Genomic DNA, 1,153,433 nt, shown 5'->3' on the forward strand with positions numbered 1-1,153,433 from the left:
CAACCAATTCAGCCTGACGCAGATTGACACGAATCCGAGTACAAAGCAGTTTGTTACTGTTTTACTTCCTACATCCTACCTTGTTTCTACTCCCAGGAGGAATAGTACTCTCTCTCAGCTTTTATGTCAAGAGAAAGTTACAAGTACTGTAGTTTCCGATGTTTAGCACTTCTGCAGGGTTACCCTTGGGTTCAGGATGGTCTGCAATCCATGAATCTTTCACTTGGTTCCCCAAAGAGTAATCCTCCTCCTGTGTCTCGTTTTGAGAAGTAGTCATTCATTCAAATCATGTTTTTTCAAGAAACTCAGTTTTTCAGAAAAGTGCTGAGACAAGCATGCAAAACTAGGGCAGTATTAGGTGATAAGGCCACCAGAGAGCTGTGTAAAATGCTCTAAGGAAGCACGGGCGGGGAGTGTCTAAATTTTGGAGACATACCATGTTCATAATTAGGAGGCTTGATGTTGTAAAAACATAAATTCTTCTAGTGTCACAATCAAAATCATAAAAGTTATTTGGGGAGCACTAACAAGCTGATTTTAAAATTTACATGAAAGTTTAAAGGGCCCTAAATAATGAAGATACTCATAAAGGGGAATAAGGTGCTATTTGAATGGAATAGCAGAGAGATCCCATAAACACACCCATACATACATGGTATACACACTTGGAATGCAACCGGGGTAGCATTGCAAATAGTGGGAAAAACATGGTCTTTTCAATAATGTGGAGCCAGTGAGGTATCCATATGGGAAAAATAGATCTTCTCCTTATACTATATGCAGAAATAAATTCCATTACTTCAAGACCTATATGTGAAAGGTAATACTAAAATGCTTTTAAAGGGACTTCCCTAGCGGTCCAGTGGTTAAGGCTCCACACTTCCACTGCAGGGAGTGTGGGCTCGATCCCTGGTCGGAGAGCTAACATCCTACATGTCCCGCGGCGCGGCCAAAATAAAATAAAATAAAAATACTTCCAGAATAGATTATAGCAGAATATCTTCATGAGCTCAAACTAGGGAAAGATTTCTTTTTTGGGGTGGGGGGAGAAGATTTCTTCAACAAGACACAAAGTACAGTAACCATAAAGTAAAGTACGGAAATTTTGACTACATTAAAATTAAGAACTTCTGTTCATGGCTTCCCTGGTGGCGCAGTGGTTGAGAATCTGCCTGCCAGTGCAGGGGACACGGGTTCGAGCCCTGGTCTGGGAAGATCCCACATGCCGCGGAGCAACTAGGCCCGTGAGCCACAATTACTGAGCCTGCGCGTCTGGAGCCTGTGCTCCGCAACGGGAGAGGCCGCGATAGTGAGAGGCCCGCGCACCGCGATGAAGAGTGGCCCCCGCTCGCCACAACTGGGGAAAGCCCTCGCCCAGAGGCGAAGGCCCAACACAGCCAAAAATAAACATAATAAATAAATAATAAATAAAAATTAAAAAAAAAAAAAAGAACTTCTGTTCATAAAAAGACACCATTAAATGCGTGTGACAGGCACAGACGTGCCACTCAGAGCCCCCGTCAAGAAATGACTGGCTGCCCAGCTGCAAGGAGTGTGGTTTGACGACCGCCTCCAGCTATTAGCTTCGTCAAGTTTGCCTAGCTGTTGAGCCAAGGTCCTGCTATTCTTGAGGTGGTCCCCAGGCAAAAACTGACCACTGATAGTCAAGGTCACTCTCCTCTTGGGGAGGTCCCTGGCCAGCGACTAACTGAACGCGGCAGTGGTACAAGGGGCTCGTCGTTTCTGCCCAATGGAGGCCTCGTATAATGGAATATTTTTGTCCCGGTGCTCCCCGTGGGCTGGCAGAGACTCTTTCAGGTTGGAATTTTTGTCTGATGGCAATCCCTGCCCAACCTTACCCCCCATCCCTCGTCCTTCACAGGTGTTACTCCTCAATGAAATCTTTTTCAATTTCAATTCCAACTCAGTGTCTGCTTTTCAGAGAACCAATTTGCCAAAGTTAACAGGCAAGTCACAGAGTGGGAGAAGATATTTGCTGCCTATATAGATAATATTGGGGTCATGCATAGAATATATAAATAACTTCTAGATGCCAATAAATGACAGACAGCCCTATAAAAAATAATTTTAAAACTCAATTTTCCACTTTCACACACACACACAGGATATCCAAATGGCCAATAAGCAAACAAAAAAGTGCTTAACCTCAACAGCAATAGGGAACTGCCAATTAAGATCACAGCGGAATACTCTGTACACCCACTGGAATTGCAAAAATGTTGTAAATCTGAAAATTCCAAGTGTTGGTGTGGATAAAGAGCAGTGAGGATTCTCATAAACTGCTGGTGGGAATATAATTTGCTAAACCACTTTGAAACACCAGCATTATCCAGTAATGTTGATAACACTCTTATCCCATAACCTAGCAAATCCACTCCTAGTATCTCTCACAAGTATATACCAGGGCACAGGTACAGGAATATTTACAGCAGTATTACTCACCAAAATCTGAAAACAATCTAAATGCCCATAAGTAGTTGAAGAGATAAATAAATTGTGTTATAGTCATATGAAGGAATACCACATAGCAATAGAATAAATGAATTACTACTACGCATAGCAGTGTAGATGAATCTCGAAAGCACGATGTTGAACAAAAGAAGTAAAATACACGCAGAAAAATAGAATGATTCTATTTAAGGCAGGCAACACTAAAATATATTGTTTATGGAGAGAATTTTATTATAGGTAATAAAGCCACAAAGATTAACAAGGAAATCACCCCACAAAAGTCAGGGTAGTACTTGTGTCTATAGTGAGGAGGGTCTATAATTGATAGGGGGCACATGAATGCTGGAAATATTCTATTTCTATTTCATTTGGTTGATATGTGGATGTTTGATTTATGAAATAGTAAGAAAACTAATGAAATTTTTCTTAAAATTACCGAAGATACACAGGAGCTGAGACCTGGCGGATGAGAATGAACATGTCATACAAGAGCCTGTGGAAGAGCATTCCGCAGAGAGGGTGTTGCCGGTGCAAAAGGCTAGGGAAAGGGAAGAACTGGAAGCTCTGTTCAAAAAACTAAACGGAGGTTGTGACTCAAGCACATTAATCAAAGCAGAAAGTGGTAGTGTACAAGGATTACATAGCAGGGTAATGCCAGACCATGCAGGTCACAGTGAGGAGGTTGAATTTTATTCCAAGGGCAATATAAAGCCATTGATTTTTTTTAAATTAATTAATTAATTAAATTTTATTTTTGGCTGTGTTGGGTCTTCATTGCTCTGTGCGGGCTTTCTCTAGTTGCAGCAAGCGGGGGGCTACTCTTCGTTGTGGTGTGCGGGCTTCTCATTGCGGTGTCTTCTCTTGTTGTGGAGCACGGGCTCTAGGTGTGCGGGCTTCAGTAGTTGTGGCTCACAGGCTCTAGAGCGCAGGCTCAGTAGTTGTGGCGCCCGGGCTTAGTTGCCCTGAGGCATGGGGGATCTTCCTGGACCAGGGCTCGAATCCGTGTCCCCTGCATTGGCAGGTGGATTCTTAACCACTGCGCCACCAGGGAAGCCCCCATTGATGGGTTTTAAACAGGAAATTGACATGGTCTGCTTTCCTTTTTTTCAGAAGGTCAATCTGGTTGATGTATGGAAAACGAATTGGAGGATGGATCCACTTCTAGAAATGGTAAAATAGCTCCTGTTGGGATAGGAAGAGATCAAGGAAGACTCTTAAATTTGGGGCTTAAGCAAACGTAAAAATGGGATCTCATTTATCAAGATGCAGATAGTGGGAGAGGAACATTTGGGGCAAAAAAATCAAGAATTATATTTTAGACCTACTTAAGTTTGAGATGTTTGTTAATCTTCCAAAAATTGATATAAGTAAGGCAGCTGGATGCAGAAGTCTGCAGTTCAGGGGCTGCTTTTTGGGTAGGAGATAAAAATTTCAGGGTCATCTACATATAGATGACATAAGATCACCTTTGAAGGTCAGTGGTTTGGACCCTTTATTCTTTTCTAATGTAATCATAAAGGCTGTACATTTTGGGAACTCCCTAGTGGTCTAGTGGTTAGGACTTGGTGCTTTCACAAAAAAAAAAGAAAAAAAAAGGCTGTACATTTCCCTCTAGACATTGCTTTTGCTGTATCCTACAAATTTTGATATGCTGTATTTTTATTGTCGTTCACTTCAAAATACGTTTAAATTTCTCTGATGATGCTTTCTTCTTTGATACCTGGCTTTCTTATAAGTGTGTTGTATAATTTCCAAATAGTTGAGAGTCATCTACACATGGATGTAAGGTTAAATTACCTGAAAGTGTACCTGAAAGAAAAGGAGAGCCCACTCATTCATTCATTCAACATCATATCTTGAATGTCTTTTTTTGTGCAAAGCTTTATTCTAAGCACTGGAGAAATACCAGATAAACAAGATAGTAGGATAAATGAATAAATAATCAAGGTATTATACCATCAAATGGTTATAAATGCCATGAAGAAAATTAAAGTGATAGAGACTGATAGTTGTGGGTAAGAGAGTGTTTTGTTAGATTGTATGCTCATGGAAGGTCTCCCTTACAGGTAAACATTTGATCTATTACCTGAATGAAAAGAAGCAGCCAGCCCATTGTAGAGTGGGTGGCAGAGCATTCTAGGCAGTGGGAATAGCTGGTACAAAAGTCCTAAAGTATATATAAATATAACATGTTAAAGTTACAGAAAGAAGGAAGATGATGAAGGTATTAGAATTGAGATTGGAGAGGTATGTAGGGGCCAGATCTTGAAGGGCCTCATAGGCATAGTAAGGAGTTTGATCTATTCCAAGTAAAATATAAAACCATCAGAGCATTTTCCTCAAGGGAGTGACAAGGTCTGATTTGGTTTTTTAAAAAATCGTATCAATAGTTCTACAGAGAAAAGATTGTAGGGTGCAGCAGTGGAAGTCAGAGGTGAATGTAAAAGCAGCTGGTGCTTGGTTTACCATAAGTAAACCCAGGGAGTGGAAGCTTTGAAGGCAACAAATATAAGAGTGCTCTTGGTTGAAGGACATTCTTATGAGTATATTTTTGTAAAAACTAAGCAGAGTGAAATAAAAGGCCTTGGGAAATGACTGCTTGCCTGAGGTTTCTATTACTTCTTTGGCACAAAGAAACCAATTTGGAATAACATTTTTATAGGCTATGATTAAAGATGCTCAGAACCAAACTTCTAATACTTCTATTTCCTCACCACTGGCCACCTCTGATCATAGTTAAATATGGAAAAACTACAGGCTCATTTTTTTCTCTTTCCCACTATGGAGAATCTGGTAGTGTTTGGGAAGATGTACACGTATGGGGCCTATTTACTTTTTTTTAAAAATAAATAAATTTATTTATTTTTGGCTGCGTTGGGTCTTCGTTGCTGCGTGGGGTCTTTCTCTAGTTGTGGCGAGCGGGGGCTACTCTTCATTGTGGTGCATGGGCTTCTCACTGCGGTGGCTTCTCTGTTGCGGAGCATGGGCTCTAGGCGTGCGGGCTTCAGGAGCTGTGGCACGTGGGCTCGGTAGTTGTGGCTCTAGAGCACAGGCTCAGTAGTTGTAGTGCACGGGCTTAGTTGCTCTTCAACATGTGGGATCTTCCCGGACCAGGGCTCGAACCTGTGTCCCATGCATTGGCAGGTGGATTCTCAACCACTGCACTGCCAGGTAAGTTCTGGCCTATTTACTATTTATTGAATATTTAAGTATTAAGCAGGAAGAAGTTAAGACACCTGGCCTGTCATCAATTTCTCTCCTATTACTGGGAGTGGAGAGATCAACGTACTCTCAGACAAAGAAAGAAAGTAGATGACCCAGTATTGTAAACATGACAATAACTGAACCTCTTGGAAGATACATGCTTATTTGCTAAGAGGAGCATCCTTGTTCATGGAATGCTCTTTACACGATATCCCTACTACTTTAGGATTGCTTATGTTGAATCTATGAATTTAAGGAACATGGCTTCCTGAAAAATGTTACAAAACCATTCAGCTATACGCCTGTAAAATAGAAATGTTTCATTACAGAGAGCTTATGTCTTACATGGGAAGAAAGGACCTGGGAGCTCCCCTCAGTTTCTCAGACCTCCCCCTGCTTTGCCTGTTCCTGTTGATTGATTATATTCCTGAAATTATTCATAATGCTTGATACTGGATGAGATCTTAGATTTGCATGAGTCTGATTTGACAATATGATCCTTCGTGTTACACACACACACACACACACACACACACACACATATTCAGCTACTGGATGCAGTTATCTTTGAAACATACCATTTGAGTTCCCACCTGTAGGTGACATCAAACACTGATATTTTGAGACAGAAGAGCAGAAAAGTTAAAACAACAAGCAAAGATTCTGGGGGCAGCAAGGAGCCCTAGAAGAGGAGTCAGGATTACTGAGCTCTCATCTTTAATGTTATCTAGCTGTGTGACTTGGGCTTTGTTTTCCTATTTATAAATTGAAAAGGTTGTGTAATATGATTTCAGAAACCACCTCTGGTTCTAAAAATTTGGGAATCTAAAACAGAAAGTAAGAAAAACAATTTCATTGTATGAGAAAAACCAAGAAATGAGGGACTTCCCTGGTGGCTCAGTGGTTAAGAATCCGCCTGCCAATGCAGGGGACTCGGGTTTGAGCCCTGGTCCAGGAAGATCCCACATGCCGCGGAGCAACTAAGCCCCTGTGCCACAACTACTGAGTCTGCGAGCCACAACGACTGAGCCCGCGAGCCAGAACTACTGAAGCCCGCGTGCCTAGGGCCTGTGCTCCACAGCAAGAGAAGCCACTGCAATGAGAAGCCCGCGCACCGCCACGAAGAGTAACCCCCGCTCGCCGCAACTAGAGAAAGCCCATGCGCAGCAACGAAGACCCAACGCAGCCAAAAATAAATACATAAATAAATTAATTAATGAAAACAACCAAGAAATAAGAAATAACACTGGAATCAAGCGTCCCTCTGGTGGTCACCGTGTTCAAAAGCCTTCCCTCATTCAGCCATATCCTCAGGGCCTTTGTATTCCCAGGTTCTTCTTGCCTCTCAGATCCAATATGTACCCCTCCCATCCACTTTATTCTCCTGTCATTTTGTACTTCTATTATGACAGAGGCAGCCTTGTTTTAGAGTTATTTTTATCTCTCCATTAGATTCTAGTTTCTAGAGGACAAGGAATGTGTTTCAGTTATCTTTGTTTCTCCTGTTGTGTTTATGTGTTTTACCCGTAGCAAGTTCTTGGTGACTATTTCTTGAACTGAATTTATGCCCAGGAGAGCGAAAAAACTGAAGAATTTTATGCAGTGGCACTTTGCTTACTATAGGAAGAACTCAAGTTCTCAGTAGAGCTATGTTATTTGTTTGTTTGTTTGTTTGTTTTTATTACATTCTGGCTAGGTAGAGAGGAGGAGAAAGAATCTCAGTGAGCAATCGTAGCAAATGAGATGCTGTTAGGTGGGGGGGACTTGAAAAGGACAACAGTTAAAGTTTTGAATCCGATGTTAGCTATAAGAATACATTAATGAATAATTTTAAAAATCTGGGCAACCCCAATGTGTTGAGTAGGAAAGGATTAAAGGATTTTAAAGTTCTAAAAAGAGCTTTTCTGCTGAGGCAGCAGTGGTTTGAATGTGAGCTACCTCTTCTTCATGTTAAGCACGACCTCTTTGTCCCCTGCAGCACAGTTGTAGAAATAGGTGGAAGCCTCTTCAGGAAGCCCATGAAGGGGGCTGCTGCTTTTAAGGAACACACTTTTCCTAAGAACACTTTCTCCCAAATCTCTTCTTTTCCACTTCAAAGGTGGTGGAGGGAGTGGAGGGTTGGGGGGTTGGTGAAGGAAAGGAAGGAAGATAAATTGGGCATCTTGGTGGATGGAGAAGAGAGACAAAGGAGATCACTGAGGTCCAAGGGGCATAATAGTCTAGAGAAATTTGATAGAGAGAGACCAGGGTTTTCTGTGATGCTGAATGCAGGGGGTGGTGGTATGGGGGAAATCACTCTTTATAGGGGAAGAATATGAATGGCCAACAAACACATGTAAAATTGTTTAACCTCACCAGGGATCAAGGAAATGCAAATCAAACCACTTTTTGTTCAGCACACTGGCAAAATTTTAAAAGATGCATGATATTAAATGTGTGGGGAAATGACTATTCTTTTACACTATTAGTGGGTATATAAATTAATAATGCTCTTTTTAGACATTGCAATCTGGTGCTATCTATTACATTTAAAAATGTACGTACTCTTTAACCCAGCATTCCCATTTCTCAGTAGTCAGCCTAGAGTAATTCTCACACATGTTCACAAAGATGTAGGTATAATGAATTTTTACCCTAGGTTTGTTTTTTTTTTTTGGAGCTCTTTTATCATGGAAAATTTCAAACATGCAAGTAAACAGTGTAGTATAATGAGCCCCCATGCACTTGTCACCCATCTAAGGTTGTTAATAGCTTTACATGTCAAGTCATGGGAGAAAATTAAATAAAAAGTAGTACATCCATACTTTGAATTTTGGAATGCTTTGCAGCAGTATGAAAAAGGTGGAAAGAGCTTTATATAACTTTCTAAGTGGGTTCCAACATATAGCTAAGTAAAAAAACTGAGTTGGCAAATAATGCATGTAGTATGATACTGGTAGGTTGAAGAGATTCAGAAGGAGCCAGCCCTACCGCTTAGGAAGTGTGTGACTTGGGCAAGTTACCTGTTCTCTTTCTGCTTCAGTTTCCTCATCTGTAAAGTAAGGATGCATGATAATAACAGTATCTACCTCATAGGGTAATTGGGAGAATGTTTGGCATGCATTAAGTACTAGATATTCTTATTTGTGCAAAAAATTGATCAAAAGAAGGTAAAACTCTATATTTTATATATACAAATATTTATGTAAAAGCATAGGAAAAATTTGGAAATTATTCACACTTAACTGGTATTAGTGATTTTATCTTGGGGTTATGGGAATTGAGAAGACAGTCAAGGAGGCCATTTGTTTTATGTATATCATTTGAACCTTTTACTATGAGAAGACATTCCTATTACTTGTATAATGCTTAGACAAATTAAACAATTCCCAGGCTCTACCTTTGGAGATAAATAGTGATTTAAATATTTCCTACTTGGAAGTATATTGCAGTATATAGACGGGCAAAAGCAAAGAGCAGAGATAAATGGAAGCTATAAGATTCACTGCAGCAAAATTGCAGAAGCAGTTGAGATGGAAGTTGGTCCATCTAGTCTCGTTATAAACTAGACTGAAGTGGACGGTGAAAGGGATCTGAGGACCAGATCTGAAGAGCAGATAAGCACACATTTGGAGATATTATTAATGTAAATGTAGTAGTGGGACTTAATACTAATATTTTGCATTTATTCATCATCTGTGGCTGGAATAGTTCTTATCCCTCACAAGGAAAGATTGGAGATTAAATAAGAATATGCCTGTGTAAAATATGGTAATTGTCCATACATACCCAACACCCATAGAAGAATATGCTTATTCGGTAAACTTGTACATAATTCTTATGATTCTTTTTAATTAATTCTTTTGTTTTCCACATTCTGAGTTCAAAAATACATTAATCTTAAAATATTTTAAATAGAAACACATTAACTTGGGCAAACTAAATCAACCTGGCAACAGGTAGTGTCCTTTCTGGATCTACCAGATGAGAAGTTAAGTTACAAATTTAGGAATTAGAACTAGCTGTTCTTGACTTATTATTATCATCTAGAAGGACTTCAATTAATTTGTACTTGAAACTTCCTGAAGGCAGGCACCTTGTTTTTAAGTTTTCGTTTCCCATTTTCTAAAACAGCACCAGGCACCTAACAGCTGCTTTTAATAGGTGTTTATTGAATGAAGAAAGGAGTGAATGAATGGTGAGTGAAGGAAGGTTTCATCACTTCTCTTGAAATTCTCTGGAGATTCCTGCCTTGGTGACTGTACCTCTTTCTGGTTCAAGAAATAGTGGACTACTTATTTAGGATATATGATATTGCGTGTGTGTGTTCAGAAAGGTCACTTGATTATTTTCCCACTACTAATTTTACAAAGAGCTTTAAGAAGTTGGATAATCATCATGCATCCCTTTCTAAATCATATTATAGTTCTTCATGTCTTATCTCAGACTGTGGACACCTTGAGGGCAGGGATTATTATTCTTTGAATCACTCTGCACAATTGACCATGACATGCCATGACAGTGGATACTTGATAAATATTGTTGAATTAATGAATGAATAAATGCTGATAATTTTCATAATTTTGAAAATTTTGATTTAGAGAATTTCTCTCTAAAGAGTTTCCTGTTCTCAAATTGTGTCTTCCTCTTCCAGCTGTACCTTCTATTGCAATTGGTCTCACAGCTGTATCGTAGAAAATTCCTGATTCTCTTTGCACAGAGGCCATCACGGCAGGTGAGGATGGTGTAGTCCCACTGCTGTTGCTTCTCTCACAATGTTTGCTCTCTCACTAAGACCTAGTTAAACTGTGATGCCCTTACATTCCTCTGGGGACCAAGCCTAGGGTGATTTTTCCAGGCTTCTAATCTCTTAAATTGCCTATGCGTCAAAATTCTCCCCGTGGCCATTATTGGTAACACATTGAAATAAGTGAAAGTTATGCCAGAGAGGGAGTACACTTGCATGGAAAAGCCCTTGCCTTTGGACTTGTAGCAAAATAGCTCTTAATACTGAAGAAACAAAATCTTTTCTGCTTTGCTAACCAGTGAAAATCTAATAAAAGCCTGTCTCCCCAGAGTACTTTACATTATTAGCATCCTGGCTTCACACTTCACTTTAACAAATAACTTATTTTAAAAGTTTCTCCAGGGAGAAGACAAGGAGCCAAAAATATCTTGGAAGAAAACTTTACCTAGCAACCTGATAAGGCTGTTTTATACAGTTTCTGAAATTTAACCTCATGCAGCAAAGTGTTTGTGGCTTTTTTAGTTTCTGATTTTGGTATGTACAGAAACTTCTCCATGGTTAAGCAAGCAGGAAAAAAGAGTAGTGCCTTACATGTGAGTAGCACTTTACGGCTTTCATTCTATAAAGCATTCATTATAATTGCTACTACCATAATTGATCACCTACTACAGGACGTTATGCTAACCATTCTACATATGTACAGAGAACTTAATCTTTGCCACAGTCCTATGCGGTAGCAAGTATTACAAATCCGATTTTACTAATGAAGAAACTGAGGTTTAGAGGAGTTACGTAATTTGCCCAAAGTCATATAGTTAGTAAGTGGCTGAACCTGGATTTGCTTGACCTTAAAACCTACAAACTTATTTCACTTGGAGAGAACCTTAAAAAGTTTTACGTGAACAGCTCTTTTCCTTTTATATGTACCACTGTCCCAATGTCTATGTCTGTCTCCATCTTTTTCCTCCCTTCTTTTCCTTCTCAAGAAAAGCCAACCTCACAACCTATCCTTCTTTCCCTCCTGCTACGTGTGCTCCAAATTCCTGGTACCACCTTACTCCACAACTCCAGGGCTGTCCACAAGGTGCTTTCTTTGGGTGGCACCTCCTGAAGCAAGACTTCAGCATGCCATGTGAATGCTGCCCCCTGGGGTGGTGTGACTGCCAGCTCTGTGGATTTCCTCCCTCTCACCTTATCAAGAACTTCAGTCTTGCATCTCCCCTCCATCATCAGTCTCTCTCACATGCTCCTAGATTATTCGAATCAGCATACAACATAGCCACTATCCTCTACCTTAAAGACAAACAAAACCCAAGAAACAACACCAACAATCACCCTTGACCCTATATTCCTCTTTCACCTGCTTTATCAACAGCAATCAATATTTTTTTTTAAAAAATATTTACTTATCTATTTATTTGGCTGCGCCGGGTCTTTAGTTGCAGCATGTGAGCTCTTAGTTGCGGCATGCGGGATCTAGTTCCCTGACCAGGGATCGAACCTGGGACCCTTGCATTGGGAGTGCAGAGTCTTAACCACTGGACCACCAGGAAAGTCCTAGCAGCAGTCAATATTTACCACCCCGAAACATTCTTCTTTCTCGAGTTCTATGCCATCACTCTTTCCTTGTTTTCCTATTTCTCTACCCACTCCTTTCCTCTCTCACTATATACTTTCCTTTATCCATTCTCTAAATACAAAATTTCTTCAAGCTTTTTATGAGGCTCCTCTTCTTCTTTCTATATTCTCTTCTTAAGTCTTCTCATCCGTTCTTGTGATTTAAAATACTCCCAAGTGCATATCTTTACCCCAGATCTTGCCTCTGAGTTCTATTCTTATACCCAATGTTCTCCTTTACAGCTCCCCTTGAATATCTTACAAGCATGTCAAACTTAACGCTTCCCAAACCAAACTCTAGCTTTCTTGCTCCTTCCCATCTTCATCTCAGAAGATGGCATCATCCTCACACAGTTGCTTAGGCCAGAATCTTGCAAAATATCTTTGATTCCTACCTTTCCCTTATCCCTGCATTTAATCCATCATCAAGTCCTGTCTATTGTATCTCCGAAATACATATCAAATCAGTTTACCTTGTCTGCTGACACCCCCTAGTCAAAGCCTCCACACCATCTCTCTTTGGATGCTTTAATAGCTGTTCCTATTTCTTCTTTTGCCCCCCCCCCCACCAATCCATTCCTATAGCATACAGATTTTTGCAAAATGTAAGTTGGATCACAATACTCTCTTGCTTAAAACATTTTAATGAGGTCCATTGTGCTTCACATAAGGGCCATACAGAAGGCCCTATATGGTCTGGCCCATGCCTACCTCTCCAACTTCATTGCAACCAATGTGCTCTAAGTGTCCTCTTTCATTTCACTAGACAGATCAGACTTTCCTACCTTTAAGCCTCTGGATATGCTATTCTCTGCCCTTAAAAGCCTTCCCTGACCCCAACCTGGCTGCCTCCACCTTATCCTTCAGCTGGCCCCCAAGATTCTTCTTGTCAAGGTCACCAGTGACTTCCACGTTGCTAACAGTGACACTGACACATGTAGCATCTCCTCTTTCTGTTTGTGCAGTAATTTCCAGTTTCCCTACTTGATCTTGAGTTCCTTGAAATCAGGGATTGTATCTGCCGTATGTCTTCATTTCCCTGTTGTCTACCATAATGGTTGGCTTATAGTAGGTATTTAATAAATGCTTAGAAATGAATGAAGGTTCAAGTTCAGACCTCTTGGGAAAGATTGCTGCAGTACTAACCCCCAACTCCCACTAGTGTAGTGAACAGAAACTAGAAGGAATATTAAGAGACAGGGATTCAAGTCTTGGCACTGGCAATAATTGTCAAATTCTTCTGACCTAAGTTTACTCATCTGCACCGTCTATATCACCAAATTTTTGATATCTCTTGCTCTTAAGATTAAAATTTTTAATTGCTAAAGCTGTATTTCTGAGTCCTCTACCCACGAATCCCTTCTTGTGAGTTGCAGAAAATCAGTAAATGAGATTTAATTTTTAAAAGACTTAAAAAATTTTTTTATTTACTTAATTAATTTATTTTTTGCTGCATTGGGTCTTCGTTGCCGTGCACGGGCTTTCTCTAGTTGTGGTGAGCGGGGGATACTGTTCGTTGAGGTGCATGGGCTTCTCATTGGGGTGGCTTCTCTTCTTGCAGTGCATGGGCTCTAGGACTGCGGGTTTCAGTAGTTGTGGCACACGGGCTCAGTAGTTGTGGCTTGTGGGCTCTAGAGTGCAGGCTCAGTAGTTGTGGCGCACGGGCTTAGTTGCTCCACGGCAGGTGGGATCTTCCCGGACCAGGGATCAAACCCGTGTCGCCTGCATTGGCAGGTGGATTCTTAACCACTGCGCCACCAGGGAAGCACTTTAAAAAACTTTAAAAAAGCTTATAATTACGAAAAATTTCAGACCTAACAGAAGTAGAGAATAGTATAAATACCCAGGTAACCATCAGTGGCTTAAACAATAATCCACTCATGGCTAATCTTGTTTTATTTCTAGCTCTATCCACTCCTCCCTCCCCTTATTTTGAAACAAATCCTGGACATGGTATGATTTCCTCTGTAAATATTTCAGAATGTATGAGATATAATTACTAACTGCTAGCTGGCACTCCTTCTGTTCCTCAGTGACTTAAAAAGTGTTGTGTTCATTGCACAGCATGTTGCTCTTCTCAGAAACCAGATAAATAGCATAATGATTTTATTTGATGACTTACCCAAACCGTAAATTCTCTTAAGGGTAGGGGTAAGGGAGGGTGGATATTATGGCATCTAGCTCAGTGCCTTGCAATCAATCAACAGAGGTGGAAAGAAAAACAGAAACACAAGCAATGTGTTTTAGGTTTTTTAATACACTCGTAATCACATGACTCTAGGGCCTTGCCTTACTTCCTTGCTTCTGTTCCCTTCCTGAATTCATTGCTCTACAGGAAAATTTTAAATTGTATTAAATCAGCCAAAGAACAGGGACTTGAGGGCAGAGTAAATTCTTCCTTCTCAGGAACAAAAAGCATTAAAAAAGAAAAATCAAATGATTTCAGCCTGAGAAGATTTTTCCTAGCGGGACTCCGGGGGCGGGGCTGCGCGGAGGGCCCGCCTCCGCCCCGCCTCCGCCTGCTCTCGGCTCTCCTTTCCCCACCCCCATCCCCCCGCCCTCCTGCTCTTCTTCCCGGCAGCCCTAGCGCCCGCCTCGGCGCTCCTCAAGATGGCGGCCGACAGTGAGGTGAGGGGTTTGGTCCCTCCCTATCCCTACCGCTGTTTAAGTTTGCTCCTCCGCGTCAGCGCCCTGGAGCTCAATCTCTTTCTTTCCTTTCACTTCCCGCAGCCCGAGTCTGAGGTATTTGAGATCACGGACTTCACCACTGCCTCGGAATGGGAAAGGTGAGTGAGTCGTTATCATTGGTTACCAGCACTTTGGGCCCCGGCGTCTCCCGCCGCCACTCCCCCAGCATAGACTCCCCCAACCCAGACGCCACTTGTGCGGGGAAAGTAAGACCCGTGGGCCTCCGGGTCTCCGCCTGCTCCCTGCTGTGGTCGGCCGCAAGCCTCTTCTGCGTCTCGCGTCAGACCAGCCCCGGCCCGCCCACATCAGCCGAACCCCGGAGGAGTTTCGTTTTCTCCGCTCTCCGACCACGCTCCTTAGACCTTTGGTTCTCGCGTTGCTGCCCACCCGCAGAAACAGTTCCCCAGGCTACCCCTTCCGTTCCTGCGTTCCTTTTCGTGTACGTCATTTTGTCATAGTGAGCAATAAACTTCGCAGGTGCTTTTTTCTTCTTTCTTTTCTTTCCGTGTACATCCTTTTCAGGAGGAGGCCTTTCTTCAGAGTCCTGGTGGTTGTCCGTCTGCCACACTCCCACCAGCTCCATCGTGTCTTTTAGCATAACCTTTTGAAATAGTCCGCGTCTGGCTTGGGAACGCTTTGATTCAAGTTGTTCCGTTTCAGTGGGTAATGTGCCCAGGCTTCCGGCGCCATCAAACTCCTAGTTGAAACAGCTAATTGAAACTGTAGGATCGCTGGAATTAGTTGAAAGCCAAGTTTGGGTAGGAGTGATAGCTTGGATCCAGGTGTTACCAGTTTGATGTCGCAGAGGCCCTTCAGGTTTTCTTGAGTGTTGAGGTCAGTAGTTAGCTTGTTGGAACATTTTATAATCTTTCTGGTTGGGGGAGGAAATCCATCTGGATGTGAATGTCATGTCATCAAACGGCATAGAAAAGATCCTTGCTGGGATACTTGTTTGACCTGTGGTCCCTTCCCCCACCCCCCCAAAAACGTTCGTAAGACACAAGCACAGTGGCAAGGCTTTATTGAGCAGGTACTGTGTGTTCAGAACTATACTAACAGAAGAACAAAGCCAAAACAAAACCCTTAATCCGTGTGTTAAAAAAACAAAACAGCACATAGTTAAATTAGTTTAAGGAGGCTGTTGTTGTGGATTATTATTGTTGGAGGTATTTTCATAGAAAAGATAGGAAATGTGCTGGGCCTGGAAAGTGGAGAGTAATTGGTTAAATACGAGAAGGCCCTGACGTGAACAGAGACAGGTGAAAACCTTTGAGATTTAATGAAATGTCTTTACTGGAGTGAAGGCTGTTTGTTGAAGGGAAGTAAACAAGATTATTAAGGAAGATAGGACCAGGTTATAGACAGCTTCCAAAGCTAAGTAAAGGAATCTAAATTCGGTGCTTTAAGACCAGTGATTCTCAAACTTCAGTGTGCGTCGGAATCATAGTTTATGATTCTGTATGCCCGAGATTCAAAAATTTACATTTCTAACAAGCTCCCAGGTGATGCTGCTGGTCAGGAGACCACACTTCAGAACATTAAAGAGCAGTAGTGAGGGACCCTTGATTTTAAAGTGGCAAAGTGATACGGGAGTTGTTTGAGGAGATGAGGTAAAATGAAGTTACTTCGATTAGGTTGGTGATTTGGAGACTGGAGAGAAAGGCTAGGAGGGAAGATTGTTAGACATTTCAAAGAAGTCGATGATACGCTAGATGAAATGTAAAAGTAGGAAAAAAAATCAAACATGGAACTGCAGTTTCTTGCCTGAGAGAATGAAGATACATACGAAAGTGGCAAAGTGAGAAGAATACAGTTTTAGACCTGTTGAATTTGAAATAATAACTTAATGTCTTAAAGGTAGTTAGAAAATGTAATTTGAATCTTGGAGAGTGGGATGAGGAAACAAGAAACAAGAGGAAACAAGAGTATTTAATGGAAAAATGATCACTTTCCACTAGCAAAATGTTTAAAGTATCCTGAAGTGGAATATTAAATCCTTTAGCTCCTTATTTGGAAATAATTGTTAACACAGTTATGAAAACTACCACAAAGTAGGAACTTTGATTTTTGACTTTTAAGCTCTTGTTTCTAGAGTAAAACTAGTGTTTTACAGTTTGTGGGAAAATGTTAAGACTTTGGAGTCTTTTGAACCTTGAGCTTAATGTTTGAATGAAATTTCTTGTCAGTATGTTATGAGCCATATGGACAGTTTATTGAGAGAAGCCAATAACTCTTTTTATCCCTTGTCCACTGAAAAAATATTGAGTACGTATGTGTCAAGCACAGTGCAGGGCATTAGGGATGCGCGGTGGTCAGTGAAAGCATATGGTTCCTGCTCTTGCTGAACGTACAGACTAATGGAATAGACAGACACGAATCAAATAATAGTACAAGCGTCTGTAATTACAATTGAAATACTGAGAAGAGAAAGAAACCTGGTCTTTTAAGAGCATATAACAGAAAAACCTAATACAGAATGAGAAGAGGAAGTGACTCTTCAGGTGAGGTCTGGAGAGCTTTCAGGGATAAAGTTATTACATTTTTCTAATCAAGTATCAATACTTACAGGATAGAGTCCAATTTTGGTTTGTTTTAGTACTGATAGGATTCATACAATGAATATTTTAAGATGTTCCTTCTTTTACCGTGAAAGCTGTATTATTTTAAATTATTTTTATTATGATACATCATTATAAAATAAAAAAGAAAAATCACCTGTAACCCTACCAGCAGGAGGTAGCTACTGTTAATATTTTGAGAAAATTCCTTGTAATCTGTGTGTTGTAAACTTTTTGTGTTAAACTGTATTAATATTTATTTCTAAAATCTTTTTTTTAATTAATTAATTTTTATTTATTTATTTTTGGCTGCTTTGGGTCTTCGTTGCTACGCGTGGGCTTTCTCTAGTTGTGGCGAGCAGGGGCTACTCTTCGTCGTGGTGAGCAGGCTTCTCTGTGTGGTGGCTTCTCTTGTTGTGGGCAACGGGTTCCAGGCATGCGGGCTTCAGTAGTTGTGGCACGTGGGCTCAGTAGTTGTGGCTCATGGGCTCTAGATTGCAGGCTCAGTAGTTGTGGTGCACGGGCTTAGTTGCTCTGCAGCATGTGGGATCTTCCCAGACCAGGGCTCAAACCCATGTCTCCTGCATTGGCAGGCAGATTCTTAACCACTGCACCACCGGGGAAGTCCCAATATTTATTTCTATAGCTTCCATTTTTTCATCTAACATGTGGACATTTTCTTATTTCCTCAAATGGGCGTCAAAACATGATTTTTAATGGGTGCATATTAGTCCTTTGAATGGATGTACCATTAATTTACAGCTGTTTGCTGCAGTTGGACTTTAAGGCAGTTTCCAGTTTTTTACCTTTATAAATGTAATGTGTATTTCACATACAGATTTTTGCTCACATGTGCCTACATTTAAATTTTTTATTTCTTTTTTTGCAAACGTGTTTACTTATTTGTAGAGCACTCTTCATAAAAACTGATAATTGCCATTTGAACCCCCTCAAAATATTGTATTAATTAATATCTTTTTTTAATTTTAAAGAGGAAGTAATTAGAAGGTTCAGTTGAATCATAAAAACTCCCATTACTACCTTTACACCAAGAATGTAAATAAATAATTTATAATGTCACTGACAGGAAAAACCTGATACTTTTGAATATATTTTGACTAGAATTAACTCTAGTACTCTAGCAATACTATGTAAGTGTTTTAGGAGAGCACTGTTGCTGTTAGATTGCATCATATACAGTGTAAGAAGGCAGCTTCTTAGAGTAATAACAAGTCTTCTGAAAGTGTCCTTTAATATGTATTGAACACTGCTACTGAGATGTGATAGTGTTCATTTGCTGAAATTGAGCATGTTGCTAGTCAGAGTTCATTCTCTTTAATAGGTCTGCTTGATCATTAGATTTAAAGATCAGACAGTGAATAGTTTAAAACTCTGTTGATTATTCCTTAAAGCTGACAAATCTACTTTCAGTTTCTTGCCAGCTGTCCCTTAAAGCTTGTTTTGTTTTAATGGGCAAAGTTCCCAAATAATGTTTTTTGGGGGAAGGGGAGGCAAATCAGGGAATTCATAAATATCTTTAAAGGAAAAGTTAATTTAAATAGATCAGTTATTTGGAGGGTAGTGAAGAAATCATTGGCTTCATAATTATCTTTACTAGTATCATTTTAGTCTGTCAGTTTTTCTGTCTCAAATTTATTATATTCATTTCAATATGGAGAGATTTACTCTTATATTCTATAGAAGGCAGAACAGGCTTTGTTGGGTTGGCAGTAGACTTAAAAAAAATCAATCTAAGAAATCTAAGAATTCTTTTTTTAAAAATTTTGCATTGTTTTTTTTTTTTAACAGAAACTTTAAATCCACATATTATCAAGGGAATTTATTATTTTTTAAAACTTATTTATTTTTGGCGGCGTTGGGTCTTTGTTTCTGCACACGGGCTTTCTCTAGTTGCGGAGAGCGGGGGCTACTCTTCGTTGCAGTGCGCAGGCTTCTCATTGCAGTGGCTTCTCTTGTTGTGGAGCACGGGCTCTAGGTGCGCGGGCTTCAGTAGTTGCGGCACGCAGGCTCAGTAGTTGTGGCTCGCGGGCTGTAGGGTGCAGGCTCAGTAGTTGTGGCACATGGGCTTAGTTACTCCACGGCATGTGGGATCTTCCCGGACCAGGGATCGAACCCGTGACCCTGCATTGGCAGGCAGATTCTTAACCACTGGGCCACCAGGGAAGTCCCTCAATCTAAGAATTCTTGGGCTAAAGATGATTTTCATTTTTATTTCACATCCATAAATTAGGCTAACAGTACTAAACTTACTGAGCCTTCTTTGTTGAAAGTGTTAAAATATTAAAAAAAAAAACTTTTAAAGAAATTATATAACAATAGGAAAAAATGTGGTTACATATTTAGAAAGTTTTTTCCTCTTTCCTAGATTTATTTCCAAAATTGAAGAAGTCTTGAATGACTGGAAACTGATTGGAAACTCTTTGGGAAAGCCACTTGAAAAGGTCAGATCTATTTGCTGGTATCTCTAAATGAGTATTTGCTTTGAAACTTCTATTTTTAAGTCTTTTGCTGCATTTGGTAAATGCATTTAAAGTAAATGCTTTTAAAGTTATGTATAATCTATGAACATAAAATGGCATCTGGAAGAACTTGGATTGGAATCTATGGTGAACAACATTTGTAAGATACTTGTGACCTGTTTTTTAAATAAGAAAATTTTGTATATATAATGTCATACTTTGTGAGTGATTTTATTTCTGTTTCTTCTGGTGTTTACTTCTCTCTTGCTTTCTCCCTTAGAATGTTTGAAAATAGTTTTTCAAATTTTTTTGGTCAGAGAAAAATAGCAACTACCAACTTCTTGGGTAGAGTATTTTGCGTAACTAATGAGGAAAAATCTTGGTTTCAACAACTAACTTGATGTCATTAGTAGTTATTTTACTCAGTTTTTGTATTTTATGATACCACTAATAATGTTTGTCTTTCCCCTCTTCTTTTTTTAACTTTATGGATGTTTTGAGGATATTTAAGAATGAAAAAAAATATTCAAAATTGAGGTGAAACTAATCCTAATCTAAGTATTGATAGTTTTGCTCATAAACCATGCTGCAAATGTTTACTGAAGCACATACTCTGAGAACAAACCTAGATTTCCTGTATTTCACTGAAGGGAACTAACAGTTTGATTTTAGGCTTATATAGATGCTCTCTTTGTTAGGTAAATTCCTTTCAAGTAAATTTGATCATTGTTTTTGTTAAAAATCTATTAACTGCAGTTTACCCCTGTGTAAGGAACTCTCAATTCTCAATATTTGCTAGGGTTTTTCAGCTTTATTGTGATGTTAACAGAATTTGAGACTCTCAAAGTATTATGAGTTTTTTCTTTATCCATATGAATAAGAGCAGAAAAATCACATCATTTAATGTAGTGAAATATATACATTAAATCAACTGTTTAAATATTTTATGATTGTATTTTTGAGTAGAGGAAATGTGAAGTTCTGAGACACAGATATTCTATTCCACTTGAAACAAAGACATAGCAGTTGATATAAATGCCAATAAAATTAAAGGCAAAACAAGCTGGATATAACTGGAGTGGGAAGTGATTTGTACTGTCAAAAAGAGAGCTAAACTGTGTATTTGTGAGCTCTGATATTATATTCCTTAATTCTTTGATTTACACATATTCACTGGGTATCCTTTATGTGCCATGTCTGAAGAAGTAGTGAACAGGGTAAGATCCTTGTTTGCCATTGCACATGAATTTTCATGAGAGAGAGGTAATTAATAAGTAAATAAGATTAAAATTCTAGATGCTAAATTCAACTTCGGGATTTAAGTTGGGTAATGTATTCAAAGTAGGTAGCGTATTGCTATCAGGTAGTAGGGGCAAAAGGAGTGTTTTCTCCTTACAGGTAGTAGTAAATAAATCAAATACGGAAAATATGAACACATTTCAAGGTGAGCTGTAACTATGATGAATAAGATTAAAGTGTAAAGGAGTATATATATGCTGTATATATTCAGCATAAAAAAGAAAATTTAGAGCATACCTTAGTAAGAGATTGTAATTTATGTCAAGGACAGTGATTACCAATTCTCTTCCTCCACTGAGGGAGAATTAAGAGAAATTATTTTTTAAATACCTTTAATTGTGGAAAATTTCAAAAATAGTATAGGGAACCCCCGTGTGTGTGTCACTCAGGTTCAACAGTTCTTCCATTTCTTATTTCAATATTACCTCTATCTACTCGCCACCCCTACTATATCTTTTTTAAATAGTTTTTTTTAATAAACTATACATAATGCACAAAACTGCTTATTTTGATAAATGTTTATATCATGTAAGATTCCTCACTCAAGATATTGGACATTTCTGTCATCCCAGAAATGTCCATAGTGAACCTTTCCACTTGATTCCCATGTTCCTCACTCATGCCTTCTCCCTGCAACACCCCCTGCCCCCTGCCCTTCCAAGGCATCTGCTGTTCTTTTCCTTTTTTCTTTTAAACCATAGCTTACTTTTGCCTGCTCTGCGATTGGATATACATGCTATGATACAGTACATAGTCTTTATGCTGGCTTGTTTTACATAATATTTGAGATTATTCTAGGTTGTTGCAGGTATCAGTATTTTTATTAATGAGTAGTAGTCTGTCGTATGAATATACCACAGTGTGTCACTTGTTGACAGACATATTCGCTATTGTGAATAAAGCAGAACATTCTTACATGAGGCCTTTTGTAGAGGTATGTTTTTATTTCTCTTGGGTAAATATCTAGGAGTAGAATTACTGGGTCATAGGCTAAGTGTATGCTTAACTTTATGAGAAATTGCTAGATCTTTTGTAACATTTTACCTACCCACCGGCAATATGTGAGAGTTAGGGTCATTTCATATTTTCACCAGCAGTTGTTTGTTTTCAGTCTTATAAATTTTAGTCCTCCTAATGGGTATGTAGTTTGTGGAATTAATTTGTATTTCTCTTTCTGGTTTTACTTTTGTATTTCTGTGACGAATATTGGTATTGATCACTTTTTTCGTGTGCTTGTTAGCCATTTGTGTGTCATCTTTTGTGAAATGTCTGTTCAAGTTTTTTGTCCATATTTTAAATTGGGTTGAGTTTTTATTGAGTTGTAGGGATCTTTTAGTTCTTTTATATATTCTGCTTTTAAGTCTTTTCACAGATAGTACTTTTGCTAGGTTGTGAAGATATGTTTTCTTCTAGAATTTATCATTTTAGCTTTTATTTAGGTATATGACCCATCATGAACTAATGACATGTATGGTGTGAGGTGGGAATCACAGTTCAGTTTTTTACATATGGCTATCTTGTTCTAGAACCTTTTGTTGAAAACACTTTTTTCTCCATTGAATTGCTTTGTTGCCTTTGTCAGACAGTTGACCTAGGGGGGTCATCTTCTGGAATCTGTATTCTGTTTCATTAATCTATTTGAAAATCCTGATGTCAATACCACATTGTCTTGACTACTGTAGTTTAGGGTTTCCCAGTTTTGGCACTATTGAAATTTTGGGCCAGGTTGTTGTGGGGCTGTCTCGCGTATTATAGAATTTTAGTGGTATCCCTGTCCTCTGCCTGTTAGATCCCAGTAGCATCCTCCCCGTGGTGAAAACCAAAAATGTATCTAGACATTGCCAAATGTCCCCTGAGGTGCAAAATTGCCTCCAACTGAGAACCACTGAATAGCTTTAGAGTAAGTCCCAAATTTAGTTAATGTAAATTCTCTAGCTTTTGTTGTTTTCCCAAATTGTTTTGTCTATTCTAGGACCTTTGTTTTCATTATGAATTTCAGAATGAGCTTGTCAGTTTATATAAAAAGGATTATGATTATGCTGGGACTATGATTGGGATTGTGTTGAATTTATAGATTACTTTGAGGAGAAGTAACATTTTGACAATCTTGAAGCTTGACATCTCTTCACTTATTAAGTCATCTTTATCGCAGCAATGTTTTATAGCTTTTGATGAGGTCTTGTATTTTTTTGTTAAATTTATTACTAAATATGTTATATGATGCAGTTGTAAATGGAATTGTTTTTAAATTTTCTTTTTCATTTGTTTGTTGCTAGTGCATAGACATACAATAAAATTTTGTATATTGATTTGGTATCTTGAGACCTGGTTAAATGTAAAGATTCATAATCTTTTTGTTAATTCTTCTGCATCTTCTACATGCATAGTCATGTTGTTTGCAAATAGGGACAGTTTTACTTCTTTTTCAATTTTTGTACCTTGCATTTCTTATTTTTTTTTTTTTTTTAATTAATTTATTTATTTATTTTTGGCTGTGTGTTGGGTCTTCGTTTCTGTGCGAGGGCTCCCTCCAGTTGCTGCAAGCGGGGGCCACTCCTCATCGCGGTGCGCGGGCCTCTCACTATCGCGGCCCCTCCCGCTGCGGAGCACAGGCTCCAGACGCGCACGCTCAGCAGCCGTGGCTCACGGGCCCAGCCGCTCCGCGGAATGTGGGATCCTCCCAGACCAGGGCCCGAACCCGTGTCCCCTGCATTAGCAGGCAGACTCTCAACCACTGCGCCACCAGGGAAGCCCGCATTTCTTATTTTTAATTGCACTAACTGGGACCTTTAATAAAATTTTGAATAGAATTGTTGAGAGTAGACATCCTTGCCTCCTTCCCAATTTTAAGGGGGAAATGTCCAGCTCTTCAATACTCAGAATTGTAGGTTTTTCATAGGTGTCCTTTATAACACAGGGGAAATTCTGTTCTTAATTAGCTGAAAGGTTTCTTTGAAATCATGGGTATAATTTATTCAAATCTTATTCTGTATCTATTGAAACAGTCAGATGGTTTTTCTTTTTTATTCTCTGAATATGGTTAAGTATGTTGATTAATTTTTTTTTATTGTGGTAAAATATATACAGATGGTCTCCAACTTACGGTGGTCTGACTTAGGATTTTTTGATGGGTATGATACAAAAGTGATACACACTCAGTGGAAATTGTACTTTGAATTTTGATCTTTTCCCAGGCTAGCCTGTGTGGTACAGTACTCTCTTGTGATGCTGGGCAGCAAGCTGCAGCTCCCAGTAAACCATTCGATCACGAGGGTAAGCCACTGATACACTTAAAACTGTTCTGTACCCGTGTAACCATTCTGTTTTTCACTTGAAGTACTCAAAAAATTACATGAGGTAGTCAGCATTTCATTACAAAATAGGCTTTGTGTTAGATGATTTTGTCTAACTAGGCTAATGTTAAGTGTTCTGAGCATGTTTAAGGTAGGCTAGGCTAAGCTATAATATATGATAGATTAGGTGTATTATGTTGACTTAACGATATTTCCAACCTATTATGAGTTTATTGGGCCATTATAACACCATCATAAGTCAAGGACGATTTGTACTAACGGTTTACCACTTTAACCATTTTTTTTTTTTAAGTTTTTAATTAATTAATTATTTATTTATTTTTGGCTGTGTTGGGTCTTTGTTTCTGTGTGAGGGCTTTCTCTAGTTGCGGCGAGCGGGGGCCACTCTTCATCGCAGTGTGCGGGCCTCTCACTGTTGCGGCCTCTCTTGTTGCAGAGCACAGGCTCCAGACGTGGAGGCTCAGTAGTTGTGGCTTGCGGGCTCTAGAGCACAGGCTCAGTAGTTGTGGCTCACAGGCCTAGTTGCTCCACGGCATGTGGGATCCTCCCAGACCAGGGCCTGAACCCGTGTCCCCTGCATTGGCAGGCAGATTCTCAACCACTGCGCCACCAAGGAAGCCCCGATTAATGAGTTCTAGTAGTCTTCTAGTGATAGATTTCTAAATTAAAATCATTTTTTTATTGAAGTATAGTTGATGTACAATGTTGTGGCAATCTCTGCTGTACAGCAGAGTGACTCACTTATACACATACAGACATTCCTTTTTTCATATTCTTTTCCATTATGGTTTATCACAGGATATCGAATGTAGTTCCCTGTGCTATACAGTAGGACCTTGTTGTTTATCCTTTCTATGTATAATAGTTTACATCTGCTAATCCCACACTCCCAGTCCTTCCCTCTCAAGAATTCTAGTTTTAGTGCTTACTCCCTTTGTGGCATTGGGCCATCTCAGTTAGTTTTTGCTGCTGATGGCGTTGCCTCTCAAAAGTATTCACCAGAAGCTTTAAAATGATATTTGCTTAAGTAGAATAGAATATAAACTAATAGAATTACTTAACACTTATTTACTGTAAAAAGTATCAATGGCTTCCTTAGAGCTCCTAGAAGTTAAAAACTTAGCACCTAGCTGGGAAAAAATAAAACTCTGTGTAATTTTGGCTGAATTTGCTAGTGTAATTTTGGCTGAAAAGGTTCAGGTTTCATCAGAGATAGATGAGACGTCTCTTCAGACATTTTTAGTTCTATTATTTCATAGTTTTTATTTTTCTTTTGTATATTTTAAAAGATTTTTTGGGGCTTGCCAGGTGGCACAGTGGTTAAGAATCCGCTTCTCTTTGCAGTGGCTTAGCACGGGCTCTGTGCATGTGGCCTTCAGTAGTTGTGGCACGTGGGCTCAGTAGTTGTGGTTCGAGAGCTCTAGAGTGCAGGCTCAGTAGTTGCTCCATGGCATGTAGGATCTTCCTGGACCAGGGCTCGAACCTATGTCCCCTGCATTGGCAGGCGGATTCTTAATCACTGCGCCACCAGGGAAGTCCCTGGTGTATTTTAAAGTAAGTTAGTATTTAGTTTACTATATCTGCATTTAATTTTGTAAGTAGCTCTTTTCTTTATATTTTGATTTTAGTTTTTACTTTTTTCCTCCTTTGACTTAGTAATTTTTCTCCTTTTTTCTTTGATTCTGATTTAGTAATTTGATTTTTTCTTCTTAATGAATTTTATATATCCTGCAATTGGCAAGTCTAATGGGTGAGTCATTTTCTAAAAATTTGGTTGTAAATATGGCTGATGAGAATTTTGACTGTATTTTTCTATAGTGAGGAGGAAATGTTTAAATTATGTTTTCAGGTTAGTGCCCAAAATATTAAAATTCTCTCCCTATTACTGGAGCCATGTAGTCAGTCTCTTCAGCTACTTCCTTTTGTTCATTTATTGTTTTATTCACTTTTCATTCATTCATTTATAGAGTTCCTACTATGGATCAGGAATTGTTATTCTGCTTCCTGTTGATTAAAGCAACCTCTCTACCCTCCCTCACCTCCAGATTGTTATATACTTTACCTCTTTACTCCATAGTCATTTTATCTATTCCTCAGCTATCAGTATAGTCAACCCTCCATATCTGTGGGTTCCACATCTGCAGATTCAACTGAGGATCAAAAATATTGTAAAAAAAAAATTCCAGAAAGTTCCAAAAAGCAAAACTTAAATTTGTGGCACTGGCAACTATTTACATAGTATTTACAACTATTTATATAGCGTCTACATTGTATTATGTATTATAAGTAATCTAGAGATGATTTAAAGTACACAAGAGGATGTGCATAGTTTCTATGCAAATATTACACTATTTTATGTAAGGGAGTTGACTATCTGATGATTTTGGTATCCTAGGGGGTGTGGGAGAGACGTCCTTAAACCAGTTCTCTACAGACACCAATAGAGGACTGTATTCTTTCTGTTCCTCCCTCCATGAAGTGTACAACCAATGACTTGTAGGTGTTCAAGCGGTTAATCCCAAATTAGATCTCTGAACTCAGTTGCTTAAGCAAATTATGGTTGGGACTTCCCTGGCAGTCCAGTGGTTAGGATTCCACGCTTGCAATGCGGGGGGCATGGGTTTGATCCCTGGTCAGGGAATGAGGATCCCACATGCCATGTGGTACAGCCAAAAATAAATAAATAAATAAAAATAAAAAATTTAGGGAAAAAAAGAGAAAATTACGGTGGAAGTTAGGTTTTATCATGTTAGTAGAATTAGAGTTAAGCCAGTTTAAAGGATGAAGTTCTTTGTGGACAGAGGGACCTCACCACCATTTTTAATGGGAGTTCTTAACCCAGAGTCTTAGGTCTCTTTAAATTGTGTACATGCTTAATTTTTTTTATACATGCTTAATTTTTAATGTGAATATGCATGATTTTCCCGGCAGATGGTCCAGAGCTTTCATCGGATACTTAAAGGAACGTGTGACTCAAAAAAGATTAAATAAAAGCTACTATTTTCAATTTTGTTTCGTATGCATTTACTATTTAAAAAATTAATGTATTTTGTTTTGGTTGAGTACATATCCAAAGGTTTACTTGATCATGAAGTTTGTTTTTTTTTTTTTTAATTAATTAATTAATTAAATTTTGGCTGCGTTGGTTCTTTGTTGCTGCGCACAGGCTGTCTCTAGTTGCAGTGAGCGAGGGCTACTCCTTGTTGCAGTGCATGGGCTTCTCATTGCAGTGGCTTCTCTTGTTGTGGAGCGTGGGCTCTAGGTGTGTGGGCTTCAGTAGTTGTGGCACGTGGACTCAGTAGTTGTGGCTCGCAGGCTCTAGAGCGCAGGCTCAGTAGTTGTGATGCACGGGCTTAGTTGCTCCGCAGCATGTGGAATCTTCCCGGACCAGGGATTGAACCCGTGTCCCCTGCATTGGCAGGCGGATTCTTAACCACTGCACCACCAGGGAAGTCCGATCATGAAGTTTTGTACCCCACACACAGTAATAATTTTTAAGTCAGTGAAATTTGTCCTTAATATACCTCTACCTCCCTAGTCTTTTACTCAGTCTCTGGTATCCTGGCCTCAAGTTTTGACTCAAGTCAGCCCTTAAATGTTGAATGCTCCAAAATTACCTGCTTCTTTCCTTTGTTTCCTGTTTCTATCCCCATCTCCAAAATATAATTCTAATCTTACTTGGGTTAGCAGAGTGTAGTTTTTTATTAATTTATTTAAAAAGATTTGAATGGGTGATAATCACTTGATCTTACAAAAAGTATTTTGGTTTTCTATGCTACTAAAATGCTAAAGGAAAATAAAAATGAAATTGAAATTGTTACTCTTCCAGGGAGAGTTCCTTATCCTATCAATGACTAAAGTAATTCACAGAAACTGCTTTTGGGCTCCTAGCCTGAATTCCTTTCCACCATACAATGCTCAAGTTTTTAATGTTTTTAAAAGGACACCAGTGGAATTTCAGAAAAATGTAAGAAAAGTAAATAAACAGCTTTAGATTGTATGGAGAAATATTTGGGGGCAAGATATCTGTCTTATGGCCTAGAAAGTTGTCTTCTGAAGTCAGTTTCCTGAAATTGTCTTTCCTGTCCTTTCCATTTTCTAGTTTTGAGGTCAGAATATTTTTATTAAAATTTAAAAAACCCTGTAACTACAAAAATAATATAACCAAATCAAATAATGTTTGTATTTCAAAAGTGACAGTTTCCTCCTCATCACTTCCCTTCTGCCCATCTCCTTTTCAGAGCTAACAGTGTTTAACTGTTTGATATTCTATTCCGTGTGTCTGTGTCATACCTTTAAAAAAAAAGATGTTTTGTGCTACAACTGCCTTTTTAAAAAAACTTTATATTTTGTTGGCTTTTTTTCCAAGATAAGACACAGACATCTATCTCATTATTTTAACGCTTGCATTGTAGTGCACTGTATAACTGTACCATAATGTCTTGTTTATATTCCTATTGAAAGGATATTTAATTTTCAGTTTTTGCAGTTGTAGCACTGGGGTAGTAAGCATTATTGTACATACATTTGCAGACTTGTATGAATATTTCTATAACAGTTCTAAAAGTAGGATTACTAAGTCAAAGGGAATGTGTTTTTTATTTTTGATAAATACAGCTTTGTTTTCCACCAAGATGATTGAATGTACTTCTGCTCTCCTCATGCATGGCACATGAATGCACCCATTTCCTCAGTCCTCCAACACAATTTTCATTATATTTTTGTCAATGTAAAACTATCTAATTTTTATGTATATTTTCCTGAGCACTGTTGAAAATGAGTGTTCCTTCTTGTTTATTAAACATTAGAATTTCCCTTTCGATTGCTCATTATATACATTCACCAATTTTCTACTGTCTTATTGAGTTATAGAAGGGCTTTGTTAATAACTGTGTTGCAGATCTTTTGCCTAGCCTGTCATTTTTCTTTTAATTTGAATGTGTCTTTTGCGTTACAAAAATTATAAATTTTTCATTTTAGCAAAGAACATAAGAAAACTTGTAAAAAAAAAATTACCAATTTAACCATTGTTAAGTGTACAGTTCAGGCATTAATTAAGTGCATTCACACTGTTGTGCAATGATTACCACCATCCATATCGAGAACTTTTTCATCATCCTAAACTGAAACTATACTCATTAAACACTAACAACATCATATGAAAGGAATCATACAATATTTATGTCTGGCTTGTTTCTCTTAGCATAATGTCTTCAAAGTTTACCAATATTGTAGTGTGTGTCCATTTCATTCCTTTTTAAGGCTGAAATAAAATTCTGTTATAGGTATATGCTACACTTTGTTAATCCATTCATTCATTTGTCATTAGACACGGGTTGCTTCTACCTTTGGCTATTGCAAATAATGCTGCTATGAATATGGTTGTACAAATACCAGTTTGAGTCCCTGCTTTTAAGTCTTCTGGGTGTATACCCAAAAATGGGATTGTTAAATCATTGGTGGTTCTATTTTTAAGTTTTTGAAGAACCACCATATTGTTTTCCACAGCAGCTGCATCATTTTGCAGCATCGTAGTGTCTGGCACATCATAGTGTCTGGCCTTACATTTAGGTCTTTAATCCATTTTGAGTTTATTTTTGTGTATGGTGTTAGGGAGTGTTCTAATTTCATTCTTTTACATGTAGCTGTCCAGTTTTCCCAGCACCACTTATTGAAGAGGCTGTCTTCTCTCCATTGTATATTCTTGCCTCCTTTATCAAAGATAAGGTGACGATATATGCATGGGTTTATCTCTGGGCTTTCTATCCTGTTCCATTGATCTGTATTTCTGTTTTTGTGCCAGTACCATACTGTCTTGATTGCTGTAGCTTTGTAGCATAGTCTGAAGTCAGGGAGCCTGATTCCTCCAGCTCCGTTTTTCTTTCTCAAGATTGCTTTGGCTATTTGGGGTCTTTTGTGTTTCCATACAAATTGTGTAATTTTTTTTTTTAAACAGTTTTTTGTTCTTTTTTAAAAATTAATCAATTTATTTATTTTTGGCTGTGTTGGGTCTTCGTTTCTGTGCGAGGGCTTTCTCTAGTTGCGGCAAGCGGGGGCCACTCTTCATCACGGTGCGCGGGCCTCTCACTATCGCGGCCTCTCTTGTTGCGGAGCACAGGCTGCAGATGTGCAGGCTCAGTAGTTGTGGCTCACGGCACATGTTGCTCCGCGGCATGTGGGATCTTCCCAGACAAGGGCTCGAACCCGTGTCCCCTGCATTAGCAGGCAGATTCTCAACCACTGTGCCATCAGGGAAGCCCAATTGTGTAATTTTTTGTTCTAGATCTGTGAAAAATGCCATTGTTAGTTTGATAGGGATTGCAATGAATCTGTAGACTGCTTTGGATAGTATAGTCACTTTCACAGTGTTGATTCTTCCAATCCAAGAACATGGTATATCTCTCCATCTATTTGTATCATCTTTAATTTCCTTCATCAGTGTCTTATAGTTTTTTTGCATACAGGTCTTTTGTCTCCTTAGGTAGGTTTATTCCTAGGTATTTTATTCTTTTTGTTGCAGTGGTAAATAGGAATGTTTCCTTAATTTCTCTTTCAGATATTTCATCATTAGTGTGTAGGAATGCAAGAGATTTCTGTGCATTAATTTTGTATCCTGCTACTTTACCAATTTCATTGATTAGCTCTAGTAGTTTTCTGGTAGCATCTTTAGGATTCTCTATAGTATCATGTCATCTGCAAACAGTGACAGCTTTACTTCTTCTTTTCCAATTTGTATTCCTTTTATTTCTTTTTCTTCTCTGATTACTGTGGCTAAAACTTCCAAAACTATGTTGAATAATAGTGGTGAGAGTGGGCAACCTTGTCTTGTTCCTGATCTTAGTGGAAATGCTTTCAGTTTTTCACCATTGAGAATGATGTTGGCTGTGGGTTCATCATATATGGCCTTTATTATGTTGAGGTTAAGTTCCCTCTGTGCCTGCTTTCTGGATGATTTTTATCATAAATGGGTGTTGAATTTTGTCAAAAGCTTTTTCTGCATCAATTGACAGGATCATATGGTTTTTGTCCTTCAATTTGTTAATGTGGTTTATCACACTGATTGATCTGCATATATTGAAGAATCGTTGCATTCCTGGGATAAGCCCCACTTGATCATGGTGTATGATTCTTTTAATGTGCTGTTGGATTCTGTTTGCTAGTATTTTGTTGAGGATTTTTGCATCTATGTTCATCAGTGATATTGGCCTGTAGTTTTCTTTCTTTGTGACATCTTTGTCTGGTTTTGGTATCAGGGTGATGGTGGCCTCGTAGAATGAGTTTGGGAGTGTTCCTCCCTCTGCTATATTTTGGAAGAGTTTGAGAAGGATAGGTGTTAGCTCTTCTGTAACTGTTTGGTAGAATTCACCTGTGAAGCCATCTGGTCCTGGGCTTTTGTTTGTTGGAAGATTTTTAATCACAGTCTCAATTTCAGTGCTTGTGATTGGTCTGTTTATGTTTTCTATTTCTTCCTTGTTCAGTCTCGGAAGGTTGTGCTTTTCTAAGCATGTGTCCATTTCTTCCAGGTTGTCCATTTTATTGGCATAGAGTTGCTTGTAGTAATCTCTCATGATCCTTTGTATTTCTGCAGTGTCAGTTGTTACTTCTCCTTTTTCATTTCTAATTGTGTTGATTTGAGTCTTCTCCCTTTTTTTCTTGATGTGTCTGGCTAATGGTTTATCAATTTTGTTTATCTTCTCAAAGAACCAGCTTTTAGTTTTATTGATCTTTGCTATTGTTTCCTTCATTTCTTTTTCATTTATTTCTCATCTGATCTTTATGATTTCCTTCCTTCTGCTAACTTTAGGGGTTTTTTGTTCTTCCTTCTCTAATTGCTTTAGGTGTAAGGTTAGGTTGTTTGAGGTGTTTCTTGTTGTTGAGGTAGGATTGTATTGCTATAAACTTCTTTCTTAGAACTGCTTTTGCTGCATCCCATAGGTTTTGGGTCATCGTGTTTTCATTGTCATTTGTTTCTAGGTATTTTTTGATTTCCTCTTTGATTTCTTTAGTGATCTCTTGGTTATTTAATAGTGTATTGTTTAGCCTCCATGTGTTTGTATTTTTTTACAGTTTTTTTTCCTGTAATTGATATCTAGTCTCATAGCGTTGTGGTCAGGAAAAATACTTGATATGATTTCAATTTTCTTAAATTTACCCAAGGCTTGATTTGTGACCCAAGATATGATCTGTCCTGGAGAATGTTCCATTAGCACTTGAGAAGAAAGTGTATTCTGTTGTTTTTGGATGGAATGTCCTATAAATATCAATTAAGTCCATCTTGTTTAATGTATCATTTAAAGCTTGTGTTTCCTTATTTATTTTCATTTTGGATGATCTGTCCATTGGTGAAAGTGGGGTGTTGAAGTCCCCTACTATGATTGTGTTACTGTCAATTTCCCCTTTTATGGCTGTTAGCGTTTGCCTTATGTATTGGGGTGCTCGTATGTTAGGTGCATAAATATTTACAATTGTTATATCTTCTTCTTGTATTGATCCCTTGATCATTATGTAGTGTCCTTCTTTGTCTTTTGTAATAATCTTTATTTTAAAGTCTATTTTGTCTGATATGAGAATTGCTACTCTAGCTTTCTTTTTTTTTTTTTTTTTAATTTTATTTATTTATTTATTTATGGCTGAGTTGGGTCTTCGTTTCTGTGCGAGGGCTTTCTCCAGTTGCGGCAAGTGGGGGCCACTCTTCATTGCGGTGCGCGGGCCTCTCACTATCGCGGCCTCTCTTGTTGCGGAGCACAGGCTCCAGACGCGCAGGCTCAGTAGTTGTGGCTCACGGGCCCAGTTGCTCCGCGGCATGTGGGACCTTCCCAGACCAGGGCTCGAACCCGTGTGCCCTGCATTGGCAGACAGATTGTCAACCACTGCGCCACCAGGGAAGCCCCTCTAGCTTTCTTTTGATTTCCATTTGCATGGAATATCTTTTTCCACCCCTCACTTTCAGTCTGTATGTGTCCCTAGGTCTGAAGTGAGTCTCTTGTAGAGAGCATATATACGGGTTCTGTTTTTGTATCCATTCAGCCAGTCTGTGTCTTTTGGATGGAGCATTTAATCCATTTACATTTAAGGTAGTTATCGATATGTATGTTCCTATTACCATTTTCATAATGTTTTGGGTTTGTTATTATAGGTCTTTTCCTTCTCTTGTGTTTCCTGCCTAGAGAAGTTCCTTCAACATTTGTTGTAAAGCTGGTTTGGTGGTGCTGAATTCTCTTAGTCTTTGCTTATCTCTAAAGGTTTTAATTTCTCCCTTGAATCTGAAAGAGATGGTTGCTGGGTAGAGTAATCTTGGTTGTAGGTTTTTCTCTTTCATCACTTTAAATATGTCCTGCCACTCCCTTCTGGCTTGCAGAGTTTCTGCTGAAAGATCAGCTGTTTACCTTATGGGGATTCCCTTGTGTGTTATTTGTTGTTTTTCCTTTGCTGCTTTTAATATTTTTTCTTTGTATTTAATTTTTGATAGTTTGCTTAATATGTGTCTTGGCGTGTTTTTCCTAGGATTTATCCTGTATGGGACTCTCTGCACTTCCTGGTATTGATTGACTATTTCTTTTCCCATATTAGGCAAGTTTTCAACTATAATCTCTCCAAATATTTTCTCAGTCCTTGTCTTTTTTTCTTCTTCTTCTGAGACCCCTATAGTTCGAATGTTGGTATGTTTAATGTTGTCCCAGAGGTCTCTGAGACTCTCCTCAATTCTTTTCATTCTTTTTTTTTTTAATATGCTCTGTGGTAGTTATTTCCACTATTTTATCTTCCAGGTCCCTTATCCGTTCTTTTGCCTCATTTATTCTGCTATTGATTCCTTCTAGAGATTTTTCAATTTCATTTATTCTGTTGTTCATCATTGTTTGTTTGCTCTTTAGTTCTTTTAGGTCCTTGTTCAGCATTTCTTATATTTTCTCCATTCTATTTCCAAGATTTTGGATCATCTTTACTATCATTACTCTGAATTGTTTTTCAGGTAGACTGCCTATTTCCTCTTCCTTTGTTTGGCTGGTGGGTTTTTACCTTGCTCCTTCATCCGCTGTGTATTTCTCTGTCTTCTCAATTTGCTTACCTTACTGTGTTTGGGGTCTGCTTTTCACAGGCTGCAGGTTTGTAGTTCCCATTGTTTTTGGTGTCTGCCCCCAGTGGCTAAGGTTGCTGCAGTGGGTTGTGTAGGCTTCCTGGTGGAGGGGACTGGATCCTGTGTTCTGGTGGATGAGTCTGGATCTTGTCTTTCTGGTGGGCAGGACAGCATCTGGTGGTGTGTTTTGGGGTGTCTGTGACCTTATTATGATTTTAGGCAGCCTCTCTGCTAATGGGTGTGGTTGTGTTCCTGTCTTAGTAGCTGTTTAGCATTGGGTTTCCAGCACTGTAGCTTGCTGGTCGTTGAGTGGAGCTGGGTCTTAGTGTTGAGATGGAGATCTCTGGGAGAGCTTTCGCCATTTGTTATTACTTGGAGCTGGGAGGTCTCTGGTGGACCAATGTCCTGAACTCGTCTCTCCCACCTCAGAGCCACAGGCCTGACACCTGGCGAGAGCACCAAGACTCTGTCAGCCACACGGCTCAGAAGAAAAGGGAGAAAAAAATTAAAAAATAAAGTAAATGGAGTTATTAAAATAAGAAATAAAAAAATTATTAAAAATAAAAAATTAAAAAGTAATTAAAAAAGGAAAGAAAATGAAAGAAAGAAGGAAGAGAGCACCCAAACCAAAACACAAATCCAACAATGATAAGTGCTAAAAACTATACTAAAAAAACAAAAACAAAAACGGACAGAGAGAACCGTAGGACAGGTGGTAAAAGCAAAGTTATACAGGCAAAATCACACAAAGAAGCATACACCTATACCCATAAAAAGAGAAAAAGGAAAAAAATATATATCTACATTAAAAAAAAGAGAGAGCAAGCAAATCAATAAACAAATCTACCAATGATGATAAACTCTAAATACTAAACTAAGATAAACATAAAACCAGAAATAAATTAGATGCAGAAAGCAAACCCCAAGTCTACAGTTGCCCCCAGAGTCTACTGCCTCAATTTGGGTTGATTCATTGTCTATTCAGGTATTTCAGAGATGCAGGGTACATCACGTTGATTGTGGAGATTTAATCCGCTGCTCCTGAGGCTGCTGGGAGAGATTTCCCTTTCTCTAATTTGTTCATACAGCTCCTGGGGTTCAGCTTTGGATTTGGCCCCGGCTCTGCATGTAGGTCTCCTGAGGGCGTCTGTTCCTGCCCAGACAGGATGGGTTTAAAGTAGCAGCTGATTAGGGGGCTCTGGCTCACTCAGGCCAGGGGGAGGGGGGTACGGAATGCAGGGCGAGCCTGAGGCAGCAGAGGCCGGTGTGACATTGCAACAGCCTGAGGCCCTGTGTGTTCTCCCGGGGAAGTTGTCCCTGGATCACGGGACCCTGGTAGTGGTGGACTGCACAGGCTCCCGGGAGGGGTGGTGTGGAGAGTGACCTGTGCTCGCACACAGGCTTCTTGGTGGCTGCAGCAGCAGCCTTAGCGTCTCATGCTCGTCTCTAGTGTCTGTGCTGATAGCCACGGCTCATGCCCGTCTCTGGAGCTTGTTTAGGCGGTGCTCTGAATCCCCTCTCCTCGTGCACCCCGAAACAATGGCCTCTTGCCTCTTAGGCAGGTCCAGAGTTTCTCCCGGACTCCCTCCCGGCTAGCTGTGGCTTACTAGCCCCCTTCAGGCTGTGTTCACGCAGCCAACCCCAGTCCTCTCCCTGGGGTCTGACCTCTGAAGCCCGAGCCTCAGCTCCCAGCCCTCGCCCGCCCCGGCAGGTGATCAGACAAGCCTCTCGGGCTGGTGAGTGCTGGTCGGCACCCTTCCTGTGTGCGGGAATCTCTCCGCTTTGCCCTCTGCACCCCTGTTGCTGCGCTCTCCTCTGTGGCTCCGAAGCTTCCCCCCTGCCCACCCCCCTGTCCCATCTCTGCTAGTGAAGGGGCTTCCTAGTGTGTGGAAACTTTTCCTCCTTCACAGCTCCCTCCCAGAGGTGCAGGTCCTGTCCTTATTCTTTCGTCTCTGTTTTTTCTTTTTTCTTTTGCCCTACCCAGGTACGTGGGGAGTTTCTTGCCTTTTGGGAAGTCTCAGTCTTCTGCCAGCGTTCAGTAGGTGTTCTGTAGGAGTTGTTCTACATGTAGATGTATTTCTGATGTATTTGTGGGGAGGAAGGTGATCTCCATGTCTTACTCCTCCACCATCTTGAAGGTCTCTTTGCTCATTTTTTAATGCAGTTGTTAAGTTGTAAGAGTTCTTTATTACATTCTAGATATTAATCTCTTATTGAGTTGGCCAAAACGTTCGTTCGGGTTTTTCCGTAAGATGTTACAGAAAAACCCGAACGAACGTTTGGCCAACCCAGTATATGATATATAACCTGCAAATATTTTCTCCTATCCTCTTCCCTACCTTAGCTCTATCCTATTTCTTGTTTCCATCCAGGGTGTTCAGAGGAATTCTCCTCAACTAATACCGTTATCATGTTACAAGCCTACACAGAAGCCTTCAAAGGCTCTTCATTGCCCACAGGGTGAAGTTGAAACTCCTAGAAGTGACATTCGTAGACATCCACTGTCAGATCTCTACCTTTTTTTTTCTCTATTCCCTGCAGGAAACTTCAGGTGAATTGGACTATTTGTTCCCTAAATTTGACATCCAGTTTCCTGCCCCAGATCATTATCTGTTCTTTCTTATTAGCCTTACCTTACCTGCAGACTAACGGGGATCCAGTTTTCTGAATGAATCCATTTCTGACTCCTTTGGTATTTATCCACCATCTCCTTAAGTTCTGACCCATATATTGTTCTCCTTGTTTATCTTGTTCGCATATGTACTATTGAATTTATATATGTATATGTGCATGTTTATGTCTATCTGCCTTAGCTTCTAGTGGAAAGAACCAGGCTGTGGTGGATCGAATTCTAGCTTTAGTACTTAATGGTATTGTAGCCTTGGACAGGTTTTTAAATCTTTGAACCTTTTCTCATCTATAAAATAGGGTTGAAACTTATATGACAGTGTTAGGAGATTTTATGTATGCACACACACAAACATGCACATACACACATAATTACACATTAATTACTTGGCTTAGTAGACACTCAGTGGGTGTAGTTCTTATCCTGAAGGGCAGGGAAGTAATCTGTATAGACATTTTAAAAATGTTTGGGGCTTCCCTGGTGGTGCAGTAGTTAAGAATCCGCCTGCCAATGCAGGGGACAGGGGTTCAAGCCCTGGTTTGGGAAGATCCCACATGCCGCGGAGCAGCTAAGCCTGTGCACCACAACTATTGAGCCAGCGCTCTGGAGCCCGCGAGCCAAAACTGCTGAGCCCGTGTGCTACAACTACTGAAGCTCGCGCCTAGAGCCTGTGCTCCGCAACAAGAAAAGCCACTGCAGTGAGAAGCCCGTGCACCGTAACAAAGAGTAGCTCCCACTCGCCACAACTATAGAAAGCCCTCATGCAGTAACGAAGACCCAGTGCAGCCAAAGATAAATAAATAAAATAAATAAATAAATAGCTAGAGGTGCTGGAGAGGTGCTTGGTGTGGACCAGGGTGCCCACGCTTTGTGTGTGGTTTTGGGAAACCAGCCAGAGCCCAAGGAAGTTTCACTCTTCTTCCTAGGCCTTATTCCTGGGACTAAGCAAGCATGTGTGTGCATTCTTCAGGAGTAGAATCTCGGTTTCTTATAGCCCTCCTATAAGTGCCACTAGTGTTCAAACCAGCTACGGAGACACATCTTCCTGGTGTTGAACCCCAGGTAGGGGGTGCTCAATATGTGGCTTGGACCACTCACTCCCCACGGAGGATCTCTGAGCCTGTGATATCCATCTGCTCTTCTGTGTCCCCTCCTAGTGCTGCAGGTCCTGATTGCTTCTCCTCACCTTCTACCTGACTTTGTGTGGATCTTTCCTCATAGCCTTGGTTGAAGAAGAGTCTTTCTATCATTCTCCAATTTGTTTTCAATAAGAATTCCTCCTCATGTAGCTGTATTGTGATGTGTTCCTGTGGGGAGGTGAGCTCAGCATTCTCCTACTCCACCAATTGATCTCCTCCCTTGATATTATCTTTTTAATTATAGCCATCCTAGTGGATATGAATTGATGTCTCATTGTGGCTTTGATTTGCATTTTCCTAATGGCTGTTCATGTTGAACATTTTCTCATGTTATTTTAATTTATTAATTTATTTATATTTTTTGGCTGCATTGGGTCTTTGTTGCTGTGCACGGGCTTTCTCTAGTTGTGTCGAGTGGGGGCTACTCTTCGTTGCGGTGTGCAGGCTTCTCATTGCAGTGGCTTCTCTTGTTGCAGAGCACGAGCTCTAGGTGCGCGGGCTTCAGTAGTTGCAGTACGTAGGCTCAGTAGTTGTGGCTTGCGGGCTCCAGAGCACAGGCTCAGTAGCTGTGGTGCCTGGACTTCGTTGCTCTGCAGCATGTGGGATCTTCCCAGACCAGGGCTTGAACCTGTGTCCCCTGCATTGGCAGGCGGATTCTTAACTGCTGCGCTACCAGGGAAGTCCCTTTCTCATGTTCTTATTGGCCATTTGTATATCTTCTTTAGAGAAATGTCTATTCAGATTCTTTGCCCATTTTTTTTCTAAAGTAGATTTATTTATTTATTTTTACTTTTTTGGCTGCACTGGGCAGCATGTGGGATCTTAGTTCCTGACCAGGGATCGAACCCACGGCCCCTGCAGTGGAAGCTTGGAGTCTTAAGCGCTGACCACCAGGAAAGTCCCTGCCCATTTTTAAATTGGATTGTCTTTTTATTATTCATTTGTAAGTGTTTTTTATATATTCTGGATACAAGTCCCTTATGAGATACATAATTCACACATTTTTTCCCATTCGCCATGTTGCAGCATGTATTGTGGGTTGTCTTTTCACTTTTCTTGATGGTGTCTATAGTTCTTGCTCTTCCATTTAGGTCTGTGATCCATTTTGAGTTAATTTTCATGCCTAGTGTAAGCATAAAGGTTCCAACTTCTTTTTTTTGCATGCGGATATTTAGTTGTCCCAACATAGATGGCTTTTTTTTTTTTTTAAATATTGCTTTTTTTTAAAAAATTTAATTTAATTTATTTAGTTAGTTAGTTAGTTATGGCTGTGTTGGATCTTCGTTTCTGTGCGAGGGCTTCCTCTAGTTGTGGCAGGCGGGGGCCACTCTTCATCGCAGTGCGCGGGCCTCTCACTATCGCGACCTCTCTTGTTGTGGAGCACAGGCTCCAGACGCGCAGGCTCAGTAATTGTGGCTCATGGGCCCAGTTGCTCCGCGGCATGTGGGATCTTCCCGGACCAGGGCTCGAACCCATGTCCCCTGCATTGGCAGGCAGATTCTCAACCACTGCACCACCAGGGAAGCACTAGATGGCTTTTTAACATTTGTATTTCAGTACTGCAAACGTTCAAAAGGATTTCCTCCATCAGTGCATGAAAACTTTCATTTTTAGCTTTATACCAAGGTTTTGTTTACCCTGGTTGCACATTAGAATCACTTGGGGAGCTTTTGAAAAATTCTAGGGTTTAGACACAACCTCAGAGATTCTGATTTAATTAGTCTGTTGTGGAGCCTAGTTATCAGTATGTTTTTTAAAGCCTTGTAGTTGATTATAAAGTTTAATTAGGGTGAGAACCACAGCTCTGTGCTCCTCAAAAAAAGAAATGGAAAAAGCCACTAGGTTTTATGCTTCACTATTATTTTTTTCCTTTTCAATAATGTGTTGCTTTTGTCAGTAGAAGAAAAAAATTTTTAATAATTTGTTAAACAGTAATTTAAACAGTTTTAGTTTTAAAATGGAAGATTATATTTTTAATGGTAGGTTGTTTATGATGTGAAATTTGATTCTGGTAACCAATAAATCTTAAAGATGGCTTATGTTTAGGTGTTACAGAAAATCTCTTAATCCAGGAAGACAGTGAGTTTATCCACCTGTGTTTGATTTATACCATTTGGAAATTAACTTCAGGAGGAGCTCAGCATGAGGACTGTGATGTACATATGTCAGTTCAAGTCAGAGAGAATACCTTTAGGACTGGGTTGTGTGGTATTTCAGGTTGTTAGACTAGACCTCAGTCTATATATTCTGTGTACTTACTGAAATATTTCCAGTATATTTGGAAAATACGAGTTTCTTTGTGAATACTGAAAAAGGTAATTCCTAAGATACTTATTAAGCATGTAGGCACTGTTAAGTTCTGGGCTGCAAAGAATAGACTGTAGTCTTTGCTCTTTACAGTCTAATGGAGAAATAGATATATAAGTAAGTGACTTGAATAAGAAGCCATTCTAATGATTTGAACAAGACACTGAGAATCATTACCTTTCATGGAGATAAAGCAGAGTTTCTACGGGAAATAACATTTAGGATGAGTTTTGAAGAATGAATATGTGAAAGATATGCTAAGAGAAAGTAGAGAAGAGCAGGATAAATAGTCTGTGCCTGGATGTCAAAGATAAAGCACACCTCTGAGGAAATACAAGTTGTTAGGATCGTAACACAGGGTAGGTGGAAGGTAACCGTGGGAGATAAAACAGTAAGGGGTGGGGCCAAGTCTGGGGGTTTTGTGTTTCTACCAGTCCAAGAAGTGCCTTCAGGTTTTAAGTAAAAATAAAAGACACATTCTTCATTTTCACCAAGAACTTAATTGAACAACGTATTCACCCTTTTGTTCCACTACCTTCTGCCATTTTTCAGGCAACTTCATAATTCCATCTTCCCGAAACTTTTTACCTTTTTAAGCAAAGAACCCTTCCAGGTGCCTTTTACAGTCTTCCAGAGAATTGAAATTTTTTCCATTAAGAGAATTTTATAAAGACCGAAATAAATGGAAATCCAAAGGTGCAGTGTCTGGTGAATACAGCGGATGAATCAGAACTTCCCAGCCAAGCTGTAACAGTTTTCGCCTGGTCATCAGAGAAACATGCGGTCTTGCGTCATCCTGATGGAAGATTATGCATTTTCTCTTGACTCATTCTGGACACTCTTTGTTGAGTGCTGCTTTCAGTTGGTCTAACGGGGAGCAATACTTGTTGGAATTAATCGCTTGGTTTTCTAGAAGGAGGTCATAATAAAGGACTCCCTTCCAATCCCACCGTATACACAACATCACCTTCTTTGAATGAGGACCGGCCTTTGGTGTGGTGGGTGGTGGTTCATTTCACTTTCCCCACGATCTCTACTGTTCCACATTGTTGTACAGTATCCACTTTTCATTGCCTGTCACAATTTATTTTAAAAACGGAACATTTTCGTTACATTTAAGTAGAGAATTGAATACGGAAATACAGTCAAGGAGTTTTTTTTTTGCTTAACTCATGTGGAACCCAAACATCAAAGCAATTCACATAACCAAGCTGGTGCAAATGATTATCAGTGCTTGATTTGGATATTTTGAGTATGTTGGCTGTCTCCCGCACTGTATAACGTTGATTGTTCTCAGTTAATGTCTTGATTTGATCGCTGTCAACTTCAACTGGTCTACCTGAACATGGAGCATCATCCAGCAAGAAATCTCCAGCACAAAATTTCGTAAACCACTTTTGACACATTTGATCAGTCACAGCACCTTCTCCAAACACTGCACAAATCTTTTTTTTTGCATTTCAGTTGCGTTTTACCTTTCTTCAAGTAATAAAGCATAATATGCCAAAAATGTTGCTTTTTTTCTTCCATCTTCAATATTAAAATGGCTACACAAAAATTCACCAATTTTGATAAGTCTTTTCTTAAATGCATGCTGATATGACAGCTGTCACATACAGTCTAACAAAATTGTTTCAAATGAAGTTAAAGACAACTAAGTGCTACTAGAGCCATCTTACAGAAAAAAACCGAATGAACCTTTTGGCCAACCCACTAATGCCACATTTAGAGGTGCTTATGATGAGCCATTTTTGTGTTATGACTTCTAATTATATTACATGTTTATATCCCTTTTTAATGTTTTTGTTTTATGTATCATATGCATAATATATTGCTACAGTAATGCTTAATTTGTTAATAAAAATATACACATGGAGATGGATACTCAAAATCTTTTACTGATAGAATACATGATTAAACATCTCTGGAAGCCACTTATAGGTTATGGAAATCCACTGAAGTATTTTAAACAGAAGAACAATATCAGATTTATATTTTAGGAAGGTAACCATGTGGAAGAAGGATTGTAGGGTAGGGATACGGAGACCAGTAGAAAGCTATTAAAATAGTCTGGGCCTGACATTGTGAAGGGCTCAACTAAGAGAGTGACCTTTATCTTGCTGAGGTCTTTGGCCCTCCAAAGTTCTGGCTGAGAATATTTCTTAATTACCTAAAATTTATTAAGTTGAAAGATGAGTGGAAAGGATTGTTGGGTCCACATGATGATGTTTTTAGTGCATGTTGTTCTTACATAATTGCCATTATCTTTTCTTTTGGAAAAAGAGCATCTTCATCTCTCCCTACCCACCGCATTTTCCTCAGAAGTTTAATATTCCCCCATATCTCCTTATCTCTTTTTAAAGAGGTGTTCTATTGATGTTTTTTCTTTGTTGGGTTATAGTTTACACACAGTAAAATGGACAAAATTCAGATTTACAGTTTATTTTGACAAACGTATGTACCCATGTTACTACCATCTAAAGTAAAAAACAATTTTCATCATCCCAGAAAGATTCCTTGTTTTTCTCTCTATCCCGTAAGTAACCATAGTTCTTATTTCTTTCACTATATATTAATTCTACCCGTTTTTGAGTTTCATATAAGTGGAATCATACGCTATGCATTCTTTGTGTCTGACATTTTGCTCAACATAATATTTTAAGAATTCATCCATGTTACACATATCATTTTTTGTATCATATGACTGTACCACAGTGTGTTTATCCTTTCTCCTATTGGTAACTATTTAAATTGTTCCCATTTTTTTTCTTACTATTAATAATAAAGCTGCTATGAACAATTTGGTGAACATATGCTTCGATTTTTCTTGAGTATATTCTTAGGAGCAGAATTGCTAGGTCTTGTGTTCAGTTTTATTAGAAACTGCCAAACTTTTCTAAAGTACAAGGTTGTACCATTTTATACTCTTAACAGTATGTGAGATTTCAAGTTGCTCTACATTTTGACAGTTGGCATTGTCAGATTTTTATTTTTAGTTATCTTACTGGGTGTGAAGTGGTATCTCATTGTGGTTTTAATTTGCATTTCGCTGTTGACTACTGATATTCAGTAGTATCTGGTAATTCATCACAGTTAACTATTTATTAGTCATTCATACCTTCTTTTGCTAAGTGTTCAAGTATTTGCTCATTAAAAAAATATTGGATTGTTTCGTTTTTAAAATTATTCTCGTACATCTTGGTTGTGAGTCTTTTGTCAGATATATGTATTTTGAGTTTTTCCATTAGTCCATGGCTTTCCTAATCATTTTCTTAATTGTGTCTTTTGGAAAGCATGTTTATTTTAGTGAAGTTCATTTTCTCAGTTTTTGATTTTATTGTTAGTGACTTTTGTGTCTTGTCAAAGGAATTTTTGCCTATTTTAAGGTTGTGAGGATATTCTGTGTTCTCTTCCATATGAATATCTACTTATTTCAGAACCATTTGTTGAAAAGACTATCCTTTCCCTACTGAATTGTAGTGGCTCCTCTGTTGTAAAATGAAGTATTAGTGTGAATATATTTCTGGACTATCTGTTATGTTTCATTGATCTATTTTTCCTTATGCCAATACTGTACTGTCTTAATTTCTGTAGCAAAGTAAATCTTAAAATCAGGTAGTATACTTTTCATCAAAAATTATTTTAGCTATTCTAGGGTCTTTGGATTTTCATGTTAGTTTTAGAATCAGCTTGGCAGTTTTTACAAAATGCCTGCTGGGATTCTGATTAGGATTGTGTTGAAGTTATACATCAATTTGGGAGAATCGACATCTTAATGGTGTTGTGTTTTCCAATCCATGTACATGAAATATCTCTGTTTAGGTCTTTAATGTCTTTTAGTAATGCTTTGAGGTATTTTTAGGTAGAGTTCTTGCTCATCTTTCATTAAGTCTTTTCACTAGATATTTGATTTTTTTTGATGTTATAAGAGTGGTATTTTTAAAAAAATTAATTTCCCAAGCGTTTGCTTGGTATATGTATATAAAAATGCACATGATTTTTGTATACTGACCTTGAATTCCACAGCTTCATAAACTCAAGTTAGTTTTAGTACTTTGTAGATTCCTTTGGATATATTATGTACATAATCATGCCATCTGTGAATGCAGACAGCTTTCTTTCTTTCTAGTCTGTGTGCTTAATTCTTTTTATTGTCTAATTAGGGCCATCAGAAGTTATTTTTGATGAATTACTAGATTAATTCTGAACTAGAGTTATCCTTTCTGGTTCTAATAGTAAATATACACCATACTGGAATTTGGTGTCAAGTGACTGTATCATAATGGAATTGAAGGAGGGAGGTTGGAGTGTTGTTTTTCAGTTAAGCTAAATTATCTTAAAAAGTTGTTTTGGATACAGAACCTGGATGCCCTCTCTATTGAATACAACCAAATCCACCTTGAGATAGCTGTTCAGTAAGGTTGACAGTAGTACCTAGAATGCAGGATTAGGGTCAGATAATGTTTCTTTGTATCATTTTAAGGGAATATTTCATAATGCCATTTGCAGCAACATGGATGGACCTAGAGATTATCATACTAAGTGAAGTAAGTCAGAAAGAAAAAGACAGATACCATATGGTATCACTTATATGTGGAATCTAAAATATGACACAAATGAACTTACCTATGAAACAGAAACATACTCATAGACATATAGAGAACAGACTTGTGGTTGCCAAGGGGGAGGGGAGGTGTGGGAGGGTTGGACTGGGAGTTTGGGACTAGCAGATGTAAACTATTATATACAGAATGGATAAACAGCAAGGTCCTGTTGTATAGCACAGGGAACTATATTCAATATTCTGTAATAAACCATAATGGAAAAGAATATGAAAAAGAATATGTATTGTATAACTGAATCACTTTGCTGTACATCAGAAACTAGCACAACATTATAAATTGACTATATTTCAATTAAAAATATGGCAAAAAAAAATTTCAGCTTTTCTGCAAGCTTGAAAGGGGGACTTATCTCTCATTTTCTGGACTTCTCCCCCCCCCCGCCTTAGTTTTAGCTTTCACTGCTTTATTGTGGGCATTCTTCCTAGCAAACCAAGCTCTTATGTATATCATTTATTACTTATTGCAGTTTGAGACTTTTGGTACAGGCCATATATATATCTTAATTTAACACAGGTTAACCTCACTTTAAAGAAACCCAATGTATAAAAATCATAGTTTTTGATATGTATCATACATGGTGATTATTCTCCTAATAAAAAGATTCAGGGGCTTCCCTGGTGGCGCAGTGGTTGAGAGTCTGCCTGCTAATGCAGGGGACACGGGTTCGAGCCCTGGTCTGGGAGGATCCCACATGCCGCGGAGCAGCTGGGCCCGTGAGCCACAATTGCTGAGCCTGCGCGTCTGGAGCCTGTGCCCCTGGAGCCTGTGCCCCGCGACGGGAGGGGCCGCGATAGAGAGAGGCCCGCGCACCGCGATGAAGGGCGGTCCCCGCACCGCGATGAAGAGTGGCCCCCGCTTGCCGCAACTGGAGAAAGCCCTCGCACGAACCGAAGACCCAACACAGCCAAAAATAAATAAATAAATAAATAAATAAATAAATAAGAAAATCCTTTAAAAAAATAAAAATAAAAACGCTGTGTTCTTACAGACATATAAAAAAAAAAAAAAGATTCAGAATTATAAATACCTTGCCAGGAACACATATAAAACTTAGGTACAGTCTGAAAAACACTTTTAAAAAATTCTGTAACGCAGAGAATCATTCCTTACATTTTTCCTATCTAGTTTGTGGCTATCTGTATTTGGAAGTTGCTGAGTTGGTATTTCTACCTTGTAGTGGTGGTGCTACACTGTAATGACTATCTGTAATCTCTCTCTAGTGGAAAGAATAGCTATGGGAGACTAGAGACCTGTGGCAAAAATCCTTTTTTATGGTTATGTTGTGTAAGTAAGAGGGCTGTTTGGAACTTTTAATTAAAATATTTTCCAATGAAGAAGTTGCTGTTTAAATGAAAATATTTGAATGCCAAAGCTTGATAAAGAAGCTTGCAGAACCTGTTAAGCAAATAAGTACTACAGATGCCATGTGACCTAAATTTATTTTACAAATTTGCTTTTTTTTTTTCTGAAGCAATTTATGATATCCAGTAATTCTGTGTACCTCATAGTGATGTTATTAGATTTGAGATTTTTATAATAAAAATATATTTTATTGTCATGTATTTTTTTCTAATTTTTAAAATTTATGAAATTTAACTATTTTCAGTTAAAAGCTACTCAGAGATTCTGCTGTTGGTAGAGAAGGTGCTGGGGTTTTTTTGGTGTGTGAAGAGGCATGGGATTTACTGTATATTCATGATTTTATATAGAGACTCATCTTACAAAAATTACTTGAAAATTACAATTTTGTAAGTCACTTGATAGTTAATATTCTAGGGGAATTTTCTTCTAAAGAAATACTGTGATAAATAGTTTATAAAATAATTTCCTCTTTGTTTATTCACTTACATATTTTTCCTTTTCCTTTTATTATGGGGAGGATAAATTTAGGATCAAACTTTTAGATTAATGGAAAGAAAAAGGGAAAAAAGATCTGTGGTTAATAAACCTAAAGGTAACTATTGAATACCATAAGGTAGATGTTTTTCCCTTTTTTTTTTTTTTTTTTTTTTTGTTAAATACAGGGTATATTTACTTCTGGCACATGGGAAGAGAAATCAGATGAGATTTCCTTTGCTGATTTCAAGTTCTCAATCACTCATCATTATCTTGTACAAGAATCCCCTGATAAAGAAGGAAAGGATGAGGTATTAGAAGGTAAGTTTGTACTACATATTTTTAAACTCTTGTAAGTGATTATAATTTTGAATTATGAATTTAGTTCTCTCAATTAAGTAGTATCCTCTGGAGATGTTTTACGTATGCAGAGTCGTTTCACCACATCTGAAATAGAGTATGATCTTTGCATTTATTTTAAAATTAATTAAATCACATATTTATTGAGTGCCTGAGATGTGCTCGGTACTCTGCTAAGCCCAACTGAAAAAAATTTACATTCCAGTAGGGGAGATAAGGTCTGTAAGTAAGTAACAATAATAAGAGGTAAAAAGTGGTAAGTGCCATCCCAAAGCACAGAGTCTTACAGGAGTTCAGAATAGGAAAGATCACTCTTAGTCCAGAGAGATCAGAGAAGATGTTATAGAGAATTAAGTAACTAAGCTGGGCTTTGAAGAATTAAAAAAAAGTTATTTATTGATTAGTCAGCGTCATGTTTTGGATATACCCCAGACTTCGGAGTCAGATCAAGTGGATTAAAATTCTGGTTTTTCTACTTACTAGTTACTTGACCTTTCTAAATTTGACTGATCTCATTTGTAAAATGGAGTGATACTACCTGGAGGGTTAATGGGGGGATTTAATAAGATACTGTACATAAGTACCTATCTCATGATTACTAATGTTACCAGGCTCTTGTATAAGCATTGCAATTAGTATTCAAGTTAGCAAACATCATTTGCAGCTTAATAAAGGATTTTAAGAGTTTGTTTCTTCCCCAAAAAGGCATATATTTTATTTGCTGGGCGTAATTTACGAACTTGCAAAGGCAACTTGATTTTATATTATCAATCATTTTAAGAGAAAGATCCATTTTAAGAGAGTTGATTTTAATATAATAATCTCATAATGTATTGCTGACTTGAAATGCTGTAACTTCTAATTCTGAATTAATATTTCAATTTTATTAAATTTTGTATTGCCTATTTTTTGTTTCTTCTAAAAAGTACCTTTCTCAGTACTTGGCCTGTGTTAGGTACTCAGTAAATAGTGCTTACAGTTGTTAATAGGTCACATCATCCGAAGTCTTTGTTTTGTAATATGCTAGCGTAAAACAGTGAGTGAGCAAGGTATTAAAATATGAATTTTGAATCTGTTGGTCAAATACTCTTCTTCATTCACTCATAAAATAAATATGCAGAATGTGTGTTAAAGTTTTTCTGGTCAAAACAGATTATCATTTCTAAGTGTAGGCCTGAAATATTTGTGCGTTTTCTTGTATAGGAATAAAATTATATTACCTTTTCTGTTGTATATATTATTTTCACAAACAAAACAGTTAGATAGCATCTGCATTTAGATTCATAAACTAGGACAGATAATTTGACCGTGTATATACATGTTTAAGATAGTTATACAGCAAAATAAAATAATTAAACCAGAATATGAATAGATATACTTTAGGAATAAGGGGAAGAGGGAAATATATGCAACTGGTGGAAAGTCTGATTATAGCCCAGAGATTTCCGGGTACGACATTCTGCTGATTAATGAAGGAACCTGTTCAAGGTAGAGAAATCTTAAGTGCTGTTAATTTGAAGAAAGATCATATATCAAGGAAAAGCTGTTGCAAGTAAGGAGGCTTAGAATCAGTGTTTCTGAGATGAATAGACGAAGGAGACTGTGGTATGATGAGAGAAGGTGAATGGATTTAAGGTAGTTAAGGCATTATTGCTGCGTGTGTGTATGTATTGGGCAGTTTTAATTTGGTTGTGATTGAAGCTGTAACTAATGGTAGAAGTTACAAGCAAACCATCAACTCAGTTAATTTGGAGATACATGTTTAAAACTGTTATCAGAGGTCAGAAGATCTGAACACTGGTCTTTTATTTATTGGAGTTGCTTATTGCTTTAATTAGAGCATCAAGTCATTAGTGTTCTCCTATTTATTCTTTTTTCAAATTAACAAAATACAAATTTGCTCAGCAAGTATAGCTATACAGCAAAAGGAAATTGTTGGTTTTTTTTTTTGGCTGCACAGTGTGGCATGCGGGATCTTCCCTGACCAGGGATCGAACCTACGCCCCCCTACAGTGGAAGTGCGGAGTCCTAACCACTGGACCTCCAGGGAGGTTCCAGGAAATATTTTTATAAACATTACTCTTTATGCTTTGAATTTATTATGCATTTACAAGTGTAAGTAATGATCATTGATGTTAGTATCTTATTATGGATAGTAATGCAAGTACTTACAGATATATGGGTTATAAAGGAGAAGCTGTGTAGTGGTTTTACAAGAATATTTAAGATGGCCAGGGGTGAGCAAAGGCTAGCCATGGGAGGTGGTATAGAGTTGACAGACTTCTAAGTATAATTTTGAAGAAAAGTAAAGACAAGGGCAGGCCAAGAAGAACAAATAAAACAAGGTTTTCTAGTAAGGAATGAGAAATTGTTTGAATCATGATTTAGAAGAATGGAAAATATAAACATGGGAATGATATATATCAATATATATTTTTTTATGGACTGGCTTTTTTTTTTTTTTTTTTTTTTTTTTTTAAGAAAAGGGAGAGAGCAAGAGAGACACTGGTCTTCCTCCAAAGCTTACAGTTAGCCTTAGATATAAACGTTAAGCAGTCACAAAACTACATGGACTAGCAAGACATGTCATAGAATGATTTGTTTAAATCATATGATAAAATTCTGCCTTAGAATGAACATACTCACTTTTTAATTATCAAATATTTCTGTAGATGTTATTCCACAATCTGTGCAAGATTTGCTGTGTATGAATAATGACTTTCCTCCCAGAGCACATTGCCTCGTAAGATGGTAAGTATACATTTTACTCAGATAACTTTTAGTATGTATGTCGGGAAGGCCCCATGACTGACTCCAGGTTTGATGATTTGCTAGGAGTTCACACTGGGCTCAGCATGTAGTTGCTCTTATTGCTAGGATTTCTTACAGTGACAGCATGCAAAGCAAAATCAGCAAAGGGAAAAGGTGCCTTAGGCGAAGTTTGGAGGAAGTGCAAGTGTTTAAGAGTCCTTTCCTAATGGAGTCACAGAGGACATATTCAGTTCCTTTTGCAACAAGTTGTGACAACACATGAAACATTTTCTACCAGAGAAGCTTGTTAAAGCCTCAGCTCTCAGGTTTTTAATTAGGGGCTGGTTACACAGGCACCCTCTGACTGTTACATAACAAAATTTCAGACTCCTAAAAGGAAAGCAGGTGTTCAGCATAAACCACTTTGTTTGTACGAACAGTTTAGGCACAGTAATTCTTATCATTTAGGGAAAATGGTGAGACCCCTCCACAAATCCAGGTTCCCAGGTTCCAGCCAGCGGGCAGCCTTACAAGTAGGCCTTTCTGAGGATAGCAGTCATAGTCCTGCTCTTAAATCCTTTCTGAACAGTATGTGTCGTAATCTAGGTTGTACCTAACTGTAATTCTGATGACTAGCATAGAACGCTTAAATATCATAGGAAACGTAATACGTATTGCTGAAAATTGAATTGACATAAAATGTTGATCTCAAATAGTTATGTGATAACATCAGAACTCTCTTACATCTTTTAATCTTTCTAAAGGTCTTTTAATTTTTTTCAATTATTCTCAGCATCTCTTTATTTTGGAGAGGTTGGTATTAAAACATACTACCATCAAAATGGCCCAAGTATGAGTATATGGTCAAGGAAGGAGACCTAGTTGAAGGAAATTTATATACTGGTTTTAATTTATTCTGTTGGTGTGAGTTGGTCTTCTGACTTTTTTTATTAAAGAATTTCTAAGGAAGGGGAAAATGATAATATCTGTTTGTTTCTTCTTCGTTCCATTGTGATTACTATATCAAGTAGATTATGTAGCACTAAAAAGAAGAAAACTGTTTGCAAGTGCAATAAACTGGTTAAGGTTTCATAAATAGTCTTGTTATTTTAATGTGATCTTTTAAAAACTGTGAACTTAACTACAAAAGGAATTTAATGAATAAATTACCCACTTAATTTAATCCATCTAGATTCTTTTATCTTTTAAAATGTGAATACATACATTTAACATGACAAAATATGTCAGAAGGCAGCTTGTATCATAGAGCATGCATTTATGTGCATTCATTCATTCAGCATTAATTGACCATCTACTGTTTGGCCAGACACTGAATTAGACAAACTAATGTTTAATTTCTAGCTCAAATACTTATTATCTCAGCAACTTTGGGCAAGTTATTTAATTTCTCTGATTTGGTTTCTGCATTGGTAAAGTAAGAATAATAAATAATATGTACCTTTGAGAGTAATTGTGAGGATTTCACAAGATAATGACACATAGTACATATATCAAAATCTCACTGCTGTTATATAATTTCTGTTCAGCTTTTTAATATATATTTCAAAAAAGTATATTTGACACATAGTCCATAGTTAAATATTCATTGAATAAATACATGAAACCTTTCTATGTATGAAATTAATAAATCACTTGTTAGTGATTTCTTTATTAACGAAAGTCATTTGTTAGTAGTTTTTTTAAAAATAAATTTATTTTATTTATTTATTTTTGGCTGCGTTGGGTCTTTGTTGCGCGCGGCCTTTCTCTAGTTGCGGCGAGTGGGGGCTGCTCTTCATTGCAGTGCACAGGCTTCTAATTGTGCTGGCCTCTCTTGTTGCGGAGCACGGGCTCTAGGCGCGTGGGCTCAGTAGTTGTGGCTTGCGGGCTCTAGAGCGCAGGCTCGGTAGTTGTGGTGCACGGGCTTAGTTGCTCTGCAGCATGTGGGATCTTCCTAGACCAGGGCTTGAACCCGTGTCTGCTGCATTGGTAGGCGGATTCTTAACCACAGTGCCACCAGGGAGCTCCCAGTAGTTTTTTTTTTTAATGTTCCCATTTACTTTTTAAAAATTTTACTTTTAAAATTAGTATACGGTAAATTGACTTTTTTTTTTTTGATGAACAGTTCACTGAACTTTAACACATGTATAGGTTTTTTTAAAATTGCTCCCACAGTCAGAATATAGAGCAGTTCTGTAACCTCCCCCAAACTCCTCTTCTCTGTTATGATGCTGCCAGTCACTGATATGTTCTCAGTCACTATAGTTTTGTCGTTTCAGGAGTGTCGTAGAGATGGACTCAAATAGTAACCATGTGAGACTGGCTTCTTTCACTCAGCATAATGCTTTTGAGATCCTTTGAAGTAATTTTTTATCAATAGTTTTTTCCTTTTTATTGCTGAGTAGTATTCTGTTTTAAGGATATACCACAGTTTAATCATTCACCTGTTGAGGGGTAGTAGGATTGTTTCTAAGATTGGACATTTATGAATAGAGCTGATGTAAATATTTTTGTGTAGATCTTTTATATGAAAATATATTTTCAGTTTACTTGGGTAGATATCTTGGGTGGGATTAAGTAGTAGTAGTAGTCATATGGTGAGTGTATATTTAACTTTATAAGAAACAGCCAAACTGAGTTCCAGAGTGACTGTACCATTTTGCATTCCCACCAACAATGTATGAGAGTTTCAGTTGCTCTATATCCGCAGTAGTACTTGGTGTCAGTTTTTTTAGTTTTAGCCATTCTAATAGGTATGTTGTGATATCTCATCCTAGTTTTAATTTGAATTTTGAATATCTTTCATGTGTTTATTTGCCATCATATATACTCTATTGTGAAGTGTCTATTCAAGTCTTTTGTCCACTTTTTAATTGGGTTGTTTTCTTACTGCTGTGTTTTGAGAGTTCTTTATATATTCTGAATACAAATATTTTCTCTGGACAGTAGTTTATCTTTTCATTCTCTTACTAGTGTCTTTTCCAGAATAAAATTTTTAAGTTTGATGAAGTTTAGTTTATTAGTTTTTTACTTTATGGATCATGCTTTAGTGCCATGTCCGAGAATGCTTGCACGAGGTCACAAAGCCTTTCTTCTATTTGATAAAAATATATAAACTTTAAAAAAATTTTGGCTTATTTTAGATTTATGAAAAGTTATAAAGATAGTACAGACTGTCCTGGGATACACTTCACCCAGTTTTCCCTACTGTTAACAGTTTATGTTACCATGGTATGTGTGTCAAAACTGAGAAACCAACAGTGGTACATTATTATTAGTTAAACTTCATTTAACTAGTTTTTTCACTACATCCATTTTCTGTTCCAAGATCTAATCTGGGATACCGCATTGCATGTAGTTATATCTCCTTAGTTTCTTTAGTCTCCGTTCTGTGAAAATTTCTGTCTTTCCTCATTTTTCATCACTTTGAGCTTTTGAGGGGTACTAGTCAGGTATTTTGTAGAATCTCCTTCAATTTGGGTTTGTGTCTTTTTAAAAACTTTTTAAAGTAAGAAAAATTTTTCTATGGTTACACTTGGATTATGGCTTTTGGAGAGAATACCATAGAGGTGAAATGCCTTTTTATCATATCATATCAGAAGGTCATGTTATCATCGTGACTTAGTCACTGGTGATATTAACTTTGATCACATGGTCAATTCTGTGCTTTATTCTAAAAGTTTTACATTTTATATTTAGAGCTATTATCCATTTCAAGTTAATTTTTGGGTAAGATTCTTTTTTTTGCATGTGGATGTTTAGTTGTGCCAACCTCATTTGTTGAAGAGTTTCCTTTCATCATTGACTTACTTTTGCACCTTTGTCAAAGATCGTTTGGCCATATTTGTGTGGGTTTGTGTCTTGGTTGCTATAGTTTTGTAATAAGTCTTTAAATTAGGTAGTGTGATTCCTCCAATTTTTTTTTTTTTTCAATTTTCAAAGTTGTTTTGGCTATTCTAGCCCCTTTGCTTTTCTATTTAAATTTTAGAATTGGTTTATCTATGTCTACAAAAAGTCCTGTTGGAATTTTGATTGGAATTGCTTTGAGTCTGTAGATCAGTTTGGTGGAGAATTGGTATGTTTACTATGCTGAGTCTTCCATTTTATGATCATGGTTGGTCTCTCCAATTTAGGTCTTCTTTGATTTCAGCAGGCAGATCCTGTATATGTTTTCTTAGATTTATATCTAATTACTGCTTTTTTAAAAGGAGCTATTGTAATGGTATTATTTAAACATTTTTCATATCCAGCTCTTTGTTACTAGTATGTAGGAATATGACTAATTTTTGTGCATTGACCTTATATCCCATGACCTTACTAAATTCAGTTATTAGTTCTCGGAGGAGTTTTGTGATGTCTTTTGGATTTTCTTTGTAAACAGTCATGTTGTCTGTGAATAGGGGTAGTTTTATTTCTTCCTTTCCAATCTCTGGGTCTGTTTTATTCCTTGCCTTTTTAAACTGGCTAAGGCTCCAGTAAAATACTGAATAGGAATGATGAGAGTGGACGTCTTTGTCTTGCTCCTAATCTCAGAGGGAAAGCATTTAGTCTTTTACTATTAAATATGATGTTAGGTGTAGTTTTTTCATAGATGCTCTTTATTAGGTTGAGAATGTTCTATTCCTAGTTTGCTGAGAGGTTTTATATGAATGGATGTTGAATTTTGTCAAATGCATTTTCTGCTTGAATTGATATGATCATTTGTTTCTTCTTTCTTTATTTTTTTAAATTATTTTTTGGCTGTGTTGGGTCTTTGTTGCTGCGCGTGGGCTTTCTCTAGCTGTGGTGAGCGGGGGCTACTCTTCATTGCAGTGCATGGGCTTCTCATTGTGGTGGCTTCTCTTGTTGCAGAGCATGGGCTCTAGGCCCACGGGCTTCAGTAGTTGTGGCTAGTGGGCTCTGGAGCGCAGGCTCAGTAGTTGTGGTGCACGGGCTTAGTTGCTCTGCGGCATGTGGGATCTTCCCGGACCAGGGCTCGAACCCGTGTCTGCTGCATTGGCAGGCAGATTCTTAACCACTGTGCCACCAGGGAAGTCCCCATTTGTTTCTTCTTTAGATTTTTAATATAGTGATTACATTGGATGATTTTGGTAGATAGCTAATTAGCTTTGCATCCGCAAGATGAACTCTACTTCTACTTCTTTGTGGTGTAATTTGTATTTGTGCTTATATGTATTGCTGAATTTGATATGCTGATATTTTGTTGAGGACTTTAGTGTCTGTGCTAATGAGAAATATTGGTCTGTAGTTTTCCTATATTTTGGTTTTGATGTCAGAGAAATGCTGGCCTCATAATATAAATTGGGAAGTATTTTGTTCACATCTGTTTTCTGGAAGAGACTGTGTAAAATTGATGTTATCTTCTTTAATATTTGGTAGAATTTGCCATTGAAACCATCTGGGCCTGGAGTTTTTTTATTGAGGTGGCAGTCTCTTCTAAGATCCAGGCTTTAAGCAGAAGTCGTAGTTCCAGTTCCTTGCCTCATGTACACCCATATCCCTGAGGGGCCATTCAAAACGTTACAACCTGTGTACTGATTTGGATTGATGGAAAGTCCATGCACAGACAATGCTTGATTAAGTATAAAGGATACAGAAGGAACTGATGTGTTTAGGGTACCTTGTAGGGAGATTGGTAACATCATCAGAAAAATATGCAGCTTCTTACTCTCAGTCCCTCATAAGCAAGGGGTGCTAATATCTGAGTCATATAATACTTTTGGAAGCATAGTTTCCAGACCTAGCCTTATTTATATTTATTATGAGGCTCGGGCATTTTGGACATAACCTAGCCTGGATACATGCCAAAGACCACTTCCCATGGGCTGGTTATACCTTATCAGTCTCAGTGATATAATTCACATTATCTGTGCTAAGCTAAATATGTTGTGTTCTCAGACATAAACAGACTTTTCTTCCATCACTTTCAGTCTGTCTGGTCTATGAAAGCACCTTCAGTTTTGCAGACAGCTTTGTGAGTCATGCTGATAGGCTTTTAGCATCTGAAAGGCTTATCCTGTAAAATCCCGATCCCTAGTCCCTAGCTGTGAGGGCCTGTATCCAGAGTTGATAATCCCCTGTTTTTCTTCAGAGTCACCTTACATGCTTACTTCTGCCATTCAGTTCCCTCTTTGTTTCTGTGACTCAGGAATCTCCTTTCTATTCTTTCAAGTTCAGCTGTGTATTTCAAGAACATTATCATGTCTTATTAGGTATTTTGGTGTGTTTAGGGGGAAGGGGGACCTGTGTCATGTCAATCTGCTGTATCACTTCCATTTTTTTTTTTTTTTTTTTTTTAAATTTATTTATTTATTTATTTATGGCTGTGTTGGGTCTTCGTTTCTGTGCGAGGGCTTTCTCTAGTTGTGGCGAGCGGGGGCCACTCTTCATCGCGGTGCGCGGGCCTCTCACTATCGCGGCCTCTCCTGTTGCAGAGCACAGGCTCCATACGCGCAGGCTCAGTAATTGTGGCTCACGGGCTTAGTTGCTCCGCGGCATGTGGGATCTTCCCAGACCAGGGCTCGAACCCGTGTCCCCTGCATTGGCAGGCAGATTCTCAACCACTGCGCCACCAGGGAAGCCCCACTTCCATTTTTTTAATTTGATTTTTCTTAAAGGTTAGAAGGCCAACAACCAAACTTTTGAGGACTATTTGAAAATTCAACATGTTAAAAGTATGTGTGTTTTCTTTTATTCAGCAAACATTCTTTTTAAACATTTACTATGAGCCAGGTACTGGGATATCAAAGATAAAATGTGGTCCCTGCCTCAGTGAGCTTTGGGACTAGAAGAGGGTTAGAGACAAGGGAACAAATGGCAACACTGTTGATAAGTGCCCTCAGGGCTTGATGCAAACTCATAGGAGATACTGCCTTTCTAGACAGATCAAGTCAGGAAAATGTTTCCAGAAGAGGTGATGCTTCACCTGAGTCCTGCAAGGCAAGTGAGAATAAGCCAGGTGAAGTTAGATGAAAAGATAGTCAAGGCAGAAGAAGAGCATCAGTAGACGTGATGATACCTAAATGAACTTGAAAACTGCGAGTAGTTTGGTAAGCCTGGAGTATGGCAGCTGAGTGTGGAGAATGGCAAAAGATGAGATGGTGTCTGTGTATTTGGAGCCTAATGCGAACTGGGCATCTTAAGAAGATTTCATAATGTTCTCATACTTATGTTTTTTTTATAGAATTTTAAAATTGTAATTGTTAAAAATAAAAATTCTTAAAATTTTCAAGGATACAAATTAATCACCATGGTTCTTAGCAACTGAAGAATAAGATACACAGAAGTTTTCACCTATAGATATTTCATTTTTTAAATTGAACTAAAGTTAATGAAGCAGACACTGAAAATTTGAGGTATTATGCAAAATATTTATACCATACATAATACAGTTAGTAAAGATTGACCCTGTCAGAATGAGAAAAACTTAGCATATGCTTAATCAAAATTCTATTAATCTATTAAAGATTCTATTAATCTTTAGAAAATAGAACATTTATGTCAAATGCCAAATTTTGATGGTTTAAGTTTATCAATCTACACCTATTTTGATATCTCCTAGTTTCAGTTTTTATATCAAGCACCTGCCAGATTAGCTTTAAGCCTGTTTAACTTTTTAAAGGGTATTTTATAAAACTGGTCTCAAAAAGATATGTGGACATGATTGCTACTGAGCCTGTTCTTGGGTCTGCACAGCACAGCCAATTTACTAAAACCGTATTGTGGTGAAGTAAAGTGCAGCGTTTATTGCAATGTACCAAGCAAGGAGAATGGGCAGCTCATGCTCAAAAGACCCAACTCCACGATGGCTTTCAGGGAAGGGTTTTCAAAGGCACTGCATGGTCCATGATCAGCTTGTGCTCAGTTCTTGGACTGGTTGGCATCAAGGTGAAGTTTCGCACATCATCATTCTTCTGGCTCCAACCAGTTTGGGGTCTTTGTGCTTGGGGTTGGCAGTTTTCATCTGGTGGGGGTCTGGTTTCTGTAAAAACAACTTAGGAATGTGTGTCAGACCTTTATATCTTTCAGGGAACTGGGAGTTCAGTGACTCTGCTATGTGGCTGATTTATAGTCTAAATTGTTACCATTTTTCTGGCCCAGCATCTTTGCTTTGTTTCTACATGCTTACATTTCCTAATAATTAACTCTTGAGCCAGCCTTTTGAGATTCAGGGGAGGTCTGGGAGACTAAAGCAAAAGCCTCTTACTTCAAAAAACAGGGACACAGGGGCTTGTTTACAGTTTCATGATTAAGTTTTATAGTCTAGGCAGGGTAACTGATCTTAATGATGTGATCTGTTGGCTGATTCTGTCTGCCTCCTTATATACCTATCCTTTAAATACCTTCTAATGGCTGATCCTGAAATCATCATTAGAGATTTATTCCCTTCATTATTTGTTATTTATTTTAAAAAAATTAGCCCTAGAAATGACACAGACATTAGCCTTAGCAGACATTTATGTCCAAAGGTAAATTTATGAGATATTTTTTGAGCAGAGGGTGTGGTGGCCAGGATAATGAACCTCTGTACCTCCTAAAGATGTCCACATCCTAGAACATGTGAGTATAGGTTATGTGGCAAGAAGGAATCAAGAGAGCAGATGGAATTAGGGTTGCTAATCAGCTGACTTTAAGATAGGGAGATTTTTCCTGGGTTATCTGGGTGGGCCGAGTATAATCACAAGAGTTCTTAAAAGTAGATAAGAGGCAGAAGATAGTCAGTGTCAGAGTGTTGTGATGTGAGAATAACTTGGCCTGCTGTTCCTGGATTTGAAGATGGAAGAAGGTCATGAGCCAAGGAATGAGGGTAGCCCCTAGAAACTGGGAAAGGCAAGGAATGGATTCTCCCTTAGAGTCTCCAGAAGGAACATAGCCTTGCTGACACCTTGATTTAGCCTGGTGAGACTTGCGTCAGACTTCTAACTTATAGAACTGAAAGATAATAAATTTGTGTTGTTTTAAGCTGCCAAGTTGGTGGTAATTTGTTACAGCAGCAATATGAAAATAATACAAAAAGTGAGAGCATAAATGTTATATGCCTGGGGAGACTTTACTGAGATTAGAAAAATACACTGAAAGTACAGCTGGGTTTAACTGAGGACAGATTTTGTCTCTGATTTTGCCTTTGTCTAGCCTGGTCTTTGGGCTTTCACCTTCAATCACACTTTATTGGTCACCACAAAGAAACAGCAACAGTCCATAAGAAATCTTGGCAGCTGTGTAGTTGAATAATTATGATAGCTTTTTAAAAAAAGATTCATATTTGTGATTTTAATGTATTTTTTTTCTAGTCCTAGAAAGAGATACGTGTAAAAGAACCTGATAGTTTTGAAAGAATGGTATTTAGCCCTAAGGACCTGTAAAGTGTTCGTATTCTTTCAAAAGCAAACGTTTAGAGGACTTCCGGTAACTGTGACATGAAGAATTTTCAATTCCTCTCTGGAAAAAAAAGTGTGAAAAAAAAAAGTATGAAACTGGAAAAAAAAATAATCAAAACAACCATTTCAAGGCACTAGAGGCAAATAAATTTAGGAGCATTTATTCTTGAACAACTGCTAGAGCTTAGGTAAGAATAGAGGGAACCTCTGGTCCTTTTGCCCATTGCTGTTTCTGTCACCTCCCCCTCTTCTCCCCAGTCTGTGTTGATGAGAACTGTAGCTTTCCAGTCTAGGTTGGCGGTGAAAACCATCAGCTCTATTGCCAGATGGGCAGGTTTGATTCTGGGTGGAGGGCAAAAGCCGGTGGCTTTGCCTACTAAAAGTAGCAGACTCAATTGAGAATGGATGGGGAAACCCTGTACCTTTGCTAGCTAAGTCAAGGTTCCACACCTAGTCCAAAGCCAGTGGTGGATTATTCAGAAATTTAACAGGGAGATCCTGTATGAAAGCCATACTAGAGCTGGATACACTCTGTACACATCCCTGTATGATAGGGAAACTACATGTGTGCATGGGAGACCCAAGAGAGCCCTAACTTGAGAACTGGTTGCAACTTTGTATGCATTCCCCAACCCCGACACCCAGATCAGTCAGCAGAAGGGAAGCCTTATGGGTTCAGCCATTTGAGCACAATCTGTGCCCCAATTACTGATTTACCACTAAGCTATACAGACAAGGAGTAGCCCCTAGGGAGCCAGGCTGAAAAATAAGAATAAAATTACTGAATAGAGACATAAGTAACAGAACACTTTGGGGAATACAGATTGCACAGTTGTAGTCTGCAATTTACTAAATACAAACAAACAAAAAAGAAACTAACAACCAGCAGAAAGTTAAAAGGGACCTGATTTTACTACAGTATGTTACCTAAATGTAATTTTCAACCACAAATTAATAGATTTGCAAGGTCACACAGGGAAGTGTGACATGTGTAAGTGGAAAAAAACAGTCAGTAGAAATGGACTCTTATTGGGTCCAGAGGTTGGATTCAGCAATAACTTCAAAGCAGTTATAAGTGTGTTCAAAGAATTAAAGGAACTGTATCGAAAGAATTAAAAATAGACTAACAATGAGTCAAATAGGAAACCTCAGTAAATAGAAATTATAATAGAGAACCAAATGGAAATTCCTAGAGTTGAAAAGGATAGCTGAAGTAAACTTTGACCAGATATGCTCAAAAGCAGATCTGAGATAGCAGAATAAAGAGTTGGTGGATTTGAAAGATTAATAGAAATTATCCAATCCAAAGAATAAAAGAAAAAATTAGAGAAAAATGAACAGAACTTTAGAGATGCATGGGTCAGTATCATTGTTCCAAAGCATACTGTAATGGGAATCCCAGATGAAGAGAAAGATTAGGGCAGAAAATATTATTTCAGAAATAATGGCTGAAAACTTCCCAGGTTTGATGGAGAAAAAAAAAATTCCTTAGGGACCCTGGAATCTCAATGAACTCCAAGTAGGATAAACACAGAAGAGAACCACACCTAGATACATTCTAGTCAACTTGCTGAAACCCAAAGACAAAGAGAATCTAAAACAGCAAGGGAAAAATGACTCATCATGTACAAGAGGACAATACTGCTCGCTGGCTTCTCATTAAAAGCAGTGGGAGTCAGAGGGCAGTACAGTGACATATTCAGAGTGCTGAAACAGAAGAAAACTATCAACCAGGAATTCTATAGCCGCCAAAACTATTTTCAAAAATAAAGGTGAAATAACAACATTGTCATATAAACAAAGCCTGAGAGAATTCATTGTAGGCTGACCTGCCTTACTGGCAGTATTAAAGAAAACAGTAACTCGGATCCACAGGAAGAAATGAAGAGCATTGGAAATTCCCTAATAAATACAAAAGATATATTCTCTTATTTTTTTAAAACATAAGTTTGCTTAAGCAATAATTATAGCACTGTATTGTTGGGTTTGTAACGTGTATCCATAATATATATGACAATATTGCACAAAGAAAGAGGGGAAGAAATGGAGCTATATTGTATAAAATTGCTAGATTTTACCAAAATTAACCTAGCAGTGTTACTGAACCAGACTTGGGTCCGTTTGCCTGTGTGCAGGCAAGCCAGTCTACTGGCACTGGGTTGTGGTGAAGGAAAGTGCAGCATTTATTGCAGGGAGCCAAGCAAGGAGTCCAGGGCAGCCAGTGCTTAAAAGACCCGAAGGCTTTCAAGGAAAGGTTTATAAAGACAGGGTGAGGGAGGGGGTGGTTTGTGGGGCATGTGATCAGCTCGTGGGCATTCTTCTGATTGGTTGGTAGTGAGGTAATTGGGAGTCAGCATCATCAACCTTCTGCTTCCAACTGGTCTGGGCCCTACATGCTTGTGGGCCGCAGACAGTTAACTTCTCCCACCTGGTGGGTGTTTCAGTATCTGCAAAACAGCTCAAAGAATATGGCTCAGAATATTTAATTCCTCCTCCCTTGAGGAATTAAAGGTCCTTGACTTTGTTGATGGCTAAACTATTATTATTTTGTCTTGCTTGACTGTTTTCCTTTCTTCATTTTCTCACTTCTCTGATTAAATTTATTCTTTGACTAAAGTTTTTCTACAGACAGAAGGTAGGCAGAGGACATGGGTGGGAGTCCTGTTCCAGGAAGGGCCCATAGGGTCCTGCTTGGTTATAGTAGATTATAAATTAAAGATACAGAATGCAATATCGAAGGATCATTGGGGGAAAACATTGAAAAAAAAGCAGTTGTTTATTGAACACTTCCATTTTCTCAGTTATTTTTGTAGATGCTAGGGATTTAAATAAGTCTAAGAAATGGTTTTTTCATTGTTTATCACCACCATTTTTGGTGATCCATTATTTTATGCATATATTCTTTATACTGTTTGAAGAGGCTCTGAATATATTTCTTTCTAAAGTAATACATGTAAGGATTTTAAAATTGTAGCAAGCAAGAAAGAAAAAGACATCTTAAAACAAAAGAGAAAAGTGAGTGGTAGATTGTCCTACCTTTCTCAATTGGAGGATGTGATGCTAAGGCTCATTTATATTTAAACTTAGTATTTAGTATACATATGCAATTTGTTAGATAAAACAACTCTATTATTAAGTATTGCCATAGTGGGATTTTTATTTTTTATGTTGATGCATTTGAGCTTCAAATAAATTTAAATTGCTAAACTAGAAGTTGTAGGATATATAAAGATTTATTAATGAAACTCATTATCTTACATCACATTCCCCTTTCACTTTTCCCACTCTCTCCTCCACATCCTTCCCTTTTCCACATATGCAAAAATGTGGGCTAAAACATCTCATGCTTTCTTAATTTTGGATAACCAAGAACAAAACCATGGGAAATGTGGGTTATGTCCATCATATACTTTTTATGAATATGTGAGTTATATGTGTATGTATTTTTGCGCATTGGGGGATTTTTTTATATGGATTTTACTATACGTATTATTGTGATATATATTTCTTTTTTCTCAGCATTTCATATAGCCTTTATATCATTAAGTTCAGATTTACCTTATTTTTTTTAATGACTATTAAATTTTTCCTAGTATAGGGAGGTACTGTAATTATTTACCCATTTCTCTGTTGAAGAAGCTTAAAGTTGTTTCTAGTTTTTCACAATTAAACTATTATAATGAAGTTCATAGTACATATATCTTTGTGCATTTGTATGAATGTTTTTGTAGCACAGATATAGAGAGATATAATTAGTTCAAATTTTGTGAATTTTAAATATTGATATATTTTGCCTTTTTGCCCTCTGGAAATGTTTTAAGAGTTTATACCACCACCTGTGGCATATCCCAAACTCTTGCCAACACTGGATCTTATCAGTGTTTTATATTTTTTGCAGATTTAATAGGTTGTGATATCTTGTTTCATTTACCTAGTCACTGTTAAGGTTGAAAATCTTTTAACAGAATTATTAGCCATTTATATTTCTTATTATTGGAAATATATATTAGTTTCGCTTATTTATTATGCTTAATTTTTTATTGTGGTGACACACAACAAAATTTACCATTTTAACCATTTGTTTTTTCAAAGCCTACTTTTTTTTGTTGTTGTTATATTTATTTATTTATTTTTATTTATTTTTTAAAGAGCTCCTGACATTTATTTATTTATTTACTTTGATTTTTTTGGCTGTGTTGGGTCTTCGTTTCTGTGCGAGGGCTTTCTCTAGTTGTGGTAAGTGGGGGCCACTTTTCATCGCGGTGCACGGGCCTTTCACTGTTGCGGCCTCTCTTATTGCGGGGCACAGGCTCCAGACGTGCAGGCTCAGTAGTTGTGGCTCACGGGCCTAGTTGCTCCGTGGCATGTGGAATCTTCCCAGACAAGGGCTTGAACCCGTGTCCCCTGCATTGGCAGGCAGATTCTCAACTACTGCGCCACCAGGGAAGCCCCTTTAACCATTTTTAAGTGTACCGTTCAGTGGTGTTAAGTACTTTCAAATTTGTGTGCAGCCGTCACCACTGTCCATCTTCGGAACTTTTTCATTTTCCCATATTGAAACTCTGTATTCATTAAACAATAACTCCCCATTCCTTCCTGCCATAGCCCCTGCTAAGTACCATTCTACTTTCTGCCTCTATGAGTTTGACCACTCTATGTACCTCATATAAGTAGAATCATAAAATATTTATCCTTTTGTGACTGGCTTATTTCACTTAACATAATGTCTTCAAATTTCATCTGTGTTGTAGTATGTAGTATGTAGAATGTCTTTCCTTTTTAAGGCTGAATAATATTTCATTGTATGTGTGTCCCACATTTTGTTTATCCATTCATCTGTTAATTGACAGTTGGTTTGTTTCCACCTTTTGACTATTGTGGGTAATGCTGCTGTGAACATGGGTGTTCAAATATCTGTTTTGAGTCCATGCTTTTAATTCTTTTGGGTATTGGCCCAGATGTGGAATTGCTGGTCATCCTGTGTTTTAAATTTTTGAAGAACCACTGTGTTCTTTTCCATAGCAGCTGTACCATTTAGCGTTTCCGCCAGTCATGCTCAAGCATTCTGATTTTTCCATATCCGTGTCAATACTTGTTTTCTGTTTTGTTTTGCTTTTTTAATATTAACCATTCTAATAGATGTGAAGTAGTATCTTGTGGTTTTGATTTACATTTCCCTAATAATTAGTAATGTCGGCTACATCTTTTCATGTGCTTATTTGCAATTTGTATATCTTCTTCAGAATAATGTCTATTGAAATCCTTTGTCTATTTTTTAATGTTTTGTTGTTGTTGATTTTGCTCATTTTTTAAAGCTCCCACCTAATGTTTGTTTACTTGATGAAGGCATGGTCTCAGGCTCAAGTAGTTCTAGTAGGGAAAGTAAATCAATGATTTATACTGATCTTTTTTAAAAAATTAATTCCTCGTTATTGCCACTAGGAGGCTTAGCAAGTGTAATCAGGTTTCTTGACAAAGCCAGTGTGCATAAGAACAACCTTTTTTTTTTGGTAAGGTATAATTGATATATAATGTTATATTAGTTTCAGGTGTACAACATAATGATTTGATATTTGTATATATTGTGAAATGATCACCATAGTAAGTCCTGTTATTACCTGTTAGCATACGCAGTTACAAATTTTTTTTCTTGTGATGAGAACTTTTAAGATTTATTCTCTTAGCAACTTGCAAATATGCAGTACAGTATTATTAACTATAGTCACCATGCTGTACATTACATCACCATGACTTACTTTATAACTGGAAATTTGTACCTTTTGATCCTTTCACCCATTTCGAACACCTCCCACACGCCACCTCTGGTAGCCACCAATCTGTTGTCTGTATCTATGACCTAGATGTTTTTTTGGGTTTTTTTGTTTGTTTTCTGGTTTTTTTTTTTTTGATTCCATATGTAAGTGAGATCATATGTTACTTTGTCTTTCTCTGTCTGACTTGTTTCAATTAGCATAATGTCCTCAAGTCCATCCATGTTGTTGCAAATGGTAAGATTTCATCCTTTTCTATGACAGAATAATATTCCATTGTATATGTATACCACGTTTTCTTTGTCCATTCATCCATCAATGGATACTTAAGTTGTTTCCGTTATCTTGGCTATTGTAAATAATGCTGCATTGAACATGGGGGTGCATATATCTTTTTGAATTAGTTTTTGTTTTCTTTGGATAAACACCCAGAAATAGAATTGCTAGATCATATGGTAGCTCTATTTAAAAACTTTTTGGAGGCACCTCCATACTGTTTTTCCTGCTGGCTGCACCAATTTACATTCCCACCAGGGTTCCTTTTTTTCTATATCCTTGCCAGTACTTGTTTTTCTTTTTTTTAAATTTTATTTATTTATTTTTGGCTGCACTGGGTCTTCGTTGCTCCTTGCGGGCTTTCTCTAGTTGCGGCGAGTGAGGGCTACTCTTCGTTGTGGTGCGCAGGCTTCTCATTGCAGTGGTTTCTCTTGTAGCAGAGCATGGGCTCTAGGCGTGCGGGCTTCAATAGTTGTGGCACGCGGGCTCAGTAATCATGGCTCGTGGGCCCTAGAGCGCAGGCTGAGTAGTTGTGGCGCACGGGCTTAGTTGCTCCGCGGCATGTGGGATCTTCCCGGACCAGCGCTCGAACCCATGTCCCCTGCATTGGCAGGCGGATTCTTAACCACTGCGCCACCAGGAAAGCGCTTGTTTTTCTTTTCTTTTTGATGATAGCTGCTCTAAAAGGTGTAAGGTGATTTGTCATTGTGGTTTTGATTTACATTTCCCTGATGATTAGTGATGTTGAGCATCTTTTCATGTACCTGTCAACCACTTGTATATATTGATCTCTTAAAGATAATGATAGTAGAAAAAATACATTCGAAATCAAAGAAGAGAGCATATTTAACAGGGGTAATGGGGTGGTATTTGAGATAAATCTTCAAAAAAAGAATCCATTGCTATTCTGTGATGGCAATTGAGTGTAGGGGAAACATTCCAGGTAATGGAAACAAAGTACTGATCAGTAGGGGAGATGAACCTTTGAAAAGAAGGTACAAAAAGTATATATAATGTAATCTTTTTTGAGGATAGGATGAGTAAATGGATGGATGGAATAGTTCTGGAAGAATGACCAAGAAACTGTTGGCAGTGGTTTCACTCTAGTGCCTGGGGATACCAAGGCAAAATATTGTTTTGTTTCCTTTCTTCCAAGGACATTAAGAAAAGAAAGAAGAAAACTGTATTTAAAGACCTTTAGAGCATAAAAGTCACAGCTCTGGGTTCTTTCCAGTATTTGATGCTGCTTCTACATAGCTAATTTTGATTTCAGGGGTAGGAGGGTGGAGGTGAGGTGAGAAGATGAAATAAATTTTTGTCATCTAAACAGTAAACAGATTATGGGTTGGACTTTAAAATGTTTTAAATCTTTTTTTTTATTGCTGTTTTGGGGGTTTTCTTGAGAATGTTCGTAAAAATAAGCATTCATAACTGTTTACATAGAGTTAAAATAAATTAGGCAAATGAGTAATGCCTTTTATAAATTTATTTTAAAAATATTATTGGGGCTTCCCTGGTGGCGCAGTGGTTGAGAATCTGCCTGCCAATGCAGGGGACATGGGTTCGAGCCCTGGTCTGGGAAGATCCCACATGCCGCGGAGCAAATAGGCCCGTGAGCCACAATTGCTGAGCCTGCGCGTCTGGAGCCTGTGCTCTGCAACAAGAGAGGCCGCGATAATAAGAGGCCCACGCACCGCGATGAAGAGCGGCCCCCACTTGCCGCAACTAGAGAAAGCCCTCGCACAGAAACGAAGACCCAACACAGCCACAAATAAATAAATAAATAATTTAAAAAATATATTATTAAATAAAAATACGTTGGGGAGTGAATAGGGTAGGAATTTTCAGGAGGCAAGATCACCAGTTTGACCTTAACATTTTTGTAAATTTTGGCTACAAATTTGTGGTTTTTAAAGGACTTGTCAACTAAATGAGAAGTTTTCATTACTGTAGGATACCGTAGCAAGAGTAAGCCATTTTCTGATAATTTTGTGATTCCTATCTAATATGTTATTGAGTAAAAGAACATAAAAATTCCTTAATTAGGATACTAGAGTAAACCATGTTCTCAGTACATGTACATCATGGCTGATAATTCTTTTCCTGACATTTAGGGAATCTATTAAAATTTTATCTTTCCACATTAGTGGACTTAATGTTATCAGTTAATTAATGCAAGATGTCAGTGCTGGCTTTCATCTTTTATTTTTGAAAGCTAACTTTTAAGACAAACCTGTTATTTAATGTTTTTTCTTTGTGATTTCAGTAAACTGCTCCTAATTTGTAAAGAATAGAGAGAAAATAGTAGATGAATGATGGAAATTTTTCACCAAATGAAGGAAATCCAGGTTGTTATAGATTCAATTGCCATTTGAGAAAGAAAGAAGGACCTGTAGTTCAAGCCTAAGTTTCCTTCAGGGAAATTTTTTCATGTTTCTCAAATAATAAATTTTAGTATTCTGACATTTTCCCTTGTTTAATGGCAGTGATTCTTTTTTTTTTTTTAAGGTATGGACTCCGAGAGTTTGTGGTGATCGCCCCTGCTGCAAATAATGATGCTGTTCTCAGTGAATCTAAGTGCAATCTTCTTCTGAGTTCTGTGTCTGTTGCTTTGGGAAACACTGGCTGGTAGGTGGACATTTCGAAAAACCTTGACATGAGTTTAAGAACTATTCTAAATTATAACTTATGAGGGAAAATGATTACTGTTAGGTTTTTGATTATGATTAAGATTAGTACTTGTACATTATTATATTGGAATAAGGTATGTAAGGACAAACTCAACAAAACCTTTAGGGAAAGCATTTCTAAAGGGAAACTTACTGAAATATTACATGACTATTTAAAATGGAGAATAAATTGTACTATTTTTGTATTTTGCTTCCAAATGTTTAGTTTATTTAAATTTTGGTGCCAAATCTAATTTTAAAACTTGATGACAGAGCATCCCCTTGTTCAGCCTCAGCTAGGAACATGCATTCAGGTAACTCAAATTTTTTGTTTCTCTGCACACGTCTTCAAATGCTTTGAAAGTGCTACGAGTATTGATTTTGAGATTACAAATAGATTTTAGTGAGTAGGCTAATTTGCGGTTATGGCAATCTTTGAATAAGGAGGATAACTATGTCCTCAAATGATAAAGTAAAAAATAATTCACCACTAGTGTGGGTTTAATTTGTATTGCTTAATGCCTGTGAATCAAGTTTTATTATGACCTTGGAAAGCCTCATATGATAGGATCACTTTTATTCAAGAAAATTTTTATTCTGCTTTTTTATGACTTTCAGCCATTTTAAAATAGTTTTCTGACCACAAAGTGCCACTAAATGATAATTTCTTCAGTTTATTAGTGTAAGGAGAAAAGGAACTAAGAGTGTCTTTGTTTTAAATGTGAGTCTGGGGAGTATTCCTTGTTTAGTGCTTTTAAATAGTTGAGATGAAAATAACGTAATAGTGGAAAAACTTGAGATTTAGGAGTTATTCAGTATTTAGTGAACTTACAGTCTATTCCTTTTTAATTATGCCCTATAGCCAGGTGCCACTCTTCGTGCAAATTCATCACAAATGGCGAAGAATGTATGTGGGAGAATGTCAGGGTCCTGGTGTCCGAACTGATTTTGAAATGGTTCATCTTCGAAAAGTGCCAAATCAGTACACTCATTTATCAGGTCTGCTGGATATCTTCAAATCAAAGATTGTGAGTTGGCATTGATATTTTCAGTCTTATAAAAGCAGTAATTGGTAATTTATTGATTACATAGAAATATTTCTAATGTTGAAATGTAATTACTTAGAAGAAAGATGTAATTGACCATGTAAATTACTGTGTATGTTTAAACAAAGTGTCCAGTTAGATTTTTAGTGTACTGTTGCTCTAACTGATTTTGTTTGTTCAGTTTGTTAACATTTATCTCCTCCCTTAACTCTTTATACTCCTTTTCCTCTGATAGTAATGTTGCCAACCTCACCACATGAGTGGGCTTCAGCATAGTTGCTTGTTCAGGGCTCTGGCTGAGTAACTGAGATGTGAACTCTTTGGGTTCTGAATTGCTTTTTTTCCCCCAAGGGTCTATTTAATTTGATGTTTAAGATTAATCAGGCTTATATTCTATGACTGAGAGCAGCAGGGCTGAATTGGATGTGCTCAGTATATCTTTGGTGTTCTTTAAAAACACTATCACAGAGATATGGAGGATTTGCCTGTGCTACTCTGAGGGAAGAATTAGGGTCTAGATTGAGGAGCTATTCGTGAATACCTCTAGAAAAGAGAGCAAAGCCAGGTAAGTAAGTGGTGGAAGGGATTCTCCACTTAGAGAAATAGTCCCTTAAGTGATTAAGTTGGCACCCATTTCACTAAAAGTGATCAAACTTGATTAACAAACTGATCTCCTGGTATGGTACATTGAATAGGACATATCATCTGTGTTGCATTCCTGCTAAAAATGTTTAACATAAATCAAAACATGAGGAAACAATCACATATTTCCAAAATGAGCCATATTTTACAAAGTAAAAGCCCAGACTCTTTAAAAATGTCAGTATCATGATAGGCAAAACAAAGGCTGGGAGCTGTTTAGCCTAAAGGAGACTAAAGTGACATAACATGCATGATCCTTGATCAAAACAAAATAGCCATAGAGGACACAAATGGGACAGTTGGGGCAATTTTTTTTTTTTTTATAATTTTTTTTTTTTCCCTACTTTATTTATTTATTTATTTATTTTTGGCTGTGTTGGGTCTTCGGTTCGTGCGAGGGCTTTCTCCAGTTGCGGCAAGCGGGGGCCACTCTTCATTGCGGTGCGGGGACCGCTCTTCATCGCGGTGCGCGGGCCTTTCACTATCGCGGCCCCTCCCGTTGCGGGGCACAGGCTCCAGACGCGCAGGCTCAGCAGCTGTGGCTCACGGGCCCAGCCGCTCCGCGGCATGTGGGATCTTCCCAGACCAGGGCTCGAACCCGTGTCCCCTGCATTAGCAGGCAGACTCTCAACCACTGCGCCACCAGGGAAGCCCGGGGGCAATTTTAATATGGACTGTATGTTAGAAAATAGTATCAATATTAAACTTCTTGAGTGTGATAATCCTTGTTCATAGGAATTACATGCTGAAGTATTTAGGGGTGAATTGCCATGATGCCTATAACTAACTTTCAGAGGTTCAGCCAAAAAAATTGTTTATGTAAATATATGATAGTATGTGCGTGTATCAAAATGTTAATTGGTGAACTTGGTGAAAGTCATACCAGTATTCATTACGCTAGCTTTGCAACCTTTCTGAAGGTTTGCAAATTTTGAAAAGGAAAAAAATGTAAGAAAAAACGCTGAAACGTCTTTTTTAACATACATTGTTTGTAGAAAGATATTTAGGATTAGAATTTAATTTCATAAAAAATATGTTTTCAGTTTTGAGGCCATAAATAGCAGGGTGGTAGGATTATCACCACCCAGATACATCCGTTTGACATTTAAAAAAAAGTCTGCATATCCTGGGTTAAGAAATTTAAGTAAAAACTTCTTTATACCCTTAGTCCCTTTTCTCAAAATAACTATTGTTAGCTGTTTCTTGTGATTATCTCTATTAAAAAAAGCATAGAAGCATATCTTTTAGAAAGTTCCATGTCTGTATGTAACTTTTTTTCAAAACCTTTCTGGACTTTGAAATGCTTTAAGTACTGCTTAATTCTACACGTGTTGCTTTGAAGAATTTTTGAAAAAGGCAAGTGTGCGTTATTTCTACCCCATTAGTTTTACGTTGTTCTTACCAGAAGTCTTCAATTATATTTAATTATTTTAGATCAAATTCTAGTCAGATGCAAATATTAATGCTTTATTCCTCTTCTTAAAAAACATTAGTGAACGTTATTTTCATGGATCTTGTATGTCACTCTTCTACGTTACTCAACTTCTCTTTAGTGAAACTGGGGACCGCCTTGATCTGTGGAGCCTGACTTTCATTATGACTATTTACTAATTGTACTTTAAAAACAAAAGTGTTCCTAATCAGTTTATCACATCATCTGTCAGAACTTTCACAAACCTCACCTGTCTAAATATGAAACATTTCTCAAAGTTGATTTGATAGAGTTGAACTTAAGATAATTGAGACTTGGTTTGGGTACTTTAGTGGTTTTACATAGTTAAAGCTACCCAATATGTGGCTCTCTTATACTTTCTTTATAAAGCTATCTTTATAAATATTACTCTTTAAATCTACTGGAAGTACTCCAAGGCACTCACCCTCCACTGGTAGTTTATTTCATTTTCACATGGATCTAATTATTAGAAAAGGCTTCATTGGCAGGGTGGCAGCAGAGGGTGGTTGCCCTTGGAATCACATCCTCTTTTGCCATATAATCCTCTAAATATTTGAAAACTCTCTCATACCCTAGTCTTTCCTTTTTCAGTTTAGACATTCTTCATTCTATCAGATGTTCCTTATATTTCATAGTTTTATATTCTGATTGTTGTTTTGGATATTTGTCTTTTTTAGAACTACATTTCTTCATGTTCTGGGGAAATTTTGTTTGCAGGCTCATTTTGAATGAAGGCTTTATTTACAGTTTTTAACTTTCTCTCCCATCCTCTCTAGTGGTTTTGTAATTTTGCAGTTGCTCCTTACCTGCAGAATATTTCAGACACTGGTCTTAAAATGATGTTTGGAGCCTTTTGCTCCGTGTTGATATTGGGGTATTGCACATTGAGTCTTGGACTCATTGGATTGCTTGCTTGGATCATGAGAGTGGGTTTGTCCCCCACTCACACAACCTTCCCTAGCCCCATACCTTCCAACAAAGCCTCTGCACGAAGCAGGAGTGCCCTGCCTCAGGGTCTGCCTTAAGCAGAGAGTCTTCCAGTACCCTCATTCTGGGTGAGTACTTTTGGTTCCATTTAATGCAGCCTGTAATCCTGGCTCTCCCTGCCTTCGTCTGCATGTGGAACTCAGCAAGCGTATGCCTTTAGCCCCATTTAACACTTTGGATTTTCTGTACCTTTTCTAGGGCCCACAAAGATATTTATGTCATGTTTGGTCCTAGGTATTTCTTTTTGGTCACCTCTTTCTGTATTTGTCTACATTGCTATGTGACTGGAGCAGAGGTTATATGTCAAAGTGACCTTGTTATGGTTTCTAGATCATTTACACCCAATTACAGGTGAACACTCATTTGATATCTAGACCTGAGTAAAAAATAATTATTCCTGACCAGCCAGAATCTTACCTTGCTTGTCTAGGAGACAGCAGCCCAAAACTGAATTAGCTTTTTTTTTTTTGGCAGCTACCTTATTTTGTGACTTGAGATTGAGTTTGTGTTCAGTTAAAGTTACTGATGACATTTATAGATGCTGCTCCTGAGCTAAATGTCTCTTTATTCCTCCTGACCAGCAGTATCAGCAACACCTGGAAACTGGGTAGATATGCAGAATACTACTGAATCTACATTTTCACAAGCTTACTAGGTCATTCCTATGCATATTTAGGTCCTATGCCACATTAATACAGGTTAACCATTATTAAGGGAAGCTGAGATTGTGAGATGTTTGGATGATATTATTAATTTTTATGATTTTTAATGAATGTAAAGATAGATCTAAATTTTCTGATTCATTAATAGAAACTACATGAGTGGCCGTTTGTCACAGTCTAAAATTCTGGTTAAATATTCAAGACTGGCTTTAATTTGAGTTTATTTTCATTTAAAAGAAAGAAAAGACATCATCTTCTCAAACCTAGTGTTACACTTTATATAATAGTTTTACCTTATTTAAAAAATGAGTCACATTTTTTTCCACATTCAACATGGCTGAAGAGAATAGTAAGAAATTATGTTTGTATAATTAAAATTGTATAAGATATTTTGAAAGAGCACTTTATATAATAAAATTTAATATCTCTTTTCCTGGTAGTAGTTTAAACAGCTTTATTTTAATGTAATTTGCTCTCTGGCATTAATTCATCTCTTGAGCTTTTAAGCTGTGAGAATTTCTCCCATGAAAATGTTTTCCTAAATTCTGCACCTTTGGCTGTAATAACTTAGTGACTTTGTTTTCCTTTTCAATGGCTAGAATATCATACATTTTTCATGGCTAGAATGTGCGTGCCGTATCTAACACTGTAATCTGAAAATCGACATTTCATGAAGGTAGTAATTGATCCATTCCAATAGTTCGAAATTTGGTTCTGGTATTTACAAGGGTACTAACATTTACATGGTATTGTCTTTGCATTTATTTCCTAGGGATGTACTTTAACTCCATTGCCTCCAGTTAGTATTGCTATACGGTTTACCTATGTACTTCAGGATTGGCAGCAGTATTTTTGGCCTCAGCAGCCTCCAGGTGAGATAATTTAGAACTATATTTAACTTACTGAATATAAATGGAGAGAAAATATATTCAGAAATTAAAACTATTTAACAATGTGTTTCAAGTGTTTGAAATATTTGTAACTCATTTTAAATGTAATATTGCTGATTTCATTGCCTTTATCATTTTTTTCTCTTAAAAAAAGCTGTGTAGGTTGTTCTAGAGACAGAATTATTCTATACCTGACAATCTGTTTTTGAAAGCTAATATTATTTATAAAGCATTCCCTTGCTGTGGAACATCGTGTGCTGCAAATTAGTGTGTAATGAGTAAAATGTCTGCTTTCAGAATATAATAAGAGAAGCCGCCCTCATAGGCTGAGAACAGACACGCACAGAACCTTACAGAGAGTGGAGTTTGAAGGAGAGGGCTAAATAAGGAAAGCAGAAAAGAGAAAAAGATGTGTATATACATATACACTTATGCTTGGAAGAGCTGTAGAATATTTTAACTTGCATTTTTATAAAAATGTGATTAAAATTATTTTACCTACTTAACCATTGATATACTGATTCATTAACAGTCATTAATTATTAGCCTATAATAGGCCGGCTCTGCCAGGACACAGATATGAACAGACATTATCTAAGTTGTAGAAAAGCTCAGCCTGGTGGACATTTAGCTTAATTAAGTGAGGTTTAGGTTCCTGGATGTTTCTCTCACAAAAAGTACAATTATATCCAAGTCTATCTAATAAGAAATGTAATATAAACCTATAAAATAATAACAAGGATTTTACGAGCCTGAAAGCATTTTCCATTCTACCTTCCTCAAAGAGAAATAAATTATAATAAAATAATATTCTTTACTGTTTATTTTTGTTCCAAAATGGTTGGTTTGTTTATGAGATTGAAAATAGTAAATTGATTATCTTGGGATGATACTAAAATTAATGTAGTACATTTAGCTTTTGGTGGTTATATATACTACTACTGTTTTATATACCACTGAATAATTTGAAACTAATGTGCAGTAAAAGAACTCCATCTAAAACTACAACAGAGGGAAATAAAACCTAAGCTGAGATTTATTTTAGAAGACTCAAATGTTTGTTTTGGTAATTTTAGTTTCCAGACAACAGTACGCCTTTGTTAATGTTCTATTGCTAGTTTTTTAAAATGGGCATCAAAATATTAACCTTCTTTCTCAGTGGATTGAAAGCCATATAAATTTTTAATATTTTCTCTTTCAAAGGGAAGGGACTGAACATGTAATATTGGCCAGACACTGTGCCTGGCATTTTATATACTGTTTCAGGTAATTCCCATTTACCTGTGAGACAAGTATTATTATCTTTCTTAGAGAACAAAAGTAACTGGCCCAAGGGCACATGGTCAGCAAGTGATAAAGTTCACATTTAAATCCTGGTCAAACTCCAAGTCCCATCATCCTTTCATTCTACAGTGTAGCTTTTCAACTTTTAATTTGACTAAAAGTTTTGTACAGTTATAGTCTATTAATAATTTTTAGCTTACTGGTTTAAAAAATGTGCTTAGGACTTCCCTGGCGGTCCAGTGGTTAAGACTCCGTGCTTCCACTGCAGTGGGGGCATGGGTTCGATCCCTGGTCAGGGAACTAAGATCCTGCGTGCAGTGCGGCGTGGCCAAAAAAAAAAAAAAAAAAGGTGCTTATTATAAATTTTGAGGGCTTCCCTGGTGGCGCAGTGGTTGAGAATCTGCCTGCTAATGCAGGGGACACGGGTTCGAGCCCTGGTCTGGGAGGATCCCACATGCCGCGGAGCGGCTGGGCCCGTGAGCCACGGCTGCTGAGCCTGCGCGTCTGGAGCCTGTGCCCCGCAGCGGGAGGGGCCGCGATAGTGAGAGGCCCGCGCACCGCGATGAAGAGCGGTCCCCGCACCGCAATGAAGAGTGGCCCCCGCTTGCCGCAACTGGAGAAAGCCCTCGCACGAACCGAAGACCCAACACAGCCAAAAATAAATAAATAAATAAATAAAGTAGGGGAAAAAAAAAATTATTAAAAAAAAAATTTTGAAGCTCTTAATTCACATCTTATAGTAAAGCTAGTCATTGTGATCTTTATTGTAAGCATTCTTTAGTTGGAAAAATGGAATGAATTGACTTTAGAAAATTTACTGACTCAAGTAATTTTAATAATTACTTGTTTAATAACTAATTTTAATAATTTAGTTAGATGTAGATAATTGTCAAACATAATTTTAGCAAATCTGGGAGTGTTCATAACTCAACAGTAGACTTTAATTTTAGAAATTCTTAGTGTAGTGTGAATAATTAAAAACAACCATCTATTATTTCAAAGAGAAATCTTTTCGAAGTCTTTTAGAAGTATTTATTACTTCTTCAAGAGGGATGGAGCTAATGGGTGATATACCCTCTAAATTTTTCTCTAATCTCAGATACCATTCATAATGGAATGGAAATTCTTTTCTGAACTTCAGATATTTCTCTGTACTGTCAGCTGATACAAGGTTTTATTAATGATGACTAATTTGGGCTATTCAGAAATTATTGACAGCAAAACTGATGAATGTAGGTTGATGATTAAATTTTTTAATACTCAGATAATCTTTCTTTTAGATGCTATTAATCACATTCTGAGAAAATGAAATTTACAGGAATAATATTCTCTTGAGTAATATTTAAGGGCTATTTCAGAAGAGTAAAATTTAGAGTGCATAGCTTGAATACAGCACTTTACAAATAGGAATTAAATGTGTCCTTTTACTATAACATTCTTGGGGGAAGTCTTTAATATCTGACTGTTCTCTAACTTGCTATATATATCTTAATGTAGACACTTTTAAAACTTTAATTTCTCAAAGGGCTGACCTACCTAGATTTAAATTCTTATTTCTCCATTTTTGGCTAACTGATGGAAAACTTTTTTTTCTTGTTTAGATATAGATGCCCTTGTAGGAGGAGAAGTGGGAGGCCTGGAATTTGGCAAGTTACCATTTGGTGCCTGTGAAGATCCTATTAGGTGCGAATTTCATTATATCATTTGAATTATGGGACTTTACTTTTTAAATTATATTGATGTTGATTTTACTGTGTTTTATAATACTGCAGCCTCCTGGAATGAATGTAGTACTGGAAATAGAGACCTACATGTAACAATCTGTCCATCTTTTTTTTTTTTCTCTGTAACTTAAGAAGTAAAAGAGGGTTTAAAGTAATACATAAAATGTACATAATGTAATTTATTGATTATTCCTTATAGAAGTGATTCTTGGTATACTTTGGGGGAAGTATTTTAAATATTGAAAAGCACAGACAATATTTTATGTAACAAACTTTCATATGTCCATGACCCAGATTTAACAGTTGTTTTCATTTTTCCTGGCCACTTTTTCAAAATATACAAATTAAGACATAAGTAAGAGACACAAGGGTGACCTTATAGGTTACCCAGTTGCTATTCTAGAAGAACTACTGAACTTAAAAAAAAAAGCTGTTTCACAAGAAAATGCAGGGGTTGAAAAATTTAATCACTGATAGCAAAATATTTGGAAAATATAAACAGTGCAGACAGATATAGATACTGTCTCATTTGTTAAACTATTTGGTTATTTAAAAAATATATTCACATGTATACATAGATCTTTAATACTCTCACATAAAGGTAGAAATAATATTACTTTTAACTTAAAAATCACTTAAGGGAGACAATAAAGTGAGTATCTTTTAAAATTGATATTTATTATATGTGCCAGGCACTATACTAAGTAAGGAAGATACCGAAGTAAATAAAACAGTTTCTGCCTTCTTGGCATTTACAGTCTACTTAAAGGAAATAGATGAACTAATCACCTAAATAAACATACAATTACAAATTGTGGGATAATTTGAAGGAAAAGTACAGGATGTAATGACAGTAAAGTGAGGAACTAGTTTAGATTGATACGCTATCAGTAAAGTCTTCTCAAAGGAAGTGAAATTTATTCCGAGTCTCAATTAGGGGAGGATTTAGCCAGGCAAAGAGTGAGAGAATGACCATTCCAGGTGGAAGGAAGAGCCTGTGCAAAGTGCCTTGATGCAGGAAAGAGCTTGGCGAGTTTACTGAAGAAAATAGAAGGTGGCTATCATGGCTAGAATGTAGTGAGCAAGGGAGAAAGGGTGTAGGGTGGATTACAGATATATTTGTGGCCCTCCAACTGGTTCATTTATTTGAATTTCACTAAGGGAAAATTTTAGGGGGAGAGAAATAAATTAACCTGGTAGAAATCTGAAGGTTTAATGATTAAATATTTCTTACAAATTTATATCATCATGTGGAGTCAGTCAGCAAAGGAACAAGTGATTGAAGAAGAATACAGAAATAAGTTGAGGGTAAGACGGTGCACATTGGCAGACCATTTAAGTCAAACAGTGATTAGCAAATGTTGTGGGCACTGTGCTTTTGAAAAGGCAACTTTGGTAGTGGAAGAGGAAATGAAGAGGCTTTTTTCAGTGTCTTCTCTCCTTGTCAAAGAAATTGTTCTATAGTTAGAGGGAGAGGAGAGGCCATAGTCATAAAAGCTTAGGAACTGAATCTGTGGTTCATACCTAAAAATATTCGGGAGTATATAGTTTTAAACCTCTAACCATTCATGTCCTCTGATATCACATACTGTTTTTGGTCATTTTTTTAACATTAAAAATTAGTTTTATCTAAAATAATAAATTCACGTTCAGTGGAAAAAATTTAGATAACGTTAAAAAAAGGGCAGAAATCATATGTTTAGTAGCAAATGGTAGTCGTCAACTCTAATTCAAGCAAAAAAATCAGTTTATTGGAAAAGTATATGATAACTCAAACTCAAAAGTTTAATTGGGACCATTGTAGAACTGGGCTCAGAAAATAGGCTTGAGCCAAGGGTGCCTAGTTGTCCGGTTCATAACCAAGGTTACACTGCATTGTTGTGTAGTGCTGGCCCTGCTCTCACAGTGAATTCCTAACTGTACTTGTAGATTCAGTGTCTCAGACAGGAGTTGCTAGTTAGTCGAGCATCACCAAATATCAGAGAAGTGAAATAATTGGCCCTTTTGGCTTCTGTACTCTCCAAACATAAGAAGTGGGTTCAGAATCTAGACAGGAAGAAAAAAAATCAGTAAATTCATAATCCCCCTACTCATAGGTGATCACTGACAACAGCTTGCTTTATGTGCTTCCAGTATTTTTCATATGCATGAAGTAGGTATATATATGTACATGTTTATGTATATATATGCAACAAGGGCCCCCAACACCACCCTTAGGTTGATTTGCTAGGAAGACTCACAGGACGCAGCCATAGTTGTGCTCATGCCTATGATTTATTGCAGCAAAAGGATACAATGCAAAAAATGGCAAAGGGAAAAGGCACATAGGGTGAGGTCCAGAGCAAACCAAGGACAAGCTTCCTCTCCCAGTGTAGTCACACAGGACACGCTTAATCCTCCCAGCAATGAACTGTGACAACATGTATGAAAGGCTGTCTACCAGGGAAGCTCATTAGAGGCTCAGCACTTGGGGTTTTTAATCAGAGACTGGTCACGTAGGCACCCTCTGCCTAGCGTGTACCAGAAGGAAACCAGATGTTTGCATAAACCGTATTGTTTGCACAGGTAATTTAGGCAGAGTGAGCTATTCTTACCAGGGAATGGTAGGAATCCTCCTGAAATTCAAGTTTCCAGATGTCAAGCCAGGGGCCAACCTTGCAAGTAGGCCTTTCTAAGTATCAGGCCTGTTATGATAACTCTTTTCTGCATAGTATTTTTGTACATTTTATAAATGTATGTCATCTTGTACATTTTTTGTGGCTTGTTTTTGATTTTATAATTTCACATGAAAACTTTCTGAAATTTAATATTCATCTATAATAAGAGGTCAGCAAACTATGACCGGTGGACCAAATCTGGCCAATAGCCTGTTTTTGTATAGGTAATGAGCTAAAAATGGTTTTTACATTTTTAAAGGTTTTAAAAGAAAAAAAACAAGAATATAACAGAAACTACATGGCCCATAAAAAGCCCCAAATACTTACTCTCTGGTCCTTTGTAGAAAAAGTATGCCAATTCCTGATCTGTATCATGGTGTTTTCAAAATTGAGATATAATTTATGTACCATGAAATTCACAATTTTAAAGTATACAGTTCAGTGTTTTTAGTGTTTACAGAGCTGTGCAGCCATCATCAGTATCTAATTCTGGAACACTTTCATTACCCCCAAAAGAAACCCCTCACCTCTTAACTGTTATCCCCTCCTAGGCTCCCTAGGCCCTCTAGCTCTAGACAAATATTAATCTGCTTTTTGCCTCTATGGATTTGACTATTCTGGACATTTCATATAGATTGGGTTATACCGTATATGACCTTTTGTGTCTGGCTTCTTTCACTTAGCATGTTTTAGAGGTTCATCCACATTTAGCATGAATCAGTACATCATTGCTTTTTGTGACTGTATAATATGCCATTGTATGTAATACTACCACATTTTATTTATCCATTCATCAGCTGATAGGCATTTGGTTTACTTTTTGGCTATTATGTATAGCATAGTTTTTTCTTGCAGACATTAACTTTATATAAATGTGCTACTGTTTGCTAAACCAGGTGTTTACAGTTTTATTGTATTATAAATAATGACCACTTTTAACATATTTATGTGTACATCTCTGGTTATTTACTGAAGATACAATTCTAGAAGTAGAATCGTTGAGTCAGGATGTATATATACAGTATTAAAGCTTATGGATATATTTTACATTTTGTTTATTTTAGTGAACTCCACTTAGCAACTACATGGCCTCACCTGACTGAAGGTATCATTGTGGATAATGATGTTTATTCGTAAGTATGTTAAGAGTAGTACATTGAGGTTCACAAACTTCAGTAGAATAAATTAACTGCCAGGTGGTTAGCAATTTTTCTTTGTATCAGTTTCTGATACAGTTGGTTGTTGTTTTTCTATTTTTAAAGATCACTTTTTAGACTGATTGATACGTATTATAGATGTGTTTTAAGCTGTGGGCTTTGGAGATAGGGTCCTTAGTTCTGGGAAAATGAGCAATCTGAATCTTACTTGGTTTTAGCAAAGATGTTTTTAAGCAGTTTGGGATTCAGTGCATAATTCTGTTGAACTTTTCTTAGCTGGTAAGAAGCATTTGATAAAGGGCTTTGAAGAGATGATGGTTATCAAAATATGTGGGAATAATATTTGATCATTAAATGTCAAATAACAGGACATCCATGTCATATACTCCTGTGCAATAGAAAATTGCACAGGAAAAAATTGAAAATTACAGCGAGCACGATCCTGGAAGAACATGGGGAAGGAGGAACATAATTTTAGTACATTCTCATGCTTGATGCAGAACAGTGAGAAATAGAAGACTTTTTTTTTAATAATTAAAATAAATGTGTTGTATTTTCTGATGGTAAAAGTAACATGAACTTTTAAAATCAGATGATTTAGATGAATAAATTAAAAGAAAAAAGTAAAGACTACCTACAATTTCATTACTTAAAAAATAACCAGTTAGCATTTTGGGGGTATATCTTTTTAAGGTATATTTTTATATATTAATTTGCTTCATTCATTTAATATATTTATTCATTTAATAAATGTAGATCAGTGTTGTCAGTTTTTAAATTGCTGCATAGTATTCCATTAAGTGAATGCACCATAATCTGTTTAACTGAGAAAATGGGGCACTTTTGATCTTGTGGAAATTTTTATAGCTTCTTTTTTTATTAATAAATAGTGTAACAAAAAGCAGATTAAAATTATTATGGATTCTTGCTTGTTTCTCGTTTCGTTTTCTTTATTCCTAAAATGTAATTCTCATTAGATTATCATTGTATGTTGCCTGTCAGGATCATTTTTATGTTTTTTGATTAGTTTGTTTTGATTTTGGTTTTTCCTTTTGTGCTTTTTTTTGTCTAAGAACTTTGAAGTCTTAAGGTTTTATTTTTTTTAAACTTATCTAAATGGTCTGCATATGAATAACAGTAAGTTTAAGGGAGGCAAAATGGATTGCTTGTCCTTCTGTATAATGTTTTCATTAGACTGCATTTTGGTAAATATATGAGTCTTGCAGATTGCCATAAATAGGATCTTGTGTTTATTGTTTTGCATTTTAGTGATTTGGATCCTGTTCAGGCTCCCCATTGGTCTGTTAGAGTTCGAAAAGCTGATAATCCTCAGTGTTTGCTAGGTAAGATGTTTATGTTCCTTTCCTGAAATAACACGAATCTGTCTATCCTCCAGATCAGGAACACTGAATGTATTCTTTATACTTTATTTCACCTATCCGAAAAGTATTTTTTATTTTTATTTTTTTACATCGTGACCTCCTCGGTTAACTCCATTAACAATAAACCTTTGTCAACAGCAGTGAGTCCTTCTGGTTACTCTTTTTTTTAATATTTTTAAAATTTATTTATTTATTTATGGCTGTGTTGGGTCTTCGTTTCTGCGCAAGGGCTTTCTCTAGTTGCGGCAAGTGGGGGCCACTCTTCATCGCGGTGCGCAGGCCTCTCACTATCGCAGCCTCTCTTGTTGCGGAGCACAGGCTCCAGACGCGCAGGCTCAGTAGTTGTGGCTCACGGGCCTAGTTGCTCCGCGGCATGTGGGATCTTCCCAGACCAGGGCTCGAACCCGTGTCCCCTGCATTGGCAGGCAGATTCTCAACCACTGCGCCACCAGGGAAGCCCCCTTCTGGTTACTCTTGAATAGTACTAGCAGACATGCTTTCTTGTCATTTGGTTTTAACCAGTCTGTACCTCAAAATTCTCTGTATTTTCCCATGACCTGAGTTTTATCCTCCTGATGCTTTTATGTCACTCCTTTTTTCCTTCCTGTGGCATACTGTGCATCTTCCATTGTAGTGAGTGGAACCCCTTTTTGTCTTCTGCAGTCCACACTGAATTTGACAGTCTTCTTAGAGCCCTTCTATAGGGCTCTGTATTGTACCTGCAAATCTTTTTTCTGATAGAGGAAAAGAGGTGTTAATAATCTTGTACACATCATAGGGATATCTGAAGAAGTCAGTGGAATAACATAAATAGAAATACTTTAAAAGCTATCCATTGGTATTCAGATCCTATTATTATATCCCATGTCTAGAATTATCTTTCCCTTCCCATTTTTGTAGATAATATCTCTTTCATGAAATCTTCTGAACCCACCTCCTCTTTCCAGTCTTTTTCTCTCTTATATTTAATACACATGAAAATTATTTTCTTCATTTCTGTGTTCATCCATGCCACCTTTATGTCATTTAACCTGATAAATTACCGTTCAACCGAGGAGTTATTGATGACAATATTAGGGCATTTCTCTAAAGCATTTTTTTCTTGGGCTCTTTATCATTTATTATGTGCTGTTCATTAAATGCTTATTAGCACTGCCATCTGTGCTAACTATATAATAGTGAATACAAAGATAAGGTAAAATTCTTGCCATCAGTGAATTTGTCTTGGGGTATAGGGAGATAGTAGAGGGTTTATATCAAGAGTTTGAGTTGGATAGACCTTGTTTGAAATCCTAGATCCACCAGTTTGAGCAAGTTGCACAATCTCTTCCAGTGTCAGTAAGATAGAGGTAACAATAGTACATACTTCAGAGTGTTAGTGAGAGGATCAAATAAGATCATGCACATGTGTGTTTGTGTATCACATTTAACGCAGTGCCTGTCTATAATGAGTATTCAATAAATGGTTTCTCTTGTTTAATCATTGATTTACTAAATTATTAAATTTAGTCACTAAATTTTTTCCTAGTTCCTTATTATTCCTCAGCCGCTGACTTTTGTGATAATTACAGAGGACCTTAGAATTAAAAGTATTCTCATTTTAAGTTTCTGTCCCATAATCTCACCCTGTCTCTTTAACTTTGTGTTTATATGACTAGATTATAGGATTATGTAGTCATATACTACAATAAGCTATAGTCGTATAGTTTATATGACTAGATTATAGGATTTTCCTACTTGTCTGAAGAACTCCAGAAAATGTTCCAGGTTTATTCAGAACTAGTTGGTGAATTCTGAAACTTGGATGTAATTAGTATATTGTATTGTCTAATAATTTTAGTACTGATGGTTCTTCTTAAGCTTTAATTTCTTTGTGCAAACATATCTCATAGAAGCTCTTTAGAATATATCAAACCTTTTCCCCCTTTCTTATAATGACACAAAGCATATCATTAACATGCAGTTGAAGCTGAAATAACTTCATCCTACATGATTTTTAATCCTGTAGAAACATATCTTTAGAATTTATTTTTATTTTTATTTTTCTAATGGATTCAGAATTCTAGTAGGGTGGCAGCTAGGGAAAGAAGACCACTACATATATATAGTAATATTCTTGTAACTTGTACAACTTAATGAGAATAGATACTATTTGGCTTATTCAGGCAAATAGTAACTGCTTAATATATTAGGTTCAATTATTTTTTCCTTTCATTCTAGAAGTAATTCTAAGGAAAAACTGTTTTAATATCCTGGGCTATGGAGAGAAAGCAAGGCTACCTTTGAAGTAGGATTACTTTTTGGATAGGGTAGAAAAACTGAATGGTTCTTTTTCTATCATATCTTAGCTAATAGCTTTTGTGAACAGACATGTACTTTTATTTATAGGACTGATTTCTTTCAGTTAATGTTTTAAAAATGAGTAACATTTTTTTCTATGTAGGTGATTTTGTCACTGAGTTTTTTAAAATTTGCCGTCGAAAGGAGTCAACTGATGAGATTCTCGGACGATCCACATTTGAGGAAGAAGGAAGAGGTGACACCTTTCTCCTTTTTTAAAAGTTATTTTCAAATGTTCCAGCAACTTTTCATCTATTTTTCTAATTTGAGTTACGTTGGGGAAGCAAGTTTTGATGAACTAGGCAGCTACCGTTTTCTCCAGGCTATACCCTGAGCTTAAAACATTGTGTGATTAATAAGTTCTTTCCACCAAAAATGTAAGATATTTTGAAAAGCAGGGTTTTAGAGGTTTATTTTTGAAGTTCCCTGGGCAGAAATTATGCTACACCTTTGTCAATCATGCATCCATATAAAGCTGAACATGTGTATTAGTAAAAAGTCACTAATGAAAAGAGTGACTAAAATATTCTGTACAGTCATCAGTTTATTCATCACTTTAACCTGCCAAGGTTGGTGATATAATATGTATTCATTTCTGTTCTTTTTATAGAAGTTGCTGATATAACTCATGCTTTGTCAAAGTTGACAGAACCTGCACCGGTTCCAATTCATAAATTATCAGTTTCAAATATGGTACACACTGCAAAGAAGAAAATACGAAAACAGAGAGGTGCAGAAGAATCACCACTGAATAATGATGTCCTCAATACTATTCTCTTGGTAAACTAAATGTAATGTTTTTATATGTCTTTATGCATACTCATTTATTCATTATCTATTCAATCCCATCTATGTGGCAGGCACTGGATTGGGAATATAAAATGAGTAAAACATCGTCTCCACATTGAGTCCCCACTAGTGTAGTGGGAAGAAGGAAAGTAAATAGTAGTTACAGTACCATGTTACATGGAGAATTCTGGCAAAGGGGCTGTGAGAACACAGCAGAGGGTGCATCTATCTCTGTCTGAGCAGTGTGGGGATCCGGGAAAGCTTCGTAAAGAGGGACATTTGTGCTAAGTGTTAAAGGGAAGAAGGTTTAGAAGCAGAGAAATAGCAGAAGCTGAGAGAGCATGTTGGACAGTTTGGTATATGGCAGGGTACTTCCCAGAGGGTGGCCAGGGATGAGGAGAGTAGCAGGTAACCTGCCATGTTGAAGCACTGGACTTCATCTTAACAGTTTAATGCCATTTTAAGCAGAAGGTTGACATGATCAGAATGGTATTCTGGAAAACTTTCTTTCACAACAGTCCAGAGAAAACTTTATAGCGAGTACTAGAAGGGGCTAGGGTGTCTCCTAGGTATAGGGTGGTGGAACAGGCCTGGCCTAGGAGCCATACACAGGGTTTAATCCTAACTTATGGTATGACTTTGAACAAGCCATTTAACTTCAGGTTCTTCATCTGAAATGAGTCTAATAAAAACCTGTGAGATTGTTGTGAGTACTAAAGGACCTTCTGTTACACTGGCATAAAATAGGCCTTTGCTAAATGATAGCTACTCTTACTCTAATTGTAGTTGTAATCGTACTTCTGGCAATTTGTGCACTAAGACTTTCTTGGGAAAAACCTTCAAGAGTAGTGCAATGAAAAGAATATAGGACTTGAAAACTTGATGTTAATCTTATCCCTGCTCTTTACCTGAGCAAGACTTTTAGCCACATTTTTAGTTTGTATATTTGTAAGATGTGGGCACTGATAACGTAGTTCACATAGTGGTAGGAGAATAGGCTACTGTTTGTAAATGTGCTTAGTAGTGGAGGTTGGCACTTGGTAGTTCCTCTCATTTAAAAAAGTCTGTTCAGCATGTTCTGTAATACGTGGCAAAGTATGCATAGTAAAAGGAATTACAAGTCAGCAGTACCACAAAACACTTGGGAAGAATAGTGATAAAAGAATTGAAAGTAAATTTCTGTAGAGAAGGCCCCTTCTTAAGAATGTATCCGTAGAGATTTTATTCCAGTTATATAGCTTTTTACCACTTCTCCACACCCTGTCTCACACACAGACACAGACACACAGACACAGACACACACACACACTCCCTCACACATGTTAACAGAAATCATGTGGAAAAGATATACTGGTCATTACAGGTTTAGTCTGCTTCCCGCTTTCTATGGGTATCTCGTAAGATAAAATTACGGGTCTTTAATATCATACTTTTAGCATTTCATATATAAAAACCCATGGATGATTCTTCTCTACAGAGCCTCATGAATGTTTGGGTGTTTTAAAATTTTCTTTTATAGTTTTGTCTTTTTAATAATAACATTAAAAAAAATTTAATGACATTGGATGAGCCTGAAATCATAGTGAAGAGATTCTGGTTTTGCCTTTTGTAAACTAAACAATTCACAGAACCAGGTGGTTACATTCAAGAAAAATCTGATTTTAAAATTGACTAGTCACTGAAACAATGTATTTTTGAAGAAAAATAGAAAATGTTTGGATATTGTAGAACTAACTGGGCAGTACAGTAAGAGCATTCTCATCATTTTAAAAACAAAACCATTAAAAAGTCAGTGTTTATATGAGTTACAAAAGTCAAAATGAGAAATTTCGTTGAAGATGTGATTATTATTTTCTTTCTTCCTCCCTCCTAAGTTCTTATTCCCTGATGCTGCTTCTGAGAAACCGTTAGATGGGACTTCTTCAACAGACAACAGTAATCCTCCATTAGAGAGTGAAGAATATGTAAGTTAATTAATTAACTTACATATTAATGTATATATATGTAAGAATATGTAAGAATTATGTAATATGTAAGAATATGTAATATGTAAATATGTAATATGTAAGAATATGTAAGTTAATTACTTACATATTTAATTAATATTTTTTTTTATTAAAAATTTTTAAAAATTTATTTGTTTTATTTATTTATTTTTGGCTGCATTGGGTCTTCGTTGCTGTGTGTGGCCTTTCTCTAGTTGTGGCGAGCGGGGACTGCTTTTCGTTGCAGTGCGCGGGCTTCTCATTGCGATGGCTTGTCTTGTTGCAGAGCCGCGGGCTCTAGGTGTGTGGGCTTCAGTAGTTGTGGCACGTGGGCTCAGTAGCTGTGGCTCACGGGCTTAGTTGCTCTGCAGCACATGGGATCTTCCCGGACCAGGGCTTGAACCTGTGTCCCCTGTATTGGCAGGCGGATTCTTAACCACTGCACCACCAGGGGAGCCCTAAAATATTTTAAATGCATTGAATTTCTAGGGGTTTTGCTATATTTCTAGCAACAGTCATGAAATCTAGTTCACAACAATGACTACTGTAAACAGTTTTATAGCTCTACACCTGTCATTTAAGCTTTCTTTTCTCAATTTATCAAAGACTTGGATAAGGAATACGTGAAAATTTTCTAGCACTCACTATAAAGCTTTCTCTGTTTTGAAATAAGGATCTTTTTATTTTAAAAATCACCTTAGTAAAACTTGAGTGAAGATGATATCATGGCCTTCATTCAGACAATGCCCTACTATAGAATATTGGCATAGATACATATTTTGTGTAGAACTTTTCTGGAAACAGTGAAAAAAATAACAAATATATTGTGCATGGTTATAGGATTGCCTTCATTTTACACTTTTCATAAATCATCAAATTTACGTTTTGCAGCAGATTCTACTTTGTATTTCAAAACTGGACAGAGAGTGGAAAATTCTTTAATGAAGTAACATGTAAAATGAAGTAAAATTTTCATGTTTTCCTCTTTCAAGTCTTTGATAAATTGAGAAATGAGAGTTTAAATGACAGGTGTGTAGATATATCAAATTGTTAACAGTTATTTTGGGGAAGTGATTTCGTGAACTGAGGAGGAAAAGCAGGCTTTACATTTTCAGTTTATACAGTTCTGATTTTATGTTTTTGATTTTGACAAGTGTGTACTCATTTGTAATTAAAAGATTTTTATAACAACACATGAAATTCGGAATATATCTTAAAGATTCCACAGAAGAAATTGAAAGCTATAACTTTAGGCTCACTAAACTATAGCTTCACTTTTTGATACTTACAGACATCTTGAAAACATGGAGCTGCCTAAGAACAATTTAGGCAATACTGTATTAGACATTTGATAAAAGCCGGTTTGGTAGGATAGATTAATTTCAGTATTAAAATCTCTACCTACACAGTTTTTGATTATACAGGTAAATATGTTGTTAACAAGTTTTGCTTTGTTTCTGTTTCGTTAAATTTAGAACCTCTACAATCAGTTCAAATCTGCACCATCTGATAGTTTAACATACAAATTGGCTCTGTGTCTTTGTATGGTCAATTTCTACCACGGAGGACTGAAAGGAGTCGCACATCTCTGGCAGGAGTTTGTTCTTGAAATGCGCTTCAGATGGGAGAACAACTTTCTGATTCCAGGGTAATAATTTCAGTTTCCAGCTTTAGAGATAGGATTTTTGTTTGTTCGCAAAATTTGACTTTTGACCCATTAATTCTCCTCTTCTAGGAAATCTGCCCTAAGAAAGTGGTAAGAAACTTAGGACACGATTTCTTTTCAGAGGTATTCACTGCAGCAAATTTATAATAGGAAAAAAAAAGTTAAACAACCTAAATATCAAACATTAAGGAGTGGTTAAATAAATCATGATATGTCTCTATAATGGAAAGTTTTTTTTCCAAGAATCTCTAATAATATAGAAAGTGATCACAATATTTGTAGTAAAGTAGAATATAGTGTTATGTATACAGAGTGCTTTCAACTATGCTTTCAATTATGCTGATAGAGAATATTGAAAAATATATAGAATATATATAGAAATATGTATAGAAAAATAATTGGAAAGAAATACAACCAGATGTTAACAGTAGTTTTCCCAGGTGTGAATTATGTTTTTATTTTGCTCTTTATACATTTGTGTATACATTTGTGTTCTAAATCTTCTGTCATGAACATACATTTTTATAGTTGGAAAAAAAATCTTTAAAGTTCATAAGTTCAGGTATTAGACATTACCTATAATTTTTTGGTATAATTTATATTGACATTTCATTTAAAGAGTTTAGTTAGCATATATGTTGGTACTGCATAGGTTACTGCCCATTTACCTGTGCTACTCAAACTAAGGGAGGAGAGTCATGATATAAGTAATATAAAGTGGTATTTGATCCAAAAATGTTTACTCTTCGGTCTGCCAGCCTCTGCTTAGCTGGATTCTCTCTTGGCTGATTACTGGGAACCTAGTGATTTAGCCTAGGGGCAGTCCAGGCTCCTTTTAGCAAAAGAGAGGTGGAGATCAATGGATTTTATATTGAGAATCCACCATAATGATTGAGAAATGAATATATAGTATAATCTCTTTTGTAAGGCATGAAATACTACATGCTAGCTACTTCCTAGGGTGAATTTCTAGGCTTTAAAATTTTTTTCAAGTTTCTGTTAGCTTGAGAGCTATCACTAGTTTGCTGTTACTGTTGGTGAATTATGGACTAGGGGGATAAAATAAATTTTGATCTTTTAATTTTATTTGGTCCATCTCAGTTGCCTTATCTATAGAAACCTAGTTCTGATTTCTTATCAATGTGACTAAAATATATGGTAGTATAAAAATATGAATATCTGAAGCAGTTTTACTAAGCTGTTTTTCCCACTACTTTATTTGATAGATTAGCAAGTGGACCCCCAGATCTAAGATGTTGTTTACTGCATCAGAAACTACAGGTAAAGATTTCCCAGTGACAGCATATAAATGTGGTCTTGGTTCAATCGGAGCTTATTCTGATATTAAATGTGATAATGGATTATAGGCTATTCTCATTGTCGTGCTGTAGGTTACTTAAGTCGTTGTCATTCACAACAAGGTCCCGGGAAAGGGTGGAGAATGAAAATAAAATATTCAAGTAGTGGATAGATTTTTATTTTACTGTAACTGTCACCAGCGGAACAGCAATTTCCTCAGTCCTTGTCCTCCCCAAGGAAAAACTTCAGTCGAGAGACATAGAGCAGTTTTAAGCAGTGGAAGTTTTATTAAGCAAAGCGGAAGTACACTCCTGAGAAAGGATGAGAGCAGGCTTTCTGGAAACCAGAAGCCATCCTGCAGTGGGGATACGGTTGGCTTTTCAGGCGGAAAGTCCCTTCATGTGTCATTTGACTGACAAGTTGATTGACAGCTTTAGGTTACATAACTTTTCTCCTCGTGCGCAGGCACTTAACGCATAAGCACCCAAGTGAAACCCATGGGCGTGGGGGGAAAACCGTAGTGCTCATTTATTACAAATACGGCAAAATGAGCCCTGGGTTACTTTGAATCACCTTTTAGGTCTTGGTGCTCCTGCGCCAACCTATGCTGGTGGGTTTTATCTAGCTTGGTGGTAATAAGGCTGGAAACTTAGCGGTCCTTGACCACAAAAGGGAGGATCTCTGGGCGTGTTCTGATCACCGGCGTCCAGATGGGGGAGAGAAGGATGACCCTGTCCAGAATGGGGCGGGGACCTGCTCATGTCTGACTAACTGCCTAACAATTCAAATATGAATGTTTTTTCAGATGTTAAATTGTTGTATTGAAAGAAAGAAGGCACGTGATGAGGGGAGAAAGACAAATCCTTCAGATAATGTAACTAATACGTATTCAGGGGATGCTGGAAAATCTGGAGACCAGCTGGGGCCAGACAATCTAAAAGATATGGATAAGGAAAAGGGAGAGGTGGGAAAATCATGGGATTCTTGGAGTGACAGCGAGGAAGAATTTTTTGAATGCCTAAGTGATACTGAAGAACTTAAGGGAAATGGACAAGAGAGTGGCAAGAAAGGAGGACCTAAGGAGATGGCAAGTTTAAAGCCAGAAGGACGACTCCATCAGCATGGGAAACTTACACTGCTACATAATGGAGAACCTCTCTATATTCCAGTGACCCAGGTAGGACATGGACTGGTTCTTTAAGTTTTATTTTTTGTTGTTTATATAACTTTATCCTAGTAAGAGATGATTGCTTTGGGTAGAGGCAATTCTTTAAACAGTTCTATGTTCAGAGATCTATAAATTTGACTATTGGGGCTTTTAGGTCTACTATTTGTACAACTGAGAAATGTTTTGAAGTTTCAGTAGACAGTAGCTCATCATGTATAAGGTGATCTATTAGTTCATGTTTAACTTAGTGGTGGGTACTCAGGTGTTTAAAAACACAAAATCCAAAAATATTGGAAGAACAAAAGTAAAAATTCTTTAATTATATAATTAGTTTTTATCTGTTCTAATATGCAGTTTGAATCCATTTTATACCATTAGGAAGTAGAATAGCAACAACTCAAAACCTAAGGAAGAGCAATAGTTTTTGTTGGGCTTTTTTGCATAGGTAATAAGTGAATACATTTTATTGTGAAAAACTCAATCTAGAAAAAGTAAAAGCCACCACCGACTAATTCCAATTCTCATCTGTAGAAGTAACCACTATTATTGGTTTGGGTTATAATTTCTTACACCTGTTTCTATGCTTTGATGTATGTATGTGTATGCATATGATACATAGTTTTGTGGATTTTTAAAAATGTGTGCATTGGTGTGTAGTTTTTTAACCTAATGTGTCTTGAAGATCTCTTTATGTCATTACATGTAGATCTACTTCATCTCTTTAATTGCTGGGTAATATTCCACGGCATGGAAGAGCGATAAGCTTATTGAGCCATTCCCCTCTTAATGCACAATATATGTTATTTGCAGCTTATTGCTATTACAGTGCTACAGTAATGTAGCAGATTCTTGTAGTTTTTCATATATTATCTGTTCACATATAAGTGTTTCTCTAAGGAAGAAATGAGAAATGGAATTTCTAGAAAAACAGATATATAAGCTATAAAATTCCTCTTCAAAAGGGCTGCACCTATTTTATACCCTGTCATTGATGAATATAGGAGTAAGGGAATTACATTCTCTCCCCAACTTTCCTTTCATACTTTCTTCCTCCATAAATATGTATTGAGTGTCTAATATATGCCAACCACTGTCCTAGACCTTAGGATTTTAGTAGCAAACTATATAGTAAGGTTCTTGCACTCACGTTACTTGTATTCATATTTTATTTAATTTTTTTTTTAGTTGACATTACCAGTCAAAAAAATTTTTGCCAATATGACGGGCAAAAGTGGTATCTCAGTGTTCTAGATTGTTGTTCCCTGATTTTTGATGAACCTAAATATCTTCTAATATGTTTATGCCATCCTTTCCTGTGAATTGCATTCCATTTTTCTTTTAGGTTGCTGTCCTATTCTTATTGATTTATATGAGTCCTTCATATATTAGATATAATCCTCTGTTATATACATTGTGTATGTTTTCTCCTAGTTATTTTAAAAACATTTGTTTACTTATCTATTGAGTTAATAAATTATAACTAAATAAAGTGCACAAATCTTAAGTGTACAGCTTGGTGAGTTTTTTCATATTTAAAAACCTATGTAAGGGCTTCCCTGGTGGCGCAGTGGTTGAGAGTCTGCCTGCCAATGCGGGGGACACGGGTTCGAGCCCTGGTCTGGGAGGATCCCACATGCCGTGGAGCAACTGGGCCCATGAGCCATAATTGCTGAGCCTGCGCGTCTGGAGCCTGTGCTCTGCGGCAGGAGAGGCCGCGATGGTGAGAGGCCCGCGCACGGCGATGAAGAGTGGCCCCCACTTGCCACAACTGGAGAGGGCCCTCGCACAGAAACAAAGACCCAACACAGCCATAAATAAATAAATTAAAAAAAAAAAAAAACCTATGTAAAACTAATAGAATGTTACATGTCAATTATATCCCAATAAAAAAATTAACTCAGAAAAATAAAAAATAAAAAATTAAAAAAAAATAAATAAAAACTAATATAACTATCACCCATATCAAGATATAGAAAATTCTCATCATCCTAGAACAGCAATAATCAGTAGAACTTTCTGTGAAGATGGACACATATATTTTCTACCTGTGTTCTCTAGTACTATAGCCATTATCTATATGTAGCTATTGAGTGCTTGAAATGTGGCTAGTGCAACTAAGGAACTGAATTTTTAATTTAATTTTTTAAAATTTAAATAGGCAGATGTATTGAGTACTCCCCTCCAGGTGACTCTTTTTTCTAACTTATATCAGCATAGGTTAGTTTTGTCAATTTTTGAATATCATAAATGTAATCATACTTTGCTTGCTCTTTTGTGTATGAATGGAATTATGTACTCTTGTGTTGTGCTTTTTTATTTAACAACCATCTGTGAGATTCATCTGTGTCATTATATGAATCAGTATTTGTGCAAATTTTATTACTTTATAGTATTCTGTTATATGAATATGCCACTCGATTCTTATATTGCTTATCCATTCACCTGTTGATGCAATTTAAGTTGTTTACAGTTTGAGCTATTATAAACAAATGAAAATTCTTATGTGTCTTTTGGTGAACATACTCATTTTCTTTTGGATATATTCTTAAGAGTAGAATTGTTGGGCCATGTGGTAGCAATATGTTTGAGCTTTAGTAGATATTGCTAAACAGTCTTCCAAAGTGGTTGAACTAATTTACATTCCCTCCAACAATGCATAATAATTGTGGTTTATTCCACATAATCTCTTACATTTGGTGTGTCAGGGGTCCCAACACTACTCCCAGGTTTGATGATTTGCTTGGAGGACTCACAGGACTCAGTATATAGTCATGCTCACAGCTGTAACTTAATAGAGCAAAGGGACACAAAGCAAAATCAGTGAAAGGAAATGGCACATGGGACAAAGTTCAGAGGATATCAAGCACAAGCTTCCAAGAGTCTCCTCGCAGTACAGTCACACAAGATGCACTTAACTCCACAACTGATTGTGACCACATGTGAAATGTTATCTATCTACTAGGGAAACTTGTCAGAGGCTCAGTGCTCAGGGTTTTTTTTTACTGGGGCCTGGTCACAAAGCACCCTCTGCCTAACATGTGCCAAAATTCCAGACTCCCAGAAGGAAAGCAGGTATTCAGCATAAACCATAGTGTTTGCACAAAGAGTTTACGCATAGTGAACCATTTTTATCAGTTCTGAGTATGGTGGGACTCTGCCGGAATCCAGGTTCCCAGAAGCCAGCCGAGGGCCAACTTTGCAAACAGGCCTTTCTGAGGATAATAGTCTAAGGCCTGCTATGTTAACTCTTCTCTGCACACTTGATAATTTCAGTCATTTTAATTTTTGCCTTTCTGAGGGGTATGTAGTAGTATCTCATGTTTTTACATTTCCCTGATGAATAATGACAACACATTTTCATATATTTATTGCCCATTTGGATATTTTCTTGGTCAAGTGCCTGTTCAAGACCTTTACCTATTTTTTCAAAGTTAGTTATCTTTTTCCCTATTGCTTTGTAGGAATTCTTCATATATTCTGGATATGAGTTCTGAGGTGTATATATCTGTATCTGTCTGTCTACCTATAACAAATAGTTTCTACTAGTTGGTGGCTTGCCTATTCACTTTCTTAATGATGCCTTTTGTTGAATAGGCATTTTAAATTTTAATAAGGTCTGATCTACCAATATTTTTCTTATGTGGATACTGCTTTTGTCTCCTGTTAAGAAATTAACTACCCCAGGGTCCTGGAGATATTCTCTTGTGTTTCCTTCTGGAAGCTTTATGGTTTTACCTATCACATTTATGTTTGTGATCCACCTCAGATTGACTGTGTTTGGTGTGTGGAAGAGATTAAGATTCTCTTTTTTCTGTAAGGGTGTACAGTTGTGTTCCAACACCATTATTCAGAACACCTGCCTTTTCCCACGGAGTGGCAGTGACATCTTTGTTGTAAATCAAGTGATTGTATGTGTGTTGGTCTCTTTCTGGACTATTTATTTTGTTAGTCTCTTTGTTTATCCTTGTGCCAGTAATGTACTGTCCTTATTACTGTAGTTTTATAAAAATCTTTCTATCTTGTAGTTTAAATCTTCTAACTTTGTTCTTCAAGATTATCTTGACTCTTCTTTTCCTTTTTATGTAAATTTGAGAAACTGTCAGTTTCCACACATAAAATAATCCTGCTGGGATTTTAATTCATATTGTATCAAATTAGATTTAGAATTAGCATTGCATTGCATTGGAGAGAATTGATATCTTAACAATATTGAGTCTCGTGACCATGAAATGTCTTGCATTTTATTGAATGTTCCTTTTACTTTCCCTCATCAGTGTTTTTTAGTTTTTAATGTAGAGGTTTTGCATATCTTTTATTAGATTTATGTCAAAGTATACTGTTTGTAATTTTTCAAATATTGTAAATGGTATTTTAAAATTTCGTTTAAAAACATTTTCCCTGATATGTAGAAATAAGTTTATTATTGTATATTGACCTTGAATCTAACAATCTTATTACATTCACTTATTGTTTCTAGTATATTTGGAGTTTTCTATACACACAGTCATGTTATCTGTTAATAGACAGTTTGAATTATGATTTTCTGGCCTGTACACTTTTTAATTCTTTTTCATTTCTTATTGTACTGGCTAGGATCTCAGGTACAGTGTTGAACAGTGGACATCCTCCTCTTGTTCCCAGTCTCAGAAGGAAAGCATGTGATAATCTTTGAGTGTATCTGGTGTAGGTATCATTTACCATATGAAGGAAATTTTCTCCTATCCCTAGTTTCTGAGAGTTTTTATCATGATCAGGTATTGTATTTTATCAAATGTTTGTCCTGCATATTGAGGTAATCATAAGATAGTTGTGAGTTTTAAATGAAGTAGTGAGTTTTAAATATGATAAGTGAATGATACCATGTCTAGTCCAAAATAAGTACTCAAATTTTGGCTATTCTTTTTTTTTTTTTTTTAAATTGGAGTAAAATTGCTTTACGATGTTGTGTTAGTTTTTGCTGTACAATGAAGTGAATCAGCTATATGTATACCTATATCCCCTACCTCTTGGACCTCCCTCCACCCCCCCCCCACCCACCCACCCATCCCACCCATCTAGGCCATCACAGAGCACCAAGCTGAGCTCCCTGTGCTATACACCAGGTTCCCACTAGCTATCTATTTTACACATGGTGGTGTATTTATGTCAAACTTAATCTCCCAATTTTGTCCCACCCTCCCCTTCCCCCCCGCCATGTCCACATGTCTGTTTTCTACATCTACGTCTCTGTTCCTGCCCTACGAATAGGTTCTTCTGTACTGTTTTTCTAGATTCCACATATATGCGTTAATATACGGTATTTCTGGCTTACTTCACTCTGTATGACAGACTCTAGGCTATTATTCTTTTGAGGACTTTTTCTTATATAAGACCTAAGAGGCTAGTATCGCTTCTCAGGCTGCAAGGATTGACTTAAAAGGTTTTTTAACCAGTTTTCATATTTTGAGATGGGTTGATCAGTTGTAATAATTGTGCAGTGGGATGTTGGGATGATTGCTTGATAATTTTAAACATGGATTCTGTTAACTTTTTTTTTCCATGCTTATATTGTTTCTTTGCCAGGTGGCTGTCATTTATGACATTAGTTTTGTTTGTTTGTTTGACAGGCCTTATCTTTTTGCTTCTTTATATTATTTTAAAAGTAATTATATTTTAGATACTTCATCACTGACTGTTAGTACTAGGACAGACTATTCTAATGCTAGGAACCAAGTGTATATTTTCTCACATTTTGTTGGAGTGCATGCAGTTCGTATTGAGGTCTTGTGGCGTAGACTGGGATGTAGGAATCTAGCAGAGCTAGATTTGTAGCCTGGCACCACCCTTATTTTTAACTAGTATTGCTAGCAGAGGCTATGTTTCCTTTCTGAGCCTTGTTTGTCTCTCTTAAAAAAAGTTTGCATTTTCTAGAATTTTATATAAATTTTATGTAATTACAGTATGGTTCTTGTGTGTGTGTGTGAATTCTTTTAGCATAATTATTTTGAGATTCATATATGTTGTTGTGTGTATCAGTAGTTCATTCATTTTTATTGCTTAGTAGTGTTCCTCAGCATGGATATAGCACAGTTCATTTATCCACTTTTTGATAGACTTTCCGAAAATGGGCATAAGGAAGCTTTTAATCTTGATTGTAGTGACTGCTTCATGGGTATGTACTTAACAAATGTACCCTTTAAATTATTGTATGTTGATTATACTTCAAAAAAAACTTTAAAAATTTGTCATATGATCAGTGATTGACAAGAAAAAAATGAAAGTATTTCTGTCTTGTTCTAATGTATCTTCAGTTTGAAAACCCTACCTATTTATTTATTTAATAAACAAATATTAAATACTTTAAAAGCCAATAATAGTTTGTATTACTCTGGGTTGTTCAGGGTTAAATTACGTATCATATTTAAAGATATTTGGCATGTAAGTGTTCAGTGAAGTTTAATTTTTTATGTGCTTTTTCCAACTTTTTTTTTTTTTTTTTTTTTGTCTTCGTTTCTGTGCGAGGGCTCTCTCCAGTCGCGGCAAGCGGGGGCCACTCTTCATCGCGGTGCGCGGGCCTCTCACTGTCGCGGCCTCTCTTGTTGCGGAGCACAGGCTCCAGACGCGCAGGCTCAGCAGTTGTGGCTCACGGGCCTAGTTGCTCCGCGGCACGCGGGATCTTCCCAGACCAGGGCTCGAACCCGTGTCCCCTGCATTGGCAGGCAGACTCTCAACCACTGCGCCACCAGGGAAGCCCTTTTTCCAACTTTTAATTAACAGTACTCCCTATTTTTAATGAACTTGTTGCATATATGTTGGTTTGATTGGGTTAATGAAGCGTCAGAGGAAGTTGTTCTGGAAGCTCAAGCTTTATTTTTCTTCAAAATGCTATGTCTTCCTCATTTATTTTAGATGCTCTAGTTTCCACATTCAAATTTGTAATCCAAATCTGGAATAATTTAAACTTATTTTTCTCTCAACATGCACCTTATGTATTCAGAAATTAACTTTTGTCTTACCTTTAGGTAAATCGGGGCAAATTTTTAATCTGTTTTACTTTCTTACTTTAAAGTTAATCTTATTTGAATTATAACCACTGTATATGTACTTATAGAAAATGTTTGGAATTCAAAATGATCCCAGTTGAAACCATTAAAATTTCAAACTTTAGAAATTAGCTTAAAATGTGCTGTTAATCCATTGCCACTTCACCAAAAAAAAAAAAAAAAAGTAAATAATAAGACTTTATATAGGTCCCACTTCTAAGAACTTAAATACACTCCCTTATTCCTTTCATGTAGACTTAGGCCAACCTAAAATTTATGGCTAGGAAAGGGTTAAGAATTTTACTCAGCATTTTAGAGCCAGGGCTAGAAGAGAAATTTGTAGAGAATCTGTTAAAGCAGGAGTTCTTAGGTTAGTGGATTAGATCCAAACTAATAGTTCTCAAAGCCAGCATTAGATGGATGTCCTAGATTCTCCCTTCATTTTGCCACTTGAGAGTTTGCCACTTCGATGATGTTGGGCAAGATGCTATCTCTGCATTCAGTTTCACCACATGTAAAATGCCCTGATCACTTCTCAGTGATCAGTGATGAGATCATGTGTATGAGAAAGCTTTGGGCATGTTCAGAAATGGTACATGTAAGAATGTGTGGCCCTCATGCTCTTTGCTGCTTGTATTCCTCTTGATCATGTTGTTCACTTACAGTTGGCCAGAGTTCCCAGGTGGGAGGGGTGGTCAGTATCCTTTCAGTATCTCCTCCCTTCCCTCAGGAGGCTGAAGGACAATGAACAGGAGTTCCTTTTTAATGGAAATAATGAGGGCCTCTGCTTCTGAGTATACTGCTTCATTGGAGATTCATGTTATTTTTGAATCTGAGGAATTTTGATATCATAGGGAAAGTAGAGTAAAAAACTTAAAATACAACCTAAGTATTTTGTCTCTAATTGCAAGTGTTTTTTGAGCTTATGCCAGGATCTATTCTTCACAACAGTGAGTCACATAAAGCTGGAGTAATTGCCCAAGGTTATACAGCTGGGATTCAAACACAGGCATGTTGTTTCTAGAGCCCAAACTCTTAACCAGTCTGTCATACTGTCTTAACAATTATTATTCAACCCCAAGTATCAGTGTGAGACTTAGAAAGTGATGCATTTTCATTGTAGAGAAAGCAAAACAAAAGCTCGTAATTCCATAATCCAGAGATAATCACTGTTAAAGTAGTTCCTTCCCATTTTTTCCTATATCAAACCATTTCTCTGTTATTGTACATTCAGATTCTTTCCAATTTTCACACTGTTATAAATAATACTACAGTGATATTTCTAGAAGTGGAATTCTTGGGTCAGAGGGCATCATCATAAATGCTTGCCATGTATTGATTTCAGATTGTTGTCTGGGAAGATTTATATTCTCTCCAGCACTGTTTGTAAGTGCCCTTGTAAGTTTGTTTCAAAAATGAGAATGATATAAGAAAAAAGTTACTTTCTTTTGTTTGTTGCTGTGTTTTGAATGCCATACCTTTGCCATGCTTCTACTTTATTTCTGACAGATATCTGCAAAAATTTATCTCTGTGGAAGTGGTTCTCAACTGGGGAGTGTGTTTTGCCTCCCAGGGGTATTTGGCAAGGTCTGGAAGCATTTTTGATTGCCATGAGGTGGAGTGGTACTACAGGCAGTAGTGGTACCACTACAGCACGCAGAGGCCAGAGATATGCTGCTAAACATCCTGCAATGCATAGAACAGGCACCACGACAGAATTATCCAGTCTAAACTGTCAGTAGTACTGAGGCTAAGAAAACTTGATTTATAGTAAGCTCCTGAAATCTAGAAGGAATCTATTTATTGACAAGACACTTACTTCTGCTAGGTCTTATCCTATTTAGGAATAAAGGAGTTCATGTTTTTCTGGCTTTAACAACAAAGCAGGCAAGATTTGTTTGGTTAGTCTCTGGTTGTTGAGTTCTTCATATTTCAAATATAAAATCTAATGGAATCAATTCTCAGAGAACTTTCCTAAGCCCCTCTGAACAGTTTTGAAATGTTTTCTCTCTCTCTCTTAATGATTCTACAGTTGTATTTTCCTTTAGATTTGCCTTAGCTGCTGTTTTATTTGAGGTTACCATTAAAATATATAATGTCTCTGATTCCCCAAAGTAAAAAACAACTTCTTATGAGAATTGGTAGTTTGAATGTGTTTGGAACATAAACTCAAAGCTACTCCTCCAACATAAAATGTAATTATTTGGGGTTCAATTCTTTTCAATTTTCTTCTCTTACTAGGTATAATAAAAACCTTGTTGCAACTAGTAGTGGCATTCATAAAAATATCTTAGGACTTCATTTCTTTATCATTAATAGGCAGGAAAATGTTCAGTGCATCCAGTTCCTCTCTTAGCTATGGTCAAGGAAACATGATAATCTTATCTGTTGGCTGGCGGGCAGGTGGTGGGGGGCGGTGCGCTGACAGTCATATTTATTCTTCTTGTTACTTTTTCACGTAGGTTCCAAAAAACTGGCAAATTTCTCTGAATTCTTTTAAATACATATCTTGTGACTGCTATAGCTGAAATAATTGTTGTCTTTGGTCTATTTTTATAGTTCTGCTTTCTCTAAAAAAAGCTATTCACGAGCTTTGTCCTTTTGTGCTTCGCAGGAACCAGCACCTATGACAGAAGATCTGCTAGAAGAGCAGTCGGAGGTTCTAGCTAAATTGGGTACATCGGCAGAAGGGGCTCACCTCCGAGCACGCATGCAGAGCGCCTGTCTGCTCTCAGATATGGAGTCTTTTAAGGTGGGTCACGTTATCAGAGTCTATTTTGAGCTATTCTGGGATGAAGCTGTGAAAGTCACTCTGTAAAGTGGTGTGAAGGCCTGCATGTCTTTTTTTTTTTATTAAATGTTTAGATTTTATTCGTAGTTACAACACCCTACCTCCATCCCCTAAAGGTCATAGACAAACTTGCTTCTTGAGTTTAAAAAAGAAAAGAACAATCTTTTTTTTTTTTAATGATTCTATTTTTTTAAAATAAATTTATTTTATTTTATTTATTTTTGGCTGCGTTGGGTCTTCGTTGCAACGCGTGGGCTTTCTCTGGTTGCGGCGAGCGGGGGCTACTCTTTGATACGGTGCATGGGCTTCTCATTGCGGTGGCTTCTCTTGTTGCGGAGCACGGGTTCTAGGTGCGTGGGCTTCAGTAGTTGTGGTGCACGGGCTCTAGAGTGCAGGCTCAGTAGTTGTGGTGCACGGACTTAGTTGCTCTGCGGCATGTGGGATCTTCCCAGACCAGGGCTCAAACCCGTGTCCCCTGCATTGGCAGGCGGATTCTTAACCACTGCACCACCAGGGAAGTCTGAAAAGAATAATCTTTGAATAATGGTTGGAAGTTGAGAACTGAATCATTGCTATATGTGGATTGGGATGTTTTCTTCCTTTAGGTGTGTTCAGTCAATTTAATGCAAGGTTTTTAGAAATCCTTAGGATTTAACATAGGCTGATTCATTCAGCAAACCTTTGATTGCCTACTTTGTGACAGGCACTGTGATTAGGTAATTAAGAAGTACAATGTTTATCCTCAGTTACAGTCTATTGAGGTTGTGGGAGGAGATATGTAAATAATTACTATGTGATGAGTTCTCTTAGAGCAAGGTCAAAAAGGTGACTGACTGTACTGAGTGGAGGTCATGGAAAATTTTTCATAAGAGTCACAGTTTAGGATGAATAGGCATTTGCTACCTGGAGAAGAATATTTTAGGCTTAGATACAGGCCTGTATCTAGAACACAAAGGATTCAGAGAATGGTGACACTTAGCTTATTAATTTAAAAACCAAGGGATGAAGAAAGTCTTTTTGGATTATTTATTTTTGAAAGCAGAGGCAAATCCATGTACATTAAAAAAAAAAAAAAAAAAGGGTAGCTCAGTGGGCCACAGGGCTTCCTTTTCCTATTATTGATACTGTGAACTGTCTCCCATGCCCAGACTTTCTTCCTTAACCTACTGCTACCTGTGATGGCCTCCATTTCTTCATTCCACAGCTCCTACTCAGTCCTGCTTTTGTGCTAGGTAGGCCAGCCTGAGTTTGATATTTCAACATAAACACCCTGTGAAAACCTATGCTGCTAGCAGAGAGTGACAATAAAAGGGAGTCTTTTTATTCTCTGCTTGTTTCCCCCATCTTTCCTAAAAGAAGAAATCTTCAGTAAACCTCTCAAGAGCTGCATGTTTTCAGTAGAGATTAGAAAGATACAGAAAATCTTTGAGTTCTATTCTGCTGTGAGGCAAGAAAAAGAGATGTGTTTTAAAACAGATAGTTGGTACAGTGGATAAAGAGAAGCCAGTTGGCTCTCAGGGTATGTGTTAAATCAGAAAGTTAGAGAAGGGAATTGGCTTAGGGTGTGTGTGCACAGTGGGAAGTACTAGCCTCCATAGCAGCTATTTTGTTACCTGACCTTTAACTGCCTTCATATTCATCTGTCCCTGTTCTGCTACAGTGTCCTTGTAGAAGCATGTACAGGAGGAAATTCCAAATTGGAGCTGTAAAAGCTTTTTCCCATAGAAACCTTTGCCCCTCATGGTAAGGTGCTATATAATTCCTTTAACACGGTGCTTCAGCAAAACTGTGGTTTGTTAGACTCTTTTGGACTAACCTGGGTAATGTAAAAATCTCTTCAATAACATTGTTTTAACCAGAAAATAGATTATATGTCAAATAACCAACTTACACATCTGCCACTATGTGGGAATCAGATAATATATTTAAGGAAATACGTAGTCACTCTAAAATAGGTACGGTTGCCTTTCCCTTTCTGTATAGGGATGACTTGGTATTAGAGGCCATGGGAGAGTCCCCAGAGCTTTGCATAAATGCTGATAGGTACTTGAGGCACCTACACTGCACAATTCCAGAAGGACAGGGCCTGTTCTCGAGCATGCCCTTGGAGTATATACCTGTAAGAGTAGAAAGAAGATAAGCCATAGCTGAAGTGAGTCTTGAGCCTCTCCTAGTAGCGCTATGTTCTATCTGGTATAGTAAGGACAACCAGAAGGAAGAATTCTGGTGTGAAATGTCTTTCTTTAACACATTCTGTAGTACAAGAGTTCAGTGTTGTTTTCTTTTTCAGGTTCGTTCTCTTCACTCAAGGCCTGTCTCTCTAGTTCCCTGAGATGTTTTCATGTGGGTGTGACGTTGCCTGGTTCATATCCAGTCTTAGTTCATGAATCCTGAATTGTGCAGTGATCTTGACCCACTGCAGTTCACAGCAGTTTCTTGTTGCTGTGATGCCATAGCCCTTAGAGGTTTATGCTGTTGGCTGTCAGTTAAGAGCCCTCCTCTGATTTCTCACCCCTTTGGGGATTTCCTAAATTGGTGGGGATGATTATACTGGCAGCCAGTAAGCTCAATAAGGAGAAGTTGGCAGTTTTGCTCTTCAAATTTAAGACTAACCATTCTCATCATGTTGGTTTTCATTTTGGTGTGAGGTTAATTTAATTTAAAAAGAAAGAAAATGACCATATGCTTAACACTTTTTAGTAATGCTTACATCACTTACTGTTTCAGGCAAGTAAATATAGTACTCATAGCAGGATGAATATGTTGTGGTAGAGAATTATAACCAAAAAGGTATGTGTTTAATGTGTGTACACATATCCTTTGAATATTAAGGGGATGATATATATATGCCCATCCTTAATACTCTACTAATATATTACTGGGCACTTGCAAAAAGACCTCCATGCCTTACCACTAACACTGTAAAGCCTCTCCCTTTTTTTTCAGGCTTGAATGTAGAAGTACGTAAAGGATTTTGACATGCATCATTGTTAATTCTATAGAATTATCCACTAAATAAAACTGAAAAACAATGATTTTAATTCCAATTCCTTAATGGCACAAAAGCAGTTTATGTAATGGTAACTTGTTATATAAAGCATGATAATTTGATGGCTGAATAGAACATTTTTGAGGTTAGCTGATATTTATTGCAGTATCAGTATTGACTTATCGAGGAAAAAAAGAGCAGAACTTTTCCATCATTGGGTTATTATTCTGATCATGTTGTGTATTATTTAATTTACTTGACTTGAGCTTATTGATACTTTTCTAAGTATTGAGTAGTTATGCTATAATTTTAAATTAACTTATATAACTTATAGTCTGAGATTTATTTTCACTTTACGTCAAATTTTTATTTCCAAATTCATCAAGTGAAAATGTTTTTTCTATAAAATGGGGACAGCAAAAATAAAGTACTTTTGGTGCTTTAACATTTGACCTGATTTAAAGGTGACACTGTAACTCAAGTCACATACTAGATTTTGTAAAGATTAGTCTTCTTTTTTTTTTTTAATAAATTTATTTATTTATTTATTTTTGGCTGCATTGGGTCTTCGTTGCTGTGCGCAGGCTCTCTCCAGTTGCGGCGAGCGGGGGCCCCTCTCCTTTGCAGTGCGCAGGCCTCTCACTGCCATGGCCTCTCTTGTTGCAGAGCATGGGCTCTAGGGCACTTGGGCTTCAGTCACTGTGACTCACAGGCTCTAGAGCGCAGGCTCAGTAGTTGTGGCACATGGGCTTAGTTGCTCCGCCGCATGTGGCATCTTCCCGGGCCAGGGCTCGAACCCGTGTCCCCTGCATTGGCAGGCAGACTCTCAACCACTGCGCCACCAGGGAAGCCTAAGATTAGTCTTTTTATAGAGATTAGTCTCTATCCTTTTTTTGAAAGTATGATTTTTGAAAACAGGTTTATCAGTAACTGTTGATTTTTATTTGATCCTGCTGAATTTTTTGTCTGTTTAGGCAGCTAATCCAGGTTGTTTTCTGGAAGATTTTGTGAGGTGGTACTCACCCCGGGATTATATTGAAGAGGAAGTGATTGATGAAAAGGGCAACATGGTTCTGAAAGGAGAACTGAGCGCCCGAATGAAGATTCCAAGCAATATGTGGGTAGAAGCCTGGGAAACAGCTAAGCCAATTCCCGCTAGAAGGCAAAGGAGACTCTTTGATGATACACGGGAAGCAGAAAAGGTAACTGACATTTGGGTATACTGCTAATTGTTGTTTCTAGTATTTTAAAAACTATGGTAGATATGAAAGCTTTGGACATACTTGAGAAGCAAAGCATTGAAATGTAATGAACCTTTTACATATTGAATATTCACATTTAAGGTTTTAGAACTGGTTACAGGTAGTCCAAAGAATAAGACATACATATTTTACATAGAATGTTTACCATTGGACCATCTCACAGCATATGTCAAAAGCCTTAAGAATGATCATGTCTTTTGACCTAGCAGTTCTACTGCCAAAAAAATGTATTAAAGGAATACTGAGAAATACATAAAGATCAGTGTTCAAGAATGATGTTCAAAAAGTTTCGTAGTGAAAAAGTAGATACAACCAACATTTCCAAAAATAAGGCTTTGTTTAATAAATTATGATATAATCATTTAGTAACTACTTTGCAATTATTAAAAATAAAATTTGGAGTTCTGGAGAATATTGGCAGCCACCTGATATCAAGTTGTCCCACATACCCTTCCACCCACCCAACTCCCAAAAAACCCCATGAAATTAAGTAGAGTACAGAAATCCATGCTGTCAGCATTACTACAGTTAGAGATTACCGTGATCTTTGAATTAACTAAGTAAGTAGAGAAATAAGCCAGATTCCAGTGGACTTCCCACTGTTGTAAACCTGTGGGTGTAGAGAGTATGGATAGGGAGTCTTAAGAAGAAATGCTGAGGGATACAGAAGGCTTGAATGCAGCATAGTCACTCCAGAAAGATTGCTCCTAACACTAAGTGCCAAAATACTCAACACAGGTAGGACTTGAGAGTTAACAGCACTGGCTACAGGGAAGTGGCTTGACAGTAAGCAGGACCAGAAGTGGACACTCAGAGAGACTCTGCCTTAGGAAGAACCAGGTAGGTAAGTAGGAATGATATACCCCTTAGAGATAAAGCATTGATGGGAAAGAAGGAAACAAGGGGAAAATTAAGGATTCTGTAGGAATGAAAGAGAAATAAGACATATCAACCTCCCTCATCTCCCGCCATCCATTAAAGAAATTATGCAGAAGAGGGCACTTTCGAACTGTGACATGACCAATAATAGTAAAGAGCAGACCACATCTATATAAAACTACTATAAAAAATGGAAAGCACAAATTGGATCATTTCAGCTAATAAAAACATTTCCCAGAAAACTGACCACAAAGCAGAAGAAAATTGTAACATACCAGTCCAAACTGAATCAAATATTCTCAAACAAGCATGGGGGATATGAAAAATCATGTTTAATTAAAAATACTAAAAACAAAAGCACAAATGAATCCAAACCCCACAAAGAAATGACACTACTGTTGATTTAACTCAGGATAGAAGTAGAAGAAAAAGACAACCATATCAAAACCAAAGACTAAATTACATGGCACCCACAGAAGAATAGGTTCATATTTAAATTTAATAAAAGGCACTGAGGAAAAGCAGCAAAATAGCCAAGAGAAAGAAAATGAGGTAAAGGAGTAAAGGGACTGGGGAGAAAACAGTAAAAATGAAAGACAGGAAAAGTAGGAATAATACTCATTTTATCAGAGTCCTTGAAGCAGAAAAATCAAAGCACTAGAACAGAACTAATACTTAAAACTGCAATTTAAGAAAACTTTCTGGTAATGAAAGAAAACCCAAATTTACACATTGAAAGGGCTCACTGGGTGCAGGGTAAAATTGACTAGGAGTAGTGAACTCCAAATTATATCACTGTAATACTACTAGACCTTAAATATTTAAAAAACAAAAACAAAAAACTCAGACCCTGCAGGCAAAAACATGAAAATAATTTACAAGGGAAAGAGAATGAGAGAGTTGTCAGATTTCTCAACAGCAGAGCAGTGTGGAGCAGAGTTTTCAAGAAATATAAGCAAAAAATACACACTAAAGATTTTACATTCCACCAAGATGTCCAGGCAGTCAAGGCTATAAAAAATGTTTTCTCTGAGTTTTTGCCCATATAACTGTATACATGTGCTCTTCCTGAGGAGTCCACTACAGCTGCCCCTGTCCAGTAGAACTTCCTGCAGTGTTCAGAATGGTTATAGCTATGCTGTCCAAAATGGTAGCCCCTGGCCATATGTGGCTTTAATGAGCACTTGAAATGTGGCTCATATAACACAGGAACTGGATTTCTAAATGGCTGCATTTGGCTAGTGGCTGCCTTACTGAACAGTATAGTATAGGAGGATGAACTTACCCAACCACGAGATGACTAGGGAAACTTTGGCAAAGGGCTTATGGGTGAGAATTTCATTTACTTAATGTTAGAGCTAAGACTAAAACTAGATAGGGACATGGGTAGAAGAAGAATATGTAAAAACTGTATATTAGGGCAAAGTAGAGAGAATGCAGCTAAAAAAGTTGGGATGGAAAAAGAGAGGAGGAGGAAAGTAGAATCAAGTCATTGACTGTTACATAGATATAAGTGGTAAGCAAAGGATACCATTTAAAATTATCAGACCAGTTCATAAAATAGTTAAAGATATAAGGGAATTAAGGGCAGCATAAAAGGTTATTAATGCAAGGATATCTACTAGAATAAAAATATAAACCTTCCTAAGTACAATGGAAAAATTATTCAAAAGCAAAGAACACACACCAAATAGAGTAACACACATAATAAAAATCATATCACATGCAGAGTAATTACAGTATAAGATAGTCATATAAAACCCAACTCTCTGCTGTAAACAAGGTATTCTGTGATTCAGAAAGGCTACAAAGTAAACAATGGACAGAGATTTACCAGGTAAATGAAAACATTAAGAAAGCAGGAATTTTAATCCTGATGCCAAAGAAAATAGAATTAAAGCAGAAAAGCATTAAATGAGATACACAAGGATGCTTTATAGTCTAAAAGTGATATTTCACAGTGAGGATATACACTTGTTAATGTTTATGTACTAGATAACACGGTAACCATTTGTATAAAACAGAAACCATGGGAGATGCAAAAAGAAATAGATCAAAACACACTAATAACAGAGGACTTTTAACACACTCTTAATACAAGACAGGTAAACAAAACTAAGAAAATATCTGAACAAGATAATAAGGTTGATCTTTTAGATGTATCTCAAACACTATACCTTGATAATAGAAACTGTACTTTCTTTTCAAGCACACATGGAACATTCACAAAAACTGATAGTAGGGACTTCCCTGGTGGCGCAGTGGTTAAGAATCCACCTGCCAATGCAGCGGACATGGGTTCAAGCCCTGGTCCGGGAAGATACCACATGCCACAGAGCAACTAAGCCCGTGCACCACAACTACTGAGCCTGAGCTCTAGAGCCCACGAGCCACAACTACTGAGCCCGCGTGCCACAACTACTGAAGCCCGCGCACCTAGAGCCCATGCTCCGCAACAAGAGAAGCCACCTCAGTGAGACGCCTATGCACCATAACAAAGAGTAGCCCCAGCTCACCGCAACTAGAGAAAGCCCGCGCGCAGCAACGAAGACCCAATGCAGCCAAAAAAAAAATTTATATTAAAAAAAAAACCCAAAAAACTGATAGTATATTAGGGCACAAAGAAAACATCAGTGGGTTTCATAGTGGCAATAAGACCAATACTCTGATCTCTGCAATAAAAGTAGTAATTAAAAATTAAAAACCCTAGGCCTTCCAGCACTTAGGTGAAAGGGGAAATACAAAGAGGAACTATAGAATTCCTGAAAAATAATGATGATGAAAATACTGCATATCAGAGCCTATAGGATATATTTAAGAAGACATCAAAGGAAAATCCATAGCCCTAAATACCTACATCAAGAAAAAGCGAAAGAGGTGGCGCAGTGGTTAAGAATCCGCCTGCCAATGCAGGGGACAAGGGTTCAATCTCTGGTCCAGGAAGATCCCACATGCTGCGGAGCATGCCCATGTGCCACACCTACTGAGCCTGCACTCTAGAGCCCACGAGCCACAACTACTGAAGCCCATGCACCTAGAGCCTGTGCTCCGCAGCAAGAGAAGCCACCGCAATGAGAAGCCTGTACACTGCAACTAGAGAAAGCCCACGCACAGCAACGAAGACCCAATGTAGCCAAAAATAAATAAACAAATAATAAATTTATTTAAAAAATTACTAAAAAAAGCAAAAGAATGAAAATTATTGGATTAATAAATTCCTAACTCAAAAACATAGGAAAAGAACAACAGAGTAAAACCAGAAGAAAATTAAGGAAAGGCAGTCATAAAGATAAAAAGCAGATAACAGTGAGGTAGAGAACAGAAAAATCAAATTAATAAATCTGATTAAAAAAAAAAAGTAGATAAGCCGTTAGCTACCTTAATCACAAAAGAAAGGGAAGAGCATGCATATGCAAAATAAGAAATGATGGAAAGGGCAAATAACTATTGATTCAGAGGAAATACTTTTTAAACATACTGAAAATTTGAAAACTGAGATGAAATGGATGAATTCTTAGGAAAATGCAGTGTACTAAAACTGACCCCAGTAAAGACAGAAAGTATATATAAACAGATCAGTTTCCAAAGAAGAAATAGAAACAGTTACCAAGGAATAGCCCTGTAAAAAAGCACCAGGCCTAGATGATTTCACAGGGGAATACAGCTAAATGCTGAGAGACCATGTAGTTCCAATGCTGCACAAATTGTTTCAATGCATAGTAATTGAAGGAAAATTTCCAGTCTTTTTATGAAGTAACTATAACAATGTACCTAAACCTGATGGAGACAGCATATTAAAAAAAAGTTACAGACCAGTAATAAGAAATTGAAAGCAAAAATGCTACCTGAGTGTGATTCCTGCACTTACTATTGCTGGTTATGAGGAAAGAGGTGAACGAATATGACACTTGTGAATAACTGCAAGTCGTTTATGATGATTGAAATGTCCCCTCCTTGCAGGGAGAGGGCAGAGGAAGCAGTGAACTACTAGTTAGGAAAATAACCTGGAGTAACCAGATGACTTACTTTTTTGTTTATTTGTTTAAAGCTAAAACAAGGATTCTGGATTTATTTTATCTCCTGTCTGGAGGAGTCACTGAAGAATTCTTAAGCGTTGAAGTGATGAAATTAGATTTTCAGTATTCAAGACCAATTTATGTAATTATTCAACAAATAATTTATGGTATCTGTCATGTATGAAGTACTGGGGGAGGCACTGGGCATCTAATGGTAAACAATGTAGAAGTTCCTTGACCTCACAAAGCTTAGAATTATAGGGGTGGGGGAGGTGAGGGAATGAGGGGAGAAAAAAAAGACAAAATAATTACAAATAAAAAAAAATGCTAAGTGAACAGACTCTATTACCACTTTAAGAAAATAACACATGTTGATTGAATGCAAGGATGATTATTTGGAACTCTATTTATACAGTATAACTGACTGGATTAACAAGTCTAAGTAGAAAATTGTATCATTATAAAGCAGAGGCATAGGAGCTAAAAAGAAAAAAACTTTGCAGATTATGTGGCAGTATACTGGAAAAAAATCTAAAGAATCATTGTTAAAACTAATTTAAGCGAAAGAATTCAGCAAGGTAGCAGGATATAAAGTTAATATACAACTAGTAGCACTCATGTACACAAATAATAGCCATTCTGAAGATGTAAATGTCATTATCTTTTCACTATAAGAAGAAAAAAAGCCATTAAAATACTTGGGAATAAACTTTAACAAGAAATCTTTGAAATCTGAATAAAGAAAACAAAACGCTCCTGAAAAACACAGTTGAACAAATAGAAAGATACCCCTTGTTCCTGTTTAGGAAGTCTCAATATCATTAAGGTCAGTTCTACCTAAATCAATTTATAAATTTAGTGCAATCCCAATAAAAACACTAAAAGGCTTTATTATGGAGCCAGACAAGGTGGTACTAAAGTTCATATGGAGAAATAAAAATGCAAGTTAGGACTCAGGGGTTTGGAGAGTAGAGGTTAATGGATTTCTTTTTGGGGTGATGGAAATGTTATAAAATTGATTGTGGTTTTTGGTTGTACAACTCTGTAAATATACCTAAAACCATTGAATTGTACACTTTAAGTGGGTGAATTGTTTAAAAAGCACATGCAGGAATAGCTAAGAACAGGTTGAAAAGAAAGAGCTATGGGGGAAGGGAGGGAAAGGGCGGCAACTAACCCAACCAGATTTTAAAGCACAGTACAAAGCCTCACTATTTAGATAATGTGATACTGGCGCATAAATAGACAGCTCAGTGAAACAGAATGGAAAGTCCGTAACTACATGTGGAAATCTAGTATATGATGAAGATGGCATCTCAGTCACTGGGGTATAGATGGCCTTTTTAATAAATGGTCTTGAGGTAACAGAATAACCTTTTGGAAAAAGATAAATTAGATCTCTCTCATATACCATAGACAAGAATGGACTGAAGATGAAGCTGTAGGAGCATTAGAAGAAAACATGGGTGAATTCCTCCATAACCTGAATTTAGAGAAAGGAGTCAAAACCCAGATGCAGTTAAAAATATGATTGATAGAATTTGTTAAAAAAAAAAACTCTTGCATGACAAAAAGAAAAGTAAATTCAAAAGACAAATGATAAACTGAGAGAAATATTTGTAAACTGGGAGAATATGTATTGCAGATAAAGGGCCAAAATACTATAGAAAAATGGTCAGGAGATATGAGTAGAGAACTCACCATGAAAAGGATAATTACCCATAAACCTATCAAAAGATGTTCAACTTCATTCATAATAAGAGAAATGCAAATTAAAACTGTACTGAGATAACCATTTCTCACAATCAGATTGGCAAAAATTCAAAAGCTTGATAAATACTCAGTGAGGCCATGAGGCACCAGGCCCTCTCATACAGTACTGGTAAGAGGCTAGATGGAACAAGCCCCTGTGGAGGGGAATTTGGCAGTATTTAACAAAATTTACATATGCATTTACCCTTTCACCTATAAGCAATCCCATTTCTAGGAATTTACCCTAATACTTTCAACAGAACAAAAATACAGATGCATTAAGTTATTCATTGCTGCATTACTTGCAATTACAAAATACTGGAAACTATCTACATGCCCAAACTTAGGAGCTTTGTGGAATAAACTGGTTCATCTACATAACTGAGTACTATGTAGCGGTTTAAAAGAAAAAAAAAATGAGAAAAACCTTTATTAACTGATAGAAACCAGTTTCTAGGATATGTTTTTAAGAGAGAAGTATAAAAGTGTATAAAAGTAAAGTATAAGAGTATAAAGGAGTATAGTAAAGAAAAGTATAAAAGAGTATAAAAGTATAAAAGAGTATAGCTTCATTTTGTGTTTAAAAAAACGGGGGGGGGCAATTAAGAAAACATATATCTATTTATGTTTACAAAAAGAAACTCAGTAAGGATAAACCAGAAAACACTGAAATTAGTTGCCCAGAATGGTTGGGAGGGGGAGGGAAAGATGGAGTGTAAGGAATATGGGAGGGGGGGTGACACTTAGAAAAGAGTGTGCTTTCTGTATATATTTGACTCTGGAAAAATGTAATGGTCTACATTCAAAACTTAAGAAGAATAGAAAGAGGGGAAATAACCTGAGACTGAAAGCAAGCTGAGGTAAACTAGCTGTATTTCAAACGAATAACATCTACACTGAAAAGGGGGATGGAGTGGGAGGAAAAATCTAATTCGGGTAATTTATGGACAAAAGATATGTTTGACTGTATACCCTCAGGTGTGGTGGGTGGCGGGAGACCACAGGAAACAAATCTTAAACTCGTACTTTCTAGGTTTGTTTTTTATAGTGATATGGGTAAGCAGTTCTGAAACTTGTAGATGGATTATTGTTTGAGCAAATGAGTAATTTGGTATCGTTGGGAGCCAGAATTCTCATTCTGGAAGTGAGATGCAAACATGGAATTAAGGAAGGCAAAGAAGACCCAGTGGCAGTGATTGGAATTGGAGGTATTGGTGTGGATGCATAGGTTTCTAAAATACGGATAGGTATGTGGGTATGTACATATGTATATATATAAGCATACATTTCCTAGCTCGATTCTGTAGGGATCTAGAAGCAGTGACATCCTGGTAGCAGTGAGCACATATATTTTGATTTCTAGGACATTCCTTATGAAAAGGAACCATGCTTTCTTCAGAGAAATGGCTGATTTCAGGATTGGGGCAGGGAAGGTGTAAGATGTATGGAAGATCATGTGTTGCCAGAAAATAAGGAAGTGTTTTTTAAAAAGATGGGGGCATTTCGTAAGTAGCTAGGTTGAAGGGGCTCTTACTGGCCAAATCTGGACAATTTGAGTGCCAGATAAGGACAGTAATGAATTATAAACCATTGGATAGAAATCATAACCCATGGGTCCACATTGATAATATGTAGATAAATAAAGAAATGGGAGAGAAGGGAGGGCATTTCAGCACAAAGATGAATGATAAATATAGAGGATACGTTGGAGTTGGAAACTTCATTTTACAACCATATTTATAGTAACTGGTTCAGGTAAGAATCATCAATGGATATTAAGTCTAGGTGGAAATTTGGGTGAAGAGTGTCATACTTGCATGGTTTTAAAGTGGCTCTTTACAGATTATACTTCTGAATTGCAAGGGAATAAATAATAAGTATGCACTGGAGAAATGGGACAATACCTTGACTGAATGATCAAAATGAATATCACCAATAAGGGGCAGATTGTCTGCATTGAGATGTGATAATCTGAAGGGTCCAACATCACTTATGTACTGTTTGGTCCAAGAGTGCATAATCTGCATCTAATAATGAGGAAACATTAGAGAAACCCCAAATGAGAAACACTCTGTTTTAAAAAGAGCTAAAAAAAAAATTACAACTGTGGGAGAAGATTAAAGGAACATAGGAACCAACTGAAAGATTACCCAATGGCCAACACTGGAACAATTTGAGCAATAATAAAATAGTATTGGATTATAATCAAAATATAAATATCCTTGAGTCTCGAGCGATATAAAGAAATCATGGAATAAATTGGAGAGGAGAGACCAATCTCCCGTGCAGAAGAACTCTAAGTCTACTCTGCCATCAAGGAAGTGGAGCACACCTCTGCACTCCGTAAGTGTGGGCTGTGCACCGTGACTTCCCTCTGTAGCACAGTGTGCAGTGGAGGGGAAACGAGTGGCTGTACAGTGCAGACACCTGACAGACGCCACCGTAGCCAGCTGAGCAAGGGTGACGACAGGGATAGGAAGTCACAGCTTGATATGATATGATGAAAATGGCACTCTGCCTCTTTGGTCTTCCTCCCCAAAACATATAACCGCAGTTTAATTATCAGAAAAATGGCAAGTAAGTCATAATTGAGGGACTTTTTACAAAATACCAGACTAGAATTCCTCAAAGCTGTCTAAGGCCAGTAAAAACAAGAAAGTCTGAGAAACTGTCACATCCAAGGGGAGCCTAGAAACATTACTACTAAATATAATGTGATATCCTGGATGGGATCCTGGAATAGGAAAGGGACATTAGATAAAAACTAGGGAAACTTTGTATACAAATATTGAGAGCCTCATTATTCATAATAGCCCCAAAGTGAAACTAATCCAAATGTCTATTAACTGATGAATAGATAAGCAAAATGTTGTATATCCATACAATGGAATATTACTCAGCCATAAAAATGAATGGAGTTCTGATATATGTTGTAACACGGATGAACCTTGAAAGCATTATGCTAAGTGAAAGAAGCCAGAAACAGAAGGCCACATATTACATGGTTCCATTTACATGGATTATCCAGAATAGGCAAGTCCACGGTGAAGGAAAGTTAGTTTAGTAGTTGCTGGGGGATTGGGGGTAGTGACTGCTTTTGGCCACTGGGTTTCTTTTTGGGGTAATGAAAATGTTCTGGACTTAGATAGTGGTGATTGTTGCATAACCTTGCAAATAGGCTAAAAACCACAGAAATGTACATTTTGAAGCAGTGAATTTTATGGTATGTAAATTATAGCTCAATTTCTTAAAACTAAGGGAACAGGAATAAAGTATGGAATTTAGTTCACCAAAAAAGGGAGAATGACTATACTCAAAACGTCAGTGTTACAAAAGAGAGACTGGGAAACTTCCAGATGCATTGAGATTAAAGAGGTGTGATGACTAAAGCCAATGCATGACCCTTAACTGGCTCCCGTGTGGTGGTGGGAAAAGGTTATAAAAGACATTTTTCAGTCAATTGACAAAGTTGTACTAAGGATACTAGCTTAGATTAAAAGTATTTAATCAGTGTTAATTTAGTTTAATTACGTTCTTAATTTTAGGAAATACAGATATTTGGAGATAAAGGGACATCGTATATGGAACTTGATCTCAGATTATTCAGAAAAAAATGTATGTGTGTATATATTGTATGCACCTACACAGGAGGAGAGATACATGTAATAAAAGAGATGAGGTAAAAGGTTAGCAAATCAATGTAGGCAAAGGGTGTACAAATATTTTGTATTCTTGGAAATTTGTTTTTCTGTAAGTTAAGGAAAACAGCATTTGGAATAGTGTTAACAAGGATGTTCAACAGTGGGAACTCGTTACTCTATGTAAGAATGTAAATCTGTTCAAATACTTGGTAAAATAATTTGGAATATGACTTCAGTATTTGAAAAATAATAATTTGGCATTGTCTATTTTTAGATAGCCTGAAGAAATTCCTCTACATGTGCACCACAAACATATGAAATAATGTGACAGGAACATTATTTTAATAGCAAAAAATGGGGGGGGCATTTTAATACAGCAGTGAAAATGAATAGACTATAGCATGTATCAGTATTAACATCTATGCATCTCAGAAACAATGCTGAATGAAAAACATGTCACTGAGGAGCATAACCAGAAACAATCCATTTATACGAAGAATTAAAACCAGACAAAACTAAGCAACACATTGTTTAGGGCTATGTACATATGTGAGACAGCTATGAAGAAAAACGAAAGAATGATTAGTAGTTTCGTGAGGGAGGGAGTCTTGATCAGGGAGGGCACAAGGGGGACTTGGAAAGTACTGGTGATCTGTTTCTTAAGCTCGTTGGTGTATAAACGAGTGTTTGTGTTTTCTGTATTTATAAAATACTCTGGTATGTGTATTTTTAAAAAGTTTTTTAATTTTAAAAACGTTTCAAAATGCAAAACCCTCCAAGGCAAATAATTTTAAATCATCAATCATTAAATGAGCAAAGCAAGTTACGAAATTGTGTATGAGTTTTTGTTAAGAAATTGCATATGCATCTGTATCTTTGTGTTTATAGAAGTAAGTCTGAGAAGAAAAACACAAAACTGTGTTGTTCCTTAGGAAGTAGGATTTCTAGAGAACTTTTGCATTATACTTCTTTGCATTTACTTATGTACTTTTGAGATCTGTGAGCATTTATCAGCCAGGCTCACATTTTGAGATTATATTTCTTTTGTCTTTACTGCTGTTGAATAAAGAGCTTAAAGGTAGGGTCCAAGTGTTATATATACTTTTCTGTGTGTTTTTTAAATTAGAAAAATAATAAAACAATTTCCATTTTGGAAAAAATAATAAAACCAAAAAATTTAGAGGAAGGTCACTAGCGATGTTTAGAAATCTTAACTGAGGAATGCAGGTTACAAAACAGTATTTTACATACTTAATATTAGTTCACTTAATATATTATGTATATTCAAAATCTTAAAAAATCCTGGAATGAAAATGCTCCACCACTAACAATTATTATTCTAGGTGGTATAATTTGCAGGTGGTTTTAATTTTCTTTGTATTTTCCTAATTTGCATGTATTACATATGGAAGTAGGAAAAAAAATTATGAGAGTATTCACCATTATTAAGGACTGAAGTTCTTAGATGTTTTCAGTAACATTATTCTTACCTTTGGGAGTAGTAGCTACTTACCTGAATGAGCAGCGGTAGGTACTAAGAGAAGAGAGCTCATCTCTGCCCTTGTTACAGATGTCAGTTCAGTGGTACTCTTTTATCGGGTTGGCCAAAAAGTGCCTTCGGTTTATCTTTTTGAGCAAAGAACTGTTCCAGGTGCCTTTTACAGTCTTCCAGGGAATTGAAATTTTTTCCATTAAGAGAATTTTGTAAAGACCGAAATAAATGGAAATCCGAAGGTGCAATGCCTGGTGAATACAACGGATGAATCAGAACTTCCCAGCCAAGCTGTAACTGTTTTTGCCTCGTCATCAAAGAAACATGTGGTCTTGCATTATCCTCATGGAAGATTATGCATTTACTGTTGACTAATTCTGGATGCTTTTCATTGAGTGCTGCTTTCAGTTGGTCTGATTGGGAGCAGTACTTGTTGGAATTAATCATATGGTTTTCTGGAAGGAGCTCATAATAGAGGACTCCCTTCCAGTCCCACCATATACACAACATCACCTTCTTTGCATGAAGACCAGCCTTTATTGTGGCTGGTGGTGGTTCATTTCACTTGCCCCACGATCTCTTCCATTCCACATTGTTGTATTGTTTCATTGCCTATCACAGTCTGTTTTAAAAATGGAACATTTGGGACTTCCCTGGTGGTGCAGTGGTTAAGAATCCGCCTGCCAATGCAGGGGACACGGGTTTGAGCCCTGGTCTGGGAAGATCCCACATGCCACAGAGCAACCAAGCCCTTGCGCCATGACTACTGAGCCTGCGCTTGAGCCCACAAGCCACAACTACTGAGCCCATGTGCCACAACTACTGAAGCCCACACACCTAGAGCCCGTGCACTGCAACAAAGAGTAGCTCCCGCTTGCCGCAACTAGAGAAAGCCCGCGTGCAGCAACGAAGACCCAATGCAGCCATAAATAAATAAAAACAAATAATAAATAAAAAATAAAATAAAGAAAATAAACAAAAAAAACCCGGAATGTTTTCATTACGTTTAAGTAGAGAATTGCATGCAGAAATATGGTCAAGGTTTTGTTTGCTTAACTTACGTGGAACCCAAGCATCACGTAACCAAGCTGGTGCAAATTTTCAATGCTCGATTTGGATGTTTTGAGTATGTCATCTATCTCCCGCGTGGTATAACGTTGATTGTTCTCAATGTCTCAGTTTGATCCCTATCAACTTCAACTGGTCTTCCCGACCGTGGAGCATCATCCAGCAAGAAATCTCCAGCACGAAACTTCTCAAACCACTTTTGACGTGTTTGATCAGTCACAGCACCTTCTCCATACACTGCACAAATCGTTTTTTTGCATTTCAGTTGCGTTTTTACCTTTCTTGAAATAATAAAGCATAATATGCCGAAAATGTTGCTTTTTTTCTTCCATCTTCAATATTAAAATGGCTACACAAAAATTCACCAATTTTGCTAAGTCTTTTTTTAAATGCATACTGATATGACAGCTGTCACATACAGTCTAACAAAATTGTTTCGAATGAAGTTAAAGGCAACTAAGTGCTGCTAGAGCCATCTCACGGAAAAAAGTGAACAAACCTTTTGGCCAACCCAATAAATGGCTGCTTTATTCTTTGACAACTGCATTGATCACTTATCTAACTTTGTGTCTCCTTCAGGTGCTGCACTATCTGGCAGTACAGAAACCTGCAGACCTTGCTAGGCACCTGTTACCTTGTGTAATTCATGCAGCCATACTCAAGGTAAAGGAAGAAGGTAAATGTCTTATTTGATTAGTCATTAGTTCATTTCCAAAATAAAAGTAGATTTTGCCTAACTTATCTAATGATGGCTTTGATCTTTTTAAAAATAGAAAGTCTGGAAAACATTTCTTCAGTTAAGAAGATTATAAAGCAAATAATATCTCATTCCAGTAAAGTTTTGCACTTCCCCAATCCAGAAGACAAGAAATTGGAAGTAAGTCTGATCTTTCCAAGTGTTCTCCCCAGTTGGCAATAATTATTTTAAAGATACATTTTTATAAGGCTTTGCTTTTTTTTTTTTTTTTTTTTTTTTTTTTTTTGCTGTCTTCCAATGTATGTCTCTCCCCTTTTGCACTGTTAGGAAATCATCCATCAAATTACGAATGTAGAAGCTATAATTGCTAGAGCCCGCTCACTGAAAGCCAAGTTTGGAACTGAGAAATGTGAACAAGAGGAGGAAAAGGAAGATCTTGAAAGGTAATTGCTATCTGATTAACTTATTTTTATCTGCAATAGGAAAAGCCACCACTCTCTTCAGAAAATTTTTGTAAAATACTGAGATTCTTTTCTAGTGTTCCTCTATTTTTTGTAACAAGCATTGGCTAGAGACAGAGAAATATTTGTTTATCATAGGATTTGACCTCTCCTGTATCTCTGAGTATTTGCCACGTGTTTCCATTCCTCCCACTTTTAGAACGAAGGCTTCCAGGTCTCTCTTTCTAGGAGTGTCGTTGTTTGCTCTTGGCGTAGTTGCCTGTGGAGGAACTGGCTGTTCACTCTTTGTTACTTGCAGGGCCCCAGAGCTTTGCTTTCCACTCTCACTGTCCCTTAACTACGGGCAGAGGTGTTCTGAAACTATTTCTGCTGAATATTCCTAGTTTTTACACAAGATTTACTAAAGAGTTACTAAATCTTCTAAACAAGATTTGTGATAGCAAATGTGCATGTCCTCTGTGCTTTGTGAATATGTTTTGAAAGAGTGACCAGATGGCCTCTCCATGATGAGGCAAATGATTGGGTCAGTCTTTTCCTCCTTCCAAGATTTGGACCATTTCGAAGGGAGCCTGTCAGTGTGGGTCCCTGTCCTTTTTTGCCTGTGGTACTTGAAAGGACGATGTTGTTTCAACAGGTGATAAAGTGTTCCCAAATTAGCTACTTGAGCAGCTTGAATTTGTTATAACTAAAATTTTCATCAGTCTTTCCATGAGAAATGGCATTATTGATGCTAAATAATTAATATTATATGACAAGGCATTTGCTATAGCTTTTAACAAGTTCTTGTTTGAATATCGTATCTTTTGTTGAAATTTTCGCCCAGCCTTCTTTGCCCTTGAAAATTCCTTCCTCTTAAATGAGAAGAATATGCTCTAATCACAGGAATTGTTTCTAGAGTAGCAGTATGAGTTAGTGAGCAGGTGGTGCAGAGTTGGTGGCTCTGTGCCTTCGACTCTCTTAGCCCCACCGTACGCGCCTGTGATACACTTGGAAGTAGAGTGCTTCCAGCACGTAATGGCACAGTTTACAACTGAGACTTTGCCCAGCAAAACATATATTTTAAGCGCATGCACACATACACACACTCACACTCACACTCATACACCTTAAAAGAACAAAGATGAGAAATAAGGACCATTGCTTTGCTGTATAAATTAAACGTGGTTTTTGTTGTTAAAAACATGAAGAAAAATCTTTTATTTAGTGTAGCATCTTCTATAGTCTGAAAGAAATAGACTGAATATTTTTTCTTACACTTTGACAGAGATGGGCTTTTAAAAAAATTTACAAAAACAGTTGAAAGTCAGTAAGATTGTCATTTGAGTCGATTTTAATTCCAAATGTCGATCTGTCCTGTTAAAAAATTTCCACTCCAGCCTTGGTGTAGGGTTCGCCAGTATCATTTTGACGGTTTGTCCCCGAAATGAATCAGGGAGGATTGACCCAGTGTGAACTGAGCAGCTCGTTATCTATCCTTTCATTACCTCTCTCTTCCAGGTTTGTGAGTTGCCTTTTGGAGCAACCTGAGGTGTTAGTTGTCGGTGCAGGAAGAGGACACGCTGGCAGGATCATTCACAAGCTGTTTGTGAATGCTCAGAGGGTATGTGAGATTCTTTATTGACTGTGTCATGATCTCTCCAGGCCTCTGCTCAGTAAGGTACTGTTTTGATTCCCACACATGGCCGATTCTACAGCTGCTAATAACAGCATTGGATTCCAACACTGAAGAAATAATGACTCTCAACAGTAACTTTTTAGTCTTTGAAATCCATCTGCTTTCTTACATGTTTAAATAAAATGATAAGTTTATTTTAGTACCTAAATTTCAGAAGTTAAAATGGCCTGAAATTCCTTGTTAACGAACCTGATAGGGACTTGTTTAGCAATGGCCAGTGCTGTGCTGTGGAAAAAATGTTTACTACTTTCCAATTAGAGTTTAGTTTTACCAGTTTTAAACTCCATGTACTGCAATGGATTCACAACTTAGCTTGGAGTTAGTAAATCTAACTATTCTTATAATGGTGAAGAGATCTAACTTCAGAGGGTTCCTAAGAAGGAAGAGCAAGATTCAGATTTTTAGGACTATGGAAAACAGTCTTCAGCACAGAAAGAAAGCTCAGTTTCAGAGCTTTCCTTTGTTATTACCTCTACTGATAAAAGTTTTAAAAATCGTATAGTACCTCTGACATTCTAAAACTGTTAAGATTTGGATTTTTATGAGGATGGTATTAGTTATACTCTGGGTTGATTCTCTCTGTACTGATCTTGTTTACTGGTTAAGAGGCGCTGGTATTCCGTAGGTGATTCTCACATCAGGACTCATTAATATTAAAGATTCTGATAAAAGTATTTTGAAGTGTACTAAATACAGGGGGCCCCTTATGTAGCACTGTGATGACACTAGAATGGCCCAGTTTTGAAGGTATAATTCTCACAGTCAAATGAGAAAAAGAATTTTCATGGGTTTACACATGGAATAAAAACTTCATAATCTCCTTTGAGTCGGTCTGGAGTGCATCGAATATATGAATTTGAATTTGAATATATTGAATTTGAATATATTCAAAATCATAGCCAAATATACTGATAGGAATTTTAGCAAGAACTAAAACCTGAGATTATTTATGGGTGGCCCCCTAAATTTAAGGATTTCAAGTTAAAAACCAAGTATTTCCTTATAAATTAAAGTTCTAGAAAACAATAGATGCTTACTTTTGTTTTTCTCTCTGGCATGAAACCAGAACCAAGTCTGTTTTCACATCCTATGATATATTTGCCTGTTTACTAGCCAGCGCTTATAAGCACATTTCCTTGTTAACACCAATATGAATTTTCCTCATACTGCAAAAATTCTTTCCTCATTTTTTAAAACCTGTGTGTTAAGAGGATTTAAAATCTGAAGTATTTATAAAATATTTTTAATGCTGAGAGTAGAACACTATCATTGTTCTAAATACGTAAGCAAAATTATTTTCCCCAATATGGAAATAACCTTTTCCCCTGAGACTGTAAGAAAAGTCTTACTGTAAAAATTTGGATAATACAGATAATTATAATGAAAAATTAATGACACTGAAAAATGAATCACATTAATCTCACTACCCACTGGTGATCACTGTCAACATTTAACATCTAGTGTATACAAATATATGTAAATTTTACAAAATAGGATTATATTACATAGTTTACTTTGTTCTTATTTTCCACTTAATGTAATTATCTTTCTAGATTAGTAAATATAAGGGTGTATCATCTTTTCACTGGGCTCATTGTATAGCTAATCGTCTTTAATGGATACTGAAATTGTACATTCATCCCACATTATATAATTTTAAAATATTTTAAACTTTCAAACCTTGAAGTGAATGTTTTTAGGGAATTGGCAGACTGTAATCCATATAACAAGCACCTGGTTGGTACATTTTTAAACTCACCTCTTAAATATCTGGCTAATTAATAGAAACCATTCAAATTTATTCATGTAATTTTTCATAATTAACTGATACTTTATATCAATTCTACTATTAAATCAAGATTTTAACTTTTTTAAAGTTATAAAATTTCACTGAAAATATTTTATAGCCTACAGTAATTTTACATATTTAGAACTTTTCCTTAAAATCATACATTTTAATAAACTTCCATCATGATTGTATGTGTCAGTGGTATATCCATATTTAAATGGAATTCAGCAAACAGACCACTGATTGGATTTTGCCTTAGTCTTTCTAAATTGAATAAGTCAGACATCTAGTCTTAAATTCATTGGGTTATCTGTTTTTCAAGACATGAGTACTTTTTTTAGTATCTTAATCTTCGGTAAAAGAGCTAGATTTTTGCTGAATCATTTCCCCATTAAGTGACACTCTGTACGTTGCCTCTTGAACCATCAGATGCATGAGTAGTGAGATTTGTCTGCTCAGTTGGACGGCTAGGTGTGTCGTATGTGGTGTATTTTTGTCTTGATATTCTTTTGATAGGATCATGTTCCTTAATGTAGTGCATGCTGTCTCTGAAATAATCTTGAAATCTCTTGTCTAGCTCTTTTTAAACCATCTTGCTTGTTTCCCTTTCATCACTGTTTTCTTTTCTCACCCTTTCTCAAGCTGACTGAATCTTCTGATGAGGTAACAAAATAGCCTTTGTCCCTCATAGTTCCTTGTTCCTTCCCATCCCTCTAACTTCATAAGGTCATTAAGACTAACCAACCACCTCTTTAACAGTCTGGGTTTGGCATACCTTTCTTGCTGGTGTTTAGCATAACATGATTTCATATTTCCATTGCCAAAACAATTATTTTTTTCCAAATTGATGGTATTGTGAAAGAAACATAGTGATCAGAGTTAAAATGAAAGCTCTAGTTGAATATGTATTTTATGCAATTTTAATGAAAAAATAGATGCCTTTAATATTGAGAACTTCTCTTTTGTGGCCACTGCTACATTTCAAGGACCTCTGTCACTTCCGCATTACATTAGTCACCCACCCAGCAAACAAAACCAGTGTCCTCAGTTTTAATTTGACAAATGAACCTTAAAAAGAATTGAAAGAATCGATAAAAAATCATCTTTCCAGACTCTGGAGAGCAGTTCCTTACTGGACTGAGGACATCAGACTTGGACTTGGGTCATTGCTAGAAGAAGTGTATAGAAACCAGAGCAGCTCCATTGTCCCTCTTCATCAGATGCCTGAATATGGCCCTCACTTTCCAAAGCAGATTGCCTGGCAGTCATTATCTTCTGTCTGTGTCACCAGTTTATTTGTAATCTCTGGCTGCTCATGCAGTGTTTCAAGCTTCTTGCATTTTCTGTGTTGTGATTTTTGAGCAATCATAACATAACTGACTGCATTACTGAGTAATGTAGAACATTTTTATGTATTTATCATGCTTATTCATCTGTCCTTCAAAATGATCTGAGTTTAGCGTTCGGCCTGCTCTTGAACTAGCATGTGATTCTCTTCAAGGCTGCAGCCATGGCTCCGCCGGAGGAGGATCTGAAGAGGATGGTCCCCCCAGAAGAGAGGAGGCAGAACCTGGCGGCAGACTTCCCTCCCACTGCGGGCCGGGAGCTCATTTTGCGCACGACCGTGCCCCGCCCCGCTCCCTACTCCCGGGCTCTGCCTCAGCGCATGTACAGTGTCCTCACCAAAGAGGATTTCAGACTTGCAGGTGCCTTTTCGTCAGATACCTCCTTTTTCTAACCCTTCTAGAGTTCCCTCATTTGTGGCTTCACAGACAGTGCTCACCTCTTCTGTGGGAAGGAGGTTGTGCTAGTCAGAACCTGAGAGGCCATGAAGAGGACCTGTCCAGTTTGGTGATCAAGAATCAATCATACCAGCATCTGAGAGACTCTCCACTGGGCTCTCTGGGGTCTTGTGGGGGCAGAGGAATGGGCTTCAGCTATTGAAAGATTTCTTCCCCAAAGAGACGGCCCTTGTTGTTTGGGGGATGGGGGGAGACCAAAACAACAGCAGGAGTTCTGTGTACTCCCTCCAGCAGGATTGTGTTCATTTCTTCTTTTCCGTGACTATCCCTTAGGCTATTGCCCTGCATTCATAGTCTCTGTAAACACTTATTATATTTATTAGTATCAAGTATGCAAAGTAGAGTACCAGTTAACTCAGATTTCTGGATATTTTGGTGGTAGCTTCTACTCCCAGAATCTATTTTTAAAATACTAAATAACATTCTGTTCATTCAATCACCTGGTGGCCATCTTTACTGTACTAATTGACTTTTGATGAGCATTTTGAATATTCTAGGAGAAAGCCTGGAATTTCACATAGTCTGTCTTTCCATGTAACTGTGACTTAAGTGTATTCCTTCCGATTAAAAAACTATATATTAAATGTCCCTGCAAATTAGTTTTATATCTCTTGTAAGGTTTGTTTCTCTGACTTGTTTTGTCTTTGGTTGCTCTGGAAGATATCACCCAGCAGATCGTTGTTCTCTCTCTTGCTGTACAACATGCATTCCTTTTTTTGTGGTTGCTTGCAGTATTTAATGAAGCAGAGAGGAGCACACGCTAAAAATATAGCCTCTGAACATAGAGATTATCGTGCAGTTAGTATAATTTGGCATATGTGCTAATGTAATGAATAGAAGATTACTTCAGTGAACTGTTTTGCTTTTGTATTATAGTTAAAATGAAAATAATCGATGGGGAATGTGTAGCACCCAGCATAAGGATAAAAACAACATATTTCTAGTTATGTGACGATCAAGATTTATCAAGTCTGTGTTGCTATATGGCCTCTGTTCGGTAATCTTAAATCTATCTTTAGGCCTAAAATTCCCATTTTAATCCAAAGTGAAAAATGATTATACTGAAGCATAGACCTTGCCTATGTAACTTTAAAGAATTAATAGAGCTCTGTAAACCCTGTTATATTATTTTCATTAAAAAAATGTAAATGTGTGTGTACATATATGTATATATGCATATATATATATATACATATATATATATATATATATATATGTATGTATGTATGAAGTGTAGGAGGCTCTTGCTGATTACCTCCTGGCCTTCACGGCGCTCTTCTCTGAGATGCTGGGTTTGACCGCTGCTGGCAAACCACGCAGTGTGGCCCGAGGACTGAGCGCAGAACCAAGGAGAAACGTACCTTTCAAGGACAGCGTTTGTCTGCTTTCTAATGAGGAAGTTAATAACAAAAAAACATTTTTCAAAGAGAGGTTGGACTTTAAAAAGGCGTTGTGAATCTAATAAAAGGGAAGGTGTTGCTTTCTCTGGCTAATTTTCTCTTCTTTTCTCCCCTCCAGTGGGCATTTTGTTCTTATTTCAGTTAGTTGTATGCTGTCTCAGATTTTCCTAAATATTTGCAGCCTTTTGAGTCTTGCAGGGATCTCAAGAACACTTTGTGCCTTTTTTAATGACATTATCCCATTTTACTTTTATTATAGTTGGCGTGTTTGTTGATTTTAAGATATTTTTAAGTACCTACTTCTTATCAGGTACTGTACTAGGCAATGAAGGTGAAACAGAAACTGAACAGACTCCCTCCTTTCAGTGACCTTCCCATCAGGTAGGGAAGACTGAGGTGACATGGTTATAAAATGGAGAGTGCAGTCAGCTCGACGGTATGAACTGGAGGTCCAGTGTTTATTTAGTAATTCATTCATTCATTCGTTGGTAGTGGAGACTAATACATGCACTAATAGTGAATATAGGACTTCCCTGGTGGCGCAGTGGTTAAGAAGCCGCCTGCCAACGCAGGGGACACGGGTTCGAGCCCTGGTCCGGGAAGATCCCACATGCCGCGGAGCAACTAAGCCTGTGCACCACATCTACTGAGCCCTCATGCCACAACTACTGAGCCCGCGTGCCTAGAGCCTGTGCTCTGCAGCAAAGAGAAGCCACCGCAATGAGAAGCCCGTGCACCACAACAAAGTAGCCCCCGCTCGCTGCAGCTAGAGAAAGCCCGCGGGCAGCAATGAAGACCCAACGCAGCCAAAAATAAACAAATTTATGTTTTTAAAAATAGTGAATATGAGGGGTTATGGGAGAGGTTTTTCAGTCAGGCTTTAGGGATCAGGGAAATCTTTCTAGAGGAGATGATTTCTAGATTGAGAGCAGGAGGTAAGTAGGAGCTGAGGTGGGAAGTATGGAAAATTGCTTGCGAAGAAGAACTACAGTTATTTCCCCATCCCTGTACACTTGCCCTAATTTATTGTGATTGTGCCACTGCTCCCATGAAGTGGAGTTTATTTTTCCAGCCCTTCAATCTGGACTTAGCTGTGTCTTTCTTAGGTCAATGGGGGTGTTAGCAAGCGTGACACAGGCAGAGACTTGAAAAGTATTTGCACGTTGAGGCTTGCCTTCTCTTCCTCCTGGGAACCGTGAGACATGCAAAGAAGCCTGCAGAAGGAAGAGAGAGTTGGGGTGGTTTGTTATGCTGCAAAAACGAACTGATACAGGAGGGCGTAGGAAGATTGTTATGGCTAGAGAACATAGAACGTGCAAAAAACTCAGGAGCAAAGGAAAATGTATCTTTGGAGAATAGCCAGCATTTCAGTTTGGCTAGGTGAGGTACCCAGACTAGAAAGAGTCAAGATGTGGCGATGGTGAGGTCACTGAGGTGAGATGAGGAAGTTGTGGGTAAACCACGGCAAGAAGTTTGGGCTGTGTCTTCGGGGCACTGGTGAGTTTGAAGCAAGGGAGTGACGTGGTGGGTTTTAGACCACACTAAATGGATTGGAGAGGCTAAGAAAGTATTTACACGTCCTAGATCTGGTACTAAATTGGAAAGTAGCAATTATATCGTCAGTGGTTTTTTTCCCCCTCCTTTGTGCTTTGTAACATGTTGCAGAGAGCCTGACAGGTGCTTGTGGAACCAACAGGAAGTGTCCTCACATGGGCCCTCCCACTTTATGTGGCCCTATACCACCATAGTAATCCAGATTTTTCTTCAGGATGGGATTTTTAAAACTCTCTAAGCATTTATTTTTATATTCCATTCATTAGTTCAGCAGACGTTTATTGAATGCCAGCTATATGCCAGGTACTGTCCTAGGCGATGGGGATACAGCAGTGAACAGGACAGATAAAAGGCCCTCATGGCATTTACATCAAGGGATAAGTATGATCAAATTACCTGAGTAGGGGGAGAGTGGTGGTTTATGGAAAGGTGATAAAGGAAGACCTATGAGGCAGTGACATTGAGCAGAGACCTGAATGAAGTGAGGGAGCTGGCCTTGTGGGCGCCTGGGAGATGACCCCAGACGGGATAGAAAAAGGCAGAGGTAGGAGTAAACGTGGTATGTCAGAGGCACCGAGAAAAGGCCAGAGTGGCCAGGGAGTAGAGTAGGGGAGGGAAAAGGGTGAAGAAAAGAAAGTTGGGCAAACGTGCAAAGACCAGATCACACTAAACATTAGGAGTTGGGATTTGTTTTCTTGATTGAAAGGGAAAGCCAGTGGAGAATTTTGAAGGGGGGGTGGGGCATGGTGTCATGATCTGACATTTGGAAACTCTTCACTCTGGCTGCTGTGTGGAGAATACACTGCAGAAGCAGGGGTGCAAGTAGTGAAACTAGTAGCAGTGTTGATGGTTTGCACTGGAGTGGTAGCAGCGGAGGGGGTAAAAGGTGACGAGATTTGGTACACGTTTTGAAAGCAGAATGCACAGGATATGCTGACGGAATTACTGAGGGTATGAGAAAGAGTCAAGGGTGAGTTGGAAGTTTGGGGCCTGAGTGAGTGAGTGAGTGATGCTGTCACATACTGAGACGGGGAAGGCTGAGGGAAGAGCAGGTTTGCGGGGAGGACGTGAATAGAGATTTGGAGTTAGGATATGCTAACTTTGAGCTAACAATTAGATCCACCTGGGGTAGCCAGTGTCTGAGATGGCCGCAGTGGCTCCCCACCTCCTCCCTCCTGGTATTCACACCCTCGTGTAGTTTCCACCCCAAAAAAATTGTACCAGAGCTGGGCTTTGTGATGAACAGAACACGGAAAAAGTGTTGGTATGTCTCTCCCAAGATTAGGTTAGGAAAGACATTAGTCTCAGAGTGGCTTTCTCTCTCGGATCACTCACTCTGGGGGAAGTCGACTGCCAGGTCACAAACAACCATAGGGAGAGGCCCACATCCTGAGGAAGGGGGGGCTCCTGCCGGAAGCCATGTGAGTTTGGAAGTGGATTCTCCCCAGTCTCAGAAGACTGCAGCCTCCTGAGGGACCTTGCACCAGAACTGCCAGGCTAAGCTGCTCGTGGTTTGCCGACCCTCAGAAACCGTGAGAATGTTTGTTATTTTAAGCTTCTGAATTTGGGGGCCATTTGTTATACAGCAGTAGATAACTAATACAGTTAGAAGTGATTGTGTAAGTTTCAAGTTTAAGGAAAAGGTTAGCACTTGTGCTATAAATTGGGAAATTTAGATACAGACAGTACTTAAGCCATAGCCATAGGACAGTATGAGACCACTCAGAAGTGAACACAATGCAGAGAGATGGTCTGGGGATTGAACCAGATAACAGGAGGAGGAGGACGGCCAGAGGACACGGAGAAGGAGTAACCACTGATGTAGAAGGAAAACCAGAAGTGTGATGTTCTAGAAGCCAAGAAAAAAAAAAAAATTGAAGGAGGGAGTTGATCAGCTGGGTCAAATGCCATTTAGACACTGAGTAAGATGCAGCCTAAGCACTGACTGGTGTGTATCTGTGCTTGCAGAGTAACAAATGCAGTCAGAGAGGTAATACAGTTCTTACTGGGAAAGAACAGAGGTGACCACCGGGAGGGGAAGATTCGTGTCCCCTCCAACCGGTGGGTGCACTTAACACTTCCTCCCTAAACCAGATGGGGTTTTGGTTGCTGTGTACTCTTCCTTGCCAGGAACTGGAGGACGGGGTAGGGGCAGGAGGGTGGGATGAGGAAGAGGGCGAGAGCACGAAGCCAGTTTAGTCTGTTTCAGGCCATCTGTAACCCGCTCTTGCTGCCTGCGCCTTTCTTCTGGGCATGCAGGGTAATGGATAGGACTTGGCATTCAGCAAACAGTGAATGAATGAATGCATCTCAGTGGCAAAACTGTTGTGTTTGAATCTTCTCAACTCGATTTCTTTGTCACTGGGCACCATAATAAAACCAGAGTGTCGCAGGATATTAGCTCCTGAAAGCCAAAGGCTGCTGCCAGCATTTCTCTAGCTCTGAGAAGTGGAGCTTGGCATCAGCCTGTGAAAGTGGGCTGGCCTAATTCTTGAAATACAAAATAAAGCTAGTTCATATTAACACAACTTCTTTGCCAGCAGTTTTTCCCCTGGGAGCTTGCGATGTCTGACTGGTGGTCGTGGATAAATTCCCCAATGAAGGCTCGCCTACTGCAGGGATCACCCTGGGCTGAGCTTACCTGCCAAGGAAGGCAGCCGGACCGAAGGCCCCTACTTGGCCTCTACCTGGAGAGGACAGGAATGTGGCTCAGTCTCGGATTGGGTCTCTGGGGACGTGCCCCTCTCGTCCCCTCCCCGAGGCTGACCTCGGCAGTTCCTGGCGGAGATCTTAATGTCGACTCAGAGGCACGTTTCCCTCTGCGGCTTTCCGGCTGAGTGAGCCTCTCAAAGGAAGGTACATATCTGCCCTATCAGATTGGGAAAAAAAAGCTCGATTTTTTTTTTCATGCAAAACCATGATAGAATGTTTATTTTTTGTTTAAGTTTGCAGGTTTGTCTCCATCTTTGTCCCAGAATAAGGTAGACGAATGGCCTGTGAGGGAGCCTCGTGCAGACTGGGCCGGCTGGTGCTACAGATGCTGTTAGTTGGGTTCAAAGCTGGTGAGTTGACCGTCTGTAGTACTGAGCAGGCCTGTGATAAAAAGTATTTCCCAGGAGAGAAAAAGAGAATTCGCCACTGTATTAGTTTCCTAAGGCTGCGGTAACAAAGTGTCACAACCTGGGTGGCATAAAAATGGCAGAAATTTATTGTCTCACAGTTCTGGAGGCTCCAAGTTGGCAATCAAGGTGTTGGCAGGACGGTGCTCCCCCTGAAGCGTGTAGGGAAGGAGCCTGCCTTGCCCGTTTCTAGCTGCCGGTGGTTGCTGGCGTCCTTGTTCCTTGGCTCCCAGCTGCAGCGCTTCTGTCTCTGCCTCTGTCATCACATGGCAGTGTCCCTCCACCCCACTGTGAGTCTGGTTTTTTTTGACACCAGCCATCCTGCTCCAGTATGACCTCATCTGAACCAGTTATGTCTGCAGTGACCTTATTTCCAAACAAGGTCACGGTCTGAAGTCCTGGGGTTAGGACTTCAACATATCTTACTTTTTTGGACGGGCTCTGGGGTCACAGTTCAACCCCTAAAAGTGTCGTTCAAAAGCCATCCAGATGGATGCGTGCCCCTCTAGTTGCTGGTAGGCCCTGGGCCTGATGGCAGAAGCACAGGCCTGGCCCAGAAGAGATCAAATCCCAGGTTTTATCAGCCCCAAGACGCCGAACCTCTTCCTCTGCAAGATGGGGTGTTACAAAAACTAAACAAGATAATATCTGAAAAGTGCCCAGCACGCTCCAGGCACTTAGCTGTACTAAGTGGCCCAGCTGTGGACGAATGACCACTTAGCTGTTGGCTACAAGCTCTGGTTTTCGCGTGAGGACACATCTAGCAGCCGGTGTTCATAGAGATGACGCAACAAGAGAGGGACTTCAAAATCTCCTACCCTCTCATCAAACGAGTGGTTTTCTTTTGATTCCTTTCCCCCTCCTTGGCTCCCGGCTCCGTGGAGGAAGTTACAGTTAAAGGCTGAGTAGACTTGATCGAGGCGGAGGGCTGGGGCAGGAACCTGGGAAGAGTCCTGGCTCGTTCCAGGCTGCAGGCTTATCTGCAGAGGCCCCCAGCCCCGATGCCGGTGTGGCTGGAGCAGAGAGGGAAGCGGCGGCCGGTTCAGCACCTCACCTGCCCCTCTGGGGAGTCTGGAGCTTGTTGAGTGAGAACAGAGAAGCTCTGGAAGGTTTTCAGTGGAGGAACAGAGGTGCGAGATGAGACTCGCCCGTCAGGAACTAGAGTGGTCGCCATGGTGATGCCCGCACGAGATAGCAGTGGCCTTGACCACGACAGTGGTGAGGGGGTGAGAGATTCAGCAAGCGATGCTGGCAGGACCTGGAGAAGCCCGGGCGGTGGGCAGTGAAAGCCGGGGTGAGTCTGGACGCCCTGCTCTGACCCCTGAGGGGCAGCGGCTCGTAACCAGCCACCTGCCGGCACGACAGCCTCCAGCGAGCGTACCCGGCTGGGCGCTCCAGTGCGACCTGCACCCTGTCTGTCACCTGACACAGGATGGGCTGCAGTCTCTCGAGGGAGCCGCAGTCTTACCGCTGGCTGACGACGGGGGAGGGAGTGTGCACTGCGCGACTTACCTTTCCTTGCGCGGCCTCCGCTACAAACGCTTGTCAGGACGCTGACCTGGGCTCCCTCCGTAGTCACATGACTGATCAGTGACGTGTCATGTGGATCAGAACTTTCCTTAAGTTCTTCAGCCATTTGACAGTTTGAGTAAATAATGACTTGTCAGTGCTATTTATTCACATTCCTCTTTCTCAGCCCTGTTTTTGGCCCAGAACACTCTTTATTTTTGTCCGTGTTACATAATGAGGGAACGGCATTCTTAGTAACCCACTGTCACTCCTGTGTTATCTTGCCTACATGAAAAAAGGAAATATTTTTAGAGTGTGAATTTCCCAAACGTCCTCTACTATTCTGGGGCTGAAGGCGTAACGTCATGGCGGGAGGGTGGCGTGGGGAGAGGGCCCGCTCGTCTCCTCTTTGGCCGGGGCTGACCCCTGGGCCTCAGGAGCTGGCTGGACATCCTGCCTGCCTCATCCTGCCCCAGCCAAGTGGCGGAGGCTCCTCTCTGCCCAGGGTTTTACGTGTTTAGCAGCAGATTCAGGAGCCTAGGAATAATCTTAATTGATATTCTTCATCCCTATTGTTTCAGGATATTCAAAAGAGTGGTCGGGGGGGGGAGTGACCACAAGCAGTGAACCCCTCTTCTTAAGCACACAAGCGACAGGCTCATCCCGTGTGGGGGTGCCTGTCAAACCGGGGAGGCGCAAGTGCCTTGCGTAAGTTTGAAAGGCTCCTTCCTGGCTGGCCATCGGGAGGCTTCCCTGAAATGGGTGTGATGGGGCCAGTGAAGTCCCAACAGAATGGGCTCGGCTGAGCCAAAGAACGTCTATAAAAGCAAATCTGGGGGCTGCCCTGGGGGCGCAGTGGTTAAGAATCCGCCTGACAATGCAGGGGACACAGGTTCCAGCCCTGGTCCGGGAAGATCCCACATGCCGCGGAGCAACTAAGCCCGTGTGCCACGACTACTGAAGCCTGCGCTCTAGAGCCCGCGAGCCACAACTACTGAGCCTGTGTGCCACAGTTACTGAAGCCTGCGCACCTAGAGCCCGTGCTCCGCAACAAGAGAAGCCACTGCAATGAGAAGCCTGCGCACTGCAACGAAGAGTAGCCCCTGCTCGCCGCAACTAGAGAAGAGCCCACGTGTAGCAATGAAGACCCAACACAGCCAAAAAAAAAAAAAAAAAAAAAATTGTCCAAAGAGCCTGGACGTTTCAGGTCTTGCCAATCTGGCTGGAGAGCCAGACATGTTTCCTTCCTGTGTTTATGGGACTCCCCAACTGTGTCCTGGTTGAAAACCACTTCTGGAATATGGTGCACAACCACCTGTGGGGAAAGTTGACCCACCTCTAGGCTGGCAAGAGTCGAGATGGACCTCCCTGGGCTGTAATGGGAACAGTTCACCCAGCAAGTCCTGTGGGAGAGTCAGGGGACAGGGGACCCTCACCACTGAGGAGTCATCTGAAACCTTTGCAAATGGCCACATTGTACATGGTCTTAGGGCAGATCATCTCCCACAGTTAAATAAGCTACTCCAGAGTTTCTCAAACATGAACAATGTACGGTGCCTCTTAAAGGACCAGCTTCTTGCAGACCCTGGCATTTGCCTTTGGCTCACTTAGCTGCACTGTGATAGTAATCTCAGCTGGGGACGTAGGCACCCCAATCTTCAGAGGAGCCAGAATAGCTGGTAGTCATCGCTCAGATCATCACTGAAATGAAAAAACACCTTTAAAAGGATCAGAGAGCTCAAAGACCCCAGAGACTACATTCTCGGACCCTGTGGTGGGAGAAAGGCCTGTGCAACCTGTGGGATGTGGCAGAGAGCTGCTTCCAGGTGGAAACAGCACATTAGCTTAATTCTCACAGTCCTATGAAAAATGAGCAACACCTAGCTGAAACTACACGTCCTCTCCAAGGGTTTACTGCACACAAGATGTTCCTGGCCTGAAGAAGTATACTTGGGCCCATGGGTGCAGGTGTTCTCCTAGCCCTCCTCCCACCTCTGTGGAGAGGACAGTTCTAGGTTTGTCTATGACCATCATACATACTCTCAGGGTTAGTGATGGGAGGAGCTGTGCAGGGTGGAAGCAGCTAGTCTGTGAGAGCTGAAGGGCCTGGCCAGATGCACGGGAAGGTCAAAGGTTCAGTCCACATGCGTGTCTCGGGTGCAGCATGAGGTAGCCATGACGTGTGGTCACTAGGCTGACGCACAGATTTGAATCATTCCTGGAAAGAAGAAGGCTAGTGGATGACTCTAGCTGACCACCCAGCATCTGCCTCTCCCTCTGTGTTCACGTAGGTTCCATGAGAAGAACTGGCTCTGTAAAGAAAGCAAGCTAGAGAGGGAAGAGATTTAGTAAAAGGGTGACTGGATGTTTGTGTCCCCCTGGAATTCAGATGTTGAAATCCTAATCCCCAGTGTGATGGTATTAGGAGGTGGGGTCCTTTGGAAGGTGATTAGGTCATGAGGGTGGAACCCTAACAAATGGGATTAGTGTTCTTATAAAAGAGACCCCAGAGAGCTCTCTCCCTCTTCCTGCCAAGAAGGACACAGTTGAAAAGTCAGCAGATGGTGTCCCAAAAGAGGGCCTTCACTGGAACTTGGCCATGGTGGCACCATGATCTCAGATTTCCAGCCTCCAGAACCGTGAGAGATAGATTGCTCTTGTTGATAAGCCACCCAGTTTAGGTATTTTGTTATAGCAACTTGAGCTAAGACAGGCTGGCTTTAAATTTATTTTATTTATTTATCTATTTAGTTTTGGCTGTGTTGGTCTTCGTTGCTGCACGCAGGCTTTCTCTAATTGCGGCGAGCCGGGGCTACTCTTTGTTGCGGTGCGTGGGCTTCTCATCGCAGTGGCTTCTCTTGTTGCGGAGCACGGGCTCTAGGCGCATGGGCTTCAGTAGCTGTGGCACGCGGGCTCTAGAGCACAGGCTCAGTAGTTGGGGCGCACAGGCTTAGTTGCTCCGTGGCATGTGGGATCTTCCCGGAGCAGGGCTCAAACCCATGTCCCCTGCATTGGCAGGCGATTCTTAACCACTGCACCACCAGGGAAGCCCCCAGGCTGGCTTTAAATTAAAGAGTGGTTTTCAAATTTTTGGTTGGTTAGGATGTAGTTAAATACAATGAATATAAATCATTAAATAAATTAAATAAATACAATGAATACAAAATCATTAAAGGTCACGTATTTTTCAATTTCATGGGGAAAAGTATTGGTTAGAGGGATGCAGTTGGGTTCTTTTGGTTGTAAGCAATAAAGACCAGAAGTAAGGATTTATGGGGAGCATTGAGGGCCATGAAACGAAACTGAGCCATCATAGGCCTGACCACATGGAGTCTAGAGTCTGGGGTTTTGGATTTGGGTCAGCTCTAGAGAATCTTTGCAGCAGGAATTCCTGGCTTCTCACCCTAGTGTATGACCGTGAATGTGACTTGGCTCTGAGTAAGTCTTTCTGTTCCTGTACCAGCTGGCTTCCTCCTCTTGTCCAATTTGATTCCTCTGGACTTTCCGCTTGCTCAGGGTCCATGGCAGTTTCTCCACCCTCTACATCACCATTTTTCAATACCACCTTCTGTTGGTAACTAGCTCAGTCTTTCACTTTTCCAGTTCCATAGAGAAGCATCCCATCAGCCCACTTCACCTTTTCATCCAGCCTGTTAGGCATAATTTGTGGGCCAGCCTTGGGTTGTCCCTTTAGCTGTGGTGAGAAATGTTCATGGATATCACATGCTCACTGCCCCCTTAGGAGGGTCATGAACCAGAAAGAATCCTTTAGAAGATGGTGTGGCTGTAACTCCAGCATGGTCGGCTTTATGATTTTAGTTATTCCTGGAGGTTTCTATTTAACTTTTTTTTTTTTTTTTTGGAAACTTAGAAAGTTGCAAGAATAGTACAAAGAAATCCTGTAAATCCTTTACCCAGATTCACCCATTGTCAATATTTTGCCATTTTGGTTTTCTAGGCCAAGTTATCTGTGTTAGATAGAAATTATGAATCCCCCATCCCCCTTCTGCCCACCTTAACGTTTCCTCCCCACCACGTTCTGATGGAGAGAAATGACAAAAGCTATGTGTGGTCGATTCTCAGGAAAGAACTTGTCAGAACAGTCACAGAGCTGATTTAGGAAATATATTTTCAAACTTGAATCCTCCTTATTAGATGCTGCAGTGATCTAGTGATATTTTTATTATGTATGACAAAATCAGTGCAATTAAAGTTTAAGGAAAGATAAAGAAAATGGCATCCTAGATGCTCTGAAAAACCATACCCATAGCAACTGAAATTCTGGATAAATATTAAATGTCTTTTAAAATGTATACTATGCAGATTTTAATTTTTAAAAAAGATACAATTTACAATAGCAGAAAACATTATTTACCTAGTGATAAATTTGGCAAAAGATATGCAAGCTTTTTAAAGGAGAAAATAAATTAGGAGGTCTTGCTTTATGAGATAATAAGACGTCATAATGTTAAAATAATTAAAAGAGTATGCTATTGACTCAAAGTAATTCAACAGAACAGACAGAAACCCAGAAGTAGACCCAGACATATAAGGAAACTTAAGTTCTGATAGAGACAGTAAGGCAGATCAGTGGGGAAATGATGGGATATTCAATAAATAGTGCTTGGACAAGAGGTCATCCTTGTATCTCAAGAGGGAAAAATAAACGAAATTGGACCCATATATTACTCCATACTCAAAAATCAATTCCTGGCAGATTAAAGACTGTTATGTAAAAGGAAAACACATAAAATGTTTAGAATACTATGTGGGAAAGTAGCTTTAAATTTTTAGAGTAGGGGGGTCTTCTTAAATAAGACACAAAGAATATGACCCATAAAGGAAAAGACTGATAAATTTGGCTGCATTAATATTAATAAGGGAACTTCTGTTCAACAAACACCATAAAGAATGAGAGACAAACTACAGACTGGAAAAAGAGATTTGTCACAGTGAGATACCATTTCACACATACCAGATGGGCACAAATTTTAAAGTTAGATGATATTCAGGTGTTGACAAGGATTTACAGCAACAGACACTCTTACCCATTGCTGGCAAGAGTGTAAGTTGGTACAACTTTGGAAGATAGTTTTGCATTCCCTAATAAAATCTGAACAAGTACATACCCTACAGCCCAGTAATCTGTTCCTGGGTGTGTGCTGTAGGGAGTGGTTCTCAAGGTGTGGTCCCCAGACCAGCAGCATCAGTATCTCCTGGGAACTTGTTAGAGATGCACGTTCTCCAGCCACCCAGACCTGCTGAGCCAGAAACTGTGGTTGGGGACAGTGGTTCTGTTTGTGGGGAAGGGAAGGAGGTAACGGGAAGAGTGTACAGGAGTTAAACGTACTGGGGATAGCCTATTTTTAAGCTAGGTGGTGAGTTTACTGCAGTTCACTTTACTGTTTTAAAAAATAGTATACTCAGTGGGAACTGAAAGTTTCAGTCACGTTAAGATGTAAGACTGCGTGATTGAGAGGTAAACGAAATGACGAGCAAGCCTGCCCAACTTGCCGGCCAGTTCTGGGGGTCTGGCTGTCAGATCCAAACTTGTCTGGTCCATGAGGCAGTTTGATGCCAATTTTTGGAGGCTTAGATATCTACCCTGGCTTAAATGTGGATGGGGACAATTCTGGATGTTAGGACAGGGTGGAACTTCAAAAGGGATTAGTAGGGAGGATTAGGAAATTCGGACACCTGCCTTTAGCCTCTCCACTCCAGGAGTCAGGGCTGTCTGCCATTTTGCCACCTGACCTCACCCTCCCCTCTGTGTCTCCTCTTCTGTCACACAGGATGAGACCTATGGCTAAAGGCCATATGGCGATGTCTATTTTTTTTTTTTTTTTGGAATTTAACATCTTTATTGGAGTATAATTGCTTTACAATGGTGTGTTAGTTTCTGCTTTATAACAAAGTGAATCAGTTATACATGTACATATGTTCCCATATCTCTTCCCTCTTGCGTCTCTCTCCCTCTCACCCTCCCTATCCCACCCCTCTAGGTGGTCACAAAGCACCGAGCTGATCTCCCTGTGCTATGCGGCTGCTTCCCTCTAGCTATCTATTTTACATTTGGTAGTGTATATATGTCCATGCCACTCTCTCACCCTGTCACATCTTACCCCTCCCCCTCCCCATATCCTCAAGTCCATTCTCTAGTAGGTCTGTGTCTTTATTCCTGTCTTGCCCCTAGGTTCTTCATGACCCCTTTTTTTTTTCTTACATTCTATATATATGTGTTAGCATACGGTATTTATTTTTCTCTTTCTGACTTACTTCACTCTGTATGACAGTCTCTAGATCCATCCACCTCACTACAAATAACTCAGTTTCATTCCTTTTTATGGCTGAGTAATATTCCATTGTATATATGTGCCACATCTTCTTTATCCATTCATCTGCTGATGGACACTTAGGTTGCTTCCATGTCCTGGCTAATGTAAATAGAGCTGCAATGAACATTTTGGTACATGACTCTTTTTGAATTATGGTTTTCTCAGGGTATATGCCCAGTAGTGGGATTGCCAGGTCATATGGTAGTTCTATTTTTAGTTTTTGAAGGAACCTCCATACTGTTCTCCATAGTGGCTGTATCAATTTACATTCCCACCAACAGTGCAAGAGTGTTCCCTTTTCTCCACACCCTCTCCAGCATTTATTTTTTTTTTTTTATTATTATTTTTTTTTCAATTGTTAATTTATTTATTTATGGCTGTGTTGGGTCTTCGTTTCTGTGTGAGGGCTTTCTCTAGTTGTGGCAAGCGGGGTCCACTCTTCATCGCGGTGCGCGGGCCTCTCACTATCACGGCCTCTCCTGTTACGGAGCACAGGCTCCAGACGCGCAGGCTCAGTAATTGTGGCTCACGGGCCCAGTTGCTCCACGGCATGTGGGATCTTCCCAGACCAGGGCTCGAACCCGTGTCTCCTGCATTGGCAGGCAGATTCTCAACCACTGCGCCACCAGGGAAGCCCTCCAGCATTTATTGTTTGTAGATTTTTTGATGGCCATTCTGACCAGTGTGAGATGATATGTCATTGTAGTTTTGATTTGCATTTCTCTAATGATTAATGATGTTGAGCATTCATTCTTTCATGTGTCTGTTGGCAATCTGTATATCTTCTTTGGAGAAATGTCTATTTAGGTCTTCTGCCCATTTTTGGATCGGGTTGTTTGTTTTTTTGATATTGAGCTGCATGAGCTGCTTGTAAATTTTGGAGATTAATCCTTTGTCAGTTGCTTCATTTGCAAATATTTTCTCCGATTCTGAGGGTTGTCTTTTGGTCTTGTTTATGGTTTCCTTTGCTGTGCGAAAGCTTTTAAGTTTCATTAGGTCCCATTTGTTTATTTTTGTTTTTATTTCTATAGGAGGTGGGTCAAAAAGGATCTTGCTGTGATTTATGTCATAGAGTGTTCTGCCTATGTTTTCCTCTAAGAGTTTGATAGTGTCTGGCCTTACATTTAGGTCTTTAATCCATTTTGAGTTTATTTTTATGTGTGGTGTTAGGGAGTGTTCTAATTTCATACTTTTACATGTACCTGTCCAGTTTTCCCAGCACCACTTATTGAAGAGGCTGTCTTTTCTCCACTCTATATTCTTGTATGGCGATGTCTTATATGCACCTTTTTATACATATCATACAATAAAAAAAAGGTTTTGGTTCTGAACAGTAATTTTTTAAGCCTCTTAGTTCATTTACATGGACATGTCTCATTTTTTAAAATTAATTTTTATTGGAGTATAGTTGCTTTACAATGTTGTGTTTCTTGCTGTACAGCAAAGTGAATCAGTCATACGTATACATATATCCACTCTTTTTTAGATTTACTTCCCATTTAGGTCACCACAGCATTGAGTAGGTTTCCCTGTGCTACACAGTAGGTTCTCATTAGTTATCTGTTTTATACATAGCAGTGTATATATGTCAATCCCAATCTCCCAATTCATCCCAACCCCCCTTGGTAATCATACATTTATTCTCTACAGCTGTGACTCTATTTCTGCTTTGCAAATAAGTTCAACTCTACCATTTTTCTAGATTCCACATATAAGCGATATTATATATTTATTTTTCTCTCTTTCTGACTTACTTCACTCTGTATGACATTCTCTAGGTCCATCCACGTCTCTGCAAATGGCACTATTTCGTTCCTTTTTGTGGCTGAGTAATATTCAGTAAATGCTGGAGAGGGTGTGGAGAAAAGGGAACCCTCCTGCACTGTTGGTGGGAATGTAAATTGGTACAGCTACTATGGAAAACAGTCTGGAGGTTCCTTAAAAAACTAAAAGCAGGACTTCCCTGGTGGCTCAATGGTTAAGAATCCACCTGCCAATGCAGGGGACATGGGTTCGATCCCTGGCCCGGGAAGATCCCACATGTTGTGGAGCAGCTAAGCCCGTGCGCCACAACTACTGAGCCTGCGCTCTAGAGCCTGCAAGCCACAACTACTGAAGCCTGCCCACCTAGAGCCTGTGCTCTGCAACAAGAGAAGCCACTGCTATGAGAAGCCCGCACACCGCAATGAAGAGTAGCCCCTGCTCACCGCAACTAAAGAAGGCCCGTGCGCAAGGAAGACCCAACACAGCCTTTGGGTCTTTTTATAAATTAAAATAAATTTATTAAAAAAAAAAACCTAAAAGCAGAATTACCATATGACCCAGCAATCCCACTCCTAGGCATATATCCAGAGAAAACCATAATTTGAAAGGGTGCATGCACCCCGATGTTCATTGCAGCACTATTTACAATAGCCAGGACATGGAAGCAACCTAAATGTCCAGCGACAGAGGAATGGATAAAAGGATGCGGTACATATGGACATGTCTCATTTACATGAGACATTTAGAAAGGTCATCTATCTTTACCCAAAAAAACTCTTGTAACAAATATTTCCCTGAAATAATGACAGATGGTCAGTAGGTCATTCAGCCACATGACAGAGCAATAAGACTCACCTACAGGAATGTCTTCCAGGCAGAACCTGAAAATGTAATGCTGCCACCTCACTGGTGAATTCAGAGTCTCTCTCAATAATTATCTTGGAATAGATCATTGAGCAGAGAGACAACTTGCTATTCGTAACCACATACTTACTTGAGTCTGTCCTCTCCTTGATCACATGCCCCTTCCTCCAGCCCCCAAATGTAATCACTCTCTGTGAGTTTTCTGTTAGCCACGCCTTGCTTTTCTTTATACGTTCACCACACAGGAATGTGTTCTTAAACGCATTCTTAGTGTTCCCCGACACGTTATCAAGTTTTGTGTGTTTTTGACCTTCATATAAATGAAATCAAAGTGTGTGTAGTCTTCCTGACTTGCTTGGATTGTAGTTTCTATTTGTGATACCACTCATATGTTGAGGTACATCACCTAAGTTCATTAATTTTCACAGCTGTATAGTGTTTTGTTGTGGAATATATCCAGTTTATCCAGTCTTCTGTAAGAACACTCGGGTGGTCCAGACATTTCGCTATTATGAACAGTGCTCTGTGAGCATTCTGGGGGCACTCCTCATCCACACGCGGTTTCTCTAGTGTATGTACCTGGTGAGGGATCTGCACCATCAACTTTATTGGATGATTCACACTGTTTTCCAAAGTGGTTGAACTAATTTATACTCCCACTAGTTCTGGATGAGATTTTTTTTTTACTCCATATTCTTGCTAGCTCTTGATATTGACAAAGATAAATTTTTTAAAATTAATTTATGTTTTGGCTGCTTTGGGTCTTTGTTGTTGTGGCGAGTGGGGGCTACTCTTCGTTGCAGTGCGTGGGCTTCTCATTGCGATGGCTTCTCTTGTTGAGGTGCACGGGCTCTAGGCGCGCGGGCTTCAGTAGTTGTGGCACGCGGGCTCAGGAGTTGTGGCTTGTGCGCTCTAGGGCGCAGGCTCAGTAGCTGTGGTGCGTGGGTTTAGTTGCTTCGTGGCATGTGGGATCTTCCTGGAAAAGGGCTCGAACCCGTGTCCCCTGCACTGGCAGGCAGGTTCTTAACCACTGCACCACCAGGGAGGTCCCGAAAAAGATAATTTTTTTTTACCAATTCGATGCATGTGAAATGTTATCTTATTATGGTTTTAACCTGCATTTGCTGAGGTTTACCATATTGGGTTAGTTATCTTAAAAAGAAAAAAAAATGCAGAAGTTCTCTTTGTCTCGCCCATTCGGCAGTATTATAAACAACTTTCCTGGAAGCAGCTGGGATTCCACATGGATGTTCACAGCATGATCCCCCCAAACAGAGCAAAACATCTTCAGGGTTGTAAAATGAAGCTGAGCTGCTACCAGCACTGTTATTCAGAAGTGACAGGCTCCTTGCTAGATTGAGTGTGAAAGCCTTGCTGCTTCTAGAATGGAAGACAAGTACCAATGACTTGTGTGGACTCCAGTCCCTTCTGGAACCTTATGCCTGGAAGATACAACTCACTCACCTGCTGCATGGCAGCCTCTAGGATGGCTACAGGGTTTCCCTGTGGAGGCTTCTGCTTCAACAGTGGCTTCCCAGGTGTCTACAGATTTCATGCTTGCCTTGCAAGGGAAGGATCCATCCTAATCCAGTGGGCATTTTGAAAAAAGAAGGAACTGAAAGCCCTTCAGTAAAGAACAGAAAGTAAAGCCAAACCAAACTTAACTTCACAAATCTCCTTTTTTGATAAGGTGAGAGTCTAGAGCTGGGTTGTTCAATATAGTGGCCATTGCCACCTATGGCTGCTGAGCACTTGAAACATGGCTACTCCAACTGAGGAGCTGAGTTTTAAATTGTGTTAAATTTAATTAATTTAAATTTAAATTGAGAAACTGAAGCAATATAAAATATTTTTCTGTTAAACACATTTTTGTTTTGGTAGTACAACATTTCAAACTGTTGAAAATTTACCATCTGAAGTATGAAATAATACACACTTTTGAAGATGGTATAAAATTTTTTATGTTGATTACATACTGACTAATCATATCTTTGATACACTAGGTTAAATATATTGTTAAAGTACTTATCTGTTTCTTTTTGCTTTATTAAGTGGTTACTGGGAAATTTTAAGTTACACATGTGGAGTGACATCAGGGAAGATGGTAGAGTAGGAAGTGCCAGGAGTCCATCTCCCTACCTAGACAACTATACTGGCAGAATCTTTTAGAGCTCTGCAGTCTATTCAAAAGTTGCAACTTCCAGGGGAAGCCCCGGGCAGTAAACTGTGGTTAATCTTGGTGAATTCCGCCTCTTGGCTCATCAGCGGCTCCCTGTCACCGACCACCCCCCCCACTGCAGCAGCCACGCACGTGTACCTGCAGCAGCCTGTGCACAGCTTGCGGGAGCCAGGGTGAGCAGCAAGGGCCTTGTCCTCCACATGTCAGGGACCTGTGTTCTGGCTGCTGCTTCTGATTGCAGAGACACAGACACTGCGGTGGGCAGCCACTGTTCCAGTCCCACCATCTGAAGAGACTTACAGGGGATTTAAAGACCCAGAGCTTGTCTCTTCCCTCATTCCTTATTCCCTTTCTCCCCTTTTGGGCACTAGACGTTTAAGGACTAGGACATTCAAAACCAATTGAATATCCATAGAAAGTCACTGTGTATACCCAGGGAAAGGTGCAGGCTCAGAAAAGACAGGAGAAGACCCTGACTTTATACCTCAGGCTAATCCTTGGCACAAAGGCACCAAACAACAACAACATCAGTAAACCCTGGAGCAGGCAGAGAATCTGATTTCCAGGGTTACCAATATAATTCAAATGTCTGATTTTCAACAAAATATCACACAAGGCGCACACACACACAAAAGGAAAGTATGGCCAATTCAAAGGAAAAATTAAATCAATAGAAACCATCCCTGAGAAAGACCAGATGGTGGACTTATTAGAAAAATACTTTAGAACAACTGTCTTAAAGATGCTCAAAGAGCTATCGGAAGATGAAAACAAAGTCAAGAAAACAATATATGAATAATTTGTAAATATCAGTAAAGAGATAGAAGACATAAAAAGGAACTAAAAAAAAATTCTGGAACCAAAAAGTACAATAACTGAAATGAAAAATTCACTAGAGGGAGTCAAAAGCAGATTTAAGCAAGAAAAAGAAAGAAACTTATAGAAAAGATGATTGAAATTATTGAGTTGAGTAACAGAAAGAAAAAAAACTGAAGAAAAGTGAATAGAGCCTGCAGAACCTGTGAGATACTGCAAAGAAGACAGACATATGCCTCGTGGGAGTCTCACAGGAGAACAGAGAGACAAAGGGGCAGGGAGATTATCTGAAGAAGTAATGGCCAAAACCTTCTCACATGTGATGAAATACATGAATATTAATATCCAAGAAGCTCAATGAACACCAAGTAGAATGTGCACAAAAAGGTGCACATTGAGACACATTCTAATCAAACTGTCAAAGACAAAGACAGAGAGTCTTGAAAGCATTAAGAGAGAAGTGACTCATCACATAAGAGATCTTAAATAAGATCATGTGGAGATTTCTCATCAGAAACCTGAGAGGCCAGTATACAGTGGGTTGATATATTTAAAATGCTGCAAGAAGAAGAAGAAAAAAAATACAAAAACCTTGTCAACCAAGAATACTTCATCTGCCAAAACTGTCCTTCAAAAATGAGAGAGAAATTAAGACACCCTCAGATAAACAAAAGCTGAAGGAATTCATTACCAGTAGACCTGCCCTGCAGGAAATGCTACAGGGAGTCCTTCAGGTTGAAATGAAAGGACACTAGGCATTAACTCAAATCCATATGAAGAAATAAATATTTATAGTAAAGATAAATACATGGGAAATTATAAAAGCTAGTAAATTGTAACTGTGGTTTGCAATACCACTTTTTTTCCCTACATGATTTAGAAGACTAATGCATAGAAAATTAGCCTATGTTTTTGAACACACAGTGCATAAAGATGTAATTTTGTGACATCAGTAACTGAAAGGGGTTGGGGAATGGAGTTGTATGGAAACAGTTTTGTATGTTATTGAAGTTAAGATGGTGTTACAACCTTAGGATGTTAAATGTAATCCCTATGGTAACCACAAAGAAATTAAAATGTCGCACTACAAAAAAATCCACTAAGCACAAAAGAAGACAATAATGCAAGTACTGAGGGACAAAAAGGTATAAGGTATATAGAAAACAAATAGCAAATGATACTTTATTTTTACTTTTATTTTTTATTGAATAAATTTGACAATACAACATTGTGTAAGTTTAAGTTATATAGCATGTTACTTTGAAACATTTATATATTGTAGTATGATTGCTAATGAGGCTATTATTTCTCACATTACGTAATTATAGTACAAAATTATTGTCTATTCATTTCATTATACTGTGCATTAGATCACTATGGCTTCTTTACTACTTGTTTACAAGTTTGTACCCTTAAACACCATCACTCTTATCCCTATTCCCATCCCCTGGTAACGACCATTTCACTCTGTTTTTTTACACGTTTAACTTCTTTAGATTTCACATATAAATGATATCATTCAGTACTTTCTGTCTGACTTATCTTGCTTAGCATAATGTACTTAAGGTTTATCCATGTTGTCACAAATAGGAGGATATCCTCCTTTCTCATGGCTGAATGATATTCTATTGTATATACATACCACTGTTTTTTGTCCATTTATCCGTTGATGGGCATTTGGGTTCCATATCTTGGTTATTGTGAATAATGCTGCAATAAACATGGGAGTTCAAGTATCTCCTGGAAATCCTGTTTTCATTTCCTTTGGGTATATACCCAAAAGTGTAATTGCTGGATCATACTTCTATTTTTAATTTTTTTCCTTTTTTACAAATTGAGGTATAGTTGATTTACAATATTTTATAAGTTTCTGGTGTACAACACAGTGACTCACAACTTTTAAAGGTTATATAACATTTATAGTTATTGTAATATATTCCCTGTGCTGTGCAATATATCCTTGTAGCTAATTTATTTTATGCATAGTAGTTTGTACCTCTTAATCCCCTAACCTTCCTCGCTTCCCTCTCCCCACTGGTAACCACAAGTTTGTTCTCTAGATCTGTGAGTCTGTTTCTTCTTTGTTATATTCACTAGTTTATTTTTTAGATTCCACATGTTAAGTGATATCATACAGCATTTATCTTTCTCTGACTTATTTCACTAAGCAAGATACCCTCCAAGTCCATCCATGTTGTTGCAAGTGGCAAAATTGCATTCTTTTTTATGGCTGAGTAGTATTCCATTGTGTGTGTGTGTGTGTGTGTGTGTGTGTGTGTGTGTGTATGTATTCATTCCACATCTTTATCCATTCATGTGTTGGTGGACACAGGTTGCTTCCATATCTTGGCTATTGAAAATAATGCTGCTAGAAACTTTGGGTTGCATATATCTTTTGAATTGATTGTTTCATTTTCTTCAGATATAAACCAGGAGTGGAATTGCTGGATCATATGGTAGTACCATTTTTAGTTTTCTGAGGAATCTTCATACTGTTTTTACAGTGGCTGCACCAATTTACATTTCCACCAACAGTATATGAGGGTTCCCTTTTCTCCACATCCTCACCAGCATTTGTTTTCTCTTCTCTTTTTGATAATAGTCATCCTAAGAGGTGTGAGGTGATATCTCATGTGGTTTTGATTTGGATTTCTCTGACAATTAATGCTGTTGGGCACCTTTTCATGTGCTTGTTGGCCACCTGTATGTCTTCTTTGGAGAAATGTCTATTCAGGTCTTCTGTCCATTTTTAGTTTCTTTTTTCTTTCTTTCTTTTTTTTTTTGATACTGAATTGTATGAGCTGTATATATATTTTGGATATTAACCCCTTATCAGTCATATCATTTGCAAATATTTTCTCCCATTCAGTAGGTTGTCTTTTCGTTTTTGCTGTGCAAAAGCTTTTAAGTTTAATTACGTTTTAGTTATTTGTTTTTGTTTCCTTTGCCTTAGGAGGTAGATCTAAAAAAATATTGCTACACTTTATGTCAAAGAGTGTTCTTCCCATGTTTTCTTTTAGGAGTTTTATGGTCTCCAGTCTTACATTTAGGTCTTTAATCCATTTTGAGTTTATTTTTGTATATGGTATTAGAAAATGTTCTAATTTCATTCTTTTACATATAGCTGCCCGGTTTCCCCAGCACCATGTATTGAAGAAACTGTCTTTTCTCCATTGTATATTCTTGCCTCCTTTGTTGTAGATTAACTGAATTTAAGTGTGTGGGTTTTTTTCTGTGCTCTCTATTCTGTTCAACTGATATATGTGTCTGTTTTTGTGCCAGTACCATACTGTTTGATTACTGTAGTTTTGTAGTACAGTCTTAAGTCAGGGAGCATACCTCCAGCTCTATTCTTTTAATATTTGAAGAACCTCCATATTGTTTTCCATAATGGTTGGACCAAGTTACATTCTCACCAACAGTGTATATATGTTCCCTTTTCACCACATACTCACCAGCACCTGCTGTCTCTTCTTGATAATAGCCATTCTAACAGGTGTGAGGTGATCTCTCATTGTGGTATTGATTTTCATTTCTCTGACGATTAGTAAGGTTGAGCATCTTTTCATGTGTCTGTTGGTCATTTTGATATCCTCTTTGGAAAAATGTCTAGTTAGTTCTTCGCCCATTTAAAAAATTGGATTTTTGTTGTTGTTGTTATTGAGTTCTTTATATATTTTGGATATTAACCACTTATCGGATATATGGTTTGCAAATTTTTCCTCCCATTCTGTAGGTTTTTTCATTTTGTTAACTGTTTCTTTTGCTATGCAGAGGCTTTTGCATTTGATGTAGTTACATTATTGATGAGCTTCTTCCCTATGTTTTCTTCTAGGAGTTTTATGTTATCAGGTCTTATGTTTAAGTCTTTGATCCGTTTTGAGTTAATTTTTGTGAATAGTGTGAGACAGGGGTGCAATTTCATTGTTCTGCATGTATTTCTCCACTTTTCCCAGCAAGATTATTTGAAGAGACTATCCTTTATCCATTGGGTATTCTTGGTTCCCATGTTGAATAATGGTTGATAGTATATAGCAGGATTTGATTTGGGGGCTCTCTATTTTGTTTCACTGGTTAGTGTGTCTGTCTTTGTGCCAGTACATGGTACTGTTTCATTACTGTGGCTTTGTAGTATAATTTGAAATCTGGAACTGTGATACCTCTGACTCTGTTCTTTTTTTCTCAGGATTGCTTTGGCTATTTGGGGTCTTTTGTGGTTCCATACACATTTTAGGATTGTTTCTTCTATCTTGGCGAAGAATGGCTTTGGTATTTTGGTGGGGGTTACACTGAATGTGTAGATGGCTTTGAGTACTGTGGCCATTTTAACAATATTAATTTTTCCAATCCATGAACAAGGGATGTCTTTCCATTTATTTGTGTCTTCTTTAAATTCTTTCAGCAAAGTCTTGTGGTTTTCATTGAACAGATCTTTCACTTCCTTGGTTAAATTTATTCTAAAGTGTTTTATTATTTTTGATGCTATTGTGAATGGGATAGTTTTATTTCTTTTTCAGATGCTTCATCATTAGTGTAAAGGAATACAGTTGCTTTCGGTATGTTGCTTCAACCACTTTACTAAAATTATTGATTAATTCCAACAGTTTTATGACTGACTCTTTGGGATTTTTCTATATATAAGGTCATATAATCATCAAATAGTGAAAATTTTACTTCTTCCTTTCTGATTCAGATACGTTTTATTTCTTTGCCTATTTGCTCTAGCTAGGATTTCCAGTACTATTTTGAATAGGAGTGGTGAGAGTGGCATCCTTGTCTTGTTCTTGATTTTAGAGGAAACACTTTCAGTTTTTCTCCACTGAGTACAATGTTGGCTGTGGGTTTGTGATATATGGCCCTTATGATGTTGAAGTATGTTCCTTTTGCACCTAATCTGTTAAGGGTTTTTATCATGAAAGGCATTGTATTTTGTCAAATACCTTTTCTGTTTCTAGTGAGTTGATTACTTGATTTTCATCTTTCGTTTCATTGATGTGATGTACTTATTGATTTGCATATGTTGAATCATCCTTGCATCCCAGGGATAAATACCACTTGGTCATGGTGCATAATCCTTTTAAAGTGTTCTTGAATTTGGTTTGCTAATTTTTTTTTTGAGAATTTATGCATCAATATACATCAGGGATATTCGTCTACAGTTTTCTCTTCTTGTGGTATCCTTATCCGGTTTTGGTATCATAATGTTGGCTTTGTAGGATGAGTTTGGAAGTGTTTCCTTCTCAATAATTTAGAAGAATTTGAGGAGGATTGGTGTTAATTCTTCTCTAAATGTTTGTTAAGATTCTCTAGTGAAGCTGTTTGGTTCTGGAATTTTCTGTGTTAGGGAACTTTTGATTACTGATTCAATCTCTTTACTCATTATTGGTATGTTCAGATTTTCTCTTTCTTCCTGATTCAGTCTTGGTAGGTTATATGTTCTAGAAATATATATATTTCTTCTAGGTTATGTAATTTGTTAGCATATAATTGTTCATAGTAGTCTCTTATGATTCTATGTATTTCTGCAGTATCAGTTGTAATGTTTCCTGTTTTGTGTCTAATTTTATTTTAGTCTTCTCTATTTCATAATCAATTAGTCCAACTAAAGGTTGGTCAGTTTTATTTATCTTTTCAAAGAACCAATCTTACTTTCGTTGCTCCTTTCTATTTTTTTTTTCTGGTGTCTATCTCATTTATATCTTTTCTGACTTTTATTATTTTCCTCCTTCTGCTAATTTTGGGCTTAACTTGTTCTTTTTCTAGTCCCTTGAGGTGTAAGTTTAGGTTGTTTATCTGAGATATTGCTAATCTCTTATTGTATGAATTTTTGCTGCAGGTTTGCCTCTGAGAACTGCTTTTGCTACATCCTGTAATATTTCATATGTTATATTTCCATTTTCATTTGTATTAAAATAATTTTTCATTTCCAGTTTCATTTCTTTTTTGACCCAAGGGTTATTTAGAAGTGTGTTTTTAGTTTCCACATATTTGTAGATATTCTCACTTTTCTCATTTCTAGTTTTATACTATTGTGGTCAGGAAAGATAGCTGGATGATTTCAATTTTCTTAAATTTGTGAAGATGGTTTTTTTTTGTGGCCTATCATATGATTTATCCTAGAGGATGTTCCATGTGCACTTGAGAAGAATATGTATTCTGGTGCTGTTGGACAGAATGTTCTGTATATCTGTTAAGTCCATTTGTTCTAAAGTGTGGTTCAATTCAACTATTTCCTTGTTGATTTTCTGTCTAGATGATCTATCCATTGGTGATAGAGAGGTATTGAAGTCCCCTACAATTACTGTATTGTTGTCTATTTCTCCCTTTATATCTGTTATTATTTGTGTAATATATTTTGGTGCTTGGGAGTTGGGAGCCTATATATTTACAGTAATATATCTTCTTTTTAAATTATTATTTTATTGAAGTATAGTTAGCAATCCCACTACTGGGCATATACCCTGAGAAAACCATAATTCAAAAAGAGTCATGTACCAAAATGTTCATTGCAGCTCTATTTACAATAGCCAGGACATGGAAGCAACCTAAGTGTCCATCATCAGATGAATGGATAAAGAAGATGTGGCACATATATACAATGGAATATTACTCAGCCATAAAAAGAAATGAAATGGAGGTATTTGTAATGAGGTGGATGGAGTTAGAGTTTGTCATACAGAGTGAAGTAAGTCAGAAACAGAAAAACAAATACAGTATGCTAACACATATGTATGGAATCTAAGGAAAAAAAAAAAAAGGTCATGAAGAACCTAGTGGCAAGATGGGAATAAAGACACAAACCTACTAGAGAATGGACTTGAGGATATGGGGAGGGGGAGGGGTGAGATGTGACAGGGTAAGAGAGTGTCATGGACATATATACACTACCAAATGTAAAATAGATAACTAGTGGGAAGCAGCCGCATAGCACAGGGAGATCAGCTCAGTGCCTTGTGACCACCTAGAGGGGTGGGAAAGGGAGGGTGGGAGGGAGGCAGATGCAAGAGGGAAGAGATATGGGAACATATGTATATGTATAACTGATTCACTTTGTTATAAAGCAGAAACTAACACAACATTGTAAAGCAATTATACTCCAATAAAGATGTTTATTAAAAAAAAAAGTACAGTTAATTTCCAATGTTGTGTTAGTTTCAAATGTACAGCAGAGTGACTCAGTTATACATATACATATATTAATAAGTTTTATATATATATATATATATATATACATATATTCTTTTCCAGATTCTTTTCCATTATAGGTTATTATAAGATATTGAGTATAGTTCCCTGTGCTATACAGTAGGTCCTTGTTGTTTATCCATTTTATATATAGTAGTGTGTATTTGTTAATCCTGATCTCCTAATTTACCTCCCCCCACTCCCCACTATACCCTTTGGTAACCATAAGTATGTTTTCTATGTTTGTGAGTCTACTTCTGTTTCAGAAATAAGTTCATTTATACCATTTTTTAAAGATTTCACAAATAAGCGATATCATATGATGTTTGTCTTTGTCTGACTTCACTTAACATGATAATCTCTATGTCCATCCATGTTGCTGCAGATGGCATTATTTTTTATGGCTGAGTAATATTCCATTGAATACACACACACACACACAAACACACACATATGCACATATACACACACCGAGTCTTCTTTCTCCATTCATCTGTTGATGGACATTTAGGTTGCTTCCATGTCTTGGACATCGGAAATAGTGTTGCTGTGAACACTGGGGTATATGTATGTTTTCAAATTACAGTTTTTGTTTTCTCCAGATATATGCCCAGGAGTGGAATTACTGGATCTTATGGTAGCTCTATTTTTAGTTTTTTCAGGAAACTTCATATGGTTTTTTAAAGTGGTTGTACCAATTTACATTACCACTAACAGTATAGGAGGGTCCCTTTTCTCCCCACCCTCTCCACATTTATTATTTGTAAACTTTTTTTTTAATCAGTCATCAATTTTATACACATCACTGTATACATGTCAATCCCAATTGCCCAATTCAGCACACCACCATCCCCACCCCACCGCAGTTTTCCCCCCTTGGTGTCCATACGTTTGTTCTCTACATCTGTGTCTCAACTTCTGCCCTGCAAACCGGTTCATCTGTACCATTTTGCTAGGTTCCACATACATGCGTTAATATACGATATTGGTTTTTCTCTTTCTGACTTACTTCACTCTGTATGACAGTCTCTAGATCCATCTACGTCTCAACAAATGACTCAATTTCGTTCCTTTTTATGGCTGAGTAATATTCCATTGTATATATGTACCACAACTTCTTTATCCATTCGTCTGTTGATGGGCATTTAGGTTGCTTCCATGACCTGGCTATTGTAAATAGTGCTGCAATGAACATTGGGGTGCATGTGTCTTTTTTTTTTTTTTTTTTAATTTTTATTATTTATTTATTATGTTTATTTTTGGCTGTGTTGGGTCTTCGTTTTTTGTGTGTGTGTGTGTGTGAGGGCTTTCTCCAGTTGCGGCGAGTGGGGGCCACTCTTCATCGCGGTGCGCGGGCCTGTCACTATCGCGGCCTCTCTTGTTGCGGAGCAGAGGCTCCAGACGCTCAGGCTCAGTAGTTGTGGCTCACGGGCCCAGTTGCTCCGCGGCATGTGGGATCTTCCCAGACCAGGGCTCGAACCCGTGTCCCCTGCATTGGCAGGCAGATTCTCAACCACTGCGCCACCAGGGAAGCCCCGCATGTATCTTTTTGAATTATGGTTTTCTCTGGGTATATGCCCAGTAGTGGGATTGCTGGGTCATATGGTAATTCTATTTTTAGTATTCTAAAGAACCTCCATACTGTTCTCCGTAATGGCTGTATCAATTTATATTCCCACCAACAGTGCAAGAGGGTCCCCTTTTCTCCACACCCTCTCCAGCATTAGTTGTTTGTAGATTTTCTGATGATGCCCATTCTAACTGGTGTGAGGTGATAACCTCATTGTAGTTTTGATTTGCATTTCTCTAATAATTAGTGATGTTGAGCAGCTTTTCATGTGCTTCTTGGCCATCTGTATGTCTTCCTTGGAGAAATGTCTATTTAGGTCTTCTGCCCACTTTTGGATTGGGTTGTTTGTTTCTTTAATATTGAGCAGCATGAGCTGTTTATATATTTTGGAGATTAATCCTTTGTCCATTGATTCGTTTGCAAATATTTTCTCCCATTCTGAGGGTTGTCTTTTCGTCTTGTTTATGGTTTCCTTTGCTGTGCTAAAGCTTTGAAGTTTCATTAGGTCCCATTTGTTTATTTTTGTTTTTATTTCCATTACTCTAGGAGGTGGATCAAAAAAGATCTTGCTGTGATTTATGTCAAAGAGTGTTCTTCCTATGTTTTCCTCTAAGAGTTTTATAGTGTACAGTCTTACATTTAGGTCTCAAATCCATTTTGAGTTTATTTTTGTGTATGGTGTTAGGGAGTGTTCTAATTTCATTCTTTTACATGTAGCTGTCCAGTTTTCCCAGCACCACTTATTGAAGAGACTGTCTTTTCTCCATTGTATATCTTTGCCTCCTTTGTCATAGATTAGTTGACCATAGGTGCGTGGGTTTATCTCTGGGCTATCTTGTTTCATTGATCTATGTTTCTGTTTTTGTGCCAGTACCATACTGTCTTGATTACTGTAGCTTTATAGTATAGTCTGAAGTCAGAGAGTCTGATTCCTCCAGCTCCGTTTTCTTCCGTTAAGACTGCTTTGGCTATTCGGGGTCTTTTGTGTCTCCATACAAATTTTAAGATGATTTGTTCTAGCTCCGTAAAAAATGCCATTGGTAATTTGATAGGGATTGCATTGAATCTGTAGATTGCTTTGGGTAGTATAGTCATTTTCACAATATTGATTCTTCCAATCCAAGAACATGGTATATCTCTCCATCTGTTGGTATCATCTTTAATTTCTTTCATCAGTGTCTTATAGTTTTCTGCATACAGATCTTTTGTCTCCCTAGGTAGGTTTATCCCTAGGTATTTTATTCTTTTTGTTGCAATGGTAAATGGGAGTGTTACCATAATTTCTCTTTCAGATTTTTCATCATTAGTGTATAGGAATGCAAGAGATTTCTGTGCATTAATTTTGTATCCTGCAACTTTACCAAATTCATTGATTAGCTCTAGTAGTTTTCTGGTGGCAGTTTTAGGATTCTCTATGTATAGTATCATGTCATCTGCAAACAGTGACAGTTTTACTTATTCTTTTCCAATTCGTATTCCTTTTATTTCTTTTTCTTCTCTGATTGCCGTGGCTAGGACTTCCAAAACTATGTTGAATAACAGTGGTGAGAGTGGACATCCTTGTCTCGTTCCTGATCTTAGAGGAAATGCTTTCAGTTTTTCACCGTTGAGAATGATGTTTGCTGTGGGTTTGTCGTAAATGGCCTTTATTATGTTGAGGTAGGTTCCCCCTATGCCGACTTTCTGGAGAGTTTTTATCATAAATGGGTGTTGAATTTTGTCAAAAGCTTTTTCTGCATCTATTGAGATGATCATACGGTTTTTATTCTTCAATTTGTTAATACGGTGTATCACATTGATTGATTTGCGTATATTGAAGAATCCTTGCATCCCTGGGATAAATCCCACTTGATCGTGGTGTATGATCCTTTTAATGTGTTGTTGGATTCTGTTTGCTAGTATTTTGTTGAGGATTTTTGCATCTATATTCATCAGTGATGTTGTTCTGTAATTTTCTTTTTTTGTAGTATCTTTGTCTGGTTTTGGTATCAGGGTGATGGTGGCCTCATAGAATGAGTTTGGGAGTGGTCCTTCCTCTGCAATTTTTTGGAAGAGTTTGAGAAGGATGGGTGTTAGCTCTTCTCTAAATGTTTGATAGAATTCACCTGTGAAGCCATCTTGTCCTGGACTTTTGTTTGTTGGAAGATTTTTAATCACAGTTTCAATTTCATTACTTGTGATTGGTCTGTTCATATTTTCTGTTTCTTCCTGGTTCAGTCTTGGAAGGTTATACCTTTCTAAGAACTTGTCCATTTCTTTCAGGTTGTCCATATTATTGGCATAGAGTTGCTTGTAGTAGTGTCTTAGGAGGCTTTGTAGTTTTGCGGTGTCTGTTGTAAGTTCTCCTTTTTCATTTCTAATTTTATTGATTTGAGTCCTCTCCCTCTTTTCCTTGATGAGTCTGGCTAATGGCTTATCAATTTTGTTTATCTTCTCAAAGAGCCAGCTTTTAGTTTTATTGATCTTTGCTATTGTTTTCTTTGTTTCTATTTCATTTATCTCTGCTCTGATCTTTATGATTTCTTTCCTTCTGCTAACTTTGGGTTTTGTTTGTTCTTTTTTCTCTAGTTCCTTTAGGTGTAAGGTTAGATTGTTTATTTGAGATTTTTCTTGTTTCTTGAGGTAGGCTTGTATAGCTATAAACTTCCCTCTTAGAACTGCTTTTGCTGCATCCCATAGGTTTTGCGTCGTCGTGTTTTCATTGTTATTTGTTTCTAGGTATTTTTTGATTTCCTCTTTGATTTCTTCAGTGATCTCTTGGTTATTTAGTAACGTATTGTTTAGCCTCCATGTGTTTGTGTTTTTTATGTTTTTTTCCCTGTAATTCATTTCTAATCTCATAGCGTTGTGGTCAGAAAAGATGCTTGATATGATTTCAATTTTCTTAAATTTACTGAGTCTTGATTTGTGACCCAAGGTGTGATCTATGCTGAAGAATGTTCCATGCGCACTTCAGAAGAACGTGTAATCTGCTGTTTTTGGATGGAATGTCCTATATATATCAATTAAATCTATCTGGTCTATTGTGTCATTTAAAGCTTCTGTTTCCTTATTTATTTTCATTTTGGATGATCTGTCCATTGGTGTAAGTGAGGTGTTAAAGTCCCCCACTATTATTATGTTACTGTCGATTTCCTATTTTATAGCTGTTAGCAGTTGCCTTATGTATTGAGGTGCTCCTATGTTGGGTGCATATATATTTATAATTGTTATATCTTCTTCTTGGATTGATCCCTTGATGATTATGTAGTGTCCTTCCTTGTCTCTTGTAACATTCTTTATTTTAAAGTCTATTTTATCTGATATGAGTATAGCTACTCCAGCTTTCTTTTGATTTCCATTTGCATGGAATATCTTTTTCCATCCCCTCACTTTCAGTCTGTATGTGTCCCTAGGTCTTAAGTGGGTCTCTTGTAGACAGCATATATACGGGTCTTGTTTTTGTATCCATTCAGCAAGCCTGTGTCTCTTGGTTGGAGCATTTAATCCATTCACGTTTAAGGTAATTATCGATATGTATGTTTCTATGACCATTTTCTTAATTGTTTTGGGTTTGTTTTTGTAGGTCCTTTTCTTCTCTTGTGCTTCCCACTTAGAGAAGTTCCTTTAGCATTTGTTGTAGAGCTGGTTTGGTGGTGCTGAATTCTCTTAGCTTTTGCTTGTCTGTAAAGCTTTTGATTTCTCTGTCAAATCTGAATGAGATCCTTGCCAGGTAGAGTACTCTTGGTTGTAGCTTCTTCCCTTTCATCACTTTAAGTATATCATGCCACTCCCTTCTGGCTTGTAGAGTTTCTGCTGAGAAATCAGCTGTTAACCTTATGGGAATTCCCTTGTATGTTATTTGTCATTTTTCCCTTGCTGCTTTCAATAATTTTTCTTTGTCTTTAATTTTTGCCAATTTTATTACTGTGTCTTAGCATGTTTCTACTTGGGTTTATCCTGTATGGGACTCTCTGAGCTTCCTGGACTTGGGTGGCTATTTCCTTTCCCATGTTAGGGAAGTTTTCGACTATAATCTCTTCAAATATTTTCTCTCGTCCTTTCGCTCTCTCTTCTCCTTCTGGGACCCCTATAATGCGAATGTTGTTGCGTTTAATGTTGTCCCAGAGGTCTCTTAGGCTGTCTTCATTTCTTTTCATTTTTTTTCTTTAGTCTGTTCCGTTCCACAGCAGTGAATTCCACCATTGTGTCTTCCAGGTCACTTATCCGTTCTTCTGCCTCAGTTATTCTGCTATTGATTCCTTCTAGTGTAGTTTTCATTTCAGTTATTGTATTGTTCATCTCTGTTTGTTTGTTCTTTAATTCTTCTAGGTCTTTGTTAAACATTTCTTGCATCTTCTCGATCTTTGCCTCCATTCTTATTCCGAGGTCCTGGATCATCTTCACTACCATTATTCTGAATTCTTTTTCTGGAAGGTTGCCTATCTCCACTTCATTTAGTTGTTTTTCTATGGTTTTATCTTGTTCCTTCATCTGGTGTCTAGCCCTCTGCCTTTTCATCTTGTCTGTCTTTCTGTGAATGTGGTTTTTCTTCCACAGGCTGCAGGATTGTAGTTCTTCTTGCTTCTGCTGTCTGCCCTCTGGTGGATGAGGCTATCTAAGAGGCTTGATGGGTGGCTCTGGTGGTCGGTAGAGCTGACTGTTGCTGTGGTGGTCAGAGCTCAGTAAAAGTTTAATCCACTTGACTGTTGATCGGTGGGCATAGGTTCCCTCCCTGTTGGTTGTTTTGCCTGAGGCAACCCAACACTGGAGCCTACCTGGGCTCTTTGGTGGGGCTAATGACAGACTCTGGGAGGGCTCACGCCAAGGAGTACTTCCCAGAACTTCTGCTGCCAGTGTCCTTTTCCCACGGTGAAACAGAGCCACCCCTCGCCTCTGCAGGAGACGTTCCAACACTAGCAGGTAGGTCTGGTTCAGTCTCCCCCAGGGTCACTGCTCCTTCCGCTGGGTCCCGATGCACACACTATTTTGTGTGCGCCCTCCAAGAGTGGGGTCTCTGTTTCCCCCAGTCCTGTCAAAGTGTGATTCTCTATGAATTCCTCCTCCTGTTGCTGGACCCCCAGGTTGGGAAGCCTGACGTGGGGCTCAGAACCTTCACTCCAGTGGGTGGACTTCTGTGGTATAAGTGTTCGCCAGTCTGTGAGTCACCCACCCACCAGTTATGGGATTTGATTTTACTCTGATTGCATCCCTCCTACCGTCTCATTGTGGCTTCTCCTTTGTCTTTGGATGTGGGGTATCTTTTTTGGTGAGTTCCAGTGTCTTCCCGTCGATGATTGTTCAGCAGCTAGTTGTGATTCTGGTGTTCTCACAAGAGGGAGTGAGAGCACGTCCTTCTACTCTGCCATCTTGGTTCCTCCTCCTGTAAACTTTTTGATGATGGCCATTCTGACCAGTATGAGGTTGGTAAAAGGCAATATAATGATCTCAAGAATAAAATTAATAAACAGGAGTACTTTACCAAATAAATCAAAAATTTTAAAAGAAGAACTAAGCAGAAATTCTGGAATTAAAGAACTTGGTAAGTGAGAAGAAGAATGCATTAGAAATAGAGCAGATCAGATGGAAGACAGAATCAGTGAGCTGGAAAATAGAAAACTAGAAATGAATCAGGAGAGAGAAATCACTTTTTTAAATGTGAAAAAATCCTACGAGAGCTATCAGACTCCATTAGAAAAGCCAACAAAAGAATAAGGATATTCCAGAAAGATAAGAGAAGGGGAAGAGGGTGACAGTTTATTTAAGGAAATAAGAGCTGAGAACTTCCCAAACCTGGGAAAAGGAACTGGATATAGAAGTCTAGAAAACTAGTAGCTACCTGCACCTAAGGCTGGAAGCACACACACACACACACACACACACACACACACACACACACACACATGCTGGTGGTAAAAAAAACGGGGTGGTGGAAGAGTGGCAGGAGGTGTGTGCTTTGCACTTGCAGCTTTGGGTGTGCCCACGGCCCAGTAGGGGGATCCTCAAGTGGGAGGGTTGTAGAGGATTGTGGGTGGTTCTCTTGCCAGAATCCTGGGGCAGACAGCAATAGACACTTTTCTTCAGTTCTCTTTGTCTACTAACTACCTCCTTTTCCTTTCTCTCCTCCCAGTCACTGAGGTCTCTCCTCAGAGAGCAGCAGATCCCTCTAGCTGCAGGTGTGCAACAGGACAGATACCATTCACTGCTTCCATTCTTCACTCACTCTGCCAAAGAGGTTGTGCCACCCACCCCTGGACCTGCTGCTGCCTTCTGTGCTGCTGCTGGCTACACTGCAACTCCTCTTGCTCCACGGCTTCCTGCATGGTACAGTCCACCCACTTTTGGGTTCACAGATGGATGATCTCTTGGGTTTCCTGGTATGATGTGCAGAGGTACTCTTTTTTGGTTAGTTATAGATGTCTGATTAATTATAAATCAAAGGGGAGAGAATGCTGACATCACTCTCAGTAATAACTTTAAATGTAAGTGGATCAAACTCTTCAATCAAAAGATAGTGTCAGAAACAAACAAACAAACAAAATAATCCAACTAGATACTGTACTTTAGATCCAAAGACAGAAACAGGTTAAAAGTGAAAGGACCAAAAAAAAAAAAAAAGTGAAAGGACAGAAAAGGATACTCTGTGCAAACAGTAACCAAAGACAGCAGGGGCAGCTATAATAATATCAGACAAAATAGAATTATTTAAATCAAAAAAGGTTACAAAAGACAATGAAGGATATTATATATTAATAAAAGATTCAATAGAACAAGAAAATAAAACAATTATAAACATCATTAATGTATCTAATAACAGGACATCAAAATACGTAAAGCAAAAAAATGACAGAAGAAACAGACAGTTTTAAAATAATAGTTGGAAAATTCAATATCTCATTCTCCAGAATGGATAGAAAAGATAGGTAGAAGATAAGTACAAAAATAGAGGACTTATGATGGACTTCCCTCGTGGTGCAGTGGTTAAGAATCTGCCTGCCAATGCAGGGGACACAGGTTCAATCCCTGGTCTGGGAAGATCCCACATGCTGCGGAACAACTAAGCCTGCATGCCACAACTACCGAGCCTGCACTCTAGAGCCCACGCACCACAACTACTGAGCCCATGCACCACAACTACTGAAGCCTGCGTGCCCTAGAGCCTGTGTGCTGCAACTACTGAGCCCATATGCCTCAACTACTGAAGCCCACGCGCCCTAGAGCTTGTGTGCCACAACTACTGAGCCCACATGCCTCAACTACTGAAGCCTGTGCGCTCTAGGGCCTGCATGCTGCAACTACTGAAGCCCATGCAGCTAGAGCCTGTGCTTCACAATAAGAGAAGCCACTGCAGTGAGAAGCCTGTGCACGACAATGAAGAGTAGCCCCTGCTTGCCGCAACTAGAGAAAGCCCGCGTGCAGCAACAAAGACCCAATGCAGCCAAAAAAAAAAAAAAGACAAAGACTTGTTTTTTTTGTCAGGAGAAAGAAAACAATACAATAAACCAACTAGATCTAACGTAAATATACAGAACATTTTACCTAAAAATAACAGAATATACATACTTCTCAGGTGCACATGGGACATTCTCCAGGATAGATCATATATATACTAGGCTATAAATCAAGTCTTAATAGATTTTTTTAAAATTTATTTATTTTATTTATTTTCAATATCTGCAAATCAATCAGTGTGATACACCACATTAACAAACTGAACAATAAAAACCATATGATCATCTCAATAGATGCAGAAAAAGCTTTTGACAAAAATTCAGTGGAACTGGATAGGAAGCTCAGAAATAAACCCAGACACCTATGGTCAATGAGTCTGTGACAAAGGAGGTAGGAATATACAATGGAGAAAAGACAGTCTCTTCAATAAGTGGTGCTGGGAAAACTGGGCAGCTACATGTAAAAGAATGAAGTTAGGACACTCCCTAACACCATACACAAAAATAAACTCCAAATGGATTAAAGACTTAAATGTAAGACCAGACACTATAAAACTTTTAGAGGAAAACATAGGAAAAACACACTCTGACATAAACCACAACAAGGTCTTTTTTGACCCACCTCCTAGAGTAACAGAAATTAAAACAAAAATAAACAAATGGGACTTAATTAAACTTAAAAGCTTTTGCACAGCAAAGCAAACCATAAACAAAACAAAAAGACAACCCACAGAATGGGAGAAAATATTTGCAAACAAAGCAAACTACAAAGGGATTAATCTCCAAAATACACAAACAGCTCAAATAGCTCAATATTGAAAACGAAAACCAAAAAAAAAAAACCCAATCCAAAAATGGGCAGAAGACCTAAATACACATTTCTCCAAAGAAGATATACAGATTGCCAACAAACACATGAAAGGATGCTCAACATCACTAATCATTAGAGAAATGCAAATCAAAACTACAGTGAGGTATCACCTCACACCAGTCAGAATGGCCATCATCAAAAGGTCTACAAACAATAAATGCTGGAGAGTATGTGGAGAAAAGGAAACCCTCTTGCACTGTTGGTGGGAATGTAAATTGGTGCAGCCACTATGGAGAACAGTATGGAGGTTCCTTAAGAAACTAAAAATAGAATTACCATATGACCCAGCAATCCCACTACTGGCATATACCTGGAGAGAACCATAATTAGAAAAGATACATGCACCCCAATGTTTATTGCAGCACTATTTCCAATAGCCAAGACATGGAAACAAACTAAATGTCCACTGACAGAGAAATGGATAAAGAAGATGTGGTACATATATACAATGGAATATTACTGAGCCACAAAAAGGAACAAAATAATGCCATTTGCAACAACATGGATGGACCTAGAGATTATCATACTAAAGTAAGTCAGACAAAGACAAATATCATATGATATCACTCATATGTGGAATCTAATTTAAAAAATGATACAAATGAACTTATTTACAAAACAGACTTACAGATATTGAAAACAAATTTATGGTTACCAAAGGGGAAATGTGGTGGGGAGGGATAAATCAGGAGCTTGGGATTAACATACACACACTACTTACTCTACATAAGATAGATAAACAACAAGGACCTAGTGTACGGCACAGGGAATTCTACTCAATATTCTGTGAGCAACCTGTATAAGCAAAGAATCTGAAAAAGAATGAATATACGTATATGTATAACTGAATCCCTTTGCTGTACATCTGAAACTAACACAAAATTGTAAATCAACTATAATTCAATAAAATTTAAAAAAAATAAACCCATGAACCTATGGTCAATTAATCCATGACAAACAAGACAAGAATATACAGTGGAGAAAAGACAGTCTTTTCAATAAGTGGTGCTGGGAAAACTGGACAGCAACATGTAAAAGAAGAATGAAATTAGAACATTCTCTAACACCACACACAAAAATAAACTCAAAATGGATCAAAGACCTACATGTAAGGCCAGACACTATAAAACTCTTAGAGGAAAACATAGGCAGACCACTTTTTTACATAAATTGCAGCAATATCTTTTTTGATCCACTTCCTAGAGTAATAAAAATAAAAATAAACAAATAGGACCTAATTAAACTTAAAATCTTTTGCAAAGCAAAGGAAACCATAAATAAAAAGACAAGACAACCCTCAGAATGGGAGAAAATATTTGCAAATGAAACAACCAACACGGGATTAATCTCCAAAATATACAAACAGCTTATGCAGCTCAATATCTAAAAAACAAACAAACCAATCAAAAAAATGGGCAGAAGAATGATACCTCCACATTTGTTCTTTCTCAAGATTGATTTGGCTATTTGGGGTCATTTATGGTTCCATACAAATTTTACGATTTTTTTCTACTTGAAAATGTCATTGGAACTTTGATAGGGATTGCACTGAATCTGTAGATTACTTCGGGTGGTATGGATATTTTAACAATATTTATTTGTCTGATCCATGAATATGGAATTTTTTCCATTTGTTTGTGTTTTCTTCTTCAGTTGTTTCTTTCTCCAAAGACTTGTAGTTTCAGTGTACAAATCTTTCACCTTCTTGGTTAAATACATTCCTAACTACTTTAATTTTTTTGATGCTCTTACAGCATTTTTAACTGATTGGAATTTTGAAATCTGGCAAAGAGAGAAACCATCTTCATGGGTCATTCCATCTCAAACCATCATACAGTTCCTACATCTAAGAATTTTCTCCCTAGAATTACCACTTTAGTTTGATCTAAAGAGCAAGCTCCACTCAAATCTGACCTACTTAGACCAAAGCCTCACTTGCAGACACCTCATGCTGGAGGAAAAGCAGTGTGCTGGCTTCTCAGCTCTCAGCTGTGAGGAATCCTAGGTTACCCTGGCAATGAGGCAGAAAACTGCAAAAAGCCTGACCAGCAAAGCAGAAAGGAGGCCAAGGAAAGACCAACTAATTTATAAAATGAACGATACTATTTGATCTCATACAATGAAATACTGTAAACTTAATAAAAACTCCTTAAGGTTCATGATTGTATAATATTTATAAAAATAAGTCCTCTGTTGTAAAATACTAGCTACTAATTAAAACTAAAGAGTGCTCAAACTAATGTGGTTTACATCCAAACAGTATTTACAAACAGGCCTTTTGTGAATGTAGTTCTTCCTTGGCCCTGTATTTTGTGGAGTTCTGACTCTGCTCTCATGGTTCTGATGTACTGCAGGATTATGCCTTGGTTTTCTTTTACCATCACTCTTTTATTTTTACCCTTGCACTTTTTTTTAACATATATCTCCATCTGATCATGTTTCAGTATAAAGTGTTTTATCATCATCATTCCTTTTAAAAGAGGTTCCAGGAATACACTTTTAATAAAACAGGATTTTAAGAACAAAAAATGGTAACCAGGAGACAAAGGGTGCTTTGACAGTATGCCTACAGTATGCCTAGATTTATGCATTAAAACAAACTAATTAAAAAATGAAGTTTAAGTGGCATTTTATGTTTTCAGTTTTTAAACATTTTTAACAATTACTTTAGCCAGAACCCCTGAATTGTCCACAAACACCATGGGTCCAATTAGCTTATTTTCAAAAGCATCTTTTCAATAGACAATTGGCTAAGAAATAAAACAAAGAAGACAACATTCAAAATGTGTACCCCAATCCCATTTTGGCGGCATTTAGTGAACAAGAGTCTCTCTTGCATACTAAGCAGGCAGGTCACAATTGGCCCAGAAGTCCTAAATAATGATGATTTGCCTCCAAAATTTCCCTTATGGTTTTACAATGTTCCATTTAGACACACAGCAGCCCAGAACCAATACTAATCCAGCAGCATTTTTCAAGTAATTGAGAGTATATTTTTCAAAAACAATCTATGCATAATACTGTGATTAAGGTACAGTCAAAGGAATTGAAAGCTTAACAAAACCTTACCGAAACATAATTGAGAGTCTGCACAAAATCAAGAAGATCATAGAAATATTTAGTATTGTATCTCATTTTCTGTTAAGAACTTTCAAAAGCTATTGAACACAAAAAGCTTTAAACATGAAAAGGGAAGTTGAAGTCTTGATTTCTGTTCTGAAAATTTGCATTCCTAAAATATTACACTAGGGCTTCCCTGGTGGCGCAGTGGTTAAGAATCTGCCTGCCAACGCAGGGGACACGGGTTCGAGCCCTGGTCTGGGAAGATCCCACATGCCGCGGAGCAACTAAACCCATATGCCACAACTACTGAGCCTGTGCTCTAGAGCCTGTGAGCCACAACTACTGAGCCTGCGAGCCACAACTACTGAGCCTGTGAGCCACAACTACGAAAGCCCGTGTGCCTAGAGCCCGTGCTCCGCAACAAGAGAAGCCACCGCAATGAGAAGCCTGCGCACCGCAACAAAGAGCAGCCCCCACTCGCCACAACTAGAGAAAGCCTGCTTGCATTAACAAAGACCCAACGCAGTCAAAAAAATAAGATAAAATTTATAAAAAAAAAAAATTACACTAACATGAAAAATAATTTATGTTGAATTTTCCGCATACAAACCATACATCTTCTATTCATTTCTTTACTAAATATCGTGTGATGTCTGATCCATGCTTTGATGCTAGAGATTGTCTTCTCACCTGACTTCTTTCTTTGGCTTGTCTTGCAGTTCTCTAAAAGTTAAAAAAAAAAAAAATGCATGTGTACACATGTTAGAAAAAAAGTACTGGCTATAGAAACTCAAAAACTCTGTATTCTGTTAGTGTTAAAAAAATCTACATTATCACCACACTCATTTACCACTGCTTTGCCATTAGGGGGTTACTAAGCCACAAGCAGAGGACTCCAGTGGCTCTGAGGTCGTAGGTTCACTTAGGACCAGATGCTGAGGAGAAAACGCACAGCTTTGGGGGCTGTCTGTCTTGCTACCCAGTGAGATGGTAAATACCTCATTTGGGGACTAGGGGAGGCAGTGATTCCCCTCACCCACATGGCAATTTCCCAGAATGCAGTGTGTGCAGGGCCCACTCCTGTTCTCTGGGCTCTGAAGCCTTTCCCAACCCAATAGCCAAGCCAATGCAAAAACACAAAACGAGATAGAACAGAACTGGATTCTTCTGCTGCTCCCACAAATGAAGTTTTTCATAAGACTCTGAAAAAGTGATTACAGAAGGTGCAGCATTCTCCTTTGCTATATCTTCATTTTCTTATAGGTCTTGAATGTGCTAATAATTTGCACAGCTGAGAAATCAGATGACTTTTTTTCCCAGCTGAAGTCCATGTACGTGTGAAGTGATCCAGGTGGAAGGGGTAAGGAGAGAAAAAAAGTTAAAACTAAAAATAAATAAAAAGCCCTGCTTATGAGATGATCCCGTTTATGTAAATATTATGTTTGTGAACAAATTGAGGAATCTGAAATATTAAAAGGAGGCTAAGAAAGTGCTCATATGATATGAACACTGGCAAAGGATCTGAACAGTTCTCAAAAGTGTAGGACTTCCCTGGTGGTCCAGTGGTTAAGACTCCAGGCTTCCAACGCAGGGTACATGGGTTCGCTCCCTGGTCGGGGAACTAAGATCCCATATAGCGCATGGCACAGCCAAAAAATGAAAGAAAAAAAAGGGTGTAAATACAATTGATTAGCAGTTTTACAAACATCAGGGTCTTTTGTAAACACAATAATTCTTCTCTCACCACATTGGCAACAACAAGTGCAGTTAAACGGGCACTCCTGTTCACTGCTGGGGTGGAAGGAGCGTATATGAGCGTAGTCCTTTGGAAAACAGCTTGAAGAAAATTTATCTCCTACAGTCTCAAAAATATCTAAACACTTGACTCAGTGATTTTTACATCTGAGAATCTATCTTAAGGAACAACCTCAAAATGTAAAAAATTGTATACAAAAAAATGCGGTTGGCAGCATTGCGTATATGAACCAAAAAATGTAAACAACTTCAGTGTTCATTAGTATGGGGATGGCTGAATAAACCACAGCAGAAACGTATTCAATAGGACAATATGCAGCCATTTCAGATGATAAACACTGAATGCTTATCATGGGAATGGGAAAATGCTTAAGTGTTGCCATAATTAAAAAAAAAAAGTTGGATACAAAGTTGCATATTGAATGTGTGCTTCTTTCTAAGATTATATCTCAAGAGGCAGATCCTATGACCTTTTGCTGAACTGCCTGTTAAAAATTCATCCTAGTTGACAGACAATATTATGTCCTTCTTTTCCTCTCCTCTTAAGCAATAGGTAATTGTTCCAAGATGTACCAAGGTTAACAGGTTTCACATTTAGGTCAGAAGTGTAATGTTTGCATGTTGAACTGAGTTGGTCCTAGAGATAATTTATTAATGTTCTCAGATATTTCAGGACATATTTAGCTGCAGATGCAAACATATGTCACTGTCCCCATTTACTAAACTTCTAGTTTGAGGATCTGGATCTTTTCAAGACTATGCAATATGTAAGTTGTATTCATTTTCTTCTAGGTGGTGGTGAAAATTTCCTGGTCCTAGAATGAATAGAAAGGGAAGCAGTTTCTTTTTCATCTGTGACTGAGAACTTGCATAGGCCCCAAGAGAAAACTCAAGTGTTAAGTGATGAAAAGAAAATACATCTCGGATCCCAGACCAGGGATATAGATGCACGCACGTAACCTTCCACACCTGTATGCACAATTTTCAACTTGATATCTCAAGATGGAGTCAAATGTGTCTGCACTGACCTCTCTGTGACACACTGTGCAGAGGGTCTGCAGGTTGCCCAGGGAGCACTGTCCTCCTCCGCCAGACACTGGCTTGATGTGGTCCACCTGCCAGAAGTGCCCTTCCACTGGGTTTCTTATCATTTCATTAAGCTGCAATAAGAACACAGGATCAGCAATTTTCAACATACACTGTGGGAACTGTTGGGTCTGCATTGTGCAATCATGTTCACACAGCAGAATCACAGGGAAAAATACATTAGGATGGTTTTTTATAGCTTTTATTGTGAGTAGGAAAAACCCTCTAGGTTAGCAATTTGAAAGCAATAAAAAAATGTTTCTGAAAAAGGTTGTTTCCCCCCCCCCTTACCTAACCCATTTTGAAAAAATTACAAGCAAGTATAAAATACCAAGCCTTCTGACAGACTGGGAAAAATCAATTGCTTCTGCACCTTTGAGCTAGTTTACATAGTCACTAAAACAAAACTGAGAAAAAAATAAGAACAGATTAGAAATGAAAAACTTCTGAATATTACTGACTCAGACAGTCTTTTAATTGTTGACCTAAATGCATTTGTTACTATACCAATGACAGTTTAATATTAATAGTGATCACCCAGAACTTTTATGCTATTACCTGGGAACCTCCTAAGTTACACGGACTGGAATCAAATTTCTAGAACAAATCTCTGTAGCTTGCATATTTGGAATAAACAAAGATGTTCATTTAAAGCAGCCACTATTTAGGCCAGTCCGTATATGCATACTTCATATTTAACGAATGATAACCTATACATTCAAACGGGATGTATTTTAGCATTTTATCTGAGGTAGTAAAACCAGCTCACAACATAGCAGCGTAGAGTTGTTTAAATATCACAAAGACGAGTGTGAAGAAGATATTATAATATCTTCCTTGTTCCTTGGTCTTGAACAAGGAAGATGCTATAATCAGCTTCAAGGCTGCTGGCCATGGGAATGTGACATAGCTCTAAAGTGCTTTAGGAAAGTTGTCAGGCCCATGGATGGCTCAGGGACCTTAACAACAGTGTCTGGCCCAAGAGCAGCCCCAGGAAGCAGCAAACTGGAGCAGTAACCTTTGTCCACCTTAACTCTGTTACAGATGGACTGACTTTCTCTTCTATACTGAACTTCCCAACTTCTGTTAGAAGACATATAATGATTTTTATTTTTGAGGTTGACATTGTCAGAGGAGACTTCATATGGCAGTCTTGTGCATCAAGCAAATGGCATATTCTTAGGAAAAAAAATCCATTTTGGTTCTGTCTTTTGTAACCAATTCTTCTGTGCCAAGCAGTCTCCATCTGACAGATTCTGTAATCCAGAAGGTGCGTCTTTATTCTTCCCAGTAATTCGGAATCACTTGGGGCCAGTCTTCAACATCCTAAACTCACCTCCAGAAAGAATCACTCCCTCTCCCACTGGTCATTCCATCTGGGCCCTGTGGTGCTCCTTATTCTCTGAACGCTTCTCTTTTAGATGTATACTGTGTTACTTCTGCATTCTTGGACAGACTGCTTTCAAGATGTTCTTGAGTCATTCCATTGTGTGTCTTCCGGAAGCCTCCACATGGAGGCAGCAGCCAGTAACTGGAGTCTGGCTGACATCTCTGGGATGGGTGTGACATGTCCCTCACCAGCAACTGGAGTGAGTCTGGCTGACATCTCCGGGATGGGTGTGACATGACCCTCACCAGTTAGACCAAAGGATCTTTCAGGAACTCTGGATAACATTAGGGGAAGAGTGTATTTCCCTAACAAAGTCATGCTAATTAATCTTTGCAGAAATGCTTATTAATTCTGTCATGATTCAGCGATACAAGGTAAATAAAAATATAAGATTTTACTACCTGGCTGGAACTTATCCAATATTTTAGCAGACGGAGAGTGATTTTTTTCAAAACTAAGCTTACTACAAAATTACACATTTTGTTCTAGTTTGAAATTTAGTACTTATTAGATCACAACACTGGAAATCCAACTGAGTTTTGGGAGTCAAAGTAAATACTGAGAATAGTGTGCTAAGAATATTATTTTTGTCATGAATTACATTTTACAATGGGATAAACATAAGAAGTTTTCTTCTCATTGTAATGACTACATTTCGGGGGTTATCTGTTTACCCCTTGTCATTCAATATTAACACCATGAAAAGCGGAACAACCATACCATAAGTGCCTCTCAATGCAATGTACCATCTGTAGAGGTCTCTTCCCAAAATAATCTAGTCAGAATCTAATTAAACCTCTAGATCTTATAACCATTATTCAGGAAATCAGGGGGATAGAGAAACATGTCAGACAACATCATTAGGATACAGGGAGACAAATCCAGCATGTGGGAAATCCTAAAGGCAAATGTAACAATTTATGGTGTAAAAAAGGGAAGGGGTGATCTTAGAGATTAAATGGAACGTAAAAGGCATAATGACCAAATGCAATGTGTGGGTCATATTTTGATCCTAATTTGAAGAAAGCAATGGTAAAAAGACATTTCTGAGACAATATGGGAAACCAAACATGGACTTATTATAATTGTGGAATTATAATTGTGTTGGGTGTGATAATGGATATTGGGATATTTAAAAGAGAGACAGACCTATGATAAACCATAATGGAAAAGAATATTAAAAAAAGAATGTATATATATGTATAACTGAGTCACTTTGCTGTACAGTAGTAATTAACACATTGTAAATCAACTATACTTCAATTAAAAGAATAAATACATAAAAAATAAAAGAGAGAAAGAAAAAGGGGGGGAGGGAGAAAGAAAGTCTTTACCTGTGAGACATACATAATGAAAGTATTTAAGGGTGAAATGAAATGCTGTCTGGAATTTGGTTTAAAATAATTCCAGGAGAGAGAAAGAACTGAGGTGAGGGACAGATGAAGACGAATGGCAAAATGTTGACAACTGTTAAAGTTGGGTGATGGGTATGTGGGTTCATCATTCCCTCTACTTTTGTATATGTATTTGAAAATTCCCATATTAAAAAGTTTAAAAAAAAGAAAGTTAGTGAGTCAGTATTCATCACTCAGTGCAATGCTGCCTTCTATCAGTCACATGATTATAATTTACCTGTTCTAATGGGAGCTTTGAGGTCCAGGTAATATCCAGAAGATTCTTCCTCTGACTTTTAGGGGCATCTCTCAGATGTAAAAAGAGTTCTTGTGCATTCAGATTACATAGCTGACACACGCCATGTTCAATTTCAAATACTTTGGCTCGCAGGTAACTGTTATTAGATCGAATACAAAACTCCTCCTGACATTTCAGAGAGCAAAACCGTGAATCCCAAGAATTTGCTTTATGCTCTTGCTTACTTTGGCAAGTGGGTTGCTGACAGCGAAGGCAAAGTGGATTTCCTTCATTATCCACAGCTTGCAAATAGCCTTTGGATGTAGAAGGTTTCACAGCGAGATCAGCTTGGGCTGTGCCGGGATTTAGAAATGGGACACAAGCTCCATCTTCAAAAAATTCTCTAGAATGAGAAAAATATTGATTAGGTAACTGATGAAGGCTTACTCTATTCTATGTAATTTTTACTTCATTTAAAGGTCTTCAAAGTTTCTATACTGATAAACAGTAAACATGGGGCCCACAGATTTTGTGATTCAGTGTGGAAATGAAATAGCTATAGCCGGCACTCTCTAATCCACGGCAAGTAAAAGAAAGAATGTTGTGTACAAAAAAATAAATTTGCAAACAAATATGCTGCCTCTCTTGGGAACTTAGATGTCTTCAAGTTACACACTCAGACTCTCGAGAAGGAAAATGAGAAGTGAGAAAATGCTTCTTTAGGCTGGGAAAGGACAGGGTGATGGAAAACCTCAGCTAAAGTTAGCGGCTACCCTGCTCTCTAGATGTGTCAGGTCACACACCTCCTTAGGACCGAGAGGCCGTTACCAAGGCTTCCAGGAACACTCTCTTCCGGCCTCTGCTGGCCTTCAGGAAAAAGATCGTTCATATCCATTAAGTGACAGAGCCAGGGAGCTAACAGTGCTGATAGGAATTAGAACAGGAGACTTGCTAAATACGCACCTATGGGTAAACTCTGAGTCGACAGAATGAAAATTAGAGATGAAACATGGTAGGACATAAACTCCATTTGTTAGAATAAAAGGAAAAGGTACATTACTCAATTTTGTTGAAAAGTCCTACATGGGAATTACAATAGCTGCTTTGCTCATTTTCCATGGCTGTTTGTTAGAGTGTTAAAAGAAAAACTATTTATGATAGAACTCAAGATTGGGGGGCAGAGCCCAGATTTGACCTCAGCTCTCCTAGCATCTAGTGGCCTAGGGCAGGTCACTTGACCCACCTGGTCTCAGGATCCTTCTTTACCTCTAATTTCTAAGATGAGGGCATCAGGAGCCTCACAGGGTTGCTAGGAGGATAGAAGAGCTATTACATTGTGAAAGCTTTTTGTAACCTGTAAAGTGGCCACACAAAGGTAAAGTATTATTACAAAAATGAAAGCATAAATTTAAAGGAATAGTCTTAGTACTACTATGCCTGACAAGTAAAAAAAAAAAACCCTTACTTTGTAGAAGGGCCCCCTGGCCTGGACCCCTTTGTGATCAGACGGACATGGCCCCCATCATTCTTCACCTTGTCCATTGAGGCTACAGCAACATCTTCTTTGGTTATGTATCTAAAACAAATACATGTGAAGTAGATTTCCTCTCTCCTATAAGAGTTTCTCTATTTCATGTTTACATTTCTCCGTGTGAAAGCAATAGGAGAAAAAGCAAAATATGAGTCTATTCATTGTGCTAATACTTAAATTAGGGAGTGGAATTTTCTCCCTCTACATTGGTCTCCACATGTAGGAAACACATCTCTTTGTTCCAAATTAGTCTTCTCAAGATTTATTTTCCTAAGAAATTCAAGAGTCATTCAATATCCTTTGGACAAATTTTCACTTAGGGGAAAAAAGGCGTGGGTGTAGGAGTAAGAAATGATCAAATACATGCACCACTGACAGCTGTAAGTAAACTGCTTGCCAAGCTGTGCAGAAAATCTCTAACTGCATTTTTACCTCCCTATTGGTCTTCTCTTCAAGGCTCCTCACATCACCTTAATCAGTTATAATAGTGTATCAGTGTATTCGGATAAAGTGATTCTCTTTTTAGTTAACTAGGTTCAATCACATTGTCTGTAATCTTAAGGTTGTTTCCATTATTATCAGCTCATATAGAGTTTCTGGAATCTTCCACTGAAATAAAGCCACTCTTGATGTGGGATTCAGAACCTTATTACACAACACGATCAATACCACATAATGGTTTAGGGACTGGCAGGAAAGAGGAAAGTTACTCCAATTAAAGGTGACGGGGGAATTTAAGTAGGTGAAACGCAGTTACCCAATTAATTCCTTCTAATTAGCATGGCCTAGTTTCTCTAGTAGTTTACACCTATTGCAATTTTCTTTAAAAATTACTTTAAACATGCATTTTTTCATATTCTCAAATACTTCTTCATTTGGTAGCTTGACAATAAAATTAAAGTTAAATCACAATGGAATTGTGCAGTTACAGGTAAAATTTTAGAAATTTGCTTTTATGTTGTTGAAGTAGATTTAGTAATTAATAGATTTCCTCCTTTTTATAAAGTAGTTTATTAATTTTTTGATGAGGTGATACATGCACATATTTCACAATTTTAAAGGCATGCACTGCTTTATATGGTGAACAATGTTTCCCTTCCATTCCCATCCTTTTCTCCCCCCTTCCCCAAACTACCTCTGTTGCCAGTTTTCAATACATCCTTTTAGAAATAGTTCATTTTTTATGTGTATAGGTGTATAACTTTTATTTCTTTGTATTTTTATGGACATACAATTCACATACTATAAAATTTACCATTTTCAAGTTTACAATTCAGTGCATTTTAGTATATTCATAAGGCTGTACAACCTTCACCACTATCTAATTCCAGAACATTTTTATCACCCCAAAAAGAAACCCATAGTCATTAGCAGTCACTCCCCATTATACTTTTTATTTTTAAAAACAAATGGTAGCATAATATACACACTAATCTTCACCTTGCTCTTTTTACCTAAACATACATCTTGGAGATCTTTCCATATTAGCACACATAGAATTGCCCTATTTTTTTAAATGGTTGCATGTTATTTCATCATTTCGACAAACCATATGATGTATCTTACCAGTCTCTGATTAATGTCCATTTAGATTGTTCCAGTCTCTGCTATCACAAACAATGCTGTAATAAATATCCCCATCCCAAATATCCCTGTTTTTTCTACACAAGAAGTATCTGTAGAATAAATTCCCAGAAGTAGAATTGCTGGGTCAAAGATCTTGGGTACTTTAAATTTGGAAAGATTTTGACAAATTGTTCTCCTCTGGTTTTGTACAAATTTATACATCCACCAGCAATGGAGAGTCCCTGTTTCCTCACACTTTCACTAGCACAGGGCATATCAGTTAAAAACATCTTTGCTAATGGTGATAGGTATCTTGTTATAGCTTTACATTTGCATTTCTCCTGTTAAGAGGAAGGATGACTATCTTTTCACATGTTGGCATTTCTACTTGTGTGTCTTTCTTAAAGCAAAAAAAAGAATCACAGTGAATTCTTTAAGTATTTTTTAACTTGCCCTTTTAGCTCCTAAATTCCCTCCCCCCTCCTATCTTCAACCATTTCATTCCCTGGACAAAAGCACTTTGCTAAAGTATTCCAGCATATTCTAAAAGAACTCAAAAGCTTCTAGCTTTGATGGACAATGGGATATTAAGCCTTGCCTCAGGTATTATTCCATGTTTAAAAGCTTAGAAACTTAATTTAGTAACTTTAAAAGATGCTGAGAAATCTGGGACTTCCCTGGTGGTGCAGTGGTTGGGAGTCCGCCTGCCAATGCAGGGGACATGGGTTCGAGCCCTGGTCCAGGAAGATCCCACATGCTGCGGAGCAACTAAGCCTGTGCGCCACAACTACTGAGTCTGCGCTCTAGAGCCCATGAGCCACAACTACTGAAGCCCGTGCGCCTAGAGCCCATGCTCCGCAACAAGAGAAGTCACCGCAGTGAGAAGCCCGCGCACCACAATGAAGAGTAGCCCCCGCTCACCACAACTAGAGAAAGCCCGTGTGCAGCAACAAAGACCCAACGCAGCCACAAATAAATTAATTAATTTAAAAAAAAAAAGATGCTGAGAAACCTATTCAGAGATTTAAGAACTAAAAATAACCAGAGGTTACTTCCTATGAGAGGTTTAAGTACAAATTTTTGGAAACCACAAGAAATGGATCAATCAACCCCGAAGTGGGTTGCTAGCAACTTTTCAAACGTAGCTGCGTTACCAATATTTAATTTTCCATTAAGTTTTGCTAAGAAGTTCATGTAAGCATACCAACTTTCAAAAGGATTATGGTAAATCCGAATTTTGACAAATAGGGAAGGAAGAATGTTGTCTACTCAAGTAATTCCTGGATGGGGGTGGCTGGAGGAGATGGCAAGTTTTGCAATAAAAGAGGAGTGAGTTGGAAGGTGGCCTGAACCAATGAGAAGAGTGCTGGGCTCGGGATTTCCCTGGTGGTGCAGTGGTTAAGACTGCGCTCCCAATGCAGGGGGCCCGGGTTCGATCCCTGGTCAGGGAACTAGATCCCACATGCATGCCACAACTAAGGAGCCCACATGCTGCAACTAAGGAGTCCGTCTGCTGCAACTAAGACCCAGTAAAACCAAAAAAAAAAAAGAAAGAACAGTGCTGGGCTCTAGGCTGCTGACCTGCTTTAGAGATCAGCTGTGGCTAGAGGATAAATTTGGCATTCTAAACCCACAGGTTTCCAAGTGAATCAGACCTGCGCTTTGACAAGTGGAAACACACTTAGGAACCTAAACAATGGCTGGTGATCTTGGCTTCTATTTATATTTAAGAGTGAGATGCTGCTCCAAAGCTGACTACAAACTCTGAGCTTGGACGCAGCCTGCAAATGAGTGGATGCCACTGGAGGATGATCATGTTGGGAGATCTAGCCATTGCTTTTGGGAGAATTCCTGAAAATTAGTATGCATGTGTCTTTATCCTGAAGCCATTCCATCTTTTCAGAGATGAATCCTCTAATCTCATGCCTAGAAAGTAAAATGTGGCTGTTGGTATGGCAGCTGAGCCAAGAAAGGGACCTGGGGAGTGTAGTTTCCAGTATAACGCCTCTCCCTTTATCTCCACTGAGGCTGGTGTTTCCAAGACTGGTGCCTCTCTGGTTCAGTTTCTCTACAGAGGACAGTGGGAAGGCAAGGCATCCAATGTCTAACTGCTCCTCATATAGACTTCCAATCGATGCTGTTGTGTAGCCCCGTGTTTCATACCTGCTTTCAGAGAGACACAGTTACTCCAGTTTACTGGGGTTCTACAGCCAGAAGCAGCATGCTTCCTCAAAGCAGCCCCCTCTGCAGGTGCACATGTTTCATTTTCATGGCTCTGCTAAGTCCATGTCCCTGAAGCCCCCTCTCTCCACCTCTCTTTCATCAGTGACCAAGGTCTCTAGATCTACCTCTATAACACCTCTCTTTACTCTCTTTCCTCCATTCCCATTTCTAATGCCTCAATAAAAGCCCTCATCTTTTTTTTTCCAGGTCTACTGTAATAGTCTCTTAACTTCTGTGGTAAGCAGAATTTTAAAGATAGCTCCCTAGGAGTCCTGTCTCCTGGTATTCAATTGAACACTTATCTAGGCAATGTTGTAAAGGGATGCTGCAGATGTAATTAAGGTTACTAATCAGCTGACCTTAAGAGAGGGAGCAATTCAAAGCATGAGAAGGATTTGGCACACCACTTCTGATCCTGAGATGTAGGGGCCCATGTGCTAGAACTAAAAAGAAGCCTCTAGAAGCTGAGAGTGGCTCCCAGTCTACAGTCAGCAAGGAAACCTAAGTCCTACAACCACAATGAACTGAATTCTGTTAACAACATGAATGCGTGTGGAAATGGATTCTTCCCAGACTATCAGTAAGAGCCCAGCCATCTTTTTTTCAGCCTTATAAAATCCAGAGCAGAGAAACAAGTAGACCCAACTCAGACTTCTGACTTAAAAACTGTGAGATAATAAATTTCTGTTGTTTTGAGCTGCTAAGTTTGTGGTACTTTGTCACGGCAGCCATAGGAAGCTAATGCCACTTGTCTCCCTTCGAGTCTTGCCCTTTCAATCTCATCTTCCAACAGCTGCCAGAGTGAGCTCTTAAAAATACAAATCTGATTATTTACTCCGCTGCTTGTTAACATAGTTTTACCTTTAATATATCACCTACATATATTTTTATAAATAACACTGTGTGTCTGACTTGGTTTTGTATTGATTTTATGACTTTTGCTTTTACACCTGACCAGCCGTCTTTCTTAGGTGGTGCTTCCATGTCTGCTGGAGAAGAAACAATGGGACATGCTGTAAATTCAGTTAGGAAGGGAATTATGATCATGTACATAGAAGACCAATACTTCAACTAAGACTGTGGTTATAAAAATGAAAAAAGGAGAGGACTGGAAGAAGTACTGAGAAAAATAAAATAGGCATCGTGTTTTTTGTTAAGTGTGTGTGTATATGTATGTGTAGGTTTGTGTGTGTATGTATAAATACACACATATATTTTTAATGTATTTTTTACATAAAGTAATACACACTCATGGGAAAATTCAACCAGTATAAAGAGTTGAGGCGATAGTCCAAAACTGGCAGCTCATGGATATATCCAACTAGTCAAAAGGCTTTATTTGACTCTTACAGTGTTTTATTTTTTAATCTGAATTTGAGTGATGTTAGATGGGTTATGTACTTTCTAATTTGCTATAGTTCCGCTCCCTACCCCATCCTTTTCTACTTTTACACCTGATCTCATTCATTCATTTACAGTTCCTTGCTTTGTTTTTACTTGCATGAGTTTGTAATCCCAGCAAAAGGTATAAAGTCCCTACCATCTCCACAAATCCTCTAATCGTATGGTGTAGAGTAAAACTTCTCAACAGTGCACTAGTGACATTTTGAAATCAGTAACTGTTTGGTCCTGTTCACTGCAGAATTTTTAGCAATATCCCAGCCTCTACCCACTAGATGTTCCCAGTTGTATCCCCTAATCGTCACAGTCTAAAAATGTCTCACAAGATTGCTACCCAGAGAAGAAATTGCCCCGTTTGAGAACAATGTCCTAGAGAAACCTCTGATACGTGTTTCTAAGGTATCCTCCCCGACACTTACTATGTCAATGATAGCAATTATATGTTTGTGTCTCCATCCTTTTTTATACTTATTTTTACCCTTAACAATTTATCACAAACATCGTTCCTTGTTCTCACGTGTGAATATACCACAGCCTTATTTTGAAACAGCTGAAGAGATTTTTCACAGTATTGCAATATAATGTATTTAACCAGCTGCACCCCTTCACATAGCATTGATGGATTTTTTTCACCTGTGTGCATGGAAAAAGCTAGAGATCATAAAATGATAGAATGTGAGGATGAAGAGAGATTACAGGTATATGGAGACAGCAAGAGCTAAAGGGACGGGCTTTTTCTGCCAATGCTGCTGTTTGGTTTGGTGCTTTGTGATCTCTTCCAAAGCAAGAGTTGGGGTGTAGAATGGCTGACTGCTTTTCCTGTGAATCTTTGCTTCATGCTGAAAAAGAGTCTACAGAGAATGGGGATTTTAGATCACACACGGGGATGTCTGAGTGAGGCAAAGATGATTATGATGCCAAGAAAGGAAAGGTAGTGTATGCACAGAGATTAGAAAGGGACCTATAATGATAAAGGCAAAACAGTTACAAATGGGAGACATTTAACCTTCCCTATTACTTTGTGTCCAACCATGGGCATGATAATTGTTACCTTCTGCTACTTGCGTGGCAGTACATCAAACAGAACCAGCTCCCATGCTGCGTGGCACCCAGGATTCACACTCCAAGAATGAAGGGCACATGGGGCCCAGAGGCAGGCTCCACTCTTGTATCAGGGAAATGTTTTCCTCTTGTTAACCAGGAGCCCAGGCTGGGCAGGTCACAGCTCAGACCGACCTGGGACTCTGGCCTCTCCCTTGATAAGTAGGACCCATAGTGAGCAAGATCCAGACCACTTGATCTTTTCCAGCAGATATGATCAAATTCACAAAATATCTTAAGCTGTCATTTTATGTATAATTTTCTCTTAACTCATCAGGATTTCATTAGTGGTTAATAAAATGCCTTAGACCCTCCTGTAGAAATAACTATGACAAGTAATAAAGTACAAAATAAAGAAAGACAACTCATACCTTTTGGTACTGTTTTGTTTGGTTTGCTGCTTTGTGATCTCTTCCAGAGCAAGAATTGGGCTGTAGAACAGCTGCCCGCTTTTCCTGATTATCCTTTGCTTCATAGCAGTTAGACTACTCCATTCTCGAACAAACCTCAAAATCTGGCAGAAAATGAGATAATGAAAAGAGTGTACAGCTCGCCAGGCATCTTCCTTTGAAAGTGAGGCTACTTATAACATCTGAAAACGGATGTTTTATTATATCCCCAAAATAGGCTTTGAGTTTCACAGTTTAAGGCTTTCTTCAACTTGAGGCAGTTTTCCTATCTTTATTGTGAACTATCTATGGCCAGTTCTGCATAGGTCTCGTTTAAGCCATAGACTCTCTAAAGGCACCCTTCAGGACACTCAGCCTATGTCCTTAACGCACATAGAGACCAAAAGTAGTCTGGCTGTCGGAAGGACACACCCCACCAGTGGCCGAGGCAAAACTGGTCCTGGGGACAGTGGGTCTTGTGTGGTGACACTCACAGTGCAACATCTGAGCATCGCTTGTACCTGACTGCCTAAATTCTCACAGGAAAGAAGCCATCGATAATAAGTCTGGCACATTTTATTAGGCTTACCATTACTCTTACTTATTGGTCAGTTATAGGTAATTGGCTATTTTCTGGCAATCTGAGAATCAAGATTACATGATACCAAAGAAAATAGCTCATGGCTACCTTTTCCTTTGAGACAGGTGCAGCCAACCAAGGGCAATGCTTCATTTCCGCTCAAAGGGCAAAAACATAATCACTATTTTCTTGTAAAAAGTGGTACGCTGCATGCTGGCTCAGCCCCTGCAATGCTGACCCGTCTGAGCAGTGACGATAAATCGGCCACAGATGAGAACTGAGGCCTCCCCAGCGGGCATGTGGCCTGCGGCTGCACACAGACGCTTGCAGCAACGCATGGCATCACCCCACGTGGTATTATCCCTGCTCTCAGAGCCTGTCAGTGTTAGAACTTAACCTACAAAGATAAAAGGCGATTCTGTCAGACGCACACATCACGGTTGCTAATCCTGTGAATGAGAAATTAAATGATGTGAGGATGACTCTATACACAGAAACAGCAACCCTAGGTGTGATCATTTGCCAAGGAAACAGATATCATGTTTATTCTTAGCACCGGGGTAATTCATAGGCAATGCCTGGACTGATTAAAACGCAACCAGTGATCTGACTCTGCAACGGGCCACAAAGTGCTCTGCTCTTATTAAACTCAAAAAAGGTCATTAAAATTACTCAACAAATTTTCATTTAGAACAAACGCGCAGGACTATTCTTACCAGGGAGCGATTTTGTTTCAGCTGAAAGCTTGCTGGTAAATCTTCCCAAAGGTCTAATTTTATATCCAAAGGGATGAAATTACAGTTCATCTGGTTTCCATCCTGGTTATAGATTAGGAAGGCATTATTAATCCATTTTCTCTGTAGGCACTAATAATTATTTTAAAAGTAAAGAATTCTATTATGGCATCGCATGCCCAGTCTCCTAATAGATAAACTGAGGCGGCTCATTCTAGACAAGATTCCACCCACACTCAGCGAAAGAACACTGAGTGGAGAAGGAGGGCCAGGCTCTCACGCCCTCTGAGTGTCCCCACTGCATTCAGTCTTAAGGGTAAATGATCCCATGCAGAGGGGTGTGGTCAGTCAAATACGAGGTTTAAACATGAAGTATTTCTTTTACAAAGGGAAAGAAGAATCTCTGTATGTGGAAATCTACTGTATAAACAATAGTTGAACCCACATTCTGTAGAATTCTCTCAGCCAAAAGGTAATGTTACAGTTCCCACAATCACTTTGGGAAAAAAAACATACAAAAAGTACTTACATAGTGATTAAAGTTTAGATATGTAATCGTTACTCTAAACTCTGCATTAGACATGGGATTCTGGCTGAAATGAACAGTTCTCTGGAGGTACACTGTTAACATAAGATGCTAAACATCTGTTACTGCTCTTCCTTTTAAAGCATGCTCTTTTAGGCACTGATCTAGGGTTTTTATCCAAATTTCTGTTTCTAGATTTTATTTCAGATCTCCTAAGGTAAAAAGGAAAGCTTTCATCCAAACTCTCCTGTAGCTATGAAAATCCCTGTTGACATTTCATCTGCTTAGTGTCTCAGGTTTAGAAAATTGATTGAACAACATTTCATGGCAAGGGGACATGTAAGTATTTAGAAGAGTCGTAAAAATGCACTTGAGACTAGTGCACAGGCGGGGCGTTCGAGCCAGAATGTGGGTCAGGGAGGCCACGGTATTTGCCTGGCGGTGGGCACACCCCACTCTCTACCAGGAGTTTGCAGTTTCTCTCCGGTCTCCACCCAAGGGGGAAACACCCTGATCAGATGATCCAGGATGCAGAGGCTTCACTGAGAGTAAAAAGTTTAAGGGCTTCTGAATTCCTGTATGCGCTCTGCCTGGGGTCCGCCTTCCGGCTTCTGGACTTTCCAGCCCCTGGGGTATCCGTTCTCTGTTATTCTCAGACCATGTAGACACGATGGTCTGAGAAGCACAGCCTGGAACTCCCCATATGAGGGGCACAAGGCACTTAGACCTGCCTCTAGGTGAGCAGAGGGGTCCTCGGTGCTCCCCGAGTCTAGAGGTTCCACGTGGTGGACCAAGGTCCAAGCCTTTAAGGGGAACGTGTCCTGTCTTCATTCTCAGTATCGCTCTTGGTGGTGGTCCCACAGTGGAGGTTGCCTGGGGCTTCTGATATTCACGATCCTAGCCATCTCTAATCTTCTAGCAGTATCTTCTAATATTCAGTTAGAACTGAAGATTATTACGGGGTACACCATCTATCTGTATCTAATATTTGGGTTAGCAGAAAACCCATAACTGAGTCTGGGCAGCTCCAACCTAAGTTATCTTTAAAAAGGCATTCTGAGAATTCCCTGGTGGTCCAGTGGTTAGGGGTCCACATTTCCACTGTGGAGGACAGGACAGGTGAGGGTTCTAGCCCTGGTCGGGGAACTAAGATTCCTCATGCCGTGTGGTACGGCCAAAAAACAAAACAAAACAAAAAAAGAACAAAAAGGCATTCTTTCAATAGGGCGACCCATGAGTTTAAAAACGCACAAATACTATTTTATGATACTTATGAAGATTAGAGGTTTGAAACTGTAGACCAAACAAAAGCGTTCATAATCTTAGCAATTTTTTCTCTCCAACACTCACACTAGTTAATCTCGACCAAAGAGTCTCCCATGGTCTGCAAGACCCTTTCAGAAGATCCAGACAGTCACAAGAGTTTTATAATAATAGTACAACATCATTGGCCTTTTTCACTCTCATTCTCTTATGAATGTACAGTGAAGTCTTCCATGCACAGGTAGACTTTAGAGGAAATTGCTAAAACTGTAAAACAATGCTACTTTCCTCACTAAACACTGTTTTTGTTTTGGCAGATATAATTAGTTTTCATAAAAATATGCTTCTTCTATAAATATGTAATGGACTTATTATTGCTACTCTTAAATGAACATTTTAAAGTGTTTCCATTTTAATTTCAAACAGTAAATATCAATAGATATAACCCACATAAACAAAAGCTCTTTGGGTCCTCAACAAACTTGAGGAGTGCAAAGAGGTCCTGAAAAGTTTGAGTGCTGCTAACCCGGGCTATGGCGGGCATCGGAGCAATCATATTATTAAAGCTTCCTAGGGTTTACTCAACACGGATGGGCAGGCTTAGGCTTCTGTAAAGACGCTACTGCTGCTGTTGCTGCAGGATCAGTGCAGGAGCCAACTCTGATTGAGAGCGCGTGACGGCCAGGCACTGCGCTAAGTGCCTTCCGGGAGTTAGCTTATTTTGTCCTGGCAACAACTCTTCCGTATTTTACAGTTGAGGAAACTGAGGCACAGCGCAGTTAAGTACTGTGTCCAAGATTCCACAGTGACAGATTTGAACTGAGGCACCCTGGCCCTGAAGTCTACACTCTTAACTGCTATGCCGTTTACCTCTAATTGCCTTTAGATTTAACAGAGGAATTTGAAAATTAGCTTTAAGGAGGAAAAGAACTCGATGCCTATCTCATTGCTAATAAAATTAATTATCTCCACTGACACATGAAAAAAGGAAGCTTTTTGTATGTTTCCAGAATCCACATGATGCTTACCTTAGTATAGACGTGAATCCGGTCAGTGTTCTTACTCGCACAAAACATTAAGGTATCACACACTGCCAAAGTGTCCGAACTCTTCAACTGTTCTAATAAACAAGATAAAAAAGAACCTGAAGGCGAATCTGCCCTCTGTCCAAAGCAGCTTATTCTTATCTTCTGTGGGTCAGGGTGATAAAATGGCTATAACAAATATATCAACATATTTGACAAAGTACATGTGTCTGGGTGTGAAATAAAACATGGTAGGCCATCTAACAGCATATTGGCTTATACGGTAACCAGTTGCTTTGAACTGTTGCTAATGATCCAACAAGAAAAAAAGAAATTCAGCATTCGCTAAAAAGGTAAGAGTCAGCCATAAGGGAGACCTTCCTGCCCCCCAAGAGTCCTTATCGATCTTGAAGCCTTCTAGAATCTATTCCTGTTGCTACAGAGGGTTTAAGTTAAGACTGAATGAGCACCATTTTGATTATCAGCAGCAACACAGCTATGTCGAGGGCCACTTAAAGGACTGATGGCCTATGGCCTGGTGCCTCACATTCACGAAAGGAGAGGAGTGGAGAAGCCTCCTTTCTGATAATCCCTCTTTATTTTTCCTTACTCAGTCCTACTGACCAATATATTCTGCAAGAGAAATAGGGTTATTCAAGCAGATCTAAATAATAATTACAGTTAGCACTTATCAAGCACTTAAAATGTGCCAGGTACTGTTCCAAGTACATATATTAACACCTCTCAGAAATTAAGTAGTGCATTTTACAGAGGAGGAAACTGAGGCACAGTAATCTGCCCAAGGCCACTAGCAACAGAGACCAGTAATCTGGCTCCAGAGCCTGTGCTCTTAACCTCTGCCGTAGTTCCTCAGTGACCTTTTAAGGTATTTTTCCAGATCTAGAAGTCTATGATTTGTTTCAGAGTCTATTTAGCAATGTCATCTATTTTAATTTTTCTAATCAAGGCATCAGTCACTTTACAGACTGGGATTGTGGATTATTCCCATATTTCATAAATTCAAAATGTACATTTTTTCCACACTTTAACATCTCTGAAATTGGCGTGTCTTACAGTCAATAATCGTGGCATTTTACAACCATGGTTGGCCAGGTGGCAGTTGTGAGGTAGTTGTCACTGCCTGAGCATAAGCTTAGTCATAACTACAATATCGTTGTCACTTCGACACTACACTTGAGATACAAGCATTGTTGTTACTGAGTATTGAGTTTAATTACCTTTAAAATGTCTTCAAAATGTTTCACTATGGTTTGGGATTGAAATGAAAAGTTATCATGTATACCAAAAACATGGACACAGAGCAGAAGAGCATAAATTTGTTATTAAAGAAGCAAATATGCATCACCAGAGAAATAACCAGAATTTCTCATTGAGAAATTTCTTATTCTTGCCAAGGAATAACCAAGTGCTTCATGGGACCTAAGAAAGGGAGATCACTGCAAACAGAGAAAGATATTTTATATTTGAATACTGAAATGTGCAAAAGGGTTGCCTATTACATGCCAAGCAAGGCAAGCGAAGGCAGGAGAAACTGCCAGATCCCTCAGAACAAATGAAAGTGATGTCAAAGCAACAGAGGGTTTTATGATCTGGTCTGGGCTATCATTAGTTTATTGTGTCATAGTTTAATTGACAGAGTTTTTTTGTTTTTTAATGTACATAAAGTAAGTTCATCTCATAATCATTGTGTCTCCAGATTTGAAGAACTACGGTTAATGCATTAATGCTTAAAGATCAGAAGTTATTCTTTGATTAAAAGCATTACGAGAACAACTCCAAGTCAGTTGATATTCTTGGTGGCTAGTAGCTACATTAGGGAACATATTTTTCTTTTCATTGTTTTCATGAAGTATAATTTAATGGTTTGAAACTACAGATAATGCATCTTTTGAAGATACAGCCATCCTTCCAGACCCCTATAATTCCAGTTAGAACGAAACTACCGTTCCAGCGTGGTATATACCACTCTGGTTCTAAAAGAGCATATGTGGGTAGAAGAAGCATTTTACTATAATGTGCCTTCTCTGTCTTCCTTCTGTTTTTCAAGGAAATTCATGTTAGTGAGTAGACGTGAAGCATATCGCTTTTGTGGAGGTCTCAGCCCAGTGATTTGAGAAGTAAAAAAAAAAAAAGAGAAGAGGGAATAGGTATGGGGGAAATAATGCTGGCATTGTCTACTGGATGAAGTCAATGCAAGTTTCACTAGCAGAATAGTATTTTGAAAAGTTTAGTGATTTTTGGATACCAAGGGGGAAAAGGTGGGTAGGGTGGATTGGGAGATTGGGATTGACATACATACACTACTATGTATAAAATAGATAACTAATGAAAACAGACTGTGTATCACAGGGAACTGTACCCAATGCTCTGTGGTGACCTGAATGGGAAGGAAATCCAAGGAAGAGGGGATATATGTATACGTGTGGCTGATTCACTTTGCTGTACAGCAGAAACTAACACAGTATTGTAAAGCAACTATACTCCGATAAATAAATAAATAAAAGTCTAGTGATTTTTGAAAAGTTTGTGTAAGTAAAGCTAACATACGTCTTCATCAAGGGATCAATTTGTAACTAATAAGCCAGTAGTATTTCCCTGCCATAGATGGAGAGACTCATGGCCCAGCTGCTGACAATTGCCAGTTGCTAATTCTGGGTCTGATGTTTAGTTAACTGAGCAGCACGCTATCCTAGAGCAACAGCTTCTGGAGGGACTGTCACAGCAAGTACAAGGAAACTGGAGACAAAGAGTCTGAGTCTACATTGTCTACTTAAAGGCCGTTAAAATCAACAGATCTAAACAGGATCCACTGTAAGCTAGTTTTGGGAAGACCTTGAGGAATTAGAGGAAAGGAAAGCTGAGTAAAGAAGAAAGGAGGATGCCTTGAGCTCAGAAATACTTAAACGGACATTTCGTTTTAGAGCTATGAATCCAACTCTAAATTATCTATGTTTAACAGCAACTACCTTAAAAGAAAAACTGACAGTCCATTCCAACCATTTCGGGGTTGTTATAATCAGAACATCAACCTGTGGGTTACTATGGTCAGCAACTGAGTAACAAAGAAAATAACCCAAAAGTACTCACAATCTTTGGCCAGTTGGCCCATAAAGAGTGATGTATGACATATAGGCTGGTATTTGCCAACCATCACAGCTATAAATGATGAATGGAAACAACAAAAAAGTAAATAAATCTGAGACACTACATGGCTGGTTCCAAACACAGTCATGATTCACACAGTCTTGAGATTATTAAAAACAAACAAACCCTCAAAACCCTAAATATAAAATATGCCAATTAATTGTAGCCATTTAAAAGAAATTCATGTGTGAAGGGTTAATGATCTCCTAAGTGGCTGTTAATAATCTGTCAATCTTACAACAATCCACATGGTCCAAAGGAACCCCCAAACATTAAAACCACCCTCTCACCGGGAGAACGGGCCAGGCTCGGTGGAGGCCGGGCAACAGGCCTGAGGTAGTACACGTGGCCACACGTGGGTTGAGCTCTCTGTGTAACATCTGAATGTCAGCAGCTCTGCTCTTCCAGCCATCTGGTGTTTATGTATGTAGTTACAAGTAGCTGGTATTTTTAATACAAAAGGGAATACAAGGAACCTGGAACAAGGTAGTAATCGCAAGTCTACTAACGGTATGATGCGTCTACGTATACGGGTTATTATTTGGATCCTGGAAATGGAAGCGAGACTTACCATCACCTGGCTGGGGTGTGAGTCCGTCCTCACTCTCAGTTTTTGAAACTTCTTCCTGGCTCTCAGCTAACGGTTCAGGTGCTGAATGTGCAAGGACTTGTTTTTCCCCGTCAGAACTAGTCCATATTTTTTCAGAGGTGTCTTTCTGAGAATCATCTTTCTCGTTTCTGTTTTTATACTGAGTGTGGTGGAGGCTATCTATTTGTAGAAAAAATTTGTACAACAAATAAACAAATTAATTTGTTTATTAAAATCAAACAAATAATTTACACTTACATTTAGGTAAAGTCATTATGTACTCTAAGCCCAATATAGAAAGTAGAGTTAAAAAAAAGTCACAACTAGGTTTTATAAAAAGACACAAAGTCAACAATGTTTGTTCTTTCTTTCAAAACATGCATCGGGAGTCACTAAATACCAAGTAGTACTCTAGGTGCTGGAGAGGCAGAGTAGAAGACAAGACAAGACAGAAATTTCCCTGCTTCCTGGGATTCCATTCCAAGGGGCAGAAATAAACAGGTAAACAAATAGGATCTTTTCAGATAAAGAGAGTAAGTGAGTAAGAGGATGGGGTAGGAGGAGAAAAGTCAGCAGGCCCATTTGAGCTGAGAGCTGCCCAGGAATCTAGGAAGCCTGGCCCCAGGGGGCCTGTATTCTTAGATTAGATTCTTAGTGTAACTGGAAGCCATTAAAGGGTTTTAAGCAAAGGAATGTAATGATCTGAGTTTTTAAAGGATCACTCTGCTGTGTAGAGAAGGACCAGCCTCAGGGAGGCTTCTGAGGTCCTGAGCGAGAGATGATGGTGGCTTCCAGTGGGATGGTAGCAGTGAAGATGAAGTGGCTGCAATCAAGATATATTGTAGAGGTTATACTAGCAGAACTTCATGAAGTGGGAGGAGAGGGAAGAATCAAAGATGCTGCCTCTAGGTTTTTAACACGATGTGGGGAAGATGGGGGGAGAGAAGATTTAGTGTTAGATCTGGGGGTGGTGAATCGAGAATTCCATTTTGGACAAGTTAAGCTTGAGGCACCCATTTGGACATCCAGGTGGAGATGTTACACAGGCCACTAGATACATCCAATCTGGAATTCAAGATACATCCAATCTGGGCGTATGAGCTATAAGATGCCGAGCATAAGCACTAGCTGTTAAGAACAAAGCACAATACTAGTGTCCAATGTATATTATACCAAATTTTATCTAACATACTAGAGACTGCGTCAGCAACCTTTATAGGACTTTCCAGTCCTATATCCTAATATTGCTCCTTTAATTTTTTGAATTCCACTGTTTCCTCAAACTGTCATATGGCAGGTATTGATTTTAAAATTTGGATGAATTATGGGGGGGGGGGGGAAGGATAGTTAGGGAGTTTGGGATAGACATCTACATACTGCTATGTTTAAAATGGATAACCAACAAGGACCTACTGTACAGCACAGGGAACTCTGCTCAATATTATGTAACAACCCAATTGGGAAAAGAATTTGAAAAAGAATGGATACATGTATACTATAACTGAGTCACTCTGTTGTACACCTGAAACTGACACAACATTGTTAACCAATTATACTCCAATATAAAATAAAAAGTTTAAAATAATAAACTAAACTAAAATTTAGATGGATTAGAATTAATTCTGCTTTTTAATGCTTTTGGAATGCATCCACATCAAGGTTGTAAATCATTATGTCAAACTGTAGTAGTATTAATCTAATAATTATAATTATCATACACAGTAATATCACCGTTACTTAGAGTATGTATTGCTCTTGGGGACTTCCCTGGTGGCACAGTGGTTAAGAATCCGCCTGCCAACGCAGGGGACACAGGTTTGAGCCCTGGTCCGGAAAGATCCCACATGCTGCGGAGGAACTAAGCCTGTGCGCCACAATTACTGAGCCTGTGCTCTTAGCCCGCGAGCCACAACTACTGAGCCTGTGGGCCACAACTACTGAAGCCCACGCACCTAGAGCCCATGCTCTGCAACAAGAGAAGCCACCGCAATGAGAAGCCCACGCACCATAACAAAGAGTAGCCCCTGTGCACCGCAACTAGAGAAAGCCCGCGTACAGCAACGAAGACTCAACGCAGCCATAAATAAAATAAATAAATAAATTTATTTAAAAAATAAAGAATATGTATTGCTCTTAATCAGACTGTTTCATATTCACAAAAGGTGTTTTGTTTTTCTTAGACTGCTTGACAGTTTGCTTATTAAATCTTGGTTCTAGAAATCTTCATTGCTGCTCTTGGTATCAGAGAAAAATCAGAACTATAAAACCCTATTAGGGCTTCCCTGGTGGCGCAGTGGTTAAGAGTCCGCCTGCCAATGCAGGGGACACAGGTTTGAGCCCTGGTCCGGGAAGATCCCACATGCCGCGGAGCAACTAAGCCCATGTGCCACAACTACTGAGCCTGCGCTCTAGAGCCCGTGAGCCTCAACTACTGAAGTCCGCATGCCTAGAGCCTGTGCTCCACAACAAGAGAAGCCACCGCAATGAGAAGCCCACGCACCACAAGGAAGAGTAGCCCCCACTCGCTGCAACTAGAGAACGCCCGCGCGTTCAGCAACAAAGACCCAACTCAGCCAAAAATTAAAAAAATAAAAATAAAAACCCTATTAAACTATGATTTTTATTGCTCAGTCACTCAATTTATAGACTTCATGTGAACTGATTATTTTGTAGTCACGAGATATTTTATTTTTATTTCCTGTAGCAGTTGGAAATTGAATGAGATAATGCAAATTGTGGGAGATATTATATGGAATAAGCTTGTGGCTCCAATTTAGTTCACAGACAACAGGTGTCCACATTACAAATATAACCACCCAGATGGCAGACTTGTCAGTTTTGGTAGGAACACCCAGAATTGAAGGAGGAAAGACTCAGCTACTGATTACATTTTCTTTCACATCAAAACTAAGGCAGAGGAGAGCAAGGCAAGCAGGAAGGAACTGGAGCATCAGAGCTTCTCTCTTTGCTGAGTCTTCGTTAATGTCAATACTCTGAAGAAGTCACATAAGACGGAAAAGTAGACGTGTATAATTATTACAGTTGATAAAATTTTATTTTATTTATGATTTTTTCCAGTTTCCAAAACGGTCAACTTGGCATTTTCAGTTGCCATAAAATTGGAAACAAAAGGAATACTAATGATATTTTCTTAAGACAACCACAGTTGTTAATAATCATTTCAAAAATAAAACATCAGAAAATGGCATATCATGCTAGAAAAATATACTCTGAGGTATGTTTATGATTTCTAGTTTTAAATAGCATGTTTTAGAAAAGAATAAATTCATAAAATAGACATGAAATCGGTTTTTAAAAGAAGCTCTATAGAGGAATTTTTATGATTTGTCATGGAAGAAACATGGCACAATGAATATTTTACTAGGCAAAGAAGCTATGCTGGATTCATTTTGTTATTAAAAATAATAATCTGTAATTTCTTTAAAAACAAGTACTATCTACAAAGGAAAGAAAACAGCAGGTCTATGACTATAAGGCATATTTGCTGCCATAGCAACAGAGCTTCTATTCCTGCCCACTGAATTCACATCCTGTTGGCATTAATCAGAAATGTCCATTTGTGCCAAATTAATGCCATGTCACAGACGCTGGGGGATATACATTCTTGACAGAACTGGGAGATTTTCACATTCCACAAGGGGATAAATTCACAGTCTTCACTATGTGAAGTTCTTCCTCCAGCTTAAAAGCTAAAGTTGGTACCCAGTCACACAGATCTCTGATGATAGCAGTTGTCTCTGAAAGCACAGGTTATCTGAGGACACCACTGCCAGCCCCCCTCATGGTTGCCCTCTGTGTACTCACCAGCACTGCCCTGAGGATTCTCACACATTTCACAGTAAGGTAGCACTGAGTTATTAATATAGGTGCAGAGAGCACACTGCCAGCCCTCACCAGGAAGGGGTGGGGTGGTGGCCTGGGCCTTGGCCTCACAGACCCTGTCCACGAGAGGAGCTTTGGTCTGGCCGGGCTGGGATGGTTTCTCCTCCAGGGGACTGCAGCGGTCATCGGTGGTGACCGATTTCATTTTTTTAGCTTCAGGTTCAAGATCACTTTCATAATCTCTTGTAGCTGTTTTTCCAGGGTCTGCTGGTGTTACAGTACTTTTGTCCTGGAATACCCTTGATTCATCACAGGAGGTCACCAACTGTCTCTTCTTAGGGTTTGGTAAAAAGAATGATCGAATATCACGCTGTTTTTCTTTTTCAAACTAGGAAAAATAAAGGTATTAAATTAAGAGGCTATTGAGTATATTCTTCCTAAATGAAACAGGTTAACAAACTTTTCATTAGCCATATTCCTTTATCTTTTGAATACCTTGTTGGAAATGAATTCAATCATGCAATGACTGTTCATATATCCATACATGTAGAATACCATATACTTTCTGTGTCTAACTTTTTTAAGCACTTACAATGTGCCAAGCACTTTACATATATCAACTCATTTAATCCTCATGCCAGCTCTGTGAGGCAGGTACTCTTACTCTTCCCATATTTCAGATGAAGGCACTAAAGCTTTAGAGAAGTTAGGTAACTTGGCTATGTGAGTTATATAATAAAAATATACTTTATAAACTATCTGCTCTAGATGTATGTGAGAGAAAGGAGGCAACTGTGTGTTTAAACATTTCAAGTCAATCAAGACTTAGAAAAATGTTTTCATGACCAAACTATAAACACAAACAATGTTCATAAACAATATGTTTTTCATATTAAAATACTTTCCTGACCAGGGAGTATTTTTCAAATAGCATTAAAGATATCAATTAGAACAGCTTCTTTAATAGACACAGTTTAATAATTATCTTTTTGAGAAATGTATCTCTCTTTTCTAAGAACAGCAACTTCACTGTCTCATGTTTTTCATCTTCTTTTCAATGTGTAAATCTCAACCTCCTAGAGAAAGGAGGATACCCATCTCCACAAATGATTAGCCAGCAGTTAAGGTACATTAAAGGAGTTAATTTTAGAGCAGTCCTGCCAAGGCCTGAACTGGGTACCATGCTGGACACACACTGTGCCAGACTGCATTTCCAAAAATGGTCACACCAATTCTTATCCCATTTCGTGTACTTGTGACATTGACACACCTACATTTAGAGGCGGGGTCTGCATCCCTCTCCCTTGAACCTGAGTGGACCTTTGTCTCAGTCTCAACCAGCAGAATGCAGTGAAAGGATCACTGTGTGACTTCTGAGGCTAGGTTCTAGAAGCTAACGTGGCTGCTGGCACTCTGTCTCTCTCTTCTTCTCTATATCTTTTGGGAGGGACACTAGCCTTTGAAACATAGCCCGCATGTTGTGGGGAAGCCCAGGCCACATGGAGAAACCAGGTATGGGTATTCAACCTGACAGCCCTACGTAGGCCCCTAGGTGACAGCCAGCATCCATTATCAGACATGGGGGTGAAGAGGCTTTCAGATGTTTCCAGCTCCCAGTCTTGGGATCTTCCAGCAAAGGTCCCAGTCCTCATGGAGCAGATACGTCACCTCCATTGTACCCTGGTTGAATTCCGTATCCACAGAAACCATGAGAAATAATACATAACTATTGTCGTTTTAAGGCACTAAGTTTTGGGGTAATTTGTTATGCCACAATACATTACGGAGACAGACACTATAGATAATGACATCCAAATATTGCAAAGAGATAGCTTACATAATAAATCTTATCTTCGTTTCTTAGTAGTGCTGCATAAGAAAGATTTAGCCAATTAATGGAGACAGAAGGATTAGTGGTTACTGGGAGCTGTGAGAAAGGGAAACAGGGAGTTATTGCTAAATGGTTACAGAGTCTCTGTTTGGGGTAATAAAAAAGTTTTGAAAATAGTGGTGATGGTTGCACAACATTGTGAATGTAATTAATGTCACTGAATTATACACTAAAAATGGTTAAGATGGCAAATTTTACGATTATATATAATCACAAATTTTTTAATTTCAAAAAAGGTTAAAAAAGGTAAGAAAAGAAGAAGGAATATTTATGTTGTTCCCATATTGGTAAAATTAAAACATATACTATAGGAAAAAAAGTACCCCCCCAATAATGTACAACTTTGATTTTGTATGACTGTTATTTATATATTCTCATATACTATTAAAAAGTTATCTAATAAGTTGTGGAAGTTACAGAACTTAGATTAAAATATAAAGAATGAAATCAATAAGACAAGATTCTTAAAACAATGCACAAGGGAAATTCTAAGAAAAGGGTGGAGGAAAGCAGAGAGATTATCAGACAAATGGAGTTTGGTGTTAAAAAAGTAACAAGGATACAAAGAGAGTTCTGTATCTAAAGAGAATGTTCTATTCCATATAATAGGACTGCAAAGAGAGCTTATAGAATTTTGAAAATATTGGCAAATGTTCAGCAAATGTGAACAAATTCTACCAGCTATTTCTAGTTAAACCATAATGATTTTACAAGACAGGTTAACTTTCTGAGTCCCTGTACATGTCTGGAAATGACCTGATTTTGCCCTAACTCTTAGTAGTTTTGTTGGGCATACAATTCTTCAAAATCTTTAAAGACATTGCTCTATTTCTTCCAACATCTGATGATACTGACAATGTTCCTTTGTAGGCTGCAAACTCTTTCTTCATTTTAGAGGTTTCTGGGACCTTTTTATCCCTGGTATTCTAAAATTTCACAATGATCAATGTCTATATATCTCTACCTGTGTCATATATATCTATATGCTTTCTGCCCAGCACCCAGAATACCTTATTAATTTTGTATAGTATTGATCATCTTTAGTTCTTAGAAATTTCTATTCTTCTTTGATAGTTTCTTCCTCCTCATTTTCTCTTTTCTCTTTTTCTGGAATTCCTGTTGGCAGAATGTTGAACCAAGATATTTATGTCATCTTTTGTTCTCATATTTTCCTTCTTTTGGTCTTTTTACCCTCTAAACTCTTAGTGTTTAGCTCTATTTTATCTTTCAACCCTTCCATAAAATTATTTTAGTTTGGCAGTCATTTTTTTTTTTTTTTTGAGGATTTTTGCATCTATATTCATCAGTGATATTGGTCTGCAGTGTCTTTGTCTGGTTTTGGTATCAGGGTGATGGTGGCCTCATAGAATGAGTTTGGGAGAGCTCCTTCCTCTGCAATTTTTTGGAAGAGTTTGAGAAGGATGGGTGTTAGCTCTTCTCTAAATGTTTGATAGAATTCACCTGTGAAGCCATCTGGTCCTGGACTTTTGTTTGTTGGAAGATTTTTAATCACAGTTTCAATTTCATTACTTGTGATTGGTCTGTTCATATTTTCTGTTTCTTCCTGATTCAGTCTTGGAAGGTTATACCTTTCTAAGAATTTGTCCATTTCTTCCAGGTTGTCCATTTTATTGGCATAAAGTTGCTTGTAGTAGTCTCTTAGGATGTTTTGTATTTCTGCGGTGTCTGTTGTAACTTCTCCTTTTTCATTTCTGATTTTATTGATTTGAGTCCTCTCCCTCTTTTTCTTGATGAGTCTGGCTAATGGCTTATCAATTTTGTTTATCTTCTCAAAGAACCAACTTTTAGTTTTATTGATCTTTGCTATTGTTTTCTTTGTTTCTATTTCATTTATTTCTGCTCTGATCTTTAGGATTTCTTTCCTTCTGCTAACTTTGGGTTTTGTTTGTTCTTCTTTCTCTAGTTTCTTTAGGTGTAAGGTTAGATTGTTTACTTGAGATTTTTCTTGTTTCTTTAGGTAGGCCTGTATAGCTATAAACTTCCCTCTTAGAACCGCTTTTGCTGCATCCCATAGGTTTTGGGTCGTCGTGTTTTCATTGTCATTTGTCTCTAGGTATTTTTTTATTTCCTGTTTGATTTCTTCAGTGATCTCTTGGTTATTTAGTAACGTATTGTTTAGCCTCCATGTGTTTGTCTTTTTTACGTTTTTTTCCCTGTAATTCATTTCTAATCTCATAGCGTTGTGGTCAGAAAAGATGCTTGATATGATTTCAATTTTCTTAAATTTACTGAGGCTTGATTTGTGACCCAAGATGTGATCTGTCCTGGAGAATGTTCCGTGCGCACTTGAGAAGAACGTGTAATGTGCCGTTTTTGGATGGAATGTCCTATATATATCAATTAAATCTCTCTGGTCTATTGTGTCATTTAAAGCTTCTGTTTCCTTATTTATTTTCATTTTGGATGATCTGTCCATTGGTGTAAGTGAGGTGTTAAAGTCCCCCACTATTATTGTGTTACTGTTGATTTCCTCTTTTATAGCTGTTAGCAGTTGCCTTATGTATTGAGGTGCTCCGATGTTGGGTGCATATATATTTATAATTGTTATATCTTCTTCTTGGATTGATCCCTGGATCATTATGTAGTGTCCTTCCTTGTCTCTTGTAACATTCTTTATTTTAAAGTCTATTTTATCTGATATGAGTATAGCTACTCCAGCTTTCTTTTGATTTCCATTTGCATGGAATATCTTTTTCCATCCCCTCACTTTCAGTCTGTATGTGTCCCTAGGTCTGAAGTGGGTCTCTTGTAGACAGCATACATATGGGTCTTGTTTTTGTATCCATTCAGCCAGTCTATGTCTTTTGGTTGGGGCATTTAATCCATTCACGTTTAAGGTAATTATCGATATGTATGTTCCTATGACCATTTTCTTAATTGTTTTGGGTTTGTTTTTGTAGGTCCTTTTCTTCTCTTGTGTTTCCCACTTAGAGAAGTTCCTTTAGCATTTGTTGTAGAGCTGGTTTGGTGGTGCTGAATTCTCTTAGCTTTTGCTTGTCTGTAAAGCTTTTGATTTCTCCATCAAATCTAAATGAGATCCTTGCTGGGTAGAGTAATCTTGGTTGTAGGTTCTTCCCTTTCATCACTTTAAGTATATCATGCCACTCCCTTCTGGCTTGCAGAGTTTCTGCTGAGAAATCAGCTGTTAACCTTATGGGAGTTCCCTTGTATGTTATTTGTCGTTTTTCCCTTGCTGCTTTCAATAATTTTTCTTTGTCTTTAATTTTTGCCACTTTGATAACTATGTGTCTCGGCGTGTTTCTCCTTGGGTTTATTCTGTATGGGACTCTCTGCGCTTCCTGTACTTGGGTGGCTATTTCCTTTCCCATGTTAGAGAAGTTTTTGACTATAATCTCTTCAAATATTTTCTCTGGTCCTTTCTCTCTCTCTTCTCCTTCTGGGACCCCTATAATGCGAATGTTGTTGCGTTTAATGTTGTCCCAGAGGTCTCTTAGGCTGTCTTCATTTCTTTTCATTCTTTTTTCTTTAGTCTGTTCTGCAGCAGTGAATTCCACCATTCTGTCTTCCAGGTCACTTATCCGTTCTTCTGCCTCAGTTATTCTGCTATTGATTCCTTCTAGTGTAGTTTTCATTTCAGTTATTGTATTGGTCATCTCTGTTTGTTTGTTCTTTAATTCTTCTAGGTCTTTGTTAATCATTTCTTGCATCTTCTCAATCTTTGCCTCCATTCTTATTCCGAGGTCCTGGATCATCTTCACTATCATTATTCTGAATTCTTTTTCTGGAAGGTTGCCTATCTCCACTTCATTTAGTTGTTTTTCTGGGGTTTTTTCTTGTTCCTTCATCTGGTACATAGCCCTCTGCCTTTTCATCTTCTCTGTCTTTCTGTAACTGTGGTTTTTGGTCCACAGGCTGCAGGATTGTAGTTTTTCTTGCTTCTGTTGTCTGCCCTCTGGTGGTTGAGGCTATCTAAGAGGCTTGATGGGAGGCTCTGGTGGTGGGTAGAGCTGACTGTCGGCAGTCATATTTTTAACATCTGTGTTCTTTTTTTGTTTCATTTTTTGTTTGTTTTGGCTGCAGTGCACGGCTTGAGGGATTCTTAGTTCCCCGACCAGGGATTGAACCCCGGGCCCCGGCAGTGAAAGCGCTGAGTCCTAACCACTGGACCACCAGGGAATTCCCTCTAATATCTAGAAGTTCCTTTTCTTTTTATAGTATTTTGATTTTATTTATATTTGCAATATCATCTCAAATCTAAAGCTACGAATTAGTTTTTAAAAAGTTATCTCTATGATCAATTTTTGTATTAGTTTATTTTTGCTCACATTTTTCATGCCACAGATTTCCTCCTCAAATTTCCAATGACCTCATACATAAGAATGAAAGAATAGGAGGGTTGCCTAGGAACTTAGGACACACGGGGCTTATCACCAAGTAGATCGAGTAGGACATACTGATTGAACGCAAGGGGTGAGGAAGATGGAGGGGACCACAGTGATACTCGGATTCCATTGTAGGGATGACATTTTCAGTTACTGTAATAGGGAATATAGGAAGATAAATGGGCTCATTAGAAGGCAAAAAGAGAAGAGGTAAGGAAATAAAAGTTCACTTTTAGACATGTGTGAGGACTGGTGTGTGCCAGGGTGGCGAGTTCCAGGAAGCAGGTCCAGAGTTCAAGGGAAAGAGACACCTGGATTTGCACATGTGGGAATCACTGACATACAGAGGCGGTTACAGTCAGAGGCCTGGATGTCATGAACAAAGGGAGGAGGAAGTAAGAAAAGGTAAAAGTCATGGACGCGAGCAGAGGGACATTAAGGGTGGAATGAGGAGGAAGAGATACCGAGGAAGGGAACAGTAGGAACAGTAAGAAGGGTAGAAAAGCCAGGAGAGTAGTGGCTTTAGTGGGCCTGTGTTTTGGTTTCCATTCATTATCCTAGGCACTCAGGGAGCATTTCAATCAGAAAAACCCAGGTCCTTCAGATCTGGGGGATTTTCTTATATTATTTTTTCTTCCTCTGTTGTCTCTGTCTTTTCTTTCTGGAATTCCTATTAGGCAAAATCTTCTGAACTGATCATTTGATCTTCTTCACTTTTTTGCACACTTTTCCATTTCTATTTGTTCTACTTTTTGTGTGATTTCCTCATTATTGTCCTTTCCATCCTTGTCAGATTATTATTTTCTGATATTACAGGTTCAATTTCTAAGAGCTTTTCCTCATTCTCTGATTTTTCCCTTTCCTTGTTCTTGTTTCTTGGGTGCAGTACTTTCTTTTACTTCTCTGTGAATATCAATGAAAGGCTTTTTGTTTGTTTACTTCAGCTCATTACACTGTCTCTGCTTCTTTTGTATCCTTTCTTTTTTTTTTTTTTCTTATATTTAGGTCTCTAATCCATTTTGAGTTTATTTTTGTGTATGGTGTTAGGGAGTATTCTAATTTCATTCTTTTACATGTAGCTGTCCAGTTTTCCCAGCACCACTTATTGAAGAGACTGTCTTTTCTCCATTGTATATCTTTGCCTCCTTTGTCATAGATTAGTTGACCATAGGTGCGTGGGTTAATCTCTGGGCTTTCTATCTTGTTCCATTGATCTATGTTTCTGTTTTTGTGCCAGTACCATATTGTCTTGATTACTGTAGCTTTGTAGTATAGTCTGAAGTCAGGGAGTCTGATTCCTCCAGCTCCATTTTTTTTTCCCTCAAGACTGCTTTGGCTATTCGGGGTCTTTTGTGTCTCCATACAAATTTTAAGATGATTTGTTCTAGCTCCGTAAAAAATGCCATTGGTAATTTGATAGGGATTGCATTGAATCTGTAGATTGCTTTGGGTAGTATACTCATTTTCACAATGTTGATTCTTCCAATCCAAGAACATGGTATATCTCTCCATCTGTTGGTATCATCTTTAATTTCTTTCATCAGTGTCTTATAGTTTTCTGCATACAGGTCTTTTGTCACCCTAGGTAGGTTTATTCCTAGGTATTTTATTCTTTTTGTTGCAATGGTAAATGGGAGTGTTTCCATAATTTCTCTTTCAGAGTTTTCATCATTAGTGTATAGGAATGCAAGAGATTTCTGTGCATTAATTTTGTAACCTGCAACTTTACCATATTCATTAATTAGCTCTAGCAGTTTTCTGGTGGCAGTTTTAGGATTCTCTATGTATAGTATCATGTCATCCGCAAACAGTGACAGTTTTACTTCTTCTTTTCCAATTTGTATTCCTTTTATTTCTTTTTCTTCTCTGATTGCCGTGGCTAGGACTTCCAGAACTATGTTGAATAATAGTGGTGAGAGTGGACATCCTTGTCTCGTTCCTGATCTTAGAGGAAATGCTTTCAGTTTTTCACCATTGAGAATGATGTTTGCTGTGGGTTTGTCATATATGGCCTTTATTATGTTGAGGTAGGTTCCCTCTATGCCCACTTTCTGGAGAGTTTTTATCATAAATGGGTGTTGAATTTTGTCGAAAGCTTTTTCTGCATCTATTGAGATGATCATATGGTTTTTCTCCTTCAATTTGTTAATGTTGTGTATCACATTGATTTGCGTATACTGAAGAATCCTTGCATCCCTGGGAAAAATCCCACTTGATCGTGGTGTATGATCCTTTTAATGTGTTGTTGGATTCTGTTTGCTAGTATTTTGTTGAGGATTTTTGCATCTATATTCATCAGTGATATTGGTCTGTAATTTTCTTTTTTTGTAGTGTCTTTGTCTGGTTTTGGTATCAGGGTGATGGTGGCCTCATAGAATGAGTTTGGGAGTGTTCCGTCCTCTGCAATTTTTTGGAAGAGTTTGAGAAGGATGGGTGTTAGCTCTTCTCTAAATGCTTGATTGAGTTCACCTGTGAAGCCATCTGGTCCTGGACTTTTGTTTGTTGGAAGATTTTTAATCACAGTTTCAATTTCATTACTTGTGATTGGTCTGTTCATATTTTCTGTTTCTTCCTGGTTCAGTCTTGGAAGGTTATACCTTTCTAAGAATTTGTCCATTTCTTCCAGGTTGTCCATTTTATTGGCATAAAGTTGCTTGTAGTAGTCTCTTAGGATGTTTTGTATTTCTGTGGTGTCTGTTGTAACTTCTCCTTTTTCATTTCTGATTTTATTGATTTGAGTCCTCTCCCTCTTTTTCTTCATGAGTCTGGCTAAAGGCTTATCAATTTTGTTTATCTTCTCAAAGAACCAACTTTTAGTTTTATTGATCTTTGCTATTGTTTTCTTTGTTTCTATTTCATTTATTTCTGCTCTGATCTTTATGATTTCTTTCCTTCTGCTAACTTTGGGTTTTGTTTGTTCTTCTTTCTCTAGTTTCTTTAGGTGTAAGGTTAGATTGTTTACTTGAGATTTTTCCTGTTTCTTTAGGTAGGCTTGTATAGCTATAAACTTCCCCCTTAGAACCGCTTTTGCTGCATCCCATAGGTTTTGGGTCGTCGTGTTTTCATTGTCATTTGTCTCTAGGTATTTTTTTATTTCCTGTTTGATTTCTTCAGTGATCTCTTGGTTATTTAGTAACGTATTGTTTAGCCTCCATGTGTTTGTCTTTTTTACGTTTTTTTCCCTGTAATTCATTTCTAATCTCATAGCGTTGTGGTCAGAAAAGATGCTTGATATGATTTCAATTTTCTTAAATTTACTGAGGCTTGATTTGTGACCCAAGATGTGATCTATCCTGGAGAATGTTCCGTGCGCACTTGAGAAGAACGTGTAATCTGCCGTTTTTGGATGGAATGTCCTATATATATCAATTAATTCTATCTGGTCTATTGTGTCATTTAAAGCTTCTGTTTCCTTATTTATTTTCATTTTGGATGATCTGTCCATTGGTGTAAGTGAGGTGTTAAAGTCCCCCACTATTATTGTGTTACTGTTGATTTCCTCTTTTATAGCTGTTAGCAGTTGCCTTATGTATTGAGGTGCTCCTATGTTGGGTGCATATATATTTATAATTGTTATATCTTCTTCTTGGATTGATCCCTGGATCATTATGTAGTGTCCTTCCTTGTCTCTTGTAACATTCTTTATTTTAAAGTCTATTTTATCTGATATGAGTATAGCTACTCCAGCTTTCTTTTGATTTCCATTTGCATGGAATATCTTTTTCCATCCCCTCACTTTCAGTCTGTATGTGTCCCTAGGTCTGAAGTGGGTCTCTTGTAGACAGCATGTATATGGGTCTTGTTTTTGTATCCATTCAGCCAGTCTATGTCTTTTGGTTGGGGCATTTAATCCATTCAGGTTTAAGGTAATTATCGATATGTATGTTCCTATGACCATTTTCTTAATTGTTTTGGGTTTGTTTTTGTAGGTCCTTTTCTTCTCTTGTGTTTCCCACTTAGAGAAGTTCCTTTAGCATTTGTTGTAGAGCTGGTTTGGTGGTGCTGAATTCTCTTAGCTTTTGCTTGTCTGTAAAGCTTTTGATTTCTCCATCAAATCTAAATGAGATCCTTGCCGGGTAGAGTAATCTTGGTTGTAGGTTCTTCCCTTTCATCACTTTAAGTATATCATGCCACTCCCTTCTGGCTTGCAGAGTTTCTGCTGAGAAATCAGCTGTTAACCTTATGGGAGTTCCCTTGTATGTTATTTGTCGTTTTTCCCTTGCTGCTTTCAGTAATTTTTCTTTGTCTTTAATTTTTGCCACTTTGATTACTATGTGTCTCGGCGTGTTTCTCCTTGGGTTTATTCTGTATGGGACTCTCTGCGCTTCCTGGACTTGGGTGGCTATTTCCTTTCCCATGTTAGGGAAGTTTTCGACTATAATCTCTTCAAATATTTTCTCTGGTCCTTTCTCTCTCTCTTCTCCTTCTGGGACCCCTATAATGCGAATGTTGTTGCGTTTAATGTTGTCCCAGAGGTCTCTTAGGCTGTCTTCATTTCTTTTCATTCTTTTTTCTTTAGTCTGTTCTGCAGCAGTGAATTCCACCATTCTGTCTTCCAGGTCACTTATCCGTTCTTCTGCCTCAGTTAGTCTGCTATTGATTCCTTCTAGTGTAGCTTTCATTTCAGTTATTGTATTGGTCATCTCTGTTTGTTTGTTCTTTAATTCTTCTAGGTCTTTGTTAATCATTTCTTGCATCTTCTCAATCTTTGCCTCCATTCTTATTCCGAGGTCCTGGATCATCTTCACTATCATTATTCTGAATTCTTTTTCTGGAAGGTTGCTTATCTCCACTTCATTTAGTTGTTTTTCTGGGGTTTTTTCTTGTTCCTTCATCTGGTACATAGCCCTCTGCCTTTTCATCTTCTCTGTCTTTCTGTAACTGTGGTTTTTGGTCCACAGGCTGCAGGATTGTAGTTTTTCTTGCTTCTGTTGTCTGCCCTCTGGTGGTTGAGGCTATCTAAGAGGCTTGATGGGAGGCTCTGGTGGTGGGTAGAGCTGACTGTTGCTGTCTGTATCCTTTCTTGTCTTGCATGCTTATTTTTGTCTCTGCATCGCCCATGAGAGGATTTCCTCCAAACCTGGTGGCCTTCACTGTCAATTCACATTTAAGAATAAGACAGTAAAATGCCATTGGAAATTCCAAGTGGGGGACCTCACTAAAGGTCATCAGTGACTGTTTGTCAGGAGATCCCTTTCAGGCTCCACAGTCTTTTTTTGGTCCAGTCAATTTCTCCAGAAAGGAGTCCTTCAATCTCCTGCCCGAAGGATACAATGCTGGCTGCCAGTGACCTGGGGGCTGATCAGGAGAAGGGTGCTAAGGATTTCACCATTGATAAAGGAGTCTTCCAGTTAATATGTTTATTTTCAATTTACTGCCTTACCCCACTCCCTCAACTGGCCCTTCTCCTAGATATGCTTCTAAAGAGGAACAAGTAAAACAGCTAAATAAATGAATAAAATGTCAGAAACAAAGACTACAAAAAGTAAAATAAATAAAATATATAAAGCAGGCCACTGTCACCTATGCTGAATAATGTTTAAATGACATCAGCATCTTTTGTCCCATTCTACATTTTAAAGGATTTGTTTCCAGCTGTCCGAAACGTTTTAATCTCTCCATCTCCCCGCCACCAAAAAATAAAAATTAAAAAGATTATTTCAGATTTGTTTATAAAAAAACAACCCTCCCCAAAACCTAAGAAATCTTAAAAAAAAAAAAATTCTCAGGGCCTTAAAATATCAGCTTTTACAGTTGACCTCTTTAATCAAGCTATTTAATTAAGCTATTTTAAAAATAACTTCATTTACTATGTAAGCAGTGACTAATTTTAGAAATTAGCATTTGAGAAATTCCCATTACGTATCAGAGGCAGGTTGAGAGTAAAGGTTAGCAGTGAGTGACAGCAATCAGAAATTGATGTATACCTCCACCACAACAAGGGTTAACTTACAGTGCCTGGGAGTAGTCAGTATGGGGGCAATTTTGAAATCATGGCTGCTTGGGTAAAAATAAAGTGAGACTGGAGAATATGAAATACAGAAAAGGAGCCGTGGGTGGAAAGGGAATCATTTTATATAATTTTGGGAACCAAAGGATACACTTGAGGTATAATTTTAGAAAAAGGAGAGGACAAGATTAATTAGTAGACTTTAATGTCGTGATGGCTAAACCGGACAATGATGAATGTGGTTACAGGTAGTGGACCTTACGAGTTAGTGCCCTGGCCACAGGGCTGGCAGAAGCATAGGGCCTAACAGGAATAATAAAGACTTCCTTTGAGATAATCAATTAGAAACCTGGTCTATATTATCAGTTGTATGTTTTTAGATTGAAGTCTCTGAGCAGTCAGGCAGGAAGTTGGTTCGTGAGGTTTCTCTGACATTCAATGGCTATGACTGACAGAGAAATAGGTGAGAAAATCTCTGGGACACATCCTGACGATAATTACATGCATTAGGTGGGAACAGAGAAGGGTTAAAAGGTTTACTGAATAGGAGTTCTTAACTTAGGATCCATGGGCCTCTCACAAGAGGCCTTCAGTGAGCCTGAGAAACCCCTGAAATTGTCCATCCAGCTCGCACCCGCCAAGCTGTCATCACCAAGGAGCTGACTGAAATCATCTCCAGTGCCGCAGCGCTGGACTAATGAAAATCGAGTTTCATCCTCAGACAAGAGGCAAAGAATATTCAGCCAGCTGATTTTGTTTTTAGCATACTGCTGTCCTTGTCAGAAGAAATTGTTGGTCCATTGTTTAAATTACTAAAGATAGCAAGATATTTGTAAATTATCTTACAATAAATGACTCACCATAAGAAAAAAAAAATGGCCTTCAGTGAGCCTGAGAAACCCCTGAAATTGTCCATAAAATGTTGTCTGTATTGTATGTGCATTTTTGGAGAGCAGTTCTTTACTCTCTCTATATTCTCAAAGGGATTCAGGACCCGGCAAAAGTTAAGAGCCACTGGATTAGAAGATGCATGTGTGGTTTGAGTAGCTCCATTTCTTTCCTTAATTTTCTGTAGTAAAGACAGATTGAGGGTTCACTTGCGAATGTACACATGGGCGGTGAACAAACTCTTTTTAAGGGAAAACAAATACACAAAGTCTCTTAAATACATAATGAGACTCTCTCTAGCATCTCTCAATACTTTTTAAAAACTGAATAATACCCAGAGTAACTTCTGTGCAGGCATGAAACATCACTTAGCTCATTTATCTGTCACTGTAACTGGATGCTGAACAGCTTCTCTTAAGAGAAGAAATGACACGGGAGCCTCACACAGTCAAAAAAAGGGAAACCACTAGTGAGGTGAGAAGAAAGCGCATGGATCGTAATGGCAAGGGAGTTATAGGAGACGTTACTGTGCTGGCAGGACTCAAAGGGGTAATGTCACGTAGGTCAGTTTAAAACAAAACACACCATCCTTGATGTTCTGAGACAAGGACCTATCCCCACCAGCAACTCATGGAGATTCCAGCAGTTATTTGGGACATGTCTGGTTAATAAAAGAAAGAAGCGACCTTTAACAAGATTTGTGACACAGATACTAAACATGAATGCAATATTCCTGTATTTTAGTAAGATGATTCTATAATTACTTTTCTTTTGTCCTTTTTCTATTAAATTAATTTTTCATAAAGTGAATGTGGATCCACTGATTAAAGTATCTGAGTAAAAGGTGGTAAGAAATAATTGTAAACAAAATGTTCCCTACATAAGCATGTTTTCTAAAAATATTACATTTATCAAAAACATGACTCCTTAGAGGGACAAACTTTATCAGTCTCACCAAAACAGACCAGAATCCCCAAATTACAGCAGCCATACTGATAGTTAAATACTCAGGACCCATACTCTTCTGGCAGATGTCCTGAAAAACTGCCGACTTTATTAATGTTATCAGCATTTCTCAGTGGTAAAGATAACAGGAACATAGAAAGACAAAAATATTTTTATGGCCTAGGAAAACTTCATTACTTAATAGCAAGATTAAGCTAAAAAGTCTTTTGTCTTTAATAAGCATATTCTTGCATTCAGAAGAGACATTATAGTAACAAATTACTGACAAATGTCTTAACTCATCATGACTGTTTGTCTTTGTAAAGAAACTATATTAAGTGACCCTTTTAATGTGTGATAAATAAGGAACTTAAAAGTAGGTGTTTCAAAATAGGAGGAGCAATCTAAGCTTATAGTGATTTTTATCACAAGGCTTTGGGGAAAATACAGTAAAGTCAACATGCCTGTGTAATAAGAAATGTAGAAAATGGAAGAACATATTCCTGCCCTCAGTTATACAGCTGACACTCAGTTACTGTGTTCCTGTCTTTTGTTCAATATTGTTTTTGAAAAGCAATAGAAGAAATATTGCTTTTGGTGAGAAGTGCTGGGAATAAAAACTGCAAAATGCTTAAGGTGGCAAAATGCGTGTGTTTATTTGAAAGGTTCAGGGACCTAACATATTTGCTCTGTTTTGCACCATGGTAAACAACTGCTCTTTAGAGAAAAATCCCCTGGCCATGATGACAGGATTAAAAGTCTGTTATTAGAACTGAAGCAGAGGAAAAGGAAATCTGGTAGAACTCATAAAAAACAATAAAACACTTCCAAGCCTGGTGCTATTCCAGTGCAGCACACACCACCAACAAGAGCACTGGTGTCGGGTTTAATAGACTTTGATCAAAGGGCAGCTCTGGGAGAAACCAGTACTGCCTCATGTCTTTCCTCTCCTGTTCCCCAAAGGATTAACAAAACCACCATTTGCAAATGGGTGATTGGGACATCTTGCTGGTCTCTTGAATGGCAGGCGACTGATGACTGGAACTGGAACTAAAAAGGCTTCGCTAACATTTAAACAAGCCAGGGGATATACAGTGACAAAAGGAGGGTTTCAATCATCTAACTGAAAAATGAATTTAAATTCTCCTAAAAAAGAAATGACTTTTTCAGATTTCACACAATGTCCATCTCCATGTACTAATTAAATAAAATTTTGGCAGTGATCCACTCTTAGGCACAACAAGTTTTTCTCTGTGGGCACAGAGAAAACAAAGCAAACAAAATAAAACAACACTCTGGTTAAAAAACCAAAGTGGTAAAAAAGAAAATGTTATTACTTATTTTTAAAGATGACATCAAAAGCAGTGCAGGCTGGGCTTCCCTGGCGGTGCAGTGGTTAAAAATCTGCCTGCCAATGCAGGGGACACTGGTTCGAGCCCTGATCCGGGAAGATCCCACGTGCCACGGAGCAAATAAGCCCGTGTGCCACAACCACTGAGCCTGCGCTCTACAGCCCACGAGCCACAACTACTGAGCCCGCATGCCACAACCACTGAAGCCCGTGCGCCTAGAGCCTGTGCTCGGCAACAAGAGAAGCCACTGCAATGAGAAGCAAATGTCTTTGGGAACAGCCATCTCAATAAGGGCAATCAGAATTCACAGCAAAATATTACATGTAACACAGTGCACGGATCACTAGAACGTGACGGGCAGGGTAAGTTCATCAGGGCCCATGTGCCATAATCTCTCTCCGAAGCTCTAGGCCCGACCTCCAAATGCCTCACAGACATCAGCTGAGTGGTTCAGAGGCTCCTCAAACTCTAGAGGGCCTGAGCGGGGTCTTCACTCTGTCCGTAAGCCTGCTCACCTTCTACCACCACAATCTCTCCGCTCTTCACTGTTTACCAAATTAACATGAAGTCCTCTGCTATGGATTCTCCAGTTTTAGACTAAACTGGGTCACTTCCTATGGCTTCCGTTTGTCCTGCCCTTTGTCCTTGCATGCCTCTGGTTATGGCATCTCCCTTAAATGCCTGCTTCAATCCTTTCTACTCCTCCTGTACCTGCTGCTGTTAGACAGGTTCCTCCCAGGCCTCACTATGATGATTCTACCTCTGAAATGTCTGGAATTTTTCTTTCTCTATTACCACTACCACTGTTAGGAGTTCAGGGTGGAGTTTAGTGCCCCATACCCCGTTTGGGAATCCCTGACAAAGGAGACTTTTATACAGTAATAGCCTTATGAATAAAAAGAAACTGGCTTTATTAAAAAACCTGTAAGTGCCTAAAAGCACCCAAGTAAAATCTGATAAAAGGTATATTAAAGAAACCAACCAGAACCCAAGGCCATAATGGGACTTCCTACTTCTCACCCCAAATCGAACAGAGAAGACCACAGGGCCTGCTTCCGGTGGAGACATAGTACAGGAGAAGCATGCCTCTGTGAAGCACGAGCCCTGAACTGTGGCCCAAGTTCTCAGGCTGAAAAAAATTAGATTAATAACTCCTCCTCTGGGGCTGGGGAGAAACCCCTGAGGAGTGGAGACAGGAAATCCCTTTACCACAGGTTCAAACTGGATGGGAGGGAGGGCAGAAGAAATCCATTCCCCAGATCCCACTGCCTCCAAGAACCTCTGCCCCATTCATTTCCCACACTGCCACGAGGAGCACCTTTAGAAAACAGAAATCTGACCATGCTGTTTACCTGCTTAAAAGCCTCTGATGACACTACACTACTTCCCTAGGAGAAAGTGCAACTTCTTGGCATGGCATGTGTGGGCTCCACTCCATCTGATTGGTGCCAAAGTTTCAGGCTTCCTCTCCTTTGACTCACTTCTCAGTGTGCCCTGCACTCACACATTTGCATGGAATTCCCACTCCCAGGACGTCTGTTCCTATCACTGGGCTTTGGGGCATCCTTCTGGTGGTTCCTCTGCCTGAACCAGGACCCACTTCTTTTGAACTCATTCTTCATAATCCAGCTCTGATGTTTCTCAAGGGAAACTTTCCCACATGCCCCAAGTATTTATTTATTCTATCCTATGCTTCCAGAGCCTGGTTATATATCTCTATTTTCACATTTATTATATTGCATTAAAATGATTCGCTTACGATCATCTCTCCCAGTTAAACCAGTAAGCTCCAAAAGAAAGTTAGCTGTTTTCCTTATCTTTGCACCTAGCATAGTCTTTTTAAAATAACAGCTTTAGGGACTTCCCTGGCGGTCCAGTGGTTAAGACTTGGCGCTTCCACTGCAAGGGGCACGGGTCTGATCCCTGGTCAGGGAACTAAGATCCTGCTTGCAGTGTGGTACAGCCAAAAAAAAAAGAAAAAAGAAAAACAGAAAAAAAGAAAATAACAGCTCTAGTGAGATGTAATCTATTTATATACTATAAAATTCACTCTTTTAAAGTGTCCAATTCAGTGCCTTTTAGTATAATTATGTAACCATCACCACTGTTTAATTGTAAAACACTTCCATCACCCTCAAAAAGAAACTCCATACCAAGTAAGCAGCCTCTTCCCATCCCTCCCTCCCTCAAGCCCCTGGCAACCACTAATCTACTTTATATCTCTATGTACTTGCCCATTCTGGCCACTAAATATAAATGGAACCAAACAATATGTGGCCTTTTGTCTGTCTTCTTTCACTTAGCATAACGTTTTCAGGATTCATCTATGTTGTAGCATGCATCAGAACTTCACTCCTTTTTATGGCTGAATAATATTCCATTGTATGGATATATATATATATATATACACCATATTTTGTTTATCCGTTCATCAACTGATGGACATTTGGACTGTTCTCAATTTTTTGTCTATTATGAGTCATGCTGCTATGACATTTATGTACAAGGTTTTATGTGGATATATGTTTTCAACTCCCTTAGGAGTACAGAATTGCTGGGTCATACATTAAATCTGTGTTTTTACATTTTAAGAAACTGTCAGGCTGTTTTTCAAAATGGCTGCACCATTTTCCATTCCTGCCAGCAGTGTATAAATGTTCTAATTTCTCTGCATCTGTGCCAATACATGTTGTCTGTCTTTTTAATTTTAGTCATTCTAGTGGGTGTGAAGTGGTATCTCATTGTGGTTTTGATTTGCATTTCATATAATCTTTTTTAAAATTAATTTTTATTGGAGTATAGTTGACTTACAATGTTGTGTTAGTTTCTTTCCTTTCTTTCTTTTTTTTTTTTGGAAAGATGATTCTTTCTTTCTCTTGGCTGTGCCGGGTCTTAGTTGTGGCACACGGGATCTTTGTTGCGGCATGTGGGATCTTTAGTTGAGGCATGCACGTGGGAACTAGTTCCCCGACCAGGGATCGAACCCGGGCCCCCTGCACTGGGAGCTCGGAGTCTTACCCACTGGACCACCAGGGAAGTCCCTACAATGTTGTGTTAGTTTCTGCTGTACAGCAACGTGAAACAGTTATACATAATAATCTTAATAAATGTTTATATAATGAATAATCTTTGAATACCCTGTACGTAGTAAGACAGGCTGGAACCTGGGACCTGGGACCCTTTGCTACAATGCTTGCACCTGAGCAAACGTTTCCTCCAGCAACAAAATACAAAGAAACTATAAGAAACTAAAAATAACTGTGTGCATGGCAGTTGGGGCAAATTATGGACACTAAGATGCAGAAAGACCAAAAAGCCCAACTGCCACTTCTGAAGAGCCATGAGCAAAAGCAGGGGGTCAGGAACAAAAGCAGGGTACTGCGCATGCCCCCTGCACACAGCGCCACCAAAGGGGTGGGCAGACCACCTAAGCGCCCCCTCCGGCCCGACCCCTGGACATACCCCTACCCTCACCCCATATAAGGGACCAGCTCACTCCCCCTGAGCAAGCAAGCAAGCAAGGGAAGCTGTTGCTTGTTCTCGCTCCCCCCTGCTGCAGCAGGGGCCCCAGTAAAGCCTTGCCTGAATTTCTTGTCTGGCCTCTGATCAATTTCTATTGATTAAGGAGGGCCAAGAACCCTGGTCCATAACAGTAGTAAACATCCCATAAACACTAGCTAACCAAACTGAAGTGTTTCAATGTTCTTTTCATTCCACAAATAACTGTTGATCCACAATGGGCTAACTCTAATGCATCTAGTATAGTTTGGCAAGGTTATGAAGGTAGACTTTGCAGCAGAAAGGCCTGAATTCAAATCCCAACTCTGCTACTTACTGGCTGTATGAACTTGGGCAGGCAATTTAATCTTTCTGAGCTTCAGTGGGGCATGGTAACAGTATCTGCCTTATGGTGTAGCTGTGAAGGTTAAATAAGGTCATGAGTGTTAAGGGCTTGGCACAGTGGCTATGGGGAATACTCAGTACATGTTAATTATTTTCACTGAGTGAACTTAAGTCAAAGGTAAACAAGAAAAATGCCTAATAATAGTACTATATGATGTAAGCTGTGACAGAGATATTTATGTCTCTATCCATAACAATGAGGCTACCCTCTTGTCCTTATTATTAGGCAATTATGCAAACAAATTACATCATGTTTACATAATGGTTTGAATTCTAAAATACATATTAAATAAATATTCTAATTTAAGATGTGTTACCTTCAAGAAAGTAGTGCCTTAGCATACTGAGAAACAAGAGATTTTGGATAAGAATGATTTATACTTCATGAATATAGAGCTCCTGTGGTCCACTTTCTTTTTGCTGTCACCGTTTTTTAAAGTAGACAATATGTGGGAAACAAGGTTATTTTTTATTTGTATGAGACAATTTCTTATTTGCGCTTCCTAGCCCACAAAGAAACAAACATTTTGTACAATGTTGGCATTTAATAAAAAATGTACAGTTTCTTTTTGAATTTTTGGGGCATATTTTTAAATTTCACAGTGTGCTTAAAAGTTCTCATTTTCAGGGACTTCCCTGGTGGCGCAGTGGTTAAGAATCCACCTGCCAGTGCAGGGGACATGGGTTCAAGCCCTGCTCTGGGAAGATGCCACATGCCGTGGAGAAACTAAGCCCGTGCACCACAACTACTGAGCCTGCGCTCTAGAGACCGCGAGCCACAACTACTGAGCCCGCGTGCCTAGAGCCTGTGCTCTGCAACAAGAGAAGCCACCACAATGAGAAGCCCGTGCACTGCAATGAAGAGTAGCCCCTGCTCGCCACAACTAGAGAAAGCCCACGCACAGCAACAAAGACCCAACGCAGCCAAATAAGTAAATAAAACAAATAAATTAAAAAAAAAAAGAGTTCTCATTTTCAACTACATAGAATTTTTTTTCAGCAGACCAGTAATCATCCTGTATATTTTAAATGCAAATATGGGTGTTTCAAATGTAAATCTGCTTTGGGTGAAGAATGTTCTAGGTGGCCTTGAAGACAGCAGACCAGGGGACTTAAGGATGATTATGACAGAGAATAGGCAGGGTGTGAGCCAGGTCAAAGATGTAAGTACTACCACAAGGAAAGGAAGATTAGACAACCAGGGAGAGGCTAGTGAGAAGAAAGGAAAATCGGGAGATAATTGAACTAAAAGCCTACAAAATGAAAACAACTGCTGAGGGAAAGCAGAGACCACAGTGTGGCTAAATTTGGGAACTATCTAGAGATCTGTTCCAAAATGGAAAGAGAACTACTGTCTGAAGTAACCAAATGGAAGCAGCTCTGGCTCAGCGAGATCTGGAGAAGAGAAACCAAGCAGGAAGAAGACTTATCCTACGCAGGAGCTGGACTTGTTACCCATATTAAGTTAGAGTCCTTTCTTTTGCTTCTCTATGAATCTCTTACACACCAAGTTTCTCTTCAGATACATTATTTTATATACATATAAAATAAATGAAAGGGACCTCAGAAGCCATCTAGTGATCTAGGGACTTAAATGGCTGCATAAATGCTGCTGCTGGCTCTTATTCATTATGGGCCAAAAGAGGACCGGAAAAGGTCCTAAAGAGGTTAACGGAAGGGCCCAATTTCCCACAGCTATGGCTAAAAGAAGGGATACCCCTGAGATGATGGCAGGAAAAAAATGAAAATTAGAGAGGCAGGCTTCCTATTTGAATACTCCACTCATTCTATTTTATTCAGAAACAGCCTTTAATTACTTGGAAATGACAATATAGACTAATATAGCTCAGACCTTTCTCTCCTTCCATCTGGAGATGCCCTACTTTATCACTCCATGGAAGCCAATGTAGGAAAATCAAAACACTGCAAAACCAAGAGTACTTAGAAGCCATGCACATTCAAACGTAGAATAAAGGAAGAAGCTCGAGAAAGTGGATCTCATCTGAGACAGTCACCCTGGTGATGGACTCCCAGGCGGGATTGGTTACTGAAGGGATAGCCACCTAGGCTTTCCTTGTGGTGGTGGAATTATTTCTTTTCATTTGAGTTGGACTTCAATTTGAGCTTCATTTGGGTTAATAAATAACTGCTTTAAAAATGTAAATATATCTAGGATGGGTAAAGAATTGTGACTCATACATTTGTGTGGATTAATTCCATGCAGGGTGTTATTTAAATACTTAACAACAGCTACAGCAGGGGTATTAACCAGACTCCTAGAGGCCCATGCTGTGCAGGATCGCAAGGAGGTCCAGGAGGCCCCAGCGGTGGGGTGAAGGAGTACAGTAAAGGGATTGAAGAAGTGGCTATTTACCGTTACCAAAATACTTAATATTTAACAGCCAGTACACTTATATCCATATATACTGGTAGAGTACTAGACCCAGTTCCATACATTTTTAAAATCCCAATAAATTAGCCGAGTTATGTGACAGAAAAAGAATTCTGATTAAGAGAGGAGGGAGACAGAAATAATGCCGTTCTGAATGAACACCAGGGGAGAAAGAAGGCAGGAAAGGGCAAAACTAATATAAAAATTTTTTTCAGGAAAATATTCTCTCATCCTCCTCCTCTTCTTCCTAACCAGAGGTCTCTCTGTCCCCAGGACCCACAATCATACTAATATTAGCTCTAGGTTAATTCACAGAAAACCAATTTGCCAAAAGCCCGTATGCTGAAAGTCAATCCACCTGAAACCTAATTCGCTGAAGACCAACTTGCCAAATTTACCACATTTATTGGCCTTCTAAAAAATCATTTATAGAGTCCACAGCATTTTGAATGTGATGAACAGGGAGGGTTAAGAAGACTATGGGGAACTAGGGACCCAGGGACCTGAGTCTCCTGACCCTTTCTGCCTCAGTTCATCCTCTCTCTGCCCTGCAAGCTCACTCTCCGCGCCCCGGTCTCCTCCTGTTTGAGCCTCCTGGTCTCTCCTTCTCTAGAGCTGATGGTCTGGGCTGAGCCATGCACTCACTAACACACAGTCTGTTCCTCTGGCCTTGGAAGGTCCCTCTTCTTTGCCCCAGCTCTAACCTCCAGCTGCAGCAGCCAGATGCTGGGACAGAGATAAAATGAACATTCCTTAAAATGCTGACACTACAGAAATATTCATAAGCTGTTAAAAACCATCCAATTAGAACTGTTATCAACATTTTAGTTAAACAAGTTTTTGATGACAATGGGCAAAATTAGTTAATTTGGCAAAGTTTAATCAGCAAAATTAGAAGTATCCTAAAAATGCTAAATGTAGGCAATTTTTTAAAAAGGCTTTAAAAAAGGATCTGAAAGACATCATTATAGATAGAAAAATTCCCATAGGAAATACTGAAATTCTGGCAACATTCAGAAGAAAAACGTGTTGGTTAAATTTCCTTAGGACCTCTCAACAAATTGAACATTTCTTAAGATGCATGAAGCCGGAGGGTATAAAGACAAAGCGATGGGCAGAAACCTCACCTAAGGCCCTTTAAAACACACTTCACATCCTGGCCAACAAACAAAGAAACAAAAACAAATACAAAGCAAAACAAAGCAAACTGAACAAATGGTCTCCACATTACAAGATTCCAGTTTATATAAAACCATCTGTGTAAAAGACATGCATTGAGAAATCTGTGCGAGGTAGCACTGAACTATGAAAGATAAACACCTAATTCAGGAAAGCAAGATTTGGTAAGGGTGACTAGGCGATTTCTTTTTAAACTTTGTACACAGATATACATTTTTCTTCAGAGACACTTAAAAACAATAAACATGTATAAATGTGGGAAGATGTGTTTCAAGTTCTTAATATTTATCTTAGAAACGAACTCAGACATAGTTCAACAGGGAATTTTAGAGAAAGAACAGCTACAAATCATGGTTTTAGTTATATATTTTTTAAATACCTAGGATATCTATTGATTTTTATAGACCAAAATATAATATAATAAACACTACTAAAAGAAAAGTTTTTAAAATAAAAGAAAAATGTCTTAGAAATAATTCTTCTATTTTTTTTAGCAAATTTGACAGAATGGTATTCTAGTATTCTAGAAAAGAAAAATGTACTAGCCCTCCAAATAGGATACATAAAAAACTTAATAAGATTCCACATAAAAAACATTATGTTTTTATGGAACTAAACCTGACATTAAAATTTTAATTTTGCATTATGAGAAAATGTGTACAGACTTCAATTTCATTCCTATAATATCTGATCAATTCTTTCAAAAATTAAAATTAAACTCCCCATAACTCTCACACTATATTTCTCCAGAAGGGCTAGGAAAAAAGCAGACAGTTTGAATGACTATAAGCTTCTCTATTATTTCTTATTCAGTTTATATATGGCCTCCAAAAAGAATTTGTTACTGTACAGAGAATATAACAAATATCCATATACCCACCATTCAAAATTTATAAGTACTAATATTGTAATATTTACTTCTGATACTTTTTTAAAATAAAAGAAATAAAATATTTCTGATAAAGCTGCTACCACATTTTTAGTCTTCCCCAGACCCATTCTCCTCCTCTTCCAGGGGCAATAAATTTATTATGTATTCTTCCAATCTTTGTTTATATATCTTATTACATATATATGTATTCATAAATACATAATATTTGTGTGTATGCTCTGCATTTAAAAAACTAACATTATGTTTTCAAAATCTGATCATGTTAATGCATATAAACCTAATTCATTCATGTTAACTTCTAAGTAGTATCTTATGACAATTTATGTAGCCATTCTCCTACTGATAGGCATTTTGGTTGTTTCCAATTTTTTGCATTCTAAAAAATGACTTGGTACACATCCTTATACATGTATCCTTATATACATGCAGGAGAATATATCCCTAGCAATGGAATTGTTCGGTTGTAGGAATGAGGTACCACCTCACACCAGTCAGAATGACCATCATTAAAAAGTCTACAAATAAGAAATCCTGCAATCCCACTCCCAGGCATATATCTGGAAAAGACGAAAACTCTAATTGGAAAAGATAATGTACTCCAATGTTCATAGAAGCACTATTTATAAGAGCCAAGACACGGAAGCAATCCAAATGCCCATGTTTAAGAAGATGTGGTATATATATACAATGGAATACCACTCAGCCATATTAAAAATGAAAAAAAGAATGAAATAATGCCATTTTTAGCAACATGGATGGACCTAGAGATTATCATAGTAAGTGAAGTAAGTCAGATAAAGACAAATATCATATGATATCACTTATATGTGGTATATATAAATGTCACACAAATAATACATATATATATATACACACATACAAATAATGCTGGAGTGGGTGTGGAGAAAAGGGTACCCTCCTATACTGTTGGAAGGAGTGTAAATTGGTGCAGCCACTATGGAAAACAGTATGAAGGTACCCCAAAAAACTAAAAATAGAGTTGCCATATGATCCAGCAATCCCACCACTCCTGGGCATATATCTGGAGAAAACTCTAATTCAAAAAGATACATGCACCCTAATGTTCATCGCAGCACTACTTACAATAGCCAAGACATGGAAGCAACCTAAATATCCACTGACAGATGAATGGATTAAAGAAACTGTGGCATACACACACACACACACACACACACACACACACACACACACACACACACAGTGGAATACTATTCAGCCATAAAAAAGAATGAAATAATGCCATTTGCAGCAACATGGATAAACCTAGAGATTATCATACTAAGTGAAGTCAGACAGAGAGACAAGTATCATATGATTATCACTTATATGTAGAACTTAAAATATAATACAATTGAACTTATTTATAAAACAGAAACAGACTCACAGATAGAAAACAAACTTATGATTACCAAAGGGGAAAGGGAGGGAGGGGAGGGATAAATTAGGAGTATGGGATTAACAGACACAAACTACTATACATAAAATAGATAAACAACAAGATCCTACTGTATAACACAGGGAACTGTATTCAGTATCTTGTAAGATCCTATAATGGAAAATAATCTGAATATATATATATATAACTGAATCACTTTGCTTTAGACCTGAAACTAACACAATATTGTAAATCAGCTATACTTCAATAGAAAAACCCCAAAAACAACAATAAAAAAACCAAACCAAAACATAAAATAAAATAAAGGAGCTTCCACTAACCAGATCTTAAAAAAAAAAAAAAAAAGGCAAAGATTATAACATACTAAATAATAAAAATAGAATCCCCAAGTTCATAATGATATTTTTTTTAAATGAGAAGCTTTTCTTCACAGAACAGCTAATAAATAAAGAAGCAATGATGGAACTGGAAAAAACACTATTTCAAAACTGGTTCAGGCAAAGATCAATGAATGCTAAAACCACTGTGTGAAAGATTTGGGGAACAGGATAGTCATGTGATCTCAAAGTATCACACCATAGATTACATACTAATTGTAAAGAGAGAAGGGTACCTTTCTAAATTTGTCTTATTTTGGTGAAGCTAGTTTCTTTTCATGTTTTTTTCTTTTCTGGTCTCCTCTGATGCTCACATTGTTTGCCTATTTTTCTGTTGGCTTGTCTGTTTTACTAATTGAATTGTATAAATTCTTTATATACTTTGGACACTGTAATGCAAATATCTTTACTGAGTATGTGACTTGTGTATGCTATTTTTTGTGGCAAATTTAATACATCTTTCCCTACCCTCAGTGTCACAGAGACAGTCTCCCATATTTTCTTCTTAAGGTTGGATTCTACTTAGCTTGTTTTTCTAAGGACATGAACAGTAAGCACTAATCTATAACTGTTGGAAGATACAAGCCACTGTTGCAGCCTCTTTATATCAAAGTCATCTTTTAGTTCTTAGAGTTTTTCCACCTTTATGTGGAGGCTCCTTTCAATAGCATGAACAATTGAAAACTGCTATTTAAAACAATATATGATAAAGTTATATATTAAAAAGAATTGAAAAGAATGTCATATAATCTTACATGAGAGAACAACATTTCATTCCTGAACTCTTCAGACTTTTCATTTGGAGTCCAAGCTTCAGCAAACTGCAGGAAATCCCATTTTTCCTTATCATCCTCCTCAGCCTGAAGTTTTTCCTTCCTACCATTCAGTGTGCTCCCTGTAACTTGAGCCTGTAAGATGATAAAATATACGAATTTTACAACAGGTCACCTCACAGCTGACATTTACTAAGTAGTAACTTGATTTTGCATTTAAATCACAAGCAATCCAATAGAGAAAATCTTACTGTTTCAACATATCAAGGGCTTTAGCAATACAATTATTTAAAATTACAACCAAATCGCCAAGTCAATGACTCCTGTGCTTAATGAGGAAAAGGTTAACTAGAGAAGCTATACTATTTGCTTTTCTCATAAAAACTTTTATTCTAATATTTATAAACTTTGAAATTGAACATACATATGATTGGCCATTTTGAATATCTATACTCAGTGCTTGAAAGCCATCCTCTAGACCTTAGTCAAGTCCTTTCTATAAACATCCCTCAAGGTTGGGGAGAAGAGACAGCTGAGTGGACAGAGCAAGCAACATCCCTAATACCTTTTCTAGAATCTGGGTACAGGCTGTCCTCCGTCCAAAATTTAGCCCGGAACTCAAGAATCCTGTTGAAAAAGGGTTTATTCTTAGCTTACAAAAAGCTAAGGGGTTTGAAAGCATTTTAGTTCCTTACTAGCTCATCCTCCCCTAGCTGCTAAAATGGTAGAAGAAGGGCTTGGAAGACAATAGGAACACACATAAATTCATGTCTCTCTCTCATTACCGAGGATAGCAGGTAGAGTACTACCAATTGAAGCCTTTTCTGGACTTGGTCCCTATCAACATCAATATCCTAGTGTACTTTGATATCCTTTGCCTGAAAGCACTAAAACTCAGCCTCTTAACTCATGCAGGCTATGGGTAATAATGAGTAAGTGGTAACCTGGTTTAAATTCAAGCTTTACCTTGCGATTCAACATTCCCCACATAAGGGTGTCTAGAGTCCCATTTGCAATAAGGTAGTGAATATTCACAGAACTGCACTGTCCAATCCGGTGAGCACGGTCTTCTGCTTGTTTTATGTGTCCAGGGTCCCAATACAACTCAGCAAATACAACATGAGTTGCAGCAGTAAATGTCAAACCCTAAGCAAAATAAAGTGAAGAAACTGAGATGCAAATAAACTGAGAATTTAGCATAGAGCCATGTATAATAAAGTCTTCTGCATATGTTCAATGGACAAGAGAACACTGAAGGACTTAAAAACAAATGAGTCTTTCATTTTAAGCCAAATTAAGAAAGTTTAATTCATCAAAGGCAAATGAAGACTGCTTATTGCAAGATGAACTACAAACACATTTAAAAGGTACTTCAATATTTCAAAAGTCAGTTTAATGGACACATATATAAACAAAATCACTTTATCCTCTGATGAAGACTGGATTCACATGACCACTGGAAAATCTAATAAAATACATTATAAATGAGAATATAATTTCTAACACATGGTATCCATAGCAACTGTCACAGCAATGACATCCTCTATTCATTTAATTCATACTGCTGTTCTATAAAGCAAGAAAATCATGTCTACAGTCATACTCTTTTCTTTCTATGGAATTTCTCATGTGGCATCCCAAAGACTCTGACGTTTACTGACTTGTATCTTGATGTATACAACACAATTGCATTTTTGTGCAGTTGCATTTTGTATCAGTTTGATATAGTGTAACATTAAAAATATTAACTAAGTCTTGTTTTACGATTAATATATGAGATAATGCAAATCTCCTCAAGCTAAAAATGTGGCAAAAAATGCATGACTTTAAAGTGGATAGGCCGAGCGAAATGTGGACCATAATTATGCTATTGCCACATAGTAGTTAAGTGATATTAGGTGGTCAGCAGAAATACCTACTATACTTTGGAAGTGTCATCTAATCCAATCCATGCTATTGTTCACGAGCACTGGAACTTCTGTAAGTGACTTTCGTGACTGCTGTGCTGTTATTTTGATATGTTACTTTAACTTGAAATACTTTTCTATCACGTACCATCCTACTAGCATTCATTAAATGGTGGCACCGGTTCTCAAGCTGAAGATCAACTACTTTGGAACAGAACTGAGAGGTAATAAAAACATGGAGAGGGTCAAATAAACACCATGCTAAACTGTGCTGCTATTCAGGATATAAAATGCCACACATATTGAGAGATAATGCAGAAAAATTAAGTAGTATTGATATTTAAAGATGGACGCCTTTAAGTGTGTAAAAAGTATCATATGACCATACAAGAATCCATGTTGACGTTGGCAGGATCAACGTCACACAAAGATGCGACTAAATTGGACTTCCCTGGCAGTCAGTGATTAAAATTCCGTGCTTCCACTGCAGGGGCACGGGTTCGATCCCGGGTCGGGGAACTAAGATCCCACCTGTGGCGCAGCATGGCCAAAAAAAAAAAAAAAAAAGATGCTACTAAATTACAATGGAAGAGTCACAAACCTCCAAAACAAAGCCCTTTCTACAATACTTTCCTTTATTGCTATGAAGATATTAGTATTCAAGTATATGAGTTTTGAACTATACAAGGTCTTCAGGAATACAGCCTTGAATAAAATGTGAGTGCCTTGCAAAATCTTAATTTCAGAAAGTCTTTTATCAGGTCACTCCAAGACTCTCCTGCCCAGCTTCCTCCTACTTATCTTCTCCTGAGCTATCAGTATTCCATTTCTACTTTTAAGCTCTTTTTGATGATATTCTCTATGGCTGAAATATTCTAACAGATATAAAACTAGATTACTGGAAATTTAATCCAACATGAGGAAAGTGTTGAGACAATGCTCCTTTTGGCTAGAACTCCTAGTGAGTTAGTTCTAGAACTTCTTCATCCTCATGGATTCTCTCTATATATACAATTTTATATACATCAATTAGCTCGGTAAAAGGAGAACTTTGGCCCTGGTCCAGATTCCAGAATCCACAGAAGCTGCCAGATATGCCATATAGCAGGTTGGATATTTAACAGCAATATGCTCAATTACTTTTCCCTATGTTAAATATCCTGGCTTAGACATTTACATCAAAATATTTTAGAATGTTAGTAGGAAAGACATCCAGAAGGATCCCCTCTTGCATAGGGTGGCAGAGACTAATATCTATTCTTTTCTTATTCCTTTGTAATGTGACACCTGATGTTTAATATGACTAACTGGAATAACGGTTACTTTCTCCAACTACCCTTGAAGTTAGTTGTGGCCCTGGGACTAACTGCAGGCCAGTGAGATATAGCACGCCTTTCTCCAGTCAACTGCCTAGATCGCAGATATGATGGAGAAGCTCTAGCAGCCCTCTTAGATGGAAGCAACCTAAATGCCCATCGACAGACGAATGGATAAAGAAGGTGTGGTACATATATACAATGGAATATTACTCAGCCATAAAAAGGAACGAAATTGGGTCATTTGTAGAGACGTGGATGGACCTAGAGACTGTCATACAGAGTTAAGTAAGTCAGAAAGAGGAAAACAAATATCGTATATTAACACATATATGTGAAGTCTAGAAAAATGGTACAGATGAACTGGTTTGCAAGGCAGAAATACAGACACAGGTGTAGAGAACAAATGTATGGACACCACGGGGGGAAAGCGGTCGGGGGTGGTGGTGGTGTGATGAACTGGGAGATTGGGATTGACATGTATACACTAATATGTATAAAATAGATAACTAATAAGAACCTGCTGTATAAAAAAAAATAAATAAAATAAAATGAAATTCAAAAAAAAAAAAAAGAGATATCTGCTAGGAGTGGTAAAGCAGAAAACCAGAAGGGGCCTAAGTGCTAAGAAACTACCATGCTAGCCTTAGACTGCCTATATCAGAGAATAAAACTTTGTGATATAAGTCATTCTTAATTTGGGTTTTCATTTACTTGCAGCCAAACCTAACTCTAAAGGACAAACCAAAGGCACTCCATTAAAAGTTCAGAAAGACAGAAGAGTTCTTTTCCCTCAGGCCACCTTGCCTCACAGACTCTGATGAAAACAACCAAGTCAGATAAGTGCTATAAAGAAAGGGATGAGAAAAGTCTACGCAAATTCAAAGGAAGGAAAAGATCATGCAAAAGTATTATAATCACATTAACTATATTCTTTTAGGAAATTCTCTCCTTGAAAATTTAGGAAGCTTAGTCAGAGGTGTTGAGGGCTCCTTCTGTTACACTTTCTAGCACTCTCCAAAGTAGAACGAATATTTATCACACTAGATATAAAGTTATAGTTATGGTTAATCATCTCGACATTTTTATCATCTCAACAATTCATTATCAAATTTAGACCTGAAACTTCTTACCTGACCAGCAGCCTGAATGCTTAGGATAGCCACACGAGTCTCAGGATCCTTTTGAAACTGATTAACCAGATGTATTCTTTCTGAAGATGGAACACTTCCATCAATCCTAATGTAACGAGTCTACCATAACAACAAGGGAAATGGCAAAATTAGGACAAGCGCCTATGCATCCATCTTATTATACATATTTTACAGCTTATTTTTATGTTCACATAATAAAACAGAAACTGGTGAAGATGACAGGTTAGTAAATGTTAAACAAGAAGAATTTTTTTTTTTTTTTACACATATCATAGTACTTTATTTGTTGTTTGATAGACAGTTGTTTCCCGTTCTGGGGTATTGCCAACTGTGCTGCAGGGAATACCTTCACAGATATCTCTGTCTCTTTGTGTTCCTGTGTCAGTTTATCTGAAGTATGTATTCAGGAGTAGAAGTCCTGGATCGATTTTAAATGTTATCCCTTCCAAGGCAGTCTCCCAACCAGATGATAGTACCCAAAAAGTTGTTGCCAAGAAACGGCACAGAAGGCGTCCCCAGTGGTGTTGACAATGAGCGGGAGTTGGTCTAGCTGGTGTCAGGACCTAATGAAGCTCAGGTTCTTGATGTCTCATCGCAGAAAGAATTCAGCGAGAGACAAAGTGATGGGCAAGAAGCGGATTTATTCAGAGAGAAACACACACTCCACAGACAGAGTGTGGGCCGTCTCAGAAGGTGAGAAAGGCCAATACAAGAAGAATCTTAACCAGATTTCTTAATAGCTTCTTATAACAATGTTGTATTTTTAAATCTTTTAAGCTACTTGAGAGTGGGATCTATGTCTAGTTCATCTTCATACCATCAACGCCAAGTGTGATGCCACAGATATAATAGGAGCTCTATAATCATTACTGGATTAAGCTAATGTCGTTATCAGTAACATTCTATGTAAATTGATAAGCAAACTTTAAATCATGGATCAGACTAATTCTAAAGTAACAGGATCACTAATTCCAAAGTAAAAATAAAGTCAGACATGTGAGAAAAGAAAAAGAAGATTCTGCCCAGGTATTAGGGGTTCATGAAGAGTACTCCTGAAATGTCACAACATTAACTGGGAAAACATTTTTTTTAATGTACCATTTGAGTTCTCTTTTCTCACATTATTAAACTTAAAAGAAATAGGTGACATGATCATCTCCACTGAGGTAGGGAACCAAGACACCCAAATACATTTTTACAAAGTGAGGAAACATTAAATGCTAAACTGAACAGTGCTATCTTTTAAGAACGATGTGAGTTGAGAAAAAGGAGCAATCAGTGTGTGTTAGAATAGCTAAAAAGAACTTATTACTCAACTTTGTAAAAACAAATATAAGCCCTGAATTTCAAATTGCCTCATTTTTATATGCACTTTTATGGAAAACGTTGCCTTAAATAGTTGAGACATACAAATACTCAGTTTTATAAGGGAATCATCAAGTTAATCATTAAATAGAATGCCCCTTATCAACTTTCTATGCCTTCACAAAACAGATATAAACTGACCAGTGATCCACTTAATATCCATCAAGGGAGATTACAGAATCTTCTGAGGGTCTTTCTAAAGAAAACACATTGTCAGGCTAGGGAGAGTTTTATCTACGTTTTTAACTCTTAGTGATACTAAATGGGATTCTAAACATACCAGTAAAGTGGGAGTGGGAAGAGACACACTTGGAAAAGATTCCGGTAGTTTTAAGGTGTAATGAATCAGAATAAAAAATCTAACATTACTGTTCAATCATTTAAAATTTATTTCTAAGGCTAATTAACTCTTCCTCAGAGGGTGTTTCACAGATACTATGTGATAATGATAAAGCATCTTTTAATATACAGCACTTTACTATATCATATTATCATAAATCTTTCTATGAAGAAGACACTAGAATTACCTTTGGTAATGTTAATGAACATATTAGCAAATGCCTGAATATGTATACAAAGTTTTAAAAAAATATGGCTTTATTCCTCCCTTTAAAATATCTACCTGCACAGGCAAGTGGTTCTGCTGCTACATGTATATTAAGCTCATATAATTTGTCAGGAACTTTCTCTGGCCGATTCAGAGCATCTCTGGAAGCCCTTAGCACATATGGCAGGTTTACACTGGATGTAACCAGGTTTACACTCTGAAAGAAAAAGTGGCAGATGCTGTGGCCGATAGGGCTGTTGGAAAACAAGGTGGACAGAAGAGAATGCAGTGAGGCCAGCAGGTTTGGTGGCGCTTACGGGGGCATATGTTTCAAACCCACCTACACTAAATCTTAATAATCATATTCTATAGATTAGGCTGCCTGGAAGTTTAAAAGGTATGACTGCGGCTGGGCACTAAAATTGGCTGAAATCATTCTTTTTTTCCTTTCAAAATCACTCACATTCTAAGGCCACCATGTTGGTAAACAAAAAATTTTAACTGCCTATAGCAATCTCAAATGGTCCAGTAACAAAACCAGAATTCACATTATAGCCTATCACGGCAGCATATTTTAATCCAGATAATTTGATCAGTGGAAAATTATGACTGGTATAAAAGGGAAAACTTAATAGTATATTACCAATACAACAGAAATATAATACTAGTATAATCTGCAATAAAAATACATAATAATAATTTATAGATATTATACCATCCCATCATCTAAAGAAGGCAAAAAAGCTCAGTTATAAAACTAAAATTGATGTTTAGTATATTAAAAACTGCATTCTAAGAAGTATTTTATAGATAAATGGTAACATACCTTGTTTTCTATGACGGCTTCTGTGCAAGCTTGGAGCATGCTTAAATGATGTGCAAAAACCAGAAATTTAAGTGAATCATTCTGAAGCATCATCTTAATATAATCCTTTACAGCACCTGCCTAAATATTAAAAGTTAAACCTTATTAATGTCATAAAAATGTTTATTAAAAAATCATGTCACTTTCTTTAATAAAGCAAGAAAAACTTGGAAAATCAGTAAGTTTCTATGAACTTTTAATTGTTTTGTTCTCTAGGTAGCCTAAAGTAGAAGCCCACAAGTAAAGGAGCACACGGAAGAAGAGGAACAAGAGAGGGAAAAAAACTGAGAAGTAAAACAAGAGCAAGATAAGAATTAGATTTTAAAAAACAAGACAGGGAAAGAGTCTCTAAAGGAAAGTAGGTAGTCAAGTTGGTTGTCGCCAGGAAGAGGTTGGTGGTTTTGTTTAGAAAGTAATTTTCATAAAAAGCTCATATAGGGACTTTCCTGGTGTTCCAGTGGGTAGGGGTCTGCCCTCCCAATGCAGGGGGCCTGGGTTCAATCCCTGTCAGGGAACTAGATCCCACATGCATACTGCAACTAAGAAGTCTGCATGCCGCAACTAAGAGCCTGCATGCTGCAACTAAAGATCCCGCATGCTGCAAGGAAGATCCCGCATGTTGCAGTGAAAACCTAGTGCAGTCAAAATAAATAAATAAATATATTTTTAAAAAAAGGCTCATATAGAGGACTAAGTGGAATAGAGTGAAGGAGAAAATGGAAGATAAAAAGTCAAATGACATTTTTTTGTGTGTGGGAAAGACTGAAAAAGAGTAAGAAAGCTGGGCTGAAGTTTAAAGATTATGAAAAGTTGGGCTATTCATTTTTTTAAACTAAGAAACTTAGGTAGATTTACAAATAGGCTGTTGAAAGTGCAGAAAGGCTAAGAGAAATGGAAAATGAGGGGATTTAGCTTGCCTCTAGGATGGAGACGGTCTCAGAAGAGGCTGGAGTAATGCGATTAAGAGCACAAGAGGGAGGTCTGAGAGAACAGGGAGGGATACAAAAAAATTGTGAAGTAGAAGGGAGAAAATCAAACAAGTTCATACTGAATAGGGTTTTCTTAGTTAACTTGAGGCCAGGTTACCAATTAAGAGTAAGAAATCAATATGAGATGAATTAAATAGGAGTTAAATTTAAAGTGGATAGCATGAATTAAATTTAAAACATGAATACAGTGTCTCTTAACTGTGAAAAACTAGTTAGACATTTTGGGAAAAGATAGCAGGCTGAATATATTTAACCTCCACTCCTTCTCAGTGCTATATTTAAATGATAGAAAAATGTATAGAGAAAAAGAAAATTGGAGACAGATCAATAGCAACAAAACTTTGGAAGCTAAAAAGTAGACAGATGCCTGGTAACTGATTAGCCAACCTGACAGTTCCTAAGCTGCCAGTATGGAGTGTTGAGAAGTACCTGATTTAAAATGGAGTGATCTGAAAGTGATCAGGAAATGTCACCTCTGGAAGTGAGGATGGGGGTGTGGCTAAAACAGGAGGATTGTCTGAAAGAATGTTTAAGTAGTTGAATATGCACAACACTGAACCATATCCTTTCTCTACATAGTCCACATAATAGATGACTTCCCAATCCATCCTGGCAGAAAACTATAGATTTATTTTCTGGAAAGGGCAAAATAGAGGGTATCTAGATGGAGGAATCCTACATTGATGGTAGGTCATCCTGCAAAAATCATGGGAATTAAATGAAAGTTACATAATAAAGGCTGAGATCTATCCCTCCCCCTCCCCCTTCTTATCCCCAAGGGTTCCAAAACAGACAAACAGGCTTATGTCCTCTAGGCAGGGGAGCAGAATCATATAAAATGTTCCTTTTCTAGAATATCTGACCAAAGACAAAAGACTAAAGATACTGATATTGGGGTTCCTCAACAAGACATCCCAATCAGATCACTTTTTATTGAAGGCCATAGTTTACAAGACATATCCACGAAGAGCTTCTAGTCAGCATTTAATGTCTTACTTGTAAATATAAGCAAACAACCAAGGATCACCAGACATTTATGGAAAGCAACCTATATGAACAGATAAACTATGCAGAGAGAGGAAAAAAACTAGAAGAGATCACATTTATAAAACAAGAACAGGATACTTCAAAAAAGGGAAGAGTTGGGGGGGGGGGTGGGGGGAGTACTCTTGAAGAGTAAAAATATAGTAGCAGAAATTAAAAATGCACTGGTTACTAAGCTAAGAAAATCTTTCAGGAAGTAGATGGAAAATAATAGAGAAAATATAAAATATATGAAAATTATAGGACCAGGCCATGAGGGCAATATATGAAAAATAAAAGTTCTAGAAAACAATACAGAAAAAAAGGAAATAATAAAAAGAATTAAGAATATTTTATAGAACTTAAATCTGTAAGTTTCCAAAATGGAAACTGTAAAATGCCCACTGAAGATCCTTCACAATGGATGAAAATGGACCCAGAGCGAGGCCCATCATCATGAAATTTTAGAACACTGGGAACAAACAAACAATTCTATAAGCTTCCAGAGAGGGGAAGAATAGATTTCACGAACAAAACAAAATAAAAAATTTGAATTGCATTGGGTATCTCAACATCAATACTTAAAATTTTGAGAGAAAGTGATTTCTAACTAACAATTTATGTCCAGCCAAATTAAAAATCAGAAATAAAAGTAGAACAAAGGCATTTTCAAAAACGCAGGGGTTTCAAACAATTTACCTCCAATATACGCTTTCTTGGGAGGCTACTAGAGAATGTGGTCCAGCCAAACAACGGAGTAAACAAATAAAGAAAGTAATATATATATAAAAAAAGAGGTAATTCAGCACACAGGAGAAATAAAGAAAAACTCCTGGATGAGAGGAGCTCTGCAACAGATCCAAAGAGCAATGGTCCAGACCGCAGCTGATCAAATGCTGCAGGGAAAATTTTTTTAAGAAGATAAAATTAATGCAATTCTAATGTTTAAAGGTACTGAGAGAAGACTGAACGACTAAGGTAAAGTTTGAGGATGAATTAGTGAAAATGAGTTGTGAAAGAAAAAAGAAAATATCCATAGTATATCAATAGTATATTACATGGTTCATCTGTAAATATTATAAACATGGTTCTAATAATATACATGGTGAATAGTGATCAAGCCAAAATTAGTATACATTTCTATAAAATTAGTAAAACTGTATCTCTTCATCTCTTTCTATTGATAGATTGATCTATCAATCTATCAATCTATCTACCTCCCTACCTATCACTTTGTTAGAAGAATGGGAATAGGGGAAAGGTCTGGGTGTGAGGGTGGGGCTGAAGGGTGAAAGAGCTAAAATTTTATCTTCTATATTGGGAAGCCAATAGATGACAGCTAAAATTACAAAGCAAGCAGTAATACACACCAAGAAGCAAGATAAACACATTGCTGAGGGATTTGAAGTAAATCCCCAAAAAATCAGCTAAAAGAAAAGAAAGTGGTTGCCTCTGGGGAATAAGTTTAGGGGACCATTACTTTTTGAAATGTCTATTTCTTCTCGTTAAATTATGATCATATGTAGCTTTGATAATAATTATAAAAATTTTAAAACGAGGGTATTTTAAAATTGAAAAATACCGATTTAAAATTCATGCATATGACTATGAAGTCACAGGATTGATTCTGCAAGCTAAATTTTGTATGTCTAAGTTTTCTAAACAATAAAGATTCACACAATGAGACTGGAGGTTGTTAAGAACTTTAGCCTTGGACTTCAGTGCCTCAGAAAGTGGAAATGAAGCCCTCTCAAAATAAGGAGCTATAAATTCCAGATATGTTGCCATGGTAACTGAACCACTTTAATAAACTGCATGTTTGCCTAAAGAGCTATATTTACTGTGATAAGCCTTTCAGAAAGTACGTATCAAGTTGGAGTATTTTTAAGGTACATTCATTTACCAGCCACTGCAGACCTACAAACTATATAATCACTGTACCCCTAGTCTCAGATGCATTCCCCACCCCTTCACAAGCAAGCTGTTTCTGTCAGTCTCCTCCACTAACATCAACCCCTCCTCAGTACAACCAGAAACTGCTCATGCCAAAGCTCAAGCCCCCGCTCCCTATTCCTTCCTATCACAGGTTCAGAAAGGCTTATGGTTACTATTAATATAAAGTTCAATGGCCTAAACAGTCTCTCGGGACTAACCTGTTAACTTAACCTTATCATTGTGACATTGCTTCCTAGGAGAGAATGTGTCTGGAGAGCCAAAACATCTACGTAAAAAAGGAACTTCGGAATTCTCTTAGGTTCTTAGGTTGGGGACTGCACAGGTTTGCATTTTAAAATTAACTGTACATGCATTTCCCCTGTTCTGATTCTATTCTAAATAAAACAGTCACTGCATTGTCATATTTTAAGTTATCTGAGCAGAAATTTGCTTTTAAAGTATCTTAAGTGCATATTATATAGGAATGGCAGGTTCTGTTAATGGTCAGCATTTTGATTATACTGGTTCAGGTTTTGTAGAAGTTGCCATGTTCACAATTCCATCTTATTTTACTGAAATTGGTCTGTTAGTACTGTGTCTGTGAGTCAAAGTTCTAATTTAAATAATTAATGAAGACTACACACTACATCTCATTTAAAGAAATGCAGAAATAAACAGAATATGTTGTACAATTTATTTCTAAATTTTTTTTCCAGTGAATAGGTGTACATCATATTTTGAAGTAAAAGTAGTTAAAGAAAAACCTACATTGCATTAAAGACCTGATGAAAGGTACTTTAAGTTGTCAGCCTTTAATCATAAAATAAGAGGGAGAAAGAGTGAAGGAAAAAAACAACACCAAACTGGAGCTATGACAAAGATTTTCTCCTTGACCGAACTTCAGTTACGCTTCTCTGAGCCCTGTTTTTGACGAGGCCTCAACTTTGGCCTTCTAAGTCTGCCTTGCCCTTGCCAGGCCCAGTCTTCGCAAGAATCCTGTTAAGTCAGTTTATCAAGAATGCTCCCACCCTTGACACCTGATCGACTCTTGGTATCTGATCAAGTTCCTCATCCCCACTTTTGATAGCTAATTCCTTCGCCTTCTTTTAGCCAAGAAACCTATTTTGGCCTTGGTTTCAATCTGACAAGTGCATAAAACCCCGTTGCAAGGAGCTCTAGAATCACCAGTTATCCAAGTAGGAGAGGAGTGAGTGACCAAAGAAACCATAACTGATTTAATGAGCCATTCATAGTTTCACTGTACCATCCTGCGTACTTAGACATGCATAGTTTAATCTTCCAGACAAGCATATGTTGCTGACAGGAGCAACCAGTTTAGCAAGAATCCCCCTACCCTTGATGTCTCCTCTTAGTAATTTTCCATCCACCAACCTCTTCATCCTGCTTGTGGCTATAAATCCCCACCTCTCCCTGTTGTGTTCAGCGATGAGTGATCCCTCTCCTCAACTGCAATAGAGTTGACTCCAAGTCTTCCTTTCTGTTTTAACAAGGATCAGAAAAGAAGCTTCTCCTTAAGTTTTGAAGTCCTTAGGCCCCAGACTAAACGGCAGTTCTGTTTAGATATCTGGTGGGCACATACTTTAAGGACAACTCTTTAAGCCCTTATTAGTCAACAAGAGGTGAATTGTGATAGGTCTAAGCCAGCCTAGCACTTTCATTCCCCCTGCAAGTGATTCTGACTAATAAGAAACATGGGAAGTTTGCTGGAGGCTTCAAAAAAATCCTAACTGACAAAAGGGACATTATGGAAAGCTCTTCCTTGCTTTGGACATTATGGCCTGCACTTGATACCAGGAATTGCAGCGGTCACTCTGAGGCTACTATGGAGGCTGTTGATGAAAGCAGTGAATAGCCTTTAGTATATTCAGAGTTGTACATCCTTCACCACAATTTCAGAATGTTTTCATTACCCTGAACAAAATCTTTCATCTCTTAGCAATCACCCCACCCCCACTGCAGGTCCCTGGATCACCCCTAGCTCTAGGCAAACACTAATCTATTTTCTGTCTCTATGGACTGGACTATTTTTTTTTTAAATGAATTTATTTATTTATTTTTGGCTGCATTGGGTCTTTGTTGCTGCCCGCGGGCTTTTCTCTAGTTGTGGCGAGCGGGGGCTACTCTTCGTTGCGGTGCGCGGGCTTCTCATTGTGGTGGCTTCTCCTGTTGCGGAGCACGGGCTCTAGGTGTGCGGGTTTCAGTAGTTGTGGAACATGGGCTCAGCAGTTGTGGCTTGCAGGCTCTAGAGCACAGGCTCAGCAGTTGTGGCGCATGGGCTTAGCTGCTCCACGGCATGTGGGATCTTCCCGGACCAGGGCTCGAACCCATGTCCCCTGCACTGGCAGGCGGACTCTCAACCACTGCGCCACCAGGGAAGCCCGACTGGACTATTTTGACATTTAATATAAGTGGAATCACATAATATGTGGTCTTGTGTGACTGGCTTCTTTATTAGCATAATGTTTTAATCCACGTTGTAGCATTTTCCAGTGTTTAATTTCTTTTTTTTATTGCCAAATAACATTCCATTGTGTGGACATACCACATTTTATTTGTCCATTCATCAGTTGATATCCTCTCTGCCTCTTTTATTTTATAATTTATTTATTTTATTTTATTTATTTTTGGCTGCATTGGGTCTTTGTTGCTGCACGCGGGCTTTCTCTAGCTGCGGCAAGCGGGGGTTACTCTTCGTTGCGGTGCGTGTGCTTCTTATTGTGGTGGCTTCTCTTGTTGTGGAGCACGGGCTCTAGGTACGTGGGCTTCAGTAGTTGTGGCACGCGGGCTCAGTAGTTGTGGCTCATGGGCTCTAGAGCTCAGGCTCAGTAGTTGTGGCACACAGGCTTAGTTGCTCTGCAGCATGTGGGATCTTCCCAGACCAGGGATCGAACCTGTGTCCCCTGCATTGGCAGGTGGATTCCTAACCACTGCGCCACAAGGAATTCCCACCTCTTTTGTTTTTATTCACTTATCTATTTCACCTTATAGTGTTTCTTACTAATTTATTTGTGAAAACTTACCTTTTATCCTTTAAAATGATCTTAAATGAGGAAAGGAAAGTAACAAGTAAAAGAGAACATGCACTGCTTATTCACCTCCCTACTTGCCCTGCAGACCATCACAAAGAAAGGCTAGCAATTTGTCTTCTGCTATCCCTTTCCCCCTGCCAATGGTTCTTAATTTAGAAACCATTCCATCAACCTGAAAAAATATTTTCAAATCTGGTAGAAGACAGCCTTCAGGGGAAAATGGTCATTCCATACTCTATCAGTGTTCTGGACATTTTTACAGAGCCCCATGCCAAAATTTCCCCATAGAAAACTTCCAAAGAGAGTTTGGGTGAACTATTAGAAGCGTGATTTTCTTATCTCTAGGCATGCTTATGAATCCATCTGTAAATAGAAATCTAACACTTCTAATACATCTAATCTTTTGACACTGGCCAAGTTTTGCAAGCAGCCCATTTTACACTGAGAAACAGAAGAGCTACAATACTGTATGTAAGAAGAGAGCAACCCCAATTTAATACCTCAACCAACACAATTTTACAAAAGAACCTGAGATCCTAAACCTTTCCATAAAACTTTTTGGAACAAGATATAATGAAGCAATCGTTCTATCTAATCATTCTACCTAAGCTAGCTATCTATCTGGCAAGGATGGATGAGAGACAACATTCCCATGAATAAGCTACTACATTGGGTTAACCAAATTTAGATGAAGTTAGAAAGTAAAGGCAATAGTATTAGGAACTTAACTTTCTTCATAAAGGTTGATTTCATGTGAATTTGATCATAAAAGTCATCGATCAAAAGAGCTAATCTAATTCTTTAAAAACTGAATCAATTTTGAAAAACATTCTCAATTTCTTTCTAAACTCCATCCATTGATCATGTCAATAAGGTTATCAACTTTGTACAACTAAAGTTAAGCATGAATAAATCTTCTTTGGGTGTTTAAAATGATAACATACAGAATGTATAGACTTCTAAATTCTATATCTTCTTTCTCCATGCCTGTTCAGGGATGCTAAAAAATCACTAATAGGGAAACAGGAGTCACCATAAACCCATGGTCACCAACAAATATTAAATATTCTGCTATCCTAGCGGAATGATGGGTAAGTGCACGTACTCTGTAGCCAAACTGTCTATGTTCAAATCCTGCCTCCGTCATTTACAATCTAAGAGTCACTGAGCAAGTCACTTAAACTCTGTGCCTTGTTTCCCCAACGTATAAAAGGGGATAAAAAGTACTTACTACCCTTAGAGTGGTAAGAATTAAATGAGTTAGTACATAAAATATGCTTGGAACAGTTGGCACGTGGTAACACTGTAAAAGTGTTAGCTCTTATTATTACTATATTCCTCCAGTAAACTGCAAAACCAATTTCAACCTTTGCCACTTCCTTCAAAATCAGAACCTATGCCTCTTAGCTCTCAAACTTCCCACTGCCCAGAGAAAATAGAACTCATCATTTGAGAATTCTGTTACCTTTCCTTACTTTTACTCATCATCACTTCCTTTCCTTTTGTACAAGAGAGGTATTTCTTCTCTTCTCTAAGGCAAATCCCTCCACCTGTGATCCAAACTTAACCATTCCTGCCATCTCAAAAACCTAAACCACTCTTCCTTCTCAACTGGATATTTCCGCATCCTTACTAAAGCCTTCCTCCATTCCACATAGCCACGTAGCTAACATACCATCTCCTTCCTGCTCTAAAATGATAATATCATTGTTTTATTTGCCCTTTATTATTACTGACCATCTCCTTACTAATAAACAGGGGCCTACAGTGCCCGGTTCAGAGCCAGACACCCTTTCCTAAACAAAAGAACTGGCTCAGGAAGAGGCACCCTAGTCTCACGATATCCCAGTCCCTGTGCGGCAGGGAACATTGCAGTGACCTCATTATACCTCACTGCATATTATAAGTAGGATTCTACCTGTTTAAGCGGCTGAGGCAACACAGCAAACAGAAAATGTGCTTTGTATTTAAAGCAATTTGCCTGTGCAAAGTTTTTAAGGCACTAAGAAATGCTGCCATCCCCACAGTGACAGGAAATTTAAAATTATGAGTTGACTTAATCATTATCACAGAAAAATAACTGGCATTTCTCTTAAAATGGTTTTCTCTAAAAATGAGACATTGTTACAAAGTACCAGAAAATAACCAAGAGTTCGCATACAACTTACATCCGTTTTTTTCTAGGAGAGTATTAGGCTGATCCTAAATCTAAAGAATCTGTTCAAGACTTGTGGTTGCCAAGGGGAAGGGAGGGGATGGGGGAAGGATGGATTGGGAGTTTCGGACTAGCAGATGTAAACTATTATATATAGAATGGATAAACAACAAGTTCCTACTGTGTAGCAAAGGAAACTATATTCAATATTCTGTGACAAACCATAATGGAAAAGAATATAAAAAAGAATGTATACATATATAACTGAATCATTGTGCTGTACAGCAGAAACTAAAACATTGTCAATCAACTATACTTCAATTAAAAAAAAAGAATCTGTTCATTTTCATCGACTATATTCTCAACAAATATTACAGAGAAATAAAAGTAATGTTATAGAGGAAGAAAAGTAATTATAATTATCTGAGATCCTTCAGTAATTGACTTTGTACTAGTAACATTTATTATTATATGGTCTTTTCCTTTGTTTAGTGTTTATCATTACCATTTACTGCTTATCATTATCATTATTAAATTTCTTATTAAGAAATATCTGAAAAAGAGATCTCAATAATGTAAAAACAAACATACTTAAAACTTATACAGCCTCTATCCCCCAGAGAAGTACAAGTACTTAATCTCAAAAGGCAGAACAGCATAAATGTTTATACAGCACATGGATGACATGTCAACACCATTATATAGTATCACACTGTATATATGAAAAATTATCATATGAATATGACCTAATTTGCTGACATGACCTAATTTGAAACACTGGTACTGTATTCCCATCTGCCTAAGACATCGCAGGATATAAGAAAAAGAGAAAAGATGAGAGCAGACAAAGAAACCTATCCTGGAGATCTATAAAACTAGGATAGATGGAGACCCATTTGTCTGGAAGACTTTATGCATAACTCTGCCTGGAGCAAAGTAAGAGGCTGGATGACCCACAGAGGTCCTTTCTAGCCCACTGCGTCCTAACCACAATGAATGGACAGCGTTAAAACAGTGATATAGATGGATGTGGGAAGTACTTGCTTCCTCAGAAGATCTGACAAGAACAAGATTTTACACTTTACATGTTATTTATTATGAAGTTATAGCCTTAAAAAAATTAAATATCACAAATCATGAAGAGTTTGTTTTACTTTAGGTAGTAATTAAGTATATGCCTCTAAAATTGCATATCCTGGGGAATTCCCTGGCTGTCCAGTGGTTAGGACTCCCTGCTTTCACTGCTGAGGGCCCGGGTTTGATCCCTGCTCAGGCAACTAAGATCCCACAAGTCTCGTGGCGCAGCCAAATAAATAAATAAAATAATAAAATAAAATAAAATAGCACATCCTATAAGTATACTCACACAAATGCATTTACTTGAAAACTCATTATTTTCTTTAAATGTTCCTTCTTACTTTCATCAAGATTTTCAAATTTATATAAACTATCATTAGGTAGTTCTAATTATCCTTAAATTTCTCGACTTAATTGTTCAAGTGATTCAATAAAAAGAAAAGCATTTCCGATATGATGCTGCAGAGTACAAAACAAATCTTCTATTACCACATAGCTCGAGCCTTGCTGAATTTGGCACAGATCATACTGAATGGGGAACTACGCACAAAAGGTATCTCCTGTTTTTCCCAGTCTCCGTGAATGGCAGAAACATCAACCCAGTTGGCCAAGCAAAAAAATCTAGATTCTACTTTTACCCTCTCCTCCATATTCAGTCGAACATCAATGTCTTAATATATTTTGAATTATTCTTTCTTTCCAGTTAAGATGTGGTACAGCCACTACCCTTGGTTCAGATCACCTAGATGACCAGTGCGGCATCCCAACTGGATTCCCTGCCTACAGGCTTATTCCTCCCAATGCATTCTCCACACACAGGCATACCTTGGAGATACTGCAGATTCAGTTCCAGACCACAGAAATAAAGCAAATATTACAAGAAAGTGAGTCACATGAATTTTTTGGTTTCCCAGTGCATTTGAAAGTTATGTTTAAACTATGCTGCAGTCTATGAAGTGTGCAATAGCATTATGTCTAAAAGAATGATGTACATACCTTAATTTAAAAATACTTTATTGCTAAAAGATGCTAACCATCGGGGCCTTCAGCGTGTCATAATCGTTTTGCTGGTGGAGCATCTTGCGTAGATGTTGATGGCTGCTGACTGATCAGGGTGATGGTTGCTGAAGGTTGGGGTGGCTGTAGCAGTACCTTAAAATAACACTGAAGTTTGCTGCATTAATCGACTCTTCCTTTCACAGACAATTTCCTTGTAGCATGCAATGCTGTTTGATAGCATTCTACCACAGTAGAAGTTCTTTCAAAACTGGAATCAATCCTCTCAAACTCTGCCGTTACTTTATCAACTAAATTTATGTCATATTCTAAATCCTTTGTCATTTCAACAAACTTCACCAGGAATAGATTCCATCTCAAGAAACCACTTTCTTTGCTCATCCATGGAAGCAACCCTTTTCCACTAAAGTTTTACCATGAGATTGCAGCAATTCAGTCACATCTTGAGGCTCCACTTTTAATTCTAGTTCTCTTGCTATTTTCCACCGCATCTGCAGTTACTTTCTCCACTGAAGTCCTGAACCCCTCAAAGTCATCCAGGAGGGTTGGACTCCAACTTCCTTCGAACTCCTGTTAATGTTGATATTTTGACCTCTTCCCATGAATCACAAATGTTCTTAATGGCATCTAGAATGGTGAATCCTTTCCAGAAGGTTTTCAATTTACTTTGCCCAGATCTAAATTAGGAATCACTATTTATGGCAGCTACAGACTTATGAAATATATTTCTTAAAGAATAAGTGTTGAAATTTGAAATTGTTCCATGATCCATGGGGCTACAGAATAGATATCGTGTTAGCAGGCATGAAAACAACATGAATCTCAATTTACGTCTCCATCAGACCAGGTACATTGTCAATGAGCAGTAGTATTTTGAAAGAAATCTTTTCTGAGCACAGTTCTCAACAGTGGGCTTAAAAAATTCAGTAAACCATGTTGTAAACAGATGTGCTGTCAACCAGGTTTTCTCGTTCCATCTATAAAGCACAGGCAAAGTAGATTTAGCAAAATTCTTAAGGGCCCTAGGATTTTCAGAATGGTAAATGAGCACTTGCTTCAACTTAGAGTCACCAACTGCACTAGCTCCTATCAGGAGAATCAGCCTGTCTTTTGAAGCTCTGAACCCAGACACTGACTTCTCCTCTCTAGCTACAGAAGTCCTAGATGGCATCTTTTTCCAGTAGAAGGCTTTCATCTACATTGAAAATCTGTTGTTTAAGGTAGCCACCTTCATTAATTATCTTAGCTAGAGCTTCTGGATAACTTGCTACAGCTTCTACATCAGCACTTACTGCTTCACCTTGTACTTTTGTGTTACAGAGATGACTTCTTTCCTTAAACCTCATGAACCAACCTCTGCTACCTTCAAACTACATAAGTCCCCTACATATGAACAAGTTCCATTCTGAGAGCATGTCTGTAAGTCCAGCAAAGTTAGCCTAGGTACCCAACTAACACAACTGGCTATATACTGCTGCTTTTACGCTTGCTTCCGGACATCCTGGGCTGGAAATAAAGATACTGTACTGCTGTACTCTATAGAGGACTGTACAGTAAAGTACAGAAAAGCACAACCACCTGTAGAGGATGCATGCACGTGATAATGTATGCCAGACTGTGAACTAACTTACGTGATTGGACACACGAACACATGATCGCATCTTTGAAAGTTTGCAACTTGAAGGTTCGTATGTAGGGGACTTACTGTATTCTTCTGTAGCTTCCTCACCTCTCTCAGCCTTCAAAGAATTGATGAGAGTTAGGGCCTTGCTCTAGATTAGGCTTTGGCTTGAGGGAATGTTGTGGCTGGTTTGATTTCCTATCCAGACCACTAAAACTTTCTCCATATCACTGGTAAGACAGTTTTCCTTTCTTATCATTTGTGTGTTCACTGGAGTTATATATATATATATATATATATATATATAAAATTAATATATATTTATGTATGTATATACACACATAATAATATATAATATATAATAATTAATGTCTATTATATATATATATATATATGTGCATTTATTTATTTATTTGGCTACACTGGGTCTTAGTTGCGGCACGCAGGATCTTCATTGCAGCACGCAGGATATTTAGTTGTGGCATGCAGGACGTAGTTTCCTGACCAGGGATGGAATCCAGGCCACCTGCATTAGGAGCGAGGAGTCTTAACCACTGGACCACCAGGGAAGTCCCTGGGGTAACACTTTTAAGTTCCTTCAAGAACTTTTCCTTTTCAGTCACAACCTGGCTAACTGTTTGGTGCAAGAGGCCTAGCTTTCAGCCTATCTCAGTTTTCAACATGCCTTCTTCACTAAGCTTAATCATTCTTATCTTTTAATTTAAAGTGAGAGACATGCAACTCTTCTTTCACTTGAACACTTAGAGGCCATTGTATGGTTATTAACTGACCTAATTTCAATATTGCTGTGTCTCAGCAAATAGTGAGGCCCAAGGAGAAGGAGAGAGATGGGAGAATGGCTGGTTGGCGAGCAGTCAGAACAGACACATTTATTGGTTAACTTCACCGTCTTCTATGGGCACTGTTCAAGGCACCCCAAAACAATTATAATATCAACATCAAAGATGACTGATCACAGATCACCATAACAAATATAATAATGATGACAAAGTTTGAAATATTGCGAGAATTGCCAAAATGTGACCCAGGGACACAAGTTAGCGAATGCTGTTGGAAAAATAATGCCAGTAAGACTTGCTGGATGCAGGGCTGCCACAAACCCTCAGTTTGTAAAAAATATGCGATCTGCAAAGTGCAATAAAGTGAGGCTCAACAAAATGAGGCATGCCTGTAGCTACACTTCTTTTTCTAAAGCGCAAATCTGATCATTTTACTCTACTCCACAATATCTGATTGCTCAGAACCCTTAGGATAAATTACACACTGTGAACTGTGACCTTCATGGTGTGGTACTGCTCTCTGTGGTCTCCAACCTAGTCTCTGTCAGAATTCCTCTCTGACATACTAGGCTTTTGCCATGATGACTTACTTTTGGTTCCCTAAATATATCATTCCTGGTTAATCTTTGTGAGTTTGCACATATGATTCATGTGCTGAAATACATTCCATCAGCTCCATCCCATTCCCATTTCACTCCCCTCCACTTTGGTTTGCTAAATCTTAGCTTGTTCATTCCTTGTAACATTTTTCCTGAATCCCCAAGACTTGGCCAAGTATCTTCTCCCATGCCCTTCCACAATATTCTGTTTTTTAAGCCCTAAATATGCTCTATTGTAGTTGAACATTTACTTTTACTGTCTTCCCCAACAGACTCCAAGTTCCTTGAGAGGTAGGAACTACATAGTTCCTCCTACATAGTTCCATAGTGTAGAGGTAATCCACACTATGTCTTGTTCACCATGCCTCTCTAGCACCAAGCATAATCCTTGCCACATAGTCAGCACTCAATAAATATCTGTTGAATTAGGAAAACATTTAGCCAAAGAAAGGAAGCTTCAACTGTTAGTATGCACACAACATAGTAACCAATTTATAATCTGTGGTATTTCAGAAGTTCATTTACAAATAGGTTTGGGAGAACTCTGAAACACATTTTCACATGGAAATAATATTAAATGTAATAACCAGATACCTCCCTTCAAAGTTACCTACATCTATAATGTAGGAAGTCAGGGTAGCCTTCTGCTACCAATAATCTTTGGGAATATATTCCAATCTGGGACAACTGACTTTTCATCTCCTTTCTTTTTCTGCAAGGATCCTAGGAATTAGGTGCAACTTCCTATTGACTATCAACACTTCTGACTTCCAACTAGGGTTTCTTACACACGCAGGAAATTATCTAAAAGGTTCTCATATATATTCTTTTCCTTTAAGCAGCATTCTATACTCAGTACTAAGTACAAAGAAAGCTAAGTGAGCAAGCAAACAAACAAAAAACAAGATAGTTATTAACTCTAAGAAAAACAATAGTTGTCAAAGAAATGTAATTATAGCTCAACTGTGAAATGTTTAACAGTCATTATACTGTAAACAATGAACACTGATAAAACCAAAAATTATGATAAGGGAAAATGGAACAGGGGGAATGTATTGCAAATATTTTCTTCCAATCTATATTTTGCATTAGCATTTTCACAGCAGTGTCTTTCATACACAATAATTTTAAACACCATAAATTTTAAAGTTTTGAGTCCCATTTGTTTTTCCGTTAAATTATGTGCTTTTTGTATCCTATCTAAAAAAATGTTCCTACCCAAAGGATGGGATATTTTAAAATATGTATGCTACTAAAGGATGGGATATTTTACCCAAAGGATGGGATATTTTAAAATATGTATGCTACTAAAAGTTTTATAAATTACCTTTTATATTTAAGTCTATGATTCACTTCAAGTTAATTTTTATGTATGGTGTGAAATAATGATCAAGGTTCTTTTTTTTTTTTTTCTTATGGGTATCTAATTGTCCTAGTACCATTTGTTGAAAAGACTATCATTTCCCTATTGGGTTATCTTGTCCCCTTTCCTAAGATCAGTTGACAATCAATATGAATGGCTATTTCTGATCTCTCTTTTCTGGTTCATTAAATGTCTATTCTTATGCCAATATCACTAAGTTTTATCACTGTAACTTTATAGTAAGTATTTATATTATGTGGTGTGAGTCTCCCAACTTCATTCAGAATTATTTTGGCTACAGTAAGTCCTTTGTGTTGTTTCATAAATTTTACATTCAGTTTGCCAATTTCAATAAAAAAGACTACAGGGATTTTGATTAACATTGTATTGAGTATATAAATTAATTTACAAAGAACAGGCATCTTAACAATATCAAATCTTCTGATTCATGAACACGATCTATCTTGTCATTTAAGTTTGCTTTACATTCTCTAAACAATGTTTCATAGTTTTCACTGAATATATTTTTTGCTGAATTTATTCCAAAATTAGCTCATGTTTATTGATGCTATTGTAAATCGTATTTTACAAATTTCAATTTCCAATTTTTCATTGCTAGTATATGGAACTACAAATGATTTTTGTATCTTGAACATGAATCCTGTGACCTTGATAAATTCAATCATTAGTTCTAGTAGCTTGAAGTGTTCTTTGATTTTCTATGTAGACAATCACGCTGTCGTTTTCAATCTGCAAACCTCGTATTCCTTTTTCTAGGCTATTGCACAGTTATGAAAACAATGTTGAAGCAAACAGTGATGAACTGAAGTGGTGAGAGCAGACTTTCTTATTTTGTTCCTGATCTTAGGGAATAGCATTCAGTCTTTGAGCATTAACTATGATGTTAGTTGTAAGTTTTTCAAAAATGCCTTTTACTGGGATGAGGAAGTTCCTCTCTACTCCTAGTCTGCTGAGATGTTTTATCATGAATGGATGTGGAATTCTATCAAGTGTTTTCATTGGGATAATCGAATGGTTTTCCATTTTGACTTTGTTAATGTGGTGAAATACCGTGATTAATTAATCCAATGTTATACAAACCTTGCATTGCTGGTATAAATACTTTTTAACATACTGGTGGATTTAATTTGCTAATATTTTGTTAAGGATTTTTATATTCATAAAGGATATTGGTCTGTAGCTCTATTCTGATGTGTCTGTGTGGTTTTGGTATCAGAGTAATTCCAGCTTCATAAAATTATTTGAGAGATATTTATTCCTCTTCTGTTTTCTAAAAAAGTTTTAGTTAATAGATATGCACATATTTCTGACTATTATGAGTCAGAAAGAATTGACTCCTTTATCTTTATGTAAGTTTCCTCTCTAATCCTGGTAATATTCTTTGTTCTGAAGCCTACATCATTTCATATTAATATATATACTTCATCTTTCTTTTGATTATTGTTTTCATCCATTTATTTTTAACCTTTAGCCTTTGTACTTAAAGAGAACTTGTTATAGATATCATATAATTTATGCAATCTGACAATTCCTGTCTTTTAATTGCTGGGTTAAGAGCATTTACACTTACTACAATTATTGACAAAACTGGATTTAAATCTACCATTCTGTAAGTTGCTTTCTATTTCATGTAGTCGTTCTTTGTTCCTTTATCTTCCTTTCCTTCTTTTGGATTAACTTGAATTTTTTCTGTCATTAGATTACTTTATTGTGTCCACTATATATACATCTTAAAACTTTTTATTTTGAAATAAGTTTAGACACATGAGAGGCTGCAAAAATAATACAGAGTTCCCATGTACCCTTAACCTAGCTTCCCCTAATGATCACTTTTTATATAATTATAGTACAATATCAACACCAGAAAATTACATTGGAATAATGATATTTTCTATCACTATAATCTTACTATTTTGAAAATGTTATAAAAACGGTGCCATGATGTATGTAAACTTTTGATATTGGCTCCTTTCACTAAGTATAATGCTTTTGCATTTATCAGTAGTTCATTCCTTTTTTTTAAAAATTTTATTGGAAATACATTTCTTTTTTTTTTTTTTAATTTATTTATTTTTGGCTGCATTGGGTCTTCGTTGCTGTGAGTGGGCTTTCTTTTTAGTTGTGGTGAGCAGGGGCTACTCTTCATTGCCGTGCGCAGGCCTCTCATTGTGGTGGCCTCTCTCATCTTGGAGCACCGGCTCTAGGTGCGCAGGCTCTGGATCGCAGGCTCAGTAGTTGTGGCACACGGTCCCAGCTGTTCTGCAGCATGTGGGATCTTCCTGAACCAGGGCTTGAACCCGTGTCCCCTGCATTAGCAGGCGGAATCCTAACCACTGTGCCACCAGGGAAGCCCCAATAGTTCATTCCTTTTAATGGAGTATACCATTATATGGATGTACTACAATTTGTTTGAAGGACATTTGGGTTGTTTCCAAGTTTGGGGTTATTATAAATAAACTCTTGTAAAGATGTTTGTGTAAACCCAAGTTTTCATTTCTCTAAGATAAATATCCTGGTCCGGGAAGATCCCACATGCCAAGGAGCAACTAAGCCCAGGTGCCACAACTACTGAGCCTGCGCTCTGGAGCCTGCGTGCCACAGCTACTGAAGCCCGCACACCTAGAGCCCGTGCTCCGCAACAAGAGAAGCTACCACAATGAGAAGTCCGCGCACCGCAACAAAGAGTAACCCCCGCTCACTGCAACTGGAGAAAGCCTGCATGCAGCAACAAAGACCCAATGCAGCCAAAAATAAATAAATAAATAAATAGATGTATTTAAAAAAAGAAAGAAATGGGGGCTAGATACCCTGCAAGAAATTTGGATTAAAAAAAAAAAAGTTTACATTTTTTTATGATTTACATTTTTTATGATTACTTTTTATCGCAACTATTGGCTTCTAAGCTGATTGAAAGAATTATTTTTTTCTCAGATACTATGTTTTTATTTCTAGCATTTTCATTTTACTGTCTTTACAGTTTCTATATTTCTTCTGAAATTTTCCATCTTTTTCATTTATGTTGTTTAACTTTTCTACTAGCTCCTTTAACATATTATTCATAGCTTTCTTAAAGTCCTTGTCTAATAGTTCTACAATCTGAGTTATTTCTCCATCTGACTTTATAGATTACATTATCTTTGACAATGGATGACGTTTTTTTAAATTGTTTTTTTGTTTATTTCATAATTTCTATTAAATACTAGAAATTATGTGTGGAAGAACGGGACAGACTGAGATAAATTATATTTACACCCAAAAAAGGGCATGCTTCTTTTTCTATCAAGGTGATAGTATGTGAGGGACTGCGACAATCTAGTCAATATTGAGTTCTGTTTAGGTTCTCTTGCTTTACCTTCAGTGCACCACAAATTTGAAATGCCCACAACAGTGGGATGCTTCTACCTTGTGAAAGTGTGTGCCAAGAATTCTTCTAAGTGTCCCAACTGCACTCTAAGCTTTCAGCAGTCCCTACATGCCTGCACTATAGAGGGATGTCTCTCTCCCCCAGTACTCAATTAATCTTGATGGTTTCTCATTGTTCAGTTCATGATAATGGACGGAAGATTTCTTGGATCTACAGGTAGCACATCAGTATAAGGTAGGCCCTTTGCTCCAGCTGAGTCTTGGAGGTGTGGCTTTCCTGGTGTTTCTGTCCCTCTCCCCTAAGACAACCAAACTATGTCATATAAATGTGGGTGGTCCTGGGCAGGACAGAAGTTCCTGCCTCTCCTCCAGCAGTAACAGATTTCTGTCTTAATAAAGGTCCTGATTTCAATAGGGTTTCCTGCCCAACTCCCAGGTGTAGATGGCTTTTGTTTCTATTCAGCCCCCAGAAGCAGTTGATCCTGAACTGGACTTTGGAGGCTCAGGGAGGGGGACTTTACCTCTCTCACAGTGGCTTAAGGCTTTTGATTAGTGTGAGTTGAGAAAAGGGTCCAGGAAATAGGCAGGGTATTGTGCTTGTACGCTACTGGTAGGGGTGCTCTCTCACCTCCTAGTCAGCATGTGGTAGAGGCCAATGGAAATAAAGCTTGTGAGTGAGTATGGACTCCCTGTGTCAGGAACTCCTATTATTTTGGACTGTCATGGCAGCCTATGCTCAGCTTTTATAATTTTGTTACATTTTAGCTGTTTTCTTCTTACCCACTTTTATGGTAGCTACGTTCTTACTGCTGCTCTGCCAAAGGAAAACATTTTATATGTCTCATCTCTCCTCTCAACAAACTAGAAAAAGAAGGAAATTTTCTCAACGTAGGAAAGGGCATCAATAAAAATCTTAAAGATAACATCATAATCAATGGTGAAAGACTGAATGCTTTCTTTCTAAGACGGGCAGCAGGGAAGGCTATTCAACCCTACCACTTCTGTTCAAAATTGTACTTTTGTTCCTTCAATGTGATAGGCAACAAAAATAAATAAAAGGCATACAGATTACAGGGAAGAAATAAAAGTACCTTTACATGCAGACAAAATGATGTCTATGTAAAAAATCCCAAAGAATTTACCAAAAAGCCATAAGAACTAATAAGTGAGTGCAGCAAGGTTACAAAATAAAAGATCAATATACAAAAATCAATAAAAATCCTGTATTTAGCAATGAAAAAGTAGAAATTTAAATTTAAAAGTACTATTTACAAGAGCATAAAAAGACATGAAATACCTAGAAATAAATCTAACAAAATGTATTCAAGAAAACTAGAAAACGTTGCTGGGAGAAATTAAAGTCCTAAATCAAAAGAGAGAGATACTCTTTTCATGGATCAGGAGATTGAATAATATTAAGAAGTCAATACTCAATACCGCCTCACACCTGTTAGAACAGCTATTATCAAAAAGAGAGGAAGTAACAAGTGCTGATGAGAATGTATAGAAAGTGATCCCTCGTGCACTATTGGTGGAAATGAAAATTGGTGCAGTTGATATGGAAAATTGTGTGGAGGTTCCTCAAAAATTTAGATGGAACTACCATATGATCCAGCAATTCCACTTTCAGGTATTTATCCAAGAAAATGAGAACACTAACTCAAAAAGATATATGCACCCCCATGTTCATTGCAGCATTATTTACAATAGCCAAGACAACGTAAGTGTCCACTTATGTATAAATGGATAAAGAAAATGTGGTATGTAGGGGACTTCCCTGGTGGCGCAGTGGTTAAGAATCTACCTGCCAATGCAGGGGACACGGGTTCAATCTCGGGTCCGGGAAGATCCCACATGCCGCGGAGCAACTAAGCCCGTGCGCCACATCTACTGAGCCTGCACTCTAGAGCCCGCCAGCCATAACTACTGAAGCCCATGTGCCTAGACCCGTGCTCTGCAACAAGAGAAGCCACTGCAATGAGAAGCCCGCGCACTGCAATGAAGCATAGCCCCCATTCACCGCAACTAGAGAAAGCCGCGCGCAGCAACACAGACCCAACGCAGCCAAAAAAAAATGTGGTATGTATATATAAACACACAATGGAATATAATTGAGTCATAATAAAGAAAGAAATCTTGCCATTTGCAACAACATGTATTGTTGAGGGTATTATGCTAATAAGCAAAATAAATCAGACAGAGAAACTCAAATACCTTATGATCTCACTTATATGTGAAATCTTAAAAAACAAACAAACAAACAAACAACTCCTACCCCCACTCCACCAAGCTCACAGATACAGAGGACAGATTGGTGGTTGACAGAGGCAAGGGGTTGGGGGCAGTGAGTGAAATGGGTAAAGGAGGTTAAAAGGTACAAACTTCCAGTTATAAAATAAATGGGTCATGGGACATAATATACAGCATGGCGACAGTAGTTAATGACACTGCGTTGCATGTTTGAAAGCTGCTAAACGAGTGGATCTTAAGGGTTCTCATCACAAGAAAAAAATTTTTGTGAGTATACATGGTGATGGATGTTAACTGAACTTATTGTGGTGATCATTTTGCAATATATACAAGCATGAAATCATTACGTTGTACACCTGAAACTAACATAACATTGTATGTCAACTGTATCTCAATTTAAAAAAAGAAGTCAATTCTTACAAATTAATCCATAGATTCAAAACAATTCCAATCAAAATTGTACATACTTAAGCTAATTCTAAAAACTCATAAGGAAAAGCAAAGGACTTATAAGGGACAAAACAATTTTGAATAAGAATAAAGTAGGGGGTGAACACCGTGTGATTTCAAGACTTATTATAAAGGTAGAGTAATCAAGCCAATGTAGTATTCTGTAAGGTCAGATGTATAGATCAATGAAACAGAATAGAAAGTTCAGAAACAGACCTATACATACATAACTAAGTGATTTTTTATGAAGGTGCCACAACAACTCAATGAGGGAAAAACTGTCTTTCCAACAAAGAGTGCTGGAACAATTGAAAATCCATATGCAAACAAACAAAAAAACCCAAAAATCAGAAAACAAACTGAACCTCCACCCTGAATAAGCCACCTCGATGAGAAGCCAGAGCACCGCAACAAAGAGTAGCCCCCCACTGTCTGCAACTAGAGAAAGCCCATGCGCAGCAACAAAGACCCAGCACAGCCAAAAATAGATAAAATAAATAAATTTATATATATATAAAAAAATAAAACAGAAATGGGATCTACAGACTTGGAAGAGTTATTTGGAAATGACATATATGTTAGAGAATTTGTTTCCAAAATATATCAAGGGCTCTTATAACCCCATATAAATATGGGCTTGATATGAACACTTTTCAAAAAAAAAGAAATGAATGGCTAAAAGGCACATGAAAATATGCTCAAGATCATTAGTCATTAAGAAAAGGCAAGTTAAAATAATCATGAGATACTACTACATACCAAGAAAAATAACTAAAATTAAACAGACTGACAATACTAAGTACTGACAAAGATATAGGACAGCTGGAACCCTGATACATTGCCAGTAGGGATGCAAAATGATATAGCACTTGGAAAAACAATTTCACAGCTTTTTATGAAGTTAAATATATGCTTTCCATATGACCCAGCAATCCCAGTTCCAGCTATTTACTCAAGGGAAGTGAAAATATATCCATACAAAGACTTGTACATGAATGATTAAAACAGGCTTATTCACAATAGCCCAAACTGAGACTATGCCAAATGGCCATTATGCAGTAAATTTAAAAAGATTGTTATATTAATATAGATATATAAATATTTATGTATCCATACACTGGAATATCAGTCAGCAATATAAATGAAAAAACTAATGGATCAATATTCAAAAGCTTTATGCTAAGTGAAATAAGCCAGACAAAAGGCTACATACTATAGGATTCTATTTTCGTGACATTCTGGAAAATTCAAAACTATAGTGATAGAAAGCAGATCTGTGACCACCAAAGTCTAGAGGAAGGTGTGACGGAAATGACTACAAAGGTGCATGAGGAACCTTTTGGGGTAATGAAAATATTCTCTACCTTGATTGCAGTGGTAACTGACTATATGTATTTGTCAAGCCTCATCAAACAATATGTTTTAAAAAGAGAAATTTCACTGTATGTGAATTATACCTCAATAAACCTCTCTTTAAAAAATTGTTACAGAGAAAAAAAAAATTATGTTATAGGGACTTCCCTGGTGGTGCAGTGGTTAAGAATCCACCTGCTAATGCAGGGGACACGAGTTTGAGCCCTGGTCCAGGAAGATCCCACATGCCGCGGAGCAACTAAGCCCGTGTGCCACAACTACTGAGCCTGTGCTCTAGAGCCCGCAAACCACAACTACTGAAGCCCTATGCCTAGAGCCATGCTCCGCAACAAGAGAAGCCACCGCAATGAGAAGCCTGTGCACCACAATGAAGAGTAGCCCCCGCTCGCCACAACTAGAGAAAGCCCGCACGCAGCAACGAAGACCCAACGCAGCCAAAAATAAATTAAAAATAAAATTTAAAAAAATTATGTTATAAAAGATCTCAGAATTGGAGAAAGATGACACTCATTAGTATGTATAAGTTCAACCATGTCGGTAAAAACAGCTGACAATGTGTGATGCGTCTACTTGAGAGTCATACTGATATTTAAAAACTCTTAACACCCTCTAATTTGCACTTTTGGACAAACAGAATGTGAACACATCTATCTGCAGGGATCTAAAAACATAATACCAATTAAAAATGATTGACTTACATAAAAAAAGATTATTTGTAGCAATTATGTAGGAACACCATGGAAAAAGCTGGCAACAAAGATGAATATATATAAGTCCTTTAAATGAGAAAGTGTAATATATATCATACTCCCTCATCAAAGTATACCCATATATAGAAAAGGATCGATATATGAACAGGTATAATAGTGTTCATTATACTACTGTTTACTTTGAATATGTCTGAATTTTTCCATAATAGAGATTAAAAATTAAATGGCAAAGACATGTTGCAGTATGCAAATAAACTGCTTGATTAAAAAAAATTAAATACATTAAATAATTTGTATCAAGACAAACACATGATGGCCCAGCAATGAGTACCTTGGCAATAGCAGTTTGCTTAAACATGCGAGTAATCAACCCCATGACAGTCTTGGTGGCACCTGAATTTGGAGCTCTCATTAATTTTTCCCACTCTTCAAAGCTGGAATTCAATTCCTATGTAGGAGAAAATAATGTTTAGAAATACAGCATAAAGAACATAGCAATTAATTCAATAATGAATCATGTCCTACTTATTTTTATATATATATATATGAAGAAAAATTCCCAAAGGTGTCAGTATGCTGATTTAAAAAACATCAATCAGTGTGGAGGTAGGTCAGACACATGTTTACGCTAATGACAGAAAGCAATGACAAGGTGTGGGAGGAAACCAAGCCCTTTGCTAACATCATATATCAAACAACTGCAGCCTTCTCTTACAGAGGAGCATGTAGTAAAGTAAAAATAAAAATTTAAGAAAAATTTTAAATAAAATTTTTATGTAAAAACAAAAACTTAAAGAACTCACAGTAGCAAAAATATATATGGTAGCAAAGCATTTTTTACTAAAAGCATTGAATTTATTTAAATAAGCATAAAGACTTGGCGAATATTAGTTAAATAAAATGTAACATAGTCATATATTAACACTTATTTTTCTTTTGTTAAAATAATGGATACAGAAAATCAGATCGTTTTTATTTTACCAATAATATATTGCTCAATGTTTACAAAATTCTTAGTCTCAGCTTTCAAGACAAAACAAGGCAATAAACAGTCTTTGTTGACAAAGTTATATCCAGATTTGAAGAAATTTCAGAGACTATAAAAGCACTGTACTCCCCAAAAGTAAATGTAGACAAGGATTACCTAATCTTGTATTACCAATTCTGGTTTCTAATATGTTGAACTTTACATCTTACAACACGATCACAGAGTTTTAGGATTTCAAGAACAGGGGGCTGGATCCAAATTATCCTAGAAGGCAGCTACTCATACTTAAAAAAAAAAAAAATCCTACAGCAAGAAAAAGAACTTCCCTTGCTAATTATTGGGCTTCACACCCTACATATACTTAGAATTCTTTTTTTTTTTTTTAACATCTTTATTGGAGTATAATTGCGTTACAATGGTGTGTTAGTTTCTGCTTTATAACAAAGTGAATCAGTTATACATATACATATGTCCTCATACCTCTTCCTTCTTGCATCTCGCTTAGAATTCTTAATACTATGTTGCAATTGAAGTGCTTTTTTTCTCTATTTAGCAGAAATATATTTTTTAATGACTAAGATACTAAATCTTTTCACATTATTTGATGACTAAATTTAAATTCTTCCTGCTCTCTTCTTGAAATGATACAAAGCCAATTCATATGGCTCTATTAATTAAACCTATTTTAAGAAAGTGGACTTTTCCTTCTGTGAAATATGAAATATGTGCTATCTTTCACAGTATAATTTAAAATGATTTCAAATAAGACTCTCAATCAAACACGCGTTCTCACCTTGGCTGCTGCTGATGGAAGATCAAATGGAATACGCTGTCTGATTTTAGGGGGCAGCTGGGTTAAAACTTCAGCCTTTAATCTTCTAATCATTATGTCACTTAATAGCTGATGAAGTTCATTAAGATTTGATGCCCCTCTGCAATCCCACTGAGGTCTTTTACCAAAATATCTGTTAATATAAAGAAAACACATGTAGCAAAGCTGAACTTTAGAGTAAGAAAGCAATTTATCCAGTGTGTTCTTCCTTTTAATGATAAGGAGCCATGACACTGTTTATTTCTTTTTTTCTTTTAAGATTTTTTTTTTTTTGATGTGGACCATTTTTAAAGTCTTTATTGAATTTGTTACAATATTGCTTCTGTTTTCACGTTTTGGTGTTTTTGGCCGCGAGGCATGTGGGATCTTAGCTCCCTGACCAGGGATCGAACCCACTCCCTCTGCATTGGAAGGCGAAGTCTTAACCACTGGACTGCCAGGGAAGTCCCTTTACTTTTATTTTTGAATGCAAATTAGTTTCAAAACGCTCAGCTTTAGAAATAGTAATGAATAAGATTACACATTACTCTCAGCTGTAGTAAATGTTAGTGTTTAAACATAGTGTTTATACTGAGTTAATAAAAGGGTGGGATGAACTGATAACTCTGAATACCACTGGCATTTTGGATGACCTCACACGTGGCAGTGTGTTTAGCAGATCTAGCCCTAAATAAGCACTAACTGCAAGTACACCAGCCAGTATACGTAACAACCAAAACCAGCTAAAATGATTTCCACAAATTCTAGGAGGCAATATTATCTCCCATTTAACTGTTAAGGAGAGCAGATAGATCACTTGGTGATCTCTTCTTCCTTTGAACCGCTGGACTGACAGCAAAGGAAAAAAAAAAAGGTACAAATGCACTATGAAAGAGAGATGGGAGAGAAAACATCAGAGGATAAGTGATTTCAACAAATGTTTGTAAGTCAGACAGACAAGCGGTAGCTGACCTGACAAAAGAAAGTAAGCTACAACTTAAAATGTTTGCAGTAGGGAACTTATCCTCTAGATCTCTGAGAAGATCAAGAGTTGGAAGCACCAAGCACTGGGGTAGGTATTAAATCTAGTGGACCTATTGAACTTAGGCTTCAGGACAGCTGGCCTAATAGCATCCCTGAATCACTGTGACAATCCCACACAAATCCACAAAATTCCCAATCATCTTCCAGGGGCCAATACTAAAAATAGCTAGTAGAGAATAATTAACAAAGGAAAAATTCCTGTTAGGTTGTATTATAATTACTAATATTAAAAATTAAATAACTATTCATTTTAGTGGGATTTGGTGGTATATAATGCAAACAGTGTCATTTTGAGAAACCTGGAACTTGGCTGACATTGATTTTTTTTTTAGTTTAATGTATTTTGATAGCAAACATACAGGAATAGTACCAAAAACATTAAAATCATGTATTTGCATGTAGAATTGATTAGAAAAGTATAGTGAATGGATGGAACTACTGTGATAAAATGACAGACACCACTTAGTTGTCATCAATAACAAATGTATTTGCTTTAAAAAACTAAGGGCTGGCACTGTAAAAAATTTAATAGGTTTAGTTATAATTGTTATAAATTGAATTACTGAAACTTGTTTATTGAAATTTTGACTTCTTTTAATGCTTTAGGTCTCCATATTTATATTAAAACTTTATACACTAATGAAAATGGAAAAATACTTGCCAATAACCGATTCCGTCACCTATTTTTCCATTCACAATCAAGATACTTAAGTACATTTTGACCTCACGGTAGAAAAAAAAAAAGAAAAAAAAATCTAATTTTTGTCAATTATATCTTAATAAAACTGGAGAAAAAAACTGAACAGGAAAAAAATCTAATGTTTAGGACTACAAAAAATGAGGAAAAGACGTTGGGTCTTTTTTTGCTGCCATTAAAATGAATTCTTAAGCACATTCTCCACCTTTGCAGCACATTGGGCAAGTGTACAACATGCTAAGTGGAGGTCTTTTGGCACAATTATTCCACTTTGGTACAGAGAGCACACAGGTGTTGTCACACAGGCTAACCACATAGGCCTCACCTGCCTCCTGCAGAGCACAAAATAATTGAACACCACATGCACAGGTCTGCTTTGAAGTCGGAGCAATCTAATTTCAGATGCCACACACTACCAGTACCAGGCCTGTAACAATGAGGTTTCTTCACCCCTCCAGGAGAAGGCACTCTATTGAGAGAAGCTTTTGTAGCCAGTTGCCTCCTGGGTGCTTTGCCACTGGTTGATTGCAAGCCCTATACTTGGTGTAAATGATGGTTTAGAGAAATCCTTTCATCCACCCTCCCTAATCCTCACTCCTTCTCTTTTAGCTGGAGTCAGACCCCTTGAGGTGGTATTGACTTTAAAGAGTGTTGGCAACACCACATGCCTCTGAGCCCCAGACTCAAGTTTGGGGTGCAAAAGGCAAATGAGAAGGGGAGGGAGGGCTAGAGATGCCACCTGTAAACACCTAGTCTCTTCCCCTTAAATTTGATGTAAATTATACATACTTTTTAGAATATCCTATTCTTTCTTAAAAACAGCTTTACGAAGATATAATTCATAATTCCATACAATTCACCCACTTAAAGTGTACAATTCAATAACGGTTTCTAGTATATTCACAGATATGTGCAACTACCACCATCACAGTAAATTTTAGAACATTTTCATCATCTCAAGAAGGAACCTTGGGCTTCCCCGGTGGCACAGTGGTTAAGAATCCACCTGCCAATGCAGGGGACACAGGTTCGAGCCCTGGTCAGGGAAGATCCCACATGCCACGGAGCAACTAAGCCCATGCGCCACAACTACTGAGCCTGCGCTCTAGAGCCTGTAAGCCACAACTACTGAGCCTGTGCTCTAGAGCCCGCGAGCCACAACTACTGAAGCCCGTGTGCCTAGAGCCCGTGCTCCGCAACGAGAAGCCACTGCAATAAGAAGCCTGTGCACCACAATGAAGAGTAGCCCCTGCTTGCCGCAACTTGAGAAAGCCTGCACGTAGCAACGAAGACCCAACGCAGCCAAAAATAAATAAATAAAACAAATAAATTTATTAAGAAAAAAAAAGAAAAAGAAAGACTCTCGTATCCTTTAGCTATCACTCCCTTAACCTCTGTCCTGTCTACCCAGCCCTAAGCAACCACTAATCTATTTTCCGTCTCTAAAGATTTTCCCATTCTGAATTTCCATATATATGAAATCATACAGCACTGTACAGTCTTTTGTGACTAGCTTCTATTACTTAGCATAATATTTTCAAGATTCATCCATGTTGTAGCAAATAATATTCCATTGTAGGGATATACCACATTTTGTTTATTCATTTATCTGTTGATAGACATTTGGGTTGTTTCCAACTTCAGGCTTTTATAAACAATGCTGCTATCAAAATTCATGTACAAGTTTTTTTGGGGACATATACTTTCATTTCTCTTGGGTATATACCTAGGAGTTGAATGGCTGGCTTGCACGGTAATTCTATGTTTAATCATTTGAGGAAGTGCTAGACTGTTTTCCAGAGTAGCTAGACCAGTTTACATTCCAACCAGCAGTGTTCAAGGATTCCAATTTCTCCACATCTTCATCAACACTTGTTATGTGACTTTTTGAGTTTAGCCATGCTAGTGGGTATGAAGTGGTATCTCACTGAGGTTAGCCATACTAGTGGGTATGAAGTGGTATCTCACTGAGGTTTCGATTTCTATTTCTCTGATGACTAATGATGTCATGTGCTCATTGGCCATTTGTATGTCTTTGTTGGAGAAATGTCTATTCAAATACTTTACCCATTTTTGAATTTGGTTGTCATACTGAGTTGTACGAATTCTTAATATATCTAGATACAAGTCCCTTATAAAATGTATGATTTACAAACAATTTCTCCTATTCTGTGGGCTGTCTTTTCATTTGTTTCTATTTACAATTTTGTTTGCTTAAGTTACCATTTATTTCAGATGTTAAGTCCTAATGTTATTTAACTTGTTGTGTTAAATAGCATTAGAAGTGGGACCTTATAGCATGTTGGGAAGAATGGTGCACACTGTGAATAAAGAAAGGTGACCAGTCTTTCCCTAATAGGAGCTATTCACCATCTACTTTTATTGTAGCCACTCAAACTTACTTTTGTATAAATGGCTGCCTATAGCATTTAGCTGCTGGTTTTTATTTTAGAACTATATTCTTAATGAATTTTTAAAAAATCAAAGTGACACATGCAATAGTTTTTAAACTTCAAATAAAAAGACTTCCAAGCAAATAGGGTCAGTAAGTTCAGGCTTTGATTTATCCTCTTTGCTTCAAACTCAGGATAGGTAAAATATAAAGAGAAAACAAAAATCCACATTTGGGGATAAAGACAAGGTAAGTGCCCCTGTAGTCCAGAAACAGAACAAAAATGTAAAGACAAGAGCAGGGTTAAAGCCATGAAGCTGCTGTTTTATGTTTAAGAGAAGGCAGTAAGAATCAAGAATCAGGGTTGTAAGGACAAAGTATTTTTGGTACAGTGTTAATATAAAATGGATTTTCTAGGAACCATAAATGTTGTTAATGCAAAAGAATATTGTACTTTGCTTTATTAGAAAATTAACCCAAAGTGCTTGCCACTTTGGAAAATCGTGTCACTGGCAACAGTGACACTGAAGTAGCTGCCTTGCAAACACACACAGCTATATTAGCTTGTATTTGTAGAGCAAGTGTTTATAATGATTCCATACAGACATCAACTTTCATCAATTTTATGATTCAGATTCCCCCCTTTAATATATCTGAAATTCCCAGAGATCTATTAGTTTAATTGTAGCAGTTCTTCCCTTAGTGGTATGTAAAATAATACTGCATATTATAATCAAGGTTGTCTTAGATTCAATAAAATCCAGTATATAAATATACTTATTTCACTCTTTTTAAAACTAACTTCCAGTGTAGCCATTCCTATCTAATGATTATACAGACAAGATGGTGGAGTAGAAGGATGTGAGCTCACCTCTTCTTAAAAAAACACCAAAATCACAACTAACTGCTGAACACCATTGACAAAAAAACGTTGGAACCTACCCAAAAAGATACCCCACATCCAAAGACAAAGAAGAAGCCACAACGAGACGTAGGAGGGGCACAACTGTGATAAAATCAAATCCCATACATGCCAGATGGGCAACCCACAAGCTGGAACATTATACCACAGAGATTCTCCCACAGGAGTGAAAGTTCTGAGCCCCATATCAGGCTCCCCAGCCAGAGAATCTGGCTTTGAAGGTCAGTGGGGTTTGACTGCAGGAATTCCACAGGACTAGGGGAGACAGAAACTTCAGTCTTGGAGAGCACACACAGGGTCTCGTGCGCACCAGGACCCAGGGGAAAAAATCAGTGACCTCATAAGAGACTGGGCCAGACTTATTTGCTAGTATTGGAAGGTCTCCTGCGAAGGCGGGGAGCAGCTGTGGCTCACTGCGGGGACAAGGACATGGGTGGCGGCAGTTCTGAGAAGTACTCATTGGTGTGAACCCTCCTGGAGGCCACCATTTTCTCACCAAGACCTGGCCCCAGCCAACAGTCTGCAGGCTCCAGTGCCGGGACGCCTCAGGCCAAACAACCAACAGGGTGGGAACACAGCCCCACCCATCAGCAGACAGGCTGCTTAAAGTCTTCTAAGCACACAGCTTCCCAATAAACACACCCCCTGACATGGCTCTGCCCACCAGAGGGACAAGAACCAGCTCCACCCACCAGTGGGCAGGTACCAGTCCCTCCCCGCAGGAAGCCTGCAAAGCCTCTTAGACAGCCTCATCCATGAGGGGGCAGACAGCAGAAGCAAGAAGAACTATAACCCTGCAGCCTGTGGAACGGAAACCACAATCACAAAAAGTTAGACAAAATGAGACAGCAGAGGAACATGTCCCAGATGAAGGAACAAGACAAAACCCCAGAAGAACAACTAAGTGAAGTGGAGAGAGTCAATCTACCTGAAAAAGAATTGAGTAATGATAGTACAGATGATACAACATCTCAGAAAAAGAATAGAGGCACAAATCAAGAAAATACAAAATCAAAAGATTTATAGACAAGCAAAAGCTAAGAGAATTTAGCACCACCAGACCAGCTTTGCAACAAATGCTAAAGGAACTTCTCTAGGTGGAAAAGACCACAACTAGAAATAAGAAAATTACAAATGGAAAAGCTCCTATCTATTTACATTCAAAAGTACATATTATTTTATTTTAGTTTGCATAATTTTAATTTTTCCCCTGTGTTATGCTGGGTTGTATTAGTTTTTAAAAAAAATTACCAGTAGACATAGATTATTATATCTATGTATTTTGTTTCAGTATTAGGGGAGCATTATACAATATTTATTACAAGACATGGGCATTAGGTCAATAGGGTTGAGAAACACTGCTCTACAATACTACTACTTCCCTGCTCTTATTATGGTCATTTACACCTATTATGTACTATATATGTAAGACTAAGTTCTGAGAAAAAAAGTTATTTAATATTTTTGCATGTCAATCTTTAACACAAAGTAAATAAATAAAAGCCCATAAGGAGCAATAAAGATCAAATAAAGTAAACGAACAAACAAAACCCCCACAACATTTGAGGAAGATGACTGCACAAGATCTTAAATGCCTTAAATTAGAAAACTGTAAGTATTATGAAGGTAAATGTAACATGACATGCAGTACAACATAGCTACAAACATGGCAGAATAGTGACTTTTACCACAAATAAAATGTGAAGAAATAGCTCATAAGCTAAAAAAAGGTATTAAATGGAACTCCTCATACAGTCAAATTCTCTTTACTGGATAGGTGTACACCAAGGCACGTTGGTAGTTATGAATTACTCCATCTCCTACCTTCTAATTGTTCCCACACAACACTAAGTTGAGTTTCTAAAATGCAAATTACATTATTCCCTTCCTTAAAAACTTTCAAGAAAAATATGAGCAATGATGTTTCCCTCTTCCAATACCATAAACTCTTACTTTATTTTTAAGGTTTATTTATTTGTTTGTTTATTTATTTATTTATTTTGGCTGCACTAGGTCTTCATTGCAGTATGCAGGATCTTTTTTTTTTTTTAAGATTTATTATTTATTTATTTATTTTATTTATTTTTGTCTGTGTCAGATCTTAGCTGTGGCATACAGGCTCTTTGTTGCAGTGCGTGGGCTTCTCTCTGGTTGTGGCGTGTGGGTTTTCTCTTCTCTAGCTGTGGCAGGCAGGCTCCAGGGCACGTGGCCTCTGTAGTTGTGGTGCACAGGTTCCAGAGCACATGGGCTCTGTAGTTTGCAGCACGTGGGCTCCAGTTGCGGCATGTGGGCATACTTGCCACATGGCATGTGGGATCGTAGTTCCCTGACCAGGGATCAAACCTGTGTCCCCTGCATTGTAAGGTGGACTCTTTGCCACTGGACCACCAGGGAAGTCCCCAGGATCTTTTTTAGTAGCAGCATGTGGACTTCTTAGTTGCACCATGCAGACTTCTTAGTTGCAGCATGCAGAGTTCTTAGTTGTGGCATGCAGACTCTTAGTTGCTGCATGCAAACTCTTAGTTGCGGTATGCATGTGGGATCTAGTTCCCTGACCAGGGATCGAACCCAGGACCCCTGCATTGGGAGCATGGAGTCTTACCCACTGGACCACCAGGGAAGTCCCTCTTATGGTTTTTAAGTGTTCTTAAAAATTCAGCTTGGAAATACGATCCTAAACCAGGAGTCTCTCATGCTTTATCAGTTTTATGAGATTAGGTGATAGTCATAAAACATCACTAAATATGGGAAATTAGTTATCAGTTTCTCTTCCTACTATCTCATACTCTCTCAACTGTCAGCCCCAGACTCATAATCATGAAAGTTACGAGTGAAATAATAATGACTGAAAATTTCCCCTAGTTAATGTCAGATACCAAACCACAGATCCAGAAAGCTTAGAGAATATCAAACAGGATAAACACCCAAAAAACCACACCCAGGCATACCACATTCAAACTTCAGAAAATCAAAAATAAGGGAAAAAACATTGAAAGAAGTCAGGAAATAAAATAAAACACCTTACACATATGGGAGCAAAAATAGGAATTATATATAACTTCTCTGAAACGAAAGCAAGAAGAGAGTAGAGTAAAATATTTAAAGTGTTCAGAGAAAACCCCACCACCCTAGAATTCTGTACCCTGCAAAATTATCCATCAAAATTCAAGGTGAAACAAAGACTTTCTCAGACAAACAAAAATCGAGGGGATTTGTTCATAAGACCTGCTTTGCAAGAAATATTAAATGAAGATCTTCACTGGGATGACGTGAGACAGTGGCATGGACATATATACACTACCAAATGTAAAATAGATAGCTAGTGGGAAGCAGCCACATAGCACAGGGAGATCAGCTTGGTGTTTTGTGACCACCTGGAGGGGTGGGATAGGGAGGGTGGGAGGGAGACACAAGAGGGAGGACAAATGGGGATATATGTATACTTATAGCTGATTCACTTTGTTATATAGCAGAAACTAACACACCATTGTAAAGCAATTATACTCCAATAAAGATGTTAAAAAAAAAAAAAGAACCACGTGAGGAAAATAAAAGTCTCTGTGAAGAGAAAATGAATAAATAAATGAAGATCTTCAGAAAGAGAAAAATGATATAGGTCAGAATATCAGATCTACATAAAGAAGGCAAGAGAATTGGAGAATTAATGAGTGAAAGTAAAATAAAAACTTTTATTTTTCTTATTTTTAATTGTTCTAACAGATCACAGTTTGCTCAAAATAATAATAGCAATGGTGTATTCCATTATCTCTCTCTCTATATGCTTATGTATAACTGAAATGAGTGACAGCAATGATACAAGGTACCAGAGGGAAGAATGAGGATTATTTTGTTAATATAAGACACTTGCACTACTCATGAAGCAGTAGAGTATTGCTAGACCATGGTATGGTGATGACTTTTTAGATACAATACCAAAGGCATGATGTATAAAAGAAATAATTGATAGGCTGGATGGACTTCATTAAAATTAAAACTTCTGCTCTTCAAAAGACAATGTGAAGAGAATGGAAAGATAAACCCCAGACTGAGAAAAATATTTGCAAAAGACACACTAATGAAGGACTATCCAAAATATGCAAAGAACTCTTAAAACCCAAGAATAAGAAAACAAGTAACTCAATTTTAAAATGGCAGGACTTCCCTGGTGGCGCAGTGGTTGAGAATCTGCCTGCCAATGCAGGGGACACGGGTTCAAACCCTGGTCCGGGAAGATCCCACATGCCACGGAGCAACTAAGCCCATGCGCCACAACTACTGAGCCTGTGCTGTGCAGCCTGTGCACTGCAACTACTGAGCCCACGTGCTGCCACTACCGAAGTCCATGCACCTAGAGCCCATGCTCTGCAACGAGAAGCCCGCAAACCACAACGAAGAGTAGTCCCCCCTTCCCGCAACTAGAGAAAGCCCGCGTAGAGCAACGAAGACCCAACGCAGCCAAAAATAAATAAATAAATTAATTAATTAATTTTTTTTTAAAAATGGCAAAAGACCTGAACAGACATCTCACCAAGAAAGATATACAGATTTCAAGTAAGCCTATGAAATGATTTACATCATAAGTCATTAGGGAATTGCAAATTAAAACAATGAGATACCACTACACATCTATTAGAATGGTTAAAATCCAAAACACTGACGACACCAAATGCTGACAAGGATGTGGAGCAATGGGAAATCTCATTCATTGCTGGCGGGAATGCAAAATGGTAGAACTATCAAGTCATGAAAAAATGTGGAGGAAACTTAAATGCATATAACTAAGTGAAAGAAGTTAATATGAAAAGGCAACACTACAAGATTCCAACCAAATAACATTCTTGAAAAGGCACTATGGAGACACTAAAAAGATAAATGGTTGCTAGGGCTTACAGGGGAGGGAGAGATGATTAGGTGGAACACAGAGAATCTTTAGGGCAGTGAAACTATTCTAACAAAGGTGGATACATGCCACTGCACCTTTGTCAAAACCCATAGAATGTGTAATACCAAGAGTCACCCCTAATGTAAACTGTGGACATAGGGTGATAATGATGTGTCAATGGACTTCAATGATAGTACAAATGTGCATTGTGTTGCAGAATTTCAGTAGTGTGGGAGGTTGTGCATTTGTGAGGACAGGGGGTATATGGGAACTCCCTGTACTTTCTAGTCAATTTTGCTGAGAACCTACAACTGCTCTTAAAAAATAAAGTTTATTAATTTAAAAAAGGGGGTGTTGCATATTTCAGTCTCTACCCTGCACATTTCCAGGATTCCCTCCCCAAAGTCCGCTAGGGCAACTGATCTTCTGAGCTAAGGGTGCCTGCGCTGATGTAAGACTGCTTGAGATCTTGGGCTGGGGAGCTTTTAAGTGCCTAAGGCCAAGAAATTTTCAGAGGCCTATGAGGCTTTTTTTTAATGAAGTAAAAAGAACAAATTTGTGTGTGTGTGTGTGTGTGTGTGTTGGGGAGTATGGTGTACAAAAGCAGGAGATTCTGGGACTAGGAAACATTCCTGACTTTAGGTCTTAGCCATTTCTTTCCTGATCTTTAGTTTCTAAAATGCGTAAAATGTGAAAGTCCACTATTTTGGGGGAATGGTTGAATAAAATGTAGGTCATGCCAAACATGGACTATTAAGCAACTATTCATTAAGAAGCAGTTAGATTATATGTATGGAGTAAGAAAAATGTCAAAGGTATACAATAAATGAAAAACAGAAGTTGTAGAGTAATATGTTTGATATGAAAGATTATGTATATGTGTGTGTACATGTGTATACATGTGTATAATAATGGAAACAGCGCTGGAAGAATATGCAGCAAAATATAACATTGCTAATCTTGGGGGTAATGGTGGTGGGGATTAAAAGGGTTGACGTAAAAACTTTTTTTTTAACCCCCATTTTGTTTTTAGAGGCATACTTCAGAGATACTGTGGGTTCAGTTCCAGACCACCACAATAAAGTGAATATCACAATAAAGCGAGTCACACAAATTTTTTGGTTTTCCAGTGTATATAAAAGTTATGTTTACACTATACTGTAGTCTCTTAAGTGTGCAACAGCATTATGTCTAAGAGAAAAGTACATACCCTAATAAAAATATTTTATTGCTAAAAAATACTAACCATCATCGTCTCAGCTTCAGTGAGTCATAATATTTTCGCAATAATAACATCAAAGATCACTGATCACAGATACCATAACAGCTATAATAATAATGAAAACATTTGAAATATTATGAGAATTACCCAAGTGTGACACAGAGACATGAAGTGAGCAAATACCACTGGAAAAATGGTGCTGATACACTTGCTTAGATGCAGGGTTGCCAGAACCTTCGATTTATGAAAAAATACAGTATCTGAGAAGCACAATAAAGTGAAGCACAATAAAATGAAGTATGCCTGTACTTTGTCTGTTTATAATAAGCAAATAATGCTTTTGTAATTAAAAAAATTCAATTCAGAAAAAAATCACAACAAATTTCACAATTTAAAAAGTTTATAGGGGCTTCCCTGGTGGTGCAGTGGTTAAGAATCCGCCTGCCAGTGCAGGGGACATGGGTTCGAGCCCTGGTCCGGGAAGATCCCACATGCCGCGAAGCAGCTAAGCCCACGCGCCACAACTACTGGGCCTACGCTCTGGAGCCCGCGAGCCACAACTACTGAGCCCGCGAGCCACAACTACTGAGCCCACGTGCCACAACTACTGAAGCCTGCGCGCCTAGAGCCTGTGCTCCACGACAAGAGAAGCCACTGCAATGAGAAGCCTGCACACCACAACGAAGAGTAGCTCCCACTCGCCGCAACCAGAGAAAGCCTGTGCACAGCAACAAAGACCCAATGCAGCCAAAAATAAAAGTAAATAAATTTATATTAAAAAAAAGTTTATAAATACCTACACTTGTTTCCAAATCCAGGAAAAGAACACATTTTTATTAATTAACTGGACACACATTTATAATGCTTTTCCCACATTTTCCACTGCTTACCCTTTGATTGCCTCTGTAATATTTTCTTTAAAGAAATAGGATAATTCAGAATTTACTCAAGCATGGATGACCAAATTTTATTTTCTATTAATAATAATTTTTAAAAGTTTCTTTCAGGTTCATAACTTATCACTACCATGTTGTGTAAAATTTTTTGGAATTGTCAAATTTGAAAAAACTTCCATCAAGTTTCTGCTATATATGAGCTGTAAGAATTGGAATTATTTACAGATTAATCCTCTGGCTCTGTACCTTTCAACCTTGCTTGTCTTCCATTACTTATATCCTTTCAGCGTGAGTGCCAGAGGACAAGCTCACACTGCAGTACAACTGCCATCCTTGCACTGTGCGTAACTGTGCGTATTCCTGGAAGCCATTCCTACATTGGGGTGGCTAGCTATCACCTAAAAATACCTAAAAATGGAAATTACGGAGAACCACATAAACTCAAACTAAATGTACCCCCAATACAGTTTCCTCTTAGCCTGATCCAAAAAATGTTCGCTGACATCCAACACCACCACACAAATATATATATACGTGTGTGTGTATATATACATACATATATATAAAAATACATATATATATATAAATGATGGACTGAAAAAAGATCTTTCAACCTACTGAGATTAAAGTAGCCTACATCTATAAATTTGACAGGACACAAAATTGTGAAAATTGCTGAAGTCCTTCCCAGAGCCTTGAAATGGGCCTATGTAAGTGAGTGATTCTGAAGTTTAAGGTTCATTAGTTCTATGGGAAGGAAAGAAAATTATAGAACAAGTCTGTAAGTACAATGGCAAAGAAGTAAGGTGTGTACATGAAAGAGGAAAGGTATAAATGAATAAGAAAAAAATATTTTTTAAAGACCAAGTAGCAGCAGTATGCCTTAGGGTATAATTAAACATTTAAACATAAAGGAAATGTAATTCCTAACAACCTAAAATTAACAACAACAACAACAAAATTTCAAATGTCTCTGAAGAAGTTACGAAACATGAACCTTTAAAACATTTTTGGAATTAATATAGCCATTTTCTCAGATTTACAAAATAAGTAAAAACTCGTTTCTCCTTTTCTAAACAATAAACAAACTTTTTTGTATCTGTCTTTTTGACCATGTATAATTAAAAAGAGGCATTTCTAAATAGGCACTTGATATTAGCTTATGATGATGAAGTTGGAAATTTATGGCAAAGAACATGCATGCTTATCTGTGTTCATGAACACACACATGCGCACACATACAAGTGCACACACAGAGTTAACTTTGGACTTTGGAAATTACCCTCTGACTTTTTTTTTAAAGTTAAGTTCCCTTGTGTACTTCTGTAGCGATCCCTTTCTTCTACTCCCAGCTCCTGGGAAACACTGATCTGTTTTCTGCTCCTACAGTTTTGCACGTTTCAGAATGGTATATAAATAGAATCATACAGTATGCAGCCTTTTAAATCTGATTTCTTTCACTTTGCATACTGCATGTGAAATTCACCTATGTTATTGAGTGTATTAGTAGTTCATTCCATTTTATTGTGAGTAATATATTCCACTGCATGGATATTTTATCATTTGTTTGTACATTTACCAGTTGAAGGACATCTGGATTGTTTCAAGTTTTAAGTGACTATAAATAAAACTGCTGTAAACATTTGCATACATATTTTTGCATGAACATATGTTTTCATTTATCTTGACTAAATATCCAAAATGGGATCACTGGGTTGTATGTTAAGTGTATGTTTAACTTTATAAGAAATTGGCATACTTTTTCCCAAAGTTCCTATGCCATTTTGCATTCCCATCAGCAATGTATGTGAATTTCAGTTGTTCAGCATCATATATTACCATCATTTGGTATTGTCAGTCTGTAAAAATTTTACCTGTGCTAATGCATGTGTACTGGTATTTATTGTGGTTTTAACTAGCACTTCTCTAATGACTAATGATGTTGAGCATCTTTTCAAGTGCTATTTGACCTCACCTTATCTTTTTGGTGAGGCCTCTCTTTCAACCATTAAAAATTTTTTTCTCTTTCATTTATAGTTGAGTTTTGAGAGATTTGATATATTATTTGATATATTCTTTTATAAATTCCTTATGTATATTTTAAAATTTATATTTTATAGACATATGTGAATATATATATTCCTTTATCAAATATGTGCTTTACAAATATGTGTGTGTGTGTGTGTGTGTGTGTGTGTGTGTGTGTGTGTGTTTGTGTGTACCTTTTTTTTTTTGCCACGCTGAGGGGCATGTGAGATCTCAGTTCCCCAACCAGGGATGGAACCCAGGCCCCCTGCAGTGGAAGCACAGAGTCCTAACCACTGGACCACCAGGGAATTCCCACAAATATTTTCTACTCATCTGTGGCTTGTCCATTCATTCTCTTACCAGTATCTTTGGAAGAGACCTTTTCAATTTTTATGAAGTAAAATTCATCACTTTTATCTTTCACAGTTCATGTTTTTTGTGTCCTATATAAAAAAATGTTTGCCTAACCCAAGATCACAATGTTTTTTTCCTTTATTTTCTTTGAGTTTTATAGTTTTAGGTTTTATATTTTAGTTTACAATCCATTTTTAATTTATTTTTTCAATTTTTAAATTATGGTAAATATACATAACATAAAATTTACCATCTTGACCATTACTAAGTATACAGTTCAATGGTATTAAATAAATACATAATGCTATATAACCATCACCACAGGTCATCTCCACAACTCTTTTCATCTTGTAAAACCAAAACTCTATGCCCATTAAATAGTAACTCCTCATTCCCTCTGACCTGCAACCCAGGGCAACCACCATTCTACTTTCTGTCTCTATGACTTTGACTACTCTAAGTACTTCACATAAGTGGAATCATACAGTATTTGTCTGTTGGAGACTGGTTTATTGCACTTAACATAATGTCCACGGTTCATTCATGTTGTGGCATATGTAGGAATTTCCTTCTTTTTTAAGACTGAAAATTCCATTGGATGTATCAACCACATTTTGCTCATCTATTCGTCCGTTGATGGACACTTGGTTTGCTTCCATGTTTAACTTATTGTGAGTTACACTGCTATGAACAAGGGTACAAATATCTCTTCAAGACCTTGCTTTTAATTCTTTTGGGTATATACCCAGAAGTGAAATTGCTGAATCATATGGTAATATTAGCTCACTGCCTTCTGGCCTCCAAAGTTTCTGATAAGACATCAGCTGATAATCATTTTAAGGATCGCTTCTATGTGGCAAGTTGCTTTGCTCTTGCTATCAAGATTCTCTTTTTCTTTGTCTTTAGAAAGCTGGATTATAATGTATCTGGATATGGGCCACCTTCAATTTATCTTACTCTGGAGTTTGTTGTGCTTCTTGGATGTTTATAATCATATCTTTCATCCAATTTGGGAAGTTTTTAGTCCTTATTTCTTCAAATATTCTCAGCCCCTTTCTTCTCTCTTCTCTTGGGACTCCACAATCCATCTGCTGCTCTGTTCCATGGTTCACACAGATCCCTTAGGTTCTGTTCACTTTTCTTCATTCTTTTTTCTTTCTATTCCTCAGACTTGAAAATTTCCATTGTCCTATCTTCAAGTTCTCTGATTCTTAATTCTGCTTGCTCAAATGTGCCTTTGAATCCCTCTAGGAAAATTTTCCTTTCAGTTATTTTACTTTTCAGATCCAGAATTTCTTTTTAGGATTCTTTTTTAGGTTTTCTGTCTCTTTATTAATATTTCCATTTTGTTCATTCATCATTTTCTGGACTTTCTCCACATCTTCCTTTAGTTCCTTTGAGACAGTTGTTTAAGTCTTTGTCTAGGAGATCTGCCATCAGGTCTTTTCCGGGGCAGTTTCTATTTTATTTTTTTCCTATGAATGGGCCATACTTTCCTCTTTCTTTGTATGCCTTGTCATATTTTTGTTGAAAACTGGACATTTGAATCTAATAATATGGTAACTCTATAAACCAGATTCTCCCCTTCCCCATGTTCTACTTTTTTTTTTTTTTTTTTTTGGTTATTGTTTTTGTTTATTGTGGTTTTGTTTTTCTGTTTTTTGTTTTTTTTTTTTTTTTTTTAGTTTTTGTAGACTGTCTCTGTGCTAAGGATCCACCTGAGGTATAAACTTAAGGTCTTTTCAGTTCTTTTCTGAGCCTGTGCCTTTTCCTGGGCATATGTGGTCCCTTTCAAATGTAACCCATGTATACAGTTAGTTTTGAATGTCCTAATGTCTGGCCCCCAAAAGAGGAAAAACAGAAAAGCGAAGGGAGGAGGTAAATGGCACTAGCCTCTTAAATTACCTGGAAGTGACATAATCTGGAGGGGAAAGGGCTTGCAACAATAGGGAAAGGTGAAACAACAATGGATGCTCCCACTTCACCTGCACTTCCGTGATCAGAAGCAGCAATCAGTGGTCAGAGTACAGATCTTTGAGAATTTGGAGAACAGGGGCCTATTTGCCCAGCCTGGCTCCCACAAGCTGTGTGCAAGTTGCTCCAGGAACACATATATAGCTGTCTGCCACGAGGCTGGAGGTGGGCAATGGGTAGCTGTTACTGTGGAGAGTTGGAATTGACTGAAATTAACCACAGTTTATTATCTAAGTCTTCCCCTGGAAGTTGCAAGTCTTCAATATACTCCAGACTTTCAAAATATTGACATCAGACAGACTCTGCCAGTGCAATTATTGTCTAGGTGGGGAGACAGATTCCTGATATTTCCTACGGCACCACTTCCCAGAATCCTCTAAAACCCATTTTTATTTAAATTTTACATAAGGTGTGAGAAATGGACTGAGCTGCTGCTGCTGCTTTTCCTTCTTTCTTTTTTTTTTTTTTTTTGGCATTTGTATATCTAATTGTTCCAGAAACGTTTGTTGAAAGACAACTTTCTCCATAGGACTGCCTTGCATCTTTGTCAAAAATCAATTGACTACCAGGCTTCCAGGTTGGTGAACACATGGAGACTTCGGGGAGAGTGGAGCACCTAGAGAGGGCATGGTAGCTCCACACCCTTTCACCATACCTCGTCCTGTGCATCTCTTCCATCTGGCTGTTCCTGAACACTTAGGACAAAACTGGAATTTCTGGCAAGACTAAGGAGGACCCGGGGAGAAAATTAACCTCAAAGAGTCTAGAGGCCCAGAGCTTAGTTTGAGCCCTTGAGAATCCATGCTTCCCTACCTGACCCTGGAATCTGGCCCTGAAGGTGTTAAGCCAACCTCACAATATCAACCTTGACTTGGATGACTCATCCTAAAAAGAATTAACAAAGGCCTAGAAAAAAACAGCAGAAAGAAACAAATTCAACAGAATCTGGCAGTAAGCTATACCTCAGGACAAGCAGAAAGTAAGATTTAACATACAATCTTCAGTTCACCATATCTCTTTTTTTCCGCAGGATCCAAGAAGGTGCTGCACAAACAAAACACTCTGTATCTCCCAAGAAATAACTCATGAGACGTTAATGAGAAAATCCCTTCTTCCCAGAGCTCACCCTCATGACACCTTAATTCTGAATAAACTGGACCATAAAAGCAAAATCAAGACCTATGTCTTGACTAAGGACATTCTGAGGCAAGCTGGATTCCTCTCAGTCAATTCCTCTCATTCAGTATCTAGAAAACAATGCTCTAGTCTTGTAAAATGGGCTCAGCAGACACAGTACAGGAGAATTCCAACTATTAGTTAATTAAGGGAAGGACTAAGGTTGTAAAAGGGAGTGACAGAGGCACAAAGGGAGAAAACAGAATAAGAGAAACAAAAGGAGATGAAGGAGAGGCAGTTGGGCTGGCATCATAGCCCTGGCTGGAGGCAGAATGCATATATAGTAAAAATTCTACTGATGATTTGATTATTATTGCACTGAATCTATACAACAATTTGAGAAAAACGGTCATTTCAAAAACATTGAGTCTTGCAGTCCATCAACACAGTATTCCAATTCACTTATTTAAATCGTTCATTTTTTCCTTAATGTTTTAGAGTTTATATATATCTAACTTTTTAAGAAACAGCCAAACTTCTTTTCCAAAGGTGGCTGTAGCATTTTGTTTTCCCACTACAATATATGAGTGTTTAACAACTAAACAATTTGACAAATGATAGAAATTGGAGAAATTTAGAATATTCCATTCTCATATTAAATAATGATAAACCATATATGTAATCCAGTGTGTAGTTCTGGTTCTATCACCCAAGAAGAATACTACAGACTAGAAAATGTTTAGAAATGGGAATAATTTAATGTAAATATGCCAGAGGGAGAAAATGAAGTAGGGAAGTTCTATTATAGGAAGATAGACTGAAAAATTGGAATTATTCAGAGTAAAAACACTAAGAGAGCTTACAAATAGAACTGATAAAGAGCAACAGTCTAGATAAAGAGAACATAAACTTGTTCCCCAAATCCTGAAATATTGGGATGCTCTGAAACTCAAGAAAGGTATCACCATGAAAAGAGCAGACTGTACATTACAACGTAATCAAGCTGCGGAAAAGAGGAATCATCAAATTGGGATTTTTTTTCACCCTAACCATAGCCAGTTGATGGAATGAAAGATATGGAAAATGCTGGAAGGAACATGAAGAATTTATTTCTTCAATGCAGTCAGACAGTTGGTGTTGGAAATGTTTAACATTTAGGGAACTAACTGTAGAGATCAAGAATTTTGGAAAGTCCAGTGTTCTGAGATAAAATATGCTGCTCAGAAGACCTTACATGTTTACCAGTATAACTGGACAATCGAGTGCTCTAAACTTGAAACTGCAGGAAAAAAGAAGAGGCTGCTGTATTGGTTTAAGAGAGTATAGGAATTCAGATGCAGCTGAGCCATGTGCATGGGACAGATGGCTTCTCAAGAGTGTGTTCATCTCCTGTTAGTAAAGCTCTTTGAGCTCTGTAAAAGAGCAGATTCTGAAGCACTAGGAATCAATTCAGTGAAAAGGAGTTCAAATGTGTAGAAGAAATTCACATAGATGGAAGTAATGTTTCATGTTTCTTAAGCAAACCAAATCTTAAGATGTATTTGAGGGACTTCCTCGGTGGTCCAGTGGATAAGACTCCGCACTCCCAATGCAGGGGGCTCGGGTTCAATCGCTAGTCGGGGAACTAGATTATGCATGCATGCCGCAACTAAGAGTTTGCATGCCACAACTAAGAAGCCCGCATGCCGCAACTATGAAGCCCGTGTGCCGCAACTAAGAAGCCTACATGCCTCAACTAAAAAAGATCCCACATGCCGCAACTAAGACCTGGCGCAGCCAAAATACATAAATAAATTTTTAAAATTAATTAACTAATTAATTAATTAATTTTATTTTTGGCTGCGTTGGGTCCTTGTTGCTGTGCTCAGGCTTTCTTTTATTTGTGGCGAGCAGGGGCTACTCTTCGTTGCGGTGCGTGGGCTTCTCATTGTGGTGGCTTCTCTTGTTGTGGAGCACAGCCTCTAGGTGCGTGGGCTTCAGTAGCTGTGGCATGCGGCCTCAGTAGTTGTGGCACACAGGCTCTAGAGCACAGGCTTAGTAGTTGTGGTGCACGGGCTTAGTTGCTCCACGGCACACGAGATCTTCCCAGACCGGGGCTTGAACCCGTATCCTTTGCATTGGCAGGCAGATTCTTAACACTGCACCACCAGGGAAGCCCCAGTAAATAAATATTTTTTTAAAATCACAATGAGATACTACTTTTCACCCATTTAAAAAAAAAAAAGGTGTATTTGAATCATCAAAGTAATTGTGGTCAGGACCAAAAACAGGTGAATAAACTGAGGCAAACTACTCACCTAAATAAAGTACTTCTAGAATTACAGAGATAAACAAACATATGAATCCAAGAACTATTTTTCTGGCTACTTAGATAAATTTGGGAGCAAGTTAAAAATCTCCCTGGATCTATGAAAATATATTATGTCACAAAATAACTCAAAATTTTAATGTACCTTAGAAACACCATGAAAATCTGAGATTAGAATCATGAATACCCAGAGTGTAAGCTCCTTAATGGCAAGGACCATGTCTTATTCATCTTTGCATTCCTAGCACCTAGCATTGTGCCTAACATATAATAAGTAGCTTATGAATTAATGAATAAATGGATGAACTGACTAATGAATACACCCCACAGTTCTTGAGAAGAGCAATTCTTTAGCAAGCAAAAGCTGAAGCAACAACCAGAGTTTGGAAAGGTACATGTGGTTAAATGTGGCAAATTAATTATATTTATTACTTGGTTCTATGAAAACCCTTCTAACATGAAAGGAAAGGAACTTAAAAGGTATTACAGGGGCTTTCCTGGTGGCACAGTGGTTAAGAATCCGCCTGCCAATGCAGGAGACACAGGTTTGAGCCCTGGTCCGGGAAGATCCCACATGCCGCGGAGCAACTAAGCCCGTGTGCCACAACTACAGAGCCTGTGCTCTAGAGCCCGCGAGCCACAACTACTGAGCCTGCATGCCACAACTACTGAGCCTGCGTGCCTAGATCCTGTGCTCTGTAACAAGAGAAGCCACAGCAATGAAAAGCCCGTGCACCGCAACAAAGAGCAGCCCCCGCTCGCTGCAACTAGAGAAAGCTTGTGCACAGCAATGAAGACCCAATGCAGCCAAAAATAAATTAATTAATAAATAAATACATTTAAAAAAAATAAAAAATAAAAGGTATTACATAGTAAGAACAAAGAGAATAAGAGAGAGAGAAACAGAAGATGAGGATTTCAAGCAATTTTTGGAAAAGGGAGAGTAAGTAGAGGAGATGTCCTGGTTAAAACATGGTGAACTGAACACAAATAGTTATACTCAATCAAAATGAGTACAAAGACATAAAGATACATTAACCCACCAGGACAAACAGAATGAAAAGGAAACAACAGCAAACAATGTGAACATACTTCCAGAAGCAGGAAATAAAGTGAAGAAGCTAACGAAAAAGAGAAAGCTGAATACCAAGGACCTAAAGAGGGGTGTCCACAAAATCCCAGAATGTCTCAGGAATTAAAAAGATCAGGTACCTTAGAAGGTGGGGATAAGTGTGACACGATAGCTAAAAATGGGGACATTGGTTGAAAGACTACAAGGCATGGTGACATGCCCTGATTCTCTCCCCATCCCATGCCACCCTGTTACTATCCCCCACCATGAGATTATAGTTTTATTCTACAAGAGAAATCGAACCAAGGTTTAACTTAGGGAAACCAAGAACAGTAGAAGGTGGGGGCAAGGTGCCATATGGAAACCAGAGAGATTGAGATAAAGTCTACATACTAAGCATTGAGAACATTATTCTCCTTCCCTGGCTCATGCCAAAAACATGGTAGCCAGGTTTAAACCTCCATAACACTCACAGCAGAAGAATGGACAATTCTTTTTTTTCTTTTAAAAATTTAAAAGGTCAGAAAGATGACCTCCACATAATGACATTTGGGGATTCCCCAATGAAAAGCTCATCCTTTTCTAGTCAAAAAGCTCTTCTAATGAGCTTTTAAACATTTTCAGTTTTTAATATGAATGGCCATTAAGATATTGAGGAAAGCCTCCAATATGAACAATGAAGACCAAAACAATACCAAAAAAAAAATTCAGAGTAAACATAAAATGCAGCAAACAGAAGAAAACTTTAAAATAAAAAATAAAACAAAGTAATACCGAAAACCCATCCAGCAACAACAAGCATCCAAAAAGAGGAGGTTATGAGACTACAGGGAATAAGGGTAGAAAGAGTAAGAAAGGATGGTTAACAATTCATAATCGTTTAGCTATTTTCTTTAGCTAAAACAAAAATTCAACAGAAGAACCATGTGATAAAGGAGGAAATCTCTCAAAAAGTAAAACAAAAAATAAAAATAAGAAAGTTAAAGGACAAATATTACATCAATAATAGGAGTTCCAGAAAGAAACATTGAAGGAAAGGGAAAGAAAAAGTTAAAATGAATAATTCCCAGACATAAGCACTCAAGTTTTGAGATTAAAGGGACCAATTAGTGTCCATTATTTGAAAAAAAGGACACAAACCTAGGCACATATTTATGAAATTAAACAGTAACAGGGTAAAGGATAATCTTACAAGCTTCCAGAATAGGGGGAAAGACAAATATATGAAACATGGAAAGGATCAAAAGTCAGAATGGCACTATGATTCTTAATGGCAACCATGGTTATTAGAGACAATGGAGAAATGCTTCAAATTCCTGAGGAAAAATGATTTCTAAAACAAAAATCTATACCCAACCAATGTAAAAATCAAGAGATTATCTATAAGCAAACATATAAAGATTCAAAAAATGTACTTTCTATGCACGTTTCTTAGGAAACAATTCAGGGTTATGTGTTCAGAAAAAAACAGGAAATATGCTAAGAGGAACAAAGGAAAAAAAAAATGTACAATATGACCCTGTAACATCTGGTCATATCAGATGGCAAGGAAGCAATTCAAGACTAGTAGGGTTCTGTCAAAAGTACCATACTGAAGACAGTCCCTTTTGTCAAAGGTGGGACAATCTGACCATCAATAAAGATAATAAATAAAATGGATTGAAAAAATATGAGTTAAAAATAAAACCTCTCAAGCACTCAAGAGACTAGGATTAGAAGGGAATTTCTTCAACCTGCTAGTGTATGAAAAAAACAAAATAAAATAAATGTTATGAATCATACACTGAAAAGTACATAACACCATAGAAATCAATTTAAAAATTAAATAAATGGAAACAAATCTCTGTTCACAGGTTGGAAGGCTTTAATATTATTAAAGTGGCAAAACTCCCCAAAATGATCTATAGATTCTATGCAATCTCTATCAAAATTCCAGACGATGTCTTTGCAGAAATCAACACGTTGATCCTAAAATTTCGATGAAAATGCAAGGGACACAGAACAGCCAAAACAAACTTGAAAAAGAACAAAGTTAAAGGACTTAAATTTACTAATTTCAAAAATAAAAGCCCTCACTGGACACCATTAGAGAATGCTAGCAAAACAACTTTTTATTTTGAAAACTCATAAATAAAAAGGAAAAACTAAGCATTTATCCTGCCTTTTGTAAACAGACAGAACCACTGAGTGTCCAAATAGTGGATGAGGCACGGTTGGTTCCTTTATAGAGGCATGTCAGGTAATAAATGAAGAAAGAGTATTAGAATATTACCATTTTGCAATGTCTAATGATTTAATAAATCATGTACTGAATGTTGACAGCTACTAACATGACAAAAAGAGAGTCCTTAGATATCACAGGCCTTCTAATGGAAGAACACAACATCCTTAGAAAAGTAGAATTGCTAAAAAAATTGAAATCTCTATATCAAATATAGAGGACAGAGGAACATGTTAAACAACACCATGGAGATGCAAGCAGCAAAATCCAGATTACAGTAACAATTTAGTTTCTTCAACAAATTAAAATTAACCAAATAAACAAGGAAATAGAGGAGAAACTTGGAGACTAAGAGAGACTTAGATTAAGAGAGAGATCTATCATTTGTAATGTGTGAACCTTATTTTAGTACTGACTCAAACGATGGGGAAAAAAGTTAAAAAACTGTAAAATTATGATATTCACAAGATAACTGGGAATTGAAACACTGAGTTTTTAATGTTATTAAGGGATCATTATTAATTTTAATCTTTTTATGCATGATAATGGTATAATAATTTTTTTAAAAAAAAGAGTTCTTACTCTCTAGATATATTTACTGAAACATTTTATGGATAAAATGTGATGTCTAGGCTTTGCTTCAAAATAATACAGCGTGGTGGAGGTAAATGAGATTATAGCTAAAACAAGATTGGCCATAAATTGACAAATGTTGATGCTCATGAAGAGTACGTGGGGGGCTCATTATTTTGTTCTGTCTACTTTTACATATATTGAATTTTTTCCATGATAAAATATTAAAAAGAAGACCAGAAAATAAACTAAGAAACAAAAGTCATCGAATCCAGGAATGGAATGGCAAAAGAAAATTCAGAAAGACAGCTTTGCACCATGCCTAAAGAAAAACCAGTCCAGATTGGAGCAGAACAGGAGGCTGTGGGAGGGAGGCCTCCAGGAAATAAGAAAAAAAAGAAGATAATTTTATGAGCTTGTATGACCTTTTGGAAGTTGACAGATCTGTTGAAGTCTTTGAGTAAAAAAAGAAATAAATAGTGATAGCTATATAGAAAACCAAAAGATGGAATAAAAGGGAATAATTAAAGATAAAAAGTTGACCAAGAAAGGAAGAGTCAGCTACTTGATTTATTAGAGAACAATATTAATTTATTTAGTCTATTTATTCTATTTATTTAGCCAATCATATAAACACAGATACTGAATTACCAAATAATTCAAATATTGAAAAAGGAATAACAGAAAAGTGATGACATGGGGTGTTTAAATTACTACTCTTTCACTTTTTAGTTTTGTGATTTGGACAAGTTACTTAATCTTTTCAAGTCTCTATAAAATGGACATATTATCATCAATCTTGTAGGATTGTTTAAAGAATTAAAGATAATACATCTAAAATACATAGCATAGCATCTTATATATAAAATGTCATACCATGTAGCCAATAAAAAAGATGTACTTTAGTTATTGATATAGAAAGACATCTTAAAAATTGTGTTCAATGAAAAAGCATATTACAGAAGAGTATGCATAATATGGCCCAATTTATATAAAACTGCCTCTCTCTCTATCTTTCTACCAATCTACCTATCCTTATTTATCTAAGCAGAGAAGCTATCTAGAGGGAAAGTTACTATAATAAATTAGTCCTGGTTACTTCTGGACAGTGAGAGCTCAGTTAATTTGTACTTATTTTAAAATTCTTTTCTCTTTGTTTGATTTGATAAAATAAGTATGAATCCTTTTCACAAAAGCAATAAACTATCTTTACATTAGTAATATTTAAAAAAATAAAACAGATTTAAAAAAAATAAAATAGGGAGATTGGGATTGACATGTATACACTGATGTGTATAAAATGGATGACTAATAAGAACCTGCTGTATAAAAAAAATAAATTAAATAAAATTCAAAAAAAATAAAAAAATATTAAAAAAAGAAACAAACCAATAAAAACCTAACTTGAGGGTTTCAAATTTTGTATTTTGCATTAAAATGTTCTCATCTTTCACTTTGTTACCTAAAAAAACTAATATAGCTCCATGAAACAACCCTTCATGAATTATTTACTCTCTGGGGAAAGAGAATATTCCTAGTCCATCAAAAAGTCTACAGATAATAAATGCTGGAGGGTAAAGGGTGGGGAGAAAAGGGAATCCTCCTAAACTGTTGGTGGGAATGTAAATTGATGCTGCCACTATGTAAAACAGTATTGAGATTGCTTAAAAAACTAAAAATAGAGTTACCATATGATCCAGCAATCCCACTCCTGGGCATTTATCGGGAAAAGACAAAAACTCTAATTTTAAAAGATAAATGCACCCAGTGTTCATAGCTGAATCACATAAGTTTTGATATGTTATCTTTTCATTTTCATTCATGTCAAAGTATTTTCTAATTTCCCCTGTGATTTCTTCTTTGACTCATTTATTACTTAAGAACATGTTGAATTTCTATATATTTGTGAATTCCCCAAATTTATTTCTGTAATTGGTTTCTGATTTTATTCCACTGTGGTTGGAGAACACACTTGTTGTGATTTTAATCCTTGTAAATTTATTGAGACTTGTTTTATGGCCTAACATATGGTGTATCCTGGAAAACTTTACGTGTGCACTTGAGAAGAATGTGTATTCTACTCTTGTTGTGTGGCGCGTTCAACAGATGTCTGCCAGGTTTATTTGCCGCTAGGTTTATAATGTTTTTCAAGTTTTTAAAAAAAATTTTTTATTGAGTTATAGTTGATGTAAAGATTAATACAAATTTCATTTTAACAGTATATAAAAACTCTGTCCCTGTATAGCTCCAAAAATAAATAAATAAATAAAATAACTTATAAAGACAATGTTAAAGCATGAGACAAGATGATACTAAGTGAAAACAGTAGATGATAGCATCACATGTAGGCTATGTTAAACTTTAAAACTATGTAAAAATTATTAGATATATGGACAAGTGTAGAAATAAAGAAAAAAATGAAAACAATTTACTTGTTAGTATAGTTGGATTATGGTATTTTTCCATTCCATTTTTATTGTATGGTGTTATATATTTTATTGTCTTCTTGTCATATATACATATGAATATTTTACAATTTCTCATATTAAGCCAAAATCTACCTCCCCATTAAGTTTCATTCCTTGATAATAATGTTACTCTCTGAGACCACAAAGATAAAAGTCTAATTCCTTTAAAACATGACAGATCTTTAAATATTTAAAGACTTGTTCCTTCTAGGTCTTCTCTTTTTCAAATTCCTATAGGCTTCCTAAGATCAAGCACTACATCTTACTCATCTTTGTATTGCCGGCAGCTCTGAAATAATGTCTTAAATATAGCAGGCAATCAATAATATTAGGCATTTGTAGAGCTGAATATGAAATCCCCCCATTATTCCGGTAACCCTTTCCCAGATATGTTTTCATTTGTTAACATGCTTCTTAAAATGCGACTTTTAGTTCCCTTTCAGATCCTTGTACTCCTTGTCTCCAGTGACATTCTAAAATCCACTCCAATCGTTCTACTCCCACAGCAATAACCGATCCTGAAAAAGAGCTCTACCTGGTAAATTCAGACCTTCCACTCTTTAGTACCTCCGTCCTCCTAGCCCTCCTGTTCACTCACACCCACTGTAGCTTTACTATCTCATCAGGACCTTTCAGTCAACTTTTACCATATCCACAATATCCTTCCTGTCTTCACATCCTTCCTCACCTTACTTTGATTTCCGAGTCCATACACTACCTTTGTTTTTATCAGTATAGTATAATTTCCCTTGTCCCACAGTCCATGCATTGCAAGCTAGTGAAAAAAAAAAAAATCTTGGATCGATCCAACTGTAAGCCTTTTCCAAGCCTCTACCCACGCTGCTGGGAAATATACCTTAGAGAAGACTGTGTACAAACCTCGAATTGTACAAATCTAGAATTGCTGATCTCAATTGGTTAGTCAGTGCTGCACCAATTCTACCACACAAATCTCATTATCTCATTCCCCCATTCATCAAAATCTCACACCATGTCAATATTCATCAAAATCTCACACCATGTCAACGTTCATCAAACTTTTAACCCTCAACTTTTCCATTTCTCTGAAACTCTTCCAGTTTCCTAGAGAAAATAAAAGTATGCAAACTCCCTCAACTTCTTGCCAGCCCAGAAACTATGGATATTGTAAATAATATCATAAAGCCATAAAAAGGCTGAAGGTATTTAGGTATACAAAGAAAGGACAAATAAGTAAAGTACAAAACAACGTGTATGTTTATAACAACTAGTAAAAAGTAGGAATTTGCTTGAAAAGGCACACAATTTACGTGGAAAGATTAAAAACTACACACAGTTGCCTAAAGGGAGGGAAACTGGGGTGAAAGGAAGATTTTTTCAAAGTATATACGTTTCTATCGCTTTAGAACTTTGAACCATGTGAAAATGTTGTCTTAAAAAATAACAAATAAAACTTGTGAATATAATCATGCGTGTCTTTTCATGCATGCAGTGGGGGGATGGGAAATTATTATTTAATGGGCACAGAGTTTCAGTGCCCATTAAAGTTCTAGAGATGGATGGTGGTGATGGCTGCACAACAATGTGAATGTACTTAATATCACTGAACTATAAACTTAAAAATGGTTAAAATGATAAACTTCCTCAAGTATATTTTAGTGTAATAAAAAAACCCCCACAATAGCGATAACTAAAATAACAACACAAAACACCCTCAAGTGCCTTCCTAGTGCTATTATGATGAAGAACAAGACCCTGTATAATATGACCCCCGCCTAACTCCATCTTGTCTTGAGACCCTCTCTTCAATTCACTCAAGAATATTCAAGCTGAACTGAACTTCTAGTTCCTCAAAGGCATAGCAGTCTCTCTTGCTCTGAGCCTTACCACAGAAAATTCTTCTTCCTGGAATGCAAATAAATATCACTTACTCACAGGATGCCTCTTCTGTCCTCTCTGACTCACTTTTAGTTCACTCTATTAAACTCTGCCATAACATCCTCTGCTTCCCTTTTATGACACTCATCACAACTATAATTATCTGGTTAGTGTTTAACTAGAAAATTCAATGAAGGCTAGGACCACTTGAATCTTGTTCTCTAATGCATACCTGATGCCTAGCACATGGCATGGCATATACCAGGTACCCTATAAATATTTTTTGAATGAATGGATTAATTCAAAATTAAACCATACTCCTGATAGTCTAATCAATGAGCAGAGTAGAACCATCCCTTACTCTAGATGCTACTTTGATCAGTGTGCCCTAATATTCCTTTATTTTTATCAGTTATGACAGACACTTGACTTTAATTTAGCCTAGCATTATTTAAAATCAGAAGTCTTTTTGAACTGAACTACTGATAAAAGGTGAGGATTTCTCAAATCCCTTCCACACAAAGCAGACTTTCTAAGCATAAGTGCAGAATTTATCCTATTAATTTTTATCTAGTTAGTTTTCAAACTCATCTCTGCCATCCAGTATATTAACTATTTCTCTCAGATTTGAGCCATTTGCAAATGGAGTAGACCTGACCTCTATTTAGCCATGGATGAGAACATTAAATGCAACAGTGCTAACGACAAGGTACAGTGCACTTCCATAAAAGACATTTCTTGAAGTGACATGACCTACTAATTAACACTTTTGGAGAATGACTATAAATACCTTTATATGTACTATCACCCAGGATTTTCCCTCTAATAAAAATTTAGACTACTATTTCTCCTAAGAGGTAGAATGGGCACAAAATATCAGCTGTAAAGAAAGTTCAGAAAATTTGATAAATTACTATAAAGATATTCTTAACCTTTAGAAGCATGACATCAGGGAGGCGGCTGCTAATAACGGGATGCATTGTTGGACTATCTATGTGTCCTGTTTTTCTCTGTAAAAGAACATTTTTTAAAGTTGCCATTGCCTAAGTCTTTCTTATTGCCAGGAAAAGTGAAAAAAATGTAACAGGAAGTCACATACAGGACAAGCCATTTAACCTTGCCAGGTTCCTATAAAATGACAGAGGGGGACTGCGTGACTGTAAAGTCTTTCTAGCTCTAACGTGCTAATGGTTGAAACTGAGTGTGCTGTCTTCTCCAAGTCATATTTGTATTTATAGCTTCTTCTAAATATAACCTAGTAGAGTGAATGATGTAAGGAATCTTGGATATGAGCTGCTCTGATTGAGTAATACTTTCTCTTGTTCCTCTCAAAGCAAACCAGGTAGGTGGTAACCTACACCTAGACTTCTCATCTCAAAATCACATTCACGTAAGTATACTTCTGTTTACCATCACTTATGTATTTAATAAACTTTACAAAGGTAAAGTTACATTTTTGCTCAAACTTCATTTAATTTTATTTTTAATATAGTCATGACATTTCAAGTATAAAATAAGGTTCTAGAACTGAATAACTAACCATAATTTGGCTTCTGCAAAATTATAGTGTGAAAATGACAACTTCATAGAATCCAAACATTATGGAAAAAAATTTAACATTCCACAGACTAACTTAAAATGCCAGGAAGTGCCTTGATCTGAATCAGAGTCTATGGAACCATAGGGCTTTCAAGGTAAAGAAGTAAAGGAATAACATAAAACTTTTGAAATGGAATCTGAAAGAAAATGCCTTGAGAAGCATGATAATAATCTTGAAATGGCTTTCTCTCGTAAACAGGAAATAGAACACAATCTCTCTAATCATAAAGCATTTCATACAGATAAACTTTTCTTTGAAACAGTGTCCACATTAATAAGCAAGAAAAGGACAGGTATACACTTCTAACATTTCTAATGTCATGTGACAAGTCCTAATCAGAAAAAAAAAAAAAAAAGAAATGTATTCTGACCAGTTAGGTTTTCCTAGTCCCCAAAATGTAAATATATTAATATAATAATATATGTTTCATGTAGGCAAACTTTTGACATTTATAATCTGCAAGAATTATAACTAAGGGCTCCCCAACAATATTTAGCATTGTACCTATTTGGTATTATATCCTAAAACTATTTATTATTATTTGTGTAGAGGAAGACAACTGACTTTTTAATAATAACTTTGTGCTAGGACACCTTAATGAAATCTCTTTGGTTTTGAACATTTTTGAGCTCATTGTCTTGGGTCTTCTAAATAAATAACATTGGCTGCACATAATAATAATTTTGCCTTTTTCTTTCCAATTTTTACCTCTTATTTTTCTTTTGAGTAGTTGAACTAGTTGAACTAATGCCCGCAGAATAAAGGTAAAGTGCATGACAATTAACACCCTTGCCTTGGTTTTAGTGTTTCATGTGATGGTGGCTTTGGGATTAAAACACATACACAGATACATTAACGTATATATTAGATGTGTTGATATGTATATAAATATCACACATGAATAACTTAAAATTATTAAAAACTGTAATCAAAGATGAATGCTGGGGACTTCCCTGGTGGCACAGTGGTTAAGAATCCACCTGCCAATGCAGGGACGCGGGTTCTGAGCCCTGATCCAGGAAGATCCCATATGCCACGGAGCAACTAAACCCGTGCGCCACAACTACTGAGCCTACGCTCTAGAGCCCACGAGCCATAACTACTGAGCCCACCCACCGCAACTACTGAGCCCACCCACTGCAACTACTGAAGCCCGTGTACCTAGAGCCTGTGCTCTGCAACAAGAGAAGGCACCACAATGAGAAGCCCACGCACCGCAACAAAGAGTAGCCCCTGCTTGCTGCAACTAGAGAAAGCCCACATGAAGCAATGAAGACCCAACACAGCCAAAAATAAATAAATAAATAAATTTATTAAAAAAAAAAGATGTATGCTGAACTTTATAAAATTCTATCTCAGCATAAATGGGGAAAATGAAATGAAGCTTTTCCTTTTCATTATTAACATGGCTAAATATATTAATAGATTTCCTAATATTAAACTATGGCTGCATTCCTGATATAGATTCCATTTGCATATGGTTAATATATTAGGCCCTTTAATGAGTATCTGGTTTATACTAATACTGACTATTTCTGCATTTATAGTCTTAAGTAGAAAAAGATCCTTGGTTCTTTTTGTGTGTGTGCTATCTTGTCTGATTTTTGGTATCAGTGTTAAACTGCCTTCACACAAACAATTTGGAAGGATTCTTTGTATCTCTGTGCTTTAGAGCCCTTTAAAAGGCATCAGAACATCACAACCACATAGGGATATTTGAGGGAACTGTAGAAAGAAAAAAATCAAATACACACACACACACACATACTGAGAAAAAAGATGAGGGACTCATATCACAGATAAAGACCTGATGCTCACAATATATAAAGATTTCCAGTACATCAACAAGAAAAAAACCCAATAAGCTTAGTAGAATGAAGGGCAAAGAACACAGATAACTGACAGATAAAAAGTACAAATGACTCTTACATGTATGAAAAAAATGTTCAGCTGCATTTAGTAATGTGCAAGAAGACTAATGTGCATTAAAACTACTATCAAATCACACTGGCAATGGGGAGGGGGTGGGGTGAGATGTGACAAAGTGAGAGAGTGTCATGGACATATATACACTACCAAATGTAAAATAGATAGCTAGTGGGAAGCAGCCGCATAGCACAGGGAGATCAGCTCGATGCTTTGTGACCACCTAGAGGGGTGGGATGGGGAGGGTGGGAGGGAGGGGGATGCAAGAGGGAAGAGAAATGGGAACATATTGTATATGTATAACAGATTCACTTTGTTATAAAGCAGATGCTAACACACTATTGTAAGGCAATTATACTTCAATAAAGATGTTTGAAAAAAAAAAAAAAATCACACTGGCAAGACAAAATAATTTCTATTTGAATATGTTGGCAAGGTGTGGGGAAAGAGACAATCTTACTGCTGACAGGAATATAAATCGGTATAAGTTTTGTGGAGCATAATTTGCAAATGTCTAAAAAATATAAAAATGCAAATGCCCTTTCTACCAGCAATTCCATTTCTAATAAATTTATCTTACAGATTTATTCCCATGTATATAACATGAACTATTAAAATACCTAAAAATTATTGAGAGCTCACTATGTGCCAGTCACTGTTCAAGCCTTTATAAGTATAAGCTAATTTAAGTCTCATAATAACTCTGAGGAAGGAATAATTATTCTGTTTTTAGAGCTGAAGAAATTAAGGGATAGAGAGGTAAACTTATTTTCCTAAAATGAAACATCTGGTAGGCATTGAATATGAAAATAAAACACAGGTGGTCTAGCTCTAGTTTTACATGCTCTTTGACACTATAATATACTACCTCTCAACACGTGCAAGGATATTCACTGCTGCACTGTATGCAACAGCTATATACCACAAAGAAATGTCTATTAATAGTACACTGCATAAATCAATTATAGGGCATCTGAACAGAATACATGCAGCATTTAAAAAGAAGGTCAAAGCTCTTCTAGTAACTGATATGCAAGGATCTCCAATACAAAGTAGGTGAAGACAGCAAACTGTAGAACAGTGTGTACATTACAATACTATATATGTAGAAATAAAATGAAATAACATTATACACACATAACCACATGTGCTTTTTCATGCATAAAGTATCTCCAGAAGGATACTCCTTCTCCAGAAGAGAATGTTTAACTGGGAGACACAGGTGGAATGGGCACTTACTTTTCATTTTTGTGCAATGGGCACATCCATCTAGTCAATAAAAATAAATAATTTTAAAAATGAAATACTTGAAAGGTAAAAAATAAAGAAAGACAAACTGCCATTATCTACTCCTTTTACTTATTTTATATATGGGTCATCCACCCAAGATTTTACTTCAAATTATTCCATAACTACCACAAGCTTGAAAAACACTGGAACAAAGAATAACTAACAGAGCTTAATGTTCATGGTAAATATGTGAGGATTAAAACTTATAGAAAATAGTTTGTCTTACCTGACATGTGCATTACAGTATCTTTTGGCATAGTCAGTCCATGTTCCAAATTTTTGTGGAAAGAGAGCTTCAATCTGCATAAAAAGCTGTAACAATACAAGTGTTCTCAATATGTTGTAATATTTTCATGTAAATTAGTTACTACGATAAATCCAGTTAATGAAATAGTAAAAAGTAGAAAAGAAAATCTATCTCTTTTTCATCAAGGCTCCTCCCTCCCCTCCATCCACCCATCCATGCTATCCTATTTTCAGGAATAACTCCTATCCTTTTCTTCAATATACATTTCTATATTTTGTATGCCTATATATGCGTATTTGTATATTCTCTTCTATTCACATGAAGAGGATCATGTAACATACACAACTCAAATTCTGTCCCCCAAAACATGTCTTAGACATCATTAAAGTACATATATACCTAATTTTACTTAGTTTTAAAAATTATATAAGCAATGTATAACAATAATAATAATAATAAATACTGCTTAAAGGCTGCATAGCAACTCTTTATTATGTAGACGTACTGGAAAATATTTTAAAGGTCTCCTGATAATGGACATATAGGCTGTTTCTAGCTTTTATGCAGTTATAAAAATTAATAACTTGGTGTAAGTCTGTGTGTATGAGTGCAAATATGTAAATATATGTAGGTGTAGCTATATGTATCTACATCTACATCTATCAGTCATCTCTCTATCCATCCATCCATCCATCCATCCTCCCATCCCCCATCTGCATGTATATTAGATGGGTTTATAGGGTACATTTTTAGAAATGAAACAGGTGGGTTTAAGATATATGTTTTTTAAAATGATAGATGTTACTATGCTGCACTGTAAAAAGATGGTCCCAATTTATACTCCCATCAATAGTATCATAAAATCTTTTCATTTTTATAACTTTAATAGAATGCACATAGTAGTGTCTCACTGTTAATATGTTTTTTAAAAACAACAGCTTTATTGAGATATAAATTCATACACCACTTTTACTGTTCACACTTTTAAAGTGTAAATTCAGTGGCTTTTAGTATGTTCAATATGTGCCCCAGAGACTTCCCTGCTGGCGCAGTGGTTAGGAGTCTGCCTGCCAATGCAGGGGACACGGGTTCAAGCCGTGGTCCGGGAGGATCCTACATGCCGCGGAGCAACTAGGTCCGTGCACCACAGCTACTGAGTCTGCACTCTAGAGCCTGCGAGTCACAACTACTGAGCCCGCGTGCCACAACTACTGAAGCCCACGTGCCTAGAGCCCGTGCTCCGCAACAAGAGAAGCTACCACAATGAGAAGTCCGTGCACCGCAACGAAGAGTAGCCCCCACTCGCCGCAACTAGAGAAAGTCTGTGCACAGCAATGAAGACCCAACGCAGATATAAACAAACAAACAAACAAATACATATTAAAAAAAAATAAGTACCTCGATCACCACTATCCAATTCTGGAACATTTTTATCACTCCAAAAATAAAATCTATACCCATTACTAGCCATTTCCCATTCCCCCTCTCTTCCAGTCTTGGCAACCACTAATATATTTCCATCTCCAAGAATTTGCCTATTTTGGAGATTTCATAGGAATAGAACCAAAAAATATGTAGCCTTTGTGTCTGGCTTTCACTTAGCATAATGTCTTCAAAGTTCACCCATGTTGTAGAGTATATTAGTATTTTACTCCTTTTATGGCTGCATTTTGTTTATCCATTCAGCAGTTATGGACAATGGCTTTTTTCCACTTTTGGGATATCATGAATAATGCTACTATGAACAGCTGTATATTCAATTCTCTTGGGTATATACCTAGGAATGGAATTGCTAGGTACTATAGTAATTTGGTTTTTAATTTATTAAGGAACTGTCAAAGTGTTTTCCAAAGTGGCTTTGTTGCTTTACATCCTTTTTATATGACAACATACTCCTAAATAACAAATTGTTCAAAAAAGAAATCACAAGGGAAATTATTTAGAAATTAGATAAGACTTTGCAATAAATGAATCTGAGGAGATAACATACCAAAAATAAGATGCGATGAAAGCAGTGCTTAGAGGAAAATTTATATCTGTATATGTCTGTATTAAAAAAGAAGAATGCTCTCAAATTAATAATCTAATTTTTAACCTTAAGACACTGGAAAGAAGAGCAAACTATACCCAAAACAAACAGAAGGAATAATATAACAAAGATTAGAATGGAAATGAACAAAATAGAGAATGGAAAACAACAGAGAAATAAATCAATGAGACCACAAGTTGGTTCTTGGAGAGATCAACAAAATTGACAAAGCTTTAGCTCCAACGACCGAGAAAAAAAGAGAGATGGCTCAAATTACTAAAATCAGGAATGAAAGAGGGGACATCACTATCAACCTCACAGAAATACAAAAAATTATAAGGGAATTCTAAGAACAACAGTATGCCAATATATTAGATAACTTAGATGAAATGAACAAATTCCTAAAAAGACACAAAGTACCAAAACTGACTCAAAAAGAAACAATCTGAATGGACATTATTCAATGAAGAGAATGAGTTGTTAACCTAAATCGACTCACAAAGAAAAGTTCAGGCCCATATAGCTTCACCATCGAATTCACCAAATATTTAAAAAAGAAGTAATACCAATGTTTTGCAAACTCTTCTAAAAAATAGAAGATGAAGGAACACTTTCCATCTCATTCTTTGAGGCCAGTATTACCTTAATAACAAAACTGGACCAAGATATAATTTAAAAAAAACTACAAATCAATTATCTCTTATGAATATACACAATAATCATCAACAAAATATTAGCAGACTGAATCTAGCAACATATGAAAGGATTATATATCATGACCAAGTGAGATTTATCTTAGAATGCAAGGTTGGTTTAACATCTGAAAATCAATGATTATAATACACCCTATCAAAAGAATAAAGGACAAAAAAAATATGAGTACCTCAATAAATGCAGAAAAAGCATTTGACAAACTCAATATCCTTTCACGGTTAAACACTCAATAAACAAGAGGTAGAAAGGAACTTAACTGATAAAGGAAATTTACAAAAAACCACAGGTAATACTTAAAGGTGAAAGACTGAGGGCTTTCCTCCTAAGATTAGGAACAAAATAAAGATGCCCATACTTGCCATTTCCATTCAAAATTGCACTGGAAGTTCTAGCCAGGGCAATTAAGCAACGTATGTATGATCCTGTCTACAGAAAATCCTAAGGAGTCCACTAAAAACTATTAGAAATAAATGAGTTCAGCAAGGTTTCAGGATACATGATCAATACATAAAAATCAATTGTATTTCTACACTTGCAATGAACATTCTACAAATGAAATTAAGAAAACAATTCTATTGACAACAGTATCAAAAAGAATAAAATATTTAACAAAAGAAGCATAGGACTTATCCTGTTAAAACTACAAAGCACTGTTGGAAAACAATTAAATCCTAAATAAATTGAAAGATATCTCATGTTCATGGATTTGAAGACTTAATACTGTTATGTTAACATGGCAATACACTCCAAAGTGATCTGCAGGTTCAACACAATACCTATGAAAATCTAAGCTGGATTCTCTGCAAAAAATGCCAAGTTCTACAAAAAAAAATCATACGGAAATTCAAGGGACCCAGAATATCCAAAATCATCTTGAAAAAGAAAAACAAAGTTGGGGGACTCATACCAGTTTCAGAACTCCTAATTTAGAACTTGTAATTTTATAGTTTTTTCTTAAAGAGTCCCAAACATCCCCAATTTGTATAACCATCGTGATCCACAAAACCAGGAATTACCCTTGCTTTGAACAGTGGCTGTCCTGGGTGAGGAGTGAAGGTACTGGCATGTCATCACATGGGGCACAAGGGCCACTACTGTATTGTCAGGGCTCTCTTTCTTACGGTAGGTAATCAGTAAGTGAGTATTCATCTTACTACTATCATTTAAAAAATATATATCTTTTATATATTCTCCTTCTTAAATGATACATTTTATGTATTTTTTATTAAGACATAATAAACCCCATTATTCAGTGACATAATTTTGGAATGTAAGTATATTACTTGGGGTCCACTCTCCCACTTCCAGTGAGTATCCAGAGCAAAAATATAAAAGGTAAAATTGAGAATTTTACCATCACAGTCTATGTACTGTTATGTGTATTTCAGAAGACTCCCAGGGTGGAGAACAAAAGCAGAGCCTTGGTAATACTAGTAGAGATGCGATGCAATAGCTGTTTCTCAGGGTTGGCTTAAGAATCAAAAATAACAATGGACACCCTTAGTTGAGTGCTTACTATGGCACAGGACAAGGTACTTTCGAAGCAGTATTTTCTTTATTTCTTACAACAACCCTACCAGACAATAGGCTCATATTTTTTTTCTATGACTAAGTGTACCTTAATAGACAGTGCTTCCCTAGGCTACACTGACCCTTAGAGTGTTTCACCCTTCATTTCTTCCTCTCAGCCTTCCATACCCCATCTGCCTCTTAGAGTTGTAAAAGCTAAATAGGGAATCAAACAAATGCCTTATCCCTCCATTCAAAGTGGATACCCTATCTGGTCTTCATATAAGTTCTATTTTCGTCTACCTTCCGAAATGTGGATTTTGAAGCAAAAGAGGAACAGAGAGAAATTATGTAACACAGTATAAAAGATACAAAGTAGATTCAACACCAGTCATAAGGAGCTTATAATGTAAAATAGACTAGATAAATGAAAATTGAGACCATAGAAGAACCATAAGAACACAAGTGTGAAGAATATTATAAATGTGTACTAAATATGAAAATCTTATAATAAAGGTAAAAACTATTTTTTATATATACCTACAAGCACAGCTATGGTTCACATGTAAACAGATAAAAACAGTCATGGTAAAAGATATATTTAACTATAAATAGATATCTAGAATTTCCCAACGTGCTCTTATGGCATTTGAGGCATCTAATTTAAAATCAAAAACTGTAAAAAACAGTGATTGATTCAATTCTTTTTTGAAAGCCCAAAGTATAAGGATTTTAATACCTCTTCAGGTCTTCCCAGTGCTGGAGTTCCTGTAAGAAGAATGGCTCGTTTGGCTTTCTGTACTACTGGCAATAAAATCCTGCTGCGAGTTGCATTTCTGGACTTCATGTAGTGTGATTCATCTACAATAACTACTTTGAAGTTCTGATTATCCAGTGCATCTATCAAAGTCTCCGCATCTGTGGTTAAAAGACCATAACCCAGAACTGTCACTTTGCTGGTCGATATTCTCCTAGAAAAGAAAATCCATGTACTTTAAAAATATTTTAGTAACCAATTTATCATAAAAAAATACATTTCTTTGGGAAGAAATACAGGGGAGAAATAAGAGGAAACATCAGAAGAGATGGTACTACCGCTGAAACCCAGTATCTCTTAAGATTTTACCATCTTCAAATATGACAAATCAGAATCCAAATTTAAAATTTGGTTAACAAAACCAAATTTTTGGTTAAATGGTCTTTGGAATATTTTGACATCCAGGTAGCCACATTTTACTAGGATATGTACATTACTTTCTGAGAATATTTGCTTCCATGCATCTAGAATCATGCATTAAAAAAAGTAGATACTCAAAGATCAGTTAACTATTCAATGAAGCCTTCCCACAAACAGGATAGCAGTGTTTTTCAGCTGAGGTGCTATTGTGATTTCGAGCAAGATGATACTTAGTATTACAGGTCTGTCCAGAACACTTCAGGGCATTTCACATTCTTGAACCCTGCCATTAAAGGCCAATAGAGTCCTTATCACTTTGATAACAAGTGAGGCCCTGGCCCTGGGGTGATAGAGTGTGGGGAAAAGAGGAGGAGGGTACCACCTCACACAGAGACACATTGGGCTAAAGTTATCTCTGATCTTTTGGACTATCTCTATAATTCACGTATCTATAATATTCTTTATCAAACTGTAATGAAATTATTCATTTATGTATTTATTTCCCTTATTATATCATAAGATGGGCTGAGGACAGGAAATGTGTCTTCTTCATCTTTGTATGTACAGTGCTACGCTCCCAATGAGTTTGTAGAATGAAATAATTAGACAAATAAATGCATTAACAATAAAACATATCACTTTTGTGTTTTCTGTATCACCAGTGGAAAACACATGACAGTGTCAGTCTTCTGCAGTTCTCTACTCTCTAACAGAAAAGTCAGATCTCCTGAAGAGCCAGTACTAACATGCATTTTTTTTCTTAAGGACAACTGCATTTAATTCCTGGATAAATCTACTTAATATAGAGTCTTAAGAATTTACTACTGTACTCAAATACCAGAAAAAGCTGCAGAAGAAAAGTTTAGGGTTAATATCACTAACTTAGATATACTAAGAGCAATATACAGAAGACAAGGGCTTCAAAGGTCACTGTAGCTGCTACCCTGCCACGTCTTGACTAGTGGACAGTCCAGGCATAACTGGCATGACAAAAGGAGGTATATGTATTTGCAGTAAATACATGTTGCCACATGTTGCTATATACCTAAAGCTGTTTTCTTTAAGCACCTGGAAGACATTGGGTAAGTTTTCCTGCCCTTAGCTAACGTCCTGCAGAAAAGTTACACTGTGGGGTTGTAGTACTATCAAACATATCTCAACTATTATTCAAATAAAAATACTAGCCACTCTTTAATCACAGGAGTATATTTCCAAAATAACAATAAAAATTAGAAGACCTAAATGCTATTAAAAATGATAGAGGAGGGCTTCCCTGGTGGCGCAGTGGTTGAGAATCTGCCTGCTAATGCAGGAGACACGGGTTCGAGCCCTGGTCTGGGAAGATCCCACATGCCACGGAGCAGCTGGGCCCGTGAGCCACAGCTGCTGAGCCTGCGCGTCTGGAGCCTGTGCCCCGCAACGGGAGGGGCCGCGATGGAGAAAGGCCCGTGCACCGCGATGAAGAGCGGTCCCCGCACCGCGATGAAGAGTGGCCCCCACTTGCCACAACTAGAGAAAGCCCTCGCACGAACCGAAGACCCAGCACAGCCAAAAATAAATAAATAAATAAATAAATAAATAAATAAAATTAAAAAAAAAAAATGATAGAGGAGAAATATTTTAAAAATACTTAAATTTAACTTTTAAAAAGGGATAGCCTACAGAAAATGACTATAAAGGCCTTAATAAATTCTACATTCTCTAAATTCTTGTTTTAAATTTTATGCAGTTTTATTGTAAGAGAGAAAATTTATAATTATTGCATACATTTTATTTTGACCATGCAAATAGTGTCTAAATTTTCTTCGGCCCAGGAAGACATATTCATTGAATTAGAGTTCCAAGGTTGAAAGAGAAAAAGGCTTCCATCTATTTTATCTGGGTCCTCCTTCCACATTCACAAAGGCCACCTTTATTTCTACAAACACTCTTTATGTTAACAATCTTAGAGAATACAATATAGTAGAATACTACCACACACGTGCAAAAAAATCTAAGTATTAACATTTATTTCTAGTAGATACATCGCTGTTTATTTGTGGATGAGAAATTGGTAATTTTGAACTTCTGAGAGCATGATAATTTGCATGATTCACCCAGAAACTCAGTGTAATAAATTATTAATATTCAAATTGATTGGTTTATTCAAATTGATTGGTTTTTTCCAATGGCTAGAAAACAAAAGGAGAAAAATATAGTAGCTATACTATGATTGATTTTTAGAGTAAGGACTTCAAATAATCACAAAACAAATATTTTCAATACAGAAAATATTAAAATTATAAATTAAAATAATAAAAAAGAAAAATTGCCTAACATTACTTTTCAGTTATACATAAAACTTGCATACTAACAACTTAGAAAGCAAAACCAGCCATAGTTGCTGATAATAAAAGCTCAAAATCTTCAAGTTAATCCTTGAAAAGTTGTAAAATTTGTTTTTCAACCCTAAAATAGTTTGCTTAAAGTAAATTTAAGGTATATACAGCATAGGTATATTCATATATTTTTAAAGCATGTATACTTTACACTTACTTTAAAAATATACCATAAAGGAGCTTATGACATCAAATACACAGTTGGGTTTTAGATAAATAATTCATATTTTAAAGTGTAAAATAAAATTCGCCATATTACTCTCTTCATTCTAAATACTGTGACAATCTCAGTCCAAACATGGCTATATGCTAAATATACACAGGAGTGCTTTTCTTTTCTTAAAGATTAAAAAGTTGTTCTTACCCAACATCAGTTTTATTCTGGATAACATTGATTTCTTCTGGACCCAGCTCTGGGATCCATTTCTCTATTTCTTCTGTCCAAGGGTACCTCAGAGATGAAGGGACCACTATTAAAAGAGGCCATTCCTCCTTATAGAAGTAAGCGATGCCAATTGCCTGAATTGTCTTTCCTAGACCCATCTAAATTAAAAATAAATAAATGATAAAATATTTTGAAAGAAAATGTTTATCAAATATTTTATTTAAAAGTATTATCAAAATAATTTTCCAATGTAAAATCATCTGGATTACATAGTTAATAAAGAGCTCAAGATTATCATGACATTTAAAATTTATTAAGAAAATTATATTATTTTCAAGTCATTTGTGATTGAACTTAGAGACAAAAGGACCACTAATTTAAAATATTAGTTACACTGGTTTCAAACAACATGGTTCTACTGTATAGCACAGGGAACTATATTCAATATCCTATAATAAAACTGTAATGGAAGAAAATATAAAAAGAATATATATATATGTAACTGAATCACTTTCCTATATAGCAGAAATTAACACAACATTGTAAGTCAACTATACTTCAATTTCAAATATCAAAAAAATTAGTTATACTGATTTCATACAACTTAATTTTACAAAGATGTATGTGACCATGTATAATTCTCCTCTTGGAGAACACAAGAGTAAATACTTTACCTATAAAGCACAATATCATGTAACTTTAAAGTTAGAATAAGTCCTAAATCATGCACATTTTACAACAGAAGTAAGTACAGAGAGGTTAAATTATTTGTTGAAGTTCACAGTTAACTGGATGAAAAAGTAGTATGAAAGCCCACGTCACTGCTGTCTCGATTGTTTTCAGTTATATCACACTGCCCGATCTCTAAGCTGTCCCCATTTAAAAACTGGTTACTAAATGAATGTCTATAGTGGTTTTGTTCATAATAGCCAGAAACTGGAGACAACCCAGACGTGCTTCAACTGGTGCATGAATAAAAATTGTGGTAAATCTATACAGTGCAATACCATTTAGCAATAAAAAAGGAATAAAACTGATATAGACAATCTTATTTACAAAGCAGAAATAGAGACACAGATGTAGAGAACAAACGTATGGATACCAAGAGGGAAGGCGGGGGGGTGGGATGAATTGGGAGATTGGGATTAACATACATGCACTACTGATACTATGTATAAAATAGAGAACTTCCCTGGTGGCACAGTGGTTAAGAATCTGCCTGCCAGTGCAGGGGACACGGGTTCGATACTTGGTCCGGAAAGATCCCACATGCCATGGTGCAACTAAGCCCGTGTGCCGCTACTGAGCCTGCGCTCTAGAGCTCGTAAGCCACAACTACTGAGCCCACATGCCACAACTACTGAAGCCAGCACGCCTAGAGCCCGTGCTCTGCAACAAAGAGAAGCCACTGCAATGAGAAGCCCACGCTCCACCACAAAGAGTAACCCCCGCTTGCTGCAACTAGAGAAAGCCTGCGTGCAGCAATGAAGACCCAACACAGCCAAAAATAAATAAAATAAAATAATTTTATTAAATAAATAAATAAATAGTGTTTGTTCCTTTTAAAAAATAAAATACAATAGATAACTAATGAGAACCTACTGTATAACACAGGGAACTCTACTCAATGCTCTGTGGTGACCTAAATGAGAAGGAAATCCAAAAAAGAGGGGATAGATGTATACGTATAGCTGATTCACTTGGCTGTACAGTATAAACTAACACAATATTGTAAAGCAACTATACTCTAATAAAAAAAAAATCTCAAATGCATTTTGCTAAGTGAAAGAAGTCAGACCCCAAAACTAGGTACTACATGATTCCATTTTTATGTCATTCTGGAAAAGACGAAACAACAGGTACAGAAAGCACACCAGGGGCCGTGGGGTGGGAGGAGGACAGCAGCATGCAAGAAGATTTTGGGACTGACTGAACCGTTCTGTATCTTGTGGTGGCAGTTACATGCCTGCATTGGGCAGAACTCATGGAATTGTACACTAAGAAAGGTGAATTTAGGAGGGAGGGATAAATTAGGAGTTTGGGAGTAGCAGATACACACTACTAAATATAAAACAGATAAACAACAAGGACCTATTGTATAGCACAGGGAACTATATTCAATATTTTATAATAACCTATAATGGAAAAGAATCTGAAAAAGAATGGATATATACATATACATAAGTATATGTACAACTGAATCACTTTGCTGTGTGCATGAAACTAACACATTGTAAATCAACCATACTTAAATTTAAAAAAAAGTGAATTTACCTAAAAGGGTGAATTATACCTCAATAATCCTGACTTTCAAAAAAAGTAGTTACTATTATGAACCATGAGAAAGACTAAAAGACATAGACCTTGCTTACCAGACTATTCAAGGAGAAAAAAGACAGAAACATAAAACAATTTAAAATAAGTTTTAAATGCTGAGTGAAATGAAAGAAGAAAAGAGAAAAATAAAGTTGTGGACTTTTAGCAAGCTTCCATTATGGAAACATGGTAAATGGAATGCAGGAAGTGATTCTGTTTCTGACCTGGCATATAGTAAGTGCTCAGACATTATTTGAAGGTATGAGTGAATGGATGACTAAATAAAAATCAAGGACTTTAAATTCTCTGGGACAGGCAAGACCAAAGCACAGGAAAGTTGTTTACGATTTTTCACAAAAGGGAGGAAGGTAACTGAAAAGTTTTTAGTCCAAGAGCAATTATATTTTTAGTTACCATTTCAAAGTTTTGAGGCATAACATTCAAGTACAGAGTCAAAACAAAGTCTAAAAGCTTTCAGCGTTGAAACAAGATGCAGGTGAAGATAAAACATTTTTTTCTACCTAGTATTTTAAGAATAAAATTGAGGATAAGTTAGGCAGGGCTTGGTAACGGGTTAAGGTAACTTAGGAACTGACACACACATGCACACACACATACACAAAGCACCCTACATATTTTATTATAAAATTAAATAATTTAACACCTTAATATTCTATATCTTTTTCCAAGAAGTAGCACACAACCCAACCTTTAGGCCTACAGAGTCAAATTTAAGATTCACCTAGTGGTAAATCTTAGCCCTAAGAGAAAAGAACAAGCTTTCATATAACTTAGTTTTGTAAATCCAAACCAAAGAGTAATTATGCACCAATGTAAAGTATAATGACTGATATGTTTCCTTGTCCTCAAAACCTGCCAATCCTCAGAGCTGAAACCACTTAAACAAAATTCTGGGACCAAGTTAGTTCCAAGGCAGTAGAAATTTAAGAATTACAGATCATCACCTGGCTTGAGATCATTAGTGCTGCTTCTTTCCTGCAACAACTCTGACCATGAGCACAGTTCCAGGAACTGAGCCACGGCCTTATTCTGTGTGTGTGGACCATACCACGAACCTGCGCACTAGTTGTGAGTCCCTGGTTTTGCTTCCTTCCATGGTTTCATCACTCATTTTCCTAATTTCAATTTCTCTAGACATAGGGGTCTGTTTTGCTTCCCTAATATCCTGGGAAATAGGATTCTTTCTCTGGGACTCAGATTCTATCACCAGGTCCTTACCTTTTGCTTGTTGCTAAATTTACTTAGTGCCAATCACCTGCCTACCTGGACTTTGGTGCACTTCACTTAGTGTGACTAACAGTGTTCTGTGTTGGCCTGCCAGGCACCCACTGATGAACCAGTTTCCAAAATTTCCTAATATTGTCTGCTACTGAGATCAAGGATGTCGGTCTTTCCAGATACTATAAAACTCTTATCAGAGGAAAACAGGCAGGACACTCTTTGACATAAACTGCAGCAGTATTTTTTTGGATCTGTCTCCTAGAGTAATGGAAACAAAAGCAAAAATAAATAAACGTGACCTGATTAAACTTAAAAGTTTTTGCACAGCAAAGGAAACCATAAACGAAACGAAAAGACAACCCACAGAATGGGAGAAAATATTTGCAAATGATGTGACCGACAAGGGATTAATTTCCAAAATATACAAACAGCTCATACAGCTCAATATCAAAAAAACAAACAACCAAATCAAAAAATGGGTGGAAGATCTAATTAGACATTTCTCCAAAGAAGACAAACAGATGGCCAACAGACACATGAAAAGATGCTCAACATCACTAATTATTGGAAAAACACAAATCAAAATTACAATGAGATATCACCTCACACTAGTCAGAAAGGCCATCACCAAAAAGCCTACAAATAGTAAATGCTAGAGAGGGTGTGGAGAAAAAAGAACCCTCCTACACTGCTGGTGGGAATATAAATTAGTGCAGCCACTATGGAAAACAGTATGGAGTCTCCTTTAAAAACTAAAAATAGCCTGCTAGTGCCCCTCTTCAGGAAAGTAGCAACTTGGAATAAAATCTGGCACGCCTCAGGTTTCTGGGGAGAGGGGATGTTTGTTTCCTTGCCTTCCTTTGGCTGCCTACATGTATGCTTAAGTCTCTTCTGGATAGACTTACGGTGTCCTCTCATTCATACACTGAAGCTGCCTTCTTTCTGGACGTAGGCCAGAGGCATCGATGTGCAGCAGGTTTCCTTAGTCATCAACTATGACCTCCCCACCAACAGGGAAAACTACATCCACAGAATCGGTCGAGGTGGATGTTTTGGCCGTAAGGGTGTGGCTATTAACATGGTGACAGAAGAAGACAAGAGGACTCTTCGAGACATTGAGACCTTCTACAACACCTCCATTGAGGAGATGCCCCTCAGTGTTGCTGACCTCATCTGAGAGGGGCTGTCCTGCTACCTAGCCCCAGCCAGGGCTCAATCCTTGGGGGGCGCTGAGGAGCAGCAGGAGGGGGGAGGGAAGGGAGTCAAGGGATGGACATCTTGTCTTTTTTTTTTTTCTTTGAATAAATGTCACTTTTTGAGGCAAAAAAAAAACTAAAAATAGAGTTACCATGTGACGCAGCAATCTCACTCCACGGCATATAACTGGAGAAAACTCTAATTCAAAACTATACATGCATGGCGATGTCCACAGCAGCACTAAACCCAGTAAAAAAAACCAAGCCAGTCTCCTTTCCTTGTTTTCTCAAGCCATTTTCATACCTGCTTAGGAGCCTACCCTGCTCTCCCTGGAAAGCAGTATGTGAGTAAATAAACTTTTTCACATCCTATTGACATCTCTGTGGCATCATCATGCTGGACATCTGAACAAAATTTTGGGTGAAAGAGTCCATTCTGCCTCTTTAGGGTGACAACAGCCAAGGAAAGCCATTCCTCAGTATACATCAATAAGCAGGCATTATGAGCTAAATGAAAAGTTTTCCTTGAGTTTTGTTAGCCTGAATGAAAAATCTCAGAATCTGATTAACTTGGAATCACTGAAAAGAATGAATTTCTGAATCTGCATACCTGATTCAGGTATCTGAATTATCTGAAGATAATACCCTACCCTGGTTGGAGAATTCACCTAAAAAATGAAATTCCAGTCAGTTTTTATCTAGTTATTTTTCATGGTAACAACCCCAAATCTTTTATTCATCACCTCTTTGTTAAAAGATCATGTAGTTAAATGACTAATGGTGATTTCTACAAATTAGAAAGATAATCAGTTGCTAATGTTCTTAGGTATTTATTTTTTAAATATTTGCTGTTGATTGTTCCTTTTTTGGGCACCATCAGTAGAAGATAAAGTTTGATAGGACAAACTCAAACAAAACATGATTCCAAATTAAAAAATAAAAGTATATTAGTGTAATCTCATGTTCCCATTAAGGAAAGAAATTATACATAGCATAGAATAGCTGAGTTCCAGATAAAATTTATCAATAGGAAAATAATTGGCTGAAACTACTTTTACCCTAGAAATAAACTTTTTAATTATGTACGTATAGGTGGTTCAAAGCTCTGAGCTCTAACTACCACATAATTTGTTAAAGTGGAACCATCCAGTGTTTCATAATGATTAAGCCTAAATCACCTATTTGGAACAAAAGCCTTGACTCAGTAATAATACAACTGTTTAGGTAACTACATAGGAAGAATTAAAAAGAATACATTAATTTCAAGAGAACATTTTTTCAATATTTTCAAAATAATGAATCACTATTTTACTGAGGAGAACAATTTTTGGTTTTCTAAATGTCTTTTTCCATAAAATTATTAAGAGCAACTAAATAACAATGATCCTAACTGACACCCTGAATTTCAGTTTCAATTTTTTGTATGGTGATGGCTTTTATACAGCAATTGTATACAAAAGATGCCTGCTGATTGAAAATTTTTTGAAACTAGAAAATTTCGCCAATTTTACAGTTATAAGCAGCTTGTGGACTGTCTTTAGAATAGGTGGCCTATTTGTTCTAGAAGATACCCCTTTGGAGGACTTTTAAGGTATGTAGGTTTTAAATCTTAATGAGGAACTAAATTAAGTAAAGAAACCCACATAGAAAAATGTTAGACTGAAATCCTATGTTCTATTATTTATTATTGTTAAGGAAGTGTATGTTTTAGCAGAAATATTTAAATGTTCTTAATTTTCTTTCCTATATAGAGGTTTAGATGGTATATCTGAAAATTATTGTTTATTCTTAAAGGGGAGAGTGAGGGAGTGTGTGTGTGTGTGTGTGTGTGTGTGTGTGTGTGTGTGTGTGCGCTCATTCATGTGCTCTTGTCTCACAGGGGACAGGAGCAGGAAATAGACCACAGGAATATGGACATACAGGCCTGATCTTCTCTTTACACAAGAATGAAGAGGCTACGCTTTGCTGTCACACTTCCCTGATGGTCTGGCTCTTCCTCATGGATTGAAGCAAGATTTCCCCCGAAGGAAATACGCTAGGATCATGTGAGGCTGGAAAGGAAGTGGGCCTTAGAGGGCAGCAGGACAGGGCAAAAATCTTCTCTCTCTAAAGACAAAGACACTGAGTTGAGGCTGAACCACTTGAGTGAACTCGAGTAGGCCTGTACTCCAAAGCACGGCTCATGAGGCCCATGAGAGGGATAGCAAAAAGTGAAGCAGTGAGAAGCCTCTGCAATGGACAGAGAGGCTGGATCTGAGCAAATGTGCTTTAAGAATACTATTTCTAGTATTAGCAGTTAACTGCTACACCCTTAACGTTGTAGTTTTATTCTAACCAAGCCTCTAGGAAAGTTTTATTAAAAGTCACAGCTTTACAAATGGGGTAAAGTATTATCAACAGATAAATCTGAGTGAAGGGTATAGGGATGTTCTTTGTACTATTCATATTCCCGCAACTCTTCTGTAAAGATGAAATAACTTTCAAATCAAAAACTGGAAAAAGAAAAGTTACTGCTCTACAACCTATTATCAGTTGTGCTGAGAGGAAGGACAAGAGGGCTGTCCTATATTTTAAAAGGAGTGGCCAAGAAGAAATGCTTCTAAACTATTCCAGACAGTACTAAAAGGAGAAAAACTTCTAAATTCTCTTTAAATTATTTTAAAAAGTCAGCAAAACATGGGTACTAAAACATGAAAGGCAGCACAAACGATAATCAAAGATCAATTTCACATGTGATTATTGAGAAAACACTTTAAGGAGACTAAGAATATAGAATTCAGTAGACCTTTAATAGAATAAATAAATAAATATAGAATTCAGTAGACCTTTAATAAATAAATAAATAAATAGAATAGAATAGAATAAATAAATAAATGACCAAGAGGAGTTCAAGTACAGGAATAAAAAAACTTTTCAGTGTAAGAAAGTCTGTCACTATAATTCACAACGTTAATAGATCAAAGGGAAAATGTCATATGATAATCCTTAGATGCTGAAAAGGCAACTAAAAAATTTGACTTTAATTCTTGATAAAACTCTTTATTATTAACTATTACTAAAAGGAAAATCTCTTCACATTAGAATAAAGTATATATCTCAACCAAAAAGGCTGTACCATGTTTAATGGAGAAAAAACATTCCCACTAATATCAGAAACAGGAGAAAGAAATGACAAATAATAAACATTAGAACAGATGGGCAAAAAGTATATTAGTTGCAAATAATGTGACCACATACATAGAAACCAAAAGAATTAATAGAAGAATGATTACTACTATTGGTAGTAATACCTAAGTATCACCTAAAGAATTTGGTAAGTGGCTACTTCCAAATTATCATGAAAAAAGTCTGGTCCTTCGAAGGAATATTCAAAACAGAGCAATGAAACGGAGGAGAATGTAGAAGCAAGACAAAAATGGGAATTGAGCATGTGATAAAGGTGGCATTTTGGGGAAAAAAATGGTTTATTCAACTAATGATGTTAGGAAAATTAATTAATAAAGGAAACCAGAATATGTTGCCCCAAAATATGCCTCTCTGACATAAAAATTATTTTGAGCTGAAGGCAATTAAGAAGTAGTAAATGCAGAAAACAACTCCCTCCTTTCCACCTAAAGGCAGGAAATAAATTCTCCTTTTCCTGGAGACAGACTCTTATCAGTCCAGGAAGGCACCAGAGGAATCTACAAACAAACCTTGTTAAACTAACCCTTATCTTCCTAGTTACATTTTCATCATTTACTACTCCTAGCCCAAACCCCTTTGCCTTGTCAATTCTTCACAGATTTATTGTTTGATTGTCTAAAAGGTATAAAAACTTCCTGCTCTGGTTACTTCTTTGAGTCTTCATTCTCTGTGATGGCTCGCATGTACATGAAAAAATTCAATATAATTTGTATGCTTTACTCCTGTTTATCTGTCTTTGTCAGTTTAATTTTCACACCCAGCCAGGGACCCTAAGAGGGTCAGGGAAAACTTTTTACTCCTCTACACTAACCACTTGGAAAAATAATAAAAGTAGGTCTTTGCCTCACCCCTCACTAGAAGACAATTTCCAGAAAGATCAAATATATATATACTGGGTCTTCCCTGGTGGTCCAGTGGTTAAGACTACATCCTTCCAATGCAGGGAGCGCGGGTTTGATGCCTGGTGGAGGAACTAGGATCCCACATGCCGCATGGCATGCCCCACCCCACCCCCCAAAAAATATATATATATACACACACTAAGAAGTAACACATAAAAGTGACAGAAAAAAGATGTGTAGAAATAAAAATAAAAACAAAGTAGACATTTAAATTCATTATATCAAATCCAAAAAGCATAAAGGAAAATACAAAGAGAACTAAGTGGAAACCAAAAAAAAACCAGAATTGTAATACAAATGACAAAAGGCCAAGTTCCTCAATTTATGAAAAGTTTCTACCAAGAAGGGAAAAAAAAAAGGACAAACAATCCAATAGAAAAATGGAGAAAAGAACTGAACAACCCACTCACATATGTAAAGTATGTTCAACAACCATCAAAAGATGCCCAAGGTCACTCATACTTAGGGATGAAGAAATCAGAACTTTGAGAACCCATTTTTTCACCTACAGAATAAGATGAATAAAAACTAAAGATTTGATAACAGTGTTGGAGAAAGTTTGGAGAAATTTGCACTTCTACACTATTGTAGATATAAATAGTGATTTTACCATCCAGCAAGTCCAATACTTCGACTTTATTCAGGGATATACTTGCAGAGTATGCTGAATCATTAAAGAAGAGACCAGTTAGAGAAATTATGGTATCTCCATACAATGAGATATTATCTAATCATTTAAAAAAATGAAATAGATCTATATGCTGATATGGAAAGACTGGTAAGTCATAGGCTGCAAAATAGTATATGGAAAAGAAAAATAGTATCGTAAATATGATCCAGTTAGTATTGAGAGAGAGAAAGGAAGAGGGGAGAAAGAGAGAAGGGGGGGCAGGAAGAAAGGAAGAAGGGAAGGAGGGAGGATGGAAGGAACTACTGATAGTGTTACCATTGGAGGGAGGGCCTGCAGGGGTAGGACCGGAAGGAAAATGCTAACTTTGAGCTCGTATTAAGTCTTCCGTGCAGTGTACATATCCCATCTGAAAAAATATTACCTGGAGGGGGGCAGTAAAGGACAGAGAGAAAAGTTCTTTTAAAAACATGCAAGAGGCTATTCGAGAAGTAGCAAATTTCTGAGCATTAAATTTAAGTGTTTATGCCAAAATCTGGTCATCAACTGTGACCTTATAACAAAGTCAGTCTACTAAAGTACTCTGACATTTGGGGGAGGGGGTGGAGGAGGGAGAGGAATGAGGAGAGGAAGCAATATGAATTAAACGCACATATTTAAGTGTAGAATGAAAGAAGAACTTTTCCAAAAGAAATATTGGTCAAACCCACACTTGAGGAAAAATGAAGAAGCAAAAAATGTAGAAGCCTAGGGCTGCAGGATGTCTTATCCTATTTTTGCTGATGATAAGGTCAAGACTCAGAGTAAGTCACTTTTCCTAATATGTTTGGATTTTCAATCTGTAACAGTGTGGAGGCTATGTATTATATTACTCATTTCAAGGGAATAAGTGGGAAAATGTATAAGGAATAATTTATGTTTCCTGGGGAAAAACAATTTCACTCAATAAAAGAAAGAATAATCGCAATGTTTTGAACTGCAAAACACAGAAAGAAAAACAATGAACACAGACTATAATATTTTAGAAGAATTTTGAGTTATACCTGTAATGTGGGCAGCAATCTGTTCATACCATATTCAAAATCCTCTGTGATGTTCATTGAAGGGTAGCAGAATATGCCACCCCAAAATATGCCTCTTTGGCATAAGGATTACTCTGTGCTATATTTTTGAGAAATAGCACACATAGGAAAAGCTTTGAAGATGAAGTAGAAGTTACCCTTTTGAAAGGAAAATTTATAAAAGAAATCTCTATTTTAAGGGCATCTCCCTCTCCCATACCTGGAATAGAGGGATGACTCTTAAATTACAAGAAACTCTAACCAATGAAGAAGGCACTGACTGACTTAAATCCACATAACAAATCTTACACTTGTTAACCATGCTTTTCCTGGAAACTTCCTATAAAACCCCTCCTCCACCCCTGGCCCCTGCCTTATTTCCTTTGTGTTTAACTGAACATGGTATTTAAGGTAGTGGCTTGGGTCATTTAAGGAATTTTACTCATGTTTCCTAGGTATCTCCCCTGTATACATGTTAATAAACTCCTGTTCGTTTTCCTATTGCTAATCTGTATTTTATTACAGGGATTCTCAACCAAGAATTGAGAAGGGTAGAGGGAAAATTATTTTTCCTCCTCTACATTCATATTTAATCTTAAAATGGTCACAAGATAGTAAAAATGAGGTAACTATGATGTAACATGTTCAGATGTATATGTATTATCATTCAAACAGTACTACTCCTAAGGTACAAGTTGAATTAATAAAAGATCACGGGGCTTCCCTGCTGGCGCAGTGCTTAAGAATCCGCCTGCCAGTGCAGGGGACACGGGTTCAAGCCTGGTCCGGGAGGATCCCACATGCCACAGAGCAACTAAGCCCGTGTGTCACAACTACTGAGCCTGCGCCCTAGAGCCCGTGTGCCACAACTACTGAAACCCACGCACCTAGAGGCCATGCTCCGCAATGAGAAGCCACTGCAATGAGAAGCCCGCGCACCACAACGAAGAGCAGCCCCCGCTCGCTGCAACTAGAGAAAGTCTGCACGCAGCAACAAAGACCCAACGCAGCCAAAAGTAAATAAATATATTTTTTTAAAAGTTCATGATAGAACAATACAGATTGATAATGCTCGATAGTTCAGAAGTAGATTTTCCATATACTTTTCATATCTTACAAAATCTGTTTTGTAATATTAAAATCACATGAGCGAACTCTAATAAGATTCTTTACATTTTCTCCATATGTATTATAGGATTAGTGCAATTTCTTGAAAATGAGAGCCCAACATAACACAAAGAGCACAATTATAGATGCTTAGGGGAATAAAAAGAAAGAAAAAAGGAAAAAAAGAAAACATGATCCAATCTTTTGGTAATGTTCTAGGTTCTTAAAATCTATTATACTTAGGAATATATTTGGATATTAGTTAAAAATTCAGACTGTAAGGCACCAAGTCCCCAAATCCTGACTTGAAAGAACTGGACTTTTAAAATAAGGACCCTGGGGGCTTCCCTGGTGGCGCAGTGGTTGAGAATCTGCCTGCTAATGCAGGGGACACAGGTTCGAGCCCTGGTCTGGGAAGATCCCACATGCCACGGAGCAACTGGGCCCGTGAGCCACAATTACTGAGCCTGCGCGTCTGGAGCCTGTGCTCCGCAACAAGAGAGGCTGCAATAGTGAGAGGCCCGCGCACCGCGATGAAGAGTGGCCCCCACTTGCCACAACTAGAGAAAGCCCTCGCACAGAAATGAAGACCCAAAACAGCCATAAATAAATAAATTAATTTAAAAAAATAATAATAATAAAATAAAATAAGGACCCCCTAAAGCAATTCTCATGGGGATGGCTCTCAGGCTGTATTTTGAGAATAACTACTCTAAAGATTAAACCTTGGAGAAAAATATCTCAGAGTGCTTTTGCCTAATTTTTGGCCATTTTCTCCTCAGGAGAAAAAAAAAGAGAAAAACCAAACAACACTTTCAGGATTTTATTCTTGAACTTCTTATTAATTGCTGGAGAACCTTGTTCCTTAACTGATTTTCAACTCCAATTCTAAGGCAGTATAAACACAGTGCTTTCTATTTTGCTATATAGTATATAGAATAACTTAAAAATATATATATCTTTATTGGAGTATAATTGCTTTTAGAATAACAAAACCAGAATTTGGCTTCTAACTTCATAATCTATTTAGATAAACTAACAATTTAATAGAAAAAGATTAATTTCAGAAGTTTAATAAAGGCTCTGGAAAGGAATCTAATTTGTGTATTAATCTGATTATCTGTTATTTCAGGTAAGCAAAGCACTATATTTAAGCCATTATAAACAAAACTGTTTAACAACTGGAGGAATAATTAACTTACATCACTAAAATTTCTAGCTGTAACGAACAGAGAAATCAAAAAGAGTGCATTTAGGAAAGAAAAATGTATGAAAAATACAAAATATCCATGTTGTATAATAACGCTATGAATATGCTGATCACAAATGTAAATAAAGGAGTCTTTCAAAAGTATATGAAAACAAGGACTAGGAAACAAAAGAAAGACAGTGAACGTTTGCACTTTGCAAATTGATTATTGCCAATAATGATCAGAGATCAACTCAGCTAGAGATTTTATAAAAGAGAAAACGAATTCTTTACTTGGATAGTGTAAATAATTATAGCATGGTGCTTTATATCCTTTTTTATGTGGCAACACTATAATTAATTTGAAGACAACATCAGAATAAAGAATAAAGAACCTCATGTTGAAATTCAGACAGTATGTTAAAATAATATTTTCTTCAGTTATATCATCATGGTGGAAGTGAAGTAAATAAATAAGGTCACCACTTATTTCTGACAAGAAGAAAATTACTTTTGCTTTCAAAATAAGAAATCAAACAAAAGATTCAGAGAAAAAAATTTTACAAGGTTATTAGAATGCTTTCAGTTGAACAAGTACTTGTATTAATATCTCAATTCTTGTGTTGACACATAGCAATCACTTTAGAACCATTAGAAAGAAACTGAAATTTCAATCCAGTAATTTTTGAAAATGTAAATTAAGCAATGTCAGAGATTCACTACTCAAATTCAGAGCTGAGACCCATTTAAAATGGGTCATATAATACAAAGGAAGTAAAAAGGAAGCCTTCGTAAGATAATTTTTTTTTTAAAGAAAAGTAAGAATAATAAATGGTTACGTAAAATGAAAAGAAAACATGCAAGAAGAAAACAAAATGCTAACCACATCTTCTACCACTTGCCAAAATGTCATTATTGACTAAAAATAGAGCCCTACTGAGTTGGGTAGATAGCTGTCAAAGGTTAAAAAGTAAAGGATGATCATCAAAGCCTGAGATTAGGCATTATTTGCTGAATAGGAAACAAGAATGTGAATCAAATAAGGCTGCAAAATCAATTTGTCATTCTAAGAAAAAGACATGGAATGCTACCAAAAATAAAAATTGCTGTTTAAATTGGCTTAGGCAATAAAGAAACACTAGGACTATTAAGAAATATGAAAGAGAAAACCAGGAATGTTTGTAAACATTAAATACCTAAAAATTAATTTTTGAATGTTTAGAGAATATTTAAAGAGATGATTTTGGAGGCTAAAAATCAATCAACCCACATCAAGATAAAATTTCCTGGGTCCAAACTATAAAGTTTTTCCCTCTAGAGTGGAATTTGTATAGATTGTTTCTGTATTAGACAGAGTTACAGATAATTTCTCCTACAATGCAATGTCACATGAACCCCAGGGAAGTATTACATAGCAAAGTGAAATATATTTGGTTTCTGACATTTTTATTGGATAGGGATGTGCCTTGTTTTCCCAATATAACTAAATATATTGTAGAATAACTTCTGTTCTTTCTCTTCCTTTGTCTTCTACTAGAACTAATAATGGCTCCAAATTTCTTAAATGAATCTACGTACAGAATATGCTCAAAAGTGCACAGCCCGTCAATTATTACTTAAGGAATTCAATTTTACTCCATAAAAAGAAATGAGATATGTCAAAATTATAATAATGGAATCATATGCTAGTCACAGTCCTCATTTATTAAATATTATCCACGTCAAAATAAAAAATTGACTCTGGTTTTATGGAACCAGTTGACTAGAGAAAATGTATATATCTGAACTTCAGAAATTTTAATGAAAATGTTATCTAAGAAAATCATCTTATGACACAAATTCAAATTGGCTTTAGAATCAAAATAAATGTCACTTGCAAAGTATTAATAAGTATAACAACAAACAATAAATAATAAAAGTTAATTTATACAGAGAAGTTGCATATGTTAAGATCTAACCCAGGCTTGACTTGACTGTACGGAAACGCTACTGATGTTAAAAGTAGAGAAAACAGTTCATTAGATTCGTTTGAACACTCTGTCATAGACTAATAAGGTAAAGAAAATTAAAAATACTATAAAAATGTTGGAATAAGAAAGTAATGAATGTTAGGAATTAATGGTAAAATTTTAAAAGAAACTCAATTGAAAAATTGATATATTATGAAATAACCTAAAATAGGGATTTTAAATAAAAGTGTACTGAAAAGTGAAGGAATAACTGATAATATGACTTCATTTATTTTTTCTAATGTTATTTATCATTAATAGCCTCAGTACTAATATTAATAAAAATATATAAAGAGTCATTTCATTTTATGTGTAAACTCTCTTAAGACAGGGAATCAAAAGGCCTTGGAGTAGCAAAAATGAAGACTAAGAAGCAGACACAGGCCAGAGGTTAAGACTCTGTGCTGTCACTGCAGGGGGTGCAAGTTCGATCCCAGCTCAGGGAACTAAGATCCCGCATGGCGCACGGCACAGCCAAAAAAGAAGCAGACACATAATTTAAAACAGTCTAAGAGATTTAAGTAAAGGGCCTAACTTGTCTCAGTAGTTGATAACCTTGAGTAACTAAAAAAACGTTAAACTATGCTTTCAAATGTCATGGCAAAAAAAACTGAATGCCTCGCCGTTCTATAAACTTTTACTCTCTGGAAATATGTCATTTGCTATAAAACAACAGGAAAATATTATCATTGTTAAAAAATATATTGTAGGGAATTCCCTGGTGGTCCAGTGGTTAGGACTCGGCGCTTTCACTGCCATGGCCCGGGTTCGATCCCTGGTCGGGGAACTAAGATCCTGCAGGCCACGTGGCGTGGCCAAAAAAATAAATAAAAAAAAAATTAAAAATAGTATATATATGTATGTATACAAATGTGTATATACATATAGTAGTTTAATTTTCTTTCTTTTGTTAATGCCTTAAGTTTATTTACAAACATATCTAGTATGTTGAATTTGTTGAATTAAGAAAAATATATGCATAACGTGAGAGTTGCGAGCTAAGTTTTACTTGGAGCAAAATGAAGACTGCAGCCCGGGAGACAGCGTTTCACGTAACTCTGAGAAACTGCTCCTGAAGAGGTGGGGGGAGGAGCCAGGATATATAGGAGTTTTGCAACAAAGAGCAAGTAACTGGGACGTAAAAAGACTATCCTTAAATAAAGAAAACCAGATATCTCAAGTTAAGGAATTTAGCGCTTCTCTATGTATGGGAAGATGCAGAAGTCTGGGCTCACTGAAATCATTCCTTTGATATGCACCTTAGCTATCTGGGGTCTGTATTTTCACACCCTGAGTTTCCTCAGGGCTCACCGCAGGGAGTGGCTGCAGTCTGATGGCTGCTAGATGGCAGGTATTCTTTTCAGCCCCGAGTTTCCTCAGGGCTCACCAGCTCACATTGGAGGGTTGCAATCATTGGTGACTGTGACATCCTTTGTTTATTGATATGGCAGGAAATATTCCATTTATAAATATTCCATTCCATTTATAAATATTCCATTTATCAAGTTCAAGAGTCAGATCTTTTTTCAAAGAGAGTGCACCTCTTAAAATACTCCTTTTCATATGTGTTTCATGGATTATTTTTTAAGCAGTTGGTGTCTTCCTACAAAGAAAGGTGCAGCAAATCCAGATCCAAAGTACAAAGCGATCATAAGTAGTAACTGCTACTTGTTTTCCACTAGAATAGTAAATACTTCCCTGGACCCTCCTCATAGTGGCTCCTACGCACCACAGGGGCTGTGAACCTCCAGACAGGGTCCCAACACAGCTCTGTCGGAAACTGTGAAAGGCACAAAGACTGAAGGTGGAAGAAATGGAGGCAGCACACCAAGCCTTCCTTTCCTCACGACCTTGTTCCCCTGTGTCTAGTTTAACTTTCTGAATTAACTTTATAGCTTGAGAGAAAGAAAATGTGATTAAAACTTGCAGAAAATGCCAAAGATTGAATCATTCTATTGAAAACTTTTGGATCACTTATGAATAAAGTTAGATAAAGGTTAAGAAAGATACATACTTCACATCACTGTAATATAGAAAAAGAAGACACTAAAGAATCGAGAAAAGCAGTTTTTAAACTTTTAAAAAGCAATGTAAGCCATTTTCAAATAAAACATTACATAGAAACTCAACATTTATCAAGCAGAAAAAGTGAGGCAGCTGTAGCTGAAGTAAAGCAGAAACTTCATAGCCTCATACCCTCAAGTCTCAACCTCAGTTCTGTGAAAATACAGCTCACAAACGCTGGAAAGTCAATAAATTTGTCAATTTTCCTTTTTTCAGTGCTGGTTTTATACTTACCTCTTCTGTAAGACTCACCTTAAATCCACCTCCTTTACAAAGCATTCTGACTTAATCAAGCTGGAATTAATGTTACCTTCCACAAAAGTACCATGGAAGTTACATTGTAAACTTCATTTCCAATATTTCTAGTATTCTACATTTTACATATATCACACAGACACACACCCCACAACCTTCATTTCCTGACTGAAAGCTTCTCAGATAGTGGACATGTTTCTTAATCTATATTCATAATAACTTTTCAAATAGAAGACCCTCAATAATACACAGGAGTAAAAGGTAGGTTAATCAATGGCTAAAGGAAAAAATGGTCTAAAATGTTCTAATGTAAAGAAATAAGACTTGGATTGATAACAATCCCTAGCTGCTATCTATGAAAAATCTGGAGCAGAACTGTTGTCCAATTCTCAGTGCAGATGTGGCCCCTTAGAGCTGTTCAAGTTCTGTGGAAACTTAAGTCCATTACTTTAAAAAAAAAAAAAAAAAGCAGATTATGGGGTGATAATTAATTTTAACCTCCCCTCCAGATTTTAAATAATTTCTATCCCATTAAGAACATTTCAGTTAATAAAAATTGGTGAGGCAGGAATGTGTGCAACATCCTCCTTACAATGTACTTGGGAGTATTACTGTATAATAACAGTGCCTTAGGGTGACACAATGGCATTAGTGCTTTGTGCCTTTCCATGCTTACGTGAGTTATAAACATTATATTCCAGGAAGATGCTTTGTGTCTGGCTCTCTCTGGGTACGGTTTAATTCACCATTGCTGTCACCTCTGCGTTTCATTTTGAATCTTGTCCAAGACTATGGAGAGAACATTGCAATAGCCCAGCTGTGCAAAACAGCAGGAGCCCTGAACAAAATTACATCACCCCCCACCCCAAAGAAATCAGGGTAAACTTCTTCTTTAAAAATGAAAATGAAATCAGTTGCATTCGTTTTATACATTTCAAGTGTTAAGATAAAAACATTTCAAACTGAGGATGACCTGAAGGAAAGCAAGACAACTCTATGTTAGACATTTTTTTTTTAAAGTTGATTTTCTTTTTCTTCTTCTTTTTGGCCATACCGTGCGCAGCATGTGGGATTAGTTCCCCGACCAGGGATTGAACAGGTGACCCCAGAATTGGAAGCATAGAGTCTTAACCACTAAACTGCCAGGGAAGCCCTATGCTAGACACTTTTTTTTTTTTTCATCAGTCATCAATTTTATACACATCACTGTATACATGTCAATCCCAATCACTATGCTAGACATTTTAATAGTATTTTTAAAAAGACCCCAACCTCCAAAACCCACTTAGAAGAATCTTTTCTCCATTACCTCCATGCCACAAGAATAACTGGAGGTGGGTGGTAGTGGACATAATTTAAAGTACTCGTGACTATAGACAAGATGTTCCTTTTGTTCAGATAAAGAGATGCTTATCTGAGATGAGCCCAAAGGTCTCAAATCAACAACAACAATTAATGAGACAAAAGAAGTTCTCTCTCTTTTTCTCTTATTCATTCATTCAGAAGGCATTAACTGGAAATCTACTATTCCCTAGACACTGTTAGGTAGATATGGTTTGAGTCCTAGGAGTTCCAATCTTTGGGAAAGAACCAGTTAAGTACACTAGAACATGATTCAAACTAAAGTAGAAGTGAGAGCACATAGGAACCAAGAGGCTCAAAGGCTGGTGATACAGAGGTGATACAGATGGTGACACAGAGGAAGTGATATTTGAAGAGGGTTTTGAATGATACTTTTGTTAGGTGAACTTGGGGAAAGATGGGGACACAAAAGGAAAGGAATTAATCAGAAAAAGAACAGCATGTATAGAGATAGCAAAGCTTAAAAAGTCATGGTGTTTGGGAATAGAATAGGGGAAAGGAATATCTGAGATATATTCCTCCTGTTCCTTACTTAAGTAATCTCATGAGAAAAGTATTATTCGCAAATTTATGTAAAGAAACGGAGGCTCAGAGAGATTAACCTGTCTAATATAACATTTATAATAAGTGGTAGATATTATAATAGGTAGGGAGATGGAAGTGTCACTAGAATTGATGCCAGAGAAGGGGAGAAGAGAATAGAAGACACCGGTAGCGGCTACGATGTAAAGTGCTTTACTTTATAGGCAACAGGGGGAAATGGAGAATTTGAGGAATACAACTCTAGCAGCCGTAAAGGGTAGCTATTTTCATTTGATTCAGCTTTGGCCTTTGTAAAACAAAGGGAACACTTCCTAACTCATTCTACAAGGCCAGCTTTACCCTAACACCAAAAACAAAGATATTATATAAAAAACCCAAAAAACCCAAAAAACCTACAGATCAATACCTCTCAGGAACACAGATGTGAAAATCCTCAACAAAATATTAGCAAACCAAATCTAGGAATGTATAAAAAAGAATTATATACCATGGCCAAGTAGAATTTATCCTAGGTATGCAAGACTCGTTCATCAACACTTGAATGTGAATAAATGTAATCCATTACAATAGACTAAAGAATAAAAAAATCATATGACTTTATCAACTGATGCAGAAAAAGCAGCTGACAAAAACCAAATCCCAATCATGACAAAAGCTCTCAGAAAACTAGGAACCCAGGAGAATTTCCTCAATTTGATAAAGAGTTATCTACAAAATACCTACAGCTAACATCACACTTCATGGTGAGAAACTGAACATCTTCCTCCTAAGACTGAGAACAAGACAAGGACGTCTTGGGCTTCCCTGGTGGCGCAGTGGTTCAGAATCTGCCTGCCAATGCAGGGGACACGGGTTCGAGCCCTGGTCTGGGAAGATCCCACATGCCGCGGAGCAACTGGGCCCATGAGCCACAGCTACTGAGCCTGCGCGTCTGGAGCCTGTGCTCCGCAACAAGAGAGGCCACGATAGTGAGAGGCCCACGCACCGCAATGAAGAGTGGCTCCCGCTTGCCGCAACTAGAGAAAGCCCTTGCACAGAAACGAAGACCCAACACAGCCAAAAATAAATTACTAAATTAATAAATTTAAAAAAAAAAATCTGCTTAAAAAAAAAAAAAAAAAGACAAGGACATCTTGTCTCACCATTCTTATTCAACACTGTTTTAGAAGACCTAGCTAGTACAAAGACAAGAAGAGGATACAAAAGGTATATAGATTGTAGATATGATATTATATATAGAAAACCCAAAAAACTCACCAAAACCTGTGAGGGCTAATCAACATACCCAGTAAAGTTGCAGAATACAAAATCAATATATAAAAATCTGTTGCATTTCTAGCATTTCTAGTCACTAACAACAAACTATCAGAAAGAGCAATAAAGGAAAAAAACCCTGTAATTGCATCAAAAAGAATAAAATACCTTGGAATAAATTTAACCAAGGACGTGAAAGACCTGTACACTGAAAATTATCAAGACACTGATGAAAAAATAGAAGACATCAAAAAGAGGAAAGATATTTCATGCTCATGGAGTGGAAGAATTAATATTGTTAAACTGTCCATATTACCCAAAGCAATCTAAGATTCTATGCAATCCCTATCAAAATTAAAATGGCATTTTTCACAAAAATAGAACAATCACAAAATTTGTATGAAACCAGAAAAGACCCCAATAACTGAAGCAATCATGAGAAAAAAGAACAAAGCTATGGCATCACTCTCCCTGATTCTGAACTATATTACAGAGTGATAGTAATCAAAACAGTATGGAATTTGCATAAAAACAGACATATTGATCCATGGAACAGAACAGAGCCAAAAATAAACTCATGACTATATGGTCAATTAATTTATAACAAAGGAACCAAGAATACATAGAGGGGAAAGGACAGGCCCTTCAATAAATAGTGTTGGGAAAACTGGATGGTCACATGCAAAAGAAAGAATGAGTTTTGATCACTATTTTACACTACACACAAAAGTTAACCTAAAATGGATTAAAGACTTGAATGTAAGATCTGAAACCATAAAACTCCTAGAAGAAAACGTAGGGGGTAAACTCCTTGACATCAGTCTTGGCTATGATTTGGAAATTGACACCAAAAGCAAAGGCAAAAAAAGCAAAAATAAACAAGTGGGATTACCTCAAACTAATAAAAAGCTCTACACAGCAAATGAAATCATCAACAAAATGAGAAAACAACCTCTAGAATGGAAGAAAATATTTGCAAACCACATATCTAATAAGAAGTTAATATCCAAAATATATAAGGAACTCCTACAACTCAACAGCAAAAAAAAGCCCCACAAACAAAAACAAAAACCCAATTAAAAAGTGGGCAAAAGACCAAATAGACATTTGTCCAAAGAAGACATACAGATGACCAACAGGTACATGAAAAGATGCTCAACATCACTAATCATCAGAGAAATGCAAATCAAAACCACAATGAGATACCACCTTACACCTATTAGAATAGGTATTATCAAAATAAGAAATAACAAGTGTTGATGAGGATGTGGAGAAATAGGAACCCTCCTGCACTGTTGGTGGGAAAAAAAATTGGTACAGCCACTGTGGCTGGAGGTTTCTCAAAAAATTAGAGATAGAACTACCACATGATAAAGCAATTCCACTTCTGGGTATTTATCCAAAGAAAATGAAAACACTAACTAAAAAAGATACATGCACTCCCACGTTCACTGCAGCATTATTTACAATAGGCAAGACATGGAAGCAACCTGTGTCCATCTATGGATGAATGGATAAAGAATTTGTGAGAGATATATATATTATATATATATATATATAAAAACACATACTCACACAGAATATTATTCAGCCATTTGTGACAACATGGATGGACCTTACAGGCATCATACTAAGTGAAATAAGTCATACAAAGAAAGACAAGTACTGTATGATCTAATTTATTTGTGGAAACAAAACAAAACTGAGCTCATAGATACAGAAAACAGATTGGTGGTTGCCAGGGACTTCCCTGGTGGTCCACCGGTAGAAGAATCTGCTTTCCAATACAAGGGACGCAGGTTCGATCCCTGGTCGGGGAACTAAGATCCCACATGCCGTGGGGCAACTAAGCCTGCGTGCCACAACTATTGAGCTTGTGCACCTCCACGAGACAGCCCACGTGCCGCAAACTACAGAGCCCACGTGCCCTGGAGCCTGTGCGCCACAACTAAAGAGAAGCCCACGCACTGCAATGAAAGATCTTGCTTGCTGCAACTAAGACCTGACGCAGCCAAGAAAATAAAAAAAAAGATTGGTGGTTGTCAGAGGCAGAGGATTGAGGGCGGATGAAATAGGTGAAGAGGGTCTAAAGGTACAAACTTCAAGTCATAAAATAAATGAGTCATGGGGATGTAATGTACAGCTTGGTGGCTGTAATTAATAATACCACACTGTATATTTGAAAGTTGCTAAAAGAGTAGATCTTAAAAGTTCTCATCACAAGAAAAATAATTTAGTAACTGTACGGTAACAGATGTTAACTAGACTTATTGTGGTGATCATTTTGCAACATATACAAATACCAAATCATTATGTTGTATACCTGAAACTACATATAATGTTGTATGTCAATCATACCTCAGTACAAAATAAAAGGAAAGAAAATTACTGATGAGAAAAAAAATCAAAGAATTTCTAAATAAACGGAGAGATAGTCTGTGTTCATGGACTAAAGACTCACATTGTTAAACTTTCTTCCTAACTTGGTCTATAGATCTATTGATTCTTCCCATCTTTATCTATAAATGCAATGCAATCCCAGTCAAAATCCCAGAAAGCTGTTTGTAGAGACTGAGAAACTAATTCTAAAATTTATATGGAAAGACTAAGGACCTAGAATAGCCAACACAGTACTAAAGAAGATGAACAAATTTGGATGAATCACACCACCCAATTTCAAGTATCATTATAAGGCTACAGTAATCAAGACAGTGTGGTACTGGTGAAAGAATAGATACAGATCATTGGGACATAAGAGAGAGCCTAGAAATAGACCCATACAAATAAAGTCAACTGATCTTTGACAAAGAAGAAAGCTAATTCAGTGGTGAAAGGATACTCTTTTCAACAAATGTTGCTGGAACAACTGCACATCCACATGTAAGAAAAAGAATCTAGAAACTAACTTTATACCCAAAATGGATCATAGACCGAAGTGTAATGTGACATTATAAAACTTCTAGAAGACAACATAAGAGAAAATCTAGGTGGCCTTGGGTGTGGCAATGAGATATAAGACCAAAAGGATAATCAATGAAAGAACAAATTGATAGGCTGGACTTCATTAAAGGTAAAAACTTCTGCTCTGTGAAAGAAACTTTTAGAAGAATAAAAAGACAAGTCACAGCACTGGAGAAAATATCTGTAAATCACATATTTGATAAAGGACTTGTACCTAAAATATACAAAGAACTCTTAAACCTCAACAACAAAAAGAAATAATCCAATTAAAAAATGGGCAAAAGAACTGAACAAAGACCTTGCCAAAGAAGGCTTAGAGATGGAAAATAAACAAATGAAAGGATGCTCGATATCATATGTTATTAGAGAACTGCAAATTAAAAGAATAATGAAATATAACTATGCCCAGTACAAAGGCTAAAATATTTAAAAAAATTTTTTTAACTGACAATACCAACTGCTGGTGAGGATGCAGGGCAAGGGGAATTCTCATTGATTACTGGTGGGAATGCAAAATGATACACTTCTGAAGACAGTTTGACAGTTTCTGACAAAAGTGAACATAGTCTCACCATGTATTATGGGTTGAATTGTGTCTCCCCCCACCCCCTACCAAAAGATATGTTGAAGCCCTATTCCCTCAGTATTTCAGGATGTGACCTTATTTGGATATAGGGTTGTTGCAGATGTAATTGGTTAAGATGATGTCATACTACAATAGGGTGAGCCCTTAATCCAATGTGACTGATGTTTTTACAAAAGGAGAAGAGACACAGACAAAAGGAGAATGCCCCATGAAGATAGAGGCAGAGATTGAAGTGATGCATCTACAAACCCAGGAATGCCAAAGACTGCCGGCCATCACCTGAAACCAGGAGAAAGGCATTAAACAGATTCTCCCTCAGAGCCCTCAGAAGGAACCAAACCTCCTGACACCTTGATTTCAGACTTCTAGCCTCTAGAACTGAGAGAGGATAAATTTCTGTTGTTTTAAGACACCAAGTTTGTGGTACTTTTTATGGCAGCCCTAGGAAACTAACATACCATACAATCCAGCAACTGCACTCCTAGATAATTACTCAACTGAGTATACCCACACAAAAACCTACATAATTGTCAAAACTGGAAGCAACAAATATGTCCCTTCATCTTGGTGAATGGAAAAACAAACTGTGGTACATCCATATAATGGGATTTTATTCAGTGATTAAAAAGAAGAGCTATCAAGCCACAAAAAGACATGGCTGAAACTTAAATGCATAGGCTAGGTGAAAAAAGCCAGTCTGAAAAAGCTACAAACTGTATGCTGCCAATCATATGACATTCTGGAAAAGGCAAAATGACAGAGTCATTAAACACATCTTTGGTTATTGGGGGTTTTGGTCTGAAGGGAATTAAATAAGTGAAGCACGGGATTGTTTGGGCAGTAAAACTATTCTACATGATACTGTAATGGTGATTACAAGACATTAAGCATTTGTGAAAATCCACAGAAATTTACATTACAAAAAGTACATTTTGATGTATACAAATAATTAAAAAATAATTTAGGAGGTCAGAGGATCCCATGATGGAATGTGAAGTGTGATACAATAATTTAAATGTATTATGGGTATATGAAACAACCTCACTGAACAGAGTAAAGGAATAAGGTCTGACTTAAAGTAATTCTGAAAATGAATGGAATCTGTAAAAATAAAGGTAAAAGGAACTGTACCTAAGCACTGCACTCTAGTTGATAATTTTCCTTCCTGTCGGGGTACAGGTTAATAATACTGAAACCACCACGCATGTATACTAGAAGTGCATAATTAATTAAATGGATGGCAGATGGTGGGAACTATCAGGATACTCACTGATGGAGTGGCAAGATACAGTTAAGCGAGGGGAGAAGTTAGAATGATCCATGTGGTGATGGATTAGAGCTGGAGACATCAACAGGAACTCATGTTTAGCTTAAATACAGATACAGATGGCTACATAGATAAATATTCATAAATATGTATATACACACACATATGTAAGTACACATGCATTTATCTCCTTGCTTGGTCAGCTGAGAGGATCTAGAAGAAATGACACCCCAGTAAAAAGGAGTACACCTAGCACCTAGATCTGGTTCTAATATCTTTCTCCAATAGAAAGAACCAGGGTATCCTGGAGAAATGCGTGATTCAAGTACTTGGGTAGGAAATATACAGGATGAGCCTGGAGCATCTTGTAGTGCCAGAAAGTAAGAAAATGTAGAAAAACCAAAGAAAACAAAACACAAAACCCCAAACAGAACAGCCTACAATGAAGGGGGCATGTCAAAGGGACAAAGGAGTGAATTCAAAGAGCTCCCAATGGCCAAAGGCGGAACCATTTTAGCAACAAAATAAAGTGAATATCCATGAGTCCTACTGATATGAATACATGATAAAGTAAGTGAGTGAACAAATGAATTCTGAATAATTTATGTATTTATTTATTCTGCCTTTAAGGAAGTAGAGCATAAATCCCCATTTCTTAAGTATGGGCTGCATATAGTTACTTTCCTTCAAAAAATACAGTATGGGAAGGGACCAATAAAAAAAAAACAATCCAGTAACTTTACAGGGGAAAAACCTGACAAACATTACATCAAACCAGGTGATCAAGGTTAACATTAACAGTGATAAGTCATATTGATATTATGTACCCTTGGTATGACAGGATGACAATGGCACTTTACATCTGTGGTCTTCTTGCCCAAAACACAGTACCCCAGTCTGATCATGAGAAAAACATCAGACAACATATCCCAATTAAGGGACATTTTACAAAATACTGAACCATTAATTCTCAAAACTGTAAAGGTCTTCAAAAACAAGGAAAGTCTGAGAAACTGTCACAACCAAGAGATTGGCTATCTGTCATGTCTATTTAAGACAGGACTACTAAATGTAATGTGTATTCTGGATGGAATCCTGGAAAAGAAAAAGGACATCAGTGAAAATCTGAGGAAATCTAAATGAAGTATGGTTTTTAGTTAACAATACTAGTATATGAATATTGGTTCATTAATTGAGACATTACTAATCTAAGTAACCAGTAACGGGGGACTGGCTTTGAGGCATATGAGAACTCTCTGTACTACGTTCACAATAATTCTATAAAACAAAACCTGTTCTAAAATTAAAAACGGACATTCAAAAAATAGTAAAGCTGGCCTTAAAAATGAGGAAAGGAAGGAAGCAGGCAAATGATACTGATTTAGAGGAAGAGAGGCCATCTCAGCAGCACAAATGCCATCACCTATATCATTCAGCTTCATTCATTTGAGCACTATGTCTTGCAGATTCTTCTGTACTTAAGAATCCTGTTTCAAAACACAGAAAGTCTAGTACCTGGAGACTTTGTATAGAATAGCAATAATGGACTTGGGTGTTGGATTATTTCAGGTTAGATATCAGCTCCTAGCATGTTCTAGCTGTATTTACTTAACATATCCGTGCCTCAGCTTTCTCATCTGGAAAATGATGATGGTAATAATAATCATAATACTCTGTTGGGTTGTCCTGGGATGAAATAAATTAATACATGTAAATCACTAGAACAGAACCCGGCACATACGTGTTAATTAAGTATTAACTCTTTAATCAGTCCATTCATTCAACAGAAATGGACCACCAACAAAGAGCGGTTATGAATCAAAAAGAGTGAAAGCTCAGAGGGGAAAGTATTCAATTCAACTTGGGTCTGGTAAAGGGAAACAAGGATTTGTAGAAGCAAATGGAATAAAAATTATCACCTCAGCTCACTTTGTCAAACCAGGGTAGGCTTATATAAAAGGAAAACTAAAATTCTTCATGTCTAGTTTAATTTCTTTGTCCTCAAACCTATAAAGTTAATGTTGGCAGAGACTACATCAATTTTAAAGTCTTCTGATAGAAATAATCTTCCCGAGGGGGCTCTTCAGTGTTTCCAGACACCTACAGATTTCTGCCTGCGGAGAAAATGACAAGGCTTTTCAAACTTCAGCCTACAGAAAAAGTTCTGCGAGCACTCAACAGGTTCCACAGCCTCTCCCCTCCAAACTTCTCTTCCAGAGAAGCACCTTGACCAAAAGAAAAGCAGCCATAATGATAACTCTATGGTCTCTGTTCCAAATATATATCTATTAATCCCAAAATAGCCACAAAGTAAGCCAAGCCAAGTAGCTTAGCCTTGACAAATGGTTTCCTTTTCTTTTGAAAAAGGAAGGAAAGCAATACTTTATTTGGTATACCATCCCCCTGACTCCAAATGTTTTCTCAAGTAACAGGAAGGAAACTTAGGGAACAGCTGGAGGGGGGGCAGGGGCACGGGACTTAAGTAGAGTACTAACAAAAAATGTCACATAAGAATCTTCTGACTTTGATAATAGATTCAATAGCCAAGACAGAATCCATGTACTGACAGCATTTTGTCTATAGGGACACAATCATTAGGCTATTCATATAAATCTAGGATGTTAATCCCATCTTCTTAAGTAAAAATGAACATGACAAAAATTTTCTAAACGCTAGATTTCTACAAAGAATAATAGCCTTTAGATACTTGACAAATAAGGTAGTAAGTGTATAGGTTTAATATTTTCCTCATGTATATCGAATTAAATTACCTGGTGTGTGTTAATATGAAATTATTTTTCACATTTAAAATCTTTTTATGAATAAAAATTTTCAATAATTTTCAATAGAACAAGGACACAGTGGTTAAAAAAGTATTAAAAAACAGTAAAGATAATAGTGCAACAGCCTGACTACAGACTGTGGCCTGAATTCCATTATTAAAGGAATACAAATTCACAAGAGTTTCTGTATATTTACTACACGGTTCTTGAAACAACAGTTGACTACATTAAACCAAGAAGGGGGAAAAGGATTTAAAACAGTTTAAGCTAAGTTTGCAAAGTTAATTTTATTAAAAGTTGCAGCTTTGTTGGTTATCTGAAATATAGTTTTATAATTGAAATAATGATCACACAATTAGACAATTAAACAGAACTTAAGTCATCATTCCAATTTTAGGTTAATGACTATCTTATATACAGTAGATAGATTACATAATTCCACAAAGATTGAATACATTAGAAAAAGAAAATAGTGGGGCTTCCCTGGTGGCGCAGTGGTTGAGAGTCTGCCTGCTACTGCAGGGGACATGGGTTCGAGCCCTGGTCTGGGAAGATCCCACATGCCGGGGAGTAACTAGGCCCGTGAGCCACAAATTGCTGAGCCTGCGCGTCTGGAGCCTGTGCTCTGCAACAAAGAGAGGCCGCGACGGTGAGAGGCCAGCGCACCGTGATGAAGAGTGGCCCCCGCTTGCCGCAACTAGAGATAGCCCTAGCACAGAAACGAAGACCCAACACAGCCAAAAATAAATAAATAAATAAATTTAAATTGTTTAAAAAAAAAGAAAAAAAAGAAAAAAAAGAAAAAGAAAATAGTGGAAAAATACTAGAAGAGAGGGGAGTTATTCCAGTGAAGGAAGTCATTGCTTCTAAAGCTACGGAGGAAAGATCACAGCAGACAACTAAATTACACAATACTCTAAGTGGGTATTCAAGCATCTTAAAAAAAAAAAAAGTAGGTTCAATAACAGAGATGTAATATTGCTCTCCTAAAGCTTTTAGCTATTTGATGAGTCAAATATTCATCATATCAAAAAATATATATTTTTAAAAATAAATTTATTTATTTATTTTTTATTTTTGGCTGAGTTGGGTCTTCATTGCTGTGCATGGGCTTTCTCTAGTTGCAGCAAGCAGGGGCTACTCTTCATTGTGGCGCGTGGGCTTCTCACTGGGTGGCTTCTCTTGTTGCGGAGCACAGGCTCTAGGCACGTGGGCTTCAGTAGTTGTGGCACATGGGTTCAGTAGTTGTGGCTCATGGGCTCTAGAGCACAGGCTCAGTAGTTGTGGCGCACGGGCTGTGTTGCTCCGTGGCATGTGGGATCTTCCCGGACCAGGGCTTGAACCTGTGTCCCCTGCATTGGCAGGTGGATTCTTAACCACTGTACCACCAGGGAAGCCCTCAAAATATATTTTTTAATTTAAAAATCAAAACTTGGTTGACCTCCAAATTATAAACTGCATTTCCTCCTCTGACTTCACTACCATTTTGTGATAAGAGCAAGAGAAGGAGAACAGTATTAGAAAATAAAATGAAGGTCAAACCAGAGTTCATGTAATTTACATATATACAAGTTTCCTTCTACTTCAAGACTTTTAATTTACTCACTTTCATCCACACTAACTCAGTAAGATTCCACAGAAATGGCATTTCAACTCAACCAAAAACAGAGGATATTAGTGGTTTTGAGCTGTGATCTTAGAATTGTACATCACTACATTATTTCTGTGGCCTGTTTTTTGTACTTATGTGTAAAATTGAGGATTTTTCCTTAATTAACCTTATTGATAGGATTCGAAATAATAAACCTTGGAAAGTCAAATAGTTGTAAAAGAATGAGAGTCTTTAAAATGCTGGTGAAAAAAAGGAGATATGAGGGACACAAAAGTGGAATCTTCTTTTAAGTATTGAGAAAATATTAAATGGTTCTTTTAAATTTATTAAATAAAAAAATAAGAATGGTTTTGAAAGACAAGCACAAATCACTCAACATTTAACAAGTGTAACTATAAATAATAGGAGATGAAAAGTGATTGGTATAAAGAAAAACTTGTTGGCTAAAAGGTTCATCATGAACTCATCATGCATAATCCTTAGTCTAATGTCAACTGAGGAGAAGACAGGAGTTTGTTGGAGAATATAAAAGTTAAGAAGAGTTAAGGTGCTGCTCAAGTTCAATCCATGAATGATTCTGCACATTTAAGGCCTATTCAAATCTCTACAACATCAAATTGAAGAACAAGGTAGCAATGCAATGTCATAGCCACTGAGATGTTCCCCATGAATTGCTTGGGGAGATTATCAAGATAATGTTACACATTATGGTATATTTACCGTGGACATAAAATTGGTCTGTTTAAAAAAAATTATTGATACACACATCCATACATATATCACACACACATTTTATACATATTATATAAAATGGTTATGCCTAGTTTGGAGGTTGAAGGATGAATTTATATTCCTATTTGGTGAAAACATATTCAGGGATTAAAAACATAAGCTTCTTTTAGTCATTTTGGACTCTCAAATCTATAAATTTATGAAGATTCTTTTAGAATGCATCCTGTTCCAAAAGAGAAATTTCTACTGTTTTCCAAATGTCTATGTCCTGTCTCTTTAATTACACTGTTGAATTTTTTCACAGGCAATGACTGTTTCTAACTATAACATCTAGTCTAAACAAATGCCTATAGAATGAAGAGTTCAAACTAAAAACTTCAGTAATTATAAATCAGCATGAACCAAGAAACCTTATATGAACTTTCTGCTTGGCATTCATGTGCATATTATACTCTTATTCATTTTTTTTCCTGAAGAAGAGATAGTGGAGATAAGCCATTGGTGAGTCTACATGTAACTAAAACTAAAAGACAGTTTATTGGGAGAATCTTTTATGGTTTCACTTATATTTTTAAAAAATTCAGGGCTTCCCTGGTGGCGCAGTGGTTGAGAATCTGCCTGCTAATGCAGGGGACACGGGTTCGAGCCCTGGTCTGGGAAGATCCCACATGCCGCGGAGCAGCTGGGCCCGTGAGCCACAATTGCTGAGCCTGCGCGTCTGGAGCCTGTGCCCCGTGACGGGAGGGGCCGCGATAGAGAAAGGCCCGCGCACCGCGATGAAGAGTGGTCCCCGCACCGCGATGAAGAGTGGCCCCCGCTTGCCGCAACTGGAGAAAGCCCTCGCACGAACCGAAGACCCAACACAGCCAAAAATAAATAAATAAATAAATAAATAAATAAGAAAATCCTTTAAAAAAAAAAAAAAATTCAGTATCCATTTTCCTCATCTCTATTATATATATATATATTTAAATATTTATTTATTTATTTATTTATTTATTTATTTATTTATGGCTGTGTTGGGTCTTCGTTTCTGTGCGAGGGCTTTCTCTAGTTGTGGCAAGCGGGGGCCACTCTTCATCGCGGTGCACGGGCCTCTCACTATCGTGGCCTCTCTTGTTGCGGAGCACAGGCTCCAGATGCGCAGGCTCAGTAATTGTGGCTCACGGGCCTAGTTGCTCCGTGGCATGTGGGATCCTCCCAGACCAGGGCTCGAACCCATGTCCCCTGCATTGGCAGGCGGATTCTCAACCACTGCGCCACCAGGGAAGCCCTCTATTATATTTTTAAATGTATACGTTTTGCTGTTATCCTTAAAGACATCATGAAAACAGCAACACATTTTCCAAAACGATATTAAAAATTAGAACTTTATTGATCTACATCATTCTGAGAATGTATGTAAAGAGTATTGTAGTTTATGTAGCAAGAACTTCCATTTCAGTGAAAAAACCTGACTATGAATGTATACGAGTACATGCCCCTTAAAGGTATCAAATTGTTTAGTAATAATAAAATACCATTTTAACATTACGCTTCACACTCATACAAAACAATTAACAATAACCTTTAGAGCAAAATCTTAAAAGTTCAGCTTCTAAGCAAGCAGCATTATGACAAGTAGAAAAGAGTTCAGTTTCATTTGGGGCTGCATTCATGCTTCTGAGGCCAAAAATATAGAATTTTGGATCACTAATGTTAACACTAACATGTTTCAAATGCATGCCTTGCGCACGGGCACGCGCACACGCACACTCTCTCTTTCTCATTCTTATTCTCTCTGCTGCCCCCATGCCCCGCCCTGCCTCGCTCTCCCCCCCTCCTCTCCATATACAGATATATAGTCATATGAAAGACAGAGAGCACAGGGTAAATAACAGACAATAAAAACTGGTTGGGGAATTTTATAAAAGACATAAAAACCATGAAAACACTTACTTCATCAGCCACCATACACCTGGAAAAAATAAAAATAAAACCAAATTAATCTCTTAATTACCAAAGTCAGCCATTTAAAAAGTTCTGATCGAGTAGCTTGCCACAAAATAGTTTACAAATGTTAAAGTACTAAGCCAGAGAGAGCTGTTTATAAGTGTGCATGAGAATATGGGCCATTGCTGATTTATAAGACTCTCCAGCTGCCAACAGCATATGAATGTGGGAGTGTTAAGAGTTTCAGGTGTGCTGTTTCCTACATCCCACCCATGGTGACAGCTACAATGACCCTTCAAAATGTGAGCAAAATGGCAAGTGACTGTACCAATGACTTCCCTCTGTACCAATAAACCTTAAAATTGGTCTTCCCTAGAGATTAGAAGAATGCTGTATTAAAGTGCATTAGCATGTTATACGTAAAAGTATATACACTATATTATACTAAGCTAAGCCTATTTTCAAGCTGAATTTTGGTTTTTACTATTATTTTACTGAGTTCTCTCTTCTCTGTTCTTTCTTGTTAACCTATAGAAGTAAATTCTATCCACTGAAAATTGAGGATGGGGGCATAAACTGAGGTCCTAAGTAGAAGACAAAACCAAAGAGCAAAAAGAAAGAATAGCAGATATGGTCAAGATCATGAGGGGTCCCTTAGAGACAGTGAGTACTTTGTAAGGAGAAAAACCAATCTCTTAACTGAGGGGATTTCCAGGCAATGTAAAAAAAAATACTGGAATATTATAAAAATCAGAGAGGAAAAAAGTCCCTATTTGTATTTTTTCCTTCCTTTATTCCCAATGGCCTTGACATTATACAATACTACATGGTTTCTTTTAACATAAGACACAAATTAATAATTTGGTAATAAATATATCATTAAAGAATAAGTTACAAGTAAAATGGAATTCCGTTCTTAAAATGAAAAAAGATGTCAGGTTACATATTAAGTACTTTTATGGAAAAATAAAATACAAATACTTTAACTGAAATTTAAAACATATGCAAGAGTAAAAAGTTTATTACATTTTTTGCAAACAAGCCTAAAAAAGTAGAAAACTAAAAAGCAATACTTTGAAAAATATGACTTATTTCCAGGAAGATTCATACATATACCTACTTTTTCATTGTAAAATCCAACTCAAATTAGGCAAAGATGTCACTTGAAGTATATGTTACATATTGAGTGCCTACTATGTATCTGGCTCTGTCCTATGTGCTAGGGATATAGCAGTGAATTTAAAACTCTTTCCCTCATAGAGGGTGACTGGAAGAATTTCTGACAATGAACAAATAAATGATTCAACTGGTGATACATGCTGTTGAAAAAACTAAAACAGGGTAAGTGGAATAGGGAAATAAGGGAGGAGCTATTTTATAGGGTGGTCAGGAATAAACTTTATGATAAGGCAATTCCAACAGATCTGAACAAATCACAAATTTAACGAGGAAGGGCATCATGAGAAAATCTGGAGGAAGGGTACTCTCAACAAAGTGATGAGCAAGTGCCAGAGTCCTGAGATAAGATGGTTATGATGTAGTTAAGCAAGAGGAAGGACGCTAACGTGATTAAAGTGGACTGAGTCATGGAAAATGGTAGAAAATAAGGTTGGAAGCACCTGGGGTCCTGACCACGGTCAGCCTTATAAGCAATGGCACGAAGTCTAGATTTTCTTAGAATCCTTTGGAGGTAAGCAACATTTTACCTTTTAAAAATTTTACTCTGCCTTCTAAAGAATAAACTGTAGAGGGCAAGAGCAGAGCACAGAAAGCAGTCAGGAGGCACCTGAAGTAGACCAGGAAAGGAAAAAGGATAGATGGATGCATGGTAGAGATGAAGGAGGTGAGAAGTGGTCAGTTTAGGTACATTTTGAAAGTACAGCCAACAGGATTTGCTGATCGATTGGGATGTGGATATAAAATGAGAGAGAGGGAAGAATGAATCTTAAGATACTGTCTTAAGCAATTAACTGAAAAATGAGGGTAACGCACTCACTGAGACAGGAAAGGCTGGGAGAGGAGTAGGTTTGGAGACGATAATCCAAAATTCGGTTTGGACGTGTAACCTCTGTGATATCCATTAGATATCCGAGTTGAACTGTTGAGTGGGCCACTGGATATGTGAGTTGGGGGAATGGTAGGGAACTGGAGATATAATAAATCTGAGAGTCATTAGAATGTAACGGCACTGGAATGAGAAAGGATCCAGGGTATTCTGTAATACGACAACTTGACTGTGGCTTGTTTTCCTCTATGCCCAACTCCAAGTTCCTTAACTTTCTAAAGAGAAGCAGAGGCTGTGACCTTCAGGCTGCTAGATAAGGTTTATGACTCTAGTGAAGAACTGGTATGCAACTAAATTGCCCTGTGGGTGGCTAACTGACTGAAAAGCAGCATCAGAGCCCCGGCAACAACTAAGGGCTGTGGATTGCTGGATTGGCTTGGCTTTCAAGTATCTGAAGACCCCAGTTGTAATCTCTAGTGGGGCTGTCCTTCAACTTTAGGCACTATATCTATCCCAACCTCTGGCATTCCTGCTATTAAGGGCAGTTCAGCAACCAGACCTGATTTCCAATGAGCTATCATAGAAAAATAACAGATCATGTGAGAGGCCCCAACATTTGAAAAAGCAGAATACAAGTGAATAATCAGAACACATATCTAGTGAAAGAGAAGTGCTAGAAAAGATAAAAACCTACACAAAAATTGTTTCAGCACTTAAGTAAATTCTAATGCAACACACACACACACACTCATACACACACACTCTCTTCCATGATTTCCAGACTAAAATGAGTAGATGAATTTTGAAAAAAAATGTGATCATTACTGACACCTGAGCAGACTCAAAGATGAAGTGCAAAGATTATCTCAAAGCACAGAGCAGAAAGTTAAATAAATGGAAGTAGTGAAGGAAAAGAAAAAAAAAAAACAAAAAACAAAAAAACATTTGAAGGATAGATCCAGAAAACTAATGTGAAAAATAGGTGTTCAAAAGGAGAAGAGATACACCATATGAAGGAGAGACAACAATTAAGTAAATAATAAAAGAAAATTTATCTGGGCTAAAGAAACACCTCTGGTGGATAATTGAAAAGGGTAACCATGTTTCAGGGTGAATTGAAGAGAAAAGACAAATATCTACTCACATCCTTATAAAATTCATTAATCTTATGAATAAAGAAAAAAACCTTGTAAGAATTCAGGCAGAAAGAACAATTATCATTAAGGGAAAAAACAAGTGTATTGGAATTTTATCATCAACACCAGAGACTAAAAAACAATGGAAGCTAACCTAGACTACTTGAAAGGAAAGCAGAAGAACTCATGGATCTTATATCCAGCTGAGATACCCATTAATTAAAAGGGATGACAAAAAAATATTTGAGGCTAACCAAGATAATCTCCAAGATTATATCACTGAAGCAAACCATCTGAGGAAACATACTTAAGAAAAATAGCCAAACAATAAAAACACCTTAACACAGATTCAAGATAGGAGAAGATGAAAAGGAAATCTGGTGAGCAATATGTATGAATTTAATGGATGATGTGTATTCTAAATAAGGACTCTAGAAGAAGAAGGGACACATTCTGAAGATCTGAATGTGCAAAATTGAAGGGAGGTAACAAAGGAGAGGGGATACTAAAATTATTCTAAAGCAGAATACCAAACAGATGATATTTAAAGCCAAGAAACTAAATGAGACCACCTAGGAAGAAGAGAAGAGAGCTACTGACTGAGCCCTGGAGCACTCCAACAATGAGAGGTCAGGAAAGGGAGAAGGATCCAGCAAGGGAAACTGAGAAGTGTCCAGAAATGTAAAAAGACACAAGAAGAATGTAGTGACCTAGAAGCCAAGTTAAGAAATTGTTTTGAGAAGGAGAGAATGAACAACTATAACAAATGCTGCTGAGAAGTCTAGTGAAATGAGGTCTAAGAACTGATCATTTGATTCATAGCTCTGACAAGAGCAACTTTGATAGAACAGTAGGGAACAAAAGCCCTACCTGAATGGGTTCAAGAGAGAATGGGAAGAGAGGAAGGGGAGAGAGTGAGTAGAGATTATTGTCTTATGAAATTATCCTGTAAAGGGAGCAAAGAAATATGGTAGTAGCCAGCAGGAAAACTAGGGTACAGAGAAGATTTTTTAAAGATAGAATAGTATACATAACCCCATAAATATCTTATTGACTCTATGAGTGCAACATCTGTGGATCAGGAACTTGGGAATCAAGTCAAGACAATAAATAAAAATGAGAAAGTAGCTATGCATGAAGATGACAACAGAAGCAGAAACGAATGAGGTTCTCCTGTGTAAACTGTAAAAAGGAGGGAATTTTTTTCATGGCTAGATCCTTGGGAAACATTCTTACTTCAAAAGCAAAGGGAAGGAACTAAAAGTATTCAAGGAGGTGGAGAACAAGGATTAGGGACTAAGAGGTCCAGGGGAAACACATCCACAACAAGGTAAATGGGTTAACAGTGTCTTAACGCCACGAAGATGTTGCAAAGGATGAGGGCTAAAAGGCCACCATACTAAGTTACCAGGAGCTCACTTGTAAGCTCACTTGCAATCCTCACTTGTTAAGAGGACTGTGGATAGTAAAAAAGGGAGGCAACAGATACAGAGTAATCAGAAAGGAATTTTGGTAGCAAAAAGAAAAGAAAAATTAAAAATAGGGCAGTAGCTATATAACATGTTGGAAACCTGAACAGTGGGCATGGAGTCAACAGCGAGAAGGAAAACAAGAAAGATGACTGATGGAGACCATAATATAATAAGGGAAAATATAGCTAATCCAATTTCTCACTTCATAAAAATTTTACACCACATTTGAATGAAACTAAAGTCTACTTTGTAAATGAAGAACTGCCCATAATTACTTTATATCCAAGGAAATAAAAACAGCTTTTTCTCCCATTGGGAAATGGCAAATACAATTCGAATTATAGGGACTTTAACGTACAGCTAAACAGAAAACTACTTTCATTAAAGAATATTCATTGTATTTGCCAAACCTGGTTTGGTATGCCAACAGCTATGAAATTTTATCTGAATTTTACAAGCAGTTCAGTTTTCCATTTTTACAAAAAATAAATTATTCTTTGTTCCAAACTCATTGTTAATTGCTTAAATCATAATTTATCCAGCTTGGCTGCAGACATCAAAAAGCAACTTTTCATTTCACTGAGCTGTTTCCAAAACCTTAAGGCCCCTTACATTAATCATCCACTTACAGTATCAAGGCATCCACACCTCTGGTGTTTGCAGCAGCTGTATCTATGATGCACATGCTCAGTGTTTGCTATTTTTAACCCAAATTCTTATACAGATAGAAAAGAGAAAACTGAACAGCATTATACTTTCCTGACAATCACTTTACATACCAGCTAAATTTCTAATCTAAGACTCATAGAATTGAATAATTTATGTTTAACCTGGTGCTTTTCTCCAATTTCTTTATATTAAAACACCACCTTTTCTATAATTAACACCCATATCCTTTTGAATAAATCATGTCTGTAAAAAGAAAACAGAAAAACTCTCCAAGAGAATATTTTGATTACACTGAGAATTCAATGCTCTAATTCTGTTTTGAATCATAAGTACAGAATTCAGGACTCAGTACAAGAAAACAGGATCTGCTTAATCAATTACCATGCATCCTTTGGCCTCAGAAGTGGGCTATTACCCCAGGGAGAATACTGACCTTTTGGCTATTGGATTTTGCTAACTGTCCATTAGCAGGAATCAACAATTTATATATATATATATATATATATATATATATATATATATATATATATATATATAGTTGATAACATACTACCATACCACTCTTTACTATGGTATATTTGACCACTGCTACCTTAACATTACTTCAATAAATCCACCCACTCTCCCCTACAGACCAAGCTACAGGGACCATGAGTTCAGAGGACCAAGTCATAACATTTCTTCCAGCCACAGCAGTGTCTTAAAATACTTTTCCCTGTAATTATCAAAGTTCAATGTGATAAAATGGCCTTTGTTTTATTTGTTTAGCTTTAATATTATTTACTTTTGGAATTGGAGATACATTATATGCACATGATTTAAGAGGTACAAAAGTAGAAAATCTTTCTTCAATCCCTATTCCTCAAGGGTGTTCCAGATGTCGGCTGCTCTGAAGGCCATAAAGTAACCAATTTCTTGGGTAGCCTTCTGGAAATAGTCTTTGCAAGTACAAGTTAATTTATGTGTGGGTGTGTGTGCAGGTGTATATAAATATCCATGTATATTTATATGTCACAAATAATAACGTAAGATTTACACCTTTACTGATTTTGTGTAAAATCCCAAAAGTGCACAATATAATATTGTAACATGATACTAGCATGAACATGATAAAGAAAAGGAAAAAACTGAGGTTGAAAATTAGAAAAACATTCCTTGCTTTGGCAAATGGCAAGTATATGTGGTCAGGACACCTTCAGCTTCAGCTCTCATCTAGCCTGACCTCTTCATAGTGTCTGGGATAGAACAACAACTTCCTGGAAAAGCTCTCCTCGGCCTCCCAGCCACCCCTGACTCTCTTCCTAGCTTTCATCTTCTGCCCCATTCCTTGGTGCCTCCTCTTCCTGACACCCTCTTTAGTGTTCAATCTTTAGTCATTTTCTCCTTGTGCTCTACCTAAATCCCTAAAGCTATCATCCATTCTCATAGTTTTAAGTATCACACATATACAATTCCTAAATCTGTACCTAAGGCTTTTACAATATACTCCAGATAGATCCACATTTAAAACCTCTTTTTGGACTCTTTTCCCGGAATATCCTGAAGTTCTTATGACATACAATGCATGTTTATATTTGAAACTAAAGCTAATTAAGCCCCAGATTAAAACAACAACAACAACAATCAAACCTCTGGAGGGTTTATTTAAACAACTGATTTGAGTCTGTGATTCTTACCCTTGAGTCGGAAATTTCTGTTAAAAATAAAAACTACAAAACAACAGTATTTATTTTGGTTGCATATCAAATCGGTCTGCTGCATTTCTGTAAAAGCTTAGAGCACTGCTCTTATTTGCAAGCATATAATTAAATATATCCTAGACCTCTATATCCAGCTTCTTAGTCTCATCTCTTTTATGAAATGACTAAACCAAGTAAGCTGAGCTGAGATAAAATGAGGTAAGATAGTACTTTGTAAAGGGAATACCATAAAAACTTTCCTGCTGTTATGATGGTGATGATAAGTTCTATTCAATAGGGACTTCCCTGGTGACTCAGTGAGTTAAGACTCTGAGGCCCCAATGCAGGGGGCCCGGGTTTGATCCCAGGGAACTATATCACACATGCATGTTGCAACTAAGAGTTCACATGCTACAACTAAGGAGACGGCAAGACACAACTAAGGAGCTCACAAGCCACAACTAAGGAGCCTGCCTGCTGCAACTAAGACCTGGCGGAACCAAATAAATTTTTAAAAAAAGAAAAAGTTCTGTTCAATAAAATCCAAATAGGGCTTCCCTGGTGGCGCAGTGGTTGAGGGCCCACCTGCCAATGCAGGGGTCGCGGGTTCAAGCCCTGGTCCGGGAGGATCCCACATGCCGCGGAGCAGCTGGGCCCATGCGCCACGGCTGCTGAGCCTGCGCTCTGGAGCCCATGAGCCACAGCTGCTGAGCCTGTGTGCTACAACTGCTGAAGCCTGCACGCCTGGAGCCCGTGCTCCGCAACAGGGGAGGTTACCATGGTGAGAGGCCCATGCACCATGGCGAGGAGTGGCCCCCGCTCACCACAGCTGGAGAGGGCCCATGAGCAGCAACGAAGACCCAACACAGCCAAAAATAAATAAATAAAATAAATAAACTTATTAAAAAAAATCCAAATAACTATCTTCACTGTCAGTAAGTAAATACTGGCAATGAATAAAGGGAAGATGCAGAGGACAGCAGCTTCCAATTTAGCCGTTATTAATGGAAGGAAATTTGATTGACTTTAAAAACTGGTTTTATAAACACTGTTTCCATAAGGATGCAGTTCAAGAAAAGAAACAACTCAAAATGGCTTAATCGCTAAAGAGAATTAATATATCATATAATATATAGCAAGAAATCCAGGGTGGGATGATTCCAGGTGATTAATTCAGTAGGTAACTCATGTCATCTTTCTACTGTGTCATCCTAAGTAGCTCTAGACAACATATCCTTACCCACCAATGTTCAGAGGCACATGGAAGGTATACCCAAAGAATTCTAGAGTCTGTTGACAGGGAAGGAAAAGGAGAAAGACTTTACGTGAAGCAACCCACATCTGCTGCATATTTGAAAAACAAGTTAAAATAACATTTAGTGTTTTCTTTTGTGTTAGTTCTTTACCTATTATGAAACACTGGTCACATACAGGAAGGATATAAAAGCCTGGTAATAATTTCAAGGTACATAAGAGATGTGGGGTATTATAAACAAATCCTTGTGTATACCAAAAAACCAATGAAGTTTTAAAAAGAATTGCTTTTCCTGGGCTTCCCTGGTGGCGCAGTGGTTGAGAATCCGCCTGCCAATGCAGGGGACACGGGTTCGAGCCCTGGTCTGGGAAGATCCCACATGCCACGGAGCAACTAAGTCCGTGAGCCACAATTACTGAGCCTGCGCGTCTGGAGCCTGTGCTCCGCAACAGGAGAGGCCGCGATGGTGAGAGGCCCGCGCACGGCGATGAAGAGTGGCCCCCACTTGCCGCAATTAGAGAAAGCCCTCGCACAGAAACGAAGACCCAACACAGCCATAAATAAATAAAATAAAAAAAAAAAAAAAAAAAGAATTGCTTTTCCTGTTCATGAGTTTTTAAAAATTAAACTAGTCCCTAATGCATGATAATATTTTGAAAATATTATGCTTCGTTAGTCTGACTTCATTAGCACAAAATTACCCTATAACTTTTACAAGTAAAGAGCAAAACAGGAAATAGTCTCTGCATCCTCCTAAACTGTTTTTAAAAAAGGTGTATCTCAGCTGTTTTGAGAGAATTATTATTGTTTTCAGGATGTATAATAATTCCCACTGGGCCATTATACCACATATTAGCTTCGACGCAATTATTTATTCTTGTTTATAAAACTGCAGGTCAAAACAGCTGATTATTCCTGCAGTAATTAGTGGAGAATTTTTAGGGCTTAATTAGACAATAACATTCATTACAATATTTTGGAGTTAAAAACAAAACCATAGTTCATATAAAAAAGCAACTAAGAAGTCAGTCAGTTCTGCGTGATCTAGTCTAAAGAGACTTTATAAGTAGTAAAAATGATTTACAGTATTAGAATTCCTTAATAAAGACATGTGCACCACTGATACTTAAATGTTCCTAGGTAGAGATGCAGGAATAAGTTAAATAGTTTTATTACAAACTGAGAGCTCTCTCAGAACATGGTAGGACAATAACCTTTTGTTTACAAATTCCTTTTAGCCTGGTTTTTGGATTTATTGAATTATACGTTAATAAAACATGAGCACTTCTATTATAGTCTCTATCTTGTGGAGATGTGAGGGTGAATTAAGGCAAGTATATATCAAAAATTATTTTCAGTTTCAATAACCACCAAGCACACAATATTCATTTGGTCATTCACCAAGTATTCCTTTGAGCACCAGGCATAGTGCTAGGCCCTTAGTCTGAGCAGGACACAAACATATAAGCCATAAGTGTACTAAGTGTTACTAATGTTATGCACCCTTTCGGGGTAAAGACTGTAAGGCAAAAAGAGGGGATTAGTCACTTCTATCCAAATGTGCAATAAAGGTTACATTGAGAGGGACTTCCCTGGCAGTCCAGTGGTTAAGACTCTGAGCTTCCACTGCAGGAGACACGGGTTGGATCCCTGGTTGGGGAACTAAGATCCCGCGTGCCGCGCAGCACAGCTGAAGAAATAAAAGGTTTAAAACATTGGCTGGGGTCAGACTTCTCTGGTGGCGCAGTGGTTAAGAATCCGCCTGCCAATGCAGGAGACACAGGTTCAATCCTGGTTTGGGAAGATCCCACATGCCGCGGAGCAAGTACGCTTGTGCACCGCAACTACTAAGCCTGCGTTCTAGAATCCACGTGCCACAACAACTGAGTACACACACCACAACTACTGAAGCCTTCACGCTCTAGGGCCCGCATGCCGCAACTACTGAAGCAAGCGTGCCTAGAGCCCGTGCTCTGCAACAAGAGAAGCCAGCGAAATGAGAAGCCCATGCACTGCAATGAAGAGTAGCCCCCGCTCGCAACAACTACAGTAAGCCTGAGTGCAGCACTGAAGACCCAATGCAGCCATACATAAATACATAAATAAATAAATTAAACTAAATTAAATTCAAGTCATGTTTAAAAAAAAATACTGGTTGGGTTCAAAATGAATGCCTCAAGCAGGTCTTCATATCTGAGTAATCATCAAACTCATTTCAAAAGAAAATATTCTCCAAAAAACTTATTGTTAATTAAAAATTTTTTATGTCAAATAAGAACAAACTCAAAACTAGGTACAAATTCCTTATACTTACAGAGTTTAGAAAGTATTTTTAAAATGAGAACACTTTCACAAAATGAAGAATAAACCACAAAACAAAAATAATTCTATTTAGCAATATTAATTTAATATGATAGATGGTATCATTTTGCAGAAACTAAATTGATGCTTTGGGGTTTTACGGTGAAAAGAAATAGCTTTCTATCTACTTAATATATAAACTGTATCCATATCCTGTATTTACTTTTCTAATGAGAGAGAATTTACAGCTGCACAAAATATAAACCCAAATAGTAATGACCAAAATAGACAGGCCTACTTTCCCCCTCACTCCGTGCCTCCTGCCACTGAACAGGAAGCTTGGAGTTAGCAGTCCATGCTGGAGCAGCAACCAAGATGTCAGAGCCACACCTCTACAATTTTCTTGTTCTTTCTTCCTGGCAGGTCAAAAGATAGCTGTGACAGTTCCAGGTTTGGCATCATTGTTTGATGCAGGAAGAAAGGAAGAGGACAAAGGGGTACGTGCCAACTGGGTTGACCCTATTTTAACAGGTTTTCCCAGAATCCCTATTCAGCAACTTCTACTAATGTCTCATTGGCTACACTGTGTCACATAACCCCTCTTAGTTGAAATGGAGCTTAGAAAAGAGGGGTTTTAGCTGGTCATTTAGACCCCACCCACCCAGGGTTGGGTTGTATCAGTGAGGGAAAAAGGAAATAAGGGTTTTGGGGAAAGTAACATCAGGCTCTGCCACAAATTCCAAGGCCAAGTTTAAGAAGTGATTTGGAAACACTGTAGACACCTCAGTCACATAAAGATCAAGTCAACTCTGAGGTGTTATGGAAATCTGTATCAAACAGGTATATAACTATGGCTATAATTAAGAGGAGAAAAATTCTTCATTTTATATGGACTATCATAGTTACTGAAATGTTAAAGTTCAGAAGCTAAAAAAATCAATCAGTTCCATCATAAGTATGATGTTCTGCATGCACGTACCCCTCTGTGCCAGCTGATATCTCAATTATTCTCTTTTCTCTATTCCAACTTTTGTAAAAACCTTTATTCATTCAGCATTCCATAATAAGCAGTATTTGGTGTGGGTGTGTGTGGGAGGAGAAATGCCTCATACAACCCTAAATGCAAAACAGAGTACCAAATATATAAATGCCTGATTTTAAGCTAGTTATTCAGATAATCCAGAATATTCTTATAGTACTGTTCTTTGGATTATACTCTAAAGGAAAACTCAGCACTTAACAATTAAAGAGAATTCTCACTACCTTAAAACAAGAGTTTGCATATTACCGTCCATATGTCAAATCTGGCCTATCAATTTTTTTTTTGAAAATAAAATTTTATTGGAACACAGTCCTGCTCATTCATCTAATATTGTCAATGGTTGCTCTTGTGCAACAAAAACAAAAATGAGTACTAGTGACAGAGACTATATGACATGCAAGGTCTAAAGTATTTATTATCTGGCCCTTTAGAGAAAAAGTTTGCGAATATCTATCTTAGAATACATCCATGGTGACCTGAAGGAAGTTTCTGGTACAGTGCCAATGGGTTATGAATTTAGCTTGATACATAAGACCCTTCTATTAAGACTGGATGAAGAAACAAAATGTGGATTTATCAGAAGAGTGAACACACAGAGCACATACCAATAGATGTAAATTTTATAAGGAATAAATTCAAAGCACTATGCTTGAGTATAAAAACAGAATTGTTATAAATTCAGAATTGAGGAAATACAAAATAATAGTAAAAAAAGAAATCAGGGACTTCCCTGGTGGCACAGTGGTTAAGAATCCACCTACCAATGCAGGGGACACGGGTTCAAGTCCCGGTCCAGGAAGATCCCACATGCCGTGGAGCACCTAAGCCCGTGTGCCACAACTACTAAGCCTGCGCTCTAGAGCCCCCGAGCCACAACTGCTGAGCCCGCAAGCCACAACTACTGAAGCCCACATGCCTAGAGCCTGTGCTCTGCAACAAGAGGAGCCACTGCAATGAGAAGCCCGCGCACCGCAACAAATAGTAGCCCCCACTTGCTGCAACTAGTGAAAGCTGGTGCGTAGCAATGAAGACCGAAAGCAGCCCAAAAAAAATAAATAGAAAAAAGAAGAAAAAGAAAAGAAATCAGACCCCGTATATAGAAACGGCTACAATGTTACAGAGATAACCGATTAGAGAAAAGTTGTCGCAAACTGAAGAGAATCTTCCACTTCACTCCCTCTGACCAAATACTGAGATCTTTCTCTTTTCAAAAGCATATTATCAGCATTCTTTATAAATAACACTCAAACAACTCAATTATAAGTGAACATCACAGAATATTAAGCAAAATAACATTTTTATAACATTTTGACATCATCTTGTGACAAAGTGCCTAAAAAAAATCTGCTAACCTTGTATGCTTTTAAGAATATAAATTGAGGGCTTCCCTGGTGGCGCAGTGGTTGAGAATCTGCCTGCTAATGCAGGGGACACGGGTTCGAGCCCTGGTCTGGGAAGATCCCACATGCCACGGAGCAGCTGGGCCCGTGAGCCACAATTGCTGAGCCTGCGCGTCTGGAGCCTGTGCCCCGCAATGGGAGGGGCCGCGATGGAGAAAGGCCCGCGCACCGCGATGAAGAGCGGTCCCCGCACCGCGATGAAGAGTGGCCCCCGCTTGCCGCAACTGGAGAAAGCCCTCGCACGAACCGAAGACCCAATACAGACAAAAATAAATAAATTAATTAATTAAAAAGAAAATCCTTAAAAAAAAAAAAAAATTATTAAAAAAAAAATAAAAAAAGAATATAAATTGAAAGACTATAAAAAGTCAATCTAGGAATTGAGGTGTGATAGTCAAACAACTACAGTTTATATGTCTTCACTCTCATTCCTTCCTACTCTAAACCCTAAGTCTGTGGTCTTCTTTCCCATAACATGGTACGTGTTTTTAAAATTTGTGAATTTTAGTTGATGGCATACTTAATATGTCATCTGTTGAATGCACCCGTAAAGATCTAATGCTGTCTGAGGTTGTTGTTTAAAAATACCATATTACTAACAAACAATCCAATCCAAAAAATGGGCAGAAGACCTAAATAGACATTTCTCCAAAGAATACATACAGATGGTCAACAAACACATGAAACGACGCTCAACATCACTAATTACTAGAGAAATGCAAATCAAAACTACAATGAGGTATCACCTCGTACCAGAGAGAATGGCCATCATCAAAAAATCTATAAACAGTAAATGCTGGAGAGGGTGTGAAGAAAAGGGAACCCTCTTACATTGTTGGTGGGAATATAAATGGACACAGCCACTATGGAGAACAGTATGGAGGTTCCTTAAAAAGCTAAAAATAGAACTACCATATAACCCAGCAATCCTACTCCTGGACATATACCCAGAGAAAACCATAATTCAAAAAGATACATGCACCCCAATGTTCATTGCAGCACTACTTACAAGAGCCAGGACGTGGAAGCAACCTAAATGTCCACCAACAGAGGAATGGATAAAGATGTGGTACATATATAAAATGGAACATTACTCAGCCATAAAAAGGAATGAAATTGCACCATTTGCAGAGATGTGGATGGACCTAGAGACTGTCATACGGAGTGAAGTAAGTCAGAAAGAGAAAAACAAATATCGTATAATATCGCTTTTATGTGGAATCTAGATAAATGATACAGATGAACTTATTTGCAAAGCAAAGATAGAGACAGATGTAGAGAACAAATGTATGGATACCAGGGGCTTCCCTGGTGGCGCAGTGGTTGAGAGTCTGCCTGCTAGTGCAGGAGACGCGGGTTCGAGCCCTGGTCTGGGAGGATCCCACATGCCGCGGAGCGGCTGGGCCCGTGAGCCACGGCTGCTGAGCCTGCGCTTCTGGAGCCTGTGCCCCGCGACGGGAGGAGCCGCGATAGTGAAAGGCCCGCGCACCGCGATGAAGAGTGGCCCCCACTTGCCGCAACTGGAGAAAGCCCTCGCACGAACCAAAGACCCAGCACAGCCAAAAATAAATAAATAAATAAATAAATAAATAAATAAATAAAAATTTAAAAAAAAAATGTATGGATACCAAAGGGGGATGGGTGGGTGAGATGAATTGGGAGATTGGGATTGACATACATACACTGCTATGTATAAAACAGATAACTAGGGCTTCCCTGGTGGCGCAGTGGTTGAGAATCTGCCTGCCAATGCAGGGGACACGGGTTCGAACCCTGGTCCGGGAAGATCCCACATGCCGTGGAGCAGCTGGGCCCGTGAGCCACAATTACTGAGCCTGTGCGTCTGGAGCCTGTGCTCCGCAACAAGAGAGGCTGCGATAGTGAGAGGCCCGTGCACCGCGATGAAGAGTGGACCCTGCTTGCCACAACTAGAGAAAGCCCTAGCACAGAAATGAAGACCCAACACAGCCATAAATAAATAAATATTTAAAAAAATAAAAAACAAACAAACAAACAAACAAAACAGATAACTAATGAGAACCTACTGTATAGCACAGGGAACTCTACTCAGCTCTCTGTGGTGACCTAAATGGGAAGGAATTCCAAAAAGGAGGGGATACATGTATATGTATAGCTGATTCACTTTGCTGTACAGCAGAAACTAACACAACATTGCAAAGCAAATATACTCCAATAAAAATTAATTTAAAAAAATACTTAGGACAGTAGTAGTCACATGGAAAACTGAATAAAATGTAGATTCCCATGTTGGACCCCACTCCCTCCCCCCAAAGAGTCTTATTCAGTATATCTGGAACAGGAATATGTATTCTTAGTAAGCTTCCAGGCAATTTTGATGCACTGGTAAGAGGCAACTCTTAGAAAAACGCTGTGCTGGGTTAAACATAACTGTTGTCAGAAACAGTTACAGATGTAGAAAATAAACTTACGGTTATCAGCAGGTAAAGGGGGGAGGGATAAATTGGAAGATTGGGATTGACATATACACACTGCTATATATACAATAGATAACTAATAAAAACCTAGTGTACAGCACAGGGAACTCTATTCAATACTCTGTAATGGCCTATATGGGAAAAGGATCTAAAAAAGAGTGGATATACCTTTATGTATAGCTGATTCCCCTTGCTGTACACCTGAAACAAACACAACATTGTAAATCAACTATACTTCAATAAAAATTTTTTTTAAAAAGAAAGAAAATTGTCAGCTGAATCCTCAGAGAAGTAGTGGTGATCATGTGTGTAGATCGATTCTCTGCTGAGTTCAGCTCTGGGGCAAGAGACAGACCAGGCTCAAAGCAAAGGTGAAGTGAATGGAAAGCATATATACAATATAATCTAGAAGGGTAGGAAAGGTACCATAAAGAATATGTCTTGACCACAGATGCCACAATTTCAATTTCTTGAACTTTACCAGAAAGCAACAACTCCTTGAAACCAAAATGTTCGATATATAAATCAACAAGAGAAAGAGAAATTCACCTTCTCAAGTATAGTAAGCCAACACGTATTAAAGGATTTGGCAAGAGATCTCACCCAGTGGAGTGTAAGGTTAGAGACCAAGGATGTAGGAATTCCTCCACTGACTGAATGGACTTAAGCAAGACCAAATGCAGAGGGTTTTCTCCACCTTCCCCTTCCCCTTAAGTATTATAGTCTTTTGTGTGCGGTGTGGTGATAACGAGCAAAAGTTCTACTCTAGGGACTGGTGATTAGTTGTTTTTCTAAACTTATTGGAGGGACATTTAGGACTACAATAATCTGTGAGACTGCTGAATCAGTTGTTTCCAAACCAAACAAAAATCGACTACAGAATATTGCCTTTGAATTAGTAAATGGAAACACAATAATTGCCCTGGGAGCCCAGCTGTACTGAAGACTGGAATCCAGTTACACTCAATAATGGAGAACCTCTCCATCTAAGGATGAGCAGCATGAACACTGAAGGGCAGGGAGGGCAGGGGATAGTCCAAGAGATGCACAGTGTCAGGGGATTTGCTCTAATGGGGGTCACTGTGAAATAACAAGTTATTATTGCAAAAAAAAAAGAAAAAAAGAAAGAAAATTGTCAATATATTAAAAAAAAAACCACATTACTTTTCTTTTTTCCAGCTTTTTGAGGTATGGTTTATAAGTAAAAATTACACATTTAAGATATACAATATGATATTTTGATGTACCTATAACATTATCACAATCAAGTTAATTAACATATCCATCACTTCCCACAGTTGCCATTTTTTGTGTGTATGTGGTGAGAACACTTGAGATCTACTCTCTTAGCAAATTTCAAGTATATATTAACTACAGTCACCATGGTGTATATTAGGTATCCAGAACCTATTCATCTTTTAACTGAAAGTTTGTACCCTTTGACCAATATCTCCCCTCTCCCCCCACTCCCTAGCCCTTGGTAACCACCATTCTATTCTCTTTTACTATGAGTTTGACTTTTGCATTTTTTAGATTCCACATATGAAACATGCAGTATTTGTCTTTTTGTGTCTAGCTTATTTTACTTAGCATAATGTCCTTCATGTCTGTCTATGTTGTCATAAGTGGCAAGACTAATTGCCTTTTTAAAGCTGAATTATATTCCATTATATACAGAAATAATATTTTCTTTACCCATTCATCCATCAATGGATGGCTATCTTATCTTGGTTAGTGTGAATAATGCAGCAATAAAGATGGGAGTGCAAATATCTATTCCAGATAGTGATTTCACTTCCTTTGGATATATACCCAGAAGTGGATAGCTGGATCATATGGTAGTTCTACTTTTAATTTTTTGAGAAACCTCCATACTATTTCCCATAATGGGTGTATCAATTTACACTGCCACTAATAGCGCACAAGTGTCCCCTTTTCTCCACATCCTTACCAACACTTGTTATCTTTTGACATTTTGATAATAGCAGTCCTAAAAGGTGTGAGATGTTATCTCATTGTGATTTTTATTTGTATTTCCCTGAAGATTAGTGAAGTTGAGCACCTTTTCATATACCTGTTGGCTACGTGTATGTCTTCTTTGGAAAAATGTCTGTTAAAGTCCTTTGCCCATTGTTTGATCATGTTATTTCTTTTTTGCTATTGAGTTGTTTGTGTTCCTTATATATTTTGGATATTAACCCCTTAGTGGATATATGGTTTGCAAATATTTTCTTCCATTTCATAGTTTGCCTTTTCATTTTGATGATGGTTTCCTTTGCTGTGCAAAACTTTTTCGTTTGATGTAGTTCCACTTATTTATTTTTGCTTTTGTTATTAAATCCAAAAAAAATCATTGCCTTGACCAATGTCCAGCAGCTTATCCCCTATGTTTTCTTCTAGGAGTGTTAGTTTCAGATCTCTCTTATGATTAAGTCTTTAATTCATTTTCAGTTGATTTTTGTATATGGTGTAAGTTAAGGATCCAATTTCATTCTTTTGCATGTGGACATCCAGTTTTCCCAACATCACTTACTGAAGAGACTATCTTCCCCACTGTATATTCCTGGCACCTCTGTTGAAGATTAGTTGATTAGTTGAATGCATATGCATGGCTTTATTTCTGGACTCTCTATTCTGTTCCATTGGTCTATATGTATGTTTTTATGCCAGCATCATACTTTAATTATTATAGCTTTGTAATACATAACTGACCCTTAAACAACACGGGTTCGAAATGCACAGGTCCACTTACACATGGGTTTTTTTCAATAGTAAATACTCCAGTACTACACAATTCCAGGTTAACCTGAATCCGCAGATGTGGAGGAACAGTGGATGTGGAGGGCAAACTATGAGTTACAAGCATTTTCGACCATGTGCCCTAACCCCTGCATTGTTCAAGGGTCAACTGTAATTTGAAATCAGTAAGTGTGATTCCTCCAGCTTTGTTCTTCTTTCTCAAGATTATTTTGGCTATTCAAGTTCTTTTGTGGTTCCATATGAATTTTAGGATTGTTTTTTCTATTCCTGTGAAAAATGCCATTGGAATATTGATACAGATTTCATTTAATCAGTAGATTGCTTTCAGTAGTATGGGCATTTTAACAATTTTTCCAATCCATGAACACAGGATATATTTCCACTTATTTGTGTCTTCTTTAGTTTCTTTCAACACTATTTTATAGTTTTCAGTGTATAGATCTTTCACCTCCTTGTTTAAATTTATTCCTAAATATTTTATACTTTTTGATGCTATTGTAAATGGGATTTTATCTTTCTGAAAGTTTGTTGGCAGTGTATAGAAACACAATGGCATTTTGTACACTGATTTTGTATCCTACAACTTTACCAACTTTGTTTCCTTGTTTTAACAATTTTACGGTGTAGTCCCTAGGGTTTTTTATACATAAGATCATGTCATCTACATTTCATGTCACCTACATGTCAGAGCATTTTACTTCTTCCTTTTGGATTTGGGTGCCCCTTCCTTCCTTCCTTTTTTTTTTTTTTTTTTTCTGTCTAACTGCTCTGGCTAGGACTTCCAGTACTATGTTGAGTAGAAGCGGCAAGAGTAAAAACACGACATTTCCGATCTATATGCATATATGCATAAATATTTATAGCTCTCTAGAGGGTGTAGAAAAAAATGATTCCAGTGATTACTTCTGAGAAGAAGAAATGGGGGCTTGGGAGGCTCAGAGAGCAGGTAAAAGAGAGAGGAAAAACTTTACACTGTATATTATTTTGTGCCTTTTTAGTGTTGTTCCATGTCCATGTATTACCATATTACCATTAAAGTCATAAATAAAAATTTTTTAAACCCTTATCTTTTCCAGAATCATCTTCAAAACTAGGCATAGGCCCTTCTCAAGTCAAAGAGGTTTCCTCTGGAAATGAAACAACCAACCAATGCAATTGTAACAAGCAGAAGACTCAGTAAGTACACCCAATACCTTAGCTCGTTTTCACCACTTTAGAGGAAATACTGTAATTGGTAGGTTAGGTCCAAGAAAGTCAGTCATTTTAGGTAAAAGAAAAAAAAAATCAAAGAAGAAATGATCAGTAAAAGATATGACAAGTTAAGAGATTATTTTCTTTTTAAAAAGAAGAGAAGGGGTTTCCCTGGTGGCGTAGTGGTTAAGCATCTGCCTGCCAACGCAGGGGACAAGGGTCCGAGCCCTGGTCCGGGAGGATCCCACTGACGCGGAGCAACTAAGCCCATGTGCCACAACTACCAAGCCTGCACTCTAGAGCCCGGGGGCCACAACTATTGGGCCCACGTGCCACAACTACTGAAGCCCACACGCCTAGAGCCCATGCTCTGCAAAAAGAGAAGCCACCGCAATAAGAAGCCCATGCACCGCAGCGAAGAGTAGCCCCCGCTCACCGCAACTAGAGAAAGCCGGCTTGCAGCAACGAAGACCCAATGCAGCCAAAAATAAATAAATAAATAAGAATTAATTAATTTTAAAAAAAGAAGAAGAATACAGGTAAAAGGATGCAATGAAATATATAGCACAGAATTTGATACCCTTAACAGCAGAAAACAAGAATCAGAAACCAAGAGATGAAATTAAGAATAAGCATATAAAATGTGGAGGGCAAAAGACCGTGATGCTTAATGGTGCAGCTCTCAAAAGATACCAAGAGTATTTATGTGCAAGATATGAAAAAATAGCTACTTCTGCTACATGGGAAAACAATGACCCTAAGTATAAATGTCTTCTCTCTCTCTCTCGTTTTTTTTTTGTGGGAGGGCAGATACCGTTAAATGGTAACTTCAGTATCACTTCTCATCTAGGGCTGTAAAGCTACAGAATATCATACTGAAAGTATAGCAACCAGCACATTGCAAGAGTGGAGAACAAACGTATGGACACCAAAAGGGTAAAGCCGTGGGGGCGGGGGTGGTGGTGTGATGAATTGGGAGATTGGGATTGACATGTATACACTGATGTGTATAAAACTGATGACTAATAAGAACCTACTGTATAAAAAAAAATAGAGAAAACCTATTTATTAGGTTTATAGACATGTGTGCAATTAAAAAGAAAAACAACACTACTGTTACCTTGAGAAAAAAAAAAAGACTACATATACATTTTCCTGTAAGCACAGCTTTAGTCACATCCAAGTTTTGGTATGTAATATTTTTATTATCATTCAGTTCAAATTATTTTCTAACTCCAATTGTGATTTGTTTTTTGGGGGGTTACTTAGAAGTAGTGTTTTTCATAACTTCTAGTTACTTTTTTGTTACTGATTTGTAGCTTAACTACAAGTCAAGAAACACACTTTGTATAATTTTAATACTTTGAAATTTATTAAAATTTGCTGGAGCTTCCCTGGTGGTGCAGTGGTTGAGAATCTGCCTGCCAATGCAGGGAACACGGGTTCGAGCCCTGGTCTGGGAAGATCCCACATGCCGCGGAGTAACTAGGCCTGTGAGCCACAACTACTGAGCCTGCACGTCTGAAGCCTGTGCTCCGCAACAAGAGAGGCCGTGATGGTGAGAGGCCCGCGCACTGCGATGAAGAGTGGCCCCCGCTTGCCACAACTAGCGAAAGCCCTCACACAGAAACGAAGACCCAACACAGCCAAAAATAAATAAATAAAAATTAATTAATAAAAAAAAATTTGCCTTATAGCACAATGTGGTCAGTTTTAAAAATGTTCCAGGTGTGCTTGAAAATAATTTGTAATTTAAAGTTTTGGACTATAGTGACTATATATCTGCTTGTTGAATCAAATTTGCTGCTCACGTTATTTAAGTTTTTTATATCCTTACTAATTTTTTTTTTGGGGGGGTCTACTGGTTCTGAAAGAGGTATCCTCTGTCAGTGAATGACAGCAGTATGTTAAATCTCCTATTATGATAGTGAATTTGTCTATTTTTTCCTTGTAGCTCTGTTGCTCTATATAATTTGAAGTTAAGTGCAAACATATTAAAACTTCCTGGTAAACTGTACTTGTTGGGGAAAAAGAAAAAAGTTGCAACATAAGCACATTATTTACAGATATGGTGTAAACAACCAAAGACTGAAAGAATTGAAACTGACAGCACTGGGGAATTGCAAACTGTGGAGAGGAAGGCTGGGGGATACCAGGATATGGCTATTTTTCATAAGGAGCCTTGTAGAGCTACTGATTCTTTAAACTATGCACACAGAAAACTTTGATAGAACTCACAATTAAATCAAGATCTTTCCAGTGGGTAAAAACAAACAAGTTACAATGCAATTATCCAGAAAGATTCATTTCTTGATCAAAAGAACCATGGTTCCTTAATGACATGAATAGCACCAGAACTATGCTTTTTCACTATGTTGAATTCAAGTAACCTGCTTTAAGGACACTAATGAACAATTATTCCAGAGCTCAATTTAATTCAGTTCAACAAATATTTATTGAGCTCCAAAAAGTGATAAGCTCTGAATATAAAAAGACAAAGATGTCCCAAGATGGAAAGGTCTAGAGCTTATAGTCCAAATTAAAATGTGTGAACATTTATTCAAATAAATGAGGGGCTGTCATATAAAATAGGAAGTGATCTTATTCTAGAGGGCATACACAGAACCAGGGGGAAGAAGCTACAGATAGAAAATTTTCAGCTCAATACTATTTTTCCCATTATAAGAATAAACCAATTTCACGACTTACTATAGAGCTATAATGATCAAAACAATGTGGTATTTGCATAGCAATATATATGAATATATATACGAATCAACAGAACACAACGGAGTCGAGAAATAAACCCACACATACACAGTCAATTGATTTTCAACAAAGGTATCGTGGGGAAAGAACATTTGTCTTTTCAACAAATGGTGCTAGAATAATTGTACATGCATATGCAAAAGCAAAACAAAACCCTCAACCTATATCTCACACTATATAAAAAATGAAGTTGAAATGGATTACAGAACTATATGTAAGAGCTAAAAGTATTAAATTTGTGGAAGAAAACATAGGAAAAAATATTTTTGTAACCTTGGATTGGGCTTTTTCTTAGATTAGACAAAAAAAGCACAAAGTACTGAAAAATTGATAGATTGGACTTCATCAAAATTAATATCTGTTCTTCAAAAGACAAAGCTAAGACAAGCCACAGGCTAGGAGAATATGTAATAGCTAACAAAAGACTTGTATCCAGAATATATAAGTAACACTTACAATTCAATAAGAAGAAGATAATCCAATTTTTAAATGGGCAAACGATTTGAAAAGACACTTCATCAACAAAAATATACAGATGGCCGGTAAGCACACAAAAATGTGCTCAACATCATTAGTCATCTGAAAACTGCAAACTAAAACCACAATAAGATATCATTACACACCTACTAAAATGGCTAAAATTAAAAAGATGTATAATGCCAAATGTTGGCAAGGATGCAGAGTGACTGGAACTGTCATGTATTTGCTGCTGGCAATGGAAAATATACATCCACTTTAAAAACAGTGCATTAGTCTCTTATAAAGTCAAACCCATATTTACCATATGTCCCAGCAATCCCACTCCTAAGTATTTATACAAAAAATAAAAACATATCCCACTCAAACACCAGCATGTGAATGTTTAGGGTAGCTTTAGCCATAATCATGAAAAACTGTAAACAATCCAAAATGTCCATCAACAGGTAAATGGCTAAACAAATTTTGGTATACCCAATCAATGGAACATTACTCATCAAAAAAAATAAAATAAAAACAAAACAGGAAAGAAACATTCAACAAATGAATCAATCTCAAAAGTATTATGTTAGTGAAAGAAGCCAGACATAAAATGCTACATACTGGATGATTCCATTTATATGGAAATCTAGAAAACACAAAACTATAGGGACAGAAATCAGGTCAGTTGTTGCCAGGAGTTAGAGGTTGAGGGAGGGGATTGATGACAAAGCAGCGCAAGGGAACTTCCTACAGTGATGGAAGTCTTCTCCATCTTAATTTTGGTGGTGATTACACAATTGCATAAATTTGTCTTAACACATGTAACTGTACACTTTAAAAGGGTGAATTTTATTATATGTAAATTATATTTCAATTAACCTATCTTTTAAAAGTATTGCAATAGATAAACCAATACTGTACTAGAGATAAAGATGTCAGTGTGATTCAGATTATTGAGATTATTTATAAAGCTAAAAAAAGTCCCCAATGTTCACTGCAGCACTATTTACAATGGCCAGGACATGGAAACAACATAAATGTCTATCGATAGATGAACGGATAAAGAAGATGTGGTACATATATATATAATGGAATATTACTCAGCCATAAAAAGAAATGAAATTAGGTCATTTGTAGAGATGTGGATGGACCTACAGTCTGTCATACAGAGTGAAGTAAGTCAGAAAGAGAAAAACAAATATCGTATATTAATGCATATATGTGGAGTCTAGAAAAATGGTACAGATGCACCTATTTGCAGGGCAGGAATAGAAAGGCAGATGTAGAGAATGGACGTGTGGACACAGGGTGGGATGAACTGAGAGATTAGGTTTAACATAAATACACTACCATGTGTAAAATATATAGCTAGAGGAACCTGCTATATAGTACAGGGAGCTCAGCTCAGTGCTCTGTGATGACCTAGATGGGTGTAATGTATGGACACCAAGGGGGGAAAGTGGCGGGGGTGGTGGTGGGATGAATTGGGAGATTAGGATTGACATATATAGACTAATATGTATAAAATAGATAACTAATAAAAATAAATAAACATTCACTCAAATATATGAAACATTATATGAAAATGGGGATTTTTAGTGCTCTCGACAAGTTGTAAAATTGATACTGCTTTTTTTCTTCTAAAATTTTAAGTCAAGATAAGCCATCAACTTAAAACCTAAATCTAAAAACTACAGTAAAAGGAGATTGTATCAGAAAGATTTTTCTGACAATACTAACATAGACCTAAAGTTTGGTACACTTTGTAGTTTTAAGGGGTAAAGGTAGCTGACAAGCTGGACTGATAACATTTATGGATGCCAGGCATTTTCACAGGTGGTAGCACTGGGCACTGAGTAGATCTTAACCTTTAAACCAACTTATCCCTCCATCCCTTCCCTTCTTCCAGGCTCCAGTTAGCCCAAAGAGGAACGTCTGAAAAGTAGGAAAGTCTTACCAGAAATGCCTTACCCAACCCAGAAAGGAGCAAATAGAAAACTGGAAAGTTGGAATTGAAGGGCTATACCTTCAATAATAGGGCAATTTCCTATTCTAGAGGCTGGCAAGAATGTTCTACGTCACTGTTTCAAGTGTACCGGGGGAGACACTCTCTGATTCCAAACAGCCCATAGCTATTTGGCATTAGGAGTTTGTGCCTCTGGAAAATAAGTCCACACTAGATTGACGTGCTAATTTCACCCGTTTCACGGAGAAATTCTTGGATGAAACGAGATTTTGCATATTTTACAATTGGGGAGATCTTATCAAGTGCCAGGGTTGGTGGGCCAACCTGTATACCCTGGGCTGGAATTCTGGCAGGTCTAGGTAAACTGAGGCAGATCACAGGGTAGTCTATGTGGATAAAGAGGAATGAATCCCCTAAGATAGAAATCAGAGTTAAATGAGCTGTTGATCAAAGATGGGACACCCTGACTTTCTCCTTTCAGAAAGCACCCAAGATAGGCTCACCCTGTGGTGGAAGTTTAAAATTCTCAGACTCCAGTTAAAAACTCTAGATGGGGAATTCCCTGGTGGTCCAGTGTTTAGGACTCTGCGCTTCCACTGGAGGGGGCCCGGGTTCGATCCCTGGTTGGGGAACTAAGATCCCTCAATCCCTGCAGCAACCCACGCCCCCCCCCAAAAAAACTCTAGATGAATCTGGCAAGTAAAGACATTTTTGGGTGGAAAATTGACACAAGGCAACCTCAGTCATGGTTGACCATAAGGAAGCATCTGTTAGTGCCCCAAACATTGACAAATGGATATGAGTCCTCTGGCAAGGGGAACAAAGTCCAAGAGCTGCCCCCAAAAATGAAATAAGAAGGTAATGAGTAACAAAGAGAAGAGGTAAATTAGAATAGAAGTAGAATTAGAGAGCAAAGCCAGAATTGGATGGCATGTCCTAAAATACTGGCTTGTGGGCAAGTGGAGAGGTACCTTAGGAGCTAACTAGGTGCAATGGTACATCTTAAACATAGGGCCAGAAGTGAGTATTTCAGGGGATGGAGTTTGCTTTACAGCTCAGGTAACAGAATCAAAGCCTGTTATTCTTTACCTTCTGATTATCATCCCCCAGGCTACTGGGAAACCTGAAGAGACATAGGTTAATTTATACATACCCAGAGTTTTACTATCACCAATCCTGTTTTGCCGTTTAATAAACTTCACAAACATAATGTTCATAAGGAAGCCAAAGGTAAATGAGTATATAATGTAGGAATCTACTTATATAATGTCCAGAAACAAAACGAAACAAAAACTATAGAATGGTGTTCAAAGTTAAGACTGTGGTTGGAGGAGGAGGGGCCCGTGACTGGAGACAGCACACCCTGGGCTTCCTGGAGTCAGGCAACATAGAATCCTTGACCTGGATGCTGGTTACACAGGAGTGTTCTCCTTGTGAAAACTTAAGATGAGGGCAGTTTCTATATGTATGATATACTTTAGTAAAATGTTTACTTTAAAAAAATCAGTAAGAAACTTCTTATAAGGATCTTTTTTTAAACTTTAGAATTATTTTTTTAATACAAAACAAAAACATCCTAATATGTCTATTTTATAAATTGTGAGTCTCATAAAGAACATTTTATTATTTCAAAATGTAAGGGAGGACTTCCCTGGTGGCGCAGTGGTTAAGAATCCACCTGCCAATGCAGGGGACACGGGTTCCATCCCTGGTCTGGGAAGATCCCACATGCCGCGGAGCAACTAAGCCCGTGCGCCACAACTACTGAGCCTGTGCTCTAGAGCCCGCGAGCCACAACTACTGAAGCCTGTGTGCTCTAGGGCCCGCCTGCTGCAACTACTGAAACCCGTGCCCCTAGAGCCCGCGCTCCAAAACAAGAGAAGCCACCGCAATGAGAAGCCCACACAACGCAACGAAGAGTAGCCCCCGCTCGCTGCAACTAGAGAAAAGCCTACACGCAGCAACGAAGACCCAACGCAGCCAAAAGAGAAAAAAAAGAAAAGAAAAGAAAAAGATGTAAGGGAACAATACTTTTACAACCATTAATTTATTTAATCAAAGTGCTCATGAGCATAGTTTTTATGTTTAAAAAGCACACAGTACAGAAGAACTTATGATGAAGAACAACTGTCCCCACCTTCATCCCTCCTCACCCCCCACTTCCAATACCATTCCCAAAAGGCAACCTTGATAATTTTAAGTACTAATATACTTATCTTGCAATCTCATTATTCATCAACTCCAGATACTATCTGTTAACTTCTGTGGAAACAGAAAATCATAAATTCATACTTTTTAACTCTAGCTTGACTAGAAAAGTATCTCTGAGGTCTAAGTACCAGGCTCTAGTTAATAATTCTTAATGAAGAACTTTAAAAAACAGGATACTGACTTTTGAAAGCTCCCCAAGGGATTCCAATGCATTGTCAAGGTTGATAAAGGCTAAGGCCATTAGAGAAGAAAAGGTTGGAATATATTTACATTCCTATTACTATTAAATTTACAAAAAACATAATTATTTTATACCTTGCACTAAAAAAGTTGAGTTTCTGCCCAAGTTGTTTGCTAAGAAAGACAAATGACTTCACTGACATATTGAAAGTTTTGTTTGTAAGGACTATTAACACCATTTACACATAACCTTCTGTCTAAAGTGTTTGTCAGAGGAAATGGCATTTGTTAAAATGTCTTTTATAGAAAACTGTATCTATTCATATAAAAAAATGTACTCTATATTTGCCATAGGAAGTTGATTTTAACATCCAGATAATAATGTATTCATAATGACCTCACTGATCTAGCTCTAATTAATTCAAACTATTTATAAAAAGACAGTACAGATTCTTAAAAAATTAGGAACGTGACTAAAGGGACATTTCCTCTTTGCAAGTGAAATAAAATGACTAACAGACTAACTTGGAAACAGAATGCAGAACCGTGATTCATCACCACAGATCTGGCTTTCCACTAAGGAAAATCTGGCTCACTTCCACCACCCTCCAACCTCACTTTCTCCTTCTTTGTCCAATGATAATAGTTATAAGAAGGATTCGACTACTTGTCACATTTGTAGCTTCAGAAAATAAACTGTGGCTTCTAGTTCTAGTTCCATGAACTTTAGACCACTGGTTCTCAAATTTGATTACACTCTGGAATCACCTGGCAAACTTAAGACAACAAACAAACAAACTGATGCCTAGTGATTTGGGTTTAATTGGTATGATGCAGTTTGATGCAGCTTGGGAATCAAGATTTTGAAAGCTTCTGTGGTGATTTTAATATGCAACAAAGTTTGAGAACTACTGTATAAAATGAAGGTTTTAGAAGTAACAGTCGTGCCTGTCCTTCCCAACTTGTGTCACATCTAATTTTTCTTTTTTTAAACATTTCTTAGGTTGATAAAATTTAGGTTATATTCTATGACTATAACTATGACTTTCATGCTTTGGCTATAAAGCCAATTCTTTCTTTAAAAAATGAAAAACAATACACAACATGTCCGATATCAGGGTTTATATGAACACTGCTTAGGGCAGAAACAAGCAGTATGTCCAGTACATTTCCTTCTCTTCCATGCTACCTCAAGGTCAGAAGAAATCTCTTTTCTTCTATTAATTTCTCAGAATCATATTACTTTGAGTCTACCTACTATCTGGACACTAACTTTCTTATCTAGTTATTTTTGTTTTTTCTGAACTTTCCGACCATCTTTCTTGTCTTTATTGAGATAAGAAACATACTATTTTACCACAGTCCCAATATTATCCTGCCTCTTATTGATTCTAATTTATCATTTTTTCCCCCCAGTCTTCTTGGACACAACTGAATTCCTACTTTAATATAACCTAATTGTTTTTCTTGACTGCTGAACAAATGTCATCTGGAGATTGTAATTATTGGATTTTGGGGTCAGTTTCACTGGTTGTTGTATCCTCTCTTGGTTTTCATCCTTGTTTTGATAAACAAAATCCTCAGCTATTTCAGAGATAAACGTCATTTATCTCTTCATTTATCTTCACACGTTTGCACGTGTGAAAATGACTTTATTTTGATCTCACATTTTAGATAGTTTGCTTGGGTATAGAATTCTAGGTTAAAATTCATTTTTCTTCAAAACTTTGATAAAATTGTCTCACTGTCTTGCCTTCTAGCATCCATATGTTCTAATTTGTAGACTTCCGTTTCTTTTCTCTAGAAGCTTTTTGGGATCTTTTTTATAACCCTGATATTTTGAAATTTCCCAAGAATGTGTTTCCTTCATTCTCCTTGGTACGCAGGGAGACTTGTTACTCTGGAAATGCATGCCTTTCTTCACCTTTCACTATAAACATTCTATATATTGCAAGCTTAAGTGCTAGGCACTGTTTTAGGTTCTAGGATGGTAGTAATAAAAAAAAAAAAAGTCTGCCCTCATGGGGCTAAAATTTTAGTGAGGGAAACAGACAGTAAACAAAATTAATTAAGTGTATAGTACATTAAATAGTGATAAGTGCTAAGGTTAAAAAATAAAGCAAGAAAGTAGAATAAGAAATAATGTGGAAGAAGGCATGGAAATTTGGACAGGGTGGCCAAGGAAGGCCTTGCGCAAAAGTGAATTCTGGATAAAGACTTAAAGCAAGTAAGGAAGCTAGGGCATGAGGACAAGTGTGGTAAGGAAAGGCCATTCCAGGCACAGGGAAAATGAATAAGAAGGATCTGAGACAGATGCATGTCTGCAGCTCTAGGGAAGCCAAGTGAGCTGAGGGAGGGAGGTTAGGAGGTTACGAGGTTAGAAAGGTAAGGAGGAGGAAGATTCTGTAGGATGTAGTGAGTCTTGGTAAGGACTTTGGTTTTTCACTCTGAGTGCGATGATAAACGAACGCTTCACTAGGAGAATCTGAGAACAGAAGTGAGAGGATCCCACTAATGTTAAACAGGATCATTCTGATGCTCTATTGAGAACATATTATAGGAGGAAAAGACCATTAGAAGAAAACAGTTGGAAGCCTACTTAATAATCTCAGGTAGAGATGATGGTGGCCTGAAAGTGGTGGTAGCAGTAAAGATGATGAGAAGAGGATCACATTCTGTGACTATTGTGAAGGTAAAATTGACAGGATATTCTGACGAGGTGGACCTACAGTATGAAAGAAAGGAGTCAAGAATCGACCCCAAGTTATTGGCCTGAGGAGAGAGAAGAATAAAGACATCAATAACTGACATAGGGTAGACTGAGAGAGAAGCCAGTTTCTGGCAACACATATCAGGAGTTTGGTTTCAGCCTTATTAAGTTTGGGATGCCTATTAAACATCTAAGTAGGATGTCATACAGACAGGTAGATACACAGGTCTGGAGAGCAGGGAAGAAGTCTGGTCGGGAGTTACAAATTTGGGAGCCACCAGCATATAGGTTAATATTTAAAATGTGGAGACTTGATGAAATCTCCTAGGGAAGGCATTAAAAAAGAGAGAGAGAAAGAGTCCAAGAACTATGTTCCAGGACACTATCATTCAGAAGAAGGAATAATGAGTAAGAACCCTCAGGAGACACGAAGAAGGAGCAGCCAAGGAAGTAATATCCAATTATGGTGACGTGAAAAGGTCAGTGATTCCGCTCCACAAAAATCAATAATTAAACTGGACAGAATTTAAAAAAACAACCACTTCAGGGCTGTAGTTTGATGCGGAAAACAAACTGAGAACATTAATGCTTAAAATCATACTAAAGCTTCAGGTAAGAACAGCAGAGGACTGTGGCCTTTTTGCCTGAGGCTGGTCCCATCTGCACTACCCTCCACTCTCCCAAATTCTGTTGGCAAGAACAGAAGTTTCTTTGTTTTAAATTTTTAACTTGGTAAAATATATAGAGCATCAAATTTATCAACCTAAGTGTGCCAGTTTAAGTGTACAATGTTAAGTATATTCTTATTGCTGTGCAACCAATCTCTAGAACTCTTCATCTTGCAAAACTGACACGCTATACCCATTAAACAAAAACTCTTCATTCCCCCTGTCCCTCCAGTCTCTGGCAACCACCATTTTATGTTCTGTCTCTATGAGTCTGACTACTCTAAGGACAGCAGTTTTACCATGAGAGGCTGGCAGTGAAAACCAGAGGGGCTGAACTCACAGAGGTGGAGGACAAAAAACCCCATGCCCTTTAAAAGTGGTGGACTTACCTAGTGATTAAACTTTGAAAAGCAACGGAGGGGGATATAAAATAACATATCAGAAAAGCATTTTAAGTGTTCATTGTATAACAAATATATCGCGGGCTTCCCTGGTGGCGCAGAGGTTGAGAATCTGCCTGCTAATGCAGGGGACACGGGTTCGAGCCCTGGTCTGGGAAGATCCCACATGCCGTGGAGCAACTAGGTCCGTGAGCCACAACTGCTGAGCCTGCGCGTCTGGAGCCTGTGCTCGGCAACAAGAGAGGCCACGATAGTGAGAGGCCCGCGCACCGCGATGAAGAGTGGCCCCCAGTTGCCGCAGCTAGAGGAAGCCCTCGCACAGAAACGAAGACCCAACACAGCCCAAAAAATAAATAAATAAATAAATAAATAAATAATTAAAGGTGCTAATAATTAAAAAAAAAAAAGAAACCAGGGATCCCTGGCTGGTTTACCTTTAAAAAAACAAACAAACAAACCAAAAAACTTTAGATGATCTTTAAAAAAAACCCAAAAACCAAAAATATCGGAATTAGTGTTACATGCCAGCCTTGTTAATACTTAAGTAAGAACATACTGGTATTCTGCCTTGAAAGTATATTACCCTATTAATAAAAAATACAAATGGAAAAAAAAAAAAAGTAGTAGACTTAGTTGGAAATGGACAGAGAAAATCTGCTCTACTCATCCAAGGTTGTGGTCCCAGCTGGGACAAGCAGCAGACAAACCAAAAATTTAATGGGGAATCCTAGAAATGAGAGAGTCATAAAAGGACTGAGGTGAGCTCTCCACTCAGTCCCTGGCTGACGAGGAAACTACAGACACATGCACAGGAGAGACGTGAGAAAGCCTGGTGGAAAGTGAAAACTAAAGAAGGCTTGAGAACTGACTGCAGTTTAGAATGAGTACCTCAACCCATATACAAATTGATAGGCAGAAGGTGCAAGCCTTAAGGTTCAAGGTGTTTAAGCATAATCTCCACCCAAATCATTGGCTGATGACTAGACTATACACACATAGAGACAACACCTAGGAATCTAGGTTAAAAAAATAAAAATAGGGTTTCCCTGGTGGCACAGTGGTTGAGAATCTGCCTGCCAATGCAGGGGACACAGGTTCAAGCCCTGGTTTGGGAAGATCCCACATGCCGTGGAGCAACTAGGCCCGTGAGTCACAATTACTGAGTCTGCACGTCTGGAGCCTGTGCTCCGCAACAAGAGAGGTTGCAATAGCGAGGCCCGCGCACCGCGATGAAGAGTGGCCCCCACTTGCCACACCTAGAGAAAGCCCTCGCACAGAAACGAAGACTCAACGCAACCAAAAAAAATAAAAATAAATAAATAAATAAAACTATTCCCTAAAAAATAAATAAATAAATAAATAAATAAAGTATAGGGAGGATGCACACAGATTATATACAAATACTATGCCATTTAAAAAAAATAAAATAAAAAAATAAAATCATTGAGCAGAAACATTGGGCTGTACACTATGGGGAACAAATATAAAACAGAATCCAAATCAGCTATATTATCTAAAAGGTACAGTTTTCAACCAAAAATTACTAGGCATCCAAATAAACAGGGGGAAAGAACTAGTTAATAAAAATTGAGCAGGCCCAAATTTAGCAGACAAAGTAAGTGAAGCTATTATAAATATGTTCAAAGAATTAAAGGAAAATATGATGGCTATTGTTCAAGTAAGAAATCTTAATAAAAATTATAAACAATAACCAAACGGAAAATCTGGAATGGAAAAGTGCAATAACTAAAGTAAAAAATTCCTCAAGGGGCTCGCGGCAGGCAGAATTCTAAGATGGTTCCCAAGACGTACCCCTCACCCTCATGTACATATCCTGCATAAACACAGAGGAGCGATCAAAGGGTTCATAAATGATAGCAATGAGAAGGGATTATGGCATTAGCCTCAAAAGATGGAGTTGGTGCACTGATGAAGGACTAATGAGTTGTAAGTCTCAACTGGTAGCTAGAAGAATGCTAATACAACCTGCTGGCCATGAGGTACTTCGGATGTGGACAAGAGAGCTTACAAAAAAAGAGCCTAGATGGAAAACTTCATAAAGTGTGTGTGCTGGGGGTGAGGAGCACCAACACTTTATGTAAAATGTTTGCATATATGTAAACATGCACACGAAAAATAGCTAACTGTGGCGGACTGTACTGCCTAAAAATGACTGCATCAGTACTTCCCGTTACACACATGTTCTTCTTTTTTTTTTAGATTTTCAATCCTTTTTAAAAAATATTTATTTATTTATTTTTAGCTGTGTTGGGTCTTCGTTTCTGTGCGAGGGCTTTCTCTAGTTGCGGCGAGCGGGGGCCACCCTTCATTGCGGTGCACGGGCCTCTCACTATCGCGGCCTCTCTTGTTGCGGAGCACAGGTTCCAGATGCGCAGGCTCAGCAGTTGTGGCTCACGGGCCCAGTTGCTCCACGGCATGTGGGATCTTCCTAGACCAGGACTCGTACCCGTGTCCCCTGCATTGGCAGGCACATTCTCAACCACTGCGCCACCAGGGAAGCCCCCACACATGTTCTTCTTGCAAGGTGATGTTCACTCTCCTCTCGAAATTAGGTTGGTCTATGACTGTAGACAAGGGAACACTAGGTGACTTCTGAGGCTGTCACAAAAGGTGATACAGCTTCCACCTCATCCTCTCGGGATGCTTGTTCTTGCAATTCAGCTACCATGCCGTGAGGAAGTGGAGAGATCTCAGCCAAGAGCCTGAATCAACTGCCTGACATGTGACTATGAAAGCCTTCAAGAAGACTGCAGCCCTGCCACTGTCTGACTGCAACTGCCTGAGAGCCCCTGAGTGAGAACTACCTAGCTGGGCCCAGCCAAACCTTTGAATCATGAGAGATGATAAAACACTAACTGCTGTTTTAAGCCACTATGCTTTGTGGCAATTTATTATGTAGCAATAGATAATCGGAATAACAATCAGAACACTTACTCTGTGCCAGGCACTGTGCCAAGTGCTTCACAATTATCATTTTATTTCATCCACACAAATATTTAATGAGTAGATGTTATTATTATTCACTTTTGTAATGAGCAGAATGAAATCAATAGAGGCTAAATAAGGCCGCAGTAAGTGGGAGAGCTGATACTGAAACAAAGATCCCTCTCACTCCAAAGTTGGAGTTTTTCGGCATTAGAAATTTTCTATGATGATAACAATAATAACTCATTTATTCAGAGCTTATATACAAGTCACTTTCTGAAGCATTTCACATGTACTAACTCTTTTAATTCTCACAAACACAATGTAGGGGAGCAAAATTTGCCACCCCAAAAATGTGTCTCTTTGGCATGAGGGTTAATTCAGGCTAATTATTTTTAAGCAACATAAGACTCAGGAAGACTTTCATTTAACCTCCCCCTTGGTTGCCTATAGAATTTAGATAAAAGGCCCATATCTGCAGAGATATCTGCAAAGAACATGTGCTAGATATGGTGGGAGAAACTCTGGCAGGGTCTAGAGTTGGGAGTCCACTCTGTGTCCATTGTCTCTGCTCAGCCCAGCAAACATTTGTTTATCAAACATTTGCTTTTTCTTCTCCACATGAAATGCCTTCCTCCCCTCTGAAGTCCCAAACCACTACCCCAACATCCTCTTTTCTCTTTAGCTGAAGATGGTGTTTAAGGTGAGGGTTTCAGCCATTTTCACAAGTTACTCAGTTTTCCTGGGTCTCTCCCATGTATATATGTAATTAAACTTTTGTTTGATTTTCTCCTGTTAATTTGTCTCATGTCAATTTAATTCTTAGACCAGCCAGAAGAAACTAGAAGGGTAGAGAAAAATTTCTTCCTACCCAAAAGCCTTATGATGTAAACAATTTTATTTTCCTTTTATCGATTCGGAAGTTGACGCACAAAGAGCTTAAGTAACTTGCTCAACAAATAGCCATTAAAGGGAAGAGCCACCATATAAACTGAAACAATAAATCTTCAGAGGCTTCTCATACTGTTTTTATGTTATTCTTAAAAGTATAGGGACTGGGCTTCCCTGGTGGTGCAGTGGTTAATAATCCACCTGCCAATGCAGGGGACACAGGTTCGAGCCCTGGTTCGGGAAGATCCCACGTGCTGCAGAGCAACTAAGCCCGTGCGCCACAACTAGTGAACCTGTGCTCTAGAGTCCACAAGCCACAACTACTGAAGCCCACGTGCCACAACTACTGAAGCTCGTGTGGCTAAAGCCCGTGCTCTGCAACAAAAGAAGCCACCGCAATGAGAAGCCCGTGCACTGCAACAAAGATTAGCCCCCGCTCACCACAACTAGAGAAAGCCCGTGTGCAGCAATGAAGACCCAACGCAGCCAAAAATAAATTAAAATAATAATAATAATAAATAAATAAAAAGAAAAAAAGTATAGGGACTTCCTTGGCGGTCCAGTGGTTAAGATTCTGCTCTTCCAATGCAGGGAACGCGGGTTCAATCCCTGGTCGGGGAACAAAGATCCCACATGCGGCACGGCCAAATTAAAAAAAAAAGTACAGAAAGAGGTCTAGTCAAGATGGAATAACAGAGACTAGATTTATCCTCCTACCTAAATCAAACCAAAAAACACGCAAAATAAATTAAACAATGGTTTTTAAGACATAGGACACGAGGCAACAAAGAGCAGTGATCCCTGAAAGAAATCAAAGAATTTAAGCCCTACAAGTGCCAAAGCTTACTGCTGGAGAGAGCTTCCAATAGGGACGCTTGGTAGTCGCCACAGTGTCCCTGAGTTGCGAAGGTGCTGGGAGTCTAGGGAGACAAAGAAGATTAAGCTTCACAAGGCAGAGTACCAAAGAGGAAAGAGCTGCCCAGAGAGAACTCAAGCCATCTACAGAAGATACTCTCTTTAGCCAAGTACCGATCAAGGCATGCCTGGAAGCACACTACCTGAGTCCAGGGAATCATTCGAGATTTTGGGGCAGAACAATGTCCAAACCAGGAATACTTTCTGCTCATAATTAACAAAGATATTGGTATCCAGAAGGATTTTGCTTCAGAGTAAGGCAAAATTTGCCCTAGAATAAAACACTGCTTTGGTCCTTCCTACCTGACAAAACTTTAAAAACAGACCTAAAAGAATCAAATCATTTCCAAGTAAATCAGCTGTGTCCTAGAACAAAGCTCAACAATATGCATAGAAATATAAAAATTTCCAGCACCAACATGCCTCTGTCACAATACTTACTTTGGTGGTTTTTCTTTGTTTTGTCATTATTTTTTGTTAGAATTGCAGTCAGCCCATGTGTTAGTTAGGGTAGGTCTGGCTATAGTAGCAAATAGACTCCACAGTGTGTAAGAATTAAACCAAAATGGGAACTTATTTCCTAACCAGACAGGAGTAGGAGAGGGGTGTTCCTGGTTGGCAAGCGGCTGTCCTCCGTGTGGTAACTCAGGGACCCAGGCTCCTGGAGGATCTGCCATTACCTAGGCTTTCCATCTAGCTGGCAGAAGTGGACAGTAAAGGAATACAGCTGGGAAGTGTCTTCTGCTGATATTTCATTGCCTAGACTTCAGTCACATGGCCTTACTTTCACCTATAAGGAAGGTGAAGTGTAGTCTAACCGTATACCCAAGAAGAAGAAGTCGTAGCCATTCTGTTAAAGCACTATTTATGACAGTCTATTTTCAGAGGAGAGATAGGAGGTACTCTGGGGCAGATTGTGTCAAAAGTTAATCTTGTGGGTAAGGAAGTTCTCATTCATTCCAGGGACTGCCAGCTATCTAAAGCTTTGGCGATTTTTCCAAGAAAGCTACACTCACTGATTCACCTGAAGTTAAACCACTGCATTATTCGATGCCTGGTCAAAGTTTTTTGGATGGGTGGAAAGTATAGGAGTGAGGTATACAGTCTATTCCTAGAGAACCTCAAACTATCACTCTATTGACTGCAGCTGGGTCTCCTTCTGATTCAATAATCCCCACCTCTAGCATCAGAACACCCTTCAAATTGTCCTTAACTTTTGAAACGGGGACCAGAAGGGGCAGGTTTGAGAAGGAGATCAGTAAATTCAATATTTTTAAATTGAGATGTAATTCATATACCATAAAATTTCCTCGCTTAAACTGTACAATTCAGTGGGTTTTAGCATATTCACAAGGTTGTGCAACTATCACCACTATCTCATTCCAGGACATTTTCTATAAGTGCAATCATAATATGTGGCCTTTGGTTTGGCTTCTTTATTTTTTTTTTTTTTTTTTTTTTTTTTTTTTTTGGCGGATTCTTTTTTTTTTTTTTTTTAAAGGATTTTCTTATTTATTTATTTATTTATTTGTTTATTTTTGGCTGTGTTGGGTCTTCGGTTCGTGCGAGGGCTTTTTCTCTAGTTGCGGCAAGCGGGGGCCACTCTTCATCGCGGTGCGGGGACCGCTCTTCATCGCGGTGCGCGGGCCTTTCTCTATCGCGGCCCCTCCCGTCGCGGGGCACAGGCTCCAGACGCGCAGGCTCAGCAATTGTGGCTCACGGGCCCAGCTGCTCCGTGGCATGTGGGATCTTCCCAGACCAGGGCTCGAACCCGTGTCCCCTGCATTAGCAGGCAGATTCTCAACCACTGCGCCACCAGGGAAGCCCGGTTTGGCTTCTTTAAATCAGCATGTTTTCAAGGTTCATCCATGCTGTAGAGTGTATCATTTTGAAGATGAGTAATACTCCATTGTATGGATACATTACTATTTTTATGAATTTATCAGCTGATGGACATTTGGCTTGTTTCTACTTTTTGGATCTCTTAAATAATGCTGCTATGAACATTTGTACCCAAGTATTTGTATACATATTTTGAATTCTCTTGGGCACCTCCCTAGAAATGTAAAAGCTAGATCATATGGTAACTCTATGTATAGCATTTTGATGAACTGCCAAACAGTTTTTGCAAAGTGGATGCACCATTTTACATTCCAATGAGCAATGCACAAGGGTTTTAATTCATCCACATCCTTGTCAGCACTTATTACTGTCTCTTTTTTTTATTATAGACATCCTAGTGGGTGGGACTTGCAATGCTGAGCATATTATCATGAGCTTATAGCCAATATGTATATCTTTGTTAGAGAAATTTATATTCCAATCTTTCACCCATTTTAAAATTGGGCAATTTACCTTTTCATTGTTGAGTTATAAGAGTTTTTTAGGGACTTCCCTGGTGTCCAGTGGTTATGACTCTGCACTTCCAATACAGGGGGCACTGGTTCGATCCCTGGTTAGGGAACTAAGATCCCACATGCCGCGCAGCACAGCCAAAAAAAAAGAGAGAGTTTTTTAAAATACATTCCTGACATAAGTCCTTTATCAGACACATGATATATAAATATTTTCTCCCATTCTGTAGGTTATCTTTACATTTTGTTGTAAGTATCTTTTTAAGAACAAAAGTTTTAAATTTTGATTAAATCCAGTCTATTTTTTATTTGGTTGCATATTTTAGTCGTCATATCTAAGAAACTTCCTACTTCCCAGTCACAAAGATTTACACCTCTTTTAAAAGGTTTATAGTTTTAACTCTTATGTTTAAATCTTTTATCCATTTTGAGAAATTAAGTTTTATAACAGTGTAAAGTAGGGATCCAACTTCATTCTTTTGCATGTAGATTAACAGTTGCTGCAGGACTTTTTGTTGAAAAGACTATTCTTTTTTCCACTGAATAGTCTCAGCACTCTTGTCAAAAATCATCTGGCCATAGATGTATGCATTTGTTTCTGGACTCTCAACTGTATTCTATTGATCTATATCTCTCTCCTTATGCCAGATCACATAGTCTTTGTTACTGCAGCCTTGTAGTAGTTTTTTGGGTTTTTTTACTGAGATATAATTGACATATAACATTACATTAGTTTCAAGTGTACAACATAATAATTTGATATTTGTAAATGTATATCACAAAATGATCACCACAATAAGTTTAGTTAACATCTGTCATCATACATAGTTACAAAATTTTTGTTTCTTGTGATGAGAAATTTCAAGATCTAATCTCTGAGCAACTTTCAAATACACAATACAGTATTATTAAGTATAGTCACCATGTTGGACATTACATCCCCATGACTTACTTATTTTATCACTGGAAGTTTACACCTTTTGACCCCTTCACCCATTTTTCCCATCCTCCCTAATCCCCTGCCTCTGTCAACCACCAATCTATTCTCTGTATTTATGAACCTGAGTTTTTTGGTTGCTGTTACTGTTTAGGTTTTGCTTTTCTGTTTCTGTTTGCTTTTGTTTAGATCCGCATATGTGAGATCATATACTATATGTCTTTCCAAATCTGACTTATTCCACTTAGCATAATGCCCTCAAGGTGCATCCATGTTGTCACAAGTGGCAAAATTTCCTTCATTTTTATGGCCGAATAATATTCCATTGTGTGTGTGTATAAATATAAAGATTTATATATGACATTTTCATTATCCATTCACCCATTAATGAACACTTAGGTTGTCTCTATGTCTTGGCTATTGCGAATAATGCTGCAATGAACACAGGAGAATATATATGTTTTTGAGTTAGTGTTTTCATTTTCTTCAGATGAATACCCAGAAGTGAAACTGCTGGATGATATGGTAATTCTATTTTTAATAATTTGAGGAAGCTCCATACGTTTTCCATAATGGCTGCACCAATTTTCATTCCCACCAACAGTGTACAAGGGTTCCCTTTTTTCTACATCCTCACCAACACTTGTGATTTCTTGTCTTTTTGAAAGAAGCCACTCTAATACGTGTAAGATGATATCTCATTGTGGTTTTGATTTGCATTTCCCTGATGATTAGTGATGTTAAGCATCTTTCTGCGTACCTGTTGGCCATCTGTATGTCCTCTTTGGAAAAATGTCTATTCAGATCTTCTTCCCACTTTTAAATCAGATTGTTTGTTTTTTTGTTATTGAGTTGTATGAGTTCCTTATATATTTTGGATATTAACCTCTTATCAGATATACAATTTGCAAATATTTTCTCCCATTTGGTATGTTGCCTTTTCATTTTGTTGATGATTTCCTTTGCTGTGCAGAAACTTTTTAGTTTGATATAGTCCAATTTGTTTATTTTTGGTTTTGTTGCCTGTGCTTTTGCTGTCAGATACAAAAAATCATCACCAAGACCAATGTCGAGGACCTTATCACCTAATGTTTTCTTCTAGGAGTGCTATGGTTTCAGGTCTTACATTCAAGTCTTTAATCCATTTTGAGTTAATTTTTGTGTATGGTGTAAGACAGTGGTCCAGATTTTCCCAACGCCATTTATTAAAGAGACTCTTCTTTCCCATTGTATATTCTTGATTTTTTTGTCATAAATTAATTGACCATATATATTCGTGTGTTTATTTCTGGGCTCTATTACATTCCATTGATCTATGTGTCTCTTTTTATGCCAGTACCATACTGCTTTGATTACTATAGCTTTGAAATCCAGTTTGAAATCAGGGAGCATGATGCCTCCAGCTTTGTTCTTTCTCAAGATTGCTTTGGCTATTCGGGGTCTTTTGTGGCTCCAATCAAATTTTAGAAATGTTTGTTCTATTTCTATGAAAAATGCCATGAGAATTTTGATAGAAACTGCGCTGAATCAGTAGATTGCTTTGGGTAGTATGGACATTTTAACAGTATTAATTCTTCCAGTCCATTAGCATGGGATGTCTTTCCATTTATTTGTATCTTCTTCAATTTCTTTCATCAATATCTTATAGTTTTCAGTGTACAGATCTTTTACTTCCATGGCTAAATTTATCTTAAGGTATTGTATTCTTTCTGATGCAACTGTAAATAAAATTATTTTCTTAATTTCTCTTTCCTGATAGTTCATTATTAGTGTATAGAAATGCAACAGATTCTTGTACATTGATTTTGTACCCTGAAATTTTACAAATTTGTTGATTAGTTCTAACAGTTTTTTGGTATTGTTTTTAGGGTTTTCTATACATAATATCATACCTTCTGCAAATAGTGACAGTTTTACTTCTTCTTTTCTAATTTCGGTGCCTTTTATTTCTTTTTCTTTTCTAATGGCTCTGGCTAGGATTTCCAATAATATGTTAAATAAAAGTGGCCTTCCTTGTCTTGTTCCTGATGTTAGAGGAAAAGATTTCAGCTTTTCACTGTTGAGTATGATGTTAGCTGTGGGCTTGTCATATATAGCCTTTATTATACTGAGGTACGTTCCCTCTATACTCTCTTTGTTGAGTTTTTATAATAAATGGCTGTTGAATTTTGTCAAATGCTTTTTCTGCATTTACTGAAATGACTATGGTTTTTATCCTTCATTCTATTACTGTGGTGTATCACACTGATTGATTTGCAGATGTTGAACTACTGCTGCATCCCTGGAATAAATCCTATTTGATCATGGTGTATGTATTGTTGAATTTGGCTTTCTAATATTATGTTGAGATTTTTATATCTATGTTCATCAGAGATACTGACCTGTAATTTTCTTTTCTTGCAGTGTCTTTGTCTGGTTTTGGTATGGGTAATGGCCAGGGTAATGCTGGCCTCATAGAATGAGTTTGGAAGTGTTCCCTCCTCTTCTGTTTTTTGGAAGAATTTGAGAAGAACTGGTATTCATTCTTCTTTGAATGTTTGGTAGAATTCATTAGTGAGGCCATCTGGTCCTGGACTTTTGTTTGTTGGGATTCAATCTCCTTACTAGTGACTGGTCTGTTCCGATTTTCTATTTCCTCATGATTTAATCTCGGTAGGTTGTATGTTTCTAGGAATTTATCCATTTCTCCTAGATTGTCAAATTTGTTGGCATTTAATTGTTTATTGTAGTCTCTTATGACCCTTTGTATTTCTGTGGTATCTTTTGTTTCTGATGTTATTTTTAGTGGTTTTGAAATAGGGAAATGTGAATCCTTTCCTTTCAAAATTGTTCTTCCTATTCTGGGTCCCCTTACATTTCAATATGAATTTTAGGATCAGCTTGTCAATTTTATACAAAGAGGCAGCTGGAATCTTGACAGGGATTGCATTGAATCTGTAACATAGATCTGTTTTAGATATATTGTGTTTTGACATGTCTATTAGACATGCAAATAGAAAGATGTTAATAAGTCTAGAGTTCAGAGAAAAATCACCATTTTTACTACTACCATGTTAATTGCGCAATCACTTATTAGATTGGTATTTCAGGGACACTGGACTCTATTGAGGACAAAAGAAAGTGATGCAAAGAACAATAAAAATTATTTGCAATCAAAAAATTTTATAATGAGGAAATAGAGATTGATTCTAATCCCTTCATATGAAAGCAAAGCAAAATAAAACCACCCTGTACTAAACATAATACTATCACTAATATTCTATTTTTTTAAGTTGAGTTGTAGGCTGACAATGCTAATTTTATTATTTTGCTTTATTAGAAACAATACATTACATATATTATTTTGAATGTAATAAAACGTTTCATCTTAAAATGGGAGAAAAAAGGAATAGTAGGATGGTTAACTTTATATGTCAGCTTGACTGGGCCATGGGGTGCCCAGACATTTGGTTGAGTATTATCCTGGGTATGTCTGTAAGGATGTTTCGGGATAAAATTAGCAGTTTGAATCAGTAGACTAAGTAAAGCATATTGCCCTCCCTAATCTGGGTGGGTTCTATCCAATCAGTTGAAGGCCTGAATAAAACAAAAAGGCTGACCCTCCTGCAAGTAAGAGGGAACTCCTACTGCCTTGACTGCCTTCAAACTGAGACAATGGTTTTTTTCCTGCCTTTGTGCTTGAACTGAAACATTGGTTCTTCTTGGGCCTCAAACCTATGACTTTTGGACTAGAACTTACACCTTCGATTCTTCTGGTTCTTAGGCCTCCAGACCTGGACTAGCACTAGGCCACTGGCTCTCCCAGCGATCCAACTTGCCAACTGCAGATCTTTGGACTTCTCAGTCTCCATAATCACAGGAGCCAATCCCTCATAATAATCTCGAGAGAGAAAGAGAAACGGGGGGTAGGGGGGAACTAATGGGGTATCTATAGATCATCCTACTAGTTCTGTTTCTCTGGAGAACCCTAATACATATTTGAAGGGAAAAATAAAACACTGATTAAGAGAGGTTAAGTCACCTACTCAAGGTCAATACAACCTAATTAACATTAGAACTGAAACTAGAATCCACATCTCTTAATAGCTAGTCTAACAGACACTGTGGTTGGGGAATTCTAATCTAGATTTATTGAATCCTCTCCCCCCCACCCCGACCATGTTACTCTTTATAATCTCCCCTTGAGTAACAACAACAACAACAAAACCAAATGAAAGTTATCACGACTATTTCTTATATACATGACAGACAGATTCCCAGATTCTCACATTTCAGAGGACCACAGCACAGTAATGATGGAACTGGTAGTTACAGAAGAAACATCATCATTCTACTTTGTTAACTCTTTCTGCCTCATTCGTCTCTCAATTAAAACATATACACGAGATATTTTGGGCTGCAATACCATCAATATGCTAATAAAACTTATCTCTTCACCTCATTTTAATACATTTTCAGCTTATTCTAACTAACTGTGTTAGTGCCTCAATCTGTCCAGAGCAAAGTTTGAAGCTCAAATCAAAGAAAAAGAAAGAAGCATGCCCAGAGAAGAATGAATATTACTATAAATTCCTATTAAAAATGTCTTATTATTATTCTGTTGAAGAGAGACCCTGAGAGAAGAAAGCAGGATCCTTTGCTTCACCAAGGAATTATGTTTATCTCTTTGATTTTTTTAAAAAACATACATTATTTTACATTTCTACTTGTCTTTCAAAATCTGAAAAAAATAAAGACCTTAAAAATAGGAACTGAATAAAGAAAAAATTTTCATCCAGTTTCAGAAGCATAACATATCTGGAAATTCTCCTAATGAAAAACAACCTTTTTTTTGGACTTCCCTTGTGGCGCAGTGGTTAAGAATACACCTGCAAATGCAGGGGACACAGGTTCAAGCCCTGGTCTGGGAAGATCCCACACACCGTGGAGCAACTAAGCCCGTGTGCCACAACTACTGAGCCTGCGCTCTAGAGCCTGTGAGCCACAACTACTGAGCCTGCATGCAGCAACTACTGAAGCCTGTGCGCCTAGAGCCCGTGCTCCACAACAAGAGAAGCCAGCGCATCACAATGAAGAGTAGCCCCCACTCGCCGTAACTAGAGAAAGCCGACGCGCAGCAACGAAGACCCAATGCAGCCAAAAATTAATTAATTAATTAAATTTTTTTTTTTTAAACTTTTTACAACATAGTCGCCGTTAGCAGGATCTATTTGCAATGACAACATAATCTTCTGGAGTACCAACTCTGGAAAACAACTTAGAAAAAAGAAGCTGCAGCCTGACTTATTTACACTAATCTGACAGTGCCCATGAAAAAAAATTAAGTTAAAAATAGAAAGAATTTCAAACAACAAATCTTTGGTTGATTCATCCCAAATATTAAAGTTTAAAACTCTGGCTATCAAGACTTACTTCCCCTTTGTCTTCATCATCCTAATAGGCACACCACCAATATCAGTAACATTTCTCATTATACAAAGTCACTTGAAACAGAAAGGGAACACATCAGAATATTCAGAGGGTGGGAAAGTGATCAGTGAGGGGTGGGAGAGTCTAGATATTTGAGATTTTAAAAATTCTCTTCCTGACCTGTCTAAGATTATCTATTTCAAAATGTTTTATAAATGTAGCCATAAGAAGTCCCTACTGGGCTTCCCTGGTGGCGCAGTGGTTGAGAATCTGCCTGCCAATGCAGGGGACACGGGTTCAAGCCCTGGTCTGGGAAGATCCCACATGCCGTGGAGCAACTAGGCCCGTGAGCCACAACTACTGAGCCTGAGCATCTGGAGCCTGTGCTCGGCAACAAGAGAGGCCGCGATAGTGAGAGGCCCGCGCACCGCGATGAAGAGTGGCCCCCGCTTGCCGCAACTAGAGAAAGCCCTTGCACAGAAATGAAGACCCAACACAGCCAAAAATTAAAAAAAAAAAAAAAAAGAAGTCCCTACTTCAATGATAATTTTATTTTCCTGTCTACTGCTTAAATAGTAAATTGACTGAATGGCTAACAACTTGTGAACTTAAAATTTTCCACCCATCCAGAAGCATTATTATCAGTTAGATAATATTTCTAACTTCCTGCTTAATGATTTTTTAAAATATTTATTTATTTATTTGGCTGCGCTGGGTCTTATTTGTGGCAGGTGGGCTCCTTAGTTGTGGCATGCATGTGGGATCTAGATCCCCAACCAGGGATTGAACCCGGGCCCCCTGCACTGGGAGCACGGAGTCCCAACCACTGTGCCACCGAGGAAGTCCCCCTGCTTAGTGATTTTTTAAGTAAAATAAATGGAAGAAAATTTAATTCCAAAGGTCTCTGGTATCTGAGTAAGGGAAATTTCTCATTTTCTTCAAAGGTATTAGGTGCTGAATTTAATAAATTATGCTCCTTGCTCCAATAAGGTTTTTCAAGACCAAATTCCTTTAAGCACTCTATTTTTGTCTTAAACACATTTTATAACACATATAAATCATATCAAATACAAACTATAATCTCTTAGAGCTATGCTGTCCATTATGGTAGCCACTAGCCAAATTAAATCTGAGTTAATTAAAATTAAATAAAATCTTAAAATTCAGCCCTTCTGTCACACTAGCCACATTTTAAGATCTTAAGCCATAGTAGCTAGCAGGTACTATATTGGACAGCCATAGATATAGAACATTTCCTTCATCACAGAAAGTTGTATTAGATAGTGACAGAGTATACTTGAAAATGATCACTGAGGCTGATATTCTCATTAAGGATGAGTGTGAAAAACCTGTAATGATTACCATCATCACTCCTAGATGGTTGATGTATAAGTGACTCACATATTACACTATGTATAACAATGGCAGGTTTGACCTTTGCAACCAATTAAGTGGTAAGCAAAATGCCTGTAAATTAGATTTGGTGACAAGTTCATATAGCAGGTTTTTTGTTATAGGTAAGTATAATCAGTATTTATATTATAGTAAATTATGATATTAGAGTACAGTACTTTAAGTATGGGTCTAAAGCTGTGAGCTTATAAACTGAAAATACTGTATTTATACTGACAATACAACTCTGAACAGGCTCTTTGGCATTGGGGTATGATTAAAAAGATGTACTGATGTCAAACTATTCAAATAGGGGTGCTGCCATTTTCTGGCTGAGAAACATCGAATTCATTGAGCCCAATTTATTCATTAGCAAAACCTGGACAATAGTTTATGTCTCAAAAAGATTGTTAGAAGGATTAAATAACTTAAAACCTGTAAATAATTTAGCAGAGTCTCCAGGCAAAGTAAGAATCCAATAAACATTCTTAGCCTGGAAAAGACTGAATTAGATGTGAATTCAAATTAGAAGGCGAATGTAATTTAAAGTAGAATAAAAACATAAAATTACCTTATTTATTCAATCTTCAGATAGATACACTTACACATACATGTGAATAAACCGCCACTAATAAACACTTCAGCTCCTGGGTAAAAACAGAAAGGCACCAATAGACACTCTCCCCAACAAATCTCGCAAAGGCGTTTTCATTACTTCCATTGACCACAAATACTACAAAGCTCCTACCTGCCTGTAAATGAGACCCCAAGGGTAACTTTAAAAACATGTTCCCAAAGGGTGCATCCGGTTATACAAATAACCTATGACTATGATTCCATATAACTAAGACGAGCACACACATACAACCACACATAGCATTTAAAAGCCTGTGATTTGCTTTAAAAAAAAAAATCCGGTAGCAGAGTTGGGCTTGGGGGATCTACTTGTTACACACACATATACATATTTGAAAAGATCTACATTAAACATTTAAACCAATTTCATGAGACAATGACATAGGTAACTAGAAATTTTCATTGGGTCATTTGTAATGTTCTTATCTTTCCAGAAACTGCATTAGCTCTTGCTTACAAATGCCAATTATCCCTACTTTTCCTTCTGTTTTCCCACAAAAATGTATCAGAAAGTTTCTCTTGATTGACATAGGAAATGGCCACCAATACTGACTTTAGAGTCATAAGTTTGGGAACCAGGTTTAATTCAGAGAAAATAAGTACTTTTACCTTGGAAGGAAAAGTTTCAAATCCATTCATTTATAAAATCATGAGCTTCTACACATTAAACTTTGCTGCATCTGTGGAAGATGCCAATATCCACAATTCTCAAAATTTTAGGAAGCAAAAGAGACAAGAAAAAAGGGCTGAATTATTTTTATCTCAAAGAAAATCTCAAAGATGTGCTACAGTCAATTTCAACAAAGAAGTAAGGTCAGTTTTTGAAACCAAATTAAGCTATTATCATTTTGACCTAATCTTACCCAAAAAAGTGTTTCTCAGAGGAAAATGGGCGTTTGCTTAACACTTTTCCTCTTCAAAAAGCAAGACATCTACGGTAATACAACTTAACCAAGTAAGTTCTCACCTCCTTTTGTTCTTCTTCCTCCTATACAGCCCTAGAGCCCTCCAGTGTCTTCAGAGCCAGGGTAAAATGGCAGTGGTGACACTGGGGGCAATGTGGAGGTCCAAGATCCATGTCACACTGTGCTCCTTAGAAGACAGGTTGCAAACTGGCAGTCAGGCTTACAGGAGGATTTGCTTCAGCCCCAGAGTGCCTTTTGGAAATTCATATTAGTTGCTAATATGTAAAAAGCAGAATATTTCACACACACAGAACACCTTTGAAAAACTGGGAAATCTGGCAACACTGAATGGGTCCTCTGACATGACAACTGGCTGAACCCGAGTAGCAGCTGTCCCCCTGAGAAATGATGAATGTGCTACTTTGCAATCAACCTGCCACACTGGGATGTGTCACTTGCCTGGCCCCTGCAAGCTGATTTCATAAAAACTTGAGGGGCAGTTCAGAAGCACCTACAGTAAGAAAGTTAACTAGTACGTATGCTGATTTTACAGCCTGGATATGCCAGTCATCTAACTCCTGCAGTATAAGGATCTTTCTACCATTTAATATTTTAAAAGCTGATGAGAGTTGCTAAATGGGAGACTATTTAGATGTGTTGGGACACTGGCTCTCCTTCAAAAGAAAACTGTACAAACTACTCCAATACCATTTAATTAGAAGCTTTTGTAGTTCGGGCAGGCAGGATGAGCTCAGAAACAGCCTCAGCCTGAGTAAAAACTAGCATCAAGAGGAAATAAAAATGGGGTGGGAGAAGTTATTTCAGTCCACAGGAGAGCAGAAGGAGAAGAGGATAAACAAAGGTTAGGAGTGGAATGGTATCCCCCAGTTCGAGGTGCATAGTAGGTATGATGTAGTGACTCCTGCATACATGGATAAGCCTCTTCATTCTATTGTTGAGGAAGAGAATCCTAACCAGACTTATCAAAGGACACCCATGCAAAATATCTTACTTAGATTCAGAAATCCTTAGCTCTTGTTGCTTTTTAAAGTTCATATAAACATTTCCCCCTTAACTGGCAGTTACCTAATTCTGTCATCATCCTACCCATCTGTTCCTATGAGAACTTAATGAAATCTATATCCAGGAGTACAAGTCTGAGTCATTAAACATTTATTTTCAACTTCACATACATATTCAGTTTCATGTTCTGCAAATTGATTCAATCCACCAAAAGAAAAAAACAGAATTCAGAAAAATATGAAATGTCATTTCTGCATTTGTTCACCAAAGTCCTCCTGGGATAGCCAGTCTGAGAATGATGATGAACTGTCACTTGACCTAAATTTTTAAACTTTAAAAGTTTTAATGAAAAGATACCTAAATGAAGAAAAATAAAAGTTAAAATTAAAAATTTAAAAGGATGTCCTGGACAAGCCTCTTAGATAGCCTCATCCACCAGAGGGCAGACAGCAGAAGCAAGAAGAACTACAATCCTGCAGCCTGTGGAACAAAAACCACATTCACAGAAAGGTAGACAAGATGAAAAGGCAGAGAGCTATTTACCAGATGAAGGAACAAGATAAAACCCCAGAAAAACAACTAAATGAAGTGGAGATAGGCAACCTTCCAGAAAAAGAATTCAGAATGATGATAGTGAAGATGATCCAGGACCTTGGAAAAAGAATGGAGGCAAAGATCGACAAGATGCAAGAAATGTTTAACAAAGACCTAGAAGAATTAAAGAACAAACAAACAGAGATGAACAATACAATAACTGAAATGAAAACTACACTAGAAGGAATCAATAGCAGAATAACTGAGGCAGAAGAACGGATAAGTGACCTGGAAGACAGAATGGTGGAATTCACTGCTGCGGAACAGACTAAAGAAAAAAGAATGAGGGGCTTCCCTGGTGGCGCAGTGGTTGAGAATCTGCCTGCTAATGCAGGGGGCACGGGTTCGAGCCCTGGTCTGGGAAGATCCCACATGCCACGGAGCAGCTGGGCCCGTGAGCCACAACTACTGAGCCTGCGCGTCTGGAGCCTGTGCCCCGCAACGGGAGGGGCCGCGATAGTGAAAGGCCCGTGCACCGCGATGAAGAGCGGTCCCCGCACCGCGATGAAGAGTGGCCCCCACTTGCCACAATTAGAGAAAGCCCTCGCACGAACTGAAGACCCAACACAGCCAAAAATAAATAAATAAATAAATAAATTTCCTTCTTAAAAAAAAAAAAGAAAAAAGAATGAAAAGAAATGAAGACAGCCTAAGAGACCTCTGGGACAACATTAAACGCAACAACATTCGCATTATAGGGGTCCCAGAAGGAGAAGAGAGAGAGAAAGGACCAGAGAAAATATTTGAAGAGATTATAGCCGAAAACTTCCCTAACATGGGAAAGGAAATAGCCACCCAAGTCCAGGAAGCGCAGAGAGTCCCATACAGAATAAACCCAAGGAGAAACACGCCGAGACACATAGTAATCAAAGTGGCAAAAATTAAAGACAAAGAAAAATTACTGAAAGCAGCAAGGGAAAAACGACAAATAACATACAAGGGAACTCCCATAAGGTTAACAGCTGATTTCTCAGCAGAAACTCTGCAAGCCAGAAGGGAGTGGCACGATATACTTCAAGTGATGAAAGGGAAGAACCTACAACCAAGATTACTCTACCCAGCAAGGATCTCATTTACATTTGATGGAGAAATCAAAAGCTTTACAGACAAGCAAAAGCTAAGAGAATTCAGCACCACCAAACCAGCTCTACAACAAATGCTAAAGGAACTTCTCTAAGTGGGAAACACAAGAGAAGAAAAGGACCTACAAAAACAAACCCAAAACAATTAAGAAAATGGTCATAGGAACATACATATCGATAATTACCTTAAATGTGAATGGATTAAATGCCCCAACCAAAAGACATAGACTGGCTGAATGGATACAAAAACAAGACCCATATATATGCTGTCTACAAGAGACCCACTTCAGACCTAGGGACACATACAGACTGAAAGTGAGGGGATGGAAAAAGATATTCCATGTAAATGGAAATCAAAAGAAAGCTGGAGTAGCTATACTCATATCAGATAAAATAGACTTTAAAATAAAGAATGTTAAAAGAGACAAGGAAGGACACTACATAATGATCAAGGGATCAATCCAAGAAGAAGATATAACAATTATAAATATATATGCACCCAACATAGGAGCACCTCAATACATAAGGCAACTGCTAACAGCAATAAAAGAGGAAATCGACAGTAACACAATAATAGTGGGGGACTTTAACACCTCACTTACACCAATGGACAGATCATCCAAAATGAAAATAAATAAGGAAACAGAAGCTTTAAATGACACTATAGACCAGATAGATTTAATTGATATATATAGGACATTCCATCCAAAAACGGCAGATTACACGTTCTTCTCAAGTGCGCACAGAACATTCTCCAGGATAGAACATTCTCCAGGATAGATCACATCTTGGGTCACAAATCAAGCCTCAGTAAATTTAAGAAAATTGAAATCATATCAAGCATGTTTTCTGACCACAACGCTATGAGATTAGAAATGAATTACAGGGAAAAAAACGTAAAACAGAAAAACACATGGAGTCTAAACAATACGTTACTAAATAACCAAGAGATCACTGAAGAAATCAAACCGGAAATTAAAAAATACCTAGAGACAAATGACAATGAAAACACGACGACCCAAAACCTATGGGATGCAGCAAAAGCGGTTCTAAGAGGGAAGTTTATAGCTATACAAGCCTACCTAAAGAAACAAGAAAAATCTCAAGTAAACAATCTAACCTTACACCTAAAGAAACTAGAGAAAGAAGAACAAACAAAACCCAAAGTTAGCAGAAGGAAAGAAATCCTAAAGATCAGAGCAGAAATAAATGAAATAGAAACAAAGAAAACAATAGCAAAGATCAATAAAACTAAAAGTTGGTTCTTTGAGAAGATAAACAAAATTGATAAGCCATTAGCCAGACTCATCAAGAAAAAGAGGGAGAGGACTCAAATCAATAAAATCAGAAATGAAAAAGAAGAAGTTACAACAGACACCGCAGAAATACAAAACATCCTAAGATACTACTACAAGCAACTTTATGCCAATAAAATGGACAACCTGGAAGAAATGGACAAATTCTTAGAAAGGTATAACCTTCCATGACTGAATCAGGAAGAAACAGAAAATATGAACAGACCAATCACAAGTAATGAAATTGAAACTGTGATTAAAAATCTTCCAACAAACAAAAGTCCAGGACCAGATGGCTTCACAGGTGAATTCTATCAAACATTTAGAGAAGAGCTAACACCCATCCTTCTCAAACTCTTCCAAAAAATTGCAGAGGAAGGAACACTCCCAAACTCATTCTATGAGGCCACCATCACCCTGATACCAAAACCAGACAAAGACACTACAAAAAAAGAAAATTACAGACTAATATCACTGATGAATATAGATGCAAAAATCCTCAACAAAATACTAGCAAACAGAATCCAACAACACATTAAAAGGATCATACACCACGATCAAGTGGGATTTATCCCAGGGATGCAAGGATTCTTCAATATACGCAAATCAATCAATGTGATACACCATATTAACAAATTGAAGAATAAAAACCATATGATCATCTCAATAGATGCAGAAAAAGCTTTTGACAAAATTCAACACCCATTTCTGATAAAAACTCTCCAGAAAGTGGGCATAGAGGGAACCTACCTCAACATAATAAAGGCCATATATGACAAACCCACAGCAAACATCATTCTCAATGGTGAAAAACTGAAAGCATTTCCTCTAAGATCAGGAACGAGACAAGGATGCCCACTCTCTCCACTTTTATTCAACATAGTTCTGGAAGTCCTAGCCACGGCAATCAGAGAAGAAAAAGAAATAAAAGGAATACAAATTGGAAAAGAAGAAGTAAAACTGTCACTGTTTGCGGATGACATGATACTATACATAGAGAATCCTAAAACTGCCACCAGAAAACTGCTAGAGCTAATTAATGAATATGGTAAAGTTGCAGGTTATAAAATTAATGCACAGAAATCTCTTGCATTCCTATACACTAATGATGAAAAATCTGAAAGAGAAATTATGGAAACACTCCCATTTACCATTGCAACAAAAAGAATAAAATACCTAGGAATAAACCTACCTAGGGAGACAAAAGACCTGTATGCAGAAAACTATAAGACACTGATGAAAGAAATTAAAGATGATACCAACAGATGGAGAGATATACCATGTTCTTGGATTGGAAGAATCAACATTGTGAAAATGAGTATACTACCCAAAGCAATCTACAGATTCAATGCAATCCCTATCAAATTACCAATGGCATTTTTTACGGAGCTAGAACAAATCATCTTAAAATTTGTATGGAGACACAAAAGACCCCGAATAGCCAAAGCAGTCTTGAGGCAAAAAAATGGACCTGGAGGAATCAGACTCCCTGACTTCAGACTATACTACAAATCTACAGTAATCAAGACAATATGGTACTGGCACAAAAACAGAAACATAGATCAATGGAACAAGATAGAAAGCCCAGAGATTAACCCACGCACCTATGGTCAACTAATCTATGACAAAGGAGGCAAAGATATACAATGGAGAAAAGACAGTCTCTTCAATAAGTGGTGCTGGGAAAACTGGACAGCTACATGTAAAAGAATGAAATTAGAATACTCCCTAACACCATACACAAAAATAAACTCAAAATGGATTAGAGACCTAAATATAAGACTGGACACTATAAAACTCTTAGAGGAAAACATAGGAAGAACACTCTTTGACATAAATCACAGCAAGATCTTTTTTGATCCACCTCCTAGAGTAATGGAAATAAAAACAAAAATAAACAAGTGGGACCTAATGAAACTTCAAAGCTTTTGCACAGCAAAGGAAACCATAAACAAGACAAAAAGACAACCCTCAGAATGGGAGAAAATATTTGCAAATGAATCAACGGACAAAGGATTAATCTCCAAAATATATAAACAGCTCATTCAGCTCAATATCAAAGAAACAAACACCCCAATCCAAAAATGGGCAGAAGACCTAAATAGACATTTCTCCAAAGAAGACATACAGACGGCCACGAAGCACATGAAAAGATGCTCAACATCACTAATTATTAGAGAAATGCAAATCAAAACTACAATGAGGTATCACCTCACTCCTGTTAGAATGGGCATCATCAGAAAATCTACAAACAACAAATGCTGGAGAGGGTGTGGAGAAAAGGGAACCCTCTTGCACTGTTGGTGGGAATGTAAATTGATACAGCCACTATGGAGAACAATATGGAGGTTCCTTAAAAAACTAAAAATAGAATTACCATATGACCCAGCAATCCCACTACTGGGCATATACCCAGAGAAAACCGTAATTCAAAAAGACACATGCACCCGAATGTTCATTGCAGCACTATTTACAATAGCCAGGTCATGGAAGCAACCTAAATGCCCATCAACAGATGAATGGATAAAGAAGTTGTGGTACATATATACAATGGAATATTACTCAGCCATAAAAAGGAACGAAATTGAGTCATTTGTTGAGACGTGGATGGATCTAGAGACTGTCATACAGAGTGAAGTAAGTCAGAAAGAGAAAAACAAATATCGTATATTAATGCATGTATGTGGAACCTAGAAAAATGGTACAGATGAGCCAGTTTGCAGGGCAGAAGTTGAGACACAGATGTAGAGAATGGACATATGGACACCAAGGGGGGAAAACTGCGGTGAGGTGGGGATGGTGGTGTGCTGAATTGGGCGATTGGGATTGACATGTATACACTGATGTGTATAAAACTGATGCCTAATAAGAACCTGCAGTATAAAAAAACAAACAAAACAACTAATACTAAACTTTCATTGGGTTATTTGTATGGAAATATGTTAATATAAATGTTTCAGACATTACATGAAATTTCTAAAAATCTTATATTTGTATTTGTATGGAAATATGTATGGAAATATGTTAATATAAATGTTTAAAAAAAAAAAAAACCTTCCAACAAACAAAAGTCCAGGACCAGATGGCTTCACAGGTGAATTCTATCAAACATTTAGAGAAGAGCTAACACCTATCCTTCTCAAACTCTTCCAAAAAATTGCAGAGGAAGGAACACTCCCAAACTCATTCTATGAGGCCACCATCACCCTGATACCAAAACCAGATAAAGACACTACAAAAAAAGAAAATTACAGACCAATATCACTAATGAATATAGATGCAAAAATCCTCAACAAAATACTAACATACAGAATACAACAACACATTAAAAGGATCATACACCATGGTCAAGTGGGGTTTATCCCAGGGATGCAAGGATTCTTCAATATACGCAAATCAATCAATGTGATACACCATATTAACAAACTGAAGAAGAAAAACCATATGATCATCTCCATAGATGCAGATAAAGCTTTTGACAAAATTCAACACCCATTTATGATTAAAACTCTCCAGAATGTGACCATAGAGGGAACCTACCTCAACATAATAAAGGCCATATACGACAAACCCAAAGGAAACATCATTCTCAATGGTGAAAAACTGAAAGCATTTCCTGTAAGATCAGGAAGAAGACAAGGATGTCCACTCTCACCACTATTATTCAACATAGATTTGGAAGTCGTAGCCATGGCAATCAGAGAAAAAAAAGAAATGAAAGGCATACAAATTGGAAAAGAAGAAGTAAAACTGTCACCGTTTGCAGATGACATGATACTGTACAGAGAATCCTAAAAATGCCACCAGAAAACTACTAGAGCTAATCAATGAATTTGGTAATGTTGCAGGATACAAAATTAATCCACAGAAATCTCTTGCATTCCTATGCACTAATGATGAAAAATCTGAAAGAGAAATTAAGGAAACACTCCCATTTACCACTGCAACAAAAAGAATAAAATACCTAGGAATAAACCTACCTAGGGAGACAAAACACCTGTATGCAGAAAACTATAAGACACTGATGAAAGAAATTAAAGATGACACCAACAGATGGAGAGATATACCATGTTCTTGGATTGGAAGAATCAATATTGTGAAAATGACTATACTACCCAAAGCAATCTACAGATTCAGTGCAATCCCTATCAAATTACCAATGGCATTTTTTATGGAACTAGAACAAAAAATCTTAAAATTTGTATGGAGACACAAAAGACCCCAAATAGCCAAAGCAGTCTTGAGGGAAAAAAATGGAGCTGGAGGAATCAGACCCACTGACTGTCTTCAGACTACACCACAAAGCTACAATAATCAAGACAATATGGTACTGCCACAAAAACAGAAACACAGATCAATGGAACAAGATAGAAAGCCCAGAGATAAACCCACGCACATATGGTCAACTAATCTATGACAGACAATGGAGAAAAGACAGTCTTCAATAAGTGGTGCTGGGAATACTGGACAGCTACATGTAAAAGAATGAAATTAGAACACTCCGTAACACCAAACCCAAAAATAAAACTCAAAATGGATTAGAGACCTAAATGTAAGACTGGACACTATAAAACTCTTAGAGGAAAACATAGGAAGAACACTCTTTGACATAAATCACAGCAAAATCTTTTTTGATCCACCTCCTAGAGAAATGGAAATAAAAACAAAAATAAATAAATGGGACCTAATGAAACTTCAAAGCTTTTGCAAAGCAAAGGAAACCATAAACAAGACGAAAAGACAACCCTCAGAATGGGAGAAAATATTTGCAAATGAATCAATGGACATAGGATTAATCTCCAAAATATATAAACAGCTCATGCAGCTCAATATTAAAGAAACAAACAGCCCAACCCAAAAATGGGCAGACGACCTACATAGACGTTTCTCCAAGGAAGACATACAGATGGCCAAGAAGCACATGAAAAGATGCTCAACATCACTAATTATTAGAGAAATGCAAATCAAAACTACAATGAGGTATCACCTCACACCAGTTAGAATGGGCATCATCAGAAAATCTACAAACAACTAATGCTGGAGAGGGTGTGGAGAAAAGGGAACCCTCTTGCACTGTTGGTGGGAATATAAATTGATAAAGCCACTATGGAGAACAGTATGGAGGTTCCTTAAAAAACTAAAAAAAGAACTACCACATGATCCAGCAATCCCAATACTGGGCATATACCCAGAGAAAACCACAATTCAAAAAGACACATGCACCCCAATGTTCATTGCAGCACTATTTACAATAGCCAGGTCACGGAAGCAACCTAAATGCCCATCAACAGACGAATGGATAAAGAAGATGTGGTACATATATATACAATGGAATATTACTCAGCCATAAAAAGGAACGAAACTGAGTCATTTGTTGAGACATGGATGGATCTAGAGACTGTCATACACAGTGAAGTAAGTCAGAAAGAGAAAAACAAATATCGTATATTAACGCATATATGTGGAACCTAGAAAAATGGTACAGATGAACCAGTTTGCAGGGCATAAGGTAAGACACAGATGTAGAGAACAAACGTATGGACACCAAGGGGGGAAAGCCACGGTGGGGGGGGGGGGTGTGATGAATTGGGTGATTGGGATTGACATGTATACACTGATGTGCATAAAATTGATGACTAATAAGAACCTACTGTATAAAAAAGTAAATTAAATAAAATTGAAAAATTTAAAAAAAGAAAAGAAAAAAGGATGCCCTGATATAATTTTAAAATAAGGTAATTAAAATATAAGTTAATAAGGAAATAGCATATTCAATCTGAGACTATTTATCTAACCACATCATGAATATTAATTGAGTAGCAAAAAAAAGTTGATGGTTTCATCTAACAGATATTTTGCAGACCAAGTAGCTGACAATCTAAATGAGATAGTCGAAGAGAAATAGCGATTTAATGCTGACAACTCAGAGGAGAGTTACTAGGATAATAAAGAAGAAAAACAAAACACATGAAGAATGGATGAATAAATTATTATATGAGGGAAAATGTTTGGAGGCGAGGATCTTCAAATGCACATAAGGGCCTTGCAAAAATAGTTTAAATAATGTGTTGAAATGGGAGGCCACATGGTATGGTGGAAAGAACAGTAAACTGTGAGTTAGAAACCTGTGGTTCAAGTTTGGACCTTGCCACTAAAAGCTGTGTTTCAGATCTTAGCTCAATCACTTAACCTCTATGGATGGGTCTCAGTTATCTGTTCTATTAAATGGACAATAATAGTATACAAGGATCCCTCAGTTTTAGAATTCTATGATTCAGTGATCTGAAAAGTTACTGTATATAGAATATAAAAGCTCTTAGAAAAAGTTTAGATTCTTTCAATGTAATGCTATCACTATTATTGTAGATAGGAGGTTTTCATTTCCTTTAAAGTAGATGAACTGGAGATGGTATGTCTCTCTCGGTCCAATTCCTCTTCCTATGGTTTAGTTTGTATTTCTTGTTACACTTTCTCCTGGACTCAGCTTGAGACTGTGCTAAGTGGTTTTCATTCTCCATATAAACAACTGAGCAGAGTATTACCTCATTTTCCCCCTTGTGCTATGCAGTCACAGCTTCCCCCCTTAAGACTCCCAAATACCAAGCCTCCTGTCCCGTTCTCTTCCATAATTAGACTCCCAGATGAGCACTTCTAAACTGAATGTGGTTGTTCTTTCAGGTGTATCACAGAGATCAGTTAAAGATAATGTGCACAAGTAAAGCATCCCAAAAGGCTGACTCACGTGATATATTAACCACCTCTAACTTCCTAACACCAACTTTAATTCACCTGTATCTGTACCATGCTCGTATCTTTCCCTCTTGTGAGGGGTCCTGCCCTGTCTTACATTCTCAGAAACTTCAGTATTGATTATCCTTTCTATCATCTGTGCCTTCTAATTCTCTGTCTTTGCTGGATTATTTTTATTAGCATTTATACATGCTAAGAATTACCCACCTAAAAAACAAACAAGAATGTCTCTATGGTCCTTACTTTGCCTCTCTATATTCACAGCCAAGCTTCCAGCCTCATTTCGTGCCTCTCTCACCCCCACTACTCCAGACCCACTGACCATTTTACAATTTCTTTAAACAAGTTCTCTGGAAACAAAATGTATGCTGGCTCCTCCTTTTACACTACTAAGTGTAAGAAAATTACTTCACCTCTGTACCTTAGTTTTCTGGATTGTAAAGTGGGGATAATCATTTTTAAAGCGGGGACACCAGCTCAATATACATGTGTTGAATAAATAAATTCTGCACAGGCTTTATACTTTAAACAACATATAGGGACTTCCCTGGTGGTGCAGTGGATAAGAATCCACCTGCCAATGCAGGGGACATGGGTTCGATCCCTGGTCAGGGAAGATCCCACATGCCACGGAGCAACTAAGCCCGTGCGCCACAACTACCGAGCCCGCATGCTGCAACTACTGAAGCCCGCACGCCTAGAGCTCGTACTCTGCAACAAGAGAAGCCACCGCAATGAGAAGCCCGCACACTGCAACGAAGAGTAGTCCCCGCTCGCCACAACTAGAGAAAGCCCATGCACAGCAACAAAGACCCAATGCAGCCAAAAAAATAAAAGTAAAATTAAATCTTAAAAAAAAAAGTTAAATTTTCAGTGAACTATAGTATAGTTATGTATAAAAAGTTGGCAGATAATCCAGGCATCTTATCCTTCCATTTCCCTCTTATTACCTGTTGTCTAGTTGCTTTATTTTTCATTAGTGCCACCATTTATACTTAGCAATGATCACAGGTGGCTGGAAACTTAGATCAGTGCAAGTACTATTTGATAAACGCTCTGTTACTGCACTGTTGCACTTGCAAAGCAAGAAAAAACATGTTTAAAATAATCTTCTGGAACAACAGTGGCTTCTTCTTCCATATGATATTTCCCTAAACACTGTTCGCTTTGCTGAAACATCCAATGACAACTCCCTATCTGTATTCCACTCTGTTAGTAAATGTGTATTTGTCCTTCCCGAAACCTAGCTTAGTTCCTTGAGAAACATTCTCAGACCACCTTTGTTCCATGCTTCCATCTTCATTCAATATCCCCTCTATACTTTGAACATCCTTCTACTGTGACATCTATCACACTGTAAGAGAATTTCTTTATGTATCTTCTGCTATTAGGCAGTGTATTTCTTTTTTCTTTTTGGCCACACCATGCGGCATGTGGGATGTGGGATCCCTGACCAGGGATCGAACCCATGCCCCTACAGTTGAAGCATGGAGTCTTAACCACTGGACCACCAAGGAAGACCCCTAGGCAGTGTATTTCTTTTTTTTTTTTTTAATTTATTTATTTTATTTATTTATTTTTGGCTGCGTTGGATCTTTGTTGCTGCATGTGGGCTTTCTCTAGTTGCGTTGAGCGGGGAATACTCTTCATTGTGGTGCATGGGCTTCTCATTGTGGTGGCTTCTCTTGTTGCAGAGCACAAGTTCCAGGCACGCGGGCTTCAGTAGTTGTGGCACTCGGGCTCAGTAGTTGTGGCTCATGGGCTCTAGAGCGCAGGCTCAGTAGTTGTGGCACACGGGCTTAGTTGCTCCGAGGCATGTGGGATCTTCCTGGACCAGAGCTCAAACCCGTGACCCCTGCACTGGCAGGCGGATTCTTAACCACCGTGCCACCAGAGAAGCCTAGGCAGTGTATCTCTTGAAGATAGGACACTGTATTATTCATTTCTGCATTTCACGGGCCTCTCTCTGTGCCCAATGCAGAGCCATTCAATGGATATTTATTTGAAATGACCTCACAAAACAAACTGGGTAGTTGGACCCTGTTTGAGAAACAAAGTCTAATTCTAATTCTAAGTCATTCTAAGTCATTCCAATTGGGAATTCATTCTGGAAATTAGTTTTTTACCTATGGAACTTATTTTTTATCATCAAGATAAAATGACAAAATAAAAATTTCTCACAGATCTGAGAAACATATTTGCACACAATGATTTGGTGGTGAGAACTAAGATCAGCTGTCATAAACATCTTGAATTCTACTCCTATCTGGGAATACTCAACATTGAGAAAATCATCAAGAATTATCCACCTCGACGTATGTACCTGCATACAGTAGGAGTAACATCTAAAATGAGATCATAGAAATTAAAGTGTAAGTGATAAAAAGCAAAGATTCTACATGAATCCAAGTAATGATCACCACAAATACAAGTACAATTGATTATAATTTAAAATTAAACCTCTATAGGTCCCTGCTGATCAAATTAACTTTTCATTGACTAAAAAAAGACTCTGAAAGAATGGCAAATCAATAGTTTTCTACATGTGCAACATACCCTAATTAAAATTTTATCTGACACACACAAACACACAAAGATAAACATATATACATACCTAATATATCTATATCTATATATAGATATATCACAGAAATTAAAGTTACTTAAAATACTTTCGTGCTTCCTCTTTACTAAAGCCAGCAGCTCATAAAAATAATATTGGTTATTTGATCACTATTTTAGCTACATGATGAGGTATGAACATTCTAAGATAAAAAACTATCTGGTCATAAGGAGAATTATTTTAATCATTATCAGATTAAGAATATGATTAATAATTTTAAATTCATTAAAAAAATGTAACCATAATAATCATAATAGACATCAGTTTGAATACAATCTCTTTTTGAGAAGATAAAGGAGACCATTTCCTTGTTAGATTTTTTTTTAAATAAAGTCTGAGACAGGCATGCAATGCAATAGAAATCACATATATGCTACATCTGTAAGCAGCAGCAAAACACCTCTCAAAAAAAGATTTATGTACAAATGTAGATATATTATGGTTATAACACAATAAAAACTGAGAACAGAGGTTTCGTCTACGTTCAAATCCCAACTATGTCATTAGATGGGCAAGTTACTTTATCTCTCAAAGCTACAGCTTTCTCTTTAAAAAAGCTGGGATAACACCACCACCATTGCAGAGATCTTAAAGCAATTAAATAACATAAAGTGTTTCCTTAGGGGCTTGTTTCACAGCAAGAGCTGCCCTTTTGCTATTTTCAAATGAAGTCAGCATTCTTGTCAACTAAATAAAAACTTTTTTTTTTTAAAGTATTGGTTGCGATTCTGAGTTTGGACAAAGAATCTTGGTTAAAAGAGGAAAGAGAATTCCAAAAAAACAATAAGGCTTATTTAGCATGTAGTGAAAGAACCTAGAAAGCAGTCTTTAAAAATCAAACAACAAAATAATCTCCATACAAACAAAATATAATTTGTGAAAACCTACCAAAACAACACTTTGGATAATACAACAAATATATATATAAGAATATTTAATGTTACTACAAATCAACCATTCACTCTCCCAGTGACCAGTTTTTTTTTTGTTTTTTTTTTTAAATTAATTAATTAATTTATTTATTTATTTATTTATTTTTGGCTGTGTTGGGTCTTCGTTTCTGTGTGAGGGCTTTCTCTAGTTGCGGCAAGCGGGGGCCACTCTTCATCGCGGTGCGCGGGCCTCTCACCATCGTGGCCTCTCTTGTTGTGGAGCACAGGCTCCAGGCGCGCAGGCTCAGCAGTTGTGGCTCACGGGCCCAGCTGCTCCGCGGCACGCGGGATCTTCCCAGACCAGGGCTCGAACCCGTGTCCCCCGCACTGGTAGGCGGACTCTCAACCACTGCGCCACCAGGGAAGCCCCAGTGACCAGTTTTAACTGCTGCAAGTAACAGTTAACTACTGACCAATGTAACATTCTTCTCTTTTTGTCACTATCAGTAAAACAGCGTGAGTTAGCTGTTTATCAAGACCCGGAATACTACTTGCTAAAAAATATTTAATTGTGTTTATTTAGGATTTAATAAATATTCTAAAATATTCCAAAAGCAGGTGTGTTTTATTCTCTTGATTTTAACTAATTAAAACAAAAAAACAAACAAACAAACAAAACACAAGCACGGAGAAGTGAATTACTTCAAATAGTGAATCAAACTTTTTATCCTAAAGGATAAAAAATGTTATTTCACTTTTTTTAACAGGAAGTTTTCACCAAGGCAATGAAAGAAAGTATTGCAATTTCTTTAATGAATACAGCTCACTTAAGCAGCCTGCTGGAACAGGGTGTAAAGAGAAATGGCACATATTGGCTTTTGCAAGTGTGGGTGTCCTGGTATTCTCAGGATTTTTTACCCACCCATATGAGTCAGTTTTATATAACACTGTAACATATAATTTCCCTCCTACTCACAAGCCAACACTTCAGAGATAACATCTCACCATGAGTTATTTAAGGAATATGGTAACTTACATTTTAATATTTTATAAAATGTGCAAACAACCAAATTATTACTATGTCAGCAACAAGCTCCTTGGCTTCCAAAGAAGCATTCCAGAGTGTTTCAGTGCTGTAAGGGTTTTGCGGAACATGTTAAGAAAATATGTAAACTGTTTCTCTGTAATCAGATAACATAACGTCATTTTAAAATCTAGGTATTTTACCAAATATTATTCATTTTTGTAAATAAAGAAAATCAAGTAATTAGGCAGTGATTTAGCAATTACATTCTTACTGGGGGATTACTTCCATGGCTGCTAAGGATAGTTAAAAGTACTAGGGTTCAAGAGAAGTAGGATTGATTTAGTTTTACGGTATATCAAATATTCCATTTCTGAAGGGTAATTGGAAAGGTACATATGCGAAATCAGATTACTACAAATATAAAGGGACTGCCCAGATCATTATCTGTTGTTTATTCTAAAAGTCTTTTGTTTATAGTATTTTGGAAAACACTGATTCTATGACTAGAGTTTGAAAATCTTACTTATATTGAGACATTTTCTATTAAATTATTTATCATGATGAGAAAACTTTCATTTTCTTTCGTTGGAAGGAAGGAGTCTCCCAAAGGAAAGCAAGAAAAGCAGATAGGAATGACGGATGCAATTTAAAATAGCAAACAGATACAAGAGTGAATCTCTTCCCTTAGAGATGCTTGGTATTCTAAAGAGAAGCACTGACTTTATATCTGATGGGAAACTAATTCAAAATTAAAAATACTGTAATAGATGACCTCATGGTACATGAGTCATTTCCACCATACACAGTCTACTCAAATTAGACATGAACTCTTTAAAGCCCACAGATGTTACACACAGCTTGGGGTTATCTCAGGGTGCTCCCACTGCTGCTATGTGATTTTTTTCTTTCCAGTCTTGAACCGTAACATGTCAGAATCTATAGTATAACAGAATGCCATGTCAGTGTTTCATTGTGACATGAAGCTGCAATATTCTCATGGAAGGCAAGGTAATAGAATAGGAAGAGTACCTGCCTTAGAATGAGGCAGAAATAGATCCAAGCCTCAGCTACATTTTTTATTAGCTTAGAAGTTTTGCACTTCAGACAAATTATCCTGAGTTGAGCAAACAGTAGGCTGTTTGTAAATTTGTTACAAACAAACGTCTTTGAGCTTTAGCTTCTTAATGGGTAAAAGAAAGTTATTAATAAGTATATACCTCATAGGATTCTAGCTTTCTATATGTAAAGCTTCTAGCACCTAACATGTGCTTTTCAAAATTAAATTCATGTACCTACTCCTTTCTATGCCCTAAGAAAGGGTACCATTCAACACTACTAGTACAGTAATACATTTTCGATTGTGGTAAAGTGTATAAAACATAAAATTTACCATGTTAACCATTTTTAAGCGTACAATTCAGTGGCATTAAGTACAGTCACAGGGACTTCCCTGGTGGCGCAGTGGTTAAGAATCTGCCTGCCAATGCAGGGGACACAGGTTCGAGCCCTGGTCCGGGAAGATCCCACAGGCCGCGGAGCAACTAAGCCCGTGCACCACAACTACTGAGCCTGCGCACCGCAACTACTGAAGCCCACAAGTCACAACTACTGAGCCTACGCTCTAGGGCCCACATGCCACAAGTACTGAGCCTGGGTGCTACAATTACTGAAGCCTGTGTCCCTAGAGCCTGAGCTCTGCAACAAGAGAAGACACCGCAATGAGCAGCCCGCGCACCGCAAGGAAGAGTAGCTCCTGCTCGCCGCAACTAGAGAAAGCCCGTGCACGGCAACGAAGACCCAAAGCAGCCAAAAAAATTAAAAAAAAAAAAAGTACAGTCACACTGTTGTGTAACCATCACCAACCACTATCCATTTCCTGAACTTTTTCATCATCCCAAACTGAAATTCTGTGCCCATCAGACGCTAACTTCCAATTCTCTCCCTCCTCTCCCCGGCCCCTGAGAGTCACTATCCTGCATTCTGTCTCTATGAATTTGACTATCGTAGGCACCTCATATAAGTGGAACCATACAATTTTTGTACTTCAGTTATACATTTTAAAGTGTCAAATAATCCAATAGCATTACACTTAATAAAAGAAAATCACCTTTCAGAAAAACATTCAAATTAAATAACTGCATATATATCAACATTATAAAAATGCTTACCTATGTTCAAAATATTTGGGCTAGGAAAAGGACATTCATTGAGTAATCAGTTTTATGGTATAAATTGGAAACTATTACCAGTACGCATAAAATACTCTTTATAAGTACTAAGTAGCAGTATACATATAAAAGGATCCAGGAAATGTACATTAACTTTGTCTCAAGATAGTTGGTAATATCCTAAAATATAGGGGAAAAGTACAAGACAGTAAAAAAAAGTAATATGGAAGTATCACATTAAATTTTTAAATATGCTTTTATACTATGGTATCATACCACATTACTAGGTAAGCCTACAGCATTATTTTCGTGCCTACAGATAATGGTGTTTCGGTATTTGTCTTAATAGAACCAAGGGCAATTTCAAAGATTTCTGGCACTGACTATAACACCGTGACAGAGTTTCCTATTAGCCCCCAGGTGGCAGTGTGGCCCAGAGCAGTAGACCTCACTTCCTCAGCTCCAGAGCTCCCAATACAAAACCACGCCCTTTTAAAAAGGAACCTTACCTTGCCTATAGACAAATGTGCTTACAGGAACAAACAGAGAACAATTAGTTTCATTCCAGTTTGAGTAAACAATATGAATCCTTTGGATTCTGCCATATGTTTGACTCAACCTAACTCTAACCCTGAATTTCCTCTTACAAATGAATGGATACTGAAATATTTTCAATAGTACCTGTGGTTTGGTTTCTATACAGTTCAGTTACCATGATAAACTGAAGGTTAACCATCTAAGCGTCAGACATTATTTGTTCTAAGATAGAAATCTTAAAAAAAAAAAAAGGTGGGGGAGGGGATATATATATATTGGGTTGCCCAAAGAGTTCCTTTGGTTTTTAAGTAAAAATAAATGACACATTTTTCATTATCACCAAAAACTTTATTGAACAACGTATTCACCCTTTTGTTCCACAACCTTCTGCCATTTTTCAGGCAACTTCAGAATTCCGTCTTCCCAAAACTTTTTATCTTTTTGAGCAAAGAACTGTTCCAGGTGCATTTTACAGTCTTCCAGAGAACTGAAATTTTTTCCATTAAGATAATTTTGTAAAGACCAAAATAAATGGAAATCCAAAGGCGCAATGTCTGGTGAATATGGCAGATGAATCAGAACTTCCCAGCCAAGCTGTGAGAGTTTTGGCTGGTCATCAAAGAAACATGCGGTCTTGTGTTATCCTGATGGAAGATTATGTGTTTTCTGTTGACTAACTCCGGACGCTTTTTGTCGAGTGCTGCTTTCAGTTGGTCTAATTGAGAGCAGTACTTGTTGCAACTAATCATTTGTTTTTCCGGAAGGAGCTCATAATAGAGGATGCCCTTCCAAACCCACCATATACACAACATCACCTTCTTTGGATGAAGACCAGCCTTTGGTGTGGCTGGTGGTGGTTCATTTCACTTCCCCCATGATCTCTTCCATTCCACAACATTGTACAGTGTTCACTTTTCCTTGCCCGTCACAATTTGTTTTAAAAATGGAACGTTTTTGTTATGGTTAAGTAAAGAATTGCATGTGGAAATACAGTCAAGAAGGTTTTTTTCACTTAACTTATGTGGAACCCAAACATCAAAGCAATTCACATAACCAAGGTGGTGCAAATGATTTTCAACGCTTGAGCTGGATATTTTGAGTATGTCAGCAGCTATCTCCCTTGTGGTATAACGTTGATTGTTCTCAGTTAACGTCTTGATTTGATCGCTATCAACTTCAACTGGTCTACCCGACCATGGAGCATCGTCCAGCGAGAAATCTCCAGCACGAAACTTCGCAAACCACTTTTGACACGTTTGATCAGTCACAGCACTTTCTCCATAGACTGCACAAACCTTTTTTTGTGTTTCAGTTGCGTTTTTACCTTCTTGAAATAATAAAGCACAATATGCCAAAAATGTTGCTTTTTTTCTTCCATCTTCAATATTAAAATGCTACACAAAAATTCACCAATTTTGATAAGTTTTTTTTTAAGTGCACGCTGGTAATGACAGCTGTCACAATACAATCTAACAAAATTGTTTCGAATAAAGTTAAAGACAACTAAGCACTACTAGAGCCATCTTCTGGACAAACCCGAACGAACTTTTTGGCCAATCCAACACACACACACACACACACACACACACACACACACACACACACACACACACACACACACACACACACACACACACACACCAGCAAGGTATCATAGGCCCAGAACTGAGATGCAACTCAAGACAGTACTGGTCCAAATACACACCACCCACACCCTCCACTCACACACCAGGACTTACAGAAGAAAATCGGCCATCTGCCTCGGATGGCCATTCTCAGATAAAAACGGTGGCATTTTTCTTCTGCAGACCAAAGGGCTGTTTTACTTTGCACTTTATTGGTGGTTTCTTCCTTTTGTGATGATTGAAATCAACCATTCACTCTCCCAGCGACCAGTTTTAACTGCAGCCCAAAACAGTAACGGGTGATCAATGTAACATTCTTCCCATTTTGTCACTATTCCCAAAAGTCTAATTTTTCAGTAAAAAAGATTTGTTACTGATAAAAATCTGCTATTCCTCTATGTACAACAGTCTAATCAGGTCTAACCTTTGAGTCTATACTTACACAAGAAGTGTTCACTTAATTTTGGGGTCTCAGTTACTTTGTCTTCACTTCTAGAGTATGCTCTTCCTGCCCTGCATCTACTTTTGTGTCTGCAGTTATTATGAAACCCTGAGGTTTCCAGAGATAATTCATCGACTCATGAATATTTAAATAAGTAATTCATAATAATTCAATCAAATATTTGAGTATCTCTTTTGAACTGGGCATCATGTTATCATTCCCAACTTCAAAGACTTTTAAGAATATGCCTGTGATCATAATGGTAGAATGGGTGAAACAGGAAGACCATGAGGCCAGCTATGGCCAAAGAACATGCTGCTTTAGCTCCACACCAGTGTTATTAAGTGCACAATACCATAGTAGGGACTACACAGATAATTTCTGGAAAGGCAGCCATTAAAATATTACTTTATTCCATTAGGCTGTTTTGAGGATTCATGAAAAAATACAAAGTGCTGATGGATATTTAAATTCATCATAGAATGTTCCCTTATTTTAAAAATAAACTACAGCTCAACCAAGGAAAAATTTAAAAGGTTAATAAGGCAAGTTTACAAGTGAAAATACTATAATATTCCTATAGATTTGCTGATCTAAAAGTTAAAGAGCCAAACAAATGCAATGTGTGGACCTTGTCTAGAAACAATTCAAAAAAACCAACAGTGCAAAGAAAGACATTTTATGATAAGTGGGGAAATTTTAATAAATATACCCCTCATTATCATTTTATTTGTTACGGTGATCACTGATCAGTGATCTTTGACGTTACTACTGTAATTGTTTTGGGGTGCCATGAACCACGTCCATACAAGACAGTAAACTTAATAAATGCTGAGTGTGTTCTGACTGTCCCACCAACCGACCACTCCCCGTCTCTCTCCTCAGGTCTCACTATAGCCTGAGACATAATAATATGGAATTAGGCCAATTAATAACCTTACAATAGCCTCTTAAGTGTTCAAGTGAAAGAAAGAGTCACATGTCCCTCACTTTAAGTCAAAAGCTAGAAATGATTAAACTTAGTGAGGAAGGCATGTCAAAAGCCGAGACAGGATGAATGCTAGTCCTCTCGCACCAGTTAGTCAAGTTGTGACTGCAAAGGAAAAGTTCTTCAAGGAAATTAAAAATGTTAATGTTAATTAAAAATGTGAACACACAAATGATAAGAAAGTGAAACTGTATCTTCAACAGAAATTAGCATACATGTTGATCTATAAGCACACTTAACTTTATTCCTCAAAGGATAAAAAAAGCCTGAAAGCAGGTAGATAAAAAGCCTGATTAAGTAGGTTTATCTAAAATGAAAGTAGCAGTTAAGATCATCTATAAAAATTATATCTATTTTTTCTAGCTTTATTGAGAGGTAATTGACATATAACCTGTAAGTGTAAGGTGTACAGTTTTATGATTTGATATACATATATATTTTGACATGATTACCACAATAAGGTTAGTTAACACATCTATCACCATACATAGTTACCATTTTTTTGTGTGTGCTGAGAACATTTAAGATTTACTCTCTTAAGCAACTTTCAAACATACAGTACAGTACTGCTAACTATAGTCACCATGTTATACATTAGATCCAGAAATTATTCATCTTACAACTGAAAGTTTGTACCCTTTGACCAACAACTCCCCATTTCCCCCCACTCTTTGGCCCCTGGAAACCACTAATTTACTTTCTATGAGTTCAGTGATTTTAGATCCCACATATAAGTGAGTTCATACAGTATCTGTCTTTCTTTCTCTGTCTGAATTAATGTCATTTAGCATAATGCCATCAAGATTCATCCATGTTGTTACAACTTTATCCATTCATCCATTAATGGACACTTAGGTTGTTTCCACCTGGCTACTGTGGCTACTATGAATAATATTGAAATGAACATGGGGGTACAGATATCTCTTCCAGATAGCGATTTCATTTCTTTCAGATGTATACCCAGAAGTGGGATTGCTGGATCACATGGTAGTTCTATTTTTAATTTTCTAAGGAAATTCCATACTGTTTTCCACAGTGGCTATACCTATTTACATTTGCATCAACAGTGCACTAGGATTCCCTTTTTTCCACATTCTCACCAACACTTGTTATTTCTTGTCCTTTTGATAAAAGCCTTCCTAACAGGTATGAAGTGATGTCTTATTGTGATTTTATATTTGCATTTCCCTGATGACTGGTGATGCTGAGCATCTTTCCAGGTATCTGTTCGCTATCCGTATGTCTTCTTTGGAAAAATGTCTATTCAGGTCCTTTGATCATTGTTTAATTGGATTATTTGTTTTTTGAGTTGTATGAGTTCCTAATATATTTTGGATACTACCCCGTATCTGATATATGATTTGCGAATATTTTCTCCCACTTGGTAGGCTGCCTTTTCATTTCTTTGGTTGTTTCCTTTGCTGTACAAAAGCTTTTTACTTTGATGCAGTCCCGCTTGTTTATTTTTGTTTTGTTTCTTTTTGCTTATGCAAAATTTATACCTATTGATGTATGCATCAATAAAGCTTTTTGACATTGCCAAATCTCTCTCTAGATACTGTTATAGGGCCCTCACTGCTTGGGGAGGGGGCAAAACAATGACTTTGCTCTACAACTCAAATTAATGCTATTTAGAATGTCAAGATTTCATTTCTCATGAATTAGATGACTCAGATTGTATGAAATTAATAAGTAAATTTTTGCTACTTATTTTTTCAGCTTTCTTATACCCAACTTCAAGGTTCATTCATACCTTCACCTAGTTATCTTATTAAGTTGAGATGATAAGCGTGGTGATATACACCGTAATATTAAGATAATTTAACAAAGAAACTTCTTGTAGCAAAACGACCAGGTGTTTCAATATTTTTGTTCACTAATGCAAAAATTCAATCTATATTCAGCCAAACAAGTAGGGATTACAATACTATAAAAGCAGTATATCTAAATGGGTATTATAACAAAAAACTTTTCAATTTTGGGAAAGAAAAGAAAACAATGAAACAGATTACATTGTCAAGTGATACCTTTAAAGAATACAAATGACTATAACATCATCTCATACTTTTGGTAAAAGCCTTAAATACCACGAAGTCTTCTCTTCCCCCATGTAGACAAATAATTAAAACAAATGGTTCTGCCAGGATTTCCAGAAGAAATGAAATTCAGTTTATTTCAGAACACCATCTATACAAAGAGCATTAACTAATGATGAAGGTACCAATGACAGTGTACAAGGCTAAGCCTAATAATTCATTCAGTGACAGTCATCTTATATTTTACCAGATGTGAATAAGTAAATGACATTTACAGCAAACCTTCTTCTTGTTCAACCATATACTAAAAACTACACATATTAATAAGTTTGTCAATTATTTTCAGCCATGTATACACATAACCAGACAAAAATACATATGTAAAAAAATCACTTAATAATTACTTATGCAATGTATCTAACACTGAGCTTGGTGGAGCACAGATTCAAAAATTTAACTCATGGTTATTTATCATCTTTGAAAATTAGACAAAACAAGGATGGGTTACCAAAAATATTAAATACTACAACAACAACAGGGACTTCCCTGGCCATCCAGTGGTTAAGACTCTGCACTTCCACTGCAGGGGTTGCGGGTTCGATCCCTGGTCGGGGAACTAAGATCCCACATGGCGTGTGGCCAAAAAATAAAACAACAACAACAACAAATGAAGGAGTATATTTAGCAAAAACACTTCTGGCTTCACATCTCAGGAAACAAAACAAAACAGTACGACGCAGTTCCAAAGTGAGGGGGACGCTTGTGTTGCCAAGTCAAGAATCCCTTCTGTAAGTCAACACAACAGGCTAGACAGACTGACCAGCAGCCAGCATATCCCTGGGTCCAGTCTGGCTGCAAGCAGAAATCAGAGGAGGCCAGAGCTCACTGATGAAACCCCAAATGGGGGTAGCACAGAGAGGCTAAGAGAGGACTGAGAGTCTTTATACCATTAGTTACCCTGCTATGTGGATTTCTTTTGCTCAGGTCATATAATCAAAAGAAATAAATTACATATAAAAATACTGTCATAAACATGAAACCATAAAACACCTAGAAGAGAACATAGGCAAAACACTCTTTGACATATATAGTAGAAATATTTTCTTGGCTCAGTCTCCTAAAGCAAAGTAAATAAAAGCAAAAATAAGAAAATGGGACCTAATTAAACTTAAAAGCTTTTGCAAAGCAAAGGAAAACATCGACAAAACAAAAAGACAACCTACAAAATGGGAGAAAATATTTGCAAATGATGCACCTGACAAGGGGTTAATATCCAAAATATACAAACAGCTCATATAACTCAATATCAAAAAACCAAACGATCCAATCAAAAAATGGGCAGAAGACTTGAATAGACAGTTTTCCAAAGAAGACATGCAGATGGCTTATAGGCACATGAAAAGATGCTCAACACCACTAAATATTAGAGAAACACAAATCAAAACCACAATGAGGTTTCACCTCACACCTATCAGAATGGCTATCATCAAAAAGTCTACAAATAACAAATGTTGGAGAGTATGTGAAGAAAAGGGAGGTCTTGTACATTGTTGGTGGGAATGTAACTATGTCACTGTGGAAAACAGTATGGAGGCGCCTTAAAAAAACTACCTTAACTACCCCTTAAATAGAGCTACCATATGATCCAGCTATTCCACTACTGGGAATATACCCAGAAAAAAACAAAAACACTTAATTCGAAAAGATACATGCACCCCAATGATCATAGCACTATTTACAATAGCCAAGACACGGAAGCAACTCAAGTGCCCATCAGCAGACTACTGGATTAAGAAGATGTGATACACACACACACACACACACACACACACACACACACACACACACACTCCCTCTCTCTCTCTCTCTCTCATACAATAGAATATTACTCAGCCATAAAAAAGAACGAAATATTGCCATTTGCAGCAATGTGGATGGACCTAGAGAATATTATACTCAGTGAAATAATAAGCCAGACAGAGAAAGACAAATGCTATAGGATATCACTTATATGTGGAATCTAAAAAATAATACAAATGAATGTATATACAAAACAGACTCACAGATACAGAAAATAAATTTGTGGTTACCAAAGGGGAGAGAGGAGGGAGGGACAAATTAGGGGTATGAGATTAACAAACTACTATATATTAATTAGATAAGCAGCAAGGATATACTATATAGCACAGGAAATTGTACCCTTTATCTTATAATAACTTATAATGGAATATAATCTGCAAATATACTGGATCATTATGCTGTATACCTGAAACTAACACAATATTGTAAATCAACCATACTTCAATAAAAATAAATAAAAATAACAATAATTTTTAAAAAATAGTGTCATAAAGAGAATTTAAAGAAGGTTTTAGTCTAGAACATTACTCTAGCCCTCTCTGAGGTGATCTTTTGCAAATAGCAGGCTCAGGAAAAATGTTCCTCATTGAATAATGAGCAGAAATTTCTTTAAAAAACCGATGCTATGAATATAAGAAGGAAACAAAATGGAAATCAAAAGGAAAAACAGAAAAAAGTACCTATGAAGCAGATGAAAATCATAGTTAAAGAGTGTGCCACAAATTTAAACTTTACCTCTATAACACAAGATATATAAAGTAGAGGTACAGAAACTTAACGAAGTTATGTCAAAGAACAAAGAAATTAAACGTGAACTGACGTGTGTGAGAAGTAAAAGAAAAATAAACACCACTGAAATGAAGACCAAATGGAAGCAGAAGAGAGAATAGGCACTGCTGAAAAAACAGGAAAGTACACATAGGACATGACTGAAAGAAAATTTTCAAAGGGAATGAACAGACCAAAAGTGTTTTAGAGAAAAAATAAATTATGAAAGAAAATGACAGAAAATACAAAGGATAGAGATGATAGGCCAAAATGAATCAAAAAACATAAGCATACTTGATGGCTTCAAAGAAGAAAACCAAAATAAAAGAACTGAAAAACTGTTCTCCATATAATTCAAGAAAAATTCCCAGAAATGATAGAAAAATGTAAACTAGATATTAAAATAATATAGCACATCCAGAAAGAGATATAGATGCATCAACACCAAGACATATTCCAGTACTGGATTGCCAAAATGCGTAGTGAAACCAAAAAAAATCAATCATCTCTAAGAAGAAAAAAAAAAAACCCAGGCGGCCCTTAGCTTGTCTACAGTAAACAGCGGAGCAATGCTTACAACATCAGCTATAGAAGAAAGTGAGACTGAGGAATTTCTTACCCAGACACTTTGTCATTTAGTATAAACTCTGTGTGTAAAGACGTTTTTGAGGAATTTCTTACCCAGCCACTTTGTCATTTAGTATAAACTCTGTGTAAAGACGTTTTAAAAATGCAAGAAACTGGGGAATTTGTTTCCCATTAGTCCTGAAAAACTTTGAGGAGATAACTTCAACCAAAGAACACTGTACAGAAACAAAATGGACTGAAGGGAAGCAATGAAATTACTGGTTTAAATAATCTGCATACAGAAGAGAATGTAACAGTTACAGACAACAACACCGAAATTACAAACCTAACAAGAGGTAAGAGGGGAAAAAGGCAAAGATCATTTAAAGATGGCAAAGAGGAATTCCCTGGAGGTCCAGTCGTTAGGACTCCTCACTTTCACTGTTGGGGACCAGGTTCAATCCCTGGTCAGGGAATTATGATCCCACAAGCCACGTGGCGTGGCCAAATTAAAAAAAATAAAGTTGGTAAAGAAAATAATCTAAGTATATTGTAGAATAAATTATAAGTATTTTTAAAAATACAAAGGTAACATCAGAAAAATAATTTAACCAATTAATATGATGTGCTGAGAAAGAAGGATAGAAAGAGAGAAAAAGGCAACACACCAACTATCACTACACATAACTGGGAATAAGAAAACACTGCCTAATAAAATGGATCTACAAGTATATTATACAAAGCTATAGTTATAAAGATTACCAATGGATTCAAAGTCTATACCTTTCAAATTACTAAAAGCACACACTAAACAGAAGAAAACTTGGATCACATAGTAATATATTTGGTGGTTCACAAAGTGATTATATAGTAACATATTTTTAGGAACAGAAACAGTAACAATTACTATGATGATGGAATTAAGACCAAACATAGCTCTAATGTCAATGAATGAAAGTAAGCTTAATAATACTTAAGAGAAAAGACAAACTGAATCACAAAGTGAAATCTGACTTTGAAATTTAAAAAAGCATCTAAAGGAAGTGTCTCAAAAATGTTGAAAATAGAAAAATGGTTAAAAGTATGCTAAAAAAAAATTATGGTGAGAAAGAAATAGTTGTTGGAATATTAATTACACAAGATTAAATTTAGAGTACAAAAGGAAAGAAATAAGTAATTTTATAATAAGGTTACTTTACAATGAATGATACAGAGTATAATCCCAAATGAAGATTTAACAGTAAAATTCATGCTGCCAGTACTAGGGTGGTTTAGTTATTCTAAAAGCTCTTTCCTTTGCAAACACCTAGAAATATGGAAATTAGATAAAATACTATATTTTAAAATGCAAAGCTGGCCTGAAGAAAAGTAAAAATAAATTTACAATGACCAGAAACAAAAGAGAAAGTCAAACCCAGAATAACAGGTGAGTAATAAAGCCATGGGTCACAATGAAGGTGTCTACAGACACCATCAACAAGGAACCTTAAGATTTAACAGCCAAGCAGAGCAATAGGAATAGGGTCTCAGACCTACACAAAATGAACAGTGGAAGTGAGGCTCCTAAACAAAACATGAGCCTAAGAAAGCTACAACATAAATGAAAGTGGAAAAGGGGTGACAATAGAAAGAGAGATATAAGCAAAAGGAAACCAACAGGAAGTAGATTTATACATGTATGGTCAATTGCTTTGCCACAAGGGCACCAAGGTAACTTACGGACAAGAATATACACTTTTCTACAAATGGTACTGGAATAACTGGATATCAGTGTGAAAGAAAACTGAACCTAGAACTCTCATCTCACCCCATATACAAAAATTAATTTGAGATAAATCATATATCAAAACACAAATGCTAAAACTATAAAACTTCCAGTATAAAACATAAGAGACCATATTTGTGATTGTGGGGTAAAAAAGACTTATTGGTGACAACATAAAAAGCACTACCATATAAGAACAACTGGATTAACTAGATTTTATCAAAATTCTAAAATTCTGTTGATCAAAGGATAATGTGAAGAAAAGTAAAAGGCAAGTTATAGACTGCCACATGTATGTGGCATAGGTGTTTTACGCAGAGTATAAGAAAAACTCCTTCAAATCAGAGGTAAAAAGACAACAACTGGGAATTCCCTGGCAGTCCAATGGTTAGGACTCAGTGCTTTCACTGCCACAGACCAGGTTCAACCTCTGGTCGGGGAACTAAGATCCCACAAGCCATGCAGTGAGGCCAAAAAAAAAAAAAAAAAAAAGAAGACAACAACTAAAACATGGGTAAAACATTAATATAAGATATAACTATCTCATATAGCTAGACAGCCAATAAGCACAGGGAAAGATGCCAACATCATTAGTCATTAGGAAAACACAAATTAAAATACAATGAGCTACCACATGAAGATCCATTAATTTTGAATGGCTAAAACAATATAGGCTGAGACTTCAAGCACCGAGAACTCTCATATATTGCTGATGGGGTGGGAAAAAAGTTGGGCAGTTTTCTTACAAAGTTAAACAGATACCTACCCTAAAATCTAGCAGGAGAAAGCATGTCCACAAAAGGACTTGTTCAAGAATGTTAATACCATCTTTATTCATAAGACTCCTAAATTAGAACCAACCCAAATGTCTGTCACCAAGTGAATGAATAAAATAACCGTCCTACAATCAGAGATCAAAAAAATGCATACAAATCTCAAAAACATGTTGAACAAGAGAAGTCAGACACACATAAATTATATGATTTCCATTCATACCAAGTTCCAAAAAAGACAAACGTAAGCTATGGTACAGTAAGGGATTAAAACTCATTCAATATATAGGATTCCATGAGCCCATACTGAGGAGGGATGGACAGATGGATGGGCAGAGAGATAGAGAGAAAGAGATTGTTGGGCAGAGGAGGGCTCTTCCTTAGAGTAGAATGCCAGTCAATAAATCAACATTTTAACAACTACATGGCAAAAATTATTTTAAGCAAGAATCATCTATGGATGCAAATCCAAGAGGAAAAAAATCGAATAAGTAGAAGCATATTTGCATGATCTTAACATCTCATGTTAGTTGTTTGCTAAATAGGAAACAATTGAGCGAGGGAAAAATAGTAACTATATATATGGTAGAGAAACTACAACACTTTGACTAGCAATCCAAATTAATACCACCAGTGAGGGGCTGACAGATACAGTGTGCCTTCAAAAGCAATATCCTGACAAGGACAGGACCTTGATCTCACTTATGTACCAATCCAGAAAGGACTAATCTAAATCCTGTCATGAGAAAACATTAAAGAAATTGAGACACATTCTATACAATAAACAGGCCTATATTCTTTAAAAAAAAATACTAATGTCACGAAAGGCTGTGGAACTGTCCTACAATAAAGGAAAGAAAGAGCTATCACTAAATGCAAAAGCTGATCTGGGACTGGATCTTTGCGCTAAAAGAAAAAAAATGCTATAAGGATATTATTGGTACAATTGACAACAGATATGTAGATTAAAGAATTGCATAGAAGTTAAGTTTCCTGAATTCGATTATGTACTGTGGCTACATTAGAGAATACCTTTGTTCTTAAAAAATACACATTATATTGAAATATTGTAGGTTAAAGGAGCATGATACATGTAACCTCCCCTCAAGTGATTCAGAAAAAAAAAAACCACTAACATGCGTGTGTATGTGTAGAGAGAGACAAAGAAAGAGACAGAGGGAGAGGGAGAGAGAATAAAAAAGTAAAGGAACCCCAATGTTCATTGCAGCAGTGTTTACAATAGCCAAGACATGGAAGCAACCTAAATATCCATCGACAGAGGAATGGATAAAGAAGATGTGGTACATATACACAATGGAATACTACTCAGCCATTAATGCCATTTGCAGCAACATGGATGGATCTAGCGATTGTGATACTGAGTGAAGTAAGTCAGACAGAGAAAGAGAAGTACAGTGTGATATTACTAACATGCGGAACCTAAAAAGAAATGATACAAATGAATTTATTTACAAAATAGAAACAGAGTCACAAACTTAAGAACGAACTTATGGTTGGGTTGCGGGGGAAGGGTTAGGGAGTTTGGGACTGACATGTACACACTGCTATATTTAAAATGGATAACCAACAAGGATCTACTGTATAGCACAGGGAACTCTGCTCAATATTATGTAACAACCTAAATGGGAAAAGAATTTGAAAAGGAATAGATACAAGTATATGTATAATTGAATCACTTTGCTGTACACCTGAAACTATCACAACATTGTTAATCAACTATACTTCAATATAAAATAAAAAGTTAAAAAAAAGGTAAAGGAAAAGTGGCAAAATGTTTAAAATTAAACTAGATAAAAGGTATATGAAAGCTATTTCTATACTTTTCTTAATAACTTCTCTATAAGTTAAAATTACTTCAAAGTAAAAAGTTAAAAAATATTGAGAGGGACTTCCCTGGTGGTGCAGTGGTTAAGAATCTGCCTGCCAATGCAGGGGACACGGGTTCGAGCCCTGGTCCGGGAAGATCCCACATGTCGCGGAGCAACTAAGCTTGTGTGCCACAACTACTGAGCCTGCGTTCTAGAGTCTGCCAGCCACAACTACTGAGCTCACATGCTACAACTACTGAAGCTCATGTGCCTAGAGCCCGTGCTCAACAAGAGAAGCCACCGCAATGAGAAAACCTGCACACCACAAGGAAGAGTTGCCCCCACTCGCCACAACTAGAGAGAGTCCGCAAGCAGCAATGAAGATCCAACGCAGCCAAAAATAAATAAATAAGTAAATAAAATAATTTTTTTACAAAAAATTAAGAGAGTATCAGGTAACTAATACAAAAAATACATTCTGGTGACAGACATCAGATCAGTGGTTGCCTAATTCAGGGGAAGGAGTTGACTAAAGAGAGGCCTATTCTGGGTGATAGAAGTATTCTATATCTGACATGTTTGAAAACACAGAAGTATACATATATCAGAATTCACTGAACTGTACAGCTAAAATCTGTGCATTTTACTGAATTTAATTATACCTAAAATTTTTTAAAAGCCAATAAGGAAACTTAAGGTTTGGCATCGGGAGAAAATTAATGATCAAAATTCATAATCGTAAGCCTACCTAAAAATGAATTTGATACTGCCTATGTGACCTGGAAAACCTTAAACCAAAGACTTAACTTTGTAAGTCCTTCCTAAAAGAATCTACCCCCTATTTAGGTTTCTCAAAATTCCCAGAGATTAAGATTACCTAATTATTAAAACAAAAATTTTTTAAATTAGCAAATACATTGGGAAATAAGCTATCATGAACAACAATAACAACAAAAGGTAAAATTAGCCTCCAAAACACTTCAGATATGTAAAATAAGTATATTCTAGATATTTACAGAAATAAAAGATGGAATTAAAACATGGCAAGAAACAAGATACCAACAACATAACAAGGCAGATGGAAACTGGATATTCTAGGGCTTAAAAATACACTATCTGACATTAAGAACAGAAAATAAAATGTTCCTATTCTCCAATTTCAAGAAAGGAACGGACTGACTGTTCTTTGACATTAGTCGGCTAATCTCTAAACTATAGTCTGAAATTCAGCAAGTCATTAAACACTCCTGCTTTTTACAGTCTACAGACTTCCCCCCAAACCAGATACAATACTAACTCTTTGCTTTGTTTGGAGAGCCATGTCTAAGGAGCACAGTTCTCCCTTGCTTAGCAAGTAATAAATTCAACTTTTTGTTTCAGACTTTTTTTTTTTTTGTCCATGCCACAGGGCTTCCAGGATCTTAGTTCCCCAACCAGAGACTGAACCCCAGCCCTTAGCAGTGAAAGCGCAGAGTCCTTAACCAAGGGACCGCCAGGGAATTCCCTGTGTCAGACATACTGCGTGGGTTTTGGTTTCAGATATTTTGAGTGATGGTCTCTTCCTTAAGAGAATTCAATAGATTAACTTACAGCAAAAGAGAGTATTAGTTAACAAGAATATGGATAAACAAAAATATCCAACTGAAGCAGAGACATTTAAAACAAGAAAATACAAAAAAAGAAGATAAGAGATATATGGGACACTGAGAAAAGGTCTAACAGAGGTATAACTGGAGGCAAGGAGTATTAAGAATGAGCAAAAATAACAGTTGAAGAGAAAACAACTGAGAATTATCCACAACTAATGAATGATATCAGCCCACAGATTAAGAAGTATAAATGCAAAGAAAACCACACTTAGGCACATCATAGTAAAATTTTGGATAGCTGAACAAAGAGAAAACCTTAAAATCAGCAGGGGGCGGGGAGAAGACCATTTATAACAGCACCAAAAATATTGAATACCTAGGAATAAATTTAATGATATATGTGAAAGAACTATATATTGAAAATTACAAAAAATTTACTGAAAAAGAAATAAGGGAAAGAATAATTGAGATGAAGTAAATGGAGGGCAATTAAAGAAATGGAAGACTAGGACTTCCCTGGTGGTGCAGTGTTTAAGAATCCACCTGCCAATGCAGGGGACATGGGTTCGAGCCCTGGTCTGGGAAGATCCCACATGCCACGGAGCAACTAAGCCTGTGTGCCACAACTACTGAGCCTGTGCCCTAGAGCCCGCGAGCCACAACTACTGAAGTCCGCATGCCTAGAGCCCGTGCTCCACAACGAGAAGCCACCGCAATGAGAAGCCTGCGCACCGCAATGAAGAGTAGCCCCCGCTCACCACAAGTAGAGAAAGCCCTCACACAGCAACGAAGACCCAATGCAGCAAAAAAATAAATAAATAAATAAATTGTGATGGTTCAATTATATTCCATACACAAAAGTAAATAAATAAATAAATAAATATAACCAATCAATCCACCATCACCTCTACCTTATAACATATACAAAAATCAATTCCAAGTTGATTCTAGGGAATTCCCTGGCGGACTGGTGGTTAGGAATCCGTGCTTTCACTGTCAGGGGCTCGGGTTCAATCCTTGTCAAGGAACTAAGATCCCTCAAGCCACAAGGCCAAACAAACAAGCAAACAAAAAACCCAAATAGATTGTAGATCTAAATGTAAAAAAGAGACAAAAAAGTTTTTAGAAGAAAACACAGGAAATTATCTTCACAACCTTGTAACAGACAAAGATTTCTTAAATAGGATGCAAAAAGTGTCAGCCACAAAAGACAATACCAATAAAGAATATTTAATAGAACATTAAATTTGAGAATGTCTGCTTATCAAAAGGCATAATTAAGAGAGTGAAAAGGCAAGCCATAGCCTGAGAAAAATCATTTGCAACACAGATACAAAAGACTCATCCAGAATATAAATCTGATAAGTCTCTACAAAATGATAAGAAAAAGGCGAGCAGATAACCCAGGAGAAAAATGGATAAGACATGAACAAGCACTTAACATAAGAGGATATCCAAACGGCTAATAAGCATACGAAAAGGTGTTAAGCTTCATTTGTCATCAGAAAAATGTACATGAAAATTCAATGGATATCACTATATTCCTATAAGAATACCTAAAATGACACTAAAGATAAGCAATATGAGGTACTGGTGAGGCTGTGGTACAAATGGAACTCTTATCCACTGTTGACACAAGTATAAATTGGTTAAATCACTTTGAAAAATGTTTGGCCAAGTTATGGGTTGAACTGTGTCCCCCAAAATTCATATGTTGAAGTCTTAGCTCCAGTCCCTCAGAAAGTGACCTCATTTGGAAATAGGGTCATTGTTGATGTAATCAGTAATTAAGTCATTAGGGTGGGCCTGAATCCAATATGACTGATGTCCTTATATGAAGGGAAATTTTTGACACAAATAGAGGGAAGATGATGTGAAAAGACATTGGAAGAAGATACGCATCTAAAAGCCAAGGAGAGAGACCTGGAACAGATCCTTTCCTCACAGTCCTGAGAAGGAATCAACTCCGCCAACACCTTGATTTTGGAATTCTAGCCTCAAGAACCGTTAGACAATAAATTTCAGTTGTTCAACCTACCCAGTTATGGTACTTCGTTATGACATCCCTGACAAACTAACAGAGGCAGCATCTACTTAGTGGAATATATGCATATTTATGACCAACGATTCCTCTTCTTGGTATATGCACAACAGAAATGTGTATTTATGTTTACCAAAAGAATTGTCTAAGAATGCTCATAGCATTGCTATTTTTAAGAGCCCCAAACTAGAAACAACCCAAGTGCTCATCAACAGTAGAATGAATAAATAAATTATGGTACATTTACACAATGGAATTTTATATAGCAATGAGAATGAACCAATTACAACTGCATGCGACACTATGGAAGGATCTCGCAATGATGTTGAATGAGAAAAGTCAGACACAAAAGAGTACATACGGGGCTTCCCTGGTGGCACAGTGGTTAAGAATCTGTCTGCCAATGCAGGGGACACGGGTTCGAGCCCTGGTCTGGGAAGGTCCCACATGCCACGGAGCAACTAAGCCCGTGCGCCACAACTACTGAGCCCACGTGCCTAGAGCCTGAGCTCCACAACAAGAGAAGCCACTGCAATAAGAAGCCTGCACACCGCAACAAAGAGTAGCCCCCGCTCGCCACAATGAACACCCAACGCAGCCAAAAATAAATAAATTAAATAAATAAATTTAAAAATGAGTACATATGGATGATTACAATTAACATAGTTGAACATGTAAAAGTAATCTGTGGTGTGAGAAGTCAGGATAGTGGTTACCTTTGGAAAGGAGGGAGGCAGTAGTGATTGGGAGAAGGCAAAAGGAAGGTTTCTGGGATGCAGGTAACGTTCTATTTCTTGATTGTTGTGATGGCTATATGGTGAAAATTCTTCAAGTTATATGCTTATGATCTGCACTCACTTCTCCATATATGTTATTCATCACTAAAAAAAGTTCTTTAAAGCTGAATACGTGAGTTAACAGATTAGAAAAGCTGACTCATAAACTATAAGAGAAATCTTAAGAACAGCCATAGCGATTTCCCTGGTGGGTCCAATGGCTAAGACTCCGAGCTCCCACTGCAGGGTAACCAAGTTCGATCCCTGGTAAGGGAACTAGATCCCACAGGTCTCAACTAAAGATCCCACATGCCACAACTAAAAGATCCCACACGTGGCAACAAAGGTCCTGTGTGCCACAACTAAGACCCAGCACAGCCAAATAAATAAATAAAATAAATAAATATTTATTGGGTTGGCCAAAAAGTTCGTTTGGGTTTTTCTGTAACATCTTGCAGAAAAACCCGAACAAACTTTTTGGTCAACCCCATTTAAAACAACAACAACAAAACAGCCATAATGTAGCCCAGATAGACACAGAAAATATGAGACATTAATGGAAGCATAGGATAAAGTGAAATGGTCAAGTATAAGTCTAATTGGAGTAGCAGAAGAAGATAATAAAAAGAATGGGTAAGAATCAATATTTGAAGAGTGAGAATTTCCCGGAATCAACATGGCACAAATCTCAGATTAAAAACATACAATAATCTCAAGCAGGATAAATAAAAAGAAAACCATATAGAATAAATTATAGCAAAACAGCAGAACTCCAAAGACAAAGAGAAAATCTTAAAATCAGATACAAATAAAAGATGATTTACAAAGATATGAAAATTAGACTGATTCTTTTTTTTTTTTGAAAATTTTCAAACTCACATAAAAGCCAAAAAGAATAATACAATGAACACATTTATACCACTCAAGTGTTCACACTGTTAATATTTTGGCTGACCCCCTCAAAGTTTCTCTAAACATATACATGCCTTTCCCTTTTGGGAAAATGTAGAAAATAGGCTGTAGATAGCAGGATTCTTCATCCCCCAATTCTTTATCATGCACTTCCCAGGAACAAGAACATTCTTATATTCAACTATAACACCATTACCACATCTAAGGTAATCAACATTAATTCAATAACAGCACTCTAATAGAGTCCAGATGAAGTTTTCCCAGTTAACCCAAAAGTGTCCTTTAAAGCTTTTCTTTTTACTTATTCAGGATCTAACCAAGGTTTATGCATTGCTTTCAGTTGTTCTAGCTCTTAGGTTGCTTCTCAACTTAGAACATTCCCACCACTTCCCTTGGTTCTCCATGACATTTAATCATGTGAAGACATCAGGTCAGCTGTCCTGAAAAAATGTCCCACATGCTGAACTGGTTTGACTGTTTCCTCAGGACTTTCAGGTCAAGTATTTCCAGGAAGAACACCACGTAAGAATGTTATACACTGGGACTTCCCTGGTGGCACAGTGGTTGAGAGTCCACCTGCCAATGCAGGGGACACGGGTTCGATCCCTGGTCCGGGAGGATCCCACTTGCTGTGTAGCAGCTAGGCCCATGCGCCACAACTACTGAGCCTGTGCTTTAGAGCCCTCGAGCCACAACTACTGAGCCTGCATGCCATAACTACTTAAGCCCACATGCCTAGAGCCCGTGCTCCGCAACAAGAAAAGCCACCGCAATGAGAGGCACGCGCACCGCTGGCGGCAACTAGAGAAAGCCCGCGCGCAGCAACAAAGACCCAACACAGCCAAAAATAAATAAATAAAATAAATAAATTTAAAAAAAAGAAAGTTATAGACCTCCTGTGTACCACATTATGCCGGTATCTGTACCATTATCAGAGATACCAACCTTGACCATTTTGTGTAATTTTTCTCTTTGTAATCAATAAGTCACCTGCAGGGTAATATTTTGAGACTCGAGAGCACACTTTAATGGCATCTATGGAAGCCAGAAGACAGTAGAATACAGTCTTCGGGGTGCTAAGAAAAAAATGGCTATTAAAGTAGAGCTGTATTGTTAACTAAAGTATCATTCAAGAATGAAGGCAAAATAAAATATATCCTGAAATTATTATTTCATGATCTAGTAAAAAAAAAAATTAACGGGAAGACTATGTATACACAAAAAGAATTTTTTTCACAAAGCTTTGTTTTTTTATACACTTGCCAGGGATTTAGCATTTTAGCATGTCCTGAAAAAAGTACTTTACCTGCCGTCTCTTCTCAAGGCAAAAGTGATGCCATCTTTCTGGAAGGGAAGTAGCTTTGCTCTTAGTTTGTCAGGCAAAAAATCCAGCTGTTTATAAGATTCACTTGTCAAACAAGAAATCTGAGGCATAAGAGACTTTTTTATGTCATGACCTCTGGGCATGATGATCCTAAAAACAAAAAAATCACAAGAGGGAGGGGTGGGGGAAATAGATATTACTAAGTGTATTAGAGAATTAAACGTAAATAATAATATGAAAGCACTTATCAATAGCCTTGACATACTAGATACAAATTGGTTAAATCATGTTCCCAGAATAAGCTATTAAGAAAATTCAAAGCACTGAGTCCAAAAGCAATTACTTAATGCACTAAGAACCAGCATACTCTATTTCATTTGTATTTCTAATTGAGCCATGACGTAGCCATACCCGTTTTAAGCAATAAATGTATTATTAAAAAGTTATAAATCAACTAGATTTTTACAAACTAAATAATTTTTAAAATAGGGATGAATTTGTTACAGAAAGATGAATTCTTTTATAATTAATCATTTTATAGGTGTTCATTTTCATACTATACTAGATTTTCTAAGAATGAGGTTAAATTGCATTAAAAAAATTTTTTTAAACACAAAGAAATCAACTCTAAATTTATAATAATTAAATTAGCTTAATATTATTGAATGAGATTGATTTTTAAATATTAAAATGAATTCTTTAATCACTTGAATCAACAGTATAAACTCTGCCTGATTGACATATATACACTAATATGTATAAAACAGATAACTAATAAGGACATGCGGTATTAAAAAATAATAATAAAATTCAAAAAGAAATATAAAATAAAATTCAAAAAGAAATAAACTCTGCCTGATTAGCACTTTCCTCACCAGTGGCTTTTCACAGTTATAATTTTAATTTTCCACCACATAAAAATTTCATATATCAGTAAATTCTTAGAACGCTGCAAGGAAAAAAGTCCTATTAAATCACTGAACTATAAAGCTTCTCTAATAATAACACTTCATATTTAGATTGAACCATTCATCTGTTTATATATAATCTCATTTCATTTTTAAAACAAATTTGCTTTAATTCTCAATTATTTTCAGACTTATAAAACTTTAGCCTCCCTCTCCCCTAAAAAAGTAATAAACCTGTGTACAATGTTTAAGAATCTCAAGAATTCAACAAGTATTTATTAATAACAAATAAGTAATACACGCCACGATCTAGAGAACCAAGGACTACACCCCCACAGAACTTACATTCTTGAGGGGGAGACTGAAAATAAACAAATAAGTAAACAAGATTAATTACAGTATAGTACAAGTATTATGAAGAAACTTAAGAGGGTAATGGCCACTTTAGGCAGGATGACCAGGTAAGGCCACTCTTAGGTGATACTTGGTCTTGGTCTACAGTCTAAAGGATGTGAAAGAACCAGTCAGGTTCAAAGTTGATAGAAGAGCACTCCAGGCAAACAGCATAAGTGCAAAGACCCTGAGTTGAGAAAAGGCTTAGTGTTCTCTAGAAACAGAGAAGAGGCCAATGTGGTTAGACCAATGAAGAGAATGATATGAGATGAAGTTACTGAGATAACCAAGAGTCAGATCATAGAAGTCCTTGATAAGGACTTTGGATTCCACTTTAAGAATGAAGGGAAGCCAAAGGAGAGGTGCTGTCAAATACACTATTAGGCAGATGTAGCTATTTAAATTTAACTAAATTAAAAATTCAGTTCCTCAGTTCCTCCATCAACCATGTTTCAAGTGCTCAATAGGCACATATGGCTAGTGGCTCTCATACTGAACGGTGCACACATAGAACATTTCATCCTTCACAGAAAGTTGTACTGGATAGCAGTTACTGGAGAGTTTTAAAAAAGGGAGTGACACAATCTGACTTACATTTCAAAAACTACAAGAGGAGGACAAAGCTATCAATAGAAAGGCATGGGAAAATGTTCCTATAGGACTTTGCCAGTCCACAAAGCCCCCACTGCCTCAATGGCAACTGGATTTAAGAGATGATTTATGACTCACACTTGTTGGATAAGGTCCTCATAAGCACCTATGAGTCAGCATCCCTAGCACCTTCTCAATAGCAATAATAAAACTCTGAGTAAAGAATAGAGAATGGGGGGAACTCCCTGGCAGTCCAGGGATTAGGACTCTGTGCTTCCAATGCAGGGGGCACAGGTTCGATCCTTGGTCGGGGAACTAAGATCCCGCAAGCTGTGCAGTGTGGCCAAAAAATTTTTTAAAAGAGAGAGAATAGAGAATGGTTCAAAAGGGGGAAAGTATGAAAGCAAGAAACCTATTATCATGCTGCAACAGACATAGCAAAAATCATCTTTAGCAGTGGAACTGGATTTAGGAAATGTCTCAGAGGTACAGCAAACAGGACTTCCTGGGCTTCCCTGGTGGCGCAGTGGTTGAGAATCTGCCTGCCAATGCAGGGGACATGGGTTCGAGCTCTGGTCTGGGACGATCCCACATGCGGCGGAGCAACTAGGCCCGTGAGCCACAATTACTGAGGCTGTGCATCTGGAGCCTGTGCTCTGCAACAAGAGAGGCCGCGATAATGAGGCCCCCACACCGCGATTAAGAGTGGCCCCCACTTGCCGCAACTAGAGAAAGCCCTCGCACAGAAACGAAGACCCAACACAGCCATAAATAAATTAATTAATTAATTTAAAAAAAAACAGGACTTGCTGATGAAGTACATGTGGAGAATAAGGGAAATGTGAAATCAAGATGTATTGACATATTTAGCGTGATTGAGTTGTGGAATTTACTGAGACCTTAAAGGCTAACGAACAAATGGATGGGGAGAAAAAAGAATCAACAAATCCTTTAGGAATATATGTAGTTTGAGATGACTGTAAGATATGAAGTGGATATGCAAAATAGACGTGAAAAAACATGAGTCTGGAACTCTAGGTAGAGTACAAGAGTGAATACATATATTGGGAGTCAATTTGAGACAGTAAACATATCATTTTTTGCAGCCACCCAACATCTGGGACCCCTGTTATGTCTAGAAATTTCCTTACATTACAAATGTGAGCAGGAGTCAGATATCACCTTCCGATAATAAAGCTGGAAATACCAGATTCTTGCTTTCCCAGCCTTCCTTACAGCTATTGATTTTGCTAATCAGATATACCCATTCCATACTTCAATCTAGAAAGTCAAAATTCAAAGGAGTTGGGATTAAGTGAAATTTATTCTGTTAAGGGTAGTAGCAGCAGAAAGAGCCATGTCAACTTTCCAGAAGCCCTTCAGAGTGAGTAGGATAAGGGATATCAAATTTTAGTGAGGAACACTGGCAAGAAGCTAAGAAAAATATACAAAAACCATTCTACTACCTATTATCTTTGCTTTTTTTACACTGTAAAAATTTTTTTAAAATACTCCAAGAAAAAAAATATCTGCTATGTTGAGGTCACATTGCAACTTATATGATTTATTTTATGAGAACCGAATGAGGTACTATATTAGTAAAAATAAACAATGAAACTAAAGCCATCTTAATAAAAAAATGTTTTAATAGAGTAACAAATAAGAGAAAAAATAATTATTTAATATGAAGATGGGGGCTTCCCTGGTGGCGCAGTGGTTGAGAATCTGCCTGCCAATGCAGGGGACACGGGTTTGAGCCCTGGTCTGGGAAGATCCCGCATGCCGCGGAGCAACTGGGCCCGTGAGCCACAAATTACTGAGCCTGCGCATCTGGAGCCTGTGCTCCGCAACGAGAGAGGCCGCGATAGTGAGAGGCCCGCGCAACGCGATGAAGAGTGGTCCCCACTTGCCACAACTAGAGAAAGCCCTCGCACAGAAACGAAGACCCAACACAGCAATCAATCAATCAATCAATAAATAAGAACGTGAATTTCTAAAAAAAAAAAAAAAAAAAAAAATGAAGATGGAAGATATCTAAAATAGAACAGAAATGTTTAGAAAAAATTTCTATTAAACTAAAATTATGGTGTGGCTGGCTCACTGATAATTCAAATAGGTACTTGAATACATAAAGGACTTAAAAATATGTACTGGTACAATCTAATTAATAGAAAAGGAATGTTTTAGTTAATACTCAAAATAAAGACATTTTTAAAAAGCCCTTTCCCATTTACACTATCTTTCTAAAGTACAAAACTTATAATGAAAAATACATATGTAGATCAGTCATACACGTTCATGTGCTGCAAAAGGTCAGCTGTAACCAACATTACGTTACTAGTAGAAGACGCAGGCTTAATCTTCTTTCTAAATTATCAAGAAACTAACAGTTATAATAAACATGTCTTTCTAATCATGAAAACTGTAGAGGATTTAGTTTAGAAATTCAGCAAAAAAGGTTTTATTCAATGTATACATACTAGTTTATTTTTAGTAAGGTTGGGGGGGCATTAAGATGGAACCAGCAATATATAACTTTTAATACCATGTTACTAAAATTATCAACACAACAACTATTGGCTAAGGAAATTTAGTGAAAGCAAATCTAGGAGAACTCATTTTCTAAGCAATTATCTTGATAAGCAACACTTGACAAGAGAATAAAGGAAAATTTTTATTCTCAATCTTTTAAGATCTTTTAAGCTAAAGATAGCATTTTTGTAATCAATTGGGAACAAGGTAAATTCAATTGGAATTTACTGATGCATTCTTAACTAAACAGCGGAACTGTGTTGAGAAGAATCAGATATTCTTAAAATATACTACCAAGAGGTTTATTTTGGAAATAAGCAAATGGCTGGTCAGGGAAATTATGTACTTTGAGGAGATAATTCTGTTATTGTTATTTTTGAAATTGAGAATTTATTGGGTGGAATTTATAGCAGAAGAGATACAAAGAGAAAATCTATGAACTTGAAGATACATTAAGAATAAATGGAATAACACCATGATCAAGTGGGGTTTATCCCAGGAATGCAAGGATTCTTCAATATACGCAAATCAATCAATGTGATACACCATATTAACAAATTGAAGGAGAAAAACCATATGATCATCTCAATAGATGCAGAGAAAGCTTTCGACAAAATTCAACACCCATTTATGATAAAAGCCCTGCAGAAAGTAGGCATAGAGGGAACTTTCCTCAACATAATAAAGGCCATATATGACAAACCCACAGCCAACATTGTCCTCAATGGTGAAAAACTGAAACCATTTCCACTAAGATCAGAAACAAGACAAGGTTGCCCACTCTCACCACTATTATTCAACATAGTTTTGGAAGTGTTAGCCACAGCAATCAGAGAAGACAAAGAAATAAAAGGAATCCAAATCGGAAAAGAAGAAGTAAAGCTGTCACTATTTGCAGATGACATGATACTATACATAGAGAATCCTAAAGATGCTACCAGAAAACTCCTAGAGCTAATCAATGAATTTGGTAAAGTAGCAGGATACAAAATTAATGCACAGAAATCTCTTGCATTTCTATACACTAATGACAAAAAATCGGAAAGTGAAATTAAGAAAACACTCCCATTTACCACTGCAACAAAAAGAATAAAATATCTAGGAATAAGCCTACCTAAGGAGACAAAAGACCTGTATGCAGAAAATTATAAGACACTGATGAAAGAAATTAAAGATGATACAAATAGATGGAGAGATATACCATGTTCCTGGATTGGAAGAATCAACATTGTGAAAATGACTCTACTACCCAAAGCAATCTACAGATTCAATGCAATCCCTATCAAACTACCACTGGCATTTTTCACAGAACTAGAACAAAAAATTTCACAATTTGTATGGAAACACAAAAGACCCCGAATAGCCAAAGCAATCTTGAGAACGAAAAATGGAGCTGGGGGAATCAGGCTCCCTGACTTCAGACTATATTACAAAGCTTCAGTAATCAAGACAGTTTGGTACTGGCACAAAAACAGAAATATAGATCAATGGAACAGGATAGAAAGCCCAGAGATAAACCCACACACATATGGTCAACTTATCTTTGATAAAGGAGGCAAGCATATACAGTGGAGAAAAGACAGCCTCTTCAATAAGTGGTGCTGGGAAAATTGGACAGGAACATGTAAAAGTATGAAATTAGAACACTCCCTGACACCATGCACAAAAATAAACTCAAAATGGATTAAAGACCTAAGTGTAAAGCCAGACACTATCAAACTCTTAGAGGAAAACATAGGCAGAACACTCTATGACATACATCACAGCAAGATTCTTTTTGACCCAGCTCCCAGAGAAATGGAAATAAGAACACAAATAAACAAATGGGACCTAATGAAACTTAAAAGCTTTTGCACAGCAAAGGAAACCATAAACAAGACCAAAAGACAACCCTCAGAATGGGAGAAAATATTTGCAAATGAAGCAACTGACAAAGGATTAATCTCCAAGATTTACAAGCAGCTCATGCAGCTCAATAACAAAAAAACGAACAACCCAATCCAAAAATGGGCAGAAGATCTAAATAGACATTTCTCCAAAGAAGATATACAGATGACCTACAGACACATGAAAGAATGCTCAACATCATTAATCATTAGAGAAATGCAAATCAAAACTACAATGAGATATCATCTCACACCGGTCAGAATGGCCATCATCAAAAAATCTAGAAACAATAAATGCTGGAGAGGGTGTGGAGGAAAGGGAACACTCTTGCACTGTTGGTGGGAATGTAAATTGATACAGCCACTATGGAGAACAGTATGGAGTTTCCTTAAAAAACTACAAATACAACTACCATACGACCCAGCAATCCCACTACTGGGCATATACCCTGAGAAAACCATAGGTCAAAAAGAGTCATGTACCAAAATGTTCATTGCAGCTCTACTTACAATAGCCAGGACATGGAAGCAACCTAAATGTCCATCGACAGATGAATGGATAAAGAAGATGTGGCACATATATACAATGGAATATTACTCAGCCATAAAAAGAAATGAAATGGAGGTATTTGTAATGAGGTGGATGGAGTTAGAGTCTGTCATACAGAGTGAAGTAAGTCAGAAAGAGAAAAACAAATACAGTATGCTAACACATATATATGGAATCTAAGGGAAAAAAAAAAAAAAAAAAGGCCATGAAGAACCTAGTGGCAAGACGGGAATAAAGACACAGACCTACTAGAGAATGGACTTGAGGATATGGGGAGGGGGTGGGGTGAGATGTGAGAGGGTAAGAGAGTGTCATGGACATACATACACTAGCAAATGTAAAATAGATAACTAGTGGGAAGCAGCCGCATAGCACAGGGAGATCAGCTCGGTGCTTTGTGACCACCTAGAGGGGTGGGATGGGGAGGGTGGGAGGGAGGGAGATGCAAGAGGGAAGAGAAATGGGAACATATTGTATATGTATAACTGATTCACTTTGTTATAAAGCAGAAGCTAACACACTATTGTAAGGCAATTATACTTCAATAAAGATGTTTAAAAAAAAAAAACAATGCAAGAGAATCCACTGTTGCATTTTAATAAAAAGCATTAAAAGTAAAAAAAAAAAAAAAGAATAAATGGAATAAAAACAGCAATTAAAAGAAAAAGATTATCATACTGGATTTTAAGATTAGTATCTGTATGCTGCTTTAGAAAGACACATCTTAAATAGAAGGACTCATAAACATTTGATGTAAAAGAATGGAAAAAGACATATCATGCATACCAAAATAAACCTGGTATAGCTTTATTAACGTAAGATAGCATATGCTGAAGGCTAAAAAAAATTACTAAGACAAAGAAGGGCCCTTTATAATGATAAAAGATTTAATTTACTAGAATGAACACAGCCTCAAAGTATATAAATATACAAGTCAAAACATCCAGATACGGACTTCCCTGGTGGTGCAGTGGTTAAGAATCCGCCTGCCAATGCAGGGGACATGGGTTCGAGCCCTGGTCCAGGAAGATCCCACATGCTGCGAAGCAACTAAGCCCGTGTGTCACAACTACTGAGCCTGCGCCCTAGAGCCCACAAGCCACAACTACTGAAGCCCACATGCCTAGAGCCTGTGCTGTGCAACAAGAGAAGCCAGCACAATGAGAAGCCCATGCACCGCAATGAAGACCCAACACAGCGAAAAATAAATAAATAAAAATAAATAAAATTTTAAAAATGATAGAGGTCAATATAAATTTTAAAAAGAAGTTATAAAAGAAAAATTTGACAGAAACAAAGAACAGTCAAATCTATAACTATAGTGAGCCATTTTAATGCATCTCTCTCAGCAATTGATTATACAAGCAGATTAAAAATCTATAAGTTATGGAAAATTAAAGAACACAATAAACAAACTTGAGTCATCCAGTGTAATGACAGAAATATTATTTTCAAGCTCATTCTACGAAGCTAGACTAAACTTCGTAAGACAAGCACATTGCAAGAAAAAATATAAACAAGACATTTTCTCATGTTCATCAGTTAAAAAACAATTAGAGGGCTTCCCTGGTGGCACAGTGGTTAAGAATCCGCCTGCCAATGTGGGAGACACGGGTTTGAGCCCTGGTCCGGGAAGATCCCACATGCCGCGGAGCAACTAAGCCCGTGCGCCACAACTACTGAGCCTCCGCTCTAGAGCCCGCGAGCCACAACTACTGAGCCCATGCACCTAGAGCCCAGTGCTCCGCAACAAGACAAGCCACCGCAATGAGAAGTCCGCGCACTGCAACGAAGAGCAGTCCCTGCTCGCCGCAACTAGAGAAAGCCCATGCACAGCAACAAAGACCCAATGCAGCCAAAAATAAAAATTAATTAATTAATTAACTTAAAAAAAAAACCCAAAAAAACAATTAACAAACCTAATACATCAGTAAATTAAAAGAGTAAAATATCAAGACTAAAATGGGCTTATTTTAGGAATGCAAAGGCAAGTTCAACTTTTAAAGCCTAAAATTCATGTAGAAATGCAAGGGTCCCAGAATAGCCAAAACAATCTTGAAAAAGTATAGTTGGAGGACTTATACTTCCTGGTTGTAAAACTTGCTATGAAGCTACATAATGAAAACAGTGTAGTATTAGCATAATGATAGACAGATAGATCAATGGAATAGAATTGAGAGTCCATAAATAAACACTTAACAGTCAGTTGATTTTTGAGGAGGGTGTCAAAACAATTCAATAGGAAATGAAAAACTTTTTTCAAGAAATAGTGCTGGGAGAACTAGATATCCACATATAAAAGAGTGAAATCAGACCCCTAACTCACACCATACACAAAATAACTCAAAATGATCAAGGACTAAAACGTAAGGGCTAAAATTTTTTTAAAAACTCTTAAAAGAAAGCATAAAAGTAAATCTTGGTGAACAATGGTTTCTTAGACACAATGCCAAAAATAAAAGCATCAAAAGAAAAAATAGATAAATTGGACTTCACCAAAATTAAAAACTTTAGTGCTGTAAATAATACCATCAAGAAAGGGAGGGCAATCCACAGAAATGGAGAAAATATTTGCAAAGTATATCTGACAGGAGACTTGTATCGAGAATATACAAAGAACAATTACAACTCAATAATAAAAACAAAACTCAATTTAAAAATGCAAAAATGATCTGAATAGACATTTCTCTAAAGAAGATGTATAAATGGCCAATAAGCACACAGAAAAATGTTCAACATCATTAGTAATAAGAAAATTGCAAATCAGAACCACAATGAGATACCACTTTATACCCATTAGGAGGGCTAAAATTAAAAAGACAGATAACAACAAGTTTTGGCAAAAGTGTGGAGGAATTAGAACCCTCAAACACTGCTTGTGGAAATGTATAAAAGTGTAACCGTTGTGAAAATCAATATGGTAGTTCATCAAATGTTAAACATAATTATCATAAGACCTGCAAATTCTACCCCTAGGTAAATGAATTTTTCTTTCACCCAAGAAAAATGAAAATATACATCCACACAAAAACTTGCATACAAATTTTCATAGCAGCATTATTTGTAATAGTTTAAAAATATGAAAACAACACAAATGTCTATCAACTGATGAATTGATAAAGAAGATGTAGTATATCCATACAATGGAGTATTATTTGACAATAAAATGGAATAAAATACTGATACAGGGCTTCCCTGGTGGCGCAGTGGTTAAGAATCTGCCTGTCAGTGCAAGGGACACCGGTTCGAGCCCTGGCCCGGGAAGATCCCACATGCTGTGGAGCAACTAAGCCCGTGTGCCACAACTACCGAGCCTGCGCTCTACAGCCCACAAGCCACAACTACTGAGCCCACGTGCCACAACTACTGAAGCCTGAGTGCCTAGAGCCTATGCCCCACAACAAGAGAAGCCAAGACAATGAGGAGCCCGTGCACCACAACAAAGAGTAGCCCCCGCTTCCCACAACTAGAGAAAGCCTGCGCACAGCAATGAAGACCCAACACAGCCAAAAATAAAAACAAACAAATAAATAAATAAATTTATTACAAAAAAAATACTGATACATCCTACAACATGGATGAACATGAAAACATTATGCTAAGCGACAGAAGCCAGTCACAAAGAACCACATATTGTGTGATTCCATTTATATGAAAGGACTAGACTAGGCAAATCCATAGAGACAGAAAGTAAATGAGTGGTTGTTTAGGGCTGGAGTCAGGGATATGGGGGGGTGGGGCATGGAATAGAGGGGCAGAGACTAAAGAGCAACTGCTAATGAGTACTGGGTTTCTTTTTAGAGTGAAGAAAATGTTCTAAAATTAGATCATGATGATGGTTCTACAACTCTGTGAATATATCAAAACCCAAAGATTATGAAATGAATGAATTTTATGGTTTTATTTCCTGGTGAATTTTATCTCAATTAAACCGTTATTAAGATACATTGTGAAAACCTCAAGCAATGTAATTTTCAAGAATAACAAAATAAAAAAAATTTAAAAAAAAGAATAACAAAGTAAAGAAGAAAATTTAGATGGTAATCTTAAAAGTAGGGGGAAAATGCATTTGATAAAATTAAAAATCAGTTCAGGGCTTCCCTGGTGGCGCAGTGGTTGAGAATCTGCCTGCTAATGCAGGGGACACGGGTTCGAGCCCTGGTCTGGGAAGATCCCACATGCCACGGAGCAACTAGGCCCGTGAGCCACAATTACTGAGCCTGCGCATCTGGAGCCTGTGCTCCGCAACAAGAGAGACCGCGACAGTGAGAGGCCCGCGCACCGTGATGAAGAGTGGTCCCTGCTTGCCACAACTAGAGAAAGCCCTCGCACAGAAACGAAGACCCAACACAGCCATAAATAAATAAATAAATAAATAAATAAATAAATAAATAAGAGACTTCTCTCTATAAAAAAAAAAAATCAGTTCAGAGAAAAACCTCCCTGACAAAGGAAAAACAGAAGAGAATTTACTTCATATCATGAAAGGTTTTTACCAAAAATCTTCAGCAAACATCATACTTAATGTAAAACGTTGACAGCTTTCCTTGCAAGGTCAGAGAAGACACAAAAATGCCTACTATCTCAAATTTTATTTGACAATGGAATCAGATCAGTTGAATAAGGCAAAAGGAAAGGAGAAAAAAATTTTTTTAATTTACAGATGACATAGGATTATGTACATAGAATAAAAATAATCTACTAGGAGTTTTATAAGCAAATTTAGTAAGGTTGATGAATACATGACCAATATACACAATCCACTATGTTCCTCTACATAGGCAAAATCAGAAAATAAAATATTAAAATTGATACCATTCTTGTGAACATCAAGAAATTCAAATATCAGAAATAAATCTAATAAAAGGATGTGCAAGACCTGTATATGGAAACTATAAAAGATTGAAAAAGAAGATCTAAAACAAAGAAGTGGTAACACTGTTAAGAGATTGCAACTGATTATAATATCAACAAACACTTGAGATGATGTCATATGCCACTGAAACAACATGAACACCAACGAAAATAGGCTCAGTTTTTAATTCTGAAGGTGGCGAAAGAACTAAAATTTCTGGAGTGTCTATTACGTGCCAAGAACCTGAACGTATGCTATCTCATGTAATCCTCCTAAGAACCCTATGAAATAAGTACTATGTTCCTGTTCATTAATGAATTAAACTATGACACGGTAGATAAGAAAGCCAGGATTCAAATGCAAGTTTGTATGGCTACAAAGCCTGAAATGAAGCAAAGCCTCATCCAAAGATTTAAAACACAAACAAAATCAATCAATCAAACAATTCCTGTCTTGATGTACGCTTTTAGGAAGACAGAGTATACATACAGCCACTCGGAAAAATAGTTTGACAATTTCTTCAATAACTACACATGCAACTACCATATGACTCAGCAACAGTACTCTTGGGCATTTACCCTAGAGGAAACTTATGTCAACACATATGTCCACGCAGAAGCCTAAATATGAATGTTTACAGCAGTTTTATTCATTATTGTCAAAACCCGAACCAACCCAACTGGAATGGACCATTCCAAGGGGTGAATGGTTAAACAAACTGGTACATACATATCATGGAATACTGTTCAGCAATAAAAAGGCACAATTGATACATTCAACAATCTAGATGAATCTCCAGAGAATTATGCTGAGTGAAAAAGCCAATCTCAAAAGGTTACATTTGTGTGACTCCATTTATATAACATTCTTGAAATGACAAAATTGTAGAAAAGATTAGTAGTTGCCAGGAGTTAAGGTAGGGAAGGAGAGAAGAGGTTGTGACTCTAAAAAGGCAACATGAGGGATCCCTGTGGGATGGAAATGTTCTCTATCTTGATGGTGTCAATATCCTGGTGGTGATATTGTGTTATAGTTTTACAAGACGTTACCATTGGGGCAAACTGGGTGAAGGGTACCCAGGATTGTACCTGCATTATTTCTTTGCATTATTTCTCACAACAGCATATGAATTTACAATGATCTCAAAATTAAAACTTTAATTTTAAAAAATGGAAAAAGCAACACACTGGCTTAACCCATACCAATGAATCTAAAAGTTTTGGAAAATGAGGATCAAAAAGATAAAGCTCCAAGATCATGTAGCTAGTGGCAGAGGTAAGACATCTAACGGGGTCTTTGCTCCCTTTTTAACACAAGAATGCTCCATCTCTGCTTCAGGGCTAAATGCCAGTGAAAATATCTATTTTAAATAGTCAGAAGACTTCCCTGGTGGCGCAGTGGTTGGAAATACGCCTGCCAATGCAGGGAACACAGGTTCAAGCCCTGATCCAGGAAGATCACACATGCCACAGAGCAACTAAACCCGAGCACCACAACTACTGAGCCTGTGCTCTAGAGCCTGCAAACCACAACTACTGAAGCCTGGGCGCCACAACTACTGAAGCCCACACACCTAGAGCCTGTGCTCCGCAACAAGAGAAGCCACTGCAATGAGAAGCCCGCACATCGCAATGAAGAGTAGCCCCCGATTGCCACAACTAGAGAATGCCCACGCGCAGCGATGAAGACCCAACACAGCCAAATATAAATTTAAAAAAAATTTTTTTAAAAGTCAGAATATTTGCCCTGTAAAGAATTACAGTTATAAAATAACCATTTAATGAATTTCATTCTTTCATGTAGTCAATAAAAATATATTTGAGTGTTTACATGATACAGACATTGCACTAGGCTCTGGATGTATAATAACATAGAACACAGATGCAATTTTGAAGAAATACTATAGAAAATGTATTGATACTAGGTGTTGAGGGAACATGTAAGAGGAACTCAGTTTTCAAATTTGGGGGTTTGGAAGGTTTCTTAACATACAAATGCCCTGAACTGGAAGTAAAAGGAAGACAGCAGGAAGGAATTCTCAGTCTTCATCTTACTGGACCTACCAGGAAATCATTCCCTCCTCATTAAATCACTTTTTTTTCACTTAGATTCTAGAACACCACATCCTCATGGATTTTATCCTACATCATTCCTCCTCAGTCTAAACTTTCGCTGGATCTTCCTCATCTCCCTGTCCTCTTAGAGTGCACCAGGGCTCAGGTTTTAGTATCCTCTGCTCTATCCTTTAGAGATCTCATTAGTGTCATGGTTTTTAAATACTACCTCTATACCAATGACTCCCACATTTATATATGGAGATCACACCTCTCCTGAACTTCAGATTTGTTTGTATATTTAAACAGACATACCTACCTAGCAGTCTAATGGGCCTCTCAAACTTAATATGACCAAAATGAACTCCAGATCTTTCTCTCAAACCATATTCCATCCAGGGTCTTCCCCCTCCCGTCCTTCCAGTGGCTCACACCAACTCCTTGACTTCACTCTTTGTCTCATGCTGCACATCTAATCCATCAGCATCTCCTGTTGGCTCTACCTTCAAAATACACCCAGAATCCCACCATTCCCTATCACCTCCACCTCTACCTCCTAATTGAAAAAGTAAGTCTGATCATATCACTTCTCAGAAGTCCTCAGTGGCTCCTGATTATACTGGAAAAAAGCTCTATTAATGGTTTATAAGCCCTTCTACAATCTGCCTATTACCTATTACCCTATTCCTATTACCTCTCTACCTCACTTTTTCCTTTCTGTCAAACTGATGTCCCTCCATGTTCCTGCTTAGGACTCCATACTAGCTAGTCCATCTACCTAAACCACTCTCCCTGCTCCCCCACTGCCCCCATATCTGCATAGCTACTTCCCTTTCTTCCTTCTAGTCTTTCCTGAAATGTCAATTTCTCAATGAACACTTAACTTGACCACCTTATTTAAAACTACAACTCTCATGCTTGCTTGGGCAGCACATACACTAACGTTAGAACAATACAGATGACATTAGCATGGCCCCTGCACAAGGATGACACACACAAATTCATAAAGTGTTACATATTTTTGAGAGAGAATTTTAAAGTAAATGTGGCAAAATATTAACAGTATTTGATTCTGAGTCAATGGCATATGGGAGTCCTTTGCACAATACTTGTGACCTTCTAATAAGTCTTAAGTTTTTTCAGAATAAAAGTTAAAAATTTTTAAAACAGAAGAAAATTGAACTCCCTTTTATATCTTCCCTGCTCTACTTTTTTTTTCCTGATAGCATTCATCAACTTGTAAAACACTATATAATTACATACTTATTATGGGTTTTGTTTATTGTCTGTCTCTCCCCACTAAGGCATAAGTTTCCTAAGAGCAGACATTTCTGTCTGTTTTGTTTCCTAGTGTATTCCATGCACCTAGAGCAGTACCTGGCACTATACACCCAATATTATTCGTAATATTAAAACTTCAAAGGACAGGGGACCATGATTAGACAGTCTAGAGGTAGAATAGTTCCTAGAGATGAAAAGTATAAGGTGGGACCACTGGAGTACATGGCTGAACCAGTGTGGAAATAAAGTTCACAGGAGATATGGCAGTCGAGGAACTAAGAAAGTAACATGTTGCATCAGCTGGGCTGCACATTCAAACATAGAAGTCAGAATGTAGGTAGACAGAAAGACAGTAAGCCAAGTTCAAGTTATAGCAGGGAAAATGGGGACACAGTTTGCAAAGTGATTAAGATTAGAGGGGGTAGTTTATTATATATGGATGAAGGCCCCACATTAGGATATTAGGGTATTAGAATACCATAGAAAGTTCTAAGCTAGAAACAAGGCCTACTATGGAAAATTCTTCCTAATACATAGTAACAAGCAAATCTTCTGTTCAACTTAAAAACAAGTTCAGTTAATCTAGATAATTTATAAATTCATCCTAGTCAAACAAAAATTGTTAGTGGAAATGATCCTAATTACTATGGCAACTTAGCTACATAGACACAAGTAAATGTTGTAAAAATAAAATATCTTAAATCTTGGGTGACCTATGACAAAAGATTTGATTACTCACTCCTTCTCTTCTCCCATCCACTGATAATAGGAAGCAGGTGTTCAGAGGTGAGGGAGGAGGACTAGAAGCTAGTAACCCCAGTAAATACCTTTCTCAAGTTAAGTAAGTACAGAGGTAACCAAGCATTAACATAAGTAATTCCAAGTTCCTTATTGGAAATACAAATTTAGCTTGAATAAATTGCTAGTTCCCACAAATGGTGAATATGGAGGTCTACGGGACACCTCTGCTCTGAAGGACATGGATCCAGAAACCACAAGTTACCGAACCAACCTTGGGTCCGCATGCTGACATGCAGTAAAGCCAAGCTACTGGCACCAGGTTGTGGTGAAGGAAAGCAGGGCGTTTACTGTAGGACATCAAGCAAGTAGTCCAGGGCAACTAGTGCTCAAAACACCTGAAATCCCCATGGGTTTCAGCAAAGCATTTTTAAAGGCACACTGAGGGAGGGGCATCCCAGGGCATGTGATCAGCTCATGCACAATTCTCTGATTGGTTGAGGTGAAGTAACAGGGCGGTGTCACAGGGGTTAACATTATCAATCCTTAGGCACCTATAGACCTGGGGCTATGCACTCATGGTCATCAAGTATTTAATTTCTTCCATTTGCTGGGGGTTTTAGCACCTGTAAAACCACTCAGGAAACATGTATCAGACACTATTATCTAGATACTTCATAGAGGAGCTAAAGCAGAGGATATGGGGGAGCGGTCTGTCCCAGGAAGGCCCCATAGGGTCCTGCTCAGTTACACACAGACTAACAACAACAACAGTTTATGAGTTTAAAAAGGTAGTCAATCGGGCTTCCCTGGTGGCGCAGTGGTTGAGAATCTGCCTGCCAATGCAGGGGACGTGGGTTCGAGCCCTGGTCTGGGAAGATCCCACATGCCACAGAGCAACTAGGCCCGTGAGCCACAACTACTGAGCCTGCGCGTCTGGAGCCTGTGCTCCGCAACAAGAGAGGCCGTGATAGTGAGAGGCCCGCGCACCGCGATGAAGAGTGGCCACCCACTTGCCACAACTAGAGAAAGCCCTCGCACAGAAATGAAGACCCAACACAGCCAAAAATAAATTAATTAATTAATTAGTTAATTAAAAAAAAGAGAATTAAAAAAAAAAAGGTAGTCAATGAAGGTGTCTCTTACCTACTCAAATATCTTCAGTGATTACACACAAAATCATATACTCAGTCTTAGAAACTATTCAGATTTGATCAGGACTTGTAAATGTACCTATTTCCTATCTTAACATACTTCATGCTTACATAACAGTATACACTCGGCTTACATGTTTTATCTGATATAGCTATATTCATGGAATGTCAGTCAGTAAGCTACAAACCAAATTTGGTAAATTAAAATCACGTTTTGTTAGTAAAATTGAATATTCTAAAATGATAAAAGATCAATTTCAGTAAATTATAAAATTATATAATGTTTTAAAAATCACTAATGTGGCTTTAAAAAACCCTGCCATATCTAATATCTAATGATTTTAAAAGCAAGGACAGGCGGGTGGGGGGGTGGGATGAATTGGGACACTGGGATTGACATATATACACTAATATGTATAAAATAGATAACTAATAAGAACCTGCTGGAGAGGGCAGACAACAGAAGCAAGAAGAACTACAATTCTGCAGCCTGTGGAAGGAAAACCACATTCACAGAAAGATAGACAAAATAAAAAGGCAGAGGACTTTGCACCAGATGAAGGAACAAGATAAAACCATAGAAAAACAACTAAATGAAGTGGACATAGGCAACCTTCCAGAAAAATAAATCAGAATAATGATAGTGAAGATGATCCAGGACCTCGGAAAAACAATGGAGGCAAAGATCGGTAAGATACAAGACATATTTTACAAAGACCTAGAAGAATTAAAGAACAAACACCTAGAAGAACTAAAGAACAAACAAAAAGAAATGAACAATACAATAACTGAAATGAAAACTACACTAGAAGGAATCAATAGCAGAATAGCTGAGGCAGAAGAACGGATAAGTGACCTGGAAGACAGAATGGTGGAATTCACTGTTGCGGAACAGAATAATGGAAAAAGAAAGAAAAGAAATGAAGACAGCCTAAGAGCCCTCTGGGACAACATTAAATGCAACAACATTCGCATTATAGGGGTCCCAGAAGAAGAGAGAGAGAAAGGACCAGAGAAAATATTCGAAGAGATTATAGTCGAAAACTTCCCTAACATGGGAAAGGAAATAGCCACCCAGGTCCAGGAAATGCAGAGAGCCCCAGGCAGGATAAACCCAAGGAGAAACATGCCAAGACACATAGTAATCAAATTGACAAAAATTAAAGACAAAGAAAAATTATTGAAAACAACAAGGCAAAAATGACAACATACAAGGGAACTCCCATAAGGTAACAACTGATTACTCAGCAGAAACTCAACAAGCCAGAAGGGAGTGGCATGATATACTTAAAGTGATGAAAGGGAAGAACCTACAACCAAGATTACTCTACCCAGCAAGGATCTCATTCAGATTCGATGGGGAAATCAAAAGCTTTACAGTCAATCAAAAGCTAACAGAATTCAGCACCACCAAACCAGCTCTACAAAAAATGCTAAAAGAACTTCTCTAAGTGGGAAACACAAGAGAAGAAAAGGACCTACAAAAACAAACCCATAACAATTAAGAAAATGGAAATAGGAACATACATATCTCAAGTGAACACGGAACATTCTCCAGGATAGATCACATCTTGGGTCACAAATAAAGCCTTGGTAAATTTAAGAAAATTGAAATTATGTCAAGCATCTTTTCCGACTACAATGCTATGAGATTAGAAATCAATAAGAGGGAAAAACACGTAAAAAACACAAACACATGGAGGCTAAACAATACGTTACTAAATAACCAAGAGATCACTGAAGAAATGAAAGAGGAAATCAAAAAATACCTAGAGACAAATTACAATGAAAACACGATGATCCAAAAACTATGGGATGCAACAAAAGCAGTTCTAAGAGGGAAGTTTATAGCAATAAAAGGCTACCTCAAGAAACAAGAAAAATCTCAAACAAATAATCTAAACTTACACCTAAAGGAACTAGAGAAAAAAGAACAAAACCCAAAGTTAGTAGAAGGAAAGAAATCAAAGATCAGAGCAGAAATAAATGAAATAGAAACAAAAAAAAACAATAGCAAAGATCAACAAAACTAAAAGCTGGTTCTTTGAGAAGATAAACAAAATTGATAAACCTTTAGCCAGACTCATCAAGAAAAAGAGGGAGAGGACTCAAATCAATAAAATTAGAAATGAAAAAGGAGAAGTTACAACAGAGACAGGAGAAATACAAAGCATCATATGAGACTACTACAAGCAACTCCATGCCAATAAAATGGACAACCTAGAAGAAATGGACAAACTCTTAGAAAGGTATAACCTCCCAGGACTGAACCAAGAAGAAGTAGAAAATATGAACAGACCAATCAAAAGTAATGAATTTGAAAATGTGATTAAACGTCTTCCAGCAGAGGGAGCTTCAAGATGGCAGAAGAGTAAGACTTGGAGATCACCTTCCTCCCCACAAATACATCAGAAATACATCTACGTGTGGAACAACTCCTGCAGAACACCTACTGAATGCTGACAGAAGACCTCAGACCTCCCAAAAGGCAAGAAACTCCCCACGTACCTGGGTAAGGCAAAAGAAAAAAGAAAAAACAGAGACAAAAGAATAGGGATGGGACATACACCAATGGGAGGGAGCTGTGAAGGAGAAAGGTTTCCACACACTAGGAAAGCCCTTCGCAGGCGGAGACTGCAGGTGGCAGAGGGGGGAAGCTTTGGAGCCACGGAGGAGAGCGCAGCAACAGGGGTGCGGAGGGCAAAGCGGAGAGATTCCCACACAGAGGATCAGTGCTGACCAGCACTCACCAACCCAAGAGGTTTGTCTGCTCACCCGCCGGGGCGGATGGGGGCTGGGAGCTGAGGCTCAGGCTTCAGAGGTCGGATCCCAGGGAGAAGACTGGGGTTGGCTGCATGAACACAGCTTGAAGGGGGCTAGTGCGCCACGGCTAGCCGGGAGTGAGTCCGGGAAAAGGTCTGAAACTGTCAAAGAGGAAAGAGACTTTTTCTTGCCTCTTTGTTTCCTGGTGCACAAGGAGAGGGGATTAAGAGCGCTGCTTAAAGGAGCCCCAGAGACGGGCACGAGCAGCGGCTATCAGCGCGGACCCCGGAGACGGGCATGAGAAGCAAAGGCTGCTGCTGCCGCCACCAAGGAGCCCGTGGGCAAACACAGGTCACTATCCACACCGCCCCTCCCAGGAGCCTGTGCAGCCCACCACTGCCAGGATCCCGTGATCCAGGGACAACTTCCCCGGGAGAACGCACAGTGCGCATCAGGCTGGTGCAATGTCACGCTGGCCTCTGCCACTGCAGGCTCGCCCCGCATCCGTACCCCTCCCTCCCCCCGGCCTGAGTGAGCCAGAGCCCCTGAATCAGCTGCTCCTTTAACCCTGTCCTGTCTGAGAGAAGAACAGACGCCCTCAGGCGACCTACACGCAGAGGCGGGTCCAAATCCAAAGCTGAACCCCAGGAGCTGTGCGAACAAAGAAGAGAAGGGAAATCTCTCCCAGCAGCCTCAGGAGCAGCGGATTAAAGCTCCACAGTCAACTTGATGTGCCTGCATCTGTGGAATACCTGAAAAGACAACGAATCATCCCAAATTCAGGAGGTGGACTTTGGGAGCAACGATACATATAGTTTTATCCCTTTTTCTCTTTTTATGTATGTGTATGTGTATGATTCTCTGTGTGATTTTTGTCTGTATAGCTTTGCTTTTACCATTTGTCCTAGGGTTCTGTCTGTCCGTTTTTTTTTTTGTTAGTCTGTTTTTAAGTGTAGTTTTTAGCATTTGTTATCATTGGTGGATTTGTTTTTTGGTTTGGTTGTTCTCTTCTTTCTTTCTTTCTTTTTTTAATTTGTTTATTACTTAAAAGTTTTTTTTTAAATAATTATTTTTTCTTTTTAATTTTAACAACTTTATTTTATTTCATTTTATTTTATCTTTTTCTTTCTTTCTTTCTTTTTTCCCTTTTATTCTGAGCCGTGTGGAGGACAGGGTCATGGTGCTCCAGCCAGGCATCAGGGCTGTGCCTCTGAGGTGGGAGACCCAACTTCAGGACACTGGTCCACAAGAGACCTCCCAGCTCCACATAATATCAAATGGTGAAAATCTCCCAGAGATCTCTATCTCAACGCCAAGACCCAGCTCCACTCAACGACCAGCAAGCTAAACTGCAGGACACCCTATGCCAAACAACTAGCAAGACAGGAACACAACGCCATCCATTAGCAGAGAGGCTGCCTAAAATCATAATAAGGCCACAGAAACCCCAAAACACACCACCAGACGTGGACCTGCCCACCAGAAAGACAAGGTCCAGCCTCATCCACCAGAACACAGGCACTAGTCCCCTCCACCAGGAAGCCTACACAACCCACTGAACCAACCTTAGCCACTGGGGACAGACACCAAAAAGAACGGGAACTACGAACCTGCAGCCTGCAAAAAGGAAACCACAAACACAGTAAGTTAAGCAAAATGAGAAGACAGAGAAACACACAGCAGATGAAGGAGCAAGGAAAAAACCCACCAGACCTAACAAATGAAGAGGAATTAGGCAGTCTACCTGAAAAAGAATTCAGAATAATGCTAATAAGGATGACACAAAATCTTGGAGATAGAATGGAGAAAATAAAAGAAACGTTTAACAAGGACCTAGAAGAACTAAAGAGCAAACAAACAGTGATGAAGAACACAATAAATGAAATTAAAAATTCTCTAGAAGGGATCAATAGCAGAATAACTGAGGCAGAAGAACGGATAAGTGACCTGGAAGATAAAATAGTGGAAATAACTACTGCAGAGCAGAATAAAGAAAAAAGAATGAAAACAATTGAGGACAGTCTCAGAGACCTCTGGGAAACATTAAACACAACAACATTTGAATTACTGGGGTCCCAGAAGAAGAGAAGAAGAAAGGGACTGAGAAAATATTTGAAGAGATTATAGCTGAAAACTTCTCTAATATGGGAAAGGAAATAGTTAATCAAGTCCAGGAAGCACAGAGAGTCCATACAGGATAAATCCAAGGAGAAACACGCCAAGACACATATTAATCAAACTATCAAAAATTAAATACAAAGAAAACATATTAAAAGCAGCAAGGGAAAAACAACAAATGACACACAAGGGAATCCCCAGAAGGATAACAGCTGATCTTTCGGCAGAAATTCTGCAAGCCAGAAGGGAGTGGCAGGACATATTTAAAGTGATGAAAGAGAAGAACCTACAACCAAGATTACTCTACCCAGCAAGGATCTCATTCAGATTTGATGGAGAAATTAAAACCTTTACAGACAAGCAAAAGCTAAGAGAATTCAGCACCACCAAACCAGCTTTACAACAAATGCTAAAGGAACTTCTCTAGGCAGGAAACACAAGAGAAGGAAAAGACCTCCAATAACAAACCCAAAACAATTAAGAAAATGGTAATAGGAACATACATATCAATAATTACCTTAAATGTAAATAGATTAAATGCTCCATCCAAAAGACATAGACTGGCTGAATGGATACAAAAACAAGACCCGTATATATGCTGTCTACAAGAGACCACCTCAGACCTAGGGACACATACAGCCTGAAAGTGAGGGGGTGGAAAAAGATATTCCATGCAAATGGAAATCAAAAGAAAGCTGGAGTAGCAATTCTCATATCAGACAAAATAGACTTTAAAACAAACACTATTACAAGAGAGGAAAAAGGACACTACATCATGATAAAGGGATCAATCCAAGAAGAAGATATAACCATTGTAAATATTTATGCACGCAACACAGGAGCACCTCAATACATAAGGCAAATACTAACAGCCATAAAAGGGGAAACTGACAGTAACAAAATTATAGTAGGGGACTTTTAACACCTCACTTTCACCAATGGACAGATCATCCAAAATGAAAATAAATAAGGAAACACAAGCTTTAAATGATATATTAAACAAGATGGACTTAATTGATATTTATAGGACATTCCATCCAAAAACAACAGAATACACTTTCTTCTCAAGTGCTCATGGAACATTCTCCAGGATAGATCATATCTTGGGCCACAAATCAAGCCTCGGTAAATTTAAGAAAATTGAAATCGTATGAAGTATCTTTTCCAAGCACAACACTATTAGACTAGATATCAATTACAGGAAAAAATCTGTAAAAAATACAAACACATGGAGGCTAAACAATACACTACTTAATAACCAAGAGATCACTGAAGAAATCAAAGAGGAAATTAAAAAATACCTAGAGACAAATGATAATGAAAACAGGATGACCCAAAACCTATAGGATGCAGCAAAAGCAGTTCTAAGAGGGAAGTTTATAGCTATACATTCCTACCTTAAGAAACAAGAAACATCTCAAACAACCTAACCTTACACCTAAAGTAATTAAAGAAAGAAGAACAAAAAAACCCCGAAGTTAGCAGATGGAGAGAAATCATAAAGATCAGATCAGAAATAAATGAAAAAGAAATTAAGAAAATGATAGCAACGATCAATAAAACTAAAAGCTGGTTCTTTGAAAAGATAAACAAAATTGATAAACCATTAGCCAGACTCATCAAGAAAAAAAGGGAGAAGATTTAAATCAACAGAATTAGAAATGAAAAAGGAGAAGTAACAACTGACACTGCAGAAACACAAAAGATCATGAGAGATTACTACAAGCAACTCTATGCCAATAAAATGGACAACCTGGAAGAAGTGGACACATGCTTAGAAATGCACAACCTTCCAAGACTGAACCGGGAAGAAATAGAAAATATGAACAGACCAATCACAAGCACTGAAATTGAAACTGTGATTAAAAATCTACCAACGAACAAAAGCCCAGGACCAGACGGCTTCACAGGCGAATTCTATCAAACATTTAGAGAAGAGCTAACATCTATCCTTCTCAAACTCTTCCAAAGTATAGCAGAGGGAGGAACACTCCCAAACTCATTCTACTAGGCCACCATCACCATGATACCAAAACCAGACAAAGACGTCACAAAGAAAGAAAACTACAGGCCAATATCACTGATGAACATAGATGCAAAAATTCTCAACAAAATATTAGCAAACAGAATCCAACAGCACATAAAAAGGACCATACACCATGATCAAGTGGGGTTTATCCCAGGAATGCACGGATTCTTCAATATACGCAAATCAATCAATGTGATACACCATATTAACAAATTGAAGGAGAAAAACCATATGATCATCTCAATAGATGCAGAAAAAGCTTTCAACAAAATTCAACAACCATTTATGATAAAAACTCTCCAGAAAGTGGGCAGAGAGGTAACTTTCCTCAACATAATAAAGGCCATATATGACAAACCCACAGCCAACATCGTCCTCAATGGTGAAAAACTGAAACCATTTCCACTAAGATCAGGAACATGACAAGGTTGCCCACTCTCACCACTATTATTCAACATAGTTTTGGAAGTTTTAGCCACAGCAATCAGAGAAGAAAAAGAAATAAAAGGAATCCAAATCGGAAAAGAAGAAGTAAAGCTGTCACTGTTTGCAGATAACATGATACTATACATAGAGAATCCTAAAGATGCTACCAGAAAACTACTAGAGCTAATCAATGAATTTGGTAAAGTAGCAGGATACAAAATTAATGCACAGAAATCTCTTGCATTCCTATACACTAATGATGAAAAATCTGAAAGTGAAATTAAGAAAACACTCCCATTTACCATTGCAACAAAAAGAATAAAATATCTAGGAATAAACCTACCTAAGGAGACAAAGACCTGTATGCAGAAAATGATAAGACACTGATGAAAGAAATTAAAGATGATACAAATAAACGGAGAGATATACCATGTTCTTGGATTGGAAGAATCAACATTGTGAAAATGACTATACTACCCAAAGCAATCTACAGATTCAGTGCAATCCCTATCAAACTACCAATGGCATTTTTCAGAGAACTAGAACAAAAAATTTCCCAATTTGTATGGAAACACAAAAGACCCCGAATAGCCAAAGCAATCTTGAGAAAGAAGAACGTACCTGGTGGAATCAGGCTCCCTGACTTCAGACTATACTACAAAGCTACAGGAAGCAAAACAATATGGTACTGGCACAAAAACAGAAATATAGATCAATGGAACAGGATAGAAAGCCCAGAGATAAACCCACACACCTATGGTCATCTAATCTATGACAAAGTAGGCAAGGGTATACGATGGAGAAAAGATAGTCTCTTCAATAAGTGGTGCTGGGAAAACTGGACAGCTACATGAAAAGGAATGAAATTAGAACACTCTCTAACACCATACACAAAAATAAACTCAAAATGGATTAGAGACCTAAATGTAAGACCGGACACTATAAAACTCTTAGAGGAAAACATAGGAAGAACACTCTTTGACATAAATCACAGCAAGATCTTTTTTGACCCACTTCCTAGAGTAATGGAAATAAAAACAAAAGTAAACAAATGGGACCTAATGAAACTTAAAAGCTTTTGCAAAGCAAAGGAAACTACAAACAAGATGAAAAGACAACCCTCAGAATGTGGAAAATATTTGCAAACGAATCAACGGACAAAGGATTCATCTCCAAAATATATAAACAGCTCATGCAGCTCAATATTAAAAAACAAACAACCGAATCCTAAAATGGGCAGAAGACCTAAATAGACATTTCTCCAAAAACATACAGATGGCCAAGAAGCACATGAAAAGCTGCTCAACATCATTAATTATTAGAGAAATGCAAATCAAAACTACAATGAGGTATCACCTCACACCAGGTAGAATGGGCATCATCAGAGAATCTACCAACAACACATGCTGGAGAGGGTGTGGAGAAATGGGAACCCTCTTGCACTGTTGGTGGGAATGTAATTGGATACAGCCACTATGGAGAACAATATGGAGGTTCCTTAAAAAACTAAAAATAGAATTATCATGTGACCCAGCAATCCCAATACTGGGCATATACCCAGAGAAAACCATAATTCAAAAAGACACATGCACCCCAATGTTCACTGCAGCACTATTTACAATAGCCAGGTCATGGAAGCAACCTCAATGCCCATCAACAGATGAATGGATAAAGAAGATGTGGTACATATATACAATGCAATATTACTCAGCCACAAAAAGGAATGAAATTGGGCCATTTGTAGAGACGTGGATGGATCTAGAGACTGTCATACAGAGTGAAGTAAGTCAGAAAGAGAAAAACAAATATTGTATATTAACGCATATATGTGGAACCTAGAAAAATGGTACAGATGAACTGGCTTGCAGGGAGAAACGGAGACACAGATGTAGAGAACAAACGTATGGACAACAAGGGGGCAAAGTGGTGGGGCAGGGGTGGTAGTGGTGGGATGAATTGGGAGATTGGGATTGGCATATATACACTAATACGTATAAAATAGACAACTAATAAGAACCTGCTGTATATAAAATAAATAAAATTAAATTAAAAAAAAAAAGAATCTGCTGTATAGCACAGGGAACTCCACTTCGCTGTACAGTAGAAACACAACATCGTAAAACAACTATACCCCAATTAAAAAATAAATAAAATAAAAGGGAAAAAATAAATACGAAAAAAAGGAAGGAACCTAGAGCCTTTCATTCTACAGGCAACTGTTTTTAGAATAATGATAAAATAACTCCCACTTATTGACTGACCTCTTTCTGTGAGGCAGTACACTGGGAAATTTTAGGAAATCTCCTGTAATTCCCAAAACAACTCAGAAAGATAAGTAACATTATCCTCACATTAAGGACAAGAAAATTGAGGTTCAGAGATATTAAATAAGTTATCACCAGTTAGTAACGTAAAAGTCTGAATTTTTGCTATTATGCAACACTGCCTCTTAAAATCACTCATTCAACAAATAATTATTGAGTGTCTATTATGTACTAGGCATCTACTAGGAATCGCAGAGGGTACCAGGTAAATAAAGATGAATTTGTGTCATTGTAGCCTACCTTCCAGCTAAATCTAAGATGAAAATAAGAGTTATAAACAAATAATCGCAACACAATGCAATAAGCGCTTATGAAAGAAGTATGCATAAGAATACCACACATAAGTGGGAGTGTTGAATCCTGTAAGGTAGCAAGCAATCAAAGAAGGCTTCAGTTAGGAGAAAAAACGCTTGGAACATAGTACACCTTATTTAAATATTTGATGTAACTCTTAAATTGAAACTTGAAGGAAGAATGGAGTTTGCCGGTGGAGAATCAACATAAGGATATTCTAGGGAGGAAGAAGCCATATTTCCAATACCACAGTTTCAGAAAATACTAAGCAGTTTAGTATGGCTAAAAAATAAGATGCTTTGTGATAAGTGGTAAAGAAGTAAAAACAGGTCAGGTCAGGGAGGTTCTCATATGAGAGAACCAAAGAGAGGTTCTCTCTTTAGCCATGCTAAAAAGAGTCTGGACTTTAGTCTGTAAGAAATTGGGAGTCTTTTCTAGAGTTTAACCAAGTTGCTACTTTACAAAGATTACCTTGTCAAATTTGGAAGAATGGATGTGGGGACAGGGACAACCTTTTCGAAGGCTACCACAAATAGTCCGGGTAGTACAATTTATAATCTCTTTAGCTTCAGAGCTACATCCTACATCTAATTACCTACCTGACATTTTGAAAATCTCAACGTGTTGGGCTGCACCCGGCAGGCCTCCAAGGCCTGCACTTGCCCAGCTTTAAGACCGAAGAAAGAGCCTGGAGTCAGCAACAGAGACATCAGTGGTTTACTGGATGGGGGAGTTTACACGTCTGAAGCAGGGTCCTGGAGCAATACCCAACCGTGCGTGGTGCAAGGCAGGCAGGACAAGGTGGCAGTATTCGCTCCCAGGGGTTAGGGGAGATTACCAGTTATAGGGGAATTGACCGCAGGTGGGGGCATTAGTTACCAGGGAAACCAGTAGTGGGGCACGCCTCTCACAGCCCCTTTGATAAGAACAATCACTAGCTGGGGCCTGGGGGAAATACTTACAGGAATGTCAGTCAGGTGAGTTGGGTGTAGGCGAAGCATGCAGGGACGGAGCAGGGGACGTACAGAGAGCAAGAGAACAACCATCTTAAGCGGCCTGACCATACACATAGACACTTCTAGCCTAAATGTCCAAAACCAAAGTCTTGATTTCTCTATCAAATTGTGTGCTCCCCGACCAAATCTCCCAGCAACAGTGCAACCCTGCAAGTTACTCAAACCAGCAACCTCAGTTCATTCTTGATTTCTGCTTCTTAACCACCAAATTATATCCACTTATTATTAATTATTCCCAAAATATATCTCAAATCCATTCATTTCTTTCCAGTTCCATTGCCATCACCAACCCCAAGCCATCAGTGCTCAACTGGAATACTGCAGTAGTTCCCAACTGGGCTCTCCTACATTTTCCTCAATACCAATTCGTTTCCTTTAAGCACTTAACTGTGATTGACAATTATTTTCATCTGTTTACTCCTTCCTATTAGAATGCCTTCATAAAGTCAAGGACCACAAACGTCCTGTTTATCGCTGTTTTACTTCAGTACTCTAGCATCAGCCAGGTCAACAGAAACAATATTAACAAAACCCAACCTACACTTACTAAGTACCAGGCACTATTTCAAGTGTTTTACATATATTAAGTCATTTAAGCCTCACAATGGCCTGTGACTTCTTTTATCTCAATTTTACAGATAAGGAAACAAAGACACTTGATAAAGTAATCTGCCCAAGGTCACTCAAGGAGTACAAGGCAGAAGGCACAATCAAGCCTAGGCAGCCTGGAGCCCAGCCTCTTGACAATTACCTAATACCTCTCATAGTAGATGGTTAGTATTTCTTGACCAAATAAAAAACTGAGATAGAGAGTAAAGGAGAAGAGAAGAGGAATAGATTTAGGGAATATGATGAATTTGAAGTACTCTGAAAAGGCTATGAGGTACAGTAGAATAAGTAGTTATAAATAGAGATAAGAATTCAGAAGTCATCAGGTCCTACAGAAAGCCACTTACAAAATGTTAGCCTCTGTAAAAAAAGTGATTATATAATTTAAAAAATTAGATATGCTCTTAAACTGTCACCATTTACATCCAACCCTGTAATAAAAACATGTTTTAACAAAGCACAGAATGCCTCATTGAACACTGACCGTACTATGAAAAATTCTGTATTGCCTTTAAGTAGTATTTCATATCTATATAAAGTTAAATTTGTATTTTGTTAAAATATAAAAGTGCAGATATTGGGACTTCCCTGGCGGTGCAGTGGTTAAGACTCCGGCACGTCCACTGCAGGGGGCGCAGGTTTAATCCCTGGTTGGGGAACTAAGATCCGGCAAGCTACGAGAAGCAGCCAAAAAATGTAAAAAATAGAAGTGCAGATGTTTGTGTTTAATTTGACAAAATGACACCAAAATACAAGAAAATGTCTAAAAAAGTGGGAGCACACCGTAAATGCCACATATCAAAACATATTATAAAGTTATAGAAATTAAGAAAATGGGTATGGTACAAGTCAAAGAAAAGACAGACAATGAAAGAGAAGAGAATCCAAACAAAACCAAGTGTATATAAATTGTGAAACCAAATGTAAAAACAAATAAAAATTATATATACATATTCTGTTTTATTATCTACTTCTGATCATCATCAAGCTTTTTCTAAGCATCACAAATAATCTAGAAACCATAAGGAAAAAGACATAAATTTCGACACTAAAATAATTTATACTATGTATAGAAAAGCAGCATTAAAAAGTTAAAAAGACAAATTTCAAAATGAGAGTAAAGGCAAAATACATGACAAGGAGTTAAAAACTTAAGTAATTTCTTTAAAATTACTAAGGGACTATGATAGATAACAACAGTCTACTCAAAAGAGTAGACAACAATGGACAATATACACATAAAAGATGCTCAACATCAACAGAATTCAACTAGACAGAATTAAATAAATGAGGGATCACTTTTTACAATCAGACTGGATAGAACAAAAGATGGGAAACAGGTGCTCTCACACAGTTAGCAAAGAAAATAGGCATAACCTTTCTGTAGAGCAATTTAGGAATTATATTGTATTAATAAATAACACTAAATAATACTATTTCTAGAAAGTTAGATTTAAGGGATAATCAGGCAAGCATACAAAAATGGTGTTCATGACAGCATTGCTTTTAAAAGTTAATAATTGACCCAGCAATCCTACTTCTGGGTATACATACATGTATATACATACCCAGAAGTATACATATACATGTATGTGTACATGTATATACATGTATATATTGGGACTTCCCTGGTGGCACAGTGGTTAAGAATCCACCTGCCAATGCAGGAGACACGGATTCTATCCCTGGTCCGGAAAGATCCCACATGCCACGGAGCAACTAAGCCTGTGTGCCACAACTACTGAGCCTGCGCTCAAGAGCCTGTGAGCCACAACTACTGAGCCCTCGTGCCACAACTACTGAAGCCCGCGTGCCTAGAGCCCATGTTCCGCAACAAGAGAAGCCACCACAATGAGAAGCCCGCACACCACAACGAACAGTAGCCCCCGCTCGCCACAACTAGAGAAAGCCCACGCACAGCAAAGGAGACCCAACACAGCCAAAAATAAGTAATAATACATGTGTGTGCATATATATATATATACCCAGAAGTATACATACGTATATATCCGAAAGAACACCTATATCCAAAAGAACTAAAAACAGATCTTGAAGAGATGTTCACACCCATTCAGTGCAGCATTATTCACAATAGCCAAGAAGTGGAAGCAACCTAAATGTTCACTGGCAGATGAATGGATAAATAAAATATGGTGGGGGCTTCCCTGGTGGCGCAGTGGTTGGGAGTCTGCCTGCCAATGCAGGGGACACGGGTTCGAGCCCTGGTCTGGGAGGATGCCACATGCTGCGGAGCAACTAAGCCCATGCACCACAACTACTGAGCCTGTGCTCTAGAGCCCGTGTGCCACAACTACTGAGCCCACGAGCCGCAATTACTGAAGCCCGTGCGCCTAGAGCCTGTGCTCTGCAACAAGAGAAGCCACCGCAATGAGGAGCCCGCGCACTGCAACGAAGACCCAACGCAGACAAAAATAAATAAATAAATTTAAAAAATTATTTTTAAAAAAAAGAGCAATGTAGGGGACTTCCCTGGTTGTCCAGCGGTTAAGACTCCGCACTCACAATGCAGAGGACACGGGTTCGATCCTTGGTCAGTGAACTAGATCCTGCAGGATGCAATGAAGATCCCTCACAAGGCAACGAAGATCCTGAATGCTGCAACTAAGACCCAGCGCAGCCAAATAAATAAATATTTTTTTTAAAAAAGAGCAAAGTAGTATTATACTATTCATATGCATGTCTGTACCTATTAGAGACCTGTAAGGATATTCAGCAAGGTTTAATAGTCGTATCTCTGGGTAATAGGAATACAGATTACTTTTTTTTTTATATTTTCCTGTGTTTTTAAATACAGTGAGTATGTATTATGTGATGCCAAAGGATAGCTCAAAAGAGGAAGTGACTGCCACCACCGGTTCCAGAATCCTAGGATGGAATTTCACATTTCTCACTATATACTTGGCACATATTGGGGGATCAATAAATATTTGAGAGGCAGGAATCAGCAGTGGTTAAGAGCTCAGGAATGAGACAGATCTGGATATGAATCTCAGCTCCAAAATTTACTAATCAAGGCCTTAAAGTCTTATTCAGGGTGGGGAGGGATAAACTGGGAGATTAGGATTGACATACACACCACTATATATAAAATAGATAACTAATAAGGACATACTGTATAGCACAGGGAACTCTACTAAATACTCTGTAATGACCTATATGGGGAAAGAAACTAAAAAAGAGTGGATATATGTATATGTATAACTGATTCACTGTGCTATACAGTAGAAACGAACACAACATTTTAAATCAACTGTACCGCAATAAAAAAAAAAATTTTTAAGTCTTATTGAACTTCACTGAACTCCAACTTCTTCAAGTATAAAACATCACAGAATAATATTTGCAGATTGCTGAAGGGAACATGTGCTAAAAGCACTTAACACCATTCCTGGCTCAGAGGAAACACTCAATAAAATGATGGCCATTACTATTTATTGACTTATTTACACTAGAAGCCCTCACGACAAAAAAAAATAAGCATCTATAAAAGACTCTTCTGCTTAATTATATGAAATTCCCAGCTGCATTAAAAAGCAAGAGTCAACACTTTCTTTGGTGGAACCGGAACACTGTGGCTGAAAGGTATGATTATATTCCTATATCTAGAAGGATTACAACATAAAATTTACCATCTAGTTGATGCATAAACACGACTCATGAGTATCGAACACAGACTTATTAGTGCTCCAATTTTAAAAAAATAAAGAAAATATGCTTATTTCAATCCACAGGTAGAATGGAAAAAGTAACTACAAAACATGACTAACGAAGATTTGACTTAGAGATTAGAAGAACAAGTAACACTACGATTCATTTTGTTTGGCCTGTTTTCCTCACTACTTTTGGACAAGAAGCCTGTCTTTTTGGCACTGCTCTCCCCGCAAAGTCTGGCATAGTGCCTAATACAGTATAAGTGCTCAATAAATATTTACAAGATGATTTCTAAAAGAAAGTTTTAGTGAAACCGCCGGGAAAATTGAGTTAGAATTTATCTGAGAAAGTCTCAGTCAAAATGATAGGAAAAAGAGTTTAAAATGAGAGCCATCAGGCTTGGGGAGGGAAGGCCTTTCCTGATAACACCTTCTGCATCTCTTTTGTTCAATGAGTTTCCCAAACAACCTCAAAGGGAACGTCCAACAGTAAAAACACACTCAACTTTGTCCCCCGACAGGGGGCATAAACCCGGGCCTAACGTGCTAAGCTTGTTAGGCTTTTGGCTCCAACGTCTTTCTAATGATCTGTATTCCTCAGTGTACTATAGTTGGCACCCTATCGACACTTGTTTAATGTATGCTTTACATAAAAAAAAAAAAAAGAATGGGACCATTCTCATCAATCATGAGCCCTTCTGTAGCGTTTCTCCTTCGAACCAGACTTTAGAAGTTGGTTTGTAAGAGTGCGAGGAGTTAGCTCAGAATTTTTAAGCCGGTTCCCTTCAGTCAAACTGAAGACGTGAAGGTTTTAGAGGCACCCTCTACAAATATATGGGTGCAATCTAATCCTGAACAACTCAAAAGACAAAACAAGCGAGACTCGGGGAGTGAAGAGTGCGGTGGAGCATGGCATTCTGGACTTGGGAGCTACCCTCCCCCCATCCCATTTCACCCACTCTTAACTAAAATGCAATTAAATTCCATTCAGCTTCCTATCTCTCACATTAAGAAACTACCAACTTGCCCGCCACGCCACTCCCAGACGGCCACACCTGGTGTATTCGCTGCAGAATCTCCAACTCCCGCCACAGGTTTGGCCTGTGTCCGCCGCAAAGCGGAAGTCACTTCAAAGGGACAAACTGAAAGTAAGAGAGTGTAAATATCAGGAATCTAAAACTCCTACGGCGTTCTTAGAAAACTCTTCCTCGACTACCTTTCGCTTCTAATCCTTCTCTCTTCTGCTAGGTTGGTGAAAAGGCTTCACCACAGCCCTGCAACTAGTTCCCCGCCCCAAACTCCAGATCATTCAAAAGTTTGTCCTTTCTCATTGGCCAATGAGGCGGCGTGGGTACCTCCCAGGAACTACAATTCCCGTCAGGCCTCGCGGGAAGCAAACGGAGGAGATGAAATGGGCGGTGGCAAAGCACGTTGGGAACTGTAGTCGGCTGCAAGCCGAAGAGGGCAATCACCCCGCCTTTCCTCGCTGAGGCTGGAGAACCAGGTGTTCGGCTTAGAGCCTGTTACCGCTGAGGGGAGGAGCCAAGTCCTGAAGCAGCATTCCCCACTTCCCACCACATGGAGAACGAAATTTTTCCTTTACTCCTATAAAGCAATATAAATACTCCTTGAGAAAATCTGGTTGTCTTTCCAATACCTTCAGGTCAGTAAAAACTTCCAGAACTCCCCCACCTCGGGCTCCGACTCGTGGGAAAAGGTGGCTCTTTTACAAGTGGGCAAAATGGCTGTCCTCTGAGGTTTATCATTGGTTGTCCTTTGCGTCCTTCAAGGGCGGATACTTACAGCCGATTGGCTCTTTTTCCCTTGTGGGTGGAGAAAGACTTGGCTCGGCTCTCCCGCGGCCCGGGAGGAGATGAAGGGGTGGAGAGAAGGCAGTTTATTCAGGCGTGATTGGATGATCCTCATGTCACTCCGAGGATGTACAACCTATGATTTGTCTACTGCCCCTCAAAGAGAACGAAGAGGCGGGGCTAGTGCGTGGTGGGAAGGGGCGGGATTTTGCCAGCCGCGGCTGCCGCTGGAGCCGGTGTCCGGGCTGGTGATGGGGTTAATTCCCTTTCGTAAGACTCTTACTTGCACCCACCCAGCCCCGCCGTCGCCCCGCCGCGCCGCGCTCCAGCCGCCTCCTCCTCCTCCTCCTCCTCAGTAACGCGGGTAAGAGATGCCCTCCCCTCCCCCCTCCAGCTCCCCGGGAATAACGCGCTTCGCTCCCCTCCCCCGCCCGCCAACCGGTAGCGCTAACGGAGAAGGAGGCAGGCAGGGGAGATGTGGTGTGTGCGAAGGTGGCCTTCCCCGCCGAGCGGTCGGCGCTCCAGCCAGGGCCCCGCCGAGGTGCTGCTGCTGCCAGCCTCGCCGGGAGGTCGGGTTCTGAGGGAGCCCCGGCTCTCCTGGCCCGCCGCTGCGGCTGTGGCTGCATCTGCATCCAGTACCTTGTGCCCACCGCCCCCACCCGGGGGCCATGTGAAAAGCAAACCCCTCGAGGCCTAGCGGAGGAGGCAGGGGAAAGGTTCCCAAGTCCCTGCCATGGCTGCTGCTGCTTGCTTTTGCAGCCCTAGGGACTCGGGAACCAGCCACAGCAGGCCTGCCCGGAGCGGGTGCCGTGCGTAGCTCTGCTCTCCCGTGTGGCTGGCGCCGGTGCCCCAGGCTCCCCGGCCCACGCCACGGCCGCCACCCCCGGCCTTGCACCCCGAGAATTTTTAGAAAGGAAGTAAGGCATTCCGACCGGTTGGTGAAATGTTAGGTGGTGCGTTTTGCGTGTGGCACCAGAAAAAGCACAATGGGAATATTAGAAAGTTGAATGACTGTCAGTGCCACGGACCTCGGGGATCAGATTTACACACATTATGGGTGAGCCTTAGGCTCTGCCCCCCAGATTCCCGTGTGTTTGAAGTTTTTCGTCGCTCTCTTTTTTTGTTGCTACGTGTAGAGGAGAGTGCCTCTGTTCTTTGAGCTTGCTCTTATGCAGAACAAACTGTTGAGGCCATCAGGTCCCGCGTATAATTGGGGTAGCAAGTCAACTAAGTAAAAGACAAAGAGAGCCTAGTAAATGGCAGATGATTTTTCTAATATGATTTTCCTGAAAAAAAAAAGTGTTCTATATATATGTGTGTATATTTGTATATATGTATATGCATGTATGTATATATCTCTCTGAGGTTATGGTTTGCCTAATTGTAATTCTGAAGAAACCCTCTGCTTTTAGCCTAAATGTCTACGATTACAAGAACTTCTGAATAATGAAAAGATGGTTAAAGTCATTCTGGCAGCCCACCTACTTGTAATATTTGAAACAGTAAAATCTGTGTAATATTTAACATAGTAGGATACCAGTGTGACTAGGTTAATTGGACACACCCTAGCTTAACAAAATTTGACATATTTGGCCGTATTTGAGAGGGAATGCTAACAAAATTTGGCATATTTGGCCATATTTGAGAGGGAATGCTTCTTCCTCACGCGTTGATTGAGTGCTCATCTTTTCAGTCCTTGCTTCTTTGTGGGGGGTGAATATGTTCTTAAATAATGGATTCTATAATTTGTTTTAGACATGTCTGTAATCAGAGGTAAAACCCCGGGCCCAGTCCTGAGACTTACTTGTTACCAGAATAAACTTGGGTTCTGAAGAAATATCTGAGTTTTAACTAAGTTTTGGACCATTTCTTCAGGGTCTGAGAAGACTATAATGGCTTAATGATCTTCCATATTCCATAACTAATATACCTAGAGAACTGACATAGATCCACAGATTCAGGACCTGAAAGAAATTTGGATGGTGTGTTAGAATTAAAAAATGAAACCCTGAGTATAACCCTGAAGGGTAAGTCCCCTCAGCTCCCCACAAAAAGTACCCATAGCATACATTACTCAGCATAGCATTTTCTAAAACTTGTTGGGTAATTGATAAATTACTATAATGCTTTCAGATCTCATGTGCCTTATGTACAGAAAGGGCTGATGAAAATGTAGGAGGCTTCTGTATTCTCTTATTAGCTGCAGGACCCCTCTATGAGCCTCAGTTCAGTTTCCTCATCTGTAAAATGGGGGTGGTTATGCTTAACTCACAGAGTTGTGAGGATTAGAGATGAAGTATGTAAAGCCTCTCACATTGTGCCTAACACATAGTATGTATCAATATGTTAAATATTAACTATTGTTATTTTCACACATTAAGAGAATGAGTTTGTTTCTCAAATGCACACGGTATTGTTGGAGCCTCAGAACATGTTCTGTTAGTGAGGAGTACTGTGGGGATTTTCGTTTATGTTGTGACTTTAAGTGCAGTTTGTAATTAGCCACTTTCAAAGGGAAAGGTTTGTGGGAAATTGGTCATCAGGTACAAAAGAGTCATTTATTTTACAGGAGATTTTTTTTTAATAATGTTTTGGAAACATCTAGTCTTTGTTGTTTTATTTATTTTTATTATTATTATTATTTGGCTGTGTTGGGTCTTTGTTGCTGCGCACAGGCTTCCTCTAGTTGTATCGAGCCAGGGCTACTCTTCATTGCTGTGCACGGGCTACTCTTCATTGCTGTGCACGGGCTTCTCATTGTGGTGGCTTCTCTTGTTGCGTAGCACGGACTCTAGGCTCACAGGCTTCAGTAGTTGTGGCTCGTGGGCTCTAGGGTGCAGGCTCAGTAGTTGTGGCGCACAGGCTGAGTTGCTCCGTTGCATGTGGGATCTTCCTGGACCAGGGCTCAAACCTGTGTCCCCTGCATTGGCAGGCAGATTCTTAACCACTGCGCCACCAGGGAAGTCCCTATAGGAGATTTTTTTATTTTGCAGTAAAATGCAGGTGTTTGTTGACTATTTCAAATGGATTATCTGGAATAAAAGTATGTGGTAAATTATTTTAGTGATAAATCATTATAATATCTTTTAAATTTTATTTAGCTGATGTTTCAAGATCAAGTTTATATAGTTGCTATCCACATTCATTGTGCTACCAGGGGCAAGCAACTGTTGAACTCTTTACAGTGTTAAGATTAAGCAAGTTGTTTGAATTCGTTCTGGCCATAGGCTGACTACTGTTTTGTTGCTGTTTCTAATTCTCATGATTTATCACTTCTTAAGTGTTTCTTTTCTGTGGTACAACATGCCAGACACACTGTTCCTTTCTCCTCCCAGGCACTTTTGAAAACGTACTGGGTCTTCACACATGATAGTGTCCTTGGAGTTTGTACAGTGAGACAAATTTAAAGTTAGCCTGAAAACAGTTTTATTATGAAGCCTTTTGACAGTAATTCCAGGTCAGGGTTCAAGGCAGCTACACCTTATGCTGAATAGCGAGCTGAAGTATATAATGTTATGGTGGACCTCCGAAGTTACTGAACCCAGTACAGTTGGATGCTCCTTCGAGGGACATTAAATGGCAGCAGCGTAGAAAATTTTGTAAATTGAAATACACTTTTTCAAATATTATGCAGAAGACAAGAATTGCTGAGTAATGAAAGAGATGTTCTTGTACTGGCACTATAGAATACATAATTATACCCGTTTGAGTTAATGTTAAGTTTTGTGGGGTTTTTTAATAAATATATTTATTTTTATTTATTTTATTTTTGGCTGCATTGGGTCTCTGTTGCTGCGCGCGGGCTTTCTCTAGTTGCAGCGAGCGGGGGCTACTCTTCGTTGTGGTGCGCAGGCTTCTCATTGCAGTGGCTTCTTTTGTTGCAGAGTACGGGCTCTAGGCACGTGGGCTTCAGTAGTTGTAGCACGTAAGCTTCAGTAGTTGTGGCTTGCGGGCTTTAGAGCGCAGGCTCAGTAGTTGTGGCGCACAGGCTTAGTTGCTCCGCAGCATGTGGGATCTTCCCAGACCAGGAATCGAACCTGTGTCCCCTGCATTGGCAGGCGGATTCTTAACCACTGTGCCACCAGGGAAGTCCCTAATGTTAAGTTTTAATTCCTTAGAAATAAAGAAGCACTGAGAGTTGATAACAATTTTATTTTTTCCATTCTTGAAAATGTTACAATAATAAATCCTTAAGACTGATAGGTTTACATTATATTGCTGCTATTTGCATTAGAAAATCTCACTATTAACACTTTCATGATCTGTTGTAAATATGTTGGGCATTCTGTATGTCAAAGAGGTGTGGTTCCAAATGGTAGTGAACTTTTCAGATAGCACTTGCTGCTCCAAACCACAGAATCAGTACACTATCTTTTCAGTCATATCTACATACAGTGATGATAACTTAACTACTTATAACTTAAGATGAATAAACTAAGACGGTCATCATAAAGAGAAGGGAGCGTGTCAGTTTTTTCTCAGTATAATAGTAGTCTTTTTCTAAAGGAGTAAAATAATTTTCCCACTTGATCCCTGTGAATTCTGATAATGCTTACTAGTAATACAGACATGGGCAAAGAGTCAAATCATATAATCAAACAATTTTATTAAGTTAACTTTGCTTTCCAAATAAGGATATGTTATATAATAACAGATTTGCTTATACCTGATAAGTATGTGTATTTTTCTAGGATTTAATTTAATAGTTATTGACTGATGGTTGAAATAAGAGATGAGTTATTTAATCCTGGCTCAAAACTAGTTCTCTACCTTATTTTCCTGCAATTTGGTTTTTTATTCCCAGATTTTATCCTTTATTATTTTGCCTCTTCTTACCTTTTTAGTTTACACACATAGCTATTAACTTGAAATTTTTTCCTATGAGTTTTGAAAGCCTACACTTTATGATTTTTGTTATTCTCTTTGCCATCTGAGTTGTAGATTTGCGACTTTTTTCTTAATTTCTACCTGTAAGCTTACTTCAAGCAAACTGTGACGTTTTTGAGCCTTCTTATTTCATAAATACTAGACCACGTAACATGTTTAAATGATTGTTCTTGTAGCCTGCTTGACTAAAGTTTTCATCTACAACTCCCTAAAGCTACTTTCTCTCCAAAAGAAATTAAGTATGGAACATAAACTACATTCATTTTTAACTCTTGACCTTTGTTCTTAAAAGTCAATAATTTGATATTGTCTTGTCTTAAGAGTTTAAAGTAAAATAATTTGACTTCTCCCAACTTTAGCTTGATCAGTGACAGATATAATTTACTTTTGTGGTCTACTTGTGCAATTAACTTCACTAATCTGCCTTCTGCATGAAAGAAGTTCCATACTGGTATAAAATATCACCTTACAGTCTGAGTTAGAAGTTTAACTAACTGCAGATTCACTTTGTTGTCTTAGCCCTCACTGGGGAGGGCAGCTATGGGATTTAAAGTTTTTTTTTTCTTTAAGTTTTCGTGTTGTGGGGGGAAAAAATCTGTACATCTATGCAAAACAATGGCTTAAATGAGCATAAGGCCTTCATGTTAAAAGTCCTCTTGGGGAAGCAGCTAATTACAGAAGTTCTGTGTTTAAAAATAAGTATCTTTTTACTGGAAACAACCCAAATACCCCTCAATGACTGAATGGTTAAACAACATATGCTATATCCATACCATGGAATACTATGCAGCAATAAAAAGGAACAAACCATAGTATATAGCAGCTTGCATGGATCTTGAAGGAATTATGCCAAGTGAAAAAAACAGTCTTGAAGTGGGACAACCACGTGGTTCCATTTATATAACATTCTCAAAATGACAAAATTAGAATGCAGATCCGTGGTTGCCAAGCATTGGGGATGGGGTGGGAGGATAAGGGTGGTTGTGACTGTAAAGGGTTAACATGAGGGATCTTTGCGGTGATTGAACAGCTCTGTATCTTGATTGTGGTGGTGGTTATGTAAATCTATATACATGTGATAAAATTACATAGAAACACACACACGAAGGAGTGCATGTAAAATTGGTAAAATCTGAATAAAATTGTGGATTATATCGGTGTCAATACCTGGTTTTGATGTTGAACTATACTTACACAGTCATCCCTTGTTATCCACTGGGAATTGGTTCCAGGACTCCCCTTGGATACCAAAATTCACAGGTGCTCAAGTCCCCTGTATAAAATGGCATAGTATTTGCATATAACCTACGCACATTTTCCCATATACTTTAAACCATATCTAGATTACTTATAATACCAAATGCTATGTAAGTCGTTGTATTGATAACTACAATGCAAATGCTACATAAATAGTTGCCAGTGCTCGGCAAGTTCAAGTTTTGCTTTTTGGAACTTTCTGAAATTTTTTTCTTGAGTATTTTCAGTCTGTTGGTTGGATCCACAGATATGAAACCTGTGGATATGGAAGGCCAACTGTATAATGTTATCATTGGGGGAAGCTGGATGAAGAGTACATGAGAGCTTGCTGTACTGTTTTTTACATTTCATGTGAACCTATAATTATTTTAAAATTATTAAGTCAATTACAGAAAAAAAATACCCTTTAGTTATATATATGTTCCTGTATAGTATTGGGAAAAAAGCATCTGGTTTTTTTTGTTTTGTTTTGTTTAATTAATTAATTTATTTATTTATTTTTGGCTGTGTTGGGTCTTCCTTGCTGCGTGTGGGCTTTTTCTAGTTGTGTCACAGGGGCTACTCTTCGTTGCGGTGTGCAGGCTTCTCATTGCGGTAGCTTCTGTTGTTGCAGAGCACAGGCTCTAGGCGCGTGGGCTTCAGTAGTCATGGCGCACGGCCTTAGTTGCTCTGCGGCATGTGGGATCTTCCTGGACCAGGGCTCAAACCTATGTCCGCTGCATTGGCAGGCAGATTCTTAACCACTGCGCCACCAGGGAAGTCCCAAAGCGTCTGTTTTTAAACAAATATTCTCTGCAAAATACCAGTCATACATTTCTTACTGTTCATGTACATTTGCATGCAATAGAAATACTTCTACGTCAAGCATACCCAACACGCAGTTTCCATTTTCATTTTATATGCCTTGTTTCCCCTAAATGCCAGATCATTCTTGTTTTATTAGGGTTTGCTGCCTCTCACTTTACAAGCTTGCTTCATATGAACTAGAAAGAATCTGATATCAGTCATCTATATTGTTCATTTTCCAGTTGCTAGAAAAGGATTTTGTCAACAGAAGCTGTACATTCATTATTCAACTAGATAATTGCATTTTAAGCAAATTGATCATCTGTAAGACAAAATAAAAGATTTTGTTCTCTTGTAAAGACAGCAAATGAGGTATAATTTGGGGGAAGAAAGTGATATTAGTGCTTGTTAAGTTACACTATGGTTATAATGCAACCATGAACCTTTTAATACAAAAGTATTAAATGTTTTAAAGCAATGTGGGAAGATTGTGAGGAGGTCAGAAGTAAAAGTTGTAGGCCACCAACTTGGGGAAGATACACTTTCTGTGATACGGTTGATCTTGAACCATTTTGAATGAATTTTTGTGTATGGTGTGAGGTAGGGGTACAAATTCATTCTTTTACATGCAGGTATCCTTTTTTTTTTATTTTATCTCTGCACCATTTGTTATTCTTTCTCCATTGAATTGTTTTAGCACCTTTGTTGACCATAAATGTAGAAGATTAGTTCTCAGTTTTCAATTCTATTCCATTTATTTATTTATTTATTTATTTATTTATTTATTTATTTTTAACATCTTTATTGGAGTATAATTGCTTTACAGTGGTGTGTTAGTTTCTGCTGTGTAACAAAGTGAATCAGCTATACAAATACATACATCCCCATATCTCCTCCCTCTTGCATCTCCCTCCCACCGTCCCTATCCCACCCCTCTAGGTGGACACATATTCCATTGATTTATATGTCTGTCATTATGCCAGTAGTCCCACAATGCTTGATTATGTAACTTTGTAAAAAAGTTTTGAAATTGGGACATGTGAGTCCTCTAACTTTGTTATTCTCTTCCAAGATTGCTTGGCTATTCTGGATCCTTTTTATTTCTATATGTAGTTTAAGATCAGCTTGCCAGTTTCTGCCAAGAAAGTAGCTTGGATTTTGATAGGGTTGTGTCAAATAGGTAGGTCAATTTGGCAATTTGGGGAGTATTGCCATTTTAACAATATTGAGAGGATTTCTTTAATATTTAGTGATTCATTTTTTGAAAAGTAATAAACTTATTGCTTGTTAACCTGAATACGGTTGAACCTCCATATCTGTTGGTTCCGCATACATGGATTCAACCAACAGTGAGTCGAAAAATAGTTTAAAAAAAAAATTTTTTTCCAGGAAGTTCCAAAAACAAAACAGCTCGCCATGTTTGGGAGACTATTTATATAGCATTTATATTATGTTAACAACAATTTACATAGTATTTACATTGCATTAGGTATTATAAATAATCTAGAGATGATTTTAAAGTATACCGGAGGATATATGAAGGTTATATGCAAGTACTGTGCCATTTTATATGAGGGACTTGAGCATTCATGGATCTTGGTATCCAAGGGGGATCCTAGAACCAATCCCCCATGGATATTGAGGGATAACTGTATCATATTTTATGAAAAATATATTTTCAAAATAACAACGAGAAGAATGGCATTGTCTTACATTTTTGCAGATCTCCATAATGTCTGGTTTATAAGAAGATAGATGGGTTCTCATATATGTTTTTGCATTCACTCTAATATGATATGTGGTTTTGGTAAAAACATAAGACAATTTGGCCTCATACAGATACGTAGGGGAAAAGAGGAGGACCTCATCACCCTTTGAAAGCATCTTGATGATCTGCAGTGGTCGTTGGTCCATACTTGGAGAATAGCTTGTTCAGTGGAAAGAAATATGTTTGGAAACTCAGAAATTTGGTGAAAGTAACAAGTCTGTCACTTAACAGCTGATGTGATTTTTGAGCAACTTATTTAGCCTCTCCGTCTTTCTTCTTCTGTAAAATGAGGATAATGACACTCCTTTTAGGGTTTTTATAAGGAGGAAACAAGATCATGCCTGTAAAGTTTTGGGTATATAAAAACCACCAAAGAACTGAGGCTTGTCTTTTTTCATTTATATTTGTCCACCTCTATTCTATAGGATTAGCTAATTTTTTTCCACTGAAAGTGTACATACCACAGCGTGGTAACCTTCATGTAAATTTGGTTCATTGTATAGTATTTACTTAAAAGCTGAACTTTATTCAGACAATTTTCTACTGTCAGTCCTTTTAACTACATATTACGATAGTAAACAAGTAGAGAAGAGAAGAGCCAACAAAAAGGGTAAAGGAATTTCTCAGAAATGGGAGAGTAAGTTGATGTCCCCTTTAAGACCATTTGTTGCCTTACTGCAGTCCTGCTATTAACTTTTGGAAGAATGAAGGAAAATGCAAAAATTCTGCCTTAAATTAGAGAATGGTTCTTTAGCATGTATTTTCCCAGTTAAAATTAATAAAATTAAGTTAAAATATAAATGATTCCAAATTCTCAGTGATTCTATAAATATTGAACCAAATTTCAGACAGACATTATTGCAGTTTTTTTACGAAGCAGGTTGAGAAACAGAATGACGTGTAGGGTCCAATTTGGACAGGGTGGTCAGGAAGACCTCTTGACATTGGAACAAACACCAGACTGAAATGAGGGAACGAGTCATATGAGGGAAGAACAACATTCTGGGTAGGAGGAACAGAAAGTACAAAGGCCATGGCATGGGGGCATACTTGGATGGAGATGGAAATTACACTTGTTTACTGAAGTTCAGCAGTGTTCTCCCAAAGACAGGATTTAAAGGAACAAGTACACTAAGAACACTCTGGAGTGTGGCTCTGGGGCTCTCAACTATGCATATTTACTAGCTAAGTGAATCGTTTCCACTGTAGATCCTCTTAACCCCAAACGTACTGAATTTTAAGGGACATTTGCAAAGTCTAAACCCAAATCTTTAGTCTCCACTTATCAAAGGTTTCTTGTCTTTTCAGTGCTAAACCAAGAGATGCGGTAGTTTTTCTTACAATTACCTGCATTTACATAGACCAGTAGGTAAATTGTTGTTTTGGAATGTGAGAGGTCATCTGGTCCAACTTTAGTGGTTCTCAAGGATCAGTCCAGTGACAGTTACCTGCGCAACTTTTCATAAAGTTAGCTGCTTTTCCTTTCCTTTTTTCTTTCAGGGTGTATTAGAATGGGGAGATGGGTACATACCCGACTCATGCCTTTTTGAGCAAGCTCTTGTGGGGACCTTACATGACAGGAAAATCAAGCAGATAATCATGTAGCCTTTACTTGAACTATTCTAGTGACAGGACTGCATTCTTAAGGGACTTGTCTCTTCTATATGTCTATATGGTAGAGATAAATATATATATATATTGGCGGGGGAGTGTAGGGAAGGACGGCATAGTCAGAGAAGAGGAGATCCAGCTGGTCCCAGACATAGTTGAAATGTTATCATAAAGGTGCATCAATATCAGTCACCTGTCCCTCTCCCCCTCCCTTCACACCCCCAGAGAACAGAAGTGTTGGTAGGGATGGGAGACTTCAGTTGCCCAGACCCAAGACCCTCCTGCTTGGCCCTGTTGTCTAAAATGAGAGAAATTGGAGGACTAATCCTACGGATGTCCTCAGTAGGTGCTTCGCCCCTTCATAACCACCCCCCCCGGCTGTTTAGCACCCTTCTTAGATTTGCTGGGTTATATTCCATATTGTTGTGGGCAGAGGAGCTACAGCTAGTCTTCAAAGCACGTTAGATCTTGTCAGAGAACCAGGCAACTAGACCATAATGGTATCTTTGTGATTTTAGATTTTGTTTTATTCAAGGTGGTATGACCATAGGTAATGAAAGTCTTGGTGGACAGTTTTAAAACCTATTTTTAGATCATTTTGATAACAGTCAAGTCGATTTGAAAAAAATGATGCTCAGATTTGAGTGTTTTTACTCAGGTAATATTGCCAACTTCTGTGTCTTTCAAAATCAAAAACATTTCATGTTTATTCAGTACACTCAACAGATTGTAAACTTTTGTTTTGTTGTGAGGTTTGTTTTTTTTTTTTTTACTGCAATAGAAAACTGAGAAGCTGAGCTATTGTAGAACTTGGTACATTTCTACACTTAACTTTTTGGAAAGTTTATGTATTTTTTAAACTTTAAAAAAAAATCAAAACAATGCATACACGAAAAAATCAAACAGTACAGTGGATCTGTAATTGATCATTATTCCCTTATCTACTGTTATTATCAGAATTGATGAGTCACTTGAAGAGAACTAGAATGTTCTTAGCATCAAAAGTCAAATGGATTCTTTTTTTAAATAGTTTTTTAAAAATTAATTTATTTAATTTATTCGTTTTTGGCTGCACTGGGTCTTCGTTGTTGCCCGCAGGCTTTCTCTAGCTGCGGCAAGCAGGGGCCTCTCTCCGCTGCGGTGCACGGGCTTCTCATTGCAGTGGCTTCTCTTGTTGCGGAGCACAGGCTCTAGGTGCGCAGGCCTCAGTAGCTGTGGCTCACGGGCTCTAGAGCGCAGGCTCAGTATTTGTGGCGCACGGGCTTAGATGCTCCGCGGTGTGTAGGATCTTCCCAGACCAGGCCTTGAACCTGTGTCCCCTGCATTGGCAGGCAGATTCCCAACCACTGTGCCACCAGGGAAGCCCAAATGGATTCTTTTTAAGCTTCCATCAGTTCATCAAAATCCATGTCAATTTGTTTTGTTACACATTAGAAGCATGGATTTCCTGTTTTTTGGGTTTTTTTCAGTTTTCCTGGGGTTTCTAATTTTCTTTCTTTTTTTTCTGATTGACAAATAATAATGTACCATCAACATATCCTCAAAGTTATTCAATGTCTGTTTCATGGAGGCCTCTTTCCCTCAGAGATTTTCTCTTGGATTCTGTATCCTGCTCTCATCCTGGGACTTGCCTTCACTGCCCTCCTAGGTTGAATCAACTGTTCGCTGGATCCTGTGGATCCTTCCTCTCTCTTGATTTTTACACTGATTTTGCTTGATAGTAGCCTGAAGTATCTTCCTAAGAAAGATTGCTTAGGAAGTAAAGCTTTGGAGACCTTATATGCCTGAGGTCTCTATTCTGCTATCATACCTGATAGGTAGTATGGAATGCTAAATTCAAAATCATTTTCCTGTTGCACTTAGACATAGCACTAGTGTCTTGTGGCATCTAGGTTGCTTTTCAGAGATATGCTGATGAAATTTTCCAAGCATACACAAATTTTTGGATGACTCAATTCTATAATTATTAACATTTTGTTCTGTTAGCTTCATCCTCTATCAATCTATCTTATTTTCTGATGCATTTCAAAATACATTGCAAGGATCAGAATACTTCAGTCCTGAACACTTTGGCTTGCATATAAGTAACTAGAATTCAGTATTTGGTTACATTTTTATAGGTAGATATGCATACAGAAAAATGCACAAATCACAAACATACCATTCAGTGAGTTTTTTACAAATGATATGCATCCGTGTCTATCAAGATATAGGACAGTATCATCACCCCACGAAACAAGAACCAAAAGTTCTGATTCTTTTCCACCATATGTTATATTTTCCTGTACTAGGACTTACATAAATGGAATTATACAATATGTATTCTTTTGTGTAAGGCTTCTTTCACTCAGCATGTTTTTCAGATTTATTCAAGTTGTTGCTTGTATGAATAGTTTCTTTTATACTAGAACAGTATTTTATTGAATAAATATATAGTTGGTGTGTCTGTTCTGTTGATGGCCACCTGTGTGCTGTTTCTGGTTTTTAGTCGTAAATGAAGCGACTCACAAGAGTATTTGAGAGTAAGTTTTAAACCTTCAAATTAGAAATACGTGCTGGGACTTCCCTGGTAGCGTAGTGGTTAAAAATCCGCCTGCCGATGCAGGGACATGGGTTCAAGCCCTGGTCCGAGAAGATCCCACATGCCGCGGAGCAACTAAGCCTGTGCGCCACAACTACTGAGCCTGCGCTCTGGAGCCCCGTGTGCTGCAATTACTGAAACCCACGTGCCAAAAGCCCGTGCTCTGCAACAAGAGAAGCCAGTGCAATGAGAAGCCCGCTCACTGCAACGAAGAGTAGCCCCCGCTCACCGCAACTAGAGAAAGCCCGCGTGCAGCAACAAAGACCCAAGGCAGCCATAAATAAATAAATAAATAAATAAATAAAAAGAAATACATACTAACATGAATATACTGCACAGAAATACATTGGTTCATTTCTTTCTTTATTTATTTATTTGGCTGCATGAGGTCTTAGTTGCAGCATGCAGGATCTTTCGTTGCAGCACGCGGACTTCTCCCTAGTTGTGGCAAGCGGGCTCCAGAGCACACGGGCTCAGTAGTTGCAGCACGCGGGCTTAGTTGTCTCCATGGTATGTGGGATCTTAGTTCCCCAACCAGGGATCAAACCCGAGTCCCCTGCATTGGAAGGCGGATTCTTAACGACTGGACCACCAGGGAAGTCCCGTTTCATTTCTTCTTTATTCCATTCTTTTCCTAACTCTTGAATTTTTGTTAATACAAAATTAAGTCATAACTTAGCTGAGAATATTGTCATACTTTATATGATTTCTTGCTGTCCTCAGTAATATAAAGAGCAGGTAGGAAGATTATTTAAAATCATTCTCTCTTTTAAAATTTTTTTATATTTCTGTTGAAACTTTAAAATTAACCTGTTTTTTCTAGTCCACTGATTGACTTTAGATAATTAGGTGTAATTAAGAGCGTCTTTCCTTAGAAGTTAGTACTTCAGCATATAAAGTCGTTGAATTTTAGAGATAGAAGTTTTTAAAGAATATGTTAGTCTGACATTGTATGTGAATCATCCTTGATCCAGAGAGGCATGACTTTTTCAGTTATGAATGCGTTTTGCTTGCTTTTTTTTTTTTTTTTTTTTTAATTTGGCTGCATTGGGTCTTCATTGCGGCATGTGGGATCTTTCGTTATGGCCCGCAGGCTTCTCTCCGGTTGTGGCGTGCGGGTTTTCTCTCTCTAGTTGTGGCGCGGGCTCCAGAGCGTGTGGACTCTGTAGTTTGTGGCACACGGGCTCTCTAGTTGAGGCATGCGAGCACAGTAGTTGTGGCACATGGGCTTAGTTGCCCCGTAGCATGTGGGATCTTAGTTCCCCCACCAGGGATTGAACCCGCGTCCCCTGCATTGGAAGGCGGATTCTTTACCACTGGACCACCAGGGAAGTCCCCACTTGCTTTTTTAATAAAGATGATTACTTCTATTTGTTGTAATTTTGGAATGGCAGTTTAAAGTTTAAAAAGAAATTTTTAAATTTCTTTCTTTATTTATTTATTTTTGGCTGCATTGGTTCTTCGTTGCTGCAAGTGGGCTTTTCTCTAGTTGTGGCAACTGGGGGCTACTCTTCGCTGCAGTGTGCAGGCTTCTTATTGTGGTGGCTTCTCTTTGTTGTGGAGCACGGGCTCTAGGCACGTGAGCTTCAGTAGTTGTGGCACGCAGGCTCAGTAGTTGTGGCTCACAGGCTCTAGAGTACAGGCTCAGTAGTTGTGGCACACGGGCTTAGTTGCTCCGCGGCACGTGGGATCTTCCTGGACCAGGGCTCGAACCCGTGTCCCCTGCATTGGCAGGTGGATTCTTAATCACTGTGCCACCAGGGAAGTCCCCAAGTTTAAAATTTTATATTCATGATATGGAGTGTTTTTTGTAGCTCTTTAAGTTTTGTTAAATCCATATGATAAATTAAGAATGACATTTTCCCATTGCCATACTGCATTACACAAAGGATTTTATACTGTTACAATATCCAGTGTACACATACCACAGCTTTCTGTGAGTGTAGATTTTCTTTTTAATGAATGGTGATTTTGAAATTTAATTCAAGTAAAAAAAGAATAAAGTGGTTTTTAGTATAGTATTCAAGCTGTATTTGTGGCATACGAAAATTACTTCATGGCTTTTCTGAAAGCTGCATACAGCTACACAACTTTTCGGTTGCATTTACCTTACTACTAAAATGGAAAACCCAATGATAAAACAGGTGACAGTGTTAAGAGGATTGACTTAAATGTTAAATGAAGCTTATATCTACTTTATTTGCATCTAACACCTATACTTTAATTTTAGAAAGGGCTTGTTTATCTTTTCTTATGTCATTTTTTTCTTGGTTTATGTGGCATTTGTGAAAATGCTTACAGAAATGCTAGTAAGGGATAATCGGTGTTCTTGTTTGTGAAAGTTACACTAAGATCACAGAAATGGCTAGTAATTAAATTGCTTCTGTTCTTCTTAAAGACATACCTCTGCCTTCAAGAAGCTCATGACTTATCTGGGATCCACTTGAGTCAGAATTTCCATATTATAAATGGCTGCAGCTTCCATTTCCGTTTTCTCCTCATCCTACTTGTCCTCCTCTTCTTCCCCTAGTCTTTGGACAAATTTGCTTAAAGATAAGACAGGATTAATGGAACTATGATAAAGTAGAAACGAGTCTCAGTGGGTGGCCTTTTTAATTAAATATATGAGGTTCCAAGGATTACATGAGATTTACGCCTTCTAAATGCACAGTAGAGAACCAAGTGAAAGTTGGTGGTCAGATAACCATTAATTGAATTGCTTTTACATAGCCTATCGTAAAATTTGAATACAAGCATTTTTGTCTTGCCCTCATTTCTCTCACAACTTTTCACTTGGCATCCTATACTTCAGAGATATTAAATTATTTATTTATTTATTTATTTTATGTGTTTAAACCACTGTAGTCAAGCACACTCTTTCCAGCAGCCAAACACATTTTAACTGATAAACATGGCCCCTTTATCTTTTATTTATTTATTTTTATTTATTTATTTATGGCTGTGTTGGGTCTTCGTTTCTGTGCGAGGGCTTTCTCTAGTTGCGGCAAGCAGGGGCCACTTTTCATCGCAGTGCGCGGGCCTCTCACTATCGTGGCCTCTCTTCTTGTGGAGCACAGGCTCCAGACACGCAGGCTGAGTAGTTGTGGCGCACGGGCCCAGCCGCTCCGCGGCACGTGGGATCTTCCCAGACCAGGGCTTGAACCCGTGTCCTCTGCATTGGCAGGCAGATTCTCAACCACTGCGCCACCAGGGAAGCCCTGAAATATTAAATTATTTAAGCAAAGTTAACATAACCAGTTAATGGCCCAGCCAGGACTTTATACTCCAAGTCCAGCTTTATACTATATCAAGGATAAAGGAATTAATCAGGTCACTTAATGTGCCTATTTTTTTAGTCCCAGAATGTAATAAGGGCACGTTTATTGGGGAATATTTCAAAATAGATAGCTTGTCAGACAAATCACTATCAGACTCCATACTTTGTTCTTCTAGACTTTGTAATGTTACTCCTAGAACTGCCAGTCGCTTAAAACTATTTACTTACGTACTTAAAAGACCTTCCCTCTTGTCCCCTGCATTGGCAGCTGGATTCTTAACCACTGCGCCACTAGGGAAGTCCCCCGGTGTGGGCTTTTTAAAGAGTGAGTATAAAACCTGATATATAATTCATGTTGAAATTTATTGGCCAATGTTGACTTTTTTATGCTGATATTTTAATATAGCTTTATTGAAATATAATTCACATACCATAAAATCCACTTAAGTTTACAGTTCATTAGGTTTTAGTATATTCACAAAGTTATGCAACATCACCATAATCTAGTTTTAGAACATTATCATCATTTCAAAAAGAAGCCCCCTATCCATTAACAATCATTCTCCATGTTCTTTTCCCCTTCCTGCAGCCCTAGACAACCATTAATCTACTTTCAGTCTCTATAGGTTTGCCTCTTCTGGAAATTTCGTATACATGAAATCACACAGTATGTCATTTTTTGTGACTGTCTTTCACTTAAGCATCAGGTTTTTAAGGTTCATCCATGTTGTAGGATGAATCAGTACTTCATTCCTTTTTGTGGCTGAATAATATGCCACTATATGAATATATCACATTTTTTTTAATCAGTTCATCAGTTGAGGGACATCTGAGTTGTCTCTACGTCTCGGCAATTATAAATGACACTGCTATAAACATTCTTGTACAAATGTTTGTGTAAACATATGTTTTCATTTCCCTTGGGTGTATACCTACCAGTGGAATTGCTGGGTCATATGGTAACCCTGTTTAACCATTTGAGGAACTCATCAACTGTTTTCCAGAGTAGCTGCACCATTTTGCATCCCCAGCAGGAATATAAAAGGATTTCTGTCTTTCCACATGCTTGTCAGTTCTTGTTATTGTCTGTCTTTTTGATTATAGCCAACCTAGTGGATGTGAAGTAATATCTCCTTGTGGTTTTGATCTGCATTTCTCTAATGATTAAAGTTGCTGAGAGTCTTCTCCTGTGCTTCTTATTGGCCACTTGATTTTATGTGAGCTTTGATATCTAAATGTTGTTTGTGTAACTCTTATGCACTCTACAGTTAATCAGTATGTAGGCACTGTATTCCATATAAAATACCAGTATGTATACAAACACATTAAAGGATTAGCTCTAAGACATATTGGAGAATTGGAGTGATTCATCAGTGTTTTCCAAACTTAACTGATAAATAGGGCAGTTACTAGTTTGCCTGGGACAGTCCCAGTTTATGCCTGTTGTCCTGGCTTAATTATAAAAGTGCCATCTTTCACTCTGAAGTATGCCCTGATTTGGACGATAAATTATATGGCCAATCTACTGACAATTAACCTAGAGTACTTATTTGAATACACACTTGCTATCTACTAAATTAGAAGCTCCAGAAGAAAGGGGCCTGAAACTATGTTTCTAGCAATTTCAGGGTCAGGCACAGTTGTAATGTATCATTCCAGCAGAATGCTGGTGTTGCTCTATGACCCAAAACCCATTATCATTGTTTTAGTGGGACAGTGAGTTCCAAGTTAAAATTGGAGAGAAATAATCTAACCTGATAGCCTAGCACCACCCATCTCCTTAAAGTGATGATAGGGGAGGAGTATCAACATGCACATTGGACTGGCTTGTAGGGGCCGGAGGGTATGAGACAGTAAGTGAAGTGAAATAATTTACTGGAAGTAGGATGATCTCAGGACAGAGCTCTAGTAAGAGGTAGTGAACAAAGCTGAGCTTCTCAATAGTATTTTCCTTTGAGTTAGGTGAGAGTAAGAGAAGAATTCATGAAGGTGTTCTTCATACCTGAGAACTAGGAGCAAGAATTAATGGGGATGGAGGAAGGCAGAAGAAGTACTTTCAGACTTTGAGGCTATGTTAGAAGGAAGAAAGAATGTAGTACTGTTGGGTTTTATTTATTTGGGGGTCAGTGAGATTTGGTAATATTTGCACATAGGGTCGTTTGTAAGCCAAGCACTTGTAAGATATCTATATAACTTATAAGATATCTATATAATAGGTGTCAGAGATGCCCATCTGGATTTTAAGATATATATTTTTGTTAATTGTACAGTTTTTGTCTTCAAGATGAGTGAACACATTTGGCTCAGTATAAAGTAATATGCATTAATTGTGGAGGGTCTTGTGCTGAGCCATTCATACTTGCTTATATGATTGATTACCTTTTAGCACCAATGCAACATAGTTAAGAAATAAGTTAAGAAATGGCTTAAAAGGTAGGAGTTTATGGGTATCCCAGCATAGCTGTTGCCTCATGATGTCTCCATTAGCCAGAAACTTGAGCTAACTCTTATTAGCTATGATACCAAGCAACACTGCCTTAAATCTAAGGACCCACACCATAGTAGCTCATCCAGAAACTCTTTGGATGGGGGGAGGAACTTTTTTAAAAAGCTTTATTGAGGTACAATTGATGTACAGTCAGCTGTATTCAAAGTGTATATTTTGAAGATGTGCTGTTTTCTAATTGATACTCTGGCAAGTCTGCCATTATAATTTGTCTTCTAAGCATACAGTCACTGAGTAGAGAAATGAAATGACCCATTAATTTAACTTGAGGAAATCATTGCGAATTATGCACAGGAAGAAGATTACATTGAGTTGTTATTAAGACTTGTCCATATTTATAGAGCAGGTACTCTTCTCTCCAAAATTCAAGAGCTAGTGACTTCTCATTTGTACATATTTAGCTGAGCGAATGGAGCAGATAATTACATGCCAGATTAAGGACATGGTATAATAAATGCTTGAGAAGTTCCAAAGAGTAAGGAATGGCTGGACTGGATTGGTTAGGGAAAGTTGTGAGGAAGAAAGTAGATCATGAAAATGTAGAGCAAACAGTAAGTTGGAGTTTGAGCTAGAGCTTGGAGAATAGATGTGATTGACCAGGCAAAAATGGGTGGAAGAGCATTCTAGATAAAGAGAGGAGCACCGGTGAGTACAGGTGATGAAAGGTGAATTGCCTAGCTTGGCTGTGGTCTAGAATGGATGAGGGGCAATCACAGTGGAAAGTTAAATTTGAGCAAAATAGTAGAGGATTTTTTTTTTTTTGCAGTAACTCACATGCACTTCACAATAACTCTATGAAATGCATACAATGACTACTCCCATTTTTTATTTATTTATATTTTAATTAATTTATTTATTTTTAGCTGTGTTGGATCTTCGTTTCTGTGCAAGGGCTTTCTCTGGTTGTGGCAAGCGGGGGCCACTCTTCATCGCGGTGCGCAGGCCTCTCACTATCGCAGCCTCTCTTGTTGCGGAGCACAGGCTCCAGACGCGCAGGATCAGTAATTGTGGCTCATGGGCCCAGTTGCTCCGTGGCATGTGGGATCTTCCCAGACCAGGGATCGAACCCGTGTCCCCTGCATTGGCAGGCAGATTCTCAACCACTGCGCCACCAGGGAAGCCCTAGTAGAGGATTTTAAATACCAAACTGAAGGATTGACTTGTGTCCTTTGAGTCAAGGGGAACTACTGGAGATTCTTTTGAGCAAGATAGTGTTGATACAGATTTCATTGCCGTATTGTTACTGGGACTCTGTTTCTATGTCACGTCTTCCTCTTTATGCTGTAGACCTTTTTCCTTTCCTACTTCCATTGTGGTTGTCAGGAAATTTATTTTTAAATTGTCTTTGATAGTCAATCTGTCACCTCTTTATTTTTCTAAGTATTTTCAAATCTCTCTACTTATAATGAAGTAATAATACCAGACCTAGAAGAGAGAGGGAGAGAAAGATATATCATTACTGTATATATCCTATATCATCATATATCATTATAGAATTAGAGTATGGCTTAATTTAGAAAATATTATGAGTTTTCAAGTAATATGAATCATAGGCAACATTTGGAGTCCTGAAAGATTCAAAGATATTGGGTCTTCCTTGTATGTGATGATCCAAAGTTATACTGTTTCGTTACTTCTTTTTTTAATTGGAGTTTAGTTGATTTACAATATCGTGTTAGTTTCAGGTATACAGCACAGTGATTCAGTTATACATATACATACATATATATTCCTTTTCAGATTCTTTTCCCTTATAGGTTATTATAAAATATTGAGTATAGTTCCCTGTGTTGTACAGCAGGTCCTTGTCATTACTTTCTTGACCTTTATTTTAAAATATATATATTTAGAGAATAAAGCACATTCAGCTTAAGAATATCCCCCCCTTTTTTCGAATGTCAAAGGATCCCTAGAAGTTATAAATGTAGAGTTGAGGGTAAAATGAGAAGAGTATTTTCCTATCCTCATCTCATTGTTTGATTTCTTAATTCAGATATACAAATAAAAACTGTGTTTAAAATATGAAGAAATACACATAAGCAGTTCAACTGTTTATCTTAAAGCCGAATTCATGACCCTAAGTGGTAGAAATGCTTTACTTTTAAAGGGTTATGAGAATCTAATAGTGCAGTTTTTTTCATAATGGTAAGTCACTGGATTATGTGTGCTTTTAACATTTTTAGGCTTTTATATTAATTTTCTATTTTCATTTTTGTTATTATATTACCCTTTTTTTATTTCCTAGGAATTAATTGTCCCTTAAATGTGACACGGCATAAATTATTTTCACTTAATTTCCTATGGAAGAAAATAATAAGCATTTAAGACTCTCTGATTTGATTCCACTCTATTGTTCACTCATTTGTTTAATCAGCCATTCCTTGAAAAAAAACATGTAGTGAATACTTGCCATGTGCCAAGCCCTGGCTTTGAGAATACAAAAATCAGTGATATGTACTCTTGCCCTGGAAGAGCTCAATCTAATAAGGCATTACAAATCCACTTGATAAGTTTGGTTTAAAAAAAAAAACACCCCAGAAGTGTACTCTCCCATGTGTTTTCCTGTGGCACTATATTTATGTGTGTGTGTGTCATTTTCATATCAGTTATTACTCTGTACCTTGATTATGTGTAGTTCATCATGTGCACAACCCTAACCTCTGCTGCCACCTGCCTTTCCCCTACACCCAGTCAGAGACACTGCTCCATTTTAAAATTACCTGAGTCGAAAACTTTGTCAGCTTGATTATAATACCTTGTACACAATTGAACTTAATAAACGTTTGTAGATTTGAATATAATTAGATATCTTGTATTGATTTGAGATAATAGTAGAGATCAAACTTACAGCTCAAGAAAAATTATTTAGAAACAGATTTAGGAAAATAAACTTCCTTTTCAAAAATTCAGAGATATTCCACTTCAAGTTAAAATTCTGTCAAAACTTTGGCTTGCATAAAATTTCTCTCCTTTATGTCTCCAATACAAAGTGATTACAGTCTGATAGCTGGGAGATAACTTTATTGAATGAGCTGATGACGCACTCCTAATGTCCGTATCCCAGTGAATACCATGTGCCAGTCTCAACACTGGCATTAGTTGATTTGAGCATGAGCACTGAACTGTCCTCATCCTTCCTGATATTCTCAGTTTTTTCCCTCTAGGCTGAGGCATGTCTTCAGGGCTGCTTGAGGAACTTGTGCTTCTGCCCAGTTAAGAGAATTGATTTTCAAAACTATACTGATTAACATGGTCCTGTTTTGAATTCTGCCATAGAAGGAACTGGTAATGTAATTGCCGAGACTAAAGAATACTAACCCGAAAAAAAGGTTTGCAGTATGCTTTTGTTCTATCAAGCCACATTAAAATAACCTCACTAAAGAACCTTTTCGGAGGGCTGGCCGCCTGCTCCCCCATTTTGTTTCACGGTAAACTCTCCCTGCTGTCTTACTTCACTGAGGCCAGTGTCCTGACCTTCGTTTCCGGGTCATCCACATGGTCTCCTTTTTAGGCTTTTTCTGATAGGTGGGGGCTGTTGAAAGAAGACAGAGAACTAAGCAGGTTTAACCTTTTTAAAAAGTGTTAATCACTTTCTGCTTTGACTTGGTGATTGTAATCCTTTTATAACTATCTCTCTTGTATTTCCAAACTTGGATTTACGAATTGTCTTTTCTTCTCTCTCTTTAAGCCCCCTGCCACCTCCTACCCTTTTTTTCGTACATAAATTTCTCTCCTCTCTTAGTGAAGATACTGAGGCTATTTATTATAGTCTGGGGGGGTCACCGAATTAACCATGGGTACTTTAAAAGTCTCTCTCAATACTTTTCCTCGGGCTTCCCTGGTGGCGCAGTGGTTGAGAATCTGCCTGCCAATGCAGGGGACACGGGTTCCAGCCCTGGTCTGGGAAGATCCCACATGCCGCAGAGCAACTAGGCCCGTGAGCCACAACTACTGAGCCTGCGCGACTGGAGCCTGTGCTCTGCAACAGGAGAGGCCGCGATCGTGAGAGGCCCGCGCACCGCCATGAAGAGTGGCCCCACTTGCCACAACTAGAGAAAGCCCTCCCACAGAAACGAAGACCCAACACAGCCATAAATAAATAAATGAATGAATGAATGAATGAATAGAATAGAATAGAATAGAATAGAATACCATGGCCAAAAATTAGTAAAAATAAAAAAAAAAAAAACAAAAAACACTAAAAATATATATATACTTTTCCTCTTTTTTCTTCTACCAGTCTCAACTGAAGAGGTGTCCCTTTTCTTCAAACCTACTCCAGCTCTCTTTAGAATGTGTTGATCCCTAACTGTGTACCAGGGACTATGATAGGATTTCTGGGAGACGCAGTAAGGACTAGGATAGAATTCTGACTTGCCCTTAAGAAGCTTAATGACCTGTGTTTGTGATCCCATTTCCTGCTCCTTCCATTATTTGTTCTCAAACTTGTCATTTGTGCATTTTTCTTTGTACTTCTAGAATTAGAGAAATTTTAAATGGGAAGGGAAAAGATTGCTTTCCCTCAAGAAGATAAGAGGAGGGAGTGTCTTTCAAATGATAAGTTTTCTTTCTTCCCATTTGAGAAGATTTCAGAAAGGAGTATGTTATATCTCTCGGGCTCTCAGGTGTGTGGTGGCAGGAAGAAAGGCTGAAGCTCTCTGCTGTAGTAAGGATCCCTGTATCTGATATATTAATCCCAACCTTTCAACAAGTTTAAATCCAGTAATTCCTTATTTCACATGTATGAGCTATATATGTGTGTGAAATTTATGTATATTTTGACTCCAATTATCTGTATACCAGTACAATCTTATTGGAATGTGGTACTAATATATAGTTAATATGTGCTCTCATTTACTTTTATGAGTTTGTGTGTCTGCAGTCCTAAACATAGGGCAAAAAACATCTTGATACTGTTGGTGGGTGAAAAGTTTTTGTTTTTTATTGTAGTGAAATACACATAACATAAAATTTACCATCTTAACCATTTTTGTGTACAGTTCTGATGTTAAGTATATTCACATTGTGCAACCAATCTCCAGAACTCTGGCAAAACCAACACTCTATACCTATTAAATAACAACTCCCCATTCCTCTCTTCCCCAGCTTTTGACAGCAAGCATTCTATATCTGTCTGTATGAATTTGATTACTCTAGGTACCTCAGGTGGAATCATACAGTATTTGTCTCTTTGTGGCTAGCTTGTTGTACTTAGCATAATGTCCTCAAGGTTCATCCTGTTTTATAGCATGTGTCGGAATTTCCTTCCTTCTTTTTTAAGGCTGAATAATAATCTGTCTTCTGTATATAATATAACACATTTTGTTTATCTGTTCATCTGTTGATGGACATTTGGGTTGTTTCCCACTTTTGGCTATTGTGAATAATACTGCTGTGAACATGGGTATACAAATATCTCTTTCAGACCTCACTTTCAGTTCTTTTGGGTATATAACCCAGAAGTGGAATTACTAGATCATATACTACAGACATACTTCTTTTTATTGCACTTCACATACAGCGTTTTTTACAAATTGAACGTTTGTGGCAACCCTTTGTCAAGCAAGTCTACCAGCACCATTTTTCCAACATTTGCTCACTTTGTCTCTGTCTTATTTTGGTAATTCTCGCAATATTTCAAACTTTTTCATTATTATATTTGTTACGATGATCTTTGATGTTACTACTACAACTCGCTAAAGGCTCAGATGAGAGCATGTTTTAGTGATAAAGTATTTTTTATCTTTATTTTTTATTTATTTACTTTTTGGCTGCATTGAGTCTTGGTCACTGCATGTGGGCTTTCTCTAGTTGCAGCGAGCGGGGCCTGCTCTTCGTTGCAGTGCTCGGGCTTCTCATTGCAGTGTCTTCTTTTGTTGTGGAGCATGGGCTCTAAGTGTGCGGGCTTCAGTAGTTGTGGCATGCAGACTCAGTAGTTGTGGCACGCAGGCTCAGTAGTTGTGGCGCATGGGCTTAGTTGCTCTGCAGCATGTGGGATCTTCCCGGACCAGGGATCAAGCCCGTGTCGCCTGCTTTGGCAGGCGGATTCTTAACCACTGTGCCACCAGGGAAGTCCCGATAAAGTATTTTTTAACTAAGGTATATACATTGTTTTTCAGGCGTGCTACTACACACTTACTAGACTATAATATAGTGTAAATATGATTTGTGCACTGGGAAACCAAAATGTCTGTTTGACTCACTTTACTGCAATATTCACTTTATTATGATGGTCTGGAACTGAAACTGCAGTGTCTCTGAGGTATGTCTGTAATTCAGTTTTTAAGTTTTTGTGGAATTACCATACTGTTTTCCACAGTGCCTGCACCATTTTACATTTCCACCAGCAACGCACAGGAGTTCCAGTTTATCCACATTCTCACCTACTCTTTGTTATTTTCTGCTCTCTTAATAGTAGGTATCCTAATAGGCGTGAGGTGTTATCTCTTTGTTGTTTTTATTTGCGTTTTCCCTAGTGATTATTGAGGTTGAGCATCTTTTCATGTGCTTGTTTGGCCATTTGTATATTTAATTTGGAGACATTTCTGTTCCTTTTCCCTTTGTTTTTTTTAAATTTATTTATTTGTTTATTTATTTTTAGCTGCGTTGGGTCTTTGTTGCTGCGCATGGGTTTTCTCTGGCTGCGTCCAGCGGGGGCTACTCTTTGTTGCGGTGCACGGGCTTCTCATTGCGGTGGCTTCTCTTGTTGCGGAACACAGGCTCTAGGCGCACGGACTTCAGTAGTTGCAGCACGCGGGCTCGGTAGTTGTGGCTCGCAGGCTCTAAAGCACAGGCTCAGTCGTTGTGGTGCACGGGCTTAGTTGCTCCATGGCATGTGGGATCTTCCCGAACCAGGGCTCGAACCCGTGTCCCCTGCATTGGCAGGCAGATTCTTAACCACTTCACCACCAGGGAAGTCCCCTCCTTTTCCCATTTTTGAATGGGGTTGTTTGGTTTTTTTGTTGTTTTGTAGATGTGTTTTGTTTTTATCTTAGCTTTCTTGGGCTTCAGTTTTAAGTAATACTTTTTAAAAATCAGACTCTATTATTATTTAATGACACACAAAATGTGGTAAAATGTGCTGTACATGTAACTGGAAGCCTAAATATTGGGTCCTTCATAAAGTAATAATATAATGAGGAGCATTAGTTGTTGTTTTTTTTTTTAGCAACAATCAAAGCTATTTATCAAAATAAAATTAAATACTATATACTTTCAAGCTGTTTCCAGAGGTCTACGTTAGACATGCAAGAATACTCAGTATATGTGGTTTTCAGATTAACTAGTGTTCAGTCAATTCTTTTTTTTAATAACTTTATTTTTTAATTTATTTTATTTTGTTATTTATTTTAGGTTGTGCCAGGTCTTAGTTGCGGCAGGCCGGCTCCTTAGTTGTGGCATGTGAACTCTTAGTTGCAGCATGCGTGTGCGATCTAGTTCCTGACTAGGGATCAAACCCGCATCCCCCACATTGGAAGGCGGATTTTTTTTCTTTTTCCTTTCTCCCCAGCTTTATTGGCATATAACATTGAAACATTATATAATTTATATATATAACTGACATATAACATTGTAAGTTTAACACCCATTGATTTGATACACTTATATATTGCAAAATGATTACCACCATAGTACTAGCTAACACCTCTATCATGTCACGTAATTACCATTTCTTTTCTATGGTGAGAACATATAAAATCTACTCTCAGCAACTTTCAAGTATAAAATACAGTAGTATTAATTATAATTGCCCTGCCATACATTAGATCCCCAGAACTTATTCATCTTATAACTGGAAGTTTGTACCCTTTAGCCAAGCAGAGTTTCACTTGGGAAGGTGGATTCTTAACCACTGTAACACCAGGGAAGTCCCCAGTCAATTCTTAATAAATCAATCTAAGAGTATAGTATAATTACAAGATTTTTTAATTCTCAATTAGAATTCTGCCTTAATAGATGTTTAAGAAGGCTTATAAACTTATAACTTGATTTTTTACAACTCAGTCATATTCAGGTTAAAAGTGTCAAGCATCTAAGAAATGCTGATACTAAAATTCAGATACCTATGTTAGTTGGCTATTTTATAATTATTTGAGTCTATAAATCTGGGACAAGTTCAGTTTTTTTTTTAATTTTTATTTATTTTTTGGCTGCATTGGGTCTTTGTTGCTGCTCGCGGGCTTTCTCTAGTTGCAGCGAGCGGGGGCCACTCTTCATTGTGGTGTGCAGGCTTCTCATTGCCGTGGCTTCTCTTGTTGCAGAGCATGGGCTCTAGGCGTGCGAGCTTCAGTAGTTGCAGCACGTGGGCTCAGTAGTTGTGGTACATGGGCTTAATTAGTGGTAATTAGCAATATCGTTATCTTAAGATAGTATTTTATTGTTGTTGGTTTGCTTCTGTTTTTTTTGTTTTTTGGGTTTTTTGCTTTTGCTTTACTAATGTGGAAGTTATGCACTCTATTTTTTATTTCTTTTAGTGATTACCCTTTTTAACCATTCATCTTTAACGTAAGTATATCTTTAGTGTCTTATTGTCCTTCCCACACAATACCAAGGGTCTTTGAACTCTTTATCTCTTATTAGTTTTCTCTTGTTCCTTTAATTATAAGCAACAGAAATCCAAAGCGTACTGACTCAACAAAAGGGGAAATTCCTAACTCATATGAATGCTATGTCCAGGCCTCAAATGGTATTATCTGCCTCTTATGTCCTCTCTGCAGGCATTCTGTAGACAACTTCATCCATGTTACCAGGAAAAATTGGTTGCCTGTAAATCCTGGCTTACTTGGTCCTTAGAGCTCTTGATCCCTGTAGGAATGAGCTGGTGACAAGGAAGATCTTATGGCATATTCTAAGTGACCCAACTTAAGTCACAAGTTCAACCCTGAAATGTGTCCAGTATAGTTTATGGTGTATGGTGTATGCCTAGGTCATGTTCTCACCCCTGGGGCTGGAAGTGGATGTTGAGTCAAGTGCAGGGTAAGGGCACTGGTGAGTGGTGAAATAGAAGAAATAGAGGAACAGGGCATTCACTAGACAGAAATAACAGAGGACAGTATATATATAGTCATCATGCATTGAACAAAATAATGGACCCGTAAATGAAGGAATGTTGCAGTCCAAAATAAATTTTTTTTTTAATTTTATTTATTTATTTATTTATTTATTTATGGCTGTGTTGGGTCTTCGTTTCTGTGCGAGGACTTTCTCTAGTTGTGGCAAGCGGGGGCCACTCTTCATCGCAGTGCGCAGGCCTCTCACTATCGCGGCCTCTCTTGTTGTGGGGCACAGGCTCCAGACGCGCGGGCTCAGTAATTGTGGCTCACGGGCCTAGCTGCTCTGCAGCATGTGGGATCTTCCCAGACCAGGGCTGGAACCCGTGTCCCCTGCATTAGCAGGCAGATTCTCAACCACTGCACCACCAGGGAAGCCCCAAAATAAATTTTGACATAAGATCTTAGAATACATTAGCCCTATATTTCTTCAAATTGAGGCCTGGAGTCTACAGTGCTGGAGAAGTACACATTTTAAGAGATTCAGCGTGGTAGATGTCATTAAATGATAATGAGTTGGGGTGGGGAAGAATAACAAAACACTAGAAATATTGAATTATAGTTTAATTCGTTCAAGTGTAATGACAATTCTATAAGCGCACCTCACTTTTCACATACAAGAAAGGTATATTATGTGGTGGCTAAGACTGCAGACAGATCAGTACTGTCCAATAGAACTTTGTACAATGATGGAAATGTTCCATATCCTCACTGTCCAACATGGTAGCCACTAGTGGCATGTGGCTACTGAGCACTTGAGATGTGGCAGTGCAACTGAAGAAATGAATTTGTAATTTTATTTAATATTAATTAAATTTAAACAGCTACATGAGCTAGTAACTACCTTGTTAGACAGCACAGCTCACTAGACTTGGAATACCTTGAATAGTATCCTGCCCCCTCTATTTGATAGCTTTAAGGCATTAGGCATTTTACAAAACCCTCCTTGCCTTTATTTCCCCCATCTGTTAAATGGGGTAAATATATATTGATACCTATCTCAATGGGTTATTTTGTGGATTAAATAGCTTAATTCATGTACATGTGTTTGGCACTCACTGTCTTAGTTTGGGCTACTATAACAGAATACCACAGACTGGGTGGCTTGTAAACAGCAGAAATGTATTGCTCACAGATTTGGATTGGAAGTCTAAGATCAGGGAGCCAGTATGATTGGGTTCTGGTGAAGGCCTTCTTCTGGGTTATAGATTTCAGACTTCTTGCAGTGTAGAAGGCCTTGGGAACTCTGTGGGGTTTCTTTTATAAGAGCCCCAATTCCATTCATGAGTGCTCCATGAATTATGGGCTTATGGCCTAAGCACCTTCCAAAGGCCCTACCTTCCTAGCACCATCACATCGGATTAAGATTTCAACATAAGGATTTTAGGGGGACCAAACATTTAGACCATAGCGCCTGCTGTGCCACACTCAAGTGTTAGTCATTATCACCTTTATTGTCCCCATCCTTTCACCACCTTGGAATGGAAGCTAAAGAAATGAGGGGCCAGTAGTCCAGCAATTAAAATTTTTTATTGGAGGTCTTTGGAACTGTAATACTTGGGCTATTTATTGATAATGTATATATTATTGTTCACTGAGTACAGAAAATGGGGTTAAAAAGTAGCTTGGGGAGATTTAGGGAAGAAATTTCAGTACTAAGTATTGTTAGTTCTTGGAATTGGTTGCCAAGGGAGATGGAGAAATTTTTAGTTTTATCAAACCAAGGTCCCTGAACATACTTCATGGTGATTTGGTCAGTATTTTCCATTTTTAAAGTGGATAAATGTATTTTTAAATCTTTAAAGCGATAATCATGTTTTTAAAAATACTTTTAAACAGTTTCAGGTTATTTGCCAATAATACCTGTGGCCTTCCTAATAGAAGTGTTTAGCAGAATTTTTCTTTAAGGAAAATTCATAAAGACTTCTTTGAAAGTTAAAATACAATTACACAAAACTTAGAGGTTACTACTTTTTAATCTACTTTCGTCTTAAAATCATTTGTTTAATGAAACCTTAAAACCAAGATACCTTTATCACTGGTGTTCATGATTTCACAAAATATGTTACTTGTCATCCTTATTTTCATTCTTTAATACCAGTTTAATATTTTGTCCCCTAAAATGTTTTGAGATGTTGGAAAAATCACTGGATTCATTTTGTATTCTGATTTCATTGATTTTTGTAATTTTTTCCATCAATTCTGTAATTTAATATTTTAGACAGTTGTTTCGTAGTTCATTGTCTCTTATTACTAGTAGCTTGAAAGATCTATCCCAATGAATGTTTGAAGTGTGCCCTGACAGAGCCCTTTAAGCCTTTTGAAATGTGCAGGTGAAATCAATTTCAAGTTTTTAGCTTTCTCAGTTATATTGGTGAGCTTTGTTTAGTTGAGTTAAATATTTTTGTGCATCCTCTTATTTAATTTCTCATACCTCCTTCCTCATTTTGCATATTGACAGTTGATTATTAACATCTTATGTAAGGGCAGTCCTATTTTTTGTGATTTGCTTGTGAGGTGCACACTCTTAAAATTGTTTTTCTGCCTTCCTAGTATAACAGCATATTCTGGTACAATTAATTTCCGTTTTTTTCCTGTCATTTTTAAGTATTTCTTACTATATTTATGTAGTTTCCTCTTGTGCCTGACAGATTGGAATAGAGTAGGTATGTTGACTTATGTGTGTTTTTTAAACCAATTTTGAACTATGAACTAATTTTTTAATGCTTGGTATGTTTGTGTAAATGAAGTCTTCTTAAAAGTAATGAAACATTCACTTGATAGATTAAAGGAAAAAGAGATACTCTAATTTATGTCTTTTAGAATGCCCAGTAGATATGGCTAAACAATCTATAAAATATTTCACTATCATCATGTATAATTCAGCTTGCAGCTGTTCCATACTTACTAAATCAATTCAGTGAGAAGTGATGAGATTTTGAAATGACCAAATTACGAAGTTTTCCCTGCAGTAATGACATAGAACTTATTTTATTTTCATTTACAAAGTCAGTACACATACATATTTTTCTGCAAGACCTATCAGTTCTTCTGTTCCAATCATGTAATGTTTAAAATTTCAGGTTTTTGTGATTCGTTAGTAACATTGTGGGCATACTAAAATTCGAAGGCTATGCAAACTAAGGAATTTAATCTAGACATGCTGCAGATGATATTTAGGTTCCTTTGTCTTAGTTCTAACTCAAACACAAAGCATTTTTACTCTACCACCAGCTGTGATATTTTGATACATTCTTTCTAAATCAATTTTAAAACCACTTCCATTAAGATTTATGCTAAAAATGAAAATTATAGTTGAAATGTCTAGAATCATAGAATCTCTGAGTGAGAATAAAATACACAAGCAGTGACGGAGACTTACAGCGCTTTCCCATGCCGGTATTCTTCTGCTTCCTTGGGCATCTGGAACAGCACACTTCCCAGCCCCGTTGCAGTTAGGTGGTGCCACATGACCCATCCTGGAGTGAGCAGAAGAGACCATAGTGGAGGCTAGGTGTTGAGATGGCAGAGCCACTTTGAGAAAGAAGCAAAGAGCCACAAGATGCAAGTAGCCGAATCTGAGTCACTGTATGAAAGGCAGATGGTATATTTTAGGCTTTGCAGACCACACACCATTTCTGTCACACATTCTTTTGTTGTTGTTGTTTTATATTGTTTTCACAAATCTTTAAAACGAAAAGGCCATTTGTAGCTCAAAGGACATATGAAAACAAGCCGTGGGCCCTAGGTTACTAACTGTACTAGACAGTCACCTGACTGGTACTAAACATGTAGTGAGAGACAAAAGTCTTTGTATTAACCCAGTGAGTTGTAGGTGTTAATTATCACGACACACTTGACTAATACACATGTAATCTCATCTGACTCCCTAACCCCAGCAGATTCCTGAAGAATGCTTCTGATGTCAGGAGTCTCTCTACTGCACTCTCTATGAAATGGCCTATTCCAACTGTCGGACAACTCCATGTGTGAGAAACTATTCTCTTTTTAGTGAGCCAGAGTCCTGATTCCATTTTATCTGTTGGTTCCCCTTCTACCTCTGGATAAATTTACACTTTATGGCAGCTTTTTATTATCCTAGGATAGTTTTTAGGGCTTCCCTGGTCTGTTAACTTAGAAGAAAACAGAATAATATATTAAACAATAAAAAAAATTAGGCTCAAAATAAGTTATGTAAACTAGAATATGATAAACTGCATTTAAGTTTAGAAAAATCAGTTGCACAAATGGTTAAATAATTGAGTCAGTTCATGAGAAAAAGACTGTCATCTTAATTGTTCAGCTTTACCGTTTTATAACAGTAAAATGACAATTAAGAAGTTAATCCAATTGTAGACATGGCTTTTTGTTTAGGTCAGGTTACCTTTCTGTTGTACTGGGAACCAGTCCAACCACGTCTATTCAATTAAAGGCAACAGAGTTCTAAAGGAAAAATTGACAAAGTTAGTCCAGAGGACTGGTTACCAGGAAAATCTAGAAACCATATCGCAGAGGGGATGATTAAAGGAATCATGGATATTTATTTTTAAAGAGAAACAGGCCATTGGACATCATATGGTGATACTCAAGGGGTTATAATGAAATCCATCTTTTATTAGTTTTCTTTCAGTATCTTCACAGAGGATGACTAATGGCTGTTTGTAGAATAAGGCATATGGGCATCCAGGCTTTGGATGAGGCTGAGATAGCAGATTTTCAAGGTTTGTGCATTTTAAGCACTTGCTCCAAAAAGTGAATGTTAGCTTTGCATTTGATCTTTCTAGCCAGCATTTTCCAGTATGTGTTTGAGCGTGATCCTCAAAGCTTCCATAGAATATTTGGTCAGTAACTTTTCTGAAATCATAAATTATATAGTCTGTAGTATATTAACCATATAGTAACCCTATCAAAAAAAATACAAGGTTTAGTACTGCATGATTTACTCTGTCTGTGCTAGTTCATAGTAATTAGTGATCATGTATTTTTTAGTTGCTTTTTTTGTAGTAATTTTCCTGGGGATTGATATCACATTTACCAGTCCTTAACATCATTTGTTGAAAAATGGAAGATCACTTATCAATACCTAGACTTTTGAAATTTCTTTTAACAAATTTTTAATTTTAATTTTATTTATTTTTGGCTGCATTAGGTCTTCATTGCTGTGTGCAGGCTTTCTCTCTAGTTGCAGCGAGCGGTGGCTACTCTTCGTTGCAGTGCGCGAGCTTCTCATTGTGGTGGCTTCTCTTGTTGCAGAGCACACGCTCTAGACACGCAGGCTTCAGTAGTTGTGGTGCACGGGCTTAGTTGCTCCGTGGCATGTGGGATCTTCCCAGACCAGGGATCGAACCCGTGTCCCCTGCATTGGCAGGTGGATTCCTAACCACTGTGCTACCAGGGAAGTCCCTTTTGAAAAATTTTATCTTCTTAGTTTTATAAAACTTTTCATTTCAGTCTTATTTACACTTTCAGGTTTATGAAAACCTGAACAGTTGAACTAATTTTAGGTTGGTTAGGTGCATTCACGTCTTTATCCCTACCTTATTCCTGTATTTTAGTAGGTTTCTTTCTCTTTTTTTTTTTTAAATAAATTTATTTATATATTTATTTTATTTTTGGCTGCATTGGCTCTTCGTTGCTGCGCGCGGGCTTTCTCTAGCTGTGGCGAGCGGGGGCTACTCTTCGTTGTGGTGTGCGGGCTTCTCACTGCGGTGGCTTCTCTTGTTGCGGAGCATGGGTTCTAGGCTCGCGGGCTTCAGTAGTTACAACACGCAACCTTAGTAGTTGTGGCTCGTGGGCTCTAGAGCGCAGGCTAAGTAGTTGTGTATGGGCTTAGTTGCTCCACGGCACGTGGGATCCTCTCGGACCAGGACTTGAACCCGTGTCCCCTGCGTTGGCAGGCGGATTCTTAACCACTGTGCCACCAGGCAAGTCCCGAGCAGGTTTCTTTTTAAAGCCAAGTATCCTTAATAACCTAACCTTGTTTGCCGGGGACAAACTCAACTGTAGGAAAGGTAAACATCCTGTTTCAACTTCAGTTGGTGTTCACTGTTCATTTCACTTAATTTCTGGTGGAAATAAATGAACTATGCCTTCTTTTACATGCTACCTTTACCATTTGCTGTTAGGTTGAAAACTAGGGTGACCACATGTACCAGTTTACACCTGTTGCCCAGCAAAATAACATACCCCCTTTCACTCTGCCCAGTTTGGACAAAAAATTGTATGATTATCTTGTTGATCATTCACTTTTGGCAATGATTGGCAGAAATGTCTTGTATTAAAGTGTTCCATTTTGTTTGGCTGATAGCACCCTGATTCCTTCGTTTATCTCTTACATCAGCAAGTAGTCTATGAGATGGTATTTGGAGATTCTAAAATCCTTAGGATGGGAATATTTCATGAATATGTGTGTCATCCTTGTGCAAGGGCCCTATAATCTAATTTTTGTTTATGCACTGCAAAAGCAAATATAAGAATTACCTTTTAATTTAAAGAAAGAGAAATTCTCTCTGTTCTGAAGGATTTGGTACATTTCCTCATTTTCTGAGAATGAGAACTGCGTGACTATCTTGTTTCCCTTTTGCCCTGTTGCTGTAACACTCAGACTCAAATTTGATCCTCAGTCAAGTATCCCTATTAGCTATTTTGATGGTTAGCATCTGTCTTCCTTTTGGTGGGAGTGATTTTATAAAGTATATACTCTATGGCTCTTCATTAACCATCTTAAGTTTTTGGCAAGGTATTGGATATAAAATCATAACAGGTACCTTTTCAGCGCTCGATAAATGTTAGTCATTACTGTTTTTGAAATAAACTGAGGCTGAGTGAGGAAAGTACCCAAAGCCCAGTGGAATACTTTTAAAACCCTGGTATAGAGAAAAAAGACCAATCACTAAAAATAAGCTAGCCACACAATACTAGGTTTAAAATAATTTTTAATGCTTACAGTTTGGCTCTGTATTATGTGTTATCCTGCGTATTTTGTATTTCTACCTAGGCAGTAAGTTAGTTATGTACAGTTGCTTACTTCCTATGTGCAAAGTCTTGTACTTAGAAATAAGAGAGAGCTATAAGGTAGATCTGAAAGAGTCACATTTCCCTAAGTATAGATCCTAGCATATAGATTTTTGTTGATATTTTATAAATAAATACATAATATACATCCATGGAAGACAAATAAGAAAATATAAACAAAACTATGAAAACTAACCACCAGTAAGTTACTGTCACCCAGAGAAAACCATTAACATTTGGTATATATTCTTCCAGACCTTTAAAAATGTATTTTCCATATTCCCTGGCAAATAGTTATCACTAAACAAGTCATTCCTTTTTTTTAAACAAAAAATCAGATCAAAAAAAAAAATCAGATCATATTGTACATACTGTTTCATGAACTGGTTTGTTTTTTCTTTCACCTAAAATGTCATCATCTCAGCTGCCACCAAATGAGTTTCTGCAGCTTATTGAGTCTATTTCCATTTAGTCAGCCAGTCCTGTAGTGTTCACAGTTTTTCATTCTTTCATACAGTGCTATCATGTACATTGTAATGCTTTCTTTAGGATAAAATCCTCTAAGTGGTCTTCCTGGATCAAAGGTGTGTTCAGTATGAGACTTTTGATGATATATACTGCTAAATTGACCTCCAAAGAGTTTGGACCATTTTTCACTCCCACAAACAGTGTATGAGAATGTCATTTATTCTGGGCCCTCCATTCACTTGGCAGAGGCAGAGTTCTCGTCTGTCATTGCTAGTGGAAAATGCTTTTTTTTTTTAATTGCTTTTCTTTAATCAAAAATCTTTAATTCCTTTTCTGTGAAATACCTATTTATTTCTTTGGCTGTTTTTCACAGGTATGTTCATCTTTTTCTTTATTTGCAAAATAAGAAATATCCTTAATGATAATTATTACTGCACAGAGATAACTGAAGATTATTTACAGTCTCAACAATAACAATAAGCTAAATTACTGCCTTGTGCAATAAAAAGATGTTTGAGACTTAAATGCAGATATATGTGTAGTAAAATTGAAAACTTTCCTTTTATTATTGAGATATAATTGACATACAATATTATATTAGTTTCAGGTGTACAACATAATGAACAAGTCTTTACTTAATCATTATGTTGTACATTTAATCATTATTAAGTGGACTAAAAAATGTAAAAGTTACTGGAGAGGCTGCCTGCTGTGAAAAAGCTGCTGCTACTTTCCAGCAGAGTTGAAGTTAATTAAGGAGAAAAACTACATTCACATAAATTTTATTACAGTGTATTGTTTTAATTGTTCTATTATTAGTTATGGTTGTTAATCTCTTACTGTATCTATTTATAAATTAAACTTTATCAAAGATATGTAAGTATAGGAAAAAACATAGTATATATAGGGTTTTATACTGTTTGAGGCATTCATTGGAGGTCTTGGAATGTATCACCCATGGATAAGAGGGGACTACTGTGTTTGTCTTTCTCTCTCTGACTTATTTCACATAGCTTAAATGCCCTTTAAGTTCCATCCGTGTTGTCGCAAATGGCAAAACTGCATTCTTTTTTTTTTTTTTAATTATTATTAATTTATTTATTTTTGGCTGTGTTGGGTGTTCGTTTCTGTGCGAGGGCTTTCTCCAGTCGCGGTGAGCGGGGGCCACTCTTCATCGCAGTGTGCGGGCCTCTCACTGTCACGGCCTCTCTTGTTGCGGAGCACAGGCTCCAGACGCGCAGGCTCAGTAGTTGTGGCTCACGGGCCCAGTTGCTCCGTGGCATGTGGGATCTTCCCAGACTAGGGCTCGAACCCGTGTCCCCTGCATTGGCAGGCAGATTCTCAACCACTGCGCCACCAGGGAAGCCCCTGCATTCTTTTTTATGGCTAAATAATACTCCATTGTATATGTATGCCACAACTTCTTTATCTGTTCATCCATCGATGTACACTTAGGTTGATTGGCTATTGTAGATAATGGTACAATGAGCAGAAAACTTTCTTAACTAATTTGAGATTCAGATATCACTCTTGCATCTTATTTTATCTGAAATGCTCTCCTGAACAACTTCTACTCTCCCTGAGCTAGACATTTGTTATTTAAGTACATAGAACACAAGATTTTCTTTCTTTGTAAACTTGACAGTTTCTTTGGAATACTGATCTAGGATATGTGTAAAACTCTTTGTTATTTTACATGTTCCCACTATTAGAAAGGGGATGAGTTAGGGGTAAGAGTGGTACTGCCACAAGACCTCAGAGCACATTTACGTTGATGGATTTACACAGCTCTAGTGATTGGGGCCTCAGCTTTGAAAACTCAAAAGATTTGTTTTTGTAGAATCACATAAAGTTAAAGCAAACACTCAGGTCAAATATGTTAATGAAGTTTATAGAGACTGAATAAATGTGAATGTCAGTTATTAATTTACTGTGCGAGTTGAGTTCTGCTCCTGTCAGCATTACCACTGCATTCTCTTCAGATTAATCTGCGTGGACTAGCCAGATTGTAATCAGAAGGCTGTTTGACAAGCAGGGGTTCAGATTAAAGTGAGTTGATTGGTTAGATGGTCTGCTAGGAATATACCTGTCATAGGAAAGGAAGCAGTCAAATGTAGGACTGGCTGAAATGCTTTCTCCATTGTTGAGATTGGCACTATGGGCTCTTCTGCTTGTCTCCAAAGTCAGGTTCTCAACTTTTTCAAGTGTGAAATAATTTCTTTTTAAGTTCAAAAAAGGTCAGTAGTAGTGCTTTGTATGTAGATGGTTATATGAGTCCCTTGCTATAACTCAGCAGTATGCTAGCAATCTGTATCCCGTAGGCTGGTAGTCCATGCTGTAGCCTAATCTGTGCCTCTCTTTCAGACTTGGTCCAGTTAGGGCTCAATATAGTTAATTAGTAATCACTGCTTGAGTTTATATATCCATGTTCTTTGGATACTGTTCAACTCTGGAGTCATATTTACAGATTTATTCCCAAAGATGGGTAATTATATTGGGTGTGTGTGTTTGTGTGTGTGTGCAAGCATATACACGTAAGCTTTACTTTTCACTCCCAAAGTGTAGTCTTTTTACCACTGCAGAGGAGAGGGCCAGGGGCTCCCTGTTTGCCTGAAGTGCTGCCACATCTGATACACACTGGCAGAGTGGAGTATCCCAGAGTACATCAAGATACAGCTATTGGGCTTCCCTGGTGGCGCAGTGGTTAAGAATCCTTCTGCCAATGCCAGGGACACAGGTTCAAGCCCTGGTCCAGGAAGATCCCACATGCCGCAGAGCAACTAAGCCCGTGCGCCACAACTACTGAGCCTGCACTCTAGAGCCCGCAAGCCACAACTACTGAAGACTGTGCGCCTAGAGCCCGTTCTCGGCAACAAGAGAAGCCACCGCAATGAGAAGCCCACGCACCGCAACGAAGAGTAGCCCCTGCTCGCCACAATTAGAGAAAGCCCGCACGCAACAACGAAGACCCAACACAGCCAAAAATAAATGTAAATAAAATTAATAAATTAAAAAAAAAGATGCAGCTATTATATCTTCCCTTTAAAAAAGTAAAGTTAGCTGTTTTTATTTTTAATTAAATGTCTAAGTTGGCATAGTGTTCGTAACAGCTTCTTGTTGAAAGGCTAAGCCACGCCCAAGAATCATCTGCTGGTCTCATTTCAGGGTTTATTTCTGGGTGAAGTTTTCCTGTCTTTTTCTTTTTTTCCTCTTTGAAATGGAGTTTGGTGTTGATGTAAGTTTAACAATGCTTTTTAAATTTACCTTTTTCATTAAAAGGAACCCTATTGAAAGTGAATATTGGTGACCTGTTAGGAAGGGGATAAGGAGTTACCACTTGGCTGCTAAGGGAACAAGTTTCCACATAGGGAACCAGCTCAAGTAGATTTGAGGTCTAACCATTCAGTCCTCGGATATCTCTGCCCTCAAAGTCAAAAAATGTGCAAAGAATGTGTTCCCACTCCTCTGTCTTCCCCCCAGTTTCCTGGTCTTAACAAAGCTCACCTCTGTACACGCAGTTGCTCAAGCCAGAAACTTGAGCATCGTATTTATTTTCTGTATCCCCCAATCTAATCATTCACCAAGTCCTGCAGATTTTACCATGGATGCTGTTTTTCAAATTTCTCTTGGCTTAATATTCTTGAGTATATGGACCAGACTTGCTCTACTCTGTACCACAGGAAGAAGCAAGTAAGAATAGGTGGTAACGTTTGTCAGTTAAACCAATTCAGAATATAGAAGACATTTTAAAAATTACACAATCAGAGAGAAACAGTGGTTAGACAGAGATATCAAAGTGATTAAGCTCATGAACTCTAGAGCCAGACTACTTACTTCAGATTCTTCTCTACCACTCACTAGTTGTGTAACCGTGGGCAAGTTACCATAACCTACCTGTGTCTCCGTTTTCTCAACTCTGAAATAAGGATACTGGATACTTAATACTACTTGCCTCATAGGGAATACTTAGAATCTACCGGTCACATAATAAACTCTTCATAGGTGTTAGCTTTTGGTCCTTTTGTTGTTTTTGTTGAAGAATTAGAAGAATCTGTTCCTCAGCTGATGAATTTGAATCTATCTTTTTTTTTTTTATGGCTGTGTTGGGTCTTCATTTCTGTGCAAGGACTTTCTCCAGTTGTGGCAAGTGGGGGCCACTCTTCATCACGGTGCGCGGGCCTCTCACCGTCGCGGCCTCTCTTGTTGTGGAGCACAGGCTCCAGACGCACAGGCTCAGCAATTGTGGCTCACGGGCCCAGTCGCTCCGCGGCATGTGGGATCTTCCCAGACCAGGGCTCGAACCCGTGTCCCCTGCACCGGCAGGCAGACTCTCAACCACTGCGCCACCAGGGAAGCCCCCTGAATCTATCTATTGATTATCAACAGCTCTTTTATTTAGTAGGGTATTTGCGATGAGTCATTTTAAGGTATAAGCAACTAAATTATCCTTATTATCCTTATTCTCTGCCACTTAAGCTTGTCTTCCACCAGTTGATTCTGGATTAATTCTCTGTCTTTGTTAATGAGTTAAGTGATCTGAGTGTTGAGTGTCATGTAGGATCATAAAGCATTTTCTAAAGTGTTATTTTGCATATGTGATGATGTCTGCACATACTGCCTTGGCAAAAGAATTATCTTTTGTTTGTCGTTAGTGATTAGGTGACTGCATCATAATTGGTTACCTTTAGCCTTTCAAGATCTATTTTGTATAGTTTAATTATCAGCTAAGAAGGGGGTGATCGGCCCTGGGAAAATTGGTTCACATACCCAAATGGACAGAAAACTTTGGGGCCGGGGGTGGGCGAGTTGTTGATTACATTATGTATCCCACACCTACTGCAAGGATAAGAATCAGTTTCCCTTTACAGCTATCTGGTTCTCCCAAAGTTGTAGAAATGAGCATGAGAAGAAAGAAATTAAGTAATTCTCAGACACTGTTGTATTATAAAGCTTGTTGCCAGTATTGCCAGAGGCTTTCTTGCTCTTACGTGGTATCAGATGTGCATCTTCATTATTGTAAGTCCTCTGGTTTTTGATTCCGCTTTGTTGTCTCATTTTCAAAACTGTTTTTGACATATGTGTCCTTTGTGGCCTAATTTCCTTCGAGAAGACTCATTTAGGCAATGACTTTATCAAAAATTCCTTTCTACCTCTCAAAAAAAGTCAATGTATACTTTATTCGCATTCTTTGACTCACTTCTCTTGAGCCCAGAGATGACTATACATTGTTCTTTAAAACATGTTCATGCTACCAGAATTCCTCGAGTTAGTATGTATTTTTTAGTTAGCGAGTAGTATACAATGTTTTTTTGGAAATTGTTTTCAAATATGTCAGAGAGATAAATTAGACTTCATCAAATTAAAAGGTTTTGTATTTCAAAGGACACCATTAAGAAAGTGAAAAGACATAGGAAGACATAGAAATGGAGAAAATATTTGCAGTAGTTATCTGGTAAGGGATTTATATGCGGAAAATACATAAAGAACTCTTACAACTCAGTAATAAAGACACATAACCTAATTTTAAAATGGGCAAATGATCTGAATAGACATTTCTCCAAAGAAGATATGCATATGGCCAAGAAGTACATGGAAAGATACTCAACATCATTAGCCATCAATGGAAATGCAAATCAAAACCACAGCGAGATACTACTTCATACCCACTAGAATGGTTGTAATTGAAAAGATAATAAACATCGGCAAGTATATAGAGAAATTGGACCCCTCCTACACTGCTGGTGGGCATTTAAATTGTACAACCACTTGGGAAAATACGGAGTTGCCATTTGACCCAACAATTCGACTCCTAGGTATATAGCCAATAAAAACGAAAACATACGTCCACACAAAAACTCGTAATGAATGTTCATAGCATATGCATGATAGCCAAAAGATAGAAACAACCCAAATGTCCTCCGTCAACTGATAGAGAAAACAATTTATATGAACTTTGCAGAATAGGGAAATCTATAAAACAGGAGTAGATGAGTGATTGTCTAGGGCTGGGTGGGGGAGTGGTGGAGGGATTAGGAGATAATAGCTAGACAGTACAGGTTTTCTTTATGGGATGATTTTTATGTTTAAAAATTGATTGTGATAATAGTTAACTCTGTGAATATACTAAATATTATTGAATTGTACACTTTAAATGGCCAAATTATGTGATATATGAATTATATCTCACTAAAGCTGTTACCAAATATAAATGTCAAGGACTTCCAGATAACTGAAGGCAATGATGGTCATCTAGCTACTGCTTCCCAATTTTCCTTCAAAATATAGAACAATAAAAAGAAAAATTTAAAGACAGCATAATTTGAGAGAATTTCAGACTTCAAAATAGCTTTAAGTAAAAAAAAAATTTTTACCAAATTCAGCATGTGATTTCTCACACTCTTACTCCATTCCTGTCTGCCACAAAACTCGTGGCAAGCAAAGGCAAAAAAAAAAAAAAAAAAAAGCTCAGCCATAAAAGAGACTGAAATTCTTCTGTTTGCAACAACATAGATGGACCTAGAGAGTATTATGCTTAGTGAAATAAGTCAGACAAAGAAAAATAGTCTGTTATCAGTTATATGTGGAATCTAAAAGATAAAACAAACCAAATGTATATAACAAAACAGAAACAGACTCACAGATGTAGAGAACAAACTAGTGGTAACCAGTGAGGAGAAGGAAGGGGGAGGGGTATTACAGGGCAGGGGATTAAGATACAGACTGCTATGTATAAAATAAATAAGCAACAAGGATACATTGTACAGCATAGGGAAATATAGCCATTATTTTGTAATAACTTTAAATGGAGTATAATCTATTAAAATATTGAATCAATATGTTGTATACCTAAAACTAATATAATATTGTAAATGAGCTATACTTCAATTGAAAAAAAGGAGGGGGCAAAACACAGAGGGACGCTAAGCTTGATTTAAACACTCAGCCAGAAAGACTAAGTTTACCCTGAAAATTCTAAAAGGAAAGAAAAGGATCTAGATTGGAATAGGAACTATAGGGAAGGGACTTAAAAATGCATGCAGTTTAAAAGGGAAGCCTTCAAAATGCGTAGCTTCTAGGAGAGACAAAAAGGCACACAAAGAAGGGAGAAGCACCCTTCAGCAGGTGGGTAGTGAAGGGAGAATAAAGCAAAGGGAGGAAATTCATAATCCAGCAAGACAGAGAACCACAAAATTGTAGGATTCATAACCAACTTCTCCCCTCAGAATAAAACAATTGGCTAAAATATCTGGACTTTGCAATATTGACAAAAGAGGGCACCGTTAAAATAGGAATCCGTAAAACATCACAGTAAAATAGTGTGCAAAAGAAAATTCATAGCAATAAACAAATTTATCTTTAAAAATGAAAAGAAGTGAGGTAAATTTCCGGCTCAACACAACTTCCCTGGTGGCGCAGTGATTAAGAATCCGCCTGCCAATGCAGGGGACACGGGTTCGAGCCCTGGTCCAGGAAGATCCCACATGCCACAGAGCAACTAAGTCCATGTGCCACAACTACTGAGCCTGCGCTCTAGAGCCCACGAGTCACACTGCTGAGCCCATGTGCCACAACTACTGAAGCCCACGTACCTAGAGCTTGTGCTCTGCAACAAGGAAGCCAGTGCAATGAGAAGCCTGCACACCACAATGAAGAGTAACCCCTGCTCACCACAACTAGAGGAAGCCCGTGCACAGCAACAAAAACCCAATGCAGCCAAAAGTAAATAAATAAATAAATATTTTTTAAAAAGTAGAAATTAATGAGTTAGAGAATAAAAAAACAGTAGACCTAATTAATATATACTATGATTTTTTTTAAAAAAAATTATCAAAATAGACAAATCACTACTTTGGTCATGTAAAGGAATAAAGCATAAATATGCAGAAAGTAAGATAACAAGGTTGAAAATAGTTGTTGAAAACAATTTTTTTATTTTAAAAGTCACAAGATAGGGAATTCCCTGGTGGTCCAGTGGTTAGGGCTTGGCGCTTTCACTGCCGGGGCCTGGGTCGGGGAACTAAGATCCTGCAAGCCGTGCAGTGCAGCCAAATAAATAAATAATAAAAAATCACAGGATATTACTTCGTAGGCCTCACAGCAATTAATTTGAAAACCTAGATGAATAATTTCTTAGGGAAATGCAGATTACCAAGATTGAGTTTGAAAACTTGAATGAACCAATTTCCATAGAAGAAATAAAGAATGTTATTAAGAAATTACCCCACTAAAAAGCATCGGGTCCGGATGGTTTCACAGAGGAATTTTACCAAACCTTCAAAGACCAGATAGTTCCACTGCTTTATAAATTGTCCCAGAGTGTTGAAAGTGATAGAAACCTTCCTAGTTCCTTTTATGAAGCAAATATAATATTGATACTCAAACCTGATAAGAACGGTACAAATAAAAAAATAAAACCACAAACCAATATCCCTTATGAATACCAATACAAAATATTAAGTAAAATAATAGTGTTAGTCATTAATAATTATACTTCATATTAATAGATTTGGGAAGAAAAAATCATTTATGTCCATAAATACTGGCTGAGAAAGTCTTCAAAAAATTCATTCATGATAAAAATAAAACACACATACATACACACTCAAGAAAATAGGAATTGTAGGATACTTTTTTAAAATAATAAAAAAAATCTATATCTTAATCCTAAAGCCAGAAATCTTATATATTGGGAAATACTGGAGGTATTTCCACAATATACAAAAATTAGGTAAATGCCCACTATCTCCACTAATATTCAGCATTGTTATGTAGGTATTAACCAGTTCAATTAGAGGTATGATAATGGGTAAAGAAGTAAAACTGTCTCTTTGCAGGTTATGTGCTAGTATAGCTAGAAAACCCGTAGAGGATCACTGATAAAACTAATTCAAACAGTAAAATGATTTCAGTAAGGTAGCAGGATGTAAAATTAACTTAGAAAAATCAATAGCCTCATATACAATAGCCTCGTATATAACAGTTAGCATTTGGTAGTGAAATAATGGTAGTCATAATGGTAGTGAAAACTCCACTTACAATAGCGACAAAGATTAAATACTTAGGAATACACTTAAAAAGAAATGTGCAAAACCTATATGAAGAAATTTTTAACATTTTTGAAAGCCACAAAGGTAGACTTATATAGGATGACTCAAAATTAGAAAGATGTCCGTTCTCCTTATTTTCTAAATTTAACTCAGTTGCAGTGAAAGTACTTTTAAAAAAAAAAAATGAAATTAGACAATACTAATACTAAATTATATTGGGAAAAAACCATCCAAGAGTAGCCAGAAAGAGACTATAAAAAGAAAAACTGCCAGAAGGGACTACCCCTACCATAAATTAAAACATGCTCTATAAGACTTCTACAGTTAAAAACAGTGTGCTACTGTCACATGAATAAACAAATAGAGCAGTGGAATAGAAAGCCCAGAAACAAACCGAGTTATACATGGAAACAATAAAAGTGACATTTCAAATCACTGAGGTAGAGATGAGCTTTTTAATAAGTGGTGCCAGGATATCTGGGTAGCCATTTGCAAACAGATAAAATTAGATCCACATCTTGCGCAAGAACAAACTCAACAAAAGTGTCCACAGATGTTCATAGCATTACTTATAATAGCCAAAAATGGAAACAACTCAAATGTTCAACTGATAGATGATTAAACAAAATGTGGTATGTCCATACAATGAAATATTACATGGCAATGAAAAGTACCGGTACTACAAATGGATGAAACTTGAAAGCATAAGTGAAAGATGGCAGTCACAAAAGGCCCCGTATTGTATTACTTTCTTTATGTGAAATATCCATAGCAAGCAAATTACAGCAGCATAAAGTAGATTAGTGGCTAGGGGCTGAGGGAGTCTGGCGAAAGGGGAAAGACTACTAAAAGGTACAGTATTTCTTTTTGAGGTGATGAAAATGTTCTAAAGTTGGTTGTCATGGTTATACATCCCTATAAATATACTAAAAACATTGAATTAGATACTTTAAATGGGTGAATTGTGTGGTATTTGAATTATATATCAATGAAGCTGTTACCACACACAAAAAAGAAGCAGCAGCAGCAGCTCCAAATAAATTAAGAATCTAAATGTTAAAGAGAGAGAGAGAGAGACAGGGGAATTCCCTGGGGGGGGTCCAGTGGTTAGGACTCCACACTTTCATTGCCGAGGGCCCCGGTTCAATCTCTGGTCAGGGAACTAAGATCCTGCAAGCCCCGAGGGGTGGCCAAAAAAAAGAGAGACAGACAGACCAACCATACAAGTACTAAAAGAAAACTTGGCTTTTCTTCTTTAACACTGGTTTAGGGAAAGACTTTCTCACTGACTCAAAATCCAGAAGCAGTAAAAGATTGGTAAATTTAACCACATAAAAATAAGAAAATTTTGTATGGCACAACCATCATGAAAAAAGTCAAAAGACCTGAAAAACTAGGAGAAATATTTTCACCATATACCATAGACAAAAAGGCTAATATTCCTACTATATAAGAATTCTTAATAATTAAGGGATAAAAAAAAAATTGAGACAAAGGACCAAAGACCTGATAGGAACTCATGAACAATGTAAATATTGATGCAACCCTTAAACACAGAAAAAAAGTTTAATCTCACTCAAAATTAGAGAACTACAAATTAAAACAGCATTGAGATAACATTTCTTATCTATCCAACTGGGAAAAACTAAAAAGAATGATAGCACATTCTGTTGCAAGAGTATTGGGAAGAGCCAAAGCAATCTTGAGGGAAAAAAAATGGAGCTGGAGGAATCAGACTCCCTGACTTCAGACTATACTACAAAGCTACAGTAATCAAGACAATATGGTACTGGCACAAAAACAGAAATATAAATCAATGGAACAGGATAGAAAGCCCAGAGGTAAACCCACACACCTATGGTCAACTAACCTATGACAAAGGAGGCAAGGATATACAATGGAGAAAAGACAGTCTCTTCAATATGTGGTGCTGGGAAAACTGGGCAGCTACATGTAAAAGAATGAAACTAGAACCCTCCCTAACATTATACACAAAAATAAACTCAAAATGGATTAAAGACCTAAATGTTAGACCAGACACTGTAAAACTCTTAGAGGAAAACATAGGAAGAACACTCTTTGACATAAATCACAGCAAGATCTTTTTTGATCCACCTCCTAGAGTAATGGAAATAAAAACAAAAATAAACAAATGGGACCTAATGAAACTTAAAAGCTTTTGCACAACAAAGGAAACTATAAACAAGATGAAAAGACAGCCCTCAGAATGGGAGAAAATATTTGTAAATGAATCAACGGACAAAGGATTAATCTCCAAAATATATAAACAGCTCATGCAGCCAATAATAAAAAAACAAACAACCCAATCCAAAAATGGGCAGAAGACCTAAATAGACATTTCTCCAAAGAAGACATACAGATAGCCAAGAGGCACATGAAAAGCTGCTCAACATCACTAATGTTGATTTGCATTTTAGAGAAATGCAAATCAAAACTGCAATGAGGTTATCACCTCATACCGGTTAGAATGGGCATCATCAGAAAATCTACAAACAACAAATGCTGGAGGGGGTGTGGAGAAAAGGGAACCCTCTTGTACTGTTGGTGGGAATGTAAATTGATACAGCCATTATGGAGAACAGTATGTAGGTTCCTTAAAAAACTAAAAATAGAATTGCCATATGACCCAGCAATCCCAATACTGGGCATATACCCAGAGAAAACCATAACTCAAAAAGACACACGCACCCCAGTGTTCATCGCAGCACTATTTACAGTAGCCAGGTCATGGAAGCAACTTAAATGCCCATCGACAGACGAATGGATAAAGAAGATGTGGTACATATATACCATGGAATATTACTCAGCCATAAAAAGGAACGAAATTGGGTCATTTGTAGAGACATGGATGGACCTAAAGACTGTCATAGAGAGTGAAGTAAGTCAGAAAAAGAAAAACAAATATCGTATATTAATGCGTATATGTGGAATCTAGAAAAATGGTACAGATGAACCGATTTGCAAGGCAGAAATAGAGACACAGATGTAGAGAACAAACGTATGGACACCAAGGGGGGAAAGCCACGGGGTGGTGGTGGTGGTGGTGTGATGAATTGGGAGATTGGGATTGACATGTATACACTGATGTGTATAAAATGGATGACTAATAAGAACCTGCTGTATAAAAAAATAAAATTTAAAAAAAAAGTGTTGGGAAGTAGGCACCCTTCTTATACACTGGTGGTAGAAATACAAACCGGCAACAGCCCTTCTTCTGGAGGGCGATTGGCAATACTTAATAAATCTACATAGCACTTTTGACCCAGCAGTCCCACTTCTGGGAATCTTCTTTAAAGACACCCTTGCATGTGCACAAGTTTATTCATTTTAGGAGTGTTTGTAATTGCAAAATACTGAAAATAACCTAACTGCTCATACAGGAGAATGACGGCATAAATTACGGTACAGCCACACATTAAAGAACTATGCAGTTGTAAGAAGGAATGAGGAAAGTCTCTGAACTGTTAAGGTGTAATTAAGTGAAGAGTAATGTATGAGAGTATCTGTAGTATGCCATTCTTCATGTAAGAAGGGAGATGTATATACAGATATCTGCTTATTCCTGCAAAAGAAATCCGGGAATGATAAACCAGAAACTAATAAAATTGGTTTCCTACAGGGAAGGGGGTCGAAATGGGGTAGAAAGATTAGCACTAATGGGGACAAGACACTGGGGAGCAAAGAGGAGCAACACTTTTTTGTGTAACTCTGACTCTTAGAACTCATAATTTTTCACATACCCTCCAAAAATAAGTAAAAGTCAACCTGGATGCATGTTTGGTGGGTGGTGATTCTAAAATGGAATACAAACACTAACAAGTGAACCTAACTGCATTACAAATGAATGACAAAATCACACTGACTTGAGTGGGGAAGAAAGGAACTAAGTAACTTTGGAAAACAGGATTTTGATTATATACTCTAGGGCTAAAGATTAAAAGAACAAATATTGGACTTTATGTGGTAAATGTGTTTCTCACAGAGGTATTGTTTAGGAATTCTGAAACTGTCTTTGTGCATACTGAGTTTGAACAAATAAGTGAATATATGGTAGATAATGAAAGTACATTTTTTCTCTGTTGGATAAGGAAGTTATAGATAAGGCAATAAGCAATAATGAATCCTGTTTTCTTTGGAGTTGGAGGTATCCATATGAACCCATGATTTTTAACATATATGCAGATGCAGAATTCAGAAATAAACATAGACATGTGAATGTGTGTGTTAGTGTACATATGTACATGTCTTAGTTCTATCCTGAGAAGGACAAAGAGCAGTGAGACCCTAGTCACAGTGAACACATTAGTGCCCAGATCTTCTCTAAATAGCATTCTCCAGAAAAAGGAACCATGGATCCTTGGAGAAATGGTTGAGTCTGAGGCTGGAGTATGGAAAATACAAGATGAGCCTGGAACATCATGTACCAGAAAGTCATTTTAAAAATGGGAATATTGGATTTTAACCCACAGAATAAAATACATATCCAGACATTCATACATAGAAGTAAATAAATAGAAGGGACAGCATTTTCTTACAGTGGAATTCCAGGGAAATTAAAATCACCAGTAGGCAGACAGCACTGTAATAATTATTGCATGCAAGAACTATCAATGGATGCTAATTAGTGATAGAAATTATGATGAGAAACAAGATATTTTCAAAGTCACAAAATACCTCCCCACAAGATACTTATTAGTTACAAGGGGGAAAACAGTAACTGTAGGAAAACCGTGGCAGATACCACATTAACCAAGTAATCAAAGTACAAATCACCACTTGTAAGATATATCAACATCACGTATACCGTGATTATGATGCACTGAGAAGGGCACAGTTTCACTTCTGTGGTGTTCTTGCCAAAAATGCATAATGAGGTCAATCTAGTCTGATCATGAGAAAACATATGGTAAACCTAAATTGACAGTCGTTCTGCAAAATAACTGACCAGTGCTCTTCAAAAGCATACAGGTCACAAAAGACCGAGGAACTGTCACAGATTGGAGGAGAGTAAGCAGACAGTGTAATATGAGATCCCGAATTAGATCCTAGATCAGGAAAGAAGACCTTAGTGGGAAACTGGAGAATTCCTTGGCTTAAGGAATTTGAATAAGATCTGTAGATTAGTTACTAATTAATAGTGTTCTATCAGTGTTAATTTTCTGATTTCAGTAATTATACTCTAATTATGTAACATGTTATCATTAGGGGAAATTGAATGAAAGTATATACAGATGCTCTCTACTATTTTTACAACTTGGCAAGTCTAAAATTATTTCCAAATTTAAAAAATAAGTAAGAGCTTGAGGTCCAAGTATCTCTTGCTGCCTGAACTCTTGATACCCAAACTCAGAAAACAGATTTTGATAACACCTTTGCTATCAGAACTCTCACTGTTTGAACTAAGACTGAATAGATCCACAAGATACCTGTGTTGGTTATGGATATTTTTGTTGCAATATTATTGAAAGTTGGTCTAAATAGGGTTTATTTTTATTCCTCAGGAGTCAACCATCAACTCCTTGCTTATTCTCTCTATATACTCTTCTTAGAGGGTTCATTCATTTATTTGGCATTAGCTGTCACTCTAAGTGAAACATCTGTTCATGCCACTAATCTGATAGTCTTCATTGTCTCCCTAATCAGCCTCAGGAAAAGTTCCAGCTGTTAAACTTCGCTCTCGAGGCATTGCCTCTTCTGCTCCTACTTAACATCTTTCAGCCTCGTTTTTAAAACTCTTACTTCTTACTTTACTCTTCCTTGCACTTAAAGCTCTTGCCTTGCTGAGCTACTTTCAGTTCACCAAATTCACTCAATCCTATGCTTTTTGGCCCTTGCTCATAATGTTCCGTCTCCCCCAAATCCTTCTTTTCTCTTAATACTTCTTTGCCTGGCAAATTCCTTCAAATGATAGCTTAAATGTTACTTCCTCCACAGAACATTCCCTGACCCTCCAGAACAAGCCTTCAGTGCCCCCTTAGGTGCTTCCATAGCATCCTGTCCTAGCATTTACCCACTGTTGTAATAATGTTTGTACCTTTCTCTAGACCGTCTGTGGTATAAAGAATAAATTAGAAGGGGGCAAGACCATTTTAAAGGTTAGAGACCAGTAAGAAGCCTCTTGGGGAAATCCAAGCAGGAAATAATGATTGCCTGTATTAGGATATTGGCAGTAGGGGGTGGAATCCAGATACTCAAGAAAGTAGGTTTGTAAGATCCTTGAGGGCAGTTTGTCCTGTTTGCCGTTAGATCTATAGCAGGGAAAATCTCACAAATCCTGCCTTATAATCATGACTCCAATTCTGTTTCCTGCGCATGGAATATTTCACTTTACCCTTAACTGTCTTGATGCCTTATTTCTGTAATTATCTGCAGAGGTCTATGAGGCTGGCACTTTGGATATCCCACTGGTTGTGAAATGTTGATTCAGTTCTTCTAATTGGGGAATATCTCAATTCTTCCTTACCACTGTAGAATCTTCTCTTCACTGTGTTGAGTTGAAGAGGATAATTGGGCTTGTTTATTTGCTTACTTGCTTGTTTGTTTACTTGCTTTTGGTGGGTGGTGGCCAAGAGTAGATGGGAAACTAGTGGTTTTTCTGCCCCTATACCAGTTTCCCATGCTAAATGCCCTACTTCTTAATTAGTTCTTTCAGTTATCCAGTTTTTAAAGTGTTTGGATTATCCTTGCCTTAACCTTCTCTTTCATGAGTCATTCATGACTAACCAGGTTTTGCTTTGAAGTGTCTCTCCACTGTTTTCATTTTACCCCAACCATAGTCATCTTATATCTAGATTATTATAAGAAGGTCCCAGTTTACATTCTTAATTTCTCTGCCTCATTATCCTCAACTTAGGTTTGCAAGAATTATGTTGATTCTAAGCTTTGATGTTGAATTATCTCAGTGAATTGGAAGTATTATTTTAAACTCTGATGTTTGATTTTAAAGGTCTTTCATAATTGAGCCAATATTTATTTAGCCTTAATTTCTGCATAGAGAGGAAATAGTGTACCAACTAAGAGTCAAGGCTGTAGAATTTAAATCCAGCCTCACATCTTGGGTCTAACAGTACACAGGAAAAATCACTTAATCCATTTGTGCCTCTGTCTTTTCAACTTTAAAACTTGGGGTAGGGGGTAATGTTTCTTTTAAGATTATTGTCATGAGGAATAACTAATATTTGCAAACTACTACTTGGCATACTATATGTGCCACATTTTATGATATTGGTAGCAAATAAAAGTGTATTAACATTCATCTTAGGTGATCAGTACTGACGCACTCAATATATGTTATATATTTTTTAATGTAACTGCACATGTATTAATAGGCAGGAAACAAAGTCATGAGGTACTTTTACTTGGGAGAAAATCTCAGGTGCAGCGTGTGTTAAAAATGCTACATGGCTTCTAAATATAAGTAATAAGACAGCTGGAAACTCATTATGACAGGACGTGGAAAAAGCAGTCTAGGAATGAACTTCATGCTTAACAAAATGAAAGGAATCCATTCCATGAGGGACATAATCCCTTTGTGTTTATAATATCCACTTTTGCAATTAATCATATCCATTAAGAGCACATAAGCCAACAGGTTAGGCCAGGTTAATGTTGGGCCACTTTCAAGTAACGTGTGATAGAAACTTGTTATAGCATCTGATTAGCTACTTTACACTAAGACTGCTATCCTAATGAATAAAAATGCTAGAGAAAAGAAGGAGGTCTGCTGGAAAAGGTTGTACAGAAAAGTTTAAAGATGGTGTAATGCATGTCCAAATAGCCTTCTGGCTTTACCAGCTCAAAACATTTCGCTGCATTTGTGTGCACGCGCACTCTCTGTCTCATTTTTTTTTTCTTGGCTGCATTGGGTCTTTGTGGCTGTGCATGGGCTTACCCTAGTTGCAGCGAGTGGGGACTTCTTATCACGGTGGCTTCTCTTGTTGCAGAGCATGGGCTCTAGGCGTGCGGGCTTCAGTAGTTGTGGCACACGGGCTCTAGAGCGCAGGCTCAGTAGTTGTGGCGCACGGGCTTAGTTGCTCCGCGGCATGTGGGATCTTCCTGGACCAGGGCTCGAACCTCTGTTCTCTGCATTGACAGGCGGATTCTTAACTGCTGCACCACCAGGGAAGTTCCTCTCTCTCATATTTTTATCACACCACCATAATTTAACATTGATAAAATATTATCTAAAATACCAACCATATTTGTGTTACCCCAGTTATTAGTAAATATCCTTTATAACTTTTTGAAAAATCCTGAATCCACTCAAATGTAATACTTTGTTATCATGTCTCTCTAGTCTTTTATAATTTTGCCTATTTTTTTTTCTTTTATAATATTGATATCTGAAGAGTTCAAGCTAGCTGTCTTGTAGAGTGGTCCACAGTCTAAATTTATTTGATTGTTTCCTCACGATAGATACAGTTTAAATATTTTCAGAGGAGTACTGCATAGGAGATTTTTTTTGTCCCCTATTATATTACATCAGGAGGCATGTAATGTTAGCCTGTCTTGTTACTGGTGATGTTAAACTTGCTCACGTCTTTAAGGTAGAGTCTGCTGGTTGTAAACACAACTTTTTCTCTTTGAAATTAAAAGTTAACGGTAACCAAAGAGTATCTTGTTCAATAACAATCTTTCATCTGGTAGGTTTTTGTCATTTATTCATGATCCTTGCTGGAATCAATTATTACATTAGTGGTTGCAAAATACTGATTTTCTACTTCTAAGAAAATGTTAAATTTCTAAAAAATTAGCTCCCGTAAGATGGCCCTTGGTTACGGTAGTCATTTACTGTTTTTATTTAGAATGTCTTAGGAAATATGTGAGAAAATTAAATTCAAATGTTGTTTTCACCTTTAAAGGTTGATCACTTAAAAAGTCACCTCTGGGATTCCCTGGTGGCGCAGTGGTTGAGAATCTGCCTGCCAATGCAGGGGACATGGGTTCGATCCCTCGTCTGGGAAGATCCCACATGCCGCAGAGCGGCTGGGCCTGTGAACCACAATTACTGAGCCTGCGCGTCTGGAGCCTGTGCTCCGCAACAAGAGAGGCCACAGTAGTGAGGGGCCCGCGCACCGCGATGAAGAGTGGCCCCCGCTTGCCGCAACTAGAGAAAGCCCTCGCACAGAAACGAAGACCCAAGACAGCCATAAATAAATAAATAAATACAGTTTAAAAAAAAAAAAAAGTCACCTCCTAAGAGCTCAGGCACCAAAAAATTAAGAAAGTTTATCAGCAGTGTCAGTAATTAGATTTAGAAAATTAAATTTCTGTTATTAGTCCCATAGTTGCCCCAGTTCCTATAATTCAGTTGGGAATTATGTTTTTACCTTGTAACTACACTTAAATACTGTGTTAATAGAGTCAGTGTGCTTATGTTTTTGCAGAGGAAGTTGTTGAGCATTCTGAGAAGTACAGAATGAAATTTGAGGTACAAGCAAAAAATTAAATCTTACTAATTCATATTGTTCTTATTGAGGGTTTATTCTTTGAGAGTTTCCTCTATTACCTGACCTTGGTAGCAAGTTTTAAGCGCAGTCCCAAGATATTGTAAGGAACCTTTCTAAATCTGTGTCACTACTGTTTATGTTGAACATTTACAGGGTACAGACAGCTAATTTACGTAATTAATGATGTAGTATCCAAAGAGAATGTTGAAGATTTTGTGTCTTATAGGCAAGTTGTAGGTTGTTCCTAAATTCAGGGTTCACTATAGATGGAATTCATTATTGACAGCGAAGTCCTTTCCTTTCAGAATTAGAGGGAGGCCTCTACCTGACAGTGATGAAACTACATTTTAAAGTATTCTTAATTATGATTTTTGACTAATTTAGAGTTAATTGAATTGATATGGCCTAACAATTTCCAAAGCTCAAAGATAAATAGAATCATTTGAAATATTATCATCCATGTATACAAGTGGATGTATCCTGACCTTTTTGACTAGTAGAAATATTCATTTTAATTTTGCTACAGTGAAAGTGGGTTCCTTCATTATTCATTTCAGTTTGTTTTTCTGTTTCGTAACAAGAGCTTTTGTTATGGTTTTTAAGGAAAGCTGCCTTGAATTTATATTTCTCATAAGTAACAAATATTTTATCTGAGAAAATATCATTTGTACCCTTTGATGGAAGCAGTAGCCATTTATGGAAAAGTCGGGGACTTGGTTATTTGTTTTTGGGTACTCGGGCTGGTACTTGATTTTTAACCTCTTACAAGTAGATGAGTGCCAAAAAGTACAAGACATGGTAAAAGATCATACACTGGGGAAATAGGTATTTTGGGAAACTTTAAATTAATGTGAAATCTCTCAGACAAGAATCACTGTCTTACCACCTTTGTTGGTTGAATAGTCAGGGAAGGTTTTGTGGGTTTATATATATTATAAACTTAAATCTATGTATATAGGTCTAAAATATAGCCTATTTTTGAAAAAGCAATAACATTTTCTAGTTATAAAGTTAGTCTTTTCTTTTGCCATTTGCTAAGCTAACATACAGAGCACTGCTGATATGTTAAGAATTATATAAACTCTGCAAGACTTAACCTTTTAGTGGCAGAGAAAAGTATTATTTCTGGTTAATGGTATACATTTTTTCTGCAGATAGTATAGGTAATGTATGTCTTGTCTGATTTAGGATCCTTGGAGCATTCCCGTATGTTTATGGAAAGCAGGATCTTTGTTTTACAAAATGGGAAACAGAGGCATGTGCTTTACCCAGTATTTTATTGGGTAAAATACTGTCTATTCATTATTTTACCCAATAGACACAATTAGTTATTTTTCCCATTTCATTTTGTTTTTCTTCTCACAGTTATTGAACGTTGAGTTTCAGTTAATTCCTTTTCTTTTAAGTCTGCCACTTGAGCTAATACAGACAACAAGCATCTGACACAAGGCAGAATTGTCTTCTGATCACAGTTGTATTGCTGTCTCCATCTGTTGGTATGAAGAAGTAATGCTCTTGCCAGAATAAGCCAGTTCGTTTTAATTTTAGCAGAAACAAATTAAGAAATAAGGAATTGTGCTGTTAATGCATTTTCTTTCTTTGTGACAGTTTAGTCAGTTTGAAGATGGAAAACTATCATGGGATGTCAGCCTTTGTAAGCAGATTGTCTTTGAGTTTTGTTTTTTTAAGGCTTTCTGTTAGTGGCATTAAAAGTGTCAGAGGGCATTATTAAAAATCTGATATATTAACCCTGCCTAGATTCCATACATTTTGTTCTTTAGGGAATTAGGGAAAAACATAATTATCTCAACTTTTCTCATCAGCGTGCAACAAAAATTTAATAGCGAGAAATCTCAAAAATCCTGGTAGTCTTAGCACATTGCACAGTTTCATGGGCTTTTGCATCATTGCTTCTGAATTGCTAATGAAGAGCTCAATATAGCTTCCGATGCATTTCAAATATTCTGGTTGGTGACTGGCTAGAGTGTTACTGACATCATAACATACAGCTGTTGACTTTCTATTGTCTCTGAGTCCTCGGCAAGTGCTTTAGTCTACTCCCGCAGCACTCTCCCAATGCCTGACTAATCAGCCGGCTGTGTGTGCGGTGAGCTCTGTAGAGGAGCAATGCAGAGCATCAGTTTACAGATACTATGGAAAGTACATCTTCATTCACTCTGTATGATGAAGCAAATACCAATACGATGAAGGTATGTGACTCTTAATTCATTTAATAATGTGTACGAAAGGTAATCAAATGTATGAAGAGTTATTCATGCTCACTTAGTACCCTAATTTCTGCTAGGGAGATGTGTGGTAAAAATCCTTACTGTGTCCAAAGTGAGAGCATGTTTTTAAGTGTTTTTTGTTTATTTTTGCAAAGATATGTTTGTTTAGATCGATAGAATGAGGGATAGGATTCATTTACTTCTCAGCTGTAGTACAAGTTTCTTCTCCCCTACCCCCCAGATTTGTGATACTCTTCTTCATACCTTGTTGATAGAATGGTTTACCCTAGTGCTCATTGGTATTTCTGTATAGAAGAACAATTTGTCAGTCGGGAAAATGACTTCTCTTTCAGGTTCATCTCAAAACAGACATGCTGTGTGGTTTTTTCATCTTAAAATTTTCATTGTGGAACAAGTACAGTGTGGATGAGACTCTTCTTTTGGAAATTAAAAAACTAAGAACCTTAATTTTTGAAAATCTATGTAAATTTTTGTACTCCTTTTTGGGAGAAGAGGTAGAATAGTTTTTAAAGTGCTTATAACAGCAAAACCTAGATTTGTCCTTGCTGTGATTAGCATAATCAGATATCACATTGCAAAAGAGAGCAAGTGCTAAAACCAAACTAATTTTTGAGAACTATCTGGTTTCTAACCATACTATCTAAAAAGTTTGACATTTATCTTGACATTTTATGATTCTTCAAAACCAAAATCATGCCATACAGGTGATATTGAATAACTAAAATATGTCCATTAGTGTATAATCGACTTGTTTGGAAGATTTTTGAGAGTTTTGCTTGCTTTTTACCTGGATTTAGCCGAAATGTTAACAGTATTTGGAATTGCTGTGATGTTTTCAAACCCCTCTCCAATATGTAACAATTATTTTGATCTTGAGAAATAACTCATCTTTTTTTAGAGGAGATAAGAGGAAACTCACTAAATGGCCTTTATTCAATGCTGAATATCATTACTCCTTTTTCTTTTGTTTCTTTCTGATTCCCAACTGTGTAAGTAATTAGGATCATGAAAATATTAATAGCTATTATTAAATTTAGGGTTTTTTTTTTAATTTAGGGTTTTTTATTAGATACATTATTTCAACCTAATACCAGGAGAATTTCATCATCATTTCTTTTTTAAGCTTCAGGTTTTAAATTTTATGTTGAATTTTATTAGACACATTATTTCAACCTAATGCCAGGAGATTTCATCATCATTTCTTTTTTAAGCTTCAGGTTTTAAATTTTGTGTTGAACTACGAAAGAAAAAAATGAAAATTAACAGCACATACTCTCAATTCTTACCTACAACTGCTTTTATCCATCCTTTGTTGCATTCCACTTTTCTCTTTTTTAAATATATTTCCTCTTTTTCATTTATTCTGTTCTTTAGGTTTCTTTTTATGTCTCTCTCTCTCTCTCTGCCCCCACCCCCCCGCACAGTGTGTGGTGGTGTGTGTGTGTGTGTGTGTGTGTGTGTGTGTTTGAGTGTTTGTCTCCCTTGCTGTCTGTCTCTTCTCTCCCTCTGTCTCCCTCCACTGGCCTGTTGGTCTTTCCCACTTTGTCTCAGTCTGTCTCCCTTTCTGTCATTGCTGCCTGGAGTCTCAGAGTCCCTCTCGCGCTCTGACTGAATCAGTCTCCGTCTGTCTGTCTGTCTTTCCTTTTCTGCTCACCTGACTCTGTGCCTCTCCCTGGTATCTCCCTCTCACTGCCCCGCTGTCTCTGCATCTGCCTCTCCCTTTCCCCCCTCTGTCTCTGTCTCTCCCTCTCCCTCTCTGTTAATCTTGTCCATCTTTCTCCCTATGTCTGTGGTGTGCCCTCCACTGTGCCCCTTCCTCCGTCTTTCTGTCTGTCCCCCACCCCTTCCTTCTCCTGTCTCACCCTCCTTTTACTCCTCCGTGCCTTGCCTTCTCCCTGCCTCTCTGTCCCTGTTTGTGTCTCCAGTCTTCTTGCTGCTGTTCTGTTAGTCTTTCTGCCTCCATTTCTCTCTCCCTGTTGGCATTTTGCTCCCTTTTCCACCCTACCCCTAGGTCTTTCTCGTTCCCGTCCAAGCTTCACTCACACATGCACTCTCCAAATTTTCATTGTCGTACAGGTTTTCAGTTTTCATTGGAACCAAATTTGCACTTGACTTTAAATGTTTTTTGGTTATTTAATAGCAGTTACTGGTTGCATTTTAATTTATGTTAAACTCTGCACTTACTAAAAGAAACTATTGGGTAATAATTAAATATATTTTAAATAAACAGATTTTACCCTTTGCTCAACGTCTTTAATTTTTAAAAATTTATGTTCCTGGCTTTATAAGTGGATTGTAATGATCACATATTGAAATTGTCATTTAAAATATTTTGCCTTCCAAAGACACATTTTAGACTGTTAAAGGGAATTATTTTTCTCTTAAATGATTTTTCTACTAATTTTCCTGTTTTTTTAGAAAGCAGTTTTAGAATTTTCACTTTCAAGATTCTTAAGACATATCTACTTCATAATTGTGTTCCAGGTTATAGGTAAACTTGTATTTTTTTATACCTATATGGCTTTTTTTTTTAATATACCATTCTGTATTTTCCAGATGTGTTACAGGGGATATATGTTGGGATTTTTAACTTTTTATTTTGAAATAATTGTAGATTCACAGGAAATAGCAAAAATACTAGAGAAGTCCCATGTGTATTTTTTAAAGGTTTTTAACATTTAAAAAATGTTTTTCTCATGATTTTGTGCCTTGTATCTCCATATGTAAAATAGTTTGAGGAACATAAATTCACTTAGCATTTACCTATTTACATAATCACAAACCTAGCAACTGTCATCATATTGTTTTTATTTTGTTTTGTAAAATAGATTAAGACAGCAAGTTGGTGAAGGCATAGTATGTCTTAATGGCACTGTGGTTTTGTATAACTCACATAGAGCTATCCGGGAACACAATTAAATTTGCAATTAACAAGTTATATATGTTTAAGAAACAAAGAAAGATGTATAAGATGAAAATCTTTTCAGAGCTGAGTTAAACGTCATTTTCATGTATAACCCTCCCTCCTGTGAAATTATGTAGCACTTCTCTGCATCCTTTTGGTGCCTCTACTGATTGTCATAGTTCTCGTCTGTGCTATATAATCAGACTCCTGGTCGTGTGGGGCATGGGGTAGGAGTGAAATAGAACCAAAAAAAAAAAAAAAAAAATTGTCTCTGCAAATCTTGTCACACCTCCATAGCTGAGCAACCCCCATTCTGATTGATACAAGATGTCTTTAATAGAGTTAATATAATGGTTTTTCTCAATTAAGTTCCTCTAAGCCCTAGAGTTCCACAGGTGTACTTTAGTAACTAGAGAAAAGCTTGAAGACCAGTTAATATCTCTCAATCCAGCCCCACCTTCTCACTTGAAAATTACAAGTTTGTGTAAAATATATATGTGTGTATGTATGTGTGTGTGTGTGTATACATGTGCCTGTGTGGATATGTGTGTGTGTTTCTCCAGAGCCTATACATGAATCTTAATTAACAACCCTTGTTTTATATTTCATATATGACACACACATAAAAATGTTGTATGTAACATGCATATATAAAATATAAAACAACAGTTGCTAACTAGGCTTTATGTATGTGCTTCTAGACAACCAAAAACCCCTAAAACCAAACCAAATATCTGTGAACATACACGTCCCTGAGTGCTGCATCTCTGCAGAAAGGATCCTTGGGTTTAATAAGTTTCTCAAGCGGGATCCTTTTATGGTCTAAAAATAATTAAGAATTACTGCTTTATGGTATCTATAAATCATTATTTAATCTACTATGCTGATTTGACATCTTCTCTCTTTTCCTTTATTTTCAAATACTTAGAAGGGTATATGATTTCCTTTTTCAACAACAGGCACTTCCACAAAAATCACACGCCATTTGTTTTGTTTTGTTTTTTTTCAAGGAGTTTGAACATATGCAGTGCTGATTACCAAGCACATCTAATGTCAAGCTATAATATAGGATCACCAGAGAGAGATAGCAGAATGTTTTATTATCTCAGTACTTTGAAAGTGCTAGCTAAACCACAACTTCTCTTAATAGGAAGAAAATAAATGACAACAAAAATTATAGACTGAATGCCCCCGTTGAATTCCAGTGACACAATTGTAAAGTAAGCAAAAGAAACTTATTAAATATTAATAACTGCTAAAACAGTATGATGAAGTGGACATAGCTTAAGGAATAATGAAAGCAAGCCATTAAAAAATTCAATGTGAAACGTATTAGACTGGATCTATTCATTTTGTGCACAGCCATAGGAAGTTGAACCAATTAAATTGGACAGAACCTTAGGTACCTTAAAGAGAAGTTATATCTGCTCACTGTACAAGTATAGTGGATAGTGTGAATTTCTAGAGACCGGGAGTTTCTCAGCGGAGTTCACGCACGCCTAGCAGCAGCATCTTCAAGCTATAATAGTGTTTGCACTTTGTTGTACACATCCTTTTATAGAGTATGAAGGTAGATGATGGCCACTGAAAGACAACACCTGTTCTACCTCAAGCTGTTTTTAAGCTATTTTTACTGACTATGAAATGCTCTTTGACTGAAAAGAAATAAAACATTTTTGAGCCTTTTTCACCTGAACAAAATCCCTAGGTGCTTTCTTGAAAGAGGGTTGTGATCCTTTGTTAGAAAGAATGTAGTTGGCAGTTCAAGAAATGAAGAGTGGCACATTAGTAGTTATAAAACAGAATGTCTGCCAATTGTAACCTAAATTAAAATCCTGTAAAGGAAACATTTTTGTCATAAGGAGGAAATGGGTCATGTTAGACCTAGTGATTCAAATGCTAGAGAAAATGAAGTTTCACATGTTGATGAAATACATTAAGCCATCAAAGAACCTTCGGGTGGATTAGATAAATGTGCCAGGAGCCCAGCATGAATTTTGCTAAGACTCTTTGATGACAGAGCTTAATACTTTTAAGGCCCGCAAAGAATTTCCATTGTGATCCTGTGATAAGAATGAAATGCTAGTCATGGATAAAAAGTACGTAGAGATAAATTCATTTAGTTATATTTGTAGTACAGAGGAAAAAAAAGATCAAGTGAAATAGAGTTCTGAAGGAGTAAAGAGAACACCACATCAGAGTCTAGCTAAAATACCATAAAGACAACGCTTCTGATAGAATGGCCTAGGACTTGCCACAGTCTGTATAAAGATATGCCTTCTCATTGATGGCATTAGGAATGGCTGAATAAACTAGGATTATGCTCATGATATTCACTTTCATTCATGAACTGTAAACTTCAGACATTATCATATGTGTAGCACAAAATTATCATAACCTAGCACAAAATACATTAGCAAGAATGTAATGAATGAGACTAGACTATGCAAAAGGTTGATAACTGCAATGGCTTGTGACACTAAGTAACCCAGGGTTAGGCCAAGCTTCACAGGTTAAGGGCACGGTCCTCCATAAGTCTACCCTCACTTCTGACCAACTGGCTACAAATTTGAAGGTTCCCGTTACCCCCTCAGGTTTCAAAAATTCACTAGAATGACTTATAGAACTCAGGAAAGCGCTGTACTTACGACTACAGTTTTATTGTAAAGAATACAAATCAGAACCAGCCAAAAGGAGAGATACATAGGGCAAAGTCTGGGAGGATCCCAAATGCAAAACTTCCCTTTTCCTCTCTCCGTGGAGGTAGGATGTGTTACCCTCCCAGTACAGAGATATGTGACAGAATATTGCAGTTTGGGGAAGCTCACCCAAGCTTCAGCATTCAGAGTTTTTATTAGTGTTTCATTACTTAGGCATGGTTGATTGAATCATTGGCCAGTCAGTTGAACTCAATCTCTCACCCCACTTCCCTTCCCAGAGGTCATGCTGATATCACATTGGCTCAGAGCCCCAACTTTCTAATCACATGGTTAGTCTCTCAGGTGTGGCCAATCCCCATCCTGAGTCATCTCATTAGCATAAATTATGTAGGGGCCCCACCATAAGTTACCTCATTAGCATAAAATATCAGGACCCACCATCAGTATTCCCATCACTCCAAAAATTCCAAGAATTTAAATTTATTTATTTTTTGGCTGTTGCCGCATGGCTTTTGAGATCTTAGTTCCCTGACCAGGGGTTGAACCCAGGCCAAGGCAGTGAAAGCACCGAGTCCTAACCACTGGACCGCCAGGGAATTACCCAAAATTCCAAGAATTTAGAAACTACCTCCCAGGAACCGGGGACAAAGGCCAGCCAAATGCTTTACTATACAATATTTTATTTTCTAACTGTTGATAGTGTCTTTGGTGTTCTTTATTAAGGAAATAATTTACTTTTCTGGTTCTCGTTATTATAAGAGATAACTCTGAAGTCAAGGCTGAACAAACAGATGTTTTGGGCTTCCCTGGTGGCGCAGTGGTTGGGAGTCTGCCTGCCAATGCAGGGAACGCGGGTTTGGTCCCTGCCCGGGGAGGATCCTGCGTGCCGAGGAGCGGCTAAGCCCGCGAGCCACAACTACTGGAGCCCGTGCTCCGCAACAAGAGAAGCCACGGCATTGGGGGCCCTGCACACTGCAACAAGGAGTAGCCCCCGCCATAGCTAGAGAGAGCCTGTGCATGGCAACGAGGACCCAACACAGCCAAAAATTTAAAAAAATAATAAATTTAAAAATAAAAAACTTAAAAAAAACCCAAACAGATGTGTCTCCCTTTAAATAGCTCCCTTTAGCTGGTTCCATAGCTTAAAAGCATCTCTAAGTAGATAATATACTATGTAAAGAATGAATTATAATCAATTCAAACTCAATATGGAACAAAAATCTATATTCTCTCTTCATACATGCCCATTATCTTAATTTCTCCTCTCACATCCTCATTATCTGTGCTCAGTTTCCAGAAATCTAAACCTTTGAATGTTTTTTATTTCCCAAAGCACGATCAGATGGTAAGACCAGTCTTTTTTCTTCCACATGGTCTTTAAAGGGAATCTTATTATGTGCCAAGAGATCTTATCACAGCCTGATTTATTTATTTCAGTCCTGCATTTAACATATAGGTAGGGAGCTCCCGATATGGTCCATGATAGGTTTAGAGTTAAGGCAAAATACATTTCCCCCTCACTAGCACTCTATTAGGAGGTAACTTACAAAGCCTTCAGGTACAGAGTTACATTAATGGCCCAGACTTTATCGCATTGTCTCTTACCTTCATCTGCCAATATCTAAACACCTCCCGAATCTCACCAAGTTGTCCCAGAATTCTCCAAGGTATCTTGTTAGCTCCTGAACAGCCCTTCCATGCTCTTTCAGTTTTGTCCTTCTCTGGCCCATGGCTCACTGCCACTTTTCCTAGTGCTTGCCATAAATTTGCTCATGTCCCTGCCAAAAGTTGTGTCTCCTAGTGCTCCCTAATATAATTATAGTCTTCAGGGTGCCGTATTCACTAGAATCTAATGTACTTGCCTCGATCGCTTGCGCACCACGAGCTGTTTGTCTCCCCCTTCTCCCCTGCTTTGGTTCTCTAATGGAAACACTTCCTTTAGCTTCTGCTTCAGCTCAAACTAGAACCCCACTACATAAAAATATAGAAAGACTTCTTTTAGGGCTCTAGCGTTCCTAACATCCAACTTTTTACGTTTTGATTTGGCTTCTTAAGCACTGTATATACGGTGATATAACGTCAGATCTGGAAATGGCTGTGAAAGGACATTAGCCTGTCCAGTAGCCAAGTAGGACCTGAGCTGTCTCGTTTCAGTTACTTCCATTGCACTGACTTTAGTTAAAGAATCTCAGAAACCTCCAGTCTTGTCATCTACAGACTTCCCCCCAGAAGGACTGTGCCTAAACAGTTCTGGATATTGGAGTCAGCGGTAATGAGCCCCCCGCTACGGACTCACTCCAATATTTATCCTCACCCATCATTCCTCCAAAACTCCACGGCTGTCCCAACTTCCTCACTTTTAGCAAATTAATGTTCTAGTTAAAATAGAGAAAGTGTTTATATTAGATATGAATTCCCTCAGTTTCCTGTCAGATTCCCTTCAGTTTCTGAGGACAGTGAATACTTGTAAGGCTTCTCTCTTCATTTGTGCTTGTGACCCCAATTCTTCATTTCTTTCCACTTCAGATTTTCCTTCTCATTCTCACCCTTTTTGCCTTTTAAGCCTCCAGCCTCTCTCCATCCTTCCTCTAGTGGCCTCTTCTCTTTGCTACAGGCTTTCTATCCTGACAGCCTTCCCCTAACTTTGCAGCTCCTGCTAACCTGGTTACCAAATCCAGTAGACTCCTTTTGTTCCTCCGCCTTCCTGCTCATCTCCTAAAGGTTTGGTGTTCCCCAGGGATTCTACCCCAAGGCCACTAATTTTCTTACTCAGTGGTTTCTCAGCAACTTCATCTAGGTTGATAATTCAAAGCTTCCATCTATACAGCGATTCTACCCAGTAAATAGCATCAGCCCTGCCTTCTGTCCTTAGCACCTGACCATCCAACTCCCGGTTAGATTTCTCCACCTGAATGTCCTGAAGGTACCTTAAATTTACTGTATACAAAACTGAAATTATTGTTCTGCACCAAATCCTCTTTTTTCCCTTCCTATGTTTCCTGTTAGTGGGTAGCAAGCACACCTACACCTCTGTTGTATCCTGTCATAACTATTCTGTCACATCCCTAACCTTTCCCCTGACCACCCCTGTATCTAGTTGGCTTCCCCCAGTTAATTACTTTCTGTTATATCAACCTCTTCATTTCTAGAGGCAGTATATATAGGTAGTGGCTAATAACAGGGGCTCTGGAGCCAGACTACCTGAATTCAAATCCTAACCCTGCCACTTAATAGTCATGCAACCTTGGGCAAGCTGCTTGATTTTTCTCTGCCTCAGCTTCCTCATTTGTAAAATGAAGATAGTAAGAGCACCTACCTGAAGGGTAGTTTTAAGGATTAAATGAAATATCAGTAATACAGTTAAAGCATTGGGAATAGTGCTTCATCAATAATAAGTAGCTATTTAAGAGTTTGTTGTTGATATTATTGGTTTTAACACACATATCACAATCAGTAATTGTCTTGTTTATTTTGTTTCTGCAGTAGAATGTAAGCACCGTGAGTACTGGGGATCCTGCCTTCCTGGTTCACTGTTATATCCTCAGCACTTAGAGCAACCAACCAAATGATCAGAATGAATGAATGAAATCTCCTTTTCCCTTTTCAGCCTTCACCTCTTAATTCTTTGTCTAACCTCTGTGGTCAGTTTCCATCACAATTCTCATAACGTTTTACCTACTGGAACAGAGTCCATCTATATTGTAGCTAAAGTAATTCTCCATGGCTTCTCTTAAAATATGCTCCTCTATTATTCAGGCTTTCTGTCCCTTATGAGATCAATACTAAACTTCTCAACTTCAAATACATCCACCCTTTGATGTTATTCTCCTGTTGTTGGAGCATTTTTAATGAAAAAAATGTCAAGACCAAAAAAAAAAAAATTCAGTATTTAATTATAACAAACATTCAGTACCTACTATTCAGAATTAGCAAATGTTAACCTTTTGTTGTGTTTGCTACAGATTTTTTTCTTTAAGAAATAAAATAATAAAGACATGATTAAAACCCCTTTACTATCTCACCAGAAACCCATTCTTTTCTCCAGAGAGAATTACTAACATGAAATAGGTGTGTATCCTTCCCATCCATGATTGTGTGGTTTTAAAATTTTTACCTAAGTTGAACTGTATTATAGAGATCATTCTGCTTTTCCACTAAACAGTCTAACATTCTTTTGGGGACTTGTATTGATACAGCTTTAGTTCATTCATTTAAATTGTTTTAGCGTATCGTGCAATATGAGTATACCATAGTTGTTAAGCTTTTTATTTTAATCAGTTTCCCTATTGGTAGACATTTGGTCTTTCCCATCCTTTAAAATAAAGCAATTCAGTGAATATTTTTGTACGTGTCCTCATGTACGTGTATGAGTCTCTTCACTGTGTAGATCCAGAAGTCGATATGTTGGGCACAGAATAGGAGGAATTTAAACTTCATTTGTTATCACAAATTGTTTGCTAATGTGAACTCACAGTGTTTGAGAGTTCCCATTCACCATGCCCTGCCAACTCTAGCTATTGTCACATTTTTTGTCCTCAACCTCAGTCCATACGCTCTGTTTCCGTTAAATGGGCTTCTTTTTCCTTCTCTATTTTTCTACTCAGAATGCAATGAATTTGTGTAACACCTTACATTGCCATATAACTTTTTCCATAAAAGTAATTTGTCTCATAATATGGTAGGACTCCACTAATAAATTATTCCCTCCCAGTCTTTAACTTAGCAAGCCTTTTCTTCTCTTTTTAAATATCCTCTTAAAATTATTTTATGTATTTGTTGATAAGTGTCATTATTAACCACCTTATTTGGGTTTAACAAACTCTTTCAGGTCACGGTAGTTCTTTTCTCTTATGGTCATTGTAAATAGTATAGCTAATACTTATTGCAGCTGTACCACTTTCTGAGGTTACTCAGTAAACTTTTATTGGATGACAGCAACTGTTTATAAATCACATAGACATTTAGCATTTTGAAACGTTTTGTTCAAGTAACTGACAAGTGATTGACTCTGAGAATGTGAATTTCCACTATTTCCAAGTAGAGCATAAACAGTGGGGGGTTTTTTGCCTTCCTCCCTAGAGGCCATTAGCCAATTGGTTGTGTCAATTTATAACCTTAGGAGAAGCTGTGTGTTGGTTTTGTGTGTTTGGTTTATTTTATAAATGCACCCGCCTGATTACATTTTTTCTCTAAGGGAAGAAATACAGCATTGTGTCCCTCTAATGAAATGACATTGAATAAGGGAAGAACAATGCTGTGTGCTTTGCCAAATCCTATTCAGGTAACTTCAATGATGTGACTCTTCCCCCAACCCCAATATTCATGTGAAGAGAACTCTTTTTTTTTTTTTTTTTTTTTTTACCTGTTGGGCCACATTTCTTTCCTCCCCCCAAAAACTTTAACTTTGTGTGTGTGTGTGTGCCATGCAGCTTGTGGGATCTTAGTTCCCTTACCAGGGATCAAACCCAGGCCCCTGGCTCTGGAAGTGCGGAGTCCTAAACACTGGGCCGCCAGGGAATTCCCTTAAATACTTTTTTTTATGTTTTATCTAGAATAAACTGGTGTTCATTGTGTGGAATTAGAATATTTATTCTAATAATATTAGAATATTATTTTTGATTGCTTAACTCTTCAATTCTTTTGTGCTGTAGAACCAAATATTAGGCCATAGGCAGAATAAGGTGGTCCTTTGAATTAGCAGTATCAGTGTTTCATTTTTATTGCCGAAAATTGTATCTGACATTTTCAGTGGAGAAACTATTCATCCATGGACTGCATACACTTTCCAAATGTTGATCCTAATTCTGCCCTGCTTTGTTACCTGGAGGAAGGCACTTAACTATGCATATTTATCGTTTGTAAGCTCCTAGGCTTCATGTTGTTCCTTCGCCACAAATTGAATCCTTATTGCCAGCCAAGTTTACATAGTTTTAATACTTAAGATCAAGAGATAGAGAGAATAAGACAAAGTGGATGATTACCTGACAGTTCTGATAACTCAGTAGTGATTAGCCTGACTGACGATGGATAAGAAGTCAATAGTACGTAGCTCCTATCTATGTGAAAAGGAAAAGTTTACTACTTTCTGTCTTGAACACGTTACTGAGTTACCACACGTTCTAAGTAGTTTTGAAATAAAGATGCTCTATAAGCCCAAATTGCTCCTCTTCTTGGTACAGCTGAATGATGATACAGCACTGTGAGTAAGAGCTTGCAGTGAAGCACCTATCTGCCCCGGTTCATATCCTGCTTCATATCCCACTCTTTACCAGCTATGTGACTTATTTGAACTTGGGACAAATCAATTTCTCCATGCTTTAGTTTCCTAATCTGTAAAATAGGGATATTAATAGAACCTACTTTCTAGAATTATTGTGAGCTTTAAATGAATTAGTTATGAAAGGTATTAGAACAGTACCTGCACATGGTGAGCTATTTATGAGTAGTTTGGGTGGTAGTTATTTGTATTTCTTTTGTAAATTGCAGTTCCCATTTCTCTCTCCTTTTCTCTTTGATTTTAAGACCTTGTTTACTTTAGAGATTTTGGCACTTTTGTGTTGGAAATATATTTTATTACATCATTTGCCTTTTAATCTCTGTTATATTTTTGTTGTACAGAAATATATTAAAACGTCATTGTAAGTTTTGTTAAGATTTTTCTTTGATAGCTTCTAGATTTTTACATCGTGTTTGGGAAGGACTCTTTCACCCAGTAATTATAAAATATTTCCTATATTTCCTGTACTTCTATAGTTTTACTTTTTTTAGGTTATAATCTTTAGTTTTCCCTTTAATTCCCTTTTGCTTATGGTGCTGAGGGGGTGCCAACCTTTTTGTGCATAAGGTTCTGAAGATTTTATTATGTCTACATACATACATGTGGCATTTCTCTTTTGTTGGCTACCTGGTAGCACAGAAATTGTATGTAATCAAATCTCTGGTATGTCCCTAATAAGTAACATGTTACCGAATGGAAGAATGTTTTTTCAAAGTTGAGTATGAATTTTGAGCATATATATCCATCTCTTTTAGGTTGAAACAGAGTCTGAGAAACTCAGTTTTTAAATATCAGTAACAGCAGGTACTCAGATATATGCACTTAATAAATGCCAACTTTTCTTTTTCTCTTAAGTTGTCTTTCTATTGTAGAAACCTACCAGATTCATTTAAGTTCCTGAATCACTTTGACTTACTGTCTAACTATTTATTACATTAGGATGGTGCATTTAATTCACTCCTAAGTGTTGTGGCAGAGATGTAATATGATGTGTCTGTGCCTTTATATAGTTGACGCCTACATGTCCACACAGCCTTAGGTAACCCCAGAAGCGTAGGCTTTGTGCCAAGATAAAAGGGATTTTGTTTTAGCGAATACCAGAAAGCTGGAATACCTCTTTTGCTTGAAGATTTAGAGAGGAAAACATTTGTATTTAAGACAAAGACATTGATACTCATGAGAAGAATGCAAAGCTTATGTGAATTTTGGATGTTAAATGAGAAGGCGCTAGTGAGAGCCCCTTGAGGCTGTTGCACTCCCTCCCGTAACTTAACGCGCGTCCACACAAACGCTCATCCTTCTCCTCTGCTGAGCTTTGTAGGGTACGTGCACAAGGAGGCCTGAGGTGTGCAAAGCCCCTGCGCACCCGTGGTGGGCCTGCTGTCAGTCTCCGTCATGCAGGGTGTAGCCAGGACACAGCCGACTAAGCCTCAGCCAGTTGTTGCCCTAGGCGGTTCTGGCCAAGGAAGGAAGCTAGCATTTTTGGAGCGCCCACTGTGTAAGAGAGGCTGTGGCGAGTGCTTTACATTTAAACCATTCAGTTCTTCTAACAGTTTATCAGCTAAGTATCTTTTCCCCACTTTATAGTTTAGAAAATTGTGACTCAGAGAGATTAAGCAGTTTACCGAGGTCCTAACTGGCAGCGCTGGGATTTAAACTCAGGTCTAAGGCTAATGCATTTGATCTTTGTATTATACCAGTTGTCTCCTTCCCAGGCAATAACTGGCCATTTGGTTCAGCAGCATTCATTAATCTCTTGTCAAGTGGTGTGGCTTATTAGCAAGTATTGGTCGTACAGATTGGTTGTATGACTTTGGACAAGTCATTTTATTACACTCCTGGGCGCTCATAACTTGCATGGTAAATTATAGGATTGGACTCGGTGGTCCCTAAGGTTGCACAGGTCCTCAGAGGATCTTCTCATCCTCGCGTTCACCGTTTCACATTGTGCCTCTTCCTCATTACACCTTGCAGCTGTTACCTTAGTGACGCCTTATTCATTTCTTAAATGGATTACAACCATGCTTCTTTAGAATTTCGATGTTAAAGGAGTCATGATTAAATCCCAAAGTCTGCAGGAACACGAAGAATTTGTCTGCTTAGTGAGTGCTGCCATCTTGTGTCTACCATTTTATGAGAGAAAAAATTTTTAATGAGAAAAATTATATTTAAGTATTTTTTGGTTTGTTTTGGGTGGATTTTTTTTTTTTAAACCTAGCCATTTGATTTAGTGGCCCAGAAACCTTGGTCATATTGAGATGACAATGTCAGTTAAAAACAGTTTTGACATTTGTTTATGATACCTCCTTTTCTGTTATCCTGTAGTCAAACAGAGTGACATTGAGATGTGAAAACTAACGTGTATCTGTATCAGGGTTCTAAATAATTCCGTTTCAAAATTGTTTTTTGAAGAGTTAGTATAAGATGTGAATTCTTCTATGATGCATGCTCGGCAGTATTAGTATTGTATCTCTTGGTGTTTAGACGTCATTATGCTCAGTTGTTTCACCTTAAAATTGTGCTGTTCTGTTTATTGACAACAAAATTGTCAAAGGAAGATGGAAGAGCTATATAGGATTTTTAGAGTGTTTTTTTTGCTGTGATGTAGTCACTTGCACCAAAAAAATTTTAAATGAAACTAACTTTCAAAACAGATGACACTGAGAGAATTTTGGCATTAGTCTTTCAGATGTCTTTATAAATAGTCATGCCACCCTTTATAGACAATGTGCGTTTCTTTGAAAATGTTTAATGGCTTATCAAAGCTTTTGTTCTTTTGTACTTTTAAAAACCTGGAATATGATTATTTTTCAGAATTACTGTCTTAAGTCCATAGAGTTGTAGCTCTGGAAGAAAACTCTAAAAATCATAGTTCTTGGAGGCAAGAACTGGTTCTGATCTTGGCAAAACCTTTTAAAATGAAAATTATATCTCCCTTACAACACAGACCATATACTTGGTTCTGAATACATTCCCTTGCTTTCTTCTTCCTTCTGCTTTTACTGCAGAACTCTCTAGGTGGCCTCATGGTTTACCCAGGCTCACAAAACCAATGCATGTCAGAATTGGTTGTAATTAAGTGTTCTGGCTCTTGTTTAGGACAAGAAAATAATAAAGTCACCAACAGTAATATTTTAAATTTCCAATTTACTGTGTAGTGTTTCATTTCCCTTGGCTATTTTGTATAATGTTTTCTTTTGTTTTAATTTTAGGCCACTGAAAGGTATGATATATTTGATCCAAGACAGTCCATTTCAGTCCAGGAATCTACAGTGGTGACAAGGACATGGGACTCCTCCTGCCAGATTCCAAATTGGTCAAGACAAGTGACATCCTGGCTGACAACTGTGAGAAAGAACGTTGGATTATTTTATTTTATTTTTGTGGGACACCACAATCCCAAATCCATAGGACACATCAGGTAACCTGTCTTGTCACTTGAGAAAAACATCTCACTTTTTCTTTCAAAATCTTATATACAAAAAGCAAGGAGCCAGAGTACTTTAAGTACCCCCTCCCGCCTTAGTAACCTTACTGTTTTGAGAATGAACCACTTAACTTTGGTGTGGATATAATTAATGAAGACTTTTTTTTTTTTTTTAAGCTTTTCAGATGTATTTATGGATTCCTGAAATCTGTTTAGATACTTAGTTGCAAAACATTCTTTCAGGAAAAGAACTCTTGAATTTTCTATATAGGAAAGACAAGTTCTACTGGTTTTTTTCACCCCCCTCTAGATTTTATTATGAAATTTTTAGAAATACGGAGAAGTTGAAAGAATTTTACAGTGAACAGCCATTTAACCACACCTGCATTCTATCATTAACATTTTATCATACTTGCTTTAACCTGCATCTGTCCATCGATATCCATCCCTCTACCTTTCCATCAATTCATCTACATTTTTTTGATTCATTTTGAAATAAGTTGTCTTTGTTCCTCACCACACACACAAAAATTTAATTATGTGGGGTGATGGATTGTGTTAACCATTCACAGTATATAAGTGTATCAAATCATCACGTTGTACTCCTTAGGCTTACACACTGTTATATATGAACTATATCTCAATAAGGCTAGAAAAAAACAAGTGGTTTACATCAAGTTCTGCTGTTCAGGTTCACATTTCTCACATGTCCTAAAATGACAGCTTTATCTGATAACATTCCTATTTGATATTCAGTGTAAAGTCCCCATTGTTGTCTTAAACTCACTAAAGATATGAAATATATTGGCATCTTATATATTTGATCTATAGAGCCCATATGTGTTGTTTGACCCTGAATCACATGAGTCAGGAGAGTTTTCAATGCTGGATTCATAACACTGAACAGTTATTAGTGAAGATTCACAACTGTGTTTTATATAGAATGTTACTGTCTGTTTTTTAAGTTATTTCCTTTTGGAATTGCAGGTTAATGTAACAAATTAGAAATTTTATAGCTACTTTATTTATTTATTTATTATTTATTTTTGGCTGTGTTGGGTCTTTGGTTCGTGCGAGGGCTTTCTCTAGTTGCGGCAAGTGGGGGCCACTCTTCATCGCGGCGCGGGGACCGCTCTTCATCGCGGTGCGCGGGCCTTTCACTACCGCGGCCCCTCCCGTTGCGGGGCACAGGCTCCAGACGCGCAGGCTCAGCAGTTGTGGCTCACGGGCCCAGCTGCTCCGTGGCATGTGGGATCTTCCCAGACCAGGGCTCGAACCCGTGTCCCCCGCATTAGCAGGCAGATTCTCAACCACTGCGCCACCAGGGAAGCCCTAGAAATTTTAGAAATCTAGATGAAAGCTATGACAGGAAAATTTTTTTTCACAGGGTAATACTCATAATATCCCTTCAGAGAAAAAGATTTCTGATGTCATCTAAATATACATTTATAATTCTCCAACCATTACCTTACATCTCAATAGGGCTTATTCCTTAATGTTTCTTGGGAATTTTCACAAGTGGTGTGCACATCAAAATCACCTCATACCCTTATTATAGCCCTTATCTCATTGTTTTATGATTTTTTTATATTTGAATATGTCTGCCACTAAACTGTATTTTACAGTTCCTTAGAAGCAGGAATTTTGCTTCTATCCGTGTATATTTGACATTATTCCTGGAACATAGAAGGCACTTAGTCAATGTTGTGCACTACTGAATGTAAGAAATGTTTCAAACTGAATTAAATTTTTTTTTCTTGCTTGCTAAGGCTTCAGGTTCCCTGTAGAATTCTAAAATAACCTTTGCTAATGAGGATGTCTGATACTGTTACTGTAAAAAATGAAACTGAAACAATGAAGGATTTGGAGGCAGAAGTGAAAGATGCAACTGGAGTTGAAAATCTTATCAAATCCGAAAACTATGGGAAGATTTTGGCAGAGAAGAATGAACGTTGCATTGACAACAATATTGATTTGCAGGTAAACAGGATTTTTTCCTCTGTCTACAAATATTAAATATTCTATATATAATTATACTTTTCATATAAAACTCACTTTCAGAATTGTAAAAGGGTAAGTTGACCCTTCGCGACATGCCTATCAGCTGTTTTTTGGAGTCATCTGGATTAGCTTGTTGAGTCTAGGTCTTTGATATGCTTGTATCATGTAATATATTTCTTTTTATTTGTATGTGGCCAGTATGTTTTTTTAGTGGCTTTATACTTTTTCGTTCCATTCTGCACCTATCCGTGTTGTGAGAGTCGAAAATAACCTAAGATTAGAGGAGATTAGAATTAGAGAGATTGAAACTGCAGGAGTTCTATTGGCAAAAACAACCCTAGGGGAAGCAATTGATCAACTATGACTGAGAAAAGAGGTTGGTGGGGAAAAAAAGGTCACTTGAGGCTTTTTTTTTTTTTTTTTTTTTTTTAAATTGATTTATTTATTTTTGGCTGTGTTGGGTCTTCGTTTCTGTGCGAGGGCTTTCTCTAGTTGCGGCGAGCGGGGGCCACTCTTCATCGCGGTGCGCGGGCCTCTCACTGTCGCGGCCTCTCTTGTTGCGGAGCACAGGCTCCAGACGCGCAGGCTCAGCAGTTGTGGCTCACGGATCCAGTTGCTCCGCGGCATGTGGGATCCTCCCAGACCAGGGCTCGAACCCGTGTCCCCTGCATTGGCAGGCAGAGTCTCAACCACTGCGCCACCAGGGAAGCCCTCACTTGAGGCTTTTGATGCTACACATGTATGATGACTTAGAACTAACCACTCAGAAGGCTTTTAGACTTAGAACTAACCACTCAGAAGGCTTTTAATTCTAGGCAGGGATAGAAATTGATGAGTTGGTCCACAGATTCAAGATAGATAAAAATTGTTTCAAGCAGTACTCACAGTGTTCACTTCTAAGTGTTCCTGTTATCTATTGCTATACAACAGATGATCACAAAACAAAGAGCTCACAATTTTAAAACAACATTTTATTTTTTGATATCTCATGATTTGTGAGTCAGGGTTTGGAACAAGGGCTTGGCTGAGTGAATCTTCTCTCATACAAGGCGTCAAAAGAGATCCCTCGCTGATATTTAAATGGCAGGTGGGCTGGCCTGGAAGGTCCACAACTGTTTCACTCACATATCTGACCCCTTGGTGGGAATGACTGGAATGTGGGTTCAGCTGGAACTGGGAGCACCTACCTGTGGTCCCTCCAGCACAGTAGGCCCAGGTAGTCAGACTCATTATGGGCAACTCAGAGTTCCAGAAAGAATGTTCCAGTAGCCAAGCAAAGCTGCAAGCTTTCTTTTGACCTAGGCTCAGAAGTCCCAGAATGTCACTTCCACTGTTGTCTTTTGATGACACATGTCAATAAAGCCTGCCCAGATTCAAGGGGGAAGGCATAAGACCCTGCCTCTCAGTAGGAAAGACCTTTAATCTACCATAAAATGTTGTCTTAAAATGCTCTCTCTCACATTTCTGTTTCATTTTATTTTTTTTTAATAAATTTGTTTATTTATTTATTTTTGGCTGCGTTGGGTCCTCGTTGCTGCATGCGGTCTTTTCTCTAGTTGCGGTGAGCGGGGACCACTCCTCTCTTTGGTGCGCAGGCTTCTCATTGTGGTGGCTTCTCCTGCTGCGGAGCACGGGCTCCAGGCGTGCGGGCTTCAGTAGTTGTGGCTCGTAGGTTCTAGAGTGCAGGTTCAGTAGTTGTGGCACACGGGCTTAGTTGCTCCATGGTATGTGGGATCCTCCCAGCCCAGGGCTCGAACCTGTGTGCCCTGCACTGGCAGGCAGACTCTCAACCACTGCGCCACCAGGGAAGCCAAACATTTCTGTTTTAGTTTAGCCCTATGAATAAAGAATTCTATTTTTGGAGAAAATATTCTGTCATTCTTTCTACATCCTAAAGACCTTGAGGGCTACATGCCAAAACTTATACCTTATTTTTGCAGAATAATTTAAGAAGGTTCTTTTAAAGGTTATTTCATTCCTTCATTCAGTCAAAAACTTTATTCTTCATTATATGCCAGAAATGTGTTAGAAAATGATAGCAACTCATACAGCAGTAAAAAAGCATTTAGGCCCCACTGATTCAGTATCGTAAGGTGGTAATTATCTAAGAAATTTGGAGGAATAACATAATTTTTCTAGTCATTTTTAGTAATAGCACTTGCAAAAAAATGTCATGCCTGCAGTCAGTACGCTCAGTGATGGCAGAATGCCAGTATCCTGATTGGATCAGAGAAAGTGCTTCAATTCTATTGCATTTGTGAGATTGAAATAGTAAAAGATTTCCTTCTAGTTTCTTTTCTACACCTAATGTTCACTCTTCCAGGTCACATTTATCAACAAGCGATTAATTTGGATTATGGCATACGTTGAACTTACTGCAGGTTCGTTTCCAGACCACTGCAGTAAAGCAAATATCGCGATAAAGCAAGTCACACGAATTTTTTGGTTTCCCAGCATATATAAAAGTTATGTTTATGCTCTACTGTAGTCTGTTAAGGGTGCAGTAGCATTATGTATTAATTCGTAGTGAACTTTTAATTAAGGTTCAGACCTTAATTAAAAATACTTTATTGCTAAAAAAATGCTATCCATCATCTGAGCCTTCAGCAAAGCATAATCTTTTTGCTGGTGGAGCATCTTGCCTTGATGCTGATGGCTGCTGACTAATCAGGGTGGTGGTTGCTAAAGGTTGGGGTCACTGTGGCCATTTCTTAAGACAATGAAGTTTGCTGCATCAATTTACACTTCCTTTCATGAACCATTTCTCTGTAGCATGCAATGATGTTTGGTAACATTTTACCCACAGTAGAACTTCTTACAAAATTGGAATCAAATCCTCTCAGACCCGGCTGCTGCTTCATCATCCAAGTTTATCTAATATTCTAAATCCTTTGTTGTCATTTCAATAATTTTCACAGCATCTTCACCAGGAGTAGATGCCATCTCAAGAAACCACTTTCTTTGCTCACCCACAGGAAGCAACGCCTCGTCTGTTAAAAGTTTTATCATAAGATTGCAGCAGTTCAGTCACGTCTTCAGGCCCCACTTCTAATTCTAGTTCCTTTGCTATTTCCACCACATCTGCGGTTACTTCTTCCACTGAAGTCTGGAACCCCTCAGAGTCATCCAGGAGGGCTGGAATCAAATTCTTCCAAACTGCTATTACTGTTAATATTTTGACCTCTTCTCATGAATCACAAGTGTTCTGAATGGCACCTAGAATGGTGAATCTTTCCAGAGGCTTTCAGTTTACTTTGCCCAGATCTGTCAGAAGAATCACCATCTGTGGCAGCTATAGCCTTACAAAATGTATTTCTTAAGTAATAAGACTTGAAAGTTGAAATTACTCATTGATCCGTGGGCTGCAGAATGGATGTTGTGTTAGCAGGCATTAAAAACAACATGAATCTTGTTGTACATCTCCATCAGAGCTCTTGGGTGACCAGGTGCATTGTCAGTGAGTGGTAGTATCAGTATTTTGAAAGGAATCTTTTTTTCTGTGCAGTAGGTCTCAACAGTGGGCTGAAAATATTCAGTTAACCATGTTGGAAATAGATGTGCTATCATCTAGGCTTTGTTGTTCCATTGATAGAGCACAGGCAGAGTAGGTTTAGTATAATTCTGAAGGGCCCTAGGATTTTCAGGATGGTAAGTGAGCACTGGCTTCAACTGAAAGTCACCAGCTGCATTAGCCCCTAACAAGAGAATCAGCCTGTCCTTTGAAACTCAGGCATTGATTTCTCCTCTCTAGCTATGGAAGTCCTAGATGGCATCTTTTTCCAGTAGAAGGCTATTAGATCTTCTGGATAACTTGCTGCAGCTTCTACATCACACTTGCTGTTTCACCTTGCACTTTTATGTTACGGAGATGGCTTCTTTTCTTCAGTCTCATGAACCAAGCTCTGTTGGCTTTAATCTTCCACAGCTTCCTCACCTCTCTCAACCTTCACAGAATTGCCGAGAGTGAGTCAGAGCTTTGCTCTGCATTAGGCTTTGGCTTAAGGGAATGTTGTGGCTGCTTGGATTTTCTCTCCAGACCACTACAACTCTCTCCATGTCAGCAGTAAGGCGGTTTCACTTCCCTGTCGTTGGTGTGTTCACTGGAGTAGCACTTTCCTCCAAGAACTTTCCTCTTGTGCTCACAGCTTGGCTGATTGCTTGGCACAGCAGCCCTAGCTTTCAGTCTGTCTCAGCTTTCGATATGCCTTCCTCACTAAACTTAATCATTTCTAGCTTTTGAATTAAACTGAGAGACGTGCGACTCTGCCTTTCACTTGAACACTTAAATGCCAGTATAGGATTATTAACTGGCCTGATTTCAGTGTTACTGCATCTCAGGGAACAGGGAGGCCCGAGGAGAGGGAGAGAGACGGGAACGGCTGGCCGGTTGGCGGAGCAGTCAGAACACACACACATTTTATTGGTTAAGCTTGCTGTCTTACATGGATGTGGTTTGACGCACCCCAAAACAATTACAGTAGTAACATCAAAGATCACTGATCACAGGTCGCCATGACAAATAAAATAATAATGACAGAGTTTGGAATATTGTGAGAATTACCAAAACGTGACAAAGTGAGCAAACGCTGTTGCAAAAATGGTGCCGATAGACTTGCAGGGTTGCCACAGACCTTCAGTTTGTAAAAACACAGTATCAGCCAAGTGCAGTAAAATGAGGTATGCCTGTGTTGCATTTCCTACCATGTGTGTTGTGTTGCCCTTGGCAGTAAGCACAAAAACGTTTTGACGACCATTCTTGAATCATGGCCCAGTTGTTCATACTACAGGAGAATTTCATGCATTCCCCAGACACTTACTGAAAACCTATTGCATGGCAAGGAAATAGTGTAGCAAGGAAAAATGGGCCTGGTCTCTGACATCACGTTCCGTATAGTGTGGTGATTATAACGACTGGGAGGAGGAACAAGGAGAATATGAGAATTTGTTTTATGTTAATCCACTGAATGCTATATTCATTGTTTTCTCAAATGTTTGTTAAGAATTTACTATATGTGGGTATATTTATTCTGCTTGGAGGTTTTGAAGTCCAAGATGCCTCTGTGCAAGGTGTCTGGCAAGGGGCTTACAGTTGGAATAATATACAGAGAAGAGATTTAAGTAATGGAAATTAGGAATGAAGTATATAAAACTAGAAAAAAAATTGTTATTCTGTTTTCACATAATGTAAAATAAAGTCAGCTGTTTTAAGAATCAACAGGGAATAGAGTGTCTTGTTTAAAAAATAATCCGGTTAATATAGAGTTACCTCTTAACTTAATATGGAGTAACCTATTATGAAATGTCTTTTTTAAAAAATGCTACTAGGCATTTCATCTTCTTTTGGTACCTCTAAGATACTGACTGAAGGTTTAATTTTAAATAGCAACTATTATTTTTACTCAAATTTTAGATGTATGTGCCAATTAATGTAGGTTCCCTATTAAGAATTTTGAATTAATCAATACATTCTCTGCTTTCCTCTCTGTCGTTCTGAAAGTCAGCTACCGTGAACATAATTTATGTCTGTTGTCTTCCTTCAGCATAGTAATATTTAAAGTGACTTAGGGAAATGGAAATGTTTTCCTAAGGAAGCATCCATTTCATCCATTTCCAAGTCTTAATTTCCTGACCATCCCCTCAGTATTTTATTTAGAAAAACTCATTTTTAAATGAAGGGATGTCATAGTATAAAACTGTAAAGAAATCTTATGATTTTCTACTATTTGTTAAGGATAACATTTACATAAAATGTTCTTTTTTCCATTTGTTCACTGCTATGTGATCCAAACCCAGATGACCCCCTAGTGCCAGAGGTTGCATGGATCTATAAAACAGACAGAGATAAGTACAGCAGGCTATCTCGGGAATGGACTCAGAAGTATGCCATGTGATGCTACCTTAAAGTCAGAATAACCTTCATTACAACTGGAATAAACTTTAAATTACGGTTCCTTTTTTGATTTTCTTATCTGGCTGCTCCCCTATCAGACCTCATCTTTTTTCATTTTATTTTTTGTTTACCTCCCTCCATTCATTCACATGCTCATCTGAGGAGACTTAAGTTCTTCCAGCTTTGGACAGTAACTGCTTTTAGAAACTGAAAAGTCGTTACAAGAGAACAGTTACCCAAGATTCAGAAGTATTTTTTTTAAAAATGGAGCATGTGTATTATGTGGCCAGTGTCTTCACTCTAACTTTGTTATGAGACAAAAACCATTCCTCACTGCTCTAATGTGCTGAAGAATCATCTGAGGGGGAGGAAGTTGGAAGCTGAGTTGTCACATCAAAGGAAGCAGCATTATTCTAGCAGCATCCATTCTTGTTTAAACCTTCCACTGTTAGAGATTTGAGGTTACATGATATACTTTATGCTCATAACTGATGTGGCTGGAGAATTGGTATTGAATTTATAGCATCAGCAGAATGGAAAATGTGATGTGTTTTTCTGCATGTCAATAAAGGAATGACCTGTTCTTGTTCTACAGAGAACGGAAATTGGAAGTCAAACACTCTTTGTATTCCAAAATAGGGTCTCACACATTTTGTAGTTTTCATTTACATTGTTAGGAGGCTTGGAGCTATTAGTTAATCTGTCTTCCAATACACTGTTTTGTTTTGGGTTTTTTTTTAACATCTTTATTGGAGTATAATTGCTTTACAATGGTGTGTTACTTTCTGCTTTATAACAAAGTGAATCAGTTATACATATACATATGTTCCCATATCTCTTCCCTCTTGCATCTCCCTCCCCAATACACTGTTTAATGTAACACTGAGTAAATGATGCAAGTTGTCAATGGATAAGTGATAAACTAATAGCTCTGCTAGTAATTGATTTATTTTTCTTCAATAAAGTTGCATAAACCAAAATAATAATAATAACAATAATAATAATAATTTCATCAAGCTGGAGAGAGGCCAGCAGACATTAGGCATCACCTTGAATGGTTCCAAGCAGATATTATCTCATAGAACTCCTTGACCATTTCTTCTATAAATAATTTCGCTTCTGTGACTCTTTATTCTTCAGAAATGTTAATTGTGTTTTTTATTCAGTTTTATTTGAGACTATAATCTTTTAGAGAAGTTTTAGGATTACTTCTTAAGAATTTCTTAAGAATGCTTTAGAACTAATTCAAGCAGTATGTGTGCATTAATGTCAAGAAGTTCACTTTCCCACATAATTGCTTTGGAGTTGTTCTGAATTGTTGATATGGTCCCAAATAATTGTACAAAGGGTTTTTGCTTAGTAATTTTTCTGTTGCCACACACACACTATTCCTGTTGCAAATCTTGAGTGATATGTTGGACTTTGTATGATTATTAAATATTTGGAAGGTTTGGGGTAGTGAGGTGTCAGGTTTCTAAATCCAGAAAAATCTTAATTTGTTAGACTACCACTAATCTTTAACATGGGATAAATGGGGGGGGAAGTGTTTGCTTTGGTTTCCTTTGTATAACTTAATCATATGGTCTTTGTGGTTTGATTTTTCTCAGAAATAGATTTTTCACATTAAATTTAGGGTAAATTACTTGTGTTTATTTCTGCCATTTATTTGAAACATAAAATTAGGAATCTTATGCTCTAAGGTTCAAACTCAACTTTCCCATGGTTTTCCAATTGTATCTTTGTACCTGACAAATGCTTTGTCTAGGGATGTTCATCTGTATACATGTACCTATAAATACAATCCAAAACATATTTCGGAGCAGTTCAAACATTGATCCCTATTCCCACAAACTACTGAACAGTAGGATGGTGAGTCCAAATTGTGTTGGTAACCCTTGTTAGGGAGGAAATAATAGAACTGATTTTTGTTAACAAGTAGGCCTCATGTGCCAGAGTGCATGAACAGCTTCTGATATATATGAGTCAATTTTCTATACACAGAATCAGTTGAAGTAGGTGTTTAGTATATTCTCAGCTTCTATAGCAAGCCCTGTGATAATTAAGATGAGACTTTTACATCTTGTATTCCCCAAATTAGTTCCAATGTATTGCTTTAAAAAGGGGAGGATAGGGCAAGTCAGGGACAGGAAAGCAATGACAGTCTAATAAGGTTAACAGAAAAGCTCAGGGGGGAGACCACACTTCTCCAACAGTGAGGTTAATGGGCATCAAATTCCTTAATTGAGGAAACATGTAAAGAAGTTTCTGTTTAAAGGGTTCGGTAAGATTATGTCCATGTAAAATCATACAAATCTTAACTATTTTTTCCTCAGAGATAAAAGGCTGTATGTAATATACCTGCTACATAGTAAGAGCCCAGCAGATGGTAGATGCTGTTAGTAATATGATATTTATAATCATCATCATAATCATTACTAATTATTTATTAGCAATAGCACAACTATATGGTTCCTCATATTGATCCCTTTATTGTCATGCAACATAAAATTTTCTTTTCTTTAGTAATTAAAAAAAAGTAAAATTTATTTCTTGACATAAGCTTCCAAAATTTTCAATACAGTACTTTTTCTTTGTATTAAGTTCCCTATCTGTATACTGTACTTTTGTCTTTTAAAAGTATTTAATGAGTTCAACTTTTAAAACTTAAAATTGACTTCCCATAGTACATTTTACTTTTCTAATTATTTCTAGGATTTGGTGCTCTTTCTATTGAACCTGGGTCATATATACACATGATAGCTAGCACATTTGCTTTTCACAGTGCTTTGTTATGACATGTATAAAGAAGATGTTCCCCACATCTTGCAGATGTCGAATGCTTTTACATAATATATTTTACTTCCTCCAGTAACTTTCACGTATATCATCGTTAGAATGGTGGATGGTAAGATCCTTTATCTTCATTTAATATACAGGGTAACTATAAACCAGAGTCCTTGACTTTCTCCAGGGACTTTACCTTAGATGTTTAATCCTGTGCCTTTGGATTTTTTTTTTATTGGAGTATAGTTGATTTATAATGTTGTGTTTAGTTTCAGATGTACAGCAAAGTGATTTAGTTATACATATATGGATATCTATTCTTTTTCATATTCTTTTCCCATATAGGCTATTGCAGAGTATTGAGTAGAGTTCCCTCTGCTATGCAGTAGGTCCTTGTTGTGTACCTCTTTTATATATAGTAGTGTGTATATGTTAATCCCAACCTCCTAATTTATCCCTCCCCCCCCCCCACACCTTTTCCCTTTGGTAACCATAAGTTTGTTTTCTAAGTCTGTGAGTCTGTTTTCTGTTTTGTAAATAAGTTCATTTGTATCAGTTTTAGATTCCACAGCCTTTGGGTTTTTAATCCTGTGCCTTTTTGCCCAGAGCATTAAATGGTATAAACAAATTAGTGATTGGGGGTGGTTTGTCAGTTTATTGATGTTTTTTAAAAGTCCACTCTGTGAACTCAGAAAACTTTGTTGTTTTCTGTTATTCCAGTGGAAAATATCAGCCTGGCCTCTTTTGTTCTTACTATTCTTGACCTTTAGCTGACATTTACACTTCAATTCATTATCTTCTCTCAATAATTACCATTAGGGACTTCCCTCGCGGTCCAGCGGTTAACACTTCGCCTTCCAACGCAAGGGGTGCGGGTTTGATCCCTGGTTGAGGAGCTAAGATCCCACATGCCTCGCGGCCAAAAAACCAAAACATAAAACAGAAGCATGGGGCTTCCCTGGTGGGGCAGTGGTTGAGAGTCTGCTTGCCAGTGCAGGGAACACAGGTTCGAGCCCTGGTCTGGGAGGATCCCACATGCCGCGGAGCAACTAGGCCCGTGAGCCACAATTACTGAGCCTGCGTGTCTGGAGCCTGTGCTCCGCAACAAGAGAGGCCACGATAGTGAGAGGCCCACGCACCACGATGAGGAGTGGCCCCCACTTGCCACAACTAGAGAAAGCCCTCGCACTGAAACGAAGACCCAACACAGCCATAAATTAATTAATTAATTAATTTTTTAAAAACTCAATTAAAAAGTTCAGAGATATTAAAAAAAAAACAAGCAGTATTATAACAAATTCAATAAAGACTTTAAAAATGGTCCACATCAAAAAAATTATAAAAAAAAATAATTACCATTATCTTGAAAAGTAGTGAGAATTAGTAAGGTCTTCAAATTATATAAAGAGCCCTAGTTGAAAGGTGTCAACTATTACCATTAATTTTGTTTATAATAATTACAAATAAAAAATGATCCTCTTTGAAATAAGTTAGATTTACTCTTAATTGAGTGATATTAATTGGTAGTTAGTTTTATGAAAACACAGTACAACTCATAAAGATTATTTTCTTTCTTAGCAATACGTTAATCTCATAGTTCATGATTTCAGTGCTTTTGTTTTTCTTTCCTTCATTTTCTTTCATAATAAACTTTAAACAGATCTAAACTCATCCTAGCAGTACAAAGATAGCAAGGAAGATTACTGAAAATATTAGACCAAAAGAGACATTATGGGGAATTCCCTAGCAGTCCAGTGGTTAGGACTCCACGCTTCCACTGCAGGTGGCATGAGTTTGATCCCTGGTTGGGGAACTAAGATCCGGCATGCTGCATGGTGCAGCCAAAAAAAAAAAGAGAGAGCCATTATGATAAGCAAAGAAACGTTAGAAAACAAAACCTATAGATTATTCCTTAATATTAAGTTGACTACATGGATTTAGATTTTTGCTTCTTTTGTTATTAATTGTAAAGGTCTCTGGTTTGGGATAGCAGTTAAGACATGGGTAATGTTTTGAGGATCCTTCCAGATCCATATTCTGAAATAAATTTTAAATTTGTCTAAAGTTCTTTTATTGTAAACAAAAGACCAAAGTACTGAAATCATCAGTTATGTTTGTTTTTCTTTGCTGTCAAACTTGATCTACAGGGCAGTATGTTAAAAAGCAGTCTGTGTTTATCGTAATATTACACCTTAACCATTTATTATTGAACCTCAGTTTTTCTCTAAGCAAGGAGCTAGTAGCTCTGACAGTGTATTAATATCAGTTTCAAACTGAAATTATATTAGGGATGTTTCATATTCTGAACCCATTTATTGACCTAATTCCTGTCCTATACTGTAGTATCAAACAATGTAAATTATAAATTGAGGTCTTTAGCCCTGAGCCTTCTAAATTCTAATTTAATTAGGATCTTTCTGAAGTAGTAAAAGTCTGCTAAAGGAGCTGCTAAATTTTTACTGTGACGATGAATGAAATTCTGTTAAAAGTGAAAACTATAGAGATAAATTAATGAAACCAAAAGTTGGTTCTTCAAAAAGGTCAACAAAATTGACAAGCCTTTAGCTAGATGAACCCAGAAGAAAAGAGAGAACCAGAAGAAAAAAAAAAGAACCCAGAAAAAAAACCCTCAAATTACTAAAATAAAAAATGAAAGTATGGACATTACTATCTATTCTATAAAATAAAAAGGATTAAAAGAGGGTACTATGAACAATTGCACACCAACATATTGGATAATCTAATGAAATAGACAAATTCCTAGAAACACGAAACCTACCAAGACTAAATCACAAAGAACAGAAAATCTGAATTGACATATAACTAATAAGGAGATTGAATCAAAAAATCAAAATCTGACAGAGAAGAGCCCTAGATCTGAGGAATTCTACCAAGTATTTGAAGAACAGAGAAGAGCCCTAGATCTGAGGAATTCTACCAAGTATTTGAAGAAGAACTAACACCAATAGTTCCCAAACTTTTACCAAAAAATTATAGAGCAGGGAATACTTTGTAACTTACTTTTCTATGTGTCCAGCATTACCCTGATACCAGAGCCAGACAAAGACACTGCAAGAAAAAACTACAGACCACTATCACTTATAAACATTGATGCAAAAATCTTCAAAAAAATACTAGCCAACTGAATTCAGCAGCATATTAAAAGAATTACACACCATGACCAAGTGGGTTCCAAGGATGGTTCAGCATATGAAAATCAACCAATGCAGTATACCATATTAACTGAATGAAGGCAGGGGGTGGAGGGAGAGGTAACCTGATCATTATAATTGAACGCAGCAACCTATTAAGATTTTTTGTTTTTACACTCATAAAACTAGGAATAGAAGGAAACTACGTTAACACAATAAAATCCATGTATGAAAAACCCACATTGAGCTTCATGCTCAATGGTGAAACACTGAAAGCTTTTCCTCTAAGATTAAGAACAAGGTAAGGATGCCCGCTTTTACCATTTCTATTTAACATGGTATTGGAAATTCTAACAAGAGCAATTATACAAGAAAAAGAAATAAAAGCCATCCAAATTGGAAAGGAAGAAGTAAAATTATCTCTGAAAATGACATGATCTTATATGTATAAAACCCTAACACCTCAAACTAACATGACGTTGTTAATCAACTACACTCCAATGTAAAATAAAAAGTTAAGAAAAAAAAAACAAACCCTAAAGATTCCACACATGTTCAAAAATAAAACCAAAAAAAACCTGTTAGAACTAATAAATGAATTCAAGTAAAGTAGCAGGACACAAAGTCAGCACACAAAAATCAGTTGCATTTCTATACGCTAACAATGAACAATCTGAAAAGGAAATTACAAAAGCAATTTCATCTACAATAGCATTAAAAAATAAAATACTTAGAAATAAACTTAATCAAGGAGGAGAAAGTCTTGTACTATGAAAACTACAAAGCATTGCTGAAAGAAATTACAGATGACATAACTAAATTAAAACACATTTATGTTCATGGATTGGCAAACTTAATATTGTTAAAATGTCAATACTACCCAAAGTCATCTACAAATTCAATGTGATTATCCTATCAAAACCCAAATGTCATTTTTGCAGAACTAGAAAACCCCATCCTGAAATTCATATGGAACCTCAAAGGACCTGGAATAGTCAAAACAGTCTTGAGAAAGAACAAAACTGGAGGAGTCACAACTTCATGACTTCAAAACTTACTGCAAAGCTACAGTAATCAAAACAATATGGTGCTGGCATAAAGACAGACACATAAGCCAGTGGAATAGAATAGAGAGCCCAGGAATAAGTCCTTGCATATATGATCAAACGATTTTTGACAAGGGTGCCAAGTCCATGGAGAAAGGACAGTCTTTTCAAAAATGGTACTGGGAAAACTAGATATCCACGTGCAAAAGAATGAAGTTGGACTCTTACCTAAGACCATAAACAAAAATTAACACAAAATGGATCAAAGACCTAAGAGCTATAAAACTCTAAAACTCTTAGAAGAAAACATTGAGGGAAAGCTTCATGACTTTGGTTTTGGCGATGATTTCTTAGTTAGGACACCAAAGGGGCCAGCCAAGGGAGCTTTCTCAGTCCCAGCCCCACCTCCAAGACACCCCATTGCCCAGGGATGCCTACTATAAACTGCACACCCAAGAGGGAAGGGGCCACAGAGCCAGAGATGCCAGACCCATTTAAAGTCAACACCACAAAAGAGATTGAAGAAGGTGTGGGGTGAGACTGCCAAGATTCTGCATCTCAGCAAGCTCCCAGGTGTTGCCCGTTGACAGGTCTGTGGGCAGAACTTTGAACAACACTAAAAACAGCTGTTAAGCTGTGGAAGCTACTCTAATCAAATGATTAGTGCCCCTTGGCATCTTCCAGGATCACAGGCCCCCTGTGATGTATACAACAGAAACATACATCCCAGAGCAGTGACATGCTGATCTTGTCCTCACAGACAGCGGGAAGAAAGTTACTGGAACAGTTCACTTTTTCCAGAGAGAGAATGTGGTATTTCCAAGAAAAGAGTCAATGCTGAGAGGTCTGAGGCAAGACTGTTTATCATTGGGCTCAGGGTAGGTGGGTTTCCATTTGAAAACTCTGGACATCTGTGGAAGGTATCATTACCACCACCATCCTTCATGAACCTGAGGAAGAATACCCAGAGGAAAGTTGCCCTCTGATAACATTTCTTGCAAAAAAGATCTGGAATTGGTAAGAAGAGCTCAAGGTTATGGCCAACCATTTCATGTTAGATTCGTAGAATGCAGAGAGCCACAACTCAAAGTTGATCTGAGCAAACATTCTGTTTTCCGGAGACCTACCCTAATGAATTGCCGACGTCACCTGGAGATCCAGTGGTACAGCCAGGACTCAACTCTAGCCTTCTTCCTTTGTGTACTTTTTCTAGAGCACCATGCTGCCTCAGTCGTGATTAAGCAGTATATTAGCTGTGAGTTTTCCAGAAATGTCAAAAAGCGCCGCGCGGCATGCGGGATCCTAGTTCCCCACCCAGGGTTCGAACCCACGCATTGGAAGCGCAGAGTCTTAACCACTGGACTGCCAGGGAAGTCCCTGAAGACCATCTTGCAGTGTGCCCGGAGCCACCCAACTCTCTAATGAGAGGCTGCTATTCTGTGGAAGGTGCTGACACAGATGACTTCACCCTGCTCAGGATTGTGGTCCCTCAAAGTGAGATTGATCATGTACAAATAAAACAGATGTTCAGTCAGATATATCAGAAGACCTTGGGTGCAGTAATTCCAAGTGACACGAGTGGAGATTACCACAGGCTTCTTCTGACCATTGTGGACCAGTAGGAGGGATTTTTTTTTTTAATGAAGCCATTCAAAGCTTATCCTTCAAAATAGTGACTGACCCACATACAACAATATAAACCATCACCTAAGCAAAAAAGCCTTTTACTAAAGACTATGTCAGGGTAATGTATTTGGTTTGCACATGTGGTTATTGCCTTAACTCCAGTGTTATTTTTTTCTCTGTATACAATCAGTGTAAAGCCATATCATGATAATGTAGTAATAATTTAGTATTTATAAAACATAATTCTCATTGCTCTTACTCTAATTGGAATACCAAATTGAATAAAAATCACAATCTGTAAAAAAGGAGGGAGGAGAAAACATAGGACAAAAGCTTTACAACATTGGGTTTGGCAGTGATTTTTCTGGATATGACACCAAAGGCACAGGTAACAAAAGAAAAAATAGGAAAATTGGACTTAATGAGAATTTTTTAATTTTGTATAGCAAAAGACTATCAACAGAGTCAAAAAGCAACCCATAGATTAGGAGAAAATATTTGCAAACCATGTATCTGATAAGAGATTAATAACTAGAATATATAGAAAACTCCTAAAACACAACAAAACAAACAACTCGATTCAGAAACGGGCAAAGGACTTGAATAGACACTTTTCCAAAGAAGATATACGAATTGCCAATAAGTACATGAAAAGATACTTAACATCACTAATCACGATGGAAAAGCAAATCAAAACAACAGTGAGATACTACCTCACACCATTAGGATGGCTACTATCAAAAAGCAGAAAACAAGTATTGACAAGGATGTGGAGAAATTGGAACTCTTGTACACTGTTGGTGGGAATTTAAAATGATACAGACACTATGAAAAACAGTATGGGATTCCTCAGAAAGTTAAAAATAGAATTACTATGTGATCCAGCAATTACACTTCTAGATATATACCAAAATAATTGAAAGCAGGATCTTGAAGAGATATTTGTACACCCATGTTCATAGCAGCATTAATCACAATAGTTAAAACATGGAGTCAAGCCAAATGCATTCATCTTGAGATGATTGGATAAGCAAAATGTGGAATATACACACAATGGAATGACATTCAGCCTTAAAAACGGAGGAAATTATATAATATGCTACAACATGGATAATTTGCTACACGCAAATTATATAATATGCTACAATGACCTTGAGGTCATTATGCTAAGTGAAATAAGCCAGTCACTAAAAGACAAATACTATATAATTCCACTTACATGAGATACCTAGAGTAATCAAAATCATAGAGACAGACAGTAGCATGGTAGTTGCCAGAGCTTGGAATGAGAGGAGATGGGGAGTTATGTTTAATGGGTACAGAGTTTCAGTTTTATGAGATGAAAAGAGTTCCGGATATGGATTGTGCTGATGGTGACACAACATTATGAATGTATTTAATACTACTGAACTGCACACTTAAGAATGGTTAAGATGGTACATTTCCTGTGTATTTTTCCACAATAAAAAAAATTGAGAAGGAGACTTGGCTTGGACTAGGCTAAGACCTAAATATATATAACCTGCTTAATCTAAATATATGTAACCTGCTTAATCCAGGGTCAAAAATTAAAGAAAAAAAAAATGGGGCTAGAAAAGTGAAAGGCATGCTTTAAATAATTAAATTCATTTTAAAAATAATTTATTCTTATTTAATGCCAAACTTGTTTTCTCTGCTTTGTTGTTGTGTGTGCATGTGTATATGGTAGATTTTCTGGTATTAATTATGTAATTTCAGTTCTTTGCTATTTGAAATGAAATAATAAGTGATTTTTGTTGAATAATGCCACTTTGGCAGTTTATAGTTTACTTATGTAGCAGTGTATTCGTCTTCTGTTGCTGCATCACATATTACCACAAACTTAGAGGCTTAAAACAATGCCCAGTTATCAGCTTACAGTTAATGTAGATTAGAAGTTAGGTTGAGCTCAGCTGAGTTCTGTTTAGGGTTTCTCAAGGCTGAAATCCAAGGGGTTGGCCAGGCTGGGCCCTTATCTGAAGACTCTGGGGAAGAATTTGTCTTCATGCTCATTCCGACAACAGTGGCACCTCAGTGTTTTGCAGCTGGAGGTCTGAGGTCCATGTTTCCTGGCTGACTGTCTGAGCCCCTGGAGGCTGCCTGTAGGCCTCTTCATCTGTCCCCTCCATCTTCAAAGCCAGCTGTGCAGTGTCAGGTCCTTCTCAGCCTTTGAATCTGATCTGCCGCCCCACTCCCAACAGAAGAATGCTCTCAGCTTTTATAAGGGCTCACTTGATTGGGTCAGACCCAGCTGAATTATCTGTATGTTAAGACCAACTGATTTGGGACTTGAATTACATCTTCGGAATCCCTTCACAACATTCTTTTTTTTTTTTTTAGTTTATTTGTTTATTAAAAAAAATTTTTAACATCTTTATTGGAGTATAATTGCTTTACAATGGTGTGTTAGTTTCTGCTTTATAACAAAGTAAATCAGTTATACATATACATATGTTCCCATATCTCTTCCCTCTTGCATCTCCCTCCCTCCCACCCCTCTAGGTGGTCACAAACCACCGACCTGATCTCCATGGGCTATGCTGCTGCTTCCCACTAGCTATCTATTTTACGTTTGGTAGTGTATATATGTCCATGACACTCTCTCACTTTGTCACAGCTTACCCTTCCCCCTCCCCATATCCTCAAGTCCGTTCTCTAGTAGGTCTGTGTCTTTATTCTCATCTTACCCCTAGGTTCTTCATGACCTTTTTTTTTTTTCTTAGATTCCATATATATGTGTTAGCATACTGTATTTGTTTTTCTCTTTCTGACTTACTTCACTCTGTATGACATACCCTAGATCCATCCACCTCAATACAACAAACTCAATTTCTTTTTATGGCTGAGTAATATTCCATTGTATATATGTGCCACATCTTTATCCATTCATCAGTTCGTGGACACTTAAGTTGCTTCCATGTCCTGGCTGTTGTAAATAGAGCTGCAAAGAACATTTTGGTACATGACTCTTTTTGAATTATGGTTTTCTCAGGGTATATGCCCAGTAGTGGGATTGCCGGGTCGTATGGTAGTTCTATTTTTAGTTTTTTAAGGGACCTCCATACTGTTCTCCATAGTGGCTGTATCAATTTACATTCCCACCAACAGTGCAAGAGTGTTCCCTTTTCTCCACACCCTCTCCAGCATTTATTATTTCTAGATTTTTTGATGATGGCCATTCTGACTGGTGTGAGATGATATCTCATTGTAGTTTTTTTTTTAAATATATTTATTTTTATTTATTTTTATGGCTGTGTTGGGTCTTCGTTTCTGTGCGACGGCTTTCTCTAGTTGTGGCAAGCGGGGGCCACTCTTCATTGCAGTACACAGGCCTCTCACTATCGCGGCCTCTCTTGTTGCGGAGCACAGGCTCCAGACGCGCAGGCTCAGTAATTGTGGCTCAGGGGCCCAGTTGCTCCACGGCATGTGGGATCCTCCCAGACCCAGGCTCGAACCCGTGTCCCCTGCATTGGCAGGCAGATTCTCAACCACTGCGCCACCAGGGAAGCCCCTCTCATTGTAGTTTTGATTTGCATTTCTCTAATGATTAATGATGTTGAGCATTCTTTCATGTGTTTGTTGCCAATCTGTATATCTTCTTTGGAGAAATGTCTATTTAGGTCTTCTGCCCATTTTTGGATTGGGTTGTTTGTTTTTTTGTTATTGAGCTGCATGAGCTGCTTGTAAATTTTGGAGATTAATCCTTTGTCAGTTGCTTCATTTGCAAATACTTTCTCCCATTCTGAGGGTTGTCTTTTGGTCTTGTTTATGGTTTCCTTTGCTGTGCAAAAGCTTTTAAGTTTCATTAGGTCCCATTTGTTTATTTTTGTTTTTACTTCCATTTCTCTAGGAGCTGGGTCAAAAAGGATCTTGCTGTGATTGATGTCATAGAGTGTTCTGCCTATGTTTTCCTCTAAGAGTTTGATAGTGTCTGGCTTAACATTTAGGTCTTTAATCCATTTTGAGTTTATTTTTGTGTATGGTGTTAGGGAGTGTTCTAACTGCATACTTTTACATGTACCTGTCCAGTTTTCTCAGCACCACTTATTGAAGAGGCTGTCTTTTCTCCACTGTATATGCTTGCCTCCTTTATCAAAGATAAGGTGACCATAGGTGCGTGGGTTTATCTCTGGGCTTTCTATCCTGTTCCATTGATCTATATTTCGGTTTTTGTGCCAGTACCATACTGTCTTGATTACTGTAGCTTTGTAGTATAGTCTGAAGTCAGGGAGCCTGATTCCTCCAGCTCCATTTTTCGTTCTCAAGATTGCTTTAGCTATTCGGGGTCTTTTGTGTTTCCATACAAATTGTGAAATTTTTTGTTCTAGTTCTGTGAAAAATACCAGTGGTAGTTTGATAGGGATTGCATTGAATCTGTAGATTGCTTTGGGTAGTAGAGTCATTTTCACAGTGTTGATTCTTCCAATCCAAGAACATGGTATATCTCTCCATCTATTTGTATCATCTTTAATTTCTTTCAGCAGTGTCTTATCATTTTCTGCATACAGGTCTTTTGTCTCCTTAGGTAGGTTTATTCCTAGATATTTTATTCTTTTTATTGTAATGGTAAATGGGAGTGTTTTCTTAATTTCACTTTCAGATTTTTCATCATTAGTGTATAGGAATGCAAGAGATTTCTGTGCATTAATTTTGTATCCTGCTACTTTACCAAATTCATTGATTAGCTCTAGTAGTTTTCTGGTAGCATCTTTAGGATTCTCTATGTATAGTATCATGTCATCTGCAAACACTGACAGCTTTACTTATTCTTTTCCGATTTGGATTCCTTTTATTTCTTTTTCTTCTCTGATTGCTGTGGCTAAAACTTCCAAAACTATGTTGAATAATAGTGGTGAGAGTGGGCAACCTTGTCTTGTTCCTGATCTTAGCGGAGATGGTTTCAGTTTTTCACCACTGAGGACGATGTTGGCTGTGGGTTTGTCATATATGGCCTCTATTATGTTGAGGAAAGTTCCCTCTATGCCTACTTTCTGCAGGCTTTTTATCATAAATGGGTGTTGAATTTTGTCGAAAGCTTTCTCTGCATCTATTGAGATGATCATATGGTTTTTCTCCTTCAGTTTCTTAATATGGTGTATCACGTTGATTGATTTGCGTATATTGAAGAATCCGTGCATTCCTGGGATAAACCCCACTTGATCATGGTGTATGGTCCTTTTAACGTGCTGTTGGATTCTGTTTGCTAATATTTTGTTGAGGAGTTTTGCATCTATGTTCATCAGTGATATTGGCCTGTAGTTTTCTTTCTTTGTGACATCTTTGTCTGGTTTTGGTATCAGGGTGATGGTGGCCTAGTAGAATGAGTTTGGGAGTGTTCCTCCCTCTGCTATATTTTGGAAGAGTTTGAGAAGGATAGGTGTTAGCTCTTCTCTAAATGTTTGATAGAATTTGCCTGTGAAGCCATCTGGTCCTGGGCTTTTGTTTGTTGGAAGATTTTTAATCACAGTTTCAATTTCAGTGCTTGTGATTGGTCTGTTCATATTTTCTGTTTCTTCTTGGTTCAGTCTCGGCAGGTTGTGCATTTCTAAGAATGTGTCCATTTCTTCCAGGTTGTCCATTTTATTGGCATAGAGTTGCTTGTAGTAATCTCTCATGATCGTTTGTATTTCTGCAGTGCCGGTGGTTACTTGTCCTTTTTCATTTCTAATTCTATTGATTTGAGTCTTCTCCCTTTTTTTCTTGATGAGTCTGGCTAATGGTTTATCAATTTTGTTTATCTTCTCAAAGAAACAGCTTTTAGTTTTATTGATCTTTGCTATTGTTTCCTTCATTTCTTTTCCATTTATTTCTGACCTGATTTTTGTGATTTCTTTCCTTATGCTAACGTTGGGGTTTTTTTGTTCTTCTTTCTCTAACTGCTGTAGGTGCAAGGTTAGGTTGTTTATTTGAGATGTTTCCTGTTTCTTAAGGTAGGATTGTATTGCTATAAACTTCCCTCTTAGAACTGCTTTTGCTGCATCCCATAGGTTTTGGGTCGTCGTATTTTCATTGTCATTTGTTTCTAGATATTTTTTGATTTCCTCTTTGATTTCTTCAGTGATCTCTTGGTTATTAAGGAGTGTATTGTTTAGCGTCCATGTGTTTGTATTTTTTACAGATTTTTTCCTGTAATTGATATCTAGTCTCATAGCGTTGTGGTCGGAAAAGATACTTGATACGATTTCAATTTTCTTAAATTTACCAAGGCTTGATTTGTGACCCAAGATACGATCTATCCTGGAGAATGTTCCATGAGCACTTGAGAGAAATGTGTATTCTGTTGTTTTGGATGGAATGTCCTATAAATATCAATTAAGTCCATCTTGTTTAATATATCATTTAAAGCTTGTGTTTCCTTATTTATTTTCATTGTGGATGATCTGTCCATTGGTGAAAGTGGGGTGTTAAATTCCCCTACTATAATTGTGTTACTGTCGATTTCCCCTTTTATGGCTGTTAGTATTTGCCGTATGTATTGATGTGCTCCTATGTTGGGTGCATAAATATTTACAATTGTTATATATTCTTCTTGGATCGATCCCTTGATCATTATGTAGTGTCCTTCTTTGTCTCTTGTAATAGTCTTTATTTTAAAGTCTGTTTTGTCTGATATGAGAATTGCTACTCCAGCTTTCTTTTGATTTCCATTTGCATGGAATATCTTTCTCCATCCCCTCACTTTCAGTCTGTATGTGTCCCTATGTCTGAAGTGGGTCTCTTGTAGGCAGCATATATACGGGTCTTGTTTTTGTATCCATTCAGCCAGCCTGTGTCTTTTGGTGGGAGCATTTAATCCATTTACATTCAAGGTAATTATCGATATGTATGTTCCTATTCCCATTTTCTTAATTGTTTTGGGTTTGTTATTGTAGGTCTTTTCCTTCTCTTGTGTTTCTTGCCTAGAGAAGTTCCTTTAGCATTTGTTGTAAAGCTCATTTGGTGGTGCTGAACTCTCTCAGCTTTTGCTTGTCTGTAAAGGTTTTAATTTCTCCATCAAATCTGAATGAGATCCTTGCTGGGTAGAGTAATCTTGGTTGTAGGTTTTTCTCCTTCATCACTTTAAATATGTCCTGCCACTCCCTTCTGGCTTGCAGAGTTTCTGCTGAAAGATCAGCTGTTAACCTTATGGGGATTCCCTTGTGTGTTATTTGTTGTTTTTCCCTTGCTGCTTTTAATATGTTTTCTTTGTATTTAATTTTTGATAGTTTGATTAATATGTGTCTTGGCGTGTTTCTCCTTGGATTTATCCTGTACGGAACTCTCTGTGCTTCCTGGACTTGATTAACTATTTCCTTTCCCATATTAGGGAAGTTTTCAACTATAATCTCTTCAAATATTTTCTCAGTCCCTTTCTTTTTCTCCTCTTTTTCTGGGACCCCTATAATTCGAATGTTGGTGTGTTTAATGTTGTCCCAGAGGTCTCTGAGACTGTCCTCAGTTCTTTTCATTCTTTTTTCTTTATTCTGCTCTGCAGTAGTTATTTCCACTATTTTATCTTCCAGGTCACTTATCCGTTCTTCTGCCTCAGTTATTCTGCTATTGATCCCTTCTAGAGTATTTTTAATTTCATTTATTGTGTTGTTCATCATTGCTTGTTTTTTCTTTAGTTCTTCTAGGTCCTTGTTAAATGTTTCTTGCATTTTCTGTATTCTATTTCCAAGATGTTGGATCATCTTTACTATCATTATTCTGAATTCTTCTTCAGGTAGAATGCCTATTTCCTCTTCATTTGTTTGGTCTGGTGGGTTTTTACCTTGCTCCTTCATCTGCTGTGTGTTTTTCTGTCTTCCCATTTTGCTTATCTTACTGTGTTTGGTGTCTCCTTTTCGCAGGCTGCAGGTTCGTAGTTCCCGTTGCTTTTGGTGTCTGTCCCCAGTGGCTAAGGTTGGTTCAGTGGGTTGTGTAGGCTTCCTGGTGGAGGGGACTAGTGCCTATGGTCTGGTGTATGAGGCTGGATCTTGTCTTTCTGGTGGGCAGGTCCACGTCTGGTGGTGTGTTTTGCTGTGTCTGTGGCCTTATTATGATTTTAGGCAACCTCTCTGCTAATGGATGGTGCTGTGTTCCTGTCCTGCTAGTTGTTTGGCATAGGATGTCCAACACTGTAGCTTGCTGGTCATTGAGTGAAGCTGGGTCTTGGTGTTGAGATAGAGATCTCTGGGAGATTTTCGCCATTTGATATGACATGGAGCTGGGAGGTCTCTTGTGGACCAGTGTCCTGAAGTTGGCTCGCCCACCTCAGAGGCACAGCCCTGATGCCTGGCTGGAGCACCAAGAGCCTTTCATCCACACGGCTCAGAATAAAAGGGAGAAAAAAAAAGAAAGAAAGAAAGAGGATAAAATAAAATAAAGTAAGATAAAATAAAAAAGTTATTAAAATAAAAAATAATTATTATGAAAAAAATTTTTTAAAGTAAAAAGAATGGACGGACAGAATCCTAGGACAAATGGTGAAAGCAAAGCTATACAGACAAAATCTCACACAGAAGCATACACATACATACTCAGAAAAAGAGATAAAGGGGAAAAAATAATATATCTTGCTCCCACAGTCCACCTCCTCAATTTGGGATGATTCGTTGTCTATTCAGGTATTCCAGAGAAGCAGGGTACATCAGGTTGATTGTGGAGCTTTAATCCGCTGCTTCTGAGGCTGCTGGGAGAGATTTCCCTTTCTCTTCTTTGTTCGCACAGCTCCCAGGGTTCAGCTTTGGATTTGGCCCCGCCTCTGTGTGTAAGTCACCTGAGAGTGTCTGTTCTTCACTCAGACAGGACGGGGTTAAAGGAGCAGCTGATTCAGGGGCTCTGGCTCACTCAGGCCTGGGGGGAGGGAGGGGTACGGATGCGGGGCGAGCCTGCGGCGGCAGAGGCCAGCGTGACATTGCACCAGCCTGATGCGCACTGTGCGTTCTCCCGGGGAAGTTGTCCCTGGATCACGGGAGCCTGGCCGTGGCGGGCTGCACAGGCTCCTGAGAGGGGAGGTGTGGATAGTGACCTGTGCTTGCACACAGGCTTCTTGGTGGCTGCAGCAGCAGCCTTAGCGTCTCATGCCCGTCTCTGGGGTCCACGCTGATAGCCGTGGCTCGCGCCCGTCTCTGGAGCTCCTTTTTTTTTTTTTTTTTTTTTGGAGCTCCTTTAAGCAGCGCTCTTAATCCCCTCTCCTCGCGCACCGGGAAACAAAGAGGCAAGAAAAAGTCTCTTGTCTCTTCGGCAGCTCCAGACCTTTTCCCAGACGCCCTCCCAGCTAGCTGTGGCGCACTAGCCCCCTTCAGGCTGTGTTCACGCCGCCAACCCCAGTCCTCTCCCTTGGATCCGACCTCCGAAGCCCGAGCCTCAGCTCCCAGCCCCCGCCCGCCCTGGCGGGAGAGCAGACAAGCCTCTCGGGCTGGTGAGTGCTGGTCGGCACCGATCCTCAGTGCGGGAATCTCTCCGCTTTGCCCTCCGCACCCCTGTTGCTGCGCTCTCCTCCGTGGCTCCGAAGCTCCCCCCCTCCGCCACCCACAGTCTCCGCCTGCGAAGGGGTTTCCTAGTGTGTGGAAACCTTTCCTCCTTCACAGCTCCCTCCCAGTGGTGCACGTCCCGTCCCTATTCTTTTGTCTCTGTTTTTTCTTTTTTCTTTTGCCCTACCCAGGTACGTGGGGAGTTTCTTGCCTTTTGGGAGGTCTGAGGTCTGCCAGTGTTCAGTGGGTGTTCTATAGGAGCAGTTCTACATGTAGATGTATTTCTGATGTATCTGTGGGGAGGAGGGTGATCTCCGCATCTACTCTTCTGCCATCTTCTCCTTCCAAGCCCACAACATTCTTTAGATTGGAGTTCGATTAAATTACCAGAGGAGGGGACTGTTAGGAGGCCATCTTTAGAATTCTCTCTCTCACAAGTAGTATTTGACTCACAACAAGATTTTTTATAGGTGTTTGATATAAAGTACACAGGACTAAGATTCGAAAGATCCTGGGTTCTGTTTGACTATTTAGTAACTCTGATCCTGGACTATAAGGCTCTTGAGACCAACAATTGTGTCTTATTCATCTTTATAGGCCTAGTGCCTGGCACAGAGTCTGGCTTACAGCAGGAACTTGGAACATATTAAGTCACACTGAGATAATTTTACCCCTTTTTGCTTTTTCTTTTTTTAATCTTCATCAAAGTCTTCTTATGAATTAAAACTGAGATGGTTAATGCATGTATAAGTCATTGAAAATTCTAAACCATTACTGTAGGGATAATATGCAGCCTCCCCAAAACCCCCCACTTTTTTTTTTAAATCTACCCTTTCACTGAACCTTTTCAAGAACCTTGAGAATTAATGCAAACAATATTAATTAATATTAATTAATTAATACAAACAATATTAATTAATATTGTTTGTATTCATACAAACAATATTAACTTTTATACCGGTAAAAGTAGCTTGACCAGGGTCACCTATTTGTAAGAAGCAAAGCCAGAAATTTAAATCCAGTCCTACATGTGAATGCAGCTTTTACTTGCCAGTTAATCATCTCTCTTATTTTTAAAAAAACTTTTAAGAGAAAGTGCTGTGCCCTTGATACGTAGAATTATAAGGGATTAAAGCAGAGGACTGGAGTAAATTGTAAATTGTTTTCTGCTGCCTTAGAACTCATTTAGTCATGTGCATTTTGCTCGTATTCATCTATTGATTTTTCTCTGGTTTTTTTTTTCTTGTAAACCCTTACTCTATGTAACATAACTTCTTTTAATTCTATTTTTAGTTGGGAGTAACAGAAATCCTCTTGAATAAATTTAAAAAGTGAGTAAATAGAGAAGACAGGACCAACATGTAAAAGCTCTCTTAGGCAGTAATGCCGTGTGCATTTGTGCGTGCATCTGTACCATTTTCTTCTCTGTAAGAAACAGAGGATCATTTTTCTTTTTTTTTTTCTATTTTCATTTTGTTGTTGTTACTGCTGATTTTTAATGTTGGATAATCCAGGGTCAAAAATACCAAGAATATAGTGCTTCTTATCTCAAGAACTTTGGCCTCACAAAATGGGAGACAGAACACCCTGGTACCGTAGATTCTCATTTCTGTTGGTCTACAGGGAAGGCTTTTTCGGATGTTAGAATGAAATGGTGGCTTTTTTTCATATGTGACGCATACTAATCTAGGTATTAAGGACTTTGTTTTATGTTTGATACCAAACTGGCTCCCTGGCGTTGAGTATAAATGATAGATACCTGGACCTTGTACTGTTTGGGGTTGGTGTTATACAGGTAGATTAGAAGGAAGTGGAAGGAAAGAAAACCTATCTGGCTTTGGTTCACAGGGGCTTCAGCTGCTTTCCCAAGCCAAAGCCTGGTATCACAGAGTAGAGCTACTCACCCCAGTGGGTTCCCCATTCACGTGATTGACGATCTGGTGGTCAAGCTGAACATACATATTAGAACCTTGCCCACTTTTCTTCATTTCTGCTTCATTGCCTTACCCTAGATTAGGCAAGTAGGATTCTGTGCTAGTAAACTGGGGGTGTACTATGAAGTACAGTGCTGAAAAGGCTCAGAAGAGAGGTGGTTGTACTCTGACTCAATGGGCATTTGAAACATTCTCCTTAATAAGTTTGGAACTTTGCTGAGCACAGCTACTTAAAATTCCTCAGGACTTTTGTGGGGTTTTTTTTTTCCCCCTAAATATGTTATAGAATACCAAAGAAGTATATTTTATTTAGCTACTGTCTAAGAAGTTACCTTATAAATTCAATTTAGCTCAATTAACACAGAAATTGTGGCTATTTTCTCACTTAAAGAACATGCCAACCCACAGAAGGATTTTAGAGAATCTTCTGCAAGTGTGCTTTTGAGAGGAATCAATACTTCTTTACTTGAAACCAACTTTGGTTTCCTCGTTTTCCATTCTTTGTGCAGTTAGTTTCTCTGTGATTTAGGATTATGAACTAAGAAGCAATCTTTCTGTTTCAGTATGAAATTTAATACAAATCTTTCTTGTGTACTCAGCGGCCACTGCAGTCATTTGGACAGACAGGAAAAAGGTCTAAGGTATAGTAAATATTTTGTGCTGGCATGCCAAGGGCCTTCCTTCATGCTTGATGAATCTTTGTTTTCATAGAGCACTGCATTCAGTTTAGTTTTGTCATATTTTCTTTGGGGCAGAAAGCTTATTTTGTTTTATTTGGGGTTTTTGTCTTGCCTAGTCGCTTTTGTGCACTGCTTTTATATCTTTAATGGTTCTTCATCTGTAGAGAAAATGGCTTTCTCATCATTCTTTGGGTTTTGAGATTGGAGTTATTCCCATTCTTGCTATTGCTATTATTTTCAAAACTGCAGTTATTGTTTTCCCTCATAACAAAAGGTTTTAATGGTATTTAATGATATATTTAACTTGCACATTTCACCTACATCTGTACATGGCAGAAACTATTATAAAGAAACTTAAGAAACTCTAGGGGGCTTTTGGATATGCCCTAGATTTATGGAATGTAGTGTTAATTTTAAATACTTTTCTTTAGTCAAGCTCAAAGTTAAAGCTAGTTCGGAGCCTTGCAGTGTGTGAAGAATCTCCACCACCCCCTACAGCAGAGATATCACAGGAGAACCAGGTAAAAAAAACAAAAACAATAAGCAAAAAAAAAGAAAAGAAAAAATTAATTAATTATTTAAAGATATGGAAAAACCTGCTTCCTGGAGAAAATTTTTCATAATGTTAAATAAAATTTGTATGTGCATGTACGTGTGTTATATATGTTTTTGCTAAGTGAAACTACTAAGTCCAAGGCTTAGTGCAATGATTTCTCGCTGGAAAAACTTAGAGATCATATAATTAACTGAGAATATGGCTTTAAGGGAATTATAAGTTGTTATGGAAAAGTTATATTAAAGTAGTACTTCCAGTTAATGTGACTGTGATGAAATTTGCCCTTGAATTTGCCCAAATTTGATTTTGGCTTTTAGAAATTTGTCAAACACCTCGAGTGTGAAGAGGAGACTACCTAAGACTTCTGCTTACATATCGTTTTACTTAACATGAATGCGTGGTGAAGTCAGTTTTCATATTAGCGTGGCTTTAATAGTTGTCTAATATTTCTAATTCCTCTTCTGTCTATGTTTGCAAAGTATAGAACTAACAAGGCTCAAGCAAATAGTTTGGTTTTTTGCTTTTTATATTCTTTTTAATGCTATGACTTTACTTTTCTGTTAATTTCAGTTATGGATTGATCTTTGTCTTATGTTACATTTGGACATTTACATATAATTATTTTTGGACCCTCTACCAGTGTTTATCAATGTGATAACTTGGGCTGTTTGTGGCTTGTTCTACTTTTTAAGAGTTTGAATAACCTAAAATCCCTCTGTATTCCAACAATTAGTTTCCAAAGAATTGAGGCAATTTTGTGGTTAACACACATGACTGAATAAAGGAAAAGAGAAAAAAAGCCATGACAGGTTGTATGTCTTTTTTTTTTTTATGCTAATTGTACGTTTGTCAATTCAAGCAAAGACTGTTATGCTTTGCCTTGATTTAGAAGATGATGACGTCAAAAGCCTACTGTAGATACTGAAGATAGTTGTCACATATTTAGAATGAGTTCTGTTTTTAAAAGCATTACAACTCTGTCTTTGAATTATAAGAAAAGGACGGTTTTTTGATAGATTATTTATTGTCAATGAAAAACACTTAATATCAGTTTCCTTTGAAGTTTGTTCAAGTGTCAAGCAACATAGGGTTCAAAATTTACTTTTGATTTTTAAAACTTCTTTTGTACATTCAGAGTAAAGAATGCACCTGTTCAGGGTGGAGCAGTTGGCAATGTAATGTTTCTTGAAAATTACTTTCTTCGTTTTGTTGACCAAAATGTTACACCATCTTAGCCTCATGGAATAATTAGTCCAAGGAGATAGAGGAAATGAGAAGGGTCAGGCATTCATAAGACTGTTAGGCCAGAAAAGGTGCCTTTTTTGAGAACAACTGTAACAAACATGATCTTTGGTTTTATTTGGTACATTTCACCTATCTGAAAAATTATTGTGGGAGGCAGAAAGGGGGAGAGGGTTCTTATAGTACTTCATAAATTTGTCTAGTGAAAATTTATGAGAAAAAATTAATATAAGGAGTATATGTTGTATTTTAATGTATATATTGTTCAAAACAGCTGAGTTACAGCATTTGGATAATGAATAAGGTGGTTATGCCAGAGTTCAGTTATTCCACGTAATATAGTCTTTCTCAATTTCTCTTGGATACACTTAACTTTTTCTTTTAGGATAATAACCTATTATTACCCTCTCTGAACAAAAGATATTCTTTTTAATAGAAAGTCTCTTTCCCAGTCTTGAGTTAACTAAATTGCACCTGAATGGGAATTGGAAAATAAGTTATTTCTTGTAAAATGTACTGGTATCTAATCCTTGACGGCAGAGATACTTTCCAACTAATAATGCTTGCTTCAGAATGTGATTTTTGAGGAATTAATCTGGAATAAAACTCATTGTTCGAAAGGTTGAGAGGCAATTAAAAGAGAGATGTCATTTGTGTCTGATGAAAGCTAATGAGAGGGAAGTGACCTCAATAAATGATGTCAATTACAGAGTGAAGAGTAAAGGAATTACAGCTACCTATGGAGATATTGCTCTCATTTGAGTTATTTATAGTCAGGAGAGTTCGTGTATAAGGACTTAGGCGTTTAAAATATGTCTTGTTTATTTGCTACTGAAAACAAGGGCTCAGTACCATCTGAAGACAAGCCTCAGTACATTATGCATACTGGATTTTTAAATACAGTTCATCTTGATAAAATAGTTTAATATCTGTAATTAAAATATGTGACTTTAGAAAGAGAATTTAGAAATGAAATCTGATAGTCATTATAAGTGCCTTTTAGTGAAGTTCTAAATGTGAAATCTTTTCTTCCAACCAGGATTTTATAGATTATCCTTGAGTAACAGGAATAGAAGCTGTAAGTCAGGAGAACTTCTAAATATTCTACTTCTGAAACATAGTTCTGGGATTCATTTTTAAATATCTGTTTTACAGTTAAAAAAGAATGAGGAAAGTGGATTAGAAAATGAGTCATAATGAGAAAAATGACTGGTTGATGAACGCATGACGTTGATTAACATATGAGGTTTTGTAAACAAGACAAAGGAGGACTTAAAGCAGGTGTTCATCATTTTAGTGGAAATTGCCAGTGCATAGCTTTTGTCCTATATCCTGAGCACAACTTTGAACTGGGATGGAATGGGAAGCAGAGTTGAAAAAAAGATGAAAAAAGCAGTCAGCAACCCCATAGGAAAAAATATGTATATATTTGATCTGAAATTCTTCTGCCAAATACTATTTTGAAAAAAATTATGTGGGGAGAAAATGTGTAATAGAAATCCTGGTGGCTGCAAGTTTAAGAATCCTGAAATTTATATCTTCTTCGATATTGACTTATTGCGCCTACCGTCACCACCAACCCTCACCTAGAAAAGCGAAGTAATTGATTAATATTTTTCATCTCGAAAGAACAACTGTATACAGTAATTTAGCCTGCAAATAGGCTGTACCTTTATCTTTAGTAGAAATGGTCTGGAATTTAGTCTGCCTTTCTTTATAAGTTTGCCTGAATAAACAGAGCTATGTGATTTTTATCTATTTGAGCTATATGAATTAATTTCCAGTAATTCCTTTGGGCTCTGAAATTGCATATAATGACATTGTTTCAAAAATAAAATGTAGACATAGTTCTCCTTTTCAGTCTTAGAGAATATGGTTACTTTACAAGTAAATATTATATATCACTAAGGAAAACAATTTTTGTTTGAAATCTTTCTAAAACAACTTTGTGGTGATTGACGGAGGAGCAGTGATACTAGGCTCAAATAGGAAATAACCGAAGTCGGGGATTTGGTTTTGGAAAGTTTTTATTTACAGTTTTATATGAAAAGAAAATGAAGAAATATGAATTTATAATGGACACTCAAAGTATTTTTTTTCAAAGTATTTTTTGATAAGTGTTGACCTGACTCTCATATGTTCCTACTGTCATGATTGATGATAATTATCATACTTTTGCTTGACCGTGGCATCTCCATTGCACAACAAAATAGGTTAAAAAGACCTTTGTTCTGATCCTCCAAGGGTTTTACAAGTAGATTCATTTAAACTATTCTTAAAAAAACATTTATTTTCTCTAAGATAATTTTCAGGATATGTTTCAATTGATAAATTCAACTCAAAGCCTTAATTTTAACATTTTTTATCAAGAGTTGATTAAAACGGTAAAAATATTTTAAGTTGTATTCTAGTTTGAAGAATCTAATTGGATAAAATAAAAATCTTTTTCTCCATACAAGTTTGTATTACTCAAAAAAATACAAATGTGAAGTATTAACTGAATCACTTTATATTTTCACTTAATAACTGCTTTTACCTTCCAACAGGAGAAAATTCAGATCCAGTTAACACAATCATTTGAAAAAGAGGAGAAGCCCTCAAAAGATGAAGCAGAAAAAGAAAAAGCCAGTGATAAGTTGCCCAGAAAAATGTTATCAAGAGGTTTGCAATTTATTTCTGTGTTTTTTAGACGAAATTTGAGTTTTACTGTCGATAATTCCATCCTTTACCCCTTGAATAATTTTACATAGTGTATTTCTATTAAAAATGATCTCGAACAGACCGAAGGGATGATAGTGTTCTGGGCAAAATGGCATAAGACAGTTCTGAACATCAGTAAGATGCTTTAGCCCAAAAACTGCAACACATGCAGACGTCACCAAGGAAGGTAACTGTCATGATCACTTATTGGTCTGTCTCTTGTATTGAAATAATGGAATCACTATAACTTGAATACTGATTCCACTAAAAATTTTTTTTTTTAATTCCTTATGATACAGAGAGCTGATGCCAAAATGTTCAGTATCCAGTAAGAATATTCTTGGAAACCCAGAATGTTTATCTTTTATAATAAATTTTAAGGGACTTCATCATATATCATTACACGTCTATAAAAATGCTTTTTTAATTTATAGACCCAGTTATGTTGACCAGTTTTATAAACAGCATAAGGATATTACATTTAAGGCGAAGAAATAAACATGAATGTTTGTAAAGAAACATTTTGAAAGCGAGCTTTTTGTGATAGACCCGATCAAATCTAATTGAATATTCTTTCCGAGCTACAGTTCCTGCCTATCTGCAAATTATTGCCTGCACTTATATTTGTAACTGAACTAAGCAGACTCAATTTGCTTCAAATGTAGTTAATTGTCTAAATCATTCTGATTTTTTGCTTGAGACATTTTTGAATATGAGGATTGTGGTGAGTATATAAAAGGATCTTTAAGAATTCAGAACAAATTAAACTGGCACATTTGAGAGATAAATTTTTTTAAGAATGTACATAGACATACAGTTACGTAAATCCATGTCATGCTCGTTATATGGGAGTAGCAAAATTGTGGTCATCTGAATTCATCATAAATTCCATTTTCCTACTTTGTCAGTTTTTTTTCAATGTGGGGCATCTCATTTTATTTTAATATACATCATGTGTAAAGGGAAAGGGATTTGTTTCAAACAACTTTATACTGGGTTTTTGTGTTGTTGTTTTTTAGATTCCAGTCAAGAATACACTGATTCAACTGGCATAGATCTACATGAATTTTTAGTAAATACATTAAAAAACAATCCCAGGTAAAAATTAAATTTATAAGGTTTACATTGCTTCTAGAGTACCATAATTTTGTTATATATGTTTTCATTACTGAGTTAGAATAAGATTAAAATATTTAAAGTACACCAGAAACATTTTAGTTTCTTAGGGCTAAGATGTTGTTGGCCTCTATATGCACATGTATAAATATCTTTTTGCATTATGTATATCACCATGATATAAAGATAATTCATACTCTGTAGGAATTTGGGGAAATACAGAATCACCAAGCTATTTTGACTCTTAATTGAGATGAAGAGTTATCATTAATCATGAAATAGGAGAGAGAGAAATATACCTCATGATAAAGCACTCAACCAGATAACTTAGTCTATTCACTTATAACAAGTTTTTGGACTTAATTGAATGCAGAATTTTTGTTTCTTCTTGCTTAGTTTATAAACCTCCAACCCAAAGATTTTTAAGGTGTTTATTTGAGTCACAACTTTAACTAATTGTGAAATCTTTTGTTTTGCCAAGGTACTAGATAAATAGATTTAGCTTTTTGGCAGGTCATTGACCCCAGTGAGGCAGTCTCCCCACAGACAGGTTTATCCACAACATATCTGACCAACATGTTCATGGGGTAGAAGACTTGAAGGTTAAGAACCCCTCCTCCAGATGTTAGCTTCCCAGAGTGGTAGTAAAAATTTGTGAAATCTTCAGTTCATTGGGTAGGTGCACATGAAAGAAAACAGACAACTCTCTTTAGTATCACTGAGCCTTATCTCATGTCCTGCTTCAAGATACACCTTTAATTTCATTCAGGATTTATTGTTTCAGTACCATCTTGATTTCCTATTTTACATTTAACATAAACCCCAAAAGGAGACCCACCAAAATGAAAAGTGGTCTCCTTGTAGTATGGGCTGAAGGTGTGTAAGTGTGAGGTGAGGAAGAAGTCAGTCAACTCTGCAAACTTATTCCTCAGTGGTCCCAACTGAAAGATGAATTCATTAGTCCACTGAACAGGCATTTGTTGGGTATATGTCATGTGCTAAGCATTGTGCTAAACATTGTAGGTATAAAGATGAACAAAATATAATCTCTGACCCTAAAATATTCACTGTCTGTGTGCTAGGAAAAAAACCCACGATATGTAATTAAAATAGAATAGATGTTGTAAAAGAAGTTTTTCAGGGTGCTTTAAAAACACAGGGAGGGGATCCCAACCTCTGAAAGGATATGGGAAGGCTTCACTGAAAAGATAATGCCTGAGCTGAGTCTTGAATTCAGAGTGCTTTAAACTGGAAAATGAGCAGCACGAGGGAGACAAGAGCATCGCCAGGGCACGGTCGTACGAGAGAGAGGTGGCATATCCAAGCAAAGACGAGATTGTACACTCTGGCTCTAGCAGGGAGGCATGTGGCAAGTGATTCTAGGAAATGAGGCGGAGGGCATTGTTGAGGAATGAAGGCAGATTATGCAGTTGTCCTCAACCTAGGATAGTACCAACACACTGGGGTGGTGAGTGAGTAAGGAGTGCTACTGGTAAGCTAGGGATGCAGTGATCGACGAAAAATAGTCTTACTTGAGATGCCAGTAGTTCATCATTTGAGAAATACTGAGTATGGCATGCTTCGTGGAGGAGTCATGACAGAATTTTCAAAAGGGTGATGCTATACTGAGATTTGTGTTTTAGAAAGATTACTTTGTCAGTGAGGGGCCAAGTTCATAAGCAAGGACTGTGGGTTGGTGAACACAGAGAAGAATAGAGAGGAAAGGACACATTCGAAAGACATCAAAGAAATACCGTGGCAGGACTTGGTAATTATTTGGATATGGAAGAGTAGTGGCATGTTGGAGCAGAACAGAACAGCTGCTAGATTTCTGGCTGGACTGACAGCTAGTCCCATTAACAGGGGAAGTAAATAAGGGCAAACCTGAATGGAGTAAGGCATGTTCTGTTATAAATGAGTATAGTTTGAGGTGCCTGATGGAAAGCCACAGTGAGATGAAGTGTGTCGGCAGTTAAAAGGCTCTGGTTTTCAGGTAGATGAGGCTGGCTGCTCTTACCGGCAGCCGTCAGTCTTCAGTAGAGGTGACTCTGGCTTTGTATGAGTTTGCCCAGGGAGATGCAATAAATGACAAGGACGAAATTCTGTGGAAAGACAACTTGTTAAGGGTGGATGTGAAGGAAGAGACCATGGGTGTTAAAGATTGCAAAAGAATCATGAGAACGCTTGTCTTAGAAGTCAGCCAATCGGCAACAGTATCATGAAAGGTAAAACGAAACAATCCATTAGATTGAGGAACTAGGAAGTTGTTGGCTGTTCTAACAAGCCATTTCATTTGCGGTAGGATGGTGGAAACTAGAACTCAATAGATTAAGGAATAGGAGTAACGTAGAAAATACATAGCTAGTTTGTGTAAAACAAGATGGGATCTTAAACAGGCAGAATTTTTCTTTCTTCTGAACCTGTAGGAGAGACATCAATAAGGACAAATATAGAAATCTATATTTATACATTCCAAAATATTTTTCTTTTGTGCAATTCTCTTGTTTTCCTCTACAAATGAAAAAGTTTTAAAGTTATCTGCATATGTGTTTTTAAAGTGTACAATTTAATGGTTTTTAGTATATTCACAGATACGTACAACCATCACTACAATCAATTTTAGAACTTTTTCATCACCCCAGAAGGAAACCCTGAACCCTTTTACTATCACCTCTCTATGCCCTGAACCCTAATCTAGTTTGTCTCTACAGATTTCCTTGTTTTGGATATCTCATGTGAATGAAATCATATGTATGTGGTCTTTTGTGATTGGCTTCATTCACTTAGCATAATATTTTCAAGGTTCATCCATGTTGTGTAGCATGTATTACAACTTTAATCCTTCTGTGTATGCATTTTTATTTGAATAAATATATAGGTGAATCATTCATGTAATGGCTAATGAATAAGTTATTACTAAAGTCAGTGTGGATTAGAAAGTTGTAGGTAATGTTAAATTTTGTGAGAAACAAAATTTGCCTAATTGATGGCTCAGTGTTCTCTCAATGAAACACACAATTAATTGCCAGATATACGTGGCACAAAATTAGTAATAAGTCTGACAAATTTGAATTAGCGCTTTCAAGATTGAATGTTGCTCAGAGATTTCTTCTAAATGTTAAGCAGATTTACTTTTAGTGATACTAAAATTCAGCTAACGTTTTATTTCAAATTTTTTCTTCAGATCATTAATCTTTTATCTTGTTCTCATCCCAATGAATAAACTTAACCTCAGGTGTTAAATAACAGTTTATCTGGAATTCCTGTTTCAAGAAATATTATCGGAAACTATAATAACTAGTCATTACTAGATTAGAACCCGGGAACCTGAAGTTGTCCAAGATAGAGATTACACTCACTCACATGGTTTTTATACCTGTTTTTGTATTGATTTTATACCCATTTTGTGTAAATTCCACAGTGTACTAAAGAAACATGGACAATATAGGCAACTATATTACATCACTAATGGAGGGGAGCAGCCCCATGGATAAATCCTGAGAATGGATATTGTAAAAGTAAACTGTATTGTTCTGGGGAATATCATACAATTGTTCTGTTTGAAATATTTTCTAAAATTACTTTTACTGGAGGTAATGTTTAAATCATCTTATTTCTTGCCTGTTGCAGATATTTGACCCAGGTCATGTGGAACATTGGGAAGGGGGTGGTCAGATGGAAGCATTGTTGTTTCCTTCTTTTTTATTTGCCACTTGTATACCAGCTGCACACACTTTCTCTGAAGTCAGTTCTGGTATATTGACTAGAACACTGGTAACTAAAAGATTCTTGCCCCTTCATTTTCACTTTAGGTAGTAGTTTATTGGTCAATTTGATTGAGATCTTTGTTTTTATTATTTCTTTAATAAATAAACAGCATTTATTGGTCTATTTTTAAAGGTTATATGATAAGTTCAATGTGTGCCTACTTTTAGGTTCATGCGCTAATAAACCTTATGCCTTAAGAAAAGGAATTTGTGGATCTGTTAGTTTGATGTATGTAATGCTTCTATAAAGGATTATTAATTTTTAACTTACGGCCATTACCAAAATATCTAACCTTGATTACAGATTTGAAAATTTGGAAACTTGGACCAAGCTATAGATATATCATATACATACATACATGTATCATATACATACATAGCTATATGATACAGGCAGGAAGTGTAAATCTTGAGAACTTAGGAAAACTATTTTCCTAACAAGTTCTACTTTTTACTAACTGAAAATTTCGTAAACTAAGCACGGAAACTTATTTAAATAAGTGGCCCAGGTAATAATAGAAAATCCTCTGCAATCCATAGGTCTACATGCGAAAGGAAAAAAAAATAAAAACCTGAATTTGTATCAATAGCTAGTAAAATCGTTAGATTTTGTTTACTTTCATGGAGACAACGGAAATTTGTTTTCAATGCCGGTTCATTCACTGAAGAACATTTCACCTATCTTAGGCCTGCTGTTGTGCTCAAACAGAGGAAACGAATTTAAATGCACTGTTTCATGAATGCTGAATAAGTTGCCTGCCTCAGATTCCTTTTTTTCCCCTGCAACCAGTATATAAAATACATTAGGAAAGTTACTGAAAATTATATCATCTCAAGACAAATTGACCCCAAAAAAATTAGAAGAAAAGAGGGTCTTATAGTTAAGTAAATAAGTCCTTTTTTGGGGAAAACATTATGAAGTAAAAATTTCCCATCCTCCCCCAAAATTTTAAGGAAAAAAATATTAAAAGACATGGATGAAATAATCTGATTAATTTATTCCACGCAAATTTGTTGAGCTCCTCTCTATAGTCCAAATAACTATATAATGGTAATTGTGATAAACGCTATTAAAGGTATGAAAGAAACAGGTTCTAAGAAAGAATATAAGAAGCTGTCCTAGGCAAAGGAAACAGCCTGTTCAAGGAACCAGCTTGGCAATTACAGGGATAAGCCAAAATGATAAGAGTTTTGTGAGTAACGGGCAGGAAAAGAAGCTAAAGAGGTAGATGAAGACCAGATCATGCCCACCTTGTAGGCCACATTACAGGTGTTCAATTATAACCTATGAGCAGTGAGAAACCTGTGATAAATATTTAACCAAGGCCATGACATGTGCTCGCTCACATGTGTGTTTCTAAAAGATTGTTATGGGTGCTCCAGGTATAATAGATTAGGAGGGAACAAGGGAAGATACAGAGATAATACACTACTATTACAGTAGTCAAGTCAGAGATCTTAATTGCTTGGATCCAGGGTAGTGGCAGTAGAAATAGAAGAAAAATAGATTGAAGATAGATAAATTTTGCAATAGTAATTAACTGCACAGGAGGATTTTAAAAAGCACAGTAACGGGCCAAAAATGCTTCTGGTACAATATGCCAAGTGAAAGGTAGTGCCACTTGCTGATAATGCAGAATACTAAAGGAGAAACAGGTTCAGGAGCAAAATTGAATGTTGCTAGAATTTGAGTTAAAATGTAATCCTGTTTTCAGCTTTGGGTTTGAAATCACCACATAGGCTGTTATTCTCTTGATTTTTTTCAACTGATATAAAAATATGTATGGTTAATATTACTCAGTTGTATAAGACTTCTTCCACAATATAGAGAGAAGATCAAACTCAGAGCTGATGTATAGACTTTCGGGCAACTTAAGCAGGGGACACTGTTTCCTTTTAAAATTTGAGAGGGATCTACTATATAGTGTTTATTTGGGAGAGAAACATTAACCTCTTGGGCTAGTTTTCTTGATCTATAAAATTTTAGGAACAGAACTGAATGATCTGTAAAGCTACTTCTAGCTTTAAGGTTCTTTGAGGTTTTTTTTTTTGTTTCTGTTTTGTTTTGTTTTTCCCACATGCGCATGACATTTACAGTGAGCACAGGAATACTCTCTTGAGCCATGTTCTTGGTGTGTGAGCAAGGGGGTCCTTTGGGGAGTGGTACCAGTAACTTATTTTGTAAGTGTGCTAAATAGGACCCTAGTGGTCTAAAGGAGCACATGCAGGTGTTCCTTAGCGTCCTTATTTATTTTACATGTTGGAGGTCTTTGGTTCATTTTGATTTTTTGTGGGAACAATTCCCAGTCTTAAAAATATATAATAGTGATTTTCAGAATGATTTGAAAAGTCCTCTCCTTCTGAATTAGAGTTAGTAATATAGTTCATACTTCTCTGCTCTAGTTCCATTTATAGACTAGCATTGGATTCCCATAGGAGTATTCCTGTTGTTAACTGGCATTGCATGTTCTTTAGAGTACTGTTTCTATGGAGTTCAGGATGATAACAAAGTCATGAGCCTAACTAAAGATGTCTGTTTTCCTGCTACCTCTTAGCTTTATTGAGTAAGGAAGGACTAATATGCTGTTATAATCCATACATTTGCAGAACAGAATCTAATACAATAATATTTAGCAGATCAAGATATATCTGTTTTAAGAATGGCCACATGATGATAATTGTTGAAATTGGATGATATTCTCTCTACATTTGTGTATGTGTGAAATTTTCCATAAAATTTTAAAGTCATCTTTCTTTTAAAATATTACTTTTTTTTGGAAAGCATGTAAACATTCTAGCATCAAGCTTGTGATGTTCTTCAATATACAGGTTTTACCCCCCCAAAAAAAAAATAGCCCTGTAAATTCAACATTTATGATATGATTAGGTCAGTGTTAAATTTTACATATAAGAGTTTTCATATTTTGTTTCAGGGACAGAATGATGCTGTTGAAATTGGAACAAGAAATTTTAGATTTCATTGGTAATAATGAGTAAGTCCTAACCTTTAACAAGAAAATAAATTGTCATCACAGTTCTTCAAGATTTACTAAATTAGTTTTTCTTCTACTTTTAGGTCTCCACGTAAAAAATTCCCCCCAATGACATCTTACCATAGGATGCTATTACACAGAGTCGCTGCTTACTTTGGATTAGACCACAATGTTGATCAGAGTGGGAAGTCTGTCATAGTAAACAAAACTAGCAATACAAGAATGTAAGTATCAAGAAATGTAGTTATATATTATCTATGTGTGTGATACTACTTTATCTTTCTGTAGCACCTTTTATCTCAGGTTTTCCACATGTTTTAGCAGCCTAATTCAGCTTCGTGACAACCTTATGTGACAGGACCAAAAAGTAGATTTAACTCACAAGATGTAAAATGCACCAGTCTGGACTGAAATAAGACAGATGAATGAGGATGGGTTTAAAAAAACCCTCAAAGGTCATAATATCAGTAATGTTTAATAACCATTCTCTTATAGATTTTTTAATTAATATAATTTAGATACCTGTGGCCAACCTCAGGCAAATTTAAAAGAAAAAGAAAAAAAAGAGAGCAAACTTTAACACCCTTACATTTAATTAATTTTCTATCAGTTTACTGTCTTTTCCACCTTTGTTTTTTGCTCCTTTTCTTCCACAAATCTCAGGACGGTGAGACTTATTGGTTAATCCAGTATCATCCATAATGTTTTGTACCCTTCTGGGCTATGTGTAATTGACTGAGGAAGAAATTTTAAGGAGTTAAGAGGAATCATTTGCTTTAAAAAGTGATACCTGTGTAGTATGGTGAAATAGATAATCAGTGCTGATATTTGGGAGCAAAAGGCCCAATGCAGAGGCACCTAAAATTATAATATGTTCACAGTACCTCTTTTGCCTATTTGTGAAGCTAATGCAGTTGAGTTCAGCTAACATTATACTTTGCGGTGGTTTCCTATCAAAAGAATTTTCTATATTAATTTCATGTGTGGCGGCAGTGGATCTGTGATAATGAGCAGCAGACAGCTTCAGATGCCATAAAGCTTTTCAGTTCATTGTTTTTCTTCCTTCCTTGAAGCTAGACTTCTCAGGGTTCTGTCTATTATGAACCCTTCAGTTTGCACGGTTTATAAATAAATGAATAAGTAAATTCATTTATTTCCTTTTTGTTATAATGGCCTTTACCTTTGTAGCTGTCATATTGTTTGCTTGACTAAGTTGGTTTTCTTCCATTTCAAACAGTATTTTGTCAACTAAATAGACATATTGGTGGAAGCTAGTATTTTTAAATGATTGTTACTACAACTAAAATTAAGTTAATGAAGACATATGTCTTTGAAAAGGATCCCATATTTTTGGGGGGATTAAATTTTACCTGCAAATGGGAATCTGATTTAATTTTCCTATGTCTGTCTTTCAGTCTTTTGAAAATATCCTCATCTTTTAGCTTTTTCCTAGTTACTTATATCATGGCTAAAGTGGGATAGTAACCATAAGATATGAGCTGGACTTAAGGTGAACAGAACTCTACTTCATTTAACCAGTACCTTTCAACATTACTCAGAGCTGCTGGATGCCCAAGCATGTGTACATTAGCAGGCATTTTGACTAACATTTCGACTGGTGACTCTCTAAGGTTTTCAGTACAGTGTAACCTCAGTTATTTGAATGCTGCAGGTGATGTCAAGGTTCTCTTTATCCAGATAATGAGAAGTTTAGCTAAACGCAGATGTTTATGATGTACTTAAAGAAGAATGGATCAATAGCGTAATTATTACTAGACATTTCAGATCATTGAAGTTACACTGTATTCTTATTTTATTTCTTCTGGAATATGAAGAAGGATGTAAATCAGAAAACCTTAGAGATCTGCTCCACAATGAATAAAAACAAACTTGCCTTTTCCTCATAGGCAGATTACCCGCTCCAGCCTTGAACCAGTGGTGTTGTGGAAGTCAACAACCCGGTGTCCACTGGGGTGTCTCATTGGAGCGGGAAGTTGGCGATTGCAGGGCAGTAAATTCAGGCATCTATAAAAGACAGAGGTAAGACAGTCTTAAGGTTAGCTGAAATGCCTGCTAATGCTGTTTGGTGTGGGGATCCAGCTGCTCTTAGAAAAGTTGCCAGGCTCTTGGTTAAATCTTATAGTTCATATTGGTATAACCATCTCTTTTTTCACCCAAGTACAAATTCCTTGAATAAGAAAATGTGATTTTGAACAGCTACAGAAATAGTTGATATAAGTAAATGGGGCAATCATGGACAAATAAATAACAACATACTGCCATTGTCAGAACTAAATAGATAATCCTTCAAATTCCTAAAGAAAGCAATCTTTTTCTTATCAGTTTGGTCATGAAATCTTTTTACTCTTTTTATTTTTCTCTTTAGTTCTCTGTATCGCTTTATGTGGAGATGTGCTCTGTTTCACTTATCTAAGTATATTTTAGAATAGAGATTTCTTCAGCTTACTTAGATAATTCTCATTTTAAAATCTTTTGCATCGGGCTTCCCTGGTGACGCAGTGGTTAAGAATCCACCTGCCAGTGCAGGGGACACGGGTTCGAGGCCTGGTCCGGGAAGATCCCACATGCCGTGGAGCAACTAAGTCCGTGCGCCACAACTAGTGAACCTGCGCTCTAGAGCCCGCGAGCCGCAACTACTGAAGCCCGTGCGCCTAGAACCCGTGCTCCGCAACAAGAGAAGCCACCGCACCACAACTAAGAGTAGGCCCCATTCGCCGCAACTAGAGAAAGCCCACATGCAGCAACGAAGACCCAATGCAGCCAAAAATAAATAAACAAAATAAATAAATTTATTTTTTAAAAAATCTTTTTCATCATTTGACAGGAGGTAGATACAGTACTTTATTAAAAATTCACTAGATTAAAACAAATATTCAGAAGTGTTACTTGATTACTACATATAATGAAATATCTGGTCAAGTTTGCTGAAAATGTCATCACTCAGGTTTATTTGGTTTAGAAATTTATTTAGGGCATTCATAATATATTATGTGACTACATAATATATATTTAAAGTATATGTAAAAAAATTGCTTAGGGGTTCAATTAGCCTTTATTTCCTCTAAATATATTTTTTATATATCACATATTTCAGTTTTATAGTATTACGTCTCAAGAGTGTTGAATGGATTAATTTGTTGAAGCTGAGAATACATTTCAGAAAGTGAAGGTTTATATAATTGTAATTTTCCAAGGGCAACAACCTTATGTCTGTCTTCTGGATCTCAGCAGAACTTCCAACATTTCCATAGAGGAAAGACCGGCCAATCAGCCATAAAATATGTTGTTAAGAGTTCATAATCATTACTTTAGGTCGTAACATTAACCTTCAAAAAAGAACTTCTCTTTTTAACCTATTTCAATTAATAAAAAAACAAAGATGTACCCTGCTGTAATTATGAATTCTTGGTAACTTGGTTGCATTTTGAAGTAGTCTCTTAAGCTTTATTAAATTCAGCCACAAAATATTTGATTAACACCAAACCAGGTACTATAGGAATGTAACATAAAATGCTGTGCTATACTTTTTTCTTTGTCCAGAATTGTTTCTTAGATTTAGAGGAGGCAGTGCAAAGACAATATACAGGCTTTGAGTCTTACATACCAGGGCTCCAAGTATGGCTCACTCATGTACTTGCCCTTTGACCTTGGACCCTTGCTTTAGCCATTTGAACCTCAGTTTTCTCAGTAATATTTATAATAATAACAAACTTCTACTGAGTGTTTACTGTTTTAAGTGCTGGTCATCTATTAATTCATTTCATCTTCACAACAGCCTTATGAAGTAGGTACACTGTAATTCCTATTTACAAATGAGGAAACTAGGGGAAATAAAGGTTAATAATTAACTTGTGTAAGTCCTAAAGCAACTAAGTGTTAAAGCTGAGTATTTGAACCTTAGCAGTCAAATTCCAGAGCCCACAATGTATTTCATACAGCCTTTCAGTCATGACATGGGGTAGTTAATATTTTCTCATAAGATTGTTTGGAGGAGTAATTGAGATAACGTAAGTATCTATTAATGGCACTAGTGAGTGGTAACTTATATTTATCACCTTCCATAAAATGTTACATTTAACTTTTCTGTAAATATTTTGTATTATCTTTTTTGTTCCCTTGGTTTTTGCTTGCTTTTTTTTTTAGACCTGATCAGAAATTTAATGAACATATTAAGGATGATAAAGGTGAAGACTTTCAGAAACGATATATCCTCAAGAGAGATAACTCTAGCTTCGACAAAGATGATAGCCAGGTAACCTGGCATGATTAGAGCATTTTTATGGGTGCTGGACTTATACCAGCAGACCATTTTCCCAATATTAATTGTTCTCTTTTCTTCAGATGAGAATACGTTTGAAAGATGACAGAAGAAGCAAATCTATAGAAGAAAGAGAAGAAGAGTACCAGAGAGCTAGAGACCGAATATTTTCCCAAGATGTATGTTCTAACTTATATTTAGGTCTTCATGTGTAAATATATGCTAATTGCATTATAGGGGTTCACGCCTCCCTCAATCTATTGATCACATATACTTCTAACTACGTTTGTTACATATAAAGTCACCCCTTTAGAAATACTGCAGTCTGTCTTGTTCATGTTAATGATTTAGTAGTTTATAAAATACTACTTTGCACCAGTTGTATAAACTTTTCAAAAGTTGAAAGCAGATCGACTAAGGAGTAGTATATTAGACTGAGTGTATAGTTTATGTAATATTTTTTTCTTCCAGACTTCTCACAGAGTTGAGATTTTTAGAACATTGGTCACTGTCTACAAAATCATGTACTCTAAATCCTACTTGTTAGTGGACTTTTCTTGATAAATAAGTTGTTTCTTCTTTTAAAATACAGCTAATTGATTTTTCAGATTAATACTTGTTTTCCACTTTATAAGTGATTATATGGAAGAGATCTTTGTTGTTGTTGTTGTTGCTTTTTGGCTGCTCCATGCGGCGTGTGGGATCTTAGTTCCCTGACCCAGGATCCAACCCACACCCCCTGCTTTGGGAGCTTAGAGTCTTAACCATTGGACCACCAGGGAAGTCCTGGAAGAGATCTTTTAAGTGGCTCATTATTTTATGCATATATTCAAGGGAGAATCAGTTTGGTTTTACCAATATCTGTTAAGCACCTGCTCTGTGCAGTACTGGGTACTAGTCAAGGATATAAGAATATATGTAATTTGTGTTAATACCGCCAGAGATAGAAGTTAGCTCTGTATAAAAAAAAAAAAAAAGTAAATGACATTAAAATCTAGACTGTCAGTTAAAAGTTTATAATATTCAACAAATCTTATTGATCATGTATAGTAGGTGCTGTGCTGGGCACTGGAGAACATATCCATGGACATTTACAATAATTTATCTCCCAAACAACCCTATATATGGTAGATACTGTCACTGTTTTTATTTTATAGATAAGTAAACTGAGACTCCAGGAAACTAAGTAAAATAGACAAGGATCATCCAGCTAGAAAATGACAGAGTTGGGATTTCAGCCCATGTCTTCTGAACTCAGAGCCTAACCTAGATCTATTTCTCTCTCTAGTTTGTAAGATGGATGAGGTCTTTACCCATGATGAGTATTCAGATAATGACAATATGGTGTGTGATTTGTATAGAAACGTGAAGGTAAAACAGGGAACACAGCAGAGAAGCACCACAAACCAGAATTGAGGAGTGAGAGGGAGAGTTAGCTTCCAAGAGAAGAACTGAAGGAGTGAAGTATTCCGTGTCCAGGGTCAACATCTGCAGGGAGCCAGAGATAAAGGAGAACTTGACACATGAGGAATTGAGAGATTCAGAGTACCTGGATTGTAGCCTAGGTGACAAGAATTGAGGGACGTTTCAATTGGAGAAATAAGCAGGAAGCAGGTGACTTGCTCCTGAAAGCTAGTTAAGGAGGTTGGGGCTTTTAGCTAGAGCAGGGGTCAGCAAACTTTTTCTATAATGGGACAGATAATGAGTATTTTAGGCTTTTCAAGCTATATAGTCTTTATTGCAACAACTCAAATCTGCCATTTTAATATGAAAGCATCCATAGACAATACACGAATGAATGGACATGGCTGTGTTCCAATGAATCTGTATTTACAAAAGCAGGTAGCTGACTGTATAGTTTGCGGACCCCTGTGCTAGAACGAAGGGGGCTATTAAGGAGGGAACAGGCGTGATCAGATTGATATTTTAGAGAGATAGCTATGGCTTCTGCTGTTTAAATTGGATGAAAAGAGCAAAACTGGCAGCTGGAAAACTAGAAGACTGTTGTAATAATACAAGATGCAAAACAGATGGTTGCCTGAGTTAGGCTAATAGCACTGGAGGATTTTGGCTGTAAGGTACATTGAGGCGTAGCTCCTTGTTCACTGCTACAGCTACTGCCAAAACACAGGTGATCAAAATATTTGTTGAGTGAAGGAGGTGGAATCTACAGACAGGTGTATACTTCGAATATGTAATAGTGAAAAAGGGTTCACTTGTTAGATATTTGAATTTCAGGTTACTTTGTACAACAAAAATGAATGGCTTCAAAAATGTATATCTGTTAAAAATAAGCATAGTATCTCCAAGCCAAAATAATTTTTTATTGTCATTTATTTTTGTAACTTATCACCATGTTTGATTTGAGGGGTGAGGGTAACTACTTTTTTTAAATTATTACACGATTTTTGTTGTCATCATTAGTTTCCAGATGGCATTATCTGACAAATGCTCAACTTTTTATATCTGTTCTTTCTTTCTAGTCCCTGTGTTCCCAAGAGAATTATATTATTGACAAAAGGTGAGGGGCTTTTTAACATTTGTTTTGCTAAGTGTCTCACTGATGCTAATAAAAATAAAAATGTTTTATGAAAATGCCAACAGAATCCAAGACGAGGATGCTAGTAGCACCCAGCAGAGGCGCCAGATATTTAGGTATTGGAAACATGTTTTCGTGCAGTACACAGTATTGAATACTTAAAGCATTTTTTTATAGTTTTCCTTTTTGTCTCTATTAGCTTTTCAAAGTTTTATTTCTAAATTACAGAGTTAATAAAGATTCTTCAGGGAGATCAACAAATAGCCATCAAAGCAGCACTGAGAACGAGTTGAAGTACTCTGAACCACGACCCTGGAGCAGCACAGATTCAGACAGCTCTCTCCGAAACTTCAAGCCTGCTGTAACCAAAGCCAGCAGCTTCAGTGGAATTTCAGTTCTGACAAGAGGTGATAGTTCTGGAAGCAGCAAAAGCATAGGCAGGCTTTCAAAAACAGGTATACATATCTGTCTAGAACTGTGCAGTCAAAACATTAGTTTCCCTAATGTTGTCTTAGCTCTCTTTATTCATCATGTGGCTTCTGTAATTATCCTAAAATATAGGATTCCTACCAGCAGTACATTGAGCACCTCCAAAGTACTTAAGAGGTAACATGTTTATTGACATTAGGATTTATTCTCTGTGTGAGAGAGATTTACAGAAGGCACCTTTCCTTACCTAGGATTAGTCAACATTGATTGCATTTTCAGCTAATACTATCATTAGCTGAAATTCAGCTAATACTATCATATTATTGAGTACATTTCATGATAAAGTTCATTTGCCATTCCAAAAAAAGTATAAAATTGCTGAGAAGTTTTTGAGGAATTTAAAAACTAAAGAAATATAATACAATGTAATTATTATGGATAAGTAGAAATTTCAATAGCATTCTCATTCTACTAGCTTCTTTGCTTTTAGATTACATAACTTTTAGGCTCCTAGCATTTTTCTCTTTTCACTTTCACTGGCTTTGATACTAAAGTTCACGTCTCTTTTAGGATCCTCACGGATCTTTATTTGTATCCCAAAATAAGCATGAAAATCAGCAGAAATGGCTCTCTCTCTATCCTTTTAGGTAAAGCCTAGATATATGGTTTTACACAGATAACAATTGAAGGAAGAGGTGTAAATTTGAAGGTGACAGAGTAAATTTTTCTCATCTCTGACTATAATTCAGTACTTTAAATTCTTAAGGTTTGTGAATTGCACTTGTCATCTTTTTAACTTATAATGTGGATATTTAAAATGTCTTAGTGTATATGATAGACTCTTGCTAAAGATAGGTAAATTTTATGAATATAAGAAATATGCATATGTACCAAATATGCATTTATTTGATAAACGGTCACTTAGTCATCATGTCATCATAACAGGAAAAAAAAAACTACTCATGTCGTGAGAAAGTCATTTAGACACACAGCCAAATTAAAACTTTTTTTTTTTTTTTTAATATTTCTTTGCTGCATCGAGTCTTAGTTACGGCACGTGGGATCTTTCGTTGCGGTGCGCAGGCTCCAGAGCGCGCAGGCTCAGGAGTTGCAGCACACGGGCCCAGTTGCCCAGCGACATGTGGGATCTTAGTTCCCTGACTAGAGATCAAACCAGTGACCCTGCATTGCAAGACATATTCTCAACCACTAGACCACCAGGGAAGTCCCTAAAACATTTTTAGAACATGTACTATTTATAATCTATATTATCTTCAGAGATGAAAATAAATATTTAATTCTTTTATTAGGAAGAAATTTTTTTTCATATAGTTCTTGGAGATAGTCATTTTTGGCACAACTTAAAATAGAAGTTATCCTTCTGAGGCAATCTCTATAGTGTATCATATTTGTTTACGTCATTCATTAAAATTAATTCTCCATCCCAGAGTCAATTCTGTTATTCAAAACCTAATTAACTATTTACATCATCAAAATCTTTTCCTTTCTTTCATTGTCTCATTGTCTACCTTAAGCCATTATACTGAAAGTCAGTGACTTCTTCAGTCTCTGTATAATAGAAAATTAAGTAGATTGGAGGCGTGAAAGCAGTTAAAAATAAATTATCAAATTAGCTTATTAAGTACAGTGAGAAATAAATTTTAAGCTGATGCTAATATAAGTACTTGGAATATTTTTATTCTACCTTTGTCCCTTGCTCTGATAAAAAATTGAAAGTTGACTTTACTTTACAGGAAGATGCTATGATTATGAGCTGAAAATGAAAGTCTGCAGTGAAACCTGACAGTTGTTTCTCTTGATAGAGAATTATCATTTTTGTTATTTCCTACACTACTCTTAATCTTTCTGTGTTCTTATAGATAAGGGGTTTCTGATATAAGAGGTTTTGGGCATTTGGCTGTGCTAAGTTCTTTGTCCTGGGGGAAAAATTATAATCTGTATATTCCTAGGTGTTAATCTAAAAGGTAAAAATGTACATAACTTTGTCCTTTGGGGAATGTGGGTAATGCGTTTTTTTGTGGCTGTCTGTGGCTGATGTTATTGGGTTGGCCAAATAGTGCCTTCGGTTTTTAAGTAAAAATAAAAGACACATTTTTCATTTTCACCAAGAACGCTATTGAACAACATATTCACCGTTTTGTTCCATTGCCTTCTGCCATTTTTCAGGCAACTTCATAATTCCATCTTCCCAAAACTTTTTATCTTTCTGAGCAAAGAACTGTTCCAGGTGCCTTTTACAGTCTTCCAGAGAATTGAAATTTTTTTCCATTAGGAGAATTTTGTAAAGACCGAAATAAGTGGAAATCCAAAGGTGCAATGTCTGGTGAATACGGCGGATGAATCAGAACTTCCCAGCCAAGTTGTAACAGTTTTTGCCTGGTCATCAAAGAAACATGCCATCTTGCGTCACCTTGATGGAAGATTATGTGTTTTCTGTTGACTAATTCCAGACGCTTTTCGTCGAGTGCTGCTTTGAGTTGGTCTAACTGGGAGCAATACTTCTTGGAGTGAATCGTTTGGTTTTCCGGAAGGAGCTCATAATAGAGGACCCCCTTCCAATCCCACCATTTACACAACATCACCTTCTTTGGATGAAGAGCGGCCTTTGGTGTGATTGGTGGTTCATTTCGCTTGCCCCGTGATCTCTTCCATTCCACATTACCTTACAGTATCCACTTTTCATCGCCTGTCACAATGTGTTTTAAAAACGGAACGATTTCATTACGTTTCAGTAGAGAATTTCATGTAGAAATACAGTCGAGAAGGTTTTTTTCGCTTAACTTACGTGGAACCCAAACATCAAAGCGATTCACATAACCAAGCTGGTGCAAATGATTTTCAGTGCTTGATTTGGATATTTTGTGTATGTCACCTATCTCCCGTGTAGTATAACGTTGATTGTTCTCAGTTAACGTCTCAGTTTGATCGCTGTCAACTTCAACTAGTCTACTCGACTGTGGAGCATCGTCCAGCAGGAAATATCCAGCACGAAACTTCGCAAACCACTTTTGACATGTTTGATCAGTCTCAGCACCTTCTCCATACACGGCACAGATCTCTTTTTGCGTTTCAGTTGCGTTTTTTTTTTTTTTATTTTTTTTTTTTCCCAAGGATTTTTCTTTTTTTTTATTTATTTATTTATTTATCTTTGGCTGCGTTGGGTCTTCGGTTCGTGCGAGGGCTTTCTCCAGTTGCGGCAAGCGGGGGCCACCCTTCATCGCGGTGCGGGGACCGCTCTTCATCGCGGTGCGCGGGCCTTTCTCTATCGCGGCCCCTCCCGTTGCGGGGCACAGGCTCCAGACGCGCAGGCTCAGCAATTGTGGCTCACGGGCCCAGCTGCTCCGTGGCATGTGGGATCTTCCCAGACCAGGGCACGAACCCGTGTCCCCTGCATTAGCAGGCAGACTCTCAACCACTGCGCCACCAGGGAAGCCCTCAGTTGCGTTTTTACCTTTCTTGAAGTAATAAAGCATAATATGCTGAAAATGTTGCTATTTCCTTCCATCTTCAATATTAAAATGGCTATACAAAAATTCACCAATTTTGGTGAGTCTTTTTTTTAACTGCAGCTGTCACATACAGTCTAACAAAATTGTTTCGAATGAAGTTAAAGACAACTAAGTGCTACTAGAGCCATCTTACGGAAAAAACCGAACGAATCTTTTGGCCAACCCAGTATTATAGACTTGCTTTAGTTGCATGCTTTGGCTATGACTTCTCTGACAACGTATGTGATCAGTTTTGCTGTATTAGACTTGTTCTTGGTGGGGAGGGGAAGCAAAATTATACAGTAAGTCAAAAATAGTTCACGCTTTTATGTGGTAACTGCATGTTATGCAATGTGAATTTTATTGTTACATATTTAAAACCTGCGTTTTTATATGAGGTTTAAAAAATTCCCTCTTTTTCATTACTCCTCCCCTAGGTTCTGAGTCTTCTGGTAGTGTAGGGTCATCTACGGGCTCTCTCTCTCACATCCAGCAGCCTCTTCCAGGTACAGCTCTCAGCCAGTCTTCTCATGGCGCACCTGTCGTCTATCCAACTGTCAGCACTCATAGTTCTCTTTCCTTTGATGGTGGCCTAAGTGGGCAAGTCGCATCTCCTAGCACTAGCTTCTTTTTGCTTCCCTTGGAAGCGACAGGCATACCACCAGGCAGTATTCTGATCAACCCACAAACAGGTTGGTATCCAGAAAAAGGTTTATTTCAGTTGAGATATCAGGAGTTATCTGAAAACTAAAGAATATGTATTAAATGTATTATCTGTATATGCATTGTCAGCTTTTTATTTTTCATGTGTGATTAGCATTTTCCCTAGAACTTTAATAAAAACACTTTATGCTAGAGAATGTTAAAAGACATTTATATCAGAAAGTATTTTTCTCCTTGTCACATCCATGACATCATCTTTTAGGCCAAATAATTAAGAAACAATTCATTTCCTAGAAATGGGACAACCACCTTTGAAAGAACTTTATTTGATAGAACAGTTTTATCGTGGGGAAAATAGTATGCATTTCATGAAGAAGGAGGACGTTAGCAGCAGCTCTGACTTCTTACGTGATGCGGTGGAAAGAACCCATAAGTAATTGCTCTTCTGAATACTGTAACTGTTTTCTACTTAGGAAAAGCTAAAGAACATCTTATTAGTAGTGAAAGAAAATAGATAGTCGTTATGAATTAATATTGACAACACATTCTTTGCAATTAGATAGTACTTTGTATTTATTGAGTGTTTATCATGTGTCATGTACTGTGTTATGTGCTTTAAATACATTATTTATAGCAACCCTGTTAGGTAGATGAAATCTACATTTACAGATAAGGAAACTGAACTTCAGAGAGATTAAGAAACTGCAGCCATAATACATTTCATTATGTATATTGGCAAAAATGACTTATATTGAGAAAATAAAATTTTTTTTTAAATGACAAGTTTTGGTTTCTAATCAAAATAACATAGCCCAGTCATATGGTAAGGTAATGAGAATAACCTTAAGTCATTCAATAACCTTCCTTAAAGACTCTCAGATTCAGCTGATATGGTCACATCAGCATGGTAGTAGTTGGGCAAGGTAGATACAGGCGAGAGTGTCGGAGTCTCTGAGTGTTGTGAAACTTGCCTTTTGTTTGTTGTAGAAAAAACCATGGCTCGGAACTTGTTACCTTCAGATTTCATTTGCATCTCTTTTTTAAGATAAAGTATTCAAACTTTTGTTTCTGTTGTAAGAATGGAATTAGTGTAAATAACTGACTCTTCAGAAACTCAGTTTTTGCTTTATAACAGTTATCTTCTGATCCTTCAAGTCTATTATATTAGTAAACCTCCTGTTTTCCTGGGGCAGAATATAAGATGATTTAATATTTTACTATTTTCTATTATTTTTCATTCAGAATATTCGTTAACATGGTTTTGGTAACGTGGAAGCTTCATTTGAGTAGGAGATGATGAGAAACTAAGCAACCTGAAATTAAATTGTATACTTAATTTTAAATTAGCCCAAAAGTGATCTCTTTGTTTTTGAGAACAGCATTACAACACATCCAGCTTTTTTCAGACAATCCTTAAGTTACTTTTAAACATGCTTTCACTCAAGTCTTCTCTACCATTTTTTTTCCCAAAATTATTTATAACAATCAACAAATATCCAGCATGGCTTGCTTTTAGTTGTCTATAACCATCACATAAATTATCGGGAAATTAACTGATGAAAATAATTTGACTTTGGAGAACTTTTCCCACTTGATAGCAATGGAACAGTGTATTCTGCTTTCCCAAATATTATTTTATTATATGTCACAAGTTTATTTTAAAAAAAGAGAGGATGTTTTGAAGACAGTTTAAGACACATAGGTATTCTTCCCATCCTAAAAGGGTATGTAGTCAATGATTTCTTTATTTCACATAGTCCTTTCATTTTTCTTTCTTTCTTTTTTAATAATCCAGTGTGTTTTTTTAAATCATTCAGTGTATAGTAAGGAAAAATACTACTCTTTGAATCTGTTTATGTGTACATTGAAAAAAAAAGTCTGGAAGAAGGTATCCAAATTGTTGATGATAAGATTATGGGGAATTTATTTACTTTTTGATCTGTATTTGTTGGTTATTTTCCCACAGTAAGAATATTACTTTGTATAATAAGAAAAAGTTGTTTAGAATGTATGTGTAGAGAGTTACTTAAAGTATTCCTCCCGTAATTGGTAACCAATAAGAGTAAGCCTCAAAATCAGTACTAAAGTTCTCTCTCGTTTTATTTCTTACCTATGAGTAAAGCTCATTGGAAGTGAAAGGAAATTTTTTTAGAAAATTATTTAGAATTTTTAAATTATTTTCTACTTTTAGCAAGTTAGAAGTTATAAACTAAGGACACTGCCATCAACTCCACAATTTGAAATTTGAAGTTATCAACCATTTTAATTTTCATCAGCTTTTAATCTTACTAGTTAAATATATGCAATGTGACCTGTAAATTAGATATTTCTTACCATCTAACAGGCTAATTAATAAATTTCCAATATCCCAAAGTCAAGTTTTCTTTTTTTTTTCCCTTGAAACTGAAATGTTACACAATCCTGTAACTCAATCCCTTGAGCAAGATGTGTTTCAGAATTGGGTTTCTTGGAAAATACTGTGTAGTATGAAACAACTCAAGTGGGTTCTGGCGTGGCACCCCCATAGTAAAACACTGCAGCAGAAATTTTGAATATTTACCCTAAGTGGGAAATATAAAGACTATTAATAGGCTCGTGTAAGGTCAGGCTTTGCTTTCCAAGGTAAGAAAAGCTTTTGGTTTCCAGAAGCTTGACGCTTTTGGAATTGTGAATCAGGACTGCAGACATGTGCTGTAAGTTGTCTATAGAGCGACCTATATTCGGTCTCCATCGTAAATGATTTTTTGTTCTTCCTTTTTCAAATTTTCAGGTCAGCCCTTCCTAAACCCAGATGGGAGTCCAGTTGTGTGTAGCCCTCCTGTGACTCAACAGCCAGTTAGAGCCCAAGTGCCTGGACCTCCACAGCCGCCTCTGCCAGCACTGCCACCTCAACAGCAAGCAGCCCATCACATCTTCTCACAGGTGCACATGTCCACGATTACACAATGCTAAGTTCACCTGCCTTTGCATATGTGGGACTAAAGTCACTAATTATAATCGAGAGAGCCCAAGTAAGTGTCTCTTAGAACTTTAGTATTCTCCACCAGTGATGTCCTACTCACCGCTTGTAGGAAGAGAGGTTAACTTCAAGGGCTTTTCTGCTAATGAAAACAGAATATATATTGGAAGGAAGGGAAATTTTTATCTCATGAGCCTGTATGGTGAGTATTTTATACCTTGCATTTTACAACAGCAAGCAAGGGACCAGAGGAATAAAAAGCAAAGCTAAGATAGTTCATTACCCCAGTGAGCAAAGTGAGTTGTTCTAAGATTCAACAGATCAAGCACTTAGAAGAAACTGAGTTGACTCGCCTCGCTACAAGGTACTCTCCACCCCACCTACTCTATGAAAGATAAAGACAGAAACATTGATTTAGAATTCTCAGAAGTACTCTTAATAATATCTTGAATTTGTATAAATGTTTAGAGTTTACGCATACATTTTCACATTCAGGCTTTTCCCCTGTAGATGTGTTACTCATTCTTGCTGAACTTGATTATACTAGTGTAAACTCTTACTTTCATTCTATCTTTTAAAGGTTGTGTAGCATATCAAAGGCAGTTTGTACAGTTATTTGTACCTCTTTTTCCCTGGAAGATGATCTAAATATTCCACTGGTGAGAACATGCAGAGTAATGTTTTGTGAAAGAAGTATAGTGATAAACTTGAACTGGAGAAATTTCATTAGTTTTATTCACAAGTTATATTTGTATTGCAGGGGTGAAAAATGTATGAGCAGTTTGATAAAGTTATCGAATATTTTTAAACTAATGAAAATAATTATTGGTCTGGCAATTAAGACTCGTAATACTGGGCAAGGCAATTTCTCTGCAGTAGGACTTCAAGGTGTTTGATGCACTTCCAAGACCATACAAATGAATTCATATATGTAGAGGAAACTGTCTAAAACTATTTCCAAAGACTCCCATACCTACTTCCCAACCCCGTTTGATTACATACACTCAGGTACATATTAAACTATATAAAACTCCCTCCCTGGCTTTCTCTGCCTTGGTTTCATTCAACTTGGTCTTGAAGTGTTTCCCTTTCATTTGCTATTGTGGGGTCATCTTTGCAGTGCTGTGAATTTCACCAGGAGCTTTATAGGGCTGATTTTCATTTGATTTAATTCAATGGAAATAAATCTGGCACCTTCAAAAAATCCTAAGGGTTTATCTGTGGTTATATGTTTCAGATTATTATCTCTCAGAAATAGCTTTGTCTGATTTAGTTTTAAAAGACAGTCCTAAGTGAAGATGTAGGCAGCTTAGTTTAGAAATGATGTCTTAATAGACTATAACTTGAAATATTGGGGTATGCCTCAAACTCCATGGCTGTTTTTCCAGGCATTGCTTCAGGTGTTTCTGGTAATTCTTCGTCAAATACAAGAATAGAGAATTGATGAACAAATGATACTCAGTAACGATCTCTTGCACACTGAGATAATCCATCCATGAAATTTCAAATAACCAAACACAGTAATGCTGTGATTTCCAAAGCCTTCAAATGGGCTGCGTTCTTGAAACCAGTCACTTTAAGTGGATGTTGTTTTACAGCCAGTTGCAATTTAAGTAGGAAAAAGGAAGTGCTAACGCTTTTTCTTTTCTACATAGTGTAAGAATTTCACTTTGATCAGCCAGTCTTCTAGCCCACATTTTTCTCATTACCATTTGACACTCTGGCAGACATTAATTCCTACCCTTGGTGGTCACAGTACTCTTCTTTCTTTTACTCCCCAGCAGACTAAGGCTTTTGTTTCATCTGACACTGACCTAGTAGGTCACATTTTCTGGAAGAAAGTTATGTCTTAATGGTTGTCTGACTTAATAACACATTAAATAGCTTGTACTTGGTAGTTTTAAAGCCACAACACCTCATTTAGTGTGATACGTGCTGTCATCCATTAGGAAGCTTGCTAATTTCTAGTCAAGAGGTTAGTGAGGAACCAGTGGCCACTCTGTAGATTTTCAGCTTATACTTTTTTTAGTATGTTAGCTCTAGAATTTTTTGTGGAATTCTAAACTAATCTAAGCCTTTCATTTTTTCCAGAAACTGTTGTGTTGATTTTGTGGTGGAAGGGCAAACTCATCATTATACGTCTTAGTCATAAGAATTTCTCCTTATCTAGAGTATTCCCTGAGTAATCTTATTTAGTTAATTTTGCATTTCTAAAGTATACTCTTTGGAGATATTGTCCAGGGAGATTCATGTATGTATATTTTAACCAAAACTAAGAGTTTTCATTAGATAAAATGACTTGGGTTCCTCCACTGCTTGCTTAAATGGTTGTATACAGGTCACTTAATTTCCCTTAACCTGATTGCCACCTGTAGGGTAGATTATGATAGTCATTAAACCAATATATATATTGTCCTTTATAATAAACTGTATAAATGTAAGACTGGGAAACTAAATGCCATTATTAGTCTATAGCTGGCCAGCTGTATTCCCTAAAATTTAGAAAGGATTGAAACCTCTTTCATGTTTTTAAACACCTGTGTTATGAGTGCCCTTGGGAAACATAAAACTTAAAATTTTTTTTCTCTGAAATGCAGGAGTATTTCATTAGTAAAAAGAATTTCAAATAATTACAGTGGATCGTCAAACCACATGGGTTTGAACTGCAAGGGTCCACTTATACATAGATTTTTTTCACTAAATACATAACTACAGTATACATGATCTGTGATTGGTTGAATCTGTGGAGTAGAATCTGCAGGTACAGGGCCGACCATAAGTTATACACAGATTTTTGACCATGCAGAAGGTCAGTGCCCCTAATCCCTGAGTTGTTCAAAGACCAAGTGTAGTTTCTCAGCTCCTAATATTCTCTCAATAAAAATTTTTAGTTAGAAGAAAACTGTGTCTACCTTCCTTATGTAAAAGATATCTGTTTGTGTGTGTGTGCATGTGCTTATATGTATGTGTGTGTTTTCTTTAGGCTATTAATGGTACTCACAGTACATTTTTGTTTAAAAATTGCTAAAATTTAGGCAGTTTGGTCCCAAAAGAGTTATCTAATCATGCCTTATCAAATAGAGAGGATACTTGGCATAGGTATTATGTAAGATATACTGTCTGATAATAAGAGTGAGTGAAGTTTTTCTTCTATTATTTAGTGTTATATAGCTAAGTAGAGCAGCCCCGTCATCAAACCAGGAAGTAAGGATAAATGGTTTTGATTTTACTGACTTAACCTAGGGGTCTTGTTAGATAATAGGATTTGAAATGTCTAAATTACCTGTTGCAGTGAATCTAATAAATACTTTTATGAAAAAAATTATCTTTCTAATTATGTTTTAAATTTAAATGTATGTTCTCAGAATTTTTCTATGTAGAGTTTCTTCGCCTAGTATTGTTTTTGTTGTTTCCTATAATGTTGTATTTTAGGTGACTTTGTAGTTTTAAGTTATTGCCAAAAAAAGTGTAACTTTCCATTTTATGCAATTCTTCTGACATTTTATTCTGACATTAACATTGTTTGCCAACCTGTTATTCCTTAGCCTATTCGTCCTCTGCAGCCCTCTTCACAGCCTGTTCAGTACTCTACAGCCCCTTACCCATCCCCGTTCCTGCCAGTCTCACCCACCCAGCAATACTCCGTGGTACTATATCTCTATTCACCTCCTGCGTTGTTTCTGTGGGTGGATGTGTGATGAATCCTTGTGAATGTGATTAATGTGATATGTTCTTTTGTGATTTTCTAAAGTCAGGGTTACATACGTTTTGAAAAAGCATTTCTAACCTGTATTAGAAATAATTTATGCTCTTCCATAAAATATTTGTTATATTGGCTTATCATAGTGATTGTATAAATAAAGCCTAATCTTTTCCTCCCTTTTCATAATGAAATAATTTTCAAGTCCTAAGATGTTTTAGCTATTTTTCTCATTGAGGCCAGTGCAGGTCTGTGCGGTCCTGGGGTGGCAGCTTTCACCTGGGTTTAGGCTTTCTGTTCTTTCCCCAGTGCCCCAGGTCCAGTAGACTTAGTATCAGTCATTAGGGTGAATTGGAGCTTCCAATTACATAAGACATCCTCCTTAGTATATTTCCAAAGAAGATCTCTAGATATTTAATCTGTGACTATAAAGTAATGGTACTTCACTTAATCCAAAGTATGCCCCAAGTTATACATCTCAGTAAGAACTCAGATACACAGTTGCCATGTGTTCTCTGTGTGACCTTCTCTAGTTACTGAGCATATGAGGCCACCATATAAAGTACCTCCTGCATAGTGCCTAACATGTAATAGATATTCAATAAGTGATCATTTCCTTCCCTTTAAATGAATCTGCCTCACCACCGATATACTTTTCCCAGTGATGCTCTTATTTTTCAGACTATATGGGCATCACATTTTGAAATCGCATCCAGGTTAAATTATAAGCTATATCTTAAAATCACTTGCCACTTTTTAGAAATGTTTTGTTTTGTTGGGGGTGTTTTTGTTTTGAGCTTGAGGCAACCTTATTTACCAGCCTTGGCTCTGAATGATTTTCAAAAATCACTTTCAGTCTGAAAAAATGAAATTTTGCCAGCATTGAGAAGGTTGACAACATTTTTGGAAATACCATAAAAGCCTCAAAAATGTTTTGGAAAAATGGCAAATCATTGGATTAAGAAAATGACTTCTTTTACGAAGATGACTCTGATGGTGGTATATAGTTATGGTATCTCTTTTTTTAATATTTGGCCATATTACATTGTAATTATAGCTAGTAGGTATTTTTAAGTATATTTTCCTCTTCTGAAACTATTCATTGAATTATATGAATAGTGCTAGACTCTGTCAGAACAACCACTTGGGAAGAGTAAAGCCATAGATTTTCAGTCACTAAGTCAGGTTCCCTTTTTTTTCAGTCCCTTTATCATCTCCATAGCCTTAATTTACTTTGCAAAAACCATCAGATTATAGAAATTGCAGACATGTCAACAACTTTGATCTGACAACTCAATTACCACAATATTTTAAGTAACTTTTTTTCAAATTTTTCCTCTTAACAAAACATGGTACGTATTGTCGCCGATCTGTGGCTCCTTGGGAGCAAGGGAATGCCTTTTTAACCCCATTATCGTCATATCAGTGATATTATGTAGACTAGTCAGAACTGATCCTTACGCTGTTGAGTCAGAGAAACATTTGTCAGATGGCATATAAATCGTAACCCTTTCTTGGCTGGGCACCATTGCCGGCTCTCTTAAGTAGCAAAAGCAGTAGGACACTGTCATTTGGATTATATTTGTCTAACATTTGACTTAAGGATAAACACTATGGAAGAGTTTATGACCAAATTATTGTTGAGAGATTAGAGTGTACATCAGGGAGGGTAGATTTTATATATTTTATTTCATTTCTGCTAGTATATTTGATTATTAGGTATGGGAGGAGATACAGAAATGCATAGAACCTGAATCTTGCCTTCTGGGAAGAAGGGCAACGATTTAAAGTAAAGAGTAATTAGTACCATGCGTTGCTAGACTCCTGGTCTTCGAAGTCCTTTCAGAAAATGTTAATTGTATAATATAAAAGTGTGCCTTTAGTCCTCATTTAGTGTCTTTTCATTTTTTGATTGTGTAATGTTATACCCTACTCTTTTCTGCATGCTATACATTTCCGTTAGATATATTTTGCGAGTAATTTGCAATGATAGCATTGTAATAGTCCTACCTTGCTGCCTTAGAGTTCTAATTTTCTTGAAGCTGTTCTTCTATTAAGTCATGTCTGTGGTAGATACATGATTTCCATAAGATATACTACTGCAACTCTTCTTAAAATATATGAAGTATTTTTCTTTGATAAGTTTGGTCTATGTATGGAAAGCTTACTGATTTCTGACTTCTCCCTTTTTCAGCAGGACAACCTTGGGTCTCAGTTTAGCCACATGAGTCTTGCCCGCCAGCCATCTGCAGATGGCTCTGACCCTCACGCCACCATGTTCCAGTCCACTGTTGTTCTTCAGTCCCCACAGCAGTCTGGTTATATCATGACAGCAGCCCCTCCACCACCACCGCCGCCTCCTCCTCCTCCTCCTCCCCTACCACCTGGGCAGCCAGTCCCTACTGCTGCCTATTCTGCCTCTGGTCATCCTGTCAGCCAGCCTGTGCTCCAGCAGCAAGGATATATTCAACAGCCCTCTCCACAGGTACGTTGCTTTTTTCATCTTTTCTCTCCTATGGAAGCCTCTCATTTAAGATCAGTTTTAACTTTAGAGAGCTCATTTTTAATTTCGCATGGATAGAATTTGTGAGAATGTGTAAGCAAAGCTTGTAGTCACCTTCCCTTTTGGAGATTTTCAAGTGCATGCTAGACAACCACATGACCTGTAGACACTTCAGTTGGAGGGTTACACTATGTGATCTTTGAGTTTCCTTCTGACTCTGAGAGGTTTCTTTTGTTCTGATTAGCTTAAGAGAAACACAGTAAAGTAAATGCACTATAAAAATAAAATGATACATTTTAAGAAGAGGTAGATCACTTTGGAGAGAATTAACATCTTAACACCATTGAATCATCCAGTGCATGAACATGTTATCTCTCTCCATTTATTTAGATCTTCCTTAATTTTTTGTCAACAGTATTTTGTAGTTTTCATCACACAAGTGTTACACGTATTTTTTTAATATATCCCTAAATATTGAATGTTTTAAGGTGATATTCTAAAGGAGATTATTTTTAAATTTTATTTTCTATTTGTTCATCGCTAGTATGTAGAAATATAATTGTTTTTTATGTACTGATCTTTTACCCTGTGGACTTTCTAAATTTGATTATTCTACATATATTATCCTTTCCAATCTATATATCTTTTGTTTCTTTTTCTTGCCTTATTACATTAGCTAGGAGCCCTAATGTTGAATACTTTCAACACAACAGAGGGAAGTAAAAATCTCTAGAATCCATGTATTAACTTAAATATAAGTTTTGAAAGTGCATATGCTTTCCTTGTTTCCAGCCATAAGGGTAGGCGTTCAGTCTTTCATCATTAACTGTGATACTATATGTGGGGTTTTTGTATAATTTTCTAATATTCCTAGTTTGCTAAGAGTCTTTACCATGAATGGACATTAATCTTGTAAAAAAAATTTTTTGGCATCTATTGAGGTGATCATGTGGGGTTTTTTCCCCTTTAGTCTAGTAATACAGTAAATTACTTTGACTTTTGAACGTTAAACTAACCTTTTGTTTCTGGAATATACCTCACGATATATAGTGATATATATATCATGATATAGTTTTCTTTTTTATATATCACTGCATTCAATTTGCCAGTATTTATGGATTTTTGCATGTATGTTCATGAAGGATATCGGTCTGTAGTTTGCTTGTAATGTCTTTTTCAGGTTGTAGTACCCAGGGTGGTACTGACCTCAAAATGAGTTGGATAGTGTTCCCTCCTTTATTTTCTAAAGGAGTTTATGTAGAATTGGTGTTATTTCTTCTTGAATATTTGCTAGAATTGCACTAATGAATCCATCTGGACCTGGATTTCTTTTGCAGGGAAGGTTTTTAAATTATGAATTCTTATTTTTTAGTAATAAATAGATATAGGGCTGTTACAATTTCCTTTTCATTTTGGATCAGATTTGGTAGTTTGTATCAATTTCATTTATGTTGTCAAACTTTTTGGCATAAAGTTGCTCATATGTGATATCCCCTTATTATACTTTTAGTATCTTCAGGATCTAAAGATATTAGTATTTTCAGTCTTCTTTTTTCTTTTTCCTTTATTAGTTTAACTAGAGGTTTATCAGTTCTCTTGATGATGTTAAAAGAAAAACAACTTAGGGTTTCATTAGTGTTGTTTATTCATTTTCTATTTGAACTATTACTAATATAAGGTTTTTTTGTGTTTTTTTTATAAATTTATTTATGTATTTATTTATTTATTTATTTTTGGCTGCGTTGGGTCTTCGTTGCTGCGCATGGGCTTTCTTTAGTTGCGGCGAGCAGGGGCTGCTCTTTGTTGCGGTGTGTGGGCTTCTCATTGTGGTGGCTTCTCTTGTTGCGGAGCATGGGCTCTAGGTGCACGGGCTTCAGTTGTTGTGGCTCGCGGGCTGTAGAGTGCAGGCTCAGTAGTTGTGGCGTACGGGCTTAGTTGCTCTGCGGCATGTGGGATCTTCTTGGACCAGGGCTCAAACCCGTGTCCCCTGCACTGGCAGGTGGATTCTTAACCGCTGCGCCACCAAGGAAGTCCCTGTATTACTTTTTTGACCCATGATTTACGTTAGAAGCATGTTAATTTCCAAACGTTTGGGGCTTATGGTTATTGATTTCTATTTTAGTCGCATGTGGTCAGGGAATCTACTCTAAGATTTCAGTGTTTTGGAACCTGTTGTGTCTTATTTCATGTCCCAGCATGTAGTCTCTCAGCGAATGATTTGTCTGTACTTGAAAAGAATTTGTACTCTGTCATTTCAGTGTTTTGTGGTTTTGTTTTTTTGTTTTTTTAGATCAAGTTCACATAACGTAAAATTAACCAGTTTAAAGTGAACAATTCAGTGGCATTTAGTACATTCACAGTGCTTTGCAACCATCACCTATGTCTAGTTCCAAAACATTTTTATCACCCCAAAAGAGAAGTTCATACCCATTCCCCTCACCCCCAAGCCTCTGGCAACCATCAGTCTTTATTCTCTATGGAGTTACCATTCTGGATACTTCATATTAATGGAGTCATGCAATATGTTATATTCTGTGTCTGGCTTCTTTAACTTAACATAATGTTTCAGGGTTAATCCATGTTGTAGCATGTATGAGTACTTCATTCCTTTTTATGGCTGAATAATATGCCATTTTATATATATACCACAATTTGTCCATCTTCAACCATTATTGGATTTGGGATGTTTCCACCTTTTGCCTATTGTAAATAGTGCTCTATGAGCATGTAGGTGCATGGATTTGTTCGAGTATCTGTTTTCAATTCTTTGGGTACATACCTAGGAAAAAATTACTGGATGATATGGTAATTCTATGTTTAACTTTTTGAGGAACTGCCAGGTTGTTTTCAGTGGTGTCTGAACCATTTTATATTCCTACCTGCAGTGTATAAAGGTTCCAGTTTCTCCACATCCTTGCCAACATTTGTTATTTACCATTATTATTATTATTATTATTATTGCCATCCTGTGGGCGTGAAGTGGTTATCTCATGGTTTTGACTTGCATGTCCGTAATGATTAGTGATGTTGATCATCTTTTCATGTGCTTGTTGGCCATTGTCGATCTTCTTGGGAGAAATGTGTAAGTCCTTTGCCTGTCTTTAAATCAGATTGTCATTTAGTTGTTGAGCTGTAAGAAATTCCTTGTATATTCTGGATTCTAGACCCTTATCAGATGTGTGTTTTACAAATATGTTCACCCATTCTGTAGGTTGTCTTTTCACTTTTTTGATAATGTCTTTCATGTATAAAAGTTTTTTTTTATTTGGTGAAGTTCACTTCATCCATCTTTTCATTTTGTTGCTCATGCTTTTGGTGTCATATGTAAGAATCCATTTCCAAACCCAAGGTCATAAGAATGTATCCCTGTTTTCTGCTAAGAGTTTTATGGTTTTAGCTCCTATATTTGGGGCATTTATCTCTTTTGAGTTAATTTTTATATATGGTATGAGGTAAGGGTCCAACTTCATTCTTTTGCATGTGTATATCTACTTATTTCAGCATCCTTTGTTGAAGATACTTTTCGTTTCCCACTGAATAATCTTGGTACCCTTGTCGAATATCAGTTGACCATAAATGTAAGAGTTTATTTCTCAACTCATTTTTACACTATTTCTATCTTTAGCCAGTACTACACTGTTTTATTACTGTACCTTTCTAGTAAGGTCTAAAATCAGAAAGTGTGAGTCCTCCAACTTCTGTGTTGAAGTCCTTGAAACCTATTTTATCTGACTTTAATATTAGTGGCTTCAGCCTTCTTTTGGTTAGCACTTAAATGATATGTCTTTTTCCATCCTCTTATTTGCAGCCTTTAAAGTATGTTGTTCACATACAGTATATAGTTGGTATTTGCTGATTCATTCAGTCTGATTGGAGTGTTCAGTCCTTTTATCTTTAATATATCAACTGACATGGTTAGATGTAGGTATGCCACGTTGCTATTTGTTTTCCATTTGTCGTATCTATATTTTATTCCTGTCTTCTTGCTTTCCTTCCTTTATATTATTTGAATTCTTTCAGGGTTCTGTTTTATTTCCTCTTTTGCCTTTTTGTCTACAGCCCTTTGAATCTTGTGCTTATGTGGTTTCCTTAGGGACTATGATAGGTATCTTTAGCTTATCAAAATCTACTTTGAGTTCATACAAAACTCCAAGAAAAATGTACTAGTCATGTTAAAAGTATAATTCCATTTACCCTCTCTCCATTGTTTGTGCTATTGTTGTCATATATATTGCATGTATATACATTATAAAGAAAAATTTGGTGTTACAATTGTTGCCGTAGTAGTATCTTTTTTGTTTTTTTTAATTAGGAGAAAAGGAAGAATGTATTATTTATACACATCACACATACTGAAAAGTATAATAATGGATTAGATCCGAAATCAGGATATATCGCTTGCTGATACCTCCAGGAAAAATTAAGGGATCACATGTATATTGTGTCTAATGTTTCAAAAACAGAAGAATATTACAGAAAATTTAGGCAACTCTTGGCTTATAACTGATCCAGGAATTCTGTGCTTGGCTGGTTTCCAGATGAAATGGGCCCTCTTAAAGATTTCCACGGATCTCTGGTCTTTTAGAAGTAACCCAGTCAGATAAGCAGAACCTAAGAGAACCCGTGAACCTAATAAAGTTAACTTAACACATACTTCCATACCACTGGATTAATTGTTTATTCTTCACCCCAAACCAGATCAGATTACTTTTAGAGAAATTCACAGCTGATACAGATAGCTCTGGAGGCAAAACTAAATCAAGATAGTCTTATTGGCATTTTTTCCAGCTTTATTAAGTATAATTGACAAATAAAATTTGTACTGACATTTTAATTTGCATTAGAAGTATGAGAAAAATTAAAGAATGGAACCAGTGCAAGTGTGCATTAGTGTAGGGATGGATAAACTGGCTTATTAATGTGGTGATTGCTGTTCAGCAGTTAAATTGAATGAGCTAGCGATTTGTGCTTCAACCAAAATGAGTCTCAAAAACAATGTTAATTGCAAAATAAGTTGCATGAAGTTATATAGAGTACCATAAATGTACATTTTTTAAATTCTCAGCAATTGTATGTATGGATAACAGATTACACACACACTAGAAGCTTAAAAACATTTATGGGAATGATATATACCAACTTCAGGATAATGGTTTTTCTATGGAATATAGAGCAAAGGAATGTTGGAGTGAGCCTTTAGCTATTTCAGTAGTACTTGGTAAAAGAGAGAAAAATCTGAAACAAATAGGGCCCCAAAATTTAAATCTACTAAATCTGATCGGTGGGCAAATTGGTAGGTTTGTTTTGTTATGTATACTATATGTTTGAAATTTAAAAAAAATTTTTTTCAGGTAAATTTAAAGCTAAGAAAATCAGTTTTCAGATGATTACTATTTGGGAGAATTATTACTCATTACACTCCAATATTCCTGGCAGGAAAAAAAAAAATTCTGCTGCAAGTAAAATTGATTTTTTCTTTTTTCCTTAATGCTTATCCTAGATGCCAGCCTGTTACTGTGCTCCAGGCCACTACCACTCCAGTCAACCTCAGTATCGCCCCGTCCCTTCTGTCCATTACAGTTCACATCTGAACCAACCACTGCCACAGCCTGCACAGCAGGCAGGTGAGTATGTGAGGTTAGGAATTCTCAGCTTTCGCTATTGCTGTTTTTTCATCCTGCTTTATTTCAGTCTTACTGTTAAGATACTGCCACACTCAGTCTGTCAAAGGTTTCAGATAGGTGCATACCTATGAATATGCAAACCAGTGAGATGAAAAGAGTGGGCGGATCTTAGCCCCCTCCAGGGAATGCCACAGTGTCAGGTTTCTATACTACAGAGTTGGGAGCCTTAATGAGAAGATTGTAGCAGGTGAGCAGCTTCCAGGTACTCCCTGCCATTGTAGCCGAGGCCTCCTCTACAGCCTGGTAATCCACCTGTGGTGAACAGCAAAAGGCAGACAAGGCAAGTTAAGATGTCTGCTGAACAGCTAACCAAAAACAAGGACCAAAATGACCTAACTTCGGTTGAGAACTCTAGCCTAGTGAAGATATTTTGATGTCTTAGTCTCCACAGGAGTGCCTTAAAAGGAATGAAGTTCTTACACATCTTTTTAGTGTTTTGGTTTTGTGGTTGTATAGTGAGTGAAAGGTATTTTTAAACCAAATACGGTCTAATCCTAAGCATATCAAACATATTAAAACTGAAAAGATAGTTTTTCTTTTGCCCCTTTCAAATTTTCTTTAAGCATTCAATGGAAACAACTGTGATCTCAGTATAAAAGCTACCTTACTAATTTGACTGAACTCATTTCTCTCTGTGCTTCCCCACCTACATGTGTACTTCTGCCCCAGATGTTTAATAAGGTATTCTTTTCAGCCTTTTATAACTCTAGGTGTTCAAGGAGAATTTTTATTGGTTTCTTTGAAGCCTTTTTAGCTGCTTGTCGCCGTTTGAATGTGCTCAGACTATGTCAGCGTGATTAGCTGAGGCCACATAACCCTCCACCTCTACTTACGCAGTTTCTTGCTCTTGATAATGTGTGGAACTCTTGAGGGGTTCCACAGTTTCAGGAGAAAGACATCTGCACTGGGCGGTCTCATGAGAAGTGTTCTTGCCTCTCCTCACTTGTGCAGTCTGCACTCATCGTTGTGACTCATCAGCTTCCTTTACCAGATGTTACTCTTACTTATCTCCCCAGCAGGGGAACCTCCACGTCCTCAGTCTTGCTCTCAGGAGTTGTCTTGTACTTCATGTGTAGGTTTTTCCCTTTTTCATGTTACTGGCCTTGTATTGTATGTGTGACAAATGTTCTTCCAAAGGATGTTGAGTATATACAATGGTCATTTTGGCCAACTTAGAATTTGTCCTCTGTTCCTGAACTTTAATAATACATTCCACTTCAAATAACCTAAACTAGTATATTCTCTAATTTTGAAAGGCATCAGAAGCTGTCCTTTATACCTGGACACATTGGTGATGACACTGCTCACTAACTTTAAATACATAGTTGTTTTATTCTAATAGAAATTATTTCCTAAGTTTTCCTGGGCCTCTGTGACTGACTTTCCATATCATAATTGTCATGATTTTTTTCTTCCAAAATTACAATACAGATTACAGCTAATGTTATGATAATAAAAAAAAATTTGTCTTAACTTTCCCCATTCAAATACCTTGCGTGTGACTAATTAACTTATTAGTTCATTAGTACGCCCTATTAACGAGGCAGGCAAAGAAACTTTGTTCTGTATTTGTGTGAGCTTCTTAGTTCTGTTCTTTTTCATGGCAAAATTTTTATTCCTCTCCATTGCCAAACTGCCTACAAAATTAAAACTTTTAATCACAGGTAGGACCAGTGTGCTCATGCAAATGCCTCTGCCAAATATATTCCTCTCTGCCAAAAATGGACAACTGTAAATGCCACGCCTCCTAATTCAGGGCCAAAATATCTACACGACAGATGGCATGTGTTTATCATCAGTGATGTTTCAGTTGTGGGGTTTTTCCTAATGCTGGTTATGGTGAGAAGGAGGGCAACAATAAGTCAGATTGCATCTAGACAGTACAGGCACAGAAAAGTGCGTGTGTCTGAATGACTTTTGACGTTGTGTTTGCCTCTTAAGAGTCAGTCATAATATAACACTTTATAACTAGAGTTGGTTTCATGTCATTCAGTTTGAAGAAGAGAAGAGAAATAAATCCTCAAAGCACCCTTATATGAAAGCGAAAGAAATGCTGTTATGCTAATAAGTAGAAGAGAAAATTTCCCTTTAAAGAAAAGTTCAGTTGTGCCAGTGCCACGTACTGTGTTGGTAATTATACTGAACCTTTTTGTAGAATTAGTAGGAGTTGGATGATTATATAATCTAAAGACTTTTTTATTGTTAGCCAGTGGTTATTTTTTATGTCAGACTTTATCAAAAAAATGTGCATTTATGTTTGTGTGTCTCCTAACAGAAAAGTAAAATGCACTGGGAAGTGGACACAGGAACTTTTTGTTCTGATTTTCTGAACAGATTTATAGCAATTTCTTTCGCAGTAATTTACATTTTTATATGCAAACATCATACTTTTTGGATTTCATTTTTTATTTTTTTTCCTTGTAATATTTCTCTACATTCTACCATCCCCATCTCATTAAAATTAGAAATAATTTGTTACATCCCTTACTTTTCTTTTTCTTGTCAAATAACATTTAGTCAAGAAGCATATTGTTTTGTTACATAAAAGGGTGAAACTAATAATTCAGCCAAATGATGAAAGCATTGATAGACTTGGAACAATTTTTTTTCACTGAGTTACATACAAAAAAATAATTTTTAAATGTTTGCATATGAATCTAAAGAAATTTCGCCCTAAATTAACAAACCCAATTGAATCAAATATTCTTAGATCAGGTTGGGTATGGGCAGTAGAAATACAAGATTTTCTGTTATTTTCCCTTTTGGGGGCAGGAAGGAGGTTGGGGAAATACCTCAAGGATAAAATGCCTTTGGTCTTCCATGCAAGTGTGTACCAGAGAACTGCAGTAGTTATTGATCTCCTTGACAATAAACCTACCTATTATGGGGACTGAATTGAAATCAGTACTAACATTACTGCTGGGGAATGAATGTACAAATCCTTTGTTATGAATGTGAAACTACTAGGTCATTAAAACAAGGTTGAGTCAGCCCCTGTCAACAGAAGCAGAAGAAATTCTGGCTACTTAAGGCCTTTTGGACAATGTATTATATAACATGAAAGAAAACAAAATAGGAGTCAAATCCTGACAACCCTTATTTGTATTTAAGTGGTATTAGGTGTATCACTTAAAGCCTCCGGGTTTCCATTTACTCACTTGCAAAGTAAGGGAGTTTTACTGTATCATCTATTGAAGCCTCTGTGTACTCTAAAATTCCATGATTCTGTGTGTCTGTCTTATGTGAGTCATTTCTAGTTTAGAAAGGTGGAACATTGGAGAATTGGTTTGCAGTAGCTTAGTGACCTACTGTCAAAACTGGAGCCATACAAGCAGAGATTTCAAAAGATCTGGTTACTTGCCAGCTGCAGTAATATGGATTTGTTATCTTAACCCTTTATCATAAAATTTACAGCTTGAATACTATGAAGTATACTACATATAAGAAGCTTGGTATACTATAAAGAAACTCTTCCTGCAGGTAGTAATTGTAGCAAAGATTTTAGGTTTATGAGGCCTGGCTGTTTTCTATGCAGCTGCTTTCATTCTTATGACTCTTTTGAAAAGTTTGCAGCTTCACCATATATGTTGAATATTTTGCAATAATTGGCCTTGTTCCTGAGCTGTTGGATTCGGGGCCGTAGCACTGTCTGAGAGGTTTACATTTCTCACAGTGAACCGGTCTCTTTTTCAGCTGCTTCCTGGCTTCTTTTTACTCAGGTTTCCACTGCCCTTTTTTTTTTTTTTTTTTTTTCTTTTTAATGCTGTATTAAAGTATTAACATTTGCTTATATTTTCCATTAATTGTAATGCCTTTTAATCATGCATCATACTCAGAAATAGGGATTTGAATTTAAATGACAACCTTGGCTTAATATAATTTACCTTTTAAAAATTCATGAAAGCTATTGCTTTAATTTCTTTTCCAAAGCAGATTTGAATGGCAGATTAATTTTGATTGGAGCTTTTCTTAAAAGTTTAATGTCTTAAGCATGCCAGACTCATTAGCAAAAGTCAAATACATCTCTTTCCCTGTTGCTAAATAACTTTTTAGGAATACTATTATGCATGCCATTAAATGGACCTAAGACATGTAAACGCATTTGAAGCTATTTGAAGGGATATAATTTAATTTTTTTCCAAACTGTGATATTGTATGCATGTGGGAAGCAAAATGACTCCATAGAACTAAATATCATTTTAGTTTTGCAACCTCTGTTAAATTCAAAGATTATCAATGCATTTATACCTTTAACCAGCAGACTACAGTAGGGTCCTGATGAACCACAACCACAGGAGGAACATTTCAGGTTAAACAGTCTGTAAGGTGCACAGAATACTGGCAGCATTGCAGGGCACAAATTTAAAAGTAACCAGGGTGTAAAAGGCAAGGAAGGAAGAAAGGGCCCTATTGGATAAGTGGAGGAGGGGTGATACTGATAAGAGATTTTACTTATGTCAAGTAGGGACTCTATCTACACAGTCAATTTCTTTACTGACAACTTCTGACTTGAGTAATAGGAATTTTGTATTTATATTGCCGGGTGGTAGCCCTGACTATCCTTGTTTTTTCATTGATTCTGTAAACATTTCTTAGCATTGCCTGACCAGCGCAGACTTAAACATTGTATATTACCTACAAATCCACCTATTTCCCTTTTCCCTTCTCCATTAACCTGCCGCCACTGGAGCCAAATGTATCTGGTAAGTACCCATAGATTTCCTTGAGTCGTATGCCCTCTTCCACAGAACTGTCATTTAAATAGCTGTGAGCTATAACCTCTGTGTGGCCGTTTTTATTAGATTTGTTTTTTATGTTTGTATTTATGTTTATTTCAGGCACAGAAGTAGGAGAGCAGAGGGTGATAGAGGAGAAGAATAGCAAAGATGTGCTGGCAGCTGTGTGTTCTTCCAAATTCACCTAACAGACTATCCTTAGTTGAACTTGCCTGCTCACTAGAATAGTGCCGCAAACATAAGACAAACCAGATTACAAACTTGAGATTTTGGTGATTTGGAAACAGTTCTCACAAACTGTCTTGTAGATACCTAGTTACAATTAAATTTAAAGTTGGCAAAATGGCTCATCCAAAAAAGAAAAAATCTGCCCTGACAGTGCTTCTGCTGTACAAATTCAGTCCTGAAAAAATTTAATAATACTGTTAAATGAAATAACCTTAGATTTATTAAATGGCTGTTCTGACTAAGCACTTCTTCAGTTTCTTTTATTATCTTTCTGATTATGTCTAATCCGTATTATTAAGAATGCTTTCCTTTAACACAAATGCTGTTTCAGATCACCTGTATAAAATAAAACTAGCCTGTTAAAGCCGGTGCAGTCCTTTTCTGCTGAGCACTGTGTTTCCTTCTTGCTCTCTTCTCTGTTGAAGTGAAAGAGAGTTAAAAATAGAATATTCTTTGGAGCCCTCCGGGAAGAGCCTGAGCCATCAATTTATATTGTCCTAGTTCTCTCAGCTTGCAGAATTGATTGTGGTTTCCTCTGAAAGTGCTGGAAGAAACAGGATAATATTGCAACAGTGCAGTCCTTTAACAAAGGAGAATGTCGGTGTTAAATAATACCTTATATTGAGATCTGGGTGTTTATTCTGTTGTTTGGTATCACTTAATATAGGCATTGCTTGCTTTACAAAATAGATGCTCTCCCACAATACTCACAAATTTCTATAAAAGATATTCTGTTTTCCTCTTACACCCAGGTTAAATCCAGATATATCACAGGAAGGATTTTTTTTTTTTAATTATGATGTACTGAAACACACTTTATTGAGGAAAGAATATAATTTAGATAGTAACCAAGTTGGGGGTGTATTGGGTGTCAGAATACTGGAAATACTCTTTTTGTAGCATTTTTCAAAACAGAGTGGTACTTTTCATTCTCTAGAAATCTACTTTAGCCTTCCTAATCTTCAACCTTCTCCCTCTTTTCCAGATCATTGGATTTTTTTCTCATACTTGGCAGTCTTCAAACTATACTTTTGAAACTATCAGAGCTATGTCCCTCCCTTCCTTTGGTCTGAATACTTAGATAATGAACCTGAAGCACAGTGCCACTTCTCTAATAAGTGCCACTGTTAACAGTTGATGCTCTGCAGCCTGAATGTTTAAACACAGGTTTAAAGCAACTTGAACAGTTCTTTAAGATGTAAATTTTATTAAGCAAGTGTGCATAAAGTGAGGCATGTCTGTAATTACATGGTCCTTTATGTTGCTAATAAACTATTAATGATTTTGTCTTGCATAAACAATAGTAAGGGGCTTATCTTTAGTTGGATTAGTAGAATGATCTTGTGCATTTCTTATCTTTTTTAGTGCTTTCCAAGTGAATATTTCTAGTTTTGCTTGTGATTATAGTAACTTTAATAACCAACATAGATCCCATGGTCTTATGTCATTCAAAAAAAGTCCAATAATCTTTTTGCAGTGTTTAATATCATGTTCTTTAGAGAGTATACTCTAAAATTATGTACTTTGTAACTAGTTACTGGACTGTTGTTTGTTTTAAGTATTGGAATGAATGATCAAACATCATGACTTCTTGAAAAACAGTTCAGGTACCTGTCCTAATGCCAGTAGAATTTCCTTCCTGGGATACCAGCCATACAATGTATCAAATGTTAAATGATGCTTTTTGCTTTTTTTTTTTTTTTTTAAGTTAGAAAGATTCCTCAGACCCTGACAGTTTCCTGTTCAGTGTGGTTCAAACCTCAAACCTGGTGGGTTTTCCTGCCTGGAATGTAAAAATGAATGTAAAGCTTATTCAGTATGTAGAAAAGAGCCATTGCTTCACAAGAACTTGAAGGGTTCACCCCTGTTACAGGACATGCCCCTTTATATACACAGTGTCCAGGTTAAAGCTGGCATTGCCCCATTGGTAAAAGCTCACTTCTTGGCAAAGCAATTCAACTTTATGGAGAGGAGAACCACATGTATGAAAATTCTGCTGGAGAAATCTTCTGTATACTCATCTGGAATATGGCAGGAGAGTATACGTTTTGAGTAAAGGCAGCCTTTGAGGCAAAATAGCAAAGCTAAAACCCAAAGAGGAACATTGGAGATTGACATGGAAATGCTCAGGCTGAGTGAGAGACCCAGACCAGGGAACATGGAACCTGAAATATGTCACCATTTGAGCCTCTTCTTCCCCTTCCCAGTTGTTTTATATACATGTGAAATCTTCTTATAATGAGACAAAGAGATGTAACCTTGAAATGAAGAGGTCACAAACCATGCATCTTGGGAGTAGTGGAAACTCTGTGACACCTGGTCTTGTTTTCAGCCCGGAAGTTTGTATAGCTACAGTCTGGACTAACTGCTCAACAACCTTTCACTCTGATTCTGTTTTGGGTAACAACACTTAATACTCACAAATAATCTTCAAATGAAAAAAAAAACTTTCCTGGTTGATTGACTATTTACAATAATTCTTTGTTTTCCTATAATTAAATTTCTGTTAAGACTTAGACTCTGTTTAACTTTGCTTCTGTTAAACTACAGTGAAAGTCTTCATTAACCAAAATTCTCAGAAAATGGAAGGAGGGTCAGGTGTTTAAGTGTTCTGCTTATTTGAGCAGTATTACTGCAGTACTCTTTCTACTTCAGCATTTGTCCCTGAGAAAAGTAAGGTTTAGAATCAGACTACTATGTGCAAATCCCAGCTACAACACTTAACAGCTGGTAACCTTGGACAAAATGTGAACCTCTCTGTGCTTTTGGTTTTTTTCATCTGAAAAATGGAGATAGTAAGACTTCATAAGATTGGGAGCACTAAAAGAGTTAGCATATGAAAGTGCTTAGAACAGTACCCAAAACCTAGTGAATGTCATGTAAATGTTAGCTACTATTATTGCCTTGTGCTATCAAAGAAATGATAATTATGTAGTATTCTAAATGAAAATGCTTAGGGATTTGGGCTAAATTTGTGTTTGGGCTGGGTTGCAGAATGGAAACCAGAAGCTGACATAATTTGTCCTAAAATACTTAGACTTTTTGTCTTGTAATCTTCTTGACACATGCCTTCTTCCTAAAAGGCAGTAGAGAGTTCAGATCAGCTGAGTTTTTTTCTCATCCTTTGATTGTTAACTTGAGGTCTAAATATGTTCTAAGAAAATTTACTTAAATGCTTCCTTCCCATAGCTTTGTAAAATCCCTGTTGATTAGCTATGGAAACATTGCATGGAGAAAGGTTTTGAAACAGAATGTGTCATATGGTCCATTTCTATAAACAATGTAAGTGGGTATGTATGTTGCTATCTATGCAGGGAAAATAAGGCTAACCATATATACAACATGTAAATAGTGATTATCTACAAGTGACTGTTATGCAAAAATGGTTTTTTCCACCCTGACTTTTTCCCATTTTTGTATTTTCCAAATTTTCTTCCATGAAAACCTATTTTATAATCAAATAAAGCTTTTTCAAAGGTGTTTTTAATGTCCCTTTTTCCCCAGCAGTGTTCAAATTAAACCTTCGTTTCAAGCTGTACATATTAGATAGAAACTAAAACAGTTCTGTTCTTCCTTATCAAGTAAACACTTTGAGGTTAATTACATGAAATCTGTGATTCAGCTGCTCTGCATTTTTTAAGGAGAGGCATAATGAGCGATCCATGATTCTAGACTGAGGTGATTTGTATTCATGGGATTAAGTTTCATCTTAATGAAAAGGCAAATATGTTTAACCTTATTATATAAACATGTTATCTTAAAACTACTGCTTTTGCTATCAAAAGCCATTCACTAAACGTGGACAGTGAGAAACGGGCCATCCATTCTCAGTCAGCCTGGTTTTGTGTAGAAGCATGTAGTATTTTGATTCCATTCTGTTAAGAATATGTTCTTCCTCGCTGTTTATTTAGTAAGTATAAATATTAAGTGCCCACTTTTTTGGCTTATTTGCTTGATATCCGATATGGGTATTTTGGGTTTTTTTTTCCTTTAACGGGGTGGGTAGGGTGTTAAAAGCTTCTAACCCTGCCCTTAAAAAGCACACCATTTCTATTTTGGGGGTTTTTTAAACGTGTACACAAGCCATGAGAGAACAGTTAACAAGAGCAATTTTATATTACCTGTCGAGTTTTAAGAAATATGGAATAAGGCAATGAACAAAATTATGAGAAGATTAATAAGAGAGCTTCTTAGGAAGATATTTTCCTTTAAAGTGTTTGACATTCTTATTTTTATTAGCTCCACTGTTATTTAAAAACATGTTCCCAGTTTATTTGTGCTACTTCTGAATGAAGTACTAATATTAGTTATTTTTTCTACTTTCACAATCTTTAAAATCTGGAACCTCTTAGTAGTTCTCACTGCTCTTCTACTTGTAAAATCTCTGGTTCTCCACCAATATTCTACCTTCATCTTCCACTTTTCTTCCCTGTTCCTCAAACATGTTACTCATTTTTTTACTTTTTCCAGACCTTTTCTTTAAGTCCAGGTTCATATGTTACTTCCTCTGTGACTATCAGCCAGGATTAACTTCTCCCTCTTAATTTCATAATGCCCTATTTATTCTGCTATTCTGTTATGGTGTCATGGCTAAGAATGCCTAATTTCAAAGATAGGGACCGTGTTTCACTCAGCTTTTATCACCCTCCAGGCACATCTTGAGCTCACGGCATCTTTACATAACCGTCTATAACAAATGAGGTGCTAGAATCAGATGTTTTAGATTTTATATTATATTGCACATTTTCAAAATGTGATGTTTGTGTGGAGATATACATATACATTAGTAGGAATGGATATTAGTGGAGTTAAGTTTGCATTAAAGAATCTAAAATACCATTGGAAATTTATCGGTGCAAATTCCATGATGTAGTGTCCAGGTGATGCTACATTAGACCACTGTGTCATGAGATCTATAGCTATTTATTGAAGCTTTCTGTGTCAGATTTCTTTTCATAAGAGGGAGTTGCAGGCAGGAGGCAAACAAGGTGAACCTCCAAATACTGGCAATGAATAAAATACAAAAATAGTATGAAAAACACTTGAGTTTCTTAGGGGGATGTGACTATTTAAGTCAAGGTATTTAAGTCACATTATGTTACAGTGAATTCTGCTAGGTGGTCACATTTTTCTTTTTAATTTTAGTGGACTGTAATTCTGACAAGTCCATTGTAAGAAGTTACTTTCCCAGTCTATAAAGAGCTGAGCCCCAATTCTGACCCTGCAATAGATGTATGTGTGGGCGTGCGGGTGTTCAGAGATGGTGTTTCCAACACAAAAAAGGGTCTTCACATCCCATTTCCATTCCTGCCCTTTCTTTTCCTAGGGGTGGAAATGTGTCAGTGTATGTTTCGATGATATTTGGACTTTAGAGTATGAATGTGAAATACTTGTTATTTGGTAAACTGAAAATAGGGTTGGTTGTTAATTATTAGGCTAAGGAGCAAGAAAGAAGCTTCTTTACCACCAGATTTGAGGACTATAGGAATTTCACAGGGATAAATGTTTCAGAAACAGCATATTAACACTTTATTACATATAAGGACCGTAATATACATTTTTGGGGAAAGCTAGATTGGCGAGAAGTTATTTGAAACATGGCAATAAAACACTGTTGCCACAGAAATAGCATCATTTTATAAAACCCTTCACTATTAAAGTATTCACTATAACTGGATTTGTACTTGATTTTTACTTTGTTGTTAATATGTTGCTTAGTTACCAGATGTGTTTTGTATTCATATCTTTAGAAAAGGTTGACGCTAGAATTTATTCAGTTATTTAGCCATTGAGTGGAATCATTGAGGCTTCTAGGCAACTGCAGTGATACCCTTGTCTACAATCAATACCTGAGATGGGATCTTTGCCATTCCTGTTGCTTTAGGGATTAATAAGGATGGAAATGAAAACTGATATTTATAAGATAGCAAAATAGATTTATGGTGCTATCAGAGAAATCATTTCGCTGACCTTTAGTTGTGGAAGTTTGTATAGGCAGTGCCATAGTTTGGTTTATCTTTGTAGAAGCTTTTTAGATACCCTGATTAGAAGGTCAGTTATTTTTTTATCTGGTTTCTTTTAAAAACAAAAAACAAAAAAAGGATTTGTGGTAGTTTTTAGTAATTTACATAAGTCTTGAGCTAACTGGTTTACTTAAAGGAATCCTCTTAGGGTCAGGAGACACATATTGTACAATTCATATTCACTACTCAAAGCTTATCATTGTGGATTCTTATTAAATAACTGATAAATTCACTTAATAAAAATATGTTTATACTCTTAACTTACTAGTTAAATTACCAACAGTGCCTTCAGTTTAGGAAGAACTGTCCCTTAGGTTTTTGATTTGTGAACTTTGGGCAGATTGCTTAACCCCTCTAATGATCGGTTTCTCTGTTAAGTGACCTTAATAATATAATAAGGAAATAACCTTAAAAATTGCTAGGTAACTCAATTTTTCCTTGTGCCCTTGACACATTCCTAATATAAGGATTCGTATCTTAGTGTGGTTTTTCAAACATACAACTATTCTATAAAAGTGGTTTCCCCCTTCCATTGTTTTCAGTCTCCAGAAGGACTAGTTCTATCACTACCAACTCAAAACTCTCCATTTTTTAACAAGAGGCCCTGCATTTTGCTTTTGCACTGGGTCCCACAAATTATGTAGCCAGTCCTGGTCCACAGAAACTATTTTTAATAACAGACTGTACTACACACTAACTAGTAATTGTGTATATAAACCGAGTCTGTGGCCCTATAAATTTCCTCAACTGCAAAGGAAATCTTTGTACCCAAATTTTATTTGAGTGTTATTTTGGGAGGGTGGGGAGTGTAGCTGACTTGGGTTACCTACATAGTAAACCTTTTAAATGTTAGCTCTGATAACAGAAGATTTTTGAGACTTGCTGTTGAAGCAAAACTCTGTCATCTTAGAACACAAAGTACTTGCTTAAAATACAAAAACATACTGCTAGTGAAATAAATTCAAAGCAGGATTTAACTCACTGTGCCATTACAGGTTATCAAGTTATGCCCAACCAGCAGCAAAACTACCAGGGGATAGTTGGAGTTCAGCAGCCCCAGAGTCAGAGCCTAGTTGGTGGTCAGCCCAACAGCATTGGAAATCAGATTCAAGGAGTGGTCATCCCCTATCCTTCAGTGCCATCATATCAGGTACGCGGTCGCTCTTACCTGCATTGGGTAGAGGGGATTTTGAGTAACTAAAATGTGTAGCTACATTCTTCTCCTTTTAAGATGGGGAAAATGCTTCTGTAATACATAACTTTATGGTCTTAAGAGTTTTAGTAGTCATTGCAGCTTTGTTCTGTCCTCACTTATTGCATAATTCATTCACTTCATTAACTTTTAGAAAAAAAATATCTGAACCCTATTTATTTTGAGAAGTAAATTTTTCAGGCATTGTCTGTGTTTCCAACTGTTCAATACGTAAGTATCAATATATGAGCAAGTGTCTTATTCTATTCTTCAGCTCCTTAGAAAATCTCTTGAGGAGAATGGAATGGGAGGGAAAAGTAAAGGTGGAGGTAGGTATATGAAATAGAGTACAGATTATAAGTCAGTGTTTATAGAATAGAGAAGGATGTGCAATTTCCCATGCTGGAACTGAGCTTTTTCCCCCTCACTAAATCCAAAAAAGGAATAGTATGTCATGTATTGAAAATGTCATGGATTTTAATTTATAGTTCTAAAGTAGAAATACCTACTGTTTCATGAATAAGTCAGATTTCTTTAGCCCATCTATGGCACATTTCCAGAAATTTATTTTACCTTCCTTTACCTTTCTGGAATAACCTGCAAGTGAGTTTGTTTTATTAGCCTCATGGTTTGCCATAGCTGACTCGAATGTTAAGAAATCCAAAGGCCATTGTCATTCATCTCAACAAGGTAAAAATAATCTAGTTGGGAAGATAAATGTACATCTAAACACAGGTCAACAAATTGGTGATAATATACAGACCACTAACTGAAGGAATTATGAAATATGGCCATGAATAGGTTAGGGACTTAATACAGAAGTCTTCTAGAAAGGTATAAACCTTTAATTAGCTCTTAAAAGAAAATTATGGGCATAAATTAGTTAAGGCATCCTGAGGATGGGGAAGGATGTGAGCAAAGGAGGTAGCACATTCTTGTAATTCCAGAAAATGAAAATTGTAATTAAAATGTAAAATGTGGGGACTTTTGAGCACTAGGAATATGTCTACTTTTGAAGCCCCTTGATAATAGAAAGCAACTAAGGAAAAAAGAAGATACATCATGAAACTAGATTTTATATCTTTTCTTTTCTCTCAAATCCTCCACGCTTTTTACTCCGGTCCACCCTGCTTAAGCCGAGGCCCATGAGACTGCTCATCCCCTACTTCCTCTGTAGCTAGACATTAGACAGGATCACTACCAAGCCAGGAACTCTCCCTTCTCAAGGACCCTGGTTATGCTACCTAATCTAGTCTGTTGAGCATCTATTAGATGCCCAGGCACTGTGTAAATAAGATCTCCCTTGAGATATAAGTTTAGGGACTTCCCTGGTGGTCCAGTGAGTAAGACTCTGTGCACCCAATGCAGGGGGCCCAGGTTCAATCCGTGGTCGGAGAACTAGATCCCGCATGCATGCTGCAACTAAGAGTCTGCATGCCGCAACTAAAGATCCTGCGTGCCAAAACTAAGACCGGGTGCAGACTAAATAAATAAATAAACAAACAAACAAATAAAAGAAAGATTAGTTTAACACTGGAAAATTAACTGGTGGATTAACTATTAAAAAAAAGAAATATAAGTTTAAAATAAATTACATCCTTGTTAGTGTAGTTTTTAAAAATGGAGCTAGGTACTGAAAATGTTTCAGAGCTAAGACAGTTATTATCATTTCTATAGCATACTTTTTTACAAGTTATAAATTATTTTCTCATGGTATTTCATGTAATCCTTCCACTGGGTAAATGATTGTGAGAAGTATTGCTCTGATAAGCAATGAATGACAGGCTGCTTCATGCTTCCTACTACATTTGGCTAGATAAGCTAGGTGGTAATAAACTGTCATCTAAAAAATAAGCCCGAGGGAATTCCCTGGCCGTCCAGTGGTTAGGACTTGTCGCTTTCACTGCCGAGGGCCTGGGTTCAACCCCTGGTCGGAGAACTAAGATCCCACAAGTCGTGCATCATGGCTGAAAAAATAAAAATAAAAATAAAATTTTAAATTAACAAATAAATAATAAGCCTGAAAAGTCATCTACTCAGTAGAGTATATTCTGCGGCTGTACATTCTCAAGTACGGTTTCCTCTCTTTTGGTACTTCAGTTTTTTTCTTTACCACTAGTTATAAATTTATTCTGTAGCTTAAATCATCTAGATTGAGTTGTCATTTTTCCTAGATCTGCCTTGCATATACACTAACTTAGATACAATCAGAAATAATATTAGGATGTTACACTGCCTCAGTAGACAAAAAGACTGAAATATATTTTGTCATAAAAAATTGGGTAAATCAAACCAACAACTTTATCTTTGCAGCTGAGCCAAATTGAAAGTAGCTTAAGAGATTACTGTGTATTTTGAAAGGACTAGTTACATTTTAGAAACATGTTATATAGGCAAGACTTAGAAGTTAATCATCAACTTATAAATCATGGAGCCCAGGTATAGAGAATCATGAAGTGGTTAAAGAACTAAGGCCCTGGAGCCAGTGGGCATGTGTTCAAACCCCGACTTTTCTCCTCACTAGCTATACAACCTTGGGCAAGTTATTAACCTCAATTTTTAACCCCTTCTATAAAACAAGGATGATAAAAGTAACTTCTTAGGGTTGTTAGGAAGACTTGATGTAATAATATACATAAAGTTCTTGGAACAGAACCTGAACATGGTAGTAAGTACTTGGTAATGTTAACTTTGCTTGTCATCACTGTTACTGCTGTTACTGTCATTGCTACTACTGTTGCTGACATCATCATCAGAAGCTTTTACACAGGCTTTATTTACCAAAATCATTGTAATGCAACTGATGTGGTGCACTTGTAAATTACAAAACCATTATGACCTTGTGGTTTCTATTTTAGAAACTGTGGAAACTAGAGAAATGAATCCATTATGTTCATGTGTTTTGTTTTGTTTTTATTTATTTATTTTTGGCCACGTTGGGTCTTCATTGCTGCGTGCAGGCTTTCTCTAGTTGTGGTGAGCAGGGGCTACTCTTTGTTGTGGTGCACGGGCTTCTCATTGTGGTGTCTTCTGTTGTTGCAGAGCACGGGCTCGAGGTGTGTGGGCTTCAGTAGTTGTGGCGTGAGGGCTCAGTAGTTGTGGCTCGCGGGCTTAGTTGCTCCACAGCATGTGGGATCTTCCCAGACCAGGGATCGAACCCGTGTCCCCTGCATTGGCAGGCGGATTCTTAACCACTGCACCACCAGGGAAGTCCCAACTATGTTCATGTGGTTTCTGTGTAGATGAATGTGGAAAACAGAGAATTGAAAGATCCACTGGTGATCAGATGCCTGCTGTGCTAGATCCTGTAAATGGAGATTATAATGGAGATAATACCCCTCCTGAGGTGGAGGTGGCATCCCGTTTTTGCAGATAATGAACTCTGGGGCCTCAGAATCTGAGTTAAGTCGTTTGCCCGGTGTCACATATATAGTAAAGTTGACGGAGTCGGTATCACATCTAGATATCTTAAGCTTCAGAGCTCACACTTTCTGATCCAGTGTATCTCACTAGTACCCTATCTGAGTTTTACTTAGCTCTACCTGAGGTAAATTGCATTACTCTTTCCATGTGAAAGGGTCATCCTCATTTGGAAACTGTTTCTTTTTTAAAATAACTTCTGGGACTTCCCTGGTGGCGCAGTGGTTCAGAATCCGCCTGCCAATGCAGGGGACATGGGTTCGATCCCTGGTCCGGGAAGATCCCACATGCCGTGGAGCAGCTAAGCCCGTGCACCACAACTGCTGAGCCTGTGTTGTAGAGCCCGCGAGCCACAACTACTGAACCTGCCTGCCACAACTACTGAAGCCCGCACACCACAACGAAGAGTAGCCCTGGCTCGCTGCAACTAGAGAAAGCCCGCGTGCAGCAACAAAGACCCAACGCAGCCAAAAATTAAATAAATAAATAAATAAATATTTAAAATAAAAATAATAAAATAACTTCTACTTTGGGATATGAGTCATAACTCCTAGCCTGCTGTACTATTGATAAATGCTAGCCAAAAACAATAACCAGCTAAAAAGAACATTGAAATAAAGTGGTAATGCTGTAACTAACTTATGAGGACAGCCTATTGGCAGTTTTAGCTTATTCCTAACTGCTCACACTTGAAAGTTTATGGAGGCTCGAGACATTAACATTTGCAAGGTTTTAAAGAACGTTTTTGCCTTTAAATTGCCTTTCAAATTTTAGGTTTCACTGCCTCAAGGTTCTCAAGGAATTGCCCATCAGACTTATCAACAGCCTGTTATGTTCCCTAATCAGTCTAATCAAGGATCTATGCCTACAGCAGGAATGCCAGTTTACTATAGCATCATTCCACCTGGCCAACAAAATAATTTAAGGTGAGTATAAATAAAAAGCCTAATCTTATAGCTCTTCATTGTTTATCAGGATTGTGGTCTGTTGCTAATTTTAAAGTAGTCTAAGGGGCATTACCTGAGATCATTCTCTAATCTAGAATAGAAAAACTACGATACAATCTATTTATCTAGCATATCTTTTAACAAAATCAGTATAAGCAAGGCATTCCATATGTAAACCAATGGAGAATCAAGTTTTCTCTCATGTGCCTGAAAGTAGTAGGCCAGTCTCCTTTTACTCACCCAAGTGGAATCAATAGTTGGCCATAGATCTTAGAGGTAAGAGCGTTTACATGTTAATATTTAAGGTTTTTGTAAGAGTCTGGGGAGAATGTATTTCCTGTATATAACTTCAAGAGCAAAATATCTTGCTGGAATCTTTCAGGCTCTGGGGAGCTCCTTTTTCATCAGTAAGAGGAGAGAGGCATATGAGAAGCAAATGATAGTAGGTCTATATTAAAGCAAGTCGTGAAGTATTCCATTAGCTACTCAACTTGAAAGAACAGAAACTTCTCTGATAAGCCTAATGTGTTTTAAAAAAAAAAGTAGTCTTCCTTTGAGTTGGGTACTTTTAGTCTGCTGTTCAGAGTGGATTACAGTCTTTCATTTATTCTCATGACATTTCTGTAAGGTTGCCAGAGTAGCCTTGGTGCTCTTTTTAATAAGGGGTCTGAGGGTAGAACTGCTGATAAGAGGTTGTCACCCGGTTATGGTTACAGATGGTATTTAGGGGTGAAGAAGGGATTGCAGTACTTGCTTCATTGAATCTGCTTGGGAAAATGGGGACTTGACTCTCTTTTATTTGTTGTCATAAACACACATACATACACACTTGAGGAACTCACATATTTCCTTCTCTCTGTGGATGCCACAAATTGAAAAGGCCCAGGCTTTATAAACAAGTTGGTTGAAATCTCACAGGCAACTTTGGAGTTTTATACAATGATGAGCCACAGCTCTTTTGTGGTAGAGCTGCTGCACAGTGAAAATTTAAAAGAAAAATTTTGGGGGGCTCACTGCGCAGCACGCAGGATCTTAGTTCCCTGACCAGGGATTGAACCTGCGTCCCCTGCAATGGAAGCATGGAGTCTTAACCACTGGACTGCTAGGGAAGTCCTGAAAATAGAAATTTATACTGTGTTAAAATTTCCCATTATTTTTTAAAGCCTTCCAGGTGATTCTTCTGGCAATGAGAGTTGAGACTCACTGACCTATGCTAACTAGCCCTTTTTTTCATCTGTACACTTCAGCTATGCACGAGTCGCCATAACCCAGTAATATTTTACACATTTGCAAGAAAGTCATAATATCTGTCATTGTAAAATTTCATCCAAGACCCAGTGTCCTAAGGTAAAACTGTGTCGATTACTCCATACCAACACGTATAATAAATCTCAGTTTGTTCAAAGGAGGAAAGTATATCTTAAACTCTAAGCTATAGGGTCCTGATCCAAACACTCATGATTTTACTAAAACATTACCAGATTATAAGATTTCTGTAAGAACACTAAGTTAGCCTTTGTTCTGAAAAATGTCTTCCTTAGCTTGAGTTGCTTAGCAATCCATTTTCTTGTGGCGGCTCCTTATGCAGAAAAGTGGAATTTGAATTATCTTTACTTTCAGCTCAACCAATCAGTTATCACTGAGGCAGTTTTGTGTTTGGATTGGATTGTGTTGTTATATGTACTATGAGGATTTAGCATAGCCTGATACAAATCATGTGTCTTGTCACTTTCAGCAAGCCATGTACTGGTCAGAGAAACTAGTTTTACAACAAATCATGGTATTTCTGTCAGTCTGTGATGTGGAGAAAAAACTAATTTCATTCCTACAGTCTGCAAAAATGGGCAGGCTACTTGGATAATACTTTCAAAATGCTCCCATTTGGGGTTTTTTTTCCTCCTGTATTACCATTTATTTTCCCATATTTATCTTGAAACTCAAAAGGAGAATATACTTTTGTCTTTGATGTGCAATCTCAAAGGGCTAGCATACAGAGAGGGGAACTTGAAGAGACTGTAACCTTTATCTTTCAGAACTCCAAAAAAAAGGCTTCACAGAATCTTTATGAAATAATGAAAAAGAAAACCTACTTTTAAGTCTTCTTCCCTTTTCCATCTGCGTAGTCGGTTTTTCCTCATTTTGTAAACTAGTATTCCTCTAGTGTCCCCTTTGTCCTACTTCTGGAACTGTCTTGGATTCATTTAATTTCTCCTAAACTTCTAGTTTTGCATTTTGGTTTTTTGTTTGCCTCAGCCATCCTTTGAAATAATTGTCAATGACAAAGTCTCAATCTGAACCACATCTTTTAGTGAAATTTTACTTCTGTTGTTATTAAAAGGGGAGTTGTTAACACTTAGCCTAGAGAAATAAAATGTAATAAAGTTACTTCTGGTGCTAAAACATTGCCTTTTCAGAATGTTTATTTTCTCTTCATTGGATATAACAGCTTTTATTTATCAGCAAAATTAATTAGTAAATTAAGTTATATGGACAAAAATAATGTTAAATAGGAAGGGAAGAGGATGCTTCTAGCTATTACATTTCTTAACTCACCAAAAATGAGTGATACTAGTAATTTTTTTAATATAAAATTATTATTTTTTTTTTTTTTGGCTGCATTGGGTCTTTCGTGCTGCGCGTGGGCTTTCTCCAGTTGCAGTGAGCAGGGGCTACTCTTCGTGGAGGTGCGCAAGCTTCTCATTGCGGTGGCTTCTCTTGTTGCGGAGCACGGGCTCTAGGCGCACGGGCTTCAGTAGTTGTGGCATGCGGGCTCAGTAGTTGTGGCACACGGGCTTAGTTGCTCCACGGCATGTGAGATCTTCCCAGATGAGGGCTCGAACCCGTGTCCCCTGCATTGGCAGGCGGATTCTTAACCACTGCACCACCAGGGAAGTGTCTATTTTAGACTAATAATTTTTAAGTAGATACCTTTAAAGAATAAGGAGGAGAGGTGATATTTCATGCAAAAATCTTTTCATTTTTCAGTCTCTCTCAGTGAGTTTCTATTGGGAAAAGTAATTCTCCTACATCTACATTTTGTCCGTTAAAAGAGTGTTTTCTCTATTTAACTTGTTTGGGTCTTCCTGATTATACATACAATACATAGTCATTGTAGAAAATTTGAAAATATAAAAAATTCCAAAATGTAAAAAAGGGTGAAAAGGCAAATCAGCTACAACCTCTCCACTCAGAGATAATCACTGTTAAATTTTGGTGTCTTCATTCAAGTCATTTTTCAGTGTACACATAATATGTGAACTTTGTTAGGAATCATATATTCTAAACGTTATATTTCTATATTTTTAATTACATTGTTCATAAGCTCTGGTTTAAAAGTTAAACCAGGGACTTCCCTGGTGGCGCAGTGGTTAAGAATCCACCTGCCAAGGCAGGGGACACGGGTTCAAGCCCTGGTCCGGGAAGATCCCACATGCTGCGGAGCATCTGAGCCCGTGCGCCACAACTACTGAAGCCCGCGTGCCTAGAGCCCGTGTTCCGCAACAAGAGAAGCCACCGCAATGAGAAGCCCATGCACCGCAAAAAAGTGTAGCACCCGCTCACCACAACTAGAGAAAGCCCACGCGCAGCAGCAAAGACCCAACGCAGCCATAAATAAATAAATAATTTGTAATGAATAAATAAATAAGCCAGCCGCACAATGTGGCCAAAATAACAAATAAAGAACTCTAAGAAGGAAATTACAAGTTTTGCAGTTCATGAAGTCTTACAGATAAAAGGTCAAGAAGAGTATTTATTCAAAAATAGGTAGTACTTTTTTGAAAGACAGAAGGGAAAGAACTTATGTAAGGAGAAATTCAGTTAGTTTTTTTTTAACATAAGGAAAAAGGAGTACATCTCTTAATCTTCCCACCCACTTTTGAATCATTCATTAGATTTTTACAGCTTTCTTCCTCAAGTAAATTTTAAGCTTTTCCAAATTGTTTCTCAAAATCCATCCTGACTTTCTTCACAGCCCAGGAATTTGAATGGCTTGCCATTTTATTTGTTATTTCTTCAGGCCATAGGTAACCTAGATAACAAGCGATCCCCTGAGATACTCCAAGTTTAGGAAGCAGAAAAGGTTTGTGTTGGAAGTGCCCCTCTGGCATATTCTGTTTATTTTATTTTGTGAATAAGTTCTGTTCCTTGAGAGTGTGTTTTACACTGCTGTGTAAAACAACTCCTGTGTTTTACTTATCAGTGTTGGGGACAATATCAGACATGTTGATGAAAGGATCTTAAAAACCTACATCCTCTTGATTTCCATTTCCAGCCATGAGAGAGTAATAGAAACCAAATTTATCTTCCTACCTTAACTTTAAAACTAGAGACAAATACATGAAACAACAGTTTTCATTAGGCAGTGAGGGACAGTAAACCCTGAGAGGGGGAAAACAAACAAGTGAGTCTTACGATTGCCCCAGCTTCCTACCTGGGGAGAGTTTCCTAGCCACATCTCAGGGAGGAGGAACCGAAGCAAGACCCTCTGTCTAAGTTAAGGAGATGGAATTAGGAGTCCAAGGAAGCCAAGGTGGCTTAGAGTTTGCAGGGCAGAATACTGAAGAGAAGAGGGTTACAAAGAGGTTGCTCTGGAGATCTAAGTGGGACCCTTTTGAGTCTTAGTTGATTGCTGACTGGTGCATTTATGTGCAAAAACTCCCCAAGGCCAGGAAAAGAACCACTCAAAAGGAACAGGCAGAACAATCCCTGGAGCTCACACAAGGACAGGAACAGTTTAAATTCCTACCAGCCAGTATGTCAAAACCTCATAACACATGAGGCATTGAGTAGAGGACTTAAAAGAATACTGTCTCAGTAGTGGAGGACAATTAGCCTTAGATTAAAAGCTGCTCTGGTCCTGCCTTAAACAAGCAGGACCCAAAAGGATTAAATTGTCTCCAGATAACTGTGGCTCAGAACAAAGCTCAGAAATATTATTAAAAAATACAAGGGGGACTTCCCTGCTGGCGCAGTGGTTAAGAACCCGCCTGCCAATGCAGGGAACACAGGTCCAATCCCTGGTCCCGGAAGAGCCCACATGCCACAGAACAACTAAGCCCGTGCGCCACAACTACTGAGCCTGTGCTCTAGAGCCCGTGAGCCACAACTACTGAGCCCGCACACCACGACTACTGAAGCCTGCGCACCTAGAGCTTGTGCTCTGCAACAAGAGAAGCCACCGCAATGAGAAGCCCGTGCACTGCAACAAAGAGTAGTCCCCGCTCACCACAACTAGAGAAAGCCTGCACGCAGCAATGAAGACCCAACACAGCCAAAAAAAAAAAAAAACCAAGGATATCCAACAGTCAACAAGGTTAAATTCATAATGCCTGGCATCCAATCAAAAATTATCAAGTATGCAAGGAAGTGAGAAACTAATAAGGCCAATAATGAGGAAAAATCAGTCAATTGAAACTGACTGAAACAATGCCAGTATAAAATTCAGACAGAGGAAAAAGGACTAGGAAATACTGAACAGAGCATCAGTGCTTTTCAGGGGGCCTAATGCATGTGCAATTGGCATCCTCCAAAGAGAGGAAAAGGGTGGACAAAAAAATATTTGAATAGTAATGGCTGAAATGTTTCAAAATTTATGAAAATTATAAACCTGCAGATCCAAAAAGTTCAACAAACTCAGGCAAAAGAAATATGGAGGAAACTTTTCAAAACGTTATAAAGGGAAAATTGTAAAAGTAGCCAGAGAAAAAAAGACACGTTACATATAGAGGAACAAAGATAAGAATTCGATAGACTTCTTGTTAGAAACAATACAAGCCAGAAGACAGTGGCACAACTTCTCTATTTGGAGTTATGAAAGAAAAAACAGAATTCTATACCAGTAGAAATATTTTTCAGAAACATATGAAATAAAGACTATTTCAAACATGCAAAAACTAAAACAATTAATCACTAGCTTACCTGCACTGCAAGAAGTGTTAAAGGAAGTCTTTCAGACAGTAAGAAAATTATACCAGATGGAAACTGGCTACACAACAGAATAAAAATGAAAAGTCAAACAATATACTGACTGGGAAATCAAATATCTGAAAAAGTACTTATGTAGAGAGGATATGAAGAATTCTCAAACCTCAGTAATTAAAAAAAAAAAAAAACACCTTCAGAAACAATTTGTTTAAAAAGTTAAACCTCCGTGTGGAGCACTGCTATACAACAGTTAGAGGTACATGGTGAGGAAAGGTGTGGAAACTTAGTGATGTTCTTTTCTTAATCCAGATGGAGGTTACATAGTTCTTCATCTTATAATTCTTTAAAATGTATAAAATATTTCTGGGTACTCTTGTTGTATATATATTTCAAACCCCTAAATAGGTAATAAAATCATTAACTATGGGGGAAGACTTTAAGAGGTAAGGGGCAAGGGAATGGGAGGAGAGGAACTGGAGACACTAAATAGAGACAACTTTTGAGAATTGCATCCCTAAAGGGGAGCATTGAATTTCAGTAGTATATGGGAGGGGAAAATGAGGTTAAGAGAGAGTGTGTCCTGCTCTTAATTGAAAAAAGAAGTGTTTGTATGCTGAAATGAAAGACAGCAGAAAGAGGTGTGTTGCTATAGGAGAGAGGGGGTAGAGTTGTAAGGTCCTCAGGGAGGATGAGAGTAAACACTCAAATGGAAGTCGGTTAGCCATAAATAAGATGCAGAGGATTCGCGTATGGTAAACGGAGGAAAAGCAGAGTGCATGGGCTCAGATATTAGTATGTAGATAGGTGTGGTGAAGCGTTTATGAATATACTTTTTTTTGTTGTTAATTTTACACACTTTATTTATTTATTTTTGGCTGTGTTGGGTCTTCGTTTCTGTGCGAGGGCTTTCTCTAGTTGCGGCGAGCGGGGGCCACTCTTCATCACGGTGCGCGGGCCTCTCACTGTCGCAGCCTCTCTTGTTGCGGAGCACAGGCTCCAGACGCGCAGGCTCAGTAGTTGTGGCTCACGGGCCTAGTTGCTCCGCAGCATGTGGTATCTTCCCAGACCAGGGCTCGAACCCGTGTCCCCTGCATTGGCAGGCAGATTCTCAACCACTGCGCCACCAGGGAAGCCCCAAATATACTTTTCTGATTGCTTTATTTTTCTCACTGATTTAGGATTCAAGATATGAAATGCATTATCAAAGAGTAGATGAATGTTTTAAAGTTTGTTTTGATATAAAGATTCAGCACAGTTACATTAAGACAGATTTCAAAAAGAAAGCATCAAGATGTGGGGAAATGTGACAGATGTCTGATAAAAGCTTGTAAACATTTTTATCACTTCTGTATGTTCTAGAATGATAATATTAATGATAATCATTTGTAGAGTTCTAGAATGAACTCTACAAATAATTCATGGAAATAAGTAGTTTACCCACTTGACAAGAACTAATAATAAATTATCACATGAGAAAACATTCACTCTCCCCAGCAATCTTAAGAAATGAGAATTAAGGCAACCTTAACCAAAAAAGGAGGACAAAACAGTTAACACTAAGCAGAGAGACAAACATTGCTGGGTGCTAGGCATATGAAAACTGATTCTATAAATCAGTCTGATGATATTTAACAAAACATGAAACTGCTGTACTTTTTTATTCTGTAATTCTACCTCTAAAAGGTTTACCACAAATATAATCCACCCCCAAAATTAAAATTGTTCCAAAAACAAGTTGTAAAAAATGTTGTTATTCATAGGAAAATCCAACAAAAATGATCCAAGAGAAATATGGAGTAAACCTTTGAATAGTTTACTTTCATTTTTAATTTTTTTTTTTTCTGCTAGGCTGATTAAATTTGGTTTAAATTCTAGTGAAACTTGCTCAGGTTGTCACAGATGGTGAATCAGTCATTGGGACTAATGAGATTCAGAGTGCTTGTTTTTTGTTACCTGCTTCAGTCTCTTTAATTCATTATTAAAGAATTAAATGTGTGATACCCAGACTACTATAGTCCCCAAATGGATTATATCGATTACTTACAGCATCTTCAGGAAACACAGCACATGTCTACTAAGTAATGTTATTAAGTTCAGGAAGTTTGTTTGACTATCACTGGCAGTAAGATGTCAGATGGTTTAAAAAGGCAGAAAACCAAAGCACACCTTGCCAAATATTCATAAATTTTCAATGACATCATCTTTAGCAGTCACTAAAAACTGTAGCACGTGTGAGACTTGCTTTTCAAGTGAACTAATTATTGCTTAAGAAGAATACACTGGGTCCTGTTCTCCCATCATTAAAATAATTTTAATTAACAGTCATAATATTTGCAAAACCATAAAGAGAAGAGGTGAATGATAGCAATGACATTTTTATGTAGGGTTTTGAATACTATTACTTTTCCTAAATCGTCAACCTTTTTGTGGGTGACTTCATATAATATGACTTCTTTGTGTGTACCTTTTATATATGCCCCATTTTTATCCGTTCTACTATTTCCTTATTTATCTTCTTTGTAAACAGCATTATTGAGATAAAATTCATATACCATACAATTCACCCACTTAAGTGTACTGCTTAATAGTTTTTCGTATATTCACAGATGTGCAGCGACCATCACCACAGTCAATTTTAGAACATTTTTCTCTCCAGAAAAACAAACAAAAACCCTGAAGTAGAAGCAAACCAAGTGTCCATCAGCAGATAAATGGATAAATTAAATGTGGTGTACACATACAGTGGAATATTATTCAGTCTTTTAAAGGAAGGAAATTCTGTCACATGCTACAACGTGGATGAATCTTGAAGACATTATGTTGTGTGAAGTAAGCCAGTCAGAAAAGGACCAATACTGTGTAATTCTACTTATTTGAGTTACCTAGAGTCATCAAATGAATAGAATCAGAAAGTAGAATGGTGGTTGCCAGGGGCTGAGGAAAGGAGGAATGGGGAGTTGCCATTTAATGGGTACACTTTCAGTTATGCAAGATGAAGAGTTCTGGAGATGGATGGTGGTAATGATTGTCAAACAATGTGAATGTGTTTAATGGCAGTGAGCTATATGCTTAAAACAATTAAGTTGGCAAATTGTATGCTATGTGTACTTCATCACAGTTTTTAAAATTTTAATGTGAATATACTGATGAAGGGAAAAAAAAAAGGAAACTCCGTACTCTTTAGCTATCACCCTTCAACCCCTCCACCACCACCATCATCTCCTAGCCACTAATCTACTTTCTGTCTCTGTAGTGTTCCCTGTTATGGACATTTCATATCAGTGGAATTATGTGTAGTCTTTTGTGACTGGCTGCTTTCACTCAGCATAATGTTTTTAAGGTTCATCCATGTTGTATCATATTACCAGTAGGTTATTCCTTTTTATAGCTGAATAATACTCTGTGGTAGGGACATATCACATTGTGTTTATCCATTTGTTGGTTGATGGACATTTGGGTTGTTTCCACCTTTGACTACTATGAATAGTACTGCTGTAAATGTTAGTTTGTACATTTTTGTGTAGACATCTGTTTTCATTTCTCTTAGGTATATACCTAGGAGTGGAATCACTGGGTCATGTGGTAACTATGTTTAATCATTTGAGGAACTGCCACACTGTTTTCCAAAGCAACTGCAACGTTTTACATTTCCATAAGCAATGCATGAGTGATCTAATTTCTCCACATGCTTCTTTTTTTTTTATAAATTATTTATTTTGTTTATTTTTGGCTGCGTTGGGTCTTTGTTGCTGCACACGGGCTTTCTCTAGTTGCGGCAAGCGAGGGCTACTCTTCGTCGCGGTGCACGTGCTTCTCATTGCAGTGGCTTCTCTTGTTGCAGAGCACGGGCTCTAGGTGTGCCGGCTTCGGTAGTTGTGGTGTGCGGGCTCCAGTAGTTGTGGTGTGCAGGCTCAGTAGTTGTGGCGCTCAGGTTCTAAAGCGCAGGCTCAGTAGTTGTGGTGCGTGGGCTTAGTTGCTCCGCGGAATGTCGGATCTTCCCGGGCCAGGGATCAAACCCGTGTCCCCTGCGTTGGCAGGTGGATCCTTAACCAGTGTGCCACCAGGGAAGTCCTCTCCACATCCTTTAATACTTGTTAATTATCTGACTTTTTTATTATAACCGTTCTAGTAGGTGTGAAGTAATATCTTGTGATTTTGATTTTGATTTTCCTGATGACTAATAATACTGAATATCTTTTCATGTGCTTATTAAGCCATTTGTATATTTTCCTTGGAGAAATGTATATTCAGATCCTTTGCTCAGTTTAATTGGGTTGTGTGTCTTTTTATTGTTGAATTGTAAGAGTTCATATATTCTGGTACAGGTCCCTTAACAGATATATAATGTGTAAATATTTTCTCTCTTTCTGTGGGTTGTCTTTTCACTTTCTTGATGCAGTCCTTTCAAGTACAAAAGTTTTTCACTTTGATGAAGTCCATTTTATCTTTTTTTCTTTTGTTGCTCATGCTTTTGGTATCGTATCAAAGAATTTATTACCAGGTCTGTGATCACAAAGATTTATGTCTATATCTTCTAAGAATGTTATAGTTTTAGGTCTGACATTTAAATCTTTGATCCATTTTTAGTTAATTTTTTATATGGTATGAGACAAGCATCCAACTTCATTGTTTTGCATGTAACTATTTAGTTTTTCCAGTGCTATTTGTTGAAAAGACTGTTCTTTCCCCATTGAATGGTCTTGGCACCCTTATTGAAAATCAGATGATCATAGATGTCTGGGTTTATTTCTGGACTGTCAGTGCTCTTCTACTAATCTGTTTATCCTTTGCCAGTGCCACACTGTATTGATGAAGTTTTGAAATCAGGATGTGTGAGTCCTTCAGTTTGGTTCTCTTATCAAGATTGTTTTGGCTATTCTGGGTCCATTGCAGTTCCATATGAATTTTGTAATCAGTTTATCCATTTCTGCAAAGAAGTCAACTGGGATTCTGATGGAGATTGTGTCGAATCTGTAGATTAATTTGGAGAATTGGCATCTTGACTACGTTAATTCTTCCATTCCATGAACATGGGATGTTTTTCAATTATTTAGATCTTTAATTTCTTTCAACAATGTTTCTGTAGTTTTTAGAGTTAACTTTTCACTTGTTTTATTAAACTTATTCCTAAGTGTTTTCTTCTTTATGATGATACTATGAATGGAATTATTTTAATTTCATTTTGATTGTTCATTGGAAGTGTATAGAAATGCAGATTATTTTTTGTGTATTGATCCTGTATCCTACAACTTTGTTGAACTCATTTACTAGTTATAATACTTTTTAAATACATTTCTTGGGATTTTCTATATACATGATCTTGTCATCTGTGAAGAAATTGTTTTATTTCTTCCTTTTCAATTTAGATACCTTTTATTTCATTTTCTTGCCTCATTGCCCTGGCTAGAACCCTTAGTACACTGTTCCATACAAGTAGTGAGAGCTGACATCCTTGTCTTCTTCATGACTGGACAGCATTCAGTCTTCCACCTTAATAAAGATGTTAGTTGTGGGTTTTTCATAGGTACTCTGTATCATGTTGAAAAAAGATAATGTATTACATTAATTGGTTTTCAGATATTAAATGACCCTGGCATTCCTGGGGTAAATCACACTTGGTCAGATTTTAGCATTTATATTCATAAGAGATACTGGTCTGTTGTTGTCTTGTGGTGCCTTTGTCTGGTTTTAGTATTAGGGTAATACAGAATGAGTTGGGAAGTGTTCTTTTCTGTTTTGGAAGAGTTTATGAAGAATTACTGTTAGTTCTTTAAATGTTCAATAGAATTCAGTGATGAAACCTTCTATGCAGGGGCGTGTGTGTGTGTGTGTGTGTGTAAGTTGTTTTATGATTACTTCTTCAATCTCTTCATTTGTTATAGATCCATTCTGATTATCTGTTTCTACTTGAGTTTGTTTCGGCAGTTGGTATATTTCTGGGAATTTGATCTATTTTCTTGGTATACAATTTTTCATACTATTTTATTATCCTTTTTATTTCTGTAGTCTAGTAATCTCCCCTCTTCATTTCTGATTCTGGTAATTTGAGTTTTCTCTCTTTTTTTCTTGGTCAATTTAACAAAAAGTTGTCAATTTTGTTGATCTTTTCAGTGAACCAGCTTTTGGTTTTTATTGATTTTCCTCTTGTTTTTCTGTTCTCTATTTTGTTTATTCCCACTGTAATCTTTCTTATTTACTTCCTTTGGCTTGCTTTTGGCTTGGTGATCTGTCCCCCAGCCCTCCACCCAATGTCTTAAGATGGAAGTGTAGGTTATTGATCTGAGATCTTTCTTCTTTTTTAATACTGGCATTTACAGCTATAAGTTTCCCTCTAAGCACTGCTTTAGTGGCATTCCATAAGATTTGGCATATTGTATCTTCATTTTCGTTCATCCCAAAGTATTTTCTGGTTTCTATTTTGATTTCTTCTTTGACCTATTGGTAACATAGTATTGTGGTGTTTAATTTCTACCTACTTGTGTGTGTCCCAAGTTTTTTCCTGCTGTTTATTTCTAATTCCACTGTGGTTGGAGAACATACTTTGTATTATTTCTATCCTTTTAAATTTACTAAGTTTCATCTTATGGCCCAGCATATGGTCTATCCGGGAGAATATTCCATGTACACTTGAAAAGATTGTATATTCTGTTATTGTTGGATGGAGTGTTCTGTAGATGTCTCTTAGGTCTAATTAGTTTATAGTGTTGTCCAGGTTTTCTGTTCCTTGTTGATCTGCTGTATTGTTGGTCTATTCATTATTGAAAGTGGAGTGTTGGGAATTCCCTGGCAGTCCAGTGGTTAGGACTCCCTGCTTTCACTGCCGTGGGACTGGGTTCAGTCCCTGGTCTGGGAACTAAGATCCCACAAGCCACACGGTGCGGCCAAAAAAAAGAAAGTGGAGTGTTGAAATCTCCAACTACTATCATTGAATTGTATATTTCTCCTTACATTCTTTTCAGTGTGTGTTTCGTGTATTTTGGTGCTCCTTTACTAGGAGCTGATATGTTTACAACTATTATATTTCCCTGACCCTTTTTCATTATGAAATGCTTTCTTTATCTCATACAGTTTTTGTTTTAAAATCTGTTTTGTCGGATATTAATATAGACATACCAGCTTTCTTGTGGTTACTGTTTGTGTGATATATCTTTTACCATCCTGTTATTTTCAGCCTTTGTGTCTCCTGTAGACAGCATATAGTTGGATCAATTTTTATCCTGACAATCTCTGTCTTTTGATGGAATCATTTAATCCATTCACATTTAATGTTATTATTAATGTACTTGGCTTATGTCTGCCATTTTGCTTTTTGTTTTCTATCTCCTGTGTTTGTTTTTTTATTCTTCCTTTTCCTGCTTTCTCTTGCATTAAATGAATATTTCCTAATGTAGCATTTTAATTTCTTTCTTTCTTTTTTACTTTTCTAGAGGGTTTTTTGTTAGTGGTTTTTCTAGGATTTACCATATATATCTTAACTTATCCAAGTCAGCTTCTGATTTACACTAGCTTAATTCTAGTGATATAAAGAAAAGTTACTCCTACGTAGCTCTATTCTCTTTCCCCCCTTTTTCTGGTATTCTTGTTATGCATATTATATTAATATTACAAACACAATACATTGTTATAACTATTACCTTACCATCAGTAGGCATTTCCTTAGCCCATACAGCTTTGTTCCCACCCGCATCCTTCGTGCTATTATTGGCAAATATGTTACATTTCTATATGTTATAGGCCCAATATTACATTATATACATATTATTTTATACACTTGCCTCTAAAATCAGAAGAAAGGAGGGAAAATATGCATTTCTACAGTCTTTCCAATTACATAATTACCATTCTTGGTTGTATTAGTCTGCTCAGGCTGCCATAACCAAATGTCATAGACTGGGTGGCATAAACAACAGAAATTTATTTTCTCACTGTTCTGGAGACTGGAAATCCAAGATCAAGGTACCAGCAGGGTTGGTATCTGGTGAGGGCTCTCCCCTTGGTTTGCAGATGGCCGCCTTCTCATTGTGGGCTCATTTGGCCTTTCTTCAGCCTGTGCAAGCAGAGGGAGAGCAAGTTCTCTGATGTCTTTTCTTAGAAGAGCACTAATCTCATTGGACCAGGGCTCCACCCACATGACATCATCTAACCTAGTTACCTCTTCATGATCCCATCTTCAAATACCATTACATTGAGGTTAGGGTTTCAACATATGAATTTGGGAGGGATGCAAGCATTCAGTCCATAATACTGTACTCTTTATCTTTTTGTGTTTGTTCTAATTAGTGCCTATTGTAAAGTGTGTCTGCCGTCAACAAATTCACAGTTTTTATTTACTAAGGAAAGTCTTAGTTTTGCCTTCATTTTGAAAAATAGCTTTGCTGGATATAGGAATCTTTGTTAACAGGTTTTTCCCTTGACCATTTTGAATATGTTTTCCCACTGCCTTCTGACCTTCATCTTGTGTGCTGGGAAGTTAGCTGTTAATCTTACTGGGGTTACATTATAAGTAACTAGTCATTTTTCTCTTGCTGCGTGTCTTTGACTTTCAGCATTTTTACGATGGTATCTCTTTGGATCTCTGCATTTATTCTGCTTAGAGTTTGTTGCGGTTTCTGGATGAGTAGATTATTGTTTTCCAATAAATTTGGGATGTTTTCAGCCATTATTTCTTGGAATGTCTTTTCTGCTGCTTTCTCTCCTCTCTGATAATCCCATGATATGTGTGTTGGTTTGTTTAACAACACCCCACATTTCTCTGAAGCTCCTTTTTCTGTGTTCCTTTTTCTCTCTGTTCTTTAACTTATATAATCTCTTTTAATCTGTCTTCCTGGACCAAGGCTCAAACCCGTGTCCCCTGCATTGGCAGGCAGATTCCTAACCACCAGGGAAGTCCCAGTATCCTCTATTTGTTAATGCAACCTTGTCACCATTGCTTCTTTACTTCCTTATGCATGGTTTCCTTTGGTTTTGTGAACATGTCTATAATGGCTACTTTATGGCCTTTCTGATAAATGTGAAAAATCTGTTCTTTCTCACAGGCAGTTTCTGTTCCCTGCTTGTATCCAAAGTATGGGTTACACTTTGCTGTTTATTTTCATGCCTTGTAATTTTTTTTTTTAATTAGACATCTTAGATAATGTATTGTAGCAGGTCTGGTTATTGTTGTTCACTTGTTAATTTGTTTAGTGACTGACTGGATTATTTTAATGAAGTCTGTTTAAACCTCCCACCACCAGCAAATGTTCAGCCTCTGATTTTTTTCCTTAAGCAGGGAAACCTATTTTGGGTATTCTCATAGTCATCCTGGAATCACAGTGGTTTCGGTTGGACTCTGTTTCTCTTTTTCCTTGACAACATCCACTAACTGCTAGCTGATTACTCTGTTGTTTTCAATAATGCACTGACTCATAAATTGCTCTACAAAGTAATTCAATCAAAATCTGTCTCCTTTGAAGAAAAAGTTTCTGTAGTCAATATTTGATTTTTATTCTGACATAAGGAAGGCTCATTCCTGCTGTCTTTTTACCTGTTTCCCTCTTGCAAACTAGCAAGCCTACAGTTTAGCCTGAATCTTGAATCTCCTCCCAGTTGTCTTTACCACAGTCATTACTGTTCCTGAAAGCACCTGTAGGCTTGAACTTCGTCCCACTCTGTTGCAATTAAAGACAGTTCTTTTGGGGCTTCCGTGGTGGTGCAGTGGTTAAGAATCTGCCTTTAATCCAGCAGTTCTATTTCTAGAAATCTATCTGGTTGAAATACCAGCACAAAGGTGCAAAGATAATGCTAAAGGTGTTTACTGCAGTATTATTTGTAATTAATAAAAGCTGGAGGGCTTCCCTGGTGGCGCAGTGGTTAAGAATCCGCCTGCCAATGCAGGGGACACGGGTTCTAGCCCTGGTCCGGGAAGATCCCACATGCTGCGGAGCAGCTAAGCCCGTGCGCCACAACTACTGAGCCTGCGCTCTAGAGCCCACAAGCCACAACTACTGAAACCCGCGCGCCTAGAGCCTGTGCTCTGCAACAAGACAAGCCACCTCAATGAGAAGCCCACGCACCACAACGAAGAGTAGCCCCCGCTCACCGCAAGTAGAGAAAGCCCCCGCACAGCAGTGAAGACCCAACGCAGCCAAAAATAATAAATAAATAAATAAATAAATAAATAAATAAAATTTATTTAAAAAAAAAAAAAAAGACAGTTCTTTGGAGAGTACATTAGGTGCTGTTTTATAGCCTCTTTTCTCCCCAGAAAAATCTCTGAGCCAGGGCTCAGAAGCTGGGGATTTGGACAGTGATTAGCTTCTCTAAAAGTGACACCCTATCCTATGAGCTGAGCACTTGGTAGAGGGTGGGGAGACCACAGCCTAGGATCACTGGCTTACCTCTCCTAGTGTGAAAAATCACCACTTCAGGAGCTGGGGCAAGGGTGATCAGGCCAGGGCCCCAGTATTCTCTGCATTATCACACCCACAGTAGATCCTCTGTTGTGCAAGTGGAGGTTGGGCAGAAAGGAGTTCCCACCTCTCACCCTCATTCACCCCAGATTTAGCTTCAGCGACAGGTACCTGAGGGCAGGATGAGAAAGGTGACATGGCACTCCTAGGAAGAAACCCTCCCTCTGGTGCTGTGGGGAGAGGGAGCTCTGTGTTCTTGGCTACAGCTGTCTGGAGTAGAGTCTGTACCTCACTAAACTGGGAGGGGCAGGAAGGAGTAGTATTGGTTCAAATACCAAACTCACTTTTCTTACTGAGTTTTCATACATGTTCTTGAATAGATGTTTCTAGTGTGCTCTTCCTCCGTAGGATCATTTCCATAGGGTTTCAGTGGTTGCTTTTTTATAGCTTTCACCACTTTCAGTGGGGAGAGCAGATCCGTAAACTCCTGCTGTCGTGCCAGAAGTCAGTCTCTAATTGGTGAAATTTGATTCAAAAAATAGGAAGTTATGCTATTCTGGCATCCTGTCTTTTGAAATTATATTTGAAAGATTTTATGAAGCTGTTTGAGGAATGGGATACCTGTTCTTCAGCTGTATCACACAGGCGTACAAGCATCGTTCTCAGTGCCAGTGACAATTTTATGGTCTCACAGACTTAATAAGCAGCTAAGTTATTGTTAAAAAGAGCACCTTAGGATCAGCTATGCTAAAGCTAAAATTACTGTTTGGTGAATGTTTTCTAGCACTTCAGTGAGCTACTGAAGTGATATATCCGTTAGCTCTGCACTAACAGAGCTGCTTGATGATAACCGTTTACACTAGTGGGGTGGTTAGAATATGGCCCTTCTCAAACTCAGTCATTCTCCCAGGAGCACCACAGATATCTTTGTGGTTGATTGTGTTTGATAATAGCTACCCTTATATTTCTCAAGCCAAAGGCATCTTTTATGTGAAATGTGCAGTGCAGACCCTTGGGTCTCATTCAAGTGCTTGAAAAATACAAAGTTCGTTTTAAGGAAAATGTTAGCCCTTACTGCCAGTAATTCTACATCCTACCTATTTTTTAACAGGAAGTAATCCTCTCTTCAGGCAAGAGTTCCCCCTCAGCTTCTCAGTTTCCTGGTAAAATTATGAACTGCGTTTCATGTCTTCTATCAAAGGACTAAATTCCTCTGTAATTAACTACATGCTTTAAATTCATCATAGAATACAATTATGATGTGCCTGTAACCCAGCATCTGCCAGAGGCTTAAATGTTTGCTTCCTTTATCGTCCTGGCAGAGTCTTATAATCCTCTGGGTTCACCAATTTGTCTTAGCTGCCAGGAAACACAAAGTAGATTCGGTTCTCAGTGAACACAACAATCTTATCCCAAACGTCCCTACACCATTTCTGTTTTGCTTTTAAGTGTTTTCTTTGTTTTTTAGTATACTCAGTTTTTTTTAAATCTTTCACATTGGAAATAAGTGAGCTGTAAATGAATACTTCTAGGAATATAAACATTTAACCAGAAAGCCTAGAAAAATTGGCCATTTGCATGTAAGGGAAAACACCAAATATTGTACAATAAAAGTTTTATTTGACCTTTATTTTCATTAATTGAGCATATAGTTTGGTCAAATTCTAATTGGTTGAGGGTTTGTTTATATTGTCCTAGCTAGATATCCTCATCACAAAAATACATAAGGTTGGGCTTCCCTGGTGGCGCAGTGGTTGAGAATCTGCCTGCTAATGCAGGGGACACGGGTTCGAGCCCTGGTCTGGGAAGATCCCACATGCCACGGAGCAGCTGGGCCCGTGAGCCACGACTGCTGAGCCTGCGCGTCTGGAGCCTGTGCCCCGCAACGGGAGGGGCCGCAATAGTGAAAGGCCCGCGCACCGCGATGAAGAGCGGTCCCCACACCGCGATGAAGAGTGGCCCCCACTTGCCGCAACTGGAGAAAGCCCTCGCACGAACCGAAGACCCAACACAGCCAAAAATAAATAAATAAATAAATAAAGTAGCTATAAAATTTAAAAAAAAAAAAAAAATACATAAGGTAGAAGTCACCTTGAATTACAAAAAGCTTATAAGGCAGAAAGCTAATATTTTCTTCCAGAGACAGCAAACCTGACTGAAGTCTACCCCTCAAATGAATTGAAGGTGATTTATATTTCAGAAGATAAGTGTAATTGTGTTCACAGGGCATACTGTGACTTCTGAAGACTTCTGAAGGAGATTCAGATTATTAGTTGATATTAAATCCCTGATACAGCATTTAAAAGTTGAACTTTTCAGGCAGTTTACATAGAGTATTTTTAGTGATTATAATTATTAAATGCACACATGCATTTTTGGAAAATGCAAAAAGAGTATAAAGTATCAAGAATCAGCAGTACACCCACAACCCTAAGTTGACTGCTACTGTCATGTTCATATTATTCTCTCAATCTTTCTTCTTTTCGTATGTAGTTTTATTGGTTTTTTAAAATAAATTTATTTATGTATTTATTTATTTTTGCCTGTGTTGGGTCTTTGTTGCTGCGCACAGGCTTTCTCTAGTTGCGGCGAGCGGGTCTACTCTTTGTTGCAGTGCACGGGCTTCTCATTGCAGTAGCTTCTGTTGTTGCAGAGCACGGGCTCTAGGCACATGGGCTTCAGTAGTTGTGGCACGCAGGTTCAGTTGCTGCACGGCATGAGGGATCTTCCCGGACCAGGGCTCAAACCCGTGTCCCCTGCATTGGCAGGCGGATTCTTAACCACTGCACCACTGGAAGTCTTCGTATGTAGTTTTAACATAGTTGTGATCCTATTGGATATTTTTTGTTCGTGTGGTGTAGGGTTTTTCACATCATTAAAATTTTCTTTGTAAATATAATTTTTAATGTTTGATTTTATGAATATACAATAATTTATTTACCCTGGTGAGCAACGTGAATTTCTTCATTTTTATAGGGTCTTTAGAGCGGGATTAATAGATCAAAAGATGTGACTGTTTTTAAGGTCCTTGGTACATTTTTTTAATGTTTTTGTTTGTTTGTTTTTAATAAATTTATTTTTGGCTGCATTGGGTCTTCGTTGCTGTGTGCGGGTTTTCTCTAGTTGCAGCGAGAGAAGGCTACTCTTCGTCGCGGTGCGCAGGCTTCTCATTGCAGTGGCTTCTCTTGTTGTGGAGCACGGGATCTAGGCACGCAGACTTCAGTAGTTGTGGCACTCGGGCTCAGTAGTTGTGGCTCACGGGCTCCAGAGTGTAGGCTCAGTAGTTGTGGCACTTGGGCTTAGTTGCTCTGAGGGATGTGGGATCCTCCCGGACCAGGGATCGAACCCGTGTCCCCTGCATTGGCAGGCAGATTCTTCACCACTGCGCTACCAGGGAAGACCCTATTTTTTTTTTTTGGCTGCCTCTAGTCTTTGTTTTGGTGTGCAAGATCTTTTTTTTTCTTTCTTTCTTTTTTTTTTTTTTTTGGTTGCGGTGTGCAGGCTCATTTTTGCAGCATGTGGACTTCTCTCTAGCTGTGGCATGTGGGCTTCTCTCCAGTTGTGGTGTGCAGGTTTTCTCTCTCTAGTTGTGGCATGCAGACTCCAGGGCACGTAGGCTCTGTAGTTGTGGCACAAGGGCTCCAGAACACATGGGTTCTGTAGTTTGCAGCACTTGGGCTCTCTCATTGAGGCGCGCGGGCTTAAGTTGCCCCACAGCATGTGGGATCTTAGTTCCCGGACCAGGGATCAAACCTACATCCCCTACATTGGAAGGCGGATTCTCTACCACTGGACCACCAGGGAAGTCCCTACAGACATTTTTAAATACACATAATTGTAAACAGAAGTGTACTGAACCCCCATGTACCCATCACTTAGCTTCTACATTTATCAACTAATGACTAATCTGTTTTCATTTAAACTTCTGTTTCATCCTCCTCCCATATTATTTTGAAATAAACCCAGGTATCATATTATTTCATTCACAAGTGTTTCAGTATAGGTATCCCTAAAAGGTTTTTTTAAACCTACCTAACTTAATAGTACTATTTCACATTCTAAAAAATTTAACAGTTAATTTCTTAATTATATCTAATATCCAGTTGGTCTTTGTATTACCAGCTACCTCACAAATACTGCTTATGTTTTCACACATTTGTCTTGTGGAGTGTCCCAGAGTCTGGATTTGACTGATTGTGTCATCGTGGTGTTGTTTAACATGTCCCCCTGTATTTTCTGTAATTCAGTACTTGGATCTAATGTAGTATTTTTGATGCAGTTATGTGAGATGTAAATGCAAGAAGTTGTTAAAGCTAGATTAAGAAATAAAATACCATGTAAAGAAAGTTGATTTAAATGATAAAAAAGGGTGGTAACAGGGTTTTATAATAAATTAAGATTCCTGATTCCTTGAGAATTCTCAGAAAGAATTCACAGTATTGCTCTATGATTTTCACTGTTTTCTTGAAAGAAATTGCTAAATGGAGAAAACTTTAAAGACATATTATGACAAATCCCATATTAGTTTGATTCTCAAAGACTAACCATTGAAAAATACAGTAATAGCTTAATGGTTTTACAATAACAGCCTTCTATTTTTGTCAGTATTTCCGTCAGAATATGTCAGAATCATGTTCTATTGTTTATTCCTTAAATAGTACCTTATGTCCTTAGATAGCACATTTTTTAGGGAATAAAGTATTTTTTTCTGAGTCTCATCATTGTCTAACTGCATATTCTCTCTTCTAAAATATAGCTTCGTGAGATCCAAATAAAGTACCTTTTTATTTTGTAAAATTAGTGAGTTATTTTTCTTCTTTTTAAAATAATTATTTGAACAGTACAAAAATCCTATTTAGAGTAAGTTGTAAAAGAATAAGAGCAATGAAATCAGGAGTTATTTGTAAAAATCTGTGTTATTGTCAAAAACAAAGTGATTTTTATCCAAAAAGTAATTACTTATAACTCTCAGTTTAGAAAAGAGTTAGTTTTGACTTTTACTAAGCTGACCTACTTGAAAAATAATTTTATTTAAATAAATTTATAGGACTGTTCATTCAAAGAATCTTTACAGTCATCTCCATCTCATTGTGCTGTGTTTTTGTGTTTGTTTGATTTTTTTTCCCCATAGCTCCTCAGTAGGTTACTTGCAACCTCCAGGATCAGAGCAAGTACAGTTGCCTCGAACTACTTCACCATGCAATTCCCAGCAGCTTCAAGGCCACCAGTGTGCAGGTATGAATAGACTATTGGAAAAAAAGAAGGCAATGGTTTGTCCATTTGAGAAATCAGTTCCTTGGACATTTCTAGAAAAAGGTTTTCAACTTGTTAGGTGCTGAGATGTACCCAGAGTATGCAGGGCGCCATGAGCAATCAAGAGCTAACAGATTCCGTCCACGTCTTCCTTCTCCCCTGCTACCACTGCCGCTGCTCTCCGATTCTCCTCCTCAGGCTCTCCTTCCTGCCTGCCTCATAAGTACTGATGTTCTCTGGGATACTTCCTCTAATTACTCTTCAGCTTCTTCCTCGGAAGGCCAGCCACTTCCTCGGTTTCAACAACGGTTTTTTGCCAGTGTCTCCCAAATTTTATTTCTGCCAAGACAAGACCACATAGCCAACTGCCTGCTGGACATTCCTACTCAGGGATGTGTCAGAGGCACTAGATTTAGTATTTCTCCCTCTTTCTGCCTCCCTTTCCTCACCTTCTATCTAGGGACCTATACAAATGGCAAAGTTATAACTCTCTTCCGTTCTCCCCTTTCACACTCAGCCTTCACCATTTCCTCAAAGCTGGTACCTTCTTTCCTTCCTCACTGCCTCTACTTTTGGTCAGTTCTTTTCATGTCTTCTTCACAGTAATTTCTTATGTGTTTTGCTTATTTCATGTTGCCCCCACGTCCAGCTTTCCTCCCCCCCAACACATGCACACATATATACACAATTCAAGAATCACTGTCCTGAAACAGATGTCTCTTCATGTCATTCCTCTGAATTAAAAATTTGCATAGATTCTCCATCTACACTCCCTAGCAGTTAAGCCTTCTATTTATACGTACATGCTCAAGTCATACAGAACTCTATTTGTAGAATATACCAAGCTCTTTCATGCCAAAGATACTTTTGTACCTGTTCTTCCCTCCGCCTGGAATGCCTGTCCGCCATCCAGTTTTCCAAAATCCTGCTTATCCTTGAAGTTTGACTCAGAAATCACCTCTTCTGCAAAGGCTTCCTCAGTCCTTAAAACAGAGTTTGTTGCTTCATTTTCTCTGCTTCCATCGTGTCTTAAACAATCCTTTATCATATTTTATTGTAATGATCTGCTGACATATGTAATCTCAAAGAAGCAGAGAAACAATAAATGATTATCAAATACATGACTAATAGTGGCTGCATCAGCATGGGCTGCTGTGGCCAAGGAGAACCTGAGATGTTCCTAAGCAGTCAGCCCTTCTGTGGTGTGCCTAGCCAGGTCAGGGTGGTGCTATTTCTGGGGAATTGGAAACTACCATTACGATTACTGCAATGCAAACAGTGGCCCTGGAGGTGGGGCACAGGGCACCTTACCTTACACTGAAGTGGTGAGTGGCAGAGTTACATTCCTAATACTAGTAGTGCTGCAGTACCAGTGCCATGGCAGGAATAAATCAGATAAGAAGGTAGATACTGTAGTCCACATGTACTGTACAGCTAGCAGTGTTTGTACATGCATATGATTATTATAACTCTTTAAAGTCAGCCAAGGAGGTCTTCCTAGCCTTTTTCAGACGAGAAAATACAATAAAAGAGGAAAAATAATTTCCCCAGAGTTATAGGACATTTCAGGGCACGGAAATTGTGCTTTCTGATTCCTATATCCCAAACTTTTTCCCACCGCATGAAACTGATTCACTCAAAAGACGACTTTTCTCTGTATGTCAAAATTTCTTTAGGATACTAATTTTTCCCAGAGTGTTCCTTTATGTATTTAGAATAATGCTCGTTTGAAAATGAATTTGTTTTAAAAATTAAGTACTTTTATAGATCATATCGCAATTGTCCTACCCTATACTAGGTCTTGTTGTAGATAATTGGACTTTCCTGACTTACTATGTTTAGGATAAGTGAGATGTTTAGGTCTACAGAGTCAATTTCAATGTCTTTTTAAACACAGCACTTGTAGTATAAGCATTAGAGTTTAAATCTGGCTTGCATAAATAGCAGTAAAATTTTGTTCAGAGATGTAAAATTATTGCCATTATCTTGGTGTTTAAAGATACCAGCTATTTGCTAAAGTTTGCTAATTGCAGTGTCCTGATTCTGATTTTCAGCTGTGCCACCTCCACCAGCTGGTGGCGGAATGGTGATGATGCAACTCAGTGTACCAAACAATCCACAGTCCCGTGCCCATTCACCCCCACTGTGGAAACAAAACAAATATTACTGTGATCACCAGAGAGGACAGAAGTGTGTGGAATTTAGCAGTATAGACAATATTGTTCAGGTAAGATGCTTCTTTTATTATAATTTTAAAACTTTCAATATTTAGTTACATAAGATTGACCAACCTATAAGGCTTGATGCCGAATTTGAAATCTTCTCAAACAAATTAGTAAAGAAGTTTGAACATTCTCTATATCCAGACAGTTCATTTCAATATTTAAATATGTTTCCCAACGTTTGCATAATTTAAATTTTTTTTATTTAAAAATTCAGAAGATAAACTAGATCTGAAATTTGGTAAAGAAAATGAATTAAGCTGTTATCCTACCTTTCCCATATGAACTGTATTTTACTGTAGCCAGAAAGTTGATGAGGGAATGCTCTTCATCATAGAAGAAATACAATTAATAAATTTAAAAGCAATGATAGAATTTAAAAATCACTATTTTGGAATCCTGTTAAAGTAATGAACAGGGAAACATCATCAGCAAATGCCAAAAACATTAGGAAGAGATTTATGGGGAACTTTAAAATGGGTAGATTAGGCAGACAGCACTTGAAGCAACTGTTCAATTGTAGCATCAATTAAATTGGGCCAACCAAACATTATTTGCTTCCTAATGTGGTTTAGAAGCATCACCTATGATATACTCTTGTCAAAAATATTGAACCTGGGAATTCCCTGGCAGTCTAGTGTTTAGGACTCTGAGCCTCCATTGCTGGGGGCACAGGTTTGATCCCTGGTCGGGGAACTAAGATCCCATAAGCCGTGCAGTGCAGGAAAAAAAAAAAAAAAAAAATTGAACCTGAATCTAATCAAGCCTCTCTAAGTCTAGCTATTAATTTACAGAAAATAAAGGAAGAAAATATAAAGCAATTTATATGTACAGTGGAATATTTTATTGGATAAATTGGCCTATTTCTTTAACAAATAAATGGCGTTTTTAAATGAAGGATGAATCTGTTGTAGATTAAAAGAGACTCAAGAGTTATAACAATCAGATGCAATATATGGGGATCTTCCTTGGATACTGAACAGCCAAAAGACATTTTGGTGCAAAAAGTGGACAGTTTAAATATGTTAATTTTGTTAGTATGATAAAGGTGGGTTTTTTGTAATAGTTCTTATCTGTTAGATAGAAGTATTTATATACTGAAATATTTACAAGTGAAATGCTGTGATAATCTGAGATTTCCTTTAAATTGTCTAGTGAGAGAAAAAGCAGGGGATATCAGAATCAAAGCGGGATGATGAGTATATGGAAATTTGTTATACTCATCTATCCATGATAGTATATACTTTTATATACTTGAAAGTTTTTATATACTTCAAAGTTTGTTTACAACATTGAAAGGTTTTTAATTTTTTTTTAAAGACAAACTAAAAAAATTTGTCAATGCACATGACAAAGTCATATCAAAATAAAAAAGGCAAAGGTCACTTATAGGCTAGCTCACAAACTATAAATGGCTAATGGCCATTAAACAGATAAAAATATAAAAATAGTTTTTTATCTGTATAATTGGGATATTTAGGAAGACTATTAATTTGCAGTGTTGGCAAATATATCTAGTTGTAAACTGTCTTGTGACTCTTGGTAAATTGATTGATGCAACTCTTTTTGGAGTGCAGTTTAGTGACATTTTTCAAAATGTGGAAGGCCTCTGATTCACAAATTCACTTCTAGAACTTTAGTAAAAATTGTGGAACAAACATACAAGAATATGTTTGCAAGGATATTTCTTTCTTCTCTGTCATAGCACTGAAAATCTGAAAATAGTCTTGATATTCAGTAGTGGGTAACTTATTAAATAAATTTCTGTGCCATTTAGGAAAAATTCTAGAGCTGAAAATACAGTGACTAAAATGAAAAAATACACTAAAGGAATTCACTGGTAAATTTGAGCAGGCAAAAGAAGGAATCAGAGAACTTGAAGATAGGACAATGTAAATGATTCGAGTCTGAGGAACAGACAAAAAAGAATGAAGAAAAGTGAACAGAGCGTAAGGAACCTATGGAACACCATCAAGTGGACCAACATAAACATTGTGGGTATCTCAGAAGGAGAAGAGAGAAGGGGGCAGAGACAAAATTTGAAGAAATAATGGCTGAAAACTTCTCAAATTTGATAAAAGACATGAATATAAACATCAAGCAGCTCAACAAACTCCAAGTAAGGTGAACTCAGAGATGCACACTGAGACATATTGTAATCGATTTTTAGAAAGACAAAGACAGACAGAATATTAAAAGCAGCAAGAAAGAAACAACTCATCACATATAAGGGATCTTCAAAAAGATTATCAGCAGATCTCTCATCAGAAACTTTGGAGACTGGAGGCAACAGGCTGTTATCTTCAGAGTGCTACAAGAAGAAAAACCATCAACCAAGAATACTATATCTAGCAAAACTGTCCTTCAAGGCCTTCCCTGGTGGCACAGTGGTTAAGAATCCGCCTGCCAGTGCAGAGGACACGGGTTCAATCCCTGGTCCAGGAAGATCCCACATGCCGCAGAGCAACTAAGCCCGTGCGCCACAACTACTGAGCCTGCGAGCCACAACTACTGAAGCCCGCGCACCCTGCGCACCGCAACAAAGAGTAGCCCCCACTCACCGGCATTAGAGAAAGCCCATGTGCAGCAATGAAGACCCAATGCAGCCAAAAATAAATAAATAAATTTATTTTTTTTTAAAAAACTGTCCTTGAAAAGTGAGGGAGAAATTAAGAATTCCTAGATAACAAAATTTGAGACCTGCCCTGCCAGAAGTTCTCAAAGGAGTCCCGCAGAGTGAAATGAAAATATGCTAAACAGTAACATGAAGCCATATGGGGAAAAAAGCTCTCAGTTAAGTACATGGGCAATTATAAAAGCTGGTAATATTGTTCCAATGGTTTATAATTCCACTTTTTGCTTTCTACATGAATTAAGAGATTAATATTTTTTAAACAATTATTATCTCAAAGACAGTGTTATTATAACTTTGATTTCTAACTCCCCATTTTGTTTTCTACATAATTTAAGAGACTAATGCACTTAAAAGAATTATAAGTTTGGGACTTCGCTGGCAGTTCAGTGGTTAAGACTCTGTGCCTCCACTTCAAGGGACACAGGTTCGATCCCTGGTCAGAGAACTAAGATCCTGCGTGCCATGTGGTGCGGCCAAAAAAAAAAATGAATTAGAAGTTTGTTTGGGGGCACACAGAGTATAAAGATGTAATTTTGTGACATCAGCAACCAAAGGGGGTAGAGACAGGGGAGCACAGTTTTTGTATGTTATTGAAGTTTAGCTAGTATAAATTCAAATTTGAGCATTATATTTAACTTTTGGATGTTAGGTGTAATCCCCAAGGTAACCATGAAGGAAAAAAGCTATGGAATGTATACAAAAGGAAATGAGAAAGGAATTTAAACATTTCAGTACCAAAAAAATCAAGCAAACACAAAATGAGACAGTAGTGCAGGAAATGAGGGACAGAAAAGCTATAAGACATACAGAAAACAAATAGCAAAATGATAAAATTAAATCCCCTTTGATTGGTAATCGCTTTAAATGGAGATGGATTCAAATCTTCAATCAAAAGACAGATTGGCTGAATGGATAAAAACACATGATCTAACTATATGCTGTCTACAAGAGACTCACTTTAGATCCAAAGAAACAAATAGATTGAAAGTGAAAGGATGAAAAAAGATACTTCATGCAAATCATAACCAAGAGAGCAGAGGTGGTTATGCTAATATCAGATCCAAAAACTTTACGAGATACAAAGAACATTATATATTAATAAAAGGTTCAATACAGCAAGAAGATATAACAATTCTAAACTCTTACACACCTAATTACAGACCATCAAAATATATGAAGCAAAAACTGACACAATTGAAGGGAGAAATAGACAGTTCTACGTTAATAGTTGGAGACGTAATACCCTACTCTCAATAATGGATGGAACAACCAGACAAGATAAGTAAAAAAATTAGCTTAAACACAATGAACCAACTAGATCTAGCAAACATACACAGACTACCTGACAACAACAGCATACACATTCCCCTTAGGTGCACACTGCACATCCTCTTGGATAGATGTTATTGTTAGGCCACATGTAAAGCCTTAACAGATTTTATTTATTTATTTTAATTAATTTATTTATTCATTTATGGCTGCATTGGGTCTTTGTTGCTGTGTGTGGGCTTTCTCTAGTTTCAGCGAGCGGTGGCTACTCTTCGTTGCAGTGCGCAGGCTTCTCACTGCGGTGGCTTCTCGTTGCAGAGCACGGGCTCTAGGCACGCAGGCTTCAGTAGCTGTGGCACACGGGCTCAGTAGTTATGGCTCGTGGGCTCTAGAGCACAGGCTCCGTAGTTGTGGCACACGGGCTTAGTTGCTTCGTGGCATGTGGGATCTTCCCGGACCAGGGCTGGAACCCGTGTCCCCCACATTGGCAGGCAGATTCTTAACCAGTGTGCCACCAGGGAAGTCCCCAAGCCTTAACAGATTTTAAAAGGTAAATATCATACGAAGTATCTTCACCAACCAAGATTGTACTGGAGGTTCTAGGCAATGCAGTTAGGTAAGAAAAAGAAATAAAATATGTCCCAATTGGAAATGAAGAAGTAAAATTGTCTCTGTTCACAGATATTATGATCTCCCCACATGACATTTATAACTAGAAAGGAAAAAATAGTAACTTGACAACGGAGAAACCTGGCAGACACCATCTTAACCAAGCAGTCAAAAGAAACATCACCAGTACTGTGGTGACAAATGGATGGCGTGTACCTTCTCACAGGATGCATTGAGAAGGACACAACATCACTTCTCTGGAATTCCCTTCCCCGAATGTATATCATAAGCTTTTTGATGAGGAAACAGTAGGCAAACCCAAGTTGAGAGCCATTCTACAAAATAACTGGTCTTCAGAGTGACCTTCAGAAACTGATCTTCAAAATGTCAAAATCATGAGAGAGAAGAAAGACAGACTATTTTAGGTGAAGAAGGTTAAAGAGACAAGACAACTAAATGCAGCAGTTGATTTTACAGTGGATCCTGTACTAGAAGGAGGAAGTTTTTCTTTCTTTTTTTTTTCTGCTATAAAGTACCTTAGTGGGATAGTTGGCAAAATCTGAATAAATTATATAAATTATGTGATATGTCGTTAGTCATCTGATTTTGATAATTCACTGTGGTTATTTATATAAGAAAATGTCCTTGTTTTTAGGAAATAGACACTAGTTATTTTGGAATAGAGTGGTATTGTGAGCAACTCATTCTCTAATAGTTCAGAAAAAAAGTAACTATATATAGAGAGAGAAAGCAAATATAATAAAATATTAACATTGGGAAATCTGAAAATTTTTTGCACTATTTTTGCAACTGTTTTAAGGATGAAGTTTAAACAGTCAATGTGAAAAAAAGAATGAAGTAGATGTGTATGTTCTCTGATGGAAAAGTATCTACAATATTATTGTAAAGGTCCAAAAGCAAGATTCAAAAATAGGATGTATAGTCTGTTTCCATTTTTGTAAAACAGATGTATGGATGCACGTGCATGGAAACAGTTTACCGGTGTTTATCCTTGGGAATTGGAAATTATAAATTTCTATACTGTTTTAATTTTTTTAATAACAAAGTACCTATTGCAGTGGTGTAACAAGTACGTATCTGTAATCAGAAAGAGTGAAAATTTCTGTCCAAAAGGAAATTTGCAAAAAGCCTAAAATGCTGACCTGTTTTCTTGATATAATTGCAGCACAGTCCTCAACTCAGTAGTCCCATTATTTCACCAGCTCAGTCGCCAGCACCAGCTCAGCTGTCCGCCCTGAAAACTGTCCGTCCCTCTGGACCGCCACTTTCCATCATACCCCAGTTTTCTAGACCCTTTGTCCCTGGGCAAGGTAAGTGTGCACAAAGCTAGTCACAGCCACAGAGAATTTTAGGACATCCATTCCCAGTCACTTTGTGATTTACTTGGTACCACTACCTTTCATTATTCCACAGGACTGCATTTTTACCTCACTCAGGCATTTTTATTTATTACCGTTCACTCTCCTAACCTTAAGGTTTCATCACAATTAATAATTAATTACTGGGACTTCCCTGGCAGTCCATTGGTTAAGACTCCATGCTTCCACTGCATGGGGCACGGGTTCAATCCCTGGTCAGAGAAATAAGATCTGGCATGCCACACAGCGTGGCCCCCCCCAACAAATTAATTAATTAATTACTAATTTATTAATTACTTATAATAATTACATGATGAATTAAAATGACTGACTGATTCTTCAGCTCCATTCCTCTGTAGTAGTAATAGGCAATGTGATATCTGTTTTGTATTTCTAATTTCTATATTAGACTAATATATCAAGAGTTTATTCAAAAATTTATTCAACAAATATTGAGGACTTACTGTGCCCCAGATGTACAAAGATGAATAAGGCCAAGGCCTCATCGTCATCAACCCTCAGTCTAGTTGGAGGAACAGAAACTCAAGCAGATGATTATAAAATCACATGGAAACCATTAATTTTATTTCCTGGAATTTATCCTAAGGATAATGTACACAATGGTTTATGCACAGAAGAGTTTATTCTATGCCAGAAAAGTTCAAAAACAATCTAAATGTCCATTAGTAAGGATTAATTAGATTATGGATATATATATCTCCATATAAGTAATCCTATACAGTAATCTAAAAATAATGTCTTAAAGAATCATTAAGAGGGGAAGTAGTCATAGTACAGTGAGTGTTTTTTTTTTTTTTCCACACACACACACTGTATTTTATTTTTACAAGAGATAAATAGACTGACACCAAGCATTGTACATGGATGACCACAACAAAAGCAACAATGATTGCAATTACCAAACATGAAACACACTTATACTATGTCATAATATTGACATTCAGTCCAGTAATCCTCCACTGTAACAGCTCCTTTACTTTGCAGTGAAAATTGATTTGTATATTCTTTGCCTCTGAGTCCTTGTGGGATTTTTTTTTTTTTTAATTCAGACAGAAAGTCACAAAAATTATACTCATCCTCATCAGTTCACTCAGTCCCATGTAATTAATTTCTTTTTTTTCATCTTGATCTTTTGTTAGCACTTTTATGAGTTCATCAGTTTTTCATTAGAGTTCTGAAAATGCTTATTCATTCAGTTCAGCAGTACAGTCAGTTACCAGAAACCTGTACTTGTCAGAGTCTTTTCCATGAATTTCTTGAAGATGAAACCCTTTTATAGGAACATATTTGCAAAATCATCAGAGTACACCCAGAACTGTCTGTAAATGACAAAAGACTTAAAAATGACCATGGTTAAAGATTTGATGAAAGTTCATAATAACGCAGTTGACAAGAAAATTAGTTATTTCTGAGATATACATTTTAAAGTAATAACTAGGATTATTACTTATAACATTATACCAGAACATATAAGATTTTTAGACATTTCCTGTAATGTCTGAAACATTTATATTAACATATTTCCATACATATTTCCATACAAATACAAATATAAGATGTTTAGAAATTTCATGTAATGTCTTCAACATTTATATTAACATATTTCCATACAAATACAAATATAAGATGTTTAGAAATTTCATGTAATGTCTGAAACATTTATATTAACATATTTCCATACATATTTCCATACAAATACAAATATAAGATTTTTAGAAATTTCATGTAATGTCTGAAACATTTATATTAACATATTTCCATACATATTTCCATACAAATACAAATATAAGGTTTTTAGAAATTTCATGTAATGTCTGAAACATTTATATTAACATATTTCCATACAAATAACCCAATGAAAGTTTAGTATTAGTTGTTTTGTTTGTTTTTTTATACTGCAGGTTCTTATTAGGCATCAGTTTTATACACATCAGTGTATACATGTCAATCCCAATCGCCCAATTCAGCACACCACCATCCCCACCTCATCGCAGTTTTCCCCCCTTGGTGTCCATATGTCCATTCTCTACATCTGTGTCTCAACTTCTGCCCTGCAAACTGGCTCATCTGTACCATTTTTCTAGGTTCCACATACATGCATTAATATACGATATTTGTTTTTCTCTTTCTGACTTACTTCACTCTGTATGACAGTCTCTAGATCCATCCACTTCTCAACAAATGACTCAATTTCGTTCCTTTTTATGGCTGAGTAATATTCCATTGTATATATGTACCACAACTTCTTTATCCATTCGTCTGTTGATGGGCATTTAGGTTGCTTCCATGACCTGGCTATTGTAAATAGTGCTGCAATGAACATTCGGGTGCACGTGTCTTTTTGAATTACGGTTTTCTCTGGGTATATGCCCAGTAGTGGGATTGCTGGGTCATATGGTAATTCTATTTTTAGTTTTTTAAGGAACCTCCATATTGTTCTCCATAGTGGCTGTACCAATTTACATTCCCACCAACAGTGCAAGAGGGTTCCCTTTTCTCCACACCCTCTCCAGCATTTGTTGTTTGTAGATTTTCTGATGATGCCCATTCTAACAGGAGTGAGGTGATACCTCATTGTAGTTTTGATTTGCATTTCTCTAATAATTAGTGATGTTGAGCATCTTTTCATGTGCTTCGTGGCCGTCTGTATGTCTTCTTTGGAGAAATGTCTATTTAGGTCTTCTGCCCATTTTTGGATTGGGGTGTTTGTTTCTTTGATATTGAGCTGAATGAGCTGTTTATATATTTTGGAGATTAATCCTTTGTCCGTTGATTCATTTGCAAATATTTTCTCCCATTCTGAGGGTTGTCTTTTCGTCTTGTTTATGGTTTCCTTTGCTGTGCAAAAGCTTTGAAGTTTCATTAGGTCCCACTTGTTTATTTTTGTTTTTATTTCCATTACTCTAGGAGGTGGATCGAAAAAGATCTTGCTGTGATTTATGTCAAAGAGTGTTCTTCCTATGTTTTCCTCTAAGAGTTTTATAGTGGCCAGCCTTATATTTAGGTCTCTAATCCATTTTGAGTTTATTTTTGTGTATGGTGTTAGGGAGTATTCTAATTTCATTCTTTTACATGTAGCTGTCCAGTTTTCCCAGCACCACTTATTGAAGAGACTGTCTTTTCTCCATTGTATATCTTTGCCTCCTTTGTCATAGATTAGTTGACCATAGGTGCGTGGGTTAATCTCTGGGCTTTCTATCTTGTTCCATTGATCTATGTTTCTGTTTTTGTGGCAGTACCATATTGTCTTGATTACTGTAGCTTTGTAGTATAGTCTGAAGTCAGGGAGTCTGATTCCTCCAGCTCCATTTTTTTGCCTCAAGACTGCTTTGGCTATTTGGGGTCTTTTGTGTCTCCATACAAATTTTAAGATGATTTGTTCTAGCTCCGTAAAAAATGCCATTGGTAATTTGATAGGGATTGCATTGAATCTGTAGATTGCTTTGGGTAGTATACTCATTTTCACAATGTTGATTCTTCCAATCCAAGAACATGGTATATCTCTCCATCTGTTGGTATCATCTTTAATTTCTTTCATCAGTGTCTTATAGTTTTCTGCATACAGGTCTTTTGTCTCCCTAGGTAGGTTTATTCCTAGGTATTTTATTCTTTTTGTTGCAATGGTAAATGGGAGTGTTTCCATAATTTCTCTTTCAGAGTTTTCATCATTAGTGTATAGGAATGCAAGAGATTTCTGTGCATTAATTTTGTAACCTGCAACTTTACCATATTCATTAATTAGCTCTAGCAGTTTTCTGGTGGCAGTTTTAGGATTCTCTATGTATAGTATCATGTCATCCGCAAACAGTGACAGTTTTACTTCTTCTTTTCCAATTTGTATTCCTTTTATTTCTTTTTCTTCTCTGATTGCCGTGGCTAGGACTTCCAGAACTATGTTGAATAATAGTGGTGGCAGTGGACATCCTTGTCTCGTTCCTGATCTTAGAGGAAATGCTTTCAGTTTTTCACCATTGAGAATGATGTTTGCTGTGGGTTTGTCATATATGGCCTTTATTATGTTGAGGTAGGTTCCCTCTATGCCCACTTTCTGGAGAGTTTTTATCATAAATGGGTGTTGAATTTTGTCAAAAGCTTTTTCTGCATCTATTGAGATGATCATATGGTTTTTATTCTTCAATTTGTTAATATGGTGTATCACATTGATTGATTTGCGTATATTGAAGAATCCTTGCATCCCTGGGATAAATCCCACTTGATCGTGGTGTATGATCCTTTTAATGTGTTGTTGGATTCTGTTTGCTAGTATTTTGTTGAGGATTTTTGCATCTATATTCATCAGTGATATTGGTCTGTAATTTTCTTTTTTTGTAGTGTCTTTGTCTGGTTTTGGTATCAGGGTGATGGTGGCCTCATAGAATGAGTTTGGGAGAGTTCCTTCCTCTGCAATTTTTTGGAAGAGTTTGAGAAGGATGGGTGTTAGCTCTTCTCTAAATGTTTGATAGAATTCACCTGTGAAGCCATCTGGTCCTGGACTTTTGTTTGTTGGAAGATTTTTAATCACAGTTTCAATTTCATTACTTGTGATTGGTCTGTTGATATTTTCTGTTTCTTCCTGATTCAGTCTTGGAAGGTTATACCTTTCTAAGAATTTGTCCATTTCTTCCAGGTTGTCCATTTTATTGGCATAAAGTTGCTTGTAGTAGTCTCTTAGGATGTTTTGTATTTCTGCGGTGTCTGTTGTAACTTCTCCTTTTTCATTTCTGATTTTATTGATTTGAGTCCTCTCCCTCTTTTTCTTGATGAGTCTGGCTAATGGCTTATCAATTTTGTTTATCTTCTCAAAGAACCAACTTTTAGTTTTATTGATCTTTGCTATTGTTTTCTTTGTTTCTATTTCATTTATTTCTGCTCTGATCTTTATGATTTCTTTCCTTCTGCTAACTTTGGGTTTTGTTTGTTCTTTCTCTAGTTTCTTCAGGTGTAATCTTAGATTGTTTACTTGAGATTTTTCTTGTTTCTTTAGGTAGGCTTGTATAGCTATAAACTTCCCTCTTAGAACCGCTTTTGCTGCATCCCATAGGTTTTGGGTCGTCGTGTTTTCATTGTCATTTGTCTCTAGGTATTTTTTTATTTCCGGTTTGATTTCTTCAGTGATCTCTTGGTTATTTAGTAACGTATTGTTTAGCCTCCATGTGTTTGTCTTTTTTACGTTTTTTTCCCTGTAATTCATTTCTAATCTCATAGCGTTGTGGTCAGAAAAGATGCTTGATATGATTTCAATTTTCTTAAATTTACTGAGGCTTGATTTGTGACCCAAGATGTGATCTATCCTGGAGAATGTTCCGTGTGCACTTGAGAAGAACGTGTAATCTGCCGTTTTTGGATGGAATGTCCTATATATATCAATTAAATCTATCTGGTCTATTGTGTCATTTAAAGCTTCTGTTTCCTTATTTATTTTCATTTTGGATGATCTGTCCATTGGTGTAAGTGAGGTGTTAAAGTCCCCCACTATTATTGTGTTACTGTCGATCTCCTCTTTTATAGCTGTTAGCAGTTGCCTTATGTATTGAGGTGCTCCTATGTTGGGTGCATATATATTTATAATTGTTATATCTTCTTCTTGGATTGATCCCTGGATCATTATGTAGTGTCCTTCCTTGTCTCTTGTAACATTCTTTATTTTAAAGTCTATTTTATCTGATATGAGTATAGCTACTCCAGCTTTCTTTTGATTTCCATTTGCATGGAATATCTTTTTCCATCCCCTCACTTTCAGTCTGAATGTGTCCCTAGGTCTGAAGTGGGTCTCTTGTAGACAGCATACAGATGGGTCTTGTTTTTGTATCCATTCAGCCAGTCTATGTCTTTTGGTTGGGGCATTTAATCCATTCACGTTTAAGGTAATTATCGATATGTATGTTCCTATGACCATTTTCTTAATTGTTTTGGGTTTGTTTTTGTAGGTCCTTTTCTTCTCTTGTGTTTCCCACTTAGAGAAGTTCCTTTAGCATTTGTTGTAGAGCTGGTTTGGTGGTGCTGAATTCTCTTAGCTTTTGCTTGTCTGTAAAGCTTTTGATTTCTCCATCAAATCTAAATGAGATCCTTGCTGGGTAGAGTAATCTTGGTTGTAGGTTCTTCCCTTTCATCACTTGAAGTATATCGTGCCACTCCCTTCTGGCTTGCAGAGTTTCTGCTGAGAAATCAGCTGTTAACCTTATGGGAGTTCCCTTGTATGTTATTTGTCGTTTTTCCCTTGCTGCTTTCAGTAATTTTTCTTTGTCTTTAATTTTTGCCACTTTGATTACTATGTGTCTCGGCGTGTTTCTCCTTGGGTTTATTCTGTATGGGACTCTCTGCGCTTCCTGGACTTGGGTGGCTATTTCCTTTCCCATGTTAGGGAAGTTTTCGACTATAATCTCTTCAAATATTTTCTCTGGTCCTTTCTCTCTCTCTTCTCCTTCTGGGACCCCTATAATGCGAATGTTGTTGCGTTTAATGTTGTCCCAGAGGTCTCTTAGGCTGTCTTCATTTCTTTTTATTCTTTTTTCTTTAGTCTGTTCCGCAGCAGTGAATTCCACCATTCTGTCTTCCAGGTCACTTATCCGTTCTTCTGCCTCAGTTATTCTGCTATTGATTCCTTCTAGTGTAGTTTTCATTTCAGTTATTGTATTGGTCATCTCTGTTTGTTTGTTCTTTAATTCTTCTAGGTCTTTGTTAATCATTTCTTGCATCTTCTCAATCTTTGCCTCCATTCTTATTCCGAGGTCCTGGATCATCTTCACTATCATTATTCTGAATTCTTTTTCTGGAAGGTTGCCTATCTCCACTTCATTTAGTTGTTTTTCTGGGGTTTTTTCTTGTTCCTTCATCTGGTACATAGCCCTCTGCCTTTTCATCTTCTCTGTCTTTCTGTAACTGTGGTTTTTGGTCCACAGGCTGCAGGATTGTAGTTTTTCTTGCTTCTGTTGTCTGCCCTCTGGTGGTTGAGGCTATCTAAGAGGCTTGATGGGAGGCTCTGGTGGTGGGTAGAGCTGACTGTTGCTGTGGCGGTCAGAGCTCAGTAAAACCTTAATCCACTTGACTGTTGATGGGTGGGGCTGGGTTCCCTCCCTGTTGCTGTGGCGATCAGAGCTGAGTAAAACCTTAATCCACTTGACTGTTGATGGGTGGGGCTGGGTTCCCTCCCTGTTGGTTGTTTTGCCTGAGGCAACCCAACACTGGAGCCTACCCGTGCTCTTTGGTGGGGTTAATGGCAGACTCTGGGAGGGCTCACGCCAAGGAGAACTTCCCAGGACCTCTGCTGCCAGTGTCCTTATCCCCACGGTGAAACAGAGCCACCACTCGCCTCTGCAGGAGACCCCCCAACACCAGCAGGTACGTCTGGTTCAGTCTCCCCCAGGGTCACTGCTCCTTTCCCTGGGTCCCGATGCACACATTACTTTGTGTGTGCCCTCCAAGAGTGGGGTCTCTGTTTCCCCCAGTCCTGTCACAGTCCTGCAATCAATTCCCACTAGACTTCAAAGTCTGATTCTCTAGGAATTCCTCCTCCCTTTGCCGGACCCCCAGGTTGGGAAGCCTGACGTGGGGCTCAGAACCTTCACTCCAGTGGGTGGACTTCTGTGGTATAAGTGTTCGCCAGTCTGTGAGTCACCCACCCAGCAGTTATGGGATTTGATTTTACTCTGATTGAGCCCCTCCTACCGTCTCACTGTGGCTTCTCCTCTGTCCTTGGACGTGGGGTATCCTCCTTGGTGAAGTCCAGGGTCTTCCTGTCAATGATTGTCCAGCAGCCAGTTGTGATTCTGGTGCTCTCGCAAGAGGGAGTGAGAGCACGTCCTTCTACTCCGCCATCTTGGTTAATCTCCACAGTGAGTGATTTTTAAAGAACAAGTTAATTTACAATGGCCAGGACATGGAAGCAACCTAAGTGTCCATTGACAGATGAATGGATAAAGAAGATGTGGCACATATATACAATGGAATATTACTCAGCCGTGAAAAGAAACGAAATTGAGTTATTTGTAGTGAGGTGGATGGACCTAGAGTCTGTCAGACAGAGTGAAGTAAGTCAGAAAGAGAAAAACAAATACCGTATGCTAACACATATATATGGAATCTAAAAAAATGGTTCTGAAAGAACCTAGGGGCAGGACAGGAATAAAGACACAGACATAGAGAATGGACTTGAGGACACAGGGAGGGGGAAGGGTAAGCTGGGATGAAGTGAGAGAGTGGCATTGACATATATACACTACCAAATGTAAAATAGATAGCTAGTGGGAAGCAGCCGCATAGCACAGAGAGATCAGCTCGGTGCTTTGTGACCACGTAGAGGGGTGGGATAGGGAGGGTGGGAGGGAGGAAGACCCAAGAGGGAGGAGAGATGGGGATATATGTATATGTATAGCTGATTCACTTTGTTATACAGCAAAAACTAACACAACAGTGTAAAGCAATTGTACTCCGATAAAGATGTTAAAAAAAAAAAAAAGAACAAGTTCCATGGACATTTCAAAAAAGAAGATAAACGGATGTCTAATAAGCTCTTGTAAAGGTGCTCAACATCATTCATTAGGGAAAGGAACATTAAAATCTCAGTGAAATACCGCTCACCCCCACTAGAATGGCTCTAATCAAAGAGACTAACAAAACCAAATGTTGGTGAAGATACAGAGCAACCAAAATTTCCACACATTGGTGTGGGAGTGTCAAATGATATAACCACTTTGGAAAAAGATTTGGCAGTTCCGTACAAAGTTAATCACTTACTCTGCAGTGCAGCAGTTCCACTCCTAGGTATTTGCCCAAGAGACATGAAAACATGTCTGTGCAGACTTGTACAAGTACGTTTATAACAACCTTATTTTCTTACAACAGCCCAAACTGGACAGTGACCCAAATGTCCACCATCAGGAGGTTGGATAAAAAAATTGTAGTATTCTTGACAACTCAGCAATAAAAATGAACAGAGCAAAGCACTGGCATACAGCAACATGGAGGCATCTCCACGTCGTGTTAAGCGAAAAGCAAACCAGACACAAAAAGAAGACACGATTCTAATTTCATGAAATCCAACTGTAGGCCACTAAGCTACAATGTTAGCACTCAGATTGTGGTGTGAATGAGATATGGAATTGACTGAAAAGGAGCTTGAGGGAACTTCCAAGGAAATGGAAATACTCATCTCTTTGGGTCATGGTTACATGAACTTTTACAATTGTTAGATTTCATCAAACCCAACACTAAAGATGTGTATTTTATTTTACGTTAATTATATCTCAGGTTTTTAAAAGAATTATAAAATGCACACATATATACATGTGTAAGCACACATACATAAAACCAAGACTGAAAAGATACACACCAAAATGTTAGAAGTAATGGAATTACCAGGGTGGTCTCTAACTTCCCCTTTATAATTCTCTATTTCCACATTTTTTTACAAAGCCAATAACTTCAATAAACTAGAAAAATAAAGCACGTTATAAAAAAACAAACTGAAACAGTGTGTGGGTTGAAACAGTATGTGGCAATGTAGCCTACCAGGAGGGGTCTCTGGCTGTTGCTGACTACAGTCTCATCTCTGTATGTGCAAAGAATGCTGCTCCCTAGGCCTGCACTTAACTCTGACTTCTTTGCAGCTGCTTTTTATACATCTTCACGCTTAAAATTGCATCTCTGATCTCAGTGCTAAACCTCCATGTCATATCTTCCCTTCAGCTACTGTTTGGGATAGGGCAAGTATGTCGTGGGTGTATTCTGCCAGGGAGCTGCCCAAGCACCCCAAAAGTGTTCATCAGAAAAGAGCCCCACAGAGTGGCAGGAGGTTCACGCCTCGCTTCTCTCTGTTAGGAAACTGTCAGGAGAAGCACTGTATGATTTCCTGAAGATGCTGTCCTAGCAGCTACCCATAACCCTGCTCCAGACACTGAATGTGCTACGTTTGGGGACTTACGGTTAAAATAAAATGAGGATATAACAAATGAGAACATTATTCTCCAGGACAAGGCTTTTGCAGTCAGCATTTATGAAGCCCTTTCCATGGGATGACTTTTAGGCACTCATGCGTGAAAGAAAATAATTGGAGGATCTCCATCTTGACTCTCCTGCACTTGTTGATTTAGGAGGGGGTTGCTTGCTCATGAGTAACACTGAGGAACTATGTCAGTCTTTCTAAGCAAGTTTACATTATAAATATTGTTAAAGACTTTCATTTAAAGAGAGCTTAAGTACAGACCCAAGACCTAGAATGTAAATATACCCATTGATTAAGCCTAGAAAAATGTTTGTATGAGGATATGTATATGTATAAATGCATATGTTTATAGTAATTAATAATGAATTTGGAGAGATAGAGAGCTTCATGTTTTCCCAAGGTTTTTTCCATCCCCTGAAATGTAACTTCTGTTAATTTTTAATCATCAGAGAAAAGTGTGGATTTTAGCATCTCAAGTGGGCGTAATGAGTTATTATAGTTACTTTGGGGGATTTTGCATAGAATGTTAAGGTTTACAGAGCTGTTCTCTCCATGCTAACCTGTCTACCCAGCTCCTACCACTTAACCTCCTTCATAACCATTGTTTTTAGTCCTTAGTCCTTTCAGAAGTTTACCCCAGCTCTTTAAAGGCTAGATGGAGGCTTTTAATTCTTTTACAAAAATATGTCAATACCTACACTATTTTATTCTACTAAACATGTTTCCCCGTCTCATCCTGAGACAGTTGAGAAAACTGAGAAGTACTTCATACCCGAGGAAAACGTAAAAATCGTTTTTTATCAACTTTCAGGAGATGCCAGATACCCGTTACTTGGACAGCCCCTGCAGTACAACCCTCCTGCTGTTCTGCACGGACACATTCCAGCCCAACAGGTGTGAGATCCAGCTGTCTGACCTCCTGGGCTTTGTTGGCAGAGCATGATGCTTCTGTTGCTGGGAGTGTGGAGTGACCTGGCCCCCGAGTTGGCACCGCACTAAGGAGAACTGTGTGCCTGGGCCAGTGGATGTCTTGGTGTTGCCCTGGCCTGTCCGAGAGCAGAGTGAGGGAGAAGGTGGTGGGCTGCTTGGCGGAGCAGGGGTCCCTGAGCGCAGTCCAGATATTGGGGGGCGGTGGAGGCCATTGGGCGCTCTCACTTACAAAAGACTGTTCGGCAAGTGACTGGTGATAGTGACAGGCCAAAGTGCCACTGCCGCCGAGGCAGAATTCAGAGGGCCTGGAACTGGGTTTTTTTCTGCTGAAGTAGAAAACCCAGACCGAGTATGGTTATGCGTTAAGCGGTCTAACAATTGCAGTCACATTTTGCAGCATCATTAACCTTATTATTAATGTTTGTGGATTTTCAGGGTCAGTCTGGCAACAGGCATGGAAACCGAGGAAGGAAACAAGCTAAAAAAGCTGCATCCACCGACCTTGGTGCAGGAGAAGCAGGTGTGTCCCCAAGCGGCATCCGGATGTGGTTCTACAAACTGCTGGCCTGACAGTCTGTAAAACTGCCACCCCACAGAAACGGGTTTTCCTCTTCTAGAGTCCTGAACAAAGCCTTAGAAAATTATGCCATCTATAATGTAGGGTTCTTGAACGTGTTCTTTTGATTCTGTCTCATTTCAGAATTTGAGAGTACTGAGGTACAGGTGGGTTTAGGAGGGGTGAAGGGACCAAAGGGATTCAAAAGAGATGTGAGGGAGGAGCAGGTAGAATGAAACGCGTTGCCTCTGTATTCTTTGAGAAAGGAAATAGTCCTTACACCCTTTAGGCGATAGACTGAATGAACAAATACATTGCCTTCCTATGGCAGGGTGTTTTCAAGTCGGTACCTTAACTCGCTTTTCAACAGCCTTGGGGGCGTTAGGGCAGGTGCTCTTTTCAAGATCCTGTGCAGTTTTACAATGGGAATTCAAAGTTCAGGAAACTGTGTGCCCAGGATCACACACCTAGTTTGGAGACGCCACTGCACAGGCTGCGTTTTGCACGTGAGGCTGCCAGTGTGGCCGCCTGAGGAGTAGGTAGGAAGTGTTTAGAAGACGGCCGTAACACGTATAACTCTGTGGATTTGAATGGTTTCAGAAAATTGTGTTCATTTTCCTGTGTCATATTTGGGTCTGCGATACTTTTTGCCCACCTGTGGGTAACAGGGGTTATTAATTGTACACCTTTTCCATTCTAGTTGTTGGGAAGGTCTTGGAAATTACTGAACTACCAGATGGAATAACTCGCGTGGAAGCCGAGAAGCTTTTTGGGGAACTTTTTAAAATTGGCGCCAAGATCCGGTGGCTCCGGGACCCCCAGTCCCAGCCGCGTCGTCACCCCCTCTGCTGTGGCAGCGGGGACAGCACTGTCAACCCCGAACGCTCTAAACCCAGTGACTTGGCCTCCACGTACACTGTCTTAGCCACATTCCCCTCCATCTCCGCCGCGCAGAATGCTCTGAAGAAACAGATTAACTCGGTTAACAAGTTTAAGCTGAGAACAAGCAAGAAGCACTATGACTTTCACATTTTGGAAAGGGCAAGTTCTCAGTAACAGCCCCCTTGGACCCATGGCCTTTGTGATTCCCCCGTCCTCGCCCATCTTTAACTGGCTTGGTATTTGGAGCTTCTGTTAACATGATAGAGACTCCTAGGATGTGTGGTCGTGGTGTTAACAACTTCTGAAGACAGGCCGGTGATCCAGCAAAGGGGGGAAGATACACATTTCACCCCAAATGACTGTAGGAATCCACATCGGAATGATACAGAGTTAGCAGCTTTTTCTGAGGAAGTGCTGTTCAACTGCCTCCTAACTTTTATAGTTATTTTGTTTTATATTTCTGAGTTCTTGTATCAGATCCAAAGCTCTATTGTACAGCAAATTATTCTTCAAAATGATTACAAACAGTTGCAACCTGTATTTCTTTTTTTGCAGCCAGCACAGTGTGACCCAACATAGAATTTGGGGGAAAAAGAATGCAGGAGTGTAATAACCAAGTCACAACCATGCACGGTCTTTGGGGGGCTGGAGGGTGACTAAGGAGACCCCACAAATAGAAAATTACTCTTCCCCTGTATCTCTAAACACAGACACAATTTCCAGAAAATACAGAACTCCCTCGTAGGGTCCTTTCCTTATTCACTTAGGTCGTATGAATATTAAGGGTAAAGTAAATTATGTTCTTAATGCCTCTTAATCAAACCATTTAGGTTCAAAGGGGAATAGGAGTCATTCTAGGCAGGAAAATACGTCCACTTTTTTTCTACATCTCCCTCCAATAATTAAATGCCACTTATTTTCATTGCCTTCCTTGTGGATTTTTTTGTCACCTGAGGAAATGCATTTGATGAGTGCTGGAAACTTCTTCAAGTGGTTTAGAATGTGTTTTCATTGTTGGCAGCGGATCACTGGACATCAAAGATTCATTGCACTTATGAACAAGGAACCTTTTTTTCAATTCGCAAGGCTGTACAATGTGTGCTGATGCAAGCCTTTTTCAGTTCAAGAGAATAAATGTTTACAAATGTATACCCACTTTGTCTTTTGTAAATTAAAATCATGTTTTTCAATGAGAGTCAGTGTTGAAGACTTAACCTGTCTTGAAGATTTCAATTTCAGACTTAAGGAAGATTTCAGACTTAAACCGCCTCGTTTTACAAATATTCTACAAAGCATCACTTTCTCTGTGGGAGTGTTTCTTGTGGGTATGACTCATGTCATTTCGTTCTCTCATAAGTTAATTCCAGTCAATTGTAGACAATTTTGAGTATGAACAAACTTATAGTCAGAAAATAGAACATGAAAATAGGAACAAATAAAATAGAACATTTCATCTACAATGAAAATAGAACATTATGTTGGGTTAGGTAAAGAATTTGTGTTTTTAGCTGGTATTTTGAGCACCCAGTTGTCCTGTTTAGCTCAAATACTTTATAGAAAGCTTTCACCATTTGTTAGCCCAGCAAAGTCGAACCACTGAGAAACCCAAAGTAGGGGTCGGAGGCGGGGCGGTCTGCCATCAGCAACTTGCCTGGAGCCTGACTGGCTTCCAGCCCAGACTAGGGGTTTACTTTGCAACTCAAGAGCAGTAGGTGTTAACCAGGCTCCGGTGCAGATGTTCACTCCTTCTAGAGCATTTGCAAAGCCCTACTTTGTCCCAAGGAATCCCGGACCTCCCCACAAGCTGGTGCATTCCAATCATGAATATTGTGCTCCTGGGAGAAGTGGGAGCTGCCTTTAAACCATGTCAGATTAAGGAGCCATATACAGAGAAAGAAGAGTGAGGACTGAAAATCACTCACTTTTGAGGACTGGTGAATTTAATTTTTGACTGTAGAGAGTCAGAGATGGAGAGGACATGTAATTAGGGCCAACATTGCAGCAAGAATTATTATTTAATCACATTTAATCATGGGGGTGGAAACAAAACTACAATCCTATGGTCTATTTCAATTCTCTGAAAATTCTCTTTAACTTTTGCAGTAGTAAGCCTGGTAAACCTACGTAAGGTTTTTTTTTTGGACTTTTATAAGATCTATTCTCTTAGCAACTTTCAAATATACAACACAGTATTAATGACTAGTCATCATGCTGTACGTTAAACCTAAAGTTTTGCTCTAGACCCTTGGTTTACCCTGGAGGAGTTGAAGACTGTCCCGAGGAAAGCAGAGCAAGGCTACTGTGCAGTCATCTCTTGCCCTCCACCCCTATCCCCTGACAGTCACATGGGAATACTGTCGAAATCGCCCCACCACCACACACGTTACAAAAATATGCACGCATTCCCTACACTATATTCTCCTGTTTTGATCTTCTAAACTCTGATCTCACCTATAGAAAAACGATGGGAGGAGGAAGCACACACAGGAGGCATTTAAAGGTGTGATTTGGCCCATACTCTCAACCTTCCTAAAGGCAGCTTCAGATGTCCCACAGTCCTGGCTGTGGGTTTTCCCAGAGCACTGACCATATTTAGGGGCAGGTAGTACTTCTACCAGTAAGATGAGTTCTTCTTACCTGTGCCAATATTAGCAGCTCCAGCAGCCCCTTGGGGGATGATAGAGGGTATTTAATAATTTTGTGGGCATTTCTGCTACCTTATGTATTAGAAAACTGAGAATATGGCTTACAGGTTTTTTTTTTTGGTTTTTTTGGCCGTGCTGGGTCTTCGTTGCTGTGTGCGGGCTTTCTCGAGTTGCGGCGAACGGGGGCTACTCTTTGTTGCGGTGCTTGGGCTTCTCATTGCGGTGGCTTCTCTTGTGGAGCACAGGCTCTAGGTGCACAGGCTTCAGTAGGTGCAGCACGTGGGCTCAGCAGTTGTGGCTCGTGGGCTCTAGAGTGCGGGCTCCGTAGTTGTGGTGCACGGACTTAGTTGCTCTGCGGCATGTGGGATCCTCCCGGCCCAGGGCTCGAACCGGGGAAGTCCTGGCTTACGGGTTTTTAAGCCTTTGGTCCACAAAGAACATGGATATATTGGGTATGTTTTTGTGAATCTGGAGTACAAAGTGTGTTTGCCAACAGTAATTAAAAAGAATTAGCTTGTCATCTGAGCTGACAACAAAGTAGGGATCTGAACCCTCCCCCAAGCTAAGAAATTGGTTATTTTTTTTTTTTTATTCCACCAGGGAGGGACCTGTGACCTGTGAATAGTGTGGAAACCTACAGGTCTCAGTAGAGCCCACAGTGCCAGAGTGGCTTGGGAAGAGTCAAGCCAGCACATCCACAGCTACCTCGGGAAGCAGAGAGTTGGGTTCTCCACGTCATCAGCAGCAGAAAAAATGCGAGTGTAAGACCAGCAGTGGCCAGCCACAGGGCCTGTGTGAAGGTGGCCAGATCCCTGCATTCCCAGCCTCCTGCCTGCCCAGCAGGTAATGACATGTGGTATGTATTGTCTTTAAAGGCAATGAGCACAGATTCTATCTTCTACTAGTGACCAGTGTTGCGCTAGCGTGAAGGTGGCAGGGTTCAAAGCTGGCCCTGTGTTGCTTGGAATTCTCACAGCCTTTATGAGCTGAGCTGATGCTAAAAGAGAACCAGAGACTTAGGTGCACACATTCAGCCTGTAGAGAAACAGGCAGATACAGCAGCCCTTTTTAATCTACCCCCATGGCCACATGTGCTCGGGCTGCATTTTGCATATGTGTAAGTCATTTTCCCCTTTAGTGTCTACACTTGGATTCATTTTGGTTTGATTTCACCAGCATAAAAGTATTGGAGGAGTGTAAGGAAAAGACTGTAGGACCTTCTAATCAGAAAACTGAAGATGTTGGTTCTTTGCAGGGGGAAGCATTGAAATAGATAAATCATCAGCTACATTAGCCACCCCCCCCCAAAAAAATAAACAAAACAAAACACAGCGCTGTTTCAGTTCTCTCTTGCTGCTTAACAAATCACCCAAATTTAGTGGTTTAAAGCACCAGTCCTATGGGTCAGGCTCAGCGAGGACAGCTTGACTCTTCTCCACCTGCTGTCAGCTGAGCGAGGCTGGAAGTTCCAAACTGGACTCACATGCCTGGGCTCCATGCCTTAGTTCCCCAGGTGGACGCTCTCTTCTCGATGTATCTCATCCCCCAAGGCATCTCTGTCCACGTAGCTTTCTCCAGCGTCATGGCCTGGACTTGATAAATAAGTCACCATGCTGTACATTGAATCCCCAGAACTTACTCATCTTACAGCTGGAAGTTTGTACCCTGTGACCTCCTTTCCCCCATTCCTCCCAACCCCACTCCTGGCAACCACCAATCTATTCTCCGTTTCTATAAATTCAGGGGTTTTTTAGATTCTACATCTCTACATGTAAGATCAGACAGTATTTGTCTTTCTCTGACCTACCACGCTTAGCATAACGCCCTTAAGGTTCATTCATGTTGTTGCAGACGGCAGGATTTCTTTCTTTTTCTATGACGGAATAATTAAAGGCCTCTTAAAACCTGGTCTTGTAAGCAGACAGGGTACGGGGTCCCTGGAGAAAGACAACCAGCATGGCTTTCTTGACATAAGAGAAGCCATTTTGGCCTAAGCCATTTTTGATGTAAGCCTGGCCAAAATGCTTGCCCTTGAACAGGTCTCAGTGATAACGATCTTAAGGGAACAAAAGAACAAACTGTTATCAGGCAAGAGAAGTAACAATAGCAAAGATAATAAATCAGTAAAGACTCCCAGTTCTATTTCAATGGTAAAGATAAGCCTGAGCACTTTATTGAGCTGTCTTGCAGAATTTCAACCCCCCTGTCCAGCCCTTAACCACTAGATCAACTGGAACCTAAGAGATGTTGCATAAACAAAGGAAAAACAGTCAAGAAACAATAGTTCAGGGACTTCCCTGGTGGCGCAGTGGATAAGAATCCGCCTGCCAATGCAGGGGACACGGGTTCGATCCCTGGTCCAGGAAGAGCCCACATCCCACGGAGCAACTAAGCCTGTGCACCACAACTACTGAGCCTGCACTCTACAGCCCGCGAGCCACAGCTACTGAGCCCGCGAGCCACAACTACTGAAGCCCACACGCCTAGAGCCCGTGCTCCGCAACAAGAGAAGCCACAGCAAGGAGAAGCCCGCGCACCACAATGCAGAGTAGCCCCCCCTCGCCACAACTAGAGAAAGCCCGCTCGCGTCTGCTCACAGCAAGAAACCCAACGTAGCCAAAAATAAAATTAAATCTTTAAAAAGAAAAGAGAAAAAGAAAGAATAGTTCAGTGATAAAACAGAGTCCTATTTCCTCTTCAAGGGATGTACATAGCAATCCGAAACATATCTTTGAGTTCTGCAGGAGGTAAGGCTCCCACCCAGGTGGAGAATGGAATGATGATGTTGACCTTTCCTGACCTTCATGACTTCAGTCAGCTAAAGCGTGGACTCAGTCAACCTTTGCCCCAGTTCTGTGTGTGCTGAATTCTTCTCTGCACAAGCCCTTTCATGAATATGTATGTACCCTTAGCTTAAAACGTACCCAATTTTGCTGTTTGGGGAGACACTGCTTTGGGAAAGATCCCTGGTGTTCTCTTTACTTGCTGCAATAATAAATCCTTCCTTCTCCCAGTCTTTGGCTTGGTTGTGTCTTTTGGCTGGACACCCACCAAGAGGCAAACCCAGTTTTGGGGTAACAGTCTTGGAGTCCCAGATGTCATTTTAAAAAGTCATAGGGTTGGGACTTCCCTGGTGGTGCAGTGGTTAAGACTCTGTGCTCCCAACGCAGGGGGCCTGGGTTCGATCCCTGGTCAGAGAACTAGATCCCACATGCATGCCGCAACTAAGAGTTTGCATGCCACAACTAAGGAGGCAGCGAGCCGCAACTAAGACCTGACACAACCAAATAAAGTCATAGGGTCAACTCACAGCAGAGGAAATAAACCCTACCTCTTGATGAGAGAAGCGACAAAAAGGCATGTAGGATGGAAGATAATGGTTGCAGTCATCTTTGGAAACAATTTACCACAAGCACAAATACCCAATAAAAATCCCCATTGAGGGACTTCCCTGGCCATCCGGTGGTTAAGGTTTCACGCTTCCACTGCACGGGGCACGGGTTCCATCCACGGTCAGGGAACTAAGATCCCGCAAGCCACACAGTGCAGACAAAAAAAAAAAGTTAAAAAAAATCCCCACTGACTTTGCCTCCAAACCAAATCCTGAAGTTTCCCTCAGGATACTGAGGATTCTCTTCATCTTCATTACCACCACCCTGGTCCAAGCTGTCATCATCCTGTGTTGAACTGAAATGGCCTTCCTAACCGGTCTCGCAGTTTCCACTCTTGTTCCCATATCTTCACAGAGCCAGAATGATCTAAAAGATAATCAACTTACATCATTTCCCATGCCCCAAATCCCTCAGTGACTTCCTATTATTAAAATATCTTGGTTTACAAAACTCAATCTAGCCCTGCCTGCATCTCTGATCTGATGTCACCCCAGGACATTTGTACTTGTTCTTTCCCTCTTTTTTGGAATGCTCTGCTCCTGACCAGCACCTTTATCTTTCATATAAGTGTCACTTCAGCAGAAAAGCCTTTATGAGCCACCCAGTCTAATTAGCCACCCAAACACAATCACTGTATCTCAGTTTTCTGCTTATCATCACTATCAGATCTTTTGTTTGTTTATTTTGTCTCTACCGCTAGAATACGAATTCCATGAGCTCAAAGATCTCATACCTTGCTTGTGGCTGTATTCCCAAGCACCCATTAGTTGTTCAACAAATATTTGTTGACTGTTTGAGAGAGAGGATCAGGAGAATCCTGGTTATTATTCTGGTCTGGACCTCTCCCCCTAAGCGCTGTCAGGAGATGGGAGGGAACTGGAACAGAAGCATGATTCACATGCCCTGCTCTGGCTATCTTGGCACTTAGCTTCATTCCTTAATGGCTGGGGCTGGGGCGAGGTAGGGGCTGGTCTTCAGAGATGGGCTGGTTGGTCACAAGAGGAAGTGGAATAAAATGTGCATATGAGTGCCCTGGGAAATCTGGTTAAAGTGCAGATGTTGATTCAGTAGGTCTGGGGCGGGGCTTGAGATTGCAAAAGTCGAAGATGCTGCTGGTACTCTGACCACACTTTAAGTAGCAAAGCACTAAGGCATTCCTATTTTCAGATAAATAACTCAAACCACATGGCTAGAGCTGGGACTTGCATTGATCTCCTGGGAGAAAGAGGTTATTATTAATCTTGGTTATGAGAAAACTCACAAGTAGTTGGGAATCATACATACATCTGTGGCATATCACTAGCTTTATTAACCCCACATGAAAAAAAGGAAAAAGCCTATTCAAATAACTCAAGGACAAAAGCCAACAAAACACTCATATTTGGGCCCCTGCAATGTCACATCAGTACAATATATCCTTGAGCTATTCCTCTTCAATTGTTGTCTACATCATCCTGCATTCCACTTTCACCAAGACATCATCATCCTTTGTGGTCATCTGTCAAATTTAGACCTTTTAAATACCCTTCCTATATTTGGGCAAATCCCACATTACAAGTCTTTCTACTCCAAAAGAGCAGCTGGGATGACTCAATTCTCAAGTTCACTTTTGCTCAGAAAAGCTGTGATGCGGACATGCGATCTGGGGCTCCACCAGGCACACTCACATCCGGGAGAATCTGATCAGGAAGAGAACAGGGGAGGAAGCAGGCTCTACACAGAATTCCTCGTTGTATCCGTAGTTGGATTGTTTCTGTGTGCAATCCCAGGAGATTTCAAAACTGCTCAGTCTCATCTTCCTGAGGGTCTGTGAGCAGGTAACCTTGAATTAATTACTTTTCTGTTTAAACTGGCTGGAGTGGATTCTGCTGTTTGCACTATTATCTTTTACCTGTCAGGACTCCATCTGGGATTTTACCTGGTTACTCAAGTCTACTGAGATAAAAATAACATCTGATGCTTCTTGAACACTTACATGTAGACACTATACTGTTTATAGTGCTTAAAGTTATAAAAACCCAACTCAAAGGGGTTCAAGTAACCAAGGGAATTTATTGGCTCACTGTAATTGAAAAGATGAGGGATAGATGCTTCGGGTATGGCTGGATGCAGGGACTCTCAATATCATTAGGATAAACTGTCTTCATCTGCAGTCTCTTCTATCCTGCAGTATAACATAGTGTATACTGTACTATGTGACTTACTTGGTTTTGATCCTATACTGTCAAGTGAAGTGTTGTTGGTTATCTTCCCATGTAAACATTTTATTCCAATTCCTGAAGCTGTGCTATCCAAAATGGTAGCTACAAGCCACATGTAGCTAGTAAATTTATTAAATGTATTAATCAAAATTAAATAAAATAGCAATTCAGCTCCTCGGTTGCACTAGCCACATTTCAGATGTTCAATAGCCACATGACTTTTCACTGTCCAAAATCTTTATCACTTCCCGGGTCTTGCATGCTCTGACCCTTGCCTACCTACGTCTCCAGGTTTACTTGGCACTTACCTTCTCCCTTCCTAGGTTCTAGTCACACTGGACTTCCCTAAGTTCCTCGAACATGCCATGCCCTCTTGTCTCTGGGTTCTGTAAAGTGGTGATCTTCTGCCAGACACTGGGATTCTCCCCATCTGTGGCAGAGGTTGGTTAGTGTTTCAGTAGGAGGTGGATGTCTCTCTTCCTTGGCACGTTGTCAGACTAGGTTTTCCAGCGCCTGCAGCTAGATGCACCATGTGTCTGAGTTTTGGCCAGTGAAATTTAAGTAGAAATGATGCATATTCCTCTGTGCTTGGCCCCTAACTAGACCTTCTAAGAGATTCTCCCTGCTCTTGCTAGTCAGAGTGGGGGGCTAGAAACCAGGCAGGGATCAGTATCACCAGACAGCTTGATACAAATGCAGAATCTCATATCCACCCCCAGACCAACTTGAATCAGAATCAGATACAAATGCAGAATCTCATATCCACCCCCAGACCAACTTGAATCAGAATCAGATACAAATGCAGAATCTCATATCCACCCCCACACCAGCTTGAATCAGAATCTGTGTTTTTAACCTGATCTCCAGGTGATCTGTAGACATTGAAATTTGCTTGTTGGCTGCACGTATAGGATGTCAGGGAGACCTCCGGGATGCCAGGAAAAGGAAGAGCCACTAACGGGAGGGTTCAAGAGTTCTTAACGAGTGGATGGAGCAAAACCCCTCGCACAACCACCCCCTTACGCCTCTAACTGACATTCGCCCGTGAAGTGAATGAGAAATAAACCTTTCTTGCGTTTAGCCACTGAAATTTGAGGATTGTTTTTTTCCCACATGTAATTTACCCTCTGCCTGGAACATTTATTCTTCCCCCCCCCTACCCTCCAGTTTCTGTTCATTTGTACTCACACCTCACATCCCACCTCAAATATTTCTTCCTTCAGATAGCCTGCTCTTCCTCCAGAGCTCCTTAATTCAGTCCTCCAGACTAAGTCATTTCCGCCAGTAATAACTCTAATAATATCCTGTACTTTCACTTCAAAGCATTAATCGCAATGGTAATTATAGGAGTAATTGGCCAATTAGTTCCTTAATATTTTTCTATCCATCAGTATGTAATCTTCAGGGCAGGAAAAACATCTATGGCTTTTGTTTACTAATACATTCCCAGCTCTTACCAGTGCCTTTCTCAGTAAATATCTGTCCCATGATTAAATGAAGAAATGATCTGGCTGAGTCAAAAGCTTTGAATCCTGAAAGGCACATGTATATTTTTCTCAAGCACAGTTTTGGCAGGCAGGGAGAAATAATAGCTAACATTTGTAAAGCAGTTAATTATCATGGGCCAAGCACTTGCTAAACACTTACAAGGGTTCCTATTTAATCATCACAGTAGCCCTGAAAGGTAAATTCTATGATTATCTCAGTTTACCATGAGGCAACTGAAGTATCAGAGAGGTCAGGAAATTTGCCCAGGGTCACACAGCTAGTGAGTGTTGACTGTATACCTGAAACAGGCAGCTGACTCCAGGGTTCATGGGCTTAACTGCTTAAGTTACCGCCTTAAGCCTTGCCAATGTAATGACTGCCATTTAAAAAAAAAATTATTTTATTGAAGTATAGTTGATTTACAGTGTGTTAATTTCTGCTGTGCAGCAAAATGATTCAGTTATACATATATATATATATATATATATATATATATATATATATATATATATATATATATATATATACATTCTTTTTCGTATTCTTTTCCATTATGGTTTATCACAGGATGGCTCCCTGTGCTATACAGTAGGACCTTGTTGTTTATCCTTTCTCTATATAATAGTTTGCATCTGCTGATCCCAAACTCCCAGTCCACCCCTCCCCCACCCCTCCCCCACCCCCTCCCCCTTAGAAACCACAAGTCTACTCTCTATGTCTGTGTTGATTGCCATTTTTTTTTTTTTTTTTGGCCGCACCATGTGGCGTGTGGGATCTTAGTTCCCCGACCAGGGATCGAACCCACTACCCCCCGCAGTGGAAGCGCGGAGTCTTAAGTGCTGGACCACCAGGGAAGTCCCTTGACTGCCATTTTTTATTTGTCTTATTCACCTGGATCTATAGGAGAAGCCAGAGAGGAGTGCCACCCTGTCTTTACTTATGAAAATTTGATTGTTGTGAGTGAAGCTTACAACATATTCAAATATTTCTTCTTCCCTTTTTTTAATATTTATTTATTTACTTTTTAAGTTTTGGCTGCGTCGGGTCTTAGTTGCAGCACGCGGGATCACAGGATCTTTCACTGCGGCGCACGGGCTCTTCGTTGTGGCACGCAGGCTTCTCTCTAGTTGTGGGGTTCTGTAGTGTGCAGCACACGGGCTCTCTAGTTGAGGGCTGAGTTGCCCCGTGGCACGTGGGATCTTAGTTCCCCAACCAGGGATCAAACCCGCGTCCCCTGCATTGGAAGGCTTAACCACTGGACCACCAGGGAAGTCCCTCTTCTTTCCTTTTTAAATTTTATGTGCATCCATAAGCCTAGTACAGTAACTAAATTATCTTCTTCTTGGTCTATAGGTGAGTGAGTATGCTTTCCATAAGCAACTTACTTTTTTTACACTTTCCCTTTTTCACTCATGAAAAAGCAAGAACAGAGACTATTTTTTTCCTTTACATATTTTTTATATAAGTAGCTTTGCAATATGTAAGTCATACAGCCTCCTCTGGTGGTAAACAGGTGCAAGTTTCTACGGAACAAAAAAAAATGTCTTTTTTTTTTTTTTAAAGCATGGTGTGGGATTTACATGTCAAGCTTCAGTAAGAAATACAGTTTGCTTTCTTTTTCAAGCAATGGTAAAGGGCTGGCACTGAACCTTCCACCTTCTTATGAATATTGGAATATATTGGAGTGGCCAGAGTTAAGAATTCAGTTTGTGATGGGTTTTTATCTGTGCAAATTGAAATAAAACCTTTGTAGTGGGGAATCTTTAACCTCGTGACACTAAAAACTCATTCCATCTGCAAAGGACACAAGACATTGTGGGGGAAAGAAAACTAAGTAGAGCTGCTGCTTCTCATCTTTCGGAGGAAAGAAAACATCAACGCAGGAATTTAAATATATATAAAATAAAATATTCACAGGCTAGAAGGGCCATGAGAAACTGCACTCCAGATCTGCCACTTTCCCTGACCAGCTGTCTTCCAGTCTCTTAGATGGAAGCTGGCACTGAGCAGCTTGGTGACACAGCGGCCACCGTGGTTTGCCCCCGTGCTGGGTAAAGGGCCACAGGAACTCCGTCGGCAAACCTGAAGCAGCACATAGGAATGGGTCACAGAGGAGAGCTGACAGATTGGAGAAGTAGAAAGCCAGAGAATTCATGGTCAGCCAACGGGGAGGATTCCCCATCTCAGCCCAGAACAACTGTGAACCACCTGTCTGTCCGTGATGACAAGAAGCTGGACTTTGAGAACTCACACTGGAGCCAAGCAGGTGGGTTAGGCTGTTGGGCTGGGGTTCTCCCAATGGTCAGAGACACACCAAGCGAAACCTGGTCTTCGTCTTCACTGCCTCTGGACCTGGGAACAGGCCCGGTATCTACCGTCCCTCAGAGAAGAGCTCATGGCAGTGAGGCCCATGTTTCTGCACCGAAGAAGCCCATAAATCCTTGGAACCCAGCTCGTGGGAAGTCTTTTATCTCTAGAGCGAGGTGGAGCGGTGGGCTTGGAAAAGAACGGGGAAAGAACGGGACATAACTCATTTCATAGGTTGCCAGCTGCACACCAATAAACAAGCTTCTGCTCAACAGGTCTGACTGTAAAATTGAGCTATAATTTTCATCAGTGACTCAGGTCCATTTGAAAAACAGGTCTGATGCCACTTCCTCCAAAAGGCCATCCCTGTCCCTCCCTTCCTCTCTATAATACCCTATACATGGTTCTCTCATTTTACCCAAACCGACGTATTATGGTCACCTATTTACGTATTGGTTTCTCCCAGTGGCTAGACTGTAAGCTTTTTAAGGGCAAAAATAGTATCTTTCAGTCAACCAGTATTTCTCTTCCAAGCACCTGGCCTACAGCCTGTCCCATGTGGGCACTCAAGTATGTGTTGACTGAGAGAAAGGAGAGAATTCCATGCAAGAGGAACCAATGAACAAAAGCAGAGATGGCAAGGAACATGGCCTGGATAGACAGTGGATAGAATAGTCCGGTTGGCCCAGAGAGGTCAGGTGGGGAAGTAGAAGAACAAATGTTGGAAAAGCAGTGTTGGAGCCAAGTTGTAGAGGATTTTGAATGTTGAGCTACAGAATTTGTACTTTATTTTTAGAGGTACTACAGAGCCAGTAAGGATTTTTAAGCTGAACAAAAATGCTGAAAATAATTTGGGGGGGGGCAGGGAAGTTGGCTATGACATCATTGTGTGGGATGCACTGGAAAGAAAGCAGAAGAGCAGTGAGGAAAGCTGTATGAGTCTTTCAGGCGACTGGGGTTTTGCCTTATTTGGGTTCCGTGACTGAGAGAAGATCTGCTTGCGGGGAGTTTATCAGGGAGTAAATTACATCCGTAACAACACTGGTAAAATGCAGAGGTAACAGAGGCTTAGGGTGATCCCAGGGGGACGGCTGGAGACTGGAGGCTCGCCAGAAGCCTAATGAGGCAAGCGTCCCAGGCCTTTGTGCCCTCAGCTGAGCGCAACTCTCAGAGAAGGACGCAGTTTAGGGCCTTCAGCAGCCGACATCCCAGCAGCTGGGGGAGCGAGCACCGTGGCTGTGAAGTGGGACTCCGGGCGGGGCACCATAGCATCCACTACACTGAAATGGAAAGGATTTCAGGTAACATAAAGGAACTGACAGATTGCTGTGGCTGGTTGCACACAGAGTAAAGGGAGGAGACTCTGTTTTCACTCTATGTGACGAAGAAAGAAGGGCATGTTGATTCAGTAAGGGATACTTCTCATTGAATTCGACAATATTGGACTTCTAAACTCAAGAATGGCAAAGAAATCAGGAATTTCTATAATTCCTGACTAGGTTTGTTTTTCCCCCGCACCCAGAAGATTGACCATTTTAAAATCCCATACTGCTGGGGACTTCCCTGGCGGTCCAGTGGTTAGGACTCCGCGCTTCCACTGCTGGGAGCGCTGGTCGGGGATCTAAGATCCCGCAAGCCGCGCGGCGTGGCCAAAACATAATTAAATAAATAAAATTAAAATAAAACAAAATAAAATCCCATATTGCTGACCAGTCTCTTGCCTACCCCTTGCCCTCCAGGCCATTGCCTGCCCCCAACCTGACTTATTTATTTTTGGTATCCATGGTCTCCTTTCTGCATTCACTTTCCTCCCCACTCAACTTAGATTCCCCGGTCCATCACATCGCTCACTCTTGCTAATCTCTTCAATTCCCTTGTTCCTTTGTCCTTTCTCGTGCTGTCTAGGCCCTATTGTAAATCCAAGTCTCCACATCCTCAGCGCCTGTACCCCAAGAACTGAGTGATCACTGAAGAAAATCACACAACTGGGAAAAATCGGGGCCACGAATCTCACTGGGCCCTCAGCACTGCCTGGCACACTGTTTCCCACAGCCCTTGCCTTTCAACACTCCTCAGTATTATTTCAGACCTTGCTCCGAACTTCAAGGTGCCAATTTCCTTACCTCCCCCATCACTCTCAGCAAATGACCTCTCCTTCATAGGGTCCAGCATTCAGATGAAAACTTCCTCAACTTACTGTCCTGAAACTTATAACCTTCTTTACGTCCACAGTTATTTTTCCGCTCTTCTTCCTGTTAATATGGAAGGGGTATCTCTTCTGTCTGCCTGTGCTCTGGATCCCATCCCAGTTTGTTCAGAATGGTGGTGATTACAAGAAGCAATATCCAACTTACAGAATAGCCTAACCTATGAGGACAGTTGTTCTCCCACAAGACAGGACTTGAGTCATCACAGACACAGGCGCTTTCCATATTCCATTCTGCCATTCTCAGAGAGCTGGCAATGTCGTTCCTCTGGCCATAGCAGTACCAGGCAGAATATGCACACGGAGAAGGGTTGTGCTTTTTTCCATGTGTCTCTTTTTTAAGGAAAACTTCTCCTAGAACTGCCTCCACCGCAATCCCCACTTCCCACGAGGTCCTACTGGCTCTAAGGGAAGGTTGAAAAAAACAGGTATCTAGCAGTTTCCCTCTTAGTGGGGAAACTCTGCCAGCAAAGAAAAATGGGGGGCATGGTAGAAGCATGATTGTTGGGTGGGCTATTAGCAGAATTTGCCATATATCTCATATTCCCTCCCATCTTCCTAGGGGGCTCCCTGTTTCCTGTGTATTCAATCTCTCCAAGACTAGCTCCTTTCCGTCAATACTTGATAGGGTACAAGTTTCTCCAATCTTTAAAGAAGCTGTTTTTCTCAGTCCAAATCCCTGTCCAGCTAATGTCCTTTCTTCCTCCTTCTCTTCACAATTACTGACACCCCCTCCCTATCTCCCTTCACTCTTCAACCCATTGCCATCTGGCTTCCACACAGAAGAACCCATCAAAACCACTCTTGCTAAGTTGATAATCACCTTCATATTGCTAAAAACAATGGACATTCAAAAATCTTATTTAACTTGACCCAAGAGCAGCATTCAACACAGCGGCTTCCCACTCCCTTCTCAAAAATCTCTCTACCCTTGGCTTCTCTGGTATCACAAGCTCCCATTCTCCCCCTCCCCCCTCAACATACCCCCATACCTTTCCTAAGTCTCTCTTACTGGTTTGTACTTTCCTACACAACGCTATAGATGTCGGAGGTCTTCAGGCCTCCGTCATAACTCTTGTCTTACCTCATTTTGCACACACTGTAAGTGAGAACATCCTCCAGAGCTTCAATTATCCCCTGTATGTAGAGAAATCTCACATTCCTATCTCTAGGTAAGAACTGTTTTCTGAGCTCCCAACCTGACATCTATCTGCCTACTTAACATCTCCTCTTGCTGTCTCTCCAGCACTCCAAACACATGGCTAATAATATTGAACTCACATCTTCATGCCCACATCCCCACCTACCTGCTCTTCCTTCAGTGGTCCCCATCACACTACCATCTTCTATACAATTTCTCAAAACAGAAACCCAAGATCTCTTCTTGACTCCTCCTCCCTCAAATTCCATAGCTAATTGATCAACAAAACCTATTGGGTCTGCTTCCAAAATTCTTGAAAGCACCCACTTCTGGGTTCTTAACCAGTTTCTTCACTTTCACCCTTTCCACTTCCAATGCAATCCACTAAAACTGCAGCATAGCTGCATATTAAAAACACACATCTTATGTGTAACTCCTCAGTTTAAAATTCTTCAATGGTTTTCTACAATTCTTAGAAAAATGTCTGCAATCCTTAACATGACTTCCGAGGCCCTGGATGAGCTAAGCTTGCTATCTTTCCAGCCTCATTTACACCATACAACTCTTTGTATGTTCTAGTCACACTGGACATTTTTCCGTTCTTCAAGGGTACTATTCTCATTTGCTTCGGAGCCTTCACACTGCTGTTTCCTCTATCTGGAATAGTCTTCTCCTTCACCTAGCTAGATTTCCCCTCACATGCCATCCCCTCAGAAAGGTCTTTTCTAACCCTGCTATCCACGTCGGGTCACATAATCACATTTCTGAAGCACTCAGAATTTCCCCTCTTGTGGCATTCATCATCACTTGTCTTCCTCTTTAGACTGTGCAGTCACAAAGGCAGGGCCTTTGTCTGACTGCCTCACCTTCTTATCAATGCCAGGTACAATGCCTAGTTCATAGCAGATGAGCAATAAATAGTTGATGAATGAGTGAAAGGCTATGAATGATTCTTCTAATATTAAATCTAACATTAGAAATAAAGACATCGCTCTACCAAAAGGATATATATGTTGATGGAATCACAAGGAATCCATTTAAAGTGGACGTTGAAGATGAACTCTAATTCCTCCTGAGGCATGGTGTCCTATGTAAGCAGCAACTGTCTGTAATCAGCATTATATTTCGGTTTATAATAACACTGTATGAGAGGCCTGGTTGGAAAAATGTAAATAAAAATCAGAAAGAGGGACTTCCCTGGTGGTGCAGTGGTTAAGAATCCGCCTGCCAATGCAGGGAACACGGGTTCGATCCCTGGTCCGGGAAGATCCCACAGGCCTTGGAGCAACTAAGCCCATGCGCCACAACTACTGAGCCTGCGCTCTAGAGCCCGCGAGCCACAACTACTGAGCCTGCGTGCCGCAACTACTGAAGCCTGTGCACCTGGAGCCTGAGTGCTGCAACTACTGAACCCGTGTGCTGCAACTACTGAAGCCCGGCGCGCCTAGGGCCCGTGCTCCGCAACGAGAGAAACCACTACAGTGAGAAGCCCGCGCAGCGCAATGAAGAGTAGCCCCCGCTCACCGCAACTAGAGAAAGCCCGTGCGGAGCAACGAAGACCCAACGCAACGCAGCCAAAAAAAAAAAAAAAAAAAATCGGAAAGAATGTTAGCTATTTTTAGGTTAAATATTTGTAGGAAAGGTATATTTTCAGATGTAGCTCCTTCTTAATCCTGCAAGGATTGTTAAATGACTGTACTGCTGTAAGAGAAATTTAAATGATGTAGGGTGTCTAATATAATAGCGTATGCAACTTTAAATAAACCATACAAGCCTTTAGCCAATAGTTAATAGAGACCATGTAATTTCAAGAAAGTATTAAGTATGAATCAGTTTTCATTTTAATGGCAACCAACCACAAAGTGCCCTATCTTGATCACAGTACTTTGATATCGTAAACAAAATTATCTATTCTTCTCTTTTGTATTACCTTGAAAAGTAGCTGGAAAATACATCATTATCTATTCTCTGCTTTTGACTTACTTTCGAAAACAGCTGTGGCAACAGCGTAGCTAAGCGTTTTGAGGTTTGGAATGATCTCTAACCAACCACAAGGAAATTACTCAAGGTCTGCGTTCAACCAATACCTCCCCTCAGGTACATGGGCTGTACAGTATTACAGAAGGTGACTGCTGTGGTTCTCTTCTTCAAGGTTGAGCTGATAAATTAAGTCCAATAGAAATCAAAGCCTTGCAGTAAATCCCTACAAAGCCCGTTTAGTTCTGTACCGAGAGACATCCACCCTATCGCACAATGGCCACTAATCATAATACACAGTTACATGGTCCCACTACGCAGGGTTCCACCCGGGGCGGGGATGATTTCCTCCACATTTAAGGTCTCAGTAATGCCGAGAGTGGCATCTCCCGGAGACTAGCGCCACTTCTCCTCCTCTTTATAGATTGTGAAGTGGTTCTCACTGCTGCCCCCTTAGCCGTGCCCGGGAAACCACAGTGACATTTCCCACATTGAAGGAACCAAGCCTAAGAAGCCTACAATTCCCGTCATGCCTCAGGAAGGCGCCGCCGACGCCACTTAGCGATTAGTCATCCTTTCCGCTGCCTCCTTCCACTTCCGGGACTGCAGGGCCTGCGGTCTCGCGGGCGCCTACACGCACCGACTTGCCAACGAGACAAGGCACGGGAGCGCGGTGCTGACGGCGACGCGTGGCGTCATGTGTCGCGGGGCGCGCCTCGGCCTGCGCGCTTGCGCGCGTCCTGGGGGCCGCTGACGGGCTTGCGCGCCGGTGCGGAGCCGGAGGCGGGCCGCGGGGCCCAACGACGGAGAGGGCGGGGCCAGCTCCGGGACCGAGGCGACAACACAGCGAGCGAGTGCCTGTGCCCGAGGGCAGCGATGCTGTGGTTCCAGGGCGCCATTCCAGCCGCCATCGCGTCGGCCAAGAGGAGCGGCGCGGTCTTCGTGGTGTTCGTGGCAGGTGAAGGAGGCGAGGGCCCGAGACGTGGCCGGGGCACCCCCTCCGGCCTACTTCTAACCCCAGGGGCCCCCAGCCTTTCCTCCGGGCGCCAAGAGGCCCGGGCTGCCCGTCTCCCTGGCGTCTCAGCTCCTCCCCCGTCCGTTTGGAGCGCACCGGGCCTGGCCCCCACCGCCCGCTTCTCCCGGCCCCCGGCGGGAGGCACGGCCCCGGCCTCGCCCCCAAAGCGCGCCGAGCCCCGCGGTCACCTCCCTGCGCGGGGCGAGGGGACGGGTGGAGCAGGCCCTCGCCGCTCAGCCCGCAGCGCCCCGCCGAGCCTGACCCCGCGCGTACACTGACGCCACCGCCGCCTCCCGGGCCCCCCGCGTAGGGCGCTCTGTCCCCGAGTATCCACTTCGGGAGGCTTTAACGCCCGTGTAGTTAGTGTGTAGGTGGGAAGAGAGACGGGCCATTAGGCAGGCAGTTTTACTTGTAATTAGTTGTGGACTGTCAGGAAGAAAGCTGTGTCATCGGTAATCAACAAAGAGAAAGCACCTGATGTTCAGGGTTACTGGCTTTCGTATGTTCCTGAAACGCAAACTTTTGAGGTCTATATAGGTTTGATTTTTTTTTTTATAGTGATATGGGAGTGGTGAATCTAATGTGGAATAATTGCTTTCTTGCAAGTTGATTTTTTTTTTTTTTAACCATTTGTTTAGAAGAAGTAGACACACCAGCCTTGGTTCTTTTTGTTGTTTTCCTAGTCTCATAGCTACAGTTTCAGAAGGTGTACTAACTCATTTACGCCCTGTTGCTCTGGGTTATTTTGCTCCGTATTTTATTACTGAAATCTTCTAGATTTACCGTAAGCCTTTGCCTCTGTGAGGTTTTGCTGGTCCTCATTACATGAACCAAATCAGTGTTTGTGACTACCGTTAATTTGAGGTGTATTATTTCAACTATTTGTGTTTAGTAACGGCTTATTCATCATTAACTCATGACTTGGAAGGCTAGGTAATAGCCCTATAACTTTATGCACTGCGGTGAAGAGCAAGTTGCTGGAATATGAGTTTCATTTAACATTAAATTTGGAATTTTGAATTGTTTTAAATTATGCTAAAATGTTAGCCCAGTGCTGTTAATTAGAAGAGCTGGAGTAGTTTACATTCTCTTACGCTTTTTTAGAGTTATATTTCACATAAATAAATAACTGCGGTAAACCTGTAAGGAAATAAGTGGATTAAAAGGGAAAGGAGGGCTTCCCTGGTGGCGCAGTCGTTAGGAATCTGCCTGGCGGTGCAGTGGACACGGGCTCGATCCCTGGTCTGGGAAGATGTCACATGCCGCGGAGCAGCTAAGTCCGTGTGTCACAACTACTGAGCCTACGCTCTAGAGCCCGCAAACCACAACTACTGAGCCCACGTGCCACAACTACTGAAGCCCACACGCCTAGAGCCTATGCTCTGCAACAAGAGAAGCCACCGCAATGAGAAGCTCTTGTACCGCAAAGAAGAGTAGTCCCTGCTCGTTGTAACTGGAGAAAGCCCACGTGCAGCAATGAAGATGCAACGCAGCCAAAAATAAATAAATAAAATAAATACATTTATTAAAAAAAAGTAGTCCTGTTTTATTAAAAAAAAAAGGGAAAGGAAAATTAATGATACTTAGTATGCTTATTAAGAGTACAGTAATAGTTTTAATGACATTTTAAGTTGTGCTTTTCATATATAATCTCAATTGATCCTGGCAGTTGGTAGAACAGGGCTTATTATGCCCATTTTATAGATGAGGAAACTTACGTCCACAGTGGTAAAATGACATACACCATTGTCACAAAAAAGATTTATATCTTGTCTTGACAGATTTTTTTTTTTTAGCAGCTTCAAAAAAAAAGAGTGTCTTTTTTGTTTCTCAAAAAAACTGAACAGTTGTAGAATTTAGGTAGTTATTGAAATTGGTGTAGAAATCAGGAAATCTAGGATTATGGTAGTCATATTTTTAAACAGAAAACACATTTGATGGTGTCCAAAGGTTCCTAGAAGGCACTCCTGGGCTAACCAGTTAATTAAGAAGAAATGCTAGATTTAATTAACAAATATTTGGAAACCCATTTGGAAATAGTAGTGCTAATTATTACAATAGAAAAATAAAGTTATAGATCTTTGGGGCTTTGTGTGTATATATAATACATACATTCTTCAATTAACTTTTTACTGATGAGCATGTATCTTATGCTTTTATTTTTTTTTCTTTTATACATTTATTTATTTATCTTTGGCTGCGTTGGGTCTTCGTTGCTGTGCGCAGGCTTTCTCTAGTTGTGGTGAGCCGGGGCTACTCTTCGTTGCAGTGCACGAGCTTCTCATTGTGGTGGCTTCTCTTGTTGTGGAGCACGGGCTCTAGGCACAGGAGCTTCAGTAGTTGTGGCACACGGGCTCAGTAGTTGTGGCTCTTGGGCTCTAGAGCGCAGGCTCACTAGTTGTGGCTCGTGGGCTCTAGGGTGCAGGCTCAGTAGTTGTGGCACACAGGCTTAGTTGCTCCGTGGCATGTGGGATCTTCCCCGACCAGGGCTTGAACCCGTGTCCCCTGCATTGGCAGGCGGATTCTTAACCACTGTGCCACCAGGGAAGCCTTGTCGTATGCTTTTAGAATATCAGTGACTGTTGAATGTTTGCAGGAGGACTGTTAGCAATCTGCCAAAGGAGTCAGTCCCTTGACTCACTGAAAATACTGTTGGTTTTTCTAGAGTTTTAGGAAGTTAATCTCCAAGATTAGGTAGGATTAGTGTCACTCCAGGAGTATGTAGACAGTGGAGTCATGAAACTGCAACACTTATAGGTTGCTTAGACCTCTGTTCTTGACTTTGAAGAATACAGCCAGAACTCATGATTTTCTTACGTCTGAGACCTCGATAGTAATATACCAACTCACTGAAATTTAAAAAGATACAATAGTTGGAGGGAGTCTCTGTAGTTGGAAGGAGTGGTCTTAAGGGTAATCATTGCTTCATATAACCACTCAAGTGGGAAGCATTTTAGGTAGATTGTTTATATTTTACTGAAATTTTCATGGATGAATTAAAGAATATGTAGGATTGATGTTAAGAGACTAGAGAGATTACTACTAGTTAAGTCAACGAGTTAACAAGGATTTTCAAAGTATTATAGGTGTGTAAATTGAAAGATATAAAACTGAAGAAGATTTTGATTCTATTCTTGGGAAGACAGAATAATCTGACAAGGATTCTGAAGTAGAGGTGTGGGTTCACTGACTAGTGTTGCTAGTTGGCTAAAATCTCTGTGACTGACAGACACTATTTCATACCTCTTTTTTTGGTTAAAATAGACTAAGAAACCCTCTAGGTTTTGACCAGTTGAGTTTTTCTAGGTTGGAGTTACTGATTGTAGCGTCTGCAGCTCTTTGCTTCAGAGTTTGTACTATTCTTTTGTTTGTTTGTTTGTTTTGTTTTATTTATTTATTTATTTATTTATTTATTTATTTATTTATGGCTGTGTTGGGTCTTCGTTTCTGTGTGAGGGCTTTCTCTAGTTGTGGCAAGCGGGGGCCACTCTTCATCGCGGTGCGCGGGCCTCTCACTATCGTGGCCTCTCTTGTTGCGGAGCACAGGCTCCAGACGCGCAGGCTCAGTAATTGTGGCTCATGGGCCCAGTTGCTCTGTAGCATGTGCGATCTTCCCAGACCAGGGCTCGAACCCGTGTCCCCCGCACTGGCAGGCAGATTCTCAACCACTGCGCCACCAGGGAAGCCCTGTACTATTCTTTTAAGTGGCTTTACTTTTGGATACTGCTCATACCACCAAGGATGTAATGTTTTCTCCTAAAATCTTTGGCCCACCTAAGTCCACAGCACAGTTCATAATTTGATTAAAAATAAGAAACTAAAGATACTGAAGTTGGCGATTAATAATCCCACCCAGCAGTGTTAAGATAACTCTTGCTGAGTTAATGTAATTCCATTCAGTCTTCCATCTCTGTTGGTCAAGCAGCTGCTGCTGCACTAGCCTGACTCATGGACAGACATTGCTAGTGGGGATGGAACATTTGAGACCCTGTCCACGTCATACAGCATAGGTGAGGGAGTGAGGGACATGGGCCTAAGAAGTGGCAGATCCATCCTTCCAGGTACCAACTTGACATCCCCACTTGGATGCCTCACAGGATTCTCAAGCCTAAAAGTATCGCTGCTTGCACCCGTTTCTTCCCCCCCAGCGTCCTACTTCTAAGTACATGGCACCACCTTACGTCCAGTTGGGTAAACCGGAGTGTGGGCGTCATCTCTGGGCCCTTAACTCTTCAGGCTCATCTTGTCTCCTGCTCCCTGTTGCTCACAACACTCGTAATCACACAGCCCTTTCCCTACACGGAAGTTCCTTCTGTGTGGTGAACTCTTCTGGCCTGTGGCATGGCTCAGCTCTTTCATCCTTTGGGTCTTACCTTAAATATCACCTCAGAGAGGGCTCCCCTGACCAATCTAAAGAGGTCTTTTTTTTTTCTTCAGCGCGTTAAACACTATAACTACTTAGGGTTACCAAACAAGTACTTTTTTTTTTGTATCTTTTGATTTTAAGCTCCACTGAGGGCATATAGTATCTCATTTGTTTTATATTTAGTTTGTAGCTCAGTGCCTAGCACAACGTAAATGTGGAATAAAATAGTGAATGTATGAAAGAAAGAATGAATAAAAAAGATCCCTATCACCGCACAGCCTTCTCTAAGTTTAGTAAAAATGTTCCTATATAGCTATTTTCTAGGTTGATAATCCTGTCATTTACTTGGAATTTTACATCTCTCCTCACCGCATAGTGTCTGAAGATGTGCTCAGAATGATCTCACTGCAAATGATAGTTTTCCCATTTGCTGCTTCAACATCTAGGGGTCTGCTAATGGGCGTTCTTTTGGTCTTGGTCTGTGGATGCATTCTAGTCCCTGTCTACTTTTCCGTGGCCAGATTTCTCAATCCCCTTATTACTGAATATTCCTGGATCTCATTTCACAAAAAATGTTTTCAACTGTGCAGCATTAGTCAAGTTTTTGTAGGCATGCCAAGATACTATACCAGAAATTTAGCTATTCATTCCACAAAATACTTATTGAGAGCCTGCTATATTCCAGGTATTTTACTGTAGGCCAGGTTCTGTTGTAGGCATTTGAGTTATATCAGTAAATGAAAAGGAAAACAATCCTTGCTCTCACGGAACATGCATTCTAGTGGAGGGAGACAGACAATAAACAGTAAACATGATAAGTAAAACGCATAGTCTATTAGAAAGTGATAAGTATTACAGAAAAAAAAATCAGGAAATGAGGGAGCTTTGGGAATATCTGAAGTGTGTAATTTTATTTTACTTTTTTGCCATGCTGCGCGGCTTGTGGGATCTTAGTTCCCCGACCAGGGATTGAACCTGGGTCCCCTCAGTGAAAGCACCACGTCCTAACCACTGGACCACCAGGGAACTCCCTGAAGTGTTTAATTTTAAAGTAGTGATTAGGGAAAGTTTGTATTGAGAGGATAATATTTGAGCAAGGACTTCAGGGAGTTGAGAGTTAACCGTGTAGGTATCTGGGGGAAGAATATTCCAGGCAGAGGAAACAACCAGTACACAGACCTATAGCAAGAATGTCTTTAATATTTGAGGAATAGAAAGGAAAGGGATAGGAAGGAAAGGGACAGCAAAAAAGTAAAAGGAAATGAGGTCAGAGAGGTAACTGAAGGCCTGAGGTCATTTGTAAGGACTTTTGCTTTTACTCTGAGGGAAATAGGGAGCTATTGTAGAATTTTGATCAGAGGGTTGATGTAATCTGACTTTTTGTTTTATTTTATTTTATTTTTGGCTGCGCCGCACAGTTTGTGGGATCTTAGCTCCCCAACCAGGGATTGAAATTAAACCCTGGCCCTCGGCAGTGAGAGTGTGGAGTCCTAACCACTGGACCGCCAGGGAAGTCCCTGATCTGACTTTTTAAAGAAAGGTGCTTTTATATATATATATATATATATATATATATATATATATATATATATATATATATATATATATAAAATTATAATAATTATTATTATTTTAATTTTTTGGCCATGCCACACAGCATGTGGGATGTTAGTTCCCCTACCAGGGATCGAACCCGCACCCGCTGCAGTGGAAGTGCGGAGTCTTTACCTCTGGACTGCCGGGGAAGTCCCTGGATATATTTTGGAGATAGCGTCAGTTGAAGGCAAGAATAACTAAACTTTTTGGCCTGAGAACTGAAAGAATGGTGTTACCCATTAACAGATAACTGAAATGGGGAAGGCTAAGGGTGGATTAAATTGGGGAAGGCGGGAACACACATGGGAAGAAAGCGGCTTACAAAAGAGTAGGTATAGAAAGATCTCATTTTTGTAAAGCAAAAAATGTGACCTGAAGCCTTTTTAAGCATAAATTGGCAAAGGTTGCTCACCTTTGAAAAAGCACTTAGCTCTGCTAACCTCAGAAATATTTTTCAGTGACTTAACTCAGGTAAGTTTCCCTTTGCCCACCAATAAGTGGTTATGCCAAAATCTAGATATTACAAGTCTAAAATGGAAATAATCTCTTGATAGGTATAACTTTTAAAACATTTTGTCCCTGAGGTATGGCATACAGTATATTAAATATATTCAGTGAACAACTAGATGAATTTTTATAGATGAATACACTTGTGTAACTATCATTCAGATAAGATATAAACATTTCCTATCATATGATATTACTTACATGTGGAATCTGAAAAAAAAAATGATGCAAATGAACTTATTTACAAAATAGAAACAGATTCACAGAGAATGAATTTATGGTTACCAGGGGGGAACCTGGGGGGTAGGGATAGATTGGGAGTTTGGGATTGACATGTACACACTACTGTATTTAAAATGGATAACCAACAAGGACCTATGGTATAGTGCAGGGAACTCTGCTCAATATTCTGTAGTAACCTAAATGGGAAAAGAATTTGAAAAAGAATAGATCCAGGTATATGTATAACTGAGTCACTTTGCTGTAGACCTGAAACTAACACAACATTGTTAATCAACTATGCTCTAATATAAAATAAAAATTAAAAAAAAAAAAGATATAAACATTTCCAAGACCCCAGAGCCTCCTTCATCCTCCTTCCCAATCAATAGTAGCTCTACCAAAGTAGCCACCGTGCTGAACTCTGTCACCATAGATTAGTTTTGGATCAGTGTAACTTTTATAATTAGTATGCCTATAACAAAAGACGGGTCCAGAACTGCAGACAGGATTGCACCTGCTTCTGTCTACCTTGGAGGAATTCTGGAAAATAAGTGGGGTGTGTGTGGAGGACATTGAACTCAACAGAAAGATGCTGCATAAAGGAAAAGTATTGTACGTTTATTTTATAAAATCATATGTAGAAAAGCCAAAGTAGTCACATTTCTGCCCATGACTTCTAATTATTGTGATAATATTTGCATCATAATTCGGATGTCTTCATTTAGAAAACACTTTGTATAATCTAAATAGCAGTATTTTGTTTTTCATTACTTTTTATTAATGTTAACAATGCATTTAAGTCACACTTTTCATTTATGGAAAATTCAGTTTTCAAATTTGGTAGAAAGTATTATTTGTGAGATTACATTTTATTTGAATTTCCAGATTTCCAGGGAAAAGAATCAGCAGATACTGGCCTTATGTTTTAAGAATGCTTGAAATGTTTTACAGGTGATGATGAGCAGTCTACGCAGATGGCTGCAAGTTGGGAAGATGAGAAAGTGACAGAAGCGTCTTCAGACAGTTTTGTTGCTATTAAAATCGATACCAAAAGGTTTGCTTATGTTTTAATCTTGTAATTAAAATTTTTTTTAACCATTGTCTTTGGTTGTGATTTATGGTGATACTCTTAGACTATAAGAATGTTCATTTTTGTCTAAGACATTTTAGGGACTTAAATTCTGATCGCCATTTTTCAAGTTCATCATTATATCATACTGAAAAACTTATGAATTCTTGGTCTGCCAAGCAGCTATGTGACATGCACCAGTAATGCAAAGGAACTGTGATCCTCAGATTCTAAAAACTTGGAAGTGACTGTAAACCATATATTAAATATCTCTGAAAGGTTGACCACTCTTTTGGATCCTGTTTTTGAAAACGGAACCATTTTGTTCAATAAGAATAAGGACATTTATAGGTCCATCGTAGGACCTGATAACCACAAGTCTGTTTTATTAATACATCCCTCTTCCCCCCGTTAATTTTTGTTTTGGGGGGGGGATAGAGAATTTCAGACACACACAAAAGTGCTTGAGTAGTGTAATGAACCCCCTTGTACTGTCAGCTACTTCGACAGTTATCAACTCATGGTCAGTCTTGTTCATCTATTCCCTCACCCACTTCAACTCATCCCATATAATTTTGAAATAAATCTCAGTCATCATGTCACTTCATCTATAAATATTTTGGTATGTCTCTGAAAGATAAGGATTCTTAATTTTTTTAACATAACTGTAATACGTCAAAAATGAATCTAATTTCTTAACTTGAAATATCTACTCAGTGTTCAGATTTTCAGTTCTCTCATCAGTCATGGTTTTATTATTAATTTAATTTATTACAGTTTGGTTCAGGATCCATCAAGGTCCACACATTGTGATGCATTGATCTCTCTCAAGTCTCTTTTACTCTGTAGGCTTCGCCTCTATGTCTCTCTGTCTTTTTCTTTGCAGTTTATTTTTTTGGGAAACCAGGTCATTCGTTATGTAGTTTCCTACAGTATGGGTTTTGTTCATTGCAGCTCTGTTAGTGTCATTTACTTTATTACTCTGTCCTCTATTTTCTGTAACTTGACAGTTGGATTCAGGTTAAGTTTTTTCCCCCTTAAGACTACTTCATAGATGGTTGTAAGTCTTCCATTCTTCCATTAGAGGGTACATAATGCTCTGTTGTCTCTCTTTATGGTGTTAGCAGCAGCCATCAATGATAAATGCCTGGAAACATTAATTCATTAACAGTTTTAAAGTGGTAGTTCTGTCCTTTTGATATTGGTAATGTCAAAATGAAAATTACTGTCAAGATTAAAATATTCAGAAATTTATAAGTTTGTAAACTTTCTATTTAAAAATTTTCTTTATTAACAAAACATCACAAAGCAAATCATAGTATAGTCTGCCTCACAACAGCAGCAGTTACTGAACTATATATTTATTGAGCTGTAATAGTTTTTTAAAAAGAGTCTGCTGTCATTGATATTGTTCATTATCTTCCAGAAGCACCTTTTAGAGTCAGTAATGGCAGAAGGAATGTAGAGGTTTATTGGGAATGTGGAAGAAATGAGAATTTCAGAATTGTTGAGATTTATATACAGACTGATATATCCAGTATTTTTAAAAACAAATTTCTATTAGCAGCTGCAGGGTTACCTGTATATAGTGATGGTTGATGTTTGTTTCATTATGGACAGTCTACTAATAGAATCTAGTGTGTCTTTTAAATTATGAAAAGTAAATTTTATTTATTATATAATAATAACAAAGCTACCTAATGTTGTAGGAACGTGTTAGTTTATGTTATGTCCTGCATTGAAAATAGATTGGTAGGAAATGCATCAAAAGTTTACAGTGGTAATTTCTGAGAAGGTAGGATTCTTGGTAATTTTATTCTTTATTTGTATTTTCAGATGTTTTTATGATAATCATGCCTTATAGTCAGAGAAAATGAAGCAGATTTCTGGTTCTTGGAAGCATTAATTTGATTCTTGGAATTACTCATCTACATTGATCAATGTCTTTTATTCATATTATAGTGTAAAGTCTCTCTCCCATCCCTGTCTCTGACCACCCAGTTCTCTTCTCTGGAGGCAACCAAATCAAGAAAATATATTTGTTTTCCTCCCCTTTTTTTACAAAAATGGTAGTAGTTTGACATACTTTTTTATACCTTTTTCCTTTTTGTAATTGCATGATTGATCAGTTTTTATTGGTGGATATTTAGGTTGTTTTGAATCCTTTGTTATTATAAAGTGTTGTATTATCACTTGCACAAGTAAGTCACAGGTATTAATATCTTCTTATTACAAGTTAAGATACTGTATTCAGAAATACTTGCTGCTGAGGAAGCCACATGGGGCAGATGCTAAGTTGATTTTTAGGTGCCAGATCCAGCCACCAGTTTGTGGGTTGCCATAACAAGTGCTCTTTAATCTGAAAATTATAAAACAAACCAAAAAAGGTCTGTGAGATAAGGATTACGTTTTTCCCCTTTCAGTTGATGGCTATGAAAGGAACTAATAGTTTCAGAAAAATACTTGTAATTGCTACAGTAAATTTTTATAAAAACAACTCAATATTTGGGAAATACTTGTATTCATCTAGTGATTTTCTGTTTGATTTTGTTTTACAGTGAAGCCTGCCTACAATTTTCACAGATCTGTATCCTTTCCATGAAGAATTGGTTTTATATATATTTTGCTTGAGGATTTACCTTTCTTTTGGTTGATTCATGACAATTAGAAATTATTCATTTTTATTTAGGAACTCATGCATTCTTGTTTATGGAAACTTTATATTACTAAGTGTCCTTTGAGACAGTAAGTACCTTGTAGCAAATGAAATCATGGGGAGTTTGTTGGTTTGTTTTTTTTTTTTCGCTGTACCGTGCAGCATGCAGGATCTTAGTTCCACGCCCAGGGATTGAACCCCTGCTTCCTGCAGTGGGAGTGCAGAGTCTTAACCGGTGGACCGCCAGGGAAGTCCCCTTGGGGAGTTTTTATAAATTGTGAATAGCTGGAAAGCAATATGATGCAGTTTGGTTGGAATGTTTGAAGTAACTAGCAAGAGGTAAGATGGATGTAAAAGTTATGATGGGAATGTAGTGGATGTTTTCCACTTATGTATGTGATATAGATAAATCATAATTTACATATCACATGCACTACAGGCATAGTGATAGGGTAGTTGAAATTATTTTGTGAACATGTTAGCCGATTATATTGTGAAATTCACAAAGATGATTTCTTTTGCTTTGTTATCAATAGTGTTTCATAAAATTATTCCCTTGTTTCCCACGAATTGTTAGACTTAATTAAACTGTACAGATCCTGTAGTGTGTGTTCCATCAAGTTTCTTTATTGGAGACAGTGGAATTCCCTTGGAAGTAATAGCAGGAAGTGTTCCTGCAGATGAACTTGTTACCAGAATCCACAAAGTCCGGCAGGTGAGAAGGAACAGAATTGTTCTTTGTATAAACATGGGAAAATGGTATGTCAGGAGCTTGACGTTGGAATGTTTTTGGAGCCACTCTGAATATTCAGGAACTAACCATGCTATTAAAAGGTAGTAAATACTGTCTTTCTGGACTGGTTTTGAAAATAACATTATGAAGTTCGAGGTGCCTATACCTAATACATGAGTGACTTCTTATTCTCCCTTCCCTTTTTCTCCCTCAGCCAGCCACATAATGCAGTCACTATTATTTTGTTGCAAAAGGGAGTTGCTGTCACGTTAAGGTCCCTAAGAGTATATTGCTTGACTTGTTTTAAGGACCTTACTCAATTTCTCACTTGCATCCACTTTGGACAAATGGCTAATATAGCTTGTAACTTTTTTCCTTGAATTCTAATTGTAAGAAAAATCAACAGTGTGCTTTAAATATCTTTTTATGCTCTTGTCACCTTGCAGTTGAATTCCATAATGTGATTATGTCGTATATAGGATTATGCATTTTAGATTGATTTACTTGGAAAGTTTAGTACTTCTCCCTTCTATGGAGTACAAATTGACTTGCTCATATTTTGTTCTCATATACCATGGTAAACTTAGATTCTTATCTGTAATTAAATTCCAATGTTTTTTCTCCCTAGATGCACTCGTTAAAAGGTGAAATATCAGTGGCAAATAGTGGCCAGTCAGGAAGTTCAGTCTCTACTCCATCCACCTCATTTGATCATAACAACACTTCTGAAAACTGTCAGTCCAGAAATGTAGAGCTCTGTGAGACACCACCCACTTCTGATACAAAGTCAGATTCTGCAACAGGTAATTTTTAATGTACCCTTTTGGGTACACTAAACACTCCACTATAAAGGCTGTGGATTAATATCCTTAAAAATAAGAATACTGTATTTTCCCCCTTCATGTTCATTTAACTTAAAATTTAATATGTTTGTCATTTAGTGGCAGAGGGGATAAAGTCAGTGACTCTGTCCATCAAACCCAAATAGGCAACAGTCCAGAACAGCTGATAGTAGTAATTTCTGCTACTGTGCTATGGTTCAGGGACTGTCATTATGATACTCATGAGTTTTGTAAATCTCTTCTCAGCCAGAGGATATCGAAAGGACCAAGTGAACTGATGTGTTTGAAATTGTTTTTATAACGTAAAATACTATACACTTTTAAGAGAATTGTATTTGCACTTTTAAAATTAGAATTAAAAGTTAATTGTAAAATAGAGTTTGTAGCAATAGGAGGTGTTACTGCTGAGGGGTTGATAGAAAAGGCAGAGGAGAAATTTTATACTGTATATTAGGGATCATGCACAGTCAGAGTTGTTTTGTGTAATATAGCTTTGTATTAGGCAATGTAGGGTTAGATAAGTTAAGAAGTTAGGATATTAGTATCCTAAAAGGTGATCCTGCTCCAGCATCCTGGATAGATAATCATCAAGGCTCTATTTGAATACATTTAATGACAGGAAGCTCATTACCTTGCTAGGAAGCCTATTCTATTGTCAAAGCCCTAGTTTTTAGAAAAGTTCTTCCTTATATTGAACTGAAATTTGATGCTCTGTAATTTCCCATTAACTTGAGTGCTTTAGTGCTGCTTACAGAGTGATACATAACACTCTGGATTCTGTTATATTCCCACGAAGAGTGTTTGTTGATGTTTTTGTTTTAGTAGGCAATTAATTTGGTTAGACTCAAACTGTTAGACTCTGTCTTATCTGAGGTGAGTAGCAACTCTAATCTTAGTTCTTTGTAGCTTTTTTTTTTTTTAGCTTCATTATGGAAAATTTCAAATATATACAGAAGTAGAGAAAATAGTATAAGAAATCCCATCCCATGAACCCATTGCCTATCTTCCAACTTTTTTTTTTTTTTGGGGGCTGCGCCCCGTGCCTTGCAGGATCTTAGTTCCCTGACCAGGGATCAGACCGCACCCCCTACAGTGGAAGTGCGGAGTCTTAACCACTGGACCGCCAGACAAGTCCCCCAACTATGTTTGATTCATGGCCAGTATTGTTTCATCTATGCCCCCTTTCCTCGTCTCCTTGCCACTTATTATTTATAACACACTTAGGCATTATATCATTTCATCTTTAAAAATGTTGGTACCAGGAATTTCCTGGTGGTCCAGTGGTTAGGAGTCTGCACTGTCACTGCCTAGGGCCCGGGTTCAGTCCCTGGTCAGGGAACTAAAAATCCCGTAAGCCACACAGCACAGCAAAAACAAAACAAAACAAAAAATGTTGGTATCTAAAAGTTAAGCACTTTAAAAAAATAACCACAATACCATTATCCCTTATGAAACCTGGAAAGTTTAACAGTAGTTCCTTTTTATCATTAATTATCTAGGCAATATTTACCTTACACTAAGTTTTTCAGTTTGTTTGAGTTGGAGTCCAATATATCATTTTTTTAAAATTAATTTATCTTCTTAATTTTGGCTGTGTTGGATCTTCATTGCTGCGCGCGTGCTTTCTCTAGTTGCGGCATGCGGGGGCTACTCTTCATTGCGGTGCGCGGGCTTCTCATTGCGCTGGCTTCTCTTGTTGCAGAGCACGGGCTCTAGGGCTTCAGTAGTTGTGGTGTGCGGGCTCAGTAGGTGTGGCTCCCAGGTTCTAGAGCGCAGGCTCAGTAGTTGTGTCACACGGGCTTAGTTGCTCCGCGGCATGTGGGATCTTCCCGGACCAGGGCTTGAACCCGCGTCCCCTGCATTGGCAGGCAGATTCTTAACCATTGAGTCACCAGGGAAGTCCCCAAAATACCATTATTGGTTGATGGTTTTCATAGATTCCCACTGTCACCAGTGTTTTTTTTCTGTAGTTTCCCATACAACCCAGTTTGGGTTTGGTGCATCCTTATGATAATTTGTAAATATTCCTCTAAATTGGTAGTAAAACTATAGGCTTGTTTTACTTGTCAGAGTCAGGTTTATTCTTTATTCTTTTCTGGCAAGACTACTTTACAGCTGTTGCTGTGTACTTTTATCAGGAGATATGTTATGCCTGATAATCCAGTTGTCGTTTTTTTTTTTTTTAATCTATTTATTTATTTATTTTTGGCTGAGTTGGGTCTTTGTTGCTGCGCGCCGGCTTTCTCTAGTTGCGGTGAGCGGGGGCTACTCTTCGTTGCAGTGCGCAGGCTTCTCATTGCACTGGCTTCTCTTGTTGTGGAGCACGGGCTCTAGGCACTGGGCTTCAGTAGTTGTGGCATGCAGACTCAGTAGTTGTGGCTCGCGGACTCTAGAGTGCAGGCTCAGTAGTTGTGGCGCATGGGCTTAGTTGCTCCACGGCATGTGGGATCTTCCCAGAGCAGGGCTTGAACCTGTATCCCCTGCATTGGCAGGTGGATTCTTAACCACTGCACCACCAGGAAAGCCCTCCAGCTGTCTTCTTAAACCTAAAGACAGAACGTCCTCTAGTAAATTGTTATTGTGTTTGGATTTGGTTTTTTAAATTATTTATTTATTTATTTATTTTTGGCTGTGTTGGGTCTTCGTGGCTGCGCGCGGGCTTTCTCTAGTTGCGGTGAGCGGGGGCTACTCTTCATTGTGGTGTGCGGGCTTCTCATTGCATTGCGGTGTCCTCTCTTGTTGCAGAGCACAGGCTCTAGGCACGCGGGCTTTCAGTAGTTGTGGCTTGCGGGCTCTAGAGCACAGGCTTAGTAGTTGTGGCGCACGGGCTTAGTTGCTCCGTAGCATGTGGGATCTTCTTGGCCCAGGTATCGAACCTGTGTCCCCTGCATTGGCAGGCAGATTCCTAACTACTGTGCCACCAGGGAAGTCGCTGTGTTTGGATTTTTATCCGTTGTTTTAGCTTATTGCCATCCATTTTCCTTTGTTTATGAGTCAAAGATCCACCTAAGTTACACACAGCACTTTTTTTCAGCTTGTCCACAAATTATCTTCAGAAGTTTTCTTAAATTTTTTTCTGATATCAAGATATAAATGTCCTTGGCATTCATTTTATTTACTAAAGAAAAGTGATTAATTTCCTACTGAACACACACTGGCTGCCAGAGGTTACCACTTCTTATCCAAGGGTTTCATTCAGTGGTATGCTGGTAAATATTTAACAAAAGGTTGTTTTTTGGGGGGAGAAAAAAAGCCCTTATTTGTAGTGTTTGCTAATTTCCGAAGTGTAAATATTCCTACTATGGCTGATTTCAAGTTACATAGGTGACGCACTGAATGCAGAAGTAAGAAGAGATGTGTACCTTTGGTTCTGCTTAATAATTCTAATATTTCTACTACTGCTGTAATAACTGAAGCACTTACTATGTGCTAGTCCTAGTAAAAGTCTCAGCGTTTTACTTCTTTTAACACATACTTCTCATGACATTTCTATGAGGTTACTAACCCCATTTTACGGAAGAGGTACACTGAGAGTAAGTAGCTTACTAAAGTGACAGAACAGGATTCAACCCAGACTCTGTTGCTCCGCAGTCCATGCTCTTCCAAGGCTCTTCTTCATCGAAAATGTAAAGAAGAATTAAGTTGATGGTGAGTGGTAAGGAAGGAGATAGCAGAGGTTCTGAAAGGGAGTACCAGACCATAGCTATCCTCTACAGCAGGCCAGGACAAAATTCTGGCCTTCAGGAGATCCTTAAAAGAATACTAGTGTAGATATAAAAAGCTTTTCTAAGGAATCATTGTGGTGTGCAGAAGCAGATCCCTTGGGTCATCATAAGTCTAGAGTGATACCCAGTATCAAACTTGGCCTCTAGAATTCCCCCCGCCCTTTTTTTTTTTTTTTTTTTGACTGTGATGCACAGCATGCGGGATCTTAGTTTGTCGACCAGGTATCAAACCTGTGCCGCCTGTGGTGGAAGTGCAGAGTCCTAACCACTGGACGGCCAGGGAAGTCCCTAGAGCTTCACTATTGAATACCATAACCGCAGCTACACGTGGCAATTTTAATCAAAATTAAATACAATTAAAAGTTTAGTCTGTCACCTGCACTGGCCTTATTACCAGTGCTCAGTAGCCACTTGTCCCTGACTAGTGGCTACCCTATGGGATACCAAAAATATTGGACCATGCTTCTTTAGAGTAGAGCCTACCCCTGGCCAGGCATGCTTAGTCTACTTTTGTTATATCTCTCACTGCCAGATTAATATTTCATGTTTTCTCTCAGTGGCTTTCAGCTGGGTAGCTGCCTTATTTCCCATTTATATACTTTTGTGTCCAGATCCAAACGTAAGAATTATCACTAGTAATAGCTCATTTTTTATCTCCTACTCCATTCTTAGGGAAAAAATGTATTGTTTAAGAAACAAGATTGTTAACAGACGTTGTAACCGAAAAGATACATACCTTTTTAAAAATTCGCATTGAATGCAATATTCTTCTTATTTCTTTTCTTTTTTTTTTTTTTTTTTTAAAATAATTAAGGAGGAGAAATTTCAGGCCAGGCCACTGTGTCTCAAGAGCCTGGTGGATGTTCAAATCAGAGACCTACAGAGGAGCTCACCGTCAGAGTGGAAAGGTTTGGTCTTGTTTTTAGAAATAGTATTTTGTTAGAAAAACAGTGGTTTTCAGTTATTTCATTGATTTGAATAAGAGCTAAAATTACACAAATGAAATTTCAGAATTCTAGGTTGAAGTTTTTTATTACCTGACCAACTTATTTGTATCCATAAAAACTACATTCTAGAAGTAAAAACTTCTGTATCTCTGAAGTCATTGGTCAGCTTTAGGTCTGATAATTTTAAGAATCCCTTTTTCACTAGTATTTTGGTATATGTGTTTCCATCTATTACTTCTGCTTTTATCTCTCTGTGTCATAGGATAAGTTCCAGATGGGCAAGAACTTCAGCTAATTTTATGACTATGTACTGAGCCTGGGTTCTGCATAAGTGGGTGTCTATTAAGTGTCATGTGTTATTAGTTGGTCTCATAATCAAATTTCTGACTTCTTGTGGCTTCTAGTTTAGTATTTTTAATGTTGTAGTGATTATCAAATCATAGTCTTATACTATGATTCTTAAAAGATAACTGAGTTAATGGTGAATGGATAAGAAGGAATATTTTAAAATCTTGACTTAAAAATCATTCAGTGTTATATGGAAGTTAAGAAAAATTACTTAGACTTGATATTTTCTTGTTCACATAGATGTCATGGAGAACCAGAGTTCAAAATGATTGCTGACATTGGGTATTTGGGTTAGTTCATGACTCAGTAAAAATGTGCTTCATTTTAGCAAAACCTAGATTCTGATTGTTCTTTATGGGAGTTGGGGCAGGGCCAGAATCTGGAGGTGCAAAGCAGGGTAGATCTCTCACAGCAATGAGAAATGGTGTGTGTCTGGAAGAAGAGCAGCAGGAAACCAGAGTTCCAGGGGCTCATCCTCTTCTGTTTCTTTCTGCTTTGCTAACAACAAGCCCACCACTGTGCACCCTTACTTGCATCACCCTGGGATCCTGGGGTGAAGTGAAAATGAAAAATCAGGAAAAGATTTCGAGACCTGGGGGGAGTGTGAAGAAACATGGCAGGTAGCCCTTTATTGTGGGGTGAGATCAAGTGCTATTTAATTCCTGTGGGAAAGGGGAGTTTCTGTTATTTCTTAATAGTTTCCATTCTTTTTTTTTTTTGGCCGTGCCGCATGGCTTGTGGGATCTTAGTTCCCCAACCAGGGATCGAACCTGGGCCCTTGGCAATGAGACCTCAGAGTCCTAACCACTGGACAGCCAGGGAATTCCCCCCAATAGTTTCCATTCTTATGTAAAGGGGTGTCTGCCTGACGGTTCTGCAAATAGAATATAATATGCCATTTTTAATTAAAAAATAATTATACGTACACATATTGGTGTATATGTGTTATATAGTATAATGAGTCCAAAAAAGATATTTTAAGACATGCACCAAAGTGTTTATACTAGTATCTATGAAATTGGAATTCGAGATTTTTTTCTTTGCTTTGTTCTGGGGTTGCCAAGTTTTCTTCATGGAGCATTATTACTTTTATAGTTAGCCTGTCAGGACAGAATGGGTCTACAGCTGTTTGAGATTTCTTAAATTGAAAAAAACTATAAAGCACTCTTAGAAGATACATATACACAAAATTTGTTAAGCTTTTAAAAAGGGATACTAATGTTGAGATTAGATAAAATGTTGACAAGCTCTTAAAAACGAAACAGTTTTCATTGGGAGGTAACTATTAGCTGCTTAGACAGCATTTCAAACATCTGGGTCATTTGATCATATAATTAAAATCGTGTAAGCACTTCAAATTGTTGCTTGTTACTGTATAGCTATATTGACTGTGTATTGACTATACCACAATTTATTTATCCATTCTACTGTTGATGGATATTTGAATTATTTTCAGTTTGGGACAGTTAAGAATAGAATTGCTATGAACATTCTTTTATTACATGTCTTGGTGAACATATTTTTTGGGTGTATTTTCAGGAGTCTGAATTTCTGGGTCATAGATACTGGCTGAACAGTTTTCCAGAGTGGTTATACCAATTCATAACTTCCGTCAGCAGTAAGATATTTCATGGGTCCTTTTTTTTAACCCTAATGTGTTACAATTAATTTCTCTTACAATTTTTTTTGATGCACAGATTGCTTCAGATTTGGTTAGCGGAACCTCTTCATCCTGGGCCTTATGTCCTTTTGACATCCTTTTTGTGAAAAAGAAATCTGTAGACATTTGGCTAAATTTTTCCTCTGGTGTTGCTGCGTTCTAGTGCATCATTCATTTTTCTCACCGTGTGCACCTAAACTTCATCATCTCTTTCGGGTTCTAAACCATCATTCTTTGAGCATCCCTTGACTTCTGGCACAAGTTGTTCAACTGAGTTTTAACAAATGCATATACCTGTGTAACCCAAATCCCTCTGAGAGAAAGTGCCATTAGTTTTTAAAAATTGGGATATAATTCACATACCATAAAATTCAAAGTGTATGCAATTCAGTGGGTTTTTATATATTCACAAGGTTGTGCAACCATTACCCCTGTCTGCTTTCAGAATCATTAGTTTTTAATTGCTGAGTTTCTCACAGTTGAGAATCAATTTTGGAATTACTGGTTTTTATAAATGTTAGCCTTCAGCTTTTTGCTTTTATTTTTTAACAGTTTTGTGCCATATTTCTGTTTACGTCTTTGTAAGAAGTAAAGCATTTGTTAAGTCATTGATTTATACATATGTATTTGAAGATGCATATTTTCAAATAAATATTCAGGGAATTCCCTGGCAGTCCAGTGGTTGGGACTCCGAGCTCTCACTGCCAAGGCCCCAGGTTCAGTCCCTGGTCGGGGACCTAAGATCCCACAAGCCACATGGCGCAGCCAAAAAAAAAAAAAAATCAAGATCTGATAAATTGGGAGGAATGGGAACTAATCTTAAGTAGGAGGTAAGGCACTTAGAGCTGGAGTGAGGCTTCTGATGGTCCCACTGACTCCTCATGGATTTCCCTAGGGGCAGGGACCAGGTAGGTAAGTTGTGGCTTTGCCTTCAGGAGCTTTTTTGTCTGTCTCCACATTTCCCCAGTTTTTAGCTAAAGAAATCTTCTAAATGTAATTTATATTAATATGAAGTATCTCAGTTAATGTATTTTTTAAACTTTTAAAATACAGACTAACCAAAAAACTTGAAGAAAGGAGAGAAGAGAAAAGGAAAGAGGAAGAACAGGTAAAGTTCATGTGCCTGGCATTGTTTTCCTCTTCCCTTAAGTGAGGGAGCATTTGATTCCCTATTCAGTTTGGCAAACCTGGAAGGGCTTCCTGGTTATATAGTTCAGTGTTGCAGCACAGTGAGGGGAATTATCTGTCTTCTGTAGTAAGGTCATAGTGTACAGTTTTTTCTCTTCTTTTTATAAATTGCTAGGAATAGGTTGGACCATCTTTTCTTCCTCTGCAATGACTCCTTTACGCTAAGAATAAAGGGACTTGAACTAAAATTGGTTTGATGCAGTTCAAAGTTTTAGTTCCTTTTTGTGAAAAAGAAATGAGTAGATATTTTGCTGAATTTTTCCTTTGGTGTTGCTGCATTCTAGTGCACCATTCGTTTTTCTCACCTTGTGCACCTGAACTGCATCATTTCTTTGGGGTTCTAATATACGAAGGTTATCAGGTCTTCAAGCTAAATAAATGACTTCCATGTTGTCCTTAGAGGGCACCTCAGAAACCAAAGACTGGTAATGTTTTTTTTTTTCAAATGACACTGACCGCATCATAATCTTAACAGAACCACTGGCAAAGACTTATAAATTGATAGACATTTGACCATTAACCCATGCTGTTAATACATTCTACTAGACCCCTAGATTTTGTGAAGTTGTTCTTTTCCTTTAGCTGTACCCTACAACCGGCTTTCCCTGCATACAAAATAATATTAAGGGAAGATTATTAAACTTTGTTTTTGGCTCATAAAACTTACTTCTTCTTTAATTCAGAGAGAGATTAAGAAGGAAATTGAGAGGAGGAAAACTGGAAAAGAAATGTTGGATTATAAAAGAAAGCAAGAAGAAGAATTAACAAAAAGAATGTTAGAGGAAAGAAACAGAGAAAAGGCAGAAGATAGGGCAGCTCGAGAGCGTATAAAACAGCAGATTGCACTGGTGAGTATTAAGTTTATTTTTAATGCTTGACTCTAGAACATTAATGAAATTGTTTTTCCATGCACAATGGTTTTGGTTTACTACCAGACAGGGCCCACGAAAATAGTAGATTTTAGGGACTCGGAGCATACCAATTCTCAGTTTTCTTTTCCTAGAAATTGTGTATTGAATTAAAATACAGTTAAGATTAAAATTGAGATGATTTTTGGGAAGTAATTTTTCTCAGTGTTGTATTATGAATTTTATCAGTAGTCAAAAGGTAGTTTTCAAAGATTCCCTAGGAAAGAAGCTAAGAATTTGCAACGTCACAGGCTCTGCTAGTCATAAGCATTCTTTTTTAGGACATTCAAAGGATTTAGACACATCAAGCTTTAGGATGGTTTTGCAACAATTGCTTTTATTTTTTATTTTTTATTTTTTTTTAAATTAATTAATTAATTTATTTTTGGCTGCATTGGGTCTTTGTTGCTGTGCACGGGCTTTCTCTAGTTGCGGAGAGCGGGAGCTACTCTTTGTTGCGACGTGCGTGCTTCTCGTTGCAGCGGCTTCTCTTGTTGTGCAGCACAGGCTCTAGGTGCACAGGCTTCAGTAGTTGTGCACACAGTCTCAGTTGCTCCGTGGCATGTGGGATCTTCCCGGACCAGGGATCGAACCCATGTCCCCTGAATTGGCAGGCGGATTCTTAACCACTGCGCCACCAGGGAAGTCCCAACAATTGCTTTTAGAATTAAGCAGTTGTAATACATATTACACCCTACTTAATATTGTTTGTTCATTTATTCATTTAGTAAATATTTATTGATTATCTGTTATGTGCCAGACCTTGTTCCAGGCTTTAGAGAGAGAATAGTGACCAAAATCAAGTCCTTGCTTGTTTACTAATAACTCTGATCCCTGAAAGTTGATAAAACTAAAAAATACCAGAATCAGAGTGATGAAGTTCATGTATGGCCTTAAGGAATTTCATGCATATTTATGTTCCTTATGTTTGGAAATGTGTAACTAGATCTTTATGGCAGTGAAATATAATTAGTATCTAACAACTGTTTTAAAGGACCGTGCAGAGAGAGCTGCTCGTTTTGCAAAGACAAAGGAAGAAGTAGAAGCTGCTAAAGCTGCTGCCCTGCTGGCCAAACAGGCAGAAATGGAAATCAAGAGAGACTCTTCCATAAAAGAAAGAAGGTACTTTATTTCCTGCTAAAATGTATGTGTATACATGGCAGCTGAGGAGAAAAGCAGTTGTGGGCTGCTTTTTAACACTGATGTGTTCTGTGGATTAGTAAATAGTTCTACAAGAACATATTGATCAGTTTGGCAGCTGCCAGTGGTATTTGTCATTGAATGTCAATGTACAGCATAACGGTACTAAATACATGATGTTTAAAAGAAGGCTGAAGAAATCCTTTTCAAAAGACAGAAAGCACATACATCAAAATGATTATAGTGATTATCTCATGTGTACTGGAATACTTTACTTGTTAGAATATCAAGTCAAACAGGATTAAGCAAAAGAGGGAATCCGTTGGCTCTGCAGCTGGGAGTTACAGTGATAGAATTGGTTAGGCAGATCCAGGGATCTAAAGGATATTATTAGGACTTTTTCTCTCTCCTTTTAATCTCTTGGTTTCTGTCTTAGCTCTATTCTCAGAGAAACTCTTTAGATAGTGTCAGGAGATCCTAGGGCCTCCTGGCACCTTCCAGGATCGTGAGCTTCTGATCCTAGAGAGGAAAGACTAATCCTTTTTCTCATTCACTGAGAATTCTGATTGGCCCCGTTTGGGTCATGTGGCCATCTTAATACCAATCACTATGTCCACTTGTGTAGGCCAGCTGGTTGGGGTAGTAGACATGTCCACCCCTGTGCTGAAGGAGATAAGGAAATATTACTGATAATCATACCCGAATGAATGAATGAATTGGAGGGATAAGGCAGTTCCCAAAACAAAAATGTGGTGCAAAGACAAAAATTTAGATTTCCAGTACATACTGCTAGTAGGATTACGGTTAATATTTGTTTTGTTCTTTGTACTTTTCTGTATTTTCTATATTAGAAGATTAACAATTGAGACTTCCCTGGTGGTGCAGTGGTTAAGAATCCGCCTGCCAATGCAGGGGACATGGGTTCAAGCCCTGGCCTGGGAAGATCCCACATGCTGCGGAGCAGCTAAGCCAGTGCGCCACAACTACTGAGCCTGTGCTCTAGAGCCTGCGAGCCACACCTACTGAGCCCGTGTGCCACAGCTACTGAAGCCTGTGCGCCTAGAGCCCATGCTCTGCAACAAGAGAAGCCACCGCAATGAGAAGCACGTGAACTGCAGTGAAGAGTAGCCCCCACTCACTGCAACTAGAGAAAGCCCGCGCACAGCAATGAAGACCCAACGCAGCCAAAAACAAATAAATAAAATAAATAGAAACTATTTTCCGAAAGTAATAAAATACTTAAGAATATATTTAACAGAAGTGTAAAACTTGTACACGGAAAACTAGAAAACATTGTCGAAATAATTAAAGAAGACCTAATTAAATACGTGGAAAGATATTTTGTTTTCATAGATCAGACTATATTGTTAAGATGGCAGTAATCCCCAAGCTGGTTTACACATGCAACACAATCCCTCTCAAAATTCCAGCTGTTTTTTTTGCCAAAATTTATGCAGGAATCTGATTCTAAAATTTATATGGAAATGCAAGGGACCCAGAATAGTCAAAACAATCTGGAAACAGAACAAAGTTGGAGGACTCATACTTTCTGGTTTTAAAACTTAACTATGAAACTACGGTAACCAAGACAGTGTGGTATTGGCATAAGGATGGACATATGGGTTGATGTATAGGCATACCTCGTTTATTGCGATAATACTTTATTGCAGTTTTTTACAAATTGAAGTTTTGTGGCAACTCTTTGTCGTCAGTTGATAGTTAGCATTTTTAGCAAAAAATATTTTTTAATTAAGGCATGTACATGGTTTTTCTAGACATACGCTACTGCACATTTATTAGACTGGAGTATAGTATAAACATAACTTATATGCACTGGGAAACGAAAAATTTCATGGGACTCGCTTTATTGTGATAATTGTGGTGTGGAACCAAACCCACAATATCTCTGAGGTATGCCTGTGATAGGAATTGAGTCTCTAGAAATAAACCTATGCGTTTATGATCAACTGATTTTTGAAAAGTTTACTAAGACCATTCAATGGGGAGAAAATGGTCTCTTCAACAAACGCTGCTTGGACAAGTGGATATCCATGTGCAAAATAATAAATTTGGACCATTATCTCACACCATATGGATCATCTACCTAAGTGTGGAAGCTAAAAGTTAAACTCTTGGGAGGAAAAGAAATGAGGAAATCTTGTGATCTTGGAATAGGCAATGGATTCTTAGACAGGACACCAAAAGCACAAGTGACAAAAGAAAGCAACAGATAAGCTGGACTTCATCGAAATTAAAAACTTTTATGCTGGGCTTCCCTGGTGGCGCAGTGGTTGAGAATCTGCCTGCTAATGCAGGGGACACGGGTTCGAGCCCTGGTCTGGGAAGATCCCACATGCCACGGAGCAGCTGGGCCCGTGAGCCACAATTGCTGAGCCTGCGCGTCTGGAGCCTGTGCCCCGCGACGGGAGGGGCCGCGATAGAGAAAGGCCCGCGCACCGCGATGAAGAGCGGTCCCCGCACCGCGATGAAGAGTGGCCCCCGCTTGCCGCAACTGGAGAAAGCCCTCGCACGAACCGAAGACCCAACACAGCCAAAAATAAATAAATAAATAAATAAATAAATAAGAAAATCCTTTAAAAAAAAAAAAAAAACTTTTATGCTTCAAAGGATATCATCAGGATAGTGAAAAGACAACCCACAAAATTGGAGGGACTTCCCTGGCGGTCCAGTGGTTAAGACTCCGCACTTCCACTGCAGGGGGCACGGGTTTGATCCCTGGTCAGGGAACTAAGATCCTGCATGCCACACAGTGCGGCCAAAAAAAAAAAAAAATTGGAGAAAATATTTGCAAACCATATATCTGATAACGGACTTGTAACTGGAATATAAAAAGAAGTCAACAACAAAGAAGCAAACAACCCAATTTAAATATGGGGAAAGAATTTGAATAGATATTTTTTCGGAGAAGATATACAAATGATTAATAAGCACATGAAAAGATGCTCCACATTATTAGTCATTAGGAAAATCAAATCAAAACCACACCTTCTAGGAAGCCTAAATTTAAAGTGACCACCAGGACTTCCCTGGCGGTTCAGTGATTGGGACTCCACGCTCCCAATGTAGGGGGCACAGGTTCCATCCCTGGTCAGGGAACTAAGACCCTGAATGCCTCATGGCCGAAAAAAAGTAAGTAAGTAACCGCCAAGTCTTGGCAAGGATGTGGAGAATTTGGAACCTTCCTACATTGCTGATGGGATTATAAAATGGTACAACCGCTTTGGAAAAACAACTTGGCAGTTCCTCAAAATGCTAAGCAATTCTACTCTTAAGTATATATCCAAGAGAGTTGAAAACAATGTCCACACAGAAACCTGTACATGAATATTCATAGCAGCATTCTTCATAATAGCCAAAATGTGCTAAGAACCAAAATGTCCATCAACTGAAGAGGGGATAAACAAAATATAGTATATAGCATACGATGGAATATTTTTCAGCAATAAAAAGGAAGGAAGTACTGACACTTGCTACAACTTGGATGAACCTGGAAAACATAATGCTACATGAAAAAAGCCATTTACCAAGAAGTCACACATCTTATGATTCCGTTATAGGAAGTGCCAGAAACAGACAAATCCACAAAGACAGAAAGTAGATGAGTGGTTGCCAGGGAAAGGGAGAGGGCGGAGCGGGGACTGACTGCTAAAGGGCTTGGTTTCTTTTTGGGGTGATGGGATGTTCTGGAATTGGACAGCAGTGATGGTTGCACAGCTCTGACTGTATTAAAAGCCACTGAATTGTACATTTTAAAGGGTGAATTTTATCTCAAAAAAGCTGTTGTTAAAAGTAATAAATGAGGTTTGACTGTGGAAAAAAACCAATTTTCTTTTTATTTTCTCTAATTGGAGAAATATTGGACATACATTTCTCTATAAGTTTAAGGAATACAGCCTGATGGTTTGATTTACATATATTTTGAAACGATTACCACAGCGCGTTCAGCTAACATCCATCTTCTCATACGCAGTTGGCCCCTGGACAGCGTGGGGTTGCAGTTGGCGTGCCACCCCCGCGTAGTCAAAATTCCGTGTATGGCTTTAAAGTTGGCCCTCCATGTCCACGGTTCTGCATCCATGGATTCAGTCAGCCGTGGATAGTGCAGTGCTGTAGTATGTGTTTATTGCAAAAAATCCACCTCTACATGGACCCGTGCAGCTCAGACCCCTGTTGTTCATGGGCTAAATGGAGATACAATTAAAAAACCTCTTTCCTTACGATGAGAATTCTTAGGATTTACTCTCAATAGCTTTCCTATATACCATAACAGCAGTGTTAGCTATAGTCGTCTTGTTGTACGTTACATTCCTAGTACTTACTTACCTTAAATTGGAATTTTATACCTTTTGACCACCTTCCTCCAATCCTCCCTCCCCAACTCTCCATAAAAACCTGTTTTCATTACACATTTCCACTTCCATTTTCTCTTAGTTTTAATGATATCGTTTGAGAAGGTGTATAAGTAAAGATGCTGAGTTAAATTTTCATTTTCTCATAGCAGTGTTGCGAGAATTCAATTCCGTCTTCCTGATGGTTCTTCCTTCACAAATCAGTTCCCTTCTGATGCTCCTCTAGAAGAAGCAAGGCAGTTTGCTGCACAGGTAAATTTATGTCTTGAGTTGTAATGAAGGTAGGTGAATGGGTTATTAGAATGTAGGAGGGGAAGTTTTCCAGGCAGGATTTGAAGAGTATGAATAAGTCATGACTTATCCCCAGGAGGGAGGCACAAGATGCCTCTGGGATGTTGTGGAGCTTCCGTCATGTATGAGTGCCATATGGGAACAGCATATCTGCTTGTTCTGTAAAAAGACGAATTTGCTGCTATTGTAAAATAGACTCTGGAAACTTTTCTCAGTGCTTAGTACATTCAGTTGGAGGAATGAAAAGCAAGTGATTTTCCAAAAGTCTAATCTGAAGGAGTTGTCCTCTGTAAAAGATGCATTTTTTCTTAGTCCTCTCTATGAATTTTCTGCAAGTTGCTTAGAATGCTTTGGGGCTGGCAGTTTTCCCACCATCTGCCAGTTGGTCAAACCTAAAGATCAATAATCTTTATTTGGCAACAAGTATCTTCTTCAGGAATTTACTTCCAGAACATGGCCTTATTCAAGATCTGAGTGGTTGTGAAATTGACATCTTAGAAGAGAAGATATGAGTACTTTTAGTACTTTTAGTTAGTTTTTGTACTCTGATTGATTACTTTTTCAAAATGAGGCATCAGATGTCCTTTAGGATCTAGGCTTGTTATACATACCGGTATTTGTTTTATGTATCACTTCAAGATTAAAATTAGGATTCAGACTTTTCTGCTAGACCTCTTCTGCATTTAGTCTGCCATCTCACTTATAGGTCCCAAGAAAAGGATGCCTAAAAAGTTATATGCCTTCTTCCACTGGTGAGCTTGGCTAGACAGTATAAAAAGTTATTTTAATAACCCTTTTCCCCAAGCTTTATAGTAGAATCAACTCCAGATAGCCTCTTTCATCCTTCTTTTGCCTTGGAGCCCCACTTGGGGCCTCCCCAAATGGGGTGCTTCTGCCACAGGTAAGTGAAGAGTGAATCACATGAGTTAAAAAGAAAGATCTTTAATTGCATCAGTCCTATTAGAACTTCATCTCAGTACAGTGACAATTTTGTGACCTTACGTTGAGTGAGAACAGTGAGAGGTAGTATGACCTAGAGTAAAAAATTACAAAAAACAGAAATTAGACTCTTCCTTTGGAAGATTTTATAAGTATAGGTGATTTAACATTGTGAAAGTGACTGTGATGCTTGCCCACTGTAAATTCCTGGACCTGGGATTATGTGTGTAGTATGGGTTGATTATGGACCATTTACTCTCTGAGACAAGGAGGAGGCAAAAACTCCTATCACATGTATAATATGAGGGAAATTCTGGTCTATTCCAGATTTTTAATACAAAATACCTACAATCCAAATGGGTATTTGTGAGATATTAATGTAAGTTTGCCAAAGGACAGTGAAAACTCTAATTGCAAACTGCAGTCATACTTAAGATATATAATTGTTCATTTTTATTCAGTGTATTTATATAGTCTTAGGAAACATATTCTTGCTATTTCATGGTCATTTTTTGAGCTTTAAAAGCTTTTAAGTACTATTTGGATTTGATAGCCTTCAGCTATTTTTTGAAGCACAAAGTTTTTATAAATGTTTTTTGATTTTACATTTAAGTGAACTTTTAAAATTAAAGCAGTCATTTTGGATGCATATGAGTTTGTAATATCTTACTTTAAAAAGGCTCCACTGTAAGGTTTTAAAACTTATTGTTATGTTACAGACTGTTGGCAACACTTACGGTAATTTTTCATTAGCAACAATGTTTCCCAGGAGGGAATTTACCAAAGAAGATTATAAAAAGAAATTACTGGATTTGGAACTTGCCCCAAGTGCTTCAGTGGTCCTGTTGCCAGTATGTATACGCATATGTATTCTTTCTCTTCCTATAGTCCTGTTTGTTCTGCTCTTGATCTCTTCTTACAATTAGAGGAAGGGAAGGTGAAAAGTGTACGGTGGGTAATTAAAATCCAAATTATCAAAAAATGTTAGATCAATTTATTGTTCTATTATCCTGGGCTTTATATTTGTATTGCTAGTGAGACACAATATAAATTTTCAACTTTTTCCCTCACCTATTTTCATGTACAAAAAACGACCAGTAGGAGAGGAAAAGAAATGTAGAATATCTGCCTAATCTACTGACTTGGTGTCATTTATTTATGTATGAGTATATGAGTACTGTTTACCAATTTTTTTAAAAACATTTTAATCTAAAAATAACATTCATTTTTAAACATATTAATCCCATCTGATCGTAACAATATTTTAATCTCTGATTTTAAAAAAGGCTCAGAACCTTAAATAATTTTGCCAAGGTGCCACCTTAAGTGCCAGAGCTGGGATGAGAGCTTGGGTCTTCCATATCTTGGTTAGTATATGGTAGTGCCCCCTAACTCACAGTTTCTCCTTCCATGCTTTCAGTTACTCATGGCCAACTGCACTTTCAAAACATTACATGGAAAATTCCAGAAATAAACAATTCATAAGTTTTAAATTGCAGGCCGTTGTGAGTAGTGTGATGAAATGGTGTGTTGTCCCATCTGGAACATGAATCATCCCTTTGTCCAGTGTATCCATGCTCTATACGTTACCTGCTCATTAGTCGCTTTCTGGCCCTCTTGGTTATCGGATAGGCTGTCGAAATATTGCAGTGCTTGTGTTGAAGGAACCCTAATTTTACTTAATAATGGCTCCAAAGCTCAAGACTGATGATGCTGGCAATTTTGCTAGTCCCTTATTGTGCCTAATTTATAAATTAAACTTTATCACAGGTATGCATGTATAGGGAAAAACATAGTATATGTAGGGTTTGGTACTATCCATGGTTTCAGGCATCCACTGGGGGTCTTGGAAAGTATTCCCTGCAGGTAAGCGGGGGGACTACTGTAGTTTACCCAGATCTGAACTACAGCCCCACACCTAAAACAGTCCTCCAGTAATCAGGATTAATTGTATTCATTGAGATCTGAAACCTTTCCCTTTTTAAAAATCATTAAGAAAGACTTTTAAAATCAAAATTGTTAATTTCATTACAAAAGTTCTCTTCAAAATAATTGGTTCATGTCACTGAGAAACTACTTTCTAGTTTCTGTGTTGTGATTACTCCTTTAAAGAAAAAGAGCTCCAGGAGTTCCTAGAAGTTTATACACTTGAAAAACAGCAAAAGATGGCAATTTTACCTTCTTGCAGTAAACTGAAATCCACAGGACTTTTCCAGGTAAAAAAGTTTATCTAGAACCTTGAGTGTGATATGGTTGGGCTGATGTAGTCTTTATCTAGGTTTCTTTCTTAATTTTTAGGCAGGAAGACCAACTACATCCATGGTACATTCTTCCAGTGGCGACTTTTGGACATTCTTGGGGACAGTACTTTACCCATTCCTTGCCATCTGGAGATTGATCAGCAACTTCTTATTTAGTCATCCTCCTCCTGCACAGACCTCGGTGAGAGCAGGATCACTGGAATCCTCAAACCTTGCATCGTCCAGCAACTCAGAAAAAAGGTATTTGTTTGTATTTTCCCCATTTGCAAAATATGTTCGTAATGCCCAATGCCTTATTCAAAATGAAAAATTTTGTTATGGATACTTTGCCTTTTCTCTGTATAAGGGGGAAAACCCAACATGTTCTGGGAAGCTCAATACCTGCGTTTTCTCAGCCATCTTTCTAAAACCTATTCCATGGAAAGCAACTTCACTGCTACTGATTTTATTATTTCATTTATTGAATTCTCTTTATCCCATAACAAAAAGCATATTTTTTTCAGGTCTAAACAGTAATATCTTTTCTTGTTACCCATGTTTTGTCTGACAAGATAATTAATTTCTCACAGTCATCTTGCATGATTACTTTAGAGGGATCATTGTGCTGTAGATAATTTAACTGCCTCCTCTGGGTCAGTCAGAGAAGGACCAAACTGGATGTTCACTTGAAAATGAAATAACTCTTCAGAGAGTTATTTTGGACTAGTTCCTTAACCAAGAGGCCTTACTTTTGTTGGAGATGGCCAAGGTTTGAATGGTAATACTGATAGACAACACTAATGATCTTAGCTCATACCTCTGTTAAAATTCTACATATTTGAAAGAGGTTTACAGGAAGTATTTTCTTAGAATTCAAGATTATACCCCCTTCTAATAATTAATAGCACAATTTATTACAATATATACCTAGTACTGTTCAATACTTTATTGGGTCATTAATAGCAAATCCTCACACCAATCATATGTGGTAAGTAATGAAAATCCTTGCATTTGTCTGCTGAAAGGGGATCCCTAATCTTGTGTCCTATTGACTCTCTAGATGACAATTTGTGTTAATATTGTGACTGGGCTGATGCAGCCTTTATCTTTATTTCTTTCTTAACTATTAAGCAGGAAGACAAGTACATTACTCAAGTGGGGACAGAAATTGTTCTCTAGTTTTAGAACAGCATTCAAACTAGGTCTTGTCAGGTCTGAATTTCAGAGCTCTTACTGAGCAATGAATGGAAGCATTTCATCCTGAATTACTGGCATATAGAAGAGCTTGCTGTGTGGGTTTCAAAAATTTATTTCAGGTAAGGAAAAAGGTCTTGGGTTGGGGCAAAGGAAGGGATGAATGTATATCCGAGCAGGTGAAGCTTCGTGTTCCACTACTGGCTTTTGTTTTTCTCTCTCCCTTCCCCTGTAGTGCTGGAGAATGTATTAGCGTAAATTTCACCTGTTTCCTTTCCATTTTCAGATGAAGAACTGTTTGTTCTAAATTGTCCATGCAGAAATAAATCACTCTTAAAGATTCTGAAAGAATTGAAAATTGCTAACTGACCATTTCTGTATGAATGGAGTTTGGGATAGCCTCTAGGGTGTTGTGTAAGTTATAAATAAATATTTTAGTAGATACATCAGCTTGCATAAATAATAAAGGAAAGATTTAGTTGGCAAGTGGTCCCAGTCTTCTAAAACTTAGTGAGTCACCAAGAAATACATGGACAACATGATGTGACTAGTTTGGCTTAGAGAACAGATGAAGTTACCCCGCCAAAAATGTGTAAAGTCTAGTACTGCATTAGTAGATATAATGATCTCCATGGACTTTCCTTAAACTTTCCTTAATACTAATGGCAGTTTAAAGGAAATGGCTTTGTATTACTGCTGTTTTCATTTTATATCATCATCTTCTTTCCTCCCTCTTTTGTTATATCAGGGAACCAGTCAGAAAAAGAGTGCTGGAGAAACGGGGGGAAGACTTTAAAAAGGAGGGCAAGATATACAGATTGAGGACTCAAGACGATGGTGAAGATGAAAACAACACTTGGAATGGAAATTCTACTCAACAGATGTAGTGTGACAAGTACAATATGTGCAGTAATCATTGTTTCTCTTATGATTTAATTCAACTAAAATTCTACTGGAGAAGTGGGACTGCTTTATGTTTTCCAACTCATCTACAAAGTGTCTCTTTATTCCTGCTTAGTGGGTTAAAGTTGTTTAACCTCAGACAAGTCAAGAGATAAAATAACTGGCTGCTAGGTCCTTGTATATGGTAACCAACTGCTAGAAGCCTAAAATAACAAAAGGTCTGCGACAGCCTCCCTTTATCAGCTTTCTTGTTTAGTATTTCATATGCCCATTAGCCCTGTGCTCTCAGATGATATGTTTTGTTTAGGGCTGTTTTGCTCCAAAACTCCTCAGCCCACACAGAGTAACTGGTATGTCACTGAATAATTTGATTTTGAGTCAGAGCGTTTTAACTAGCCAATCAGATGATAATTTGGGTTTAACTTTTCTCTTCTTGCTCATCAGCTGCAAGCAAAATCTTGTAGTTTTTAATCTTACTTAAACACTGAATAAAAAATCTTTTCCAAAAATCAGAATGATCTTATCTTTGCTTTAAGTTTTGTTATCCTAGCATCTTTTTGTTGCACAGGGCTCTGTGGAGGTCATGTGTCTCTGATACCCCCCCACCCCCCTGTACTGCCCTGGAACTATCCCAGGAAAGGAGGTGACCACCTTATCTTAAATATCACTGCAGGAAGAAATTTTCTGACACACACCGATGCTATGTTACTGTCTCTCCTAAGTCAGGGAGGCATCGCTTTGTTTGCATAATGTTATGGTCTTTGTTCCCATCGGACAAAACAACTGCTGGTCTACAACTAGTTCTCTGTCACCTTTATACTGAAGTTTTGCTCTCAGTAATGATAATCACTCTTCAAAGAATTGAAGTGCCTGTATTGTAGGACAAGAAGTAGGGAATTAAGATCTGCCTTTTGCTCATTTGGTTATTCTTAAGAATTTTAGGTTCTTAATCTGACTAACATGCTACTGTATGTTTATGGTGGTGGAGACACTAAGAATGTTTGAAAAAGGGAGTAAGTTTGACTGTTCCTCTTCTAACCTTTTGTGTTTAGATTGGAATAGAAGGACTCTGACTTTATTTTGTAATGGGAGGAAGAAATTTTCCCAGAGCAAACTTCGTTTTTCACCTATGAAGTAACAGTGACTTTAAAAAATGGTAATAGTGTTGGCAAGGAAACAGTGAGACCAGGTATGTTGTTGGTAGGAATGAAAACTGGGATAATCTTTCTGAAAAACATTGTCAGAAACCTTAAATATTTCATGCTCTTTGATCTAATAAGTTTTTCGAAGGAATGACCATAAATGCAGGCAAAATTTAGGTATAAACGTGTTAAGTTTTACTTATTTTACTTCAGAATTAGAAACCAACTAAATGCCTTCTGCAGAATTAACTTTTGCTGAGGAGAAATGGCACAATACTAATTCAACAATTCAGTTTAACATATTTATTGAGTACCTGTTATGCGTTCGGGGGAAAAAAGCAGGATACAGAGCTGTAAGTACAGTATGATCTCAGCTTTATAAACACATTTTATATAGAGGTAGTACTATGTATTAACATAATGTAAAGAAAAAAGAAAACGCACCAAACGTTAATGGTGGTAAGAGTGGTTATATATAATTTTAGTTCTTTTTTGCATCCTTATATGTTTTCTCAATTTTCTGTAATGAAATTACTTCCATAATTTAAAAAGTGAGCTTGAAAAAGAAACATCTCCAGCAAGCATCCCATTTAAGTAAAGGTTTGTCGTCTTTAAAACCATAGCAATATGTGAATAAAAAACCAAGTTTGCCTTGAAAAAAAATCAAATAGAGATTCTTAGAGAAACGTACATAAAAGAATGATTCACAGTCTTTGAGTAAGAGGATCCTTCCTCAATTTTATATTTTAAAAAGTGTACGTGGTAAATTCAAAACCATATGGAACGCTATAAAATGACATCCTCCTCTTTGTATCCTATCCCCAGTTCTAGTCCCCAGAAGTTATACCTCTATTAAGTTTCTTTTGTAGTTTTCAGAAAAATTTTATGCATACATAAGCAAATATGTAATCTTTATTTTTTAAATAAATGGGATCATATTATATATATACTACTACTCTGCATCTTGCTTTTTTATGTACACAGTCTTGAAGATCTTTCCCCATTCAACACATAGCTACCTCATTCTTATTAACGGCTGCAAAGCATTTCACTTGATAAACTTACCCATTCTCTGGTTGCATTCATTGGTTATTACAGTTTTTGTGCTTGTGTCTGTTTTTCTGTTACAAACATTGCTACAGTGAACATCTTTGGGAAGGTGTCTTCTTAGCTGTGGAAATATACTTGAACGTCACTGAGTCAAAGGGTGTTTGCAGTTTGGATTATAAAAAATGCTGGGGAATTGCCTCCTGTAAAGGCTCTGTGAATTTACAGCAGCTAACAGGTAGGAGGATATTGATTTCCCCACATCCTTGGCAGCACTGTATTATACTTTTTCATCTTTGTCAACATGATAAATGAAAAATTGTATGCATTTTATATGCATTGTGTTGATTATGAATGAAGGTGAGCATCTTTTAATATTATTGGTTATTTTGATTCATTTTCTGAGAACTGCCTGTGTTTTCTTTCATTTTGTGTTTATCATCTTTTTCTTATTGATTTATAACAATTTCACGTATATTAAGAAAGTTAGCCCTTTGTCTAGCATATGCTATAAATATCTTCTCCCTGTTCATCTTTTGGTGAGTATGTTGATGGTAATTTCTTGGCACAATTTTTATGTGGTCCTGTATCAGCGTTTTTCTTTATGGCCTCTGGGTCTTAAGTCTTGATTACAAAATAACTTTTCCCATTTCAGAAAGTAATTTTAAAAAAAATTCCCCCATCTATTCTAGCATTCTCGTGGTTTCATTGTTTTGCATTTACATCTTGCGTCCGAGTAAGGGATGCGGCTCCCTTCCCCACGCCCGTGGCTAGCATCCTTACGAGCTAACCTGTGAGCCGCCGCCATTAATGGAGCGGTCCATCATCCACCTGCCCCTGCCCCCGATTCGGCAGGCCGCCTCTGTCACGCACCCTGTTCCCACACGTGGCTGGTCCGTCTCGGCTCTCTTTTCCTTTGTTGATCTTTCTATTCTCTCTGTTTCAAAACTACTTTTTATAACTAGCTTTATAATATATTTTATATTCTTTTTCCCCCCAGATATTTATCCTGGATCTTTTCTCAAGTTTGTTTCATGTGCAACTTTATATTATTCTTTTTCATGTCCCGCCCCCCCCCCCCAAAAAAAGTTATATTGACTTTAGGTATAATTGACAGCTTATACGAATGTCTCTGATATCACTTCTAGAACCATCTTCACCCCATCTGATAAACTTTTTCTGTCTATTGGTAGGAGAAAAAAGCTTGTGTCCCGCAATTCTGACTGTCAGGTTGGGGCCCACGGCAGTGGAACATTTTGATAGGAATTTTCTATAGATACAATTCAGGTAAGGAACGCTTACAAGAAGCAAAATTTCGAGTGATTGGCCTTTTAAAACCAGTTGAAAACTGCTCTATTTTTAAAAAAACATTCTCCCAGATATCTAGAAAGAATATATAGACTAAACAAGTTTGAGTGTTCCATACTGTGACTGTCTGATTAGCACATCCGAGGGGCTACTCAGCATATGTTTTGTGAATGAACACACAAATGCAGCAGGTGTGTCTCCTCTGCCCTGTCTCCAAAATGTGCCTGCCAGGGACACTGAGATGTGGCCCTCTAGCCTCCAGAAGCTAACAGCAGAGGATTACTGTGGTGAAGCTATACAAGGGGACAGTCATAACTTCTGTGGAACCTGCCTTCTCAAGGAGAAGCACCCATAGAAGATAGATAGGACACAGTTAGTTAATAGCACCTTTTTTAGTTTCTGAGAAACACAAGGTAAGAGTCGGAGGGAGCTTGAAGAGAGAGGGCAGGAGATGACATTGCAGTTGATTTTTTTATGAAAAGGATTGCTGTGGTTCTTACTAATGTTTTCACCTTTAAAATCTCTGAAAATTAAAACAGCCCAGTTCAGTGGCTCACAGAACCAGTAGACGCGTTCAGTATCTACTTATTTCCACAAGAGCCACTCGCAGGGTCATCTAATGCCCAGGTGAATTCCTGATCCTGGGGCAAGGTGGAGATATTTCCATTTTAATCAGGGACTTGAAATCCTTCAAGTTTAATTAGTATCTAATAGTGCAGAGACTTTTACAAACTCTGTTATGGGTAAAGTATAAGATCCTCAGTGGTCCTGGAGGTGGCAAAGGCTTCAAAGAAACTAGGCCTATTTTGCAGAACTGGAGGAGGTGGTAACTTGTAGGTCAGAATGAAGAACTATGGCTCAATTCCTGTTCGCCTGGTTGTGTTTGCTTTTGCTTGGAGGGCTTACAGTACTTGTAGGACAGAAACGCCACACCACAGACTCCAAGCAGCATTAGAGCAAAGAGTACATACAGTGCTGTCTGGGCCTCTGCTGTACCCAGCCTGAGCCCCAGGAACTGAACGTCCTCTTCTCTCATGGGGCTGGTGGTGGGCTCAGCATCTAGGAGAAGACAACAAAGGTAGTGTGTGCACCGGTACAGACAGAGTTATCAGATGTATGTTAACCTAGATTAAGCCCGAGCCAGATCCTTGCAATAGAGAAGCTGCAGGGTGAGCGCGTTGTGGAGGTGACTGTACGAATCCTTTTCACTGAGTTATGAGCCTCTGAAGGAAGTCACGTAGTTTTAGTTTTTAAGCATCCCTCTCAGTGATTAGAGTATAATCTCTACTGGATAATTATCTCTTAATTTGTATAGTAATTTATACTTTTTCAGTCACTCAGCAAACATTGGCCGCCTTAACATTGTGCCAGGCACTGTGTTTGATCCTTGCATTGGCCCAGCGTTCGCCTAGTTTCTTGCCTAAGGTTGCACGGCAAGTTAGTGGTAGGGCTGGGACAAGAATCTAGACCTGCTGTTCCCAGACCAGGGCCTAGTTTCTCGATGTAACTTTAACCCTAATTCCTTTGTTCCATCCTAAGAATGTCTGGAGCATTCAAAGTACAGAAATGTTGGTTGAATGAATGAAGGGGATGGAGAGGCAGAGAGGAGGGTAGTAAACTAGAAAATAGAAACAGGCCCCCTTGCCCCTCACCCTCTGGCTTTTGTCCCTCCCAGAGTCACGTCTCACCTTGCTGCAGACAAGGGTGTGGCCCTGCAGCGGGGTCAGGGAAGCCGTTGCACCGGACTATGGAGGCGTAGAACTTGGCCGACGCTTTGGGGATCCTTGGCAGAGAAGTGTCAGTATAGTTCACGAAATGCACACCGAACTTCTCTGCGAAGCCTGTGGCCCACTCAAAGTTGTCCATCAGGGTCCAAACCGTGTATCCTCGAAGGTCCACCTTATCCTGCACAGCTGCCCAAAGACAGAGGCCCCGGCCTGAGCTTCCCTGGTCTTCCAAGACACCTTTCCACCAGGCCTACTGAGGCCGTGCCTGCCCGCAGCTCTCCTACACTCCCTGCGTGCAGGTCAAGGTGAGCTTTTGTCAGCTCTTTAAGAGAGCTGCCCACCCTTTGCGTGCAGGAATCGTTAGCTGGTCCTCCATGGGTGCTACTGCAGAGCCATCTGCATTTTCTAGAAAGGCTTAGCCCTGAATGGGAGTCAGGAACATGGGTAGACTAAATTAATCCTGCTGGGTCATCTATAATCCTCCTTGTCTTCACATGGTGGGTTATTGGTCTTGGACAGAGCCTTAGAGTGTTAATGCTCTTCCCTATAGAAAAGTGGCCCTTGGAAAAGATTTTATCTGGAATAAGATTTTCTGATCGTTTCTTTTTGCTGATGCATCGCTCATTTTCTTTTACTCAGCATTACTTACCGTTTCCGTGTCATAGTCCCATCCCAAGTTGTTCTGCTGAGCTAAGGGCCTCAGACTTTTGCTTGGGAAATGGAAGATCATACAGACAACCCCTCCAGCCCATTCCACCTGGCCCCTGCCCAGACTGTCCTCAGGAGGGCACTGCTGTTCAGGGACATAGACACCAGAGGATCAAGCAGAGCGAATGACAGGCCAAGAACTCGGGTCTAGCTGTATCAGGCAGCAGGGTTTGCTTGCTGAGCTTAAATCTAGGAAGGACGAATCTTAGTGTGCAGCCCCAAAGGCTTAAACCCAAAGGGAGCTAGAAGCCTCGTTTTTCTCATCTGGGGCTTGTGGATGCAGTACTGCCCTGACTGCAGACGTTAGCATATGTTTCCAGCAGTGAAAGGTGCACGTGGAAGAAGGGCGGGGGCGTGGCATACCTTTGAGCGCCTCGTTGATGTAACTGCGGAGGTAGTAGATCCTAGCAGTGTCGTTGAGGTCTGATTCTTCCCGCTGGGACACTCCATTTTCTGTTACGTAGATCGGGGGGTTGTTGTACTCCTCCTTTAACCAGTTCAGGATCCTCCTGAAGCCGAAAGGTGTCATCTTCAGCCAGAAGGAGCCAGATTCTGGCCAAGAGCGATCTGTGATGGAGGCAACTCCCCTACGAGTTCAAACGCTAAGGATTAGGTCTCGATTTGTAAATCCCAAGAGGCCCTCTGCACAAAACGTAAAACGGGACTTACACTAGAAAAAAACCTAGATTTTTGTCTAGACTTGAGAGTCTTAGCTACACCTAGAAGAGTCAAATGGCCTCAGATTCTCTTTTCACTAGTTGTAGTGGCATCAGTCAGTGCTGGTGTAACTTTGGACAGGCCACCTAAGCTCTCTGTTCTGCTTTCTACCTGTACAGAGGAATGGTCTTACTCATGGATCTAACCCTCCACGGCTCTGTTAACAGGCCACACCTCACACTAGATGTGAAAGGGCTCTGAGTTTCCCACACCGTAATCTCCCATGGGATGCGAGTGCTATGTCTTCAGAGAAGAGGCTCCCTTGAGTCACCTACGTCTGGTTGACGCCACCTGCAGGCCACAGGCACAGCCACAGGCACCAGTATTTGGGCCCCCATTCGTGTGATGATGGGGTAGATATGCTGGGACCTGCCTCAAGTGCCCAAGACCCTTCCTCTCTCTCCAGCGATGGGCAAGGAGAGGGCGTCAGGTTGTGCCAGAGGGAGCTCTGCGGGGTGGGGGTGGGGGCACAGAAGCTCATGCATTTCATTATGAGGAACAGCCATTTAGATATTTCTTAACGTCCAAATCCTTCAGGAAAAAAAACTGTTGCGTTTTATCAGGAGCTGGATTTATTGTTCACCTGGACTGCAGGTGGGGCATTTCATAAGCTTGAGCACAGGTGCCTGGGGAGACAGTCCCAGGATCCATGAGGCAGCAAGAGTCGAGTGGGTGCGTGAATGGGGACCAGCAGGGAGGCCTCTCAGCCCTGCTCAGCAAGCCTGACTCTGGTGGTTGCAGGATGCAGTGGGGATTTCAGTGCTTGTTTCCAAAGAAAGAACCCGGACAGAGTCACAGCTACTGATGGGGAAAGATGCTTGTCAGAAAAGGGACAAAACAGTGTGCACACATAATAATCCTGGTTTTCTTGTAATAAACGTTTCTGTATAACTATATACTATATAAACTATATAATATAAATATATATAGAGAGAGGTAGTACACCCATACACACACACATATACTTCTGAAATGACACTCAAGAATTTCCTATTCTTGCTTTCCAGTGTTTCTACTGTGAACATATATTATTTGTAATACAGAAATAATAGTTTAACCTTTACCCTCAAAAGGAAAAAAGAAGCTTGTTATTTTGACTGAAATAACATCTGGTAAGTGAAACAAATCTGATGAAAAAAGAAAACAGAAAGAAAAAAAAATTTTTTTTAATGTTTTTAAAAACTCTAAGCCTGTCTGCTTTAAATGGAAAGCATCTTGGAAACCCTAGCCTGAATTACTATCCGACTGATAGAGGTTCTTTTAGGTATCTCAGGAGATGGGGCTCATCTTGCAAAAACCCCAGAATACACAGCATCAGGAGGCAGTTTCAGAGGCTGTACAGGCCTCTAAGTGAGAGAAGAGGGGCACTTTGCTGTCTTTTCCAAAGATTGTTCCAGGCACCCTTCCTTACCTGTCTGCATCGAAGGAAGAGATCCAAGAGGCATAGTTGAAATCGTAGGCCAGGACAGTGGTGTAGTGATTGAACCCGAAAAAGTCATAGGTGCCGTTGATCCTCCTCTTCTCACTCTCTGTGAACTCAGGGAGCCTGGACGGAAAGGGCCGTTAAGGACGTGGGGTTTGGGAAGAGAATGTGCTGTGGGGTGTTGGTGGAGGGCTCTAAACTCAGGTACCTGGAGGTGACTATGGGCAGCTGGCCGGGAGCGAGGGGAGCCCCTCCCAGCTGCTGCTGAAAGCGCCTGAGCCTCCTCCTACCAGACCACAGACCTCGCCTCCCTCTGTCATTGCAAGACCCTCTCTCTTCCTGTTGGAAGTTTTTACTGTGGTTTGTTTAGGCGTGCTACTTTTCTCCAAAGTTTATCCTCATTAGTGGGGGAAATACTTTTACAAATTGAATTGATTGAACTTTTGAGATTTGGACTTTTCTGCTCACATGATTTCACTGCACTTTTTAAAACATTATTAATTAGTTTATTTTTGACTGCGTTGGGTCTTCGTTAATGCAAGCGGGCTTTCTCTGGTTGCGGTCAATGGGGGCTACTCTTCGTTGTGGTGTGTGGGCTTCTCATTGCAGTGGCTTCTCTTGTTGCGGAGCACGGGCTCTGGGCACGCGGGCTTCAGTAGTTGTGGTTCGCGGGCTCAGTAGTTGTGGCTCGTGGGCTCAGTAGTTGTGGCTCACGGGCTCTAGAGCGCGGGCTTCGGTAGTTGTGGCACACGGGCTTAATTGCTCTGCGGCATGTGGGATCTTCCCGGACCAGGGCTCGAACTCGTGTCCCCTGCATTGGCAGGTGGATTCTTCACAACTGCACCACCAGGGAAGCCTGCACTTTTCTTTTTAAACATCTGGTGGAACATTTTCCTTGTATTCTTTTTTTTTTAATTGAAGTATAGTTGATGTACAGTGTAGTGCCAATTTCTGCCGTACAGCAAAGTGACTCAGTTATACACATGTAGACATTCTTTCCATGTATTCTTAGTGAGACTTTTCTATACTATTCGATCAACATGCACTTGTGTGCAACACTTAGAGGTTCGTCTCAGCCAAATCCTGACTACATGCTGCAGGTTTAGGGTTGCCTAGAGAATGCCCTGCTTAGGTGCCTGACGCCTCACCTTGACCTTTCTGCTACCATTAACCTGAGGAAGAACCTTCCCTCCCTGGGGTTTCTGAAATACTGAGGCAAAACTAAGCCCCCGCGCCCACGCTTTTACTTCCCCGCTCAGGAGCCAGCAGGGGCTCCTCAAGTCCCGTGGCATCAAGGCTGAGCCCCTGTGCTCGGCCTCCAGGCCCGCCACCATGTGGTCTCGGCCCTCCCACCGCTACTGGGCCAAGTCTCCCGAATTCCAGCTGCAGGTGTCCCACTCATTCTGACCTCTAGGCCGGTGCTCACAGCCCTCCCCATTGGATGGAAGGGCCTCTGCTCTCCCAAACGCTGTTCCTTGTCAAGGCCCAGGCTCAGCTGATGTCCTGTCTTGTCCGTGAAGTCTCCTGGGTCTACCCAGCCTGCCCTGATCTCATCTGAATTTTCCTTGCATGAAGAAATTGGGGAATAGAATTCCTTGGATTGATCTTCCCAGCCAGTGTGTCAGCACTTGAGGAACCATATTTGGAACCCCCTCTTTGTGTGGACCCTGCCGGGCCTGGCCCTGGCCTGGGTACACAGTAGGTGCTCAGCAAGGTTGTGTTAATGGACTGGAGCACTTGCTTATTTGTTGGAGACCAGGGTTGACAGATCAGACCTTTTGGCTCAGCAGGACTTGCCCTAACCAGGCCAGCACAGGCGTGCATTGTAAGGGCCGGGATGGATTATTTCATCCTCACAGGTGGGCTGCATAAGACTCAAAGGCTGTGTTAGGAATGCCTGACTTTTGAATTCTTTGACCCTCTCCCCCTCTTCTTATGGTCACATGAGCTACCTTGGAGCTTGTGGGTGTGTTCCCAGAAGGCCAGGGCACTGCGTTCCCTTCCCCACACCACACCTCTAATCCCCAGCTGGACGACTCTTAAACTGAGCATGGGCCCTGCAGTCAGACAGCCTGCTTTCAAATCCCAGCTCCATCACTGAACAGCTGGGCGATCTTGCCATAATCTTTGTGCTTCAGCTTACTCATCTTTAAATAGGAGTGAAAGTGCCGACAGAAGATGGATACATGTTAGCTGTTGCTGATGTTGCTCTTACTTGACGGAAGTAGGACTGCCTCGGTGCAAACCACTGCCACCCACTGGCCAAAGGACAAAAAGCATTCTGCTAAGAGTCACCCATTGCTACTCACATTCACTCCTAAGGTGATGAGCTTAGGATAGGATGAGCTGGGGAATTTGTCCTTGGAGTGAGGTGGTGGGTTGCTAAGAAGTAGGTGCCCTGGGGACGGATTTCCTGGCTATTCTGAAGAATAATAATAAGGGCAACTGCCTTTTGTCTCAACTGCCTGTCACAGCCATGTCAGGTCCTGGGCTAAGCGCTTCACCTAACACGCTCACGTGTAATCTTCCCGGCAAGCAAGGAAGCGCAGATAGACACGCCTAAGACACGCCTCTCTGACCCTAAAACAGCCATGCTCTCATCCCTGCGCCGTCCCCCCCGTAGCCTCAGTTGGGCACCACAGAGCAGACTTCCTCCCAGCTCTCAGGGCTGAGAGCGTGGCGCCAGGACCTACCGAGACTTGTTGAGGCCTGCTGCCAAGCTCCTGTCACGAACCCGTGTCTTCATCACCTCGGGGTAATCCCCATTCTTGAAAATCGGATGTGCGAACCAGCCTCCCATGAACTGCGGGTGGGGTTAGGGGGAGACAGTCAGTGTCGGCATTAGCAGGCGGGCCCACAGGAGACCGCAGCTCCCTGCTCAGGCGTCGCTGACCCCAGGGCCCTTTCTCCCCGACCCAGTCTGAAGCGTGCCTCTCTTCTGCGGTTGTTCCCATATTGCAGCTCAAATGCCCACAGGTCTTGTCACCCCACTGGGAGCTCACTGTGGGCAGAGCGATGTTCTCACCCACTGTAGCTTGAGGGATGTGAACCGATTTGAGCATGGGCCCTGGACTTGACAGATGCGGCTGGCTGCCCTTAGGAGGGTCCTGCAGAAGAGGGGGAGAGACCCCAAGCCTCCAGGCCCTGATTCCCTCTCTCACCACAGAGCAGGTCCTTCCCCGACCTCATGCCTAAGGACCCACCAGAACCTTCTGGGAGGAACCAGGGGCAAGGCTGGTTGCCCAGGCTAAGGATGATTCTTCATGGGCTTTGGACTCGCAAAGTGAGGAATTTTTCAGTCTGTTTTCTTGAACGAGGTCCAGGCCATCCTTACCCCTAGGGGGTGTACATGGCAACCAAGTGCTATGACGCTGTGGGTCCTGAGCGGCTTCTTCTATCTTGACATGCTCCCCTCACCTGCTGGCTACTCCCTGAAACGGGGGGTGAGGACAGCCTTCCATTCCCGGTCAGAGATGAGGCTTGGAACACACTCACTCTGGTAAAAGAAGCTTCAGTTCACTCTGAGGTGAGAAATTGTTTCCGTGGAAGCTGATTTTATTAGGGGACGTGCGTATCATAATCCTGAGCTGCAGGATCACAGTTCACGGGTGAGCTGTGATAATGAGACTACAGCCTAACATTTCCTGAGGTTTGTCTTGATTTCAGAAAACAAATTATTGCTCTAATTCACCAGTTCTGTGAGTCTGAATGAGGGAATGAATGAATTTTGTTCCAAGGCTTTCCCCCAGCTGGCTAGCAAATGGGACATTAAGTTCTTGTTTGCACTTTTTAATTTGACCACCTTTGTCAAGTTTGTTTGTGAAGAATTTGGCAAACCAAGGCCGTTGGTGTCCTTTCAGAAATGCCACAGTCTGCGGACTCCTCCTCAGAGCCTTTAAAAGCAGGGAGCAATCTGGAGAGAGAGAGAAGCTTGCTTTTCTTTCCTGATGCTGAAACATGGGAGAGGGTGCCTTCAGACCTCTTCAGAGACAGTAGCAGGAGCCAGGGAAAAGCTATGGCATGAAGAGCACCATTCTCTCTCTCTCGTCTTTCAGGGGCCCAGGCTGAAATAAGGGTGGGCCATGTTGTTGGGACCTGCTTACTTGTGCCTCCACTTCCCAGGAGCAAAATTCCATGACCAAAAGATGCATGTCCTTATGTGAAGCTCATGGAAAATTAGGGGCGCTAATGAGTTTCACATAATCTAAAGCCCCCAACTTAAGGTAATTCTTAGGCAGAGTAAGTAAAATCAGATGGTGACACCTAGAGGCGAAATGTGACATTGCAGCCCAGTTCTAGTAGCTCCTATAGTCAAACCACAGATGGAAGAGGCAGAATTTCTTTGTTATTTAGCTTCAAGCCAGTGTTGCATCCAGTAAGAGCTATATGTATAAATGATTTTTTTAAGACTTGAAAGAAAACTCAACCCCAAAGAACTTTCATCACAGCAAACCTATGAGGTAGTTAGGTCACCTCCAATTCAAAGATGAGAAGACTACAGTACAAAAAATTTAGATGATTTTCCCAAGGGCACAAAATAAGGTAATAGCAACGCAGGGCCTAGATCCTAAATCTTTGTTTCGCAATCTAATTCTGTTTCCATTAGATCATGACAGAAGGGGAAAAGAGCAAGAGTAAGAACAATGCCCAGAGGAAGAACAGACCTGAACGTATCTCCTGGCGGCCTCCACCTCCGCCTGGTTGGAGGGGTCTCTAGGCTCAGCCCAGTCACTGCTGATGGTGATGGAAATCATGCCACCTTGACGGGCGCGGTACACATCGTTGTACAGATGCCAGGCCTCAGCATGAGCCTTTATTAGGTTGTGGCCAACAATGTAGGGACCAGTGCCAGGCCTGGAGGAGATTCCTGGAAATATACACATAGATGTCAGTGAAGAATAAATGTGGCCAAGAATATCACTTTCTGCCTATAGATGGCCTCTTCGTGTTTGGGAGAAAGGCTGAAGATTTTGGCTTGAGGAAGAATGGAATTCAAATCCTGGCTCCACTTCTTAAAGCTGGCCAGGTAACTTTGGGTGAGTAATTCAGTCTTTCGCTTCCTTCCTCTGCAAAATGAGCAATAGAGAGTTCTTAGGAGAAGGAAATGAAACTGTGTGTGCAGAGCACCCAGAAGTACTGTGTCTGGCAAAGAGAAGGCACTTGATAGGTGTTGGTTTCTGTACCCCTTGCCCAAAGAGTGGCTCATATGTCACAGGCAAAGTACCCAGAAGAGTGTGTGCCTCAGGAGGTGACATCCTGGCACTCTGTGGGGACCCACAGTGAAAGTAAGAGTTGGAGAGTGTAGCTGATGGAAGCAGCTGACACACAGATTCCTTGAGAGCAAATGTTATGAGAGAGGCTGCCTTATATGTTGAAGGAACGATAAACCAAAGCGTCAACCAAGGACCAATGGGAGATACATCTGGTAATGGGTCGAAGCCGATCTCCCCGTGGCTCTTTCCAGCTTTTACGTGTAATCCCAAGGAATCACATAAATGAACACAAATTTACTCTCTAAGGCTCAGAACTCAAGAAAAGGAAAATTGGAGGGTTCTCAAGGGACAAGGACAGGTCCACAATTCCTTATTAAAAACTCTTAGGAACACAGCACTGTAAATCAACTATATACTTCAATTAAAAAAACCCCAAAAAACCCAGGGTTTGATGTATTTTGGAATTAAAAGGTTTCTGTGTCTTGGAAAAGTAATAAGCTGCATATAACATAGTTACATATGACCCCGGCAGGGCCCAGGACAGCTCTCCATGATTAAGGGCATTAATACATCTGCTGCTGAACTTTTCCAATTTTAGTATATGTGCTGCCGAAACGAGCACTGCTTGTGCAGAACTTTTGAATGTTCACTCTAAGTGGGATGTCACCTCACATTGGTTCAAGTCAGGTTAAGCCCAGGTCAGCCAAATCATATATTGGAAACTTTTGCATTTTGGGAGTTGCAAAAAACACTGTGGATCTGTACAGTCTGATGCATTGTCCTTTCCTATATCGATTAGTCCACACCCTTGATCTCAGGCAGCTTCCTATCTGAGGCAGATCAGACGTACAGAGAGAGCAATGAAGCCATTTGGAGGTACTGAGATGTGAAGTTGATGTTCAGCAAAAGTGGTGTCAGAAGGGGGAAGCTCTGCTGCCTGCCAGGCAGCCCTGAGCAGAAGGCGGGGATTCTGAAGCACTGCCTTTGGGCTTTCGTAGCCTCCTCCTCCAGGGCCACCTGGATTTCATGTCTTTGTGGTGCTGAGAATGCCACACTCCAAAGAGCTGACAAGGGGGGTCTGGGACCTTTACCTGGAGCTGCTGTCCCATAGCCATAGCCCAGGTTAGCAATGACATAGGGCTCGTTCAGTGTGATCCAAAACTTCACCTTGTCCCCCAGCCTCTGGAAGAGCACATCTGCATACTCCTTAAACCGCTGTACAACCGTCTCATTCTCCCAGCCTCCGACATCCTGGAGTGCCTGCGGCAAGTCCCAGTGGTAAATGGTCACCTGTGAAAAAGCAAGATCAGCATTTCCATCAACCTGCTTTTCATGGGAAGCCAGCGATGCTGTATGCACCAGCGTAAATGTCTACTGCTAAAGCTGAGGATGAATGATGAGACAAATAAGCCTCAAAGGTTCTCTGGCAGGAAGGGTAGCACAGCAGTGTTGAAGCATGAGAAATTCATACATCTGGATCAGAGAAGCCTGGGTTTGAGTCTCAGCTCTGCCACCTACCAGCTGCATGACCCCGGGCTCAGGCACTGAGACCTCCATGTCCCGGAATCATTGTGAGGCCTAAATCACATGGCAGAGGACATGAAAAGTGGCTGACATCCTGCCAGCTCTTCAGCAAATGTTAGCTATGGTTGTAGTCAAGGATCAGAAATGCTAGAGCTTCAGAACCTCTGGGATAGATTGCACTGAGAGTCTGAGGCTCTGAGGCATTTTGCTTGTAAAGGGGCATCCCCGTGGACATCTAATATGTCTGGAGGTTCTTTCTAAGGACCTGGGAACCCTTTGCTGGAGAGGGGCCCCTATGGCCATGTCCATGTGGTAGCCTTTCCTCTCACCAGGTCTTCCCTTGATGCTCCTGACACACCCCATCTTGGCCACGCCGGGGGGTCTCCACTGTCCTCAGTCTCCACTGGGCTGCCAACCATCTTCAGCTCAGACCCAGTCTCTCCCTTTGCCTGAAATGCCCTTCCCCTGCCCACCCACCCACCCAGACTGTCCTCTTTCTTCAAGACCCACACCTCCTTGAAGCTTTTTCTGGCCACAGCACTTTTCTTTTCTGCGGTGTCTCAATGCCCTTAAGAACTACAGGGAATTCCCTGGAGGTCCAGTGGTTAGGACTCCATGCTCTTGCTGCCAAGACGCTGGGTTCGATCCCTGGTCAGGAAACTAAGATCCTGCATGACACGTGGCATGGCCAAAAATAAATAAATAAATAAAAAATTTTAAATCTATTTAAAAAAATAAGGACTACAAAATCATTTAGCCCTGAGTTGGGTTCTTTCTGATGTTCTGAATTGTTATGTGTAATGGAGCTCGTTTCCCCCCAGATCTTGGGCTCGTGCAGGGCAGCCACTGGTCCTCCCCTCTCCATCACAGCTAGTGCTCACACGCACTGTAATAAACGCTGCATGGATGATTTGTTCCTGCAGTGTTAGCAGTGTGAGAAGTCCAGGTAGCACTTTTATTTGTAAAAATCTCTGCTTTGGGGGCGGGGAGTGGGGGCGGGGTTTAGTGCGGAGAATATGCTCTGGCTGCAGTTCATAATCTCCAGTCAATACAGCAGAGGAAACACACAGTATCATAGAACTAGTGCCCTCCAGCCCTTTATCGTAAATGGCCCAGGGGAAAAGGAGTATTCTTAGGCTCCCAAGTAAAATGTAAAAGATTTGGTGACAGCAAAGAAGCCCACAAGTGAGCTTCTGTATTATTATTCATAACAACTCATGGCTTAAAAACATGTGCACTTTTGCCTTAGCAGTTCTGCTCCTAGAACCATATCCTACAGATAAACTTCCACCCTAGTGTAATTATGTATCTATGGTTACTCATTGTAGTGTTGGTTATAATGGCAAAAGAGGGGAAACATCACAGGGAAGAGTGTCCATTAATAGGGAAGTGATTAGAGAAGTAAGGTACAATTACCACATAACTAAAACAAAAAACAAAAAAACAACAAATGAGGAAACTATGTACGGATATGGAAATATCTGTATTGTAAGAACTATTGTTAAACAAAAGCAAGTACTGGGACTTCCCTGGTGGCACAGCGGTTAAGACTTCGCGCTCCCAATGCAGGGGGCCAGGGTTCGATCCCTGGTCAGGGAACTAGATCCCACATGCATGCCACAACTAAGGAGCCCACCGGCCACAACTAAGGAGCCCGCCTGCCGCAACTAAGACCTGGCACAACCAAATAAAAAATTTTAAAAAAAGCAAGTATCAAACTGTATGTATCATACCATTAGGAAAAAAGAGGGGAAAAGGCATATACATACACATATACACATGCCTACTGGTCACATACACAAAAGGACATGAGAACCCAGCAAACTTGGTCACCTGTAAGGAGGGAAACAGATGGCTAGAGGTCAGGGGCAGAAGGAAAATCTTTACTGATCATTCAAAAATTAAATTTGAAAACAGCATTTTTTCACACAAGAAATGTGCTCTCCAGCCCAGCTGGCTCCCAGGGGACTTGGCCAAGGCCCAGTCAGGGCCCCATCTCACCTGGGGCTGGATGCTGGCAGCCTGCAGCGTCTCGATGAGCCGCATGTAGTAGTTCAGGCCCGCTTCATTGATGTATCTGGGAGTTCCGTCAGGGAGGATGCGAGTCCAAGAGACGGAAAAGCGATAGTGGGTCACACCCAGGCTCTGCAGGGCGACCACATCCTCGGCAATCTTGTGATAACTGTCACAGGCCACGTCTCCAGTGTCATCATTCCCAACCCTCAGTGGTGTGTGAGAAAACGTGTCCCAAATACTGAGCCCTTTGCCATCCGCTCTCCACGCACCTTCAATCTCAAGATGACAAGACATGGTCTAAGCAAGTCATGTAGTCAAGCCCTTCCCAGTCAGTGGGTGAGTCCTGAGTCAGGACATAAGTTGGCATCACCTTCTCTGCCACCCCCCGATTTCTGAACTCCTACAGCTTCCTGTACATACTTTCTGAACGTCACGGCGCTGTCATGCTGCACTGCACAGCTATGCGCTTGCTAACTGGCTTTCTTCCTACAAGACTGAGGTCTAGGCACTGCATCTTTCATCTTGGTGGCCCAGCAGTCAATGCAGCAGCGTCTGGAGTATGGTGGGTGCTCACTAAAAGTTTGAATGAACAATTCCACATGCCTCAACCCCAATCACAGCCAAACAAATCCCAATGATGCCAGATGTAGAGGCAGAGTTTCTAATCAGGATGTGTATCACTGTTTCTGTGCCTCCTTTTCCTCCTCCCACCTAACCTATAAACTGACCACAAGCCACTGGGCAAACGCCTACCTATGGGCTTAGGTAGTCTGAAAGGTGTAATTTCTATAATTTACTTTAAAACACTTCAGCATATATAGTGTGATACTCTGTGATTGGCTGCAGCTAAGGTAGTGCTGGCATTCTCAGCAAGAATACATGTCCAGGCTTGGCCTGCACAGCCCCTCTGAGAGTGGCAGGCCCTAAGTCAGCGGGAATGCACGCCGTGTGGTCCATCTGGGTAGAGGAGATGGCTTGGTGGTTGGGAGACTAGTTAATGCAGGGGGACTAAGAAAATTAGTGACTATGTTGAAGATATTAGGAACTAGATTTCTCATTCATTGGAGAAAAGAGATACAAATATTAAAAGTGGGAAGGCCAGCATTAACCCTGTAGAGTTGGATTGCAATTGGAGTTATCAGTGTGTTTTTTAACATACTTAAAGATTTTGGTGGATGTAGAACTAGATATATATGCACATATGTGTGTGTGTGTGTGTGTACACACACATGCATTTCCTAGCTCTGTCCACTGAGAGGGCCTAGAAGTAATGACACCCCAGTAGCAGTGAGCACACCTAGCACCCAGATCTTGGTTTCTAAATGCCCTTATCCCATAAAAGGAACCAGGCCTCATTAGAGAAATGGCTGATTACAGGGCTGGGGCAGAAAAGATACAAGATGAGCCTGGAATATCTTGCTGCACCAGAAAGAATTAAGAGAGTGCTCAAAGAGTGATGGGCCATGTCAAAAGGACACAGGATCCAGCTAAAGGACAATCCACCAGGCAAAAAATGGACGATTTACGCATCTGCATACATAATAGCAGCAAAAGTATAACCCACTAGAAAAAAAACAGGACTTCACGAGGCCATACTGATGATATATATCAACATATATTTACATATAAGTAAAATGTAAATAAGTAGGAGAAAAGACAAAGCTTGACCTTTCTTTTGAATGCCACCTAATAAATATAAAAGCAATGATGAACTCAGAAAATCACCATTTGTCAACTATCATAGTAATAACTGATTCAGGCCTGCAACCTGTGCCCTAGAATAAGTCCCTAACCCTAGCCCTAGAATAAATAAGTCCAGCTATTAACCTGTGGGGCAGTGGTTCTCACCCAGGGACTATTTTGTCTCTGAGGAGACACTTAGCAATGTCTGGAGACATTTTTAGTTGTTACAGCTGGGGGAGGAGTCTACTGGCATCTAGTGGGTAAAGGCCAGGTTTGCTGCTAAACATCCTACATGTGCACAGGACAGGCCCACAACAAAGAACTATCCAGCCCCAAATGTCAATCAGACCCAGCTGGAGAAACCCTGCTACAGAAGATTCTGTCTCCCTGGAGCAACAGGATCCTGTCTCTGAAATCCTGGCATTTCCTCAAGTGAACCTTTCATGTACAGTGTTGACCAGAGCACCGAAGAGGACCAAGAGCTGAGGTCTTCTCCAGGCCATGGAATAGGATACATGAATAGTTTCTGTGTTTGTGTACTTAGTTAACATATGTCTGGATATGGCAGAATTTGGTCTGAGACTTCATTATACCTTGGTAGTCTGGTAGTCTGGGGGTAGCTACCCTCACCTTCCTCAGAAACATTTTCAGCAGCTATGGTCACCTAGAAAAAATTCAAGGGCTGAGCAACCCAGAGTCAAGTCAGCTCAGACCACTGACCCCACCCAGGTTCCACACTGAGAATACAAACCCCTACTCCTGTATCAAAGAAAATAAATGGAGGCAGAAGATGTAAAGCAGGGTCACACCCCTAACTGCCCGGGCAAGTCACTCTTTGTTTTTTATCTTTCTTTTTTTTCTGATGAAAAGAAAATCCTCATATTTTCTGTATTAGTGAGCTTCATTTAGCATGAATAAGGTAGAGGTATGATGTTACTAGGACATCAGAAAACGCCCAGGCCCATGTGATAGCCATTTTGATCGAACTGTCTGCTGGGAAGAAACTAGGTGAGAAATAAAGGCGTCCAGCTGAGAATCTTCATATTTGCATTTCTTTGCCTAAGTATTTCTTCCAGGCTCCACCTGCTCCATCTGGCCTGCTAACACCCATCTCAGCACAGCCCTTGTAACTGTGACGGCCCGCCTGAATTTGGGGATGTGAAGAAGCCAAGCTTTCTGGGAAAAGGGCCTCCCAGACTCCCCCGCAAGGTACCCGTACTTCCCTCCCACAGGTCTATAAAAATCCACTGCTCCCACCTGCCCTCTCCAGCCCTGACCCCAGAGCCTGGCACATAGTAGGTTTGCTGTAGATGGTGAATTGCCCTGAACTCCTCACCTGATATGAAGCGGTAGCCACACTCCAGCTGAAGCCCTTGGGAAACTGTCCATATAGAAACTCATCTTCCTTGGGCAGTGGCATGCCGTTACTGATGATGACCTCCGTGTAGTACCTGGCAGAGGCTCTTGCTGTGCGAGGCCTGTTCACGTTATTGAAATCAACATGGTACAGTCCGAACTTGACCGTGTAGCCATTTAGCCACTCAAAGCTGTCCATCAGGGACCATGCAGCATATCCTCGAAGGTCGACACCATCGAGCCTGTAAGCTGGGAACGTTCCACAGACAGCAGAGGAGAGCTTTACACCAGGAGGACTCCTCACTGCAGGCAGTCCTAAACCACCAACTTGTGCACACAAGTAATGTGTGCCCTGATAGATCATCTTGTCTCTTTCTTTTTGTCAACACTGATGCCCCCATAGCAAGTATTAATGACTGACCTTTGCAAAATCAAATTCTTTTGTTGGGGTAAAGGGACATGTCTGAAATTCAAGAGTCTCAGCCTACTTTAGAAGTTAAATACAGAAATGTGAATTAGAGAAGAGTTGATTGCTCTAGGGTGCATGGAACCCACCAGAATATAAGCTCCATGTCAGCAGAAAGTTGTTTATTTTGTTCACTGCTGTGTCCCCAGCACTTAGAATAGAACTTGTCACATAGTAGTTGCTCAATAATTAATGAATGGACCCATGACAATACTCCTGTGGGACCCTGTGTGTACATTTGGGGAGAAGACCATTGCTTTTTTCAGATTCCCAAAGGAATATGTAACCCCAGACCGGGAAAGAATTATGGAATTAGGGTATAAAAGAGAGACCTGTTGATGGTGTGTAATCCACTCTGCCAAACCATTTCAGGCACATGACATGTGGATGTTGGGAGATTTTGTAAGGGGGACATGAACACTCACGTACCTTTCAAAGCTTCATTGATATAGGTTTTGTGGTAAAATATCCTATTGGTATCTTCCACTTTCGGATCTTTCAGCCCTGCTCCGTTTTCAGTGATGTAAATGGGGATGCCCCCATACTCCTCCTTGATCCAGTTGAGCAGTCTTCGCATCCCCCAGGACGCAGCTCTGTTCATTGCTGTGGAGGGCCAGGAAGAGTCCTCCCTCTCGGTCAGCTCCCGGTCATCTTCATAGGAGGGCGGGTTTAACCTCGGTGTTGCATGCCGCACGATTCTGGAGGAGTAGGTGTTGAGGCAGAACACGTCGGCTGTAGCTGAGATGTACCTCTTCTCTTCCTCAGTGAAGCTGGGCAGGCGGGAGGTGGCTAAGTGCTGCAGTTCACTCCTGTTCCCCACTTTCCACTTCATGGCATCGGGATAGTCTCCGTTTCGGAAGATGGGGTGGGCGAACCAGCCCAGTGAGAACTGCAGCATTCGGTCAGCTGCCTCCACATCCCTGGGGACCCCAGGCGACTGGGGCTCTGCCCAGTGTGCACCAAGGCTCAAAGAGATGACCCCCTTCTGCTCTTGCCTGTACTTCTCATCATAAGTGTGATAGACTCTGGCATGAGCTTTGATGATTGCATGGCCAATCCTGTAAGGTCCCCAGCCTGGGTCGTTCACGTTTGGGGGAAATTCCCCTGAGCCATACCCCAACCATACCTGGTATGTGGGGTCGTTAAAAGTCATCCAGAACTTGACTCTGTCACCAAAGGTCTGGAAACAAAAGTCTGCATAGCTGTTAAACAACTCAATCAAGGAAGGATTCTCCCAGCCTCCAATATCCTGGAGGGCCTGGGGCAGGTCCCAGTGGAACAGTGTCACCATGGGAGAGATGCTGCTTGCCACCAAGCCATCAATCAGCCTGTTGTAATAATCAACACCACGTGTGTTGACAGAAGTGTTTCTTCCAGTCGGGAAAATCCGAGACCAGGAGATGGAGAAGCGATAGGTCTTCACCTTCAAAGCTCGAAGCATATTCAGATCAGCATCCAGATGGTTATAGCTGTCACAGGCTATGTCTCCAGTGGCATTGTGTTTCACGTTGCTCCCTGGTGTGTGGGTAAAATTGTCCCAGATGCTGGGGCCTTTGCCATCAGCATCCCAAGCTCCTTCAATCTGATAGGCTGACGAGGACACGCCCCACAGGAAGTCATCCCGGAATGTGCCGTGGTAGAACAAATCTCTTTCAAACTTGGGTTGGTTGGAGAACTTTTCCCAGACTACTTTAGCCTTGGAGGGTACCTCGGATGGAAATGTGAAGGCTCTGATTTTCCGGGGGATGTTTGCTTTACTGGCTGGTGGCAGTCTTTTTACAACCTTGGTGAGGAAACCGTTCTTTTCAATCATGCTGGTGAAAAAGTAGGCAGATTTCCTGGGAGTCCTTGGCCTGCTGCTGTCGTTGAAGTTGACATGGTACAGCCCAAACCTCTGGCTGTACCCAGAGGGGCCTTCGAAGCCGTCGATGAGGGAACGAGCAATGTAAGATTGAACATCCACTGAGTCCTCCTTGACAGCTGTGGAGAAAACCAAAATTGGGATTGTTTTAAAGTCTGTTACTGATGTTGCTTTTTATTTTTATTATTTTTAAAATAGAGGTGTCTATTTGGGGTTTGTTAGCACTGCAGCCCGGGAGACACAGAGTCAAGAAGAACTTGAATTGTGTTCCGCTATAAAATGGGGGAGGCTTATAAAGACAAAAACTGCAAGGTTACATAAATTGTTTGTCGAGAATTAGGATTGGAGCTGGCAAGAAGTAAGGGTGTTTGTTAAGCAAGGATCGGTTGGGGTCTGAAATGATGACAGAGTTGCAAAGGGCTGATGTTACTTTTTAAAGGTTTTCCTTTCAACGTGAAAGTTCAGGAGGTGACCTGGGTTACCCCCAAAATTTTAACCCTTTTTCCTCCTCATAACAAGTAAAAGGAAAATCCATAAGACCCACACAAAACATCAGGCCACATCTATGGCCATAAAGTCTCAATCCAAAGGTGTGTCCCTACCTTAAAATGAATAATAAAGAAAAAGTGCCCCATCTGCTAGTGTCAGGACTCCTTGGTTTAATACAGAATACATAAATCATTTAATCTTTAAAAAATGTGCTTTTGATTTTTCTTCTTTATGTTTAGTAATATTGACATGAAATCATCACGCATTCCGTTTTTAAAAGGAGAAATAAAGCCTAAAAAAATGTATTCTCTGATTCAGTGGCTTGAATGGTGGTCCCCAAAAAGGTATATCCAAGTGCTGACTCCTGGTACTACTGATGTAACCTTATTTGGCAAAAGGGGTTTTGCAAATATAATTCACTAAGTTAAGGATCTCAAAATGAGACCATCCTGGATTAATCAAGGTGGGTCCTAAATTCAATGACAAGCATCATCATAAGTGACGTAGGGGAGAAGGCCATGTGAAGGTGAAGGCAGAGATTGGAGTCATGCAGCCACAGCCAAGGAAGGCCTAGAGCCACCAGAAGCTGGAAGAGGCAAGGAAGGATTCTCCCTTGGAACCTTTGGATGGAAAGTGTTCCTAGTGACATCTTGATTTTGGACTTCTGGCCTCCATAACTGTGAAAGAATTAAAAATGTTCTAGTGAGTCAACCAGGAATCAGAGCAATAGCTGTGGATGATTGTGCAAGAGGTAGGTAACATTGCTCATTCACTCAGTAATTTAGTAAGCACCTACTTTATCCCAGGCTGTGCTAGGCTCTGGGAACATAAAGATTAATAAAAGCCTCATCAGTTAGTGGGCAAAAGGAAGAGCTGAGCCAGAAATAGAAGGGCCTATGGCTCCACGCACTGGATGTCTGGGCATATCATTTAATCTCTCAGAGCATCGGTTTTCACAGTTGTCCCATGAAGATAATTTCTGCCCCTATTTACTGAACAAGGCTGTTTCAAGGATCACTTGAGATAATGTCTTAAAGGGATTCCTTGATACTGAGGAGAGTACAGGTGAAGTGAGGGTGTCTGACCTCACCAACAGTGGGATGTAGGTCTCCATTCCTTACTGCAGTGCCCAGGGCAGGGATCACTTTTTAACTCTTTCTCTTTGATTCTAGACAAGGCCTCAAAATCTTCTCAACACAGCCCTCTAGGCAGACAACTAGCCACTATCAGTTGATTAGGACTGACGTACGAGATGAAACCTATTTGCCGCTCCTTTTTACTTGAAATAAAAAGACATACAAGGTAAAAATGGGACTGTAGATATAAGTTAAGTGGACCAAAGTGAATGATGTGGAATGTAGATTTTATACCCCATTAAAGGAAATGAATTGAAGATCAGGCAAGGCTGGAGCGATGAGGGAAGATTTAATGGGCTGGAGTCCCACCCTGAGTGTCCTCATGCCACCCTGTAATGCCATCATCACCATATATTGCACTTTTCTGTCTGCGCCCCTCTGTAGACTCTGAGTCCCCTCTGGGAAAAGATGGCGTTGGTTCAGTATTGTACCCCTACTGTCTTGCACAATGCCTGACATGTAATGGGCACTCAATAAATATTTGTTACCTAAATGCGTTAAAAGATGATGAGGCTTGATGGATGGATAGGACTCAGACAGGCAGAGGGTAGAAGGGAGCACTGTAGGGACTAGGAATATGAAAGTAAAGGCTTGAGGCCTTTGAGGGAGAGAGTTAGGAGGCTGATATGAAGCACTCACACTATTACTACAAATACTACTTTTTGGCTTCATTTCCTTGGGAGAATGTCTTTGTCCCTTAAAACAAAACTCTGAAGACTTGATGAAATACCACCCACGTTCCAATCACCAGCATATCCACGTTCTTACCCTTGAGCACCTCATTGATATATTGATTGAAGTAGTCAATTCTCAAGGAATCATTGATGAGATCTTCACTTTCCCCTATGGGCATGCCATTCCCAGCCAGGTAGATTGGAACTTTGCCTCTTGTGTATTCCAAGGATACAAACTGCAACAGCCTCCTTATACCCCAGGGTACCACACGAATCCAAGGGGATTTGGTCTGAGGCCAAGCAGGGTCCACGTGTTGGGAGAAGCCTCCAATGGTATCATAGCTGGGGATGCAGGTATCTCCTTGGGCCTTGCTGATGAGGCGGGAAGTGTAATGGGACAGACCCAGAAAGTCAGCGGAGCCCTTCAGGAGCTGCTTCTCTGCCTCGGTGAACTTAGGGAGCTGGGCCACAGGAGTGGGGCACTGTTTGTTCATCTGTTGGATCTGGGCTCTCAGGGCAGCCGGGTAGTCTCCATCCACAAAGATGGGGTGTGCAAACCAGCCCAGCATGAAGTGCAGGAAGCGTTCAGAGGCTCTCCGGTCCTCAGGCCTCTCTGGGGACAGGGGCTCTGCCCAGTCTGAGTTCAGCACAATGCCCACCCGCCCCTGCTGCTGTGGGCGATGTTGGCTGTTGTAGTGGTGCCAAGCCCTGGCATGAGCCTTGAGGACCACGTGAGCCACCTTGTGAGGAAGAAAGAAGGAAATACAGGTCTTAGTGACAACAACAGCACCCACAAGCCAATAACAAGTCAACAACAACGTCAGCAAGTCGACACCAAAGTCAGTAGCAAGTTAATAAAGTCAACAGCAACAATGTCAACAACATCCACAACTGTGTCAACACATCAATACCACCATTACCACCATCACCAGGTCGATAGCGACAGCACCACAACCACATTAACAATAACAGGTGTCAATGACTTCTCTTGTGTGATCCTCACTTATGTGGCAAGTACAAATACTATTACTGTGATAGAGGTAAGGAACACAGGATCCAGAGAAGGGGAGAGCACAGGCAGTCTGACCTCAGGCCTGGATCATCACCCACAGTTCCTCTGCCTCTGTCCTCAGTAAGTGCTTTTTTTTTTTTTTTTTTAATTTTTAAAATTTTTGGTTGCATTGGGTCTTCATTGCTGCATGTGGATTTTCTCTAGTTGCGTCGAGCAGGGGCTACTCTTCATTGCAGTACGCGGGCTTCTCATTGCGGTGGCTTCTCTTGTTGCAAAGCATGGGCTCTAGGCGTGCAGGCTTCAGTAGTTGTGGCACGCGGGCTTAGGTGCTCCACGGCATGTGGGATCTTCCTGGACCAGGGCTCGAACCCGTGTCCCCTGCATTGGCAGGCGGACTCTTAACCACTGTGCCACCAGGGAAGTCCCAGTAAGTGCTTATTGACTAGTCCACAACTAATTGGCAGGGGCGATCATTTTAGTTAACATACAAAAGAGGGGAAAATTATTTCTAGCCTTCCTGTTCTCCTTTCTACTTAATGAAATCTAGGAAGAGAAACCACAACCAGGATCTGCTGTAGACTTAACTCACAGTCTTACAAATGTCAACATCTTTCCTTGGTGGAGCACCAGGAGAAACGGCAAAGGTGGGGTATCTGGAGTATAACGAGCCTACATTTAAATATTGACTCTATCACTAACACGCTCAGTAAACTCAAACCATCTTCTCTCTTGACTTCAGCTTCCTTGTCTGCAGGAAGTGGGTAATTATGGATCCATCCAGGAGGATTCAATGCAACTGTGTACACAGAGCACAGAGCAGAAACTTGGAGTGCAGGAGGAGGTTTGCTACCGCTTAGTGCCTTTTTCTTTTCCTTTTTATCATGTGAAGATGATGACACCTATGTTTGAAGAATTTTACACCCAAAACATGCTCTAGGAAGAGAAGCTCCTGACTGCTTCTAATGTCCCAAATGTTAGTTCTTAACTGGGTGGGTCCTAATCTCCAACAGCAAACTATGCTCCTTTCCAAAAGGCAGGAAGGCTTCCCTTCTAAGCTTGCTGGTGTCGGGGCAGGGTGCTCAGTGGAATACTAGGCAACCATCAGAAACAATCACTGTGATCATGTAATGACATGGAAAAGGTTTAATGACATTTCAAGTAAAAAATGGGCACTAGCGTGATAATGAGTCAGTGTATAGGTCATTGTATATGTCCTTGATTGTAACAAATCTGCCACGCAGGTGGGGGATGTCGATAACAGGGGAGGCTATGCATGTGTGGGGGCAGGGAGTAAATGGGAAATCTCTGTGTCTTCCACTCAGTTTTGCTGTGAACCTGAAACTACTCTAAAAAATAAAAAAACACATGCACCCCTATGTTCACAGCAGCACAATTCACAATAGCCAAGACATGGAAGCAACCTAAATGCCAATCAACAGATGAATGGATAAAGAAGATGTGGTACCTATATACCATGGAATACTACTCAGCCATAAAAAATAACAAAATAATGCCATTTGCAGCAGCATGGATGCAACTAGAGATGATCATACTAAGTGAAATAAGTCAGAAAGAGAAAGACAAATACCATATGATATTATATGTGGAATCTAAAATATGGCACAAATGAACCTATCTACAAAACAGAAACAGACCCACAGACATAGAGATCAGACTTGCGGTTGCCAAGGGGGAGATGGGGAGGGAGAGGGATGGACAGGGAGTTTGGGGTTGGTAGATGCAAATTATTACATTTAGAATGGATAAACAACAAGGTCCTACTGTATAGCACAGGGAACTATATCCAATCTCTTGGGATAAATCATAATGAAAAAGAATACTTAAAAAAGAATGTCCAGGGAGCCTGAACCAAGATGGCGGAGTAGAAGGACGTGCTCTCACTCCCTCTTGCAAGAACACCAGAATCACAACTAGCTGCTGGACAGTCATCGACAGGAAGACACTGGAACTCACCAAAAAAGATACCCCACATCCAAAGACAAAGGAGAAGCCACAATGAGACAGTAGGAAGGGCGCAATCACAGTAAAATCAAATCCCATAACTGCTGGGTGAGTGACTCACAGACTGGAGAACACTTATACCACAGAAGTCCACCCACTGGAATGAACATTCTGAGCCCCACGTCAGGCTTCCCAACCTGGGCGTCTCGCAACAGGAGGAGGAATTCCTAGAGAATCAGACTTTGAAGCCTAGTGGGATTTGATTGCAGGACTTCGACAGGACTGGGGGAAACAGAGACTCCACTCTTGGAGGGCACACACAAAGTAGTGTGTGCATCGGGACCCAGGGGAAGGAGCACTGACCCCAAGGAAGACTGAACCAGACCAGCCTGCTAGTGTTGGAGGGTCTCCTGCAGAGGCAGGGGGTGGCTGTGGCTCACCATGAGGAAAAGGACACTGGCAGCAGAAGTTCTGGGAAGTACTCCTTGGCGTGAGCCCTCCCAGAGTCTGCCATTAGCCCCACCAAAGAGCCCAGGTAGGCTCCAGTGTGGGGTTGCCTCAGGCCAAACACCAACAGGGAGGGAACCCAGCCCCACCCATCAGCATTCAATCAGATTAAAGTTTTACTAAGCTCTGCCCACCAGAGCAACAGTCAGCTCTACCCACCACCAGTCTCTCCCATCACGAAACGTGCACAACCCTCTTAGATAGACTCATCCACCAGAGGGCAGACAGCAGAAACAAGAAGAACTACAATCCTGCAGCCTGGGGAACAAAAACCACATTCACAGAAAGATAGACAAGATGAAAAGGCAGAGGGCTATGTAGCAGATGAAGGAACAAGAAAAAACCCCAGAAAAACAACTAAATGAAGTGGAGATAGGCAACCTTCCAGAAAAAGAATTCAGAATAATGATAGTGAAGATGATCCAGAACCTCGGAAAAAGAATGGAGGCAAAGATCGAGAAGATGCAAGACATGTTTAACAAAGACCTAGAAGAATTAAAGAACAAACAAACAGAGATGAACAATACAATAACTGAAATGAAAACTACACTAGAAGGAATCAATAGCAGAATAACTGAGGCAGAAGAACGGATAAGTGACCTGGAAGACAGAATGGTGGAATTCACTGCTGCGGAACAGAATAAAGCAAAAAGAATAAAAAGAAATGAAGACAGCCTAAGAGACCTCTGGGAAAACATTAAACGCAACAACATTCACATTATAGAGGTCCCAGAAGGAGAAGAGAGAGAGAAAGGACCAGAGAAAATATTTGAAGAGATTATAGTCGAAAACTTCCCTAACATGGGAAAGGAAATAGCCACCCAAGTCCAGGAAGCACAGAGAGTCCCACACAGGATAAACCCAAGGAGAAACACACCAAGACACATAGTAAACAAATTGGCAAAAATTAAAGACAAAGAAAAACTATTGAAAGCAGCAAGGGAAAAACGACAAATAACATACAAGGGAACTCCCATAAGGTTAACAGCTGATTTCTCAGCAGAAACTCTACAAGCCAGAAGGGAGTGGCATGATATACTTAAAGTGATGAAAGGGAAGAACCTACAACCAAGATTACTCTACCCCGCAAGGATCCCATTCAGATTCGATGAAGAAATCAAAAGCTTTACAGACAAGCAAAAGCTAAGAGAATTCAGCACCACCAAACCAGCTCTACAACAAATGCTAAAAGAACTTCTCTAAGTGGGAAACACAAGAGAAGAAAAGGACCGACAAAAACAAACCCAAAATAATTAAGAAAATGGTCATAGGAACATACATATCGATAATTACCTTAAACGTGAATGGATTAAATGCTCCAACCAAGAGACACAGGCTTACTGAATGGATACAAAAACAAGACCCATCTATATGCTGTCTACAAGAGACCCACTTCAGACCTAGGGACACATACAGACTGAAAGTGAGGGGATGGAAAAAGATATTCCATGCAAATGGAAATCAAAAGAAAGCTGGAGTAGCTATACTCATATCAGATAAAATAGACTTTAAAATAAAGAATACAAGAGGCAAGGAAGGACACTACATAATGATCAAGGGATCAATCCAAGAAGAAGTTATAACAATTATAAATATATATGCACCCAACATAGGAGCACCTCAATACACAAGGCAACTGCTAACAGCTATAAAAGAGGAAATCGACAGTAACACAATAATAGTGGGGGACTTCAACACCTCACTTACACCAATGGACAGATCATCCAAAATGAAAATAAATAAGGAAACAGAAGCTTTAAATGACACAATAGACCAGATAGATTTAATTGATATTTATAGGACATTCCATCTGAAAACAGCAGATTACACTTTCTTCTCAAGTGCACATGGAACATTCTCCAGAATAGATCACATCTTGGGTCACACATCAAGCCTCAGTAAATTTAAGAAAATTGAAATCATATCAAGCATCTTTTCTGACCACAACACTATGAGATTAGAAATGAATTACAGGGGAAAAAAACGTAAAAAACACAAACACATGGAGGCTAAACAATACATTACTAAATAACTAAGAGATCACTAAAGAAATCAAAGAGGAAATCAAAAAATACCTAGAGACAAATGACAATGAAAACATGACGATCCAACACCTATGGGATGCAGCAAAAGCAGTTCTAAGAGGGAAGTTTATAGCTATACAAGCCTACCTCAAGAAACAAGAAAAATCTCAAATAAACAATCTAACCTTACACCTAAAGGAACTAGAGAAAAAAGAACAAAACCCAAAGTTAGCAGAAGGAAAGAAATCATAAAGATCAGAGCAGAAATAAATGAAATAGAAACAAAGAAAACAATAGCAAAGATCAATAAAACTAAAAGCTGGCTCTTTGAGAAGATAAACAAAATTGATAAACCATTAGCCAGACTCATCAAGAAAAAGAGGGAGAGGACTCAAATCAATAAAATTAGAAATGAAAAAGGAGAAGTTACAACAGACACCGCAGAAATACAAAGCATCCTAAGAGACTACTACAAGGAACTCTGTGCCAACAAAATGGACAACCTGGAAGAAATGGACAAATTCTTAGAAAGGTATAACCTTCCAAGACTGAACCAGGAAGAAATAGAAAATATGAACAGAGCAATCACAAGTAATGAAATTGAAACTGTGATTAAAAATCTTCCAACAAACAAAAGTCCAGGACCAGATGGCTTCACAGGTGAATTCTATCAAACATTTAGAGAAGAGCTAACACCCATCCTTCTCAAACTCTTCCAAAAAATTGGGGAGGAAGGAACACTCCCAAACTCATTCTATAAGGCCACCATCACCCTGATACCAAAAACAGACAAAGACACTACAAAAAAAGAAAATTACAGACTAATATCACTGATGAATATACATGCAAAAATCCTCAACAAAATACTAGCAAACAGAATCCAACAACACATTAAAAGGATCATACACCATGATCAAGGGGGGTTTATCCTAGGAATGCAAGGATTCTTCAATATATGCAAACCAATCAATGTGGTACACCATATTACCAAATTGAAGAATAAAAACCATATGATCATCTCCATAGATGCAGAAAAAGCTTTTGATGAAATTCAACACCCATTTCTGATAAAAACTCTCCAGACAGTGGGCATAGAGGGAACCTACCTCAACATAATAAAGGCCATATACGACAAACCCACAGCAAACAGCATTCTCAATGGTGAAAAACTGAAAGCATTTCCTCCAAGATCAGGAACGAGACAAGGATGTCCACTCTCACCACTATGATTCAACATAGTTTTGGACGTCCTAGCCACAGCAATCAGAGAAGAAAAAGAAATTAAAGGCATACAAATTGGAAAAGAAGAAGTAAAACTGTCACTGTTTGCAGATGACATGATACTATACATAGAGAACCCTACCAGAAGGGTTCTCTTCCTACCAGAAGAACCCTACCCTACCTTCTGCCACCAGAAGACTACTAGAGCTAATCAATGAATTTGGTGAAGTTTCAGGATACAAAATTAATGCACAGAAATCTCTTGCATTCCTATACACTAATGATGAAAAATCTGAAAGAGAAATTATGGAAACACTCCCATTTGCCACTGCAACAAAAAGAATAAAATACCCAGGAATAAACCTACCTAGAGAGACAAAAGACCTGTATGCAGAAAACTATAAGACACTGATGAAAGAAATTAAAGATGATACCAACAGAATGAGAGATATACCATGTTTTGGATTGGAAGAATCAATATTGTGAAAATGACCATACTACCCAAAGCAATCTACAGATTCAGTGCAATCCCTATCAAATTACCAATGGCATTTTTTACGGAGCTAGAACAAATCATCTTAAAATTTGTATGGAGACACAAAAGACCCCGAATAGCCAAAGCAGTCTTGAGGGAAAAAAACAGAGCTGGAGGAATCAGACTCCCTGACTTCAGACTATACTACAAAGCTACAGTAATCCAGGCAATATGGTACTGGCAGGAAAACAGAAACATAGATCAATGGAACAAGATAGAAAGCCCAGAGATAAACCCACGCACCTATGGTCAACTAATCTATGACAAAGGAGGCAAGGATATACAATGGAGAAAAGACAGTCTCTTCAATAAATGGTGCTGCAAAAACTGGACAGCTACATGTAAAAGAATGAAATTAGAACACTCCCTAACACCATACACAAAAATAAACTCAAAATGGATTACAGACCTAAATGTAAGACCAGACACTATAAAACTCTTAGAGGAAAACATAGGAAGAACACTCTTTGACATAAATCACAGCAAGATCTTTTTTGATTCACCTCCTAGAGTAATGGAAATAAAAACAAAAATAAACAAATGGGACCTAATGAAACTTCAAAGCTTTTGCACAGCAAAGGAAACCATAAACAAGACGAAAAGACAACCCTCAGAATGGGAGAAAATATTTGCAAATGAATCAATGGACAAAAGATTAATCTCCAAAATATATAAACAGCTCATGCAGCTCAATATTAAGAAAACAAACAACCCAATCCAAAAATGGGCAGAAGACCTAAATAGACATTTCTCCAAAGAAGACATACAGATGGCCAAGAAGCACATGAAAAGCTGCTCAACATCACTAATTATTAGAGAAATGCAAATCAAAACTACAATGAGGTATCATCTCACACCAGTTAGAATGGGCATCATCAGAAAATCTACAAACAACAAATGCTGGAGAGGGTGTGGAGAAAAGGGAACCCTCTTGCACTGTTGGTGGGAATGTAAATTGGTGCAGCCACTATGGAGAACAGTATGGAGGTTCCTTAAAAAACTAAAAATAGAATTACCATATGATCCAGCAATCCCACTACTGGGCATATACCCAGAGAAAACCATAATTCAAAAAGACACATGCACCCCAATGTTCATTGCAGCACTATTTACAATAGCCAGGTCATGGAAGCAACCTAAATGCCCATTGACAGACAAATGGATAAACAAGATGTAGTACACATATACAATGGAATATTACTCAGCCATAAAAAGGAACGAAATTGGGTCATTTGTTGAGACATGGATGGATCTAGAGACAGTCACACAGACTGAAGTAAGTCAGAATGGGAAAAACAAATATCGTATATTAACGCATATACGTGGAACCTAGAAAAATGGTACAGATGAACCGGTTTGCAGGGCAGAAATAGAGACACAGATGTAGAGAACAAACGTATGGACACCAAGGGGGGAAAGCCACGGGGTGGTGGTGGTGGTGGTGTGATGAATTGGGAGATTGGGATTGACATGTATACACTGATGTGTATAAAATGGATGACTAATAAGAACCTGCTGTATAAAAAAATAAATAAAATTAAAAAAAAAACTGTTGTCTATCAGCTTCAGAATAAAGACTAAATACCTAAAAAAAAAAGTCTATATGTGTATAACTGAGTCACTTTGCTGTACAACAGAGATTGACACAACATTGTAAATCAACTATACTTCAATAAAAACAACAAAACAAGGGCACTAAGCTGAGTGCACACTGTGACTACACTATGAATGTAAGGAAGCCATGACTGGAAGGAAATACTGGTAGAACTATGAGAAAGATCTTTTCTTGGAAATCTTTCCTTAATGGTGTCATAATGTTTTGTAAATAAAAGGAAGAATTGAAAGAGAAAAGTGAGGTGGGGCTTCCCTGGTGGCGCAGTGGTTAAGAATCCGCCTGCCAGTGCAAGGGACACGGGTTAGTGCCCTGGCCCAGAAAGATCCCACATGCTGCAGAGCAACTAAGCCCGTGCGCCACAACTACTGAGCCTGCGCTCTACAGCCCATGAGCCACAACTACTGAGCCTGCGTGTCACAACTACTGAAGCCCGTGCGCCTAGAGCCTGTGCTCCGCAACAAGAGAAGCCACCGCAATGAGAAGCCCACGCACCGCAACGAGGAGTAGCCCCCGCTCGCTGCAAGTAGAGAAAGCCCGCGCACAGCAATGAAGACCCAACGCAGCCACAAAAAAAAAAAAAAAAAAAAAGGTGAGGTGGACTTTCTTATAAAAGTCTCTGTAGAAAAGTCTCAGGAGCCACGGCTGTAGGGATAAGAAGCCTAAGGTGAAAAGGCTGGGATGAGTTTTACAACAAAGAGACAAACAGAAAGGTTCAAGCTTTCCCCTTTCAGAAGTGTTCTCTCTCTCCGTGGGTACGGTCACTTGCTGAACAAAAGCAGAATGGAAGCCTTGACTTAAGTGCTATATTTTGGCATTTCATTGAGTCATTTACTCACAGTATTCCAGCTCACTCTCATTGTGGGTATTTTGAATTGTTCTCTAATTTTCTAATGGGCAGTTAAGTGTCTTGATGGCACTTAACATCTAGCTTGGGGCCCAGTGAATGCTCCTCTTTCAGAAGAGAACAGAACCCAGAAGGTGCTGGGGGAAAGCTAGACTAATTGTCTGTCCTGAAGAATGCAGCCAGGGAAGCTGGTAGGTTTCCTGGGAGATTCTGAAGAAAAAGGGAAATGATGGATGGGACCCATGTTAAGCCATTTTAAATTTTGTCTCCAGGATATACATCCCCTTCTTGTTGAAATGATACCCTGATTGCCCTCTGGAAAGACCACCCTCTCCCCTCCCCACCTCCCTGTCTCTCAACCAGTGTGTTGAGGGGTAGAGCTGGGACCTGGGTCAAAACCAATCAGTGCCACACAGTCCCCTAGCCTAGACCCAGTGACTGGTTCAGGGATGGGCACGCGACCCATGCAGAGACCATGAGCATGGGGAGAACTTCCCTGGGAACGCCAGAACAGAGGCAAGCTGTCTTTTCTGTTTTCTGCTGATCTTGAAATATGAGAGAAGGACTGTGGCCATCTGGCTACCAGGCAGCCCAAGAATAAAGCCAGTGAGGGGAGCAAGAGAAGAAGAAAAATCGAGTCCTGGTAACATCATCTGTGGTCTAATCAAGCTCCACTCTGATCAGCTAAAACGAAGACTTTTCAGTTTCCAGAACTCAGAAACTCCCTCCTTGTTTAAGTCAGTTTGGGTTGGGTTTTCTGTCACTTGCAATTAAGAGTCCTGGCTGACATGGAAAACTTGCTTTGGAGTCAAGGGACTTGGGCTCAAATGTTGGCTTCACACTGCTAACCCACTAGCAATGTCATCACCACCAATTGCTTCTCCTCCTAAGCCCCGATTCCCTCATCCATCAGAGCCGTTCTGAGGAGGTGGCAACAATTTTTAAAGTGCCAGAATAGTGTTTGGACAAATAAGGTGATTAACAATTTATGGTTCCTTCCCTCCCTCTGATTTCTTTTAAAGGAAAAAAAAAAGGGAAGACTTGCTGATGGGAAGGTAAAATAACATTTTTCCAACCCAATGTCCTTTCTCTTCCAACAAGTAGAGATTGCAAGGATGGGAAGTACCTTAAAAGAGGCCACCCCTGGGCTGGAGATGCCTGGTGCGTGTTGGCCAGTGCCGTAGCCCGCGTAGCTCATCACCCACGGCTCGTGGAAGGTCACCCACAGCTTCACACGGTCCCCAAATGTGGAGAAGCAGAAGGCCGCATAGTCCAGGAAGGCATCCACCATGCTCTCATTCTGCCACCCGCCGCGATCCTGCAGGGCCTGAGGCAGGTCCCAGTGGGACAGCGTGGCCATGGGCTCGATGTGCGAGTCCAGCAGCCTGTCGATCAGCATGTTGTAGTAGGCGACGCCCCGGAGGTTGGGGCTCTGCCCCTGCCCAGTGGGGAAGATGCGGGACCAGGAGATGGAGAACTTGTAGACCTGGGCCCGGAGGCCACGAAGCAGGGCAACGTCAGTGTCCACCTTGTGGTAACTGTCACTGGCCACCTCTGGCGTTGCTTGGCCCTTGGTGGTGTTCTGGTGTCCAACTCTGTCCCAGATGCTCGCCCCTCTTCCGTCCTCGGCCCAGCCTCCTTCCACATTAAAAGCCCCTGTGGAGACGCCCCAGAGGAAACCCTCAGGAAAAACATCCTGCAGGAAAGCATCCCTTTCTGCCCTGGACTGGTTGGCAAACATTTCCCAGACTCTCTGATAGGCCGAGTGGGGCAGCGAGGAGTCTACTGCTGTCTCCGGGTCCAGCTGCAGGGCAGTCTGGAGGGTCAGGTTGTTAGTCAGAGAACAAGACCTGCTGCAGGAGTGAAGTGACATGAAGGGACATAGTAAGTAATGACTCTGTAAGTTACAAATGCACAAATGTAAGGTACAGCACAGAGTCTGTGCTTTTAACCACATATCACTATGTATGTGTGTAGATGTGTAGACATTTATGTGCATGTTCTATTTTATTTCAGAAATAAATGTATCTGAAATAAACATCAGAAATAAACATAGCTGAAATAAAGCATAACATAAAAATGCGATTCTCATATGCAATGAAGTCTGATATATTCTATTTACTTCTAATCTGTTTTCCTTCTCTCTCCTTCCTTCCTTCCTTCCTCCTTCCCTCTGTCCCTTCTTTCTTTATTGTTTTCTCTATCTGAGTCCTGTCCTGCAGGCTGGAAAGCAGTGCGTGATAACATGCAGCAGTTACAACAGCAGAGGGCAACCTTGAGGAAGGGTTGGTGGAGGTGGGTGTGTTTGACCTGGAGAAGAGAACACACATGAGGAGAGGGAGTGGAGTACAAGAGCACCTCCCTGTCCTTGGGCCATCGAGGGGCTGACACTTATACAAGGTTGGCCCAGAGCACAGAACCGGTAGAAGTGACGGGGACACTGCAGAAAGACCTCCTCCCGTGGAGTGGAGCCTGGACATTCCAAACTTAAGCTCCTCCTATTTCGTGAAGCATCAACTCATCTGCATTTGGTAGAAAAGTGGTGAGGGGAAATGATAGCCTATAGTTGTGGATTACCCAGAACAGATGAATGACTCTGGAGCACACCAGGGACATGGAGGGGTGCCCACTCAGCTGTTCTGACCCAACCCTTCTGACTATGACCATCCTTCTGGCTTGGGTGAGAAGAGGTCTTGAAGAAACAAACTGCCCCTGGATAACACAGAACTTGCCATACAGGCCTTGGAGCTGGGAGTCCTGGGTTTGCCTAACTTGGGAAGAGATTTAGCACAGAAAGTCTTTATGCCCAGCCCTCCAGGTGTCCCTCCTTCAGCCACCCCTCACCCCCCACTCTAAGCCTCCTCAGAGCATCCCAGGTAATGCTCTTTTTCCCTCCTCCGGGAAGCAGTGCTATTATCTCCTGCCATACTCTGTGCTAGAATCACTGGCGGGCCTCTCTGTCTCACTTCTGAGGTCTAAAACACTCCGACGAGAAAATGATGTCCATCCTCTCAGAACTCCCTTCCACCTGCCCCTGCAGGTTCTCCATCAACATCCACCTGAGTGAGAACCCCCCGCCCCCACTCTTGGTTTAACGTTAGCCAATGTTGGATCTTCCCTGCAGGCAAGGTACTGAGAGATCAAGGTGTTAGAGAATCCTGGAGCCGGTGTCTCATGTCATCTTGTGGTTTTGCAATCACTGTGATCTCAGGGTGCCCCCTTTCTTTTTCTTTGGCCATGTCATGCATGACATGTGGGATCTTAGTTCCCCAAGCCGAGATGGAACCCATGCCCCCTGCAGTGGAAGCACAGAGTCCTAACCACGGGTCCGCCAGGGAGGTCCCCAGGGTACCATGTTTATTATGACCTCTTGAGTTTTATTTTTCTGAAAAGATAGCCCAGCACTCCTCAGCTGACTCCAAGTGTGAACAGAGAGCAGTTCTGATCTACTTGCTCATCATACTGTTCATACTCCCAGCACAAAGCCTGACATGCACAGCTGCTTAGGGTCTGGTGATCTGAACTGCTGATTTGAAGTGAGTTGAGAGGATTGAACAATGGAAGGAGACACAGCTGAGGACAGCCAAATGTTGGGAGAGAAAAAGTACAAAGAGGTGGTGGCAACTGAAGTTTATGATCTTGGACAGAGCTGTGCTAGAAATGTCTGAGGTGAGCTCTAGCTGAAGGTCTGGGAAGCCAATGATTGCCTCCGGGCCTTGGTCCTTCCTTGACGCACGGTACATGATGTTCAGGTGTGTAACATACCCCCACGGAGAGCTGAGGGTTCTGGGAAACTCCCTGCACTGGCTTCCACATCAAACTTTTCTCGAGAAGCGCATTGGAATATAAGTTCATGAGAATGATATAATTACGGAGATAACCTCAAATCTACTCTAATTTTTTTTTCAGTATGTCACTTACAAATTTTGGTACTTTAGTCATGTGCTAAGAAATTATTTGCAATCCCACAATAACTTAAAACCTTTGTCCTGAGAAACTGCTGAGTTAGGCTTCTGTCCCACTGCGCAGCTGGCTTTCCTATCTATGCCATCTCCTCACGGGTAAGATGTTTCACATTTTGTGTGAGGAATTGGTGCAGAGAACTCACCTTACTTACTCAGATCACATAACTTCAGGGATGGGCAGATCTATCATTAACCCAGCCTGCTCGTCCACAACCTCACAATGCCTCCAACAAGATCTAAACTAGAAGGCAGGGGTTTAAACACCAGCTCTGCTAGTTGTGTGCACCTGGGTGAACTAGAGGAGAACCGTGTGGTGGCCAGAGACACTGCTCCCTGCTTTCCCCTCTGAGCCTTCATCTCTTGTCTCTAGAATGGCCACGAAGGACTCACTGGTCCAAGAGGCAGATGACAACAGTCCCCAGAGTTTACACATGTGAAAGAACAACAGAGTATTCGGCAAATATCAGTTATTGATAGTCCAACGGGAAATCTAACATTACCTTTTCTTGGAACTTGATGAACAGCTCAGGAATGTACTAAGATCAAACCCAATGGTGAGCATCTGTTCTTCACTTAAGGCTGTAAGAGAAGACGTTTAATTCACTCCACCTGAAGCCCAACCAACAATATGCATGACTACTATCAACAGTTTTCCTCATTTATACACCACACCCAAGCCCCAAGCAATGGCTCCAAGCCCCTCTGGAAAATTCCACAGGCTAAAGATTTATAGAAGTCAAAAGTGATAGCACAGTGGTTCTCAAACTTCCATGTGCATCAGCATCACCTGCAGAGCTTGTTCAACACAGATTGCTGGGCCCACTCCGAAGTTTCTGATCTGTTTCTGATCACAGTTTCTGATCTGAGGTGGGCTCTAGAATGTGAATGTCTAACAAGTTCCCAAGTGATGCTAATGCTGCTTGTCTGGAGACCAAACACGGAGAACAACTGACTCAAAACTCAAATATCAGAAGGGGGCGGAATTTTTTTTTTTGTAAGAAACTATACATAAACATAAAATTGACCATTTTAACCATTTAGAAAGTGATGGGATTTAAGAACGGAAATCATTATACCATCAAAGATGAGCTAGGGCAAGAGTTATTAGGTGGTATCCATGGATGCAGTTCAAGAGGTCTGTGAAGCCAGCTCAGCACTGGTTACAGGTGGTAGAAAGGGCACTACCAACTTCTCCCATATTCTGACCTTACAGGGAGACTGAACTGGATATCCAGGCATGCAGGAGCGTGCCCCTTGGCCCTTCCTGCAGAGTGTCTAGTGGTCCTCAGCCCCTGAGGCCTTAGTGGACCTCCTACTTTCCCTTGGCCGGATTGGACCAGGAGCAATCTTCTTCTTCTTCTTTTTTTAGTCGCACCATGTGGCATGTGGGATCTTAGTTCCCCAGCCAGGGATGGAACCCGTGCCCCCTGCAGTGGTAGCACAGAGACTTAACCACTTGACCACCAGGGAAGTCCCAGGAGCAATCTTCTGATGCATGGCCTACCCATCAGATTCACTCTCAAGAATTTGAACTAAGAGACACCAAGGAGATGCTCCATGAGCTGTGGGTCCTATATCTGAAGATTTTGATTAGGTAATGGGGAAATGAACAAAAGTAAGGTGGCTGAGGCAGCCCTGCCAAGGGGGGCAGAGATGAGAGACGTTAGAGGGAGGGGTAATGGAAGTGGACAGATGGGCACAGGGCAGTTGCCATGCTTACACCTGACATCTGAGGCCTGATGGTCTTTATTTCCATGAGACCAAGGCATCCTTACCATCCTCGTACAGAACCTCTCTTCTTTCTTGGGTCAGTGGGAGCTAAGGGATCAAGACCAACAACAAGAAGACAAGGGACACTAAACCCATCTGGGGTGGGCTCTGAGACCACCCCTCCTCTGGTCGCTCCTCCCATTGGAACCCCAGACTTTTAAAATAGCTACCCCACAAGCCAGTGCACCAAATATCACTCCAAACCTCTCCAGTGATGGTCCACTCACCTGTGAGAAGGCTGAAGAACAGATCAGATGGGTTCTTCTTGGTGGAGAGGCAGTCCTGGAGTTTCAGATTGAAGATGAAAACTTTCACTTTTGGCTCAATAGTCTGAAATGATATAGGCCAGCAAGTGAACTGAAGCTGCCTAGAGTAAGTTTTTTGTTAACAGGGACAGATTTTAAAGATGAGAAGTCACGACACTCAATTTGGTTTTGGAAATGACCACTAGCCATCTCAGTTAATAAAGAGAGCCGACTCTAGACTTGAGGGAGAAAAATCTACACTTTTCAATAACATAGACCATTCTCTACACTGACCCCCACCGAAGAGACAGGTTAATTTCTGCCATCACCTCAGGCTACAAGGTACCTCCTAGAACCAGTCACTGTGTTAGGACCAGGAACAAGGCAGTCTGCTCATGTCAGGGGCCTGTGCTGCTACAAGAAGCTCAATCAGGTGCCACCGTCACGATGTTTATGGATGTCTAGGGCTTGCTTCAAAACAATCTGGTTTGAGAGGGGGAAGGTAGGGTATAGATGAAACAAGATCAGCCACGAGTTGAGAGCTTTTGAAGCTGGGGATGGCTTCATTTTACTTTTCTTTCTACCTTTGGATGTATCTGACATATTCCATAAAGAAATTTAAATGAAGCTATCTTCATTAAAATTGGAGCAGGTGTAATTTTTCTCCCATTTCTAGCCATTTCAGTGTCAAAAGAAACATCTTTAGGCTGACATGTCGTTTGACCTCACTTTAGGTTACCTTTTTTGAGGGAGGTTGGGTTTGGTCATTTTTCCCACACTAAGTTTTCCTCCTCTGAGTAGTTAACAGCCACTGAGAAATACCAATAGCAACTACTTAAAAAGAAGCCAGGCGGGTTCTTTAATTTCTCAGAGCAGCCAGTAACAATGAGCCTCAAGCCTTAATCTCTGAGAAACCAAGTAAGTCGCTCAGAACCAGTTGGAGCTGTGACCCACGTAGCCTTGTTCTTTCCCTGGGCCAGGTCAATGCAGTAAAGCCAAACTCCTAAGGGAACTGAGGGTTTTCCCCTTCCTGAAAGATCCATATGCAGTGAGGCAGCCTGTGGTATCACAGGACTGGAGAGCTGGAGGAGCCCTCTGCTGAGTGGGGAAGCCTCTGGTGAGCAAAGCCTCTTCTGAGAAGGGAACGTGGGACCCCTACATGTACCTCCTACAGAATTCAGAACCTGTGGATGTGCTGTGCGTCCTCAGGTCCTAAGACACCTGTGTGCCAGTGGGGAGCAGCAGCTGAGGCTCGGAGAGGGGGTGCAGGTGCTCTGAGGAGAGTGGAGGGATAGTGAGGGCTGGCTTGTCAGGGTAAATATTTACATGACCACATCCATGAAATGTCTGTTTTAATCTCAGAATGAACACTGGAATTTGGATTCTCAGTAGCTTTCTACACAAGAGAGCAGAGGATCCATGTAAATATTTACCTTAACAAGCCAACCCTCATTATCCTTTCCAGGGAAGACTATCTAACCTCCAGATGTTCTCTATAGGAATCTCCCCAGATGCAACTCTGCAAGTATGTGGACTCTTTTATTTGTTTACTTATTTTTGGCCACACCGAGAAGCTTGTGGGATCTTAGTTCCCTGACCAGGGATTGAACTCGGGCCCTTGGCAGTGATGAAAGCACAGAGTCCCAACCACTGGACCACTGGGGAATTCCCTGCAAGTATATGGACTCTTGGAGGAAGTTCAGTTTACACATCAGCTGAAGCATTAAATGTCTAATATGCTCTCAGGAAACTTTGCCATTCATCATCAATATGGAAAATAGCTCAAATTACCTGCAATTTACTCAGCTTCTGCCGGAAATCTGCCTCACTTTGGCATTCATAAGATAAATCAAGAGAGAGGAAGTCAACTGCATCCTGGAAATAAGTAAATAGGATCATCAGAGCACAAGGAATTTCAAGACAAAGAACTTCTCAGAAGTATTCTTTTTTTGTTTCTCCCCTTATTACTAAAAGGAATACTCCAAAATGGGATTTTCCAAGGGAGAAGCAGGATGAGGAAAAGCTGGGGACAAAGTGAGAATGTGTGTGGGGTGTGCCTACGTGTTGTGGGGAATACATCACGTGTGCCCTCAGCAAAGTGCCTGGCACACAGGAAGCTCTCAATAAATGCACACAATTGAATGAGTGAATGAAAGAAGCACCATATGCCAGAAGGGGTGGGTTTCCACCAAGTGGATGAGCACGAAGGAAGGGAGTCAGAGGCCAGAACTGCCCTGAGCAGCACCTCCTCACGGCCTTCCACTTTGCAGGACGGAGGCAGTGGGGCCCTCACCCACCCACAGGCCCCTTAGTAACTTTAGCAGACCCTATTGGGGTTTGGGATTTTGTTTTAATTGTAGGCTATAGTCACTGGCTACGTTCAGGCCACAGTTTAAAGTCCACCCCGGTTGGCCCTAGCCTGGTCCACATTATTATTGGAGAACAGAACTCTCATGGTCCATGGACACCCCTGTCTGTGCTCCAATTAAGGACATACCCCTCTGCCCTGTCTCTGGCCTGCATATACTTTAAGAACTACAGATTCAGAGTCTAAACACATGCAGATACCACGGTGATTCCCTCCCTACCCTCTTCAGCGAGCCATTTCTATCCTGGCCATGACCAGATCATTGCCCGTCTTCTCCCCTTCTCTTCTCTTGGGACAAAGACCGTCACTAATGGCATCTGCTGACAACCCAGTGCACTGTGACATTTGATAACTGACTCTCCTCTGGCTCCCTGTGGCTTTCCCAGTCAAGTTATCATCGGTGTTTACTCAACATTCCACAGGCTTGCTCCCCGCTGGTGAGCTCCACTCGAACCTTCCCCTCTGCCCTATCAGCGCTTGCTTTGTTTGTCAATTCCATACAGCACATGATCATTGAGTTCATACTCTTGAAAGTCACTGTGCTGGGTTTAAAGAAGAGTAAGATCCACAGAAGCTTACAACTTGATACAGAGTGTTAATAGATGCACTGACTACATGAAGAACAGGCAGAAAGTTCTAAGTGCTATATGAAAAATCCACATCAGTGCTCCTCAAATCTTGGTGGGGATTAGACTCACCTGGGAACTTGGGAAGCCTATGAAGGCCCAGGGCATCCCTCCACATTAAGCCTTGGCCTCTGTGTTCTTTACTAGCTCTCCAGGTGATTCTGGTACACACCAAAGCTTGGGAGCCGCTGATCTAAACAAATGGCTAAGGGTTCCAAGTGGGGAGAGACAACATCAGGTTGAGTGAGGGAGTATTATTAACAGAGGCCTCCTGATGGAGGGCACATTCACACAGATGTTAAAAATAGATAGAATTTTGTTGGAAGAGATTTGAGGAAGGCCAGGAGGATAGGACTTGAGGTAGGGAATGCAGGAGAGCCGCCAGGAAGCATAGCATACACGCTGGGACAAAAAGGTGAGGCCAGAGAGAGAGCAAGAGGGCCTGAGTGAGCCATATTCTGGAAGGCCCTGAGGAATTTCACCAGTTCAGGGGAGTGTAGCTTCTCAGTAGGGAATGAACAAAATTGTGCTTTCGGAAGGTGGCCCAGACGCGTGGCAGGAGTGGGGGCAGAGAGACCAGTTCAAAGACTGCTGCTTGACAAACACTTTCCAATCAGCACTTTGGTCTCCTGAGCTCATAACTGATAGCAATTATCGCCCCTTGTAAAAGAATTTATGGTAATCTGGCCATACAATCAGTCTTGGACCTGGTCATTTCAGAACCTTATCATGTCTGGTTTTTAAATCCCTGAGCTGGTAAATCTGAAATTGGACCTTGGCATATGGGGCCTCCATCATAGCACAGACACCAGTGCTGCACAACTACAGAAATCAGTTGTTTTCTCTGAGGGCATTCCATACCGCCCAGCAGCCAACATTACAAGGGCCAAAGCTGTTAAATTCTCAGATGTTTTAACTTTTCCTATTAAAATTATATTTAAAAGTTGTATTTAGAGGAGGTAAAAACCAGGATGGGCACTCTAGGGAGCACATTATTAAAAAAAAAAAACCCAAAAAACCTTTACCCTAGTATCTGTTTTGCTAAAAAAACTGACCTCTCTTCTAAGAAGCTCTTTTAATAAAAAGTCAGAGCAAGAGCAGAGGCATTTGACTTCTTTGTGCAGGCAAAAGCTGACACTTGACCAAGTGAGAGCTGGGGCTACAACAAATAAAGATTTTGTTTTAAAGTAATTATGAATCTAGAGAATGCATAACACTCATAAGAGGCATTTGTAAGAATGTCAAGCAAACTATTATACAGAGGATGGATAAACAACAAGGTCCTACTGTATAGCACAGGGAACTATATTCAGTATCCTGTGATAAACCATAATGGAAAAGAATATGAAAAAGAATATATATATATGTATAACTGAATAACTTTGCTGTACTGCAGAAATTAACACAACATTGTAAATCAACTATACTTCAATAAAATAGATTTTAAAAAAAGAATGTCAAGCCAACAGACAAAAATTTCTCTTGGTTTTTTAAAATTAAAATAGCAACTTTCCTGAGAAGTTACAGATGCTATTTCTTTGGGCTGTCATTACCTTGGCAAGTGCAGACGTAGATGGCTCTAGCAGGAGCTCGGAGACCGCCTCAGCTCGCAGGACCACAGAGATCTTTCCGCCTGAAACCAACCAGAGGAAGGGCTGAAGGTGAGAGAGGAAGGAGCCTGTGACCCCAGAAGCCCCTGGCGAACTCATTTCCTATCGACCTTTCTATTCCATGTTCACTGACTTTAAAAAGGATTTCTTAAGAAATCACTCACATGATTTTACCCTAGCTGAAAGATTTTAGAAAACAAGGTAGCTTTTTAAAAAATGTCCCTTTAAAGAGTGTTTCATGTAAATCAGGATGGTGAAGTGCAGGACCCTTATAAAGTCTTTTGTAAGAATAAAAGCAGTTCCTTCCCCCAACTCTGAGCAATGTAAAAGGCGGAAAGGCGAGAACTGCGTCCTACGTTCCTAATAAGCCTTGGCCTCTGCGTGCTTTATAAGCTCTACAGGTGATTCTGATACACACTAAGCTTGGGAACCATTGGTCCCAAACAGCTAAGGGTTCCAAGTGGGGAGAGACTTTTGAAAGATAGGTCGTTCTCAGGGGACTGCTGTTACCTGTCCTTTTTTGTTGTGCAAATGTCCATTCGACACTTACTGCACATGAAGGAAATATAAACCTGTGCAGCTTGTACCCACTTGCTTTGACATTTGCTCACCTAACAGTGGTGCTTAAGCTTATGTGCATCAGAATCACCTGTCCTTCTCGTCAGCCAACTGGGGTGGGCCCAGGAGCGAGTGCCTTTTAACAAGCTTCCTGGGTGCTTCTGAGGCAGTGATGCTCAGACCACAACTCGAGACACGCTGCTGTGGACTTGGGATTCCTCAGTTGTTAGCAGTGTCATCTAACTCTTTGATGTGCATAAGTCTTTATCTCCTGCTGGATTGTGTGCTCCTTGAGGAGCAAACTTAAACATTTCTCTAGGCCCTCCAAACAGCAAGCTTAGGACTGGGTGCATAGGCAAGTGCTCAGACCTATGCTTTGGAAACAGTGAACAAAAATTGAATGAAACCAGAGTTTGAGACTTAAACTATAAGACTATATGCCTGACTTCTCTCCTGCATCCAAATTCTATACAGGAGAAAGATCTCCCCAGTCAATGAAACCACCATTAACAACCGCTGCCAACTACCAAAGTGCTTATTTTGATAAACATAATGGAACTTTGAAATCCCCTGAGCAGGGAATATCACTCAGAGACATTTAGTCCTCATTCTGATAAGATAACGATATTTTCCAGTTATTCAGTGATTGTGCCCGATGGAGCCATTTCATCTTCCACAGATTTCCATGCTTCAGTCTATCATCACATCAGCTCACATAGAACACATGCTCTCAGACTGTGCTCAACACTTTAAAATGTACAATTTAGTATTATCTCTGGATCAAGGACATGACACAAGAGTACAGTTAATCCCTAAGCACAATTGACCCACAAATCACTTCTATTTGACTTTACAAGCTGTTTTTAGCATGAGAGTGAACAAATGTACCTGAAGTCCCAGAAATTCTCATATCATACAAAATAAACTTTCCGATATGGTTCCCAACCTGTTTCCAGTGCAAGCACAAACTACTTCTTAAAATAATGTAAAATGCAGGTTACTCAAAACTAGATTCTCATTCTAAGCTTGCAGTTTCATGTTTTCTTGGGAATGAAATGGGGGGTAATTGCTCTGGCTTAAGATAATTTATCTTGTAATTTTTGCTGGATATGGTTAAAAGTCAGTATTCTTGTCTACAGAACTCAAAATCAGTATTTGCTGTGGGTTGAGAATTAACTGTTTCAAGGCCATGTAGAAAATCACTGCATGGCACTGTGTAAGTTCATGTCCCTCACAGGCATTACTAGATTTCACTAAGGATAAGCTCAATTCTGTTTCCCCCACAAAGGGAAGTCGTTCCTCCAAAAACCATTGCCGTTGTCCATTAAAAAATAGTCCCTTTCCGTTTGCTCTTTTCCCTTTTGCCCCAAATGCTTCAATAAAAGTAATATGGCCAGTATTGAACTGCCAGTATCAGTGCTTCAAGAGGTGGGTGGGGACTACAAGTGTTGCTGTAGATTGTGTCTCAGTGTTGTACAAGAGGAGGGTGCTGTGTGCAACTCTACTCTTATGTGAGAGGGATGTTCACTCTCCTGCCCTCCCTCTGACTCTCTGCTAAGAATCTTCTTTTGTATCCTTCCCATGGTAGCACATTGAAAACATCAATAGGAGGTTTATAATAACACATATAGAAAGATTAGAAAAGAACTTTTCAGAATTGTGGTAAAAATACGTAACATAAAATTTACCATTAAAATTTTTTTTAAGTGGCTTTAAGTACATCCACATTGTTGTGCAACTGTCACCACAAACTACCTCCCAAACTTCTCCATCATCTCAAGCTGAAACTCTGCGTTCATGATCAGTATCTCCCCATTTCCCCCACCTCCCAGCCTCTGGTAATCATTATTCTACTTTCTGTCTCTGTGAATTTGATCATTCTAGGTCCCTCATATAGGTGGAATCATACAATATTTGTCCTTTTGTGTCTGGCTTATTTCACTTAGCATGTCTTCAAGGTTCATCCATGTTGTAGCATGTGTCAGAATTTCATTTCTTTTTAATGCTGAATAATACTCAGTTGTATGTATCTAGCATATTTTCTTTATCCATTCATCCTTGTCTGGGCATTTGGATTATTTCCATCTTTTGGCTATTGTGAATAATGTTGCTATGAAAATGGGTGTGCAAATATCTGTTCAAGTCCCTGCTTTTAATTCTTTTGGGTATATACCCACAAGTGCTAGATCATATGGTAATTTTCTGTTTAATTTCTTGAGGAAGTGCCACACACTTTTCCATAGTGGCTACACCATTTACATCCTGGCCAGCAATGCACAGGGTTATAATTTCTCTCTATCCTCACCAACACTTGGGATCTTCTGCTTTTTAAAAATAGTAGCCATTCTGGTGGCTGATGCACATAAGCAGGAGAATTAATTAATAAAATGTGGCTTAGTCCCACAATGGAATATCAGATAGCAGTGAAAAGAAGATACTATAGCTATATTCAACAATATGAATAAGCTTTTGAAACAGTTTTGTTTGAGAAAAAAGAAGTCCTAAGGACTACAAAAAGTATAATATTCTTTCATGATGCTCAAAACCAAACCAAGCAAAATTGAATACTGTATTGTTTAAGCACACATGCAGTTGGGATAGAAACTATATTTTAAAAAACGTAATGGAATCTCAATGAGATTCCATCAGAATGGCTAAAATAGAAAGGATGAAAATGCCAAATGGTGAGGATGTGAGGCCACTGAAATTCTCACACAGGGCTAGTGGGAGTATAAAATGGAACAATTGCTTTGGGAAACTGGCAGTTTCTTAGAAAGTCAAATACATCTCTCCCCTGTAATCCAGCAATTCCACTCCTAGGTATTTATCCAAGAGAAATGAAAACATATGTCCATGCAAAAACTTGTACAAGAAGGTTGACAGCAACTTATTTATAGGAGATAAAAACTGGAAATTGCCCAAATGCCCCTCAATTGTGATACATCCATGATAGAACACCACTTAGAAGAAACAAGGAGCAAATTACTAATACAGCAACAAAATGAATGAATCTCACAAACATGCTGAATGAAAAAAGACAGAAACAAAAAAGTACACACTGTATGATTCCATTCATAACTATGCTGATAGAAGTCAGATCAGTGGTTGTTCCTTGGGTAGGGATTGATTAGGAAGGGATAAAATTGATCAGGAATGGGATTTTTGGAGGTGTTGGTTAATGTCTTATATCTTGATAAAGGTATGGGTTACATGGATGTATGTGTTTGTCAAAACTAATCAAACTGTAAAATTAAGATCTATGCACTTCACTTTATGTAAATAATACCCTGATAAAAAAATTCTTAGGAAAAAATCAGAACTGCATTTCACATTGTTTATTTTCTAATCAGCAGTAAATGGGAATTTAATTTTTGAACATATTTTTTAAACATGGTGAATTTTGGGGGGCTATATTTAGTAAAATCCCACTTTTTCTGTAATTAAATATTTTTATTTAAAATGTTTGACCTTGTACCTCCATTATGGACACCAAATGGGGAAGAGGGGAAAGTCATAGACTAATAAAAGATGGATGGAATATTTAGCACAGTGGTAACCTGGGATGGGGTGGGGGAGAATGGGAGATGAGATAGGGGAGAATATACAAGTAGACATAAGTTGTGGTATGGTTTGTTTTGTTTTGTTTTATAAATCCTCAACCTTCCAATTAATTTTTTAACATTAAAAAATTGAGATATAATTCATATACCATAAAATTCATCACTTTAAAGTATAAAATTCAGTGGTCTTTAGTACATTTACAAAGCTGTGCAACCATCTCCACTAATTCTAGAACATCTTAGTAACCCAAGAAGAAATTACATAACCATTAGCAGTCACTTCCCATTCTCTCTTCTAGCCCCAGATATAGCTGCTCTACTTTAATGTCTCTATAGATTTGTCTACTCTGGATATTTAATATAAATGAAATCATATACTATGTGGTCTTTTGAGACTGGCTGCTTTCACTTAGCATACTGTCTTCAAGGATTATCATGTTGTAGCACAAATCAGTACATCATTCCTTTCAAGGGCTGAGTAATACTCCATTGTACTGATATGCCACTTTTTGTTTATTAGTCAATTGATGGACATTAGGGTTGTTTCCACTTTTGGTTATTATGAATAATATTGCTATGAATATTTGTGATGCGTTTTTGTCTGGACATTTGCTTTTATTTCTCTTGGATATATAACTAGGAGAAGAATTGTTGAGTCATATGGTAACTCTAAAATTTAACTTGAGGAACTGCCAAACTGATTTCCAGAGTGGCTGCACCATAATTCATTCCCACCAGCAAAGTGTGAGTGTTCCAATTTCTCAGCATCATTGCCAACACTCGTTATTGTGTCTTTTTTTTAAAAATAAATTTATTTACTTATTTATTTTTGGCTGTGTTGGGTCTTTGTTGCTGCGCACGGGCTTTCTCTAGTTGTAGCAAGTGGGGGCTACTCTTCGTTGTGGTGCGTGGGCTTCTCATTGTGGTGGCTTCTCTTGTTGCGGAGCACAGGCTCTAGGCACGCGGGTTTCAGTAGTTGTGGCACGTAGGCTCAGTACTTGTGGCTCTTGAGCTCTAGAGCACAGGCTCAGTAGTTGTGGCACACAGGCTTAGTTGCTCTCCAGCATGTGGAATCTTCCCGGGCCAGGGCTCGAACTCGTGTCCCCTGCATTGGCAGGTGGATTCTGAACCATTGCGCCACCAGGGAAGTCCCTGTCTGTCCTTTTTACTACAGCCATCCTAGTTGATGTGAAGTGGTATAATATATATAAATATTATATATATGTATTATATATTATATATAATTTTTTGCTGTTTTCTTGCTCTTTAAAAAATTGAAGCATAATTGACCTACAATACTATGTTAGTTCCATGTGCACAACATAGTGATTCAATATTTCTGTGTTACAAAATCACCACAGTATTCTGTTATATTTTAATTGTTGGACTGAGTGGTCACTCCATGGGTATTAGTTGTTGTGTGGCTGAACCACATTGACTCTATTTTGTCAGCTCCATCTTAGGCCCACAGTCCTACCCCCTCCCCTTCCTGTGTGACTGAGCTTTAGCCTACTCACAAGTAATGCACCCAAGCCAGATAAGTTTCCTATCAACTTTTACCCTTGTCTTCATCTGATATAAGAACTGGAAGAATGCTCTTTAGCTGACACAGATGGTTAATGGTCCACAAGGAATAATGGTCATGAGACCCCCGAGGGGACAGAAAAACTCCCAGTCCCACTGGTGCAGATGTGCTTCTCCCTTAATAGTCAGATTGCATTTTTAGCTTTGGCCCCTTTAAATTCCCTTGTGCCCCTTTTGGCAGTGAGGAATGCAGCTGCAAATGCTTCCAGATCGCTGTTCACCCGATCCTACCCATATGTAAGTTACCCACAATAAACTCCATAATTGCATTTTATGGAGTTGCCTGCTTCACTTTTTGGTCTCAAAGTTCCTCTTCAGTTTGGGGGATATTATTCAATATCCCCACCTTCGAAAAGTTATTTTGCTTTGAACCAACATATGTTATATAACTTTTTTTGTGTATATTAAAAATATATTTTACAAAGAACAAAAAAGCTATTTAATTGGACTAAAAAGGGAGGGGAGAATGAGAGAGAGAAAGGAAGAAGGAAAACCACCTTTTGGAATAGTAAAGAGACTGAGAAGAGAATTTATTTTGTGTCCTGCATTATATCAGGGGCAGATAATGTAGTGATGTTGATGAAACATGAAATGAAGGCTGGGAGGAATGAGCAGAAGAAGAAAAGAAGGAAAATATGAATTTAAGAAAGAAATAGTCTTTAGTAACCTGAGGGAGATTTAAAATGAAATATATAAAGCATTTTAATAAACGTGTCTAGTTCTATAATTTAAATTACTCTATTATTTAGAATTTTCTAAAAATGAGACAGATTTTCCTTAATTTCAGATGATCCAGTTCAGCCTTGCCTTCTTTCAAAGTTCATTTTACTCAAAGCTTCTTTAGTAGAATCACAGCCAACAAACATTTATTTATTTATTTTCTCACTCACCCCATGATAGGCTTTCCAAAGAATCCAGTTTCAAATCTGGCATCTCCTTCTTCTCCCTCCCTCTACAGTTCATGAAATGGATAGCTGGGCTTCTTGCTGTTCCCTCGCCAGGGGCTTTGCACTCACCCCACGGCCAGTAATCCTCCAGATCCCATGGTTGCTCGCTCCCTCCCTCATTCCAGCTGGCTCAAAAGGTGGTCTGAGGACAGCTTTTTTGACAATCATATATAAAATAGCTCCATCCACACTTACACTCTTTCTGCCCTTGTCCTGCTTTTATTTTAAACGTGGAGAAAATGTTTAACCTCTCTATGAGCACATACATGCAAATAAAGAATATAAGAAGATAGTAGTTTTCAGCTGTCAAATTACCAATGACGGAAGAAATTTTTCACATACTGGGAAGTCATTCTGACTTATACATGATTTAACATAAACTTTATGCTAACTAGAACATCCTGTTTTGTAGCCTATTAAACATACATTGTACATCTGCTTTAACCATTAAAGAAGAGGATGCATTGTTCAGAAGTAAAGAATGTCTGTTTCAAAGATAGACATAAATGCCTCTTTTCCTGGGACATCAATGCTAGTACTCCTTTGATAATAAGGCTCCCTTCCCAGGTGCCAAGCCATACAGACTCGCTGTGTACATGCTAATCTGTCTTTTTTCAAAACTTTGAAGGAATATACCCCAGTCATGGTTGATGTTCTTTGTTCTGACAAAATATAAAACTGCTGAAAACCATGCTTCCCTGGCGGAGTTCCTCAGAGCTATCTGAGAGGCTGTCTCTGAGGATAGAGTCCTCAGCTTGGCTTGAATAAAAGTCTCTTCTACTCTTACAATAGATCGGTTATTGACTATTTCTGTCTATACCAATGATAAAAATAATTACGTCATTGAAAACAGGCTGAGTGGGGTCAGAAGAACAATTTTATAACTGTTAGTTAAAGTTACAACTTCTCTGGAAAATAATTTAGCAACATCCTTTAAAGTCTTAAAGAATGCACATCTTTTGACCCAGTCATTTCAGTTTTAAGAATCTATCAGAAAGAATTTATCTGAAGGCAAGCATTTATTTATATGAATGTTCAATGCAACATAATTTTTTTTTTTTAATTAATTTATTTATTTATTTTGGCTGTGTTGGGTCTTCGTTTCTGTGCGAGGGCTTTCTCTAGTTGCGTCAAGCGGGGGCCACTCTTCATGGGCCACTCTTCATCGCGGTGCGCGGGCCTCTCTCACTATCGCGGCCTCTCTTGTTGGGAGCACAGGCTCCAGACGCGCAGGCTCAGTAGCTGTGGCTCGCGGGCCTAGTTGCTCCGCGGCATGTGGGATCTTCCCAGACCAGGGCTCGAACCCGTGTCCCCTGCATTGGCAGGCAGATTCTTAACCACTGCGCCACCAGGGAAGCCCACAACATAATTTTTAATAGTGAAAATTAAATAAACTTATATACAAAAATGAAAGAATATTTTAAACTCTATGATCCATTAATATAATGGGAACCTGTAACACCACTGAAAATCATGCTTTCAAAGAGTTTTTAATAAAATGAGAATATATTCATTAAATATGTTAAGTTTCAAAGGTAGAGTATACAAGTATGCAGATGTATTATATACTATGTATAAAAATATACATACAGTATATAATAAAAACCAGAAAGCATATATAACCCAAAATTGGTTCTCAAAATTGGTGTACCAATTTTTTGGTGTACCTAGCCTAGATTCACCTAGGGAATTTATTAAAATCAATGTCTTGATTCTGTCCAGGCCTACTGAATTGGAACCTTAAACTAGCCATGAAGCAGGAATACGGACAATTGTAAGCATGCTCTTCTCCCTATCTGTCAGCATATTATTATTTTATCTTTGTATTTGTCTCCCCTGCTGGAATGTAGGCTTCAACTAGAACATGTAACTTGCTTTGCATAAGAAAAAGGGGAGGCTCAGGAATTCCCTGGAGGTCCAGTGGTTAGGACTCTGGGCTTCCACTGCAGGGGGCATGGGTTTGATTCCTGGTCGGGGAACTGAGGCCCCCCAAGCTGAGGGGCATGACCGAAACACACACACACACACACACACACATATATATAAAATAAAAATAAATAAATAAATAAAAGAAAACGGGGTGGATGAGAGGATGGGCAATCTTGAAATCTTAGGAAGAGTCAGGGAGGCAGGACTGGAGAAAGAAGGACAGAAAGATAATCAGTGAAAGTGCAGACTCAAGATTGGGCAAGGGGGCTTAAAAGATATTTTTCAAAGGGAATGCTGGGCACCATACAATGTAAACCACCCCTACCTACCTCCACCGGGAAATCTTCAGTACGGTATTAATTTCTCACTAATAAATAGATATGAGGGGACTTTTTTTTTTTGGCTGTGCTTTGTGGCATGCGGAATCTTACTTCCCCGACCAGGGATGATCGAACTCATACCCCCTGCAGTGGAAGCTCGGAGTCTTAACCACTGGACTGCCAGGGAAGTCCCAAGGGGACTATTGGAGGTAAGTGGAAAGAAATGCTGAGTCCTGCTTTAAGGAGGGTGGAGGAAGGTGGGTAATGAAGGCTGCCGGTGGGTCAGCCACCTGGGTCATGTGTACTCACCTTGAGAAGCATATTTTTCATGGTAAATCTCATAGGCTTTTCTGTGGGCGTCAGTGAGGATCTGGAGACGTGAAGATCTTGATTCCTGGTGCGGAAGCTCCATTATCACTTCCTCCAAGTCACTAAAAGTGAACCAGATCTCAACTAGGTCCCCAAAGGCGTGGAAGATGAAGGAGGCATAGTCAGCAAAGAGATCAGCAAAGGCCTCAGTTCTCTGGACGGTGCTGGCAGGGAGGGTCTGGTGGTGCAGGACCACCAGGGGCTGAAGCTGAGCAGTCTTGAGGGCCTCAAGGAGTTGCCGGTAGCACTGCACTGTTTCCTTGTCTGGGTTCTCGGAGCTTCCTTCTGGGAGTAGTTGTGCCCAAGGCAGAAATACTTTGTAATGAGTGATCGTAACGGCACGAACACTGCTAAAGTACTCTGGCAGGAAAGAGGGCAGTGGCTGGCGACAAACATAAATTTCTTTGTCTCCTGTTACAAAGGGAGAATCCTGGTTTCCCAGTGGACCCCTCAGGTTGTGTAGCAAGTCGGTGGTTAGAGGACCAGCAGCTGAAATGAAGTTTCTATCAGATTTCCAGTCTAACCCCCAACAAGAAAAACTTAGGAGGACAATAAGGACTAAATGCCAGACTAGCTCCATCTTCAAGGAACTGTTAGGAAGTATGTGGAATACTTACTTTATAACTACAGTTGAGGTTGTAAAATACTAAGTGACTGTAAACACTTAATATGTAACTGGGTTATCTACGATAATAAAATCAGTATGTGATTCACCTATGTAATATCAAAAAAATTTTAAACCGTAAGAGACAACACAAAAACCTTAAACTTCTCACACAATTTATGCCAAGGAACCTGGGAAGTGTCTGAAGAAAAAAAGTTCTCCACATTTTTTCTTACTTACAAATTATTTTAAAACTTATTTACATAGCAGAACAAAAGTGAGTTCCTCGCCAAACTTTTTTTCTCCTTTAAAAACATGTAGGGGGACTTCCCTGGTGGTGCAGTGGTTAAGAATCCGCCTGCCAATGCAGGGGACATGGGTGCGAGCCCTGGTCCGGGAAGATCCCACACGCAGCGGAGCAACTGAGCCTGTGCGCCACAACTACTGAGCCTGCGCTCTAGAGCCCGCGAGCCACAACTACTGAGCCTGCGTGACACAACTACTGGAGTCCGCGCCTGGAGCCCTTGCTCCGCAAAAGAGAAGCCACCGCAATGAGAAGCCCACACACCGCAATGAACAGTAGCCCCCACTCACTGCAAGTAGATACAGCCTGCGCACAGCAACAAAGACCCAACGCAGCCAATAAAAAAAAAAAAAAAGGAGGGACTTCCTGGTGGTCCAGTGGTAAAGAATCCATTTTACAAGGCAGGGGACACGGGTTCGATCCCTGGTCAGGGAACTATGATCCCACATGCCACGGAGCAACTAAGCCCGCATGCCAGAACTACTGAGCTCTTGTGCCTCGTCTAGAGCCCGTGTACCACAAACTACAGAGCCCACGTGCCGTGGAGCCTGCGCACCACAACTAGAGAAGAGAAAAAACCTGCATGCCACAACTAGAGAGAAGCCTGGGAGCCGCAATGAAGACATCACGTGCCACAACGGAAGATCCCGCATGCCTCAGTGAAGATCCCAAGTGCTGCAACTAAGACCCCATGCAGCCAAAAATAAATAAATAAATAAAATTAAAAAATAAAAATAAAAATATGTAAGTAAATGATGAACACATTTTGTAAAAGATTCAAACAATATAGAAATATGTATGAAAACTTACTAATTCTCCTCTTCCTTTCCCTTTGTAGGGTAATCACTTTCAACACTGTGCTTCCTTCCAGTTTCCTTTCTCTGTACATATTAATGGCTGTTCAGGAGTCGGAATGCCAGTGTTTAAATCTCATCTGGTGAAAGTTACTAAATTTCTCTGTGCCTCAGTTTCCTCATCTGTATAATGGTGATAGATAGGTTGTGAGAATTAAATGAGGTCATTCATTAGCATATTTAGAACAATGCAACTCAATGATAGCTATTATTACATATATACAATGCAAACATACATGTGTATAACATTTAAAATATATAATATAATTTAACATATATGGAATTATGTCTTATGTAGCGTTCCTCAGTTTTTTTTTTCCTTCACTTAATAGTGCTTGGAGCTCTGTTTATACCAGAATATGTAGACCCACTTCTTTTTAACAGATGCATAGCATTCCACAGTAAGGTTGTACCACAGTTTAACCTCTTGCATATTGAACACTGGTTGGTTCTTAATTTTAATATGTTGCAAATTAATATCTGTATCTTTAGTTATACATCTTTGTCCACACTTCTTTTCTTTAAGATAGATTCTTAGAAATTAAGTTGCTGACTCAATGGCATGCCCATTTGGAATTTTTATTGTAATCCAAAGTATTCCAAAACAGGCTTCTTCAAATTTAAATCCTACCTACAGTTAGAAGTGTGTCTAAATCTCTCTGGTTTGCTCACACCTGTTATAAAACTTCATATTTTGGACACTTGTTTCTGTTTAGAGGGGTAGCTTTTCATGTTAATTGGCTACTTGTTTTTCTTCTGAGATTTATGTTTATATCCTTTGTACATTTTTATTATTTAACTTATTATTGATATAAGAACTCTTAATAGAGTTTGGATATCATGTATTAAAATGTGATAGAAAAAACATTTCCCCCTAGTGTTAGTTTTAAAATTTGTTTTATAGTGTCCTTCAAAATACATTACTTGGTACCATATTTTTGAAAGCTCGTGTCAAATGTATTATTTAATATTCTTGTTTCTAATCTTTAGATCTTTAGCTCATCTTGAATTTTAACTTTGTTTGTGCTGTGTGGTAGGGTTTATCAATTTCTAATGGGTTACTGAATAGGCCATTCTCTCCCCACTATTTGAAATGACAACTATCAGAAATGAAATATCTATCTAGACATATATTTCTAGACTTTCTACTCCTTGTCTATCTATTCCTGTGCCAGTACCACAGTATTTTAATTTTTATATACCTGTGTAGTACTTTTCACTTTATGATAGGACATGGCCTCTCCTATCATTCTTTTTCCTAGAATTGTCTTAGAAATGTTGTATATATATATTCATTTTAATAGAAACAGTTTTATTTCACTTAGCGGAATTTTCAAGGTGGCCCTGACAGCTTCATATAAATGTATCATTTTTCAGATTCTTGTGTTTATAATCATTGTTATCTCTCTAAAAGTATATATATATATTAATTATAGAAATATTAAATAAATGCATTCTCATAAATATCCCCCAAATTTAGATAATAGTTCCATTTGCCTTATACCTAATCCCAGCTACTTCCTAAAAAGTATTCACCATTTATTACATGTGTACGTACATAAAGAATATACTTTTACCTAACAAGTTTACAAAATAAGAGGTACTATAATGTGAGTATTGATCTACAACTGGTATTTTTACCATATAGCACAACCTGGAGATCTTCACATTGTGCAAATATTGATATATCTTATTCTTTTTGAGAGCTGCATTGTGTGACCTTGCATAATCATTATTTTGTTGACTGGGTTTTAGGTTATTTTCCATTTTCAGTGTCACAATGTCACAATGAATGTCATTGTATATGCCTTTTTCTATACATATATAGGTTATTTCTTCAGGGAAAATATTGAAGAGTACAATTGCTGGGTAATAGGGTAGTCAGTTATATTTTAACTTCTAATGGTACTGACAAGTTTTTCCATAAAAGGAGTGTCCTGATTTACACTCCTACTAGTAGTGCATTACAACATCAAATTCCAGACAAACCCACCAATGCTATTATAATATTATCAAATTATTAGTGTTTATAATTTTGAATGATTTTTAAAATTGATTTGTATCAGCTCTGTATCCATTTTGGGAAATAATCTTTTTCCCATTATAAACTGAGAAAATATATAGCTATTGAAACATATATATAGTATATTCTTCTCATCTGCAGCTTATTTATCCTGGACATTAATCCTTTCTCTCGTATATAGGTTGAGAAAACATTTTCCCAATCTGTAGCTTTGGTTTTTATGTAGTCAAATTTATTAATTTTTTTTCCTTATGGCATCTCTGCTTATACATAGTTTTAAAAAGCCTCTTCTACAAAGTTGTAAGAAAAGCACATATTTTTCCTTTTTAAAATTAATTTTTAAAAATTGATACAATTGACATATAACATTATATTTGTTCCAGATGTACAACATGATTGTATACATTGCACAAAGATCACAATAAATCTAGTTAACATATCCATCACCACACATAGATACAAATTTTTTTCTTGTGTGTGGTGAGAACGTTTAAGATCTACTCTCTTAGCAACTTTCAAATAGAGTGTTATTAACTATAGTCACCATGGTGTACATTACATCCCCATAACATTTATTTTGTAACTGGAAGTTTGTACCTTTTGACCACCTTCACCCATTTCACCCACCTACCACCTCCACCTCTGGCAGCCACCAATCTATCCTTTGTACCTATGAGTTCATTTTTTATTTTATTAAAAATATATATATATATATTTTAAGAAATTCACGTTCTTTTATTTATTTATTTATTTATTTATTTATGGCTGTGTTGAGTCTTCGTTTCTGTGCGAGGGCTTTCTCTAGTTGCGGCAAGCGGGGGCCACTCTTCATCATGGTGCGCGGGCCTCTCACCATCGCGGCCTCTCTTGTTGCGGAGCACAGGCTCCAGACACGCAGGCTCAGTAATTGTGGCTCACGGGCCCAGTTGCTCCGCGGCATGTGGGATCTTCCCAGACCAGGGCTCGAACCCGTGTCCCCTGCATTGGCAGGCAGATTCTCAACCACTGCGCCACTAGGGAAGCCCTAAAAATATTTTTTTAGGGACTTCCCTGGTAGTCCAGTGGTAAAGAATACACCTTCCAATGAAGGGGATGCGGGTTCGATCCCTGGTCGGGGAACTAAGATCTCACATGCTGCAGGGGAACTAAGTCCACATGCCACAACTACTGAGCTCGCGCACCTCAACAAGAGAGCCTGCATGCCACAAACTACACAGCCCATGCACCCTGGAGCCTTCGTGCCACAATTAGACAGAGAAAACCCGCACACCACAACTAGAGAGAAGCCTGTGCACTACAACTAGAGAAGCCCGTGCACTACAACTAGAGAAGCCCATGTGCCACAATGAAAAGATCCCACATGCTGCAACTAAGACCCGACGTAGCCAAAAAAACAAAACGAATAAATTAAAAAATTTTAAAATTACTCTAAAAATGTTTTAGATTCCACACAGATTATACACTATTTGTCTTTCTCTTATTTCATTTAGCATAATGCCCTCCAGTTTCATCCATGTTGTCACAAATGACAAGATTTCCTTCTTTTTAGGGCTGAATAATATTTGATTGTACATATATATACACTTTCTTTATCCATTCTTCCATCAGTGAACACTTAGGTTGCTTCCATGTCTTGGCTATTGTAAATAATGTGGCAATGAACATGAGGGTGCATATATCTTTTTGAGTTAGTTTTTTCATTTTCTTCAGATAAATACCTAGAAGTGGAATTGCTGGATTATATGGTAGTTTTATTTTTAGTTTTTTGGGAAACCTCTATATGTTTTCCATAGAGGTTCTCACCAATATTACACAAGTGTTCTCTTTTCTCCACATCCTTGCCAACACTTGTTATTTTTTGTCTTTTTCATAATAGCCTTTCTCATGGGTGTAATGTGATAGCTCATTGTGGTTTTGACTTTCACTTCCCTGATTAGTTATGTTGAGCACCTTTTCATGTATATGTTGGCAATCTGAATATCTTCTTTGGAAAAATGCTTATTCAGATCATCTGCCCATTTTAGATTGTTATCTTGTATAAGTTCTTTACATATTTTGGATATTAAGCCCTTATCAGATACATTATTTGCAAATATCTTCTCCCATTCTTTTTCATTTGACTGATGGTGTTCTTTGCTGTGCAGAAGCTTTTTAGTTTGATGTAGTCCTATTTATTTATTTTTGCTTTTGCTGCCTTTGCTTTAGTGTCAAATCCAAAAAATCATTGCCAAGATTGATGTCAAGGAAGCCAGCACCTGTGTTTTCTTCTAGGAAGTTTATGATTTCAGGTTTAATCTTCAACTCTTTAATCCATATTAACTTTTGCGTATGGTGTAAGGTAGTGATCTAGTTTTCCCAACACCATTTAAGAGACTCTTTCTCTATTGTATATTTTTGGCTCCTTTGTTGTAAATTAATTGACTATATATACATGGGTTTATTTCTAGGTTCTCTATTCTGTCCTACTGATCTATATGTATGTTTTTATGCCAATACCATAATATTTTAATTACTATACCTTTGTAATACAGCTTGAAATCAGGAAGCATGATACCTCTAGCTTTACTCTTTCTCAACACTGCTTTGGCTATTCAGGGTCTTTTGTGGCTCCCTACAAATCTTACGATTGTCTGTTCTATTTCTGTGGAAAATGCTGTGGGAATTTTGATAGAGATTGCATTGAATGTGTAGATTCCTCTGGATAGTATGGGCATTTTAACAATATTAATTCTTCCAATCTTTAAGCATGGAATATCTTTCCATTTATCTGTGTCTTCTTCAATTTCTTTCACCACTCTTATAGTTTTCAGTGTACAGGTCTTTTACCTCCTTGGTTAAATTTATCCCTAGGTATTTTTTTTCTTACTATGCAACTGTAAATGGGATTACTTCCTTAATTTCTTTTTCTGGTAGTTTTTATTAAGTGTATAGAAATGAAGATTTTTGCATATTGATTTAGTATGCTGCAATTTTGCTGAATTCGTTGATCAATTCTAACAGTTTTTTGCTGGAGTCTTTAGGGTTTTCTATATGCAACATCATGTCATCTGCAAATAGTGACAATTTTACTTCTCCTTAATTTGGATGCCTTTCTTTCCTAGCTCTGGCTAGGATTCCAATACTATATTGAGTAAGAGGTGAGAGTGGGCACCCTTGTCTCATTCCCAAGAGTATGATTAGCTGTGGGCTTGCCATTTATGGTCTTTATTTTTAATATTTGGCCGTGCCGGGTCTTAGTTGTGGCACATGGGATCTTTGTTGCCGTGTGCAGGACCCTTAGTTGCCGCATGCAGGATCTTTTTTTAGTTGCAGCATTTGGGATCTAGTTCCCTGACCAGGGATCAAACCCGGGCCCCCTGCATTGAGAGCACAGAGTCTTAACCAGGGGACCACCAGGGAAGTCTCTATGGCCTTTACTGTGTTGAGGTACTTTCCCTCTATATTCAATTTGTTGACAGTTTTTAAAAATCATAAATGGATGTTGAATTTTACCACATGCTTTTTTCCCCATCTGCAGAGATGACCATGATTTTCATCCTTTTTTGTTAACCTGGTGTAATACATTAATTGATTTTCGGATGTTGAATCTTCCTTGCATCCTGGAATAATCCCACTTGATCATGTTGTATGATCATTTTAACATACTGTTGAATTAACTTTGCTAAAGTTTTGTTAAGGATTTTTGCATCTATTTTGTACATCAGGGATATTGGCCTATAATTTTCTTTTCTTTAGGTGTCCTTGTCTGGCTTTGCTATCAGGGTAATGCTGGTTTCATAAAATGAGTTTGGAAGTGGTACCTCCTCTTTGATTTTTTGGAAGTGTTTGAGAAGGACTGGTATTTCTTCTTCTTTAAATGTTTGGTAGAAGTCATCAGTGAAGCCATATGGTCCTGGACTTTTGTTTGTTGGGAGGTTTTTGATTATTGATTCAATCTCCTCACTACTAACCAGACTACTCAGATTTCACATTTCATCATGACTCAATCTTGGTAGGTGTGTTTCTAGCAGTCCACTTCTAGGCTATCCCATCTGTTGGCCAACAATCATTCACAGTAACATCTGATTCTTTCTATTTCCATGGTACAACTTGTAACACCTCCTCTTTCCTTTCTGATTTTGAGGGCTTTTTTTGTGAGTCTAGCTAAAGTTTTATCAATTTTATCTTAAAAAGAAAAAACCCAGCTTAGTTTCATTGCTCTTTCCTTTCTTCTACTAACTTTGGGCTTCATTTTTTTTTTCCCCTGAGATATCAAGTTAGGTTGCAATCTTTGTTTCTTGATGTAGGCTTTTATCCCTATATACTTCCCTCTTAGACTGTTTTTGCTGTATCCTGTAAGTTTTGGTATGTTGTTTCCATTTTCATTTCTCATTATTTTTTTTTTAATTATTTATTTATTTATTTTTATGGCTGTGTTGGGTCTTCGCCTCTGTGCGAGGGCCTTCTCTAGCTGTGGCAAGCGGGGGCCACTCTTCATCGCGGTGCGCAGGCCTCCCACCATCGCGGCCTCTCTTGCTGCGGAGCACAGGCTCCAGACGCGCAGGCTCAGCAATCATGGCTCACGGGCCAAGCCGCTCCGCAGCATGTGGGATCCTCCCAGACCAGGGCTCGAACCCGTGTCCCCTGCATTGGCAGGCAGACTCTCAACCACTGCGCCACCAGGGAAGCCCCTCATTATTTTTAAATTTCTCTTTTGATTTCTTCTTTGACCCACTGGTTGTTCAGTAGGTTGCTTAATTTCCACATATTTGTGAAATTTTCAGGCTTCTTGTAGTTGATTTCTAGTTTTATACCATTATGGTCAGAAAAGATGCCTGATATTGATTTCAGTCTTCTTAAACTTATTAAGACTTGTTTTGTGTCCTAACATATGATCTATCCTGAAGAATCTTCCATGTGTGCTTGAAAAGAGTCTGTATTCTGCTGCTTTTGGATGGAATGTTCTGCATGTCTGTTACATCCATCTGGTCTAAACATGGTATTTAAGGTCAATGCTTCCTTATTGATAATCTGACTGGATGATCTATCCTTTTGATGAAAGTGGGGTACTAAAGTCCCCTGCTATTAGTTTTGCTGTCTATCCTGTTAATATTTGCTGTCTGTCTGTTAATACTTGCTTTATATATTTAGGTGCTCCACTGCTTTATTTGCATTTTCTTTTCCATGTGTCCTAGAGATATTTCCATTTCAAACATCTTCATTTCCCTCACTTTAGTTTGCATAACTCAGAGCATTGCTATATCACAATTTATGTAGTCATTTCCTTATTGATGGACATCTGTTGGCATTTGGTTGAAAATACATTAAATTTATGGATCAGTTGACAACTTACAGTATTCAAGATGTCCTATTCAGAAAGAAGTTACATCTGCTTACTAAATATTCGTCTAATTTTCTTCATAAAGATCTTGTACATGCTCCATCATCCATTAGCCACTTCATTTCCCTGACAAGTAACATGTAGAGAAAGGGGGTGTGTGAAAATGTAAACACACTTATTCAGATGGGTAAAAACTGATTTTAGTTGTATTAATGGCCTCACTTTGCTTTAGAGCTCCTACTTTCACTAATGACACAATTGGGGAGGAGAAGACAGATTCACCATAAAGGAACTCATCTTCCCTGGGCTTCACACTTTGCTTTGGTTCAGTATTCGATCAAATTGAAGTTCAAATTTCTGTCAGGCTGTTTCTCTTTTCAGAATGTCCTCACCCTATTTTCTTTATCAAGTTGGGAATCAGTGCATGGAAGGAACTCTTTCTTGCTGTCTTCTGAGTTTTTACTCATTGTTCTACCTATCACCTGTTACTGAACGTCCTGCCTTAGTCCATGCCTTATCCTAGACTCTCCTGTCTCAACAGGTAGTCTGAGATCCTGTACACTGAAGTTTCCTTGTCCCAACAGGCTCTCCTACCTCCATTAATTAGGAACATAGTTTTCACAGGAGCTTATACCCTGCATCTGCTAACTGTGCAACTTCTCTATCCATTTCCAGTCTCCCTTACTCTACTGTACGCAAACCAGTGGAGAGAGGTTTCTATTAGTGAACTCAAATACCACATATAAACATTCCCCAACTGGCCCTGCAGGCCCCAGAATGCCATCTGTTGACAAAAGCTGCAGCAAAAGGAACTGCTACATGATGAACATACTGATCAAAGCTAAGCCTCAGGGACTATTAATGTCATAAACAGCAATAAGTCTTTTCCTGGAAAAATGCCATAAAATTTAAGGGTGGTCTGTAATATAGAAAATGACATATTGGGGACTTCCCTGGCGGCCCAGTGGTTAAGACTTCGCCTTCCAATGCGGGGGGTGTGGGTTTGATCCCTGGTTGGGGAGCTAGGACCCCATATGCCTCGTGGCCAAAAATCCAAAGGAAAAAACAGAAGTAATACTGTAACAAATTCAATAAAGACTTTAAAAATCGTCCACATCAAAAGAAATCTTAAAAAAACAAAACAAAACAAAATGATGTATTTCCCTTAAAAAAGCAGAAAATAATTCTGAGACCTTACTCTTAGGATATATAAGTTTAAAAAGTTATTAAAGAGTAATGAAAAAGTATAATAAACTTTTTATTTTCATAAACTCTCTTTAAAAAAAACCAAAGAGAACTGGAATTAACCTTGGAAAGTCATCTCCAAGGCCTCTTAGCTTTCACACTAACAAATTCTTATAAGGACTCTCCTCACAGGAACCTACACCTAAATGTTTACCATAATGCCGTATTTCCACCCCTTTCCCCAGGAATCAAGCAAAAAGGGAAAGACTCATATTCATGAATAAATGGAAGCAATAATTTATAATAGAAATAAATCCAATAGACAAGTGCAGAAAAAGTTATTTTGGTGAAAAAAAGTAGTTGGCAATTGAAAAAAGTTACTTCTCCAGTAAGACACCACATAACATAAAAATAACAGACCTTTTCCTACACATGAAAACAAAGGTCTTAGTTATAGAAATGACACACTATTGCAATCCAACTTTTTTTAGGCAAGAAGCACACTAAACAAAGGGATAAAACCTGTGTTGGTATAAAAGGAATGTGACATATAAGACAATCAACTTGATTCTTCTTCCTCAGAGTAAATCTTCCTGAATCATCACTCCCAGAAGCACTTCTCTGGCTAGTAGAGCTCCACCCAGACTCCACGCCAGAGGTGGAGGGCCACAGTTTCTCTGGTTACTTTCAATAGCTCAATCTTCAAGCAAGTAGTTAGGGTTAACTACTAAGTAGGGATCTTCTTCATAGCTCTCACTTCCTTCTGTGGAGCCTTTCAATCCAGCTTGGGTGAGCTCAATTAGAACATGATCCTATGAAACACAAACGTTTGTCCTCAGTTCTCCAGCAGTATTATAAGAATGCTAAGATACACAGGACTTGACCCTTCTTCTGAATGTTTGTGACTAACATTTTCTTTCATTTTCCCCCAGAAACTCTCTCAGAAAAAGGACTATATCTTAAAGTCAATATCAAGTTTCTGCTAAGTCACCTTCCCATTAGGATATAGACTTTTTCATACCATAAACTTTTTGAAAAATTAAGAAATATATCAGTAAGATTGACATTGTGATTTTAATCAGGTTCCCTAGCATATTACATCAACTACTTATAAATATAACTTCAAAAAAGAACATATGAATTTTACAATCATGCAATTATATAAAATCCTCTGATAAGTATGTTTTTGATTCTGTTTATCACTCTGATAAAAGTGTTTAATTTTGCTTAATATTATGTTAATTTTTAATTATTGGCCACTGAACTCTTTTATATACCATCCATTCATAATTCAGTTAGAAGCAGAATCTAAAGATAATTAACATGAAAAAATTTTCACTCTGACCTATTAACTAATTGAAAAAAAGCAGAACATGCCATGTGGCTTAATAAACTTGATGACAGATTTGAAGCCATGATGTAACTATAAGTCAGTCTAACATGTCCACAAATGAGAAGGACTCCTACTGAAGGCCCATACAGAGGAACTCAGGAAACAGTGATTTGATCCTAAGAAGGTGGAAAAGTCCCACAGTATAAGCACTAATTCCACTAAGAGGGACTGGACACTTTCAAGCACTCACTCTATGTACTAACACACCTTCATAGGAAGCACATTTGATTAGCACAGTATAAGTTCCTTAGTCTTCTGTATTGAGTTGGCTCAGGCGGTGAGTCAAACTTAAAAAGGTAAGTCCAATTTAGATCAGTTAATTTCACAATGTGTCCGAATGTGGATTTCTTGTGTGGACCATTTTATCTTACACTGATCTCAGGGCCACAAGGGAGGGAAGGGCTGGCCTGATGCAAACACATTGCCCACCACTAACTAGATAGGTAACTCTGAGCACAACGCCAGCCCAGTTCAGCTTTATTTTTATACATATTTTTCATTAAATTTTGAATGGAATAGTTCTTCCCACACCCCCATACCTGTAACCATAGACTCATCTAGTTCTATAGGGAAATAGTTTTTCAGATGACAAACCCTGATATGTGACAACTATAATATTTATATAGTGAGCACTGTGAAGTCAACTGCAATCTCTGCCATTTGAACAGAAAAATTCCATCATTTAACAAGTATTTGAGCCCTCTATGACTTAGGCACCACTGTAGATTCTGGGGACACAGTGGCTAAAGAAACAAAGTCCCTGTCCTCATGGTGCTTGCATGTTAATAAGAGAGACAAAATAAACACCCAAATAAAGACTATACTGCCAGGCAATGATAAGCACTGTGAAGAAACAAAGCAGGGTAAGGGGGTGACAGCAAGGACGAGGCTATTTTGACTGGCCAGGCAAGAAGAACTTCTCTGAGAAGGTAACATCTGAGCAGACATCAGAATGGAGGACGGAATATGGGCAAAGAAACAAAGGGCATGTACAAAGGCCTTCATGCTTGGTGTGTCTAAGGAACAGTGACAAGGCCAGTGTCACTGAGCAGAATGGGCAAGGGGAAGAGGCTATGAAATGAGGTGAATGAGGTGGGCAGGGGCTTGCTTGTGCAGGGTTCTGCAGGCCGTGGTATGGAGACTGGATTTTATTCTAAATGTGAGGGAAGGACTAGAAGGAAGGGCACTAAAACAATTTGATTTGTTAAAAGATCTGTCTGGCTGCTGGGCAGAGAGCCACTGAAAGGGAGGACAGTTAGGAGGCACCCATGGAGGTCCAGGCATGGTGGCTTGGGTAGATGTGACAGTGGTGAGAAGAAAACAGAGAATACTGATACTGAAGGCAGGGCACACAGGATTTGCTTATAAAAGGAGAAGTTGTGAGGGGAAAGAGAAATCAAGGAATTAAGGATAATTCTAAGGTGCCTGGCTTAAAGCAATTGAGTAAGTGAAACACTGCAAGGAAAAACTGTTTTGAACACATTAAGTGTGAGACGCCTATTAATTTGCAAGTAGGCAGCTAGCTACATACATTAGCAATTTAGAGGACAGGTGAGAGCTGGAGATATAAATATGGGAGTCATCACAAATGGTTTTCAATTCATAGAACCAAATGAGATCACTGAGGCAAGGAATATAAATAGAAAAGAGGTCTGAGGACTAAGCATAATACTTCATTTAAAAAGTGACAAGAGAAAGACTCAGGAAAAGAGAATAAGAGGAAATAACCAGTGAGAAGGAGAAGACCCAGGAGAACATGGTGACCCAGAAGCCAAGTGAACAAAGTATTTCTAGAAGGAGTGATCAACTTTGACAGATGCTGCTGACAAGTTGAATACTGAAAATAATCAACTGATTGGAGTAGTGAGAAGGTATGTATAATGGTCCTTTAAGAGAGTGGGAGAATGAACTGCCTAGGGAAAAGTAATAGCATCAGGCAGTGCTACTGTGAGGTCAGTGCTACTGTGAGGTCAGTGCTACTGTGACGTCGATAAGACAGAAGTAAAGAATTGTCCATTTGAGATTTGTGGTCATGAATTTAAAATAAGAGTTGGCACATGGTTGTATGCTTTTCTCCAGATACTTTTAACTGCTTAGATATAGGTATAGAAAATGAATTAGACTGAACCAAATCTGGAGTTTTGCCAAGCAAGTAATATAAAAAGAGAATGAAGTTGAAAGTATAAGAAAAAAGTGATCATGGGATAGATTTTAAGCTGGGTAATGGGGGAGATAAGAACATGAGGAAGGATAAAATGCAGAAAATAGGTGACAGTGGGCAGGACGCTCGAAGGTTTATGGTAAAGAGAGTGGAAAACAAAGGTTAAAAACACACAAATAATAAGACCCTAAATTCACTTTACCAGCTTTAAGTTCTGCTTATTTTAGCAGAAGAAATAAGTCAATTAATTGTTAATAATTCTCTCTTGTTTTATACAACTCCTAATTCTGACTAGATCCTAATGATTCAAAATAAATGAACATCTAATGAACCTACACAGATATGAGGCATGAACTCCCTCCGTAATACCTCAGCAAGCTTAATTCTATACGTACATAGTGGGTGAGTCGATAAATGACTTTCTCTATGATTCTCTTTTTATTTATCAGCTCCTCTTCAGAATCTATTTCTGATTCGATTTCCTTCAAGTACCAATTAACAAGCTCACTCCTCTTTAATGCCGACTCATCCTCTTCTGCAACAACAAAAAATATATTTAAAAAGGATTAAATTATCCTTGTAGCAAACTGTATTGCCAATTCTTGGAGTCTGCATGCACAAGATAATGTACAGAATAGCTAACCTTCAATCTGTCAGAAAACATATCTGCTGAAATAAGATTTGCAATCTTCCAGCATAAGCCTGAAATAACGTGTTACATTACTTGAATTAAAGTATGCCTTACTTTATCCTGAAAAGAAAAACCTAAAAAAATAGAGATTATAAGAAACAAGTTTCTTAAAGCTATAATGATTTCAAAGTATGAAGCTGTTTCCTTCACCTTCTCATGCTTCACCACCTATGACAATCTTTCAACAGCAGTTGAAAGCATAAATTAGGAATGAAGTCACAGCAAGCAAAACTGCTCAAATACAACTATTCCTCTTTGGAAAGGGGAACACTTTAGGGAACTGAGGTCAACCAAGGAGTGAAATCCATAGACGTTCACTCAAAAATAAAAAATTACCAATTTATTCCAGCAAGGTCTATCTTTATCGACTGAACTACCTGCCCTTTAGAGCCCAGAACTCTAAATTCACAAGAAAAGTTGGAAACTGGCAATATTTTAAACTATCACAGATATAAAGCGTAATAAAAGAAAACTTCATTTGTCTTGATTTTAGAAATTGCTAATAAAATACAAAATCAAAATAGGAAAATTTTAGCTTTACTGATGATGCCTCTGAAAAGTTTTATTATGGTTGTACTCAAATTTCAGTGGTTTGTCCAAATGCTTTTGAGTAAGTAACCTCCTTGGTTTACAGTTTAAAGTTTTGCTAGGGGACTTCCCTGGTGGTCCAGTGGTTAAGACTCTGCACTCCCAATGCAGGGGGCCTGGGTTCGATCCCTGGTTGGGGAACAAAGATCCCACATACCGCAACGAACCCACGTGCCCTAGAGCCCACATGCGGCAACCAGAGAAGCCTGCGTGTGGCAACAAAGACCCAGAGCAGCCTAAATAAATAAATGAATTTAAAAAAGAAAAAAGTTTTGCTAGAAAACAGCTGTCTATCTGAAGACTGCGAATTAATAACTTACCGGGCTGGGTGAATAGTGTCTTTTTTCTTTTTTTAGGGAAAGGAGGAAGACCTAGAATTTATCTGTGGAATGCACTGTGTGGGTGCTAATCATATCTTTGCTCCACTGATGGCTGGCCATGTTTAAAACTTAGTTGCATGAGAGAGAGAAAGAATAATGAAGTACAATGTGAACACAGGAATGTTTGCTCCCAAATCTTTTTATGTGAGAAGGGACTGGAACTAAAACCTGTCTGTCCTAGTGGCCTCTTTACTGCCTTCTTTCCTCCTTCCCACTGGTCCACAGTTCCCAGGGGAATGAGGGCAGAAACTAAAGGGCTTAAATCTTTTAGTAAGCTAAGAAAATCTCTGGTGTTCTCTTCCTCCATCGCAGTTAAGACACTGTGATGAGAATATGTCCGGAAGCCAGCATACTGACAGTCAAATAAGAATTTTCTGATGGTTAATCACCAAATTGAAGTTTAAGTTCAACCCCTTGATTTAATCACTTTTCCTCTGCCTTGTGGCTAATTATAGGTTGAGAAAACTTGGATAGCATGGTAAAGCAGTTAAGAACAGGAAGGGTACTAATGTTCAGATATCACACTTTACCTACAGAGAAAAGAGGATTTTACTTCATTTCTAGTCTGGAATGTACTTGTGCTAATAGTCTTTTGAGTTCAATTACTTGTCTATGAAATATAAATACCCTAGGAGTCCATCCATTTTAAACAAACCCATTGTAAGGAAAAGTGACTTTGCATCTGTAAAAACATTTGTTAAGTGCATCTTTATATATTATCAGATCCCAAATTCCGCTTCACAAATATTAAAATAGGCCAAGGACATTAATAAGAATGAGTCATAAACCTTTGACAATGAACTTGTGGGGAAATGTCTAGGCTGGTAGATATGCTGACATTCCCTAGTAGATTTTGTTTGCCGAAGTGAGCTTGCCTAACAGTTTCTCATCTCTTCTGACAAAATAACACAATCTTTAGGAATCAGAAGTTGTTAGCTGATTCACTTTGTTATAAAGCAGAAACTAACACACCATTGTAAAGCAATTATACTCCAATAAAGATGTTAAAAAAAAAAAAAGATTTGTTAGACAAAAAAAAAAAAAGTTGTTTATGTGAATACAGCTTATGTAAATGACTCAGCATGTGAGCAGCACTAAGTATGGCCTCACCTTCTTCCATCTTTCTGAGGTGAAGCACAATAAGATTAGAGATTCGGCAGTATTCGGAGAAGCCTAGCCTTAAGGAGGCTTTCGGAACAGAATCTTGGTTCATGTCTTCACTGTGACCGTTAATTCCATTCACAGGACCAGGGCTATCAGCACGACCTAAGTGAAATATTAACTGTTTGAATCTTGTTTCTGTGCCTCCAATACTCCCCTATTAAATGTTTATAAATATACTACTTATACTTTAATACTAATTTTAAAACAACCACATAGTTATACTCAGTATTTAGTAATTGTACAAATAAATTAGAAACTTTATAAATGCTACCAGTGAAGACAAAAACCCATTTGGAAGGGATGGGAAGATTGGGAGATAAAAGGATTTCATGATCTGAAAGTGCATTTGCAATATTAAGTCCACTATCTCCATTTTGGTGTTTTTTCTCTGTCTTTCAAGCATATATATTTTATATCAACTATTTAATTATATTTTAACTTAGAAACAGTTAATAAAATTCAATATCCATTTTTTCCCCTTTTGCTTCATAGACTTCACAACCATCAGTAAGTGCACTTTTACCATGACATCTCAGAGAACATTTTGGTCCCTAACTCTAGAACAGTCATGAACAGACACCTCACCATGGATGCCATCTGGGCCCTCATCTACCTCCATCTGGGCATCTTCGTCTTGATCTAGATTGACATCAGGTGTTTCTACACGGATGATTGATTTATTCAGTAACCTGAAAGCTTCCTTCACATGTTTAGGCTGGACCTAAGCCAATCAAGATTAAGTAAATCAGTAAGCCAGTCTTTTTGACATACCAAACAGACTTTCTCCATATGAAATTACAGTGGCATTTTGGTTTTCTCACACTCTCCCTCTACACAACATAAAATATGAGAGAACACCATAAATTCACCAGAATGGTTAAAAGGACCGACAATATTGAGAATGTAGACAACTTTCATTCACTGCTGTTGGGAATATAAATTGTTACAACCATTATGGAAAACTGATTTTCAGGCTTTACTAAACTGCACACACCTACAATCTATGACCCAATGATTCCACTCCTAGGTAAACACCAAACGGAAATGTACATATAAATACACCAGATGAACTAAAAGACCTGCACATCCCGTAAGAACCCAAATTGGAAACTATCCAAATGTCCATTAATAGAAGAATGAGCCAATCACTGTGATACATTCACTGATAGTTATGTGTATTTAACCACAACTGGGAGGGGAAAAAAGGTTGAAAACAACCTAACTAACCATCAGGAAAAGTATGGTTAGACTACTATATAACCATAAAGAAAAAAAAAAAAAGGTTATCCTCAGAGAATGGTAGCAGTGACTGTAAACAAACTGAAAGGGTAGCTCTTAGAGAGCTTCCTGATCTGGGTATAGATTACATAGATATGTTCACTGAAAGTTAACAGAACTGTACACTTGTGATTTGTGCACTCTCTGTACGTATGTTTTGCCTCAAAAAAAAGCTTACTTAGAAGAAAAATTACAAGTCTATTTGGGGGCGGGGGGAGATTGCTTTAAGTCCTTGTATAAATAACCAACAGTCTCTCTAAATCTACTCCCTTCCTAACGAGCTGAGCCCCTAACAACAGATAAACCTAGCAGAGCAGCCTTTTTTTTTTTTTTTTCTTTAAATACATTACCACCTGCAATGAAACTTTAAGCCATTTGAGAACAGTCAATATCAAGACATATCCTAGTAAGCTTACTGGTCTATAAAAATAAGAAAGAATACTTTGGAAAGAGAAAAATATCAAACTACTTATGGAGGAAAAATTAATAATCAAGGGCTGGCCTCAGATTTTCCCAAAGAACAAGTGATGTCAGGATACAGTAGAAAAATTTATAAGAAAAGAAAATATGAGCCAGAGGTTTGATGTCATTCAGGTAAAGACTACAAATAACCCTGTTGAACATAACACTCAGGGAATGTTATTCCCATGAACTCATCTTTTTCATCAAACCCTTGAAAAAAGGCCAAATTTCAATCAGCAAAGTGATAAGTTAGAAATCATAACAAATTTATCTTCAATGATCATGCCTTGCACATATTTAGCTACAAAACTAAGACTTAAACAAACGTGGGAATTAAGAGTGACAGAGCAAAATGTAAATGGTATATGTCCTGAAGATAGAGGGGTACAGGGAGACCCGATAGATGGGAGTAAATTTGCTGATAGCCCAAAAAATGAGAGGAAGATGTAAATAAACATTTCTCCAAAGACATACAGATGGCCAAGACGTATATGAAAAGATGCTCAACATCACTAACTACTAGAGAAATGCAAATCAAAACTACAATGAGGTATCACTTCACACCAGTCAGAATGGCCATCATCAAAAAATCTACAAACAATTAATGCTGGATAGGACATGGAGAAAAGGGAACCCTCTTGCACTGTTGGTGGGAATGTAAATTGATACAGCCACTGTGGAGAACAGTATGGAGGTTCCTTAAAAAACTAAAAATAGAATTACCATATGACCCACCAATTCCACTACTGGGCATATACCCAGAGAAAACTTAATTCAAAAAGACATATGCACCCTAATATTCATTGCAGCACTATTTACAATAGCCAGGTCATGGAAGCAACCTAAATGCCTATCGACAGATGAATGGTTAAAGAAGATGCGGTACATATATACAATGGACTATTACTCAGCCATAAAAAGGACCGAAATTGGGTCATTTGTAGAGGCGTGGATGGACCTAGAGACTGTCATACAAAATAAAGTAAGTCAGAAAGAGAAAAACAAATATCATATATCAACACATATATGTGGAATCTATAAAAATGGCACAGATCAATCTTTTTGCAAGGCAGAAAGACATAGAGAACAAACGTATGGACACCAAGGAGGGAAAGGCGGGGTGGGATGAATTGGGAGATTGCGATTGACAAATATATACACTAACTAATAGGTATAAAATAGATAACTAATGAGAACCTGCTGTATAGCACAGGGAACTCCACTTTGCTGTACAGTAGAAACTAACAAAACACTGTAAAACAACTATATCCCAATTAAAAAAAAAAATTTTGCTGATTGCCTCTCACCTGTAACAGATGATAAATCAAGCCATGGATAAGCATATCTGACTGTGCAAAGGTAAACAGTAAAATATTATTTACTAAAATCAGGTGGTTGGGAGGGAAGGGAAGAAGAAAGAAGATGAAACATGCTAATTTTATCACTTCATAGTAGAGAACCAACAGAGAACTAAGGGTACAATATAAAGTTATAATAATAAAAGTAACCACTAAAATAAAATAACTTTCTGAGTCTCAGAACTACACACACAAGCAAAAGCAAAGTGACCACAAAATGAAAAATCATGTCAACTATAAAAAGAAACAAAAACAAAAACAAAAACCCAAATAAACCTATCTCTCATACCAATAAATGTAAATGGGTTTAACTTACATACTAAAAAAAATTTTGTTTGCATCACAAAACAAAATCCGACTCTATGCTGTATATGTATATAAGACACACTTAAACTTACTCAGAAATGCCGAAAAATAGTAAAAAGTTAGGCAAAGGGATACCAAAGAAAGAAAGCAAGGTGGAGTTCAGGCCAAAAAGCATAAATGAGACAAAGTTAGAAGGTACAAATCTAATGAAAATATATGTATCAGTTAAGAGAACAACAATATCAGTAAAATAGAAATTACAGGAGAAAAAAGGATAAATATAAAGAGACAATAACTATGTTGGTAGAGAAATAAAAACTATTCATAGGAGAGTTTTCTTTTAATTAATTAATTAATTAATTAATTTTTGGCTGCATTGGGTCTTTGTTGCTGTGCGCAGGCTCTAGTTGCAGCGAGTGGGGGCTACTCTTCATTGCGGTGCCCGGGCTTCTCCTTGTGGTGGCTTCTCTTGTTGCGGAGCATGGTCTCTAGGCACGCGGGCTTCAGTAGTTGTGGCTCGCGGGCTCCAGAGCGCAGGCTCAGTAGCTGTAGCTCACGGGCTTAGTTGTTCCGCAGCATGTGGGATCTTCCCAGACCAGGGCTCGAACCCGTGTCCCCTGCGCATTGGCAGGCAGATTCTCAACCACTGCACCACCAGTGAAGACCCCATAGGAGACTTTTAACTTTCAATCTAGAGAAGATACAGTAGACCAAAAAACCCCACAAAAAAATAGAAAACCTATGTAACATAATAAGGTAACCTCCCCCTTCACAGATATATATAAAATTATATACACTGTAAACAGAGACTAGGCCTTCCATTGAAGTGCTCATGGAACACTTATGGAAATGGGCTCTGGGCTACAAAGCATCCAAAAAACCAAATTCCAAAAAACCAAAGAACTAAATGAAAAACATAGACATCATTTTCTAATCACAATGCAGTAAAATTAAAACAAGCAACCAAAAAAAACACATTCTAACTGGATATTATTAAACTCTGAAACAACTCTTGGTAGTGGATACTTTTCTAGGAAAATATAGCTTACCAAAACTGACCCAAGAAGAGATAGAAAATCTAAACAAGACTGACTTCCATGGCAGAAATTAAGAACCATGCACCCAAATTGTATACACTAGACCCGGAGAGTTTTACTTGAGAATTCATATCAGTAAAACAGCAGATAATTTTAATGCAATAGAAAACCATTCTAGAATAGAGAAAAAAGGGGAAAACTTTCAAAAATTTAAATGAAATAACCACAATAATAAAACAGACTGCAAAAACAAACGGAAATCAATGTTTTTTATGAGTACTGCTTTAAAAATTCTAAATAACAGCAAACAGAAGCCAAATGCATTAAAAAAGTGGGATTTATTCCAGGAAGGCTTGACATTAGAAAGTCTATTAAATTATTTTTCATTTTAATAGATCCAGGAGAAAAAAAAATCATGATTAACTCTATACACACTAAAAAGACAACTGGCCAAAAAAAAAAAAATCTTCTTGATAAAAATATTCAAGATATAATAATAAATGTATAGTTCCTATTGATAAAAACACATCGTATCTCAGCCACAGAGCCAATTAGGAACAAGAAAAAAATGTCTAATGTCATAATTATTAGACATTGTATCGCAACAGCAAAAGTAAATTAGTGGAGAATATGGGAAAAGATTAAGTTTACTTTTCAATAAGAATAGAAAGAAAAACATACACCATTTATCATTTGCAAATAAGAACAAAAATCTGGAAAATCAACAGACTCAACTGAAACACTACTACAAACAAAAGGTATCAGTATGGTACAAAACTAGCATACAGAAATCAATAGTTCATATATACAAGCAACAACCAGTTAAAATATAAAATGAAAAAAAGTCTACCTTCAATACCCACAAGAATAACAAAACATCAAGAAATAAATTCAACAAGAAACATGCAAAAATCATACGAACTTTAAAACCTATTGAGTGAAACAAAAGACATAAGTGGAAAGATAATGAGGTCTCTGGTACTCAGAACTGTTAACGAATGTTTGCTTTTCTCATTCTAGACACCTGAAAGGAAGGCACTGCTTTAACCTCTTGAACTTAGGTATGGCCATGTTAATTCCTCTGACCAATGAAATGTGACCAGCAATGTCACGTCATTTCTAAACAGAAGGTTAAGAAATGGCATATGATTCACCTTGCCTTTTCTCTATCTTCTGTGATCATAGAAGTCAAGAAAGCCTTTACATCAGCCTGAATTTCTGAGCGATGTGAAGCGGAGAGCCTCTGGCTAACATAAATGAACATGAAGCACGAGCAAAAAAATATAATTGTTTCTGTTTTAAACAGCTGAGATTTTTATAGTGGCATAATCTAGATTCTAACCGCTATTATGTTTTCTTAGACAGGAAAAATCATCATAAAGAAGTCAATTCTCCATATTAACATATAAATTTAACATACTCTCAATATCAATAATTTTTTTGGGGGTGTACTATTTTTATTTTATTCATATGTAAATTTCACCTCAAATACTGAGCTCAAGTATATGCTGGCTCTATGTTCAGATTTTTGAAATAAAGATAAATGGACAGATAGCTTTAAGGGTGAATGTATTTTACATTTCACAATATATTCAACAATCAGGGAAAATCTAGGGGGTGGTATAATTATATACCTTTATACATTTAGTAGCACAAGTATAGGGACAAGCCATGCAATTGGAGGAAAAACCCATTTCAGGGCTGAACAGAGAGGTCCTTGAATGTCAACAGAATCTGCCCTTGACTTCAGACAAACCAAGGAGTCTGTCAGTATACAAAAACCACTGAATTCAGGAGCAATAGGATAGGTATTAAGGAATTGGTTCTTGCCAATCAGGATTATGTGGGCCAGTCTGAAGTGAGCAGAGGTGGCTGGAGGCTGGAAATGTTGTAGCTCAAGTTCAGAATCTGTAGATTAGAACAGCAGTCTAGAGACAGAATGGTTAGTGCTTTGTTCAAAAATTCCTGGGTTTTCCAAACAAGTTCCTAGGATGCTTTCCTCAAACAGTGAATAACAATAATCAATAAAAACCGAAACAAAATAAAGCCAGCTGGCTACTAAGTTCACAACAGCCAAAAGAGAACAATGCAGTGGAACATGTATTGGAACAAAAGTGCAACAATGTGGTGGAACAAAAGAGAACATTTAAAATATTGTGGTACTAATGCAAGAGGAGGCTGAGACAGCACAGGAACAGAATTCAGAAAAAGATCCTAACGAGCACAAGAATTTAATATATAATAAAAGTGTACCAAACCAGTATGGAAAAGATGGATTGTTCAGTTAAGTGGTGTTGGAACAACTAGGAAACTCGTTGAAAAAGAATCAACTGATTTACACCTCACATCTTACAGCAGGATAAATACCAAATGTTTTAATGATTTAAATACAAACAATGAAACCATCTAAATGCCTGAGGAAATCCTGAGAAAATTCTTTTATAATCTTAGAGTGGGGGAGGCCTTTCTAATAAAACAATAAGTAAAAAATGAACAAAGAATATGATCATGAAAGGAAGTAGAAATGGCTCTTAAATATATGCAAAAACACTCGATTTTATTCAGGAACTGTATCTGTGTATATATATATGCATATATATGTATATTTATTTCATATCATGTGAATTTGCTACCTACTGAAAAACCAAAAAAAGGAAAGAAAAATCTGTTAGAAATTCTCCAAGACACGTCAGTTCTGTGAAACTCATTTTAAGAAACATTACAATGAAGAAAAAAAAAAGGTACAAATGTTAGCATGGTTTTTAAGAATTCCCCTCCATCATGGCCTATTCTTTCTCTACAGATTCCACTACATTCCTCCCAATACCCTACACTCTTGCTAAACTTTCCACCTTCACTCTAAAAATGCCTACCAAAATTCTATACACCCTTCAGTGATTCAGTTTAAATGTTGGCATCTCCCCAAACCCTCCACCTTTGTTATGAAAGAATTCATTGATCTCTGTACTCTTTGCTGATGACACTCTATCATAATATCCTCTCTCATATTTCACGTGCTTAATTAAACATATGTCTTGCTCCCACCAAACTATCAGCAATGGAAGACAGGGGCTCTTTTATTCATCTCCTAACTTACAAAGATGTCCATTAAATGTCAGGAGAATCAAAGAATAACAAGTAAGACAGTGTGAAAGTATTTTGTAAACAGTGAAGCACCACATCAGAGAATTTCAAAAATTAGACAAAAGGAAAAAAGCCAAAAAATGAAATCTATGGGATAGAAATGGTGAATGAAGTAAGAACAGTGGTTACTTCTGGGGAAGGAAGGGTGCAAGGGAACTTTCTAGGATGATGTAAACCTTCTATGTTATGAGCTGAGTGGCCACAAGGGTGTATGTAAAAAGTCAAAGCTGTACATTTTCCTCTATGTGAATTATACCTCAATCATACTATTAAGAAAAATAGCCAAGGGCTTCCCTGGTGGCGCAGTGGTTGAGAATCTGCCTGCTAATGCAGGGGACACGGGTTCGAGCCCTGGTCTGGGAAGATCCCACATGCCACGGAGCAGCTGGGCCCGTGAGCCACAATTGCTGAGCCTGCGCGTCTGGAGCCTGTGCCCTGCGACGGGAGGGGCCGCGATAGAGAAAGGCCCGCGCACCGCGATGAAGAGCGGTCCCCGCACCGCGATGAAGAGTGGCCCCCGCTTGCCGCAACTAGAGAAAGCCCTCGCACGAACCGAAGACCCAACACAGCCAAAAATAAATAAATAAATAAATAAATAAATAAGAAAATCCTTAAAAAAAAAAAAAAAAAAAAAAATAGCCAAACTCCTTCCTCAAACAAAATCTTACACTGTCTAAAATATAAAGCTAGATAAAAGCAGGGCTTATTTGCCTGAAGCAGAGATGAGGGCGTCCTTCCATTCTGCTCCCCATTTACTCCCTAAATACCCACTGACATGTACCTGTAGAACCCAGGGCTCAAAGAACAATTTAATATCCACATGTTATACAAAGGAGGAGAATTCCCTTCTTAGGACTGGAGGTTACATTATCATATCTGTATCCCCTGCCCACAGGCCTAGCACATTGTAGGGTTTAAACAAATTTTCCTTGAATGAATGGCATTAATCTTGAACTCACTTCTATATGTATGTACTCTATAATCTATATCATGATTATCTCATTATCATTAATCTAACTAGTACATTCAATAAATGGTTGACAGCAACATTCTTCAAGGGAAAAACCCCAGGGTCAGGGGTCATGTATCCTATGAGCACTCAACAGTTATATAAAAATAAATCTGCAGCGAATGCTAGTATGTCCTATACCAAACATAAAAACAGCTTGTAAGCCAATAAATCAATTTCTCTTTCCCATTATGTTAGAGTGACTTTGATACCTCATCACAGCAGTGCATCCGAGCCATTGCTTCAGAGAGACGGATCATGCTCTCAAGCTGTCGCACTGTAATCCTCCATGAAGACTTGGTTACTCCAGAACCATCCCTCTGGCGGAGGCGTTTATACTGTTCCACAATGAAGTCCTCTGACTCTTTAGAAATCTGTTTCAGAATATCAGTGAAGTCAGAGCATTTCTCTACTTAATGGGAGTGGCTTTAAACATTAAGTTTAAGAGCCTCCCAGGTGAAGATACTCTGGGGGAACTGAGAAGGTCCAAACTTTGAAACCAATGACAAGAAATTAATACTGAAATGCCTTTCAAAAGAAACTAATACAAAGGAGGACTATGAATTCCATGTACTAATTTTATGAATAGGAAGACAGTAGAGTTAGTATTTAAGCAAATGACCATTTCTAAACAATGTATACTTTTATACCCAAGATACCAAAGCTCATTAAACAAATTACTATTCAGGCTATTCTTGAGGCTCAGTTAATTAACTTATGCAGTCTTTGGGAAAAAGAGAAGTCAATATATATAATACTGCCCCCTATCAGTGGCTTCACGTTCTGTGGTTTCAGTTACCTGCAGTCACCTGAAGTCTGAAAATATTAAATAGGAAATCTCAGAGATAAACAATTTCATAAGTTTTAAATTGTGCACCATTCTGAGAAGTGTGATGAAATTTTATGCTGTCCAATGTCCCACCTGGGACGAGAATCATCCCTTTATCCAGCGTATCCACACTGTATATGTTACCTGCTTATTAGTCACTTAGTAGCCATTTTGGTTATCAGATCAATTGTTAGGGTAACATAGTGCTTGTGTTCAAGTAACCCTTATTTTACTTAATAATGGCCTCAAAGTGCAATAGTAGTAATGCTGGCAATTCAGATATTCTCTTATTGTGCCTAACTTATAAACTGAACTTTATCACAGGTATGTACGTATAGGAAAAAACATCGTACATATAGGGCTTGGTATTATCTGTGGTTTCTGGCATCCACTGGGGGTCTTGGAACATATCCCCTACTATATATATATACCTTATTTTTAGTTAAATAATAACAACCTTATTATTAGTTAAATAATAACAACAAAATGAGGCATACTAAAGAATACTGTTTTTCAGAGCAAGGAACTAAGCATATTAAGGAAGCATGCCAAGGTCAAGAGGGACCAGCGCAGTCATGGAGAACAAATGCCTCTGCAAACAAAAGCGCTTTACCCTTCCCTTGGGACAGTGAGAGTCAATCCCAATATTATGGATAATCAAGTGAAGGTGATAGATAATTAAAATCTAAGCATAACTCCCAAAAGTCAAGCCAGAAAGAGTGTAAAAACCTCAACCAGAATCAAATTTTTTTTCTGTACTCTACTTTAGGAAAATGTCAAAAAAATATGCATTTTGGAGGTTTATCTTAAAAATAAACGTCCAAGTGAGCACCCTGGATCTTGTACTGTTAAAGAGTTACTCATGTTCATTACAATAACTTAGAGGAATCCAAGCTTTCCTCAGAGACAGATTCGAGAGCATTCAGTAGACTACTGATTTAAGCACATGCAGTTTTAAGATTCTTAGGAATAATGGTTGAAATAAAAGGGTATCCTACTTTACTTGGTTATTCAAAACTGTTCACCCATAAAAATCTTTTTATTAGTACCTAAAACGTAAAAGAAATGGAATTTTTCAGACTTTTAAAAAATTCCCTTTTCTCAAGTCTCTCTGAGGAAACAAACTGTTCTCAAAAAAACCAAAAAGAAACCAAAAAACCCAAACCGAAATCAAACCAACCAACCAACCAACAAACGACCTTAAAGAAACACCCAAACAAGTCAGGTTCAGTTAATTTCCATACAACGCTTTTGTTTAAATGCCACTTTCATATACTCATTATGCCCAATTACAGTACAAAAGGGCAGGTTACCTTGGGTTTAAACTGTCTTGCAAAAAGAAGATACCTCCTGATATCATCAACGGAATACACACGATCAATTGAATCTTCAATTCTTGAATGCAAGTCTACTATTCGCCTGGCAATAGCATAATCTGTAACCTAATTCAAAATAAGAAAATCATCTTAATCAGTTATAGTAATATCCACTCCAGACTATCCCAGGCATTAAGAAATTTTTTATAGCTAACAACAAGCTCTAATATGCCACTGTAAGATGTATTAATGGGTTCAAGTTTCTGACGAAAATTTAGTACCACATCCAAAATCAAAAGTTTAAATATATACCTTTGCCCTATTCTAAGACTATTCCTGAAGGAATTTACTGACTTTAATATGGTAGAAATAAGATTTCTAGGGCCCTAAGTGTGTCTAGAAGCATTAATTCATGCAACCCTCACAAAAAAATTTATTAGGTAGATAATATTACCCCCATTTTACAGATGAATAAATTAAGGCCTGGAAAGATTAAGTAACTTGTCCACACAGCTAGTAATAGAGCAAGGATTTGAAGAGTCTAGTTTCAGAGTCCATCCTCCTAGCCACTACATTACATTGTCGCTTATGAACATACGAATGATGATCATCATAGAACCGTTAACATTGAAAAAAATAAAATCATACTAAAAATATGCAATTTACTCTCAAATAGTACAGAAAAATAAAGTAGAGATACAGAGCAAATGGTAAAGCAAACGGGGCAAAAAGTTAATATGTGAACTGAATAAAGGGTATATGAGTATTATACGCACTATTGTGTTTCCTGCAACTTTTCTGTAAGTTTGAAATTATTTCTAATTAAAAAGCTAAAAAACTAATTTAGTAAATTATGTATAGACAGAAATATATGAAAATCAGACAATGCCCAACAATGGGGGGGAGGGGACTGGGTTAAACATTTATATAGATTTGTGAAGGAAAAGAACAAAACCCAAACATAAAAAACGAAAACCCTCTAAACATTCACATTAATGGAAGGCAAATTTTATCTAGATAAATTTAAAATTTTGCTGTAAGCAAGAGGTATGCATTGTACCTAATGTAACGTAGGACCTCCATGCTCAGCAGTTAAAAGTACAGTACAACATGACCTTCTACAGAAGGTCGTTTTGTACTTCTGTGCACATCTGAGATGTGCAATGTTGTTAAATATTTAAGTCTAAGTATAAATAACTCTAATACTAACATGTTAGAATGTAAGTAAATCTGCAGTTTTAAAAAAATTTTTTTCTTTTATTTACTTTTTTATTTATGGCTGCATTGGGTCTTTTTTGCTGCGCGCGGGCTTTCTCTAGTTGCAGCGAGAGGGGGCTACTCTTCATTGCGGTGCACGGGCTTCTCATTGTGGTGGCTTCTCTTGTTGTGGGGCATGGGCTCTAGGTGTGCGGGCCTCAGTAGTTGTGGCACACGGGCTCACTAGTTGTGGCTCACGGGCTCTAGAGCACAGGCTCAGTAGTTACGGCGCACAGGCTTAGTTGCTCCGCGGGATGTGGGATCTTCCTGGACCAGGGCTCGAACTTGTGTTCCCTGAGTTAGCAGGCAGATTCTTAACAACTGCGCCACCAAGGAAGTCCCTAAATCTGCAATTTTATATTCAATCTTAACACTCTTACATAATTAGGAAAAAAAAATGTGACACATGAAATAATTTGATAGGAAGACAGAGGAAGACAAATGACTCAATTTGAAAAAAAAAAAAGAAATTTGTTTGGTACCCCAGTTCTTTTCAACCTTAATGAAAGAACAAAAACAAAAACAAAAATCTAATAAAAATCTTAAAGAGTATGGTTGGGAATTAACTGAAATACTTTTTATTTGAGAATTAAAAAACAGTAACAAGGGGACTTCCCTGGTGGTCCAGTGGTTAAGAATCTGCCTTCCAATGCAGGAGACACAGGTTCGATCCCTGGTCAGGGAACTAAGATCCCACATGCCATGGAGCAACTAAGCCCACGCGCCACAACTATTAAGCTCGCACGCCACAACTACTTAGCTTGTGTGCCTCAATTAGAGATCCTGAGTGCCACAAACTACAGAGCCCACGTGCCCTGGAGCCTGTGCACCAAAACTAGAGAAGAGAAAACCTGCATGCCACAACTAGAGAGAAGCCTGCACAACACAACAAAAGATCCCGCATGCTGCAACTAAGACCCAGTGCAGCTATAAATAAATAAGTAATAAATCTTTAAAAAAACACACAAAAAAACCCAAAAACAAAACAAAAACAGCAACAAAACCAAAAAACTTGATATTCCTCAAAACAATTAAGCAGAACCAGCAATTCAAGTGATTTTCAGTTGCTTAGTAAACCTCTGTCCAATCCTGTGCCACTCCGACAGAAATGAAAGGTCAGTGCCAACACATGCACCAGTTCTTCAGGAGTACATCCTCCAGGCTTGTCTCACTCAATTACTCAAACTGGAAATAATAAAGGAAGCTCAGAGCGATAGCTCATGTAGTTACCTCATTACATTCATCCACAAGTATAAAGAAGAGATCAAATCGGGACATGATAGGAGCTGACAAGTTTATATTCTGTTTCAATGATTTTGATCTGTCATAGTGTCCACCGATTGGGTTTGCTGCTGCCAAAATGGATGTCCTGGCATTTAGAGTAGCCTGACCACAAAAGGAAAAATTGTGACAGGTTTAAAAAGACAACTGTAATGGCATATGACAAAATGCTCAACCTCATTCATAATTAACTAAATGCAAACCAAAAGAGTAAGATATCATCTTTCACCCAGTGAATCATCAAAATTGAAGTCTGATAATATATAGCAACAGGTACTCCCATATGATGTTGATGGTATGATGTGCACACCCTTTAAGCCAGCAATTTCTTACTAAGAATTTACCTTGCAGCTAGGTACAGGAAGATGTGTACAAGGATGTTTACAATATTGTTTTTAATACTAAAGGCTGGAAATGACCTGAATGTCACTCTTCCTTAAAAGAGTCTAATGAGGGCTTCCCTGGTGGCGCAGTGGTTGAGAATCTGCCTGCCAATGCAGGGGACACGGGTTCGAGCCCTGGTCTGGGAAGATCCCACATGCCACGGAGCAATTGGGCCCGTGAGCCACAATTGCTGAGCCTGTGCGTCTGGAGCCTGTGCTCCGCAACGAGAGGCCGCGATAGTGAGGGACCCGCACACGGCGATGAAGAGTGGTCCCCGCTTGCCACAACTAGAGAAAGCCCTCGCACAGAAATGAGGACCCAACACAGCCATAAATAAATAAAATAAAACAAATAATAATAATAATAAAAAATTTAAAAAAAAAAAAAAAAAAAAAGTCTAATGAGCCAAATGGGGGTATGTACAATTGAAAATCATGGAGTAATAAAAAGACAAGTGGATCTAATATATACTGGTATAGAAAGATTACCAAAATAAAATTATGAAGTTAAATGAACAAGGAACAAAACTGTATGTGTATTATGCTTATTTATGATAAAATATTCCTAAAAGGGACATAAACTCAGCAGATACTTCTGAGTATCTATTGGTGCTAGGAGCTGGAGGGGAAGATTTCTCTTTTTAACTTATGTTTTAATGTATTGCTTACATTTTTCTTAACTATTTGAATGTATTACTTTTATTTTTAAAGTTTGATTTCTCTCTAATGCTAGTTACAACATTGTACGTATTATTTTCATTTAAATAATCCGTCAACTTGATTAATAATCCTCAAGGCTGTGTTTTCCGTTTCAGTAAACTGCATTTCATGTTGAAGTAATGCATTTTATCCAAGTGATCATCTAGAGCTACATTAATCTACAAGGCTAAGGCATGATGCAATGGAACAGAAGTGGACACACATACCTTCACTCCTGCTTTAGTGATGGAGATGGTCTGCTGTTCCATAGCTTCGTGAATAGCAACTTGATCCCGCACCTCCATCTTATCAAATTCATCAATACAACATACACCCTGTAACCAAACAAACCTAGCATAAGAAACTGCCTTTCAGATGTCAAACGGCAAGGAAACTCAAAGTTTGCTACCACAGAGACCTTTCAGTTCTTTTAAACAACTAAGATAGGTAAGTAAGCAATCCTAACTCCCTCTACTAAAGATAGTACAATAGTTCCCAGAGCTCGAGGGAACCATACTCTTTTGACTCACTTTAAACCAAGAGTGAAACTAAAAACATGCAGTTACTTACTGCACTTTTATTCAACATAAAAACCTAGTGTAAATCTCAGGGTCAAAATATCCTGGGTTACCTCAGTGTTGACTTTAGACTGGAAAAGTGAAGGATGGAGTTGGAACATAATGTTTATAAGTATATATAGCTACAATTTACACGCATTCACAGAGCTAATTGATCTGTGACAAATACATGCGAAATGCAATAGATATACTCATAGATGTGTCACAGTCTAGAAAGGAAAACTGCTCAGAAGTACTAGTCACAGCAAACACAAGCTCAGGGCACGTAATACGTTCTAGAGAAGTTCAGAAAGTGCTGATTAATGATGACAATCCCAATTTCTAAATTAATAAAACCATGAATTATTTACTAAAAGTACTTATTAAAAAGAGGACATCTCCTTAATGGGAACTTATAGGCCTTTACTGATAGGGTAGGGGATATTCTGATTTCTTTACACCAAGAGGGTAAAATGTTCTTACATTATCAGCCAGCATCAAAGCTCCAGCCTCAATGACAAACTCATGAGATTCTTCATCTCTCACAACAGCTGCTGTTAAGCCAGCAGCACTGGATGCTTTGCCACTGGTGTAGACAGCTCTGGGACTGAATTCCTCCACGTGCCTGTTCAAGGTTATCATATTCATTAACATATGACTACAAAGCATCCTTTTCAGGATTATCAGCTGGTTATGGCTTATGTCAGGTAAGAATTTAAATTTCTAAAAGAACATTTGAAAGAGGCATTAAGAAAAAAAAGCAATTCATAAAGACACATGCCATAGACCAAATAGAAAGCCTTTTCTCCTTTGGTCTTTTAAATAGGTCAAATCCATTCCTGTTAAAGGAAGATGAAGTCCATACATGGCAAAAACAATCGATAATAAAGAGTTCAGGGCTTCCCTGGTGGCGCAGTGGTTGAGAATCTGCCTGCTAATGCAGGAGGCACGGGTTCGAGCCCTGGTCTGGGAAGATCCCACATGCCACGGAGCAGCTGGGCCCGTGAGCCACAGCTGCTGAGCCTGCGCGTCTGGAGCCTGTGCCCCGCAACGGGAGGGGCCGCGATAGTGAAAGGCCCGCGCACCGCGATGAAGAGCGGTCCCCGCACCGCGATGAAGAGTGGCCCCCACTTGCCGCAACTAGAGAAAGCCCTCGCACGAACCGAAGACCCAGCACAGCCAAAAATAAATAAATAAATAAATAAATAAATAATAAATAAAATTAAAAAAAAAAAAAAAAAAAAAAGAGTTCAGCAAAAATGATCTATTAGAAGGCCTTGCACTTAAAATGAAAACAAACAAAAACAAAACAAAGCAAACAAACAACAACAACTACAACAAAAAAATGAAAACAAAACAAAACTAGATGGGAGATTTATTCCAAAAAGGCAAGGCTGGTTTAACATCTAAGAATCAATAACGTGCCATATTAAAAAATGATAAGAACCACCTAACAGATGCAGAAAAAGCATGTCAAAAAATCTAACACCCATCATGATAAAAACTCAACTAACTAGAAGAGACTTTCCCTCAATCTGGTAAAGGGCATCTATGAAAACCCACAGCTAACATCATACTTAAGGTAAAAGGCTGAATGATTTCCCCCTAAGAGCAGGAATAAGACTTAGGGGTCTGCTCTTGCCACTTCTATTCAACATTATACTGAAAGGTTCAGCCAGGGCAACTAGGCAAGAAAAAGTCACCCAGATTTGAAAGAAACAACAACTATCACCATTTGTAGTTAACATGATCTTGTCAACAGAAAATCCTATGGAATCCACTAAAACAGTTAGAACTAATAAGTCAGTTCTTGCAATGCTGCAAGATAAAAGATCAATAATTGTATTTCTACACACTTGTAATAAACAACCCAAAAATGAAACTACAAAAACTGTTCCATTTACAATAGCATCAAGAAGAATAAAATGCTTAGGAATAAATTTAATAAAAGAAGAGCAAGCTTATACCCTGAAAACTACAAAACATTATTGAAAGAAATTAAAGAAGACCTAAATAAATGGAAAGATATCCCATGTTCATGGATCAAAAGACTTAATATTGTTAAAAAGCAAACATAATCGTGTATAATACCGCTCAGAGGCAACAATGCAGTACATCTTTCTGTGGTGGTGGTGGGAGAGGTGGGAGGAAGGGGCAGAGGAAATGAGGAGAAAAAAAAGAGAATTCTCTTAACACAGGACTGTTACCTTCAAATCTAGAACTCAGTCCCTGATATACTTGAAGGAAATAGTATTTAGTTACAAAACTTCAACTAAAAATGTTTCAGGTTCTAGAACATTGTCATGTTAAAAATTTCCCAAACAAAGGAAAGGCAGCTTGATATAATATGAAGAGCACATGCTTTGCAGACAAAATGCTGAGTTCTAATATTCATGGCTTAAGAGTCACTTGTCAGCTCTATGAAGTTAGGGAAATTACTGAGGCTCAGAGAAGTTTTGATTGCCTCCCTAAAAAAAGAGAATAATATTACATGCCTGTCTGGATGCTGGTAGGATAAGACATAACACACACACACACACAGCACCAAGAACACAGCAAGTGCTCAAAAACCGGTTGCTATTATCTTGACCTCTAAGTTTCTTAAAAGTTTGAAAGTAAGCAAGTATTTTATTATAGCTTTTAAAAATAAGCAAAAATTGCTAAAGTAGTACTCATACTGATAAGTTTAGCATAAAATGTCTCATCTTTATCACACTGTTTTTGGAAAGAGTGTCCTATTTAAGAACCTTAAGGATGTTTGTATTCTTAATCTCAGCAATCCTATGCCTAGGAATTTACCCAAAGGAAAATAATAAAATAAAAACTTATACACATTATGATGTTCACTGTATTTGACCATTAAAATAAATTACTGTTTAATTGTCTAATATCAGGCTAGGGGAATGATTTTGTAAGTTATACCAACAAAAAACAACAATCGTGAAAATAAAGAAACATGGAAAAATATTTAGGGTAAATTAAAATTAAAAATATGCATGCTGTGACTTATAACCATGAAAATATATATTCATATATTCAAAGACTTTTACACAAAGATTAAAAGAATTCTATGTGGGATTGGAATTACAATTTTTCCCTAATCCAAAAAATTGTAAAATGTTGTTACATTCTACTTAACAAATTAAGGTGTACTTAACCTAAGAGAGTTATATATTCAACAGTCATAATTTATACTCCTGCTCTGGTAAGGGCACACTGACTGCATTCTTGGTAGCACAGAAAGCCTGGAACTACGCATATTGTTTTCTCTGCTGTACTATCTCAGGCAAACACTTACTTGAGAAACTGGCTCTTAGCTGTACTTGGGTCACCAACAATGCAAACATTTATGTCCCCTCGAAGAGAGGTTCCTTCCCCTGTTGTCTTTGGAACACCACCAAAGAGCATCAGCAAGACACCCCGTTTTACTTCGTCATTGCCTGAAATGAAAACCCAAGGTATTTTTCAACATGAGGTTAAACAATTTCACAGGAAACTACAAAGGCATATTTACCAACCAAAAGAGCAGAGACAGCTGAAGCAAAGCTAAGACTAGAGTAAAAATATCTGGTTCTTGTCCTGTGAACGTAAAGTCACCCAGTCACTGTCCTAATGTCTTCACCTTATCATAGATGCCAATGCTCACCATTCTAAGAGCCTCTCCTTGTCCGTAAGTCCTACTTCCTAAACAAAGCCTTTCCCTATGTCACAGTCCTCAAATATCTCTCCCCATAAATAAACTATGTCCACTACAGCCTACCACATTTACTAGTTCTTTCTAAAGGCAAGTCTTACAGCTCTACCAAGAGTTTGAGGAAATGGTCCATGACTTACTTCTTTTGTATCAGGTACAGTGACCCGTGCTGAATATAAATACAAGCTAATTGAACTGATATGGATTAGATAAGATGCTGAATGTGATTTACAGCTGCTTCTAAGAACTGTTTATAAATGCAATATAAGAAGGAAATGCACAATTTAAAAAAAAGACAACACCAGATTTTTAGAAATGTGATACGGGAAGAAACATTTTTCCGTTTTAATTATTATGACTTTCTGTGAATTCCATCAACAAAGTGCTAGGTACATTTATACAAAACACTCCTTAAAAGCAAAAAATTAAAAATCCATTCCATAAACAAAATTTCTCTGACTCATAACCTATATGAAACAAATGTGTTGGAGGTGTGGTAGTTTTAAAATGGTCCACAAATTATTTGATAATCCCCTTTTCTAGATGGAGCTTAATTCTCCTCTCCTTAAGTGTGGCTGGGCTTAGCAACTTGCTTCCCACAAATAGCCTATGGTAGAAGTGAAGGTGTGTAACTTCTGACACTAGGTCCTGAGAAGCACTTTGCTTCCTCCTTGCTCTGCTCTCTTGGATTGCAGGCTCTGGGGGAAGCCAGCTGCTGTGTTGTGAGGACACTGAACCAGCCCAATGGAAGAGACTCATGTGGCAAGGAACTGAGGCTTCCAGCTGACAACTAGCACTAACATAAGCAGTGAGTGAGCTCCCTTGTCAGTGGATTCTCCAGCCCAAGTCAAGCCTTCAGATGACTGCAGCCCCAGATGACGTCTTGGCTACAAACTCGTTAGAGACTGAGCCAGAACCACCTAGCTAAGTCTCTCTCAAATTTCTGACCTATATTCTGTATGAGATAATGTTTGTTGCTTCAAGCCATGAAGTTTTGGGATAATTTGTTATGTAGCAACAGATTAATTTACGGGGGAATGGAGCAACATAAAATTTGACACCTACTCATTATAAGGGAGGACATTCTAAAATCCACAAAGGATTATTAACATAAAGAATTTCAGTTCAATTTCATTGACCAAATATTTAAGTAGAAAAAAAGGTTAACTTTCAATGATTAAAAGTATATACCTAGGGACTTCCCTGGTAGTCCAGTGCTTAAGAGTCTGCCATCCAATGCAGGGCACGCGGGTTCAATCCCTGGTCAGGGAACTAAGATCCCACGTACCGCGGTGCAACTAAGCCCGTGTACCACAACTAGAGAGCCTGCATACCACAACTACTGAGCCTGCATGCTCTAGAGCCCGTGTGCCACAACTAGAGAGAAGCCCGTGCACTGCAATGAAGAGCCCGCACACCACAATGAAAGATCCCATGTGCCGCAATGAAGACCCGATACAGGCAAATAAATAAATAAATACTTGTAAAAATCCCAATAGCTTAAAAATATATGTATATACCTAAGAGAAATACCCATAATCTTATGAATTCTTGCCATAACTCCAACTGAAAATGGAAGATAAGGATGGAAAAAACAAGGGTAAAGCATGAGATCTGAAAATTTAGTCAAATCCTCAACACACAAGGGGATTTAATGACAGTGAGCAGCTAGTAACCAAGAGCTAAGAAAATATGAAAGAAACCACAAGGTATAGGCATAGTACATATAACCAAAAAACATCAAGAAATCTCTCTCCACCATGAAAACTAAAAAGAAAAACAAGATCAGGATATTAATCTGGCATATTAGAATATACTTAAGTGCAGTTCTATCCTAAAGCCAGAAAAAAAGAAGACTAAATGACCTTTTTAAAAAACATTGTGGTAGAGTGACGGGGGCTTGGTGATGGCCGCCCTGCAGGTGCACAAACGGCTGTTGGGAGGCTGCTGTGTGGCGGCCGCCCAGACCTTCTCTGTCTGAGCCGTGGTTCATGAGTCCGGGGTCCCGTTTCCTGGAACCTTCATATTTAAAGTACTACATGAAAACGAAAAGAAAGGTGATGAATGCCACCGGCAAGCTGAGATTGAGTCCTAATGAGGAAGCCTTCATTTTAAAGGAAGATTATGAAAGAAGACAAAAACTAAGATTGCTACAGGTTCGAGAACAAGAAAGAGATATTGCTTTACAAATAAGAGAAGATATAAAACAGGAGAAATCAGCAACTCACTCGTTTGGCAGAAGAACTAAGGACAGAATGGGAGGAATCACCAACTCAGAAAATAAAGAACTTGGAAGTTTAAGAAATATGGGAGAGGGGCATCAACAAGCCAAAGAAAATGTAAGTGAGCACTTATTTGACTACCTGCCTGTGGTAGTGATACTTGTTAAAAGTAGATTACAGTTGTTAGACACTTATAAAAATGTTTTCATGTATAGAATTTGCTGTGGGCAGTCCGAACTTTTTTGTAAATTTAATATAATTTAAGAATTCTGCTAGGTTCATTTCCTAGTAAGAGTCATGTCAAGAATAATCTATTTCCAATGATGTTTAAGTTAACATTATTCTCTAACAAATTTATGGTTACCAAAGGGGGAAGGTGGGAAGGATAAATTAGAAAGTTCGGATTAATATATACACAGTACTATGTATAAAATAGATAACCAACAATGACCTAGTGGATGGCACAGGAAACTATACTCAATATTTTGTAATAACCTATAAAGGAAAAGAATCTGAACAAGAATATATATATATGTATATAACTGAATCACTGTGCTGTATACCTGAAACTAACACAACATTGTAAATCAACTATACTTCAATTAAAAAAAAACAAACATTATTCTCTTCCAGTCCTTAACTATCTGTGTAAATAAAATAGTAACCTTCAGAAAAAAAAATGTGGTAAAATATACACAACTTTTAAGTGGTTCAGTGGAATTAAGTACATTCACCATCTTTTATAACCATCACCCCTATCCATTTCTAGAACTTTTCATCATCCCAAACAGAAACTCTATCCATTAAACAACAATTCCCTATTTCCCTCCCCACCAGGTAACCTCTTTCTACTTTGTCTCTGTGAATTTACCTGTTCTAAGTACCTCATTTTAAGTGGAATTGTATAATATCTGTCCTTTTACAAATGACTTTTTAAAACCCCTTCTAAACCCACTAAAAAACTTTCATAATCTGATTTGTGTGTTTTAAGAAGTCACATGTTGCTGTTTTATAATCATTATTTTGATTTCAAGTTTATGCCACAAATGGATAGAACTCTTACCATGTATAGTAGGGAACAGGCTTGTACAAAGATTGTGGTATAGATTTTTATCTTGACTCATTTCAAACACTTTCTCCCATTCCTTCACAGTCATTTGGTTCTTAATGCTCTCAGCTGTCTGTTCCTCATCTCGGAGCTCTTTTCCTCCGAACTGAGGGGTGGAGAAGAAAGGAAAAAAATAGTAGTATAGAAATAGTCAAAATAATGTGAAAGAGAAGAAACATCACCACAAACGAAATATAGCCTGGGAGGTCAACTTCAGAATCTGCTGACTGTAAAGGTTTTTTAAAAAAATCTCCTAACCAGTACGGCCTAAGTTAAGACACTGAAGAGCTTGTCATTTGTCCAGTGATTTAAAAATAACAAAAAAAGCTACCACCATTGTTTTGTATTGCTATCTAAATGAATCTAGATGCTCATGAGATGAGCCATAATAAAATGTTAATCACTGATATGAAGATGAAAATGAAGAAACAGAATATTATGTTCACCACTCATTTTCCAAACTGTTCCTCACTGCTTTCCCCACCTGGAACAAAATCAAGCTCTAAACAACTACAGTACCAGGGGTCAATCACTCTCAGAAAGAGCAATATACTGTACTTCCCAGATTACTAAATTTTTCTACTTGTACTATCTCGAGGAGCGTGACAGAGGAACTTTAACAATTAAAAACAGAAAAACCACCATGAATAATAATAGTACCAATGCTCTTAAAGCATTGAGCTCTTATGTACAAAAATAAGACTTTTCCTTAAGATCGGGAAGACAGATGTGAAAAAATCTGGTTTTAAAACTAAAGAACAAATCTCAACCCAACCCCATCTTTAACACTGAATTTGCAGCAGCCTCAGGGGATGCCTTTCTTAAGCTTTGCCATTCTACTAAGAAGACTCACCCTCGGGTTGGTTGGTGCAACACAGCAGGCAAGAAAGACCAGCCTGTATGAAAGATCCCTAACACCAAGTGCCCGGAGCCCTCGAATGCCTTCTGTCTCATATCCATCAACACCACTGACACGGTAATTAGTTTCTGCACGTGCTCCTGAAACATTGAATGATAGATTGTTTCACAGCTCAAATACTGAAGGTGCTGAGAATCAAAACTGCTCAGATAAACGAAACCTATAAATGCAAAAATTTCATTTAGGCTTTGAAATTTTTCAGAACAGTAGCTTTTATAGCAAACCAATTTGTTTTTATTCTCATCATAGTTCCTCGCTCACCCTCTGACTGGTAGCCAAAAATAAGACAAGGAAGATGCAAGAAGCTAGATACTCTGCAGTTCAGGTAACTGAGAATTTGTTAAATTTGAGCCACAGATTACCGACCTGGTATGCTAAGCTTAGACACGTCAGGCACAACAATCAGCGTCCCTGTAAAGTCACACTTGTCACCAGCTTGAGCTGACTCCACAGCTTCAGCCCTCAAGATCACTTCTAAACTGCGGGGGATACTCCCTCGAGGAAGCTCAGCTTGAGTCTCTTGAATACGAACCTATAACAAAGACAAATAAATGTGTTCCATCTTCCTCTAAATTGTCAGGGAAATTTTATGAAAAATTTCACATCTCTTATACCCTCCACCTCAACACAACTGTTAACATTACTTAAGACACACATATTTTTACTGTATTATTTGAAAGAAGTTGCAAAAATCAAGATACTTCACCCCCAAATATTTTAGCACTCACCTCCTAAGAATAAAGACAATCTCCTATGTAACCAAAATACCATCAATCACACCAAGAGATTTAAATATTTAATTCCATAATGACTTCTTTATCTAGTCCGTCTTCAAATTTCCCCAGTTGTCAAGAATGTCCTTTATTACAGCTGTTTTTTTTTCCCCCAAACCAAGACCCAACCTGAATTCATATTTTGTATTTGGTTGTTATATCATGTTCTTTATCAAATATAAAGCATCTTTTACCCAAAGTTGTTGGTAAGAACACATGTTTCCTATAAACCAAGTATCAGAATAAAACAAGAAAACTAAGTAAGGACTAAAAACTGAATCTAATATAAATTATTTATTTTAGTCCGGTACTCATTCTCCAGTGCTTGAGCTGCTGCAACTTTTCTCTTTGCCTATACCAGAGTTACTAAGCCCTGAAGAGCTTTAGCCCCTTCATTCTTACTGCTACCATGCAACTCTTGCCCAGTTAACTACAACTACCTATTAGTCTCTTGTTAAATACCACGCACAGTTGTCTCATCAATCTTCCTTTAACAAAGAAAAATTCACATCATCTGAAAACGTATTCCCCTTGCTTATCAAGATAGGTCCAAGCTTCTCAATCTGAGATTTAAGGCTCCAAGTACTTCCATGCCTCATACCAAATCATCTCTCAGATGATCTCCAATTTGGTTACTCTACTTTAATCATGATAATCCTCACTGCTATTGACAAGCATGTTCATTTTCACCTGTCCTTTTATTTATGCCTTCCTCCCTCCTAACCACCAACTCCAAGTCTTACACCAACAAGTCTCTACTTCTTCAAAAATCTTCCTAACTCTAGCTTGTAATAATAATAATAACAGTAATAATAATAATGGTTACTGTTTATTCTTTGACAAATACATTTTATTTGCCTGAAGGAGCTTCCAATCCAAGTTATTAAAGGTTAGAACACATTTATATACTGATAATTGAAATTTGCATTACAAATTTTTAGCTTAAATCTGTAGTCACACTTGACGAACCTTGACTTACATAAAAACTGAGTTTAACATTGCCTAAGTAAGCTTATAATAATAATTACAAGTGCCTAGAAGTGAATTATTAGCATAGGCTGAATCTGACTTCAAGAGAAATTAATAAGCACCTTTTGAAAATCAACGAATCTCGATTTATTTGTATCCAGCAGGAATCTCCTTCTGTTGGCACAAACTGGATTCCGGCAGATGTTTGGCTGGGTGTATCTGAATTGCTGTTCTACATCCTTGATCACTGTCTGACAGTCCAAGCACAGGAAAGTTCCGCTCACAAGCTCTGGATGAACTGGGTGAGTCCGTACCACCTGCCCACTGATGCGAGTGAGCAAACCAATTCTGGATGAGTTGAGTTCTCGAATTCTGTTTAAAGACAGATATTGCATTAGTAAGTATTCATTTTCAAACTAAAAATTTTCACTTTTAATGAGAGGATATTCAATGATAATTTATGCTTAAAATAACAACAACAACAAAATAAGAGACAAGGTATTCTTTGGACTCTCCTACAAGAATAATTTAATCAACATGCCCATTCCTGAAGTATAATGTACATGCATCCACAACAAAATACATAAATGAATAAATAAGAAAAACTAAGTAAAGGACATGAAAGAAATGCAACTACAATTATAAAACAGAATGATCCCATTTTTGTTTTATATGCAAATATATTTTTTTCTTACCTACATTTCTAAATAAGCATTTTCACAGTAAAGTTATCCTTGGGAAAAATTTTCGGGACAAATTTTTTTCTGAACTTGAAGGTTTAGAAAACACTGTATTTCACAAACCCATTTTTTATTAAATAACTTGTAATTTTATAAGTAATTTTAGTAGTTTAAGCTTTCAAAATATCACTTCAATTTCCTCCAACAGATTTATTCTTTAAATAACTGCTAAAGAGGAGAACAGTTTAAAAGCTATGCTATTTAAGCTCTTGACAATTCATTAATTTTTGTGACTGTTCTCAGTTTTCATATTTTCTCACTGAACTAATTTTTCACCTCAACATCCCTTAAAAGGTGTCCTAAAATACTATAATCCCCAGAAATTGCTTCACTTAACATACTTCCCATCCCGTTTTCCTGGAAATACATATTTTCCAAAACTAAATCTTCTGGATAACTGGATATAACTCTTTATAGACCTAAGACTACAACCTTCTGAGCTTTCTGCCAATTAAGTGATGCCTATACTATTTGGGGAATTTTTTTTTTTCCAAGAAGGGTTTCTTACTTGTGTCTGGTAGGAAGATCTTGGAATGCAACATAAAAATCCTTGGCAAGAGGGATCTCTTTACGGTCTTTGACAAAGGTTTTCAAGGCCCGACATAGATAAGGGTAAACTCTGAAAAACAAACAAAAAGTAAATCAACTGACAACTTCAAGAGGCTTACCAAGGGCTCCTTCCCCTTATGCTTCCCAAAAGCTGAAACTAAGGAATTTCATCTGGTTACAACCAAGCTTTAGAATTTAACTCTGCAGGACACTTCTATCATCTGGTCTAGGTTTAGAGCATCTTCAATCCTCTCCTATTCCACCATAAATACATCTAAGACAACAGAAACACCAAAGATAAAATACTGCTCCTGAATACCTATTATTTTTAAATACTCATTTAGCATGCACACGGCAGGTCACTCCTCTGTCCAAGATGACTCTGCCTGAACCACCTGGGCAGTATACTACCTAGCAAGGCAGCCTCCCATTTGGTGTCAAGGCCTACTATTTTCTTCCAGGTTTAATTCTTGATTGACAGGAAGTAGATAAGGGCAGGGAAAGAATTTGTGTACTGATTTGAGAGCAAGTTGGCAGAAACGTTTCACTTGACTGGTTAGATGGAAGTGTGCACGTTCTCTTAAGTTTTAAATAGCTGAGGCAGCTTGGTTTAAGTGGTAGGATCTGGAAGTCCTCTGAAAAATCAGCTACTTTCAGGACACAGAACTGCGGCACGGTCTGTGCATGAGGTACAGGCATAGGTGTTTCCACCAACAGCCCTGACTTTCTACCTCCCTCTCACTTGTCAGTACAACTTTTCCTGCTACATACTATCACAATAAACTCTGCTGCTTATCCCTCCAACCATTCTTGATAGCTTGATAGCCATATATGACTAAAAACACCCAGACAAATCCTCCATCTCCCAGTATACCAGGTAAAAGAACAAGACTGTGACTGCTTACTCCTGGGTCTTCATTTCTCTTTCGTAACAGTCCACAGTGTTTATTTTAACCTGATTTTATTTAAACTAAGTTTTGTGTAGAAAGATATTTCTGGCTTTATATAGCAATTGAAAGCAAAACAAAAGCCTAATGTCTAATTTCTGCCAAAAAAATACCATTCAGCTTTTAAAATGTTTCAAGGGATTTTATATGATATGGGGAGGGGGAGTGGATTAAATGAATGACATAGCAATAGCACTGAAGCCTGACACAAAGTAAGCAATCCTCTTAACACCTGGAAAAACTACATAGAAAACAAAAGTTTTCAACATTCGCATGAGAAAAATAGTCAACTCCACAAAGGCCTAAATTAGTTCAGAGCAGCAATAAAATGACCACTGGCTGTATCAAAGGGCCTCTGTGACAGCTGCCTTTTTGCCTCACAAATGAACACTTCCGTTCTAAGAAGAGCTGGCTTCCCGGGGTCCATGTCTATTTAAAGTAAAGATTAATACACCAAACCTATAGAACTCCTCTTGAATGGTGGTGGAAAGTTGCTGGTTAAATTGCTCCAGGTCCAAAAAACTCACAACCAATGTGTTTCTCTCGGGACGAATTAACTCCTCAGCTAACTGCAAGTATTTAATTTCTCCATCGCTGTTCTGGAACCTGTAGATACATGCAAGTCAGATTAAACCGAAGAATTAGGCAGCAAAAAGAAGAATGTGAATGCCTGATAATTCAGCATATTGGTTAAAGACCATCAGCTTTAGGGTCAGACAGGCCCATTTTAGTAGTTGTATAACTTGGGGCAAGTTACTTACCTATTCTAAACCTGTTCCTCTTCTGTTTGAAAATAATAATAATAAAAAAGATTAGAACATCATCTTATCTCCTAAGATAACTGTGAAGATTAAATGAGAGAATGCCTTTAAAATGTTTTGTACAAAGCTGGGAACATAGGAAAACCACGTCTTAAGATTTAAATCTGAATTTCTTGATTTAACACTTTCCAATCTGAACTGTATATACCAACAATAAAAGAATAGTTAGTATTTGTTGATTAGAAAATATTAAATCAAGAAATCCAGGTTAGGAGATTGGTTCAAGATGGCGGCGTAGAAGGACGTGTGCTCACTCCCTCTTGCGAGAGCACCTGAATCACAACTGCTGAACAACCATCGACAGGAAGACGCTGGAACTCACCAAAAAATATACCCCACATCCAAACACAAAGGAGAAGCTGCAATGAGACGGTAGGAGGGGTGCAATCACAATAAAATCAAATCCCATAACCGCTGGGTGGGTGACTCACAAACTGGAGAACAATTTTACCATGGAAATCCACCCACTGGAGTGAAGGTTCTGAGCCCCACGTCAGGCTTCCCAACCTGGGGGTCTGGCAATGGGAGGAGGAATTTCCAGAGAATCAGACTTTAAAGGCTACGGGGATTTGACTGCAGGACTTCCACAGGACTTGGGGAAACAGAGACTCCACTCTTGGAGGGCACACACAAAGTAGTGTGTGCATCGGGACCCAGGGGAAGGAGCAGTGACCCCGGGGGAGACTGAACCAGACCTACCTGCTAGTGTTGGAGGGTCTCCTGCAGAGGCGGGGGGTGGCTGTGGCACACCGTGGGGACAAGGACACTGGCAGCAGAAGTTCTGGGAAGTATTCCTTGGCGTGAGCCCTCCTGGTGTTGCCCACCAAAGAGCCTGTAGGCTCCAATGCTGGGTCGCCTCAGGCCAAACAACCAACAGGGAGGGAACTCAGCTCCACCCATCAGCAGACAAGTGGATTAAAGTTTTACTGAGCTCTGCCCACCAGAGCAACACCCAGCTCTACCCACCACCAGTCCCTCCCATCAGGAAGCTTGCACAAGCCTCTTAGATAGCCTCATCCACCAGAGGACAGACAGCAGAAGCAAGAAGAGCTACAATCCTGCAGCCTGTGGAACGAAAACCACATTCACAGAGAGACAGACAAAATAAAAAGGCAGAGGACTATGTACCAGGTGAAGGAACAAGATAAGACCCCAGATAAACAATTAAATGAAGTGGAGATAGGTAACCTTCCAGAAAAAGAATTCAGAATAATGATAGCGAAGACGATCCAGGACCTCGGAAAAAGAATAGAGGCAAAGATCGAGAAAATGTAAGAAATGTTTAACAAAGACCTAGAAGAAGTAAAAAACAAACAAAGATGAATAATACAATAACTGAAATGAAAAATACACTAGAAGGAATCAGCAGAATAACTGAGACAGAAGAATGGATAAGTGACCTGGAAAACAGAATGGTGGAATTCACTGCCGCAGAACAGAATAAAGAAAAAAAAAGAAAAGAAATGAAGACAGCCTAAGAGACCTCTGGGACAACATTAAACGCAACAACATTCACATTATAGGGGTCCCAGAAGGAGAAGAGAGAGAGAAAGGACCAGAGAAAATATTTGAAGAGATTATAGTCGAAAACTTCCCTAACATGGGAAAGGAAATAGCCACCCAAGTCCAGGAAGCGCAGAGAGTCCCATACAGGATAAACCCAAAAGAAACACGCCAAGACACACAGTAATCAAATTGACAAAAATTAAAGACAAAGAAAAATTATTAAAGGCAACAAGGGAAAAACGACAAATAACACACAAGGGAACTCCCATAAGGTTAACAGCTGATTTCGCAGCAGAAACTCTACAAGCCAGAAGGGAGTGGCACGATATATTTAAAGTGATGAAAGGGAAGAACCTACAACCAAGATTACTCTACCCAGCAAGGATCTCATTCAGATTCGAAGGCGAAATCAAAAGCTTTACAAACAAAAGCTAAGAGAATTCAGCACCACCAAACCAGCTCTACAACAAATGCTAAAGGAACTTCTCTAAGTGGGAAACACAAGAGAAGAAAAGAACCTACAAAAACAAACCCAAAACAATTAAGAAAATGGTAATAGGAAAACACATATCGATAATTACCTTGAATGTGATTGAATTAAATGCTCCAACCAAAAGACACAGGCTTGCTGGATGGATACAAAAACAAGACCCATATATATGCTGTCTATAAGAGACCCATTTAAGACCTACGGACACATACAGACTGAAAGTGAGGGGATGGAAAAAGTTATTCCATGCAAATGGACATCAAAAGAAAGCTGGAGTAGCAATACTTCTATCAGATAAAATAGACTTTAAAATAAAGAATATTACAAGAGACAAGGACACTACATAATGATCAAGGGATCAATCCAAGAAGAAGATATAACAATTATAAACTTATAGGCACCCAAAATAGGAACACCTCAATACACAAGGCAAATGCTAACAGCTATAAAAGAGGATATCTATAGTAACACAATAATAGTGGGGGACTTTATAATGCCTCACTTACACCAAGAGACAGATCATCCAGACAGAAAATTAATAAGGAAACACAAGCTTTAAATGACACTGTAGACCAGATAGATTTAATTGATATTTATAGGACATTCCATCCGAAAACAGCAGATTACACTTTCTTCTCAAGTGCACACGGAACATTCTCCAGGATAGATCACATCTTGGGTCACAAAACAAACCTTGGTAAATTTAAGAAAACTGAAATCATATCAAGCATCTCTTCCAACCACAACGCTATGAGATTAGAAATCAATTACAGGCAAAAAACCGTAAAAAACACAAACACATGGAGGCTAAACAATATGTTACTAAATAACCAAGAGATCACTGAAAAAATCAAAAAATATCTAGAGACAAATGACAATGAAAACATGACAATCCAAAACCTATGGGATGTAGCAAAAGCAGTTCTAAGAGGGAAGTTTATAGCAATACAATCCTACCTCAAGAAACAAGAAAAATCTCAAATAAACAATCTAACCTTACACCTAAAGGAACTAGAGAAAGAAGAACAAACAAAACCCAAAGTTAGTAGAGGGAAAGAAATCATAAGGCTCAGAGCAAAAATAAATGAAATAAAAACAAAGAAACCAATAGCAAAGATCAATAAAACTAAAAGCTGGTTCTTTGAGAAGATAAACAAAACCGATAAACCTTTAGCCAGACTCATCAAGAAAAAGAGGGAGAGGACGCAAATCAATAAAATTAGAAATGAAAAAGGAGACGTGGGCTTCCCTGGCGGCGCAGTGGTTGAGAGTCTGCCTGCCAATGCAGGGGACACGGGTTCGAGCCCTGGTCTGGGAGGATCCCGCATGCTGCGGAGCAACTAGGCCCGTGAACCACGGCTACTGAGCCTGCGCGTCTGGAGCCTGTGCTCCGCAACAAGAGAGACCACGATAGTGAGAGGCCCGCGCACCGCGATGAAGAGTGGCCCCTGCTTGCCGCAACTGGAGAAAGCCCTCGCACAGTAACGAAGACCCAACACAGCCAAAAATAAATAAATAAATAATAAAAATAAAGAAATTCCTTAAAAAAAAAAAAAGGAGACATTACAACGGACACTGCAGAAATACAAAGCATCATAAGAGACTACTACAAACAACTCTATGCCAATAAAATGGACAACCTGGAAGAAACAGACAAATTCTTAGAAAGGTATAACCTTCCAAGACTGAACCGGGAAGAGGCAGAAAATATGAACAGACCAATCACAAGTAATGAAATTGAAACTGTGCTTAAAAATCTTCCAACAAACAGAAGTCCAGGACCAGACAGCTTCACAGGTGAATTCTATCAAAGATTTAGAGAAGAGCTAACACCCACCCTTCTCAAACTCTTCCAAAAAATTGCAGAGGAAGGAACACTCCCAAACTCTTTCTATGAGGACATCACCCTGATATCAAAACGAGACAAAGATACTACAAAAGAAGAAAATTACAGACCAATATCACTGATGAATATAGATGCAAAAATCGTCAGCAAAATACTAGCAAACAGAATCCAACAACACATTAAAAGGATTATACACCATGATCAAGTGGGATTTATCCCAGGGATGCAAGGATTCTTCAATATATGCAAATCAACCAATGTGATACACCATATTAACAAACTGAAGGATAAAAACCATATGATAATCTCAAAAGATGCATAAAAAGCTTTTGACAAAATTCAACACCCACTTATGATAAAAAATCTCCAGAAACTGGGCATAGAGGGAAACTACCTCAACATAATAAAGGCCATATATGACAAACCCACAGCAAACATCATTCTCAATGGTGAAAAACTGAAACCATTTCCTCTAAGATCAGGAACAAGACAAGGATGTCCACTCTTGCCACTCTTATTCAACAGTATTGGAAGTCCTAGCCATGGCAATTACAGAAGAAAAATAAAAGGAATCCAAATTGGAAAAGAAGTAAAACTGTCACCATTTGCAGATGACATGATACTATACAAAGATAATCCTAAAGATGCCAGCAGAAAACTACTAGAGCTAATCAATGAATTTGGTAAACTTGCAGGATACAAAATTAATGCACAGAAATCACTTGCATTCCTACACCGTAATGATGAAAAATCTGAAAGAGAAATTAAGGAAACACTCCCATTTACCACTGCAACAAAAAGAATAAAATACCTAGGAATAAACCTACCTAGGGAGACAAAAGACCTGTATGCAGAAAACTATAAGATACTGATGAAAGAAATTAAAGATGATACCAACAGATGGAGAGATATACCATGTTCTTGGATTGGAAGAATCAACATTGTGAAAATGACTATACCACCCAAAGCAACCTATAGATTCAATGCAATGCCTATCAAATTACCAATGGCATTTTTTCCAGAACTAAAACAAAAAATCTTAAAATTTGTATGGAGACACAAAAGACCTCGAATAGCCAAAGCAATCTTGAGGGGAAAAAACAGAGCTGGAGGGGCTTCCCTGGTGGCGCAGTGGTTGAGAATCTGCCTGCTAATGCAGGGGACACGGGTTCGAGCCCTGGTCTGGGAAGATCCCACATGCCGCAGAGCAACTAGGCCCGTGAGCCACAACTACTGAGCCTGCGCGTCTGGAGCCTGTGCCCCGTAACAAAAGGCCACGATAGTGAGGCCCGCACACCACGATGAAGAGTGGCCCCCACTTGCCGCAGCTAGAGGAAGCCCTCGCACAGAAACTAAGACCCAACACAGCCAAAAATAAATAAATAAATTAATTAATTAAAAAAAAAAAAGAGCTGGAGGAACCATACTCCCTGACTTCAGACTATACTACAAAGCTACAGTAATAAAGGCAACATGGTACTGGCATAAAAACAGAAATATAGATCAATGGCACAGGATAGAAAGCCCAGAGATAAACCCACGCACCTATGGTCAACTAATCTATGACAAAGATAAACCCACGCACCTATGGTCAACTAATCTATGACAAAGGAGGCAAGGATATACAATGGAGAAAAGACAATCTCTTCAATAAATGGTGCTGGGAAAACTGGACAGCTACACGTAAAAGAATGAAATTAGAACATTCCCTAACACCATACACAAAAATAAACTCAAAATGGATTAAAGACTTAAATGTAAGGCCAGACACCATAAAACTCTTAGAGGAAAACATAGGCAGAACACTCTATGACATACATCACAGCAAGATCCTTTTTGACCCACCTCCTGAAGTAAGGGAAATAAAAACAAAAATAAACAAATGGGACCTAATGAAACTTAAAAGCTTCTGCACAGCAAAGGAAACCATAAACAAGACAACCCTCAAAATGGGAGAAAATATTTGCAAATGAATCAACAGACAAAGGATTAATCTCCAAAATATATAAACAGCTCATGCAGCTCAATATTAAAAAAACAAACAAGCCAATCAAGAAATGGGCAGAAGACCTAAATAGACATTTCTCCAAAGAAGACATACAGATGGCCAAGAGGCACATGAAAAGATGCTCAACATCACTAATTATTAGAGAAATGCAAATCAAAACTATAATGAGGTTTCACCTCACACTGGTCAGAATGGGCATCATCAGAAAATCTACAAATAACAAATACTGGAGAGGGTGTGGACATAAAGGAACCCTCTTGCACTGTTGGTGGGAATGTAAACTGATACAGCCACTATGGAGAACAGTATGGAGGTTCCTTAAAAAACTAAAAATAGAATTACTATATGACCCAACAATCCCACCACTGGGCATATACCCAGAGAAAACCATAATTCAAAAAGACACATGCATTGCAATGTTCACTGCAGCACTGTTTGTGACAGCCAGGTCATGGAAGCAACCTAAATGCCCATCGACAGACGAACGGATAAAGAAGATGTGGTACATATATACAATGCAATATTACTCAGCCATAAAAAGGAATGAAACTGGGTCATTTGTAGAGACATGGATGGACCTAGAGACTGTCATACAGAGTGAAGTAAGTCAGAAAGAGAAAAACAAATATTGTATATTAACATATATATGTGGAATCTAGAAAAATGGTACAGATGAACCATTTGCAAGGCAGAAATAGAGACACAGATGTAGAGAACAAACGTATGGACACCAAGGGGGGAAAGCAGGGGGTTGTTGTTGTTGGTGGTGGTGGTGGGATGAATTGGGAGATTGGGATTGACATATATACACTAATATGTGTAAAATAGATAACTAATAAGAACCTGCTGTATATTAAAAAAAGTGATAAGTAAAAAAAAAAAAAAACTCAAAAAACCCAACTCTATTAATGATATTAAAAAAAAAAAAGAAAGAAATTCAGGTTAAAATCCAAAGATTTAATTTCTAAAGGGAAAACTGACAGATTAGCTGTTGATTTAAGAACCAGAATACAAATAAATACACAGAAATGAGGTGCTTCAGCGCCTAAGATCTCAGGGAAATGGAAACATACACACACACAAAGTAAAGCTGGTGTGTTTTTTCCAAAAGTGTATCATATGAACAATATTTGATTTTTGTTCTTCTAACATAACCATGCAGATTAGTTTTGAGAAAAAATCAATTTCTCCTTCAAATACAGCATGTTCTAACTGTTAAATACCTCATGAACAATATCTATCTGCAAAGCACTATGCCAGAGGTACCACAGGCTGGAAATGACAGCATTGTTCCTCTGCTAGGGTTGACAATCTCATAGGAGACATTTCTACTAAAGAGAGGGACAAGACATCTAAATGTCCATGACAAATGAACGAACAAAATGTAGTATACACATACAACAGAATATTATTCAACCTTAAAACAGGATATTCTGCAATGTCTCAATATGGATGAATCTTGAGGACATGGTGCTAAGTGAAATAAGCCAATTACAGAAAGACAAATATTGCATGATTCTACTTATATGAGGTATCTAAAACGGTCAAATTCAGGAATTCCCTGGCGGTCCAGTGGTTAGGACTCCACGCTTTCACTGCCATGGGCCTGGGGTTCGATCCCTGGTCAGGGAACTAAGATCTCACAAGCCATTGGGAGCGGCCAAAAAAAACCCCCCAAAAGTCAAATTCAAAGAATCAAAGAGTGGAATGGTGGTTGGAGGAAGAGGAGAATGTGGAGGTACTACAGGCATAAAGTTTCAGTCAAGCAAGATGAATAAGCTCTAACAGATCTACTGTATAACAATAACACGGTACAGTTAAAATTTTGTTAAGAAGGTAGATTTCATGTTGTGTTCTTTCCACAATAAAATAAAAAGGAAAAAGAAAAAAAAGGAGGTAAAAGAAATGTGACAGGGGAATATAAACTAATTTTGCCTAACAGTAACATCTAGAAAGGCTTCATGCATATAAAAGGTAGTACTGGAATTCGGCGTTGAAAGAGTTTTAAAATTTGAAAGAAAAAAAATGAGTGGTGGATAGATTGGCTACAGATGTTCGAAAGTATGTGGCAAAGTCAGGAAGGTATGGGAGGAGTGTGGATAATGACAGAATGGCTGTGGAAGATCAAACTGGAAAGAGCAGCTGTGAAGAATTTGGATCTTATTCCATAAGCAATGGCAAATCAAAGTTGGTATTTTGAGAGGGAGTTAACATTTTTTCCCAGCAAATACAGGGATTATTTGCCTTGTTCAGCATTGTGCCCAGGAGTTAGCTGCATGGCAAACTGCAAGGAAGCAAAGGCAATTACATTATTTGTTAAAATCAAACATAATTGAGGACCTGTGTAATGTGGTGTGGTGGCTAGGTGGCATTAAGGATGGGATTTACATTCAGATGAAACGGCTGACAGGTAGATATATTACCAGACATGACAGAAAATGGCAGGTTGGGAACATACGGGAAGAAAGGATTGGTGCTGCCTGAAAGGTTTATAAGGTTTAGCAAATGAGGTATGAATCTTTAGCTAGGCTTTGAAGGATGAAGAGCTGTCAGGCAGAGAGTAACATTGCCAAAAGTAGGGAAATATAAAGTAAACTATGGTTTTAACTCTATCAGAATTTCGTAAGACAGCAGAATTATTCACAGTAGTAAAAGTGTGAAAACAACCTACATATCCACGGATGGATGAAGAGACAAACGAAATGTGGTATAGACATACAATGAAATACTATTCACCCTTAAAAAGGAAATTCCGGCACATGCTACAGCATGGAAAACCTCAAAGACACTATGCTAAGTGAAGTAAGCTGGTCACAAAAGGACAAATATTATATGACTCCAAGTCTGAGGTACCTACAGTAGTCAAGTTCATAGACAGAAAATAGAATGGTGGTTGTCAGGGGCAGGAGGGTCGGGGGAATGGTTTATCATTGTTTAGTGGGTGCAGAGTTTCAGTTTGGGAAGAAAAAAAGTGGTCTGGAGATGGATGTTGGTGATGGCTGTATAACAAGGTAAATGTACTTAACGCCAGTGAACTCTGCGTTTAAAAAGTTAAAATGGGGACTTCCCTGGTGGTCCCGTGGTTGAGACTCTCTTCCCAATACAGGGGGCATGGGTTCGATCCCTGGTTGGGGAACTAAGATCCCGCGTGCCACAGGGCACAACCAAGAAAAAAAAAAAGGTTAAAATGGTAAAGGTTTTACCACAATAGAAAAAAAAAAATTCCTGCCATGTTATGAGCCTTAAAGACGTGTAAGTCATTAAGGCCCCTGAGAATAGCTAAAAGGAATTTTAAGGATGGGAAGCATTTTCGTAAGACATGTGCTAATTTTTTAAAGCTTCACTATAACTAGTGCTAACAACTTAGTGGAGTTTCTAAATATTAGTAAAACCGCATAAGATTTTTTTTTTTTTTTAGGACTATGGCAAAGAGTCTCAGGCCAAGATGTCATCGAGGAGAACTTCAAATGCAAGAAATGATCAAATTTAAAAACTAAGCTCTTAAAAAAAAAAAAAAGAATTTCCTAAGACATTCCGCAGTGCTTCCACTTCTTCCTGGAGGCGGTAGAGTCCATACTCAGGGAAAGCAGAGCTATATCTGCACTATCTAAGAAAAGTAACTGGTGGCAGTGGCTGAAAGCCAGGGAGAGGGGGTTTGAGATGGCTGCAGCCTAAAAAAGGCAACAGAAAAAAAGAAAAGTGGGGTTTGGAGGGCTGGAAGGATAGGAAGAGACGGAGGGAGTGCGTTCAGCGCCATAAGCAGGTCGGCCCCTCGCCCGAGCATCTGTCAACCACGGGGTTCACTCCGGCCCTTTCAACTCCACGGGCTCCAGGGCTGCCAGGCCCTCGGTGGACCCCAGTCAGGCCCCCGCCAGGATTCATACGCCAGTTCGGCCTCCCCCGCGACCCCGCGGACGCGCGGCCTAACTGGACGAGTTACTCATCCCCATCCAGCCTCAGGGTCCGAACAGGGAACCGGGGGCTACGCGACCACCAGCCTTACAGGCTGTGAGAACTGAACGACGGGCCTAAAGCGCTCGGCCCAGGGCACTGCGCACAGCAGGAGTTTGCGGAAGGGCTCCAGATGGATTTCACCCCCGGAAACCAGCCCAGCCCGGCCCAGCCTCCTCCCCGCGGCCCGCTCTCGGAGGCGCGCGACCCCTCAGTTCCCGAACACGCGCGGGGCCCACGGCGCCCCCGGGCTCCGGAAGCCGCGAGGGGCGGGAGGGGAAGTTCCGCGGGTAAGGGGCGCCCTCTGACTCACTCCTCCAAGAAGTCCAGGAACAGTTTCTGGCACTTCTCGGCCACCTCGTCGCGGACTTCCAGGTGCTGGCTGCCGGCGCCCGGCTCCGCTGCCGCCGCGAGGTCCATCGCTGCCTAATGCTGAGGGGCCGCCGGTGCCACGCTGGAAGCAAGCAGAGCGTTGCTTCTCCCCGGACGCTGCCGCTCGGCGCGCACCTCCTCTGCCCCGCCCCTTCGCCGGAAGGCCGGAGCCAATCGTGGCGCAGGAGCTCGGGGATTTCGCGCCAAACCTGTCCAATGAGCGCGGCCTCTCCCTCAGCCCCGCCCACGGAGCGGAGATTTCGCGCCAAATGCAAAGACCCGAGAAAGCCGGGTGATCGGCCTCTGCGCCTGCGCAGTTGGTCGTGTCCGGGGGAATTTTGCTGCTGGAGCGAGTTAAAAGATAAGATCTTTGCCCGGGGGTGGTTTTTCTAATATTCTTCAAATCGTTTCACTTATATTAATTGAGCAAGAGGCGTAATGCCTTATGGAAGAGGAAAGTGAGTAAGATTCCGACCTCCTGCTTGAACCATCTAATTGGAGGACATAAACTGTAAACCACCGGCTGAAACCCTTTAAGAGTCAAAAGTGACGTAGTAACAGTACTAGGGGGAAGGGAGAGAGGGGAGTTGGCAGAATTATTATGGTTGGTGCTGACCGGGAAAAATCAGCGAATATTTGACGCTGTTGATTACTTCCTCTCTCAAACGCACTCTTGGCTTGCGTCCTCTTGACTTCCCCTCTCTTTGGCCATATTTTCCCGGCTTCGTTTCACTTGATTTTTCTCCTATCTCTTTGGTCATTCCTGGTTAGCCTCCTTTGTAGGCGCCTCTTTAGGGAGTCCCTTAAATGTTCTGGTCCCAGAGCCCTCTTTTCCCATAAAGGAGCTCTCTTGGGCGATCCCCTTCACTCACTTGTTTTCAATTCACCAAGGCCTTGGTGCTGATGACTTCTGAATCTGTATCACCAACCAGTTCTGTTTCCTGGGGCTCCAAGAAATTACAAGAAGCCTGGATCAATTCCATTTTTTGAGGCTTCCAAGCACACTAAAAAAAAAAATTTTTTTTTAAATGCCGAACAGGATGACAGAAGCTACAGTAATTCTTTTAACACACACACATAGAGAAAGACACTATTCACAAAATATTTACAAGGTTTAACCAAAAACTCATTGCTTGTGTGCTGTAGTGTATTAGTGTGTGTATTGCCTCATTTGAAGGGGATGGGAACCCTTGCAGGCCTGTACCCCTCAGCCCTTCACCAGCTCCAGATCTGCCTGCCTACAGGACATCACCACTTGTATATACTTTAGGAACCTCAAACTCACCTGTTTGATGATATTCACAGCCCTTCTGCACTGGCACAAGAATGGATCCAGGAGCTATCTAGGAGCAGTTTGCTGACCAGATTCTGTCTCATTCTCTCAAAAGTCCTCCTTCTTTTCTTTCCCGTTTTTCTTTTTCCCCCTTCTCTTTCTCTTCTATCCTCAAGGTAGATTTCCCAGAACTAAAGCACCGTGTACAGAAGGAAGAAAGCAAAGAACAGGAGTGCAGAGTTCCAGGCTAATTTACGGCTGTGCCCACTGAGAAACTTGGAACTTGCTCTTCTCGGCTGTCTACACCTCACAGGCCCTCCCTTCCCCCTTCAGACATGCACCTCTGGACCAGAATAGGAGATGAGGTCTCCTAGTGAGGGTAGTGGAGGTACCTTCCATAGAAGAGGAGGATGTGAGGTATGAAACATATCTGAGCTGTATCCCAGAGAGTAGTATGCCTCTGTGTGTGTGTAAGCCTGAGACTGCTATCCTTAGAAAAGCCTGCTTGCAAGGTTGGCCTTTGGCTGGCATTTGGGAACTTGACTGGTAAACAGTTCCCTACACTGATATTACACTTTCCCTAAATGGTAAGGGTGGCTCACTGTGCCTGAAATGTTTTTACAAACAACGTGGTTGATACTGAATATCTTCTGAGAGTCTGGAATCTTGACATGTGCTCGGTAAACGGTGCTTATGTGACCAGCCCCCAGTGACAACACAGGCTTCTCTAATGAGCTTCCCTGGTAGACACGTGTGTGTTATTACAGTTTAATGCTGGGAAGGAATTAAGTGCATTCTGTATGACTCCAGAGGGGAAGGACTCTAGGAAGCTTGTGCTTGGGCTCCTCTGGATTTTGCCTCCTGTGCCTTTTCCCTTTGCTGATTTTACTTTCTATCCTTTCACTGTAATAAATCATAACCATGAGTATGATTATATGCTGAGTCCTGGAGTCCTCCTAGCAAATCATTGAACCTGAGGATGGCTTTGAGGAACCCCCAACACAATGTATGTATTTTTTAACCTTATAATAGAGAATTTCAAACACGTAAATGTAGACAGAATAGTATAATGAACTTTCATTATGTAACCCCGATAAGCACTAAAATGTGGCCAGTCCTGTCCCAACCACACACCCCATCTGCTTTTCCCTCTCCATAATGATTATCTTAAACTTTTTATTTTAGAATCGTCTTTTAAAATGTCTTGCAAAAGGTAGGATAGAGTTGTCATATACTCTATGACCATTTTTCCCTATTGTTAACATCTTACGTTACCACAGTACATTTGTCACAATTAAAGAAGGAACTTCAGTACAGTATTATTAACTAAACTCCATACTTTATTTCGATTTCAGTAGTTTTCCCCTAATGTCCCTTTTCTCCTCCAGGATCCCACCCAGGATACCATGTTACATTGAGTTGTCCTATCTCTTTAGTCTCCTCTGGTCTGCAGTTTCTCAGAATTTTATTGGTTTTGATGACATTGATAGTTTTCAGGTATACAGCTCAGGTATTTTGCAAAATATTGCTCAGTTGGGATTTGTCTGATATTTTTTCTCATGTTTAGACTGTAGGACTGTAGTTAGGGGGTTTGGGAGGAAGACCATAGAGGTAAAGTACAGTTCTCTTCACTCCCTTATGATTTTGAAGCACATCCTAGATATCATATCATTTCATCTGTAGATATGTCAGAAGGCATCTCTAAAAGATAAGGGCTCTTTTTCCTGAGACATATCTTTGGCTGGGCTGTAGCAGTACAGGTTGATGATGCTGATTCTTTTAAAGCTAATTGTAATATTTTCCTGGATTACCAACACTTCAATATATTTTGAATAAAACCAGCAGATTAAATTTTTACATGGTTTAGGTGGTGTACAATATTCAATAATATATTTATCACATCAGATTATGAAATATTTTCTTCCAAATAAAGTCAATCCTCATCTTATAAAATATGTAATATATATTACCTCTTATTAACAAAACAAGAGAATTAGATGTTAGCTGCTGATCAATTCATTTTTAGCAGTACATGATTAAATGCCTTTTTAGTCATTTGCCTTCCACTTTAGTTACTTACATATGAGAAGTTTGGTCATGATGTGTAGCAAAAGTAATGGAGAGGGCAGTGGTAATGATGGCAGTTTTTACCTGTTTTTATATAATACTTATTTAATTTTTTCCAAAGGTGAATGCCATAATTACACACACACACAGAGTTACTGCAAAAATATTTAAAACTTTCATTATATTTCTCAATTTATTATAACATCATTTTGACTATACTTACATTACATTATTATACTTCAAGAAAAGAGGAACGGCATATAAATTTATTCTTGTTTTTATAGCTATTATGAAAATGGGTAATTTAATTATATTGGTATTATTTTAATATCAATTTGACTACTTTTAATCATTAACTTTACAAAATGTCTTCCGGATTTTCTCTCCCAGTGGTTTTTAAGACTATTTCTTGAAACAATATTAACATTTTTGTTTGAATTGAAAAACGAAGTTGGATTTTTTCTAACAGAACAGTAAGTGTGATTTAGCTGATTCATTTACAATGAGGACAGGCTTCGCTAAGTGTTATGGGGTGGATATTTCTGGACATTGAATGACCTAAATCTTGAGCTCTGAGGTTTTGGCCAACATGTATCTAAAGAACATTATAAAATGAAAGCAGTTTATTTTAAAAAATTGTATAAGCAAAGGTTTGTTGAAATTAACTTTCTTTTTCTTCTCAAGTTTAGGAAAGATTTGGACAGCAGAAACAGAGTGAGGAATCCTCAGAAGAGATGGTAGGGAAGCCTTAGGAATAGATGTGATCACCCAGAGAGCATCTGAAGAAAGAGAAGAAGGTAGGTCCAAGCATGAGACCCTGGGGAATATCAGCATTTAAAAGGAGGCTGAGGGGCATCCTAGGACTTCCCTGGTGGTCCAGTGGTTAAGACTTCGCACTTCCAATGCAGGTGGCCTGGGTTCAATCCGTGGTCAGGGAACTAGGATCCCACATACCGCAGGCCATGGCCCAAAAAAAAAAATAAAAGGAGGTTGAAGAGGGAAATGCCATGGGAGAGACTGGGAAAGAACAGCCAAAGAAATAGGAGGAGAATCTGAAAAGCCAAAAGAGAAGACTCTGGAACTAGTCATTGTCAGTGGTGAAGGCTGCAGAGTGGTCAAGGACAGAGACTAAACATGGTGGAAGGAGTTTCAGTGATGTGGAGGGGTAGAAGTTAGATTGCAGGGGAGTGAAGAGAGCAGAGGAAGCAGAGTGAGTGGCAACCACTCCTTACTAAGTTGGGCTACAAAGACAGAGTGGATTGTAAGGGACGTGCTCTGCTCTGTCTGGGTTGAGAGGCCCTTGACACAAGCTTTGGTGCTTTTGAAACAGTTGGCTGTTGGAGCAAAGGTGCAGGGAGAGAGAGCCAGTCAGCAGTTACTCTCTCCCTCTGGCAAGTGAGGAGAAGAGGGGAGACTACGTGGCCCCCAACATTTGCGATGGAAGGGGTTATCTCACTCCACAGAGGCCTCCTGTTACACCCTCTTGCGCTCATACGGCCAGGGTTACCACCTATGGTAGCAAGGCTGCAGAAACCCAGTCAAACTCAACCAGCCCAGCCAATGGCCCTGGTAGAGAGCTTTGTTCCAGATTGCACAGTTACTAGATGGGCTAGCAGTTTTCCTGCATATAGCCCTTCTCCAAGAAAATTGGCCTTAGCTAATCCTACTTGTTCTCCCCAAAAGGCAAATACGGGGAAGTCTTTTGCCCTACAAAAGTGTGTACAATAAAGGAGTACTCACTCAGAACCTTGCACCAGAATCCAGTTGTACCTGGAAGGACGTTTTGTATGCCGCGTAATTGGCATAGCTTCCACAGTTAAGCACATGGGCTCTGGATTTGAGTCCTGGCTCCACTACTTAAGTGATCTTGGGTAAGTTACTTAACCTCTCTGTGCAATAGGTTTTTTATCTGTGGGACAATAATAGAACCTGTTAACAGCACTATCGTTATAAAGAGTAAATAAGTTAATATGTATAATGAGTTTTTAGCTGAGGGGTAATAATAGAACCTGCTAATAGGGCTGTCATTGTAAGGATTAAAAGAGATAACATGTATAAAGTGCTTCATAATATGTGCAAATATGCCTGGCACATATTAGATATCATACTCATATTCTATTTAGCCCTCCTCAGTACTGATTCATTATAACGCTATTTATCTCTGAAATATTTTCCATGAAAATATATTTGTAGGGGAATTCCCTGGTGGTCCAGTGGTTAAGATTCCGTGCTTGCACTGCAGGGGGCACGGGTTCGATCCCTAGTTGGGGAACTAAGATCCCGCATGCCACGTGGTGTGGCCAGACCAAAAAAAAAAAAAAAAAAAAAAAAAAAAAATATATATATATATATATACAGGATGACATAAATACACTACGGTATAACATATGTGTGTGCTTGTGTGTGTGTGTGTGTGTGTGTGTGTGCGTGTGCGTGTGTGTTGTGTGTATCCTTCCTTTGAGTGCTCTTATGAGTGCTCAGCCAAAGAGAACCACTGTAGCCCGCTGTACTGTGTACTCTGTACCAGTAAAGGTTGGTTAGCCCACCACACCGCAGAACTGCACATCGCCATCTGCCAAAGTGAGTGTGCTCTGCAACTCACCGTATTAGGACTACCAGCTGGAGATGGGTGGAAGATGGATGTTATGAAGGGCTTCATAAACATCACTGCCACTTGGGAGGAAAGACCAAGAATGGTATGACATGTGCCTGGGAGAAACTTTGGCCCAAGGCATGTCTTAACTTCAGAGTTATTGAGGAGATCCAAGAGCAAATGCCAGTGTTCCAGGAATGCATTTCCCTAAGGACTGTGCTATGAGGACCCAAGTAGGGCTGATGTGGCTGGCATTCCCATTTGCAGGGACCCAGAGACCCCTTGGCAACATGGGATATGTGTCCATTATGATTAGACCTGTCTCCTTACTGTCCCATCTCCGCCGTGAGACTTTCTGGCCTCCCAGCCTACAGTTCTCTCTCCTTTCTCTGAACTCTGGAAACATTCCATCTCCCAGTTGGCACATGTAGTTTTCTGCGTGATTAGGTTGGTTTTCTTTTCAGGCTGTTATCTTTTGGCTTGATATCAAACATTTTTATTTACTGATTAAAACTGGGAACTTGGGAAGAGTTAACATCTCTAAGAAACCAAAGGGCACATTTTCTTAAGAGAAATTTTTATTATAGAAAATTTCAAATATATTAAAAAGTAGAATAGAATTATGCACCCCTATGTATCCATCACCTAGTTCAATCTTATTGGATCTATAACCCCACCATCTTCTCCTGACACTAAATAATTTGGGAAATTTCTGACGTTGTATAATTTCTTTTGTAAATAGTCCAGTATGAATCTCTAAAAGACAAGCATTCCTGTAAAAAAACATACAGCCACTATATCAGATGCTCTTATGTACCCCTTCAGGTCCTCACCTGTCTCTTGTTCCAGTTCCATGAGGACTCTGAGCCACTTGATGGTATCTGCTGCCCTCTGTGCCTCTCAGGTTTCCCTATTGTCACCACAGAGGAAGTGGCTCATGCGTCTTAGAAGCACCCTGGAGGAGAGAGGGAGGCAAGGTCACAGAGAATCTTTGATCAATGGGAGAGGAGAATCAGTGGTTAAATTGCTTTCCCCTAACCAATCCCCTACATATGGGTATGTAGGTTAGGTTAGGGTTTTTCCCCCTCCCTTCTTCCCCTTGCCCTCCATTAGAAACAACAGTGCAATAAACCTCTTTGTATGTGTGTATTTCTGGAGGATAAATTTCTGGAAGGGCTGGTCCTGGGTGAAAGTGAATGAATATTTTCAATTTGCCTAAACTGCCAAATTGGTTTTCAATAAGGTTGTACCAATTTATTCTCTTACCAATGCACAGGGCATTTTCATTTTAAGTGAAATAAGAGCCTTAAGCCAAATGGTTAAATTCTGAGCTTAGAATTACAGGTTGTGGTCTGTCAGTGAGAAATGATTATTTGGGTAATAGAAGCTACCTGGTACCCCAAAGTCTCAGCAATCCAGAACTTTGCTCCATTCATTCATTTATTCAATCATGCAACAAATATTTAATGAGTACCTATTATGCATCAATACTAAGGTACTACTGATACTGTAGTGCCTGTCTGTTGTGTAGCTTACATTCTAGGGGGCCAGGCTGAAGTGGAGCACACTGAAGACTTGGATAGAATTCATTCCTTCTTGCTATTGAGCCTCAACCAGGTAAACTGTTTCTGTTACAGTTAGCCCAATAATTACCCAGTGTTTTATAAAGAGATAAAACCCATCTTCTTGGCTTGAAATTGAAAAAGGAAATTTTACAACCCATTCTTCAAGACAAAAAGAGATTCGTACTTTTCACGTGCAGTTGTGGCAGGCTGTGCCGGCATCAGGGGCTAATCATCCATCTTTTATCAGCCCCAGGAGACTCATCCTGGGCCTATAAGACTGGTGGGTTGACAGGCAGCTCAGAAAAAGAGGCACTTACAAGCAGCTCGGATGCAACCAAATGAAACATTTTTCTGATCTGAATGCAAGTCCACCAGGTTATTGTGAATAATTAAATGAAACAGAACAAAAAAGAAACACAAAACCAAAAAGAGCCCGTGCTCCTTTCAGTGGTTATAGAGGACTGTATGACTGATAGCGATGTTTAGAAAGCATTGCATTGCACAGTTATGTGGGAGGCAATAAGGACAGCTAGTCTGATTCCTAGCATGGCTTCAACTAGAATATCTGAGAGTGTGTGGCATGTGTGGGTTTTGTTGTTGTTATATTTTTAATTAACAGGAACAAAGGGCTGTAGTGCTTCGTGCTGCTACTGGTTCTTTCTGTGCTACAGCTCAGTGTATGAATCCTGTCCTTCAGTCATCAGTGTGTTGGGGTATCCTTCAATGGGCAGACATTTCTGTAGATAGGGCTCTTAGAAACTTACAACCTAATGATGGAGGCAGGATATGAATGCAACTACAAATTGCAGAAAAATGCAAGTATACCAAAATACATAAAATATATAGTGATATAAAAGTAGAAAGTTGAAATGGAGGATTCTAATTAGGATATTTTCTGTAAATTGAGATAACCTATGGGGAGGGAAAAAAATCATTCATTCCTTATTTTATAGTAAATTATAATTTTAACAACTGCAAGTAATACATATTCAGAGGGATACAGATAAATAAAGGCAGAGAGATACAGATAAATGAAAAGACAATAAAAACCACCCCAAATTGTATCACACAGAAATATTATTGGTTAATATTTTGATAAATATTGGGTGGGCCAAAAGGTTCGTTCGGTTTTTTCCGTGAGATGGCTCTAGTAGCACTTAGGTGTCTTTAAATTCATTCGAAACAATTTTGTTAGATTGTATGTGACAGCTGTCATATCAGCGTGCATTTAAAAAAAGACTTATAAGAATTGGTGAATTTTTTTTTTCTTTTTGGCTACGTTGGGTCTTCGTTGCTGCACACGGGCTTTCTCTAGTTGTAGCGAGCAGGGGCTACTCTTTGTTGTGGTGCGCGTGCTTCTCATTGCGGTGGCTTCTCTTGTTGCGGAGCACGGGCTCTAGAGCACAGGCTCAGTAGTTGTGGTGCATGGGCTTAGTTGCTCCGCGGCATGTGGGATCTTCCTGGACCAGGGCTCAAACCTGTGTCCCCTGCATTGGCAGGCAGATTCTTAACCACTGCGCTACCAGAGAAGTCCTCACAATTGGTGAGTTTTTGTGTAGCCATTTTAATATTGAAGATGGAAGAAAAAAACCCAACATTTTTGGCATATTATGCTTTATTATTTCAAGAAAGGTAAAAACGCAACTGAAACGCAAAAAAAAGATTTGTACAGTATATGGAGAAGGTGTTGTGACTGATCGAACATGTCAAAAGTGGTTTGCGAAGTTTCTTGCTGGAGATTTCTCGCTGGACGATGCGCCACAGTCGGGTAGACCAGTTGAACTTGATAGTGCTCAAATCGAGACATTAATTGAGAACAATCAGTGTTATACCACTCAGGAGATAGCTGACATACTCAGAATATGCAAATCAAGTGTTGAAAATCATTTGCACCAGCTTGGTTATGTGATCGCTTTGATGTTTGGGTTCCATTCAAGTTAAGCGAAAAAAACCTTCTTGACTGTATTTCTGCATGCGATTCTGTACTTAAGTGTAATGAAAATTTTCCATTTTTAAAACAAATTGTGGCGGGCTATGAAAAGTGGATACTGTACAACAATGTGGAACGGAAGAGATCGTGGAGGAAGTGAAATGAACCACCACCAACCACACCAAAGGCTGGTCTTCATCCAAAGAAGGTGATGTTGTGTATATGGTGGGACTGGAAGGGAGTCCTCTATTATGAGCTCCTTCCGGAAAACCAAACGATTAATTCCAACAAGTTCTGCTCCCAATTAGACCAACTGAAAGCAGCACTCGACTAAAAGCATCCAGAATTAGTTAACAGAAAACGCATAATCTTCCATCAGGATAATGCAAGACCGCACGTTTCTTTGATGACCAGGCAAAAACTGTTATAACTTAGGTGGGAAATTCTGATTCATCCACCGTATTCACCAGACATTGCACCTTCGGATTTCCATTTGTTTAGGTCTTTACAAAATTCTATTAATGGAAAAAATTTCAGTTCTGTAGAAGACTGTAAAAGGCACCTGGAACAGTTCTTTGCTCAAAAAGATAAAAAGTTTTGGGAAGATGGAATTATGAAGTTGCCTGAAAAATGGCAGAAGGTAATGGAACAAAAGGGTGAATACGTTGTTCAATAAAGTTCTTGGTGAAAATGAAAACTGTGTCTTTTATTTTTACTTAAAAACCGAAGGCACTTTTTGGCCAACCCAATATATTTCAGTATTATTTTAATGGCTATCTAGATTACTATAAAGTCCACCCATGTAGTATATTTTTTAAAATTTAATTTAAATCTTTAGATAATGTTTTTGAGGAATTAATGAGTCAAAGGGGAAAGCATTTTAATACTCTTGATATGTGTTTTCAAACTGTCCTCCAGAAAAATGATACACTCTCTCCAGCATTGTGGAAGTACCATTGCCATTTTTTCCCTCCTTGCCAATTTAAAAAGAAAAAATGAGGCCACGTTTAGTTTTTACATGTATTCTAACGATTTTCTGGGGAACCTCACCAGCTTTCAATAAATACAGTTCAATGGATTGCACTAAATCTGGATTTCTTTGATTGTTCCATTGTGGCTTATACAAGGGTATGCTCTCCTGTTGCATTTCACACAGAGGGTGAAACTCTGAGACTACATCTTCCTCGTTGTCTTAGTCCTCAGAAATGGATTCTGAGACAGAGATTTCTGTGCAGGAGATTTATGGGGGAGTGCTCTTGGGATCAATACCTAGTGGAGTTAGGGAAAGCACAACCGGGTAGAGGGAGAAATTGAACTGCGATGCAGTTGCAACAGAAACCTCAGCTGATCCCACAGATAGTCCTGGAGGTCAGATGGCCCGTCAGAGTTGTCCCATATCGAGGCAGGGGACTGGGCCTTTGACCCCAGCATCAAGCAGTCATTGGATGCAGGCTGCCCTTGGGGAGGAAGTGTAACTTTAAGTGGAGCACCTTCCTTTGGTCAAGGGCAATTCCTAGAAAGGGATATGGCTGTGAGTTTTCAACAGCCGGCACTCCTGTGGCTGGTGGTGAATGAGGTCCTGAAGAGGGTGTCTGGGTGGCACATCACAGCATCCCCTACAGCCCACGCTTGCACCTCTCAGATCCACTTGCTTCGTATGGTAAGTAACTCTGCATCTGGGAACAGCATCTCCAGGATCCTGGTTGACTCTTTTCCTGGAGAAACTTACAAGAGGAAGGTTAGTAGGATGAAAGACAGCCCTTGCAGCTGAAGCTGATCTTGAGGCTACAACTGATACTCATCATGACTCCTCCTCTACCACTCATTCTTGATTCCCCTCACGCTCAGCCAGCACCTTTGCCGTAGGTGGCTTACCTGGTGTGGTGACAGAGAACTTTGTACTTGAGGGGCCTAAGCTTTTGGTCACCATACCTTTCTCAGGTCATGGCTAAAACTGGTTAGCAGATGTATGAGGAGAAGCCCTACTGGATTATCTGACGTCAAACATATTCTTCTGTCCCAGCTGCCCTTCTTCTTCCTGCCAATCAGATCAAATAATCCTGCCAATATTGTGTCTCTTCCTTGTCTCCTGTTTTCTGGCATGAGGAACCTGAAATGGCAAAACAGCAGTTACAGTTTCTGGTTTATGGGGCTCTATTGTGTCTCCTGGTGGAAGTGCTAACTCTCTGGAATCCAGGACCTCTAGATCCACACAGTCTCATTCTGTGGGGAAGAGAGCATGAATTTCCCAGGTGGACCACTGGAAGAGATGGTGAGCAGGGCCACTCCTTACACCTCTTGTATCCCGGACCCTTGTAGTCTACCTAATGGGCACTGTGCATCTTGCAGTGGTTGTTGACTTAAGATGTATAACATGTGCTGGAGGTGGTGCCCCTTCCTTGTACAATATCTCCACACTGGCACCTTGGTCGAGCATTCAAAAGGTCCCTCTATCCTTCTGTAAGACTTGAAGCTTCTGGGGGTGTGCAGTATGTAATAGATCAGTGTCAGGAGCTCAGCTGAGTTGGGAAAGAGCTAAACTGTCAAGTGTCTGAGTAGCTGATTAATGAAATAAGCCAAAAATGAAAGAGCTAAACTTTTAAGCGCTTATTGCAATGGTGTAAGCAAGAGGCTAAACCCAGAGAAAGCAAACTCTTCTGCTCCTTTTCCTCCATGGAATGATGAGTGGTGGATCCGTGCAGATGTGGGGGTCATCTCATTGTTGAGGGAGCCTTGAACAAAAGGCTATGATAGCTTTAGGATCCTGAGGTGGAGGGTGGGGTCAGAGGGAAGGGCTCGGAGGGAAAAAGTCCTGGGTACTGAGTTGGAATGGGAAAAGGCATCTTCAAGGTCCACCCTCCTTCCCCCCAGCCTGCCACTTCCTCCCCAAACCATCTTCTATTAGGAGGTCTCAGCAAAGCCGCCTAAAGAAGACTTCTGCCCAAGGCCTCAGATAAAGAGACTTAGGAATGAAGGTGCCTGGGCTAGGGATGTAAATAAATATGTGGAGTATGACCAGCCAAAGGGGTCCGCGTCCTTGACTGCATCTCGCTTCAGAGACGGCAATGCATTCACCGTGCACCAACTCTGGTGCGGGGAGGGCAGCTTTCTCTGTCAGGTAAAGCTTTTGTAACTGGGTCTGAAAAATCACCCATAGATTTTTAACCAGAAGCCAGACTCCTCAATCAGTAGATCCCATGGTGTAGTGCCTAATGCTTTGTTATAAAGTGGGACTCTTAGTCTGAGTTTTAGTGTGGGATTCCATGTTGGTGGATCAAACTTGGTAAGCTCCTGGGCTGCTACTAGATGCCATGTGGGCAGGAAAGGAAAACCCATAACCTGATGTATGCATTGAGTCAACTTAAGGTGAATTGCTGTTCTTTCCAGGGTGGAAAGGTCCAAATGTATTCAACTTGCTAAAAGTAAAAGGTTGGTTTCCTCAAGGTACGGTGCCATACTGTGGCTCAGCACTGATTTCTGTGCTGGCCTAAAGGACATTTAGCAGTGGGAGTAATTAGATCAGCCTTGGTGAGTGGAAACTAATGCTGGGCTCAAAGTCTGTCTCTGCCACCTGGCTACTCTTTCAGGAGGCTATTGTGCCAGGCTTGCAATGGCTGACAACAGAGGCTGGCTGAAATCAACTGGCCAAGACATTCTGTCTACTAGTGCCTCTTGTGTGGTGGATATTCTCTGGTGGGCATTAACATGTGTTACTAAGATCTTTACATTTTGTGCCTATGCCCATAGATCTATCCATATGCTTTTTCTATAAGCCTCCTTATTGTCAAATTTCCAATCTTTTTCCTGGCCTCTGACTAATCAGCCTAGCCATTCGCTGATGCCCACAAAGGTTATATACGGTCTTACATTGGACCACTTCTCTTTCCATACAAAATAGACAGCCAGAGGCAGTGTATTGGGCGGGTTTCAAGCCTTTCAAGGCCACCCTTGAGTGGTGGTAGTGCAGCAGCAGCAGCCACTTGCCGAGTCAGCCCAGCCATGAGCCAAACATGGCCCCTTTCCTCCTCTGCCAGCGGGTCTTAAGGAAGTCTCCTTGTCCCCCATACACGGCCATAAGTTTCAGCAAGGAGAAGCACTGAAGCAACAGTGGTGATGACAAGGGACTCTGGGAGTCCTGCCTATCTGGCTTACTTGGGCCCTTTTCTATTCATGCCCAGTCTCAGACATACCAACCACTATCTTATGATGGATTGCCTTGACCCTTATAATTTGGTGGATCTGATAGAACACATAATGGGAAGGTCCGGCTGCATGATCACTTGATGTCCTAGAGTCACATGCTCTATCTCCACCAGGGCCCTGTAGCAAGCCAGGGGCTCTTTACTGAATGGTGTATAGTTCTCTGCTGAAGGTGGCATAGCCTTGCTTCAAAAGCTAACGGGTCTATGTTGTGATTCTCCTATTCAGGCCTCCTATAAACTCCACATTGTACCTTTTCTCACCACTGATACTATTACAACTGCAGGTTCTACTTGAACCACAGCCTGGACCTGCTTAAGAGCCCTCTCCTGTTCTAGGCACCACTCAAACTTGATAGCATTCCATATAGATAGGTCAGAGCGAAGTGTGAAGTATTCTGTTCAACAGTTATTAGTTCCATGTATACTAGACTTAGAAAGTAAAAATAAATTAGGATATTATTGTTATTATTACACTTTTTGAATGTCTTATAAAAAGTGGGGCAAACATAAAAATGTTATGGAGGAAATATCTCTTTAATCCACAATCATAAAACCAGCACGGTGCATTCTGCAAGTACTGCTGTGTAAACTGTCAGGGCAAAGGGAAGGAATTCCAGGGAACAGATCATCTTTTAGGATGCTCTTCTATGGTAGGTTTCTTTCTTTCTCTTTTTTTTTTTTTTTTGCTGCACTGGGTCTTCATTGCTGCGCGTGGACTTTTCTCTAGTTGTGGTGAGCAGAGGCTACTCTCCGTTGCGGTGTGCGGGCTTCTCATTGTGGTGGCTTCTCTTGTTGTGGAGCGTGGGCTCTAGGCACGTGGGCTTCAGTAGTTGTGGCACGTGGGCTCAGTAGTTGTGGCTCACGGGCTTAGTTGCTGCATGGCATGTGGGATCTTCCCAGATCAGGGATTGAACCTCTGTCCCCTGCACTGGCAGGTGGATTCTTAACCACTGGACCACCAGGGAAGTCCCTATGATAGGTTTCTTTAAAAACATTCAAGAAATGTTTTACTTTCTCATCACCTAAAATAAAAATTAAAAAAAGACCCAAACACACAGAACCTTCAGCATTTCGAATGATAAAGTCACACAAGCATTTTCAAAATCCATTTTGTGTATATGTTTAACCCCAGCATGTCTGCTTTGCCTTTTTAAATATTTGAGTGGGGGCTTCCCTGGTGGCGCAGTGGTTGAGAATCTGCCTGCCAATGCAGGGGACACGGGTTCGAGCCCTGGTCTGGGAAGATCCCACATGCCGCGGAGCAGCTAAGCCCGTGAGCCACAACTACTGATCCTGCGCGACTGGAGCCTGTGCTCCGCAACAAGAGAGGCCGCGATAGTGAGAGGCCCGCACACCGTGATGAAGAGTGGCCCCCGCTTGCCACAACTAGAGAAAGCCCTCGCACAGAAACGAAGACCCAACACAGCCATAAATAAAAAATAAATAAATAAATAAATATTCGAGTGACAGTAATAAGAAAACAAAAGAACTTTGGAATTAGCATTTTAATGCTTCTCACAGGTGGAAAATTCAATTACGGCTGGTTCTGAAGGAAATATTAAGTTGGATATATGGAGGCTGTGGCTAATAACCAGTCAGAGCAGCAATAAAGCTATGTGTGCATGTCTACGGTTTTCCTGCAAATTGGAACATGTTAACTATCCCAAATTAGATCCAGTCACAGCCCAGGTGCAGGAGTCTGTAAGGGCATAAAGCATGTTCTGAGTTATGGTATTTAAGAAAACCAACAGCTAATCTCATTTAATTCCTAAAACTTGTCTCTGTTCGGCAATTTCTTAATATAAATTGCTGCATGATCAGCTCTTCTTTGTTAGAACAGCTTTAAAGAACACTCATACAAAGATATGTCTGGCTGAGTATGTTAAAAAAGTAGAGTGGTTAATCTGGAAACTTGTATAAAGATTTGACTAAATTAGAGAAATGAATAACTATTTTGAAGCTCAAATAATCCATTAATACATGTAATCCACTTATTTTTAAACGCAGATAGGAAAAAGGCAAAGGGCTAAAAACGATGTTATGTTTATATCCTTTCAGACCTCTCTCGGAGTGCATATACATATTTGGATATGTACATACAGTTTTCCATAAACAGTGTGACGTGGTGTCTAGGTTAGGGTCCTGGTGGGAAACATGGCACACTCAGCAGGAGTATGCTTGAAGAGAGTTTCGTGAAGAGGCCATAAACAAAAGTTTGGGAAGCTTTAAAGGAAACCAGGAAGGGATAGTGAAGCACCCAAGAGCCAGCAACCGCAGGAAGTTATTACCCCCTTTAGGCCTGAAGGGGCAAAGAGAGGGAGCAGCAATGGGACCTGAGAAGAAGCTGTGGTTGAAGGGAGGAAGCTGTGACCTTCTGCTCCATGGAAGCTGTAGCCTTCAGGAGAGGAGAACAGCCGAGGCCAAAATGTGGCCCAGCAGAGAAGGAAAATAAATATCCTGATCTTTCTCTTCTCCCTCCACCTAATCTCCTGTTGGTGCCTTCCAATGACCAAACCCAATTAGAAGACATTGGGAAGGTTACCTGGTTGATGTAGTCCATAGAAGTTGGCTTCCCTGGGCACACAGCAGAGAGGAGAAGGGGCAAATAATGTCCAGCTCACAAGAAGAGTTTTCAATGACAATGAATACACATATATATGTAGTCCTAGCTTTGCATGGTTCTGATAAGTACGATTTTCAGTTTCAACTGTCTTGTTAAATCACACCAGTCCCCTAACAACATGGTTCAAATTTCAGTTACCTTAAAATACAAACATGATTACTAGCTCTTTAGTCCACATATCACTCCGTAAATAACAGATGTTTGTCATGATCTGTGACCAATCATGTTGCTTCTTTCAAAGTTTGTCAGTGACTGATCACTGCACATGTTATTCCGTTCATACAGAGAGCAAAGCACGGTAGTTATGTTGTCTCCTACTGATGAACCCATGCGATATTTCACAAAAATAGATAATTGAAAGTGGGAATTGTCCAACAAAAATTAAAGTGTAGCAAAGAAACAGAGTAAAATTTGAATCAAACATAAATGGCTTTATAGAGGAAATAAGAACATGGGAGTGTTGACACTGCCACCATTTGAGAAACTCCGGATATGCAGCTAGATGAACTTCTTGACATAAACAAAGAAAGTGGCTATGATGGCGAGGATGAAGATATTTCAGATGAAGTGACAACAGCAAAAAACTTCACAGTAAAACAACTCTTGGAGATATTTCATGACATTGAAAGTACAAAGGGTAAAGTGTCAGAAGCTTATCTGAATTTAAGAAGTAGTATGACAATTCACCAAAACATAGGAGAGATGGCCACTCCATACTAAACAAGAAGAAGGGAAACACTGTCCAAATTACTCTTAATAAATTTTTTTTACAAAGGACTAAAATTTTAATTCTTTTTTTTTTTCAAACATCTTTATTGAAGTATAATTGCCTTACAATAGTGTGTTAGCATCTGCTTTATAACAAAGTGAATCTGTTATACATATACAATATGTTCCCATTTCTCTTCCCTCTTGCATCTCCCTCCCTCCCACCCTCCCCATCCCACCCCTCTAGGTGGTCACAAAGCACCGAGCTGATCTCCCTGTGCTATGCGGCTGCTTCCCACTAGCTATCTATTTTACATTTGGTAGTGTATATATGTCCATGACACTCTCTTACCCTGTCACATCTCACCCCACCCCCTCCCCATATCCTCAAGTCCATTCTCTAGTAGGTCTGTGTCTTTATTCCCGTCTTGCCACTAGGTTCTTCATGGCCTTTTTTTTTTTTTCCCTTAGATTCCATATATATGTGTTAGCATACTGTATTTGTTTTTCTCTTTCTGACTTACTTCACTCTGTATGACAGACTCTAACTCCATCCACCTCATTACAAATACCTCCATTTCATTTCTTTTGATGGCTGAGTAATATTCCATTGTATATATGTGCCACATCTTCTTCATCCATTCATCTGTCGATGGACATTTAGGTTGCTTCCATGTCCTGGCTATTGTAAATAGAGCTGCAATGAACATTTTGGTACATGACTCTTTTTGACCTATGGTTTTCTCAGGGTATATGCCCAGTAGTGGGATTGCTGGGTCGTATGGTAGTTCTATTTGTAGTTTTTTAAGGAACCTCCATACTGTTCTCCATAGTGGCTGTATCAATTTACATTCCCACCAACAGTGCAAGAGTGTTCCCTTTCCTCCACACCCTCTCCAGCATTTATTGTTTCTAGATTTTTTGATGATGGCCATTCTGACCGGTGTGAGATGATATCTCATTGTAGTTTTGATTTGCATTTCTCTAATGATTAATGATGTTGAGCATTCTTTCATGTGTCTGTAGGCCATCTGTATATCTTCTTTGGAGAAATGTCTATTTAGATCTTCTGCCCATTTTTGGATTGGGTTGTTCGTTTTTTTGTTATTGAGCTGCATGAGCTGCTTGTAAATCTTGGAGATTAATCCTTTGTCAGTTGCTTCATTTGCAAATATTTTCTCCCATTCTGAGGGTTGTCTTTTGGTCTTGTTTATGGTTTCCTTTGCTGTGCAAAAGCTTTTCAGTTTCATTAGGTCCCATTTGTTTATTTGTGTTCTTATTTCCATTTCTCTGGGAGCTGGGTCAAAAAGAATCTTGCTGTGATGTATGTCATAGAGTATTCTGCCTATGTTTTCCTCTAAGAGTTTGATAGTGTCTGCCCTTACACTTAGGTCTTTAATCCATTTTGAGTTTATTTTTGTGCATGGTGTCAGGGAGTGTTCTAATTTCATACTTTTACATGTTCCTGTCCAATTTTCCCAGCACCACTTATTGAAGAGGCTGTCTTTTCTCCACTGTATATGCTTGCCTCCTTTATCAAAGATAAGTTGACCATATGTGTGTGGGTTTATCTCTGGGCTTTCTATCCTGTTCCATTGATCTATATTTCTGTTTTTGTGCCAATACCAAACTGTCTTGATTACTGAAGCTTTGTAATATAGTCTGAAGTCAGGGAGCCTGATTCCCCCAGCTCCATTTTTCGTTCTCAAGATTGCTTTGGCTATTCGGGGTCTTTTGTGTTTCCATACAAATTGTGAAATTTTTTGTTCTAGTTCTGTGAAAAATGCCAGTGGTAGTTTGATAGGGATTGCATTGAATCTGTAGATTGCTTTGGGTAGTAGAGACATTTTCACAATGTTGATTCTTCCAATCCAGGAACATGGTATATCTCTCCATCTATTTGTATCATCTTTAATTTCTTTCATCAGTGTCTTATAATTTTCTGCATACAGGTCTTTTGTCTCCTTAGGTAGGTTTATTCCTAGATACTTTATTCTTTTTGTTGCAATGGTAAATGGGAGTGTTTTCTTAATTTCACTTTCAGATTTTTTGTCATTAGTGTATAGAAATGCAAGAGATTTCTGTGCATTAATTTTGTATCCTGCTACTTTACCAAATTCATTGATTAGCTCTAGGAGTTTTCTGGTAGCATCTTTAGGATTCTCTATGTATAGTATCATGTCATCTGCAAGTAGTGACAGCTTTACTTCTTCTTTTCCGATTTGGATTCCTTTTATTTTTTTGTCTTCTCTGATTGCTGTGGCTAGGACTTCCAGAACTATGTTGAATAATAGTGGTGAGAGTGGGCAACCTTGTCTTGTTCCTGATCTTAGTGGAAATGGTTTCAGTTTTTCACCATTGAGGACAATGTTGGCTGTGGGTTTGTCATATATGGCCTTTATTATGTTGAGGAAAGTTCCCTCTATGCCTACTTTCTGCAGGGCTTTTATCATAAATGGGTGTTGAATTTTGTCAAAAGCTTTCTCTGCATCTATTGAGATGATCATATGGTTTTTCTCCTTCAATTTGTTAATATGGTGTATCACATTGATTGATTTGCGTATATTGAAGAATCCTTGCATTCCTGGGATAAACCCCACTTGATCATGGTGTATGATCCTTTTAATGTGCTGTTGGATTCTGTTTGCTAGTATTTTGTTGAGGATTTTTGCCTCTATGTTCATCAGTGATATTGGCCTGTAGTTTTCTTTCTTTGTGACATCTTTGTCTGGTTTTGGTATCAGGGTGATGGTGGCCTCGTAGAATGAGTTTGGGAGTGTTCCTCCCTCTGCAATATTTTGGAAGAGTTTGAGAAGGATAGGTGTTAGCTCTTCTCTAAATGTTTGATAGAATTCGCCTGTGAAGCCATCTGGTCCTGGGCTTTTGTTTGTTGGAAGGTTTTTAATCACAGTTTCAATTTCAGTGCTTGTGATTGGTCTGTTCATATTTTCTATTTCTTCCTGGTTCAGTCTCGGCAGTTTGTGCATTTCTAAGAATCTGTCCATTTCTTCCAGGTTGTCCATTTTATTGGCATATAGTTGCTTGTAGTAATCTCTCATGATCTTTTGTATTTCTGCAGTGTCAGTGGTTACTTCTCCTTTTTCATTTCTAATTCTATTGATCTGAGTCTTCTCCCTTTTTCTCTTGATGAGTCTGGCTAATGGTTTATCAATTTTGTTTATCTTCTCAAAGAACCAGCTTTTAGTTTCATTGATTTTTGCTATTGTTTCCTTCATTTCTTTTTCATTTATTTCTGACCTGATCTTTATAATTTCTTTCCTTCTGCTAGCTTTGGGGTTTTTTTGTTCTTCTTTCTCTAATTGCTTTAGGTGCAAGGTTAGGTTGTTTATTCGAGATGTTTCCTGTTTCTTGAGGTAGGCTTGTATTGCTATAAACTTCCCTCTTAGCACTGCTTTTGCTGTGTCCCATAGGTTTTGGGTCGTCGTGTCTCCATTGTCATTTGTTTCTAGGTATTTTTTGATTTCCCCTTTGATTTCTTCAGTAATCACTTCGTTATTAAGTAATGTATTGTGTAGCCTCCATGTGTTTGTATTTTTTACAGATCTTTTCCTGTAATTGATATCTAGTCTCATAGCGTTGTGGTCGGAAAAGATACTTGATACGATTTCAATTTTCTTAAATTTACCAAGGCTTGATTTGTGACCCAAGATATGATCTATCCTGGAGAATGTTCCATGAGCACTTGAGAAAAATGTGTATTCTGTTGTTTTTGGGTGGAATGTCCTATAAATATCAATTAAGTCCATATTGTTTAATGTATCATTTAAAGCTTGTGTTTCCTTATTTATTTTCATTTTGGATGATCTGTCCATTGGTGAAAGTGGGGTGTTAAAGTCCCCTACTATGATTGTGTTGCTGTCAATTTCCCCTTTCATGGCTGTTAGTATTTGCCTTATGTATTGAGGTGCTCCTATGTTGGGTGCATAAATATTTACAATTGTTATACCTTCCTCTTGGATCGATCCCTTGATCATTATATAGTGTCCTTCTTTGTCTCTTGTAATAGTCTTTATTTTAAAGTCTATTTTGTCTGATATGAGAATTGCTACTCCAGCTTTCTTTTGATTTCCATTTGCATGGAATATCTTTTTCCATCCCCTCACTTTCAGTCTGTATGTGTCCCTAGGTCTGAAGTGGGTCTCTTGTAGACAGCATATGTATGGGTCTTGTTTTTGTATCCATTCAGCCAGCCTGTGTCTTTTGGTGGGAGCATTTAATCCATTTACATTCAAGGTAATTATCGATATGTATGTTCCTATTCCCATTTTCTTAAATGTATTGGGTTTGTTATTGTAGGTGTTTTCCTTCTCTTGTGTTTCTTGCCTAGAGAATTTCCTTTAGCATTTGTTGTAAAGCTGGTTTGGTGGTGCTGAACTCTCTCAGCTTTTGCTTGTCTGTAAAGGTTTTAATTTCTCCATCGAATCTGAATGAGATCCTTGCTGGGTAGAGTAATCTTGGTTGTAGGTTTTTCTCCTTCATGACTTTAAGTATATCCTGCCACTCCCTTCTGGCTTGCAGAGTTTCTGCTGAGAGATCAGATGTTAACCTTATGGGGATTCCCTTGTGTGTTATTTGTTTTTTTTCCCTTGCTGCCTTTAATATGTTTTCCTTATATTTAATTTTTGACAGTTTGATTAATATGTGTCTTGGCGTGTTCCTCCTTGGGTTTATCCTGTATGGGACTCTCTGTGCTTCCAGGACTTGATTAACTATTTCCTTTCCCATATTAGGGAAGTTTTCAACTATAATATCTTCAAAAATTTTCTCAGTCCCTTTCTTTTTCTCTTCTTCTTCTGGTACCCCTATAATTCGAATGTTGGCACGTTTAATGTTGTCCCAGAGGTCCCTGAGACTGTCCTCAGTTCTTTTCATTCTTTTTTCTTTATCCTGCTCTGTAGTAGTTATTTCCACCATTTTATCTTCCAGGTCACTTATCCTTTCTTCTGCCTCAGTTATTCTACTATTGATCCCATCTAGAGTATTTTTAATTTCATTTATTGTGTTTTTCATCATTGCTTGGTTCCTCTTTAGTTCTTCTACATCCTTGTTAAATGTTTCTTGCATTTTGTCTATTCTATTTCCAAGATTTTGGATCATCCTTACTATCATTATTCTGAATTCTTTTTCAGGTAGACTACCTATTTCCTCTTCATTTGTTAAGTCCAGTGTGTTTTGAGCCTGCTCCTTCATCTGCTGTGTGTTTTTCTGTCGTCTCATTTTGCCTATCTTACTGTGTTTGGGGTCTCCTTTTCACAGGCTGCAGGTTCGTAGTTCCCGTTGTTTTTGGTATCTGTCCCCAGCGGCTAAGGTTGGTTCAGTGGGTTGTGTAGGCTTCCTGGTGGAGGGAACTAGTGCCTGAGTTCTGGTGGATGAGGCTAGATCTTGTCTTTCTGGTGGGCACGTCCACGTCTGGTGGTGTATTTTGTGGTGTCTGTGGCCTTATTATGATTTTAGGCAGCCTCTCTGCCAATGGATGGGGTTGTGTTCCTGTCTAACTAGTTGTTTGGCATAGGATGTCCAGCACTGTAGCTTGCTGGTCGTTGAGTGAAGCTGGGTCTTGATGTTGAGATGGAGATCTCTGGGAGATTTTTGCCGTTTGGTATTACGTGGAGCTGGGAGGTCTCTTGTGGACCAGTGTTCTGAAGTTGGCTCTCCCACCTCAGAGGCACGGCCCTGATGCCTGGCTGGAGCACCAAGAGCCTTTCGTCCACACGGCTCAGAGTAAAAGGGAGAAAAAATAGAAAGAAAGAAAGAAAGAAAGAGGCTATAATATAGTGAAGTAAAATAAAGCTATTGTAAAGCAAAGCTATACAGACAAAATCTCACCCAGAAGCATATACATATACACTCACAAAAAAAAGGAAAAGGGGAAAAATTAATATCTCCTGCTCCCGAAGTCCCCCTCCTGAATTTGGGATGATTTGTTGTCTATTCAGGTATTCAACAGATGCAGGCACATCACGTTGTTTGTGGAGCTTTAATCCGCTGCTTCTGAGGCTGCTGGGAGAGATTTCCCCTTCTCTTCCCTGTTCGCACAGCTCCTGGGGTTCAGCTTTGGATTTGGACCCGCCTCTGCGTGTAGGTCGCCTGAGGGCGTCTGTTCCCCGCCCAGACAGGACGGGGTTAAAGGAGCAGCTGCTTCGGGGGCTCTGGCTCACCCAGGCCGCGGGGAGGGAGCGGTACAGAGGAGGCGGGGCGAGCCTGCGGCGGCCGAGGCCGGCGTGACGTTGCACCAGCTCGAGGCGCGCAGTGCGTTCTCCCGGGGATGTTGTCCCCGGATCCTGGGACCCTGGCAGTGGCGGGCTGCACAGGCTCCCGGGAGGGGAGGCGTGGAGAGCGACCTGTGCCCACACACAGGCTTTTTGGAGGCGGCAGCAGCAGCCCCAGCGTCTCACGCCCGTCTCTGGGGTCCGCGCTGATCGCCGTGGCTTGCGCCCTTCTCTGGAGTTCGTTTAGGCGGCGCTCTGAATCCCCTCTCCTTGCCCGCCGCGAAACAAAGAGGCAAGAAAAAGTCTCTTGCCTCTTCGGCAGCTGCAGACTTTTTCCCCGGACTCCCTCCCGGCTAGCTGTGGTGCGCTAACCCCTTCAGGCTGTGTTCACGCTGCCAGCCCCAGTCCTCTCCCTGCGATCCGACCGCAGCCCGAGCCTCAGCTCCCAGCCCCGCCCGCCCCGGCGGCTAAGCAGACAAGCCTCTCGGGCTGGTGAGTGCTGCTCGGCGCCGAGCCTCTGTGCGGGAACCTCTCCGCTTTGCCCTCCGCACCTATGTGGCTGCGCTCTCCTCCGTGGCTCTGAAGCTTCCCCCCTCCGCCCCCCGCAGTCTCCGCCCACGAAGGGGCTCCTAGTGCGTGGAAACCTTTCCTCCTTCACGGCTCCCTCCCACTGGTGCAGGTGCCGTCCCTATTCTTTTGTCTCTGTTATTTCTTTTTTCTTTTGCCCTACCCAAGTACGGGGGGAGTTTCTTGCCTTTTTGGAGGTCGGACGTTTTCTGCCAGCGTTCAGTGGGTGTTCTGTAGGAGCAGTTCCACGTGTAGGTGTATTTCTACTGTATCTGTGGGAAGGAATGTGATCTCCGCGTCTTACTCTTCCGCCATCTTCTCTATCATCTAAAATTTTAATTCTTAATGTTTCTAATATTTTAAATTATAATGTACAATTAAGTAAATATTAATTTTACTATTTTTTAATTTCCCTATACACTTGTAACTAACACTAGAAGAATTTTTAACACTTGACAAATTTTTAAGGTCACAGAACAATCATATTTTCCCCCTTTGATTTTTGACATTGCCTTGCACAGTTTGGGTTTGTATGGTCATTTTTAGGGTCCTGCACAACTATGCAAAGCAAGGACTGCCTGTATTGTGCTTTTCAATGACTGATTAACATTCTATAATATGGATAAAACATTACTTAATGACCTATTAATGGAAATTTGGTTGATAACAATTTTCTTCCCACTGGTATAAACAATGCTGCAGTAAATATTCTTATAACATCTTTTTTGAGTACCTGTACTCTTAGGATAAATTCTAAGAGTGAAGGTTTACAGGGTCAAAGGCAGTGCACATTCACATTTTGATACATACGGCTGAACTGCCTTCCGGAAAGGCAGGCTGAGGGCCAGTTTACACTCCACCAACAATGCCTCAAAGTTCCCAATTCTCGGGGCTTCCCTGGTGGCGCAGTGGTTGAGAATCTGCCTGCTAATGCAGGGGACACGGGTTCGAGCCCTGGTCTGGGGGGATCCCGCGTGCCGCGGAGCGGCTGGGCCCGTGAGCCACAACTACTGAGCCTGCGCGTCTGGAGCCTGTGCCCCGCAACGGGAGGGGCCGCGATAGTGAGAGGCCCGCGCACCGCGATGAAGAGCGGTCCCTGCACCGCGATGAAGAGTGGCCCCCGCTTGCCGTAACTAGAGAAAGCCCTCGCACGAACTGAAGACCCAACACAGCCAAAAATAAAGAAATAAATAAATAAAGTAGCTATAAAAAAAAAAATTGCTAACATTGACAAGGTGAACTAATTAAATAAATAATGTCATATTTATAAAAAAAAAAAAAAAAAAAAAAAAGTTCCCAATTCTCCATCCTGGTGCAAACAATAAGCGTGTCTTATCATCACTGCCAGTTTGATATCTCACTGGTTGTTTCAATTTGATTGCCAGGGAAGTTGAACATTTTTAAGAGATAAGGTTTTAAAAGGTTATCTGGAAAAAGAGTTCCCTAAAGACTACATTGAAAGTAGACAGAGCATTTACTTGCTCTAGGGACATAATGACATCTTAATCCATGAAAAACAGCGGCAGCCACTAGTCCAACTTTCCGGGCAGCAATTAAGAGTCTGGCTCATTTTAATTAAGCAAGGTACAAACAATGATTTGAAGAGAGAGTATATAAAAAAATGGCAAGACTTCGCAAACTGGTGGCTACCACTCTTAGCTAGATGGCTTGTTTTAATTTTTTTTAATTTATTTTTTATTAAAATTTTTTTTCTTAGAAAAGGTTTCCTTTTATTTGCTTAAGGAATACTACCCATTCCAGTTCTTATGAACGCTGGCCTGAACCTCAGATGCGTTTTGAAATTCAGTAGTCTTTAGGCAACAGAAATTTTTAAAATTAAGCCATTACAAACTGGAAGAAAATAAAGGCAATGTAACTGGTCTCTAGATGGAAAAATGCATTCTAGCTATAAAGTAATAGGAGATTGTATAATATATATGTACATATGTATACATATTCCTTACACACACATATATATAAGAAAATATATATCTATATATTAGACTACATAAAAATTTAAAACTCCTGTCAAAATATAAACAAAATTAAATAAATACATTTGTGATATTAACTCTTCAGTGTTTTTGTTGCAATATGATAGACAGCAAATATGACAAAATGCTATTCTTATCGTATAAGAAACCCATAAAAATCATGAAGAAAAATACTAAAATTTGAATTTAAAATATGCAAAAGACACACACACAAAAAAACATCAAGAAGGAACTATAAATGTCTGTGGTGTATTTTCCAAGAAATCTTTCCCAATATGATGTGGTGCCTGGTTTGTAAGGATCCACATGAGGACTCTTTCCCAGGTCTCTGCTTTTTCTGAGCAAATTTCTCTGTGAATTGTATACTGTCCTTGTGTCCTTGTTTTCAGTGATTACTGGGAAGGTCAAAAACCATCCTTAGCATGGGTAAAAGATCTTAATACCACACAGTTTGTATATCCCCGGTTTTCCTTTCTTTTCTTTTCACCAATTTTCTCACTTATTATTATTTTGATATATGGTTTTATTTTGTAAACTACCTCAAATACATTTGGAATGACATAGGTTTTAAGTAATTCATTACATTTTACAACTGCACATATTGCATAGCTTCTCTCTGCAGTTTACCTTTGTAATTCTCTTGATTCTGTACACCTGAGTTGTAAACAGTCATAGGTATAAAGAGCCAGCCTCACTCCCATTGTCCCCTCCACTGCTTCCCTTTCCTAGTCCAGCTTGGGGTTCAGAATGAAAACTCAGCTGCTCCTGTTTGGTGGCACCACCTGGTGGCCAGTTTGGGGGACTCTTTTGGCTATTCTGATTCTTCCTCACGAGCAGCAGATGTCAGCTTCTAGGTGCCAGCACGAGTGCAGCTAATCCAGTCCTCCCACCAACTTTCTGGGCTGTGCATTATTATCTCCATTTACAGATGGGAAAACAAAGAGATAAAGTAACTTGTCCACAATCACAAATTGAAGAAAGGACAAAGCTAAGATCTGAATCCAAGTCAGCTAGTGTATTAGTTTTCTTCTATTACATAACAAATTATGACAAATTTAGGGACTTAAAACAGCATCCACTTGTTAGCTCACCATTCTGTAGATCATAAATCTACAGAATGGATGGATGCTCTGCTTAGGGTCTCATAAGGCTGAAATCAAGATACCAACCAAGCTGGCCTCTTCTCTGAAAACCCTTGGAGAGGCATCTACCTTGAAGCTTCCCCAGGTTTTTGGAAGAAATCACTTCCTTGTGGTTATAGGAGTAAGGTCCCCATTTTCTTGCTCCCTGTCATAGATGGCTTATTTTTAAAGAAGGCCTTTGTGTCACACTTTGGTGTTTTAACTAAATATATATATATATACACATTATCACATTTAAATGAACAAAATACACTGTCAGAGGTGAATATAAAAGTAAAACTCCTGTGTAAAACTCCTCTTTATCCTGGGTTAATTATTAACATCTTCTTCCCTGAACTGTCGAAATTAACCAGCCAATTTATAACTAATATCAGGCACATGTCATTTTGGGGGGCAGGGGTAGGGCAAGGAATAGTGACTTTATTTGGAAAGTCTTCTCAGCAGACTGAGAAGATGGTGGACTAGTGTCCCAGAGAACCATCTCCCCTGAGTTAGAATTCAGGCTTCTTTTATACTAAAAGGGGAGGTGGTAAAGTCCTGGAGGGGATGTGCTAATTTCTTCCTTCCTGCAGCCATTCACAGGCGAGCCTGGTCAGGATGTTTCCTGTGAGCCCAGCTAACGTGACAGATGAGTGCATGGTAAGTAACATTATGTGTCCCTCTTGCAGTCAGCTGAAGTTCAGGCCCTTGTTCTCTCCTGGTTTTAAGGAGGACTTGGTCTCTGGGTTGGAAAGGATGTAAGGCTACTTCAATTGGATAGGCAGACCATACTGTAATGAGCCTGTTGGTCTATTCCTTGCTCCAACTGCTAAACACTGGGGCAACTGGTGTCACTTTGGGGGATTTTGAAGGAAAGAGCCTCAGGACAAGTGGTCCTGGCAGCTGCTAGCACCTTACCCCCAAAGTTCCCCAACCAGGGCTGGCTGGCTACGAGCAGCAAGCCTCCTGGCTGACCTGGGAGCTGAGTCCAAGCTTGCACTGCTCACTGCATGACAGGCCAATAAATCGAGAGACAAGTTGTTATAGCAAGGAATAGCGATTTTATTTGGAAAGCCAGCAGACGGAGAAGATGGTGGACTAGTGTCCCAAAGAACCAAGCTCTGAATATGGGGCTACAAAAAGGTTAAGACCAGGTGCCTGCCCTTAGCATTAACAACAATACCTGTTTAGTGAATACAGTTTATATCTTGGACCTGTAGAAGACCTTTTACCTATGTGTCTCATTTAATCCTCACAATTCTGCAAGGTAGGCATTAACTCCACTGTTCAGATGAGGAGATCTGAGACTCAGAATGATTGTCCGGCCATTTTTTGACTCCACATTGCTACACCAAATTGTTTAAAAAATCCAGTTGAAGAAACAGCAGGAATGAAGAGTAACAGGAATTTTAGAGAAAAATTAAGTGCAAATCCATGTGGTCTTGATAGTAAGAAAATATAGTTTTCTTTGGGTTGAATACCCTGCAGTATAGTCAATTGGCTAGATCAATATTTATTTATTTATTTAGATATTTATTTATTTATGTATCTACCTATTTATTTATTTATTGGCCAAAACATCTATCTATCTATTTATTTATTGGCTGAACCACACAGCATGCTGGATCTTAGTTCCCTGACCAGGGATTGAACCCGTGACCCCTGCAGTGGAAGAGTAGAGTCCTAACCACTGGACCACCAGGGAATTCCTGATAGATCAATGTTTATTATTATTATTATTTTTTATTGGGGTATAGTTGCTTTACAATGTTGTATTAGTTTCTGCTGTACAATGTAGTGAATCAGCTATATGTATACATATATCCCTTCTTTTTTGGATTTCCTTCCTATTTAGGTCACCACAGAGCACTGAGTAGAGTTCCCTGTGCTATACAGCAGATTCTCATTAGTTATCTATTTTATACATAGTAGTGTATATATGTCAATCCCAATCTCCCAATTCATCCCACCCCCCTTTCCCCCCTTGGTGTCCATATGTTTGTTCTCTATGTCTGTCTCTATTTCTGCTTTGCAAATAGGTTCATCTCTACCATTTTTCTACATTCCACATATATGTGTTAATATACGATATTTGTTTTTCTCTTTCTGACTTACTTCACTCTGTATGACAGTCTCTAGGTCCATCCACATCTCTACAAATGACCCAATTTCGTTCCTTTTTACGGCTGAGTAATATTCCATTGTATATATGTACCACACCTTCTTTATCCATTCATCTGTTGATGGACATTTAGGTTGTTTCCATTACCTGGCTATGGCAAATAGTGCTGCAATGAAAATTGGGATACATGTGTCTTTTTGAATTATGGTTTTCTCAGGGTCTTTGCCCAGTAGTCAGATTGCTGGGTCATATGGTAGTTCTATTTTTAGTCTTTTAAGGAACCTCCATACTGTTCTCCATAGTGGCTGTATCAATCCCACCAACAGTGCAAGAGGGTTCCCTTTTCTCCACACCATCTCCACCATTTATTGTTTGTGGATTTTTTGTTGATGGTCACTCTGACCAGTGTGAGGTGATACCTCATTGTAGTTTTGATTTGCATTTGCTAATAATTAGTGATGTTGAGCATCTTTTCATGTGCCTCTTGGCCATCTGTATGTCTTCTTTGGAAAAATGTCTACTTAGGTCTTCTGCCCATTTTTTGATTGGGTGGTTGGCTTTTTGATATTGAGCTACATGAGATATTTGTATATTTTGGAGATTAATCCTTTGTCAGTTGCTTCATTTGCAAATATTTTCTTTCATTCTGAGGGTTGTCTTTTCCTCTTGTTCATGGTTTCCTTTGCTGTGCAGAAGCTTTTAAGTTTAATTAGGTCCCATTTGTTTATTTTTGTTTTTATTTTCATTACTCTAGGAGGTGGATCAAAAAAGAACTTGCTGTGATTTATTCCAAAGAGTGTTCTTCCTATGTTTTCCTCTAAGAGTTTTATAGTGTTTGGTCTTACATTTAGGTCTTTCATCCATTTTGAGTTTATTTCTGTGTATGAGGTTAGGGAGTGTTCTAATTTCATTCTTTTACATGTAGCTGTCCAGTTTTTCCAGTACCATTTATCGAAGAAGCTGTCTTTTCTCCATTGTATATTCTTGCCTCCTTTGTCATAGATTAGGTGACCATAGGTGAATGGGTTTATCTCTGGGCTTTCTATCCTGTACCATTGATCTATATTTCTGTCTTTGTGCCAGTACCATACTGTCTTGATTACTGTAGCTTTGTAGTATAATCTGAAGTCAGGGAGCCTGATTCCTCCAGCTCCATTTTTCTTTCTCAAGATTGCTTTGGCTATTCGGGGTCTTTTGTGTTTCCATACAAATTGTGAAATTTTTTGTTCTAATTCTGTGAAAAATGCCATTGGTAGTTTGATAGGGATTGCATTGAATTTGTAGATTGCTTTGGGTAGTATAGTCATTTTCACAATATTGATTCTTCCAATCCAAAAACATGGTATATCTCTCCATCTGTTTGTGTCATCTTTGATTTCTTTCATCAGTATCTTATAGTTTTCTGAGTACAGGTCTTTTGCCTCCTTAGGTAGGTTTATTCCTAGGTATTTTATTCATTTTGTTGGAATGGTAATTGGGATTGTTTCCTTAATTTCTCTTTCTGATCTTTCATTGTTAGTGTATAGAAATACAAGAGAAATGGGCTTCCCTGGTGGCGCAGTGGTTGAGAGTCTGCCTGCCAATGCAGGGGACACGGGTTCGAGCCCTGGTCTGGGAAGATCCCACATGCCGCGGAGCAACTGGGCCTGTGAGCCACAACTACTGAGCCTGCGCGTCTGGAGCCTGTGCTCCGCAACAAGAGAGGCCGCGATGGTGAGAGGCCCGCGCACCGCGATGAAGAGTGGTCCCCACTTGCCACAATTAGAGAAGGCCCTCGCAGAGAAACGAAGACCCAACACAGTCATAAATAAATAAATAAATAAATAAATAAATAAAAGAACGTGAATTTCTAAAAAAAAAAAAAAAAGAAATACAAGAGATTTCTGTGCATTAATTTTGTATCCTGCAAGTTTACCAAATTCATTGATTAGCTCCAGTAGTTTTCTGGTGGCATCTCTAGGATTTTCTATGTATAGTATCATGTCATCTGCAAACAGTGACAGTTTTACTTCTAATTTTCCAATTTGTATTCCTTTTATTTCTTTTTCTTCTCTGATTGCCGTGGCTAGGACTTCCAAAACTATGTTGAATAATAGTGGTGAGAGTGGACATCCTTGTCTTGTTCCTGATCTTAGAGGAAATGCTTTCAGTTTTTCACTACTGAGAATGATGTTTGCTGTGGGTCTGTCGTATATGGCCTTTATTATGTTGAGGTAGTTTCCCTCTATGTCCACTGTCTGGAGACTTTTTAAATCATAAATGGGTGTTGAATTTTGTCAAAAGCCTTTTCTGCCTCTATTGAGGTGATCATGTGGTTTATTCTTCATCTTGTTAATATGGTGTATCACATTGATTGATTTGCATATATTGAAGAATCCTTGCATCCCCGGGGTAAATCCCACTTGATCATGGTGTGTGATCCTTTTAATGTGCTGTTGGGTACTGTTTGCTAGTATTTTATTGAGGATTTCTGCATCTATGTTCATCAGTGATATTGGGCTGTAATTTTTTTTGTGTGATATCTTTGCCAGGTTTTGGTATCAGGGTGATGGTGGTCTTGTAGAGCGAGTTTGGGAGTGTTCCTTCCTCTGCAATTTTTTGGACGAGTTTGAGAAGGATAGGTGTTTGCTCTTCGCTAAATGTTTGATAGAATTCACCTGTGAAGCCATCTGGTCCTGGACTTTTGTTTGTTGGAAGGTTTTTAATTACAGTTTCAATTTCATTACTTGTGATTGATTTGTTTACATTTTCTATTTCCTTCCTGCTTCAGTCTTGGAAGGTTGTACCTTTCCAAGAATTTGTTCATTTCTTCCAGGTGTCCATTTTATTGGCATATAGTTGCTTGTAGTAGTCTCTTATCATCCTCTGTAATTCTGTGGTGTCAGTTGTAATTTCTCCTTTTTCATTTCTAATTGTATTGATTTGAGTTCTTTCCCTTTTTTTCTTGATGAGTCTGGCTAAAGGTTTATCAATTTTGTTTATGTTCTCAAAGAACCAACTTTTAGTTTTATTGATCTTTGCTATTGTTTCTTTCATTTCTTTTTCATTTATTTCTGCTCTGATATTTATGATTTCTTTCCTTCTACTAACTTTGGGTTTTCTTTATTCTTCTTTCTCTAGTTGCTTTAGGTGTAAGGTTAGATTGTTTATTTGAGATTTTTCTTGTTTCTTGAGGTGAGAGTGAATTGCTATAAACTTCCCTCTTAGAACTGCTTTTGCTGTGTCCCATAGATTTTGGGTCATCATGATTTCATTGTCACTTGTTTCTATGTATTTTTTAATTTCCTCTTTGATTTCTTCAGTGATCTCTTGGTTATTTAGCAGTGCACTGCTTAGCCTCCATGTATTTGTGTTTTTTAGTTTTTTTTCCTGTAATTGATTTCTAATCTCATAGCATTGTGGTCGGAAAAGACGCTTGATGAGATTTCAAGCTTTCTCACACCATATGCAAAAATAAACTCAAAATGGATTAAAGACTTAAATGCAAGACCTGAATTCATAACTCCTAGAAGAAAACAGAGGCAGTCTGCTCTTTTACATTGACCTTAGCAATATTTTTTTGATATGTCTCCTCAGGCAAGGGAAAGAAAAACAAATGGGACTACATCAAACTAAAAAGCGTTGCACAGAATAGGAAACTATTAACAAAATGGAAATGCCATCTACTGAATGGGAGAAGATATTTGCAAACAATTTATCTGATAAGGGGTTAATGTCCAAAATATACAAAGAACTCATACAACTCAATATCAAAAAAACAAACCCAATTAAAAAATAGGCAGAGGATCTGAAGACATTTTTCTAAGAAAGATATACAGATGGCCAACAGACACATGGAAAGATGCTCAACATCGCTAATCATCAGGGAAATACAAATCGAAACCACAATGAGATATCACCTCATACCTGTCAGATGACTACTATTAAAAAGATAACAAATAACAAGTGTTGGCGAGGATGTGGAGGAAAGGGCACCCTTGTGTACTGTTGGTAGGAATGTAAACTACTATAGCCACTATGGAAAGTATGGAGGTTCCTCAAAAAATTAAAAATAGAACTACCACATGATCCAGCAATTCTACTCTTGAGTATTTTTCCAAAGAAAATAAAAACACCAATTTGAAGAGATATATGCACCTCTTTGTTCACTGCAGCATTATTTATAATAAGGAAGATACGGAAGCAACCTGCATCCATCAATAGATGAATGGATAAAGAGGATTTGGTATATATACAAAATAGAATATTACTCAGCCAGAAAAAGAAATAAAATCTTGCCCTTTGTGATGAGTACCTAGAAGATATTATGCTAAGTGAAATAAGTGAAAGAGAGAAAGACAAATACCATATGATTTCACTTATATGTGGAATCTAAAAAGCAAAACAAATGAACAAACAAACAGAAACAGACTCAGATAGAACAAACTGGTGGTTGCCAGAGGGGAGAGGGTGGGGAGATGAGTGAAACAGGTGAGGGAGATTAACAGGTACAAACTTCCAGTTGTAAAGTAAGTCATGGGGATGAAATGTACAGCATTGGGATATAGTCAATAATATTATAATAACTTTTTATGGTGACAGACGGTAACTAGACTTATCTTGGTGATCATTTTGTAATGTATAAAAATATCAAGTCAGTATACTGTACATCTGAATCTAGTATTATAAGTCAATTATTAATTAAAAAGTTTAAAATTAAAATTTTAATTATAAAAGAAGGCTGACCCTTGGGCAAGACAACTGTAATGGTCTAAATACTTCCAGATATATCAATTATATCTCAATAAAGCTGGTAAAAAATGAAAACAAACAAAAACCTCCAAACCTTCCAGAGCCTACAGGAGCTTCTGTGCTGAAAAATGTATTCCTATCTGATCCATCTATACAGTAACGTACTGTATATAACAGTCACTTAAAGGAAAAATATTTTTTAAAAGTCTTAAACATGTTTCAGCTTGAGTTAACAAAGTTTGACTTCAGAAAGTACTGTTACTATAAATAAGTTAAAGAGAAAAAGAAAAAAATCTGAAATGCAGGAAGTCATGCAATACAAGAGATGGGTCTATAACAAAGCCTCATTACAAAGTTGACTCTACTCTAGCAGAACCCTTTGTGCTCCATGCAACAGCTAGACAGAGCTTCCTGTGGAGCCTGCTACACTCAGCCACTGCAAATATCAACTGGTAACAACTTAGTACAAAAACTACTGTGCTAGGAGATAGCATCTACTCATTGTTTAAGCATTATTTTCTTCTTTCATATTATAGTCATCTTCCTCAAGATGGTCCAATGAGTTTACATGTGATAACCCCTTCTATGTGAACACGTCAAGAAGAGACAAAAACAAAATTAGACATAGGCAAAAATATTTTGTAGTACAATGTAATAAAAAACTGAAAGACACAAATGGTGGCATAATTGTCACCAAAGAATGTATGAACAAAAAGACATAAATGAGATAAAAACTAATTAGAAACTTTAGACGTGAAAAATATAGTCACTGAAATAAAAAAATACAACAAATGAGGTTAATTTTAGACAAGGCATATTTGAAGAATAATTAAATACATCAGAAGACAGGACCAAGGAATTCATCCATACACAGATTAGACACAAAGATGAAAAATATGAGAGAATAGAATGGTTAGAGGCCCAAATTTAGCTAGAGTTTCAAAAAAAAAAAAAAAAAAGAAAATGGTAAAGAAGCAGTATTTGAAGAGAGACTTGCTGAGAATTTTCCATAATTGAAAACAGATATGGGTCCTAGACAAAAGGCACACTGAATACTGAACAAGATGAATAACTGTCAAACAGATCATAAGGAATTAGTAGAATATCAAAGATAAAGAGGCAACTTAGATGCTACCAAGGAAAGAGGCCAGATTATCTACAAAGGAAAAACAACTATACGGTACTGACAGCAAACTGTTTGCAGGCAACAAGAGGATTTAATGGTGTAAAAAAAAAAAACTTAAAGCAGAAAGAAGAAAAATGATACAAGAGCAGAAATTAATGAACTAAAATACAAAAAATAGAGAGGATCAATAGAATCAAAAGTTCAAAATGTCAGCTGAAGAGATTTTAAAAATAGATAAATGTCTAATAATAATTTTAAAAAGTTAGAAAAGGCACAAAAAGATGAGATTAATTTTTTTAAAAACCTTGAGAATACTATGAACATTATCCCATTAAATATAAAGCTCTCTCTTGGGAATTCCCTGGCAGTCAAGTGGTTAGGGCTCCGTGCTTCCACTGCAGGGGGCCCGGGTTCGATTCCTGGTTGGGGGAACTAAGATCCCGCAAGCCGTGTGGCCTGGCCAAAAAACAAAACAAAACAAAAACAACTCTCTCTTAAACAAACTATTTCAAAAATCAGAGACTGATACGCCATAGATATCCAAACTGAAAGAGAACATGAAAAAGAACACAGACATAAACATAGATATAAAATCTTTAAATATAAAATTAGCAACTATTAAGTGGACTGTAAATGTTAAGAATGTATATTATAATTATTAGAGCAGTCACTAAAAAAAAAAAAAAAGAAATGTTTACTTAAAATGCCAACAGGAAAACTAAAGTGAAATTCTAAAAACTATTGAAATAGTCATTAAAAAAAAGACAGGAAAGGAAAAATAGATTAAAAAAACCAGAAGAGGCAAGGAGGAAACAAAAAATGGTAGATACAAATCTAACCATATAAATAACTACATTAAAACTTTTGGGATAAACTCTCCAATTAAAATGTAGATTGTTAGAATGGATAAACAAGATCCAACTATATGCTGTCTATAAGAAACTCATTAAAGACAGAGGTGGGCTGAAGGTAAATTATGGAAAAAGATGTACCATATAAACAATAACCACAGGAAGATGAGAATGGCTATATTAATATCAGATAACACAGATTTCAGGAGAGAGCATTACTGGAGTTATAAAGTGGCATTTCATTAGATAAAAGGGCCACTTAATCAGGAAGACACAACAATCATATAAGTGTATATTCCTAATAACAAAGCTTCAAAATACATGAATCAAACATTTACAGAGTTACAGGGAGAAATAAGACAATTCCAAAATCATGTCTGATTTCAGCAATTGAAAGAACTAGACAAAAAACCCAGTAATACTTTTTATAAACACTCTATCACTACACTCAACAAGGACAGAATACACATTCTTTCTAAAAGCACATGGTTAGATTTACAAAGAGGTATGATGAACTAGTACACAGAACTAGTACACTGGAAACTAAAAAAAAAATATTACAAAAGGAAATTAAAGAAGACCTAAAAAAAAATGGGATGTTTTATATTCATGGATTGGAAGAGTCAATACTGTTAAGATGGCAATTTTCCCCAAACTGATCTATAGAGTCAGTGCCATCCAAATCAAAACCTCAGCAGGCTTTTCTGAAGAAATTGATGATATAAAAATTTAGGGCTTCCTTGGTGGCGCAGTGGTTGAGAATCTGCCTGCCAATGCAGGGGACACGGGTTCATGCCCTGGTCTGGGAAGATCCCACATGCCGCGGAGCAACTAGGCCCGTGAGCCACAATTACTGAGCCTGCGTGTCTGGAGCCTGTGCTCCGCAACAAGAGAGGCCGCGATAATGAGAGGCCCGCGCACCGCGATGAAGAGTGGCCCCCACTTGCCACAACTAGAGAAAGCCCTTGCACAGAAACGAAGACCCAACACAGCCATAAATAAATAAATTAAATAAACCCAAAGTTTAAAAAAAAAAAAAAGACTTCCTTTAAAAATTTAAATGGAAAGGCACAGGACTTAGAATAGTTAAAATAATCCTGAAAAAGAGAAACAAGGCTGGTGGACTTAAACTCTCGTTCACTGCTGGCAGAAATGCAAGATGCTACAGCTACTTTGGAAAATGTATGGCAGTATCTTATAAAGCTAAATATACCTTCTTATAGTTTGCAGAAATTTCACTCCTAGGTATGTACTTAATAGAAATGAAAACAGGCCTGCACAAAGACTTGCAAGCAAATGTTCATAGCACCATTATTCACTACAGATTAAAAACTGGATGCTACTTATATGTATATCAACTGGTAAACAGGTAAGCAAATTATGGCATATCCATCCTATGGAATACTACTGATCAATAAAGAGAAGTACACTATTAATATATGCAACAACATGGATGAATCTCAAAAACATCATGCTTAAAGAATGAAGTCAAACACAAGACTATATATTGTTCCATTTATATGAAACTCTAGAAAAGATCTTTGTTGCCAGAGGTGGCAACTATAAAGATGCACTGTGGAGCTTTCTAGGGCAATGGAAATATTCTGTAGTTTGATTAAGGTGGAGGTTACCTGACTATATAAAATTACCAAAATACATCAAACTACACACTTAAGATGAATGAATTTTGTTGTATATATTAGCAAGTCGAATTCAGTAGTACATACACAAAATAAGACATCATAATCAAGTAGTATTTATTCCAGAAAAATATCAGGAATTTGTATTACGATCATCTGTCATATTCAAAACTAAAGGAAAAAAAATTGCAGCAAATACAGAAAAAGTATTTGACAAATTCAAGACTCATTCTTAACAGAAACTCATTAACCTGATAAAGGGCACCATGCACTGCAATGAAGAGTAGCCCCCGCTCGCTGCAACTAGAGAAAGCCCACGTGCAGCAACGAAGACCCAACAGAGCCAAAGAAAAAAATAAATAAATAAAAGAACATGGATCCCAGCTTCAACTTAAAAAAAAAACATTAATTCAGAAACAAGAAAAGCACACCCACATCACTGCTTTTATTCAACATTCTACTGAAGGGCTTAACTAATACAATAAGTAAATACGACACAAGAATTAGACAGGAAGGGTGTTAAAACTCTCTTTATTTGCCAGACACTATTCTATGCGCCAGGTGTTGTTCTAAGAGTTTCATGCTTTTTAATTCCCACAGTAGTCCCATGAGATAGGATTATGAAAATAAGGAAAGTTGAGGATAAGCAAGTTACCCAAGGTTACATAGCTAGTAAACAGCAAAATCAGGATCTTAACCCTAACCCTAATCCAAGTAGTACAGCCACAGAATCCATACTTTGTACTACTATGCTATCCTTCCTTGCATCTGGTTGTCTCCTTTGAACATACAAGACACTCAATAGAAACTATAGAACTAATAAGAGTTCAGGAATGTTGCTGCATAAAAAAAGTAACAAATAAAAACTGATAACCGATAGTGTTCTTATGCCTAACAATTTAAAAATGAAAGAAAAAAAAGGTCCCATTTCCAATAGAAAAAAAATGGTAAGGTTTCCTAGCATAAACGAAAAATTAAAAAGTAATTTATTTAATTTAATTAAGTAATTTATTTTTGGCTGTGCCGTGCAGCTTGTGGGATTTTAGTTCCCTGACCAGGGATCGAATCCGGGCCCTGGGCAGTGAGAGCATGGAGTCCTAACCACTGGACCGCCAGGGAATTCCCAATTAAAAAGTAATTTTGAAAGATATTAAAGAACATCACAATTAAAGAAAAAATACCAAAAAAGGAAGGGATATACCATGTTCACTCATTGGTAGACTGAATAGATGAAAATTCCAAGTCTTTTCAAATTATTTATAAATTCAAGATAACTCCATCAAAATCCCAGAATACACATATCAAATAAATCTGCAAAATAATACTAGACAATGTTTATAGAAACAAATATTTAGTTAAAATATAAAAACATGGAAAAGAATTTTAAAAAACCCACTGAATTGATATAGTAGTTATCACTAGGTAGGAAGGAACAGGATCAGGGTGGGTAAATGGTAAAACTTAACTGTATCCACTACTTTTTCTCTAAAAAAGAAAATAAAATGTCTGAAGCAAATATGACAATGTTAAGATTTGATAAAGCCTGGTGGCAAGTATAGGGGTGTCCTTTTTATCATGCTCTAATCTGGTTGACATGTTTGAAATACTTTATAAAAAAAAATTACATACAAAGATTACATCATTCTAAGACGTTATAAACCATTTATTTTGAAAGAAGCTATAATTCTATGAACTTGAGAAGAATAGATCTAGGGCTGTTATTATTATACTATTTTGGGGCTTGGGGATTATGCAATACAGAAAAAACAGGTATAGTTCATTTTATTCTTGGTGTAGCTTAAATGTATTTAACACTTCTGGGGTGCCTACCAAACTCAAGATACTTTGGTAGGTTATGAAAGAAAGATATAAAAATTGAGTCTCTACTCTCAAAGAGCTCATAATCTAGATGGTGAAATAAATTAACTTTAAAAAATAATGGGGGCTTCCCTGGTGGCGCGGTGGTTGGGAGTCTGCCTGCCAATGCAGGGGATACGGGTTCGTGCCCTGGTCTGGGGAGATCCCACATGCCGCGGAGCAATGGGCCCGTGAGCCACAATTGCTGAGCCTGTGCTCCGCAGCAGGAGAGGCTGCGATGGTGAGAGGCCCGCGCACTGTGATGAAGAGTGGCCCCCGCTTGCCACAACTGGAGAGAGCCCTCGCGCAGAGACGAAGACCCAACACAGCCATTAATAGAAATAAATAAATAAATAAATAAATAAAATTAAAAAAAAAAAAAAAAAGAATATGCATGAACTTAAAAAAAAAAAAAAATAATGGGCAGATATATATGATCCAAGGGTAATGTTCTACCTTTCTGACCCCCTTACTTTTTTCTGTATTATTTTTCCTTTTCCTGTAGGAAATATCTGCATTACATTATTTTGTTCCTCACCATTATGTGTGGTTCACCATAAAATTAACATTAGCATCAACATATTTAAAAATCTAGAGGAAAAGTGTTTCTAACTAATTCTTAAACAGAAATTTCATTTTGGGAGGGAAGTGGGAGTGCATTTTAGTGATATTCACTAAATGCCAGTACCAGTTAAAAACAAAAACAGAAAATTCTGCAATATTTTTTAATCTATGTGAAATAAACTATTAAAGCAACCCAAGCTTTCAGCTTTAAGAACTGTATCCTTACACCCATCTGAATTTACCTCTTGATTAATACATGTTATGCATATATCAGTTTTCATTTGCTTTCAAGCATTTACATAAACTGGATGTCTATTTTTTTCTTCTCCCAAATTATAAATGCCAAGAACCAGTTATAAAATCACATTGCCATGAAGTTACACAGAAACAACTATAATTAGCTTTAAAATTTTATTGAAATTCAGGTTTAGATTATTTAACAATTTAATATAATATTATATTGTATATTTTCTAACCAGTATTCTCACCTGCTTTACATGATTTCTGAGCACAATTTTTAAGAATTGATATTTTCTGCCTAATTTTCCATGATATGCCAATTATACATTCATTAAAATCTCAGATACTCCCCTAAAATTGTTCTTACCTCAACGTCAGAATTTAAAAAAATAAGACCAAATATTGAAAATGTAAGACATTAATATTGTAGCCACTGCAATATAGAAAAGAAAATTTACACAATATTATCTGTTTAAAATTGCTGTTAACATTTATTGTAGTAATGCAATATATGAACGTTTAACATAACAATATGAATTTTTCATTAAAATGTTCAACCATTTCCTACTGAAGCATGTCCAAAGTTATAAAAATCTTCTCTTTTAAAGTAACCTATACTGAATTAGTCCAAAAGTAATTGTGGCACTTTGGATAAGACATTTATTTTATTGCATATTTTAAGTACCTAAGGTACAGCCTGATTAATAGCAGGTACTGGAAAGAATAAAAAGCAACAGTTTCCTTAAGGAGTAAGTCGTTTGGGATCACGGGGAAACATTGAGGTCTGACGAACATTGTGCAAGCCCAAAAAGAGCATAGTCACTCGTTCCAACCCTGGAGAAAACAAAATAATCATTAATTCATTTTCTGAAAATCTCCCAGGGTCTTACCTATTGAAAACTACCAAAATAATATCACTGATCAACAAAATGCTTTTCCTTGTTAGGAAAAAAATGACTTCTATTATTTTGAGTTTAAAATGGAATATTTTGGGTCTGATTCAGAAAACAGACGATGCTGTATGTGGGAAGGACTAAATGAGATATTCTTAAGCTGTATGGATTCTGTGAAATGTGAACTACAAAAATTATGTAAATATCCAAAATTGATGATCTAAACAAACAAAAAATATTTTATAAGCCTATTATTATGTTTTCAAATGAGACCAGATTTTACTTATGTAGTCCAGGCCATCAGTGTAAGATGAAAGTCATAAACTTGTTCACGGAAATTTGATTTAACGGAAGTTACCAGAAATTTATTATAATTCAGTACACATGAAACATGGTGGTTCCTAGCATAAAAGACTCTATAATACATTATTGTACTAAATGTTTTGAATGTAGAAGAGTCTGATTTTGACATGTGACTTAAATACTATATTACTGACAAGAATTAAGAACAAGTATCACCTAAGAAACACAGCAAAACTAGCAAATGAAACTTTTTGTGTGCAATATGATATATCTCGTTCACTGAATTGTAGCAGGCTAATACATCCCACAAAGAAGGCAAGGTCAAAGAATACTTTTATATATCAACAACTTTTAAGTTTAATATATTTAACATCTAAAAGTAATATAAATAAAAGAATTAATATTTTTATTTCTATTCCTTACTAAAAAACATCTGCAGATGTAAATTTGAACCTTGTATTATAGTAACCTAACACTAATCAAAAAAAAAAATCACCATATCCCATCTTCCACTCAAATATTAATTAACAAAAATAGGTATTTTGATAACCATTCAAGTGTCTTTCTTCACAAGCACGATGAAAATTTACATTGTCAGTTACAAAAGTTTGTAAAATATCATGCAAAATGCACATCATTCAATATTCTAAGAGAAAATAGTCATAAATTTCCCATTGAAATTTAAACTATGTATATATTCAATGTAGCATTGTTTGTAATAACAAAAGGCTGGTAATACCCTACATGTCTATCAATAGGAAGCTGGTTAACAAGATTACCATGCACCCTTTCAATGGATTCTATGTAGTGATTAAAAATGAATGAAAAAGCTCCTTAAGTATTGATAAGGAACAACTTACAAAATATAGTAAGTGAAAAATGCAAGCTATTGAATGGTTTATATAGTATAAAAAAATGTATTTTAAAAAGTGCATGTAGCTTCGCATATGCAAAGATTATCTTTGCAAAGGCAAAGAAGAAACTAGAAACAATAGTTTTCTGTAGGGAGGTGAATGTACACTCTTCTATATGCTTTGAATTTGAAATTTTTGTAAGTATATTACCTGTTTACCAAAAACCCCAAAAAAACAACAGAAAACTTAAGAGTTTTTGATACGGACATCCAAAAGTTGAGTAAGTTAAATATTTACTCATTTTCAATCACAGAGCAGCATCTTACATATACTCTAGAAGTGGTTCTAAAAGCCAATGAAATGTTACATTTCAACAAAAACATTTAGCAGCAATCTGAACTAACCGGAGGGAGAGCTTTAATCTGGGCTAATCTGAATGAACTCACGGATACAGAAAGAAAAGAGGATACTCAGAATCAAATTTTCATTTAGTCGTAACTCACTTAAAAAATTCTTATAATACGTATTTGTATTACACTTAGCACTTATGAACTTATTTGTAAGCAATAACAATATACAGAATTTACTTTTTGGAGTCTAATGCTGAAGAAATTTTGTTAGAACTGAATGAACACTTTGACAAATGAAATCTGGGTTGGAAATACTGTCATAATATAAAGAAATATTACCAATGCCTCCACCAGCATGAGGAGGGGCTCCAAAGCGGAAGGAATCAATGTATGCCTTAATTTTCTCCAAATCTACAAAACAAACATAAAAAACCCCATATAATTTATCATCTTATTTAGCTTAAAAAAATTGCAAAAGCAATTACTGTACAATGAAGATTAAAACAAATGACTGTTTCTGAAAAGTCTTTAAAGGGTTTTAAAATTTATTGTTTTCAGAATATACATGGCCCTCCTCAATATATTTAAGTTGTTTACCAATTCCATGATGTAAGGCTCTCTCTGTTAGCAGCTGAGGATCATGTATTCTTTGAGCTCCTGACAGTATTTCTTCTCCTCTCATGAACATATCGTAAGAGTTGGACTGTTTCTGCAGGAAAAACAAACAAAAAAATACCACTCAAGTGGCTATCACCCTATCACACATATGTGGAAAAACACCCTTTGTTGCATGAAGAGCAAGTCCATTTTTTCCTACAATTAATGATGGAACCTGCTCCAATAAACATTTGTTTCTCTAAAACAGGATTAAACTAGTGAGGGATGAAAAATAAGTTCTTCCTTGCCTCTATCAGATTTTATGCTCCCCTTCTCCCACACCTTCCAACAACAAATCAGAACATTATATCTTCTTTTAAGAAGTAGTGCTGATTCTTATTTCACTTTATCATCTGAATTTTTTAAGTGTGATATGATTTTGAGATCACTTTTGGAACTTCAAATTATCAACAAGTGTTAGTCTTTTTAACTTTTAAAACGCCATTATTTTAAGGAAAGTAAATTGAACATCAATTTACCATAGCTCAAACTATTCCTTATCAGGTTTTAACTTACTTTCCTTGTCTTTCAATAAACCAATGGTTCTCAAAGTGTGATTGCTGGACTGGCAGCTTCAGTATTACCTTATCAGAAATACCAATTATCAAGCCCCACCCCAGACCAACTAATCAGAAAGTCTGGTGATGGGGCCCACCAATCTGTGGTTTAAAAGCCCTCCAAGTGATTCTGATGCCCACTGAAGTTGGGGAACCAGAGGAAAAACAATGAAAAGCCACAAGACATTATTTAGATTAACTACCAGGATAGAATGTGAATTCTTAGTTCAAGGTCAATAATAAAATGATTTGGTAAAGTCTTCAAATCTATTAATACTATTTGTTGTTTATATAGTGTTATTTCCTCATATATCTTTAAAAATGACACGAGGAACTTCCCTGGTGGCGCAGTGGTTAAGAATCCGCCTGCCAATGCAGGGGACATGGGTTCGAGCCCTGGTCTGGGAAGATCCCACATGCTGCGGAGCAACTAAGCCTGTGTGCCACAACTACTGAGCACCTGTGCCACAACTACTGAAGCCCACGTGCCTAGAGCCCGTGTTCCGCAACAAGAGAAGCCACCACATTGAGAAGCCCACGCACTGCAACAAAGAGTAGCCCCCGCTCGCTGCAACTAGAGAAAAGCCCGCACACAGAAAAGAAGACCCAACACAGCCCCCAACAAAAATAATAATAATAATAAAGTTTTTTAAAAAACACATGAAAATTATTTTTAATACAAGTTCTGGGGACTAATTTGCTAGAATATTCAAATTTCACAGTATCATTTTTGACCTGACAGAAACTAGTAGCAATACATATAAAAACGTGTCCATCAAAACTGCAAGTTACTAATGAAAACCATTATTCCCATTGTACAACTTGACACAGTGACAATAAACTTTTCCCTCTTCCCCCAAACAGGTTATTTAAAATCAAATTACTTACAGGATTTCTTGGGTCAGGCATGGTATAGAAAGGTCTTACAGCCAATGGATATTTATCAAGAATATAAAAATCTGTATCATACTATAAAAAGAATAAATATGATTAAAACAGATTTTTAAGAAGTTTAATGAAAGTAAAAAGAAGGCTACCATTTCAATTAACTGTCTTTTTTTATACATAAGTTTTGTTCTTCAAAATTACTGTAATTACACTCTATATACAATAACTATTCTGCTTCTTTCAAGTAACACCTGTATCTTACAGTATTTTGCCATGATGTTATAAATTCTTCCAATATACTTAATTTTTAGGAGCTGTTGACTATTCGATCATAGTTCAAATATGCATTTTTCGTTTTCTTTTTTTGGACATGTAATCTCTTTCCAATTTCTCCTCCATTGAAAATTATGCTGTGATAAACTTCTTTGATTTTCATTTTTTTGCATTGCAATTCTAGCTCATTTAGTTTTTCAGATGCATTTTATAACTATTTTTGTTAAATTATCCCAAATCTCATTGGGTTTTACAAAAACTACATTAAATCTATAAATTATTTTGGGAAAACTGACGTCTTTTACTATATTCATCTAAAAAAACCTTGATTATTCCCCCCAATAATTTAAATTTTCACTTAGATATCTAATATTTTAGATACTAATTTGGTAGTTTTTCTCAGATGAAAACTACAATTGAAATAACATTAACATGAAATTATGACACTTTTGTTAGAAAGAATATGTGACCTACATTTAGTTAAACCATTCACGTTTCAACTCTTTTGATGTTAAACATTTTTCCTAAAACTGGAGCATAGAGAGAATGTCAACAGAGCTGACAAATTAGAAATGGCCCCACTGAAACATCATTTTAAAGGTATAAACTCAGTACTATGCAGTTTCACAAACAGGCTAGTTCCCCCGTCAGTTGAACAGTTTTGAGTGCAACCAGCAGGAGGAGCTCAAGGACTGTTTTTATTCAATTACACAATTTTCTTAATTTCTTTAAAGATCACACTAAGTTTAGCTTTTCTCTTCTTTGGAATTTTAGAAAATGAGATAGGAAAGTAGCTTTCATGTAAGAGGCATAAAGGAAATTCATTCACCCTCTAGTCCCATGAATTAGCAAGGGTAGTGAGGGAAGACCATTTCTAAATAATTTAAAATCATCTTGAGGTCCTCTCTAACTAATCTGACAATCAGACCTAGACATCACTTTTAGAGGTACCTCAGTACAACTCATACAAAAATCAAATATTGAGCTAATCATACCATTTGGGCAAAGCCTGTCTGAATACTTTTTATTTTTCTAAGAATTAAAAAAAATATATTATCCCCCTTGGTTTTTATTTATTCTGGAGTATTACCATTCTAGGAAGATTAGCCCCCCTTGCAACTGTTCTCTAGTTCCAGGGTATGTTTCAAATTTATAAAAAGAAATCCAGCATGTACAAGAGTCCTTACCTTTTCCTTTACCAAACGACCCAACAGTTTTTCATTTGGTGTACTGAAAAAGAAACAGGAAATCAGATGTTTGAAGATCAAACAGCAACTTAAAAGAGTTTTAAGTTAATAAGGAACCTCTTCTATTTGAAGTTCTCAAAGGATAAAAAATTTAGCCAAAATACATAGTTGTCTATTCTGCTCCTTTTTAAAAAGGCAACTACTACTGGAAACCACTTATGAGTGCACCTGGTACAGTTAGTAGGTGCTGCTCAATAATATTTAAATAAAAGTATAAATAGAATTTAGCAATTCACTGATTCATAAATAGCATGGATGAAGTAGTGTCCTGCAATTACAGATAATGAAAGTTTACTATACCAACATAGGCTTCTCTTGCCATTAAATGGTTCTACTTCAAAACGGTCTCTCCTTTTTTACTCTTTATCAAAGATTTATAAAACATAAATCAGTATTTCCAAGTAAAATGTAACAGTGTATAGAGAAACCAATTACATTTCTATAGCCAGGACTTTGCTACTTTAAGTTCTATCCTATTTAAGAAAAATTTCCAAAATACTTACAAAAATATTATCCAACTTCAAGTAATTACAGAATTTATGGTTTTCCTTAAAATGTCGTCTAGCAATGTACAGGATGATTAAAACAATATATATACATATGTGTACAAACACACACATATATTTGTTAAACAAATAAAAGTAAATGAAGGGTTTTGGGTGAAATATGTTTTTAAAAAAACCCTAAAAAAAAAAAATAACCCTCTCTTCCTTACTATATTGATATGAATTATTGTGTTGGCTTAAATATTTTAACTTAAGAACCCTTGAATAAAACATAAGTAGACAGAAATCTCCAATCTTTATTAAACTGTATAATTAATTTCAAAATTATAAATTGTTTGACCTGAATTTAGATAATATAATACAGTTATATCAAAGATCAGTGACTTGTATAACTTTTAGAGATCTTTAAAAGTTTCATACCCTAATCCTGTATGGGGACAGATTTAGGCTGTTGTCTATCCCCTCTAACACCACTGATTTAGAAAGAGAGTTCACATATTAGATGATAAAATCACAGGCAAAAGGCCCTATATTTTCTTTAAAGCATTACAAATATGAAGCAGGGGGGAAAATGCACAAAAATGGTGTTTATAAACAAAAATACTGAAGCTTAGGCAAACCACATTAAACATAACATTTTATTTCAGATCACACATTGAACAAAACAAACATCATACTATATACCAAAATTAATAAAATTGAAGTTTATCAACTGGGTGAAAAAAACATCATTCATCAATACATTTATTCTTTTGTATCTTAAATCTAATTACTAAAGTTTTAAAAATCACAAAGAGAAACAAACCTTAGATCTTCTTCATCTCCCATTTCAATTCCGGCTTCCCTAAGCATAGCTAATGCTTCACAATACTCTAGTCTTAAAGTTGGCTCCAAAAATTTGAATGGCTCACATGGGAACTGTTTATTCACCGTCTGAATTTCAGTTTGAAACCTATTTGTACAATGATTAAGAGTTAATAAAAATGTATGAAATAAATGTTTTCCCCACATGAGGTCACTGTAGCAATACATAAATATAAAAAAATTTTTTAACCAATACTGGTAAAATAAGGAACATACAGCTTTTTTTCTTCCACACACTCCATACACATTTTTTTCTTAAACAAAGCAGCAACATTTTTAACATTTAATTGGAGTTATTATATGTGCAGTGATGAGGAAAGGGCAACTTGAACAGGTTCTGGGGTAGAAACATGCCCTTTCCAGCTGAACCCGCTCATTGCCACAGATCTCCTAGCTGTCCGGGGAGCCTGTACTCAAGCGGCCAGTTGCCATGGACCCAAGAGCCTATATACTATTAGTTCCATGGTTCCACTGATAACAATTGTGAATTCAGAGATAACTCAAAAGGAAATACTTTTAGAGCAAAGCTCTTTCATGTAAAATCAGCCTCAGTATAGAAATTGCCTCAGGGACTTTTAGGCTCTTCAGTAGTAGAAACAGCAGCTAAGAAAAAATATCTGGTAGGTATTGAATATCTGTTTATGTCACATAAAATCATTCTTTGAAACAGTGTATGCACCAGAAAAAAACTGTTATCAAGAAATTAAGTTAAATAAGGAAATTTAAATACTTAAAAAATATTTAACACCATTTCTCAATCTCATTTGTCATCACAGTGGCATTAAAGGATAAAAAACTTTCTTTAGGGCTTCCCTGGTGGCGCAGTGGTTGAGAATCCGCCTGCCAATGCAGGGGACACGGGTTCGAGCCCTGGTCTGGGAAGATCCCACATGCCACGGAGCAACTGGGCCCGTGAGCCACAACTACTGAGCCTGCGCGCCTGGAGCCTGTGCTCCACAACAAGAGAGGCCACGATAGTGAGAGGCCCGCGCACTGCAATGAAGAGTGGCCCCCACTTGCCGCAACTAGAGAAAGCCCTCACACAGAAACGAAGACCCAACACAGCCAAAAATAAATAAATAAATAAATAAATAAATTAAAAAAAAAAACTTTCTTTATAATTCATATCAGCTCACATTATTAGAAACATAAAATACCCATTTTATGGGCATTAAAAAAATCTGACTTTTTAATACTTTAATAACACTTGTTATCATCAAGGAAGACCAAATTAATGAACACTTATCTTCCCCCATTCCCATTATACCATAAGTTTGTTTAGGAGAGTGGCTATTTCTTTCTCATTTTAATAATCACTATAGTATGTTTATTGTCTACCTTCTAAACAAGAGGCACAAGACAAATGTTTACTGCACTAAACTGCTGCTGTGGAAGATGGTAAGATTAAAAAGGTATATTTTACTAAAGTATTTATGGATGAAATGATAGCTGAGGTTTGCTTCAAAATAAGAGGGCAGGGGGGAAATGGGTAAAACAAAATTGGCCATGGGTTGACAATGGTTGAAATTGGGTGATGAGTATATGGGGTTTCATTAGGCTAGTCTATCTACTTTTGTAAGAGATTTAGAATTTTCCATGATTAACAGAATTGAAAAATGTTTGTTTACATTCTATGAAAACAGTAGAAATAAAAACACTACTACTTCCTGATTAGTCTTAAAGTTTTAATGGAAGTAATAAACTTTAGCCATTGATTCATTCAAATCTTGATATAAGTAGGGTTAAGATGACCCCAATAATTAATTTTTAAATTGCTTTGCTTTGGATATTAACTCCTATTCATGTTAATCAATGGTAATACAAAAATATGAATATCAATATTTTAACAGATTATTGACTGGATATGTATTAATACGTCTTTTGTTACCCGAATGTCATTGACCAGAGACGTATCAATACGTTTTTAGAGAGTGATACAATTAACATCACCATGCGAAGTTGTTAGAGCTTAAAATTGATCAAGGACAGCTTACGATTGTCATTATCATTCACATTTTGCTCCATTAGGTTTTTGTTCCAACCTTGTGTATATTATAAATGCAAGTTTATTACCATAAAATTTTCAAAAATGATGCATCGTGAAATTTTGAGTGAAGAAGAATTTTTCAGTGAATTTTATGCAGATACTTTTTCTGATTGTCCGAGCGACATATATACTAGTGTCTCAGAAGATGACAGTTCTTCAGAATGTAGTTCTGATTTAGATGATGTGAATATCAGACCAACAAAAAGATAAAAAACCTTAGTGACTGATTCTGATAAGGAAAGTGAAAATGAAACTCAAGGTGCTAGAGAATGCACCTTTGCTTCTACAGAAGAGTGGATTGAAGACAACATTGCACGAAAATTAGAAGGTTTTACAGATGTGTTAGATGTAACTATTAATGTAACAACCCACAAAGTGTTAGTGAAATAACAGAATTAACTTTTGGTAACAACTTTTTGAAGCTGGTCGCTTCTCAAACAAACTTGTATCGTACACAGAATGAAAAATCCTATAAAAAGTATAAGGCTTTAAAATGGACAGATGTAACCAATAGTGACATGATGAAGTTTCTTGGATTAATAATTTTGATGGGACAAATAAGAAAGTCACACTGGAAAGAATATTGGTCGACTGATCCCTTACTTGAAACACCTATCTTTCCAAAGATTATGACAAGAAGAAGGTTCGAACAAATAATGATATTTCTTCACTTTAACGATAACTCGGAAACTCTACTTCCTGCAGACAGAATTTCAAAAGTTAAAACTTTTTTGGATTATTTTCTACCAAAATTTCAATTGATCTATATACCCAAACAAGAGCTATCACTTGAGGAGGCAATGATAAAATGGATAGAATGACTCAGATTCAAAACCTATAATCACGGAAAACTTACAAAATATGGAACTTTGGTCAGGATGGTTAGCAAAAGTGAAACTGGATATATATGCAACCTTGCGATTTACATGGGTGAAGGAAAGAAAGTGCAAGAAACTATTATCGGTCCTACAATCACCTTGGTTCGTGGCACCATATTTACCAAGACAATTATTAAAACAGTGTGGCCCATCTAAAATATTGTTGAAAAATAAAACCAGAGTTTGTGGGATTATAAGAGAGAATCGTGGTCTACCAAACCAATTAAAGGAGAAATCTAAAAATCTACAGGGGGAGAAATGACATTCTTATGGACGGGAGAAGTGATTCTTCTTATGGAAAGACAAGAGGCTAGTCCACACGGTGACAACTATTCATGATGCCTCCACAGCATCTACAGGAAAGGAAGACAGGAGGACTGGCCATCAGATAACTAAGCCCACCTGAATATGAGAGTATAATAAATATATTAAAGGAGTTGATCAATCTGGTCAGTATCTGGCAAACTTCAATATCCTCTGAAAAACTCAAAAATGGTATAAGAAAGTGGGTTTCTATTTGAGTAATTGTGGTTTACTCAATGCATTTAAAATTAATTGTAGCATTAATGCACAGAATAAAATGACTTACAAGCAATTTTTGTTAGCAGTAGCTAGAGAATGGGTAAGTGACCATTCTGGTGAATGTAGTGGTAGTCCTGCACCTGGTCTTTCTTGTGGCATTTCTAAAAGAGCTCCCCACAAAGATCCACCTTGTTGACTATCAGGTAAAAGCACATATTCTAGAGGAAATAATACCCACAGGACTAAAAAAAAACAATGCCGCCAGAAAGTGTAGAGTCTGCTCTTCTAGGGGAAAGTGCAGTGAAACACAGTATATTTGTAATAGATGTTCTGTTCCCCTGCACAGAGTTCACTGCTATACTGCCTATCACACTCTAATGAAATATTAGAATGCTTTAGTAAGACATGTACAAAGTTTCAAATAAATACATTAAGTGCAGGGCTTCCCTGGTGGCAGAGTGGTTAAGAATCCACCTGCCAATGCAGGGGACACGGGTTTGAGCCCTGGTCCGGGAAGATCCCACATGCTGTGGAGCAACTAAGCCCGTGCACCACAACTACTGAGCCTGCACTCTGAGCCTGCGAGCCACAGCTACTGAAGCCTGCACGCCTAGAGCCCATGCTCCGCAACAAGAGAAGCCACCGCAGTGAGAAGCCCGTGCACCACAATGAAGAGTAGCCCCTGCTTGCTGCAACTAGAGGAAGCCCACGCGCAGCAACAAAGACCTAACTCAGCCAAAAATAAACAAATAAATAAATTTATTTAAAAAAATACATTAAGTGCAAAAAAAGTTGATATTTACTCAAACGTGGGTGTTTCAATAGTCACTTACATAACAAATCGCTGGCCACAGGCGTTCGTTTCTGCAAAAATCCCCGAGTCAATAATGTGTTAAAATACATTTGTATATTCTTCTGTGAGAGATAAGTACTAATGATAAACAGGGGAGGGATAGGACAAAAGCCAGATAACCCAGTTTACAACTGACATAGAAACTTAAAATTCCTAAATGCTATACAGAAGATAGAAAGGCTTTTATTTCCAAGTTGCCATGTTAAGTCTACTGATAAAGCCCAGTGATAATGGTGTCTGAATCTCTAATTTCTAAGTAGAGATTTGATTTTAATCCCAAGGGCCCAATTCATGCTTGGTCTGTTGTTACAAAAACCAAAGTGGAAATTTCATATTCCAATATTAAGTAGTGAAGATGTCAATACCTAAAATAAATGAGTTTCACAAACCTCCTTGAATTATAAATGTAAAAAGAAAATGAGAAAAGCTCTATTCCTTCATTATAGTTTCAAAAGATATTTTGTTTTATAGGGAAACATCTGTCATTCTGTTGACTATCTGAATGAAAGTTGCTTAAAATAAACTCCACTGAAATGTTTCAGAGAACAAAGGTTAAAAGAAAAGGCTGGGAGGAGTGGCCAAGATCGTAGAGTAGGAAGACCTTGAATTCACCTCCACCCATGGGCACACCAAAATAACTATTTACAGAGCGACTATCGATGAGAACAACCAGAAGACTAGCAGAAGAGATCTTCTACAACCAACAATATAAAGAAGGAACCACAAAGAGATGGGTAGGAAGGGCAGAGATGTGGCATAGTCAACAACCATACTCCCAACGTAGGCAACCAACAAATGGGAGGATAATCACAACTGCAGAAATTCCCCCCAAGGAGTGAGAGGTCTGAGTCCTATATTGGGTTCCCCAGGCTGGGGATCCTGCACCAGGAAGACAAGCCTGCTAGAATGTCTGGCTTTGAAGGCCAGTGGGGCTTGCATTTGGGAGAACTGAAGCCCCATAGGAAACAGAAAATCCACTTAAAGGGTGCATGTAAAATCTCACATGCTCTGAGACCTGGGGCAGAAGTGGTAACCTGAAAGGAGACAGGGTCAGACCCACTTGCTGATCTTGGAGAGCCTCCTAAACAAGCAGAAGGCAACTGGGACTCACCCTGGGGACACAGGTGTTAACAGCAGCCTTTTTTGGGAGCTCATTCTATCGTGAGGACACTGGTGCTGGCAAGCGCCATTTTGGAATCCTCCCTCGAGCCTGTTAGCGCAGGGACCAGGCCCGGCCCACCAGCCAGTCAGCACTAGTCCTGGGAAGCCCCAGGCCAAGCAGCCAACCACACAAGGATAAAGCCCCATCTACCAGCAGGCCAGTAGTAGCTGTAGACCCCTTTCCTCCCAAGCCCCCAGCCACCCTAGGATCTGGCCCTGCCCACAAGAGGGCCCAGGATTGGGCCCTGCCAAATAGTGGGCCAGCACCAGTCCTGGGGCCTGTCCTGCCCACCAGTAACCAGCAGGCTCTGCACTAGGCAGCGCTTGGCAACCAACTGGGCTGGGGGCCAACCAAGCCTACCAGCATGCCCACAGAAGTCAGCCCTGCCATAACAAAAGGGCCTACACAGTTCATAAAGCAGGCACCCCCTAGAGCATATTGCTCTGGTGAACAGAGGTGAGTGTGCTGCTGGGCCCTATATGATGTCTCCTACATAGGGCCACTTCTCCAAGATCAGGAAACATAATCGACCTACCTAATACATAGAAATAAAAACAGAGAATCAGGCAAAATAAGATGACAATGGAATATTTTCAAAACAAAGGAAAAAGATAAAACCCCAGAAGAAGAGCTAAGTGAAGTGGAGATAAGCAATTTACCCAATAAAGAGTTCAAGGTAGGGAATTCCCTGGTGGTGGTCCAATGGTCAGGACTTGGTGCTTTGACTATGGGGGCCTGGGTTCAATCCCTGGTTGGGGAGTTAAGATCTCATAAGCCATGCAGTGTGACAAAAAAAAAAAAAAAAAAATCAAGGTAATGGTCATAAAGATGCTCAAATCACTTGAGAGAAGAATGGATAAACACAATGAGAAGTTTAACAGTTATTAAATATAAAGAGGAACCAAACAGAGATGAAGAATATAGTAACAAATAAATACACTAGAAGGAATCAACAGCAGATTAGATGATACAGAGGAACAAATTAGTGAACTGGAAGACAAAGTAGTCTAAACCACTCAAGTTGAACAGAAAAAAAGAAAGAAGAATTTAAAAAAATGAGGACAGTTTAAGTGACCTCTGGGACAACATCAAGCACACTAACATTCACATTATAGGGGTCCCAGAAGGAGAAAAAAGTGGCAGAGAATGCATTTGAAGACACAATAGCAGAAAACTTCCCTAACCTTGGAAAGGAAACAGATATCCAGGTCCATGAAGTACAGAGAGTCCCAAATAAGATCAACCCAAAGAGGTCTACACCAAGTCACAGTGTAATTAGGCAAAAATTAAAGATAGAGAATATTAAAAGCAGCAAGGGAAAAGTAACTAGATACATACAAAGGAACTCCTATAAAACTGTCAGCTGACTTTTCAGCAGAAACTTTGTAGGCCAGAAGGGAATGGAACCATATATTTAAAGTAGTTGAAGTTAATAAACCTACAATCAAGAATACTCTATCTGGCAAGGGAGGCTATCATTCAAATTTAAAGGAATGATAAAGTGTTTTACAGACAAGCAAAAGCTAAGAGTTCAGCACCACTAAACTGGCTTTGTAAGAAATGTTAAAGGGACTTCTCAAAGTGGGGAAAGAAAGGCCATAACTAGGGAATTCTCTGGCAGTCCAGTGGTTAAGACTCCACACTTCCACTGTGGGGGCCTGGGTTCAATCCCTGGTCAGGGAAGTAAGGTCCCGCAAGCTGCGCAGAGCTGCCAAAAACAAACAATCAAAAGGCCACAACTAGAAACAGGAAAATTACAAAGAAAAAATCTCATTGGTAAAGGCAAATATATGGTAAAGGTAGTAGCTCAACCACTTATAAGGCTAGCAGAAAGGTTAAAAGACAAAAGTAGTAAAATCATCTATATCCACAATAAGTAGTTAAGAAATACACAAAATAAAAAGATATAAAATATGATGTCAAAAACATTAAATGTGGGGGAGGAGAGTAAAAACACAGGGCTGTTGAAATGCATTTGAACTTGAGAGATCATCAACTTAAAATAATAACGCATGTACATAGGTTGCTATATATAAACCTCATGGTAACCATAAGCCAAAAATCTATAACAGATACACACACACAAAAGAGAAAGGAATTCATATTAACACTAAAGATAGTCATCAAATCACAGGGAAGAAGAAAGCAAAAAGAAGAAAGAACAAAATAGAAATACAAAAACAACCCGAAAGCAAGTCACAAAATGGCAGTAAGAACATACCTATCAATAATTACTTTGAATGTAAATGGACTAAATGCTCCAGTCAAAAGACACAGAGTGGCTGAATGGATAAAAAAACAAGACCCACAAATATGCTGCTTCCAAGACTCACTTCACATCTAAAGACACACTCAGATTGAAAGTGAGGGGATGGAAAAAAGTATTCTATGCAAATGGAAATGAGAAGGACATTACATAATGATAAAGGGATCAATCCAACAAGAAGATCTAACAATTATAAATATATATGCATCCAACATAGAAGCACCTAAATACATAAAGCAAGTATTAACAAACATAAGGGAGAAATGGACAATAACACAAAACAGTAGGGGACTTTAACACCCCACTTGCATCACTAGACAGATCACCCAGACAGAAAATCAGTAAGGAAACACTGGCCTTAAATGACACATTAGACCAAGTGGACTTAATAATAGATGTATATATATATATAGAACATTCCATCCAAAAGTAGCAGAATGCACATTATTTTCAAGTACACATGGAACATTCTCCAGGATAGATCACATGGTGGGCCACAAAACAAGTCTCAGTGAATTTAAGAAGATTAAATTCCTATCAAGCATTTTTCCCGACCACACGCAATGAGACTAGAAATCAACTTCAAGAAAAAACCCTGCAAAAACCACTAATACATAGAGGCTAAACAATATGGTTCTCAACAACCAATGGGTTAACGAAGATACGAAAGAGGAAATAAAAAAATACCTGGAGACAAATGAAAATGAAAACACATCAATCCAAAATCTACAGAATGCAGCCAAAGTAGTTCTAAGAGGGAAGTTTATAGAGATGCAAGCCTACCTCAGGAAATAAGAAAAATCTCAAACAAGCTAAACTTACACATGAAGAAATTAGAAACAAGCAAAACCCAAGGTTACTATATGGAAAAAAGTAATAATGATCAGAGTGAAAAATAAATGAATTAGAGACTTAAAAAAAAAAAAAAAAGGAAAGATCAATGAAATTAAGAGATGGTTCTTTGAAAAGATAAAATTGATAAAACTTTAGCCAGACTCATCCAGAAAAAAAGAGAACCCAAATCAATATCATCAGAAATGAAAAAGAAGTTACAATCGACACCACAGAAATACAAAGGATCGTTAAGAGATTACTATGAATAGCTATATGCCAATAAAATGATCAACCTAGAAGAAATGGACAAACTCCTAGAGATATAAAATCTCCCAAGACTGAATCAGGAAGAAACAGAAAACATGAATGGACCAACTAACTATGATGATATTGAATCAGTAATAAAAAAAAACTCCCAACAAACAAAAGTCCAAGACCAGATGGCTTCACAGGTGAATTCTATCAAACATTTAAAGAAGAATTAACACATATATTTCTCAACCTATTCAAAAAAAATTCCAGAGGAAGAAACACTTCCGAACTCATTGTATAAGGCCAGCATCACACTGACACCAAAACCAGACAAAAAAAGAAAATCATATGCCCATATCCTTGATAAACATAGATGCAAAAATCCTTAAAAACTAGCAAACTGAAGCCAACAATACATGAAAAGGATCATACATCACGATCAAGTGGGATTTATCCCAGGAATGCAAAGATGGTTCAACATCCACAAATCAATCAATGTGATACACCACATCAACAAATTGAGCAATAAAAATCATATTATCATCTCAATAGATACAGAAAACCTTCTGACAAAATTCAATATCCACTTATGATAAAAACTCTCAACAAAGTGCATACAGAGGGAACATACCTCAACATAAGGCCATAATGACAAGCCCAAAGCTAATATTATATTTAATGGTGAAAAGCTAAAAGTATTTTCTCCAAGATCAGGAACAAGATAAAGGTGCCCACTCTTGCCACTTTAATTCAACACAGAATTGGAAGTCCTAACAGCAATCAGACAAGAAAAAGATATAAAAGGAATCCAAATTGGAAAGACAGAAGTAAAACTGTCACCGGTTCAGATGACATGATACTATACATATAAAATCCTAAAGATGCCTCCAGAAAACTATTAGAACTCACCAATGAATTCAGTAAAGTTGCAGGGTACAAAATTAATATACAGAAATCTGTTGTGTTTCTATACAATAATATTTAACTATCAGAAAGAGGAATTAAGAAAACAATCCCATTTACAATTGCATTACAAAGATTAAAATATCTAGGAATAAATCTAACCAAGGAGGTAAAAGACCTGTAGTCAGAACACCATAAGACACTGATGAGAGAAAGTGAAGATGATACAAACAAATGGAAAGATATACCATGTTCATGGATTGGAGGAATTAATATTGTTAGAATGACCATACTACTCTAGGCAATCTACAGATTCAATGCAATCCCTAGCAAAATAAAAGTGGCATTTTTTCCACAGAACTAGAACAAATCATTCTAAAAGTTGCATGGAAACAGAAAAGACCTGAACAGCCAAAACAACCTTGAAAGAAGAACAAAGCTGGAGGTATCATGCTTCCTGACTCAAACTATACTACAAAGCTACCATCATCAAAACAGTATGGTACTGGTACAGACACACAGATCAATGGAAGACAACAGAGAGCTCAGAAATTAACCCACACTTATATGGTCAATTAATCTACAACAAAGGAGGCAAGCATATACAATGGGGAAAAGACAGCACCTTCAATAGATGGTGGTGGGAACACTGGATAGCTACTTGTCAAAGAATCAAACTGGACTTTCTCACACCATATACAAAAATAAACTCAAAATGCATTGAAGACCTAAATGTAAAACCTGAAGCCATAAAAGTCCTAGAAGAAAACATAGGCAGTATGTTCAATGACATTGGCCTTAGCAATATTTTTTTGGATCTGTCTCCTCAGGCAAGGGAAACAAAAGCAAAAATAAACAAATGGGACTACATTAAACTAAAAAGCTTTTGCACAGTGAAGGAAACTATTAACAAAATGGAAATGCTGCCTACTGAATGGGAGAAGATATTTGCAAATGCTATATCTGATAAGGGGTTGATATCCAAAATATACAAAATACTCATACAACTCAACATCAAAAAACCAAAAAACCCAATTTAAACATGGGCAGAGCATCTGAGTAGACATTTTTCCAAAGAAGACACACAGATGGGCAACAGACACATGGAAAGATGCTCAATGTTGCTAAACATCAGGGAAATACAAATCGAAACCACAATGAGATAACACCTCACACCTGTCAGAATGACTATTATCAAAAAGACAACAAATAATAAGTTTTGGTGAGAATGTGGAGGAAAGGGAGCCCTTGTGTACTGTTGGTAAGAATGTAAATTGATACAGCCACTATAGAGAACAGTACAGAGGTTCCTCAAAAAATTAGAAATAGATACGATCCAGCAGTTCCACTTCTGGATATTTTTCTGACGAAACAAAAACACCAATTCAAAAAAATATATACACCCCTATGTTTACTCCAGCATTATGATTACAATAGACAAGATATGGAAGCAACCTAAGTGTCCACTGACAGATGAATAAAGAAGATGTAGTGTATATATACACAGTGGAATATTACTTAGCCATAAAAGGAATGAAACCTTGTCATCTGCGACAACATGGATGAATCTAGAGGGTATTATGCTAAGTGAAGTAAGTCAGACAGAGAAAGACAAATACCATATGATTTCACTTATATGGGGAATCTAAAAAACAAAAGAAATTAAGAAACATAACAAAACAGAAACAGACGCCACAGAGAACTAGCAGACCACAGTGGAAGAAGGGGGTTTGGGGGATGACTGAAATAGGTAAGGGGGATTAAGAAGAATAAATTTCCAGTTCCCAAAAAAAAAGTCATGGGGATAAAATCTACAGCATGAGGAATATAGTCAATTATATTGTAAAAGCTTTGTATGGTGACAGATGGTAACTAGACATATCATGGCGATCATTTTGTAATGTACAGAAATATGGAATCACTGTGTTGTGCACTGGAACTAACATAGTGATGTAGGTCAATTACACCTCAATTTTAAAAAATGCATCAAAATGTTAATGATGGTTATCTCTGGAGGGTGGGATTATGGGTGACTGTTAATCTTTACTTTATGCTTTTCTTCCTAGCTGTCTGCAATAAATATGTATTGCTTGTATTAATAAAATCAGAAAGAAAACAATAAATGTCATTAGGGGGAAAAAAAGGCTGTCTACAATTAAAATTGGAAAATACTGGTGCTATGCTACAGTATTTTTATAAGATCAATGATTAATTTCTATGTTCTTGAAATTATTCATTATTCATTAGACTTGCAATGGTGTAAAAAGTTTCAAAATATTTTTGAACTCTTTAAGTATTAATGAAGCATATCCAAATACATCAACTAACAGTTAAATCAGTGGTCTTCAAATAGAAATTTCAAATAGTCCTTTGTCAGCTATCAAAGTGCTAGATAAATCTGTTATATCCAACTTAATACTTGCAGTACTGTCACAAGTATGGCAAAAAGAAAAAAAAAAGAAAAGACTCTCTTGGTCCTAGTTAACTTGCTTTCCATCTTTTCTTATTTTCTCTATTGTAAACATTATCACAAGTAAACAACTTTCAATGTCCTTTTGAGTGAGAAACTATCTGCCAGTTTAGAGGGTGTACCTGAAGTGAACATTTTACACAATTCAATTTTCTGAACACCCAGAACATGCCTAATAATTTTCTATAAATGTGTCAATTCACCAGGCCCAAATAAGCTGAAAGTCCCTTCAGTATACTAGTTTCTAATCTCTACTGAGCACTCATTGTAATTATAAATTGATCTAAGAATTAACATTCCTGACACAGGCTTAATTTACACAGATTCTGTAAAGATTAGAAACTAAAAGACTAAAGGGACTCTTGACCTCTGAGTTAAGTAGTAATATTATCGTCACTTAAAACAGCAGAGGAAACTGAGGCACAGAGTTAACTTGCACAAAGCCCACACAGATAATAGCAGAGTTGGGATTTGATCCCACAGCCTGGATCTAGCTGAATCCAAGCTCTGAACCCCATACTACCTCCCAAATAATAAAATGCTATAGAAGTAACGTATGCTCTATTTCTGAGAAATTCAGGATGTCAATATAGAGGAAAAAACAAATATAGTTAGGGAATTCACGATCTGGTAAACTCCTCCACGAAGATTAGGTTAACTAGCTGTAGTCCCAACTGACTAGGATTCAGAAGTTACTATTTCGAGTGTGGATTTTTCCACTAATTAACTGATCAACTAACTGGCAAGTCTTTTTTTACCTCTTCCCAATAAAAACTTAGTTTACATATTTCAGAATTGCTTTACTTTGAAGAACTTAAACTGATTTGAAAATTATATCCATCTAAGGCTATAAAATATATATTTTTTACCTTTCTTGAAGTCCTTTGAATATTTGTACTAAAGTGTCAGCAATTTCTTCCACAACTTCATGGTAATGGTAATTAAAAGCCATTTCAATATCCAAACCAACAAATTCAGTTAGATGTCTGTGGGTATTAGAGTCTTCAGCTCTGAATACTGTAACATTAATAAAAGAAATGCATAGTACATGTTTTAAATTTTGGAGAAATTGAGATTCAAATATCAAATCCTATTTACTAGTACTCCAATGGCACTATTTTCATTATCATTATAGGGTTGGAAAAATCTATGATAAGACATCTGTTTCAGCATTCTCATGGACGGCAAGATCATTACAAATTCCTACAGTCACATAAAAGCTGTAACAAATGTAAATTAATAAATGAGGCTCGTGAAAATCCCAAGGGAATGCAAGATCCTGAAGTGCCTTCTCAATAATTAAAATAGATTCAATATAGTGAGTTCTCAATTTTATTAAAACTGGACTCAAGCTAAATGAAATCTGTGCAAATGAAGTAACATTATACACACTCCAGCCATTACCTCAGTCCAGTTCTTATTATCCTCACTGGACTTTCCTCCTTTCCAGTCTTCCTGACTCTAGCTCTGCTCCATTTTTCATATCACTGCAAGACTGATATTCCTATAACACATCCTTGCTCAGTAACTTACAATGGTTCCCAAATGACTACTGTAACAAGACATAAAATGACAAAATATCTAAAACCTTTATGCTTTCATAATTTAGTCCTACCCTGTATTTCCCATTTCTTAATATTAACTAGTCTTATTTTTATTTTCTCCCATGCACTTTACTCATTCTGCTTCCTCTGACTAGAATGTCATCTCCATTGTCTATCTCCCACTCTTGTCCTTAGAACCTACTTCAGTATGAATTCTCTTTTATGGTGACTCTAGCAAATTCCATCTTCTCCCTTTTTTTTACACTATTTACACTATATAATTAACGCCAATCTGCTGATTGTACAGCACAATCTGATTTTTGCTGTGAAAATCACTTGATTACTCCCTGTGACTGCTATATGTATGCATGTCTTATTCTGTCTTGGAAGCAGGGACAATGTTTATTCCCTTGTCACTCAAAGCATGGTCTGTCTGCAAATCAGCAGCATCAGCAGTACCTGGCAGCTTGTGAGAACTGCAGAATCTCAAGCCTCACCCCAGACCTACTGGTCAGAATCTGCATTTTAACAAGGTCCCCAGGTGATTCATGTGCACATTAACATTTGAGAAGTGCTGGTTGATTCTTTTTTTATGTACATGGAACCTAGAGCAAGGCTGTATATGCAGCAGGTGTTCAACATATAATTGTTTAATGAATTCAGAAAATTAAGAAACTTAATGATCTTCTCAGTTTCTCTATTAGCAGGTATTTAATTTTTATTAAGCTATCAAAAAACTTACATATATAAAGTAATTTGGTAAGTTTTAAAGAATGAAGTAAAGCTAGTTTTTGCTTATAATTAGCTTCATAAAAGAGTTTGCCGGACTTCCCTGGTGGCGCAGTGGTTAAGAATCCGCCTGCCAATACAGGGGACACGGGTTCAAGCCTTAGTCTGGGAAGACCCCACATGCCGCGGAGCGACTAAGCCCGTGCGCCACAACTACGGAGGCTGTGCTCTAGAGCCTGCGAGCCACAACTACTGAAGCCCACGCACCTACAGCCTGTGCTCTACAACAAAAGAAGCCACCGCAATGAGAAGCCCACGCACTGCAATGAAGAGTAGCCCCCGTTTGCTGCAACTAGAGAAAGCCGCGCGTAGCAACAAAGACCCAATGCAGCCAATAAATAAATAAATAAATAAATAAATAAATAAATTAATTAATTAATTAAAAAAAAGAATTTGCCACATGATTATGTGTCCATGTTTGACTTGTAACAACTATATCTTAAAAAACATGTTAATATAATCTATTAAATATCAGACATTTGTAGTAATTTCTAATGGACTTTAGCATATTATCAATACTAAGAACAGTATAAACAGTAATAGTAAAACCGAACAGCTTTGCAACAAAATTGGTAGTGAAGTAAACAGTGGCACATTTGTAAACTTACAACAGTAGTAAAGGAGCTATCAAGGACAACAAAATATATTATTTACAATGTCTACCTAAGTACCTTGTCATTTTTACCTCAAAGTCTGGTGTTTATGTAGTCAGCATATAAAAGGATTTAAGCTTTCAAAATGTTTTTATGTAAAATGTGTTTCTAAAACCATTACTATGGTACAATTAATGAATTTTCAGAAAACCGTAACTGCCAAAAACCTTACCTGGTCCAATACAGAAAACCTTCTCAAAATCAGCACAAATACACATTTGCTTGTACAGCTGTGGAGACTGAGCCAGGTATGCATTATTTTTAAAATATGACACAGTAAATACATTGGCTCCTCCTTCACTGGCAGCTGAAATGCAAACATGTTATAATTAACTGTAAGCTTATCAATGCAAACTTCCAGTAAAACGTTTATACTTCTGATTCAAGTATTTCACTAAAACAAAACAAAAAAAACTGGAAAATCAAGAATTGCAGAGAAACCATAATCTATATATGTCTTATACCTGATTCTAAACAGTTTATATTTAGGACAGACTTACTTCTTTGGCTATATCTCCATTTTACTTCTTTGGATATATATGCTCTCTTTCTATATCAATTTCAAATCTATTACAGCTACTTTGGAGTTGTAAAAAAATTTTTTTAAAGGAAAAAAGATATGAGATTCTTAATAATTTTCTAATTATCAATAATGCAATGTTCAATTTTTAATTTATAATTAAATTATAACATACTTTTTCTTGTTATTTAAGTAACTCTAAAAAGGTTAAATGGTTAAGAATGATTAATATAAGTTTCTCATGTAAGAATGAGAATTAATGAGATTTTCCCATCTGTAGTATTTAGTAATTTTACAATGTAGTTTATACAAAAAAATGACTGCAATACCAATTAGAAAGAAACCTACATAAGGAAAGTAGTTTCTGGTGTACCTTACATTAATAAAAATACTGCTTCATGTGTTATTGCCTCATTTTATAATCATTATCACATAATGACTCCTGAAATAAGGGGATTTGGTATTATTGGTGTTAGTGATGTGTGATTGCTGCTATATAGCATAGTCTTCAAAATAGTCTCATGGCAATAAACCTCAAGGGACACTTGGGATTCTCAAATTAAAAAACCAAAACGAAAACCTAATATGAATCAACTTGGGGGAAAGCAATTTATTTTAAAAAACTAAGAGAAGTATCTTAAAGCATACCTGAGATGATTTTAGGAGTTTGGATCTCCACAAAACCCTTGTTAATTAAAGTTTCTCGGAAAAGATGGCAGATGCCAGACTGGAAACGGAAGACTGCCTGACTAGTTGATGTCTATAAGACAATAATAAAACCTAATTAAATCAATTTGACACGTTAACTGAGATGGAGTATTTTCTAATCAGGCCACCTGCCTGGAAAGTTCATAGAGAAAACAATTCATTATATGAGAGAAAAGTTAGGTTACATGACAATCAATATAAGGATATATCTTGGAATTTTTCATATTATAGAAGGACAATGCAAATTTTGCCCTTTATTTCCAACCTCTCTAACTCTTGACTTTGCTAAACTGAGAGTCTATTAAAAAAACTGGTTTGGGGTTAAATTAGATAGTAGTTTAGACATAATCTAAGGTGTGTAAAAGCTTTCAAGTTACTTATATATAGAATGCTTCCCAAAATGTAAAGTCAAAGTAGGGGTTAAAAAGGTGAATGCTTACAAGGGCCAGACAAATAACAAATGGAATGAATGAATGGTACTTCCTGGGTGGTGCAGGGCATGGTAGAGAACAGAATGCTCAATATAGAGTACTAGCTAATTTTGCTACATGGGCCCAGTATTGATGGGTTCACCTCCAACTTTTTAAGAAAAGCCATCTAGATTTAATGCAAAAAAACCCTGTTTTTCAATGATGGCAATGAATTTAAATTAAAAAAAAATATACGGGTCAAAGAAAAATACTCTTCAGGCCAAATTCTAGAGGCACAACAAATAACTTGTGTGAGCAAACAGCAAATACAGTAGGATGTCTAAGTACTGTGGCCAAAATTATGAAAAACCTGAGGTTTCTAGGCAGTACCAAAAGGACTTGATTATTGCTAGCCTTTTCTATATACTATAAATTAAAATGGAAAAGGTAAAAGCAGACAAAGAGCAAATAATCAGGGGAAACATGAGTGTACAATAAGGGCAGAAAGGTGGGAAAGAACTCTTAACGTGACAAAGCATTTAAGTTTTAGGTAGATTACTTAAGTAAAGGAGGATGATATGGTCAAACATTAAGAAAGAGAGATGATAGAGGAAAACATAGGCAGAACACTCTATGACATACATCACAGCAAGATCCTTTTTGACCCAGTTCCTAGAGAAATGGAAATAAAAACACAAATAAACAACTGGGACCTAATGAAACTTAAAAGCTTTTGCACAGCAAAGGAAACCATAAACAAGACGAAAAGACAACCCTCAGAATGGGAGAAAATATTTGCAAATGAAGCAACTGACAAAGGATTAATCTCCAAGATTTACAAGCAGCTCATGCAGCTCAATAACAAAAAAACAAACAACCCAATCCAAAAATGGGCAGAAGACCTAAACAGACATTTCTCCAAAGAAGATATACAGATGGCCAACAGACACATGAAAGAATGCTCAACATCATTAATCATTAGAGAAATGCAAATCAAAACTACAATGAGATATCATCTCACACCGGTCAGAATGGCCATCATCAAAAAATCTAGAAACAATAAATGCTGGAGAGGGTGTGGAGAAAAGGGAACACTCTTGCACTGTTGGTGGGAATGTAAATTGATACAGCCATTATGGAGAACAGTATGGAGGTTCCTTAAAAAACTAAAAATAGAACTACCATACGACCCAGCAATCCCACTACTGGGCATATCCCCTGAGAAAACCATAATTCAAAAAGAGTCATGTACCAAAATGTTCATTGCAGCTCTATTTACAATAGCCAGGACATGGAAGCAACCTAAGTGTCCATCATCGGATGAATGGATAAAGAAGATGTGGCACATATATACAATGGAATATTACTCAGCTATAAAAAGAAATGAAATGGAGGTATTTGTAGTGAGGTGGATGGAGTTAGAGTCTGTCATACAGAGTGAAGTAAGTCAGAAAGAGAAAAACAAATACAGTATGCTAACACATATATATGGAATCTAAGGAAAAAAAAAAAAAAGGTCATGAAGAACCTAGTGGCAAGATGGGAATAAAGACACAGACCTACTAGAGAATGGACTTGAGGATATGGGGAGGGGGAGGGGTAAGATGTGATAGGGTGAGAGAGTGGCATGGACATATATACACTACCAAATGTAAAATAGATAGCTAGTGGGAAGCAGCCGCATAGCACAGAGAGATCAGCTCAGTGCTTTGTGACCACCTAGAGGGGTGGGATAGGGAGGGTGGGAGGGAGGGAGACGCAAGAGGGAAGAGATATGGGAACATATGTATATGTATAACTGATTCACTTTGTTATAAAGCAGAAACTAACACACCATTGTAAAGCAATTATACTCCAATAAAGATGTTTAAAAAAAAAAAAAAGAAAGAGAGATGACATTGGTTTTACTACAATGATGAAACCACTGAACTCTTTCACTTGCAACCAAACCAGAAAGGGAAACAGAAGACCTATGAGATTACTATATAAACCACCAAGGACAACTACTTCTTTGTTATTATTATTAACTCTGTGCTCAGATCAAATTCAAAGGGTTGAGGAATTAACTACTAATCTCCACTTGGTCGTTCTAAAATGTACACATAACTTCTTTCACAATTTTGTAGTGATATTAATGGTTATGTTTTTACTTGCTGACTACCTTGTTTGAAACAGGTACTACCTGGAAGCAAGACCATTTATTAGCTTCATGTTCCTTTGTCATTTTAACATGAAGCAAGTCAGTATATTGTGAACTATTACTCAACTGTCCTTGTTGCCTACAATTCTTTTTAGGGGAAGGGTCAGTCAGAAAGGTAAATTACTTCTTGCATTATCATATTGCATACAGGCAAATGCCGATTTTTTCTATAAACCTGAGTCAGGTATGGTATCCTTGCCCACCTTGATTTCAGCACAATCATGTCACTAAATAAACAAATGAGGCATACCCTAAGATCAATGACTCTGTTGTCTAATCTTGTATCTTGGTTAACAGTAGCTCTTCCTTCCTAAAAAAAAGATGAAAAAACAGATTTTACTAATTTTTTTAAGGACACAAACAACACTTGCAGAAGCCATGTTAATTTTTAAGTAAGAATAGGTGTGTTCATGTGTGTTCATGTTATACCCCCAAATCAAAGATCCAAGATACAAGAAGTGGAGCCAGAGAGAAGTTATTGTTAAAAGAAAGAGCTGGAAAGAAGAGAAATGAGAATGAAGTGAGGTTAATGCTTTTTTTCCACCTCGTGCCCCAAAACCCCTTGACTCATTACTGGGATATCAGAATAATTAACAACCGGCACCTTCACTGATCCCTGGATTTTACCTGCTGGTTGAAGAGTGAAAGAACAGATAAAAGCTGACATAGAACAGTGGTTCTCAAAGTATGTTCAGGGCACCAGTGAAGGTACCCGATACACTTTCAGGGAGTCTGTTAAGTCAAACCTATTTTTCATAATAATACCTTTTCACTCTCATTTTTTCCTGACTATACTGAGAAATTTTCCAAAGGCTTCATGATGTGTGCTATCACAACAGAATGAATGTAGAGGCAGATATGAAAATCTAATTGTTGTGTATTGAACCAGATATTACCAACAATGTAGACATGTGACACAATGTCACTCTTGACACTAAATTATTTTTTGTTTTTGAAAATACTTTTCATAAAATGTTACTGTTTTTATTATTTATATAGGAATACACAGACACATAATCTAATTATATTATTTTTAATAATGTCATAAATATTAAAAATCTTGTTTTAACTTCTAATACTGTAAATATTGATAGGTATACCTACAAAAACAAAAGCTTGTGGGGTCAATTATTTTTAAGAATGTAAAGGAATCCTGAGACCAAAAAGTTTGAGAATTGTTAATGTAAGAGTACGTTTAAATAAAAATGAAGCTCAAATCAATTCATAGGTACCCTTCCTGCAAAAGTAGCACATCAAGTTTTCAACGTTTTGCAAACTAAACATACAGAGGAAACACATTATTTCAAAAGTGTAATTTTCACCTCTTCTCCTTCCACCTCAGGACGAACGGCATCGTCCAGCTGCAGGGGCAGGCGGGGTTCAGCTGAACTGATCACATAAATCTGAAAGTGAGAGATTACCAAAAATATCAAGAAACACACAAAAACTGTTATCTTTTGTTTAAAAAAAATCTACAGTTGACTTAACATGAGAAACAATGTTTGCATACATCTTTAACTGAAACTACTTGCTAAAATCAAAGATGGTACATGTTTTCTCATCTATAAAATGGGGATAATAATATTTCTTGTGTACATCCCTGGGTTGCTGGAATAGTCAAATGAGATAACATAGGTACAAATACTTTGTAAACTCTAAGGTGCATACCAATGTCTTAAATAAGTAATAACTGGAGTCGAGGGGTCTGGCTTAAGGCCTCTCTTTGTCACATAAAAGCTGTTGTTAGGCAAATCACTTTACCTAGCGATTCAACAGTCTTCTGTAAAATAAGGTCTGCGGTAAGAATCAAATGGAATAATGAATAAGAAAACACTTTGCATGTCTGAGGAGCCATTAACAAATAAGTTATTATAATTGTTAACAGCATCTGGCCATTTCTACCACTAGGACCAAAGTCAGCTCAATTCTGCTGTACCTCTCTTTCCTTTCCTCATTCGTTTTCTAAATATCCCTCACTGCTTTCTTTCATCAAGTATGTTATAGCTCATTTCCTGCTGCTCTCCTGGTTGGGAGCTGCTGTAGAATGTGTTCCTTTATGGTGTTAAAATCTCTCAATATTCACTCACACTAACTGCACATTTTAGTGCTAAAAAGCAGTTAGGTCATAAAGAATGAGCTTGGGTTTTTTTAGCCACTCTTAAAAAAACATGTTACCCTATTAGCTATTCCCAACTATGCCTGGAAAACCTGCTAAAGCGCAAGAGGGAAACAGACCTTATTTAGTTAATTCCAGAAAGGAAATTATTCTTCCAGTTGGTAAATCACATTTAGCATTCAGCTCAGACACTTCAAGAAAAAGTATCAGAATGATACTCCAGTCCTCTTCATAGCATTAAAATAGAATTATTTGTCACCACCCCCCTATACCCAAGTTGTCATGCTTCCCTTTGAGGAGTTAACAGAAACTTGATCTCCAATGCAAAGCTGGAGAACTGGACAGCTACCTCTTTCATTTTTCTAACTACTAGAAATTCATCATCTCCTTCATTAGGTCGTGAACGCTTTCATTCCCAGAACTTCACATAGTGCTTGGCACAAAGTATACACTCAGTAACTGCTGGCTGAATAAATAAATGATAAAAAAGAGTCACTGCTTATTATAAAATTCTATTTAGTATACAGTATTTTATGCTTTGTGAGATACTTTATTTTCATTCAGGCAAAATTTGTGGGTAAGCTCTTTAGGCTTTATATTTAACGTTTATTAAGGTTGAACCAAATACTAGATAATTAGAATATTTAAAAAATACACTTACTTGCTCTACTCACTAAAATCTTATTTATTCAAGTGTTGAAAAACATGTTATTCGAAGATAGGGTCTTTTTTTTTTTTTTTTTTTGGTCAGCACACCTTTAGGTCAGTTTGCCTTTACTAGGATGCAGACTTCCTGGTGGGTTAGTTTGAAATAAGACTTACACAAAGAGAACAAAGTAATTTGGCAAGTTAGGTCAGTAAAAAATACAAGATTTTCTAAGTCTTGAAGAGTTCCATGACAGTCAATTTCAATTAAATACAACCTTACTCCCAAATTACTGTGTATGGATGAATCTGTCTTTCTGCATCTGTCTGTCTGTTCTATCCCATATATGCGTGCGCACTCACGCACGCGCCTACACACACACACACACACACACACACACACACATAGGGGTAAGGATGGGAAAGGACTACTGCGTAAGAGAAATTCAATGATGAATATTGTAGATATAAACTAGACCTGGATCTGAGACTGCAGGTTCAAAATTGCAGGATTATTTCAATAGTATTAAATACATGTGAGTTCACTTATAAGATTTTAAAAGTCAATGATGGTGAGCATTTTTAGTTTTTATGTCTAAGAAAATTATGTGGGATAAATCTTGTATGAAAAAGTTATTGCTGGAATGTAAGTCCAATATAGTATTGTCTCTTGACTTCTTTATACTGTAAAATATTAGAAATACAATGATTATTAGGAAATATAATGATTAAGAGTTAGTATAACTAACCAACCTTCAGAAGTACATCATTAAAAGAAAGTTCACAGCAAAATAGGTTCATAATAGTGAATAAAGCTTTTTAGATGTGTTTTATACTTTTCCATATGTGACTATGGTAGATGTACCATGTCAACAAGCCTGGGCAAGCCTGCTGGATGAGGAGAGGCCACGGGGAGATGTCCCAGAAATATCAGTGACCCCAGGCAATGTCATGTGGCGCAGATGAGCCATCCCAGATAGGCTGACCCTCATTCCCAAACTGCACAGAATCATGAGCAAATAAATGTTTTTATTGTTTTAAGTCACTAAGTATTGAGGTGGTTTGTTATATAACAAAAGCTAATTGAGTCAGTAATCAATTTATACATCTCAATATTTTATATCAACTCTAATTATTAAGAACATATAGGGATTTCCCTGGTGGTGCAGTGATTAAGAATCCTCCTGCCAAAGCAGGGGACACGGGTTCAAGTCCTGGTCCGGGAAGATCCCACACCCCGCGGAGCAACTAAGCCCGTGTGCCACAACTACTGAGCCTGCGCTCTAGAGCCCGCAAGCCACAACTACTGAGCCCGCATGCCACAACTACTGAAGCCTGCACGCCTAGACTAGAGCCCGTGCTCCACAACAAGAGAAGCCCCCGCAATGAGAAGCCCGTGTACCGCAACGAAGAATAGCCCCCGCTCACCACAACTAGAGAAAGCCTGCGCACAGCAACGAAGACCCAATGCAGCCAAAAATTAATTAAAAAAAAAAAAGAACATATAGACTTGATGTGACTAGTGATAAGAACTAGTTCATCTATTTCTGTATACAATTTTATATTTTGAAAAAAATTACCTTTTGAACATGTAACTCTACATCTTGCTGCGTACAGCTTCCAATTTTCTGATTCACTTTTCTCACAACACCTTCCACATCTATGATGCTCTCTTTGTTAATGCTGTGGAAAGAAAAAAATGTCCAACTTTAATCATCTCATCAGCGGTGTCAGAATTCATTTGGTGTTGCAACAGTAAAGCTGAATATATTAAACTCTTCTTTAACATAGTAAGCCACTTGAGATAAAGCCAGTCTCTTTAACCTATTTACAATAAGCTACTATGTAGCACACCTTGTGAGATTTCCTGAGATGATTTTCCAGATTCCATAATTTAGTTACCATGTATAAAATACTCTAGACATCAGAGGTAACAGGACCAACACTGAACTGTGAAAAAGGTCTTTCAATTATTATTTTATTTTATTTTTATTTTAATATTTATTTATTTTATTTGGCTGTGCCAGGTCTTAGTTGCAGCACGCAGGATCTTCGTTGCCATGTGTGGGATCTTAGTTGTGGCATGTAGACTCTTAGTTGCGGCATGCAGACTCTTAGTTGCGGCATGCATGCGGGATCTAGTTCCCTGACCAGGGAACGAAGCCAGGCCCCCTGCATTGGGAGCTTGGAGTCTTAACTGCTGGACCACCAGGGAAGTCCTCAATTATTTATTAAAGAACATTTCCCCGCCTATAGTTGAAATTTACTAAGATCAGCATTTCCTATAAGGAGAAACACTGGCTTCAGTAAATGCAATTACCGGTATGTAATGGAATTAAATAATAGAAGAAGGTCAACTGAAAAGATTTCAAGGTAATAAGAGGACATTAGGGTGCTGCAATTAAATCCTCATTGCCTATAGTTTCTGAGTACACACTGTCATTGGATTTGTGACAGATAGCCTATTGGATTGTGTAATTCTATTTAAGAATATCTATATGAAGCTTAATATATACTAAGAATAAAATAAATGCATCTCCTGACCAGTTTTTCTACAACAAACTTGAATTTTGAACACCAGACACTCAAATTCTGAGATAATTCATTACTTGTGTCATAGTACATTTGTGGAAAAGGATAAGATTTAACTTTCAGATCTTGGAGAGTGATGTCGGTATGATGGCAGCTCAATTGGCCTAACCCCATGTAAAACTATTAATTAAAACTCGCAGGGACTTCCCTGGTGGCACAGTGGTTAAGAATCCGCCTGCCAATGCAGGGGACACGGGTTCGAGCCCTGGTCCGGGAAGTCCCACATGCCACGGAGCAACTAAGCCCGTGTGCCACAAATACTGAGCCTGTGTGCCACGACTAATGAAGCTCATGTGCCTAGAGCCTGGGCTCTGCAACAAGAGAAGCCACCGCAATGAGAAGCCTGCGCACTGCAACGAAGACCCAACGCAGCCATAAATAAACAAACAAATAAATAAATTTATTAAAAAAAAAACCTCTCAGGTGGTAACTGGAGCTGTAGAAGTGAGTTGAAAAGAGAAGGAAGGAAGAAAAATGCCAAAGTGACAACTGGGAGAGAGTGGATTTCCTGCGGCAGCTGGCATAACAGAAAGGGCAAAAATGGATTAGGAAAATCTCTCCTGGACTCCCTGTTTATCTGCTGTCATAAGCCCCAGTTAACTTTTGTGTTATGGTCTCATGGCTCAAGTCCCTACTTAAAATCCTGCAAGATGGATGACCAGAATCTAAACAAAGCAAAGCAACAACAAGATATAACTTTCCTAAGAAAAAGTCTATTCATTCTGATAAGAAACTGGGTCCTTAGTAGTTGTGGTGCGATTTGACAAGATTCCAGAAATCTAACAATACTTATTTTACACAGGAGAACACTACAATCCATTTCAACAAACATTTGGGTTGTTAAAGGATCATAATGAAGATAATAGGTGAAAAATGGTGAATTAAGACAGAAAAATTTTCACTTTGCTACACTGCCTGGAGTTCTATGTCTGTTACCAACTACCTTAAAAAATAAAAATCAACAGTACACATATCTCTTGCACTCTCATAAATCTTCTGCACTAGACCTATCACCTAATATCTAGCTAAAAATCTTGTGTACTGAAGAAACTCAAAATTTATTATGGTAAAAGAGGTGGTTGGTGAACTAAAATAAGACTCCTCTGAGACATGAGGGGATCAAGAGGCTTCAGTTTATTGATAAAAGGGCCTTCTAATACTGGGAATCTGGGGTCGTTGAATCTTTCTTCAATATGACTGCCACCTACCATTGCTTCATCTGTTTGCATGGGTAAGCTTGATACCTGAGTATATAATTCAGACCTTGTGAGAATTCTGTGCTTATCTCACATGTTTCTATGAGGAAGGTTCTCTCTTCCTTACTGATCAGTGTATTGCTTCATGGAGTAACCTGACCTGCCCCTACTAGAGCCCCACCCTGAGACAGTCTGGCTATGTCCCTGACCCACTTGGTTCTCTTACCTCACCCCCTTGGACTCCCTATTAAGAGGCCTTCCATTATCAGGAAGTTTTCTTCAAGCCAACTTCACGTTAAACACATCTACTCTTAAGGACTGAGCACTAAGCAAGTGTCCTTCCAAAAAGCTGGAATGTGGTCAAATACACTGCCCAAGGCTAGCTAACAGTCCAATCAAAGAAAACAAAATTTTCTTTTCTTCCTCTCTCAAAAGTAACCAGATGACGCCTTTTATCCAGAACCTGAAACTTGAAACTAAGACTACCTTTAGTTCATTAATTCAATATTATGTGCCAAAATACTTGATTAGCTAGACTAAAAAACTACCACTAGTTTAAACATTGTTTCCCGTACTAAACAACTCACAAAAGAACTTCTGAAAACCTGACATATTTCTAAGCTAGGGCCAAAGCTAAACTTCTGCTATCACAAATTGCTCTACTGGATAAATCAGAAAGAAGGTAGGATTAACTAGATATAGAAATTCCTATAATTAATTTTTTTGCCCTTCCAATCTCAGTATTTCTCTGTATTATTTCTAGCAGCTATATACTATTAATAGAATAGCAGACTTAGATCTTGGTAAAATAATTTAGTTCTAATATCTCTATCTCTGTATCCTCATCTATATCTATCTATCCCTATTGCTGATGTGAATGAATTCAGAAAAAAAAACATTAAAACAAAATTAAAAAGAGTCAAATTTATGAAAAAGGGTCAGACTAGAACTTGTTAGTTAAAACTAGTAAAAGATTATGCGGGCTTTATGTGTATATGTGTGTGTATAATTAGACTCAATACAAGAGGTATTGGAATACTTGAATAAGCCAACTGCCAATAGAAGGATAAAATTCCACTTTGTAGAAAAAGTCTAACATGATTTTAACTGACACTGTGTGTTAAGATGGCTTAATACTATATCGTGTATAGACTACAGCTTGACTGCTGCCATAAAAAGATCCTATTAAAGTCTGCTTTACATTTTGAAACTAATATGTCACTATGTCTTGTTATGTCTAACAGGCAACTAAAAGCCTTTGGTTTTTACAGACGATATGGCAGGAAAAAAAAAAATCCATGGTGGAAGCTCCTGGGAGCTTCCTGGGAACTACTTTATAGTAGGAGAAATGGATGAAGTAAATTAAACGTATCTTTTCAAGAGCTGAGTCAGCTATTTTTATTACTACCAACACCTCCCAAAACACACTGTCACAGCGTTTTTTTACACCTCTTTCATTCTCCAACCACCCTTTTACCCCCTGCATATAAGGAATCACTCTACAAATAAAATTAGTAGAGCCTTGATATTAAAAATGCCTTAATAAGCACAAAAGATTTTATGTCATCTATTAGGAACTGTCAACCATTCAATTTCATTTGTTTACTTTGAACGTAAACTGCCTTTAGGGAAAAAAAAATTGTAAAAATCACCATTCTTTATATAAAGTATATTATAAAAATATTTTGAGTGGGCTTGTATCAAGTTTGTGGGCTTTTTCAATTTTTAAACAAATGATATAATATATGAATTACTGAAGCAATTATAAAACACGCAACTTGGGGAAAAAAACAAACAGTACTCAGTTATCTGAAGGAATAAAATACCATCTTTCCAACACGAGTGCCATACGGTTTACTATTTAGGGCCTCCCTAATAACCACAGGGATGCTTCTGTTATCTGTAGTTCTATCAATCTTGATTGTAAGTTTTCATGTCTATATTACATAAGAAGCAACAAACTAAAAAATAGTTTGTTGGAACTATTAGAAGTAGGCACAACTGTTATATTAAGTAACAGTTGACTGCTGAAGGATATATATTAAAAAACAAAGCAAAACAAACAAAAACATGAAAGTGGCAAACAACCCATTATAATCTAGCACAGTAATAGACGTTCACAATAGTGGCCTTGTGTCATTAAGAAAAAGGAAGAATGTAAAAAAACAGGCTTCAAAGATTCTGTTAAAGTTGTCAAAATAGTTTCAGTACTTGAAGACTTCATAGTCTAAAATAATGCACTACTGAGTACTGCCTTATTCTTTAATGTCGTATATCATCACATACACACTGCAAACCTACAGTGGGTATTATGCACTATAAAGAGATTTTAAAAAAACAGATACACAAAATTTGACTATGAAACATTAGGGTTGATTTCTTATCAAATACAGCAGAATTTATCTGTTTCTTATCAAATACAGCAGAATTTATCCAATACTGGCCTCTTCAAATTGACTACTCAAGGTAAGAACGTAGGGGTTATAAACACATTTCAAAATCAGCACTGCCTAAAACAATCTTAAAACAACTTATCTGGAATTACTTCTTGGTTTTGTCACACAAATCAGTTTTTGGGGGGCAAATCTCACTTATACCTATTGTTTACTATCCTTCAGAAATGCTGAAGATCATGACAGAACTCTAGGTGGGAGAGAAGAAGAGACAAAAAAAAACCCCAAAAAACTAAATGAATGGCATTAGAGGTCCAAGGAAGTAACATGTTTCAAAAAGGAGAGAATATTTAAATATATAAACTATAGGGTTAATAGATAGACATTAACCTCATATATAGGCTTAATAATGATAGCTATAGATAGTTAATATATCAACTATAGGGCTGAGCAGCTATCTACAAACATTTTTGATAATTTGATTTACTTTACCAGTAAAAAAAATGGGGAGTATGCACCTCAATATGTATATATTTTATTTATTTTAAAATTATATACATGTAATACTAAACGTAAATATTACCTTTAGGCAAATATAAACTTGGGGACAGATTCATAATGAGCAATAATGATCCATGATTAGCAATAGCAAATCCATACTTCACACAGTTTTCCTGATAATTTCTATCTAGCTAGGGGAGTACTGAAATCTTGTCAGATCTAATTGGATTATCATTGAAACAACACCACCACCACCACCACTTCATAACATGGCTGATACAAAGATCCCACACTGTAAGTGTCAGTGTTAACATTTTCTTGTTGCGTGTATGTTTTAACTTTTATCTTCATTCTATAGTCTCTTGATAGAAATCCTCTGTCCATTTTCTGAGGGTCAGTCTGTTATTTTAATAAATATAAATAAATATAATCCCCCCAAACCAGTTAGCCAGGCACAGTAAACTTCAATTGGCTACAATATGCTGAAAGTGAACCAGAGGGTTGGGGTACCAGTGTTAGCTCCTTTGTGTTACTGGAATCCTGCAGTCTTCCTTCAGAGGCCTCACATGCTATAGGTGACATGTGACCTTCTGAGATGCAATCCAAGTGATAGGCCCAGTGTTTATCTATAAATTAACTATTAGAAAAACTCAAATTTTTTCTTACACTTTTAGATCAAAAAGAAAGGAAGGAAAGGAAAGAAATAGAAGTTTGATTATTTTCTTTCCTTCAGTGGGTAATCTTGAGCAAATCACACTTTGGAGAACACTGGGATAGGGCATAAGAATCACAATGACTGAGAAAAGGCTGTCGGTGTGGGTAGCTATAGGTGAAAAGGAATTTAACAGTATGGGACTCTAGTCAAAGAGGTCACCATCTTCCATATAAATGGTGGAGAAATAGATCTGGGAAAGAAGTACTTCATCTATTTTTTTGTCACTGGGTCCCAGTGTGAGGTTCTGACTCTGACAAGTCCTCTTGGAGAACAAAGAATAATCACCCCCAATTCACACTACCCCTCACCAGTGACGGACGGAAAATGACAAGGTTTGCTCTTATATTTTTAAGTTATTTTTTAAACAGTGTTTTCTAAACATTATTTCAAAAACTTATTTTTTTATTGTAAAAGAGTATACTTTATTGTTAACAATTCCAATGTTAAATAACGTGTAAATTTAAAATTTTAAGTTCCCCATCATATACCCAACCCCCTCTTCCTATAATCACTGTTTACTACACTCCTCCACATTTTTTCTCATTTGCAAAAAATATGGAATGCATCATAAATTTTGTGTCATTCTTCTACATTAGTTTTGTTCATGTTCTCCGTATTTAAGGTTGAAGAAGCAGTTTTATTTTTACAGCTCAAATGAAATTGGTCTTAATATATACAAATACCTAAAGTATTATTAATCCCATGTCACTCTGGCAATTTCCTTTTATGTTCCAGTTCCTGTGTGATGTGCTTTATGCATATATCATCTCACTTAAACCTCACAAAGGCCTACAAGGTAGGTGCTACTAACAATTTATAGTTGAAAAACTGAGACTCTGAAAGGTCAAGTAATTAGGCCGAGATCACACAGCTAGTAAGATCATGTACTGATTACTGCACTCGACAGTTCTGTTACAGACTCACAAATTAGCACCAAATTTTAAATACTCCAGAATGCAACATCAGCACACTTTGAAATAATGCATTCTCATTTTTAGAAGCTCATGAGCTGCCAGATTCCTTTATAGCTTATGTGAAAGAAACTGAAAATAACAGGCCCTTCACAAATAGTTTTCAAAATGCCCAAGAATCATACTGCTTTCTCCGGTAACGCTGATGTATCTTGATGTTCTGTTGTTGCCAGCCTCAACATATATACATCAGAATCTTTGTATAAAAGAGAATAAAGTTATTACTTAAAGTTATATTTAACTTAGAAGAATTAATCCCATAAACTAGGAACTTTTTTTTTTTTTTAAACTAGGAACTTTTGACACCAGATTTTAGACCTACTTTTAAAGCACATATTAATCAAAGTTTTCAATACAAATGTTGAACTGGACAGGGCCAATATAGGAGTTCTGTTTCTGATCCAATAGATAAGTACCTCATTCCAACAAAGAGGTATAAACTATCTAGGTACAGTTGTTCAAAGAGCTGCAATCCAGAACACTATAATAACCTCGCCTATGTTCACCAACTTATCCACATGATGCTCAAGGGGTACCCAAATGCCCACCACCCTCTGGGCCTCAATTGTGGATGATATATACATATACTTCCATCATAGGACCTGTAACATGCCTCTGCATGCAGCTGTTTGTTTATTTTTTGTCCTGTCCCCAAATTAAGTTCCTTATGTGATATACAAAGTCACTGAATACCCGAGCCTAGCAGAGTGTCTAGACTGGAGCAGGTGCTAATAAAAGTTTTCTAAATCAATGAACCTTCTTCTGAGTATTATTTTGATGTTTACAGTTCTAAAAATTAACGTGCAAACTGAAAATTTAACCTACCAAGTAAGTAAAATAGTTATTTTCAGGTGAAAGATCTAGAAAGGAAAGAAAATAAACTTGTATGTAGCTAGGTGACTCATTAGAGAATGAGAAACATACTTGTGATTCACAAGCTACCAATAAATAACCTAACCACAATGACTAATATGAAGAAAAAAAAAACATACATATACAAATATTAAAGCCTGAATAAGCCTTTTATTCAGAATCCGAGCATCACTATGCTAGGGGTGGGAGGTGTTACATAAGCATGAATAGCAAAATTCAGTTTTTAACACCTGCTCTTCAAATGAACTGTAGCCTTTTACAACGCTTTAATTTTAAACTTAAAAACCTGCGTTTACATTCACTATAGTGAATACAGTTTACATTCACTACAGTCCTTAATAACAGTCAATACAAAAAGGCCTACAGGGCCACCTTTAAAAAAACTTGTCTTTTCAAGGCTCAACCATAACTAACACAAACTACTCTGCTCATTATTTTTAAATGGCACTAAATAAACAATAATTTTAAAAGGAAAAAAGGGATGACTTCTTGCCTCAGCTCAAACACCAGCTACTAAACATTAGAACATTAATGTCAACATAAGATGGGGATCCAGAAACACTGGCCTGGATAGGTATCCCATCTTCCTGCTTCCAGACAAATTTCATTTAAAGACCTCAAACCATTTCAGATACACAATTAAGAATCCGTTCTTAAAGATCTCTAGGGAATGAGATGTGCCAACCTTCCCATGTAACTCATTTAGTTGTTTCATTTCTGTATGCATTTAACCATGAGAAAATTGATCTTTCCAACAAATTGATTAAAATAATGTGTTGAAGAGTCCTGTGGCACTTAAATCCAATTAGTGAGTCAAATTTTCGGATTAGTATTTTGATGAATTGGATATTCCTAGGAAAGATAATTTGGGGAAAACTGACCCCATATTAAGCTTTAGTGTCACTCTTAAGGAAAATACTAAAAAGCTAGAAACTGCTAGTGGTACAATCTAGTCAGTAAGGGAAAGATAAATACCTCAGATTTAATATCTAAAGTAAATGCTAAGATAGTTATCTATTTAAGATATTAAAAGTGACCTCATAGTTTGCCTCTTAAATGATTAGGAAACCCCAGCTGGAACTATCTGATTTGATATTTTTAATATGGAGTCCTTGCTTTTTTCCACCTGGTATATGGCCAGAGGGAATAGAGTTAAATGTAGGGCCTCATGGAATTAACACATAAATACCATTATTTCTCCCACTTTTTTGTGTAGGAGTTCACATGTTTTAAATGTCCAGTCTCTTTGGGTTGCCCTTCAAGACGGAAATACCTTGAGAATAAATAAACAGTCCTTGGGCACTCCCCTAGCACTAAAGATAATTACAAGCATTTAATATAAAAAAAGATCTAAGACAGAATGAAAATTAAATGAGGATTAGAAATGGCCTTTTCCTCACGAACGTATTTCTAGCTATGCTGTTTTCCAAACCAAAGATTCTAGCAGAATGGTTAGTTGGCTTACTAACTAAACTGCTAGCCTCCCAAAGTGAATGTGTTACTAAATATTCATTTGAATTATCTCATGTTTCACTGATCCTCAAATTTCTAAAGTAAGCTAAAAACATCTATAAGTAAGAATTTTTGCTTTATTTAATAATAGAAGCCACTAGCATTTATATGTTGCTGTTCATATGCTGTTTTTAACCATAATAGAAGGCTGATAATATATTAAGCAATGAAACTCACAGAATTTTCCAAATTTTTATTTTCTTATTATAATTATACTCAGAAACTACGGGATAAAGAGGAATGAGATCCTGAAGAGTTCAGTGAAACAATGAAAAGAGGCGGCCTATAAGCCTCTATTTTCATTACAAAAGTGGAATATATTCTACTGGGCCCAGCTGAGGAATAAAAATCAACTGTTCTGCCACAAATACACAATACACTCTTTAAGCTTGGTGTTAGATTATGGGATCAAGAGTATATGGGGCAGGGAGTTAGTAGGGCATCTGCAGGGCAAAAGAAACAAAGAGACAGAGAACAGTGGATAAGGATGCAGTGAGAGTAGTTGTAGGAATGGAACTGGCGTTGTGTGAGGTCAAAAGGGGACAGAAAAAAACTAGGAGAAAATGGGGAGATTGATTAAAAAAACTACAAGTATTGATGAGGTCCAACAGAAGATTAGGAGGTATTAGAGGTAGAAAGGTGGAAATTATGGTTAGAGAGAATGGCTACTGGAGTTTAAAACGAAATTCTAAGGGGCAAAATCCAAGCTGTGGCCACAGGAGTGAGCTGTTAAAGTGAAGCAATGGTGAAGATAGGGGAGGAAAAGTAAGGAATTTTAAGGCCAACTTGTTCCATATAGTCACTTGAAAACATTTAGAATGAGAGGATGACTTGGAATAGGAGGAGCAGAATCCTATCAGCCAGAAAAATAAAATGATTTCAGTAAAACAACCTATTTCAATCTTTGGGCTTTTCATGAACTCAAAAGGTTGGAACTTCTCTCCAATTTACTCAACATAGTAAGCAAGTTTAGGAGATACTACAGCTGTCTATCCAAATCCCTCTCCCCTTCTTCATTGTTAACAGAACCCCACCCCTGTTCAGTATCCACGCTTTCCCTGGCCAAGTGCTCTAATGGAAGGTGAGCCCATCCAGCCCCAGAGAGTGAGTTGTGCTTAGTCCCAGCCCATCCTGGGAATTTACTCCAGATTGATGGTGTCTTTTCCACAGAGTTTCTCAAACTAGAAACTCTGAAGTCATTTTCCACTTCTTTCTTTTCCTCACCTCCACACATAAGCAGTCAGCAAACAGATAAGACTCATATTTGGACCCACTCACTGCGCAAGCATCATTATCTCTTTTAAGAGTAGAGTTTTGCTTTAACACTTGTTTTGAAAATGTGAATTAATTCCAACACAATTGATATATCAGGTATCAATCTGAGCATAATGAGAATTCTGTGTTTGCCTATACCAGATTTCACCTGTGAGAAACACTAGGTCAATGCAGACAACTGTACTCAAGTGAACTTAGCCACCCAGGAATACATAAAACACACGCACCTCAGACATGGACCTGCGTTACAAGCCACACCCATCCCCATCTGGTGGTCCAACTTTCCTTCCAATTTCAGACAGCCTTCCTTGTACCACCTGATAATAATTTCCAAGCTGCAACTCTTCTGATACCCACTTCCACTCAGAAACAGTATGTCTTTGTAAAGATAAAGTGAAAGATTTATTGTATTCATGTATTTCTCAACCATTCAATATGTATAAAACTATTCTATGTTTTTAATAAAATTAGGTTCTTTTTATAAAACTATGTCACTGATGAAGGTTGTTTTTGTTTTTGGCTGCACCATGTGGCACGCGGGATCTTAGCTCCCCGATGACCAGGGATCAAACCCACGTCACCTGAATTGGGAGCGCGGAGTCTTAACCACTGGACCGCCAGGTAAGTCCCTGAAGTTTTTGACTGTTGTGCTATTTACCTATTTTCTGCATAAACCTTCAGGTTTTTATTTCATACTTTTGCATAGCACAGTATTTTTTTAGGAATGCATTTATTACAGTAACAGAAATGACTGAATATTAGCACCACTCTACAAAAAGTTAACCCAAAAGGACACCCATACCTCAATGTCTGAGATCTCCTCCTTTGCTGACAATAGAGCAATTCTAGCAGACAGAAGTTTAGTTTGTACAAGTGTGTTACAAAGAGCATGATATGTTAAGGAACAGCATCAGTTACCCAGCCAAACTCTTTCATTGCCTTCCTGAGTCCAGAATCTTGGTAAAGGACAAATTCTTATTTTAAATTCTGAGTGTGGTCTTATTTCCACATCACTTGCATACACCACACAGCTGCTTTGTTGAGTGACTTTGTGTTTTACTTCTCACAGCAAGAGTGATAAGAATATGTATAAGATGACCTGTGTGGCAGTGCTGATGATGATAAGGAAAAGGCAACAGATTAAGCAAAAGGAGATGTAAATTTGCCTAGTGAGTTTTAGGTTTCATATTTATAATTATAGCTATCAAATATTTTTATATTAAAATTATTCAAGAAAAATAACTGTCTTTGCAAACATGAAACTCTCTACTTTCTAACTACCTTCCCCCAACCCCACTGTTTTTATTGCATGCTTTTTAACAACGGGGTGATTCCTTAGGAAGGCAAACACTGCTTTATGCTACAGGAGACAAGCTCATTAGCATTACTGATGGTTAGAAAAACATTTCATTCCTTCTTTGGAACCATTTTTAGCATCACTTTATGACAACACAAAAATCTTTTTTTATTACTTTATAATCAGCTATACTTTTTAAAACCAAAATTATTATTTTTCACCAGTTTTCGTTCTCAATAACTTGGGAACAGTATTTAAAAGTCATTATCACCCTCAAGAAAAAAAATATCTATCTACTCCTTGAGGATATATACCAGAATAAACTGCACACTCTAGAAAAGATACTTTTGAGGCAAAAAGCAACAGGGTTTCCCTTCCCAGTAACCAACGTATTTCAATGACATTAAGGTTGTATTCTAAGTGAGCTACATATAATGTGGAAGGCTTTGAACGAATATCCTTATATAATCTTAGAGAGGCAGGATGACACAGAAGCATGAGCCTAGAGTCAGAGACCTTAGTATTTTAAGTATCAATGTTCTTATCTGTAAAAAATGAATACACAAGAAAAAAAAAAAAAAAAAGACAAAATGGTATCCACACCTCACAGTACTGCTATGAGGACCAAGGGGGAACATGCAAGTACGGCACTCTGCAGCTCCATACTTAGTATACAGTAATAGTTAGCTAATATTGCTGCTACTGTTACAATCAAATCTGTTATTTCCCCTGTACATGAGATAGGGAAGCTACTGGTGACCACTGCACTGAACCTTTACTGGGGTGCACCCCATAAATATAAAAATTCATGGTAGATACTGGAAAGCTTGGCAAGATAAAGTAAGGGCAATCATCATACTAAATTTTAATTGTAGATTAAGTTTCTTAAATATTAAAAATAATATTTCACATGCAATAAAAGTCCAAGTGTAGGTGTGTGTGGGGGAGCTTTTTTCCATGGCCTTTCATTTAAAAAATATAAGGCACCTTCTACAGGGGTCACTGAAGAGTACCCCATCATAATTTATATAATCTACTCAATATACACAAGATAATGATGGAAGGTTAGCAGCATAAGCTCTGTATGAATAGTGGTTTTTACCTTTTATTTTACATTGTTTTAGGCACCACAGTTTTAAGCCCCTCAAAGTGCTTTTTTATACTAGATTGTCACAATAAATGTCTAAAATATGTAAGAAATCCTATACTATATTGATATATGCTGACTGTTATTGTTAATAGTACAGATAAACTTGAGAGTTGGTGAAAGCTAGGTGATGACCAAAATTATAAATTCTTATAAAATAAGAATTTATTTTATAATTATAAAATTATAATTTTAGGCAGTCAATAGCTCATATATTTCAAAATGATTTCCATCTGATTCTTATTTACCCCCTTCTCCTCTCCCCCTCAAAAATGAATAACGGTGAAAAAGACATATTCTAAGCTTTTCTTTCTCATATTTACATATTCTAATAGTGACAAAAACTATTAAAATTTAAACACTTACAGAAACTTGAGTATTAAAGGTTTTCAGCAAAACTGGCAACAAATTTTTTAGCTTTCTGGTTGTCAGAAATAATTTATTGAATCTTACTGTACTCAATGAGAAATGTGCTCCACAGATCTACATAGCTACTCATATTCAAATTAATAATTTTAAAATCCTGGGCAAGGTAAAATAAAAGATTAGTTGAAAAGAGGACAAGCTATAAAGTTGCTACATACTAGTTTTTCAAGTAATGTACCAACATAAAATGCTTTGATGATATAAACTAACAATTCATTGAGGCAAAGAACTCAAAATGCCCAAACATGAGAAACCATATATTTGCCAGTTAAATCAAAACAGCACCCAAGGGCTTCCCTGGTGGCGCAGTGGTTGAGAATCCGCCTGCTAATGCAGGGGACACGGGTTCGAGCCCTGGTCTGGGAAGATCCCACATGCCGCAGAGCGACTAGGCCCGTGAGCCACAATTGCTGAGCCTGCACGTCTGGAGCCTGTGCTCCGCAACAAGAGAGGCTGCGACAGTGAGAGGCCCGCGCACCGCGATGAAGAGCGGCCCCCACTTGCCTCAACTAGAGAAAGCCCTCGCACAGAAACGAAGACCCAACACAGCAGTAAATAAATAAATAAATAAATAAAATTAAAAAAAAAAACAGCACCCCAAAAACATCAATTGTGTAAATATTTTTTGAAATAATAAACCACCTTTTCACAATAAAAATCTGTATCCCAATTCCAAGACAGGCACAAGTTTGGTTTATATGTCAAGTAACTTCTTTCAATTACAGTGAATTAGTGCCACACCCAATCTCAGACTTTAATATTTCCCAGGCAAGTAGAAATAAAAATGGTCAAAGAAGGGTCTTAGCTGTAAAGAATGAAGTAAGACTAACATACAGTAAACAATTTATGAAGTCATGTGCCTAGTTAGTGAGGAGCCAAGTCTCTGGGCTCTCTGGCCCACTATTACACTCCATTGCCCATTGGCACTTTGTAGAAATTAAAGTTTTAAATCATCCTAGTAGTTCTACGATGAGTTATTTTGTGAACTCAGTTTTCTTCACCGAAACCCCAAGAATTTTAAGTTCAAAATAAGCTTGGTAAGAATTAAGCACAACTAAATATAGCATAGATCAGTGGTCTCTCTTGGCAGTATCAGGGACCCTCAGTAAACACTTAAATTAGTTTTATCATGTTACTTAAATACCTACAAGTATAAAACTAGTAGAAATAAATGCCTTATGGTTATAGCCCTTAACTTGAAATCAAAGCGAATTTTTAGTCTTTTTTTTTTTTCTGGGCCATGCTGCTCAGCTTGCGGGATCTTAGTTCCCAGACCAGGGATTGAACCCGGGCCCATGGCAGTGAAAGTGTGGAGTCCTAACCAATGGATAGCCAGGGAACTCTCCTCAAAGCGAATTTTTAAAGAAAATTGAAACAAATATTAAAAACAACAAAATTCAAATTAACAATATTAATTTAAGGTTTGTTAAAACTAAATTGCTGACATTTGGTTTACTGTATAAAGCTGTAGCCTCATATCCAGTTCTAGATTTAATTTTCTGTATTTTTATTTTAATACTAGTAATATGAAGAATGCTTGTTCATAATTCCATAAAACATTAACTTTGAAGTTGACTCAGGATAATTAGGCCTCATAATTAACCAAAGTTCTGCAAAGAGCAACCAAGAATGACAATTTAAATAAAATATCAGTTGATAATTTTATAAAACTATCTTATTCCAGTGAAAGTTAATAATGTAGTATTGTTAATTGAAATTTGAATCAAATGGGTATCTAATCTGATAAATACTAGAACTGGAAATAGAAACATTTTTCCTTGTATGGAAACTATTGTACTATTAGTTATATGCTGCCCCTATACAGATGAAAACAGGATTCAATAAATATGCTTGAGTGGCACAGGCTTTTAAAGTTCATAGTACTTCTTAACTACCAAGTACCACCTAGTAACCCAACTTGTCAGCATGTCACTATTCAAACTACAGTGAAATCTTCATTTGTACAGAACATGGATATCATTGGCTTCAGTTGGCATGAACACAATTTATACAGCAGTTCTCTGCTGTAAGTTAGCCTATAAAATGATATGGCATAGTATCCTTATGTAACTTTAAGATAATCACCAAAATGTACACTAAAATTTAAAAAAATATAGAAAACTTCCAATCTCCCAAGAACACATTTGTGGACCCCAGAGAAATGAAAAGAGAATCCAATCAGTGAGGATCATGAAGAACATGGGCTTAATAAGCTAAGTGACAAAGAATGAGGATTTAATGAATAAAACTAAAGCCTTTAAAATAACAAGTAAAATTAGAAAAGAGGTCATTGTAGACATGGAGAGACTGCCCAATCTGAAGCATGTATATTGAGAAATAGTGGGAAATAACAGGGGGAACCAGCAGGTAGAATTAATATTGAACATGGTTGGAAATAGGAAGCCATTAAAGATTTTAGATAAAAATAGCACTTAAAAAGAAACTTCTGGCAAGTATGGACTTTTTAAGAAAAGGATTTTGAAGGATGAAGAAAATAACCAACACATCTTTTTCCTAAAAGTTCTGAAAGTTCTAAAGAATTTATATTACAATTTCACTTGATTTATTATATTTATAAATAGAGCAGGTAATTTTCAAAGTAAAATTTTTCTGTTCTTGATTTTCTTCTTTAAAAATTGGTACTTTGAATATAAGATCATACTACTGCCTTTCTATCAGAAAGGACATGTGCTTTAGACTTGTTACCAAGGAAGATCACGGATTTCTGAACTACCTTAGAAGTATAGCAAAATCACATAAAGACAAGTTGACTGACATACCAGGAGCAATAAATCATGTTCCCAAGAAAATTATCTTATCAACCAGCCACAAAAATTAAAAACTCATCATTTTTCACCATAGAGAGTCATGAGAATTTTCCTTTTTCACAAGGTAGCAAAAACTATTAACACATTTATTGTTAATTACTCAGGATAGATACCTTAACATATGAGTAGTGCCAAAAGTTAAATAATTGTAACTTAAGTTCCACATGTTAAACCTATTGTATAAAATTGGGTCCATTCGCCTGTATATAACCAGCCAAAGGCTTTATAATATGCAACAGCTCTATTATGAAACCACCTTTTCCCACACATTACTAATTATATAAAGTCCAGTTTTTTAAATGGACTAAAAATAGCTACATGTTCTTTGCTTTAAAAAAGAAATCAAAATCACAACTTAATTGTTAAACCTGAATTAAGATTAAAATCAGATCTCAGGTATCCCCTGGCCGTCCAGTGGTTAGGACTCGGCTCTTTCACTGCCAGGGCCTGGGTTCAATCCCTCGCTGGGGAGCTAAGATCCCGCAAGCCAAGTGGCGCAGCCAAAAACAAAAACAAAACAAAAAGATTAAAATCAGATCTAGATCTTGATTGAGTTCCATCCACTTCAGGATTATGAAATCCAGGTTAAATTATCTAAATTCTTCCCTTATTCTAAAAAAAAGATCACCCATAAGCTATCCCTTTTAGATGAAAGCCTTTCTTTAACATATATTATAAGGGCATTAGTGAACTAAGTTCTGTGTGCAAGTATCTTTTCCAGCTGGTAAGCTTTGGTTGACATCTGATATGGTCAACTGCTGTCAGTCAAGTCCCAGGAGTTTCTGAGAAGATCCAAAATAAGAAATGACTATTTGTGGACTACTTTAACGTGTCTACCTCTAGAGATATCAAATGAATTGACTGTTCTCTTGATAGTAGAATGCCTCTTAGTGATTAAGGGTAAATGGGATTTCCAAAAGACTTTCAGACTATAATCCTTTAAGAATGTAATACTGAGGTTATAATGCAGTTTAACAAACAAATATATTCTATATGAAACTATCAGCTTAATATATTAGTTTTCAGAACCAATTTAATATATAAAAGACAGAAGCCATAAAGTTTGTTGACTCGAAGTTGACTTTTCCCCAGTATTCTCCAGTATATTAAATATAATTTAGCATATATGTCTGTGGTTTTCAGGGGCTCTCTGTGTAGACAAAGTTTATTTCTAGGGACCACATTTACTATGTCCCACTTCATAGGATACAGATTGACCTGAAAAGGCTAGGTGACAAATGCACCCCACAAGCATATACCCTTAAGGACTAGGTATTAAAACAGCAAACCTAATCACCAAATGATACAGGTAGAAGAGATGAGAGTGACAGTCTCTGGGCAGCAGGACTGGGAGATAGGGAGAGGTAGGGCTAGTGGTACTGAGACCTCTGAGCACATCAGTAAATTGATGTAATTAATGGCACTGGAGTCTTTAAACAAGAGGGCAGGTATTGCTATGATACAATAAAACTAAATTGGATAAATAAATCTGTTAACCAAAACCAGTTGCTAAGCATCCATTATATGTAAACCACTGTGCTGAAGGAGTCAGGGAAGGCCCAAACATAAATTAAGATATTAAATTAGATCAGTTTTTAGTCTCCTTCTAGTTCTAAAATTGATAATTCTATCTATATTAACTCATCTTTGAAAGCATATATATATTTAAAGAACAGAGATAAAAATCAATAGAAAATAGGGAGGGTGAGAGGGAGATGCAAGAGGGAGGAGATATAGGGATATATGTATACATATAGCTGATTCACTTTGTGATACAGCAGAAACTAACACACCATTCTAAAGCAATTGTACTCCAATAAAGATGTTAAAAAAAATCAATAGAAAACATGTAACATTTACTCAACTGAATTTCTTTTAAAAAATATTTATGCCTATGAAGTACTCTACTACTTAAAATTGTCCATTTTTCTGAGTCTTCTTTGACCATTATCATGGAAATAAAATTTCAATTAAATTGAGAAAAACATGCAAACAAAACTAGCCACACCACCAACTCTTATTACCTTACAGCTCCAGCAGGCCCAACCACTACACTATCTCTGTATCCTGCCCCTTGTAAATTGAACAGAACAATGAGCTTCTATAGGAACCCTGAGCCAGAACTTTTATGGGGGAAAAAAAGCAAACTTGACTTTTTTTTTTTTTTTAAACCTTTTTGGTGTCAAAGTTAAAAGCTGTAACATGTTAGAGCATTTGTTTTACTTCTTCAGGACGGAATCATTTGCAAAATCACATTCTTTTATTTTAAACACTTCTATTATTCAGTTAGAAAACTTGTTGCTTAATATGCAAATCTCAAACTAGGGGAGGGAGGGAGGAAATGAAGCTCAACAAACACAACAAAATAAAGTTGCTTTGCAGTGTTGACGCTGCCAGGCTTTTTGTAACTCTACTTGAAAGTAAATGTGACTTGTCTGTAGAGAGTGCTGCTTCAGCAGTTCCAAATGAATTTCAAGTCTGTGCTCCATATTTTCTCTTTTATAAGTTTAATGTATTCAGCAACACTGAACTGACAATTTAAATAACTACATTTTTAAACAAAGGAAGCGTTGATGTTAATGCATGAAAATGGTCCAAAGCCCTGGGAGCCCCGGTTCCCACCACTGTTTATTCTGACAACAGGATATAATTGCTTACTTACTTGGCAGCAAATTTTACCATCTGCTTGCTTGCGTGGTCTCCCACGGCTGCAAGAGCCTGGACATTAAACTGCTGCTGACGTAGGACTAAGAAGCACTGCTTCCCTGAAGAAGACAGAAAGTACGTAAGTGTATTAAGGACATGCTACTTCAGGTTTTACAAAGAAGAAAAATGCTTCTCTACTTTATAATTGGGCCCAAATTTACTATCTCCAACAGGAACATACACATAGGTATCTGGCTTTGACAGCCAAAATTCCCATACTCAGTTGACAAGCTTTAAAGAAACCCAAGTTTCTCCTACGCTTTTAAAATGCTTGTTATGAGGACGTAGGCAAAGCACCAATTTCAAAAAATATTATCAACCAAGAAAATTATTTTGTCATTGTATGGACTTATTAAACAAATCTCAAGTAACTTCAGATCACTTTCAACATTCATTCAATAGCTAGTATATTCTACAGGCAAAGGTACTATGCTAACCATCATAAGAGCCTCAATGATGCAACCATAAAAGTACTAATAAAGTGCTTAGTCACAAGAACATAAACATTCTACGGGGGTGGTTCATTTTATTTCCTACCAAAGTACATTTCAAAGAGCATTTAGAATAACAGGTTAGCTTATTTCCTGTTCTATTTTTCTCATTTTTCCTTTATTGTCTTCCTAATTCTTCATCCTTTATAATAGTTCCACTTTTTTTTTTACTCCAAGGAGTTTTTTTTTTTTAATTTAAAAAAAATTTTTGTTTTTGTCTGTGTTGGGTCTTCGTTGCTGTGCACGGGCTTTCTCTAGTTGCAGCAAGCAGGGGCTACTCTTCATTGCGGTGTGTGGGCTTCTCATTGTGGTGGCTTCTCTTGTTGCGCAGCATGGGCTCTAGGCACGTGGGCTTCGGTAGTTGTGGCGCGTGGGCTTCGGTAGTTGTGGCACATGGGCTCAGTAGTTGTGGCTCGTGGGCTCTAGAGCGCAGGCTCAGTAGTTGTGGCACACAGGCTTAGTTGCTCCGCAGCATGTGGGATCTTCCCAGACCAGGGCTCAAACCCGTGTCCCCTGCACTGGCAGGCGGATTCTTAACCACTGCACCACCAGGGAAGCCCTACTCCAAGTAGTTTACTTTTTCTATAAAAGATCATTCTCTTTATGCCCTATAACCAGTTTTATTTCTACATAATACTGGGCCTCTTGACTCCTCCTCCTTTCATAAGCAACTGTCATTCCTTATTCTTAACCTTTTGAAAAATAATATTCATAACAGATCCAGTCACTCACCATCTTTGTGACAGGTCTTTTCTCCAAACTAGATCCTTTTTAAAAGTCTCTGATCAAGTTTTAGGAAACTACTTCCTCATAAAACAAGTTAAATCTTTTCCAGACCACTTTTTTCATCAGATTGTCTTTCAAAACGTCAAAAGGTTTTGTTGTTTAAACTGAGAATTATTTTTACACTGAGAATTAGCTTTGCCTCCCCTGGTTCCACCAAAAAAAAGCAAAAACGCAAGCAAACTTATAGTTAATACTTTCAACATACAGTTTTGAAATACAAATCTGACAGCAATTGTGAGGTTAAAAAAAGGTTGCAAACAGAGTGCCAAGATAGACACAATCTATGGACTTCCAAGTCATATATGATTGACATATTTTTACCACTAAACAGATTTTATTTTCCCTTTCCTTTGGAGTATGATCCAGTCGCTAAGTAAAATCTTAAAAAAGAAAGTTACGTGAACTGAACAAGTTCAAAGGGATTTTAAGATGCTGTATGGATAGAGAAATCTGCAAATGAATCAAATGACATTATTTGAACTACCAAGAACTACTGAAACCAAAGCCAGATATTAGCCCACTTAGAACAGAATGTTAGCATGAAATGGAAGGTAATGCTCACGATTTAGTAAGTACTTTAGCTGCTCTAATAGTGCAGACAGAGGAAGCACTGAGCTGGCTGCACTACAAAGCAATCTTGTGATGAACTCCAGTGCTACACAAAGACCTTGAGAGAGAATGGAGGGCTCTATAGTACTTACAAAGGGTGAGCACAGGAAAATATCTTTAGGTCAGCACTAAGGGGTGACATTTAGTGTAAGGGTTTGGTAAAGAGTAAAATCTTTTTAATCAAAAGACATAGGATCATATCCTATCATCTCCTATGAAGGGGCCTATTGGAAAATATTAAACTAATTATGTCTCAGTTCTTCATCTGCAAAATGGGAGAAAATAACAGTATATTACTCCTGGAGTTTTCTTGAGTTTTCATTTATAATCTTGAAGATTATATAAGTAATAAGTTTAGAGTTGTGACAGATACCCAATTAATGTTAACTATGAATTAATGTTATTAATTAATATTAATCGTTATTACTATTACTAATAGCACCACTGCCACTGCCACTGCCACCTATTTATGTGAAGACTGATGACCATTTCTGTTTCACAGCTGGATTACTATGTCCAAAAACCATGGTGGGTGCTGGGAACACAAAGTAAATATTTGTTAGACACTCATGATAGACTATTATGTGAAAATAGTGATAAAGCCATACAAAGAGTACAATCATAACTTTGTGTAAGAAAAAACCATCAAAATGTGAAGTTGATGGTATAGGAAGAAAAACACCAAAATGTGGCTACTAATGGATGGGGAAATCACAGGGAATTATTCTGTTCTTCATATTTTCTGAACATTCTACAATAACCATGTACTACTTTCCTAATCAGAAAAAATATTTTTTAAGAGAACAATACAATCAAAGAGGTAGGTACAAAAGAAATGTAAGGGTTGAAAGAAAATCGTGACCATGTTCCAGATTCAACACAAGCAGTAAGTAGAACCTGGGAAGTTCAAGAGGCTAAACATAGAAGCAAATGCACTCCTAAGATCTGACATGCCTGCTAGGGAAAAGAAATCATGAAATCAATGGTTATGGGTAAAGTAAAGAATGTTCACTGTTCTCTTTTAATGTTTAATGTGTTTATTGTATGTAATTCTAAAAATTAAACCTTATTTTTTAAAAAAGCCAATAGATGGGAGGAAAAGGGTGGAGAGGTGAGACCAATACCATCAGCATATTATATTATAAACCTACAGTAAGTAAAAATGTACAGAAACAGCCACATTAATGCAGCATAAGAAAGAAGTGAGAACAGACCCTATTAGAGCAAAGAGATTCTAATTCTAGATGGAATTCAGGAGATAAACTAAAAAACTGAGTAAAAACTGGAACTGAATATCAAACTGTACAATAGAAAAGGGGAGGACTTTCTAAGTTTCAAAATTATAGAACGTCTATATAGCAAAAAAACCACTCTGGGAAAAATAATTGCTGAATGACACATAGCCTATATGAGTTAATATCTTTAATACATAAAGATCTTAAAGATGTATGAGTAAAGAACACTGAGATCCCAATAGATAAATGGGTAATGGACTAGAACAAATACTCTGAAAGAAAAAGAAAAAAACCTAGTAAGTAAACATAAGGAGAAAAATATTACTGGAAATGAAAATAATGCAAGTTGAAGCAAACAATGATGATGACACATTATACCACTCATACTAGTAAAAATTTAAAAATATACAATATCATACAATGCTTGGGAGAATTAAGTGAAAACCGTTCCTTCATAACTTGTTGATAAAAAGGTAAACTTGTACAATGCTTTCAGAGATCAATTTGGCAGTGGGCATTAAAAATGGGCCTAAAATGTTCTCTGATTCAAGAAATACATTTCTTAGAATATATGTTAAGGAAATTAAGTATGGAAAGTCTTAGTGACAAAGATGTTCATAAAAGCACTATTTAAATAAGAGAACTGAGGTTCTATTATCACTCCCTATTTATGTAGTCTTCACTACTGCAACAGATCTACATGTGACTCTAATGCTATGGTCCCAAGTTTTCCGTGTTCAAAGAACTTCTAAATACTAGAACCTTGAGATTTCCCTGGTGGCACAGTGATTAAGAATCCGCCTGCCAACGCAGGGGACACGGGTTTGAGCCCTGGTCCGAGAAAACGCCGTGGAGCAACTAAGCCCGTATGCCACAACTACTGAGCCTGTGCTCTAGAGCCCATGCACCTAGAGCCGGTGCTCTGCAACAAGAGAAGCCACCGCAGTGAGTAGCCCCCGCTCACCACAACTAGAAAAAGCCTGTGTGCAGCAACGAAGATCCAACGCAGCCAAAAATAAATAAATAAGTAAATACTAGAACCTCAATGGTACACTCAGAAAGATTTTTAAAAGACTTAAAAAATCAGTACTGGTTCCCTGGTAAACAGAGCTGTCCACTCAGACTACCTCTATCAAGTATTTTTGACACCAAGTTCTTGAAAGGTGTTAGTAAACAAAATTGTTCTTTCTTTGTCTCTGGTCGGTGATACACTGCAATGCATGATCTGCTTGGTTCAATGTCTTGCAAGGCATTTTCTTACAGACATTGGTGAGTGATAACAAGGGGCAATGTGTGTGTGCGTGTGTGTGTGTGTGTGTGTGTGTGTGAGTGAGAGATCCCTTTTATGTAAATTTAAAAAACAAAGGATATGCTCATATTTGTAAATGCACTTTTTTCCTGAAAGAATACACAAGAAACAACAGTGGCTATTTTGGGGGGAAACAGATTGTGATCTGACAGAGGAGCTAGATTTGTGAGACTTCTATTTGTCCTCTTTTTTTTTTTAAATTGAAGCATAGTTGATTTACAACACTGCATTAATTTCAGGTGTACAGCAAACTGATTCAGTTATACGTATATATTTTCAGATTATTTTCCATTGTAGGTTATGTACAAGATACTGACTATTGTTTCCTGTGCTATAAATTCTTGTTGTTTATCTATTTTATATATAATAGTGTATATCTGTTAATCCCATGCTCCTAATTTATCCCTCCTCTCATTTCCCCTTTGGTAACTGTTAAGTTTGTTTTCTATGTCTGTGAGTCTGTTTCTGTTATGAAAATAAATTCATTTGTATTATTTTTTAGATTCCACATATAAGTGATGTATTTGTCTTTCTCTGTCTGACTTCACTTAGTATGATAACCTCTAGGCCCATCCGTGTTGCTGCAAGTGGCAATACTGTATTCTTTTTTACGGCTGAGTACTATTTCACTGTGTGCGTTGTGTGTATGTATTGATGTATATATATGTATGGCACATCTTCTTTATCCATTCGTCTGTTGATGGACACTTACGTTGCTTCCATGTCTTGGCTACTGTAAACAGTGCTGCTATGAACATTGGGGTGCATGTATCTTTATGAATTAGTTTTCGTCTTTTCTGGATATGTGCCCAGGAGTGGGACTGCTGGATCATACTGTAGCTATATTTTTCATTTTATATCTTTCTATACTACAGGAAGTTAATTTTTACTATAGCCATATATTATTTTTTATTCTAAGAAGCAATTATGTAATTTCTCAGTTTAGCAAAGAGTTCTCACTGCTTAAGTTAGTAAAGGAACTTTATAAGACACATTAATCAACTGCTACATATTATTCATCTTTCTTCATGGAACTCCCCAATCAGGAGAGAGTTTATAGAAAAGAAATGAAACTCAATGTTCAAAACAGCTGAATGAATTCACTGCTTTTAGGTATTTTAAATTTAAATCCTTAACAGTTAAAAATTTGTGTTGCATTTTGAGTCAAGTTTTTAGAAGAGGCAGTTTATTTCTTAAATTTACGCAAGAGGTCTGTTTTAGAAAAATGTAAAGTTGGAAACCTTCCTTTACAGCACCAGGTGCAATCTTTATTTTTAAGCTGAAGAACAAACATGGTAGGTTGCCAGGACAAAAAAGTTTACTCTCATCTCCATTTTGGTGATGGCTCAGTAAGGAAGTAAGCCTTGGTGGGAGAACTAGTTATCAAAGATGTGAGGCAATCTTATGTTTTCATCTCTTCCTACTGTCTTTTAGCTTGTCAAGCTCCTGAATTTATTATTTAGATAATGTACCTTCACTTCCTAATAACCAAGATTAACATTTTCCTTCATCGCTTATGTTAATCAGTTACGGAATAAACAGCAAAGACCTAAATGTTTTAAAGTAGTTTCCATTTGTTATTTTCCCTGAAATATTCTTGTACGGCTATAAGTTGATGTTCTGACCTTTGGTATTAAAAATCCTAAACTATCTGACTACCTAAATAAAGTAGCTATTTTGGAAGTATATGTTAAGTTTTTAGGAAGAATAATATTGAAATAGAATTATCTTGTGTCAATGACTTCCATGTAGTATGTATAAAATTTGAAAGGAACCATAGATATTTCAATTACTTTTTCAATATGCTCATAAGCTTTCACAATCTAAAGAAACTAATGTTAAGTGTATCATTAAGAGTTAAAAATTTCTCCTTGCTCCTATATAAAACTCTTGATTTCAGGGGTGTGAAGCATAAACCTATTGTAAGAAATCTGATTTTTAATCTTTAAAAATGTGTAAAACACTGCCCTTAATTTGAGGAGAAATATACAGATATTTGTTATATAAACAGACTAGGTTTTGGTTTTTTTGCTTAACAGGATTCTAGTTGTCATACTTTTGACACTATGATTTTGACAGTTTCATTTCCTTATTCATGGTTTTTTCAGAACTTTGCTTTACTTGAAATTGCCAGCATAGGTTGTCTGTCCAAGTCCAATTTTAATATGATACTACTTCTGGAGTTAGAACACATGAATGATTCCAAATAAGTCATATTTATTGGTATAATTTTTTCCATGTAAGGAAGAAGGGAGTAGCAGCAATCAGGGTTTTGAAAATTCAAAGATTTTATTCATTTTTTCAGATAATCTTCTTTGGCAGAAATAAAAAACATTGACAATCATTACTGGCAAGAATGTGGAGAAAGTGGTACTGTCACATACTTGTGGGAGTATCACTGAGTATAGCTTTTTTGGAGGGTAATCTGATATTGGAAAATTTTAGTATGCGTATGCCCACCCTTCAACCCAGCAATTTCACTTCTAGATATCTATCCTAGAGGAATACTGCCTTATGTTGATCTATAACTAATATCATAGAAGTATCTCCAAGAAGCACTGTTAATTGAAAATAAAAAAAGTTGCAGAATAACATGTAAAAATATGGTATCATCTACATAAAATAAGACAAAACACACACAAAACAAAAAACCTGTATGTATTTATGTGTGTGTGTGCACGTATGTGCATTAAAAAGAAAGATTTTTGGAAAGACAATGAACAAATTATTAAGAATTAATAGGGCTTCCCTGGTGGCGCAGTGGTTGAGAATCTGCCTGCCAATGCAGGGGACACGGGTTCGAGCCCTGGTCTGGGAAGATCCCACGTGCGGCGGAGCAACTGGGCCCGTGAGCCACAATTACTGAGCCTGCGCATCTGCAGCCTGTGCTCTGCAACGAGAGGCCGCGATAGTGAGAGGCCCGCGCATCGCGATGAAGAGTGGCCCCCGCTTGCCGCAACTAGAGAAAGCCCTCGCACAGAAACGAAGTCACCCAACACAGCCAAAAATAAAATTAATAAATAAATTAAAAAAAAAAAGAATTAATAGAAAAGGCTGGGGCAAAAGATAGGCAGTAGAGAAGAAAAAGGAATATAATTTCTGTACTCTTTGAAAAATTCATGTGAAAATACTTTGTATTACTTGGGTAACTTACAACTTAAACACACATACACATATATACAAACTTAAAAACAAAGTAGGATTTTCCAAGTAAAAATTATGAAAACCAGATTAATGCAAAATTCCAAAAAAACATATTATTGAAACTTAGCTAAAAGAATACTACCCACACCTTTACCAAATTCAGTTTATTCCAAGAATCCAAAAATGGTTCAACGTTAAGAAATCCATTATTGTAAATCACTAGAATTACATACAGCTGATTCTTGCTATTTGTGGTAGTTATGTTTTATAAAGTCACCAGAACAATATATTAGCAAATACTGAGCCATTGCTCCTAGGGCAAATATAGGGTGAGGTTTCTGTGAATGTCTGGTTACAATATTTTCATCAGTCCGTCAATACACAAATTTGTTCTGTATGTATTTCTGTTTAAAGACACCTTATTTAAAGTATATATAGTTGATTCATTAACATAGAACTCACGGCCAACAGCACTATAACTCATGCTTGGACAAAGCTTAGCTAACAACTAGTATTTTCTCCATAATGCATCTTATGACTCTCTTGCATTTAGGAACACTAGAAAACACTTCAGCACTATGCTTGGGGGCCATTTTAAAGTCAAATCACCAACAAAAAGCACAAGGCTGTGAAGAACGTGGCATTAAAACGACTGTGAAAAGGACACTTGTTTACGAGAGCTGATACAAGGCAGAGTTTCACTGTTTTTAACCTCAGCTGAAAATGTGCGCACTGGGAGACTCAAAGTTCTTACCACTCTGCTCATGTGAAATGTCTGGCATGTCTGTGAATGACAGTGAAATCACTGCAAGTATTGATTTTGGGGTTACAAATATATGTTAGCAAGTAGGTGAATTTGCAAATATACAATCCGTGAATAATGAAGATCAACTGTATTTTAAATTTTGTATTATGTGGAAAATTTCAAACAAACACAAAAGCAAAGAGAATAGTATAATCAATCTCTGTATAAATATATTCAGCACGATATTTTGAGGGAAATAATTTCTGGAAAAGGTCTGATAAAATTTAATACCTACTCCTGGTAACAGAAAACTTGGACTAGAAGAAAACTTCTTTTGACCTACTTTTTAAACTTTGGCATTGTTTTGTAATGACATTTTATGCAGAACACCTAAAGTCATGAAATAACTCAGCAGGAATTTATATCTCCACTGTTTAAAAAATTTTTCATTGTGAGAATCCTTGCAATACTGGAGAATCTACTGATTATTGCAGAGAAACAAGAAATAAGATAAACATTTGAAAGAAAAGGACAAAATGATCGTTATTTGTAAATGATATCAACACCTACCTACAATCCTCACGTACCTCAACAGTTATCAATTCATGGCCATTCTTGTTTCAGCTTTGCTCCAATCCACTCACTCCTCAACTTCTGCCCCAATCCACTTATCCCTCAATTCCTGTACTATTTTGAAGCAAACCCCTGCAAGCCCTCTATTATTTCATCCATACATAATTCAGTAAGGATCCCTAAGACAGAAGATCTTTTTAAAAATAATGTTACAACAGTACTATTATTTCAACTGAAAAAAAACCCACAATTTTTTAACACCAAATATCCAGTCAATGTTCAAATATCCAAGTCTCAGTGTCTTTTTTTTTTTTTTTTTTTTACTGTAGATTTAAATTAGGATCCAAATAAGTGATTGGTTGAGAGACATCTTAAATCTGTTTTAATCCATAGGTACCCCCTTCCCTTTCAATTTATTTCTTGAAGAGACCAGGTCATTTTTGCCCAGTAGTTTACTACTAGATTGTGCTGACTGCACCTCCATTGTCATTTAACATGTTCCTTTGTCCTGTAAGTTGCTGGTTATTGCTAAAGGCTTAATGAGATTCAGGAACAATTTTTTGGGCAAGACTACTTCATTGGGTGGTGTTGTGTTCTTTCATAAACAGACATAAAATATTTATGGTTGTCTCTCTATTATGTCATTAGCAATCACTGATGATCAATGTCTAGATAATTCACTGGGGGCAAAATGATGATGTTCCAATATTCTTCATTTTATTAGCTGGACACTTCTCTAAAGACATACTTCCCTGTATCTACCATTTGGTTAGCCAGTGATATACAATTCATACAGAAATGATACTGCCACTTTAGTATTTACCAGATTTGAAAATAATGAGCTTGTTCCATTGATGACCAACTAGGTTTTCTGTTTGTTTGCCTTAGCATTATTATAAACTTATGGATTTAAACATACCTGATGTGTTTCAACTCACTTCAGTTGTCCTTACTCATGTTCAAACTCTTCCATTTTTTGGATGAGTGTGAAGGGAAGTATTTTTGGTTCAGGCTTACAGGTAGCATGCATTCTATCTTTTAATTTGCTAAATAACTATGTTTAGGAAACAAGGTGCCAGTTTGGAGAGAACAAAGGTTCCTAATCCAATGGGAGAAAGACAAGTAAATGAAGGATTACAGTACAATGTGATTATCTATTGGTTGAATAAATGGTCCAACCTTTCAGGAAGGCAAATCAACAGTTTTTAAAAAGTTAAAATTCTACTAGCATACTTCTCAAAGTCCAACAGTATTCATCTATTTGGGGAAGGATACTGGAAGAAGAGATAAACTCTTTTTTTTTTTTTTGCCACGCCATGTGGCTTGTGGGATCTTAGTTCCCTGACCAGGGATTGAACCTGGGCCCTTGGCAGTGAAAGTGCAGAGTCCTGGGACTCCCCCAGTGGTCCAGTGGTTAAGACTGCGCTCCCAATGCAGGGGGCCCAGGTTCAATCCCTGGTCAGGGAACTAGATCCCACATGCTGCAACTAAAAGATCCCACACAGCAACAAAGATCCCATGTGCTGCAACTAAGAACTGGCACAGCATGCGTGCATGCATGAAAAAAGAAAGAAAGAAAGAAAGAAAGAAAAGAAAGAAAAGAAAAAAAGAAAGGAAGGAAGGAAAGAAAGAAAGAAAGAAAGAGAAAGAAAAAAGAAAGAAAGAAAAAGGAAAGAAAGAAAAAAAGAAAGAAAAGAAAGAAGAAAAAGAAAGTGCAGAGTCCTAACCACTGGACTGCCAGGGAATTCCCAATAAACTCTTAACAGTAGTGATCCTGAAAGATTAAGATATATATGTATAAAATGTTGGAATTTAAAAAATAATGGGCCTGTATTAATTCTATAATAAATACTTTAAAACACAAAGTAAGAAATGCTGTACCACAGAATGTATTAAATAGTACAGAAGTAATTAACTCTGTTAGGGAGACAGAAGGTGTCCTAAAAAGCTTCTGAATTCTTTTCATATTCCACCAATTACAATGAGAATTTGGGCAAGGAGCTTTATCATTCTGAGCCTTAGTCTCCTCATTTATAAAGTGGAAAAACAGTGCCTATTCTGCCTACTTCACAAATTTGTGGGGATGATCAAGTGTGAAAAACTGTGTGAAAAGTATAAAGTTATAAACCAATGTAAGTGTCACTAATACTTTCAGACAATTTGGAACACTAGGCTAGGACAATTTTCCATAAGGAACTGAGGTTTGTCTAAACTCCCCTAATATTTCTTCTTTGTTGTTAATGCTAAATTCTTAGTACTGTCCAAGAGAACTTTCTACAATGATAAAAATATTTTGTATTTGTCCTGTCTGTCCAATACGGGAGCCACTAGCACTCAAAATACAGCTGGTGACTGAGTTACAGAATTTTAATTTTAATTTAAATAGATAAATGTAGCCAGTGAGTACTAGACAACCCAGTCTTAGCCTTATCTTTCTTCTACCTCTCTCCCTATCTAAATATTACAAATGTAAGAATATTAACAAATGAAAAACTTCTCAAAAACACTCTTTACTTCAAAAAATTAAACTTTTGAGAGGTGCTAGAAAAGTACCTTAGAGTCTTAGATTTCATCTGAGTTTTAAGGCTAAATTGTTTTTAAGGATGTCTTATAAGAACCTAAAATTAACTAACCATGGACTAATACTTTATAGTGATTTAAGAGGGAAAACAGGTGTTTTTGTTTTGTTTTTAAAGATTTACTTTGATCTGTGAGAAATTTGCAAAACAAAAAATTCAATGATTACCAAAAAAGCTGTAATCATTTAATCAATCTTACCTTTAGCTCTGCTTGTGTGAACCCTTGCACGCACCCAAACAACTTCATCAGCTTTTTGTACTGTCAAGTCACTAATTCGAACCAAAACTCGATCTGCAGCAAATAAATGAAACAACCTTGTAATTCAGAATTTACAAAGAGATCAAGATCAAAATTATTTTGATTTGATAGCTAGCATAGTACTTGGTATTATCTTAAATGATTCTCAATATCTAGCAACACTTTTTTCTTTTTCTTTTCTTTTTAATTGGTTTATAACATTGGTTTATAACATCACATAAGTATCATGTTTATAACATTGTACTTCAACATCTATACACACTACAGCATGCTCACCACCAAAAGTTTACTTTCCATCCATTACAATACAGTTGACCCTGTTACCCATTTCACCCTCCCCCCATGCTCCTTCCCCTCTGGTAACCACTACTCTGCTCTCTTTATCTATGTGTTTGTTGTTTGGTTTGGTTTGTTCATTTATTTATTTACTTATTTACTTTTACATTCCAAATATGAGTGAAATCATACAGTATTTGTCTTTCTCTGTCTGACTTATTTCACTTAGCATTATACCCTTAAGGTCCATCCATGTTGTTGCAAATGGCAAGATTTCATCTTTTTTTTTATGGCTGAGTAGTATTCCATTACATATATAGACCACATCATCTTCTGTATCTATTAATCTGTTGACAGGCACCTAGGTTGTTTTCATATTTTGGTTATTGTAAATAATGCTGCAGTGAACATAAGGGTGCACATGTATTTTCAAATCAGTGTTTTCATATTCTTCAGATAAATACCCAGAAGTGGAACTGCTGGATCATATGGTAGTTCAATTCTTAATTTTCTGAGGAACCTCCATACTATTTTCCATAGTGGCTGCACCAATTTACATTCCTACCCACATTGTATGAGGGTTAACACCTTCTCTCACCTTCCATATGTAGTCTGCCTCAAGTTTTATGAATTGTACATCTTAAATATATCTCTAAAATCTATCCAATTCTCTTTCATCTTCACTGCCACCATTCCAAAGCAAAGTACTGTTATATCTTGCCTAAACTATAGCAAAAGCCTTCTAACTGGCAATCCCCTGACCCCCTAATTCAGTCTACATTGGAGTCAAAGAGATAATTTCAAAATGCAAATCTCCTGAACATTTCAATGACTTATAAAGCCAAATACAGCCTGTGCTGAACTGCCTGTGCCTAAGTGGACATGGTATTTTTGCTTGCCTGCCATAGTGTGTAAGTCAGCTAGCCACATGGGGGAATTCTCTGCCAGGCCTGGACAGTCATAGTACCCCGTTCCCCAGGTCACACTGACTCATCCAGAGAAGGGCATGTTACTCAAACTGAGCTAATCAAAGTCTTTCTCTGGTACTTAATATACAGATAATGGGAATGAATCTGTCTTCCCTGGGGTCGCTGAGCTGAGATGGTGTAGGCCCAGGGCTGCAGCCACCATCTTTCCTACTACCTGAATTTGCAGGATGAGAGAATGAGGTCAACAGCCTAATGGATGCAAAGCCAAGAAGTAGAGACAGAAAGCCCCACAGATAATGCTCAAACCTCTAAATCCTATCATTCCTTATGCCATCTCACACTTTGTTTCCTACAGGTATGTGAACCAATAAATTCCCCTTCTGGCTATCGGTGAACCCCAACAATTATGCCCCCCAATGCTAATAACAAAGTACTACATCTATCTAGCATCCCCCAAACAGGAAAACTGTGAAAAAACTATGATGTGAAGACAGTGATACAAGGCAATCATGATCCAGAAATGATCCAGAAATGATTCTATTATTGTTCTAAATATGCAATAATTTGAATATTAAAGAAAAAGATCTAAGTATTAATTTAAAATATTTTAATAGAAATGATACTACAACATCATGAATGATAAAAGATCTCTATTCTCAAGGGTATGTTGCCTAATTGTAACCAAATATGTCAGTATCACATGTAGTAAATCCTAGTTACTATAACACTAAAAATACCTTTGTGGAGGATATTATAATGAAATCAAATTATAAATATATTTTACCTACTTTGTCTAAATGTATTTATAATTTGTCTCTTGAAGTAAAGATATAGCTTAGAGAGAACCTGATTTACAGGAGAATACCATAGATCTCATCGCCAAAAGCAAAGAGAATGAAGGAGAAATTTTGAAGCATTAGGCATCACAAGAGGATTTCTGCAAAACTCTGTCCATGGACCTTATGAGTTAAGCCAACTTCCAAGTCTGCTGTGTAAACTCAGACAAAACAAAATGTGAAAGAGAAAAGACAGACAAAGCAATTTTAAAAGACAGATCTGAAAATGCCAAGATTGAAAAAGCAAACGACTTACTAGGCAATCAAAACTCAAAACCAAACAAAACAGAGTAACATAAGTCTAAAATAATAGACTTATAAATAAGCGTCACGATTATGGTAATTTTAATAGTACTTTGGAAAAGAAAGAGTAATGGCCCTTCTTTCATGTGGCATTCCAATTAATTAGCATAGGGGTTCTCAACCTTTAACATATCCACACATACCTGAGGCGCATGTCACACTCCCACCAGTATGACTGGCCGAGGCAAAGATCAGTGGCAGTAGGGTTTCAGTTTGAAAAACTACTACCTCCTCCACGGTTAAGTCACTGGTATTAGAATGAAAGAATTTGGAGAAATGGAAGCAGACAGGAAAGAAAACTTTATGTTGAACAATGTATTATGATTTTAACAGAGGTAAAACAATGGGTAGAATTTTACTGTTATTTAATGTAATCAGATTACGTAGGTAGTTTATCCTCCTTTTGGTGGGGAGAGCTTGTAACTGGAAGACACTAAGTAGTCTGGATTTGCTAGCTAAATAGCAATAGTAATCATGGCAAAGGGTGACTGGGGCTTATGTAAGAGACAAATTTCAATAAGATTTTTTTGCGTTAGAGATCAAGGAAGTCCAGTTCAGGAAGACAGTTAAGCCAAAAAAGAGTCTCATATGACCCCTCCTGCTTGTTCTGGCAGGGGTAGTCCTCTCCTATACTATATTGCTTGTATCGCATTTTATACTCAATTACTTTACTTCACTACCTTTATCTTTCGAAATGGTTTATTCTTAGCAACCTACTTTGCCCTTTCACTGCACACTTTTCCAACAAAGTTGGGAAGGAAAAGTGTTTTTGTGATCATGCAATAAATTAAATCCAAAAATAACAATTAAATTTGACCTGAGGTATATTATTTTCAAAGCATAAAATTCACAGGCAGGCATCTAAATTAGAAGTACTTAGTGCTTCCAATGGGCCAGAGCTTAAAGGTCTGCAGTTGTACCAAAGTTTGAAAGACATAATTTGGGGTGTCTAACAAAAGAAAAATGATTGTTAAATAGTTGAGTAGGATAACTTTGTTGAAATTGCATATATAAAATAGAAACAAAAGGAAGACAAATGTTTACAAATAGAAAACCTACAGGTCTGAGAGAAACAATTAACAAGTCAATTTCAAAGAAATATAATAAAGTCAAGGAGGAAAGTAAAGGAGGTAGCTTCACAAAGCATGCAAAAAAGGTTGCATATGATAAAGGCGGCTACTATTAACTATCTTTTGTCTCCTAGGCCAGAGTCAAATCTTTTACATGACCACCTAGGAATATCTTTGTAATATAATTTACCATTTAAAATATACTAATTTAACGTATTTTCTTCCTTATCGAGATTAGGGACCCTAAATTGACAATGTCTGTGCAGGGTTACGGCATATGCTTGCCATTTAAGCTTTTCAGAACTATGCCTTCAGTTACGTCAACCTTACTTAAAACTTCAAAAAGAACTTTCCTGGAATTAGAAAGAAAAGAAAACTTTTTTTTATCACATAACTACTAACCTGGTTTTTCTTGTGATTGTATCATTGAAGATACTCCATATCTTTCTTTTGCATAATCCTACAAAAAAAATTTTTACATTATGACTTTTTATTTAAACACTAATAGCATCGTAAACACAGAAATACAAATAACAGAAAAAGATGAATTCGTTTAAACTTTCAGGACCATTTTATCAATTCAGAGTAGTAGTTTTAAAGTGTGGAAATCTGTCATATCATTTACATATGCACTCCACAGACCCAGCTTCTGGTTCATTTGTTTTGGAGATCACCACTCCTGGATCGATGTACCATACAAAATAGCACTCTCAAATAAAATTTACACACATGTACAACACATCTTAACTACTTTCTTCAAAAAGGAGATTAAACTACTTCAAAGCAGAGTTATAAATTTCCTCTGTGAAGGGAGACGGATGAGGTACCACAGTTTTATTAACTTCCTATTACAGGAAGAGATGTTCAAAGAGAACCAACATTTAGGGGTAAGCTTTCTGAGTACCAGATGTCCACTTTTTAGAAATCAGAGATGCTGGATATAAGCTAACTACAACTTTCCTTTTGTAAAACATCATCAAAAAAATTCACCAGCTTCCTGTTTCTAAAAACCATCTTCATGATATCAGGTTGTAAGTGGTTCAACACTGACAGTATGACACCAAAATTCTTGTTACAGATTTTAAGTCAGGAACAGGAAAAAGGAGACCTAGAGTCCAGACTATTATTAACAAACTATACTTATTAAATTGGTAAGTGGCCTTTTATTTTAATCTCACTTTATCTAGAAAATGATCTCTTAAGATCCTTCTAGCTATAAAGTGACATAACTCTGCCACAATGTCTACCTTATACATAGACCTACACTATCTGCAAAGGTGGTTTATATAACTAATCAGATCAAGAATACACAAAAATGGTTTCCTTAAAATTTACAAGGTAACTTAGGATGTAGATGAAACAATTAGTTTCTGTCACTACAGCTATGCGTTGGAATCCTCTCCTTTAGATTTGGAGGATATTAGATTTTGTGTTTATACCAAAACAAACCAGACAACATGTTAAGGTGTTTAATGAACAGTTTTTTCTTTTTTTTTGCGAATTAAAAAAAATACACCTTAAAGACGAAGATAACTCCAGTCCTAACAGAAAGATACAGTCACACAATGTAGCAGGAGGGCAGCATAAATAGGTTACAGCACGTGAACACAAAAAAGGGGGTCGCTTATTAGTACTGTTCATATTTCAGCACCCCTTATTCCATCTAATGTTCTTAAAATGACCTTACACCGTTTATCACAAATTCATATTTCCTCAAAAGAAAAATTAGGAGCCAGGTAAGGATCCCAATTTCACTAAGAGCACACATAACTTGTAGAATGGTTTCAAACTTTCATTTCCGAAAAGCACTGAAGGACCACAGGGTATTATGAATTACATAGATGATTTTGGGTCACATCATCTCAAAGACTTCAAACGCATTCTCTGCAAACTTCCCTACCTACTTCACTTGGGTTACTTAGGGGAAGAAAGAAAATAAAAATGACAAGTGTTCTTTAAAGCTGTCATATGGAAAATGGTCATTAAACATGCTGGCAGATCGTTTTACGAAGTACTGTCATTACTTGAAAAACATTAGGAACACGAGGGCTGAGCAAAAATCGATTACTAGTGGACATTAAAAATTTCCGGGGAAGAGATGGATTACGTGAAGGACGTGCCTAACCCAGGGAGGTTAAGTGTCACCCCGCCGCACCTACTTCCGGGGCAGTTGGTACTTCACGGCGCCCCCCGACCCCCCGGTCCCGGGACACGCTTCCTGTAGGCCAGGTCTCCCAGGCACCCCAGTGAGAAATGCGATCCGGAGTGGGTCTGGCCACGCTGCTCGGACAAGGACCCTGGAGGCCCGGTGAGGGCTCTGGGCGCCCGGATCCCAGGCTCGCGGCCTGCACGCAAAGTGCCGACAGGGATCCAGAGGCTAGGGCCCCGCTCACCATACTCCCTCCCTCAGCGCGGTCCGGCCCAGGGGTCTGTCCTCCCAGGCCCAGGGAAGGAGGAAACCCACTTCCGCCGCGTCCATGATCTCCCGCGGCTTCTCCTGACTCTTGCGGCAGGCGCTGGCGCTGGGCATCTGGGCAACTGGACTACGCAGCGAACGCCGCCCTCCCTCGCAGGCTTCCGTAGGGCAGGCCAAAGGGGATTCTCCCTCCCGTAGAGTCGGAGCCCTCCCTGCCTTCCTGTTACAGCACACGCACTCGGACTCCGCGTGGAGGATCGGCTCCGGAAAGATCGCGAGAACCGCAGTTCTCTCGAGATCCCGGAGTGCTGTAAAGCGGACGGCTGCGCGCCGACGTCTCCTCTTTTTCCCCCGCCCCTACGGGTGTTTGCCTGGAGTTAGAGGGAATCCCCGGGAATTATAGTCTCGCGGGATTGACTCTGAGGGAACGGGTCCCAGGGTACCAGTAGGCGCGCCCTTGCACGCCTTCACTTTTCAGCCCTGTCACACCTGCGAAGTCTACTGTGTTGTCTTTCAACCCTATAATTTACTCTTCCCCGCTTTAAGAGCGGCCTGTTCACTAAAACATAAACCCATGCTCAGAACTCGACTTTTCCTCCCTTGAACTTCTCCGCCTTCAAGACTCTCCAGTGACAGTGTAGCTGCCTGGACTCATGGCAGACCTCGTCGCAAAAAGTTGCTATGTACCGGGACACAGGAGTGCTGAGTTATAGGCAGTTGGCTTGCTAAGGTAGGTTTGGGTACTGGTACCCAAGTGATAGTGAGGTGTAAACACAATGGCAGAAACCCACACATAATTGCTCTGATTGCCTGGACCTGTTGCACTGTTAGAGGCGATGCAAAATGTTGGTTGTCCAATGGATGACTCTCCCCAAGTTAGGCTTTAAAAAAAAATTGCCATCCATGAGCCTCTTACTGCAACTGAAAGTAATTTGGGGGCTTGGTTAAATACTATTTCCTTTGCTATACTTCTTTGCACTTTGTCACGTTTTAACTATACTAGTAGTCTTAGCCTGGCACAAAGTGGCACAGTTTATACTTGTTCAGGAGTGCAGATAGACCCTAGTGCAAATGAAAGGGCTCTGGAGGCTACTGCATTCAGGTCCTGGGATACAATAGTGAGAAGACAGGCATGGTCCCTGCACTCGTGTAGCTTATCATCTAATTGCAGGTATGAAGTAGAGGTACCAAGTGCTATGAAAGTTTCTTATAGGGCATTCACCTCAGGCTTCTCTGAGGAAGTGATACTTCATCTAAACTCTAAAGTAGGAGTAGGGGTCAGCCAAATGAAGAGGGGCCTAAAGAATATTTAAGCCAGAGGGAGTTAGGGAGAGAAAGACCATGGCTCAGTTTTGGATGTAGTGCATATGAGATGCCCTTGAGACCTTCAAGGGGAGAATGTCCAGGTAACCTCTGGCTTTGTGGGATCTGGAGCATAGAAGAGAGGTCTGGGTTCCAGATAAAGCTGGGCAAGACACTGGCGGGTAGGTGGTAGTTGAAGCCCTGGACTAGGAAAGAGAATGTTCTAAGAAGAGACTGTTAACATTGTCAACTGCTGCCTAGACCTCAAGTAAGATGATGACTGAAAAATAGTTGTTGGATTTAGCAACATAGAGGTCATTGGTGTTCTTAGTAAACACTTCATGGTGAAGTGATGGGGTCAGAATGGGCTGAAAAGTGAGTGAAAGTGAAGAAATAAAAGTAAAAGGATTATAGCAAACCTTTATATAGTGCTTACTGTGTGCCAAGCACTGTTGTCAGTGTTTCACATATATCAATACTAACTCATTTAATGCTTACACCAGAGAGATGATATTATAATCTTTTTGCATATGGGGAAATTGAGGCAGAGAGAGGTGAAGTAACTTGCCCATGGTCGCAGAGCCATTAAACGATGTGTTTCAAATCAAGTAGTGTGGTACCAGGATCCATGTTCTTAACCACTATACCTCACTGCTTTCCTGTCTTCAGGAGATAATGAGAAGATTGGATGAGAGGGGAAGGAAAAATATAGGTGGTAGCTAATGGGGAATAAGTCAAGTGAAGCTTTTTGAAAGAGAAGACTTGAGTGCATTTAAAAACTAATGGGGACACTGCCCTGGAGGTCCAGTGGTTAAGACCTTGCCTTCCAATGCAGGGGGTGCGGGTTCGATCCTTGGTCAGGGAGCTAGGATCCCACATGCCTCGGGGCCAAAAAAACCCCACAAAACATAAAACAGAAGCAATATCGTAACAAATTCAATAAAGACTTTAAAAATGGTCCACATCAAAAAAAGCTTAAAAAAAAAACTAATGGGAAGGATTCATGAAAAAGTAGATGAATATGTGAGAGAGAAGGATTGAGAGATGGTGTAAGTTTTTTTTTATAAGGGAGAGATAGGATTCAAAACATAGAGGAGGTGGGACAAGGGGAGGAGGGACACTTCCTCTATCACAACTGGAGGTGAGGAGGCTAGGATATTGTAGATACTTGTTTTTAGGAAAATGAGAGAACTCCCATGTGATGACTTCTGTTTTCCCTGGAGGAGGCTAAGTTATGAATGTTGGGGTTAGGGGTTCGAGGGGAGGGAGAAAAGGGAGATTGGTGATTTGAGGAGAACGGGAAAGGTTAGAATTGTCCTGGAGGTTGTTTGGTATTTGGTATTATTTCTGGGCATTGTAAGGACCCATTTAGGAAGAACCCATGAACTGGTAATGGAACTGAGACTTCTGCAGTAGCACGTGGCTGGTATGGTACAGTCACAGAGAGGCAGACAGTTACTTCAGTCAGTGTGGGGATTTTGGTGCTGACACTGCTCAGCAGAAGGGAGCCAGAAGAGATCTGCCCTGAGTCGCCATACAAATGCCACACATATCCCAGGCAAATGAGAAGGAAATTTTTACCTGTAGTTTTTTGAAAGACCAACATTGGGCCTATCATTTATTCTTAAATCAGGATGGAGGAAAGGACAGAGATACAAATAGCTGAATGTGGCTATGCAGACAGATAGGTGGCCCTGAAATTTGAGGAGTGAAGTTTAAAGAAAAGGAGAAAATTTTATTCCCCTTTTAATTGATCAATGATTATTTATAAGCATCTACTTTGTGCCAACCATTATGCCAGGTTCTGGCAATAAAAAGATAAATTAGGATCCTGGTTCTCAATAATAATACATAGTCCACTTAGTAAGACAGTGTGTAACTAATGATAAAGAAATGTGAAAATCGTTGTAATATTGGTAAGTATGTGCATTCCCAGAAAGAGCCCTAAGAGCCACTTTGAGTGGGTCAATTAAGGGCACGTGTCCACTACTGACCCAATCCTTATGGTCAGGGAAATGGAATGTTCTGATTGGTTTAGCCTAGGTAGAATTTCCCCTGGAGCTTGGGAAAGAGTTAGCTTTACTGGAATCATGTGGAAACCACTGTCAGAAGCTATGGGACAGGGAAATGGATCCTGGAAAGGCAACTACAAATGTCCACTGCAAAGGCCAAGAAGATCTGGGCTTTGGGCAGATAAGCGGACCCTAAGGGAGAGCCTCCTCTTATCTGGTCAGGATTGCTTGGACATGCTGTGTTAGTTACTAACAGACTGATGCCCAAATCTCAGCAACTTAAAACAAAACCTATTTATTGCTCATGTTATGGCTGTAGTAGGTTAGCAAAGGGGCTGTGCTCCTGTAGTCACTTAGGGGTCTAGGTTGATAGATGCTCCGTCTTGACACATGCTTCCGTGATCACAGAGGCAGGTAAAAGAGAACCTGTTTCTTAAAGTGGCTGCCTGAAGGTGACATATTTCACATTCTACTCCTATTTCATTGGCCACGCAAGTCACATGGCCATTCTTGAGTTCAACAGGGCAGGATAATTTACTCATTCCTCAGGGAGCAGCGCTGCATCTTTGTGATCAAGGAAACATTCTATCATACTCATGAGATTCCAACATAGAAGGAGGTCTATGAAGCTGTTCCGTCTTGGATTTTTTTTAAAGCTTTTATTCCCTCAATTAGGTATAGTCCTAATATATGAACTGATGGTCAGAAATCTGAGTAAAAATCCCACATAGTGTCCCTTAGCTAGGGTAGGAATCTTACCTTTCCATCTTTCCATTGCCCGTGAAGCCTCTACGTGAACTTCTTCCTTACTTTGGTCCCCTTACCTTGATAGATTATTCTTATTTAGGACATAGCCCTGGGGCAATACTCTTGCTTCTGGCTCTCTTTCCTGACAGTGATGGGAGAGAAAAATTTGCCAGATTAGTGGCCACATACCATGTGCTTGAGGTCTTGTGACTCTGCTCTAGTGAAGATACAACTGCAACTAAAGCTACGACTTGGTTGAATTTGCAGTAGTCAACTGTCAACCTCCTGGATTGGTCTGCTTTTTGCCAGAGCCAGACTGGTGAAAACAGGAATATGATGGGGACTGTCAGCTATCAGGTCTTCAAGGGTTGCACTCAGAGACCGCCATTCCCCCTGGGGATGTGATACCCTTTATGATTTACTGTCCTAGCTGGGGACAGGGGAAGCAGACTGAAGAGTTTTCCTATTAGCTTTCTGCAATATGATAGCCTTACTTAACCCACAGGCCAAGGAGGTGTAAGGGAACAGTTCTGCCTTGTCACCTGACCTCCTTGCAGGTATCCAAATAAGCCACATAGGCAAGGGCTGACTTGAAGTGCAGCTAATCTGTCTTGGAAAAACACCTTGTGATCCTCCTATAACAGAAGGGGATGAGAAGCCGTCTCCCACTGGCTTCCCTGTCTCCTCTGGGAGGCTGTCTGATCAAGTGTGGGAGTTTCAGCCACCCGCCTCTCACCAGTGGAGCTACACAATGTAAAACTGCATAGCTGAAGTCCAGCAACAGGGTGTCCCATGAGTCACGTTGCAATCATCTGGTCCCTTTTGTTTCAGTGTTGTCCTTTTTTGGTGTATAGGACAAGGATCAAGTTGGGGTGGCACCTTTGGCTATTCTTTTTACTGTAAGTAAGTAGCAAACTGTTTAAATCTAAAAGTGGTTGTCATACCTTTACTGAGCAAATCAGTCAGGGTTTGAACTTGGCCTTGCTTGTCTTGTGTGTTCCTGTGTTGTCAGGAATCAGTGTGGGCTTCTGCCAACTACCAAATGTGTTCATTCCGAGCTATGCACTTAGGGACCAGGAAAATGACTATGGGACCCATGGACCCATTCTAGGTGTTGCTGTTAAAAGGTTTCAAGCACCATTGTGATTCGTAATCCTTTGTATGTGATTCTTTTTCCCCTGGGAAAAAGAAGTTTGCAGGATATCTGCCATGTAAGTTACCACTGGTCCTTTGCTTTGTTCCTAATTCTCTGTAATTTCACAATGTATACCATCCTGTGGGTCTAAATTCGACATTGTGCTGGACACTCAGCGGGCTTTTCAATCTGAAAAGTCACTTAGTTCTGGGGCGTTTTCTTGAAAATTTTCTTTGATGATTCTCTCCCTTTCATTTCCTCTCTGCTCTCTTTCTTGACTTCTTATTATTCAAATATTGACCTTTTTGAGCTGGTCATCTTATTTTCTTATCATTTCTCTCCATTTTCCATCTCCTTGCCTTTTTGAACTGCTTTTGGGGAGCTTTCTTCAGCTTTATCATCTTCTAATCTTTCAGCTGAGATTTTCTCATTTCTGCCTTTATGTATATAATTTCCCAAAGTACCATTTTGTTCTCTGAAATTGTTTTAAAAGAATAGAATCCTGATCTTTTTACATGAATGCAATATCTCATCTTTCTGAGCATATTAATAAGGTGATTTGGGGGGGTAAGTTTTAAAGTATTCTCTCTGCATAGCCCATTTCTTACAAATTGCTTTTTGTTTTTGGTCTCTATCTTCCATGTTAGAGACCCACGTTAGCTGTCTGGTGAATCCTTATTTATTTTAATTTATATGTCCTGTATATTGTGATGTTTTAACATCCATCCATTCATTCACTCATTTGTTTATGGGTGAATCTTTGATTGTCAGCTCATGTTAAAAGTGGGGACTAAAAAGCTAATTAGAAGCTCTGAGCATTTGACTGGGGTTTGCCAATTTCAGGTTTTACTGTGTAATGATCTGGTTGGGCCATTTGATCGGAGACCCTAGGTGTCAGTATCTTTAGATCTTTCCCCCTCGCTGGTCAGATTGTTCAGGATAAAACTCTTCTAATCTCCTGCCTGAAGAGTAAAGGTCTGCCAATGTTCTGGGAATATTCAGCATTCAACATGCATGTGGTCACTGAATCCTCCTAGTTTTGGTGCAGCACCCAGTTCCTAAAGTCCAAAGACCTACTCTTTCACCCTCTCTAGAGAATACATCATGTCAGAGTGGAAGAGAACTGTTGCCAAAAGAGTGGAGTAGGGAGGGATATAGGAATCATACCTCTCATGTAGTTTTCCTTATTGTAACTTCTCCTCCCCATCTCCATTTGCAGAGGTACTTGGTGCTGCTTGTCCTGAGTCTTCTGAGGTTTCTTTGATATAAATTAGGTTGATTCTCAGCTATCCTGACTACTACCTTAGGATTCAGCTTTTCACATCTACAAAGTTGGTTACCACTGCTCTGTCTGCTCTCCAGCTTCCTGAATTTTGGGGGCATGGTTTCCCCTTCTGTTTTCCCATCCTTTTGATTCTAGTTTCTGTAGGACTAGGGGCAGGAACAAAACTGGATATGCCATCTTAGCACAGAAGTCATTTTTCACATTTTATTTTATAAACTCAATGCATATAAGACTTTTAGCCAATGATAATGTTCATTTGTTCTCTCAACAAGTAGTTATTGAGTGCCAGCTATGTGCTAGGCATTAGTCTAGGCATTTGGGATACATCAGGGAACAAAGTAATATAAAGATCCCAGGTCTTGTAGATCTTACCTTTTAGAGGGGAGAAGCAGACAATAAAAAATAATTATAAAAAATAAGTTCTATAACATGTTAGAAAGTGATAATAAGAAAGAAAGAGGGGTTTCCCTGGTGGCACAGTGGTTAAGAATCTGCCTGCCAATGCAGGGGACATGAGCCCTGACCCGGGAAGATACCACATGCTGTGGAGCAACTGAGCCCGTGCGCCACAACTACTGAGCCTGTGCTCTAGAGCCCGCGAGCCACAACTACTGAGCCCATGTGCCACAACTACTGAAGCCCACGTGCCTAGAGCCCATGCTCTGCAACAAGAGAAGCCACCACAATGAGAAGCCTGCGCACCACAATGAAGAGCAGCCCCAGCTCACCACAACTAGAGAAAGCCTGTGCGCAGTAACGAAGACCTAACACAGCCAAAAATAAATAAATAAAAAATAAATTAAAAAAGAAAGAAAAAGTAGAGAAGGTAAGGGAAATGGGAGTGCTGAGGGGTGGGAGGATGGGGTGGGTTGCAATATTAAATATGGTGGTCAGGGTAGGCTTCATTGAGAAAGTGACATTTGAAGATTTGAAGGCAATGAGAGATGTGGCCATGAACATATCTGGGGAAAGAGCATTCTAAGCAGGGGAACAGCCAGTGGGATTTAAGGTAAGAGGAACAATGCCAATGTTCTATACAACAGAGTAATGTCTTCAGGACCTCTGAAGTGTGGCCTAAGTGACTCCAGTTTGCTAAGCTGTTTTTAAAAATTGTGATTAAAAAACCACATAATGTAAAATTTACCCTCTTAACCTTTTGAAAGTGTACTGTTCAGTAGTGTTAACTGTATTCACATTGTTTTTTTTTTAACAACTTTATTGAAATATAATTGCTTTACAATGGTGTATTAGTTTCTGCTTTAAAACAAAGTGAATCAGTTATACATATACATATGTTCCCATATCTCTTCCCTCTTGCATCTCCCTCCCTCCCACCCTCCATATCCCACCCGTCTAGGTGGTCACAAAGCACCGAGCTGATCTCCCTGTGCTATGCGGCTGCTTCCCACTAGCTATCTATTTTACATTTGGTAGTGTATATATGTCCATGCCACTCTCTCACCCTGTCACATCTCACCCCTCCCCCTCCCCATATCCTCAAATCCATTCTGTGTCTTTATTCCCATCTTGCCACTAGGTTCTTCATGACCTTTTTTTTTTTTTTCCCCTTAGATTCCATATATATGTGTTAGCATACTGTATTTGTTTTCCTCTTTCTGACTTACTTCACTCTGTATGACAGACTCTAACTCCATCCACTTCATTACAAATACCTCCATTTCATTTCTTTTTATGGCTGAGTAATATTCCATTGTATATATGTGCCACATCTTTATCCATTCATCCGATGATGGACACTTTGGTTGCTTCCATGTCCTGGCTATTGTAAATAGAGCTGCAATGAACATTTTGGTACATGACTCTTTTTGAATTATGGTTTTCTCAGGGTATATGCCCAGTAGTGGGATTGCTGGGTCGTATGGTAGTTCTATTTTTAGTTTTTTAAGGAACCTCCATACTGTTCTCCGTAGTGGCTGTATCAATTTACATTCCCACCAACAGTGCAAGAGTGTTCCCTTTTCTCCACACCCTCTCCAGCATTTATTGTTTCTAGATTTTTTGATGATGGCCATTCTGACCGGTGTGAGATGATATCTCATTGTAGTTTTGATTTGCATTTCTCTAATGATTAAGGATGTTGAGCATTCTTTCATGTGTCTGTTGGCCATCTGTATATCTTCTTTGGAGAAATGTCTATTTAGGTCTTCTGCCCATTTTTGGATTGGGTTGTTTGTTTTTTTGTTATTGAGCTGCATGAGCTGCTTGTAAATCTTGGAGATTAATCCTTTGTCAGTTGCTTCATTTGCAAATATTTTCTCCCATTCTGAGGGTTGTCTTTTGGTCTTGTTTATGGTTTCCTTTGCTGTGCAAAAGCTTTTAAGTTTCATTAGGTCCCATTTGTTTATTTGTGTTTTTATTTCCATTTCTCTAGGGGCTGGGTCAAAAAGGATCTTGCTGTGATTTATGTCATAGAGTGTTCTGCCTATGTTTTCCTCTAAAAGTTTGATAGTGTCTGGCTTTACACTTAGGTCTTTAATCCATTTTGAGTTTATTTTTGTGTATGGTGTCAGGGAGTGTTCTAATTTCATACTTTTACATGTAGCTGTCCAGTTTTCCCAGCACCACTTATTGAAGAGGCTGTCTTTTCTCCACTGTATATGCTTGCCTCCTTTATCAAAGATAAGGTGACCATATGTGCGTGGGTTTATCTCTGGGCTTTCTATCCTGTTCCATTGATCTATATTTCTGTTTTTATGCCAGTACCAAACTGTCTTGATTACTGAAGCTTTGTAATATAGTCTGGAGTCAGGGAGCCTGATTCCTCCAGCTCCATTTTTCGTTCTCAAGATTGCTTTGGCTATTTGGGGTCTTTTGTGTCTCCATACAAATTGTGAAATTTTTTGTTCTAGTTCTGTGAAAAATGCCTGTGGTAGTTTGATAGGGATTGCATTGAATCTGTAGATTGCTTTGTGTAGTAAAGTCATTTTCACGATGTTGATTCTTCCATTCCAAGAACATGGTATATCTCTCCATCTATTTGTATCATCTTTAATTTCTTTCAGCAGTGTCCTATAATTTTCTGCATACAGGTCTTTTGTCTCCTTAGGTAGGTTTATTCCTAGATATTTTATTCTTTTTGTTGCAATGGTAAATGGGAGTGTTTTCTTAATTTCACTTACAGATTTTTCATCATTAGTATATAGGAATGCAAGAGATTTCTGTGCATTAATTTTGTATCCTGCTACTTTACCAAATTCATTGATTAGCTCTAGTAGTTTTCTGGTGGCAGTTTTAGGATTCTCTATGTATAGTATCATGTCATCTGCAAACAGTGACAGCTTTACTTCTTCTTTTCCGATTTGGATTCCTTTTATTTCTTTGTCTTCTCTGATTGCTGTGGCTAACACTTCCAAAACTATGTTAAATAATAGTGGTGAGAGTGGGCAACCTTGTCTTGTTCCTGATCTTAGTGGAAATGGTTTCAGTTTTTCACCATTGAGGACAATGTTGGCTGTGGGTTTGTCATATATGGCCTTTATTATGTTGACGAAAGTTCCCTCTATGCCTCCTTTCTGCAGGGCTTTTATCATAAATGGGCGTTGAATTTTGTCGAAAGCTTTCTCTGCATCTATTGAGATGATCATATGGTTTTTCTCCTTCAATTTGTTAATATGATGTATCACGTTGATTGATTTGCGTATATTGAAGAATCCTTGCATTCCTGGAATAAACCCCACTTGATCATGGTGTATAATCCTTTTAATGTGCTGTTGGATTCTGTTTGCTAGTATTTTGTTGAGGATTTTTGCCTCTATGTTCATCAGTGATATTGGCCTGTAGTTTTCTTTCTTTGTGACATCTTTGTCTGGTTTTGGTATCAGGGTGATGGTGGCCTCATAGAATGAGTTGGGGAGTGTTCCTCCCTCTGCAATATTTTGGAAGAGTTTGAGAAGGATAGGTGTTAGCTCTTCTCTAAATGTTTGATAGAATTCGCCAGTGAAGCCATCTGGTCCTGGGCTTTTGTTTGTTGGAAGATTTTTAATCACAGTTTCAATTTCAGTGCTTGTGATTGGTCTGTTCATATTTTCTATTTCTTCCTGGTTCAGTCTCGGTAGGTTGTGCATTTCTAAGAATCTGTCCATTTCTTCCAGGTTGTCCATTTTATTGGCATAGAGTTGCTTGTAGTAATCTCTCATGATCGTTTGTATTTCTGCAGTGTCAGTGGTTACTTCTCCTTTTTCATTTTTAATTCTGTTGATTTGAGTCTTCTCCCTTTTTCTCTTGATGAGTCTGGCTAATGGTTTATCAATTTTGTTTATCTTCTCGAAGAACCAGCTTTTAGTTTCATTGATTTTTGCTATTGTTTCCTTCATTTCTTTTTCATTTATTTCTGATCTGATCTTTATGATTTCTTTCCTTCTGCTAGCTTTGGGGTTTTTTTGCTCTTCTTTCTCTAATTGCTTTAGGTGCAAGGTTAGGTTGTTTATTCGAGATGTTTCCTGTTTCTTGATGTAGGCTTGTATTGCTATAAACTTCCCTCTTAGAACTGCTTTTGCTGCATCCCATAGGTTTTGGGTCGTTGTGTCTCTATTGTCATTTGTTTCTAGGTATTTTTTGATTTCCCTTTGATTTCTTCAGTGATCACTTCGTTATTAAGTAGTGTATTGTGTAGCCTCCATGTGTTTGTATTTTTTACAGATCTTTTCCTGTAATTGATATCTAGTCTCATAGCGTTGTGGTCGGAAAAGATACTTGATACGATTTCAGTTTTCTTAAATTTACCAGGGCTTGATTTGTGACCCAAGATATGATCTATCCTGGAGAATGTTCCATGAGCACTTGAGAAAAATGTGTATTCTGTTGTTTTTGGGTGGAATGTCCTATAAATATCAATTAAGTCCATCTTGTTTAATGTATCATTTAAAGCTTGTGTTTCCTTATTTATTTTCATTTTGCATGATCTGTCCATTGGTGAAAGTGGGGTGTTAAAGTCCCCTACTATGATTGTGTTGCTGTCGATTTCCCCTTTTATGGCTGTTAGTATTTGCCTTATGTATTGAGGTGCTCCTGTGTTGGGTGCATAAATATTTACAATTGTTATACCTTCTTCTTGGATTGATCCCTTGATCATTAAGTAGTGTTCTTCTTTGTCTCTTGTAATAGTCTTTATTTTAAAGTCTATTTTGTCTGATATGAGAATTGCTACTCTAGCTTTCTTTTGATTTCCATTTGCATGGAATATCTTTTTCCATCCCCTCACTTTCAGTCTGTATGTGTCTCTAGGTCTGAAGTGGGTCTCTTGTAGACAGCATATATATGGGTCTTGTTTTTGTATCCATTCAGCCAGTCTGTGTCTTTTGGTGGGAGCATTTAATCCATTTACATTTAAGGTAATTATTGATATGTATGTTCCTATTCCCATTTTCTTAAATGTTTTGGGTTTGTTATTTTAGGTGTTTTCCTTCTCTTGTGTTTCTTGCCTAGAGAAGTTCCTTTAGCATTTGTTGTAAAGCTGGTTTGGTGGTGCTGAACTCTCTCAGCTTTTGCTTGTCTGTAAAGGTTTTAATTTCTCCATCAAATCTGAATGAGATCCTTGCTGGGTAGAGTAACCTTGGTTGTAGGTTTTTCTCCTTCATGACTTTAAGTATATCCTGCCACTCCCTTCTGGCTTGCAGAGTTTCTGCTGAAAGATCAGCTGTTACCCTTATGGGGATTCCCTTGTGTGTTATTTGTTGTTTTTCCCTTGCTGCTTTTAATATGTTTTCTTTATATTTAATTTTTGATAGTTTGATTAATATGTGTCTTGGCGTGTTTCTCCTTGGATTTATCCTGTATGGGACTCTCTGTGCTTCCTGGACTTGATTAACTATTTCCTTTCCCATATTAGGGAAGTTTTCAACTATAATCTCTTCAAATATTTTCTCAGTCCCTTTCTTTTTCTCTTCTTCTTCTGGGACCCCTATAATTCGAATGTTGGTGCGTTTAATGTTGTCCCAGAGGTCTCTGAGACTGTCCTCAGTTCTTTTCATTCTTTTTTCTTTATTCTGCTCTGCAGTAGTTATTTCCACTATTTTATCTTCCAGGTCACTTATCCGTTCTTCTGCCTCAGTTATTCTGCTATTGATCCCGTCTAGAGTATTTTTAATTTCATTTATTGTGTTTTTCATCTTTGCTTGGTTCCTCTTTAGTTCTTCTACATCCTTGTTAAATGTTTCTTGCAATTTGTCTATTCTATTTCCAAGATTTTGGATCATCTTTACTCTCATTATTCTGAATTCTTTTTCAGGTAGACTGCCTATTTCCTCTTCATTTGTTAGGTCTGGTGTGTTTTGACCCTGCTCCTTCACCTGCTGTGTGTTTTTTTGTCTTCTCATTTTGCTTATCTTACTGTGTTTGGGGTCTCCTTTTCACAGGCTGCAGGTTCGTAGTTCCCGTTGTTTTTGGTATCTGTCCCCAGTGGCTAAGGTTGGTTCAGTGGGTTGTGTAGGCTTCCTGGTGGAGGGGACTAGTGCCTGAGTTCTGGTGGATGAGGTTGGATCTTGTCTTTCTGGTGGGCACGTCCACGTCTGGTGGTGTGTTTTGGGGTGTCTGTGGCCTTATTATGATTTTAGGCAGCCTCTCTGCTAATGGATGGGGCTGTGTTCCTGTCTTGCTAGTTGTTTGGCATAGGGTGTCCAGCACTGTAGCTTGCTGGTCGTTGAGTGAAGCTGGGTCTTGATGTTGAGATGGAGATCTCTGAGAGATTTTCGCCGTTTGGTATTACGTGGAGCTGGGAGGTCTCTTGTGGACCAGTGTCCTGAAGTTGGCTCTCCCACCTCAGAGGCACAGCCCTGATGCCTGGCTGGAGCACCAAGAGCCTTTCATCCACACAGCCAAGTACGTGGGGATTTTCTTGCCTTTTGGGAGGTCTGACGTCTTCTGCCAGCGTTCAGTGCGTGTTCTGTAGGAGCAGTTCCACGTGTAGATGTATTTCTACTGTATCTGTGGGAAGGAAGGTGATCTCCGCGTCTTACTCTTCCGCCATCTTGCCCCTACCTCACATCGTTGCATAATGGATCTATAGAACTTTTTCATCTTGTAAAACTGAAACTCTATGCTCATCAAAAAACAACTCACCATTTCCCCCTCCCCAATTCCCTGGAAACCATCATGCTAGTCTCTGTTTTCATGATTTTAACTATTAATATTTTAGGTATTTCATATGAGTGGAATCATGCACTATTTGTCCTTTTGTGAATTGCCAAGCTTTTTGAGTTCTTGTATTGCAAATTTATTCTGGCTCTAGCCTTGCTGTCCTGCTTTCTGCTATTACTTCTCTCATGACTACGTGTAATTCAAATCTTAGCACCCTTCTTTCCCACCTGAATCAGATAGGATGCCTTTAGCTGCAAGGAAGAGAAAGCTGACTCAGGCTGTTTCCAACGGTAAGGAACATATTGCTCACATAGTACAGAGTTTAGAGGAAGGGAGAGCTCAGGTTTGGTTGATCCAGCCATTCAGCAATGTCATCAAGGACTGAGCAGTTCTTTGTTTTTCTCAGTTCTGCAGGTCTCATCCTTAGCCTGGTGGCAGGATGGCTGCAGCTAATTCAGGCATCACATCCAGTAATGACAGCATCGGATTTTGTTCTCTCTTAAACACAGAAACCTTTCCTCAAAATCCCTGCATGAAACTTTCCTTCACATCTAATTGACCAAAATTAGATTACATGCCTGGACCAGTTACTGGGATGGATTGGGAGTGTTGCCTCCGTGGAAGCACATGGATAGATGGGAGAGAGATAGATACTAAACAAAATCAGATTCTGTTAGAAAGGAGGAAGGGGAGAATGCATGCTGAGTAGACAGTTGTCATATTGTGACAGAGTAAGAAATATATATTTGATCTTCATCTTTGGTTCCTGGCACAGAACTACTAATATCCTTGGAATTTCCTGAGTGATAGAGGTGATAGGAGTGTCTTTTGTTATTCATAGCAAGCCCCTTTCAACCACACCTGAGTGTATGTTAATGAGGTGATAGGTGGCTGAAAGCCCCTAGGTAGTTCCAGGATGGGGGCTGGTTGCCAGGGGAACCAACCAGGTGATTAGAGGGTTGGAACTTCCAGCTTCACTTTCACCCCCATCCCGACCTCTGGGGAGGGGAGAGGGTCTGGGGATTGAGTTAATCACCAACGGCCGGTGATTTAATCAATCATGCCTACTAATGGAACCAACGGCCGGTGATTTAATCAATCATGCCTACTAATGGAACCTCCATAAAAACCCTAAATGAAGGGGTCTGGATAGCTTCAGGCTTGGTGAACACATCCATGTGCCAGGAGGGTGGTGCAACCCAACTCCATGGGGACAGAAGCGCCTGTGCTCAGGATCCTTCTGGACCTTGCCCTATGTACTGCTTCATCCGGTTCTGTTCAATTGGATCCTTTATAATATCCTTTGTAATAAAACAGTAATAGTAAGTAAAATGCTTCCATGAGCTCTGTGAGCCATTATAGCAAATTATCAGAACTGAGGAGGGGGGAGCTTCCCTGGTGACACAGTGGTTAGGAATCCGCCTGCCAATGCAGGGGACACGGGTTCAAGCCCTGGTCCGGGAAGATTCCACATGCTGCGGAGCAGCTAAGCCTGTGTGCCACAACTGCTGAGCCTGTGCTCTAGAGCCCATGAGCCACAACTACTGAGCCAGTGTGCCACAACTGCTGAAGCCCACATGCCTAGAGCCCGTGCTCCGCAACAAGATAAGCCACCACAGTGAGAAGCCCATGCACCGCAATGAAGAGTAGCCCCTGCTCGCCGCAACTAGAGGTAAAAAAAAAAGCCTGCATGCAGCAACGAAGACCAATGCAGCCAAAAAAATAATAATAATAAATTTAAAAATATATAAAATGTGAAGGGTAATTTAAAAAACAAAAACAAAAACTGAGGAGAGGGTCATAGGAACCACTGATTTGTAGCCATGAGACAGAAGTGTGGGTAACCTGGGAACCCACTACTTACAACTGGTATCTCAAGTGGGGAGCAGCCTTGTGGAACTGAGCCCTTAACTTGTGCTAACTCCAGATAGTGTCAGAATTGAATTGAATTGCAGGACACCCAACTGGTGTCTGCAGGAAGTTGCTTGGTATGGCAAACCCATACATTTGGTGTCAGAAGTGTTGTGAGTAGGAACAGATCATAGTAGTAATAGTACAGCCAATAGTGTCCACTACACCAGCCGTGTGATTTGAGGAAAGTCATTTAACATCTCTAATTCTCAGTTTTCTCGAGAAAATGAGGATAATAGTATTTCCATCACATGAGGTTTTACTTCTTCTTTTCCAATTTGTATTCCTTTTATTTATTTTTCTTCTCTAATTGCCGTGGCTAGGACTTCCAAAACTATGTTGAATAATAGTGGTGAGAGTGGACATCGTTGTCTTGTTCCTGATCTGAGAGGAAATGGTTTCAGTTTTTCACCATTGAGAACAATGTTGCCTGTGGGTTTGTCTTATATGGCCTTTATTATGTTGAGGTAGGTTCCCTCTATGCCTACTTTCTGGAGAGCTTTTATCATAAATGGGTGTTGAATTTTGTCAAAAGCTTTTTCTGCATCTATTGAGGTGATCATATGGTTTTTTATCCTTCAATTTGTTAATATGGTGTATCACATTGATTGATTTGCATATATTGAAGAATCCTTGCATTCCTGGGGTAAGCCCCACTTGATCATGGTGTATGATCCTTTTAATGTGTTGTTGGATTCTGTTTGCTAGTATTTTGTTGAGGATTTTTGCCTCTATGTTCATCAGTGATATTGGCCTGTAGTTTTCTTTCTTTGTGACATCTTTGTCTGGTTTTGGTATCAGGGTGATGGTGGCCTCGTAGAATGAGTTTGGGAGTGTTCCTCCCCCTGCTATATTTTGGAAGAGTTTGAGAAGGATAGGTGTTAGCTCTTCTCTAAATGTTTGTTAGAATTCACCTGTGAAGCCATCTGGTCCTGGGCTTTCGTTTGTTGGAATATTTTTAATCACAGTTTCAATTTCAGTGCTTGTGATTGGTCTGTTTATATTTTCTATTTCTTCATGATTCAGTCTTGGAAGGTTGTGCTTTTCTAAGAATTTGTCCATTTCTTCCACGTTGTCCATTTTATTGGCATATATTTGCCTGTAGTAATCTCTCATGATCCTTAGTATTTCTGCGGTGTCAGTTGTTACTTCTTTTTCATTTCTAATTCTATTGCTTTGAGTCTTCTCCCTTTTTTTCTTGATGAGTCTGGCTAATGGTTTATCAATTTTGTTTATCTTCTCAAAGAACCAGCTTTTAGTTTTATTGATCTTTGCTATTGTTTCCTTCATTTCTTTTTCATTTAATTCTGATCTGCTTTTTATGATTTCTTTCCTTTTACTGACTTTGTATATTTTTGTTCTTCTTTCTTTAATTGCTTTAGGTATAAGGTTAGATTGTTTATTTGAGATGTTTCTTGTTTCTTGAGGTAGGATTGTATTGCTCTAAACTTCCCTCTTAGAACTGCTTTTGCTGCGTCCTATTGGTTTTGTGTCGTCATGTTTTCATTGTCATTTGTTTTTAGGTATTTTTTGATTTCCTCTTTGATTTCTTCAGTGATCTCTTGGTTATTTAGTAACGTATTATTTAGCCTCCATGTGTTTGTATTTTTTACAGTTATTTTCCGGTAATTGATATCTAGTTTCATAGCGTTGTGGTTGGAAAAGATACTTAATACGATTTCAATTTTCTTAAATTTACCAAGCCTTGATTTGTGACCCAAGATATGGTCTATCCTGGAGAATGTTCCTTGAGCACTTGAGAAGAAAGTGTATTCTGTTGTTTTTGGATGGAATGTCCTATAAATATCAATTAAGTCCATCTTGTTTAATGTATCATTTAAAGCTTGTGTTTCCTTATTTATTTTCATTTTGGATGATCTGTCCATTGGTGAAAGTGGGGTGTTAAAGTTCCCTACTATTATTGTGTTGCTGTCAATTTCCCCTTTTATGGCTGTTAGCATTTGCCTTATGCATTGAGGTGCTCCTATGTTGGGTGCATAAATATTTACAGTTGTTATATCTTCTTCTTGGATTGATCCCTTGATCATTATGTAGTGTTCTTCTTTGTCTCTTGTAATAGTCTTTGTTTTGAAGTCTATTTTGTCTGATATGAGAATTGCTACTCTAGCTTTCTTTTGATTTCCATTTGCATGGAATATCTTATTCCATCCCCTCACTTTCAGTCTGTATGTGTCCCTAGGTCTGAAGTGGGTCTCTTGTAGACAGCATATATACGGGTCTTGTTTTTGTATCCATTCAGCCAGTCTATGTCTTTTGGTTGGAGCATTTAATCCATTTACATTAAGGTAATTATTGATATGTGTGTTCCTATTACCATTTTCTTAATTGTTTTGGGTGTGTTTTTGTAGGTCTTTTCCTTCTCTTGTGTTTCCTGCCTAGAGAAGTTCCTTTAGCGTTTGTTGTAAAGCTGGTTTGGTGGTACTGAATTCTCTGAACTTTTGCTTGTCTGTAAAGGTTTTAATTTCTCCGTGAAATCTGAATGAGATCCTTGCTGGGTAGAGTAATCTTGGTTGTAGGTTTTTCCCTTTTATCCCTTTAAATATGTCCTGCCACTCCCTTCTGGCTTGCAGAGTTTCTGCTGAAAGATCAGCTGTTAACCTTATGGGGATTCCCTTTATGTTATTTGTTGCTTTTCCCTTGCTGCTTTTAATATATTTTCTTTGTATTTAATTTTTGATAGTTTGATTAATATGTGTCTCAGCATGTTTCTCTTTGGGTTTATCCTGTATGGGACTCTCTGTGCTTCCTGGTCTTGATTGACTATTTCTGTTCCCATGTTAGGGGAGTTTTTGACTATAATCTCTTCACATATTTTCTCAGGCCCTTTCTTGTTCTCTTCTTCTTCTGGGACCCCTATAATTTGAATGTTGGTGCGTTTAATGTTGTCCCAGAGGTCACTGAGACTGTCCTCAATTCTTTTCATTCTTTTTTCTTCATTCTGCTCCCTGGCAGTTATTTCCACCATTTTATCTTCCAGCTCACTTATCCTTTCTTCTGCCTCAGTTATTCTGCTATTGATTCCTTCTAGAGTATTTTTAATTTAAGTTATTGTGTTGTTCATCACTGTTTGTTTGCTCTTTAGTTCTTTTAGATCCTTGTTAAATGTTTCTTGTATTTTCTCCATTCTGTTTCTGAGATTTTGGATCATCTTTACTATCATTACTCTGAATTCTTTTTCAGGTAGTTTGCCTATTTCATCTTCATTTATTTGGTCTTGAAGGTTTTTACCTTGCTCCTTCCTCTGTAACCTATTTTTTTGTTGTTTCATTGTTTGTTTGTTTGTTTGTTTTTATGGGTGGGGCTGTATTCCTGTCTTACTGGTTGTTTGGCCTGAGGCGTCCAGCACTGGAGTTTGCAGGCAGTTGGATAGAGCCAGGTCTTGGTGCTGAGATTAGGACCTCTGGGAGGCCTCAGTCCGATTAATATTCCCTGGGGTCTGAGGTTCTCTGCTATTCCAGTGGTTGGGACTCAGAGCTCCCACCACAGGAGCTCAGGCCCGACCTCTGGCCTGGGAACCAAGATCCAGCAAGCCGGTCGCCGGGGGTTCCTCCCATCCTCTTAGGTGTCCGTGGTCCCCCACCGGTGCCTGGTAGGTGCCCTAGTTGTGCAGAGACACGAATTCCATGTCCTCCTAGTCCGCCGTCTTCGAAAGTTTTATTTTTTAAGCCACCTAGTTTGTGGTACTTTGTTTTGGCAGCCCAAGCTAACCAATATACCTGGGAACTTGTTAGACATGTAAAGTCTCCAGCCCTATCTCAGACCTTATAACATCAGAAACTTTGAGGGTGGAGGTCAGCACTCTGTGTTTTAAAAGCCTTTTGGATGATTCTGATGTGCACTCAACTTTGAGAGGGGCTGGCCTAGTTGTTCAGGATGTAGGAACCTGACTAGCCTGGGTGCATATCCCAACTCTACCACTTACTAGTTGTGTGATTTTGGGTACTTTAAAAAACCTGTCTGTGTTTTAATCGCCTCATCTGTAAAATGGGCATAATCCTAGTCCTTATCTCTGAGGTTGCTATAGTGATAAATAAGTCCATCCAGATAGAATTTAGAACAGTGCCTGGTGCATAGTTAATGCTCAAGAAGTATGAACTATTATTATAGTGGAAAACATGTAGATGTTGAATCTGAATCTCATTTTAAATGGTTGGGTTTGGAAAAAGATAGTAGCCAAGCTTATTGGAATTATTTGTAGAGTGAGGACCTGAGGACTCCCTTGAGTAAAGTTGAATACTCCCACCCCTAGTTTGGCTGCTTGAACCCTTTTTTTTCTTACTTACTGGTTTATGATTATGATGTGAAAAACATAGATGGTGCCAAGTTCTTTGGAGTTTATGCAAATAATACATAGCACACATTGTTATGTTGCTCTTCATCCTCTATGAAGGCCCACTGTCATCAATTTTATATCCTGTTCCCATGAGAACTTTACCTTATTCTCTTCTTTGCATTCTGTTCTTGATGGATTGTCTAGTTTCTCACTTAGACAACTTATCCTCTTTTTACCTGATGGCCCATTTAAAACTAGCTTCTATTAAAAAAAAAAAGTTTTCCATTGAGGCATCTAGATACACATTTCCCTTGTTTTTCATTTGTCTTCTGAGATGATTCCAATTGTTTTACGGTGTGCAGCTGCCACTAGATACTAACGATATTTTCACTGGGTGAGTTGCATTTCCCCATCTTGTTTCTGTATATTTGATTGTCTTCTGTATTTTATGTGAGTTGTAAATACACTGGGTAGAAACAACTCAATAAATGACAAACAGTAAAATGAATAATAAAAAGTTATAGTCCCATATAAAGAGAATGAGTGGGAGCCCTTTCCCAAATAGAAGTAAGCCAGGGGTATCAGTATGTTCTGAAAATGCTGGCTAGCTGCTACTTTGCCTTAAAATATTCTTTCAGTCACAAACTTATTTTTGTAATCTTCCCCTGCAGTACACAATTCACTTTCCCTTCTGTTTTCCTTCTTAATCACTCTAGGAAACATAGCCATTCATTTATCGTCTGGGCCCCAAATCTTGGTGCCATTCCTTATTGCTTTCTTTTCTCCCCAACATTGAAAAATCTACCAAAATCTTTCTGCTGTTGCCTTTTCCACATTATCCATTATCACATTATCTCAAAGACCAGACTCTGTACAATTGTGGGGAACTGGAGAGTTCAGGGTAAATAATAATTCATTTGGCTAGATTATCTCCAATCTTATTTTGTAATTCCATGTTTGACTGTAGCAATATCCAGAAATTCTATAAAGGCCTTAAACTCCCTCCCTGCAATAAAGTGAAATGTAAAATACAAAACAATTATAAAGTATATTGCACTTTTAAAAGAACTGTACATGAGGTAGGAGGTGGGGAAACAATCAAATTCTCAGTAATGGCAATTACAGAATTCTCATGGGCCTCTTGCTCTTTGTTCCTGTTCATTATTCAGGTGCCCTTTTGTTGTTTTCTGCTTTGTTCACTTTAACATAATACAGTTTTTCACTATAAGTTCACTGTTGTCACTATTCAGGGAGCATGTGGTTTTATCATCTACCTCTTCTTTAAGGAAAATATTTTTTCTTTTAAAAATGTTCTTCACTGATAATTATGTTCTCTAGCCTAATGTCCTTTATCTATTCTCATTAATGTTTCTGAATATGACTTTAGACCCAAAGGAACTTTAAGTCACTTATAAACAAGTTACGCTAAATTAAAACACTTAATTCCATTTACTTCTCCTTTCAATGGGTAGCTCTGATCCAAACTCAGACTGGTCTTCCTAATTGAGTCACTCAATCCAAACGTTGTTAAGGAAATCTAGTTCCTATTCCCTGAGCTGTGGTAGATCATGTTTCTGAAGATGGCAGTGACAGTATCTCTCATCCCATATGTTCTTTTGCAGTGTGACTGTGCTACTTACTCCCTTATGAAGAAGTAGAGGTTATTCTCACTCCCTGTGAATCTAGACTGGCCAGTGATTTATTCTGGCCAATAGGATACAGCAGAAATGATGCTGCGCCACCTCCAAGGCTGGGCCTTAAGAAATCTGCAGGTTCTGCCTTCATGTCTTGGAATGTTCTTTCTTAGAACCAGCTGCCATGCTGTGAGGAAGCCCAAGAAGCCATGAGAAGAGGCTTCCTGGAGGAAAACCAAAGACATTGACCAACAACCCTTGCTGAGTTCCCAGTTGGGATGTGAATGAGGCCATTTTGGACATTCCAGCCATCTCAGGACCCTAGCCAACGCTCTGAACTAGAACTGCCTGATGAGCCCATAGAAACATGAGAAATAATAAATTGTTGCTTTTTTAAACCACTGTATTTTTGGTGGTTTGTAATGCAGCAGTACCTAACTGGACCACTGGGACTCTAATCACCTTGTTTTGAGGCCTTGCACTGAGTTCATTTGCTTACCTCACCACCTCCAGACCTCTGCAAGAAGTATAACTTACTTTTTGGGTCTTCACAATCTCCTTTTGGCTCTATGGACAAAATAGTTCACCCTTCATTGATTATGAAAATGGCCAAATGATAATCATAATAGTCATAACACTTTTTGAATACTTATCATGTGCCAGGAACTGTCTTAAGTATAATATATTTATTAATATATTTCACCTCCAGAAAACTTTTTGATCCGGGTGCTATTATTATCTCCATTTTACAGATGGGAAAAGCAAGACACAGAGAGGTGAAGTAAGTTGTACAAAGTCCAACAGCAAGTGATGGAATCACCAGCAGAACCCAAGCATCAGATTCCAGAGCCGCATACTTAGCCACTGATATACTGCCTCCCACAAATGGTGCCTCAAGCTCATCAGGTTATCCCTAAAGTGACTTAGGTGAGTGGAGTTTCTTTCACTTATGTTACTTGATCCTTGTACTTTAATTAAGAAAGTCCTTTCAGGCTTTGATTGCCTCACTCACTTATACTAGACTCTGGGCTGTGCCCCGTGCTGCCACTTACACTTGGAAAAGCGTAATGTTAGAAAAGTCTAAATGCTTGACTATTTCTACATTCACAATTCAGGGTAGGATAGCCTATTTGCTCAGTTTTCACAGGTTCCTCGTCCCCATGTGGCCACCAGAGAGGGCAGCAGAGTGACAGGCAGGCAGCGACCCTGGGGAGATGGCAGAGAAGCAGAGCTGGCGGGGAGGACCTAGGCGGTGCCGGCGTGGGGCGGAGCTCTTTACACTCGGATGGGGAGAGCCACATGGGAGTGCAACACAGAGTCCTGCAGCACCCTTCAGAGTGAAGGAGGGAACAGCTACTTCTTCTTAGAACAGAGGCCAGGGGCAGCCAAAGCCGTGCCAGCCAGCCTTAAAGTGGGAAGAAGCTTCTGAGTTTCTTATGTGACTGCAGCCTTAGGATGAGCTCCCAGTGCCACTTTCCAACTGGACGACCGCCTTCAGGTTCCTCCTAGGCAGCTGTTCTAGAGATGGCACTGCGAGGAAGGGGTGTGGTTTTGCTTCAAATAGCCTTAAAGTCCTTCTCCTCCCTGTCTGCCTGATAACTGCCTCAAGAACTCTGAGGGAAATAAAAAAGCTAGTTATAAAATTGGGTAGGTCTGTGATCTCGTGCCATATTCAGAGGAAGGCCTTTGGAGACAAACAGTTTCTGGAGCCAGAGCCTCATCTCTTCTGCTTAACTGCTGTGTGGCTTTGGGAAAGTTGCTTTCTTCTCTGAGCATCAGTGTCCTTAGCTGTAGAATGGATTAGTGATATGTACCTTGTGTGGTTGTTATGAGGAATAAATAAGTCCTATAGGCAAAGTTCTTGGCGTCATGTATACCAAGCAACCATCAGGGTACCTATTATTTCCATACACCGTATGTACGGACATGTAGATAACCATGAACTACCATGCGGCCTTAGAATGGAGTATAAGCTGCAAAGGTTGGAGCTGGTGTTTCATGCTCTGCTATACAGTGTTCACTCAGGAAAAAGACAACTGCCACAATTTATTTTAGAAAAGTGGTTATGAAATATATGGTTATGAAACTAACTTCTATAAGTTTAAAAAGTATCTCAGTCTCGATCACATGTTCTTAATCTAAGGTTTCCTGGTCTCCAAGAGTCCGTGACCCCCTTGAAATGGTATGCAATGTTTTGTGTGTCTACACGTATGTGCACTTTTGGGGGGGAAATGATTCATAATTATCAACAGACTCTCAGAAGGGTCCGTGCTTAGACAAAAGACTAAAAAACTCTAATATAGAAACAGCCTTTTAAATCTTTTCTTCTACTGAAAGTAACTTGGAGGACTTCCCTGACTTAAGACAAAGCAGGCACAGCTCTGGAAAGCACTGGAAATGGATCCCGTCTTTCAGCCAGTCTCTTTTCCCCAGTGTGTTCCTAACAGAGTGGGAGGCTGGCTGTTCCCGCTGCCACAGGTAATGCCGTAAAGACAGGAGGACCATGTGGATGAAGAGGTGTTGCCTTCTCTAATTACAGCTGACAAAGACCAAAGGCTAACCTCAGCTGCCTTCTGTCTCTGGGAAGTCACTTATGGAGCAGACCTATAATGAGGATTTGCTCCCTGAAACGTAATTCTCAGGATGACGAATATCTAAATTACATCCCCAGACACATACCTGACGCAAAGCCCTAAGGGCTGATGCCCACAAGGGGTGTGTGTGGTATTCTTCATTCAGTGGGGATTAATAAATCCCCGATATCACTCAGAATCTCAGAAGGGGCAGGTGTCTGAGAGGCCCTTTTGGCTTCTGCAATGGGGCCTGACAGCCCGTGCACTGGGCTCTGTAATTTATGCCTCCAGCACAGAATCCACACAAAGCAGAGATGGCCACATCAGCATTTTGGGATTTAAGGCCAGCTTCCCTTATCTGCAGACCCTCTCCCCTAAACTGTAAGGATGATTCTGCTAATTGATAACACTTTTTTTTTTAATACAGAAAATGTCAACATTTTACTATTAAGTTTAATGTTTGCTCGTTTCTTGTAATATGTCCTAATTTTCAAAAAAAAAATTTATTGGAGTTGACTTACAATGTTGTGTTAGTTTCAGGTGTACAGCAAAGTGATTCAGTTATATATATATATGTATATGTATATATATGGCTGAATATATATATATTCTCTTTCAGATTCTTTTCTATTATAGGTTATTACAAGATATTGAGTATAATTCCCTGATTCTAATTTAGTTTTTAAAGAAAATGATTGTTGGTGTATAAAGTAAATGAAAATACAGTCCTGGGGGAGGGGATTTAAAGTAATTTAAGAGTTCAATGGATGATGACTAATTTTGCAATTGTTATTATTACATCTCTTTAATTAACAGATAATCCATGAATTATGGAGTATGCAATAGACTATGTTAGGGAAACATTTTTTGATCTGTGTAAATAAGTTGAGATAAATGGTGGGTGCACCTGTTCCTAGTGTGTCCGGGGAATGTATGAAACTCTGGCACAGGGTGAATGTCTGTTGGTGTCAGTGTGACAACAACAAAACAAAGCTGGCACTGGGGTCAGGAAGTCTTTGGTGGGCAGGGAGCTACTGTCTGCAACCGGAGCCCAGTACGGCTGTGTGTTCTGATGCCCATCAACCAGGAAAGGGAATCTAAGGTTTCCACATGATTTTCCCCTTTCACAAAGCTGTTGTAGAATAATATACAAATCCTTCCTGAATGTTCCTAGCTTTCCTTCCTTTAGGAAGTTTTCGGTCAATGGGAAACAAAGCCTTATTCAAAGGATTAAAGCCATAGTCATTCTATTGTTTACAGCTTCAATAATGTGGCTTTCCTTCCATGGACAAAATTTTCAATTCACAAATCATCTAAAAAACAGGAAATTTGGGGGAAACACGTGCTTATGATAACAAGAGATCTATCGTATGATATAGAAGTTTACGCAAAGAGGCATCCGATTTTATTTAAGATTTTTTTTTCACTGTGCTGTACTTCTGTATGCATTCGAGGAAGATTATTCCTTAAAAGAAAAAGCCATATGGTTTATAACATAAAACTACTCAGTTCCCGCCCCTGCGGGAGAGCGGGAGTGGTGGGGAAGAGGGGAAGCAGATTCTGACTGTTATTTCCAAGGCTACACAGCAGGCAGTCCTGTAGAGGCAACAGGCATCTTCAGTACCCTCTTCTCCCTGCTGTCCTTGGTCCTCTGCTTCCCCTCTCACCCCAGCCAAGTCCTGGGTCCTTTCCAAGTGGATGGAGGGAGAAAGGCTGGCAACATTGGTTAGCAGGGTTGGAGAGAATGTGGCAGGCAGCTGTGAGCTCTGGCTGTGGGCAGTAGTCACGGGGAGCCGCAGAACGTTGCAGAGGTAGTGGAAACCATCACTGCTTTTGCAAGCGGGGGATAGCAGGGCTGTTGGGGGCCTAGGATGGAGCAGCAGCACTCAACTTGGGCAAACTCATCCTGGAAATCTATTCTAGCTGCTTCTAAATAAACTACCAAGAGAATTCGTATTTTATCTAGAGTCTTTATTTTGGTGAAGTCTTTTAAACTTTTTATCTGTACACAGTAGATACTTCTGAATAATTTTTAGTGTCTGGAATTCCCCAACATCATGATTTTTTCCTCAGTTCCCCATCTTCTACCATTCCCTTTAACTTTCATCCATACTCCCAGGGAAAATACCACTTCTCCCTCAATGAAGGATGACAGAACCTATTTACTTCCTAACATTTTCTTCTGTGCTCTTGCTATGCAAAGTGTGGTCTGGATTCCAGCAGCAGTAGCAGCAGCAGCTAGCTTGGTAGAAATGCAGACTCTTAGGCCCTACCCTATGACTACTGAGTCAGAGTCTGCATTTAAGGGGATCTTCAGTGATTTGCATGCAAATTAAAATTTGGGAAGGGCTGGTCTGTATCACACTACAGACCTGACTCATAATTCATGCCATCAAGGCCTGCAGGATCCTACAATCTCTAGCCCGCCTGCTTCTCCAGTCTCCTCCCACATTACTGATCATTCACTAGTTCTGGCCTCTGAGCTTTGGCACTCACTGTTCCCTCTGCCTGGATTGCTCTTGCCCCCTCTTAGTATGTGGTTAGCTCCTTTATTTCATTGCCGTGTCAGCTTAAATGTTACTTCCTTAGAGGAGGCTTCCCAAGCTACTCTATATGAAGAACCATCCTCAACCCAGCCACTCTCTATCCCATTACCCTGTTGTATATTTTTATTGGCACTTATTGTTATCTGGAATCATTTTATTAATTCATGTTTGGGTCTGTTTTGTTGAGGGTTGTATTTTCAGTGCCCAAAACAACGCCTGGCACATCAAAGGTGTTCAGTAAATATTTACTTATTTTATTTTAATTTATTTTTTTTAAATCGTATTTTTTGGCTGTGCCACGTGGCTTGCGGGATCTTACCTTCCCGACCAGGGATCGAACCCGGGCCCTGGCAGTGAAAGTGCCGAGTCCTAACCACTGGACTGCCAGGGAATTCCCCTAAATATTTATTAATGAATAAAGTTTTGGGGATCATGAACAGTGAGCACCTATGCCCAGACAATTCTAAGGTAAGAGGAGGAAACCTCCAAACCAACTCAACAGCTATGTTTTTTTTTTTTTAATTTTTATTTATTATTTATTTTTTGCTGTGTTGGGTCTTCGTTTCTGTGCGAGGGCTTTCTCCAGTTGCGGCAAGCGGGGGCCACTCTTCATCGCGATGCGCAGGCCTCTCACTATCGCGGCCTCTCTTGTTGCGGAGCACAGGCTCCAGACGCGCAGGCTCAGTAGCTGTGGCCCACGGGCCTAGCCGCTCCGCGGCATGTGGGATCTTCCCAGACCAGGGCTCGAACCCGTGTCCCCTGCATTGGCAGGCAGATTCTCAACCACTGCGCCACCAGGGAAGCCCAACAGCTATGTTTTTGAGTTCCAGATCACTGGTTCTCAAACCTGGTCCCCGGACCAGCAGCATCAGCATCCCCCTGGGAACTTGATAGAAGGACAGATTCTAAGGCCCCACCCCAGACATACTGAATCAGAAACCCTGATTCAGCAACTTACAATTAAATTGTTAAATCCAGCAATCCGGCTTAACAAGGCCTCCACGTGATTCTGATGCACCGCCCCAGAAAATACCAACATCTTACCTGTATAGAGAACCTGCAATGTTCAAAGCCCTTTCACATATATCACCATATTTCTGGACTTCAGTAAAGCCCTGAGAAGTAGACAAGGCAGGTGTCATTGCCATTTTATAGATTTTATAGATAAGGAAACTGAGCCCTAAGAAATGATTCCGTTTGCCTATGGTTTCATCAGAATCATCTGGGGAACTTGTTAAAATTGCAGATACCTGGGCTCTACCCCAGACCTACTGAATGAGAATCACTGGGGCTGAGTCTCTGAAATCCCGATTTAAAAAAAGAAAGAAACTTCCTAGGAGAATCTGAAACTCCGAATAGTTTGATAACCAATTATGCTAGAGAATAGAGGAATGGGAGTTAGAATACATAGCCCCTCATTTCTAATGTGCTGCTGTTATAGAGTCTTGAGAAGAGTAATTACAAATGGTTAGTCTTTAGTGAAAATAGTTAAACCAAAGTCTCAATAATTATGTCACTTTTATTAGACCCTAACTCTATTTGCTACCCTTATAAGCTAGGGAGAATCAAATCCAATGACAATGGGCTGTTTTTGGTATATGATTTAGTTGTGATTATTATGGAATTAGCTAAATGGACCATCAATTAAGGTTTGGTGGGGTTTTTTAGTTTGAGATGCAGGAATTAAAAAATAATTCTTTTCTGCTGAGGGTGTTGTAAGATATATGACCTATTTGGTGTACTCCTGCAGTCCTTTACCAACTGCTCTGCTTCCTTTCCTTTACTTACATCTTCTAATTAAGAAGAAAATTTTAGAAAAAGAACAAAAATTTTCAAGCCCAAAGCTACAGCTGTTTAAGCTATCTTTTTCAACCTCAGACATCATTTACTTACCTGGCTAGCCTAGAAAAGATGAACTTCTCCAAATTGTCAGGTAACTCCCAAATCTTTCTCTCCTGCCCAACCAACTCCACAAACTCCAGACTCCTAAATTCAACTACATGTGGAATAATTCTGTTCTGAATATCCTGCAGACTCCTCAAACTTGGTGTGTCCAAAACCAAATTCATTACCACGTCACCCATTCTTCCTCCTGGACACAGTCTATGTCCCAGCCAAAAATCTAAGCATTGCCTCTGGATTCCTTTCTTCCTCCCTGTGGATAGTCAAGCAGTCTTTTCATTTCAGCCTTACATCTCTGTAATCCCTCTCCTCCTCTTCATCTCCACTGCAGCTCTACCTCGGGCCTTCATCATCTCTTGCTTAGGCCACCATGATGGCTTCCAAGGTGGCCCCCTTATCTATACTTCTACTTCATTTCCCACTGTTCCTTGCTTCAGTGTAACCCAACTGCTTTCACTCTTCATCATGTCTTGTGCTTCTGTGCCTTTGCACATGCTACTCTGCTCTACTGATTTTCTCTTTCCACCCCCTGCATGTGGGGGTGGTGGGTGGGATGTTTAGGCCAGGGACTCACTGAGGGGGAGCTGTCTTGTCATTTGTTAGGGTAAACTAACTTTTCTGTGAACATGTGCAAATGGCCCTAAATAAATCTAAAGTTAAGAAAAAAAAAAAAAGATACTGCTCATTATTCTCTTCTCTGTGAAGACTTCTCTGAGGACTCCTCTTTGGTGTGGACTGTTCCCTCCTTTGTGCTCCCAAACTAGCATGTAGTCTGCCTTCATTGTAGTACCCCTCTCACTAGGTTGTGTGCATGTTTATACTTTCTTCTCCCTCATCAAAGCATGAGCTCCTTGAAGGAAGGGAACATGTCTTATTAACATTTGAATCACCACCTTGTGGCACAGAACCTGGTCAGTCAGACAAACAAACATACGTTCAATGAATACCTGGCTAGATTTCTGGATTCCAAACATGGCTGAGGGTAAGAGGAACTAAAATGTATTGAGCAACTATTATGTGTAAAGAGCTTTTAACACCCATTATTTATCTAGTTTTTAAAGATAATACTTTGAAGTAAATGTTATTCTAATTATGTACATGTTGAAACTCAAGTCTCTAAGCAATTAAATAACTTGCTTGAGGTCTCAGTTAGTAAATGGTAGTGCTTGGCGTTGAATTCAGGCTTTTCTAACTCCAAACTCTGTGTTCTTCTACCTATCCTATGTGGTCCCTAGAGTTACCCTAGCATAAGCCATAGGTTTTAGAATGACTTCTCACTCTTTGTTTGCAAAATATTAAAACATTTATCTCTGAAGAGTAGTGGTGATATCATGTGTGGTAGGTAGTCGCCAAAGATGGTCCCCAGTGAGCCCTGCCTCCTGGTATTCATGCCCTTTTATAATCCACCTCCCATGTATCTAGGCTGGTCCTATGTAGCCAATAACATGTAGCAGAAGTTGGTTCATAAGAAGCCTCACAATGTCCACCTGAAATATTTGTTCAGGGGGGGAAGCCAGCTGCCATGTAAGAGATCTGACTCCCTGGAACCACCAGGTTGTGAGAAGCCCAGCCTATCCTCATGGAGAGAAAGAGATGTTTGACCAGCCCCAGCTTTCCCTGCCATCTCAGTTCAGGTACCAGACGTGTGAGTAAAGAAGCCTTCTTAGGTATCCGGCCCCGGCCACCATCTGATGGCAACAGCACCGAACACCCCAAGTGGGAACTGCCTAGAGGAGCCAAGCGTTGTTCTCTCTCATGGAACCATGACAGATAATAGTACATTGTTCTTTGAAGCCACTCAGTTTTCTGGTGGTTTGTTAGGCAGCGATAGGAAACTAGAACACCATGACCTTTTTTTTTTTTTTTAAAGAAAATAACTTAATATTTATAAGCACGGCTTTTTAAGCTTTTTTGTTGTTATTGTTATTTTTCCTTTATAGACTACACTCTGTAATATAAGTAGATTTCTAGCTCAGTCCTTAACAAGGTTTATGACCTTGAGCAAGTCTCTTTATAATAATGTCATGGAGCTTCACGTGCCTCAGTTCTAAAATGAAGGGTTGGACTAGTTAATCACTAAAGTCCATTCTAGTTCCAAAACTGTATCATTCCCTTCAGTCTGTCAGAGAACAATCGAATCTTCATCTGACAAGTTTTTAACTTGCAGTAAAATTTTATAGGCATAAGAATTTTCGGCGAAGCAGTGAAGGCCAGGGAAGTGCTGACTCAGCACAATGCCGTCTGTTAGCAGGGAAAAATAAAGTCAGGAGCTACTATAAATCTGATCCTTTCAATCCTTCTCCCCGAAGCAAAATTCAAAAATATGATTATCTGTGACAAAAGACTTGAAAGAGAATTCTTTCAACACCTCCGCGCCCACCCCCCCCATCTCCAGCTGAGAAATCTGTTACTCAAGTCTGCGAGTGACTTCAGGACTTTTGCCAGAATACTCAGTGTTGCAGAGTTGAATCAGCCTCCGGAAGATCCCTGCGCACAAATGCTAAGTTTAGGGCCAGTGAACGAGGTGATTCCTAGAGGAAATAAACTCTCGCCTGAGAACAACAGCTGAAGTAAAATCCCATAAGCCAGGAAAACAGCCACACAATCACAGTAACAGGTGGTCGGTTTCAAAACACATTTCAAGGTCCGACTCTCTCGGCACCTGCTCTAGAACCACAGACGGCGGTGTAACTCTGTCTGGGTCTGAGTTAGGTCAGCCCTGCCATGCTAGGAGGAAGATTAACTACCTTTATCAGTTGAGCCGAGTTATGGTAGGTTAGATGACTGCCTCTCTGTGGTAGTAACTCTTCTATTCCCTGCCAGAAAGACAGAGGGAATGAGAGAATTTGGGAACCAGAAGAGAACTTGGAGATTAAGTAGTTCGACCCCCTTGATAGCTGAGCAAAGTGAAGCCAAGACAGTGAAGTAGAAACTTGCTCAAGGTCACATGACCTGTGGAAGCAGAACATCCCCACCCCAACCCCTCTGCCCCAAGTTTTGTTATGAAAAATTTCAAACACACAGCCAAGTTGGAAGAATTTTTACAGGGAATACCCGTATACCCGTTACCTAGATTCTACCGTTACCATTTTATTAAGCTTGTTTATCATGTATCTCTTCATCTATCCATCCCTCTATCATCCTACCTTATTTTTTTGATGCATTTTAAAGTGAACTGCAGACAGCTATACTCTTCCCTTAAATCAGCATTATGCTTTATCATTATTTGTCTAATTATTTGATACCCCAATTTTATACACATTATGGAACCAGAAAAAATTACCAAAAAAATCACTGGACACAATAAATGTAAATTAGCATCAGCTAGCCTGAAAGGGAACACAGCTTCTTAACTCTAAGGCCCTTGAGGATTCTTATTAGGAGCAAATTCAGAGAAGGCAAAAATATTGGTCAATGCACAGCACTGCTTATGTTGTTCCCTTTCCTGGAATCCCTATCTTTCCCCTTCCTGTTGAAATCCTCCCCATTTTCCCGAGAATGATCTCAGATGTCTACAAGTTAACACAACCTACCGTTAGACATGTATTCCTATTTTAGGAAAAAAAGTTATTCAAATCTGAAATGCCACCTCCTTCCGAAAGCCTTTCCTGAACTCTGAGTTTTAATCTTTCTAATTTGAATGGTCACAGGCCTTCCTTGGCACTTTCCCTACCTCATTCTACCCTGTTACAATTTAATGTGTATTTGTTTATCTATCACTACTACTGCCACTGCTGCTGCCACCACTATTACCACTACTACTCTTGTGGTTAATTCCTCTTTGTAAGGGACTGTACCTTAAGACATTTCTATATCTTCTGTAGTTCCTTGCATAGAGTCATCATTGAATGTTAAGTAACTTCAAATTTCAAGTCAACAAAATTATGTTCGGGCAGCTTTGTGAAAGTCAGCTCTTGAGGACCTCCTGTATCAGAGCCACCTGAGAGACTTGTTTAATGTGAAGGTTTCTGGACCTCCTACCCTCAGAAATGCTGATTCAGTAGGTTCGGGGTGGGGTCCAGGAAGCTACAACTTCAGCAAGTGCCTCCCAGTGATTTCAGTGTGGGCAGCACAAGGATTGTACTTGGAGAAATCTGCTCACAGGTCCAAATTACCAATCTTATTTTATGTCAGGCCTGTAATCATTTTGAAACCAGTAAACCAAATCTGCCTATCCCTTTAATGGATCCCAGATAAAGGTGTGGCAAAGATGGTGCCTGCCACGGTGGGGTGTGACAGTCAAGGCATCACCCCTCACCACATCATGTGCTGCCAGTCACCACTTCTGCTGTTGCCACTCACCCCCAAGTTTCCCTTTGTCACTTCCCTTAGCCATCACCAACTGCCACTACCCCTCGGGCCGCTCCCCCTCCGAGGCTGAGTCAGATCCATTGTGGAGCCCTTGAGGAAGCACATGGGGAAGCACATTTTGGAAGACAGGTTGAGGACGTTCTCATTCTACATTCACATCCCAAGTCTGGGAGCAAATGAACACCTACTTCTGACCCTGGCTTCTTGAGGAGCTCTGCAAACCTGGTTAGAAAGTTGGGCCCGTGGTTTGAATTTCCTTCTGCCTTTGATTTTACAATGAGTGGAAACTGAAGTTAAGTAACAGATCTCTTGCCCAAGCATTGAGGGCCACCACAAAGCATAGAGCAGTGGGACAGGAGCTGGTTGAGATGTGGTTGCTTCCCTCCTTCAGGCCAAGTGTTTCTCTGTAAGGAATGTCATCTGCAGTCATTTCCACTGTCAGGTCTTACAGAGTGTTTTTCACATGTGTCAAAAATAATACTAAGATAAACTATCGACCAGAGAGTTGTTTCATAAAGCATAACCTGAAGCTTTGAGTTGAATATTCTTGAAGTCAATTTCCCTAAGACATTGACAACATTGTCATTTTTAGTTCAACATATTTCTCTATTGTGGTGGTTCCCAAACAGGCATCAGATTCACCTGGAGGGCTGGACCTCACTCACAGAGTTTCTGATTCTCTAGGTCTGGGGAGGAACTGAGAATTTGCATTTCTAACAGGTTGCAGGATGATGCTGATGCTGCCATCCTGAGACCAGGCTTTGAGAAGCACTGCTCTGAGAGAAAACAAAATGGTCCTACGGATTAGACCTCTTGCCGATCTGCCTGCCTGCCTTCTTGTATCACAATGGCTTATAGCAGTGATTCTCAGCCCTAGCTGTCCATTACAATTACCTGTGAAAACTTTAAAACATAGGGTCTGGGTAGGATGATCAGAGCCTACCTCAGACCAAATGAATCCACAGCTCTGGCATGGGGCCTGGGTGTTTTTGAAAAAGATCCCGAGGTTACTGTGATGGAAATCCAGGGTTGAGGACCACAGGCATGTAGCAAACTCTGTCTCCATTCTGTGTTCACATGTGATTCTCTTTTGACATATATTTATTGACCACCCTGTATATACCATAGAAAATGATAAAGTGTCAGAGAAATGGTCCCTGACCTCAAGCAGAGATAGATCACATACCCAAACATTTAAACAAAAAACTGGTGTGTGGCGAGTGCCAATTAGAAGAATAAACCATTACCGAAAACAGAAGGCTGGATGATCCAAGGTAAATCAGTGCTGCAGTGGAGCCTCACATTGTTTGTGATAAGTTATGTATGCCTTTGCCACCCAGGAAACATACCCCTTTGGTGGGGGAAATTGCTCATTTACTGGTTCATTGAGGATGCTCCATCTGATTCACCATGGTAGGCGTGATTGAACCATGGAAATGATGGAACATTAAATCAATAGCTGGTCAGCTGGCAACTATTCCTTTGCTAAGTATGCTATTAAGATTCCCTTTCAGAAACCCTGTGCTCAACAGAGGGGAATCTTTTCAGTGGAAAAATAAAACATACATTGTTTAGAAACTAATTCAATATTCCTTAAATATGTAAAATAATCCAAATTTATTTGTGAATCAAAAGATAAGTACCTTAAAAATATGTATGTGCTTACATCCACTGGAATACAAAATAATTCAGTGATTCAGTTACAGCTGACCCACAAAGGGGAAAGTTTCTAGAAAGGAGAAAATATCCTCCTCAGGTGTTACTTACGTATTAAAGGCATTGTTTAATTCATTGTGCTATTTAATTTGGTTATATCTTTTTTGAGATTTTTTGTGTGTGTGGAGGAGTTTTTCCAAGAATAAGAGATCCCAATGACGACAAAAGAAAATTGTTTTCAAGAAAAGGAAATACTTTTTAAGCTGTTACATTTATTTCCATTTGAAAATAGTGGAGGCAGATTTTAGGCATTGTGGGAGAACCTGAATATGACAAAGTAACTTGCTCTCAAGGAAGCTTATAACCTAGTAGAAGGGAAAGATAAGTACCTATTTGAAGCAAAATATGATACATGCCTTTAGAGGAGAATAAATTTGAATGAGGCTTCAAAGAGCTGGAAGCAAAGGAGGTCAAGGTTCAAAGAGCCTAAGATAAGGTGTACAACTGGGGCCGTGGTGCAATGCATTATTTCATGGCCAATTTTCAAAGGCCAGCTGTTCACAGTCAGATGAAGACAGAAGATGAGGGTAGATGCAATCAATGTGAAAATCAGGGCGCCCTCCCTTATTTTCCAGGCAGTGTAGTTTCGAGATCAATAAGTTTTACAATCTCATTTTAGGAAGCAAAATGAAAATGAATCTGATGCATTCTTTTTAGTTCACTTCTTACTAATAAAATCCAATTTAAAGGATTTTATATGTTGGCTATGTGGCCACTAATATTTGGTAAAAATATTTAGCCTCGTTAGTGATTAAAAAGATGAAAATTTGAACAGTAATACAATAACTGTTTTTGGCTTATCAAATCGATAAAGATTTTAAATGGCTCCCAAGTGTTGGGGAGGATGGCAAGAACAGGATTCTTCCTTCTGCCTGTGAAGTACTTCTTGGTTCATCATAGCTGGAGGACAGTCCATGTGCTACAGCTCATCAGTACTTCTAGGAATATATTCTAAGGAAACAGTACAGATATGTGTGAATACTCATGTACCACAATATTCCTCAGTGCTTTGTTTACTATTGGAAAGAACCAGTAAAGAAATAAATGCTCCTAAACAGGGTAATATATATAAACGATATTGCATTATATTAGGAAGGAAATAGTGGTGGTCCACTCACCTGGAAACCTAGAAACCATGGTATGGAAAAAATCTTCCTGAGTGTAAGTTGGTCTCCCCAAGGTCAATCCCTTTCCCTTCATTTCCTCGTCTTCCGATATTCTGTACACCTGCCAAACAGGGCCACTTGCTTTTTGTGCCCCAAACTGACCCTGTATACTTTCTTGCCTCCCTGCCATTACTCATGCCTTTCACGCTGTCTGAGGACCTTTCCTTAATCTCTGAGGTCTCACATGTTGAAGACTCAGTTTTGTAAGCCGCCTTACGTGATGTTACAATGATGTTCTCCTACATCACTCAGATGGAGGATTTATTCCCTTCTCTGTACCCTCATGGCAATTTGGTTATCTTGCTATAGGCGGCCCTTCTTACCCTCTGTCCTGTATTAGAATGATCTGAATATAAATTTTATTTTCCCCATTAGATTTCGAACAGCTTAAGGACAGCGGCCAATCTTCTTCAGATTTATATCCCCCATAGTTATAAAGCATGGTGGGTATGGTTGTTGAATGAATGACTGAGTGAGTGAGTGAATGCAGAAGTGCACTTGGAGCTGATTCTAATGATCTCCACAGGCATGGGATGAACTTGGCAAGTGCAAAAGATGCTCTTTGGTGCCTCCCTTTTGTGTGGCAGGGGGCTGATGTCTTCCATCTGAGCCACGTCGATGAGAATAGTAAAGACCAGGACTGAAAGGAGAGGTCTGAGAGGGGAGTCAAGGATGATGAAGCAAACTGCAATCTCCCACCCATCCTCACACATACCCCCCCTGCCCCCCATTTAGTGGAGGAAGGGGAATCGATGAAGACCTTTGCAAAGGAAAGTAAGCACTTCTGATCAGTTATCAGTTCCTTTACCATCCCCAATAACATCTGTTTTAATCAGCAGGTCTTAAAGACAGCACATTTGCAACAAAATGAAGCGATGAGGATTATCCAGATAATTGAGGGACAAAATAAAAATAAAATATTTTCAGTGGGAGAAAAAGGAATTTGAGTTTTAGTGATGCACATTTATTTATACATTCCCAGACTCAATAGATAGCATAAATGCCATTCATGTTGATGGTGAAAATGCCTTGACACTGTCAGTGAGGAAGTTAATAAGCTGAGCAGCTGAACTACTGTTCAAAATAGTCAAAATTAAGTCTTGCTAAGGCATTTTCTGTCGCCGCCTGGTACAACCCATACCTACATGTTATATTGTATTAATACTTACCAATACACCTGCTGGCTTTTGTGGGCCTTCAGGAAATGCCTTTACTTCCTGAAGAATGCAACAAACTACAACCCAAAACACCACTGCAGTCAGCTGACACCAAACTGTGAACTGTGGTTCCCTTTGTGTCAAGGGTTAGATACTTGGGTGATTAGTATTTGGGTGATAGCAGGTTATGCTACAGCCAAGGTCACAAAAGAAATTCTTTTATTAAAAAAATCTATTTAAAAAAATTATTTTATTTATTTATTTGGTTGCACCAGGTCTTAGTTGCGGCAGGTGGGCTCCTTAGTTGCAGCAGGCGGGCTCCTTAGTTGTGGCTCACCGGCTTCTTAGTTGTGGCATGCAAACTCTTAGTTGTGGCATGCGAACTCTTAGTTGCGGCATGCGTGTGGGATCTAGCTCCCTGACCAGGGATCAAACCCTGGCCCCCTGCAGTGGGAGCACAGAGTCTTAACCACTGCGCCACCAGGGAAGTCCCAAAAAATTCTTATAAATATGGAGAATCCATGTAGTATGGATTCTACCGTATAGGTATGTATGAATCCATGCATGTGTATATGTATGTATTTATAGTTTTGGGGGGGACCATTACTCTTTTTTTTTAACTTCCTAGTGTGGCAAAATTAAGCCTCACTGAATTATTTTTATCAGTAAACAACAACAAAAACTACCTTTCACCAAACAAAGGTCCTCTCCCTCTGCCAAGTAACAGTGATTTACAGACCTAACATGTGAGCAAATGGGAAATACTATATTTCCAGACTTGGGTAATGAATAACCTCTGAGGGCTTGAACTTTTCTCAGTTCCCACAGACTGCATCCACAGAGCAGTGCTCTTGCCCTGAAAGGAAGGATTTGCCCGGTTTGGAAGGAAGTGGAATAAATAGAACTGGAAGTGGCAAGGTCACCTTTAATATCCTTTGAACTGCCTCTTAACAAGCTTCACAATTGCTTTGTTTCTTCCTCCCGCAGTGCTATAAACAGGCAAAGTCGAAGCAAACTCTTAGAGCACGCACGGTGTGCGGAGGAAGCTCCCAGAGCCGTGAGGAAGGGGAGGCTACAGGCTGCACGGGGCCCATCCCACACGCCAGGGTTACAATTGTATTACGGTGTGGTGGCCAGAAGGGAAAACTGCTTGTTTTTAAAGGAAGGGGTTATATTGTACTAAATTCCTGTGTATAAAATATAGGACAAACAAGTTACAGTGGGAATATTTAATTGGAGTATATGGAATGTATGGCATATTTGCCTTTCATTTGGCATTTCCCTACTAACTTTAAGTATCACATGGTGGTTGCATAAATACAAACATGTTATTTTAAAAATCCCTCTCCCGAGGACCCTGTTCAGTTGGCATTCCAAACACAGTGCAAGCTCTTTACTGGCATCCTGCTTCACAGAGAAATTTTTCTTCTTTTCCAAGCTCCTTCAGGCACATGCATACCTCTGTCTCGGCTGTTTCCCAGCCCTTCTTTTTGAATGTCTGCCTCCTGAGGGGAGGGGAGAAAATCTAGGAGGTATGGAAAAGGCCCTAACAAGGTTGGGATGCTGGAGGCTTCCAACCCTGGTTGGGTTCCAGACAGGACTGGAATTTCAGTGAACTGGCTTTCAGTAATTCTTAGATAGTCCAATATATGTCATCTTGGAAGACCAATTATGTGGGCAGCACTGCCATTATCAGAACAGACCAGAATGATTCAGACTGGGCTTCGAGTCTAAGAGAGGGAGCCTCACATGGCTTAAATGCAGCTGGTCAAAGGGAGCATGAAGCAACCCAAAGCGAGCTGGTACTTTGTAAATTGCTACTTACCCCTCTGTGTGGACTCTCCACATTTGGCAAAGTTGTCCAGGAAAACCTCCTCCCTCTTATTTTGAAAGTGCCGTGGAGCTATGAACTGTTATAATTTCAAAAGAGTGTGATTAACGGGATATAAGAAAGATACAGTAAAAGTCTCTAAGGGGTAGAAAGAGAAACCCAAAGGGCAGTCTCTGTCTGATCTGAATTTTGACTACTTCTTCACAATTCCAAGATCAGATGAGTTCTTGGCATTGCAGATAATGGGTTAGAGCTGAGTTGTTGTGGAAACTGCTAGATGGAGCTAGAGCTGTTACGTGGCCAAATACTTTGATCTGTGGATAGCACTAAATATCTAGAGATCCTGATCTCTGGTAGGGTTCTTAAATTAAGTGTCTGGGGAGAAGACATTGAGGCACTAGTCCAGAAATTCTAACAGCTGTGCTCTACTAAAATGCTATGCTAGAATGGACCTGACCAGGCTAATCATCCTCTCAAGTGCCTCCTGCACTGTAATGGCTAGGAGACATTTTCTCCTCGCCTGTAGGGGGGTGGGGTGGGGGGTGAGCTCTTTGTCCTCTGACCACCTGGAACAGCATGGCTGATTTGCTTTGTCTAGCAAATAAGAAGCCTCACAACATATTCAACTGTGAGGTTGGGTGCATGCATGTGCACACACACACACGCCCGCTCACATTCACTTCATACGTTCACCTTTTTTACCTTTTCTAAAATATGAAAGTGGTGAATCCAGATTGAAACTCGCCACGCTTTTCAGTCAGACATTCCCTTTCCTCCTAGGACAGCAGAACCTCATCCAAATGCGTTAGTTGTGCAGTTGTGCTGTTATTTCTTTCCAGGTGACAGAATAGCCACACATATTATGATGATGAAACCCAGTTTTATTTTTTCTTTTCCCTTGTAGGTCTTTTCCCTTGTAGGTCCCTTGTAGGTCTGTCTGACACCATTTACTCTTTGGACAGAAAGTCCCCCAAGTCTGAACTATGAGATTGTGTGAGCCCTGCTCCCTGTTCATTAAGACCGCCCCCTCTGAAACGGAATTGATGAGTTTTCAGTGGCCATTTGTAGCATTTGAGATCCATAGGTATCAGGGTTTGATGCATGGCCCTCATCTCCGTGGGCTCCTGTGCAATGATTCTCATCTGTCTTGGTTAGAAAGTGAATTAATCTTGACCTTGGCCCCTGGGGTGTGGTTCTCTGTCCTCTCACACATCTTCAACTCACTTCTTTATCAGAAGCACTTCTTGTTTCAGGCCCAGGCTCCCCTAATTTCAATCAAATCTAACCTTTTGTCTTCCAATTACATTGCTCTGATTTTAAACAAAACCTGTATTTCTAGTATTATATATTTATTTCTAGAAAGTTCTTATTCTGAGTTATAATTTAATTATATGGATCATTAAAGCTTTGAAGGATGCTAAAGGGCAGAAAGGAATTAACAAAATGAAAGTTATTATTAGGAATTACAAATCACTTAGCATTTCAACATCACACGTCGGATGTGGGCATTTTGTTGAAAGAGACAGTGACGGTGCAGAAGACCTACGATAGAAACATGCTTCCAACTTGAATTCTATTGTTACAGCACACATAGGAGATTATCAATTATATTTTATATTAATAAGGTAATAGATTTAGAAATATTACTAGCAGAAAACTTGATGTATTAGTCAGAACTACACCACCTCCGGCCAGCCACTCAACTGGACTTATTTCATCCATACTTTCTTTGGATGTAAATGAAATTGGTGTTTCACAATGAAAGTAGAATTGCTGGATATTCTTGTTTATGCCTTTGGTGGGCTGAAGAGTTAAACCACGGTGATAGCGCTGTTGGTTAGGAAGGTAATGAAAACTCCAGGCAGTTTAGGATTACTCTTATTAGCAAGCATTAGCTAAAAGCTAGATTTAGGAAGAAATTATTTTAAGAATGTTAAAATTAGGAAGTTAAATTGAATACTTATCCAAGTATTAAAAATATTCGAACCATGTCATGCCGCAGAAGGTTAATAGTGAAACACTGTATGACTACACTAATATTTCTACCAAATTTCATTGGGTTTACATATTCAATTTTTGTGCCTTGAAAATACTGCTTGTTTGAAATCAGGGAGAGAAAAAATGTTTCAGGTACACAGAAAGTAGACAAGGCTGGAAAATCACAGATAAGTGGTTACTTATTCACGCCCGGTTTAAAGCTGTCAGGTTCTGCTGACAGGCCATGCAGAGCAAATGAGAGAAAGAGAAGTTTCTAATACGAACATTTACCACTGCTGCGCCACGCTGCAGCCATTCCCACTCAGTGTGCCCTCATTTGATAGGCCCCCTTCATCCAGGCCACTGCAGGGAGGGGTGCCGGAGAGTGAGGAGAGCACACTCACCACTCTCTGGCCTTCACGCTGGCCATCAGTTCCATTTGATATGGCTGTAAATGGATATGGCTATATTTTTGAAAACAATGGGGATTATGGAGATGGTTCGTGCTGAATTGCAAGCCGTTGGCTGTGTTTTCCAAGGAATGACAAAGTTCTGTGATAACATATCCACAGAGAGGAAAGAATATGGATAGATGTAACAATACGTAGAAAAACACCCTCAGCTTGTCCTGTCAATTTTGTACCATCCAGGCATGTAAGGGGGAGAAAGAAGATAAACTGTGGTGGTGGGAAAACATGCAGACAGGGAGAAGTAGAGAAAGAAAAGAATTTGGGAGGTGCCAGTAAAAAAGAGCAGAAGAGGGAAGCACAACCAAACACCAAAGAGTAAGTGGAATCGCTGTCAGAAGAGATTTTCCTTTGAATAAAACACTGAGGTACCTTCTAAGTATAAAAGAAATAAGAAAAGAGAAACAAACAAAAACATATTGAGAGGTGCAGTTATCCAAAAACAGAGGCGGAAGGTAGAAAGAGGCAAAGTGTGTAAAAACTGTAGCGAGTAACTTTTAATGTAGTAGAAGGTTTATTTTATTTCTTATGACTTATCCCTTAAAAAAGATACCTGCTTTATCAGTTCAGTGACCAAGGAGCTAATTATAGATAGCTACCTCAGAGAAGACTTGAAGTAAAGGGCATCTTCCCTTTTAGAACTTAACTGGTGTAATCACGTTATTTAAAGATTGCTCCAGAGTGCATAAATTCCCCTAAATTCCAAATTCTGTTAAACTACTTCGAGGAACTGAGAGTTATATTTTTATGTAATCCACACACCAGGGCAATTTGTGGAGCCCTGGAAGGGAAATGTGAGTTCTGATGGTATCTCAGCTTGAAACACACGAAGCGGAACCTGAGGTCACACTCATAACCTATCAGGAATTAGAGGAAGTGATTCCACTTGAAAGACCCTAATGCATGTCAAGACTGGAGGAGATAGGTCCCTCTCTGGAGGGGGGAGAAAGGGAGAATAAAGATGGAGAGATGACCAAGAGGGAAAACAGTTACATGCATTGTGCCTGGGGAAGTGATTATCCTGTTGTGTCCTAAATGCTGAATCTGGTTGTCATTGATATCCTGTTCAGGCTTCCTCTGAATCCATTAAACCGTTGAAGCCTCTGCTCAGTTCCTGTACCAAGCTCATAGTATAGGTTACTATGTGTTTTTATTGGATTGGGATCTCTGTGGCTACCAAGGCTGAAAAGAGCAAGCTGAGGGAAGGTGAGACTGACTTCAGGCTGACTCCAACCCCTGGAGAGCACTGGGCTGCATCTGCCACATAGACCTTCCCAGGAAATTCTTCATCAGCAGCAAGTGCTTGCTTTTGGTTATTAGTTTGAAGAGCACAGGCTGGGTTTAGAACTAGTTGTCCCTCCTCTTCTTCCTTAGATCCTGTGCATACCTCTCTGTTCACTTCTCATGGCTTATTAGAAGGTGGTTACCCAAGTACTTAATTAAGAGTATGGCTTCTGGAGATAGATCACCGGTGTTCACATACAGGTCTACCCTGTACTAGATGTGTGACCTTGCGCAAGTTACTTAACCACTCTGAGCCTCAGTTTACACATATACAGAATGGAGACAGTCATAATATCTACCTCCTAGAATTGTTGGAATCAATAAATTAGTAGTATAACATTTTTTAGAACACTGACTAAAATGTTAGCCATTAATGTTATTATAAATCTATTTTTTTCTACTAGAATATAAGGTCCTAAAAGGCAGAGCAAATTTGTATATCCAACCCCTAGCATAATAGAATATTCACTGTTTATTGAATGTTACAGGGTAGCTTAGGTAGATTTGGTTTTAGAGATATGATCCATATTTACTATTCATTCACTTAGTCACTCAACAAATGTTTCTTGAACTTCTACTAGGTGCCAGGGATCTTGCTAAGTGTTGGGTGAACCAGAGAGGGAAGGTCTCTGCCCTTGGGGAGTTTAGTGGTGGAAACTATCATAAAAGAATAAACACAAAAATAAATTTATAAATTTGTCTTAAGTGCTTTGAAGGAAAAGACTAGAGAGCTATGAAAGAGAAGAACCTTTTGTTGTCTTCAAGTCCCTGATCTGCAGTACAGTGGGAAAAATACCAGAAGACGGAAAAATATGTGTATATAGTATTAATAAATATGGGTGATCAAGGTAGAGACATCTGTGTAACTGACCTTTTGCTGGTTCTTCTTATGCTTTGTCTTAATCAACACATAATGCTCTCTGATGTCCATGCCTGGTTAGCTCATTTGGTTAGCTAATGAGGTCAAGGTCAGAGGCCAGCATGGGTCAGTGAGCTTTTCTTCTTTCTGTGGCCAGATTGCACTCTTAACCTTAGTCATCTTTCAAAAGTGTGTATTTGGTCACAGGAAGGCTGTGTCAAGAGAATGTGGGTAGAGGAGTCCTAAAACTGCCTCAAACGCAAGCCTCACCGATAGTAGGTCTCTCGTCATTTTCTTATACTACCGATAGCATGCTGTATTTTATTGTTCTCTGACACTAGCGAGGGTCTAGTGCCATTATTGACAGATGTAGCCAATAATTTCTACAACTTTTTTTCCCAGAAAACTGCCCTTTCAAAATAAGCAAACCACTTTTAAACATCACTTCTACTGGATGGATGCTGTAGACTAGAGCAGTGCTTCTCCACTGGTCATAAGAATCACCTGGGTTATTGATAAAACGCAGATTCTGGTGCAGTCGGTCTGGGTGGCACTTGAGATTCTGCATTTCTGTCAAGCTCATAGGTGATGCTGTTGCTGCTGATCCGTGGACCACACTGTGAAGAGCATGGGGCTAAACAGGCATGAATCAAAGCTAAGTCTAGATTGTAAAAGTACAGCAAATACTAAACATAGTGAGCTTGACCACCGGTACAATTTGTTGGAACTGTTTACTGTTGAAGGCACTTCATTGTTTACAGATAAGTTCTCCCCAAACAATGTTTCCTTTCAGCTTTTTTTTCCCCAGTGTCTTCTGATTTCCTGGGGTGGGGGGCAGGGTTAAATATAAGAAAGAATTCAAAATTCTTCGTTTTAGACAATATATTTATATAAATATGCAAACCTCAAAGGGCTGGAGCTGGGGCTAATTCCACGTTATGCAACATAAAATGCCTTTGAAACACACACAAAGCCTTTTATTTTATGGAGGAGACTTTAGTTCCATCTTCAACTTACTCCACCGTATGTGACAAGTGTAGTAAAAATCTTTTGTGTCTTCTGTATTTATTTTTGGTAATAAAAGGAGACAGCTCCTTTTTCCCACTGCCCAGAAGAGGCCTATTCCCCTGCTGACATCTCAGAATTCCCACTGATACTAAGATGATGGTGAGCATGGGACTGCCAAAGAAACTGCTTCTCTGAGGAAATTTCCATGGGTGTGAAATCATGGGAATCAAAATTAATGGGAAAGTCCCTCCAAACTTGTGAAAATTGCCAGGATTCTTATAGGAAAAGAGCCTAGAAATACCATGATTATCTCCTTTACTATTTGGTGAGATGCATTTCTGTTACCTTTGGAGAAAACGGTCAAGATCTGCTCAGTGCCAAATGCTTCGTTTGTTTTTCTTCAGATGCTTTGGGTGGATATACATTTGTAAAATTTGGATGTTTATACCTTAGATTATTTAGTCCAGCCTCAGTGTTGAACAGGCAAGGACACCAAGTACAGAGGAACTAAATGACCTTTCTAAGGTGTTACATCCAAGCTAGAGGCAGAGCCCAAGTCTCCTGGTCCTTTCCTTTGCACCTCCCTGCCTTGGTGTCTTCAGATAGTCCCAAGGGCAGAAACTCTAGGGCCCAAGGCCCTAGGCACACTGATTTGAAGAAAATAGTCCCAAGGGCACACTGATTTGAAGAAAAGTTTAGGATTTGCACATACCCTGGTTCCTCAATTTACTTAAGCAGTCAATCAATAAATATTCAATTAGCTTCTACTCTGTGCCCAGGACTGCTTTGCACAATGTAAAGCAATTTAATATTTCTTTATTCGCTCAGATTTTCTGTCAATAAACTGCTCTGAGGTGAGTTCAGCACTGTGAGTTGCTGAGTTAACTCTTGGAACCCACTCGAGAGCTGTTGATTATAACAAACTTCAGCAAATTTGAAACCTCCATCACTTTTTACTCCTTCATCTCATATCCCCCACATAAATCAGTGGCTAAGATTCTTTCCCAAGTGCCTCTTACATCACTTCTTTCTTTTCTTCATCTACTTGTCTTGAAGGCCCTGTTACACAACTGCCACCTCTAGCCTGTGGTTGAGGCTTGGGCCTGAGGCCCCTCCTCCCAGAGCTCCTCCATACCCCTGACATCCCTATTCTTTTTTTCTTCAAAACATGCTTATCCTATATTTGTTCTCCTGAATTTGCTAGGTAACTGAAGCTACTTTACTCCATCACCCTGGTTTCCTTCTTACAGTCTTTGACTTAGATTCTTCCAAACTTCTCCTACCCAGTGACCTTGATTGCCTCATTTTCTTCCTCCTATTTGTCCTGCACATAGCTACTAAATCCAGGTTTCTAAAGTGTGGTCATCTGTATGAATGACTATATTGCCTGGAACCATACCTGAAACACTGCAGGCAATTAATAAGTGTCTCCCTCTTCTTTCTCTGGAGAAAGAAGTACCTCATAATTCTTTATATTTCCATGTATGTAAAATGGGGAGAATAATAGTACCAATAACTTCATAGGGCTGTTGTAAAAATTTAGCTATTATTATTACTAAGAAAAATTCCAAGCTATGAATAGTTAATTTTATTGTCTTCTATCAATTGGTATCATTTCATGTATGCTAGTTTCATTTTTTTCAAACCAAATAATAAATAACTGGAGGGAAAGACAATGCTTTGCCTTTTGGAACTCCCCTCACCCCCCACTCAGTTGCTTGGCATGGATTTGTGATCCTCATGGGTGTCAGCAGTAGCATTCAGTGGCTTCATACCCATGCAGGCTACTGGCCGGGGTCCATGCTCATTGCTAGGGCGTCTGTTCTGATGGGTCAGTGCTTGTGCCACATCAGTTGACAAATAGTTGCACATCATCCCTGCTTGATTAACTTATGGTAGCTTAAGTTTGACATGATCCAACTGAAAAAGTTAAAATAAATTAAAGACATACAGGCTTTTGCTCTCTCCCTTCCACCCCCATAATATGAATTCTGTATCAAAAGTAAGTTGTAACTGTATAGGTTGAATCCCTCTCATGACTTACCTTATTTCATTGTGCCTGGGTCTTAGCAAAATATTATGGGGAAGGGAGTGGGAATAATGAGAGAAACACAAAGATGGCAGGAGGGTGCAGGTGCAAGGTACATCTGGATCCCCACACTGTCATTAACCAGTGTGCTGAGATTTAGGACAAGTGCCTGCGTCCACTCCTGGCCTGGGAAGGTGCTGTGGGAGGGATCCACACTTGGGAACCCTAGCTGAACAACAGGCATTTCACACAGTAGTATAAAAAAAAGCCGGAAAGGTTAGCGTTACCTTCATGCACTTCTCCCTCAGCAAGTAAGAGTTGGTATTAAATAGCTAATGGGATGCACTTTGTCCATCTTATACTGTTGAAGAAAAATAAATTCATATCTTGGAATGTTCTTCCTTTGGAGGAGACCCCTTCCAGCTTTTACATGCAATTGCTCCAAAGCGTGACTTAAAATTTCTCTTCCCCATTCACCACCGAATTTTGGATTGGGGAATAGAGGCGGTGAACTAAACGTAACTCTCTTCAGACTGTAGCACAGGGGAGCGCTGGCAAATCCCAAGGACTCAGCACTGACCTCAGCCTCTGAAGTTTGGAGAGTTTGGCAGACAGCAGAGAAAAGCTCCCTTCGTCTCTTAAATTGAGTTGCCATGGCAACAGCAGCCTCAAAAACTTGAGAGAGAGGGGTGGGGGCGGGGGGAGATGGTTGAGAAAGAGATAAGAAAAGAGGACCAAATAGGCCTGGGATTTTTATATGCGATGCTTAACTTGAGAGAAGGAAGCGAGTGGTGAGGAATGCCCAAGACCGCCGCTGGAGTGATGTCATGCCAGCCAAAAGGCAAACGAGAGCCTGGCCGCCAGCTGAAAGGAACAAAGCCGGTCGGTGGGCGGATATGGCGAGGGGAGGGAGGGAGAAAACTCGCCCACGCGCTCGCGAAGCCCTTCAGCCTGCGAGTGACAGGCCTGGAGTTCTGGCATCGGGAGGGGGCGCATCCCAGCCCACAAAGGCTGTGGTCCAAAGAATGGCCTGGCGCGTAATTTAATGCAGGCCCCGTGACTATACTGGAGTTGTAGTCTTTTGTGTTCGCTACAACAATGGAGGAGAAATCAGGCCACAGGCTCGCGGCGCAGACGGGCTAGTGCGGATGTGTCTCGGCCCTGGCGGCAACGTGTGCTGCCGTTCTGGCCGTTGCCCGGCAACCGGACGCCGCCCGCCGGTGCCTGCGGAGCCCATTGAAAGACCCGGCAGCCGGGTGAAAGGGAGAGACGCGCTGTTCACAGGCCAGGCTTGTGGAAGAGGAAACAAAGGACAGGGAGCTGGGGCAGGGATTGCGTGGGAGAAGCCCTCACACCATACGAGGGGGAACATTGGGAGCCTGCTTTTTGAGGGGCCGGAGTCAGTACCCTGCCGTGGCCCAGCACATGGACCGCGTGAACAAATATAGCTCTTCCTCCACCTTGGTGTTCCCAGCTTTCCTAGCCCAGATGTTGCATTAAATTGTCTGCCTATTGTGTAAAGCATGTAGACAATCCCAAACAAAGAAAAAAAACAAACAGTGGCCAGCTGAAATCCATTTGTTAGGCCGGAATATTTTCCAAAGTAGGATCATGCACCTGGTGGGTAAATAGACGCTCACTATTAAAAAGTGTTTGCTAAATGCAGTGTGGTATCCTGGATTGCATTGTGAAACATTAGTGGAAGAACTAGTGATTAAAAGTCTGTGGTTTATTTAATAGTAATGTAACAATGTTAATTTCTTAGATTTCACCAGGAGTCAGCAAACTTTTCTGTAAAAGATCAGAAAGTAAAACTTTGAGCTTTGAGGGTTCTCTGGTCTCCTGTTGCAACCACTCAACTCTGCCATAATAGTGGTAAAGGTCTATAAACAATATGTACAAGAATGAGCGTGGCTGTGTTCCACTAAAATTTTATTTATGGACACTAAATTTTGAATTTCATGTGTCACGGAATGTTATTCTTCTTTTGATTTTTTCAACCGTTTAAAAATATAAAAACTCTTCTTTGCTTGCAGGCCCTACAAAAACAGGCAGCAGGCTGGATTTGGCTGGCAGGCTGCTACAGTTTGTCATCCCCCGGTTTAGACAAATGGACCAAGGTTATGAAAGATGTTAACGTTAGGAAAAATTGATGAAGGGTATATGAGAACTCTCTGGAATTTCTTTGAAACTTTTCTATAAATCTTAGATTATTCCAAAATAAAAAGTTTATTTAGACGTATTTAAATGGCAAGCTTTTTAGATAGAATGTTTGGAAAGGGATTTGTTATGGGGGGGAGTAAACCAGAGTTGGTAGTGTGTGTGTGTGTGTGTGTGTGTGTGTGTGTGCATGTGTGTATAGGAGACACAAAGGAATATTTTTCTTAGTATTTATTGACATATGGTACTAAGATTTCCTAAAATGAAAATCCTTGCTACACCACCATATTGGCAATCAAGCCATTAACATAAAACAGCCTGGGGGCTTCCCTGGTGGCGTAGTGGTTGAGAATCTGCCTGCCAATGCAGGGGACACGGGTTCGAGCCCTGGTCTGGGAAGATCCCACATGCCGCGGAGCAACTGGGCCCGTGAGCCACAACTACTGAGCCTGAGCGTCTGGAGCCTGTGCTCCGCAACAAGAGAGGCCGCGATAGTGAGAGGCCCGCGCACCGCGATGAAGAGTGGCCCCCACTCGCCACAACTGGAGAAAGCCCTCACACAGAAACGAAGACCCAACACAGCCAAATAAATAAATAAATAAATAAAAAATTAAAAATTAAAAAAAAAAAAAAAGGGGCTTTCCTGGTGGCGCAGTGGTTGAGAATCTGCCTGCCAATGCAGGGGACACGGGTTCAAGCCCTGGCCTGGGAAGATCCCACATGCCGCGGAGCAACTAAGCCCGTGAGCCACAATTGCTGAGCCTGCGCGTCTGGAGCCTGTTCTCCGCAACAAGAGAGGCCGCGATAGTAAGAGGCCCGCGCACCGCGATGAAGAGTGGCCCCCGCTTGCCGCAACTAGAGAAACCTCTCGCACAGAAACGAAGACCCAACACAGCCATAAATAAATAAATAAATAAAATTAAAAAAAAAAAAAAAAACAGCCTGAAAACAAAATAGCATTCCAGTAACAGAGAACTCTGACCCTGAGGGTTGGGTGAAGAATATTTTCGACTCCCATTGAACCAAGATGGGAGACACCAGGACAAAGAATCAAATCCATTTTGCTCTGATATGAAACTAGAAAATTCTTGGCAAGCATTTTTAACTGCACACCCACGTATGTACACACACACTTCTATTTTTTTCTTTCCTAGTATGACTAACATCTATACCAAATAGAGCACACACAAAACTTTGCTTTACAAACCAGATCTGTATTTCTGTCCTGATTTTACTAGTTATTTGAATATAGACTATTCTTTTTCTTTGTCTAAAAGTGGTATGATATTATGAGACCCTTTCCTTGTCTTCTTTCTCATTGAGATTTAAAACTTTCTATCTCAGGTTGGGCACTACCGATTAAGAATGGATGATCAGAAAGTACAGGAGGGCATTTAACATAAAGCACACATTCTTCCTGACTGCAGTACTAGAAGGGTGTGGGATGCAGTATAAAGATGATATAACCTGGAAGAAATGGACAGATTCTTAGAAATGCACAAACTGCCGAGACTGAACCAGGAAGAAATAGAAAATATGAACAGACCAATCACAAGCACTGAAATTGAAACTGTGATTAAAAACCTTCCAACAAACAAAAGCCCAGGACCAGATGGCTTCACAGGTGAATTCTATCAAACATTTAGAGAAGAGCTAACACCTATCCTTCTCAAACTTTTCCAAAATATTGCAGAGGGAGGAACACTCCCAAACTCATTCTACTAGGCCACCATCACCCTGATACCAAAACCAGACAAAGATGTCACAAAGAAAGAAAACTACAGGCCAATATCACTGATGAACATAGAGGCAAAAATCCTCAACAAAATACTAGCAAACAGAATCCAACAGCACATTAAAAGGATCATACACCATGATCAAGTGGGGTTTATCCCAGGAATGCAAGGATTCTTCAATATACGCAAATCAATCAATGTGATACACCATATTAACAAATTGAAGGAGAAAAACCATATGATCATCTCAATAGATGCAGAGAAAGCTTTCGACAAAATTCAACACCCATTTATGATAAAAGCCCTGCAGAAAGTAGGCATAGAGGGAACTTTCCTCAACATAATAAAGGCCATATATGACAAACCCACAGCCAACATTGTCCTCAATGGGGAAAAACTGAAACCATTTCCACTAAGATCAGGAACAAAACAAGGTTGCCCACTCTCACCACTATTATTCAACATAGTTTTGGAAGTGTTAGCCACAGCAATCAGAGAAGACAAAGAAATAAAAGGAATCCAAATCGGAAAAGAAGAAGTAAAGCTGTCACTATTTGCAGATGACATGATACTATACATAGAGAATCCTAAAGATGCTACCAGAAAACTCCTAGAGCTAATCAATGAATTTGGTAAAGTAGCAGGATACAAAATTAATGCACAGAAATCTCTTGCATTTCTATACACTAATGACAAAAAATCTGAAAGTGAAATTAAGAAAACACTCCCATTTACCATTGCAACAAAAAGAATAAAATATCTAGGAATAAACCTACCTAAGGAGACAAAAGACCTGTATGCAGAAAATTATAAGACACTGATGAAAGAAATTAAAGATGATACAAATAGATGGAGAGATATACCATGTTCCTGGATTGGAAGAATCAACATTGTGAAAATGACTCTACTACCCAAAGCAATCTACAGATTCAATGCAATCCCTATCAAACTACCACTGGCATTTTTCACAGAACTAGAACAAAAAATTTCACAATTTGTATGGAAACACAAAAGACCCCGAATAGCTAAAGCAATCTTGAGAACGAAAAATGGAGCTGGGGGAATCCGGCTCCCTGACTTCAGACTATATTACAAAGCTTCAGTAATCAAGACAGTTTGGTACTGGCACAAAAACAGAAATATAGATCAATGGAACAGGATAGAAAGCCCAGAGATAAACCCACACACATATGGTCAACTTATCTTTGATAAAGGAGGCAAGCATATACAGTGGAGAAAAGACAGCCTCTTCAATAAGTGGTGCTGGGAAAATTGGACAGGAACATGTAAAAGTATGAAATTAGAACACTCCCTGACACCATGCACAAAAATAAACTCAAAATGGATTAAAGACCTAAGTGTAAAGCCAGACACTATCAAACTCTTAGAGGAAAACATAGGCAGAACACTCTATGACATACATCACAGCAAGATTCTTTTTGACCCAGCTCCCAGAGAAATGGAAATAAGAACACAAATAAACAAATGGGACCTAATGAAACTTAAAAGCTTTTGCACAGCAAAGGAAACCATAAACAAGACCAAAAGACAACCCTCAGAATGGGAGAAAATATTTGCAAATGAAGCAACTGACAAAGGATTAATCTCCAAGATTTACAAGCAGCTCATGCAGCTCAATAACAAAAAAACGAACAACCCAATCCAAAAATGGGCAGAAGATCTAAATAGACATTTCTCCAAAGAAGATATACAGATGGCCTACAGACACATGAAAGAATGCTCAACATCATTAATCATTAGAGAAATGCAAATCAAAACTACAATGAGATATCATCTCACACCTGTCAGAATGGCCATCATCAAAAAATCTAGAAACAATAATTGCTGGAGAGGGTGTGGAGGAAAGGGAACACTCTTGCACTGTTGGTGGGAATGTAAATTGATACAGCCACTATGGAGAACAGTATGGAGGTTCCTTAAAAAACTAAAAATACAACTACCATACGACCCAGCAATCCCACTACTGGGCATATACCCTGAGAAAACCATAGGTCAAAAAGAGTCATGTACCAAAATGTTCATTGCAGCTCTATTTACAATAGCCAGGACATGGAAGCAACCTAAATGTCCATCGACAGATGAATGGATAAAGAAGATGTGGCACATATATACAATGGAATATTACTCAGCCATCAAAAGAAATGAAATGGAGGTATTTGTAATGAGGTGGATGGAGTTAGAGTCTGTCATACAGAGTGAAGTAAGTCAGAAAGAGAAAAACAAATACAGTATGCTAACACATATATACGGAATCTAAGGGAAAAAAAGAAAAGAAAAAAAAAAAAAAAGGCCATGAAGAACCTAGTGGCAAGACGGGAATAAAGACACAGCCCTACTAGAGAATGGACTTGAGGATATGGGGAGGGGGTGGGGTGAGATGTGACAGGGTGAGAGAGTGTCATGAACATATATACACTACCAAATGTAAAATAGATAACTAGTGGGAAGCAGCCGCATAGCACAGGGAGATCAGCTCGGTGCTTTGTGACCACCTAGAGGGGTGGGATGGGGAGGGTGGGAGGGAGGGAGATGCAAGAGGGAAGAGAAATGGGAACATATTGTATATGTATAACTGATTCACTTTGTTATAAAGCAGAAGCTAACACACCATTGTAAGGCAATTATACTTCAATAAAGATGTTTAAAAAAAAAAAAAAGATGATATAAAAGTCCACAGGTAGCTGACTGGTGTAACACCAGGCATGGTGGGCAGAGGGAAGCTCAGTAATGGGAATTGATGCTAAAAGTGAAGAAGAGACTTGCAGTAATGTTTCTTGGCAAAATACGGAGCAACTGGAAATTTGACTTCAGAGATTTTCCATTACTCCTTTCATCTGATTTCTTTTCCTGGCCTCACGCTCACAACTACTCCATATAAAGAATTTATTTGATGTTTGTTTTTCTTAACCAGAGATGTTTCAGGACTTATCTATTCAACAACTTGTTTTTTTTTTTAAAAAGATTTATTTATTTATTTAATTTATTTTTGGCTGCATTGGGTCTTAGTTGAAGCACGTGGGATCTTTCCTTGTGGTGCGCGGGCTCTTCCTTGAGGTGCGCAGGCTTCTCTCTAGTTGTGGCTTGCAGGCTCCAGGGTGCGTGGGCTCTGTAGTTGTGGCCCGCGCATTCCAGGGTGCATGGGCTCTGTAGTTTGTGGCACACAGTCTCTCTAGTTGAGGCGCATGAGCTCAGTAGTTGTGGTGCGTGGGCTTAGTTGCCCCACGGCATGTGGGATCTTAGTTCCCTGACCAGGGATTGAACCCGCGTCCCCTGCATTGTAAGGCGATTCTTTACCACTGGACCACCAGGGAAGTCTCTCAACAACTTTTTGAAACATGGATTTTCCCTGTGCCATGGATTGGCCCTGGATTGGTACTGGGGATATGAAGAAGAATTAAAGATGGCTTCTAGCTTCATTATCAAGGGGCTTGGAGTGCAGACATGGCTGAGTTCTCCAGTGTTGTTGGTAGACACCAGCATCAGGATCACTAGGGAAGGTTTTTATTTACAGATGCAGTCTCCTGGGCCTACCCCACACTTACTGATTCAAAAATCTCTGCATAGAGCAAGGGAATCTGTATTTTTAGCAAATTCCTCAAGTGAATATTTTGCACACTAAACATTTGATATCCACTGGAAATGTGAATAGACAGGAAAATGGCCTATATAGAATGATGCTGATATTAACTGGTTATTATAGAAGCACAGAAAAAGGGTGAGAGTAGGGTTATAGGGAAGTTCCCTAAAAATGGGACCTGAGCCTAATCTTAAAGAAAGGAAGACAAAAGTGGGGATGATGGTGAGGAAGAGCGTGATAAAAGGAAAGAGGCCAGGAAACAGAATCCCGAAGTGTGAAAAACCACACTTCCTTAGGTAGCTGGAGTGTAATTAGCAAGGAGGATGGATGGCTAATGGTGGGCTTTGTGATAGGCACTGGAAAACCTATTGGAGCACAGGACCCACCTTTATGTCACTCGGCCTAAATATAAGTTCAAGTCCATTCCCCCAAAAAGAGTATATGGTTTTTGGTAAAGGCTTGGCTTTTCCCCTTACACTATATTCTCTGCAACACAGGCACATAGAATGAAAATGTGTTCTACATCAAGGGTGATAACAGATAGGGGCTTACTGGTCATTTAGACCACTCTGCTTCCAGACTCAAACATTCCTGGAAGTAGAGTTATCTTCCTTTTGATTAGAATAGGGCTATGAGCTCTGTAACCAAGGGAGGACATGGCTTATCCTTTAATGCTTTTAACAGAAGGCATGCAAATGCCTCTATTTGGGAGCATGGTTACGAAGTATCAATAGTTATGGGAAAAGAATGTGCTCTCCCTTGGCCCCCCCAACCTCTATTTCTAGTTTGGCCTATATCATTGCATCCTCATCAGCATTTCTTTCTTCTTCCAGTGTTTCTTTTTCTGGACTTTAGCAGGTGGCCTTGGCAGTGCAAGACTTTGATTCTTCTGAAAATGAGGTGATTGGGTGGTCAGCCTTATCTTCTTTCCCACAGTTTCGTGTTTCCTTCCAGGTTGATCTGGTTTCTTTGACTACCCTATTTTAGGAATGAGGCATTTTGCTTGGTCAAGTGCATGAATTAATGTAGCTGGGGCAGCTAATCTAGACAAAAAAAACCAAACAAACAAAAAACACAACACACAAACCTCCCAACAGCTGCAGAGACCATTATCCGTGTTGTTTTTCTTCACCAGCTAGAGAAGAACCTCAATTCATCAAAAGAGTTGAAGACACTTGAAAAGTTAGCACAGACCATTTGGCTCCTGGAAGAGAGAAACATTTGTTTTGTGCTAAAAGTGACCCTTGGTGTCTTTCAGTTAGAAGCCATAGATTTTGGTGAAAGCTGAATGGTGACCAGTTACACAAGGGTAGAGAAGAGGGTTTTGAGGGATGGAGAAATAAGGGAGCAAATACATTCCTCTACCATCCTTACGTACCCACATCCATGTCCATCTCCATGGAGCAGTTGTGAGAAAAAGAAAACTCTAGTTCAGAGTACCTTGACTTAGGTACCATTGACGTTTTGGGCACGATAATTCTTTGCTGTGGAAGGGCTGTTCTGTGCCTTGTAGGATGTTTAGCAGCATCTCTGGTCTCTACTCACTGGTTGCCAATAGCAACACCCCCCCCAACCCCCCAGGTTGTGACCCTTAAAAATGTTTCCAGACATCGCCTAACGTCCCCGAGGAGGTAAAACCAGCCCCAGTTGAGAACCACTGCTGTAGTAGAATCACTTATCACTTTAATAAATCAAGCACTATCCCAAGTGTTTGTGGTAGTGATGGGAGGACAGAATGCCCTAGTGCCTGCATATTTGTGGTTGGCAGCTTTCATAGGCAGATCAAGCTTAAGCGGACATGGAGCATAGCTTCACCTCAAGAATGTGACAGTCACAGCTGTGAGTTGCAGGACAGTTGAAAGAAGCAAATCCTTTTGGATAGGATATCCTGTGAGCATAATATGTGACATTCATCAGTTTTCAGAAGTAGCTTAAAAGTTTTTTTTTTTTCTTCTGAGGCTTTGTGCTGCTGCTGTCCTCAAGCATATAATTTCAATTCTTCACAGTTCATAGGAATTGCAGGAAAAACATTTTTTTTTCTCCCTTCATGTAGTCTGTGAGTCTCTTTGACAATATACTGGTATCCATAAAAAAGAGAAATGCACCTGAACTTCTAACTTGTGGTATTTGATTTTACCCAGAGCTGGAGAATGTTCCATATCCCAGGTCCCATTAATCTTAGGGTGAAAATTAAGCTATAGACTGCTACATCCTTCAATAGGAAATTCCCATGGTTCCAGGCCCCTAGGGTGGGTCCCTGTTCTGGAGGAAATCCATGCTGCCTTCTCCAAACTGTGTTAAGCCTTTCCTTTGCTCTTATCAGGCTTGCCCTGCCTTTTAATACAATAAGGTCCAAACAATGAAAAAGTAATGGTGAGATTTAGACCAAAAAATCACAAAGGAAGGAAACTTTGAATTACTGCTTTCACTCAGGCTCTCATTCAACGGGTGCCTGTGTTATCAAAAGAACAGGGAATCATATTATACATCCCACAGCATATAATTATCTACAAATGCACTGTTATAGGCTTAGAACCTTAAAATATCTCAATCCCTGTATGGTTACGTAAAAAATTCCAGAGTACTAGCCAGGATGTCTTGGAGATCTTAGAAATAAATTATGAGTTCAACTGTAATTAAACTTAACAGAATGCGGTTAAGACTGGTAGTTACAATATCTTTGATCTTCGATCAAATTTGGTCTAGACTTTAATGCCATGCTTAGATATCCTGACCTTCTTCCATTTTTATATTGTCATCATAGTCAGATAGATATGCATTGACATACTGACATGAATACGCAGGGATCGAGTTGCTTTCATCTCTCCAGTACTGACATTAGTTATGTCTCCTTTAAAGCAGCCGTTTAAGTCTGTGGAGATTTTTTGTTGTTAAGTCAGTTGTCAGTCAGTGATTGTAGTTTCACTATTCTCTTGGGTGTAAGTTAACACTGTTGGCTTTACCTTGGCATGTGAGATAGTCATAATAACATAAAACTTCAAGATCTCTAGGACAAAATCTAGAGTTTGAGTTTCCCTAACTCTTTGCAAAGCTGTAACTTAGCTGGAAAATTACATTTCAAGTGAACATTCTATAATGCTCTGAGGTACTGTAGTAAATGAGTGTGAAAATGCTGAGCACATCCCATCCTGGCACTTCTTATTAAGCATATAACATTCTCGAGTGAAAGAAATATCAGAGAGTAATTTGGTTATTAAGGCAATAATAGCATATCTTGCGTCGGTGATAAAGTTACCTTTTGTTAACAGTTTCTCTCCCCCATTTTAATAGGTTCATTAAGAAAGATGTATGGTGAATTTTCTTTGGAAAGACTGCCTGTTCCACATTGTTTTCTTCTATTCGATTCTACTACTGTATCTAAGGCTGGGTGACAAAGTTCCATCCTTAAGGCTAGTAAATTCAAAGATTTCTCTTAGATAACTGATAAGCTAAAGACTTCTTAAAACAGACCTAGCAGGATATTTTCCAAGTACTGATTCATAGGTGACAGGGTTATAGGTGATTTGTTAGATTTTTAAATAAATAATAAAAGCTACATTTTCAAAAATTACAATTATCATATATTATTGTGTATTTTAAAAGCTTTATTGTAAGTGGGTTTAATGGATCCAGTTTCCTAGCTGTTTCAAATTATTCAACCTTAGAAATTATGTAAAAATTTTTTTCATCCCATGAAGATATTTTGATTGCTTAAAAATGCATAAAGGCAATACTTTCACTCCTAAAGCTTGTTTAACAAAGAAAGGAGCAAGTCATTCTTTTTTTTTTCCGTGAGATTATCCAGTTCTTCCAGCTCCACTTTTTTTTTTTAATTTTTATTTATTTATTTTTTTAAATTGGGGTATAGTTATTTTACAATGTTGTGTTAGTTTCTACTGTACAGTGAAGTGGAGTTCCCTGTGCTATACAGCAGGTTCTTATTAGTTATCTATTTTATACATGTTAGTGTATATATGTCAATCCCAATCTCCCAGTTCATCCCACCCTCCACCCCCCACCCCCTGCTTTCCCCCCTTGGTGTCCGTATGTTTGTTCTCTACGTCTGTGCCTTGCAAACAGGTTCATCTGTACCATTTTTCTAGATTCCACATATATGCGTTAATATACGATATTTGTTTTTCTCTTTCTGTGGAGCAAGACATTCTTAGCTTTTGGTTTAGGATATTCCTAGGGAGAAGTGAGTATATTATGTATTCATTTAAGCATCTCAGGTAGATCAAATTGAAACAAATGAAAGATTTCATTATGAATTCAGTTGACTTGCTTTTTTAGGATAAATGATGCTTAGAATGTATTCAGATACATTCCTGATAAATGTTTTTAATTTGGTTAAATATGATTTAAGAAGGTCATATCTGCACACACAAGAGCAGCCTTGTATTGTAAAGGTATGAAAAAGTGAGCATACCTGCCGCTCAATTTGCTACAAATTTTCATGTTCTTTCTGTGCATCTATTCTTACTATTAGAAAGAAAAAGAAAAAGAAAAAAGTAAGTAGGAAGCAAAAATGCATTTTAGTCAACAATGTATGTTGAGTACTTACTATATGCAAGTCATTGTCCTGAGGGCTGTGGAGAGTTCAAAGCCATGTAAATTTTCTACCCTCACAGAACCCGACACATAATAGGTGGTTAATAAACATTTGTTTTGAGTGAATGCATGAATTCACAAAAGACAAATTGTGATAATGAATAAATGAGTGTAGAAATTCAGAGAAAGGAACCCTGACTGTGGTTTGGGACGTTTCCATCGAGAAGGTGGAACTTCAGCTTGGCCTTGAAATATGGCAGGGAATCGATGCCTTAACTTTAAGGCCCTGGATTCACAGAGATGAGATCTCTCCTGAGTAGGAGGGGAGGTTGTACTTAGGAAGAGAAAGAGAAGGAGGTCAGATACGAGAAGAACTGTTCAGCTGCAGAGAGGAGCCCAGACCTGCTCGTTCTACCTCTGTTTTAGATGGACCCCAATTATATCTTGAGGAGACTCTTGGTCTGGCCTTCAGGGAGATGCTTGAGGTCTCTGGCCTTCTATTTAGTTTCTAGTTCTTGTCTAACTTCTCAACTCCTCACGGATGTAACTCACTTCTGCCCAGCTGGGCTAACAGTTTAGGACACATGACACCTACCTGGCTACAGGGTCCTTCTCTCGGGTATGAGTTCAGACTCACTGCTGCTCAGAGCTTAATGAAAACTGAGTGGAGAAAGCAATCCAGAGGGAATGTTGTCTGAAGAATTCCTCTAACTAGTATTTTTATGAAAAAACACATAGTGACCCTAAGACAATTATATATATCATGATGCCATAGATGTATATAATAATCACTGTGCTATATATATGTAACATATATTTATATACATATACAAACATATATCTTATTTATTACATTAAGTTATATTTATTTCATATAATAATATGTGTATATTCAAAAATTTACCCTGAAGAATACTTACTCTAATTCCATATACTTACAACTTGGGGCACTCTGATATATTCTGGGCTGTTCTACTTTGTATTTCATTTTAAAAAACATTTATCATGGCTTGCTGAATTCATACCCTGTAACGTGTCTACCCATAGATTGAAAAGCTTGGCTCTAGTCAGAGGTTCTCAAACATCAGTGTGCATCAGAATTACTTGGGAAGCTCTGTAGAGTGTGTTTCTCCTAAGGCTGTTCTTGTCTTTTGAGACAGACCACATTCTGTCTATGGAATGTGCGTCTCTCTAAATAAATCCACTTCTTACCTATCAAAAAAAAAAAAAAAAAAGAATTACTTGGGAAGTTTTTTAAAAAATTAAATTCCTGAGGCCTCTTCCCAAAAGATTGTGATTCATTACATCTGGGGGGAGGTCCAGGAGTCTACATTTTTATGAAGTACCCCAGTTTTTTTTTTTTTTTTTTAAGATCTTTTTTTTTTTTTTTAAATTAATTAATTTATTTATTTATGGCTGTGTTGGGTCTTCGTTTCTGTGCGAGGGCTTTCTCTAGTTGTGGCAAGCGGGGGCCACTCTTCATCGCGGTGCGCGGGCCTCTCACTATAGTGGCCTCTCCTGTTGCGGAGCACAGGCTCCAAACGCGCAGGCTCAGTAATTGTGGCTCACGGGCCCAGCTGCTCCGCGGCATGTGGGATCCTCCCAGACCAGGGCTCGAACCCGCGTCCCCCGCATTGGCAGGCAGACTCTCAACCACTGCGCCACCAGGGAAGCCCAGTACCCCAGTTTATATTGATGGTATATAGGTCATATTTTGGGGAACATGACATCTAGAGATTTAAAAAAAATCCACCCCCAAATTAAGACAGAATAGCCAAAAACACATCCTGTTGCTTTGGAGCGTCTCACTGCCATTATTTTCACTAATTTTGACTTTTTTCCAATGGTGTTATACCAATGCTTATATTACTAGATGTTTTTACTCTAAGAATATTGAGGACAGTTATTGCTCACCAAAGAGCAAGAATAGTATCTTCTGTCTACAGACCTCGAAGAGAAATTTTTCTCTGTTCTTGGTATCAGAAACTATTGGACTTATCCTGAGAAATTGTGTTTTTTTCTATCTTTATTTTTTACCTTTATTTGTGCAATGATTCAAGTATCAAACTGTGTCCTCCTCACAGCATGCATTTTGTATAACAAATTTACCCTTAGCTTTATTTTTTTTTCTAACCATAATCATTCCTTTGTTCCAATTTTGTGACCAACTTATTTTAAATTTTATGTCATCCTGCATGAAGTTTTGTAAACTCCCTGAAATTCTGTTTTGGAAGAAGAGAGATATATAAGTAAAAAATAAAAATAACAGAGAAAAAATACTTAGGACTCAACTAATGGATGTTGTGTTTCCATTATCAAGCCTTCTGCCCATGGTTGTCCTTTCTCCCTGAACTGCTTCCATTCCGGTCCATCTTAACCCCACAGCTGAACAACTTCAATCCTTACCTACTGTTTGCCTTAACTAGAGGCAAATTAGTCTTTTTGCCTCTAGTTTGTCCTGAATTTATTCATCCTATATCATTCTATCAGGTCATTCTTCCTGAAAACGGTCTTTCATTTTGTCTTACTCCTGCTTAAAGACCTTTAATGGTTCCTTATCCTGTCCAAGCCCCTTGGCCTTGCACCGGGAAGCCCTCTTGAATCTAACCTCATTCAACTTCTGTGATGACCTGACATATCCTTGTATTTCCCACAGATCTAGCACAGTACTAGGCATCAAGGGCAGTGCTCTGTACATGTTGGTGTAAGATGATATAATCTGCTCAAATTCTATTGTCCCTTTTATATGTAACCTCTGAAGAAGATTTTTTTAAAGTAACAATACTAAGTGTTAGATACGTTCAATCTCGAGACTCAAAGAGGCAGATACAGTCTCTTCAGTTAACTCATAATTTTTGTTGGGGAGAAAGGATCTATGCACGAAAAATTAGAACTAACGATGCTGAGTACACTCTGATACAGTCCATGTGAGAGGTTCCGACAACACGTTAAATCCAAGTTCAGACTGAAGAATGTTCACTGTCATAGACAGAATCTACAAGGCTGTAATTGTACCTCTCAGTGGACACTCATTTCAGAGGTGCCAAGAAAGAAAAGCCAACTCATGGAAGAGAGAAACGAAGAAGCTGGTTCTTTGGAGAGATGCTGTTCATGTTACCTGTAAGAACAGAAACTTTTATAAGCATAGCTTTATTTAATATCATCACCTTATTTACTAAGTATTTATAAAAATATATTAATCTTCCTCTCTTCCTTCTCAATGTAGTAGTGTAGACTTAAATATGATTAAGTCAATGTTATGTACAGGGGACAGGCTGAAGCAAGTTAAATGCTTGGTAAACTGCCCTTTGGTCGAGAATCCCATAATGAAAGAGGTCATCAACAGATCTCCAGGCAAAACCTGCAAAGGAACTTAGGTCTGCCATGAAAGCAAGTAAAGGTCCACATGCCCAGAATCTAAAACATAGTTACACAAAGTGAACCTCATGATATTCAGATAGTGTCTTAGAGAATGGGTAATATTTGCTCATTTGCTTTTTTTAGAGCCCTAGAAGGCTTCACTTGTTTTAAGCAGCTGCAAAATAACTAAACAGATTTTTAGAGCAAAATTAAGGTTTGATAGGAACATCCTTGTTCTCATCAAATAGTATGTTTAAGCCACACATGCTGTATGAAACATTCATAAATAATGTGATTTCTGTATCTAGCAGTTGACATTTGCAAGAAGATACTCAGGAAAAGTGTAGATATAAAATACCTTCTTGTAGAAATACAGTGTGCTGTCTTTTGTATAAGAAGATAATGTTCCTGACCTATCATCATTTATTTTGAGACTCTTCTTTCCACATACTCTCACCTTGCTACCCTCACAGCCAAGCACATATTTGCTTGCTGAAAGAATAATTCATGGAACAAAACAGAATGAGATGGGCTGCAATGAAGTTGGTTTATCATTTATGCTCTTAGATTTCAGTGATTTGTGATAGCCAGGTGAACTAACCAGTAAAAGACACTTAGAAAACTCCATGCTTCCAATGCAGGGGCTGCGGGTTCGATCCCTGATGGGAGATCTAAGATCCTACGTGCTGCGCGGTGCAGCCAAAAAAAAGACACTTAGATTAGAAAATGCCTTAATCTGGTTCAGGGCAAAAGAAATAATTACATTATATGAATTCAGTTTTTCCCGAACCTTTGCATTATATACATTTTAAAAACAGCTTTCTTGAGGTATAATTGACATATAATAAACTGCACATATTTAAATATAAAATTTAATAAATTTTGACTTAGGTATACACCCATGTAACCACTGCCACAGTCAAGATAATGAACATATTCCATATTTATTACTCCCAGAAGTTTCTGCCTGCACCCTCCTTCCCAACATCACCTGATAACTACTGATTTGCTTTCTGTCGCTATAGATTAGTTTGCATTTTTCTAGTATTTTACATCAAGTTACCGTACAATATGCAGTCTTGTTTTGTCTAGCTTCTTTTACTCAGGAATTATTTTGACATTTACCCAGATTGTACCATTCATCAATAGTTCATTCTTCTTTATTGCTGAGGAGCATTCTATTGTATGGATATACCACAGTCATTTATGCATACACCTGTTGAAGGATATTTGAATTGTTTCCAGTTTTTGACAATTACAAATAAAGCTGCTATAAATATTCATGTATAAGTCTTTATATAAATATATGCTTTCATTTTTATTGGGTAAATATTTAGGAGTGGAATGGGTAGGTCATGTGGCAGGTCTATGTCTAACTTTTTAAGAAACTGAAACTATTTCCCAAGGTGCTTGTACTATTTTACCTTCCCATTAGCAGTGTATAAGAGTTCTAGTTGTACACATCACAAACACTTGGTATGATTAGTCTTTTTAGAAGTGTCTTGTTTAATTTCCAAATGTTTTCAGATTTTCCAGCTATCTCTCTCTGTTACTGAGTTCTAATTTAATTCCACTGTGGTCTGAGAACACACTTTACATGATTTCTCCTTTTAAAAATTTATTTAGGTGTGTTTTATGGCCCAGAATATGGTCTATCTTGGTGAATATTCCATGTGAACTTGAGAAGAATATGTATTTGGTAACTGTTAGATGAAATATTCTATAAATGTTAACTAGATCCAGTTGATCGATGGTACTATTTAGTTCAACTATATTCTCACTGATTTTCTACCTGCTGGATGTGTCAATTACTGAAAGATGGGTGTTGAAGTCTCCAACTATCACATTTGTCTATTTCTCCTTGCAATTCTACCAGTTTTTGCCTCATGTGTTACAATGGTCTGTTGTTAGGAGTATCCATGTTAAGGATTGTTATATCTTCTTGGAGAATTGACTGATTTATCATTATGTCATGCCCCTCTTTAGTCCTGAAAATTTTCCTTGTTCTGAAGTCTGGATTGTCTGAAATTAATATAGTTACTACAACTTTCTTTTGATTAGCATTAGCATGGTATAACTTTTTCCATCCCATTTATCTTTCTCTTTTTCTGCCTTCTCTGCTTTAATTGAGCATTTAATGTGATTCCATTTCTTCTCCTCTCTAAGCATATCAATTATACTTCCTTAAATAACTTTTTAAGTGGTTGCCCTAGGGTTTGCAATATTTCTTTAAAACTTATCTAAGTCCACTTTCTTTTTTTTTTTTTTTTTTTTTTTAAATATACTTTTTTTTTTTAATTTTATTTATTTATTTATGGCTGTGTTGGGTCTTCATATCCGTGTGAGGGCTTTCTCTAGTTGTGGCAAGTGGGGGCCACTCTTCATCGTGGTGCGCGGGCCTCTCCCTATCGGGGCCTCTCTTGTTGCGGAGCACAGGCTCCAGACGCGCAGGCTCAGCAATTATGGCTCACGGGCCCAGTCGCTCCGCGGCATGCGGGATCCTCCCAGACCAGGGCTCAAACCCGTGTCCCCTGCATTGGCAGGCAGATTCTCAACCACTGCGCCACCCGGGAAGCCCTAAGTCCACTTTCAAATAATGCTATACCACTTCATGGGTAACTGGTAATTAATTCTTTCAGTTTTTTTAGGTTTAACTTTTTAAAAAGTTTGCCTTTGTTTAGAAAGATATTTTCCCTGGGTATAGAATGCTAGGTTGACAGGTTTTTGTTTTTGTTTTTTTCTTCCCAGTTCATTAAAGATGTTGCTTCACTGTCTTCTCATTTGCATTGCTTCTAATGAAGAATCTGCTGCCACCCTTATCTTTGTTCCTCTGTGTGTAATGTGGTTTTTTTCTCTGATTTTTAAAATGATTTGTTCCTTCATCACTGGTTTTGAGCAATTGATTATCATGTGTCTTGGTATAGTTTTCTTTGTTTCTTATGCTTGGGGTTTGTTGAGAGTCTTGGATCTGTGATTTTATAGTTTTTCATCAAATTTGGAAAAATTTTGTCTGTAAATTATTCAAAAATTTTTTCTATATCTAAACCATTTGAGGGACTCCAATTACATGTATATTATGCCCCTTGAAATTGTCCTACAGCTCACTGGTTCCCTTTCCTTCATTCCTTTCTTTCTTTTTTAATTTTTTTCTCTCTGCATTTCATTTTCTATAGCTTCTATCACTATGTCTTCAAGTTGACTACTCTTTTCTTCTGCCATTCCTCAGCTCTTAATCCCATCCAGTATATTTTCATTTCAGACATTGCAATTTTCATTTCTAGACGTTTTATTTATTTTTTATGTATATCTTCCATGACTCTACCTAACTTTCTGCAATATGGAATACAGTTATAATGTTTGTTTTAATATCATTGTCTGATAATTTTAAGATCTGTGTTTCAACTGATTGGTTTTTTTTTCTCCTCATCATGGGTTGTATTTTCCTGCTTCTTTAAATGGGTGGTAATTTTTGACTGGATGCCACACATTGTGAATTTTACCTTGTTGGGTGGGAGTAGTGTGAATCATGAGGTCTTGCATTTTGGTGGTGATAACAGGCACTATTCTCTACCCTATGTGAACACTAGGCATTGTTCCCTTTAATCCTTTCAGGTGGCTCTTTCCCCTGGCTTGAACATATGGGTCTTCCTCATATGCATGTGCTTAGCAGTACTTAGCTGAATTCTCAAGGGGAACCCTCTGCCTATCTCTAGAGTTCTCTCTCTGTGTAGTTCTCCGCTCTTCTGTATTAGGAACTCTGGCTATCTTGATCCCCCCAGAGTTTCAGCTCCATCTTCTCAACTTGATGGGATGGGGGAGTCACTGGGCTCTGCTGGGATCATTCTCTGTGTGCTGCAACATGAAAACTCTCTCAAAGTGGTAAGTTGAGGTAATCATAGGGCTTTCCTCAGCACTATTGACATTTATGGCCAGTAATTATTTGTTGGAGGGGGCTGGAGTGCATTGGAGGATGTTTACCACCATTCCTGGCCTCTACCCACTAATAATAGTGCCACTAGTTGGGACAATCAAAAATGTCTCCATGGGGCTTCCCTGGTGGCACGGTGGTTAAGAATTTGCCTGCCAATGCAGGGGACACGGGTTCAAGCCCTGGTCCAGGAAGATCCCACATGCCGCGGAGCAGCTAAGCCCGTGAACCACAGCTACTGAGCCTGCCCTCTAGAGCCCGCAAGCCACAACTACTGAACCCACACGCCACAACTACTGAAGCCCGTGTGCCTAGAGCCCCATGCTCTGCAACAAGAGAAGCCACTGCAACAAGAAGCCTGCGCAGTGCAACGAAGAGTAGCCCCCACTCGCTGCAACTAGAGAAAGCCCATGTGCAGCAACGAAGACCCAACACAGCCCAAAATAAATTAATTAAAATAAATAAATTTAAAAAAAAGTCTCCGCATATTGTCAATATTCCCTAGGGATCAAAATTGCTCTCAGTTTAGAACCACTGATTTAGGGATTTGAACACAGACCCCTCAACCTGGTATTTAAGCCTCTAAGATGTGGTCCTGTCTAACCTCTCCCAGCCTCATCATCTAGCCTTTTCCTCATTCTATTCTCTAGCCAAACAACTGATTGCTGTTCTCCTATCATGACTTGAACACCAGTACCCCATGCCCCTTCTTGTGCTGTTCCCTCTGCCTGAAATGCCCTCCCCATTTCTCTGTCTTTCAAAATTCTCACTTTAGAAGTTCCATTATAACCACCAACTTTTCCATGAAGCCCTTTCTGATTTTCCTTTACTAGTGGATTTTTCTCACTCCCCCGACTTAATAATTGTAAGCTTCTTGATGCATCTTTTCCTTGCTTTCTGCACATGTGACATTGCCCTAAGCTGCACATAGCAGGTGATCAAGATATGTGTATTGAGTTGTTAATTTGTGTTTTTACATATTGAGTTTCCTTTAAAATTATATATCTATTACAACTCAGAAAGACAAATAATGCAATTTAAAAATGGGCAAAGGGGGACTTCCCTGGTGGGGCAGTGGTTGGGAATCCGCCTGCCATTGCAGGGGACATGGGTTCGAGCCCTGGTCCGGGAGGATCCCACATGCCATGGAGCAGCTAAGTCCGTGCGCCACAACTACTGAGCCCGCCTGCCACAACTACTGAAGCCTGCATGCCTAGTACCCATGCTCCGCAACAAGAGAAGCCACCACAATGAAAAGCCCACGCACTGCAACGAAGAGTAGCCCCCCTGCTCAACGCAACTAGAGAAAGTCCGCGCGCAGCAACGAAGACCCAGTGCAACCAAAAATAAATAAATAAATAAAATAAAATAAAATAAAAATAAAAATGGGCAAAGGATCTGAATAGATAGTTCTCTAAAGAAGATATACAAATGGTCAATAAACACATGAAAAGATGTTTGACATAATTAGTCATTAGGGAAATGCAAATCAAAACCATCATGAGATACCACTTCATACCCACTAGGATGGCTGTATTAAAAAAGATAATAAAAAGTATTGACAAAGATGTAGAGAAATTGGAACTCTCATACACTTCTTTTTTTTTTTAAATTTTTTTTTTTATTAATTAATTTATTTTTTTTATATTTTATTTATTTTTTGGCTGTGTTGGGTCTTTGTTTCTGTGCGAGGACTCTCTCCAGCTGCGGCAAGCGGGCGGCCACTCTTCATCGCGGTGCGCGGGCCTCTCACCATCGCGGCCTCTCTCGTTGCGGAACACAGGCTCCAGACGCGCAGGCTCAGCAGTTGTGGCTCACGGGCTCAGTTGCTCCGCGGCATGTGGGATCTTCCCAGACCAGGGCTCGAACCCGTGTCCCCTGCATTGGCAGGCGGACTCCCAACCACTGCGCCACCAGGGAAGCCCCTCATACACTTCTAGTGGGAATATAAAATGATGCAACTTCTTTGGTGAACAGTCTGGCGGTTTCTCAAATGGCTAAACCTAGAGTTACCATATGATCTAGTAATTCCACTTCTGGCTATAGACAAACCCAAGAGAAATGAAACATATGTCCTCATAAAAACTTGTATATGAATGTTTATAGCAGCATTAGTCATTATATTCCAAAAGTGAAAAGAACTCAAATGCCCATCAATTGATGAGTGGATAAATAAAATGTGGTATATCCATACAATGGAACATTATTCTCCAATAAAAATAAATTACTGGGCTTCCCTGGTGGCACAGTGGTTAAGAATCTGCTTGCCAATTCAGGGGACCCAGGTTTGAGCCCTGGTCTGGGAAGATCCCACATGCCGCAGAGCAACTAAGCCCATGCGCCACAACTACCGAGCCTGCACTCTAGAGCCTGTGAACCAGAACTACTGAGCCCGTGTGCCACAACCGCTGAAGCCCGCGCGCCTAGAGCCCGTGCTCCACAACAAGAGAAGCCACTGCAATGAGAAGCCTGCGCACTGCAACGAAGAGTAGCCCCCGCTCGCCACAACTAGAGAAAGCCCGCATACAGCAGCAAAGACCCAACGCAACCAAAAATAAAATAAATAAATAAATTTATATATATAAAAAAAAAAGTACTGATACTTGCTGCAATGTGGATGATCCTTAAAAATATATACTAAGTGTGAGAAGCCAGTCACAAAAGACCACAGATTGTATGATTCCATTTATATGAAATGTCCAGAATAGGCAAATCTATAGAGACAGAAAGTATACTGGTGGTTGCCTAGAGCTTGAGGGAATGGGAAGATTGTGAGGTGATGGCTAAGGGATGGGGGGTTTCTTTTGGGGGTAATGAATGTGTTCTGAAATTGACAGCGGTGATTGATGCATGACTCAGTATGCTAAAAGCCATTGAACTGCACACTTTAAATGGGTGAATTGTATGGTATGTGAATTATATCTCAAACTATTTTAGAAGTGTATTTCTGTAATTAAGATTCAAAAGAGAAATAAATAATTTTGAAATTTGTAATATATGAAATATCAATATATATAAATTATCTTGATAAAAAATAAAAGCCCTTTTCTATGGGAAAACAGCTGGACAGCAAAGCCAGTTTTCTTGGCAAGAAGAAAATTGCTTAAGCTCTCACAAATCTTCCTGTGGACTAAACAGATGAATTCTACTAGGATGGATGCCACTTTAGTTTGCTAAGATGTTGTCCTTTTCAGCACATTGTTATTAAGCTTCGGCATGTTACCACTTCTCACAAAATTGATAAAAGTTCCACCTGAGCACTCCCCTTTACTATATTTTTTATTCTGTTATTAGATTATGCACCCAAGGCTTGTCTTTGGTCTTTTCAAGTAACCAGAATAGCCATTACTTTCTGCGTTCATAATATGATCATCCTGAGTTAAATAAGGCAGTCTTTACTTGCATAAGGAACAAATACTTGAGGCAGAATAATTAAGAGGCAGGCTTGAAGACTAGATCTGATATACCCCTCTCTTTCTTGAGAGGAAAGAGACATATTCTCCCGAATAGGCTCTCCTCCTTCTGATGCATGGTTATATGTTAGATGTTCTTTGTGCAAATTGCAGTAGATTTATGTCTTGAGTTTCATGGGTGGAAACACTCAAGAGAAATAGGAACAGTGTTTCAGAGGATTCCAAACCAATTTAAAAAATAATCTTGTTCTCTGCTGAAAAGAGCTTTATATACCCAAAGAATGGTAGAGTTGATTAGGTATTTAAAATATCATAATTCAACTTTTTGATATTATTATGACCACGATTAGTGTAAATAACTAGGCACTTAACATATTCTCTCCTTCTGTTATAATCAGTAGAGTGAAAGCATAAGCTATTTCAACTGTTGCCACTAGGGATACTTTAGGTTATTAATTGGGATATTTTTCAGATATAAAAATAAATATGCTATCTTATACACATTTATTTTTAAGACAAGCATTTTAAAAACCACATGTTAATAAACCCCTGAAATTGAATCGTGTTAATTCTAGGGAAAAAATGCCTTGCTGGGAATCTATCCTGCCTATGTATGTGTGTGTGAGTGTGTGTTTCAGCATAGGATATAGTAGGGGTAATGGTACCCCTCTGATGGTTAATTAGTTTTATATAGTCTGTTTTACTGGAAGAGCCAAAAATATAAGTGAAAAGAGCTTTTGAATTTTGTTTTTTAACTAACGTTATCTTAGTGTGTAAGTAGGAAAAGAAAATCAAAGGCCTGCTTGGCTGGGAACCTCTTAGTAATCAGCTTTGATGTTAGTCTTTTGATAACCCAAATAATTTGGGGTAGAGGAAAGGCCAGCTCTTCAGAATTTGCTTCCATTGACCAGGGTCTGATAAACTTTCAAATTGTAACTTTATGTGGCAGCACCTGGAATGCTGGGCTTTGCCTGTGAACAGGCAGATAATAAGTACGGGGAAAAACATACACTATTTAGTGGAAAATATGAAAACAAGAAAAGGAACAAAAAAATAAAACCTGTGGGAACAGGGCACTTTTGAATTTTGAATTGGAAAAGAGTTTGTAGGTGATCTCATTCAACATTTTAATTTTGCTCATAGAAAAAAAAAAAAGGATTCTAAAGAGTTTAAATGAAATATCCAAGATCAATAGAGAGTTAACGCTGGAACCAGAATTGGAACTCAACACTCTGAGGTGTTTTTACTACTATACCAATCATTTATTCACTTGGTCATTCATTCACTCCAGAAACACTTATTGAGTGCATACGATGTTCTAGGTTCTGTGGTGGCACCAAGCTTACAATAGTGAATAAAGCTTAAAATGATTCTCACCCTCATTGATCTTACACACACACACAAACACACTCTCACACACAAATCTTACACACAATTATGAACTCTGGAGGACAGAGACAGGGTGCTATAAGAACACACCATAGGGAGGCTGGTTAGTGGGTGCAGTCAGAGAAGGGTTCTACCAATGTATAAGTCCACACCCCATTTTTCTCATCCCTCAAGTCTACCCTTCCTATTTTGACTTCCAGGCCTGATTGCATCTATGTTCACATTCTCTCTGCTTGAAACACATTCTCTTTACTTTTTTACCTGGCAAATATCCACTTGTCTTCCTGAGCCCTTCAGTGTCATTTCCACAGAGCCACATTCCTTGACCTCACAGACTGGATTACACACCCCCATTATACATTCTCATAGCACCCTACACTTCCTATAGTACTACTTCTCACAATTAATTGTGCAATTGCTTATTTAAGATCCGGCCTCCTCACTAGACTGAAAGCTCATTGCGAGCAGAGACCATGTCTGCTCTCCTCAGTTCTATAAACAGTCCTGCCACCTAGTAGGCACTCAGCAAATATTTATTGAACGGTTGATTGAATGAGTGACCCTGTCTCTGAGCTGCCAATAGTAATGTTGACCACCTTCTCCTTGGAACCTCAAAAGTCCATGAAGCCAGAAGCAACTTGATTCATTTAAGGGACACCTTCCCTGTTGTCCCTTCTCCTTCTCCTCTGTCTATCCTGAACTCTTATAGTTCTTGACATAAAACAGTCCTCTCTCTAGACCTTGTTTTCCTCTTTTAGTCTGTGGAAGAATTAACTAAAATTAGCGCAGAGATCTAATCAGTTTTGGTTGCAAATGGGAAGCTCCTTATTTGAGGTTTGTCTGTCCGCATGCCTTGCCTCGTGTACCTGACGGACATGCTCTGGAATAAAGAAACCCCGTCCAGCTGACGGTCTTGTGAATATTCCTTCAGAATGTACATTTCCCTGACATGTCTGGGGCAGGGGCATGCTCTGATGATAAGGAAGTTCTGTCAGTGTGTACTGGTCCATGCTTTCCTGAAGTGGCCTGACTTCCTGGTACAGATAGAGACACAAAGGAAGACTGGTTCAGAACAAAAATAAGTTTTAAAAATGAGAAATATCAAGAAATGCAGAAGTCTCGGGGGGAAACCCATGGAAAAAGCAACCTGCTGATATGGGAAATAACAAAAGATACTAAAAAAAGGCGTACATGAATTTTCATAGGCCATTTGGACTTTACAAACTGGCTCTGCTTATTTAAGAAGAAACCATTCATGCATCTTGTTTGTCCTTCTTCAACTCAGTTCAGTACATTAAAGAACATGTTTGAGTACTTAGTTGGTGTAAGTACTCAGACATGGTGTTTGAGACTTATTTCTGTAGTCTAGCAAGATTATAGAAATGAATAAGACCATGACTCCTTGCAGAAAAACAACAATCTAGTGAGGGATGTAGCTATGTTTATGACTGTAATGCTAGGTATAAACAGTATCCACCAATCTAGAGGCATAAACAAAATGTAATAGGAGCCCAGAAGGGTGCATGGAAATTGGATCAAGAGGAATCAGTGATATTCTTCATGGAGGCTTTAGCATTTAATTAGGCTAAAAACAGTGGGCTTCAGCAGTCTGGCAGGAGTGGTAAGGCAGAAGGAACGGTGGCAGGGAGAAAGGGAGACATGAGGAATGCAGGCAGGGAGAATATTCCAGGTTGAGAGAATGGCTTGACTGAAACTATAGAGTTACAGTGCATTTGAAAACAGTTGTGTTGACCCCAAAGTGCATGATGGGGGATGAAGACGTTTGGTAGGGGAGAAGAATAGAAAAGTATTTGAGACCAAATTGTAGAAGGTCTTCAGTTTCATGTTGAGGTGATTGGATTGGATTCAAGTAGTCTGGAGGCTTTGGAAAGCTCATAAAACTCAAGGTGCCTAACCATCCTCCAAACCCATAAAGTCTATGGACATCTATTTTATTTCCACTTTATCCTTTTTACACTTCTTTCATGAAATAAGTTTTTTGGTGGATGTTTGTCTTTTTCGTTTGTGTATTCCCGGCACTTACCACACAACCTAGCTCATATAGGCATTCAGTAAGTTTGTTGAGGGGCTTCCCTGGCGGTCCAGTGGTTAGGACTTCGCCATCTAATGCAGGGGGTGCGGGTTCGATCCCTGGTCGGGGAGCTAAGATCCCACATACCTTGCGGCCAAAAAACCAAAACATAAAACAGAAGCAATATTGTAACACATTCAATAAAGACTTAAAAAATGGTCCACCTCAAAAAGATCCTTAAAAAAAAAAAAGTTTGTTGAGTGTTGTTCGCTTCCCCTCAAGCCTTGTTTATACACAAATAAAAATTTGTGTATCACAGCACATCAACTCAATTGCATGCAAGTGAACAATCTGGGCCATTCAGGCTAAAGGAACCCTTCCCATTAGTCTGTGTTCTATCCTATAAATAAGCCAGAGTCCTAATTTGTCTTGCTTTTGTGGGTATAGCAAACTCCAGTTCCTTTTGGATTTTCCTTTGGATTGCCAGTATTCTCTTTGGTAAGAAGACAGCCAACCTAGATAATTGAGGACAAAAAAGAAAAAACATTTTTCTACCACGAGCAGTCCTTCAGTTCCTCTTAATGTTCCTGATTATTGCTTTAACGCTGTACTTCAAATTGCCTGACTTAGTTTCTACATTTCAGGGTCTGGTGCACAATTCCTTGGAATTCAGTTGACATGTTAACTTTGAACCTTCAAAGAAGAAAAGCTTTCACTCCTGCAATCACATATGCCTGAATGGCTTGCCTCTTTACATACGGAACAGGCTTGGTCGCCTTTGCAGAAAATTAAGTAACTCATCCTTTTTATGCCAGTGCCAAACATCAAAAGGGCCAACTACCTACTGAGTCGTGTTCAAAGACCAGCTTAAAAAAATCAAGAGAAGAATGAAAGCCAAGGTTTCTGCAAAGCAAATGCTTGCAAGAAACCTCTGGTAGTCATGGAGTAAAATCCCATTTTCATAGTTCACTCTCTGCTTTTAGATGCATTGGGCTGGTGTTTCCTGTTGTATGTCTTATTCTTAGGGGTAAATTGGGTACTTTTGCCTTTCTGTAAATGGAATTAATTTGGGCCTCTCTGATGAGATGTGCAGTAAAAATGTATCACAATGCCGATGCCAGGGAAAGGAGATGACACTCTTGTGGGAAGAATGGTATGACCCATGGTATGACTGAATCCATGGAATGCTTTCCATGGGGCAGAATTGTACCGCAGGAGCCTGTTGGATTAGTCTAGTTTATGTCACCCATTAAAACTTCTCTCTTCCATGAAACCGTCTCTGTTTCCCATTGGTTCTGGGCTGACCTGGAAGCTGACTTGGACCTCATTCGTCCATGGCTTTACTTTCTGTCTCCCTCTCTTGCTAATGTGCCAAGTCTTTGTCATCGACACTTGTGTGTGCCTGTCAAAGACAATAGCCCCTTGCTCTGTTCTTTCTTTTTTCTTTCTGCCTTCCCTCCCTCCCTCCCTTCCTTCTCCCTCTTGCTTGCTTGCTGGCTTTCCTAGTAGTAGTAACCAAAGTTTATTTGGAGACATCTTGTCTTTTATTTGTGTAAGAGAGGAAGGTTTCCAGTAATTTACAAACAAAAAGTCTTAGAACTGGACTAATTTGGTGGGGAGGGACGGAGATGAGGGATAAGAGTGCAGGGCATTGATATCTCTACCTTTCTGCTCCCAGCTGCTGCTCTGCCAGACCCCTTGTGTCACTGTGCCTGACCAACCCACTGTCCCATGCACAGTCCTCTTGAAGGGGCAGCTCTCTATGGCTTGATTTTATACCATGTGACCTTGCTCCTCCAAGCATAGTTGATCGGACATGCCAAAGACAGTCTGTAGACTGGCCCATGACCTGTAGTATGACCTGGCAGAAAAAGATGTGCTGGGTCAATTATATTCTCTCCATGAAGATTTTCAACAGAGATATATTGAGAATTTTGAGTGGGAGTTGAAGCTGAAAGATCATTAAATTAAGAGAGACTTAAGATGCCCTAAGTGAGCTGTATTTGTGAGGAAGCAGAAGATATGAGGAAGAGAAAAGATACATAGAGTCAAGTGCTGGCATAAAGACCTTTAAAATTGCAAGGGAGGATTCCTATCAGAACTACTGTTTAATTCAGGCTCTGTGAGGCCTGGACCTGTTATTAAAGTTTTATGAGATTCTATCTCCTTGTTAGCCATGTGAATCCTTATAATAAGGCCTTTTCTTGGGCCACCCTGAGTGAGTGCATGTTAGAAATGCTTTCAGCTGCAAGGAACAGAAAACTCAACCAGCAGTGTCTTAAATGTAAGGACGTGTATTATTTATGTATGTAACAAGAATTCCAGTTCCAGTGTTGGTTCTGCAGCTTCATGATGTCAAGAAAGATCCAGGAGCCTTTGCCCTCTGCATTGTCTTGTTGCCTCACAGGACAGAACCTTCAGTAGATAGGGAGAGAAGTGGAGTAAATAAAACAAAACAAAACAACAAACCCTTCTCTTTGAACTTTTATGATAATTTCTATCAGGGTGGAAAATCTTCCCAGAAAGCCCCTGGCAGAAGTCTCCTTGTGTTTCATTGGTCATGATTGGGTCACATGGCCACCCCTGGGTCAATCACCAGCAAATTAGATTGGGAATACCCTACTGGATTAGAACCATTGTGATTCATGTCCTGAGGCTGGGCCCACTGTTGCCTGTAAGAAATTGGAATGATATTGGCAAGAAAAAGGCAGAATGACTGTTGACTAGGCAACCAACTATCACAGATTAGATTTTCTGGAAACATATAAAATAGAATTTGGGATGCAAGTTATTTATTAGGATTAAAATGGTATCCTGGATGTAATCCTGGAACAGAAAAAGGATATTAGGTACAAACTAAGGAAATCTAAAACTATGGACTTTTGTTAATAGTAATGTATCAGTATTGGTCCATTAATTGTGACAACTATATCATACTAATATAAGATGTTAGTGATAGAGAAAACTGGGTGTGGGGAATATAGGAACTCTCTACTATCTTATCAATTTTTCCGTACATTAAAAACTATTCTAAAAAAGTATTTTATAAAACGAACAAACACCCATCAAAAGAAGGGGCAGGGGGTGGGTAAGAGCCTTGGACAGAAGAAAATGTTGAACTGCAGTGCAGGCCCAACAGAACCTTGGCCAGCCCACTGGGGGTGCTCTGGAGACAGTATTGCCCATCTGCATGTCTGGCCTTTATCCTGCTGCCTCGCTCAGTCACTAGACTCAGACTATGCCAGGAAGGCACAGTCTCGGGCAGAGTGGCTCTCTAGCTGAAGCTGGCCTTGGAGAAGCTGGCAGCAGGAGACCATCTACCAGCCACGCTCCTTGCAGCTGGGTGGCAAGTCCCTCCTTGATGGGGATCTGGGTGGTGCATCTCCGTGTCCGCCACACCAGCACTGTGTACCTCAGGGAACCTCCGTGATGGGTATGGAGACGTGCCGCAGCTGCTGCAGGAGGTGCAGCCATTCTGACACTTGGAAGGGCACAAGTAGAAGAGACCCCAGTGAAGATGCCTGGGGAACTCCCTACCAATCATTGCTGCCACCTCAGAGTCACGGGGTGTCTGCGACACGCAAGAATTTCCAAGAACTATATACTACAGGGCTTTTAGCCTTAGGCTATTTACGAACTATCTTTATTCCAAAATAGCATGTGCAAGTTGGTTATTTAGAACCTTAAATACATTTTTTCCCCATAGAAATAGTAATAATTAGGTTGACTAGTAAGCCCACAAAATACCACAACATATCTGAAGTAGTAGTATGATTTCACCTTTACCAACTGCTATTTATAAAACTGTTTGTTCACAGTAAGATACATTCTGGATTCTAGGAAAGGACATGTCTCCCACGATGGGTGATCTGGAACAGAGCCACAGAAGAGAAGGCGGCATTTTATCTCTTACATAAGAAAATCAAAGAGTTAGGAGCTCTGAATTATAGTTCTGGCATGGCTGTTTCTTAGCACCGTTAGGGCATCTGTTTTTGTTCTGTTGAAGGATGGAGTCTAAGCAGATCATCTCTAGAGCCCCTCCTGTCCCTAACATGGACTATCTCTCTACAGTAAATAGTTTGAATTAGGGAACAAAAAACATTTGTATGCAATAGAACAAGACCATGATTATAAATTCATATTTTTCTGGGGCTTCTTCATATGCATAGAATTACACAGTGACATAATTAGTAAAAAAATGGACCTCCATGCTAAATCTAATGTGGATTTCCCCTGGATATAACAGAGAGGTCTCTGTCTTTCTCCAAAAACTGGGCTTGGTTAGACCAGACAATGTCTTAGTTGGGGAATAGGGTGAAGAGAGTGAAATCCCCCTTCCCTCCAAGCCCTGCCCAAGGTGGGAGAAAATTTCCATGGAGTAGAAGGCCAGTGCTTTTGCTACTGTAGTTGCTTGTAGTCACACAGGATCTCTTGGGAACTGCCTGTAGTCTGAGCAGAGGTAGAGACCCACCCATTTGCTCCTGCTCTGGCCTGGACTTGGTCTTTTTTGGCTCCCAGATCCTCAGCCTTGTGACACCATCCCCCCTCTTCCCTTGGAGGATCTAAGGACACTTCTAGCTCATGGGACCTGTGTCAGTGCCCTTGATGTGTAGGGTTATTGTGACCATTTATTTAGGCCAAAGCTTGTGTTGGTAATTTGGGGTTGTTAATATTCTTACCAGAGTATGATTTTGAAACTCTCATTTCCATATGTAAGCTACAAATTAGACAATTTACAGTTGTCATGAGAAGTCTCCATGTAAAGCTATTTGTAGTTCCATAGTGAATAGGACAATAGCTATAGTTATCCAGGTCATTCAGGAAATAGTCTCAACTTTGTGATGAATTCCAAAGGTGATTCAGGTGAATGTCCCCGCCTTTGCCTGAGTTGTCTGGGAAGTTAGACAGAGCTGACATGCTCCAGAAAAATAAAATATGTATTTTTATTTAAATGTATGACTTAAGCTCTACTGCATGAGATCATACAAAAATTACATTGATCACTGATCTGCACTGTGTCATTGAGTCTCCTTGAAACTTAACATGAGTCATTGAAATTTGTTTAGCTTTAGCTTCTTCATTCATGAAATCAGGGTTGATAAAAATGTTTCCAAAACAGTGGAGTGTTTTCATATTTTTATTTTTTAGTCTTTTGAATGGTAGAATCTCAATTTTTTGTGGATACCTGTTACAGAAGAAATTCACATTTAATTCCCCCAAATCTTAAAGGTGCATCAGTGTTGACAATGGTCATTAATACACAGGGATCATAGATCCCAATGTACTACTCCTAGCCAGTAGTTTCAAAATTTCCCCCAATATATCTTTCATTTATTTATTTTTTGCCATGCCATCCATGGCTTGTGGGATCTTAGTTCCCCAACCAGGGATAGATCCCAGGCCCTCAGCAGTGAAAGTGTGGAGTCCTAACCACTGGGCTGCCAGGGGATTCCCTAGAGGTGTTTGTGTCTATACTCTTCAAGAAGAATCAAGTAACACCTCACCATTTTTAAAAAAGTAATTTCATCTACCTAATGCAGAAAACTTGCTTGCTTCTCTCACCAGTGTGCACTGTCCTCTCCTCTGTGGTGTGACCTAATACACATGCATAGAACTGCGGGTCAGGCTGACCCAGCTTTTTGCTTTGGCAAAAAAATGCTTTGGGTCCAGCATCCACTGGATGCTCAAAAACTGTTAAATGTAAGTTTCTTAAATTCTGTTGATCTCAATTTTCTTATTTGACAAATCAAATGGTTTTCTCCTATGGCAGATACTATTGATTGGCTAACCCTGTAATCATTTCAAACCCCCCTTTCCTTGTCTACTTCTCAGTATGGAATAGAGACTGGAAGATGAAATATGACTTCGCTTAGCCTCCCTTGCAGCTAGGCCTGGCTCATGTGACCTGTTTCCTTTTTTTTTTTTTCTTAATTTATTAATTAATTAATTTTTGGTTGCGTTGGGTCTTCATTGCTGCGCGTGGGCTTTCTCTAGTTGGGCGAGCGGGGGCTACTCTTTGTTGTGGTGTGCGTGTTTCTCATTGCAGTGGCTTCTCTTGTTGTGGAGCACGGGCTCTAGGTACAAGAGCTTCAGTAGTGTGGACACGGGCTCAGTAGTTGTGGTGCACGGGCTTAGTTGCTCCGCGGCATGTGGGATCTTCCTGGACCAGGGATCGAACCTGTGTCCCCTTCATCGGCAGGAGGATTCTTAACCACTGTGCCACTGGGGAAGCCCTGGAGCATTTCTGAGAAGGGTTCTTTTCCTAGAGAAAGTGGCAGAGACATGGGGAGAAAGCGTGTTCCCTGCCTTCTGCTTCCTGCCTTGAAAGCAGTTGTGGGGGAAAGAGATGTCTGGAATTGTGACAACTGTTTTTGCCTCCATGTGTAAACAAGCATGAGGATGAAAAGCCAACCCTCTGAGGATGGCGGGGCCTGGAGATGGGAAGAGGCTGGCCCTTGGCCTGTTGCATCAACCTTGGAACTGTTCACCGATGGACTTCTTATTACAGTAAGTCTCCTACATACAAACGAGTTCCGTTCTGAGAGCCCATTTGTAAGTCCAATTTGTTCGTAAGTCCAACAAAGTTAGCCTAGGTACCCAACTAATACAATCTGCTACTGTTCTACATTCGGGTCCTGTGCCTCAAAAACTAACAGTGCCTCCTCAAATAAAGAAATCCCCTTGCCATTTCCTGCATCGTGAATCTCTTCAGTTCTTCAATTACTTCTTCCTCTTGTCTCTCTTTGTCCTTTCTCGGGACCTCCAATTCCATCAGGTCTTCATTAGTAGGCTCCATGTTTGAATTTTTGGAAGTTTGGAACTTGAAGGTTCGTATGTAGGGGACTTAGTGCATATGAAGTAAATCACATGTCTTTAGTTCTTAAAGTCAAATTTAACTCTTCGGCAAAGTCAGGTTTTCTCTTCCTTGCAGCCAAAGTCCATCTTAAGCCATCTTAACCACTACAAAGGGATGATTTCTAAAGTCACTTTGTTCTGTGGTTCTTTTTCCTCCAGTATTGACCAAATCAAATATCTTCTTGGTATTGTCTAATTACAGGGAGTTTCATTTCCTTTCCTGTCTTCTCTTGTGGAGGTGCTAATGAACAGTGAAATAACAATAGAGCTAATTAATAGGAGACAAAAAAGTAGGAGATGAAGATTTCAAAATAACCCACAGTTGGGGAGGGGTGGTGGTGTTTGTTTGTGGTATGACTTGGGAGATTGGGATTGACATATATACACTAATATGTATAAAATAGATAACTAATAAGAACCTGCTGTATATAAAAAAATAAAATAAAATTCAACGAAAAACCCCCCGCAGTTAACATAACTAGAAAATAATGATGAGGAAAATGCACCAAGGAAACTGGGGTGCCTTGAGATGATCGTTTCCATTTCCCTTCCCTATTCCCAGGAGACTGAGGAGGCTACTGAGCAGGACTGTAACACGAATTTTAGTGAGTCACTCTCTCCAACCTATAAAACAACTTCAGCCTTGACGACAACACCCTTCCCCAAATAACTTTTACATAATCTGTGGAGGAGGGTAGCTTCCATACACAAGATGGAGTATTCAGTGAAGAAGGTCACATCAGGACAATGGGAGAATAAATCTGGTTTTGTATTTGCATTGTGTCTCTAATCCTGGTGTCTGATAGCCCTTTACAAAGTCCAAGAAAATGGAATTGAAAAGAGACTGTGGAAGCACCTGTTCAAAGCCACTTTCAAGCCGCCCACATTGGTTACTTGCTGGCTCCCTCTGGGAGGCAGAACGCTCAGTAGCTTCGAGAGGGACAGTGTAAGTCCACTTGAGAACAGGATTTGTACCTCAGCATCTGTGAAGGATTTGCTCTATTTGAGTCCCTGTGAATAACGGGGCTTTCCATAAACGTGCGTTATAACCATATATATCAGATTGACTAATACAACTCTTCTCAGGGGTTCTTCCTGTAATCTGCCTGACCTGATGTGAGGTCTCAGTGTATGCCTTCTGGTGAGTTTGTATGTTTGATTAGTCAAAGCCTCTTAGGCTTCACCAAAAAATGAGTTTTTGGCTAGACAATTTTTAGATAATAATGTCTAAAAAATGATGGATAGTCCGAGTCATTGATAAAACAAAATTATGTTAAAGGAATATTTCTCAATCATGCTGCCCTTTTACCTTTTTTCTCGCTAATCTAATGTACCCACAGAGGTATAAATTCTCTCCCCTTGGGTGCGTGTATGTCAGTTTCCACATTTATCTAAATTTGCAGTCAGAGAAGAGATGCGGTAGCTCTTGAGTTTAGTGCAAATGTAAGAATTCTGGCCCAGGGTTGACCAGTTGTAGGAAAGATAATAAAAGACTGATCCTGAGCTACTTTTATCACCTCTCTGGGCCTGAGTGGCTAATCTAGAGTGGGGCAACTGTCCTAAAATTATCTTTAGGATGATTCCTTACAGCTCTAACATGCCATGATTCTACTGAGTCTTCCAAATAAAGGTAAGGCTATTCATAAGGAAAAAAAATTTTCTTTTAAACTCTGAAAATGATTTCCAGGGAACAAATCCCTTGTAACTTCAAAAGGCTTTTGAGTAATTGCTTTTTCACCACAATGTTTTCTGTAGGCAATGTACATCCTGAACAAGCTCCCACTATATTCCTTTGGTACTTGGTTTCTCATTTAAAATAGTGATACCTGCCACTGCCTAACCATTTGAAGGATAGTACTGAAATCAAGACTTTCTTTTTTGAAAATGGTTTTACAATCATGTTCCAATGCATATATTATAATGAAACCTAGAGATTTGTTTAAAATATAAACAGGATGCAAAAATTGTTTTTAGAGGGGGCAGGAGGAAACTGTGGGAAGTGATGTATATGTTTATGACGTACATTATTGTGATGGTTCCATGGGTGTATACTTATCCCTAAACTCATCAAGTTGTATACATTAAATACGTACAGCTTTTAATGTGTCAATAATACCTCAGTAAAGTGGTTTAAAAATTATTTTTAGATTTCTCTATCATATCATTGTTAATTGGTAGGAAGCGTTAGAATTACATGATAACATGTTTATAGAGCCCCTGTTAGCTTTCATAAGAGAAGCTGTGAGTTCTTTTGTAGAAAATTTTAAAACCTCAAGAATATAAGTAATAACTGTCTTTTAAAAATAAGTTCTAGCAGTTTGCTTAGTACTCTATGAAACATGAGAGAAACACAATTCATGATAATGACAATGACGATAAAAATTGCTATCATTGAGTGCCTACTATGTGTCAATTGATTACTATCCAGCATTATTTCTAATTTTTATAACAATGATATGAAGAAAGTATTATTAGTTCCCTTTTACAGATAGAAAAATTGACACTCAGAAATGCTAGGGAGTAGCACAGGCATATGAACTCAGGTCTGCCAGACTCCTTCCACTATGCCAGGCTGAAAGGCATTTCTGCTGACCATTTTTGCAAAAATGATTCATATACGTTAAGGAAGCCTGTTGGACCCAAACCATGGTATGAAAAACCTGAATGTCTGAATGAAAGCCCTATTTTTTTAGGGGGAAAAAAAAACCACATTAGAAGAGAGGGTAGGGACATGAAAAATAGTAGCAAACACTTGTATGGTGCCACTTTGTATGAGGCACTGTTCTAAGTGCTTTATGAATAGAAGTATATTTAAAGCCCATAGCAACCTTAGGGACACATGATATTATTATCACCCTGATTTTCCAGCTTAAGAAACAGAGGCATGGAGAGATTAAATAGCTCACTGAAGGTATCTCAGCTAGTAAGTGGCAGAGCTGGGCTTTGATTCCAGGCAGTCTGGCTCCAGAGTCCATGTTCTTAATCCTCTCAGTCTACTACCTTTGTTTAATTCCTTGTGTTTAATTCCTCTTATCAGATACAATCTAATAATGGGTCCTGCTGAACTTCCTGTAAACCAGGGTATGAAGGCATGTGAAGATCTCTTAGATGTCCCTATTATTTTGTGCTTGGAATAGAAGGAAGGAATATTGCCCCTTCTATGGCTGGAAGATTGCTTGTAGTCATACAGTCCCCAAGCAACACCATCTGCCTCCTATCATGGTAGGGTTGCCATGATAATAACCTCTCTTTCTCCATCCGGTCTCCTCCATATGTTTCCCTCCATATTCTTAAGCCAGGAAACAACTGGCACCCCAAAGAGTTTTATAATAATTGTTATTAGGTATACATAAGTATAAAATATTCCTGTCTTTTGGAAGTTTATTGGCCAAAGAGAGAAGGAGAGAGAGAGACAGAGAAGAACGTGAACCAATTATACAATGGTAAGGGTCAATGTGATGAGGAACCAGTGTGGGCTGCCCTTGTCCAGGAGGGCTTCCCTGGAGATATAGGACTAAGCTGGACCTTGAAGAATGATTGTATTTTGGCCAGGCCAGCAGGATGGTCAGAAGTAGAATGAAAGGGAGAGAGGGCAGAGAGGCATTGTGGCTAAAGGGGCACCATCTTTCCACTCCCCCTGTATCTCTTTATGGCTTGTGTCCTGCTGCTGCCGCCAAGTGCCTCTGATTTGCCCTCTCTAAGTCCCAGCCCTTCCTTAGGCCCAAGAAGATGGATGGCTAACATATTTTTGTGTGCAAAATGGGTGATCTGGGTCCAATAAGACATCTGTCTTCTAGTAAGTTCTCTAGGAAGCAATGAAAACTCTGTATTTGAAGAAACTTAAGGGAGTAGCTACAATACCAGTAGGCATTGACATAGTGACTGTATGGATTGAAGCCTTAGGCTATTAAAGCCCCAGTAATTACATAGCACAACAACATCAAATTTGACAAGGGCTACAGTTTACTCTGCACACAAGAGCTCATGACTGCCACATCATTCCTTTGCCGAAGTACACAAAGTCCTGTACCTGCTGCAGATGTGTTTTCTCATCTGTAAAATGGAGACCATAACTATATCTACCTCCGTGGGTTGTTGTGAAGATTAAATGAGTTTATGTACGTAAAGTGCTTAGACAAATCCCTGTTGGTTCATATGTCATGCATGGAGAAATGTTCTTCGAAGGAGGTGCCAGCTAGCTAGCTAGCAGAAGTGATACAGGCCACGTGTAAAAAATGTATGTTGAAAGAGGTGAATTTTAGAAATGGGGCTCAGAGGGACAGATCCTTTTCCGGGGCCTAATAGGGGATATTTAGGAGAAGACATGCTGATCTCTATTTCTTTAAGGCTGTAACCTGTAAGGAGTGACTTTCTCTAAGAAATGTCCCATGAACCAGGTCTGGTTCATTTGAGAACAGTGGGGTATGTAAGGAATAGAATTTGCCTTATTTTTCACACATTTTAAACAAACTGGTGGTTGTTGAACAAAGCTTTATTATATTTCATATGAAGCAAAAACCAACGATAGGCTATAAAAAATGACCCCAATATGATGCCTCAGTAGCTCTCATTCTTGAAAATTATCTGCAGTTTGTGGAGGGGGTACAATGAGATCAGAGGATTACAAAGGGGGCTTCAATTAGACTATAACATCTTATTTCTTTTTTTTTTTTTTTTTTTTTTTTAATGAGGATCTTGAATCAGATGCGTATGTTTTTTTTGATTGATTGATTGATTGATTGATTTTGGCTGTGTTGGGTCTTCGTTTCTGTGCGAGGGCTTTCTCCAGTTGTGGCAAGCGGGGGCCACTCTTCATCGCGATGCGCGGGCCTCTCTCCTTGCGGAGCACAGGCTCCAGACGCGCAGGCTCAGCAGTTGTGGCTCACGGGCCCAGCCGCTCTGCGGCATGTGGGATCTTCCCAGGCCAGGGCTCGAACCCGTGTCCCCTGCATTAGCAGGCAGATTCTCAACCACTGCGCCACCAGGGAAGCCCACATCTTATTTCTTAAAGCAAAGGAGTTGAAGCAAAAAGGCATAATGTTAACTCTTGTTTAATCTGCACTATTAGATTCTTGTCTCTACTATTCTGCATTTTTGAAAATTTTTTATCTTTTACCCAGAGAGACGTTGCCCCCAGTTTATTTTCTCTTGCCATCCATATAAGCAACTTTGCACCGTATTCCCACCCCCAACTCCCGCTTTCTTCCACAAATCTCTCTATCACTACTAGAAACAGAGTGTTTTGCATCTTTCTCTTCGGGGATTTCCACTTCAGCCTGCCCAGTTTCAGTAAATACTAACCCAATTTTTCCTTTCATCTCAGCTAGCACACTTCGTAGCAACTATTTGCAGGGCTTCATTCTGAGAATAAGATGGCTGCATCCACTCCCCAGTGACGCAGCAGACATATGAAACCTAGTAAAAACGAAACTTCTGAGGCAGCCTTGATCAGGATGATCTCTCTCACTAGGGAGAGCAGTGGGTAGAAATGTTGTGAGGGACACAAGCTGTTAAGATGGTGGAGAAGGCGGAAATGTCACCAAAGGGACAGAGGGCTGGGAGTGGGGACACTTGGCACACAGTTCCAGGACTACCTCTCTAGCCTTGGTGACAGCAAAGTGAGCAAGGAGGCAACTTGTTGGTTGGATAAGAGCTGGTCTGATGACTTGCTAGCCAGCTGGCCCTCTGATGCTGACTTGAGTCAACATGCAACTTGAGTTTGTTGGTTTCTATAGAGGAATGAGGTCCCTTGGGTTGCCCAGACTCTAGAGACCACTCTCTATGCTGGCAAACCTGTCACTAGCATTGAGCCCAGTACAAAGTAGGTCCTCCCAAATGCTTGTTGACTGACTGAATGATGACTGTCAACGTGAATGTACCCTTAATTATAAATATTAAAATCAATAGTAGCCTTTTAGTACATACAGACTTTCTGATGTCTTTGTATCCTCCTTGTTGTACAGAGTAGCCAGGGGCTGCGCTCCTTGGCAGAAATGTTAAGGTGTGTGAAAACATGCTCTGAAGCTTGTCCTTTCACCCTCACCTGGTCAGTTTCCCCTTGAATTCTCTGATTCCCCCTGAATAGCTTTTTAAAAATTTTTTATTTATTTATTTTATTTTTGGCTGCATTGGGTCTTCGTTGCTGTGCGTGGGCTTTCTCTAGTTGTGCTGAGCTGGGGCTGCTCTTTGTTGCGGTGCTCGGGCTTCTCCTTGCGGTGGCTTCTTTTGTTGTGGAGCACGGGCTCTAGGCACGCAGGCTCAGTAGTTGTGGCACATGGGCTGTAGAGTGCAGGCTCAGTAGTTGTGGCGCACGGGCTTAGTTGCTCCACGGCATGTGGGATCTTCCCGGACCAGGGATAGAACCCATGTCCCCTGCATTGGCAGGCGGATTCTTATCCACTGTGCCACGAGGGAAGTCCCTGAATAGCTTTTTAAATGTAAGGCCCTGAGAGAGACAGCCCATGTCTTCTGCAAGCTCTTATGTGCCCTGCCAGGACCTTGTGGGCTTTCAACAAGTCATCTGGGGACTTCCCTGGTGGTGCAGTGGTTGAGAATCCGCCTGCCAATGCAGGGATCAACACTGGTTCGATCCCTGGTCTGGGAGGATCCCACATGCCGTGGAGCATCTGAGCCCATGTGCCACAACTAATGATCCTGCACTCTAGAGCCCGCGAGCCACAACTACTGAACCCACGTGCCACAACTACTGAAGCGTGCACGTGCCTAGAGCTTGTGCTCCACACCAAGAGAAGCCACCGCAGTGAGAAGCACGTGCACCACAACGAAGAGTAGCCCCGCTCTCTACAACTAGAGAAAGCCCGCGCACAGCAATGAAGACCCAACGCAGCCAAAAATACATAAATAAAATAAATAAATTTACTTTAAAAAAATGTCATCTGATGAGTTCCAGTTGGTTGGCAGATACAAAAAACAGCTGTGATTTCCAGAGAGAGAAATCTGTAACTGCTGAGATTTGTTATCTTTGCATTGTCTTTTATCTCTTGCTTTAGATAACAGTCTTCACTGTTTTGTATTTTACAGTCAAGTAAACTAGTTAAAGATCACCCTTTGACTGTTTTGCTATCTCAGTGCACTCACTTTGATTGCTCCCTTCAAACAGTTTGCTTCCAGTACTTTAATTATGAATTACAAATGGCATCTTAAACTTGCTTAAGGAAGTTGAAAAGGATATTTTTGAAAATGTATACATTGCTCTTCATTGATTCACTGTTGTAGTCAACAAAAATGTAAGAAGCCACTCCCTGACTGCGTCATCCTGGATTAGTTGCTTACCCATCTCTAGCTGCCTCAGTTTCTTCCTATGCGAGATAGAGCCGGTAATAGTATTTATTGCATAAATTGCCATAGAGATGAAATGCTCAAAATAAAAAACTCGCCTTCAAGAATATGACGGTCTAGTTGGGCAACATTGACTCTAAATAATGTTAAATAACAGCACAGAACTGAGTTGCCAAGTGAGTGTACGAATGACACACACTCTGGAGCAGTTAGGCCTTCTCTCTCGTTTAGTAATGATTTTCTCTGTTCAGTCCTGTTTTTGTTCTACTCCCAGACCAGTCAGAGTCTCCTGCAGGGTTCTCACTGGCTGAACTCCCAGCTCATCCAAAGACCCCATCTGCTCCCAGTTCTGCCTCCCAGCTCTGCCTAAGCAAGTAGCACTCCTGGCCAAGCCTTGAGCCTCAAGGCTGGGGTGTCCACTGTCCTCTCAACCGCACAGATCTCTCCTTTTCTAAGACAAGTAACCTCTTCCACCTGCTCTGACATACGCTTCTCCAATGAGAAAGTTGCTCCCTGGGTTGCCAGAAGCAAAATTCTTTTTTGTTCTTTACTAAAAACTTGTAACCAGCTCTAGCCATGAATAGACGTCGGCCTGAGAACACCAATTAGAAAGCAGGGTGCTGGATGTGGTGGGCTGACTGGTTTTTGCCAGGACAGTGTCATGCAATAGAAAATCTATTTTTTTCTGTAGGGGGTGTTTTTGTTTCACCCACTACAGTTGAATCAAATTAAAAAAAAGAAAAAAATATATGTTTTAAACCATTTGTAGTTCCTCCATAAATGAAGTGGAAAATCAGAGATATCACATTGGATGAAATGCAACAGGGTATAAGACTTCCACTTGTTTGACATTCTTTCCAACACCTGGTACTGTTAGTCTTAACTTCAGTCATCTTGGTAGGTGTATTGGGGTTTCCCGTTACAATTTTTATTTGAATTTTCCTCATGCTCAAAGACTGATTCAGTGCTTTTTCATATGTTTATTGGCTGTTTAGAGATCCTCTTTCATGGGGTTCTTCTTCAGGTGTTTTTGCCCATTATTCTTATTGGGTTGTCTGTTTTTCTTACTGATTTGTATGAGTTCTTTATATATTTTGAACATATAAACACTATAAAGGCAACAAAAAGAAAGCGGGGTACTGGATGAAGGGGGTGTTATTTGTCCCACTTGTGGCAGAGGACAATCAGCTTTTGACATTAGTCAGGAAATAAGTCCCTCTATGGTCTAAATGTGTTTAACCTAAATTTATTTTTGTCTTTTCTTTTGCTCTTTGTCTTTGAAGTTGCTGATTTCAGGTATTTCTCGTTTGCCCTTTAAGCCCAAACCACATCAATTTTATGCACTTTTCTTTTATTAGCTAGTCATTTTAATTTTCATGATATTCCTAAACATATTCTCACTAATCTCTAATGCTTACCCCAGGGTACTCTGCACCAATATTTTTATTACTCACTATAATGCAGTTCCTGCCACCTCTTTAAGGTTACAAAATGAACTAACTTTGTTTTAGGGTCTTTGGAATGACAAATGTTAGGTGAATTTCTTATCACTGAGAAGCACTGAAAAGGTATAGTGAATGACAGGTACAATCTAAAATTAAATGGTTTGTGGCTCTTATCTTTCCATCAGAGTTCAGCAAGAATACATGCTGTTTCTCATGGAGTCTCAGCATCAGGCAAAGGCATAGATCTGTCACTCAAACCACATGGTCGCTCTGAGACAAACAGCACTCTTCCAGCTTATTAGTTTAAATAAGCAAAATGAGCTAATTCCTGCTCCAGCCGTAGCCATCCAGAATAGGGATGTGTTAAAAAAGAAACAAGAGGCCCAAAATGGAGTCACCTGTGCTAAGCCCCACCAGGACTTAACACCTAACCTAAACTGTAGTTTCAGCTTCTTCCAGGAATGTGGCCTTTAATCAATCAATCTGGAATTACCTGGTCAGCCCTGGTAGACCTGCTGCCGGCTAGACCGCTGTCTTCCCCCAAAGGAAGGTGACCTTGCCTGAAATAATCCACTCTTTGCCAGAAATTTCCTTTTTTCCAAACTCTTCTGCCTATAAAAGCCTTCCATTTTGTACAGCTCCCCAGAGCTCCTTTCTATCTGCTAGATGGGATGCTGCCTGATTCATGAATCATTAAATAAAGCCAGTTAGATATTTAAAATTACTCAGTTGAATTATGTTTTTTTTAAACAGATGATGGACACATCCCAGACTCTTAGGAACTGGAAGGAGGCCGTCCTGGGAGGGTGGGACTCTATCTCTCCATTGATGCCTCTCCCACCCCCAAATATGGGTAAACTCTGGTTAAAACAAACATTGACGGTAAAATCATCTTGAAAAGGGAATGAGCTGAGAAGTATGGGAAAAGGCTCCTACATCCAGCTGCCTGGGAGGGAGTGAGGTAGTGGCAGCCAATTTGTGAGTACTTCTTTCTTCCCTTTAGATTCTCCATGGGAGGTTTGGACTCAAGGTACTTAATTTCCACATATTTTGACAGGGTGTGTCAGTTAAAGGCATAGAGCAGAGTTTCAGCACAGGGGAAATTGAGCTCATTAAGTATTCCAGTGCACACACTGGAAAGCCCACAAGACGATTTGCATGCCTAATGACTGTACTTAAGTCCAATTGCCTCCGTAGAGCTTCCCCGTACATTTCCAAGCCCTTCCTGATCTCTTGTATTTCTGATCCCCTCTAGCATCTGATCTGAATCACACACCCCTACTCAGTTATTCACAGCTCCAGGCCTGGAAGTGCTCATGATCAAGTGGGCTTAGCTATTGTACATAGGTGCTTGTGTACAAATCTCTGCTCCCCAACCCAGTTATACATTCATTGAGTACAGGCAGGATCCTTATTAGGCTTTGTATTCCTGAAGCACCTAACACAATGCCTAGGGGAGTGAAAGCACAGTTGCAGCATTATCTCTTCCAGATAAGACAGTCTGAATGAGAGAAATAGGAAGAATAGAGAAGGCTCTGTTGTTTTCAGGGGGACAGTCATCCTTTCCAAAGTCATGGTGCTGGGAAAATGGCCTCTCAGTAAGCCAAGAGATGAAAGCAGAGAGAAGGGTGCTTTCCAAGTGTCAGGTTATACAAAAGATGGGACACAGAGCCATATGTGAGGGTTGGTCATAAAGATGTATGGTCAGTTAAAGTTCACTGGTCAGTGTGACCACAAAGCTCAAGGGATACTTAGTATTGCCTGGTGATAAATTTCCAGTCAACTCACTATTCTCTTAGATGTCCATTCTACACTTTCTCTCTCCTAAACCATCAACACCTCCCCCTTCCTTACTCTCAGCTGATGACCTTGCTTCTTATTTCTTACTAAGAAAATAGATGTGATCCGAAGAGAACTTCCATAAGCCTCCACCACCTGAACTCCCCACCCATCTCTATCTGCATTCATTTTCCCTGTCTTCCCTCTTGTGATCCGGAATGAACTGACTCTGCTCCTATCTAAGGAAGGCCAACCCCTCTCTTCTGCATGATTTGGCCTCTTTCTCTTTCCCACATTATTAGTTTTTTGTTTTTTGTTGTTTTTCCTTTCTCCTGGAACTTTCCCATTAGCCTGAAAATCAAAACAAAAGAAAGCTTTCCTTGACCCCATGTTCCCTTCCAGCTACCTCCTCAGTTTTCAGCTTCTTTTTATAGGAAAATGTTCAAAAGAGTTATATTTCATCCTTGAATCCACTTCCTTTCCTCCCATTCTCTCTCTTAAACCAATTTAAACAAGGCTTTATCTATACCACCCTACCAAACAGCTCCCTTCAGCGTCACCAATGAGCTCCATGTTGCTGAATCCAGAGATCAACTCTCAGCCCTATCTGATGTCAACATGGTTGATTACTCCCTCTTTTTTGAAACACTTTCTTTACTTAGCCACTGGGGACACTCTCTGAATCCCTTCCTACCTCATTCAGTCACTTTGCTGGATCCTCTGAACTCTCTGATGGTAGGCCCTGTGCTCAGCCTTTGGACCTCTTTATCTGCATTGACACTCACTCACAAGATGACCTCATCCAGGTGCATGACTTTAAATGCCATGTATAGGCTGATAACTCCCTAATCGATAACTCCTTCTCCTCCATCTATGACTCCATAATCTGTAAGTCTTGACCAATCCTCCAGACTGTAGTGTGGAAAATCCGTTGCCTACTTGTCATCTCCACTTGCATACGGAATAAGCATCTCAAATTAACATTTACAAAAACAAGCTTCTGACATCTCACTGCCTTCCTATTTCAGTCCAAGCTGCTGTCATTTCTTGCCTAAACAATTGGAATTGCCCATTAATGGTCTTCCCTGCTTTCGCTTTTACCCCTCTGCAGTGTATTCTCCACGTAGCAATCAGAGATTTGCTTTTTAAAATGAAGTCAGATCTTGTTATCTTTCTTGTTAAAGAGAAAACCACAGGCCCCAGAATGGCATCACTTGTGCTAAAGCTGATGATACCAAACCTAGACTTATTACCTGACTTAATTTCAGTTTCTACTTCCCCAGAAATGTAATCTTAATCAACCAGTCTGGAATTTTCTGATCAGCAGCAATGAGGTAATCTGTCAAGCAGGTCCTCTCCATCCCTCAGAGGAATAAGAGGCAGGTGCGTGTTAAAACCCTTGCAGGTTCCTTGCCCCACAAAAGAAGATGTCCTGACCTAAAAACAGTCCTTCCTTTTCTTTTGCTCACGGCCCCCTTGCCCCACCTTTTTTTCTTTCAAAAGCTTCCATTTTGTACAACCTCTCAGAGCACCCTTCTAGTTGCTAATGGGTTACTGCCTGATTAATGAACTGCCTAATAAAGACAATTTAGATCTTCAAATTTACTCAGTTGAACTTTGTTTTTTAACACTCTGCTCAAACCCTCCAATGGCTTCCCATTTCTTTCAGAATAAACTCTGAAGTCGTTACCATGGCTGTCTTAGTCCATTCAGGCTGCTGTAACAAAGTACCATAGATTAGGTGGCTTATGAAGAACAGAAATTTATTTCTCACAGCTCTTGAGCTGCAAGTTCGAGATCAGGGTGACAGTATGGTTGAGTCCTGGTGAGGACTCTCTTCCAGGTTGCAGACTGCCGACTTCTCACATAGTGGAATGGGTGAGGGAGCCCTTCGGAATCTTTCATAAGGGTACTAATTGCATGCATGAGGGTTCCACCCTCATGACCTAATCACCTTCTAAAGGCTCCACTTCCTAATACCATCACATTAGGAGTTAGGTTTTCAAAACATGCCTTTGGGGGGGACACAAACGTTTAGTCAATAACAAATACCCTATCTAATCTGGCCGATGTCACCTCTCTGATCTCATTTTCTGTCCCTGTCCCTGTCCTCACTCTACTCCAGGCACCCTGGACCTCTTATAGCTCTTTAAACACTCTTAAGAAAACCTCCTCCTCAAGCGTTTGCATTTGCTGTTCCTTCTGCCAAGACTGTTCTTCCCCTGAAATCCCTACTTCCTTTGTGCATCTGCTCAAATGTTTTTTTAGAGATGCCTCCCCTGACTACGAGCTCTCCTCCCCTCATTTTCTCTCACTCTCTATCCCTTACCCTGCTTTATATATATATATATATTTTTTTTTTAATAGCTCTTATCATTTGACATTTGTATGGAACAGGATCCTGGTAGGAAATAGATGACACATTCGTTGGGGTAATTTAATGAAAGAACTATTTTCAAGGATGTGGGCAGAGTTAAGAGAACCAACCAGAGATGGTTAAGCATCAGGGTTTGGCAAAGTGGGAAGCTATTTTAAGGAAGGCTTGGTGGCCCTGATAGGACAAGGAAGGAAGCTGATACTGGAACCCAGAGAGAGCTGTTGCCATGGTGGAGAGGCCTTCCATGGAGCTGTGGCCTTAGGTAGAGGAACATAGCCACTGCCAAATGACTACCTGATAGAGGAAGGGCCAGGGGAGAAATGCCTTGTTTTTCGTTCTGACCTCCTATCTCCTGCTGGTGCCCCACATTGGCCAAACCCATCTGGAAGTCAGTGGTCAAGGAAGCCCAAGTGAAGCAAGAGATAGAGGTCAGCCTCCTGGGGCACAGAGCAAGGTGGAAAAGGGTGGAGACTGGAGCTGGAGTAGAAAAGAGAGACTGTCCAGCACACGTTAGCTATCTGTATATTCGTTGATGGTCTTTTTATCCCATTAGATTGTAAGCCCTGTGGAAGCAGGAACTAAAACAGTGCCAGGCACAAAGAAGGTGCTCAGTAAACATTTTAAAGTGAATGAGTGGATGACATGTGGGCATGTAGTTAGATGGGCAGCAAGGTGTGATCTGTGAGGTCATGACCCTGGGACCATGTGCTTAAGGGTGAGGAGCCACTAGGAGAACCAGCAAATCTGATAGCCACCTTCAGGAGCAAGTGGGCAAAACTGGACACAAAGCTCAGCCCAGAGTAGGCAAGGCAGTCCCCCCAAACTCAGCCAACTATGGCATTATGTAGGACATACAAATGTGCTGAGAGTGTAAAAAGCAGCCAGCTGCAACAGCAACAGTAGTTATAGCAGAGAAAATTTGCTCGTAGAAGGAGAAAGTTCTTGCATTATAATCACTAGAAATCAAAACACACAGAGAGACCCCAAGAGCCCCATAGTCATCAGGAAGATTAGCATAAAAAGCCAGAAGCAGACAAACTGGATCCCTTTTGTGGCACACCCATGATTGGGGTGTACAGGGTCCCCTTCATCTGTATAGGCTTGGCACTATAGCTTCTGGTAGGCAGACCTGGTGCCTTAACCATTTCCACACCAAAAAATTTAATCATATTTGTATCTTATGATTTTTAAAAGGACCCTATGGAAGATTCTATAGGGAAAACAGAAGAAGCAATTTCTATTGCACACTACGTAGTAAACAACTGCAAATGTGGTTACCAGACAAGTTTGTCCAAATCCCTTTCTCCTTCTCCACCTCGTCTACCTTCTCCACCAGACAGCTCATTTCAGTCCCCAACTTGTCTACTTACTCAGTCTGCAAAGCAAAGACCCTCTTCGAATGGCAGTTTAGGGAACATCTATTGCTGCCAGAGAAGGCCCTTAGGGGTTCCGCCCCCAACTCAAAGGAGCAAATAAAATATTTCTCCCAAGCACCCACATAGTCTTCCTGACAAGAGGACCATAAGTGGAATTTTCTCTACCTTATTACACATATGAAAAATTTATCTAGGACAGTAAGTTGTTAAACAGCCCATGTGTAGGTCATTCATCCTCTTCCTTCTCACATCATTCATTTTGCTGCTTCTTAAATCTTAAGTTAAAGAAGCCGCTCAGGTACTGTGAACCAGACATCCCAAGCTGGGTAGACTCAACTCACCAACCCAGCACTGATGTATGTGCTGAGGCAGGACAGCCTCATTGGAGGCTGCTAGGCCGCCTGTTCCACAGATGTCAGGTACGGCTCCGGCGCCAGCTGTGTTACCCTGGAACCAGCTGGGAGAAATACAACAGCAAGAGGCACTGCCCTGTAAGAACCTTCACTCTCTTCAATACCAGCGTGGAAGCATGAGATTGTGTCAAAATGCACGGTGGAGACAAAACTGGTACTGATGGGGAAGGGAGAGAGCACGCGAATAAGAAGGATCGGGTTGGAAAAGTCTTCTGGAGTATGTGGGTACCTAGGGGCACAAGGTGCAGTTTACGTGAGAGGCTGTGTGCGTTTTCCAGTTGGGAAGACACCTGAAGCCTCTGGGTTACTGAAGAGCTTGTGTTCACAGAACAGAGAGAAGGATTCAAGATGTCTCTGAAGCTAACTCAGCATAAGCCAGTAGCAGGGCAGCTGGGAGGCCAGTCTGGCGGAAGCAGTGAGCAGGGGAGTCTAGTCGAGGACCAGACGGTAGGGAGAAGGTGGATGATGAGGGAGCTAGGGAAGCACACTGGCCAGAAAGGACATCGTCATCCTGCCCTGCCTTTGTGTGGCCTTGACAGTAGTGCTTCATCTGACCTGAGGGCAGTGATCCAGAGGGACAGCATTAACACCAGTTGGGGTAGAGTCATACTTTCTGTGAAAATGCCCTTAAAAATCCAATCATTTTCAAGTTTTGAGATTTTTAAGAAAAGACTTTAGTGTAGAGTTCATGCTCTTATTTATTTATTTATTTATTGGCTGTGTTGGGTCTTAGTTGCGGCACTCGGGATTTTCGTTGTGGCGTGCAGGATCTCCTCGAGGGCTCTTTGTTGCAGCGCGCGGGCTTCTCTTTAGTTGTGGCGTGTGGGTTTCCTCTCTCTAGTTGTGGCGCGTGGGCTCCAGAGTGCATGGGTTCTGTAGTTTGCGGCCCGCAGGCTCTCTAGTTGAGACGCCTGGGCTCAGGCGTTGTGGCATGTGGGCTTAGTTGCCCCACAGCATGTGGGGTTTTAGCTCCCCAACCAGGGATCAAACCCGCGTCCCCTGCATTGGACGGTGGATTCTTTACCACTGGACCACCAGGGAAGTCCCCATGCTCTTATTTATGCCCTGTGACAGGAATGTACCTTCTTTCAACAAATTCACCATGTCCACTTTCCCCTGCAGAGTTAATGTGGATGTGCTGCAATATTTTGTGCTCTGGAGTATATGACCTGCCTTCAAAACCCTTATAAATGGCTTGCCATTTGGGTTCACACTGAATCAAAATAACCCTCGAGTTCCATCAGTGAGGGTGAGGTGCAGGAAGAGCCGTGGTTGGGTGTGAACTCTCAGGGCAAACTGCTGGTGTTGGTTTACTCTGATTGGCTGACATTCCTGAGCATTGACTCTAATCTCCAGATTCAAGGATGGAGGATGGAGAAAGACTCACATCCGCACTTAGATGGCCTTGAGCTCCAGGAGCTGGGATGTCTCAGGGACCTAGCCTGTGGAGGGCAGCAGAAGAGTCAGCCTGCAGTTGAGTGGACCGCCCTTAAACAGAGACATAATCCAGATCCACATGGGGGCCACACAGTGAAATGGCAGAGCTATGGCGTGGCACATACTGTGGATGAGTGAATTCATGGAAACTAAATTCCATTAAGATGCAACACTGCTTTATACTTCTAAAAGCACTGGATAACCTGAATTTTGGCCTGAGAGAGAGACTCTCACTGACGGAGTTTCAGCAAACTTCTTTGAACTGTCGGGAGTGTTCAAGGCAGCAAACAAGGGGCAGCTGGTGGGCATCCGGCAGACTGACTTGGCCGTGGGAAGCTTCCGAAGTCTGCCCTGCACTCAACTGCTTGGCCTAGAGCAGCAGCTCAGAAAAGAAAAAAATAATTAGACACCACAGGTCTCCCTTATGGCTTAAGATTCTCTTCACCTCCTGGCACCTCCACCGGTATGTGGTGCTTTGGGCTGTGGTTCTTTGAGTTTCTGCCTCATTCAAGAAGTCTTTGAAATGAGACTCAGCAGAAGCCAGGCTGGGATAGAGGGCAGGTAGTAGCTTGAGCTCCATTCATTTTTTACAAAGGCTGCTTAAAAAAGAAAAGCTAATTGTGGCATCCCAATACCCAGGTGACGTGAGGGCTGCTACAAATGGCCTCCTTGGGCACAGCAGTTCTGGGTGGTCTTCTGTCCTTTGCCTTTGCTTCAGTTACCAATTCCTTTAGGCTGTCTGCCTTCCTCCCTCCGTTCCTTCTTTCCTTACTTTCTATTTTTTTTCTTTTTTTCTAATCCACATATTTTACATAGGGCCTGACCCTGTCACTACCCCAGGTTTGATTAACTTAGGCAAACCCTTCATTGTACCCAGCTGCTGATTTCAGATGCAGGCTGGGGAGATAAAAAACTGTCAAGAGGGGAAAATGGATGAGCAGCAGATAAATGGGGGGAACGGCAATTTGCTCAGGCACGGCCTGCCACTTGCCTGGCTTATAATTAGAGGCATAAGAAATGTGTTTTTCCCTCCCAGTTTCGAACTCTTTTTCTTTTTCACAAAAACATCTGAATCCCGTCTTTAGTACGATCTTGTCCTCTTTGGCCGGCAGTTCCACAATAGCTACCAACTTAGCTAGCTTAGGGACTGCCGAGAGAAGCCAGATATCTCTGCCAGAGAAAATGCATTCCTGAACCTGACATCTGGGTCTTGCAGCTGGAGGGAAGAAGGAGACAAAAAAGAAACAGTCCTGAGTGTCATCAAAGGCAGTTGATGGTGCCAAGTGAGTATGGAAATTACATACAGTACAGATGCTATTTACAACATCAGACAAATAATGCGGCTATTTAGGAAAAACAAAGATGTGCTTAGAAATTGATCACCAGTGTACGTGCAATGAAAATGTTCATAGCTTCCCGAGTGTGATAGGAACGGGCTAAGCACTCATTTCCAAACAACTCACAATCTTTTCTGACTGCGATTCTGAAAGAGTTAGGCTGAAGTAGTCAGATTCTGCCACTCCTACCCCCCTGCCCGCCCCCCCTTTTATGAAAACAGGAGACAAAAAAGTAACTTGAAATTGAGCTCTGCAAACACTCTCTACATGAATATTTAAATTTTTCAGATTTATGCCAGCTTTCCTTGTAGACAGCAATATAGGTTGCTTTGTGTGACAGACAAGGGAATATGAAAGCAGGAAAGTATACGCTGTTATCTACAGGCCCTGATGAATCACAAAGAATTAGTTCATTGTGCCACGCAGGATTTGAGGGAGGAGGAGGAGCAGTGAAAGAGGAAATTGGAAATGCTAATGAGCATGAAAGCACCTTGCCCCTCTTTCCTTTCTTTCCTCTTGGAGTTAGATCTGTTCAAGCTGAGAAGCTCCGGGATGCCCAGAGCCAGCACCATGCAGGTTAGAGGCTCTGTACACAGTGGATGCAGAGTGAACGCCACAGGAAGCGTGGGACAAATACCAGCTCCAAGCCTGGGAATGCACATTTCAGAAAAGGGCTGTGTTACCTTTTCAAAGATTTTGTTATTTGCAAAATGCCCATCAACCAGGGAGAGGCCTTCTCTTTATAAAAGCGTCTTTACCAAGGAGAAGGCTGGCAGGAGATGGGATTCCTTTCGTTTAGTCTAAAAGATGACTAAACTGAAACTGGGAATCTCACGTTTCCATTGGAACGGCAAGTGGGTTTAAGTTAAGTGGGTTTTGTTTCTAACTGCTCCTTTAAAAATCGTCTTTTTGTTGCTGTTTAAAGGGAAATCACCACTTGGCGGTCAAAATGACATTCCAGAACTTCTGGGGATTGAGTTCTGAGCATGCTCAGTAGCATCTCTAGAATTTCTTTACAGGAGGGTGTAGGGGCAGAGAGCTGTAAGAATAGGGGTGGCAGGGGGACCTGGCTTGAGGCTGTGTTTGTGTAGCAGGCACGCTGTTGCCACTTAGATTGTACAATGGCTTGAAGAACCATTGAAGCAAAAGCCCCTAAACCTCCCCCTGACATCACAGCTGACCTTGTCCTGAGTCTGTGTTTCTCAAAGTGGGCACCACTGGCATTCTGGAATGGACCGTTTTCTTTCTGTGGGGACCACCCTGTGCTGCAGGACTTGCAGTGTTCCCTGCCCTGCTCACTAAGTGTCAGGGAAGAGGGGGCAGCCACTGCGAAAACCAAACCAGTCATTCCCACATTTCCAAGTACCCGTGTTGAGAAGTATTAGGTCTATTTCAATCCTCAGGCAGGTACTCTTTCTTTAGAGGAGGATTTGGGTGAAAGTCGGATAAACACATGCATAAACAAGGCAGAGTCCCAGAGAGACAGTGTTATCTGCAACAGTGGTTCTGCGTTTTTTCCCCACTTCTGTACCACTCACATACACAATCCATGCCCATCAGTAACAGCTCTCATTAAAAGGATTTTTTTCCCCCATTTATTTAGGAAAGGGTCAGGGGTTAAATCTGAAAAAAATCTTTCCTTAGATTTAGCACATAGGCCATTCCTACCCCCTACCTCTGATTGAGTGTCCCTGGTCAGTCACAAGTGCATTGGGCTAGGAAGCCAATTTGTTATGAAATAGCTGTTATATTATGCAAGCCACTTAACCTCTGTATGCCTCAACTACCTCATCTACAAGATGGAGATAATAATCTATATTCTATGGACTTCATAGGGTTGTCAGAACAAAACTGTAAATATAAAAGCACTTTGAGGAGTTTAAAGCATAGTAGATAAAATTGTACGACTGCTATAAAAGACAGGATAGAGGTTTCTCAAAAAATTAAAAATAGAACTACCGTATGATCCAGTAGTACCATTTCCGGGTATTTCTTCACAAGGATGCAAAGAAGAGTCTTGAAGAGGTATTTGCACACTCATGTTCATAGCAGCACTATTCACAATAGCCAAGAGGTGGAAGTAACCCAAATGCCCATCAGTGGATGAATAGATAAACAAAATGTGGTGTATACGTATACAATGGAATATTATTAGGCCTTTAAAAGGAAGGCACTCCCGTGCTACAATATGGGTGAACCTTGAGGACATTATGCTAAGTGAAATAAACCACAAAAAGATAAATATTATATGATTCCACTTATATATGAGGTAGCTGAAATAGTCAAATTCATAGAAACAGAAAGTAGAATGGTGGTTTCTAGGGTCTGGGGAGAGGGAGAAAAAAGGGCGTTATTGTTCAGTGGGTATAGAGTTTCAGATTTACGAGATGAAAAAGTTCTGGAGATCTGTTTCACAATGTGAATATACTTAACACTATTGAACTGTACACTTAAAAATGGTTGAGGGGCTTCCCTGGTGGCACAGTGTTTAAGAATTGCCTGCCAGTGCAGGGGACACGGGTTCGAGCCCTGACCCGGGAAGATCCCACATGCCACAGAGCAGCTAAGCCCGTGCGCCACAACTACTGAGCCTGAGCTCTAGAGCCCGCGAGCCACAACTACTGAGCCCACGTGCCACAACTACTGAAGCCTGCGTGCCTAGAGCCCGTGCTCTGCAACAAGAGAAGCCACGACAATGAGAAGCCCGCGCACCGCAACGAAGAGTAGCCCCCGCTCACCGCAACTAGAGAAAAGCCCACGCACAGCAACGAAGAAGACCCAACACAGCCAAAAATAAACAAATAAATAAAAAAAAAAATGGTTGAGATGGTAAATTTTATGTTTTATACCACAATTTTAAAAAGTCATGATAAAAACAGAAAGTATTGTTACCAACCATAACACAGAGGTTGGAGGACTTACTTATTTCCCAAGTCGGGCAAGTTCTATGAGTGGATCCACTGCCCCTGGATTCCTCCAGAATGTTCTGTAGAGGAATACATAAGGAGTAAAGTGGGTAGAGAATTAAATTTAAAAAGTAATTCTTAAAGCAGATAATATACTAGAATTCCCTAAGGATGCATATTTTTCAAAATACGCAGATCAGGATTCCTGACTGCGAATAATAGAAGTCACTCTGGTTAGCTGTATCAGTTAGGATTCTCCAGAGAACCAGAACCAATAGGGCCGGTATATATGTAGAAAGAGATTTATTTTAAGGAATTGGTTCATGCCCTTATAGAGGGTGGCAAGTCCAAAATCTGCAGGGTGGTGCTAGCAGGATGGAGACCCAAAGAAAAGCCAAGGCTGAGGCCCAAGTCCGGTGGCTGTTTGCTGGCAGAATTCCTTCGTGTTGCCAGCATGTGGGTGGTGGGAGCGGTCTCTATGCTAGCCAGGCCTTCAACTGATTAGATAAGGCCCACCCACACTGGGAAGAGCAATCTTCTTTACTCAGGGTCTACTGATTTCAATGTAAATCTCATCCAAAAACACCCTAACAGAAACATCCAGAGCAATATTTGACCAAATATCTGGGTGCTGTGGCCCAGCCAAGTTGACATAAAATTAACTATCACATTAGCTTAAGCAGAAAAGGTACTTCCCGAACGCGTATCACGGACCTCCCCTGATCCCTGGGAAGACCGAAGAACCCGGTTGGAAACTGGGCAGGAACTGACGTCGTCTAGGGAGTCAGCATTCCCAACTCATGCCTAACTATGCAGCTGCCACTGCCTCTGTCACTGCTCCAGGACACTGAACACCCAACCCGCTGTACTGTTTCTGGCTCTCTGCCGCTTGTTTCAGATTCAGCATCCTAGGTAGGAGCACCCCATGCACTGAGCCTAGTTCATGTGCCACGGTTACCAGGGGACCAGATAATGAGCACCTGGCATATTCAGCTTTGTGGTGGAATGCAGGCCCTACTTTCCACCAAGACACATGATGGGGAATTTCCCAAGCAGAGGAAGGGGACTCAGATATTGGCTGGTCAAAGAAATAATACTACATATATTTCCACTCCCAACCCAAGGGAATGTAAGGGTAGGTAGGCAGAATTCTTTCCCGGGTGATTCCAAGTCACTTTCCCTCCACCTCCACTCCCATTGTTGTATATCTTGCTGGGGTTTTTTTATTTTTTATTTTTAAAAATTTTTGGCTGCGTTGGGTCTTCGTTGCTGCACACGGGCTTTCTGTAGTTGCGGCGAGTGGGGGCTACTCTCTTCGTTGCGGTGCACGGTTTCTAGGCGCACAGGCTTCAGTATTTGTGGCACGTGGGCTCAGTAGTTGTGGCTTGCGGGCTCTAGAGCACAGGCTCAGTAGTTGTGGTGCATGGGCTTAGCTGCTCCGTGGCATGTGGGATCTTCCTGGACCAGGGATCGGACCCGTGTCCCCTGCATTGGCAGGCGGATTCTTAACCACTGCGCCACCAGGGAAGTCCTATCTTGCTGTTTTAGAAACAATGATTTTTACAGTCTTTATATTCTATTTTCTTATGTCCTAATAACTATGAAACCATCATCAGGGCTCTGGCTAAGAAGAAGAAAAACTGCCTAAATTCCCACTGTACCTACAGGCCTCATCCTGGTGTGGACTTGGATGAAGATGCTCTCAGATCCAAGAATCTGAGACCAATTCTAGCTATCTTAATTAACTGGGGGTACAGCAGGGCTTACAGAACCAACAGGGGACCAAAAGTGCAGATTTGGGAGTGAGCAACAAACAAAGCATCCGTGAGTGCTGAGAAGCTGATGTTTCAGCAGTAATGGTCAGGCCCCGACATCACCCCTGGGGCTGCTGGACTCTTGTGGATTCCACTACCACCTCTTCTTAGTGAAGATTTAAAGGTCATGAGCCTGCCAGGCCACTTTGCCTGTGCCTTGATTCCTGAGGGAAAATCTGGTCTCAGGCTCTCCTTTTCTCTAAAATTATACATTAAGGGGAAATCCCCCCACACAGAAAGGGCCCAAAACAAACAAAATAGCAGAAGACACATACACACACACACATCCATGACTACTCTTCCAGCAGTCAAAGCAGTGTGTGGTCCTGTTTGTATTTTGCATGGGCCTCTTTGATTCTACATTGCCCTGTTTCACAATCCATCTCTAAATGATTTGTCGCTGTCTCTTCTACTGGTTCCTGTTCATCCTCTTGTCCTCTGTGGTTGTCATTAATGCTGTTCACCAAATAATTTCATTTCTGTCCCTTTTGGGTACAGGATTGGATTATACTCTCTCATCCTCCTGAGGTCGAGTGCGGACATGTGTTTCATTTTGGCGAATAAAAAGAGAATGGACGTGGCTTCTGTGTGGAAGCTTCAAGAGTCTATGCCTTATTTGCCATACTCACTTCTCCCTCATGTGGTTGGTGATCACTGAAGCACATGTCCAGATGGAACCTCTGTCAGCCTGGGTCCCTGAGGGATTATGGTGACTGAAGCCACCGGCCAACCCAATGGATGTGAATCAGGGCAAGAAATATACCTTTATTGCCATTAAGATTTTAGGGTTGTTTGTTACTGGAGCATAACTTAGATCACCCTAACAGATCTAGCTGATATATTCCCTCTCACCACCCCTGGCTGAGCTTTCCTCAAGATCCCAGATCTCCTGCTGTCTCTCCCTCAAACAGTCTATCCTTATTAGAGCTTCACCTTTTGCCTGCACACACTAGAGTTAGAGGGCAGCTGTATGCCCTGCCTCAGATTCCCACTTACAGTTTCCACTAGCTACCTCCACCTTTTCAATGTGTGTGGAATTGAATTCCTCCCAAGTTAATTTTTCGTGCAACTTCTCTGTCTCTACCAGGTCATCATCAATCATCTAGCCACTGAGTTCTAAATCTGAGAGACCTCTTTGACTCATTCTCTACCTTCATCCCCACTTCTTGTTAGTCACCAAATTCTCTTTTATCTTCATGTGTGAAGTCTCTTGAGTTTATCCTTAGTGCTACCACCTGCCACTTCCCATCCTCCCTAGCAGCTAGGGAAAGACATAAGAATAAATCCACTGTATTTAATTGCTAGGGCTGCCTAGAAAAATACTACAGATGAAGTACCCTAAACAATAGACATTAATTTTTTCACAGTTCTGGAGGCTGATTTTGGGGGTCCAAAATCAAGGTGTTGTCAGTTCTGGTTTCTCCTGAGGCCTCTCTCCTTGGCTTGCCGACAGCTGCCTTCTCACTCTGTCCTCGCATGGTCGTTTCTCTGTGTGTGAACCTCCCTGGTGTCTCTCCTTCTTCTTAGAAGGACACCAGTCCTATTGGAGTAGGCTCCACCATTATGACCTCATTTAACCTAAATTATCTCTTTAAAGATTCTATCTCAAAATACAGTTCCCTGGGGGGGTAAAAATAGGAAATTGAAAGGATACAACTTAACCCATAAAAGTCTACCAATCACCCATATTGGGGCCTAGTGAGGGAAGGATCCCATGCCAGCAGCAGTGGCAGAAGCCACAGCCATATGAGCTCTTGGTTCAGAAGTCACAGTGGGGCTGGAAGCAGTAGAGATTGGTCTAATTTGAGTTCTAGGCTCCAAAGTTACTCAGAAGTGGCACAAAAATGGCAGTGCAAACAAATGCCCAGTGCTTAGTGGTAGCAGTCGTGATTATCACCTTAGACCATTTCTGCAGTGAGTTGGGCATTATTTCTAGAAGTTGAACTTCAAGGGTGATTCTCTGGTCTTTCTAACAATTCGCTTTGCCTGATGTTTATGATGTTTATGGTACATAAGTAAAGTAACGTGGTTCTTGTAGCTTTTTAAAAATTTTTCCCTCCTCACTGCATGCATGTGGGATCTTAGTTCCCTGACCAGGAATCAAACCCATGCCCCCTGCAGTGGAAATGCTGAGTCCTAACCACTGGACCGCCAGGGAAGTCCTCTTGTAGCTTATTTGGTATAAATAATTAGTTATTCAGTATGGCTTGTACGTCATGAACATGTCTGTAGAAGGTTTTTTGTTCAAATATTTTTTATTCTCATTGAAATTATAGTGATTTGGATACTTTCAAGAATACGAAAACATCTTTGTAGTTGAGGTCATCTACATAATAGAAACGGCTTGACGAAGTTGTAGAGCCTGGGTCTTCCATACCCTTTACATAAACTCCCTTTCTTTTAACCACTTGGAGTGACTTCCACTGCTTGAAATTAAAAATCCTGATGCCTATATTACGGCAACAGGCTCCCAACATGGTGCCTACACACCAATTTATCTTAAAAACCATTGTCAAACACATATTCCTAAAACACTGCTTATCATGTTTATCTATCTCTGTCTACAAATTCTCAGCAAGACTTGGATGTAATGATCTTAGCTTTTTGTCCTGTCAGTTGCAAGTGGCAGAACAGGAATTCCAACTAGCATAAACAAAAAAGATGATTGATTGGCTGAAATAGCTATGAAGTTTAAAGAGGTAAATAATACTTCAGGCATTCAGGCACAGCTGCATTCAGGGGCTGAAGTTATGTCCTTAGTGCTGTGTCCTTCTTCAGTCCCAACTCCCTCTGTGTGTCAGCAAAGATTAGACCCTGGCTACTTGACCTTTGAAGGAGAAAGAAATGGAGAGTCTCCCTTTCTCTCTCTCTCTGTGTTTCTCCAGAACTCTGATCGGTCCTGCATGAATCATGTGTTCTTCGCTGGACCAATCAGTGTCTAGCTGGATGGGATTCTGATGAGCGCTGGACCAATCAGTGTCTAGCTGGATGGGATTCTGATGAGCGCTGGACCAATCAGTGTCTAGCTGGATGGGATTCTGATGAGCGCTGGACCAATCAGTGTCTAGCTGGATGGGATTCTAATGAGCCAGCCAGGGCTGTGCACCAGCTGCTAAGGTGGGAAAGGTGGCCACAGTCCTTCTAGGTCAGGGAATGCCAGTTCTCCAAAAGAAAAAAGTGTTTCAATGGAATGCTTTTAGGAACACACCAGCTTTGCTGGGGCGGTATATTCTCCACCCCTCCAAATCACACTGGCTATTTTCCTGTTCTGCCAGTGGGAGGTCAGCTCTGGTGTTCTGGACACTAGTGATGATCCGGGGCTTTCTGAGGAAGAAGCTGCCTGTGTGTAAAGGAAACAAGTTTTCTTTGAAAGTGAGTGAAGATTGTCCTGGGCCAGAGGGCTGTGTGCTGTGTTTCTACTCTCCCATCCTATCTAACCGCTTTTGAAGCTAGCCTAATTCACTCTTCACTGGCGCCGGCTACATCACCAACCCCTCTTTCCTCTCACAGCCCTGCAGGGCCCTGTGTGGTCTTTTGACAGCCCACTCGCTGCACCGGGAAGAATTGGACTCATTGTTTCATGGGGTTTCCTTTAGGCTAATCTGAAGAGTGTGAAAGAATCCATTTAAAGAGGTCTGATGAATAAAGACAAAATAAAGATCAAACCCAGGCATAATCAAAAGCTGTTTGTTAACAGGCAAGATGTTCTTCAAAGCCGTTATCAGGAGCCAGGGGAGGCATCTTGTAGTGCTGTGTGGAGAAAGTAGGTGGGTGTGGGGGGCATTCATCTGAAGTTTTAAACAGATGGCTGCTGGCCTGGCAGCTGAGCTCAGAACTTATCAGTGAGTCTCTTGGTTTAAGTGGGCAGCACTGGTAGATAAGGGTCTGGGAAAAATAACAAGTCACGCAGTGGGTGATGCTTATTGGAGAAGTCCTCCAAACCCTCCTGTCCTTGCAGCCACTTCCAGGAAGGAGCCACCTGTTGTAAGTTAGAGAAGCTCTTTCCTAATCCTGGATCCCTGGTTTAGGAAATGAAGCTATCCTGGTGTCATATAAGCCTTGTATCTACTTTTTAGATAAGAAACGAATCCACAGAGACATTACGTTCCTCAAATCACTACCATACGGGGCATAATGGTGCTTCCAAGGCTGGTCTCTCTCACGCCTGCTGTTAATGATAATAGTTAACGTTTATTGAATACCTACTATATGCCAGGCAGGCACTGTGCCCAAATGATCTCATTTGATCCTCACCCTAGACTCTTATTATCCCATTTTCCAGATGTAGGAACTGAGGCCCTGAGAAGTTAATGTAATTCACTTAAAGTTTCACAGCTAATACGTCATAGAGCCGAGAGCTGGACCTCTACGGCTCGCCATATCCAAAGCCTCTGTTCTTAATCGCTTATGCTGCCATTCTAACTAGACACAGCATTGACTTCATTTCCCTTTTCCTTAGAAAATGGGAACTGAGCTATTTTCATTTTAAACCTCAGTCCTAGATGGAGGGACTAAGGGACATAGAGGTTAAAGTAACTCACATAGAACTATAATGGTTCACAGAATTGACCATGAGAGGTGGATTTTTTTCTTTCCTTTTTTAAAAAAAAATATTTATTTTATTTTTTAATTTATTTTGGCTACACCGGGTCTTCGCTGCAACATGCGGACTCTTACTTGTGGCATGCGAACTCTTAGTTGCGGCATGCAGGATCTAGTTCCCCGACCAGGGATGGAACCTGGGCCCCCTGCACTGGGAGCGTGGAGTCTTACCCACTGGACCACCAGGGAAGTCCTGGATTTTTTTTTTTTTTTCTTACTGTAAAAGACAAACTATGAGTCAAACACCAATAGATTTAAGGACATGGGGGAGGTGGTGGTAGAAAGGCGACCCAGAATCCAGAGTTACCCAGGTACCCAACTGATTAATCTATGTAATGATTCCTATCAGCATGCACATGTGTCTTAATATCACTTCTCAAAGGAACAACTACAAACTGCATTACCCCAGACAGTAGCCAAGAGTTACATGTAGCCATTTAAATTTAAATTAACTAAAATTAAATAAAATTTAACATTCACTTTCTCAGTTCCATCAATTCTCAACTGCCCGATGGCAAATACAGAACAGTCCCATCATCTCGGAAAATTCTATTGGGCAGCACTGCTACAAAACCTCCCTTGACTCACACTCCATGCTAGTGATGGCCCCATTTCTCTGCTGTTCTTCCCTGCAAAACTCCTTGAAAGAGTCAGCTCTTTACTTGTTATCTCCACTTCCCCACCCCCCTTTCTCTCCTGAGTCCGCACCATTCAGGTTTTCACATCAACCACTTCACGGAACTCACTCTTTACAGAGTTGTTAATGATCCAGCATTTTGCCAAAGCCAGTGGTCAATGTCCTCACCTTGTCCAGCCTCTCAGCTGCATTGGATGCCGCTGGTCACACTCTCCTTCCAACACTTTCTTCTCCGAGCTTCTGGAAGACCACACTGTCTTGGTTCTCCTCCTACCTAAATGACACACACGGCAGTCTCCTTTACTCCCTTCTCTCCAATAAGACCTCTCATGGCGGGGTGGGTCCCTCGGGCTTGGTCCTCAGACCTCCTGTCTTAGGTATCTGCACTCTCTACAGGTCATCTCAGTGGCCAGAAAGCAGAAAGCTCAGCACACAGCTCCGGGCTTAAAGCGCTCTGACGGCTTTCCATCGCAGAATAAAGTCCAAGGTCCCTCCTATTGTGGCTTTCAAGTCCCTACGTGAGATAGCCACTGCCTGCCTCTCCCTCTGTTCTGTCTGTGTTGGTTTTCTTTCTGTCCATTTGTTAGGCTGTTTGCTCCTGGCTTGGAGCTATTGGATCAGACTGCTTTCTTCCAGATCTTTCATTGGCTGTTCCTTGTCATCATCTGGGTCTTAACTCAAGTATCACTTTCTCAGAAAAGTGATCCTTGACCACTCTGGATACAGCAGCTCTCTCCTTCACACACTCGTATATCTTTTTGATTTTATTCATGGCATGTATTGGTAGTTAAACTTTCATCATTTATTTATGTGTTATGGTCTGTTTTCTGCATATAAGCTCCTTGGGGGCAGGGACTCTGTTTCTCTTACTCGTCACTGTGTCCTCAGTACCTATTACAATGTTTGGCACATAGTAGGTGCTCAATTAAGTCTTCTTGACTTGAAATGTTTGCTGACTAACAATTGGCCAGGAGTCAGAGTGGGGGTATTAAAACTATAAGGGACTCCCTTGAGAGTCAGTCAGAAGCAGAGGAAGAATCAGTTATAATAGTGAAATGTACAGCTAGCAATGGAGAGCTTTGTTGAATGAGCTCTTTGCCCCCTGGCCAGCTGGGCAAGTTTTAAACCAATTTCCTTCATATTTTGTGACTGTACCAGTCATTAAGAATGTCAATTTCCCTTAACCTTTCTGCTGATTTCTTCTCAAAGCTGTTAAGCTATCATCAGTATGACTTTGGACAAAGCATGCATGGGCCTTGGTTTCCCTATCCATAAAGTGACTTGATTTTTGGGCGAGAATGCCTAAACTTTCAGCATTATATTTCTAATTGTCTGATGTCACAAAAGAACCTCAGGCTATACTCTTTCTGAAAAGCAATTTAACAATAATCAATAAAAGACTTTAAAAATAGTTTCACTTTTAGAACTTTGTCCTAAAGAAATAGTCAAAAATTTAAACAGATTTATTCACAACTACATTTATCTTAGGTTTGTTAATAATAATTTAAAAGTCAGAAGCAAATAAAAAACAGTAAGTAAAACTAAATAAATTCATATACTTATATGTTTGAATATTATAATATTAGAATGTATTTGAATATTGGAATAAAAATGTCAAGAACCATTGGAAATAAAGATTTCCCCCAAAATATAATGAGGAAAAAGTTTCGCAATCCAGTGTTAAATTGTTTATAAACTCAATCTATAGAATACGTATGTTCATGGGAAGAAAAGTTGGAGGAAATAAAAATGTAACTTGTAATTACCTCTGGATCATGAAACTAGTCTATTTTTTAAATATTTGTCATTATTTTCCAAACAGTCTTCAATGAATACATAATTCTTTTTGCAGCCAGTGAATTACACTTTTAGGGAGGAATAGATTCTAGAGCTATGAGTTTCGAGTCAGAAGTCTCGGGCTTTAGTACAGTTTAGCTCAGCAAATAGTCACTGAATATTTTCTATGAGCTGGGGATGAAACATGGGTAAGGCAGAGTCTGGCTGAGAGACCGACTGAAAACTGGAAATCTGCTGTGGAGGTAATCACAGGGTACTGTGGGAGCTCAAGGAAGAAGAAGAGGGTGTTTGGGAGAAAGGGATGAGTGTCCTGCAGGTACTGGGTCCTGGTTCTGGTCCCACTTACTTGCTTGTAACCTTGGATCAGTCATTTAACCTCTCAGCCTCTCAGTTCCCCATCTGTATGATGGAAATATTGCTACCAGTTCTCTCTACTAAACAGGTTGTGATTTTTGCAGATCGTATCGAGACCGAGTATAGACATGCTTTTAGCACTTGAGAAGTGTTGTCAGGAGCTTACGGACTTGACCCTAAGACAGTAGGAAGTAGAAGCCTTGATTTAGTGACTAACAGGGCAGCAAGACCTGGGGCCTGCTGGATGACAATTCTCTTGTGTCTTGGGTGATCTTGCCGCTTCTCCCTTCCTTGAGCCTAGCAGCAATTTTGTGGTGTGTTACTGCTCAACAGAAGAGCAAAAAAGCTGATTGGGGATAAAATGGGACTCTGTGGGAGAGTCTCAGCTTCTATACTGTAGTGTCCCCTCCCTCCTCTTCCTGGCTTCAGCTCTAGGGGTGACCTTCTGAAATCATCATGTTTTGTGACCCAGAGGAAATCATGCTGCAGTTGAGGACCCGAGTCCCTATTACTTTGAAATCAGCAAGCCAGGGGACTGTCTGGAATTAGACTGGGGAACTTGTGGGGCTGGTAGTGGTCATGTTCAGTTTTCAGCTGTTTGAGCTGGATTGTTTTGTGTCAGTGGCATCTCTGGTCCCTGGGTCATCACACATTTCAGAACAAAAGGGAAAGAATGAAGTTCCTCCTTGGATGACCAGATCTCAAATCTGCTCACTCAGGAAGGCAGTGCCACCAGAGATGGGATTTGGTAGTTCCCTAAATAGTCAGGGAGTCTGCTTCTTCTGCTTTCCTTTTGGGGTGGTGCTGGCTCTTTCCTAGGAATCTTTGTGTAGTCAGTCCATTCTCTCTCGGTTTCTCTCTATCCCGCTGATACTTCCCCTTTTCACTCCCCCTCCTCTTCCCTCCCTTTCATTTCCAGCAAATATTTATTGAGAATCTATTATGCCTCAGGGGCAATGTGCTAGGCACTGTGGGGAAAACAAATTGAAAATGCCACCAAGGGTTTTAGATAAACACTATGGAACTTTTGGAGAGCTATGACGACCAGGCATGTTGATCAGGTAAGACTTCATGGAAGAGGGGGTCTTCTCTGCTGAGTTTAACAGTAGAGCTGGAATCTGCATATGCAGAAAGGAAGTGAAGGACATAGCCCAAACAAGGACATGAAAGTGGGGACCGTGGTATGTATCCCCAGTGGGGTGGAGGTCGAGGTGTCAGAGCCGACAGAGGCTGGCCAGTCTTCGTTTCCCCCATCTCTTAGGGGATGGATAAAATCTCACTCAGCCATGAGAATTCCATTGCTTTGCACGAAACGTTCCCCTCCTCCAGTTCTGGAGGGGTAATCTCTGTATAGCCGGTTTCTTCCAAAACGTTTAACCCACTGGCTGAAGAATTTTGACACAACAAGATAGCCATGGCAACATTAAAACCTGCAGTTCAAAGGAGGTCTTTCCTTTTAAGTTACAGCAAGTATTAACATCAATTAGCAACACCCATGTTTTGTACGAGTCTGCCCTGTGTGACACTAAATACAACCATCTTATAGTAGCAGTCTCAGACATTAAGAAGCTTCCTTGTACACTTCTCTAAGCCAACAAGCGCCTTGAGAACAGGAACTGGGTCTTAATTATTTTTGTAACCCTAATATGGTGCGTCATAAAAGTTCGTTGACCAACAAATGTGAACAGATACATCAGGGCACGTATTCTGAAAAAGTCTGGGAATAAGAATAAAGTGGTTGCAGCCCCATTCTCCAGCAAGAAAAATTAGACAAAGCACATGAAGAGCTTTGCTTAGCCTTTCTGCCAGAATTTGACAAGTTTTCTCTTCCATTTCGGCCCATGGCGAGCTCTGCATGGCCTTGGCAGCACAGACCCTGTCGTGTCTACCACATGGCTGACCCCCTGCAGTGCCAAAGGATGAGGCCATTTGGAGACAATCACCTTCTGTCTCTGGGCTTTGACATCTGGAAGGTGGACAACCAACAGGACTTGGCTGGTCCTCCTGGCCCTCAAGCTCACCACATGTTTATTGGAAGCCGTTTTCTAGGAGAAAGCCACGGCAGTGAAGGTCACCTTCTGGACAAATAATTCTTGTCCAGGGGCACCAGATGCAATAGGGAGTCTGATACAATGAACAACTGAGCAAATGACTTTGTCTTAAAAGAAAATAAGATTTCAACAGAGCTGTGTCTGTCCTTTGCTCAATAGGATTGGCACTCTGTAGAGAAGTGACTGAGAATGGCTTGGTTAGAATCCAATTTTAGTAATTAGTTCTCTTCACAATAAGACGTGTTAATAGGTCCCATGGCGAGCAGGCAGAATCCCCTGTCTCAGGTGCCAAGTGCCAATTAATGAAACCAACATTCAGGTCCCACAGGTTAACAACCATTCTGTGTCCGTTCTCTTAGAGCTGTGGGCAGGCATTTTTCCCTGTAGCACAGGTCATAGACGGTTAGACTGTAGGCTCCAAGAAGACAGGGGTCATGCCCGTGCTGTTTACCACTACATTCTCAGTTGCCTGGCTTACTCCAAGCACCTGTATTAGATTGCCAAAAAAAAAAAAAAAAAAAAAAAAACAACCCAATAATTCTTCCTTTCCCTCTAACCTTGCCTTTTGCAATATGATTCTGTAGTTTCTGGCTTTGAGACTTTGCTTTGGCCATAAAATGTGGCGGAAGCTATATGGTGTCAGTTCTGGGCCTGGACTTCAAGAGGCCTTCCACACTTCTCTCCTTCTTGGACCCCACAGGACCTCCACCTGAACAAGCTTAGGATGGCTTACTAGAGAGTTAGAGAGACAGGACTTGGTCACTCTTATCACTCCAACTGACAACCAGCCATCCCCCCATGTACAGCTGCCTACATGGCCAGTAGCTGGTCACGGATGCATGAGTGAGTCTAGCTGAGACCAGAAGAATTGTCTAGCTGGGCCCAACCCAAATGATCACCCAAAGAAGTGTGAATTTAAAAAATGGTGGTTGTTTTAAGTCACTAAGTTTGGGTGGTTTGTTACGCTGTAAAAGCTAATTGATTAAGCACCCAATGTGCATTTTTGAGAGATGGGTGGATTATTGATTAGATGTTACCCTATCTTAAATAGCTTGCTCAGTCACCCTCTTTTATACTATTGTTTTACTTTCTTTCTAACACTTACCACAAAGAGAAATTATCTTGTTCTCTTATTGATTTATTTCTTTACTATCATGTGAGCACCATGAGGATAAGAGATCTTGCCTATCTTACTGACGGTTGAATTCCTATGACCTAGAACAGTTCTTGGCACAGAATGGGCTCTCAGTAAATATGTATTGAATGAAAGATGAGGCACACAGTGGCTCTCAGTAAATATTTGTTGAATAAAAGAATAAATGGATTTCATTAATATCACTCATAGTGAGGTGAGGAGAGAAAAGAGCTTGGGAAGTGGATATCACATGTATTGGCTGAGATGTCCTTTGCTCTTTGTGTGTTTTCCTTGTAGGGGAGAAAAAAAGTTTTCCTTGACACTTTTTTTGTTTTTTTTAAATATTTACTTATTTATTTATTTGGTAGCGTCGGGTCTTAGTTGCGGCAGGCGGGCTCCTTAGTTGCAGCTTGTGGGCTCCTTAGTTGCGGCTTGCTGGCTTCTTATTTGCGGCTCGCTGGCTTCTTAGTTGCGACGTGTGGGATCCTTAGTTGCGGCTCACTGTCTCCTTAGTTGTGGCATGCGAACTCTTAGTGCGGCATGCATGTGGGATCTAGTTCCCGGACCAGGGATGGAACCTGGGCCCCCTGCATTGGGAGCTTGGAGTCTTAACCACTGGACCACCAGGGAAGTCCCTCCTTGACACTCTTAAGGTTCCTGGCTGGGTCTGAAAATTAAGCTGACAAAGACAGATTAAAAAGAGAAAAGCATATAAATTTATTTAATATAAATTTTACATGACATGGGAGCCTTCATAAGGAAATGAAGATCTGAAGACATGGTTAAACCTGAGTATTTTTTTTGCTAGGTTTGATGAAGAGTGGACAGTCATGTAGAAATGTGAAAGGTCAAAGAGTATGAAGTAAATGCAGTAAATTCAGGGAAACTTAGCAAGGCCTGTTTGTTCAGATTCTTCTTGGCATCGCTTTGTGGCATCCCTTTGTCTTTGGAGATAAGGATGCTCCTTTCTTCTGGGTATAGGAGGGCACCTCTTACAGGAGGGTTTCTATGACTTGTTTCAGGGGAGAAACAGGAGGGGAAAAGGTCAGAGTGACCTTTCTGCTTCTGCTGTTTTCTCAAATTTCTTCAGCTTAAAATATTCAATAAACCAAGGTGCCATGTTTTGGGGTAGTGTATGCTGAACCCTTTTATCCTTAATTCTTTGTAAATTAGCACTAATTGAAGCCTGGCAGATGAAAATAAAGAAACTTCCATTTGTGGAGATATTGTTATATTTCCTTTCTTCTACCTCAGTTCTTAGACCCCTATTTCCCTTCCCCAGTTATTTTTAATTATCTGCATTTAGATGAGGAAAGCCTTTGGTTTGCTTGGATTTTCTCCATTAAAAAACACCACGAATGGGGAGTTGCTATTCAAAGGGTATAGAGTTTCAGTTAAGCAAGATGAATAAGTTCTAGAGATCTGCCATACAATACTGTGCCTATAGTTAGTGATACTGTATTGTACACTTGAAAATTTTGTTGAGGGTAGATCTCATGTTAAGTGTTCTTACCACAATAAAAAAAAAAAGAAATATAATATGGCTGAGATTTACTGGGATTGACAGTGTTCAGAACATATGACCTCAAAATATGGCACCTTGGCATATTGAATATTTTAAGCTGAAGGAATTTGAGAAACAGCAGGTGCAGGAAGAACTCTCTGACTTCCCCCTTTTCACCTGAAGCAGGGCATCAAACCCTCATGTGAGAGGTGCGCTCCCTACACCCAGAGGAAAGGAGCACCCTTAACCCTGAAGACAAGAGTACACCCAGAGGAAGCTGAACAAACAGGCCTTGCTAAGTTTCCCCCAGTTTACTACACTTACCTCACACCCTTTCATCCTATCCCATTTTCCCACTACTTTCCATTCTTCATCAAACCTAGTATAAAAAATGCTCAAGTTGAACTGTGTCTTTGGGTCTTCATTTCCTTACAAAGCCTCCCGTGTCCAGTAAAATTTACATTAAATAAATTTGCATGCTTTTCTCTTGTTAATATGTCTTGTCAGTCCAATTTTCAGGGCCCCAGCCAGAGAACCTAGGAGGACAGTAGGAAAAAGAATTTTTCATCCACTACAGAATGATATTAAAAAGAGAATATAGTGGTAGTTTTTCTTATTCTAAAGACTGGTTCTTTGGAGATGATCAGAGTCTGATAGTGGAGACCACCTCATGGTGCTAACAATTACATCCTTAGCAATTAAAAAATGAAAAGAATTAAAAAAAAAAAAGGAGCAGCAGCAACACCACCACCATCTGTGGCATCATCAGCTCCAACAGCAACAAAAACAAAGCTCTGTTTCTGAGATTTCCTTTCTCTTCCTTCCCCTGCTCTTACCTCAGCTATTTGTCTTGGTCTCTTGGTATTTACCTTAAACGTTTCCTTTATTTACTTATATTTGTCTTCTACTTTAGATCTCAATGGACAGAAAAATTACATGGAAGATAACAGAGACAAGATTTGCACTTTAAAATCAGAATTATATTTATTCACTTCTGAATCAATAATAAGACCAAAAAAACTCTGTTATAATGTGATGTACACGAAGTGAAGTCTTCCTCTTATTTCTCACCAACTATTGTTAGTGAGCTAACGTTTATGTTTTGTAAGGATCAAAATGTATAATTGATATTTTATTGTGGAACTTCATTATAAAAAAAGTATACCACAATAAATGAGCAGATTTGGACTTGGGTTGGAATCTTAGTGTAAAATAGCCAAACATCTGGTAGGTTTCCTTTTGCCTTCATGGTCAGGGACTCCAGCAGTTGGAATTACGAGGTGAATCTCGATTTTCACAGAAAGCTTTTAAATCTGTCATCTTCCACCTCTAGGGTTGAAAAAAAATAGGAGTCAGTGAATGGATTACTTTCTAGTGTAGTGCAAGGGAGGAAAATTTTCCTTGATCTTTTTAGGATCCCTGGTTGGGGATTATACTGACCAAGACAGATTAACAGGAGAAAAGCGTACAGGTTTATTTAATGTAGGTTTTACATGACACAGGAGCCTTCGTAAAGAAATGAAGACCCGAAGCAATAACTAAACCTGAGTATTTTTATGTTAGATTTGATGAAGAATGGACAGTTGTGGAGGAACATGATAGGTCAAACAGTATGATGTAAATACAGTAAATTGGGGGAAACTTAGCAAGGCCTGATTGTTCAGATTCTTCTTGATGTCCATTTGGCTTTGGAGACAGGGTTGCTCCTTTCTTCTGGGTACAGGAGGGCACCTCTGACACGACGGTTTTATGACCTGTTCCGGGGAGAATGGGAGGTGGAGATCAGAGTGACCTTCCTGCTTCTGCTGATTTCAAAAGTCCTTTCACTTAGGTAAGGTGTCCCTCTTATGAGGTTCATGACTCAGACTGGAAAGCTCACTGAGGGATAATAAATCATTTTTACTGTATGAGTTTTCTGGATATGTTTGAATGTATGCACTGAGCAAATATTTTAAAATATTTATATTAAACTTGGAATGTTTGACACACACACACCCCCCCCCCAAAGTCCTTCTACTTAAAATATTTAATATGCCAATGTGCTGTATTTTGGGGTAGCATGGGCTGAACCCCGTCATTAGACATTTCACACACTTTTGGCATTGTCACAGATTATAGTCATTTTTACTTTAGGAGGAGGGAAAAGAAGCAGGGCCGGGGCGGGGGGTTGGGAAGGGGGTAGAGGGGCGGAGAAACTTCCTTTTCACTTCTCGGATTACTGGTGGTGGATAACTGTCGTCCTGGCTTCTCTTCAATCCTGTCTCTGACCGTGAGCCACGCATGTCATATGTGACATAAGATATGTGGCTGGCGGAGTGCCCAGTGCTCAGAAAACCTTGTATGGAGGGTTTCAACTGGGTCAGTTAAATCTCTCACTATTTAAAAGTCTCCCTTGGAAATTAATGGTTTGGGTTTGCTAGGCTCTTTCTTTACATTCCTCTTTTCCACATGGGGCTAAGCACATCAAGATTCTTTTCCTTAGTCTGTTTCTGGGCCATTTATTTGGCTTTCAAATCAGCCCATCAGGGCACTGACTTCAGGGGGTGAGTGAAAAGAAAGGAATCCGGAGGAAGGCCCACCTGCACCTCTTCCTGTCACTGCCATCTTCAGAAGGGATTTATTAAGCACTGACTTGTGCCTAATCTCCCCTAGAGTCTAAATTTATTGCTGAGAAATCTCAGACCTTAATGGATATCCAGTTGTTTCAGACTGATTTGCAGATGAGCCTTAAGGGTAATTCAAATGTTTGAAGACAGTGTTCCACAAATTCTTCTCATGCTTTTATTCAACTACTAGCTGTTATTATGAGTTTGTAAACTGAGTGCATTAGACTGACACTTGCTGAGCAAATTTTTATAAAGATCTCATCCCAGAAAATCAATGCAAGTGAATTTTTAAGGTAACTCTTTTGCTCTGGACAGCACACCCAGCCTCTGCTTCCCATCTGCCTGTATCAGCGCCCTGACCCTTGCTTGCATGTAGCCAGGACATCAGATCCTGGAAAGCCCAAGGACAGGGATCAAAATGTGGATGACAGGAGCTCAGCAGGAGGATATTAACACTAATTAGAATACTTTTTCCTGACCACAGATAATGATGGCTTTCTTTGTTCAGCATCTTGAGTAAATCCCCTCACTACAGACTTCCATACTCTGAACCAATCTGAGCATCTGGATGGAACTGCTGTTATGGCTGAATTAGTCATTCCAATTAGAGAAAGTAGGGAGTTGCCTCTGTGTTTCGATTCCCCAATCATCTGCGATGACTGGATTTAAGGGGGGTTTATGAAGCCGTTCCTAGAAGGAAGAAGCATTAACTATGACGTGACCTATTAAGCATGTGCACAAGTTATGAGCTCAGGAAGGGTAGGGACACACATAAGTATTTTGAAACAACACAATTTTTTTTCTCCCTTGCTGCGCTGGCTCTGTGCTGAATTAATTCCACTTTTATCTTGCTTTTAAATAAAAATTTATGGATGGCAGCCGAGGTCCTTCTTAGGGTCTTTATGATTTGGGATTAGGATCCTGAAGAGCCGGGGCAACTCATTAGCATGTGTACTCTAGCCACTTGTACGGAGTCAGTAGAGGAAAAGAAATGAAGGAGAAGGCTGGGGGAAGAACAAAGAAAAAAAAGTAGCAATTTTCAGATAATAGTAATAACAAATATATAATATATGTGTTAAGTATATATATTTTTTCTGGAACAATTAAAAGGCTGCTTTTAAGGGCTAACGATCTCGTGCTACCTCCAAGTATAGCAGGATAAGCACCTTGGCCTAAGTTTTTATTCATTTTGAAAGTAAGGGTTTAAACATCTAATTCAAATTCTAAACTTTGAATTTTAAAACTTTTAAAGAAAACACTTAAACATACAAATAACATTCTACCACATGAAGATCCATTCCAGTTTGTTGGATTTGTGCTTGTTGGGCAGGGCTGAGTGGATGTGAAGATCAATGTGTGACTTTGAGCCCTGAACAAAAACCCACATCCCAGATGTTTCCATGCCAGATAGTCTCCTTTCCACCCTCACCAGTGATGAGGTACCAAAGCAGGTGAATCTCAGGAAGCCTTTTCTCAGCAGACTCTCTGCCATTGTTGTCACCTGTTGGACCATCACCACAGGGAATTAGTTGCAGAGAGTCTTATGGTGTGGAGCACGAGGAGTTTTTATAATGCAGCTCCTTTTACAAGAGTTTGAGCTGGCCTACCCCTGACCTTTAGGGGTCTGAGCAAAATGCAAATGGAGGCTTTGAGCCACCCTTTTCTTTCCACTTCTAGCTCCATCCTACACCTCAAGGGCTTCTTCTTGCTTGGAGCGGGGGACACCCAGCTGGCATATCCAAGTTCCATCCCCTTCCCCACAAAAAGCTGTCCCTTGGGACAAGAATGTGCATATTGGTGATATGTTCTGCCCCTAAGAGGGTGACCCAGAGAATAGGCCCTCACGACCCTGGCAGTAGGCCTAAGACTATTAGGCCATGGACTTACCAACACCTGGATCCTGAGAGCACCTGAGGCACAGGTTCTGCTGGACATTTCCTTTTGTTCCCCTCACGGGCTCCTCGCCAGTGAGGCCCTCTACAGGGAAGGGGGTTCCAGTAGCCCAGGTGTAAGGGCGATGCTGGACTTCAGACCTACCACTCTGTTAGCCTCTTGTCTATTTTCTGTGAACTGCACAGCTGGGTCAGTGTAAAATGGCACTACATAGTTTTTGAGTAGCTTCTTAACGTGTTCATAAAGATTTCCCTGAAAGGATTCCTTGGCCCTTCCTTGGCACCTTTCCAGTGGTTAATAAGTTTTCTCTCACCTCTGAGCTACACCTACCCTCCAGTGGCCCTCCCACAGTACTGAAAACAAACACCAAGGTGGTTAAACGCCGGTTAAGAATCTCTCTGTTCCACCACAAACATTTATAAGTCATCATATGGGTGATTGACACATCATAGTAAGATTCATACAGGGCTACTTGAATTAGAAAAGAACTAAATGCCTCCAAATGTTAAATGTGTTTATTTACTCAATTTATCAATAGTTTACACTAAATTTGGTATAACTTATAGCATATGAATGGAAGGGTTGCAATGAGGAGGTAAAAGTCAGCTCCTGCAGGGGAGCTTGTTGTTTTCATCAACAGAATCAGTCAGGATGGGGCTTTCTTTTATGCCTGTGCATATGCTTCAATGTTCCTTGGGAAACTGTGCATGGCTGGAAATCAGGAAGGGAGAAATTGATGCAGTCTCCAGCTTCTATATCTACAGAGTCCCCAAAGGCAAGACTTCATCTTGCTCATAATCACAGAGCCTGACACTTACCAGGTGTCTAATAGATGCTTTATGGGGAGCTATAGAAGGAACTGAAGCAAGGGGATAGTTGGTGAAAATTGCAATTAGTGAGGCACAGTGGTTCAATGATGCTCATCGATGAGGATGGTGACTATGAACTTGGATTCTGTTTTAAATACAGAGAAAACATTTTCATGTTTCTTTGACTTTAGATTTTTCATGTGTAAGTTGTAGCTTTGAATCATATAATTCCAAAGGTCCTTCTACATCTAAAATGCTAAGACTGTGTTCCCAATTATTCCAGAAAGTATTATATTTGTGCCTTAGTCAATAAATACTGGGTACCCATACTCCACTAACCCTATTAGCTTGTTTGGGATATGGAATAAATGTAATGTGGTCTCCATCCTTAAGAATCAGAAAAAATAGCACATAAAATGTAATGAGAAAACAGTTTAATGTTCACCTAGTGTGGGCTCTGAGAGTCAAAGATGGCTTCATGAATGGGGAACCTTGAAGAATGAGGATAACTTGGGTAACTAGAGAATGGGGAGAAATATCAATTCAGGTTGAAGGAAGAGTATGGTTAAAGTGGGAACCAGCTGATATGTTTGGGGACTCTGAGAATATGGACATGATTTTAGAATGGAAAGTAGAAATATGTTTGAATAGATAGGCTAAAAACAGATTCTAACTACTCTGAAGGAAAACAGAAAGTAGAAAAGGCAACAGAGATACATTATTAGTGTCTATATCTTCATTCTACTAAGCCTCTCATTGGCATGTTACACAGTGCGCCATTCTTCTGGAAATGCTCTTTGCTCTTAGCTCCCATAAGACCACACATTTTTTTGGTCTTCCTCCTACCTCACTGGTCTTCCCAGTCTCCTTCACAAGCCTATCCTCCTTTACCCAACCTCTAAGTGTTAGAGGCCCCCAGGGTTCAGTCCTTGGCCCTTTTCTCTAGGTACTGTACTTGATTTAATCTAGATTCATAACTTTAAGTACCATCTGCATGGAAATAACTCTCAAATATATATCTCTGGCCTCATGCTACCTTTTGAACTTCTCAGAACCGCATACCCATCTACCTACCTGACACCTCCACTTAGGTGTCCTACAGGAAGCTTCCACTTACACATTTATGATTCCTACTTAATATTAATCACCCTTCCGTGTGGCTAAGACTGCCGGTTATCCATCAACAACCTTTATACTCTTCTTCCTTTTGTAAAAGAACTTTCCAATTTTTGCTTGGCATATAGCTGTCCAGCCAAAGACTGCATTTCATCATCTCCATTTCAGTTAGGTAGGGTCGTGTAGCTAGCTTTGACCAATGAGGGGTCAACAGAAGTAACGTGTGCCACTTCCAGCTGGTGGTCCCCGAATTATACTGGCTGGGATGCTATAGTGAGGGCTGAAGCCAGAACAGCTAAGTTAGATCCAAAGATAGGAACCTTGCATTTAGGATGGCAAAGCTGTCCTACCAGCCTTGGACTCTCTACCTATGGGTTATTACGTGAGAGAGAAATGGTTCCATATTCTGTGGGCCACTGTGCTTTGAGACCATTCTGTATAGCAGCTTCGACTGTACCCCTAACTCATCCACCTAGTCTTCCCCATCTCAGTAAATGGTATCTTTATCCACCTAATTTCTCAAGCCAGAAATCTGTTGATCCTCCATCCTTCTTCTTCAAATACAAATTATCAGTAAGTCCTACTGGTTGAACCTAAAAAATATATTTCAAATTCATCTACAACCCAAATTCATGTATGGCTACTGCATTACCTCCTAACTGATCACCTCATTTTGGTTTTGACCCCATATACCCCTCTCCTGACTGCAGCCAGAGACAGCTTTAAGAACTTAAATGCTTTATGTCATGTTCCTGTTTGAAACCTCTCAGTGCCGTCTCATTTTTATTAAGATACAGTCCTAAGTCCTGAACTTGATCCACTATGATTAGGTTTCTGCTTTCTTCCCTGACCTCATCCTGTGTCACTTTCTCCTCGCTCACCAGTCTTTAGCCACAGTAGCCATCTTTCCATTTCAGTTCCTTAAACACCCCAAGCCCTTTTCCACTCTGGGCCTCTTGATCATGTGTTGTCTCTACTAGGAAAGTTCTTTCCTTCATTCTTTGTCAGGTTGGTGCCTAGTCATCCTGCAGGCATCTGCTTAACCCCCTCTTCCCCAGCTCTCCAACTGTATTTCATAACAACCTAATCTTTTCATGTATAGTGCATCACAATTTATGACTATACATTAGATGGCAGCTCTGTTCCCTGCTATAATTGAAGCTCCATGGTGGCAGGGGCCATGTTGGTGTTGTTCACCTCCATACACTCAGTATTATCATGGTGACTTTCACATAGTAGTTGCTCAATAAATCTAATACTTCCTCAAGGGAAGTAAGTAGGAGAGGAATCTGATGAGAGACTTCCTCAAAGGAAATAAGTAGGAGAGGAATCTGATGAGAGCAGAGATTAGGGAAACTTTATCTGGAAGAAATACGTAAAGGGGATTGTAGCTGGAGAGAGACTGGATGTATTTGTTTCCTAGCATTACTGTAACAAATTACCACAAACTGGGGGCCTTAAAACAACAGAAATTCATTCTTTCACAGTTATGGATGTTGGAAGGCTAAAACCAAGGTGTCAGCAGGGCCAGATCTCTAGGAGAGGATCCCTCCTTGCCTCTTCTAGATTCTGGTGGTTACCAGCAATCCTTGGAATTCCTTGGCTTGTGGCAGCGTTGCTCCGATCTTGCCTCTGTTGTCCCATGGCCCTCTCCCTGTGTGCCCCTTCTTTCTCTATATCTCTTCCCTTCTTAGAAAGACAGCAGCCACATGGGCTTTATGACCTACCCTATTCCAATATAACCTCCTCTTAACTGATTACATCTACAAAGACCCTGTTTCCAAATAAGCTCAGATTCCGAAGTTCCAGGTGAACATGAGTATTTTGGGGAGGAAGCCATTCAACCAATTTGCAATATTCCAGGCAGGAGGTGAAAAAGGTCTGAACAATGTTGCAGTGAGAATCAAGAGGAAAGGATAAGACCAAGTGACATTTATGAAATAACAGACCATAGAATTTTAGGGCTGGAAGAGACCTTAGAGGCATTCAAAGCCTCTAATTTAAAAAAAAAAAAAAAGCTTTTCAAATTAAGCTTCTTATACCCGTCAAATAAGGGACCTCAGAGGTGGCTGGAAAGTGGGGGGCATAGGGAAGCTTTTCCTGGTCTATTACCGTTTGTTTAATCGGAACATTTATAATTTTATGTTTCACAGGCTGGGTGTCCACATAAGATTTTGTTGAAAATTGGTTTTTATTATACGTCTTGTCTAAATCTCTCATTTTGCTGATCAGGAAATTGCAGTCAGTCAAAGAACAAGACAGTGTTTCAGAAGCAAATTGCATAGTGTGGACTGTTGGATTTAAGAATGTGGGGAGAAGGCAACCAGAGTAGTACAGGAAAATTTCATGGAAGAGAAGAGGTTTAAACTTAGTGACCACACTTGTGAAATATGATGAGAAAAACAAAGTTCAGTTGTCTTTGTTGCGATAAACCAAAGTTCTTCTGGACAGAGAACCCCTGTGTGGCCCTGTCCTTGGATGGGGGACAAAGGACATGGTGGAAGGAGCCAGGAGATCTGGGTGTAATTCTCTCCTGCCCAGGTCACTGGGCAACAGACTGGACATATGGACAAAGGAGAGGGAAGTGCCTCTGGTAGCATCCGGGTTTCACAAGTAAAAGACAGGAGACATTGGTGGTGTGGCAAGTGGGAGAAAATGGATTAGATGCAGATCTAGTTTCTAGAGGACACCTTTTTGTTTTGGGTATATTGGGTTTGAAGTGACAGTGGAAAACTAAAACTTTGGTGAATAAACCTGGAAGAAATAAGTCATTTTATGTGTCTGTTTTGAGACCCCCTTTTCATTTTAATGATGGACAGGGTAGTGTCTCCTCTTCCACGGTGTTCTCCCCAGTGTGCCCAATTTGAAAGGCACATTGTGGAGTTTGAAGAAATGGTGACCAGTGACTGGGACCCTCATCTCTCACCTGGACCACATACTTTCTGATTACGTTGTCTTCCCAGATCTACTCAGGCCCATTCTAATTTTTTTCTTCCCCACACTACAGTCAGAGTTATCATTTCAAAACATAAACCTGATCATGTTACCCAGTCCTGCTTTAAAATACTTTCCATTGCTCCTAGGCAGAGATCAAAGTGGTGTGCCTTATGAGATTTGGCTAGATCTAACCCTGCCTTGAGTCCCAAGCCTCACCTGGTATGACTTCTCCCCCTGGCCTTGGAGATCTGGCCACATGGTCTTAGATTTGCTGACTTCTTCCTGCCCAGGGCCTTTGCGCATGTCCTCCATGCTGTCATTTCCTGTACCCCTTACTCTGTCCAAACACAAATTCATCCTTCAGATGCCAGCACGCTCAACACTTCTTAGGGATTTCTTCCCTGCCTAGGACTAAGTCATTTTAGGTCAGGTTCCTTGGTTTCTTGCAGAGCACTAAGCCCAATTCATAAATATGCATTTGTTGCCGTGGTTAGTTGTTTAACTTTAATGCTCTTACTCTAGGTTCCATATGAGTAGGGACTATGTATGTTTTGCTGTGTTCAGCACCTAGCACAGAACCTGGAATGAATGAATGAATGAAAGTTATAACTCCAAATGTTTGATTCCAAATCCTAATGTTGCATTCAAAAGTACACCCCCCTCCCCCCTCCCCATTTTTCCCCCAAACCTGCTTTTCCCTATAGTGGCATATCGCACTTTAACAAAAATTTAAAATTTAAGTCTTCTTTCCACTATATAAATATTTGACAAGTTAAAGTTATATCACGTGTTAAAAATGCATTTCCTTAAAGACCTAGATTTTGGCTATTAAAGCGCTTGCTGAGACACATTCCTATGTTTTAAAAGGAGAGAAATTGTTTGTATGGAATTTAAAAAAATCTCTACAAAAGCAGCTTCCTAGTTTACCCTTTGAAGGCTGCAATAGTCATGAAGGTGCTACTCAGAACTCCCTTCAGGAGAAAACCTGCCTTGATTCCCCTAAGCTGACAGTCTCCAGCTGTGGGCGCCTTCAGGACCCCACCCCAGCTTTCTAGCAGAGGCCTCCCAGGCAGCTGCCAGCCAATGACGAGCACCGTTGGAGCACCAGCACCTGGCCATTTCTGCCTCATGCAGGACTTCTGTAAAAGGCACCCCTTCCTCTGGAGCTCCCCGTTGGGTTGGCCAAGACTTTGTTGGATCTGCACGGTGGTCTGAGGCTCTCTCAATCCTGCTTTCTCCCCAAAATCACAGTCTAAGAGCTTTCTCTTTCAAACCCCCTTCCTTACTCTTTGCTCTTTCATGGGCTCTACCCTCCAATAAACCTCTAGCACTCCTAACTCTGCCTCAGCATCTGCTTCTCAAAAAATCCAACCAATGCAGAGGGCTTCCAGTAATATAATGATATGCAATTAAAATGTTAGGATTTTATTTATTTTGATTTTCCATGTTCCTTTCCCGGTTCATTCTCTCTGAAGATGTTTAGTAGCTCAATTTATAAGGCCTATTTCTGAAATGAAGAATAATTCTAGAAGGAGAATAATTCCTTTGTTACTAGTCTGTAAGGTCCATGAGACCAGAAACTTTGTTTGTTACTGTCATATCCCAGCACTTGACACATAGGAGGTACTCAGTGAATATTTGTTGAATGATTGGATGTATAGTCAATCTTTTTTTTTTTTTTTTGGTTTCTATTAAATAGAAGAGACAAGAATAAGACATACTATAATAGTGTTTTAAATGCATTTTTTTTTTTAATTTTATTTATTATTTATTTATTTATTTATTTATTTTTGGCTGTGCTGGGTCTTCGGTTCGTGCGAGGGCTTTCTCTAGTTGCGGCAAGTGGGGGCCACTCTTCATCGCGGTGCGGGGACCGCTCTTCATCGCGGTGCGCGGGCCTTTCACTATCGCGGCCCCTCCCGTTGCGGGGCACAGGCTCCAGACGCGCAGGCTCAGCAGCTGTGGCTCACGGGCCCAGCTGCTCCGTGGCATGTGGGATCTTCCCAGACCAGGGCTCGAACCCGTGTCTCCTGCATTAGCAGGCAGATTCTCAACCACTGCGCCACCAGGGAAGCCTATAATAGTGTTTTAGATAGAGGCTATATTAGTTTGGTAAAGCTGCCTTAACAAAGCACTGAGACTGGGTGGCTTAAAGAACAGAACTTCCTTTTCTTACAATTCTGGAGGCTTGAAGTCTGAAATCAAGGTGTCAGCAGGGTTGATTGATTTCTTCTTTGGTCTCTTCTTGGCTTATAGATGGCCATCTTCTCCCTGTATCTTTACATGATCTTCCCTCTGTATGTACCTGTGTACTAATTTTCTCTTCCTATAAGACACCAGTCATGTTGGATTAGGACCCACCCTAGAAACTTGATTTTAAGTTAATTATCTCTTTAAAGAACCTATCTCCAAATACAGTCACATTCTGAGGGCTTCAACATATGAATTTTTCAGGGGCACAAGTTAGCCTATAAACAGAGGTCTGTAAAGCAACTCTTTGGTTTTAAGTGTTTTAACTTGTCTTGGACACCAATGGAAGTAGAAATAAAAATAAAATAAAATAATATGAAAAATAAAAATTATATTTAAAAAGGCAAAGACTTAATACCCTTCCTCAAATGTCTAATTTATAGCCAAAGAGTTATATTAGCATATCTAAAAAACAGACAATGAGGTATAAGACCAAAATGCTAGGGACTTCCTTGGTGGTCCAGTGGTTAAGAATTCGCCTTCCAATGCAGGGGACACGGGTTCAATCCCTGGTCGGGAGCTAAGGTCCTGCATGCTGTGAGGCAACTAAGCCCACGCACCGCAACTAGAGAAGCCAGTGCGCCTCAACTGCTGAGGCCGCGCGCTCTAGAGCCCAAGCTCCACAAGAAGAGAAGCCTGCATGTGCCACAACTAGAGAAGCCCGTGCACCGCAACTAGAGAGAAGCTCCTGCGTGCCGCAACGAAGACCCAGCACAGCCAAAGAAAAAAAAGACCAAAATGCTTTGGTAATTCCTGAGTGGACTTGTAATGTTCAAGATACATGATTTATCTTGAAAAAGAAATGTTACAACTCATAAATGACCATATGCTTGAAACTACCAATGGAGATTTCTTTATTACATGGATTAAAAAATCCAAATCAGACCAGATAATATCTTTATCATTAAAACATATATTGTTTTGAACTTATATCCACATTAGGAAAATTTATTTCCCAGGACATAATAAAAATTATTGAATTATTACTTATTAAAATATTAATTTTATTTTAACTGTAGGAAAAATGTTAATTTTTTCCTTTCTAGTCCTTTTGTCTACTTGGTTCCTCAGCCTATCTCAAGTAATAAAAGTAACAAACTTGTGGTATCCTCTCCACAAAAGTGAACATTGGTCTTTTTCTCCTGGCATTTCCTACCTCAGAAACTTGCATTATGTTACGTCTTGTAAACCACCATTGTTGTGTGTGGCTATGTTTTGGGGACTTATTAGAATGAAGGAAGTTCTTCCCCAACATGACATTTCCTTTCTAATACAATACAAAAATGGAGTATTTAGGGTTGACCACTTACACATTGTTCCCATTTCAGGCCCCACAGTATTGCCGTCATGTATGAATGCCTAACCTTTCAGAAATTTCCTTTAGGTTTTCTCGTATGTTTACTTTCCTGTGGGTTTTGAAAGACTTGACCTCTCTGGGAGAAGTCCTTTGAGAGACCCCAGATCCATATCACCTCTACCAGAGCCTTAACTGGACAGCTTTGTAAAGATGCTGCCATGACTATGTATTGATTTGAAATAGCTTCACTCACCATAAGCTCAGTCTAGCCTGTGGCTACTGCTACACAGCTCCGAATTCCATTCTCTTGTACTTGTGGAATTCTCTAGAATGCTTCCTTTAGATCATAACCTTCAGTTCAGAAACACTGGACTTTATCAAAGGCTCTACTTGGAATATAATGTTAAGATTTCTGCTACTGGTAAATTCTACTACTACATTGTAAATACCTTCGGGGTAATATAAATGTCTGATATTTTAAAAATATCAAACTGTTTAAAGATAAACTGAGACATATTAAAAACTTTTAAGAGTTTATTTGAACAAACTTGACTGGAATTGGGCAGCACCGAATCGGAAGTGGTTAGGACCACTCCTCCACAAGAGCCAGGGGAAAAGACTTACCTAGAAGAGGTACAGAAGCAAAGAAAGGAAATAATTTGATTGGCTATAGCTTTAAGCCTCGGTGGCTGTTTTTTAATTGACTGTCCTTAGCATTTTGATTTTATAACCTTGAGGCATTTAAAAGCTTAGATTTTGGTTTGCTTAGTAGGGTGCCAGGGCATTAGAGCCTCAGTCTAATTTTCTCCTTGTTTAATTAATTTAACACTGCAAATGCCTAGTTCTGTTCAGTTCAACAATCATTTATTTAGTACTTAGTTGGGCCCTGAGCCGATTTAAAAAAAAAAAGAAAGAACAAGACTGGGTTCCTATCTTGGAGTGTTTATAGCCTAGGAAGGAGCTTATATACTTCTTTTCTCCCTGCCCTACACCTTTTAAAATAAGCTGATTATTTTTTCATTATTCATTATAGTAAGTTTGGAAAATACAGAGAAATCAAAAAAATATTTAAAAATCAATCAAAAGGCCTATCACTTAACTACTGCTAATAACATTTTTATTTATCTTTTTTATATGCATAGACTTAAAAAAAATTTATAATCAGATAGTATGTACAGTAGAAGTTGTATGAAACCTGCTTCTTTCATGTCACACCTCATAAACATTTTCCAGCAGCCTTTGTAAACATCACTGAAGAAGCTAGATAATATTCCACTGTGTAGATTCACCATAGTTTCCTTAATCTTCATTTTGCTGCGAGATATTTAGATGATTTCCTATTTTCTTGTTATTCTACCTGAAAAACTCAACTTTGCGCACAAAACATTTTTAGTATTTACTACTGTTTTCTGAAGTTAAAGATCCAGAAGTGGTCTCTCTGTGTGCAAGGGGATGAACACTGAAGCTTCCAGGGCATCTGCCAGGGCTTTGGAAGGGTTTGGCCAGTTTGCGCCTGACCAGCAGTGCTTAGTGATGCCTGGCTCACTGCGTCCTTGCACTTGGGAAACTGTTACTTTGAAAATGTTTGCTAGTTTGATAAATGAGAAGCAGTGTGTTGTTGTTTTGATTTTTATTTATTTGGTTGCCAGTGGGGTTGAACGTGTCCTCATATTTTGTTTATCAGTTTTATTTCCTCTTTTATGAACTGGCACTTTGTGTCCTTTCTCATTTTATTTATTATTTCTTCCACATTGCTCTTCTTTTCCACTCCTTACAGATAGGATTTCAGCTCAGCCAGGGTTTTTTTTCCAGGGCCACTTTAGCCTATACAGCTTGTCTTCCTTTTTTCAGGACCCATGGTGACTGATCAATTATTTTTGTACTGTCACACAGCTGTAACAGAAAGCCCATCTTAAACAGAAAGCACTTCGCAGTTTCTTCATTGTCTTCTCATGCCTTCTCATCGGAGACAGAAGTTGGGCCTCTCTCCTTGGGAAAAATGTTCTATAAAGTAGTGAAGTTCACTTGGAAACTCTCTTAGTAAGCGACATAATAGCGGCAGCCCCTTGGAGATTAATTTTGACATTCCCATGAGGCACCTGAAGGCTAAAAGGGAATAGCAGAATTATCCTCATTCCCTCCAAAGCTGGGGTCAGGTCCAAAAAGGCTTTCTGCACCATTGATTTTTCTTGGGCTTTTGTGGCTCAGCTTGTGGCTGTGAAACACTATTCATCACCGTGGATTATGGCTTTTTCTTTTGTCCTATTTACTGGCTGGAGAGTTGCTGCCAAAAGTTGTGACTGGTGATTATCACTTTGGAGAAGCAAATCTCATGTTGCTCACGCCTGAGGAAGGTTAGTCCGTGCGTATCCCAACAACTCTGATGAGTGAACCATTGCTGTTCTAGCTACAGGGAGTTATAACAGGAGACGCCACCTTCATCTGTACTCCTGGAGATGAGAGTGATAGAACACAAAAAGTGGATAAAAAAGGCAACTCTCCTATCCCAGGCCTTTCTTCTCCAAATAATAGACCCAGTAAAGCAACAGGATTTGGCCAACCAATAGGGCACAAATTGGCACAGAGACCCACGCTGAGGTCCTACCTGTGAAAGCATTTTGTGGCTGGTAAAGTGCTTATAAATGGTAGGTGTCGTGTTTTTGCAAATACTTAAAGGTCACAGGTTCACTGGGGTTCTTGGTGCCTTAAAACTTAAAGAGTAAACTGTCTCATGTTGAGAGTTTCACATATTCATTCATGTTTATTGAATTTCTTCTGTATTTTAAACATTGTTTAGTTGGGGTCAGTAAACTACAGCCAGCAGGTCAGATTTGACCTGTCCCTGTTTTTCATAGCCTGGGAGCAAAGAATGGTTTTTACATTTTTATAAAATGGTTGAAAAAAATTAAAAGAAGAATAATATTTTGTGATATGTGAAAATTATATGAAATTCAAACGTCAGGTTCCAAAAAAAAAGTTTTATTGGAACACAGACATACTCATTCATTCATGTGTTGTTGTCTCTGGATGCTTTTCTGCTACAATGGCAGAGTTGAGTAGTTGTGACAGAAACTGCATGGCCTGTCAAGCCTAAAACATTTACTATCTAGCCCTTTACAGAAAAAGCTTTCGATCCCTGTTCTAGACACTGGAAATACAGCTATAAACAACATAGACATAGTCTTTGCATTCATAGAGCTTACATTCATGTGTAACATCACTTTAAAGATGGCCCTGGCGGGACTCACCCTTGGTCCTGGCTTTAGAAACATCAGGTTCTAACCAACTGAGCTAACTTATGTAATTTTAGCCAACATTGGCACAACCTATGGAATCTGATTAGTTTCTCATCAAATCAAATCAAATCAAGTCTGTCAATTAACTATGTTACACTGCAAAGGTCTCTGCACTTAAGACATTAAACTAGTTGGGAAGCAAAATTTGTTTAAAAATGAAAGAAAAGAATAATGGTAATGACACACAATAGCTGCTTTTAACTTTTCAGAAGCCTTTTATGTGTGCTAGCTTACAAACTGCAGACTTCATGAGCTAAGAATTTAGGGTGGAAAAGCTCACTTTGGACTGATAGAGACTGAGTAGGCTTGCCAGAGGAAGTAGGATGTTGTCCAAAACGATGGTCATGATTTCATTCTTCAATCCCAGGGGCCTAACAAGTTGTCTCCTATGGACAGAAGTCCAAGAAACTGCCTTTGAGGCTCTTTCCCATATCCTATGGTTTGGCAGAATTTCTGCTTTTATCCTCGTGGTGTGAATGGACAGCTTCCCTTGGGCTGGTAAAATAGGAAGACCGGGATTGGGAGCTTCTCACCCAGCTTGTGAGGTGGGCAGGGATCTGCTCTCCCCTAAATGGGGAATCAGTGGAAGCAGGACTTGGGGGATGGGTATTAAATAATAGAAAAATTGGGTGGGAGGGCGAAAACTTTGATTTCTTAAAATGTAAGGAAGTCGGAAAGTATGAGAGTCCTTTAGCTAACTTTCCAGCATGTCTAGAACACCAAAGGATTACTTCTTCCACTATACCATGAGCAACATTCATACCTGCATGGCCCAGGGTTTTGTTCAATAAATGGTTCAATAAAAGAATGGCTGATAAAAAAGAATGAAATATTGCCATTTGCAGTGACAAGGATGGACCTAGAGATTATCATACTAAGTGAAGTAAGTCAGACAGAGAAAGACAAATATTATATGATACCACTTATATGTGGAATCTAAAATATAATACAAGTGACTCTCTATATAAAACAGAAACATACTCACAGACATAGAAAACAAACTTATGGTTACCTAAGAGGAAAGGGTTGGGGGAGAGGGATAAATTAGAAGTATGGGATTAACAGATACAAACTACTATACATAAAATAGATAAGCAACAAGGATTTACTGTATAACACAGGGAACTGTCAATATCTTATAATAACCTATAAGGGAAAATAATCTGAAAAAATATATTTATAACTGAACCAGTTTGCTGTACACCTAAAACTAACACAATATTGTAAATCAACTATACTTCAATAAAGAAAAAAAGAATGGCTGAAACAGTAAAGGAAGGAAGTCAAGTCACACACAAACATTAATCAGAATGCTTAGAGCATAGTGTGCTCTCAGGAATACAGATTTATGGGTGTTCATTCATTAGCTCATTCAGCAGGTATTTATTGGGTCCTGCTATGTGCCAGGCACTGAAACCCATTTTATTTCAATGACTAATAGTGAAAACCTTTCTCAAATGTCAGTGTCTGCTTTGTTGCTTTAAAAAGTACAACCAGGGCTTCCCTGGTGGCTCAGTGGTTGAGAATCTGCCTGCCAATGCAGGGGACACGGGTTCGAGCCCTGGTCTGGGAAGATCCCACATGCTGTGGAGCAACTAGGCCCGTGAGCCACAACTGCTGAGCCTGCGCGTCTGGAGCCTGTGCTCCACAACGAGAGGCCGCGATGGTGAGAGGCCCGCGCACCGTGATGAAGAGTGGCCCCCGCTTGCCGCAACTGGAGAAAGCCCTCGCACAGAAACAAAGACCCAACATAGCCATAAATAAATAAATAAATAAACCCAAGAAAAAAAAATTTAAAAAAAGTTAACTTAATAAAAAAAAAAAAAAAAAAAAGTACAACCAGGCGAGTGTCCGGTATTGAACCCTAAAGAGGACTGGAGAGCATGGAGGATCTTTTTGACCTCATGGTTATTACCCTGGCTAACGTCATAGAAAATAATAAAGTTACTATAATGCTTAAGAAGGCACACTCTAGTGTCAGACTGCCTGGTGTCAAAGCTTTACCACTCATTAAATATATGGCATTGGGTTAATTTTGCCTCAATTTCTCCATCTGTAAAACAGGAAAATAATATTTCCTACTATATAGGGCTGCTGTGAGATTAAATAATCAATGTATTATTTAATGTAGGAAACCCTCAAAGTGAATGGTAACTGTTTTTGTTATCACATAGGATTCGGCCTAGAAAAGATAGAGATGTTTGGACTGAATATATTGAGAACATGAGGACATGCCCCAGACCTTGGTGGTTCTGTTTGAATGCCATTTATAGTATGCATAGCAGAAAGAGCATAACCCCTTTATTTGTAGTTTAACTCTTTGACAGGGTCCTCGCCTGAAAATGCAGATAGCAATATCATCTAACTGATGGGCCCTTGTGCGTGGATCACATGTATGAGAGTGCCTGGAATTTAGTGAGCTCTCAATAAATATTACTTTCCTTCTGACAGAGTCAAATATGAGGAAGTAATTCCCTTTGATTAAGAGTGTTGATGAGTTGAGTTCTAGTTAATTGAACTGTAATATGTAAATCAACTTAATCGCGGACCGGCTCTGCCAGATAAACACCCAGCACCTGGTATGGTTTGGTTGAGCACCTTTATTTGTTTGATTTTGAAAAATTCTTTCCCTTTTTGTGGCTTTCTTAACATTGTGGATCCTTCAGCTCAGCCTGCAAGCAGTTTAGCATTTTCTGTTGAAAGAAGGATTTTCAGAAGGTTTTAGAAGATTTTAATTATGGGACTTAACAGGATTGATTTAAATTAATCCAAATCAGTTGCAGACAATGGAACAATGGGCTGGTACCTCAATCACTCCTTGTTTATTTTTCAAATAAAAGGAGAAAGATGGGAAGCGTTCCTAGTTGAGTCACAGGCTGTGGTGAGGATTAAATGAGTAAACATCGTGGTCTTTAGAGCGACAGATATTGGGTGGGAACTAGAGAGTCACCAGCAGTCACCCTTTACCGTGTATTTCCCTTTGTGGGATGTCTTCTTAGAATGGCAGGAAAGAAGAAAACAAACAGAAAGATATGTTCGTTATGACAAAGTAACATTGAAATCAGGGTGAAAGAGAATTGTGTGAGTTGAGTAAAGTGGGGGTAAAAAAGCATTGAAATGAGACAGAATAAAGGAGGCTAAAGGGAGACCTTGGGATCCTGTCCAGTGATAATTTCATGAAATGATGCTGGTTGGATGTATCCTTATTTTGATAATAATTTTCATCCCATGGCCCTCACCTTAAAAACTTGTTCTCAGTCTTGAACACTGTTGACGCTTTGGGCTGGGTAATTGTTGTGGGTGCCTGTCCTGTACATCGTAGGATGTTTAGCAGCATCCCTGGCCCCCACCCACTAGATGCCAGTAGCACCTCACCTACCCTCCTACCCACCCCCCCACCCCCCCAGTATGATAACCCAAAATGTTTCTGGACCTTACTAAATGTTCCCTGGGGGGCAAAAATCACCCCCAGTTGAGAACCACTGCTCTGAAAGGATTTGTCTCCACTGCTTTATGGGTCCCTGAGGCTCCAACATTCCTCTTAGGCCATTCCTCTGGCTAACTTTTGGATCTCTCCAGCACTGACCAGATAAACCACTTTGGCAGCCAAGTGGAGACCTCCTCAAAGTGGGCTGGGTAAATCCCCACAATGCCAGGCTCAGTGCCACATTTCCAAGGGTTGGGGCCGCCTAGATTATTTTCTAAGGTAATGTGAATCTTGTCTCCAGCGGTCCTTGACCCTCTTAAGTGAGTACTACCTGGGAGTAATGACAACTCAATTCTGTTTGTGGTGCCTTTATTTACTGACAGTAAGCTTGGAGAAAGTCACAGACACTTAGTTGAAATTATTAAAATAAAGCCTGTAGGTTATCCTCTTAAAAGAGTACCCCAGAATGATTACTTGAATGTAGGCATAACCACAAAAGGAGGCTGAGAAGCCCACAGTAGGGAGGGCTGAACTGCCAAGTGGCATTTTAGGAAAACAAAGGCTTGGCAAGATAAAAACATCCACTTTCCTCCCCAGTTACAGGCTTAATGTTATTAATAACTCAGATGTCATATTTATGCCATTATTGGCAGCATGCATACAATTTAAATATTTTAGCTTCCATTATACAACTGGATCTACATTACTGACCTTCAAGGGCCCCATTCATAAGGGATGAGGAAAGGGAACAATCAGCTACTTCATGCAAGGGCTGGCCAGCAGACTGGGTTTCCCAGCATTGTCAGACAAACCAGCACACAGGGAATGCTTTGGAGCCGCTTGGAAATGGCAGGGTCAGGACAGAGAATGATAGGGGTAGGGGAGCTTTCAGGGTAGGGAGAGAGCCAAGGCTTTTTTTCTTTTTGAAAAAGAGATATCCCACCTTTGTTCAAAGGAGAATGAAATATCCATTAAGACTGGTGACACTGGGAATTTTGTTTCAGCTCAGTTCCTTTTGTTGTGACTCCAGGGCAGAGGCAAGGAATCTGGGGTGACAAGGTTTCAAGCTAAGATGAGAAAGAAAAAGAATTCCCTCCAAGGATTTCTTCTATTGTCTCCTCAAGAATAAATATTTATAGAGAAAGTTCAAGTGAAGTCTTTTACAATGGTCACGGCTTTAAGACTAAGCCTTTGAGAGAGAACGTGTAAAACTATGCTTAAATGAAGGGTGATCCAATTAGGCTTCCCAGGGAAAACCAAGAAACCTCAAGATAATTTCCTATGTAAAATCTAATTATGTTCTCAAGTGGAATAGGAATACTACTTTGAATTATCCCAGCTCCATAGACTGCAGCAAAAATATACAGCCAAATTGGATTCTCTTTTAAGTAATTAAATTATTTCCCTTCACAGCATCTATAATTTGTCTTCAACAAATGTGATTTGCCTCAGAAAGATAAGACATTGCAATTTTTCCTCCAAAATGGATTTTCTGTGCCAGAAACAATTATGAAAAGTAGACCAAATATTGTCTTAATTATATCCTGGTTATTATCTTTGAGTGCATGCCTGGAGTGCCATGTGTGTGTCACAAAGTGAGACAGGTATGGCTACTATAGTTTAAAAATTATCTTTAAATGGAGACCGGAGCTGAAATGTACGCAAGAGCTTGGGGCTTGCACAATGGTAGTGTAAATAGCTATGGGTGATGTTACATAAGACTCCAAAATCTTGTGCAAAACGTGGGCAATGGGGAGCTCCCATCAGTGGACCTTTCTTCTGAGCTCTGAAAGCACCACTTTAACTTCTATCTGCTTGGCTGAACCCTGGAGGTGCTAGATGTTGCAATAGATTAAGTGTTGAGATTTGCATAGAAGATATTGCAAGAGGGGTATTTTGGGCATGGTTAATTTTATGAAGAAAACATTCACTTTTGGCTTTATTTTCAATAGCAGTTCAGTTGCCTTATGACCAGGTGTTCTGCGGGACAACAGTGGGTAATGGTTAAGAGCAAGGGCTGGAAGGATGAATGGAGTCAGCTCCTGGTATGTCCCCTTGAAACTGCAAGTTATGGCAAGTCTCTGAACCTCAGTCTCCTCGCCTGTCAAAAGGGCCTGACGACATCTAGATTGAGAGGCGTAGACGAGAAGAGCATACAGTGCCTGGCTGGCACAGACCTGGAGTACACAAGGGAATGATAGTAAAATCTAAAACATGGGATTGCATACCTTTTCTTCTTTATGCACACTTATCCTTCGGGAAGATTATCTTTCATAGGAATATGTACTGGCTGGACATTTCTAAACTTCCATGAGTTAAAAGTGGTTAAGACTTCAGATACTGAAGTCACATTACCTGGTTTGAGATATTCATTGTGCGTACTTACTGTACTTTGACCAAGTCACTTAGGCTCTCTGTACTTTGGTTTCCTGCTCTACAAAATGTTAGTAATAATAGAACCAGAGCCTATAATAGAGCTGTGATAAGGATTAAGTAAAATATTACAACTAAAATACCTAGGACAGTATCTGACATGCTATGCAGGTATCTATTGTTATTTTTGACTTCTGCCAGCCAAAGGAATGTCAATAGAAATCAGAACATAACACTAAGTAGGTTTATCAGGTACTTTTATTAACAACTTAATACAAGGTTGTACATTGTAGGTACTGAAATCAACCCACTCCTGAAAACTGAAAAACCAGCATTTCTATACCACTTCAGGCTTTGGTTAAAAGTGCCATCTTCTACAGCAAAATCACATAGTGTAACCAAACAATTTAAGAGCAGGAAAAAGAAAATGTTCCACTGGAATGGACAGATTATTTATTTACAAACAGCTGAGGATAACTTCTAGCTTAAGTGATTTCACTATACACTCTGGAATGTTCAGTTCCCTTTTCTACGGTCCTACAATGACATACAGCAACTAAGAACTTGGCCACAGGTCCTGCCTAGACGCTCATCAACATGAAACAACAACAAAAAATATTTATATAAATAAGTCAATTAAACCTCACAAAAACTAAAGGCACACAAGAAAAAATGTCCAACAGTCGATAAAAACTGTACAATGTTGGTCAGTCTTTTATATCTGAAAAAATGTGTAACTTCAGAAAAAGTTCTTTAATGTATAAAAGTCCAGTGTTAGCTGGAGTGAAAACTTGAAGACTCCGACTCGGTTGAAACAGAAGAATGTCCACCCCGCTTTCCCTTGGAGAGGATCTTCAGGCTGGACCCTCTGCTCACAGAGGTGAGTGCATGCTGGGCAGAGGTTTTAAATTTGGCCCCAAGGAAGGCATAGAGGATGGGATTCAGGCAACAATGGAAAAAGGCTAGGGCCTCGGTGATGGAAATCCACTTGTGCACAGTGCTCTCAAACTCACACCCTTGCTGGATGATTTCCAGGAGGATGAAGGAGTCGATGCTGATCCCAATGTAGTAGGGCAGCCAGCAGGCAAAGAAAGCCAGGATGAGGATAACTGTGGTCTTGAGGGCCTTTCGCTTCTGGTAGCCCTTGGAGTGGGACAGCTTGGAGATGATAATGCAATAGCAGGACAGGATGACGATACCCGGCAGGATAAGGCCAACCACGATGTGCTGAAACTGGAACACCACCAACCACAAGTCGCTGGGATAGAAGCGGTCGCAGATGTACCTCCCATCCCCCTCCCTGACGTTGGCAAAGATGAAATCGGGAATAGTCAACAGGAGAGCAGGTAACCAGACACCAACATAGACCACCTTTTCAGCCAACAGCTTCCTTGGCCTCTGACTGTTGGTGGCATGGACGATAGCCAGGTACCGGTCCAGACTGATGAAGGCCAGGATGAGGACACTGCTGTAGAGGTTGACTGTGTAGATGACATGGACTGCCTTGCACAGGAACTTCCCAAAGTACCAGTTTGCCACGGCATCAACTGCCCAGAAGGGAAGTGTGAGGACAAAGAGGAGGTCTGCCACAGACAGGTGCAGTCTGTACTTGTCTGTCATGCTTCTCAGTTTCTTCTGGTAACCCATGACCAGGATGACCAATCCGTTACCCACTATGCCAGTCAAGAAGATGATGGAGTAGACAGTGGGCAGAAAGATACGGTTGAAATGGACATTTTCCTCCCGGAAGCAGGGTTCCTTTGTGGAGTCATAGTCTCCTGAGCCCAAGTCATCCTCTGTGTAATTATCTGAAGAGAATATCTGAAAAAGGTAAGGGAATGGACATTCACTTTCAAGTTCGGCAGGCATTCCCGAAGTTCAAAACAATGTTTCTGGTATTTTACAAAAGCAGTTTATAAAAACCAACTCAGCCCAGCCTGCTTCAGGAAATTCTGCTCCCACTAAAGTACTGGGGTAAGAGCACAAGGGAATTATTCTAGACTCCTACAACTCTCCTCCCATCTTCCCCCATAGTCGCTTCATTATATCCCTCATTAGGAGAACCAGTTACAAAATTCTTTGTTTAAAACAAGAGGGCGATGAGATTCTTTGGGTTGCAAAGTCACATCTTTGCTAACTCTTCTGCCCCGCCCACTAGAGGGAAGGAGAAACCTTGGGAGGAAAAAAACCAAAACAAAACACAAAAGAGGCCACTCCTAGGCGGCATGATGGTGGGATTGGGGGTAGAATCTCGTGTTCCGAGGAGCTGGGATTAACTTTCTCTATGAAGATTCGCCAGGAGAGGGAAGAGGGGAGGAAGAAGGACCGCGGGGTCCCAAAGACTCTTATTCTAAAGCATGAAACACAGTTTTCTCCACGACTGTCTAAACACAAACCATTCCGTACTTCAAGCAACACGTAGTGGGGAAGGGGAATGCGGTCTTAAACGAAGGGCTTTGGTGCTTGGGGGCGGGGGTGGGGTGTCAGAAGCGGGGAACCCTGACTCCCACCGGCGCTGCTCAGGGGCGTGGGTTTCTCTGCCAAACCCATGTTTATCACTTGGCGCCTTTGGGACATTAGCGAGCACAGCATTTTAATGGGAGGGGAAAGTCACGGGGTCTGCACCCGTGGTCCTCGCCCCGAGTTTCATTTCCTCACTCTCCCGGGTCGCTTCCCATCCCGCCACGGATCCAGTTAATGGGGTGGGAGGTCTGCAAGCTGGAAGCCTCCAGGCGGAGGGCGCGCTGGGGGCCGGGTGGTCCAGCTCCAGCCCTCCGCGCGGCCCACCACGCCCACCGCCGGCAGGCAGTGGCTCCAACGGTTTGGCCCCGCCGCACGCCAGGCGCAGTCCTGCAGGGTGCTGGGGAGAGACTGGGCGGCTCCGCCGCGGGAGCCTTTGAATCGCGCGCCGCTGGGGGAAACGAAAAGCCTCCCATACCAAGGGGATTTCAAAAGGCTCCAGGAAACCACCGACGGTTAAATGGCGCAACCGGGCTCGGTGAGAGCCCAACTGTCTCCCCACTTGCACCTGCGTGTCTGCGCCGCAACTACCGGCAGCCCAGGTGCCCTCCCAGCCCTTCACTCCACCCTTAGTCCCCGCCGCGAACACCTCGGGGTGCTGCTGCACCGTGACCGCTTATATACTCCAACTTCTGCACGACCCCCAACTCCAGAACCCCGGGGCCCACTCGCGGCGCTGGCGACGCCCGCGATGTCTCTCCCTCAATCCTCAGTGGCGCGGGCTGCTCCCGGCCACCTCCCTGCTGCGGCCAACGCGCAGACACCTCAGCAAAGCGGCACGGTGGGTCCGCCCTCTGCTCACAGTACCCGGCACTGGCACAGCTCCGCGGGCAGCAGAGTTTAGCGAACACGCGCCCAACGCCAAGAGTGGTCCTCAGGCGCCTTTGCCCCTGAAGTTAACCAGGGGCGCAGTCTCCCTCCGGGAACTCAGCCCGGGCGGGCCGCCCTCCACCTCCAAATTCAGATCATGTAATTCGCTCCAAAAGAAACCCCCGCTCCCCCAAGGAAGAGACCCACGGTCTCTGGCAGCGCGCACGTCTTCTCTGCACTTGTGCACAGAATGTTCTGTTTGCAAACAGCGTGCAAACCCGGCGCGCGCCGCAGAACTCAAGGGGGAGACACATGCAGGCACCGAAACGGTCGTTTCCATCTTTTCTCCTCTACTTAGAAAATGATTTCAGTCCAACCCCGCCCCCCCCCACCCCGACCGTAGCCAAGCGCACGAAAACTCCTTTCTATGCCCCTTCTCCGGGGCACGGGCACCTCCAATATTCTGGTCGTTTCTGCCCGCTCGGAGAGGAGTTGCGCTCTAATTTCATGTGTTTGTAATACGTTTAAGAAAAAGCAGGTTGAAACGACTTACATGGAACCCGTCCATGGTAATCGCTTGCTCTCCAGCCGCGGGGGCTACCGGAGTACTCAAGTCCTAGGAGACACTTTGCTACCTGCTACCGCAGCCAACAAACTGAAGTTTCTAGTCGAAGCTGCACTTTTATAAAAACACGCTCCGCGGGCGGCGCATGCGCCGCGCGGGTGGGCGGGTGGGCGGGGAGAAAGGCGGAATGGTGGGGGGGGGGGTGGAGAGGGGCAGATGAGCGGGTGGAGGCCGCGAGGGAGGGGCGAGGGGGTAAGCACTCAGGCGGCCCCCGCAGGCTAAGCCAGGGAAGCCCCTCAGCGGCTCCCTTTAGCTCTAGCTCGCGGTCACCTCGTGAGTCTAGAGCTGTGGAGGGCGTCCCAGAGGCGTGCCGCAACTTGGGAAAGCAGGATGCGCCTGGAGGGAGGTTGAAAGCGCGGGCGACCGACGCGTCCCTGTGTGGCGCGTCTATCCTTGCTCACGTGGGTGGCATTCCAGACCCGGGAAGGCTACAGATGGAGACACTGAGGCCCAGAGAGGGGAAATGACTTGCCAGAGTAACCCGACCAATAGGCGGCAATGCTGGCAGCGGGTCCAACCTCTGACTTCATTCCCTGTTCTTTCAGCACATGCAATCCATTCAGGAAACGAAATAAGTAAAGATTCTTTCTTCAGAGCACAATTGTGTATAACTAGGCATGCACATCCACAGTAATAGTAGTAGAGTCAGGAAACACTTTCAGAAGAAGGTAGGATGATTTGGCATAATTCTGGAGGGAGACTGTGATAGAGAAGTAGGTATGTATTCCCGGGTAACCAATAAGTGAATAGTACTTAAAAAAAATATATATATATATATGCTTTGTTCTCTTATAACAAAGCATCTATATATACATATTTATGCTTTGTTATTAGAGAAACGTAGCGAATAGTACTTTTGTAACATATCACAAGGTACTTGCACAGAATCATTCATTCCCACAACACCCTGTGGGTGTTAACCATTACAGAGATGCATTTAGTCAACAGATATTTAGTGAGGGCTGACTGCATGCCACGCACTGTTCCAGGCGCTGAGGATACAGCGGTGAACCTGGCAAAGCCCCCAGGCGGAGGAAACAGGAAGCAGCCCTCCAGAGATGAAATGCCAGGGTTGGCAGGAGATTCCAAGCGGACTCGAACCCACATCTACCGGCCCCGCATCTGCAGTCCGACCCAATACGGAGGACAAGCGTTGGCAGCGGTAAGAAATTAGGTTGGAGAGCAGGGCGGGGTGGAGTTGGGGTGGAGTCTGGACGCTTAACCCCAGACGGCTGGGATTTGCAGTGGGCGCCCAGACAGTGCTTTCCAGTCTCGCGCCACTTCCCACCCGCGCAGAGCCTGGGTGGGGCCGGGGACCCAGTAAAGGACGGGGCCGAGAAATAGTGCGACCGCAGGCGGGGGTGACCGCAGGAGTGACAGCGGGGACCGAGGTGTGAGCGTCAGCCGGCGGGAGAGGTGATTGCACTGCGACGCGGACCCCAGACGCCTCCCACCCTGGGGCCCTCGCGAGAAGAGGGCTTGCCCAGACTGGACCTTAAGCACCACCCCCTTTTTCTTCCAGATGAAACCTTTTGATCTGGAGGTGTTCCAGAGACAGTGGGTAGGCTGGGAACCGTATCTCTACCGAGCATAAGTTTTTCCTCTTTTCTGTGGACCCCTTCCCTAATATTTGTCGGTGAAGGTCCTCATCTACTGAAAGCTGATATTGGAGTTAGGAGGTCGGACTCTCAGAAACTGTCAATTTAGGACACAATAATGACGGGATAAAATCGAACATAATATTATGTTATGTAGAATTTTTTTTTGTCTTAAAAGCACTTTAAATTTTAATAAATCATTAATAAAATGTCAGGATCTTCACATTTCCATAAACCAGGTAGGACAGGCATCCTATCGGCTGAAGGGCTGGAATTTCAGACAGGTTCCATGGCTTGCTTTTCTTGAAGCTTAGTAGTGGCAGAATCAGTATGTTTTGACCCAGAATGTCAGCAGCATTGTACCTCAAAACTCTTATCTTCACAATGGCTAAAACCTGAGAAGTGGAATCTCCCAAACTCACCCAAAAAGGGGAGAGAAGTTAAATCCAGAGTAAAATGATTTGCACAATAAATATTTGTTGATTGTTTGCAGACAAAAGAAAGCTCCTTTCCTTTATCTGAGCACTCCTTTAGATCCTTTTAGTATATTGCTAGAAGGAAGAAGATAGTTAAGAGAACAATGAAATGCTATTTCGTGACTATCAAATTAGGCAAAAAATTTTCTTTCCAAAGATAATATTGGGTCTCAGGATTTGATAAGACCAACTGTCTCTCACCTGTGGCTGGTGGGAATGTGAGCTGGGACATCCTTTGTGGAAAACACTATATTCAGCAGGAACCTTAGAACAGTAATTCCATAAGTTTCTATAGAAACTTATCCTAAAGAAATAGGATTTTGCAACAAAAGTATTCATGTTCATGGAGGCATTATTTATAATAGTGAAGTATCTGAACAGCCCTAAGTCTCCACTGTTAGTGGAATAGTTGAGAAAATGTTGGTACATCCATATGTGGAATTCCATATGCCCATTGCAAATGATGTTTGCAAAGAATTTTTAATGACAGAGGAAGATGCTTATGAAACATTAGTTACGAAAACCAGGATTCCAAACTGTGTATATAGTGTGATCTCAGTTATGTTAAAATTAGGAGAAGGTTGGAAGGAAAGCCAAAGTGTTTATAGGAGTTTTCATTGGGTACTGAATTACATTTGATTTTTTACTTTCTTCCTTGCGTTTTACTGTGCTTTCCAAATTTTCTATAGTAGACATGAAACACTTTCATGTTCAGGAAAAAGTCAATATGGTAAAAAAGGAAACAATCCCTTCTCATACCTTTCCACTTCCTAAAGTATTCGCTAGACATGATAACTTTTTCTATAATAGTCCTCCTTTCCTCTTTCTAAGGAATGGTCTCGGGTCATTTTCCTCTGGGCTAATCCTACCTGAACTGATTTTTTAAATGCTCTGATGTTCTTAAAAACAAAGCAGAACAAAAAACTCAAACATTTATTGAAGGCTTGTAATATGCAGCCCACCTCATATAATCCCCTCAACAACTCTGGAAGGCATGTACCACCTCTACTCCATGGGTAAGCAGACTGAAGTCCAGAGAGGGTGAGGAACTTGGCTGTGATCACACAGTGAGGATCTGTACCCAGTCCGTCTGGCTCCAAAGCCCAGGCTCTCTCCACTACATCACAATGTCTGCTTTCTCTGATGCTGAGATTCACTGTCTGAAACTCCTTCCTCTGAAAGTTCATTTGGCATTTACTTACATGCTGCTTTGAGTGGCATCTCTTGTGACAATATTCAATTTTAAAATGAGTGTATAGCTTTTCTTCTCTCCCCCAAATAGTCTAGGTTCCTTAAAGTGAATGCTCAAATATCCTCTATGCAGCTAGCCCACTGATGAACAAATGATGGACTCCTTAATCGTTTACTGAAGCTTTGTTTAATGAATTAATGACTTCCCTGTGTGGCTCTGGCAACAGAGCTAGGCCTAGGGGCTGTCAGGGCTTGGCAGGGTCCCCAAGTTCTCAGTCTGGCTTTAGCCCAGGGAACAACTAGTCTTGGCCATGGTTTGGAGGGGATGCTTACAAATCCAGTGACACAGTGGCAAGCATTCTGCCACCTCCTGTTGCTCGCTCTGCAGCTGGTTGGTTTGTGTGTGAGCTTGTGTGCGTGTGTGTGTATCTGTCTGTGTATGGCAGAAAGCTGTACTCTGTCCCCAGATAGGCTCAAAGCCAGTTGGGGAGAAAGCTTAGGGACAGACCTCCTCCCAATGGTGGATGGCAGGAGGCAGCTGCATCAAAGGCCTTCTGAAAGCACCAGGTCCCCCTGTCCCTTCCCTGGGCCCTCCCCTGTCTCCGAAAAGAAAAATTGCCACTTTTGTTTCTGACAGAGAAAAAAAATACCAACTTCCTTGATGGCAGTAGGGGATACTCAAAGGGACAAAGTTAATATTTTCCCAAGTAATTTTTTAAAAAGGAAGCTATTTCTCAAGGGCCATGTAATTCTAACAGAGGGTTACATACCTCAAAGTGACAATGCTATCAAATGTCAACTATTTCCAAGCTGATATTAGGTGGGAGAAATGGTCCACCACCCCACTGCCACTGCACCCAGCCCATTCCTCCTTCCCCAGCTCCTTATGTCACCAACACCTACAGGTGAAAAATGACTTTGGCAAATAAACCTGTCTTCCATCTTGCAGCTATATACCAATTTAGGAAGATTATTACTGGTTTTCCAGGTACCATTTTTATCCTAAATTTAAGTCATACCTTGAGTTTCTAAAAGGTCTGATTTCGCTAAAATGAGATTATTCATGATTTCCATTGAAGCTCTGTAGCAGTCAAAAACAGTTAAAGAAATTGCCTTTACAAAGAGAAAAGCTAGACTAGTAAACAAATACAGCCAATTTAGAGTCACTCTGGTAAGTCATTTTAACAAAGCAGCCACTTAATTGACAGTGCAATGATCATAACTTGACTAATTCCACTGCCAGCAGGATGTATTACTCTCAGAGTTTGCTGGGCTCATGTGGCAGGTGTGGTGTGTGGATCCAAAGAACAAACAACAAACAGACTCAGTGCTGCTACCTCAAAAATTATGGTGTCAAGCTGGGAAAGAGGGCATGACTTTAGGAAATAATTGAGTGAGAAAACTCTGTTCTCCATGGAGAAGGCTTGTCATTGTTTTCCTTAAACCAGTAATTTATTGGCGGTGACCTCAGGCAGCTATATAACAAGCGGAAGCACCCAGAGCCCTGTGGACAGTCCGCTTTCTAAAGAGAATTGTGCATCCATGGCAGAGCCAGGGTGCTCCCAGAAATGTGGTGATCTGATCACCTATACAGATGGGCTCTGAGATCATTCTACCAAGAGTTTTATATTAGCAGAAGGACAGGATGGGAAGTGTGTGTGTGTGTGTGTGTGTGTGTGTGTAGAGGGAATTCATGCAATGTTCTTGCATGAGCAAGTTCTTAAATCCAAAGCCATAATCAATCTGGCTGTAAGTAGCCAGAGCTACTTGTAAAGGTCTAAGGCACCAGTGACAAATTCTAAAAACCTGCAGATACTGTAAATGAATGAGGCAATAGGGAGTGTGGTAGGGACTGTGAAGAAATAGAGGGTACATACCCTGTCCAGAGTGGGTAGCCACTACCCTTCATTGCCCTATGTGAGAATTTGGGCCATATCTTCCAATTTTTTAAAGAGAAGCTGAAAGTCCTAATTTGTTAAATGTGAAATCTCTCAACTTTAAAATGTAGATTCAAAACAAACGAGCAAACAAACAAAAGCTTTATAAGCTGCCAGTTTACACTGGCCTAAGGTATTGGCACTAGGAATCAAAAGAATAATTGGGGGTTGGGAGACCTGGAAGGATGGAACAGATACAGACAAGGGCAACAGTGCCAAATAGTCAGAATCAGCTTCAGAACCCTTTTGCAGTAGCCTCTGTGCCATAAGTTGTCCATTACGCCAAGACTGAAATTAATCACTTTGGATTTCCTGAATTGATTCTCCCCTCTGGCTCCCACTGTACTCAGGTTAATATTTAGGACCCTGAAGAGAATTAACTCAACTTCTGTGTGACTCTGTTTTATTCCCCCAAACGCTTCCCCATCCCTAGGCTCTCAGCCTTCTTGGCTACCTTGCATGCATGAATGCTGGACTGTTACTCCTTTCAGCCTCGTAGGACAGCTTCCTTCGGGAAGACGGACATTCCTTCCTCTTCTCTTTAAACAGGAGCACTGACAGTAGAAGGAAGGATTGCCAGCTGAACAGTGAAGCTTAGTGGTTCGGAGCACAGGACTTTGGAGCCGGCTCATATAGACACTTGAGTGCTGACTCCACATCTTTTCCAGCTCTACATGCAGGGGCATCACAGCTGGGCAAACGTATCTCGTAAGTCTGTTTCCTTAGCTGTAATAGATAACAACAGCATTTCCATTTTTGGATTGTTGGGTGGATTAAATAGGAAAATGCATGTAAAGTCTTTCTCACAGCGTGGGGCACATAGTAAGTGCTCAATAAACATTACCTATTATTAATATAGGCACATATCTCAGCTGTTGAAATGTCTTTCTTGTCATTGGAGGGATTTGATTAACCAGGCAAATGGCTTTCTCCACCATTACCCAGAGAAGTGAGGTAAGGGGAAATGGAGCCTTCAGTAAAGTATGAAATGTTCTTACTTCTAATTGTGGGGCAGAAGAGAGACATCTGATGGAGGAAGGAAAGAGAAATAATAAAGTTTCTCATATGTGCCTTGAAAGCCCCCTCCTGTAGTTACAGAGACTCGGATTCAGGCTTGGGAGGGGTCTTTGAACCCGTTTGGTCTCCATTCCAAGGAGTTCCTTCTACAACCGTATGGGGTGGTGCCGTCTCTGAACACTCCCAGGGATGGGCAGCCCATTACTCGGAAAGGGAGCCCATTCATTGGTGGGTGAACCTGATCACCGTTCAGCCCTTTCTCCTAGGCACCAGCCTCCCCCATTTTCTATCTACTGGGTCTAATTTAGCTAGAGCTCAGCTGGATGAGATGCGCAAGAGGAAGCCAAAGAGAGCAGAAGCCAAACATCCTGGAGCTAAAGCACAACCTGCCTGCCCTTCCTGAGATACTGATTTCTGTAGCTGCAGGGATGAGTCTAATGAGAGGCCTCTTTGTTCCATTAGCAAGTTTGAGAGTGGAATCAGGCCAGGTTAGGGTTTCTTTTCATAAAGAAAATTATCTCCAAACATGGAAGATTTGGGGATTAAGTGACTCAAAAGATTTAGTGCTGGACTTTTTAAGGCCTCCTGAGTCTTTCCGATGTACTCGTCGTCTTGGAAGGAAAACGTGGGAAAGTGTCAGCTAATCGAGAGTGAGATTAACCCCATCTTTGCTTGGTCTTACATTAGGGGAAGTCAGGTTAAAATGAATACTTAAAAAATTGTCTGAAGGGACTTAACTGGTGGTCCAGTGGTAAAGAATCCGCCTTACAATGCAGGGCACGTGGGTTCGATCCCTGGTCAGGGAACTGAGATCCCACATGCTGCGGGGCAACTAAGCCCGTCTCACAACTGCTGAGCTTGGGCGCCTCAACTAGAGCCCGCGTGCTGCAAACTACAGAGCCCACGCGCCCTGCAGCCTGCGGGCCGCAACTAGAGAAGAGAAAACCCTCAGGCCACAACTAGAGAGAAGCCCACGCGACAGTAGAAGATCTTGCATGCCTCAATGAAGATCCCGCCTGCCGCAGCTAAGACCCGATGCAGCCAAAAATAAAATAAATGAATGAATAAATAAGTAAATAATAAACCTTAAAAAAAATTGTCTGAAGATCCATGCCTAAATAGGTTTCTTTTTAGCAGGTGCTGATGGCTGCCTGGAGAAAACCTTGCTTTCTCATCTAGCTGCCCCTCCGACCCTTTTCAATCATAAAGCTCAAGGCGTTTCCTGGAATCTCTGTAAATTGAGGATGGCTCTGTGTTGGAGCGATTTCTTTTTAAATGGAGGGAATGAAATCGTTTTCAGAGTTATTTAAAAATATCAAGGTGGTGTGTTTCAGGTTTTCTTTCTTGTCTTTCCAGTCATTGATCCCTGTGGGTAACCGGTTGTGACATCATCCTCCGGGGTGTTTTTACTCGGGTCCAAGTTGCCGAATGCAGCCCTGTACGGCCCTGCCTGCCCTGAGAGCTGCGGTGGGGCAGCCCCTCATAGGGAGCAGACACCAAATGTCCCAGGTCTGCCCCATTGTCCCTTTATGGTTCGGAAATCAGCTCACGTGCGGAGAGTTTATTGCTTGTTTAGGGGCAGAGGAGAATGACCTCTTTGGCGACACTGAACAACTGTGAACAACTTGGATGAATCCTTTCCACAAACAGCTCTCCATTTGCAGGTCCAGATTGCTGAGAGCTTTATCTTTGATGATAAATGGGAGGGTATTCCAGCTCCATCTTCAAGCTTCCCCCTAAAGTGATTTCGATTAGGCTCCTCAAGACGGGATAGGATTTTTCTTCTCTGCCAAGTAAATTTTCGCTTCAGGGTTAGGGTTTTAGCAGCTGGTTACTCTTTTGAGGGGCATTTTTTTTTTCCAACTGCCTTTCATGCCACCCCATATGGGGTGTGCTAAGTTTTTTGTCATACATTGGCAATTTGCCAGGCTAAAAAAGGAACCACCCTCACTCCTTCAACCAAAACCCTCCCCCAGCTTCTCTCTTACACGCACACTGACACACACTTACACTGACACACACACACACACACACACACACCATCATAACCAGTCACCCCAGAAACCCACGTTCTCCAGCATTTCTGAATTTTTTGATGTCCCAGCAACAGCTTCTTTCTCTCTTCTCTGTCATATGCCTGTCCTGTGTCCCAGTCTCAATTCTAGAAAAGGGCAGGCTTGCTTGGGCACTGCCATGAATTTCTATCCGGGCTTCTGTTTAAGAGTTTAAGTGCTGGGGGTCACCAGACTGGCTCCTTGGTCTCTGGTAGGTAAAGACTGCCTCTGCCCTTTTATGCTAAACATAAACATTTAATTGGCCCTCCTTTCTGGTGAGTCCCACAAGAAACCTCTGGCCTTGTCCTTGAAAGCATGAATATAGAGAAGATATTTCTTCTGCCCATTCTCCACCAGCCTAGAGGGTTTTGTTGAACTTTGTTTACCTTCTATAGTTTGTACTGTGAAACGATAGGCTATTTTCCAAATCTGAAAAAAGAACCACGATTAAGTGTATTTTTTCCAACTGTACGCTTTATTTTCTCCTTGGAAATCTCTGCTTTAGCCCCATCTTGAGTCAGAGAAAACCACTTAGAATGCCCTGCTCTTCTGACCTGTCTCTGGCCCACGCCTTTGTGTCCTCCGCAAACAGAATGAACTGTCTTGAATGAATTCTGCAGAAGAAAGAGCTGAAAGTGGGGGCATGTGAGGCATCTACAAGAATCAGAAATTGGCAAAAGTAAGCCAATACAGTACAGTGTGTGCGGGGATTTCTCTCCCCCGTCACTGTCTCACTTTGTAGTGAGTATAGAGTTTTCCTCTTTTCTCCCAACAGCAAAGGAAGTGGGTTTGACTGTGTGAGCTCTCCCTTCTTTGTGTTGCCTGGGGCAGAGGTGTATACACGTGTGTGTGTGTGTGTGTGTGTGTGTGTGTGTGTGTGTGTGTGTGTGTTCTTCACTGGGCAGCGGCAGTGTTGTGGATCCCATAATCTCCCTGGTCCTGAGTCCCTTTCTAGAGTTTCCACAGAAGCAGAGGCAGCCACAGAATGCCAGGTGTGCCTGTCCGGTGACGGACACCCCTCCCACCCCACCGGGGAGGACTCTAGAGAGTCCCTAGGTGCTGCTACTCTGGTCCTACCCCCAGAAGACCTGGCTTCTGGAGGTGAAGATGGTGAAGAGCTAAAAAGAGTTCTACCCATCTGTCCACCCATTCTACCTGTTTGTCTGATATTTGCAAAGACAATGAAGTGTAAAGCAGCAGGCCATGTCCTGGAAGCTGGAGGAGATGGATCTCCCTGGGTGTGACTGGGGTTTAAGGGACTAATGGAAATGTGAGTGGGGACCACACAAGACGACCTTGTCAGGCAAGTTGCTTTGCGGACTCTAAAGCGCCAGACAAGTCTCAGGGAGTAACTATTATATTAACCGTTTATCTTGTGGCACTGATATGAAGACCATACAGGGTCATGGATGAGGCTACTTTGTAAACGGCAATAACACTAAATTAAAAGTTAATTATTATAGACATAAGATGTTTCAGTTAAATCTAGATGGAGTATACAAGGAAGGCTAGTTTCTACCTGTTAAGGTTTCATAAATCACAGGAACCAAGTTTCAACCCGAATACCCCAGCCCTGCTGTGAGAAGTGGGGGAGATAACGGGATGATAGAGTCTGCCCCTGGGGTCAAATCAAGGTTGGTGTAAGTCCTCTCATGGTGCAGGCAAGTTTCCTTGATTCTTCTCCCTTTCGGATCTGGAACACACACTCTCACACTGCCCCGGATCTGTCCCACAGCATTTTATTTAATTTTTCCATTTCTTTTTATGATTTGCCGTCTCCTCCCTTAGTGGATTCTCTTCCTGCTCTCTCTGGCCCCTTCTGAGCTCCTTTACTGCTGAGGCCTCTTCAGTACCTGTTTCCCTCCCTCCCTCCCTCCCTCCCTTCCTTCCTCCCTCCCTCCCTTCCTTCCTTCCCCATTTCCTTCCTTCTTTCCTCCTTTTCACAAATTGTTGTGAGTGCCTATGATATACACAGCTCTGCTAGGTGGTGGGACAGAAACTAGACGAATAGCACACAATCCTCGGTCTTAAGACATTTGAGTCCAACATGGGAGGCAATATAGGAACATAGATAACTGTAACATAAGCCAGAGCAGAATGGACAGTGTAAGTGAAGTAGAAGCAAGGTCCAGTAGAGAAGGAAGAGGTCTTTCACACAGGAGATGTATGTAGAATGGGTAGGATTTTGACTTGGAAAGAGTTGGACAGGAAGGAGGACATTCTGAGTTGGACAGGAAGGAGGACATTCTGACTGAAATGAGAAAGCTTGAACAAAACGATCAGGCAGTTTGACTGGAATGTAGGTTGGAATTCTGTCTGGAGAGGCACGTTGAGGCTAGAGCATAGATTGTTCTACAGGCAAGGCTGAGAGGTCTGGACTTTATAAAATAACAGGAAAACCGTGAAGATATTGAGCTGGTAGATATTATGGTCAGAACCATCTTTTAGAACAATTAATCTGTAAGTGGAGTGTAGAATGGGTTGGAAGGAGGAAGCTGAGGCGGAGAGAGCAGACAGAAAGCTAGTTGGATAGCTCAGGTGGGAGGCTGTAAAGGTCTGGGCTAGGTGGATAGTGCTGGGAATTGGAAGGAGGCTAATGGATAAAAGAGATCTTGGGGAACTAGCATCTGGTGACTCAATTGATGTGGGATTGAGGAGGTCAGGGTGACTGGAATTACAGCTAGGGTGTAATGAATAGAGGTCGGGGGATAGGCTATTGGGGAGGGCGGGGTGATGCTGTTTAGAGAAAGTCTGAAGGCTTATCTTTTTATTTTTCAAAGTGTGGGTGTTGGTTGCACCTGCCTGTGGGCTTCCTGCGGCACCGTGTGTCTGATGATATCCTGTTACTGATGTCATCGGGTGACTCCATCTACGTGCACATCTTTAGAAGATAAGCACCATAGGTGGCAAAACGTGGCAGACCAGAAAAAAAAATGTTCATTTCAAGATGCTTCTGAGGCCTTTGACTGGGTCGAAGCAAGCACCCTTGCTTCCAGACCTTTACTCCTATAATATTACAAGAGTTGCTTTGCTGAGTGTTCTGGTCTACCTTTGAATGTCCAACTTTGGTTCCTGAGTGAGGCTCAAGGCTGGCCCTAGATATAATTTGCTATAGGCAGAATTTATCTTAAGATCCATTTTCTCTTTTTTTCTTGGCCTCAGATCACTTTTCTGGCTCTTTGGTTATGCGTTGGTGGCTCCTTTCAAACACTGTTGTTCCATGATTGGATTCTTTGGGGGATATTTACTGCTCGGGAGCAAGTGAGTGCAGGTGGACAGGCCACCGGGCTTTGCCCCTGACAGTGTGGCACGTGCTGGTTCCCGATCTTTGGGCAGTGGACCCCCAGGGAAGTTATTGTAAAAGGTCCAAATATTCCCAAGTCCCAAATCTTGCTTCAGACCGAATAATGAGCTGCAACTTTTCAAAAAACATGTGGATGCTGTTGTGATGAATAAAATATCAAATTTATTTGAACGTGTCTTGAATTCATAATTTTGTTTGTTTGGGACTTGTGTGTATAGTTAAGCATGTTTTTCATCAGCAGACACTAATGGCTTGACCAGCTTTCCTCTGGTGGTTCATGAAAGTTTGTGGTTGTTAAAAGTGATCTTCTGGTTTGGCCGAGAAAAGGCAGCCTGAAAGGAGCAGAGTTTTTGTCGGTACCTGGAGCCTACCCCGGCTCGGGCTGCCAGGGAGAGAGCTTGGGAGATAAGCAGAGTAGAATGGGATGAAAAGAAGATTTGTCTATACACCAGTACCACTCGGCTTGCAGCACGGAGCTACCAACCAAGAACCAGCCAAGTAAGAAGGCTGTTATTTGGGAGGCAGCTTCCAGGTCCTGGAAACCTGCCTTCCCATCCTGGTCAGGAATCCCTCCCTGATGGAACCTCCTGGAAGGGTGAACATTTAGTTCTGCCCAGGCCCCTGCCCAACAGGTACTACTACTAGGTACTAATTCTACTACTAGGTAAGTTAATTAGGACCACTACTATGTAAAAATCAGATCCCTGGGCCTCCACCATGGTGTTTCTGATTCAGTAGGACTGAGGCGGGGCCTCAATGTTTGTATTTTTAAAAAATGCTCTAGATGATTCTGATGTCAGCCAGAGTCGAGACAGAAGACTGCTAAGAAAGGACACAAATACCCTATTATAAGGCTTTTTGTTTGTGAAGTGTTCACTAATGCATGAACAGCGTCATGGTGAGGCTTCTGCGGTTTTTTTTAATGTGCCTCTTCTTACTTCTCACACCCACCCTGGTAGATAGATCCCTATTTCAAAAAACGGATGAATTAGGGCCCAGGGAAGTGAAACCAATGGTCTGGCTGGGGAGTGACAGTTGGAACCCCAGTGTACAAATGAAACCGGGAACACTGGGTGTGACGAGCTCTTGAGGAGGGATAAACAGTTGTGACTTTGAGCCCACAGCTGAGATTGGCAAACATAAAGCAGGCACCAGCCCAATGGTAGGAGACTGATGCTGCTGAAATCAGGGGAGGGAAAGTGTTCTTTCTTTTTTTTTTTTTTAATTTTATTTATTTATTTATTTTTGGCTGCGTTGGGTCTTCATTGCTGCATGTGGGCTCTCTCCAGCCGCTGCGAGCCGGGGCCACTCCTCGTGGTGGTGCGCGGGCTTCTCACTGCGGTGGCCTCTTCCGCTGCGGAGCACAGGCTCCAGGCGCGGGCCCCAGCAGTCGTGGCACGCGGGCTCAGCAGCCGTGGCTCGCGGGCTCTAGAGCACAGGCTCAGCAGTGGCTCACGGGCCTAGCCGCGCCGCGGCACGCGGGATCCTCCCGGATCAGGGCTTGAACCCGTGTCCCCTACATTGGCAGGCGGACTCCCAACCACTGCGCCACCAGGGAAGTCCCAGGGAAAGTGTTCTTTAAGAAGGTTCTGACACGCCCAGTTCTTCCATCCATCCAGCCTACCTTGGGCAAAGGAGCGGAATCAGTTTAAGAGCTTGGGCTCTGGAGCTAAATGATGTGGGTTTACTAACCGAGAGGCTTTGGACAAATAGCTGGATGTTTTAGGGCCTCGGTTTCCTCATCAAAATGATGATAATGCAAAGTGGTGCCTACCTCTTGCCATGAGTCCAGCCGTCAACATCAATGTTTGTGGCACACCTGGCCTGTGCTGGTCCAGGGCTGAGGATACCACTCTCTAGAAGCCGATAGAAGCCCATGTCAAGGATGCAGGGGAAGGAGAAAGGCATCGGAAGCTCACATCATTCTTCACGTGAAGGAGTGTAGGACCAGGGAAGCCAGATGTCTGCGTGCTCTGTTTTGCACCCCATAGCCGGGGGTGCCTCACTGGGTTCCTCCAGAGGCTGGTGGTGAGCAGGAAGATGGCAGCCACCATTTCTTATGGCTGCTCCAGTGTGTGGGTGACAAAGCGCTGCTTCCAGTGCATCAGCTCACCTCCCATGTCTCCTGCCTGGTGCCTGAGGAGCGAACCTCTCATTAGGAGAGAGTCTTCTTTTGGTCACACGGATCCGAAAGATCACTGGGACTGAGGCTGTTAAAGATGCCACTTAGAAGTTCAAATCTGCTCCCAGATGGGCCCCAAGAGAGGAACGGCTCCTCTCTCGAGGCCCGTCATGTGATGTATCCTCATCTACATGTGGCCTTGCTGCCTTGCGTGCAATGACATCTCAGCCCACAGAACTGTTAAGGTCTCTAAACCTATAACCTCTAGGTGACCTTCCCCAGGGGAGTAGCAGAACTATTATGAGCCTGTTCAAGGCTCTTCCTTAGAGATGAGTCAGACTTTTCTACCTAGTCTGCTCTAGGTTGGAGTCGATGCCACCAGCAACAGTCCAGGACTGCCTGGCAGCTAGGCGTCCATAGGAATACACCTCCTCTCTCCTCCAGCCTTGCATTTTCCTGGCATTTCCTCCAAGTTAACATCTTGCTAGAATGGTGGAAATTGACACAGAATGTCAGCTGTGTTCTATGTAATATATGGCTGCCCACAAGGTAACATTTCAGCCTTGTATATGAGGGAGGGGCATATTTAATATCCCTAATCCCATTGTTTTTTAGGACCCTTTGTTCCTCCTTCACACCCCATTCTCAGGCAAATTATTTTGCTCCTTGATTTTGATAACCCTGTGGATGGGCCATGAGAGAGCAGAAACCGAGCCCTCTCTGCTGTTGATAATTATAGCTCTTCTTCTCGGAACTCCTTTCTTTTTGTAAATGCGTACCAGGTGCCCCCCGAGTAAAAGGTGACACTCTGTCTGTTTGGTAAAGGCATCCAGATAAGACTATCAGTTCCCCGCAGAGACGTGGTTTCCTCGGCCCCTGTCACCACATTAAATGTTCACTCCAGCTCACTGGCTGAAATGAGTCAGTGGTCCTTTCAGAATTCCCTTTAGCACAGGGTTTCAAAAAAATCTGTGATTGAGATTGTGATTCATTTTTTTCTTCACTGCAGCTGACTATTTGCATTCTCCTAAGGCGAAACTCAGCCTGTCTTTTCAGGTGTTGAGAAAGAGACAACAAAGCTGAGAAGGGGGGAAAACCCCAGCTACCAAAGGAAAGCCTGAGAGCTTTCTTTCCAAGTGTATGAAAAATGCTTCTCAAAATCATATTCTAGAACTGAGCTGAGTGGTTTGCTGTGTGCAGCTTTCTCCTGGCTTGGATTTTCTCTAATTCTTCTCTTTTTAAAGGGCAACACATCTTCCTTCTGGTTGCCATCATCCACTCAGCCTCCCTGACCTCCCGGAGTCTGGCCTCATCTGACCTACCCAGCAGCCCCTTCCTGGTCCTCTTCATCAAAGATGCCTACTCTATCCCTGGGGTCTCCTCACTGACTTCTCACCAGCCCAGGTGGTGGTGACTTTTCTATGGGGATGGTGTTATCCACCCATTTCTGGACCCCCTTCTGCATTGATTCAAATCCTTCCCATTTTAGAGTCCATCTCCAGTCCCACTTGATGGCTAAAAGGTTCTCAGTTGACATTCAGCTCTTTTCTTCCCCAGATGTTTACTGAGCACCAACTATGTTCCAGGCACTAGACATGGGAATACCCATGGCCAACCAGGAACCTGTCCTCACAAGGCTCACAGGAACCCAGACAAGTGCACAGGCACTTAGAGTCCAACCTGAACCAAACCCAGGAAGGCTTCCTGAGAGAGGCGACCTCAAAATGAAGACAAAACCAGTAAGTTAACAAAGTGAAGGGAGTAAAGAGGGAAAGCATTTCGCTTTTTATTGTATGAGATGCTGTTAAGCATTTAGCACCGTACTTTGCATTCATTTGTATTGTTTCTACGCCTAATGTGTACATGTTGTTACCTTCAAGATATTATGACTTCTTGAGGGCAAGAGTCTATGGTACGTTTCCACTTATCCTCCCTGGGGCTTAGCACAGTGCTGAATACTTTGCAAGGAAGGAAAATAGCATATATTATGCCTGCTCTGTGCCCACCAAGTTGTGTGCAAGTGGTGTTTCAGTTACTATGTTACTGAAAGGAATTGGAGTAGTATGTCTAGGGCAGCACCTGCAGCCTGGAAATCAGGAGGCTGAGTAGTTGTGCGACTTTGGGTGAATCTCTTAATTTCCTCTGGGCCTGGATTTCTTCATCTGTGGAATGAAGGGATTCCACTACAGCGTCTTCCAGCTCTGTGATCCGCTTTTGCCTGTGGCCGCGCAGGGCCATCTGGTTGTTGTTGAACCGGTGGGAAGACAACGGCAGAAGACGGTTCAGGGGTTAAGTCAGGAAACCCAACGTGGAAATGAAACCGCAACCCCAAGTGCTTCAGTGCTAGGCGAGTTGGAGACCAAGGATAGGATGCCCCTGAAAAATGACCCCAGCGTGGGCCTATCGCCTCCCTCCTCTTCTCTATGCCCGGTGCCTGACGTGCTCAGTGCGAGCTGCCAACCAGGGAGGAACAGTGCTCGCGTGGGCTTTGCTCTGAGGGGCCAGTGGAGCATCAACACCTGCAGTCCTGTAACCTAGGCTACAGAAATAGCAAGTGGGTGCGCAGAAGGCAAGTTGATGAGATAGACAGCGCTAGGTACAGACGCTTACAGCCGAGCTTTGGTGCTAAAAACACCTAGTTCAGGACATCATGTACTAATTCAAGGGGTGGCCCCCCTTCTCTCTCTCTCAAACTTTTCAAAACAGGAAGAAAGTTTTGTTAACTGCAGATACCAATAACCCATGTCCTTCTAGAGAGATCTTTCTGGAAGCCATCCAAGACAGCTACCTTCACTAAGGGGATGCTAATCACTTTTTTTTCCTCCTTTTTTTTTTTTTTCCTCTTTACTCTGAACTTCTGGTAGCGTTTGGAAGGTTGGCACAAGGCCATCTGAAACCACAGTGGGGTGTTAGGTAATCATGTTCTCATTAAAATGCTGCTCTGTGGTTTAATTTTCAACGGTTTTTCTGTAGCTTGGAAACACGCATACTATATTTTTGAGGCAAAGAGAGACTTTGTTTACAGGCAAAAAGGCGGGAAGACGGGCAGCCCGTAAGATACTTCCTTGTGTGTTTCCAGAAAAGAAGCAGCCTCTGTCATTCCAGAGAAGGCAAACTGAGCATGAGTGTAGCACTCCTGGGGCTTTCTAGAGATAAATGATATTTAATTGACCCTGGGGACAAATATCTTAAAAACATCCTAAGACAGGTCAGATTGAAAGTATCAAGTAGTATCTATTCATGACCATTTGTCCACTTAGTCACTGAGTTGAGCACTTTTATTGAATGTCTACCAAACACCAGGCACTGGATTAGGCCCTAAGGACGGGGAGATAGAAGCCACTGCCCACCACCAGTTGGGGTGGCAGGGAGTAATTGGGCATGCACTACAGTGGGGTGAGCGAGCCCTGTCTCTTCTCATCCCAACCGCTGAGGATTTCCCACTTGGGGCTCTTTGAATTTTATCAGTGAAGACAGCAAACTAAAGCCCAGGGTTATCATTTTCTTTTTAAAAAAGACGATAATGAAGCCCTCAAGTGCTCCCATTAGACAATCTTCTAGGAATTGCCTCCGACCAGCTGGGCTCTGTGACCGTGACAGGTCCTTGACTCAGCCACTCCGACTCTGCTGTTTGCACATTCCCAGCAGTAGGATCTTGGCTTCCTTCCTACTTCGTCCATTTGACTCTCAGCTTCCCCGAGGCCTTACAGAAACTGGGCTGGCCCCTGTCATATCCTTTCAGAGACACAGACAGAAAAGCACCTGAGTCGCTGTGCACATAAGATGATGGCCCCAGGTAAACTGACTAAATTCAGCCCCAGGTAAACTGGACAGACGAATTCGACTCCAGGTCTAATTTGAGCACTTCAGACCAGACCTCTTCTGGTAATAATAGGTAAAAATTCTACCTGTTCCAGAAATGGGTGAAAAAGAAATTCATCTTTGGATCTTTTTTTCCCCTCCAACTTTCTTCCTTTTTCTTTCCTATCTGTCTTCACTCTGAGAGCCCTTTCTCTTTCTCTCTCTTTGGTTTGACCACGTTATTGTATGTGTGTTAACGAAGAAATTTGCATAGTTACTTTTGGCATTTATTTTGAGGGATTCAGGTTTTCACAAAGCACTTACCACAGGCTGAAATTTAGAAGTGCCTTGTTTTTCCTCTTTCAACCGTTAAATACTTGACTGAATTGAGACATTCAAGCAGGGGTCTTTAAAAACATTTAAAAATCATTGTGAAGCCTTTGGATTTAACTAAAACCCCTCTCACTGGTGAACATTTTTGTGGCAAGTCAAATTTGCGACTCTTCACTGGAGGCATTTTTTTTTTTTTTTTTTTTTTTTTTTTTAGGATTTTCTTATTTATTTATTTATTTATTTATTTATTTTTGGCTGTGTTGGGTCTTCGGTTCGTGCGAGGGCTTTCTCCAGTTGCGGCAAGCGGGGGCCACTCTTCATCGCGGTGCGGGGACCGCTCTTCATCGCGGTGCGCGGGCCTTTTTCTATCGCGGCCCCTCCCGTCGCGGGGCACAGGCTCCAGACGCGCAGGCTCAGCAATTGTGGCTCACGGGCGGAGGCATTTTATATGCCCCAAAAGGTGAGTGTAGAGTGCACTGGACTGATTTCATGTTAGTTTCTCAAAACATTGACATTAAAGCAGGTAAAAATCAGTGTGGTTTTCTTCGTGGGGCGTTTCACTTTGACTTTCAACCCTGTGTCTGAGGGTTTGATGAACCAGAAATGCAAAGTGAAACTTGGGAGTGTGAGTACATATCATGGCACACAGACTTCTATGAATGGGAGCTGAGTTCCTGTTGAGTTTCTTATCAACATTTACTATTTGTGAGATGTTACCCTCTACTCTTCATAGAAAATATGGTCCTTTGCCTTGAAGGAACTTACTTTAAAATAGATGTATTGTCAGTCAACCATATAGCAAGATATTTTCTAGTTCTTCTCTTCCAAGTTCCATGCTCTTATGGACTATTTTATTTAAACCAGAGGTGCCATCTTCGGAGAGTGGGTTGCAAGACCTTCCTGGCCCCTGTCATCAGGAAGATTAGAGGAAAGGGATTGTGAAAGGCAAGTGCTCTGCCTAACATCATTACCATATTTGGATAAAGTGCCCCTCTGCCCACAGCCTCCCCCTTACTGCTCCCCAACCTCCTTTGGCTGTGGCAGCTCTGGAAAGCAATGGAAAGGACAGAAAACGTGGAAGAGAAGCCCTGAGCCACTGAAAATACATTTTTTCTGTCTTCCCACTTTTGACTGCTTGGGCTCAAGGAAATCAGTAAAATAGCATAAAGGAAGCCCACCAAGCGTATTGCTCTTGCGTGTACATTTAACGTCTCGAATGCTGAATTCACTCAGACTCCTGAAAGTTTTGTGTAAAAAATGGAAAATGTACAGAAGAACTTTTTTCATAATAGTTTAATGAGATTTAGTGTTCAGGGTGGATGTATGGGTGTTTGCCTGTGAAATGAAGGTGGCTCTTAGGTCCTGAAATCCCATTGAGTACCTGAGTTGGAAAGGGGCTCCATCAAACCTCCCCCCTCCCCTCAATTGCTTGCTTACAGTTGTTAAAGTTTAGCCCAGGAGGGATGAAAATCAGCGATCGAATGGCAAGGTGCTATTGTGCTGTCTCCGTGAGAGAGTTTACACATGCTCAGAATTTCAGACGTGATTGACAGAGGAGTGTGTGTGAATCAAACCCCTTGTTCTGTTTTGCAGTCACACAAAGAACCCTTTCCCTCTGAAACCCAAGAAGGTCTCCTTCTTCGGACCTGTGGAGGGAATTAGGTAGCAAATAACCATGAATATTTTTTAAAAATCCATTAAAAGTTTAATTGATGGAGCATTTATGGAGCGTTTAGGAATTTTAGGATGGCTTTCTTAACCTACCTTCCAAATGCAGCCACCTAATACTAATACTAAGAGGTATATTTTCTTCTTGAAATCCTCCAATCTGACCTTGGTTATAATTTAAACTTTAAATACATTTATTTTTATCTAATTAGATGATATTAAGAGAAAACTGACCCAACGATCAAAAGCTTTCTTTCTTTCTTTGCTTGATAATAATTCAGAGCAGAATCCTATGTAGAGATTAGTGATTCTGTGGAACAAAGATTTTGTGTTTGGCTTTCAGAAATGGTTGTGCAAATATTCAGTCTGAAAGCCCTTTTAATGGCCAAAGATGGAGGAATTGACAATTGGGAAAGGCCAGGTGGACCTGAGCTGGGATGAGTGGTTTCTTGGCCGAGAGCCGATTTCTCATGATGAAAGCTGGGAAAATTCGCTCGGGGAGAGTAATCCAATGATATGAAAGGATTAGGCAGGCTTACATTTAGCAAAGTGTAAACCATGAATCTGAATGGTGCGCCTCTTCCCCATATGGACAGCTGCTTTGCTTGTAAAATAGAGTAACCAAAATTGAATAAGAGGAGAAACTAAAGAGAGAGAGTGTGAAGAAAGAAGCACCGGGTGTTTCAAAATAATATTGCATGCATACAAACCGAGTGTGCCGGCAGTAAGTCCTGGTCAGCACTAACAGAAGACTCATCTCAGCAGAGAATAACTCCCCAATGACAGACGGAAACTTCTACCACCTTGAACCTGCACAGACTCCAACTTCACCTTCCACCTCTTGCTCCTATTGGTCCAGCCACTTAATTATTTCACCTCTGAATACTTAGCTATTAGTGACACTAATTAACACCTGCCTTACCCTTAGATATATTATGAAGCTGTTTGTAAAATGCTGTGAAAGCAAATTGTTCCAAGAGCTATTAATTCTGGTAAAGGCCATGTCAGCTTCAGTTATGTGCTCATAAATGCAAACCCAACTGGTCAATAATCTCCAGGGATGGTCTAAATTGCACAGCTGGCTTTTTAGAAAATGTGTGTGGAGGAACATGAAAAGAATGCTGAAAATGCCTAAGTAAGGTTAGATAATAAATGGAATTGTACTGGGCAGGGGGAGGCCAGAACAAAGAAGTTATTATTGGGCATCAGATATATACTGTCTCATACAAAGGGACGATTTAGGCTGGGTTGGTAAGGTATTTGGGAGGAGGTAATTAAGATATGGAGTCAGCACAAAGCATAATAAGATGGATGAAACAAGTGCCTGCTCCAGGTCCTTTTCTTTGCTGGCTGTCCTTCTGTCATTACCCCCTGGAAGAACTGAGGACATGAAGTTGGAAGATCACCAGTTTGTGTGTGTGTGTGTGTGTGTACACGTGCACACTTATGGGGGTGTCAGACCCTTATCTGCCAATTTAGGTAAATTATAACAAATTGACTACAAAATTGTCCTCATTATAAAATAAAAATAAAACAATATGTTAAAAATCATATGATAATTGTCTCATTGCATTGAGATAGATGATGTTGCTGGCAATCTCCCCTTAAGACATCTATAATCTGTTTGTATCAACCACTTGAGTCATTGATCTGAGCTGCACCAAGTCGCTTTCTTTACTTACTCTGCTTCTTTCATCCTTTCTTATTTCTTTTCTTATATTTTAATTTATTTTCCTATGTTATTAAACTAGAAAACCATATCTTACAATTATGAAGGTTTGGGGAAAGGCCCATATATTTGCCTCTGGATATTTCAATCACACACAGACCCAAAAATTATGATGAAGGCTCTTTCTGAAGAGTGCATCTGATGTTTGTCAGATGCTCAGTGAATGAGCTTATCACACTCAAATGTGGGACAGTTGGATGGTGAACTCAGGAGATAACATCAAATAGATCCCTAGTCTATTCTTGGGTTCCATTTGGCTCTGAAAAGTATTTATGTCATATTGCCACATTCAGGTGTGTTTTTAAATATTTAAATAATACACGATAGGTTTTGTTTTCCAATGAGTGAGGAAAGCCATTAAATGCTGGCAACAAATCAGGTTTTTTTGTTCTGCATTTTTGAACTCTTTATAATATGGTTCAGTCTTAAAAAATATCTGGATATCTTATCCTTCACATGACCATGCAGGTTCAGGCTGTCCAAGATACTGAATGTATCAGTGAGATATGCTCTATAGCAAGACACTTGAACTCATAGAAATGGTCATGAAGAAATTACTATTTATTTTTATGTATTTATTTATTTTAGTTTTACTTTAGTTAAATTACTCCCCACCCCCATCCCCTTCCTCTGGCAACTACCAGTCTGTCCTCTGTATTTATGAGCTTGGTTTAAAATTAGAAAAAAACGTTTTTTAGATTCCATATATAAGAGAAATCATACAGTATTTGTCTCTCTCTCTCTCGCTGACTTATTTCACTTAGTGTAGTCCTCAAGGTCCATCCATGAAGACATTCTTTTTATCTCATCTCTCATTTCAAAATCTTCTTCCTCATGAATAGCCAATATTACGTATCAGTGACAATCAGTGTCTATCAGTATCTGTCAGTGTCATTATCTATCAGTGACTGCAATTTCATCATGTTTTTAATTTTCACCATTTTCTTTGCTGTGAGCACTGTGATGTCCACCACCCAGATCCCCCTCCAGGAGTGAAAGACTCGTTCCCTATCCCCCACCCCTCCCAGTTCCTGGGAGTGCAATTGGAAGACAACTCTCAGCCTACAGCCCTCTTCGAGAGATGCTTCTGCTGAAGAAAAATGCTTCACCCAAGGTCATGTCTCCTTCCAGGGGCTGACTGATCAGTGGGGGTATGGACAGGTCCCACCCCCTCACCCCATCTTGGGACAACTCTGAAGTGTTGTCCCAGTCTCAGAACTCTCCATGGGGTTGACTTAGGACTGGATCACAGCTCAAATTCTCCCTCTGCCCATTCCTGCTTCCTTTCTCGCTTTTCCATAAGTATTGATTCTAAGAGTAAGTCTTATAAGAAATGTCCTGCATGTTAACATCTGTCTCAAATCTTCTTCCTGGGGAATCCAACCTGTGATAGCTGGTGTCAGAAGAGATAGGAGGAAGCAGTCACTGGCTGGGAGTTTGGGTCTAGAGCACGTGCTGCCTGGTGGCAATGACAACCCCATCACTGGTGGTAGCTGGAGCACAGATAGGCCCTGGCTCGATATGGCAACACAATAATTAAAACTCTTACCAATGGTGAGCAGTGATGATACACAGGTGGGAGACAATGTGGTGGCTCACGCGTTGTATTAGGCTTTCGAGAAATATGGGGGAAATGGTCACTTTAAGGACAGTGAAGTTTGGTGGTTATAAGTAATAACTCCAGTCTGGAAAAAGAACTCAAGTCTGAGAGTGATTAACTGACAGTTAAAAATCTAAAGGTGAGTCCAGAGGGCCTCCTTGGTAGCATACAAAGAGGCCTTCATCATCTTCAGCAGGAGAGAAAGTTGAGGATCAGGCTCAGGATTTGGATTTAATTGTAAGAGTAACTGAGCTCTACAGAAAGTTAAACTCCCCAAAGTTACAAGGTTAAGGCCTTGGTTGGGAAAGAATGGGACCCTGAGATATGGGCTGGGGAACATCTGGGTTCCTACATCCAAATATCTTGAATCCGGGATTCATACCCTCTGAATCTGCGCAGATGGCCCACATCTCCCTGTGAGGGACTGATGCTTCTCCCTTGCCTGAAGATGATGGAGAGACCTCTCCTTGTTAAGGCAACATGCATCTCTTCCTTCCCCTCTTTTTCTCTCCATTAAGCCAATGACTAGGGCTCAGTCACAACATAATCCAGCTTAGGACGTGAGGACCTGATCATGGAAGGAACCGCAGGACCTAGCCAACTTGTACCAGCAGAACCCAGGAGAAGATTGGATTCTGAGGATGCAGGGCTGGGAAGGGCAGAACATACATTTGATAAATGAGAGTTTATTGATATGAGAGCACTCTTCTGAGGTACAGGACTTAATACTCTGGTAAAGACCCCCAGGAAATGGTACAAACACGCTGCTAGGATGGCTCTTAGAAGCATGGAAAAAGTGGTGATCTACACTAACTGGAGCAGAAATGACAGATTTGCTGTGGCAGATGGTGGAAGAAGAAATGAAAAGGCTCAGAGAAGTGGGCCCAAGAGAGTGGATATACTATGGAAGGGTCAAAATCCCACAAGATGACTGTGCTCTATGAAAGGGCCCGGAGGACACACCATTGACCAAAGCAATAAAGAATGTGCTGGAGAGAGGGCACCAGCAACACTTAGAAGCTCAGTGGTGCTTGTGTTCTGTACCCCCGGCCTGACAGCAGGAGATGCTCTTACAGAACTGGGTTCACAGATGATACTAGGGATCAAAGGAACCCCAAACAGGAGAGGCCATTGACAGTGTGTTACTGTCAGAAGCCAGGTGGAGACAATTATTGTAATAAGCATCAAGTTCGAATGGCGTCTAAGGGGGCCTGACCCATAGGTGGTCGTAGAGGTAGTTAATAGAACTCAGTATTCTTAGGGGAAAAATATTAGATGGGCAGCTCATAAGTGTACTGCTCTAAAGAAATCATGGGTGGATGATCAGGAGGCTGAGAGTCATGGTTCCAATAAAAATTCATGATCCCTTGCCCAATTTCTGGACACGAGTCAATTTTTAAACCAGCAACACATCTAGTGAGGGAGGGTTCAGGTCCCCAGGAGGAAGGATCCCGAAAGAGCTCCATGTGTTCAGGAATGAATTCTCCCAGTCCTTCCCCAGAGGGACCTATGGCCACTTACTCTGGTAGCTTTACACTGGGAAAAGGGAAATATCCAAACATTTTCAAGGACTGTTGAACACAGAGTTGCCATTGATACCTGGAGACCTGAAGCATCATCGTGGGTCCCCTTTTAGAGTGGGGGTATGTGAGAGCTAGGTGATAAATGGCGTCCTGGATCCCGCCTGGCTCACAGTGTCTTCACTGGATCACTTCCAGCGATCATTTCCCCAGTCCCTGAGTGTGCAATTGGAATAGAGATACTTGGTAATCGGCACAACACCACACCGGCTTCTTGGCCTGTGGGTGAAGAGATATGGTTGTGGAAAGGTCAAATGTAAGGTCCTGAAACGGCCTCTCTTCACCCTGCCCACCAACAAGATAGGAAATTAAACATAATATTACATTCTGGGGGTAATAGCAGATATTAGTACCACCCTTAAAGATACCAGGTGGTGGTCCCCATCTTATCACATTTAATACACCAATCTGGCACCTGAACACAGCAGATGGATCCTGAAAAATGACAGTGGACCACTGTAAACTTAACCAATTAGTAGCCCCAAATGCAATTTCTTTATTGAACAGATTAGCATGGCCTCAGGTATATGATATGTGATCATTGCTCTGGCTAAGGCTTTCTTTTTCAACCCTATTAGGGAAGAGGATCAGAAATAGCTTGCATTGACTTGGAAAGGACAAGAATATTCATTTGTGGTTTTGTCCCAGTTAATGCTCCTGCCCTCTGTCATAAAATAGTCTACATTATCTGGACATCCCATGGAATATCACTTTGGACCACTATATCAATGATATGCTAGTCAGATTAGGTAAAACTTACCTTGATAAAACATACACACTTCCAAGATGGGAGCTAAACCCTCCAAAGATTCAGGGACCCACCACATCAGTAACATATTTAGGGGCTCCTACTCTGGGGCATGTCAGGATAACCCCTCAAAAGTAAAGGACAAATGATTACATCATAAGCCTTCCACCTCCAAGAAGGAAGCACGATGCACCACTCCTGGTTGGCTTCTTCTGATTCTGGAGTCTGCATGTTCCGAACCTGGGGGTACGGATCTCGTTCATGTAGTAGGTGTTATGCAAGGCTGTCGGCTTTGACTGGTGCCCAGAGCAGGAAAGAGCTCTGCAGCAGTTACAGGCTTGGGCTATATGACCAGGTAGGCCCCATGGTACCGGTGGTATCAGTGGTGGGAAAAGATCCCTTGTGGAGTTTATGGCAGTAGGACAGTTACAGTATAGACCCTTAGGTTTCTGGAGCAAGGTGGTGCTATCTTCAGTGAGATGTATATGCCTTCTGAACAATAGCTTGTGGATTCTAGTAGAGGGACAGTCATCAAGTTGATTATATCTCAGTAAAAAAAAGAGTCTTGTAGATAGTGGTGATGTTGCACAACATTGTAAATGTATTTAATGCCACTGCATTGTATGCCTAAAATGGTTAAAATGGCAAGTTTTATGTTATATATATTTTATCACAATTTTTAAAACCTGTAATATACCAAATATATCATAATATAGCAAATATACCATAATATACCAAAAACCAATTACTTTGTATACCGTAAGTGGGCAAATTGTATGGAATATGGATCATATCTCAATAAAGCTGTTTTTAAAAAAGATTTTGGGGGGAGGAAATCATCAAGTACTTGTCTTGCATACAAGTACCCCACACCAGAACTGAATTTTGTCCACATATAAAGTGAAATGTCTGCACAGACATGATAGCACCTTTCTCCCACATTATATATAGTTGACATTTTGCAACATTTACCAATGTTCTTTGACAAAGAAATTTTCCTGATTGTTTTGCTCTCTTTCCAAACATAATATTTATCATTCCCTTTGTAGCTGTTTTATAAACTTCTTGGCAATAGTGTGGTGTATACCTATTTTTCTATGAGGAGTGCATCCTTTATGATGCCTCTGTAGTTTTGGTTACTCCATCACCTTGAGCAATACAATTTATCGGTTGTATATCGGCAAACACTTACAGTGTTTGCACTTGTTCTGGAAAAACTTTATTGCTCTATCAGAGAAGTTCGAAAATAACACTGAAGCTTTCATGGCTTCCTACTTTTATTGGAAAACATTTTTATAAAGGATGCCACCCTGGAGGTCCAGAAGGAAATATATCACCAGTCAAATACAATTCAGTTTTCAGATTTTGCTGGTCTTTCCTATCCTTGACTTACAGAGTTAGATTTCTCTTAACTTGATCATCACAATCATATTCTCACTTCTCCCAGCACTTACTGGGTCACCTCCCTTCATTTGTCCTTAAATCTGTTCTTTACATTTAAGATGTTATCCTGAGTTATGGTATTTACATGAGTATTTTCATCATCACCACTTTTGAGCCATTGATCCTTTTTTTTTTTTTTTGTCAATTAAGGATAATCATAATAGTCACAACTAAAAATACAAATTCAATGAGCAAAAACAATGACACGTTAGCTGAGACAAAATCCACACCATGTAACTTAACGTTGGTAGAGATGAACAGATGGGTTGCTGGGGTAACCAAGGCTCTGAGAATCCCGTTTTGAGCAACCACACCTGGTCTTTTCTCTTTTCTTCCTTTCTTTCCTTGTTGGTCCTAGCTGAACTCCTCACCTGTCTTATTCCCCTCTTCCCCTTCTCTCCTTTCTCCTGTTCCTCTGTTTCCTTTTTGAGAGTTATGGCATTAAAATGGAAAGAGAACTTGGAGATCTTTAAATCTGATGACTTCATTTTACAGATGAGGAAACTGAAGTCTAGAGAAGTACAATGAACCAATCCAAGTCAGAGCGACCAGACCTGGTCCCCTGGCTCCTCTGACTTATGGCCAATGTGTTTCCATTTGCCATGAAGCCACTAAGCCTTCTCCTTCAGCTCTTCTTTCCAGTCCTCTCTTGATGCCGACAGCGGTTGGACCCATAGTGATTAAGGTTGTTTATATCAGGGCTAAGGAAGTAGGGGCTTAAGGGGCTCAAAACTTCCCTCCTTTGTTTCCTCTCACTCTGTGCCCCATGAATAGTCAGTAATTCACACTCTCTCTGCATTTTCCCTCCTAAAATATCTGTCAAAATTACACACTCCTTTCTGTACTGGTACCATTGCCTTAGTTCATGCTGTCATCATCTTTCTCCTGCACTATTTCAACCCCTCTTTTCTAATTTCTCTGCTTTTAAGAACTACTTCTACCCCTCAAGCCCCAAATCCAAGTATTCATCCATCCATCCATCCATCCCTTCATCCATCCATCCCACTGCTGCCAGAATGGTCTCATACTCATCTCTATTCTTTGGTGATTCTTAAATCCCTACAAGATAAAGTCCAATCTTTGAGCAAGGCACCTGGCAGACAAGTCTCTCTGTGGTCTGGCCTCTGTCCTTCTGTCAAGTCTTATCCCCATCACTCTGTATATTAGTCGTGCTAAGTTATGATATATTAGCAAACAACTCCAAAATCTCAGTGGCTTAACACAACAAAGGTTTATTTCTTATTTACACAAGGTCTGTTGCAAGTTTGGGTGACTCTCCAGAAGACCTGTTCTCCATGCGGTAACTCAGAGATCCACGCTTCTTTGACACATGATTTTTCCATTTCACCAGGTTTCCTCCAAGATTGCCATGGAGGAGGAAGAGAGAGCCGGAAGGTGGGCTTGAGCTCTTCTGAGCTTCAGCTCAGAGTTTGTCACTTAACTGCAAGGGGGATGGGAAATGCAGGGAATGTTTGGTGATTACTACTGTTTCTACCATGGTCCCTCTTTGCAATTGGAGCACTGGTAATATCTGACTACTTTTCCCCTGAGTACAACTCTTTTAAAGCCTCCATGTCTTTCTACTGAGACATTCTACTCTGCCTAGAATATCCTCCTTGCTGACGTGGCAAACTCCTCAAACCCAAGTCTGTATTTATTCTAAGAAGCCATCCCTGAATTTCCCAGGCCAACTTAGTGGTTTCTTCTCCAATGGCCCCACTGCATCTTGCAGTTACCTCCATCACAGCTCTTTTTATATTATTATAATCATTTGCCTGGCTGTTTCCCTTTAGATAGAAATCTCTTTCTGGATAGAGAAAGTATACTTTCATGTTAGGGTCCTGAGCTTTAACACAGTGGTACACAGAGACTCTTCATATCTGTGGTTGAATAAATAAATGTACAAATAAATTAAAGAAGTGACTAAAGAACTATCTAGTTTCTCGTTATGTTCACATCCCCACCACCACCACCACCTTAGCCTAAGAAGCCACCTTCTCTTGCCTGGGCAATCACATAGACTCATTCTAATACTCCTCTCCCATTCATGCCCCTGTCCTATCCATTCTCCACTCAGCAACCACTTCATTATGAGACATGAATCAGAATGGGGTTTCCTATTTCCTTAGAATAAAATCCAAACATCCGAATTCCTTCCCACGACCCCCTGCCTGCCAATCTGGCTTCAGTTCACCCTCTTATCCTGTGGCTCCCACACAGGCCTCCACTTAGTTCCCCGAACACACTAAGATTTTTCTTTCCCCAGCACTTTCTCAGGGCTGGTTCCTGGGCCTGGAATGCTCCTACATCCTCTTCTCCTTTGGTTAGTTCTCAGTTTTTAGCTTAAATGTCACTTCTCTAGCAGTTACAATTATTTTGTTTTGATTGCAAGTCAGAAAATCCCACTCATACCATTCCAAATAATAAAGGGAATTTCCTGGCTCCTATATCTAATAAGTCCAGAAATAGTTCTGGCTTCAAGAAAGGCTTGATCTATGTCACTGAGGACCCTGTTTCTCTCATTTACCATACAGGTGCTCTTTCCTCATGATCACAAAATGGCTGTCACTGTTCCGAACTTACATCCTCATTCCACAATGTCCAGTGTAGAGAGAGGGTCTCTTCTGGTGGTTTCTGCTCAAGTCCAGGGATTCATTCTCCCTCATTGGCCTAAACTGCATCACATGCCCATGTCTAAACCAATCACCTTGTGAGGGACATGAAGGTAGGGGGAGGGAATAGACTCACTTAAGCCAATCAGGACCTTTACTTGGAGCTGAGGGTGGGACCCCACATGATCTAACAGCATGGCTTCATATGGGGGAGAGTTGAAATTTCCAGATGATAAAGAGTGCTTTTGCTGGGAAAAGTGGGAAATGTTTTTTAGGAATACAACAACAGCAACAACAAAAGTCCATCACACTTTTTCAGAGGAGCCTTCACTGCCCACCCCATCTAAGGAAGTCCCCTCTGTTATCTTCTATTACTGAACACTATGCACTTCCCTCAGAGCACCTGCTACTGTTTGTAGTATTTATTTTTGTTTTTTACTTGTTTGTGATCTGAATCTCCCACTAGGCTCTAACTTCAAAAGAGCAGATGCCATGTCTGATTTGCTTACCTAGGGCTGGAACATACTAGAATTTCAATAAATATCTTATTAATGAGAGAAAAATGAACAATTTTCTTCTTTTCCAGTTTAGCCCTGGCTTTAACCAGGGGATGCAGGAGAGGAGGGGTTGGAAGGATAAGGGTGACTGTGAGCACTGTGAGTGTTAATTTGGCTTTTCTTTGTCTAGAAGCTTAGTCCTCTGTCCCTTCCAATAATCCCTCAAATTCCCCACCCCCAGGCCTTTTCTTATTAATCCACCTGCTCCTGACACTCTGGTAATTTGATGTTTCTTTTTTTAAACCTAGCCTGAATTAGTGTCTTAATAGAAATCTTGATTTTTAAAATCAAGTTAGTTAAATTGTGTTTTAACAATAATCAAGTTTAACTAACTAATCAAGTTAGTTAAATTAGTTAAGTTAGTTAGTTAGTTAAGTTAGTTAGTTAAATTGTGTTTTTCCAGAGAAGGTAGGAACCAAGTATTCTCCAGCGCCTACAAATGTAATGGGTGTGCTTTACTGGGTGAAAATACAATCTCCTTCATGGAAATTGAGACTGAAGTCAATGCCAGGTAGTAGAAAGAGAGGAAAGTTGGGAGTGAGCCAGGAGAAAGAAAAAATTGCCAGGAAAGAATAAAGCTTGGTAAACAGTGAAGTGGGAAGTCTTTGGGAAAAAAGGGACGTAGCTGAAGAAAAGGAAAGTTAGAATAAATTTGGGAAAGGGACTAAAAACTTACAAAATAGAAATAGAACTGGAGGAATCTTCTTTCCTTCTTACCTCTATCCATTTATTCATCAACACTTATTGAGCACTTAGTATGTGCCAGACACTCCTCTGGGAGCTGAGTATATAGGGGTGACCAAAACATTCCAGTCTTTGCCATCATGGAGCTCGTATTCTAGTGAGAGAAGATAGTAAACAATTAAGCAGATAGCAACTATGGGCTCCTGGATAAAAACACATAGATTGAAAACACATATCTACTTTTACTCCCTCCTGAGACCCCTCAGAATGAAATAAAGGCACTTTTTAAGGGCATAGATACTCATGGATGAGGAAAAGGGGAGAGGAGATGACAGGACCAAGTGTGGGAGATGGAAAGCAAACTTGTGGAAACCGCGTCCTCCATGGGCAGAGGAGAAAGCTGAGGACCCACCTGATTTACACTAACCACCTCCCAGAGTTTTGGCAGAGGGTGTGTCAGGGGAATCTGGAATGGGGAGTGTGTGTGTGTGTGTGTGTGTGTGTGTGTGTGGGTGTGTGTGTACAAGACAGAAGATAAAGAGGATCCGTTTAGTGTCAGCTCTCCAGAACCTCTCCTTTTCTCCACAGAGAAGAGCCAGGCACCTCTGGCAGGAGAGTGGGGCTCTAGTCCCTGGAGAAGACTGCCCGCCCAGCAGAGGATGGCAGACTACCTGGACACAAATGGGGGATTAAGTGAGTGTATGTGTACTGGGTACTGAGGCCCCCTTTCCCCATGAATGATGGCAGCCAGGCCTATGCCCTCCAACAGGAGTTCGGAGAAATGTTCTCTGGAGAGTCTGACCATCTCAAAAGAGAGAGAGAGACCTAAAGATATCGATATTGGAGTTTGCCAACCAAAGCGTGCAGCTTGATCACAGCATGTAGTGCAACCCTCCAGTCAGCAATCCCCACCTGTGTACTCAGAGCTACCAATCAGCATTTTGGTTCCCTGCTCCTCAGAGGAGCAGATGGCCAAGGATTACCAGACATCTGAGGAAGCGTTCTAATAAGAAAGACCAAACAAAAGCCAAATGCACAGAAAAAAGCAGCTTGGAGAAAACAGACTATGTAGGGAGAAGAAAACCTGTAAGAGAGAGGCAGAAAGAGGGCGAAAATTCTCATTGAATATTCAAAGAGATAAAATATATTGCAATCCTGAAATAAGAACAGCATGCTGTATATGAAAAAGGTAATATTCAGAGAAAAAAAGAGCTGTTGGAAATTTAGAATATAAAAAGTAGAATAAAAAGACAGAGGTGGATAAATTAGGGAGAAAAGATGACAAAATTAGAGGAGTGGCCCAGGAGGCCCATATAATAGGGATTTCAGAAAGAGAGAAAAAAGACAACAAAGGGAGAGGGGGATTGTCGAAGAAAGAATTTAATAGAAATTCCTAGAATTGAAAAATGCCAGTTTCCAGATTGAAAAGGCCACCAAGTGCCCATCACAACTGCACAATGGGTGAAAAGAGTCCCACACTTACATCATCATGAAATTTCAGAACACTAAGCCAGAGAAAGGGCTTGAAACGTTCCAGACAGCAAAAATACATCACTCACAAAGGGCCATTAATCAGAATGGTTTCTATTGAGAAACCTCAGGAGCTGGAAGACAGTGGTGCAATGCTTTCAAAATTCTGAAGAAAAATGATTTCTGATCTAAAATTCTACTTCCAAATTATCTATGAGTTGTGAGGATAGAACAGAAACATTTTCCGAGGTACAGATTCTCGAAAAAAAATGTGTCTTCTATGCAGTCTTTCTTAGGAAGCTTTATGCAGCATGTGCTCCCCCAAAACAAGAGAGTAAACCAAGAAAAATAAAGATGTCAGGGTCAGGAACCAGAAGATGCCTAGGATGACGGTGAAGAGAAATTCCTAGAAGTCAGCAGTGTCCCAGATACACGGGGAAACCATTTTATATTGGACCACGTCAGAAGGCAAAGGGAAGAGAGTGCTTCAAGAAACAGGCAACTGGTGAAGTATGGTTTTTATTACGGATGCAAACAGAACAAAAGAAACAAAACAGGAAACTATACAATTAGTAACTCAAGGAAAAACAGAAATAATTGGAAAGAAAAAGTAATAATATAATACTATATGATTCATAACATTCGCATAGTTATAATTATATAACACTCAATGTTGACCTATCCCTAAGTACTATATATTAGGGGGAAAGAAGGATAGAAAGTAAGTGGCTGTGTGGTGAGGGCAGAGGGAAGAGAGAAACTAAATCCTCACCTTCCATAGTGGAAATCAATAGACAATGCCTGAAAGTGTTCTTTAAAAATTTTTTAAATTAATTAATTACTTAATTAATTTTTTTTGTATTTCTTCTTAAAAACTGAAGTATAATTGATTTGCAATATTGTGTTAGTTTCAGGTGTACAACATAGTGATTCTGTTTTTTTGCAGATATATTCCATTATAGGTTAGTTATTACAAGACATTGGGTATAATTCCCTGTGCTATACAGTAAATCCTTGTTGCTAATCTACTTTATGTATAGTAGTTTGTATATGTTAATCTCATACTCCTAATTTGTCCTTCCCTCCTCTCCCTCTTCCCTTTGGTAACCATAAATTTGTTTTCTATGTCCGTGAGTCTGTTTCTGTTTTGCTATATACATTCATTTGTATTGTTTTTTAGATTACACATGTAAGCAGTATCATATAGTATTTACCTTTCTCTGACTTACTTCACTAAGTATAATATTCTCTAGGTCCATCCACATTGTTGCAAATGGCAATATTTCTTTCTTTTTTATGGCTGAGTTATATTCCATTGTATGTATGCACCATATCTTCTTAAGTCTGTTGATGGGCACTTGGGTTGTTTCATGTCTTGGCTATTGTAAACAGTGCTGCTATGAACATTAGGGTACATGTATCTTTTTGAATTAGAGTTTTCATTTTTTCCAGATGTGTACCCAGGAGTGGAATTGCTGGACCATATGGTAGTTCTATTTTTAGTTTTTTAGGGAACCTCCACACTGTTTTCCATAGTGACTGCACCAACTTAACGTTCCCATCAACAGTGTTATGAGGGTTTCTTTTTCTCCATGTCCTCTCGGGCATTTATTATTTGTACACTTTTTGATGATAGCCCTTCTGACCAATGTGAGGTAGCTCATTGTGGTTTTGATTTGCATTTCTCTAATGATAATCTAGTGGTGTTGAGCATCTTTTCAGGTGCCTGTTAGCCATCAGTATCTCTTCTTTGGAAAAATGTCTATTCAGGTCTTCTGCCCATTTTTTGATTAGGTTGTTTGGTTTTTTTGATATTGAGTTGTATAAGCTGTTTGTACATTTCTGGATATTAACTCCTTTTTGGTTGCATTGTTTGCAAATATTTTCTTCCATTATGTAGGTTGTCTTTTTGTTTGTTGATAGTTTCCTTCTCTGTGCAAAAGATTTTAAGCTTAAATTAGGTCCCTTTTGCTTATTTTTTATTTTTTTTATAGATTTGTAGGCAATGGTTAAAGTTGTTGAAAGTGGTTGCCTTGGGTAGGGACTGTGGAAGGGTAGGAAACTGTTGCTTCTTATAGTAAGCTTTGTAGATCTTGTTGATTATTTCACTCTGTGCACAATTAACATTGAAAAAGAATAAAACCAAAAGAAAGGGAAAGGAAAGTACTAGAAAGAAATGCAGCAAAATGTTAATTCTTTATCTCTGGGTTTATGGTAATGGATTCTTTTTATTGTCTTATTTGTACTTTTTCATATTTTCTACAATTTCTGAAATGAACATGGCCTAGTTTTTAAATCATAAAATATATATTTTAGGTTAAGGAGAGAGAGAGTTATAGTGAAAAGAACCAGTTTTGATAGGAGGATTTGGAAAAGCTTCACTGATGGTGACATTTGGTCATATCTTTGAGGGAGTAACCATGTGGGTACTCAGAGGAAGAGCAGTCCAGAAAGATGTGCAAATGTCCCGGGGTGGGCGAGGTGTGCTTGAACCATGCTTGGCGCCTGTGAGGAGCAGCCCGGGGGCCAGGTGTATGATAAGTGTGGAGGGCGAGAGACAATGACGTCAGAGAGAGGGCTTGGGGCCACACCCTGTGGAATCTTGGGGGCATGTTAAAGATTTCAGACTTTATCCTGACCACTAAGAGAAGCTGTCAGAGTTTGGAGGAGAAAAGTGGCATGACCTGATTTGCATTTTAACAGGATCACTGTGGCTGCTGTGTGTGTGTGTGTGTGTGTGTGTGTGATGGAGGAATAGGGGAGAGGAAGGGGAGGGGGAGGTGGCAAGAGTAGAAACTGAGAGACCACTTAGGAGGCTTTTGCTGTAGTCCAGGTGAGAGATGCTTCAGGGTTAAACACGAATGTTCAAAAAGTTGTAGTTTTCTTTTATCAGCAGAAACCTTTTTTCAAAGGAAATCTATGTTGATCTGTCATTTATAAAACATTAAAGTGGAGTATAAAAGTGAAGGGGCTTTAGCTGAAGTAGGAAGTGAGGGGTCCAGGGCTCCCTGCCCCATCCCCTCATCCCTGCCTGCTCACCCTGGTGATCCCTGGGAGGCGTGCCTTTGAAGCTGGGGTCCTGCAGGTGGCCATTTGAAAACTCTGATTCACTAGCTCCCTCCTATTATTGAAGAGATCCAGTACAGGGAGGAGTTGGACGAAGAGTGGGGTTGGGTAGAAGCGCTTCCCAGCTGGGGTTCATGCTTCCCATGTGGGGAGGCAGGAAAAAAAGAATTGTGCTCCATGCTCCCATGGGGGAGAGCAATACCCGGGCATCTTCCCTCCAGCTCAGGGCGCTTCCCACTGCACTGTCTTGTGGCCGCTTTCAGGCCCAGTGTAGTATGTCAGGTTTTACCGTCTAGCTCCGCACCCCCATCCCTTCCCCAAGGGGACTTGCTTTGATCCAACTTGAATCCATAAGAAAAGCTGGGGTGGGAGTTGGGGACAAGTGAGGACAGTGGGTGAGGAAATGGGTGAGGATCTTCTGCAGGGAGGATCTTGGCTCTTAGAGCCTAGCCCCATGGTGTCCTAGTAAATGTTTGACAACTGCTCTCTGAAAGAAAGGAAGAAAGGGGCCCTGATTTGCAGCACTTGTAGATTTCCATGATGTAAATAGTCCCATTATCATGGGTTTAATGACATCAACATGACGTCACTGAACACGAAGTTAGGACGTTGTACATCACTGTACAGCTTTCCCACCATACAGCTACAATAGATGCAGCAACCTCATGGCTTAGAGGATAGTAACCTGTACTAGCATAATTAGAAAGTGATGAGTTTTGAATATTTGTTACCTTTACTTTTAATTTAATTTAGCTTTTTATGGCTGTCTTTAGCAGTCAGCTGGCATAATTTCTGAAAAGTTAGCACTCACTCAGCTCTCAGGAGCAAGGTTGAGCCAGCACCCCACTGTCCCACCTCTCAAAAAACCCCTCTGAACTTTGAATAAAAAAATTCAGTCTGTAAACAAACTGTGGTACATCTATAGAGAAGAACATCACTCAGGAATAAACGGGTATGAACTACTGATACACCAAAATCGCAAATGACTCTCGCAGGCATTATGCCACATCTAAGAAGCCTGTATTAAAGGTTACATAATGTATGACCCCACTTTTCTGAGAGACTTGAAAGATAAAACTGTCATGATGGAGAACAGATCAGTGATTGCTAGGGGTTGGGGGTGGCAGGAGGGAGTGACAATAAAGGGGTAGCATGAGACAGTTTTTTGGTGTGATGGAACTCTTTCTATGTCCTGATTTGGTAGAGATTACATAAGTCTATACATGTGTTAAAATTCATAAAACTGTATAAAAAAGTCAATCTGTATGATAATTTTATAAAAAGAAAGAAAAGCCGGCATATTGTTAAAAACAATAACAACAACAAACAGAGTTTCAGTCTGAATTGGGCAAGTTATTTTGGGCCTCCTTAGAATCTGCTGTGAAATGAAAGGTCTAGACAGTCAGGAGCTGCAGGTGCCAATGCCTATGAGGGGGACAGTGGATAGTGTAAGTGGACCCAATAGGGAGAGGTGGGGACTGTGGAGAACTGGTGAGCTTCCACCTGCTTATAGGGAACAGCTTCAACTTCTGTCTCAGCTGATGGCTACTGTGATGGATTATGCACCTAATTTGTCTGATCTTTTGAATTTCAAGATAAGTGAGGACTCTGGATTTTTAAAAGGTAAAGTTTCCTTATTTGTAAGCACTACCAGAACCCAACAAAACATGTCTGTGAATCATAATCAGCTGAGGGGCTGCCAGTTTGCAACCACTGGATAGAATGCTCTGTACCATCCTTTTGAACTCTCTGGGCCAAGATTGTAAACCCTGATAAGCAGTTTCTTTGTCAAGAGATTGCATCAGAGATTTGAAGTAACTTTGAAGTTTCTTGCACTACTGAATGTAAAATTAAGCCCTGCTTTTCCCCATTTAAAATTTGTGCAATTGAAGTACTGTTATTGTGGTGGTCAGAATCCATGCACGGGGAAGAGAACCCAGTGCTGACATGGACTCTTCTCCCCTCTTGGCGGCTGTGCAGGAGCACTTGGAAATGTGACATTTAGTCTGTTACAGATCATAGCCTCTCATAAATGGGCCTGACTTCTCTGCACACATTACCAATTTTGTGATGATGAGTGAGAATTGAGTTCATCTTTCATCCCCATTGCCAGACCATGATTGACGTGCTTGCATGCTTAGATTTACACTTGGCATGTAGCAGCAGAAGGCCCATTATAAAGGGCTGAGAAATGGCATTGGGGTAGGGGACAGTATGCACCCAGAGCAGAAAGCCGGGGAATGGAGCGCAGACATGAGTAGGACAGATGAGCTCATGAGTTGGAGGGTCTGGTCTCCAGGGGCTGGAAGGATGGCACCCCTCCCCCACTGTACAATTGCATTACACACCAGCATTGCACACTAAGGGAAGAGCTCTGTTTGGGAGTCGGTGGGGGCAGGTCTAGGGCTGGGAGGGGACTGGAAAGGGGCTTGCCTAAAGGTACTTTAGTACTCAGGGTTGCATCCCCTGGAAGCCCAGACCCAGGCTGAAGGAGGGTAATAGGAAGAAATCTGTAGATTCAAGAGTCTCACTCCTGGGGCCTCAGATCCCATGAAAGGAAGTCGGACCTTTTCTTGCTAGTGAACTGTGACAGCCAGAGCTTTTGCCCAACAGGGGTTCCCTTCCGTGCTTCATCTGACAATCAAAACTTGTTTTTCAGAGAGAACCTATTCTGTGTAGTTTGGGAAGAAAAGTGACTTCTCTTCCTTCCAGAAAAGGGCATATAACCAGGGCCCTCTAATCAGAGCACCCATTCCCCTTGCTTCATGATCAGTTCAGGGATGGACTTGTGACTCCAGCTGGTATAATCTGAGTTCTTCCTGGTACTTGTACTATAACTAAACAGAAAGAGGGACTTTTCTCTGTGAGTATTAGCTGTAAGAAGGATATAACCTAGAGCATCTTGCCACCATATGGAAGAGTCTATGAAAGGAACATTTAAATGATAAGTGCATTTAAATGGTCTTGATGCTATTGTTGGTCCTGGATACAGTCCTACCTGAAGTCCACCTCAGTACTTTATAGTTACATGCGTCCATTTGTTGCTTCTGTCCTTTCTTCACCCTTCTTCTTCTTTAATCTTAAGTTAGTTTGTGCTCAGTTTCTGTCATTTGCAACCCAAAAGTCCTGATTACTATATCTCCTTACATATGTGATGAATGCTAAACAGGTTGATACCACACATTGAATATATTAATAGTAAATTAAATGTTATATGAATATAAGATCTAGTTTATTTATTCAGCTAATGTATACTATGTGCCAAAACTATGCTAGATACTAGGAATCATATCATGAGCAAGACAGACAATATGGTATTAGGTATTTTGTGACTACAACATTCAAATAATTCACTCAACAATTGCCTACTATATGCCAGGATAATGCTGTGATAAAAGAGAGAACAAGACAGATATGGTTCCTTTCCTCATGATATGTAACATTCTGCCTCAGTTTCCTCATCTGTGCAATGGATATAATACTTGTTCCTACTTCCCAAAGTTGTTGTGATGAAATGAGATATGTAAAATGCTTAGAATAATGTCTGGCACATGGCCACTGCCCAGTAAATGGTAGATTGCAGTTTCTAGTATTGAACTTTTTGGATATTCAAGGGTCCTTCTTTTTTTTTTTTAAAGTTTGTTTTCTTTTCTACTGCAGCAAGAAGTAGTTTTGGTGGTCAGATAGAACTGGTTCATATCCTGCTTTTTCTAATGAAGCTAATGAAAAGACTTTGGGCAAAACGCTTAATTTCTCTGAATCTCAATTTACTCATCTGTAAAATGTAAAGTGGAATAATAATGCCTTTCTTGAGAAGCCACATAGCAGGCAGTTAATTATTATTATTATTAATCCATCCACAAAATATAATGAAAATATCACTGGAGAAAAATTACCTCAGAGGAAGTAGTAATTAATAACTATTATTATTTTTGTAAATAACATTCAGAATCACTATTTAATACAGTTCTCATACTTTTCACCAAAATACTTCTGGGAACAGAGGAGGGAAAATTATCCTGAGGGTGGGAGTCTGGGGGAAGGCAATGGCCCAAAGTGGCCTCCTGCCAATGAGAAATCAATTTGTCTAAACTTATGAAGTTTTTTTTTTTTTGCATTCCAGTCTGTGGTCAATTCAAGCCTATTTTAACGTGAAAATGTTTTGAATTACCTACCAGTTAAATTGCTTCCAGCCCTCCCCTCCCTACCTGATAGGTCAGTAGGAAATGGCTGGTTTATCCTGTGTCTTCATATGCCCCCCACCCACCAAGTCCCATCCCTATATACCATTCACTACCACCCAGTAGAGATCTGCACCACCACTTTGAGACGCACGGCCTCAGAGCATTCTGAGTGACGGTGGGCTTGGAAGTGATGTCCTACTCAATGCTGTGTCACAAAGGAGTGCCCCCCACAAGACCCCCATAGCACAAAAGTGGAACCAGGGGTGAGTGGGCCCAGGTCAGCCCTTCCCTGCTTAATTTGGTAAATTTGTGCCAGAGGCAACATATACCATGTAATTCTGTCACCAAGATGGAGAGAAGGCAGGATAGAGGTGTGGAAAAGTACATCGGTCAGGCCAATAAATCCCTAAGGAATATCCCCCTCCACTAGGCTGTTCCTGAAAGATGCTGGCAAAGGCAGACCCAGACACCACAAACCAAGCCTGAGAGTCAGTAGACGAAATGGGGACAAGAGAGAGAGGAAGGAAGGCAGCTTGGTCATCGAGAGTGAATTGCACGCGTTGTGGGAATAGGGGTGATGAAACACTTTAGAACTGGGCACACCACAGTCTTTTAATATGATCAGGATGAGACGTATGAGCATTGACTTTGCTGGAGTTGACCTGGAGCTGGCTGCATGGGCCATATGGTTTCCCTGACCCATAAAAGTCACTAAGTCAGGAAGTAATTTATTGCTAGAGATCACTGTCTGCACCAGAATATCCTGGTGTGTTCGGTTCATTGTTTCCTTAATAAGGGAATGGGGACAGGAGCGGGCTGGGAGGGGGCGGGGGAGCAGAGAGAAGAGCTTTGGGTTGTTTCTAACAGACCGGGTTGGTGGTGGTGGCGGGGGGGGGGGGGGGGGGGGAGAGGAAGATTGGGAAGACTGATGCTTCTGCCGTTAGGTTCACAGGGGTCTTTCCTGCCTGGCAGCTCAGTAGATTGTGGAAGAGAGAGAGCTGGGAACAAGGAAGAGGAAAAAGGGGTCAGGAACTTCAAATGCTTAACTTGGGATTTGCACAGTTTGAAGAGAGGGCGTTTCATAAATGGCAGACCATTCAGGAGCCCGGGGAAAGGGGCCAATGCGTTCTAATGAATTGGTGCCATAAAGGAGAGGACTGTTTCCTCCCTACGCACTGCACACGGAGAGCCATCAAAACAATAGCTGCTGGTAACCTTTCAGTGGAAGCTGGAATTCCGACCGTGATTCCTTTGCTAGGGTAGTTGCCCTGCTTAACAAGGAGCTTCACACAAAGGCGCTGGAGCTGAGCTGGAAGACCAGGCAGCAGGCAGCCCTGAAAATTTGCTGGTACACTTGAAAGTGTTTTATTTCTTCTTCTTCTTCTGTTTTAATAGCCCCAGGCTTCTCAGCAGCAATTATTTCAGTGATTGCGTCCTCAGTCTTACCTGAAGATGTTATCGTATGAACTTGAAAGAGGAACGCTCCAACTCCTTGTCTGATCTGCTTCTGCTTTTTAGTATCGAAACACATGTACTGACAACTCAGAACATTTCTGACTTTCTGTTTTTCAGGCTGTGTGAAAACAGATTCTGCTGAATTCCTATCTGGGTATTAAAAAAGCTCTCTCAGAGTATTCCTGACTAGACCTGGTAATTTTAGCTATCACATGGGCTAAATGAACCCTGGGGTCATTTGTCAGCCTTTTTAGCAAGTAGGATTGTAAGAGTTAGGCCTAGTTAAAATGTGTCCAAATACTACCTCGGAAGGAATATTTCACCTGGGCCTTTTAACCCACACAACCCATAGGGCCTCTGTCTCCTCTCAGATTGAACCACACCAGCCACATTCTCCTGGGCCCCTGCCCGTGGATCTTTCCAGCTTCAGGTAATTAAAGAACTAGGTACCATGTGGAAGGGTTAGTATCTGGAAAGGAGGAGATAGAAATCTGGAGGAGAATACAAACTCCAGTCGTGTCCTTAAATGGCAATCATTTGTCCTCTGAGGGTGGCCTGGGGAAGACGAACTCAGAAGAGAGAGAGGGGTGTGGGTGTGCTCTGTCCTGTGTGCCTGTTTTAGCTTTTGCAATGTTTTAACTTCCCAGTGAAATTGTTTTGCCATATGATAAGATCAGGGGCTGTGGAGTCAAGTGACCCAGGTTTAAATCCCAGCTATATTACTATCTAGCTGTGTGACTTTGCGCAAGTTTCTTAACCTCTCTGAGCCTTAGCTTCCCAAGCAGAAAAGCAGGGCTCTTAATAATTTCCTTGAATGGGTTGTTGTGAAGATCAATATCTGGGGCATGCCTGGGAAGAATCTTGGATCATGAGTGGTCCAGCATAGGGGTTCCCTCTTTTGTTCCATAATTACAAGAGGCATCGAGGTCCCACTCATTTCGTCTATCATCCCTCAACTCAAAATCATGTCCCTGAAACTTTCTTCTCCTAACGTCGTTCTTTCTGTGGGTAAATTTTCAGAGGTTTCATTAATAAAACAAATATAGTCTTTAGAAGGGATATCATCCATTAACACTTTAGCTTGAATTGGTTTAGGGACTAGCTAGATTGATGTTGACAAAGGAGGAGAAACAACAGAGAGGGCTATGGAAATAAAGTGACAGCTTTTTCAGAACAGGGAGCTCAGGGAAGCAGACAGTGGGGAGGGACTCAGGGAAGTGTTGAGTAGAGAGGGAGAAATTGAAAAAGAATCAAGAACCATGAGAAGATGGGAAGCAAGTAAAGAGGAGGCAATGATGGGCAGAGTGTGGCTATTAGCCCCAGAAAGGAGACACCGTTCCTCCTGAGATACAGGGGAGGAGAGAAAGCATGGGGGGCGGAGAGAGAATCCAGGGAGAGAGCAGGAGACTGGCAGAACCAGTTCAGTGGGTTAGAGGGTAAAATGTGAGACTTTGGAGCCAAGTAGGCATAGATGTGTTCCTTGTCTGGGACACTAGCCATCCGATTTTGAGCAATCTATGTATTTCCAGTGATACGTCAGTTACCGCCTCTATAAATGGGATATCTAATTGGAAGAGCTGACTCAGTGAAATACTACAAAGTGCCCAAAACATGCAGGCTCTCGATAGACGGCCCCCTGCATATCATTGCCATCTTCATCCTCATTGTCTGCTGACAGTGGGGACGCTGTGTAGCCTGGGACTTAGAGGAGCCACCGTGGGACAGTAGTAGAAGGCTCAGTGGAAGTGAGATAGGATGGATTAATAATGGACCAAGTTCATGGTGCCCAGTGATATCCAGCGACATACCCAGCCCCAGGATCAGAACTAGAGAACCAGAACCAGGTGAGGGGATCCAGGACGAGGGCCTTGCCTTCCGACCCAGCAGACTGTTACAGGAGACAGAGAACAAGTTGCTCATGTGGTCTGCACTGCCAACAGCTGCACAAGGGGAATGAAGAGGAGTTGAGTGCAGAGGGGTCCTAGTGACGGTGAAGAGCTGATGCCACGGTGGAGTGGAAGGATGCAGTCAAGAGGGAGAGGCCTCAGCTGGGCATTCAGCAGGGAAGCAGCCCAGAAATACTAATGTGAAATGAGGCCATGATGCAGGGACAGTGAGGTCAAGAGGTCTGATGTGTTGTCAGTAGGGGTGTTGCAGTCTGGAGAATCCCCGGATGCCCAGAAACAATACGGATTGCAGCTGTCCAAGAATGAAGAACTGCATCATGGGGAGGGTCAGTAGTCAAGAAAAGCCAGGAGGTGAGGAGATGGCCTTGCTAGACCTAGCAAGTCCACTAGGGAGAGGGATAGGTTTTGGTGGGGGCCTGAGCTGAGATGTGCATATTGTGTTTGGCTTGCATATTGTTTAAAAGAAAAGACGGAGACAACATTTCCATATTGTTATGGGAAAAAAATCTTGATTTCTGACTTCTGTAGAAAAATAGGATTTTCTGCCAATCCTGTGTCTGTATTCCTGTATGTTGACACTTCACTGTACCCATTAGAAGGGGGTGTAATTTTTCAATTTGCCACACTCCTCACCATTCCCTGTTAATCCCCAACAGGTTAAGTGTCATTTGTTATTTGTTCTTTTTTTTTTTAACATCTTTATTGGAGTATAATTGCTTTACAATGGTGTGTTAGTTTCTGCTTTATAACAAAGTGAATCAGTTATACATATACATATGTTCCCATATCTCTTCCCTCTTGTGTCTCCCTCCCTCCCACCCTCCCTATCCCACCCCTCTAGGTGGTCACAAAGCACCGAGCTGATTTCCCTGTGCTATGCGGCTGCTTCCCACTAGCTATTTTACGTTTGGTAGTGTATATATGTCCATGCCACTCTCTCACTTTGTCACAGCTTACCCTTCCCCCTCCCCATATCCTCAAGTCCATTCTCTAGTATGTCTGTGTCTTTATTTCCATCTTGCCACTAGGTTCTTCATGACCTTTTTTTTTTTCCCTTAGATTCCATATTGTTATTTGTTCTTGAACTGTCCTTGGTTTCTCTCTGGTAGGGAAATATATTATGTGTATATAGAAATATGCACCTGGAGGCATTGAGTTCATGACCTTGATTTGAAATGAGGGCTGAACCAATGAAGCTAGGCCTGGATCCTGTGCCAGAAAAGGGACCCTAATTGTCCCAGGAACTGTGACCATAGTGGCGCATAGAGAAGGGGCACAGGGAGTCAGAAGTAGCGGGTCAGAAGGGACTGAAAGAGGGTGAAGGAATGTTACAAAATGAGGAAACCACTGTTCCTAGAGCTGATTACTTGCTTGGGTCCCTTGAGAATCTTGTTCATTCGAAGTGGTTGTATCTAGTTTTGCCATGAGGACTGAGCCAATGAGACTGATGGCTTTGTGGCAGATACTTCTGGTTACCTGTCTAGTGGGAGGGCTGTGAGACTCCCACCCATCTACTTCCTTGCTGGCAGAACTCACCTTCTACTACAGAAGCTGAAAATGTCAAATTTTCCATTGTCCGACCTTCCTTGCAACTAAGGCTTGGGCACTGTATTAATTTGTTTGGGCTGCTAAAACAGAATACCATAGACTGCATGGCGTATAAAAAAAGAGACATTTATTTCTCATAGTTCTGGAGGCTGGGAAGTCCAAGATCATGGCAGTGGCAGATCTGATGTTTGGTGAGGGTGAAACCAAGTCCCCCTAAAACAGAGTTCCTTTACTGACTTTATGATTAATCTCTCTATCCAGAACTTTATTCCCTTTCTTATCCCACCCCTGTTCCCTTCAGGATTGAGGAGTGTCAAAGAAAAGAAGGGATTTGAAACTGAGCAGGACCCTGTGGGGCATCCCCAGGTACAACAAGACAATGGATAGAGAATGGACTTTTTAACGGGTTATACAGGCCAGAGCTGGGCTTTTTAATGAGGTATATAAGCCAGTGAGCTGGGGATACGCTCAGAAACAGGAAAACACAGTGTATTTTCCTAGTGGATTTGTTAACTTGATGATAGCTTAAAGAACATTTTCGTATGAAGACAAACATGGATAATATTGGTATAGAGTATAAAATTCACAAGATAAAACAGGAGTCTTGAGACTTCTTCCAGGCAAAGATTCTAGGAGCTTGAGATATTATGTGATGTAAGTATGTAGAGTTTCTTTCTATTGAGTGCAAGACATAAGATGATTCAAGTTAAATGGCAGTTGGAGGGACTAAGACACAAGGAAGGATTGTGTCTATTGTGATAATTAAAGGGATTCTAAACTGGAAATACAACTGGACAACGGAATGTCAGAGCTTTGGGTGTTTTCACAAGATGAGTATTGTGGTTTCAAATGCAGTTTTGCCTGGACTAGTTTTCTCAGCTTTCTGGGTCCTTGTCAATGTCTTGCCATTGTTTTGTATTTGTGAAAACTATTGATTTTTTTTTTTTCTTAGACGATGACTGCATTCCAGACCCTCAATGTTTCTCTGATGATTTAGCCTTTGTTTTAATTCATTGTGCTTCTCTAAGTGCTGCCCTGGAGTTTTTCTTTAAGTAGTTAATGTGAATGAAAGCAGAAAATTGCCAGGAGTCAGCCAAATGTTGAGACAGATTGTAAATACCTGAAACTCTTTAAGCATTTCCGATAGAAAGGATACTGTAAAATTTACATGCAAGGGCTCTGCATCAAAGCCCAAATCCTAGCTTTTCTTCACACTTTGAGACTTAGACAAGGTCAGCACAAAGGATCTACTGTTTCCACAGGCATTTACATCACCACTCTATCTTGTTATTCCTGACTTTTTGCCAATCATATTGAGAATTTCTCCAGGGGAGCCAAACAGAATAACCAAACCAGCTTTGCCTCCTTGACAGAGAAGAATAGAAAGAAAAGGCTCTCTCCCAGAGACAGCCTTTTCTTTTTCTTCTTTATTTCAGCTGTGTGTTTTAACTTGACACTCTGCCTTTGACAACCCCAGGAGTCCAAGCTGATGAAAAGCTGAGTTAATTTTCTCTTCCACAGCTCAACCTCACATTAATTTTTTTTTAAAACAGGAATTTTGGAGGGGCATTGGTTTAGGGACTAGGCCCATCAGACTTCTTCTCTGGGTTATAAACCCATACTCTAGGGTTACCTGTACCCCTAGACTGAGGGCGTGGTTACTCCCTTTGGTTCTGTCGGCAGGCAGTGGCAGGCGTTGTGGCTGACGCCTGGAGGGTGGAAGGAGGGATGGGAAGGTCTGACAATTGCGTTCCGGGGGCATCTGCTCCCCCTTTGGGAGAAGGTTTATCTTGTGCCAGCTTGTTTCTCTGGGCTAGACCTGCTCTGTTCTGCTCCAGCAATTCTCTGCTTCAGTCTTCAGACTCTGGGCAAACTAGACTGGTCCTTCTTCCATTACCCACTCAGTCAGTCTTGCACCTAATCATTGCTGTGGTGTTAGAAAGCTAACATTACGTGGACCTTCTATGCCCTTTCTCAAGAAGAGGAGTGGAGTGGAGTGGTTAAGAGCAGGGAGTCTGAAGCCCAATTGCTTGGGGTTGAATCCTGGCTAGCTGAATGACCTTGGCCGAGTTCCTAAACCTAGGCAGGTCCTGGGTAATAACATCCCACCAGCTTCTTGTGAGGAGTGAATGAGGTATGGCATCCTCAGAGCTCAGCCGGTACCTGGGAGGACAAAGCAAGCTGGTAGATGGTCGTTGTTGGAATCCTTGTCATTGTCACTGGTGTTTAGGAACTCACAAACATGGCGGCCCTCCCCTGGAGCTCTTCTCCTTTCTTGGGCATTTTCATGCCTTTTCTCCTTCCTGAGCTCTCCTTGGCCCACCTCAGTGATTCACCAAGTGAACATTCAACGCCTGCCATGAGCTCTCTGCACTGTGCCCAATGCTGTGGGTGACAAAAGACTGGGTGTCACCGGGTCTCCAAGGGGGTCTGCTTTTTGAGGGGAACTATATACTGATACACACAAGGCCAGGCAGGACTCAGCATATGCTGATTTGTGTACTAACCAGTGTTGGGGAGCTAGGGGGGGTCGGCGTGTTAGGAAGGGGGTGAAAAAGAGCTGGCTCCCCCCGATTGGCCATAGAACCCTGGATACGTCATTGTCCCTCTTGGGTCTTACTTTCCCCATCTGTAAAACCAGAGGGTTGATCAACCGTTTTCAAACTTTTTAGACCAGGACCCACAGTAAGAAGTGTCCACAATTTTACGTCATGACCCTCAGGACTACATATATAACTGAGTAACAAAATTTTATAGAACAGTAATTACTCTTTCTACGTGAAATTCTCTGTTTTTCTATCTTTAAAAAATGCCAGTCATAACCCTTAATGTTGACTTCCTGACCCCTTCATGGTTCAGTTTGGAAAACACTCGGGTAGATGATCCCCCAGGGGCCTTTCAGCCTGTACTTTCTATAATTTTAGGTCTACATGGGCTGTATGGATTTAAGAGAAGAAGAAATAATTAATTTCCCAGGGAGATGACTGGCTAGAGCCCAGCTAGGTCAATTTAAAAGAAATTATATATATGGTTGGCTCCCTATACCAGCTTTCTGGAATTCAAGGACATGGTCTAAAAGGAAGAGAAGAAGCTAATTGTGGCAATTCGTTTGCTGTCACGGGGTGAGGCTGTGAAGAGTCACCGTGTGCACTGCTCGTCTGGACTGGGTTTTCATTTGTGGAAAGAGAAGAAGGAATCTTGTTATCCAAGTTTGCTCTTGCTCTCTAGAGTATGGGAATTCTGGAAGGAATCTACTCTCTTCAGGGGAAAGAAAAAAAAAAAAGCCAGCTTGTTTTAATCCCTAAATGGATACAGTCTTGTGAATTAGGGGACCTGAGAGAAACGACTTCCCTGCCTGTGTAAATGTTTGTTTTTGCCCTAATGTGTTTGTCCATTTGCTTGACTGCTCAGGAGATAGTCATCTAGAAACACAAGCTTCAGGAGAAACTTAAAAAGCAACTAGAACAAACAAAACCCAGCACCCAACCCCCCAGACCTGCGACCTTCCATGCCAACATCCTCAGCCTCTCTGTTTGTCGAGAAAACTCACATCCCGGTGGGCCCTGTGACAGTACGCTCTGTACTGGGGCTTACAAACACGCAGGCATTTCAGTGGCACACCTTCATGTTGCCCTGAATCAAATCAATTAGAAGATGTCTTTCTCTTTCTCTCTCTTACGTGTGGCTTTCTCTGGCTTTTTGCATCCTAAGGAAACGTGGGGAACTTCCAGTGACTTCTTTCTGAGATCAAATGCCCTTTTTAACCTCTTGAGCCTTTCAAAGTGCTTCCCTCCGTCTGGACTGAAGCCTGATCAACACCTGCAGAGACGGGCTCTTTGGGAAAACGTCAGCCAGCAGCCTTATGGGTGCAGATTTTGGCTGGAAGAAGGCAAGGCTGCTTTTCTGTCCTTCTTGTCTGTTGTCTGGCTTAGATTTTGGTTAGGAACACTGGGTTCTGAGTCAGTGGGTTGGGCAGGTTTCTGAACCTCCCATGCCTCTATAAAATGCGGTTAATAATAGTATCACATTTCTAGGATTACATTATATAATGCATATCAGAGTGTTTAGAACCATGTGGTAAGTTCCTCAATGAAGAGCAACCACTAATTTTATATACACATTATCCCAGAAAGAAGGTGGAAAATTCTAAGATGGAGATGGACAGAAGGAGCTAAAGGAGGTACCACTTGCCTAAGGCCATATTGCAAGGCCAGGAAGTTGGAACCAAGATGGTGTTCGGCTCCTCCCACCCATCTAACTGGGGCATGGGAGGGAGGCGGCACGTAGTCCTGGTGAAAAGGGGCCTAGAGTGGGGTCTTTGGATAATGAGGACAGAGACACCAACCCTGCAGGGTTGCTAAAAGGATGAACAAACCAGTGGATAAAGCATTTGATTGGAACTTGGCACATAGTAGGGGCTGGATAAACAGTGCCTATCATAATAGCCTTCTCTTCCCACAGCTGGGCCCCTTCCTCAGAGCTTTCTGAATTCAGAGCCTTCCTCAAGGTAAGGAAATGGCAGTTTGCTTGAATACAATGGTCTTTTTAAGGCAGCTCAGATGTTTATCTTATTCCAATATTTACCCTATTGAATAGGATTTGGGGGTGTCTTATTTTTTATTGCTCTGGGGAGTGAGGTTTCATGGTGTTAAGTTGAATATCAACTTTTAAGTGAAAAATGGATAAAAGAGAAAAACCCTTCTCTGACCCAGGGGAGAAAAAGGCTCTGGTAAAATCTGGCCTGGATTCTTCTCCACATACCATCTTGGGGACAAAGAGCCCAGGAGAATAGCTGAAACGGGTTAGGATTGGTTCAAACATCTGCAGAGGTTTAGCAGGAATCCTGTCCAGGCCTGCAGCCAGGAGCATCTGGGAAGTTCTAGCATCTGATTGCCTATCAGCGATGGTGCCTTGTCCTGAGCCCAGAGCAGCTGCAGACTGAGCCAGAGGTCCCACCCTCCACTGCCAGGTGGCCCTAGGTCTGGCTAGCCTTCCTGTTTTATTTAGCCTATGTTAAATCCTACATCATTATTTTTTTCCATTTTGGCTGAAATAAACCCCCAGGAAATAGGACTTATGATAACAGCTTCTTCAAAGAAGATGGACAATGGCTAAATTAGCCTACACTGTGGGTGTAGTATATGTTCAGCTGTCAATACTTCCCCTTGGAACAGAAGACTTTACAGTATCCTTCAGAACCACCACTAAAAGTTTTCCCTTCAGGTAAGACTCAAGACAATAGGTGTATATTCAGAATATCCAAAAGTTTTGAGCGTTTCTTCTTTGCCTGCAATGTCAAGCACTGGATATATTTTTGCTCAGTTAATCCTCTCTCTCAATAACTCTATAAAATAGGGTTTTACAGATGAAGTAACTGAGGCATGGCAAAGTTAGGTCACTTCAGGATTAAATAGCGAGTGAGTGACAAAGCCAGGGTTTGAAAGTGTGTCTGTATAACTCTCAGAACAATAGTCCTCTTGGGGCAGTTCTTGGAAACTAAGCATCCGTGGGTATGTAGAGGTGGTGGGTTTTATTTCCCTCAGTAAGCTTCCATCAGGTTAGAGGGACGGGACTGGCCAGATGAGGTGAGAAGAGAAAAATATTGCTTGTAAGATTAGGATTTAGATCCCAGACGTGTTGTCTATATGGTACAAACTAAAATCCTTTAGATTTCCAAGATGCTGGGAGGTGGGGAGGATACTCGGCCACTTCCACCCGACCTGAGCAATCTCATTTGTCCTCTTTAGTGGATGAGGGAACCATGCACAAAGGGTCATCACAAGAAAAAGAGTTCTCATCACAAGGAAAAAATACATATATTTTTCTATTTCTTTAATTTTGTATCTAAATGAGATAATGGATGTTCCCTAAACTTATTGTGGTCATCATTTCATGATGTAAGTCAAATATTATGCTGTACACCTTAAACTTACACAGTGATGTATGTCAATTATATCTCAATAAAAATGGAAGGAAAATAAACCAATAAGGAAAAGACACATCCAATAGAAAAATGGGCAAATAATAGGAACAGAAGAAAAAAAGGCTCTTGCCTTCGATTCAGAATCTAGCAAGGGAGAAATACTGATTCTCAAGTGAGAGGTGCTATAAGCAGGAACAGGTGCAGAGGAATCACATCAACTGTGTGTTAGTTTCTGAAGTTAGCAAAAACCAACTGAGTAAAAATTACCCTTACTAGATCCGTTAAATCCCCTATGTATAGTATAATGATTTTGTGTATACAAACCTTTACCTTTTGGTGTTTAAGAAGTACTGGGACAGGGCTTCCCTGGTGGCACAGTGGTTGGGAGTCTGCCTGCCAATGCAGGGGACACGGGTTCGAGCCCTGGTCTGGGAGGATCCCACATGCCGCAGAGCAGCTGGGCCCGTGAGCCACAATTACTGAGCCTGCGCGTCTGAAGCCTGTGCTCCGCGGCAAAAGAGGCCGCGATAGTGAGAGGCCCGCGCACTGCGATGAAGAGTGGCCCCCACTTGCCACAACTGGAGAAAGCCCTCACACAGAAACGAAGACCCAACACAGCCATAAAAATAAATAAATAAATAAAAAATTAAAAAAAAAAAAAAAAAAAGAAGTACTGGGACAGATTAAATGCCTACCTGCAGAGACCTGTAAATTCAACTGATTCTTTCCTTAAAGGTAATGGAGGGATCTAGGCCCGTTTGGGGCCTGTTGGGTTGGAGGTGCCCCAAGACCTCTGGTTGGAGCTGTCCAGCACAGAACTGTGAACACAGACACAAGCTTAGCTTAGAACTGGGGAGAGAGAGGCTGGACATGCAGTAAGAATCAGCGCTCCTGTGTGTAGAAGGGCCTAGTCAGGGAGTGAGGAGACATGGCATCTTTTGCTCAGTCCCGTGGTGAGGGCTTCCTGTGAACTTGTCTCTAAGGTGCGAATGACCTCATCAACATCCTTCCGCCTCTGAGAACAGAGCTGCTGGGGATTCCTGGGTGTCTGGCCCAAAGCAGGAGGCTTTGAAAGGGCAGAGAGATGACCATGGAAGATACTAGTTGACCGCTTCTCACTGAAGTGACCATATGTCTACCCAGGGATTGGAGACCTTGGTGGGCTGGAGTTAGGAGTGAGGGTGAGGAGAAGGGAGACACACCATGGCTGCCCCAGCTGCCTGTGTAATGTGGCCTTCTTCAGGCTCCCAGGAACTGAAGTGGTGGACTCTCAAACTTTACTGGCCATAAAAATCATCTGGAGAGTTTATTAAACTTCATAATCATGGACCTTATCCTCAAAGACTTTGAATCTGCATTAGTTTAGCTTAAGGTCCTGGAACCTGTATTTTAATCAACACTCCAAGTGCTACTAATGCAGGATTCAAAGTGGCATAAAGGTACACACAGTATAGACGTATATTTTAAAATATAAGGAAGATAAAGGTAAGACAATCCTTTGACAAACATTGACAGTCCAAAGGATGGAAACTACCTGTGTGGATGTTTAGTAATGGGTGTGGCTTTGTTGGAAGTCGATCTGGCATTTGCCTTCAACCTGCACTGAGAAACCTTAACAGAAATTGTGCAAGAGACTCATTGTCATATTTGCTGAAGGGCTACTCGGGAGGACCCAGTCTGCCACATCACAGGGCTTGCCCTCTGGGGATCCATGGAGCAGTGTTCTTGTGTCCCAGTGCTGGGAGACTGTGCTTCTCCTCACTAACTGGTTTGCTCTTGTCTGATGGAATATGGGAATCTCCTAACTGATCGATTGGGTTTCCTGGTGTGTTTTCTCTGGGAATCATGGCTAAATTGGTGGCTCGGCCCAGCCACTATGGCTTGCACTGTGTAACAACCACTACCCCCAACTCCCAGGCTTAGTGTTAACCTCTTACCTTTTGTTTTTCCTTCATGGCTTTGGTACTATTTAAAAAAAATTTTTTTTTTGAGGTAAAATTCACGTAACATAAAATTCACCATTTTAACCAGTTTAAAGCATACCACTCAGTGGCTTTTAGTACATTCACAATGTTATGCAACCACCACCACTATCTAATTCCAGAGTATTTTTGTCACCCTGAAAAGAAAACCCCTTACCCATTAAGCAGTCACTTCCCATGTCTCCTCCCCACAGGCCTTGGTGACTGCTGATCTGCTTACCCTCTCTGTGGATTTTCCTATTCTGGACATTTCCTATAAATGGAATCATATGATATGTGGCCATTTATGCATGACTTCCTTCACTTAGCAAAATGCTTTCAAGGTTCATCCATGTTTTGGTATATATCCATAATTCATTTCTTTTTATGGCTGAATAATATTCCATTTTAATAGATATACCAAATTTTGTTTATCCATTCAGCAGTTGGGTTGTTCCATGACTTTTTAAAAGTTTATTTTTTGTATTGTAATAGCTTTTAGCCACCTCAAATTCTTTTTGTAATAAGGCAGAACATAGAGAGGCATTTGAAATTCATCTATATGTCTACACATGTATAGCATCATATGTGATTCTGTACAATGATCAATAAAAATAAAATATTGTCTTCATTTCTAAGCTCAGTTAATAAACTGTGGTTTCTAATTATTCAGAAAAGTATTACTCTATCATATGGACCCAGTTCTGAGCCTCTCCTGTGTCTCCACATCTCACTCAGAGGTCGAGGCAGTTTGTGGATGGGATTCACTTGTCCTGGTGATAGCTGCCGCCTGAGCCACTACTGCTCACCAGCAAGGACACCTCTTCCTCCTCAGAGGCAGGAGCAAGAAAAGGGAGCTGGATTGGACAGGTCTTCCCAAGGCCATTTTGCTTTTTACAGTGATGGATGGGTTTCAATTAAAATGAGGTCCTGGGCTCTTAAGATGACTGCATAGTGTGTGGAGGAGGGTGAGTCATCTGTGTGCATGTGAAGTGCCCATGGCTGTTTGGTAGAACTTGGGCTCCTGTTTCTGTTTTCTTCTGGGAGTGGGTTTAAGAGTGGGCAGCAGAGGCATGGTTGGAAATGAATGTGCTCCGTGCAGGATCCAAGATCACCTCCCTGTCTCTGCCCTCCCCCTTGTCCAGATTCACAGAACAAAACCATGTGAAAACAACAGAGGAAAAAGCGTCCAAACTTCAGCTGGTTATGTTCTTGGAGACCCCAGTTCAGCGCAGTGCCCTGAACCAGATCTTGATGCTGGGAAATGGGAACAGGGTCAGGCAAGGATGGGCAGTGGTGTCTTTAGGACCGCGCCCAGTTCAGCCATACTCTGCCTGGTCAGTAGTTGCAGTGGGCAGCTGAGGAGGCTGGGAGAGATTCTGGTTGGCTGTCCTGAGTGCTGCTGATGGCTGGAATGCCAAGAGAGAGTCAGGGCGCCAGGCTGGGCTCTGAAACAAACAAACAATCAAACTTCGGTGTCTGAAATCAATTCAAGACATTCAAGGATGGGCCAATTCGCTGTGGCTTTTTTTGGGGGGTGTGGGGAGTGAGTTTATTTTGGGGGAACAAATCCCTAACCGTTGAACTCGTACCAGAAAGGGTAACTGTGCAGTCCTGTGATGAGATCACTCAGAGCCACTTTGTAGATGTAGAGTTCCAGGTTGACTGAACTGAGCAACTGGCTTGTGAGCGAGTTTCCTGTTCTGATCATCTCTGGGACTGTCCTGCCTGGTCACATGCACCTCCCCCCCTCAGCCCCACCCTCCAACTTTGTGAACAAAGTGGTGGTGGAAGAAGAGGGGCCACTGACGCTGGGCTGGTTGAGTTGGCTAGGTTTGGTCTCTGACCAAACGGGAGGTGACAGAACTTGGATTCTTTAGAGGTTTGAGCTAGAACATGGATGTTTCAGATCTGGGTTGCAGATCTCATGAGAAGAGGCAAGTTGAGTTAAAAACCATTAGAAACAGCCATGTTCAAGTGCCAGAGGGCTCAAGAGTAAATGCCAAGTGTAAAGGGCCAGAAGCAGGCCTGAGGGTTGAAGTTCAGGGTCACAGAGCCAAGACTTGGAGCATTAGCAATCAGGTAGGGAACTGAGTAAGCATGTGTGTGTGCACGCACACGTGGGCATGGGCGCATGCACACATAGGGTGTTTGTGTGTGAGCACATGTGTAGGCTGAATATGGTGTATATACGTGCATATAGGGTTTGTGTGTGCAGAGTCTTCTGGATGTGTTTCCCTGTTGAGACAGTGTGTAGATATGAATGTGAGTGGTGGCGCCCTAAGCACCTGTGTAGACTTCGTTGTGTGAATTCAGAGGCTGGCAGGTGTGCGACGATGACTGGGTTGTGGTTGGGCTGCTTGTGAACTTGTGCCTCACGTAAAGTTGAGGCTGGGCTGGGCTCAGTACCTTGCCTTCTGAAGTTTGCTGTTCTTAAAAAGCTGCTGGGAGTAGAGAATCTGGGGTTTCATTTAGAACTTTCTAGGGTTACATTTACTAAAATTAATGGAGCAGTGAAATCTACTGAGGGAGGTAAGCAGAATTATTGGAACCTTAATAATAAATGTGTGCTGACAGCGAAACATTTCTGCCTCAATCCTCTGACTACTATTTTAAAGTTCTAGCTTCTGTGTTCAGATGCCTTCAATGGGCTATAAATTCAAAGGCCACTCATAGGTTTAAACTGCATCTTCAGGGAGTTCCCTGGTGGTCCAGTGGTTAAGACTCCGCGCTTCCAATACAGGGGACACAGGTTTGATCCCTGGTGGGGGAACCAAGATCCCGAATGCCGCGCAGTGCGGCCAAAAATAAATAAATAAATAAATTGCATCTTCAGCTCTTGGTCCCTCTGGTGGAAGGCATTTAGTGGTGGGGGGAGGGGAAGGTGGAAGGCACTGAGTGGCAGGGGAAGAGGGGAATCAGAGTCACCTTAGGGAGACAGGAGGCCCATGGAGCTGCAGATGAACTCAGGTGGGAGTTAGGGTGCTGAGTTCTGGATTGGGCTCAACCAGGGTATTGTTGGGAATGGATTCTCCAAGCCCCCTTCAAGTGTGGCAGTGTCGGGATTGCAGGCCAGTGGCTGCCCGTGGTTTCAGGCCAGAGGGAGGATTTCAGGCCACCCTTTAAAGTGACACTTGAGCTCCTTTTTCTACCACTTTGACAAGTGTAGCAATGCAGGTTTCTGGAAAAATGATCAACTGTTCATAATGGACAAGGCCCTTTATTTTCCAGACCAGTCAATACCCGCTCACAAAATCAATAATTTTCCCGAAAGGTGTGTGTTTTCTGGTGTTTCAGGCTGGGTTAAAAGACATAATAAAATCCACTGGCACCTTCCATAGGCTGAATAGCTGCTGAACTACATATAGCGGGGTGTATACTCTGGGTTGCTATTTACTCAACCCTCACAGCACCCTGCGAGGGAGGCAGGCACTATCATCCCCCTTTTACAGGTGAGAAGCAGAGGCTCTGAGAGGTTACGCCGTGGAAGTGGGCGTGCTTCACCCCTCTGCTAGTTTCTCTTCTCCTAGATTCCCAAGGTCTTGGTTAAAGAGCATCCCTTTCTTTTTTAAAAATACGCTGATAGGAAATGCACAGAGTTTTGAGGCAAATTCCCAACAGATTCCACGTAGTGACAAAGTCCAGTCCCTCTAACAGCAGGAAAAACTGTAGGCAAGAAGCAGTTCTGCCAGCCAAACCCGGAGCCGGCTTCCTGCATGTGTAGCTTCCTGGCAGCGGAGGGGCAGAACCTTGGGTGGGGGCCATGTGGGGTGCCCCCAGTGGGACCTTTGGTTTCTGGTCCCATTAACACGGCTCTCTCAGGATCCGGTGGTGGTTAGGAGGATTGCATCCCTCCAACAAAGACCTTTCACACATTTATTAATGAATTATTAAGCATGATGTTCAGAGACATTTTCCTGTTAAAGAATGATCCCCAAGTCCTTGAAGAAGAACCAGCACCCCTCCTAACCCCCTTTCAAAATCTTCCTCCCCACCAGTGTATCTGCAGGGTTCTGTGCTCGGAGACTGACGGAGGTGTCCTGTTTAGGCTGCCACTCTTTTGTTTTTTCCCTCCACACAAGTTAATTTTCCCAGGGTCATGCGGCAGCAGTTCACTATGGACACAGCATTTTCCTGCAAGGTATTTTCTGAAACCACCAACAGCCTTTTGGTTTTCAGGCTCCTTATTTAAAGAAATTTGCATTAAGAGCTCTTTGGGCCCCCTCATTTCCATACATGTTTGAAAGGGCAGGAGCTTGAGGAAGGCATGAGAAAAACGTGAATGAGCTGGCTGGCGGTGCCTGCTCTCTGGAGATGCCCACGACTTGTAAAAAGTAGCAGTTTAACTTCCAGTTTCCTTGATATGTTCGTGTGCAGTTATGGAGTCCGGGAAAAGAACAAATGCTCTTCCTTTTTTCTTACCTTTGCTGCTATGATGGTTATTCGCTTTTGGTTGTCCAGAAGAGAATAAAGTTTTCTGTGGAATGGTTTTTCCCCTCGAGGTGGGGGAAATGGGACATTAATTAAGACCCCCAGTAGGGAATGGAGTGGAATGTGTTATAAGGAGCCATAAATGCTTTGCAATGAGCAACGGATGGGATTTGGTGCAGCACCCTACAGGCAAGATTTTGTTGAGTTTATGATTCTGAAAAAGATGGGTCAAAATACAATTTTTTTTAGGGATCAAGATTTTCAATGCAACACACACACAAAAAACCTATATTTATTCTATCACTAACTTTTACCTAGGAATTATTTTGCATTTTGTATTTTTTTAATTGTGGTGAAGTATAGTAGATAACATCAAATTTAGCATCTTAATCATTTTCAGTGTCCAGTTCAGTGGCATGAGTACATTCATATTGTTGTGCAACCATCAGCACCGTTGACTTCCAGAACTCTTTCCACTTTGCAAAACTGAAACTTTGAAAATACAATTATTTTTAACCAATGATGTTTTATATTTGGAAATTAGGTTGGATCTATGATGTTTGCTGAGATCTGTTGAGACAAGAATGTGAGTGTTTTGTGTTTCATACAGTAGACTCTAGGGTAATTACCAAGCCATAAGTATAACTCATTCCAAGTTTTAAAATTAAAAAAAAAAAAGAAAAGAAAAGAAAAAAGGAGGCAAGGAATTATGCAGCCTTATTTTTAAAAGGAATATGAAAAATAAGATGAAAATGTAAATTTGAGTGGCATGAGGATTTATTTAGGCTTGTTGAACCTGACTTAAACTGGGGTCCATGTTTAGAATTGAATTAGCAAATTCAATTAGAATTCTAATTGAAAATTGCCGTGTCCTTTAATTATGAATATAGGTGACAAACCACAGCAACGTTAGCAGACCTAGGACTGTCACCAGTAGAAATCACAGCCATTTTCATAGCACATTGACATTACTTCAGATATCTCAAAAAATGATTTACTTCACTATTTCAAAATTTCAAAATTATGGCAGTTACTAGGCCAGCCCCTAGATTTTAAGTGCTTCAATATATAGTAATGTCTTGTCATCACTACCTATTACTGTACAAAAACCATATTTTTACAGCAAGATTTCAGTGCAGTTGATTTCCTTTTTATCCTGGGTATTTTACATCAAGCATTGAAAAACATTATTCTAAGAAGAGGTTCAGAGACTCCTCCAGCCTGCCCCAGGGTTCACGGCCCAAGAAAGCGAAGAACCTGGGGCTTCATCCCTTGTCTGCCGTCAGAGAGACTGGAGGGACAGTGGGGGTGAAGGCGCACACGGTGGGGGGCAGCACGGGAGCGCCCCTCCCCACCTCCATCCTCGGTGCACACACTGCCGCTCACGTCAAGTGGTTTGGGGCAACTGACCCTCTCTGCGGCTCTGTGTTCCGTTTTCAAAAATAGCGATGACGATAGCAAAACCCTCGTTGTTTTTAGGAGGTCCAACTGCATCTGAGCATGTCAAGTGCTCACACTGACTTCTGACTTTCCTTTCTTGCTAAGCTAGGCTGAGGGTAGTGGAAATTTACAGTAGCTCCCACTGTATGTTCAAGCAAAAATAAAATTACCTTTGAGATCTGTAAATTATTAAAACATGAACTGGAAGCTATTGTAATTGTGTGTTTAGAAGGAACAGAAGCTGTCTTCCTTCCTTTAATCTACATGTAGGCACCATCCATCAACTCATCTACTGAAAGGCTCCTCTTTTTTTGCTGGTAACGTGAACCATCTAGGCCAGTGGTTCTCAAAACGTGGTTTCTGGGCCAGGAGCACAGGCATTACCTGGGAGCTCGTGACGAATACACGTTCTCTGGCCCTACCCCAGACCTGCTGAGAATCAGACAGTTTGGCAGTGGGACCCTGCAATCTGTGTTTACCAAACCCCTCAGGTGATTCTAATACTCCTTAAAATGTGGGATCCTGTGCCTAAACCATCCCTAACCCCACTGCGAACTCTGGGAATGAATCTAATTGGAGGCAGCTGGTCTCCATGGCTTGATTGACTCCTTGCTACTTGCTCTGGGTCGTACCTGCGATGATCTCGGCTTTTGACCCATCTGGGCTTGCCTTGGCTTTTGGACCTTCCAGGTTTTTTGAAATCTATCTCGGGACTGAATAAACCCTACTCTTAGACTGGTTTTCTTTATCATGGCTACAGGTAAAAGTGACCCTCATTAGCTGGATTCCAACAGTGGAAGGGGAAGACGGGAAGGTAGGAGTGTGGGCAGGTGGGTTGGATAATGTGCTTAGAGCGGTTAACGCATTCTCAGCTCACCCTGGTTTCACCTTTGCCCTAGGTGTTCGTCTGCCTCCTCCCTGCTCCAGTCTACCTGTGTGAGGCAGGCTGTTTGCTGCTTGAAATTGACCGCAGTGGGAATATTTACACCATGGAAACCGCAAATGCTATAGTTCAAGGTATTTTTTTCTTTGTTTTCTAGAGACTCGGTTTATGAGCACACCTCTGAATGCATGATTTAAAACAACATTGATTTAAAACAGCATTGGCACTTAACTAGTTCGTGCGTACTTAGGAATGTCATTCAACCTCTCCGCTATCATTGTACAAAACTGAGGAAAACATAGGTCTAGATAAAAGAGAATGGAAATTATCCATAATTCTACCACTAAACATAACCATGATTAATGTTTTGACGCGTTTCTTTCGTGCTGTGCATTTTGCTTAAATATTTGAGATTATTCAGTTGGCATCCTTTTTCTTGACCATCATATCATAAGCATTTTCCTGTGTTTTTATTAAAATTATTGAAACCATGTTTTTTAACGGCTGTGTAACATACCACCCTTGGGATTAAACACTTTACTTGATCTGCCTTATAAATAATGTTGCAAGGTCCTTTTTCCTGCATTTTCATTGTTTTCTTAGATCATATTCCCAGAAGAGGAATACTAGATCAGTTTTCGAGGCTTAAGTACATAGTTCTAAATTGTTTTCCAGAATGTTTGTACTAGTTTATATTCCATCCAATGAAGAGGGAGTAACTCCTTTTTTTTTTTAAATAAATAAGTTTATTTACTTATTTATTTTTCGCAGCCTTGGGTCTTCATTGCTGTGCATGGGCTTTCCCTAGTTGCAGTGAGCGGGGGCTACTCATTGCAGTGGCTTCTCTTGTTGAGAAGCACGGGCTCAAGGCGCGTGGGATTCAGTAGTTGTGGCACCTGGGCTCAGTACTTGTGGCACACGGGCTTAGTTGCTCCGCGGCACGTGTGGATCTTCCCGGACCAGGGATCGAAACCGTGTCCCCTGCAATGGCAGGCGGATTCTCAACCACTGTGTCACCAGGGAAGCCTGGAGTAACTCCTTTTAATTGCTGTGTTAACCAAACTAACAGCTCTGTTTTAACATAGAAACCAGCATTTTGGCATGTTGGATTTGGATGTCTGTGTTGCCTGATAGTTTTAGAAGGAGATGATCAAATTTGAAATGTTTTTTTTTTTTAAAAGGCATGATATACATGCTATAGTATGCCCTCCTTATTTCTCCCTTTTCCTCCCCTTAAATTGAATAGACTGTAAATGCCTTTTCCATGCCATTTAATAGCCTCCGAAGCATCTTTTAAAATGTCTACCCAGTATTCTGTATATGGATGTACTATATTTATTTAAGCCATCCCTTATGGTTGGACACTTCTGCATCATGTGTTTTCCATTATTGTCAATAATACTTTTTATCCACTGAACTCTGGGTTTTATAGCTAGCAGCCTTTTTCGGGAACAGTTCAGAGAGAAGCTGACTCAATTTTACAAGTTCCCAGCTGACTGACTCCAAGATGGATTCTTGTGCCTGCCCTTTTCACTTCTTCCGCCTCTGACTTTCCCCCCTCTTCCTTTCACAGATATATAACAGAGGGAAGCGCAGGGCTCTCCATCTCCCCCAGCTCACTCTGTCTTGCTCTCCATCTCGGGAGCCAACAGGGCCTAAGGCTGACATAATTCTAACTATACCATGTTGCCTCCTCTCCTTGTTTGTCTAAAATAATTAGGGGCACAGTTAAAGAGGAAGGTAGTACTGTGAGGACTAGGCAAGAAATGACAGTCACCTGCCTGACTCCTGACACCCTCCAATTACCTGTCATTCCTCAGAGGTAACCAGTTACACTTTTCCACTTCTTCAGATGTTTATCTCCTTATTTTTACATAACATAGCAATTTTTTTCCATATTATGTTTTCTCTATTGTTTTCCTACTATAGATTTAGACAGTATTCCAATATCTTAGCGTCTCCAGTTCCCCTCCTTATGTTCTATTGATGTTATACGACAGTTTTAATTAGATCAATATTGGTATTTACATCACTATGACCATATAGACATTGTTCACAGCCGAGCCGAATAGTATCCTAGAGTTATAATTCCTCTTCTGTGAACCATTTTATTTTTTCTGTAGTTAATATTTGACTTTTTGCTTTTGTGTTTTCGTTTGCACCTGTTACTAATATATCCCTAAAGTCTTTGCCAGATTTGAAAAATACCTCTCAAGGTGGTCAAAACTGTCAGATAATTTATCAGCCTTCCTAGCCCTTTTTGGGGGAGACGTTTTTCTTAGAACCCTCTATTTACTTTCTCCTCAGCTGTTCTGGGATTTCTCATCATCATTATCTTTGGAATTTACTTAGCTTTTCTTCTAAGTGGGATTCTGTTTCCAGGCTCCCTTGTCTTTCTCTTTCCTGGTTTATTGCAGTGACGTGCTGGTAAATGTTTCTGACCACCTGGGGCTGGAGGACGGTTGAGGAGGAGAGGAAGCGCTCGTTTGTAGTGTTACTGATTTCTGTGGTATCAGTATTCCCTCCAGGGCTGATTTTAAGTGACTAATATCATGTCACTAAACTTGGTATATTAGTCAGGGTTCTTCAGAGTAACAGAAACAATAAGAGATCTATCAGTCAGTCAAGCAAGAGATTTATTATGAGGCATTGGCTCCCGCGGTTACAGGTGCCGAGAATTCCCATGATCTGCTACCTGCAAGCTGGAGGACTGGGAAGGCTGTTGGGATAAGTCCACTATCAGTCTGAAGGCCTGAGAACCAGGGGAGCTGGTGCTATACATCCTAGTCTGAGGGCAGGAGAAGACCAACAACGCCCCAGCTCAGCCGGTGGCCAGGAAGCAAAAGGGCCAAATTCCTCCTTCCTCTGCCTTTTTGCTCTCAGGCCCTCTACGGATTGGGTGATGTCCACCCACACTGGGGAGGACAGGATACTTTACTGAGTCCAGCAAGTCAAATATTAATCTCATCTGGGCACACCCAGTACTAATGCTTAATCTGGGCACCCCTTGGCCCAGTCACAGTGACACCTAGAATTAACTGTTGTGCTCAGGATTGGGAAGAAATGCTCGTGTGGGCCGGTACGAGCCAGCTACAGCACACCACTGGGTCACCACTTTAATTCGGATGCGGCATCTCTTCTAATAGCTTCCTGAGAAAGGGTACGTGGGAAGTAAAGGTTTCGAAAACTTTCATTTTAAAAAAATGGCTCTTTTACTCTCGCACTTCACTGACATTGTCTTAAGATTGAAATCTAGGTAGGAAATGGTTTTTACTCAGAACTGAGGGGTGTTGTTTGTTTCCAGTGTTGCTGGAGAGAACTCCAGGGCTGTCCTGGGTCCAGTCCTTTGTATGTATCTTATTTTTCTTCTTTGAACGCCTCTAGAATTTTCTCTTTATCCCCGATGATAGGAAATTTCATGATGGTGCATCCCGGACCCCCAGTTGGTCTGTATCCTTAGCAGATCCTTTTCAATCAGCAAGCTCATGCCTTTCAGTTCTGGGAAACTTTCTTCTATTTCTTCGATTTCCTCTCTTCCATTTTCTGCCTTTTCCTAGAACTCTTATTTGTTGGATATTAGAGCTCTTGTTTTGATCCTCTAAGTTTTCTTTTCTTGTTCTGATTGCTGGGAGCTTTTTCTCAATTATATTCCGGGCCTTCTGTGTAACACTAGCTGTTCCTGTCAGGGTGATGGCATCTTGGATTTGGGGCTGTGTCCGATGTCTGTGTCTCTTCCAGAGTGCCTGCCTGGCACTATGCTTGACACAACGGAGGAGTAGAAACAGCAGAGCCTTTTCAACCAGGTAGATCTGGTTTTGAATCACACACCATGGACAAATTATGTAACTTCTCTGTTCTGACATTTTCTTGTTCAGAGCTGAGGGCATGTCACCCCATGGAGAGGGAGGCCACAAGCCTGAGGGGTGTTCTACCAGGTCTGGTGAAAGGTCTACCAGACCCTCCTCTTCTTCCACCCTCCCCTCAGCCTGCATTCTAAATAATGCACCTTATCTTAAAACTGTAAAATCTCGTGAGAGATTACCTTTCATTTTATAGTACCCAGGGTCAGGTTAAATAATTCCATCTGAATACAAGGAACATTTTGATACTTAAATAGAAGTAGTGCTTTTCAGTGATGAAATGAAATTGTCTTCTTCCAGCTGCCTTCCACATCTGACCTCCCTTGATCAAATTAATGACAATCATAATGGCTAAGATTTGTTGAGCATTTACCATGTGCCAGGCAATTGTTCTAAGACTTAACCTGTATTTATTTATTTCTTACATCAACCCATTGAGGTGGGCTGTATTGTTATTTCCGTTTACAGTTGAGGAAACAGAGGCTCAGATAGGCCTAGGGTTACACAGCTAGTAAATGTAATGTTGGGACTTAAACCCTGAAATTAACTGTGGATCGTATGCTATGACGAAATCTTCATGGAGAGCCTTCCATTCATGGATCCATCACTCGAGGGAAGCCAGGGGCCCAGGGAGTCTTTGCAATGGGGAAGCTGACTATCCCAGGACCCAGCTCTGACGTTGGGAAAGAACGACAAACAGGCTTAGCAAATGTCTCAACCCACGAGGGAGGAGGCTCCTGGGGGCCAAACACCCTGTACAGCTATCCCCGAGAGCAGCTTCGACGGGCCCAGCCAGCAGTGGGGCCTCTCCTGTGCGAGCGACCTCAACCGCTAACATACAGTTTCACCTCAGCCGCCAGGCCCAGCTCCCGGCAGGCCTTGCTTGTTTAAACCGGTGGCTCATAACAGCTGGGGCTGGCTCAGCGGAGCGTGCTGGCAGCCAAGCGAGGATGCTCCGAGTGCAGGGGCCTGTCTCTGAATGTGCAATCATGCAAATCCGAGGACCGGATTGACATGAACTGAAAGGCTGCTGTTCGGTCCAATAAACTCAACCGTCTATTGCCAGAGCCGCCCGGACTGGCAGTCCTCGACTCATCAGTTCAGGTGAGCAGTTCTGGTGATGGAGGAAAGAAGTGTGGGGTGAATCGCAATCAGAGCTCACTCCCTTTAGGCAGAAAGCATCTGGGAAAGGCTCGGACACCTTTCCGGGGAGTAACTCTCCTTGGAATTGGCTGGGAGACAGGAGGTGTTGCCAGAGGAGGTGAGGGAAGCCACACCCTCTGCTCAGAGGAGCTTGGCGATCACCTGCCCCTCCGTCTTCTTTTTACAGAGGAGTTAAGTGAAAGCCGGAGAGGGTAAGGGACTTGCCCATGGGCACACAGCTCACCAGTGGGCTGGGCCTGCTGATTCTGAGTCCTGGTTTCCTGTTAGTCATTCCACCCATCATGCTGTCTCTTTCAGCTCACTGCTTTGAGCCCCAGGTCATAACAGAGCCTAACACCTACCAACGATTCTTCCCCAAAGCCACTTTGGGAGACTAGTGATAGCAAACTTGGTACAGTGCGAAGAACTGAAAGGGTTGTTGGCAGCACAGAAAAGGGAAGCTGAGGCCAGGTTGTGGTGCAAATGTCTGGCACTGTCTCGGTGACAGAGCGGCTGGCAGCCCACAAGACTTGTCACCCTCTCTCTGAGACACTCTGTTCTCATAGACTCTCAAGGAGCCTTCAGTTTTGACCTTGACTGTTAGGTTTGCTGGGTAAGTTAGGGCCCTCAGGTTGCCAGTAATAGAAAGCAACTGCAGCTAATAAAAAGAGAACCCTGAGCATCCTTTCTCCACCAGCAGAATAACATTCTCTTATTTGGTCCACCTGGCCGACCATGACTGCCCTTCAGCCCAGGAGCCGTGTTACACAGACCTCTGACCACTCCCACTGCCCCTCACTGCATAGCCCTGCCCTGCCCTGGCCTCTAAAGTCCATGTAAAGGCTCTAGAGGGGAGTCTCATTAACCTTCTAATTTGCAGTAAGTGCCAGGATCATGTTATTCAAATGCCACAGAGGCCAGTGCAAGGGGAACAAAAAAGATGGTATGGGTTTCCCAGCTCTGAACCACTGATTCAGGAAGTTACCTGCAATGCCGTCTTTAAGCTCACCTGTCAAGTTGGTCTATACACTTAAGCCACCACACCATCCCTCCAAGCCAAGCAAACCAGTGGAGAGGCTATTCTGGCACCAAATGGTGGTTACACAATTCTGATTTTTTTCACCCTATCCGCACTTTGTGTATCACATCCCAGGAGAAATGGTAAACGTTTTGTTGGGCAGACACACCTAGGCAATTGGAGCTCTGTAAGAGTGAGCACTTCGGATTTTAAAGTTCAAAGGCTAGAAAGAAGGATAGAGGATGAGCATGCATTTTCTATCTTGACCTGGGCAGCCCACAAACAGGTTACAATTCCAGTCTTAGGTGGAAACTGACTTGCAGTCTCACAATCCCAAATCTGAATTCCTGGAAGAGAGGATCTGATTGGCTCTCCGTGGATCAAGTGTCTATTGCTGGCCGGTCATCAGAAGGGGTGGGGTCACCAGCACTGCCGCTGGAAGCCCACCCACGTGAATTGCTCGGGAGAACGTTTTCAAGAGAAAAGGGGGTTTCTGGTAAGCTGAGCAGACAGACACCTGAGAGATGTCTACTCCCATTGCCTAATATTCAGGTTAAATGGCTTATCTGTCACCAGTTATTCTATTTGAGTTTGGGGACTGTTAGCCAGTTTTCTCAAAGCCAGACCACCCGGTATGAAACCAGGCCCTTGGGTGCATGGAATCCAGGCTCTTTGGAATAGTGAAGGAGAGCAGGGCCCTTGAAGCCATCTCCTTACAACTCAGCCTGGCAGGCTTTGGTCTAATCCCTTCTTACTTACAGATGAGGAAACTGAGGTTCAGAGAAGAGACATGCCCTGCTCAAGGTCAGCCCACCTCCAACAGGTGCTTTGCAAAGTGGGGAGGCTGGAAGGACCACCTTGCTAAATCCTTCACCAGCCATCCGCGCGCTGTGGAAATGCTGACTGGCTAAATGCTGGAGCTCTGTGGCAAGATTTGTGGCCCTCAGAAGCCTTCCTGTAACAATGCCTAAGGAGGTTTTAATGATCTGCCTATGGGGCACTGTGAACATTCATTTTAGAGGAGGCCAAGGGGCTCAGACTGTAATTCTGAAGCTGATTTCTCCCTGGACTCTCATGGCCTGGCAGTACGAACAAGGAGAATGACTGGGATTGCACCGGCCCTTGATTCTTATTCTTTTGACCTTGTGCAGCCGAAAAGATGGGCTTGGTGTGACTTTTTACACCTGCTTCAAAATGTTGTTTCATAATGCCATCTGCAACAACATGGATGGACCTAGAGGGGATCAGACTAAGTGAAGTAAGTTGGACAGAGAAAGACAAATACCATATGATATCACTTATATGTGGAATCTAAAATATGACACAAATGAACTTATTTACGAAACAGAGACAGTTTCACAGACATAGAACACAAACTTATGGTTACCAAAGGGAAAGGTGGGTGGGGGAGGGATAAATTAGAAGATGGGGATTAACAGATACAAACTATTATATATAAAATAGATAAACAACAAGGTCCTACTGTATACCACAGGGAACTATATTCAATATTCTATAATAAACCATAATGGAAAAGAATATGAAAAATAATATGTATATATATGTATAACTGAATCACCTCGCTATACACCAGAAACTAACACGACATTATAAATCAACTATACATCAATTAAAAAAAAGCCATAAAAGTTGAAAAAATGTTGTTTCAGAGGGCACTGAAGGAGGGGATGAGAGAGCCTGCCATCGCCCAGGGCCTCTGCCTGCAAAATATCTTCCTGTAGTTCTTATGCTCTTAACCCTGAGATCAGACTACTGCTGGCAACTAGTGGAGCATAGGATTGAGCTGGGGGCGGAGGTGGGTGTGGGCCGATGTGAAGAGGGGGCATTGTCACAGCTTCTTTGAGCCCACTGTATCCCAGGTGACAGGGAAGCTGAAGGATTAGGGAGGAGAGGATGAAAGGTAAGCCAGGGAAAATAAGTGAAGGAAGTAAGTATTCAAATAAAAAGTGAAATTCGTGGGAAGCATACCCAATGTTTTGTCCATGCCCAACTGGATGAGGAACACATAATGAAAGCGAATAGATTTAATGGGGTGGGGATGATTAACGGTGTCTTGCGATATGTCAGGAAATGACTTTGTTCAGGAGGAGTGTTACAAGAGGAAATTGAACTTAATTCTTATCTCCTTATGATGTTTTAGTTGCTTAACTTCTCAGTACACACCTGTAAAACCAGAAGACAAAGAGGCTTGAGGTTTAATGTGTTGTTTGCGAAGTAACTTGAGATACGAATGTCTTGAGTGTGTGCTTCAGCTTTATCAAGAACTAGAGTTTCGTTTCTAGCCAATGATTGTAATAAGTGTATGTCCCCAGTGCTACTGGTGACTGGTTAAAAGTCACCTGCCCATGAAATGAAAATACAGTTTCTTTCCATCTACTCAGTCCAGCCATTTGCTGGCTTTCCAGGGCCGAGGTGAAGTTTCATCGCCCCCACCCCTGCCATAAACTTTACAATATATCTTCCTTCCCTGGAGTCCTTATTCATTTGCATTACTCATCTTTGTATTGCATCATGTATGGTTTGGTATAGCAAGTGCACTGTAGTGGGATTTGAATTTTTCAGACTGTTCTAATATGGGGACTTATGGCAGAGAATGATACTTATGGCTTCCTTGCTTTTAAGAAGATAGTCCCACCCTCTGGTAGAAAGTAATGGCTACCTGGCTAGAGTCTATATTTCTCAGCCTCCCTTGCAGCTAGGTGTGGCTGATGATGGAATGTGAATGGAAGTTCATAATTGTTCCTTACAAGGAAATTGCTTGCCTTCCCTTTTCTCCCCTCTTCCTTTTTAGCTGGTTGGAATATAGACCAGCACATACCTGTGGGATAACGGAAGAGAAGGGACTCAAGTCCTGGCTTGGCTTTGTAGAATGGAGTTGCCTACCTGCTCTGGGCTGCCCATCTACCTCCTGATAAGAGAGAAAGAAATTGATGTCTTGTTTTAACCTCTATAATATTGGTCTCACTGTAGCAGCTTATCCTATATCTAAACTAATAAAGAAGTTAAATGCTTTGCAATTCTTCCTTTTCCTTGGTGGTATACAGATGTTTCCCCCAACCTCCTGGGAGGATGTAAGAGTCCTGCCCTTCTTGCCCCTCAGGAAAGGGGGACTGGTTTTCCTCAAGTTCTGGTTTGTTGGGCATCATGTTTACTGTGAAGGAACAAGAAAAGAGCGTTTGAGGAGGAGTTAGAGGGAAGGAAGTGCCTTCGTGGAAAGAAGGATTTCATTAATGCTGAAAAGGATATCGGGGGCAGAGGAGGAAAAGGAGGGAAACTCAGGGTGACCCCAGGAGCTGGGACTGAGCCCAGAAGTTACTAAAGTAGGAGAGGGTCTGCTGTGTGGGTGGAGATATGAGCACAGAGCTGGCAAAAGGCTAGCAAGATGACTATTGTTCAAGCCCTGTGTGGAAACTGAGTCACGGCATTTGCCATGAGCCCAGGTACCTCAAGGTGTCAGCAGACCTCTCTGTAGGCACCTGGCGAGGCCTTGCCTTCATCAACATTCGGGACCTTGACCTGTCCCTCCCTGTCTGGAGTGACGTTGTCCATGCTCTAAGATTTGCTCAGCCCCACTGGTCACCCTGTGTAGCTCTTCTCTGCAGCCTCCCCCCTGGGACACTACTGGACTCAAGAAAAGGCCGATGGTAGTAGAAGCTCCCCCAACATCTGAGCTTGGGAGTAGAGTTGCCAGATTTAGGAAAACAGACAGGATGTCTGGTTACATTTGCATTTTGGATAATGAAACATAATTTTTTGTGTAAGTGTGCCCCATGTAATAATGTACGTATTTTATCTGGCAACCCCACTTGGGGGCAGGAGGGTTGCTAGACGTCTCTAGAGCTAGGCCAATGGTAATAACAACTCATTACATTACTCTTTCATGAGTGTAGATGCTACAAATCTAAAGTAAGAAGATTAATTCCAGTGCCACCCATTGCATGAGGATGAAGTCAGGGTCCCCAAGCTGACGGTAAACTTCTGAGGGGACGATGCTTATTGGTCACATCTGAGGGTTCCATTCCACATGAGCTGAGTGCTTGGCATCAGCGAAGCTTTGCTGCCTACTTGACTTGAAAGGCCTTGTGCTGACCTGGAGGGAGCACTGGATCAGAAGCCAGGAGACTGGGTGCTGCTCCTGGTGTTGCCTTGGACTTGGCCTAGGCACTTGAGCAATTTTCTCTACTTCTCTGGGCCCTGGTTCCTTTAGGTGTAAAATAAGGGGTTTGGATTAGAATTTATGGTTTTCAATTTGTGCTCTTTAGGAAAGAGAGAGGGTCCAAACAGGTAGGACCAGAGCTGTGTTGCCTGCTTGGAGCAGATTGCCAGCAGCGGCCCGGTATGACATGTAGTCATCCCTCTACTAACAGTCAATGAACATGTCTATTGTTTTCCCCTTTCCTCATTGAATGGATTTGGGGAAGTCCATTTTCCTGTGGTTCTTCTCCCAAGAGGTCCTCAGGGACCTCCAGGACTGCCACCCTGTCCCAGGACATCAGCCTGGTTACCACAGTCAGGTCAGTCTGCCCAAGGCCCCACCATCCACTGCCATCAGGGTTGTCACGATGCCACTGCTGAGCCCAGGCTGTCCTGCTCAGCCGCAGGCTCATTGCCACTCCTACTACCCTGGCCCCAGACCTCAAGGAAGAACCAGCCCCTCTAGATCTGCTCCAAGCCCAGACACAGGCCCCTCCCTCCCCTCCTGAAGTCCAACTGGGGGCGCCCTCCATGACCCAGACTAGTGATTCACAGCCCATTGTCCGTGTCTCAGGCATTTACTCTTAAATCACCCCACTGGGGCTAGGGACTGGGGAGGGCTGACGGTCCAGCGTGAATTTCTCTCTAGGAAAAGCCATTTTTCTTCTGGTTTCAGGTGCACAGTGCAGCTTGGGAGATCATTTTACATTTCTTTCTGTAGCACATGCATGCAAGTGTGAGAAGCCCTCACAGTTTCCTCCTAGGATGATGGGTAGGGACTAGTCCCTTTCATTGATAGAATTGAAAGGCCCAGGAACTTGCCCAAATAAAGGGAGTGGGCTCTAAAGGAAATGACAACCTCTGCATCTAGAAATCAAAACTACAGGCCTCCTTCCAAATTACAATTCCCTCACTGAAGTAAAAAAATAAATCCAAAATCTCTCTTCACCTACTCTACTACATAGCAACTATCCTTCTATGTTAGGCTTCTTTTCAGTAAAGTTTTTTAAAAGTTTGAAAAGCATTAGAGGCTTAAACTGTAGTAGAGGAGGGAAGAGTAATTCGAAACGGAATTGGAGGCCTTAGGATGGGGGTCCATTGAATGGTATCAGAAGCCAGCTGTGGGAAATGTGAGGGCTGGGCGATTGTGGGGGCAGGGCTTGGGGCATCTGAAAGGCTTCTTGGGAGGAGATAGAAGGTAAGCCAGGCCTCAAAGGATGACTCTGCTTTGAAAAAACAGAAGGCAGAACATTTGAGCACAAAGTCCTGACATGTGATGAATCGGAGGTGCAAGTGAGCATGTTGCGTTTGTGGGAAGGTGAGGGAACCCAGAGAGTGGTACCAGCTGTCCTCACTTCCTTTAACTAACTGGGATAGAAGGAGGGTTCATCTGTATGGCAACTCAGGTCAACTAGGAGTGGCTGCCTGGAGTGCTGTGCTGAGAACTGTATTAAGGCCACAATACTCGGCAGGGGAGAGTGCCATCATTGATTAGTGATATCTGCCACAGATGCAGGATGTCAAAGTCTGTGACTCTGACTAATATCCTGTTACACCTCTGATGAGTACTCAAGCCTAGCTGTACCAACTGCCCACTGTTGCTTTTCAAGCTGCTCAGAGAAGCCAGGGTCCTTGTCTTTGCTGCCGGGTTATAGGAGAGAGCAGTTTTTTCAACTGGGCACAGATACCTTTGGTTCAAGAGAAGACATTGAAGATACTGAAGGGTGGAAGAGAACAGGGGAAATTCTGCCTGTGGACACTTGCTAATACTTATGTAAGCATACTGTTACCTAATGTGGGGCACTGGTCCTCTATTGCTTCATGTACCCAAGCCTTATCTCCCTATCAAGGTTGGTTGTAAGGCCCTTGAGGTCAGGGACTGTACTTTCTTTTTCTCAGGGGTTAGAGAGACAGGAACTGGGTTTGTGCTCTTTGTGTCTCTATGGTGATTTTGCATATGGCGGATGTGGTGTCCTTCAGAGTGTTAGAGGCGTAAAAGATGACTGTTAAAATGCTTTGCGAGTCCTGCTAATGGCTTGTCTGCTTTAAAGACAAAATGGAAAAGGGGCGTGGAAGGCGAAGATCACGAAGTTGAGCTGCGGTGCTTGAGTCTGCACAATTGGCCGAACATCACAATGTGCCATTCACATCCCTCCCTCCCAGTCTTTTCTTAGGCCTGAGCCTCCTTTCAATTCACACGATCCTCCCTTGAGGGTGGAGGAGGATTGTGTGGGGACAAAGAGAGGATTGACTGGATGGGGCACCTTCATAAATATTTTCCCTGGAGCCTGCAGAATGGCATTTTTTCTGTTTGCACTGAAGTTGTCCAACGGGTATTTGCAAAGGAGGGATTTCTGGAAAATTGGAGGCCCGAGGGTGACTTTTCAGGAAATAGGCTCTTATCTTTGATCCATTTAAAAAATTACACACTGGTAGAAAGATTGCATCACTGAAGCAACAGAGTAACCTGGCCCTCGTGATGAGAAGTGTGGAGGGCGATTCTGCATCACGGCATTCATGATGAAGCCATGTGGTACCACTGACCATTGTGGAAGGAGCAGGGGGCTGCCAAGGGCACATCAGTCACAGAGAGCGAGTCAATTAGACTTGCAGAGTATAAAATGGAAAACCAGGTTAGCCCAAGTGCAAATGCTTTGTAAAATGCGGAAATAGTTTTAGAAGTTTGTATACCTTAAAATTAGATGGGTGGTGACATCTAGAGAATATTTATAGATATCATTATGTGGACTTTGAGTTTGCCTGCAGCTTAATAAACGATCCATATTTAAATCTTTGATGGAAGAGCATTATGGCAAATAAGAGTAGGAAAACACTCTTTACTTCCAGATTTTGCATTAGAGCTGTTTTCCCAGGAGGGTTGGGAGTTGACAAGAGGGCTTGGGCAGGTCTTCCTGCTGTAGGAATTTAGAGCTTAAGGGAGCACTATTGCAGGAGCTGCTCCCACCTGCTTTGGTTTCCAGATGAGAACCGTGAGACCTAAATGGCTGAATGGCTTGTTCACGTGCTTCAGTACTGGCCAGATGAGGCTCAGGACTCAGGGTTTCTGCCTCTAGCTCTGGGGTCTGTCCACCCCACCTCCTGGACCTACTGGCGGACAGGAGCTCAGCTGGCTTTTTCTGAGTCTAGAATGGAGCCCTTGCCACTGTTCTGCTCTGAAACGTAATCCTGCCAAGCTCGAGTTGCCCCGCCATCTACATAAGGAGGACAGCATCAGGCAACTAGCTCACCTTGAAGGAGAGTCAAGCATGGAAAAAGAGAACATGCCTAAAATCAGTCTCGGGCTCACTGAAGGAAAGGTGACAAATAACGTGGAAGCCCATCAGTGTTAGTAGCATCATGGGGGTTAAGCATGTGGCCTCTGGGCAGGTCATTTAACCTCTTTGTGCCTCAGTTTCCGTATCTGTAAATTGGTGTTAATAACAGTACTGTATCTACCTTATTGGGCTTTCAAACACACACACACACACACACACACACACACACATACTTTATAGTCCTTATGATGGTGCCTAGTACATATTAAGCACATGGGGACACTTGCTAATGCTTATGTAAGCTTGTTGTTACCTAACGTGGGGCACTGGTCCTGCTTTGCCTCATGTACCCAAGATTTATCTCTCTATCAAGGTTGTTAGTCCCTTGAGGTCAGGGGCTATGCTCTCTTTATCTTAAAAAGTTAGATGGAAACTGGGTTGGCTATTATCATATGAGTTGTAATATGTCTTTTCAGATGGTTTTGGTTGTTGTAGCTGTGTTCAACCTCAACAATTGGGCAACTATCCTATTATACACAGTAGCTCACTTAACGCCTCTGATGTCCATATGACCGAGGTATTATAACCACTCCCTGCAGGGGTGCTATCGGGGGCCCTCTCCTCGTCCCTCAGCCTGGGCCATCCATCTCTCTCATGAGGGCTTCCCACATCAAGTGCTTGCTGAGTCTCCCAGCTTTTCTTCTTTAGGGTTTTCTCCTAAACCACGGAGGTCTGTTAAGCCAGGAAATGCAGGAGAGTACATGCTTCCTTGACCGATGAAGGACAAGCGCCTCCTGCCTTTCTGAGGCTTAGCACTGAGGTGCTTTCTACACTAGGACCTGTCAATTTTGAACCACCCAGTGATCTAATTAAAATGCAAATTCTGGTTCAGGCGGTCTGGGTTAGGACAAGATTCTGCTTTTCTCACCTGCTCCGAGGTGATGCTGATGCTGCCGGCCATGGACCACAATTACAGGGAGAAGTCTCTACAGGATTTCCTTTGAAAGTCCCTAAGGGGTTAAAACTAGAATTGCCCACAGCAAGACCCAGCTCAGTAGCATGCTCTTATTGGTCTTCCCTCCTTCCTTGTCTCACCACCTGTCTCTGGCTCCCTAGGGTCACCTTCCAAATAAACCAACTGTTCTGCACGCAAGTTCTTGCTCTAACTTGGGAGCACCCACGGAAGACACTGTCCTTTACAGATGACCCTCACTGATGCAGGTCACACACAATTACTACAGAGGTGGGGCTTCAGTCTGACCCTGATCCCCAAGCTCTTTGTACTATACCCCTATACCTTTGTACCATACTGCCTCTCTAGTACCTCTCTAGTAGTCTGTGACTCCCTTGAGTTTTGAGTTCAGCTGCAGATAACTGAAAACCCAAATAACAATGGCTCAAACATCATAGGAATTCTTTTCTCTTGTGTAAGGAGAAATCCTTAGATATTGAGTGGATGATGTTCATTTGGGCTCAGAAATTTTAAGCTGAGAGTGCTGTGAATCTCTTGGCATTTCCCTAATGGTTGCAAAAGAGCTGCCACATCTCCTGCCACCATGTCTACATTTCAGGAAGGAGGATGAGGAAGACTGAAGGGCAAAAGGGTACATGCCGGCTGACAATACCCTTTCCCCCCCTTTTAGGAACTTTCTTTGAACCCCTACCTAAAAACTTCCACATATATTTCGAAGTTTAGAACTTTCATGTGGCCACTGCAGTTAACAGAAACTTTGAAAAAAATGTAGTTTTTCTGAAAAATTGGTATGTTGCTGCCAACAACACAATCAACTCTAGCAAGTCACTCCCCTGGGAAATTAATTGAGGGTTTCAGGAGTTCTTTTTGAAGGGCTTTAATGTGATTTTTCCAGAGCTCTCTGGGTCAAGTTGGGGGCAGGGATGGAGGTGGTGGTGGCAGAGGAGTAGGGCATTGTGTCCTTGCTCTAGGCATTTCACTCCCTGGTACCGTACAAGGGTGAGATCTGGTCTGGAGGATTTTGGCAGGTGGGAATATGGTGGGGCTTTAACTCCAGACTGGGTTGGCTTTCTCCTGAAGTATAAGAACTCAAATACAGTTCACAACCCCTGGGACTAATTCTTCCCAAAGACCCCCATCTGGTCAACAGGAGAAATTCATATTCTTCCTATCAACAAAACTTTAACCCTAATTCTAGTGGCTTAATAACCCTCATAATAACCCTGGGTTATGCCTCAATGCTCTCTAACATTGACTCACTGAGACAGACAGCTAGTTCAAATCAATTCTCCCTGATCCGTAGTTTCTCATCTCCCCACTCCTCCCAGCATATTCTTCTATCATGCTCCACATCTCAACCAGGCAGGTATTAGGTTATTTAAGCAGGTATCTTTCCCACTGGCTTGTGAGCATCTGCACTACTGTGTCTTAATTCTTATCCTTTCAAATGCCTAGAACAGTCAGTATAATACCGAAATAGCAGTTATTTAACCCAGATCCCCTTTCTCCTGGAACTTGGAGCCTTTTTCTCAAAGCAGGGACTACAGATGTTTGTTGAATTGAATTAGTTATTCAAAGAATGGTAAAAATTTAAATATAGAAGGGTTCTTAGAGGTGTTTTTCTTCTGGGCTTTGAGATCAGGCAGCTCAGCTCTACCACTTAAATTCACTGGGTAAATTTAGGCAAATCAATTCACCTCTCTTTCCTCAGTTTTCACACCTATAAAACGGAGCTAATAAAAATAATGAGAGTGTTTTGAGTACTTATTATGTGCCAGGTGCTGTTCTAAGAACTATACCCTTATTAACTCATTTAAATTCTTATCATTGAGTTCTCTCAAGGTATAAGTGAATTAGTACATGAAAAATACTTAGCATGGCATTCATATATGTTATTGTTATTATAATCACTTATAATAGCAATTGTTATTATAATCACTTATATTTATATTATAAAAGCAATTGTTATTATAATCACTTCTCAATTCTCGCCCAAAATTAATGTTTGGGTTTGAGATCTGTTTACAGTATCTTTTTTTCTTCTCCTCCCCCTTCTGCCTTCTTCACCTCCTTCTCCTCCTCTTCCTCCTTCTCCTCCTCCTTTTTTTAAATTCAGAGCAGTATTTGACTATCTTCTAGGCTTCGAGCACCTCTGCCCATCACTATGTTTCGGCTACCCATATCGATTCTTCCGGGCTACTTGCTTCAAATTGCCCTCTTATTCTTCATCCCTCTCCTTCTCTAAAACCATTTTCCTCTCTTGGTGGTGGAGACAAAAAAAGGAGTGGATTTTCCAGGCTTTTCAGTGCTTTCTAAATTTTAAAGTCTATCTACACAGCCTTACTGACAGTATCTTTTCTTTTCATGCCACCAAAAAAAAAAAAAAAAAAAAAGGAAGAAAGAAAACCATAAGTGATGAGAGTAAGAGAGAAGATGGCCATCGTTATAATATGTTATATCTAAAATGTTTTACAGTTTACAAAGCCCTTGCACCTACATCTTCTTGATCCTTCCAACAACTGCAGATGGTCCTCGTTGGAATCCTTGTGATACAATGGGCTAGTAAGATTCAAAGTGGGTTTCAAAAATAGGACAACTGCCTTATACGGTCGTCTGGTGGAGTCTTAGTTCAGACCCTGTGACAAGCTTAAACATGGCTGCTGTGGGTTAGGGAAGGCAGACTGTGTCCTGAATGATGAGCTTCCTGAGGGAAGGGATGATGTCCCACATGGAGCATCCCTAAGGCTCAGGTCAATAAATGCTTGCTGGACGAAAAAGTGACTAAATGGTGAGCAAGAAGGTTAACATTCCATTGTTTGAATGACCACAACCCAAATTATTCAAAGTTTAAAAGTTTAAACCTATTTAGTTTTCCATGAGTTGTCTATTATAGAGATAATCAACTTCAGACTTGGAGATTCTCAGGTCTCCCTCTTCAGGGCCTTGAGGTCTCTATGTTAGGGCGGGAAGAGATGGTTTTAGGTGAAGGATGCCTCGGTTGGGGTCTGAAAATCTGGATGCCCTTTTCAAACTGTGCTTACAAAGGACTTACCTGGAAAAAATTCCTGCCTATGAAACACTGGAATGGGGACCATTGAAGGAGACAAATGAAGCAACAGAGCCAAGAATCTCCATGCAGGGGATGGACCTCCTGGTTGGTCACCATTGGAGTTCTTTCCTTGTGTATTTTTTCACAGTTGACCTGGTTTCCTGGGCAGCCTCCTAATGGCTCTTACATTTTTTTGGGGGGGACACAGATAAAGGGGAAACGGAAGGTTCTGGGACCCTTTTGAAATTCTGATGACGGTTATGCACTCCCTCTAGAAAATGCACATGCCCACATACAGACAACTTTCCTCCCTAAATCAGAGGACCTGGTTACATACTTCCTGTCTCTCACCACACTTCCCAGAAAAAGGGATTAACTGTCCTGGTTTATAAGTATTCCTAATGTGCCCCACTGTTCCCAGCTTTGTCCTCTTTCTGAGAGCAATTGTCACCCCATTGCCCAAATCACTCGTTGTGCTCTCTGGGGCTGTCTTCAGGTCAGCACTTTTGTAGTGAGCTCTGACAGCTGCTGGGGAAGGCAGGATGATCCTATCTCCAGGCTCCATTATCTAAGAAGCACCTATTGATTGCCTGCTCTCCACACAACCGAACCTAGTCCTTAGCTTGGGCTACATCTCTGGAAACATAAAGAAAGAAGGTGTGGCTGATGCTGGGAGAATTTGCTGAGGGAATTAAAAAAGTCAGCTGTGATATATGGAGTGGGGGGGGGTGCAGAAGCAGGGGGTGTGTGTGAGAGGGAGAGATGAATTATATCGTGATTGATGGATGATGACATCACCATGTTCTTTCTCGAATTGTCCTTGTAGGAGATGATTAATCAAAGGTACTTGAGTTCCATCAGACTCTTCCCTCCACTGGCCCTCATTTTAATTCTGCCATACTGATCTCCCAGGTTACTTTGCTCATGTTGATTCCCAGAAATGAGTATTTTTTTTACCAGTAGAGATGAGGCATGAAGTAAACTTTCGTTGCGTCCCTTCTGCTGGGTCTGTTGTATAAGGTTGCCCAGATGGGCAGTTTCCTTCCTGAGCTATTGACTGGCTGCCTTTGACACAGTCTCAGTGATTTCGGATTTCCTGTAGCTGAAAAAGAAATAAAGAAAGAAGAGTCATTCGTTGGGGGCCTTCCTCAGAGACACTTGGGGACGTCCCCTGAGTTCACTGTTCCTACTCTTGTTTATCTTTATAAAAATAACATGAAGACTTGTAGGACGCATCAATGGACCCACCCACATTTGTAATGAAAGCTTATTTCTAGTGAAAATCATCATACTAAAATTGTCACTCAAGCAGTGCTTACTAGGATCTACCACAAGGCTCTGTGTTTATTTTAAGGAAACAAGCTGTCGAAAATATTCGCTATTAGTTTTTTATGCTGTGCGAAGGGCTCTTGGAGTGTTCTACAAATGTTCCCTTGCTTCTTTCTTCCTACCCATCTTCCAGATGCTGGAGGGCCCAAGAGCCCCTCTGATTTACGTATAACCTCTAAACTTGAACTATCTCTTTGTGCTGGTGGATCTCTTTAGAGCCTACACCTCTAACTCTGCATCTCAGGAGCATTTTCCTTTTCCCAGCATGTTTTTCAGTTCACTTGCTTGCCTCAAAGACAAGTTAGTCAGCCACGTTGAACTGTACTTCGCTATCATACCATGGTAGGAATATCACATTTCTAATTTCTAGTTTTGTTTTTTTTTTGCTAGTGTTACCTCAATACCCAAAATGGTCTCTGAGGTTTATTGAACCACCCAGGGTCAGAAATATGAGCTCGGCTCTTTGCTGGGCTTGACCTATTGACCCAGGAGAGCAGCTGGTGTGGTTCCTACAGCTGCCCTCGGCTCGTGGAGCCTTTTACCCAGAGGAGCTCCCTTTGATGGACTTCTCTGGGAGGAGGGCTATTCCTGAATGAATTCCCCTCTGAAGGCTCTCCTAGGCCTGGCAGAGAAAACAATGTGAAGGAGACAAACAGAGCTGAAGGATGACTTGACAAGGACAACACAACAATGAGGAAGAGTGCTTTGAAGTGACATGAACCCCTGAACTTTAGTAGTGATTCTACCCCAACTAGAGGGAGAAGATGGAGGAGCACGAACTCTTCGGGTTATGGGGGAAAGACAGCTTCCCTCAAGGCACACAGCAGAGAAGAGGTTAGCACATTTGGGCTTGGCTGACTGTGGGCCTTTGTTCGGAATTACCCAGTGAATGCCAGTTGTCCCGCAACTCGGAGCCCTCGCCCCCCAACACACACACACACACACACACACACACACACACACACACACACACACACACACACACACACACACACACACACACACACACACACATCCTCTGAGCTCTATTCAAATGTCCACTGTCCACTAAAGCCCTTATCTACGGATCACATTGTGCTTTCATCTGCTTCCCTGGCTACTGAGCTCCTCCAAGATAAGGACCCCTCCCTACTCCCTCTGAATCCCCAGGGCCTGGCCTAATGTGGAGCCCAATAAACATTGGTTAAATGCTGCCCTTGCATCCCATACCCACTGCCATCCAATGCTCTCTCGCAGTACTGTTGAATCTCTTTACTTCTCTGCTTCTGCTGCTCTGTGAGAACATAGGAGACCAGGGACCATTTCTCAATGCCTGTGTGTTCCCAAGACCTAGGGGAGTTGCCTGGGCCTAGGAGACTAAACACAAGGTAGTGTTTGCAGAGTGTATATGAGGCATACACTGAACAGGGTGCTGGCCCTGGCTCTTCCACCCACCATGGCTGACATCTGAGGGGAATGCCCCTATTGCCCTGGGCCTATAAAATCACCTTTACTGTTCTAGAAGATTCTATAAAAGGTTGAAATTCAGGAAGCTATTATAGATATCCCTGGTGGGGTGAACTGTACAAATAGGTAAGAGTTAGAAGGCCTGGGTTCTGGTTCTGAACTAATTGGCCATGTGGCCTTGGGTAAGCCATAGAACATGGGGCAATAATATGATATCTACCTCATAGAGTTTTTTAAATATTTCTATTGACTCTTCTAAAGAAATGGGAAAGTAATATGTGCTTGCGATAAGAAGTAATACATGATAGAAGAAAATAGAGAGAAATACCGGCTTTCCCTCCTCCTACCCCTGATCAGTCTCTCTGACACCCAGGCTACCTGCCACTCATCGGGATCTTTTGGGGATCTGGTGAGAGCACGACTTAGCATGGAAATGAAGTGATGTGTAAATGTATGATGCTCACACAGATGCCAAGTATTGTTATCACTACTGCTGTTAGTAGTAGTATTGGTAGTTTGAGACGCAGGATTTGTATCTGAGAATTCCAAAGCGAGCTAGTTGGGAGGTAGGGTAAGTGTTAAATAGCAAGGCTGCCTACAACAGCAATAATGTGAATCCCCAGATTGGTTTAAAATTATCTACCGCTAAACCCTTCCAGGTCAGGAAGCAAGAGGAATTGGTGGCAATTCAGTGTGGGAGTCAGAAGGCCTGCGGCAGACCTCACTGTGCCACTCCACAGCATGGCACCTCTGGGAAGTGCCTTGACCTCTGAGTCCAGCTTTCTACTTTTGTAAAATGGAGGTAGTGAAAATATTCTCTTCAGAGCACTGAGATAGGGATTAAATGAGTGAGGATCCCTGAAGCACTTAGCACAGGGGCTGATATACAGTGAGTGCTCAATAAGTATGAGCTTATGATTAGTGAATCCCTGAACAGATGGCCATAGGAGAGCTGCCCAGAAAGATCTTTGCCTGTTGGATCTACTTTTAAACTGTGCTGGGATTCGGTGCCTTCTGATGGTTCAGTAAATATTCAGAAGAAGAGATTCCAGGTTTCTTGCAGTTGAAAACAGCCCTCCCTGGATCAATAAGGATCCCACTGGCATTTTCCATTTTCTGTACTTGATCATCTCGCCCTCCTGCACAAGTTATCACTGTGCATCATTGCAAGTGTGAAACCCAATGAGAATTCACTTCTTCAGCAAACGTACCCAGAACTTGCTCTGGGGAGAGTCATTGGCCAACTTGCAAGACGGCCTCTTCTATTTTTATTTTTCATTAAAAAGAGAAAGAAATTAAATTGACAAGTGGATAATGCCATATATCAGTGTCATGCTATTCCTAATTAATTTATTGGCTTTGGTTCATACAACGGGGGGTTTCTTATTAAAATGTTCAGCTTGGAGGCATGCCTTCTGCTCCTTGAATTTCCCATTAGGTTTACAGGTGAGACTGTTGCCCTGACTGATGTTTGCTGGGAAAGCCTTTCTGCCTTTTATCTGCTTTCTGTCAATCTCCCTGCTGTCAAACTTGTTCTTGAAATCTCAATTTTCCCCACTGTAATTTATTTTATTTTATTTTATTTTTTAACATCCTTATTGGAGTATAATTGCTTTACGATGGTGTGTTAGTTTCTGCTGCATCACGAAGTGAATCAGCTATATGCATACATATATCCCCATATCCCCTCCCTCTTGCATCTCCCTCCCACCCTCCCTATCCCACCCCTCTAGGTGGTCACAAAGCACCGAGCTGATCTCCCTGTGCTATGCGGCTGCTTCCCACTAGCTGTCTGTTTTACATTTGGTCGTGTGTATATGTCCATGCCACTCTCTCACTTCGTCCCAGCTTACCCTGCCCCCTCCCGGTGTCCGTCCTCAAGTCCATTCTCTACGTCTGCGTCTTTTTTCCTGTCCTGCCCCTAGGTTCTTCAGAACCTTTTTTTTCCCTCTTTTAGATTCTATATATATATGTTAGCATACGGTATTTGTTTTCCTCTTTCTGACTTTGTTCACTCTGTATGACAGACTCTAGGTCCATCCACCTCACTACAAATAACTCAATTTCGTTTCTTTTTATGGCTGAGTAATATCCCATTGTATATATGTGCCACATCTTCTTTATCCATTCATCTGTCAATGGACACTTAGGTTGCTTCCATGTCCTGGCTATTATAAATAGTGCTGCAATGAACATTCTTCCCACTGTAGTTTAAGGAAGTTTCTTTCCCTTTCAGTTTAGCTGTCGGGGAGCATGGTCTTTGCCTAGAATTCAGGCCTGGGGGCAGTTCAGAAAGATAGCAGGGGAGGGGCAGACTCTGCACCCCTCAGCATGCCCTGGCAGGAGTCCTGTGACGTGACATCCCAAGGACACTGGGTGTTTGCTTATTCTTGGTTTCCAGGCTTCAGTGAGGGTTATTATCACCTGTGGGCTTCTCTTGGCCTCCCATCAGTTCTGCCTGATGCCCATACCTTCGAAGTCTGTTTTGACACACAGCATGTGTCTGGGAACCCTGAAAACGTTGGCTTGACCTAACAGGGCCCACCCCTTCTTTTCTGGCAAAACGGGACCTGCCAGAACACAAGGGCTGGAGGCCTTCGGACTGTCTCAGCACTGTCAAAGCTGAGATTCCAAATGGCAGTCTTGGCTGTGGCTTCCTCCCCAGTTTCTCTTTCTTGAGAATCTGTGCTCTTTGCGTAACAGTTAAGGGCCCGTTGGTTGCCTGCCTTCACAGTCCAGTCTGTGGAAATTTGAAATCAGCTGTGAGGTGTGCTCCTTCTAAGGAATAAGGAACAGAGCCCAGAAACCCAGCTTTACAACTGCTGTGGCTTGTGGTGAACATTTGGACTTGTTGGACAGGGATGCAGGTGAGAACTTGGAGAGGGGCCTGTTTAGGATGTTAATCTGCATTTCCTGGAAGGCTAAGCACGGAAGCCTTAGAAAACAGCCCGGGTTGAGACTTGAATGACAAACAGGTGCCGGCTCCAAGGCTTCCCCACAGCTGCCCTGGGACAACACCCAAAGGAACTGGCATTAAAATAGGCAGCTTAGGCAGTGCTCTCCCACCTTGGGGGATGGTCACAGGCCCCCTTTGGAAAATGGGTGAAAGCTCTGGATGGGTTCCCAGGAATGTTCATCAGCCCACTCAACGCTTTGCGTGACAGATTTATTTCCATCTTGGGGAGTCCCCCTGGACTGAAGTGTCTAGGGTTATCATGTCTTGAACACAAAATGCAGGACACAGGTCATTTCCTTGCCTCTGACACAGTCTCCGCTCTCCTGCGGACCGCCGCGTCTGCACTGTGAGCAGTCTTGGTTAAACCCCGAAGCCAAATGGTCATCAGATGCAGGCAGCACCTGGGCACTTGGCACTGAGGAAAACTTCATACAGCCATAAACATTTTATGTGGGTCTTTACCACTGTTATTTAATTAAGTGTCACATTACCATGCACCAGGAGAGCTGTACTGTGCAGCTGGGTGACAGATGGATGACCAGCAACAGAAAGAGACCATGAGGGGTTCAGTGTGTCTGAAAGAGCACCAGCTTGGAAAGTGGACAGACGAGGGCTTGAACCTTGGCTCTGTCCTGTAAGTGACTTGACCTCTCAGAACCTTACTTTCTTCACCTGCAAAATGGGATCCATTTAATAGAAACTCCAGCAGGTGAAGATTCATTAAATGAGGTGTAGAGTTCCTACCTGGAGCTTGCCACTAGAGTTTACATGGGAGTGCCTGACTTGCATGGGGCCTGTGACTCATGGTTCTTGTGTTGTGCCAGCTTAGATGTCACTCCTGGCATAGAACTGGCATTTCTGCTTCATGTAGCTCATTCACAGGTTTGTTTTTCCTTATTTGAGTTTCCCAGTTTCATATTCAAGGTTTGGCAATGCTGAGAAAATGCTGGCCTCCCTATATGAAGAGGATTTTGTGAATCCACTGGGGAAACGTGGGTTGGTAGACAACAGAGGTGGGTGTGTGGGTCCATCCCCTAGTTCTTTCCTGGAGATCGCTGTGATCAGACCCCTCCTGTCCAAGGGAGGCGGCTGGCTGTGCTGAAAGGTTCTATGTGACAGGAACTGGTAAAACCAGCAGACCTATGTAGGGATGGAACCTTGGCCTTGCTGTTTTCATGTGTTCAGCAACTGAGTTTGAGGTATAAGGGCACAACTCAGGAAATCCCCATTTCCAAGTATTTTTTCCTGTTCTGTGGATTCAGATACAAAGGTCAAAAGAAATTCAGAAGGGAAAATGAAATTCATAAACAGATAGATTAAAGGGTTGGATTTACATTTTATCTCTCTATCTATCTGTTATGAATAATAATAAAGGATCTGTGTGTCTGGAAGGATGGTTATTTATATACATCCCTTATCATGGAGGAAAAAAACCACTGTTTGTTGAGTCATCGTTCATTGAGATGTGAACCTCCTTTGTCTCCATCCAACCATTGTTCATTCATTCATCATCTGTCCGTCCATCCATCTATTCTTCCATCCATCCATCCATCCATCCATCCATGCATCCATCCATCTGAATCTACTATAGTCAAGGTACTGAAAGTTTGTAAGTACCATAGTTGTCTTTTTTGTGGAGCCAGGTTAGGGTAGTGCTTAAGTTCTTTGATTTTAGAGTCCAACAGACTGCTTTGGGTTTATAATCCTTCTCTTCATTTGCTAACTGAGGAAATGTCAGTAGGTTGCCTACCTATTGAAGCACCAGTTTCCTCATCAGAAAAATGAGGGTAAGAATATCCTCTTGTGAAGATCCAATGAAATAATATATGTGCAGCGTTTTGCCTTGGTTGGGGCATGAATGAAATTCTTATAAAAGAGTAACTGACACAATATGTGACTATAGTACATGCTCATTAAATAGAATACAACTGCATAGTGAAGAAAAAGCACCTCTGAAATGCTTAAATATTATTTAGCTTGCAAAAATTCAATGTAGGTGCAAATTTTAAGCACATACCTCATGTGCAGGCAAATGACTATTCATGCTTTGTGAGTGTGTGTGTGTGTGTGTGTGTGTAAATCAAGGAATATATACCTTATGGGGCAAGATTTCCCTATGTGTTTATGGTGATAAATTCTATATCCGTTTAGATTCTCATGTGGGAAATTTAGAAGGTAATGCCTTCCTCCCCAACACCAGTTTTATAATATATGAGGCCTTTGGAAATATATATTTCAGTTGTATGGTCTTTGCTATGCATAGTTCCTTATGTTGTTCCTGGTTGTACCATTCCTTGTAAAGAACTTTGTCTTCTGTGCATAGAATGCCAATGATTATAGGTATTAACAATTCCTTGCTCCTCGTTATTAGTTGGGTATTCTTTCTCAATATCCTTATTTCTCAAATATCCTTATTCGTATTATGGTTTTATTCAGACTCCCCACATGCATCTTATAAAGTAATTTAGAAAACCCTCAGTATTCAGGCCAATGAGAAAGAGGAGATTTAACTTTCAGGAAATAAGGGGAAGATTTTAATTTCTTGATAAAGGAGACTCTGGAAGAGGCTCTGTCTTCAGTCAAAACTGATTTGTCCTGGTGTAATTGTTGCTGGAGGGAAGGTCCCGACTCTCATACCAAACATTTCCCATTTATTCTTACCAGCTTGGTTCTGACAGTTATTTTATCTCAAGTGTCTTTACAGCAAATCCTAAAGGCATATCTAGAGGATTATTTAATAACATCTGGAAGCACAGACAAAAGAGATGACACAGGAAATAAAGCAAAGCAAGGGAACAGAACAAGCCCAGGACAGGGCATCCCAGACCCTTATGAGGAGTGGATAATGGTGCTTTTAGCCCAACTGTGGGGAAGGGGATTAGGAGAAACAGTGAGGGAACCAGACCACCCAGGCTGAGATGTGTTCATTCTTGTTTCACAATTTGAAGTGGAATGGAAATCCAAATTAATTTCTCAGGAGAGCATCAACTCCTTTGTGTGAGGCAACAAACAGCGGGTCGGATGTACCACATAAAACCCAATAGCAGCGACTTGATTCTGTGCCGAGGTTCCCAGCATGGGAATGCCACCTCCCCAGCTCCACGGCATGCTGATGAGAGGCAGAGCCAAAGACCAGGGAGCCTGGGGATGGCATCTACTGGGGTCTGTCTTTTCGGCCTCACTGATCAAAGTCACCCGGCCATGTCCTTTTAAGTCATGGATAAGATGGAAAAGGGCCAGAGTTCAGGCTGAGGCAAATACGGCTGCGTTGGAAGGTGTCTCATTGGCAACGTTAAGGAATAGCAATTCCTCTGATATTCAATGTGCAGGTGAAGATCAAGAGGATATTGGGAATGTGTGCAAGGAGCCGTATGCCAGAATGTTCACTCAGAAACATTGGGATTAACTTAAATGTCCATCAGGAGGAGACTGGATAAGTGAATTGGGCTGCATTGATGCAATGGAATAATAGACAGTGATGACAAAAGAATAACTAGAGCTAAAGTATTCACATGAATGATGTTCAACTTTACAATGCTGAGCCAAGGAGCACGCTGAAGAAAGTATGTGGTACAAAACCATGAATATAAAGGTCAAGAAACTGTAAAACAACGCTATATATTATGTTTGGATATTTACATATGTTGTAAAGATGTTTAAAAATTCATGGGAATAAGAAAAACCTTGTTTAGTTTAGTGATTATCTGTGGGTAAGTGGGGAGGGGGAATGTCACCAGGGAGGAAGGGGGATACATAAGAGATCAGTTATATTGATGTCTTATCCCTTAAGGTGGGCAGTAGGTACACAAGTGTTTTGTTATATTACTGTTTACAGTTTTTAGGTAAGTCTGAAATATTTCATGATAACGTATGCACCTCCTTCCTGTGCACACAGAATGTATGGAGAATCGAGGGAAGCTTTGCTCAGGGAGGAAAATGGGTATGGGAGTGTGACAGAGAGAGAAAGTGATGCTGTGTTTTGCAAGAGTAGGTGCTTCAGCCATGTTTGCTGAATTAATGAAGGCAAGGAAGGAAAGAAAAAAGAGTCAGAAAGTAATAGAGATGGTGAATGAGATGAAAGGGGTCTGGAGAGAAGCAAGTTTGGAGCCAGTGATGTGTGGAAAATAGCAGCACATGCAATAAAGCAAAGCAGGAAGATCAGCGAGTTGGAGGGATGCTGGGATCCTGCTGTGAAAACCAGCCAAATGCCCCGCTTCCTCGGCTCCAAAGGTTGGAAAGAGCTCTCACTGAGTTGGGAATCCTGCTGCCAGAAGGTCATCCTCTAGTGCTGCCCATTGTAATACCTTAGATGGTTTCTTAAGAAAGTATTCTTGCAAAGAGAAAGGGAGAAAGAAAATCCATTTGAGTTTGTCCCTATAAGAAAGTAATGAAAAGATGATGTTGTGATGAACGATCTGCTATGTATTAATGATGGGTGCATGATGGGTTTTTGGGAGCCGCACCATATGTCTTCATTATTATTATTTCTTTGCTGGAGTGATTTATTCTTCTGGACTCTGAGAACACAAGTTGGGCTTTTAGAGTTTGCAGGCAGAAAAATGTTCATTTTTTTTACCCTACTTAAAACCGGTTACTCAACAAAGTTCACTGTGTTTTGAGCTCCTTTGATGTTGCTCAGTAGACGCTGCGAATGTATCAGACAAATTCATTTTTAACAGCTTGCGGAGGGCTTTGTGATTATCATCTAGTTGTTGTTCTAACCATTTGGATAGACCTTTGCTGAACAATGTGGAATTAATCAGGCGGAACAGAGCCCAGCTCTCTCCACTCCTTTTGTCAGGATGGAGTGAGCCCTGGACTCAAAGTACATCAAATTCTGGGGCTGCGGAGGTTTCTGCCTGGGCTTCCTTTCTGTTATTTAATTTTCAAATTACTTTTAGTTTGCCTTCTTCCTCCTCCCTTGCCTAGAGCCTTCATGGCTCAAACTGTTAAAGGTAGTTTCGAGGAAGGAAATGCAAAATAGCAAGAAATAGTTCTGCTTGCTAATGGCCCAGGCCCTTTTGCTTTCTAGGTTGAAAGGACTGTTTGAGGGAAATGAAGTTCTGTCTCCCTAATGACACTGTTTAGTTTTGCATCCCATTTCACTTAGAGGGTAAAGTCAACGAGATCTGTTTCCAGCCACTCTTACTCTTTGATTCCGGAGTGGGGCATCCTCAACAGGGTTTTATATCCTGCTGGAATGCAAGGCTGTTTTAGGAAATCCGTGCTGGGTTGAGAAAAAGCTGTGGTGTAACGATTGTGACCAAACCGTGTGCCCCAGATTTTCCTGGATGGTCCTCTATTCACGTAGTTTGAGGCTTCAATTAAGGCAGTTTATTTTGTGTGTATTAACACAGAATTTGATAAAGCATATATTTATGTGTGTGTGTGTGAAATACATATATGTTTATAAATAATATGTAAATAATATAATAATATAAAAAATATATTGCACACACACGCACACACACATATATACGTGATTTATGGGTTTATTTGCATGAAGTCTTCTTTAGGATCTTGTGGCTTCAGAACATGTGTTCTGGTAAGTATTGTGGAAATAGCTAACTAGCTGAGTGACCTTGAACAAGTCATTTCCTGCCTCTGGGTCTTCTCAGTTCCCCACCACCCTGACACACAGCAGGATCTCAGTAACTGTTCTGGAGGGAACAAAATGCAGGCCCTTTCAGAGTTCTTTCTCCATCTTTGCCCTTTCTTCTCCCTCTAGGTGGAAAGTTCCATGGCCTTGTCCTTTGTACAGTCCTGGTCTTCATACCGTGTGACCCGTCACTGTTGTCCTGCATCTCTCTCTTGCTCATCTGCAGGAGACTAGAGGGCTGGGATGGGTCTTTACTGTTGTCATTCCATTGTTTAGCAAGTGGCAGGCTGGTAGCCAAAAAAAAAAAAAAAAAAAAAAGACTGGAAGGAAATATACCAGAAAGATAACAATGGTAAGATAATGGGTAATATGTTATTCATCATAATTTTTTGTTGTGGTCTGAATGCGGGCTGGAAAAGAATTTCCAGACATAAGGCAGAATGTAAAGAAGATAGAATTTATTAGAGGGAAGGGTCGCTGCCAGAACAGCAGGCCGACTTCCTAGGAGTCTGGGAGAGTTGAGCCTGAACATGTGCTATTGATCAGTTTTTATAGCCAGAAAACAAAGGAATGGTCTGAGGTGAAAATTTCGTTTACTGATTGGTTGAGGCACATATATCTTCCTTCTGTAGGGTGGGAGTGGGACAGACCAGATGCCTTTCCTTATTTGGGACAGGTTCCGTTGCCCAGGTGGGCGTCGCTCAGGTGGGCTCAGGAATTTCATAACCATCTCAACATGGAGGGGAGTGCGATTAAGAGTCCGGTAAGGGGTGTAACCCCGAAACTTTTTCAGGCAGGGTAGTCCTTTGTCCTTGAAGCACCATTGTCCTTGGAGCACCACATTTTTCATGTTTTCTTTTTCTTTTTTTTAAAAAACCATGAAGAGATGTTACTTAGAGAATCAGAAAAATTAAAAAAAAATAGTTTTCTCTTTGAGCACTTAGGATCAGAGAGGAGAGGAGAGTGTTGAACAAATGTCCACGCTAAAGGCTATTGCAGCATATCCTCTGCCTGAGCTTCTGACATGCAGGGAAGCTGACTCTTCCTCACAGTCACCCACAAACTGGGCCACATCCTTGTGACAGGGGGCCACGTGGGTAGCAGAGCTGAGGATTGAGTCTATTGTGGGCTGTTCCCTTCCAGGGATTGATTTGAGCTGTGTCATGATAATCAAGCACAAATCAAAACCTGTATTGAATGTTTCATATACGAAATATCCCAGCAGTTAGAAGGCACTCAGGTTCTTGACCCCAGCCTGTGACTTCACTGAGGGCTGAGCTGAGGAGTGGGCCCGGTTCTGTGCTAGATGTGACGGTGAGTCAAAGGAGCCAGGATGTGGTTCACGCCTTCTAGGAGGCTGATCTAGTAGTTGGGCTAGTGATTTGTAAGCTTCAGCAGCTAATCAACATCACAAGGCAGTGTTTAAACTTCAAATAAATGGTTAAAAAATAAAAACCCCAAATGGGCCATGGGCATTTCTAGGAGGGAGAGAGATTGGAAAGGCTATATAAGAATGTGGTGTTTTCCATGACCAAGTGGGGTGTATCCCAGGAATGCAAGGATTCTTCAATATAAGCAAATCAATCAATGTGATACACCATATTAACAAATTGAAGAATAAAAACCATAGGATAATCTCAATAGATGCAGAAAAAGCTTTTGACAAATTTCAACACCCATTTGTGATAAAAACTTTCCAGAAAGTAGGCATAGAGGGAACCTACCTCAACATAATAAAGGCCATATATGACAAACTCACAGCCAACATCATTCTCAATGGTGAAAAACTGAAACCATTTCCTCTAAGATCAGGAACAAGACAAGGTTGCCCACTCTCACCGCTATTATTCAACATAGTTTTGGAAGTCTTAGCCACAACAATCAGAGAAGAAAAAGAAATAAAAGGAGTCCAAATCGGAAAAGAAGAAGTAAAACTGTCACTGTTTGCAGATGACGATACTATACATAGAGAATCCTAAAGATGCTACCAGAAAACTACTAGAGCTAATCGATGAATTTGGTAAAGTAGCAGGATACAAAATTAATGCACAGAAATCTCTTGCATTCCTATACACTAATGATGAAAAATCTGAAAGTACAATTAAGGAAACAGTCCCATTTACCACTGCAACAAAAAGAATAAAATATCTAGGAATAAACCTACCTAAGGAGACAGAAGACCTGTATGCAGAAAACTATAAGACACTGCGGAAAGAAATTAAAGATGATACAAACAGATGGAGAGATATACCATGTTCTTGGATTGGAAGAATCAACATTGTGAAAATGACTATACTACCCAAAGCAATCTACAGATTCAATGCAATCCCTATCAAACTATCAATGGCGTTTTTCACACAACTAGAACAAAAAATTTCACAATGTGTATGGAAACACAAAAGTCCCCAAATAGCCAAAGCAATCTTGAGCAAGAAAAACGGAGCTGGAGGAATCAGGCTCCCTGACTTCAGACAATACTACAAAGCTACAGTAGTCAAGAGAGTATGGTAATGGCACAAAAACAGAAATATAGATCAATGGAACAGGATAGAAAGCCCAGAGATAAACCCATGCACATATGGTCACCTTATCTTTGATAAAGGAGGCAAGAGTATACAATGGAGAAAAGACAGCCTCTTCAATAAGTGGTGCTGGGAAAACTGGACAGCTACATGTAAAAGAATGAAATTAGAACACTCCCTAACACCATACACAAAAATAAACTCAAAATGGATTAAAGACCTAAATGTAAGGCCAGACACTATCAAACTCTTAGAGGAAAGCATAGGCAGAACACTCTATGACATAAATCACAGCAAGATCCTTTTTGACCCACCTCCTAGAGAAATGGAAATAAAAGCAAAAATACACAAATGGGACCTAATGAAACTTCAAAGCTTTTGCACAGCAAAGGAAACCATAAACAAGATGGAAAGACAACCCTCAGAATGGGAGAAAATATTTTCAAATGAAGCAACTGACAAAGGAATAATCTCCAAAATATACAAGCAGCTCATGCAGCTCAATATCAAAAAAAACCAAACAACCCAATCCAAAAATGGACAGAAGACCTAAATAGACATTTCTCCAGAGACGATATACAGATTGCCAACAAACACATGAAAGGATGCTCAACATCACTAATCATCAGAGAAATGCAAATCAAAACAACAATGAGGAATCACCTCACACCGGTCAGAATGGCCCTCATCAGAAAATCTACAAACAATAAATGCTGGAGAGGGTGTGGAGAAAAGGGAACCCTCTAGCACTGTTGGTGGGAATGTAAACTGTTACAGCCACTATGGAGAACAGTATGGAGGTTCCTTAAAAAGCTAAAAATAGAACTACCATATGACCCAGCAATCCCACTACTGGGCATATACCCTGAGAAAACCATAATTCAAAAAGAGACATGTACCACAATGTTCATTGCAGCACTATTTACAATAGCCAGGACATGGCATCAACCTAAGTGTCCATCAACAGATGAATGGATAAAGAAGATGTGGCACATATACACAATGGAATATTACTCAGCCATAAAAGGAAACGAAATTGAGTTATTTGTAGTGAGGTGGATGGACCTAGAGTCTGTCATACAGAGTGAAGTAAGTCAGAAAGAGAAAAACAAATACCGTATGCTAACATATATATGGAATCTAAAAAAAAAAGGTTCTGATGAACCTAGGGGCAGGACAGGAATAAAAATGAAGATGTAGAGAATGGACTTGAGGACACGGGGAGGGGGAAGGGTAAGCTGGGACGAAGTGAGAGAGTAGCATTGACATATATACACTACCAAATGTAAAATAGATAGCTAGTGGGAAGCAGCCACGTAGCACAGGGAGATCAGATCTGTGCTGTGTGACCCTCCTAGGGGGGGTGGGATAGGGAGGGGGTAGGGAGACGCAAGAGGGAAGGGATATGGGGGTATAAGTATACATACAGCTGATTCACTTTGTGTTACAGCAGAAACTAACACAACATTGTAAAGCAATTATACTCCAGTAAGATGTTAAAAAAAAAAAAAAAAAGAATGTGGTGTTTTAAGGGACTTCCCTGGTGGTCCAGTTTCGATCCCTGGTCGGGGAACTAAGATCCCGCGTATCTTACGGTGCGGCAAAAAAAAAAAAAAAAAAAGAGAACAAAGAACGTGGTGTTTTGAGATGAGATTTCGAGGTCTTCATCGGTGGAGAAGAGGAGGCAGCCTTCCAGGGAAGGAAACAGCTTGCAGAAAGGCGTGGAAGTAAGGTCAGCCCATGTGATTAGCTTTAGGGGGTAGCAAGGAAGTGAATAACAGGTGGGAAGGGGGAGGAAAATGTGTATCTAGAATAAAGTGCTAAGTGAGGAAGACTGGGGCGTTAGGCTGGAGAGCTGGGGGTGGGTGAGGTGTGGGAGGGCCGTGAGAACAGAACAGTGGCATAGCCTTGAAGTGGGAGGTGGTAGGGAGCTATTATCACTCTCAGGGAAGGGCTCATGTAATGCAGCCTGAAAATGGTTAAGGACACGGGTTCTGGGTGATGCTGCCTGGGTTTGATTCCCGGTCCCAATTTGTGTTACCTGTTTGAGACTCAGTTTCCCCATCTGTAAAATCAGGATGGTGATAGCTTCTTCTCATAGAATTGCTCTGAGGATAAAAGAGATAATCCATGTAAAATATTTATTAAAAATTATTTTTATTTTATATTGGAATATAATTGTTTTACAATGTTGTATTAGTTTCAGATGTACAGCAAAGTGATCCAGTTATACATGTACATGTATCTATTCTTTTTCAGGTTCTTTTCCCATATAGGTTATTACAGAGTATTGAGTAGAGTTCCCTGTGCTATACAGGAGGTCCTTGTTGATAATCTATTTTGTATACATGTAAATATTTAACACAGTGCCCAGCACATTGCATGAGCCTAAAAATTAGCTGCTATATGCAAATTAATATTAATACTCATTTCATCAGCATGGTAAAATCATAGTAAGTTTGACAAGCCAGATATTAAAAACAACAAGAAATTATTCCTTTAAGGGGTCGAGCTTGAGAATACTTCAGGGAAGTCCCACTCCAGTCTCACAATTCGGCTCTATTTAGTGTCACTTAGCTTTTGTGAAATATTTACGTTGGCAGGTTACTCAACTATAATTTTTGTTCATTAGCCTCCTAAGCTTGGTGAGAAGATTAGTTTGTTTATCTTATATTGCAGAAGACACACATAGATATAAACACAATGACATTTAGTTACCTCTTCTGTTAGCATTTACCACCGTTACCAGTCAGAGATTCTCATGTGAAAATGAGGGATGGGAGTGATGGTCAGGCTATTCCACCCTCTGAAGAAGAAGGCAGTAAAAGATCTGAAGGGACCAGGATGATTTTTTTTCTCAGACAAACTTAAGACCTCGTCCTTGAAGAAGATTTGGAGTGACCAGAATTGCTAAAAGAGAACTGGCAAAGCAAATGAAATACCACACACTCTTTAGAACCTTCGTTATTCTTTTGGATGCTGTAGCTTAACTTATTGTTAATTAAAATGTAACTGCCTTTGGAAGGGATATTATTTTTGTGCTGTTATCAGTGGACGTCTTAAGTGGAGAATTATATTCCAAAGCAAAGAACAACATCCTCAAACTCAGCTGCAACTCTGACGTTCAAATGTTGGGAACATACGTGACTCTTTTTAATTGATAACAATGGTGCACTGAGGTGGTCCCCAGGGGATATGACTCAGGGCGAGTCAGGTGCACACAGAGGCTTGGTCCAGCCCTATTGTCTTTTGCCAGCAGGTCTTCACCGTGCTCCAGCTGGACTATCAGTGCAATTGTGTGATGTGGATGTGATGGAAGGAAAGGCACTCAACACCAGTGCTCTTTCAGGATGCTCCGCAGCAGGTACCCCTGCAGTGACTGGCCCTGGGGCCACATGTGCTGGTGAACCAGACAGATGATGATGGCAGCTCGGGTAGCCTGTGATCTGGGGTTGTTATTATTGGTGTGTGGGTCCCAGAGAAGAAGGTATGGAAGAGGGGCCTAAGAGAGAAGGAAGGGGGCACCTACAGCCCTGTACCTGTCACTGTTCGGCTCAGGGCACAGCCTTAACATCAGCTGCCTCCCTGGGACCAGGTCCTTCCCATAGAGGATGGCAAATCCTTTCCACAGACAAGCTAAGCTTCCATTCCTGGCCCATGGAACTGCACTCCTGTGTCCTCTTCCCTATTCCACGCTGTCCTCCTTGCAGGGAGAGAGGCCCTCTGTAGGGGGAAAAGAATGACTCCCTCTCCTTTTAGTTCTAGAAACTTGTTGTACCCCAGGGTCGGGCCCTTTGCATTTGGACCCAAAGCTGGGTAGTGTCTGTCGGGTGTTTTCCATGCATCCATTTCCTTTTCCTCTAGAGGTAGCATTCTAGTTTCCCTTTGGGTCAGCATCCCTCTCTCAGTCTTAGCCCATGTGGGCCACATGAGGCAGACTCCCCCTCCTGAGTCCTACGTGTGTGCGTGCGCGTGTGGTGTGTGTTCTAGACTTGGCCAATGGGCATCATAGTGCTTGTTGCAGAGATGGACACATATAAGTCAAGCTGAACTGATGGGTATTAGTCCTTGGGCTTTCAATGTCACTATTGGCAAAGAGGTGCTTACTTTCTCCTGAGGTTGCTATCTTGGTAAATGGGTATAAACTTGGAACAACTGGTAGAAATCTAAGGGAAGAGATAAGAAGAACTTGCCCAGAGAATAAAGTAAAACTGAGAGAAAGAGAGGGGCATATCCCTGAAGATATCAGTTGAGCACCTGGATCCAACTGTTCCTGAAGACATAATATAGGTTTCTTTTCATTTCAGTTATATGAGCCAAATAAGTTATTTTTTTGTTTGTTTGAGCCATTTTGAACTGGTCTGTCTGTCACTTACAGTCTAAATAATCTTGGATGATACAGGCCACATTCTAGATCATCCAAAATATGTACAGTTAAATTTATAAACTTAAATTTTCCTGATGACTGTGTCTTCACATATCTCTGGTATACCAGCAGCCTGCCACCCATCCAGGGATCACAGCAATCTTGGGTGGCAGGGAGGTGGTACTTTCACATCTCTAATACCTGTGGCTATTGGCCACCTAGACATAGAGAAGAGAGTCAAAGGGAACATTTAGTTGCAGAACTTTCCTGAACCAAGATTTTCCAGAGAACTTACACTTCTTTCTATTTGTATTTTGTAACACTGAAAAATCCTCAGGCAAATGTTGACCCTCTGGGTTATGTAGAAAAGTTGTAGAAATCATCTGCTGAATTGGAAAGTCAAGTGTGTCCTGTGTATCTGGGATCCCTGTGTTTCAGGGATCTGAGACATTTCAGAGAATATTACAAAGTTCTGAAATCAGAGTTTTAGTGTGTTCCTGGATCCTAGAACTCTCTTTGTCCAACTTCCTCATTTCAGAGGAGGAAAGATTCAGAGAGACAAAGAAGCTTTGCTAAGGTCTCATAGCCAATATGGTTGCAGACTGCTACTACCAAGAACTAGAAGAATAGAGAGGGTCCCTCTGCATACTTCGCAGAGACCAGAGACTAAACCCTTTGCTCACTGTATTAACACCCTTCAGCTGCAAGTGACACATCTCTGCCACTGAAACCAGCAAAAGAGGACTTTATTGCTCTCATAGCTAAAAACTCCAAGAGACTGGTCTAACTTCAAGTAAGGGTGGATCCAAGAGTTCATAATTATGTCATAAAGACAAGTCTTTTTTTTTTTTCCTCTGTATTAATTGCACTGCTTTCCTCTGTGTTGGCTTTGATTCTCCAGCAGATTCTATCCATGTAGTGGCTTTTGGCAACAGTTAGGTTTTATGCTATCAGATTAGTAATTCTACTTGATAAAGAGCTTCTATTTTCCAAGAGTTCCTGCAGAATCCCAGGGTTCATGTTCATGGGCTCAGAGAGGGTCACTGTGGCTAGGGATTGGTGTTGCTGTTAGCATCGTGGGACCACCCCAGACTCTAGCAGCTCGGGAGGGGTGGGCTCCACGCAAGCCAGTTGAAGGGAGGCTGAGAGTCGGGGAGGGGTGACCAAAGTGACCTTGCTGTTGTTACCTGGAGGAGGAATGACAGTTGCCAGAAATGATAGATGCCCGCTTCTCTTACCTTGAGCAAGGAAGGAGTCTGGGGGAGACTAGAGCAGGGCTTAGTAATGGTATCTGGCCTTAGGCCTGCAAGTTGCACTTTCAACCCAGCAATATAACCTCTGAAGGTTTACTCAACGGCAGAGATGAGGTTTTGTGGGAGAGGGTATCAGGTTGGCCACTCCTAGCGGCCTTGTGTCTGATAAGCACCCTCATCTTGGCTGCACTTTTCCATTTTCTGGCTGTGATAGGGCACCATGCCAAACATATCTCAGACAAATATCTGTATTGTTTGTGGCATGATTGTGACTTCCTGTCTTCCAATTTAGCTTTCTGCCTCGCTTTTCACTGTCTGGGTCATTTGATATTACATCTGGTGCTTCCTGTTTTTAAAGTCTCTGACTCAAGTCATCCGACTGTAGAAACCAGGGGTCAACTTCTTCATCAGTGATGCCGGCTTTAGTCATTTGTTTTGGTATCCTAACAGAGATTTGCGTAAGGAAAGCTGTCAGGTGTCTGCTGGTTTTCTCAGCTTCAGATACTTCCTTATTTATGAGTTTTTGTTTTTCAGACTTTGGGACTTTCTCTCCCTCGTGTGGATGTGGTGCTGGGGGTGGAGGTCACCTTCCCCACCTCCATCCCCACCAATTCAAGAGCGGTTTTCTCTCCCTAAACAAGAGCTCCTGAGCCCCATGTGGGTCCCAAGCCCCAGGGGTCCAGCTCTCAGAACGAGGCTGCTTCAGGGGTGACAGGCTTAGCCGTCCTCCTGGTGCTTCCCCCATGCCTCCTTTCCCAGTCTTGGGTTCACTGGTCTCCCGTTTCCTCTCCTCTTCAAAGGGGTCAGCTCTGATGAAATGCCTCTTGTCAGGCTCGCAAAAATGCTACTAAATGCAGATTTCCTTATTTTTGCCAAAGAAAGAGAAACGTTTTAGTCCCTGAAAAGTTCACTTCATTTAACCTTTCTTTCCACGGAATGGCCTGACTTGGGAGGAAGGGGATGAAAGCCCCAAGACATTTATATCTAGGAATAGAATATTTATGATATATCACTTACACAGCTTCCGGGCCCTCTGGGGAGAGGAGCTTTGCTGGCCTGAGCTGTACCAGACTTACCTTATTTCTTTTTTGGTTAAGGCAGATGGATGGATTCAGGGAATTTAAGATAATGGGAGAGAGGAGATTTATTCTGCCCTAAAGGCAATGGCAGCTTTTGGCAGGGAGCAGCGGAGGAGGGGTGGGGGAAGGCTGGGGAATCTATAAAAACATGGAAACCAGCCCTTGAGACTTGACATTCTGCTCCTCCGTGTGAAAACTTCGCTGAACAAGGGATCGATTGGACATGGCGGTTGTGAAGGGTCGGAATGTCACTGTGGGCAGTTCCGTTGGTGTCTCCTGAGGCCGTAGTTGGACTCACAAAGGCTCCATTTTCAGAGGAAGGGCCTGGACCGCTCTGCTTCCCAGGGGCATGAGGGGCCGAGGCCAAGTCCTCCCTCACTCTACCTTACCCCAGGCCAAGGGACCCCTGGGGCTGGGAAAATGTCTGGGCCTCTTGCATTTGTGCCAACCTTGGCACAAGAGTGAGGAAATCCCCTCCTGTCTGAGTCCTCTCTTCACTGCCTTTTCTCTGGGTGATGATGGTGGAAGTCTGGCCCGTTGTGTAATTCTGCGTGCATGAGGTGGGATCGCTCAACAACTCAGCCCTTTATATTCCTCAGTCAAAATCAAGTGCTTCCCTGAGCCCAAGGGAAGAGAGGCAACAGGGCTTAGTGTCATGACTTAAAACAAGAAAAAACCCAGTAAAATCCCAAACCAAAAAAACCCCCTTGTTTCTGTGTAATCCTTTAAATGACCTCGTTTCTCCTCTGCAGCCACCCATGAGGTCAGGAGGATGGACGTCACTGGTGGATGGGAGAGTTAAGACGGAGGAGGGAAGGGACCCATCCAACGTCAGTGGGCTTCCAAGGCCAGGGTGGGTTTGGAGCGCTGGTCTTTCATTTTTACTTGACAAAAGCAACAAAACCACACCATAAAAAATACTTTCATCCAGACAGACTGAAGATTCAGATGTGACTGAAGGTGCTAGGGAAACTATCCAAAGCAGATGAGACCATCACAAAGTTATCAAGGCCATGAGAAAGGGGCAGGCAGACGTCTGGGGCATAACTGGAGATTATTCTAGAGTCTCCTTAATTCCTGCTTCCATGCGGGAAGGTGCCCTTCCGCACCCTACCCCTGCTGCCCTTACAGATGTTGGCCTTAAGTGTTTCCCCAGTGCCTGCAAGGAAGGTAGCAGCTCACCCTGGGCTGGCCCCTGCTCTGTCCCCCTGTGCTTCTTCCTTCTCCCCTCCAGCCCCCCAGACCAGGTCTGATTCTGTTTCAGGAAGGGGGACCCCTTCCAGGGCCTGAGAGTGGGCTCTTGTCTAACACTCAGAAATGAACTGTCCGAGGAGACACACGTGCTGACAATGCAAGAGACTTTACTGGGAAGGGGCACCCGGGCTGAGAGCAGCAGGGTAAGGGAACCCAGGAGGACTGCTCTGCCACGTGGCTCGCAGTCTCAGGTTTTATGGTGATGGGGTTATTTTCCGGGTTGTCTCTGGCCAATCATTCTGACTCAGGGTCCTTCCTGGTGGCATGCACATCACTCAACCAAGATGGAATCCAGCGAGAAGGATTCTGGGAGTACACATGGACTGGAATCTCCTCTCTCCTTTTGACCTTAACTGAATTCTTATGGTTGGTGGTAGCTTGTTAGTTCTGTGTTCCTTACCAGGACCTCCTGTTGTAAGATAACTCGTGCAAGTGGCTACTATCTTGCCAGGCCAGGGTGAGCGATTTCGGTCAGTGTTTCCCCTAACAATTCCAACGTCAGTGAGGACATCCCCTGAGAAATACCTCATGTGTCTCGGAGTCTAGGAAGTCTTATCTTCTGGATGTTCTGCTGAGTGCTCCCTTGTGGGAATCTATAGTACAGCAGCCTTGTTAAGGGCGTAAGGACTCAGAGTCCTGGGTTCAAATCTTCACTCAGCCATTCTTAGTTACGGAATGACCTCAGGCTAGGTATTTAATCTTTTTAAGTCTCACTTGCTTTGTCTGTAAAACAGTTGTTTTTATGGATTTCTAAGAGTGCTTTGTACAGTGCCTGGCACCAAGTAAGTACTCAAAAAAAGGAAGCTATTATTAGCATCCTGCTGGATAAATACAGTCCAGTTTTCTTAATCCAATGTGAAATTCCAATTAACTTCCACTTTTAATTGTTATGATAATTATTATGATTTTTAAACATCTTCCCTTTCAAAAATATATTTGCATACAGCTTAGCGTAATACTAGAGCCTCTGGAATGAGACCGGCCTAGGTTCACGTTCTGGATTCACCATTTATCTGCTATATGAAACTTCATTTCTTTGAGTCTGTTTCCTTATCAGACTGGGCCTAGGAGGAGCTCCTTCAGATTGTATTGTATTTATGAGAATTGTATGAAAATGGCTCCATTAATGGTTGCCCTTATTACGTTTTATTAAGTGCCGACTGTGTGCTCAGTGTTCTCACACCTGATTTCTCATTTTGTCAATACAATAATCTTATGAGATTAGTAGTGTTATTATTCCCGTTTCATGGATTAGGAAACTGAGGCTCAGAGAGGCTAAGTAACTTGTCTGAGGTCACAGAGCAAGTAAGTAGTAGGAACTGGACCCTTCCACATTGCTCCCCACCTGAGCCCTACACAACACATTTTACCCTAAACCTGGGGTCACTATTTTCTCTTTAGCTTTTGGTATTTCCAGGATTCATTCTTCCCTGGGTATGCGGCTGTGTCCTCAGCCAGGATGTCCAGAGGCTTCCTATCCTTACCTCTGTCACCTCTGTCTCTTTCCATGCTTGCCACCCCTGCCAGCCTCAGGCATCCTTGAGGCCAGAGGCTGGGTCAGTCTCTGCTTTCTCAGTGCTGGTGGCTTGCCTGGCCCATGGCAGGCTTCCACCCAGTGTGTGTAAAATTAGTAACTGATGAATGCAAGGCAGTGACTGTGGGCGTTTCAGGGTGCAGGGCCATCCCATGCTGTCTGCCCGCCTCCATCTCTGTATTGCCTGTCACAGATGGGCTGCCTGAGATGTCATGACCATGTCTGTGGCCTGTGGACTCCACTTCCCCTGAATCATCAGCTCTCTGTGTACTCTTAGCTCATCTACGTCTCCCGGGCAGCACGGCCTGGGCCCAATGCCTGGCGTGGGGTCTCACTTCCTGCTCCCATCCTGCACACCTTTCGTGCGGCACTAATTCACCCATAGATTCGAGGCCACACCAGCTCCCCAGATCTCTGGGCCTGGGCTCCTGCTCTTAACCACAGCCACATGCAAGCTTCCAAACAGGCGTGCTTTCGTTTGTACGTCATTCGTTCATTTATTCTTTCATTCATTTCCCCGCCGATCTAAGTCCTATAGAGATCTGGATAAATAAGAAACTCACAATTAAGGATAGTGTCTCTTAAACCTGGATATGCCTTAGTCTCATGTAGAACAATTTTTACAAATACAGATTCTTAGGCCCCATCTGATCCCTCCAGAGGTGAATCTCTAGGAGCAGTAATCTTGTAACTGTAAGAACCTGTATATTTAAGATGCGCTCAGCGTAGCTCTGAGGCACAGCCGGTTTGGACAACCTCTCGTCTGGGAGATTTTCCCTGTACAGCAAACACCCTGAGAAGGAGTGGAAACCAAGACACAGGGCTACTGCAGGCAGGTGTTGCCCTGTCTCATCCCTTATCCTTTGTATTTGGGCTCAATGGCCTCTAACTGTCCTGAAGTGCTTACTTCTTCCTGGGGGGATCCTTGCTTATTTATTTAGTTTTATTATTTTTATTTATTTATTTCTGGCCACACTGTGTGGCTTGTGGGAACCTAGTTCCCTGACCAGGGATTGAAGCTGTGCCCTTGGCAGTGAAAGCGTGGAATCCTAACCATTGAATCACCAGGGAATTCCCAAGGGGGGCCCTTGTTTAAAACTGTTGCCAAATGGTCTGCTCCCTGGGACAGCGACGATGTCTGTTTTCCTCACTCTTGTGTCCCCAGTGCTTACACAGAGCCTGGTATGGAGTAGGGGCCCAGTAAATATCTGTGAATGAATGCATGTATGAATGGATGAATGAGTGAATTCCTGATTCCCTTTAGGTGCATGGTGGGTCCCTCCCCTTGTCGTTTCCATGATTCTGGGACTAGGAGGGAGACAGGGAGAGCACTGGGCTAGGATGAGAGGCCGTCTCAGCTCTGCAGCCCCGCGGGCCTCCATCCAGCCCTGGCCACTGTGATCCTGCCGGGACAAAGGAGCATGTTGGGACAGGAGTGTGCCCAGCCCTCTGGGAAGCCTGGAGTTTGCCAGAGACGAGATTGTCCTGGGCTGAGATTCTGAGCAAGTGAGAGGCGGCTGGCACGGCATAGTCATTAAAACAGTGGTTGACCTCTTGGCAGCTTGAGTGAGGCCCTGAAGCCCTCAGCCCTCCCCCAGTGGGCCCCCGGGACCCTCAGAGAGAGGCCCATCCATCACAGGGGTCCCCCGGGGAGGGCCACAGGCACTTCGCTGCGAGTTGGTTATGGGGCTCTGTCTTCAGCACAGATCTTGTCAGATTCAAGCTGTCAACCGCACAGACCCTGAAAGCCTGTCCCAGACCCCTGGGGACGCGCGTGCGGCGGGCGACCTTGAGGGGCCTCTGCTGAGTGTGGCACTGTGGCGATAAGAAGGACAAATGGGAAGAAGCCACCTGGGCCAGTAGCCCATTGTGCTGGTCCATGCCAGCCCCTCTACGTCTGTCCTTGAGGGGCGTCTGGGCAGCTGCACTGAGTGTGTTTCCCCCCTCAGCCCCGCTGTGCCAGCTCTCACCAGGAACTTGGAAGGAGGCAGCCCACGGAGCCGCTTAAGGATACCAACTGCTGCCACCTAAAAGCTGTGTGACCTTGGGCAAATTACTGAATCTCTCTGAATCTGTTTCCTCAGGTTGTGGTAAAGACTGCATGAGATGAAGCACTGCTAAGCGCAGGGCCTGGCGCATGGTAATTGCTCAATGATTATCAGCTATTGTTAGAGTTTGTGGAGGTGAAACACAAGGCAGCTTGCATTCCTTGCTGGTTTCTCATTTCAGTAGCATTTTAACTCTACGTGGCCTCATAACCTCTAGTGCCCATGGAAGGATGAGTGTGTGGAGGCCAGGCTGGGATTGGGGGCCAGGTCTCCCACGTGGGTTGCTTCCCAGCTAGGTCTTCAGATGGTCTGCCGAGGGATGGGACAGGCCCGCCAGCCCTGTGTGTGGGCACAGCTGCCCGGGTTCTCTTCCGAGGGCTACACGCCTGGCCGTGTGGGGGGCTGTCTCCTGCCTGTGGTGGAGGCAGCAGCTGGTTTGATGGATGGGCGCTCCTCAGGCCCGCTCTGGGGCAGAGGAGACCACATCTGGGGCCGTGGGCAGCTCTAACTCTGGACCAATGAGTCAAAAGTTGAAGTCACATTAAAACTATGAAGAAGGCCAAGAGCAGATAGGAACTGTGAGGAATCTGGATGGTAGGGGCGCTGAGAGGAGCAGCAGGAAGACGAGGAAAAGGAAAGCTGCTCAAGACGATGGCGGGGGCATACACTGATGTCTGTGAAGAGGTGGTTTCAGAGTGCCATTTTTGAAGGGTCAAGAGTGTTGACCCTTCAGTGCCATTTTTGAAGGGTCAAGAGTGTTCTAGAAGGCTCCTTTGAGCAGAAGCCAGGGTCCCCTGCCTTTGCATCTGTGGTGAGTATTGGCTGCTGGGACTGACCCCAAACCTCCTCCTCCTCAGGTTGGAGGATACTTGATGGAAATGGCAGGGCTCCCACACCCACAGGCTGGCTCCTCACCAGCGTTCATTAGCACCTGCTGGGTTAGGGTGAGCTATAAAAAGTTGCAGGTCAAGGGCTGTTGGGCTGGCCCCTCCACTTCCCTGGGGGGTCCCTACCTCTTGCCAAAGTAAGGCGCTTGCAGGGGCCCCTCTGGAGGGTGGCTGTCCTTTGATCCTCTCCTGAGATCAGAAAGGGCAGCTGGGGTAGGGCAGCCAGAACCAGGCTGTGACCCAAAGGGACCTTGAACTGTGGGCAATGGCAACTGCCACCCGGAAGCAGGGCTGGTGCAGGGGGGTGTCGAGGAAGAGGCTGGTGGTGGCTGGGCAGTCGGGGGTTGGCGTGGCTTATTGGGTTACGGCAGGGCTCTGCCTGCCTCCACAATTACTCAAAGGCAGAAGCTGCGTTCCCTACTGACCCTTTAAGAAAGGCACCAGTGGAGTGAAAACCCAGAGAGCGTGACCAGACACCAGTCCCTCTGTGCTGACGGTCACACACTCTCCTGTCCAGACCTGCAAGTGTTTGGGGGGCTCCACCCACCCTCAGAGCTTATCAAACAGCCCTAGGCTACCTCTGTCCCTGACCACACTAGTGACTGTGGACGGGTCATTTTCTCTCTCTCTGGGTGTCAAAGGGTTTGCAGTAGATCCGTGTTTCCCAAAATGTGGCTTTCTGTCCCACTGGCAAAACACAGGTGGAATTTAGGTAGTGTGTGGATGAGCTATTTTATGTGTTTATTTTAGCGCTTATCAGAAGAAAACTGGCACATCAAGCTTGTGGTTTCATCGTTAGTGTTAGCCTGGGATAAGGCTAAGTTTATTGAAGTAAAATAAGGAGTCAAATGTAAAGGAAAAAAACTCAGTTAGATAATGGTATAGGTTAGTGCTGGGCAGTAGAACTACGATGGGAGGCAAACATGCAAACCACATATGTAATTTAAAATTTTATATTAGTCACATTAAAAAAAGAAACAGGTGAATGTTTTAAGAATAGATTTTATTTAAGCTGATATATCTAAAACATCATTTTGACGTGTACTTGGTAAAACGAGATATTTTATATTATTTGGTAATAAGTCTTCAAAATCTGATGTGGATTTTACACTTCCATCACATCTCAATTTGACCTGGCCATGTTTCATGGTCTCAGTGGCCACGTGTTGCTGTGGCTATCGCGCTGGCTGTGTAAGTCTCAGTGATACGCGGGCATGCCAGCGTTATAAAGGTGGCATGTGGATTTCTGCCGTCTAGAGTTTTCCAGCTCAGCTCTAATGTCTGGGCTTCTCTGCCCCACTCAGACTTGCTCTCCTTCACTTTCCAAAGTGAAGCCACCTTCTTGCCTATCACCCCTCTTACTTTCCTCTCTTACCGAGCAATGTACTTCACCAGTTGCCCCTAAGAAATTTTATGTGTGGAGGTTTGTGTTGTACATGTTCGGTGAATCTTTTGCAAGAGATAAATCAGAGAGAAGCCCCTTCTGAAAGCCAGACAGAAATGGCTTTTGGGTCATTTCTCCTGCTGTCTCTCTCTCTCTTTTTTTTTTTTTCTCCCGCTGTCTCTTAATCATCGGCCAGTGGCTACTTGCAAGTCTGTATTCATCAGTGATGGATCTACCTTCTCTGATTCATTTGGCAGGTGGCCTGAGGGGATGTGACAAGCTCTCCTGCAAGTCCTTTAACCTCATTTGTTATCAATGTTTTATATTGATCAGAATTATCTGCGGAACTTCCTAAAAATGCAAGGGTGATTTTGACGCCATTGGATATGGGGCATATGATTATGTTCTGGGCATGTGATTCTGATACACATGAAGTTTGAGAACCACTGCCTGAAATCTATTCCTATAGTCTATAGGCTGATAATGGCATGCCGGAGGACTCCAAATTGGAATTTCACAGGCCTTGTCATTTCAGACATAAGCACTAGAAGAAGAGGCATGGACTGTTTCCACCCAACGGTTACGACTAAAGTAATTAGAAATGTTCCTGAATTTGCCACAAAGGACTGAGCATCAACCCAAAATTGCCTTAGAATAAATACCTACTACACTCTAACCAAACCAGGCATCAGCTTCCTGGGCCCTTAGTGACTATTATTTTCAAAAAGTGTTCTCACTCTCATCCCCCATTTATTATCCCTGCCATTTTATCCCCCGTAATGTTCTCCAGGGACCAATTAATACTATCTGAATGGAAGCATGAGTCATAAGTGGGAATGAGCTTGTCTGAGATCGGATTTCAATGTGTTTGCATGTGTACCCCTGTGTGTGTGTGCGTGTGCGTGCGTGTGCAGCATTACATCAGAGGGAAAACTGCCTGTACCTAGAATCTCAGGTCTCATCAAGAAAGCCGTCCTTCCACCCCACTCCAGGAATAAAGCCCTCGGAACTCATGGATTCCAGATGGAGAGACAAAGTGAACTCAATTCATGTGAAGGAGAGGAATCAGAGAAGGATTCTCAGGCCCAGATGCAACAGAGTTAAAGCTAGGGCCCAAGAGAAAACGGTAGAATCCTCAAAGTAAGGGGAGAGAGAATTTAGATTCAGTAAAGGTGTACTCTGTACCAGGTATTTAACATTTGTTACCTTTTAATGACCCTGTAGGGTAGATATTTTTAGTCCCATTTAACAGACTAAGATGCTGAGGCCCAGAGAAATAACTTGCCCTCTGTCAGCTGGCAGGTAGGTAGTAGAGCTGGGGTCCGAATGATTGGAAGGCTGACTCCAAAGCTCATGTTCTTCTCTGAATGCGAAGTGCTTTTTCAAGATAGCAATGCTCAGCCCATTTCTGGGTTCCCTATAGACTGCTTGACTTACTCCTTGTGAAAAGAAAAGAAGTTAGACTATGTCTTTGTTGAAGTCAGACCCCTATTCTGTATCCCTATGTCCCTAGAGGAGGCCAGCCCCTCCCTGCCAGCATCAGTTTCCACGGTGCACTTGTGAAGGTGACCCTCTCAGTCTGGGAGCTGCAGCATCACTAACTGAGTTCATATATCTTGTACCAGCCAGGGAGCCGCTAAGAGGCAGATGGAACATTCAAAGGAGTAATGGAGGAGAGTTTAATGAAAAAACCAGTTTATAGAGGCTGGGTAGGGTTAGGGAACCAACAAGGAATAGAAAGGCGCCCAGGGGATAGCACTCTGGGCCTGGAGGGGCAAACAGAGGGAGTGTTTTCTCAAACCCAAGGAGAACTGTGGCCCTGGGAGAGGCACTTCTAGACAGGAGCCGAGGGCATAGTTAGAGGCATGCAGCTCCTGCCAAAGTGGGGATGGGCAGAACAGGGGAAGCAGTCCCCCAACTTTCCTCTTCTCACTCTACGATCCTGTGCCTTGGCAAACGGGACTCACCCACACACACCCAAAGCCTGGAGAATGGTGCCTGGCACATAGTAAGGGACAAGTCAGTGCTGGCCATTATTCCCTCAGTGGTATCTTCATCCTCTGGTCTGGGGCCTGCTTGATGCTGTTTCTCCAGAGAATGAATAGAGAGCTCTTTTCTCTCTGCTGCAAACCATAGAGAGTTGGTTTGGAGACATGGAACTAGCTGCTGGAGCAAAACCTGGTATAGTTCCTCACCCACATAGTTGGCTGTGACCATGGTCAAGTTATGAGGGTAACTCCTGCTTGGTGAACTGCTGAGTTAAATGACTCCGAACTGGACTATCTTTCTGCTAAGAAATGTGGAGACTGACCCTGGATCAGGAGAACTTATGAGCTGTTTGATCAAGAGATCAAGAGAGGATTTGTGCTGTTTTCTGCAGGTGCCTTCTGACTGCGGGACAGCCCGGTTCAAACAGGAAGCAGCACAGGACGGAAGGAGAGCCACCGGGCTGATTATTTTCCATTAGCACACCCACCTGCCCTCCAGCCCCTGAGCCGGCTTCTCTCTTCCCCACCCTGCTCTGCGCTCAGTGGGGCCTGACTCCAGAGGACTGTATCACCCAGGTCTCCTTGCCAGCTGCTTTCCAGGTGGGTTTAGCAAAACGGAGAACACAGCAGGAGGTCCAAGGGTTGGAAGAGAGAGAGGTTGGGTTATGTCTCTGTCCTGACTCTCTAGCAGTGGCTGTGTCCCTCCATCACTGCAATTCCCACTGGGCAGCCATCCTTCAAGGCTCCAGCTCCCAGTGGGCTCCTACTTCCACACATGACTTCCTCCTTGAGTCCCCTCAGCCCTAGCGTGGTATGGCTTCCTGCTGGTGGCTGGGCACCTCACCATCCTTGGTCTGTTCCCTCAACCTGGCCCACACCTGAATCAGGAATCCTCTCACGAGAAGCATCTGTGATGGTTTGTGAGCTGCCTACTGGCTGACCCTGACTTACTCATAGGCTGTTCTGTTCTAATCAATCCCTACCTAGCAGGGGCTCAGCCAAGAATCTTGAATGGAACAGCTCTGTGGCATTTTCGGTATCCCAGAGGGCATGACTCATATGTTCTTATGTTAATACGATGCTACTCTGTGTGTGTGTGTTGCATGTACATGATGGGCCCTAAAACTTACTTCAAAGATACAGGTATTCTACAGTAGATTTCAAAGCCAAGAGGTATTAGAAAGGACCATTAGTATCATGCATGGCCTTGTCCTCCACAAGTCATCAGAAATATAATATATCTTGGTCATATTTAATCTTAGAGAGGTCATAATAGTGAGGATTCACTCTCACTGCATCTTGGGTTTACAGAATAATTCCAGACACTCAGTGTTTCTAGGTTTTTATTAGATCCTGTCCATTTTGGACTGAGGACTTCATCCCATTTTATACTGCCATGGTGTCAAATGAGGAAACGGAGACATTAGGGTCCTGGTGTCTTAGCCCCTCAAGATGCCATTGTGCAGCCATGACTTGTTATTCCTCGTCTGTCTCTCTTGAGGCTTCCTTGGCTGTTGTCCTTAACACTGGGCCGTACTTGAAGCAAAGTGCACTGAAGGGAAAGTTGGCTTTGAAACTGTGGACTTATTGAGGTTAGAGTGGTTTCCTGTCCCCATTAAGAACCATGTCTGTCACACACATTGACAGAGGATTCTGCTTCTCAGAGTTCTGCCTGGTAAGAGGACATGGAGATATATGGGATTCCCACACCCCCCAGTGCCCCCGAAGGAAATGAGTTATTCCCAGAAAGCTCCAGCTTCTTTCATATGGGAGACATATTTTGACGCACATATCTTGAAGTCCGTCTGTCAATCTGGCTTTGTTTAACTTCCCTGAGAAGCAGTGCTATGGGAAAGACGGTTAAATGTTTCCAAAACATGTTTTGAAAAGAAGCCACCAGAAGGAGAAACAATTTGCCAAAAATAAGTCACTCACCCATCGCAGAGTTTCTGTTGTTGTTTGCTCAAAAGAAATGAAAACCCCAAACCCTCAAACCCAAGTGTGGCCCAGATTTTATGGCCTGACCTGAGGAGTTTCATTTAGAAGGACATAACACTGTTATTTAGGGCTCTTGGGGTTCACAGTGGAGAACAACGACGGCCAAGGGTATGGTGAGAGCGGCAGGCTGAACTGCAGGAGCCTTGGCGCCTGTTACTCCCCCTTCCTTTCTGCTCAGCTGTCCCAACCCCAGTCTTGCTCCCTCTTCAGCTGTGAGCTGCAAACAACTGCCCTTGTTCTCAGGAAGCAGCGTGGACCCTTTCCCATTCATTCCAACATGCTTTGCGCTTGTCGACCTTCTCTGATGTCAGAGTTATGACCCTGTCCCTTCTCTGGTCCCTTCTCTTTGGCAACTCCTTGGCCCGTCCTTTTGGAATTCAGCCTTTCTTTTGTTCTGACGCTCATCTGTGCTTGATCCTTAAGTGAAACATCCCTGCTCCAGCCCTGGGTGTCTGGAACCTCACCATCTGGGCTCCCATGCTTCCTCCTGCCTCCACCAAGTGTGTGTGTGGGATTGGGGTGGGGAAGGGTTAGCTTCTATTCTTGGCCTCAAAAACTATAATTGGTTCCCCACGATAAGAGAAATGCAAATTGAGACAATGAAATACCATTCACATCTACCAGCTTAGCAAAAATTAATTAAGTCTGATGACAACAGGGATGGTGAGATGTGGGCATAAAGGAACTCTGGTGGGAGTGTAAATTGGAACAGTCGCTTTGGAGAACAATTTGGCAATACCTACTGAAGTCGAAGATGTGCTCCTGCTATGAAATATCAATTCTGCTCCTGGGCATAAAGCCCAGAGAAGCTATCATATATGTGTACAGATTTGTGTTGTGTATATATGTATAGTATACCTGTACATGTATATACACACATGGATGCACATGTACATATATGTACATATATATACACACATACACAAAAGAGTACTGATCACACAGCCCACAAGCTATGGTTTATGAATGTGTTCATGGAATTGAATACTATACTATGCAGAAGTTAATGTAAGTGTACTAGGCTTCTTATCAAAAGGTATAAATTCTAAAACATTGTTGAGTGAAAAAACAAGTTGTAAAAGGATATATGTGTGCGACATACATATACATAATATATATAGATGTAATTTATATTAAAGTGTAAAAACTTGATTTTTATTAATACACTCATGTTTATTAAAAAACAAAAACATACATGGGAATGATCTAGGCCAATTGTAGGTTAATAGTTCCTTTGGGGAAGGAAAAGGGAAGGTTGAAGAAATGGAACTATATCTGAAAGGAGAGAGGAAGAGAGAGAAAGAGGTCTGAAGCAAGTTTGGTAAAATATGTGTAATCTTGGTGATGGGCTTATAAAAGTCTAGTTTATTATTTTCTTTATTCAGTATGATTGAAATATTTCCCCTTTACAAATTTAAAATAATAAGAAAACTGTTTCTCGGGCTTAAATATTGTCTTGGGTAAGTGACACTAACTTGAAGAATCACAGAAATAGACTCTCAGGTGGGGAGAAGGCCTTTGAGAACATCTGGTCAACCTCTGTCTGGTTCCAGAATCTCCTCTATGACTTGCTTAAGGCCCTGTGTGAACCCCTGTTCTGACTCGGATCTCCAACCACTGGAGCTGCCCCCCAAATGGAACTCTTGGAAAGTTATTGCCTACATTGAAAGCGGTCTCCTGCTGGCGTCAGGCCATTGGTCCCAGGTCTGAGCCTCCACCCTCAAGATTCCCACCACAGCGGCCCTTGGAGCTGCTTGGAATCAGGGGCCTTGGGGCCAGCCTCGCAGCGGGGCTAGGGAAGGAGAGGAAGCTGAGGGGGCAGGAGCTCACCCCCAGGCGTTCCTCTTTGGACAGGCTGGCTCGTGAAGGGACTTGCCAGGACTGGACCTCTGAGAGGAGGAAGCCCGTCTCTCAGGGCAAAATTCCGTTGACGAGCAACAAACTCTGCCCCTGCACTGCTGCTTTCCCAGGCTCACTTCCCCAAATGTGGGCACGTGAAAAGTTGCACCCGCCTGGCCGCAGCACCCTGGGATCTTTAAGACCAGGCCAGCAGAAGGGTGGGATCGGAGTCAGTGACTCATGGGGACCAT

The 1,153,433-nt window shown here is 39.2% G+C and overlaps 8 protein-coding genes, 2 long non-coding RNA genes and 2 other non-coding genes across 30 annotated transcripts; 7 read left to right on the plus strand and 5 right to left on the minus strand.

Annotated features, from left to right (window-relative positions):
• Positions 1-14,607: 14,607 nt before the first annotated feature.
• Positions 14,608-125,239, plus strand: RAB3GAP1 (RAB3 GTPase activating protein catalytic subunit 1). 2 transcript variants are annotated; one of them, XM_057551843.1, is made up of 25 exons: positions 14,608-14,647; positions 14,750-14,805; positions 19,652-19,727; positions 47,158-47,290; positions 50,002-50,080; positions 68,013-68,132; positions 69,036-69,201; positions 73,736-73,835; positions 76,739-76,820; positions 80,583-80,651; positions 81,945-82,018; positions 84,501-84,593; positions 85,008-85,177; positions 87,061-87,150; positions 88,647-88,819; positions 90,064-90,118; positions 90,942-91,313; positions 100,941-101,078; positions 105,081-105,308; positions 118,796-118,892; positions 118,990-119,093; positions 119,241-119,356; positions 120,872-120,974; positions 123,481-123,501; positions 124,340-125,239. In XM_057551843.1, exons 1-25 carry the CDS (start codon positions 14,630-14,632, stop codon positions 124,574-124,576), a joined length of 2,970 nt encoding a protein of 989 aa, XP_057407826.1. In that variant the 5' UTR covers positions 14,608-14,629; the 3' UTR covers positions 124,577-125,239. The 2 variants fall into 2 exon arrangements, with proteins under 2 accessions (XP_057407826.1, XP_057407827.1); XM_057551844.1 differs by lacking the exon at positions 123,481-123,501 and having other exon boundaries at positions 14,615-14,647.
• A 4,496-nt stretch (positions 125,240-129,735) lies between these two features.
• On the plus strand, positions 129,736-160,374 carry LOC130708748 (uncharacterized). Its single transcript, XR_009009117.1, has 2 exons — positions 129,736-130,656; positions 159,045-160,374. It is a non-coding gene; the product is annotated as an uncharacterized LOC130708748 (long non-coding RNA).
• Positions 160,375-162,294: 1,920 nt separating this feature from the next.
• On the minus strand, positions 162,295-440,915 carry ZRANB3 (zinc finger RANBP2-type containing 3). Of its 4 annotated transcripts, none has more exons than XM_057551839.1 (22): positions 440,870-440,915; positions 440,268-440,354; positions 407,003-407,170; positions 322,646-322,664; positions 290,432-290,610; positions 287,252-287,483; positions 282,240-282,325; positions 249,154-249,325; positions 247,704-247,820; positions 223,537-223,656; positions 220,778-220,897; positions 217,388-217,567; positions 216,404-216,556; positions 190,081-190,486; positions 186,238-186,435; positions 182,505-182,596; positions 179,670-179,771; positions 178,356-178,498; positions 171,628-171,738; positions 170,163-170,565; positions 167,083-167,214; positions 162,297-165,022 (listed from the first exon to the last, which is right to left on the minus strand). In XM_057551839.1, exons 3-22 carry the CDS (start codon positions 407,161-407,163, stop codon positions 164,924-164,926), a joined length of 3,225 nt encoding a protein of 1,074 aa, XP_057407822.1. In that variant the 5' UTR covers positions 407,164-407,170; positions 440,268-440,354; positions 440,870-440,915; the 3' UTR covers positions 162,297-164,923. The 4 variants fall into 4 exon arrangements, with proteins under 4 accessions (XP_057407824.1, XP_057407822.1, XP_057407823.1 ...); XM_057551840.1 differs by lacking the exon at positions 440,870-440,915 and adding an exon at positions 440,429-440,475; XM_057551841.1 differs by lacking the exon at positions 440,870-440,915 and having other exon boundaries at positions 162,295-165,022; positions 190,171-190,486; positions 440,268-440,497.
• Positions 294,774-294,886, plus strand: LOC114239113 (small nucleolar RNA SNORA67). The gene has a single exon (XR_003624302.1). It is a non-coding gene; the product is annotated as a small nucleolar RNA SNORA67 (small nucleolar RNA).
• Positions 421,708-421,812, plus strand: LOC114239119 (U6 spliceosomal RNA). The gene has a single exon (XR_003624307.1). It is a non-coding gene; the product is annotated as a U6 spliceosomal RNA (small nuclear RNA).
• Positions 440,916-441,229: 314 nt separating the features above from the next.
• Positions 441,230-639,220, plus strand: R3HDM1 (R3H domain containing 1). 13 transcript variants are annotated; one of them, XM_057551221.1, is made up of 27 exons: positions 441,230-441,387; positions 512,049-512,257; positions 514,033-514,243; positions 540,751-540,792; positions 541,263-541,352; positions 545,176-545,290; positions 546,349-546,427; positions 553,146-553,205; positions 553,289-553,429; positions 557,370-557,478; positions 557,568-557,663; positions 559,968-560,005; positions 560,089-560,139; positions 560,252-560,478; positions 564,399-564,653; positions 567,395-567,546; positions 571,129-571,230; positions 573,478-573,768; positions 579,287-579,410; positions 591,453-591,607; positions 595,844-595,995; positions 617,461-617,564; positions 619,637-619,809; positions 625,504-625,648; positions 636,469-636,551; positions 637,023-637,107; positions 637,844-639,220. In XM_057551221.1, exons 3-27 carry the CDS (start codon positions 514,073-514,075, stop codon positions 638,197-638,199), a joined length of 3,396 nt encoding a protein of 1,131 aa, XP_057407204.1. In that variant the 5' UTR covers positions 441,230-441,387; positions 512,049-512,257; positions 514,033-514,072; the 3' UTR covers positions 638,200-639,220. The 13 variants fall into 13 exon arrangements, with proteins under 13 accessions (XP_057407204.1, XP_057407212.1, XP_057407207.1 ...); XM_057551229.1 differs by having other exon boundaries at positions 564,399-564,467; XM_057551224.1 differs by having other exon boundaries at positions 560,252-560,430.
• Positions 639,221-655,998: 16,778 nt separating this feature from the next.
• UBXN4 (UBX domain protein 4) lies at positions 655,999-690,335 on the plus strand. Of its 2 annotated transcripts, none has more exons than XM_057550945.1 (13): positions 655,999-656,340; positions 664,040-664,142; positions 666,716-666,744; positions 667,410-667,528; positions 668,175-668,349; positions 672,928-673,021; positions 676,122-676,176; positions 676,940-677,104; positions 678,159-678,286; positions 682,827-682,926; positions 684,624-684,755; positions 686,203-686,405; positions 688,087-690,335. In XM_057550945.1, the coding sequence occupies exons 1-13, from the start codon at positions 656,259-656,261 to the stop codon at positions 688,223-688,225; spliced, it is 1,524 nt and encodes a 507-aa protein (XP_057406928.1). In that variant the 5' UTR covers positions 655,999-656,258; the 3' UTR covers positions 688,226-690,335. The 2 variants fall into 2 exon arrangements, with proteins under 2 accessions (XP_057406928.1, XP_057406927.1); XM_057550944.1 differs by having other exon boundaries at positions 656,001-656,340; positions 682,824-682,926.
• A 613-nt stretch (positions 690,336-690,948) lies between these two features.
• On the minus strand, positions 690,949-743,297 carry LCT (lactase). Its single transcript, XM_007192050.2, has 17 exons — positions 742,243-743,297; positions 732,979-733,058; positions 730,223-730,306; positions 728,414-728,516; positions 726,917-726,995; positions 723,578-724,304; positions 712,826-713,471; positions 709,001-710,551; positions 708,086-708,354; positions 705,052-705,342; positions 702,618-702,816; positions 700,978-701,180; positions 699,007-699,116; positions 696,302-696,436; positions 694,537-694,760; positions 693,427-693,651; positions 690,949-692,797 (listed from the first exon to the last, which is right to left on the minus strand). Exons 1-17 carry the CDS (start codon positions 742,880-742,882, stop codon positions 692,577-692,579), a joined length of 5,787 nt encoding a protein of 1,928 aa, XP_007192112.2. The 5' UTR covers positions 742,883-743,297; the 3' UTR covers positions 690,949-692,576.
• A 9,568-nt stretch (positions 743,298-752,865) lies between these two features.
• MCM6 (minichromosome maintenance complex component 6) lies at positions 752,866-796,946 on the minus strand. The gene is made up of 17 exons (XM_007192051.3): positions 796,742-796,946; positions 786,266-786,412; positions 784,819-784,929; positions 783,693-783,942; positions 782,195-782,360; positions 781,763-781,908; positions 780,865-781,015; positions 777,184-777,325; positions 774,369-774,510; positions 773,556-773,663; positions 772,196-772,351; positions 769,706-769,834; positions 767,776-767,937; positions 759,555-759,690; positions 758,916-759,071; positions 756,542-756,681; positions 752,866-753,404 (listed from the first exon to the last, which is right to left on the minus strand). Exons 1-17 carry the CDS (start codon positions 796,846-796,848, stop codon positions 753,288-753,290), a joined length of 2,466 nt encoding a protein of 821 aa, XP_007192113.2. The 5' UTR covers positions 796,849-796,946; the 3' UTR covers positions 752,866-753,287.
• Positions 796,947-836,961: 40,015 nt separating this feature from the next.
• Positions 836,962-904,256, minus strand: DARS1 (aspartyl-tRNA synthetase 1). Of its 2 annotated transcripts, none has more exons than XM_007192052.3 (16): positions 904,009-904,256; positions 901,947-902,004; positions 898,071-898,163; positions 886,357-886,459; positions 867,549-867,651; positions 864,530-864,610; positions 863,458-863,517; positions 860,538-860,649; positions 859,542-859,676; positions 857,253-857,400; positions 844,138-844,284; positions 842,767-842,809; positions 841,307-841,387; positions 839,802-839,913; positions 839,544-839,615; positions 836,962-837,638 (listed from the first exon to the last, which is right to left on the minus strand). In XM_007192052.3, the coding sequence occupies exons 1-16, from the start codon at positions 904,072-904,074 to the stop codon at positions 837,547-837,549; spliced, it is 1,506 nt and encodes a 501-aa protein (XP_007192114.1). In that variant the 5' UTR covers positions 904,075-904,256; the 3' UTR covers positions 836,962-837,546. The 2 variants fall into 2 exon arrangements, with proteins under 2 accessions (XP_007192114.1, XP_028024803.1); XM_028169002.2 differs by having other exon boundaries at positions 903,938-904,064.
• A 60-nt stretch (positions 904,257-904,316) lies between these two features.
• Positions 904,317-1,049,328, plus strand: LOC130708691 (uncharacterized). Its single transcript, XR_009009045.1, has 4 exons — positions 904,317-904,690; positions 926,128-926,302; positions 1,044,435-1,044,607; positions 1,049,197-1,049,328. It is a non-coding gene; the product is annotated as an uncharacterized LOC130708691 (long non-coding RNA).
• Positions 1,039,742-1,043,494, minus strand: CXCR4 (C-X-C motif chemokine receptor 4). Its single transcript, XM_007192053.3, has 2 exons — positions 1,043,374-1,043,494; positions 1,039,742-1,041,311 (listed from the first exon to the last, which is right to left on the minus strand). Exons 1-2 carry the CDS (start codon positions 1,043,386-1,043,388, stop codon positions 1,040,265-1,040,267), a joined length of 1,062 nt encoding a protein of 353 aa, XP_007192115.1. The 5' UTR covers positions 1,043,389-1,043,494; the 3' UTR covers positions 1,039,742-1,040,264.
• Positions 1,049,329-1,153,433: the final 104,105 nt, after the last annotated feature.

The sequence above is a fragment of the Balaenoptera acutorostrata genome, chromosome 8, assembly GCF_949987535.1.
Source record: "Balaenoptera acutorostrata chromosome 8, mBalAcu1.1, whole genome shotgun sequence".
NCBI lineage: Eukaryota > Metazoa > Chordata > Mammalia > Artiodactyla > Balaenopteridae > Balaenoptera > Balaenoptera acutorostrata.

Excerpts from the sequence above, each read along its gene's own strand:
- RAB3GAP1 (XM_057551843.1), top strand. Across the intron at positions 19,728-47,157 it reads TGGGAAAGCCACTTGAAAAG|GGTATATTTACTTCTGGCAC; the intron begins GTCAGATCTATT and ends TGTTAAATACAG. Across the intron at positions 88,820-90,063 it reads AACAACTTTCTGATTCCAGG|ATTAGCAAGTGGACCCCCAG; the intron begins GTAATAATTTCA and ends TTTATTTGATAG.
- ZRANB3 (XM_057551839.1), bottom strand. The coding sequence starts at position 407,163 with ATGCCCAGAGGTCATGACATAAAAAAGTCTCTTATGCCTCAGATTTCT. Across the intron at positions 249,326-282,239 it reads TACTGTAATGCACATGTCAG|ATATTTTGGTAAAAGACCTC; the intron begins GTAAGACAAACT and ends TTATATTAACAG. Across the intron at positions 182,597-186,237 it reads CACACCCCAGCCAGGTGATG|AACAGTTGAAGAGTTCGGAC; the intron begins GTAAGTCTCGCT and ends CTTGTTTATTAG.
- R3HDM1 (XM_057551221.1), top strand. The coding sequence starts at position 514,073 with ATGAGGATGTCTGATACTGTTACTGTAAAAAATGAAACTGAAACAATG. Across the intron at positions 545,291-546,348 it reads CAGAAAAATGTTATCAAGAG|ATTCCAGTCAAGAATACACT; the intron begins GTTTGCAATTTA and ends GTTGTTTTTTAG. Across the intron at positions 636,552-637,022 it reads GACACATTCCAGCCCAACAG|GGTCAGTCTGGCAACAGGCA; the intron begins GTGTGAGATCCA and ends GTGGATTTTCAG.
- UBXN4 (XM_057550944.1), top strand. The coding sequence starts at position 656,259 with ATGCTGTGGTTCCAGGGCGCCATTCCAGCCGCCATCGCGTCGGCCAAG. Across the intron at positions 684,756-686,202 it reads CTTCAGTGGTCCTGTTGCCA|GCAGGAAGACCAACTACATC; the intron begins GTATGTATACGC and ends CTTAATTTTTAG. Across the intron at positions 686,406-688,086 it reads TCCAGCAACTCAGAAAAAAG|GGAACCAGTCAGAAAAAGAG; the intron begins GTATTTGTTTGT and ends TTGTTATATCAG.
- LCT (XM_007192050.2), bottom strand. The coding sequence starts at position 742,882 with ATGGAGCTAGTCTGGCATTTAGTCCTTATTGTCCTCCTAAGTTTTTCT. Across the intron at positions 702,817-705,051 it reads CTGCCAGCATCCAGCCCCAG|GTGACCATTTACCACTGGGA; the intron begins GTGAGATGGGGC and ends GCTTTTTCACAG. Across the intron at positions 692,798-693,426 it reads ACACCCTTGTCTGCAGCAAG|ATGCTGAGCCCACCACCAGC; the intron begins GTGAGACGTGAC and ends GTCTTCTCCTAG.
- MCM6 (XM_007192051.3), bottom strand. The coding sequence starts at position 796,848 with ATGGACCTCGCGGCGGCAGCGGAGCCGGGCGCCGGCAGCCAGCACCTG. Across the intron at positions 774,511-777,183 it reads GCTAAGAGCCAGTTTCTCAA|GCACGTGGAGGAATTCAGTC; the intron begins GTAAGTGTTTGC and ends AACCTTGAACAG. Across the intron at positions 769,835-772,195 it reads TTGTGGATGAATGTAATGAG|GTTACAGATTATGCTATTGC; the intron begins GTAACTACATGA and ends ATTTTGAATTAG.
- DARS1 (XM_007192052.3), bottom strand. The coding sequence starts at position 904,074 with ATGCCCAGCGCCAGCGCCTGCCGCAAGAGTCAGGAGAAGCCGCGGGAG. Across the intron at positions 886,460-898,070 it reads TCACACAAGCAGAGCTAAAG|GGAAGCAGTGCTTCTTAGTC; the intron begins GTAAGATTGATT and ends TGTCTTCTTCAG. Across the intron at positions 857,401-859,541 it reads GGTTTTCTGTATTGGACCAG|TATTCAGAGCTGAAGACTCT; the intron begins GTAAGGTTTTTG and ends TTAATGTTACAG.